The sequence below is a fragment of the Equus caballus genome, chromosome 31 (genome assembly GCF_041296265.1).
Source record: "Equus caballus isolate H_3958 breed thoroughbred chromosome 31, TB-T2T, whole genome shotgun sequence".
NCBI lineage: Eukaryota > Metazoa > Chordata > Mammalia > Perissodactyla > Equidae > Equus > Equus caballus.
Genome location: NC_091714.1, coordinates 21214115 through 22153772, shown reverse-complemented (window position 1 = coordinate 22153772; position 939658 = coordinate 21214115). Strand labels below are relative to the sequence as shown.

Sequence of the window (939658 nt, the reverse complement as noted above, 5' to 3'; positions counted from 1 at the left end):
CAGTATGTTTTAAAACTTCCTGTCTTTTTATATTTGAGGATATCTGAGGTTGATGTTTTTATTGACATTAGAATATGTAAAAATAAAAGTCCCCTTAGGGTTTATAATATAGAAAATAAACAAACTTCCTCATTAAGCTTACTATTTAATGTATTATAAGCAAGGAGAGAGGTCGGGAATACATTTTGACCAGAAAAGGAATTGGAATATACTTTTCATGTTTTCCAACAGTGGTTACAAATTGTAACTTAGCTTCCCTCAACCCCAGGATAAGGGCAAAGACATGAGAAGAAAGTTGAAAAGCAGTTTGAGTACCATTATCCTAGACAGAAGACATGTAGGAGAGAAGATTGGGGCCAAAAAATTTAAAGAACACACAATTACTAGGGACCAGCACCAAATGAAAGAATGGAAGTACGTAGTATAAAGGACCTAAAAGGTACCAGAAATTGAGGGAAGGTAAAAGGATTAGGACCCAGGGGAGCTGACAAGTTGGGTCAAGATGCCAACTAACAGATTTCCCACAATGTGGCCCTGATCTGAGGCAAAGCACGTTTCCCTGACAAATCCCAGACTCTGGAGGCCCTAGCTTCAGGAGGTGGCCATCCTGTGCAGCAGCGAAGTCAGGTGAATAACTGCACCCAGCTGAGAAGAGGACAGTGGCTCACCTTCATCAAGCACTGCTTGGAAGTCAGGCCGAGGTCCAAGTGTTTAACAAGCAGCTTCTGTTTAATCCAACAGCATCTCAGTGAGGCGCGTATGAATAATATTATCATTCCCATTTTACATTCAGGTGAGTAAACTGAAGCCCACTTGCCCCAAGTTGCACAATAAGACTGAAACAAAGACCAGAGACTAATTTCAGCTAGTATACCAAGCATACTGCTGTTATCATTTAATGTTCTAGGGAAGAATTTGTGCTGCAATGGAAAAGGATGCATTTCTTAGACAAGCACACCCTTCGTATTCTGACTTCTTGTGGACTTTGCATCGTTCCTTTCCTTTGAGCTATCTTACAACTTTGTAAGTTGTGGAAGGCTGACGGTAACATAGAATAATTCTTGTCTCTAGACATGTACATAAATTCTGTCCAGTGGGGGTTCCGCTGTCTTCCCTAGGTCACTAGAGAAGCCAGTTTTGTCTCCGTCTGCACATTCTTCTCCATTTGCCTGTTCTATAAATGCTCCTGTTCTTTGGCTCGTCCTCTGAACGAACTGTAACATCTTACTGGTTCCCTCATCAATAATATATATATATTTGTATGTGAGTCATGATTTTATCATTAAAAAAATTATTCTTTAACAATATTTATTGAACCAGATTATCTTAGTATATAACCTGTCTCCTCTTTGGTTTTTATTTCTAAGTATCTTTACTTTTTTATACACCAAATGAAATAGTTCAAATCTTCACTGCAGACATATAAACAATGAAGAAGTATCTAAAAGGAACTGGAAGCTCCCTGCGACCCCAGCTCCTCACGGAGAATTGCTGTGGGCAGTGTGGCGCATGGTCAACTAAATATTTTTCTATGCTTGTGCTATGATATTTCTGTGTAAAGTGTTTTTCTACTTAATAATTTTTTTACGAAAATTACCGTCTACCGTGATGTTTTGCAATCTTTTTTTTTTCTGACTTAATAAGTGGCTGTCTATGTCGATCTCCTCTTCCACAACAGACGATGGTATGAATGTTGGGGTTTTTTCAGTTAATCCCTTACTAATGGAATTTTAAGCGTTTTATTTTTCCCTATTACAAACAGTGCTACAGTGAACATCCTGGTACATCCGTCTTCTGTTGTTGTTATTAAGGTAAAATTGGGCCGTTACGTAGATTTCAGGCGTACAACATTACAATTTGATATTTGTATACACTACAAAGTGATCACCACCTTAAGTCCAGTTACCATCTATCACCATACAATTGATCCCCTTCACCCATTTCAGCCTGTCCCCAATCTCCTTCCCCTCTGGTAACCACCATTTTGTTCTCTATTTCTATAAGTTTGTTTCTATTTTGTCTTGTTTGTTCATTTGTTTTGGTTTTTTTAGATTCCACGTACACATGAAATGAGATGAGATTTGTCTTTCTCTGTCTGACATTTCACTCAGCATAATACTCTCAAGTTCCATTCATGTTGTCACAAACTGCAAGATTTCCTTCTTTTTTATGGCTGGATAGCATTCCATTGCATATGTATACCACATCTTTATCCATTCATGCATCAATGGACACTTAGGTTGTTGCCATATCTTGGCTACTGTAAATAATGCTGCAATGAATATGGGGATGTGTAGATCTCTTCAAAATAGCGTTTTCATATCCTTTGGATAAATACCCAGAAGTGGAATAGCTGGCTTATATGGTAGTTCTATTCTTAATTTTTTGAGGAATCTCCGTACTATTTTCCATTGTAGCTGTACCAATTTATATTCCTAACAGCAGTGTATGAGGGGTTCCCTTTTCTCCACATCCCCTCCAACACTTGTTATTTCTTGTCTTTTTGGTAATAGCCATTCTAACAGATGTAAGGTGATATCTCATTGTGATTTTGATTTGCGTTTCCCTAATAATTAATGATGTTGAACATCTTTTCATGTGCCTATTGGCCGTCTGTATGTCTTCTTTGGAAAAGTGTCTATTCAGATCCTTTGCCCATTTTTTAATCAGTTTGTTTTTTTGTTATTGAGTTATATGAGTTCTTTATATATTTTGGATATTAATCTCTTATTGAATTTATGATTTGCAAGTATTCTCTCCCATTCAATAGGTTGCCTTTTCATTTTGATGATGGTTTCCTTTGCTGTGCAGAAGCTTTTTAGTTAGATGTAGTCCCATTTGTTTATTTTTGCTTTTGTTTCCCTTGCCTTTGGAGTCACATCCAAGAAAACATCACTATGACCATGTCAAGCAGGTTATCCTCTATGTTTTCTTCTAGGAATTTTATGGTTTCAGGTCTTACAGTCAAGTCTTTAATCCGTTTTGAGTTAATTTTTGTGTATAGTGTAAGATGGTGGTCCAGTTTCATTCTTTTGAATGTGGCTGTCCAGTTTTCCCAACAACATTTATTGAAGAGACTGTCCTTTTCTCATTGTATATTTTTGACTCCTTTGTCATAAATTAATTGTTTACTTATGTGTGGGTTTATTTCTTGGCTCTCTATTCTGTTCCATTGACCTGTGTCTGTTTTTATGCCATTACCATACTGTTTTGACTACTATACGTTTGTAGTATAGTTTGAAATCAGGGATCATGATACCTCCAGCTTTATTCTTCTTTCTCAAGATTGCTTTGGCTATTCAGGGTCTTTTGGGGTTCCATACAAATTTCAGAATTAGTTGTTCTAGTTCAATGAAAAATGCCATTTAAATTTTGACAGGAATGGCATTGAATCTGGTACATCCATCTTGATGCACTTCCCTTTTTGTGAATTAAGTACCTCTATAAGCTCTATTAATATTGTCAAGCATGTAATTCATAATTCCTAAAGTTACCGCTTGAGTGTCTAGGTCGTTTGGCTGTACTCAAGCAAGTTGTCTTCACTTTTGCGCACATTGGCTTTCTAGTGCTTGGAGATCCTCGGGTCATGCTGATGGAGAACCACTGCTGAATGTGATGTACATGGAGCTAAGATGATAGGCACCATTTCAATAGGCAACTTCATTTCATACGGAAAAACAAGACATTTTTCAAAGCTTAGACTAAACCAGAAATTCTGTTTAATCATTTTGAAATGGATGCTGTTCATTAGAGTACACTAATAAGAAGGTAGGGGAAATATGGTTTGGATTTATCATTACTACAATATTTCAATTATGGGTGATTTTGATGGTAGGAAATAACATTTTTCTGTGTTAAGACAAGCCAAGTTTCTGTATATATACCATTTTAATGAATGCATTGTGCTCGATGTTGTATTCAACAAATATTAAATGAGCTAATGTATATACAGCACCCAGATCAGCCGCTGACACATGTAAACTCACCATACGTGTTGGCTTTTTGAAATAGGATATATTCTAATGGTTAAGGGTTACTCTCAAGCTACACCTGGGTTCACATTTTGGCTTCATCACTAATGGCTTTTTGCCCTTGGGCAAAAGTCACTTAACTTTCTGTTCCTCAATCTTTTTTGTTTTTTTTTTTTTTAAAGATTTTATTTTTTTCCTTTTTCTCCCCAAAGCCCCCCGGTACATAGTTGTGTATTCTTTGCTCTGGGTCCTTCTAGTTGTGGCATGTGGGATGCTTCCTCAGCGTGGTTTGATGAGCAGTGCCATGTCCGTGCCCAGGATTCGAATCAACGAAACACTGGGCCGCCTGCAGCGGAGCGCGCGAACTTGACCGCTTGGCCACGGGGCCAGCCCCTCTTTTTTTTTTTTTTTGAGGAGGATTAGCCCTGAGCTAACTAGTGCCAATCCTCCTCTATTTTGCTGAGGAAGACTGGCCCTGAGTTAACGTCCATGCTCATCTTCCTCTACTTTTTATACGTGGGACACCTACCACAGCATGGCTTTTGCCAAGCGGTGCCATGTCTGCACCCGGGATCCGAACCAGTGAACCCTGGGCTGCCGAGAAGCAGAACATGCCAACTTAACCACTGTACCACCGGGCCGGCCCCCTGTTCCTCAATCTTTAATCTGTAAAATAATAATAACAATAATAGTATATCTCCTTAATCCTTTCATAAGACTTTAATGAGTGAATATATGTAAAGTGCTTTGAACAGGGAAAGTACTATTGAATCCTTCTTATGCTACGCCCTGGGGAAGTAAAGTTGGCATGACAAAAACCCTTGCCCTGCAACAGGTTACTGCAGCCTGGTTCTAAGTCAGATGAAAATAATAAAGATTTACAACTTAGTGTAACTAGTAGAGTAGTACAATCTCAGGATACAGTGAGAGCATGTGGGATGGACCCTAGTTTCGAAGAGTAGACATTTCCTAAAGGCGGAAATGGCTAAGCTAACACTTGACAAACAGCGAGGGAGAGGAAGAGTTTTTAGCTGAGCATAAGAAAGCCAATCTCTTGTAGGTGCATTTGGAAAGTGCAGTTTGATAGAGCTGGGTCCTAGAGTGCTGTGTGGGCAATAAGGGGACAGGATGCTAAACCGATGGGTAGAGACCACACAACATAGTCTTGGCTGCCATGCCAAAGAGTTTGGACTTTATCCTGAGGCCAGAGGGTAGACATTGAAAGGGTTTACACACAAAAATGACATGATTGGATTAGAGCATTAAAAATAATAAATTTGATAAAAGGGGTAATCAGGTGATACATCTGGATATTTAGAAGCTAGAATGGATAGAATTTCCTGACTGGCTGCCTTATGGAGACAGTGTAGCATATGGTTAAGGGTGTAGCCTCCCTGACCAGACGGATGGGCTACACATCTAGGCTTCTCCATTTACTGTGTGACCTTAGGCAAGTCACTTCAGCTCTCTGAACCTCAGGCTCTACTTGTCTAAGATCGGGTTGGTGTTATTTAACTGTACTTTACAGGCTTATCAGAGGAATTCAATGGCATAATGAGCATACAGCGGGCAGCACAGTGTGTGTAGTGTTAGTATTAGCCCAGTAAATACATAAAGCAACAGACTATTACTCAAAACAAAAAAAAGAGCAATCAGTGTGGTTAAGGGGTCAGGCTCTAGTCAGACTCCAGTTTAAGGCCCTGCTCTGCCATTTCCTAGCTGTGTGACCTTGAGGAATTTCCTTAATTTCCTATGCCTTAGTTTTAGCGCTTGTAAGATAAGGAAGAGCAGAGCGCCTCTCCCGGAGTGTGAACGGTAAGCAAGACATGAGATAATTCAGGTAAAGTGCCAGAACATGAATTCATTTAAACAAATATCCATTGAGTACACGTGCCAGGCACTATGCTAGGCCCAGAGGAAGAAAGACACGATAGTAAATAAAACAGATCAAAACCAAACCAAACCTGCCCTCCCGGAGCTTAGTTATAATGAACGCCTGGCACATAGGAGTGCTATGCATTGTCTTTGTCACAGAGCATTATCCCAAGATCAGTTCTGTGGTCCTAATCAGAACTGTTTCTATAATTTTTACTGTAATAAACAAATAATATCCCATAAATATTTACAGTGGGAATATGCAGGACAGAGAGACGCAGTGCGAGATAACTCAGACATCGGAAAGACGCCAGAAATTGGGAAGGGGAAACACAAATCCGAGGACAGGTCTGCTGATAAAGCTTTGAAGGCGCTGCCCCCCGCTCGCGCCCAGGACAGCCTGCGAGAGCGCCGGCACCTGCCTGAGCTCCTCCTAAGAAGGTGTGCTCACAGCCTCTTTGCTTAAACCACGTGAGACGTTTGAGGGACGCCTCGGAAGAGAAGCAGCATTAGTGTCCGCCTTATAAAATGAGGTATGCAAACATCAAAGAGATTCTGAATAAGGGGCTCGCCCGAAGGGCTGTGCGGTCAACAGCGCCTCGGGGGCTGTGAACCGGACCTCTGAACGCGGTCCAGGAGGCGACGCAAAATAAAGAGCGGGACAGGCCCGGGCGGCGCGGAACCGCGAGGCTGCGATGCTGCGTTGCTAAGGCAACCGCCTCCGCGCCCGCCGCGAGCAGGGAACCCGACACCTAGGCGACAGCAGGGCGGTCCCCTTCCCTCCGGGTGGACGGGTTCCTTTCGTTTTTTACGGCGGGGAATAGGCAGGGAATCTGTCAACGAGGCTGCTGGAGTCGTCGCCTCGCCTCGGCAGAGGGCGCTGTCAAAGCACGGCCCCCAGCGAACAGCAGCCGCCCCGGCCCGTCCCCGCCACAAAGGCGGCGCGACGCCCTTCCCGCGCGGAATCTATTCTGGACCAGCAAGCCCCGCCCTGCCTGGGGCGGCAACAGCCCCGCCTCCTAACAGCTTCTCGCGATCGTTGCGAAGGAGCCGGCGATGCCTGACTTCCGGCCGCGATCCTCTAGCTCTTCGCCGATTGGTCTATCTTCACGGCCTTCGGCGTGACTTCCGGTCCGCGTCCCGGGTTGCACGTGTGGAGAGGCCCACAGGCCGGCGACTTAGCCGGGTCTGGGTGGCTTTTCGGGGAGGGAGCGTGTCGCGTGTCCCGGGACTCAGAGCGTGCCGAGGTCGCTCTTTAGGGTGAGCGCCGCGCGGCGGCAGCATGGTAAGCCGGCCTTGTTGTCTCGGCGGCGGGGCGCTCTGGTTTGGCGGCGGCCGGGCCGGCTCCGCTGGTGCCCGTGGCCTTGCCGCCGGGGACTGGGAGGGCTGGTCCGGAGGCGCGGGAGGCGGCCTGCGGCCCAGTGTCCCGGTGCCGGTCACCCTCACCTCCCCGGGAGGACTTTGCGCTTCAGGGTGGGTCCCCCGCGGTCAAGCCTCCCTGGGTAGTGGCCAGAAGAGAAGGCCTTCGCTTTACCTCGGGGACCTAAAAACCTGTGTGGCGGGACACAGACACGCCCCCCTGTGCTGCAGGGGATCGGGCCGAGAGGGAGTTGCCGTCTCTCCAGACGTTGGAACGGCAGGTGTCTGTCCGTCCGTTAGCTCCGGGAACGGGAGCCGAGGGGAGAGGCTAAGGTTGGGCCCAAAGCAAGACGGCTTAGCCAACCGGGATGATGCTTTCTCGGTTTAGGAACTCGGTGTGGGGTAGCGAAGTGACGTAGACAGGGCTGATGGGTCTTCCCGAGCTTCAGCTCTGTGTTCTGGTTTCATTTAATAGTTGGTAGTTGATGGGCGTCCGTCCCCAGCTTGGAACTGTCTTCCTCGGGTTTTCTTGTGGCGGATTCCTTGTCCTTCTGGTTCAGCCTGTCGGGGACCTTCTCTGAGCACCCAGGCTAAAGTAACCCTTAAGTCGTTTGTACATCACTATTTTGTTTTCTTTTATGGACCTGAAATCATTTTCTTGATGATTTGCTTGCTAGGAATAGGGACTTTATTGACTCTCCCACTGCTCTGTTCCCAGCGCCCAAAACGACGTCTGGCACAGAGTAGGTACCAACGAATGTTTGTTGGAGGAAGTATAGTTTCTATAGAACCTAGCTGATATTGTCTGCCCCAGAACTCTAGGTTTTAAAAATCTGTTGATCCTTTACTTGTTAAAGCTGTCTGTCTGGATTGTGATACTGTTTACTGGTTTTTTTGTTCTGTTTTAATGGCTTGTTCTGATTTTATTCCTTTGAAGCCTCACAGGAAGAAAAAGCCCTTTATAGAAAAGAAGAAAGCTGTGTCTTTCCACCTGGTGCACCGCAGCCAACGCGATCCTTTAGCAGCAGATGAGACGGCACCCCAGAGGGTTCTGTTACCTGCACAGAAAGTGAGTCCTGTGCTTTAGCCAGTGAGCCTAATAAATTATTAGTCAGCTGCTCTTCTCAGATGGCTGGGATCTTCTGGAAAACAAATCTGTGACTTAATTTTCGGTAAATGTGCTGATTTTTACAGCATAAATACTTATTTTGGTTGAGAGGATAAAGCATCTTTCTTTGAGGTGTTTAAATGAACAAATCTTGTAGCATAAAGGTCAATATTTACAGAAAGCATTGGCTCCACCACCGTGTGATGTATTTTAGGGTACGTGCTCAATCTCTGCTTTCACTAAGATCCTGCCATTTCATAACCACAGACTGCGTTTTGCCTCCTGGTCACTCATCTCCTGAGATGGAAAACAGTGAAACTTGTCAAGTGTGGATAATGTGAAGGGAAGTGTTGGGAAACACTGGGCGTATTTAGCTTTTCAGTAAAGCCGGTTTGTGTTGTATGTTGAGAAACTTCTTTGCACATAAGTATTTATAAGAAATTGTACTTACCTTTCAAGGTCCTCTAGTCTTTTCTTCTAACCCCCCAAGTACTTGATAAAACAAAGTGCGTGTGTGTTTCTTGGCTTGAATTGTTGAACAAAACTGTCTAGTGGGAGGAGGAATTGTTTCATTCCATTTCAATTTTATATGGCATTCTGGCTTAGAAGTGCTGTGTTTACTGAGTTTGTCCAGAATCCTGTCTCATTTCTATCAGCCATCTGCCTCCTATTCTGAAAGCTGTGTTCATTGGAACGTTCCTATGCCTTATCCTTGGAAGAGGTACTAACTCCATTTTGTTTATTATGCCAGATAAACGATGAAGAAAGGCGAGCGGAACAGAGGAAGTATGGCGTGTTCTTTGATGATGACTACGACTACCTGCAGCACCTGAAGGAGCCATCTGGGCCCTCCGAGCTGGTTCCCACAGGTACCTCCAGTGCACCCGACGGGAGAGATGAAGAAGAAGAAACTCGAGTACTTTCAGTAAGACCTCTCAGCAATTTAAATGTGAGAGAGAGTGTGTGGGGATGAGCGAAGCAACCACCATTTTTATTTATTTATTATTTTTTTATTATTTTTATATATATATTGTGGTAACATTGGTTTATGACGAAACCACCATTTTTAAACCAAGATAACTGTTTGGGGCAAGAAATAGTGTCAGTCTGAAGAGCACAAAGATAAGCCATGCCCTCTGTTAAAGTTGTACGTGTGTGCACGTATGGACTTTCAGAAGAGAGAACCCGCCTGTTCTCTGGTGCAGGTGTCAAAAGTAACAGCCTTTGACAGGGTTAGAACTTTCGAGTGATAGGCATGGTCATGTCAGATAGCACTTTGAATGGAAGAAAACCAGCTGGCATGCTGTATGTCCACAACTGTTCCAGCATCAGAACTCTGTTCTCAGAAGGAACTTAACTTTTGTGGAGTGTTCAGATCTTTAGCACTTGTGAAAGCTGCAGGCTAACCATAAGAGAGAATAGAAGCAGTAGATTGTAGTGAAATTCCTCTTACTCTTTTCAGTAAAAATGGAGTTCAGTTTAATACTTTGTCTTTTAAAGACAAATGAGAGCACATAGTTATATGAAATTAGTGCTACTAATCTAGGTTCATTTTTCTCCTCTGGTTATGTTAAGGATGCCCATGTTCTATGCTTTAGTTATCATTTTTTTTATTTGGTATTAGTATAGAGTAAATTTCTCTGAAACTTTTATATCACCTGGCACTTAAAAAAAAGGAGGCACTGGTTTATTGGGTTTATTGACAAAAGAGAAGCAATAAGAAGGGCACCCATTTCCCCTGCTTCTCCTCCAACCATGTCATGGTCTAGGCATTCTTTTCGTCAGGACAGATGGGATCGTAGCTCCTGAAGTGCATAGTTTTCTGCTTATGGCGAGTCACAGTGGGTCAGGTTTCAGGATGTCATCCAGAGAAAGACGTAATAGCGCAGCTGTTGGTTCACTCACTAGGTTGGAGCTCTCTTCCAAGGCCGCACACCCCACTGCCACGTCTCTCTCAACAGAACCAGCTTCTTGCCGTCTCCTTCCCCGAGGCTGTTCTGTCAGTAGTAGAGGATTTCTCTTATTGGCTCACTTCCTCCTACGACCCAGTGAGGGAGGAGAGGAGGTTCTGCTAGTGGTTCAACTTCATTATCTTACTGATGGAGAAAAATTTTAATAAAGTCCTAACAGTCTTCTGGCCGAATATTATTGACCAGTATAAGGTTAGCTTTTAATCCTTAATTCATTTTGGGTAAAAGTAATCACTATCTAATTGGCTTTTTAACACAGTAAGGCTTTTAAATGGACACTTCAGTGATGTTTACAAGGATAAGTGAATTATGTTTGAAAATAAAAGTGGCGTTGGTTTTCTGTGTAGCACAGTGCAAAACTATGGATGAGTCCTATGTAGTTTTTTGACTTTCAAGTAATTTGTAACAAACCACCAAAATTGAATAAACCAGAAATGTTGAATAAGCCCTAAAAACAGAAAGGAAGGCAGTGCAGAAAGGCAATACAGAAACTGGCACTGCTTGAGCAACCTTGATTCTCACAGGAGAGAAAGCCGGTGCTGGCATGGTGGAAGGCAGCCGGGCAGACTCGACGTGGTTCTGAACCACCGCACCCAGTAAAAGATTACACACCTCTTAAAAAAGTAATCACTGTATAAATTCTAATTGTATGTCTGATTCTTCCACTGTTTTTCAAGATTTGAAAAAATGTCTCCAAAGGTAAATTCCCTAAACACAAGCTGATTCCAAGGGTACATAATCGTAAAGAGTATCTTTTTTTTTATTGAGATTATGATAGTATACAACCTTGTGAGATTTCACTTGTACATTATTGTTAGTCATGTTGTGGGTACACCACTTCACCCTTTATGCCCTCCCCCTACCCTGCCTTTTCCCTGGTAACCACCGATCAGTTCTCCTTGTCTATATGTTAACTTCCACCTATAAGTGGAGTCATATAGAGTTCGTCTTTCTCTGGCTTATTTCGCTTAACATAATACCCTCAAGGTCCGTCCATGTTGATGCGAATGGAACAATTTGGTCCTTTTTTATGGCTGAGTAGTATTCCATTGTGTATATATACCGTATCTTCTTTATCCAATCATCGGTTGCTGGGCACTTAGGTTGGTTCCACGTTTTGGCTATTGTAAATAATGCTGCAATGAACATAGGGGTGCATGGGACTCTTAGAATTGCTGATTTCAGGTTCTTAGGATAGATACCCAGTAGTGGGATGGCTGGGTCATAAGATATTTCTATTTTTAACTTTTTGAGAAATCACCATACAGTTTTCCATGGTGGCTGCACCAGTTTGCCTTCCCACCAACAGTGTATGAGGATTCCTTTTTCTCCACAACCTCCAACATTTGTCACTCTTGGTTTTGGATATTTTTGCCAATCTAATGGGTGTAAGGTGATATCTTAGTGTAGTTTTGATTTGCATTTGCCTGATGATTAGTGATGATTTCAAGGGTACATAATCGTAAAGAGTATCTTTTTTTTAAAAAAAAATACCACATATATATTTTACCACAGTTTTTTAAAAAAATTAAGGATGTGAGATACCAAAAATCATTAAATTGTGCATTTTAAATGGCTGAATTGGGGGCCAGCCTGGTGGTGCAGCAGTGAATTTCACATGTTCCGCTTAGGTGGCCTGGGTTTCACCAGTTTGGATCCCAGGTGCAGACCTACACACTGCCTGTCAAGCCATGCTGTGGCAGGCGTCCCACCCATAAAGTAGAGGAAGATGGGCACAGGTGTTAGGTCAGGGCCAGTCTTCCTCAGCAAAAAGAGGAGGATTGGTGGCAGATGTTAGCTCAGGGCTAATCTTCCTCAAAAGAAAAAAAGGCTGAATTGTGTGGTATGTGAAGTAAAGCTGTTTTAAAAAAAGGACTGTACAGCAGAAAACCAGATCTACGCCAGTGTTTATGCCACTGAGAAACTCACTTGGAAGCCGTAACAGCTTGCTAGGAATGCACTACTCTGTAGCCTTTCCTCCTGCTCCTCAGAGGCTTCTGTTTCAGCACGCTATATATGTGAGCCAGCGAGAATTACATCTCAGCCTTGTGCCTACTACTAGACTGAGAACAGGGTGGGTGGTGAGGCACATGGAGACAGACAACATGCGGTGGTGACCCTCGCATTAGTAACTATTTGGTTGAAAAGATAAAACTGAAGTGTAGGAACCAGACAGAAAATACGTGCCAGCTCATGTTGAAGTAGGTTGTATGGTGTGAAGAATGAGGGGATATCACACAAAGGAAAGTTCTGGACAGTAATCAAGAAGGGCTTCATGGAGGACGGAAGAATTCAGCTGGCCACTAACCATTGGCTTTGTTGAGAGAAGAAAGAACATTCCAGTCAGAAAGAAGGGACATAAGGTAGTATTGTGGATCATAATGTCCCACACATGTGCTCCATAAATTACTTTGCATTATTCCATGACACGAGGATTTACATGGAAGTCATTTATTGAGTAACAGTAGGAAATTTGGATACATAGACTAGGCCTTGCTTTGACAGAGCATTGAAAGTCAGGCGTGAAAAATCGAAAGCTGTTCTAAGTTTAGGAGGTCGTATCGTGAAATACTGAAGGAGTTGAATTTGGCAGTGAAATTTGAATTGGGTCGACTAGCGAAGTCGCAGTTGCATTGACCTGTCCTTGTTAACTGTAAGACAGTGCCCAGAAGCTGGTGTGAAATCACTGTAAACAAGAGAATTCAAAGGGATATAGGGATAGAAATGATTGATGACCACCCTAGGATTTAAGACTGCCAATTCAGAGAAAGATGGTGCCATTACTAGAGATTGGGACATTATCTCTGCTTTAAGAGGAAAAAGATTAATTTTGTTTTGAAATTTGTGGAGAGTGGAGTCACAAGACTTGGATTTGAATCCCAGAACCTCACTTAACAGCCAGTTCCAGGCAGGCATGCCATTTAACCTTAGCTTTTGTTTCACTAAAACATGCTGATAACCTCATGGGGTTGTGAGGATTACATGGAGTAATCTGCTGAAGAAAGCTCTCTGAAGTATTGCAGACGAGTTGCTTTTGAGATGACAGTGGAATATACATGTTTAAAATATGTAACCTGGAGCACAAGTGCGAGAGAATGCAGGATGTGGTTGTGTTAGTTTCCTAGGACTGCCGTGACAGATTACCGCAGCTTACCACTGCGAGGCTTAAAACAGCAGGAATTTCTTCTCTCCCAGTGCTGGAGGCTGGAAGTCTAAAACCGTGCTTTCAGCAGGCTTGGTTCCTTCTCGGGGCCTCAGGGAAAGGATCTGTTCCATGCCTGTCTCCTAGCCTCTGGTGGTTACTGGCAATCCCTAGGGTTCCTTGGCTTGCAGATGCATCACTCCAGTCTACCTCTATATGTACATGGCTTTCTCCCCTGGTTGTCTTCACGTGGGGTTCTTAGAAGGACACACCAGTTGTTGGATTAAGGCCTGCCGTAATCGAGTATCACCTCATCTTAACTAATTTACATCTGCAAGGATCCTATTTTAAAATAAGGTCACATTCTGAGCTTCTGAGTGGACATGAATTTTGGGGTGACACTTTTCAGCCCAGTATGGTAGTTCAGAGGTATTTCTAAACCTAACCTTTGTGTAATTTCTTTTCCAAGACCACTGGAATTAAGTTGCCTTCGTCAGTGTTTGCATCAGAGTTTGAGGAAGATGTTGGATTGTTAAATAAAGCAGCTCCTGTTTCAGGTGTGTTTAATTTTTTTAACTTTTCAAGTGGATAGAGCTGTGTTTTACAAAAAGAAACATACAGTAATGATAGAATTTTTCTGTCCCCAATAAAGTATTAAAATAATTGAGATGTGTCCAAATTCAGATTAGAGATCTTTAGGAAGGGCTGAGTGTGATCAACGTCCTCTTCTTTTGTTGCCGTCAAATTCCTAGTCTTTGAAGTTTCTATTTGGAGAGGAAAGTGGAAAAATTTTTGGTGGTCTAGTAGAGGACTCTTAAACTTGACCTAACATATTGCAAAGGAAACCATGATATTCAATTAGCCTTACATACATATAATGCAGTGTTGAAAATACATAATCTGTTAGCTTTCAGAATTTCCCCCGAGAGTACAGAAGTATTTTATAGAAGTCCATTTTACCACTTATTCCAGATACACAGTATGACCAAAAAGAAAGTTTGACAGGCTACAAATACTTAATTTGAGTTACGTCTAATAGGTGTATTTACCCAGTTTCTTTCTGCAGGTGAAAGCTTTGAATTTTGCTAAATCAACACAGTTTAATATTGTAGATCTGTAACGGAAGAGTTTTTACCAGTGGGTATTGAACCCAGAGGGATTTTTCCCCCTTTTGTGTTTTCTTGCAGTCATCCCTCTCTCTTCCTCATTCAACTGAACCTCTTAAAGTTCTTAATCATTCTTTTATCCTCACTACATAGATAGAATCTGGTAAATAGTAAGTACTCAGATTATGTTAGTTGAGTGAAGGAATCATGCTTTCTTGGGAATTACAATTCAATTTTTTTTTTTCTTCTAGGACCTCGGCTGGATTTTGATCCTGACATTGTTGCGGCTCTTGATGATGATTTTGACTTTGACAATCCGGATAATCTGCTTGAAGATGATTTTATTCTTCAGGCCAATAAGCCAACAGAAGAGGAGGAGGGGATGGATACACAGTATGTGCGGTTTGTTTTGAAGCAGGCATGGCCTGACTCATGCCTCTTCAGGAGGGTGCCAACCGTATTGTGTTAGAGCTGGAAGAGACCTCCCAGAACTTGTAGTCTGAGACTTCTGTGTTTTAGAGCAAAAAATGTGAGACTTGAGGTCTTTACAAACCATCGATAGGTGGGGCTAAAGTCCATGTTGCCTGATTGCTGGTTCATTACTTTTCCAACCGTACGAGACGGGTCAGGCAGCACAGCTGCTCCTCCCTAAACAAGAATGTTGCTTGAAATACCCTCAAATTTTACTTGTGTAAAGTCATTTGGTTCAGTTCTGTTGTTTTTCAAGTTGTTTTGACAGTTAATTTATGACTCTGATTTTAGGAAATCTGAGGATGAAGATGGCAGTGAGTGGGCAGATATGGATGATGAGAAGGAAGGAGGTAGTGATGAGGACTGCTGTGACTCTGCAGGCTCATTATCAGATGAGGCTGTGTTTGCCCCTGGAAAACCTCCTGGGGCTGGAGAGGACCGCTTGTTCTGGGAAGAGGAAACAAAGAGTCGCTTTACTGAGTATTCTATGACGTCCTCAGTCATGAGGAGAAATGAGCAGCTGACCCTGCATGATGAGAGATTTGAGAAGGTGAGGTTCCCAGCTGATAGCCTTTTAGTACTAGTTCCTAGTAAATTTTATATGACATTGGATCTCAAAGCTAGAACTTGCAGCATTAGAAAGAGCCTAAGATCTCTTATTAAAACAGACTATGAAACCATCCTAGTTTTAATTCTGAAAAGAACATGTATAAGTCCAAAGATGGTTGATCACACCTCCTAGATTTCGATTCTGAATCTCTCCAACCACAATCTCCAAGATTATGCTCTTTTCCTCAAGAATTGGCCTGAGCATAAACAAAATTCTACTTCTTTCAGCATTTGTGTTTTGCTCACTGATATATACCAAGGCCCAAAGTGGTATCTGGCATATGGTAGGAGTTAAAACCATTCAGTAAATGATGAGTGGATGAATGAACGATTTCCTTCAAGGTGAATCTAAGATAAAGGTTCTAACTTAGCTGCCTTTTCACTTGATGCTAGTTTCCTTCTCTCCAAGAGACGAGCAAAGCGTTCCTCACATAACCTCACTCCACAGGAGTACGTCACCCCCTGCTTAGTATTTTACAGAGCCTAACAGTATTTGAATAATACAGTACACATTATCTAAACTAGAATGAAATTTGTACATTGAAAGGAAGCTGTTAGATAATCTTTTAGTTTGCATCATCAATGAATTTGAAAGTATCTGTAACATAATCTGAGATAAAGATTTCTGCCTAGCATTTTGCTGTCTAAGCTGAACAGAATAACTGCCTTTCATCTTCATGTTAACTGGCAGCTGATTTTCAGTCTAAATGTAAGTCTTACGTAGACTGTTGTGTTACATAAGAAGTCTTGGACATGTTATTGTTATGGTACTGAATCCCTGCTCATACTGTTAATGGTAGTTGTGATCTCATGGTAGTGCTCCAGTATTGTTTAGGAATAAAATTAATGTAAAACATTTAAATGCTGTAGTCTGAATGAATACTTTTATTTTTCATGGTATCCTCTCTTTATATTCAAGTTTTATGAGCAATATGACGATGATGAAATTGGAGCTCTGGATAATGCTGAATTGGAAGGTTCCGTTCAAGTGGACAGCAGTCGCTTAGAGGAAGTTTTGAATGACTACTATAAGGAGAAGGCAGAGAAGTACGCTGACTCTTCCTGTTTACCTGCTTTTTTGCATTTTCAAATAAAGTCTGTAGTTGTACAGCTGGAGTACAAGGTCACATTCCAGTTGGAGAGTGAGGTGGTGCCTCTTGCCTCTTTGGCTGAAGAACTATTGTGACTTCTAAGTATATACACCCTTCTTTTCATCTTCCTGAAATGCCAGGTGTTCTGCGACATAGATATTTATGGCTTATAGAAAGATAAGAGTTTGTCTTTCCAGCTGGATTGGCGTTTCTCTCCAGCCAAATATTTGGTGAGTCAGCATCCACATCAAGGTGATTGTCTGAGAGAAACTAAGGAGGTGCTTATATTTGCTAGAAAGGCCTGATGTTCCATGATCACTGTTGTGTGCAGATCCTACAGCAGGTCAAGGGCTACGTACTCTGAATTATTTGAATACTTTGGAGAGAGAGAGATGGAATAATAATGCTTTTTGAGGCTTTAAAAAAGGCCATGTTTTAGGAAAGCTGCCATCTTGTTTAATTTGTAATGTTGCAAAGGTGCAGATAGATCTTTCCTTCCTGTCAGCAGAATGTCCAGAATCTGCTGGAGGGCAGAGGCATGGCTGGGTAGAGCTCATTCTGCCACAAAGTGACAGACAGTGCACATGAGTATGTGGATTTTAGAAAATGCCGTTTCCGTAGCTCTTTCAGTGCAGGTTTAGTAACATACAGTATAATGATGGGTATTTTCTTTTTCCACCTCCTCTGTCTTCGTTTTTGACACTTCAACCAAAAGTTGTGTAAAGTTGAATACTCTTGAACTCTTCGAGGATCAGGACCTGCCAAGGAATGAACTTGATGGGGCTGAGGAGGAAGAGATTGTTACTGTAGTTCTTGAAGAAGCCAAAGAGAAGTGGGACTGTGAATCCATTTGTAGTAAGTGCCTTAGTGTCCGTTTTACTGCTAAAGTGTGATAGTAATTTTAAAGTGTTAAGTACTTCAGCTATTTGAAAAACTACATATTTTGTGAAAGTAATTTGGAAACAGTAATATTCCTGTGCCCAAGTTGTAACAATTTAAAAACATTTATAAGAGAGACTCCAGTGTTATTTTGAACTATGAAAACAGAAAAGTGTGGAATATGCTAGGAACTCAGTAATGTTTTACTGATACTTGATATTTCTCTTTTTTAAGGTACGTACTCAAATTTATATAACCATCCGCAACTTATCAAGTATCAACCAAAGGTAAGTCCTAGTGTCCTGAGTTATTTGAAACATGCAGTGTAGGAAATGGAGAATACAAATTATTTTATCACAGTAGCTTTGTCCTTTTGTGGCTAGCAACTCCATTGGGAAAAGCAACAACGATGTGTCATTAGTGAGCTACTTTTTAATAGGAAAGGGAAATAACCCTAATGCTATTTTGTCTTTATTTCAGCCCAAACAAGTCCAACTGTCTTCTAAAACAGGAATCCCTCTCAATGTCTTACCTAAGAAAGGACTCACAGCAAAGCAAGTTGAACGAATGCAGCTGATTAATGACAGCGATCTGCCTAAGGTGTCAACCCAACCACGTTCTAAAAATGAAAGCAAAGAAGATAAAAGAGCAAGAAAGCAAGCTATAAAAGAAGAGCGCAAGGTAAAGTATCTTGCTCAGATGTGAGCTTTACCGAGAGCTGGCGGTGGGGAGGCCATGGGATCACTTCTGTAAAATCAGTCTGTATCTGTCTGAAGACTGGAATAACATGAAGGTGTTGTTGTACAGGAACGGAGGGTGGAGAAGAAAGCTAACAGATTAGCCTTCAAGCTGGAGAGAAGAAGGCAGGAGAAGGAGCTGCTGAACTTGAAGAGGAATGTTGAGGGTCTGAAGCTATGACAGTGGAACATTTGGGGTAAAGCCCGTTCCTCATCAGGGGCTCCTCATTATGTTCAGTAATGAACGAGGATCTTCACAGAGACAAAACTGGTTCCTCTGCCATTTTTACCAACAGATATTGAAGAGAAAACTACAGTATTGTAATTTATACCAGTAAGTTTTCTCTGTCCACTGTCTTGTAAATATTGTAATATTTTTGAATTTAATATTATAAGCTTAGGTTTGCTCCGAAATAAATGACTTCATGAGTATGAAATGTTTGGATAAATTAAAGGAAAATGTCTTCATAACTTAAGTGGAGTTGGTTGTGTTCTTTGTTTGTCTGGTTGTCCCAGTTGTCTTGTGCAGATGTTCTCAAATATTTCTTTGAAACCTCTCCACTCTTTTTCAGGGATTAAGTGGTTTAATTTGCTGTATGTAGGAAAGTGGCCCAGTTAAACTCGATTTTGAAATGCTGAGCAGTAAGAGTGTTTTCCTGAGAAGGGTCCACTGGTAGGAAGCTGAGTTTCCCCTTGCTGGAGGAAAAGGGTTATTTCAGATGGTTGATAAAACTGAATATTAAGGTTGTTGGGACTCATTTACTGGATGACTTGCTTTTGGAATTTAGGAACAGTGAAGACAGGAAACAGAAGAAATAATCAAGAAAACTTCCTTGGCTTCAGTGAGTACCTGGCTCAAAGTCAGAAATATTTACTTCAGTTTAAACTAGAAAGTTTGTCTTTTCAACATTATTTAATGCTTGGAAGCATTCATACTTGATTAAAATACATAGTTGAAAACTTTCCCTATTTTTTGATGAGTTTTGTCCTTTTTTTTCCTTCAAACTTTTTCAAGGCTCAAGCAATGACACCATCACAATTGTTAATTATTTGGTAAACTGTGACTTCCTTGAAACAGACAAGTTGTCAGTGACCCTTGTTCATGTGTCCATGACTAATGTGTTGTTATCTGGACTGTTCTGGAAAAAAAATCTGGACACTGTTGGTCTGAGTTGGAAACAGAATGGCTGGGGCAGAACCATTTTTAGCAGGTGAGCTGCATTTGATATCTAAATTACTAGAAAATGTCTTTATCTGTAATTTGATAATGGCTTTCCAAAGCTGGTAGGTGTTATCTTAGATGTTATCAGTTCTAAATCTATGCACTTATTGTAAGATTTTTAAAAGTTGTGAAAAACAATAGCATTAGGTACTCTACCAACATTGATACAAAAACTTGGCTGAAGAGCTTGTCATTTCAGAAGTAGAATACTAGAGATGGTGTATTTAAATGCCAGTCCACAGAAGCACAGGGTCAGGGTGATGGCTTATGCTCATGTTGGGAATGTACTAAGTCCTAAAAGGATTGACCATTTATTTTGATAGCTATCTCAATTAAAGGTCTCAAAGCCAGCTAGAATCTTACAGACATGGAATACCACTTTGACTTGGTGCTATTCAAGTTCTATTTTATGAGCTTCTAATTTTACTGCACCTAATCTAGAGGGTTTAAATCAGCACATTGTGTATTTTGCAATTAAGAGAATGTGACTACAAGCCACAAGGCTTGGTGAAGCATATTGTGATTTATGCTGATTATCCAGATTTTTACACAATATTTTAAATTATTTCATAGTATTTTGGAATATTTATGATTGTAGTCATCTATAACCAATGGTTGGGAACTTAACCTAAGTTCCCTGCTAAGGTTGAGAGTCCAAAGCGATGGGGTTTCTGCCTTCAAGGACTGCATCATCTGAGGAGGTAGGGTACTTGCAGCAAAATATAACTAGCAAATGCCAGGTCACCATGATAAGTACCACTTGAACTGAGAATCTTAGTACATGCTGTTCCTCCTGAAGTGCTCTTACTGCAAATAAACCTTTCTCAGGGTTGGTGCTCAACTGTCACCTCTCCCATAAACTTTTCCCTGACCTTGTATTTAAAAATAGCACACACATCCCTCCCCTGCATTCTTTGTTTTGTTTTTTTTGGTGAGGAAGATTGACCCTGAGCTAACATCTGTTGCCAATCTTCCCCTTTTCACTTGAGGAAGATTGGCCCTGAGCTAACATCTGTGCTAACCTCCCTCCAATTTATATGTGGGTCACCACCACAGCATGGCTTGATGAGTGATGTAGGTCTGTGCCCAGGATCCGGACCCGTGAACCCAGACTGCCAAAGTGGAGTGTGCCAGACTTAACCACTATGCCACTGGGCCAGCTCCCCTCCCCTGCATTTTTTATGCTCCCTCCCTGCTTTATGTTCTCCATAGCACCTACTAGCATCTGAGATCTATCTTGTGTCCAGTCTCCTCTCACTAGAACAAACAGGGCAGAGAATTTTTGAATACTGCTTTATCCCCAAGGATCTAGAACAGTGCCTGGCATTTGGTAAATGATCTCTAATACATGATAGTTGGGGAAAACATTTCAGAAAAGAATTGCTTAAGCTTGGAGAGAACAATAGGACCTAGACTCAGTGTTAGCAAGGAGAAAAGGCCTAAGGCATCCCAGGTAGGGGGCAAAATCACAAAGAGTTTTGCCTGCTGTGTCTTAAGGACCTGTTTTGTTTAAGCACTGTCCATGGTTGGTAGAAAATCACTTTTTCAGATATTTTAGAACTACTGTTATTTTACAAGTCAAATTAAGTATCAAAAGCTATTACCATTTATGTATATTACCTGTGATGCATTGTATGCACACGTCCATTGTGATGTCATCCATCAGCTCAGGTGAAGGACTGATTAGCCATCTTGTAATCTTACTGTAAAATTATCAACATTTTTATGTTCTTCTTCCTGTGTGTTGACATTAGCATGTTTTACCCAGCTTGTTTGTTCCAGTTAAAGGTCAGGAGAAGGTAAAAATTCTAACAGCTTTACATTTTAATTGTGAAACTTAAAGGAGAATGTATAGTAAAACAAAAACATATCCACTATTCAAGTTAAGAAATAGAACATAGAAGCTACCTATGGGTCTGTCCTCAGTTTCATTGCACTCTTTCCCCTTGGGTAACTCTTAGGTACTATCTAGACTTTTATGTTAATTGTCACCTATTTAGTATCCCAGTATCTTGTTTAATTTTGAACAACTGAGAAGTTCCAGTCTAGGTCTCTGGGGGCAATATTTGCTACCATTTGGTGAAGACAGCTGTGAGAAGATGAACTGAATAGTCTCTGAGTCTGACTTTAGCTTCTAGAGTTTACAAGAGTCCCATGTGGAGATGTCAGTGAGTAAGGTGATGAGTGGGTCCTGGGAAACACAAATCACTAAAGTTGGAGCATTCTGGATCTCCTGCAGAAATATGCTTAGAGGCTCTGTGCTTGTTTTATATGTTCTGCTTCTAAGCTCACCATGACCTACCTCCATCTCTCAAAAGAAGATCAGTCCAGAACCTTCCTGTGTAGTGAAATGAAAGGCCTTAGCTGATCTAGATGTCACTGTAAAGGGGAGAGCAGGCACTTCATTGGGACGAGGTCAAACAAGCCAAGTATAGAACAAAATGGGAGCCAGATATACCAGGACATGCTGTCCTCAGATTATAAATGCAGTAAATACCTTGGTCATGACAGCCTTCAACCTGTCTTGTGTCTTTAATCCCACACCTCAGTCGGGACTGATTCCTTTCTAGTTCTGGGGCAAGGTGCCCCAGCTGTTCTCCTGGGAATTCCCTTCTCTCCCTCCTGTGCTGAATTGCCTATTTGCTGTATCTTCTACTCACCTTCTGGAGCACATCCTCCAGTAACTTTTTTTTTTTTTTATTGAGTTATTGATAGGTTACAATCTTGTGAAATTTCAATTGTACATTAGTGTTTGTCAGTCATGTTGTAGGTGCGCCACTTCGCCCTTTGTGCCCACCTCCCACCCCACCTTTTCCCTGGTATCCACTAAACTGTTCTTAGTCTGTAATTTTAAATTCCTTATGTGAGTGGAGTCATACACAGATTATCTTTCTCTCGCTGGCTTATTTCACTTAACATAATTCTCTCAAGGTCCATCCATGTTATTGCAAATGGAATGATTTTGTTCTGTTTTGCAGCTGAGTAGTATTCCATTGTATATATGTACCGCATCTTCTTTATCCATTCGTCTGTTGCTGGACACTTAGGTTGCTTCCATGTCTTGGCTATTGTAAACAGTGCTGCAATAAACATTGGGGTGCACAGGACTTTTGGGATTGCTGACTTCAAGCTCTTTGGATAAATACCCAGTAGTGGGATGGCTGGATTGTATGGTAGTTCTATTTTTAATTTTTTGAGGAATCTCCATGATGTTTTCCATAGTGGCTGCACCAGTTTGCATTCCCACCAGCAGTGTATGAGGGTTCCTTTTTCTCTGCAACCTCTCCAACATTTGTTGCTATTAGTTTTAGATATTTTTGTCATTCTAACGGGTGTAAGGTGATATCTTAGCGTAGTTTTGATTTGCATTTCCCTGATGATCAGCGATGATGAGCATCTTTTCATGTGCCTATTGGCCATCAGTATATCTTCTTTGGAGAAATGTCTGTTCATGTCTCCAGCCCATTTTTTGATGGGGTTGTTTGATGTTTTGTTCTTGAGTTGCGAGAGTTCTTTATATATTATGGATATTAAGCCTTTGTCAGATATATGACTTGCAAATATTTTTTCCCAGTTAGTGGGTTGTTTTTTTGTTTCAATCCCGTTTTCATTTGCCTTGAAGAAGCTCTTTAATGTGATGAAGTCCCATTTGTTTATTCTTTCTATTGTTTCCCTTCTCTGAGAAGGCACGGTGTCCGAAAAGATCCTTTTAATACTGATGTCAAAGAGTGTACTGCCTATGTTTTCTTCTAGAAGCCTTATGGTTTCAGGTCTCACCTTTAGGTCTTTGATCCATTTTGAGTTTATTTTGGTGAATGGTGAAAAAGAATGGTCAATTTTCATTCTTTTAGATGTGGCTTTCCAGTTTTCCCAGCACCATTTGTTGAAAAGACTTTCTTTTCTCCATTGTATGCCCTCAGCTCCGTTGTCAAAGATAAGCTGTCCATAGATGTGTGGTTTTATTTCTGGGCTTTCAGTTTTGTTCCATTGATCTGTGCACCTGTTTTTGTACCAGTACCATGCTGTTTTGATTACTGTATCTTTGTAGTATGTTTTGAAGTCAGGGATTGTGATGCCTCCCGTTTTGTTCTTTTTTCTCAGGATTGCTTTAGAAATTCGGGGTCTTTTGTTGCCCCATATGAATTTTAGGATTCTTTGTTCTAATTCTTTAAAGAATGTCATTGGGATTCTGATTGGGATGGCGGTGAATCTGTAGATTGCTTTAGCTAGAATGGACATTTTAACTATGTTTATTCTTCCAATCCATGTACATGGAATGTCTTTCCATCTCCTTATGTGGTCATCCAATTCTCTCAGAAAGGCCTTGTAATTTTCATTATATAGGTCCTTCACTTCCTTAGTTAAATTTACCCCAAGGTATTTTATTCTTTTGGTTGCGATTGTGAATGGTATTGTATTCTTGAGTTCTTTTTCTGTTGGTTCATTACTCATCCTCCAGTAACTCTTGAGACAGGGTACAAGAGATGTAAACTTTTTGAAACCTTGCATGTCTGGAAATGTATGCTACCCCCATATTTGATTGATAGCTTGGCTGGGTATAAAATTCTAGGTTGTAGATTATTTTTCCTTAGAAGTTTAAAGAATTTTTCCCATTTATTTGCATTTTTACTGTTTGGGAGTCTGAAGCCATTCTCATTCCTGATACTTGTATGTTACTTTTTTTTCTTCTGAATCTGGAATCTGTCTGCAACATTCCTGAAACTTCACAGTCATGTTTAATGTTGTGGGTCTGTTTTCATCATTGTCTTGGGTCCTTTCAACCAGGAGGCTTGTGTTGTTTCACTTCTGGAGATTGTTAGAAATTATTCTTATTTTCTTCCTTGTGTTTTCTCCTTTTCTCTCTTGAACTCCTATTATTTGGAGTAGAACCTTCTGGACAGATACTCTAATTTGCTTATGTTTCTCTCCCATTTCTATGCCATTTTATTCTACTTTTTGGGAGATTTCCCTCATTTTATCTTCCAACCGTCTGTTGAGTTTTTCATTTCTCCTATATGACTTTCAATTTCCAAGAGCTTTAATTCCCATTTGAATTGCTTTTTTGTTTGTTATGGGCTTACATGCTATAGACTTTCCTCAGGTCTTTGGAAATTCCTGTCTGTTCGTGATTAAGATTGGAGGAAGAAAACACTGGAAACTCTGAATGAATGAGTAGCATTTGATTTTGAGCTTTATTGTAGGGTGGTCTGGGTGAGCTGTTTGGGAATTTTCCTAATATCAGTATCTTTTGCTGTTTCCTCCTGAAGTGGTTATATTCCCTGGGAAGTTTTCATTCTACCTTGAGAGTAAGGGTCTGGCAGGCAGAGTTCTGTGAGCCAACTAGAGGAAGGTGGGTGTGGGGGTATTCTCTGCTTTTAGCATCACTATTCGTGAGATTAATCACTGTATTATATGTACACACACATACAGTCAATCCTCATTAATCATGGAGTCTGTATTTGCAAATTTCCCTACTTGTTAAAGTTTGTAACCCTAAAATCAGCACTTGTGGCACTTTCCTGATAGTTTAGACATGCACGTAGCAGTTAAAAAGTTGAGTCATGTGACAACGCGTGTTGCAGCTAAGGTAGAATAAGGTGCTGCTCTGCCTCCTTGTTTCAGCTCTCGTACTGTAAACAAGTGTCCTTTTCATGTTCTATTTAGTACTACATTTTTCATATTTTTCTTGGCGATTTCACTGCTTAAAATGGCCCCGAAGTATAGTGTTAACTATTGTATAGTGTTTCTAAGTGCAAAAAGGCTGCAATATGTCTTAGGAAGAAAATACGTCTGTTAGATAAGCTTCATTCAGGCACGAGTTACAGTGGTGCTATCTGTGAGCTCTGTGTTGTTGAATCAGCAACACGTATTTAAATAAGGTGTCTTTAAACAGATACATAAAGCAAGGTTGTATATTGATAGATTGACCAGAGGCTCCCAGGAACTTAACCCTGTATTTCCCCCAGGAGTAATGAATCAGTATATGTTCATTCAGGCTTGCGGAGACCTTAGGGGACATTGACTACCATAAATAATGAGAAGTAACCAGGTATACATGTAGTCGTCCCTCAGTATCCGAGGGTGATTGGTTCCAGGACCCCCGGCGGATACCAAACTTCTTGGATGCTCAAGTCCCTTACATAAAATGGTGTATTTGCATATAACCTAAGCACATCCTTCCATATACTTTAAATATCTCTAGATTACTTGTAATACCTAATACAATGTAAATACTTTAATGTAATACAATGTAAATAGTTGTTTTCCTGTATTGCTAGGGATTAACGGCAAGAAAAAGAAAGTCTGTACATGTTCAGTACAGACGCAATCAACGTAGGCCTTTCCATGTTGGTTGAATGCGCAGGTGTGGAACCGTGGATACAGAGGGCCCGCTGTATGTGTCCATGTCTTCCCACCCACATCTTCAGCTGTGCCTCGTGCTGACTCCTGCACAGACCTCTTTGATCCTTTCTGGAGAGTAGACTTCTGCTGGAGTTGGGGAAGGGCTGTCATCCAGGGGGCATGCAGGGAGGGAGGGATCTAGGAATCTTCACTTCTTGTCAGAAAACTTTCACCCTCGTCCTCTGTTTTTCAGCAGTCTCTTGTCCTCCCCGTTTGTCAGTCCCAGTTCCTGAAGTATGTGCTGCTGCGTAGTTCCTGTGACCGTGCAGAGTTCTGCAGTGCGAAGCTGACTGGTTCTCGTTTCTCCTGCTGTCGGCTTGGGAAGTGGATTTTGGTGTCGTTTTCAGTCTTCCAAGTCAGTTACCATGTCCGTCAGCTTTCCAGATTCCAGTTTTTTTATTGTTGTCCTTTTTCCTCCCTGTCCTTGTGGTCTCTTTACTGTAGTTTTTTTGGGCTTTGAGGGAAAACAAAAATTGATGGGATGTTCTTTTTGCCCTCCTAACTCAGTCTTAATTCCTTGTTTTGTAACTCACGTTCCAGAGATAAATTAATAACTTGAGGCCAGTATGCCACCCCCTTTGCCCCAGGGCCATGGAAGATGTCCAGATTGCTAATATTTGCATGTTCTGGACTGCAAAGGACTTAAGAGCTTTTTGACTTGCTGACAACTGAATGAGAAAATGTCCTTTTACCTCCTCTGCCATGCCTTTATAAGGAAATGTGGATTGGTAGGTGTCTCTGCAAAGCTTCTGAACTTCCAGCTCAGAAAGAGAGTGGCTATCAGAAGTAGAAGTTTTTCCAGTTTCATTACAGCCATAATCCTCTCCAGGCTTCTTATAACATTTTTGAACTGAGATCTTTGTAATGCTTTTTTTTCATTGTTAACATGCTAAACAAAACTGTTGATCACTTCCAGATCACTTTCTTTTGCTCATTTTAAAAATGATCTAGGATAATAAACGAGTGTATAAAAATAATAGCCACTTTAATAGTCTACTAAGTAATATTCCAATTAGAGAGGGTAAGGATAGAAATAGCTAAGTTGGTAGTCATTGTTTTAGAATCTTTTCTATCAAAAGAGGTTTTTAAAAATGTCATTCTGATTTTTAAAACAATAACACAATCTTTGTAGAAAAACTGAAAATGCAGAAAACTAATCACCTTTATTCTTACCACTCAGAGGTAATTACTGTGTGTGTATATATGTATATATATATTACACATGTATGTACCATATGTATCCTTCTAGTCTTTATGTATAAATATATGAATAAAAATATATCATGAAAATTTTCCATGTTATTCTCCCACAAATCACTTTACTTACTACATTCTCGTTCACTGGTTGGCAACCTATTTCTGTAAAGGCCAAAAAGTATAATGTTTGGCTTTGCAGGCCATATGGTCTCTGTTATAACTACTCAACTCTTGTTGTAGTGTGAAAGCAGCAATAGACATTCTGTAAACAAACAAATGGGCATTACTGGTTACCCATAAAACTTTATTTACAAAAACATGCAGTCCCAGATTTGGCCCACTGGCCACAATTTGCTGACCCCTAGGTGTTTTTTTTAAACTTTTTATTTTGACATAATTATAGTTCACAAAAAGTTGCAAAATAGTACAGAGAGATCCCATTCACCCTTTACCCAGTTTCCCCCAAGTTACATCTTTAAAAACTACAGTACAATATCAAAAGCAGGAAATATACATTGGTACAATGTGTATTTATAGTTCTATACTGTTTTGTTATACGTGTAACCACCACCACCATAAAGATACAGAACCATACCATTACCCAAAGGGCTCACTCATTCTACCCTTGTTTAGTCAGAACCACCTCCCTCCCCTACCATCCCTACCTCTTGGCAATCACTAATCTATTTTCCATCTAAAACTTTGCCATTTTTAGAATGTTATACAAATGGAATCATAGCAGTACATGACTTTTTGAGATGGGCATTTTTCACTCAGCATTGAGATGGATCCAGGCTGTTGCATGTATCAATAGTGCTCCTTTCTGTGGCTGAGTAGTATTCCAGGCTATGGATATTACACAGTTTAACCATTCACCTATTGAGGGGCATTTTCATTGTTTCAAAACGTTCCTTTATGGTTCTAGTGATCACACATTCCATGTGTTTCAGCATCTTGTAGCAAACACTGTAGACTTCTTTGATCTCGATGTTTGGTTCAACTGACTAGGCAGGTCTTCCCCTCCTTACAGTCAAGCTTCCAGCTTGAATGTGGTGGTCCATCTATCTCAGGTGTTCGAATGAGTCATGTCTGTCATTAGTTTAAATTCGTTAAAACTCAGGGATTTAAACCAAAGGCCGTTGATCCTCCAGAGAATTCTACTTGCCTTGCAGATTAGTACTGACATAATATATCTATATTTATAGTGATGGTTGAATAAATAGTCTTAATACTTGCAAAGATACTCTAGTTTGAGTTTCAGTGTTACCACTTACTACTTGTTGTCTTCAAGAAGTCACCTAACCTTGAACCTCCGTATTCTTATCTGTAAAAAAAGAAAAACACAAAACAAAACCGTATCAACTGTGTCTCACAGAATTGCTCTCAGGAGTAAATGAGATTACATAGGAAAAGTGTTTGGGGAACGGGAAAACAGCATACAAACATTATAGAAATATTCATAATCCTTCATTAGTTTTTTAGAAAAAGCAGTTTTATAATTAGGATGAGTATTTATAACAAGTATGTATGTAGAGGGGTGAGATATCCTTGCTGGAAAAAAAATTTAAGACCCAGTTTTACAGAGTTAGAAGGCTAAAAGAACAGAAAGGAAGAGTGATATTTCTTTGTGCAGTAATGGATGACCTGTGTTGCAAACACAATACCATCTGGCAGACGTGAGAAGAAATCATTTAAATCAACAATATCTGTAATGAGCTACCATCTGATTCCTGTTAATCAGGCCTTCCTTTTCAAACCGTCTCCCCCTGGTTTCCATGACCCTGCTGTCTCCTGCTTCTCCTTCTGGCTTATCATCCTCATCTTCTTGGCCCTTAAGTATGGAGTTCTCTAGGGATCATCCCTGTACTTCACTTTCCATGACCTCTTCCCTGGCAATATCATGCCTTTACATCACTCTCCAAACAAAGCCTACATCTGTGTCTCTAGCCCTGACCTCCCTCATTTCCATCCTGCTGGCTGGATGTCTCTAGCTCAGATTCAGTATTTCCAAAGCTGAGGTCATTTTTCTTACTAAGATGGCCCTTCTTTTCAAATTCTCTATTTCCTTCTACAGCCCTACCGTCTTCTCAGTCCTTGGGTATTCTTTTCTCTTTACCACCTTCTAGCTCTCCCTAAATCTGGTCATGTTGTCCCTACTTTGCTCACAGTCTCCCGTTTCCTCTTTCCATTCCAGGCCTGCACCTTCAGCTTTTTAACTAAAATCCCATCTTCCCTCCCTACCACCACCTGCTCATCCCTCCTTACCTTTGTCACATGAATCTTCAGCTCTGTTCGGGTTCTTCCTACTTAGTGCCCTTGATTGCTCCCATTCTTTGTAGACTAAAGCCCAGATTGTTAGTCTCATAAAATCTTCTCCTTGAACAAACTGCTTTTTTAATCTTTATGTACTCAACTCCAGATGAACTGAATGGAAGTAATATGAAGTGAACTCGTTTTTTTCAAAATTCCATAACATTTTCTTTTTCTTGTGACACTTTTCTACCTTCATTTAAAATAATTTATGTGCATACTTTCTTTTCTATACTGGAGTCACGTGTGGTTTCTCTCACTATTCCCACAAAGTTGTGCATAGTTGATATTTAATTATTTATTGAATGAATGATTGGTCCTATGGTAGAAACTCAGTTCTTGGTTGGCCCATTCACTCAATAAGAGTTCATTGAACACCTTACTGTGGGTCGGGCACTTTGAGGTGTTGGTATATAGTGGGCAGTCTCAGCCTTTTTTTTTCTTTTATATTTGAGTTTAGTCGTCATTTAACTTTTCAAACACTATTATGGTTGAATATTAAAATAAACACAATAAGGGGCTGGCCACGTGGCCGAGTGGTTAAGTTCGCGCGCTCTGCTGCAGGCAGCCCAGTGTTTCATTGGTTCGAATCCTGGGTGCGGACATAGCACTGCTCATCAAGCCACGCTGAGGCAGCGTCCCACATGCCACAACTAGAAGGACCCACAAGGAAGAATATACAACTATGTACTGGGGGGCTTTGGGGAGAAAAAAGGAAAAAAATAAAATCTTTAAAATAAACACAGTAGCAGGTAGTGAGCATATTAGGATTATAGTCCTTCACTCATTCGCTACTGCATATAAAGTGCCAGTAGTGAGTGTTACCCTCTGGCCCCATTAGGAAGTCTGACACTGAACACCACCCCTGGGATGATGTTCATCATCCTCATATGCTTCTCCCGTGTAAAGGTGCTATCTTTCCTGATTTGCATCAAAGTCCACCAGTTAAACTTGGTCCATTTCCTCAGTCTCTTCTACTTCCTTCCTCTCAGGTAGTTTTTCCAGCAAAGATTGTTTATTGAGAGAGAGAAAACCATTCTCAGGAAAGTTTACCTCAAGTTCAGTGAGTAAGCGACGTTTTTCATATGTCTATAATAAATTGGCATGCCTTCATTTAGCACACACACAGACCTTACATTCTGGTAGGAATCCTAAAGATGCTACCATTGGATTATTTATGACTTTATGCCAAGGCATTAAATTTTGTACTTAATGTCTAAGGCAAAGCTATCAGGCACTTAGTTTAAGAATATGTTAAATATTAAATAGTTATCCTCCAGTTGCCTGAAGGATATGGAATTTACCTGTTTAGTGAAGTGAGAAGTTTATATTAGGAGAGAAAAAAACAGCAGAGTTTACAAAGGGTCTTTCTAGGAGAAGAAAGTAGTTGGTGGGGAGGGAAAAGAGAGTGAGGCTGTCAAGCAATGAGGTCTCCTCCAGTTAGTCATTTCTTCTCGGGCAGGCAACTGCATGAAACTAACATAATGTGCTCTTGGATCTTATACAGATGGCAATCAGGAATTATTTCCCTGTGAAGTCTGTGGAAGACGCTTCGCAGCAGATGTTCTGGTAAACATAAAGACATTTTGTAGATGTGTTTCATTGGAGTTAAATGAACTGTCAAGTTAGTGAGGAGGCTGCAGTGGCAACGATTAAAGACAGATGTGAAGGGAAAGCAGGGGATGCGAAGTACATAACCTATGGCTGGCAGGCCCCGAGGACACTGAGGCAGGTCGATGCTGCTCCATTCGGAAGGGAACTTATTAAACGTGGTCCTCTTACTAAAAGGATGCCAGATGAAAGTGTCTTGGCACAGCTGATTGTCTCTGGAGAGGTTTTGGCTCTTTTGCCTTTTCTATAAGCATCAAAAATTGAAATTTTAAGGCCAAAGCACTAGGGAAATTAGCTAGTCAAGAGGAATGAACATTGAATTTGGAGCATCTGGAACCTTGGCTTTTAGCCTCAGATTTGTCACTAATTCTGACAAGTCCTTTAACCTCCCTCTGTTTCCTGCTTTGCCACGTACGAAGACAGAACCCTCTGATTTCAGGGGTTTTGTGTAATTTGAACAAAATGGATGTAAGGCCTGTTCCAAGATCTAATTGTTAACCAGATAAATTCGTGCTAACTAGATGTCAGATTCCCTGATCAATGCCTATGTAGTTGAATCAAAGCTTGATTTATTTCAAAATTAGGGAATCAAACAGGTTTTAGGCCTCAATATTATGAAGGAATTCCCAAGAAAAATGATTCAAAAGAAAAAATCTAAGATGATAATGCAATTGTTAGGACATTTTAGATCAAGGAGATTTATACTGAACTTAAAGAATTTGGACTATAAGCCTGACTACATTTGGGACAAAAGAGGCTACAAATGAAGTAGGTTTTATTTCTCTGGGGAATTTAAAAAATAAAGTATCTGTTCTTCTAATTAACTGCAGTTAGAGCTTCCTGAATCTAGAAGGGGAACTCACAAGGCCTGTTGTGGCCCATTAACCCACCAGTGCTGCCTTTGCGGCCTGGGGCTGCACCCCGTGAGAAAGGGTTTGAGACCTCAGAGGCACTATTTGAAGAAGGATCACTAAACATCCTGGATGTCTTGGGTGCTCTTGAGTTTTATCTTCTAGGCTTGTCTCTTGGCTGCAGAGAGCATTTGATCAAATGATCTGCTCTCTGTCTCTCCTTTAGTTTAAATGGTAGGATGTCAGTCAGGTACAGTGATTTTCAAAAGGCCTGCATTTGTTGGGTCTGGACAAAGCAACTGTGTAAGTGATATCTATTATGAGTTAAATATCCGCCAAGGAAGGGGATTTAGAGTGGAAGGCAAAGATGTTGGTATAACCCAATAGTGATGCAGTAGGAGACTTTATAAAGTTGGTAGACAGGCAGAGTTCTATGTGTTGGTTCCCTGGTTTTTGTATCAGAAATGCTGAGTACTGAAAGGACTGCTGGCTGGAGTAAAGAGTGTTTTCCCTGCCAATCGTCTTATAAATATTGTAATATTTTAAAACTTAATAATATAAGCTTAAGTTTGCTCTGAAGTCAGTGACTTCATGAATATGAAATGTTTGGATAAATTGAAGGAAAATATCTTCATAACGTAAGTGGAATTGATGTGTTGTTCTTTATTTGTGTGGTTGTCCCAGTTGTTTTCTGCAGATGTTCTCAAATATTTCTTTGAAATTTCTCTTTTCAGGGGTTGAGTAGTTTAATTTGCTGTATGTAGAACAGTGGCCCAGTTAAACTCGATTTTGAAATGCTGAGTGGTAAGAGTGTTTTCCTGAGAAGGTTCCACTGGTAGGAAGCTGAGTTTCCCCTTGCCGTATGCAAAGGGTTATTTCAAAAGGATAGTAAAACTGAATATTAAGGTTTGGGAACTCGAATTTCCTGTTAAATTACAGGATAACTTGCTTTTGGAATTTAGGGACAGTGAAGGCAGCAAACAGAATAGAAGAAACTTCATTTCATCAAGAAAACTTCATTGGCTTCAGTGAGTTCCTAACTCAACATCAGAAGTATTTATTTCAATTTGAACTGGAAAGTTCGTCTTTTCCACATTATTTAATGCTTGGAACCATTCATACAGGCAAGTGATAGAGTTAAATATGTAAAACTAAATATGAAGTAAGTTTCTTTAGCTGTAAAGACCTTCTCTTGACCTTGCCCAACACAATATCGAGTAATGTGTAACAGGCTGAGGAGAGCCAGAGGGATTTGCTCTGCTGTGATTTGAGAGTTGGAGAATGAACTTGGCTCTGAAGGTGCAACCCAGTCCCTTAGCAGGGGCTGCCTGAGCACACTGCAGCATTGCAAACTTGGTGATTGTACATGTTAAAAATTTTAATCCCCACTCTTTCTTTTCTAGGAAAGGCATGGACCAATATGTAGAAAACTCTTCAACAAAAAGCGTAAACCTTTCAATTCCTTGAAACAAAGATTACAGGGCACTGACATTCCCCTTGTGGGGAAAGCTCTTCAATCCAAGGTACAAGCAATATCTTCCTTGTTGTTCTTGATTACATCCTTAAGTACATTAAAGCCTCTTTCTGGCTCTCTGGTTTCATTTTTGCTTGATAGTGCCGTGTAATGTCATGTAAGTGTAATCCACCTTCACTGTGTTCTTTTTAATCATGCTCACTTAGATTTCCCAGTGTATTCAGATACTTTCCAGATGTGGGAAAAAGGATCTCGTTTATATTTTCATTAGAGTAGCATTAAATCTAGCAGTTAACTTGTGAGAGAGTCACTTTTAATCTTAGATTTAAGTCTTTAAAGTTTTGTAGTTTTTGTTTTTCTGATTGTTATTTTGTGTTTTCCCTCACTATCGTGACTTGCAAATTTTAATTTTGTGTTTTCCAAACCTCTTTGTAGTACTTTTGAAAAACAAATGCTTATTTCTTTCCAAATTTCATAGCCCTGTTTCCTGTAAATTCAAATCCCGGCTTAAAAACAACTAATAATGGAGAGAGATATAGTCTGGGGTGGTATATGTTGGTTTCATTTTTTTTATAGCCTCGACCTGTAAGGAAATCTGACTGGAGACAACAGCATGAAGACTTCATTAATGCACTTCGATCAGCCAAGCAGTGTACATTAGCCATTAAAGAAGGCCGGCCTCTCCCCCCTCCACCTCCTCCATCCATCAACCCAGGTGTGTGGCCAGTTTGGTGTCCTTTTCACATTTTACTCTTAACCAGTGGAGGCTATCCTTGAGTTTTGGTCAAATCCTCATGCCTGCCTTCCTCCTATGCACTCTAAAATTAACAATAGCAACTAAATTATGTAAAAGTAATTTTATCATAAATTTATCTTATCCTGTTTTTTTTCAATTCTGCATAAAGATTCTGTATTTCCTTCTAATTCTGTCTCAACATGAGCTCACCACTCTACCCATTGTCATGGCATCACGTAACTCCAGGGGCTGCCGTTCACGTCGTGGTTTATGAGAATGGGGCTACGCAGAGCAGTTTAACAGTTCTACAACAGCTGCATAGTGTCAGATGCCCACAGCTCTTTTTTTTTTTTTTGAGATAAAATTCCCATAATATAAAATTCACCATTTTAACTGTTTGGACTTGTACAGTTTAGTGGCCCACAGCTTTTTTACTCTAAATTTTTTATTTTGAGAATTTTCAAATCTACAGAAAAGAGGAAGGAATGGTATAATGATCATTCATTTACCTTCTGCTGAAATTTGACAGTCGTTTTCATATTTTCTCTCTCTTTTTCTTTCTTTGGCAGAACTATCTAAAAGTAAGTTTCAAACATCATAAACACTTTGCCCTTAACTATTTCAGTATGCATTTCTGAAGCATAAGTACATTTTCCTGCCTAACCACAATACAATTATCACACTTAATATGTGGACCCATATTTTCCCAATTATCTTAAGAATGCCTTTAACCCTCTCTCCTCACCACCCAGCTGTAATTCAGGATTCAGTCAAGATTTATGCATTGTCTTTTATTGTCTCTTTAGTCTCTTAATCCTGCACCGCACCCCTACGAGGCCAATTATCTATTGGAATGTCTCATGTCCTGATTTGTCTGTTTTTTTAGTCCTATTAATATCGAACTTGTTCCTCTCTCCCCTGTCTTTCCGTAAATTGGAAATTAGGGCTGGAGGCTTGATTAGATTTATACTAATATTAATCCCTTATCAGATGATTTTCAAATATTTTCTCCTGTTCTGTGTATTGTCTTTTCACTCCTTTGATGATATCCTTTGATGCACAATAGTTTTTAATTTTGATGAAGTCCAGTTTATCTATCTTTTCTTTTGTTGCCTAACTTTTGATGTCAAATCCAAAAAATCATTGCAAGATCCAGTGTCATGAAGCTTTCTCCTATGTTGTCTTCTAAGAGTTTCATAGTTTTAGCTCTTACATTTAGATCTTTGATCAGGTTGAGTTAATTTTTGTAAGTGGTGTAAGGTAAGATCCCAACTTCATTGGAAGTTGGTTATTTAGTTTTACATGTGGAGATCCAGTTTTCTCAGCACTATTTGTGGACAAGACTGTTCTCTCCCCATTGAATGGTCTCAGTACCCTTATCAAAAGTCGATTGACTCTCTGTGAGGGTTTATTTATGGGCTCTCTGTTCTATTCCATTTGTCTATATGTTTGTCCTTATGTCAGTACTACACTATTTTGATTACTGTAGCTTTGTAGTAAGTTTTGAAATCAGGAAGTATGAGTCTTCCAATATTGTTTTAGCTATTTGGGGACCTTTGAGATTCCATATAAATTTTTAGGGTAAGTTTTTTTGGTATGTCTGAAAATGCCATTGGAGTTTTGGTAGAGGTTGCGTGGAATCTGTCCATCACTTTGGGTAGTGTTATCATCTTAACAATACTTAACAATATTTTCCAATCTGTGAACACAGGATATCTTTCCATTTATGTATGTCCTCTTTAATTTCTGTCAGCAGTGTTTTCTAGTTTTCAGTGTACCAGTCTTTCATCCCCTTGGTTAAATTTATTTCCTAAGTATTTTATTCTTTTTGATGTTATTGTAAATGGAATTAACTTTCTTTCAGATTGTTCATTGTTAGTGTGTAGAAATACAACTGATTTTTGTGTGTTCATTTTGTATCTATCTTGCTACTTTGCTAAGTTTAGTTTATTAGCTCTAACAAGTTGTTTTTTGGTGTAGAATCTTTAGAGTTTTCTACATATAAGATTGTGTCATTTGTGAACAGAGATAATTTTACTTCTTCCTCTCCAATTTGTATGCCTTTTATTTCTTTTTTGTGTCTAAAATTTGGCTAGAACTTCCAGTACTTTGTTGAATAGCATTGGTGAAAGCACACATCCTTGTCTTGTTTTCCATTGAGTATAACGTTAGCTAAGGGTTATAATTGACTATTTAAAGCATAAATAATAGCATATTATGGGGATTATAACATGTGGAAGTGAAATATGTGGAAATAATAGGACAAAGTTGAGTGAGGAAAATGGACGTATGTTGTTGAAAGGTTTTTACATTATATATGAATAGGTACACTATTATGTGAAGTTAGACTATTATACTTTAAAGATGCCTATTATAAACCCTAAAGTCAACACTCAAAAGTATTGACATATAGCTAATAAGACAACACATGGAGTGGAGATAAAATGGAAAAACATTTCAATCCAAGAGAAGACAGGAAAAGAGGGAAAAACCAAAGAACAGATGAGATAAAGACAAATAGCAAGAAGGTAGACTTAAACCTAACCATATGGACAGTTGCATATAAATGACCTGAGCATTTGAGATAAAAGGCAGAGATTGTCAAACTGAGTAATAAAGCAAGGTCTAATTACATGCTTTCCACAAGACGCACACTTTAAATATGTAGACACAAATAAGCAGGCTAGGCAGGTGACAAAACGAGGAGGTGAGCTAGGTGGGCCTAGAGAAGGGCACAGCTGCTCCTGCTTCATCAGGCCACTGCCTCAAAGGAACGCATACCCAGACTTACCAGATCTAATCTCTCAAAGGATGGCAGAAATGCAGATTTCATGATTTATAAATATCAGAAACCCAATTTTTTATAAACTTCAGGTTTGAATCTCTAAGATTAGAAATCAGGCAGCAGTTTTCCTTGGAGGGGTGGGGATGACCAGGAGGGGACACACAGGGCCTTGCTGGGAATGTTCTGTATCTTGATCTGGGCTGGTTGCATGAGTGTGTACCCTATATGAACATTTCATGGAGTCATACACCTAGGATTTGTGCCTTTCATCGCGAATAAAAAGGTAAAAAGAGAAATAAACACTAGCAATGTCAAAACAATTGTAGACTGGCATGTTAAAAGCATGTGAAAAGATATATGTGCAAATAATAATCATAAAACTGGAGTGGCTAATATTAATATCAGGTAAGTAAACTTACAGTATTATGAACAGAGATAGTGATTAAAAAGTTATATTCGTCAAGAAGATAGGTCAGTCCTAAATGTTTATGTACCTAGTAACAGAGCTTCAAAGAACATGAAACAAAAACCAAGAAAACTGGAAAGAGAAGTAGACAAATTCACAATTATATTTTGAGATTTTTATCATTCTTCTCAGTAAAATAAGCAGCAGGAAGATCAGTAATGATATAGAAAACTTGAACAACAGTATCAACCAGTTTGACTTAATTGGCATCTATGGCTATAATGTGGCACACAACAACAGCAGAATATCATTGTTTTTAAGTACACAAGGAATATTCACCTAAGATAGACAATGTACAGGACTGCAAGTGGGTCTCAATAAATCTAAAAGGATTGAAATTATACGGACTTGGTTATTTGACCACAATAGAGTTAAATTAGAAATGATGAAAATGTATCTAGAAAATTCCTGAATATTTGGAAATTAACAACTCTTTTCTAAATAACCCATGGATCTAAGAAGTCACAAGAGAAATTAGAAAATATTTTGAACCGAATGGTAATGAAAACATGTCAAAATTTGTGGGATTCAGCTAAAGCTGTGCCTAGTGGGAAGTGTATAGCTTTAAATGCTTGTAGTAGAAAACAAGAAAGGTTTAAATCAATTACCTGAAACTTCTTTGAAAAGTTAGAAAAAGAACAGATTACACCTAAATTAAGCAGAACGAAGAAAATAATAAATGTAACTCATATTAACAAAATATTTTTTAAAGCATATGATATCTCAATAGATATAGGAAGAGCATGTGACAAAATGCAACGCTCATGCATATTTAAAAAAGAAAACTCAGAAAGGTAGAAATAGAAGGGAACTTCCACAGTAAATGACGTCTTTGAGAAATCTATAGCTAACATCAAACGATGAAAAGCTGAACACTTTTGCACTGAGATCAGGCAGGAAGCAAAATGTCTTTTGTGACCACTTCTGTACAACACTATACTGAAGATAGTAACAGTGTAATAAGGAAAAAAATCTTATCTATATATTTTTTTATATATTTCATTTAAAGATTAGAGAAAAAGTAAAACTTTTTTTTTTTTTTGCTGAAGATTTGCCTTGAGCTAACATCTGTGCCAATCCTCCTCTAATTTGTATATGAGTCAGTGCCACAGCATGACTGACAAGTGATGGAGGCCTGCACCCAGGATCCGAACCCATGAACCCAGGCCACCAAAGAGGAGCGTGCCAAATTTAACCACTATGCCACACGGTTGGCTCCTGAAGTAAAACCATCTTTATTCATAGACAGCATGATCATGAATGAGTAAATGTAGAAAATCTTAGGAAACTACAAAAAACCTACTAGAATTAAAAGTGTATTGAACAAATTTTCAGGATATAAGGTAAATAGACACAAGTGAATTGTATTTCTATGTAGTAGGCATAAACAACTGAAAAATGAAATTAGAGCTTGATCTCAAGATGGCGGCATAGGCAGACTCTGAACTCACCTCCTCCTGTGAACATAATCAAGCTACAGCTAATCTTGGAACAATTACCTTGGAGAGAGAACTGAAAACTGGATAAACAGAACCCCCACAACAAGAGACAGTCCTGACTGAGGCAGAAGAGGCAGAAATTCCTTCTGGAGAGACAAAAGCCATCTTCACGCGTGGCAGAGATTCACAGCCAGCTGGGCAGGAGCCACCCCAGGGAACAAAGCCTTCCCTGGAGGAACAGGGGACGTGAGCAGGGGAATGTTAGTGCTATAAGCATCCTTCAGACTCAGCACAACTGAGACGAGTCTCGTAATATCTGGCTTTGCTAGCTGTTAACTACAAGGGAGAATACCCCTAGAAAAGCTATCGGACGTAAGCCGATAAAAGCCTGCTCTTGAAGGGCCGACACACACACTCACCCATTTCAGAAAGCAATCTAAAGTCACCAGAGAGAAAGGTGCACAATCCTTTGGTGAAGAGACTTACCTAATAGGCTCTGGGTGCATCTCGGTGAGAGGGGAGACCTGCCCACATCCCCAAGGACCGAGACATTGCGGCAGCTATTATTGTGATCTAGTACAGGGGTGCTGACACAGATGCTGGTGGACACTATTGGAGTTCTTCCATTGGCCTGTTAGCCCAGGGTCTGCTGTGCCCACTAGAGCCCCAATTTAATCCAGCTCAGCCAGGGCAGGCAGCGTGCTCTTGGGACTGGCCCCACCCAAGAGGAAGCCCTCGGGCAACTTTTTGACTTCACAGACTGGGTACCTGGATCCTCTGCAGCCGGGTGAGTGGGTCTGCCTCTGTAAGGCAGGGTGTGCGTGAGGAGCAGTAGAGTGTGTGTGGGCCTCTGCAGTGGGGTGACATGGTAGGCTCCATGGGACCAGAATATGTGCATGCACCAGGACTGTGTTGATGGTGTATGTAGACCTGTGGGCTGTGGGGCTTATCAGCAACAGGACACCTGTGCTTCACAAACAGCCACATAGAGGATCGGCCCTGCCTTCCAAAGCCTGAAACAATTGGGTGCTTCCATGCCTAGGGCCAGCCCCATTCAGGTGCAATTCTGAGAGAGCAGACAACAGCCTTGCAGTCTGGAGCCTACAGAAATTGTAAGCCCCTGAGCCTGGCAACCAGCCACACTGGGGGCTTACCCACTTAACAGAAAACCTGCAATAGGAATGTGCTATTAGATCTTGCAGCCAACTGTGTTTGGGCTTCCCAAATCTGATAAAGTGACTGAAGGGTCCATAGCAGCCACACACAGCTGAGAATTACAACCAGCTGGCCAGGGGGACAGCCTGGACTCCCTGGGTACCTGCAGCAAGAGCAACCCTAATGGAAAGACACATGTAGCACACACAGGGGTTACTCCTGGAACATTTGGAACTGGTGATGAGAGGGAAGCACACTGCTGGGCCTCAGAAGGCATCTCTTTACATTAGGCCACCTCTCCAAGATCAGCAGATCTTGCAGACCCACCTAATGCATAGATATAAGCACAGAGAAAGAGGCAAAATTAGGAGGCAAAGGAATGTGTTCCAAGTGAGGGAGCAGTACAAAACCCCAGAAAAAGAACTAAATAAAACAGAAATAACCTCCCTGACCAAGAGTTCAAACAAAAAGTCATGAGGACGTTCACTGATCTTGGGAGAAGAATAGATGAACACAGTGAGAACATCAATAAAGAATTGGAAAACGTAAAAAAGAACCAATCAGAAATGAATAATATAATACTGGAAATGAAAAATTGACTAGAGGGACTCAATAGGAGAGCAGATGATACAGAAGAACGGATCAGCAAGGTGGACAAAAGACTAGAGGAAATCAGCCCAGCCGAACAGATAAAAGAAAAAAGAATTAAAAAGAACAAGAACAGCCTAAGGAAACTCTGGAACAACATCAAGCACACTAACAATTTTATTATAGGTGTCCTAGAAGGAAAAGAGAAAGACAAAGGGGCAGAGAATCTATTTGAAAAAGTAATAGCTGAGAACTTTCCTAACCTAAGGAAGGAAACAGACATCCAGGTACAGGAAGCACAGAGGCCACCAAACAAGATAAATCCAAAGAAGCCCACACCAAGACACTTTGTAATTAAAATGTCCAAAATTAAAGATAAAGAGAGAATCCTAAAAGCCGCAAGAGAAAAGCAACAAGTGACATACAAAGGAAACCCCATAAGGCTATCAGCTGACTTCTCAGCAGAAACCTTACAGGCTAGAAGAGAGCGGAACGATATATTTAAAGTGCTGAAAGGAAAACCCTACAGCCAAGAATACTCTACCCAGTAAGATTATCATTCAGAATGGAAGAAGGAAAGAGCTTCCCAGACAAGCAAAAATTAAAGGAGTGTATCACCAAGAAACCAGTTCTACAGGAAAGGCTGAAGGGACTTATTTACTGGGAAAGAGAAGACCGCAAATAGGAATAAGAAAATTATCAGCCAAAAAAGGGCAATAAAATCACTGGTAAAGGCAAAAATACAGTAAAGGTAGCAGGTCAAGCACATATGAAGATAATATGAAGGTTAAAAGACAAAAGTACTAAAATTACCTATTTCAAAGATAAGAGGGTAATGGATATACACATACAAAATAAGAGGTTAGATATGATATGAAAAACATGGGAAGAGGGGAGCAAAAGAGTAGAGCTTTTAGAAAGAGGTCAAACTAAAGAGACCATCAACTCAATACATATTGCTATAAATGTAGAATATTATATCTGAACCTCATGGTAATCAGAAACCTATAATAAATACACAAATAATTACAAGAAAGGAACTCAAACATAATACTAAAGAAAGCCATCAAACCACAAGGGAAGAGAGCAAGTGAAGAAGAGAAGAACTTCTAAAACACCCAGGAAAAAAGTAACAAAATGCCAATAATTACATATTTGTGAATAGCTATTTTAAATGTCAATGGACTAAATGCTCCAACTAAAAGGCATAGGGTGGCCAATTGGGTGAAAAAACAAGACCCATATATGTGCTGCATACAAGAGACACACTTCAGACCTAAAGACACTCACAAACTGAAAGTGAAGGGATGGAAAAAGATAGTCCATGCAAATGGCAAAGAAAATAAAACTGGGGTAGCAATACTTATATCACACAAAATAGACTTTAAAGCAAAAACTGTAAGAAGAGACAAAGAAGGGCACTACATAATGATAAAGGGAACAGTCCAACAAGAGGGTATAACACTTGCAAATATCTATGCTCCCAACCTAGGAGCATCTAAATGTATAAAGCAACTGTTAACAGACATAGAAAGAGAAATAGACAATAACACAATAATAGTAGGGGACTTTAACACACCACTTACACCAGTGGATAGATCATCCAAACAGAAGATCAATAAGGAAACATTGGCCTTAAAGGACACATTAGACCGGATGGACTTAGTAGATAGATAGAGAACATTCCATCCAAAAACACAGAATATGTATTCTTTTCAAATGCACATGGAACATTCTGCAGGATTGATCACATATGAGGCCACAAAACAAGTCTCAGTAAATTTAAAAAGATCAAAATAATACGAAGCATCTTTTCTGACCATAAAGGTGTGAAAGTAGAAATCAACTACAGGAAGAAAATCAAACAAGCCACAAATATGTGGAGGTAAAACAAAATACTACTGAACAACAATTGGGTCAATGAAGAAATCAAAGTAGAAATAAAAAAATACTTAGAGACGAATGGAAATGAAAATACAACATGCTAAAATCTATGGGATACAGCAATAGCAGTTCTAAGGGGGAGGTTTATAGCAATTCAGGTCTACCTCAACAAACAAGAAAAATCCCAAATAAACAATCTAACAGTGCACTTGAAGGAACTGGAAAAAGAAGAACAAACATAGCCGAAAATCAGCAGAAGGAAGGAAATAATAAAAGAGCAGAAATAAATGAAATAGACTAAAAAAAAAATAGAAAAAAATCAATGAAATCAAGAACTAGTTCTTTGAAACAATAAACGAAATTGGCAAATGTTTAGCTAGACTCACCAAGGAAAAAAGAAGGCTCAAATAAAATCAGAACTGAAAGAGGAGAAATTACAATGGACACCTCAGAAATACAAAAGATTAAAAGAGAATACTGTGAAAAGCTATGCACCAACAAATTGGATAATCTAGAAGAAATGGATAAATTCTTAGAATCATACAACCTTCCAAAACTGAATCAATAAGAAATAGAGAATTTGAATAAACCAATCAACAGTAAGGAGATCGAAACATTAATCAAAGACCTCTCCCAAATAAAAGTCCAGGACCGGAAGCCTTCCCTGATGAATTCTTCCAAACCTTCTAAAACACTTCCAAAAAATTAAAGAGGAGGGGAAACTTCCTAACTCATTCTATGCAGCCAACATTACCCTGATACCAAAACCAGACAAGGACATCACAAAAAAAAGAAAATTACAGGCCAATATCACTGATGAACACTCATGCAAAAATCCTCAACAAAATAGTAGCAAATTGAATGCAACTATACATGAAAAAAATCATACACCATGATCAAGTGGGATTCATTCCAGGGATGCAAGAATGGTTGAATATCCGCAAATCAGTCAACCTGATGCACCACATTAACAAAATGAAGAATAAAAATCCCATGATCATCTCAATAGATGCAGAGAAAGTATTTGACAGGACACAGCATCCATTTATGATAAAAACTCTAAATAAAATGGGTGTAGAAGGAAAATACCTCAACATAACAAAAACCATATATGACAGTATCACAGCTAACATCATTCTCAATGGAGAAAAACTGAAAGCTATCCCTCTAAGAACAGGAACTGGACAAGGGTGCCCACTTTCACCACTCTTATTTAACATAGTATTGAAAGTCTTAGCCAGAGCCATCAGGCAAGAAAAAGAAAGAAAAGGGATCCAAATTGGAAAGGAAGAAATGAAACTGTCACTCTTTGCAGATGACATGATTTTAGGTAGAGAAAAACCTAAAGAATCCACCAAAAAAGTTTTAGAAATAATAAATAAATACAGTAAAGTTGCAGGACACAAGATCAACATACAAAAATCAGTTGTGCTTTTATATACTAACAACGAAGTGACAGAAAGAAAAATTAAGAATACAGTCCCATTTATAATTGCAACAAAAAGAATAAAATATCTAGGAATAAACTTAACCAAAGAAGTGAAAGATCTGTACACTGAAAACTATAAAGCATTGTTGAAAGAAATCGAAGAAGACACAAAGAAATGGAAAGATATTCTGTGCTCTGGGATTGGAAGAATTAACATAGTTAAAATGTCCATACTTCTAAAGCAATCTACAGATTCAATACAATCTCTATCAAAGTTCCAACAACATTTTTCACAGAAATAGAACAAAGAATCCTAAAATTTATATGGAACAACAAAAGACCCTGAACAGCCAAAGTAATCCTGAGAAAAAAGAACAAAGCTGGAGATATGACACTCCCTGATTTCAAAATATACTACAAAGCCATTGTAACCAAAACACCATGGTACTGGCACAAAAACAGACACACAGATCAGTGGCACAGAATCGAGAGCCCTGAAATAAACCCACTCATCTATGGACAGCTAATTTTCGACAAGGGAGCCAAGAACATACAATGGAGAAAGGAAAGTCTCTTCAATAAATGGTGTTGGGAAAACTGGACAGCCACATGCAAAAGAATGAAAGTAGACCATTATCTTACACCATGAACAAAAATTAATTCAAAGTGGATTAAAGACTTGAATTTAAGACCTGAAGCCATGAAACTTATAAAAGAAAACATAGGGAGTACACTCTTCAACATTGGCCTTAGCAGCATATTTTCAAGTATCATGTCTGATCAGGCAAGGGAAACAATAGAAAAAATAAACAAATGGGACTACATCAAACTGAAACATTCTGTACAGCAAAGGAAAGCATCAACAAGATGAAAAGACAACCTAACAACTGGGAGAAGATATTTGCAAACCGTATATCTGATAAGGGGTCAATATCCAAAATATACAAAGAACTCACACATCTCAACAACAAGAAAACTAACAATCCAATTAAAAAATGGGCAAACAGTCTGAACAGACATTTCTCCAAAAAACATATACAGATGGCCAACAGGCACATGAAAAGATGTTCAACATCACTTATTATCAGGGAAATGAAAATCAAAACTACAATGAGATATCACCTCACTCCTCTCAGAATGGCTGTAATTAACAAGACAGGAAACAGTAAGTGTTGGAGAGGATGTGGAGAGAAGGGCACCCTCGTACACTGCTAGTGGGAGTGCAAACTTGTGCAGCCACTATGGAAAACAGTATGGAGATTCCTCAAAAAATTAAGACTAGATCTACCATATCATCCTGCTATTCCACTGCTGGGTATTTTTCCAGAGAACATGAAAACACAAATGCATAAATATACATGCACCCTTATGCTCTTTGCAGCATTATTCCCAATAGCCAAAACTTGGAAGCAACCCAGGTACCCATCAAGGGATGAATGAATAAAGAAGATGTGGTTTACATATACACAATGGAATACTACTCAGCCATAAGAAACGATGAAATCCTGCCATTTGTGACAACATCAATGGACCCTGAGGGTATTATGCTAAGTGAAATAAGTCAGAAGGAGAAAGTCAAATACTGTATGATCTCCCTCATAAGTAGAAGATAAAAACAACAACAAACACATAGAAACAAACATTGGATTGTGGTTACCAGAGGGGAAGGAGGGAGAGAGGAAGGCGAAAGGGGTAGTTAGGCACGTGTGTGTGGTGATGGATTGTAATTAGTCTTTGGGTGGTGAACATGATGGAATCTATACAGAAGTTGAAATATCTATAACGATGTACACCTGAAGTTTACATAATGTTATAAACCAGTGTTACCACAATAAATAATAAATAAATTAATTATAAAACAGAATTTTTGAAAAAAAATGAAATTAAAAATACCATTTACAATAATGTAAAAAACGTTAAATATTAGGTATATATTTTTAAAAATGTGTAAGACTTGTAAAATGAAAACCACAAAACATTGCTTAGAGAAATTAAAGAGAACTAAGATAAATGGCAAGATTTAACCATTTTCAGGCTTTGAAAGACTCAGTATTGTGTTATGACATGAATTCTCCCCAGAATGACCTAAAGACTCAATGTAATTCCATTAAAAATCCATGCAAGTTTTCTTTGCCAAGTAGGAATTGACCCCAACTGATTCTGAAATTATATGGAAATTCAAAGGATCTGGAATAGCCAAGATAGTTTTGAAAAAAGAATAAAATCAGGAGACTTACACTACCTGATGTCAAGACTTACTATAATGTTACAGCATTCACGACAGCTTAGTACTAGTGTATCAACTGAACAGGAAAAAAGAGAGTCTAGGTAAAGACCTTCCCTCAATTACCGACAAAGGTAATTCAATGTGGGAAAGGATAGTCTTATTAACAAATGATCCTGGGACAACTGGATATCAATACCGGAAAAATGAACCTTGAGTCTTACACCATATAGAAAAATTAATTCAAAACGAATCCTTGACCCAACATAAGTGCTACAACTATAAGGTTTCTAGAAAAAACGAAAACCTTTGATCTAAGAGCCAAAGGATTTCTTAAGCAGGACATAAAATACAGTAACAATTTTTAAAAAGGAAATTAATAAATTGGGCTTCACCAAAAGTAAAACCTTTAGTTTTGAGAGACACCATTAAGAGAATGCAAAGGCAAACCACAAGCTAGGAGAAAATATCCATAATACATGTATCTGATGAAGGACTGATATCAAGACTATATAAAGAACTCCTACAACTCAATCATAAGACCAACAACCAAATGAGAAAAAGGCAAGAGATGTATTTGAACAGAAGCATCAAAAAATAATGGCCAATAAGCACATGAAAAGATACTCAACATCATTTTCATCAGGGAAATGTAAATTAAAACCACAAAAAGATGCCACTACATACTTGCTTGAAGGGCTCAAATTAGACTGACAATTCAAGTGATGGCTAGGATGTGGAACAACTGGAAGTCTCTCCAAGGCTGACGGGGGCATAAAATAGTGCCCGTATTTTCTTAGACATGCTCTTACCTATATAGCAATTCCCCTCTTTGGTATTTATGCAAAACACTAAAAACATGTCCTAAAAAAGACATATATTAATGTTCATAGCAGCTTTTTAAATATAGTATAAACTGAAAACGACTGAAAATATCTATCAACAAGTGAATGGATAAACAAATCGTGGAATATTTAGAAAATGGAATACAGCTCAACAGTAAGAAGAAAGCGCTACTACACACGGAACAGGATGGATGTTCTATTACATGAAATTATAGAATAGGTCAAACTTACCTTTAGTGACAGGAAAATAGATCTTTGGTTGCTTGAGACTGGGTTTGGGGGAATATTGACTGAAAAGAGGCATGAGGGAACTTTTAGGGTGGTGGAATTGTTCTATATTTTAATTGGAGTGGCTACACAAATGTATATGTTTGTCAAAATTCATTGAACTGTACGCTTAAAATAGGTGCATTTTGTTGCATGTAAATTATTCCTCAAAGTTCATTTTAAAAAGCCCAAAAACAAAATAAAAAACCACAGTGTAATCATACTATAAAATCATCTGAAAAATAGATCATTCGAACTTCTATACCAGACAATAATGTTAATAATTGCTTCACTTTTGTGGGGTGCTAATGAAAATATAGCTTAAAATAATGTGTTGTCTTAAGATGTTCAGTAGAAAGCTCTAGGGATGTGATTTTGATAATACTTTGGCAACAAGCTTTATATAAAACAAAGTCATTTGTGGGAAATGCTTCATTTTAATAGCAGAAGCTACAGTGGATGGCTACCTTTTAGCCTTAACTGAATAAGTGGAACCTGTCAGATGTCCTACAGTGTGAATTTCTTTCATTTCCATGTTGGCTTTAAAATGTGGGGATTACTGTTTCTTTAAAATAAATAATTCCCTTTGTAAGGCCTCATCAAATGTACAGTTTATTTTTCTGCCCTTTACATTTTTATGCTAAAATATAATTTTATAGTTAAATTCTTTCCTGTGCCCTTATAATTTTATGCACCAAGAAAAATGATTACCTCCAATGGTACATTTTCATTACTATTCAATTATTTTGATTGTGCAGAGATTTTATATTAGCCCATATATTCTCAGGCTTAAATGCCAGAAAATTTATACAGACATGACTGGAGTTATATATAATAAGGTCTAGTATGCATGAGTTTGCAAGTAATTTCCTTTTTTTTCAGCATGATTTCCTATTTCATGACTCAGTTTTTGTGACATGTATATATTTACTCTGATTCTTACTACTTAAGTAAGAACTTTCCAGGGTGTTGTGACAGTGTATGAGGACAGTGATATAGAATATTTATAATTGGGATTTTCTGTGAGACAGGGGGATATTTGGTCACCCTTTCACAGGGCTGCATATGGCATGCATACTCAACAAAAGGCTTGCATTTTAAAATGCTGCTTGTTTCTTTACTTTAATTTTGTCTGAGATCTGGCCACCTTCCCCACAGTCCTTAGAAGAATCCATTTGCAGTCAGACTCTTTTTATCTATTGAAATAAATGGCATGTAGTGATTCCTATGACAGCCTTACTGATAGAGGGAGGAGGTGACTCAGATTGAGATGAGGGTAGAACATGTGACTCCATCATGCTGTGTTCAGATTATTGTTGCAGAAAAATGCTTTTTCCATTCTCAGAGTATTTGAAGTTCCCTCCTCTACTCCCTTAAGTCTGGGCTACGGGTCCCTCCTGTGGTCTCCACAGGACCCAGTGCTTCCTCCTTTCAAAACTTATCCCTTGGAATGGTAATTGTCTGCTTCTTTACCTGGTCTTGTGGTTATCTCTGAGATTTTTGTTGGCAAGGAATACACTTCAGCTTTGCTGTCTCCATGGTGGCATGTGGTGCCAAACACACGAAGGGTGGCAATGAACAAGTGGGTTTAAGGAAGCAGTGCAGTGACTGCTATGATCATTGTCTTTGCCCTAACTGAGCAGAGTTTATGGTAGCAGCATTTCTGATACAAACCTTGACTTTTCAGCTGGTAAAACTGAAGAAATACCCACCAAACCAAGAATCAAATTCTAGATGGTTTTCTATAGCATTGTGAGTGAATTCTGCATGTTAATGGCACTTTCTATTTTACTGTTTATAAACAGTTTCAGTCCTGTTCAGGAGTTGGAAACAACCTTGCTGGGCCTGTTTCCTTATAGTAATAGTGTGTTCCACTCACCCTCCATGCCAAGCCCTAGCGTGGATGATCTTCGTGAACTTTCACAACAACCTGATGAAGTCAGTGGTATGTGGGTCCTGGGGAAGTTGAAACTTCAGGAGGTTGAGTAACATGCCCAAGTTCACACACACAGCAGGGGAAGAGCTCGGGCTCAAAACCAGCCAGGCAGGTGCAGAGCCTTCACCATTTCCCAATGCTGTCCCATTTTATTTTGTCCAAGGAATTTACCACCGTCGGAAAAATTTATATTAGAATGCTTAGTCTGTGATTGCAGAGACATTGTATCCTCAAGTATAAAACAGTGCCTGGGACATAACAGGTGTCCAATAAGTATGGAATTCATGACTAAGTATTGCCTTCCAGAGAGTGATGTGAAAGGTTAGGCTAAGTGCTAACCTTTTATGACATGCCAATTTCTTACATATTCCAGTTCTTACATTTTATGAGTATTCATTTTAGGAAATGATTTGTTCAAATAGAAAACTTCTCAAATGGCTTAAAAAGATGCTTTCAAAAAATTCTTAACTATGAAGACACACCTGCCTTAAATATCCATCCACACATATAGGAATTTTGACTATACGGTAACGCAAACTTCTGTATATATGGTTGGTGCTGTCTCAGATCCCTCCTGTGGGGGGAGTTATTCTCTTATGCCGCTCCTCTCCACCTTGTCATCTCTTAAAGGTGCCTAAAACAAATCAGAACAAAACAAAACGAAAGTAGCCCCCATGTCCCTGCTTGCTTTAGAGGGGTAGCTCCGACCTGGCTTTGCTATGACAAACATCTCCACGTTCTAAAAAGACCTTGGATCTTCCTCACTTCCCATTTCTCTTGCTATCTAATCACAGCAGATGACAGCCTCATCAAGACAGCTGGCTGCTGCTCAGAACCACAGAGGACCATGCCCACAGAGCTGCCTGGGACGTCCTTACACTGGGAGCCCGTGCTGCTGCTCAAACCAGTTTCTTCTCACCCCTCCTCCTTCCCCTTCTCTTGTTGGAACCCCCACTTTTTCCCTTTTACTGCCTCTTTCCCAAACATATGATTTGCCTCCTCACTTAGGAGTTCAGTGGAAAAAAAATCTAGCACTGAGGAAGCAGTGTGTGTATTTCTGCCAGTGATGTTGGCTTCAAATCCCCTCCCTCACACCCACATTCTGAAACATCTTCCTCCCTTTGCAGCTCCACAACTCCTGTATGACCTTCTGTCCCACCCAGGACCACAACCTGGGCTTGCGAATCTTCTCTGCCCTTCAGTGTCATCAGTACTAACATTCTGTGGTTCTAGGATGGCTTTCTTTACATAAGGATTCACTAAACAGTTCATTTAATTGGGAAGTTCCTAAGTATAATCTGTTTCTAAAATATGAATCTGTTTTCTAAAAAACATATCATGTAAACATTTTAAGGGCACACTCTCAATTGAAATAAGCGCATAGATAGTAAATTTTCCCCTGCCATGTCCTCTATTTGAACCCTTGCCTGCCTCCTGCTCTGGAATAGGCTGTCTCAGACCAGAGTTTGGGACCTCGTTCTTTCATGCTGGAGCAGAGTTCATATCCTATTTACTTCATTGCATCTAGTCCATTCCAGAGTTGGTTTGTTTTTTTTCCTGCTTTATCTCCCCAAATCCCCTGGCACATAGCTGTATATCCTAGTTGTAGGCCCTTCTAGTTGTGGCAAGGAGTTGTTTTTGAAATGTTAATTGCCTTTTGTTGTTATCTTTATATTCAGATTATATTCAGTGCCCATATTGTATGAGGAGGTTTAATGAAACTGCAGCCAGTCAACATATTAATTTCTGCAAGGATCAGTCTTCTCGCCGAGTCTTTGATCCAGCCCAGACGGCAGCCAAGCTGGCATCCAGAGCTCAGGTGACTCACTCTCCCTAGGTCTTGGCGCTTATGCCCTTGCATGCCTGGGGCAAGCAGGTAGAATTTGCTGGGGAATGTAAATGACCCATCCTGAGAAATGTAAGGATCGAGAGAGCTGACCACTGTCACTCATCCTCGTGGGAGCTGGCTTCTTTTGAGGCCTGCTTTCCAGCTAATAGCATCTTTGGGTGTTGTAGAAGAAATATTTCTATAAAACTTCTTAGGATGAAGACTTGAATATGTAAGTGGTGTTTCTATAATATTGTAAAATTCTGTCTATCCAAGGGTAGTTATCAGCCTTAACCACCCAGAAAAGAATGGTGAACCTGGCCTGAGTCAGGGAAACCGTGTCAAGGAAGACGTGTCTACATGTCATAGGTCTGCTGCATAGAGCAGGGGACTTCAGCCTTTATGTAAAACCATAAAATCAGCCAGTTAAAGTGGATAAATGGAAGCAACTGTTATAAATAGGGTACGAATAAGTAAAATGACAACTTGACCAAGAAGACAACAGATTTATAAAAACAGAACTGGAGCTGGCAAAGAGCTCCATACACGTCAAAAGTCCCAGAGATATAACTTACAGTTTAGCATAAAAATCATTAGTTTCAAAAAAATGGGTCAGACCCCCCCCCAAAAAAATACTTAAGAGTGTGAAACATGTTTAGAAAGATTTTCATGAAATCTGGTATCTAATGGGGGCGGCTCCCCCTCCAACAATAGCATTTCCCATGGTCTACGGGGTCTGAGCTCTGTCGCCAAATACATTAGACAGTTATTGAATATCTGCTCTCTATCAGACACTGTGCCAGGTGCTGCTCGGTGAAGAATCTGTAATTCGAAGGAGGACTTGGACTTAGGAGCAATGCAGTGTGAAGGGGTGACAGCTGACGTAGATAGGAGCACTGGAGGAGGAGGCCGCTGTGGTTCATCAGGGGCTTCAAAGAGGGTCAAACGTTTTCCGCTTAAATAGCAAATGGTTTCACCAGCCTAGAGTTGAAGTTGGGAGAAGATTATGCACAAAATGCCCAGCTTGTGACCTGAGGAGCCCAGCCTGTGAGGCTAAAGCATAGAGGCCTGTGGGCGAGTGACAGGATGGGACAGGCAAGGTGGATGGCAGATCTCGCAGGGCTTTGACTCAAGCTTGCTCAGAAAGGAGGAAAAGACAAATTAAGAGGATAGAGGCCGTAAAATCTGAGGCCAGCCAGCCTGAGGTACAATTGTCTATTATAGGCCTCCGGTGTCATTCTGTAGGCAGTGTAGACTGGAGCGACATGGAATTGGTATTTTAGAAAGATAACCCTGGCAATTAGCGTTCAAGATGCACTGGCAGGAGACCAGTTAGGAGCCACTGCAACAGGGAAGGAATGAGGGCCCAGAGTAAGAGGACTAATGGAGTGTGTGTAGAGGGAGAATTTAAGAAATAATTGATGGGACTGAGAAGATGTTGGATATAGGGTAAAAGAGGATCAGGTTGAGAAGAAAGTTTTTTAGCTCCAGAGCCCAGACAGGTAATAATACTATACATCCAGACAAAGGAACATAGGAGCGAGGGACTAGGTGTGTTGGTGGGGCAGGCAGGTGGTCATGATGACTATAGTTGTAGAGAGTCAGTCTTTACCCCTAAAATATCATGGGAAGCGGTGCAATGTAGAAAGAGCTCAGATTCTGCAATCAGTAGTCAGGGTTTGACTTTCGATTCTAGAATTTGTTATCTGCAGGCAAACTTCAACAAGTTACTTAGGTTCTTTGAGACTGTCTTTGGTCTATGCCTGGCTGAGTTGTGGGAGGACTGCAGATAACACTGTAAGTCCAGTGCCTTGCCCACAGGGGCTCCTCTGCCTTCCTCCTTCCACCTTACTCTCTCTCTTTCCCCCTCTCTAGTCCCTTCCTGTTGGGAAGCACTGCAATTTGGGGGCATATGACAGCTTTGGGCTTGAATTCAGCTTAGCTTTGGAAAGGTTCTCTAATGCTACCTATACTTTCTAAAGCAGTAAAGGGCGCGTTACATTTCTTGAGTGGTTCTTCTAACCAGTTCACGAAGTCAGTCGGCATTAGTGGGGCCAAGGGAGCAGCGGGAAGCAGCAGACGGAAGTGCTTTTTATGCCTGAAGAAGGCCAGCTGGCCGTCCTGAGTGTAACCAGTGACTTGGCCCTCTGCCTCTGCTTGCTTTCCAGAGCTGAGTGGTGACTGGGAACGCAGAAGGAAAGCGGCCTGCTCTCTGAGCTCGCTCGCTGTGGAGTGCCTCTGAGCAGCCGTGCTCGGGCCCTCGCGCCAGCTTCCCCGCCCGAGCCTGGCCCAACAGCGGGGCTTATTCAGAGGAGGCACAGAAAAGGAGGGCTTGTTTCAGTGTCGAGGGGCTGCTAACAGCACAGTTCAAGTGTTTTTCCGTTTTAAACATAATCAACTTTAAAAATGTGTTATACCCTTAACCAGAAGAGACCAGTGTGGGCCTCTGAGAATAGCTTCCTTTCTTTGGATGGGGTTGAGCTGCCTGCTGTCAGCTCCTTGCTGTCCTTACCCACGTGAGAATTCCTCCTTGGAGTAACAGGTTCTCTTTATCCCGTGGTTTCCATGGAAATGTTGGTGGGCTCAGTAGTGAGGTAAAAAAGAGCTCCTGAGGAACCTTTTGGTCCTTATTCTGTGTTAATGTAGCTATTCTGCTCCTGCTGCTCAGCAGGGAGGGGTGTGGCGTGGGGATGTTGGAATTCCATGTTTAAAACATTTGCTGCCTGCCAATGTCTGTTTTTCTTCTCTGTTCATGTATTTAAAAACAAAATCATCTTCAAGTGTAATGAAAAACTAAAATGTTCCATAACTATCCTTATTGACGTTAAGTGATTTCTTATGTCTCCATACAACTGATTTTACAGGATTAACACATCACCACTCCCCTAAGGGCTTGATTATGGAATGAAAGCTCCAAAACCCAGATGGGGAGGACAGGACCAGGCTGACTAGGGTGCAGGGTGTGTGCATGCTCTTTCCTGGGTGCAGCAGGTCCCCAGGGATAACTCCAACCTGCTGCTGGTTAAGTGGAGACAGCTTCCCCTCCAGTGCACTCCCTGAGATTACAGAACTGCTTCCTCTCTCTGTAGGGCAGGGCTCAGACAGCTCCAAAGAAAGAACCGACCGTAACCAGTGCCGTGGGAGCTCTGCTACACAACAGGGCCCTGGAGGCCTCGAGTGTGGTCCCAACCAGGCCAGGTGAGTCGGAGTGAGCATCTCAGCTTCAAATGATGGGGTCACAGGGGACCACTGTTGGCTTGGGATTCATCAGCAGTTGGCAAAAGCTATGACTTCCGATGTTGCTTTTGAAGATAAAGATAACATGGGTTTGTTTGAGGTTAAAGCTTATCTGCCAAGAAGGAATATTTCTTAGTTTAATCAGGATTAGATAACTGACAATATATATATAGTCAGATCTGATTACAGCAGCAGAGTCTAGGACCACCATTTTTTGGTCTGGTAAGATTGAAAAGAAATTAAGAATGGGAGGTAACAGTTTGTCAGGTGTTGTCTTGAAAATAAGAGAGGAAAATGAAATTGCTCTCTTGAAGAGAGGTCTGTACTCCATGTTCATCACAGCATTTTTCAAATAGCCAGGATACAGAAACAACCCGAGTGTCCATAGATGCATGAATGGATAGAGACGTGATGTACATGCACAATGGAATATTATTCAGCCATAAAAAAGAAGGAAATCCTGCCGTCTGTGGATGGCAACATGGATGGACATTGAGGACATTATGCTAAGTGAGAGAAGTCAGACAGAGAAAGACAAATACTGCATGATCTCACTTATATGTGGAACCTTAAAAAGTTGAACTCATAAAAGCAGAATAGAACAGTGGTTGCCGGGGGTGGGGGCTTGGGAGAAATGGAGAGATGATGGTCAATGTTCAAACTTCCAGTTAGAGGAGGCGTACGTTCTGGGGAGCTAAAGTACAGCACAGGGACTAGAGGTAACAATACTGTATCATATTCTTGGAAGTTGCTAAGAGAGTAAATCTTAAATGTTCTCACCACACACACACATGCACACATACACATTAACTATGTGAGGTGATGGATGTGTTAAATAACTTTATTGTGGTGATCAATTCACAGTATATGTGTATATCACATCATCACATTGTACACCTTAAGCTTACACAATGTTATATCCAGTTGTATCTCAGTGAGGCTGGAAAAGAAAGGGGAAGTGTTTCCTTCCTAGAACTAAATCATTTCTTCAAAGTAGCAGAGAGGGATAACCACCATTATAGGACTTACTGTGTGCTAGAACCATTTCTTTAATCCTCCCAGTAATCCTCCAAATGTTTTAATCTGCGGAAAGGGAGCCTGGCTGAGAGAGAATAAGTTACTTGTTCAGGGCACACAAGTGGTGAACAGCAGCGCTGGACTGGATCTCTGTTGTGCTAGCCCCTGTCCCTGAGCCGCATTAATGAACGGGGCGTTCTTCTTTATGAACTGCATGTGCCAGGAACACAACATGAATTGATTCGTGAGCCTATCGGCACTTCTCACGAGGAGTCTTATTTTGAAGGTACTATCAGACCCAGAGTAAGAACTGCCAGCCCCACAGCCCCTAAAGTAACAGCGTGAGAGAACTTTATTGTTAGTTTTTAAATTTCTCATGCGTTGCTCATCATGGGCTAAAAATTGAATTGATATTTTAAAATTTTTCCCACAGACCTTACACCCAAGTCATTAGTGTTTTCCTGATCTGTGAAAAGTTCACAGTGGGGTAGGTTTTAGTTTTCACTTAGGAAAAAAAAATCAAATTAGATGTGTATTCATTTGGTAAAACTCTAACAAGCTTTTTCTAAAGTATATTGATTAGTGTCCTTCAGAAAAGACAAATTCTTTATATTATGGTTTCCTATTTTTTCAAAGAATATATTATAATGCTTCCCTTCCAGTGAAAAGCACTCTTTTAAGTTTGAGGTTAAAGTTCATTTGCCGAGCGGGAATGTTCCTTAGTTCATCAGGATTAGATAACTGACAGTGTACAAAGTCAGATCCGAGGACAGCAGCAGAGTCTGGGACCTTCGTTCCCTCGTCTCGTAAACTCGGAAGGAGATTGAGGTGGGAGAAGACAGGGTGTCAAGTGTGATTTGAAAATAAGGGAAGAGTTTCCTTCCTTGAACTAAACAGTTTCTTTAAAAGAGAGCAAGGCATAAGTGAAAAGATCCTAAATCAGGACTCCGGAGTCTCGTGTCCCAGTACGTGACATTAAACAGAACGTTATAAAGACACCATTCTGATACATTGGAAAATAGATTAGTAGGCCAGTACATCTAAGCAAAATGGTATTCTGTTTGCTCTTGACTAGTTAATGGTGGCCTATAGCCACTGTGATGCTGCCAAGTAAAAGGCACAGCTCTTCCTGTGGCCCGCACTGGGCTCTGTACCACCACCTAACCTCTCCTTCCACTGTCTCCTCTCCGTCCAGCTCCAGCAGCCTCTGCCTTATTCCTGGAATGCGACAGACCTGCAGGCTGTTGGCTCAGGGCCTTTGTACTGGCGTCCCCCTCTGCTGAAAACCAAAATACTCCCCACTACTCTGCACTGCTCACTCCCTTCAGCTCTTTGCTAAGTGTCCTCTTCACAGTGAGGTCCCCAACCTCTGCGTTTAAAATCAATCAAGACCTCTATAATCCTCTTTGTAGTTTTTTAAATAGCATTTGTTACCATCTAATAGTCAATACATATTTGTTTGTCTCCTCCCCACCTCTCAAAAGAAGGAATGTGAGTTTTATGAAGGTGAGATCTAATTTGTGTGTATTTTATTGCAGTTAGAATTGCGCATGGCATGTACAAGGTGCTCAGTAAATACTTTTTGAATGAAATATATGAGAGACAGTGGGTGTCTTGATTCTAGAATTTCTCATTTAAATTATTGGCATATGAGTAGAATTGGCATGTGAATTAGCTTTAAGAGATAGCTTTTTGTTTTATTTCAGGCTTAAGATGCTTTTTCAATTTAATTTCTTGTTCTTTCCAGTGACCTCACCTGCTTACATTTAAAAATAATGTCGCCAGGGTTAGTGTACCTTAAATTAGCCACATTTTTATTAAGAGCCATTCTGGAGAGGAAGCGGGAGTATATTGAGGGGAGGTGAATTCTCAAAAATGTTTAAGGCTTGGAGAACAGCACTGAGGGCCTCTAATGTGAACAGGCCCCTGTGTGATTCGGATTCGCGCCTACTGTCTGTTGTTTTTGTTCTGGTCAGTATTAATCTGTTTATAGCAGGGGGTCTTTTTAAAATTGTTGATGTTGGGCTTTGCTCTTTCTAGATGGACAGTCAGTAGTTTAGGCCGCTTGGTGTCCCTCGCCTTCCACATAAATCCTCTTGTTGTCTTTCATCTGGCTGGTAGTTAACCCCTAAAACTCTGGCTTTCATTCTTCAACTCTTTTAAGTAAAATTAGCATTGAGTATCTCCCATGTATAACATTTTGTTCTGAATTCACAGTCAGAGGAGATACGTGTGTGTGAGTCACAATCCTTATCCCTCCCAGAGTCTTATAAGAAGATATGCATGTACAGGAAAATCTCTGATACAACAGAGCATGTGATATTATGTAAAGCTGACACACAGCTGCCATGGATGTTCAAGAAGATTTGTTTATTCAACACATAGTTATTAAACATGGTTGTTTCTTGTGTCCATGGATTCTTAAAAGTCTAGGGGGAGAGGCGGTCAATAATTATATCTACTGTTTAACAGCCGGATGTGGAAGTCCTAAGGGAATGACAAGAAGGAGCTGGGCTTTGCCCAGGAGGCTTTCTGGGTAGGTGGCAGTCTGAGACAGGAAGCTTTGTGAGGTGAAGGACTGGGGATGGGCTTTCAGGGTGAGCTGAAGATTGACCAGTGGAGGAAAGTTGCAGAAGGAATGAACAAAGCTATGAGAATGAGAATGCGGAGGACATACTCTGGAAACAATGGCCCGTTTGGCCAAAGCATCAAAAAGAGCTGGAGTGTGAACAGGAATCAAAGCTAGAATGGAAGGCTGGCCCTAGAGCAAGGAGGCCGTAGATGCTTGGTGAGGCGCCCAGACGGTGTCACTAATGCCCACACTGGTGTCACATCGTCAGGCACTCAAGTCTGTGTAAGTTAGGCAATTACGATGGCCTAGGAACTTTTCGTGTCTAGCCACTTTGTTAGCCTGCAAAAATTTCTTTTGAGAAAGAGCATTTGAAAAAATTATCATGTAAGAAATTAATGCTTATGGTAGAAAATATTGGAAAATGGACGAAAAGTATAAAGAAAATAAAAATCATCCATAATTCCACACTCTGACATGACTACTTTTAATATTGATATCATTTTCCATTTTTTCCTATTTACACTTCTTTTTGTTTGGTTTTTCTCTTGTCTAAGTTAGGATCATAGTCTGGGTACATATCCTGATTTTTTCACTAACAAATTTTGAGCATTTCGCTATGGCAAAAGAGTTTCTTTAGAAACAGAATAATATCACAAGAATACAATGTGACTTATTTAACTATTTTCCTGATGTTGAGCAGGTAGATTGTTTATACTTTTTTGCCATACTAAATAACTCCCTTTTTCATGGACAATAGTCCACACTTACTGGTACACACGTCTCAGCACCACATATATTAATCGTCGTTGACCCTCATTTAATCCTCACAGTAACACAAGGGGGCAAGCATACTGTTCATAGCCCTAGTTTACAGCTGAGGAAAGCATAGAGAGATAAAGCTTGTCACTTGATGGGAAACGGTGGAGCCAACCAAATCTCTGTCTGCTTTGGTAAAACTGGGTCAAAAAATAGAAACATTAAGGAGATAATTATATATTATATATATAAATTTATTATATATATATTTTTATATATTAGGAAATTGTTTTAGAAAAAGGTATGGCTCTTCCTTCATTCCCACAAAGATTCAAATATTCAGATGGGAAATGAGTTGATAGCCTGGTCAACAAATACCTGCTGGTGGCTATTTTCTCAAGGGTTTTGATACAAGAGCGGTTGATTTCCTGGGCAGGTACCTCTGAGCAGCAGCTTCTCCAGTACCTTTATACAGAGAAGCTAAGTTCATAGGAAGATGTAGTTCTGGGTTCTAGAGCTGCGTGGCTTCATATCTTTAGTGAACTGCATTTTACAGCTTTGTTGGTGTGGACTCTGCTTTTATTTCTGGAGCCAGTGGCTTGGGTCAAGTTCAGCGTCTTCCCTGTGCTGGCATCCCCTCCTGTCCTAACTTCGGTGTGGAGCAAATGCAGTGACTGTTGAAGGGTCAGCTGGTGATTCTTTGGAAGACATAAAACATGTAGATCTTTGAGTAACACAAACACCGAAAGCTCTTTCTGTTCTCATGTCCTTTGATAGTTTGAGTCACGATTTCCTCGAGTTGTTTGGTTACTCTCCGTTCATAAAACACTGATTAGAAAGGAGGTCTCTAGGACAGAGGGAACTTATTCCTTTTTACAAAAAGTGATTTCTCTGAGAATCCTGTCCCATACCAAGTGATCCAAAGCAGACCATGGTATGCCATGCCTCTGCCTGTAAACTCCTACATCTCTGCACCTAACAGGGCCCCTGGACACAAGGGAAAAGAACTCTCTTTGTAGAATGAGTCCATCGCTATGTAAATAACCCCTGGGAGGGAAGGCAGCTCATGCTTCCATAAGGCTTCTCGAGCCTTTCTAGCATGAGAGCAGTCTGAGAATTGTGAAGACGTGAAATACTCGGGGTGCATGTTGAAGGTGGGGCAGTAGTGGGGAGGGATGTTGGGAGTCAGCTTGTGTAACTGGGGGGCCACCTGAGGTGGTGATCCGGAGGGCCATCCATGCTAAGTGAAGGGCTGGCAGCAGAGGGGAGAAACCGCCTGAGACAATCCCTGTTTTCCTTATTATTTGGCCTGGGATAGAGACTGAGTATTTGTCTATAGCTACAAAACAAAACAAAACAAAACAAAAAGGAAGAACAGAGACTTTTGAGTCCAGTGAGAGGATTTCATAATCATTCCCTTTTTTCTTGCTGATGTTTGCTTTTACATAATAACAAATCTGTTCGTGTCTGCAAAGGATTAGCAGTGGACCCTGCTTCTGGAGCAAAATTGAGACAAGGATTTACTAAGTCTTCCAGAAAAGATTAACTCCTACAGGCCAGGTAAGAAAAAAACTTAACGTCTAAGCCAGGTGTTGCTGATCATCTAATGTTCAAGATCAGTTAGTGAGCCTTTAGCAGAATGAATCCATAGCAGGCACACCAAAGAAAATGTGGGCAAACTCTGAGTTGGGTTAATAAAATGTACGCTCTTGAAACTTGCTCTTTTGTTAAACATGTAGTTTGAAAATGATACTCAGTCTTTGATTCTTGACTTAACGGACAAGCGAAATAAGTTCTCATTTTGAACTGGAGGGCTACTTCTCTTTTTTCCCAGCACATTCCCCCCAAAAGAGGACAATACCCTGAGATTGACACTGACTGGGATTGCTAGGAAGTTGGAGACTTTTTTGATATTGTGAATTGTTTGTTAAAAATTTTAAGAGGCCTATATTATTTAACATTCTCAGTTGGAAACAATGAAGTTCTAAAGTAAATGCCTGTTCTTCCTGCTCTCAGACTGGCTTCTTGAAACTCGTCAGCCTGCACGGCTGTGTACCCAGGAATGCCACCTAAGGGGAAGGAACAGTAGACGTCTGTTGACACGCCCATGATTCCTCTCAAGACATCACGTAGAACAAGTAAAAACTAGCTTCAAATTTTCTTCTTTACTCCCCTCAAAATTTTCAAGACAAAATCATTAAACAATACATCAACCTGAGTGATGATGCTTGATTTAAAGAATTACTTGGGGCCAGCCCAGTGCCCTAGTGGTTAAGTTTGGCGCACTCTGCTTTGGCAGCCCAGGTTCAGTTCCTGGGCACAGACTCACACCACTTGTCTGTCAGTGGCCATGCTGTGGCAGCAGCTCACATATAAAAAGAGGAAGGTTGGCAGCGGATGTCAGCTCAGGGCAAATCTTCCTCAGCAAAAATAAATAAAGGATCACTTGAAGCTTTTTAATTGGACATTTAATTGGCTTTTAAAGAAATGTTGCTTTGATATTAGAAACTTTTAGTAAAACAGTCTTTGGAATACTAGCAGTATTTACTTAGTAGGAAACTTATTTTTTACCTAGATTCATGTTACATGATAGCTGTGAAATCCCAGCTTTGATATTTGCTTCTAATAAACATTAAACTATAATTAGTAACTACTTCTATTTTAAATGTCCACCTGTATGCCATGTAGAACCGTCTCACATATACCAGCGCACACAGTAGGTTTTTGGGGAACACTGCAAAGGGAACAGGGAACAGGTTACAATAACTTTGCCACCCGGCGGGAATGATGCCGTGTGGCCTCAGGCCATTTATTGATCATGGCCAAAGCAGAAGTCAACCATCCGTGTCACCACTGGTTTATATAGCTGTGTTGGGAAGTGGTGTCTCAACTGTTTTTTCTTTGTTGTCTTAAGGGTTAATAAATTCTTTTTGTAGAGTCGTTTCTACTTAACTCATGCTTTTTAATCTAAGAATCTTTATTTTTTTCTACCCTCAGGGAATTTTCATTAGGAATTAAGCCATTTTTCCTGTCTAAATTTAAGGAGGAGAATCCCAAACTACTCCCATGTGTAGTGCAGCAAACACAACATCTGAAACTCCTGTGATCTGTTATTTTGGGGACTAAATGCTGTTTCATGCCAGGTAGATCAGGTGTGTTCTGGAGCTGACTGAAGAAGACTACACCATGTGGAAGTATCTGAAGTGGACCTTGGGAGGCTTTGGTTGAGGTGAACCACTACTCTCTCTCTCCTCTTGCTGTGGGAGATTTCCTTCCCTTGGAGAGGTAAGAAGGGATGTGGGGACTGACTGAGACATCCCAGAGCAGTGGATTCCTACTGATGAGGTAACCTATGTCCCTTTGTCTCATTTCTTCCCCCAGGTTAAACTGTAGTTTAACAGTCCACCATGTCAGCTCCACATGCACCAGTCCAGCCTCAGGGAGCTTGTCTGCAATCGTCCCGCCCTTTATGGTCATCAGCATCACTGTTAAGTGCGGTGAGCAGCTAGGGTTTCTCATATTTGGCTAATAGGCTTCTTTGATGGGCCAACAAACTCAAGGCTTCCTTTTCTCTACCCACTCCCACCCTTTTTAGAGATGAAGCAAACAAAAATAAACAGGCTTGTCAGACTCAGGGGGACATACTTTCTGAAGGACTCCCAATAAGGAACAAGCAAGTTTCTAATTTGTACTAGAAATTAATGGTAAACAGCATTGTAAAACTGGATCATGGTAGCCCAGGGTAGACAACCTCAGTAACCAGTATTCTGACCCATACATCCAGAAACAAATTACATAACCTTATGGAAGGGTTCCGAATGTCATATAGTAACTTTTAGGAATAAGTTCTTAGGGCTGGGAATTTAACTGAAGCATGTAAGCTTCTACCTTAAATCATAATTCTTTTACTCAAAAACAGGTAGTTTCTAATAGATACTGAATAGAGGTCAGAATAGTAGTTTCTGTGTGGGAAGTAATGACCAGGAGAGGGCATGAGGGAGCCGGAAATGTTGTATATCTCCGTCTGGATGGTTACGCAGTGCAGGTGTACATAAAAATTAACCAAGCCGTATGCAGGATTTGTAGAGTTTATTATATGTAAGATATATATCTTCATATAGAAAGCCTCTAAACACAAAAGACAAAGCTTTAAAAAAAGGTTAGGTTTTATATTTGTAAAACTCATTAGATATCAAATTCAAGAGATAGAGTATAATTACATTGCAAAATGTTATCTTTTTGAATAAAACTAATATTGACTTAAATGATGAATTTTAAATGCGTTTATTGGTGATTAAAAATAATACTTAAGCAGAGTAGTATTTTAAGCCAGACAGAGCAAAGAAAATTCTTGTTTTTTTAATATATATATATTTAAATTCCAGTAATATTTTCTTAAATTCCTGTTAAAAATATAATCAGTATTAAAGTCAGCAAAATGCTTTTTTTGACTGACGCCTGGATTATTTTACCACTTAACCTGGTTACACAGTGATTTTTTTTTTTTTTCTGTCAGATGTAACTGACAACCAGTTTAGTCTTTAAGATAAATGAAGTAAGTAATAACTCACATTGTAGCATCTTGTGGAAAATATTCAAACTACATTTAAAATGCTGTTTTAAAATGGAGACGTCTATTATTCCACAAGAAATTGTTTCTGTAAAACTACAGGTTGGCTACGGCAATAGTGACTAAACTACATCCAACCCTGAAGGTAGAAAAATCCCTGAAAAGAAATACACAGCCTAGTTATAGTATGCGGCACAAAGGGTATTCTCTTATTTGAAAAGTTCTTCCATTTCGGAGGAATCCACACCTTTCCGTAGGTCCCTTACTAGGCAGTGCCACACAAAGTTATTGAGTTAACATTATTATGATCATGGCTTATGATTGATTAAATTCAATTTGACGAACACCTAGATATAGCAGCCCTCGTTTGGATGTTGGTTATGACAACAGTTGCAGTTCCATTAAGAATACTTGCTTGTCAAATTTGGTACAAAGCATGAACACTCAGGACAGATTGGCACAACACATGCAGTTCGAGAACTCTCTTATCTAAAGTCAGTCATCACTGAGTAAGTCATATTCCCAGTCCTGCTTTCCAAATCTTTCCTTGTATGATAACTGATGTTTAAAATGCTTCTTAAAACATCTTTCAGGATATGACAAGTAGGCTTCAAAAACCAGTCATCTGAATGCATGATGGAAATGAGGCAGGATAGCCGAACCAGTACCAGCCGGGAAAACGTGGGGGATGGGAGGGAGGGGGAGCTGGCCCAGGCTCAGAGTGCTCATGGCTAGTGAGGGATCTTGTTGCTGCTGCCCCAGACAGCCTAACCGATGGGGCAGAGACTCCCCAGGCCCCAGGGTGAGAGTGCTATTCCCAAAGGCATTTTGGGTAGCAGGAGGGGGCAGCTGCCAGAAGCCCAACAGAGGGGAAATGTCCAAAGAGGCAGGTATTGTTAGGTTCACAGCATCTGCAGGTAGCTCCTTGGGCAGGTTTACTTTACCAGCACTTCCCTTAGCCAGATCAAAACCTGGGTTGAGCTTGTGAGGTGACTGAGGCTCTTGCAGAGGCAAGTCCTCAAGCAAATTAATATTGCAAAATCCTTTAGTATCTGCTTTGAGGGACAGGCTTGCAAGTGGGGAGTATGAGGTAGAACCGGTGTTGTACTTGTGATTCTGGAGGGGGGCGGGAGGAGAGCTGGGAGAGGCCACGGGGTGGAGGGGGAGCAGGGGCTCTGGCAGCGGTTGTACAGGCTGGGAGGTTTGCTCCGAGAGATTGTGGGTGTGGCTGTGTACCTCAGCTGGCAGGCTACTTGCAAGCCCGTTCTGTGCAGGAGCTCCTATAGGGAAAGGAGACAACGGGTCAGGCTTCAGCTGAAACTGGGGAGAGATGGAGTGGAAGGTGCTCAGAAGGTCTCCAGACCGCAGGCTCTCCTTCATCAGCTCCTGTGAGTGTGTCTTCTTGGTATGTCGTGTGAGGTGGTCTTTGCGCCCAAATCTCTGGGCGCAGAACTGGCACAGGAAGTCCTTGCAGCCTGTGTGGACCACCAGGTGGCGCCGCACGTCCTTCCGGGTGTAGAAGCAGCGCTCGCAGTGGTCGCACTGGTGCTTCTTCTCCTTGGTTCCAGTAGGGGGCTTCTCTTCGGCGTGGGCTTTGAGGTGGTCCAGCAGCACCTCTGTGCTCCCTAGCTCCAGGGCACAGACCCCGCAGGTCAGGTCGCCGCTGCTGGCCGCATGGAGGGCCAGGTGCCTCTTGTAGCCCAGCACGGTGTTGTACTTCTTCCCACACTCCTCACACCCAAAGGCCATTTTGTTGGGGTCATGAGTCTGGAGGTGGTTCTTCAGGTGGTCTTTCCGGTTGAAGGTCTTCTCACAGTGAGCACACTGGTGAGATTTCTGGGGTGAGTGGGTAGCCATGTGCCTAGGAGCAGAAGGGAACAATTTCACGAGAGACTCTGGTTTTTAAGAGCCGAAGAAAGGTGTAGAAACAACATTCAAATGTTAATATTTTCTCTAGGTGGTGGTATAAGAGATCATTTTCAGTTTTAAAATCATTTGCTATATTTTCCAGGTTCTACACATACATAAAACTTCATAATTAAAAAAAGGCACTACTAAAAACTTGTCATTTTCACGACTGTAAAGAATATGCTTTGAGAACATATTTTCCTAATGTATACAAAGATTTCTAAACAAATAGAAGTATACACGTATTTAACAATATCATGAAAAATATTTTCCAGGAAGGGGTTAAATGAGTATTCTATACTCTGAAAATTCCTGGATTTCCAAAAATGACCCAACTTGCCTTCTATACAGAACTCCATTACCCTCCAGTTTCAGGTTATTGTTCCCAATACAATTCCTAGTTGGTCTTTTTTGGTTTTTATTTTAATGCAAACTGAAAATCACTGCATATTAACTGATAAATTAAAAAATTTATATTTATTCTAATTGCTAATACATTTGGATGTATTACTATCATTTTTATTTCCTGCCTTCTATTTAATGTTTTTCTTTACTTTTTTTTACTATTGGGTTGCCATATGCTCTTCTTTTCCCTTCTGCTGTAGGAAAGTTATATTGTTAATTCTATTGTTCCAATAAATAATCTTCAGTTTTTAGCATGTACACTTAAAGTCTAAAATTAACCAATATCTATTGTCTCACCCAAAATAAAACAAAGAATTTAGAAATAATCCTTTAATCCTGCTTGGTCTTATGGACTGAGACAAAAAGTTCAGGCCATAGACATAACACTAAAAAGTCTATCCTTCACCTTGGAGAAAGCATCTAACTGGACCCAGAGTGCCAACCCCACCCCTGTGCTCCGAGCCTCATGCCTCCTGGGAGATCTTTATGCTCAAGTCTTGCTTTCCTCCATTTAACACTTTCTATCAACTGTCATCTCAGATATTTCTTCAAGATCCCTCTTAGATGCCTTCAAGTCACTTCCTAAAGGTCACTAGTAATTTCATTGGCAAAATTCCAAAGGTCTTTTCGTAGAAGGACAAAACTGCTATTCCTAACAGCAGTTCTAAGTTCTTCTTTAACACTGAGCTTCAGGGACAAGCCATTGTCATCGCAGTCAACCTGGAAATAGCTGTTTTTTATTTATAATTGTAAAGCACAAGTTAGTTCTGGGAAACCATCACAATTCCATTTCAATCATAGCTCCTCTGAATTCCTAAAATCTAAACTGTTGGTTTTTTAAGACTCATTGAGATAAAGAAACCCTAAGTTGTCATCCTTAAAACTGTAAAAAGGCTCATTTTAATAACTAAATGTATCATATAAAACCCGAAGTCCTATATGTTAGTATTTTTTACAAAATAGCATCCTTAATTACAACTTGCGACTTGCAGGTGCAACACAGTTTGCTTCATGTCCCTCTTGTCAGTTAATTCTTTTAGGTGTTTAGTCTTTAGAGGCTAAAACTTGTCCTACTAACAATTTAAATGCAACAGAGCTTGTGACTTTGGATACAAAAGAATTTCTAACAACTCATTCTATAAAAAAGATAGAATTTCTTTAAAGACAGTATAAGTCAAAGTGTATTAATCGCACCTTCACCCCACCTTCTACCCTGTACTGTCCATTCCTGATCCTTTTCTAGAGGTAGAATTGGTAAGGGGTCTACAGTAGCAGCTGTTCAGAAGATAGTGGTGGTTCTGACTAGGAGGCAGACTGGAAGCCAGTTCAAAAATATAAAGCTGATCTGAATCTAATTGTCATTTTCTTAAATATAAAGCAAAACCTCATTATCTCCTTCCTGTCTCCCTTAAGAAAAAGGTAGACTGCTACATGCAGGTAATAGAAAGAAAAGTAAGTTCCACCAGTTCCATCCAAGACACCAGAGCTTGGCACACAAAGGGACACACACAATGTGGTGAGCTCTGTGAGACAGGTCCAGTGTTGAGGAACACGAGCCACTGCAACAGCTACTCGAGAGACCCGAAATGATGCTGGTGTCTTCAAGTTCCAGAAACATTTGTCAGTTGCAGAAAGGGTTTGTAGAGTCTATTAGAGGGCAGAGAACTATGTTCTTAATACAACATATCCATAGATGCATCATCAGGAATAGGTGTGAGGGCACTGATTTACAAACTTGGCATTTAAACAACTCTCCTTCCATTGGCTCCAGTACTAGTGAATAGGAAGACCCCACAGCCCTGTCCTGGATCTTCCATTCTTGCCTCTCTCCCCTTTTCTCTTTCTGGAGGATCTTTATCTGCTTAGATTCCATTGATCACCCATGGGTAGATCAATGCCCAGATAACAACTTTGGACCTGGTGTTTCCCACCCCCTCTCCTGTCCTCTCCTGTCCTCGAGATGGGAAGGGCACAGGGTGGCACAACTAGTACATGAGCACTCTCACCACTTTTCATATTTCGGTGGCTCCCATCCCTCTGAGTTTCCTGACTCTGTCCTTGTCCTGGCATCCCATTCTTCTCTTTTTAAATTTATCCCTTTCTTACCAATCTAGAACAGGATCATCTTAGAGCTGAAATTACCTTCAACCACTTGTTTCCTTCCTTCAACTTCTCTTCTTACCTCACAACCCAGGAGACCACCAGATTCAGCCTGTCCTACAGTAAGCACCAAATACCACCATCTTTGGGTGTCACCAGGATCATGTCAATGATCTTAGAAGTCTTCAGGCGCAACTGCTTCCATTAAGACTTCCAACCAACCAGGACTTTGGCCTGCCTTGCCAAATCATCTTTTCTTGCCTCTGCTGTCTCCATCTAACTGCTTTCACTGTTCGCTGTAGGGGACTCATGTTCTCTTTCCCACTTAAGCAAGTTAGTTATTTGCTCCTTCAACCTCCGCTTATAAAATGGAGCTTATAGTGCAACTGAGGGAAGTGGGATGGAATCCCACCCTTTTTAAAAAACAGCAAAACCTAAAGCACCCTGCCATCTCACCACACTCTCTTCCTTCATGAGATCACTGCTTCAGGCCAGAGACAAGAAATGGCGGTGGCCGTGGCAGGGAAGGCGGTTCTTGCATAAGTACACTGCTTCCCTTTTCTGCCTCAGTTCACACCCTTAACTGAACAAGTCGTTTCCCCTGGTCAGAACTACCGCCTCCTAAATATCACTTAAGACATCATCATCTTCACTGTGGCTACCACAGTAATCCCACCTAATTCCTGTCACTCCAGTAATCTGTTAGCTCCACCGTCTTTTGCAAATATTCAGCTCCTACACGTACTTTGGTCTTTATCCACAGTTAGAGTAGCTTCACTGTGGCTTAACTGCAGCCAATGCTGCTTTCAGTGTTCGGGTAAGGAGAATGACTGGGTACACATCAGAAGCTTGTTGCAAAACAGGAAGCCTTCGCAACAGAATTGGTGCACACAGTAGGCACTCAATACTTATATTTTTGGCAGCTAGAGATTTGCCTGTGTACAGAACACATTTGAATTTTAAAATAGCTAAGCATTTATAGGCTGATTTTAAAAATCAGCTTATTAAACTACATTATCTATAATAGTGATATTTTTGAGGGCCAGGAGCATAATGAATATCTTTTTTCTCTTTCAAGTGCCTTCCTCCAAGGGTACTCCAAGATTTAGTAAGAATGTGGTCCATGTTAATACTCAGAAATCTTCTCTTGCTAAATTCTGACTCTCAGCTTTGCAGTTATAGGTGAGGAGTTTGAAATTTGAAGCCTTAAAGTTCATTTCATGAGGATTAGAGGCAAATGACACATTTCCCTTAACCAAGTATCAAAAGATATGTATGTTAGTGGGGCTTCTGCATGAGTAGCTCCGAGGGCACCGCGTACATAGTGTGCACAGCATCCGCTGTCAATCAGACTACTGCACAGCTTAGCAATTTGGTGTACGTTCTGTCATTTCCATGATATAAAAATCCTTTGGAGGCAGAAGCTATATCCCATATATTCACTTCCCTCATGGAAGTGAGGACCTAACAGACACGCAAGGACTAACTCAGATTAAATGTACTATTTTTTAAAAAAGGACTCATCTGTTAAGAATGGTTTTTATCCTTTGGCGTATCATGGATGCCTGTGGAAACCTGATTAAATGCACATGACATCTGTAGACCCAACAGAATCTACTTATTAGCGTGGCTTTTAGACCCTGGTTGAGAAGCTGCTATGTTCCTCCTCTCCATCCTCACTGTCAAGACCTGGACAAGACCTCCGGATTTCACGCCTGGACTGTTACAACACATTTCACATCGGTCTACTTGCCTCTTCTCTCTTCTCCGAGTTACTACCAGCGCCATCTTTCTAGCATTCTAATCAAAGCATGTTTCACTACGTAGACTCATTCGCTCAAACCAACCCTAAAGGGGACAGTGGATCAGGCCTGCTAGGAGCTGCTTCCTTCCTGCCTCAGCCGCTCCTCCACCAGCACTACCTCTGTACCTGTGTGCTTTAAGGCCAAGGCTGAGGGCTGTCCCAGAACCTCTGCCCGCTCCTGTTCATTCTCTACGTCCCACTGGTGACTGTTTCTTTCTGAGAAGCCTTCCTCCCAGGTCCCCTCTCGCAGTAGAGAATGACTACCTCCACCTGCACAGTGCTATAAAGGCACTTAGATTGCCTTTTAGCTGTGTTTGCACGACTGTCTCCCGCCATGGGTCTCCTCATCTTTCTGTTCTTAGGCCTGGCATATTGTAGGAGCATAAGAAATATTTGTTTAAAGAATGAAGTGACGTTGCACAGTAAAGCTGTCACATAAAGCTACAGTAAATCACTGGAGATAAACAGCTTTAAAGGCTGAAAGGCATCCACACTCTGCGTCCCTTCTCCCCTACAGCGTTTGGTCTGAGACCAGCAGAGCCCTTGAAGGCCCCTGTGCGCCCCTGTGCAAGTTCACGCCTTTCCTGAGGCCTCTCACCTCATTAACTTATATCTGGAAATGAAGGCCTTGCCACAGTCTGGCTGCAAGCACTTGTACGGTCGCTCCCTGGAGTGAGAATAACTGTGGATCGTGAACTTCTCCAGGCTGAGAAATGTCTTGCCACATATTTGGCAGGGGAAGGTGGCCATGGGCTTTGCTTCTCACACCTTCCTTTTCAGATGCGCTGACCAAATGCTGTGCCATTTAAGCACAAATGTAAGGCTGGTCCTGAGCACATCAGCAGAGCGTGGCAGCTGCACTCCAGACCAGGGGAGAGGCGGCGGCGTGCGCCTGGGCCGAGTTCTACCCAGACATGGGCCTCTCGGTTACCACCAGCTTTGCTTCCTGCTTTCCCACATCCCAATTTATCTGCAGTCTCAGGCGGGGGGGAGAAGGGCTGAGGCACAGATGAGATGCCAGGAGCAGAAAGGTAATCTGCATCACTAGAGCCGGGGCATGTCCTGGACCACCAGACTGTCTGTGGAGAGAAGAGGAACAGTGTTCTCGCATTAGTCATTTGAAAACATTGCTTTTCCTCCCCCAGCAGTTCAGAATCCACTACCCAGGATTCCACATGCTCCTCTAAGCGGCTCTAATGCAGCCCAGTTCTCTGTCCTCCCTGTGTGCTTTAAGAGGTCCTTCTGCATATAAACCACCTGTCTGACGCATCTGAGCAGTCACGCACACGGTGTGTTGATGGTGGATGAAGCACTTTCCTTTGTAATGGAGACAGCAGTTTCCACAGACTCGGTATTACCTACTTCAGACCACAATTCCAGGTTAGAGTGAGGCTCGACTGGCCGATTCAAAGGAAAAAAAATACCTGCCCTGTGTTCGAGTGTTTTACTGGTACAGAAACAGAAACCACCCCTGCCTATTCAAACCATGGGCTAGTCCTCCTCACTCACAACACAAGGTGTTTATCACACCTGTTTAAACTTCCAGGAGACGAGACAAAATCATTTGTATACATCTAAGTTAATTTGTTTGTAAGGTTACCATGCAGAAGGACCTGACCTATGATGTAAACAACACTCTTCAAAACTAGTTTACTTCATGCATGTCGTGCCTTTGGAGGGGACACAGAATAGTCCCACAGAAACCACCCTGATGGCTTGGGGTCAAGCTCAGGCCACCTACAAATGTGTAGGCTCCATCCTCCAGTAAACTTTTCTCCTACTCTCTTCCCCTTTCGCTATCGGGGACATTCCTCATTGCCCAACCCTGAAGGCCCCACTACCTGTGGGTGGGCCTGCTGCCTCCTCAACCTCAACCTGTCTCAAACCCCAATTATGTCCACACCTTCCAACCCAGGCAAAGTCACCAAAACCGGGCTCTCTTTTTCTACCAATGCACCATCATCTGAGGAGCCTGCAGAGTCTGAGGCAACATCGTGAACACCACAGTAAAACCCTGGCTAGCTAGAGTCCCGTGCTGTGCTAGACAGCAATTCTCAGGTGGTGGACGTGAACCTTTCAAGTGCCAGCACTTAAAACATCAGAGTCCTATCTGCTTCCATTCAATGCACTGGAGTCACTTCTGCGCCAGGCCAGCCTTTCCTGGACTCTGTCAAGTAAGAGGGGCACTGCTGGGAAGCTGACCGGCCACAGCAGGTCTTCAAGGGGTCTGCTTCCTGCCGTTCATTTATGCCAAGTCTTTCGAGTTGCTCTCTATTGTTAAAAGTTAATTTTTACTTACCTTTTGAGTAGCTTTCAAATCAGAAAGCTGGAGTCCAGCTAGATAAGATTTATAACAGTTACAGCATTTTAAAGATAGTAGCACACAACACATGTATCTCAACAAACGTACATTCCTTTCCTCATGGGCAGAACCTGCAGCAAACGTCTCGTGTTCCTCGTCAACTAGCTCTGATGTTGTCAGTGTCTGGTCAGAGTTCACACGGAGCCAACACAGGCAGACACCCTGCACTGTCCTTTCCCACCTGCTGGGAACCTTCAGAGCTGACGTGTGCACTCTGACCTGAAGCTTCAGCCCTGAGCCAAAGCTGGGGACACTGGCGTTCTCAGCCAGCATCTTGGCACCAAACCTCCTTTCTGATGGCAGCACGCACATACCCTGTTTCTCTGTGACCAAGTACAATTAGAAATGAGCCCCCGTCCTCGTTCTGTCCGAGCTCCTCTCCCACAACTCCTGGTTCCCTCAGTCATCCAGTTCAGGCCTGAGGCATCCCCAACAACCCTGGCCACAAACAAAATAATTCCTTCCAGGAATTCTCTCCTGTGTGGCCGAGTTTCTGCTGCCAGGTCTCATGATGTGTCCTACTTCTCATGCAGCCTGGTCTGGCCATAATACCGGCCCAGCTATAAAAGGCACAGAATTTATCATCATCATTAAATAGACTCATTCACTGCAAGTTTCTGTGTTCTTTCCAGGTCTATTAAAAAAGATTAAGATGTATACACAATATGAAGTCTGAAATTCATCTTTTCCTTGTTCTCTTTATAGCTGAACTCAAAATAGCCCTAGTCACTCGAGAGAAGGAGCTGGTTTGGTGGTGACGATTTTCTATTTCTCTCACCTACACCAACCTCTGCATGTACACTTTTATCAGCTTCTCTCAGTAAATTCATTCTCCCCAACTCTTGCTTTTTGTGGGGTGACCAGTATGTCCAATAGAACTTTGTGTGATGATGGAAATGTCTTATATATGACGGCTATTGGACAATTACAGTGTGCCACTGAGAAACTGAAATTTTTGTTTTATTTAACTGGAAATAGCCACATGTGGCTTGTGGCTGCTATACTGGACAGCCAGAGAGACTCTTGGTTTCACTGTCAAAAGGGTTTGTAAAGGCAAGGCTGTGCTCTTCAGACACAACCCTGCGCCTGATTCACCCTCTGGTGTAATCTTTGAAGCACGGGGGCAATTTGTGTGGCTCTATTCACTCGTTCTGTGAATGCAGCAGAAAGCTCCCCCAGTTCAACTTCTAGCTTGCCCACGGGTTAGCTATGTCCTGAGTTTCCGTTTCCTCATCTAACATCCACCTGAGGCATGGAAACAGGCTGTTGGGGAAACCAACAGAAACAAGATGGATCTGAAAGCATGTTGTCATCCAACACCACACCAAACAAATATATTTATGAAACACGCAGATTAGAAGTAAAAACCATCAGTGGCACACTGGCACGTGGTTCTAACCACTCAGCTGTGGATATAAGGGGAAAAGACACACGTTCTCTCCCTACATATAATACAGCGTCTGTTATTCCTACTGGGAGGAACCAGGAGTCTGGACAACACACACGCTCACATACACAGAAAGGACACACGAGGTGGCAAGTAAAAAGCCTACATTCGTTGTTTCTAAACAAATATCAACCTTGACTGACTGCTTACCAACACACCAAGAATGAAGGGAAAAATAAGATCTGGTCAATTAAAACAAAAGTGCCTGCCCTGTAGCACTGAATAAAGTTTTCCCAGATCCACTGTCCAGCCACTTCTCTAGAGTCAGAAGTCCAACAGGCATCTTTATCGCCTGCATTTCCCCAGGCCTGCAAAGATGGCAGGCATCTTCAGGGAATTTTAGACAAGTTTTACTTGAACGTGAGACATCTCCAACTCTTTGTTCCCCATTGAACTTTCTCTCAAAGAACAAAAAAAGTTAAATGACTTCAACATTTTTATACTTATTTCATGAATGTCTTTTCCCAAGACTTTATCTTTTTGAGTTTTAGGTCTGTGTGTTAAATACACCTAGCCCAACACTAAGGGGTCCTCAAATGTTGAACTGAATTAATCATGTGATAAGGAACATTCTTTAATTTCCTCTTTTTAGTGATGAATTCAAATTCACAAATAGTGATAACATTTCATTTGCCATAACTGTGTATTTCATTAATTGGACCTTCAAATATAAATAATTACACTGTTTTCATGATAGAATCACAAACTTCTATAAAAATAGTCTTTCCCAACAGACTATAAATTCATTATGGCTGAGGATCAAAGCTCAGCTATTTTTAAAAAATAAACTGCGTGGATAATACAACGTCTCCCATCATCATGTACTTGACCAGCACTGGCTGGCTGCTGCTGATTCCAATCTTTGGTTGAAACCTGATGCGCTTTCTGGCCACATCCTTAAAACAGGCTTGTGATTAACTTTCTATTATCTGGCAAACCACCAACAATCCTAACAGCGAACTGACAAAGGGATGGTCCTGACGATAATCAGTCTCTTCTGTGACTTGACATACGGATTGCATCTGAGTCTTCAATACGGTGACATTTCAACACCTGTCACCCTGGAAAGACAGTAAGTCTTCCCCCAAAACATCTCAGGACCTAATTCTCAATCCCCTTGATTCTAAAAATACTGAGTGAGTGATACAGATCTGCCAGTATGCCAAAGAAGGCTTGTGCCATCTGCTTCATTCTGTTCATGCTGATTATTTTGGGGATAAGAGAGGATCAGATTGGAATAAGAACATATATATATGGCAACAGCCAGGAAGGGCTGTGTTCCCTGAGGGCCGGTGGTATACGATGGTAGAGAAGTTGGAGCACAAGTGTAGTTCCAGGACGTCCCCAATGCTGCGTAACACAATCATCTAATGGGGGACAAGTGTCTTACAACATTCTCAAAATAAACTATGACTTCTGACTTCTATTTCCATTGTCCCCAGGGACACAATGCAAGGCCCATTTCTGAGAGGAAATTGAATTTCCATTTTTAGTCTTCCGACATGGGTACTTCAGTTCTTTTTTTGACTCCATTCATCACCACTCCTTGTGGGTAAGAAGGTTCTACTGCCAGCGTTTCCCTTTCTCTCATACTCCCAAACCCTGGGATGGTTTTCATATGAATGTGTTAAGGCCAATTTAAAAAGGGCTTCTAACGAGGTTCTCTTTCTTCTCTTACTCACACTAGAAAACAGCCAATCCTGGAGCGGGGTAGGTGGAAATTCATTGCTTATTTTGCTCTAGGAGGCTTCCAGAGAGGGTGCTTCCCTCAGTATCAGTGCTTTGAAGGACTTTGGTAGCAAGTCTCTATCATCAATGAAAAACTATACAGAAACATCAGCGGGAGAAAGAAGATGATACTCAGAACCTTCAGGTAGTTGTAACTGCTTATTTTTCATTATGCACGTGTGTTGTAAAATTTGTTCAGTGTTGTAAAATTTGTTCGGTGTTGTATCTGAGCAAGTACAATGTTAGGAGAGTTGGGGCTTGTTATACGTCTAAACAGCAAAATAGGTGCTCATGGGGCTGGACTCACTTGGTTGATGACAGATATGAGGCCTTGAGGAGCACCTTATCAGAGGGCTATGGCTGGGTTTGCAGCCTTAACTTAGAGCAGGGGCTCATAAGTGGGGCCTACGGCTGTCAGTTCTCTGAAATTCTGTGCAAAATTAGGAGGCATTGTGTACTGGAGTTCTTATGGGGAGCGGGGCCATAGCTTTCTTCAGATTTTCTCAGGTCCTAGATTCAACCATGTTAAAGGACACTGACTTAGATGAAAAAAGAGACAATCCCTCTTGGTGCCATTAATCTGGTTTGACTCTTCACAAAGTCACTGGTATTTCCTAAGCCATGGGCCATATATTTTGTGCCTCAATCACTGCATTTTATCAGGTTAAAGTAAAAAAAAAAAAAAAAAAGGTTCTATAATGATATTCTTCTGAAATTCAAGCAGTAAACAACTTGTACAAATTTCATTTCGAATATGGGTACAGACGATAATTTAATAGATCCTATCATGTAAGACAGGACTACCTTTCAACCAGAGGGCAGGTTGCCCTCAAAATCATAGGGGTTCCTTTGTCAGCATGTTTAAAAATCTTTAAGGGGTGTGTGTGTATATCTCTTCAATAAAGAAGTAGGATATTATTATTAAAATCCACTAACACCTGAGCTGACACATCACTTGGAAGAAGGCTCTTGCCTTGGACAAACTCTTGAGCTGGATCCACAAGGCTTATCACCTGCTACATCTGCAGACCCTTCTCCCATAGTGTCCCAAAGGCAACCAGGGCCACAGATCCATCATGTGCCACCTTCTCTCCTGCTTCTGTTTGCTCCACATTAGGTGCTTTCCTGGAATGTCCTGCACCTCTGGTCCACCTGGAATACTCCTACTTTGCCCTGTCACTCCCAGGCAGAGGAATGAGCTCCTTTGCTACAGGGTGAAATGGCGGGACTAGATACCACTGAGGAAGCGATTATAATAGTCCAGGTGAGACCCTGTGACTTGGGCTCAAGTGGTTGTGGCAGAGATAAAAGTAGCTCACTAAGAACCACGGCTAATTTAGGAAGAGGAAAATGTGTGGTGAGAACCTGCCTCCACAAACGGTTCTTCTGTGCTCCCTCCAGAACTATTCATTCAGCAGCCTAGGAGACCTCTCCACCTTACTACGTCTGAAACAATTTGCCCCCGTTTTGGAAGCCCCGACTGGCCGTGCCCTCTGTTCCACGCTGGGGAGCGCCCCCCAGCAGACCCCCCAGTCTGTGGAGCCAGCAGGTCTGCTGCCCACTGACTCCTTTCAGTTGTCACCTTGAGAGGCTGACTTTCGTTAACCCAGTGACTAAGCCCTTATTTTCTTATAAACAAGGCCTAAACTAAGCCAGAAAGCCAAAGTGAGTTATTTATCTAATATTCAGAAAGAAAATTAATGAGAAAGCCATCCAGTAGATGACACCACAGCTTTAGAACATCAGTTCTATGAACTAGACTTAGAGAATTTGAAAAAGGACAGGGTGCTGACTTCCTATCTACAAACCGTGTAAGTAATATCTGCTTAGAGATGGGGACGGAACCAGTCTCTCCTGAAGCTAACACAGTATTAATGAGATTTTTCAAAATCACAGCCTAAGGTAACAGGAAAGGAGAAAACTGTAGCAAAATTTTAGCAACTGGAAAGCAGGTAAACCAGCAGTAACTGGCTCAGCAGTCCTAAGAAAGCTGAATTCTAGGCCAGTAATGAAAAGCTATGAAGCTACCTGATTTAACCTGCAGAGCCCACCAAAAGTCTCAGAAATCTGGACACTGGGTACCTCTGGAAGGGGGTATAAAAAGAGAAGGAGAGGTTGAAAGTCTGTTAGTGACACAATCGGCCCTCTGACCCCCTCCTGGTAGAGGGCTGAGGGGTACTACGCTGAGACAGGCTGAATTATGGGGAAGTCTCTGTACTTCCCCTCTCGGGCTGTCAGAGCCCTGGCCACCACTCTCCAGGGCGGGACACTGGAGGAGTCTTCTCTGGGAAAAGTGACCAGCTCACGAGAAGAGAGTCATGACCAAGACAAACAGCAGTGCCACAGTTTACCCGCAGTGGCCTACGACGAAGCCCTCACTGACAAGCCCTAAGTATCCAGAGCTTCCTCAGCTTTTGTATGGCTTCCTCGTAAATCAGGAGGGAGCCGAGGATCAGCAGAAACCAGGAGAAAGCATCCAACAGGAAAAACTGACAGAGGACAGAGAGAAAAAAGCAGCTAGGAGAAAGATGGAAAAAAAAGACTCTATGGAGAGAAGACGACATCAAAAACAACTCTCACTCATGTCCCAGAGAAAGAGAGAAATCCCTAAAAGAAAAACAGGATTTTTTTCTTTTTTTAAAGAAAATGACAATAAAAAAGGCAGTGCAAGACTCCAGGGCAGGGGCAGGGGCCGGCACTGCAGTCACACGCGCTGGGGCAGCATGTGAGACTCTGCAGGTGTAATGAACTCCCTGACGACTCTCACGCGCCTTTGTGTTTGCCAGTGTGGCTTCTGCTGAGGGTGCCGGCTCTTTTTACGTGTTTGCTAGTCCTAATGCTCACTAGTGATTAACACCATGAAACGACCTTTTAGAACCCAGCTAATCTCACCTAGAGACTAATCAACAGTAAAATCACTCATAGGTTAAATGGGTAAAATATGCATCGTCAGACTAAAAAACAGGAAAGAGGAGATAATTTTTAAGTTAACGAAACAGTTTCCTATCTTCATCACATGATAAAGCTACCTATTATCACCCCTTCTTGCTAAACATTTGTACTAGAAGTTGTGGACCATACAATAAAGCAATAAAAAGAAATGAAAGATGTAAAAGCAGAATGGAATAAATCTTTCATCACTTACAGATGACTGTCTACATAGAATCCACATATAGCGTATCAGAATGAGAAAGCTTGGCAAGGCATTCAGTTATAAAAATCAAAATACAAAATTAACTACATTTCTACATGCTGGCAAATAGAAATATAATTTCCTTTTTCTTTTGTCATGCACTTAAGACCTCTGACATTTTCTGTTATAGTTCTTAACACCCCCACCCACCCACCCAGACAAACAAACACACTGGAATGAAATTCAATTTTCAAACCAACCAGATGGGCAAAAATTAGAAAGTCAGGCAAAACCAAGTAATACCCAGTGACAAGGAAAGAGTGACACACAAGCCTAGAGTCATGGACAGGACATGTGCATTCAAAGATGCTCTTCCTCAGGAATTAACACATAGGATACAATGAAATCGCTCTATGAAGATTTATGCATGAAAAAACAGAAACGCGGACATAACTATTAAAACTCAAGGTGGATAAGGAGTATGGTTGTATGAGGAGTGATCATTTCTTGCTTGGGAGATCAAGAGAGGTCTCACGGAGAAGTCAAAGTTGGCGCCCGGCCTGCAAGTTTACCCCGGGTCCAAGGGGAAGTGGTCTATTTCAGGCCAAAGGAATAAATCAACATACACACCTGAAAAGAAATAGGACTGGAATGTGATGCAAATAGGGGGCAATGTGGACAAACAGGCTAAAGAGAGAAGCAAAGATTAAATCATGAAGGGTCAGGATGGATTGCTTCCTTCCACGAGGGGAAGGTGGGCTTTTCTGTTGTAATATTTTAGCAGGACGACTAACCTATTTAGTGAAGGCTAGGCACTAACTCTGAGTTTTTGTGGAGGTGGGAAGTGGGAGGTGGAAGTAGGCAGAGAGTACCAAGAAAACACTTGTCTCAACAGGAATGGGATGAAGCAATGGGAAGGGCATAAGCACAGCAATCTAAGCCTCAGAGAGCACCGAAGACCAAGTGGAGCCAAAGTCCAAGGGGCAAGGACGACCCAGGACTGATGACCAGGGAGACAGGCGTCAGGAATCCACTATGAGCAACGGACTTGTCGTCAGAGTACACGCTTCAAGAATAATTCTGGTAGGGATGTGTACAATGTACTGCAGCATGCTGGGACCATTTTGGCTTCTGCCATATCTCAGAAGACATAACAGTGGCACAGAGAGGAAGTGAGGGCAGGGTGAAAAGACACCTAGTAAACAGACTCATTAGATTAGGACTTTAGGTTAGGTCAGAGGAAAGAGGTGATGGTGGTGGCGGAGAGGGAAAGGAAGGATGAGCCCCAGGAGAAAAATCCAGCAAAACACAGGAGTTAGGAGTTCAGTTGTAGACGTGTTGGGTTTAATGGTGCCTAATGGGCATTCAGGCCAGCAAGGAGCCCTACAGCAACGAGGAGGAGCTGAGCTACTCTTCTAGAATGAAATAGAACGAACGGCACCCTTTGGCTTCGGGGAAGTGGATCCCATTCTGAATCTGGCTTCTGTAAGTGACTTTATAAATTACATGGGTGGCCTCAGATCCCGTCAGTAAGCTCAAATGATCGTCAACCTTGATCAACAGAGTTTGTTCTCCCCAGAGTGGTTTGGTAAAGTGGGTTGTCCTGGGGGTGAGGAGGAATTTGTTTTCTTTCCGGCAGGCTGCAGCTAGACTGACCCTCCCCTAGGATATCCACTCTGCACCTGGAACAGGGCGGAAGCAGGCTTGTGTGGACAGGTAACCCTCAGAGGCGCCAATCACAGAAGGAGCCTTCCGCCTCTAAACTCTGCCCGTTCCTCTTGGGTAAAATAGGGTCGTGACAAGGCTACGGCAATAAAAATAAGCAAAATGAGAATTAAGACTGCATTAAAAAAAACCTGATAAGATGTTCCAGAACAATTTCTGGATGGCAATAGTATAAAACAAGACTCTAAAAGCTCAAAACCCCTGTGTCGTTGCCCACTCTACTAGAAGAAGGTAGGCTTTTCAGAGTGGGAGCCTTTCTTCGTCATAATACAGTTAGCAGACTGAGGATAATATCTAACCTATTTAATAGTCAAGGCTAGCCACTGGGGGCTACCTGGAGGTGGGGTGAGGAAGGCAGGAGGAGAAGAGAGAGAAGGGGGTAGAGAACACCAAAAGAACTCTGTCTCAGCTGGATCGGGAGGAGCCCAGGAACGTGAGCCTCAGAGCCGCAGAAGCCTAAGAGAAGCCCCACCACCAAGGGGACAGGCCCCGGGCGCCACGGCGGCGGTGCCTCAACGGAAGCAGGTCTGCGAGCACCCACGCCCCTCTCCCGGACAGAGCGGCAGCGGGGGTCGCACGGCGGAGCCGCCTCGGAGCGGCCAAAGCGCTTCGACGGCTGCCGTTCCGCGTAATACCGTCGGAAAGCAGGGAAGGAAACACCTTTGCAGGTTCGTAAATCTTCCCTCCTTCTCCTCTCCCCACCACACACTGTGTATTCTTAAACATAATATTTAGGAAGAAACATCAAATGTGCACAAGCAAGCAAAACGGGCATGGGCATCCCAGGGGCGAGCGTGAGGTCCAGGGCTGGTTCTCAGGCCGAGACGGCCCGGACCTGGTTTTCAGAGGACTATTCATGAACGCGAGGTAGCGCGGGCGGGGGAGAGCCGTTCTGAAACCCAGACAAGAGCCTCTGCTATTAGGAGAAGATTTTCTAGTCATTAAAGTCAGTGATGGGGACTACTCCTTTGTGACAGCCGAAAATATATCCCCCTCCTCCCTCCCGGCAAATCCTCGGCGACTCGCCTTTGGGCCTCTTCAGGGTCGGCTTCTATAGCTGACAGCGGTGATCTCCTCCCGGGACTCGGAGAGGAGGGCGCGGAGGAACCAAAACTTACCTAATTAGCGGCCCGGCCTATTGTCCTAATGCGGTTGCCATTCGAGGGAAAAGAAAAGCCTGGCTCCTTCCCAGGAAGTGTGTGAGGGTAAAGGCCCACACTGAGAAAAGAAATAAGGAAAGCAGACTAGTCACACTGATGATGGAAGCCAGATTCCTGAGTTAAAATCTCCCCAAGGAAACTTAAAAGCGATATGAGATCTAGAAAGGATGCTCAAGACTTAGGTGGACTGTTTGATCCTAAAACGATCTCTAAATAAATAGAAAAAGGCCTGTTGGTACAGATGACAATACATGAGCAGTGTCTCTCTGGTTGGCGGAATTAGAGATGACTTCGTTTTTCCTTTGTATCTGGACTTTCTAAATTTCGGTAATGACTACTTAGGCTGAGTCTAGGAGTATACCAGGCGGACAAAACGGAGGAAGGAGGTGTATTTCAGGCGGAGGAAGGACATGGGAAAGCGCAGAGGCAGGAGGCAGCACGGGGCGCGGGGGCGGGAGGGTGTGAGCACGAGGGCGCAGCGGCCCCAACACAAGTGACCGCGAGAGGAACCCGGGGTTACCCTGTGGGAACTGGGAGCCAGTGAAAGTGAGGCCGTTTCATCCACAGATCGCTTTACACAGGAAAAAACTCACCAGTCATCAGTTGCCCCTCCCCCACGGTTAACTTCGTTAGCCTGAGGGAACAGATTTAAAAGCACTGTTCTGAAAGTAAGTGGTTCTTTTTACACAAGATGAGCCTGAGACCAAATCTGATTACCCAAATGGACACGAATGTAATTGGCAGTTTTAAATAACAGCTTACACTTTTTACCCCAAGCTTTTTCAACGGATGAGCATCCAGAACGCACTCCACTCTAAACTGTGTACAGAGTTAAGAGAGATGCGTGAAATTGCCTGCCATGGTCCGACGCTGCTCCCCTCCTCCAGGAGCAAGCGGCCCACCTCTAAGTCACACGCTTTACTGATCAGACAAAACTACTGCACAGCGCTCACGGGAGAATTTTCCCTCTGCCCTTCCATGACACGTCCAATAAATTCACATGATGCAAAGCAAATGGTTCATCCAGAAACCCTTAATTTTTATCACTGGCCCTTTAAGATGACCCTAGTTTTTAACGTTTTTCTTTTTAAGATGATAAACATTTCCTCAGGTTTCCATTTTAAAAGAAAATGGTCCTGGAAAGACAAGGTAACTTCTCCAAGTTCCTGCACCGGCTTCTCTGAAAGGGAGAAAGGAATGTCAAGGAAATGGGGGAGAATGCTTAGAGAGAGGACTGCTAGCAAGCTGGGCCCCTCTCCTTTTCACCTTAAGTCTTTTCTCTCCCCCATTCACAGCTTTCGGTCCTTTGTTGGTTTAACAAACCATTACAATCATACCCGGTTCAACGGGAGGAATGTGAACTCTCTAAGTAGCTGTCCTCGCAATCCACATGTGTGGTCCATCCACAGTCCATCCGCGGCAGCTTCAATGTGCTGCTCTGCGCTCCTGTCGCCCTGGAGGCCAGGCACCTTGCTCACAATAAGCCCCAATTTCCCGCCGCTGCGCGCTTGCTGCTCCTTCCCAGTAGCCTATAGCGATGTCTCAAGTTGTTCTTCCTCCCTGCTTGCCGGGCGGCTGTCCTGTCCATCCTGCCCGGGCTTGTTCTGCTCAGCTCCAGAGACAGACACTGCCTAGTGTGTCAGCTGCCCCCCAACCTGTCTTCAGCCCCCAGACTCACCACCGAATCCAGGGCAGACACATGCCAGGCCCTTTCTGGTGATCACGCCCAGTCTTCCAATGTCAACCATGCGGTAAACAGAAGCTATGAGGGCGAGATCCCCTCCCCACCTCATTAGAACCGCTAGTGCCTTTCTCACTTTCTAGTAGCCATGCTGGCCATGTTGGGATGCATTTCAATTTCTCAGCCAATAAATAAAAATATTGTTTAGTGAGATTATCGTATTTCAAAGGGAACTAAAATAATATTTAGTAAAACAATATGATTTCAGTTGAACTCACAAAGCTCTCTCATGCTATTTCACTGAATCATTTCCATCTAACAGACCTGTGAGTTAGGTAGAAAGGCGTCTTCATCCCTACCTAACAGACGAGGAAACTGAGGTGCAGAGACTTAAGTTCTCAGCCCAGAGGAACGAAGATACTGCAAGTAACGTACTACACGAAGCCAAGTACCTGGCGCACTGTGAGTACCCCAAAAGTGGTAGATTCTATTAATATCATTATCGATGATGATGATGGGGACCAAGGGCCAAACCCAGGTGTTCTGAGTGAAGCCAAGTGCCCATTCCTCTTAGGCCTTGCCATCCTCCTAGCTAAGCCATCTGCATGAGCAGCGGACATCAGCAATAGCTTTTACTACAGTATTTCCCAAGAAAGCCTCAGAACCTGCAGCTGGATTCCCTAGTGCAACTGGTATGTGACCAGCATCCTCCTCAGGCTTATCAGTCAACATCTGCCACAAAGGGGAGGGCAGCCTTTTACACGTCCCCTGTGTACACAAGGTAGGAGTGTCGCCAGGGCAGCTTTCAAGCCTTTGAGCTGACAGGGTTGTCAGCAGAAAATTCCACAGATCTGCAGGTATTACGGGGGCTGTGGAGGGAAGACAGCAGAGGATATGAAAAGTTACTCACAGCATCGTCTGATTCCCTGCTTGCAGAGATATTCCTGCTTTTAAAAAAGAAAAGGTTAAAAGAACTCTGTTCTAAGGTACTCTGCAGTTTCAGGGGGAAAAGTATTTATTCTCTCCTAGAACCTTTTTGAAGTGCCTTGAGCCTTCTTGGCGAATTGTACTACATGTCTCCAAGCAATTCTTAATAAACACACCCAGACAGAATGCCTTTGAAAAGCTCCCATGGCCGGCGTACCTACTGGGTGACAGGAAGCGTCAGCTCGGAGGCGGTCATGGAGTCCACTCTGAAGTTCCTCTGAGGATGCGAACCTGTAAGGAGAGATCTCGCACATCTTCAGTGAATGGAGCTAGAGAAAGGTGTCCCCTGTGACGGTGTGAGGGGGGCTTCCCTTCAAGGGCACACGCACGACCGGTAACGCGTGGAGACTGTCTACCACTGTTGCATGCATTTTAATAGGTGACTTTACAGATAACATTAAACTTCAAAATCGTGTAGTATAATATCTCAATAGACCCACCACCCTTAATTTTAAGGTATCTCAGATATACCATATGGCAAAAGTCTTAAACATTTAGATCATCCGATATATTTAAAGGTGTGATAAAGTTCCTACTGTTGTAACTTAAAAGATTGTCAATATCTCCAAGGAGATCTTTAAGTATTCATATTATATCCTTTGTCCTACTTGCAACTGGATTAGAAAAACCCTGAAGTTTTCCCCTGCTTTCTGCAAGTAGAAAAAAAAAAACATGAAATTGCTTACATAAAATATTCAAAATAGCACTCAGAGGAAATGGTATTTTTTTTTAAACCAACAGTATTAGAATACCATAAAACACGTATGCAAATCTAGGTACTAACAGACCCAGAAACAAATTATAAACTGAAAAAAGTCAGCAGTAACCAGTGGACATTCATCAACAAATGCTTCCTATAAACGTAGAGATTTATCAGATTTGCAGGGTGAAAAGGCTGAAGTCTCTAAATTGAATACATAATTCAGTGGTTACCAAACCTGGCTATGCATTAGAATTACTAGGGAGACCTTTTAACAATACAGATTCCCAGGCCACAGCACACATTAGTGCCACTGAAGCAGCATCCCCGGGGCCCTGGGAACCGTTTTCACCAGGTCTCCAGGAGGCCAGTCTGCAGCTGGCCTTGCCACACTGATCCCTGGCGAGCATTCGAAACCAGTATCTCTGCTCACCAGTTAATTATAAAACTTGGCTTCTTCCAACTAAGACTATTCCAGTCACTCGATCCTCTTAGGGGGAAAGCTTTTCAGGATTTTCTTAACCGGCACAAAGGTAAATCTGTTGCGAAACAAAGCCAATTAGGTCTCACCTAAGCAATTTACTGAGCTGGTGGCCTGTCTGTTTTCCCTTCTCTTAATTTGATCAAAAAGGCCACATCCGTTTATTTTGTATGAGAACATACTTTTAAGTTAAAAATGGAAAAATTAAGCCATTGTTAGACAACTAAAGTTTAAAAATAACCCATCACAGTTCAGGAAAACCTTTGGAGGTGAGTAGGCTCCTTGTCTGAATCATCCAGGGAATTTGCTTTAAACATATTCCTCACTTTGCATGTATAAACACTTCACAAATCATCTTCATGGTCCATCTCTCTTCTCAAAATACTCAGCATTTATTGTGGAGGTTTAATTGGGTGGTCTCCAAAAGCCTGTATTAATTTTTTTTTAAAGGGCTTTAAAACATTAAAGCAAGAGAGTAGAATTCTTCTGGATGATTCTTTTTTGCTCCTACCCATCTCACCAATGGACAAGACCAATTTATGAATTCAGAGAGGTGGGGGCTCTCCTCTGCTTCCTGGGAAGGGTGCCCATGACACCAAGTACGCAAACCACGCAGTGGAGTAGCTCAGCTTCATTGTCAAAATATTCAAATTATCACTAAAAGAAAGCGATTCCTTTCTGAATTCAACAATACTCCTTGGCCTCCGAGGGCTCACATAGGAGCTTATTCTTAAGCTGTTCAATGTCTGCAGCACTAGTGAAAGAGGAGAAGTCTGGCGGGAGGAGATGGAGCCCTTCCCGCTCCCACCTGCCATCTCAGCCCGGCCGAGGGCTTCAGCAGTCAGCAATGCGCGGAGAACCTGAAAGCGCCAGGACCCCGGGAGAGCCATGAGGGCCGACAGCGGGAATAAAGAGGAGAAGAGACAGGCAGGAAAAACAGCACATCTAAGCTCGACAGGATGCTACTTGCAGACCGCTTCTCAGGTCAGAATTTAGGTCTCAAAATCAGAGATAAAGGTTTTAATATGTCAATTATATGAAAAAAAGGTACATGGTAACAAATGACCCTGTAACATTAAACATTCTAAATACAGACATTTCTGAGTTCCAGAGTAGCAAGAAAAACTGCGTTGTTCTAGGAACGGGCACAGGCACACAGTAAACACATGATAGTTAATTGTTTTAAATAAGGAGAAATATTTTGGGGGGAATGATTTATGCATTCATTGATGACAAAAACTAAAGTTTCAACAATCTAGAGCTAGGATTTCTAGAACGCATTTTCACTGTCACAATGTTTCTCTAGGCATGTGCTGCTGAGAACAGCATTTAAGAACATGTCTTTTTCTGTTAATGAACTGGGTTAGCCGCCTGCTGGGCATTCACTGCAACCTGGACTGAACAAAGGAATTTCCCTCCAGTTTCAGCTCGCTCACTTCTAGCTACTCCTGATTTTGCTTAAGAAAATTCTTTAGACTGACTTTTTATTTCCAATGATTTGAGCAGGAAGGATGGGCAAGTTCCGAACACTGTCAATTCTGCTTCAGTTTTCAGCAAAAGACTCCTCTAGATTGAAGGCGTGCAAGGTTTGCTTTTGAAGAGCCTTCCAAAAGAGTTATTTTTCTAGAGACTGTAATTCCAGACGGAAAGGAGCCCACCCGATTTAGCTGACTGTGGACGATTCACTCTCATTGCAGTGAGGTGGGTCACAGAGGACCATGAGATGACACCTCTGACGTGGAGACCCTAAAGGGGATATTCGTATTCATCTCCAAACAATGGAGTCATTCTAAAGATGACACAGAGGGACGCGCTGCAGCAGGGTCACTCACAGTTGGAACAGATGTGCGGGCCTGGCCCCTGGCCCTGTAACTTCTTGCCCATCCCTGGAGCACCCCTCCCAGCCCAGGGTTGTGACTACTCCTTGAGGCCATAGGACTCCCACATATTCCATCTTCAATCCTGAATTTTGTTTCGGATTCTAGAGGAATCCAGCTACCAGGCGCCTGCCCCTCTCAGCGCGCCTGGAGGTCACCTCTTCTGAAGCAGGGGCTCCACAGAGCTAACCCTCCAGACTCGCTCCTCCCGCATTACCGATTTAGCTAATGGTATCTCTTTGTAATAACAGCGGACATTTACTGGATGCTCACCAGGTCATGGCCACTGTTTTCACCACTTTACTTAACGCCCCAAACAACCATATGAGTGGGAAGTAGTAACCCCATTTTACTTATGGGGAAACTGAGGCTTAGAAGTGATATTAATGTGCCCATGGTCACACAACCAGTGAGCAGCCGAGGTGAGATTTGCATCCAGAGTGTGGGACTGCGAGTCCGCGTTACGAACAGGTCCCTCTCTTCCCTGCGGCACGTCCCAGCCTCTCCAAAGTCAGAAGCTCTGTCGTCACAAGAGATTCTCTCACCGACTAAGCTGTATGGATTATGGATTACTGTCTCTCAAATCTGTCTCCTTCTCTTAATTTCCATAGTGACCAGTGTTTGGGTGATGTTTTGCCTTCGTTACGGCCTCCGAATCAACCCAGCAGGACAACTCTGGAATTTTACTGTTTGCCCTCCCAACAGTGTTCCTTTCTAGCTCGTTTAAAACAGGTGGCAGACTTTGTAATTCCTTGTATTTTAGCCCAGATGACGGCAGACACAGTCTGTCTCTGTTAACATCTAAACCCAACAAGGAGACTCTGCCCAACTTCTGGGACAGGAGGAGGAGAGGACAGATCGGAGGGTGAGAAACAGACACTCTCCCCTCCGTCCCCAGCCCCCACGCCTGGAAGGAGGAGGTGTGTCGGGCCCCAGCAAGGGGCCTTTGCACAGCTCTGCTCCCCAAGGCAGCGGGCAGAAGCCTTGAGAGCGCAGCTGTGCCGGGTGCGCTTGGGAAGGCCACACTGAGGCAAGAGGATTGCAGCCTCCCTCGTGGCCGTGAGGCAGAGAGTTATCACTGTTGCGATACAGCGAAGGCCAGAGGCCAGTCCCTCACCTCCCAGGTGCCACGGAAATCTCCAGGTTCTAGGACAGACCCCATGGGGGATGGGGTGACACCTAAAAATGGCTGGGATGAAGTTTCCCTCCAGGCTGGCAGGTGGGGGCTGCAGTCTGAGTTAAGCTAGCTCTGGGTATGAAAGGGAATACTTCCTCAAACGTGAGTCGTAGGGCGAGACGGAATGTTGTGGGGCGCCTCGAGAAGGTGCTAACAACCTCAGACTAGTGTACATCTGTGCCATAGGGCTCACTTCAGCTACTAGCATTGGAGCCACATTGTTTTTGAAGAAAAGGCCATCTGCCTTGCTGCAGAGGAGGTGGGCTCTGCAGAGGCGCTGGTGACCTGGGGGCGGCTGCACTGTAGAATCCGGGGCAGAGAGAGAAGGAAGGAAGGAAACAGGCGAAGACGTTAAGCATTTACTCACAAGATGAACTCCTCTGATTCCTATGCAAATACCTAGAAAGGGAGAGGCAGAGAAAGTTATCTTTAAGGCCTTTATCTTAAACTTGGAGTTGCTTAAAAATCAAAGGGAAAAACGGAGGTTTACTAGGAAGAAGAGAGAGGCCAGTGCTGCTGGTGTCCAGGCAGAGGACACCCCTGCCTCCCAGGCCTGGACGTGCCTCCCAGAGTAGCGTGCCAAGAGGGGCTGGGGCTGCCGCGCTCCCCAAGGTGGAAATGACAGTGCGCTGGACAGAGAGGGGGTTTGGACAGGGGAGAGTCACCCTAGGAGAAAGGATAGACATCCTTAACGGGACAAATTTGTTGATTCAGAGAGGTTGCAGTGATGGTAGATAAGTGTGGTACCAAAGGAACTCTAAGGAGTTCAGATTTTGAGGTCAGTCAGGTCCTCAAAGCAAATTCCATTTCAGTTGTAGGGCTGAGTATCTAAGACTTTCAGATAAGGCTCACAGGGCCCAGCTGAAAACTGGAGAGGATTCTAGATAAGCCCAGATAAGTCAGCCATTATGTGGAGATTAGAACTTTGAGAACAGAGAGTTCTGGCTGGAAGAACTTCAGGTGTTCGAGAATCAGCAGCCACGGGACCTCATTTTCCTGCTGCACAGGCACCCACTACGTCTGCCCAGCACGTGAGGCACAGCCAGAGGGAAGATGGACCTAGCAGAGGAGGTGCCGGGGCAGCAAGTGTCCTGTCACAGAGGTGGAGTGTGCCAAGACGGCCCCCTCTGTCTGCTTTGGTTATTAGTAAGACGAGTATTTCGTGTTCAGTGCACCCAACAAGGGGGCTCACAGACAGGGAACATGGGAACTAGGGTGTGTTAACCAAGCAGGCAGAGGCTTGAAAAGCCACAACAATCAGAGCGCGGGGCTACCCTGGACTCACAAGGGTCTGGACACTCACTTCGCCCTTCTCACACCAGACAGCTGAGGCCCAGAAGGGAAGAGAGGAGTGGGCAATTAATGAACACTCACATGGCCCGTCCCCAACCCCCACCTCACATGAACAACCATGCGCAGGAGACTGCTTTCCAATCTATGGGGCCCAAAAACTTTGTCGGGGTGCGGGAGGGTGGGGAGGTATGCTGGGGAATGGGCGACCAGCCCACTCTATTGGTTGAAACTCAATTTTCATGTTGTTTCCTTGAAACTTTCTACTAGCCTGGTGAGTAAAGAGCTTGCAGTCAAGTTACGTCAGTGTGAAGGGACATTTCTACATCCCGGAGACTGAATTCATACTGGCTCCTCAGCCTCTGTTTTGGACCGGCCCCCCTTCACTCTAGTCATGATTCTTCTAACATGCAAACGTGCGCCTGCTTGGAATTCTCCAGTGGGCCCGCTGGTTTCTGTCAACTGCAACCAAGAGCCCTGACTACACGGATCCACAGAAAGCTGTTAATCAGGAGAGCACTATGCGCAGGCTGTCCTACTGAGACTGCAGACAGCAGGTGCCCAGATTATGCTCCTGGGTCTACCCATTCTCCACATTAAAATCGGTAAAATAGTAATTCCCTGGGGGAAAAAAATCCACAAAAAGCAAACAAAACTGTACACAAAAAGAATAAAGGCAATAGCTGAACACTGAAGTTTCTCTATAAAACTGCTCCCCGGGAGCTCTAAGTCTCCCCTGAACCAGAGCTGATGACACTCGTGCACACTTTGAGCTGAACACACGGGACAAATGACCGTTTTAGGGAAACGACATAAAATGACGATCATCTTAATGTGGTTCTAATTTACATGTTGATTGTGTGTGTGTCTGTTTTATGAATCACTTTTAATTCCTGTGCTCAAACAAAAGGAAAAAAATTACCTTGGTAGATGCCACATAATGGATCAATTAAGTTACTCCCCAAATAAAGTACATTTTGTTATAGTATAAACATGTGTAACTCCTAGCGCTATTTTAAACACTGATAGAGAAAAGTGACTTACTAGTTTCAACAATAATATTTACCACTCTCCTATATTATAACCTCCAACTCCCTTCATCCCCTAACTGCCTTCATTTTAATTCTTTGTTTGTTCAGGGAGTCAGGAAGTAAAGACATTTTAATGCTCTTTCTCAGATAGTAACTCTGTTTTACTCTCCCTTACTCTACTACGTGAGAAGCACACTCCACTTAACACTAGGTTGTGTTCCCACGGTTAGTTAAAAAACGTTAAGCAAATGCTCACATTCTGCTAGATACAATCTAGAAAGAGCATGGTATAGTGGAAAGAGGACTGCCTTTGGAGTCAGATGGCTCTGGGTTTGCATACTGGCTCTGCTACCTGCCAGGTATGTAACCTTAGGCATGTTCCCTAACTTCTCTTTATGGAGACAGCTATCTGCTTTGCAGAGCTGTCATAAGATTATACAGTACATACGTACAGACAGAGGCATGACGACTGGTGCAGAGTCTAAAGTGTACGTACTAAGGAGATGTGGTCTGTTAATAAGTATCAAGAGCGATTCCACACACTGGGTAAGTTCACTATTAGGAAACATTAGTAACCTGTTTCAGAATACAATATATGTAACAAAGTCAGAGTGTAAATTATTGATACACTTCAATAATCTTTCTTTAATTTGGACCATTGTGACACAATTCCATTTCCTAATATGCGCTTGTAAGAGAAATTTCTACTATTTCCTTCATGCTTCAAAGTTTTTTATGTCATGTATTTCAAAGATTCCTGAATTCTTAAGCAGTGTAATATTATTTGCTGTGCATTTAATGGCAATACCATGTTTAACTAGAGAAAACAATTACAAATGGGCCCGGCATGAATTGGTCTTACAGGTATTATAAAGTTACCCAAGCGATATTCAGAAGTGATTGTGGCATTTGGGGGATTTTGCTAGAATTTTCCTTTTGAATGTGTTGGTGAGACTCGCGTGGAGAAGAGCCTCTGTGGAGGGCATGCATAGCTAACATTCTCTTCACTTTGGCCTTGCACCTGGGGCAGCTGCAGATCGTCTTCCTAGAAGGCAGCCCTGAGAGCAAAATAAATTGGATGTGGTTTATCTAGTGAGAGGTTTAGGGGGAAAAAAAATTCAAATGTAAGATAAAACAGAAGAAAAAGAAGACTAGAGTAAAAAAAAAAAAAACCATGTCATATTACAGTCAAGGACATTTTGCAAAAAACTGCGTGGAGAGAAGCCAAGAGTTATGGTTAAGCACAGCGAGCACTGGGGCTGCAGAAGCGGGAGTGCCGCTCTCGGGGGACGACGACACGGGCTGGAACAGATAACTAACACGTGTTACGGGGAAAAACAACCCAACTGTCAGATATGAAATTTAAGGCTGGAATTAGGGGTTATTATTTTGAAATAGGTCGTTAAAACAAATCATAATCTCCACATGTATGGTGGAGAATGATAAGAAAGAAAAACTTCTGATAAATACGAGGATCCTGCCAACCACGAGTTCCCCCAAATAAACACTGGATTTAGGGGCACACTTATTTCGTAACTTTAGGAAATTCAGACAGAATATATGTAAAATGAGAGCTACCTCATATTATGGTTTTAGGAGCAAGATTTACAGACTTTGAATTGTAATATATGTCACACACTAAATATGATTCTAAATGCAGGATAACACTCCAAATTTTCCCCTAGTATTTGTTTTTAAGATAAAACCATTTTAAAATCTTTTTAAAATATGAGAGAGATCACAAAGTTTCTAGTAAGCAAGTCATGATAAATAAAAATCAATTACGTCATACCCGTTATTTCTAAATTAATATGAATACATGTCCATGACGGTTTTTAGCATGATTATTCTAAAGAGTGAAAAACAGGCTTTTGTGTTCCTCAACTGTTTGTCCCTCAAGGCCTGATGTTCCTCAAATGCAAATTCTCTGAGAGCCAGTGTTTTCTGGAACATAATCCCCTCCACTGTGAAGAGGCAGGGCTGTGGCGGCTCCAACGTAGGTGGCGATGAGAACACACACTCACGACCGACCACGGGGGAGCCGCCCGGGCAGGAGTCAGCGGGTTTAGCAGAGGCACACTTACCTTTCTACGTTTGAGGTACAGAGGAGTTTCAGATGTGACATGACACAGAGGCCACATCAGACGTGAGAGCAATCCTAGGGGGAGGAAAACATCAAAAGGTTATAAAAAAACGGCACTGAGGAAAACCACGTTGGTCCTGCGTAAGCAGACATTTATATACAGAATATGATTCTAGGAATGCCAGGATGAAAAATTTCTCTCCGTCAGCCTGCCATCGCGCCATATCCCAACATTCCAGAGGCACGCCTTTAAGGTCTTAAAGGATTTTTCGGGTTAGGGAGGCAACACAGTGATGTGGTCAAGAGCGTGGGCCGAGGGGCCAGACCGCCGGGATGTGCATCCAGGTGCCACCTGGAGCCACTTAGAAACCTCACGCGATCGGTTTAACCTCTCTCTGCCTTGGCTTCCCCACCTGTGAAATGGAGACAGTAACTGTAATGACGGCACACTAGCCTTTTGAGGATGAAATGAGTTAATGTGAGTGAAGTTCTTAACACTGTGGCTGGTAGGCAAGGAGCGGTCATGTATCGGCGGTTATTTTCTGGAGACCCCGATGCAAGTCAAAATACCTCCCGGCCTCAGGCATAAATTAGATGATGATCAGAACCTTTTAAAAGCGTCAACTAAGAACACGATCCTTTGGGAAAAGGACACAAGAACCTGAGCATGGCTGAGAGTGAGTGGGGAGGAGGGGAGGAGGACACTCAAGAGCAAGGAAAGGCCATTAAAAGGCCAAAAGCAAACAAACAGGAAAATAAAAACCAAAAAGAGAAAAAAAAATCCCTTTGCTTAACTCCAACTTCTTTTCAACGACAAGCCTCCCACCAAGAGGAGAGGCCTGGACAGCAGGACTCAGTGACAGCATTCCCAACGGAGGTCACTTTAAATCTATGTCAGAATAGTCTCTCTTGTAACTCAGTCTAACAGCAAGGAGGTCTCCCTCTCAGTGACTAGATACGTCTGTACTCGGGCTGCTTTATTTGGTCCGTCTGGACGGACGGGAAGCCGTTTGAGAGGGAGGTATCTGGTATCTTTCCACTAGGAAGTGTGCTTATGGAGATAAACACACACAAATACAGAGACCTAATATATGTCGATCCCCAAACCTATTTTGAGGGTTTGACTCTTAAATTACTTGAAATTATTCTTGGATATTACAGCAGTCTTCGGTCCTGGGAAAAAGGCTCTATTATAGAGGATCATGTCGTTGAGGTTATCTGATTTTACAAAAATAGCAAGAACACAAATTTGAACTGCCGTCACTTCCTTGACTTGTATATAGTTCTTTCTGTCAATGTAGACAGAGATACGCCTCAGCGCAAAAGGCTGAAAATCAATGGGAAAGTGTGGATTCCTACTTCTCCTTCCACCCCCGACCCCTCCCTACTTTGGCATGATGTCACATGAAATTACTTCCAGAAACGGGGAGGACTGAGCAGCCAAGTTATAAAACCTAAGTGTTAAGCTTTCTTATCTACAAGTTAATACTTATGGGGGTGAGTCTATCAGTGATCAAGGCCGTGGTAGCTTTCCTGTTTCGTAAGAAATCTAAAATCTCAGCAGAATCACAACTTGCTGAGTCTACCACATTCGTACCACCCGTGCAAAGGCCCGTTCCTTTACAAGATGGCTACCGCCACTCACCAATTTGTAAACCTGTATTTTAAGCTTCATCCCTACCTTTAGTTGAAACGGATTTCTTCAAAAATAATCTTGCTGGTAAAAATAAAACTCAAATAACACACAGAGTAAAATATGAGCCCATTCCTGTACTTGTGTGCTGCTTACCTTTTTTCTCCCACATTTTCTAAAATTTCCCATTATGACTTTAAGATGTTATTTTCCCAAAGAATGTTTGCAACTATTTCCCACTTAAAGCTCTGGTTAAAAAGAAATAGGTCTTAACTGGAAAACTGCTCAGAAATCGAGTAGGGTCCTGTGAACACAGTAGTTAGCCCTTTAGAATCAAAATTTCTCTTCTACTCTTCACTGAGAAGTGAAGGTGTGCGTTTGCTTCCTTTCATAAAGGGGTTCATAACATCCAGGGGTGGTAAATCTGGTTAAAGAAACTGTCAAAGGATGTTTTGTTTTGCATGATTTAACATTGCATCATAGAATTAAATCATATAAAATGTAAGCTTTATCCATCTCAATCACTAAATCGGGTCAAATGAAAGTCTACAAAACTCCAAATGAAAAGATTTTTCATCTTCTTACTGAAAATATCTAAACACTGGGTTGAGATTTATTTTTAGGAAAGAATATTAGAGAAGAGAGCTTGGCTTTGAAAAGGACAATGCCAGACACTTTTTATGCCTCCTGTTCTGAGGCTGAGGAACTGCCCAACGAACCAGCCAAATCAAAAAAGTGTTTAATAATTCTCCATAAAGGAAAGAGTTTAAAAAGCTAAAGCACCAATCAGGTAACAAAAGATCAATCAGGTTTTCCTAAAACGTAGTATTTGCACTTGAAGCCTGGGTAAGTAATTACATTCACAGTAATGTACAGGGCGCTATCAACCCCCATTCACCCAGCACGCATGCAGTGAGCCAAGAGCTTTGCTGGGCTGGAGATATAAAAATGAATACGACACAGCCGCTTTACTTCCAGCTAAAAGAATACACCTAAACAAAGAGCTGCGGGCAATGTGTTAAGTGCTAAAATAGAGGTGTGCACAAAGGGCTGGGGGCCGGAGGAAGAAGTCATAAATTCTTCCTGGGAAAACAAGCAAGTGAGGGAGAGTTAAAGAAGGTATAGCCATGGCTCCTTGTGATAAACTCAAGACTTCTTCCAAACTGTATTCTCAAAAGAAAGACAGTAATTTTAGGATTTATGAACAGTGCTAATCTCGAGTGCTATATTGCTTTATTAGCCACTTTTATTGATGTTTGACACAGACTTCCGGTTACAATATCCCAAGAATATAAGTTTTTAAAAATAAATGTATTATCGTAATATTCCCACGTGCAACACACAATCCAGAAGAGCACGAACTGACAGTAAGAGTGAAATTTAGATACAGAGTTCAAAGACGTTTTGAAACATAAATGAAGGAAAGACATTCTAGAGACTTAGTAATATTATGTTAATAATGCTTATTTTAAGTATCAATTTTTTTTTCTCTTAAAGCAAAAATAAAAGAATCACCTGATGATATCATGGTTAATATTTGTCTTTCTCTACTTCTGTGTTTAAAAAAAGGAGGAGGGTGTTGAATCAACTTCTACTTAACATCATTTATTATGCATACCATATTCCTACTTATAACATGGTTGTGACAGAACCTCCATTGTTCATTACGCACCAGCCCCAAACTTGAGTAATTCTAATGTAAGCATGAGAAACCAGCGTCTCCTTTGGGGTGAATTTCCAAATTCCTCTGTGTTAAATTGAGGTCTAATTTTCCCTGTGCCTGGTTTTCACAAGAAGGTCCACTCCACCCCATGTGCTCCTTTTCAGCTGTCAATAAACAGAGGCAGTGAATTCCCCCACGGCTTCACAAAGCTAGTTAGGCAGAGCCATTCATTCCTTCAGGAAAACAGGGCATTGATTTCAGCGAGTTCCCAGGGAGCAGCTGCAACAAAGAGATCAAAGGCCCACCTCTCTCTCCCTCCATTGCTTTCATTAGGCCAGGCCCAGACAAACAGCGACAGGTTTCCTTGAGACAGGAGAGGGCCCGGCGGACCACCTCATGGTTCAATTCAAATTCATCCGTTTCCTACATTCCAGTGACAGTCCAGAATGCTAACCATGACAAACCAGCACAATCGTCCAGCATAATATACTGCTCGCTAGTTCATCCAAGGTCAGAGGGAGAAAACAAGCTGGAGGGAAGTCCTCTGCTGCTGGGGCCTGCTGAGCCTCAGTGGCCCCCTGACATTCCATAAATAAACTTCACCGGCTCACTCTCCCTTTCTTTCCCCATCCTGCAATCCCACAAGCGATGGTCTCACTTCATCTCCCATTTCTTTCGTGTCACCCTGGCCAAACGCCTGGGACGCTTTAATCTCAACCGAATAGTTCTAATGCGGATGGGTGTGCGGCTCTACGAGCCGTCCGTCTTCGTTCTCACCCTGTAAACTCCTACCATAGGATGAACTCAGAGCCGTAACTCCTAGGGCGTCCCTTGGCCTGAGCTCCAGTGAAGGCCACGCAACCGACAGAGTCCGTTTGTGTAAATTCCGTTTGCAAAACAAAAATGTGAACAGACATAGAACAGTTAGGTTTTTGATGTGAGCTAGGTAATCACCGAAACTGGTAATTCAAGCTCTTAAGTGACGGTCTGTGTGTGAATGAGGTGTGTGTGCGTGTGTGTGTGTGTGGGCGCACGCGCACGTGCAGGAGTGCAGACAGCAAGTGAGGGGGGATGGAGCACAAGAGGGACTAGGAAAGAAAATGGATTATCTTGATCGGTTACCTACACTGAACAGAGATAATTAAAACATTTCCAGAGTCCCCACTGAATTCTGAACTGCTGCTTTGACACAACCTTCGTGAAAGCCTAAAACAAAATGTGTTCATTTTTATTATGTTCCATTCCATCTCTGGTGCTAATCCTGAGTAAACATGGGAATACACGGGTTAAGTTTCAGAATTCCTAAACCAAAAAGAAAATAAACAATATTGGAATGAAAGGTATGGAGGCCTCATTCCCTGACACAGAACACAACCTTCCCACGTAGCCATCTTCTGAGCTTCAGCGCTGATGTGGGGGTCCCCTCCACTGACTACTAGTTTGACTGCCAAAGATGCTATTTTGTATAGGATGCTGAACAGCCCTCAGGGAGAAGACTTTCACTTATTCTCAAGCTGGGAGAGAAATGAACTTAGAGAGTACGGACCTCTACACCGCACAGACGAGGTCGCCTCTTAGTAGCGGCAGTGTGACAGTTCTACCAGGGACCTCAAAGCTGACTCTGGCTCTAACTGATCTTGAGCCTCTGTCTTCTAACTCTTCCAAATGGAGACAAATATCTGGGAAGAATTCCTTTACAAGGCATTGTGAAATAACCATTCCTCAAAAACGATGTATCTCATGGAAGAAAGCTGGTCTTACAAGTAGTACCTCCTTATATAATAAATCACTCTGTAATTCCAAAGAGCTGCTCTGGAAACTCACTAAGTTTCTATAAATCAAATCATTCTTTTTTCCTCCCCAAAGCCCCAGTGCATGGTTGTATATCCTAGTTGTAAGTCCTAGTTCTTCTATGTGAGCTGCCACCATAGCATGGCTACTGACAGACAGGTGGTGTGGTTCCACGACGGGGAACTGAACCCAGGCTGCCAAAGCGGGGAGACTGCCGAACTTTAACCACTAGGCCATCAGGGCTGGCTCTCAAATCATTTTTTAAAAGCACTCAGAAAATTTACTCCTTAAAGAAAGGCTGCAGCAAATGACAAAACATATTCATCGATCCATCTCTAATCTTTTCCACAGCATTTAAGAAGCCTTCGTGACATCCACTTGATCTTCAGCACGACCATCTGAGACACGTGGGCTTACCAATTTCCATTTTTGAATGAGGAAAACAGGCTCAAGGGAGATAATCGATCTGCCAAAGTCACAAAACTAATTAAGCAGCAGAGTCACAACTTTTTAAGTATTTCGTTTCTAAACCCCATGCCATTTCCGCTCTGCCCAGCTCCCCTGTCTGCACACAATTATTCACTGAGGTTCTCTCACTATAACTGTATTAAATAAGTAATCCTATCTACTTCTAAGCCTAATGCACTGTACCGCTTTTATTCAGTGAGGTAGTGTTTAAGAGTTGGGACTCTGGTGTCAGATCCACATTAAATTTTAGTTTTGTAAACTAAGCAATTAATCTTTTCAGAAACTCAGTTTCCTCACCTCTAAAAGGAATAATGCCTCTCACAGGGTTTGTGGGATCACATTAGATAACTTGTACAAAGCACCGAGAGCAGGCTTAGCCTGTAACAAATGCTCAATAATGGGAGCAATGACCATTGATGTGAAAATCAAACCAACGCAATACTTGTTAAAAGGGAAAAAAAAAATATGCTTCTTATTCAATAAGACGACATAAAAATTAACCCCAGTCTCCGGATTACATGATTCCCTCTAGCACTAAAAATTTGCCATTCGAGTCTAGAATTTTATGGGGACAAGAAATAAACCAAGAGCAAACTGTCCTAAAAGATAAGATATCATATAAAATAGAAACGCTATTGAATTATCTTTAAAAAAACTAATTGAGGCAAATCCCCAGTTGCTATAGAACAGCAACGTGCTTTTTCTGCACCATCAGCCTTACTTCTTGCCATTTAACCATCTTCAGTAGAAATGTATTGTTGCTAGGCAGAAATTCACAGACTGTTGCCCCATGAAGAGAAAAATACATAACAGGAATATTTGTTGGTAATAGCTAGTGCTTTAAAGTTTTCAAAGAACAAATACATATTTTACTTCATCTGACCCTCATGCTACTCACTAGGAGAAAACTAATTAACTTTCCAGCACAAGAAAAGACTGCCAGTGGTAAATGGCAAAGCTTATTTCTCACTCCCGTGTCATTTTTCATAACACGCTATAGACAGATGGTGGTATGCAGATGCTATGGTACAGAGTGTGCATAACACTGTGGGAAGACGGGGACAGAGGCCACTAAGTCTGGGAGGGCCAGAAAAGGCTTGGGAGAGAAGGTGACATTTGCCTAACCTTTTACCTAGTACAGAAGCCTGTCCAGTCTAATTCCTGATTGTCCTTGAGCTTGATGAGATTTTCTCTGAATTCTAAATATGTCATTTAGTGATTTAGTTCTCCTTCAATGCTTCTGTTGATTTGCAAACTTAAATGGATCTCCCTTTTAAAAAAAAATGTACCCAAGGCTTCCATATTAAAAAGGCAAGGAATTGAGGCCACTGTTGTTTAAACATCATTTCCAGCTGCCTCTAAGTCTACAGTTCTGTGATATTTAAAATAAGCGCTCATTCTCATATTGCATTACCTACAGTCTGACATCATTTTAAATGTACGTGTTAACCCATAGGCCTGTTAACATTGAGAAATGTACTTTTCCTTCACTACCGTTTATCACAGAAACTGATAGTTGGAAAGAACCCTTAAAAATACCTAAGGGAACGTGTCTTGCTAAAGAAACTCAGCCCATAGCTGGGGAAGCCTCATGGTCCTTTCTTTCCTACAAGGAGCTAAGTTAACTTTTTGTGACCACATCGACTTGTCTTCCTTAACGACGTGAAACAAACATGTTTTTCAATAAGAGACATTCAGGTATTTGAAGACAATTTTAACACTCCCTTACCTCAATCCATTAATTTGAGACTATTCTTTTCTAACATAGGCATGTAGTGCTCTAAGCTTCCCTCAAAGCACTGCTATAGTTGCACCCTAGTTATTTGGAAATATGTTTTTTCATTTCCACTCAGTTCAAAATATTGTCCAATTTCTCTTTTCATTTCTTCTTTGTCACATGGGTTACCTGGTAAAATTCACCAGGGCAATCACTGGGGCCTGGTGTTTTCTGGAAAGCTTTTGTGATGGTTGTTTCTGTTTTTTTTTTTTAAACTATTAATTTGATTTCTTTAATAAACATAGGGCTGTTCAGATAATCTATTTCTCCTTGAGTAAGTTTTGATAGTTTGTAAGTATCTTTCTAGGAATTGGCCCATTTCAATCCAAGTGATCAAATTTGTGGGCAGAGGTTATTTGCAGTATTCCCTTCTTAGCCCTGTACCACCCATGAACTCAGGAGCAACGGCCCCTCTTTCATTACTGATATTGGTAATTTATGTCTTCTTTTTTTCCTTGTTTTGTTGATTTTTTCCTATTGCTTTCCTATTTTCAATTGTGTTGACTTTTCTAATTTTTATTTACTTTCTTCTGCTTGCTTTAGATTTAATTTGCTCTTCTTTATTCAGTTTCATAAGGTGGAAACTTATGTTGTTGATTTTAAATCTTTTTTCCCAATATATGCACTTAATGCTATAAATTTCCCTCTAAGCACTGTTTTAGCTGCATCCCACACTTTTTTTTTTTTTTTTTGAGGAAGATTAGCCCTGAGCTAACATCTGCCACCAATCCTCCTCTTTTTGATGAGGAAGACTGGCCCTGAGCTAACATCCGTGTCCATCTTCCTCTACTTTATATGTGGGACACCTACCACAGCATGGCTTGACAAGCAGTGCCATGTCCACACCCGGGATCTGAACTGGAGAACCCCAGGCCACTGAAGTGGAATGTGCACACTTAACCACTGCACTACCGGGCCAGCCCCCATCCCACACATTTTTATATACTGCATTTTCATTTCCTTTTATTTTAAATAATCTAAAATTTTTTGTGAGACTTCTTCTTTGACCTAGAGTTTACTTAGAAGTGTTATTTAACTTCCAAATATTTGAGAATTTTCCAGGTATCTTTCTGTTATTGATCTACAGTTTAATTCTACTGCAGTCTGAGAATGTATTTTGTATGATTTCTGTTCTTTTAAATTTAAGGTGTTCCGTATGGCCTAGAATGTGCCCCTGGGTTATCTGGAAGTGTGCTGTTCAGTTACAACATATTTTTCCAGGTATCTCTCTGTTCTAATTTAATTCCATTATGGTCAGAGAACATTCTTTATACAATTTAAATCCTTTTACATTAATTGATTTGTTTCCTTACCCAAAGTATGACTGATCTTGATAAACGTTCTGCGTGCACTGGAAAAGAATGTATTCTGCTGTTCTTGGGAAGAACGTTCTACAAACGTCAGGAAGGTCACGTTGGCTGATAGGGCTTTTCAAGTCTTCTGTATCTGCACCGATTTCCTATCTACATGGTCTGTCATCTATTAACAGAAGTGTGTTGAAATCTGACTGTAATTGTGGATTTGTCTATTTCTCCTAGTGCATACTAAAACTGTTATTAGGTGCCTATACATTTAAGATTATGTCCTCTTAGTGAATTTACCACTTTATCATTGTGAAAGAACCCTTTTAACCTTGGCAGTATTCTTTGCTCTAATTTCTACTTTAATATTAACATAGCCACTCCAGGCTTTTTAAAATTACTGTTAAAATGTATATTGTTTTCTATCCTTTAGCTTATAATCTATCTGTATATTTATATATATGAAGTGCTCTTTTTGCAGGCAGCATATAGTTACTTCTTGTTTTTTTAAAAAACTCTGACATTCTTTGCTTTTTAACCAGAGTATTTAGACCATTTATACTCAATATGATTATTGATATGGTTAGGTTGAAATGCAGCATCTTGTTATCTGTTTTGTATTTGTCCCATCTATTCTTTTTCCTTTTTTTTTCTTCTGCCTTTGTTTGCACTATTTTTTCTGATTTAATTTTATCTGCTTTGGCTTACAACTCTTTGTTTTGATGTTTTAGTGGTTAACTTAGGGTTTATACTTATATGCTTATTACAACATACCTTCAAGGGATATTATACTTCTTCATATATAGTATAAAAACTTTATGATATTATATTTCAATTTTTCCCCTCCTGACCTATGTGCAATTATTGTCACACATTTTACAGGTTATAAACCCCAACTATATTGTTAATATTTTTGTTTAAACTATCAATTATCTTATTAAAAACGTTTAAATAAGAAAAATCTTATATATTTACCCAAGTGGTTACCATTTCTGGTGCTCTTTATTTCCATCTGGTATTATTTTCCTTCTTCCTAAGGGCTTCTTCTAATCTTTCTTGTAGTATGGATCTAATGGTGATAAATTATTTCAGCTTTTATACATCTGAAAAAGTTTTTATTTCACTATCTTTTTTGGAAGATATTTTCATTAGTTATAGATTTTTAGGTTGACAGGTTTTTTTTTCATTATTTTAAACATGTTGCTCCACTGTCTTCTGGTTTGCATTGCTTTTGACGAAAACTCTGCAGTCATTTTCTGTTCCTCTAAATTTATAGTGTTTTTATTCTCTGCTTTAAAATCTTTTTCTTTATTACTGGTTTTAAATTATTTGATTATGGTATGCCTTGGTGTAATCTTCATTTTTTTTGTTCCTTGCTAGGTATTCCCTGAGCTTCTGAGATTTGTGGGCTTACTATTTTCATCAAATTTAGCAAACTTTCAGCCATCATTTCTTTAAATATTTCTTCTGTTTCCTCTCTCCTTCAGAGATTTCAATTACACATATATTTAGCTATTTATAGTTGTCCCATGGTTTACTAATGGGCTGTTTTGTTTTTTCACTTTTTGTATGTGTGATTATTTTGTGTAATTTCTATGGCTGTGTCTTCAAGTTCACAAAATCTTTCTGCAACATCTAGTCTGCTGTTAATCCTATCCAGTGTATTTTTCATCTCAGATGTTTATGTTGTCTCTAGAAGCTCAATATGGGTCTTTTTATAGCTTTCATGTCTCTCCTTAACAAACCTATGCTTTCCTTTACTATCTTGAACATATGGAACATAGCTATGATAACTGTTTTAATGTTTTTTAATAAATATGTTTATTAAAATATTATTTAAATGAAATCTGTTTATTAAATTTATTAACATCTTTATCAAATCTCTGTCATTTCTGAGTCTACTTCTATTGATTAATTTTTCTCTTCACTATTGAATTTTCCTGTTTTTCTGCCTATCTGGTAAATTTTGACTGAATGCTAGACAACGCATACTATCCCTTGTTAGGTGCTAGATATTTTGTATTTCTTTAAATATTCTTGAGCTTTTTTCTGAGATGGAGTTAAGCTACTAGAAACAATTTGATCCCTTAATTCAGGAGTCTGCAAACTATAGTCAACAGCCTATTTCTGAAAATAAAGTTTTACTGGAATATAGCCATCCTTATTCACTTACATATTGTCTACGGCTGCTTTAACATTACAACGGCAGAGATTATTAGCTGCAACAGAGATCATTTGTCCTGCAAAGCCTAAAATATTTTCCATCCTGGCCCTTTACAGAAAACGTTTTATGATCCCTCTTTAATGGCTTACTTTTAAGATTTTTTAGGAAGGACCAGAGCAACCTTTAGTCTAGGGCTAATTATGCCTAAGCAAACACTCTTCTGACTACTCCATCTAAGGGCACTAGTATTACAAGGTTTTTCTACTGTGAATGGTTGGGACACATACTTCTCAGCCCTATGTGAGCTACTTTTTTCCCTTCCAGTGTTTCTTTCCCCAGCCTTGGGTAGTTCTCCTAGGTGCACTAATCAGCACTCAGCTGAAGACTACAGAGGAACTCTCGGAAGATCTCCAGAACGCTCTTTGGGCAACTCTTTCTCCTCTGGTCCTCTGTCCTGCAAATTCTAGCTGCCTCAGCCTCCCTGAATTCCCAACTCTGTCACCTCAGTCCAGGGTGACCACTGGGCTGTGCTTGGGTTCCCTTCTCACACTGTGGCTTTGGGTACATCATTTGTTTCCTTCTCTCAGGATTCACTGTCTTATGCCAATTGCTGTCCAATGTTTGAAAACCTTTGTTTCATATATTTTATGCTTTGTTTTTGTTTTTTTGGCTGTTTAAGGCAAGAAAACACATCCAGTTCCTCTTACTACATCATGGATAGACATCATGGTGGAAGTCCCCTCAGTATGAAGTTCCAATTCCTTACATTTGCATTAGTGCTTTATATTTACAAATAAGTACTGACAAATCTACATGATTATTTCACCCTCTCTACATTGTTAAGATGTAGAAATTACCTAAAAGCTCAAAAAATGCAAAAAGTGACTTGTCCAGGGTCATATTACAGAGCACTCATGTCTCCTAGTCATTTCCTCTTCCACAAAAATATATAATTCTTCAAAATTTACTATATATAATAATATAAATAATAAAAGATTGTTTTCTGTATAAAATATATTATAAAAGAATTTATTACTAGTATCTCAAGTTCATAACACTGAGAAATATAGGACTAGTTAAAGGATTAATAGTTACTGAAAGTTGCAAATGGCCAGGTCTGTCACCTCCACTAATCCTCATAAGCCTCACAGCTATTATTGTTTCAATTTTACAAAAGACAAGCTGTGGCTAAGAGGGCTTCATTGACTGGCTCAGAGTCATGTACTTAGTGGCATCACAGTCAGAATTCAAGCCAGACTGTTTGTTCCCTCATTTATAGCTCTTAAAAAGAGAGCTTCCAGAACTAAACTCAGATGGAATGCTCTCAGTTCTCAGTAGTAAAATAGGATTAGGAACCGTTTACTCAAAGTATCATGATCTACTCATTTTTGACCAAATAACTTTTTTTTTTTGGCTGACGAAGATTGGCCCTGAGCTAACATGCGTTGCCACTCTTCCTCTATTTTGTATGTGGGTCTCCACCACATCATGGCCACTAACGAGTCGGGTAGGACCGCGCTCAGGAACTGAACCTGGGCTGCTGGAGTGGAGTGCACCAAACTTACCACTAGGCCATGGGGCCCATCCCTCAAAGAACTTCTAATCAAATAAGGACTGGAAAAAAAAAATGAAGTATATTCTTGAAAGAAATTTCAAACCTAGTTTTCCTCCCAGAAATACTTGGAAATAATAGATTTAAGTTGCTTTTTAATCATATTTAATCTAATTAAAGTTCTCAAATCAAGCATTCAAATTTCCTTATTGAGTTAGCTGGGAAAGCCTACAACTGACCAAATTCAGCTGAGCTTGAGTGCCAGTACTAGATTTTTCTTACCTCTAAGTATTGAAAACTTATATTCTGCTTTCTTAACATCTATTATTTATTTCCTGGCAACAAAGTTATATATACTCATTGGAGAAAATCCTGAAAATACACATTTCCTCTTTGAATTATTCTTGGTACGTTAGTTTCTTTCTAGCCATAAGAAATAAAGCTATTATCTTAAACTTCCAATTATTGCACTAAATATAAATTTATCATTTGTGTATTTCATGGAATTGCATTAATTCTAACAGCTCTATAACTGATTTTCAGGATTTCACAGGTCTATCATCATATTGCCTATAAAATGTTGGTGTTATCTCCTCCTCTAATAACTAGTTACTTTCCTGTCTCATCGCACCTGCTAGAACATATACAAACACGTTAGTAGGTAGCATGTCACCACTCCTGATGTTGGTGGAAATGCTGGTGGGTTTTGCCGTTACTAAAAAATGTGATAATGGTTGAAAACAAATATTTGGTACCAGAGTAAGGAAATATGATTCCTAAGAGATTACCAGAAATGAGTGATAAATGTTATTAAATGTTCCATGGGACTGAGTCCAAACTTAAAAAAGAAACTATTGATATGATGTAGTTTACACATAAGACTCCCTAATATTGAATCGTCTTTGTGCTCTTGCGGGTAAGTCCTATTTGGTCACAGTAGATAGCTCTTTTTAAAATCTTATTTGCAGATCTTACACTGATTCTCATAACTGACAGTAAACATTTTAAAATTTTTGTATTGGCTATTAGGTTTTAATGAGGGTTATATAAGCCCCTCAAATATATCTATGTGATCTTTCTGAGCTGTGGAAGTTACGTAGCATGGAAGTAACTATTGCATGAACATTAAGAAGAATTAGTCAGTCAAACAGGTAAACTAAGTCAAAATAACTTTCTTTAGTGTCTTACACACGGAAAGTTTTACAGTTTATTTATTAGCACTTTATGGTAGTCACTTAAAATTTTCCTCTGTATCTGCTCTAATATTCTTCTTGTATCATTCATTTTTTTGTCCCCTCGTATATGGACAATTTTTGTAAGTCTTCCAAAGGCATTAATAACTTGGTGTCTTAGGTATTTTGAGATTAGAGTTCTAATAGTGGTAGTCTTATTCTTTATATTTTAATAGTGTATGCAGTCTTTCCTGTGTCATTATAGTACATGGCTGTATTTATCTTTTGTCTAATGGTCTGTTAACAGCTAAGAGGATCCATGACAAGATATGAATTCTTTCTTTATCGCCACCTCCAGTCAGAAAAACCAAAATCCCAAGGAAAACTCCAGTTGGCCTGGCTTAGATCCCATGCCCACCCCAGGATTAGGACCTGAGAAGGACAGGATACGAAGATGGCTCCAGCTTGAGTCACTTACCCATCTCTGTGGTCGGGAGGCAACAGGAGAAGAGCACGTTAGGCAAGTCAGTAACTGCCACACCCTCCCTTTGCCCAGCCCACTTTCCCACGTTTGTGAACAAAACACAAAAATTCCACCCTCATGGGGCTCATCTTCGAAAGAAGGGAGACAAACAAGTAAAATATCTATCAGATGGTGACTGAAAAATAAAATACTGAAAAGACAGGAAGTGCTGGGAGGTAAGGCACAGAGAAACAGCAGCAATTTGAACTAGACTGGTCAGGGAAGGGGTAGCTGAGGAGACGACAATTTAGCAAAGATCTGAAGGAGGTAAGAATGCAAGTCATGTGCTTATTTGTGGGGACGGTAACTGCAAAACCTGACGTAGGACCAAGAATGTTGGTGTAGCTAAAGCAGTGAGTGAGGGGAGCAGCAAAAGGTTAGGTCAGAGGTAACGGGGGGATATCATGTAGCAGCGGAACAGCCTCTGTAAAGAGAGGCTCTGCAGTCATTGGAGCAGAAAAGTAACACGATCAGACCTAGAGCTTTCAATAATTTACTGGCCGCTGTTTGGAGAACAGGTTATGGGGAGAAGCTGTAAAGCAGGGAAGCGAGTCAGAAGGCTATTTTAATAAAGCAATGATGAAGGCTTGGACCAGTACGGGAGTGGTAGAGGTGGTGAGAAGCAGTCATCTTCTGGATGTATTTAAGGTAGAGCTGACAGTGTTTCTTGACAGCTGGATGTGTAGAGGGTGAGAGACAGAAGAGATGATGATGGTGCCAAAGAGTCTGGCCTGAGCAACTGGAGGAATAGAGTTGCCCTTTACTGAGGCGAGGAAGACTACAGAAGAAGAAAGTTTGGTTGTGAGCGGAGAGGAGCTCAGCTGTAGACATGTTAGGTTTGACATGCCTATAAGACACTCAGCAGTTGGATATTTAAATTTAGAGTTCAGGAGAGAGGTTCACACTGGAAACATAAATTTGATTGTTACCAGCATATGAACGTAGTTAAAGCCTGAATGAGATTAGCAAGGGAGTGAGGGCAGAGAGAGAAACAGTCCAAGGACTGTGCCCTGGGACACCTGCGGTTTGGAGGTCAGGGCAATGAAGAGGTATCTGCAAGAAGGACTGATAAGAGTGGTCATGGCAACTGGAATGCAGCTGGGAAAACATGGACACTCAAAAGACGCTAAAGCGGGCCACGTGTTTCACAGAGAAGCATGATCAACTGCGTCAATGCTACTGACAGGTCAAGTAAGACGAGGACAGAGAACTGATTACTGGATTTGCAAGATGGCGGTCACCGGTGACATTCAAAGCAGTTTTGGAGGAATAGTGAGAACCAAAGCCTGACTGAAATGAGATCAAGACAAAAAGTAAACACAGAAATTATATAAAAGGAAACTGGGAAATGAAATGGAGTGGTAACTAGAGGAAATGGGAGTCGAATTTTTTTAAGTAAAGCGGGTGGGGGGCATCTGTAATGCAGGGAAGAGAAGAAACAAAGGCTACAGAATATCCTTGAGTAAGTGAGAAGGGATGGAATCTAAGAACATAACTACAAGGTAAGCTTTAGACTGGATGTGGACAGACAGTTCATCTGGGGAGGAAGACAAGAAGCCAGAACGAAAGGTGCAGCTGCAGGTGCAGGTAGATGGGTAGACATGATGGGCGCTTATGGAAGTTCTCTTTTAGGTATTTCTATTTTATCAGTGAAAAAGGAAACAGGGTCATCATTTGAGAGGGAGAATAGGAGAAGAGGAACACGAAGTTTAAAGAGAAATATGTCTTAAATATCTTCCTGAGAATTGATTGTCCAAGTTGCCAGAAAACAGTGGGGGCCCACTGAGGTTAGCAATCAAAGAGTTAAAGTAAGACCATTGAGCATGGCTGGCTATTCTTCCCCTGCTATGTTCAGCTGGACAGATACAGGCATGAAATAGGCAGACCAAGGCTTTGGGGTTTACACAGCCAAGTACAACAAAGCAAGAAGGAGGGAGAAGGGAGGTGAATGTATGGGCGATTTTAGTGATAGGGTAGGCTATTTACTTTGAGTACGGAAGGATGTGAGATATGAGGGAAGCGTTGGGCAGCAGAAAAGTGGAATGTCTAGATGGAGTTAAACATTCGTTGGGGTGGGGGGACTGGTGGAGAATGGGATGTTTGAAATCAAGGTCATAGAGGGAAACAGTTATTGTTAATGACTAGGTCCACAACATGACCACGGGAGGACATGACTGAAAAGTTGGGGGACAAGATCACTGAAGGAGAGGAAATTAAGAAAGTGAGAAGCCAGAGTATTGAAAGGCCACCTGTGTGGGCTTAAAATCACCAAGAATTAGGACACATTACTCTTGGAGAGAAAGACAGTGAGCCAGGAACTAAATCTTCAAAGGAATGAGGAACAGTGATGTGAGAATGAGCAGATGACCACAACGAGGAATAATACATCACGCATTTTTACTTTCAAGATAATTATTTATGCTTAAGTCTATGTCAACTGTTTTAAGTTGGTTCAACAGTCCTTTTATGCTACACTTCCTCCATTCTAGCTCAAATGTCCTTACTTTCTTTTGCTATCATTGTAAAAAATGTGTAACAGATCTTGTCATTTATATCAATTTCTAAATTTCGAAGCAGTATTTCCCCAAAAACATTCCATGGAGCACTGGTCTTCTGGTATGTTTAATGAGATAGAGGTTATATTGTGAAAGGTTTGAGAAACACCATAGACCACAGGCTCTCTTACATAAACAGTTGTTGGAAATAAGTCTAATTTAATTTTAATTCAATTTTTTTCCCCAAATTTACATGACCATTGGCCTCTTTCCTATATAACATCAGTTAATATCAAAAGGAATGAATATACCAGGGCATATACTTTGCAGAAGACTATATTAGAGGTGTGTGTCTTCCTAGTGGCCTCAAAATAGGTGAAACAAAACCCACCAGAACAAGATTCAAGATATCAATTTCAATACCTACCGTCAGAAAACGCAAATTTCCATTATGCTACTTCGTAACAATATTATCCTCCATTGCTACCATGATGGACAGCAAAGCCATCTTCACTTTCTCTGGTCAAAACTGTTTGCTCAAATCTCCCCATTATCAGCATTTGGATTTTATTGAATTAAAAAAAAAAACACAACTCCCCATTACTAAAACAGGAGTTGTAAGTTTTTATCAATATACTACAAAGAAAAAATTATGGGGCAGAAATATAGCTACTCCAAATGACAAAATGGGAATGAAGCCAAATTCTCCCAATCTGGAATCCTCCCCTCATTTCACCTAATTGCCAGATTTTCACAGACAAATGAAAGGGAACTCATTTTCCCTCACTAGTCAAGTGGCTCACACTAGTGGCTTTCTCCCAGGATATTGGGTCTCTCTTACCATCTGTCACAGAGATGTTCTGGGTGAAGACTGTGATGTCCCACAGGATGGATGTATATACAACCTCAGCTCCACAGACGGCACTTTGCTCCCACCAATCATAACCCTGTTAGGAAGTCACGCCAAAGAAACAGATGGCCCTAGCCCAAGATGTGTAATTCAAACTTCCTCAAAATAACTATGTATCATCTAATGGTATCAGAAAAGTGAAACAGACCTTAAAATAATATAAGCAACAAATAATTAAAAAGTTTTGCTCTAACTTCTCTAGAAAAGTACTCTCATGTAACTACAAAATACAAAATGTTGGGGGCGGAGAATAAAAAAATTTAAATATCAACTTACAAAAGCCAATGATGACTATGTTGTCAATCAGGCGGGAACAACCTAAAAACAAAAATAAAAATTATTTACTAGTTTTATCTAATAGTTGCCCATGCATTTGTTTGATAGTAATTTTATGGAGATAATTGCAGATTCACATGTGGTTTTAAGAGAGATCTTGAGTACCCCTTAGTTTCGCCCAATAGTAACATTTCACAAAACTAAAGTACAATCAGTATATTTATATTAATACAACCCACTCGTCGTTTGAGATTTCCCCAGTTTCATTGTACTAGATTGTGTGTATTTAGTTCTACAGAATTTTATCACCTGTAGGCTCACATATCCACCACCACAGTCAAGTCACTGAACACTCCTCATCACCAGAAGGATCCCTGATGTTGCCCTTTGACAAGCACACCCACCTCCATCCCCACAACCCCCCTTCTGTCCCTAACCCCTTGCCTATCTATTTTTAACACTAAAATAATAATATCAATTTTCAGACAATAACTATCTTACTAAATAACTTACATAAGAGACTACTACCTAGTTATGTGTCAAATCACAAAGAATTCTATTTTGCTGCATTAAAGAATAAGTTTAAGGAACAAATTCTCTGGAAGGCAGCTTTTTCCATGTTGTTACCATAACAAAGATTACTCACTTCAAAAATCAAAAGGTAAAAAGCAAGCTCAAAGTATCATCTAAACTCACAAATTCTGTATTTTCAATATATATTTTAAAAGACTTTATTATTTTAGAGTTTTACTTTTACAGCAAAATTGAGAGGAATATATATTCCCTGAGCTAACATCTGTGCCAATCTAGCTCTATTTTGCATGTGGGATGCCACCATAGTATGGCTTGATGAGCAGCGCATAGGTCCGAACCCAGGATCTGAACCTGTGAACCTTGGGCCACCAAAGCAGAGTGCATGAACTTGACCGCTACACCAGCAGGCTGGCCCCAAGAGGAAAGTGTTTTTAATTTCAAATTCCACTTGTTCATTGCTGGTATACAGGAAAGCAATTCACTTTTGTATACTAACCTTGTATTCTACAACCTTACTATAATACCTATTAGTTCCAGGAGTATTTGTCAATTCTTTTGGATTTTCTACATAGATGATCACGTCATCTGTGAACAAGGACAGTTTTACTTCTTCCTTCCCAATCTATATTCCTTTTATTTTCTTGTCTTATTGCATTAGCTAGGACTTCAAGTATGATGCTGTAAAGGAGTGATGAGAGGGGACATTCTTGCCTTGTTTGTGATTTTAACAGGAAAGCTTCTACTTTCTCATCAGTAAGTATGATGTTAGCTGTAAGGTTTTTGTAGATATTCTTTATCAAGTTGAGGAAGTTCCCCTCTATTCCTAGTTTCCTAAGTTTTTTTTTTTTAAATCATGAATGGGTGTTGGATTTTGTCAAATGCTTTTTCTGCATCTATTGATATGATCATGCAATTTTTCTTCTTTAGCCTGTTGATATGATGGATTACATTAACTGATTTTCGAATCAAGAACCAGCCTTGCATACTTGGGATAAATCCCACTTGGCATGGTGTATAATTCTTTTTATACATTCTTGGATTCAATTTGCTAATATTTTGTGAAGATTTTTTAATCTAAGTTCATGAGAGATATTGATCTGTAGTTTTCTTTTCTTTTTAATGTCTTTGTTTTTGGTATTAGGTTAATGCTGACCTCATAGGATAAGATAGGAACTATTCCCTCTGCTTCTATCCTCTGAAAGTGACTGTAGAGAACTGGCATAATTTCTTCTTTAAATGTTTGGCAGAATTCACCAGTAAACACATCTGGGCCTGGTGCTTTTTGTTTTGGAAGGTAACTATTTGATTTATTTAATAGATAGAGGCCTAATCAGATAGTCTATTTCTTCTTGTGTGTTTTGAAAGACTGTGTCTTTCAAAGAGTTGGTCCATTTCATCTAAGATAGCAAATTTGTGTTCACATTATTCCCTTTCCTTTTAACATCCAAGGGATCAGAAGTGATGTCCTTTTATTTTTGATATTAGTAATTGTACACTCCCTCTTCTTTCCTTAGTTAGCCTCACTAGAGGCTTATCAATTTTATTGATCTTTTCAAATAACCAGCTTTTGGTTTCATTGCTTTTCTCAATTGATTTCCTATTTTCAATCTCACTGATCTCTGTTCTAATTTGTATTACTTCTTCTGCTTACTTTAGTTTTAGTTTCCTCTTCTTTTTCTAGTTTCCTAAAGTGGAAACTTGATTATTGATTTCAGATCTTTCTTCCTTTCTAATATACACATTTGATACTCAGATTTCCCTATAAGTACTGCTTTCTCTGCATCCAACACATTTTGATAAGTTATGCTTTCATTTTTAGTTAAAAGTATTTTTAAATTCATCCTGGGATTTCTTCTTTGACCTATGTGTTATTTGTAGGTGTGTCAATTCATCTCCACATATTTTGACATTTTCCAGTTGTCTATTGTTGATTTTTGTTTAATTACAATGTGTTGTGAGAGCACACATTGTATGATTGCTATCTCTTTAAATTTGTTAAGGTGTGTTTATGGCCCAGAATGTGGTCTATCTTGGTGAATGTTCCATGTGAGCTTGAGAAGAACGTATATTCTTTTTTTTGGGTGGGGGGTCTTTTTTTTTAATTTTTGATTCTTTTTTTATTGCAGTAATAGTGGTTTATAACATTATATAAATTTCAAGTGTACATTGTCATATACTTTGATTTCTGTGTAGATTACAACACGTTCACCACCCAAAGACTAATTACCATCCATCACCACACACATGTGCCTAATTACCCCTTTCTCTCTCCCTCTCCCCCCTTCCCCTCTGGTAACCACCAATCTAAGCTCTGTTGATGTGTGTTTGTCGTTTTTACCTTCTGAGTGAAGAAGAATGTATATTCTGCTCTTGTTGGATAAAGTAGTCTATAGATGTCAATTATATCTAGTTGATTGATGGATGTTGTTATATTCAACTATGTCGTTATTGATTTTCTGCCTGCTGGATCCATTTCTGATAGAGAGTATTTTCAATATTTTTCTAACAAGCAACCTTTGAGTGCTTACCGTGATATTATCTAGGAATGTTATATTTAGTATCTGATTTAATCCTCATAACAACCCTATGAGGTATGCACCAATATTATCCCTTTTTGACCCATAAGGAAAGGCAGGCACCAAGAGGTTTAGTAAGTTGCCCAAGGTCACACAACTAACAAATGGCTGATCATGACACCTGGATCAAGGGTTTTAGCATCTGGGTTGTACTTTTCTTCAAAGAAACCTATGATGATGAAATCAAGTCGTTTTGTGTTACCACTGGTTTCTACGACGAACAGTGAAAGTCTTCCCAGTGAGTCTTGGTGAGTAACAGTGGTTACTCCTAAGCACTAACGGCCCTCTTCCTCACTCTATTGCCAAACACAGTCACCCTGGCGTACACAGAGCAAGCACAATACTTACATCACTCTTCAGCGGTTCTTCATCCTAAAACATTCCACAAAATTGGCTGAATTTTTCATGTTTGTTTTGTTTGCATGTCACCACAGCTATAACACCTATGCTCATGTTCACTGTTTTTCTTAAATTGTTAAATTCTTAGAGGATAGGGACTATATCTGTACACCTAGGCTTGCACATAGCCCCGCACAAAGACCAAGAAACACTTTTGAAGAGCACAGTCTCAATAAAGACAATGGCATGTTAGCTCCTCTTTACCAGAGTTTCTGGTTTCCAGGAACCTGGATCCTGACATGGAAGGGAATCAAGACCTCACTGAAAGGCAGGACCCAGCATCAGGGACTATTGTGGGCACCTTCCTTTAAATTTCATTTACCTGCCAGGAAGATGATATAGCTTATTAACCTATATTAAAGGACTTCAAAATTCTAGGATATAAAAAACTAACCATAACTGTCTTAGATCAGGAAACAAATTATAGACTGGAGCACTTAAACAATAAACATTTATTTCTCACAGTTCTGGAGGCTGGAAGTCTGAGATCACAGTGCCAGCATGGTTGGGCTCCTGCTAAGGACCCTCTTCAGGGCTGCACACTGCTGTCTTCTTGTTGTAGCCTCACGTGGTGGAAAAACAACTAGCTTCGCCAGCTCTCTGGCCTCTTCTTCTAAGGGCACTAATCCCATTCATGAAGGCTCCACCCTCATGACCTAATTATCTCCCAAAGACCCCACTTTACATATCATCACAGTAGGGGGAAGGATTTCAACATATGAATTTGGGGAGGACATAAACATTCAGTCCACTGTGATGACCATACAGAGATGAAGACAAGCCAGTCACTCTCTACAAACTGCCACACCGAAACCCACAAGAGTTGGGGGGAAAAGTCAGGGTAGACTACTCAAAACCCATGCACTTTTGTAACCAGAGCGCTAACCAAACAATAATGGGTACCATGGAGATAACTTGGACAGCCCAGGTAGGCAGCTCAGGGTGACTGGAAAGTGTCTCAGGGGATATTAAAAATGAGGAGAAACAATAGAGTAGAATGTCTACCGCAGGAGAAACGGGGGAGGGATGGCTCAGAGATGGGGTCTCACTGTGAGGAGGCTGACTTCATGTTAACTCTGTCAGCTCAGACTCAGGTGGCTTCTAGAGCCTACTCAACAACTCCAGAACACCTCCCCACTCTTGTTATCCCCGGGGCATATGTTCCCAGACCCCCAGTGGATGCCTGAAACCCCAGATAGTACCAAACCTTATACATACTATGTTTTTTCCTATTGTACATACATATTTGAGGTGCGACAGCAAAACTAGCATGAATTTTTTTCCTTCTTCACAGTTTCACAGATAGAAGATTCATTCTTACCATAGGTCTTAGCAACCTCAGCATACGTTTTTTTCTTTCCTTATTAAGAACTGTCACCTTTTCACTTAAAGGACGCACTTTATGGTTTCTCTTTGACGTATTCAAATTGCCAGCATCACTACTCTTGCACTTTGGGGCCATTATTAAGTAAGACAAGGGTTACTTGAACACAAGCACTGCAATACCATGACAGTCAATCAGATAGCTGAGACGGCTACTACGTGACTAACGGGCAGGAAGTGTACACAGTGTGGATATACTGGACAAAGGGATGATTCACGTCCCAGGTGGAACGGAGGAGGACAGCGCAAGATTTTATCACACTACTCAGAATGGTGCACAATTTAAAGTGTGTGAATTGTTTATTTCTGGAATTTTCCATTTAATATTTTCAGACTGTGGCTGACTGCAGGTAAACAAAACTTCGGAAAGCGAAACCACAGATAAGAGGGGACCACTGTACGTACATTTCTCGGCTAACACGTCCTCTTCATGCTTCACTGGGGGAAAGAAAAAAGCTATTGGATAGAGCATGTCCTCTTTCTAACACCAAATCCATAGACTTCCTTTCCTAGCACCAAAGGTCAACCCCACGTCTCCATTCAGTTTCCTCCACAATATCATCCTTTCCCTTTCTACTAGAGAAACTTCTCAAGATACAGCCATGCTCTGATACTTACCAACCTTTAATAAACTAAACCTGCATTGACCTCCATCACCCCTCCAGCTCTCACTATATTCCCAGACCAACTTCTGAAAAGAACTGGAAATTCAGATAATCCCCATTTCCTTACCTCCTATTCAGTTTCCAACCCATTCCCCTGGCTCTTATCTCCACCACTCTATCAAAGGATCCTTATCAAGGTCATCAAACAATTCTTATTATCCTCATTTAAAAAATCAGGACGCTGAAGCTCGAGAGAGATTACTAGGTTGAGATTGTAAAGACACACCTTCCCTTGGAGATAAGCGAGAGCCCAGAGCTTTCCTAAAACACTCTTTTCAGGATATCAGACTAAGGACTTCATCTTCCAGGGACCCACCTCCTTGTTCCCTTATGCCACCCTCCCTGCATTAAATCTCACTTACTCCTTGGTATATCTCATCGTTTTTCATCACTTTTAATTGAGAAAAAGGACTTCGCTTGACCGATGAATATTTTCTGCGTAGATCGCTTGGTGTATATTATGAGTTATATCAACCCAAGAATACAACTCTTTGTACAAATAAGAATATTTTGGCTGAGAAAGAATAAAACCTTTCCCAGTATCAGACAGTTAAGAAGAAGTAGAGCCAGCATTTGACCTGATCACCTGAATTCTGCACCCCAGGCTGCCTGCCCTTCATGATGGTTAGATCTCATGGTCTCTGAGTAGTTCCTATCACATGGTAACAAGGTAAAGGTATCACTCAGAGAGATGCGACATAGTTCCAATACCTCCACGACGTCAGAAAACTTAGGATGGATGCAAATTTGCTATGAGCTAACACAGAAGAAACTAACTTACATATCACAATGGGACTTTATAATGAGAATTATAAATGTCAAGGCGTGATACTCAACCTTGGTGACCAGGGCATTTTCCCTCCCTTGCTCTACCTAGGAGGCTAAATGAGGAAGCTCAAGCAAAGTATGGTACAGACCTGTGTGCTCACCTATATCCTATTCTCATTTTCTAGACTCACTTGCTCAGTACTGCCCTTAAACCTGGGCAAAGGGAGTTTGTAGCAAACCCTTCCCTCTAGAGTGAGAAGTCCAAGGGTCTAAGGGGACATATCCACCCAGGCCCAGACGCCCCTCCCAGACTATGCTCCAGGTTTCTGGAACCATGGAATTCCTTGTCCAAAGAGCTTCAAGCCTATTACCAGGTACTGCATAGCCCTTTTCCCCAGACTTGTGAGGGTTTTCCTTTTTTTTTTTTTTTGCTGTGAAAGATTTGCCCAGAGCTAACATCTGTTGCTAATCTTTCTTTCTTTCTCCCCAAAGTCCCAGTACACAGTTGTATATTCTAGTTGTAAATCCTTCTAGTTCTTCGATGTGAGCCACCACCACTGCATGGCTACTGACAGACAAGTGACGTGGTTTCACACCCAGGAACCGAACCTGGGCTGCCAAAGCGGAGAGCATGGAACTTCAATTACTAGACCATCAGGGCTGGCTCCCCAGACCCATGTTTTTGAGGACACCACCAGGCCACTGTCTATGCAGCCATGGGCCCAAGAGGTGACCAAGGCATTGTTGTTTGCAGGGGTGTGAACACAGGTCAAATGCATGCTCTTTATGGTGCAGAATTGGGCTTGGAACATGAAGAGAAGGGAAGATGGACCAGCTCTCCCTATGCTGCCAGGTTCTCGAAGTGCAGAAATCTCAAGACTCCAAGAATTCCACATTCAAACCTGGTTTCCAGGTCATATGAGATAAATTGCTCAAGGAATGATAAGAGTATATTTTCAGAGTTAATTAGCTTAACTTATAAATTTCAACTATTTACATGTACAGTCCAAATCCTTCAGTCTATATTCTGACTTGAACTTCTCACCCCCTTATAGTTAGGCAGGCACATGACTAGTTCTAGGCTGCTAATAAACAGTTAATTACTAATGTAAGACGATTTAATATTCTCTTTCCCTACAATGGCAATGGAGAAAGCCACCTATTCCAGAAAGCACATAGCTACCAGTTGGTGGCATCCATAGGCCTGAGTCTGTCTGTAAGAAGCAGAGTCTCCTGCAAATCCACAATGGATGTTTAGTGTCAGCAAAAAAATGAACTATTCTTCTGTGAGGCCACTGAGGTTTGGGGGGGGGGGGGGCTTGTTAACACAGCATCACATTAGCCCAACCTGACTGCACAGAAACTGGTACCAGAAGTAGGATGCTTCTCTAGGAAAAATCTAAACTATATGACCTTGGTTTAGTGGTCAGGAAGCAGTCAGGAAGCTGATCTTAAGGGCTAGAAAGATAGTGATGTACTTTATACAGTGGAAACATATCTGGTAAAGCATTTGATCTGGTACCTCAGGAGGCAGATCTCTGCCTAATGAACTTGCAGCTCTAGAAGAGGTAAGAAAACAAAGCATTTGAAGTGTGCATTGGTTATTATTGGCCGCATTTGGCAAGAGTCAAGAAAGAGATGAGCTCAGAAAAGAACTATCCAGTTTTCAAGAAGTGAAGGAGAATGGAGAAGTTCCAGACAATTCAGATTTGCAGCGTTACAAGAACTAACTACTTCTCAACTCCCATACTAACAGTTAAAGACTGGGAAAATATTTTTCTTTTAATTAAACTGACTCAGGACAAGAATAGATAATGTATCCATTAAATCATTTTACCCGGATAAAATGACTGAGGAAAAAGAGCAGATTAAGGGTAAAGTTTTCCAACAGAGGCCAACTAGTCCCAAAATACTTTTCTTTAGGTTCAGAAAGAGAGCTATATTAGTGAGAATGCAGATCAATGTAGCAGATCTGAGAACCAGGTCTCAAAACAAAAGAAAAAGAGGCTGGCCTGGTGGTACAGCAGTTAAGTTCACACATTCAGCTTCGGCAGCCAGGGGTTCACCGGTTTGGATCCCAGGTGCAGACCTACACACCGCTTGTCAAGCCATGCTGTGGCAGGTGTCCCACATATAAAGCAGAGGAAGATGGGCATGGTTATTAGTTCAGGGTCAGTCTTCCTCAGCAAAAAAGAGGAGGAGTGGCAGCAGATGTTAGCTCAGGGCTAATCTTCCTCAAAAAAAAAAAAAAAAAGAAAAAAATAGGGGTGTGTTTACTAGCACATAGAACTGATTGGAAACAGATAAGAAACCGTCTAGATTTTGGAGAGAACTGTGCTGCCAAAGAGAATCAGCCTATCAGCTGAAGTCTTAAAATGATCCTTTGGCTCCCAACCGTCTATATGGAGGAAGTGGGCAGAAAGAGTTGCTCAGTTCCCAAACACAGCAAAGTCTCCACTCCCCACTTCAAATGTAGTTAAGGAAGATAAAAGAGAAGGAAGAACCCCCCCAGAGAGCTTCTGCAAACAATGAACAAAAAGATAGGATTGGGCCCTAATGAAGAAACATTTTGCTCCCCTAGGGTGTCCCTGACAGCTCATGAAGAATTTCAGAATTGCTATGGGCGAGCCACTCCAGCGTGTCTTCCATGTTTCCCTTTTCTAGATGGGATAGTTTACTGTAGTTAACCTGTCCCTCTCCTACCATTGTATATTACATACGTGTGGTGGCAAGTGAGGTGTGCGTGATAACTTGGATTTTTATTTCGTAGGTCTCTCAATCAAGAGAAGCCATGCCTAGGGCTAATGTAGAAATTATTGCACATAACCCAGAAATCCAAGACACTGAGTGGGATACACTAATTGGATGGAAAGTCAGTTTGCACCCCTTGGGGAGGGAGTTAGTATGCATTTAGGAAGAAAAGTGAGTATTTAATGAGCAAAAGGGCTGATTGTGGTTGAAATTTCCAGTGCTCACTGATATCCAGTCATCTTCTTCTGGGCACATGAGATGAGTACATTCCCCACTCCCTTACAGTTGGCAGGGAGCTACAGGGCTTGTTTTACCTAACGGGCCATGAGCAGAAACAAGTATTCCAAACCACGGTATTTAATGAAGCCCTCGAACACTCTTCCTGTGTTATGGACACCATCCTCACCACCATGTGTTTCAGATCACGCAGCCACGAGGTATGAGGGTGCTGACTGACTATGTAACAGAGAAACTCCCACCAATCTACTCTGCACATGCAGATGGGCAAGCAATAAACTAGCAATTGTCATTGTTTGAAACCACTGAGCTTTTGGAGCTGTTTGTTTCACAGCATAACCCAGCCTCTCCTGACTAGTACACAAGGTTTCTCAGTGGAGCAGAATCCACACACAAGGGAAGCTAGTTAAATGAGCTAATGGACAGTGGTATCAATTGTTGACAGTCAGAGGAATAACTTTACCATATTCTACACCACAGGAATATAGATACTGGGGGACCAGACAGTCTTCTCTGCTCATCAGATCTCTTTCTTCCTCGGTCATGTTAAAAATGCCACCAAATCTCTTGTGGACAGAACTTACCCAGTTAACGCAGCACACTCTGGAGATACCACAGATTTGGTTCCAGACCACTGCAGTGAAGCGAATATGCCAACAAAGCAAATCACACAACTTTTTTGGTTTCCAGGTGTACATAAGTTATGTTTACATTATACTGTAGTCTATTAGTGTGCGATAGCAAAATATCTTAAAAAAACAATGTACATACCTTAATTTAAAAATACTTTAACGTTAAAAATGCTAACCACTACCCAAGGCTTCAGTGAATTGTAATCTTTTTGCTGGTGGAAGGTCTTATTAAAAAAGCACTATCGGTGAAACATAATAAAGCAAATGCAATAAAACGAGGAATGCCTATACATTCTCTTTCATTACATAAGTAGCATTTATAAGCTACAGCATCAAATCTTGTTCCTCCTTCCTGATCTAAAAAGAGACTATGCTGTTTAAAGTAGATTTGTGCTCATATCAAATTTCTTCTATTATAAGACGATTTTTTACTAGTTCTAGGGCATTTCACTATTGCCACTATGTACTGTCTGTGTTTGTATTTTTACTGTTGACCCCTTCTTTTACCAGATCTATGATCTCCTTCTCATCTGGAAACCTTTTCTATTTACTTTACTTCATCTCCTCCTTACAAATGGGGATCCAGAAATGACAATTCAGGAGGAACTGTTCCACGTCCGTCTGTGCTCCAAAAAGGGAGGTCAGACGCTGCCTTTACTACAATTAGCTCTACAGTAGCTGCTCCTAAGCCCCCCCACCCCCCCCACCAAAGATTTTATGTAGTCCTGGATCCTATTTGGCCAGCAAAACTTGACATTTCCCATTTAAAAATACCATATACAGGTAATTCAGGACAAAATAACCAGGCAAGAGATGGAAAACATGACGTCACTCCCACCACTCATCGAAACAATTCCAGGACCAGGGACGCTGGCTTCTGAACAGTGTCAGCTTCTAAGAGGACATTCATGAAATAAACATGGTCTTCAACATACACAATCTCTGATCAGTCCTCTTCTCCAACATATCCCAACCTGACAGACCAATCAAATCTCCTTTGACTCTCTCCTATTTTAATCCAAGCCAGCATAAGAGCAGACAGGGAAATTCAGTGATTTTAGGTGGCTGGCCCAGTGGCGTAGTGGTTAAGCTTACGCACTGGGGTTCGCAGGTTCAGATCCCAGGCGTGGACCTGGCACTGCTCATCAAGCCACACTGTGGTGGCGTCCCATACAAAAACAGAGGAAGACTGGCACAGATGTTAGCTCAGCAACCATCTTCTTCAAGCAAAAAAAAGAGGAAGATTGGCAACAGATGTTAGCTTAGGGCCAATCTTCCTCACCCACTCTAAAACACACACACGAATATTTTGAATTGTCAGCCTACTAGAGAAAATTAAATGCTCCCTGTTTTACACACACACAGATACCATCTACTTAAATTTTTAGAAGTCTGAGTAACATGTTTACACTTCAAAACTACAATATTTTCCATCATGTACTCCTCCAACATTGTGGGGGAAACTGAAATTAACAGAAACAGGTAGGTCACTCCAAAAAAATTAAATCCTTAAAGTGTACTGGTGAAATTTATAATCTATTATATCCAAAGACTATGTCTGGATCTGGATCATTTTAATAATCGCAGAAATGTGTCAGAAAAAGCAACCACTTTCCCACACACTACAGACTTTCAAACCTCACAATGAATAATGTTCTACAGCATGTCCTCTGAGAATATGAACATCTTTCCCCAGCTGTTTAGAAGCAATTTTCTAGATTGCAGTTTTAAACATCTTGAACGCGACAAGGTTCTACCCTTAAAACATGACACTGACTTCACGCTTCACAGACGTGCAGAGAGATGAACATCACAGCCCTACTTCACACAAGCTCTTGAAATCTCCAGCAGCAGCTAAGCTAAACTAATTGCATCATAAACACTAATATCATTTTTATAAAATATATAGCAGACAATGAGAGTAGCATGAACACTAAAGCAGCTTATATTGTTTCAATATTTTACAACGCCATGCATTTCTAGACAGCCCACTGTTATGGACTGAATTGCATTCCCCCCAAATTCATATTGAAGCCCTAACCCCCAATGTGACTGTATTTGAAGACAGGGCCTTTAGGGAGATAATTAAGGTTAAATGAGGTTAAGGGTGGAGCCCTAATCCAATAAGACTGGTGTTCTAAGAAGACAAAGAGACACCAGAGACCACTCTCTCTGCGTGCACACACACAGAGGAGAGGCCATGTGAGGACACAGCAAGAAGGCAGCCATCTGCAAGCCAGGAAGAGAGGTCTCATAAGAAACCAAATTTGCTGGCACCTTGATCTTGGACTTCTAGCCTCTAGAATTATGAGAAAATAAGTTCCTGCTGTTTAAGCCATCTGATCTGCAGTATTCTGTTATGGTAGCCTAAGCAGACCAACACAGCTTTGGTACCATGAAGTGGGGTGCTGCTGTTAACAAACATCTAAGAATGTGGAAGTGGCATTGGAACTGGGTAATGGGTAGAGGCTGGAAGAGTTTGGAGGTGCATGCTAGAAAAAGTCTGGATTGCCTTGACAAGAATGTTGGTAAAAATATGAACATTAAAGGGGATTCTATTCAGAACTCAGAGGAAAGTGAAGAACTTGCTATTGGAAACTGGAGGAAAGGTGATGCTTCTTATAAAGTGGCAAAGAACTTGGTAAAATTGTGTTCCAGTGTTCAGAGGAAGGAAGAATGTGCAAGTGATGAAACTGGATACTTGGCAGAAGAGATTGCTAATCAAAGTGTTAAAGGTATGGCCTGGCTTCTCCTTACTGCTTATAGCAAAATGCAAGAGGAGAGAGGTAAATTGAAGGAATCGTTAAGTGAAAAGGAATGAGGATTTTAAGATTAGGAAAAATTCTGTCTACCCATATTGCAAAAAATGAGAAAGCATGTTCTGAAGAGAACACCAAGGGTGTGGCTGGACAATCCTCCATAAGGAGATTACCCTTGGAGTTAAGCAGCCAAGTCAGCAGAAGCCAGGAATAGACGTGGGATTATACTACCAGACACACTGCCAGTTTGGTCCAAAGGAAACATAGATGGGATGAAATAAAGGAAGGCTTTTGGACTTCTGAGATTGAAAAGGACTAGATAACAGAGCTATTTGGCCGCAAACATACTTTATTCTTCAAGAAAAGGAAAGAACGACCCCAGAAGCAATTCAGACACCCTCGGCATTCTTCTCCCACTACAGGCCCAGGGGGCAAAGCTGTTTCCTCCTTGGATTCAGAGGGTGGGGCCCCTAGCCTTGGTCTCCGTGGACCAGGCTGGGGCTATCAAAACAACTGAGGGGGTGGGGCCACTGTCTAGGGCCAGGAGACCAGAGGGCAGATTATCAAACCCAAGAGGATTATTCTTGAGCCTTAAAACCCAATGGAATTTGCCTTACTAGACTTTGGACTTATTTGGGATCCATCAATCCCTTTCTTCTTTCCAACTTCTTCCTTTTGGACTGGAAATGTCTATCCTATACCTCTCCCACTCTGTATTTTGGAACCACCTAACTCGTTTGCTTTCACAGGTTCACTGCTGGAGAGGAATTTTGCCTCAAGGTACATCATACCTCAAGTCTCATCCACACCTAATTTAGATGAGACTTTGGATGGTAGACTTCTGAGTTTATGCTGGAATGGCTTAACATGAGACTGTTGCAATGGAATGAATGTATTTTGCATGAAATAAGGCCATGAATTTGAAGGGGGACTGGGGGGAATGCTATAGACTGAACTGCGTCCCTCCAAAGTTGAAGCGCTAACCTCCAATATGGTCATATTCGGTGACAGGGCCTTTAAAAGAGGGAACTCAGGTTAAATGAGATCATAAGGTGGAACTTGTACCCTTATAAGAGGAGGAAGAGATGTCAGAGAGCACTCTCCCTTCACAAACGCACAGAGGAGAGGCCACGTGACTACACAGTGAAAGGCAGCCATCCACAAGCCAGGAGAGAGGCCTCACCCGAAAATGAAATCGCTGGCATTTTGATCTCGGACTTCTAGAGTCTAGAACTGTGAGTAAACACTGTTAAACAAATTTCTGTTGTTTACGCCACCGGTCTGCAGTATTTTGTCATGGCAGCCCAAGTAAACTAAGACATCTGCCCTTCCTGGATATTTCAGAGTGTCTTTACCAGGGATGAAAGAGGGAAGGACATTTAACACTGGGTGGGCCCAAAAGTTAATTATCACACAGGCACCTTTTGTTTCAAGGTCTAGTAATATTAAATATTTCCTAGGAAATGAAAAATCTACATCCACTGACTACATTAAGATTGCAACAAACAGATGAACTGGAATCTAGGCCCCAATCTCTTTTCCAAAATGAAAAAGGATGAGGGATGTTTAGGAGCTAACCAAGACCAGAGATGTTTCATTTGCTCTCCCTTCCACTATGGTCCACTCTGTTAGGAGACCTGCTAAGGTACATCTTTCGTTACGTTTTCATGATTTAGGATTTCAATCCCTCCCAACTGCTATAATGGCAACAACGTCATATGAAGAAGAAGCCCTGGGTGACTTGAGAGGAACCTTAACAAGATCTGGACATTTGTCTCACTAGGAAGCAGCTGACGGCCTTACTACTTGGCACACTCCTTGTTCAGCAGACCTGGGAGTCTTCCATCACAGGACTGTGATCTCTGCAGTTATGGTAACGACACTGCCATGAGAGGCAGCTGAGTTAATCAAATGAAATGCACCTACAAAGAGCTCACAAACAGAAGCTATGCCAAAGACTGCAAAAGTTCTCCAATATCCATTCTTCTCTTCTTCCTTTGTAATACAATCTCTGAATTTTAAAAGGGGACTTGAGCCCCCAGAATAAAGACATTTCCCAATGTTCCTTGATGACAAAAGTTGTCATACGACTGACTGACAAGATGTAGGTATTTAAGTGTTATGTGCAAATTCTGGGAATAATCCTTGAAGAAGGAGCATGCTCTTATTTCTCCCTCTTTCTTCCTGGCTGGAATATTGACATGATAGCTAGAGCTTGACTAGCCACTGTCAACCATGAGGTCGACATACAGAAACGAGAACTCAGAAACAGACCCACATACACAGAAGGACATTTGATTTTCAACAAGGGCAATTCAATGGAGGAAAGGCAAGTCTTCTCAAAAGAATTATGCCAGAGCAACTGGATTTCTATACTGGATAAGTTAACTTTGACCCTTATCTCACATAATACAAAAAGTTAATCTGAGATAAATCATAGAATGGGTCACAGACCTAAATGTGAAGGGAAAATAAATATCTTTGTGATTGTGGACTAGGCAAAGATTACTTAACAGGACATAAAACATAGTAACTATTCAAAAAATAGATAAACTGTTAAGAACTTCTGTTCATCAAAAGACATCATTAAAAGAGAAAATAGAAAAGTCACAGACTGAGAAGCTATTTACAATGCACACATCCAACAAAGGACTCTTATCCAGAATATAAAGAATTCCTACAAATCAGTAAGATGACAACCTGTTGCACAAAAGACTTGAATGAGTACTGCACAAAATGATGTCAAATTTTCTAAGGCACATATGAAAAGGTGCTCGATATTATTAATAATGAAGGAAATGCAAATGAAAACCATGAGATATCACCTCACACCCACCAGAGGGCTGAAAATGAAAGAGTAACACTACCAAGTGCTGGTGAAAACGTGGAGCCACAACTATAACTCTCACTGCGAGCAGGAGTGCGTTCATTGCTGCTAAACTCTTTGGCAGAATTTACTAAAACTGAACGTATAGCTACCCTACGACTTAACAATTCTAGTCTTAGATATGTTCCCCAGCAAAACACTGCCAATGTCCACAAAAGATCCATGTATGACTATTTACAGCAGCTTTATTTGTAACAGCCAAAATGAGAACACAACCCACACATCAATTAACAGAATGGATAAACAGATTGTGGTATGACTGATACAATGGAATGAGACTCAGAAAAAATATATATGAGAAACAAAGAATAAGCTGTTTATACATGCATCAACAGGTGAATTTCAAAAATTATGCTGAAAGAAGTCAGATACAAAAGAGTACATACTATTTGGTTACTCTTAAAGTTCAAGAATAGACAAAACTCATCGACAGTAATGGAAATCAGAAGAGTACTGCCTTCAACGGAGGCACCGGCCAGAGGGGCACGAGAGAATCTTCTCTTCCTAGATGGATGCGACATTGTCTATCATGATCTACTGGTAACACAAGTGTACACAGATACAAAAATTCATCAAGCTGTATATTTAAGATCGGTACACTTTATATGCTTTTTCTTCTATTTTGTATCTCAATAAAAGGAGAAAAAGTACTTCATTTTACCTATAGTGCCTGGTAAAGGTTATCAGGCAAATGCAAACATTTCTACTCAAAAATAAAAACAAAGACCAAACAAATAGTGCTTAAGTTTCTATTTCACCGACCCAAAAATAAGCGAAAATTAGACTACGCAAACCTTATCCATTAGTATCAATAAAAACTTAGAAGGAAAATCCAAAGAAAGTAGGAGTATATCAGTGAGCCCACAGGAACGAGCTTGGTCACTGAGGCAAAGACTCCATGTAGCATACTGGCAATGTCAGTGAAGCAATTTCAGTAGTGTGTTTTATCATAACTACATCTGTTTAATAATTTTATTTAACGACTTATTTTTAGTACCAAGGCACTATGGCATAGAAGAAATAGCAAGAGCTTTGAAATCAGACAAACCAGTTTTGCCACTTACTAACTACACGGTTGGGCAAGTTTCTTAATCTCTTTGATACTGAGTTTCTTCACAATTTAAAACAGAGACAATAATACTTACTTTGCAAAATTCTAGCACAATTATAGTAGGTGCTTCAGAGTGGTAACTATTTAGCAATAGCTCTTTGTATGCAAAGTATCATGGTAGGTACTGGAACCCCATCTCTAAGAACCTGACCAACTGGAAATGACATTTAGATATAAAGGTTGGTGATGAAAGGTAAAAATTTAACAAGGGCTATAGATTATAAATTACAGGGTTCCTATCTAGCTAGTAGGATTGTGGAGTGAGTATCCTCTGACCAGTGCCTGGAAAATGTTTGGAAAATCCATGAGGCAGAGGAAATGGCATGAATAAAAGCGCAACCTCAAAAACAGTGCAGTGACTTCCGGTTCTATCAGTAGTTAAGACCAGCTGTGCCACTGGACTAATTCTGAGGAGTGAGACAGTAAGGATAGTAAAGCCAGCTGGGACTAGACAGAGAAAGACCACTGTCAGGCTGAGAAGTTAAGGACCTGTTTCCTAAAGTCCTGGGATGTCACGGAAGGATTCTTTTCAGGGAACTGACCTCAGTGGTCATTACACATGATAGGAAGGGAAGCAAACCCTCAATACAGGGAGAAATAGTAGAGGAGGAAAAGGTGGAATTCAAGATGCTGAGAGGAGTGAAAGAAAGAAACAGCAAAGATATTAGAGTCCAAGTTTATCAACTTTTAAAAAACGATCAGACATTGAGTTTCCCTAGATAATTCAAGTAGGCCTACCTTCAACTTTTGAAACGATCCTGATTGACTCACACGCTCAAGAGCAAAGAAGTATCCCAAACCAGCAAAATACACTGCCCGGCACATCACAAAAGCTCAATACATACTGTTGGCAAATGAATCTTTTTAAATATTCCAGATATTGAAACCTCTACTATAACACAATGTTTAAGGTGAAACATGTAGAAAAGCTAAAATCATTTTTCCTTCCTACTGAGTGGCCATTTTTCACAATATATAACAAGTTTTTAATTTGCTCAATTAAATACTTAAAGGACTCATTTGTGAGAGCTATCTCTGTTTCTGTCTCCACCTCTCCACCAAGACTCAGATATAAACTGCTCTAGAAAGTTGGGAATGTTGTCACCTCACTTGCTAAACTCTTGTGCAATGTTTTTGTTTTTAGGAATCTATCATTCATTATGCCTTTTGTTATGGCAAAAGAATAGCCACTGTGTGACTCATGAATATTACATGAAAAAAATTAAACAGTATGCTAAATCCAGGTCCTATAAATATATGGAAGGTTTATCCAAGAGGACAAGATTGTTTAATAAATAATTTATATAATTATTAAAATAATTAAAATGAAAATCTACCACATTAAGAAATAACAGATAGAAGAAAATGAGTACCTCCTAGGGTCTAAGCACAATTCTTAGCCCTTTCTATATATTAGCTCATTTAGTCCTGTCAACAACCTATGATAGACACTTGTTATCTACATTTTATAGATGAGAAAATTGAAATTTAGAGAAGTTAAGGAATTGTCCAAGGCTATACTACATGACCAGGAAGAGGCAGAACTAGGAGCTGAACCCAGGTGGTCTGGCTCAACAGTCAGAATTCCAGTGAATAAATGCAGAAAGAATGAAGGAAATAGAAAATTACCATGAGAATACCACAGTAATAATTGCTACAGGGAAGATCAGTTGAACGCTAAAATTAGTGGGCAAAACCTTAAGGAGAAATAGGACATTTGTTCAACTTCAAAATATCTCCCTCAAAATATTTACTAATTACCGTGGTACTTTTAACAGATACTCACAAATCATTTGATACTTTTCCTTCTCCTCCCCTTGAGTGTGGACTTGCTTCTAACAAAATAGAGCACAGAAGTGAAAAGCAGTAACATTACAATGGAGAAAGCTGGCAGAGGCTGTCTAAACTATGTGATAAGGTTCACATGTTGATGTGGATATCAAGTTCCCTCAGACACGATGCAATGAGAAGGATACAATATCTCTGTAGTGGTCTTCCCACAAAGTCCATAACCTCAGGCTAATTGTGAGAGAATACTGGACAAACCCAAATTGAGGGACACTGTAAAAAACACATGACCAGCACTCTTCAAAAGTGGCAAGGTCATGAAAAAGAAGGAAAGACTAAAAAATCGTCACAGTTTGGAGTAGACTAGGGAGATATGAGAACTAAACGCAATGTAGTATATGGACTAGATCTTTAAACAGAAAAAGGACATTGGTGGAAAAACTGGGGAAGTCTGAACAAAGTCTGTCATTTAGTTATAGTACTGTGCCAATGTTAATTTCTTAATTTTGGTAAATGGATCACAGTTATGCAAGATGTTAACATTAGAGGAATATGGGTGAAGGGTATACAGGAACACTCTATACTATCTTTGCAACTCTTCTGTAAATCTAAAATTATTTCACAATAAGAAGTTTTAAAAAATTCAGTACCCACTTGTGAAAACGAATTTCAGTAAACCAGGAATAGAAGAAAGTTTCCTCAATCTGCTAAAGGACATCTACAAAAAAAAGTACAGTGAACATCATCTTTAATAGCGAAATACTTAGGTATCCTCTTTTAAGAGCAGGAAAAAGCAAGGATGTCCACTTTAACACTTCTGTTAATGTTGTTCCAGTGTTCCCAGCCAGTGCAATAAAGCAAGAAAAAGAAAAAGGAATAGAGATTAGAAAGGCCAATTTAAATCTTTTTTTTTTTTTTTTTTTTTTTGCCAGATGACACTATTGTGCATTTAGAAAATCCCCAACAATCTACAAACCACTAGAACTGAAAAGTAAATTTAGCAAGGTCACAAAATACAAGCTTGATATACAAAATCAACTGTATTTCTATATACCATACTAGCTACATGGGTGGAAAATAAAACTGAAAAAAAGATACCATTTACAATAGCATCAAAAAAATCAAATGCCTAGAAATAAATTTAATAATGTGTAAGTCCTCTACACTGAAAAACAAAACAATGCTGAGAATTGAAGAACTTATTCAATGGAGAGATATACCATGTTCAAAATTGGAAGATTCTATTAAGATGTCCATTCTCCCAAAACTGTTCTGTAGGGTCAATGCAACCCCAACCAAAAGTCTGGTAGACTTTTTTTTAATAGACGTTGACAAGCTCATTCTATAATTTATATGGAAATGCAAAGCACTTAAATAGCTAAGACAATCCTTAAGAAGAATAAAATTGGAGAAATTACACATACTATGTCAAGACTTACCATAAACCACAGAAATTAAGAAAGTGTGGGATGGATGGAAGAATTGATAAATAGTCCAAGTGGATCAGAAGAGAGTCCAGAAACAGCCCAAACATATGACCACTCATTTTCAACAAAGGCCCTACTGCAATTCAAATGGAAAAAGAAAGGTCTTTTCAATAAATGTGTAGAGCAGCTGAATGTCCACATGGAAAATAAATCTTGATTCCCCACCTCACACCATAGACAAAAATCAACTGGGGATAAAGACCCAACTTCGAGAACTAAAACTATAAAGCTTCAGGAGGAAACCATAATATCTTTAGGACCTTGAGGGTTGGCAAAAATGGAGACAGGAGAAATTTTGTGGGCTTTGCATAAAAGCCCTAATCTTCCATCATCCCCCCCCCCCCCAAAAGCACTGATAAACGGGACTTCATAAAAACAAATGTGCTCATCCAAAGGCACCATAAAGAGAATAAATAGGCAAACTTGCGACCGAAAATATTTGAAAACATGTATCTGATAAAGGTTTCCTATCCAGAATGTATAAGGAACTTGTGTGTGTGTGTGTGTGTGTGTGTATTTTGTTAGAGATATATAGATACCTCTCTCTATAAAAAGATAGCCTAATAAAAAAGTCAGCAAAAGATTTAAAAAGGCATTGGGGCCAGACTGGTGGCACAGCAGTTAAGTTCGCACGTTCTGCCTCTCGGCAGCCCGGGGTGTGCTGGTTGGGATCCCGGGTGTGGACATGGCACCACTTGGCAAAAGCCATGCTGTGGTAGGCATCCCACATATAAAGTAAAGGAAGATGGGCATGGATGTTAGCTCAGGGCCACTCTTCCTCAGCAAAAAGAGGAGGATTGGCAGTAGTTAGCTCAGGGCTAATCTTCCTCAAAAAAAAAAAAAGATTTAACAAGGCACTTCACAAAGAAATCTGAATGGCTGATAAAGATATACAAAGTTGTTCAACATTATTAATATTCATGGAAATGCAACCAACTTACCCAAAGATCATTAATTCAGCTCCTCGGGATAGAGCCAAGAGGTATGGGTCTATGGCCACCAATGGCAGTCTCAAGAACATCTGCAGCAATTTTATTTATAAAGGCCAAAAACTGAAAACTCGTATGCTCATCAACAGGAGAAAGAATAAATAAACTGCGGTATATCCATAAAATGTGTTACTATAGAAGAGCTGTCACCAAACTTTTTCTGTAAAGGGCCAAACAGTAAATAGTTTAGGCGCTCTGGGTCATACAGTCTTTGTGATAATTACTCAACTCTGCCGAATGGACATGGCTATGTTCAATAAAATTTTATACATGAAAACATGTGGTGGGCTGGAATGGGCCAGCAGGTCAGTTTGTCACTCCTTGCTATAAAGCAAAAAAGACAGTATCCTACTTATACATGCAACATGGATGAATGTCAAAAATATCCTATGAACAAAAGAAAACCAACACAAAAAGAATAAACTATATGATTCTATTTATACAAATTTCCAGAACACTTGAAAATAATCCATGGTGACAGAAGTCAGGAGAGCAGTTGACGGGGGAGAGGATGGGCTCCTCTGATAAGAAAGGACAGGAGGGAACTTTCGCGGGGATAAAAATGTTTTATATCTTTATCTGGATGTTGATCACACAGGCATATACATATGTAAATTTCATCAAGCCATACACTTTATTTTTGTGTTTTTATTATGTGTAAACCATAGCTCAATTTGAAGAAGAAAACAAAACTTAGACAAAGATCAGAATACAGATCCGAAGAAATTATCTAGGATTCAACAGACAAAAACATATATAAAATAAATAAAAGCTAGATTAAAAGACATGAACGATAGAATAGAATGATAGAAAGTCAATCAGAAGTCTAATCAGAGGTCTTGAAGGAAAGAGTAAAAAACATGGAGGAAAACAACATGAAGAGACAAAGAATAAAACGCCCAAGAATTGATGAAAGACACACCTTCGAGACAGGGAACACAATAAATTCAGCATAAATGAAATGTCCGCACCTAGCTATTCCAAACACTAGCGGGGTCATCCATGGTGGACAGGATTCAGCAGAGCTTCCAGACTAAGACAGGCTAGGAAGAAGGACCTGGTCACTCACTTCTGAAAAAACTGGCCATGAAAACCCTGTGGATAGCAGTGGAGCATTGTCTGACACAGCACTGGAAGGTGAGAGGATGGCGCAAAAAGACCGGGCAGGGTTCCGCTCTGCTGTCCACAGGGTCACTAGGAGTCGGAATCCACTCGACGGCACTAACAACATGACACACTCTGTTGTAAAACTGTAGAACACAAGAGAAAAGAGAAGACCTTAAAAGCAGACAAAAAAAAGGTTACCAACAAACAAGTTATTTGAACTAATTGTAACACTGAAAGCAAAGGTCAATGGAATGATACCTCCAAAGGGCTGAGAAAGAAACCGTCAACCTGGAATTGTATACTGAATAAAACCGTCAATCAGAAATGAAAGCAGAATAAAGACATTTTCAGATAGAGTTTGCCATCAATAGTCCCTTAACAAGCTTCTAAAATACATAGTTGAGGAAGAAAAAAAGAGAAAGATCTGAGATCTAACAAGCAATAATAAGCAAAGAATCCATAAAAAGAAAAAATAATAATGTCAAATTTACAGGAGAAAAAGATCAAAACGGAACTAAAATTCTGGATGACAACATATAAATCAAGAGATTACCTGAATTATTTGGAAGAATAGAATTAATAAACTTTAGACTAAGTTTAATATATTATTTTCAAGGAAACTAAAAGAAAGAAACCAAACATAATTTGCACACTAGTTGAGAGGCAGGAAAATGGAATAAGAAAAAATCCAAAAGGTGGCAAAGAAGAGAGAAAAACACAAAGACAGGAGAAAAACAATCATAAAATAGAATGCTAACTTTAATCCTAAATATATCAGTAATTGCACTAAGTTTAATTGGGCTGAGAGCTCCAGTTAAAGCACAAGGATTATCAGAGTGGATTAGAAAAAACAAGTAGGTTTTACCTATTTGAAAGAGGTATTCCAAGCCAATGCCAACTGAAAGAAAGGTGCAACTATACTATTATAAAACAGTGGATTTCAAGGTAACGGGCATTGGGGCAGGAGGCATAGACATCACTACAGAACGACCAAAGATCCAATTCACAGGGAAGATAGAACAATTCTAAACTTGCATACACTTTCAACTTTTACAAAGCAAAGTTGACCGAATTACAAAGAAGAAATTGAGAAAATTTATTTTATTGCAATATTTTTATTACACTTATTTCAGTAAATGAGAGATCAGAAAACCCAAAAGATTACTAAGGTTAAAAAAGATTTGAGGGGCCGGCCCCGTGACCAAGTGTTTATAAGTTCGTGCACTCCGCTGCGGTGGCCCAGGGGTTTCGCCGGTTCGGATCCTGGGTGAGGACGTGGCACCACTCATCAGGCCATGCTGAGGCGGCATCCCACATGCCACAACTAGAAGGACCCACAACTAAAAATATACAACTATGTACCTGGGGGCTTTGGGGGGTAAAGGAAAAAATAAGATCTTTAAAAAAAAAAAAAAAAGATTCGAATGCCACAATTTATATATATATATATATATACACATACATACATACACACCTACCTTGCCCCAAAAGTCTGTGAGTACATATTCTTCTCATTCAAGGAGCAGTTTGAAAAACTAACCATGAGGCAATTCTCAAATTTCAGAGAATCAGTAGCATAGAGGTCTCGTTTGCTGACTACAGAGCAAGTTAGAAATCAATAACAAAAAAGGATAACGCACAAAACCTTCCACATTTGGAAACTAGAAAATTCTAAAATCATGAAAAAATTTTTTAATTCTTGGAGCTGAAAAATATACTACATATAAAGCAACAGTAAATAAAAATCTGTAGTATTTGCAGAGAGAGAAATAATGACCAGAGTACAGAGGCCAGCAATGAGCCGCAGCACATCTGGGAATCTGTACATAACAGAGGTGGCACTGCAAATTGCTGGTGCTGGACAATGACCGCTCCACATGGGAAACAGAAAACAAATTAATCTTGATCTCACGACATAAATAAAATACATACATCTACATGTCAGGTAAATTAAAGAACCAAATGTGTAAAAAATACAAACTGTAAAACTTTTAGAAAAAAGTTTCAAGATATATTTCCTTAAGAGTACAGAAGGATATATTAAGACACGAAAGCACAAAGAAGAGATTGTCTGCAGTTTACACAACCAACAAAGGATTTGTATCCTGAACAATGTTTTCCAATATAAGTTTCTGCAATGATGGAAGTGTTCTGTTAAATAATATACTATAATATAAAATAATAAAACATAATAGCCACTAGTCACATGTGGCTAATGGGCACTTGAAATGTGGCACGGAGTGACGGAGGAACAGAAATTGTTGAAGTAAATATGACAGCACGTTAGCATTTTAAAATCCTTGATGAAGGTCTGTTATGTCTTATATACTTTTCAATATTTAATTTTTTCATGAAAGAATTTTATTTTAGCTTAAATTCCTATATAAAATAAAATTTCAATTCTATAAAAGAAATACATAAAAGCTGCTTTTTAGAAAGAGAACACACCAAAACGTTCACATTATTATCTGTGAATGATTTTAATCTTATTCTAAATATTCTTTTAAATATTATAAATTATTTAGGATTTAAAAACATATAAACAATTTAATGAACACTGACGTATCCATCATAGAATTTTTGAAATAAAACATTACCCATATCCTGTAAATTCCCTAGGTACCTCTCCCTGATCACGACTTTTCTTTTTTTAAAGAGAAGCTAGAAAATATGAATAATAGACCACAGCCCTGGCTCCAGGCTTCTTCATTTTGCGACGCCCATATTTTAATATATTTTTAGGGAAATTTAATATACAGACACCATATATATCATTTATCAAAGATTTATAAAGCAAACACCCACCTTACGACTGGCCAGGTCAGGAGATAAAGCGTTCCCAGCACCCCGAAAGCCCTCGGCGGGCTCCCTCACATTCACAGCCCCCTCCCTCCCCAGGAGACGACCACTAACTCAACTTTTTATGGTATTAATTTCTTGACAATTTCTCTTTACTACTTTTAATGCGCACGTATGCATCCCTAAACGACAGCTTGATTTGACCAGGTTCTGAATTTCACGTACGTGATATACAGTATCCTTCAGCAACTTGCCTTTTTCTTTTTGGCTCAACGTTAAGACACATTTGTGTTAAAACACAAAACGGCTTCATTCACCACTGTACTGGGTGGGTTCCATTTTACGACTGGACTATAATTTACCTTTCTCCTTCAGACGGACATGAAGCTTTGGGGTATTACAAGTAACACTGCAGTAACCTTCTTGTACATGTCTGCTTGTGTATATGTATAAAAATTTATCTAGGGCAGTGGCTTTCAAACTTTTTTGACCATGACTCATACTAAGGAATGACGTTTTACATCATGACACACATCTGTGTGTGTATAAGACCAAGAGGGAAAAAAAAAAAAAAGTTTCAGGGAGTAAATACTCTACGACCTGAGACACATTGTTATTTTCTATTCTCTTACTTTGTGTTTTACAAATTCTGATCATTATCCACTTAACGGATTTCACGACCCAGGAGAATGAGCTTCAAACTTTGAAAAACATCGCTGTAGAGGATAAACACCCAGGAGTGGAACTGTTAGGACAAGGAACAGAGACATCCGACGCTGTCAACTTTTCTAGATCCTTAACTTTTAAGTAAATGTTCTTATCTAAGTGTATGTAAACTTACCACTCTATAATTTTCGAGCTCAAACTGTGAAACAGCAGCTCGTTTTATCTTTTCCTTCGGTCGTTAAACAGCATTAATCACTTACCATGTGCTAAGTAGCCAGTGAGCTCTGAGCGAGACTGATGGGTTAATACACCGGGGGGTGGACAGGACAGAAGGGACCAGGACCTCAGCGAGGCCCCAGAAAGCTCACAGGAGGGGCCTCCGATCCTGCCTGGGGAGGGAGGGCTTAGGGTAGGATTCCTGGAAGAAGGAGGACCTAGGCTGAGTGTTTCTATTTTTAATTTTTATTGGTTTCCTAAAACATAAAAGTAAGACATTTGTTCAAAAAAAAAAAAACAAAGGTCAAAATTACAGGAGCATATTTATTAAGAAGTAAAAATCCATACCCCTCGTCTTAAAGTTTGATGCTGAGACGGAACAGCCAAAGTTGCACCATCAGTCGTCCAGATCGAGGAAATTTTCAGGAGCCCACATTTTAAGAGAGACTTAAGAGTCCATCTCACAGGACCCATAACGTTCGAGCATAAAACGAATCATATTTTCCACAACGCACACAGACGCAAACATTTCATGTGCAGTCACACCACTACTTTTCGCCGACTTTCTCTGCCCGGGTCTCTCGGCCTTCGGGCCAGCTCGGCGCGCCCGGTCCCGAAGCCCGAGGCTGCGGACCGCACCGCGGGGTCCGCGCGGCTCCGGAACGCGGCACGAGCCGGCGGCGGGCGGAGGCTCCGGTCCCGCTCGCCCGTCGGCGGCCGCTCGCCCGCGGAGCCCGGCGGCACGTCCGCGCGGCCCGGCCCCCTCCCGCGGCACGCAGCCCGCGCCCGCCGCCCGCCGCCCGCGCCCGCGCCCGGGCCGCCACCTACCGTGCGGGCCGAGCCCCGGAACTCAGGCGCGGCAGCTGGGGCGCGCCGCCGCCGCGGCCATGACGGCGCCCGGGGAAGCGCCCGCGCCAGGCCCGCGCTCCGCCGCCAGCACCGCCGCCGTCCGCGCGCAGGCGAGTGAGGCCCGGGGCCGCGGGCCGCGGCTAAATCAAGGCTCGGGGCGGGCCCGACGGCTGAATGACAAATGGCAGGCGCCGTGGGCTTCGCCGCCCCGGCCGCCGCGCGGAGGGCTGCGCCGAGGAGGCCGCGCACAGGCGGAGCCGGGAGCCGGAACGGCGCGGCGAGGAGGGCGCTGGGCCCCCGGCGGGGGCGTCACGTGGCAGGAGGAGGCCCCGCTGGGGAGCCGGGGGGTCGGCGGGCGGCGGAGGAAGAGGACAGGCGCCCAGGCGCCGCGCCGGCTGAGCCGCCGCGCGGGCCCCGCCGAGGCCGGCCAGGTGCGGGGTCGGCGCAGGTAGACCCGCGCCCGCCCGAAGGCCGGACCCGCTGGGAGCCCGCTGCCCGAGGGCCCCACCGGGATGCGCCGCATCGGAGCCCGAAAGACGACAGATGCTGGCCACCACGCCATAGGCCGAGCTTCCCTACCTCCTCTTCCCGCAGTGTTGACATAATGGCAGCCGAATGTGACCGCGCAGGGTGGGCCCGGCCCCGTCCCAAGCACTTCGCGGGGAAATAGACGCAATCCCCACGACGACCCTGTGCAAAACTCTCTTCCTGCCGTCTTGCAGACGAAGATACTACTCAGGCACAGACAGATGAGACGCAAATAATGTTATAGTTACGGAATCATACTCCGTATGCTTGGGGTAACCTCAAAAATGGTAAACGTTATTGGAAGTGAAGAAAAAGAAACAAGCAAATCCCCAACGGTTGCCTTCTCCCCGACAAGATAGGCATTCCTAAAAGAGGCCTATCGACTTTAAGTAGAAAAAGACTTAGGTGTGAGTTCACTACAGCCCTCAGACAGCCTCGCAGCTCTGAAATGCGAGGGGCGCACCCTCTCCCGCTCCCACCCGTCCTCCCCAGGGCGCCCCGTCTCCACTGCTGCTGTTACTGTTGCCTGACGAGTTCTCGAACATGCACAAGTGCCCTTCCACCTTCTGCTCCCAGATGTGCAGTCGTCATTCTATATTCAAGTGAATTCAGTGCTCATCATAACATATCCATTCCTGAATTCCTTAGTTTTACTTATTTCTTGATGGGCTGCTCTCTTTTACAAGTAGTTGTCTTGACTTAGGGCGGTCTTAGAGAGTACCTTAATGCTTTATCTGCTTTTTATCTCGATACGTAAATAAAAATCGAGCGAGGTAAATATTTTGGGTTCACACCTTCCTTCAAAACCTAACAGAACAAGAAGACAATAGATTCACCGATAGATCTGAATCGTATGTGATTTTCCCCCAGGAGGTGATTTGGTTTTTCTACTTGGATGACTGAAGAATTCTCTATCACTAAGTACCTTTATATCCTTATCTGGGCGATGTTTCAGTGTCAATTATTCCACATCAGCTCCTCCCCCCCCCCCCATATAGTATGATCTTTCACTTTTATGGACTCCATTCTTCTTTTCTTAGCGTAGTATCCCATTCATACTATATATTATATATCTGAGTAAGTTTATCTTTCATTGAGCGAATTTTCTATCAGAGTCACCAGCTCTACCTGATCCTTTTCTTCCACATGCACCTTCTTTTGATTTGCGCTTAACTCTGATTCTCTCAAAATATTGTTCATTGGTTTTTCTAGGTTATTGGCTTTTAAAATCATGCTGTTTTGAATCTCAATTTTCTTAGCTATGCAGTTTCCCTTCTCATCACGTTCTCATCTTATATTGTCCTTGAGCTCTTTTGAGGAATCTTGTATTCTTAATTTTTTTTCTATAGTGTGAAACCCATAGAAAGAATATAAATTTCTGTACCTTGGTTATGTTTTCTTCCAGACTCGGTTCTTCCTCTATCTTCTACACGCGATTTTCCTTGCTTCCCACTCCCATTGCCCCTGTTATGTCATATATCTTTAAAAGTTAACCACAAACCTTGTATTTGCACTAATTTACTTAGAGTAAATTCCTGGTGCTCTTTCCTCTTCACCGGAAACATGTCTGTCTTCCCTATCTTGAGCTTCAGTTTTAGGGCTGAGTGTCATTTCTATCTACTTTTTCTGTGACCTGAGGGTTTTAGGACGAGTGGAGGGGTGATGGGAGATTGTGGAACTCAGCTTGGGACTGAGTATAGAGCTGGCTGGGGGAAGTCAGCCAGCACTTGTCGGATTCCTTTAAGTCCTACCAGCCCATCTTCAAGGCAGCCATGGGAGTTTCCCATGCCTGTGAGCTTCAGCTGATTGGCCCAGGTCAGCACAGTACCCAGAAGGTGGCAAACTTTCCTGCTTCTGGCTAGATCCAACAGTGGTATGTAAAGGACATTTGTGAAAATTCTCAGGATTTAGTCTGATCATCTTCTTCCTCAGTATGTTTTAGAGGGGGTTGGAGGGTGTAGACACACCACACGTCAGCAGAACCTTTGGTATCTTTCCTTTGCTATCACTTCTCACATCTTCCATTTATAAGGTTGTACGTCTTTCTTTGGTTGCAGCAAGTGAGGGTTTTTTGCTGCTTTCTTCTCTGTCTAGAGTGTTAAGTTTGAGTTTTTAGTTCTTCTTTGTGCCATCTTTATCCATAAGTCAGTTGATCAGACTGTCTCTCTCACTGGTAATGAATTCCATGAAAATTTTTTTTCGTCTTTTGGTTATTCACACAAAGTTCTCTTTGAACATGAATACGTTGACTTGGTAACTGTGACATGCTCGGTTTCCCTAAGCCTTCCCTCAACAACACAGGCCTGAGCGTTACAATGTGTCCCCACAATGGTTCTAGAGCAGAGGCTGCAAACTCAAATCTCTATGAAGTTTAAAACAACGAGGAATGGGATTATGACAAGTAAAAGAACATTCTTTGTGTAAGGGTATACAGATGCTGTATACAGCTCAGGCCAATGGCCGCCATGTTGGAATTCAGGGCAGTGTTGCCAAATCTGTGTAATTTTCAGGACAAGCATGATATCTGGTGTTTCAATATAAAATTTCCTAATTTTGGAAACACTATGGAGGCCAAATGAAGTATCTCTCAAGGCTAAACTGGACCCAAGGGTTACCCGTGTGGTCCCTGTTATAGAGAACCACTCAAGATAAATTCCGTGATCACTGTTTTTCTCTTCTAAGTCTTTTGAGATAGTTTTGTTCTATAGACTCTTCAATGACTTCTCAAAATCTCTTTAGCATATATAAAGCAAGAAGATTCATGCTGACATGTTTACGATTTTATACAACATGTTGGGACCCAACACTTTCACCAACAAGTGTTTCTAGGGTAACAGCTATGATCGGACTAAGATATGTGAACAGAGGGTCTATATAGATTATGGCCACATTAACAAAGTACCAGGAAAAGAATATTTTTCAAAGGATGCAGAAAAGGCATTTGACAAAATCCAATATCTACTTTTGGGGAAAAAAAAAAAAACCCGAAAAACAAAAAACTAGGAAAAGAATGGAACTTCCTCAACGTGACAATGAGTGTATTTGTTTCCTATGGGCACTGTAATAAATTACCAAAAATTTGTGGCTAAAATAAGAAATCTATCCTCTCACCATCTGGAGGCCAGAAGTCCGAGACCAAGGTGTCAGTGAGGCTTCACTCCCTCTAGTGGCTCTAGAGCAGAGTCCTTCCTCGCCTCTTCCAGCTTTTGGGGGCTGTTGGCATTCTTTGGGTTCCTCGGCTCCTTTGGCTTTGGCCACATCACTCCAATCTCGTCCTCCATTTTCACATTGCCTCCTCCTCTGTGTGTGTCGTATGTTTTCTCCTGTGTGTGCCTCCGATAAGGATACTTATCATTGGATTTAGGATGCCCCTGAATAACTCAGGATGCTCTCATCTCAAGATCCCTTAACTTGAATACATCTGCAAAGACCTCTTTTTCCAAATAGGGTGACTTTCACAGTTCCGGGGATTAGGACATGGACATACCTTTTTGGGGGCCATCTTTCAATCCTCTGTAAATGGGCGAAATCCCAGTTAGCTTTGTTGTGGAAATTGACAAGCTGATTCTAACCTTTCCATGGAAATGAAAAGAACCTAAAAGAGCAAAAATGAAAAAGAGAACAAAGTTGGAAGACTTCCACTATCTCACTGTAAGGGCTACTATAGCGCTGCAGTAATCAACAGGATGGTGCTGGCATAAGGATAAATGGAGCAGTACATTGAGTCAGAAATAGACCCACACATATGATCCATTGATGTTGGACAAAGGTACAACATGATTCCATTGGAAAAAAGATGAATGGTGTGGGAACTGGTTATCTGCATGAAGAAAATAAAAATAAACTTACAGTTGTACTTCACATCATATACAAAAAGGAAATCAAATTAGATCACAGAGCTAAATGAAAACCAGGAACTATAAAATTTCTAGAACTGCCCTGTCCAATATGGTAGCCACTAGACATGCTACTGAGCACTTGGAATGTGGCTAGTCCAAACTGAAATGTGCTATAGCTATAAGCTATACTCCAGTTTGTGAAGACTTAGGATAAAAAAAAGAATGTAAAATATCTCATTAATAATTTTTTATGTTGATTACAAGTTGAAATGATATTATTTTGGATATATTGGTTTAAACAGAATATATGATTTAAATTAACTATTTTTTACTTTTTTAATGCGGCTACTAAAAAACTTAAAGTTACATATGTGGTTCACATAATATTTCTGTTTGATGGCATTCTTCTAGAAGAAAACCTAGGAACAAGCAAAGATTGCTTGGGTAGGACACAAGAAGCAATGACTATAAAAGAATAAATTGGTAATTGGATTTTACCAAAAATAAAACCTTGTGTTCCTCAAAAGAAACCATCAAGGAATTGAAAAGTGAAGGGACATACTGGGAGAATATTCACAATATATAGATCTGGCAGAGGACTTGTAACAGAGTGTTTAAAGATCTCCTACAGCTCAATTATATGATAAACAATGCAATAAAAATGGGCAAAGACTTGAAAAGACACTTCACCAAAGAAGATACATGAATGACCAACAACCACATGAGTGACACTCAACATCATTTCCCCAACAGCTAATGCCAACTAAAATCACCATGAAATACCACTATATACCCACTGAAACGGCTCAAGTTTAAAAGACCGACAATGCAAAATGTTGCCAACAATGTGGAAAAACTGGAACTCTCACACATTGGTGGTGGGAATATAAAATAGTACAGCTATTCTGGAAAACTGTTTGAAAGCTTCTCATAATGTTAAACATAAACTGACTATATGGCCCAGCCATCCCACCCCTAGGTATTTATCCAAGAGCTATAATATGTCTACACAAAGACTTAGACACAAATATTCTTATCAGCCCCACAGTGGAAACAACCCAAATGTCAGTAATAAAATGAGCAAACTGATGATCATCTCAGATAAATCTAAAAAACATTATGGTAAGTAAAAGAAGCCATACATAAAAGAAGACATACTATATGATTCCATCTATATGAAATTTGAGGGGAAAAATTTTAATCTATAGTGACAAAAGCAGATCAGTTGTTTCCTAGAGCGGATGGAAGGGGAGCATGAGGGAACTTTGTAGGGGGATGGAGACGTCCTATATCTTGATCAGTGAGACAATTTCGTGGATCTACATATTTATCAAACGTCACGGAGTGAAACACTTAAAGTAAGTACATTTTGTTATATGTAAATTAAACTTCAAGGAAGTTCATTAAAATTTTTCTATTCTTACTTGTATGGAATGGGGAGAAAGAAATTACATGAAACCGTTTTTATCTTCATGCACAGTAGTTTGAATTAGAGTTTCCCTTCTGCTTTTTTGTTGCTAACTTTTTCATTAGAACTCCCTGTACATTGTCAGTTCATTTTCTCACCTGTAAGGGTTTAGGTGGCAAAGATGAAACTCAAACCGCGGTCTTTCGTCTAACTCCTAATCCAGTGTTCTTTCACAATAGTAAGCAGCCCTGGGGAACAATCACATTACACAGTTTTACACTCTACCTAACAGGTTTAAACCATAACAACCCAAAAGAATCTTTCAGTGAATTCAACTCAAATCTTCAATAAGTGCCTAGATTTAATTTTTCTCTAACCAAAATATAAGTGACACTTTAAAACCTATTTAAACATAGTTCTTTGAAGGCCTATGGCTTCTGGCCAAACGACCTCTCACTGGCCTTCTGCTGGCCTCTCTCAGTCTCCAAGTCCCTTCTCCTTTTCTAGAGACTGTAATTCTTGCCTCGCAGGATTCCTCCCGCCCTTCCCTGCTCTTGTCACTGTTTGCAATGACTTCTCCGTCCAGGTATCACTTCCTCAAACAGGCCTCCCAGAGCATGTTTTTACTTTTCCCAAGGCAAAGCTGACTAAAGGCCATTTCTGTCTTCAGCTGACTGGCATTTGGTGAACACAGTAAGCTCGGAAGGCGATGTCTGGTATATGCAGTTCCTCTGCTGACGTTCTTTTACATTATATGGTAAAGTTTTTCTGTTACACGCATGCTGGAGAGTGCAACAAAACAATCATGTGGCTTAGCCACATACCAAGATCAAGATGGCACGTGAGACAAAAGAACATGACTGCTTGTTGTTCCAAAGAGGTCAGTGAGAATGGCCCATTAATGTATGCAGCTATGTTGTCTGTTTTTATGGTAAAATGTAGTGATGTAATTCAAATTGTACAAAGTGTGGATATGAATTTTAAAGTTTTAAGTAGGATAATTTAGTGTCTAGCTTGAAATGAAAATACTGCATTAAAAATGAAAGAAAAAGGCCCAACTTTCACCTTTTATTAATAATGAACCAGAACCAGTCAGAAGTGATTTAAAATAGAATCAATGGCATCAATTTTCATTCGTGTTTCATGTGACATGAAAAAAACCAAGTTGACAATGACCGACCAAATGCTGGCCTTTGGAGCAAATAAATAAAAGCAGTATACAAGTGCCAAATACTGATTATTTATTCTGTTTTTCTCTCTACCATAATTAAAATTTCATTACAAAATTAGACAGCAATACGCAAGAAGATACAAGGAAAAGGGAAGGCGGTAAGGCTGTTCATAATTTAGGAGTACCAGCCACTCATCTTAAAGTAAAAGGATATGGCAGGCTGACAATACCTATTCATCTTCTCTCCCTTCCAGACCTCCACCAAACAAGGACATCAGAGGACGAACATGAGACATGAGAGTAGTTGAGAGAGTTCAACGGATTTTGAAAGATGAAAAGCAAATGCAGGAGTGGAAATGGACTTAAGAGTGGAGCAGTGCCCACCAAGAGGCTGGACACTCATCGGTACTAGAGAGCAAGAAGTCAAAATGTGGGGGCATCGGGAGTCTCTATCTTGCATACAGAGCAGCTAGGTGACCAGGTCCCTGTGGAGTCAGGCAACCATGACTCTCTCACCCCAGAGGAAACCAGAGAGTTATTATCTGGATGAAGTGAACTGAGAAAGATGCAGTCTCAGACACCCATAAGGGAAGAGGATTAAAATAGGCGAATTACTGAACATCTAAAAACCAAACTGGGCTACCATATATTATTTGGCTTTAAATTTATCATACACTTTTTATTAGAATTTTTTTTAAACATTTAAAAGATGAAAAGAACAGGGGCTGGCCCCGTGGCTGAGTGGTTAAGTTCGCGCGCTCCGCTGCAGGCGGCCCAGTGTTTCTTTGGTTCGAATCCTGGGCGTGGACATGGCACTGCTCATCAAACCACGCTGAGGCAGCATCCCACATGCCACAACTAGAAGGACCCACAACGAAGAAGCTACAACTATGTACTGGGGGGCTTTGGGAAGGAAAAAAATAAAAATTAAAAAAAAAAAGATGAAAATAACAATGAACTTTGCACTAATTGCATAACTGCTTTATGATATTCTTCATTGTTCATCTTAAATTTTTTTCTTTTCTGTTTGGAGTTAGCAGTCTGATAGTCCAAACTTTTGGTCCACGGACTTCACCAATAGTTACTTGAGATTATCAGAAGATGTATTTTACTTCCCTTCCCAAAATGTCCCCAGTGACGCATAAGCCTCTGCTTTAACACATAAACTCCTACACCTTTACGCTAGCGCGGGGGTTAGCACACTACCGCCTGCAGGCCAAACCTAGCCTGATGTCTCTTATTGTACAGCCTGCGGGCTAAGAATGAGCTTTACAGTTTTTTAGATGGTTGGGGAACAAAAAAATCAAAACAAGAATATTCGGTGACGTGAAAATGATAGGAAATTAAGTTTCGGCAGCCATAAATAAAGTTTTATTGGAACACAGCCCCTCTCATTCGTTTACATTTTGTCTACAGCTGCTTTCATGCTACCACGGCAGGGATTTGTATGGCCCACAAAACTGAAAATATTTACTAGCCAGTCCGTTACAGACAAAGGGCTGACCCAGGGACAATCTTGACCTGAGACGGCTCAAACCTCCCCGTCTCTTGTTTCTTTTCATCCTCTGCCCTTTCGTCAATTAACCTCCAGGGTACTCTCAGCCCAGGACCACCCTAAGCTGCCCTTCCCCTCTTACTCTCTATCCTCTGGCTGCTTTTCCTACTGCCTTTTTTCCTGTCTTCTCTGATCCTCTCCAAGTAGCAAGGCCGTGCTTCTTTCTCCCTCCTCCTCTTCAAAGCTCTCTCCAGCTCTTCACTTTTACTTGAAAGCTTGGCTCTCCTCAAAGATATCCCACAGCTTGATTGGAGGAGGTGCAATCACCAATGCTCACTCAACACTGGGAGAGATTAAAAAGACAGCATTATTCTTACCTCCATCCCTGCTTCTAAGTCATCGTTTCTTCACTTACACATTAAAACATTTCCTTTTCAGCCCATGATATCTGACTCCTCCACCCTCTTCCCACCCCGTCACTATCATCCATAGGCTCACTACGAATATGGCACAATGGAGGGCTTTGGCACTTGGCTCATGAAATTTCTCCCCTAGTTGCCCCATCATCCTGGGCCAATTCGACATCTACATGGGTGATTTATTCAATATCCTGGCCTTAGAATTCCTTCATTTCCTCCTAATGGAAAAACCCTCTCTCCACTCGAGCAATTCTCTGAATCCATGGCAACCCCATAGATTTCAGCAGCCCGGAACAGCTCCACCGTAGAAATCTTAAACTCCAGAATCCCCACCTCTGACCATAACTTCCTGCTCTTTCAGGTCTCACTCTCTTACACCCAGGATATTTACTCTGCAGTGACACCACCAGTCTCCTCCGGTTTCAGTTTCTTCCCTAGTTAGCCTAGACTGCACAGCTCAGTATCTCACCACCGTCATCATCGCCACACCCTGCCTTTGGACTCAACCCAACTCTAGAGCTCCAGCCCAGCCAACTAATAAGCACAGAAGCAGTAATTTAAACAAGTTACATTTTGTGACAATAATAATTGATACATGCAAGAATCATCATGAATGCTAAAACTACTGGGTGAAAATTGAAGAATAGGATATTTATAGAGTCTACATAGTTTCTAAGCATCTATCTCCCTACACATGACTTATTAAAAAGGTGAAACAGTAACTTTACAGTGACAAAACCTAGCAGATACCACCTCAACCAAGTGATCAAAGTTAGTATCACCAATATTGGGCAAATTGACTCTTCATGCAATACACTGATAAGGACATAACATCACTTATATAGTATTCCTGCTAAAAACACAGAACCCAAGTTTTACAATGAAGAAACAAGTAGACAAATCAAAATTGATAGACATTCAAAAAAAAATAACTAGACCGTATGTTTCAAAAACATAAATGTTATGAAAGACAAAGAAAGGCTGAAAAACTCTTGCAGATTAAATGAGACTAAGAACACCACACGGAATGCAATGCTTGATCCTAAAAATCCTGGTATTTTTTTAAAGCTATAAGGACATTGAGATTATGGGAGAAACTTGAATACGCCATTCAAGAATAGCATTGGGTTGATGTTAAGTTTCTTGAATATAATCAATGTCCTGTGGTTATGCAGAAGAATGTCATTGCTCCTAGGAGACAAACGTTGGAGTATTTAAGATGAAACAAACTCTGACTTACTTTCAAACAGTTCAACAACATAAATAACTATTATATATATGAAAGTGATAAAGCAAATGTGGCAAATTGTTAGCAATTGGTGAATCTATGCAAAGGGTACAGGGGAGTTCACTTATTCAACTTTTTATTTTGAAAAGCTTCAAAACCACAAAAAACAAAAAATTCCAGGTTGGATTCAACCATCTGATTATGATGCTCCCATATTCAGGCTGTTGAGAACTGCTGGAAAAACTTCCACCAATGAGAACTTGCATGAAGACCAAGCTATGCCCTATATTGCCTAATTAGCTCACATCCCAATTGCTGGGTAGCTTTTCTAAACTTTCACCCCTCTCCTCAAATGATCTCAAACACTTTCCCCATCATCACACTTCCTGGACAGCCGAGACTATCAAGAACAAACTCTCAACTTCCTCTCTTTCCCACTACTTATGATCTTGTCTGTATCACCCATCTTGCCCCGTCTTTTGTCCATAGCTAATTCTTCTATGTGCCCTGTGGGAATTCTCATGCCCCCCAATGCTTCAAACTCTTTGTACTTCCTCAAACTCCCATCTCTAACTGTCTCTTGGGTCTTTCTCCTTTATAAACAGACATATTAAAGTTTCCCCCAACTTGCAAAAAACTAAAACGCAAACCCCAGATCTCCTCTAGCTACATTTTATAATTCTGCTTTCTCTCAGATCCAAGGTTCTTGAGAGTAACCTCCATTGGGCTCTCTACTTCTTCAGCATCATTCACGCCTCAGTCTTGGGCGCCCAGTTGCCGGCTCTCCTGTCTCCCTCACTACTCCACCGACGCTCTTCTGTAATGGGAAAGCCAATGGCAAGTCTGTTGTCTGGGTTCTCTGCCGCATCTTGATGCTATTCCCCACTCCTTCCTTCTTGGACTAACCTTCTCCCTCAGTGTCAATGGTATCCTTCTCTCTGGGCTTTTCTCTGATTCCTCTAACCGTTCTTTCTGAGCCTCCTGAGAAATGTACGAGTGTCCACAAGGATGATTTTGCCAGGGAATTTCAACACCATTCTCTCTCACAGGCTCCTGAAATGCCCTTGGCCCTCTGGTCTTCTCAAAACACAACATCCAGGTAGCCTCATCTGAACCAGTAGTAGCAGCAGCAGCAACAAATATACACCAGGCATTTCAGTAAGCACCCTTTATGTTCTATTAGTTTCTTTGACACAGCAATCCAAGTAGACACTGTTATTATCTACATGGGTACACACGAGGAAACAAAGCTCAGGGAGGTTAACGAACTTACCAGAGATCTCTCAGCTAGAAGGTAATTAGGTTCAAAACTCTCTCTTTCTGATTCCAGAGGCTGTGCTATGCTACTCCCACAAAATCATTAAGACACCACACCACAGGCATGAGGGCAAAGGACAGAAGCAGAAACTAAATGGGTAATAGGACATTCTGACTACGAGCTGTAAGTGCATAAGACATTATTACACTGAAATTGAAGTTGGAAAAGGAGTTCACATCCTGCGTTTAATCACGTCGTGGAATGGGGTAAGACTGTCTACAAGTTCTATTTTGTCAGGAAATCTTAATGATGACTGTACTTTTTGTGTTACTGTTTTAAGGTTTATTAATATCTTTTCTAAAATTATTCCACCTGTAGGTAATCTTCAAGATACTGTACCCTTACTCCTTGTAAAGTTTTCTAATATCTTGTAGTAGTTTTCCTGTTCTTCCCTTCAGGGGACATTTTTGTAGGGGGGAAAAACAACTTTTACAGAAAATGGGGTTGGCTTTTTAATGATGGAGTAACTCCATAGAGGAAGGATATAGAGACTCTGAGCTGCCAAATTGTTTTCTCACCTGCCCACAAATGTACAAAGTTTATGACACATGATAAACGTGCAGGTCATTTCTGTGAGGAGCACCTCGGTGGCAGGATCCAGTAGATCTTTGTCCTATTGTCATTTCAAAGTTACTGACAGGTTTATTTCACTCTGACAGGCCATCAAAACAGTGCAGCTTTTAGGCAGTGGCAGTAACAAAATTCCACAAAGAAATGAAAGACCCTGATTTGTGAAAGTTCTTAGAAAGGTAGGAAGATCTAACTGCGTATTGGTAGCATTCCAGGAGGGTTTCAAAAGGTCAGGTGGTCAGGGAATCACAGAGTGAAAACTGAAAGATACCTGCTCTCTAGAGGGTAACTTATTCCTCATTTTACAGATGATGCCATCAAGACCCAGAGAGGCTGACTGCTAAGAACTCGAAAGGGAGGGGAGCAGGTAGCTGGAGAAGAAGGGATCCAACTCTCCTATCTCGATCAGACCTGGGGCTTTGAACAGGAGGTTCAGAATCACTCAAAGAAATTTTTAAGAACTCTCATGCCCATGGCAAGCCACAGACTGGGAGAAAATATTTGTAAATCACATATCTGATAAAGAACTTATATTCAGATATACAAAGAGTACTTAAAACTAAACAACAAAAACCCAGACAACACATTTTAAAAATGGGCAAAAGATCTGAACAGACCACTCACTAAAGAAGATATACAGATGGCATATAAGCACATGAAAAGATGCTCAACATCATTTGTCAGTAGGGAAACGCAATTTAAGAGAACAAGATACCACTACATATTTATTAGAATAGCTACAATCCAAAAATCTGACAAGGATGCAGAGCAAGAATCCACCATTGCTGGTGGGAATGCAAAATGGCACAGCCACTTTGGTAGATGGTTTGGAAGTTTACTACAAAGCTAAACACAGACATACCAAACCATCCAGGTATTTACCCAACTGACGGAAAACTTACATCTACACAAAAACCTGCGCATGAATCTTTATAGCAGCTTTATTCGTAATTGCCAATAAATAGAAACAACCAAGATATCCTTCACTAGACGAATGGATAAACGAACTGTGACTGTGAGACATCCAAACTCTGGGATATTATTCAGCAATCAAAAAGAAGGAGATCCTAATTCACGCAACAATGTGGAAGAATCTTAAACGCAAATTGCTGAGTAAAAGGATCCAGTTTCAAGAGGCTACATACTGTATTGATTACATTCATGTAAGATTTTGGAAAAGGGAATGCTGTAGAGACGAAAAACAAACTCAGGAATTTTGGGAGTGAAGAGTACTGACTAGGTGAAACACAGGGGATCTTTTTAGGACAGTGAAGCTATTCTGTATGGTAATGTAGTCACGGATACATAACACTACATGTTTGACAAAACCCACAGAATTATACAGCATAAAAAGTAAAGTTTAATGTATGCAAACTTTAGAAAAAAAATCAACCAGGGGGTCAGGGGACCCCAGGATGGAATGCAGCCTACAGCAAAGTATCCAACTGTATTCTTTACATACGGCATAAAATCACTGAAGGGGGTCAGAGAAAAAAGATGTTGACGTAAGTAAGTTTAGAAATAACTACAGACAAAAGGAACTGTGCATAAGCACTGCACTCTAGTTGGTAAAGTTGTTTTCTCTCAGGGTACAAGTTAATGGTTCGGAAACCACTGTACATGGAAACTGGGAATGAAAAATTAGTAAGTGGGAACCAAGTTTCTCTCACTGTTGGAGAGGGAGGTTACAGACAAGAAAGAGGAAAAGGCTAGAATAAGCCGTGTAGTCCTGGATTAGAGTCGGAGGAATCATCATGAACTCACATTTAGCTTAATAAAGATATGGATGGATATAGAAATGGTTCTAGATATATGTGATGCACAGGGTCATATTTCCTAGCTGAGTCTGTTGAGAAGACCTAGACGCAAGAACACCTCCTAGCAAAGAGCACACCTAGCACGCAGATCTTCGTTTCTAACTCCATTCTCCAATCAAAGAAACCAGCCCCTTGGAGAAACGGCTGCTTCTAGGGCTGGGCAGAGAATATGCAAGACGAACCTGGAGCATCTTGTAATGCCAGAAAGCAAGGAAGCGCTAAAACCAAAGCGATAATGTGAGTATGTCAAAGGGACACAAGAGCCCACCTGAAAGAGTTCCCAATGACCAAAGCTGGACTAATTTGAGCAACAAAATAATTCATGCAGTGTTGAATTACCAGCCACAGTATAGAATAAATAACCATTTATATCAGTATGAGCTTATACTGATATAAATAAATAAATGAGGGTGAAGAGGCAATTCCCGTGGAGAATTCCAAATGATTTATGTAGATGCTCTGCCCTGTGGGGGTGGAGATAACCCCCCGCTCCGCAGGTGTGGGCTGCATACCGTGACTTCCTTCCCAACTGTACCGTGCGTGCAGTGAAGAAACCCATCAAACATGACCTCAGCCAGGTGAGCAAGGTCAACATCCACAGGGATAAGTCATATTTGTAGCATGCACCCTTCTCCTTCACTTCTATCATCTTTTTCCCCCAAATCCCAGTTAGCCATGAAAATATCATCAGACAAACCTAAACTGAGGCACTTGCCACAAAATACCTGACTAGTACACTTCTGAAAACTGTCAAGGTCATCAAAGAAAGGAAAACGTGACATACTGTCACTGCCAAGATGTCCCTAAAGAGACACGAGGACTGAAGGCAATGTGCTATGCTGGATGGGATCCTGGGGCAGAAAAAGGACATTAGGGGAAAACTAACAAAATCTGAATAAAGTATGGAGTTTAGTTAATAATAACATGTCATTATTGGCTCATTAATTGTGACAAATATACCACAGAAATATAAGGCATTAATAATGGGGGACACGGGGTGCTGGGTATCTGGCAACTCTCTCCCCTACTTTTGCAACTTTTTTGTAAATCTAAACCTACTCCAAATAAAAAGTGTGTTAAAAAAACCCCACTTGCTTGAGCTCCACCTGAAGAGACTGGATTCAGTCAGCCGGGGCACACTGCCACAAATAGAAGTGAGCGGGAAGACTGAGTAATCACGGGCAACAAGGAGCGGACAAATCCACCTCTGAAGAATGTATCCACTTGATCCCAGCTCCTTATTACTCACCTAACTCAATCATTCATATATTTGACAAACGTTTCCACAAGGCCTACTATGTGCCAGGAACTCTGCTAGGTATTATGAAGCAAACCCTAAAAAAACCTGTTTTCCAAACGGTGGGTCACAAACCATTAGTGGGGCATGAAATCAATCTAGTGGGTGACAACCAGTACTTTTTCCTAATGAAATGAAAGAATAAAAAAATATCAGGATGCAATTTACATAATAAGGTTTTCTTTTAATAATAAGGGAAATTATTTTGAGTATACGTGAGCTTGTCCTGGATTATGACATAAATGCATTTCTTAATGTAGGTTAAAATCAAAACAACTTGAAAGCTACTGAAATAAGTTATGTCCCTGGCCTCAGGGAACTTAAATTTAGTGGAGGAACAAAGACAAGCAAATCTTGGAAAAAAGATTTTTTTCAGCTATAGCATAATAAAACTCTTTTCTATGATTCATACCAAAAAAAAAAACAGTATGATGCTAACCAGCTTATCAATCTCAGTCTAAGCAGTATCATTGCATATTTATAATTTATTCTACCTGTTATGGACCGATTTGGGTCCCCCCATCCAAATTCGTATGTTAAAGCCTGAACCCCAAATGTAATTGTAGTTGGAAACAGGACCTTTACGGAAGGTAAATAAGGTTAAACGAGGTCCTAAGGCAGGGCCCTCAGCTGACAGAAGTGGTGTCCTTAGAGGAAGAGGAAGAGACACTGGGCTCTCCCTGCCCCCAGAGAAGAGGCCACAGGAGGACACGAGGAGAAGGCAGCCATCTACAAGCCAAGGAGAGACATCTCACCAGATCCCAACCCTGATGGCACCTTGATCTTGCACTTCTAGCCTCTAGAACTGTGAGAAAATAAACTTCTGTTGTTTAAGCCCCCAGAGAGTGGTAAAAAATATTTAGGTAAAAATCTTAGGGCAGCCCTAGCAGACTATTATACTACTCTACCTCCAAAAAGAATTTAAGGCAGCTAACTAGCTAAGAGAGTCATCCAGGCTGTGAAATTTCGAGACCTGGAACCCAACCGCTGTACAAATTTTCTCTACAAATGGCCTAACAAGTTTCTGATGGCATGTTTATATAGAAATCCACATGTCCATGATTTTCCAATAATTCAATTATATCGAAGCCTTTGATTTGTGCACTAAGTTTACTTAGGTGTTATTTTGTTAGAATATACACTCACGTTTCTAATCTCTAGATTTCTTCCACAAGCACAAGATCAACCAGGATTTAATTCTTTGGATGCCCTGCAAACCATTGTAAGCACTGGCAAGCAGACGGAAAAATTTCTAAAGACTGAAAAAGGAATTTAAGATTTCCAGGTTGGACCAATTCGCCTTAGGCTTCTCAAATGCAAATTAAGCATATTCATAAAGCAGTATTAACACTATTTTATCTGAAGTACAAAGTTCTTAAGAGGTTAAATCTAAGCATTCAGAACAAAAAGTGAAATTGCAAGTGAGAGCCTCCTTTTCGTTTCTTCCACAATTCCCAGAAAAGAGGCTAGGGAGGAAGAGAAAACAGAACAAGAGAGTAGTGGGAAGAAATAGGGGGGAAGTAATTAATGGGCTGAATAGACAGGAGGGTACGCAAACCACTCAAACGTGAGGGAATAAAACCAAACAGCTGAATGACAGCTCTGATCCCCGCTCCCACCAAGCCCCAGGATCCACTGAGCGGCACTGAAAAGAGTCTATGGAACTACCACATTCAGATTCTGAGACTGTGCAATGGCTTGATTTACACAAACATAACCTCTTACTCCAACAGATGAAAGCTTCTTTAAGTTGTTCCTCTTTTGAAATGAGGTTAGATATTTAAAACAGTCTCTTTAGTGGGAAACACTGTGTTCTGCTGGGGAAATCTTAATCACGTTTGCTAAACTTGCTATTATGTATCCATTCTAATTATCTCAATTTCTCCAGTCTCACTAACATGACAGACTCACATACAGTAAGATGCTGGGCTCCTCAACGGCCTCAGAGTATCATTCATTCTGATATGAGAATAAACAAATGCCTTACAGCATTATTAAAAAGAAAAAGAGGACAGGAAACGTTAAGAAATTAAAACTCTAAAAATGCATAGGACTGTCCCTTTGAAGTCTCAGCATCTCTAGGAATTCAACTAATGGCTCATATAGCTCTTTATCACGTTTACTTATTAAAATTTTATGCTATAACCAAAGCACAGTTCCTTTGTGAAGTTAATTATTGAACTATATACAGTTACTGTATAAGCCATTAACTTTCAAACATGTATAACTTTTGAATAACCTATCTAAAATTAACTGTGCCTCTTATAAGTGATCCAGAGTATATTAGTATAAAATACATTATGGCTTTTAAATGATATTTTTCAAAAGTCACGTCTCTGTGGTCTCCTGATACAAATGTTCTACCTTAATTACGGGGGCAGCTCCAAGGGTAACCGCATTTGTCAAACCTCAAGCTGTACGTTGAGATTGGTTGCATTTTATTATTTTGTAAAGTATAACTCAATAGAGTCGACGAGAAAAAAAGACTCCACCAAGGGTTATGAGAATGTAGAGAGCAAAACAGAAAAAAGAAAAAAAAGACAATTTAAAAAGAAAGCCAGACCACTATTAGAAGGAAGAATTTAAAAGAGAAAAATAAAAATTCACTATTACGTGCTCATTTTAAGGTATCGTAATTCGAGCTGCACCTTCTCTACAGTGAAATACATAAAAGAGAACCTTCCCCGAGATCCTGCTATCTGACAATAGAAGAAGAAAATCTGGATAAACTAGCTCTATTTGGGACAAAGAGCCATCGGTTTTCTCTGCCTCACGCCTAGGCTGCCGCGGGCACGCAGACTGTCAACCAGTCAAAGCAAGAGGATCCGGTTATATAAAAGACATGCTCATTTTAGAGGTTTATGAAGAACTGGAGGACACTGAAAATTAATAAATAAATGATAAAATAATCTCACTGCCCAATTATTAACATGTCTCCCACTTTGTCCTCTCTGTGTTTTAGATTATTGAGATGATCTGGAATAGATACGGTCCTGATTCTGGTCTCAACCTGAACACAAACACCTCCCTATGACATTCATTTGTAAACATCTGAGGAATTTCCCATAAATATTATTTATAGGGCTTGCATAATAATCCATTATGTAGCCATATTACAATTAAAACAATCATTCTCCAATTATTGAACTTCTATAGTGTTGTTATCAATTTTTTAAATTTACAAAGAATGCAGTAAATGCCTTTACATATAAAGCTTTCAACATATTTAAAATTATTGAGGTAAGGGAAGCCTTCCTAAGTTTGACACAAACTCCAAAAGCCATGGAAGAAAAAATTGGTAAATTCCACACTAGAATAGAATCAAATTTTCTGCATGACAAAAGACACCATAAGGACAGTTAAAAGACAAAAAGTTGGGATGCGGACTGTGACTCATGACAAAGGGCTAATTTCCTTAATATAGAGAAAGCTTCTACCACCAGTAAGGAAAAGACTAAGAGTTCAATAGAAAAAGGAGCAAAGGAGATGAACAGACACAGTTCACTTAGTGAAGGAGAGAGAGAGCACTTTAATCTACTAAATCATGCTCCTCATCATAAGAGAAATGCAAATTAAAACTGTGCTGAGATTTTTCACTCATCAGATTGGCAAAGACTCCAAGATTTTAACACAGAGAAGGGCACTCTCATCCCTCAGGTATTGCTGGTGGGAGTATACATGGGCACAGCCTGATGGAAGGCAACTGGGCGATGTCCACAAAAAGCATAAATGTGTGGACCCTTTGATCTCACAATTCCACTTTTAAGAATATATCCTGTAGGTAAACTAACATGTTGTATTGCTAGGTTAGGCAATAAAGCATTACTTATAATAGCAAAAATCCAAAATTTTCATACATTCGTACAATGGAATAGGATGCAACTGACAAAAAAAAAAAAAAAAGGAAAAACCTATGGAGGAAGCTCTTTCATGTACTGACACGTAACAATCTCGAAGGTATTAGTAAGTAAGAAAGCAAAATGCTGACTGGTTTAGATAGCATGTTACCAGTTGAGTAAAATTGGAGTGTGGAAAGGGGGATAATCCACACTCATGCATGCGTGCACACACACACACACACACACAGAGGGATTTGGATGAATAACGTGCAATATACCTCTGAAAAGAAACACAGTGTTTTTTTACAAACACTGGTGTCTGGGGTTCACAGTAGCAAGCAAATTTTTCCACTGTCCACCCTTTAGTGCCTTTTGAATTGAAAAACATTTTAATGTATTCCTAGGGAAAAACAGTCTAATTTAAAAATAAAATTTAAGTTATTTCTTTAAGATAGATATCTAAAAGATATCTACTTCCATCTAGAAATAGAATCATCCAGTCAAAGAGTCTAAACAAGGTTAAGATTCTTGACTGTGGAATTGCTTTCCCATAGAAATTATCAAATTCTATTTCTGGTAGCAATATGTGAGTATGTTTCTCAGGCATTATAGGCAATACAAGATCTTTATGTTTGATAAAGTGATTAGGAAAATATGGCATCATTTTGATTTACATATCTTGATTACTAGTCAGATTTGAACGTTTTCCACATTATTATGGCTATTTATATTTGCCCTTTTGTGACTTACCCTTTACTTACAGGGGACAATGTTTTCCCTGAAATATATTATACTGTATGTCAAACTTCTCCCTGTCACTTATTGCAACTTTTTTTAAACCAGTTTTTATCTGCCTTTTAATTTTTAGCTGTTTGACGGAAGTTTTAACGTATGTGGTCAAATATAGTCATAATTTCCCCCATCTAGTTCAGTTCCAAGTATTCTTTGCTTGCTACTATGTACCAGGCAATTACTAAGCCCTGGGAGTACAGAGTTCAGAGACACGGTCTATTAGGGGTGACTGACACGTGATAGGTAATTCTGATACCACACGGTAAATGAAGATAAAGGACGACAAGCAATTATGGACACACAGAGTGGGCCACTTAATTCAGCGGGAGAGTCCAATTTTCTAGAAGAGAGGATTCTACAGATTTAGAAAATAAAGGCATCAGCCAATAAACAGTGGGATGAGCATGCTGCATGCTGTGGACTACAGGCGTGTGTCCTCCCAAAATTCATATGCTGAAGCTCTGATCCCCAATGTGATGGTATTTGGAGGTGGGGTCTTTGGGAAATAATTAGGTGTAGATGAGGTGATGAGAGTGGAGCCCTCCGTGATGAGATCAGCACCCTTACAAGGGGATGATGAGACCAGAGCTCTTTCTCTCTGCATGCACACACCAAGGAACAGCTATGTGAGGATGTAACCAGGAAGAAAGCCCTCACCAAGAAGCCAACCATGCCGGCACGCTGATCTCACACTTCCAGCCGCCAGCACCATGAGAAATAAATGCTTATTGTTTAAACCACCCAGTCTATAGTATTCTGTCATAAAAGCTCAACTGACTAAGACACTAGGTGACGGGAAGACCACAAGACCAGTGCACAGATATGTGGATGGCGTGATGTCTGCAGGGAACTACCAGCTGCCTGTTATCCTAGAGCCTAGAATACACAGAGAATAGTGGGAGATGATGCTCAAGAGCTACTGAAGGGTCAGCTCAGACTTGGAACCTGCAGAACGTGAGGTAATAAGTGTTTTAGCCACTAAGTTTGCAGTCATTTGTTACGGCAGCAGTAGAAAATGAATACAGCCTTTGGTGCTGGAAGTGGTGTGCCGTTATAGCAAATACCTAAAAATACAGAAGAGCCTTGGAATCAGGCAGTGGGTAGAGGCTGGAAGAATTTTGAGAAACACGATAGGAAAAAACCTAAATTGCTTTGAACAGACTGTTAGTAGCAGTATGGACATTAAAGGCGCTATCAGTGAGGACTCAAGGAAATGAGGAAGGAGTTACCAGAAATAAAGCCACAGCTGAAACTGATGCACAAGTACAACACAATTTCTGACTAAGACACAAATCCCAGCTAACTTCTGTGCAGAAATTGAGAAGCTGCTCCTCAAATTCTTATGGAAATTCAAGGGAACCAGAATAACCAAAACAATCTTGAAAAACACGATCAAAGTTGGAGGGCTCATCCTTCCCAATTTCAAAACTTAATATAAAGCTACAGGAATCAAGACAACATGGTACTCACATAAAGCTAGATATGCATCAATGGAATAGAATTGAAAGTCCACATATAAACCCATACATCCACGGCCAGTTGATTTTTTACAAGAGTACCAAGACAATTCAATGGGGAAAAGAACAGCCTTTTCAACAAATGGATAAATAAAACATGATATATCCATAGAGAGAAATATTATTTGGCAGTAAAAAGAAATAAAGTACTGATACAAGCTACAACACAGACGACCTTTGAAAACATTATGCTATGTGAAAAAAAACAGTCACAAAGGACCACATATTGATGATTCCGTTTCTACGAAATGCCCAGAATCAGCAGCAGAAACAGAAAGTAGATTAGTGATTGCCTAGGGTGGGGGGGTTGGATGGTTTGGGGGTGATGACTAAGTATCAGGTTTCTTCTTTAGGTAACAAAGATGTTCTAAAATTGATTATGCTGATAGATGCACTATTCTATGACTATACTGAAAGTCAGAGAACTGTACACTTTAAATGAATGAATTGTATGGTATATGAATTATATCTCAGTAAGTTTTTTTTTTTTTTTTAAAAAAAAGAAAACCACATCAAGCCACATTATAATCAGATTGCTGGAAACCAGCGACAAAGACAAAAATTTCAAAAGCAGCTAGAAGAGGAGGAAAGAACATAAAATGAAAGGCAAACCACAAATTTGGAGACAGGCTTATTATCCCAGAATTACAAAGAACTACCGCAAACAAATACAAGCCAAAAGAAAACTGGGCAAAATGTGTAAACTGGCACTTCACTGAAGAATAAATCAAAATGGTCAAGAAGCAAATGAAAAGATGGTTGACCTCTTAGTAATCAGATAACGTAATTTTAAAATATCAGATACCATTTCAAACCCCAAAATTAAAAAGTCTGACAAGAACACTTATTCTGTTGATGGGAGCATCAAATAGCATAACCACTTTGACCAACAATTCATAATATTCAGTGAATACGGGGGGTATATACAAACATCCTAGAAATTCCATTCTGAGGTGTAATGCTAGAAAAACTTGTGTATATGGTACACCAGGATATATGTGTAAGAAGATTCATAGCAAACATGTTTATAATAGCAAAAGGACCAAATGGCCATAAACAGGAAAATGAGTAAGTTGTGGCATATAATGACATTCTTTATGCCAGTAAAAATGGATGAAATCATAGTTAGGTTCAAAAGAGCAAGCCTCTAGATTCTATCATATAATTCTACTTATAAAGTTCAACGATATGCAAAATTAAATACTCACATATTAGGTAAATCTATGAAGAAAGTAAGGGAAGGATAAATATAAAAATCTGCATAATGATAAAGGGAAATGAGAGAAAGATCTATTTCCAAAATAGAAAATACTTTATAATTTTTATATCTAGTTAATGTCTCGTTAAAAACAATTTCTAGGGGCCAGCCAGTGGCATAGTGGTTAAGTTTGCATGCTCTGTTTTGGCAGCCCGGGGTTCTCAGGTTCAGATCCTAGGTGCAGACCTAAACACTGCTCATCAAGCAACACTGGGGCAGCATCCCACATACGAAACAGAGGAAGATTGGCACAGATGTTAGTTCAGGGTGAATCTTCCTCTCCAAAAAAAAAAAAAAAATTTTCTAAAAAGAAAATAAAAGTTAATAGGAGGTGACCAAGTAGAGACAGCTAACCTTGAAAAGTCTTTAAAACGCTTGGGTGGGAAGAGGAGAGAGAGAAGACAGTAGTTAGAAGGGGATCAGGCTCTAGAGGAGGTTTGGTTTTGTTCTTTTCCAGAACAGGAAATGGTTCAGCAAACATCGGGGCTACGGGGTCGAAACCAATCGAGATGCAGAGATTAGCAGGTGAAGGGCAGCAGTGGCAGGAATAGTAGAAACTAACATGCGTTCGAGCCGTGCCAGATGCCGCTCCACGCCCTTCACCTGCCTTCACTCATGGCATGCTCCCCACACTCTCAGGGAAACTCAACCGCTAGTCCCATTTTCCAAACGGAAAAACTGAAACACATACAAGTTAAGCAACATGCCCACAGTCATGTGGTTACAAAGTACGAAACCATATTCCAACCTGGCAGGCGTCAGCCCCAAAGCCAGGGTTTTTTATCCTCTGTGCTGCCAGCCTCTGGTTATGAGGGAGAGGGTGTCACTAACGAGCCAAGTCCTGGAGGAGAGAAGACAGGTCTTAACTAAGAAAGACTCCTCTGGGGCTGGAGAAGGGGAGGGTAAGTGTCCGGGGTGGGGAAGGATGAACAGGAAGGAAGCAGTTCACAATTTAGAGCTTCCATTTTTTTTTTTTGGATTGAGGTAGGAGATCGCGTTGTTTGCTGAGAGCAAGTGGGTTGCAAGCTGGGTTGAACTAAAAATATTTATGTATCTGGTGAGAGTTGACTGGAATTGAGACCAGCTAAGGGAACAAGAGATTCACAATCCCCATGACAGACTATTCCAGGACATACACCCATTGTCTGAAATGCTAGGCCCAACCCCCGGCGCTGATTATTAGCTTCTTCCTCTCTTTTTTTCTCTTGACCTTGACTGGCTGAACTCAAGTAAATTAAATGTGCCCATGATGCAATCCCATTGTAAGGTCTTTGAAATCAGCAACCAGAACTCACTCAACCTTCCTGCCCAGAGCCTTCTCAAGGAAATTTTATCTTTTGTATGCCGTCCTCCTGTCCTATGAGGAGAGAAAAACATCTCTGCACTCTTTAAGGCTGGGTTTCTTCTATACTTCTGTCTCCATAATTAGACTATAAACTTATTCTATAAAATAAGTTCATGCCTCACAAAGAATAAACAATATTTAAATATATCTCTGTCCTGGTCATCTCCATAATGGAGAATCTACACATATCTCAATTAACCACAATATAGAAAAGTAGATTCTTTTTCTTAACTGCTTCCAATAACGTATTTTTACACAGATTTAAAACTCCTAAAAGCTCTTTTGACAGTTCACTGTTTTAGTAACAAGCTCTTATCTTTCCAAAGTATCGGACCAATCCTGGCCCAAAGTATCACAAATTCCAAATTAATGACATTTTCCTACTGTCTATGAAAAACTCCAATTTAGGGAACTGCATCTGTTACTCTTTTACTACCAGTAATATCTTCAGGCAAAATCCACTGACACACACTTAGAAATTAAATGAAAAAAAAAAATGAAATCTTAAATCAGTTTTAAAATAAGTTACTGTGTTATATTTAACTTATTATTAAAGTCAACTTATATTAAAATCAGCTGACATATACAACATTGCCTCAATGAGGTACTTTATTTGCCCAAATTTCTCTGTATACCGTGCAATTAAATTTCAAAATAAATATATTTCAAAAAAATAACGAAACCACTCAATACAGGAAACCACAATAAGCAAAAGTACAGGACACAGGGAAGCCAGTAACTGCAATGTGTGTGTATTTAATGAAAGAAAATCCGCTCAGGCGTATATTCAGGTGCCAAATAACTTCCACTAGTACTTTCATCACACAAATTCTCCTTTATTGCTATGAACCCTTTAGGAAACAACACACACACTCAAACGATAGCTAAGGATAATTATATATTTCTATTTTGGTCACAAACAGTATCTTACCTGATGCTCTTTAAACCAATGTGTTTCAAATGTTTTTGACCACAACCAACAGTAAGGGAAAGATTTCCTGTTGCAACCTAATACAAACACATATTCATGGAACAGAAGTTTTACATGGTAACATTTGCCTTACTAATTGTGATTCACTCTAAGATTTTCTTATTCTCTTTTAAAAAAATGCTGGTTTCTGGGGGCCGGCCCGTGGCCGAGTGGTTAAGTTTGAGCGCTCTGCTTCGGCGGCCCAGGGTTTCACTGGTTCGGATCCTGGGCGCGGACATGGCACCACTCATCAGGCCATGCTGAGGCGGCGTCCCACATGCCACCACTAGAAGGGCCCACAACTAAAACATACAACTTTGTACTGGTGGGATTTGGGGAGAAAAAGCAGAAAAAAAAAATTGGCAACAGTTGTTAGCTCAGGTGCCAATCTTAAAATGCTAGTTTCATTCTACCAAATTACAACTCAAGACTTAGGAAAAAGTACAGCTCCAGTCACTTTCTTTTACTCACATACTGTTTTTAATAACGTGATCCTAGGTTGCTATTCAGAAACTGAATGATTTGCCGCAGGACCAGGAAAAGGTGCAAGCGACTCTCAGGCACGGCGCATCTCTCTGCATCCACACCATTCCATAGAGGACGGAAGGGAGCAGACCACCACCAAGGAAAGGGCAAAGAAAAGACAGAACCATCCTGCTGATATCCAACCAGAGTCCTCCGAAATTACGCGAGGCAGCGTCGTGCAGAAGACAGAACACTGAGTTCAGAATCAAGTGCCAATTCTACACGTTGGGCAAGACGCTTTGTAGAGTTCAATTTTCTCATCTGCAATGAATAACATGGGACAGTGGCTCAGTCTCTTGTTCACTCTCTATCTCCAGAGTCCAGAGCTGTGCTTGGCACACAGCAGATGCTCAGCAGATACTGTTACGCAAACGAAAGTTTGAATAAATATCTTGTTCATATGGCTGCAAGCAGGATGGCACCCACATGCGTGGTTTTGTTTTTAAATTCAATCTGAAATCATTGGAGATCCAGTATGCTGGCAGCTTCACTCTACTCAGTGACTAAGTGCTTTCTTCTTTTTTTCCAAGAAAAAAAGGGGAGGGGGAGGACTTTCTGTATATTTCCTTTCCTCACAATTAGTCCTTATGAAAGGAAAGTGAACGTGTACCCTTCTTTCCACATCCAGCACATAGGCAACACTGGTGCCCTCTGAAACCACAAATGTTAAACTTCAGCTGCTCCTTCATGAGTGCGAGCCACTTAACTCTTTCTTGGTCTCCTAAACTGAGAGAATTGAAGAGGGTCACAGAAGGAAACTACAAGTCAGTCCTCAATTTTTCAGATTAACATCAATACTGGTAAATGTTGTGATAAACAGGGTCCATCCATATTATCTATATTATTTATATATAATTATTTAACCGATGCTCAATCATACTGAGTTATCCTTATACCTATAACCTCATATTTCCAAAATAAATGAATTAGTTATTTATTCCATTCGTCATTAATTCGTGAGGGCTTCTTTCAGGTATAACAACATGCGAGCCTCTATGAGGAATACCAAAGAGTCCAGTCCTTGTAATCTTAACGTGATTATCAGGAAAACGTCTACTGACTATGCAAAATATTATCTGATTAAGTATAATAAATAGTATAGACAATTAAGTCCTTAAAATATTTGGAGAAAAAATATTTACTTTCATAAAAGAAACTTATCACCTAAAATTCTAGGCTTCAGGGATGGTAAATACATGGCAAACCATCAGCCATTTTCCTCATCCTCTAGTGCCTATGTCAGGCCAGTTACTGATCATGGTATTCTTGCCCAGTGAACACAGAGATGACCTCAGAATCCTTCTCAACACATCCCTCTAGCAGACACAACCAAATATGATGAAACCTATCTGTCATGTTTGGGTTCAAGCCTCTTCAAGGGGTCAGAGAAAACTCTTTGCTTACATTAACCACCACATGAATCTCGTACAAGTACACACCTAAAAGAACACCTTCAACTCCAAAATCCATCAAGGAAAAGGTATTCATTCCTCTGAGGTCTAACAAAATGATACTATTTAACTTTAGGTCCTAAATTACTTATGTCAAATTGTGATTATCAGCTACAGAATCCAATAAAGTAAGACACTTTATGATCATGCAGGCGTATTCTGTAATAAATCACGCACACGAAATAATAAAAATTAATATATGTTCATTGTAACAAACAAAACAAAAGCACCTAAAGCAAAAATTGGAAGTTTACCAGCCCCTTTAACAGCCCTTCCCCGGAGCTGGCCTGATGAAGTTTGGCAAACGCCCTTCCAAACTTTCTTTATGTTTATACAACGTGCGTGCGTGCACGTGAGTTATACTAGAGTTATTTTCTTTACAAAAACATTTCTAGCAAATTTTAAATATGTAATGAAATGCAGTATTTAAATAGATGAATGATAATGCAAACCTTAATGCCATTTTACTTTCCTATTTTTTTTTTAAGATTGGCACCTGAACTAACAACTGTTGCCAATCTTTTTTTTTCTTCTTCTCCTCAAAGCCCCCCATTACATAGTTGCACATTTTAGTTGTGGGTCCTTCTAGTTGTGGCATGTGGGATGCCGCCTCAAGGTGGCCTGACGAGTAGTGCCATGTCTGCGCCCAGAATCCAAACCAGCAAAACACTGGGCTGCCGAAGGGGAGTGCATGAATTTAACCACTTGGCCACAAGGCCAGCCCCAACCATTTTATCTTTTTTTAATGCCCTTTTATTTTCTATCTAATCACTGAGTGTTGAAAAGAAAACATGGGAAAATGCATTAACCCAGCACTTTTTCAACATGAATCGTTATAATGAAAAATTCCACCCAAATTTGGTTGAAGCTCAGAAAATGAACTTTCTATTGAAAAACATCCTTGACATATAGTGGTACCACATATATTGAAAAAGAAATGTCTAATTTCTTTTTCTATGAGAAACGAGGCCGGAGAGGCCATCCACAGACATTCACATCGACAGATGCTCATGAAAACACGCTTGCCCTGAAACACGGGGTGTTCAGCAGAGAAGGAACTCACCGAGGCCTTAATTTAACACTTTCATTTTACATATACGGAAACAGACTCAAAGGTCACAAAGCCAAGAAAAGAGGCAGAACCACAACCCGCCGTCTCTTGCTGTGCTTGCTATACAAAACCACGCCGCCTTGGCATTCTTTAACATGAGGAGTTGTATTATACAGATGAGGTTTTACGTGGTTTAAACACTTGCCTTTGTCCCCACATCTCACTCCTTAGTGCCCTGAATGACTCCATCTCGGGACCCCCAGCTACCCTCAAGCTGGCCATTCTTTCTCCTCGATCCAGGCTGGTCGGCGAGCCTCCTGCTGGTCCATCTCCACTCTGCCCAGAGCCCTGCCCTTCCATTCATCCTTCGAAAAGTCCCAAGGCTTGAACCAGGGAAACGTGTACACGCTCTTCTCCAGGTGGGAAGCCAGAGAGATCAGAGAGAGCAATCGTAAGTCCAGGTGCCTTTAGGAAAGCCAAAGGTACATTTCCATTATTAACGATAATGAGGCCCGGGAGAAAGAATCTGATTCCCACAAACGATGATAGAGCCAATGTTTTGATTTGAGAACCTTCAGAGATAGATTCGTGTTCCAAACACATGGCGGCCCCATAATTCGGGCTAAAATTTAACCCTTGAAAGCTCATATAATAGTGGCACTCTTACTTTTGAAAGCACCCTTCTTTATAATGATATATCAGAAACTCAATATATAAAATGGATAAAAGTACGACAGATGAGTTGAAGCAGCAACATTCCCTCATTCCATCTCCCAACACACACCCACCTTTGTGTACCTGAGGGACCCGAGAGTTCCAGAGAACCAGTTTGAGAACTACTACTTTATTTATTTTGACACATTCACTTTTATTATGCAACGTCAACACCTATATAAATACAGACTAAATGACAGGTAAAACATTATGAATTGATAATCATGGAACATATTCTATTTATCTTGTTGCTAAAAATTTCATGCTGTTTTTCCCAAACATTAACTATTTATAAATACTTTGTTCTGTACTGGATAATATGTATATTAAAAACCACTTTTCTTCTGAACATAGACACATCCCACCTGTGTCCCCAGCCAAGGGCTGTTCCATCAGTGGCAGGAGGGTGCATGCCCTGGCACCAGTTCCTTAGGCACTCTGCCCCAGGTGCCATCTCCCCAAGTACCCCCAAAATTCCAAACCTTCAAGTAATAGGCACTATATTCCCTTTGATGCTCCTCCAAAAATGCCACAAAAATTAGCGTCATCAACTCATACTTTTAGCCCCTCCCCCCAAAAGCCCAATCTAGGTAATTAGGCCCCCGGAGTCAGAGATTGTTGGAAGGAGGCGCCAAATGCCACCCCATCCCATCTCCTCCCCTCCCTTCCATTTCTCTTACCTCTAGATTCTGTTTCTCTCTTTCTTCAGCCCAAAGTCCTCAGGCTCATGGAGTCATGCAAATCAACGCCCAAAAGAACCTCTTATTATTGTTCTTGAACCTTCTGCCAGTTGTCCATCCAAGTTTAGGCTGAGCCAATACTTCCAATAAGAAGGGCTCCAAATTATACCTCTATACTGAAGCTAAAATTGGTGTAGTTGCCAAAATAGGATTCAAAAGTAAGTTTGCATGTACTAGAATTTCTCCTAAGAGAAATGACCTCCAATTTGGGAGAGATTATCATAACTAAATAAATCAAAATCATGACCACCTACATGTGGTTGACAAGTACAACTAAAGGCGAGTGGTGTTGTGGGAGTCCAAGAAAGGGAGACCTGAAGAGGAGCATCTAACCAGTTACTGCATCTCTCCCCATCGTGCAAAGAGCCTGGCCCCTCTGCCAGTAAGGACGTCCCTGTTCCTTGACAGGTAAAGGGGCTACCGGAGGCTTCCACAGCTTCCTGACACTATCACTGATGATCAGTCAACTCTTTCGCTCTCTTTTCTCAAGAAGTAGCCCTCCAGACTTTAATTAGTTTCCCCTGCTGTGATGAAAATGCCTACACCTCCTATCGAAAAAGTAAACGGGCCTGGTAGGCACTTTCATCTTTCAGATGCAAATTAATAATCTGAAAATGGGATGTGATAGACAGACTCTTATGAGTTCACTTAGTGTGACTCAGATGCACACATCCTGTAAGGTTCATCCAACATCTGGCCAGGACTCAAGGGCCTTTGTGTCCGATATCAAAGGTCCCAATCAAAGTCCTCTCCAGCTGCCTCCCCTCCAGGTCCCTTTCCCGGGGACCCTGCGACTTCCTGATTTCTAATCCCCTTTCCCAATAATAAGGAAGAATCATCTATACTTTGACAAATGCTATTCACAGCCCTAACCTGAACTCTCCCAGGTATTTTTGATACATTCAGCAAACGTATTCAACACACAGATCCCGCCCATCCAGCCACTCACTCAATCTTCTCTCAGGCGTTGTGAATTTCAGGAAGCCTGGCCCATGAAGTCTTGCTTTGCCACTAATATTCTCCCATCCTGGGGGCTGCGCCACAAGTCAAGCCCCTTTCTTCTTTTGGGATTCCTGAGGTGGTTCTGGGGGATCAGCCTGAAGATCCCAGTTACTTGTACTTTTACTGGTTCATCTCTTTATCCCTAATGCCACCCACTGTTCCTGCATCCTCAGGTGACCAGGATTTGAAAGGCCATTCTCACCCCTGCAGAAAGGGCGTGTCCTCTCTCTTCCTCCAGGAAGCCTTCTCAAACCTTTTGAGAGCCTTGTGATCCCTTCCTTTCAGGAGACTGTGCCACACCCATTCAGCATTTATATTCATTGCACCCAAGGCTAAATGTCGACTTTGTACCTTCCACTATCCCCTATAGCACCAACACTATCCTGGGCGCACACATTTTTTGATTGCTAGATTGAGATGGTTAAAAATGCTGAGTTGAGAGAAATGAAACTCGGGCCATCTGCATCTAAAAGTAGAAAGATGATTTATGAAAATTAAGGATGCTCCTTCATAAGAAAAAAACAAACCAACGTGGGGGACCACTCTTGAAAACATTCCTCCTTTATGCTTTTCTGTGTCCTTGTTTTACAAAGAAGAGATTCTTGGTCTTACTTTTCCATTGCAAATTAGCATTCTAATTAAAATCTGACCCACATCCATAAGCTCTCTGTACAGAGCCAAGACCCCCCCCCCCATCTCTCCAGGGACCAGACATATGTGAAAGGAGATATGCAAGGAAATATGATTTCTGCACCAGAACCACCAGCTGCAGATGAAAACTGTTAAGTCGCTGAGCAATAAAGCTATTTTTCTAGTAATATTACAACACATTACTGGAAGTTGGAGAGAGGGGTTCCCCCTTCTAAAGCTCTTCCATATATGACTATCTTATGGCTTTTTCACTGTCTCCCCCCCAACACCAGGAATTGACTCTCACCCATAAATCTCAGAAAGAAAAACATAATTTTCATAGAAATCAACAATGAGAAGTGGGAGTCACTAGGTGATAGAGTCAGTGGAAGAGTTGTAACAGACACCCATGATTACAGTCTTTGCCCCTTTAAGCTCCCAGAGGAGCTAATCTCAGCCATAACAGAATCAGCAACAGCGTGGAGCAGGAGAAATGCACAGGACTAAATTCCACAGAGCTTCTCACTCCGGTTCAGCTACCCATCAGCGTTGGGACCTGAGTGAGTCAGCTCTCCCCATTCGTCTCTTCACCTGGAAAGAGACAGTGCTATCTGCCCAATCTGCCAGGGCTTCCACCAGGATCAAGTAGACTGAACTAACAAGAACAGAGGCCACTCCTCGCAGCGGTTAAGTGCGCACATTTTGCTTCTTGGCAGCCCGGGGTTCACCGGTTGGGATCCTGGGTGCGGACGTGGCACCACTTGGCAAAAGCCACGCTATGGTAGGCGTCCCACATATCAAGCAGAGGAAGATGGGCACGGATGTTAGCTCAGGGCCAGTCTTCCTCAGACAAAAGAGGAGGATTGGCAGCAGTTAGCTCAGGGCTAATCTTCCTCAAAAAAAAAAAAAAAAAAAAAAAAACAGACAGAGGCCACTCCTGACTGAGGCTTGATGGCTGCCAGGTGCCTCCCAAGCATCACAGCTGTTAATCCCCACAAATCTCCTGTAGGTCAGATTATCCTCCTCATTCTACAAATGAGCAGACGCAGCTGGTTAAAGCTCTTGCCCAAGGTCACCAATTAGTAAGTTATTCAAACGGGGGGTTATTAAGCCCTTGTTTTAACTACTACATTATTCTACCTCCCTGGATGTTTGGAAATAACTTTGAAAACTAAGAGTGCATACAGATGTTTAATCAAAATGTGTAAGACAATAGATCCCCAGGAAGCTGACAGCCGCGTTCGATTCACCCATGTCTCTCTCACTCTCCTTTCCCAAGAAGTGCTTACTTCTGCCCTTTTCCATCATTAATTTTATCAAACTCCTTTCTCCACCAGCTCTCCCTCTTCGAGCGATTCCTTTATTCCTCTTCCAGTTTTTCTTTTGTGCCTCTCTCCTGTATTAAATTACTTTAAGCTTTCCTAATTAACACGAGAACCACCAAAAAAAAAAAAAAAAGCAGAACTTTTGAAAGTGCGTGTAATTAAAAGACTTTATCCGAAAATTACTTTTAAGCAGAACTAAATGTTTGATAAGGACGAAGGACATATTTACAATGTTCCTTTTTGTTTAAGAACTATTTGCTTGGATTAACTTGAGACACAGCTGAGACTTTTACAGAGATAAAATGATAGAAAGCTTAGTAAATTTTTTAGACTCATCACGAAACCAAAAGTCATATTTCTACTTTAGATTGTCAGCGTATGATTACACCAGAATTTTATCAGACTGAAAAATAAGAACACAGATTTGACTACACAAGTCCTAAATTCTCGAAGCTTTTAGAGAAGGGCGCTCTCGGCTCCAATACAGCCTCTTACTGACGCCCTTCCCCTGCAGCCTGTGAAGCTGCTCTTTCCTCTGGGCCACATGGCTCTTTGTTCATTTTATACCTTTATTATCATTGTAACTGGGTTATATCGTGGCCTGTTTTCACACCAGTCTCCTCCATTAGACAGAGATGACTAGCGCAAAAAACATTTTTTTCATCTTTGTATTTCATGAGTGCCCAGTACATCAAGATCCTCCCGGCAGATCTGTTGAATAATGGAACAAAAATTCACATTTAGCACGAAAACATGAGCCTCCAGACAGACTGGGGTTACCACAGGGCAGGACACATTGGTGATTACTGTCTTTTAATTTGCCTGCATGAAAATAATCTAAAGCCTTTGGTTTCTGAGAAGAGGAAATATACAGGGTACATTTTTCAAACCATCATCCACAGATGGGGCAGGCGGGAGCTTGCCTGCTCTTCATCCAGATGACACTGATTTTCTGAGTTACACTTGACACCAAGACTATTACAGATCTGATCACTTGAAAACAAACCCTTCTGTCCTTCCCTGGCAAGATTCTTCTTCCACTCCCCTCTCACTTAGTCCAAACATCCCTCGCAGAACCAATGACGGCACTATTCTGTTGCCACTGTCCCAGAACTTTGTATCACTATTCCAATTTCTCCTTTTTCAAAACACTTCCACACATTCTATACTATCTTATCTTTACAACAAATTCTGAGGAGCCGAGTTACAGAGGAGGAAACACCGTGCTTAAAATGTGCTCAAAGCCACACTGAGTAGAACCCAGTTCTTCCTCTTGATCCTAATGAGGCGCCCCCAGCAAAACCCCCAGAGAAACTTGCACAAAAAGGCCCAGGCCAGGCTGAAGCCCCGTCACTTCTGAGTCAGGACCTTTGGGGTGAGCCCAAAAGACGGACTTTGAAAAAGTCTCTGGGTGCTTCTGGGAGGCTCCTCAAGTTAGGCAGCCTCACACCATACAACATCCTCTTGTAATGTCACTGTGTATTCCCTAAACACTTCGGGGTTATTTCTTCATTCAAAGTGGCCAAATAGACGCTCAATACCACGACTTGGAAGGAACCGCAATAGCTGTCACTTGTTTTTCTCAATAGAACGAGGGGCTCCTGGGGCCCTCTTTATACTCAGTAAAAGAAACCAGCACCTGGGGGTGGCTTTCCCCGGGCGAATCCGCCCCCGGCCCCCCCGCCGTCCCCCAGCTTGGCGCTGTGGCTGACAACCACCCAGCTGCGCACCTGCAAAAGCTCCCCGCGACCACCGCCCACCACCCAACAAGGACGCCCGCCTATCATTCTTCTGTGCGCATCCTCTAGGCTTCCCGGGGGCTCCACGGTCCCCGGTCCCTTTTCTCCCGAAGTCTGTGGGGACTTCCCCCGCCGCCACTCGATCTCTCAAAGGACCCGCTACACGTGAATTTGAGATTCTCACGTTTGGGTGGTTCAGAAATTATTAGCCTGTGGGAGCCGCCGACGCCCCCACCGTCCCAGCCTCGCGCGCGCAGCACGTGGAGCGGGCCAAGCACGCCCCCGGCCGGCCCGCCCCGCCGCGCACGAGCCGGAGCGCGGGCCCGAGCGCAGGGGGGGCCCGCCCGCGCCCCTGCACCCGCCGCACCTTCTCCTCCTGGGAAAGTTCTCGAGCCCGACCCTGCGGCCTGCCGCCGGAGGGGGCAGCGGGCCCGTCCGGGCGAGCTGCGTGGAAAAGGAGAAGGAGAAAGGGAAGGGGAGGAAGGGGCGGGGAGGCTGGCGGGGCGATCCCCTCCGACCCCACTTTCCGCCCCGGCGTGGGCCGCTCTGTCTCTCCCAGCGACACCATTGTCACCCCCTCCAGGGGCGAGGAGTTTGGGCTCTGGGGTCAGGCTGCTTCGGTGCACATCTTGCTCCACTCCTTACAAGTGTGCGCTTAGGCAACTTACTTTACCCATCCCTGCAGAAAAAGAAAAGGCTAGGACCCGTCCAGGGCCAATCCAGAGTGTGTGGGGCCTGACACGCCAAAGACGCGGGCGAGGGGAGCGGCCTTGCTCGGGGACAGGTGGCCGTCAGACTCGAGGCTCTGCAAGGGGCTGCACAGCGAGGGCCCTGAAGCCGCAGCTTCGTTTGCTCCGTGTTGAACGCCTCTGTACGGCTCTTGGTGAGACTTGCGAGAATTAAATGAGGTGAAGCGCCTAGAATGGGGCCCAGCGCACTCCACAGGTGTTGTTTATGGGGATGATGGCCTGGTGACCGGTCAGGTGGACCTGGAGGGGAGGAAATAAGACTGATTGTCAATTATATGGCAGGTGTTTTAAATACGTATTATACTTAATTCATGCACAAACGTCATTCCAATTATATAGGTCAAAAACCTAGGGCGCAGAGAAATCATCTGACTTGTTCATGGTCACACAGAACCCAATCCTGTCGCATTGCAAGTACCCGGTTTTTCCGCCGTTCCACCTCACAAGTATTAGTATGTACATATATTACTATAACTTGTTTGAGCTAGAAAAGAAAAGAAGAAATTCCCGCATGAGAGAACAGAGGGCCTCAGAAATACCTGTTATTTCTGAATTCTCACTGCAAAATTTCCCCAGCTCAGTACACAGCAAACGGTTTGCCCTTGAAGCTGCACCCCAGCGTGTGAGGCACCCTGTTGCAAAATCAATAAATGGCTTTACTTCAATGTGACCAGGTTACACATTTGCTTGCTCTCCTAGCATTACGTGTTTGCTTTTTCCATCGATTATTAATACTACTGCAATTCAAATTAATGGGTTTATAATCTATCCCCAAAGGGCTTATAGACTAAGACAAACAATAACGCAATGAGCTCGCCGCGTCTAAGGTGCACTTTGCATACTTTTCTCATGGAAGCTCCACATCTCTTTGCTGTAGGTAGGTAATCATCATTAACTTATGAAAGCTCGAAAGTGTATTAAATTGTTTGAGTTCACACAGATAGTCAGGCCTGGAAACTAGTTTTGTTTGGGTCTTAAACCTTGGCTCTTTTCTCTACACCTTGGGGAGAAGAGAAGAAACTAGCAAAAATACATGAAGTCATTTATGTCTTGCAAAGTCGGGGAAAAGATATCAAATTCTGGTAGTTATTTTCTTAAAGTACGTTTCTACAGCAGGAGAACGAAATGTAAACCTTAGACCCACAACTCGGTTTTCTAGGCGAGGAAGGAAGAGGGCCTAGTGTAGCACCAGGCACACAACGGTATGTCTGTTGAATGAATTGATTCAGAAAAGAATTAGTGAAATGGTACTTGGTGGTGCATATTAAGGCACAACCTTTCAATAGACGTGATTCTTGTAAAAAATGACAGTATTGCAAGGAGAAATCTCTTTTTTTCAACCCCTCTATTTTTTCCTCACTCTGTCCACTCTCAGGTCACTATTGGTCAACAAAATGGGCAAATCAAATTTAAAGAGGGAGCAGAAGGCAGAAGGAAAGAAGAGAGGAGAATAAAAGGACCACAGGCAAGGGGCGAGGGAGAGAATGAGGAGGGACATCCTTTCCCTTGCCTGCTTCTCAGAGGGCAAAGATTTTCTATCTGTAAAGAAATATGAAGAAAAAAATTCAAACATACGTTGTCTTCTAACTAAATTGTAAAACTGAAGCCATAGTTGCATTTTTATTGTATTAATATAAAAACAGCAATATTTTGTTGACAGAAAATAAAATGTGTGTCTCAGCAATCTTGCTCCCCTGACTCTCACCCGGCGGGTTAGTCCCACAGTGGCTTTAGAGGGGCTGGGGGATGGGAGGTCGCCTGTTGAGATAAAGAAGGCAAGTTCACTACCTCTCCCTTGGGCAGAGAAGCGTTCATGCAGGAAGTGAACTTTCAAAGACTTCAAAAACAAAGTCAATAAAGGAAGTGAGAGAAGGGGGCATACATACAACTTTCAAGGAATGGGTGAAATTCCGAGGAGGAGATGAAATGGTGGCTCTAATAAAGGGAACCACAGTTAACATTTTAATGTTTACCCAGGCAAGCCGACTTCAGAGGTCATCTCTTCATCCATGCTGGTGAGCACTTGGAAGGAGAGCATGAACTAATGACCATCCGATCCGTGGCAGGCTGCAGAACAGAACGTGAGGGAGAAAGGAGCCGTAGATGCTTTCTTAAGTGACCTGCAGAAAAAGGGAGGCTCTTGGGCCTGAAGTTTAAAGAAATAAGTGAAGGAGGTCAAAAGGTAAAAACAAAAACAGAAAAACAAAAAACATCTGTTAAAGGAATGAATATATTGGCTGAACTGCAATCTGAATCATTCCTTATAAAAATCAAGAATACAGAATTGATTTTACTCATTCAACTTTCATTCAATAAATATTACTCAAGATTTTTTTTTTCCCTAAGGAAGATTAGCCCTGAGCTGACATCTATGCTAGTCTGTCTCTATTTTGTATATGGGACGCCGCCACAGTATGGCTGATGAGTGGTGTGTAGGTCTGGACCCAGGGTCCAAACCCACGAACCCAGGCTGCCAAAATGGAGCATGCCAAACTTTACTACGCCCTGAGGCAGGTCCCTAGGATTCTTAACCTAGCATTTTTATCATAATTTATACATATAGCTCATGAATGAATAAACATAAAGTTAAGCATGTTGAGACAAAATGGTAACTTCCACTCTACATTTTTTCCATTGCACACAAGATCAGCTTTGACGTTCAGCAGTTGAAATATCATTAATCTTTTTTCAATTATCCTTTTCCTTTTTTTTTTTTTTTTTTTAGGAAGATCAGCCCTGAGCTAACATCTGCTGCCAATCCTCCTCTTTTTGCTGAGGAAGCCTGGCCCTGAGCTAACATCTGTGCTCATCTTCCTCTACTTTAAATGTGGGACACCTACCACAGCATGGCTTGCCAAGAAGTGCCATGTCTGCATCCAGGATCCAAACCGGTGAACCCTGGGCTACCAAAGTGGAACGTGCTCACTAACCATGGTGCAACCTGGCCAGCCCCTCCTTCTCCATTTTTAGTAGATTAATAGCAAATCACCTACTTCTTGTATAATTCTCAAACAAGGCCAAAAAATAAATGTATTATGGAAAAATAAAAAAATAAAGTGACTGGGGCTGGCCCAGTGACATAGTGGTTAAGTTGGTATGCTCTGCTTCAACAGCCCGGGGTTTGCAGGTTCAGATCCCAGGCGCAGACCTACACACCACTCATCAAGCCATGCTGTGGTAGTGTCCCACATACAAAATAAAGAAAGTTTGGCACTGATGTTAGCTCAACAACAATCTTCCTCAAGCAAAAAGAGGAAGATTGGCAACAGATGTTAGCTCAGGGCCAATCTTCCTCACCAAAAAAATAAACAAATAAATAAAGTGGTTAAAAAGGATATTTGTTTCTACTCACCAATTTCAAGAGTGAGGGTCACAATACGATGCACTATGAAGGATTATAACTTTTTATTGCATCAAAATTATGGAACAACTATTAAAATTACATCAAAATAGAAAATTGTGGAAATTTAAGGAAAAGTTGACAAATCCACTACTTGTTGGAGGAGGTAATCATTGAGAGGATGTGACCGCCAGTTGACCTGAGAGCTGGACCCAGGCAATGAGAGGCTCCTCACCCCTCCCGCGTCCTTGGAATGTACCTCTGGTTCCCACAGTGGGAGCGGTTTTCAAGGACGTAGCTTTGAGAGAGCAAGGTCTTGTTAAGATCATCTGGACTGTGTACGTGACTGACCCTAGTTAAGGCCTCTCTAAGAACTTTCCAGATTCTGGTGGGTGATTAAGGAGATCTGCTTGTCTTCCGGCCACCCAAGACAAGCCTCCTAAGTTCCCTTGCTTATTGAAACTACCGCCTAGCAAACTGAAGTGGCTGCCTCTTTCTTCAGTCTCTCCTTGCTCTCTATGTACAAGAGACAGTTTACAAACCAGCACTACTGAGGCAGGAGATTTCAAGAGGACCTCTCTAAATTACTGTTGGGTTTAGCAGACAAAAATAGTAAGGATCAAAGAGGTTTGGAAAACATAATTAACAAGCTTGATCTACCAGACATACATTAAAAGTTTTTTTTTAATTAAAAAAATAAAGCAAATTCATTCCCCAATCCCAGATTGAGAGCACAGCTCTCCTTAGTTACATACCTGGTTAGGACAACATATCCACATTTCAGTGGCACATCCAGCAGTCCTCAACTTGCAAATATACTATCTTGGTTGTGAGCAGTCTGCAAGTTGTGCACTCTGCATTAGTACCCACACCCCCAGCCTTGTTTCATACACCAGATTCTGTTCTGGGTCATCATCTGCTAAGAGATGACACTAGCTACTGAGTGATGGGTGGTGCTATCAGCTGGCTCCCCCAGGAGCCTGAGTTTTGCTGGGGACTCGTGGCCCCAAGGCCCACTGCCCCATACTGAGTGATGGTGCTCTTCAACCTCTATCTCCCCACAGATGGCATCTTGAAGGAGGCTGGAGTGGGGAGGGGGGTCATGTCCCAGCGCCTGGAACCTGCTGCACCCAGTGAGTGGTGGCGTAGTTCTTGATAGTTCTGGCAGACAACCTTAAGCCCTTAGTGACAGCTTGAACCCCTGTCCCCTCCCTGTTCCAGCTACGCAGTCTGGCATGATCCTGGAAGCCGGGTTTCATCTCCCTTGGTGGCTGGGACAGGGGTGGCCTCACGCTAGCAGCCTCTCTGCCTGCTTGGGGTTTCAGGATGGGGGTGGGGAGGCTGTAGCTCACTCACCCTGCCCCAGGCTGCTCAAGCCTGAAGGAGTCAGGGCTTACAGAAACCATAATGAGGAATTTTGTAGTCATTTCTTTGTTGCAGTAATGAGAACCATTTATAATATTTATGGGTTTTCTTTCCTTATGCATTTGCCTTTTGAACTCTTTTCCAGGAACTCATTAGTTACCAATGTAAGGGACTGTCTTAGTGAATTTATTACTCCAAGGATATAGAATTCTCTTCTCACACCACTGCCTCCCATTCTGCACTGCGCGATCTTTCTTTCTATTTTCTTAATTTCTCTATGACCTTTAATCCTAGAATCCCTTCCTATTTTTCAGTCCAGTATCTCCATCCTGACTTCCCTTATCTCTCTCCCCAGTGTAGATCAGTTTTTCTTTCAGTGTACATATTTCCCTACCACCACGAGACTCTCCGTTCCCTGGACCTCCCTCCGTTCCTGGTCAGGAATCTCCCCCATCCACTTTCATTGTTATTTTCCCAAATTGTTACATGTTACTGGAACATCGGAGGAGTATGTTGATCGGATCCACTGTGAATTCATATAGTCTCGGAAGAGCATTTACCACTTTCTAACATCCTTTTCATCCTCTCTCCATTGCATGCTCCATCTCCACATCCTAGACCTTTTCCGTGCGAGACCTCAACTGATGCCTCTCCTCGCTCTCAACACATGGGACTTCCTTCCACGTCAAGTAGAAGTTCTTCCCACTGGAGCTTCCACAAATCTTTTTGCATCTTTCCATTACTTATCTTTCTTCTTTCTTCTCTCTGAGAAACCATTCCTCCTTGCAAAAGCTAGTCCCTGTGCCTTAAACCCCAAACACCCAACTTCTCCAGGATTGGACTCATCAGTTGTCACCTTTTACTTGCATTTTCAAAGTCCTGTACTTTTTAGTTCTTGGGTCTCTGCTTTCAAGCTGAGGCCTCTATTATTCTTTAAATAATGCTTATTAATATTACTATAAAATTTTCCAACAGCTCTGCTATTCCGTCAAACTATTGACCTGAGGTCAATATTCCCTTACCACCAAACTTTGTCAATGTGTATCTATTCCCATAGCCTCAGATTCTGGCCTTTACTCTGTGTGGGACACCTGAGAAGCCACCTCTTGGAATCTGGGCTTCCCAACCACTCTACTTTACCTCCTTCCTTAGCAAACAATAGACACGTCATAATTGCCTATCCACTGGGCTCAGTCTTCAGCGTCCTTGGCTTCTCGGAACCATTTACCAGGTTGACCTGTCCCTTCTCAGATACACCCTCTTCTCAAAGTTTTCTTCTTTTTTTTTTTTAAAGGAACTTTAGGGTATTTTCTTATTGGCTACTTGACATCTACCTAATGTTACCCTTCTTCAGGGTCTTAGTTCCTCTGATAATCCATCCGTTCGAACACTTCAAAACTAGTCAGGCTCCTGGGCATCCCATGTCATATATCAATAATCCAAAAATTATGTAAATTTTATATCCTAGATTTCATATACTCTTTCAATATTTTCTTTCTACACACTTGCTGGGGAGAGGGAGAAGGGGTTATAAATAGCCCCAAGGAAATTTCTAACATCTCTAAGCAGAGGCAAAGCAATTATCAAGAAGCTAAAGGAAATCCTACATGAAATTATCTGTCCATTCAAAGCTGTTATCTCTATATTGAGGAAATAATGCCAGCCTTGGCAGAAAACAATTCCTCACTTAGCTTCTGTGACTCTGTATCTCTGGGTTCTCCAAACACTCAAAACACTTCTTTATCTCCATCCTTTCCTCTTCCTCTTTCCTAAATGTGAGTGGTCCTCCAATGTTCTGGTTTCAGACCTTTTCCTTTTTCCATCTTCCCTCATTCTCCTGTCCACTTATGTCCTTAATAAGCTTATTATAAATCACTTTTAGACATATAAATTCGAGCTCTCTAGCCCTGAAAGATCCTGAGTCATCTTCTCCTGTTCTCACCAGCCTAACTCGACATTCCAACCTGAACTCAGCATCTTATCACTATAACTAATTTGGTATTGTATTTCAATTTTCATAATTCTAACACTACCACCATTCTCCTAGACACTCAGATTTGAAACTTTAGTCCCTTTTTTGTTTCTACTCTGTCCTTCTCTCCCATATCATGCTTCCCAAATTCTGTGAAAAGTGTACTTGACATAAGATTGGCATATATATTCTCATGATATCTATCTGACTTTGTCTTCGGTTATAGTCTATGACAATTTTAAAAGAAATATCTGTAAAAGGAAATTTAAATAGCACGATTTAGATATTTAAGTTAATATCAGTGGTAGTAGTCACTCTGGAAAAAAGATGTTTATGACAAGTACAAGATGTAAAACTCAGTCTCTACATTTAACAGTTCGTTTATTTTATTTTTCTTATTGCAGTAACATTGGTTTATAACATTATATAAATTTCGGGTGTATACTATTGTATTTTGATTTCTGTGTAGATTACATCATGCTCACCACCCAAAGACTAAGTACAATCCATCACCACACACACGTGCCTGATCATCCCTTTGTCCTCCTCCCTCCCGCCTTCCCCTCTGGTAAGCACCAGTCCAATCTCTGTCTCTGTGTGTTTGTTGTTGTTTTTATCTTCTATTTATGAGTGAGATCATACGGTATTTGATTTCTCTCTCTGACTTATTTCGCTTATCAAAATACCCTCAAGATCCATCCATGTTGTCACAAATGGCCAGATATCGTCATCTTTTATGGCTGAGTAGGATTCCATTGTGTATATATGGCACATCTTCTTTATGCATTTGTCCCTTGATGGGCACCTAGGCTGCTTCCAAGTCTTGGAGATTGGGAATAATGCTGAGATGAACATAGGGGTGCATGTGTCTTAACCCATTCTTGTTTTCATGTTCTTTGGATAAATACCCAGCAGTGGAATAGTTGGATTGTATGGTGGTTCTATTCCTAATTTTTTGAGGACTCTCCATACTGTTTTCCATAGTGGCTGCACCAGTTTGCACTCCCACCAGCAGTGTATGAGGGTTCCCTTCTCTCCACATCCTCTCCAACACTTGTGATTTCCTGTCTGGTTAATTATAGCCGTTCTGACTGGAGTGAGGTGATATCTCATTGTAGTTTTGATTTGCATTTTCCTGATAGTTAATGATATTGAACATCTTTTCATGTGCCTGTTTGCCATATGTATATCTTCTTTGGAGAAACGTCTAATCAGATCTTTTGCCCATTTTTTACTTGGGTTGTTAGTATTTTTGTTGTTTAGATGTGTGAGTTCTTTATATATTTTGGATATTGACCCCTTGTCAATGGTTTGCACATATCTACTCCCAATTGTTAGATTGTCTTTTTGTCTTGTTGGTGGTTTCTTCTGCTGTGCAGAAGCTTTTTAGTTTCATATAATCCCATTTGTTTATTTTTTCTATTGTTTCCCTTGCCTGGTCAGACATAGTACTTGAAAATATGCTGCTCAGACTGATGTTGAAGAGCTTACTGATTATGTTTTCTTCTGGAAGTTTCAGGGTTTTAGGTCTTCCATTCAAGTCTTTAATCCATTTTGAGTTGATTTTTGTGCATGGTGTAAGACACTGGTCTGCTTTCATTCTTTTGCATGTGGCTGTCCAGTTTTCCCAACACCATTTATTGACGAGACTCCTTTCTCCATTGTATATTCTTGGCTCCCTTGTCAAAAATTAGATATCTGTAGATGTGTGGTTTTATTTCTGGGCTTTCAATTCTGTTGCATTGATCTGTGTGTCTGTTTTTGTGCCAGTACCATGCTGTTTTGATTACAGTAGCTTGATAGGATATTTTGAAATCAGAGAGTGTGATGCCTCCAGCTTTGTTCTTTTTTCTCAGGATTCCTTTGGATATTCGGGGTCTTTTGTTGTTCCATATAAATTTTAGGATTCCTTGTTCTATTTCTGTGAAAAATGTTATTGGAACTTTGATAGGGATTGTATTGACTCTGTAGATTGCTTTAGGAAGTATGAACATTTTAACTGTGTTAATTCTTCCAATCCACGTGCACGGAATATCTTTCCGTTTCTTTGTGTCTCTTTTATTTCTTTCAACAATGGTTTATAGTTTTCAATGTACAGGTCTTTATCTTTTTTGGTTAAGTTTATTCCTAGATATTTTATTCTTTTTGTTGCAGTTGTAAATGGGATTGTATTCGTAATTTCTCTTTCTGCTACTTTGTTGTTAGTGTATAGAAATGCAACTAATTTTTGTATGTTGATTTTGAATCCTGTAACTTTACCATATTCATTTGTTATTTCTAAAAGTTTTTGGTGTATTCTTTAGGGTTTTCTAGATATAAAATCATATCATCTGCAAATAATGACAGTTTCACTTCGTCCTTTCCCATTTAGATCCCTTTTGTTTCTTTTTCTTGCCTAATTGCTCTGGCTAGGACTTCCAATGCTATGTTAAATAAGAGTGGTGAAAGTGGGCATCCTTGTCTGGTTCCTGTTCTTAGAGGGATAGCTTTCAGTTTTTCTCCTCTGAGAATGATGTTAGCTGTGAGATTATCATATATGGCTTTCATTATGTTGAGATATTTTCCTTCTACACCCACTGTATTTAGAGTTTTTATCATAAATGGATGCTATATCTTGTCAAATGCTTTCTCTGCATCTATTGAGATGATCATGTGATTTTTTATTCTTCATTTTGTTAATGTGATATATTACGTTGATTGATTTGCACATGTTGAAACATCCATGCATCACTGGAATGAATCCCACTTGATCATGATGTATGATCTTTTTAATGTATTGTTGTATTAGATTTGCTGGTATTTTGTTGAGGACTTTTGCATCAATGTTCGTCAGTGATGTTGGCCTGTAATTTACTTTTTTTTGTGTTGTCCTTGTCTTGTTTTGGTATCAGGGTAATGTTTGCTCACAGAATGAGTTAGGAATCCTCCCCTCCTCTTCAGTTCTTTGGAAGAGTTTGAGAAGGATAGGTATTGAGTCTTCTTTGAATGTTTTATAGAATTTTCCAGGGAAGCCATCTGGTCCTGGACTTTTATTTTTGGGGAGTTTTTTGATTACTGTTTTGATCTCCTTACTGGTGATTGGTCGATTCAAATTCTCTATTTCTTCTTGATTCAGTTTTGGAAGGCGGTATGAGTCTAAGAATTTATCCATTTCTTCTAGATTATCCAATTTGTTGGTGTATAGCTTTCTGTAGTATTCTCTTATACTTTTTGTACTTCTGAGTTGTCTGTTGTAATTTCTTCTGTTTCATTTTTTATTTTATTTATTTGCAGCTGCTGTCTTTTTTCCTTGGTGAGTCTAGCTAAGGGTTTGTCCATTTTATTGATCTTTTCGAAGAACCAGTTCTTAGTTTCATTGATTTTTTCTTAGTCTATTTCATTTATTTCTGCTCTGATTTTTATTTCCTCCCTTCTGCTGATTTTGGGCTTTGTTTGTTCTTCTGTTTCTGGTTCCTTTAGGTGCACTGTTAGATTGTTTATTTGGGATTTTCTTGTTTGTTGAGATAATATTTAATTTTAATAAAGTAACATTACATGCATTTATAATATTTTTGCCCACTAGAAAAAATTAGTACTATTTTGAAGCTATATATCAGTCATTTAACAAAGTAATTTAATTTTATTATGTGTTATGAACTGAATTATGTTCTCCCAAGATTCATACATTGAAGGCCTAACCCCAAAAGTGACTGTATTTGGAGATAGGGCATTTAAAGAGGTAACTAAGGCTAACTGAAGTCAAAAGGGTGGGGTGCTGATCCAATAGGACTGATGTCCTTATGAGAAAAGGAAGAGGCACCAGAGATGTGTGTGCACTGACTAACAACCATGTGAGGACATGGCTTGCAGGCGACCATCTGCAAGACAGGAAGAGCCTCACCAGAGACCAACCCTGTCTGTCGACACCTCGAGCTTGGGTTTCCAGCCTCCAGAACAGTGAGAAAATAAATTTATGTTAAGCCACTCAGTCTGTGATTCTTTCTTATGGCAGCCCGAGCAGACTAATACATTATGAAAAAATTTGATATACAAAGAAGAGAAAATAGTAAAATAAGCCTCCAGGTAAGCATTGCTCAAATTTAATAATTACCAAGATTTTGTTACATGTACATCATATATATTTTTTTCTTTCTCTTCCCTTTTCTGAAGCATTTAAAGCAAACCCCAGACATCAGCTTATTACCCCCCTCCTTACTTCAGTATGCACCTCTTACACAACATCAATGCCAGTATCACACTAACAAAATTATCAATAACTTGGAATCGTATAAAATCCGGTCTATATTCAAACTATCAGTTATCTCAACAATATGTTTTTTACAACTATTTTTTATATTGATTTGTTTTGTCCTAATCAACACAACTTCCACCCATTGGATTTGATTGTTATGTCTCCTAAGTCCTTTTTAATCTTTTTATTTTCCATATCATTGATTTGGGGAAGAAACCAGGTCCATAATTTCTGAATGTCCCACATTCTGCTTGTCTTTTTACTTCCTTCCTTGTGGTACTTGTTTCACCATCACCATATTTCCTGTAAACTTATGCCACTCAGTTTGTTTTTTACATTTTGTATTTTGTCCTCTATCTTATGGGTCACTCATAAAAACGCACATCTTTCAGTGATGACTTTGTTTCTGGATTTATCTCAGTTGGTTCTTAATCTTTCAATAGGTACCAACTGTGATGAGTTAGTCATATTCTAGTGGTTTCCCTAAGAGTAGAATGATCACCGAATGTAGGATCTGAACACACATAAATACAAGTTAAATAAAACAAAAGTATTTTAGAAGAAATTCAGGAAATAATTATCATTGTTTGTTCTTTGATTCAATATGACCTACTGTAGGAATATTCTCTTGTCAAAAATTTACCCATTTTAGAGGTTTTGGCTGGAGCAATTAGGCAAGAAAAAGAAATGAAAGGTATCCAAATTGGCAATGAAGAAGTGAAACTCTCCCTGTTGGCAGATGACGTGATTTTATATATAGAAAACCCTAAAGAATCCACCAAAAAACTATTAGAAATAATCAACATCTATGGTAAAGTGGCAGGGTACAAAATCAACTTACAAAAATCAGTTACACTTCTATGTCTGATAACAAACTAACAGAAAGAGAACTCAAGAATACAATCCCATTTGCAATCACAACAAAAAGACCAAAACATCTAGGAATAAATTTAACTAAGGAGGTGAAAGATCTATACAATGGAAACTGTAAGACATTATTGAAAGAAATTGATGATGATATAAAGAAATGGAAAGATATTCTATGCATGTGCTTTGGAAGAATAAACAGAGGTAAAATGTCCATACTACCTAAACCAATCTGCAGATTCAATGCAATCCCAGTCAGAATCCCAATGACATTCTTCACAGAAATAGAACAAAGAATCTTAAAATTCATGTGGGGCAACAAAAGACCCCAAATAGCTAAAGCAATCCTGAGAAAAGATGAACAAAGCTGGAGGCATCACACTCCTTGACTTCAAAATATCCTACAAAGCTGTGGTAACCAAAACAGCATGGTACTGGCACAAAAACAGACACACATATCAATGGAACAGAATTGAAAGCCCGGAAATAAAACCATATGTCTACAGACAGCTAATTTTCGACAAGGGAGCCAAGAACATACAATGGAGAAAGGAAAATCTCTTCAACAAATGGTGTTGGGAAAACTGGACAGCCATATGCAAAAGAATGAAAGTAGACCATTATCTTACACCATACACAAAATTTAACTCAAAATGGGTTAAAGACTTGAAGGTAAGATATGAAAGCATAAAACTCCTAGAAGAGAATACAGGCAGTGTGCTCTTTGACATCAGTCTTAGAAGGATCTTTTTGAATACCATGTCTACTCAGGGAAGGAAAACAAAAGAAAAAACAAATGAGATTTCATCACACTAAAGAGCTTCTGCAAGGCAGAGGACACTGGGAACAAAGTGAAAACACAACTCACCAACTGGGAGAAAATATTTGCAAAACATATATCTGACAAAAGGTTAATCTCCAAAATATATAAAGACCTCATACAACTCAACAACATAAAAACAAACAACCCGATCAAAACGTGGGCAGAAGATATGAACAGACATTTTTCCGAAGAAGATATCTTCTTCAGATATCTTCAGATGGCCAATAGGTACATGAAAAGATGTTCAACATCACTAATCATCATGGAAGTGCAAAGCAAAACTACATTGAGATATTACCTTACACGCATTAGAATGGCTATAATTACCAAGACAAAGAATAACAAATGTTGGAGAGGATGTGGAGAAAAGAACCCTCATGCACTGCTGGTGGGAATGCAAAGTGGGGCAGCCATTATGGAAAACAGTATGGAGATTTCTCAAAAATTGGAAAATAGAAATACCGTATGACCCAGCTATCCCACTACAGGGTATTTATTGAAAGAACTTGAAATCAACAGTTCAAAGGGACTTATGCACCCCTATGTTCATCACAGCATTATTCACTATGACCAAGACATAGAAGCAACCCAAGTGCCCATCAACTGATGAATGGATACAGAAGATGTGATATATATACACAGTGGAATACTACTTAGCCATAAAGAAAGACAAAATTGTCCCATTTGCAACAACCTGGATGGATCTTGAGGGTATTATGTCAAGTGAAATAAGCCAGAGAAAGACAAACTGTTTAATTTCACTCATATGTGGAAGATAAACAAACATATGAATAAAGAGAACAGATTAGTGGTTACCAGAGGAGAAGGGGGATAGGGAGTGGGCATAAGGGTGACTGACAAATAGTAATGTACAACTGAAATTTCACAATGTTATAAACTATTATAATCTCAAAAAAATTTTTTTAAATTTACCCATTTTAAAAGAAATACTCACACACATTAATTATTTCTCTTGATTATGAGGGCTGAGTTTTGAAGTTTTTACATGTATGGAAGCAATGATTTTTAAATAACTGGAGTGATTTATCTTATGTGTGTGCAGACATGCTATCTTAATAGCATCTGTGGGGAATCTTGTGTTTTATAAATTAAAAATTGGAACTCAGCGAGGTAAAGTGTCTTTCCCAAGTACATATAGAGAGTATAATTATATATTTTATCATATATATAATTTTTTCACAAGTATATACTTTCTAAATATTTTCTCTAGATGATAATTTTTCAATGTTCTGGACATTTCATAAAGGGTATGGCATAATTATAATTAGATTTATTGGGTACCTACAACAAACTAGGCACTAGTTTATAAACTTTATGTGTAATAAACCATTTAGACTTCACAACGACCCTGTAAATAGATTCTAGAATTATCCCTATTTAATGGATGAGGAATCAGAGGCTTTCTTACAGCCGGTAAGTGGCAGAGACAGGATTTGAATTCAGGCAGCTTAACCTCCCGATCTTCGAGGTCTGATGCCGAGCTTTGGATCCTTCACCTCCACCCTGAGTGAAGCCTTTATTAAAGCGGTCCAAGTGAGGAGGGAGGTGGAAGTCACTGATTAGTTCTCAGCCTGTCCGGGCCAGGGCCCGCTTTCCTCGTGGCTCCAGCCGACTTCTCTAGTTTCAGAGGGGCTTCAGGGAATCCCCATCCAAATAAAGCAGTGTGGGATGGATCTGAGAATACTGTTGAAAAACAGTGGAAAACCCCGGCCGTTGAGACTTGAAAGAATCTAGCAATTTCCCTTCCTGTCTCTTCTGACAGAATTAGTCAAAGTTAATTTACAGAGACTGCAACAGGTCAAGAAAGAAATGGATATAAGTGCCTCTGACGGAATGGAGACGTAGTCTGTGTCGGGCCATGGTGTCTAGATCCATCAGACCTTCCAAGAACACGGAGGAGAGCGCAGTTTACATTTCGAAGATGAGTTCTGAGGGAACTGACTTCCGTGAAAAGTTACTTGTCATAAATCCCTTTTTATCCTTCATGCTGAAGAATTCACTTTAGAGCTCAAGGACTTCCGTAAAGAAAGCCTTTCTAGAATAAAAAGACGTTGTATTGAAGTGGCAATTGGTTTGGTTGGTGTGTTTTGTTTTGCTGCAAAAACCCTTGTACGCATCTGAAACTATGCTACACCACCTGGAAAATTGTTGTCAAAATGATTTGTATTCTATGCATTATTTGTACCGTATATATCCCAGGGCTGCTGTAACAAGGTATCACAAATCAGATGGCTTACACAACAAAAATTTATTCGATTCTTAATTTTTTGAGGAAACTCTACTGTTTCCATAGTGGCTGTACCAATTTGCATTCCCACCAACAGTGCACAAGGGCTCCCTGTTCTCCACATCCTCATCAACACTTGTTGTTTCTTGTCTTTTTAATAATAGCCATTCTGACATGTGTGAGATGATATCTCATTGTGGCTCTGATTTGCATTTCCCTGATGATTAGTGATGTTGAACAGCTTTTCATGTACCTGTTGGCCATCTGTATGTCTTCTTAGCAGAAGTGCCTATTCAGATTCTTTGCTCATTTTTAAAATGGATTGTTTGTTTTCTGCTATTGGGTTGTATGAGTTCTTTAATATTTTGAATATTAACCCCTTATCCTATATACGATTTGCAAATACTTTCTGCCATTCTGTAGGTTGCTTTTTCATTTTGTTGATGGTTTCCTTTGTTGTGCAGAAGCTTTCCGTTCGATGTAGTTTCACTTGTTTATGCTTTTGTTGCCTTTGCTTTTGGTGTCAAATCTAAAAAATCATTGCCAAGGGTGATGTCAAGAGAAAACATACCCCCCATGTTTTCTTCTAGGAGTTGTATGGTTTCAAGCCTTACTGTCAAGTCTTTAATGCATTTTGAGTTAATTTTTGTGTGGTATAAGATGGTGGTCCAGTTTCATTCTTTTGCCTGTGTTGACTAGTTTTCCCAACACCATTTGTTGAAGAGACTGTCCTTTCCCCGTTGTATATTCTTGACTCCTTTATTGTAAACTAATTGACCACACATGCATGAGTTTACTCCAGGGCTCTCTTTTTTGTTCCATTGATCTGTGTGTCTATTTTTATGCCAATATCATACTATTTTGATAACTATAGCTTTGTAGCATCGTTTGAAATCAGAAAGTGTGATACCTCCATCTTTGTTCTTCTTTCTCAAGATTGCTTGGGTTATTAAGGGTTTATCATGGTTCATAAAAATTTTAGGATTTTTTGTTCTATTTCTGTGTAAAATGCCATTGGAATTTTGATAGGGATTGCATTGAATCTGTAGATTGCTTTGGATAGTACGGACATTTAACAATATTGATTCTTCCAACCCATGAGCACAGAATATCTTTCCATTTCTTTGTGTCTTCTTCAATTTCTTTCATCAATATATTATAGTTTTCAGTGTGCACGTCTTTCAACCCCGTGGTTAAATTTATTTCTAAGTATTTTACTCTTTTTAATGTAATTGTAAATGGGATTGTTTTCTTAATTTCTTTGTCTGGTAGTTCATCATTAATGTACAGAAAAGCAACTTATTTTTGTATATTGATTTTTTAACCTGCAACTTTACTCAGTTTGTTTATTTGTTCTAATAGTTTTTTGGCTGAGACTTTAGGGTTTCCTATATATAATATCATGTCATCTGCAAATAGTGACGGTTTTCCTTCTTCCTTTCTGATTTGGATGCCTTTTATTTCTTTTTTTCCTAATTGCTCTCGCAAGGATTTCCAGTACTATGTTGAATAAAAGTGTCAAGAGTGAGCATCCTTATCTTGCTCCTGCTCTCGGAGGAAAAGGTTTCAGCTTTTTACCATTGCGTATGATGTTAGCTGTGGGCTTGTCATATATGGCCTTTATTATATTGAGGTACATTCCCTCTATACCCCCTTTGTTGAGAATTTTTATCATAAATGGATGTTGAATTTTGTCAAATGTTTTTTCTGCATCATTGAGATAATCATATGACTTTTATCCTTCATTTTGTTAATGTGGTGTATCACAGTGATTGATTTGTGGATGTTGAATCACCCTAGCATCACTGGAACAAATCCCACTTGATTATGGTGTATGATCCTTTTATTTATTTATTTATTTATTTATTTTTAAGATTTTATTTTTCCTTTTTTACCCCAAAACCCCCTGGTACATAGTTGTATATTTTTAGTTGTGGGTCCCTCTAGTTGTGGCATGTGGGACGCCACCTCAGGATGGCTTGATGAGCGGTGCCATGTCTGCGCCCAGGATCTGAACCGGCGAAACCCTGGGCCACCGAAGTGGAGCTCACAAACTTAACCACTTGGCCACTTGGCCAGCCCCTGATCCTTTTAACATATTGTTGAATTTCGTTTGAAATTACTTCGTTGAGAATTCCTTCATCTATGTTCATCAAGGATATTGGCCTGTAATTTTCTTTGTTTGTGGTGTCCTTGTCTGCTTTTGGTATCAGGGCAATGCTGGCCTTGTAAAATGATTTTTGAAGTCTTTCCTCCTCACCTATTTTTTGGAAAAGTTTGAGAAGGATTGGTATTCATTCTTTAAATGTTTGATAGAATTCACCAGTGAAGGCATTTAGTCCTGGACTTTTGTTTGTTTGGAGGTTTTTTATTACTGATTCAATCTCCTTAGTTGTAATTGGTCTCAACAGATTTTCTTTTTCTTTATGATTCAGTCTTGGTAGGTTGCATGTTTCTAGGAATTTGTCTATTTCTTCTAGATCACCCAGTTTATTGGTGTATAATTGTTCATGTCACTTATTTCTGATCCTTTGTATTTCTGTGGTATCAGTTGTAAATCTCTGCTTTCATTTCTGATTTTGTTTATTTGAGTTCTCTCTCTTTTTTTCTTGGTAAGTGTAGCTAAAGGTTTGTCAGTTCTGTTTATCTTTTGTTTAAAAAAACAGCTCTTTGTTTTGTTGATCTTTTCTATTGTCTTTTTAGTCTCTGTGTCATTCATTTCCACTCTGATTTTTTGTTATTTCCTTCCTTCTGCAAATTTTGGGCCTCATTTGTTCTTCTTTTCCCAGTTCCTTGAGGTGTACAGTTAGGTTGTTTATTTGAGATCTTTGTTGTTTCTTAATGTAGGCATTTATTGCTATGATTTTCCCCCTTAGAACTGCTTTTGTTAATTCCATAAGTTGTGATATGTTGTATTTCCATTTTCATTTGTCTTAAGGTATCTTTTGATTTCTTTTTTGACCTATTGGTTGTTCAGTAGCATGTTGTTTAATTTCCACATATGCATGAATTTTCCAATTTTCTCATAATCAATTTCTAGTTCTATACCTTTATGGTCAGAAAAGGTGCTTGATGTGATTTCAATCTTCCTAAATTTGCTAAGACTTGTTTTATGGCCTAACATGTGATCTATCCTAGAGACTGTTCCATGTGTGCTTGAGAAGAATATGTATTCTGTTGCTTTTGGATGGGACATTTTGCATATGTCTGTTAAGTCCATCTAGTCTAATGTTTCTTTTAAGGCCAATGTTTCCTTATTGGTTTTCTGTCTGGATGATCTATCCATTGATGAAAGTGGGATATTAAGTTTCCCTATCAGTATTGTATTGCATATTGTGTTGTATTTCTCCCTCTAGGTCTTTTAACATTTCCTTTATATATTTTGGTGCTCCTATGTTGGGTGCATAAATATTTATGAATATTATGTCCTGTTTTTGGGTTGACCCTATTATCATTATATAATGACTTTCTTTGTCTCTTATCACAGTCTTTGTCTTAAAGTCTATTTTTCTGATATAACTACCCCAGCTTTGTTTTGGTTTCCATTTGCATGGTATATCTTTTTATGTTTCTTCACTTTCAGTCTGTATGTGTCCTTACACCTAAAGTGAGTCTCTTGTAGGCAGCATATAGAAGGGTCTTATTTTTAATCCATTCAGCCACTCTGTGTCTTTTGATTTGAGAATTTAGTCCATTTACACAAAGTCATTATTGCCAGGAATGTACTTATTGCCAATTTGTTAATTGTTTCCTGGCTGTATTATAATTCCTTTGTTGCTTTTTTTCCTCTTGATCTCTTCCTTTGTGAATTGTCGATTTTCTGTAATGCTTAGATTCCTTTCTCTTTATCTTTTGTGCATCTACTATAGTTTTTGCTTTGTGGTTACCAGGAAGCTTACATAAAGCTACTTATATTTATAACAGCTTATTTGAAGTTGATAATGGCTTAAGTTTGAAAATGTTCTAAAGCTTTACAGTTTTTTCCCCCATTTTATGTTTTTAGTGTCAAAATTTATATCTTTTTATCTTGTGTATCCTTTAACAAATTATTGTAATTATAGTTATTTTTACTACTTTTGTCTTTTAACCTTTATACTAGCTTTATAAGTGATTACCCCACCACCTTTACAACATTAGATTATTCTGAATTTTACTATATATTTGTCTTTACCTGTAAAATTTATACTTTCATATGTTTTCCTGTTACTAATTAACACCTTTTTATTTCAGCTTTAAAAAGTCCCTTTGACATTTCTTGTATGGCAAGTCTAGTCATGATGAACTCCTTTAGCTTTTGCTTGTCTGGAAAACTCTTTCTCCTTCAATTCTGAATGACAGCTTTGCGAGACAGAGAATTCTTACTTGGTAGTTTTTTCTTTCAGCACTTTGATTATATCATGCCACCCACTCCTGGCTTGCAAAGTTTCTGCTGAAAAACCTGCTGATAGTCTTATGGTGGTGTCCTTGCACATATCAAGTTGTTTTTCTCCTACTTCTTTTGATATTCTTTCCTTGTCTTTAAATTTTGACACTTTAATTGTAATGTGTCTTGGTGTGGGTCTCTTTGGTTCATCTTATTTGGAACTCCGTGGGATTCCTGGATCTGGATGTTCGTTTCCTTCCCCAGCTTGGGGAAGTTTTCAGCCGTTATTTCCTCAGATAAGTTTTCTGCTCCTTCCCCTCCCTCGTCTCCTCTTGAGAGCTCTATGATGTGAACCCTCGATGTTCCACTTGCTTGGTTCACGTGATGCTGTTTCCTAAGTCCCTTAAGCTGTCTTCACTCTTTTTCATTCTTTTCTTCTTTTTGCTGCTCTGATTGGGTGAGTCCCACAGCTCTGTCTTCAAGTCCACGGCTCTTTTCTTCCACTTCATCTAGTCTGTTACTGAACCTTTCTAGTGTATTTTTCAGTTCAGTTATTGTATTCTTCAGCTCTGTGACTTCTCTTTGGTGCTTTCTCATGTTTTCTATCTGTTTGTTGACATTCTCACCTTGTTCATCCATTCTTCTCCTTAGCTTAGTGGGCGTCTTTATGACTGTTTCATCAGGTAGATCACGTCTCCATTTTATAAGGTCTTTTTCTGGAGTTTTATCTCGTCCTTTTGTTTGGAACGTAGTCTTCAATTTCTTCATTTTCCTTCACTCTTTTTGTTAGTTTTCTGCATTAGATAAAACAGACACTTCTCCTGCTCTGGAAGGAGTGGCCTCATGTAGGAGATGAACCTCATTGTTCAACCCTACCCTGGCTCTTGGTTGTCTTTCAAACTTATGTGATTGTCCAGCCTACTTTATTTTTATTGGCTTCCAGTAGTTGAGGGTCTCTCAAGACCTGTCAGTGTCCCAAAGTGAAGGATCTCCCCTTGGGCCAGCACCTAGATTCAGGCTGATTGGAATCCAGACCCTCAGCCAGCAGCCTTTAAAGTGTGCAAATAGACTTCTTTCAGGGGAGGACTGGGAGAAAGCTGTTTCTGTCTGCTCCCTCTGTGCTGAGCCCTGGGGTGATAGCCAGTTAAGAGCTGTTTCTTTCTTTTCTACCATCCCATTGAACTTTTGAACAGAAGCGCCACTTGCATCAGAGTTAGCCTATGAAGGGATGTGTCCTTTGGGTGGCAGGCACAAAACCTGGGGCGCCAGACATGTACACAAGCTCCTTTATAGGAGACACCAGTGACCTGAGCATAGCAGAGAGACAGCATGGTGCTGGTATCTGCTGGCCTCCCTGGTCTCTAGATTGGATTGTAATTAGCCCTAGATAGCTATTTAATTAGAAGCCTGCCCCTCAGTCCACAGCTATGAAGAGGCTTATCAATAGCCCTCTTTCACAGTAAGATTGGGATGTGTTTCAGTCTGCTGTCTCTGTACGGTGCCCTGGGGGTGGTAGCAGGCCAAGAACTGTCTCTCTGTTTTTCACAGTTCCACGGGACCCACAAACACAAACCCCACTGGCCACCAGAGTCAGGTGATAAAAGGGCATCCTGTAAGTGGCAGCCACAAAAACCAGGGCAACAGACATAAAATCCATGGCAGCAGACATGTGTACAAGCTCTGCTGTAGGAGATACTGCACTGTGGAGTGTGGCAAAGGGAGAGCAGGGGGATACGGCCCACCCTCCAAGGTCTGTGGAGAGGATTACAGTTGGCCCTTAGATGTGTGTTTAGTTAGATGTCTGCCCTTCAGGCCAGAGCTTTGAAGATAAGGTAATAGGCCTCTTTTGCAGAGAAACTGAGCACCTCAGTCTGTTGCCTCTCTGCTGTGCCCCAGGGGTGGTAGCTGTTTAAGAACCCTGTCCCAGTTTGTTATAGACCCATGTGACCCATGAACATGAGCCCTACTGGCCTCTAGAGCCCGGTGATTGGGAATGTCCCCTGGGTGGCAGCTGCAAAAATCAAGTCATTAGATGAATATACAAGCTCCTTTCCAGAAGATACCAGTGAGCTGGAGTGAGGCAGAAGGAGAGGGTCAAGATGGCACCCACAGGCCTGTCTTTGAAGGGTATTTCAGTCGGCCCCTAGATGTGTATTAAGTTACAGGCCTGCTGCTCTCCTCAGGTGGACACCTTATGATAAACAAACAAGCCTCTTTTACAGAAAGTCTGGATGCTTTCCAGTCAGCTGCCTCTGTGCTGGGAGCCTGTTAGAGCCCCTGAAGAACTGTTTCTCAGTCCTCTACAGTCTTGTGCATCTTGTGGACACAAGCCCCATGGGCTTTGTGTTTGGGGGGCCCATCTCTCAGGGCAGGTCTTAAAAGTCGGGGTGCCAGACGGGGGATCAAATCCTTCACTCCTCAGGGAGAAGCTCAGGTTGTGAGTTCCCTCCTGACTGTGGGTTGGCACATGGGGTAGGGGTGTGACAAGATTGCATCTCAGCCTTTCCTACCAGCTTCGATGTGGGGTTTTCTCATTTGCCCAATCTGTAGGAGTTGCTCAGCTAGTTTTTGGGTTTTTCAGAGGAAATTGTTCTGTAGGTAGCCGTAGATTCAGTGTGTCTGTGGGAGGAGGAGAGTTCAGAGTCCTCCCACATTACCATCTTGAGATGAACCTGCTCTCCTGTTATTTTCATTTCTATTCTTTCTTACGTTATTTGCTCTGTCTTCATTCTCCACTGAGAGATAGCTTTTCTCAAGAACCTTCCACTCTTGACTTTCCCTGAATCCCTCATTCTGGCCAGGGGCGTCTTTCCTCCTAAGGTACATATTTTTACTTCCAATTTCATCTTACCATCTAGCTTATCTTAGATGGTAATCCTTCCAGAATACCTCTCTCTTCTTCCTTTTTGTTTATCTGAGTCACATCCTTACTGAAATACCAAGTTCAAGACCCACGTCTTCCAGAACAGGGTCCCTGATGACATGGTGCAATCCAATTCCAGACTTATAAAAATGTGGCAGAAAATGTGGGTTTTAAAATAAATGAAATGCAACAAGCAGCATGTAGTTGACTGACTGAATGTTTCACAGACTTAGTATAAGTATCTACAGAGCACAACTATAGTTCATTTTTGTCCAGTATCCATTCAATCTTCTCCTGTCAACTCTCCCCGTATTTCTCTTGATGGGCCCCCTTGCCTACGGTGGGGTCAGGTATCTCAGGTCCTCCTCTACTCGTAATCCAGGAGTGGAACATATGCCTGAGGCTAAATTAGTCAGCATATTAATGCCCCTGGCCAGAATAATTGGTTCAGGGAAAGTCTGGAATTTGAACCTGGAAGTATATAGCCCCTGGAGCTATTGGCAGCCTTCAGGAAATGCAGGCAGCACTGAAGAATCAGGACTAAGAAATTAAGAGAAAGAAAAACATAGTTCTGGTCACTTTTTCGAGGCCTAGATCATGAAGCGCCAAGACAGAAGCTCTTGGACTGGTGGGTGTCACGAGCCCCTATGTTCCCTTTTGCTTCAGACATTGTGGATTTCCATCTCCTCCTTTTGCAACTGAAATAATCCTGGCTTCGAATTGGCAAGACAAATCCCTGGGCAGAAAGACGTATTCAGCAAATATTTACTGCATGCCTACTATATGCCAGCACTGTGCTAACCATGAGTAAAACAGTCTCTCCACTCAAGCCCCTCTTAGGCAGACAGGGAAGACCCTCCACAGCCTTGCCCAGGCCATTGGGCCTTCTACCTGGACTAGTTTGTACACCGTGAACGGGATGAATATGAATTTCATGTAAGTGCCTTCGTTAGGAGGAAGTAAGTACACTGTAAGTACACTGTGTAACAGAGACCATTAGAACTTTTATTACCACATATTTGTGGTAAACTGTATCCTTTTGAAAACCATAATCTCTCATTACAAAAAATTAAGCCATGACACCAATTTAGAACATAGATTTAACATTATCTCTTAAAACCAGCAGTGCTGTTTCAAGGAAGCTGCTACTAAAGATACCCACATAGAAATTGGAGGGTAGTTTGAATTAAATCCTTCTTAGGTTTATGTGCCGTGCACTACTGATATTCAAGGTTCAGTTACTTGGTGAAAATCTGGAACAGAAAATATTCAGCAGATTAGACTGAAGAACAAAGAAAAAATGTGCCATTCCGGGTACAGCACTTGGTGTACAAAGAAATGCCATGTTCACTTTAATGCTTAACGTGGCAGAGATAAGCCAACTGATGTTGATTATTAACGTGCTGGGCATATAAAATTACATTTTAGCCTTCCCACAAATAGTCTGACACTGAAAGATTTCAGCAATTTAGAGCTAGTCAAAGAAATTATACTACTTAAAACACAAAAATCAGTGTTATCACATGCATACTTGAAAAAAACGAGCTAGTTCTTATTAATACTAATTGGAATTTTAAAAATCAAAGGCTAAGTGGAGATACAGAGTTTCAGTAGAAATCTTACATGTATTACATGATTATTCAAAACTTAAAAATGGAAATGCACATGAAGTAAGCACCGATTTTTACCTTGGTAATTGCCTAGGACCTTGTGTCTGAAGCAAAAGTAGGCTTTTATATAAATTAGAAATAATACGTTAGAATGGAAATGGACCTAAAGATCTTTAAAATTATCTAGATATAGCGCAAACTCTTCATCCATAGAACAAGGGTAAACTGAATACATGCAAGCATAACTTTCATGAAAGCATGAGGCAGCCTAATCTGACAAAGAACAGGTTGGAGGTAACTTTCAGGCTGGTATCCTGCCTCAAATTTTTGTAACGAGAGATTATGGTTTTCAAAAGGATGGAGTTTACCACAAATACATGGTTCAAAAAGTCCAAAGAAATTTTCTGTATGGTGATATCTATATTTTTCTATCTAGAAATATATATATATATATTCTAAAAATTAAAATAATCTTTCTAGAAATACAAAAACAACAACTACCACCCCCAAACTTTGACTGTTTAAGGAGTGACTATCAGGAGGCCACAGTGGCCTTCAAAGCGCACATGTTGCCGTCAGAAAGACGTGCCCTTTGGATGGCTCTCCAGCAACAGCATCCAGATGGTTTCATCTGCCTTCCCACCAGAAACATTTCCAAGAGCCCTGGTCTGGGGAGGGTCGTAGTTTGAATCTCATTAAAGAATTTGAGCAAAATTGCTGGCTTAAATAGCAAATAAACCCCCGACTATGGTCTCATGCAAAAAATACTTTTGTTAAATAAATTCATCACCCTGAAATTTTTTTTTCAGAGATTTGGTACAGAAGCATGAATAACCAGCTCAAAGATAATTAGCACATTAAACATACTCAAGTGTTCCTGAAACAAAGGAACAACGCCTGCAACCGTCTTACCCCCAGACACCAAAGTATTTGAATATTATTTAGCATTCAATTTTCCACTAGTAACGCTTAGTTTATAAAAATAAATGTGTGCTATCAAACTATGGGATCCTTCACGCAAATATGTCCTAGTTACTACCTTAAAAATTCGTATCTCTATGACACAAATCTCAGAGTATGTGAAATGTAATCAGCACTACATGTCTTAATCTGTGAATTCTAAAGAGGTTTAAGGATGAGAGGAAAAGTTAAAGATGTTTCAGTTTCACTACACTAATTACCTGTTAAGTTTCTTATCACAGAACAGCAAGAATCAAAAGGAGATAAATGGGAAGGGAGACGGAAAAGCCAGAGAGAAAACCAAAGAGAGAGAGGAAAAAATAAATGTCAGACCAGTATACAGCCCTACGAGTGTAAATATATTGACTTTTCACAATTACAGGGCTATTAAATTAACTGGAAAACAAGGTGCATGTTTACTTCTGTGCTGCCACATTATATGCATCAAACCCAAAGTGGATTTATCTCAGATTTCACTTTCCATAAATTGATAATAATTTTCTTCTGCATACGGGAGATATTTTGTTTTTAGCAAAATGTGCGTTCCCCAAGAAACGGAGGAAGAATTCCCATTAACCCTTTAAAAATAGATATTGTGATATTGCTTATTCGATCCAAAATATATTTTGAGATTTACCTCGCTTGAGGCTTTTGTTTTATGTGAAATTGTCAAGTTATTTGGATATTTGATATTTTTCACATTGCATATTCATATGCCAAGTGATAGGAACAAGCGTGCATTTCTCTGAAAGGTGCTGAGGGTAAACAAAAAAACCCCGTCACACTCACCATATTTGATGGGACTAAAATCACCTAGGTGAGGTTTTTAACACATTAGAAAATATGAGTTCTATTTTGAGCCTAAAGGGTGGAAAGATCCATAATCAATCTGCGTTCAGCATTTTCTGTGCTCATCTCAACTCTACCCCACCCCATTCTTTCTTGTGTCTTTGTTTGTTCACTTGTTCGTTCATTCACTTATTCATAATTCAGCAAATAAAGTTATTGACTGCCCACTATTCTAGAATCCGGAGCTCCATTGGTGTACCCTGTTTTCCTTATTAGTTGTGAGTGCAGGATCTTGTATTTATCGTCTTTGTGTTCTTTAGTGCCTAGGACTGTCCTTTACATGGTCTGATGATAGACCCTACTAGTGTTTTTGGCCAATAAATATTTTTAAAGCATCTATAGTGTATTGAATGCAGGACATTATCAGCATCCATACATCCACGATAGACAATATCAGCTAAAATTACTATCTTTGCCTGATAATACTTTATCATCTAAAGTTAGATTTCACCTAGCAGGAAGACACAAGTAATAAGAGATGTTCAAGCCCTGAACTTCATGAGGAAATATACATTTTACTCTTTCTTTTAAACTCATTTTTAGAAAAGCTTTTTCTAACGCTTATAGTTTTTTGCAAGGAGGGATGGAGGAAGTAAGGATAAAGAACTCTCTAAAGAGAGGCTGAGATGATTAAAAGGCTGGCTGAGGCCTCAGATAGATGAAAACAGTGGGAGGGGAAGGGGCGAGTGGAGAGAAGGAAGAGTGAGACCCTTAGGTGGGTCCAGACGAAAACTGTAGAGTAGAAGGAGCTCCCTTATAGAGACTGAAGTGTTCAAGACGCCATCATCCCCTATTCTACTCAATCCATTACTTGTCATCTTCCCCACGGACTGTCAGATCCACAAAGGCCGTGACCCTGTATGCCTTGCTGTAGGTTCAATAAACGTTCGCTAAACGGATGGCCAAGAGTAAAGGTTCTGAAAACAAGAGCCCTGCATTTACATAAAGCTTTACATCTTTCAAAACACACGATGCACATCAGTGCCCTGAGGAGGACACCTTGCTCACACGAGGAGACGTGGATGACGATGTTCAGTGCAGCACTGTTTGAAATGGTGACACTCTGGGAACAAGCTAAGTGCCTTAAATCAGGGAGTGGATATACAAATCGTGGCATGTTCCCATGGCGTGTATAAAAAGGAATGAACTACATGTCCATGTCTCTCAATTGGGATAGATCTCAAAATATAACATGTGAAAAAAGCACAGAATTGGGGCTGGCCCTGTGGCTGAGTGGTTAAGTTCGCACTCTGCTTCCGCAGCCCAGGGTTTCACGGGTTTGGATCCTGGGCGCGGACATGGTGCAGCTCGTCAGGCTATGCTGAGGCGGTGTCCCACACAGCACAACCAGAGACACTCACAACTAGAATATACAACTATGTACTGGTGGGCTTTGGGGAGAAGAGAAGGAAAAAAAAAGATTGGCAACAGTTGTTAGCTCAGGTGCCAATCCTAAAGAAAAAAAAGCATAGAATTATATGCACAATATAATACTATATGTATATGTAATATATATATATATATATACAGCTTTATTGAGGTATAATTCACATACCATACAATTCCCTCATTTAAATTGTACAATTGAGTGGTTTTGACATATTACAGTATTAATTTTTACAAATTGTGGAAAAATACATATAACATAAAATTTGCCATTTTAATAATTTTTAAGTGTACAATTCAGTGGCATTAATCGTATTCACAATGTTGTGCAGCCATCACCACTATCTTTTCCAAACTTTCTGCATTATCCTAAACAGAAATTCTGTGACTATTAAGCAATAACTCCCCAATGTGTCTCCCCAGACCCCTAGTAATCCCTAATTGACTTTCAGTTTCTATGAATTTACCTATTCTAGGTACCTCATATAAATGGAATCATACAATATTTGTCTTTTTGTGTCTTGCTTATTTCATTTAACAATATCTTTAAGATTCATCTACGTTGTAGCATGTATCAGAACTTCATCCCTTTTTATGGTTGAATGATATTCCATCGTAAGCATAAGCACATTTTGTGCATCCATCTGCTTGGTTGTTTCCACCTTTTGGCTGTTCTGAATAATGCCCCATTGAACATCGGCATACAAATATCTGTCTGAGTCCTTGCTTTCAGTTCCTTTGGGCATACACCTAGGAATAGAATGGTTGGGTCATATGGTAACTATATGTTTAGGTTTTTGAAGAACTGCCAAACAGTTTCATTTGTATCTTTTTTAAAACACAAAACACTCTTCTCTTCTCTCTCTCTCTCTCTGGATACAGACATACGTTTGACCTAATGGGCATACTGGAAGAACACTCAGAAGTTATTACTTTGGTGATAGAGATGGAATGATTGAGGAGAGAAAAAACTGGGCTAGCAATGGTCAAAGGAAACATTTATCTGTAACGCTTCCTTTCAATTTTTAGAAGGGCCATCTATACATATATTCTTTGCAAAATTATTTTAAAAATAGGAGAGGGGCTGGCCCCGTGGCTGAGTGGTTTAAGTTTGCGCGCTCCACTGCAGTGGCCCAGGATTTCTCTGGTTTGAATCCTGGGCACGGAGATGGCACTGCTCATCAAGCCACATTGAGGCAGCATCCCACATGCCACAACTAGAAGGACCCACAACTATGTACCGGGGGGCTTTGGGAGAAAAAGGAAAAATAAAATCTTTAAAAATAGGAGAAAGGAAAGGGAATTTGGCAAGCAATAAATAGTTGTTAGTTTGAGGTGGAAGGAATATCCATGTTATATTATTCTTTGCACCTTTCCTATGTTTTAATTGGAAAAAAGATGACTTTTTCTAAAAGGTACATATCACTTGATCCTCACATCAAAATGGAAGAGGAGATAGGACCGTGATGTTACCTCATTGCAAAGGGTGGGATTCTGCACTAGGCTGTGGTGGACCAGAACCAGAGACTAAGGCTCTGGTTTGCGAGTGGAGGGTTTGGTGAGGAGAGGGAGGCTGAGGAGGTGAGCTCCCTAAAGTCTTCGAGGTCGTACCACGACCCCTACAATTACCTACTTTATTTTCCCCCATTTTTAATGGTATGAAGACATTTCTGTTTTGAAGGCCACTGCTTTTGTTAGGAGATGTGGAGGAAGTAAGGCTAAGGTTCATGAAAGCAGGAGGATAGAGCGATAAGAGGGAAGACTGGGGGACAAGATAACAACTGAGAACAGTGGACAGGAAAGGAGGGAAGTGGAGAAAAGGAAGGATTCTGAGGGAACACAGATCAAAGAGATGGAGCTTCAAAGGGCCATTTGTAGCAGACCATTTGTGCAGCCCGAGAAATGAGATGGATTCTTCAACGTCTTGGTTTCCTACCAGCACCGCTCACCCCTTCCCAGTTTTCACGATTTCTGTGCTAAGTGCCTGAGCGGGCAGGTATGTGTGATGTGTGTGTGTTGCAAGTACGGAAAATGAAGGACCTGAGGAGCCTGGAAGGAATACGGAGGTGAGATTAAAAGGCAGTTAAATTAAGAACAAATTGTCATCTCTCTGAAGTAGACCCACTGTTGGTTTCTGGATTACTCACTCCTGAGGCTTTGTCAGTATACACCTTCCGGACGCTAATAGAATTAGTGAACAAAAATGTCCACATTCCTCAATGACATTGTTTTTTTCAGGGTCTTGCCCTGGAAAAGAATGAACTTTAGACAGCTTCATAACAATTTGCGCAATATAATCATCTCCTTTCTTTCTCATGTCTTTGTTTCTAGTCTCGGAGAGTTGAAAAGAATCAGAGCTGAGAACAAAGGACTCTCCATTCACAAAGGTCTTCACCTGCAGCTGAGGGAATTACAATCTAAGGAGGAAAGGAAAGTCAGCTGGGGTAATGAGTTTCACCGACATGCCGCCGCCAAATTCATTTTTCTCAAAGCCCAGGGTTGAATATATCATTTCTCTACTCAAATTTCTTTCATTATCAAAAGTAGTATCCCCCAGAAAGATTTCTCAAAAGTATCTTGGTAACTATTTTTTGAGAAAAGGAACTCCAAGATAAAGTAAGCTTAGGAACTGAGTGAAGCAAAACCTCTTACTGCAGAACTTTAAAAAACCAATCTGAAGCGCGAATCTCCAAGATGCGGGGCATTTCTGACACTTATTTAACCAAGATATTCCCTTCTCCTTTATCCCTCCCATCCCCCAAAACCCCATCTATAACTTCTCGTGGAATTAGAATTCTGTGAAAGAGTTTTGGAAATCCTGGCCTACCCTGTGAAGAGCCTGGATGCTGGATTCAGACCTGAGTATAAGTTCCTGCTCTACCATTACCTAGCTGAGAGATATCAAGCAAACAACTTAATTTTTCCCATGTCTGTTTACTTATTGGTAGAATGGGATAATAACTTTCCCAGGGTTGCTGTGAAGATTAATTGAAATAACATTGTTATCGTAAGATTTAGACCTTAACTTGCTTTTCCGGGCTTATGAAGAAAGCAGGAGCCAGAGTGGAGGACCCTATAAACCATAGGAAGTTATAGGAAGTAATGGAAAGATTTTAAATAGAAACGAGTGGTTGAATTCTCGTGCCCTTGCTAGAGCAGCTGGTCATATCCCCAGAGAGTCATTATGCCTTGCCCTTGTCTTAACACATAAATCCTGCTGATTTCTCAAGGTTCTGCTCGAAAGCCTTGTTCTCAGCAATGTCCTCACCCACTTCCCCACAGGCAGGTTGCAATAATCTCTTCTTGTAAACTCGATAGCCTTTTTTCCTAAATCTTTCTTTAGCCTTACCACTTGCTACTACAGATCAGTTGTTTCTGTGCTGCTGTATTTATTTCCCTAACTAGCATGCTTTTTGAAGGGTAGGGTCCACATCTTGTCCCATCCTTGTAAGGGTAAAACAGTGATGTGTAGTATTCACTACATATTTGTCAAATGAAAAAACATGTTCATCACTTGATAGTTCACAAAGTGGCTTTCTAATTATCTCATTGTAAGTAAACACAGAAAGAGTTGATTTTCTCCCAAGTTAGCAGGAATCTACAAGTATAGAGCTCTTTCCAAAAGTAATTTCTATCAGAGCATCATCTGCTGCCCTCCTGTGTTTGATACAAATATTGTTTTTATACCAGAACCAAAAAAGAATAACTGGCTCAATTAAATGTATTTGGGCTGCACTTTCTTTACTTTCAGATCCTTGAATGGAATTCTTTTTCACGCAAATTATTATTCTTCCCACTAAAATTATCTTTATTCAATATATTTCATTACATTGTTTACTTAGTTATATGATAACTTTCATATTGGTCTGATATCCCTTCAGTATAATATACTCAACTTTTGCTATTTCCACTTTTTATCTGAGACAATAACTGATTTCAAATTATTCTAATGTGATTTTCTATGGTAGACCTGCTTAGGCAACAGTATATTTAAGACTTTGTGCTTTGGAACTAGAAAGACCTGGTTTAAATTCTGGCTTAGTCATGTAGTAATTGTGTGACCTTGAGCAAATTACATTTCTGAACGTGTTTCATCTGTAAAACAGGGAACAATATCTCCCAAAGATCACTTTAGATAAAATACTTAGTACACCTATCAATACGTTAGCTGTTATAATTATTTAGGAAGCATGTGTTCAAATATCTCTTTTCTTTGGTACTACCTATTTTGGTGAAGTTGCAGAGAGTCTAAGAACGTGAGTTAGCATCGGCCCAGCATATTATCTGGATAAGTCTGATCTTTCCATACTCGCCACTCAACATTTATTGAACACTTGTGATATGCCAGGCACTGTTCTAGACTCGAGGTACGGCTGGTAAGAACACAGACCAAAATCCTTGCCCTTGTGAAACCTAACCTTATAAATCCCAGCCAGTTCATGGAGGTCTTTCTCCAAGTTACTAAGTAAAAGTAGTGGCACCCAACAACTAGTAGGCATTGCGTTCTCCACTGCTGTGCACTCTCAGTGCGAACAACCAAAACCAAAACATCTACTCGGTTTTACTTAATGTCTTCGACGAAGCAGTAAAAAGGACTAATTTTATGAAATTTTAGCCCTCGAGGATACATCCTTTTAAATATTTCGTGTGACAAAATTGGTAGTAAGCATTTCTGCTGCCACCAGAGTACAATGGTTTTCTCAAGGAAAAGAAGTATTATTATTTGAGTTATTATTTGAGTTGCAGACTGAACTGGCGGCTTTTTTTTCCCCTCAAGGAACACCACTTTTACTTGAAAGGACAACAAATTATACTTATTCAGAACTAAGTATTTGGCAGATTTTCCTGAAAATGGACCAAGTAGGCCTGTCACTTCAAGGAAAACAACAGACAGTATTTGCTTCCAGTGATCAAATTTAAGCTATCAAGCAAACACATAAAATTGTGGAAAGCTTACACCATTACTGTGAGTTTTTCAGCTTCCCAACACTATAAGACTTTCCTGATGAGATCAGCGGTGATAGTAATAAACGTGACTTTTTGATAAAAATAATGAAATGTGTCAACATTTGGAAGGCCTGTATAACTCAGTGAGCCAATACGTCCTAAACGACAGATGCATGATGTTACAAAATCATGTATGGATAAAAGATCCATTCAAAGTTCCAGATAGATGAATGAATTTTAATGTAACAGAGAATGAAAAGTTCATTGATTAGATTCCATGTTGTAAGTAGCTTTTAAGAAATTAGCACTTGGGTTGTGCTAGAGTATCGAAGACTACGCACAATTATTTGAAAAGGACATTAAAATATTCTTCCCTTACTATATATTTATGTGAAGTGGATTTTTTTCATACTTCAACCAGAACTTCATATCCCAATAGTTGAATGCAGAATCAGATGAGAATCCGTCTACTATCAAGCCAGATATTGAAGACACCGAAGACATGTGCAAAATTGTCTTAAAATTGTTTTGGAAAAGTTATTTTTCATAAAAAGTGTTTCGGCTAACATGTAATGGCTTTACTTTTATTTACTTATTTATTTTTAAACATTGGCCCTGAGCCAACATCTATTGCCAATCTTTTTCTTTTTCCTTCTTCTCCCCAAAGCCCCCCAGTACATAGTTATATATTCTAGTTGTACGTCCTAGTTCTGCTATGTGGGTCATGGCCTCAGCATGGCTTGATGACCCGTGCTAGGTCCAAGCCCAGGATTCAAACTGGGGAAACCCTGGGCCGCCAAAGCAGAGCACAGGAACTTAACCACTCCCTGTTATTTTTATTTTTTATTTTATTTTTTTTCTTAGATTGGCACCTGGGCTAACAACTGTTGCCAATCTTTTTTTTTTTTCTGCTTTATCTCCCCAAACCCCCCTGTACACAGTTGTATATCTTAGTTGCACGTCCTTCTAGTTGTGGGATGCGGGGCACCGCCTCAATGTGGCCTGACCAGCGATGCCATGTCCGGGCCCAGGATCCGAACCCTGGGCCACCACAGCGGAGGGCGGGAACTTAACCACTAGGCCATGGAGCCGGCCCCTCCCCGTTATTTTTAAATGAATTACTAAATATTTAAAAATTTTGTTTTCATTTCCAATTTGGTGATTATCGACAGCTATAAACCTCATAAACAAAGGCTCTGTGGGGCTTTCAAGAATTTTTAAGAATGTAATGGAGTCTCAAGGCCAAAACCTTTGAGAACCATTGATTTAAAACACATCAGATCACTTAGCAATCTTCCAGTGGCTCCCCAGCCCCCTCAGGGTAAAAGCCACAAGTCCTGACGTTGGCCTGGCAGGCTCTACTCTTCCTCTTGCCCACTCCCTCCAGCCACATTTGCCTCTTTGCTGTTCCTCCAGTAAGCCAGACAATCCCAGCGTTGGAACCATTGCACTGGCAGTTCCCTCTGCCTGGAAAGCTATTTCCCTCGCTTCCTTAAGGTCTTTGCTCAAACGTCACCATCTCAATAATCTAACATGAGAATCCTATTTAAAACTGCAACTCTGCCACTACTCCCATCCTCCATAGTACCTTCTAGCATTTGCTTATTTCCATCTAGTTTGTGTGCCCCCCACCCCCGCCAGCATAATATAAACCCCCAAACCGTGGAAAGTGCCCGCCACATAGAGCTCAACAAATATTTGCTGAATGTTGAATGAATGAAAGAACTCGTTTGACAACTTGTCATTTCTCAAGACATGTCCACAAAGTCCCAAAAGAAGAGAGGATGCAATTTACAGAGAGAAGGTAATGACAGCAAAGATTTTTTGAATGGAGGAAAAAGAAGGTGGGAAACAATGATCACAAACCTCAATACCGAAAGCATTATGGGCCTGAAACAGCTCTTAGGAGAAGTCAGGGTGGGGGGATATTACAAAGGTCGTCCAGGGCGGATTTCAGCGTCTGGCAATGAACCCCGGCCCCGCGCACACGGCCCCCTCCACCCCGGAACCACACTGCCCAGAACCCTCCCTGGATCCCCCCCATCGATCCCAAGCAGTCCACACCAAGAGACTGAAAAATTTCTGAACTTTATGGAGAAAGTAACAACGACAATCAACTAGCCAAAAACGGGCCTCCGAACTCCGTCTCCCTCCAGTGCCGCCTCCCCCGACGCCGGCTGGCTTTAGGGTCTCTCCAGGGTCACAGTTCCCAGCGGTGCTGACGGTCTCCCAGCGCTGTGCGCGGCAGGGTTCGCACGAAGGCAGGCCGGGCGGGCCGCCCCGGGTCGGCGCTTCCGCACAAGGAGGGCCCGCGGAGCGCGAAACGCGGAGAACCTGTCCACTCGGGGCGGGGGCGCGCGGGAACGGCGGCGAGCGGGGGCAAGGCGGGCAGGGATGCTCCGCACGGCGGCGACACGGCGGGGCCTCAGTTCTCCTCGGGCTTGTCGGCCGGCGGGCCGCAGGGCTGCAGCATCTTCTCCATCAGGTTGAAGCGGACTCGCGCTTTGCTCTCGTTCTCCGCAATGGCGAAGTAGTTGAGAAGGTCGAAGTGGCCCATGTAGGAGCAGTAGGAGTCGCGGTGCTGGTTCACCAGCCACTCCCACTTGGTGGTGTCGGCGTGGCCCGTGCCGATGTACTTGGACTGCAGGTGCTCCAGCTGGCTGTGGATGGTGTAGCGGTCCGTCATCGCGCCGCTTCCCCTCTGACCCCGGGTCGGAAGCCGCGGACGAGCGAGAGCGGGTCTAGCGGTAGCGGTTCACGCCGGAAAGGACGAGCCCACCGAACCTCTAGGCGCGCGCAGTCGCAGCCGGATGGCGTCACAGCGACGGAGCTGCGCGGACTCGCCGGCCTAGGGCTGAGAGGCGGAAGCGGAAGTGTTTTCTGTCACGGAATTGGAGTTGCCTAGGCGACGCTGCAAGTCGGGCCGCCCCTATAGAGAGCCCCGCCCCCTCCGCGGAGCGTTGCATGATGGTCTATTTGGCGGCTCTTTTCCTGACGGGGAGCTTTGCATGCTGGGACTTGTGGTTTCCGAGGGTTCGTGCACAGGGGCTGCCGGGACCCGTCGCCGCGGTTTAGGAGGCTGTGGGCGGTCTGATGGAGGGCGGGGTCTTGGTGGCGGGGAGCTTCTTTGGGGCTGAGGCGAAATGGGAACCTCAAGTAGGACAAGGCTACAGGCAACTGGGAAGATGGAGTCTCGGTGTAATTCTGCTTTCGAGCTGTCGTGGCAGCGCGGTAGCCCCTTCGCACCCAGGGGAACGGTGTGTCCCTTAGAAGTTGCATGGAGTGGAAGTTAATTCGGCGCTAGCAGGGCCGCGTTTCCTGCCTGGCGACTAAGGTACAGCACCAGTTCGACACGTGCCGGGCCCCACGTCCCGCTCCTTCCCCTGGAGCCGCCGCCGCTGCTCATGATGCTCCTGAGCTCTCCGTGCACCGCCCGCGCTCCCGCCGTCGGTCCCGCGCCGCTGCGGTCCTGCGTCCCAGCTGTGCCCTCTGCTTCCAAGGCCTTTGCCCCTTGGCAAACACCTTCCCTCTAAGTCAGCTCCAAAGCATCTCCTTGAAATCGGCTTTGGCTACTCTAGACGTAAATTCTTCTCCCTCTTTGCATCTTGTACATCTCTTGGCTTGCCGATGGCAGTCTTCTCTGTGTGTCTTCGCATGGTTTTCCCTCAGCGTGCCTGTGTGCTAATCTCCTCTTCTTAGGAAGACACCGGTCACAGTGGACTAGGGCCCGCCCATGTGACCTCATTTTATCTTAATCACCTCTTTAAGGGTCCCATCTCCAATGCAGTCACATTCTGTGCTACTGATGATTGAGAGGGGGAGTTCCCCACATATAAATGTGTGGGGAACACAATTCAGCCATAAGTTTTACACAGTGAGGTGGAATATAGAAGAGAACTTGTTTCATTTTACGTATTTGTAAATTTAATTAACTGGATTTATGAAAATAAGTACATGAAAGGTTTTGATTGTTAAATCAGACAATTGCAATATTTACAAGGAAATGAAGTGTATTACATTACACTAATAAGTATGATTTAAAATGTTTAAAAGTTAAAATTTGGAGTGGAACTAAATTTTATCCAAAGTCCCCTTAAAAGTGTTTGTGAAAATTTGCTAGATTTATTGTTTACGATTTTTAGCTGAACTTAAAAGCTTAAGGGAAAAGGCAGTTTTTCAAATTATAACTTTAATAAATTGAACATTCACTTTTAAAACCTAGGTAAATCTCTGAATCATACTTCTACATTCCCAAAAATGACCGTCGAAGGTAATGAAAAAACCCTCCCATTTAAGCTCAGCTTGCAAATAGCACAAAGACCCTGCTGTAATTTCAATTGTAATTACATTGAATTTATTGGTTTATTTGGGGAGATTGCCATGTTAAATATATTGAGCTTTCTCATGTATGCATGTAGTATATATTTCCATTTCTGTCTACTTTTTTGACTTTAAAATTTGTATAATTGTCTCCATATGGGTCTTTCACATCTTCTGCTAGATTTATTCCTGGATATCTGCTATGTATACTTGAAAATGTTCCTTATGAGTCTTAAATTGTGACCTAGGAGGGAGTATCACAATTTCATACACTTGTTGCCAATAGAGAATTTGGGTCTGGAACCAGTGACCTTGTTGGCAAGACATGCCAGGGGAGCTGTTACTATTTCATGCCCCAAGATATCACCTCAAGACGATCCTGCCTGTCAGGTTGCTTCAATGTCTATCTGACAATTTGGCCTTTAAGTAAGGAAAATATGCAAGAGAAGATTCCATTGGAAAAAGATACAGAATTAAAAATGTATAAAGGAAAGAAAATTTTATATTTTTAGACAGAAAGTTATAGTTAGTCTATTTTTTAAGTCAAAACATGCAAGGCACCATTTTTCTCTTTTTCTTTAGTGGTCTTGTGTTGCAGGCTTTAAAGTTTTTTTTTTTTTAAGTCATTTGATATTTTTAATACTCAAGGCATCGTTCAAAAAGAAGAAAGGATACAAAGGAATGCAATTTCCGACATCTGCCCATTTCCCAGCCCATCCTCAATAAGTAACCATGCTGTGTGTATTTTGTGTTTCGTTCTAGAGACTTTTTTAATGGATGTATAAGCAAACACAAATATATATGATACTTTATCCTTTTTAAAATTCAGATAGTAGCAAAATGTTCACCATGGTTCTCTACTTTGATTTTTTGTTTGTTTTCTGTTTTATTTTCTTTCACATATAATGGAGATCATTCCGTATGAGTACACAAAGAGCTTCCTCATTCTTTTTTTTGGGTCCTGTTTTACAGCTGCATAATATTCCATTGCACGGGTGTAGCATACTCTAAGTCACCACCCTCTTACTGATTGTCAAATGTCTTGTGTATCCAGAAATTATACTTCAGTTTTATTACTATTGCAGAAAAAATATGAACTTCAAGTTGATATGAACTGAGGTCACATTCCTTTGGTGGAAAATTATTTTAGATCCCATTTTTGTCTGTAAGCAAGTTTTAAAATAGCAACAGGATTTTCTAAATGTACAGATGTTGATACCATGTTTCCCACTAGGGGTCGCCAAAACAGTATTTAATACCAACAAACAGACCAGCAGTTGAGAACGCTTAATAAATTAGGCACCTTGAGTTTCTCAACCTCTGTAAGCAGAAAAGGTACCTTGTGACTGAAATGAAGAAAAAACTTTGATTTTCTGTATTTTAAAAGGCAACTAAGACTTTGATAATTTAGGAGAGAAGCAAGCAATCCTCTTATCATCATACAGATTCTACTTTTGGGCTTTAAATTTAGTTGGATTAAGCGGTGATGTGGAATTTAGGTGATATGGAATTTAGCGAATTTTTGAAAAGAAGTTTGCTAGACATGATCTTGTGTTTCTGTGGTTAAAAATGTCTTCAGCCTTACCTTTTCTTTTCCATCCATCATGGGTTTCATGTATCTGAGCAGATCTAGAACTCTCAATATTTGGAAGTTTTTGCCTCTAATTGCGCATATACTTCAAAAGGATAAAGTGTTCTGTACCTTTTTTATAATCTCTCCTGGGGCAGATATGATTTTCATAGGCATGCATTCTATGACTCTTCCTTCAAGATTTAATAGGCTGGTCCCTCTTTGTTCTTTAGTTATAATATTAAATCACAAGCTGGTGCAATTTTTGAGCAAAGATTTCTCATAGGAGAAATTTCACAAAGGAATTTTGCAGTATTATATACATGTTCCATTCATTGCAATAATTAAATCTTGCAGCACTAAGATTAATGATTGACATATCATAGGTACTAGATTAGTATTTATTGAATAAATGAATGAATGTTCATGACAGCATCTTGAGTGAGAGCAAAGGATTGGAAACATATTCAATGCCAACAATAAAGGAATAATTATGTAAATTATCGTGTAATCTGGATACAAATGGCATATCTTACTTGAATGTAAATTCCTTTGAAGTATGTAACTTTTTGACCATTATGTTAGCATAATGACTTAACCATCATCAGTGCTCAGTAAATATTTGTTGAATTAGAATATCATTCTCACACTGGGTTAGGCAGAGAGATACCCAAAATCTCAAAGCATCCCTCAGTAGTTGGGACTAGTCATATCAAAGTCACGACCACCTTTTACTCTAAGCCTAAGAGATAGGGATTTGGAGGGAACACTATTTTCTATGAAGTTAATGTCAGAGAAAAAGACCCGAGACAAACCTTTACAAAATTTTGAATATACTAAATTTTAGTTGTTTTAGAGTTGCTTCAATGAGTTATCTGAAAGGATCACAAGGAACAGTTTTTCATAGCTGAGCCAGTGCAACGGGGGTCCTTGAACATCAGTAATCACAAATTAGAAAACGGACTCTAACAACAAGAAGTGAAATGGATGAGCCTGACCTTCTATGCAACCTTCCAGGGATCCGCTTAAACATGTGATTCATTATAGCCTGCTGGTGGAAGCCATAGGTGAGCCTGGAGGAAAGGCACTGACTTATAGCTTTCCCTTAATGTGAATTTGAGCGAGTGTGAGATTTGTCCAGTTCCTAGGGAATGTTTAATGTCTGGGTTTTAAATCAACACAGGGAAGCTGTTTCATCTTGACTTTTTAGAACAGGTATGTGTATAGAAGAGAAGCCCTGACATCCTTATCAAAGTATCGTTTCTTTCACTTTTCCAACTTGCTTTCGTAAAACAGAACCATGTTTCAAATTCTATGTGTATATTTTTGTGATTTTATTCATTTGTATTGTATCTCCTTCACGTGTCACCTATGAGTGTTTCCTAACTTAGAGATCCCCAAAGGATCTGTAAAGAAAACGACACAGAAGCAAGCCTAATATTTTTAATGCTATTCACTTGTTTATGGTAGTTTAATGCCAAAAAGGAATTTGGGGGTGGAACATATCGGCACACACAGCCGTGGCGAAGCACCAATGGTGATATTTCACCGCCTGTTTTTTCCACATTTTCTTCAGCTTATGTAAAACACTGTGCAAATGCAGTTTCAGGTCTACCCACGTCCACCTGGATATCTGGCTCAAGTCTCTCTTATAAGAAATTCTAGCATTACGCCTAAGGACTGCCTTAATCATAAGTTTCAGTGAGTTAACTGCTTTAGTTGTTTGAGGAACTGATTTTTTTTCTGGAGAGATATAAAAATATTTCCCATCACATAGTGAGGCCCTCAAGATAGCAGAATGCTGTTGGCACACCCTTTCATTTCTACTTTTGTGTCCCTTGATTGGCTGGGAAAATCTTTATATTTGGCTTAGTAGTTTTACTTAAACAGGTCAGAAAAGCACCTGCAGTTCTGTCTTTGTTTTAGTGCAGTTCTGCCCCTAGGCCAAGACAAGAGTGGGCCTTGCCCTGGCCCTTACCGCAGAGGGCCCTGCTATGGCTCCCCTCCAGCTTCGCCCTCCCACGAGCTGAAAGTCCATAGGTCAAGGGGACATACCCATCCATGTTCCCTCTCCCTCAACCCCTGCCTCAAACACACACAGACTAAGCTCTGAAACACAGATTCCAGGTGTGAACAACCCCAAGCTCACTTCCAGGGCCTAGGTGTGTCCTCCCAGAGGCTGAGCTTGCTGCTCATACGCACACCCTGGGCCTGCAGAGTGCCCAAGGAATGGCTGTTGGCTGGGGTGTTTACCGTGGGAACTGAGAGGCAGGTCGAGAAATTGCAGTGAAGGGTTTGGACTTGGAGGTCCCTCTTAACCTACAGAAGATTTTTAGAAGGACTCAGGGGTCCACTTGCGGTTCAGAAAAGATTTCCCTACACTTAAAACTTCCCCCCGGGGCCCAATCCAGTCTCAAATGTCGTACTGGTAAGTAATCTTGTGGTCATAAATTGTATACTTACTGAAAATGACTTGCTCTAGGTGATAACCTCAGTTCTCCTGAAATGGGACTTCTGCTCACCTCCAGTGTTAAAGCTGCTTCATTTAGAAGGTGAGTGACTTTTCACTCAGAGGAACATTTATAATGAAATACAAAGATGATAAATCATACCATTAGTATTAATACTTCCATGTTAGGGTTAGGAATAATCTCTTTATGTATGTTATTTAAAGTGTTTGTAATACTTAAAATACTTTGGCATTTGACACTATCTGACATTCATATTGTGATTCTATTTATTTTTTTTAATGTTTTTTATTGCAGTAACATTGGTTCATATTATTATATGACTATCAAGTGTACATTGTAATATATTTCCATTTCTGTGTAGATTACATCATGTTCACCACCCAAAGACTAGTTACAATCCATCAACACACCCATGTGCCTAATCACCCCTTTCACTCTCCTCCCTGCCCCCTTCCACTCTCGTAACCACCATCCAATCTCTGTTGCCACATGTTTGTCATTGTTTTTATCTTCTGCTTATGAGGGAGATCATATGGTATTTGACTTTCTCCTTCTGACTCATTTCACGTAGTATAATACCCTCAAGCTCCATCCATGTTGTCACAAATGGCCAGATTTCATCATTTTTTATGGCCGAGTAGTATTCCATTGTGTACGTATACCACATCTTCTTTATCTATTTGTCCCTTGATGGGCACCTAGATTGCTTCCAAGTCTTAGCTATTGTGAATAAGGCTGCAATTAACATAGGGGTGCACGTATCTTTATACATTTGTGTTTTCGAGTACTTTGGATAAATACCCAGCAGTAGAACAGCTGGATCATATGGTAGATCTATTCTTAATTTTCTGAGGAATCTTCATACTGTTTTCCGTAGTGGCTGCCCCAGTTTGCACTCCCACCAGCAGTGTATGAGGGTTCCCCTCTCTCCACATCCTCTTGAACACTTGTTGTTTCTTGTCTTGTTAATTATAGCCATTCTGATGGGGGTGAGGTGATATCTCATTGTAGTTTTGATTTGCATTTCCCTGATAGTTAATGATGCTGAATATCTTTTCGTGCCTGTTGGCCATCTGTATATCTTCTGTGGAGAAATCTCTGTTTAGCTCTTTTGCCCATTTTTTAACTGGGTTGTTGGGTTTTTTTTTGTTGACGTGTATGAGTTCTTTATATATTTTGGATATTAACCCCTTATCTGATATATGGTTTGCAGATATCTTCTCCCAGTTGTTTGGTTGTCTTTTTGTTTTGTTGATGGTTTCCTTTGCTGTGCAGAAGATTTTTAGTTTGATGTATTCCCATTTGTTTATTTTTTCTATTGCTTCCCTTGCCTGATCAGACGTGGTATTTGGAAAAATGCTAAGACTGATGTCAAAGAGGTTACTGCCTATGTTTTCTTCTAGAATTTTCATGGTTTCGGGTCTTACTTGCAAGTCTTTAATCCATTTTGAGTTGATTTTTGTGCATAATGTAAGATAATGGTCTACTTTCATTCTTTTGCATGTGGCTGTCCAGTTTTCCCAACACCATTTATTGAAGAGTCTCCTTTCTCCATTGTATATTCTTGGCTCCCTTGTTGAAAATTAGTTATTCATAGATGTTTGGGTTTATTTCTGGGCTCTTGATCCTGTTCCATTGATCTGTGTGTCTGTTTTTGTGCCAGTACCATGCTGTTTTGGTTACTATGGCTTTGTAGTATATTTTGAAATCAGGGAGTGTGATACCTCCAGCTTTGTGCTTTTTCTCAGGATTCCTTTGGCTATTCAGGATCTTTTGTTGTTCCATATAAATTTTTAGGATTCTTTGTTCTATTTCTATGAAAAATGTTATTGGAACTTTGATAGGGATTGCATTGAATCTATAGATTGCTTTAGGAAGTATGGACATTTTAGCTATGTTAATTCTTCCAAGATAAGAGCACAGAATATCTTTTCATTTCTTTGTCTCTTCTTCCATTTCTTTCAACAATGTTTTATAGTTTTTGTGTACAGATCTTTTACTTTTTTGGTTAAGTTCATTTCTAGATATTTTATTCTTTTTGTTGCAATTGTAAATGGGATTGTATTCTTAATTTCTCTTTCTGCTACTTTGTTGTTAGTGTACAGAAACGCAACTGATTTTTGTATGTTGATTTTGTAACCTGCAACTTGATTGTATTCACTTATTATTTCTAAAAGTTTTTTAGTGAATTCTTTAGGGTTTTCTAGATATAAAGTCATGTCATCTGCAAATAGTGACAGTTTCACTTCTTTTCTAATTTGAATCCCTTTTATTTCTTTTTCTTGCCTGATTCTCTAGCTAGGAGTTCCAATACTATGTTAAATAAAAATGGTGACAGTGGGCATCCTTGTCTGGTTCTTGTTCTTAGAGGGATAGCTTTCAGTTTTTCTCCGTTGAGAATATTAGCTGTGGGTTTGTCATATATGGCCTTTATTAGGTTGAGGTGTTTTCCTTCTATATCCATTTTATTTAGAGTTGTTATCATAAATGGATGCTGTATCTTGTCAAATGCTTTCTTTAAATCTATTGAGATGATCATGTGATTTTTATTGTTCATTTTGTTATTGTGGTGTATCATGCTGATTGATTTGTTGATGTTGAACCATCCCTGCATTCCTGGAATAAATCCCACTTGATCATAGCATATGATCTTTTTAATGTATTATTGTATTTGATTTGCTAGTATTTTGTTGAGGAGTTTTTCATAGATGTTCATCAGTGATATTGGCCTGTAATTTTCTTTTTTTGTGTTGTCCTTGTCTGGTTTTGGTATCAGGATAATGTTGACTTCACAGAGTGAGTTAGGAAGCTGTCCCTCCTCTTCAATGTTTTGAAAGAGTTTGAGAAGGATAATTATGAAGTCTTCTTTGAAAGTTTAGTAGAATTTTCCAGGGAAGCCGTCTGATCCTGGACTTTTATTTTTGGGAGGTTATCATTACTGTTTCGATCTCCTTACTGGTAATCGGTCTATTCAAATTCTGTACTTCTTCTTGACTCAGTTTTGGAAGGTTGTATGACTGTAAGAATTTATCTAGTTCTTCTAGATTATCCTATGTTTTGGCATATAGCTTTTCATAGTATTCTCTTATGATCTTTTGTATTTCTGAGGTAATTTCTTCTCTTTCATTTCTGATTTTATTTATTTGAGCCTTCTCTCTTTTTTTTCTTAGTGAGTTTAGCTAAAGATTTGTCAATTTTGTTTATCTTTTCAAAGAACAAGCTCTTGGTTTCATTGATTTTTTCTATTTTTGTTTTTTAGTCTCTATTTCATTTATTTCTGCTTTGATTCTTATTATTTCCTTCCTTCTACTATTTTGGGCTTTGTTTGTTCTTCTTTTTCCAGTTCCTTTAGGTGCACTGTGAGATTGTTTATTTGGGGTTTTTCTTGTTTGTGAGGTATCCCTGAATGGATATCAACTTCCGTCTTAGAACCGCTTTTGCCATATCCCATAAATTTTGGCATGTTGTATTTTCATTTGTCTCCAGGTATTTTTTTTTTATTTCTCCTTTGATTTCTTCATTCACCCAATCATTGTTCAGTAGCTTTTTGTTTAATCTCCACATATTTGTGGCTTTTCTGATTTTCCTCCTGTAGTTGATTTCTAGTTTCATACCACTGTGGTCAGAAAAGATACTTGGTATTATTTCAATCTTCTTAAATTTATTGAGACTTCTTTTGTGGTCTAATATGTGATCAATCCTGGAGAATGTTCCATGAGCATTTGGAAAGAGTGTGTATACTGCAGTTTTTGGATGGAATGTTCTATATACGTCTACTAAGTCCATCTTGTCTAATGTGTCCTTTAAGGCCAATATTTCCTTATTGATCTTCTGTTTGGATGATCTATCCATTGGTGTAAGTGGATTATACTTACACCCTACTCTTATTGTGTTACTGTCTATTTCTCTTTTAATGTCTGTTAATAATTGATCTATATATTTAAGTGCTCCTATGTTGGGTACATAAATATTTACAAGTGTTATATCCTCTTGTTGGATTGTTCCCTTTATCATTATGTAGTGCCTGTCTCACTCTTGGTACAGTTTTTGCTTTAAAGTCTATTTTTCTGATAGAAGTATTGCTACCCCAGCTTTCTTTTCTTTGTCATTTGCATGGAGTATCTTTTTCCACCCTTTCACTTTCAGTTTCTGAGTGTCTTTAGGTCTGAAGTGTGTCTCTTGTATGCAGCACATATATGGGTCTTGTTTTTTTTTTTTTTTTTTTAATCCAATTGGCCACCCTATGCCTTTTGATTGGAGCATTTAGTCCGTTGACATTTAAAGTGGTTATTGATAAATATGTATTTATTGCCATTTTTGTTACTTTTTTTCTGGGTGATTTAGTAGTTATTCTCTGTTCCTTTCTTCTTCCCTTGCTTTCTTCCCTTGTGCTTTGATGGCTTTCTTTAGTAATATGTTTGATTTCTTTTCTCTTACTTGTGTGTTTATTTATTATAGGTTTCTGGTTTGTGATTACCATGAGGTTCATATATAATATTCTACATGTATAGCAATCTATATTGAGTTGATAGTCTCTTTAGTGTGACCTCTTTCTAAAAGCTCTACTCTTTTATTCTCCTCCTCCCACATTTTATGTTTTTGAAATCACATCTGATCTGTTACTTTGTGTGTGTCTATCCATTACCCTCTTATCATTGAAATAGGTAATTTTAGTACTTTTGTCTTTTAACCTTCATATTATCTCTGTGGGTGGTTGATCTGCTACCTTTACTGTGTTTTTGCCTTTAACAGTGAATTTTATTGCCTGTTCTTTTTAAAAACATAATTTTCTTATTCCTATTTGTAGTCTTCTCTTTCCCACTTAAATAAGTCCCTTCAGCATTTCTTGTATAACTGGTTTCTTGGTGATAAACTCCTTTAGTTTTTGCTTGTCTGGGAAACTCTTTCTCTTTCCTTCCATTCTGAATGATAACCTTGCTGGGTAGAGTATTCTTGGCTGTAGGTTTTTTCCTTTCAGCACTTTAAATATGTCATGCCACTCTCTTCTGCCTGTAGGATTTTGGCTGAGAAGTCCACTGATAGCCTTATGGGATGTTCTTTGTATGTCACTTGTTGCCTTTCTCTTGCAACTTTTAGGATTCTCTCTTTATCTTTAATTTTGACATTTTAATTGTAATGTATCTTGGTGTGGGCCTCTTTGGGTTTATCTTGTTTGGTTCTCTCTGTGCTTCCTGCACATGGATGTCTGTTTGCTTCTGTAGGTTAGGAAAGTTCTCAGCTATTATTTCTTCAAATAGATTCTCTGCCCCTTTGTCTCTCTATTTTCTTTCTGGGACACCTATAATACAAATGTTAGTGTGCTTGATATTGTCCCAGAATTCCCTTAGACTGTTCTTTTTCTTTTTAATTCTTTTTTCTTTTATCTGTTCAGCTTGGGGATTTCCTCTAGTCTTTTATCCAGCTCGCTGATCTGTTCTTCTGTATCATATAATCTGCTATTGGGTCCCTCTAGTGAATTTTTCATTTCCAGTATCGTATTCTTCATTTCTGATTGGTTCTTGTTTATATTTTACCATTCTTTGTTGACATTCTCACTATGTTCATCTATTCTTCTCCCAATATCAGTGAGCATCCTTATGAATTTTTGTTTGAACTCTTTGTCAGGTAGATTGTTTATTTCTGTTTCATTTAGTTCTTTTTGTGGGGTTTTGTCCTGCTCCCTTGCTTGGAACGTATTCCTTTGCCTCCTCATATCTATGTATTAGGTGAGTCAGCTATGTCTCCTGATCTTGGAGAAGTGACCTTATGTAAGAGATGCCTTTTGAGGGCCAGAAGTGTGCATCCCTCTTGTCAACAGTCCAGATGTTCCAAGAGTGACCCCTGTGAGGGATTCTTGCGTCCTTCTGCTGTGGCAGGGTTGCTCTTACTGCTGTTACCCAGGGAGTCTAGGCTTTCTCTCCCTGGCTGGCTGTTTGTAAATTGGGTTTGGGGAGCCCCAGCACAGTTGGTTGCAAGGTCTAGTAGCACACTCCTGTTGTAGTTTTTCTGTTAAATGAGTTGGCACCCAGTGTGGCTGGTTCCTAGGCTCTGGGGCTTACAGTTTCTGTAGGCCTCAGGCCTGCAGGGCTGTTGTCAGCTCTCTCAGGGTTGCAGCTGAGTGGGGCTGGCCCCAGGCATGGGAGCACCTGATTGTTTCAGGCTTTGGAAGGCAGGGACAATCCCCTTTGTGGCTGTTTGTGAAGCACAAGTCTTCTGCCACTGATAAACCCCTCCCTGCACAGGTCCACACACACTGTCAACACAGTCCTGGACCATGCACACTTCTCGACCCCCTGGACTGTACCTAGTCACCCCACTGCAGAGGCCCCCACACGCTCAACCAATGCCCCTGACAGTTTACCTGCTCCTCACACAGGCCATGCCCCACAGAGGCAGACACACTCGCCTGCCTGCAGAGGATTGAGGCACCCAGTATATGCAAAGTAGCCTGAGGACTTGCTGTTGGATGGGGCCAGTCCCTAGGGCGGGCTACCTGCCCTGGCTGAGCTGGATTAAATCTGGGATCTAGTGGATGTGGCAGACCCCTGGGCCTGTACACGCCAGGGGAAGAACTCCAATGGCATCTGCCAGCTTCTGTGTCAGTGTGCCTGTACTACATCAGAATAATGGCTGCTGCTGATGTCTCAGTCTCCAGAGAGATCTCACCTCTCACCAAGATGCACCCAGAGCATATCAGGTAAATCTCTTCACCAAAGGACTGTGTACCATTCTTTCTGGTGATTTTAGGTTGCTTTCCAAAATGGGTGAATTTGTGCATGGGCCCTTTAAGAGCTGGCTTTTTTCAACTTATTTCTGATAGCTTTTCTGGGGGTATTCCCCACTGTAGTTAATAGCCAGCGATGCCAGATATTATGAGACTCATCTCAGTTGTGCAGAGTCTGAGGGATGCTTATAGCAGTAACAGACCCTCGCTAAGGTCCCCCACTCCTGCAGGGAGGGCTGTGTACCTTAGGGTGGCTTCTGCTAGGCCAGCTGTGGAGTTCCATGGCTCATGAAGGTGGCTTTTGTTTCTCCAGAAGGAATTTCTGCCTCTTCCACCTCAGTCAGGACTGTCCCTTGTTGTGGGGGTTCTTTTTATCCAGTTTTCATTTCTCTCTCTGGGGTAGTTTTTCCAAGAATAGTTGTAACCTGATTGTTTTCATGGGAGGAGGTCAGTTCAGAGTCTGCCTACAGTGCCATCTTGACAAGATCTCTCTCTGTGATTCTATTTATTTAACATGTGTAACTGACTTATAATTTCAAATTAGAAGAAGTAACAATGTGAGCAAGTTTGTAAGTGGCATTCTAATACTTAAGAGAAATGGATCTACCAACTTTATAAGTTAAATTTAGATTTGTAAGAGCCTTTGAAATGCTTTGGGACGTTTTTCTTACTAGGAGCATGTGCTTTCATGGTCAGGCATTTGAAATGCTTAAAAGTAAATTGAGCATATTAAACCCATTAATGCAGTTTAAAATATCTAATGGAGGTTGCTGGATACAAAAATCAATATTTTAGAAAGTAACGGTATTTCTATATTCCAGCAACAAGAAAATAAAATGGCCCCCACACAAAGGGATACTTGATATATGACAGAGGTGTCCTGCAGGGAAGTGAGAGAAAAGACAATCTTTCCAGTAAGTGGTGCTAGGACTATTGAATGCCACGTGGAAAAAAATGAAATTGGACTCCTAATTCACACTATACAGAATAGTCAATTCCAAGTGTATATCAGATCTAATATGAGACAGATCATAAGGTTATTCCATGATTAATAGAGAAGAGTATCTTCATGACCTTGGGTTAGAGAGATGTTTCTTAAACAAGAGGCAAAATGCAGCAACCATAAAAGAGAAGATGAGCAGGGCTGAGGGAGGCTTTGAGCAGCAGGCAACACATCAAGGGCTCGAGAGGGTGGCTGGCCAGCTCCAGGGTCATGAAGCCCCCAGAAGGAGAATGGAGCAATCCTTCTGTAAGTCCAGAAGAAGCTGTTCCTTCCAGTAGGCTCCACTGAATGGCATTTAATATTTTTGGACCAACTGAAGAAACTCAGAACATACCTAACAGGACAAACCCCTCAGGAGGAGAGGAGGTGGGATCTCTGACAAATTGGTGATGGCTGAATGTACCTGGTGGGAAGACCAGTGACATGTGTGGATCCCTGATCACTGCCAATTCATCCTTGACACCCCCAAACAAGCCCAAAGATTGCGTTTTCTTATGTGAAGGAGAAGAGCCAAAATCGGACCTGAAAGCTGCAATGAGCACCTCCCCCAGAGAAGAGCTGGGTGAGGAAGGAGGGAGGTGGAGCAGGCCAGGGAGCCTGGGACCATGCCCAAGATGGACAGCCTTGAACCTGCTCTCGCCACAAAGTCCTCAACCCACATGGAGGCAAATCCAGCATCCCCTCCTACTAAGAGGAGCTACTGTTTCCCCCGAGCCAGACAAGAAACTCAGAGACAGGATGTCAAATGTAGTTTCTTTTAGTCCAAAGGAGTGGGGTCGGGAGACGGGTTGTCAAGTATCTGAAGCCAATTTCTGGGAAAACTAACAAGAGAAGGGCCAGTGGAACAAAATACAGTTCCCCATTCTTGTGGTTGGTCACAAGGCTATATCTGATATTTATCATCTCCCTCCTCCACCACACATTCTAGATTCCTCTCCCCTAGGTGGCTTTCCTGGTAGGGTGATGCAGACAATCATCTCACAGAGGTTATCTGTAGGCTTCTCTGCTATTATTGGGCTGTGGTTACTGTACTGGACCATTTACAGTTAAAACTGGGTATAAGGAAACCAAAGGACACTCTAATAGGTGACGTGAGTGCCAGAAATAACAGCTCTTTGTGATGATCAGGGTCAATTAACCCTACTGGTATGTTGAATCCTTGCTTTGCTGGCTGGTCTACCGGCACAAGGAGCCCAAAGTGACTGAGGCAGCCGTGGCTTTCAGCCTAGTGGTTCTCTTACTGTGTTCCTTGGTGGAAGCATCTCCCTTCTTGGAACCAAGACCTTTAGACTCACAGAGCCTAAAGTCACGGGAATAACAAGCATAATTTCCCCAAATGGGTCACTGGGAGTGATCATGGGACCATTCTGACTTTTATTTGTTGGTTCCCAGACCTAAGTGTTCTACTTACTGGGGACACAGCGCCATGTAGTGGCTGATGGTTTAAGGTATATTCTGTATCCTGAAAGATAGTGCCCCATCCTTTGCAGGGTATTGTCCCCAAGCCAGTGCCTTAGCTGTACCTTCAAGAGGCTATTGCACTGCTCTTTCAGGCTGGTAGTTTCTGGATGGTGCATGATCTAATCACACTGCCCAACAATCTACTTCCTTTGCTACAAAGAAGGTGCCTCCGTGCTACAAAGATGATGTTAGGTGTGATCCCATGCCAGGATATCATATGTCTTATGAGCCTTGAGACAGTGATGATGGCTGAGGCATTATAGGCAGGAAAGGCAAATTCATATCTAGAATAAGGTCTATCCCATTCAAGATAAAATGTTTTCTTTTCCAGAGTTGAAGTGGATGGTATAAGCAACATGTCACTAAGTGACTGGTTGGTCACCTCAAGGAATGACACCTTAACAGGGGCTTACGATTAGTCTCTGTTGCTAGAAGGTCAGACATTCAGCAGCACTGGTAGGTAGATCAGCCTTGATGAGAGGGAGTTTATACTGTTGGACCCAAGCAGCAGAGCTGCTTGTAACACAGCTGGAACCTGCTTCAGAGTCCTTCTCTCGCCCTGGGTCCAACTCAAAACTAGAGTTTTCCAAGTTATTCAATCAGTGGTTGGAGCAGCATTCCCAAGTATGGTATTCTCTGCCTCCAACACCCAAAGTGCCTATAAAGCAAGGCATAAAGTGAAATAGTGTGTCCTTTCCTTTGGAAGATGTGTCTTGGCATATTCCAGAGTGTTGACTCCTAAAAACTTTATTGAAGTGTCAAGCTACCGAACCTTCGTAGAGTTTATCTTCCACCATTTGGATTACATGTCTTACAAGACATCCAGAGTAATTGCCACTTCTTGCCCGTAAGGTCCAAACAATATGTCATCCATTTAGTGAAACAAAGTGAAGTTCTGTGGGATGTCCAGATGGCTCAGATCCCTTTGGACTATCCTGGTAGAATTAGAGAATTAACATAGCATTGGGGTAAGACCATGAGTGTATACTATTATCCATCTTGTGTGATGGCAGACTTTCTGATCTGTCTTCTGACAGGTATTGAAAAGAAAGCAGACCACATAGCTGCAAACCATGCACCAGGGGCTGTGTTAATCTGCTAGATTTAATATCCTGCATCTCATACAGCAAACGCAAGTGAGGTTGCTACTTGGATAAGTCTATAGTGGCCCAATATCATGCTCCCCAATTCGCCTGGTTTTGGTAGGTGAGAATGATGAATCAAATGGGGAATATAATGAGACCCATCACCCCTACCTACTTTAAATCACTGAAAGTGACACAGAACTCTGCCATTTCCCGCCTGAGATGTAATATTAGTTTTGATTTACACTCTTGGCTGAGGGGTGAAGGTGTAGTTTCAGGGGCTTCTACTTGCCTTTCCTGCTATAATAACTCTTACTTTACAAGTCGAGGAACTAATGTGAAGGTTTTGTGAAATCCTAATACGTCTGCTCCAATTATACATTCAGAAACTGTGGAAATGATCTCTGTGTGGATCTGTGGATCAGAGGACATGTATACCTGGCTAGAACTCCCTTAATTACTTGACCTCACATACTCCTACTCCAACAAGGGGATCAGAAGTTGCTTTGGGTCTCTGGATATTAGCATCAACACAGACACTGTATCTAACAGTCCTTAAAAGAGCCAGGTGTTCCCCTGTCTCCAGTGCATGGCTACCCAGGGTAGCCACAAGACCCTTTGGGGGAATCACCACTGTATAAACTTGCCATGGTGTTGCAGGGTCTTTCCTCATGTGGACTTGGCCTCTCTTTCAGTCGATGGAGATGTTCTGTGGCGGGTTTGAGAACTGCCTCAGGTGTGAAAAATGGGCAAGGGATAGTGACTTTCCCTCGAGGCAACTAACCACAGTCTTCTGTTCATCTACTCTTGATCTCTTTTGATTATGTATATTAACCAATATCCTTGGTGGATGCACATCTATCTTACCCCTTAGAACACCTTATTCTATTAAACACCTCCATAGATTCCCAGAAATGAGCCCCCTACCCACTCCACTGCAAACTTGCTGCCCATTATGGAAATGATAGCCATGTTGATTTTGGTGGTAAAGTGCTGCCACATAGCTTCTGCTTTTCTAGGATCCTATCATCCCCATGGCTATTAGGGATCCCAGTTCTGTAACAGCATCTCTTATCATCAACTCTGGCCTGCAGAGGAGAGCCACTACTGAGCTTCTCAATGACACCAGTGTCCCATACCGGTAATTTCCTTATTGCCTGATACATAGAGTACCCTATGCTCTGTAAATGATCGTAGTTAGCTGGTAAGTTTTCCAGGCTCATACGGTAGACCCTCTTTAGCATGCCCACTTCTCTCAGCTTTTCAATCCTTTCTGTCACAGCTTGTCTGACAGTTCTGGCATCTCTACTGGAGATATATGGACCACTGCTTTTCAAATCTTCCCAAGTCCATCCCAGTTATGTTTCAGAACCATCTCTTGGGGCCCATACAAGGATATTAAATCCTGTATCATGGGAGAGGGCCTCTATGTTGATAAACTCTCCCTTAATGAGCTTCATATTCTGCCCCCCACCTTGATCCAGCACCCTTGGATTCCCTTCCAGACAGATTCCACCTGCTCCTGCCAGTATATGTTAGTAAGACTCTGCCGTATCTTTGGTGTATAAGCCCTCTCCTTCCTTAGCGGGCCCTGCACCTTCCCAGTGAGGTCATGCTGAAATTTGGCCCTAGTTGTCAGTCTGGTGAACAGGAAGGCAGATGGGTACAAATCCTAAGGAGTACAAGCATTGTCTTGTAAGGTACCTGTCTCATTTGAGGCATCTGCAAAGTCTTCAGGAGATGACTTCTATCTTCCAACAAAGAAGAGTTGCTCACTTCTACAGACTCAGAGAGTTCAGGGGAGTGTGGGGGCTCAAGGTACTCAAGTGACCCCACCCGGAAATCTCCATCCTGCGTCTTATGGTCCTATCCTTTCCTATGAGGACCCTGAGTCTGGTGCAGGAGACTTCACCAGGCTATGAATTCAGCCTTCTCTCAACTTTTGCATCTCTTCCAATTAAATCCTATGCTCTATCTCCTTCCGGCTGCAGGAGATGAAGATCTCTTTAAACGCTGCCAAGGAGGTCCTGTGACTCTCACACTTTGCTCTAAATTGCTGATTAATATTTTAGACCCTATTTTCTCTCTTCAGTGTTCCAGTGTCCTTTAATAACAGGCTGCCATGTCTATAGTTTATAGTTACTGTTTCCTCCACGATTCTCAGACTACAGAGAGAGTGCACTAGCTGGTGTCTCTCTTTCCTTTCGTAGCCCATCAAATTCGCCACAGGTGACAGTCTTAGCACTCTCACGTCTACAGCATGCCAGGAGCTCCCATTACTCTCCCTCCCTACTACTAGTGATGGGGTTCTCGGTTGCCATCAGACCAGCAAGTTAATCAATGCCAGAACCTCATTCTGGAATTTTCTTCTTAGGAATACTCTCAGGACCAATTGTCTTAGGTTGAGATTCCTAGTAGCAGAGCCTGAGACCAAGATTCTTGTGCAAATGATTTTTTGAAAGAGTGCTCTCAGGAAAAAGGAGGTGAGGGAAGAAGGATAAGGCAGGGGGAGGGGCTAAGCAAGGGTGTGGTCATAGCTGGAGACACACTTCAGCCTGATCCCGTGGGAACTCGGGAGCATTAATTGCATCACAGAGTTGGTCCCATCTTGAGACCAGGGCTCAACATTTAATATTCCAGTGTTATCACTGGCTGTGGTTTGTCCCAAGGGGATTTAAATTCTCGGGTGAGGTGGCTCCTATTCAACCGGGGGAGGTTCCCTGGAGAAGAAGGTACCGTTCCAAGAGTTGACAGCAGCTAACGCCTAGAGCAGCTGGAGGATGGACACAGGGGACTGGGTGGGGCAGTTCAAAACTTCCGAGCATTAGTTTCCTAATTTCTAAATAGGGATGTCAATGCCTACTTCACAGACTTATTTGTGAGGTAAAATGAAATTAAATAATAGGCAGTTTGAATCCAAGTGGAATTTGGACAAGCCAGGATGTCTGAAAACGGGTTGACTAAGCCTGCCAGTAGCCGGTTTGCATGTAGACTGAGGAGCTTCCTGGAGAAGATGTAAACTGTGACTGCTGTTCAGATTCATTCATTCATTCACTCACTCACACATATTTAGTGCCCTTCATTCGTGCGTCAGCACTCTGCCAGGCTACGAGTGTTCCGACTGGTGTAAAGCTGTGGAAGTTGGGGAGGTGACCCATCGAAAGTCCTTTCTTCTGCATCTTGGAGCTAAGAACCATTGAGACAGGCGTCAGGCGTGATGAGCTGGACCACAGATAGGACCTGGGAAGACTGGGCGCAATAAGTAAAAACAAAAAGAGTATTTTCTAAAAGCTCTACGGGAAATGAGGAGCACAGTTTAGGCACTCATCTAACAAGGTCGTGCACATGACCGGGGGTGGGGAGCGGGCAGTTCCTTCCCGCTTCACAGCAGGACATCAGCAGCTTTGTCATCTTGAGGGCTTCATTGCTCTACTGAGATGGGAGACCGCTGTGCTGGGAAGACTCGTCGATAGCTAGCACTATGACTCTGCAGGACGGTGGCAGCAAGTGACAGTGCAGATCTTGATGAGCATATGTGTGAACTCTCAGAGGTCCTCCTTGGACCCCCTCCTCAGTGTCGGGCTGACAAAGCCTGGGGAAGCTTGGTTAGAGCCCTAGCACATCTAGAACGCTCCTCAGGGTGCAAAGCACCCAGCACATCCTCAACCCGTTACTCCACTCACCCCGCCCCAACTCAGTGTCTTCTTGACCCTTCTGTCACCCAGGAGGCCACCCCAAGTAGACATTCTAACTGCTGTCACTTTGAGGAACACTACCCCTCTGACACACCCTCCCATATTCTTACACTTCAAAACAGGGGCCTCTGTGAATTTCTGTTACTTTTTATTAAATTCCAAAATGGCAACTCTTTATTCAAAGTGGATGGAGGAACCAATAACCTAGAAAATCTAGTCTTCAAAACTAATCTTTGCAAAAAAGATACTGTTTTTGTTGCTGCTATGCTTTTTTTGTACCTAAATGATGCCATGAGTCATTGTCTGAATGATTTGTCTTTTCTTTTATTTTCCCTCACCCTAGAAAGTTAATTGACTTTCCTTGTATTAAAAAAAGACTCAAAATTGAATATAGAGTTAGAATGAAAAATATTAGCCCTATAGTTTATTTCCATTCCACCATATGCTTCCCTAAGCCTTTTCTAGCTTTGATTTAGCTGGAGTGATGTGTGATCCTGAGCTCTGAGTGGTGTCCCGTTTCTTTCCATACAACCAGAGTTAATACAAAGTGCATGAAATAATTCTAATGAAATCAGAAACCAGAACTATGGACACAAAACAGGTCAGAGAGGGCACAGAAGAGAGACAGACCGAAGGACAAATAACATAAAATTACAACAGGGTTAATTTGAAATCCCATTTTTCTGGAAGAGACATCCTTATAGGGCCAATGTGGGATTGATTTTCAAATAATTTATTAATCTTAATTGAGAGTTTATTGTTTATTTCAAATTCTATAGCTATATTTTTCCTGTCTGAACCTAAGAGGCAGCTAATAAAATTGGCCAACATGCACAAAAGATTAATATGAAATAAGTCTTGTGGTCATATTTTAACACACAGAGAGTTCAATATTGAAACTATTTTCATTTCTACCTTCTGTCACAAGAAAATTAGCAGCAATCAAAAATATGATTTTTAAAATTATTTCTGAATAGGCCTGAGAGTTAAAATAGAAAGTAGAGTAACATAAGTGACAGACTAAATGACCTAGCAAGAGTTTGACGGAGATAAGTTATAACACTTCTGCTAAAAATTAAAAAACCATCACTTCCTTGTTAGAGCTGAAAATAGCTCTTACAAGTTCTTCTTCCTGATGCAAATCCATATTAAGCTTTTATATTAATACAAATCACTCAAAACGATTCCAAATGAGTACATACAGGCTTAGAGAGAATTATGTAATAAATAATACTAGATTGTTGATAAAGCATTTAATCCAGTTTAAATGAGTGTTTTATCCAAAGACAGCTGACTTGAGGTTTTCTCTTTCCTCTATAAATTCAGTGATTACATACCAATTCCACTTAATCAATATGTGTATGCAGCTGTTAGGTAAAAAATCTGAGATTTAGTGTTCCCAGGACTACAAAGGTGAATATTATGTAGCAATTACTGCATTCTTTAAAATATAATCATGATTATGAATATGAAAAACTACAATTTTTTATAATGGAAGGCAGCATAAAATCGGTGACCATTCAGACGAGTAGGTTATTTTTAATAGAAGTGATGAAAAACAAATTTATAAAAGAAAGATCATTTGGGACCAGCTTGGAAGTCCGCGCAGCATTCAAAGTTGGTGACGGGCTTGGGAGGAGTGCGTGCTGGTGGACGTCTGTCATGAGAAAAGTCTTGGCGAACTGACAGCTTATGGTGTGTTCAGGGAGTGGCCAGGTGAGAGGGATCAGGAAGGGTAGGAAAGAAGAGGGAGCCCAAGCTGAAATGGTATTATGGGGGATATTAATATCACGTTAAGTAAAAGGGTGTAGACTCAATCTGCGAGTAATAGGGACCCATTGAAGATTGTGCCACAAGAGACTAATTTAATTAAACTTGTACTGTGAACTGACGACTAATGACAGTGACTTAGGAGAATGTGAAAGTGGATGCAGATGGACTCATTAGGTGGCTGTGATAATAATTTAGGTGGCGGATGAGGTCAAATTTCAGAAAGCCTTGAAATGTTAGGCACCAGTGACAAGGACAGCTTGCTGTCTTCCAATATCCATTTTCCCTTTCTTCCTTTGAATAAAGATTAATCCCCGCCTTTCTTGCAGTTGGATGCAGCCATGTGTCTAAGGTCTGGCCAACAATGATAAGCAGAAACTTCCGTGGGATGATTTTAAAAGAAGAGGTTTTCTCCTCATCTTTTCTCCTTTCTGATGGTTAGACCATGGTGCTATAGATTGTGTCCCCCCAAAGTTCATATGTTAAATCCTAATTCTCCTGTTTGATGAAATATTTGTTCATGTCTTTTGCCTGTTTTATAACTGGATTGCTTACTATTGAGTTTTGAGAGTTCTTTTTATATTCTAGTTATAAGGCCTTTGTCAGATCCATGGCTTGCAAATCCTGCATTCTCTTTGCAAGGCCTTTCACAGCACAAAAGTTTTTAATTTTGGTAATTTATTAATTTCTTCTTTTATGGATCATGCTTTTGGTGGCATGTCTAAAAACTCTTTACCTATGGTGCTGGCCCGGTGGTACAGTGGTTAAGTTTTTGCACTCCACTTCAGTGGCCCAGGGTTCACAGTTTCGGATCCCGGGCGCAGACCTAGCACCGCTCGTGAAGCCGTGCTGTGGCAGTATCCCACGTGAATCAGAAGAAGATTAGCACAGATGTTAGCTCAGGGCCAATCTTCTTCACACACACACACACAAAAACCCCCAAAACTCCTTTCCTAGTCCAGTCCCAAAGAACACATACCCAAAAACAAAAACAAACAAACAAAAGACACGTCATCATCAACCTATTGAAAGTTAGTGATACAGAGAAAAATCTTAAAAGGAGCTAAGAAAAAAGTACGTTAACTACAGATTTTACAGTGCTAAAAGGGAAAGTACAAAAGAAATGATTAATATTTTAACTTCATGTATCTATGTATCATTCTATCCATCATCTATCCACACACAGGGAGTTGACCTTACACGATTGGATTGCTGGTTAAGCGGACTCTGTAAGGCTGACACTGGAGCTGGAAGTCCAGAGGACAGGCAGACAGGAAAGGAAGATGGATGTAAAGTGGGGGAGAGCAAGATCAAGTTGGAGCTCCCAAGGACAGACTGAAACCCCTGTCAGTTCCCCTTCCTCAGATCTTGAGGGTATGAGTGTCCTGAAAATCCACGCCCCTTGAGATGGAGCTAATCACGCCGGCCTGACCCAGGAGTTGGAAAGATGGAGGAGGATCCTGGGGCGGGTAGGGCAGCTGGAAGCCCGGATGCTGCCTCACAGCAATGAGCTCACCCAGCAGATAAGCAACGGTATGCACAAACTACAAAAACTTCCTCCAGATCTCGCTTCAGACTCTCTCCTGTGGTCCTCCCCAACAGGAAACACACAGGAAGGGGACTTCTGGGAAAGGTAATTTGGCCTTGCCACCACATGTGATATTTCAATTTAAACAAAATTTTAATCAAGAGGACATGGTGATAAAGATAGCTGAAAATCACCTGGAAAAAGCAGCATCCATACTTGGTGGATTGAGATCTAGTTTGTTGTGGGGTCCACGGCCCAGAAGAGTTTCGTAAACTTTGCTTAGTGGAGACTATGTCCGGCCAGGCCTCAGCAGAAAACAAATCCCTTTCAGGTGGGATTTTGACAAGAATCTATGACATCTACATCGATGAGGGCAGGGTGAAGAGAACCAAGGAGGAGAACTAAGGCAACCACATCAAGTACCCCAGGAAGCCTTTCCTCCCCGACAACTCTGAGCAGGCTGGAGCTCATGGGAGCCGCGATGGTTAGGGACGCGGCTAATGCCACAACCTCGGCGTCACCTGGAAGGAGTAGAGGAAAAGCACCCGAGCCAGCCTCATCCTGCCTTCGGGGCTCCTACCGAAGCCTCCCTCGGCTCAGAGCAGCAGACAGAATGGCTGAAAACGGGTCTGGGGCACACACGACGGAGAGCTGGCACAGGGGATGATAGCCAGTTCAGCCAAACTTCCTAACATTTTGCCAAAGAACTTGAAATAGTTATGATGATAAATAATCTGGTGTATGGTTTACATTTTCTGTGAAACTTGCTCTTTTCCACTGGTGTTGAAACATATTCCTCATCATCTTGACAAATGCCATTAATTTTCATTTTTCTTCGAATGGAACATTGCCCTATAAGTTATTTTCATAGCAAAGAGTGACTCAGCTCTCAATAAAAGTGATTTATGGAATTCTGCCATGTTCTCACTCTGCTACTCATAAATTTTCTGCATGTAGTCAACTTTCTGAAGTGTTCTGAGCCACAATAACTCATGGTCAGGCACTGAAATGCAATTCCGCTATTCTAAAGGTGAAAGTGGATAATGGGTTAATATGTCACTCAAGTAAGAACACAGGACAGCAAGCAGCTCGACGATGTCCACGCACTCAATGCATTTAGTTCAAAAAGTCGGTAGATTTAAACTCATAAAGTCAGTGCCATAACAAAATACTTCTCAAGTGCTCTCTTACCTTGAGTATAGCTTCAAAAAGTCAAGCATAAATCTACAGCTATTTCTTTGGACTGTATTTGGGGCTCACCCTCCTTCCCTCCTCCCCTCCTTCCCTTCTTTGCTTCTCTCCCTCCTTCTTCCTTCTTTCCTTCCTTCCATCTCTATTTCCAAACACTTTCCCGTACACTGTCTTATTTAATCCTGAATAGAGGTATTATCCCCATAATGCAGACAGTGAAACTGAGGCTCAGGAACTCTTCATAACTTGCCCACTCCATCCAGCTAGGAAAGGTACAACCCAAAATTAAAAGCAGATAACCTACTTCCAAACACTCAATCCTTTAACAAAATACTTTATAATGTTTTAAAAGGCCATTTACCTGCTTGCTGATTCTGTAACCTATACTTTCAAGGGACCCGTCATCCTAAAAATCAGTCTTCTGACTTCACTCCTGTGAAGGTCCTGCCTTACCAGGGAGGTGTGTTAATATAGCCTTATAGAAAAGCCTTTTTTGTTTTTAAAATCTCTTTGCAAACATATCAACTCCATAGTGACTAAAACAAACCAAAAACAAAATGCAAGTGGAGTAGTGACTTTTCAAAGCCATTCTTTAGGTCAAGAGATAATAAATTGGCTATAGGGCCAAAAGTCATCAAATGCACCTGAAACATACATAATCAGGTTCTAAATCAGCCTGAAAGAGGAGTTCTGCCAAAAGCCTGTGTTGGTCTGTTTAACCTTCCTCCACAGCACTGGGGAGCGCAGGGTCAAGCGTCAGGTTTTCTCATTCATGCAGTCTCAGGAACGTCTCCTCTCACTTGCCACTTTCCCTCCATTCACAATGATCATAAGAACGGTATTTACTGAGTTCTTACTACTTGCTGAGCACTCTCCACAGGTCTTTACATAGTAAAGCCACATTCCTCATAGGGACCCTGTGAGGTGGGTGCCCTTATTACCTTGATTTTACAGATCACGAAGCAGGCAGAGCAAGGTGAGATAACTTAGCCCAGGTCAGCCAGCCAGCATGGCAGAGCCAGGCTCTGAGCCTGGCAGTCTGACCCTTAACCTCTGCATCCTACTGCCCTCTGGCCTGGGCCTCCATCAGGTCACACTTAGATGTACTCATGTCCATCTGCCACCTTCTTCCTGAGCAGGAGCTGTCAGTACCAGTAGAGGGCCCGGTACTAAAAACATTCAGCAAGTTTACTGAATGATTGATAGAACGAAGGAAGGATGAGTGAAAGAATGAATATACAAACAGTTGTCCTGAGCGGTCAGAAGAAGGAGATTCTTTTAAAGTAGGTGGGGTAGAAGTAAAAGGTTACAGCAGGGAGCTTTGAATGATAGTAGAATTTCAATAAGCAGAGATAAAGAAAAGGGAATTTCAGGTGGAAAAAATTACATAAATAAAGTCAGAGGAATTGGAAAGCCTGGAGATACACTCAGAGAACAGCAAGTTGCATAAATCGGCACTGAGTAGCTTAGTCTTGGGCTTCATGAAGGGATGCAGGGAGAGAAGTCTGATCAGGGTAAGTTAAGGCTAGTCTATTGACAGTTTTAAATGGCAGGCTGAAGAAATTACTGCAGAAAGAATTGGAAGCCACTGGAAGAGTTTGAAGGAAGCGGTAAGAGGCTGACAACGTCAAGTCTGTGCTGAGACTAAAATGGCAGTGATGTGAAGGGAATTCAGAGCGGGTGCTTCTGACCCACAGTGAATGAACCCTGGAGCCCACACATGAGTTTTAGGGAGTCTGAAATGCACACAAAATTTTGTCTGTATTTGCGTATGTGCACATTTCTACTGACACTATCCACAGCCTCTCAATGATTCTCAAAAACTGTGACAGCCCCCACCCCCCAAAATAGGACTGCCCCAAGGCAAGAGACCAAATAGAAGCCCTCATTCCATATATCTAAATATTTTAAAATTATAAATGAAGTTAAACTGTTAAATTAAAATATGTTCTTCATCCTACCTTGGCATATATAAATGTACATAGTCATTTGAAGTCTCGTTGACATATTGTTAATTTTTTTTTCTCTCTATGCTTCAGTCCAGTCAATTTTATTGCTCTGTCTACAAATTCACTAGTCTTTCCTTCTACAATGTCTAATCTGCCATTAATGCCCATGGTGTATTTCTCATCACAGACATCATACCTTTTGTCTGTAGAAGTTCATTTGGGTCCTTTAAAATATTTTTTTATGTCTCAACTGTTTGCATATATGGAATACAGTTATAATAACTGTTTTAATATCTTTGTCTGCTAACCCTAAAGTTTTTGTCAGTTCTGATTGATTTTCTCCTTATTATGAATATTTTCTTGCTCTTTAATATGCCTGGCAATTTTTGAGTGGATGCCATATACAGTGTCTTACAGCTTGTTGGGTGATAGACATTTTCGTATTCCCATAAGTATCCTTGAACTTTGTCCTATTAAATTATTTGGAAACAGTTTGATCCTATAGAGGCAAACTCTTCTGACCACTCGACCCAGTGAATTATGAGGTTTTCCATTCTGGCTGGTGGGAAGAGGCACGATTTATGGCTCTGTGTGAACAGCAGTTTTTGTTCCCTCTAATTCTTTCAGGTGGTTTGCCCCCAGCCCCAGGTAGTTTTCTCATATGCATGTGCTGATAAATCCTCTGCTGAATACTCGAGGGGGACCCTGCACAGATCTCCTGGGGTCTCTCTCTATTCCTCTTTCTTTCTCTCCAATACTGTGTCCTGCGAACTTTAGTCACCTTGGTCTCCCTGGACATGCAGCTTCATCTCCTCAACTTGGAGAATCTGCCTGGCTTCTCCTTCCCGGTGCCATGTGCTGGCAACTCTGACAGCAGTCAGCTGGAGCAAGCAGGGCTCGCCTTGTTTGTTTTCCCTATCTTGGGGATCACAGTCCTTCATTATCTGAGGTCCAATATCTTTTAAACTGGTGTTTCATATAGTTTGTCTTTGTTGTTGTCATTCAGTTGAGAGGGTAAATCTGGTCCCTGTTGCTCCAGTATACTTGGAAGCAAAAGTAAATGTATGAGGATTAACTAAGCAGGAGAGGAGCAACCAGGCTCATTTTGCTCAGCTGAGAGCAGAAAAACTCCTGTTAACAGCCGAGTTTCAAGGTTGGCTTCCTTGAATTTCTGGATTTATGATCAACTTTTAGAGTTAGAGAGCTATACAAAAATTATCTAGCCTACAGTGATATGATGCCTGGGAATGATCCAGAGTGGGAGGGGTACGTATGAGGAATATCTCGACCATGAGTTGTAACTACTTCTCTAGAGACTTGTGGGTAGGCTTGACATTTGTCGTAACCAAAAGTTAAAAATAATTATGCAGCCCAACTCTTTGATTTTACAGATAGGAAAAGCTGTTAACGGAGAGTATGTGACTCTCAGGGCTAGAATAATGATAGTAATAATTTTTTTAAACAATAATTTTCATTGTTATTACACTCAGCAAAGTACTTTCTCATTTCATCCTTCACAAAACAAAGAAATGAAAGGAGCAGTGAGTGTGAGAGAAAGGTGACTCGGGCTGATTTGTTAATGTGTGACGAACATTTGTGGTTTTTGGAAACAAAGCTGAAAAGTCATGATGATGGAGATTGTAACAGCTTACTACTTTATAGGCACTGTCCTAAGCGGTTTGCATGAGTTATCATCTCATGGAATTCTTGTAACTTCCGTACATACCGTAGTCTACAATGCACATTTTTTCACATTTTGACATTTCTGAAATTGCTTGCGTCTTTGGACGGCTGGCAGAGGACAGTTGCTGTCAATCAGGATAGAAGTGTAGGATTTTTACTGAAGCCTTTGCTTCAGCCAGTCACCTGGAGGCATATTCAACCCAAGTCCACTACACATTAAATTATCTGCTTGAGGCTTTTTGTCCCATGGGTAATGTGACTTCAGACCTCAAATTTCCATTACTACCAACTTTACGAAAATTCTCAGGGGAAATTTTTTTCCTCCCTCCGCCTAGTGTCAAATTGAGATACAGGCAGGATCTGGGTTGAGACGAGATGGTGGACTTACAATGAGGAGGTGTCGAAGGATGAAAACAGATGTGCCTAGAAGCAGATTTTTTTTTTTTTTTTTTTTTTGAGGAAGATTAGCCCTGAGCTAACTACTGCCAGTCCTCCTCTTTTTGCTGAGGAAGACTGGCCGTGAGCTAACATCCATGCCCATCTTCCTCCACTTTATATGTGGGACGCCTACCACAGCATGGCCTTTGCCAGGCGGTGCTATGTCCGCACCCGGGATCTCGGCCGGTGAACCCCGGGCAGCTGAGAAGCGGAACATGCGAACTTAACCGCTGCGCCACTGGGCCGGACCCCCTAGAAGCAGATTTTAAAAGTTCAACATGTCTTTTTTTCATTCCACCTGATAAACATCTTGATTCACTGTGGCTGCAGTGACAGTAAAACAGGCACTATCGAAAAGAACTATCTTGAAACATTCGTCTCCAGTTGAAAATGCAGCTTTATCCTGTGTTTGTCGTAAATCCACGCATGCTTCTCCTCCAGACGACCACAAATGCACAGTGAAGATGGCTTTGACGTCTGATAAAGGACGGTAACTACCACCCTCTGTGCACATTCACATGCACGCGCAAAACCTGTCCCTCGACCAGATCCCGTGCAGAATAACAAAGAAATACGTGGCCCCGTGCTGAAATCCAGTCAGAAGGAAAAGGTGAACCTGCTTGAGAACCTGCGACAGAAAAACTTAACAAAATGCTCTTCACTGCTAAGCACATCGGTTTCCATGGCCGGTATCACCAACTCCTCCAAAAGACAGAAGATTTTGAGGTTTTCAGGAATCAAAGAGCAATGTTCTTCTTTGCCTCACTTGCCGCTTGAGACAATGTAATCTGGTGTATTCATTACTATATTATGTAGTAAAATAATAATAAATAAATGAAAATAAACATGAAAATAATAATACTAAATAACAATAATAAATATTATCCTTTGCCTCATTTGCCGTTTGAGAAAATGTAATCTGATGTATTCACTAATGAGTTATATAGGAAAATAATAATAATAATATAACGTGTTTTCATATAAATAAAGATTGGGACACAAAAGGTTTTTCAGGGCCAGCCCCAGTGGCCTAGTGGTTAAGTTCAGCAAGCTCTGCTTCGGCGGCCCAGGGTCCGATGCTGAGCATGGACCTACACTACTTGCCTGTTAGTGGCCATGCTGTGGCGGCAGCCCACATGAAAAGAAAAAAAGAAGAAGATTGGCAAGGGATGTTAGCGTAGGGCAAAACGTTTTCAGCAAAAAAAAAAAAAAGGTTTTTTATTGTCCTTTTCTGTATGGTGGATTTATTTCTTCTTTACCATTGTATCAGCTTTGAATGGAGGTCTTCGGGTAGAACCCTCTTTGTGCAGGTTTTTTTTTCTTTCTTAATGGCACATGAAATAGAGGTGCATTTTATCATCAAAGATGTCTTGTATTAAATGAAATGTGATGTTAATATTTCCATTTTACAGATCAGGAAACTGAGGCACAGGGGTTAGTTAAGGTTAGTTAACTTGGCCAAAGTCAAACAACCAAAAAGTTGTGGAGTGGCGTTGCAGACTGAGTTCTCTGAAGCATTTGCTGAGATAGAGTTTGGGGTGCAAGATATTTATTAGAGACCAACACTCATCAAAGGAAGATATTGGAAGCAAACTTGGGCATAAAAAGAAGTCAACCTACAATGCAGGTGTGATGAAGCTTTGACCAACCTGGTGGGGAGCTCTGGAGCAGCACTGTTCATCAGAGTGTCCTGCGCAGAGCCGAGATGTCCCGGCTTTATGCCCTGGCACAGGACACGGGCTACCTGGGGAAGGTATAACCTCAAGTAAAGCAGCTCTCTGCACCCGAGGCAGACCCTGAACGCACTGATGGCTGGAGGCTGCCTTCTGATTGCTCTCCCAGTAGTTGCGCTGCAAGTCCATCCTGGAAGGGGGATCTGGCAGTCATTTTCACATCAGCAGGATACAAACTTGAGCGGTCTGGTTCCAGAGCTAGCGTTCCTGGCCACTAGGACATCCTGCCTTTGAGACAGATGAATTGGGATCAGACTATGGTCAGCCTGGAACACCAGGCTAAGAATTCAGACAACTGATTTAGTCTTCTTTCCTCTATACCATGCTCTTCTGTACAGCACAACTATATATTAGCTCAGTGTTTCTCAAACTATTGATGTTCTCAGGAGTCTAACTGTTCTACAAAATTGTTTGAATTTTCATTTTGATGAGGAAGCTAAAAAAATTATGATTCAGGATCATCTGCGTACTCAACTTCATAACGATGTAGTCACACCATTTGCATATAGTTGACAGGTGTGCAGCAACAAATCAAAGCCTTACTCCAAGTAAACCTCAGATGATGTCACGGTGATCTGTAGCACTAAAGAAACGTGGTAGGAGAGCTGAGTGATAAAACAGCCCTAGGTAGGGCAGGCACATCTAACCCAAAAGAATGTGTGCCTCCACACTTACCACCTTTGCATTTGAGAGGAGATGCATCACACACAGTAGCTCAATTCATCAGTGCTAAATATGATCATAAATATTCAGTAAAGACATTTTCATTAAATTAAACTTATATTTTGACATTTTATTATAGGGAGAGTTTTAAATTGATTGACTCATTAAGATCATGGATTGATGGGAGTCCAAGATCATCTGCTCCAAGATGGCTCCTGAACTCAACCCCTCCCATGGACACATGGAATGTACAGCTCCACATGGAACAATTCCCTCTGAAAGAAATCCAGAAACTAGCTGAGTGACTCCTATATGTCAGACAAACAAGAAAAAGTCCACATCCAAAGAGGGAGGGAAAGCTGAGACACACTCTCGCCATAAACCTCACCCTCCCACAGCACAGTGACGAACGATTGGGATGGAACTCACAACTCCCAGCTTCTACCTGAGGAGCAAAGGGTTTGGACCCCACATCTAAGTACCCCATCTTTTAGTACCCCATCTTTTAGACTTCCACAAGAGGGCCGGGCCCCCAAAACACCTAGCTCTGTAAGCTAATGGGGCTTGTGTCCAAAAGACCCACAAGACTAGAGCAAACAAAGAAAGAGTTCTTAACAGGCTAGCAAGGACTCACCCTGGGGCTATCCCCTCAGGGTTTGGCACAGAGGCAACAGTCAGAACACCCATCCCCCAGGTTTCCCTGAAAGAGGTCTATTTGCATATTTTAAAAGCTGCATCCTGAGGGTCAGTCTCCTAATTTAAAATACCTTTAGGGGCCAACTGTGATCCTCCCAATAGACCATGGCAGCCTGTGGTTACCATCTCCACATTCTCCTTCTGACCAGCTCCACGTCCCTAGTGTCTCTCTGGAAAGAACTCGTGAAAATACCTGATGCCCTGGCTTTTGTGGCTGCTACCCAGGGGATGCACCCCTCAATCTCCTGGCTGTAGTGGCCAGCAGAACTTGAGGTCCAGGTCCCACAGGATTGTAGCAAAGAAACACTTCTTTTTTTTTTTTTTTTTTTTAAAGATTTTATTTTTTCCTTTTTCTCCCCAAAGCCCCCCGGTACATAGTTGTGTATTCTTCGTTGTGGGTTCTTCTAGTTGTGGCATGTGGGACGCTGCCTCAGCGTGGTCTGATGAGCAGTGCCATGTCCGCGCCCAGGATTCGAACTAACGAAACACTGGGCCGCCTGCAGCAGAGTGCGCGAACTTAACCACTCGGCCACGGGGCCAGCCCCCAAAGAAACACTTCTTAATCAGCTATCCATCCCAGGGTTCAGCACAGATGGGGCAGACAAAAATGCCCATCTATCAGCCTTTCCCTGAAAGAGGTCTATTTGCATATCTTAAAAGCTGCTGCTTAAGCACTAGACTTCCAAGGAGCCTGCAGGAAGGTGCTAACTGAAATCTTCCCCTTTGGGACACTGACAGGTCTTGGTGCACCCTCAGCTATTGGGAGCCTCTAAGAACAAACAAAGCAGTGATACCAAGCCTCTTAACCTCAAGTCCATGTGCCTGAGGTGCAATGAGCCAATCACCAAGACACCAGTGCTTGGAGATGGTGAAAGCTTTATTCAAATTGGCCCAAATGGGAAGGCAGGAGGATAGGCTTTCCCAAATCCACCTTAACAAAACAAGAAAGCAGGGTGTTTTTTAAAAATTTTTTGAGGAAGATTAGCCCTGAGCTAACTACTGCCGATCCTCCTCTTTTTGCTGGGGAAGACTGGCCCTGAGCTAACATCCGTGCCCATCTTCCTCCACTTTCTATGTGGGATGCCTACCACAGCATGGCTTGCCAAGCGGCGCTGTGTCTGCACCAGGGATCCGAACCAGTGAATTCCAGAATGCCAAAGTGAAAAGTGCGCACTTAACTGCTGTGCCACCAGGCCAGCCCCTAAAGCAGGGTTTTTATATAGTGCTAAGGGCTTTAGAGGAGGAGTTTCAGAGAAACGAAGGGGAAGTGTGTGTTTCTTTCACTCCAGATAAGCCCTTGGGCAACTGGCAGCTGGAAACTGGTTATCTGGTGGCCATATTCTTTTTCTTCTGCAAAACAAGCTCACAAATCCTTGTGACCCTTGAGTCACCTCTCACATTAAACAAGGAAACAGCAAATTAAGATTAACTTCTTTTCATCTGTGTCTGTCTTGGGAACAAGGTTGAAGGGCAATCCTGTTCTTAGTGAATATTCACAGTAACCCTCAGGTACCCAGCGTCAGTAGTGAGACAATCAAGAGCTGGGCCTGGGCTGAATCCAGAGGCCCACACTGAGACACATTATAATTAAATTGTCAGAAGTTAAAGACATGGAGAGAATCTTAAAAGCAGCAGGGGAAAAACAGCTTGTTACACTTGTGTGTAACCCCCCTAAGAGTATCAGCAGACACTTTGCAGGCCAGTAGGGAATGGCCTGATATATTCAATATATTCAAAATACTGAAAGAAAAAAACTTGCCAACCAAGACGACTCTACTGGGCAAAGTTTTCCTTCAGAATTGAAAGAGAGAGAGTTTTTCAGACAAGCAAAAGCTGAAGGAGTTCATCACCCCTAGACTGGCCTTACAACAAGTTGTTAAAGGGCTTCTTCAAGCTCAAACAAAAGGATGCTAGTTGGAAAACATAAATCTCACTGATAAAGGTAAATAGAGTTAATTCAGAATACTCCAATGTTGTAATGGTGAGTAAATCACTTATTAAGCTAGTATGAAGGTTAAAAGACAAATGTAGTAAGAATAACTAGAACTACAATAATTTGTAAACGGATACACAAGGTAAAAAATGTAAATTATGACAACAAAGCATAAAACATAGGGGGACAGTAACAATATAGAGCTTTAGCATTCATTCAAACTCAAGTTGTTATCAGCTTAAAATAGACTGTTCTGAATATAAGATGTTTTATATAAGCCTCATGGTAACCACAAAGCAAAAACCTTTAATAAATACACAAAAGATAAGAAAAATGAATCTAAGCATACTACTACAGGAAATCATCAAATCCCACAGGTGGAGACAAAGAGAAGAAGAAGACAACAAAGGAATTAAAAAGCAGCCAGAAAACAAATAACAAAATGGCAATAGTAAGTCCATATCTATGAATAATTACTTTAAATGTGAATGGACTAAATTCTCATACCAAAAGACCTAGAGTGGCTAAATGGATAAAAAACCAAGACGCAAATATATGTGGCCTACTTCACAAATTCACTTCAGCCTTAAGGACACTGTTTTGTGTCAGTTTCAGCCTATCAATAGTGATGCTATCAGCTAAGAATGCCTGGGGACCTCACCCGGGCCCATATGACTTGTGGTGAGCCCTCAACGACATTTCCCTTACTAGAGACAATGTTGTGGCTGAACCAGTCCTTGTGGTTCTTATTATGATTGCAAGACACACCTCAACAATGACTAAGGAACTTGAAAAAAAGGATTTATTATTCATAGTTTCTAGAGGATAGACAGCATGCCTTAGGCCATAGAGTGAGGTCATGAGTAGAGAGACAGAGAGAGAGGACCTTGGGTTCTACCTTTATTGGAGTCAAGGGTGGAATGCCTATGGTTTCACAGGTTCACTCTTTGTTGGTGAATTTAAAATATAAGAGTGGGAATTAAAGCGCAGAAAGAGAAAAGCAGGGTCACTCAAACCATCAGTTATCTAGGACACCTGGGGCTTTCTAAAAGAGACACTTCCTGGGTCAGGTGGAATGGCTCTTTATCTAGCTGTGTAGTTGGCAATGCATTTATTTGAGATGGATGTCTTTGAAATGATACCTCAGCAATCAAAAGCTTAATGTCAGGAACTTACATTGAAATCAAAAAAGCTAATTATCAGGCACTTACATTACAGACACACACAGACTGAAAGTGAAGGGATGGAAAAAGATATTCCATGCAAATGGAGACCAAAAGAAAGCAGGGGAGTTATGCTTATACAAGATAAAATAGATTTTAAGCCAAAGACTGTAATAAAAGACAAGGAAGGTCATTATATAATGACAAAGGAGTCAGTCCAACAAGAGGATATTACATTTGTAAATATTTATGTACCCAACATAGGAGTGCCTAAATATACAAAGTAACCATTAACAGAACTCAAGAGAGAAATAGACAGCAATACAATAATAGAAGGGAATTTCAATATCTCACTTTCAATGATGGATAGATCATCCAGACAGCAAACTAATAAGGCAACATTGGACTTAAACTACATGTTAGACCAGATGGATTTAACAGACATCTACAGAACTTTCCATCCAACAGAAGTAGAATACACATTCTTCTTAAGTACACATGGGACATTCTCCAGGATAGGTCCTATATTAAGCCACAAAACAAGTCTTAATAAGTTTAAGAATATTGAGATTGTAGCAAGCATCTTTTCCAACTAGAATGGTATGAAACTAGAAATCAATTACAGAAAGGAAACCAGAAAATTCACAGATATGTGGAGATTAAACAACATGCTACTGAACAACTAATGGGTCAAAGAATAAGTCAAAAGAGAAATCAAAAAATATCTTGAAACAAATAAAAATGGAAGCCCAACGTGCCAAACTTATGGGATGCAGCAAAAGCAGTTCAAAGAGGGAGGATCACGGCAAGAAATACCCACTCTAAGAAAAGAAAGAGCTCAAATAAACAACCTAACTTTACACCTCAAAGAACTAGAAGAAGAGGAACAAACTAAGGCCAAAGTCAGTAGAAAGTCCAAAGCTAGGAGAAAACAAACGTCAAAGTGGAAATAAATGAAGTAGAGACTAAAAAGACAATAGAAAAAAATCAATGAAACTAAGAGCTGGCTTTTTAAAAAGATAAACAAAATTGACAAATCTTTAGCTAGATCCACCAAGAAAAAGAGAGGACTCAAATAAATGAAATCAGAAATGAAAGAGGAGACGTTACAATCGATACCACAAAAATACAAAGGATTATAAGAGACTACTATGAATAATCCTATACCAACAAATTAGACAATCTAGAAAAAAATGGATAAATTCCTAGAAACATACAACCTACCAAGACTGAATCATGAAGAAATAGAAAATCTGAATAGATAGATTGCTACTAAGGAGAGTGAATCAGTAATAAAAAAAAGAAAACTCCCAACAAACAAGAGTCCAGGACTAGATGGCTTCACTGGTGAATTCTACCAAACATTTAAACAAGGATTAATACTATCCTTCTCAGACTCTTCCCAAAAATAGAAGTGAACACTTCCAAACTTATTTTACAAGGCCAGCATTACCCTGATATGGAAACCAGACAAAGACACTACAAGAAAAGAAAATTACAGGCCAAATCCCTGATGAATATAGGTGCAAAAATCCCTAATAAAGTATTAGCAAACCAAATTCAACAAAATATTAAAAATTCATGCATTGTGATCAAGTGGGATTTATTCTAGGGACGCAAATATGGTTGAACATCTGCAAATCAACGTCACGCACCACTTTAACAAAGTGAAGGATGAAAATCATAAGACCGTCTTGTGGCAGAAAATCATTTGATAAAATGCAACATTCTTTCATAATAAAAACTGTCAACGACATGAGTTTAGAGGAAACGTAGCTTAACATAATAAAGACCGTATATGGCAAATCCACAGCTAACATCATATTCAATGATGAAAAGCTGAAAGCTTTTCCTCTAAGATCAAGAACAAGACAAGGATGCACACTCTCATTACTTTTATTGAACGTGGTACAGGAAGTCCTAGCCAGAGCAATTATGCAAAAAAGAACTAAAAGGCATCCAAACTGAAAAAGAAGAAGTAAAACTGTCACTATTTGCAGATGATATGATACTATATATATAGAAAACCCTAAAGACTCCACTAAAGAACTTTTGGAACTAATAAGCGAATTCAGTAAAGTTGTAGGGTAGAAAGTCAAAATACAAAAATCAGTTGCATTTCTATACACTAATAACAAACTACTAGAAAGAGAAATTAACAAAACAATCCTATTTACAATTGCATCAAAAAGAATAGTATATCTAGGAACAAATTTAACCAAGGAGGTGAAAGATCTCTTCACTAAAAACTATAAGACATTGATGAAAGAAATTGAAGGTGACACAACTAAATGCAATAATATTTTATGTTCATGGATTGAAAGAATTAATATTGTCAAAATGTCCAGACTGCCCAAAGCAATCTGCAGATTCAGTGCAATCCTTATCAAAATCCCAATGATGTTTTTCACAGAAATAGGCCAAATAACTCTAAAATCTGTATAGAACCACAAAGACCCCAAATAGCTAATGCAATCTTGAGAAAGAACAAAGCTGAAAGCATCACGTTTCCTGATTTCAAACTCTGTTACAAAGCTATAGTAATCAAAACATATGGGACTGGCATAAAAAAAGATGCGTATATCAATGGAGCAGAATAGACAGTCCAGGAATAAACGCACGTGTATATGGTCAATTAATTTGTGATAAAAGAGTCAAGAATGTACAATGGGGGAAAGGACAGTCTCTTCAATAAATGGTGTTGGGAAAACTGGACAGCCACAGGCAAAAGATATTGGACCCCTATCTTACACCATGCCCCAAATCAACTCGAAGTGGATTAAAGACTTAGACACAGGGCTTGAAGTCATAAAACCACTGGAAGGAAACGTAGGGGGTTAGCTCCTTGACATCAGTCTTGGCAATGATATTTTGGATTTGACATGAAAAGCAAAGTCAACAAAAGTAAAAATAAACACGTGAGACTACATCAAATAAAAAGCTTTTGTTCAGCAGAGGAAACCATCAGCCAAGCGAAATGGCAACCTATGGAATAGAAAAAAATATTTGCAAATCATGTATCTGATAAGGGGCTAATATCCAAAATATATTAAGAACTCACACAACTGAATAGCAAAAAAAAACCCAATCAGATTAAAAAATGGGCAGAGGAGGGGGCTGGCCCCATGGCCGAGTGGTTAAGTTCATGTGCTCTGCTGCAGGCGGCTCAGTGTTTTGTCAGTTCGAATCCTGGGTGAGGACATGGCACTGCTCATCAAACCACGCTGAGGCGGCATCCCACATGCCACAACTAGAAGGACCCACCACTAAGAATATACAATTATGTACCAGGGGGCTTTGGGGAGAAAATGGAAAAAAATAAAAAATTAAAAAAATCTTAAAAAAAAAAAATGGGCAGAGGAACTGAATAGACATTTCTCCAAAGAAGGCATACAGATGGTCAACAGGTATACGATGAAATATTATTCAGCCATGAGAAAGAAAGAAATCTTGCCAATTGCAACAACATAGATGGAACTTGAGGGTATTATGCTAAGTGAAATAGACCAGACAAAGACAAATACTGTGTGGTATCACTTACATGTGAAATCTAAAAAAAGAAAAAAAAAGTCAAACTCATAGAAAAAGAGTTGAAAAGTGATTGCCAGGGGCTGAGGGTGGGGAAATAGGGAAGGTTGGTACAAGAGTACTAATGTTTAGCTATAAGAAGAATAAGGTCTGAGGATCTAACGTAACATGGTGACTACAGTTGATATCACTGTATTGTATAATTGAAATTTGCTAACAGAGTAACACTCAAATGTTCTCACCAAAAAAAGAAGAAAAGGTAAATATGGGAAGTGGTGGATATGTTAACTAGCTAGAGAGTAGGAATCTTTTCACAATGTATACACATATCAAATCAGCACAATGCACACTTTAAATACAAGTTTATTTGTCAATAATACCTCAATAAAGCTGAAAAAAATTCATGGATTGACAATTCAAGATGAATGTATAGTTTAAAAAGAAAAATCATAGCAATGATGATAAGCAGGACCCAAATGAGTGTCTATTATCTTCAGAATAAAGAGAATCATACAGATAACAAGTGAAATACAAAATACCCCAATGAACATGCTACTTCTAGAACAATTTTGGTTTCACTTCATCAAAACAACATTATATCAATGCTGTTTATCTTACTATTATTAATTTTATACTTTTAACATGTAGACTGGTTTGGATTTTTCTTTCTTCTTCTTCATCTTTTTTTTGGTGAGGAAGACTGGCCCTGAGCTAACATCTGTTGCCAGTCTTCCTCTTTTTGCTTCAGGAAGATTGTCACCAAACTAACATCTGTGCCAATCTTCCTCTATTTTGTATGTCGGACACCACCACAGCATGGCTTGATGAGGGTATGTAGGATCCAAATCGACGAACCCTGAGCTGCGAAAGCAGAGCATGTAAAGTTAACCACCATGCCACTAGGCTGGCCCCTGGTTTGGATTTTCTAGAGTCTGCAGCCATAAGGAATTTATATCATGTTTATGCAAGTAACATAGTATTTATATTATATTTAGGTAACATTAGAATAGAAATAATCTGTCAACACTGGGTGCCATGTCTTCTTTTTCCTTGAAGGGGGTCCACTCCTTGCTTAAGTTGGAGAGTTGATATACGAGGACCCTGAAAGAAGGTGTGAATAGATTTTGTCCCTCACTCATGTTTGCATTGTAATCAATTATGAATTCTGATTTGCACATGGACATTTATTTTGTGAACGTTTCTTTGTGACTAAGGATGTAGAGTGTGGCAAAAGTTCCTGTTTCATAATTCATCTTTACCCATCACCAACTTGTAGAAAAGAGGCTTTAAAGAAATCAGCGGGAGTGCCCTGCTTTCAACACTCAGAGCTGGTGATGCAAGGCCATGTCGGCTCCGGCCCCAGATTCCTCCTCACACCTGGCACATAGTAAGGTGAGGAGCTGTGGACCGAGAGGAACGTCTGGTAGCTCCTCCATGGTGTTCTCAACCAGACAGTCATCATCATTTTCAAGGAAAGGCTGTCTGTTTAATCTGTGAGTTCCCTGCTCAGACTTCAATCTGTTTTTACTATATCACTTTAGTGAGCTCACCTTGGAACAAATTCATCATTTGAAACATGTTTGTTTTTGTGGTGCCTATATTGTACTTCTGCATTTTCTTTAGGGTCACAGAGGGACGGTGGCTGTGGTCCATGAACTCACAGAAATTCTAAACCATCTTCGAGGAAGGAATCATCCATCTGAAGGGTGCTAAAGGGAAAGTAAGACGAATAAGGACAATGGAGCTGCAGCAAGCGGCCGAGATGGATGAAGAGGAGGAAAAGGAGAAGAAAATCACGTCTCAGATCCAAAGTAAGGCTTTTTCGTGTAGAAATATACAGTTTCTAAATGGATAGCACAAATTCATCTAAACGAACAAAATATGGATGTAAAAAGGTTTAGTCTATTTGTGAAAATTACACGTGCTGAGAATTGATTTAATTATTCAGATTCAAAACCAGTATCTCAAGGCTTATGACCAAACCATTATCTGGAAAAAGCACTGCTTATTTGTCACATTCTGTTTATGCTTTTCTCTTTCACTTTTATCAGTTCCGCAGGACAGCGTGATGGTGTAAAAAGGGGTTTACCAGAAGTGACAATTGAGTAACAGTCTCTCTAAAAATACTTTTGCAACTTGTTATGCAAAATCTCAGCTGCAGAAAAATTATTCAGAGCTATTAAGCAGATCACTTATGTTAGCTCTAGACCAGATTTTTCAGTCTGTTCTTTTTCACAGAGAATGTTCTATTTGTAAGCATGGAGCAGCTAGTACATGCCAAACTTCAGGCCTCTTACAACAAGTATGCCAACATATTAGAGGAAAGTTTTAATTGCAATTTGTGTTAGAACAGAAATACGACGTTGTCATTTCAGGAATTGTAAACGGAGATAAAATTTAACTAATACCAAAATAGTACAATTTCCACCCCTCATTTCCTACCCCTCCTTGTGTACTATCCACAGAAAAATAAGCTTACTAAACAACACGAAATTTGGTTTTCTATGAGTTATCTATTGCCTTCTTTCCTTTCTTTCTTTCTTTTCTTAGTAATTTTTCTAGGCTTACTTAGATTTTGACATTGCTCTTTGAGTGCAGGTAACAGGCTGAAGAAATGATTTGCTTTGAGAAGCTCTTATCTTTTGGCTCTTCTGTGGTCTTCGATGTTGTTCTTGGATTCTTTATTGATGGTTAAGAACACAGACGTCTGTGTCGGATGCTAGGATTTGAATCCAGGGCCCTTTGCTCGTTGGTGCAGGGACAATGGACAGCAGACTTCCAGGCTCATTTCCTCCTCTGCCAATTGGGGTTGAGTTGTGCACACTTCAAAAATTTGTGATGAGAACTGAACAAGATCATATATGAAAACGTTACCATAGTGCTTGGCACATTGTAGCCGACCAGTAGTACTGGTTATCTTTCATACAGGTATTGGCATTATGGGGTGTATAGTTTTTAATTATCCGACGTTTGCTAGTAGTTGTACATTTGAATCTTGAGTTTCAAGGGTGTCTTAGTTTGTTTAGGTTATATGGTATAACAAAAATACTCCAGAATGTGTGGCTTATAAACAAAAGAAATTTATTTCTCACAGTTCTGGAGGCTGGGAAGTCTCAGATCAGGGTGCTGACAGATTTGGGGTCTGGTGAGAGCCTGCTTCCTGGTTCATGGATGGCTGTCTTCTTGCTGCATCCTCACGTGGCAAAAGGGGTGAGAGAGCTCTCTGGGGTCCCTGTTATGAGGGCTCTAATCCCATTCATAAGGCTCCATTATCACGAGCTAACCACTGCCCAAGTCCCTACCTTCTAGTACCATCACACTGGCGATTAGGTTTCAACATGAATTTGGGGAGACACAAAGATTCAGTGTATGGGAAAGAGTTAGAAACTGTGTTCTCTGGTAAGCCGTGTATATTGAGTAATGATGGCTTGTTTGCAGTACTGAAGCACAGGTTTCCTCACATAGCTGGAAGTAATTTAAAGTTATTAGATACTGAAATATTTAAAACCATAAAAATTAACCTATTTACTTATAAAGTCTTGTTTATATATTTCTATAATTTACATTTTATGTAGAGAAGCTGTATGCAAAAAGATTTGCCTGTGAATTTGAGAGTATATTTCTAGTCTGAGTGTACTGGAGAAAAATTTATATTATGTGACATACAAATGGATTCTTCATAAAGCTAGCCAGTCAATTGAAATGAGGAGATGATAATGTCATCAGGGAACATTTTTTTAAGGACTGGAGGTTTGGACACTATGCTCTAGCTACTAATAAAGGATGCTGTATCAGTTACAGTCCCATTGTGAAACAGATGGCACATTCAAATGAGGATAATTCAAGGAAAGTTTATAAATAATGGTACTATGATAAAGGTGTAGGTGGGGCGGGGAGCTGGGCTGTCATCCCACAGGCTTGAGCATCATGAGTAGGGAGAGGTGTCCAGGACCAGCAAGGAGAGGGAGTCCTATAGAGCAGACCACCTTAGAGGGATGGTGACCTGTGAAGGGACAGAGACAGCCCTTCTGTTTGGAATAAATTCCCTGACCTCATCTCCTGCTGGAGTTCTCAACTGGCCAAGCCCAAGGGAAGCCAAAGAACACAGGAGCCCATTAGAATAATTCATTCAGATCAAACTCCCAGGGTCAGAGCAGGATGGAGGGTGGTAGAAAATGGATCTGAAGGGGCAAACAGAAGATATGTGCACGCATGCTGACATTAGAAAAATCTAGACTTTCTTTTTCCTTGTTGCTATATCCAGTGGTGGCAAGCATTTATAAAACAGAGTAAAGCTTTATAAACATGCACTAGACAAGATCCTTATAGGAATTAAGTTTCAAGCTACTTTTTGAACAATGGGAGAAAAGAAGATAGCTTAAAATCCATGTTCTGTAAAAAAAAAAAAAATCTTTTAAAACTATATCAGTGCTGGCTACATATCCCTAAATCTTATTACACGTGGGTGCCACCCTCTAAAAGTGCTATCTCAGTGCACTGCGCTCCCCCAAATTCAGCTCAGGGCTTACTTTGGTAATTCATTCACTCAACATTCAACAAATATTTACTGAGAGTCTTCAACGTCCTAGGTATCGTGCTGGGTGGGCTTCGGGCAAAGGTAGGGAGTGGAAGAGACATAATCTCCACTGGGAACCTGAGAATATGCTTCGAAATGCATGGTTTAGTAGCTAAGTGTTTCGAAAGATGTAGAGAAAAATTGTAATGGCTTAGTAAATTTGTGTTCATAAAGGTGATCGTCAAGAGCAGTACAACCACGTGCTCACTGACAGTCCAAATATAACGTTTCAACATAACAGTGTGAGAACTCTCAGAGCAGCCATTTACGTGCCAAAGAGCCATGGACTTTTTCGGCAGCATATTTCCTCGCTCCTGAAAGAAGGATCTTTATCTTAAATTGTAAGCTGTCCATTTCTGGAAAAGCATATCCAAATATGATGTGTGAGACAAAGCAGAGGTGGCTACCAGGATCTAGAAAGCGCTGTCCAAATATAGTAACCAAAGAACTGTCTGCAACAGTGGCAATGTTCTATTCTGCACTGCCCAACATATCGCACACTAATAGCCACTAGTTATGGTGGCTATTACGTACTTGGAGTGTCACTAACGAAACTGAGGAACTGAATTTAAAACTTCATTTAATTTTAATTAATTTAAATGCAAATAGCCACGTGTGGCTACAGTAATGGGCAGTGCAGTTCTAGAACAAGATGTGCTAAGTGGGGCTTGCTGGGCATAAATTGACTCACTTAACCTCATTTCCCTTCTTGGCAGAGTTAACAACAGCTATTCACTGACTAGTACAACATCAAGGGCCTAGCAGGGTCTCCAACAGAGAGGAAATCAAAGATGGGTTATATGAAAGTAACAAGTGTTGGTGAGGAGGTGGAGAAATTAGGAACCCTTTTGCATTGCTGGTAGGAATGTAAAATGGTACAGCCACTGTGGGAAACGATATGATGATACCACAAAAAAATCACACATAGAATTACCCTATGATCCAGCGATTCCACTTCTGGGTATACACCCAAAAAATGAAAGCAAGGACTGAAGGAGGAATATTATTCAGCCTTAAAAAAGAAGGACATTCTGACACATGCTGCAACATGGATAAATCTTAAAGCCATTATGTTAAGTGAAATAAGCAAGTCACAAAAGGACCTATATTGTGTGATTCCATTTATATGAGGTATCCAGAGTAGTCAAACTCATAGAGACAGAAGGTAGAACGGTGGTTTCCAGGGGCTGGGGGGAAGAGGAATGGGGAAGTAGTGTTTAATGGGTATAGTTTCAGTTGGGGAAGATGAGAAAGTTCTGGAAATGAATGGTGATGGTTGCACAATAATGTGAATGTACTTAATGTCACTCAACTTTACACTTTAAAATGGTTCCAATGGCAAATTTTATGTCATATATATTTTATCACAATGAAAAAAGGGGTTAAACACATGTCTTCAAGAGGTTCACAAACTAGCATGGAAAAGAGAAATGGTCGTTGGTGATTATTACATGTTGTGGGGATATAAAATAACTATTTAGAGGAGGGCTATGAAGAAGTTGCACCTGAGAGAGGTGGCTGGGCTAGAAGACCTTCCAACCCTGGGATTCAATGGGTGTATGAGCCCTGAAAATTAGGGGTGGCAGTAGTATACCAGATGATGCCTACAGGGGACAAGCTTTACACGGCAGGTCTGTTGCTCTCCAAGTTCTTGCCCTGTTTTTTCTGGGCTTTATCCTAAGGTTCTTATCAGTCCTTATTGCTCAAAAATCCAGACTGGAGATGAGACCCAATCTCTCTGGACAAGTATATGGAACAAAGAAGGCCTATCTGGTAGCCTAGCCGGGGGTGGGCAGATCAAGAGAACTCTGGTCAGTACAGACTTTGCTATTATCAATATTTGCGTCCCTTCATGATCCAAGTCTCAAAGATCTTACTCCCTGAAAACCAACTTGTATTTTCCCAGCTGAACCTCCCTAGCCTCAAGACTGCAGCGATTTCTTGGCGCCCAGGAGCTTCCAACCTATTAACCTAACACCTTTGTCTTTACCTCAACACCATCATTCACCTCCTCTCTGCTCTCCCTACTCCGTTCAGATGCCGCGGTCCTCCTTTATAATCCTTCCGTTTCGTAGACCCTCAACCCTCTTGTCCCTCTCTCCTCCATCATATTCACTTGACAACTGCAGACTCTGGTTCTATCTGGACCTCTGCCTAGTTTTATTTGCACCCGAGTAGGCAAATGAAGCTGTGAGAAGACACAACTCTACTGACTGGCCTCCCTTTATATTCACGATCCCTGACTTCAGATGAACTCTGAGTGCCACCCAACAATCTGGCTAAATTTTCAAAATCCATTTACTCTCTCATTGTCCCTAGACGCTATTTCATACTCTCTCCTCTCTCCTCAAACTTCCTCTCTACTCCTCTCAGCTGATGACCTTGCTTCTTTATTGATAAAACATGTTCCCGCTTCCACATTCACCAGCATCTGTGCCCATACATCCTGCCTCCCCTCCTGTCACCAGAGAAGAAGCCCATCTTCTTCTATTTAATCCCAACTTCCCATGTGTGCATTGGATCCCATCCCTGCTCATCTGTTTCAGAACGCTGCTCCGGCAATTATCCCTTTTCTCTCCTGCATCATCACCTTTTCCTTCCCTTTTGGCTCATGCTCGTGAGCATACAAATATGGATATCTTCTAATTGAAAACAAACCTCTCCCTTGACCATACGTTTCCTTCCAGCTATGGCTCCATTTCTCTGTTTCTGTTTACTCTCTTTGTATTCTCTTGTCTCACTCCAAGCATGTGTTGGTCACCACACACCACCAAAACTCCCCTTCTCAACTTTGCTGTTGACCTCCATATGGCCAAGCCCACTGCTCAGTCTTCAATCCTAATTTTACCCACTTTAGCAGCATTTGACAGAGTTGATGATTCTTGCAACATTTTTTCATTTGGCCCTGGAACACCATGCTTTGTTAGTTTACCTCCTGTCTCCCTGGTATTCCTTCTCATACTTCTTTCTTGATTCTTCGTTCTCCTGATCTCTGAATTTTGGAGTGCCCCAGGACTCAGTCTTCAGACATCTAAACTCCATCTGCACAGCATCTACATGCTGAAGACTTCCAAATTGATATCAGTATCCCAGGCTCATCTCTCCAACCGCCTTCTTGACAACCTGACAACTCCAAACTTCGTGTCCAAAGGGGAACTCTTAATCCCCAGCAATCCTCCCCTCTCTCCCTCACCCCCACAGCTGGCTTCTCAGGCAGTCTTCCCCATCTCAGCATAAGGAACCTCTTTTCTTCTAGTTGCTCCAAGTAAAAACCTTGACCCCTCTTTCTCACTCACGCCTTCCATCCAATGAATCAGCCAGTCCTGTCAGCCCCTCCTTGTGAACGTATCCAGAACGTACCCACTTCTCACCAGCTCGCTGCTATAGCATTGTATCATTCAGGGTGCTCCAGAGAAACAGAATCAATAGGCTGGAGAGACAGACAGACGGGGGGGGGGGGGGGGGGGGATGGGAGGGGTGGAGACTGGTTTATTATAACGAATTGGCTCATACGATTATGGAGGCTGAGAAATCGCAAGGTGTGCAGTTGGCAAGCTAGAGCCCCAGGAAAGCTGGTGATACAATTCCAGGCTGAGCCCAGAGGCCGAAGAAGCAGGAGAGCAAATGGTCTAAGTTCTAGTTTGAAGATGAGTCCGAAGCCTGGAGAAAACTGATGTCCCAGCTTGAAGACAGGCCCAGAGAGAACAAATTCTCCCCTTTTGTTCTATTCAGGCTTTCACCAGACTGGAGGAGGTCCACGCACAGTGGGGAGGGCAATCTGCCTTACTCATTCCAGGATTCAAATGTCAATCTCATCCAGAAACACCCTCACAGACACACCCAAAATAATGATGCTTAACTAAGTACCTGGGCACCTCGAGGACCAGTTAAGCTGACACAGAAAATTAACCATCAGCTTCCTAAGTGGTTGGCCTGATCCCAGCCTTGTCCCCTAATCTGACCTCAACACAACAGTGGACTAAAAAAAAAAGCTCCATCTTATCACTTCTCTGCTAAAAATTCTTTAATGTCTTCCCTTCTCAAAGTAAAATTTAAAAACTATCACAACTACCAAGGCCCTAGCCGCTCTGCTCCCCAGTCCTAGCCACACCACCTGTCAGTCTTCTCCACTCACTCTGTCCCATCCACACTGACAGGACTCCAAGAAGCCAAGCATGCTCCTGCCTCAGGGCCTTTACACCTGCAGATCCCTCTGCTGGAAATGGTCTCAACCCAAACATCCACATTGTTTCCACTCTCAACTGTCTTCTTATCTCAGAGATCTTTGCAATAAACCTTTTTTTAAACTTCATTATAGCACCCTTCATCCTTTTTATTTTGCTTTATTTTTTACACAAATTTTACTCTTTAGAATGGTTTTAGATTTACATAAGAACTGCAAGGATAAGGTAGAGACTTCCCACAAGCCCCATTCTCATTTTCCCTTATTATTGCCATCCTACATTAATATGGTACATCATCACAACCAACGAACCAGTCTTGATGCTTTATTACCAACGAAAGTCCTTACTTTATTCAGATGTCCTTAGCTTTTACTTAGTGGCCTTTTTCTGTCCCAGGATCCCACCCAAGACACCACATTGCCTTTAGTTGTCATGTCTCCTCAGGCTCCTGTGGGCTGTGGCAGTTTTTCAGACTTTCCTTGTTTTTGATGACATTGACAGCTTTGAGGAGGACTGGTCAGGTACTTTGCAGGCGGTCCCACTATTGCAATTTGTCTGATGGTTTTCTCATGGTAAGGCTGGGGTTACGGGTTTTCGGAGGAAGACCACAAAGGTAACCTGCCATTTTCATCACGTCACACGAAGAGCACACACTATCAGCATGCTTTAGGACTGTTAATGTTGACCTTGGCCATCCGGCTCAGCTAGTGTTTATCAGCTGTCTCCATTGTAAAGTCACTCTTTTTCCCCCTTTTCATACCGTACTTTTTGGGAGAAAGTCACTATGAGGAGCCCATGCTTAAGGAGTGGGAAGAAGCTTCTCTTTCTTGAAGGTGCAGTATCTACACAAATTATTAGGAATTCTTCTGCAGGGGAGACATCTCTTCACCATTTATTTATTTATCCGACCATTTATTTATACCATTATGGACCATGGATTTTTCTTTTTTACTTTGGGTTGTAATCTAATCCTCTCTAATTTTGCTGCTCAGATTGTCCCAGCTTTGGCCCCTGGGCGCTCTTTCAGTTGGTCTGCATCTTTCACATCCCCCATCGATGTAGGGCTTTTTTCCTTTTTTTGAGCACTTCCTAACTTTTAAGCCTCAGCCTTATTTTTCAAGATACTTACCACCACCTCACACACTCTACACTTTATCTGTTACCCTTTCCCCACTGGAGCGCCAGGTCCTCGAGGGCAGTTTGGGCGGTACGTGTGACCACGGTGGGACCCTCAGCACTCGCGTGGCAGCTCCACTGGTGGTGAATGAACGAGTGATCGCTGCTGTGTCAAGCTTCACTACAGAGGGCTGAGACCGGGTGGGTTCCGGGAAGGCGGCGCTCGGCCTCAGTGTGACCCGAAGCGCCCCTGCCCGCCGCCTCCAGGGTCTCCGCAGGTGCTGGGCCGGCCGCCGCCGCTCACGGTCACACCCACACTCAGAACCGGTTGCGCGCATCCCTGCCGCGGGAAACTCGCGGGCCGGCGACGGTCCCCAGCGCAGCGGGGATCCCCGGGGAAAGTCCAGCGCCTCCCGGCCTGCCCGCGGCGCTGCGGGCGGAAAAGGGCGGCGGGGAGGGGAAGCGCCAGGGCCGCGCCCCGCCCCCCCACCTCCGAGCACGTGGACGGGCCCGGGGAGGGGAGGGGAGGGGAGAGGCGGGGAGGGAAGGGGAATGGAGGGGAGGGGGGAGGCGGGGAGGGGCGGGGAGGGGAAGGCGGGGAGGGGGGAGAGGGGCGGGGAGTGGAGGGGAATGGAGGGGAGGGGGGAGGCGGGGAGGGGCGGGGAGTGGAGGGGAATGGTGGGGAGGGGGGAGGCGGGGAGGGGCGGGGAGTGGAGGGTAAGGGAGGGGAGGGGAGAGGCGGGGAGGGGCGGGGAGTGGAGGGGAATGGAGGGGAGGAGAGAGGCGGGGAGGGGCGGGGAGGGGAGGGGAATGGAGGGGCGGGGCGGGGAGTGGATGGGAGTGGAGGGGAGGGGCGGCGCGGGCCGGGGAGGGAGGCGCGGAGCTCGGCCCGGGAGAAGCCCAGCTGCGGCTGCGGGAGCCGAGCGGCAGGTTTCCTTCGGCGTCGCGGCGCCCAGCGCGGGAGAGGGGCTTCTGGGCTCGCACGCCGGGTCCCGGTGCCGGTTCGTTTCCTCTCCTTGTGTCTCTTTTCCCTCCGCCGGGCGGTGCGCGGGATCTGCGGGGATGGCGGCCGGGGGGCTCGCGCGCGCGGGGGCTGGGGGGCTGCCTGCCGCGGATTCCGGGTCCCCCGGGGGTCCTGCCGCGGCTCGGCGCCTTCGGGAACGCGGCGTCGGGGTGGTCGTTTAGAGCGAGTGACTTCTCCCCTGCAGGGGGCAAGGGCTGCGGATCAGGACTTCTGGCAATTATTCCAAAAATACCTGTGGACAGACTTCCCTTTTACAGTATCCACTTCAGGCTACTTTTGTTTTAGATCGAAAGGCTGAAGGTTTTTGAAAAAAATTGCTTTATTGAGGTCACGTTGGTTTATATTGTGTAAATTTCAGGCGTACATTATTATATTTCAGCTGATGTGTAGACTGCATCGCGTTCACCACCAAAAGTCTAGTTTCCGTCTGTCACCCTACAAATGTGCCCCTTTACCTCTTTCGCCCTCCCCCAACCCCTTCTTCTCTGGCAGCCGCCAATCTGTGTTTCTTTCTTTATCTTCCACAAATGAGTGAAGGTTAAACAAAATTATTTTTAATGGGGGGAGGGGGCATTTCTTCGGTTTGATCACCTCTTCACTTCCTATTAGGTTGCGCTTTCTCAAAAACACCAGAATGGGTGCTTCTTCTTGACTAGAACTGGGCGGTATGACTCGGGAGCCGGGAGAGACGGCAGAATTGATGCCTCCTTGAAGCAGGTCCTGCCAAGCCCACGTAAGCCTCTTTTTTAGGAGAATGGCGACGAGCCTGGGTGGCAGCGCTCACGAGACCCACACCTCCCTGCGAGGGAATTCTGCACTCCGCTGACGCTAGGCGAGACCTGTAAGACTTCCTGTGGTTCTCGCTCGCTTGTTCAAGCCGTTTCTCAGCAAAGGGAGGAGTTGCTATTTCCACGCAGGGATCCAAAAATGAGTCACCGGGCTGCTCTCTGAATTGTGAGAGTTTAGTGCGCTTTTGAAAAGTGAGGTTTGCTCCGTCTGTATTTGAATTAGGATGTGAGATGCGTGCACTGCCCAACTGGGGCGCGTCATATAGGAACTCACAGTTCAAGTTTTCAGTTTCCTAAAGCGTCTGATGGTACAACATACCAGCGGGAGTCACTAGGCTGATGGAAGATAACCATTAAAATCATGTGCTTTGCCACAGAGGCCTAGGAGAAAATTAATTTTATTACTCAATAACCGGTTTCTTATTACTTTCGCTGGTATGGTATGGTAGAAATACATCATTTTACATGGTGACTGTATGTCACTCTTAATCAAAATATTTCAGATGCTTTGTCTTTAGTAAATTAGTGCTAAAATCACATGAAAATTTTTGACGAAGGTGGATACCAGTTGGAGCTAAGAAGTTTCCATATTTAAGCTGATAGGCCCCATGGCAGCTGAGTGTTGGCTCCTAGCTGTAGCCATCTCAACAGACAGTAGAGACGGGGACAGCGTCTCTGCTCGAGCTGAGCTAAGCTCAGTGCAGCCCAGTGCATAGTTATCAGGCACCTCCTGTGTCAGGCTCTGCACTGAGCTCTGGTTATACAGCCATGAGTAGGACAGGATCCTGCCCACAAGGGCCACAAAGACTTGTTAGAAGGTGGGCGAATCCACTGCAATATCCAGTAGACGGAGATGAGCGCTATGACAAATCTATGCCCAGAATAGGGTTTCTGTCCCAATGTGACTGACATTTCTGCAATCTGGGATTTTGAATGAACTGGGTGATTGTCACTGGAAGAACGAGGAAAGTTTTGAGTTTAATCATCTCCATGTGTTCGGAGGCAGCCTGTGGTGCTTATTCAGTAAGCGTTTCAATCAATAAGTGATTTAAAAATATATTAATTAGAAAGGCATGATTTTTAAAGTGTCTGACGATATTTCATATTATTTAATAACCATGTAAAAATAAATCCAGCCTTTTATTACCCCTGGATAATCACAGGCACTTTTTGTCACCTTTTAAAAAATAGAGTGACTGGTTCATGGCTTACAACTTTATACGACCACATTGAAGCAACTTTCTGGTCCTTTTTTTATAGTTCAAATAAATCTTTTCTAGCATACTTTATCTGTGTGAGTTAAAATGAGTAAATCCACTGAGTTACAGTTTTCTGGGATTTATCAGTTTTCTGCTGAGGTGTTTTTGAACTTGATGCCAAATTTCTCCAATTCCATAAGCTATCCAACTAGTGAGGGACACTGCTAAATTTGAGAAAAGTTTACCTTAGGGTCCACACTTTGTTTCTCCCTCGAGAGCCTCAAAGTTACTTTTTTATGAGAAAGAAAGGATTGAGTGTGTTTTTCATCCTTGTACTCCCTGAACTTGGCACAGGCTTTACTCAAGATAAGTGTCAGGAGGTATTTCTTGATTAAATAATGAACCTTAACGTAAGAGGGGGAGTTGTCAGGCAGATGGAGATACGGAGACCCAGCAGAAGGATCAGCATTGTGGTCAGGGAACTCCAGCCTGTGTAGTGTGGACACCGGGTGAGGGCTGGGGAGATAGCCAGCCAGGTCACAAAGGCCCGGGGGCCGGCAGGAGCTGTGAGTTTATCCTACAGAGGACTTTGAGCAAGTGAATGATGTTGTCAGATATGTGTTTTCGAAAGATAGTTTAGAATCAAGATGGAGACTGGATTGGATGGGAGCAACATTAGCCTTAGGGCGACAGAGGAGATTACTGCAAAGTTTGAGAAGAGAAGTTCAGGACGGCTCGAGTCAGGCAGTGATAGTGAGAAAAGAGGAAGCAGCTGACAGATGTTTAGAGGCGGAACCTGGCCACCTCGTTAGAAGTGGGAGTGAGGGAGAGGGAGGAGCCAGGATGACTCCCACAGTTCTGGTTAATGACTGGGATGGGAACCCAAGTGCAAGAGTAGGTTTGCGCTGAACGATGATGAGGACCTCACACGGTGGTTGACACATACTCAGTGCTCATTAAAAATTTTTGAATGAATGCATAATAATAATAGCTAAAATTTACTGAGTGCTTCTTAGTACCAGGCACTCTTCCGGGCTCCTTATGTGAGCTCAGTCTTACTCCTCGCTGCAGTCCTGTGACGTAAGTGCGGTAATGGACTGCTTTTGACGGGTGAAGAAAGTGCATGTTAGTGACTGACAGAGCCGAGAATTGGTCCCAAGCGCCCGGCTCCAGAGCTTCCTTTCTGAACCTCACTGCCATGAGATGCTGTCTCCGGGAATGATGTCTTGGACATCGCAGTAAATGCGAATTGGAGTCACTGCCCTGATCCCAGTAATCCTTGCTTGTCCAGGAATAGCCCAGCGTGTGAGATGGGCTCCCCGTGGCCCTGCTGTGCTGCATAGCACACCTCTCCACCCCCCCCACCCCAGGATCTGCCCGGTTGATCTGGGAATAAACCCAGAATAATCAGAACATTTAAACATGTTCGCGGAGGCGCTCAGTGTCTGAAGGCTCCAGAGCTTCAACAGCTGTGTCCTCACGCTGTCCTGGTGACCACCCTTCCCGAGCACTGAATCTTCAGCCTTTTGTGACTCTGAGATGCACTCGATGTTCTGTTGCTAAAATCTGTGCTGTCCTTCCTGTGGGGAAGCAGAAGGGCTGGCTAGGGGTGCTAATCTACAGAGCAGGGTTTGGCGTGGAGGGATCCCTGGCGAATGCAGGCAGGTACATCACAGCTGCAGGCGCTGGGCTGGGGCCTGCCCTCGGGGCCTGGCTTGTTCTGGTTCTAGCTGAAGCAGGTCCCTACCTGCCGCTCCTCCTCTAACTTCCGGAATCTTACTGAGTGAAGCTGCCGCTGTGTCTCCTGTCCTCTTGATTCTAACTAGGCAAAAGGACTCCCGTTTCCTGGGTTTAGGCCCTGCTTTCTTTTGTGGCATCCACGTAGATTCCTTTGGTCCTGAGAAAGGCATTTTTGACTAACAACCTCACTACCCTCCAATCTGGCCCCAACTCTTCACGATTCTCTTCGTTTCCTAATTCGGCCTGCCCCGACTTGGATTAATACTCTGATTTTTGCTCAGCAAGCAGGATCGAATTATCTTTTCCTCAGAGGCCTCTACTTTGGACCGTTTAAGGATTACAAACACTGAATTAATGTTATACCTAAAACGAATCAGCAAACGCATCTTGAGTTTGAAGTTTTCATATGTTCAAATGTCTAAAATGTGAAGTTTCAAAATGTGTTCTCCAAGCATGAAGAAAATGTTTCATTCAGAATTTTCTCAGATTTAAGAGGAAATCAAGATATTTATAGCTTCCCATCATATGAGACAGACTGACACAAAGCCTTCCGGGGTGATCCAGCCCACCTGTCTGCCCCTTGGTCTGAATTCCTCTTTACCTGTCTGTAATTCACTCACTGCTCAGATAATGAGAAAGGGGAGGGTTTGGTTAATATTTTGTGTGGGTTTGTCTCGCCTCCTCCAGCCTGTGGTTTCCCTGAGAGCAGAGACTTTCTGGACTTGGGCGTTCTGGTAGGTGTCTAGGCCTACTTCCAGTTCCGACCATTCTCTGACTTCTGCTGATAATGAAACCATCTGTCTGAGAAAGTCCTTCATTGGCCACTCCTTCTGAGTCTGTAGATACCAAACATTGTGTTATCTCGTTCAGGTTCTTCCTCAGGCTCAATAAGTTGGTGATTTTTAATAGGAAGCAGAGTTGTAGAATTGCTCGTTTCCAGTTATCCTTCTTGAGCTAATTAAATGTTTTCAACTTAATTTGTGTGCTGTTTTTTCTTTTCAGTGGATGCAGTATCAAGGTAATACAGAAAATACTAATTTGCCTAGAATAGTATTCCCCATTGTGTATACCCAACTATTTTACTTGTTTCTCTGGCTCAGAGATGTAAAATCATGTTCCATTACTCATTGCATAACTCATTGGGTAATAGTGTGAATTCCGTCTTCACAGAGTAGTGGAAATTGCTTTGTTGCTCTCTTCCTATGGAAACAGAGTGACAAGAGTCGTTCTGTCTTCTGTTTCAGTTTCAGGATTGCACCAATGCACCTCTCGCCTCCTGGTTTCCTCATGTACTAGTGTGTGCCTGGCTGTGTTGATGAGCGGCACAGATCTGTTGATGGGAGATAAAGTGGGACATGGTGTGTAGCCGAATTGTATACTATGAGCAGGTGTCCCTCTGCCTTGACTCCTCTCCCTGATCTCTGCATGGGAAACCGACAGATAGTGGTTTTAGCTGACAGTATTGTATAGCTCTTTATCATTTGCAAAGTACTTTCACATATAATTTCCCTTTTAATTCTCATAAAAGCCTGCAGAACAGAAAGAAGAAGTAGTATTATTGTCGTCGTTGTTCTCTGTCTTCGAATTCTGTAGATGAAGAGGGAGACGCTTGGGGAGATAAAGTCGCCACCCAAGATTACCCAGGAAGTAAGGTGGGAGTCCCACTGCACCGTGCTGTCAGGACTTGACCGGGTCATGTTCCCTGGAAACAGACTCTGAGATCTGCGTCCAGGAGGTTTCTCGGGGGTGCTCTGGGAACCACGCTTGGCGGGGAGAGAGCGCAGCAGGATTCCGCAGAGGGAGAAATTGATCTGCGGTGCGTGAACGACAGTGGGGAACAGCAGCAGGGAACTTTGGAGATGGGATGGCCCTTCAGAATTGTTCTGCCACCTAGAAGCAAGGGAGCTGGTCAGCGTGTGTCCTGCATCAGCTGTCACTGCATGTGGGCTGCACCCAGGCAGAAGGCGTAACCTTAGGCCAAGCAGCTCCCTTCAGTCAAGGGCAGTTCCTGGCGCTGGGAGCCTTCAGCAGCGAACACTCCTGGCAGCTGGGGGCACGAGGGCCCTGGTCTGAAGGGGATCTCATTATCCCATCACCCACTGCTTTTGTGTAGAACAGAACATTCTCCACTGCAGCGGTCTTTCCTGTATCTTTCTGATCCAGACCATCACCCTGCCGAGTGGAGCCCAGAAAGTTGGCATTTTGTCCAAGGCCCTTAAGGATTTAGAATAGCTGACCAGACAGCGAGAAGACAATGCCTTAGCCCTAGGGAGATCAGGAGCAGAAGAGCCAGGTGGGGGTAGGCCAGGGCGAGCGGAGTGGTGGTGCCTCATGGAGAAGGCTAACAGAGCCCGCGGCTCTCCAGAGCAAAGGATGGCGCACGGGGCTTTGCCCTCATTCTGGGCTTTGACGGTGTTAAGAGGTAAGCAGTGTGGTAGTTTCAAGCTCCATTTTCTCTCTCTTCTCTCTCGCCTCTCCTCTCTTTTCCCTCTAAAGCTTTGAAAGGTCCCAAACCAGTCTACTGAATCTCAATGTTTAGCCTGTAGAATTCTGTGGAAGCATCAGAATGACCTGGGATATTTAAAAGTAACCTCCCCCCAAAAACGAACAAACAAACAGCAACAAAAGCAAAAAAGAAAACAGAAAGGAAAGTCCAGCCCCACATTCAAGATCCGTTAGACCAGAATCTTTAGGAGTGGAGCCCATGAATTGACATTTTCAACAAATTTTCCCCAGATGACTTTGATACATGCTATAGATTAAGAACCATCGCCCTAAACCATTAATGCTCTCAATGGTGACCATGCCTGTTGGGATTTTTCAAATTAGCAAGAAGGGCTGGGAACTGTGGGACAGCAGAGGAACACCTGAGCCTCAGTCCCAGCAGTCTCGTCATGGAGACATCCTTCCTTTGTCTTGAATAGCACATTCTTGGTGTGGCCAACAGAGAGGCCGGCCCACATTCCTTGGCTGGCTTCTGACCAAGATTGCGGAGAGAGAGATTCTGGCTTGGCCTTTCACTGGCTGAGATAGTCGGATGAGAGATGCTGAGTTCCTTGAATCCTTGGAGGTGGAGGGGAATCCATCAGTTTGTAGCCGTCAGTACACTGTCTGGAGAATAAGCAGGTCCCGGGAAATCTTCCGCCACATGAAGCTTTGAGGTGCTGTCTTCAAACTTTAAATAACCATCCAGTAGGATGAGTGAGAGAGTTATGACGGGAAAATGTATTCTCTAATTCATTGAGCTAGGGAATAATTGTGTTTCTTCAAAAGGAAAAGCACTTTTAAACCTACCGACTTTGAGTGAGGTCATTGTAGAAAATATTAGTCACCTACAGATTGACCTGATAACTAGGAGATTCTGATATGTTTTGTCCACTCCTGCAACACCCACCCGCTGCATTTCCATACCTTCAGTGCTCCGTGCCTTTGCTCAGGCTGTCTCTGCCTGGGTTCCCGTCCCCCTCTCCCAGCACAGCTAACTCCTATTAAACCATTTAGAATCAGCTCAGACACCATCTTCCCTTCCCCTCACCCGGATTGAGCTTGCCATCCTCTATTGAGCTCAGAAAGTATTCCCCGTATCCCCCTATTGTTACACTTATCATCATTATCCTCCCTCCCAGCCCATGAGCACCTGGAAAACCAGGACCATCTTCTTCATCTGGGGCACAAGAGGCCTAGCCTCACCGAAACTGATTGAAAGAAATAATCACTCTGGCGAGCATAGCTAGGTAACAAATATTTATTGAGGCTCTCCTACATGCTGGATGTTCTGGGGTTCATGGCAAACACAACAGGGATAGCCCTGCCCCCATGGAGCTTATGAGCTAGCAGAGAAGATAGGCAGGAAAATAGTTAACAATAGAATATGGTGAGTGTTAGGAAAAAGGAAGAACCAGAAAGTGTGAGACCATAGAGCCAGTAACCTGCTTAGTCCAAGGTCAGAGAGAGTTTCCCATTCTCATGAAACATAACTTATGTAAAAATAGAAGCTATGATACTAACTTTGGTTACAAGATGAGGGACCTCTTTTTGTGTGTGTGTGAGGAAGATTGACCCTGAGCTAACATCCATTGCCAATCCTCCCCTTTTTTCACTTGGGGAAGATTAGCCCTGAGCTGACATCTTTGCCAATCTTCCTCTATTTTTTTCATATGTGGGATGCCTCCACAGCTTTGCTGATGGGCAGAGTAGGTCCACACCCAGGATCTGAGCACATGGAACTTTAACCACTCGGCCACAGGGCTGGCCCCAAGGGACCCCTTTTTAACAAAGGAAGATATTTTGGTCCATCTAGTTCAAAATAGATCAATCCTTCACATGTGTGTGTGTATGTGCAGTATGTGAGTACATAGATTGGCAAAGAGACAATAAGAAAATGACTCCATGGGGCTGGCCCAGTGGCGCAGTGGTTAAGTTCGTGTGCTCCACTTCGGTGGCCCTGGGTTTGCAGGTTTGGATCCTGGGCGTGGACCTATGCATTGCTCATCGAGCCCTGTTGTGGCGACATCCCACATAAAATAGAGGAATGTCGCCACAGATGTTAGCTCAGCAACGATCTTCCTCAAGCAAAAAGAGTAAGATTGGCACAGATGTTAGCACCGGGCCAGTCTTCCTCACCAAAAGAAAAAAGAAAGAAAGAAAGAAAATGACTCCTTCATTTAATGAATAAAATAGCAGGCAACAGAGAAGAAGCTGTCTGTGCATCTCATTCAATATGCCTTCGCTAGAAGTTAACTTGTTGATTTTTAAATATGTGATATACAGTAAAAGAAAATAAGCTTAAAGCTCTGAAAATCATGAGCATATATCACAGCTTTTTAAACGTTAGTTTTAAGAAGCTGATGGTTATGGCCTATGAGGGTGCGGACAGATTTGCACTTGGGTCCTGTTGGGACCAACGTTGACGCGCATTTGCTCAGAGGTCAGCGTCTGCTCCTACTTCTCGTCTTTCCAGCTGTGGTGTTGCGATTTGTAGCCTCCACCTGGTGTAGCAGCTCCTGCTGGGTCCTTTTTCTCTTTTTCTTGCCAGTTCTTGCTCCTTTATTATTTCTGTACCTGCTTATTTCTCCCCGTAAATCGTAACCTTAAGTTGAGGGCAGGGATTGCAACATCTTGATTTTTCTAATTCTTGAATCTTCTGCAGCTCTTCTGCTGCAATTTATTTACGTTTATTGCATGAAATAAATAACCTTAAATAGAGTGTCTGAATTAAAAGATGATTCCTGGGTTGAGAAGGTAACCAGATTGGTTCTCTACTGAGAACCTATTTCTTGTTTAACCTGACGTCACAAAGCAGGTATGCCCAGAGCTGCCATGTGTCGACTTTGGTTAGGAGGGAGCTGCCCCTTTGGCTGGTTGGAGGGAAGGGAGGATTAAATCCTCTTGCAGCAGTGTTTATTAGATGTAGATGGGAGGCGTAGAGTGCTCCGCTGTGTGTCATTTAAATCAACTTAAACTCGTCCACACCATCCAGCGTCTTAAAGCAACATTGATATTAAAAAGTGGAGTTAAAAACTCTAATGCAAGTGAAGATACAGCTCAGGCTTGAAGTGTTACTTTAAGTGAATGAAGACTTGATGTCCTGTGATGACCATTTGCCATGTTTTCTCACATCTTTCTTCCCGTACTTTGACATATTCCTGGGTTTATTTCAAGTATTACTTAATTTATTTTCAAATTTCCTGTCTTGCTTTTACTGTAAATATGCTATCTAAGGACCCTATGAATGGTGAGGAGATACTTCTGGACTTTGGTTCCTACACTTTCTACTGTGCGTAGTTTGAACTTGGTTTGTTGCTGAAGTGTAGCCACTGTGAATCCAGTTGAATACTTTGTGACTCGTAAACTAGATCCACTTCTATATTTGCATTAAATTGAGAATTTTTTAATAAAAGGCTATGTGGTGAATTGGGATTATTTTCTCCTTTTGAAAATGTAGAACTCTTTGGCAGATGAAGCTTATTCCTTAAAGACTCAAAATTATGGCAGTGTCGGCTCATCTGAAAAGAGTAACGGTGGAGGGCAATTCCGTTTCGTCAGCATATTTTTGTTGTTTAATTGGGAAATTTCTCAAGTTATTAATTGCCCTTTGCTTAAACTTGGAGCACTATGGACATTTTCTCCTTTCTCTTGACATCTAAATACCTCCACCTACCGCTGACAGCGGCATACGCACACAATACGTATTTTCATTTTTATTTTTTCCATCTAGTCTTCATAACTGAAGCATAGATAAATCTTGTATTCCAATTTTTTCCTTAATTTCTGGCTAAGTTAATAAGTCTAAGTTAATATCTTATTTTTAATTTACATTTATTTGCTAAAGAGCAGATAATGAATAGCATTTCATATTTTTATGGAGAATATTTTCTCCTGTGAATTGTCTTTCTATATGTTTCCCTCAATATTTTATTGTCATATTATTTTCTTATCAGTTGCGGTTGTCTGTTCACTTAATGTTGTGTACCTACATAATGTCTATTTTATGCAAATATTTTCTTCCAGTCTCTTGTTTTAATTCTTAATATGTCTTTTTTTTTTTTATTGCATAGAGATTTCAAATTTTATATGACAAATTTGGTTGTCTTTTTTTTTGAGATTTCTTCCACAGTCTCAAATCTCATGGAAAGTTATCATTATCCCAGATTAGTGATAAATATTCAACTTTATTTCCTGTTAGTATTTCTGTTATTGATTTTGCTTTTAATTCTTTGATGGCCCTGAGGCATGTTGTGGGGTCCACAGTAAGGATTAGAGAGAAATAAATTCTTGCTAGTCAATTATACCAGCCTGGTTGCTTAAATTTCCCCCCCCCCCATTAGTTTTTGATAGCTGCTTCTTCGTATACTAACATTTTATATATAATTGTTCTATTTCTCAATGTTTTGTTCTTGTCCATTTATCTTGATTTTTATGTTAGCAAAATTACTGTGCTTTTAATTATTGTCTTATGATAAGTGGTGATGCCTGCCAGGGTGGCCCCCACTTCACCAGGGCTGTATTCTTTTCAATTTATAGATACTTTTAATCGTTTATTGTTTGAGCTTTATTTTAGCATCATTTTCTTTTTTAGATTTTTTTTTAACCCTGGTGGGAATTTTGGATTTAGTTCTGTCAAAAAATTAACTTGGGGAGAATTTCAGATTCCTCTTTTAAATGTGTATACATGTTAATTCTAAAGTAGGATTTGCAAAGAGATGTTTATGTGTGAGAGAGAGAGAAGCAAGTGAACAGGCAAGATGGAGTGTTCCTAAAGAGTCCTTGGTTACCCCCAGGCCAGAATCACAGCGTTTTCCTTTTCGTTAGCATTTTGGATTTCCAGAAAGCCTGTTTTGTTCTTTTTTTCCTCCTCCCTCCCTCTCTCTCCTTTTTCTTTCTCCCTCCCTTCCTTCCTTTTTTCCAGTTTTAATTTTTATCAAACTTATACATACATGATTACAGAGTCAAACTCTCTCTGTAAAATTAATGAAAAATGGAAGTCTAATAAAAACAGTCATTCCTTTTCTATTCCATTTCTCTCTCCCCAAAAGCAATCACTTTCAGCTATTTTTGCTGATTCTTTTGGTGTTTATATTCTTATCTGTAAATAGCATGCTTCTGTTACTATTTCTTGATTTTTCCATCTTAGGCGTTATTTGTTGCCTTCTCTGTATGGAAGTTGATGATCTAGCCCATTTCACCCCTCTCCCTGACAGACATGCACCCTTCCTGTCCCCTCCCCCCATCCTCCCAAAGCAGCTGTATCATAATGCAAGTTAGATCAATATTCAGTGATTATGTTTTATGGCTATGAAAATGCTAATCACAGTGAAGCCATGTTGAATATCATGATTACTCTCCCATAAGTACATAATAGTTTTTTGCTTTCCTGGAAGTTAATTGTTTGGTTTTTTGTTAGCTTAGTGTTATTTATACTTACAACCTCTTCAACCCCAAACTGTCTAAATCTCCTCTCAAGAAATTTTGACCCATCAGGAGTTGGATCAGTGCATCTTTCTAGAGAAGTGTGTCCTGTAGTTTACTTTCCTGGTCTAGACAGATGGTCTTTGCAGTCAAGGTCACAGCTGTCATCTTGGTTTCCCTTTGCCGTCCTCCTGGGATGCCTTGCCTCTCTCCTCTGTGGATCCCATGTTAGGAGTCTGTATTCTGTATCTTTTTTCCTTCGCTTCCTCTTTTGTTGGAATGCATTCCCAAGTCTCTTCCTGAGAAAGAGAACACAGGAAATAAAAACTTTTGAGACTTTGTGTATCTGTAAATGTCTTTATTCTAGCTTCATACTTCATTGATGGTTTGGGTGAGTATAGAATTCTGGGTTGAAAATACATTTTCTTCAGTACTTTAAAGACATTGTTTCATTATTTTTCAGTTTCCGGTGTTGCTGTCTAGAAGTCCAAAGTGTTTTGCCTCCTAGTTCTTTGTAGGTGATTTCTTTCTCTCTCCCTCTTTCCTCCTCTCTCTGTCTCTGTCTCTCTCTAAGCTTATGTGATCCTTCTCTCTCCGGAATTCCTATTTTTTGGAATTCGAACTTAAAGGACTGGACTTCTAAATTCCTCATCTTTTCTCTGCTATTTTTCACCTCTTTTTTTTCTTTCTTTCTACTTTATAGGGAGGGATCTTGCATTCTCCTGCCAGAAGGATGTAGGTGAGTGTGCGGGACAGCAGGTGAAGGGAGAGGGCTTGGAGATCCACCATTCCCTGTGAAAACATCCCCTTAATCTTCCTCTCCTGACATGGGGCTTCGGAGTCCAGCCTGTCTGCTCTCCTGCCGGAGTGGCGCAGGGCATGGCGGGTACTCGCACTTCTTAAAAAGGCTTCTAACCAAACTCTATTTGTTGTTATCCTGCCATCACCTCCTTTTCCACAGGTCCCCAGCCTTTGGTTCTGATTCCTGAGCCTTTGGCTATTTATTTTACGGTGTAACTTAGCTCGATTCTTGGCCTTCTCCACCGTTAGCTTAGGATTAAACTTTCTTATATCTTCTAGGCTAGTTATCACTTGTCCATTTGCTTTACAACTTCCAAAATTTTGTTGCTACTCTTTTCCCTCTTTTATCCTAGTTGGTGTATGCCTTTTCAAAAGTTCCTTTAGTGGGATTTTGGGAGGGAGCAAAAGTAACGTTCAGTTTGCCATTTTACCCAGAACATAGAAGTCAACTCTAAAAATACAAATGTGTTTTCTGGAGTGAGTGATATGTATGAAGAGTAGATATATTCATCAGAATAGCTATTTACTGCATTAAGAAGTAGAGGATGGAAGGCAGGACTGGGATGTTTAAGTGGGCCAGTTTGGGTTGGGATAGACTGGGGAGGGCCGAGGGACAGCTCTGGTGGGAGGGCGTGTCTAGGAGTCAAGCAGGATGAGATGGCCGTGGTGGAGTTTCTCTAGGCCAAGACAGGTTGAGGGCAGTAAGTAGAAAGTAAATAACTCAACTGACATCTCCACATTTTCCTGTTGATGTTCAGGGAGGGTGTGTGTGTTTACTAACGTGAGTCAACCTGTAAGTACTGCATTTGCTGAGAATTTACTCACTGGGTGCCAGGCACCTCACTGAGTGCGCCTTGAGGTGGATTGTGGCTTTCCAATTTGCTCGGAGCTCGGAGTCCAATGCAGGTCTGCTGGACTTTGCAGCCCCTTCGAAACACTAAGCTGTCATATCTTTGTGTCATTGTTGATACCTGTTATTGAAATTAAGAAAATTTTTGCAGCTACCCAGAAAGCTGAAATATGTGTTTCCCTCATTACCTTCATAGTTCTGTCTTTAAATGTGTTTGAGAATCAGGAAGTTGCATAAGTCAGTTTTGGTTTCAGCTATGTCTGTATTTTAAATATTTTAGAAGTCTAGTTCACATTTCTGGAATTTTCATTTCTTTATTTAGAATTGCTTTTTGTAAGTTTTTTATTTTTTGCTTATCTAAAAAAAGATATTTTTTAAGGGACTGAGACCACAGCTCTTGCTCACTGAGCTAACCTCATCGTCTCCCATGCCTGGTACTTAGGAGACCCTCACTATCTGTTTGCTGAGTAAACACATGGAAGTCTCTGCTGTAGTAGCCTATGTGAACACGCCTGTCCAGAAAGACGAGAACATCAATCCCATGGTCTATTTTATGAATTTACTTTAAAACTAGTTAACAGGTTACCCATTTGTTTTATAAAAACAGAACAAACCTAACAAATGCCATCAATTCTATGCTGTTGTATGTATCTGAGCTAATGGAATTGAGGTATTTTAATATACAGTCATGTGTCTCTTAACAATGGGGATTTGCTGTCAGTGCCATGGGTTCCGCCTCCTCGTGACCCTGTGTATGGCAGACCTTCTGGGGCTGTGTCAGACGATGCTCCACTGCTGTTCGTAGGGTTTTCTTGGCCAATTTTTTCAAAAGTGGGTGTCCAGGTCCTTCTTCCTGGTCTGTCTTAGTCTGAAAGCTCCTTTGAAACCTGTCCACCATGGTGACCCTGCTGGTATTTGAAATCCCGGTGGCATAGCTTTCAGCATCACAGCAACACGCAGCTGCCACAGTGTGACAACCAACAGACGGGTGGCGTGGTTCCCTGCCTGGGACAGGAACCAGGGCTGTGGCAGTCAGGGCTGGCCAAAACAAAACTAACAAACTAAAAAGCAGGGGCTGACCAAATTTGTTATACATTTACCCCAATATAAACTGTTCCATGTAGCAGTTGTACTGTTTAGTGCTATATAGAATCAGCACCTTTAGGTGTTGAACAAATAGTCCTGTTACAGGCCTTCAAATGGTAACAGAATTTAAAATTTCCCTTATACATGACTTCTATTTTGGTTAAAAGGGATGTTGCATCTTGGCAGTGGTATTGGTACCATTCATAATTGGAATCGGTGGATAAATTCCTAGCCATCCAAAATTTCAGAGAATTCTATATCTAAAGAATAGGGGCCGGCCCCGTGGCTGAGTGGTTGAGTTTGCGCACACCCTTTCAGCGGCCTAGGGTTTCGCCGGTTCGGATCCTGGGCACAGACATGGCACCGCTCACCAGGCCAACAGACATGGCATAGCACAGCCAGAATGACCTACAACTAGAATATACAACTACATACTGGGGGGATTTGGGGAAAAAAAAAAGAAAAAAGGATTGGCAAGAGATGTTAGCTCAGGTGGCAATCTTTAAAAAAAAGAAAAGAAGAACTTGTTCCCTCATGCACAGACTATCAATATCCAGGTAGAATAATTCCCAGCAACCATGACATGCATACAATTTTGAATACCATACTTTCATTTTTACTTTCTGTTGAGCAGTCAGTGTAATTAGATTTTAACGTTACAGTCAAGCACGGCATAACGACGCTTTGGTCGATGATGGATGGATCGCACATCTGACAGTGGTCCCATAAGTTGGTGTGGTAGGCTATACTGTGTCGGTTTGTGTAAGGACACTCCATAATGTTCGCAAAACGAGCAAATCGCCTAACAACCCATTTCTCAGCATGTATCCCTGCTGTTTGCCAGCCCTGGTGGTCTAGTGGTTAAGATTCAGAAGACTAGGAAGAAGGACCTGGCCACCCACTTCTGAAAAAATTGGCCATGAAACCCTGTGGATAGCAGCAGAGCCTTGTCTGATAACAGCGCCGGAAGGGGAGAGGATGGCGCAGAAAGACCGGGCAGGATCCGCTCTGCTGTGCACAGGGTTGCTGAGTCAGAATCGACTTGATGGTGCTAACAACAGCAAGCTTTGCTGTGCAAGGAGTTGTTTGTTTGTCCTCTTTGATAGGTATAATGTGAGATATTCACTTTGAAATAAAAATTGTCATTATGAGTCAGTTTGTTTCCTTGGCCCTCTGTTTACAGTAAATGCAAGTATCTACCTCATACTTCCCTGAGGTTCTGAGTGAATGTAAGGCATTAACATTCTGTCCCTCCAGCGATAGGAGTAATATAGAAACTGATAATAGAATACTTGTTTGGGGGGCCGGCCCGGTGGCGCAGGGGTTAAGTTGGCATGTTCCGCTTCTCGGTGGCCCGGGGTTCGCCGGTTCGGATCCCGGGTGCGGACATAACACTGCTTGGTAAGCCATGCTGTGGTAGGCACCCCACATATAAAGTGGAGGAAGATGGGCACGGCTGTTAGCTCAGGGCCAGTCTTCCTAAGGATTGGCAGTAGTTAGCTCAGGGCTAATCTTCCTCAAAAAAAAAAAAAATACTTGTTTGGTTTTATTGAATCACTTTAGATCACATGATCAGCACATGTTTCTTAAGGAGTGGTATTTGTACTATTTTGAATAAACTACCTGGTGAAATAAACTGATTATGGATGGCAATAGTGCAGAATAATAATTCCTAATAACATGTTTGTAAAATACTTTAAAATTTACAGTGCTTTTATATACTTTATTTATATCATTTAATGATTTAAAAACCCGTTATGAAATGGGTAGTGTTATTACCCTTTTACAGATGAGGCAGCTGCCCCTCAGAGATGTGAAGTGTCCTGCTCCGCTTCATCCAGTGTGAGATGGAAACGGGGGTGGCGCTCCGATGTCTAGCTGAGCACCTTTTCTGATATCCCATTTGCTTTCGGGAATGATGTCAGTTAGCTGACGGGCAAGACTTCTTCCCCCTGTGTTCCTGTATCCACCACGAGCAGCAACACCTTCCTAAGGTGGGGGGAGAAGGGCTCCCTGTGGGAGACATGTATGAGGGCGATGCTCAATGGATGTTTATTGAGTTATCATTGTTAATCTGCTCCCCAAAGAAAACACAGCCACAGACTTTACATACACTGAGTCTAGAAGATAGCCGTCATGAGCCTGGCTTCGGCGTGTCGAGCCTCTTTCCCAGTCCCTGGGGTGTGTGGAGTTGGGGTAGCCACCTTGAGATTCTTAAACGTGAAAGCAGAACATGAGGATTCCCTTCCTTTTTAGAACTCCCTTTTCTTTCCCAGGCTGCCTTTGGTGTTCCTTTTTTCCTGATTTCACCTGCTCAGAAATGGTGGTGGTGGAAAGGACAGTGGGACCTGCCCTCTCCCTGCCCCTGCCGGATGCCCCAGCAGGAAGGACCCAGGGAACTCGTGTGGTTGGTTTACCAGGGAAACGTCCTATTACCTCACAGCGTCGGGCTCAGTCCTTCTGAGTGCTGTCTCTTAACTATTCACGAACTTCTAGGATAGAAGAGAGTCTAGAAGAATATGCATTAGACTTTTGTCAGTGGTTATTTTATGTAGTTATTACATATAGTAGTTTTAGATGATGTGAAATTTTTACTTTCTGCGTAAAACACTTCCGTGTCATTTGATTTCTTCTCTTTTCTTTCTTTCTTTCTTTTTTATAAAGAACTTGGGTTACTTTCATACACAGAAGAAAAGAGAGATTTTACAATAAAAGAATTGGAACAAAAGTTATTTAAGAGCCCCAATAATATGGTAACACACAAGTGTTAGTGTTCATTTGTGATTATAGATGAGATAGGTAATAAACCGTTTATATGTATTAGCAAATGCACTGTTTATACTAATAGTCACTGAATCTACATTAGTTTGTCGAGTGAGTTAAAATCACAAAGTAGACAATATTAGGTAGCATATCCAGAGTGCTTCCTCTGCCAGGCACTGTTCTAAGAGCTTTACGTGGATTATCTCGTTTAATTCTCTCCCCCATCCTCTGCAGGAGGTAGTTATGACATGGGGAAGATAAGGGAGTGAGAAGGTGATGACAAGGAAATGTGACTTAAGCAGAGGTTTGAAAAGCACTCAGCTATTGGGAATCGCCCTCTCCTACTGCTGGGAACCCTGCCCCCGGTGAGGTGGCCCAGGTTGGGCTCGGAGGGGGCGGAGTTGGGACTCGAGTATCTCCACAGTCTCAACACTCAGCCGCTCTCCTGCATTTCGCTGAGTAGGTGTGAAATTTGGAGCAGATTCTATGCCTCTGGAAAGAAGTATCCTGATTGCCTTTAACTCTCTGAATGATTAATAGGGCCCTAATCAACTCTGATGTCCCTTAGCAACCTAGTGCACATCCCACTAATTTTTATTCTTTTTGGTGTGATAGCAAGAAATGTCTGTGGTCCAGTCTTGGATGACAGAGGAAGGTCTGGAACATGGCAGCAGCGTCCTGTGGGGAAGCTGCGTTTGGCCTGCCAGGTGTTGTTTAATTTGGCAGTGATCTGAACAGTAGACTTGCGATACACTTAAAACTATCTTCCTCCGTCTCAGGACTGGCTCTTCAAGTTCTGCATTCCTCTTATCAGACTGAAACTCAGCCAGGGTTGAAACTGCTGTCTGGGCACTGTCCCGCCCCCACTGCTCACAAACTCCTGTTGAGCACACACGTTATCAAACAGCTTCTGCAGAGCCTTTCTTGTGGAGGCTGCTTGTGTGTGAGATAATCTTTTTTTAGCATCATTTTTTTTTTTCTCCTCACCATGATGATGACCACAATCCTCAAAAGGAAAGGAAGGCTGTCCTCAGACATGCTAAGAAACACATGCTCCTTTTACGTGCATGCTTTATATTAACGTTTGTATACAATATGAGTAGACCATTGTAGCCATATACTGCACTAAAGTCAAGTTATGCGCATAGGCCATGATTGAGTAGGTGACAACTATCCTCAGGACAATTATTTTGTACATGGTGCTTATGTTTGTGTTTTCAAATCGTAGCAGTAAACTTTTGTTTTAAATGCATGAGCATTTACTTTCCAAAAATGATGATTTATCCGTGATTCCTATCGTTCTCCTAGGCTCTCTTTAAAGAAGAATGCACATTATGGGGTATAGAGAAACCTAAAGGGGGAGTGGTGTGCCAGTTAGCTTTGTCAGTGCAGCAAACCACCCCCAAATCATATTTCTCGTAGTTGTGAGGATGAAGTGAGGTAATCTGTGTAAAGCTTCCACAACAGCACCTGGCAGAGAGTAAGTCATGGGTGGTTCTTGTACCAGCTCACCGGGGCTCTGTCATACAGCTGCAGTGCTGGGTCACCTGGGGGCTAGCCTCTTCTCCATGTGGTCCTCCTGCTGCAGGAGGCTAGCCCGAGCTTCCTCACAAAGTGGTTCCGGTGTTCCCAGTACTAAGAGAGGGCAAGCCCCGATGGGTTCCTGCTGGGCAATCCTCTGCTTGCATTGTGGGTTCTCTTGTTCTCTGTTGTGTTCATCGTTTGGCAATCAACGATAGTCTGCCTCTGGCGAAATTTATTCACAGTTCTCCTCCAAGACAAATATGCTCACCCTCATCCTAGGATTCCCAGGAGTCCCATCCCATTATGGCATCAGCCTCTGAGTCCAGATGCCTGTCGGTGAGCTGCATCACTTCTGGATACACGTGAGCCTCAGGTACAGCTCTTAAGATGTGGATCCTCTTGATCCTGAGACAGTGAACCAAAAAGACTAGTTACCTCCCCATACACACCCACGATGTAATGGTGAAATAGGGCAAGGGTAACCAAAATATGTAATCCATTAAAACAAGAAGACACAAACAGGCTACCAACAGCAATCCCTGGTCCTCAGCACTTCTATCCAGGTCCATGTTGCTGGGTCCCTGCACTCCTGGGCCTGGGGATGTCCCTTGATTAGGACCCAGTTCTGCCCCTCAGGAGTGGTTCACTGGTTTATGGTTCTCCACTGCTGCTGGCTCCACCCTCTGAAACATTCTTCCTTTCCCCAAAGAAATGGCTTGTTTTTGCTTCTACACAGCTTCCTTGGCTTGGTTCCTGCTGTGGACAGTCGGACACCAGGGGGCCTCTTTTCCTTTGAAGGGGCTCGGTCTCTTTTAGGCCGTCCTTTTGTGCTTGTCAGTAAAACCCTCTTAAAGGCTTGGTAGATTTCCTGAGCATCCCGTAGGATCCCTGCCCCTAAAGCTCACAGCCACAATTTTTTTCAAGTCAGACCAATCTCTCTCTACTTTGGGCTGAGTGCCAGGCTGCTACAAGACCACACCGTTAGGACTCTTGGGTCCCTTTCGTCTGGCTGAGAAGGTCTGTTAGGTACCACATTAAATTTCACAAAGGTCTTTACTCTGAGGCCATTTCTTACTTCGAGAATCTTTTCTTCCAGTTGAAGAGACTGGAGAGGTAAAAAGGTTTCTTTTTCCAATCTTGTGAGTTCTGGTTCTTCTCTATTTTCTCTAAATAATGCTTAATAACTAAATAATACATTTTTTAGCTCATCCTTCTCTTGCAGAATCTTCTATGAAGCCTGGGGCAGCCTGCGGGCTTCTTCGTAGAGTTGTATCAGGGTTGCCAGTAGCAAGCCCTTTTGCACAAGTGCATTCCAAGCCTCTGCTTGCATCATATTTACTAATGTCCCAGTGGCCAAAGCAAGTCCCAGTCTCATGCCACATTCAAATTCGAGGAGTTAAGAAATAGTCTATACCTCTTGATGGGGCAAGCTGCAAACATTGTGTAGTAAATTTCTTTTCAACCTTTCTCAAATATGTACACATTTGGGAGGAAATAATGGGCCACTTAGGAGATCAGATCAAGAAAGTAGGATGTGTGAATTGATGATCATCACATCATGGAAATAATCTAACAATTTGATGCTTCCATAGTTCAGATACTATCTGGTACTAAAATAGTAAAATTAGTAGCTGCCGGGGTCCAGCCCCAGCCGGAACAGGGTCTCCTGAGGGATGGACGGCGTTGGCGAAGGAGGAGGCAGTGAGACAAGGAGTTTGGTGTCCAAGTCTAACTTTATTTTGTGTCTGTATGATTTATATAGGGCTCAGGGTATGCAAGGATGATTTCATGAAACAGTCCCAGTACATATTTTTGGCTCGTGTAAGTGGGTTTTTGTAAAGTAGACAATGGTTCCTAAGAGCAACTGTATCTAGATTGTGTGTAGGCCTGGGGGAGTCAAGCTTCTGCAATCCTTTACTTCAAGGAGGCCACCCCCAGTGGCCTCCTGACTTAGTGGGCTGTGGCAACTGCCGTCCTCCTAGAGAGATCTGTGGGGGCCACAGATTTCTTTGTTCCCTCTCCACTCCCACCGCTTCACCCGACCAAAGGACGGGTCAGAATGTTCTTTCCCTAGAAGATGTTTTTCCCCAGAACTTTCCCTAGAATATTGCATTGTGTCATTCTCATTCCCAGGGCGGGGCTGACTTCCCCTGAAATAACCCCAGGTGCAGAACAGAGTAAGCAGAAGCAGGAAAGTCAAAAGTACCAGGGAGACTCATTGCAGGGGCAGCATGGTAGATTCCCTTGAGGGTCGCCGTGCGTCCCCTCATCTCTCTCCCGGACCGTGTCACAAGGCAGAGGCTTAACTTGTAGGCTGACGGCTCCCGGCAGTAGCAATCATTTATCAAGCTTCCAATATATTCCAGGCTCGTGAAAATGCTTTACATATGTTAGAATGTTATTGCTGTAAATGGAAATGTCTAGTCCGTAGGAGTTTTCCCCCCTTACTAATAACCTTCTTTCCATCATTATTTGTAGGTTACCTACATACAGTGAGCTCCTTTTCTTTATCTTTAAAACTAAGGCACTGTGCAGAATGATCATTAAGGTCTTTTTCTGCTCTCACCTCTGATTTTACTTCAGGTGGTTATTGGGTTGATTGAGGAGACAGCACAATAAGCAGCTTCCCTTTACCCACCTGATTTCTATACCAGTTGAGATATAAGAAGGAAAAAGCAGTCCGAGGGCAAAGTCTTACCTTTGTTACCAATAAAGACAAGGCTGGAGGACGTGGCTTCATCGCAACTCAAGATCCCAGATGTAGATGGACTTACCCTCCCCAATAGCTGAGCTCTCCCCCTCCCACCCAGGAGCAGAGCAGAGAACACAGGCTCTCCATAGGAAGCCCACTTCCAAGAGGAAGCGGGCAGGAGAGGCTGGGCTACCGTGGACAACTTCTGGGTTCACCAATCAGATAAGCAACTTCATGCCCCTTGGCAGGAGGAGGTGGAGAGAGGAACCTACAGGAAAGAAATGTCACAGTGGGAAAGAATGTTCCTTATCAATGCTAACACCATACACCTTCAACTTGTCACACAGCTTCAGTGCGGGACTGAGTGGGTAGAACGTGAATTTAGGATCTGGACAGAGGTGGACTTAAATCCCAGCCTTCTCACTTACTAACAGGATAGATTGGAGAAGGAACTTGGCTTTACTGGGATCCATTTATTAGTCAGTTGAAAATTATGGTACCCTCCTCACACAGTTATTGTGAACATGTTGCTGGATTATATATCAATTTTCCGGTACAAAGACTGGCTTATATTGGACACTCAGTTTGTTGCTCAGACTTGTGTTTCCTTCCTTTACTTAGTAGGTTTGATGCTAGAGGGCTGCTGACCCACGTATAGCTTACCATTATTCACTACTTGGTTTTTATTGAATTTCTTAGTCTGCTACAACATGTAAGTGGAATGAGTGGAATGTCAGGAGCAATGTAACTGAGATAGGGTTTGACATTTTAACCCTGAGGGAAGAGAAACATTTTAAAGCAAATGAAACTACATCACTACACAGTTCAAAGATGTTACTAATGATCATCTGAGTCATGGATAAATTGTGTGCAATGTCTTCTCAAGTACATCAGTGCATTTTACAAGAGGATTTCCAACAAAACAGAGTGAATACCTTTCATATTTAAAGAGAGAAACTTCAGTTAGGAAAAGTCATGGATATGGAAAAACCTCAGGCATTGACAATGTTGGATAACTGGGATTTTTCTGCACTCATGGAAAAAATGTCAGTCAAAAATAATAATTTGTGGGGCTGGCCTGGTGGCGCACTTAAATTATTAAGTTCCCACACTCCACTTCGGCGACCTGGGGTTCGCTGGTTTGGATCCTGGGTGTGGACCTACGCACCACTTATCAAGCCATGCTGTGGCAGGCGTCCCACATAGAAAGTAGAGGAGATGGGCACGGATGTTAGCTCAGGGCCAATCTTCCTCAGCAAAAAGAGGAGGTTTGGCAGCTGATGTTAGCTTAGGGCTAATCTTCCTCAAAAAAAAAAATAATAATAATTTGTTCTGTGGACAATTGAAGAAGAGTAACAGCCAACAGCATTAGGATCAGTGTCTAAGAGAAAGAGGAATAGAAAAAAGAATGTGAAAATTCTGTGGGATTGTCCTTAACTAGTATTATGAGTTGGAAAAGAAAAGGTCATTAATGATTCTGGAAACTCTATTGATTCTCTTTTAAAAAAATACTCCATGGAATAGTTATGAAATATAAAATTTAATCAAAGACGTACACATTTTCAAACCGGACTAAAAATGTATTCCTCATCACTTTTAATTTCTACATAGATTTCTTCTGTATTTTCTAGCCAAAAGTTTGCTTCAAAAGCCAAATCAGATGTAAGATACAGCAACAACTGTTTTCATTTGTAAATGCTAATACAGATGAGAGTGGAAAAACTTGTAGAGGTGATTTGGGCCTTGACCCCGAGCGCTCTTCTCTTTTCTTCCTCCCTCAGCAAACTCATCTTCTAGCATCGCCTCAGTGCACACCTCTGTGCCCCTGACCGTAATGCTTCTGTCTCCGAGTATCGGTGTTTCCTTATTCCAGCTGTCTCTGCTCAGTCATGGCGACAGTGATCTTTGTTATACGAGGATTATCTATGAGCGTTAATAATTTCCTGGACGTCTGGAAAGTTGCGATGAGTTATGCCTGACTGGATGCTATAACGGCTGAGACCCTGCAGTGCGGGGGAAAGCCCTGATAGGAAGATGCTACTGTGGGAAAGAAGGTAGTAGTTCTAATGGGGAAAACATTTTCGTGTGCTCATCCAGATCTAGGTTATTAGATGCTAATAATTTTTCCAAATAGAAAAGCTTGATTAGGGAATGCTGTGGTCTGTAAGTTCGCATCTGCCCAAATTCATATGTTGAAATCCTAACCCCCAAGGTGGTGATATTGGAGGTGGGATCTCTGGGAGGTCATGAGGGTGGACCCTCATGAATGGGATTAGTGCTTTTATAAAAGAGGACCCACAGGGCTGGCCTGCCCCTTCTACCATGTGAGGTTAGAGCAAGAAAATGGCCATTTATGAACCAGGAAGCGGGCCCTCACCAGGTACAGAACCCGACCATGCTCACACCCTGATCTTGGACTTCCAGCCTCCAGAACTGTGAGAAGTAAATTTCTGTTGTTTATAAGCCACCCAGTCTGCAGTATGTCATTATAGCAGACAGAGAATAGGTTCCCCGTAAGACTGAAGATTTCAGAAGCCTTTTTGGGGAGGCTCAGGAAAAAGAAGCTAGTGCAGGTTTGTGGTTTACAGGTGGGCTCTCGGGTCTGGTGGATGCTGGATTCAGATCTCAGCTCCACGTTTATTGACTGTGTGACTTTAGGCAATTGCTTCAACTCAGTAGGCCTCAGGTGTCCTCGCCTGTGAAATGGGATGACGCTGATAGCTCATGGGGGCTGCACAGTGCTTGGACTGTGTCTGGCACGTTGCAGATGGCTCATCAATGTTAGCCATAGAGCAGGATGCGTGGAGTCGAGTCCCAGAGCAGCTGCTTGATTTACAGCGCATTTCTGCAGATCCCATCGGAGAGCGTTTTGCTCTCGGTAAAACTCTGACTGCCCACTGGCTGCGGACTGACTGTGCACATTGGACTGCCTTCTTCTGTTTAGATGTTGGCAGGAAATTCTGATGGAGGGAACTGAAAAGTGAAAGTGTCAGGGGGCATCAATGAGTAGAGTGATTGGAAAGTGGAGACTGTCTCCTCTTTATAGGTCAGACTCCCTCAAAATGCTTTGGCAAAACTCCTTCCTGCTTTTTGCTTTTGAAAGGGGCAAACAAGAGACTGATTTTATTATTTTTTCTAGCCTCAGACTTTTATAATTATAATCTATCTCAATTAACACTCTTCAAACTCTCAAATTGCGGTTTGAGTTGCACCCCAAGAAATTAAACAATTAAATGTGTTTTTGACTATATTTAATAATACAGTACTGCATATTTGAAAGTTGCTAAGAGAGTAGATCTTAAAAGTTCTCTTCACAAGAAAAAAATTTTTGTAACTCTATATGGTGACAGATGTTAACTAGACTTATTGTGGTGATCATTTCCTACTATATACAAATATCGAATCATTATGTTGTACACCTGAAACTAATATAACCTTGTATGTCAATTATACCTCAATAAAAAAATATTTTTGCCCAGTGCACTTCAAAATCCAACATCAATTTTATTTTTTTTAATTAACTTTAGAACAGCAAGAAGATAAGAGCTTTCAGGAAATCTTTTTATTTTAGCCTATAATTTTTAGAAGTTCAAAGAATGATTTTCCCCTCTTAGATGTGTTATTTTTTAAATCAAGAAATGGAGCAGAATGCTAGGTTTTACTCAGTTGAGTGAAATTATTATTTATGGATCTGAATCAACCTGTTTGAGAAAGTACACTCATTGCCCTTAAGGGTTGTGTTACTCTGGTGTGTCCTGGAAAGTAAATGCTAAGTTATTGTGACAGGTCCCTATGGGGCTTTCTGGTGCCTGCCACATGTCTGTGGTGGTGGTTGCGGAGGAGGGGCTGCACCAGGTGGTCAGAAAGGCGAACTCAGAGTGACCACATGGAACTATGCAGGTTGTGCTCAGCACAAGGGTGCTTGGCCACAAGGATGCAAGGGGCTAGAAATCTCTCGTGTGCCTAGTTCACCAGGCTCTGTGCCCTGATACAGGGCTATACCCACCCAGAGAAAGGGGCCCTCTTCTCGTTTCCACAAAGATGTCACATGGTCCAGACTCAAAGGCTCCTTAAGGCACCATATGGACCAGTGGTGGACCTAGGCATAAAGACACGTTGTGATTTGTAATTATCATTTTCTTTTAATAATAGTTTAAAAATTGCTATCAAATTAGGGCACAGGGGATAAAGATTATAAAATCTGAAAATCCGAACATGGGCACTTCATTACTGAGGTCAGGGAGATTCTCTGCTCCGAGACTCCTCATTCGGACTGTATATCTTGGCACAAGATCTGTTTAGTTTCACTAGTAGCTGAATACCATATGCAAAGCCTGTGTGTGTGTGTGGGTGGGTGTGTGTATGTGTCTAAATGTGGACTTCAGTTCCCATTAAAACAAGAATCCTAAACTTTCTGACCTCACATTACAGAGGAACAGTGTCTAGAGCATTTCTTTGTCATAAGTACAGACGGGAAGACCCTTCCATGCTTTCGGACTTGTTCCCCTCCTGTAGTCTATAAGGTGATCCCCATGATAAACCTCACGTGATTTGTACATTGCCCTCCTCTGCAGTGTGCACCCCCATGTGTAAACTTTCTCACTACTTGTAAAAAATACTTTAACATATGGCTGTGAAACAGGGAAAGGTTTTGTTTCCTAGAAGTGGGCAAATTTGTTTACTGTATGTATTGCTTAATGTATAATAATGTATGTGTTTTATGAAGGCCTCCTTTTAACTTAATTACCTCTTTAACAAAGACCTTATCTCCAAATACGATTACATTCTGAGGCACTGGGGTTAGGGCTTATGAGCTCAGTATACGAATTGGTGGGAGGGGGAGTGGTACAATTTATCCCATAATTATGTATGAACAATTTTTTTCTTGTTCCCCTTAGAGTAAGTAGGCACAAGACCTGTCTTTTATGATCAGAAATATAGTTCTGCATTGTGTTTATAGCTGGTTCCCCTAGAAACAGGAAGGGAACAATGACTTTGGTGGTGGTTCTTCATAGCACCCAGCCTATGGCTTATTTATGTGGCCACGAGCCCCACTCGTTGATCTTCTGTGGTAGGTACACCTGCTGTCTGAATATTTCTTTTCTGATATGACAGAAAGTGTCAAGATCTTATGTGCCAAATACATTAGGTTCTTGGCAGCAGGATCCAGGTCCCAGTGGCCAGCATATTTAGCTAATAGAGTATTTCTGCCCTTCATTTTTCACCATGAATGCTGTTAGGGAATTTATTCTCTCTGTACCTGAGGGTATCTCATAATAATAAAGCTCAGTCAGTGTTGCTCATACTCCCCTTTGGTCAGTGCCTGCAACAATTATATTTGTCCATCCTAAAGTAAAGGAGTTGGGGTAAATTCTCTAACATTCTTGGTTACTTTGCCTTTTGGACTTCATAAATTGTTTTTATGCCTTGCTGGGCTGTGAGTGAGTTCTCGGCTGACCTTGATTTCATATCTAACCTCCATGCCAAGCAGTCAAGGTGGTGCTTCAGGAAGCCAACAGCTCTCCACTGGGGAGAGAGGCTGGTAGCTACCACTTTCTGTCCCTACCAGTTATTTGCTCATCAAGACTGCCCCCAAGCTGAGAACTATTGTAAGTTGTCCAGAACTGCATGATGTTTATGAATAAAAAGATGCCATGCTAAGTATCTATAGAACGGGTCACAAATTTGAGTGTGCATAGAATCACTTAGAGATCATCCTAGAACTACTGAATCAGAAACTCTAGGGGCCCAGCCATCTGTGTTGTTTGCAGCTCTCCAGAAGATTCTGTTGCCTCCTAAGGTTGAGAGCCACTGAGCTACCATCATCTCTCTCTTCCTTTATTTTCTTTTACATAAAATCTTACTGCCCAGTGAAAGAAACCTTAAGCAATTTCCCCTTCCTTCACTGTGGGGTGTAGTTCTCAGGAAAGGTGATAAGCATGCCTGAAAAGATAATTAGAAAGTAGAAGCAGATTTCTGGTAGTTGGTTGTAAATTTTCTTTTGAGTTCTTCATCTCTGTGTGAATCTAAGCAGGATTTCTTCCGAGAACTTTATGAATGGAATTTAGTGAAATTTATTACATTATTCTTTATCACAATGAAACAGAAAGATTAATAGAATTATTTGATTTTCCTTTCTCATTTACCATGGTTCCCTTTTTAGGATCTCATAGTAGGCAATCAAGCTACTGGATGTGTAGATTATTTTGATCTTCTTTCTGTGCCTCCTTACATCTTTTGGTATAACTGCAGCAAGAGACATTCTTTCAGGGACATTCTTAGAAATGGCAGCCTCTTGGCTGACTTTCTGCTGTAGTTTTCCTTATTCTTGCTCCCTGGCAACCAGAAGGCCTTCTAGATCAGTGGGACCAACTCCTTTGGGGCTGGGCTGGGCCAGGAAAGATGAGCAGGAAGGCGTGGTGAAGGCCACCGTCTTGTCGCCACGTCCATAGAGAATCTTTAATTCCCCACACTCTTGCTTTCTCTCTCCTTGCCAGTCATGGGCTTGAGCCTTCAAATGAGTGCAAGCCTTCACCTGATTTAGGACAGGCCTTTATGGTCGTTAGGTCTTGAGAGGGAATCACTGTCTCTGAACATCTTCTTCAAAGGCCGGTTTCTGTGTGATTGAAGTGTGCTTTGCTCTTCATATTATGAATGAGATGTTCCCCCTAAATAGTTTCTTCATGGCTCTAGGAGAGCAATGCAGAGCATGAGACCTGTCTAGGACGAGTGGGAGACCGACAAGCAGATCCCTGATTTCTGGTGCGTGGCGCTGTTCCTTAACCACCCGTTACCTTCCATTGTAGTGCCTCCTAAGTCTTGACCAAGATGCAAGGAAGGCATCTATCACCTACTCTTGCCTTGTTAATCAAAATGCATCCATTCTCTGTCTCATCCACCTGTTGCATAGTAGAATATATTGGATACTAACTTAAGCAGATAGATACAGCTCAACTCCCTCCTAGCTAGAATGTACTTTCCCCTGGTCACATGAGCTGTTGACCTGATTGTAATGCATTTGTTTTAAAGAAGGACCTTAAGAAGTTAGTCCTTTAAACAAATAATATTTATAGTTTTGTGGGATTTTATTTAATTATAAAATCTACAGGGACATTGTAAATATTTGGAAAATGCAGAAAAGCACAAAGAAGTAATTAAAAACCATTTATAATTCCACCGTTTGAAGAAAACTAGTATTAACGTTTGAGGTGTATTACTCAAGTCTTTGTTTCAGGATATCTGTGTGGTAGTGTTGCACAGTCTCCTCTCTTTACCTACATTTGATAGATTGTATGTATTTATGCTTTTCATCCCATTAGATAGCCTTCTAAACTCTGTGATCGTGTAGCGGCCAATACCTTATTATTGTGCATTTAGCTTATTTCTGAATTCCTGTAAGAACAATGTGTTGATGAAAATATAGCAATGAGCTTCACACACCCTTGCATATTTCCTTAGAATAAATGTACATTAGAATAAATTTAAAACAGAAACACATTTTAAAAGGTTTTGATACATACCGTTCAACTGCCTTCCAGAAAAGTTCTGTCAATTTGCCCTCCTACCAGCATTTTTTAGAGTTCTCAGAATCTTCCCCAACTTTTAAAAATTATTATTAAAAAAACAGTTCCTGCCAACTGAGTGGGCAGAAAAAATATTAGTGGTTTAATAGTGAAGTCCTTCATGACTCACTTTTATACATTTGCTCAGGAAGTTTAGTGAAGTGGTTAATGAGGCCACCCTGGAGACCTGGGGTGAAGTGCTCCATCTCTTCTGCTCGCTGGCCCGCTCAGGTCAGGATAATACCTACTTCAGGAAGTCGATCTGAAGATAAAAGTGGGCATCCCATGAAAAGTGCCTAGAAAGACCTGGCATTACGGTAAGCACCCGATACATATTAGCTACTCTTATGTTCTCCAGGATGTATATTTCTTCTTACATGAATTGCCTTTTCATTTTCTTTGTTTGGGCAAGTGGTTTTTTTTTGGCCAGAGTTTTTAATATATTAAGTATGTTAACCCATTATCTGCCATATGTTGCAATTTCCCCCAACTGGTGGTTTGTCTCTAAATTTTGTTCCAAGTGAGGAAATACTTGGCTATCAGGAAACACAGGCCAGAGAAGGCATCGTTTTGATCCAGGCTGGGTCTTTTTCTGCCTCTCGGTCATGCTTCTTGAAGAGTCACCTTCCTCATCATTGAGAAGTTCTGGTATTGATTTTTGTCATCAGACAGCAAAAGTGGCATTTTAAGCAGGATAACTTATATTAAAAATCATCACCATTGAATAAAACTTTGCTTAATTTATGTAAATATGATCATGGCAGATAGATGAGAGTCCACGGTTAATATTTCACCATTTTCCACTTATCACTAAAGATCCAACTTGTTAGCATTCCATTAGTGGTGCTGTACAATTAATTAGCTCAACTTGAGAGAAGCTTTTAATATGAGATCAGGATCTCTGATAGATTGAGTAGCCATTAAGTACTACTGCTTTTCCCTCCTTTTCTTCAAGTTATATAGTAGAAAGAGAATTTAGCCACAAAATCTAGTGTGTAAGGGCAATATGCTCATTATTTTGACATATATACATGCTACTAAAAATGAAATTTTTTCACTTCCCTGGAAAAAATAAGGACATAGAGAACATTAGTTTTCCTTGCTAAGCACGGAACTGATCAGAACCAGCCTTATAAAAACATGGAAATTCTATTTGAGCTGCCGACTTGTTTCAAAAAGCTGTTAACAGTGGACAAATACTGCTTCTGTGTGATGGATAAATGGGAGTGTGTTATATTATTGCTACTAGGCTTGTGTATGGTTGAAATTTTCCACATAAAACTTTTTTAAAAAGCCGTTTCATTAATAATGCTTACCACTAGGGCCCTTGGGAAAAACTGAACATCTTTCATTTCTGATTCTTCATCTGGCGTATGCTATGTGATTGCCACCCAGATGTGTATTTTCCCTCTACTCACCTCACCTACTTATTAAAATTGCGTTAAACACTTAACTATTTCCTTATCTTTTTCACTTTTAATATCTTCCATCAGCATATATTTTGGAATTTTCTTCCCAAATATTTTTAAGCGCTAAGTATTGAGCAAGCTCAAATTGAAGGGCGTATCAGTGATATTGGGTAGAGGTACAAGGAAATTTCAGCTTCCAAATTTCATACTTCCTTATCAGACCTTTGTCTTTATTTTGTTGTTGTTTTATTTCAAGCATGTTTTTACGTTTATAACATTTTTAAGGGAGAACAATTTAAACCATGATTTATATGGTAACTATTTTAAGAGTTATTGTGGTGTGCAAGACTGAGGGCTCTTACCAGTGCTGAAATAGACGATGCTTAGAGTTGGCCACAAAGCCGTGTAAATTGTCCTTATTTAAAAATCTTTATCTTTGCAAGGCTTTTCTTCTTATTTTTCCTTTTTCTGTCTGTTTTGAGTTGCAGTGATTGGAGAACGTAAAGCAAGAAAAAGAGATTGGCTCCCAATGCAATCTAAAATTTTGAATTGCTGGTGAAGGTCTGGGTGCCTGTGATATTGATGCCTGCCTACCGGCTATAACATACGAGTGTGTTCCTGCCTCTCTGTCACGTTAGCCCTTGACTTGTAAGCAAAACGTCATGTAGCATTTAGCTCCTTTAGAGCATTTGTTAGCTACGCCCAAGCATGAAGAACGGGGAGTGCTGAGCCTAACGTTTCTTTAAGCTTCAGTTCCCGCAATGCAAATACTTGACTCTCGCTAGAGGAATTTAACCTCCGTATCTCTAACTTGCAGGCAAAATGAAGGACCGGCTCCCAGAACTTCTGGACTTAACCAGGCAGTGCGACCAGCAGTTCCCAGGCGAAGACGATGACTTTGATGCGCCCCACGAGGACATCGTGTTTGAGACGGATCACCTTCTGGAGTCCCTGTATCGGGACGTCAAGGACCTTCAGAATGAAAACCAGCAGTTGATAGCCGACGTGAAGCGGCTGGGAAAGCAGAATGCTCGCTTCCTCACATCCATGCGGCGCCTCAGCAGCATCAAGCGGGACACCAGCTCCATTGCCAAGGCCATCAAGGCCCGGATCGAGGCCATCTACCGCAAGCTGTGTGCCATGAAGGCGCAGTGCGAGGCGGCCGAGGCCCAGCACGGCGAGCACTCGGCCGTAGCGCGCATCTGGCGGGCACACTACTGCGCGCTCACCCGCACCTTCGAGAGCGCCATGCACGAGTACAACCAGGCCGAGATGAAGCAGCGTGACAACTGCAAGATCCGCATCCAGCGCCAGCTGGATATCATGGGCAAGGACGTCTCGGGCGACCAGATCGAGGACATGTTCGAGCAGGGCAAGTGGGATGTGTTCTCCGAGAACCTGCTGGCCGACGTGAAGGGCGCGCGGGCAGCCCTCAACGAGATCGAGAGTCGCCACCGCGAGCTACTGCAGCTGGAGAGCCGCATCCGCGACTTGCACGACCTCTACAAGCAGATGGCCCGGCTGGTGGAGCAGCAGGGCGACACCATCGATACCATCGAGCTCAACGTGCAGAAGACCCTCGACTACACGGGCCAGGCCAAGGTGCAGGTGCGCAAGGCGGTGCAGTACCAGAAGAAGAACCCCTGCCGGACTCTCTGCTGTTGCTGCTGCCCTTGCCTCAAATAGCAGGCCGGACGGGGCCCCCGCGCCCCACCCCCAACAGGAGTGCGCCGGGAAGCACACTCAGAAAGACTTGAGGGCCCTCTGCGCTGGGGTGAGTTGTCCCAGTCCCTAGCTAGGGACCTCAGTCTTTAGAGAAAGAAGAGACTCGAGGTCCAAGAATTCCAACTCAGCTTGTGCTCTAGAAGATGGTTGATGCCGTCCCCTGTTTCTTCAGTAAGGACGGGTACCTAGCGAAGTTGTGTGAGGTCGTCACGTGGCATTTTGCGCCCTTGCCCTGTTAACAGAAGCCAAATAGGGAACTGACGTTGTCGCGTGCTGTGGGGTAAATGTCCCCGCATGTTTCCTCGTGAAACTCTAGGAGGAAGTCAATTCTGCGTCGGCTGATAGCATGGACTCATTACCAAAAAAATTCATGTACTCCATCCTGAAAGTACCTTGGTTCTGTTCGATTTCACGTGAAATTGACCTTAGGGAAAACCGTATGCCTTTCATTTCTGATTCTTCATCTGGCATATGCTATGTGATTCCTGGCTAGATGTGTATCTTCATTCTGCTCACCTCCCCTACTTATTAAAATCACATTTTACATCCACTGTTTCCTTATCTCCTTCACTTTTAATAACTTCTATCAGAATATATTTTGGGATTTTTTTCCCGAATATTTTTAAGCACTGAGTATTGAACAAGCACTCAAATTGAAGTATCAGTCACATTTTATATATTTTTCATAAATGAAAATTATTTAAAATTTATCTTTTTACTTGATTATTACAAATGCACATATATATGTAATGTAAAGTACTAATATTTGCTAACACGTGTACATAGTGACCAATTGGTTTAACTTTACTTTTGTAAATATGATACATAAACATCAGGAAAAACACTTTTACTGGTTGATGGTGTTGATTTGCTTGTTTTGACTTTTATTTCACTCCTGTCTGCATCTCCATAGTCCAGTTTGGGTCAAAACTTTATTTTGAACAACTCTGTGTTGGTTATGGTGATAAAGACAGATGTCAAAGGCTGAAAATGCACACCGAACGAGAGATAATAAAATGACATTCTTGGAAATGTTACTTTTGTTTTACTGAGGACATTCCTTTCATGCATTGAATGGAGTCATTTAAAATAAAAGAATCTTGTTTTTCAAGTTAGTTTAATAAACATCACACTATAAATATCCCATTTATGTATTTGTCTCTTGATCACTTAAATCTTAGGTTACTTTTTCAATTATTCTTTTAAAAAATTCTACTAGCTGCTTGAGGCTCCCACATCTGGATGGAACTCTGAATAGAGGGGAAAAAAATAAAAAAGAATTCATATGGGAGTGCCTTGCTTTCTCTCCTGAGTTACTGACAATAGTATGGCAAAATCATTGTATTTTGGAGATTTGGTTTCCTTTGCAAACTTTGTAATGCCCTTTCCCACATTTACCATGTTTCCTGTCTTTTTTCTGAGTCAACTCGACTCTTTCTACTCGTTATTTAATAAATGGGCAAGTTTATTCAGCAGTTATAATTCTCAGCTCCTTCAGACAGTGAAATTTTAAAAGGAGTAGAAAGAAGAGTATGTGGACTCTTTGGGACAATCTGACTAATCTGCTTATGACCATAAAAACGTAGCCCTGCGCCTAATTTCCATTTCATGGTTAAATATGAGAATTGTGGAAGCCAAGGCCCACTGGGCTCTTCTCAGATTTCTCCTGAGTTCTTAGCTTACTCCAAGGATAGCTTTCACCTTTGATCTAATTCCCTTTCTCTAAAAAGAAGTCTTCACACAGCTCCATCGCTATATCTTTCATGGTAATGATGAAAATAATAAGAATAATAAACTTTCACATATTGGGGTATATGGGAAGCCATTCTGGTTTAAACCTGATTTGCCCCAAAACTTGTTTTTGCCAGAGCAGCCTGACTTCTGGCCCATCAAACATGCATTGTCCATCTGCTTCAAACATTTTTTCAAAGCAAAGAATGCACTTCTTAAAGATAGGGACGAACGTCTCCCTTCCTCTGATGCCAGTACCAGTACTCTGAAGATAAGCTTTTCTTCCAGAAAAGCCAAGGTCCATTTGACCTGCTGTGTTCGTGCCTCACTGCACGTTTAGCTAACTGCACATGTGTGTGCCAACTGCGGAATATCTGCTTGTGTCTTTGAGGAAACAAAACTGTGTTCCTGTCATGCTTGATGTATGTTCTTTGTTCTGAAATAGTGTATGACCACGCCGTGAACCATGCTTCTCCGGAGTGCTGTCTTCCGTGGTGAAGACTGACTTCCGGGCTAGTCCTCAGGTTGGCTCAATAATGTCACCTTATCTTTTTTTTTTTAACTTTTAATTGAGTTCATAAGTTTACATCAATGTGAGATATCAGTTGTGCATGATTTCTTGACTGTCATCACATAGGTCCTCCTCTTCACCCCCTGTGCCCACCCCCACCCCCACCCCCTTCCCCTGGTAACCACTGAACTGTTTTCTTTGTCCATGTTTTGTTCATATTCCACATATGAATGAAATCATCTGGTGTTTGTCTTTTTTTTTTAAAGATTTTATTTTTCCTTTTTCTCCCCAAAGGCCCCTGGTACATAGTTGCGTATTTTTAGTTGTGGGTCCTTCTAGTTGTGGCATGTGGGATGCCGCCTCAGCATGGCTTGATGAGCGGTGCCATGTCCACACCCAGGATCTGAACCCACGAAACCCTGGGCTGCCAAAGTGGAGCTCGCGAACTTAACCACTCAGACACAGGGCTGGCCCAATGGGGTTTGTCTTTCTCAGTCTGGCTTATTTCACTTAGTGTAATTCCCTCCAGGTCCTTCCATGTTGTTGCAAATGGGATGAATTTCTCTTTTTTATGGCTGAGTAGTATTCCATTGTATATATATATACCACATCTTCTTTATCTAATCATCAGTCAGTGGGCACTTGGGTTGTTTCCACGTCTTGGCTATTGTGAATAGTGCTGCAATGAACATAGGGGTACGTATGTTACTTTGGATTGTTGATTTTAAATTATTTGGGTAGATACCCAGTAGTGGGATTGCTGGATCGTATGGTAGTTCTATTTTGGTTTTTTGAGGAATCTCCATATTGTTTTTCATAGTGGCTGCACCAGTTTGCATTCCAACCAGCAGTGTATGAGGGTTCCCTTTTCTCCACACCCTCTCCAACTTTTGGTATTTTTAGTCTTAGTGATTATAGCCATTTCAACAGGTGTAAGGTGGTATCTTAGTGTACTTTTGATTTGCATTTCCCTGATGTTTAGTGATGTTGAACATCTTTTCATGTGTTTACTGGACATCTGTGTATCTTCTTTGGAAAAATGTCTGTTCGTATCCTCTGTTCATTTTCTGATCCGGTTGTTTGTTTTTTTATTGTTCAGTTGTGTGAGTTCCTTGTATATTATGGAGATTGACCCCTTGTCAGATATATGATTTGCAAATATTTTCTCCCAGTCAGTGGCTTGTCTCTTTGTTTTGATTCTAGTTTCTTTTGCCTTGCAGAAGCTCTTTAGTCTGATGAACTCCCACTTGTTTATTTTTTCTTTTCCCTTCTTTTTGTTTCCCTTCTCTGAGAACACATGGTATTTGAAAAGATCCTCTTTATTTCGATGTCAGAGTGTACCATCTATATTATCTTCCAGGAGTTTTATGGTTTCAGGACTTATCTTCAAGTGTTTGATCCATTTTGAGTTTATTTTTGTGTATGGTGTGAGAGTGGTCTACCGTCATTCTTTTGCACGTGGCTGTCCAGTTTTCCCAACACCATTTACTGAAGAGACTATCTTTTCTCCAGTGTATGTTCTTGGCAGCTTTGTCAAAGATTAGCTGTCCATATATGTGCAGTCTTATTTTTGGGCTTTCAGTTCTGTTCCATTGATCTGGGTGCCTGTTTTCGTACCAGTACCATGCCGTTTTGATCACTATGGCTTTGTAGTACATTTTGAAGTGAGGGATTGTGATACTTCCAGCATTGTTCTTTTGTCTCAGACCTTAGCAATTTGGGGTCTTTGGTTGCCCCAAATGAATTTTAGGATTCTTTGTTCTATTTCCATGAAGAATGTCATTGGGATTCTGATTGGGATTGCACTGAATCTGTAGATTGGTTTGGGTAGTATGGACATTTTAACTATGTTTATTCTTCTAATCCATGTGCATGGAATCTCTTTCCATCTCTTTATGTCATTATCAATTTCCTTCGGTAATGTCTTACAGTTTTCATTGTATAAGTCCTTCACCTCCTTGGTTAAATTTATTCCTAGGTACTTTATTCTTTTAGTTGCAATTGTCAATGGAATTGTATTCTTGAGTTCTCTTTCTGTAAGTTTGTCATTGGAGTATAGAAAAGCAACTGATTTTTGTAAGTTGATTCTGTACCCTGAAACTTTACTGTAGTTGTTAATTATTTCTATTAGTTTTCCAATGGATTCATATATAGTTTTCTATATATGAGATCATGTTGTCAGCAAACAGCAAGAGTTTCACTTCTTCACTCTCTATTTGGATTCCTTTTATTCCTTTCTCTTGCCTGATTGCTCTGGCCTGGACCTCCAGTACTATGTTGAATAAGAGTGGTGATAGTGGGCATCCTTGTCGTGTTCCTCTTCTCAGGGGGATGGTGTTCAGTTTTTGCCCATTGATTATGATGTTGGCTGTGGGTTTGTTACATAATGGCCTTTATTATGTTGAGGTAATTTCCTTCTATCCCCAATTTGTTAAGAGTTTTTATCATAAGTGGCTGTTGGATCTTGTCAAATGCTTTCTCTGCATCTATTGAGATGATCATGTGGTTTTTATTCCTCAGTTTTTCGATGTGGTATATCACGTTGATTGATTTGCAGATGTTGAACCATCCCTGTGTCCCTTGTATGAATCCCATTTGATTGTGATGTATGATCCTTTTGATGTATTGCTGAATTTGGGTTGCCAAAATTTTGTTGATGATTTGTGCATCTATGTTCATCAGAGATATTGGCCTGTAGTTTTCCTTTTTTGTGTTGTCCTTGTCAGGCTTTGGTATCAGAGTGATGTTGACCTTGTAGAATGTGTTAGGAAGTGTTCTGTCTTCCCTACTTTTTGGGAATAGCTTGAGAAGAATTTTTTGAATAGCTTAAGTCCTCTCTGAAAGTTTAGTAGAATTCCCCAGGGAAGCCATCTGGTCCTGGGGTTTTATTCTTTGGGATGCTTTTGATTACTGTTTCAATCTCTTTCCTTGTGATTGGTCTATTTAGATTGTCTGTTTCTTTTTGACTTAGCTTTGGGAGGTTGTAAGAGTCTAAGAATTTATCTGTTTCCTCTAAATTATCCATTTTGTTGGCATCTAGTTTTTCGTAGTATTTGCTTATAATCCATTGTATTTCTCTTTTCTTTTTAAGGAAGATTAGCCCTGAGCTAACTGCTGCCAATCCTCCTCTTTTTGCTGAAGAAGACTGGCCCTGAGCTAACACCCGTGCCCATCTTCCTCTACTTTATATGTGGGATGCCTACCACAGCATGGTGTGCCAAGCGTTGTCATGTCCGCACCTGGGATCTAAACCGGCAAACCCCGGGCTGCTGAAGTGGAACGTGCACACTTAACCGCTGCGCCACTGGGCCAGCCCCCCATTATATTTCTGTGGTGTCTGTTGCTATTTCTCCTCTTTCATTTCTGGTTTTGTTTATCTGAGCTTTCTCTCTTTTTTTCTTTGTAAGTCTGGCTAGGGGTTTGTCAATTTTATTTATCTTCTCAAAGAACCAGCTCTTTGTTTCATTCATCCTTTCTACTGCCTTTTTTGTTTCAATGGCATTTATTTCTGCTCTGATTTTTATTATTTCTCTCCTGCTGGCTTTGGGCTTTGTTTGTTCTTCTTTCTCTAATTCAGTTAGGTGTAATTTGTGATTGCTTATTTGGGATTTTTCTTGTTTGTTAATGTGTGCTTATATTACGATGAATTTCCCTCTTAATATGGCTTTTGCTGCATCCCATATGAGTTGGTATGGTATGTTATTTTCATTTGTCTCCAGATAGTTTTTGATTTCTCCTTTAATTTCTTCAATGAGCCATTGTTTGTTCAATAACATGTTGTTTAGTCTCCACATCTTTGTCCCTTTCTCAGATTTTTTCTTGTAATTAATTTCTAGCTTTATAGCATTGTGATTGGAAAAGATGCTTGTTATTATTTCAGTTTTCTTAAATTTATTGAGGCTTGCCTTGTTTCCCAACATATGGTCTATTCTTAAGAATGTGCACTTGAGAAGAATGTATATTCTGCTGTTTTTGGATGGAGTGTTCTATATATATCTATTAAGTCCAACTGGTTTAGCTTTTCATTTAATTCCACTGTTTCCTTGTTGATTTTCTGTCTGGATCATCTATCCATTGATGTGATTGGAGTGTTGTGGTCCCCTTATTATTGTGTTATTATTAATATCTTCTTTTAGGTTTGTTAATAGTTGCTTTATGAACTTTGATGCTCCTGTGTTTGGTGCATAGATATTTATAAGTGTTATTTCTTCTTGAAGGGGTGTCTCTTTGATCATTATATACTGCCCCTCTTTGTCTCTTTTTACCTGTCTTGTCTTGAAGTCTATTTTGTCTGATATAAGTATTGCGACACCTGCTTTCTTTTGTTTGCCATTAGCTTGGAGTATCGTCTTCCATCCCTTCACTCTGAGCCTGTGTTTGTCATGGCAGCTGAGATGAGTTTCCTGGAGGCAGCAAATTGTTGGGTCTTGTTCTTTGATCCATCTCATCACTCTGTGTCTTTTTATTGAAGAGTTCGATCCATTTACATTTAGAGTGATTATTGATGTATGAGGGCTTAATGCTGTCATTTTATCACTCATTTTAAAGATTTGAGCATGTCATTCCATTCTCTCCTATCTTGTAAGGTTTCTGCAGAGATATCCCCTGAAAGCCTGATAGGGGTTCCTTTGTAGGTTATTTTCTTCTTCCTTGCTGCCCTGAGTATTCTTTCTTTGTCATTCATTTTCACCAGTTTTACTACTATATGCCTTCCTGTAGGTCTTTTTGCATTGACAAATCTAGGAGATCTGGAAGCTTCTTCCACTCAGATTTCCCTCTCTTTCCCTAGGTTTGGGAATTTCTCTGCTATTATTTCTTTGAACATGATTTCTGCTCCATTCTCCTTCTCTCCTCCTTCTTGAATACTTATAATTCTTATGTTGCCTTTCCTCATTGAGTTGGATATTTCTCGGTGACTTTCTTCATTTCTTTTTAGTCTTAGTTCTCTAATCTCCTCTTTCTGGGGCATTTCAACATATCTGTCCTCAATTATGCTGACATGCTCCTCTATGATGTCCACTCGAGTGTTCAGGAAATCCATATTTTGTTTTATCTCTTCCATTGTGTCTTTCATCTCTAATATTTCTGATTGATTCTTCTTTATAGTTTCAATCTCTTCTGTGAAGTAGCTCCTGAACTCGTTGAATTGTTTCTCTACATTCTCTTTTACTTTGTTGAATTTTTTGATGATAGCTATTTTGAATTCATTGTCATTTAGATTACATATTTGTGTGTCCTCAGGACTGAACTCTGGGTGCTTGTCGTTTTCTCTCTGGTCTGAAGATTTGATGTAGTGTCTGATGTTGTTAGAGGAGGTAGGTCGGGTCTTACGCATTCTGATATTATTTGGTTGCATTACCGCCTATTGCCACTGAGTGGGTCTCGAGAGCCACGTATTCTGAGCCCTCCACCTTCAGCCAAGATCCCAGGCAGTGCACCTGCACTGGGCTGGTGGCAGGAGGGGTGCTTTCTCCTGTGTGCTCCCTGGGCTTTCTCACTCTGCTCTGCTGTCTGGTCTCCTGGGGTGTTGGCTTGATGAGGTCACCCCCAATGAAAGCTTTTGCCCCATTAGAGGTCTTCCCTCTAGGCTGCAAGAGCCCTAGGGAGTCCTTAGTGAACCCATGAACAAGCATCTCCCTCCCCCATTCCTTCCCTCACGGATCCTCCCCTGGGCTCGGATAGCAGTCTTTAGGGGAGGGAGCTAAGTTCTCTCTTACCCCATTCCAGCTCCTCCGAGGGGGGCTCCAGCCTCTCCGCTCTACATCTTGTGGCTGTGTGTCTCTCCGATGATTTTGTGTTGTGTTAGGATGTCCTCTGTTGGAGTATGGATGCCCCTATTGGTTGTATGTTGGAGGGGAGAGAGCCTCAGGAAAGTTCACCCACCGTGATGCTGATGTCACTCCTCTCACCTTATCTTTCTTACCTATAGATTAATTATTTTTTATTTGTGTCAACAGTAGAGAAGAGATATTGTAAATGCAGGTTGCCAGCTGGTTTCCATGACAGAGGATACTTCATGAATTTGACTTGTTTAAACCCACAAAGAATTTTCTTTGCTTAGAACTATTCATAAAAGTAAACAAGTTTGCAGGCTCTGTGTATTTTTTAATTCCCCACCTTTCACATTAGAGAATTAGGTAAAAATTGCACTTTAATATACTTCGAGATTAGTGAACAGTTGTCTATGAAAAGGCAAGAATTTTTCTTCCTGCTTTTTAGTAACCATCTGGGTGTGGCATAGTGGTTAGGAGCACAGATTCAGGACCCCATCTCTCGATTTAAATCCTGACTCTGCCACATACTAACTGTATGACTTGAGCATGTTACTTAACCTATCTGTGCCTCAGTTTCCTCATCTGAAAAATGGATATAATAGTACCTACCTCAGTGTTGTCGTAAGAAGTAAATGACTAAATATGTAAAAGCATTTTGAACAGGGTCTGGCAATGCTAAGTGCTATGTTCATGATTGTTGTTATTGCTATAACTTTTTCATAGACTGAGAGAGCTGTTATTGACGTAAGTAAATAATAATTATTAACTTCTGAGGATAAATAAATGCTTATTCTTCTCTTAATAGCCTTTAATAAATAGAGTAAAGAAGTCAAGACCCTATCTTCTTTGAATATTAGGGCTTTTTTTTCTACAGTGAAAAAACTGTTTTTACAATCGCATTTTTGTTCTTATATCCACGCATATTCTGAAAAAGAAATGAGGTGTTCCACTCAAAACACAGTTAAGCAGGAAGCATCTGTTCTGCTCAATTTGGCAAGTGCTTTACCCTGATTCTTTCCAAACTGTGATTCAGAAAGTCCTAGAAGGAGTTCAGTCTTGGAGGCCAGGTCACAATAGACTAAAGGGAAGGGATGGGTTGGATTTTCCCACATCCTTCCCTGCTTCCCTGCAGCCCTTCCTGGCTCTGACTGCCATGTCAAGCAGTGGGTGAAATACTAGCTTTTTCCTCTGGGAAAGGTGCTCCAGTGCCACCAAGAGATGCTGTAGAGTTGCCTTTACGTGATCCCATCATGCTCACTTGGCAAACTCCAAAAGCTGACTTTGGGCAAGAAGACTTTGTGGCAAACCTGCAAATTTCATACACTAACATCATTTAATGTACAAAATGGAAGAACCAATCTCCAACAACAATAGATCCTTTGGGGGTTGAAGGCAGAAACCTTTTAAAGCTATGTTAACATATGCAGTGACTCCTTGTAACCAGCCAATGCCAAACCTTCCAGTCACAGCCACAGATTATAGGCGATGACAACTTCAGAAATATTGGAAATAGGAAAGATGCTCCCCTAAGATGCATCAGTATCCAGGATAATATGAGTTAGAATTTTTAAAAAGCTGATCAATAATTCAAAAGTGTTTGGATTGTGACATCACTTGGAAAGAGAACAGTATTCTTATACCAATGCTTTATATTGATTTAAAAACAGTTTCAATGCTTTATAGCTAAATGTCATATGCAAATCTTTTTCAGGCTCTACAATATAAAGGTCCTTTCTTGACAGGAAACTACCAAAGGTTGTATATAGTTTAAAAATGATAAAATAGGATAACTGTAGCCTTGGACTTATAAATCCTACCCTTCTATTTTCTACCATCAGACATATTTCTACTCCTGTCTTTGAAATATGCAAGATCTCTCGAACTGCATCATGCAGTTCACTCGTAATCAAGAGGATAGTTTGAAACACCCAATTGCAATCAGAGTAACAGCTGACTTGCTTTTGATAGCAGAATTGAAAATCACTGCAATTAATTAAATGGGCTATTAGAAATGGAAAATGAATAGAATCTAGAATGTAACTTCACCATGATGCAAATGTTGAGCACATATATATTAGAGTAACAGTTGACTTGCTTTTGATAGCAGACTTAAAAATCATTGCAATTAATTAAATGGGGCTATTAGAAATGGAAAAGGAATGCAATCTAGAATGTAATTTCACCAACATATAAATATTGAACATCTTTATTACCATATATATGTATATACAAGTTGTATATGTATATATCCTTGTCTCTCTATTTTCTGATAGCCCCAGCTATTTGCATGTGCTTAGTCTAGGTGTCCCAAACAGAAAAGCACTTAAAGTCATTTAACAGGAATACGCATGTAACCCACATGTTTCTATGCTTCTCCACTGGAATCTTTATGCTTCTCCATTGATGTGGTCTCTAGTTATGAGCTCCTTTTACTGATGCCTTCTACAGGTCCTAGGGTACCCACACTTGGGGATGTGTTCTAAGCCACCATAAATCTATTACAGAAGAAGGTAGGACAAGAAGGAAAGAAGGAATGAATAAAATATCCACACATACCAAAGCTCGCTGGCTAAGGATGAGCAGTGCCTCGGTTTTCTCTTTTTAGAGGCAGATGGTACCTCGTATCTGTTCTACCCTCGTTCCCTCTCAGTTTCCTTGTTTCATGTACTGTGTGTGTAGATTTTTACACCTTGCCTTACCTACGTCTTCACTATTCATGTGTTCCTATGTGATTGTCTAGCTTCTGTTCAGCTGCTTGCTCTGACCCTACAACCTGACGGCTGTTCATCTGCAAGTTTTCTGGCTGTCCTTTTCACCCTGACCTTCAACATATGTACACTCCTTCACACTAATCTAGATGCGACCACACTTTGCTAGAAATTTGTCCCATCCCACACTAGGTAGACGTGTTCAAACCAACGTAATAATACCCATTGGTATAACACTTTCCAGTTTACTGGGTGCTTTGGTCTCATTTGTTCCTGATAATCCTGTGAAGTAATATCACCATCTCATTTTTCTAAGAGGTGGAAACTAAGAATACGGCCCTCTAACATTGGACAAGAGTTAGGTCCTTCTGTGTGTCTATTTCTTACTCTCATATTACTAATTTCTCTATAAATGTTCACATCAACATCAACCTAGAAGCATAAATTGCATGAACAGAGAGAATGTGTATTTTCTTTGACTAATTTTTGTAACATTCATAAAACATGCTCTTCCCTCAGCCTCTGACTCCACATTTTTCGTTTCCTACCTCTGGCTCCTCCTTCTCAGTTTCCTTTGCAGATTTTTTCTCTCCCTCTCCCATCCTCATTCTTGAGTGTGCATCCAAGGCCTTTCGTCTTCTCAGTCTACCCAATCTCCATGAGCTACTTCTTTCACTCCCAGCGTTTCAAATACCACCTCTCTAAATGCTGATGGTTTCCACATCTGTATCTCTGGCCCTGACTTCTCAGCTGAGACTTGTGTCAGTACATCCACCCGCCTATCACACATCTATGTAGATGTCCCAGCAGTGCTTCTGATGCTGTAGAGTCCACCGACTTCCCCACCCAGCAACCCCGGTTCACTCTCTCTCATAAGTGGCATCACCAGTCACTTTCGACCCCACTGCCACACCAGCACGCTTGCTGCGCCTCCTGTCTCCTTCCTCCCCACCTCTTAGAATTCACCTGCTTCTCTCACCCACAGTGTCCCTCCCCCGGGTCAGACAATCACCTGTCTTGCCTCCATTAGTCCAGCAGCTTCTAACTGGTCTGTGGCCCTAGTCTTGCCCCCTCTAATCCAATCTCTATACTACAATCATAGTGCTTTTTCTTTTTTTTCCTTTTTGGTACGATGTTGCTGTTGTTAATTGTGGTAAAATATACATACATAAAATTTACTATCTTCACCATTTTAAAGTATATAGTTCTGTAGTGTTGAGTACATTCAGTTGTTGTGCAATCAATCTCCAGAACTCTTGCAAAACTGAGACTCTGTTCCCATTAAACAGGACTTCCCCATTCCCCCCTCCTCCCAGCCCTGGCAACCACCATTCTACTTTCTGTCTCCATGAGTTTGACTACTCTACGCACCTCATATAAGTGGAATCATGCTGTGTTTGTCTTTTTGTGGCTGGATAATTTCCCTTAGCACGAAGTCCTCAAGGCTCATCCATGTTGTAGCATGTGACAACATTTCCTTCCTTTTTAAGGCTGAATCATATTCCATTGTATGTATATACCACCTTTTGTTTATCCATTCATCCATTCATGTCATTAATCTGCCTAAAACTCTTCGATGGTTGCTCATTGCTGTTGGGATAAAACTCCCCCAGGGTCCAGGCCCCCCCACTTTTTCACCCTCATCCCTCCCATTCCTCATTGCACACTGTCTTCTTGTTCAGCTCTGGCCATTCCCGCAGGCTGTTGCTCTGTCTCACTACTTCCCAGGACTTGTCCCCTATGTTAGCCTGGGTCCTCTGAGAAGCCAAATCCAGGAAGAGATTAAACAGTGCAAAGATTTTATTAGGAGAAATGCCTGTGAGAAAACGGGGAGGGAGCCGGGTTAGGCTGAGAGTGGTCAGACTCTGTTCAAGGCTGACCCGAGGGAAGGTGAGAGAGGACAATGGCTGAATGGAAGCATCCTAGATTGCTGCACCATCTAAAAGGATTTTGCAAGGCCATTGGGAAGTCCTTGAGCCAGTTGGCCATCAGAGGCATCAGTGTCTCCCGGGGCAGGCCGGCCTATTGTCCCTGATGTGCTCAGTCACTGGCAGGAAAAGCCCGAGGGAGGGGTGGCCTCAGTGGAAATGTGTGGATTTTAGCACCCACCCCTCAATTATGCTGGTGCAGTCGGTGAGGTGCCTTCTTCTGGCCAGCATTGTCCCTCTCTTCACCAAGCAACTTCTGTTTCCTCTGCTAGACTGCTTTTCAATTTTTAAGGGCAACCAATAGCATCTCCCCTGTTTTTTGATCTTAGTTAGCATTTTGCATAGTATCTTTTATTTCATAAGTATTCAAATATTTGTGGTCTAAATGCAGAAATAGAGATATTCAGAATTTGTTTTCCATTATGAGTGACTCTTTGTATATCTTTTTAAACATGTTTATTTTACAGCATAAAGCCCAATATCTAGCCTCCCCTCCCAGTGGAGAGTCTGTGTTGGGTGCTGGGCCCAGAGTGGAGGGTAATGTCCTAGGAGCTGGGGTAGGACTTGGTGAGGGGAGGAGATGGGATTGGAGAAAAAGCTACTTGGGAAGAAGCAGATGGTCCAAGAGAATGGTCAATGTGAAAGGGCTGTGCAGAGAGAGAATGAAAGTCTGACTCACAGGGACCAAAGCCAGCGTGACTGGGGGCAAACTGAGGTGGGGAATGGATGCTGTGAGGCAGAGCCTGGAAGACCCTGTACCTTCTTAAAGACACAGACTCAGGTTGGATGCAAAGAAAGTTGTGATATGGGCCCTGCTATCAGTTCCCCTACATTAATCCCAGAATGTATGGGGTTAAAACCAAAAGCACCCATCCCCTCCCCCTGTTTCTCTAGGTTACATTCATATGTGAATATCAGTTTTTTAAGCCTTTGCATCCCTGAACTTCACAAGGCAGATAGAAGTTACAAACTGTAGAGCCAGGTGGCTTCATTCTAACATCTTGGCTAGTTATGGGTCCTTTAAAGTTTTATTACAGGGAAACTGATATCCAGAGACTATCAAGACGCTGAAGCTTCCCAGACCCAAACTCTTTGGCTTCCTGGCACCGGAATCCACCATCCATCACAGAGGCAGACAACCAAGGACAGCCACCTGCGGATTCCCTTAACTCACCACCCCCCTCCCTTAAACAGCCTCACAAGGCCAAACGCAGGCTGGTGGGAAAGTGCTGACCAGCAAGGTCACAGGCTCCCCCTCCCCTACCTAAAACCTCAAATAAAAACTCCTACCCTTTTTCCTTTGAGGAGGTGGGTCTGAGTTCTAATGAACTCCCATCTCCTCATCTGGCTGCCTTTCAATAAAATTCTTTCCTTGCTGTAAGCCTGGTGCACCCATTTTTATTTTGGTCTCTCTCTTGTGTGGTGGGTAAAAGAACCTGTGTTTGTGGCTGGTAACAGTTGTAAAACTAGGTTTTATCTAGAAGGGAGTTTTCTTTGCTTTTTATTCTTCCAGCCATGTAAAACAAAGATTATTTCTTAAATTTTTGGACAAAATGTGTTAGCTAGAGTTTCAGCTGTATGTATTCCTCTCTAACGTGGGCATTAGTCCTAAACTGTCCTCAATCACTAAGGTCGCTATAGATGAGGATATCCTGAGATGCCTCAGTCCTTTCCCTTAAGTATGTTGGGGTACAGACACACACACTCACACTCACACACACATACACACACACACTCCTTAGGGATCCATAATGCTTATTCAATACAAAAATGTTCAACTGCATCTGTATTGGGCAGAGAAATAATTGCAAGGCCATTTATTCCCCTGCAGGAGTTGAAGACCGAGGAGAGACTGGAGGACCCGACACTGTCCTTCCTTTGTGCTGGGCCGCACGGCCCCAGCTCTCTCCTGCTGAAGCCGGCCAGGCTCCTGTTGTGTGGCCTGAGGTGCCTGCCTGCTGCCAGCGGCTGGCACTCCAACTCTTTCAAACAATAGTTTTGGACGAAATCAAGAAGAGACTCTCCAGGTGGTAGAGAGGATATAGTAGGAATGTCACCCCTGGATGAAAAGAAGTGGTTTCCCCTCCGCATGACAAAGACAGGAATTTCTCCTGTGGCTGGGAATGTTTCCCAGTTCATTCTTTTCCCGCCCTGTGGTTTACCCTGGTCTAATGCACCGTAAAAGGGCATGGATGAGGTAACGCGGCTTCTCCACATCGTCTTCATTTTGGAATCTGATTCATGGAAGAAACCTGTCAAACAAGAAATGTTACTAAGTGGCAAGATGTGAAACATGCACTTACCCAGGAGAAAGTCAAACCATCTGGGAAATGAAGGAAAGTTCTTGTGTTGTGAACTCTGCACCTCATCCATAGGGTGGCTTGTTGTGGTTGGCACCCTGCGTTGGCCCTTATCAATATTTGAAGTAACTTTGGAACAAGTTCTCATTTACGAGAGGAAACCACAGCTTTATTAGCATCATTTCTCCCTGAGAAGAATTTCAGTGCTACATCCAAAATGGACTGGCAGAACACACTGGGGGACCTCAAAATGGTGACGAGAAGTCCTTTCCTTCCTGATAAGAGACAAGACGCTTAACAGAAATATTTTTGGAAGGAATAATCCAGTGGTGTGAAGGAACTTGAGATTTAAAATAAACAGAGAGGAAGAAGGAAGGAAGACCTGTGTCTAGGTAGAAGGAAAGCCAGACAGCAAGAAAACCCTGACCCTCAGAAGGGTGGGGCAGGATTAGAGGACACGACTGAGGTGCACCAAAAATTAGAAAGGGGAAGCTAGAAATACTAAAAGTAGACTTTCTTGCGAACGAACCCAATGAATTTTCATCTGTGCACTAACAAATAGAAATTGTGAGCACAGGACTTAATTGGCTGGCTGACACATCAACAGGGAAAATGGTTACAGCTGGAAGTTGGTAGGTTTTCTTATTTTACCTCTGTGTATGCCCTGTGAGTATAATTCAGTACAATTGTGCATGAGGCTATTCTATGGCATAATTTTGTTTGGGCTTAAATTCAATGTGGTAAGTGGGATCAAAATTTTGGAAATTTCTCCTAACACCTAAAGGCCTTGAATAGATTTCTGACAACTCAAAGCCTTTATATTCACTTGCATATTAATTTATTTTCCTTTTACTTTTTTTGTAAAAAATATGGAAAAAAGTGTGTCCATTCTCACAGTTTGGTAAAATAGAATTGCCTCTCCTCTCTTCATCCTACTATTGCATTATTTTTTTAACCATAAATAAAACTGGGAGAGAATGATGCTATTAACTCCATTTAGGCTATTGTTTCTTTGTTTGGTCTGCTTTTTTATTCAGAAGAAATTAAAATATATATATATATATATATATTTTTCCCCCATTTTCAAAATTTTCACCAAGTCTTAGAAACAAAGTAGAGGGGACAGCCTGGTGGCACAGTAAAGTTCGCATGTTCCACTTCAGCAGCCCAGGGTTTGCCAGTTTGGATCCTTGTGAGGACCTACGCACCGCTTGTCAAGCCTGGCTGTGGCAGGTATCCCACATATGAAAGAGAGGAAGATGGGCACGGATGTTAGCTCAGGGCCAGTCTTCCTCAGCAAAAAAGAGGAGGATTGGTAGCAGATGTTAGCTCAGGGCTAATCTTCCTGACAGAAAAGAAAAAACCAAGTAGATACCACAGTTTACATCTCAAATGAAGACGCCTGGAATTACAGGTACACCATGTAGTAACTGGACAATTGAATTACCTCCTTAAAGCACATTGCAAAAACCAAACAAAAGGAAATATTCATGCATTCACATTTATATTACCAACTCTTTTGATTTATTTGACAAGAGAAAGAGGCTGTAATTTGCCAAAGACCACATACCCCGCGTGGGCTTGGGGACAGTATTGGTCTTCTCCATAGCTGCCCCTGCACCGACATAGCTATAACAAACCATTAGATGTGCTTAAGGCAACTAAGAAAAAGAGGGAGGGCAATTACTGCTCCCCAGTGCTTGGTGGCGTAGAAACACAGCATTGCCTCATTTATTTTTCAGGATGGGCCAAATGAGTTAGCTCACACACTGACATGAAATGGCCAAGGAGTCTGCCTTGACTCTTTCCTCTCTGTACACTCTTTGTAGGTCATCTCATCCAGCCCATGGCTTTGCTACCTTATGGTGATAATTTCCAAACTTCGGTGGAGAGAAGATTGACCATTGATGACCGCAACCTCTCTCTTTAGTTTGCCTGACAAGGAGCAAGAATGGTCTCCACTTCACCCAAGGTGCCCAGGTGCTGTCTGTGGAAGCCGGCAACCTCCCTGAGCAGCTGGCACCCAAGCTAGACTCTCTGTCTTCTGCTTGCAAGACCGCTCTTACTCTCACCTTTGGAAAACCCTGTTTGGAGTAGTAGGGGTCAGCTCATAATGCATCAAGCTGGTCCCTGCCCAAGCATAGCACGAGATCACTAGAGATCACAAGGGCGTTGCCCTAGGACTGCCCGTCTGCCTGTGGCTCTGGCCTGCACCGTGTGACACCCATGGCATTTGCCTGAGACATCCACTCAGTTATGTACACCTTTAGCCTAGATTTGTGCCTGGAGCTCCGGATTTTTATATCCTACTGTTTACCCAACCTCTCCTCTTGAAGGTCCCACAGGTTCCTCAAACTCAGCATCCTGTTCCTCCTCCTCTGCACCTCCTTTAGCTAATGGAATCGTTATCCTCCCAGGTGTCTAGAGGCAAGTGTCACAACCACCTTCATTCAGTTCTGTCTTCTCTGTCCACAACCAAATGAAATTAAAGAGTTGCTGCTGACACTTAAAAAAAAGAAAGACGAATATCTGTGGGGTGTTGTGTGGTTAATGTAATCCAACATGCACACCAGATACTCAAGCTGTGAAGGCAGCTACAATTTCCTGTCCAGATTCCTGATTGACCCAACAAGAAAGTGTCTCACTCATCAAGAATTATGTTTTGATTTACATTTAAATTTATATAATCCTTGGGGCTGGCCCTGTGGCCGAGTGATTAAGTTTGCACGCTCCATTTCAGCGGCCCAGGGTTCACTGGTTGGGATCCTGGGTGCAGCCATGGCACTGCTCATCAGACCATGCTGAGGCGGCGTCCCACATAGCACAACCAGAGGGACCCACAACTAGAATATACAACTATGTACCAGGGGGCTTTGGGGAGAAGAAGGAAAAAAAAATGATTGGCAACAGATGTTAGCACAGGTCCCAATCTTTAAAAAAAAAATTGTATAATCCTTAATGTGGTTGTTCATTCAACAAACATCTATTAAGTGCAGAGCTGATAACAATTTTGGCACAAATTTACATACATATTTCTTTTACATATTTAAGTTGCCTGGGACCAGCTTCTTGTGGGGCTGCTGTCCCAGCATAATTTTTAGTAGTGTTTTTAAATAATTTTTCTTTCACTTCCACAAGTGTCTGGTTTTGGATGATAGATTGCATGGTCACCCAACATATATATGATATATAATCTGGTGGCCCTTTGTTCGACATTTTCCAAGCTCACCCCGCCCTTTAATACCTAACCAGCTTAGCCTGAGCCCCCGTCCTGAGTGGTGCAGGAAGACCCTGGCTTTTGTTAGTGTCCTTTTCCTGGGTGTCAAGCCTGTGGGGACAAAGGATGTGGCCCTTCTTTCTTCACTGCCACTTCTCGAGGCCATATTTCTTACTTGCCAAAAACAAAGTAAAATAAATATTCCTAAGGAAAAAAGAAAAATTTTCTAAAAAATAACACAAGGAAGAGAAAAAATGAAGAAAAACTAAAAAGTTGAAATGAAAATATAAGGGTTAAAATAGGAATGTAGTGAAAAGTGAACTATTACAACAAGATAATTAGATTTAATTAAAAATAAAAATAAAATGTTACGATATGTAAAATAAAATAAAAACATGAACATCGATTAAGAAAAAATTTCTAAACTAAACTAGGAATAAATATAACTTCGATAGGATGTAACAGTAGTAATATTTTTTAAGAAAATACAAATAAAGACAAAATAAGAAAAGCAAGATAGAGGCAGAACACTGAAAGAATAAAAAACTTAAATAGAAATAGGGAAAAGCAGATAAAATGAATTAAATGAGATAATGCACATAAAGTGCTTCTCACAGTAAAGCGACACTGAGACAGTGCTCCTCCATAAAATAAAATTTGTGTTTAATAAAGTTGGAAAACAAAAGATGAGGTAGAAAAGAGGAGAGGAGGCAGCCAATAGTCCTGCTGAAAGCAAGCTACAAGTCCATGGCAAAACCCCCACTTAGACTTTCCTGGGGGTGAGCCCTGCTTTGCTGGGTGATGGGAGGCAAGGTCAATACACACTTCCCTCCCCCGGCCCCTCGTCCCACGTTTCCAGCAACCTTGCCTCTGTTTATGGTACCCATGACCAGACCTGTCTGAAAGAGCCTCGCCACAGACAACTTCAGCAGAGTCGGGGTTGGTTGGGCTCACACGTGCTCAGCCACCAGCTCTGTTCTTTGAAGTTCAGAGAACAGTCCACTCAGGGATCCCAAAGTGCCTGGAACTTGGTATTTGGAAATCCGCAACGTCACAAACAGAGGGCTCCCCATTCTCACCTTCGGACGAGAAAATACGTCCTAGTGTTGATGGTGTTTCATGATCATGTTCTCAACATCTATGACACGGCCATATTTCTTCATAATATAATTGAGATGAAGAATGGGTGTAAAAGCAATACAGAGGCATTTAACTGATGTTGAAATAAAAGGGCGTTAGAATGATGCTAAGAATGAGAGAGTCCCAGTAAAGTGACAGTGAAGATTCTATCAACCCAAGATATACCCTAGGCGAAGGCAGTTTCAGAGCTCCACACGATAATTTTACATCCATTTATATACAGAAAGACAGAAGTCACCCTCAGGAGACAGGATTACTTAGGAGAAAGAGGTAAATGATAAGTCAAGGCAATAACAGGGAATCAATCAAGGAAGAAACTTCTAGGGAATACGTAGAAACTTCCATCCATTCTACATATACTGTACATCCACATACTGTATGAGCACTCAGTTAGGAATGCTTTGACAGAAAGCCTACTGTGATAACGGGGACGCCAAACTTGAGCATGCCTCAGAATCACCCAACTCTGAGATGAGGATTCAAGAAGTTGGGGTGGGGATGGAGAATATGCATTTCCAACAAGTTGGCAGGTGATCCTGATGTTTTGAGAACCACGGGCTTATCTTTAAAGACATGTTAATTACCTTGTAGAAGGCGCAGATTGGAGGCAGGTGGCTTCTGGTTGGCTGTGGCTCACTTGAATAGCAAGGTCGTTTTCTGACTTACCTTTCGGACATCTTTGGGTGTTAGTGCCTCATCCATAGGCTTGTCCCCTCGTGGTCACAGGTTGGCTAACACAGCTTCAAGAATTTCATCTTCACGCCATCTCAGGGAAGGCAGGAAGAAAGAGGGAAGGACAGCACAAGCGTCCACTTCCTGAGGCTCTGTTTACTAATTCAGAAAGAAAATCTCTCCCAGAACCTCCTGCCAACTTTCCCTTCTCTGTCATCAGCCAGAACTGGATCACATGCCCACTCTCTCCTTACCCCGATCCCAGACCAATTATTGGCAAAAGGGATGGCATGACAGTTACTGCTTTAGACCAATGAGGACTCATCCCCTGGGGCAGGGGGAAGAATCTACCAGCCCTGAAATCAAATCAGGAATAGCTGTTGGAAAAACAAGAAATATTGGCCACCACAGGAGCCCACCTCAGCCAAGCAGCCTGCTAGAGATTTTACATACATTGTTTCACTTAATTCTCACGACATTTCTCTGTGGTAGGATTATTAATCCCACTTTACAGATGAGGAAACTGAGGCAGGAAAGAATTAGAATTTGAATTACCTCTACTGACTCCACCATCTAAACAACACCTTTACGTTGTGATGTCCTGCTGCCTCTTGTTTTCTCTATAGTTCAGAAAAATCATTGCTGTCATAACGACAATGCTTAGTTATGTACAAGAGGCTAATTTATATTCTGCTTACTGTATAGGATATGTGTGTACCATATTTCATGAGATTTGAGGCAAAAATTTAAGTTCTATAAGTACTTACACGGAAAATTCTGTCATGAAGAATAATGTAATCCTAATGATACCACATACTTTAATTTTTATTGTAATAAAGATCAGGCAGAGCGAGAGGGACGCTTCTAAAGTCTCATTGGGAACTTCTTGAGTTTTGTTCGCTCATATTTACAGGTAAGGGTAACTTATTTCACTTTACAATTATGTGTGTGGTGGGAAGGTCGGGTTTATGCTGGGCCTTAGAGGAGAGTTAGACAGAGAAAAGCACCATGGGAAAAGGCAGGAGAGAGATAGGAAATGGCTTAGCATCTTCAAGGGACAAGGGGTCCCGATTTAGTATGCCTGGGATTGCAGGGGTGGGGTTGGGGGTGGAAAGGGGTTACACATTCTACTCTATTCAATTCTACATTGTTTGAACTCTATATATCGTTTACAACTTGCATCCGTTTTGGTAAAGATATTTTCATTCTGAAAAGATAAAGCGAGAGAAAAGAAAGGGTAGAAGCCACACATTTTCTGGGGAAAACAAAGTAAATGAGTAGACTTGGAAAGAATGGGAATCCATTCAAGAGTTTGAAAACAAACAGAAGAAGGAAAGATGGATGTTAGCAAAGAGGTCAGCAATATTAGTGTTTTAAAACATATGTGTGGAAACAAAACATAGGCCCGTGACGATATTGTCAAAACTAGAGAAACTGACTTTGGCTACTATGCATATTAGTTAACTGTAGCTGCATAAAAATAACACAAAACTTAGCAGCTTCAAACAAGAAATATTTATCTTACATGGTTTCTGAGGGTCAGAAGATCGGGGCTCAGCTGGTGGTTCTGGTTCAGGGTTTTTCATGAGGTTGTAGTCAATATGTTGGCCAGAGCTACAGTCATCTGAGGGCTTGACTGGGCTGAGGATCTGTTTCCTAGGTCACTCCTGTGGAACCTCAGTTCCTGCTGGCCACTCTTCCCTACGTGGAACTGTCAAAGGGCTGCTTGTGACTTGACAGCTGGTTTCCTCCAGAGGGAATGATCCAAGAGAGAGAAAGGAAGATGACAACAGCACTGCCTTTTGATGACCTAGTCACTCCGGCTGCATGCTGTCTCTTCTGTTTTATTCTAAGCCTTGGAAATGAGTCACTAGACCCAGCCCACACTGAAAGGGAAGGGAATTAGGTCCCATCTCTTGAAGGGAGGAGTATCAAAGCATTTATGCACATGGTTTTTAAAACCACTACAGAACGCACAAAGAATAACATGGCTTAAATCAACACACACACAGTGGAAAAATAATTTAAAAAGAGTGAAGCATTTCCCCATAAGAAGTATGCCAACTGCAATTTCCAGACCATGAAGCCATTTCAATGTTACAAAATCTGTCTTAATATTGTCATTTGCTCTCTAATATTGTCAGTTATAACAAATGTCACTGCACAGTGCTTTCCACATTTTATTCCAACACCCAAGTGGATATTTGTCATGCCTTGTGGTTGCCAACATCTTTTGAACACCCTTCGTATGTCTGAAGAATCTCCTCCGTTTTGAAGCCTGCTTCCTAAGGTGGAAGCCAGAACTTTGCTGCCTAGCCTCCCTTGCAGCTAGGACCTAGGGATGGAACGTGTGTGCTTCCACCCAGACTGTCCCACGCAAGATGTCGATCTGGAAAAAAGCAGCATGGCCCAGAATCCAGCTTCCGGTAAGGAGGGAGGAAAGGACTCCAGTGATGGAATCAGACCCTGTTCTCTTCATCTCGGTACTCTGCTTTCCCCTGTGTCGGCTTTCTTCTCAGACAGCCTGTCTCTATGCAGTGCTCCTAGGGCTCTATGACAGTATCCCAGTTTATCAAACTCAGAATTGTCATTACCTATTGCTTCTTTAAAAAAAAAAAAAAAAGCAGTGGCACAAAATAACATTTTTATTCCTCCTGTAGATTCTGTGAGTCAGGAATTGGAAAAGGATCCAGTGGGGACAGCTTGTCCCAGCTCCATGATATCTGGGTGCTTAGCTGGAAAGATTCAATGGCTGGGGGGTCACCTGCCTGGTAGGGGCTGGAATCAACTGAAGGCCCATTCACTTTTATTTGTGGCAGTTAATACTGACTGTTGGTTGCGGCTGTCAGCTGCAACAACTACATGTAGCTACTTGGGCTTCCTCACAGTATGGTGGCTGGGTTCCCAGAGCAAGCATCCCAAGAGAACGAGGTGAAGCATAGCACCTTGTGTGACCTAGCCTCAGAAGTCACATAGCATCACTCTGCTGGAGACACGAGCCTTCCCAGATTCAACGAGGGAGAACACAGACCCCCACCTATTGATGGTACAGGTGTCAAAATCCCAGTGGAGGAAGACAAAGTCACGTGTGAGATGAGAGATACTATTGTGGTCCTCTTTGGAAAAATACAATCTGCCACACGGCCCACTGACATCTTCTCTTCTCCAACAGCTCAGAGTTACCTGTAACTCTGATTAGACTAACTTGTGTTCCGGGCCCATCCTCAAGCAATGGTCAGAGACATTTGATACAATCTTGGGGCTTCAGAAGAGGCACTACCAGGGGGCGCCCTGTGATGTGGCTGTGTTGTTCAGAACTGTCTTATACTAGGGCCTTGCTGGAGGCTAAGTCTGGGGTTCAATACAAATATGCTTCAAATAGTATATGGCCATTTCCAGAAGATCATGAAGAATCTGATGGCTGCATTGGTGGAAAAGTTCTGCAATGCCCTCAAGGTGTGGGCAGCACACTGAGGAGGCCTCTTCATGTTTTGGAGCGAGTTTGAACAGGGCTTCTAAACTTCAAAATGGAGATACGAGCACTTGCTTTACAAGGTTGTTAAAAAAGTTAAATTCGATAACACACGTAAAGAGGTTAGAGCAATGACTGTCACATAGTGTGTACTCAATACATTCTTTTATTATTACCATTTTAAGGACCTCGAAAGCCCAGTTTGATGAAATCTGAGGCCTCTAACAATTTGGTGTAATAAGATGGAGATCGTGAGTGGTGGGTGGTCTTCTGTGTCATCACCACATGGATCTCTAGACCCCGGCAGAGGGCAAGTTCCTCTTCTTCTCTTGGCAGAGCACGGCGAGGCCTTAGGAACGGGCTCAATGATCTTGTGTGTGTTCTCCGGAGAAGCTGGCCTCACGCTCAGTAGGAAGGACACAGCTGAGGCCGGGACACAGACGCAGGCCACTGATGCCTCACAACGTTAGGTGACAAAGTGGGTAGGGGGCAATTCGTTGGTTATTATCCAGAGAAGCTCTCAGGAGCAATAATGCTCTTGGTCGCAACTCTGAAAACCAGGGCAGCAGGCTGAGGAGCAGCCTCCACCGGTCATGGCAATGTTCCCAGATCCATGGAGCTCCAGGAGGTAGCAGGGCAATGGGTTTCCTACCGTGTGACCCCGGGGTGAGGAGCCAGTTGGTGAGGTCCCGCACAGTGAGTTGAACAAGTGCAGTCTCCAGTATGATGGAAGTTCTTGGTGAAAGACAGCGGCCGCACTTTATCAACAAGGGCGTGGCTGCCAGATGGTGGCTCAGTCCCCGGGTTCCATGATGCTCCAGAACACAGAAACCTTGGCTCTGTGGTCCTGGGTGGTGGGGAATGGAGTGGAGGTCCTGGAAAAGGAGTTGACAGAGCGAACTGAATCTCTTATGCACAGAAAGGAAGAAGAGCATTGCAGAACAGTTAGGAGAAGACCAACATGTAAGTGCACGGGTGGGTCGTGGGAACAAAGAGGGACCCCCCTCTCCCCGCAGCAGAGGCGGCGCAACGCGGGTGCTGCCTGCAGCCAGCAGGGAGGGCGAATGGTGCCCCCCTCCTGGCACGTGGCCTGGCGCAGTATAGACGCAAATGTCTACAAAGCTTCCTTCCCGTGCGACTTAAGAGGAAAAGCAGCTTCCAGGTACAGGGGTCCCAGAACTCTGCCGCTGCCCATGCAACTCATTCCCTGAGGTTTATTCTATTTAGTACAAACCAGCCAAACGCCCCCCGCCCCTCGGCTCCGTCCCGGCACCACCCGTTCCCGGCGCCTCCAAAACGTGCTCCTAGGAACCCAGAAGTTTACTCGTGTGTTTGTTTCCCGCGCCCGCGCACCTCGAAACCGAAAGCAGAACAGGCAGGGCCCGACGCGGGCCGCCGGCGGCGTGCCGGGCTCGGCTGCAGTTGCCCTCGCTGCCGCGGGGGGCCGGGCCGCCGCGAGCTCCGGCGGCGGGAAGCGGGGCTCGGGCCTGGGGGCCGCCGCGCTCGGGCCGGGAGACCGGGGGGCGCGGCGGCGAGGGCTCCTCGGCATTCCCGAAGGAGGCTGCGAGGCGGACGGTGGAATTCGGCTTGTAGGAAGAGCGAGAGACACACCGTGCGCCTGCACCAGGATGGCCGAGTGGTTAAGGCGTTGGACTTAAGATCCAATGGACATATGTCCGCGTGGGTTCGAACCCCACTCCTGGTAGATGCTCCGTTTTTTTCTCCTAAAATTTTTATTTGTTTCTTAAATGGAAATTTCGCCCAGCACACCACGCCTTGGACTCAGGAAATCCGTCTCCTGCCTGCGAGAGGCACAGCGCGGCTCCGCTTCCCACGGCCAGAGGCGCCGCCGCGGGCGGGTCCCCGGGCCTGGCGGGCGTCCGGGCGGCGCCGGGGTGCAGGCCTCGGTCTCCCGGCTGCAGAGCTGGAGCCGGCCGGGCGGGGCGGGCGCTTGGGACTCGGCAGCGTGGTTCGAGAACTGCCTCTGCGGAGAAGTCAAAGAGACTTTTCTTCTTCCTTTTTTTTCGCCCAAATTAATTGTGTGCACACAGTTCTTCCATTAGCTCCTTGACAGCGGAGACAGTGTGCATCATAGCGCTAAAATGGACTCTCACGTGCGTTCGGCTTAGAATTTTAAAATACTAAGGGCATGGTCTGATTGTTTAATGCTTTTAAAAAAGGAAAGTAATCTAAAATCTAGAGGAGAAAAGTTGCAAGTACAGCGCAAAGAATCTATTTTTAATCTAATCTTTTGAGAGTAAGATAAAGACTAAATGCTCCAATACAACCATTAAAATCAGGAAATTAACATTGATAATTTACTACCATCTGATTTGCAAACCCCATTTTATCACCATTTGTCTAAAGTAAAAGGCTCCTGTTCAGAATAATGTGTTACACTTTCTCGTCACATCTCCTTACCCTTCTTCAAACTGGAACGATTCCTCAGTCTCTCCAGACTTTTCGTGATCTTGACACTTTTGAAGATGACAGAGCAAACGTGTAGAACGTCCGTTTGTCAGTTGGCGTTTGTCTCATATTTCCTCGTGATCGGAAGCGATGCTTCTTTAGCATCTTAGGCCATCCTCCTTTAGCGGGACTGTGGCAGGAGTGATGCTGTGTGCACGTTGCATCCTCCCAGGTGGCGGGATTTTGATGTGGGCTGTTACTGATCTTAACTTAATTCACTCGGTTAAGCTTCTCTGCCAGCCTTCTCCACTGCGAAGTTACTCTTTTCCTCTTTGTGATTAATACTTATTTTGAGGGGAAGTGCTGTGAAGCTATGTAAATATCTCATTACTCATCAAACTTTCCATTTTATTCAGTTTTTTATGGAATCATAAGTTATGTAAGTATGCACCCATGCAGGTATGCACCTATTTCAATTAATAGTTACAATCTACTCTAGAATTGTTTTATTGATGCCTAGAGTGTCCCAGATTTGGCCAGTGGAAGTCCATTCAACCTGACTTTTGACATGTCTCTGTCACTCTTTAGCACTTCCCTACTTTCTAGTCTGTGCTTACCGTATGTGTTCCCCGACCTGGGCCTAGAATCAGCCATTTTCCAAAGATCCCTGGTTCCCTTTAGTGCCGAAGGGTAGTTAGAAACCAAGATCTCAGTCTAGGTGTGCTTGTGGCTTTTGATGTGTTACTGTTCCCAGGCCCTCTCAGTGGACAGAATTAAGCAGAGTGTCTATGTGAATACACATCTATATTTATCTATCTACATATTTATCTTTATGTCCAGGAGTTCGTGCCAACGCCTCCAGTTCCCGTCTAACACTACTACTTGTTCTAGTTTTTCTGTCTGTATTTGTAATTCTCAAAACTCCCACCAGCCCAGTGTGACACCTGCCTTGCTTGGGCCCATCTAATGGATTTAGATTGAATTGTTCAAGAAGGGAAGGAAAGAGGAAAATAAAGACCATCTAAATAGTTTGGAAAATAGCATCCTGCCAGCACCTAGAACTGGATATGAGCTAGTCACCGTTAGGCACTTGGGATGTACGGACAAATAGTCCAGCCTCTGCCTCAAGGAGCTCAGATAGTGAGAGACAGAGGTTTTAATGAACCACATTTATAATGAGAAAATATGGGTTATGCCCAAGGTGCTAAAGGAGCAGCGTGCGAAGCCCAGCTCTTCCCCAGAGAATCAGCTTTAGTTGAGAACTGGAGGAAGAGGAGTAGGGCTTGGCGGGGGCGGGGGCTGGGGGAGGTTGGGGAAACCATCTTGAAACCATGTTGAGTGCGGTGCCTGGAGTCCACTGAAGGATTGGAAACAAGAAGCAATCTGATTAGTGCTGCATTTGGAAGTATCTGTGTCTATCGATGTAGAAACTCTTGGTCCAACTATACATGCTCAGGACGGGGGCATGTTGAATCGGCAGAAAATATTTTTTAGGGAAAAATCATTTAGTTCCGTCAATAGCCAATTAGACTGAGCTCAGTGTCTGTCTCTCCCCCTCCTTAAAAGCTGAGGAACAATATTGATTTGAAGCCTTTTCAGCCTGAATGCAAGGGCTCGTATTAATTTGTATTAATATGTTCAAGTGCAAATATGGAAAAATCCTGCCAAGAATAGGCAAACAGCAGTGTGGGTTTTTACTTTGTTCCTTTAAAACTTATTGTCAATCAAGCTTCCAGTCAGCAGTAACCAGCTACTGTGCTCTAGCAGAGATGGTAAAAGACCAGTTGGTATTCGCCTTGAGCTTGCTGAAATTCTGACAAACGGATCACTGAGAGGCCACAAAGAGAGACGAAATGATGGCTGAAAGCTGCCAGTCTAGAAACAAGAAAATCTGTCAGATCCATCCTAGGGCAGTGACCCACAAGTTGTCAGTTGATCAACATATATGGCCTACTTAACAGCAGTCTTTTTTTTTTTTTAATAACATGGATGTATTGACCTTTGTGTTTCCTGCTGTGTATTTGGGTTTAACTCCTATGGCATGAAGAAAGCTCTTCTTCTTCTTCTTCTTTTTATTTTTTTTAAGATATGCCTTTTGGTGAGGAAGATTGGCCCTGAGCTAACATCTGTTGCCAGTCTTCCTCTTTTTTTTTTTTCCCTCCCCAAAGCCCCAGTGCACAGTTGTATATCCTAGTTGTAAGTCATTCTAGTTCTTCTATGTGGGACACTGCTGCCGCATGGCCTGATGAGCCGTGTGTATGTGCGAGCCCAGGATCAGAACCGGTGAAGGTCGGGCTGCCAGAGCGGAGCTGGAGAACTTAACCACTTGGCCACCAGCTGGTCCCAGCAACAGGCTGCCAATTTAGATGGGATCTTTTGCTTTACTGTATCCTTCTCTGCAAAATGTTTTGTCATTGATTTCTCTGGTTAGCAGGATTCTCTAGTGAGCTTTAAGCTGATGCAGCAACTTTAAGAATATTATTCAACTTACAAAAATTCAAATCACAAGGTTACTCAGTAGAAAGAACCCAGGCTTTGGGGTCAGACAGACTTACCCACTTTCCCAGGTTACCAGTCTTCTTTTCCTCATTTGCAATCAGAAGAATAATTTTTACTTCCACAGAGTGCTTGTGAGGCTGTCACATTCTTCTCACAAAAGTAGGTGTTTCATAACTCTGAGCTCCCTTCCCTTTTCTGGAGCCATCCTCCGTAGGACGTACAGTGGAACTACACTGTGCACATCGGAAGACGTCTTACCTTGCATGCGTAGACCAATTTGCAGTTTTCAAAACACTTTAACATTTGCAATCTCCTTTGATAGACAGGATCATGCACCCAGACACGTTGTGCCTAGGTGGTAGATACAATTAGACACAATTTTCCTTAATAAATTTAAAAAGTAATGTTTTCTTTTGCTCAAAATTACGTATCTAAAGCTAGAGAATATCTGTAGTTCTTAAACATTGATATCCTGTCCTAAAAAGTAGCAGAATCTTTACTTTCCCTTGAAAAGTAGACCTGTTATAGTAGACTCGTTTTGTTGAAAAATTCTTAAAATGTTTTGAATTTAAATTTAAATCATCCGTAGGTGTACCACTGCTAAGCTTAGAATGATTTTCCAGTGATTTCTTTAACAATAAGAAATTAAGTCAGTACTTTGAATTATAAGTTAAGAGTATGGGTTTATAAGCATTCTCTTTATGGATTTGAACTAGTTGTAAGTTATTCAAAACTGCTTAATTATTTTCTATTGGACTTCTTTCCGTAGAACTCTGTAAGAAAAGTGTTGCCATTACATTTAAACAGTGACATCTACTGGTTAATTTGAGGCAAATTTATTTGTTAAATTCTGTCTGCCTTATTTTGACTGTAAAATCCTGATAAATTGTTGTTCCGCAGTTTAGGAGCACATTTACAAGTTTAGGCTCCTTCCACTGTGTCTAGGGGCCCGTGAAGGCTGTGTCTAACCCGGCCAGTAAACTTTCTTTTTTCTCTCTCAGTCATTAATGATAAAATCTGCCATTGAAAAGAGTCCCAAATCACAGACACAACTCACATGAGCTATTATTTTAATTATATGAATAGGGCCTTTATCTCATCATATCCATCATCTTTCTTTGTTTCAGTCTAACATATTTTTTCAAACTCTAAAACTGACTATAAAGTTGAAGAAGAATGGAGCTTTGGAATAGCTGTCAGCTTTAAAACACAGAAGTCATGTCCAATTTGACAAATCCTGAGCAAGAAGCTGTCTTTGTCCTTAGTAGCAAGTCGGAATTGGGAGATCTTAATTATCCCATTTGTTTTACATTTTGCTTTTAGATACAATTGCAGCTAATTAATGAACAACTTGAATGCAAGTCATGCATTTGCTAATTGTTCGAATAGATAAATGATAATGCCCCAAGTTGTTTTTTGGGGGTCTTTTTTGGGAGGAAGATTGTCACTGAGCTAACAGCCGTGCCAGTCTTGCTCTTTTGTGTGTGGGACACCACCACAGCACAGCTTGATGAGTGGTAGTGGTGTGTAGGTCCATGTCTAAGATCTGAACCCACAAACCCTGGGCCACCAAAGCAGAGAGCACAAGCTTAACCACTACACCACCGGACTGGGCCTGATGTTGCCCCAAGTTTTAATGAGTTTGTTCAGTTACAAGATGCCATGTAAGAGTCAGGGAACAGAATTTCAGGTTCTTCACATGTGTACTACTGGTGGATAGAGGGCCATTGTGAACCACCTGGTTTCATTTTCATCTAAATGGATTTTTTAAAAAAAATTGGCACCTGAGCTAACAACTGTTGTCAATCTTCTTCTTCTTTTTTTTTTAATTCTTCTCACCAAAGCCCCTAGTACATAGTTGTATATTCTAGTTGTGAATGCCTCTGGTTGTGCTGTGTGGGACACTGCCTCAGCATGCCTCAGCGGTGCCATGTCCACGCCCAGGATCCAAACCAGTGAAACCCTGGGCCGCCAAAGCAGAGCGTGTGAACTTAACCACTCAGCCGCGGGGCTGGCCCCTCATCTAAATAGATTTTGATGTTTCTGAACCACATATCAGAGTGCCTGTGCAATTCAAGTCTCAAATTTATCTTTGGATTTTGGTTGTATTTGCAGCCATTTTATTCATTGCTATAGTGTAGTGAGGCTAGCCGTAACTGAATAAGATAACTTTTAAAATTGCATTGGAAAGATAGACTATTAAAAGGAGTGTTGAATATTTGTCTCAATTCCACAATCTCCTTTATATGCAAACATAGGAGTATGTGTATTTGTGAAATACTCAGCGCTGGTCCTAAGTGGCGCCACAACGCTGTGGTTAGGAGGCAGCCAGCGCAAGTCATAATCCCAGCTCCAACCCTTCTTAGCTGTGTGACTGTGGACTGGTTATATAGCTTTTCCAGGTCTTTGTTTTCACACCTATAAAATAAGGGTGATAATGAAAGTATCTATGGAAAAATTCATTGTGAGAATTAAGTGTGATGTTGATAAAGTGCATAGAAAGTGCCTGGCACGAGGAAGGATCAATAGATTAATCTATTGTTACACATTAGTGATTCTTGTAAAGTGGACCTGTGGATTGACTATGAGACCAATCTTGCTACAAAGGGAAAAGTTGTTCATGGAATTGATTTTGCTGCAGAATTTACATTGTATTTGCCATAGCAATAGCAGTAAAGTGAGATCATTGCAAAAGATACCATTTTTAAAAGACATGAAATTTGGGAGAAGGGCATAGATTACATTCTTCTGATTTGTTCATGAAACTTTTTCTTTCCCATTTAAAAGTCTTTAAATGCCTAAATTTCCGTCATCAGCAATCTCTTCTTAAACCAAATTTGAGTAATTCCTTGAATAATTTTTATGTTAAAAAAATAGCTCAGAGTTCTGAACTCCAACTTTTCAAATTCATGGTAAGTGAACTTATTGTTTTCTCCCCTGGGTGTCACACCCAGTGGGTTAGTCACAAATAGCTATATTAAGGATGTTGTGCACATTTTTTAAACACTAGCAATTCTGACCCACCCAGTTCAGCTTCAATTTTAAATGCAACCTCACTTAACTTGTTTTTATTCCACATAAGAAAAATAAGAAACCTCTATCACTTGGAAGATGTGTAAGATAACATATTATGTCACGCTTTCAAGTGTGGGGCAGAGCTTCATACAGTATAGACGGGCACTGAAGTCTACTGTCATGCAGGAGAGCTCTTTTGCCGGGATTCAATGTCATGCCTAATTCTTTTAGGGCACTGCAGAGAACAGCGTGTGAAAGTGTACATGGAACCGAATGAAATTTCAAAGTGGCCTAATGAATTGAAATGACCTCAGTAATATGCTAATTGAATCAATCAGTCAATTTCTATAATGCTGATTTTAATCTCCTATGACTAGTCCTCAGACCCAAGTGAGATGGGGAGGAACTTGGAGAATTCTGGGCGGAGAAGCCCCCTAGGTGGATCTGGAGTGAAGAGGCCCCTCCTGCTGGATTTCTCTTTTCTGCTTCTGCATCTCTGTGCTGTACGCCAGCCGAATGCCTGCGTATGGAACACACAGCTACTGTGGCCTCTTGCCCATGTTTCAAAAATGTCTAGGAAAGCCTTGTGGAGAAATACCGGCACTGAAAGCTGGGCAACCTCTAGTTCCAACAGAGCAATTCCTTCATTCAGTAATGATTTTTTAAGTGACTAGAATGGGCAATGCTATGCTGGTTGCTGGGACACAAGAATGAATAAGAGAGACAAGATACCATCCTCACAGCCATTACACTTTATTAGAGAATACAAATGTTCCCTAATCATAGCATTAATTCCTTAGTAGTCGTGGTTTTCTCCTAGGCTTGAGAGGCACAGTTCAGAGCACGAGAGAAGCAGAGGCCTTTCACAGAGTGGCTAGAATGCGAATGGGGGATGGCCAGTAGCCGTCTGCCCATCAGCAAGGGAGAGCCTGAATTCAGCCCGCAAAGAAAGAGAGAGGGAGAGAGTGGGGACAAAAGGAGAGAGGGAAGGAAAGGAAGAGAGGAGGGAAAGAGAAAAAGGAAAAGAGAGAGAGAGAAAGGAGGAAGGAAGGAAGAGGGTCCCCAAAACCTCACTGGAATTCCTGGATCCAGTTGTGTTGGGATCAGCTCCATCCTTGTTAAGAGAATAAGTTAAGACAATAATTTCCTCTTTTGTATGTGGATGGACGCTAGTTTATATGGGCCTCTTGTTATTTGAAATTGAAAGAATCCTGGCTATGGTTTTTTAATTATTGTTATAAACTTGAGTATCTTCTTGAATAACAAAGGAGTACAAACAATGGTAATAGTTCAGAAGGGAAACAAGTAAAGGCCTCATGAGATGTAGTCATGGGTTTGTTGAACGTTAGTGTTGGAATGGATCTCCTTAGACAAAGCTTCCAAGGAGACAGAAATAACCCACTGACCGCCCTGGCAGAGGTTAACTAGGCTCGAAACCAGTGGTTCTTAATAGGGGTGGCACCGGCCCTGGGAAACATTCTGGAAGAATGTGGGGCACCTTTGGCTTGTCATAATTTGTCGGAGAGCTACTGCTGTTTGGGAGGGGCCAGGCATGATGGGCATGCCGCAGTGTACGGGAGTCCCACACAAGAAAGGATTAGCCTTCAGCATGCAAGATTTTGGAAGATGCAGCAGGATCTTCCTGTAGGTTAAAGGCCTGTTTATTAGAAGCCACGACCTAACTCTGTTTTGCATATTGAACACAGAATGGTTTTGCAAGCTTTCAATACACAGTGAATTTCCAATTATACAGCTACAGTGTAAATCAAGGGAAAGTCGTACTTTGTTTCATTCAGAATTTCATCGAGTTAGTTTCCGTGTTGGAAAACTCATCACTCACAGAAACGGCACTGGTGGTATCTGAGTTACTGGTTCAGCACACCTGCATCAGCGTGCACGTGTAGCTGTCGTGTTCCTGATGATGGGATGGGCTCCGCCTCCTGTAGTTGAGCTCTAACACTTACATATTGAGATATCATGTGGAAACAGGTGTCTTCGACCTCCTCATTCATCAGGCTGGGCCTTTCATCCCAACACTGGCTCATTTGTTCCTTTGCTGGGATATGCACAGCTTACCCGCTCATGCCCCTTCTTGAAACAGCTGCTTCTCAAATCCTGTTGAGGCCAACTGGGCAGGACCACATCACCCCAGCCTCTCTGCCACAATGGACCAAGCCAGGGATGGGCACCTGAATCAACAGGGCCACTTACATTCCCTCCCAACAATTTGGATTATAAATCTACTGCAAGGATGCCTAAGGTCATTTTCTGCTATGTGCACAGAGAAGCAAGACAATCTGATGTGCAGAGAGAAAAAAGAATGAATACATGGAGAAAAGCTGAGATGAGTGACCGTGTGTGGCCTGAAGAGAAAAAGACATGAATGAGGAGCTGCTTTGGTCCCCAGTGGACTTCCTAGTCCAGGTTGCAGACTTCAGGAGCCTGACTGAGCTCTCCACTGCTTGTACTTGGAATCGAATGATCCTGACATGGAGGGCTGCCTTTGACCTGGCTAGATCAGCGTACCAACTCCTTAAGGACTGAGCGTCAAGGAGAGGGCATCCTGAGCTACCCAAAGGTTTAGATTTCTCCTCTAACCCTTTGCTAATTCATGTCTCTCATATGAACTTATGCAATTGATTTTTAAAACTTTTATTTGAAGTAATTTAAAACTTTCCGGAAAGCTGTAGAAATAGTACCTGCTTTACTCATATTCGCCAGTCGTTAACATTTTACCACATTTGTCTCATCTCTTTTTCCCATTCTCATTTTGTCTAATTTTCTAAATCATTTGAGAGTAAGTTAGTTATACATATGATGCCCCATTACTCCCACGTTTCCAAAAACACAAGGATATTCTACATTGCTACAGTATAATCATCAAAATTATATTGATATTAATATATTACCATCCAATTCACAAAATCCCATTCAAATTTTGTTGATTTTCTCAATAGTGTCCTTATAAGCAACCTTTCCTTTTCGATCTATGTCTCTAGTCTAGGCTCTTCGATCTGGAATAATTCCTCAGTCTTTTCTTGACCTTTGCGACCTTGACCCTTTTGAAGGTTACAGATCAGTTATTTTGGTAGAATGTTCCTCAACTTACATTTGTCTTATATTTCCTCATGTTTAGATCCAGGCTGTTAATTTTTGACGGGAATACCACAAATATGATGCCGTGTTCTTCTTAGTACGTCATATCAGGAGGCACATGCTGACACTTCATCCTATATCCAGTGATGTTGACTTTTACAACTTAGGTAAGATGATATTGGACAGGTTTCTCCACTTTAAAATTAATTCCTAAGTATTTTGCATTTCCACTCACTGGTATTAGCCTCCATTGGTGATTCTTGTCTAAAACAATTATTACTATGATTTCTGCCAAATGGTGATTTTTTTCTAAGTCCATTGTTCCTTCTACATTTCTTGGCTGGCATTCTACTGTAAGATAGACTTTTCCCTTATCCCTCACATATTAATTCATTTACTTATTTATATCAATATGGGCTCATGGATTCCTATTTTATTCAACTAGCTATAATCCAAGCAATCGCTAACTAAAATTTGGTTGTTCAAATTTTCCCAGATTTGGCCAATGGGATTCCTCTTCAAACTGGTCATCTCTATTCCCTGACTCCCTCCATACATACCAGCCAGGTGGGTCCAGGCTGCTTTCTCTGGTCATGCTAACCTGACACCATCCCCAACCCTGGGCCATACCCATATCCCAAGTAGCTATGAATCTAAATGCTGAACTTGACACAGCTCTTCAAGTAGTCTTTGTTTCAGCTATACTTTGTGTGTGTGTGTGTGTGTGTGTGTGTGTGTGTGAGGAAGTTTGGCCCTGAGCTAACATCTGTTGCAATCTTCCACTTTTTTTGCTTGAGGAAGACTGGCCCTGAGCTAACATCTGGGCCAATCCTCCTCCACTTTGTATATGGGATGCTGCCACAGCATGGCTTGTTGAATGGTGAGTAGGGCCACCCTCAGGATCCGAACTTGTGAACCCCAGGCCACCAAAGTGGAGTGCGCAAACTCAACCAGTATGCCACCGGGCCAGCCCCATATTTTCAGCTACTCTTTTAGGTTACTGAGATCATTTTGAATTTAGATTCTGTCATCCATTACATTCACTGTCCCTCCTACTTTTGAGCCACCCAAGCCTTGAATACAGTTTTATTCAAGTTGTTGATAAAATCTGGAACACAACAAGGAATAGACTTTCCTGACATTAGAGATATTCTTTCCAGGTGGAATTGGTACATTATTACACACTCTTTGTATGTCATTGTTCAACCAGCTCCAAACTTAATTTTAATGACTATCCAGTTTGCATTTATTCGTTATGACCACAAGATATCTTGAGATATGTATTCTAAGAGAGTGCCAAAACTGAAACACATTCCATCTATGCATAATGTGACTTGATAAAAAATAAAATTACGTTGATTTGACCTCAGATATTATTAATGAACCCATGCTGGCTTCCACTGCCCATTGCTTTCTTATCAGAGGGGTTAAGTAACTTGCTCAAAGTAGAGTATTAAGTGAAGACAGGAATTTGAACCCAAGGTGGTATATCTCTAAAGTCTTGTTCTTTTCACAACGCCTCCATCACTTTACAAGGGGCTGGGGAAAGGACCTCCTCTTTCTGTTTTCACATTGTGTTACTTTGATGACATATTGTCAGTGCAAGTCTCGGCCCATCGGCATGCTCAAGGGCAAGACAAGGGAGAGTCTGGGAGGGCCCAGGAGTTACCCCGTCCTCAGGTCCCCGGGGGCATACAGGCAGCCATTCTTCAGTTTCTTGGATCCCTTACCAAGATGTCCTACTGAATTGGCCATTTGATGTAGCATAGATTGAAACCTAACTTAGAAAAGCAGGTTCAAGTCTCTGATTAAGAGCAAAGCATTTCTAAAACACAATTATGAAATTAAATTATTAAATTATTTGTACATGTAAGATATTTACCCAACATTATTTTATCTCTCAGAATATCAATATTTCAAATATTATGGATTTCTGTGCAGCTTTTTAGTTCAAGGAAAGTTAAAAATTTTGTTGTTGTTGTTTTTGTTTTTAATGTCTTTAATCTAAGGCTCACTACACCTTGGAAATGCAATGAAAGCCACGAAGGACACATCCATGTACTTGATGAAGGTGGCTTTGTTAGATAAAAAAGAGAAAAAGAAACAAAAAAGCACTCCTTCAGTGCTAGGAGTGGTCTGTGAGGCTGTTTTGCTGGATTTGGTAGAATGTGATGTGTAAATATCACATTCTTGAGATTGTGGTCATGTTGAAGGGGCAAGAACAGAGGAAGAGGAAAGGTTCTGAACAAAGGAAGAGTTAACCTGACCAGCAGGGAGGAAAGTCCCCACAGAGGAGTCTGTGAATTCAAGAGCAGTGGTGGGAGTCCCCGCTGAATGCTTAGAGATGAAGTGCACAAAATAACAGAGGCCCTTCTGTGGGGACAATCCCAAGCTGGCAGCCACTCAGACCAGTCCACCCACCAGGACTCAGCCACTTATGCTCTATGGCTCCCTGAGCTCCTGGAGTAAGGGCTTCCAGCCTACTGCTCTCAGGAAATGGCCCATGGGTCCCCACATCCTTGCTGTCATGGGATGCCCACATGGTGTGTTACACCTGAAGCTGTACAAGCATCCAGACCCTCGAAAAGAACCCTTCAAATTTATTGATTTACCCATACAAATATCTTTTTCTCCACAAAGTCTTCATGCAAAAGTAACATTTCCATCTCCTGTCATCATCAAATAAATCTAGATATTTTCTCCTGGTCTTAGTCAGTGTTCAGAAAACAATGTTGATGAGACTACTGGTTGTCCCCCTCCCTCATCTATTCTCCACCTCACCCATGGTAATTGAAGCACAGCTTTTGACAGAACACTGAGCTGCCTGGAATAAAGACCACATTGTCCAGCTTCTCTCTTAGTGAAAGCAGCAACGTGAATAGGATTTGACCAGTAGCTTCTAAGTAGAAGTGTTACCGGAAAGCTTCCAGGAAAACATCCTTAAAAGACTTGTGAATGCGCCCTTTACTGGCTCCTGGGAACATGGGTGTGATGACTGGTGCTTCAATGATCATATTGGACCACAAAGATGGAGGTCATGGCCCAGGGTTGGAAGAGACATGAGGTAGAAAGAACTTTTTCCTAATGTCTTAGTAAAGCAAAGCCACCATCCCAACTCTGTCCTACCAAGCTTCAGACTTCCGTGAAGACTGAAATAAACTGTTATTTGGGGAAGATTTCTTTTATCTACAGCCAATGCTAGTCTACCTGATATTAGGACAAATTAGTATAAATATAGTAAGTATAAGAAATAAAAGAAGTCACTCACCATCACCCTATACTGACTCTAGCTTTTCCTTTGTATCACGTCTTCTCAATTCTGCTCTGAAATACTGACATACAGTTTAAGGGAAGTGTCAGATTTTCAACCTGTTTACCTGAATATCAACCTAGAAAAAGAAAATTCTCACATGCTTAGTTTTGTTTATTTGCAAGTGCAGTTACAATATACTAATATTAAGTTGCCGGGCAAAGCAGACAGCAGCCTCTACATATATTTTTAAGTTTCTTTAGGACACTAAAGGAGCAAAAGAGTTTCTGAAACTGAAGGCTCTGGTCCCATTAATGTGTCCTTCCTCTCTGGATTCCCCCGTTCTCTGTTTCCGCAAGGACCCTCAGATGTGTGAGATTAAAACTCAGGAGAGAGACAGACTAGAGATATAAGAAGGGAGTCATCAACCTGTAGGTGACAATGAAAGCAAAGGGTTGAATACAACCAGGCGAGAATAAGGAGATGAATGAGAAGAGGGTCTCTGATGGAGTACTGCAGAAAGTTCCCACTTAATAGCAGGTAGAAGAAGGGAACCCCAAAATGAAGACTGTCAAGGAGTGGTCAGAGACACTGAAGAAAAAACTTTAACATTATCAATATCTTTTGTTGATCAACTGGTCAATATTATCAACTTCTTGTGATCTGGGAAGTAAGAGATGAACTGATGGTGATTACTTGGATCTAGCAACTTGGAGGCCATTGGTGATGGCTGATGCAAGAGCAGTTTGAGGTGGGGATGTTAGTGAACCAGGTTCATTTTGCTCGTCACGCAGTATGCCAGTCACTGAAAATGAGTAGTTTTGCAGCAGAGAAAGGGTTTATTCACAAGGCAACCAAATGAGGACACAGGGGAACAAGTCTGAGATCTGTCTCTCTGAAAATGGGGATTAGGGATATTTATGGGATAAAGGGGCAGGGTGCTCAGAAGTGTAGGGATAGATGATTGGAGGTAAGAAGCGAGGTAATTGACGATCTGCACAAGGGTAGTCAAGCTTCGTGGCTTTTCATAGGACGCATGTTCACAAAATGGTGGCGTTACCATGATCTGAGGGTGGAGTTTTTGGCTCCCTTGATGTCAAATGGTCACCTATCAGACATTCACACAGGCTTGGTTGGTGGGTCAGTGGTCTCAACTGGCCTGAACTGGACAAGGGGGCGACTCTCATTTCCCGAGAAACAGCTTAAACACCCGTTCCTATAGTGGCCCGGATGTCAGAGATGTTATCTGTAGGGTGGGCTTTGGTAATGCATGGGCTAACTGCTCTCCATATTCTACAGTTAAACCACAAACAGACAACTAACTGAGTATAGTTAAAGCTAGTTGGCCCCAAGCCTCAGGAGAAGGCTCAGGCAGGAGGAGGGGCTGAGGATCTATGCAGAGAGGTATCCAGCACTCACACTCTGGGGCTGCTTTCTGCTTGCGTTCAATGGCAGAGTCAGTGGTTTGATTGATTGGACTTTTGAAGTCCTTTGAAGCCAATTAATATTTGTGCGCAAATCCAACCTACATTAGAGGAAAGAGAAAACTGGAATGCAGCCTTTCTGGAGAGGTAAAATTTCTTTTACGGCAGACATCACAGTCCTGCAAAGTCCCTCTTAGGGCATCTGGAAATGGCAGGGAAGCACTAATGGCCACCACTAGCTTGAATGTTCACATTAGCCTTGAAAGGCATTAGAGATCCAGGTAACTGCTCCGCTGATTTCAAAATTGAGCACTTACCACATGAAGGGAGATGAAACCAGGAGACAGGAAAGCCAGGCAGAGTGCCTGAGAAACTGACCTGCCTTTTGCGGGCTAGAATTAGGATGGAAATTTGGAACTTGGAAGACTTTCTCTTTTTGCCCACCATTTATATTTTCTATAATTATTTTCCTTTTGCAAAAGCCTGGTATTTGGTAAAGTTCTCTAATCACGTAAGGACAATTTCTTCTTTTTATCTCTGTTTCTCAGTGCCTCGTGTTATCGCTTGCTAAATATATTTCACCATTTTATTTACTTCAGGCTGAAGTGCTGACACCATTATGTGACTTTTCCACATCCAGCTCCAAGCCGCACATTTCAAAGATAAATCACTGTAATTATTTATTCTCTTGAAAAGGAGCAGGAGGTGTAAAAGCCAAACTAATATGTGTCTTTAGCCCACCCAGATGACACTTTGGAAACTGATTCCTTAGAACCCTTAACTTTGGCTGCGTATTTCCAGATTCTCTCATAGTGTGAGATAACTGGGAATTGTGGAATGAGTTTGTAACCATAGGACCAGGAATAGAATTTGCCATCCCAAAATATTCCTCTTTGGCATAAGGGCTATTTTGAGCTGATGATGATGAAAAAAAAGCACCAAAAAACCCAGCAGACATAGGGAAATCTCTGAAAACCCAAAAGTTACCCATTTGTAAGGGAAATTTACATTTATAAGAGGAATCTCCATTTTTTAAGGGTATCTCCCTCTCTGTGCTTGGAAGGGGAGGACCACTCTAAATCTATGGAAACTCTTATCAATAGAGAAGGCAATGACCTAGATCTACATAACAGCCTTACGCTCGTTTATGGTGCTGACCTCATCTTAACAACAGAGTGTTAAAACTGTTTTTCAGGGGCCTTGAGCCAGGCAGGAGCATGCACAGAAGAGATAATTTTGATCTGCCAATCGAAACTCATCCTGTCATCACTTCCATATACCAGACTGCCCTCCTGATCCCTTAAACATTACCCCATACCTTGGATGGGGGAGGCAGAGTTGAGAGCCTGTCCTTCTGTCTCCTTACTAATTGATTGTGTAATAAACTGCTTTTTTTCTCAAACACTGGTGTGCCACGGTATCAGCTTCTGTGCACATTGGGTGAGGAGCCCTGCCTCAGTAACAAGTTTGGAAATTTTACTTATTTTTCAAAGACTGCCAACCATAGCTACATATTTGGAAGGATTTTTATTGAGTCCTATATGTCAGCCCTCAGAGTTGGTTAGTTCATCAACAAACTCAGAAATAAACTGAAAACTGGGGGCTTGGAATTCAGAGTGAACTTTCAAAGCTGAGGCTAGGGAAGTTTTTTCAGGTTAATTTTGTTTATTTTCTAAAGGCATTTTTTTTCTCACTAGTGATATTCTTAGGTGACTTAAAATGCAATCATAATCACAGATTTGAACCCCCTTCCCTTCATGGTGGCAGCAAAAGAAGTTTGCTAAAACCTATTTCCTATTTCAGTCTGAGGGAGAAAGAGAAGTTTGCTGAAAAATTTTTTTCCTCTGGTGGATGGACAAAAAAATGGCCCACATGAGTACCTTGAACTGATTTTGGAAGGATAGTATGCACAAAGGCAATCCCTGTTTTCGTTTAGGAAAAGTACCAGCGTCAGGGCCTTAATGTCAAATACAGCCTCTTACCTCAACATATTTGTCAAGTTCTGCTAAAAAACAGTTATTTTCTGCTGCAAAAACTTCTTGGTTCATTGTTGGAGAGCACCTCCCAGGCCCTTGGGAAAAAGCTTGGCTGGTCAGAAGTAGTTCATACTTTCTTCCTCTCTACTTCTGCCTTTTTTATTTTAAACACTTTCAAAATGCAATCTCCTAATTGCATGCTATACAAGGAAAACTTAGTGGAAAATACTAGGGTCTAAAATTTCTCACATAAGCAAATTCTTTAGATGATGGAAGCTAATCATAAGCAGAAGCCGAGAAAATAATTTGCAGAATTCCAATTCATTGAAGGCCAGTTTTCCAAAAGCTAATTTATAGGATAATCTGATATATCAAATTTATATGAATTTATAAATTCATATATTCACTGTTTGTTTTCAATTTCTCAAAATTTTAGTATTTCATATGGGAATCTTTCATTTCCTATTTTTCCTTAATATACAGATTGTTTTAGTTAAATTCTAATTTATTTTAGATGGTTTTAAACTGAAAATAAAAGTTAAAGCTGATAGAGATGTGAAAATATGCCTGTTAAAGCTACTAAATATGTTAGTAAAATTGATAAATCTGCTAAGTTGGTCATTTGGCAGACTTGACATATGGTGACTAGATTAGGACATGGCCACTCGCCATAGTGCAGTGTGTGCCCTGCATAAATCCAGGGCACCGTTCACATAGACTATGATATGGGTGGGGCCACTTGGAGTTGTGCAGCCAGAGAGACCCTAGACTTGACCTAGATTATAACAAGTCTGTCCCCAGCTTAATAGCATGTTGGGAGGTCTATTAACCAGACCACTAATTCCAGTCTAATTTGGAGGGACACACATATCCTAGCAGTTCTAACTGAGGAGATAAAGCTCGGCCAGCAGCACAGCTTGTAGGGTATGTTAGAACCATCTGGAGGATCCTTATATCCAAGTTGCACCCCAGACCAATGAAATGAGAGTTTCTTGGTGAGATCCAGGCATGGACCTTTTTTAAAGCTTCCTAGGTAATTGCAATATGCAACTGTTGTGTAATAAAGAATTCGGCATTTGTCCCTGGTTCCTCAGAGGAGACTCTAGATTCCTGGAATTCCCCCAGTGATAGGAGTGTCTTTGTTATTCGCGGTGGGTCCTTGGGCCACACCTGAGTTTATGCTAAGGAGATGACTCAAAATGGGAGCCGGTCATGACCAAAAGACCAACCACGTGATCAAAGTTGTGTCTTTGAACCACAGCCACGTTAGCCAACCTGTCAACCTCCAGGGAGAGGAGGAGCGCTGGGAGATTGAGTCCAGTCATGTGACCAATGATTCAATCAATCATGCCTGCCTAATGAAAGCCCAATGAAAACTCTGGACTTGAGGCTTGGAGCTTCCTGGTTAGGGAACACATGGATGTGTTGGGAGTGGATTGTATCCTGATTCCACCGGGAGTGGGTGTGGAAGCTCTGCATTTGGGACCCTCCCACACCTCACCCTACATGTCTCTTCATTTGGCTCATCCTGAGTTGTATCCTTGACAACAAAATTGTAATCATAAGTATGTGCTTTCCTGAGTTCTATAAGTCATTCCAGAAAATTACCAAACCTGAAGGGGTAGTAGGAACTTCTGAATTTGTAGCCAGTTTATCAGAAGTGCAGGTGGCCTAGGGACCTCCACACTTGCAGCTGGTACCTGAAATGAGGAAGGTTTAAGGGGACTTCCCTTCAACCGGTGGAGTCTGAAGCTGACTCTGGGTGGTTAACATCAAACTGTAGTATTGCAGGAACCAAGGTGAGAACCACTATTCTAGGAAAAGGTGGTTCAAAGCAGGAAGTGAGTGCCAGAGCAAATTGTCCATCTAGGTCAGGGCAGGGGTAATATCAGGGTCCAACTAGAATGAGGGGGTACGGAAGGAAGTAGACGGCAGACAGGAATGAGGCACGGGGCTTGGCCTCAAAGTCCTGTATGGGAAGGAGAGTAGAAATTATGAACCAGGACAAAAGATCAGTCAGGCAAAGTGCCTATATATTGTAGGACACTATAGCTCAGTGCTCCAGCAAATACGCTCCATTGTCCCCAGAAGCAGAGGACTCTGGTACAGAGCCACAGACTCTTTCCAGCATCACCACCACCCAAAGTCACTGGAAGGGAGCTTCCTATTTACCCAGGACTGGTTTTATGACTAGGGTGGAACTGAACCAACTGGTGCCAGAATTATTGCTGTGAATGAACGGATCTGGCGTCACTAAGTACAAGATTTAAATAATTTAAATTCCTGCCATAAGTGGCTTCTTAAAAGAAATATGCTGAATATACAATAATTTCAATATGTCTTGGCGTCTTGGATTCCTTGATATTGAAGTCTGAATGAGAAGTTCCTGTCAAGGTTGGGTCGTCATTGAGAAAGGTGAGCTGACTGGCTGGCTGCTGGGTCTCACAAGGTTGCGTTTATCCTGGTGAATCCGCCACAGTCTGCAGTCCCTCTCGGCTTTCTAGGTACACAATTTCATCTGCCACCTCTCTAGATTGGACAAGCTGACTCACACGGTATAAACCTCAGGAGTCTGAAGTATATAAACCAGAATATATGTTAATTCATAATATATTGATATGACTGGACTTGATGCACAAAACTACTTGGGAAAAAATTTTATAAAACTGTTACTTGGTGAGTGTGCAGTGAAAGCAAGTTAAATCTGTTCTACCACACTTAGGATGCCCGATGGTGAGGGGTTCTGAGATGTGTGGTGACCGCCTCCACCTTCGGGCTGTGCGTACCCATGGTGACCAGCCTTCAGCCTCACTGCACGGCCTTGGGTAGGCCCTGCAATGCTTGCCTCTGCACTTATCCCTTTTCTTTGCTTTCTTTATTGATCGATGTTCTCTGCTGATTGATTCTTCTTTCTTTGGATGTGTTATTAACTTTAATCAGGTTACTGCCAACTCTTGCAGGCCTGAGAGCCATTCTGTCTCTTTATCAAGGTGACTTTACATAGCTCTCCTCTGATCTGTCATGTAGTAATTTTATGTTTGACTCCCAGAGGGTAATTTTAAAAAGTATTGTTTTCTTCTGATTTAAAAATACGTCTTTAATTGGAAAATATAAAAACTCATTCATAATTCTACCACCTCATTGAAACATAATTATATCTTCTTTACAAAGTTTGTTTCTAGGTTGCTGTGAGTATTCTGTTTTGTTTTTTAAAAAAAAACAGCTCTAGTGAGATAAAATTTACAGATAAAATTCACCTATTTTAAGTATACAATTTAATGATTGTTAGTAAATGTATGGAGTTTTGCAACCATCATCACAATTCAATTTTAGAACATTTCCATCAGTTCAAACCAATCCCTCATGACCATTTGCAGGCCATCCCTATTCCTACCTCCAGCTCCAGCAACCATTAATCTACTTTCTGTCACCATAGATTTGCCTATCTAGACATTTCATAGGAATAGAATCATAAAATATTTCATCTTCTGTTACTGGCTTCTTTCACTTTGCATAATGTTTTCAAAGCTCATTCATGTTGGAGCATGCATTAGTAATTTGTTCCTGTTGATTGCGGAATGGTCTTCCATTGTATGGATAGACCACATTTTATTTATCCACTCACTGCTTGATGGAAGTTTGAATGCTTGCTACTTTTTGGCTGTTATGAATAATGGTGCTGTGAACATTTATGTGTAAGTGTTTGTGTGGACATATATTTTCATTTCCCTTAGGTAGATACCTAGAAGTGAAATTGATGCACTATATGGTAAATTTGTGTTTAACGTTTTAAGAAACTGTCAAACTTTTTCTAAAGTGGCTGCAACCCTTTTAAGTTCCCACCAGCAGGGCCAACCCTGTAGCTGAGTGGTTAAGTTCACGCACTCCACTTCAGTGGCCTGGGGTTTCACCGTTCCAATCCTGGGTGTGGACGTGGCACTGCTCATCAAGCTATGCTGAGGCAGCATCCCACATAGCACAACTGAAAGGACCCACAACTGAAAAAAAAAACCACACAACTCTGTAGCAGGGGGCTTTGGGGAGAAAAAGGAAAAAAATAAAATCTTAAAAAAAAAAATTCCCACCAGCAACGTATGAGGTTTCGAGTTTATTCACATTGCCAAGACTTAGTATTGTCTAACTTTTTGATTATAGTCATTCTAGTGGGTGTGAAGCCATATCTCACTATGGTTTTAATTTGCATTTTCCTATAACTAATGATGTTGGCTATCGTTTCATGTGCTTATTAACCACTTGTATATCTTCTTTGGTGAAATGTTCATCAAGATTTTTGTCCATTTTTTAAATCCAGTTGTTTTTCTTCCTATTATTGATTCGAAAGAGTTCTTTACATATTCTAGATATCAGTCGTTTATTAGATATTTGATTTGCAAATATATTTTCCCTTTCTGCAAATTACTTTTCGTTTTCTAAATGGTGTCTTTTGAAGCACAAAAGGATTTAATTTTGATGAAGTTTAATTTAGCATGTTTTTGCGTCTTGTTCTATGATCTATTTTATTTTTTGTGTATGATGTGAAGTGAGGATTTAAATTCATCTTTTCGCATGTGGATATCTAATTATTCCAGCACCATTTGTTGAAAAGACAATTCACATTGAATTGCCTTGGTCCCTTTTTCAAAAATCAATTGACCATAAATGTTCCTGGGCTCTAAATTCTGTTGCATTGATATACGTCTTTTTATATCAATATTACACTGTCTTGATTACTGTTGTTCTATACTGAGTTTTGAAATTGGGGACTTTGTTCTTCTTTTTGGCAATTCTACTCTGTTTTTTGCCAATTCCACTCAGCTTTTTGAGTTATAGTCACCATTGGTATGTTTTTTCTATCTCCTCTCTTGCTGTCAGTTCCCACCGCTGGTTGCTATCAGAGTATACAATGCTAGAGCCCTCTCCCCCTCCCCCTCCTCCCCTCCTCCTCCTCCCCTCCTCCTCCTCCCCTCCTCCTCCTCCTCCTTTTCACCAGGTTGTCTTAATTATATCCTTTCATCTGGAAACCAAAGAATACTGTCTTATGTTGATGTAATGTTTTCTATTTCTCCCAACACAGAGAGAAGACTGGGAAATAACAGCCCCTAGTAGTTTCACAGTGGAGAACACTCTTTCCCTCACTCCTATGTTGACATATAAAGTTCATAATGATGGAGGTGATTGCCTGCTGTGTTTCCTGGTCCTACCTCACCCAGGGTACTGAGTTCATCTGGACGTCACAGTATGAGTCTTTCTAGAAGACACAACTTGCTTTCCCTTTGGGACACCAACTCTTTTCCCACCTAAGGCCTTGTGCTTGCAGTGAAATTGTCTTTATTCTTTACTCCTGACCAGACAGCACGTTGCACTCCTTTGGTGACAGTGCTTGGCTCAGGGGAAAGCGTGTGACACCTTCAGAGCTGTTAACGTGCGATGAGACTTTTTCTGAGATTTCTGAAACATTGCCACTCTTCTCTACTAGACTGGAGATTGTTAGAAGGGAAGGCTGGATTCCTCAACCATCTTGCTATCCTGAGGAAAAAGCCTGCCTGAGTTTCTTTCTTAAAGAAATGGAGCTGGGAGATGAGAGGCAGTGAATTCAGATTCTGGGAATCTTCCGGGAGCTCCTATTTCAAACCACGCCCTTAATGAAACTTACTCTGGAGGTTTAATTATGTGAGCCAAAAAAAAATCTCCTTTTTGCTCAAGCTAACTTAAACTGGGTTTTCTGTCACATGTAACCACAATTGTTTTTACTGATTCAATTTAAGAGAGACATTGGTAAATTAAATAAGCCCAGAGAAGAATTGCCACAGGGGTGAATGTGACCGGAACTGTGTCAAAGGGGTAGAAACTGGAGAAAGTATGGCTTGAAGAAAGAAGAGCTGGTGTGTATGTGTTCCAGGAGAAGAAGAATGTTAAAGGTATGGAAGAGGATACCAAAGAAAGAGAAATACTTCAAATATTTCATTAGAATTCATGATAGGAAGCTCCTGGGAAACAAATTTCAATTTTAAAACTGTAACAATTTAAGGTGTCTGAAAATGGGCTGAATTGGCCTGTAATGTTTGCTGTGTCTAGAAGGGTTTTTAATAACTGATCGGAGATATTGTAGAGCGAATTCAAGCTGCCCAGTGGATGGTGTCTTCTGGACTTCACTCATTGAACGTCATCTTCACAATTTTTGCCATGCGGGAAAGGGGAAACTTGTACCATCTTTTGCTCAATATTTTCTTTGCATCAATTTCCTTTTTTGTCCAAATAAGTTTATTTTTAAATGAAACTAAATCGCTACTATAAATGGGAAATAAGAATCAGTGGCCAAAAATAAATATAATAAAACAAAACAATGTTATTAAATTCTAACTAGACTTTGCCTGGCAAAAGCTCTGTGCCTGTGATCTGCCTTCATTTTGTTAAAAGGAAAATTAATAGTTGAATATATGATAACACCAAACTGATCATTTCTCTTTCTCTAGTCAGAAGGATTAAAAGAGAATTGAATGGGAAATTATTTTCTCACTAAGCAATTCAGTGTTTTTAATGTCATGCCTATGTGCCACCTAAAGTCATCAATCTATTTACACATTTGGAAAGCCTAAAGTATGGGTGTAATTCACACCAGTGCTTCCCAATCTTTTCACAACTTGTCACACACAGACAACAATATTGTGTGGCACACTGGGGTAGATTAAGGCGGCTGCTCACGACCTCAGGCAACTGGCCCAGGGGAGCTGTCTCCAGCCCAGGCAGCACCCCACCCTCACCCGTACCTGGGGCAGAGGAGATGGATATATGGACACACAAGTGACTATTCTGGTTAGCGTTTTATTAAGAGTTCTTTCTAGGAGTCTATAATTCTAGACTATTTACTCCTTAAGTTTCTGGAATCCAAAAGCTCAGTCTGAAGTAGTTACTTTTCGTATGTGTGTCTGAGAACCCATAGGCTGGCTAAGGACCATCTCTGCACCTTCTGGAGAATTCTCTTCTGAGATATTTGGCATCTCCCTTCTTGCATGTGACAGAAGGGCAACTGTGAAATCAAGTTGCTATGTTACAGTGGGAAAACAAACCCCATTGCTCCCCGACCACCAAATGAAACCACAGACAACTTCTCTTCTTGGCTATGCTACCCTTTTCTCCCACCGATACACTGGAAAGTCTGACTCAGTAGAAAAGTCGTGTGTGTGTGTTTAAAGAAAACTTCTTCATAATCCTTCTAATCTTACATGCATAAATGCACTTTAGTTCTGAAAACATTGTTTCATTCTAAACCAAATAGACAATCAGGTAAGAAGAAATTGTTGGCTTTAAAAAGCAGTCACTTTTGTCTGGGGCTACCATATTTGGAAGAATTTGAAATGTTGTTGGGGCTGTCCATGGCTCTGTTGCTGGAGAACATCAGATACCAGTTTACAGATTCCATGATTCATTAAAAGATTTTGGTCTGTTTCTTCTCCTTTAGTCCCCTGCCTTTACTGCAAAGATTTCCCCACAAACAGACTTCAGGATTTTCCTAAATGGACAGGTTAATTCTCTGAGTTTATGTGTGTGTTTTTTCTGCATGGTCTTTTTTTTCCTAATTATGGTGATTTACTGTCACTGATGTTAGTCTTTTGAGTTCTTCTCCTGAGTGAGAGATCATTTTTGGCTTCAGATTGGAATGTCCCAGAATAATTGTTGTTTAGAAGATTATTTGCGTGTTGCAATTTTAAGGAACTCTCATTTAAGGCTGAAATCTATCTATAGGCATGAAATAGAGTGGGAATATTTAGATCCCTGATTTCTGATCAAGGACTCTCATTACTTCAAAGTACAGATTCTCCTAAACTTAGGCCTGCAAGAAGCATAGTAGCAGGTGGACCTCTTAGGATGTGCGTGTCCGCATTCATGTGTTGAAATCCAACCCCCAAAGCGGTGGTATTCGGGGGGGGGCGGGGGGGGGGCTTTGGGAAGTAATTAGGTCTTGAGGGTGGAACCCTCATGAATGGGATTAATGCCCTTACAAGACAGACCCCACAGAGTTCCTTGCTCGCTTTTGCCATGGAGAACACAGGGAGAAGATGGCTATCTGTGAACCAGGATGCGGTCTTTCACCAGACGTCAAATCTGCTGGCACCTTGATCTTGGATTTTCCAGCCCCTGAAGCACTTGCTATCCTGCTGATCTTGTCTTGATCATTCTGCCTTAAATTGTAGCTGTTTTGCTATAATAATAGCTGCGTTTTGTGAGCATGCACTATCAGTTTACATACATTATCTCAAATTATTCAACAACGCTGGCAGGCGATCTTATTATCTCCATATTAGAGATACAGAAATGAAGCTTGGAGAAGCTAAGTAACATGCCCAAAGTCATACAACAAACAAGCGACAGAGCTGAGAGGCAAACCACGCCCTCCGGGTTTTATCTCCCGTAGCAGATCTTAAGCACCGTGAGGGAAGTGACTATTTTATCTCTGTATCCTTAAAAGAAAAAAAATCAAGTTGTGTAAGAGCCCTAGCATTTGTGTAACCCCATGGAGGCAAAAAAAAGAAAAGAAAAGAGCACAGAATCCCCTCCCGTCTGGTATTAGTTTGCTGGCGAGCTGCAACAGAGCGCCGCAAACTTGAACAACAGAAAGTTACTGTCTCACAGTTCTGGAGACTAGAAGTCTGAGATCGAGGTGTCAGCAGGGCCACACCCCCTCTGAAGGTGCCAGGGACGTACTTGTTCTGGGTCCCCCTCCTGGCTTCCGGTAGTCCCTTGGCTTATGGCAGCATAGCTCCAACCTCCCCATGTGTGAATCTCTGAGCCCAAGTTTCCCCTTTTAAGAAGGACAGCAGTCAGACTGGTTAGGGGCCCATCCCACTGACCTCACCTTAACTAATTGCATGTGCAACAAGTCCATTTCCAAATAAGGTCCCATTCTGAGGACCTGGGGGTGAAGACATCAACACATCAATTTTGAGGGGACACAATTCAACTCATAACGCATTTCTACAACACTGCTTCTATCACAATGCTGATCCCTGAAACAGACACCTGATGTGGTTGTCCCATTCACTTTCCTAAAACCAACACTGCAGAGGGGTCAAATGAGCAGTTTAGACAAGTTTCATTGTGCCAAAATTGAACCTGGTTTTAGCTTCCATCTTCAGTGGATTCACTCAATATTAGCCTTTCATGTAAGCCAAAGAGGTCACCCACATAGCACGAAAAACTCAGCCTGCTCTAAGCTGCCATAACCTGTGGTTCCTTCTGACCCTCATGAAGGGTCAGTTGATTACTGTGTGTAACATTACAGTACCAAGAAGTTATGTTTGATGATGCTTAAAATGCTTAAACTTTATTTTAAAATGGTTTTAGCTTAGTAAGTTTCACTATGTTTCAGCAGTAAAAGGGAACGAAATATTAATATTAAGAAATATTGCTATTAAGAAAGAAATAAGGGGGGATGGTCTGGTGGTGCATGGTTAAGTTCACATGCTCCACTTTGTTGGCCCAGGGTTCGTCGGTTCGGATCACGAGTGTGGACCTAGAAGCCTTATCAAGCCATGCTGTGCATATAAAAGAAATGCATATAAAAGAAATAGAGAAGGATGGGCATGGATGTTAATTCAGGACCAATCTTCTTCACCAAAAAGAGGAAGATTGGTGGCAGATGTTAGCTCAGGGCTAATCTTCCTCAAAAAATAAAAACAAAAAGATAGAAATTGGGAGGCTGGCCCACTGGTGTAGTGATTAAGTTCGTGGGCTCAGCTTCGGCAGCCTGGGGTCCACAGGTTCGGATCCTGGGCATGGACCTACACACTGCTCATCAAGCCATACTGTGGTGGCATCCCAGATATAAAATAGAGGAAGATTGGCACAGATGTTAGCTCAGGGACAATCTTCCTCACCAAAAAAGAAAAAAAGAAAGAAGTAGGGCTGGTAATTTAGGAAGCCCTAAAGGGGAAAGGGCCTGCACACAGTATATCATAATGCAAAATAGGTTAGAATGTTGCAAAGTCAAATTTTTAAATATGAAATCCAACCAGCCACAAAGGACAGGGAATGTAAACCTTAAGAATATTGAATAGGCTGAGAATGGCTTTTGCTCAGTAGATTGCAGAATTCCCGAGAAGGATTCTCTCATTTGACACCACTTTGATCCACAACAATGCTAGCCTAGGGCATTGCACAGAACAGGTTTGAACACATTAAATTGAATGAAGTTTTTTTTTTTTTTTAAAAACTTAACAGAGACAGGAAGCATTCAAAGTTCAATTTAAGAAGTTAAATAAAGATGGGTAGTGTTTTACTGTATGCCAGGAACTGTTGTAAGTACAGTCAGGGAACGAGGTAGATTCTGTTATTTCCATCTTAAAGATAAAGGAACAGAGAGATTAAACAGCTCACAAGCTAGGGAATGGTACCCGTGGGAATTCACCCCTCGTCTGTTTGTATTTATAGTCCACATTCTCAACCCCTGTGCTATATGTCAGTTAACATCACTGCTGAACAGCCAGAGCTCCCCTTTTCTAAAGAATTCTTCAGTTGAGATGTTTACCATCAGCTCATCAGTGTATTGCTCCAGCTGAATTCAAGAAATACAGTGGAGTGTTCAGATTCCATTTTTGGCATCACTCTAGACCCACGTTCAAACTCCGGCTTTAGCATAGCTGGGCTGTGTAACTCACGTTACTCAACTTTTCCAAGACTCCTTTTCATCGTCTGTAAAATAAGGCTAATTATTCCTACCTCGCACAGTTACGATGACGTGTTTAAAGCATTAGGCACAGTGCTTGCTATGTAGCAAAAACTCAATAAATGACATCTAAAAAGTATATCTATTTGGTAAGTAATATTTCGTCATATGGATGTACACAATTTGTTTATTCACTGTGGAAGTACATTCGGGTTCTCACTAGCTTTTGCCTATTACGAATAAAGCAACTATGAACATTCTCATACGAGTCTTTGTATAGACTTGTGCTTTAATTTCTCTTGGTTAAATTCCCAGGTGAAATAGGAGATATATGTTTAGCTTTTAAGAAACTGCCAAAGTGTTTTCCAAAGTGGTTGTATCATTTGATATTCCCACTAGCAGTGTATGAGAGTTCCAATCCCTCCACATTCTTGTCAACTTTACTTATTAATTTACAGATTTTGTTTTTGATGGTAAAAAAAAAATTTTTAAGTGTATGGTTCAGCACTTTTAAGTCTGCTTACGTTGTTGTGAAATATCTTCAGAACCTTTTCATCTGGCAGAACCGAAACTCCACACCCCTTCAACAACTCCTCTCTGCCCCCTCCCCCCGGCCCCTAGTAACCACCGTTCTACTTTCTGTCTCTATGAACTTGACTATTTTAGATACCTCACACAAGTGAAGTCATACAGTATTTGTTCTTTTGCGACTGGATAACTTCACTTAGCATAATATCCTCAAGATTCATCCATGTTGTAGCATGTGACAAGATTTCCTTCCTTTTCAAGCTGGCATAGTATTCTGTTATATGGATAGACCACATTTTGTTTATCCACTCATCTGTCGATGGACATTTGTGTTGCTTCCACCTTTTGGCTATTGTGAATAGTGCTGCTGTGAAGATGGAAGTGCAAACATCTCTTCTACGCCATGCTCTCAATTCTTTTGGATATGTATCCAGACGTGGGATTGCTGGATCTTATAGTATTCTATTTAAATTGAAACAGTATGAGTAATTAAATTAATAATCTAATGTAATAATTAAATGACTACTTAAAATAGCAACTAGAAATAGTATGAGGTATGGCCATACTGTTTTCCAAGGTGGTTGCGCCATTTAAAAATCCCACCAAAGATAAGGGTTCCAACTTCTCCACATCCCTGTCAACACTTGTTCCTTCCTTCCTTCCTTCCTTCCTTCCTTCTTTACTCTTTCTCTCTCTTTCTTTCATTTTTTTTTTTAGGGAGGGGATAGTAGCCATCCTAATAAGTATGAGGTGTTATCTCATTGTGGTTTTGATTTGTAATTCTCTGATAATTAGTGACGTTGAGCATTTTTTCATACGCTCCTTGGATTTGTATACCATCTTTGGAGAAAGATCTATTGAAGTCTTTTGTCCATTTTTCAGTTGGGTTAACTGATTTTTTGTTGTTGGAATGTAGGAGTTCTTTTTTTTATTATTATTAAGATTTTATTTTTCCGTTTTCTCCCCAAAGCCTCCCAGTACATAGTTGTGTATTTTTAGTTGTGGGTCCTTCTAGTTGTGGCATGGGGGATGCTGCCTCAGCGTGGCTTGAGCGGTACCATGTCCGCGCCCAATATTCAAACTGGTGAAACACTTGGCCGCCAAAGCAAAGTGCAAGAACTTAATCACTTGGCCACGGGGCCGGCCCCAGGAGTTCTTTATATATTCTGGATATGAATGCTTTATCAGATATAAGATTTACAAATATTTTCTTGGATTTCTTAGGTTGCCTTTTCACTGTGTTGATTATGTGTTTTGATGAACAGGAGTCTTTAAGCTTGATGTAGCCCCATTTCTCTATTTTTGCTTTTGCTGTCATATACAAGAAATCATTGTCAAATTCAATACCCGAACCTTTTCCCCTAAGTTTTCTCCTATGAGTTTTATAGTTTTAGATCTTACATTTAGGTCTTTAATTCATTTTGAGTCAACTTTTGTATGTGGTGTAAAATAAGGGTCCAATTTCATTCTTTTGCATGTGAATATCCAGTTTTCCCAAAACTGTTTATTGAAGAAACTGTCCTTTCTCCATTGAGTGGTCTTGCCACCTTTGTCAAAGATCATTTGAGGATATACTCACAGGTTTATTTTCAGGCTGTCTATTCTATCTCATTGGTCTATATGCATCATTTTGATTACTGCAATTTTGTAATTTTTTTTTCTTTTTTTGCTGAGGAAGATTTTCCCTGAGCTAACATCTGTTGCCAATCTTCCTCTTTTTTTTTTTTTTTTTTTTTTTTAGTGTCAACCACTGCCACAGCATGGCCACTGATAGATGAGTGGTGTGGCTCTGCACCCAGGAACCCGATCCAGGCCTCTGAACTTTGGTTTGCACACCAAACTTTAACCACTAGGCCACTAGGGCTGGCCCCCTGTAATACGTTTTTAAGCCAGTGAATGTGAGTCCTTCAGTTCTGTTCTTCTTTTTCAAAATTGTTTTGGCTATTCAGGTTCCCTTGAGATTCATATGAATTTTATGATGATTTTTTTCTATTTCTGCGACAACTTCCATTGAGATTTTGGTGGGGATTGTGTTGACCCTGTAGATCTTTGGGTAGGATGGGCGTTTTAACAACAGTGAGTCTCCCACCCCATGCACGTGGAGTGTCTTTCCGTTTATTTATGTCTTCTTTCTTTCAGCAATGTTTTGTAGTTTTCAATGTCCTTGTCTTTTACCACCTTGATTAAATTTTTTCCCAAGTATTTTATTCCTTTTAATGCTATTGTAAATGGAATCTTTTTCTTAATTTCCTTTTCCAGTTGATAATTGTTGGTGTATAAAGATGCAACTGATTTTGGTTAGTTGATTTTGTATCCTGCAACTTTGCTGAATTTGTTTATTTTCTCTAAGTTTTTTGTGGAATCTTTAGGGTTTTCTACATATAAAATCATGTCATCTACAAATAGAGATAATTTTATTTCTTTCTTTCTCATTTGGATGCTTTTTATTTCTTGCCTAATTGCATTGGCTACGACTTCCAGTACTATGTTGAGGTGTCGAAAGTGGGCATCCTCATCTTGTTCCTGATCTTAGAGGAAAAGATTTCAGTCTTTCATCATTGAGTATGCTATTAGCTGTGAGTTTTTCATATAAGGTCTTTATTACGGTGGTAGTTTTGTTAAGAAGGTAGCTTCCTTCTATTCCTACTTTATTGAGTGTTTTTATCACAAAATGGTATTGGTTCTTGTCAAATACTTTTTCTGCATCTATTAAGATGATCATGTGTTTTTTTGTCCTTTGTTCTGTGAACATGGTGTTATATTGATTGATTTTCATATGTTGAACCATCCTTGCATACTAGGGGTAAATCCTACTTGGTCGTGGCGTAGAGTCCTTTTGATATGCTGTTGAATTCAGTTTGCTAGTATTTTTTTGAGGATTTTTGCATCAATATTCATCAAGGATATGGGTCTGTAGTTTTCTTATAGTGTCTTTATCTGGCTTTGGTATCAGTAATACGCTGCCTCGTAGAATGAATTTGGATGTGTTCCCTCCTCTTCAATTTTTTGGAAGAGTTTGAGGAGGCTCAGAGTTAATTCTTCTTTAAATGTTGGGTAGGATTTTTAAGTGATGCCATCCAGTCTTGGGTATCACTCAAGAGCATCAATTGAGGCTTGTGATGCCCCTTTTATATTTCAATCTTTGTCCTTAGAAACTATAAGGGCTATACATGATTTGGAAATGAGGCTGTACCAAACAATGGCCAAAGAAGAACCATCCATTGTATGCCATCTCTTTTGTCTGGTCATTCAGAAATATAATGCTATCAGCTATGATGGCTGTTGCTTGTTGCTTCAAATTATTTTTATCTGGGCAGTTACCCGAACCAACTTTTCCTTCCACATAAATTCAAGACCACTTTTTCATATAGTGGTATGCCAAATCTCTGAGTCCTGGCCAGAACACTGGTATTCTGTGCTATGTTGTCTTGTCACTGACATTGCCCATTTGATATACCTCATTTTCCCTCGATTGCCACATCTCATTTGTTGCAAGAGAAAATATTGTTGCCGGATTTTTCCTTCCACCTGTCTCATGACAGCCTACTAACCTACTTGCCCAAGTGACTGCACACAATTCAGAGACCTTTCAAGAACCAAATTGCTAGCTATTTGAGATTCGTGTCTTACAAACTGATGAAATACCTGTAATACAGGTCTTGGACACAGGGGTTCTTTACAATCGAATCTGTGGCTCTAGCCTAGACATCTGTGAGCCAGGGGATCTGTTGGGAGGTTTTTGTTTCCTGACTCAATCTCCTTACTAGTTAATGGTCTGTTCAGATTTTCTTTTTCTTCATGATTTAGTCTTGGAAGGTTGTGTGTTTCTAGGATTTTCCCATTTCTTCTACGTTATCCAATTTGTAGGCATACGATTTTTCATGGTTTTCTCTTATAATCCTTTTATTTCTGTAGCATTGGTTGAAATGCCCCCCTTTCATTTCTGATTTTAGTTATTTGAGTTTTCTCTCTTTTTTTCTTAGTTCATCTTACTAAGGGCTTTTCAATTTTGTTGATCTTTTTAAAAAACCAACCCTTACCTTTGTTGATTTTTTCAATATTTTTATGTCCTCAATTTCATTAATCTCTGCTCTAATCTTTGTTCTGTGCTTAAGATAGTATATTTTAGGTTATGTATTTTTTACCACAATTTTTAAAAATTGAAAAAGAAGAGAAAGCAGATCAGTTTGCCTGGGGGAAGGAACAGGAGTGAGGGATTGCAAAGGGTCATGAGGAAACTTTTGAGGCTGATGGATTTTCTTGATTGTGGTGATGGTTTCACAGCTATAAACATATGTCAACACTCATCAAATTGTACACTTGACATATGTGCAGTTTATTGTATGTCATTATCCCTCAATAAAGCTGCCAAATTGCAGGTTTTCCGAAAACAAGTCAAATATTTAAATTTGCAGGCATACATTAAGCCAAGTGATTCTTTTCTAAGTGTAGTCTATTCAAAATTCCTGAACTAAAAAGTCCATATGAGTATATTTGTCTTCTTTACTTTACATGTTCATATTTCTGCAATTTTGATCCTGCCCTGCTGTTACAATCGAGTCCTTTACTCCCAGTTTTCTTCAAAAGAGGGAGGACTCTCAAGGGGCCTAAGTTCAACGGACAGATGCTCTCATCTATTTTTCAATTAGATCTTTCATCATCATGCTTCCAGATAGATATTCATCCCATCAAAAGAGGTCATATCTATAAAACGGGACTGTTCTCTTAATTTTTTAAAGCAGATAACGTTTATGACATTATAGCAGACACTTCGTATGTTTAACTTTGCAGATTTATTTTTCAAGACCTTTATTTATCCACAATAAAACCAGCAATGAAGTTACACTACCCCGGATGGCTTTGAGACGCTAATTGTGTTGTTGAAATTATACCGTTTAAACCACAGATGTGACTACTCTTACACTAATACTTGTAAAAAAATCTAAAACCCCTCCTTATTACAGCAAACTGAACCTAAAACACTACGATGTGCTGTCTAATAGATGTGAGATGTTTGAAGGGAACCGGACCTGGATGCAATTTGGCATTTTACTCTTTGGTTCTTAATGATTACTTATGTCATCACACCAGGTTCAATGTAATCACAAGATTCTCCCTTGTTTTGCCCTTCAAAACGAGAAATTCTCCTTTTTTCAACTAGTTAATTCCATTAGATAGTCGACCACCTTGTCCACATACAGTGACTCCAACTCCACGTAGCTGCTTCATCTGCAATTTAAATCTTACTGGCTCCAATGACCCCTGTTGAAGGCATTGGCTTCAACATAATTTATTCAGCATTGTATTCAAAAGATTTTTATTGAACATCAAACTATGTGCCAGGGTTCTAGACCAGAGATGCAGTAGTGAATAAGAAAAGCATAGTCATTCTCATGGAATCTATAGTCTAATTGGAAGACAGATATTGAACAAGCAATTATAAGATTGATGAGTGTTACCATAAAGAAAGTACAGGATGTTTGCTATGGGAACATTTCTTTTTCCTCTGGGCTTCAGGAGGGAAAACCACCAGGTTAACAAATGACTATGTTTTCCCTCCAGCTCTGCTCCTGGCAACCGAAAGGAAAGATTCCACATAGGGGATATCTGTATCTAGAAGTAGAAACAAGTCCGTAGGACTAATTTTTTTCTTCCTTTTTAGGAAAGTAGAAGCGTCCTTCTTGGCACCAGACATACTTCCAGCTTAGCTGCTGGCTGGGAAGACTAGGTATTTACAACAATTCTTTTAGTTTTCTCTTGGTAACTACAGCTCTTCCCCATATTTTTTGTGTCTCCCTGCCTAGGAAACTTAGAAAATACCCTCAAAAAGAGGTTGCATTCCTATGTTTTTAAACAATAGTTAAGGCAGTTGTTGGACCATATTACAAATTGGTTTCATGAGAACCTTGAAGAGATCTTTCTTTTTCTCTTTTCTGTCTTAGATTTCTTGAAATACCTGGGAGCTCTCAGAAAAAACACTCTGTTGACTTTAAGGCTGTGTTTACAAGTCAGCAGTACAGACACACTTTTGCCGTGAAAACCATTTGGTGGATCCACAAGCGTAGTTAAGCTTGTCATTGAGTAAAGTCAATGAACAACTCAGGCATGTTCTGAAAGATCCGTGGGTCCACCCTCAACCCCAGTGTCAACAGCAGCTGAAACAACAGGAAAAGAGGGTCACATCTGGTTAAAACTACAAAAGAGAGATAAGATGCTTTTCAAAGGCTAACCTAGGATTATTTTTCAACCAGGGCTAAGCCAAATAGAAGATAAACTGCACGTTGACCTGCAGAATCCTGTAGAATCTCTGCCAGCTCAGAATCAAGCCTGCTTAAGGGAGCTGCTTTCTCTCCGTGTTTGTCCCTGGCTCCCAGAAGAGAGGACGGGAATGTTGCTACCTGCTGCTCAAGTCTTCCCTCAACCCTCAGCTTCCTGGCATCCCTGGTGTGCAGGGGTAGATCTGTGAGATTGAGATTAGTTCAGCATTTCCATTGAAATATAATTCTTTTGGCTGACAAGGACAAAAAATTGTCCTGACAATAGACCTAGAAATAATCAGGCATTGGATTTATGTGAACATTAGCACTTATGATGGAAAGAGCCCTAAACCCTGGGAAAATCACGTAACCTCTTGGGTCTCACTCTCTCTCTCTTTTTTTTTTGGTGAGGAAGATTGGCCCTGAGCTAACATCTGCATCAATCTCTCTCTATCTTGTATGTGGGACACTAGCACAGCATGGCTTGATGAGTGGTATGTAAGTCCGCACCTGGGATCTGAACCCACAAACCCCAGGCCACCGAAGCAGAGTGTGTGAGCTTAACCACTACACCACCAGCCTGGCCCCATCATTTTTCCTTCTTTTAAAGTGGCCTGTATTAGAAAGCTGCACATCTGGATCACTGGGGATACTTGTTAAAAGTGGCTATTTCTGGCCCACCCCTGCAGATTCTGGGTAGCGGTCTGGCGTGAGGATGAAGGGGGGGCGGTGGGAGTGGGGCTTGGATGGGAGTGTGGGTGGAGATGTGTATTCTCACAGCTCTGCTGGTGATTCTGCTGGGTGACGTCAAGTTCTGCTCCACAGTTCTCAGGGATGATATCAGGAAACCACAAAGTTAATATTCTGCGAGTAATACCCTGGTCATATACTACTACCTAAAGTCTCACAAGCTGTGCTGAAAAGACCATATTTGTTGCTCTTTCCTCGCATCTCCCAAAGACTAATCTGGGTTGACCCCAGAGTTATAAATAGTAATAATAATTATAATAAAAAAATTTACTGCATGCCAGGCACTGGCCTAAACACTTCATAGATATTCACACAATTCTCTCAACAACCCGGTGAGAGAGAGTATTACTATTGTCCTCCCTTTTACAGATGAAGAAACCAAGGCACAGAGAAGTCAAGTAACTGACATATGGTAACACAGATGGTCAAGTGTATCAACTAGATTCAGGTTGGCTCAGGGGAGCTTTCTGTCTAGAGAAACCCAAGTAGTATATTGGGTGGCAGCACAGTTTTATGGAACAAGCCCAGGCTTTGGTGTCAAACACTTATTCAAGTTCTGGTGCAACCACTCACTCGCTGTGTGATCTTGGGTGATCCTGTCAGCCTTGCTAAGTGTCTTACTCAGCTCAGCTGCTGTAACAAGATACCATAGACTGGGCGGCTTCAACAACAGGCTGTTATTGCTCACAGATCTGTAGACTGGGAAATCCCAGATCAAGGAGCCGGCAGTGTGGCTCCTGGTGACAGGCCTCTTCCTGGTTTGCAGATGGCCATCTTCTTGCATCCTCACGTGGCAGAGAGAGAGAGGCCTCTGATCTCTCCCACGTCTTATAAGGGTATTGACCTCATCACAGGGGCTCCACCTGTGACTTCTCCCAAACCTAATGACCTCCCCAGTCCCACCTTCAAATGCCAGCCTGCTGGGGGTCAGGGCTTCACCACAGGAATGGGGTAGGGGGAGGACACAGACATTTAATCCATAGCACTAAGCTTCAATTTCTCTATCTGCAAAATACAGATGACATTTATTTGTAAAGTGTGAGAATGAAATAAGATTTTTATAAGGCTTTAGTTCAGTCTCATAATAAAATCAAGGTAATGCATTAAAAAAATTTATTGCTTTGGTGGCCCAGGTTTGCGGGTTTGGATCCTAGACACAGGCCTACCCCACTTGTTGGCCATGCTGTGGTGGCGACTCACATATAAAGTGAAGGAAGATTGGCATGGACATTAGCTTAGGGTTAATCTTCCTTAGCAAAAAAAAAAAGGAAAATAAATAATAAAAATGATGTATTGACTATGTATCAGGCACTGTTGAATAAAATTTAAAGAATAATTGCCATGTATTGAATACTGTTGTTTCAGAACTATGCTAAATGCATTAAGCACTACATTCATTGACTCCTTCATAACCCCCTTACGAGGGAGGCACTATCAGGATTTCACAGAGGAGGAAACAGAGAGGGTGAATCTTGTCCTGAGGTCATGACGGTGAGAGCAGAGCTGGGCATGGAACCCCAGCAGGCCGAGTGCCAGGATGTACTGCCTCTCCTGCCTAGACAGGGATATGTGAAATTCACTATTTAAAATTTTCACAAAATAAATCTAAAAGAGTGCTTTTACCTAAGAGTTCTGAGGTTACAAGAAATGTTCACTATGAGCCTCAGAAGGAGAGAAACCAGTTCTTCTGTCTTCATCATGACCTTACTGGTTGACTGAAAATCAGGGTACCTGCAGAGGGGGAATCGGGGAGCGAGAGGTCAAAGGGCACATGGTTTCAGTTCCTCAAGGTGAGGAAATTCTTGAGACCTGCTGCCCAGCACAGTGCATATAGTTAACAACACTGTATTCTATACTTAAAATGTGTTAAGAGGGTAGATGTATGTTACACGTTCTTATAAAAAAAAAAAAAGCGGGAGAGGCAACTTCCTAAGGTGTGGTTATGGTTACAGCATGGTTTGTGGTAATGGTCTCACGGGTGTATAATTATCTCCAAACTCACCAAGATATATACATTAAATATATGCAGCTTTTTGTATATGGATCATACCTCAAAAAAAAAGTCACACTACACGATCTTACAGTGGGACAAAATGGTCAAAAAGGAATCTAGTTGCCATGGTCTCTTTTTTGCCCCTCTCCTCCCACCATCCACTTCCTACATCTCCTACCCAAAGGCCAGCTTGGAGGGGAGAAATACAGCTCTGAAATCGTTAGCCTGAGGGCAGCATTCTTCTCTGGCTCTAGAATTCTTTAGTGTATGAGCTGTCACCCAGCCTCTAGTTTTCTGTCTCTGACTCATCAAAGGGGTGTGGAAACATTCATACGGCTATCCTCTGGAAGACTTCTTCTGTGACCTTTCCCACCTCTAGCCAGCCTGACTATCTTGGTTAAAGAGAGGAAATCTTAGCTTTTAGGAAAACTGACAAACCAACTGGCTTTGAGTTTCTTTCTTAGGAAAAATTTCTAGATTTAAAAAACATCAGTAGTACTTTTAATATTTTAAAAATGTATTGGTTATGAAATTCTTGGAAAAAATATAAAGTAGTATTGAAATTTTCTGAAAAAACTGCAGTGTAATCACAAAACCACATAACGGGACTTAGAAACTAAAGCACTGACAGAAAAGCCTCTTTGCCAACATAAACGGAAAAATGAATATAACCGCTGCATCTCTATTGGGCGGGATGCAAACACTTGGCTACTTAAGGTAACCGGACAGGCTGGAGGTCAAGGCCAGGGAGGTGCCACAGAGAATCCACACTATTCATCCAGCCAAGTGGAGACAGTTAATCGATCACAAAGACAGAAACGTGAACAATGAGGCTTCTGGAATTTAAAGAAGTCAACCCCGGGAATTTTGGCTCTCTTGATGCAGCGACCCCCTCAAGTTAATATTAGACAAACCACACCATTAGCCAGAGACAGATAAGCCAAATATGTAGGGCTCTGGCGCAGCTAGATTGAGCCACTTAATGGAATAACTCTTGGAGAAGGTTCTACTACTAGAAGTGATCTAATAACAAATAACATTTTGTGATAGTTAAAACAGGATTGTTATTCACAATAATTTTGGCACAACACCAAGAGATAAGCAAAAATGTGCTCATATGGTTTTGTGCCTTAACCTTGCTCCTGACCTCATCTTATCTTTCTAACATATAATTTTAATTTGGTCCAGCATTCCTCATCCACTTAGTTTCAATTTTATTTAATCATTATATAAATAACCTTAAATCCCATGGAGAAATTGGCAGATCACTAAATAATTAAATACTTACTAAGAAGATGACAGCAAGAAATTCTCTCTCTCTCTCTCTCTCTTTTAAACAGAGAGCGGTTGACAGTCGGCTGATCTCAGGCCTAAAGTATCTGGCTTTGTCCTTTGTTCAGGACTCCTGGTGAACCGGGTGGGAGAGCGATCTGTGAGTTAGATGACAATCCCCTCTCCTCTGCTTCTGCCCCAAGCTTTGCAAGTATAAACTGAGCATTTGGGGTTTTACAACATGCTAACGTTCGATTAATATTAATATTATTGCTAAGACTGTTAGTATTATTGCCTTTTTGGTTGACAGATTTGTAGTTATTGTAACTAACCTGAGCCAAAGGATAAACTAGAGATTTTTGCAAATTCAAACAAAACCTACTATTAGAAAAAGAAAAAAAAGAAAAAACCCAAATGATTCAGTTTCCATAATTAATTTCAAAGGACAACCATCAGAACAGTATTCTTTTCCCCAAAGTGGGAAAACTAAAACTATAAATATTTTAAAGAATTTCGCAGCTGCAAAACAGACAAAAGTCCCACCACCTAAAATGTGAAGTTGATAATCTGTTCAAAACTCTTGCTAAGCTGATTAAGGAGCCTGTCTCCCCCAGCACTCCCTGATACGATGTAGTTAAGGGAAGAAAAGGCTCCTTTTCCCGCCCTTCCCCCGCCCTGCAGGAGGAGCTGGCGCTGGGGGCCTGGTCGGCAGCCACCAAAATGAGGGTTTTATCGCTTCCCAGTGGGCCTGGGTGCAGTGAGTGCTCCTAAGATAGGATGCTGGTTGAGTACAAGCCTGGCCGGAATTCCCAAAAAAGAGGCAGAGCCAGGATGGGGCAGAAGCACAGCCCTCCCCATTCACAGCTGCTACCAGCTTCCCAAACTGCTTTTAGAATCTGCAGGGCTGGGAGTAGCATAGGTTACGCTCACTTAGTATGGTCTGGTTTTCAAGTCTGGGAAGGGAGCCAGAGCCAGCGTTTTCTCCCATAGTCCTGGAGAGGATGTGTGCTCTCCAGAGAGACGTGAAGCTGCAGACTCCCAGAACTGGCCTTCAGAGATTATCCATCCACTCATTTTACAGACCCGGCAATGGAGGCTCAGAAAGTTAAGCAACTTGCCCAAGGTCCTCACATAGTGGGTCTCTGGGAGAGCCAGGACTCAAATCCAGGGTTTTCTTCCAACTCATTCATATTTAATAAACCAAGTAGAAAGTACATTAAAATTTTCAGATATAATTTGAAGATATATAAAACATAGAGTTTGATGTATATATATAATTTTAATTGTAAAATACATATAACAGAATTTACATCTTAACCATTTTAAGTGTACAGTTCAACAGTATTAAGTATACTCACATCATTATATATAGATATATTTTTTTAGGAAGATTAGCCCTGAGCTAACTACTGCCAATCCTCCTCTTTTTGCTGAGGAAGCTTGGCCCTGAGCTAACATCCATGCCCATCTTCCTCCACTTTACATGTGGGACACCTACTACAGCATGGCTTTTGCCAAGTGGTGCCATGTCTGCACCCAGGATCCGAACCAGTGAACCCCCAGCGACCGAGAGGCAGAACGTGTGAACTTAACTGCTGCGCCACTGGGCTGGCCCCCACTATATATTTTTATAATGCCCTGTATCCACATGGAAATGGAAAAAGTCAGCCAAAAATAGTTTCCCCTTATCAATCAATTATTGAATGGACACACATTATGAGACCACCACCATGTTTGGATCAGACGCTTCTGGGTCCCGAGGAGCTTATAATTTGTTCAGGTGATAAGATACATAAATAGGAGGCTATAACTAACCATAAAAGGCAGCATATCATATACTTCAAATGAATGATACTGACAATAAGTGTTAAGAATCCAAAGGACACTATCATTAAGGGATGAGTACTCAGAAAAAGCTTCAAAGAGAAAGAAGACTTGAGCCACATTGAGAAAAGGGGAAGAGAAGTCATGAGAGGACGCTCCGGAAGAAAGAACAGAGTGGCTGAAGGCATGGGGGTAAGCTGAGAAAGACTTTTAAACAGTAGAGTTGAAAACGTGGAGTTTGCTACTAGACTCAAAAGGCTGATTTTATCCTGTAGGCAATTGGGAGCCATGGGAGACTCTTGAACAACAGGATTACCATGTTAACAAGTTGATGCAACGGCAAAGTGTAGGATGGATTGAAGGAAGAAGAGTTGGATGACTGAGGCCCATTAGGAGACCATTACAGAAGTTCAAGTACAGAGGAGAGGTGGTAGGGTTGGGAATGGGTACATAGTTATGTGAAATATTGCAAAGGAAGAATCTATTGAGCTGATTAACTAATTAGATATTGAAAGTGGGGAGAAGGAGAGGCAAGAATCCTAGGTTCAAGCCGGAGTGAATCGAGTCGTGGTACCAATGGAATGGATTGGACAAGTCATAAGAGGGAGATAACCTTAAAGGGACGTTCAGTTTCAGACATGCTGAAGTGGAAATAAGAGCAAGACATCCAAGTAGAAAAGAGAAAGCGCTTAGAGAAATGTGTAGAGTTGTACAACCGCAAGGAGTTACTATTAAAAAACATTTAAAGAAATTCTTTTCGTTTTCACCTGCATCTTTGGGAACAAAGTGTTGATCTCCTCAATTTAACCAATTGAAATGGGAATGATGAAGCTGATCACAATGTATGACATACTCTTCATCCTGAAGTATTAAAGATTTGTAACTCCAAGGCTAATGTCAGGTTCACTTTATGGAGAAAGAATTGGAGACATAAAAGCCTTTTAATATGTATTCAGTGGAGAATAATTCGATGGCAAATTGATAATACATCCCAAAACTTTAATATTGGTTTATTTAAAGCTGCTGGGTTCAAGCATTTCAAAGATGTTATTGCTATGAAATAAATACAGAAAGATCAAGAGAAAATATTGTGTAAAATGGTTTTGCAATAACAGTGTTGGTATCAGAGCAAGTAAAGTATTATTGTTTATAAAGTCATTTAATTTGCTATCATTCTGACCTAGAAATTTTTTTTTAAGGAAGATTAGCCCTGAGCTAACTGCTGCCCATCCTCCTCTTGTTGCTGAGGAAGACTGGCCCTGAGCTAACATCTGTGCCCATCTTCATCTACTTTATATGTGGGATGCCTACTACAGCATGGTGTGCCAGGCGGTGCCATGTCCACACCCGGCATCTGAACCAGCGAACCCTGGGCCACCGAAGTGGAACGTGTGCACTTAACCGCTGTGCCACCAGGCTGGCCCCTGACCTAGAAATTTTGATCCCCAGCAAAGGGAGCTTTGTTTACTACAGAGTAAACAGGAATCTATATTTTCCTCCTTTCTTTCTCCTGTAAGGCAAATTTAACCAGGAGGCACAGTGCTTAGGGCCCATGATATTTTTAAAGAGCACATGAAATTCTATTAAATTTTGCCTAACAAGAAAAAAAAGTTTAAGTATTTAAAATCATATCCAAAAAAATTAGAACTAGGTCTCTGAGTCTAACCAGAACCATTGCTTTTTGCGCTATTCTGCATGAACTTATGAATTCTGTGAGCTTGCTATTTTATCTTTATTAAAAAACTTAAATGTGTGAGTAATTTTAAGAATCAGCTACTCTACAAAGTTGGCAAAGATAAATATCAGCCTCCAACCCCTTTCTCCATACCCCTTCCCCAGAGACATCTGCTCTGAGCTTTTCAAGCTGCTGCCTCTGTGATGTCGTCTATGTCTCTAAGTAACAAGCTTGTCATGTTCCTCCTTGTTTTTTCAGGTTTCTATGTTATCTGTTGACTTCCTATCATGGAGATGAGGATTTGGATAGCTTGTCTCCTCCACTCTTACCAAACCCAGTCATAGACACTTCTCAGCTGATCATCTTCCTGATTGAGATTTATTGTAACTTTGCTTGACTCGATGTTCAGAATTAACATTATTATGACTCTGCAGGCTATTCAGTGTTGAGTCATACAGTAAACTATGATTATCTTTCCTTTACTGCACAGCTTGTAGTTTTCCCTAAGTTAAGAACTACCTTGTTTTCTCACTTGCCTAGTAGTCTATGTACACACTTACCATTTCTATGTACACATGCCCACCACATGTTTAAGTATCTTCTTCATACATTTATTCGTGTGGGTATTATATTAGTTTTATCTTCCAAAGTCTCTTCTGGAACATTTGGGCCTGCATGAGTCCAGATGGGTTGCCCCCATGCATGCTTGTGCATCATCCTGGATGAGAGAATTCCTTTTCCATTTCTCCTGTGTTGGATCTCTTTTATCTTGTAAATCATGTCTTCCTTTTTCTTGACTTGCTTCACTGTTTTGGTTGTACATATCCTTCAGTAACTCTCTGAGAAAAGGTGTGTGTGAGTGGAAGGAGAGTAGTTTTTCACTGAAAGACCTTTACCTTCACACTTAGTTGAGAAATTGGCTGGAGCCTGCCCTGATGGTCTAATGGTTAAAGTTTGGTGCTGTAATGGCTTTGGCAGCCTGGGTTCATTTCCTGGTCATGTCAGTTGTCATGTTGTGGTGGCAGCTCACATAGAAGAACCAGAAGCTCCTACGACTAGGATATACAACCATGCATTGGGGTTTTGGGGAGGAAGAAAAAAAAAAAGAGGAAGATTAGCAACAGATGTTAGCTGAGGGAAAATCTTTCCCTGCCAAAAAAAAAATTTGGCTAGATATTTAATATTAGTTAGAAATCATTTCCCTTCAGAATTTCAAATGTATTGCTCCATTTTCTTCTAACGTCCTGTGTTGCTGTTGAGAAATTCAGAGCCATTTTGATTTCTGATACTTTGTATGTGACCTTTTCTCCCCACCTCTCTGGAAACTCATAGAATCTTCTTGTTGTCCCTATGTTCTGAATGTCTCTATGCCATGTCTTGGTGTGGGCCTATTTTTGTTGTTAGACACTCAGTGAGCCCTTTCATGCTGGAAACATATATGTTGCAATTTTCAGAAATTTCAAATTATTTCATTGATGAAATCATTGTCTTCTCTAGTCTGTCTTTGAGGAACATTTCTTGGACTGGTGTTTTAATTTGCTTATGCTTTCCCTCCTATTTTTCATGTTTTTTTCTTTTTGTTTTTTTTTCTGTGAGATTTCTTCCACTTTATCTTCCAGTTCATCTAAAAGTTTTCATTTCTACAACCATGTTTACATTTTTTTTCTCTGTAACTTTATTTTTTGGAGTTTCCTGTTCTTGTTTCATTAATTCAAAACGTCCATTATCTTCTGTAGATATTAATACTAGTTAAAAAATTTTTTGTTCACTGCCAGCCTAATCATTGTTTCCTTCAAGTTGCGTTTTTCTGTTTCTGTGTTTTATTCCCACATTTACGTGAGGGATTATTCTCAGGTGTCTGGTAATTCCTAATAGTCTGTTTGTGGTTGAGGGTGTTAGAAGGAAAGGCTGAACGCACACCCTCAGTGCGTGGGTGACTTCCGTTTGTTCTGTGATGCGAGTGATGTGGGTCCGCCGTTGCTCTTGCGACCTCTATTTCTGTGTGTGTTTCCTCTTGGGCAGCTCAGATTGCCCGCGGGATGACTTCCCATCTCCTGTGTGGAGGGTAAACGTGTGGCTGCTTGCACTCTGGGAGTCACACTGGGAGAGGCGGGAGCTCCGAGGACGCATACTTCCCTGCCCTGACTTGGTCCTCACTCCAGAGATTCTCTGGTTTCCCTGATCGAAAGGACGCATTTCTGACCTTTGGCTGGGGTGAGGGAGAAGCAGTTGCCCGGCTGCGTGGGGAGGACGAAGGAAGTGAGGGATCTAACCACGTCTCCCAGCCAATCCTTTTTATCGTCTCCCTGTCAACCTCCTCCTCCAGGGTACCTGGTGCCTACAATTCCTGGGCTTTCGGCTGACTCTTCAGGGGAAATTTGATTTATTCTCGGCTGCCCCTACTGCTGACTTAGGGTTAGGCTTCCTCAGGCCTGCAAAGTCAATTTCCAGTTGACCATCTACTTACCTGCTTCAAAAGTGTTGTCATCATCCTCTCGTTGGGGTCTTATGCCTTAAAATAAATCTCTTTGTTGTAGTTTCAGTAGGGTTTGGGGAGAAGCAAGATTAGATGGTGTTTTCAATCTCCATCTTTACCTAGAAGTCACTGCAATTGAGTTTTTGACTATACACGGTTTGAAGTATTTAGCTTTTTATACAAATGCAGTGACTTATGAGGCTTTTAACATTTCTGATAATATTTTATAAAAATCTATGATCGTACTGACCAGTCTTAACATGGCTACTGTGTTAACTCAGTATTTTGTAAAGTTGAGTAATGATCTAGCCCTATTTAAGGAAAAATAAAATCTACAGACTCTGGCACTGAGTTACATTATTTTAATTATAATTCCTTAAATGTGTACAAACATAAGTACAGCCTATTTTTGCTTATAGCTCTTGTGCATTGTTTTTTTTTGGTGAGGAAGATTGGCTCTGAGCTAATGTCTGTTGCCAATCTTTCCCCTTTGCTTGAGGAAGATTGTCCCTGAGCTAACATCTGTGCCAATCTCCCTCTACTTTGAGTGTGGGAGCCACCACAGCATGGCTTGATGAATGGTGTGTAGGTCTGTGCCTGGGATCCAAACCCGTGAACCCCAGGCTGCCGAAGCAGAGTGTGCAAACTTAACCACTATGCCACTGGGCTGGCCCCATGTGTTGTGCCTTTTTATAAGCAAAAGCAAAAATAAACACACCACCTCTAACTTAATACAACAAAATCACACACTTAATTCAAATTAACAACGTAAGCTTAATACGACAGATGTTATTTTAATGGAACTACATTGCTACTCTAAATATAAATACATTACTTATTTCTGTGTCACGGGTTCTTTAAAGTCCATCATCCACATGCTACCATGTGTTGCAACAGGAACAAATTTACCCGTCTCGCTGAATCTGAAATACAGGGAAGCCTTTTCTCAGATAGCAAAATTTGTTATCCTATGGGTGTCATTTAGCAAGAACGCATCCTCTCTTAGTGAGCCTGCATCTGTTCTTTTTATTTTAGTCTCTAACAAATAAAACAGCACTTCATGACGCCAAGGGGTCATAAAGGCAAACAAGAACTCGGCCCTTATTTTAATTTAGAAGTATTCTCTGAGGGAATCTTTGGTGCCCACATGAGTGGACTGACAACTCTGCTAGGTCCTCAGCCCTCTGGGGCGCCTCCTGGGTGGAGGGGATTGCAGTCAAAGCAGGGGCAGAGTGTGCACCTGTGTAGAGTTACAAAAACAAGAAACACCTTTGCCCGCTTTTCTTTGCAAAGAGCAGATGCCTGAATAAAGATGCTGCTGGAGGAAGCGTACTTGTGACATGGTGACATGATTTCATTCATTGTGAGGTCTGTGGTGGCTGTAACCACACCAGACAGCAGTTTGTCCCAGGTTTGTAAAACAAAACAGCGGAATTTATTAAAATAATCAATACTTAAAATTGCCTAGGAAATGCCAATGAACTGCCTACATACTTTCCTCTTTTGCTGTGATTGAATCCTTGGGCTCTCCCTCCACGTCCCCGTCGCTGGAAACGCCCGAGAGCCACCAAGGAGGCACGAGCTGTGCATCTGCACCCCTGCTCGTTCTCCGGGGGAGGAAGTCCACCACCCCCCAGGCACATGTAGCACAGGATGGGGAAACTGGTGCGACAATGCGTCTTTTAAAAGCAGGGTAAGAACACAGAAGAATTTGGCATCCACCGGAAGCTCTGAGAGAATCTTCTAGATGCAACAAATGGTTGATAAAGGAGGGCCAGGTGGTTAATAACATAACTTGGTCACACTCAGGCGTGAGTCACACTGGCCATCTCTCCACCATACAGAGAGGCAATGCCCAGAAGGGCAGTCTCAGAAAGCGGCCATGGAGACAGTCTGGGCCATCAAAAACGGGTCCCTTTTGAATGAGTGCGCTGGGCACTTAGGTGTTTGCCCTCCAGAGGGGCATCAGGAACACTGAGCTGACCTAACCCAGCCTTCCTCTCGGAGGAGTTGTACTGGAGCCGCACTGGAGGATAGTCCAGGCCGACTCTCACTAGAGGAGTGTGTCTCCCTGTATGTGGACCCGAGGGTGCCTCCAGGAACCTGCACGGTGGCCCCGGGCAAGGAAGCAGGTAGAGCTAGGCGGAAGGCTAGCTTGCCAAACAAGCTGTGACTTAGGATACGTTCCAGTTCCAGTATCCAACTGGAGTGTGGGGCGAGGGAACTAATGTACAACGTAGTTGTGGGTTTCACAATGTGAAAATGTATGCACAGCCTGGAAATCTGGACGGTGACCCCACCCTTACCAGGCTGAGGCTGCGGGGGTGTTTGGCTTAGCTTCTCAGCACTGTCCATAGGGAACTGGGGGCAACAAGCAGCATTTCACAAAAGAAAACGTTCCTCCTGCACCACGTGTACACAGCCTACGCTCTTTCTCACCCTGGAGCCTTCATTACGTCTCCTCTTTACCGGTTACTTTGATATTAGACTGGCCTTGTTCAGTTGCAAGCAAAAGAATTCCAACACAAGTAGACATTCAGAAGAAAGGGAGTTATAAAAAGGGCAGCATGGAAACCAGGGACTCTTGCATCCTCCAGTCTCTTTCTCCTTATTTTTTCGGCTCCATGTACGATGGTTTCATTTTCTCCTTCTGTGCATGGAGGCATTGTGGAAAAGTCTTGATTTTATGTTACTCCAGTTTACTAATTTCCAAGGGAAAAAAGAGAATTTTCCCTTCCAGGGTCACCATGAAAACTCCATGGGAAGGACGAGGATGGGCACAGCCTGGATCTTCCGTGTGCCTCGTGGATTAATCACTAGAAGTGGTGTTGGGGCCTATGATTGGCTGTTCCTGAGTCACAAGCCCACCCCTAGGCTGGGTGTGGAAGTGATTAACAGCCTCACAAACTGGTTGGAGCAAGAGAGGAGCAACTACTCAGAGGAAGGGCTAATGTTCCTTCCAAAAGAAGGGAAAAGATGCTGGGCAGAGCAAGACAACAGAGTTCCTTATGGTTCCTATTCATCCGTTAAGGCTCAACTCAGGTGTCACTTCTTGATACCCCCCCATCCCTGTCCTCCTCCTATTGGGTTGTGTGTCCTTCTGGCTCAGGTTACATCTTGGCGATACTAGGGTATCCATATTCATGTCTAATTGTCTGTTTCTGTGTTGGTCTCTCTCAATAGACAGTGAGCTTTTTGAAGACAGCCTCTGTGGCGCATTCTCATTTGCACACCCAGCCGCTCAGCAGATGATGGGAGGTCCAGGAATATTTTCAATAAAATAATCAATGAAGATGATCGCGAAATGGCAGCAAATCCTCCTGAGTTAAGAGAAAGGGGAAGTAACATAACAAAAGTAACAAAAAGTAAAAGTAACAAAGTACCAGACACTGTGATAAGTGCTTTAATATAAGCAACTCATTTGGTTCCCACAACAACACTTGAGGAGATATTCTTCCTATTTTACAGACAGGAAGCTAAAGGTTAATCTCCACAAGCTCGTATAGCGAATAACTGCCAATATGATCACCAGCAGTTAGGTGACTTCAGTCCACCCTTGTTCCCTTCAGCTACGCTATCTTCTGTCCTCCGCCTCCTCCAGGTTAGCAATGAACTTCTACAACACAGAGATGCTCTCTTTTCATTTCTTAGTAATGTGGACATTTTCCCCCAATAGATAGTTTTATTCCACCTAAATTCACTCCCTGGCCTGTGTTGCATCTTTCATTTGTTTCTTTATCCACAAAACTGGAGAGTTGAAGGAGAAACTCTGTAAAATCTCTTCCAGTACCAACATTACAAAAATATACAAAGTAAGTGAAACCAAGTGAAAGTAGCAAGTGTGACAACCCCAACACAGGGCATGGGTTTTATCAAGAAGCTTTTCTGGTTCTCCAAGGGCAGCACCTCCGCTCTCTCCTCGTCTCTTCCTTCTTTTCTGAAGTTTCCTTTATTTCCTCCTTTTGTTCCATCAGTTGCTCTTTTCTCCCGAACAGCTTAGTCCTTTTATTTTGTCCTGAGTTTCTCTCCACACACATTTCAGCCCTGTACCTTCAATAGTCCTCTCCTCCCTGCCCTCCTGCCTTCAGACTTTCCCTTCAGAGCATTTGGTCAGGACTGGCCAGGCCGGGCTGTGCGTCCCCAGTGCAGGCTGAATTGTGGGGAACGCTCCTGAGGTGTTAATGACCCTCGGCAACTCTAAGGGTGATCTGAAACTGAATGAGACACTTGAATTCAAATCGTGCACATTTTGAAACTATGATCGATCCAGTATGGATTTTTTTTTTTTCCGTAAAAAGAGCAATTTCTAGACCTCTCTCCAATCATCCGAAGTGGCCTATTTGAGGCTAGCCCCCAGGGAAGTGGCTCAAAGTGCGAGTCCCCAACCATTCTGATCTAACCGCATGGATTTCTTGTTAAAACTGCAGCTTCCTGGGCCCCACCAGTCCTAGTAAATCAGAATTTCTGGGAGCCAGCAGGCGATCTGATTTAAAATGTGCTCCCTGGTGATTCTTGAGCTCACTCAATTATGAGAAGCTCTGCCTTTGTGCTAATCATTCTCTAAACATTTCATGTATTATTATTGCTTCCCTAATTGTGTCACAAAGAGTTTTATTTATATCTATCTTCAACGTGCACAATAACTATTAGATGTTTGACTGAAGAATTCAGCAACATTATTCAGCAAATGTTCTAGTACATAGAAGCCACATCTATACTTTCTTGACCTGAAAAAGATAAGGAAAGGTAAATTCCCTAACCTTTGCCCCTCTCTTAAATGCTTCCATGTGAGGCTTTATTCACAGAAAACACCGAGGGTCAAACTGAAGGAGTGTCTTGCTTTTTACATGCTGTGTATTTCCCCATGTTTCTATTGTTTAAAGAGAAACTGCATCCATATACTCTTGCACAAAGGTTAATAGAGAAAGTTTTCTTTTTGGCTTTTATGTTAGGATTCAGTTCCCTGTGAATGAACAGTATCTATGTAGAATCGTGTCTGTCTATATTATATGCACATACGTATGCATTTATCTTTATCTATGAACCTATATATACACTACTCAGATCATAATATTTTCTCCTGTGTGAAAGACTTCATTCCAGTAACAGCAGTTCGATTTTCTTAAATTTTCACTGTTCTGTAGTGACTGTTGGGCAATTCAAAGACTGGGTTAATGGAAGACCCAGGGCCACATTCCTCTCATTTTCTCTGAAGGCTCTACATCGATCTTTGGAGTGGCCAGATGAAAGCCCACCAAGCACTGTCCTTACAGGCCCACGGCCCTGCTGCGTGGACTGCAGGCGGACTGTTGGGGGCTAGTGTACTAACAGCTACACTTGTCTCCACTTTCCCCCCAGCTCAGTTCTCAGGCTGTGAAGGAAGATCATACTGTCTGCTCCATGGCAACGTAGCGGCCAGTGGTCAAAAATCTCCCACTAAATGTGGTTTCTCCTCTTACAAAGACAATGGGGAGCAGGACCAGCATGGAACTTCTTGATCCTCCCGTTAACAGGAAGCTCTATGGCCTCTTTTGCACATGGCCTACAGAGAATCAGTCTCTGGGTGAGGGGAGAAGTACTAGAAACAGACAGGGCATAGGGCCCCGGGCAACACACCCTAAGCCACTTGAACTGGGATGTGGGGTGGAGTCAGTCAGGCATGGATGGTGGCTATTGTCCCTTATGCCCCTTTCCTCACAGCCTTTGGGGAAGCTTAACTAAACGTACCCTCAGAGCTTAGAAACTCAGCAATTTTAGATCCCCAAACCTCTGAGTCTTTCAAAAATTTTGAGTTGTTAATATTTGTGTAGCACTTTGCAATTTACAAAGTGCTCATTTACATAACTTTAAACAAGGAAATCCTCAAACACTCCAATATGGTTTTATTTTAAAGGAGGAAATCTGAGTTTCCATCAACTCAACCAGGATACAGTGCATGAAGAGTGGCTTTCAGAGTCTGTAGAATCATCAGTGAAAAGAAACCTCAGTCTCCCTGGATACAGCCAGACGCCAGCAACGCTTGACCTATCCTTGTCTCACGGTACTTACGGCCCAGGTCTTGCGTATTCTTGCTTGTTTACATGCCTTATCTCACTCACTAGATTTGAAGTTCTTTAAGGCAAGATCTCTGTCGAATTTACCTTTGCATTATTCACAGTGCCAGGGGAACTGGCAGGCCCCAAACTGGCATTTGTTAAATGAAGCAACGAATAAAAGTGAATGAATAAATTATATCCATTTCGAGTTAATCCTCTGGATTTTCTTTGGGTTATATGAAGAAAATCCCCCCAAGGAAGGACGCGAAGCTAGCGACCACATCCAGAAGACTACCTTTCAGGACCTCTACCCCCCCACAGCATTTAGGGACCGGCGCAGCTTTCACTTTATAACTGATAGAAGGCTAGTAAATTATTTCCGAAAAATTTGTTTAAGTCCCCCGGTGGCTTATCTTTACTAACTCGTAAATTGTTAACTTTCAAATATTAAACCTGCAATAAGCCAGAGCTCGCTTATCAGTCACCCTTTCTTCTCTGTTTATATGAACTAGGAACTCGGTGGCTGTTTTTTCTCGCTCCTCCCAAGTGTGATGGTCATGTAAAAAGCACAGGAACACATGGCGAATGAAACAGGTAGATAAGAAAAATACACACACAGCACAAATTCTTTTCTCCCCAGATATTTTTGACCAAACTTTCACCCTCGAGATAGGCCCTATAACAGATGGATGTGTGTGTGTGTATATCGGAAAAACAGGGGGAAAAAAGGTCAGCGTAAACACTATTTGTACGTATGAACGAATATAAAACGAAATGTCAAGTTTGTCTTAGTATTATAAAGGACACAGAAAACTATATAAAATTAATATACCCCTGGAACTAGGACCAAAAAACCAGCAAACTGAGATGCACTGAGCGGAGGGCCAAATGGAGATTTCTCTCTAAAGGAGAAAAGATCACCCGACTCTCGGGTTTGCCCGGCGGGAGGGCGTGGACTCCCGTTTTCGGATAATCTGAATACAGGGGATTGCGTTTGCGCGGGGCGTGCGTTCCAGCTCCCGGCTCCCCGCGCGCACCGTGCGGTCCGGGCGCGCAGCCCCAGGCCAGCCGAGCGCCGGGCCCGCTGCTGCGGGCGGGGAGGGCGCGCAGGGCGGGCGCTGATTGACGGGGCGCGCGGTCAGGTGACTCGGGGCGCCACGTTCCCGGAGCCCAGCCCGCAGTGGCCGCCTGGGCCGGGCCGGGGCCGAACCGGGAGCCGAGAAAGGCTCATCTCCCGAAACAAAGTTGCTGGGCCGCCGGCCGCAGGGCGGGAGAGCCGCGGGGGACCCGGGGCGCTGGCGGCCGGACCCTGCTCGGCCGCCTCCTCCTCGGTAGCGGACCCCGGGGTGCCGGGACCCCCGCCGGTGCCAGCGGGGCGGCAGCGCGCGACCGAGCGGTCCTGCGCCCCACCCTCCCTGCTCAGCCTCCGGCGCCGCGCTCCAACAAAGGGGCAGGCCCGGGGCGGGAGGAGGAGGAGGAGGAGGAGCCGGAGGAGCGAGCCACTCGCACACAAAGTTGTGGAGTCGCCTTTCCTCGGAGGAGGGGAGCGGGCAGCCGCCTGCCGCGGGCTTTCTCCCGCCGAGGGGCGAGGAGGAGCCTCCAGCGCCCGAAGCCGATTGGGGAATCACGGGGAGCGGCGCCCCCCTTCTTTTGGGTCACTTCTGCGGACGCGAAACTCTGTCGTGTTTGGCAAGCTTGGTGCCTACGCGCCGGTTCCAGGTTTGCGCTTGGACTGTTTTGTTTTTGGCGGAACTACTGGGCAGGAAGATTGCACAAGTCAGGGGCGTTTTCAATCGGTGTCAGAATTTTTTTTTTTTTCCTTTTGGACCTTGTCTGGTTCTCCACATTTCATTTTTAAAAAACGTCGCATCACAGCACGCCCGCGCGCGCACACCCCCGGGATTACTACGACCCGAAGTGAGCCAGGGGTGCCCCTGGGCTGCTCGGGCCGCGGCGGCGGCGGTCGGTCACCGGAGCAGGTAAGCCCATGCATTATTGAAGCCTCGGGCTGGGGACTGACCGCGGCCCCGAGGAAGTGGGGCGTGGGCTGCCGGGAGGCTGGACTTTTCTGCTGCTTCTGCGCCCAGGATCCGCGTGCCGAGCTCCTTCTCGCGGCGGAGGCTAAGATGTCACCAACTTTTGCGTGCACTTTCCTCGGAACCTCAGTTCAGCTCGCCCCGGCGGGAGAGAGAATGCTAGAAGCGTGGAGAGAGCTCGGGCGTGGAGGTCCTCGGAATCCATATAGTAGCAAAGGACCTAGACTCTTCCAGCTGGTTCTGTGCTGCCGCCTGGCTCCCCCTATCCTCCTCCCCTCCGGGGTGAGGGGGTCGCGCTTCCGTTTCTCGCGCGGTGAGGGGCGCTGGGCCAGTGATCTCCGAGAGAGGACGTGGCCTTCCAGGAGGGCCTGTCACACACACCCCAGCCCCAGGAAGGCGGGGCCTGGAGGTGTCCGCGAGGAGAGGGTGGCAGTGTGGGCGGCGGGCAGGGGAGCGGCTCCCAGCCGTCCGCCTGGCAGGAAATGTGCTTGACCTCCAGGCCGTTGCTGCTCCCGAGGGTGGGGCTCCGCAGAGGGGACCGGGGGCCCCCAGTCTGTGCGTCGTTTCGGGCAGTCGCCTCTTCTGGTTTTCCGGACTCTTGGCATCTCTTGCTGCCACTGATAAGGTAATTTACGCCCCTGTTCGGCTCCGCGTCCAAGGCTCTGGTTGCCCAAGGCCACCTAAAACACCAGCGAAGCACTAATTTTCGGCTGTGCAACTTTTCGAAAGCATGCTGTTCAAAGAGAATTTTTTTTCCCCCATCCCCAGATTACGAAAGGGACTCGTCCCCGGCTTGTTCCAAGGGGAGGAGAAAACGTACCCGACGTCCAAGAGCTAGGGGGTCCGCTCTTAGTTTTACATTGAACTGAGAACCCCAGGTCTAACCTGGGTCTAACGGCCCTGCTCTCTGGGATGTCCTGGGAGAGTTTCCTCTTTCCTAGCCTCCAGGTCGCCTGGGTCACCAAGGTCTCCCGGGTCAGTTCCCCAAAGCGCGCATGGGAGGGGCAGTGCACCGGTTCCGTGGCCGCGGCGCGCCGAGCTCGGGGGAGCCCCGATCCCCGGGTCGGGCCGGAGCTGCCGGCCTCTGGCACCGGCGGCAGCGGCCGCATTCATTCCTTTGTAACTTGCACGGGCCCCAGGAAGTCGGGTCGGCCCCTCCCGGCTGGTGGCTCGTGGGCGCGGGGGACACAGCCTGCCCAGAGCGCTGCGGGTCTGGCGAGAGCTGGAGGAATGCGAAGCTCGTGGATGTCTCAGCTTCCAGAGTGCCAGGCGGCGAGGGCCAAGGTTTACGCGGTGTCATTCCCCGCCCCCTTTACCCGCGTTTATGGGACCGATGAGACAGCTCTTTAACTCTCCTTTGGGTGTTTACTTACAATTTATTGCCCCTGTAAACAGTATTAATCACTGTACCATTAACCTTTCCTTGGAGCGCTTCCTGGAGCGAATGGCAGTTCTTGGCGCTGGGCGGTTTCTTTTACTGTCTCAGGCAGAGCGGCAAACTCTTGCCGCCTTGGGCTTCTTTTCCACTATTTCTAGCATTCCTGGGTTTTGATTCCCTATGTCAATGCATGAATAGTTTTTGCCCGAGGACCAACACCGCATTTCCATCATAATTGCATATTACTGAGCATACTTGTATTCTTACATTGTGTAATTACCAAATGATTTTAAAATTAAAACGTTAGCTTTGCCTTTAAGGCCAACCTCCATCCTTTCACCCCAGGCTCATGGTTTTTGGTCCATAGGACAGTCGGAAATGTTCTGAAGGAGGAGTTGGTGGTACAGAGTTGAGTGTGTTGGTTTCAGTGAGAAAGAGCTGGCTACACTTTGCAGAACGTCATTACGATGGAGCAGAAACCTCGAGCCGCGGTAACGATAAATTAAGGTTGCATACGGCTTAAAGCTTGTAAAGCAATATCCCTTTCATTTATCCTCAGTTTCTCCCCTAGCTTTGTGTGGAAGATGCCCTTCCCTCCGGTTCATAGATGTCAGAGTGGAGGGTCACACTTGGCACAGTGTTGGTGATGAAACTTTGATTCTGTTTCCTGACAACAAATTATAAATCGCTATAGCATTTAGGGATTTAGAAGGAGGTATCTTTTGCCATAGGTTACTCAACCTGGAGTCCCCTGACCCATTTGTGGCAACAAGTGACAGTCAACGGCTATCGCTGTTTAAAGGGTCTTCTGTGATTCTCCCTCCTTCCTATTCTTTCCTTGTCCTCTGACCCCCCTGCTGCTGTATCTTTGTAACATATAGGGGATTTTGATAATCAAGAAGAGAAAATTTGAGAAACTATCTTGAGAGCAGTAAATAATCTATTATAATAAAGAAATATTAACATACGAATGGAATAAAGTCCTGTGTAAACGGTTTACTTTCCTCTTTTATGGAGTGGGAAAGTCTTCGGGAAACATGGATGTGAAGACCCTTGGCTAAGACCAGTTATGAAGGAGAGCAAGAGAAAGGTTTCTCAAAGGGCATTGTTAGTTGCTTTCCAGGAAAGAGAATTTTTATTGGGCAAACCTGATTTTCCATAATAAAATTTTACATGCATTCTTCTGAACAAAGTTTTTGGTTCTTGAATATAAAATAAATTAAGAATTCAGCAAATCTTTTGCAGGCATGTACCCCCCAAATGAACTTAATCACATAATAATCCATAAAGTATTAACAGTGGTAGACCAATGTAAAAAATGAAAAAAATTTTTTATACACCCATAAAATCTGTTGGACTGATGATCCAATTCGTTCCTACTGGAGAGGAGATTGTCCTAAAGCTTTAGTAATCTATCTTAGTTTTCATCTGCCTCAAACTCTTTAACACTTAAAACTTTTTTCTAAGGTAATTTTGACCTCTTTATTAGTAGAACACGCTCTTTTCCTGAATAGTAAGGAAAATAATTTATTATATATTGACTATATTTATTTTATTGTAAATTGATATATGTTGCTTCCTTGAATGTTATATATCATAAAACAATATATAAAATACTAAATATTACGTTTGTATGTAAAGTGAAATAGATTATAAAATAATAATACTATATGGTGTGTCCTTGAATTAAAGAGTCGAGTTGTTCAATCCTAGCTGGCAATAAACTCTGGTTCTGATATCTTTTGTAATATTTGAATTAATGATCTTTATTTGTACATTAATACTTAGATGTGTTAGCTGTTATATTCCCAATTAAATGATTAATTTATTCAGTTGGCTTTTGGGGCACTTTTAAGGGGCCGTTAGGGTAGAGCCAAGTTGCCCAGCTGAAACTGGAATTCTGATTCTGTGTGGGCTGGTGAGGCAGAGTGTTTCAGGAAGCATTAGGCAGCAGTGCAGGACTCTCATTGTTGACATTCTTAAAGAAAAGGTAGTACTGTAAGGTAGAATCCTCAATTCTGTAAATCCTAAAGATGCTTCTCTGATTAATTGCTGAAGACTAAGATTATTTTGTTGGAGTGATATCTGTACTCAGCAGCATTTGTATGATGTACCTTCCAGAATAAAATCTGTGTCAATGGATAGAACACGTAACTATCCAGATTTATGCCTAACCCAGACCGTTCCTGAGATGAGACCTCTTGTTGTCTCTGGCTGTTTATCTCAGGCACCTAAAACTCAGCAAGTCAAAACCACATTCATTATTCATTCCTCCAACAACTTACCCTCCAGTGTTCCCCAGCTCCCCCTACTCAATTGTCCAAGCCAAAATTGAGCAGTCAGTTTACATAGCATCCTGAACCACTCATATCCACTCAGTTCCAAAGTCCTGTTGACCTTCTTTATTTAATGTCTAGATATCCTACATATCCACCCACTTCTTTCCATCTACCCTTGTTTAGGCCATAATCATTTCCTGCCTGTGATAGTATACTGGAAAGAACAGAACAGTAAATATGCTCCTTAACTAGATTCTCCAAATATTATTTTCCACTGCTTGCTTTCCCTCTCTCTCTCTGTTCTCTGTTTGGGTGTGTATATGTGTATAGACATATACATACACGCATACATAGATCCATATATGTTGTGCTGTTTGAACTTAAATTGAAGATATTATCACACCTCATTGCTAAATGTTTCATCATGTGTCTCCTACAAAGACATTCCTTGCATAATGATGAAACCATTTCCAATATCAGAGAACTTTAATATCAATACAATAATATTGTCTGACATACACCCCAAATTCAGATTTTTCAAAGTATCTCCAAGGTGTTTATTTTAAAAAATCCTTAATTCAGTCAAGGCTTACACTTGGTTGTCATGTCTATTTACTCTCCTTTAATCCACAAAGTTCCCCCTCTCTCAGGTGTTTTTGCTTTTTATGACATTGACAATTTTGAAGAGTCCAGGTAATTTATTTTGAAGACTATCTGGAGTCTCTATTTGTCTGCTCACGATGAGCTTCACATTAAACATTTAGGCAAGGATACTATATGGATGATATAACAAAGAAGGGCACTACATAATGATAAAGGGATCAATCCAACAAGAGGATATAACGTTTGTAAATATCTATGCACCCAATATAGGAGCACCTAAGTATATAAAGCAATTATTAACAGACATAAAAGGAGAAATAGACAGTAGTCACACAATAATAGTAGGGGACTTTAGCACTCTGCTTACACCAATGGGTAGATCATCCAAACAGAAGATCAATAAGGAAACATTGGCCTTAAATGACACATTAGACCAGATGTCTGTAGTGGACATACAGAACATTCCATCCCAAATCCACAGAATATACATTCTTTTCAAATGCACATGGAACATTCTCCAGGGTTGATCACATGTTAGGCCACAAAACAAGTCTCAATAAATTTAAGATTGAAATAATACCAAACATCTTTTCTGACTACAAGAGTATGAAACTAGAAATCAACTACAGGAAGAAAATCAGAAAAGCCACAAATATGTGGAGATTAAATAAAATGCTACTGAACAACTCAAAAGAGAAATCAAAAAATGCCTGGAGACAAATGAAAATGAAAATATAACCTGCCAAAATGTATGCGATACAGCAAAAGTGGTTCTCAGAGGGAAGTTTCTAGCACTACAGGCCTACAATATAGGCCTATACAATACAAGCCTCAACAAACAAGAAAAATCTCAAGTAAACAGTCTAACAGTGCACCTAAAGGAACTGGAAAAAGAACAAACAAAGCCCAAAATCAGCAGAAAGAAAGAAATAATAAAAATCAGAGCCGAAATAAATGAAATAGAGACTAAACAAACAAGAGAAAAACATCAATGAAACCAAGAGCTGGTTCTTGGATGATGTAGTGTGTTTTCCATTACATAGCGTGACACCCCATTATTGGTCATGTGGTTTGATCACTTGGTTAAGCTTAGAAATTTTTCCCTGACATTTTGTCATGAAAAATTTTCAAGCATACAGAGGAGTTGAAAGAAATTTTCATTCAACACCTATATCCCCATGGCCTAGGTTCTTCAGGGAACGTTTGTTAAATTCTGCCACAGTCTTCACGGCTCCCCGCACATCACTCTCGTCCACCCACAAGCCAGAATGATTTTTGAAGAAGGCAAATCTGATCCTGTTACTTCCTGGTTTAAAACCATCTCCTGGGTCCCCACTACTCTTCAGAGAAAGAGTGAAAGCCTTGACATGGTCTCCAAGGCCCTGTCCCTGGTCCTGTCCACCTACCTCAGCTAGTTCAACAGATCTCTCTCCTTGGCTGTCTTCTCTCCAAAACACTGGCCTTTGCTCAGCTTCCTGAATGCTCCATGATCTTTCTGCCACTTCACATGGGACACTCTTACCTTTTCTCTTCCTGCCTTTCTTTTTGGCTAATTAAATTCTTCTAGTCCCTGAAGGCTTGGCTCAAATGTCACTTCTCAAGAAAGCCTTCTCTGATTGCCCGGGGTGGTCAGATTCCTCTGCTGTTTGACGACATTACTCTGTACTTCTCCTTTGTACGTTTGTCGAATATCTGCATTATCATGAAATAATTCATTATGAAATTAACTGCTTAGAGTCTATAAACTTCATAATGGTAGAGGCTGTGTCTCTTTTTGATAGTCATATCCCCATTGCCCAGATCAGTGCCTTACACACAGTAGGCATTGAATAAATATTTGCTGAACGAATGGTACTATATATAACTATCTATTAAATAATATATGTATTTTTTTAAGTCAGTACTTTCCCTCGTCTCTCTAGGTGTTGATGTCAAGCTGGACCATTGTAGAAAACTGCAAGTCTTAAAAAGAAGACTTGGTAAAGTCTTTGGATTATATTGAAACTCAGCAAAGATGGCCAAGTATGGAGAACAGGAGGCCAGGCCTGACGACGGGCAGAACGAGTTCAGTGACATCATTAAGTCCAGATCTGGTAGGTAATGGAAGCTTAAGAAAATGACAGATTTTTATGCATAAACTACTTAGAAGGACATCGGTTTTTTGGCTTGTTTTGCACTGCTCTTGTGAAACAAACTTCTTTTGAAAAACATAATTCTGATAAATGACTGTTATGTTGTAAAAGTAATATAATGTCTCTGAGTAGCCTATCTTAATTTCTCAACCCGATTGGGTCTCTTCGTTTGTTGACTGGCATTGCTTGGTGAAACTGCGACCTGTAGTTGAATGCTGTGCATTTGTAAGACTGCACCTTTATAAACAAAAATACAGCTGAGCATTTTCTTCTTTTTGGCCTATTTTATGAAGTTGAAGGAATTAGATGCCCGAAGTAGGAAGTACCGTGGTTTCTGGCAGGTGGCTCTCCTTCAGTTTTGCTTCCATCACTGTATCTTCACCCTGTCCCTTTTGGTGGCCAGTGCTAGGCCGAAAAGTGTCCTGTCTTTGCTTCCCTTCTTGAAACTTCTTTTGCATCTTCTCAAGGTAGAGTTTTCACCTGGGGAATCTAATCAACTAGACCGAGACAGATGAATGGTTTTCATGTGACCATTTAAATTGGGGACCTAAGGATGCTTCTCCTCCCCCCAATCTTTTTATATAACTAAGTGCTTTTTGATTCTGGCTGCAGAAGTAAATCAACTGGGAAGTTTTTAAAAAATGCAGATGCACTGGCTCTCCTCCAGACCTATCGGCTAAAAATTTCTTTACTTTTGAAAAGCTTCAAATTCACTTCTGAGGCAGGCTCTAAGGGGAGATGCTTTCGAGAAAGCAGGGCCTTTCTGAGCTTTCAAAATTACACAGAACTCCACCCTGAGTGTGAACACTATACTTAAGTACCTTTGAGAGTTACTTTGAGGTATAAAATTACATCCAGTGTCCCTTTGAAAACAAAAAAGGAAACTAAAGGCTGTTTTTGCTGTGTGAACCATCTTTATGTTATGGTAGGAGTTGATTTCTTATTATTTGAGATTGCAAAAATATGCACTGAAAGTAAGCTCTAAATTGAGAGAGATATACATTTAATACACACATTTCCCGCTGTGATACTGATGTTGGTCGATTGGTAAAGATTTTAATTAATACAATCTTGGCTCTAAATACGTAGCTACTCTGGCTGTCCCTCGGTCTCTGCGGGGGATTGTTTCCGGACCCCCACTGATACCAAAATCTACAGATGCTCAAGTCCCTTATATACAATGGTGCAGTATTTGCATATGACCTGTGAACACCCTCCCGTATACGTTAAATCATCTCTAGATTACTTATAGTACCTAATACAATGTAAATGATATGCAGATAGTTGTTACACAGTATTGTTTAGGGAATAATGACAAGAAAAATAAAAGTGCGTCCGTGTTCAGTGCAGACGAGCGTCGTAGACCTTTCCATGGGTGATTGGTTGAATCCGCGAATGCGGAGCCTGTGGGTATGGAGGACCAACTCTATTGAGTAGCTTGAAGGCTGTTTTAGAGGTACAGCTTAATATCCTGTTTGAAAGTACCCTCTGAGGATGTTTTATTCCTCTAAAATTCTTTTTTCTTTAAATGTTTTAGTAGGATAAAGTACTATGTAGATATAAGGGATTATTAATATCTTCTTAAGAGTACAGAGTGTTGTATCCAGAAATATGTAAATGTAACAAAGCGGAAAATGAAAGTGAGAGACTTTAACGTAGCCATGGTCATGTGCTACAAATTGTGAGGAGGTGTATCCTTTTTGTTTTGAGGAAGATTAGCCCTGAGCTAACTGCTGCCAATCCTCCTCTTTTTGCTGAGGAAGGCTGGCCCTGAGCTAACACCCGTGCCCATCTTCCTCTACTTTCTATGTGGGACGCCTGCCATAACCTGGCTTGTCAAGTGGTGCTATGTCCGTACCCGGGATCCAAACTGGTGAACCCCGGGCCGCTGATCTTAAGTCATGTTCTGCATCAACCTCCCTTACAGTAAGACCTTTGATATTTATAACTATGTACTTTAGTCATGTCCATAACACAGTAATTATATGTTTAAAAATACTGGGTATATAGGATAAGGACTGATAACTTACAAACTATTCTTTAAATTAAAAATTATCATTTAAAAACACTGACAATTCTCACACACTATTGAGGGACAGATGGGCAGAAATTATCATGTATTTATTTACGTATTTTTGTGTGTTTTTAACATGCGTGCCAGTTGGCCCAGAAACTCTATTTTTAAAGTTTTTTCCCCTAGGGTACACACAGAAATGTACAAGCAAGAAATTGATCAGAGCATTTTTCTAATAGAAATTGGAAACACCATAAAAATCCAGTATTGAGGATCGATTAAGTCATAATTTTCTGAAGTATTTGAAAGGAGCACAAGTTCTAATGTCTAATTCAAAAAAGGATGTCACGGGCAAATTATTTTCAGAAATAGTGGTTTAAACCTCCTCTGTTCTTTTACTGTAGGACATCTGAACAGATCATATAGCATCTCAGTGGAGTTCATTAAATTAGGGTATGTCCATAAAGTAGATTATGCATTTATAAAAACATTATGGATGTATATATGTTTGAGCATAGAAATACGTTCTGGTATATTGTTAGGTAGAAAAAGATGTTCAATTTGAAGCCATTTACGTGAAAAATATTTTCTCAAAAGAATTTCGTAGGGTGACACTAAAATGTTAATAGTGGTCATCTTGCCATTTGGGGATTATTACTTTTCTCCTTTTACTTGCATCTATTTTCTAAAGTTCTTCCATGAGCCTGTATTTGTTCTCATATTTTTAAAGACTCTCCAGTTGCTTAGAGTGTTTTCATGCCAAGCCTATGATGATTACTTTTTTCTTTTTGGTGGCGCCTACTTCAAAACACATTGAAAAGTTAGCTGTTGCATAGCTGAGATATAAATCACATTCTTTTGACTGGATTATGTTGCAAAAGCCAGTAGATAAATTTGGATTTGAATGGGCCTCTTAGTCCCAGTCTTGCTTTCTGGAAGGCACACTTTGATTCTTTTAAGGTAGATATTAGTGTACAGTGGTAATGTCTCATCATGCACCAAAATTTATGTATTGAAATGGGATTTTTAGTTCAGATTAAGTCAAAGGAGTCACTTGCATATAATGCATATTTTTAAAGATCCTCCTTGCATGTGTTCTCTGCTGAAGTTGTTACTTTCATTGATTTAAAGGAATGTTTTCCTGTGGGAGAATTTTGCTTCTAATCTGCTCCTCTGGGTTCCTTCCTTTTTGGGATTGGGTACAGGGGAGGGGGCAGAGATTGAGGTGGGAAAGAACTAATGTTGGGAGTGTATTGCTAAATTTAATCTCTTGGTTTATGAAGATTCTTCTCTTCTTCTTCTCCAAATCCTTGAGTTTGGGCCATCTAAAAGTGTGGCGTAATAAAAATACTTGTGCATTTTACATTAAGTTATTGGGATTGTTTACATTACCCTCATTCATTCTGAGTTTGCTTTTTGCCGTGTGTGAGGTTTAAAAAAAATTTTAAAGTCATTTCCATGGTTTCAACAGATTTATGACATTATCAGGGTAGACGATGAAATAGTTTCATAATTATAAAAGCCAAGCATTTTTTTATGGTTGTAGTACATTTGCCTTGGATTTGAATGAATTTTAGAAAAGAACTTGAAAGAACATGACCTTTAATGATTAAGGGCCTGGGGTTGGGTACAAGCAGACCTTTCCTTCCCTAACTCACAGACACACAAGTCAAGTTCGTCAATGAGTGACTGCGTCTTTGACAGCCTGAATTAGTGGGCTTCAGAAAGCTTAACAAGTTAGTAAATATTTTGAGAGAGTAGGCCAAGAATAAGAGTTTTTTAAAAACATGAATATCTTGCCAGTGGAGTCTGTGATGCAGAAACTTCTGCTTGGAACATTTGAAACACGACATCATAAAATGGTTCGAGATGCATATAAAATCGAAGAACAGCCTCTCTGCTATCTCATGCTGTCAACAGCTGACACACTTTAAAGCTAGTAACGCAGAACAGGTCGTCCTTTTCTGTTTTTCTCAGCGCTGTTGCGCTAAGTGTTAGCCCAGAGCCTCCTAAAGAGGGTAGACCTCAGGGCTAAAGGCAGTGTGTTAGCTAGCTACAGGAGGGGACAGTTGGGAGATTCGAATCATAGACGCTCGGATGGAAAGGGCCATTTGCTGAATGAATTGCATAAGCTCCACATTGTTGTCTGATTCAGTGCGTTCTTTAGAAGACCTTGGGCAGGAAGCCTGAGTGTAACAACTTTATCATTTCTTTCTTCACGTTTTCTCTTCTTGTCTAGTCCTAGGATCGATTGTTGAAGGAACCTTACAGGCCGTATAACCCGGCTGTGCCTGTGAGGGGGTTCCCCAGCGTCTGCTTGCATACCTCAGTGGATGGGATCTCGCTGGTGATGATGATGATGAGAATTCTAGCAATTTACATTTATTGAACACAGACTGTGTGCAGATACAGAGTAAGAGGTTAGTCCTCACCACTGTTTTACAGATGACAAACGTGAGCCACACAGAAGTAATTTCCCACACTGGCCTTCCCTCTAGTTCCCCAAAGGCCCAGTTGTGCCTACCTCAGGGCCTTTGCATGTCCGTCTTCCCTCTGACTTTGCCTGACAGGCTCCTTGTCATTTAGATCTAGGCTTAAATGTCATCTCTGAGAGGTCTTCCCTGCTGACTTCAGTCACTCTTGCCTGCATCACTGTACAGCCATATGTTGCTTAACGGGGATACAGTGTGTGTCAGGCAATTTCGTTGTTGTGTGAACATCATAGAATCCACTTACACAAACTCAGATGGGATAGCCTACTACACACCTGGGCTATATAGTCCTAACCTTACGGGACCACTGTCCTATATGCGGTCTGGCTTTGACTGAATCGTCGTTATGGGTTGCATGACCGTACCTAAGTTGCCCACATGTTCTTACCACCATCTGGCATTTTTCTTGTGTTGTGTGTTTGCTAATGTCCTTCCCACTAGGATTCAATTCCACAGGAGCAGGGACCAGCACATCTCTGGCAGCAAGCCCTCATAGTACTTACCTCCTAGTAGGTGAGCGATGAATGTTTATTCAATGAAAAGGGCTACAAGAGCCGGAAAGTGCAGGAGCTGGGATGAGAACTCAGGTGATCTGACTCTGGAAACCCTGTGTTTGACCCCTACATGGCGTAGAATCTTCTAATTCATGTAGTAGTTTGTTCTGTTGCTGCTGGAGGAGTTTTCTTCATTTTGCACCTAAATCTACTGCTCATAAATTTTGTGCAGTATCAATTGGATTTGTACATCCTCCTGCCTCTTCCTTTACGGTTACTGGGGTTGGGCCCCTGGGCTGTGAGGTAGAGCTTCTCTGAGGCCCCTGTTCGCATCATAGTCCTGCCGAGGGGGCGCTGATTGTAGGAGACACAACGTGCTGCTCCCAGACCCGTGCTGGCCCTCCCTGGCTCTCTGTGTGCTTCTCTCTTAAGAGTTAGCAAAGAGGAAAATACCAGAGGACAGGTACCTCTGGGTGGAGGGTAGAGAAACTGATAATCTGCTTCTGACGTGAATTCCCTTTTCTCTTTTCCTCCGACTGCTGCTCAAGGCTTTTCATTGGCTGGTGACAAAAGGTAGTGGATTTCAGATGCCCTGCGATTTGGCACAGGTGGAACCCTGGTCTGATGCCCAGATGGGTATCTGTGGGGTTGAAAGACTTGGTCGAGGTGGAGGGAGGGAGAGGGAAGAAGAGAGGGGCCAGTAAAATACAAATGAAATGAATTATTTAGTATGGAATATTATACCTGGTTACATTTATAGCAAAGCCTCCTGAAAAGATGCTATGTTTGCTGTAAAGTAAACTTGCTTAACCAGATTCGGTTTTATGGAAATGATGAGGAAAGCTACCTGATTTATATCTTTCAGAGGCCTTTCTTTAGGAGGGACAGTAGTTAAGTTGTATTTAGAGAGTCATTGTACTTCTTTCTCCTTCATTTAAAGACACATCTGTGTGGGGGTTTTTCTAAAGAGCTTGAGGGACTGAAAAATAGTTCTTTTTTTTCCTCTTCCCCTGAAACTTTAAGTGGCTGGAATACCCGTGCTTTGAAGGGAGGTCTTTGAGCAGGTTTGGTTTTTTCCACGAGCCCTGGGGATTTGTGGTGAGGGACAGTAACCCTGATGGAAATTCAGCTCTGACGGGGCAGAGCAGCTATTCGTAATGCGCGTAGAAATATTCTCCGTGTTATACCTCATTAGGCTGAAGTACTGTGGTCATAGGAAAGTTTTCTGTCTTAATGGGATTCTCATGAGCTGTTCCTGTGCTTGTGAAAGCTCTGTAGGTGGTCCATTCACCGTCGGACCATGTGAATTGCTGAGAACATTCTAAGCAATGGAAGTACATTAATTATATAGATAGAATGGAAAACTCAATTTTATTGAACCCTATTTGAGCCCAGAAGTTTGAACTAGATGCTGATATGATGATTTTCTGGGAATGAGCGAACATGCAAGATCATTGAAACAGTTGTGAATATTAGTTAAAGTTTAATCGTGAAAGGATACTCCGGTGGTTTCGTATATATGGGCTAGATTTTTGTTTTCTCCGTAAGCTGCGTGTGGAGGGAGAGGTATTTAGTATATTATCATTTTTATTTTTTTGTATGCCTTAACTGCTTAAAAGTAAATACACTCCCTTCGGTATTTGAAATGTGAGTCAGTGTGAGTTTTTTAATGCTTTTTTTTTTTTTTTAAAGATTTTATTTTTTTCCTTTGTTTCCCCAAAGCCCCCCGGTACATAGTTATATATTCGTACATAGTTATATATTCTTCGTTGTGGGTCCTTCTAGTTGTGGCATGTGGGACGCTGCCTCAGTGTGGTCTGATGAGCAGTGCCATGTCCGCACCCAGGATTCGAACCAACGAAACACTGGGCCGCCTGCAGCGGAGCGCGCGAACTTAACCACTCGGCCACGGGGCAAGCCCCTCAGTGTGAGTTTTTAATATCTCTTGACTCTCGCAGTGATGGCTTGTGGACTGACAATCTAAGCCAGACCCAGCTCTGTCTCTTTCGCTTCCTCTGTCCCTGGATTTACATGTCAGTTGCAGGAGGCAGGTCATTTCCACCCTCCATGTAACCATAACCGTTGTACTGTTGCCTTTGAACAACCAAGTACCTGAGGCTCCTTTCTATCCTGTGGGGCTTCTCCATCAGCAGCTTGTACTGCCGGCCTAGTTAAGAAGGGGAATAGTTGGTATGTGCTCATTTGGCAGCTAAGATTAAGGTTTGAAGTGGTACAACCTCACATTGGTTTTGAGAACTCAGTTTCTTTTTTTGTTTTGAGGACGATTAGCCCTGAGCTAACTACTGCCAATCTTCCTCTTTTTGCTGAGGAAGACTGGCTCTGAGCTAACATCCATGCCCACCTTCCTCCACTTTGTATGTGGGACGCCTACCACAGTATGGCTTTTGCCAAGTGGTGCCATGTCTGCACCGGGGATCTGAACTGTCGAACCCCAGCTGTCGAGAAGCGGAAAGTGTGAACTTAACCGCTGTGACACTGGGCCGGCCCGAGAGCTCAGTTTCTTGAAAAAAAAAACCAAAAAACAGTTCTGTCTATCACAGCCGTTGAGCTCCAAGTGTAAAGCACGAGAATATCATTTCATAGGTGAATATTTTCAAATGAACTTTTTTTGGGTGGGTGGGTGGCCAGCTAGTTATGATTTCTGTCCAGTTCAATAGTTTTAGCACTTAATTATGTACCAAACTTTTTTTCCAGGGAGCAGAAAAAGCACATAATGACATTTCTGATGTAGCAGAGAAACCCAATAAAAAAATATGATTTTATGTCTCTAAGTGGTACCACTTTAAAAGAAATACATGTGCTGTAGCTGAGAAAGTATTATCTGTTTGGATCTTCATTTCTAATTCCATGGTTTTAATATTTGCACATTTCTTCTGTTCCGTTTTCTAATTAAGATTTTGGTCTATGATATTTATATGAAGACTATGAAGCATTTTGAGGTTGATACAAATTGACTGGCTCTCTTGCTCCTCACAGGCCAGGTGTGAATCATGTTACTTCGCATTAATTCAGTAATTATGTAGATGTTTACACATACTTTTATTTTGAAAATCGGATTCTGGGCTCGTCCCGGATGGAGTTCCTAACTCAGGCTGCGTGTCAGAACGACCCTTTGGGATTCCCGTTCAGTCCCGTGGGGCCAGTCCCGGAATCTGGAGTTTTTGCAAGCTCCGCGGGTTATTCTGTTTAGTGCCATTGATTTATGGACAAAGGAGGTGGGTTTAAGACTCTGGGAACTAAAGCAAAAGTCATCTGTGCTTTCAGAGGAGCAAGGAAAGCTGTAGTTAAATGTGGAAGATTACTTCTACTTACAAACGCTTCCCTTTAAACAATTTTAAAAAGTAATGAATTTCTTGGTATTGGGCATTTTTTCTTTTGCTCTATACTTTGAAAGGTTTGGGTTGTGCTAAGCAGAGGTACACTGTGGAAAGTGGGTCAAGAGACTGATGAAACTTGTAGGTGTGTTTCTCGTTGTGACCCGTTAAACCAGAAGATCATATCAGAATATTCAGCACCGAAATATGTCTTCATTGAGCGCCTTCGTCTTCTCCTCTGTGTATTTAACCTTTTCCTGCAATGAGCCTGAAGTCAAATCCTGAATTCCTTCAGGGATCCCTCTGATTAATTCATCATAAAAGATTACTGTGGGGGCTGGCCCCATGGCATAGTGGTTAGGCTGGATGCAGTCCGTTTTGGCGGCTTGGGTTTGTGGTTTGGATCCCAGGCACGGACTTACACCACTCGTCAGCCATGCTGAGACGGTGACCCACATACAAAATAGAGGAAGATTGGCAACAGATGTTAGCTCAGGGCGAATGTTCCTCACACACACACACACACACACACACACACACAAAATAAATAAATAAATAAATAAAAATTACCGTGTATATTTTCTAAGAAATTATTTCCAAGACAGATTTGTTTTTGACTCATGGTGGGGAAAAAAACTCTTATAGCCATCCTCTATGCTAGTTTTCATTTTTTTTTCTTTTTAGTTGTTGCAGTTTATTCATATGATGGAATAATTTGCAATTAAAAACCACTAATTCTTTCTGTATTTTTACAGGAAAATTTCCCTTTTTTTAAAAAAAGATTTTATTTTTTCTTCTTCTACCCAAAGCCCCCCAGTACATAGTTGTCTATCTTTTAGTTGTGGGTCCTTCTAGTTGTGGTACGCTGGACACCGCCTCAGCATGGCCTGATGAGCGGTGCTAGGTCCGTGCCCAGGATTTGAACTGGTGAAACCCTGGGCTGCCAAAGCGGAGTGTGCAAACTTAACCATTTGGTCACAGGGCCAGCCCCTTTGGGATTATTTCTAAGATATGATATAAAGCGTAAAACATAAACAAAAACATTATGGTAGTTCCCTTATCTTCTTTGAGGTTAGAGAAAATTGTTATATATGTATTTGTCTCCCTGTTTTTGTAATTTTAGTTAGGTGACATCTAGTACTTATATTTAATGTAACTACATTTTCTTTTGATATAAAATAATTTGCCTACCATTCTTTGAAAATGGGTGAATTTTAAAAGATAAATAATGATTTTTATGTTGAAGATGAATTAGGATTTAAGTGACTTATGGACCACCATAGCAAGTTCTGAAAGGATCTATAAATACACCCGGAGATCCTGGGATGTCCTTATATTCATTTGACCAAACCAAACCAAACTCTAGAAAAGATTTCTTATAGTCCTTGACTTATTTGCAGTAGTGTCTTTGAGCCCGAATGTTTCACCTCTTTGAGGGTGCACGAAGGGATCTTTGTTTCTTCATTGATTAGATAACCTTCAGTGTGGGTTGAGATGCGTAATCACTTTTTATATGTCATTGTGTGGAATTTGAGATCGTGTCTCAGAATTTAATGGGACCTGCTCCTGAGGCAGTTTTAAGATGGAGGCTTTAAAAGGGAGTGCGCCTGGTCAGGCCTGAGTGGGATAATTTCTATTTGAACAGAGACTTTTGTGCAGGAGTTGGCCATGTGGAAGTATGAGTCAGTTTTAATGAACTACTTAGGAGGGAGCCTTTTTCAGATTTGTTTGAAACAAACAGACCACAAAATAAGACCAGTAAAATTTACCCCAAAAGAAACAGACTTGAAAACAAAATTTGGTTCTAAGTTGTAGGCGATCTGTTCTTCAAAGTGAATTGTTATATAGCCAGTTTTAAAATCATATTGTCTTTTTAAAATTGGGATATAATCAACATATAACATTATATTAGTTTCAGATGTGCAACATAGGGATTTGATAGTTGTGTATATTGCACAGTAGGTCTAGCTAACATCTGTCACCATAATTAAAAATGCTTTTATTCGCGTGATGAGAACTTTTAAGATCTACCCTCTTGGCAACTTTCAAATATGCAATACAGTGTTATTAGCTATAGTCATCCTGCTGTGCATTACAGCCCCATGACTTACTTCCTTTATAACGGGAAGTTTGTACCTTTTGACCACCTTCACCCATTTTGCTCCACCACCCCGCCCCTCAGCTGGCCTCTGGTAACCACCAATCTGTTCTCTCTATCTGTGAGTTCAGTTTTTTTAGATTCCACGTATAAGTGAATCATATGATATTTGTCTTCCTTTGTCTGACTTAGTTTATTTAGGATACTGCCCTCAAGGTCCATCCACGTTGTCACAAATGGCAAGATTTCCTTCTTTTTTTGTGGCTGAATAATATTCCATTGTGTATATCTACCACATCTTCTTTGTCCATTCATCCATTGATGGACACTTGGGTTGCTTCCATGTCTTGCCTATTGTAAATAAGGCTGCAGTGAACATGGAGGTGCATATATCTTTTTGAGTTAGTGTTTCATTTTCTTCAGATGAATATCCAGAAATGGAATCATGTGGGAATTCTATTTTTGATTTTTTGAAGAACCTCCATACTGTTTTTCATAGTAGTTGCACCAATTTACCTCCCCATCAACAGTGCACAGGGGTTCCCTTTTCTCCACATCCTCACCAACACTTGTTCTTGACTTTTTGATAACAGCTATTCTGACAGGTGTGAGTTGATGTCTCATTGTGGTTTTGACTTGCATTTCTCCAGTGATTAGTGATGTTGAGCAGCTTTTCATGTACCTGTTGGCCATCTGTATGTCTTTCTTACTGAACCAGGTTGGTTTGGCCCCCGCACAGTATGTCAATCACCGGGACGATGAGTTTTGCAGCAGAGAAAGGGTTTATTCACAAGGCAGCCAAGAAAGATATCAGAGAACAAGTCTCAAACTCACCTCTCCAAAAATGGGGATTAATTATATTTATAGGATAAAGGCTCTGAAGTGTAGGGATGGATGATTGGAGGTAAGGAGAAGTGAGGTAATTGATGACCTGCACAAGTGTGGTCAAGCTTCATGGCTCTTCCTAGGATGCATGTTCATAAAAGGGTGGCGTTAGCCTCATCTGAGGGTGGAGTTTTCAGCCCCCCTGATGTCAAAGGTCACTTATTGGACATTCGCACAGGCCCAGTTGATGGGTCGATGGTCTCAACCAGCCTGAACTGAGCTAAGAGTTGACTCTCAGTTCCTGAAAAACAACTTAAGCATCCATTACCGTGGTGACCCAAGCATCAGAGATGTTATCTATAAGGAACCTAGTGGGAGTCTTATAATAGTCTACTTATCTACATGACTATTAAGAACCATCATTAATGGCAATCTGGCCACAATTTTCATCTCCTTTGGAAAAAAGTCTATTCAAATCCTTTGCCCATTTTTAAATCAGATGTTTGTTTTATTTGCTATTGAGTTGTATTAGTTCCTTTTCTATTCTGGATATTAACCTGTTGGAGGAGGTCATTGAGAGGACATGACCACAGGTTGACCCAAGAACTGGACACAGATAATCAAAGGCTCCTCATCCCTCCCCTGGCCTTGGAATGTACATTCCGCCCACTGTTCCCACACTAGAAGCCACTTCAAGGATGCAGCCTGGAGAGAGTAATGTGTGGTTGAGACCATATGGACTGTCTATGTGACTCAACCCCATTAAGGCCTCTGTATGGAATCTTAAGATTCTGGCGGCTGAGTGAGATCTACTTGTCTTGTGGCTGCCCAAGACCAGCCTCCTGGGTGAGTTCCCTTGCTTATTAAACCTGCCACCTCCCAATCTGGGGTGGTCCGCTTCTTTCTTCAGGCTCCCCTTGCCCTCTGTGTATGGGGGCCGGTTTAGAATTTCATCCGGAGAACTCCCAAGGTTGGGAACCTTATCAGATTTCTACCTTATCAGATATATAATTTGCAATTTATTGTCTTTTAGAATTTAAAATGCAAGTATCACTTGGAGCTGGGAGAACGAATCCGAGTCTTATTTGGTGTTGAAGGCCCCTAGCCTTCTCCAAACACCACCTTCTGGGGGCTCTTAAATAAAACTCCATGTGTGCTCTAGTTTACTGTTACCCTACGCAGTTCCTTCATAGGTGTTTAGAAAAAGGCATACTGCAGAATGCAAAGATATTTATGTTTGTGTTTTTATATGGGGTATCAGTGGCCAGTTGTATAACACGTATCAGACCCTTAATCATATATTAAATTCCATTTTAATACTATGTGTATAGAAAAAAATCAGAGCAACTTATTTTAACTGACGTGCTTTTTCAAGAGCTGTAACCTATTAGTTAAAAGAGTGTCAGTATTTGGAGAAGGAACATGTGTGCTTGCTCTCTGTCTCAGGCTGGCCCTATGGAGCATTTAGTGTTGGACAGGTCTTATTCTGGGGACCCAGCATCCAGGCAGATTGCTTAGAGAGGGGAACCCATTTGCAAGTATGTCTGAGAGAAACATTTAGGGAAATCTGAGGCCATCTTATCTTTTCTAGCAGTGCTGTCCTCCCCCACCCCCACCCCATACCCTGTGAAGGAGGCAAATGGCGCCACGTGAGGACTGCCCATGGTCCTCTTCTTGCCTTTGCGACATGGCTTGCTTTGTTGTCTGTGCTTGGCTGTTCTCCCCCACCCCTTCCAGGTTTGAAACCTCCATCCTTCAAAGATCAGCATAAATGCCACAAAGCATTCTCCTCTGATCACCGAGCCAGAATCAGTCTCTCCCTCTTGTTCACTGTTCATTTCTCTTTTTGGCTCTTCTTGCTTGTGTACAGAGACATGCTTTCCTAATTTGACTTTCTGATGCCAGCCTGTAGCTTAGTCACACAGTAAGTACTCAATAAAAGCTTACCATGCACTTTCATGGTTTAAAAAATCAGACTCGCTTAGATACATACCTTATTCACTCAGCAAGTGGTTGTCCTTCAGTCACTGTTGCTAGATGATGGCTCAGAGGTGAGCAAGATGTGTGTCTGTTCTTCAGGTGCTCTCAGGATGGTTGGGAAGAGAGGCATAAATAGACGTCCTCGCAAAACTGGTGCGGTGTAAACAAGGCCGTGGGAACATGGAAGGAGGACGGACAAGCTCTTGTCTTGGTGGGAATGAGGGCAGGGCTGGTAGGAGAGGGCCCCAAGAGGAGGGAGTTTGAGGTGTGCCTTGAAGGATGTATAGGAGATAGCCACAGGGACAATAAGAGAAGGGAGTTTCAGGTTGATGGAAAAGGACAATGCATTGGAGTCTGTAGCTGGTAGTTGAGTGTGGCTGGCGTGTTGGGGGTGATGGGAGAGGTTGGGGCCAGCTTTTGAAAGCTCTTTTGAAGCGGATTAAGGGGTTCGATCTTTTCCCTATAGGGAGCCACTACAGGATATTAAGTGGGTTAATGACTGGCTCAGCACTGTTTTTCAGAAAGATAACTTGGTTGGCAGTATGAAAGATAAGTTTAGAAGGGAGCAGAGCTGGAGGGAGGCAGGGAGAGGATAAGAGTCGTGAACATAATTGAAGTTAGAGATTCTGGGGGCTTGCACCAGAGTGGCGCAGGTGGAGGTGGAGCGGGGGAAAGGATCTGAAGGATGGTTAGCAGTTAGTCACAACACGTACAAAGCCGCAGTGGAAAGTTCTCAGTACTTTCAGTTATTAGCTCTTCCTCCAGAACTGATTTTCTTAACTTGATTAATTTCTTAACATTTTACAGGTAGGTTTATCTCTTAGTTAGGTTGACTGCTGCTGTTTTTCTTTTGATCAGTTTATTTAGGTAACTTTCAATTGAATTCAGTTTCAGTAGTATTTGTATTTTCTTCTATATGTATATTCTGAAAGAAAGGTCATCCTTCAGCAAAAAGTAGATTCATTAAAATGAGAAAAAAAGAGAAAGTTTATTTATGCTTTTTCGGTACAATATAAAATTTCTTTGAAAAGCTAGCAAAGAAAGGTACAATTAATCTCATCCTACAGTGAAGATAATAGTCCTGGACAGCTAAAAGAAAATCTGTGTGTGAAAAGAGCTTGGAAAACTATTTCAGAAAAACTTTAATTGAAGAAGAGAATGTTTCATGTGACACTGAAGATAATGCCATCTTGTATTAACTAATTTCAGCTTCAACAGATAGGATAGAGTACATGCAAATTAGAAATAAATTAAGAGCAGATGTTGAGAAATATCTTTCATTTAGGGAATAATTAAGTGGCGGAAAGGTCTTGGAGTTCAGTCAATAAAGCTGGGAGGCTCAGAAATCAGAATTATTCGGGTTAACAGATGTTTCTCCTAATGTGATGCTCTGTCGTGGAGGTTTGGGGACTAGGAGAAAGAAGAGGCTGTTATTGTCATATTGTTTTTCTTTTAAGTTCCATCCTTCAAATCTTGTATTCAGTAGCCTAACTTTACATTCTAGCACGTTAAGTCGATATTTCAGAATGGTGGTTCCCTTGACATTTAAGAAAAAACAAAAGACCTTATTTGAAGACTCTGCATTGCTGGTGCCTAAGTTTTGGATTTGATCAGTTTTATTGGCTTTCTTGGCTGTGAATCTAGCTTTCTGTAAGATTCAGTTCTATCTTATGTTGTAGAGATGGTTAGGGAAGGACTTATTTGTCTGTCTGTATCTGTATCTATCTGTCCATCTGTCCGTCCGTCCGTCCATCAATCCATCCATGCATCCATCCATCCATCCATCCATCCATGTATCTATCTACCTGTCTACCTACGTACCTACCTACTCACCCACCCATCCACCCACCCATCCATCCATGCATTCATCCATCCATGTTTCTATCTACCTGTTTGCTACCTACCTACTATCTATCTGTCCATCTATCCATCCATCCATGTTTCTATCTTCCTATCTACCTATGTACCTACCCACCCACTATCTATCTATCTATCTATCTATCTGTAAAAGCATTTTCAACAGTATTTTGTTACTTTGCTCCTACTGTGTGTCAGGCATTGGGATTGGCACAGGGTGGCTAAGACATGGTTCCAGGTGTCGATTGTCTTTCACCAAGAGAGGGCAGTTGCACTGGTTTTCAAGTAAACAGATTAAACGGGTAGTTGCCCAGTTTTAAAAGTAAAACAGCACAGGATGCTGTGTGAGCTCCTGGGACGGGTGGCTGATGTCCAGAGGCCTCAGGAAAGGCATCTTGGAAGAATGGCTATCTAAGCTGAGATCTGAAGAATGAATACAAGTTAGAGAAAGGGTGGGAGGTGGGGAGGGTTGTTAAGATCGAGGGAATCAGTGGCATATCAGAGGTGTGGAGGTGAGAACTGCTGAATGACTCAGTGGGCTGTGACAAGGAAAGAAATCCACTGGATGGAAAGAGAGTTAAACTGAGGCCTCTTTTTTTTTTTTAAAGATTTTTATTTTTTCCTTTTTCTCCCCAAAGCCCCCCAGTACATAGTTGTATATTTCTCATTGTGGGTTCTTCTAGTTGTGGCATGTGGGACGCTGCCTCAGCGTGGTTTGATGAGCAGTGCCATGTCCGCGCCCAGGATTCGAACCAACGAAACACTGGGACGCCTGCAGCGGAGCGCGCGAACTTAACCACTCGGCCACGGGGCCAGCCCCAAAACTGAGGCCTCTTAATTAGGAGTGTTGTAGACCACGGTGAGGAGTTTGGCTCCTATCCTAAGGGTACCTCTGAAAGGATATTTTGTTTTTTCTTTTTAATTTAAAAATTTACATTTAATATTATTTAAAAAAATTATCAAGTAGTCAATATAAATAAATGTACAGGAAATGATAACCAGATATGTGTGCCCTCATTTGAAATTTATCACCTATTAATATTTTGACATATTTCCTTTAGATCATATTTTAAAGAGCTAATTATAGCAGCATAGATAAACAAAAATCAAGCTGCAGAATGTATTGAATGGTACCACGTATAAAGTGCAAATACTGACAAAAATTACTATGTAATATTTATGTAGCCATAAATACAAACTAAAATACAGAAATGTTCATGGAAATTATAAACACTGAATTAAAGATAATGGATTTCTCTAGAGATAATGGGAGAGGGGTGTCTTCAATTATTTCTGTAATTCCTCAATGAAAATAAAAATAATGTCTGAAACAAATATGCAGTGACGCTAATTTGTATAGCTGGGTGATGACTGCCTTAGTTCCAGTTCCTTGGAAGTAGAATTTGAGTCAGAGATTTCTGTGCACTTGAGAACAATTCCTAAAAGACATGAGGGAAGAAGGACCCGGCAGGGGGAAAAGCTGGACTAGGATTCAGTTGCAACAAGGGCACTGTCTGATTCCACAGGGAGCGCTGGAGCTGGGATGGTCCTTCAGAGATTGCCTAGTGAGACAGTGGTGTCAAGTCTTGGGACCCATGTCTTGACCTGTATCCTGGCCTTAGGCTGACCCTGGGATGGAGGTGAGGTGAAAGTTGGGGCAAGCCAACCACCTTCGGCCGTCAGCTCTTCCTGGAGCGATGCGCAGCTATGGGCCTCAGCTGCCAACACTTTCAGCTGCTGGGGTGATGAATGTGTGTGTGGCTAGAGCACCACAGCATCCCCTCCGACGATGTACATTGTGCCATTTTACTGTTGTCTACTTGTGTGTTTGAAATATTTCATATTTTTCAAATCTCAGCATTTAAAAAAAACTAACCTTCCAATTTTTAGGTGCTTCCCAAACTACTCCTTCAACACACACACACACACATTTACTGTTTGTTTTTCTCTGGCAGCTGGAGATGCCCTCCTCTCTCCCACTCCTGGTTTTGGAAGGCCTTGCTGGCTCTGTGAGGTTTTAAGCAGGGGGCTGATCTGATCAGATTTGCTCTTCCAGAGACTAGGTGGCATGGGTTGGGCAAAGGATGGGGCAAGGCTGGAGGCCTGGAGGACCGCTGTGTGACTGTCACGGTGGAAGGGTAAGCGTTATTGTTGGCCCGGACTAAGGAGTGGTGTTTGGGATGGAGGAGAGGGGAGAGTTGGGCGGCTTCAGGTTGGAGACAGACTTGGTGGGCCACAGTGGAGGAGAAGTCTGCTTTCTGGCTTTGACATCTGGCAGGTGAAGCCTTTCTGTTAAGGTTTTGGGGGCAGTGAGGTGGGTAAGTGGATATATATTAAATATATGTCCCAGGAGAGTGGCCTGAGCTGGGATCACATCCTGGAAAATTGACATCTGGAGTCTTGACTACTTTCCTCAGTGATTCACAGAGCTCTTTGAAATATATTAAAAATTTTCAAGATTTCATCAGAATGGTTTTCTTTCTCTTTGTATTTTCTGAGATTTTTGACTGACCCTCGAATGAACATCTGGAGGCAGGGGAATTTAAGAGATGTTAGATGAGAGCAGTGGAAGATGAGGAAGTAAGAAGTGGTGTTTGATTTTTCATATTTTTAGCAGATGTCGGTTCTTGACCCCTTGGGAGCTGACTGTGTTTCTCTCCAGGGTCATCGGAAGTCAACTTGCAGATATTATTCTGGCTAACCTGGTTGGCTTGGGGAGGGGAGAGATGGGGTTATCAAGAAACGCTTGCCATATGTACAAACGTTTTTACACATTTCCCTCTGTATGTTTTCCGGGAAAAGTTGTCCATAGTTTTCATAATATTCTCAAGGGAGGCCTCTGATCCACCGTGAAGTTGGGTCTTATTAGGGTTGCGTCTCTCGTAGGGTTTCTGTCTTTTCTGGTGGAAATTAAATTGGCAGTCTGATACTCTGGCAAGAGTTTAGGGTCACACCCTATTGTCACAGCTCAAAGTCTGGGCCTTCTGTCGCCTATGTTGTCTCAGAGCCGTTCAAACAAAAGGCCTGATTGCTAGAATTCGGGCGAGTAGACACAAAGTTTGAAGGAAGAACTTTCTGATAATGTTTCACTCAGTTTTGCATAGAATGAATTTTTATTTGTTGATGAATCTTTCTCTTTTGTTGCTAAAAGTGGCAAATAATCAGACATAAATTACTAATTAACAGTCTGGTTCAGATTTTTTTTTTTACATTAATGGAACTTGTGCTTCATCAAGCTCAGGTGGAATGGGTATCACAATGCTTTATTTTTTCTAACATCAGAGGTTACTTCTTTTTCAAAGATGGTGATATATTTGTCACTTGAAAACAGGCCAGGCAGTCTCTCCCACACTCATGGAGTAAGAGTACTCCCGGATGCCTTTCATGTCCCTCTTTTCTCCCACCATCTCTTACTCCGGGAGAGGTCAGGTAGTGTCCCCTGGCTCCTCATTTCATGTCCCCGCCGACCTGCCAGCCTAAACCGCATGTCCTCTCTTTGCTCTTTTTTTTTTTTTTAAAGATTTTATTTTTTTCCTTTTTCTCCCCAAAGCTCCCCAGTACATAGTTGTATATTCTTCGTTGTGGGTCATTCTAGTTGTGGCATGTGGGATGCCGCCTCAGCGTGGCTCGATGAGCAGTGCCATGTCTGCGCCCAGGATTCGAACCAACGAAACACTGGGCCGCCTGCAGCAGAGCACACGAACTTAACCACTCGGCCACGGGGCCAGCCCCCCTCTCTTTGCTCTTTACCACGATTCTGTGATCAATCGCAACCACTCTTTTGCTCACACCTTCAGTCCTCTTGCCTTTCTCGCTTCATCACAGCCGCGTCAAACTCCACCCCTGGTTAATTCTAACTCTCCACCTGCTCTGTGCCAGCCCCTGTGCAGAGGAACATGGCTGGAGGAAGACATACTGCCCTAATTCCTTGCCGCAGTGTAATTCAGACTCACGCGGGAGACCTTTGTTCCCCGGGGCAGTCACTCTCCCACTGTTCTACGTGAGTAAGTCATGCCGGCTCCTCTCTCCTGAAACATTCAGCTCTTCCTCCCCATGCTGACTCTTAGCTCATGACTCTGCCTACTCCTGTCCTGAGAAAATGGAAGTCAACTGAAGAGGAATCCACAAGGTCCGACACCATATCCACCTCAAACCAGCACCTGCCCAAGGCCACCCCAGACGTGTAATGGTCTCTCGGGAGCATCAACACAGCCGGTCATTCCCTCCTCCTTGGAGCACTTCTTCACGTGGCTTCTGGGATACACCGAACTCTCTTGGTTTCCCTCATTCTTCTTCGTGGGTTCTCCTTCCCAACGTTGGAGGGCCCAGGGCATGGTCCTGGGACCTCCTCCTTATCAGTACTCACTCTCTTTGTCATCGCCCTGTCTCCTGGTTTAAAATACTGGACTCACATGTCTCTCTCTGGCCCTGAACTCTCCCTTTGAACTGCATTCTTGCATTTCCAAATGCCCACTTGACATCTCCACTTGTGTGTTCAAATCAGAACTCCTGATCTCTCCCCACCCAAAGCTGATCCCACAATCTTGCCCAGCTCTCTTAAAGGCACTTGGATTCTTCCAATTGCTCAGGCTGAAAATTTTATTTTATTTACTTATTTTTTTTGTGAGGAAGATTGGCCCTGAGCTAACATCTGTTGCCAGTCTTCCTCTTTTTGCTTGAGGAAGATTGTTGCTGAGCTAACATGCATGCCAATCTTCCTCTCTTTTATGTGGGATGCCACCACAGCATGGTTTGACCGGCAGTGCCAGGTTTGCGCCTGGGATCTGAACCTGCGAACCCTGGGCTGCCAAAGTGGAGTGCACGAACTTAACCACTACGCCACCGGGCCGGCCCCTGAAAATTTTAGAGTCAACCCTTGTAGTACTTTCTTTCACTTATAAACACATCCAGTCCATCAGCAAATCCTGTTGGGTTTATTTTCCAAATACTGTTTATACAGAATCTGGTCATATTTTACCATCTCCGCTGCCACCGCCCTGGTCCAGGCCATCATCACTTGCCTGAATTTCTGCACTGCCTCCTACTGGTCTCCCAGCTTCCATTCTTGTCTCTCTGAGGCTGGTCTCAACCAGCAGCAGAGTGAGTCTTTTTAAAACAGAAGTAGATCATTTCACCGTTAAGTTTGCAGTTCTGCAATGACTTCCCATTTTGCTTATAATAAAGTTCAAGACCTTACAGTGACCTCTAGACCCCCGAGTGATTCTGCCGGCTTCCTCTGCCTCCCCTTTTGGCTCATTGTACACAGTCGGGGTCCTCCCAATTCAGGACCTTTCCCATGGCGGCCCCTGCCTGGAGGGCTGTTCCCTCAGGTAACCGTGTGGGTGACTCCTTCCTCTGCACAACCTACGTGACCACCTGATTAGGTGCAAACCCTCCCTTCTTCAGCACTCTTCACTCACTTTACCCAGCTTAATTTTTTTCCATGGCAGTTAACAACGCACTGGCAAACTCTATGATTTACTTGTGTGGTATGCTGAGGTCTGTCTCTTTCCACTAGAATGTAAACTCCACGAGGGCAAGTCTTTTGTCTGGGTTGAATTGCTAGTATCTAGAACAGTATGTACCTGACACATAGTATGTGCTCAATTAAGTGTATGTTGAGTGAATAACAAATTGTGTTTTTTGTTGCTTTCAATCAATGTGTAATCCCTGAGACAAGGAACAGTTTGATCTTTATTGTGTCTTTATTGTACTGATTGATTAGGTCCAGGTTAACCTGACTGTGTTTCCCAGATGCTGGTTGGCAGACCTCTTGATGATGCTTTCAACAGTCAGACATGAAAAGAGAAGACCAAGGCAGTGTAATGTAGATAGATGTCAGTGTAAGGTCGTCAACTGCCTTTTCTTTTCCAAGATTGTCCTTTATTTGGAGAATATGTTAATTTTTTATTTGGCATGAAATGTTCATTTAATGAAATGATGGTGATGGTTTTTCTGTGAGATGAATTCTGGCAGGAGCAAGCTTTCTCCAGATTAACCATTCCAAAAGGGCCCAAGTGTAGGGTTCTGGAAAGTGAGGATGCTAATATTTCACTTTGTTATGTGATTTGGATCCCTCCCTCCTTTCCTTCCTTCCTTCTGTGCTTTTGCTTTGGAAGTCTTTCTGAAAACAGGTCTTAGATGGAGGCCCTTTTTAGGAAAGTGACTGTGCATTGCTGTTCCCTTTAGCACAGGGCTGACAGGGCGAAGCTTTCTATAAAGCAGGGTTTGAAGGGTAGGAGTGGCGGGTAGCCCACCCCAGGCCCCTGAGGGTCCTTCGTGGTATTTAGAACATAATTTAAAACATTGCTTTAGTTGATAAATTCTAGAAAACCTGGGTGCCCTATTAAAAAGAAAGACCTTAGTCTCAGAGGCTAGTTAGGGTCTGGTTTTTGTTCTGCAAATAATGAGCTTTGTGACCTTGAATACATCACTCAGTCTCTGCGCACAATTAATTGATTTGTTTGTAAGGTAAGGAGTGTGGACCAGATGGCCTCATGCTGATCGCCCTGTAAGCTCCAGAGAACCAAATCGTTAATGCTTCATTGTCAAAGTTGTGCTAGCAAAGGGTTGTGTTCTGTTACCTTCTTCCTCCTGGCTCTCATTTCAGTCGTGTCTGCGCTGATCTTGTGACCTTCCCAAATATTCTATACACTTGGGTTCCTACAAGCAGTACTGTTGTTGGGATTATAGAAAGGATTATGTGATGGCATTTGGGATAAGCATTTTATGCCTGCACTGAGTTGGGTATCAAGTATAGCATGATATTGTTATTTTATACAATATTTCCAAAGCAGAATAAGAAAATCCTACAGGATTTAAAGTTTTTATTAGCACTCTGTTGTAGCCGTGCTGTATGGAGTGGTTCAGAGCTGTATCAGATGATCCGGTTTTGAATCTCAGCGTGGCCACCTTTTGGCTGTGTGGACTTGAGCACATTGCTAAGCAGCTCTGTGCCTCAGTTTCCTTATCAATAAAGTTGGAATAGTAATACCACCTATTCCCTCATATTGTAAAAATTAACTGAACTAATATACGTCAAGCACTTGTGTACACAGAAACACTCAATAAATGTTAGCTATTACTACCACACAAATACTTATTAAATGTGGGTGTATTTTTCTCGTCTTTTAAAATCAGCATGTAAAAAATAGTTTTAATCATATCACACAAGCAGAATTTGTGTTTTTATTTCTTAAGGATCTCCAGACTTTTGACTTTTTGCTTTTTTATATTTAATAAGAAGCAGTCTAGGAGACCGAGGATTTTCAGGTCATTTTACAGACCTTTAGACGCTATGATTAATTCTCACATGCAACTCTTTTTATTTTTTCTTGTGTCTTTAACTATATATTTGATACATTTTTGTGGTAAGATTTTTGAAAAAATAACTCTGCCTCCATACAAAATCTCTCCTTCCTTTCCTAATTTTTTTTTATTGCTAAGGCTTGGTACAATGCTTCTTTGTCTGGGATCACCATAGTTGACTCATAGCATATGCTTTAGGCAGACTCCCCAACAATCTACCTTACAACCAGTTTACTTAGATCATTTGCAAATGTCTTAGTTAGAGAGAGGCTAACCTGGGGTACCAGAGAAACTTCAAAATTCCGTGGCTCACATAAGATCAAAGTTCATTTTTCTCTCCCTTTACAGTTCAGAGTTTGCGGGTGGCATTCGTGGACACATGGCCCTGCTCCATGTGGTCTCTCAGGGATCTTGCTTCCTTTTTTCCTGTTCTGCCATTCTGAACTATTGTCTCATCTTTTAATTTTTTAATTTTTTAATTTTTTTAATTTTCTAAGATTGGCACCTGAGCTAACAACTGTTGCCAATCTTCTTTTTTTTTTTTTCCTGCTATTTCTCCCCAGATCCCCCCAGTACACAGCTGTATATTCTAGTTGTAGGTCCTTCTGGTTGTGCTACGTGGGACGCTGCCTCAGCGTGGCCTGACCAGTGGTGCCATGTCCACACCGGGAAACCCTGGGCCGCTGAAGTGGAGCGCGCAAACTTAGTCACTTGGCCACAGGGCCGGCCCCTGTCTCATCTTTTTTGGTTGCAACTGGCCCCTCAACACTATGTCCAAGTTCCAGTCCAAGGAAAGGGGAAAGAGAGGAAGTGAAAAATAAGCAATTTCCTTTTTGAAGGATGTGACCCAGAGGTTGCATTCATGATTCCTTTCACCATCCCACTGGCTAGACTTAGTCACGTGCCTCATTTAGCTGCAGGGGAGGTTGGGAAATGCGATTTGTGGCAAGGCGGGTGCTGAGCTAAAAACTGAGGAGGAGGGGAGAGGGTGGGATTTCTGATACCAACGAGAGGGAGAGAATGGATAGTGACAAACATACCCTTCTAACAACTTTGTGGGCCAGGTTTGAATTTAGAATTCTGCTCCTCAGAGTTCTGAGCCAGAACATGGCGGCAGGAGAGAGCTGGCATGGACTCGGTTTTCCCATGTGGGCTCCATTCTGCACTGAGAAGGGCATTTCACACAAGTTTGGGGTCACCCCCCTGGCCAAACATCCACGGTCTCCCTCTCTATCCCACTTGCAAACAGTGCTGTGGTCCACCTTGGGGATGAGCTCAGGCCTCATTTGGGTGGGATTACTGGGATCCTCGGTCCCTCGAGTCTGCTTTAGAAGAGTTTGCATGGGCTCTGGGTGCACATGTCCCCTTGGTCCTGTGAACTCTCTATCCTCTGGGGAGGGTTGGGGCTGGAGAAGCACCACAGTAGGACTCTTGAAAAGGCACGGTCCCCTCTTGTTTTCTCAGGGTGGTTCTATAAAGAGAAACATTAAACTGATTCAGTTCTTAAAATTTTCCACTTTCCCCATGCTCCTGCTTTGTTAATACTCTTATCTATCATTTATAGCGTACATGTTATATACTTAATCCACTGACAGAGTATCTCTGGAATGAAATGGAGTGTCCTTGTAATGGATGGTAAGGTGGGGAAGGGTGCAGTGAGGGAGGTTGGAGGAGATCCATTTACTTAGCTTCATGTTTTCAACAGCTTGAAAAGAACGTTTGAGTGGCCCTTGTGATTCAATGGCCGTGTGCCCAGACTTGAGGGAGCTGGTGTTGGGAATGAAAACTAGATTCACTCTGAAAATCTAGGAGAAAAGTGACTAAACAAGTTCTAAGATCGTGCTTGATGGCGTGGGTCCTCTGAGAGCAAGTGAAGCCCGGTAGCCAGCTTGGTTCCACTCTCCCTCTCTGCTCAGACTTCCAGCTTTTTCCTTCCCAACCCTTGTGCCTGGGCCCAGCTTAGGCCCAGGACACTGATTCTAACCTGTCCCGGGGCCGGGCCACTGCTGCGCTCGGACATCCTGACAACTTGCCCATGGGAAGCGTAGGTGAACTCTAGCACGTAAGACTGCTCTGGGGTTGTCAGCAAACCCCCACCTCCTTCAGTTTAGGGTTGCGTTGGGATTCACTCTCCATCCCTTATCCCAAACACTCGGAACCACATGTGTTTCAGCATCGATGACTTTTTTTGGTTTCAGAAAGCTTTGGGTACATATACCATGTATTATGGAATGTCTCCAGGGAGTTCGGGACAGCATCCTGTAATTAAATGTATTATTATTTCTGCAGTTAAAATGTGTGACTTTTGACACTAAATGGGACACAAGCAAGGTTATAAATAGCCTCAGGTCAGTTCATGTTTTGCTGCCAAAGGGGTTATGAAGAAACCTTTGGTTTTAGCTTTGCGGATACTGGCCTTGCAGATAAGGGATGGTGCACCGGTCACGGTGACCGTTTTCTCAGAGGTTACGCTGTGCCAGGTGCTGGCTTGTAGTGCATTTTGTGGTGCTCACAACAGATCTACGAGGAAGCCATTTTATTTTCCTTCCTCCCTCCCTTCCTCTCTCCCTTCCTTCCTCTTTTCACAGAGGAAGGAAACAGGTTTCATGAGGTCGAGTAACTTGCTTGACATCAAGAAGAGGAGGCCAGGATCCCAGGCCTGGGCACTTACTGTGCTATAAAAACTTTCTAAGTTGCTTCTTTGAAACTTTGGAAAGTAACGGCTTGCAGAATCCTGTTTCACATTGAATGGCAGCTGGAAGACAAGACAGCACTGAAAGCGCAGTGGGAGATAATCACCCTTTAGAACATTGTTTCTTGAGAAAATGCCTCGAGGCCACCCCAGGGACTGGCCTGGTCTGTGGGTGATCCTGCTTCCTGCAGCTCGTGGGCTGGCTGTCCTGGGACCTCTGGAGGTGGGCAGGGCGTGCTGGAGCGGGGCAGAGAGGGGAAGGTTTGGGCGTTCGGTGTGACTGAAGGGTCAGGCTGGGGAGGTGGCTGAGGATCTGGCACGGCTCGGTCAGGGCCCGATTCCAGACTGGTTCCTGTTCTCATAGCAGTCATCCTGGGGGCTCTGGAGGAAGGAGGTGCCTTTAGGAGAGGCAATGAGTTTAGTGTATCTATTAGTTGGGGCTGCTGCTTGGAGATATTTTTCTTTATGGATATGAGGCCAAAGCAGCCCCTCTAGGTGGAGAGTCAGACAAAGATGTGCCCTCTGGAGAGTCACTGACTGATCAACACACTCACTTAGTGGGCTGGGCCTCTGTGCAAAGAGAACGGTGTTCTTTTTCCTCGGAGTCACCGTGCTGGCTGGATTTCAGTCCCCTTTGCCACCCCCATTGGTGCCTTTTTGCAGCGTACAGACTTCATACCTGAATGTGGCAGCTTGGCAGTGGTAGGGATCTGCCTGAAAAGCGCTTTATCCATGTTAGAATCCTTGGAATCTTCTCATGATGGTCCCGTGGAATAGTTGTGACTCACATTTGACAGACGAGGATGCCTCGGCTGCCGAAGCTCCCCCAGGAGTTAGTGCCCCGCGGCTGCCTCACCATCCTGGTCTGGACTCGTCCCTGCTCCGAGACGGAAGAGACCGCTGAGGGATTCCAGGGTCTACTCCACCACTTCCCTGCTTTCATCATTGTATTAAAAAACGGGTGGATCGACACTGATTCTCATTCGGACATAAGTGGCACTTGTTGGCTCTTACTGACCTCCCGGCTTTCTTTCATGTAGTTTGGGTTTCAGTGGGCTCACTGGGATGTCATTTGAGTTGGGAAATGCAGTTATGTTAAAAGAAAACATCGGAAATTAGAAAGTCTGGGTAAATATATTACTACAGCAATCCCTTTGTTAGCAGTATCTTCGTTTACAAGACTCCCATTTAAAAATCCAACGTAATTTGTTAAACTTTTACTTCATGGGATGTGTGGGTCCAGGAGTCTTAGCTAAAGTCGGTGACTTTTATGGGAAGTATCTGGATATACATTAACCTTTTAAAATTGTAACCAGTTAGGTACACCATAAAAGCTAGCAATGTGTGAACTAATTGATTGCTCGCTAAATCCAGAGCACAGGAGGAAAATTAATTTTAGATTGAGGAGGTATTTTCTGAAAGAGTAGAAGGAGGCAGAGAGCTAGGCTTCTATGCTTGGACTTTTCAAATACATTATTTGATCTACTCTCTTCAGTAATTCTGTGGGGCAGATATAATTGTTCCTGTTTCGTAGACAAGGATACATCCGAGTTATTACTGAGGACTTACAGTAACTTTTTTGTAATATGTAAAAGAGTCCAGATTTCTACAGAAAGTCACATACGAAGTCGAATTTGAAAAAGCCAACAAAAATGCAGAGAGGGGAAGAAATGAGTTGATTCGTAAGATAAGGCCAAGCGGACTTCGTGCCCACGAGTTCTGCTTGCTTTATATGAGGTGCCCTGCCCCCCCCCCCAAACTCTCCATGCGGATTTGTCTCAGAGTGTCATGTTAGGCAATGCAAAGAGGAAAATGGTTAGTTCCAAGATTGCCATTATCCATAAATTTTCAAAAAGACATTTAGTAATATGAAACATATATATATGTATTTTTTCCCCGGCCTTGAGGGTCCGAAAAACCTTTTCCCTGGGACTCCATAATGGGACAGTGAATGACCTGGAGAAAGTCTCTCTTCAGCTATCTGAGATTTCTAGACTAAAGAACTCTGAGGTGTGGCATCCTTTATTGTAAGCCAGGTACAAATTTATAAAATCATTTTTTAAAAAAATAGAGATGGAAAAGGGCTCCCTGTGGCCAAATGGTTAAGTTCGCGCGCTCCGCTGCAGGCGACCCAGTGTTTCGTTGGTTCGAATCCTGGGCGTGGACATGGCACTGCTCATCAAACCACGCTGGGGCAGCATCCCACATGCCACAACTAGAAGGACCCACAACAAAGAATATACAACTATGTACCGGGGGGCTTTGGGGAGAAAAAGGAAAAAAATAAAATCTTAAAAAAAAAAAATAGAGATGGAAAGAAGTTCTCTGGTGATTTGCCTTAAATCAGCAACAAATTGAAGCAATCCTGGTATCTCACTAAGTTAGCAAATTGTTATTATATGAGGATGATACCTACTCTTACCTTTCTTTTCATTAATTAATTTTTTAAAAAGTGGTCCTTGGACTTTCCTGTGACGAAACCCTTTGATGGTTGATCATATGTCCTGGTACTTTCCCCCGGTCGTGTGTGTATATCCACTCTCACAGTCACTAATTGTTAACATAAGCTGTCTTTCTGGGTTTTGGTCTTTCCTCCTTTTCTTCCTGGAAATAGCTTCCAGATGCGATTGCCTTTTTGACAAACCTCAAGTCCTTATGTTTTTACTATTTTTGACCTATTATCTCTTTTCTGAGTTTCATTTTTGGCTTAGGTACTCTGCTTTTAGGATTTTTTAATACTCTGTAATAGATAACTGAAAATCCTTGGCAGCTGTTATGAGGCTGCACAGTAACTGTGGAAATGATGCCATGCTCTGGACTTCTCTGTCACTCCCAGTCCTTTAAGGAAAAATCTTCCTTCAGCATATTCTTTTTTTCTTACTCTTAGGTTTATTTAGAAGATAGCAGGGAATAAGGTATTGCTTAATTTAATTCCTTTATAATGTCTATTGAAAAAATACAAGAAATACAAACTTTAAAATTGTTTGAATTAAAGTAATTAAAAATACTAAATTAGGCTTTTTTCTCATTACTCTTTTGTATTTTTCTAAATTAGACCACATGCATTTTACCCTTTTAATGTCATGGCCGAAGGTAGTGTGTCTGTGGATCAGGCTGTTAAGTTGCGAGTCTGGCATTTTCCTTGGAAGCGCTGATTTTGCATATGCCAGAGTGTCCGTGCTTGTGTGCTGCCTTTTGCCAGAGACCTTGGTCCTTCAGGATTTATCGATAAAATGATTTAATTATTTGTTTTATGAGACTTTTACTTGGTACTGGAGGTTTAGATTATGGTTTCTCAAGAGTAACTTGGTTCACTAACATCACTCCTCTTCCTGTCTTCTCCTCATCATCTCTGTAACATAGGGAGCCCGGTAGGTTTTCCTGTAGAATTTTGTAGATCATAAAATTTATTTGAGGTATTGTATGTATCTGTCTTCAGTTTTTGGTCCTAAGTTCCTTAAGGTAAACTTTAAAAAAAGTAAATTCTGGGGACTAAGTAGAAGAAAAATAATGATTCTGCTGCCCTTGGCTGGATCTATAGAGTTGCTGTGAAGATTAAATGTGTTGAGTGGCTGCTATTGTCAGAGGCCTTGGTTCTGTTGTCATTATTATTGTCACTTCCTGTCTTCATTCCTGCTGTCCCTTCCTCTCTTTGCATCATTTGCTCTTGACTTTCTGCAGGCTGTTGAGGGAGACAGCGGGTACCTCTCTGGCCCCAAGTTACCAGGTCTGGCTGAGTGGACTCCGACCCATGTTTCCAGCCACTAAAGTGATTGAATTGGTTGAATTTCACAGCATAGAGAGTAAGGAAGCAGCAGGAGAGTGAGGAAGTGTCTAGACCAAGGCGAGAGGGGCATTCTGGAGCAAAGGACAGTTTCTCACGAGTAGGATCACAGAGTACAAACATTAATCAGAACAAATTAGTGCCACTCTGTTTTCCACCCCTTCCTTTCCCTCATGGTGTGAAATATTAAGTTCAGGTTGATGATGGACTCGCGCCAGCCTCATTTCATATTGGGAACATTGCCCGAGTCAGCTTTTAGAATCCGGGCACCTGAGAGTCCACTTGTGCTGCATTGACCAGAGTCTCTTGCTGCCTTTCCTGCTTATGGGGATGGAGTGGGGGAGGCGCTGGCTGAAAGCACTCACATAGGCTGACTCCACCGACAGCTGCACGGCACAGATGTTTGGACTCAGCTGATAGTTTTAAATCATCTCTACCTCCTCATATTAAGTACATCTGCACAGGTTTAGCGTCTGCTTAACTTTAACTTGAAACACCATGTGGAACAATTTGGTATATAAGCATTGCAGTAACAAGAAGAGCAGCTTAAGGGTTATTGCATTCTTCCTATGCCAGCTACTAATAGTATTTCACTGTTTTAATATTACTTATTTACACCCACACACCCACCCATATATGTATATTTGTTTGTACACATGTATATGTATATATACATATAGACACACACACACACAGATTAATTTAATTCTCACAACAACCCTATGAAAGAGGCGCTTCTATTCTCATCCCTATTTTATAGTCAGGAAACCAAGGCACAGAGTAGTTAAGTAACTTACCCAGCGTTGCACAGGTAGTGAGTGGCAGAGCTAACCCCAGGTAGCTGCGTCACACTCTTAATCGCTACCGTGTATACTTCTCAGCACTTAGTCTTTAACTCTAAGCAAATAATAATTATAGTAAGTCAGTCCAAAGTTATCTTATTACCAGAAAATCGGACAAACTACACAGTTTTAAAAATGGAACCTGGTTTCTGTTACTTAGCGTGTATGAACCTTTGTTCGGGATTTGACTGATTCTGTTGGTTGAGCACAGACTTAGTTGTCTGGATGCGTGTGTGACACACGGTCTCTGTGACTCCCGGCAGTGTGTCCTCATTAGTGAGTCCCCATCGAGGGTGTCCACTGGATTTACCATCTCTCATCTGGGAACCTGTCTCAGCTCATCCCCAGAAGTCTGCGAGTGGCCTTCCACCGCGGCCCTGCAGGTGACTTTGTGGGCCAAGAATTTATTTACAGCCCCACACTCACCGTGTGACTCATCACCTGGGGCGTCTCGCTTTCCTTGGTAGATATGGGAAACTAGAGAAACTGACTCAGACGTGTTTTCCACGCAGGGTCACTGAATGAGACTGATATCTTAGCGGGCAGAGTGTTGGAGAAGAAGCGGAAGGATCTCATGGACCATTTTACGTCACTGTCCTGAACAGCGCTTGACACGTAGGCACTGGATATGTGTATGCAGGATTCACGAATAGAACACCTTAGACTTCGGATGGGAAAATGTGTAGGGAGGGTTTGATTTTGGTCTTTTCAGAAGATAAATGCTGTTCAGATGTAGAGAGTGGCGCTATTTTGGCTTGCCTAGGAATTCAAGGTCTAATTCCCACATTTCAGGAACAAAGACGTTTGTATTAAGGGTGGCAGTTGGATCGATTATACTTCCTTCATAGGCAATTAAATTGTCATGCCCACTTGGTAATAAATACTATAAATATGATTGTAAGTATTTTAACATCCTTCATCTCCATTCCTCTTATCCAGACTAATTGATTATTATAATTGACAGAATTATTATAATTTGAACGAGAGCAGAATAATCCACTCAAATTAAGGAAGCGACGGAAAAGAGCAAGGAAATAGGTATTTGAGACATTGTTTGAATGTCTGGGGTATTACATATTCCTGGATCAGAATCCAGGGAGCACAACGTTAATATTTATTTCGCTTTGAAGTCATTTAATACTAATTACCTTTATTTTTTACTTCAGCTATCTCAGCTGTAAAGAAAATAAAGGAAAGAACATGTTATTACATTTCTTACCTTCTTTCTCTCCATCGCTTATCTTTTTGTAATACATTAAAGACATATCACAACGTGGCCAAAATATTTTTCATGAGCTTTCATGACTACATCACACTGGCTGTATGTGAACTTCTAAACCAAGGAATTTGGGCAAAAGTTTGCAATTTTATGAATTTGCTGGAAAGCCTTCCCTTTCTTAGCCTGAGAAGTTCCTAGCCGCCTTCAGTAGCCACCGTCAGTCGCACTGGGTTTTGTGGGAGAAACTTGGCGTTCAGCTGCAGCGTTCTTTCTGGCCCATGGGAACGTCTTGAGAAATTATTTCTGTATTTCAGCATGTTGCTGTTAAAACGCACATGTTCCCTTTCAGCCAACATGGGAACTGCTTTCTGAGTTTTTAAAACTTGTAGGCGGCCTCGTCTATCCGTCAGGGGGCCCTGAGCTTTGGGGTTTTAGAAACATTACTGTTGGGTGTTTTTCTCTCATTATGAATATACTTGATACAGTGATAGGTTTTTTCTTTAGTAAATATAGATGAACTTTGAGTTTCTTTATTTTAGCATACCCTTTGAGATAAAAATTATTTGAATTTTTAATAAAGTTTTAATCCAATTTAAAGTACGTAAAAAGTGAATCTGCCTTGAGGTCCCCAAATAGCACCTGTAATTTGGCTGGATTGAATTACTAAGTGTAAAGTAAAATTCACATTTGAAGATAAAGGAAAGAAATGTAATTTGCTGTAACTATGAAATTTCGCTACCTATGAAATCGCTGTGTCGTATTTTAAATATCGAATTCAGATTCCAAATTGGACGTAATCATGCAAAGAATCATTAACTGACAGTTACGTTTGATGTTATGGATATTACTGTAGAAAGTCTTTTGGAGTTCGAGGCTGTGAGAACCACGTCCTCCTGCGCTCCCGCTGGTAAACCAGCGCGCCCCTCTGGCAATGAGACGATTTCAGGAGTCTTCCTAAGGAGAAATTGAAGAGAGCAGGACTTGTAGTTAAAAGCAGAAGACTGGGTATGTGTTTATCGTTGCTTGCTGCCATAATGACACTATAATTGCAGCAAAAGAACAAAAAAGGCATAAACTTCCATGCCCAAAGGCAAGTGGAGACAGGTGGCCGTGGCTGCGTAAGGCGTCACGTGCTGGAAGGTGCTGGCGGAGTGGTAACCACAGAGGGACCTGGGCGGGGGTGGTAGCCGGAGGCTGCCGGGTGCACCTCCCAGACTTTGCAAATCTCCTGCCTTAGAGTCACCAGTACTGTCTGAAGTTGGGTCAGGGGAAAGTGGGAGAAGTTTGGGGCTAAAAACTTGAGTTTGCTTGAGATCTATAAACAGCGCACTTCGACTCCCAGATCGTCCATCTTCCCCACTGCATGGGAGAACGGAGCTTTGTCTATTCTCTGGACGTGCTGAGCTCTGCCTTCCCATCCCTGGCTCAGCGAGGATGGCGAGGCTCTGGTTTGACATCAGGAAGATGGAGAGACACCAGGATGGTGAAACCTCAGAATTCCTGAAGCTGTACCAGCCCCAAATCAGAGGATGCTTTTACTGGGAGTATATTATAGTTCCAGGATGGAATTTAATTACCTACTTTGAGCCCACCACTGGGCTGCTGACATCAAGCTCATAGAACTTGACCCTTTGACTGCCTCATTTTGAAATGGAGGGGCTGCCAGGAGTCCGATATTTGAGGAAAGCCTCCATCGGTGATGCTGTACCCAAACAAACAGCAGGAAAAAGGAGCTTAGGGAAAACAGAGAAAAATAGTGTCTAATATAATAAATATCCTCAGAGAGGTGGGGAAATAATTGTAGCTTTGAAATGAAGACAGATGCTATTAAAAAAAAACAGATTCAGAGAATAAGAAAGAGATCTTAGAAATTAAAAGTATGTTATCAGAAACAAAAAACTGGATAGAAACTGGAAGAGTGGATGTAAGAGAGGTAAATCCTTAATTACTGTAACGAAATTCTGTAAATACTATTTGACTTACGATCAGGAAACAGCCTAGTATTCAGAAATGCATAGATCACCGTGACAACAAAGAGAAGGAACGGAGAGGGTAGCCCTTGAAAGCAAGACTGAGGCGGGACTGCAGGGTTTTGTTATAGTCCTATTTAATTTTAAAAATTGTGTGCATTTGTTACTTTGATAAAAGTTGAGAAACAGGTAATGGGCGATTTCCTTTGGAAATCATTTTGTTGAAAAATTTTATTGATAAGTACAGAAAATGCTGCACAATATCATTTTTTTGGAACTCACATAAACCTCTGTGAATAATATGGTCCCCTAAATTTTTTAGTAGCTGTCTTTTCTCAGCATGCATTTTTTGATGCAGTTAGGCACAGTTAGCCCAAGGGTTTCTCTTCCTTCTGCCAGGCCTGCCAAGCTTCGTGGCTTTAGAAATCATTTATCATGCAAGTGAATTGTAAATATCTGAACTATTTTGAAACGTTTCTCCTCATATTACAGCCACACTGTTTCCATATTGCTGGTGATTATGGGAATATTTTCTGTTAGGCATTTCACGCATCGTGGTGTATTGAGTTCACTAGTAATGGAATGCAAATTAAGGAACTGAGAATTCTGAATGAACACTAAAAGCTAGCAGATTTTCAAGCTGGAATGGTCTGTTTCCAGCGTTTCCTGATTTATAAACCATTTTTAGAGGTAAGGGGCCTCCTTCTGTCCTTCCCTCTCACTTTTGACCGTGGATGGATGGCTGTTGTGGTGACATGGACCTTCACAGAATTTTAGAGCTGGAGGATGTTTCAAGGGACCATCTAGTTTACTTCCTTTGCCTGAAGATTGAGGAAGGGAGGAAGTGACTTTCCCAAGATTAAACAGTGGTCGCAAACTCAGTATTCTTTCTGCTGCCTGGGCTACATGGACCTCAAGGAAACTTCTTGCTCACTTTCCTTCAAATCTGTTTGGTTGCTGATGGTGGTCTGGTGGATTTGTGCCTGAAAAGAGATGCTTTTACAGAGTTCCAGGAAATATTCTGGTGAGAGTGTGGGGTGTGTGAACTTCTTGAAGGATTCTAGTTTTTATATTTACCACGTGAAGCTTGTTAACTTTCTGAAAGAGACGTGACATGTGCCTGTGGATCCAAACAGGCAGAACCTGGCCTTGGAGGCTTAAGTTTTACCATAAACAGGGAAGGGGTCAGGGAGAGGGGAAATGGCAGGAGGAAGAACAGAGCAGGGTGTGAGGATCATTTCTTTTCTGTTATTTTCCTTTTGGTGGGAGAGAGTGAGAAAGTTCCTGAATGTAACTAGGGCTGAACTGAACTGAACTGGCCAGAACCTGTCTTAATTTGTATGAGAGAAAAGCTGTGGTATTTCGTTTTCCGGAGCAACCCCTGATAAGGCAACTGGGGCCCACTGGCTGCTATCGAGGTTCTGCAAAATTTCATTTTGTTTCTTCTCTGAATTTTTCTCCGTTGACCCGGCCCCTAGAAGTCATTCACTGGTCGCCTAATTCCATCCAGGCCTGGCCTCCCCCTCTCCTTTTTAATTGGAGTCAGAGCTCCTTTTTATTGGAGTTTTGTGCATATTAACGGTTGGCTGATTAAAGCTGCTCACAGTGAGGTGTTGGTGATTACTCTGTTACTCCTCCTGGTGCGCATGTGCATATATTCACAGCGCTGTTACAGAAATAAGATGGGGTGAATCTCCACTTGGCAGGTTGTAACTATGGAAACACCTGGTAGAAATAGGAGTGTAATATGTTTTGTAACATTCCCTGCATAGTATCCTCACTTTGCAAACCCCAGGGGATCAGTGGCTTAAAGATGAGTCTTTCTGGAAAAAAGTGGGAGAAGTTTAATCATTATCAAGAATATGTTGAAAAGTCACTCAACATCGCTAATCATCAGGGAAATGCAAATCAAAACCACAGTGGAGATACAACTTCACACCTGTTAGAATGGCTGTTACCAAAAAAGACAAGAAATAGTAAGTATTGGTGAGGATGTGGAGAAAAGGGAACCCTTGTGCACTGTTGGTGGGAATGTAGATTGGTGCAGCCACTGTGAAAAACAGTATGGAGGTTCCTGAAAAAATTAAAAATAGAACTACCATGTGATCCAGCAGTTCCACTTTGGGGTATTTATCTGAAGAAAACGAAATCACTATCTGGAAAAGATGTCTGCACCCCCATGTTCATTGCAGCATTATTTACAATAGCCAATACATGGAAACAGCCTAAGTGCCCATCAACAGATGAATAGATAAAGAAGATATGATACACACACGCACACACACACACACACGATGGAATATTATTCAACTGTGAAAAAGAAGGAAATCCTGCCATAAGTGTTTCTTGGTACATCAGATGTTTATATCTCATGTTAAAGAGGTGGATTAGGGTTTTCATTCTTTATCCTCATCAATCCCTCTCTTTTTTTTTACCTGTGGACCCCTTTGGCAGTTTGGTGAACCCAGACAAATTTTTTTAAGTGCATAAAATAAAATACATGGCATTACAAAGGAAAACCAATTACATGGAAATCCAGTTACAAAATACTTAAAAAGCCTGTGCTAGAGTAATATTTGTTTTTTATTAATGCATTCAGGGACAAGATCCAGCAGTGGGTGCAGTAACTGCTCTGCTATTCTGAGGTGATGCTGAGCCAGGTGATTTCTCAGCTGCTCTGCGATGTGAAAGTGGCTGTGACTTTTGTTGGAGACACAGCCAAAGGGACTACCAACGGTGTGTTTGGTGATCCGCCTTCATAATGGAAGGAGATGCAAATTTCTGTTGGAAATTAGTGAAAATATCTATTTGTTTTCCTGTCCAAGTTCATGCACCGCTTGCATTCTAATAACCCCCATGAAGATAATGGTTTAGGATGAAAGTTTATTTCCTCAGAGCTTTGGCAGTGACAGCAGTGTGTCACAGAGAGTATTTTTACGGAGATGACAGTTTGAAATGAAATTAACTCTTTGTTGGCTGCCCCATATGCCAGGCACGGTACTGGGCATGGTCAGCAACATTGATGAACACAACAGTTATGGCGTCCGGCCTCTGGAATGGGTAAACTAATAAGAGAAACAGATATCGAACTGCAGAATATACAGGTAGCTGTTTAATTGCCTGGGGGATAAATGTCCCACAGGGCTGTCATAGTGGATCTCGAGGGGGCTTCCCCGGGCCTGGGAGGGGCGCTGGTGGTGAGGGCAGGCCTCCCTGAGGAAGCCATATGTGCAGCACTGTGGTGTTGGCTGAGGGCCAAGCTTGGCCGGTGGGAAACCTGAATGACACAGCGATTGGGAGGCAAGCAAGCCAGGGGCTGTGCGTTGAGACTGGCGGAAAGATGCAGTTTGCATTTCACTCAATAGTATTTTTTAATCCTGCCAAAGCGGGGTAGTTAACCTTTCAGCTTGATGACCTGTTTATTTAGCATATTAATAGCTAGATCCCTAAAAGCTTTCGGGATAAGTGTGGCTATATAGGTTAAAAAATTGGTATGTAGGTTGATAAATTGTAACATTTATAAGAACAGGGTCTCTCGTGAGAACATTTTTTGGTTAATTCCTAAACATTTTTTCGTTCGGCACACGTTGAAGGAAAACCTGAGGAGAATGGAGGAACTGAGTTCTGTTCGTTTGGCGCGTCTGTACTCTGAGCGGTTTGAGCCGGGTTTGTAGGAACGCATGCCTCGCCGTGCTGTTCCTACACAGGCAAGTGGTCACCCGTGGTGTGGATGGTAAGGCGACAGGCTCCCGGCCGCCTGGCAGCGGCTCAGATGGCGCAGACCAGGCCTGGGCTGCGCACACAGGCAGGAATGTCACCATTCTGGTCGGGGCGGTTGGGGAGCGACTCCTCTCTCCACGTCCCATGCTGTTTGGCCCTGTTTTTCAATTTGACTTCATCAGAGCACACTCTCCAGCCGAGGGGTGCACGTATCTCTGGGACTTCAGGCAGCATGCACGGTTGCTTTGTGAATCTTAGCTCCCCTCGGAGGACGCGCTGAGCCAGGAGAAATGGAAGTGGCATCGGGTTCCACACGTGGAGACGGCGGAGACGCGCAGGCAGGTAAAGAAGACTCGCCTGGAAGGCGGTGGTTACTTAAACTTTCGTCCATTGGTTGTAGAAAGGAAACCGAGGCATGGCTCAGCGAGCCAAGAAGCAGGGTGCAAATTACTGAGCAACAGATCCTAAATGGTTTTGTCTCTGGGTGACCTTGGAATCTTTTAAAAGACATTTTCTCTTAATAATATTGCGAAAGAAGTGAGTTACATGTAAAGAATCTTACAGTGTCAGTCATTAACAACACTTTGGAAATATGATTTGCTCTGCTGACTAGTGGTGTTGATCTGGGACGGGGCGGCTGTCAGCCCTGAGCCCAGGACAGGGCTGGCGCTGAGGGCGTGCCTGTCGAGTGGGACTGGATCTGTGCGGATGTCTAATGATACTCCCGGAAATTATTCTGTCACTTCTGTGTGATGCAAGATTTGCCCCAAAGCGTTGGTTGTATGAAAATCATATAGAGATAGGAATCTTTTTGTCCCCCAAACTGTGAGTGGCTTAGTGAGCTGTAACCATGGTGCGGCTCCCCATCCTCTAGTCCGGAGTGAGGAGTTCGCGTTGGCGGTGCTCCTGCCTGCATTTCATGTGTGCATGCCTCCCTTGCTTTGTCCGCTCACTCCCTTGTCATTTATTTCATATCTGTTGGTGTCAAGTTCCATGATAGACTTTGGGAAACAGAGACAAATAAGGCGAGATTCCTGCTTACGGGGTTGAAACACGGATTCAGCGTGCTGTGGTTGGAGGGATGATTTGTAGCAGCACATACCATGTGCTGTGGGCCCACAGGTTAGGAACGATTAACTCCTGGAGTTTGGCTCCTCATTGACGGTGTTTTCCAGAGGAGGGACTTGTGAGGCTGCAGCAGAGAGGGTGGAAGGGAGAGATTCCAGGCTGAGGGGAAAGTGTGTGTAAAGGCAAAGGCGTGCGGGGTGAATCACGTGGGAGATTCCCGTTCCATCGCCCCTCCCCTGGGTGACTTGCAGCCCTGGGAACGGCTTCTTTACCGGCTGTTTGCTCTGCCTGGAATACCTGCCCCCAATCCCTGGCCAGCCTCTCTGCTCCTTCTGCAATCGGGTGTGGGATTAAATTGCACGTCTTCCAAGGTGCCTGTCCTGACTGCCTAGTGGAAGTAGGTGTCGTCCTCTTGTCTCCCGCCACCTGTCCTGTTGCTTCAGCATAGCTGACACAATGCCAGTGGCTTTGTTAACTTTGTTGTGGGTGGGTCCCCAACTGTGATCTCTGTAAGGGCAAGGACTAAGATTTTCTTGTTCACTGCTGTGGTGGCATAGTGCCTGGCCTGTGGGGATGGTAGATCCTTGTGAATGGATGAATGAATGAAGAGTTGTCACTTGAAAAACAAAAACATTCTTTTTTTTTTTTTTGCTGAGGAAGATTTGCCCTGAGCTAACATCCGTGCCAGTCTTCCTCTATTTTTTAGTATGTGGGCTGCCAGCACAGCACACTAGTGGAGTAGCAGAGTGGGCTGAACTTAACCACAAGACCACCGGGCCTGGCCCCCAAAACATTCTTAATGGACTTGCTATTCAGTTTACTCCTTGAAGTTTGAGGTCATTATTAACTAGGCACGTAGGATCTCAGGAATTTGATTCCAGCCCTTTGGGTGTTACCATGAGGTAAAAAAAAAAATGGGACTTATTTTGGATCCTGCAAGAAATGACTTGAAAAACCTAAGGATTCTTTAAATTGAATATATGGGGATGAGAGAAATTCTGTTCAGAATACTTGTTGTAAATAAAAGAAATTCATGAATTTAAAGAAAATTGAAGAGTCATTAATTTGAGCCATTTTTAATAGTAGTTTTATAAAATTATTTATTACACTAAAATTTTCTTTGTACTGCTTCATTCTCTGACACCTCCTGACAATTTTGATGATATATTATCTTTGCTCTGAAACCTTAGTTTTCTAACTGTTGTCATTATTTAAGCCCTTTATCTTACAACAGTGATGTTCTCACACTGTTATTCTTCTTTTATTTAATACAGGAGTCATCTAACAGCCATTCTCCGTCTGTGGGCTCAGCTTCATTGCTGTTTTCCTCCACTCCTTCTGTTAGTTTTTAGAGCTAATAAAATGGCTTCATTTCTACTCCATCTTATCCATGGTCATATTTTTCTTATCCATGTCACATGTAGCATAAGACATTGTCCATAACATATTATTAGCAGATTATTCTTATCATTGAAAAGATTATACAGCAAAGTTTCTTTTGTAAATTCTATAGTAATGGCGGGTGGAAAATGTTATGTGAAATGGCATACTGAAAGAAAGGAACGTCTAAATGTGGATTTCTCAAATGATTCTGACTTTTTCCCATTTGGTCTTCTCTGAATGACAATTCCCTGCATAGATCTGTTAATCCCCAAGGGTGGCAGACAGGGCTTCAGTCTGGGGATGGATGGTTGGCATCTCCTAATATATTCGGTAGCGATATTTCTTGCTCCCGGCTTCTGATTCCAACTTTTTGTTCTCTTCTTGGAGAAATGGGAAAAAATAACACTGTCTACTACTCTGAAGGTAAGAGTCTGGTTATCTTTACTTGTGATGACAACTTTTTGTTTACCTGCTTGTTTGTTTCATTCATTCCTCCAGTAACTATTTGTAGCCCATCCACTATGTACCAGGCACGATGCTAGTCACCAGGCATTAAAAAATGTTTTATTATAACCAACACTGAAATTATTTTAGAGTAAACTGTTTTAGGAGAGGACTATGTGAAAGAAGTCGTGTGTCAGCAGAGAAATAGTTTGTGGTCTTTTAGTAATTTTTTTGTTTTACAAAATTGCTACTGGCTAGAAAAGGATGATGATTTGCACTTCTGACATCATTGCTAATGTTGGGTTTCCGTGCTCGGGCTCTGTGTGCGGAGGCGAGAGGCGTCTCGAGAGTCTTAATTTCGCCGAACGCTGCACCTGTTGCTGGCTATTCTTGCATATGAAATCCAGAACCTTGAGTCACTTGCTTTCATTTCCTTTTCCTGCCCCCTCTTTCCGGAGAGGAGGGGGTCAGGGTAGTAACTCATGTGAAGAGTAACCACCTTGTTCTTTTACAGCTATGATTTTAACGTCCTGGAGAGTGGAAGTGTTGCGTCCTTTTGTCATTCTGCTGCCGAAAGACTCACGTCGGAGTGGCCTCAAGATTCTGAGACTTGTGTCGGTGCCAGAGTTTGGGAGGATGGTGGGGGTGGCACTGGCTGTTCAGCAGCTGCTGCTGCCACCTGATACCTGGAACCGTTGCTATTGAGGAACATGCATTTCCTCTTGGTTTCATGTGAGCTTTGGCTCTGACTTTGAGGAAGAGAGGAAGTAGCGTGTAGTATCCTTTACTTTCAGAAGAATAAACTTTGAAATCTCTGGGCATCGTGTTGGTTCAGGCAATGCTGTTGAAAACCAGTGTGGCCTCTACAGGGGGAGGAGAGCCTGTGGGGCTGGGAGCTGGTCCTGAGGTTAAGAGCAGCCATGGCATGAATTTGGCATTTCACTCGGTGGCATGAAACCTTAGCTACCTCATTTTTCAAGTGAGAGTTGAGAGATTAACACAGCTTAACTTGTAAGAATTTTCCCGGCATCAATGAAAATCAGTGTGAAAGACCTTTGAAGTTCAGAGGTTCCTAGAGTTGGCCAGTTTTTACTGATCAAACTACATACTGGTATTTGAACAGCACATCAGTAGTTCCAGCGCTCTGCTGAATTGGCAACCTCCAGGCAGTTATTTCAGTGCAACGTTCCTAATTTAAACCAAGCCTGTTATTTTTGCTTTATTTTTCCTTTTATAGATAGGTTTACTCATGGACGTTCTCCAGAGGAGAAAAATTTTATGGAAAGTGGAGCTTTGGCTAAAACAGCCATAAATGGTCCCACCCACAAATCCAGGATGCTTGTTCTCCATCAGGGAATAAAAGTGCCTGAGTGATGTTCTCCTTATTTCTGGATCACTGTTTTCTTTTTCGTACCTTCTGGTATTGTTTCCTCGTTCCACCCGCCACCTTCCTCCCCATTCCCTGTGACTTCTCAGAATACTTTAATAATAGGCTGTGGGTGCCTTGCTCCCCTCCCGTCGTGCTCACGCCCACCTTCTTTACTCAGCCTCTGCTCTCCTCTCCCCTGCTTGCAGGCTCCGGCCTATGTCACTGCTTCTGCTTGGTCCCTGTGGCAGTGACAGCAAGGCCACAACACTCCTTCTCTAGCCCTTGTGTGTGTCGCTTCTCCTGGGGACTGGCTCTCCTCGGTGTTCTGCGTGGAGCAGAGAAGGCGTGCAGGAACGGATCCGCTAGCCGACTGGCTCCCTCCTGGGACTGGGGCCCTGGGGCTTTGCTCCTGAGTCCCATGGCTCGTCATTTCTTAGCGATAACCATTGCTTGCATTCTCCATTCATCACCTGATACCTCTTGGAAACTCTATCATCTTAGAAATCCTGGAAATGATTTAAAATACTTCCGGTCAGCTCCTCGGCATGGGTTCTGCGCAGTTATTACCTGAATTCCCTCATTTTCTCCCTACTCTCAGCCCTAAGTTGTCACAGGTAGATGCTGATGCCTCATTCCCAGGTTGAGAGATATGACGCTGGGATTCCGGTGGGTGTGTCCCCGATTGGACAGGACTATCTGTGTGTGGTATCAGCTGCAGGCTGAGTATACAGATGACTCACACATGTTAATACCTGTGTCTCCTCAGTGGCCAGCATCCTCAGATTCCCTTAAGGGCATGAGAGATCCATGGGAAAGACTTTGAATTGAGAGTGTCACTGCAGGGGACCATGGGACAAAGTGTTATGAGTGACACATCTGGATCCATAGGCTGATGTGTCCTAGGGGACTCGTAGGTCACTTCTCCCACTAGATGTTTTTACTGCTAAACAAAGAATAATTTCCAGGCTTCTCTTCTTCACACCTTCCTCTGGAGCTTGAGGATTCTGGAACCCTCTGGAAACTAGAAGTTTCCTCACAGTGCCAGCTTCAAGAAAGCGCACTTGCTGACCTTTGCTCCACAGCCCAACAGGTTGCCCTTGCTGCTGCCTCTACTTTTAAAAATTAGTCCATCCCCACGGGGCTGGCCCCGTGGCCTAGTGGTTAAGTTCGTGCGCTCCACTACAGGCGGTCCAGTGTTTCGTTGGTTCAAATCCTGGGCGCGGACATGGCACTGCTCATCAAACCATGCTGAGGCAGCGTCCCACATGCCACAACTAGAAGGACCCACAACGAAGAATATACAACTATGTACTGGGGGGGCTTTGGGGAGAAAAAGGAAAAAAATAAAATCTTTAAAAAAAAAAAATGAGTCCATCTCTTATATTCTGAAAGTGCCCTTCTGCCCTGGCCACACCTCTCCCTGCAGGTCCGTTTCTGCAGTGCTCGGGCTGCTGAGTCTGCCCCAGAGCTGCTGGTTTGACTTTGCTCCTGTCGTGGACGTGCGCGTCCCCTGTGCAGCCGCCGGGCTGGTCGTGCGCTGCTCTCCGTGGGTGTGAGCTGGCAGGCTCCTCTCCTCGTCCTGCTCCTCAGTGACTTCTGCTCTCACGTCTTCCGATCCGCTCCTCTCTCTTCCTGCAGTAAGTGTCCAGTTATGAAGTCCTTATAATGTGCCAGGGACAGCAATACAAAGGTAAATGAGAAACGACAATGTTTGTTTTTCATCTGATTTATAAAAACAGAACACGTAGAACAGTCAACCCCTTTTTCTTTCTTTTTAAATAATTTCAAATTACTCTTGCTTTTTAAAGCCTTTTTAAAGTATTCATCTCTTTCAGTCTCTCCTTAAATAACTTTTCCTGCTCCTTGAAGACCCCTGGCAATGACCCTCTTCCTTCTGTGTGAGCTGGAGGGGCGGGCCCAGGGCCCTCAGCCTCCAGCAGCTGGCACTGCAGGTTCCTCCCACGGCCTGGCAGATCGGGTCCTGGCATCGCTTGGCAGCCGTGTGGTGTTGGCCTCTTCTAACACGGAGTGCTGGCGGCCACCGGATGCCTCATCTCAGTCAGTTCCAGGCAGTTGCCACTTCTGTTTGGAAGCAACACTGCCAGTGAGGAACCTTGCCACATGCACGCAGACACATGCACACAGACACATGCACGCAGACACACACATAGACACACGTACACATAGGAACACACACATAGACACATGCACACAGACACACACAAGGACATACATACACATAGACACACACAGACACATGCACACAGACACACACACAGACACATACACACAGACACACACACATATACATACACATAGAAACACACATAGACACATGCACACAGACACACACATAGACACACGTACACATAGAAACACACACATAGACACATGCACACAGACACACACATAGACACACATAGAAACACACACATACACACACATAGACACGTGCACACAGGCACATGCATACAGACACACACAGACACTTAGACACACGCACATAGACACATGCACACGGACACACACACATAGACACATACACACATAGGCACATGCACACAGACACACGCACGCAGGCACACATACACATAGACACACGCAGGTGCACACAGGTGCACGCATGCGCCCACGCGCGCGCGCACACACACACACACACACACACACACACACACACTCTGTTGTGAGTGCAGGGCCGCCCTGGAAGGGAACCTCAGGTTTTCTGCTCAGAACCCTCTGACCCCTCTCTCCCTGCTCAGTAAGGGATTTAGCAGGTTTCTTCCTAACCTCTTACTCTCACTGCTTATGTGTGGTTTTCCTGAGATAGGAGAGGTTATAATGTAATCCCGAAATACAACCTCTAGGAATTTTTCATTTTTCATCATTCCAAGTAGCCGCCTTTGACTTTTTGCACATTAGAACAGAAAACTAATAATACTTAAAATATGGTTTCTTTCCTCTTTCATTGGCGAAGCCTGCATCTGAGAGCAGCCTCTGCGTGGCTGGGGAGAAACTCAGCAATTCGATGGTGGGGATTTTGGCTTAACTCTCTGACTTGATTTTGTTGATTATAATGTCATTCAGTTCCATTAATATACTAATATGGAAACAAAGGCATGATTTCAGATTTATTTATGTCTTTGTGCTTTGGAAAAACAGTCTCATGAGAAACCACTCAGCCCGTTAAATACCATCCTTCATGTTGCTTTTTTAGGTTTGCTTGTTTTTAGAAAACTTTTCCTGGCTTTTGCTTCTTGTAATTTTTTTAACCATATCAACAATAGCGTAGCTGTATTTTCAGACGTGTGTTGTCAAAATCACTTGAAAAATCCTTTTCATGTCAATGTGTGGGATTTTGTTAGTCATCTTTAATGTGATCAAGAACTAAGGTAGAATTTCCTAGCTGGAAAAAAATGAGTTAAAAAATCCCGCCACACTCTTTGATTATTGGAGAAGATGTATTCTAAACAGTAATTACTTTGATGAAAATATTAAAGGGATTGAATTAGACTGTGAGAATCTTGATGATAGAGACTATACCTTTTTCATTTTTGTGTTCTTCTTGTGTGTTATGCTGTATAGATGGTCTCTACAGTCAGGGCAATTGGCTCAGATGGTGGAAAGCTGTGGAAACCTCATGAAGATTAGGCCCTAGCCTTCTTCCTTGCATGAGAAATCTTTAAGCATTTGAAGCTAGGGAGTTGCAGGTGTTTTAGAAAGATCACTCCTGGGGCTCTAATGGAGGGTGAGTTGGAGTGAAGAAAGCCTGGAGGTCAAGGGGACGTTGCAGCTGACTTCGCCAGGACACTGAGTGAAAGAGGATGAGGCGAAGGCAGGTGGGAGATAGATGCCTCCATGGGGTTCCTAGGTCAGGTTTCAACTGCAGGATTCTGGTCTGCAGTTACAGTAGCAAAAGAGAGTTCTGCAAACCAAAAGATAATTTCTTTGTAGTTCATTTGACGGTAAATCCTGGGCTGGACCTGAACTCAGTGGTGGGTGGCAGCATCTGACTCCCACTCGTTGTTCATAAAATACACGTATTTGCTGCAGAAGTATTAAATGTGTTTGATTAGGGAAGTTGCCCTGGATCTGGCTGTTTTTTGTTTTAATGTAATATATGGCCTGTGTGCTGTGTAACTTTTCTCATGTGGGAAAAGTTCGCATTCAGCAAAACATCTGGACCAAGGGATTGTGAAACTATTTGACCTGTGTTTACAAGATAAGATTGACAAGACTGACAGAGTAGTTATGGAGAGAATTGTAGAGGAAAAGAACATGTCTAGCCTGAAGACTCGGTGGTCAATGATGGCCCTACCTCATTAGCATGAAAGGAGACTGACCTTTCTGGGGGATCAGGAGCTTTCAGTAGATTGTGCGTGATTGGATTTATTGGGAAGGGGGCATCTTGGATTTTGGAATGTTGCTTCTATGCAGGATCTTGGATTGAATCATGACCCAGAAAAATGAGGCCATTGAGGAAATTTGAATAAGGTCAGTAGAGTAGTTCACAGTATTGCATCAGTGTTAATTCTCTGGGTTCGATAATTGTACTCTGATTATGTAAGATGGTAGCATTTGAGGACGCTGGGTGAAGGCAATATGAGAACTCTCTGTGTTATTTTTACAGTTTTTTTGGTTAATCTAGAATTATTTCAAGTTTATTTATTTATTTTTATTGAGGTCGTAATCGTTTATAACATTGTGAAACTTCAGTTGTCCATTATTATTTGTCGGTCACCATATAAATATGTCCCTTCACCCCTTATGCCTACCGCCCAACCCCCTTCCCCTCTGTTAACCACTAAACTGTTCTCTTTGTCTGTATGTTAGTTTATCTTCTGCAAATAAGTGAAATCATATGGTGTTTATCTTTCTCTGGCTTATTTGGCTTAATATTATACCCTCAAGGTCCATCCACATTGTTGTAAATGGGATGATTTCGTCTTTTTTATGGCCGGTTAGTATTCCACTGTGTGTATATATATATATATATATATATATATATATATATATATATAGGTACACACACACCACATCTTCTTTATCCATTCATCAGTTGTTGAGAACTTGGGTTGCTTCCACATCTTGGCTATTGTGAATAATGCTGCAATGAACATAGGGGTGCATAAGTCACTTTGAATTGATTTCAGGTTCTTTGGATAAATACCCAGTAGTAGGATAGCTGGATCATATGGTAATTCTATTTTTAATTTTTTGAGAAACTTCCATACTGTTTTCCACAGTGGCTGCACCAGTTTGCATTCCCTCCAGCAGTGTATGAGGGTTTCCTTTTCTCCACATCGTCTCCAACATTTGCTATTTTAGTCTTAGTGATTATAGCCATTCTAACAGGTGTAAGGTGACATCTTGGTGTAGTTTTGATTTGCATTTCCCTGACGATTAGTGACGTTGAACATCTTTTCGTGTGCCTATTGGCGATCTGTATATCTTCTTTGGAGAAATGTTCATATCCTCTGCCCATTTTTTGATTGGTTGTTTATTTTTTTGTTGTTCAGTTGTGTGAGTTCTTTATATATAAAATTATTTCAAGTTTTAAAAAAGGAGAACAGAGTTGCTTGTCATACCAGCCAATAGCATCGTCCATGCTGCTTTTAGGTAGAGAATATCCGTTAGCACGAGTGTGGTTTTCTTGGAGAATTTGAAGTCTAAAAGTGCAAGTCAAGTAAAATTTCATAGTCGGGTCTCCATCCACTCCCCAATTTCTTTTTAAAGCTGACTCTGTTTTTATCGTAAGATGAATTTAATGTTTTCTGATCTGGGAGGAATGTTTCATTCTAGCTTAAACGCATACAGAAGAGTTTCAAAAGGAAGCCATTAGTGTCTAGAGGGTTCTCGGGAAGTGCTGTGCGTCTGGGCTTCCCTGGCGCTTGGTGTCCCTGGTGTTGGAAAGTGTGGGTGGTCTCAGGCTTTTGTCTGTTGCTCTTCAGGGTTAGGTATAGGCTCATTAGTTAGGACTGACAGTTATAATAAGATGTTCAAAGCCAGGAGGGTTTGCAGATACCAGAAAGAATGAAGAAATGTGTGCCTTTAATAGCCACAATCTGCTCACCTGGGCTTGGCTGTGCTGATGCTGCCTGGCGTGCGTCTGCCCAGAGGGGAGAGGATTAGTCTCCGAGTGCCTTTGCTGCCCTCTCTCACTCCTCCACCACCTCCTGTAGTTTCAGCTGATTTGTTCTGTACTTCCCTCTCCAGTCCAATCCTTTCTTTCCATTTTGACTAGAGTAGACCTAGGCTGGCAGCCAGTGGCTGTCGAGCGATAATGGAGCTAGTGGTATGTACAAAATTTGATTATTGCTGTCAACACCAGATTGAATAAGAAAGCACATACTCTAGACAGATCCTTGCAACAGAAATGGTCTATTGATTTCACAAGAACTAGAAAGGAGGCCAACATGTAATCTAGCAGAAGGGGTCTGTGGATAGAGAGTGGGGTCTGACATTACAGAACAGTTTTAACAAGTGCTGGCCTATTAGATGTTTCTAGAAGAACCTTCAGATAACTTTTGATAAACTGTTGCTTCTGATTTTCTTCACTGTCAAGTATTTACAGCAACTCTAAGGAAGCCTTTGCACTTGTGTTTGTTCAATGGTTTGCTTTTCCTGCGTAGTTTAGAAGTCGTGCTGGTTGATACAGACCATATTTGCTCCTGGGCTATGATGACATTTCCAGTTAGCTTAATGTGAATGTTTTAGAAATTTCCCACAATGGAAAGTTCTATTTGACATAGGAAAGTTCAGCGGTCACTTTCATAGTCAGCTGTATGCCAAGAAATAACGAAAACAATGGATTACATAGTGCAGCCTTGAGACATGGGAAATTTCTTAGAAGATGGATGAATCATATTATTAATACATGTTGCAAGGCCTGAGGCCTTATATTGGAAAATAAAGAAAAAAGTTGTTAATTTTGAAAGTTTATAAACTTTTTGTGTTTTCTTTGTTACACTTTGTGTAGATTTTATTCTGTTTAGTTTGTTTTTAGCGATTAAAATATTAAAATCCGGGGCTGGCCTGGTGGTGTAGTGGTTAAGCTTGTGTGCTCTCCTTTGGTGGCCCAGGGTTCACCGGTTTAGATCCTGGGCGTGGACCCACACACCGCTCAGCAAGTCATGCCGTAGCGGCTTCCCACATACAAAATAGAGGATGACTGGCACAGATGCTAGCTCAGAGCCAATCTTCCTGAAAAGAAAAAATCCTAAAATAGACTGTTTTAGGAAAGAGATAATTAACATCACTGTGCGTGAATTATGTTCAAACAGCATAAGGTCATAAAAAAATGATAATCCCTCCAAATTAGATTAGATAATGCCTTCGACCACAAAAAAATGATAATCCTTTTGAATTAGATTAGATTTGTTTGAATTCTGAATTAGATAATCCCTTCGAAGTAGGATAATTATTGTCCTTCTCCCAATCTCGCCTTCTCAAGAGGGAAGGGGAAATTATGGCTAGTGTCTAGATCCTGATTTGTTGTATCCCTTGGCCACCTTCAAAATCTGTGACATTCTCAGTTGTGAATCAGATCTGGTCTGCCATTTCTTCCTGTAAATGATTATGGCTGTTCACTTACAAAAGGCCGCTTTAATTGAGGCTATTTCTATTTAACAGAAAGACAGGTGAAAAGAACTGATTGGAAATGATTCAAATGTCATTTTTACATTGAAAATGTCGTCTTATACGTTTTGTTAAGCAGCCTTTTCATAGAGGCAGAAGGGCCGACGGCGTTAGCAGCCTCGGAAGAGAGATGAATCTGAAGGATTTAAATCTGAAGGCCAGCAATGTTTAGCTGGTGTGAGCCCATATAATAGTTCTACCAGTTAAAAATGATGAAATTCTTTCACACCTATTGGAAAATAGCCACTGTTAAAGCTGGTCACCTTCAAGGTCTTGCTTTAGTACTGTAGCCAGTATCTATTCTGATTAAGTGGTTGCCATACCTCACTGGTTCTTCTGTATTTTGAGTATTTAGCCCACCTATAAAAAGGGAGACATTTTTGGGCTATCGATAAAAATCGGGTTTTGATAACCATCAGGGAGAAGCAAATCAAACCATAATGAGATGTCACTTCATCCTCCCCAGAATGGCTGTAATCCAAAAGACAGCTAATAGTAAGTGTTGGCGAGGATGTGGAGAAATTGGGAACCCTCAAACGCTGCTGGTGGGAAGACAAGATGGTGCAGCCACAGTGGAAAACTGGCAGCTCTTCCAAAGGTTGACTATAGAGTTGCTACCTGACCCAGCAGTTTTGCTCCTGGGTGTACATACTCAAGAGAAATGCAACGTACGTCAACATAAAAACTTGTACAGGAATGCTCAGAGCGGCATTATTCATATTAGCTGAAGGGTAGAACCAACCCAATGGCCATCAGCTGATGAATGAATAAATGAAACATGGGGTATTCATGCATTGGAATATTGTTCACCCCTGAAAAGAAATGAAATACTGACACACGCTACAATGTGGATGAACTTTGAGGACATTATGCTAAGTGAAAGAAGCCAGTCACAAAAGACCACATATTCTGTGATTTCTTTTATATGAAATGGCCAGAAGCAGCAAATCTGTAAGACTGAAAGTAGGTTTTTCTGGTTCCAGGGCTGGAGGGTGGGGGAAGGGAGTGGAGAGTGACTGCTTTTTGGGGTGACGAAAATGTTGTAAAGGTGATTGCGGTGACGGATGCACACCTCTGCAGATATACTAATAATCATCGAATTATGTGCTTTAAATGGATTAATTGCATACTATGTGAATTATATCTCAATAAAGTTGTATGAAAAAAAGAATTGAGTTTTGACCATGTGACATAATCTGTATCACTGCACTTTTTAGGGTCTCTCTCCTCCCCACAGCCCTGAGGACAGGCGAGGTCATGCCCCTATTTTACAGACTTGGAGATTGAGGCTTCGAGAGAGTGTTTTGCGGGAGTCATACAGCTTCTGGTCTAAGATTAATACAGAGGAGCCTGGAGCGAGTACTGACTGATTCTGTTTTCTCCACCTCAGCCAGTAGCAGGGAGCGAGATGGCTTTTCATTTAAACGCATGTGTATCCTGACAAGGATACAATATTCCATGAAAATCTTTGCTTATAAGTAGAAAGTTTCTATTTCAAAGCAGGAGAGAAAAAGAGTTAAAGTTGGAGGCCGGTGACATAATGTGGGTAATGATTGTTCCTTGCTTGTTGTATGTGTGTGGATAACGTTTTTAAGTGACAGCAAGAGAGCAGATACTACACAGGACTGAATAGGCTGGAAAAGATGAGTCAAAGCTGCTACCTCTTATTTTATGATTCTGTATGGTTAAGTTCCTTTTCTCCATGATAGCAATTTCTAAGGAATTAGGAAGAAATGCTTTTGTTTCATTTTCCCAAGGTATATATGCATATTAAAGTGAAATGGCAAGTCCAGTTTACTCTTTGAAGTATAGTTAATATGTTACCCAACTGCAGCCTGGCTGGACACCCAGGGCAAACGCCTCTATTTATATGCATCGTGGGTGGGGAGGTGGGTGGAGGTGTCTCTTACAGCTGACGCTGTCAGAACAGGAAGCAGAGTTATCATCTCTTTGTAGAAGATCAGAAACATTCAAAGGCCCTTAGTTGTGACAATTAAAAAAAAACTCACACACAAGAAAAAAAAACGACCTAAGGAGTTTTCACTGACTGCTAAGTGTAACTTCCTGTCTGGTATGTAGAGGAGATTGGGTTAGGTTTAGTCAGATCCTCTCATGGGAAAAATAAAAGCCACCCCAAAACAGGACATCCCAGTGTGCAGTTCGCAGGCTGCTTTTGTTGTCCACTTCCTCTGCATCTTTTTCCTCGTCCTTCAAGCAGATGTAGGTGATGAGCGGCCCGGCAGCCACCACGTTTCGTTGGAAAAAGTGCAGAGTGGATTTGCCAGGGCGAGCAGCTGGCCGGGCTTGCAAGCAGTTACCAGGTAAGTTTGTCAACCTGCATGACTTCCAGCCGGTGAGGTTTTGAAAAGAGGACGTCAGCAAGGACAGATCGCTTTCAGTCACTGCTGAGCCCGATTTGTTAGCAGAGCTCTGAAGGAAGGGCCTGGCTGGTGACAGAACAGCCCTGGCTCTTCCTCCGGACGCTGCACCTCTGCAGACTCCGAATGGTGGAGACCAACGCTGTCTGCTTCAGCCGTCTCTTCCCAATGCGATCGTTTGCCAGTTACTGGCTTCTTTGGGAAAAGGACTCCAGGAACCATAAATTTCTTGTAACGGATGTGCTTCTCTTTACCTCTCTCTACTTTCAAAGTAGCTTATTATGTGCCGTTTACCGTCGGTAGAGAAAGTTTCCTCTGTGCTGGTGAATACTGATAGAGCTCATCCCATATTGTATTCGATGTGTTGTGTTGGCTAAAAGGATATTTTACTTTTTAAATTATAGAGTTCAGAGCTGATAAAGGGGAGAATCACACATTTATGCTTTTGGGGGGACTGTAAATAAAGGGGTTTTTGTTGAATGCAGTCTTGTCTAGGAGAAATGTTGATGCAGAACTTTACGTAGGATGTGGTCATGCACCTTTTTCCACTGGAATTTACTTCCACGGTGACCTACTTTTTCTCATCAGTTCAGACATCCGCATCTTGCTTTAGTATGTGTATCTGTGTACTTGTCTTATAAGCTCTCTGAGAAACAAACCCTAAATGATATGTTTTGTCTGATCTTACATGTCATGCATGAATATTGTCACTATGGAAAAACTTTTAGGCTGCATAGAATTTTTTAAAGATGTTTTTCTTTCCTTTGGAATTACTCTTTCCCTCGTAATGTTTATGAATGAGGTGGCAACCGCTTGTACGCATCATCTCTGTGGAGCAAATTTAAACTAAAATGATTGGAGCAGCCCATATTTTCTTAGTAAATTTGGTTTCTTCGCCAAGTGTAATAGATCAGTGTGCTATAATTCTCTTCTTGGGCTATTACTACTTTCTGTCTTATTTAAAGAACCATGTGGTCCGGCAGAAAGCTCAGAGAGCTTCCAGGGACTGACTTCAAACCCCAGGCACAGAAACAGCAGTTGCAGCATCGTGGCCTTGCAAAGACCTCTCTTGACTCTCACTTAACCCTCTTTCTTTCCCCCACGTTAGTAGTTTCCGTGGTCTCCTCATCTGCGTCTTGACGGTCTTGCTTGGGTCTCAGGTGTCTATGGTGGTTGAAATCAGAAGACAATTAGAAGGAAAATACAAACACACCTTCACATAGTGAGCAGACTTTTAAATGAGTAGACTGAAGCTTTAAATAGGAGCCTGGTGTGTATAGCATTCTTTCCTGTCCTCTGACCAGTCCACCAAAGGCTTTAGGAAAATAGAAAGCAGTTTGAAAAAAGAAATATTTCGGGGCATGTTATTTTAATAAAAATAGAAAACCAATGTGTACATAATTTCAAATTCCACAAGGGCCCTGGCTCTCTTCTCGTTGGTCGTTAGTGAACTGCATGTCTTCTCATGGCTGCGGCATAGTGATCTTGCCAGAAGTAGAGACAGAAAAGCCTACGTTTCATGACGGTGTTCTCCGTGGCAGCACACGGCCTTTCTGGTCTTCAGAGCAGTCTGCGTAGTAGGTTAAACCTGGAGACAAATCCTTTCCTTACAGACCCCCAGGAAGGTGGAAAGAGTGAGACCTAAGTATTTTGCATTGAACTTTCGCCAGTGCAGAGGATGATATTTCAAATGTTGCAGAAACTAAAGGGAATAAGGAAACAAATAAGACAGAATAGATTTAGTATACATATTTGCTCAAAATTAGCCTTTCAGTGTTATTTTTGAAATTGCTGGTCCTTTGCTCTCCAATGTCATGTAGAATGTGCAGCTATTGTATTTGCCTCACAGCTATCCACTGAGATAGAACAGGGCAAAACTGAGTAGATTGAAATCTGAATCTCTGTGTCTGTCTGTCTGTCTGTCTATTGATCTATCTTTGATATAGAATCTTTTTATTTCAAAATATTTACTATAAGCTTTTGTTAGATATTTCCTTTGTTTTTCTTAATCTTATTGTCTATGGACAAATGACCAATATTAAAAATAATCTAATTGAGGGAGACCAAAGTTTAGGGGAAAAAACCCTTGAAAATGTGAAATACAAAATTATTTGGAGGCCATGGGCTGACCCCACTGCCGAGTGGTTAAGTTTGTGCACTCTGCTTCAGTGGCCCAGGGTTTGCTGGTTCAGGTCTTGGGTGTGGACCTACATACCACTCATCAAGCCATGCTGTGGCTGCATCCCACATTGAGGAACTAGAATGACTTGTGTACAACTAGGATGTACAACTATGTGCTGGGGCTTTGGGGAGAAAAAAAAAAAAAAAACAGAGGAAGATTGGCAACAGATGTTAGCTCAGGGACAGTCTTCCTCACCAAAAAAAAAACACAAAACATTAAAAATGTATTTGGAGGGCTTACAGGACTCATAGGCATGTGCTGATGTACGGATGGCGTATGTCTAGATTGTCCTCAGGAAACCACCTCTGGGAGCTTGCTTTCCTGCTATCCTTTCTGCTTTCTTCTCGGTGGATAGGCCCCTATGTCAGCCCTTTCCTTTCTAGATGGACTGGTTAAAGTATTACTCAACCTTGGCTCCTCGGTAGCATCCCCAGGCTGCTGGAGCCCCATGCCCAGAAATCCTGTCTAGTTAGCCTGAGGCCTTGCCTTGCAGCGGGTCAGCACCTCGGGATGGCTGGAGTGCAGCATTGGTCGTTCCCTCCCGGCCTGGTGGCTCCTGGAGGGGCTGCTGGGGGCCCAGGCACTGCGGGGCAACAGGCCGGGTCTGCCTGTGGGATGTCCGGGCAGTCCCTCTGAGCAGAGGCGGGCTGGGCCGGGGCGAGAGAGAACGTTCTGTCCGGCTGTGGCCGGGCGGGGGTCACCTGTCATCTGGGAGGAAGCGCTGGGAGGAGCTCACGGGATGGGCTGACCTCGCGCGGCAGAGCAGACCTCTCGGAATAGACAAGGCTCCGGGCTGTCGGCTCCTGGTGAACGAGAACCTTCGAACGAGCATTTCTGCAGGGGCTGAGGTGTCTGGGTGCGATGTGGGGCGGTGGGGCGCTCCAGGAGCTTGCTGAAGGTTCCCTGGGCGAGGGTTCGTGGGAGAGGAAGGAGCGTGATTGTCTTTGCCAGCTGTTAGGGCTGCCTGACCCACCAGGTGACTGTAGCAGGATAAAGGGACACAGCGTTTAGGGTGACCAGAGGTGGTCAGATGTGTCTGGGAAAGTTTCTCAGCGCTTGTGAAGTTTTAGCTGATCTTAGTGTTTTTAAAGAAAATGAGTTGGTGGTTAGGACGACCAGGTGGAATATAATTTGCAGAGGCTTGAGAGAGAACATTGTTAAGTTGGGAGAAGAGTGGACACGGTGACTTGGCTGAAACGAAAGAATCTGGGGGGAAATGAGAAGTCTGATTAATGTGGAACTGACCAGTTGGTGAAGGGATGGGACCTGGCCTGGGTTCCCCCGCCATCAACTGTGAAAGGCCCGGAAGCTCTGAGATGGGGCTCCAACGGGACTGTCCCCTGGGGGTTGTGTTAGGGGTGTCACATGTTTTAAAGCACTTTGCAAGCTATAGTGACAGTTCCAGGTAAATAAGTTCTGTAAAAATTATAAAAATATAGTCAGTTAATAATCAGCTTTGCCTGCTAGAGTCTAGGAATAGGAAATCAAATATTATGTTCATCGCAGTACTTAAAATATATGTAAGCTGAAGCTGTGTTTTTCCTTGGCATTACTTGAAAGGTATGCCCATTGACACGGATCCTGGATCCGTTTCATGTTTCTCTTGGGTTCTTTGACCCTCCACTTAGAGGGCACCAGGTGCTTCCTGTTCTAATATTTGCAAATTCAGGATTTGGTTGGAGGGCCATCGAAAGGCCTGGTTCGAGAATTAGATAGCATCAGGGCACAGTGACTGACTTGCTCCTGCCCCAATATGTTGACCTTGATTTGAACAGTTCAATGAACTGGCAACTCAAGTGGTTTTTTCCCATTGAGCTGGAACATTCATTGTTTTGCAGAGGAAGATGAGTCATAGCCCAGTTTTACCATTGTGCCGAAGTGAAATTTTAGTCTGGGACCAAAGGAACTCAGGGCACACTTTCTGTCTAACCCACAGTGTGAAATCTGGATTGTGAGCCGGGCAGGAATTAGTGTGGCCTGCTCTGCAGAGTTGCTCTCAAGTGTTTTAATGCAATAAATTTTTGAACCCAAATCTGATTTTTAATAATGCATGTAAAATGGCTTTTAAAAATACCTTAAGAATCAGGCTCTTTCTTAAGAAAATTCAATGCAGAGTAAAAATTATACAAAAAATTGTATGGTTTCCACAAAAAAGTGGAAAATTTTCATTCCCTCTCCCCCTCCGTAACTGTTATTAATAGTTTTGTTTGTCCTGCCACTTTTTTTGTATGAATTATGCAAATGTATGGCTTTATATCTAAGTTCCCAGAAGCGGTTTTTCTTTTTGAACCAAAGTTGAAACCGTCCTCTAGGAGTGGTGTTCCATTTAGAAAAATTATTAAAATTAGTGATCTGCGTGCATACACATATCTCAGTTCATTTGCGTAATTGCTTTTACTGTTAAATTGCTGTCCACAAAGAGGAGAGAGATGAAAAGTGGTACAGAATTGTTTGAACTTGCATTGCTGCTTTTGTGAAGTTGAACTTCTCTGCACATGTTTATTGGCTCTTGGCACAAATTCTTTAATAAATTGCCTTTTCCTCCATTGCCCGTTTTCTTCCATTGTTTGGATCTCAGACTTTTACACTCTTACTGATTCTGAAGGAAATTCCTACAAAACAGCAGATTTGGAATGACTTATTTGAATTTCTTTTAAGACAGTTAATTTCCAACTGAGAAGACAGACGTGATTTCTGGGTCTCTGGGACAGAGCTTGCAGTCTTTGGATTTAGATTCTCTATTTTCTCTTTCTCTTTTGGCCAGTGTGGCAGCTGTCATCATCTCAGACTGGGCTGAGACTGGTATTTATTTAGGGGCCCTACTATTTTATTCACTTTTCACATACTGATAAATTATTTTCATAGGGGTGGTGAATCTCAGGGTTGTTTATAGAATAACCTGTTCTGCACGTAATGTGTGGGACCTGTTAGAGTGAGCAGGAAGAGACTCCGGGGTTAGAGTGACAGCTGAATTCCAGCTGTGCTTTGTGACTCCTTAAAGGTGTGTGCACGTAAGAGCTCTTGCACATTGCTTGGCGGATTGCAGGAAGAATTATATAAGTGGTGACAGTTTTTGTTAGTAGAGCCTTTTAAGTTAATACAGGAAAAAAGAATGAAGCTTAGATGTTAAATGAAGATAAGACATTAGTTTTAATGAGGCCCCTATGCACCATCATCCTGAAAATTTACCAGCTTGTCCTCATCTTTCCATCTAGATCTGTCAGTGGTTTTTCACATCAAAGCATGAAGGCTGTAATTCTATACTGGGCTCATTTAACCACAGATCCAATACGTCACAAGAAATAAGAGAGCTATATGGGACGGCAAATGGCCTGCAGTTGCTTGGAGAATATCTTTGTGGCAGGGTGCCCGAATTTTTTGCTGGATTCAAAGTTTACTTTCATCTGTTCAGAAAGGTTCTTACTGTTCGCAAGCAAGCGAGAGAAGCAGAGAGGATGGGCACTCAGCCTCCCGTATGAGTCTGTGCTGCTTGCTCTGTTTACCTTTTGGTGTCTTACATAAAAACCTTTATTTAGTCTGTGGAGAAGACTGTTTCTCCAAGTAGAGGAGAGCTGTCCTGATGGTGTGGAGACGTGATGGATTTCAGTTTCACGCCACTGATCCACCTGCCGTGAGAGGCGGGGCTGCACCGTGGTTGTAAGATAGGCATCTTGCACACGTTCTTCCAGGTCACTTGCACAGCATCAGAGGAAATGCCTTGTCAGGTAGCGATCCTCTGAGCCCTCTGAGAAACAGCTCCTCCTGTCACACCAACTCTGACCCCTTTCTTCTGGCCCAGCCGGCCCCTCGACAGGAACCTGCTGCCAGAGCGAGTCTCCTGGTCTTGACCTGGCCTGTTTTCTTGTTTGACACCTGGATTCTTTGACTTGGCTTCTGCTTCAACTCCTAGGCAGTAACTCCTTTTCTGATGTTAGTAACTCCTGGATTGTGTTTGACAGAAAAACTATTTCCCCCAACAGATTCACTTTCTCTCTGGGTAACCCCAGTCCGCCCATGCAATCTGGTATCTGACAATTCTCTGAAAACTGTTTACTTAGTTGTTAATAAATATTTATTGTCTAACTCTGGATAACCAGTGTTACAGCCAAAAAAGGACAATTATAGTGTGTGTGTGTGTGTGTGTGTGTGTGTGTGTGTGTGGTTGTGTATGGCAGTGATTTATGGGACATTTGGGAATAGAGGAGAAAAAACATCAGGAAATGAAAATACTTATATTTTATCTCTGCCGATGTGAATTCTTTAAAATGATGATCACATTCTGTCCTTATTCACATTCATTTAAAAATCATTCTGCATTTAGTAATGATGGATTTTACAGCTGGGAGGGTATGGACAGTTTGCAAGGGAGTTGAAGAAACAGTTCTCATTTCCACCCCCCATGTCCCACTGGACCCTTCTTATCTATCCCCCTCCTTCCTGCCCATTTCTTCTGCTTTTACAAGGAGAATCTTAGGTTTTATGATGAGAATTTATTTTGTGGCTAAATGAACTAGGCACTACTTTGCAAATGTCCTTGAGATTGCATTATGTGTATTTGCTGAATTTGTTGGTAGGCCTTAGGCTGCAAAATTTCTCTGAGTAACAAAATCTAAATAAAAATGAATGGTGTTGAACGTAACTCTCCCTCTTGATTACTGTAATAAAGAATTGACGTTCACTTCCCATAATTTGGGAGTCATTCAGTGGGTAGTATCTGCCTGGTGTTTTATGATGAACAGTTCTTGTCATATTGGGTTTGTAGCAGGAAGAAAGTAAGCATTGATTCCCTGTACTTTTCTAAATTTCTCATCTATTTATGTTTCTTAAATAGAGTAGTGCAGGTTTCTGTCAACTTCAGTTGCGCCACACGTGGCTAAGAATTAGATGTAAGAAAAAAAAAAAAGTAGCCCAAAATAGATGATTTAGACAAGATTTATTGAGCCCTGCTGTTTTCTGGGTCCTGTTACAGTTGCTGGGGCATTTTAAATCCGGTTTTAAACTTAGTAATTCTTTTCGCCGGCCGCCTAGGACCACTGCATATGCCCCTCAGACCAGACGGAGATTACCGTGGACATTTGTCCCTTGGAGTGTGCAGTGAGGGGACATCCATCAAGTGCCTTACGTCCTCAGTTGGTGGGTAATCAGTTTCTAGATCTAGGGCAGTAAATTAGAAGGGTAGGGGGCTTGAGTGCTGCTAAAAATGGACACGATAACGGTAGTGAGTTATGCTGATTGTCGAGGAGACGAAGAAATAAAGAGCAGCGCGGTAAAGGCTCAAAGCCAAACAACTTGGGCCCATATGGCACTATATTTTGCTATTCAAGTTGGCAAAAATTGTAAAAACCCTTAGGACGTGATAAAGCTCTTCCGGTGGTGTGACTCTGCCAGTGAGGGAAGGCAGGATGGTTTTCTGGGCTGCAGCATCCACTCGGACTGGAATCCTGCTTGCATATTTTGTTGGACCCAACTGAATTAAGACAAAGCCCCTTTCTCTGGCCCTGGAGTGGCCTGAGTTAGGCTCATGTGCCCGGCTGGTTTCCAGCTGCGGGGGTTGGTCCCGTGCAGCCAGCGTTCAGTGACTTCCAGAAGCACTGCAAATGTTCTTGGTCCTGAGCCGGCCTCTCTGAAAGTGGGCTGTGTTTGGTTTCTTCTGCTGTTAGATCCTCAACAATTCACTCCAACGCTGGGTCAAGCACACCTTTTCCAGGAATTCTTTCCCGACCTTCCCTGATAGAAAGCATTTAGAATAGCCTGTTACTGCTCTTGTAAGTGCTGTATAAATATTTGCCATTATTATTACTGTTGTTGATATCCTCATTTCAGCGATTTCTCATAAGTTAAAAAAACAGCTAAGAAAGACAGATCAGGATTTCTTGATAGAGTGAAATCTGCACATGTATTAAAAATAGGGTGATATTTACCTCCAATTTGTCAGAGGCAGTGCATGTGGGAGGAAGAGGTGTAAGCTCCATCCACAAGGAGGCTTGTCTCCTTGGCTTTCCCTCACCTGCCGTCTTCCTTTCCGACCTTGCAGCCCCGTGAAATGGGAGCTGTCGAGGCAGCCTGTGGTGTGGAATCTGGAGACCAGTTGTTCCTCCTGGCTCCTTCACGCCAACCTGTAGCCGCTGTGAGCTGCTAAGAGCTCAGCCAGGCTAGGAGCCTGTACTCGTGCCAGATTCCCCTCGTTCTCCCATGATGATATGTTATTAGTACCCTGATCCCTGTTATTTGTTGAGTTAATCTGCGCTTCGGGGAGCTCCGAAGATCACAGCATTTTGTTTCCAGGGACCTCGTTTCCTAATATATGTTCTGGGCAGATGAGACGAGACTCAAGACAGTTAAGCCCAACAATTTAATATCTACAAATAGTGTTTTATCTTTAACCTTCCTATCCATTCCTTTTCAGCATCCTAGAAACAGATGCTTAAATTGTTTAAACAGACAGTCCCCTGTTTTTCATTCTAAGGTGTCTATTTTCCTATAAACAAGATATGACTTATGTTTTTAATCCCCATCCATGAGAACAGAGGCGTCAATGGGGTATGAGGATCAGATGAAATCCCCCCAGGTTAGAATCACTGATCGCAGGACTTCCTGCGGAAATTCTGACAGCCTGATTTTTTTTTCTCCTTTGAATTCACTCGGCTGTTTTTGGCAAACATTTATTTGTCAATATTGATTGATTATAAAAATAATTATTAAAAAAATTTAAATAGGAGATAAAAATTAAATTTAGTAATTTAAAATTATTTAAAATGTGATAGCCTTGTTGGTTGAATGATTGATCTATCTACTTAGGCAAATTAGTAAATGTACTCAGAAGGCAGGTTTTATATCCCATATGGCGGATATGATCAGGTTCATTGCTGTAGGGAGAGCGTGAAGGATCGAGCCTGTCTTTCCTTTGCCCCGTCTTGTCCCGAGCACATTTGTATTTTGACTTGGGCTTCGGGTCAGACTGCCTGAATTTCCGTTCAGGTACTTCTGTATACTAGCTGTGTACAACCTAGGCAAGTTCCTTAATTTTAAGTGACCTCTGACCTCTTCTGAAAGAGGACTGTAAAAGCATTTACCCCTTAGGGATGTTGTGGGGATTAGATTACATAGTGATCCATGAAAGAAGCATTCAATACATGTTGCTAATAGTAGCAACAGTAATAATGTTACTACTCTTACTATTATTGATAAATTTAAAGTAGTTTAAACTACCTTGTATAAGAGAGCTGCTAAAATGAATCAGACTTAGCTGAATTGAAATTTGATTTTTTTTGCCCATTCGCTTTAGGTGGTAGTGAGCTATGAAATAACTAAAAGATCAGGAGGTGGGTATAAAATCTAGGTGACTCATTCTTACACTGAACAGAACTATTAAGACTTCAGAACTTAAAGTATGACATTTCTTGCTGTTCCATGGAAATCCTTATTCCTAATTTCTTGATATTAACTATCTTAGTTCGTTAAACTCAACAATCTTAGTTTGTTAAACTCTTGTGTTGTTAGAATGAGATGTTCCTTATTTCATAAAATGTTTAGTTCTTTAAAGGAAATTCCAAGTTTCTTACTCCATTGCTGAGTGTTTTCTCTTAAAAATCACAGTAATGTCAAAGAATGTTAGAAAAGAAAAAATATCCATTCCTATTTCTACTATCTTAATAGTAACTCTCATATCTTATTTTCCCAGTTAGCCCCTATAATCACATTTTAAAATAATTGTAATTACACTACTGAACAAGCAATGGATCATTGAAGAAATTAAAGAAGAAATCAAAAAATACCTGGAAACAAATGAAAATGATAGCATGCCATACCAACTCATATGGGACACAGCAAAAGCTGTATTAAGAGGAAAATTCGTTGCAATACAGGCACATCTTAACAAACAAGAAAAATCCCAAATAAGCAATCTTAAACTACACCTAACTGAACTAGAGAAAAAAAGAACAAATAAAGCCCAAAGTCAGCAGAAGGAGAGAAATAATAAAAATCAGAGCAGAAATAAATACTATTGAAATGAAAAAGGCAGTAGAAAGGATCAATGAAACAAAGAGCTGGTTTTTTGAGAAGATAAATACAATTGACAAACCCCTAGCCAGACTTACAAAGAAAAAAAGGGAGAAAGCTCAAATAAACAAAATCAGAAATGAAAGAGGAGAAATAACAACAGGCTCTGCAGAAATACAACGGATTATAAGAGAATACTACGAAAAACTATATGCCAACAGAATGGATAACCTAGAGGAAATGGATAAATTCTTGGACTCCTACAATCTCCCAAAGCTCACTCAAGAAGAGGCAGACAATTTGAACAGACCAATCACAAGGAAAGAGATTGAAACAGCAATCAAAAACATCCCAAAGAATAAAACCCCAGGACCAGATGGCTTTCCTGGGGAATTCTACCAAACTTTCAGAGAGGATTTAATACCTATCCTTTTCAAGCTATTCCAAAAAATTAGGGAAGATGGAACACTTCCTAACACATTCTATGAGGCCAACATCACCCTGATACCAAAACCTGACAAGGACACCACGAGAAAAGAGAACTACAGGCCAATATCACTGATGAACATAGATGCAAAAATTCTAAACAAAATTTTGGCAACCAGAATTCAGCAATTCATCAAAAGGATCATACATCATGATCAGGTGGGATTCATACCAGGGACACAGGGATGGTTCAACATCCGCAAATCAATCAACGTGATACACCACATCAACAAACTGAGGAATAAAAACCACATGATCATCTCAACAGATGCAGAGAAGGCATTTGACAAGATCCAGCAGCCATTTATGATAAAAACTCTGAACAAAATGGGCATAGAAGGAAACTACCTCAACATAATAAAGGCCATACATGACTAACCCATAGCCAACATCATACTCAATGGGCAAAAACTGAATGCCATTCCCCTGAAAACAGGAACGAGACAAGGATGCCCTCTATCACCACTCTTATTCAACATAGTACTGGAGGTCCTGGCCAGAGCAATCAGGCAAGAAAAAGGAATAAAAGGAATCCAAATAGGGAGGGAAGAAGTGAAACTCTCGCTGTTTGCAGACGACATGATCTTATATATAGAAAACCCCAAAGAATCTATTGGAAAACTCTTAGAAGTAATCAACAACTACAGCAAAGTTGCAGGGTACAAAATCAATTTGCATAAATCAGTAGCAGTTCTATACTCCAATAACGAACTAACAGAAAAAGACCTCAAGAACACAATACCATTCACAATCGCAACAAAAAGAATAAAATACCTGGGGGTAAATTTAACTAAGGAAGTGAAGGACCTATATAATGAAAATTTTACAAGGCCTTTCTGAGAGAATTGGATGACAACATAAGGAGATGGAAAGACATTCCATGTACATGGATTGGAAGAATAAACATAGCTAAAATGTCCATTCTACCTAAAGCAATCTACAGATTCAACGGCATCCCAATCAGAATCCCAGTGATATTCTTTACAGAATTAGAACAAAGAATCCTAAAATTCATATGGGGCAACAAAAGACCCCGAATTTCTAAAGCAATCCTGAGAAAAAAGAACAAAACGGGAGGCATCACAATCCCTGACTTCAAAACATACTACAAAGCTACAGTAATCAAAACAGCATGGTACTGGTACAAAAACAGTTGTACAGATCAATGGAACAGAATTGAAAGCCCAGAAATAAAACCACACATCTATGGACAGCTTATCTTTGACAAAGGAGCTGAGGGCATACAATGGAGAAGAGAAAGTCTTTTCAACAAATGGTGCTGGGAAAACTGGAAAGCCACATGTAAAAGAATGAAAATTGACCATTCTTTTTCACCATTCACCAAAATAAACTCAAAATGGATCAAAGACCTAAAGGTGAGACCTGAAACCATAAGGCTTCTAGAAGAAAACGTAGGCAGTACACTCTTTGACATCAGTATTAAGAGGATCTTTTTGAACACCTTCTCAGAGAAGGGAAACAATAGAAAGAATAAACAAATGGTACTTCATCAGACTAAAGAGCTTCTTCAAGGCAAATGAAAACAGGATTGAAACAAAAAAACAACCTACTAACTGGGAAAAAATATTTGCAAGTCATATATGTGACAAAGGATTAATCTCCAAAATACATAAAAAACTCACACAACTCAACAACAAAAAATCAAACAACTCAATCAAAAAACGGGCTGGAGACATGAACAGACATTTCTCCAAAGAAGATATACGGATGGCCAACAGGCACATGAAAAGATGCTCATCATCGCCGATCATCAGGGAAATGCAAATCAAAACTATACTAAATATCACCTTACACCCATTAGAATGACAAAAATATCTAAAACTAATAGTGAGAAATGTTGGAGAGGTTGTGGAGAAGAAGGAACCCTCATACACTGCTGGTGGGAATGCAAACTGGTGCAGCCACTATGGAAAACAGTATGGAGATTTCCCAAAAAACTAAAAATAGAACTACCATACGATCTAGCCATCCCACTACTGGGTATCTATCCAAAGAGCTTGAAGTCAGCAATCCCAAAAGTCCTGTGCACCCCAATGTTTATTGCAGCATTATTTACAATAGCCAAGACATGGAAGCAACCTAAGTGCCCATCAACAGACGAATGAATAAAGAAGATGTGGTACATAAATACAATGGAATACTACTCAGCTGCAAAACAGAGCAAAATCATTCCATTTGCAATAACATGGATGGACCTTGAGGGAATTATGTTAAGTGAAATAAGCCAGCGAGAGAAGGATAATCTGTGTATGACTCCACTCATATGAGGAATTTAAAAATGTGGACTAAGAACAGTTTGGTGGATATCAGGGGAAAGGTGGGGTGGGGGGTGGGCAGAAAGGGGGAAGTGGTGCACTTACAACACGAATGACAGACATTAATCTACGACTGAAATTTCACAAGGTTGTAACCTATCATTAACTCAATAAAAAAATAAATAAATTTAAAAAAAAGCAAAAAAAAACAAACAAAAACAAAAACAAAAATAAAATAATTGTAATTATATAATACTCCTAACTTTTTGTTCTGGTATTTTAGTTTTATATTATTTCCTAAGTATTTTTGATGTTTCTGTTAGGTAGTTATTCTATAATTTATTTGACTCTTTCTCTGTTTTTTGATATTTAATTTATTCCGGGTCTTTCACCATTATGAGTAATAGTGCAGTGAAAATTATCTTTATTGATCAGTAAAATGAGATAATAAAAATAATTACCGTAGCGTTGTTGTGAGGATTGTATGGATTAATGGATATGAAGCAGGGTTTCTCAGCCATGGCACTATTGCTGTTTGGGCCAGATAAATCTTTGCTCTGGGGACCGTCATGTGCGCTGTAGATGTTTAACAGTATCCCTGGCCTCTGCCTACCGTTTTGACAAACAGAAATGTTTCCAGACATTGCCAGGTGTCTCCTAGAGCACGGAGTGGCTCCCAGTTGAGAACCCTGATGTGAAAGATTTAGAACATCCTGGCCCTGCTCCAGTGAGTTCTATTCACTAGTAATATTTGCTATTACTATTACTGTTGTTGGTGTCATTCTTCATTTCAGTTATTTATTTCTGATAAGTTCCTAGAAATAGAATTTCTGGGACAAGTGGTTTAATTTTAGGGTTTCTGACATGTATTACTAAATGGTCTCTAGAAAGGCTCTGTTAGGTTTAATGCCTCCAGTTATATATAAATATGTCTCTATCTCTGAGATCCAGCCAGTATCCAATTGTGGGTACCACTTGTTGTTTTATTTTCAATTTCTCTAATTACTGCTCAAGACAAGTATTTTCTTTTCTTTTTTTTTTTTTTAAAGATTTTATTTTTCTTTTTTCTCCCCAAAGCTCCACGGTACATAGTTGTATATTTTTAGTTGTGGGTCCTTCTAGTTGTGGCATGGGGGATGCCGCCTCAGCATGGCTTGATGAGTGGTGCCTTGTCCGTGCCCAGGATCCGAACCGGCGAAACCCTGGGCCTCTAAAGCGGAGCTCGACAACTTAACCACTTGGCCACAGGGCCAGCCCCAAGACGAGTATTTTCTATGTTTCTTCACTTGTATTGCCACATCTGATGATTCTGGTAACGGCCTTTGTTGGCTTCCCCCATTTTTTTTTTTTTTGAGCAATTTTGCCATCCACCACTTGAAGTTGAAAAGTCATATCCTCTATAACCAAGTCTGTGTTAAATTTCTTTTCTTGATCTTTAATAACATCCAAGTTGAACATTGTTGATGTCTTTCAGATTATTGTGTTTTTGTTGGTTCAGATTAAGAACAGTAATTGACAGTGTCCCATATAAGGAGAACTTTCAGGATTTAAATATAAGGTGATGTCCTGTTTTTTGAAGGATAATTTTGTGGAGAAGCACCCAGCTTTGTATTCAGTGACATGTGTCATTTATCAAAGGTGCTTGCCTCTGGCTTACTTTTTGGAAATAGTCCCAGTCCAGCTATAGCCGAGGCTGGTGCTGCCCTGCTCACATCGTCTGCTTTCCGCACTGGTGCTTGGGGACTTCCAGCTGCAGGCGTCTGTGTTCCTTGGCTTGAGGGCGTTCTCTGGCTGGAAAAGCTCACACCCAGGGTTGGCCGGGAGTGCCAGCCCCCAGCAGCCCACACCCAGTGACTGCTGTAGTATAAATCTGTACTATATACGTGTATAGTATAAATCCGTACCAGCTCTCTTGCATCTCAGATGACCTGCCTTTGAGATGAGCATTTGGCCCTGGTTTTCTCAGTTGAATTATGATTCAGTGGTAACTTACTTGAAAATGACCCTTTTATTGGCTACCTTTCCTGTCCTGTCCCACTTCTTCACCATCCACCAGTGTTTCATGGGGTCACCTCCAAGATAAACTACTTATATTTGAATCCTTGTCTCAGTATTTGCTTCTGGGGGGTGGAACCAACCTAAGATGTTTGCCAACTTTTCCTTTGACCGTGACCTTTTCCTTTGACCTTGATGAAAGAAGAGGAAAAATCAGGCCAGGAGAATAGAAATCTTTTGAAGACCTGTCTGTATAGGAAGGAGATAAATTTAATTGATTCAAGAGACGACTTGGACAAGTAAATATTCTAGTTACTGCAGCCCAGGGTGTCCCAAGAAAGAGTCTCTGGACTGTATGATGGGGTTAAAGCCACAGCAGGATAGCTTTTAGTGTCCCCACCTAATGTGAGTTTCCACCCACTTGCTTCACACCATGGAGGGATGCAGGCTTGCTGGATTTCAGAAAGACTGGTTTTTAGTTTGTGGCTTTCTCCACATAGAGACTGATTAATATTAGGAAGAAAAAAACCTCCTCATCTATAGCTTTCCTAATTTGTCCTTGTGTTTGAGCTAATTGTTAATGCCTTGGGAAAAACTTATAGCTTGCAGCTCTGCTAGCTTGGCGGACAGGGCAATATTAGTTTCAATTTCAGGCTTAGTCTGGAGGGCTGTGTTTGAATAAAACCATCCCAGAGTTGAGGGAAAACCACAGTGGTCTTCTTCTGGATGCTAAAAGGGACTTTGCATGACTGATAAGGAAAAAAATGCCTTTTAAATTAGAGGCACAGGTCATTTCCAGGGCTTTTTGTATTATGCTGCCACTTCCTTACTCACATTTAAAGAATAAAAACAAAGGCCCAATTAATAGTAATAATAACAGGAATGGAAACAAAGAAAAGAAAATGAGTAAAATAACTACAGTTGTAAATATTTGCTTTGTTAGTTAAAAAAAGTCAACTAATTGGAGCTGATTTCTAAAAAGTCAAATTTGGCTAGCATATAATAGCTAAATTTCTTTAACTGGGTGGGGTTGGAATGTTGAGGCCCTGATGTGGATGTCCCAGGCCAGGGTGGAAATTTCGCCTAAGGGCACTTACTGAAAGAGCCCTCTGGGGAGGGTAGGTGAGCGGCACCTACATGGGCTCCTGTCTCCCTGAGCCACCTCGCACCCTGCCGTCTGCTCATCGCCCAGCTGTGTTCTGTCAGTGCCCCCTCTGCAGATGGCCGACTTCCAGGAGCATTTGTCTCAAAGTCACATAGCTAGTTTGTTTCTTTGCCAGCAAAATGTTGACTGTAGTTTCTAAAAAGCTGAGGTCATTACATGGTCTTCAATGACCTTAGCTGTAAGTGAATGCGACCCAGAGTGGCTCCAAATCAATGTTGGCCCGCATAGGTTTCACAGTTTCCATGTGAAAGTTCTTCCTTTGTTGTTTGGGATTAATAACTGAATAGGATGTAAAGCCAAATGATTTCATTGTTGAACACAGACTTGAAGGTCATGAGAAACTGCCTGTTCAAATTAAACTTTGCCGAGATGTGGTTAAAAGGTCTCCATTAACACCTGGATCGTTTTTTGAAACAAGGCAGAGGAAAAAAAGAGAGAAAAAAAGGGAAACATCCTTCTTTCTATGTTGTGAAAATTGATTTCAGCTACATCAAATGATGTGTTGGGTCCTTACGATGGGGGACCTGTGAGGCTGAGTTTGCACTGTGAGTAACATTTTAAAACAAAGGTGTCTATTGAGGACCTACTGTGTGCCAGGTTGTTCACAATGAGTTTGTTGTGCCAAGAAATGTGGTAAAGAATTAGTTGTAGGTACACCTACTTTGTTAAAACTTGATTTTTAAGTTTTGTATCGTGTTGATTCACTATTTAAAATAGGATTTCGAATCAAGTTAAGTACTTAGCACTTTGAATTTTATTATGTCTTCAAAAGAATTTAATAGTCACACATACCAATGGATGAAAATACAGTAGTACTGAAATTTAAGAATACAGAGACCCAGGCTCAGGAAGCACAATATCTTATAGAACTGTATCTTGTACTTATCTTCTATGTATTTTCTAGGCTTTGGAGTCAGAAGTTAGGAAAAGCTTGTCTCCTTGTCCGTATTTACTTTTCCCACTTGGATAAGGAACTGCCCTAGCTCTTGGCTATATATTTATATACACATGTCCATTTGTATGATGAATTGCCACAGATCTAGCATCTATAACTTTTACATCATAAAGACAGATTCACTTTGAAAGTGACACACTGAGAGCCTGGTTTTCCCAGGACTGGTGCGTCGTGAAGTGGTTGAGGGGTGACTGGCCTGCCTGGTTGGGTCCTGTTCGCTCCTGTGTTATTAGTATATCTCCTTGCATTCCGGTTGGGTCTTCAACCTCCTCTCCCCGCGCGGCTTTGAGGCCCTAAGTCAGCTGGTAGGAATTTGCTTGTGTGGTAGGAATAACTACAGATGGCTGGAGATACAAGGTGCTCATGTAACAGTTCCATTAGAATTTTTCCGTGCTTAAAGCAAACAAACAAAACAAAATGAAAAAACCCCTAAAACATTATAATTTTATTGGAGTTGAATTATCCCTGTTCAAGAAGAAATTTTCTTACATGGCTAACTCAATTTCTTCTGAATGATTAGGACTTTTCTCCTTTTCCTAAGGATACATCAGGTTATTTCTTTGGTAAATCAGTAAATATTTATTATATTTATGCTGTATAAGGGACTATGTGAGAGGCCAGGGAATAAGACAGTTTCTTTCTTCAGGGAATTAAGAATTTCATTAGGAAGGGAGATCAACAGGGGCATGCATGTATATAATATTATTAACTTCCCAACCTCCCCAGATATTTTGTTATAAGTAAGGAACAAAATATGTGAATTCAAAAGGTGGGGGTGGCATGGGTATGGGGCTGGTGGAAGAAACTCTTTCGAGGGCTCCTGAAAGAGGGGACCATTTGCTGTGGAAACTGGTGGCAGCCTGGGGCTGGAGGAGAATGTTCCAGTGGAGGGCATGGATCGTAGGGATGGTTACAGGAATGCATGCTGAACACCATACTAAGTAGGTTTCTTAACCCTGCGACGTATAGATGTACCTGATTTCGAAGACAGGGGGATGTTTGGGAGGTTCTGCGTGCAGAATTTCATGATCATAAGAAGCTAGTCTTTCAATTAGGATGCACGTGGGAGGGTGGACAGTATGGGAGGTGGTTGTCCAATGTTGAGGGGAGGATATTGAAGACCTGGCCATCGGGGTTGATAGCTTGGGGATATCTCGGCTCTGCTGAAGAATTAAATTGAGTTATGGCAAAGTTCTCTTCGTGATTTTTAATGTTGAAGATGCTGCTGCCAAAAGCTGAGCTCACTCTTCTTTTGGGTGTATCTGACTGAAAGAATGTGTGTGTGAAAGATTCTTCCCTCTTGTTGCACTGACCTTATCAGTTTCTCGTTCAGGAGCTCAGGTGATGCCAGCAGACAGGGCTTCTGATGGTGACCGGCTTGTTTCCCTCCACTGTCTGTTTTGTGCTTTTCCTAGTTATTTCCCTCGAAAGGTAAAAGGAGGTGCTCCGGCCGGGTTTCATCCCTCCGGGCCGGTTTGTGTGGGATTGCCCCCTGCTCACGTTTGTTGTCAGTTGCTGCTGTGTGTCCTTTACCCAGTTGGGGCGAGAGGCCTGGGCACCTGCAGCCTGCTCTCCTGCTTTGTGTTTCTACTTCTGACCTCGTGGTTCCAAGTTTGTGATTCCCGGGAGGGACACGTGACCGAGAAATGTTGCAGATGAGTGGGTGCCTTCTTTTCCTATTGCTGCTGTAGCCAATCAGCTCAAATTCCATGGCTTAGCACAGCACAGGTTTGTTATCTTAGAGTTCTGGAGGGCAGAAGTCAGGCTCAGGTCTCACTGTACCAAACTCTGAGTGTTGGCAGTGCTGTATTCCTCCCGGAAGCTCTAGGGGAGAATTAGTTTCCTTGCCTTTCTAGCTGCCCACGTTCCCTGGCTTACAGCCCCTTCCATTTTCAAAACCAGCATGGTGGGCCGAGTCCCTCTCAGGTTGTAGTGGATAATTCTTGATTTTCTTTTTTCTTTTTTTCCTTTTTTTTGAGGAAGATTAGCCCTGAGCTAACATCTGCCACCAATCCTCCTCTTTTTGCTGAGGAAGACCGGCCCTGAGCTAAAACGCGTGCTCATCTTCCTCTACTTTATATGTGGGATGCCTGCCACAGCATGGCTTGCCAAGCAGCGCCATGTCTGCACCCGGGATCCTAACCAGCGAACCCCCGGGGCCGCCAAAGCGGAACGTGTGCACTTCACCACTGCGTGACTGGGCCAGCCCCTTGATTTTCGTGTTTTTAGAAAAAAGAACCTCTGCACAAGGAATTTAGTATGGAATTCTCCCATCATTCACGCTTGTCTAAAATAAATTTCATCACTTTCTTTTTTGGCAGCTGACATAAATACTTTTTAAAAATAATGTTAGAAGAAGTTTTCTTCTTTGTGTGTGCGTGATGTGTGTTTGATGACCGGGAGAGGGAGGGATGACTCAAATCTTGTCGACTTCAGGGCCGGTGGAGGGCTGAACTTCCGGAATGGGCCATGAAGAGCGGACTTCACTTGGCTGTGACGAAACACGTAAACCACTCGTGCTTCTCCACTTTCTCCGCTTTATTCTGAAGCCATTTACTTCGGTTAATGTGATTTCATAGTTTCTTTCTCAGTGTCATCTGGCAGGATGTTATTAAGGAGAAACATCCAACTTGAGTTTGAAGTGTATTTGGGAACAAACCAAGTGGGTAGCCCAACTAAAAGTGGAATTGAAATGACTCATTTTATGAAAAGTGAGGCAGGTCGGAGGTTAGTTAGCAAGGGGTTTCTGTGTTCGTCTGTGCGCTCGGTGATAGCTTGGCGTTTGGAAGGAATTGGTTTTAGGTGAATCGGATATTGGTCGGGCAGATGCTAGAGACTGTATGCTCATTGCATTCCATTGCTGACCGGAGAACCTGGATAGCGTAATTATCACATGAATATGAAAGTTGATGTGTTATAATAGCACAGTTCATGGAACTGGAGGCTACCTGTGGGAGGTGTCACTCCAAGAAACCTCTAGCTACGTTTTTAAGAAGGGGTCATATATGAGTCAGGGATTCATTAAGAAAATACTTCCAAGACACATCACTTAGATCCACTGCTTCTTCCCTGTCGATTTTATAGATATGACTTTAATTTTGTAGCTATGATTTTTCTGACGTCCCCCCCAGTCATCATTGTATAGACAATGCAATTCTCACTGCATATTTGGAATTTTTAGAATAATAATATTTAGAATGATGTTTAGAAAATGTACATTTCTGAAATACTCAGAATATTACTCAGGTTACTGTTAGAATTAAAGTAGGGTTTTGTCCAGACAAATAGATGTAAGTTTATGACCTCCTAACTTAGACACTGCCTAAATCTTTTGTTTTCCTACGATATATTTGATTAGCTTTTATTTTCAAGGAGAAACTAATCTTCAAGAAGACGGTTATTTGTTGGATGAGGGCCAAGAGAAAAAATCTAGGAATGTTAAGCCCCTGTGTAAGGGGAAGTTGGTATTTCTTTTATTGCTGGTAATCCTTAGTGATCTAAGGATTGAGGCCCTATAAGTTTGTGCTTCTCTTCCTTTTCATTCCCCGTAAAGAGCCATCACACAGGCAATTGGGAACTGTGACATGGACATTTAAGATGGCCTAATGCAGGACATTCGTTCCTTCAGTTTCCTCATTCTGCAGCATATAGAAGAAAGAAAGAAAACCCTGGGATGTAACAAATAAAAATGACATGAAGTAGAGAACACTGAGTCTGGCTTGTAGTAGATGCTCAATAAATAATTTTTAAAGGCATGAACCAAATAGCTTGTTTGTGTACGTGTTTAAAGTTAGTGTTTATAGGATGGAGTCTGTCTCTCTCTCTTTGTCTTAGGAAAGATGTTTGTGTTGTATCTACGGGAAAGAGAAACATATCTTTACCATTTATAGCTGTAAATCATAAGCTTAAAAATAAGATTAGCTTAGGGGCTGGCCCCGTGGCCGAGTGGTTAAGTTCGCGCACTCCGCTTCGACGGCCCAGGGTTTCGCCGGTTCGGATCCTGGGCACGGACATGGCACTGTGCGTCAGGCTGCGTTGAGGCGGCATCCCACATGCCACAGCTAGGAGGACCCACAACTAAAAATACACAACTATGTGCTGGGGGGATTTGGGGAGAAAAAAAGGAGATTGGCAACAATTGTTAGCGCAGGTGCCAACTTTAAAAAAAAATAAAAATAATAAGATTAGCTTAGTGTAATCCTGAGAATTACAGAAGAGGACCTAAGAGAGATCTAATGACTGTTCTTTCGTGATGTAGAAGGTATCTCTTTACTGTGTTTGAGAGATTTTGTTTTATCTGATCCTTTTATTTCTGTCTTAACCTTTCATAAAATGAGACCTTATAATATTCTTTTAAGATAATGTTGGTAAACTTTTTGAGATCAGAGAGTCATTTAAAAAATTGATGGAAACTGTGAAATTTCTGCCCCCACTCAAAATCACCTATGCAAGTACATAATTTTTCTCATAACTTCAAGAAGTTTGTATAGTTACTCAAACTTATCCAGATATGGAGCAAAATATGAACTTTTGTTCATGTGTCCATTTTATTCATATTTGCTCATTTATTTCCACGGCTTTTAAGATTTACAGGATTATCTGAGAGAATGCTACCCTTGGTTGTTTTTGTTTTTAAGCAAAATAGTGTGTATATAATATATGTTTAAAAAGTCAAACATTTCATCCCATAAAAATCATATTCTACCCCCGGGGGAGATAAATCCCCATCATTAGATGATTTTATTTTGGTCCATGTGCATATGCTAGCATATGTATTATAATATATATTCATATTATCTATTTTTGAATAAATACAAGATCATGTTATTTATGTTTTACAGTTGTTTCTTTTTTGGCTGAGCTATACCTAGAGTCCCTTTCCATGCCAGTATTGGTAGATCTAGTGTATTATTTTAAAACACTATTTCACCCTTTATTTAACATGAATATAATTCTATAGACGTTGTAGGTTGACTTTATATTTATCATGGTTGGTGGCAGAAATAAGAGGAGAGTAAGGGACTCCTGGTCCGAATGACATCTTAGTTGCTCAAACTCTGCTCTGTTCTTCTTCTCAGCGTGGCTGTGCGGGGCTGGGGGAGGCAGAAGGTTTGAACAGAGGGGTTGTTGGCTAAGCAACAGGCCTCCATCTAACAGAACACCCACTGTCAGGGTTTCCAATGTTTGAACCTCAGCAGAAATACCACTTGTATTCTGAAGTCCTTTGTTTCAACTACATAACTCAATAAGAAAGAAAGTTTCCTACTATTCAAAATAGACACTGTTTAGAGGCCAAGTTTTGCCTTTTAAGGCTGAATGTGCTTTATTTTAAGCTACTCTTTCTTCTCAAGAGGACTGGTATAAACAAGAGGAGGGCCCTCTGGTATTTCTACGCAAAGCATCAGTAATACTGTTTCTCTTTAAGTTAATTATGTTTAATCCTGCTTATTTACTTAGTGTCTATTGCTGTAGCACCTAAGAGCTCAGCATTTGGCACATAGGACTGAGGAGTGGAGGCAGCTTGTCGGGGTGGAATCTCTGTTTCAACTCTTACTAGCTGAGAAACCTCAGACAAGCCGATGAACTCTCTTGCCTCGTCTGTAAGGATCCTCATAGTACTGTCTCACGGTTGTTGTGAGGAGTAAAGTAAGACAATGCAAGGGAAAGGACAACCCAGAGAATGGGAGAAAATGTTTGCAAATCATGTATCTGATAAGGATCTAGCATCCAGAGTATATAAATAATTCTTACAACTCAGGAATAAAAGGACAAATAGCCAAGTTGAAAAATGGGCAAAGATTTCACAATACACAAATGGCCAGTGAGCCCTTGGACAGATGTTCAACATCATTAGTCTTTAGGGAAATGCAAACTAAAACCACAATGAGATTGTACTTCACACCCGCTGGGATGGGTATAATAAAAAATGCAGGAAAGGACAAGTGTTGATGAGGATGTGGAGAGATTAGAACCCTCATACACTGTGGGTGTGAATGTAAAATGGGTGTGGTGGCTTTGAAAGTCTGGCAGTTCCTCAAAAAAGTTAAGTGTTGAGTTATCATCTAACCCAGCCATTCCCTTTTAAATGATATCCCCAAGAGAACTGAAAACACACGGCCACACCAAAGCTTGCACATGGATGTTCATAGTAGCATTATTTATAATAGACAAAAAGTGGAAGCAACCCAGATGCCCATCAACTGATGATGGGATCAATAAAATGTGTTCTCTCCATACAGGGGAACATTATTCAGCTATAGAAAGAAATGTGGTATTGATAGAAGTTACAGGATGCATAACCCTTGAAAACATAAAGCTAAGTGAAGGAAGCCTGGCACGAAAGGTCACGTATCATATGATTCTGTTTGTGGGAAATGTCTAGAATAGGAAAATCTGTAGAAAGTAGATTAGTGGTTGCCTAGAGCTGGGGGGAAGGGAAGGAATGGGGAATGACTGCTAATGGGTACAAGGTTTTTGGGGTAATGAAAATGTTCTGGAATTAGATAGTGATCGTTGCATAACTTGGTGAATATACTAGAAACTACTGAATTTTACACTTTAAATGGATGGATTTTATGGCATGTGAATTATGTTTCAATTGACAAAAACATAAGATAATGCATGGAAAGTGGTACTGTGCCTTCACGTGGTAAGATTTCTGCACATTACCTGCTTCTGCTACTGCTATCATTATCGTCATTATTATTATAAAAAGATAATTGCTTGTAATGTGGTTATATTATTTCCAGTTCTTTTCTTCAAATTACACAAATACTATCAATTTAGTGCTTGCAAAATGTTAATGCAGTTAAAGATCTGCATTTGTGGACGGGTTCTGTGATGGAAAGCCTTTGAATTATTGTGGGTGCATGTCTTTTTCCCATTTGCTTACACTGCATCTTCTTTGTATAAAATAAAGTACTTCTTGACAGGTCATATGGCATTTATAGATTTTTTTTTTTACTCTCTTTCATTTGACTTATCTGATGGAACACAGTCAGCTCCTGTGATGAAGAGAAAGCAAAGAAACCGAGAGTAGGATAATCGAGAGGAATTCCTAGACCTTGATCAGATTTCCTGTCAGTGTTTTCCCCCCCGCAGTTAAACAAGTTCTCCTTCTGGGCAATAGTTATGCAGTATGAAATTTCAAGTAGTACAGTATAGTAATGTAACCACACTTGGATGTTTTGGGAAACATTTTATATAAAGTGCATGTAAAAATTGATTCTTTCCTGTAGTCAGTTATCTGGAATAACATTTGGACTGTGTTTGCTAAATATGTCAACCGTATCCTAAACACTGTGATCGTTTTAGAACTATTAATGGATGAGACTTGGGGGCATTTCATGGTTGTAAGGATTAAATGGTATTTATGCGAGTGTATAAGCGAATAAATTATAGTTTACAACATGTTAGAATAGTTGCTTATGGCTAAGGAAATGCACATTATCTGCCTATTATAGGATCTAAAATTGGTCTGAGCTGTAACTTTCATTTCTGGATTTACTCCTTCAAGCTTAAAGGGTGTTCCAATTTCATTATTACCGATAGCAAGATAAGATGATTTCAGTTTCCTTGCAGCTGGGCCTCATGGTGGCTTTTTTTGAGGCTATTGTTTGGATGTGTGACCTCATCTGACTTGTCTTGAGTTATTGTGTGTCTCCACCCTGTCTGCTTGGGCGACTGTGGGTTTGCTCTCTCACCTTGATCTCAGTAAAGCTGTCACACCGGCTCCTTCTTTTCTAGTGGGGGACCCACCTGGTTACCTTGCCAGTTGGATGCTTTGATCTTGTTTGCTGGTTGGAGTGTGTCCCTTGATGGCCCCAAACATTGATATCCTTGTTTCCTGGTTCTGTTCTGGGGGCTGCCTGGGCTACCTCTTTTCTGTCTTAGCGTCCAGGCTCATCTTCCACAGTGGCCGCCTTCTGCATGGCAGTTTTATGGTGTACTTTTTTTCCCCCATAAAGGGTAGCAGTCTTCTTAATAAATTGTATGTTTAGGATGAGTGTTAATACTAAAATCTTACTTATTTATAGGTGAATAAATTATATACGGTTATTCTTTTGATACCCAGTGTCATTCTTTTTTTTGAACTCTACTTTCCAAATCTCTACACTAGCATGTATTATTATATTCTAGAAAGATTAACAAACCAGGTTTTCTTTTGTTTTTTTTTTTTTTTTTTTTTGGTGAGGAAGATTGGCCCTGAGCTAACATCAGTTCCTCTTTTTCTTGAGGAAGATTGTCCCTGAGCTAACATCTGTTACAGTCTTCCTCTGTTTTGTATGTGGGATGCTGCCACAGCATGGTTTCATGAGTGGTGTGTGGGTCTGTGCCCAGGATCTGAACCTGCAAACCCTGGGTTGCCAAAGCAAAGCATGTGAACTTAACCACTATGCCCCCAGGCTAGCCCCACCAATGTCATTGTGATCTGAATTTTTCTAGAATAATTATGTCCTAAACATTTATATTATTTATTATCTTTACTTCTTATTGTTCAGAAAAAATAGTTTAATCAGTGAGTTCTCATAATTTATACATTAAAGAATTATGTATACAACTGTCTGTGGTTGAATTAGATTTTTATTAAAATTTCACTTTTAGTGAAGAATTTACCACAGTAAAAGCAGTCTAGCTTTATTACTTGATTTAGAAAATGAACACATCATGGTTAATGATATTATACTCTGAGCTACAGATAAGAAAAATATATGTAACTTATTTGTCACAAGAGTAGAGTGACCAAAGCTATAGTTTTTCAAGTTCAATTATTATCATATCTTTCTCTACCAAGTAACATTTATTTCTCTGTAAGCAAAGACTGTATTATACATGCATTTATATGTATAATTGAGCTAATCATATTCTATCACTTGTGTTCACATAAATCTATTAAATTAAAATGTGTGCCACTTATCAAAGTTTGGCACAATTATGTGTTTATACATAAACTTGTGTGATCTTGGAATTTGGTCTTGGTGCTGGGCTGACGGTCTGTGTGCAGAAGTGTGGGTGGAAGACTGCTGGGTGGTTAATGTTTCTTTCCACCGTGAGTGCCGTGCAGTTTCTTTTCTGGTTCGTTGCTGCCACTGCTGCTGTGGGGCTGCTCTGTGTGTGTGGCTTTGCCTTACAACCCACACTGTCTGCTCCCAGACCCACTCCGTCTCTGGTTGCAAGTCTGCACAGTATTTCCTGGAAGTGAGTGACTGGGCGTTGTGCTCCACTGGGCTCCAGCTCAGCCTTACGGGTGCTCCTCGTTCTTCTATCAGGGGGTCTCTGATGTCTTCATCAAAAAATAATCTCGTGCAGAGTGGTGATCCTCCTGCCTTTACAAATGAACCGAGCTTTGGAAAGGGAAATGATTAGTCACCAAAACTCTAAATACCAGGATAAAATGTTCCCATTTAGATGAATCAAGGGTCAATTTAGTTTTCTAATGAACTTTAGAATTGCTTTTCCTGTCTGCTTTTAGGAACTCTTTTTTTTTTCCCCAGCTTTTCTTCCTTTTAATGATTCTAGGATCAAATTTTCATTCCTTGTCAATAATAAAAGGATCTTTAATCGTGAAAAAGAGGAAATGAGAAAGAAAATCAGTGGGTCATCTTGATGATCATGGTTTCAAAATTTTGCAGAAGGATGAAAAGGCCATAGATTTAACAGAATTATGTTTTTTTTAAATTGAAGTGGGCTAGTTGGAAGTCTAGATTGAATTATGGTCAATACATAGTTTAGACTTAATGAACACGTTAAGTACACTCATTCAGTAATTTTTTTTTATTGACAACCTGTATTAGGAGTTGTGTATACTACGATGAGTAGAGCAGACCCTTCTTGTCCTCATGGACTTATACAAATCAATATGTAATCAAATTGAGGTAAATGCTAAGGGGCAAGAGAAAAGAAAACAGGATGCTTTGAAAGATTGGGGAAGTCTAGAAGTCTGCTCTGAAGAAATGATGTTTAAAATTAGACCTGAAATAGCCATGGGAATCAAGCAGTTTGAGAATGGGGTGAAGAGTACTGTAGGCAGACATAACAGCATGAGTAAATATCCTGGGGCAGAAAAGGGCTGAGTGCATCTGAGTAACACAAAGGCCAGTGTTGCTGGAGCTATTGAGAGACTGAGAGGCGGGGAGAGTGTTGGAGGATAAGACTTGGCGTAGGTAGGAGTCAGATGATTCAGAACTTTGTAAGCCATGTTGATTTAATAGCTCCAAAGTTCATTGTCAAGGTGGCTATCATTGGAAAGTGGATTGGAAAGGAACAAGAACAGAAGTTAGGAGATACTGTCAGGTTATCAGCGTTAGGTTAATGGATTCCAAGCGAGAGATGACGGTAGCTCAGACCAGGGGACGACTGGCAGAGGAAGAGTTGTGGATGGATTCAAGATTTATTTAGGAATTGGAACCAACAGAAGTTGGCGATAGATTGTGGTATTAGATAGATCGTGAAATGCCAAGGTTTGGTTTTAGGGTCCTGGCATGAACAAGTGAGTGGATGAAGGTGCTGTGCACTGAGTTATGAAGGACTGGAGACCGAAGTGATTGGAGAGAAGACCAGCAGTTTGATTTTAGATGTGTGAAGTTTGAAATGAGTCTGTGAGACGTCTCAGCAGAGATGTCAGGTAGGTGATTGGAGACGTGCTTTGTTATTTATCTCTTGCTGAATAACAAAGTACTCTGAAACTTAGCAGCAAATCTATATTAGTAATCTATAGCTCTGTAACACATTACCCCAACATTTCAAAGCTTAAATTAACAAATATTTATCTCATGCAGTTTCCTGGGTCAGGAATTTGGGGGTGGCTTTGCTACGTGATTCTGTCCCAGTGTCTCTCATGAGGTCACAGTCAAGGTCTGGCCAGGCTGCTGTCATCTGAAGGCTTGACTGAAGCTGGAGGGTCTGATTCCAAGATGGCTCATGGCTGTTGGCAGAAGGCCTCCGTTGCTTGCTGGCTGTTGGTGGGAAGCCATAGTTCCTCACCATGTGGACCTCTCCAAGGGCTGCTTGAATGTCTTCGTGACATGGCAGCTGGCTTCTCCTAGAGCGAGTGATGTGCAAGAGTGCAAGGAGGAAGCTGTAAGTCCCACTTCTCTCATCACTTCTGCCATATTCTCTTTGTTAGAAGTGAGTCACCAAGTCCAGCCCACATTAAAGAGGAGAATTCAGCTCTACCTTTTGAATGGAGGACTACAGAGAATTTGTGAACATATTTTAAAATCATTACACATAATTTTGTAATTTAGTAGAGAGGTTTGGGTTGGAAATACAACACTGGGACATTTGCACCTAGATTGTATTTAAAACTATGAGAGTGGATTAGAGGCTACTTAGTAAGAGCGAATAAATTGAGATGAGGCCCAGGACTGATGCCTTAGGAAATCTGACATTTAGAGGACCTGCTGTGGAAGGGTAGAGGAGAAAGAGGAAACTGAATCTGGGAAGACGAAGAAAGAGTGTTTCGAGGGGCAGGGAGTGGTCTGCTGTGGGGGAAGGCTACTAAGATGTCTGTTTGACTTTCACTTTTAAGAATTTGCTCTTTAAATGAACGAATAAATGAGTAAATAAATGAGTTGTATGTGTACAAAATTTTAACTCTACATATGTTTCTTACAGAAATGCTTATAAAAATAAAAACAAGAAACAGCATTAAGAATGTACAATAACAGGGCGGTAGTGATAAATAATTTATTGAATGTCCAGCCAAAAAATAACTATCTAAGAGCTTTAAAAAGGACATTATGAAAGAGTATGTACTGTAATGGAAACATTCAATGCATTTTAAGTATAGGCTATAAAATACTATGTATTTTCTTTTTTATTCCATTTTTCGTGAAAAAAATAGACAAAAATGTCTAGGAGGATGGACATAAACTTGTTAATAGTAGTTATTTCTGGGTGGAGGGAAAATGAGTGATTTAAATTTTCTTTCTTTTGCTTGTCTAAATCTTCTGTAATAAACGCGGGTTGATTTTGTAATAAAATGTTTCAAATATCCTCCCAAAACAAAGCAAAATATTTCAAACCATACTTCTGATATTTAAAACTTGCTTCAGGAGAATTGTAGTACTAAGTTTTGCTCCGAACTTCCTGGCAGCCCAGACAAAGTGGTAGAATGAATGGATGAAACAGCACCATTGTCAGGGAGAAAGAACTCTGATTTATCAGGACGGCCTGCCTATTCCTAGTCCCCCAAAATGAAAGATGTGGCGCACGTTGCCCTCCAAGGTAATTTCACATCGACTAGAGAGATGTTCTTAACTCTTAGTGAAAGCAGAGAGCATACTTTTAAATGTAGGTTCTGTGAAGGCAGTTGTGCGGGCAGGGGGTGGATTCCTATATGTGGCTTGGGTAATAGAAGCTTTCCAATGATCTGTATAACAAAGTGGTGAAGTTTGTAGTATCTGGTTAACATTCCCTTAGGCCAGAGTTTCCCCTACAGCTCTGCATGACTGGGTTCCCCCTCTGACTCAATGAGTTAGTTGGGGTTGCAGGGGAGGAAGACAGTTCCTCTACCCTCTTCGTCCTCTCGCTGGCCTAAGAATTAAATTGACATGAGACAGAATAACAGGAGAGAGTCAAACAAAGCTTAATAACATGTATACATGGGAGAAACCCAGGAAACTGAGTAACTTGCTAGAATGGCCAAGGCCACCATCTTAAATACCATCTTTGGCTAAAGACAAAGGAGGATGTTGGGGCTAGTGGTTTGGGGCTCCAAAGGGGTGGAAGGCAATTTGCATGGAGGTGGAAATGGAAATGTTTGTTAAACCAGTTTTGCTGGGCCCTCTGTAGACAAAGTGACCAGAGAGACACATTTTACAGTGCACTACAGTTATGGTGTTAGCTCCCTCCGACAGGCCTGCTATCCTAAGTTCTTTTAGGCAATTAGGGGGAAGGTCAAAGTTTCTTTTAGAGTCTTTTTGTTCTTAAAAATAATCAAGCCAAATAGACACATTTGGGGTGGCCAATTCTGATCCCCTATAGGATCAAGGAATCTGTATTTTGAGAAAATTCTGTGCTAGATTCTGATGTTTAGCTACATCTGGGAATTTGTGCAGTATGCTCTTCTGTTTGATGATGATGACAGTCACTTTTTACTGAGAATTAACCGTGTGTCCCTTGCTACATTCTTTGATTATATTATCTTTTATTCTCAGTACAATCATTTAAGTGTTGCATTTTCCTCCCCTTGTACCTAAGAGGAAAATCAGAGAGATTGAACGAGTTGTTTAAAGCCATCAATAAAGTGGCTGGGAGTGTGAGCTCTGCCTCAGAAGGTTGTTGGGATTCAATGAGAAAATGTGTGCAAGGTCATTACCCCTGTGTCTGGCATACAGTAAGCGTTTAATAAATATTAGTTTTACTGTGAAAAAATATTATTTGTGGATTGAGGCTGCTCTGACAGCATCCTCAATGCACTCATCTCACTATTTCAATCATCTGTCTTTAGTGTTTCCTCTTAGATGGGAGATATGACATGGGGACTGTTACGTCTCAGTCAGTGTCCCTTTTACAGAGGTAGAATGTCTCACTTCATCTTCTAGACCAGAAATATTCCTGAATTTCTTCCCTCAGACTTATCTCCGTGGTGCTAGATTGAGTTAGGATTGAGTTTACTTGCAAGTAAGAGAAACTCTACTGCTCTGGCCTAGGTAAGAAAGAATTTGTTTTTTTCCAATAACCTTCAGTCTGTAGATAGATAGATAAACTTCTGTCTTCCTGGAGAAAAGTGGAAGGTCAAAGCAAAATGTTCATGCCAGCTGAATCTGGTAACTTTTGCCTGGGAAATAATAGCTTACCTAGAAGTTCCATCCAACACTCTTTTGCTCACTGTTGGTCAAAACTGGGCCATGAGGTTATCCCAAGTTGCAAGGGGAGGTCAGTATTATAGTTGGCCACCTTTCTTCAAGGGAAAAAAAATGAGGTGAGACTTATAAGAAGGAAGGGGAGAAAGGTAATTGAGTAGAGAACCAGCATTATCCACCACGAAGAGTTTGACAACTATTTCCCTCTTGAGTAAGATGTCTGGAGGCTTGGTCATAATGAAAACGATTCCGATTCTCGAATTCAGAATACTTGCGTTTATATACCAAAAGAATGTTGTGTTAAAAATATGAGTTTTAAAAGGTGAAATTGGAGCCAGGTGAAATTTCCCCATTTGTCTTGTTGGGGAATGTATGAGTTGAGACGTACTAAATATCACTTTTTCTGAAAATCAAGTTGAAATGGAAGTGAAATGTTTCTTGCATGTGCTTTTCTTGTCTGTGGTGAAATACACATAACATAAAATTTACCAAGCATTTTTAAGTGAACAGTTCAGTGGTATGAAGTACATTTACATTGTTGTGCAACCATCACCACCATCTATCTCCATTACTCTTTTCATCTTGCAAAATGGAAACTCTGTATCTGTTAAACAATAACTCCTAATTCCTCTCTCCCTGCCAGCCTCTGGCAGTCAACGTGCTACTTTCTGTGTCTATAAATTTGACTACTTGTAGGCTCCTAAAATCATAGAGTATTTCTCTTTTTTGTGACTGGGCTTATTTCACTTAGAAAAATGTCCTCAATGTTCATTCATGTTGTAGCATGTGTGAGGATTTTCTTCCTTTTTAAAGGCTGAGTAATATTCCATCGTATGTATGTACCACATTTTGTTTATCCATTCATCCATCAGTGGGCACTTGAGTTGCTTCCACATTTTAGCTATTTTGAATACTGCTGCTATGAGTATGGGTGTCCTGATGTTTCTTAGAGATCCTGCTTTCACTTCTTTTGGGTATATTATTGTGTATGCTTTGAACTCAGCCTAGTCAGGTTTGCTTGCTTACTTTTGTCCTGAGGGAAGTACGAAAGCTTTGAAGAAAGATTCTCTGTCCAAATCTTTTTGTTTGATTCACTCTCTTGCTAACTTCAAGAAAAATTTATCACCATGAATTATATGTTATATAGTTTAGGATCATGGAAGGGAGAGAGTAATTGTAGTGTTCTCAGAAGACACTGGCTGCGATGTAAAAGGACCCTAGTTTTTAGGGTGTCATTAGGAAGGAAACAGGAAAGAAAACAGAACATTATTCTTCCTTTGCAAAGCTGTGTTGACTGTGCACATGGATTACTCTTTGAGATTCTGGTCTCCTACTTAAGAAATGATATAACAGTGAGAGTAGACTAGTGAAGGAAACCCAAGTCCAAGTGTGAACGCATTTGATGTTTTTATAAAAGTGACTCAAATGATTAGGACTGTTCAGCCTAAAATAATGAAAATAGAGACAAGAGATAATTACTGGCTATAAAATAATTTAATTCAAAAGAGCAAACAAACTATTCCTCTAATCTTTAAGTTAATTAACTTAATCTTCAACTAAGTCAAATTAATCTAGACTTTTTGATGCTTAAAAGAGGTACATTTAAGACAAAGAAAAAGAAGGGCTCTTTTGCACAGAGGATAATTACCAAGCTTGCTTCACCCAGAGATTGTATAGACTGAATTGACAAATTTTCAAAAAAGACAAGTGAAGGACAGACCCACAGCAGACTATTAAATAAAGATAGTGCTGATTTCAGACAGGACGCTAATTTTCAACAGCAGCTTAGGGGATAAATGATCACAGAGGCTGATACCATCGGCCGGTTGCGAGAGTGGGTTGAATGTGAGGTTTTCTTGCATTTTTGTTCATACTGTGGATTTTATCTTTTTATCTCCCTTGTCCAATCCTACCCGAATAGACTTCTCTATAAAAAACTATTAATAGCTCATGTGAGCTTTTTACATATTATGTAAATTGAAAATGAGAGGGCATGCATTTTTCAACATGAGACTAAATATTTAAATTATTTTACTCATTAACTTTAAATTTTTACTCTTTTAAGCAAAGAATGCCGTGCTTCATGGGCTGACTTCTTAACTGTGAGGTCCATGGGAAGAAATCTTTACCTGTGAATTTTTAAGGAGAAACGTAGTGTTCCTTTCTGGCATGTTCTTCCTGCTTATTATAAATATTTATCTTGGACAAAGGATTGCATTTTAATGGACTTGCAATTCTGAAAATTTAATTATTAAAATGACTCTTCTTTTTTTTAATGATCTTAAATCTTGGTTTTAACTTGTCATGGCTCAACATTAAAACCCTCTAAAGTAGAGAAAAAATATGAAAAAGTTCAAAAAAACTACTTCTGAAATACTTTATTTTTCTTATTTTAAAAATTGTATTTATAGTGGGTGATATTTCTTTAAAGTATTTCAGTGAAGGACAGATGCTCCTCATTTCCCCCCAGGTTTATGTTCTTTTTCTGGGAGTACAATATTAGGTCCTTAAGGACGTCAAGATAGCTTCGTGTGATCTGTCAGTAACGTGGGTTTGCATTAATCTTCTGCTTTTGTCTTCTCGTCTTAATAACTGATCAGTACCCTGATCATTTTACCTTAAAACACTTGAATTTATTACAAAAGATGTATTTTTTCTCCTGCTTTTTCTCCCCAAATCCCCCCAGTATATAGTTGTCTATTCTTTTTAGTTGTGGGTCCTCCTAGTTGTGCTATGTGGGACGCCACCTCATCATGGTTTGATGAGCGATGCCATGTCTGTGCCCGAGATCTGAACTGGCAAAACCCTGGGCTACCAAAGTGCGAACTTAACCACTCAGGCACGGGGCAAGCCCCCAAAAGATGTATTTTAAATGATGCAACTCTGCCTTCAACAATGTTTTGAAGTGAATAGACTAGAAGGTGGGAAGAGATGGACCTCCATAGGCACAGTTATTTTATATTTGGCTAATGATCTCTTCTCTTGAAAACCCTGTGAACAGCAGCGGAGCGTTGTCTGATACAGCACCAGATGACACAGAAAGACCAGGCAGGTTCCACTCTGCTGTCCATAGGGGCGCTAGGAGTTGGAATCAACTGGATGGCACTAACAACACCAAAATTATCTATTCAGACTGACTTTCCACTTTCCAGTGGAAAACTCACTGGAAAGGCAGAAGTAAAAACAATTTAACCTGGGGAGTTTCATTTTTGGAAATATGTCATCATGACTGTATCTGGTGTGGAAGCTTGGCTCCTGATAGACTTCCTTGCCCCTTCCTTGGGTGTTTGGCCCCATAAGGCAGCCCTTCTTGCATGTTGGGTGTTGGCATCTGAAGTCTCTCCCTGTCTCCTAGGTCCTTCCTCTTTGCATGTAATTGTAGATACTCAGAAGTCTCCTTGTTCTCACCATCCCCCTCCAAAGCAGACAGACAGGCAGACAGACAGAACTTCTCTTAGCCCAGTTTATTTTTCTTTCTTTCTTTTTTTTGGTGAAGAAGATTGTCCCTGAGCTAACATCTGTGCCAGTCTTCTTCTATCTTGTACGTGGGACGCCACCACGGCACGGCTCGACGCGCGGTGTGTAGGTCTGCACCTGAGATCTGAAGCCGCAAACCCTGGGCCACTGAAGCAGAGTGCACCAACTTAGCCACTGTGCCACCAGGTCGACCCCCTTCATGTCATTTTTACCGGTTGTGTTTATGCATGAAAATATACTTCTAAACAAGTATATGGATGGATGTTTAGATTGTTTACAGTTTTTTGGAATTATGAAGAGTGCTTTGAAGAACATCCTTTTAAATATATCTAAATATTTGAGTGTCTAATTATTTCCTTAAGGTAAATTTCCAGAATTTCAGGGTCAGTGGTTATATAATTTTGAAATGTTTTGGCACAGATATTGTCATATTGCTCCAGGAAACTGGTAATAATTTGCATATCTGCCAGCCCATAACCAGCTTCCCTGTTCCTTCACAATACCGTATGCCAGCTGGGTCTTAGTAGTCAAATTCACTTGTGTCTTTTCAGGACTCATTCTCCCCAACTTCTCCGGCAGCTTGCTTTAGTAGTGTGGGGTATGTCTTTCTTCTGAAAACAAGCTTTTGGCATGATCCTTCTGTGAAGACTCTCCTATCTGCTCTAGTCTTGCAATTTCATGGGCTTGTTGATATCTTCATCTGCATATGCTGCTGACCTCTGACTCATTAGGTGCGAAGAACTTCCTGACTTTCCTTTCCTGATCAATTTCTCTTCCTGTGTGTTTTTAAAAATTTTTTTATTAAGATTATGATAGTTTACAACCTTGTGAAATTACAGTTGTACGTTATTGTTAGTCATGTTGTGGGTACACCACTTCACCCTTTGTGCCTTCCCCCTACCACCCCTTTCCCCTGGTAACCACCGATCAGTTCTCTTTGTCTATATGTTAACTACCACCTATGAGTGGAGTCATACAGAGTTCGTCTTTCTCTGTATGGCTTATTTCACTCAACATAATACCCTCAAGGTCCATCCATGTTGTTGTGAATGGGACGACTTTGTCCTTTTTTATGGCTGAGTTGTATTCCATTGTATATATATACACCATATCTTCTTTATCCAATCATCAGTTGCTGAGCACTTAGGTTGGTTCCACGTCTTGGCTGTTGTGAACAATGCTGCGATGAACATAGTGGGTGCATGGGACTTTTGGAATTGCTGATTTCAGGTTCTTAGGATAGATACCCAGTGGTGGGATGGCTGGGTCATAAGGTATTTCTATTTTTAACTTTTTGAGAAATCTCCATACTGTTTTCCATAGTGGCTGCACCAGTTTGCATTCTCACCAACAGTGTATGAGGGTTCCTTTTTCTCCACAACCTTTCCAACATTTGTCACTTTTTGTTTTGGATATTTTTGCCATTCTAACAGGTGTAAGGTGATATCTTGCTGTAGTTTTGATTTGCATTTCCCTGATGAAAAGCGATGATGAACATTTTTTCATGTGCCTACAGACCATGCATATACCTTCTTTGGAGAAATGTCTGTTCATGTCCCCTGCCCATTTTTTGATTGGGTTGTTTGACTTTTTGTTGTTGAGCTGTGTGAGTTCTTTATATATTATGGAGATTAACCCTTTGTCAGATAAAACTTGTAAATATTTTTTCCCAACTAGTGGGTTGTTTTTTTGTTTCAATCCTGTTTTCCCTTGCCTTGAAGAAGCCCTTTAGTCTGATGAAGTCCCATTTGTTTATTCTTTCTATTGTTTCCCTCATCTGAGGAGTTATGGTGTCTGAAAAGATCCTTTTGATACTGATGTCAAAGAGTGTACTGCCTATATTCTCTTCTAGAAGACTTATTGTTTCAGGTCTAATCTTTAGGTTTTTGATCCATTTTTCAGTTTATTTTTGTGAATGGTGAAAAAGAATGGTCAATTTTCATTCTTTTACATGTGGCTGTCCAGTTTTCCCAGCACTATTTGTTGAAGAGACTTTCTTTTCTCCCTTGTAGGCCCTCAGCTCCTTTGTCAAAGATTAGTTGTCCATAGATGTGTGGTTTTATTTCTGGGCTTTCAATTCTGTTCCATTGATCTGTGCACCTGTTTTTGTACCAGTACCATGCTGTTTTGATTACTGTAGCTTTGTAGGATGCTTTGAAGTCAGGGATTGTGATGCTTCCAGCTTTGTTCTTTTTTCTCTTTGTCATTGACTTTTGCAAGCTTCCCTACTATATGCCTTAGGGTTGGTCTTTTTACATTGATAAAGTTTGGAGATCTATATTGGCTTCTGTCACATGCTGTTCCATCTCTCTCCCCAGGTTTGGAAAGTTCTCAGCCATTATTTCTTGGAGCAGGCTTTCTGCCCACTTCTCCTTCTCTTCTCCCTCTGGGATACCTATAATCCTTATATTGCATTTTCTAATTGAGTCGGATATTTCTTAGAGAGTTTCTTCATTTGTTTTTAGTCTTAGTTCTCTCTCCTCCTCTGCCTGTGGCATTTCTATTTTCTTATCCTCCAAATTGCTAATTCTGTCCTCCATATTATCGACCCTACTGTTCAGAGAGTCCAGATTTTTCTTAATCTCCTCCATTGTGTTCTTCATCTCCAATATTTCTGATTGGTTCTTCTTTATAGTATCAAGCTCTTTTGTGACATAGCTCCTGAACTCGTTGAGTTGTCTATCTGTAGTCTCTTTTAACTCATTGAGTTCTTTAATGATGGCTGTTTTGAATTCATTGTCATTTAGGTTATAGATTTCATTGTCTTTAGGATTGTTTTCTGGGTACTTGTCATTTTCCTTCTGTTCAGGAGATTTAATATATTTTTTCATACCGCTTGATGGCGTGGATTTGTGCCTCTGCATAGAGATAGAGTTTAGTTACTGCTTCCACTTGCTTCTACTGGTGTGTGTCGGGGGGAGCTGTTTATTAATCTGCACCGACCAGGATCCCTGTCAGCTGTTGCTGACCGGACCTGGGCCCCTCTTCATAGTTGCAGTGGTCCTGTGGGGTCTCTTGTCAGCTGTGGGGACAATTGCAAGGGGGCCTTAGGTTGCTGGTGCCTACTGTTGCAGACCACCTAGATGTGCTGCCTCCTTAGGGTCTGCAGTGGTGTCACGGGCTTTTACAGCAGCCAGGAGCAGGATCACCTAGATTCGTAGCTCTGTCACTGTCAGGGCCCACAAGATCTCACTTGTCCACTATGGGCTGCAGCAGAGCTATGGGTATCTATGCAGTCTGTGGTTAGCTCATCCAGCTGTGCTACTTCTGCCCCAGGGCCTTCCAGCTTTCTGATTGCTGGGTGGGGCCTCTCCACTAATGCTGCGCAGAGGCTATCACTGTGGCTGCTGTGGGACCATCGATTTTCCCCCTGGTCTGCGGAGCAAGGCTGCTGGGACTCCACCCTGCCCCCATCCACTCACATGGGCTCACTGGGTGTCCCTTGCCCCCTCTGGGCCACTGCTGGAGTCTTGAGTCAGAGGTGGCTGGTGGGCTGCTGTCCCACCTGGGATCCTCCTCTCCTGAGGCTCTCAGCATTCTGAGTGCTGGGCGGGGCCTCTCCACTAATGCTGAGTAGAGGCTTTCCCTGCAGCTGCTGTGGGACTGTGGATTTTCCCACTGGGCTTAGGGGCAATCGCTGGGGGGCTTAGGTAGGGCTGTAGTCACCTGTTTCCACCATCGCTCTGCCGGTGCATGCACATGCCCGCCCTTGGTGCCTGGCGATGCTATGAGTGTGTCTGCTGGAAGACAGTCGCTTGCAGGTACTAGGCTGTCTGGGGGTCAGGGGTCAGAGAGTTTTCACCTATCTCCATCTCCTCCTGGGGAGAATTCCGTCCACCTTCCGATGTATAGCAGCACAGGTCTCTCAGGTATCCTGAGATGCTGTGTGGATATCCTTTGTTGACCGATGAATGCCCAATTAGTTGTAGATTCAAAGGGGGAGAGACAAAGAAGACTGCTCACTGTACCATGTTGCTGACGTCACTCATGAACATGGTTTTTAAATGGAAAACTAAAGTCAGACTTCCCTTGTCAGAAAGCAAGTCTGATTTGGCTCATTAGTTTGACAGTGAGGACTAGTTTTGCAAATTAGGTAATAGAGGATACATTTTCTATTAATTGAATGAGCTAAATTTGCAGCTCCTTAACATTACACTGGAAATTATGTTTTTTTAACTATTCCAGTTTATCTTAAATATTATGTGTCAACTTAAAAATGCACAGGGGAATTGTTTTTGAGGTTCAAGAAGACAAAAAGTTTGAGGCTTCTGAGTTAACCTCATGCAAACATAACATCACCCTTTCTACGTTGAACTCTTTTAAAGTGTATGACAGACATCCTATGGGAGGTTCTAAGAAGAGAAAGAAAAGATGCAAAGAGACATTCCAGAAAAGAAATGGTGGAAAGAGACAGACACCGATGGTGTTTGGATTGCTGTGGGGCGACCAGGACTGGCAAGCCAGGCAGACCTTGTGGCTGAGAACTCCAAAATGGTGACTGAGGCCAAGATGGTCCAGGGAGGGTGTTGACAAAGCATGTTCAGGGAAGCAGCTTGGATGTTCAGAAGAGCGAAGTGGACAGAAGGAGGAGGTGGGTACTGAACTTGCAGAGGAGAGATGAGAGTAGGAGTCCAGTGATGCTCCAAATGGTGAGAGGTAGTCAAGACTGCTGGTGGCTCTGTTTGTGGGCAAGTTCATTCTGGCCTCTGAGGTTGTCTGGCCTTTTGCAAGTGTCTAACCTTGATGAGCAGAGATAGTTCTTCTTGGATCCTTGAGTTCCTTGAGGTTGCATTGCTCTGTGGGGCTACCTGGGGACTCTTCTGCTTCGCTGAGTTGAAAGGCAAGACTCGAGCTTGCATGGATTATTGTTGTCTGGGTCTTCATCTGCCTTGAGGTGGGTCTGTGGGCCTGACACTCAGAGAACTGAATTGAAATAGTTCAAAGGAGGGAAACCAAACCGTATTGTCACACCTTTAATTCACTGGAGTTGTTACTTCAGAATGTTACATAAGGTTGGCATCTACAGTGCTCATTTGCTGATGACTCATTGCCCTCTGCTTTTCAGAATATATATATTTTATCTGAGTGTGAGCACCAAAGTGGTGATTATAGAAGACATGGGGTATGTCGTAAAAGGTTTCTGCATCAGCTCTGCAGAAGGTGACAGCATCCTGCACAGGGGACAAGGAGGCCTTTGGGTTCTCAAAGTGTTTTCTTTTTCTTTGGATATTTCTCTCCAAGACTTTTTGTTTGAAAATTGCTATTTCTTAGATATTTTTATTCTTTTATCCTATGGAGTTAGGAGGAATGTAAAAAGGCTCTCTTAGATTCCTCATACTATGGAGAAAATACTAAAGTAATTAAAATCAGAAAAATACTGTGTGAATATTTAGCAGTCTTGCAAGGACATGTTTTTGCTCCTATTTTGGAAAGTAGAACTTGTCATGATGAAGTCTGAAGTCAGGACCCTGGAATGTTTTTTACATTCAAAGAAATTTTTTTCCCTGTTCTCATGAAAACTCATTTGCATGGATTTTCATACATCTCTCTCTATGTTTATAAAATAGTCACTCTTTCTTGAGATTTCTGTAAACAGTTTGTAGAACACAATGGATCTCTATTTATTAGGAATCAAGTGAGAAATCAAATTTCACAGAAATTTTATGTCTGACTTTGGTCAATCTTTAAAAAAATAAGTTTTCCATTGGCATTTCATGACAGTGACTCATCATCTTTGTGACTCATTCTGCTCTTCCCAGATACCCTCTCCTTGTTCTGTGACATTTCAAGTCATTTTAATAAAGCTCTTTCACTCCCAGGACAAAAGTCCAAAGTGAAGTGTTTGTATGTAAAGTTTAGAATTTCTACCCTCAGGAATTGAGTCCAGGTTCATTTGCATTCGCAACGTGTATAATAAAGTTGATATCTAAGATGTTAAGAGTTTTTCCAAAAGATACCTTCAGACAGAAGGTCTCAGACAATGCCAGATGCCTATAGATCTTACAGACATTCTTCAGGGTAGGTTAAGCAGCTCTTGAAAGTGGAAATAGGAAAACATTACTTGTATTCCTGTATTTCTATGCATTAGTTTAAGAAACTTGAGGAGCTCGTCAAGGAGAAAATAGGTAAAAGGCCAATAAACTCTAAAATTCGAAGATGGTTGGGAATTAATGGTTATATCTAATTCTGAAAATAACTCTTTGGGTAATAAATTAATCATTTTGCAACATTGTGTGGATTAAATGCAAAAGAGCTGTCTCTGAACCCCAGTTACTTCGGGTAGCATGCTGTTGAGCTTGGGGGGGTTCAGAAAGTCTTCTGGATGCCTCAAAGTTTGGAGCATTTTGCTTGGTAGTTTTTGCATTTTCAGGGTGCAGTCTTATGGTCAGCATTGTTAGTCATTAGAGAAATGCAAATGCAAACCACTTCGCACCTACTAGGATGGCTACAATAAAAAAAAAAAAAGAAAAAGAAGTGTTAGCAAGGATGTGGAGAAATCGAAACCTGTGCATGTTGCTGGTGGGAGTGTAAAATGGGGCAGCCGCTGTTTGGCAGCTCCTCAAAAATCTAAACAGAATTACCATACGACCCAGCAATTCCACGCCTAGGTATATAGCCAAAGGAACTGAAAGCAGGAACTTGAACAGATACGCCAGCTTTCGTTGCAGCATTATTCACAGTAGCCAAAAGGTAGAAACAACCCAAGTGTCCATCAGCAGATGAATGGATAAGTAAAATGTGGCATATACATATGATGGACTGTTATTTAATCGTAAAAATGAATGAAATTCTGACACGTGCTACAACATGATGAACCTTGAAAACATAATGCTAAGTGAAATAAGCCAGACACAAAAGAACAGGTATTGTATGATTCCACTTATATGAAATGTCTAGAAAAGGCAAATAGATATAGAAATAGTAGATTAGAGGTTACCAGGGCCTGGGGGGAGGGGAAATGAGAGAGTTACTACTTAATGGTTACAGGGTTTCTTTTTGAGGGGATGAAGAGCTTTGGAAATAGATAGTGGTGATGGTTGCACAGCGTTGTAAATGTAATTAATGCCACTGACTTGTACACTTTAATGTGGTTAAAATGTATCTTATGTTTTATATATTTTCCCAGCATTTTAAAGGATAATATAATTTACCCAAAACCATTGAGTTGCAAACTTTCAATGAGTAAATTGTGTGGTACGTGAATTATATCTGAATAAAGATGTCAAAAAAAAAAAAGGCAGTCTTGAGAGTAGGACGAGTATTAGATAAGGAGACGCGGATCCTGACTTGATTTATGGTACCAACCAACTGCGTCATGTGGGATAAGCTCCTGAAATGTCTGGTCCCAGGATGGGGTTCCATCAGGTGCCCTTATTATATGCCTTCCTGCTCTTATTCTAGGATAGTAAGGTGGGTAGTTTTGGGGGGTTATGTTGGTTCTCCGTAGGAACAAACGTTTTCCTTTAATGCCGAAAATGATGGAAATTCTATCTATTTCCAAATGGGGCTATGGACTTTCTGAAACTGAAGCGCTCCAGAATTTATGCATTTAGGCAGAGATTGGATGGGCCGATTGGGCAGAGCATGTGTTTGCTTAAAGACATTAATTTCCAAACAATCTATATTTTCTTACAAAAACATTTTTTGAGCATATGTTTCTAACTCTGTACTCTTCATCCTTTTTGTGGGTGTAAACAGTTTTCAAGATTGAAAACTTTCTGCAGTTTAGATTACTTTAGATTTATTGTTCTGCTGTCATTCCATGCTGCAGTCCTCTGTGTTTTCTCGTAGATACACAGTTGTTTTTATTAAATATCCTCTTTTTTGTTACATTTTGAGTCTGAGCCCAAAATGAAGGTGGTATTGTTCTGTCTATTCTGTCTTATTCTATCTAGAATGCCCTCCTTCTTATTTTTGCATGAACCGGACTTCATCTGTCCTTCAAGATATATATATATGTAATTTAAAAATTTTATTGGGGCTGGCCCCGTGGCCAAGTGGTTAAGTTTGCGCACTCTGCTATGGTGGCCCAGGGTTCCTCTGGTTCAGATCCTGGACGTGGCATGGCACCACTCATCAGGCCACGTTGAGGTGGTGTCCCACGTACTACAACAGAAGGACCCACAACTAGAATATACGACTATGTACTTGGGGGATTTGGGGAGAAAAAGAGGAAAGAAAAAAAAAAAAGAGGATTGGCAACAGTTGTAGCTCAGGTGCCAATCTTTAAAAAAAAAAAATTTTATTGAGGCTTTTTTTTTTTTTAAGATTTTGGTGAGGAAGATTGGCCCTGAGCTAACATCTGTTGCTAATCCTCCTCTTTTCTTTTCTTCTCTCCAAAGCCCCATCACGTAGTTATATATCCCAGTTGTAAGTCCTTCTAATTCTTCTATGTGGGATGTCGCCACAGCATGGCTTGATGAGCGGTGTGTAGGTCTGTGCCCAGGATCCCAACGGGTGAACCCTGGGCTGCCAAAGTGGAACAGGTGAACTTAACCACTATGCAACCAGGCTGGCCCCCAAGATATGTTTTAAATGCCCTTTTTCCCCACGAGTCTCTCTTTAACCTCCTCCTGCTTAGAAGTGCGTTGAACTTGCAAGGAGTCGGTAGGCCTGCCTCTTGGTGACTCTGCCCCTTGTGTGGTGGGTGACACTGGGCAGTTCATTTAGCTTTTGTCCCTGGGTCTCAGCCTTCTTACTTGAAAAGTGGAGTTCTTTTCCTCTTACTTCTCACTTCTGCCGTGTCTGCTTTCCCCAAAGGGACCATCACTTTGCTGTTTGCTTTTTGCAGAGTGAAGTGAAAGTCTGTTTTAAATACAATTTTTAGCTTTAATAACGTCAAAGTGTAAATGTGATACACTTATAAAAATATCGTTTGGAATGTTAATTACCTAAAATCCTTGTATGTTTAGGTAGTTTTGACAGTTTTGAAAAGCACTTTCTTACTCCTAAGGTTTTTCAGGTCCTCTGGGGCTGTCAGATTTGAAACAAACGCAGGGAGTTTAACTGCCTGCTTGAGTGCTGTCTGTCTCCTCTTGTCTCTGTCTCTTTGCTTACATATTTATAGTATTTTACACATTATTACATAATACTTGTTTCTGGATGACATTTAATACATATTTTTTGAACGAATAAATTGGTGGTGTTCAGAGATCAACAAGTTGGGTATGAGAAAGCAGGAGGAGCATGACATGACTGAGCCTTAGTAACAGATGTATTTTGAGCTTGCACATCCAGTCCCCAGAAAAAGAAGTGGGAATGTGGTCTGAGATGCTCTCATTGCTTCCAAAACACTGTCTTTTGCTAGTGAGAAACTGGCTTTTAGGGTGTGTTAAATTTTGTGAAAGCAAGGCTTTAATAAGGTCAATCCAAGTTTTAAATCATCCAACAAGGCATTTCTATTTTGGCTTAAAGGCTAGTAATTTCTTTTCTGAATAGCTGCATTTGATGGAACTCAGGTTGTTGCCAGCCAATTGGACGCTCTTCACTTGCTTTGAAAGATGTGCTAGAGGCTAATGCTTTTTCTCTAATAGTAGTAGAGTTTGAAGAGTGGCATACATGTTCCTAAGACTTGTGTGTTTCCATAGGGGAAACGACTCTTAATTTCTCTGTCAGACTTCCAGTTTAGGATTTAAATTGCGATTTGTTGCTAAATTCTGCTAAAAGAATTTTTATGTATTTGAGCCGGTGAACTGAAAAAAATGTGGAAATAGTTTCCTTGAAGTTTTATCAGACAGTTTTGTTGATTTTTCTTGCCTCACTTCTCTTACTCATCACAGAAATAAAATTCCAGGCTGGGCGGCAGCGAAGGCCCGTGGATCTGTGTGAGCATGTCAAAAGCATTTTAAGAAGAGCAAAATATTTAGAGGAAGAATTTGGAAAATCAGCCTTAAGGGATTTAACACATTTTTCTTCTCCTAATTCAGTCCCGTGTTTGTCCCTAATGGAGAAAGGTCATTAATGGGTAAGATTTACTAAGCCGGGAAAGGCTTTCAGAAACTAAAGCTTTTTTCTAAAATCCAAATCTAAAGAAAACACTTGTTTGGAAACCTGGAAGATATATTTAGAGTGTAAATTATACTCACATATATAAATAATACATGTATAAATAATCTAGTTAAATGTAAGGTTGTGATGTCTGCTTGTACATGTTTATTTGGGAGAGATGAAAATAAATAATTGGCTTGATAATGGAGAGTTAAACAAATTTGGGACTCTTGAAATTCTGTATAAATTTCTAGGAAGGCCCAGTGATTGATGAGAATAGCATGACATAGATTTTTAGTTGTCCTGCTACCACTTTGCTAGCATATTTTCACCTCCTGAAAGAGACCTGGGCCACGGCTGTTACCTTAATTGTTGTGGTATGGAGGGCAGTTCTGTACTAGTTAGTGTTCCAAATTTGTTGCATTTTTAATCCCATAATTGAAAAGCCACAGGCTAATTCCTGTTCTTTTACTGAATTCCTGTGTGGTAGAAAATAAGAGGTGTGTGTGTCTGCAAAAAGGGGCATATGGCCTAAAGGCTTATGGAAATGTGAACCCCTTTTTTTCTCTTGAACTGTATCAGGAAAATGAATACAGAAGAGTATTTCTAAATTTTGGAGTATTTTGAAAAGTTTGCATGCTGGACAATTTATCTTTTATAAGCCAATACTTTATTTCATATCAGCTACTTAGACTCATACTAAGACTTTCATTTGACCCAAAGATCAAAGACTAGTATAGAAACATGACCTTGGTAATTTTTATAAACATTTCTGTATGGTGGGAGTCAATTTTTAAAATTTAATTTCATTCTGTATGTGATAAAGTTGAAAGGTCTTATTTTTCATTTGGTAAGGTGACAGGCACTCATTTCTTTGTTCACTCTGTATCTGAGGAACTTATACAGTATTAGAATTTTAATATGTTTTTGAAAATAAGAAGGTTAAATGCTCAGAAAAGGGGTTAAGAAAAAATAAAATGCGCTAATATTTATCCTTTTGTATTTCCCCCATTTTTATGGTAAAAAAATATTTGAGACGTATGAATGTTATGAAATTAAGAGAATTTAATATTTATGACCTTTATACATATTTTTGTTCTTAGCAGTAAAGAATAATAGATATGGCAAAGTTTACAAAAATAATCCTTTTTAAGATAGTGGGACGAATGATTGGATTTTCCAAGTGCTCTGAAAACTGATTTTTAATATCACATTCATATTGGTGGGCTGCTGTCGTGTGCTCTGCAGGTTGACATGTGTGGCTGCTGTATATTCTTCGTATAGTCTCAGTTCTGTCCTTTTTGGGTGTGATAGTCAAGGCGGGAACATTCCGAGTGTGCGAGCAAGTCGTCTTGGTTAATGAGTGACTTACATGTGGCATTGATCAGATGCTAGAAAGCCTGAGATTGAGGCCAATGATGACTGCACTGTCCTTTCTGGAAGGAAGGCCACTTCTCAGCACAGTTCACATAGCGAAGTTTCTTAGCTGTTTTGTTTCTCATCCAGTTGTCCCCTTGGTGTCTCGGAGTTTGGTCTTCCAGTTACCTGTTTGGATCTGTGAAAGTGCCCTGTTTTCTGGAGCTGTAGCTATATTTATTCTAGGAATGACTTTTTAATTATAAACTCTCATTCCAGAAGGGAACAAGGACCAAGGGTACCAGGAACTTGGTGAAGTAGTGGAGGAGCTTCTTGTTGCTGGTAGAGCTGAGTGAGGAGGTTGTGAAGGAGCCCTAGGCAATCGACGCATGGAGGCCAGAGCACCCTTGGACCTCCTCTGTTGTAATGATGCTCTGAGGACGTGGGAGGTCGCCGGGCAGGATGGACGGTCCTGGGACAGGCAGTGTGTATTTATTTGCAGATAGGACCACAGCTGTCTGCACTGTTCCAAATACTCCTTGGGCAGCTTTCAGAACTGCTTAGAGATTGTTAACATGCCGTTCCTCGTAGGCTGTAAGCCAACAATGACTTGCTCGCTGTAATGGAGAATGGGGAGCAGTTGAAGAGGATACGGTTAGAAGGAACAGACGGGGTAAAATGGATCTTGGTCTGCCTTGTTCACACATATCATGTGGCCTATTTGGTTCTAAAGCCCTTTGATCTTTTTGTTATTTTATGTGGCTTCCTTGTATCTAACTAAATCAGTCTGCCCATCTTCAAGAAGTTCAGGGTGGTTTAGTTTTTCAAGGTCAGTTTTCATTTGTTGTAGCTTGGAAGATGAATTTGTAATCCAAACCAAAGTTTGTCATTTAAAAAAAAAAAACTGCTCTGATTTCTCTACTTGTAAAATATGTAGACCTCGTCATGTCAATCTGACTACAGGAAAACGGGTTATGGAATTGACTATAAACCTTATACTAGTTTTGTTCTGGATGGTGTAGGACTTACACGAAAACGAGGGAAGTCATGAGTGCCCTAAAACTAAGAAGTTTTGAATGGATAACTGATTTTTGTTGGGAACATGCTAACGGTTTTATCATTGCTGAAATTGTACTTAAACAAAATGCAGCAGAAAGTGTTGCATATAATACTTTGAAAGCCAGGCCCTGATTCTATCCCACCAGCGTGGATTCAGTGGCTGGTGGCAATATGCCGAGGGGGAGGGAGCCATCCCTTGAGAAGGTGTCTGAGCTCCCTCTGCTCCAGGCGTCAGTAGGCTCCTTAACTGCTGAACTTGTCATCCGTCACATTCCTCGTTGGCTGTGGATCACTGTGCCTCATGAACTCTACCGATAGGACTATTTTAAACTCTCTAGGATGGAGATGATCTTATTTAGCACCCTTACTAAAGGTACAAACTCTCATATTTTTTCCCTTCTCTCTCCTTTTCCCTCCCACAGATGAGCACAATGACGTGCAGAAGAAAACTTTCACCAAATGGATAAATGCTCGATTTTCAAAGGTAATGGAAACTTTAAAAAATTCTAAGCTGATTCAAGTGCCTCACTCTAATGGGTGGAGTTTAGTTGGAAGTGCAGTGAATTTTTCTCATGAAATACGACCTAACGGAAATCTTCGAAGTATGCAGATACATTTATTTTTCCTTGATTCTCTTCAATAATGTGTTTAAGTGGAAATTCTGGTGTCAACAGGTCCGGGTGTGAACACGTTCATGGTATACACAGCTCTTTATTTTCACCTGGCTGTCTCTGGGGATCAAGCCAATGGTTTGCTACTTTTGACTCTGTGAATCCTGGGTACATTTAGGAAGTAAATATATTATTGGGAAAATTTTGTGATTGTTTAGCTAAAAAGATGATCATTTCATTTTGCCTGGTTAGAATCAAATTGTTATCATTCAGGCAGCCTTTCTCCCCTGTGCAGAAATGTTTTGGGATTTTCATACTTGTGATGTGGCTAATGTTTATCTGCCCTGTGGTTCTTTTCTTGTGAGCTCCTCGCTTCTTTCCCTGAAGATCTGTTCTTTCTCAGCTTTTCTAACTACTTGGAACATCATCAATGTTTTGATTGGTATTTTTTTAAGGAAAGAGCATGCTGCAGAGAGGAATCGGTGTCCTGTTTTCAAACTTGTTCTAATATAATTGTCCATTGGTTATTGAAGGTGGAGTTCTGTCCTCTAAGTCTGAGATGGGAGAAGAATTTTCAGGTTAATGGATCTTAGGACATCGCTATAGCAAGATGAAAAATAAAGGTTTCTCAGAGAAACACCATTCTGGTATTTTAAATAGTATGAAAGGTATTTTACTTAAGTTATTTTTCAAAATTTCCTTTTGAGAAGGTTGCAAAGGTCAGGAAAATAAACATGGTTATTTCTTTGAGGCAAAATGAGAATGTTTTAGGATTCCTTTGAGTAGCCGTACAGTTTAAAAACTGCTCCACATCCCAATATTTACAGTTGATTATTTGATGGCAATGTATTTTTAGGTTTTGCAAGTTTTTGTTGAGGGATATTTTGTCTTGCCTCAGAGAATGTAAGGAATGTGAAAACTTCTGACTTTGACAGAAGGGTTAATGATATAGAAGTGCTTGCCTAATTGGTGGGTTTATGTGTAAGATTATTCCAAAGTAGACAGGTGTTTTTGGCAGATTTTGATGTATTTTGTTCGAGAGAAACATGTAACATCTGGGTCCTTTGGACTTGACATTATACAAAACTTGTGAAGCATCCATCAGCGTGTGCTTGGCACTATTGTTTTAGCCATTGGAGGGCCTGCAAATGAGGTGTTTTATCCCACGTGTAAGGTTATCCTGGTTATTACTGAGGATAAATAATATGGTCATTTTCTAGATACAGGGAGTTAAACAGACCTAGTTTTCAGCTTAATTCAGTCATAGGGGAAGAATTATCTTAGAACTGATTCTGAAGATCGATTTGCAAGCTTCGTAGACTTGTGTTTAGGGACCATTTGAAACGGCGTGAATTACTTTTGTCCCTATTCAGGAGAGTGGAGAGAAGTAGACAGTACCATAGGACACAGAAGGAGGGAGAGTAAAATAGAGAGACAACTGAGAAAGCATAATTGAAAATGTTTCACCTTATCAGTATTGCCACGAATTTGGCTCAGGCAAGACGATCCCTTGACAGTGCATGGCAGACGTTGAACTGGAGCTTCACCCAGCGGATCTGCTTCTTTTCTGGCTCTAGAGCCATTAGCGATGTGCGTGAGGTCAGTTGCAAAGCTCAACCTTGAAGTCATACTGCCCAAGTCTCCTCCTTCGCTTTAAGCTTTAAAAATACCTGCGTTACGGTTACTCTCCCCTGACTTCCTTTCCTGACGGTTCACAGTGTCTGTTGATCATTTGAGTCATTGAATTCTCTCAAGAAATACCTCAGCGTTTATCACCAGTGTTTGATGTCTTTAAAAAGACTTCAAATAACAATGAACTTGATATTTAAATTTGTACATTTATAATGTATATATTATTTTGTAATACTAAACAAGAGCTTTAAGTCCCATGTAAATTATTTGCCCCAGGAGGCTTGTAATTGTTACCAAGACAATGAAAAGACCAGGAAAAGTTAGCATTTTTAGTAACAGTTCCTGTTATGTAAACTGACACGGAAGCTAAAAGCTTGTTTTGTTTGGAGAAAAATCTCAAAAGTAGAGATGATCCTGGAAACATTTCCTTTTGGATTGCTTCTAGTAAGAAGTCAAAGTCTAGAAGGAAATTTGGATGGGTCTAGAACAAATGTATCAAAGAAATTATGAATATTTGGATATAATGAGATGGTGGGCTCATGGCAGTGACACTAAACTTCATCCACATTTTTTTCTCTCCTCTGACCGTCTTAAGTCCGTAAGTCAGACTGCTTGCACACTGGCAATCCAGAAAGGGAGTAACAGTTCTAGACTGGGAGATTGCCATAAATGCCCCACGAGACTTCACTCTCGCTGAGCAGGGGTAATGTTGCATTTGGGCCTGGTGTCACTAGCACAGGAAAAAACATCCTGTTGAAGGGAATGAATTTTATTTCATTTCTTTTTAATCTGTGTTCTTTAATACTGTGGTGGACTTTAAAATATAATTGTTGATTGAGTCGGCTTCTTCCCTGCGTTGTGGGTCCCTCTACAGAGCAATAGGGCCCCTGTGCTGAGAAATTCAAGCAGACCCTGATGGCATCTTCTGCCAGTTAAGGATTTGTTTTAAATTCTTTCCCTGGACATTTCCTTCATGGCCCGGTCCTCAGCCAAAGTCTCAAATACCAAATCTTGTTGATTCCACTGCCACACATATTCAACCTTGTCCATTTCTCTCCATTTTTACTGACATCTTCTTTTCCCTGGTCACTATTATCTGACTTAGGAAAGATTGTAAAAGACTTTAAGATGGGCAAAAAGATTAGCGGGAGTCCCGTCAGCTCAGCCACCCGGGTTATCTGCCCTCCATTATCTTCGAGCTGTTGTACAACTGGTGAGTTGTAGAAAACAGATAATAATGCAAATGATTCTCATCCAGAAAAATGCAAAATAGTTGGAATGCAATTGATGATTGCCCCTTGGATAGACTTGTTTTGCATCTATTGTCAATTTATTTCAGCTTTCCTTTATTGCATATTTATGTGGTTTTTGAATTCTTATTTAAACCGGTTGTAACACTTTACTGGTTCCCTCCTTAATTAATGAGTTAAAGTCTTTGACACACGTTAATGTTACATTTCTATGAAATTCATGACTTTACCTTTTCTTGAAAATTACGCCTGAGCACGTGGACCACTGTAATAATCTGCCAACTGGTTCTTCCTTTCCACGCTTCACCTCGCCCATGGTCTTTCCTCTTTTCACAGAGTAGCTGCAGGAATCTTAAAGTGTAAGCCTAAATACCTCTTTATCTTCAGTAAAATCTTTCAGTGGCTGCCCATGGTTCTTACTTGACTTTTAAGGCTGTAGGTAGTTGCCCCCCAATCTACTCCTAATTTCATTTTACTTTGCTCTCTCACCCCCTCATTACTCTCTAGCCACATTGTCTGTGCCCCCTACCCCATAGGTCTTCCCATGGCTTTCACACCTGTGCCTTCCTCCATCTTTTCCTGGCTGACCTCTCTTCCTCTTTCTTGCTGGAGCTTAAATGTCACTTCTCCAACGACACCTTTTCCAAGCTCCCAGAGTGGGGTAGATACGCTCTATACTGTGAAAGTGTTATTGTTTGCAGCACTTGTCATAATTGTAATGGAAATAATTGCATCATAAAATGTGTCCCTTCTCTAACAGACAGTGGTATGTTCCACGGGTGCAGGGATTGTCTGCTTTGTCGCTGGCACAACTTCTGGCATGTAGTAAGCACCCAGTGAGTATTTATAGGCTTAATAAATAAATGAATGACAATGACAGAAGCATGCATTTAAATGCCTAAGAATATATCCACAAACCATTGTGAGGTGGTTGGATTGGAAAGAGGTAGGAGTGTGAAATTGAGTGCAAAATGGTGTAAATTGTGTTATTTCATGGATATGACTTTTTTATTCGCAAAAATAAACCAGTCCAGCTATGCTAAGTTTCCATATTTACCTGGTTTCTTGGAGTGTGCTGGAAAGATTGTTAAATCTCCATTTGGATTTAATACATATGATTCTCTTTTGCTTACTGGATAGGATTCTTCAAATAGGATCTACCTGCTAAACTCACGGTGAAGAAAAATGAGATTTAAAATTTAAAATCGGCTCAGTTTATTCCTTGATAAGGGATTTGGTAAAGAGCTTGAGAATATTGAATAATATGAATCTAAAATCATCTTCTGATTTTGAACTATGGGGAAATACGATAGCTGAGACAGCATTCACTATAAATATACATTCTTTTTGCTGAAAGTCCTTGTTAATATGCCAGAGAGTACATGATGCTTTGAATTTGGGTGTCCTGAGAAGTCATACAGTGTAGAAAAACATGACTGTTGGATTTTGCAAAGTTATGAAGAGCTCAGAAGAAAATGATTATCTAAAGGAGCTAAGAGTTAGGAAATTAAACACTTATACGTGAATGTGCTGCTCATTTATTTATGACCTCGGGCAAATTATTAGCCAATTTTTTCAGGTCACTTGGTTTTTATTCCTTTAGCTATAAAACGTACTTGATCATAATTACTAGCCTCATATTGCTAAGAAATACTGAGGCCTTATTGTGGAACATTATAGGGGATTATAATTAGTTAGAAATGCTAAATTAAAACCCTATCAGATGCCCCCAATTTGTGGTATCTGTGTTCTGTGCTATACATACAATTTAAAGCAGAAATGGAAAAAAGGTTTGGCCCGGTACGCCCTCTTTATTCCCCTGTCTGCTGGGTAAAGCTGGAGTGTCCTGCTCCTCTGATTTAAGTCTCTGGTTTGTTCCTGGGCTGGTCTCCTGAGGGAGGCAGCAAGGCCTCATTGTTTGGCTGTTGGAAGTTTCTCCTGACTTTCAGCCTGCATGGCTGACGTTCAGAGCTGCTGCTCATCTGGCAGAGCTGAGATGTACAAACGGCAGAAGCTCTTTATCAGTTTGGTGAGGGGATTCTCAAAAGAGGCTTAACAAATAAAGGTTAGGTAGAGAATATGCAGACTTAAGAATGCTAAACTTCAGTTTAGGCAGATTTCTGCTTTTCCCTTTTCTTTGTTTTTGAGGAAGATATGCCCTGAGCTAACATCCCCCACCAATCCTCCTCTTTTTGCTGGGGAAGATGGGCCCAGAGCTAACGTCTGGGCCCATCTTCCTCTACTTTATATGTGGGATGCCTGGCACAGCATGGCTTGATCAGTGGTGCATAGGTCCACACCTGAGATCCAAACCAGTGAACCCTGGGCTGCTGAAGCAGAGCGTGTGAACTTAACCTCTTGGCCACCAGGCTAGCCCCGTGCTTTTCCCTTTTCAAAGACAAAGATGAGCTAAGTTTCCCTGTAGTTACTATTCCAAAGTTGAAATTTAAATTGATAGAATATCAAAGAGGCAGTCTGTGAAGCGTTTTTCGTAGACTTCATGTGAATAGCTTTTCAAATATTTCCTTTTGGAGACAGGGGGACATTGCTCTCAGTGTCCTGGGGTTTTCTCCTTTGTTCATGTTAGAAATTGATGGGCACAAAAATAGAAGCGGGAAAAGATGTGTAGGGAGGTTGCAGAGGAGAAGGCAACAAAAGCAGCCTGGAGATGCTCAGTTGTCTTTTTGGTATTGTGAAGGACACTGTGCAGGCTCCCTTGTGTGATGATAAATAGCACCCGTAGTAGAGATTTGAGCTTGAGAGTTACACATTGGGTTTACCATTGATTTATTTTCTTGAAAATGTATATGGCAGCTCAACTAATTGTCTTAGGGGCCATAACCATTCAAGTGGCTCCTTAAGGAGTTTCAATTAATGTCTATTCACCAAGTCTTCTGAAAAGCAAACAATAAGATATGCATTCTGAATTCCTAAACAGCTTCCAGAAATGTTTCGGCTGTCTTATATAAGTTTATTTGTTTTTATCGTTTGTTTTCATTCAGTTTGATTTTTTGTTTGTTTGTTTGTTTTGGTTCCAAACATTACACTTGCAAAATGACTTTCATCTGGTTGCTGTGGTTAAACGTTAAAAAAAAAAAATTTATGTTTAATTAAAAATTTAAATATTATTTAACATACCGTGGTTGGCACATATTGAGTACTTAATAACTACTGTTTTGTACATATTGAGTACTTTTTTTTACTTAATAAAGAATTAAATATTATTTAACATGCTGTGTTTTGTACGTATTGATTGAGTCTACTAGTGTTTTTAATTGTTAAACAAATTTGGTAGTATATGCTCAGTCCTTGTAATTGGTGATCAATTTTGAGATTGATCTGCTGAGAGGAGGTGACTTTTCACCCTTCACCTGGAAAAAGCTGAGCAGAGCCACCTGCCTCGTGCTTTTCCCTGCAGCTCGTGAGGCCCCACTATCTCCACCCTCAGAGATGGGTGCTGGCGGGTGCAGGGATGGGTGGGCCTAAGCCAGTGTGGGCCAGTGAGCTGTGAAGACTGTTGAAGAGGTGATGGTTTTGGGGGAAAGAAGCTCTTTCTGCTCAACAGAGCTAGGAGACACCGGCCCCGTGTGCAGCTGCACCTGGCCTAGGCAGCCTTTAGCTCCAGTTGCTGCAGGTGACCAACCACCAACCGCGAAGGGAGCAAGACCGGTGGTGGGGGTTGACGTTGTTTTTGTTGTTTTCCCTGTCGGGGAAATAAAAAATTCTGCAAACAAAAAGACCTCTATTCAATATGGAATATGGAAACGATAGTTTATTATTGAGTGTGCAGCTCAGACTAGATACATGCGGGCAGTCGCTGAAAGGCTAGACAGGCTGGACAGAATTTCACACAAATAAACAGTAAAGTGAAAGAAAGAACAGTGGGTGCTTATCTCCTGGTGAGACAAATGGGTGCTCCTTGTGCTGTCTCCTGTTCACCTTCTGAGACCCCGGAGTTGGTTCTGAGGTCTTGTTATCTCATGTTGGAGTGTTGGAGACCCAGTGATCTCATTCCCAACCAAGAGTTGGGCCTATTATGTTCTAAGGAGACACCCTGATGGGAAGGAAGGTGTGGGGCAGCTGCCTCTCCTTTATTAAACAAGGAAAGTGCCACTTTATTTATCTTTACATTATCATTATCAATGCTGTAAGTGACGCCTCGCCCTGGTCCCATGGAAGCCTGCCTTTTGAGGACCTGTGTTTTTCAGACCTTTCCACTGCTTTCCCAGTTGTGCGTATATGGAATGAGCTGTGTTGTGCATTGAGTTGGCCTGTAGACCTTGCCTGGTTTGCCTGTGGAGTCGGGGTTTATTCAGCCTGCAGATCGCGCCTGCTTATCTGTGCACAGAGTGTGCAAGTGGCCCTGCCTCTGGCTGCCAGGTGTGTGAGCCCCACATGTGGCTCCTTATCGTCGCAGTTTAATCAGCAGTTTTATCTCACTTCCTTTGCATGCCAAAATCAAGGTAAAAATTCTCTCACTTGATGTAGGACTTTTGATTCTCTAAAAATACGATTTGATTTAGCTTGTGTTTCATATTATTTGTGAGTTTTAAGGGACACACACATTCGTTGATTTGATTACAGTGTGAACGCCCCGTAAATCAGTGCGCTGTGGTTAATGTGGCCCCAGTGTGATGACCTGAGCCACGTGTTTCTCTTGTTTCTCTCTCCTTCTTTTCTTCTCTCCTTCCAAGCAAGCTTCTCAAGGGAATCTTTTTCAATTCTTAAGAACCTTTGCTGACCGCCATGAATTCTTAGAGGGTGACTGAGAGCCCCGTGGTCACTAATTCTTTGTGACTGTGGCACATCTTGCTGGTGGTCCTTTGTCAAGGAGTTTACAGACCTCTTTTGGCGTTTCTTACGCTCATTTTGCCTTCAGTCTTCTCAGGCAAAAGCAGGCTGCTTTGTTCTTCACGATGGGGTTGAATCATAAAAGTCGTTATTAAGGATCATACAATCTTTCTTTCATTGGTTTAGCTACACACTTTATAATTGTGATGAATCTAATTTTATCAATTTGCTTGGTCTTGACTAGAGATACTATTCTTTAAAGGAAATCTATTGTTCATTTTCACAATAATACACGTTATAAAAGATCAGATAATAGAAGAAATCCAAAGAAAATTTTTTTCAACCACTTTTAATTCCACCACCAAGAGAAAAAATATAACGTTTTTGTTGTAAAATACTTAAAAAAATATGTTTACATGTAAACGTTATAATTAACCAAAATGACATTGTACATAGTGGTCACTGATGCTTTATTGATTTTTAAGAAAATGAAGAATTACAAGAGCCAAAAAGGGTGCCATATCTGTATCAGTGCTGAGATTTGAGATTCATAAATTAAAGATTCTGGTTTTAAAAATATTAAAAGAAATATTAAGTTGAATTACTTCTTTTGAATTTTTAACATAATTAACCCCTTGCAAAAAACAATCACTCAAAAAAAAAAGAGAGACTGTAGAACTTACAATGTATTGTCAGATGCAAGGGCATCATTTTTTAATCGATCGGGGGCATCAGATTCATCTCAGACTAATTTGAGAAGAATTCAAATACGTTATGGTGTATATACCATATATGTGTGTACATATGTGTATCCATATATGCCGTATATATCCATTTATATGATACACACACACACACACACACACTGTAAACAGCCTGGATAGTAATGGAATCGTGTAGACGGCCTCAAATATTCTTCTGAAAATAGGTAGGGCACAAATAAATAGCAGAGTAGTCAAACAGTGTCAAAGGGCTCAAATTTATTTGTTTGTAAGATACCATCATCAAACATGTTAGTTGTGAAAACATTTGAGAACTTACCTTATCCACTCTTCTTATTATACACGGTTATAACTTGATTATTTGTAATGGGATTAGGTAAATCATAGGACAGATTCTGTCTTTGTACTACATCTGTGCCTTGGTGCAGATTTGGCAGAACCAAGCCAGTTCCTAAGTCCCTCTAATGTGCTCACCCTGCTGTGTGGGTGCCGGTGTTGTTGACTTCTGTTTAGACTGTGGATGCCTTGAAGGCGAGCATGGCGTTGGTCAGCCTCGACTGGTGAGTGTCACACAGCACACCATGCAGCGGAGGCTTCGATCAGTCTTCCAGTGGAAAACCCAGGTCCCAGTTATGCCTCTGGTTTGTTTGTTGTTGGTACAAAGAATTAGCCTTCCTCCCTTGTGAGAACTCCAAGCTGCGCTTCCTAAATTTCGCATGCTTATTCCATCTTCTATGGACTCTTTTCCTATTCCTACTACTATTGCTGCTGAAAAACCTGGCCTGTGATGCAAATCATTGTGATTTGGAGTGTTGAAGAAGGGGAGAATAATACAGTGTTAGATGAGAGAGAGGGTGGCGACCAGATCTCATGGATCTTTATTTGGAGTTTGGATTGTTTGGGCTGTAATGGGAGTCCGTCAGGTGAAAGTAGGGACATAACATGGTGTGATCTGCACCTTAAATTTAGGGTTATTCTGGCTGTTACGCAAAAGCAAAGAGATCAGTTAGCCTAGTACTGGAGGCGCGGACTAGAGAGGGACAGGTGCTGGTGGGGAGAGGTGGAACGTGTTTTTGGAGGTAGACATGAGAGGTGGGGAGTGAGTGAAAGGGAAAGAATTTGGTATGACTCCTTTGTTTTTTGGTCTGAGCGAGTATAATGATTCTGCTGGTATTTTGCGTTCAGTCATTTCCCTGGTCTATGGATGGAGTTGTGTGTGTGTGCGTCCTTTCCACAGAGTTTATCAGTCCCTCAGAAGACTCACTGTTGACTAATCTTCTATTTCACCTGTGTGTGGTTATGCCCTAGGCAAAGATCGCTAATCAGTCGCACTAGGATTTGGCATGCCTGTAGATGAGATTTGTTTATCTGGCACAATGGTTTAGGAAATTACAAATATCCGGAGGTTACACATATAAATTCAGATTTCCAGCTTCTTTTGCAAAACCAGAAGTCCTACCAGCAATGGGCCGAAATTCCCATATGGCCACCGTTGGCTGGAACTGAACACCAGCTGTCCCTTTCAGCCTTTAGAGCTGGCTGATTCTCCAGGTGGGATGGGGTCCATCGTTTTCTTCATTCACTTGGAGCATCACATGTGTGTGTTGGTATGTCCAGCCCAGCCCTCCCACACACCCTGGCTTCTCCTCGTGCATTGTGATCAAAGTTTGCTTCTGTCCTCTGACACTTAAATGCAGGATCTTCAGTGTCCCAGATACAGGTACTGATACTGGTACCTCTTGTCAAAATGATGGTGTTGGAACTGGTGTTAAGAGAATGCAAAGAAGTACAGGGGAAAGAGGGTAACCGGAGGGGACAGCCAAAGCTGGTCACCTGTAGCATCAATCCTCTGGAGTCATATCATGTTGCCTTTTTAGTTTTGTTTTTTTTTTTAAGATTTTATTTTTTTCCTTTTTCTCCCCAAAGCCCCCAGGTACATAGTTGCATATTCTTAGTTGTGGGTCCTTCTAGTTGTGGCATGTGGGATGCTGCCTCAGCGTGGTTTGATGAGCAGTGCCATGTCCGCGCCCAGGATTCGAACCAACGAAACACTGGGCCGCCTGCAGCGGAGCGCGCGAACTTAACCACTCGGCCACGGGGCCAGCCCCAGCCTTTTTAGTTTTTTTAAGGTTAAATGTGACCCAAGACTTATCTGCCTTTCAAGTTCAAGATTGTCATTTGTACTATTTTGCGTTTATTGGAAAACTATGGAAACCCTCTCTTGTGCATGGGGAGGGTGGCCTGAACTTGGCATTTCTGCAGGGCCGAGAACAAAGGAGGTATTCACCAAGTATTTGTCCAATTCAATTATTAAACTGTATTCTCTCTGTCAGAGGAGTCTCTGCAAGTAAGTCTTTGCAAAGAATTAAAAATCTAAATAAGAGGTTAACTGTCAGGATGAATCAGTTTTTATTTTTATTAAATGGTGACTTCTGACATTTCCAGACTGTTTCCAGGGCGGATCCCGTGTTTAGAGCCTGCGATACAAAAGCCCCAGATATCTTTAAAGCTGCGGGCTTGGAAAAGAAACAGTCTTCCGGGAGTTCATTATTTTAAATGTGCTATATATTTTGTTGCTGTCTTTGGATAGTCATTAAATATAGCTCTGCCATGCCCCCGCCCCCTGACACATGCTGATTAAATATCTTCTTCCCTATATGGCAGTCCCGTGCCCTCATGATTCTAGTAAGCACTAACTTGAGAGTGTGGATTTGGAGCCAGATTTTGTGGTATCAAATCCTGGTTCTGCCTCTCACTTGTCATGTCACTTCTGTATCTCAGCTTCTTTACCTTAAAATACTACTGTGAAGAAACAAATAGTACATCTAAATCTCGCCGCCTCTCTCAGAACATGTCTAAGTGATCGCTATTATTAGATCTAAGAACGCATCACGCTTCCGCTAACTGCTTTTGTATGACCCGCAAGCTAAGAATGGTTTTTACATTTTTAGCTGGTTGCAAAAAATCAAAAGAAGAATAATATTTTGTGACACGTGGACATCATATGAAATTCAAATTTCAACATCCACAAATAAAGTTTTATTGGAACACAGCCGTCATTCCACTTGGCTCGTTCGTTCATGTGTTTCCTGTGGCTGCTTTCACCTTGCAACAGGGTAGAGCAGTTTTGATGGAGACCCCCTGGCCGGCAACACCTAAACTAGTGCCCTCTGGACTTTTACAAAAGGGACTTTCTGACCTCTGTGTGGTCACTCACCATCCCCATAGGTGTTACTTTCTCGGGTGGTAGGTAGACCTTGCTCTTTGCTATAGGCTGGTTCTTTCCATCCCTATCTAGAGCATTCCTAAGTTGTATTTGTCAGGAATCTGTAGTATTTTGTAGTGATTGGCCATGTGTGTGGGGAGTGTGGGTGTGTTTTCTGTGTGAGTTTTGAACACGGTTTTGGATTTGCGTGAGCCCAGGTACCTTCCCTTGCTGTGTCAGTGCGGAGAACCCTAGGCTCTATTTTCCCCTCCTCTGCCATCCTGCAGGTGTACGTGGTCCTTCTGAAGGTACCAGATGGGAGTGTACACCCATGATGCCTCACTCAAGGGGTGGAAGAGTGCTGGGAGAAGGGGACATAGCACAAAAAGTATTTGTTACTGATTGCCGTCAATATTTATCTAAACTTTGGAAACTATAGGGAAATTAAATTGTTATTGTTGTTACTGTAGGTTTTTTTGTTTTTGTTTTTAAAGAAGATAAGGGCATTGGTTGGTTATCTTTATGCGAGTGTTTGACGTCTAGAGAGACAGGACTTTGTCTCAGTCATCTTTGTTTCAGCAGAATGCTCCACAGGGAGCCTTTCTCAAAATATTTTCCTCAAGAAACGAATGAACTGGATAAGAAAGAGAAAGAGTGTCTCATCTAGAAAAGTTAATGTTACCTCTCAATTAATGCCTTGTACTTTGCCATTGAGCAGCAGTGGGGCTTAGAGAAGAATGTAGTGAATTAGCTGCTGAATTACTTGTCCCATGGTGCACAGGCGTGCTCTTGTATTATCGCAGTCATTATGTTTTATTTTTAAATTTTTTTTGGTGAGGAAGATTGACCCTGAGCTAACATCTATTGCCAATCTTCCTCTTTTTGCTTGAGGAAGATTGTCCCTGAGCTAACATCTCTGCCACTCCTCCTCTATTTTATTTGTGGGGTGCCACCACAGCATGGCTTGATGAGCGGTGCACAGGTCTGCACCTGGGATCTGAACCTGCAAACCCCAGGCTGCTTAAGTGGAGCACCAAACTTAACCACTACACCACTGGGCTACCCCTTCATTATTTTTGAATGAGATGTGTTGCTGTGGGTTGTCATATTCGGGAATTCGGGACTTGGAGGATATGCCCTAGGAACTGACACTGGTGTGTGCTCAGATTCAGAGCCTGCCTTCACTCTCCTGCCTGGGATGAAGAAGTGCTTATTTGTTTTAGCCCTCCTTTCACGTGTTGTTGAGATGTTATGGCACTTTTCTAACAGTAGAATCACTAAAGTTGTGCTTGTGACATGAATGGTAATGTCAACTCTTTATTGAACATCTGTCATGTTAGTTTTTGATAGATGAGCAAACAGATGCAGAAAGGCCAAGTAAGCTGGCCAGAATTATCTGGCTGGTAAGAGGCTTCTTGCCTGCAGTGAGCTCATCAATGGACTTCATAATTATTTGTAATATGGACTAATATTTACAGTTACTTTATTTTATATTATACCATTTATGTTTTGTTTATTTTTGGAAAATGGATAGTGGATTTGAGAAGGGTTAAATGCTCTCCAGACGTTATTTAGCTGCTTTGTCAGCAGGAATTCTTAAGATCCTTTTTGTGCCTAGATAGAGCCCTGTTTGTTTCTCCCATGAACTTCACCTCTGTTCTCGTCCCTTCGCTCTAAGACTGGGGTTGTCCAGCTCTCCCTGAAAGGGGATCTGGTTATTTGATGGGTATCTCGCTGAAGTGTTCTGTGGCTGGTTCATAGAGGAGGAAGGGAAGGGGACATGAAGGACGAGCGTCGCCTCTGCTCTTTGCTCGTCGTGGGAGCAGATAAGCAGTGTGTCACGTGCGAGAAGCTTCCCCTTGCTCTGCCTCCTGAAGTCCCATGTCTGGAACGTGTCTCCTGCATCGTGCAAGCGTTTGTCACTGTGATCGATGGAGATGATCTCTGTGTCCCTGACACCATTGCTGCTCATGAAAATGACAGCTAAGAGTAGAAAAGCAGCTTTGTTTCAGAGGCAAATTAGTCCTGGTTTATTCTTTACTGATTCTATGGTGAAAACTTTATCATATTGCCCGCATTTCGAGTATATGGACTATGGGAAAAGCCACGTGTTAGAAATCTTTAGTCCACTATGCATTGCACTTACTTAAAAATGTAGGAAATCAGGAGAAGAGGAAAAAAGGGATAATCCGATGTTTTAGGAAACTTCAGAATGGCTCCCTTCCCTCTCTTCCATTTCAAGCTCAGAGTAAAATTTTGCGTCACGTGATTTTATGTATTTTTTTTAAAGTGAAAAATGAAGAAGATAAAATAATTATTGGTTATAAAATATCTTAATTATCGACAGGAATTAGGACTGTTAATCTCTATGGAGATTTCCTGTTAGCAAGGAATAATTTGATACGACGTAATTATACAACAACATTTATTACATTGTGCTTTATGGTTTTCTGGACATTTTCACGTAGTGTTAATTATTTGATCTTTACTATAACCTGTGATTTAGAAAGCAGTTAAGTAGCCGATTTAGGTTCACCAGTTGGTTAATGGTCAAACTGGGATTCAAACTGAGGCTTCCTGACTGTCTCTGTGGTAATTGTCCTGTTGCACACAGCCCGTCATATCACACACAGACAGGAAAGGGTCTGCATGTGAATGGGGTGGGGTTTTCTAGCATCAGACACTAGAGCGTGTTTATCTGTGGAAGCGGATGCTGTTTATCAGTCAGGCATGAGAGTTTAGGAATTCTATAAGCTTTGTCATTCCAAACACTGGGCTGCTATGGACTTACATATAGAGCCAAAAGTGTCTTAATCATTCAGAAATTAATAGCTAGAAATAGAGAGCTAGCACCTGAGAGCTGAAACTGGTGACAAAATGACCTGCTTCTATAATGGAAATGCAGAAAAACATCCTCATACCATGAATGTGAAATGCAGAGATGGAGTAAGAAGCTGCACACTTTTTGTTGGCTTCTGTACCCAGGTGTTGTATACTCATTTATGTGTATATATGGATATATATATATATATATATATATTTTTTTTTTACTTTTAAAATTTTTTTTTTAAAGATTGCACCTGGTCTAACAACTGTTGCCAATCTTTTTTTTTTTTTTTCTGCTTTATCTCCCCAAACTCCCCCAGGATCTGAACCCTGGGCCGCCACAGCGGAGCGTGCAAACTTAACCACTCGGCCACGGAGCTGGCCCCATGGATATATATATATTTTTGAGGAAGATTAGCCCTGAGCTAACATCTGCCACCAATCTTCCTCTTTTTGCTGAGGAAGACAGGCCCTGAGCTAACATCCATGCCCATCTTCCTCTGCTTTATATGTGGGATGCCTACCACAGCATGGCTTTTTGCTAAGCGGTGCCATGTCCACACCCGGGATCTGAACCAGTGAACCCTGAGCCGCGGAAGCGGAACATGCGCACTTAACCGCTGCGCCACTGCGCTGGTCCCTACTCATTTGTGTTTCTAATGCATCTTTTTATCATTCCTCTTCAGGAATATATGCCATAGTCAAAGCATATTGACATTATTTGCTCCCTTTCTAGGAAATAATGCAGTTTAAATCTTTCACCTTAAAACAATTGTTAGGAGATTTCAAAGTTCTCTGTATTTGTACTTCCTGTTCTTTTCATACAAGGCAAGCTTGAAGAGTCTGCTGGTCATCTAGAACTTCGGAATTCTGTTCCTGAATTAACTGCTGTTTTCCTGTTTCTGTTTTATAGAGTGGAAAACCGCCCATCAGTGATATGTTCACAGACCTCAAAGATGGAAGGAAGCTTCTGGATCTTCTAGAAGGCCTCACAGGAACATCCCTGGTGAGAGAAGTCATCTTTGAGAACCAGGCTAATGGACTGTCTCTGGTCCTTACTGAGACTTGAAGACCCACTGGGGGTACTTACACTATGAAGGCTGAAATAGGAACTTAAAAAAAAGTGTTTTCACGAATTCTTTGATAGAGCAATATTTTGGCTAAAAATGAGGGCTCTGTTTTTATCAAAGATAAAATTACCTTAAATATTTATTGCTCTCAGACAGCCCAGTGAAGAATTACAAAGAAGAATGGATATGGAAAGAGGGCATAATGTTTTGAGTAGTAGAGAGTATAGAGACAATAACAATATAGAGATGTTATTTAACAAATATTTTAAGAAACTTGTCAAAATCTATGGCATTTGTTTTTATTCAGGTTTTCAGTCTTATCTTTTTGTTTGTTTCTTCATCAAATCCCCCTCAATTACTTTACGTGTGGGGTACTCTGTATGTACACAGAAATAACTCTGCTAATAGTAGGATGCATTTTATGGGTACAAACTTTTACACTAGAGGTAGAATTACTGTAAAAAGTATAGAGAGATGGACTCATGAAAGTGAATTCCTGTCTTGCCCAAGTGTGGGGCGTTACACTCTTTTGCCTTCCAGATGGTGGGCAAGCCCTGCTGGAGAGTCTGGTCGGCCTCTCAGATAAGATTCCTTGGCCAGTGAGGCAGAAAGAAGCCACCCAGATCACCTTCCTCCGGGTGGCAATTCCTGCCTTCCCAGTGGGCCTGTGTAATGGTACCTGGAACCTGGGATACGCCTCTGAGTCCTCCCTGCTCTGTCCACACCAGTGCAGGATGGAGGTGGCATGGTGCTAAATCTTTCTGCGTCCAGACCGATTTAGATAAAGGAAGCTTTCCCCCCGAAACTTGTCATCACATTAAAATCACCAGGAAAATCTTTTAAAACCTCCAAATCCAGACTGCACTCCATACTCACTGAGTCACACTCGTTGGGATGGGGTCAGACAGAGGCGCTGGTACTTTCTGAAGCTCCCTTGGGGATTCCACTGTGCAGACAAGCTAGGGAACATCTTAAGATGTTGTGAGTGGGGGAATTTGGATTCTGTCAACGCTAGCCTCCACGGTGGCCTGAGCAGCCAGCCAGAGCTCCTGGCCCAGAGAGGCTGTGCATGCTGAGCTGCTGTTCCATGTACCTATCAGTGTCAGTAATGTCAGGAATGTGGAGCGAGTCTCTGTCTCATTTGTTCTGTGTTTTGTTTTCCAGCCGAAGGAGCGTGGTTCCACCAGGGTACATGCTTTAAATAATGTCAACAGGGTGCTGCAGGTTTTACACCAGAGCAACGTAAGTTTGTACCGTGACTCAGGATTCTTCGGTGCCATCAAGGTTATTTGTATTGTGAAATCAGCCACCTGCTCTGTGCATCGGCGTCAAATGACTTTTGGAAACATTTTTCTTATGAGAAGTATTGAACCTTTTCTATGAGTGAAGGAATAGTCGTGCCTTTTCTGATTACTTTATTGATCTGTTATATAAATAACACATTTTTGAAAGTTAGGTTCACCTGATTCTCTAAAATGAAATTTCTCTTAGCATTTGTTCATTTTGCTGCCCAAATGTGCTAAAAATGAAAACCCAGGCTTCTGTGGAGAAATTGTCTTAAAAGTTTTTTTTTCATTTTAAATAGGTGGACTTAGTGAATATAGGAGGAACTGACATTGTCGATGGAAATCATAAACTGACTCTGGGATTGCTTTGGAGCATCATTTTGCATTGGCAGGTGGGAAATCTCCAGCCACTTATTAATAGAAATGCAAAATGTATCATTTGTGTTAGTTTCTTAGAGCTGCCATCACAAAGTAGCGCAAACTGGGTGGCTTCACCAACAAAAATTTATTTTCTCACAATTCTGGAGGCTGGAAATCTGAGATCAAGGTGTCAGCAGGGTTGGTTTCTTCTGAGGCCTCTCTCCTTGTCTTGCAGAAGGCACCTTCTCCCTGTGTCCTCACGTGGTCGTCCCTCTGTGTGCGTCCATGTCCTGATCTCCTCTTCTTATGCCAAGATACCAGTCATCCTGGATTAGGATCCACCCCTATGATCTCATTTTACCTTCATCATCTGTTTAAAGACCCATCTCCAAAAGCATTCACGTTACGAGGTTGAGGGTTAGGTCTTCATATGAATTTCCAGGGGACACAATTCAGCCCATATCAGTTTGGAATGGAAGAGATTGATAAATTGCTCTATTTTCCTGGCATAGAAAAAAAGTTATTTTTTTAAATATTAAATTTAAAAAAACATGACACAATTTCAGACTTATAAAAAGTTGCAAAAATAGCTCCAAGAATTCCCAGATACCTTTGACTCAAATTCCCCAGATGTTAACAGTTGTCTATCTTTCTATGTTCTGTCTTTCTAGTTCTCTTTGTCTAAATACTTCAGTGTGTATTTTCTAAAAACTAATCATTCTCCTAAAAACAAGGAATTCTTTTACATTACTACAATATAATATTAATATCATAATATAAAATATATAATGTCAATATTTATAATTAATTTATCATATCTGTTTAGTCGTCTTTAATCTGGAATAGTTGAGTCTTTCTTTGTGTTTCATGATGTTGACATTTTTGAAGGCTACTGGACACTTGTTTTGCAGAATGTCCCTCCGTGTGGGTTTGGCTGATACTTCCTCGTGATTAGATTTGGGTTGTTCATTTTTGGCAGGAAAGCCACGAAAGCGATGTTGAGTTCTCCAGAGCACACCACATCAGGAAGCACATGCTATCTGTTAGGTGGCTCTGCCAGTGCTAACTGTCATCGTTTGGGTAATGTGGCTTCTGCAGGGGTCTCTGCCGTCACGGGACTGCCCTTTGTTATTAAAAAGTGTCTTGCGGGCTGTACTCTGAGACTGTGTAAATATTCAGCTACTTATCAAGTCTTTGTCCATTAAGTTTCAGATCCATTTATAACTCTTGTCTGATCAGTTATTACTATAATTCTTGGCAAATAGTGATTTTCTAAATTTCATTGTTTCTTCTACATTTTATTGGTTGGCTTTCTACTTGTAAGGAAGAGTTTTCCCCTTGCTCTTGTTTGTCTATCTGTCTTTATCTATTCATTCATTCATGTATAGGTCAGTGTACACTCATGGAGTTTTACTTATTTAATAGGTTATAATCTTTTACTATCATTATTTATTTTGATGCTCAAATTGTCATAGATTTGGCCCACGTGATCCCCCTTAAATCGGCCTGTGTGTCCTTCTGATATGTCCACATCATTCTTTGAGCACTTGCTTAAAACATATGTACTACTTTAGAATAATAATATAAAATGTTAGTTGTAGACTATAATTGTTATTGCCATCAGGAAAGGTTCTTCATTCTTTGATTTTGTAGTCAGTCAGAAGTTCTTCCTTTCTTCCTTATTTTTGTAGAAAATAAATATTGAGTTTTCTTTGTATTAAAAGGTCTTTGTAGATTTATAGTATTAACATATTACTTTTTTGTAACTATGAAAGTAATGTTCATTATAACAAAAACTAATATAGGTATCGCTTAAGATGTAGAAAACACCATAATGTATAAAGGTAAGGTAAAAGTCACTTCTAAATCTTGGTAGCCCAAAATAATCATTGTTAAAAATGCATTGATCTTTCTTGTATTTAAAGGAAAATTTTGAATACCATCCCCTGCTCCATAATGGTTAATTAAAAAGTTTACTTCTTATTCAAGGACTTGATTCCAGGAACTGAAGTTATAGGCAGGCATGGTTTCTCTTAAACAGGTGAAAGATGTCATGAAGGATATCATGTCAGACCTACAGCAGACAAACAGCGAGAAGATCCTGCTCAGCTGGGTGCGCCAGTCCACCCGGCCCTACAGCCAGGTCAATGTCCTCAACTTCACCACCAGCTGGACAGATGGACTCGCCTTCAATGCCGTGCTCCACCGACATAAGTGAGCCTTGACTCTGCTTAGCTGTGGGCTTTCCAAATTTGTATCTCCTCTGTCCCTTTCTATTCCTCTCTAAAGCCCCTTCCACACTACCACTGCTCTCCTCTCTGCACATGCTCCACCAAAACATTAAGAAAAGAAGTATCATGGAACTAAACTGCCCATCAAGTCTTTTTTTCCGTAGGACTTCAATGCCACAGTGCAGTATCCATGCATATTTATAAGTTAAAAAATGTAAAGTAATTCACATAGTTCAGTCCCGCTCATTCAGCACTAATCAGTAATATATACAAAGAGTTGTGTTAGTTTTCATTCTCATACCGAAAGGAAAACTTGATAAATTCAGTGCAGTCCCAATTAAAAATAGAAACTATTGATATTTTCCATGAAACTTTTAAACAGATTCTAATTATATAAAAGACCAAAAGCCCAAGAAGAGCCAGGACACTCCTGAAGAAGGTGAACCAAGCTCAAGTACTGCCCAAACAGAAACCAAACTAATTATGAAGCTGTATTAGTTAAGAGTGTGTGGTACTATAAATAAATGCACCAACATCGTAATAGGCTGAACCATTTAAAATTGCCAATATCGGACTTTCTTTGACATAGATTGAACTATATGAAATAGTCATTCTTCTAACAGAATAAAGAGTTCAGAAATAGCTCCATTGTACAGGAAAACCTGATAGACACCTGAGCCGGTGTTGCAGATTAATGGAAGGTATCAGACAGCTGGTGAACCATATGTCAGTGAGCTCATTGGAGCCTTACTTCACCATACCCAAAATAAATTTCAAATCCATCAAGGATTGAAATGTGAAAGGCAAAATTTATTATATGTTTTATTGCTCTTGAAATTATTTACTGTCTCAGCTTTCATTTCCTCTGTGTTCTTTGCTGATGCAGTCGTCCCTTGGTATCCGCAGGGCGTCTCCTGATACCAAACTCTGTGGCTGCTTCAGTCCCTTATATGGTATAAAATGGTGTAGTATTTGCATGTAACCTATGCGCTTTCTCTTGTATACTTTAAATCATCTCTAGATTACTTATAGTCCCTAATGCAATGTCCATGCTATGTAAATAGTTGTTATACTGTATTGTTTAGGAAATATTGACAAGAAAAGAGTCTGTATGTGTTTAGTACAGACACACCCATCGTAGGTTTCTCCATCCACAGTTGGTTGAATCTGGGGAAGTGGAACCCAGGGATACAGAACTCTTGAATACAGAGGGCAGACTTTTCCACATCGTATGTCTGGAAACTTGTCAAATTTTTACAAAGTTTAAATTGTTTCTTTAGACTTTTTTTGGTAGAATGTCCATGAATTATATTCTTCTCTTCTCTGTCACCTTCATTTGTGCATTGTCTTTCAATGCAGTATTGATTTGACTTGGTGATAATGAGCAGAATGTTTTATTATTGATAATGAAGGGAGTGGTTTTAATGTTTTACCATAAGACTGATGTTTGCTGGAGCTTTTTTTGATATACTTTTTATCTATTTAAAAAGCCTGCACACCCAACCTTCTCCAGAACACTTCTCCTTTATCAGTTTAAGGGAGTTGCCGTCTGTTTCTGGTTGGTTAAGAGATTTTATCAGAAAACTTGAATTGTAGCCAAAACTTTTTCTATTTCTTACTAACATGATTCAACAAGTATGTGTGGAGTGCCTTCTGTGTGTTAGGCACAGGGTATATGGCAGAGAACAAAACAGGCAAAAATTTCAGTCCTCTTGGAGTTCATATTCAAATAGAGGGAGGCAGACAATAAAAAAATTAAAATGTAAATTGTATAGCATATGGAAATGGTAAATATGCTGAAGTGAAATACGTCAGTCAAGAGGGCAGGAGGTGTCTGACGTGTGAGGAGCCAGTGGGTGCAGTGATGTGAGAAGGAGGAGTAAGAGGAGGTGAAGTCAGAGAGCGAACTGAGGAGGAGGGAAGTGAGGAAGGCAAATCTCAGAAGGCAGGGAGGTCTAAGATGCAAGAACAGATAGAGCCCAAGAAAATGATAACTTCTGGGTAAATCAAAGCAACTTATTTTCTAATTTGTGAGATTAAAAAGAAGTCAAGATAGAAATGAAATGCTAAACAAGTAGTATGGAGGGGGGTGATTGAAGGGAAATTCTCTCAAATTTTCTCATTGTTTTATGAGCCTCTTCTGAACAGATTAGAGCTGGATTTTCGTTCTGCTGATCCTGGTCTTTTAATTGGAGAATTTTGTCCATTAACATTTGTTGTGATGATTGATATATTTAGGTTCATTTTTCCTACTTATTTTTGAGCTTTTCGTTTCTCTTACCTTTTCTATATCTTCTTCTTTCTTGTCTTGTATTGGTAGGTTTCTCCTCCCTTTTTTTTCTTTTACTACTTGGGAAATATTATATACCTTTTGTAGTCTTTTAGTATTGCTGTGCAAATTTTAATAGGCATATTTAACTAATATGAGAACCTTAGAATGTTTTACCTGTTGTTTTCGTAGTTGAAAATTATTTTAAAATATTATGTATTTGACAAGCCTTTGGGATATAAAAGATAAACTGTTTAATTTAAATGCACAAATAAAAAATATAAGACTAAAATGTATTAGATTATGGCAACGACTGCTTTGTTTCCACGTATTTCCTCATTTTGTTTGCATGGTGATTTCAGACCTGATCTCTTCAGCTGGGATAGAGTCGTCAAAATGTCCCCAGTTGAGAGACTTGAACATGCCTTCAGCAAGGCTCAAACTTATTTGGGAATTGAAAAGCTGTTAGATCCTGAAGGTATTGTTCAGTATTTAATTTCAACTTTGATTTTGCATCGCAATTTTGAACTCTTGAAAAGCAGTGTTTTTTTTTTCTTTATAGAAAGAACTATGAGAATTGAGGAGTATTTTTCCTCTTGAAGTAGAGTGCAAGACATTTTATTCCAGACAAGTTATTAATACTTTTGTAGTAAACAATTTGTGGGATCCTTCTGATAGAAATTTAATTACATCATTGGAGAATAGTTAATAGATACCAGAGTAAGATTTAAAGTTTTAGGAAAATATAATTATTAGATAAGCAATTTAGTATTTGGTTTACTTCATTAAAATGTATTTTTATATGAGCTTCTTTCATATGAGGTGAAAACTTCAGTTACAGATATTGCAGGGTTGAATTTAGACTTACTTTCGTGATATGAATGAAGTATGTGTTATTACCTTAAATGGTAGTTTATCTTTGAGCATTTTGGGGGAGCTTTTAGGGAAGATTTTTAAGAAATGGCATGCCGAACAAAAATAAGTAATTGTCTTTCCCTTTATCTCGTGTATTGTTATATGAAATAGAAATCGACTAAGCTATGGTGTTGCAAAGATTATATACTAGTATTGTTTATGGGTACTAAGGATAGTCATTTTATATCTAATATTGAACAATTCACATATTTTGGACATCTAATTTAAGCTGGTTCTTATTTTCGTCCACTTTCAGATGTTGCTGTTCAGCTTCCTGACAAGAAATCTATAATTATGTATTTAACATCTTTGTTTGAGGTGCTACCTCAGCAAGTTACTATAGATGCCATCCGTGAAGTAGAGACACTCCCAAGGAAATATAAGAAAGAATGTGAAGAAGGAGAAATTAGTATACAGGTACCGGTAAGTTTTTATTAAAATGTTTGACTTGCCATGTTTGTTTTATCTTAGGTAGGTACTAGATAAAAACACCTTTAGAGTATTTTCTTTTTCTTGACCGAGAACATCTTGGTTTCTCAGCTTATAATAGGCATAAGAAGTTCAGGTTATCAGTTAGCATGCATATCACATACATGTGCTGGAAAACCACAGTGCGGCTGATTTTATTGAGAAGGAAAGTATGTTATTTCACTCGGTAAGGCTGGAGTCAGTGTCTAGGGCTGTAACCATGCTGCTGCAGGATATGCTTAAGAACCCACGGTTTTCCATCATCTGGTGCCCATCTTTTTTCACTGTTGTTGTGTGTTGGAGATGGTTTTTCCCACGTCAGCCAAGTTTTGTTCGCAGTACGAATTTTCTTTCTTTTCCTTTTTGCCACTGAAAAGAGGATTTTTACCATTATAATCTCACAAGTGCTGTCAGAATATAAGCTTTCCTTTCCCTTTCATTTAGGAGGACTAATTGTCAATATGCTACTTGGTGAGTTTTTCGTTTAACGGCTTACAATGGTTTTATTCATCAGGATATAAATGAGTTTTTTCCAGGAGATATAAATAAAGTCATGAATTTTTCTTCCTGAATTATCCTGCCTGGAGTCAATCACATTTTCTTCTGTTTTAGTCTAACCAGTTCTCTTATTCATAAAATGAGAGAATCTTAACAATTGGGTGAGACTTTAAAAAGTCATTTGGTCCAACATTTTAGCAGCCAAGTAGCTAAGAGATAAACATGGATTTCAAGAAGATAAGAAATACATTTTAGAGAGGCGGCAAGCTTGGGCTTTGAAGCTTAAATTTCATCCCTGTTATTACTTGTTTGGGTTACTTAGCCTTTCAACCACAGTTTTATCTGCAAAATTTGGACAAAACCATGCACTTCATAAAGATAATGAATTCAAAGTGTCTAAAATGATATTAATAAGCATTCAGTAAGCAGCACCTATCATTATTATGATTTTTTTCTTCTCAGTTTGTTTTGGCATTATCATTCATTCTCATTCAGCGAGTTCCTTTTTAAAAAATGTTAGTTCATTCTCATATAATGATAATGGTCTTGAATTGGCATAGCACCTTCTTTTCTTTCACAGAACTTATTTATTATTTCAGATTTTCTTTGGATAGTAGGTCCCAATCCTTTTATTTTCTTCATTTCAAGAAATAGCATGATTTATAAAAAAAGAAAAAAAAAACTTATTGAGGAAAAGAGGGCGAGGATGGGGCCAGATCGTGAGCCTAGGGCTGTTTTTAATAGTTTTGAAAATCAAGTGATACTGAGGAAAAGCCCTAATTTTTTATAATTGACTGAAAAAATGCTGAGAAGCATTTGTCTCTAGTAATGTAGTTATTGTCCAGCATTAATGATGTGCCCTTTTAAGTGGCTCAGATAATCTTCTGAGTTTGCCTTCTGGTTTTGTAATCGTTTCTTTATTGGATTGGATTCCTTTTGTTAGACAGATGGGATATTTTACTCCTTATGGTTAAGGCCATTCTGTCTTAAACAGGAAGGAGATTCATTTGCCTTTCATGATGTATAGATAAAACCAAATCATCGCTTCTGTTAGGGGTGGGGATGGCATGATAAGAATTGCACAGCCCACTTACCATTTGATTAAGAGCAAGTGTTTTAACATGAACCTCTTCATTTGCATGCCTTCATTAGTACTACTTAGAGGGTGAATTAAGTTAATTGAAGAAATAAAATGTGATCAAGTTTTAGTCGTCTCCTCTTTGACAGAGCTTGCCCTCCACTGCTTTCCAATGAACCCTCATAGCCAGGCTTCCTGTCTTGCGCTGTCTTCTTACAAACATGTTCTGTAGGGCATTAGGTGGTCAGCAGATAATTCCTGCATTTCTCTTTAAATTAAGCTCTCAGTTGAAAGTCTCCTCTTGTGTTTTAATGAATACCTTCTGAACATTTGCGTTTAGATAATGTGTTCCATCTTCCGCCTTATAGATTCTAGTGCCCGTCTAAGTGATCCTTGGCCGGGTCACTGACTTTCCTAGTTCTCAGATATCCTCATCAGAGTCTAGAGGTTGGTACTAAATGATCTCCAGTGTTATTTTGGCTCCACAGTTTCAGGATTTTAGGTCCGGAACTTAACTCGTTTTCCCTTCTCTGTGTGTGGCCCAGTGTGTCATCTGTGTGCTCATTGACTCATTTTTCAAACTCATGCATACAGCTTTCCAGGTCTGGTTCTTCCACCAAAGTGTCTTTGGGGTGTGTCGCCTTTCTGTCTGGCTTTCGTGCTGGTTAACAGTCTCATCTTCTCTTGCCGTTTACGAGACCCAGCCCCCCTCCACCGTTCATCCTAGGCCACTCCCCACAGTCGTGGTGGGCTTTTTCTTCTCCTTCCCCAGGATTCTTTTACGTGTGGGTTCCTCTGTATGAAATGCTCCTGCACCCACTCTTTGCCTGGCAAGCTTCCCATCTTTCCTCAGTTTCAATGGAACGTTTTGAGAGAGGTCTCTCCTGATTAACCTATCGAAATCCAACCCTACACGCACACACGCGCACACACACACACTCTGTTTCTTGCTGTCACAGTATTTTTGTAAACTATGTTATGAATTTTAAATTGTATCGTAAGAGCATTGAGAGGGCAGTGAAAGATTTTAAGTGGGGGGGGTCATATGATGTGATTATATTTTCCAAAGATCATTCTGGCTGCTGTGTGAGAAATGGATTGTGGAGGTGGGAGTGGGTAGAAATGGGGCGGTAAAGACACCCGTTAGCAGGCTGTTGTCATCCTGAGGACAGATGTTGATGGTTGTGGAGATGGAAAGTTCTGGATGTATTTGAGATACATTTTGAAGGTAGGAATTGTTTACATATTAAATGTGAGAGATGATAAGAGAGATACTGAGGCTGGCTGCGTGGTTTTTAGCTGAAGGAATTAAGTGTGTGGAGGAGCCATTTACCGAGATGGGGAAGCCTGAGGAAGAACAGGTTTGGAAAAAAAATGAGGGATTTAAATATCAACTTGGTTTGATATGCCTGTGAGATATTGAAGTGGGCATGTTAAGGTAGATGGACGTAAGAGTTTGGAGTTTGGGACAGAAATGTCTGCAGGATATAGATGGTTCTTTAAATCCAATGCGAATGGATGAGACCACTCAGGCAAAGTATACAAGGGAAGAAAAAAGGGCCCAGGGCTTAATTTTGATGAGAGTCATTACTTACAGGTTGGCAAATGCTGTTGAACCAGGAGGAAAACCAATGCGGGGAACTGAAGGGGAAGAAGAGAGCTTGAGGAGGGCAGGGAGTGGTCAGCCGTGTGGGAGGCTCCTGAGAGCCTGTGTAAGAACAGACAGCGAGCAGATCCCTGGGTTTGCTTGGAACACTTCTGGTTTACGTGTGCTGTCCTAGCACCGTTATCATCAAAAATGTTCTAGTTGGTTAATTACAGGGTCACCCTAAAGATGCTGCTAGAAAAGTGGATTTGTCAGTGAGAAGGTTGTTGGTGATGTTGGCAAAAGCCTTTTCAGTGGAGTAGTGGGGACCAGTGCCAAATCAGAGTGAAAGGGAATGTTAAGAAACTGTAGCTGTTAGATGCATGAGCATTTCTTATTTTGTTCTTTATGCATTTTTGTATGTTTGAAATACATAAAAATTGTGGGTGAGAGAGAATAAAGTGGAGACAGGCTGCAGGCAAATTTTAAAGAAGTTTTTCTCTGAAAGGGAACGAATGAGAGAGACAGTTGATTTGCTTATAAGATTATAAAGTATATTAAAAAAACACCCCCTTGTTTAGAAGGAGCTTGAGATAAATTTATTCCATAGACTCTTCAGAAGAAAGGCCAGCAAGTAACCTAGAGGGTGTCTGTCTCACAGTTCCCGTCAGCACCACAGCCTATGTGTGCGGCTGTCTTTCAGTGTCTAAAATCCAGTGCTGAAAGCAATTCGGTAAAAGCAGTTTGACTAGGGATCAAAGCAAAGTTCTAATCTCCAACTCTTTTTCTTTTAATTATATCCATCCTTCAAGGCCCAGCATGTTCCAGATACTCTGAAACTTTCCTATTTTAGCCCTTGGTGAACTTGTATTGGAAGCGGAATTTATAACTTTGCTAATAGCCATTTTATTTTTGTTCAGAAGTGATTCACGTGGGTTATTTCTCTCTCTCCAGCTCCGTTGGAATCTCCATGAGTGCATGCCACTTTGGTACTCTTTGCCATCCTAGCACACTAATAATAAATGCTGTCTGACTAGTTGGCGGCATTGCTTAGCCGGCTCCTGAGGATTGGATGAATGCCTGAGACACGGCAGTGCCCACTCCAGGGTTCTCCATACGCTGCATCTTTGTTGAACACCTTCTCATCTTCACGACGCTTGTGGATTTTTCTTGGCTTTGTTTTTATAGAGCTCCGTTCCGGAGGAGGAGCAGGAGGGCCCCCGAGCTGAGACCCCCAGCACTGTCACGGAGGTGGACATGGATCTGGACAGCTATCAGATAGCCCTGGAGGAAGTGCTGACCTGGTTGCTTTCGGCCGAGGACACTTTCCAGGAGCAGGATGACATTTCTGATGATGTTGAAGAAGTCAAAGACCAGTTTGCTACCCATGAAGTAAATAATCTGTAGCTGATGAGCAGAATGTGTTTGCCATGGGGCCTTGCCTTCGTCGGGGGCTCTGCCCTGATGATGGTTGTTTACTGAATTCTGCTCCACAGAAAGGTCGTGGCATGTTTCAGGATTTGGGATGTTTAAACAGGGCTTTGTTATAAAATTGGCGTGGGTGCTTAACCGTGCATTGGAATTAGAGTTCAGACCATATGTTCTGTGGAGCCGCTGACAAAAATCGACGCACAGGACTGCTCGTTTTGTGTGTTGTTATAGTTAAAACACAAAATGGCTAATCGATAAACCAAATCTTTAGGTTTGGAGTGTTCTCTGGAAAGTGGATATTTTTATTTACTGTATGATTAAGCAAATGTCATATTTAGTGTTCCTGTATAATTTTATATAGTGAAAATTTCCTACTCTTTAGAGGATATGTTATCTTGCAGTGTAGTGATTTGATTATATGGAGATTTATGTTTGATTAAGTAGGTTTCTTTTGTTGGCATGTTAACTGACATACTTATTTGCTCTTTTAGTTTGAAAATAATAGAAATGGTTCCATTCCTTAAGCAGTTCTTCTTGGATGAGCAAGGTGTTTATTATATTTTTTCATAATTTCATGTTCAGGATCTTATCAGTATCATAATCAGCATTTACTTAAAAATAGCAGGTATTATCAGATGTAATATTATCCTCTTTGATCAATTCCCTTTTTTACTTAGGCCAGCTGCTTGTTTCCTATATTCAAAGCTTAAAAAATTGGATCAAAGTTGACTTTATTTGCGCTCTAGGTGGCCATCTTTTTCTGCAGCATTGCTATTTAGGCGTTAATAATTTATTGACTTCTTTTTCAATGAGCAGCTCACAAATCGTAATGGTGTACCTTTCCAGGCTTTTATGATGGAGCTGACTGCACACCAGAGCAGTGTGGGGAGTGTCCTGCAGGCAGGGAACCAGCTGATAACACAAGGGACTCTGTCTGACGAAGAGGAGTTTGAGATTCAGGAACAGATGACCCTGCTGAATGCCAGATGGGAGGCGCTTAGGGTGGAGAGCATGGACAGGCAGTCTCGGTGAGTGGAAGCAAAGAGGTTCACACGTTATTCCATAGACTGCATTGCCCAGTTTAGCTCGAGTACAAGTCTGCGTATCTATGAAACCAAGGTAATTACAGAACTTGGCTTGTGAAATTGCGACTCTTCTTTTTGTAATGTTGCTGGAATTTATATGACCTTCATTTTCCTCTGATATGTTAACCAAATGAGAAGGTGAAAGTTGGAATACAGAAATTGGCAGAAAGGGAAAAGACACTTCATAGGGATAGTTACCTGTTTGCGTTATTAAAATCAGCTAACCATTAACTTGATACGAAGACAGGGCTATGTAGCATTTATGTTCAATTCTATTTTCTAGCATTTTTTAAAGTAGTTTTTTCCCCATGGTTCATTTTGTTTCGTGTATTGTGTATTAAAGAGCAAACTGCATTCCATTGCAATTTCCACCTATTTAATAAGCAGGAATTCCTGATTGAAGAAACAATGATTCTGATATGCGCAGAGGGTGCTGTTATTTGCATTCTTTGACTGCGTGTAATTGATTCCATTAGGAAGAAAATAAAAGTTTTTTGCTGGTTTGTATATTTAAAGACAAATGCTGCTTTAAATGGTTAGACCAGAATGTGTTCCCTTGCCCCATTTCTTTGGTGCCTGGAGCGTGTGTCTGCCTTGCGAAGGGAGGAAGGGGTGGGAATAATGCTGTGGCCCTCTGTGGACAGGCTGCACGATGTGCTGATGGCGCTGCAGAAGCAGCAGCTGCAGCAGCTCTCCGCCTGGCTGGCGCTCACAGAAGAACGCATTCAGAAGATGGAGACCCGCCCCCCGGACAATGATCTGCAGTCCCTGCAAAAGCTGCTAGAAGATCACAAAGTAAATCTGACTCATATTTCTTTCACACCTTATCAGATATGAAAAAGCAGCACTTAGCATTCACAGGGGCTGATGGCTTCTATCATGAGTGCAGAGGTGGGACCCTTCTCAATGCTTGCTTTTATTCAGTGGCTTATAGGAGTTCATGGGGATGTGACTTTTCTGAGCCAGGGATGAAAGCACAGGGAAAATTTTCTATGGCTACGTGTAGTTTTCTTATGAAAGTGCATAGCGTTCATAAGATTCTCAAAGGTTTGTTTGGACCTACAGATGGTTAAGAACCCTAGTGTGTTGGCATTAATTCAGTGTGTTGGAAAGAAGCAAACCCTCAGATTGGCCTGTAGCTAATCCTTTAAGGAAAGCTGTTGCTTCTTCTCTGATCTGGGAAAGCATCAGGTACTAGGCGAGGAATCAAAATTTGGTGGACAATTTGGTCACAAATTTAGGAGGTAAGTTTTCATAGTCAAGGAAAAGTAGAGTAAAATAACCTCTCTAAATTGTTTGAAGGATTTTATTTTTCAGTGAAATATCTAGATAACTAATAAATAAAGCTTTAGGGGTATATTAAACACAGCTCAGGAGGCATTTGACAATGGTGTTCATACAGTTTAAATTACCTATATATACACATCTTATGACCTGCCATGTTCTTCCCATGGAAGGCGTCCATATAGCTTTAATTATTTTCCAGGGTAGTTAGAATAGATTCTGACTGTCAAATAGCATTCTACTTATTTCTTACTTTATAACATGCTGCACTAGATAAAATGACCTCTGACCTTATTTATGCTACATTTGTGTGTGTGTGTGTGTGCATGTGCATGCCAGAACTTGGAATCCAAGTCATGACATTCCATTTGCAATCTATTTTGACATTGCATTTTCAAACTCCTTTGGTTTAAGGAAATGTAAAGATCTATGACGGGCTTGTTTCATTAGTAAAACACTTAGGGTAATGATTGGAAATTTAAACATGAAGCCTCATTAAGTGTCCTTAATTACTGTTGACAACTGAGTGAATTTTAAAAAGGTAAATGTGAAAGAGGAGGAATAATGGTTGATCTTCAATTTTTTCTCTAGAGTTTGCAAAATGATCTGGAGGCTGAACAGGTGAAGGTAAATTCATTAACTCACATGGTGGTAATTGTTGATGAAAACAGTGGCGAGACTGCTACAGCTGTTCTGGAAGATCAGTTACAGGTGAGGACCCTGACAAGTAGGCTAATCCCAAGTGACCTGTGGTCTGGGACCCAATTACATGTTGACCCTGTTCTTCCTGTCCGGTCTCACTGTTTATTCAGAGAGTAGAATAACCCAGTTTAGGTTGGACTTCCCGCTGGGGTTCCGCAGCATTTGGGTTTATAGGAGTACCTAGGTGTCTGTCATTCCTTGACTTCAGCCCTTGGGGTGAGTGGGAGGGGGTGCTTGTGGTCCCCAGCTTCCTTGTGCATAATATTAACAAGATTGGGAAACACAGGAACTGATCGCTATAAAGAGTCTGCAGACTTCTTGCTCAGAATCACTTGAGGAATTTGTTAAAATGTAGATTTCTCGGCTCCACGCAGACCTGAATCCCCGGGAGTAGGACCCAGTGGTTCTGCTTTTTAAAAAATCTATGTGCCTATTAAAGTGAGAATTGCAGCTGTGTTGGGTGTAATATCCCTGTTTCTTTGGCGGATCAATGTGTGAATTTCAACAACAGTTTTGGGAACCCCAACAAATTGCTTCTTTTTGCACGAAGGCTATAGTGTATGTTTATAGGTCTTTAGAAAGAGATCAGTGGTATTTCATTTGACCAATACTTATGTTACTTGATATGCTAGCGCCAGTTTATGGTTTTCAGTAACTTTCAGCCTATAATTTTATCACATGAAATTCTTTTTCTTTTGTCACATTTAAAGTCAACCAGTGGTCCTGAGACTTTGGTGCAGTAGTACTTAGTTACTTAGTAACCTGAGAGGTAGGTGTTCATATCTTGCTTATTTCACGGTGAAGAAACTGAAATTCAGAGAGGTTAAGTGATGCCTTGGAGATGTGAATAGACAGTAGGATTTCAGGCAGAGATGGGAGACCTGTCTTCTGGCTCTGAGTTCTCTACTCTTTGCACCATACAAAGCTTCCTCTGGCATTACATATAAAAATAGGATAATATGAATTAAATAATTCTTGATCACATGTAAGTAATGTAGAAATAAAATTTAACATTTGTTAATCGTTATTTATAAAATGGTAATAAAATAATTTGTTGGGAAAGTCATTAAGAATGACTTTTAAAAAATTAATCAAATTTATTTGTTTAGTATTGCTAATACTTGTAAGATTCTATTGCTACTTTTTGTGAAATTGTCCATAGATCATGCAGTGTAAACAGAACAAATCGATGAAGCATTTTTTAAAATTTTATAGAAATTCTCTCATTCAAAACATAGTTTTTATAAAGTTGAAATTTTTTTCCTAAGTTTGGTACTACAGATGAAAATTTTCTTGGCATATAAAAGGTGGTTAAGAAATAATTGATGCACTGAATTTTTAAAATAACTATAGACTTAAAAATTTGAAGTACAAAAATTAGATATGTTTTCTCTACTTTGAAGATATATGTAAAAATATCAAGTTCTCATATAAAAACCACAGTGAAACGGAAAGAGCAGGAATTTGGAATCAAAATTACACGATAGAGTTTTAGTTGTGCCATTTTCTAACTATGTAATGTGAAATAATTAGTAGTTAAATTCTATGGAAATTAGTTTTTCTCATCTATAAATTTATAGGATTTGTCTATATTATTTTAAAGCAACTTTTATAAGGATATTTTTCATAAATTGCTACTCTGTAATAAAGAACAATGGATGTCATGGATTTCTTTAACGATTGTGATAACTCTCTCTTAAGGCTTTGTTGACAAAGGATGGTTTCTTCCTTTACTAGAAACTGGGTGAACGTTGGACAGCAGTGTGCCGTTGGACCGAAGAACGCTGGAATAGGTTACAAGAACTCAATATATTGTGGCAGGAATTATTGGAAGAACAGGTAGGAAACTATTTTCCATAATGAGCAAAACAGATGGTGCGAAGCAACCCATCTTTAATTATGGCATTGGAATACAGTTGTTTACTTTTCTCTGAAAGAGAAATATACAAATAATCTTTATTATTTTAAAAATCAGATTGCTATCCCTCTTATAACCGATCATGCAGCTTATTCACAGAGATGATATTATATGGCTTTATTGTAAAACACTTAATTTGCTGCGTGTTCATGATTTAGAATATTAGTATTTAGATAATGCTACTTTCACGATTTGTTTGACATAATTTTTATTGCATTTGTGTTGGGTAATGTGTTTGCACATGTCTCAGCACAGTGCCTAGCATGTGGTTTGTGCTCAGAAAATAATGAATAAATGAATTCACTTAATATTTTGTGAACTTTAAATCGGAAGAATTTTCCTTGATTTTTAACCGGAATAACTACTGAAATTAGCAAGAAGATATTATTTAGTGACACCACTGATTTAATACTTGGTTAATGCCATCGTTTTTCTACTAAGGATTACCATAGCAAATGAACCTTTGGTGCAAAGCTGCCACCTTAAATTTTCGATCAGAGTGGTGGCCCTTTGTCCGCCTTCCATCCTTCCAGAGAAGTCACCATCAAAACAGAATAGAAATAAGCTAAACTTCTCTTCCCAAATGCCAAACAGTTGTGGTTTAGAAAATAAGCAGATGCTCCGTTCCCACATCTCAGTGTCTGCTTTGATTCTTTTAAATGGGTTTCATTTCCATCCACAAAAAGCAACTGTATTCTTTTCAGGGGATAAAAACCCAAGTGCATGATATTTTGTGGTTTACTAAGTAGGATGGCAGAGAGAAGATCTTAAAAAGTAGGTTGCAAAATTGGTCCCAATATTAATTGTTAATCCCCACCTCCCGCCTCCAATCTTTGGTCAGAATTCCCTTTTTAGGAATCACACAATGGACTGGGTTCTGATTTCTGAAATATTTACATCTCACTTTACAGATATGCACATTTGCTTGGACTCTTGTATTCAGGCCGAAGAGGCACATAGAATAGTTAAGATTTTACTCCACTAATGACAGCAGAAGACAGTGATTGCTAGAGAAAACCATTGAGTAACTCTCCTACTAAGTAAAATAATTTGAAATTTGGTAATCAAAAAACATTTTAAAAATAGGGAGTGACTAGTATTTTGGCCTTTTGTACTATTGTAGATTTAAAACTGACCTTTGAGAATGGCTTTCTGCTAATGATGTGGAAGGAAGGGGGAATCTTGTTAAAATGTAGAATTGGAGTCAGTGTTGGTACTTTATATGTAGATAATTAGCTTGTGTGGAATGAGACCAGATAAACTGGATGTTTTTAATCATCTTTCAAGGGACTTTTGTTCACTCAGTTGCAGAGGCTTTAAGATAGTTAGTAATGGGCTTTGAGAATTAGTTCCAAACTAATGCAGCGTATGTCCATTTTAAGAGGCACGAGGGATATTCCATAAAGGACTCCAACCTACCTTTCCGACCTTACTTTTCCCTCTGTCCTTCCATGTGCCCAGAGCTCAAACCTGAAATTGCAGCTTGTAGCCCATTCCTAGGCTGTCGACGCCGTGTGAGGAGTGCTGGGTTTTCTCTCTGCTCTGTTCCGAGTGCGTGGCATGTTGTAGATTCCTCATGGGTTTTGTTGTTGTTCTGATGATGTTCTTGAAAGAAGGAATGTATTTCATTTGTTTTCCAGCCTCTGTGTTTGTTTAGGGTGTGGCATCTGCTGTGGAATGTCTTTTTACCCATCTCTTCATTTTTAAGTTCTCATCCGTCAACAGCCATGAAGTCATCTGTAAACTCCCTCCCTCTCTCCCACTATCCTGAAACTGGAAGTAATTTCTTGTTCTTTGGAATTGCCCTGACATTTAAAATAGATCCATATAAATGACTATGGCATAAGAAAGTGCAGATACCATAATATATATAATATTTTATATTACATAAAGATATACATTTATATATATTCTAAGTACAAAATAGCTATTGCATTTTTTTTTGTGGTATCTGCACTTTTTTTCTTGTGCCATGGTTATTTGTGTGTGTATTTTATCGCCTTTACTACACTGGGGACAGGATCCATATTTGTTTTTTATTTTCTTGCTCTTCATCTTTTTTTTTTTTTTGATGGAATATAGAGGTAAGGAATAGTTGTCAAATAAACTGGTAAATAAAATAATTAGAGAAAGAATTGATTCCATTGCAAGCACAGAAGCAAGATTCCCTCCACCCCCAACTCTATAAAAAGAGGTTTCTGCAGTAGACAGTACATTTGGGGAAGAATTATCCCAGTGCAGCCATATTGTTTTCCACCCCTCCGAGTTTCTCTCTCCACATTACTAAATATCTTCTGCTTAAAAAACGTGCACTGACTATCCTCAGTCTTCCTCCTCTAATCACTCCTGTTGAACCTGGAACATGAGTGTGGTTTTTCTGCATGATGCCATGGAAAAACCACTGGCTTTGGGCTGTGGGTCTTTGATCTGGCTCTGCCGTTAACTAGCCAAGTGATCTTGGACATATATTGGATTCTCTCTCTTTGCTCCCTAAAGTGAAGGGCTGGGGCAAGACAGTTTCTGAGCTTCCTTCTGCCTCTAGAGAGGTTATAAGGTGATTCTTTCAGAGACTTGGATAGCTGGGTTTAGCCTTTTAGATCCGTTTACCTCCCTGGGAAATCAGTCTGGTTACCCAGGTCTGGGGCTAATGTCAGGTTGATCTGTTGCAAATCTGAGAAGGATGATATCTTCAAGAAAGATGTCTTTCTGGATCATTCATGCCTTGTGTTTGAAGTCCTTCTTACCCTCGGTAAGGGTGAAGTCTCTAAGAACATAGAAGTTAGTGATTTGGGAACTTGATTGGGTTGAATTGCCAAATGATTCCCCAAATATATTTCTAACTTTTGTTGTTATTTGTAGTGCTTGTTGAAAGCTTGGCTAACCGAAAAAGAAGAAGCCTTAAATAAAGTCCAGACGAGCAACTTCAAAGACCAAAAGGAACTGAGTGTCAGTATTCGACGCCTGGCTGTAAGTGATGTCATTGTCAGCATCTGCCTTGTAAGCCTATGATACTTCAGTGTTTTATATCAATGGTTAATGTAATTTAGTGAATACAGATTATGACTCATTATCTAACACTGGAATGCTGCCATGTAATGCTCTAGAGCCAGGAGGCTTGTGTTTTAGCATTAGTGAACTGCATGGCAAGTAAATTTTACTATAAATACACATGTTCACATTCCTGACTGGGAGCAGGAATATAGAGTCCTAAGAGGGAGTCATCTAATAAATATCTGAAATCCTAGATTCTGAAGGAAGACATGGAAATGAAACGTCAGGCATTGGATCAGCTGAGTGAGATTGGCCAGGATGTGGGTCAATTACTTGATAATCCCAAGGCATCTAAGAAAATCAACAATGACTCGGAGGAACTGACTCAGAGATGGGATTGTTTGGTTCAGAGACTAGAAGATTCCTCCAACCAGGTACCTTTTGCTTTGGATAATATGTTGTGCCATTAAGTAGAAATTAAATGTTCAGGTTAGTTTTAGTTAGGTAAGCTAAAAAGTTGTCCCTTTTACCTGGTTTACTATAAAATTGAAAAATTCACATGTGAAAATCTCTAGTTTTCTAAAGTAAATTTTAAAAGATCTTCAAAAAACTTATTAATATCCAGTAATTTATTCCTTACTAACTGATAGCACTTAGATATGAATCCATCAAATGATCTTTAAATCTTAAATCATCTTATTAATTTAAGAAATATTCTAGTGAATTGATCAGAAATAAAACTGGTTTGTATATGGATGTTTGTAGCAGTATTATTCGTAATAGCACAAAAGTGAAAAAACCCAAATGTCTCATCACTAGATAGATGGATAAAATGTGGTATATTCATACAATGGAATATTGTTTGACAATTAAAAACGTGAAATACTGATACATGCTACAACGTGGATGAACCTTGAAAACATTATGCTAGGTAAAAGAAGCCAGTCTCAAGATTATATGCATTATAATTCTGTCTATGTGAAATATCCCAAATAGGCAAATCCATAGAGGCAGTAAGTAGACTAGTTTCTGGTCGGAGCTGGTTGGGGCTGGTCGGGGGAGGATGGGGAGCGACTGTTAATGGGTACAGGGTTTCTTTTTGAGATGATGCCACTATTCTGGAATTAGAAAATGGGGATGTCGCACAACTTTGTGAATACACTGGTAACCATTGAACTGTACATTTTCAAAGGGAGAATTTTAGGACATGTGAATTATATCTGAATAAAGCTGTTAGAAAACATTAAAACCGTGGCTGATTTTTATTTCAGGTGACTCAGGCTGTAGCAAAGTTGGGGATGTCCCAGATCCCTCAGAAGGATCTTTTGGAGACTGTCCGTGTAAGAGAACAAGTCACGACCAAAAGATCTAAGCAAGAGCTGCCTCCCCCTCCTCCTCCCAAGAAGAGACAGATCCCCATGGACATCGAAGCGAAGAAAAAGTGAGAGCGGCGAGCACGGAACGTGTTTCCTACTCAGTACTTATCTTGTACTAATCACTGATCATATGCAGGCGTAGACGTAATGATTGCTATGCAAGTTCAGCTGCTGAACCGTTCACTCCCCCTGAGTCTTCCGAATATTCCAGTTCACGATGGCTAAGCATCTAAACTGTCTCGGATGGTTTTACTTGTCCTGTGTTCAGTTTGGGGAACTGTGTGACGGAATCCTTCTTTCTGCACTTCCGTCATTTACCTTGGGGGGATGTGATTGTCCATGATCTCTCATTTATTTTCTTCGACCACCACACCTATGGCCGTCTCGCTTTGGATAGATCTCCTGACGCTTTGTGACTCTCCTTCCCCTTCTTGCCATTCAAAAATACTTAATACAGGGAAGTAATTCCTTTTTCGTCTCCTTTTTTCTTCCTTTCTCTCCCTCATTCTTTTTTCATGTTTTTTTCCTTCCTTTGTTAATTCCTTGGTTAGATTCAGTAACAGATTCTTTGTGTTTGGCTTAAAGAGATCTGCCTCTGGCATAAAATATCTTTTCGTCTTATTGATTGAAAAGAAACTGGGGATCTTGAGAAGCGGAGTAATTACAGCTGATATATATGGAGCATTTACTAATGTCCCATGCCCTGGGAAGCTATGCTGTGTTCCGGGTGGCGCACCTCGCATGTTCTATAGCTCTTCATCCTCAAACTGCCTTGAATAGTCTAGTATTCTCTCCCTTTTACAGTAGAATCCTGATGCTTGGGTAAATGGGCAGTTATTTTTGCCTGACTAAAAATGAAATGATTTCCCCAATTGACCTTTTGTTAGACAAAGCAGGATTCCAGTTTTACCAGATGATTTTCATTTTGATAATAAGGCTGTGTTTCTGCCTCCTAACAGCATCTCCTTGCAGGACCAGTGTACCTCTGAGGTACAAGCAGTGGCTGTGGAACCATTGCTTTGGAGCCAAGACAGCACAGGAGGAAGATGCTTCTGATGTTAATATTGCCATAGATCTTTCACTGCCTGAGTGATCATTTTCTGCCAGGTGTATCTGGCATGTGTCTCTCCAGTGCTGACTTTGTGCATTTGGAAGCAGGGAAGGATATAAAAGACTAGGGTGTATAACTATAAAATCTTAAACATGATCCTGTTGTATAGGGTGCATTCTGCTGCAAGAAACAGGATACTGTACCCAAAGTGACTGAAACAGTGAGGTCATTGGTTATCTCACATTACAAGAAGTCCGGAGATAGCGCACTTTTGATGGGATGGTGTGGGTCAGCATCCTGCTACCTCGTCTCTGCCTTCCTCAGCGTGTCGACTTCCACTCTCAGGCTTGTCTTCTCATGGTCCCAAGAGGCTGCTGTGGCGCTGGGCATGACATCCTTGTGTAACCTGATTTATAGGCAGAAGGGCAGGTTTTCTTATTTGTCATTTTTTTTGAACAGGAAGAAAGACCTTTTCTGGAAGGCAACAGCTGACTGACATGGTCTCACTTGCCAGGATGCAGTCCTTGTCCACGCCCTGGGTGCATGGGACGTTGAAACTGACTGGCTTTTTTGTTCTCTGGGGAACTGGACAGCAAGAAAGAAGTGTAGGGTGTGTGTGGGGGTGTCTGTTGGGTAGGCAACCAGCTGTGAGTACCATAGTCTGCTAGTCCACAGTTTGATTGATGCAGAAATTCCTTCAATTAATTCCTGGGCAAATAGAGGCTTGAGTAAGTGCAGTTCTTTATTACAGAAGGCAGTGAAATCTCATTGTTAGAGAAGTTAGTCTTATGCCCAGCCAACGTCTACCCAGGTGTGCTAGTCCTGCTTTCTGGGGTGATATAGAGTTCCATCTCCCCTCTTAATATGGAACCTCTTCTGTGTTTGGGGTTAGGTTTCATATGCCCATTTGTGTTGTCCTAAAGTCTAGAGTATCCTTAATATTCCTAGTGGGACATGGTTTCCAGACTCTTTATCTTCAGTGTGCTGTAGAAAGCACTATTAGCTTGTCTGAAAATGGGCTGTCCGCGCAGGTGAGAGCCTTCAGTAATTGCTGAGCACAGTTTATAACGCATGCTTCAGAAGGGGTGCTTCATTTCCCCTTTTCTTCTCTCGGTGCTGCTGGTGGCGGTTTTCACCAGCTCACGGTATGGAAGGACCGTCATTGCCTGTAATCTAGGTATCTGTTAACGTGCTGCGAGATCTCGGCTGCTGCGAGCCGTTCGCAGCCCTCTTACTCACACCAAGGGCAGAAATGGAGTGTCTCCAGGGTCATTTTCAGTGTGACCTTTGGATGGCGCGCCTCTTCTCTGAAAGATGACGTAGACATCGGCTGTTAAGATGCTAGGAGGAGAGTGTACCACTGTTTGTTTACCTCGTGTGTCAGAAGATTCCTTCCAAGTTACAGGGACAGTTTACCTTGATGAAAAATACTTAATATTCCTAATTCACTGTAAAGAATTTAAGCGAAGTTTTCCCAAAAAGAATCAGCAACAACAACCTCTATTTACCTTAAAGTACCTAAAAATACCCAGCAGTTGTTTTGAGAAGCCCTATGGGTAGAGAACTGGTCAACAGGACAGATGGTCTCGTTTGAATCCCAGCTCTACCATTGATTAGCTTTGTGGCCCAGGACAGTTATTTAAGAGTTCATGAACTCAACTCCTTCATCATTACAAGGGGTAGTAATAGTATATGCTTCCTAGGGTTGTTGTGAGGACATGAAACACTAAGGAAAGAGCTGGTATTGGGCCAGCCATCAATGAACGTTTCTTCTCTTGCTTTTGCTCACTGTGGCTTTGACTGACCTCAATGCCTCTCAAGTCTGTCCGCTTTTCTTGCCTCCCACCATCAGTGTCTTAGTTCTGGCTCCCCTTCCTACAGCAGCCTGTTCTCTGGTCTTGCCTCTCTTTATACTTTCTCCTCAGTGGACACAAAAGGATAGGTATAACCATGTCACTGGCTCTCAGTTACCTTTTGGTTAAACCCAGTCTCCTTAATCTCTCCTGCAGGGCCTTCCAGTAACTGCTCGCTGTGGCTCTCTGCCTCATTGTCAATTGTCCCTCCCAGCGAGGTACTCACTCTTCCAGCCACATCTAACTACTTGGAGTGTGGAAAGTGTGGTCCACCCTTTCTTTCTTCTCTCTTTGCAAAGAAAACTCCTGGATGTAACGCTGCTGTTCTGCTCCAGGAAGCCATCGCGGCCTGATTGGATTCGGCCAACTCTTTTGTGATTGCCTGTTATTTTCTTTTACCCTTATGAGACTGAAAGCTCATGAGGGCTGGGATTGTGTCTGGTTTAACGTCATATCAAGAGCCCGGTCTAGTGCCTGGCATATAGTATGCTCAATAATTAAATATTGAATTAAAGAAGGCATTCATTTTAGGAATGTTTGTACTCGTTCTTTCTGTTAATATCTAAACCAATCTGTTTTTCATTGTCTACAAAAGTTTATAAAAATACAAGTGATTTATTGTAAAGTTTAAAATTTTTAAAAATTATTTAATAACATTACAATATTATTCCTCTTTTCCTACTTTTAATTGTAAATGTATAATATTATTTTGTGTGGTTACTGTATTTCTGGGTTGCCTTTTTTTCTTTTGAGAAGTGTTTATAATCACATGGCTGATGGGTGTTTTGGCTGCTCTCTTTCTTGAGACATGTGAAACAATAGAAGAAAATGAATGACGAGTGGTAACATCTGAATCTTAAATCAGGTTTGATGCTGTGAGTGCAGAGCTGTTGAACTGGATTCTGAAATCAAAGACTGCCATTCAGGCCACAGAGATAAAAGAGTATAAGAAGATGCAAGAGACTTCAGAAATGAAAAAGAAGTTGAAGGTAAAACATAAAACAAAAATATTCTAGTGAATAAAATATTTCATCAGGATAGATTTGCTGTTGGCATAAAGATGTGATAGGATCCAGCAGCTTCCTGTAAAATAAATGTGGCCGTAAGGTAGCTTTTAGAACATTATTGTAAGCTTTGAATGGATTCAAGATCTCTGTGTGGAGGAGAGTTTTTTTCCCTCCTTCCTTAACCATCGAGATGTGCAGAAAGGGACACTTGCTAAGGTGATCCAGTTATTATTGTTTTTTAGCTTGATTGGATCTTAATCTGGTACCTAATAATTTATGAATTTGTGTATGCCAAAGGTGTTTTCCTTTCCGAATACAACGGACCATTTCAAATCTCAAAATTTCTTCAATATATTCTCTTTAGAGAAGAAACACAGTTTTTAGAAAGAAATACTATTAAAATGTATGGGAGCTTATTAGCTCTGCTGCTTTGTACCTGGGTGTGTGTTGCTGAAAACTGTGCCAGGAGATTGCGTGATTTATGTCGTTGGTGTTCCTTAAGTCTCCGTACATCCTTTCATGAACTGTTTGATCACGTCTCTATGGCCATCTCCATCAGCAATGGAGTTTGTCTGTAAAGAGTTTGGAGAACATTTAAAAAACAAGATGTATGTAAATATTAATGATGTCAGTCAGAAAGTGTTGCTGCCATGGGAATCGAGCAGGGGCTAGGGCTGCAGTTGTCTCTCTCCGCTGGCGAAGTCCAGAGGGCAATGTGGCGCTGAGCTGGAGCTTGAAGGAGGGTGCTTGGGGCGGGTGGAAAGGGCACACCAGGAAGGGGTGCCCTGGGCAGAGGCACAGAGCTGGGCAAGTGTGCTGTGATGGTTGGAGCAAATATTTTGTTTTGTTTAGTGCTAGGTGTGTGCGTGAAAACAGCAGGGAGTTAAGGCTGGAGAGGTGGTTTGCGGTCAGACCTGGCCGACTCTGAGTGTTTGGGTGAGGAGTTGAGACTGAGCTCTGCCTTATCATTCCACTGTAACTACTCTTAGTTAGAGGTCACCATTGACTGTTGGCTTCCACACCCAAGGGATGCCTCCTGGTCTCATCAGCTCTGCTTTCTCTGAAGCAGTTGCCACTATTGGCCCTTCCCTTCTTAAATTCTCACAGCCCTTGGCTTCTGTGACTGGTGATCATTCTAAAATATAAATCTAATCAAGCAGCCCCCACATGCCTGCAGTGAACTAAATGGTTTCCCATTGCTGTGGGGATAAAATGTAAACTCTGTCCTGCCCCGCAGACCAGGGCCTTCCAGACAGCACTCCCCCCACTCTGAGCACAGCCTCGTCCCTTCTCCTTCCCCGACGTGGGCCCTGAGCTCCAGCCCTCCTGATCCCCTGCTCTTTTCTCTCTTCCCTCCCTTTACCGTGTGCAGTTTTCCATGCTCAGAATGGCCCTTTACTGAGCCTTGTGCCGTGTGGTTGAAAGCCCTCTGCCCCAGTACACCTCCTCTAGCCTCAGTAGGAATGGTTAAGTGCTTCCTCTTTGACTTCCCTATTGCCGTGACCATACCTCTGTGAAAGCCTCAATTGCATTTATGTCATTATTTGTTTATATTCCTGCCTGTGAGTGCTTAGAACGTGAGGATGCTTTTCCATGGAACTCCATATTTTCAGCATTCAGGTCACGTCTTGGCGTGTGGAAGGAAGGAATGATGCTTGTGGCAGAGGGAATGTAGAAGGTTTTATCCTAGAAGCACCATTATCAGGGCCATCTGCACAGGGAATTGGGAGAGGCAGACATGAGGGCTGTGTTCCATCGTTCATATGCTGCTTACGGTTCTCAGAGACCCTCAGATGATGTTCGTGATCATTTAACGACCCGATTGTCAAAGGCACTCAAGTGGCAGAGAATTTGGCAGTTAGAGTGATCTTTATGGAACCAGTCCCACAAAATATTGATAAATTAAATCCCATCCTATGATCTAGGAACAATTTTACTCCAAGAAATTGTTACTATAATATTTGAGGGGATGAAAACAACAATTGTGTACGTTTATGTAAGGCACGATTGGCATTTGCTTGTTTTTTAAAAATATTTATAAGTTCATTTATTTTGTTGTTTTAGACAAATAGTAATAGATGCTAACGGGTTGGAAAAAATGTAAAATAAAGAAAATGTAACCATTGCTTTAATCTCTAATTTTTCTTGCAAATTGGGGACAGATCAGCTCAATTTTGTTTTAGGGAAGGAAAACCTTGTTCCAGCTGACACAATATCTGAGTGGAGAAACCCTAGTGCAGTCTGCCATCACCATAAAAAGTAGCAAAATATCAGTGTATATAAAGCAGCTAATAATTTTCCTCCAGTTTGTTGGGGACTTTTTGCAGTGGTACTTAGGTTAACAAAAATAAATGGTGTTTCTTAGAATCTCTTGTTATTTCTTGATCTTTGACTATAAAAATGGTGGTTTTACTTAGTCACATAAAAGTTTGTGTGGATCAGAATAGCTAAACTTATTTGATAGTGCTTACATGTATAGAAGTTAGGAGTGGCATTCTTCTCTGGGTTGTCTGGTTGAAATAATATGGGTTGCCTGGAAGTTTTGATTGTGCTATTATGGACACTGTTTGAGTAGTTAGTTAATAGATAATTATCAATTGGAGATTGAGGAATGGAGAAATTTCAAATACTGACTGTGTATGCATGTGGTGTGTGTCTAAGATTTTGCTCAGCCCTTTCTTAAGAGTTCTGGAAAGATTTTTGTCTTCCCTGCCCCTGAGATATAGGGACATTGAGAATATCAAATCATAAGACATAAATTTAAATTAAGAGCCACTCCTTTAGGTTGGGTACTAAAGCATGTTGTCATTATTTAAAAATTATGCATGAATTATGCTTGTGGTTGAAGTTTGCATTAGACCCTAAACTTGATATCACACCCACAAATAATACTGAGGCTCAAAATATTTCTTTCTTTTTCTCGTTAATTAATTTTTGTTCCATGATCTCTGTCATAGCACATTAGGTTCATTTGACTCTGTTATTTTGACGGTGTGGCGTACACTGAGGCGATACGTGTGAATAGATATTTGGATCTAAAACACTAATTTAAACTATTTCCTCTTGATAGGAACTCATCATAATAAGGTGTAATTTTTTTTCTTATAAAGGGAACCAAAATTTCATTTTGTTTGTTTGAATTTACCTTTTACAATTTGAGCATCTCTGGAGCTCTGGAGCGTAGCTGGAGTTGCACAGCTTTGTCTAGTAGTATTCTCTTAGGTGAACTTTGCAACTTCTAAAGACATTAAATATGAAACTGAAAATAACATCAGCGTTATACTGAGAAGAAAGTTTGCAGCGTTCTTATATTTGGATTTTATTTCCAGGGATTAGAAAAAGAACAGACGGAAAGAAGCCCCAGGCTGGATGAATTAAACCAAACCGGACAAATCCTTTTACAGCAAATGGGAAGAGGTGAGACCTTTGATTTTTTAAAATGTTTTTGTAGATGGTGGCATTGAATAATATTTACAGTTTGACAAATCAAGTATTTATTTTAACAATAATATTTTTGCTAGAAAAGTGGTTTTCAATTTTTTTTTTTTTTTGACAGCAGACTCTTTTCAAATGAAATCTTATGCTGAAGCTGATTATATAAAATGGACAAAGGCCAGGTTGTTCTTCTTTTATACGGGGTCAGGGAACCTAAAACTCTGTCTCAGCAGAACAGTAAAAATCCACTGGTGTAGAAGATTTGAAAATCTCATCCTGTGGGGTTATGTATTGGGAATTGTTTTGGAGAGGGGTGGCACAAGAAAATTTTACTTTGGCAATATTTGGGAAATGAAGTTACATTAAGGTGAATTCATTAAGGCTGTTTGATTTTTTTTTTTTTTTTTTTTTTTGCTGAGGAAGATTCACTGTGAGCTAACATCTGTGCCCATCTTCCTCTACTTTGTATTTGGGCTGTCGCCACAGCGTGGCTGCTAAGTGGTGTAGGTCTGTGCCCGGGAGCTGAACCCAGGCCACTGAAGCAGAGTGTGCTGAACTCACCCCTGGGGCTGGCCCCCAGGCTGTTTGATTTTTGATTACTTTCAGTGCATTATATTAACAGGTTTTTTTAATAGTTAAATTTGATAAGGTGTTACTTGTATTTGAAATTTTTACCTTAAATCTTTTCTTGCCATAGCCCCAGTGACTCAGGAGAGGGTAAACACTAATGCTTCGCTGTGCGGTTTTGCATCTGTCCCTTCTTTGGTCTGGCGCTGGAAGGCCTTTCCTGTCAGCCCTGCTCCTTGTTCCAGCGGTGGGGAGCATGTGGGGGCTTGCCCCAGTGCCCCCTTGACCAAAGCCACAGACGCCCAAGGCAGAGTTAGGAAGATTAGTTTGACAAGAATCTTCAAAATAGTAGTCTTCAATCTTTTTATTTTTTAACTTTGCATTCTGGAAAATGTAAATATATATAAAGCAAATAGAATAGTATAATGGACCTCCTTGTACCGATTATCCACTTCAATAATTAATGACATTCTGCTATTCTTGAATTATCTATACCTCTCCTCTCTCCTCACCTCCTTGATTATGATTTTTTTTTACAGTTTTTTCAAAGTAAAATTTACACATTGAAATACGTGAAACCTAACTGTGCTGTTGTGACAAACCTATACGTACTTATCATTATATAGTCATGCATCACATAGGAGCATTTTGATCAATGGCGCACTGCATAAATGGCAGTGGTCCCATAAGACTAGTACCATGTAGCCTGGGTGTGTAGTGGGCTGTACCATCTAGGTTTGTGTAAGCACATTCTGTATTGTTCACACAATGATGAAATCGCCTAATGACGCACTTCTCGGAACATACCCCATTATCAAGTGATGCGTGGCTGTGTATAGAGCATATTACATCTCTCCGGGAAGGTCTCTGGTGTTACTTATGGATCAGTCACCCTCCCCTACCGCCAGAAAACCACTGTTTAAAAAACTTTGGGTTGTTTTGGCCTCTGCCTTTTAAAAAATATGTCAAGTTAATTTTGCATGTGTACTGGGGACATGTGCGCACACACACAAACATATATACACAAGAATACGTATGTCTGATATATGTCCATTTATTTAGAAATTAGACAAATGCACCACTATTAATCCATAGATATTAGTACAGCTTAATTTCTTTCTTTCTTTTTTTCTTTTAAAAAGATTGGCACCTGAGCTAACAACTGTTGCCAATCTTTTTTTTTTTTTTCCTTTTCTGCTTTTTCTCCCCAAATACCCCCAGTACATAGTTGTATATCTTAGTTGTGGGTCCTTCTAGTTGTGGCATGAGGGATGCCCTCAACATGGCCTGATAAGCGGTGCCAGGTCTGCACTCATGATCACTCCGGGCCACCGAAGTGGAGCCCGTGAACTTAACCACTCCGCCACGGGGCCGGCCCCATCTTTCTTTCTTTCTTTTTTTTTTTTTTTAAAAAAAAAGAGAAATAGAATAGTTTTTATTCAAAAATAGTATTTTCATTCAAAATCCGCCCTTACTGAGTGTTGCAGTCACATGGGGTTTGGGCAGCCCGCTTGCTTATTGCTCTTTCAAGTATTTGCCTGGAGAGACCCAGAGACGTGGAGACACCATCATTTCCCCTGAGATGCGGGATCTTTCAATAAATGTAATAAATTGTGTGTTGAACGTATGTCAGTCACAATTGTGGATTCTTCACTCCTACATCAACACTGGAGCTTGGGAACCAGACTTTGTCTGGTGTGAAGGTGGGGCACTTTCATGAGCCTGTGTCCTGAATTTACCCTCATTTCTGTGTCAGCCTGTAGTCGGTGTGGTAGAGACAGTGAGTGCTAAGATTGATGGGGAAGAGGACCTCTGTGAGAGGTCGGTGAGAAGTGATGTGTTAGTGAGGAAGGCAGTGAATTGGGAAACAGGAGACCTTGGGGTCTCTTGTCCTTTCCTAGTTTGTGTCTTTGGGCGAGTCCTGTAGCCCTTTTCTTTGTTTGCTTCTTTGTCTAGAAAGTAAGGGACTTCGCTAGCTGATCATAGCTTTTGCTCGATAAAGTCTGACTGTGAATAGGCACAACCTAAACTACGTACAATGGACACTGAATTCATGTAAAAGTGCTGTTTGCAAAAGGTCAAGTGCAACATCGGGGTATATATGATATTTTATAAAGGAATGAATTTTGTGACCTAATGTACACTTGTTTAATTTCACAGGAAACATTTTATTTTCTGCATTACCATTTTTTTTTTTGAGCTTTGGTAGGAGTAGAAATGCATTCATTACAGGCCTCTAATTCTATTTATTTTAAAAGACGTATTATTGCAATTTTTTAGGATGGGGTGGGACACTGGGAAATGGGGACATTGATATGAATAGTGTCTGTATAATCTGGGTTTAATTTTCTCGTTTTTGGGGAGTCTCTGCCTTTTGTTAGTGAGAGAATAAAAGTGATTTTAATTACAAAATTTGCCCCACTGTCGTCCCACTTTATCCGTGTTCTAACTTTCCGGTCTTGCCAGTTACCCCACTGCATGTGGTTAGTGCTGTTCGTCCTGCTGCTCTTGTAGAGCCAGAAACGCTCATCAGAAATGAGAGCGCAGTTGGGTGACTCTCTCTGCCCCACCTTCTCCCCAAGAAATTTGAAATAAATCTTGGAATGTGGATAATTAATATTGAGGAAGTTTTTATAGAGTATAATTTGGTCAGAGTCTGCTTAAGTAAGGATGCAGATAAATGATTCAGTTCAGTTAGAAAAGCACGTCAAATTCTTCAGTAAAAAGATGTTCAAACAATCACGTCACTGGTTTCCTCAGGCTAGTTCCATCCAACATCTCACCCATGAAGGTGAAGTCTGAGGACTTCTGTGCCTAACGCATTTGAAGTACGGTTTGTGATATCTCATATAGTGTAAAAATGTCTTAAAAAATGAAATAATCGATTTCGTTTGACTTTCAAGGCTGTTAGTACCTGGTTTTCTTGGTTACCTTATATTTTCCTAGAGATCGTCAACTAAAAAAGTATTTGGGCACCTCAGTGATGTGGTTTTATGACCTGATGCCCGTCATGGCTGGCCACGTGTATAAGCCTATGGAATCATCAGATGGTAGTCCTATGTTTTGTAAACATTTCCCTTGATTCCGATAGTGATAGATTGAAATGTGCCAAGTTGAGTGAGTGTAAGTGGCAGGAATATGTTATATTTTATTTCTTTTAGGTAATTAATAAAATGATAGGCTCTTGATTTTGGCTTTTGCTTAGTCAGCTAAGAGTAGAGTGTTCTATAGAAATCGAAAATTTATAACTGGATCTCTGGGAGCAAAAGAATTATGTTAAAAGACAATGTACGGTTTTCCTTTTTTAAGATACAAACTGTGCTGTAATTATTATTTGGTGTTGCCTCAACCTAGAATATCTCAAACTTAGAGGAGGGGAGATTTAAGTTTTGAGAATTGTTTTGAAGGGGCCAAACCAATGGATTGTGATATATTGTCCGTGAATTAAAAAAAAATTGAAGAAGTTTCTTCGGCTTCCCTAGTACCTGAAATGTGTAATTCTCATCTGTTTTTAGATGAATGGCAGTAATTTTCCTTCTCAAAAATTTTATTTACCAGCTTAATTTTCTTTCTTGTTTAGCATAAATTACCCTGACGTCAACATGAAGTGGCTGAGGTTATTCCTTTGGCCTCTTAGAATAGAAATAACCTGGCAGAAACACAGCCTAGTTTCTCCACTGCTCAGATAGTTTGCCGGGAAAATGGTGATGTGTCTGTTTATGACCCCCATTCACAGGTGTTGAACTTGGCTTGTGGTGTGAATGCTTTGCGTGGGTCTCATATTCTGTTACCTGTGTGATGGTGGACCGTGAGCTTCAGCAACTGACACAGGATATATTCAAATCATGTCATGTCGCGTTTGCATTCCTAATTTTTAGCGGATACAGTGTGTTATAGAAATTTTAAAAATTGCGTCATTTGTGGATCCTAAGTGACCTTTTGTTTTACATGCCTTTTGTTTTCTTAGAGCTCTTATTACTCTGGATTTTGATTGCATATGTTTACGAAGCACAATTCTTTGACTGCCCTCGTGCTCAAATAATAAAAATGTTCAGCCCATCTTTGCAACATCGTGTTCTCCTCGGGAGATAAAGATTCCTTTGCTGATTTCCCACACTTTTTCTTGTAATTTTCAATGATTTGATGGTATTTTGTATTAAGGGAAGGACAATGATACAATCTAATATTTTATATAATTTTATTATTTCTATGAACATTCTCTACCTCTCAAAAATGAGACAAACAAAATTATAGGATGTCAATAATAAACATAATTGCATTTTTTCCTGATGTGTCTCTAAAGTGGGTAATCTTACCACTGCATTGATATTTTGGTATTTGCTGGTCTGTATGCAGCCCGCCTAGTAGACTGGCTGACTCTTCTTGAGGCTGGCTGTTGGGTTAGTCTTGCTGCACTCATTGCTCCCAGATTGCTCCCAGCACTAGGAAATCTTCTCATTCATTTTGCAGTTCCTGTGACACTGTGGTTTGATCAGCAAAAACTCAAGCTGCCTCCTAGTTTTTCTAGCCAGCTGTCCTGTTCTGATGACAGAGGGTCTGCCTTCTGATGTCAGAGCCCCAAATAAGTCCAGACAGTTCATTTTATGTCCCTGGTTCAGACCAGAAGCTAGCAGAGCGGTAGTATGCCACGGAGGGAAACACAGATTCTATAGAAAAGGCAGTGGCTCATGCTACTGAGGTGCATTTCGTGGTAGCCATACGACTCCTGAGGCACTGTGTCAAGCTCCCTCTCTCCCACTTTGGCCAGGAGATTAAATATAGTTATTTTCAAGTGCATCAGTATAATTTTTGTTGTTGTGTTAAAAGAGCGTTAAGGAAGTGGTCTTTATATAGGACATTGCCTCATTATTTTGAATAGGTTAGAATGTTTCTAACAAATCCCAAACAGATTTTGTAATAATATATGAAGTGTCTGCTTATTTTTCATGTCTGCACAGAAGGTCTTCCCACTGAAGAGATAGACAATATTCTGGAGAAGGTATTATCCGAATGGAAGAATATATCGCAGCATTTGGAAGATCTGGCAAGAAAGATTCAGCTCCAGGAAGATATCAGCGCTTACTTTAAGCAGCTTGATGAGCTTGAAAAGACCATGAGGACAAAGGAGGAGTGGGTCAAACACGCTGCCTTTTCAGAATCCGCCCAGCGGTCCTTGCCCAGGCGGAAGGACTCCTGCCAGGTAAAGAGACCACCATCCAGGACTTGAAAGAATTCTGTGTCCAGTTCTGTATTTAAAGAAGATGCTGCTTGTATCATGAACTTTACGTTAATTCTGCTCCGATTAACTTTCTGTGAGGATGTTCATCTTCAGTAAGTTATTCCATCATATTTTCTCTTCTGCAGCGGGAACTGACAGATGTCCTCAGCCTCCAGCCCAAAATTGAAACGGTGCGTGCAAGCTGCTCGGCCCTAATGTCTCAGCCTTCTGCCCCGGATTTTGTCCAGCAAGCCTTCGATGGCCTTCTGGGCCGCTACCAGGCTGTGCGACAGAATTTGGAGGATCATCAGCGACAGCTGGAGAACGGTAAACCCATTCTCTTGGTTTCCTTACTAGGTGATTTTACAATCTCCTCTCTCATCTTGCCTTAATTTAAAAATTATTCCAATATTTAGACCTTTAGCAGCACTTACTTGTTTTGCACCAGCCTCACTCAGCTTTCTTCTGTGCTTGCTAATGTTCTGGGTCTTAAAGTATATTTAGACTGTTTCCTGGATCCATGCTTGTTTGTAAAAATGCAAACAGCTTTCACATGCTCTAAAATCATGTTAATAGCCATAATAATTTTATTTTTATTTATTTTTTATTTTTTGAGCAAGATTAGCCCTGAGCTAACATCTGCCACCAGGCCTCCTCTTTTTGCTGAGGAAGACTGGCCCCGAGCTAACATCCATGCCCATCTTCCTCTACTTTATATGTGAGACGCCTACCACAGAACAGCTTGATAAGCGGAGTGTAGGTCCACACTCAGGCTCTGAACCGGCAAACCTGGGGCTGTCGAAGTGGAACGTGCAAACTTAACTGCTGTGCCACCGGGCCGGCCTGCACATAATGATTTTTAAAGAGTTGTTTTAAGGGTGCTGTTTCTCCTTTTCATTGAAGGAGCTAATATCATTACGAGTCAGGCTAAAATGAATGATTGCTTACTTCTGTTTCTTCAGAATGGTTCAAGTTTTAGCAATACTGTCTCCTCTTTTAAAAGAAATCAAGTTCTTTCAAAGTCTAAAAAGTTTTCTAGAGTTTTTACTTTTGGGATAAACCTGGTCCTGGAAACTTAGCTGTAAAGGTTTGAGAGATCATCCCTCATATGTTATATTTTTTCTCCGTGGCTATTGTTTAAGTCTGGAATTACGTTGGTTTATGTAATGTAATGGGTAGTGCATGCTAAAAAGCTGTACATGTAACCACACCCTTCCTTGTAGCCGTTGTACACGGTGTAGACTGGTAAGAATCAGTGTGTGCGTGTGCTTAGCAAATGTGTCGTGTTTCTTTCTTCTGGAAAGAGATTCGGGCACCATGCTCTTTGCTTCCTGAATTCCGTTAACCCAGAACGTGAAACGTTTGAGAGTACCTCTTTTTCAATTTAATGCTGCAAAATAGGCGTTTATTTTTGACGAAGATCAATAGGCAATTCTATGTTTAGTTTCTTAACTTTAGAAAATTTTTTAAATTTATTTTTTTGTTTCTAATTGTGGTAAAATACACATAACGTAAAATTTACCACTGTAACCATTTTTAAGTGTAGAATTCATAATGTTAAATATATTCACATTATTGTGCAACCAATCTCCGGAACTTTTCATCTTGTAAAACTGAAACTCTGTACCCAGCAAACAACAGCTCCCCGTTCCCTCCCCCTCCAGCCCCTGCACCCCCCGTTCTACTTTCTGTTTCTATGAGTTTGATTGTTCTAAGTACCTCATTTAAGTGGACTCATACAGTGTGTGTTTTTTTGCGTCTGGCTTGTTTCCCTTAGTATAACATCCTCAAAGTTCATCCATGTAGGTGGCAGGTGTCAGAATTTCCTTCCTCTTTAAGGTTGAATAATATCCCATTGTATGTATATACCACATTTTGTTTATCCAGTCATTCATCGATGGGCATTGGGTTGTTTCCGCCCTTTGGCTGCTGTGACTAACGCTGCCAGTTTCTTAACTTCTCTGCTGGTTGGTTTCGCCTCTTTGTGCTCCCCATGAGCCTCCTTCCTTTCCACACAAGTCTTGCTTCTCTGTGATTTCTCTGTCAGTGGCCGAGGCAGGCGTCACTCCAGCGGGCTTCTGCCGTCCTTATTGCTCTCGTACCTCGGCGGCCTGGCTGCGGCGTTCTCTGTAATGTCCACCACTCTGTATGCGTGTCAGCTTGGAGGAAGGCTGGTTGAGGGCATCTTGGTTTTCTTTTATTCTTTGTGTAGCTACTGGGGAAAAGGGGATTGTATGAGACAAAAGAAACATTGTAGTTCCATCTTCTGAGGGACATTTCATCGTGATGAAATGAGGAAAAATGATAGTGAATTAGTTAATATTTCAAATACCAGCATCCGCAGGAATGAAGTCACTGTCTGACTCTCAGAAATGCCGATGGAATGATTTATTTTAGTAACTAACAGAGACCCTTTTTAATTTTAATTGTGGAGCTTAACTTCCGATGTATTAGAATTCACTTATTATATACAGATTGACGGTATATATAATAATATTAGTTTCCTAACATTATTTTCTGAAAGTAACTGTTTTTAAATAAACAGAACTGAAGAGCCAACCTGGACGTGAATATTTGGAAATGTTGAAAACACTGAAAGATATGCTAAATGATTCAGAAAATAAAGCCCAGACGTCTTTGAATGTCTTGAATGATCTTGCAAAGGTGGAGAAGGCCCTGCAAGAAAAAAAGGTAATATCTATTTTAGGTCTTAGAAGTCTAGACTCATTTCTAGTATGTCATATCACATAGTTTGAAATATTTTTTCAGCTATTTAAAAAATACTAGTCATTTTTGGTCAAAATTGGGGCCGGCCTTGTGGCGTAGTGGTTAGGTTCATGTGCTCTGCTTTGGCAGCCCAGGGTTCCTGTATTTGGATCCTGGGTGTGGGCCTATATACACTGCTCATCAAAACATGCTGTGGTGGCATCTCACATACAAAAAATAGAGAAAGATTGGCACAGGTGTTAGCTCAAGGCCAATCTTCCTCACCAAAAAAGGGTCAAAAATTTTTTATAATTTGAAGGTTAGTTACTATAATGTGGGACCTTGGCTGAAAGAAAAGATAGTTATTAAATATTTTTAATAGACTAAAAGTGTATTTTTCCTTCTTTTGTAATTACCTTGAAATTCTCAACCTGTTAATAGTCTGCTAAAATATCTTTAGTAAAATGAAGAATATCAATTGAGGGCCAGCTCCATGGTGTAGTGGTTAAGTTTGGTGTGTTCTGCTTCAGTGCCCCAGGTTTGTGGGTTGAGATCCCGGGCATGGACCTACACCACTTGTCAGCCGTGCTGTGGTGACAACCCACATATACAGTGGAGGAAGACTGGCACAGATGTTAGCTCAGGGCTAACCTTCCTCAGGAAAAAAAAAAGAATGTCAATTGAATTAATGTGTTGTTCCTTTTCTCTGTTGAATAAAAATGCTTCCTTGGTCATTTAGGATATATGGCTCTGCACGAGTTTATCAGATAAAACAGATCAATGCTTGAGCACCACATTCCTGTCCCTCACTGGGTGTGCTGTTCCCGTGCTTTCTAGTGTAGAGGATATATTGTGTCTGGGCCACACACAACTCACAAAGGGAAAGCTTTAACTGTTTTGATTATGCTTATTTTTTTCATATTTCTTTTTTTTATCAAATGCTTTTTAAAAAGTGACTTTTTACTATTTATAGCCCATATTATTACATCTGTAAGAACTATTGTGTGCATTTTTAATCTTTTAAAATTTTTTCCAGGCCCTTGATGAAATCCTTGAGAATCAAAAACCTATATTATGTAAACTTGCAGAAGAAACAAAGGCTTTGGAGAAAAACGTTTCTCCAGATGTCGAAAAAATGTATAAGCAAGAATTTGATGATGTTCAAGGAAAATGGAATAAACTAAAGGTCAAGATTTCCAAAGATCTGCATTTACTTGAAGAAATTACCCCCAAACTCAGAACTTTTGAGGTAAATCCAGAGGCCATTAGGAGTTTAAGTTTATTACAGGGTAAAATAGTAATTATCATCTAAGACTCAAATGTCTATTATTTGGGTATTTTGCATTCTTTTTAGTCCCACAGTTATTTTGTACTTAAGTTGGATTTTATAACTTTCTTACCAAAGACAAGAGCGCATTGATTTCCTTTTGTTTTGCAAAAATGCTTCTTGGTGGAGGTAAACTGGACCTTGGAGATAAGGAAGGTAAGGGAAAATTACTTAAAAATGGTCAAAATAATATTTCAGGGGTCAGGAGGCTGCGTGAAATACGGACTGGTGGTTAGATTCCAGTGCTGACCAGGTTAGAGAGGGAGAAGTTGCCCACGTCCTTGAGAGCCGAGTCCTTGAAGCAGGCTTGTTAGGATTTGAGGTATTTGGAGTCAAAAATCTGAACCAGACTGTCGACAGATGGTGCCAGATTTGGAAAGCAGGTAATTTGGGGGACATGCAAATGCAGAAGCTGGATCCTTTGCTACATCTGAAAATGCTGACAGATGAGGCAGTGATAACGTCCCAGAGGAGCACAGATGTGAAGATGTGAAGAGAGGGTGGTCAAAGTCAACGTCAGATAAGACAGTTGGGGTTTGAGCATTTTACTGGTGCGGGAGATGGAGAAGTGGGGTTTCCAGATCACCTGGTTGTCTGACAGGAAAGGTCTGGAAGAAGAACAAGCCAGTCATGCTCTCTTCCCTGTCCTCCCGAGGCCTCCCTACCTTGATCCTTTGTGTTTTGTTTTTTTTTTAATTCTCCACTGCTGTATCCCAAGATATACTCCTAGAACAGTGCCTGACACTTAATATTTGTGTAAAGGATGTTTCTACCAAAATGAAGACAAGATTTATGAAAATGATGTTTTAAAATTCAAAACCAGAGAACATGTGGTAGAAGAGAGGCTGGTGGGCTGTACAGACCAGCGTGCAGGGCTCCACAAGATGAGACAAGAGTGATGCCCACTGAACGGGGAGGGAAGCTCTTTGACCCAGGAACCAAAGGAATGTTCTACTGAGTGACCAGCAGGAGAATAAAGATGGAGGGGGTTGTGTGCACGTGTGTGTGTGTGTGTGTGTGTGCCCGTGCACGTGCGCACGCCCATATAGTTGTAGTGGAAGGAGGTAGTTTTCTCTGAGCGTAAGCTGACGTTCTAGACTGAGCTCTCATTAGAATAAACCATTAATTTTGAAGAGGAGTGTGTTACGTGTAGCTTAGTATTTTTGACTCATTTCACTTTGTGAGTGAGTACACCTTTCCTTGTCTGTCATCAGTTGTAATTCTTTTTGACTTTAAAAACCAGAATTACCCCGATCCGTGATTCTAAGGTTTTTGGTTGTGGTCCAATCCTTGCATTATTGGTGGTTCTCAGTCAGGAGCAGTTTTGCCCCCAGAGGATGCTTGTAACGTTTGGAGACATCTTTGGTTGTTACAACTATGGGGAAGGGATGGTGCTGTTGGCTTCTAGTGGGTAGAGGCCAAGGTTACAGCTGAAACACAGAGCAGCCCCTACACAAAAGAATGGTCTGGGCCCACAGGTCAGTGGAGCCAAAGTTGAGCAGTGCTGCCTTATTTCCCATCTTTTCAAAGGATCATAGCTTTGTTTTCAAATTCAAATGTGAGATGTAGTTAGGGAAATTTATGGGTGAAGATGAACCCAAAGGTTCATCTTCTTTTGACTTTTAAAAGTGTGTTTTATGGTTAGCTAAATGTGTGGCAATATTTTAATATGGAATTTAAAGAGAATAAATATTCCTGTAAAACACAAAAGAGAGTCCTGTGGTTCTGGTAATCCGCCTTAGGCTCTCCTGGGTGGTTGTTACTAATGTTGCAAATCCACACGCTTAGAGTGGCCAGTTGGAGTGCAGGCCAAGTTTATTTCCATTAAAAATACCCCACATCAAACATGTGCGTCTGGATATTTAGATTTTTTTCTATTACAGTAGCAAATTTGTAATGTCCAGTTGTTTTTAATTTACTTTTTGTGCCCTAATTTTAAGATTGTTGGCAATATTGTTCACTCCTTGTGAAGAAGTTGGGTAATGAGGCTTATTTAGAGTGAACATTTCAAGTTCCCTTCCTTCCTCAATGCCATTTCCTTTCCTGGAGGCAGCTAACATTAGCAGTGAGCCTGGCTGGAGTAACGTATTCAAAGTAAAAAAGAAAAGTTCATGAAGATTATTAATTCTAATCACTTTTTCGAACTAATAGAAACAAATGATATGGAAACTCCATGAGGGACATTTAAATAGATTATAGGCAAATGCATGAGCTTGAAGTATGAATCCCGTTGCTCAAAATAATAATAATGCCTTTCATGGACACAGCACATTTAAACTTTGAAAGTATTTTCATAGTTATGTGCTTACTTTTCTCCTACCTTCCTACAGTACTTATAAGATGATCTTGTTACTTGTTTGTGTGCAAATTTTAATTTTCTGTTGCATGTTGGCAAATAGTAATTTCCTCTTGTGCTTGCATTGTCTTTATCTACATTCCGGCTCCTTTTGTAGAGGTAGAGATTAGGCGTGCAAACCCTTAGTCACAGTGTCATGCTCAAATACATTCTTCATTTTCTCTTTTTTTATCTATTCCGTGCCAAAGTCATGGCCTCAATTCCTGTACTTAAGAATTAAAACGTTAATTGGTGCTTTTAGAACTACCTCATGGAAAGTCCTCCCACTCCTTCCAGGCAGCAAAACATTTAAAAATACGTGAAAAAGGTAATTTTTTCATTATTGACTTTAGTGACATGATTTTCATATGAATTATGGGCATTAAATATTATGAAATCCTAAGAGGCTGCTTATCCCCACAGTAACCTTTGGATTCAGGGGCTGCAGGGTGTTTCCTGTTATTTCATTTCTGCTGTTCAGCATCTCCCGCATTGTGATGTAACTGCAAAATCATGAAACCGTCCCCAAGGCCCACATAAAACTCTGTCTTATATTCACCACTGCTCCTGCCGCCTCGGACCCCTCCTCCAGCCCCTTGCTGCTGTGTTCAGACTCTCATGTGATCTCTTGCCCCGACCATCCCGTTACCCCATTAAACCTGACGCCTGCTGCCAATCTCTTCCCTGTGCATTCATCTTCCACACTGACGCGGGAGTTATACTTCTGGAAAGGATTCGTCTGTCTTTGCCGTGGTGCTACAAAGTGCTTTCACACACATCTCATCTCTCCTGCCCCTTTCTCGCCCGGAAGCCCTGCCTGCATCCTTGCCTGTGAGCTGCGAGGGTGAGGAGACAGTGTGACCGGTCTCAGAGACCACGCTGGACTATCGCCTTTCTTCGGAAATGTCACCTACTTGCCAGGAATTCGCATCCTCCTCTTCTCCGTCATCCTTAGAGAATAAGCTGCTTCTACACGCAGTCTTCAGTCTTGCTCACTGCCACACCCAGAGCTCATTAGTCCCGCCTCTGTAATTCCACTGCGCATTGTTGGCAGCTTCACAATAGCCCCATCTCAGCCCAGTGTTTGTTATGTGTCGCTCTCCTCCCTCAGGCATGAGCTCTTGGAGGATAGGAACCTGTCTGGCATACAGCAGGTAAGCGGATGCGAATGTAATGGCTTCGTAGATGCCTTCAGACATCTTTCCCCATGTGGACGTCTCCAGTGAAGTTATATCTCTAAAGTCTAAATGCATGGTTATCCTAAACGGCAGGACACCTGTGTGGTCACACCCGTTCTTTCCATCGCTGAACAGGCAAAGACACCCACTAAACCGATGTGCTCTGACCCAGAGCTGAGACCCACAGGACCAGGCTTTGAAATTTGGACAGCTTTTAGGGTAAAAACGCAATGGTAAATACTTTCTAAGAGTGATATGCAGTATGGCCGATTTAACTCTTCCTAGGTAACATATAATCGACATAAATATCTCGTGAGGGTTTTTATTTCTTAGTTTGAATGCATTTACTTTACTAAAGGGAATATTGATGCATTCTAAACTTTAGATTTAAGAACTCTGTTAGTTTCAGATAAATAAATGTCATAGCAATGTTATTGCTGGTCTTCCCTACTAAATGAAGAAACACTTTTTAAAGAGTCTTTTTGAGGTTAGTGAATATTATAAAACCAAACAAAATAGAAACCTTATTACCGTAAATTATTTTTCTGGTTCTGGTTTCACGATCTTTTTGCCTATGTCTTGGGTTAGAAATTGGCTGCTTAAAAAGCTGTGGACGTTCCAATAGATGGAAGAAGAGCAAAATAAAATGCTGAGAATTTAGCTGTAAACAAACTCTTGGGAGGCAGTTATGTACCTTGAAATCTTATTGTCTTAAATCTAGAGTACCAAGCTTCAGAGTTCCTGCATCCCTCGCTCAGGGGCTGGGCTGGGACATGGGGTGTGACAGAGTTAAGGAATTGTTTTAATGACCCTGCATTCCTTTTCCTGACCCAGCAGCAGGTGTTGCCCATCCAAACTGCTTACAGATCAGTGCTTTTGAGCAGTGATGGTCAGTGTAGAATTTTGGCCCTTCCGAACTAGAATATTTGATACTTTGGTTTTCAAAACTACCATATTAGTCATTTTATATTTGAGAATTTGTGAGTATAAACCAGAATGAGAAATGGCTACCCTGGCTTAGTACTTACAAGTCTTTTTTTCTTTTGCATGTGAAATAATGACAGCCATTTATTTTAGAAATTTACTAGTATTTTAAATTTTTTTTACATTGCTTTAAAAGAACTGAGGCCCCCCCCCCCAAAAAAAAGGTAGAATAGTAGAAATTACCCAGTCTGAATATACATAGTTATTCTGCAAGTGGATGGAGGTGGAGAAAAAATTAAACACTCATTATTATACATTAGAAACTCTTAAGTGCATCAGCTGAGTGATTTTTAAATGGACAGAGAAACACTTTCACTTTCTTTGTAACCTCTTTGCAGTATGATTGACTTAAACATGAGCAGACTTTTGATATTTCTAAAAAGCACAGGAAACATCTGCTCCCTGTGGATTGAGACAATATTTTCCTTCCCGGAAAGAGGGGGTGCAGAGCAGACCTCCCATCTCGCACACTTACTTGTACACAAGTGGTAGCTGGTCTTGATCTTAGTGACCTATGGCCCTTCCCACAGAGTGAGGATGCCATGTGAATCTGCTGCCAGGCATTTCTAAAGTTTGGGCCCTCCCTCGTTTGCCTGGCTTTCTTCTGCTGAGCCGGATTCAGCCAAGTCTAGTCAGAAATACATAAGCAGTAGCTCTCTCAGTTACTTTTAAACAGTTGTATGATGGAACAAGCATTAATGTTGGCAGCAATTAAAAGCGTTAAGTTGACTCTTATGCAGACATGTGCTTACCCTGGCTGCTCATTCCTGCGAAGTCTCTGATGGGAATAAACACTAGGACTCAAAAGTGGTAACTTTTTATGGGCTTAATCTTGGTGGTAAAACACCTGATTTTGTAGATCTTAGTAATAATAGCCACCGTTTATTGCATGCCTGCTCTGTACCAGGCCCTGTCCAAACATTGTCTCTGATTTTCAGAACAACCAGTCAAAGTAGTCGTTATTATTCCTATTTTATAGATGAGCTACTGAGGCTCAAAGAAGAGGAATTCGTTTCTCAAGGCCTCGTGGCTGGTAAGATGCAGAGCTTGGTATTCAGACCTTCGTCTTTCTTTTCATGGGCACACTGCCTCTCTTAGCACTCAGCACAGTCAGGATTACATGCAGGATCTTTAGTAGTGAAAACAGCTGTTCAGATTCCTGTCTGTTCTTTTTGTTCCTGTTGGCGTGATCAGTTTTTCTACTTGGCTTGTCTGCGTCTCTTGCTTTCCTCTTTCTTTTTTCTCCTGTTAAAGTGTAAGACAGAGAAGGAACAGGTGCGTGTGCATTGGGTGTGCTCACGTAGGTCTGTGTGTGTCTCAGAGAGGGAGGGAGGAAGGGGTTGATGGTGAACCTTGGTCTCCTGTGCCAATGACGGGGATCGTTGAGGCCTCCTGCTTCAGTCATGGCTGATTATGATTAAAACTTCCTTGGAATATAATGCTTCCATAGAAATGTCAAAAATCCTTGGCCCTGGAGACCATCAGCTTTTTTATTAAAAAACTGGATTTAATGAGTTGCCCAGATATACAACAGTAACGCTGCCTTGAATTCTTAAAAGGTTCAGGACGTAGATTAGCAGTGCAGGAGGTGGCAGCAAGTTAAATGGACAGTTAAAAAAAGTGTATCATGAACTCCATAGATGCATTGCTACTTTTCTCTTTTTGCACTTTATCTTTTGCATGCCCCATGCGAGCATGTCTTCGTAAGCAGTATTCTATGATAAGATCTTAGAATGCTGGAGCAAACACAGAAGAGGAGACGTGTCATGTTGACAGTACATGAGGGTAGCATGGGCCTCTGAGAACAGTGACAGACAGGCTAAAGGGCAGAGGGAAAGGAAGCTGGAGGAGTGTACAGTGTGGCGGAAAGGACTCTCAAAGCTGTGCTTGGCGTGGCAGGTGAGGAAGTGCCTGCGCAGGGTGGTATGATATTAACAGAGGAAGCAGAAAGCCCTAGCCATATAAGCACTTTTTATTTCCCATCTTCATCCGAGAGTGGCCCTGCGAACTAGAAAGGGTGGAACATCATTACTGAGAGTGCATTAGAGCCTGAATTATGAGTTAGATGGAAAAACTGCACAGATCCTCTGAATGCCTAAATCTACATCCTAAGGAACATGGGATTTTTACCCATGATTTCAAAGTCACGTGACGCATCTTGTGGAAATTACCAGAAAAATGGGGACGGGTGAATGTCCTAATTAAGGGGGAACATTTTTTTTTAGAAGCTCAAGACCTAAAGTAAGCTTGATGTCAGTTCCTGGCAGAGCTGTAGAAAAGTGACCGACCAGAGATCTTAGATGTGCTTAGGAAGGAATGTGGTGGTCACCGGGAGTCACCAGGACTACCACTCATAAGCCTTGCCCAGACTCATTTGTTTTAAGTACTGCTTTCTTTTATTTATTTTTTGGAGGAGAGATACTAGATTATTAGATATACAGATTCATAGTCTCACATTTCACGTACACTCATTTAGTTCAAATAATCCTCACAAACTGTCAATTTTGGCCAAGTCTTGATTTCAGTAAAATATTTCTGAAACTCTCTTTTAACCTTGTAAGAAGGACATGGAAAGCTAGTTAGATGCTAGTATCATATAGATTCCCATATTTTGAAAACTAACCTGAAAGTTTGTTGATTAATGAATGACATGGTGTACTCATGGGGGAATGTGCAAGTAGACACTGTCCTTGGCCTTATTTTTCACCTGGAAAAAACCCAAAACTCAACAGAAAAAATCGCACTAGAAAAAAAGATACCTCACTGTCAGATTTGCAGATAAGAGAGAGCTGGGAGGAAGAGCTGTTCTGAAAGTGCAAAGACTAAAAATGTGAGTTGTTTTGTTGGCTTGTTGCTGTTATATTGTTAACTATTATTGTTAACATGATAAGGCAAAATTTGCTATTCATAAATATCAAGTTCTGAATTTATTACAGAAGTCAATTAAGCAATATGGGATAGTGGAAATGTAATTTTGAGGTAGTTATGGGAGTATTGGAATTTTAGCTAACTATAATATTGTGAATAATATTAATAATAATAATAATAAAATAATAATAATATTAAATAAATATTAAAATAAATAATATTTAATAATAATATTAAATAAATATTAAATAAATATTAATTTAATAAGTAATATTAAATTAAATATTAAAGAATAATAATAAAAAGAACAAAAGAAACAAAAAACACCCCTACAATAAGAAAAATAAATGTAAACTATTTTAGATGGAATTTTAGGCGTGTAATATTCATAAGTGAAGTACCGGTTAGGTTCCATCTTTGTCATTCATTCCAACCTTATAAGGATAAGAAGAGTTGGTTCTGTGTGGCATATTTTAAGCATATTAAAAATTGAGGTAGTTCCCAGAGCATGTTGATCAGAGTTATGAATGCAGTGTCTGGACATCGTGTCCTAGAGACGTTATGGAAGGAGTTGAGAATGCTTGACTCATAGAGGATTAAAAGAAGATATGGTGGCTGCCTTCAAATCTGAAGGGCTTTTTTGAACAGGATAGTAAATTTATCTCCATTCCTAGGGGCGAACGAGGAGCAAAGAATTGCAGAAGGTACAAGGAAACAAATTTAGCTCAATACAAGGGAAATTAACATGTCAGACTGACCAGTGGTGGAGTGGGAGACCTTGGAAGGAAATGACCATCATGCTACTCCAGTATTGGAGCTCAAGTTGGGTCTAATTATTTGCATTTCTTTAAGGCCCACTTCCAGTGTTCCTGCCTCTCTGAAGTCTCTTTCTCTCTGCAAAATATTTCCTTTCTCATTTATTTTTTGAACCCTCAGCACCATATATGGTAACTGGGTTACCGTGCATACTTAGTAAATGTTGGTGAAAGAATGGAGCTGGGCAGCAGATTGGTGGGTGCTCAGACGACAGGGCATCCAATAGCTGAGCCAAGAACAATCTTTTGTATTCCCTCCACTATGCTATTTATTTATTTATCCCTGCTTTGAGTAGCTACCTTTAGGAGAAAATTTGTTCTAAATTATATGAGAACAAAGGATTCTTGAACTGATTCTACCTAGAAAAGCATTTCTTCCTGTAATTTGAATTTTTAATCATGAATATTGTTCACATTTCAGCAAAATAGCTTGGTTCCCTGGAGAGCGTTTTGAAATTTTTAGAATGATCATCAAGTTGTCATCTTATGAGAATTTTAGTCAAGAATAAAAAAAATAATTATTTTCAAAGTTGGAAGATTTATAAGAAGAAATAAAATAAATGAAAATGATGCTATCAAAGTTTTGAAAAGTTGCCTTTCTTCCAGTAGCAATAGATGCCGAGATGCAGTAGGTTGAATGTCACTGAGTAATATCCCTCTTTGGTATTGTGTTCGATTTAGGCTGATTCACAAGTCATTGAGAAGTGGGTGGACGGTGTGAAAGACTCCCTAATGAAAGAGCAGGCTGTCCAAGGAGACGCGGAAGAGCTACAAAGACAGCTCGATCAGTGCTCTGTGAGTTCTGCTGATCTAGAGAACCTACTGTGATAAATAACATTTTCTTCTTCTTTATTATTTGCTTTTATTAGAATTGTAAGAATGTGACATGACAATAAACCTAGATACAATGTCTTTCATCATAAACCTTTTTTGACTTTATAGATAAAGAAAGAATGACTGATTATTCATCTTTTTATTTTTGGCCATGGTTATCGCACTTCGGATAGAGAGTACAAGAGCAATTTTAGTTCATCAGGAGCTGCTATTTCATGTTACAATGACAATCTGAGTGTCATAATTACCAATTGTATATTGCTCTTACTGTGCCCCATGGTGAGGCTTTAAGAAAAACATTTAACAAATGAAATTTACCAGTAATACTTCATGCATTTTATGTTTTATGAAATCATTAGGCTTCTCTAAATTAATTAAAAGTACCAGTGCCTGCTGAGAGTGAGGTATTTCCGATCTAATTTGGCATGGCTATGTGAAGCACCCAGGTGAAATGAATTTCTTAACACAGAACATTTCTTAAGTAGTTAAAAGTCCTGACTCCCAACAGTGTGTTATTATAATATTTGCCTCCATACAGGCAGATACGCTATAATTATAGCATTCACTTAGACAGGAGTGAACTCACCAGGGGCTTATTTTCTGTGTTCAGGCATTTGTTAATGAAATGGAAACAATTGAATCATCTCTGAAAGACATGAAAGAAATAGAGGCTAACCTTCGAAGCTGTCCAGTTGCTGGAATCAAAACCTGGGTGCAGACCAAACTAGCAGACTACCAAACGCAACTGGGGAAACTGAGCAAGGACGTGAGTTTTTCAGCTTTACTGTCTGTGGTTTTCAAGGGGTAGATAGTGGCTTCTCTTGACTGATGAAATTGATTTTCTAGTCCATTCTATTTGAAAAATAGTGGTCTAGGATAACTACAGCATGGGTGGCAGTTTGGGGCAAGAAATGGATCATTTTTTTTCATTAAGGGAGGTACCAATTGTCCAGTTTGGCTCCTCGGTGAGAATGAGCTTGGTCTGTTCCTTAAAGAAGGAGAAAGGTGTTGTAGCTGGAATGGGATGGAGAGAGCCAGCGGGTTGGAGAATGGTAAGATTTCAGATAGGAAGGTACGTGAGGATGGATTGTATGCGGCCTTCGAAGCAAAGATTTTGAGTTTCATTTCGAGTATGATTTCACACAGAAAGCAGAGCGTTTGAGCAGGGAAATGACATGTGATAGATCTTTTAAGATCCCTCTGGCTTCCAAGTGGACGCAGTCATGCGTCACTTAACGACAGGGATGCTTCTGAGAAATGCATCATTAGGCGATTTTGTCGTGCGAACATCGTAGAGTGCACTTACACAAACCTAGATGGTACAGCCTGCTGCACACCTAGGCTGTGTGATGTACCCCGTTACCCCTAGGCTGCAAACTGTACTGCATTTCCTCTACTGAATAACGTAGGCAGTTGTAACACATTGGTATTTGTATCTAAACATCTCAACCTAGAAAAGGTACTATAAAAATACAGTATAAAAGATAAAGAAAGGTACACCTGCATAGGCTGCTTACCATGAATGGAGCTTGCAGGACTGGAAGCTGCTCTGGGTGAGTCAGTGAGTGAGTGGTGAGCGAATGTGGAGGCCCAGGACATCGCTGTGCCCTACTGCAGACGTTGTCCACACTGTACACTTAGGTGACACTAAATTTATAAAAAAATGTTTTTTTCTTCAATAATAAATTAACCTTAGCTGATTGTAACTTTTTTACTTTATAAACTTTTAGTTTTTTTAAACTTTTTGTCTGTTTCATAATAACACAGCTTAAAACACAAACATTGTACAGCTGTACAAAAATAGTTTCTTTTTTATATCCTTATTCTATAAGCTTTTTTCTATTTTTAAAAATCTAAATTTTTTTTTCACTTTTTAAACTTTTTTTGTTAAAAACTAAGAGACACACACACATTAGCCTAGGCCCACACAGGGTCAGGATCATCAATATCACTGTCTTCCACCTCCTCATCTTGTCCCACTGGAAGGTTTTCAGGATCAATAACATGCATGGATCTGTCATCTCCTATGAAAACAGTGCCTTCTTCTGGAACACCTCCTGAAGGACTTGCCTGAGGCTCTTTTTGAGGAGGTGTCACTCTTCTCGGAAATATATCCGTGGTGGTTGGCTTGGTTTGTTTCTTTTTCATCATAGATTTGCTTGTAAGCACCTAATGCACCATGAACATTCCTCTCTATTATTGAAAACCTTTTGGTGTTGGGGGGTCCATGTTTTCAAACTTTTTAAGAAGCATGTTGAAGTCTGTAAAAGCTTTTGCTAAACACTTATCTGTGAGTTTTCTTGGGAATTCTTCTTTTTCTTCTCTTGCTTTTTCCTTTCCCCTTGCGTCTTCTTCAGCTACGTGTTCCTGTTCAGTTCCAACAGCTCCTCATTAGTCAGTTGCTCAGGAACCACCTCCAGGAGCACCTCAATGTCATCCTCATCCACATCCAGCTTAAAGTTGTTTGCCATCTCAACCACAGGCTTGTTGACTTTTGAAATCTCCTCATCCTTGGCAAATCCTTTGAAGTCATCGTTGAACCTCTCGAATGTCTTCTTCCAGATGCACTGGGTGATAGGAATTTTTTCAGCGCCATTATAATCCTATGGGATCACTGTTGTATATGGGGTCTGTCATTGACCACAATGTCATTACATGGTGCATGACTGTGATTAGCTCTGGGAAGGCAAGAATGAATACAGGGAGAACACTTAAGAGGTTATTGCAGTCTTAGAGAGAGGGGATGGGTGTTTGGACTAGGGAGATGGTGGTAGAGGTCATGAGAAATGTTAGGTTTGGACTACATTTTGAAAGTAGAGATAGGAGTCTAGTAATGGATTGGATGTGTGATATGAGAAAAAGGGAAGAGTCAAGCACAGCTCAGGATTTTTGCAAAGCTTCCACTTTGTGTGAATTTTGGTGCTATTTACTGAAATGGTGAAGACTCAAGGCAGAGAGGCTCTTGTGGGAAGAGGTGAAATGACGATTTCCATTCTGCAAGGATTAAGTTTGAGTTTATTAGACATTCAAATGGGGCTCTTTAGCACTTAGCACTGGACAAGGATGCTAATAAAGAAAGGTCAGCCAGAGAAGAAAGGCCAGGAGAGTGTGAGGTCCCAGAGGTCTGGTGGAGAAAGCTTACACAGTGCCCAATGCTGAGGATTGCTGGGGCCAATCAGAACTGAAAAGCAAGCTTTAGATTTGACAAGATCGCAGCTTTTAATGGCCTTGAAAAAAGTGGTTCCAGTGGAGTGGTGAGGAAGAAAGTCTCATTGGAGAGTGTTGCGGAGAGAATGGGAAGTGAGAAACTGGGACAACAAATCAAATCAACTTTGAGAAATTTCTTTATTCAAGGGAGCAGAGAAATGGGGTGGATGCTGGAAGGGACATGGCGATCCCGAGAGGTGTTTTTGTAATATTTAAAAATAAGGGATATAATAGGATGTCAAAAAGAAGGACCTAACTTAGAAGGAGAAAATAACGATGTATAAGGGATTGAGAGAAGATAATTCTGAAGCAAAGTCTGTGATTATGTGAGAGAGGATGAGATCAATTCTCTAAGTGAAAGAATTGCTGTTGATGGTTCCTCATGGTAATTGAATGGAAAGCAACTGTGGATCCAGTTGGAATAGGATGTGATTCTCTTCTCATGGCTTCTATTTTTTTTTTTTTGCTGGAAAAGATTCGCCCTGAGGTAACATCTGTTACTAATCTTCCTCTCTGTCTCTTTTTTCCCCCCTAAAGCCCCAGTACATAGTTGTATTCTAGTTGTAGGTCCTTCTAGTTCTTCTATGTGAGCTGCCACCACAGCATGGCTACTGACAGACGAGTGGGGTGGTTCCACATCTTAGAACCAAACCCAGGCTGCCAAAGCAGACTGCACCAGACTTTAACCACTAGGCCATCAGGGCTGCTTCTGATGGCTTCTATTTTGTTAGTGAAATAATAGTGAGGTTGTATATAGCTGACGTGAGTGAGAAAGGGTAAAAAATGAGAGGAGAAAATGTAAAATACAGGAATATTCCACAGACAGTTCAGCAGATACTATGTATCTCTTAATACAGGTTTTTTTGTTTAATGTTTATATAGGAAAAATTTGTATTTGCATCCCTGAGTATTTTGTTTTGTTTTCATTGTTTTCCTCTGAAATTCTTATTTTGAATGTGTTGAAACTTCAAGAAAAGTTGAAATAATGGTACAGGGAACAGCCATATACCCATTCCTAAATCTGCAATTGTTAATGTTTTACCACATTTACTTTCTCTTTCCCTCGCTCTCTTTACATACTTACACACACCCATACTTTTTTGCTAAAAATGTACTTTCGACGCAAGTTGAAAATACCATGACACTTCACCCCTGTTTACTTCAGCATGCTTCTCCCATGAATGAGAACAATCTTTTACAAAACCACAAGACCATTATCACAAATAACAGAGTAGTTTTATAATATCATCTAGTATTCTAGTTGAATTCAGATTGCTCTAAATGTGCCATAATCTGATGATATGTGCTTGAAGGAGCTGGAGTTTTTGAGGAAGTAAGTAGGAAAAATGGTTTGGAAGTGGCAATGAGCAGCAAGGAAGGCCACAGATAGACAGATAGATAGATGTAGATGTTTACACCTGTGTATCTATCTATCTATCTACATTATATGTACATACACATATGATGACGCAGAATTAATTGTGTATTATTGATTCAAAGTATGGGGAATAAATGTATGGGAAATTTTTAAGTGTCTTTGGCAAGGAGGGAACCACGTGTTGTGTGAGTGATTATTTAGAGCAGTTCCAGATTATTGTATTTCATTGAATAGTAAAAATGTTGAAGAAGTTTTGGAGAAACATAATGTTGCCAAATTTTTATTTTGCTAAGAAAGATTGGACGTATAAAACCCATCAACAAACAAATTTTGTCTATCTCCTCTATTATATCCAAGATATGAAAAGAACATTTCAGTGCCAAAAAATAGGAAATATATAATTTCAAGATAGTTATAATTTTGAGATTTTTTTTAAAAAAGTATACTACAGTGTCTCTATTTTTCTCATTTCTCTATGGATCCATGCAAATTATATAATTGACTAATGTCTAGAAACTACTAGTAAAGATAATTTTCTGAAAGTAGCACCCAGGAAAGCTGTACTTATATGTATTTTACAAAGATCACCATGTCAAACTGCTGGTCTGCAGGCTTGGGACCCAGGGCTGTGCATACTGGTGGCAACAGGCTCCTGGGGTAGCATGTGGGGCAGTAAAAGCCAAGCTACTTTTGAGCCCCTGTCTATTTTTATGATTGTGATCCTGTTTGGAGAGCAGAGTTGGAAGACCACTAAGTGTTCTCCTTTCCTCTCGTGAGCCATTCTCTTCCTCTGCTGGCCTTTTGTCACTGTTGCTTCTCTGCCAAGCAGGCCCTGGCAGGGTGAGCACACGTGAGGTTTGGTTTGAGTGGGAGGGTGAACGGGGAGGAGAGCTCGCAGCCTCTGGGTGGCACCTGCTCCTGAAGGAGCAGGAGGGGTCAGTCTCTAGCTAGAGGGAGGATCTCTCTGAAAGCATTTTTAGGCTTCTCTGAAATATTTAACTAATAATTGACTAGATTCAGACAAATACCTGATTTCTAATGTCACTTTTTTGTATCTATGTGGAATATACAAGTATAATAGATTGGCAAAACCAAAATTTTGTAGAGTAGTGTTTTGTGAACATCTTTAATAGCAACCTCCTCTTCTCTGCTTTTTTTTTTAAAGATTGCCCCTGAGCTCACATCTGTTGCCAATCTTCTTTCTCTTTTTCCCTTCTTCTCCCTAAAGTCCCCCAGTCATAGTTGTATATTCTAGTTGTAGGTCCTTCTGGTTCTTCAATGCGGGATGCTGCCTCAGCACGGCTTGATGAACTGTGCTAGGTCCGTGCCCAGGATCCGAACCCATGAAACCCTGGGCCTCCGAAGTGGAGAGCATGAACTTAACCACTCGGCCGTCGGGCTGGCCCTTCTTCTCTGCTTTTTAAAAGTGAAATCTTAATGGAGAATCCTGCTATAAAGCAGAAAATGGACATTTTGTTTACTTCAGGTTTTTTTTCTTAAGAATGCTACAGTAGATTTCCTTGAAATGTATGCTTTTATTGATGTTGGAATCCTTCAGTTAGAATATTACTCTCTCAAAAGTTATGTATTTTCAAAATTATAGTAGATATTTCTAGCTTATATTAATATCCAAAATGTGATATCAAATCTCAGTTCAGATTGCTGTTGTCATTATTGCTTAGGTTCCACAGCATCAGCACAAAATGTATCAAGGATTTTATCTGAATTTTAAAACTTAAGATTCTTTGTGGAAAGTTCTTGCAGTGTCCTTAGAAATCAGAAACCAGAACTTGACATTTAATGTATTAAGGTTTGTTTATTTGGGTGAATGGCTTTTCCTTTCTAGATTGCTATTCAAAAAAATAGGTTGTCTGAAAGTCAGGAAAAAGCGGTGAACCTGAGGAAAGACTTGGCAGAGATGCAGGAATGGATGACCCAGGCGGAAGAAGATTACCTGGAGAAGGACTTCGAATACAAGTCACCAGAAGAACTTGAGAGTGCCGTGGAAGAGATGAAGGTGAGGCTGAGACAGTCAGTGGCCACTCCTCTGTCTCCTCTCCTCCCTTTAAAATAACTGCTCAATCAGTCATCTCTCTAGCTGTAAAGCATGGTATGTGCATATTATCTTTCATCGTAGGATTTCAAATTTTAAAAACAAACGGAAGGGTAGCTATTATGCTTCTAATAGGGAAAGGAAGCCGAGACTCCACTCTGTTAAACATGGCTCATGAATTGAGTCCGTGAGGGTTCCTGAGACAGTCTCATAGGTTATGACCTTGGGGAGCCACAGAGAATGACTCCAAAATTCAGTGGCATTAATTACATTCACAATATTGTGCAACCATCACCACTATTTTCAAAATTTTTCAGAAAGAATTATTTGTTGTAAGGAACAAGAGAGACTTGCCAATTTAGTTGGAGTTTATCCTTGTTTTATCAGATGTGTTCTTCCAGTGAATACATGGGCACACGTGAATACCAAAATTCTGTTAGAGCAGATAAGAATAGCAGTAGGAATGTCATCAAGAGATTTAATATCAGTTGGGTCCACAGGATCTATTTCCTGTAAACTTATATTCCTGTATTAATAGGCTTGAACGCTCTCCTTTTGTTATATAATAAAAGAACTGGGCATCATCCCCAAATTTCTACCACTGCTTCAGTGTCCCTCAGTTTCCAGCCAAAGGAGATAGTGTCTTAAACGCTCTTATTTTAAGTAAGGTTTAGCAACACATTGAATGTTTTACCCCAAAGTTAACTCGCCTAAAAGTATAATGAAAGCAAAGACGTCTGTGCGGATATTTAGAAAAAGGATTATATTTCATCAGTGCATCATTGTATATACGTCCAAGTAAATACAAGGGACTTTTATTGCGTTTGTGTTATTTTCACTGAAACATCTTCTTTAGTGTAGCTTTTTTGGAAACTTTAAAATATTCAGTACCTAAGGTATTTTCAAGGTAGCCTACCATGTTAAGGGCCGTCTCATTTCATTTATTCTCCTCTTTTGCACTGTTGGCATTGTGTTTCTGTGGTTTCTTGAAGTCGCTGGGGATGAGGGTTTAGAAAAACAAGATTAGAACCGTTGATTGGGCAACATTCTATTTTTATTCTGCCAAACAACCATTAGGATTTAAAAAACCAATAAGCTTTGTTATTTTACCCCAACCTAGGGAAATGTAAAACCATTAGCAGTAAAGAAAGCTAAAAGGGAAAGTGAATGGCTGCTTTGGGTTGATTTCCCTGAATATGGGACTTCCTCTTAAGCACAGAGGGACAGTCAGGAAGGAAGCTATTTCTAGATCAGATCTTCCCAGTATAGCTTTATCATCTTTGAAATACTGTTAATTATCAGAAGGTTGGATATACTTATGTTCCAGGAGAAAAAAATATGTTTATATTATTTTTAAAGGATACCTTTACTATGGGACATCTCGTTTTTTGTGAAAATTTATTTCTTTCAGTCTAATAGGCTCAGATCAGTGGTCAATTAAAATTAATTCACTTAGATTCTTATTATGGACCCAGAATTTGAAAATACTTCCTGTCAGTAAACATAATTTAGGATAACTTAGGTGTTAACACTGCTGTTATTAAATGAAAATATTTGCGTGGGACTGTGTCCATTGGGCATATAATGAGTGGAACTATGTAGTTAGTGTCCTTATTTCAAAAGAATTTCACTCTCTGTAGTAATTACCTAAATAATGTTCCAATTAGGTCATTAGAATCATCTAGATGTTTTAATTTTGGTTTAGTTATTTAAAAAAAAAAAGGAGAGCAATTGGTTACGGAGAAAGGGAGACAAATTTCAAGTTCATCCTTTGTTGGAACAGAGGGCGAAAGAGGACGTGTTACAGAAGGAAGTCAGAGTGAAGATTCTGAAGGACAACATCACGTTATTAGCTGCCAAAGTGCCCTCTGGTGGCCAGGAATTGACGTCTGAGCTGAACGTGGTGCTGGAGAATTACCAGCTTCTTTGTAACAGAATTCGAGGAAAGTGCCACACTCTAGAGGTACGTTGTTTTCAGTGACTCATTTCTGAGATTCAAACTCCAAAATGTACTGACCGTCTCCGTACCTTGGACAAAACTGTGTTTTTCTTTTCAAATACTGAATCATAAAGGAAAAGTAGTTCTTGCATAATAGGTTGCTAACAGTGGAACAGGAATAAACAAAAAAAATAGGAGACCAAGAGCTGCCTTCAATTAGCGGAAAGTTCTTGGGAAAGTCATTTCGTATCTTCACACGTTACATTCTTTTAATGTGGAATGAAGGTTTTCACGTTACAGATGATCTGTGGGGTCTGTTCCAGTCCTAAAGTTCTAAAACAGCACGCTGTGAGCACCTCCTCTGCTTTGTTTTGCCTGGTTAGTACACAGAGATGAACTGAGGTTCTTTATGTGGAGTGGTGTCTGAAGTTAAGGAGTGACTTGAAGGAGAGGGGAGCTTGAATGTGCCGGAGGTTTGCTGACCACGTCCCCGACCCTGGCCGTTGGGTTTAAGATGTAGATGATTCTATGAATTATTTCCTTTTTTAATAAAATTAAGTTTTTGCTTGTTTTTTTTTTAACATTAGTGTGATGTGTTACATCTTATTGAAAAGAATTAAGAAGCGTTTTCATGTATAAGAATTTAATTTAAATTCAGTTCTACCTAAAACAAATGATTGTATTGTTGTAAATCCTAAAATGATAAACAATCATGACTACAGTATTTAAACTAAATCCGCTCATTACTTGCTTATTCTGAATCTATTTTGTGCTAAGATAAATATGTATAATTGAGACGGGTAAATAAGAAAGCTGCGAGTCAAAGAAAACCTGATTCTTTAATGTTAATATGTTGTCTAATAGAAAACACCCGAGGTGGCTCATTTGCAAATTTAAAATTCTGTGAACATAATTATAGCATTGCGGATGCCTGATCTTAAGTCTAGTAAATGATATTGGAATTGAATTTTACCACAGTTTTATCCATGTTTTTTTCTCTTCATAACCACCCTACATTTTACACTTTGTTGTTTTCCTATTTACTGATAACCAAAATAACAAGTTATAATATGTTTATATAATGAATGGAGTCCCCAAGTTAGCCCAAGCTAACGAAAGACCGCCGTGTATTCTGTCATTTCTTCAAGCTGTTTTTATGACCCAGAGGTGACAATTTGAGAATGAGGAAGGAAATAAATAAGTGTTTAGAATTGCTTTGAAAATTAATTTGAGAATTACTCTGGAATTAGTTTGAGAGAAGAAGAGGAAAATCTAAGAAAAAAATATAGAGATGAAAGAGAAAAGATGAGGTCTTGGTATCCTCGAAAGAGGAAATGAAAAGAAAAAAGCAGTTTACAAATGGAAGCACTCTTAAAATTATGTCAGGAATCACCAAGGGGTCTTGGGCAGAAATAGCCCAAATTTCTAAATTAGAGTAAGAATCCCTTTCTTTGGAAAGTCCAATTTTATTACTTTGATTGTTTCTAGATTCCTTTAAAATGTTCTAAATCATGCAATATTTCAGACATAGCAGAGTACTGACAATACTGCTAACTCCTATGTACGCATCCCTCAGATGTAGCTGATGTTAACATTTTGCCACATTTTTCCAGATCTTGTTTTTAAAATAAAACAAGTTGGCTTTAAAAACTTATTTTTCCATTATTGATTGCTATGTAACAAACCTTGCCAAAATGTAGCGGCTTCCAAAAGCATCCATTTATAATTTCTCGTGATTCTTTGGATTGATTTAGCTCAGCTGGACGGCTCTTCTGCTGTGTGTGGTGTATGAGTAGCTCACTCAGGTAGCTGCATTCAGTGGGGAGCTCAGCTGGAACATTCATGATGGCCTGTCCTCCTGCATGTGGCCTCTCAGTTTTACAGCTTCTCTACAGCGTGGCAGCTGGCTAAGAGAGAGAAAGCAGAAGCTGCCAGTCCTTTTAAAGGCTAGGTCTGCAATTTGGCACAGCATCACCTCTGTCACATTCTTTTGGTCTAAGCAAGTCACAGGCCGGCCCACATTCTAAGGGAAGAGAAAAACAATTTCACCGCTTAATTGGAGTAGCAGCCAAAAATTTGTGGCCATCGTTAATCCACCATAGTTCACTCTCTGGTCATAAATTAGTTACATTCCTCCCACATGCAAGATGCACTTGTGCTCTCCCAGGGACTCCTACAGTCTTATCCAGTACAGCATCGAGCTTGCAATGCAGCCTCTTGTGATCTGTATCAGGTCCAAATGCAAATGCGGCTCGTTGGAGCTGGATCTCCAGGTGCCGGTGTTTGGGTGTGGCATCTCTGGATCTGTCGGACCGGGGCACTAAAAAGATGTCATCTGCGCCCCATATCCCCAGCATACAGTGGTGAGACAGGGACATGAAAACCTGAGTGGACACTCATTCAAAAACACTGGAGCAGTGGAAGGTAAATAGCAGTCACTGGTGAGAACGAGTCTCAAATCTAATGTTAGTAATTCTGAAATCCTGCCAAATTTGTGCAGTCAGCTCCCCCTACTCCAGGACAGGGACTGTTGCTCCATTAGGGACCAGTTCTGCTCTTTGGGAGTGCTTCTCTGTGAGCCATCCTTTCGTTCCCCTAGGAAATAGGGCTCTGCTTGCCCCTGAGTAGATTCCTCGGTCTGCCTTCTGCCTGTGGAAATAAAGTTAAGGGACGAGACACCTCTTTTCCCTTTTAGTCTTAGCCAGGGGTTGGCAGATTACAGCCTGAGGGTCAAATCTGGTTTGTGGCCTGTTTCTGTATGGCCGGTGAACTAAAAATGGTTTGTGTATTTTTAAAGGGTTGTTAAAAAACCAAAACAAAACACATACGCATAAAATAAATAAAGAAGAATCTGTGACAGAGACCAGATGTGGCTTGTAAACCCTGAAATCTTTACTATCTGGCCTTTTATAGAAAAACTTGCTGACCTCCGATCAGGTAAGTGCAACTGAGATGGAGTGCAGGCTAGAATGTGCCTCCTTCGGTCCACGGATCTGAAAGAGAACCAACCCAGGAGAGTCTGAGCTGAGCTCTTCCTCCTAAATTTATCAAATCAAATAGGCTCCTTCTATACGGAGAAGGGGCTGTCCCTCCCATCATTTTGCTCCTAGAAAATAGAGTATAAATTTATCCCCCCTACACCTCCTCAGAAACTCCCCATAGGAATGAGGAGTAAGTGATCACAACTAATCCTGTAAGTATAACGTAACTCCATTTTAGGTGAAATGGGGCCCTTTTCATATATAGACACATTGATATGAATTCAGAAAAAAGTTGTAAAGAGAATATACAGCAAATTGTTACATCAGTTAACTCTGAGTTGGAATAGGGTAGACCCCAGGGAATTCCAGTTTCCTACATAATTGTTAAAAAGTGTTGCAGTGATGAATACTTTTTATCTTCTATTTAAAAAACAAACTAATAGTGTTTACGTCCTGATTTCTTCTACTGATTACATAGGGGTTTTTTTGAAACATGGAAACAGACCCTTAGAATTTATTTTAGTGGAAAGAGTGAGGCAGCTCATTCCTTTTTGCTCCTACCCCAGCAGTTTATTGTCTAATGGATTTATGCAGAATTTATTGAAGACGATTTGTCTAATATGATTTATTGAAGAATTCAATTTTCTCTCGCTTATTTGAAATTCCAACTTCGTCCGTTTCTAAATTCCCATAGATACTCATATCTAAATGAATTATTATTGATCAGAGAGGATTGTAGAGATACATCGCATCTCTAAACGGCTTCTTACCGAGTGTGACTTCTTTCTTGGCCTCCTGTAGGAGGTGTGGTCTTGTTGGATTGAACTGCTTCACTTTTTGGATCTTGAGAGCAGCTGGCTAAACACCCTGGAAGAGCGGATGAAGAGCACAGAGGCCCTGCCGGAGAAGACAGATGCTGTCAGTGAAGCCCTGGAGGTGGGGGCCAGTGTTATTGGGGGCATTGCTTTCTGTTGCAGTGAGGCCAAATGAGTATTAAGATGAGGGCCTTATGCCCACAGACACGTTTGCTTCCTAGTAGTTTTCAGTGTAACTTGTGTTTTCTTCCGGTGCCTGAAGTATTACACAATCGTGTATACTTCGATTATCGGTGACCCACCAGTTCAGCTCACGAGGTGGTTAGCCGTTTGATAATTAGTGCATTTTAGACATCGTAAAGCACTCTAATGGTTTTCCAGCTTGTTTTAACCAGTCCCCAGATAAGACTCTGCCTTATGTTATTAGGACAATTGCTCTCTTGTGTCTTCATCAAGTTATGTTTGCTCATTAGACACGGCAACAACTGTGTTTACAATGGCCCCCACTTCTTCAGATGTGAAAAGTTGGAGGCCAGGTTTGAGTGGGCAGGATTAGGGGCATGGAGTCCTGTCCCAGGGGCTTATCCCCACGCCTGGACTCAAACTCCTTGAGGCCAAGAAATGTACTTGATTTTTCATTGTTCTCTGGTTATCAGCAACAGCTTGTGGCACCTGATAACTGATTTAATCACTGTTCCTTAAGTGGATTAAAATGTTAAGAGAGTAGATTTGCTTAAAAAAAACCAAACACGATGGGGGTGCATATGCTTTTAAAACTAGAAGGATATGATGTGGTACCAAGTGGATGACTGGACTGAAGCTCAGAATTAAGTCAGATGTGGTACCTAAGTTCCAGGAGACAGATGCCCTGCTGGAGAAGAGATGTCACTTCTCAAACAAAATAGAGTGGGAGATGGAGAGAGTAAAAAAAAATATGAAGAGCTTACTTTAAGAACACATGTTTTCCTAGTGTGAGAGCTAAAATGTGCGTTCTACAAACATGGAAAATGGAGAAAAGTATAAAGCAAACTCTAAGATAAACACTTTTAAACATTTTGGTGTGTTTCTTCCTGTTTATTTATTTTTTTACATGTACACACTGGAAGGTAGTACGTTATAGTAACTGGATCAAAGGCTTTGGAGCCAAGATGGAATCTGAGTTCTTCTTTTTACTGACTGTGTATATGCAGGCAAACTACTTGACTTCTCTGAGCTTCAGTTTTCCCATCTGTAATATGAGAATAATATTTAGCCTGTAGGGTTAGTTAGATTTATGTATATATAAAGTGTGTATATAAAATTGTACCTAGCATTCTGTATATGTCGTAGAAAAATGAGTAGCTGTTTTTAGTAATTTAATCAATAACAGTTTGAGGTAATTTTTCTTGTGTAGTATTGTTTTCTGCTTTTAAACTTTGTATCATATCATGAGTATTTCTCCATGTAATTAATAATTATTGAAATTATTTTTATGGAATTATATTATCATATGTCATCATTCCTGCTGAGTTCTCAATTTTGTGTATTTATTAATGCCATGATGGATGTTTTTGTGACTTAATCCTTTACTTAATTCCTGCTCTTGTTCTTTAGGTAGATTTGTCTAGCAAATTGAATTACATGTTAAAAAAATGGATATTTTTAGGATTCTTGATACGTTTTGCCTCAGTAAATGCATTATTTTTTCCTTGTCCCCGTCCAGTCTCTAGAATCTGTTTTGCGACATCCAGCAGATAATCGCACCCAGATTCGGGAGCTTGGCCAGACTCTGATTGATGGAGGGATCCTCGATGACATAATTAGTGAGAAACTGGAGGCTTTCAACAGCCGATACTTAGAACTGAGTCACCTGGTAAGAACCGGGACGCATGCTGGTGTTGATTAGGGTTTATGACATGGAGCGACTTTAAGAACATTCACCAAGATGAGCACTTGGTAGCCAGCGTTAATGGGCGTGTTGAGGGCTTTGAAGTACCACGTGGGGAGGAGTAGACCTGACGCTTGTAAGGCAGGAGGAAGCTGATGATTAAAAATCTCTCTGTGAGATTGTTTACTTGTGAACTATTTAATTTCATTTAAGGATCGTATTATAGCTGTATATAAGAATATGTCAACTTAATAGTAAATTTGACTGTTATTTTCTCCTCAAAATGAGTTTATTTGGGAATAGCCAGAAGAATTGCCATTTGGGATGTGCATGCTATGGTGAACCATAGGCAAATCCAATGAACAAAAACGGGGAGCTGCTTTTACAGAGAAAAAGGGGGAGTAGGGAGGGGCTGTTCTAAATGAAAGTCCATTGGGGGAAAGTGACAGTTCAGGGAGGCATTGGCTTCTCGCTGCCTGAGCTGTGGTGTTTCTCATGGGCTGGGCTGTTGCCCGTGGGGAGAGAAATCTTCCTTCAGGAGTAAAGTAGTTGCCCTTCCTCTGGGGATGCCAGTGTGCCTCTCTTCCTGTTCAGTGTAATTGATGACATGCGATAGGCTGTGAGAGCTCCCCCTACAGGCCTTCCTGACTCCAGTTTAGTTAAGGTGTCTTTTATTTATTTCCACAAATAATAACTCATATTATCCTAGTAAATATTAGGGCCATGAGAATTTGACATCAGCTGCTGTTATAAAATGCCATCATCTCTTAGATGCATATCCAGAATGTTTCACAACATGCATGTTCTTATCCGTAAGTGGAGATAGGAGACTGTTCTTTTATAGGGGGATTGCATGGATATTAGATGCTTTCCAACACCTATTAAATAATAACTGTTGATGTTTACGTCTTGAGTAGTGTTGGGTTTATCCCAAAGTGCAGCAAATAGTGGTTCAACACGTGCGCATCTGTAGAGCTTGTTTTAGACTTTGGAAAAAAGAGATTGATACCTTCACTCTACTGGTAGACAATTCTTGTTTTATTTTATATTCTTATTGATAAGCTTATTGCTGATTCCTATAATCGCCTAAATTTATAATAAATGATATATTTTTATCCTCTGTTTAATAATATGCAAGAAATCTTTACTTTTTTATTGAGGTATAATTGACGTATAACACTATATTAGTTTCAGGTGTACAAGATAAGAATCGGTATTTGTATACATTGCAGAATGATCACCACAAATGTATTGTTAGCATCTGTCACCATGCATAGTTACAAAAAATGTTTTTTCTTGTGATGAGGACTCTTAAGATCTTCTCTTTTAGCAACTTTCAAATATGCAATGTGTTATTAACTGTAGCCACCATGCCAGGCATTACTTCCCTGAGACCTGTTTATTTTATAACTGTACGTTTGTACCTTTTGACCCCCTTTGTTCGTTTTGTCCCTGCCTCTGGCAACCACCAGTCTGTTCTTTGTATCTATGAGCTTGTTTTGTTTTGTTTTTTAAAATTCCACATGTAAGTGAGATCATATGGAATTTACCTTTCTCTACCTGACATTTCGTTTAGCATAATGCCCTCATGGGCATTTTTATATCTTGTCATTATATTTTTACATTGTCAAGTAAAAATTACTAATTCACTGCAAAATACATAAGATACTAGAAGGATCTTTTCACTGTTACCATTGCTAGCTATTATTTATTTATAATGCAGGCCAAAGTCTTGAAGTAAGTATTTTAATAGTCTATTTCTTTTCTTCATGGCCAGAATGAAAGGGTTTTCCCATATTCAGCTATTTATATTAGTGCTGAGTGACTAATGATTAAATTTTCCCCTGTGTAGGCAGAGAGCAAACAGATTACTTTGGAAAAGCAACTCCAGGTCCTGCAGGAAACTGACCACATGCTTCAAGTCTTGCAGGAGAGCTTAGGGGAGCTGGACAAGCAGCTCACAACATACCTGACCGACAGGATAGACGCCTTCCAGGTTCCGCAGGAAGCTCAGGTACGGCCTCGGACATGAGGGTGTGTGAGTCACAGAGAGAGAATGTGTGATTGCCTTCTCACCAGCGAGAGAACCAGCCCCTCCTGCCCTCCCAAACTGAGTCAGTGAGAAAGGTTGACCTTTCTTATGAGGCAACCTGTGGGTTTTGGAGTTCTCGTGGTCTCTATGTGAGACCCTGGTAAATGGCCACCATTTTTAAATTATAGTTTTCTTAGCTATGGAATTAGAAAAATTCCTTCTTTATAAATAAGTGGTGAACATCAGAAATGACAAATGCAAAGACCTTAGTTTGTGCATAGCACACAGTAGCCCCACAATATGGCAGACCATCTTGTTATTATACTGCAGACTTCTTAAAGCTTGTATAGGGGTCAAATTTGTTGAACTCTTATTGTATAGGGGTCAACATATTCTTATGTATTGTATGACTACTTGGACCTTTTTGAAAAAGATATTTTCTCATCTCTTTGTAGAAAATCCAAGCAGAGATCTCAGCCCACGAGCTAACTCTAGAGGAGTTGAGAAGAAATACCCGTTCTCAGCCTCTGGCCTCCCCGGATGGCAGGAGTGCCAGAGGAGGGAGTCAGATGGATGTGTTACAGGTGATGGGGAGAGCAGCTTTCTTTTGCTTTGCAGTGTGTTGGGCATAAAAAGAAAATGAGAAAGAGCTGAGTACTTCTCTGTGACGTTAGCAGCGGGATGGGAGTGCTGTATTGAAGGCGTATTGTGTTCCAGGCAGGGCAGCAGACACAAATTATTGCGTGGGTGGAAAATATTGAATCTGATTTTTATCGCTGAGAAGAGAGAGTGAGCTAGATTTATAAGTTCGCTGTATATAGATTTTTCCGTTCAGGCCGAGCCGCTGTCAGTACTGATGTGGCTGATACCCGGGCCGGACGTGAGATGCAGCATCACTTCGTCCCTTCCCGGTGGACTCGAGATTGACTTTCACTCAGAGCTCGTGATGAAGGACGTTTTGAGTTCTACGGGTTCCTAACTATATTTTTCAAACAGATGAGAAAACTAACGCAGTTTTAATTCCAGCGAGGCCAGCTTAGCCTTTTATTATATCTAAGACTGAGACCCTGAGTGTCAAGTAATTCGTGGCGTTGGGCTCTGCTGTTCCTAGGGTGATCGGGCAACCTCACTGAGTTCCTGTAAGGAATGTTTTTGTTGGTGCTTTATTTTACAGCTTTTTAGCAGTATGTGTTACATTAATAATGTCTGTGAGACAGATTATCATTCTGATGTGAACTGCTTACTATTTTCATGTCTGAAAACAGAGGAAACTTCGAGAGGTGTCCACAAAGTTCCAGCTTTTCCAGAAGCCCGCTAACTTTGAACAGCGCATGCTTGACTGCAAGCGTGTGCTGGATGGTGTGAAAGCAGAGCTTCACGTTCTGGATGTGAAGGATGTGGACCCTGATGTCATACAGACCCACTTGGACAAGTGTATGGTGAGGCCAGTGGGTGGTTAATGTGTCCAGTGGGCTTTCCAGCAGCTAATACGGCTTCATCTAGCGTTTACATACATGATTTATTCAATAATTATTAGTTTACAGTGTGCTAAGAATAAGGATTGATGACGAAAAATGGTAAAAAATGAGAAGTGTGGTTCTTCCTTTTAAGGAAATTAGAAGAGATAGAGAGAGAGCTAGGAGAGAGTAAAATCAATTACAGTGTCATGAGATAAGGAAACTAGAGTAGACATGTATATATGGTGATTAAAAAACAAAGAAAACACGTCTTAATCATAGTATAAAGTTAGGAAAGGCTTTGCGAGAATGTGACTAATGAGCTAAGTTTTGAAGGATAAATTTGAGTTAGCTAGATGAACCACACTTAGAATGGATGTCAGGAATATTACAGTGTAAAAAAATTCATTCTCAAGGAAAATAAAATTTTAAATTTTAATTTGTAAAGTTTAAGCCTAAAATATGAAAGAAGAAATTATGCTTAGAATGGATGTTAGGACTATTATAGCATAAAAAAATTATTCTCTGGGAAAATAAAATTTTAAATCAAAGTTTAAACTTAAGATGTGAAAGAAGAAATTATTTATAAGGCCTTATTACTATTTTAGTCTTGAACTTTAAAAATCAGTTGCATAGAAATTTAAAAATCACATGGCTGAGCATACACAGTCTTAGAATAAGTGTTCTGCTTGAGAAGAATCATGAAGAAACAGAGGATGACATTTAAGACAAGAAGAGTTTAGGAGAGTTCTTTGTGCTTTTCAAAACTGCAGTCTTCACATATCTGTTACATACTGACAGTTGTTTGATCACTTGAAAGCTAGAGTGAGTGGAAAGATGAACAAATACAGTCGTGTGTTGCTTAACGATGGGGACACGTTCTGAGAAATGTGTCGTTAGGTGATTTAATCCTTGTGGGAACATCATAGAGGGTACTTACACAACCCTAGATGGTATAGCCTACTACATACCTCGGCAATATGGTGCTAGTCTTATGGGACCACCATAATATATGCAATCTGTCATTGACCTAAATGTTTTTATGCAGCACAGACTGTAAGATAAATTTTTATGTGTGTGTGTGCGCATGCATGTATATATGTGTTTATTTATTTCGTGAGCTATAGAGATCAACAAAGCAAGCACTTAGTCTCGTGGTCTGTTACTGTGTGACAGTGCCACGTGAGAGGTTTCAGGTCAAGACCATGATGAATGGAGATGAGAGAACCTGCTCAGAATAAAGGTTTTTAAGTTGAAGCTAACTAGGATAAAGACAGCTCTGAATTTGACCTACATAACTCCAACTTCCTATACTCACATACATCTTGATATGTTGAGTTTTTATATATCTTTTCATTATGTGAGTAATATGTGCTCATTGTAGTAGACTTGGTATTTCAGAGAATTGTATGAAAAAATGAATGTTAATACTTCCACGTTCCAACAGCCAGAACTAACCAGTGTTGGCTTTTTTCTATAGCATTTAGAATTTTTTAAAATGTAATTTAAAAGATGATAGACATTCACTTTTTAGTCTTAATATTTCCCCGTTTTATATAGAAAAATTTTGTTCATATTAAGTACTTTCATAAACCTTTAAAATATGTCTGAGTTTTTTTTAAACAAATATAATCTCTATTAGTGTACTTTCTTATCTGACTTAAAAAATTATTACACTTTGGTTTCATTTTACTCATCCTTTGAACCAAATCTGAGAAAAACAAAGCCCTTCGATCTCCATAGTTGGTTCGTAGTTGTCAGCCTCTGTAAGTTGTGTTCTGGAATGATTCCAGTTAGCAGGTTTTCACTACAATGTGTAAAATTTGTCTTGCTTTGTTTTTAAGAAACTCTACAAAACTTTGAGTGAAGTCAAGCTTGAAGTGGAGACCGTCATCAAAACAGGAAGGCACATTGTTCAGAAGCAGCAGACAGACAACCCCAAGGGGATGGACGAGCAGCTGACGTCTCTGAAGGTGCTCTACAATGACCTGGGTGCCCAGGTGAGGGGCGCGACCGCATGCCCACCTCACGCTCTCTTTTATGTGCTTTAGAATTTCATTTCTGAGAGAGTGCATGTTTCAATTTTATGGCATTAATATGTTTTCAATTATTCCTATAATTTTCATTATATTTCTTTAAACGTAAGTGTTAATATCACAATGATTACTACTTGTATAGAAATTTATTTTCAATATGTAATCCAGATTCATTTTTATATTTTCAATGGCTACTGACATTTCAAGCCAGCCCTGGTGGTCTAGGGGTTAAGATCCGGCGCTCTCACCGCTGTGGCCTGAGTTTGCTTCCTGGTCAGGGAACCACACCACCCATCTGTCGGTTATCATACTGTGGTGGCTGCGTGTTGCTGTGATGCTGAAAGCTGTATCACTGGTATTTCAAATACCAGCAGGGTCACCCATGGTGGACAGTTTCAGTGGAGTTTCCAGATTAAGACAGATTAGGAAGAAGGACCTAGACACCCACTTCTGAAAAAAATTGGCCATGAAAACCCTGTGAATAGTGGTGGAGCACTGTGATACAGTGCCAGAACGTGACGTGATGGCACTGTATCACAGTGCTCCACCGCTATTTTGTTGTTAGTGCCATGGAATGGATTGCAACTCCTGGCGACCCTGTGGACAGCAGAACAGCACTCTTTCCTATCTTTTTGCGCCATCATCTCACATCCATAACTGTTAACTTGACATCTGCTAAGAGTGTAGATCTCAGGTGTTGTCACCACACACAAAAAAGGTGATTACGTGAGATGATGAATGTGTTAAGTAACTTGATTGTGTTAATCATTTCACAGTGTATACGTATATAAAATTACCACATTGTATACCTTAAAAAGTCACATTGCACAACCTAAATATATATAAATGAAACTATAGTAAGTAGCAAGAAGTGGTAGCCCACCAGGAGTGTGCTAGGTCTGAAGAGCCAGGGGAAGAGGGCGTTTTGAGAATGAGTGTAGGCAACTGTTAGAATATTATTGAAAGTTGAATGTGACATCCACTTAAAGACGGTTGTTAGATCTGTTGTCATTGGAGTCGTTATTGAGCTTAGCAAAGATAATTTCTGTGGAGTGATGGGAATAGAAGCTGGAATTGCATGGCTTGGTGTACATGTGGGAGGTAAGAAAGATGGGAGGATCTCTATGGGAAAGGTAGGAGAGAGGAAGGTCTTTAGGGGATGTGGGACAGAGAAGGGGTTTGTGTGTGTGTCTAGGAGAGACTTGAGTATGTTTGATACCTGACGAGAATGATCCTGTTGAGAAGGAATGGTTGACTATCCAAGAGGGAGAAGAGATAAATGGTTAGATAAACAATTTACAAGTTGATACTGCCTAATTCAATATGCAGTACATCTTAAAATGTATTGATTAGACTGAGAAGAGTGTAATTTGTTACAAGTTAAACTGTAAGTTATTTTCTTCCTGGTATATGCAAATCTTTAGTAGCATTAAATTTCATGATGATTGTGTAGCTGCCTGGGCATGTCAAAGTCGGATAAGTAGCGTTTGAATACGCAATATTTTTTTAGTATAATTCACATATTTGTCTCCTAAAGTCTGCATTGAGGTGCTATTAATTTAGAGTCATGAATTTTAATTAAACTCTATAGAGAAAAAAATTCACTTTTAAGAAGGACTTTAATAATCATCAATCCTTGAGGTGTGAAAGAGTAAAACTGAACCTAGGGGACAGGAGAAAGAAATGGAATCCCATGTTATTTATTAGGAAAATTCAGTCTTTAGGCCATTTTATATCATCTAAGAAAATTTCATCCCGTATGTGACTTATCACTCAGTACTTAGGTAAGGTTATTGTCGAGACATATGTGCGCATAAAGGGAGGAACATATTTTATTTATGTATTATTGTGTTGTCTTGTCCTTTAAAGAGCTATCTCAGCTTTAGATTGTGCGCGATCATTTAGTTTGAGGCGCCATCTTGTAAGGTAGAGGGTCAGCCCAGGCTCTATCCAGTGGCCATACCGCCCTGATCATGGCCTGAACCGCTTTAAGCTTCTCTGCCGTGATCTGTAGGTAGACAGGTTGGTGCCTATCACAGAGACTGTCGTGGGTTTTATTGCTTAAGGTATCTAAGATCCTTTAACGTAATATGGGAGCTGTATTAACAGCCTAGTAAATGTTAGTTCAGTTCATTTTACTTTCTGTCGACAACAAGAATTAAATAATAAAAGTGTATGTTGCGTATTCATTTCCTGTAAGTGCTTAATTCTAAAACATGTAATTGTGAAAATAGGGCTATTTCCCCCTCAGAGTGCTAGAATATAGTGTATATGTGTGTGTTTTTTGAACAGAGTCCTTCATCTAGATTCCAGTGCATCTTCTGTTGAAGATGATAAAAGATGCTGTTTATTGATCCCTTAGCTTTGTTGCAAGGACCGGCCCGAGACCTTCGTGTATGTTTGTTTCTCATTTAATATTCACAGCAGCCTTTTGAGGGCTCTAGTCTCACTTAGGAAAGAAGTGGTGGAGCTAAGATGAAAACCCAGGGCTGCCTGGCGTTAACCACGACAGTGTATTGTCCCCTGCGGGAATGCCAGGACAGACTGATTCTAGTGCTAGAGATGAAGGTTATGTGTGTGTTGGGCGTTAGATATGAATCAGTTTGGATCTTTAGTTATTATTTTGATTTATGCTCATTCATGTTCATCCTTCTCTGTCTCTCTCTCCTTTTTAGGTGACAGAGGGAAAACAGGATCTGGAAAGAGCCTCACAGTTGGCCCGGAAAGTGAAGAAAGAGGCTGCTTCTCTCTCTGAATGGCTTTCTGTGACTGAAACTGAATTAGTGCAGAAATCCACTTCAGAAAGTTTGCTTGGCGACTTGGATACAGAGATTTCCTGGGCTAAAGTAAGTTGCAGTTCAGGTGAATCACCAATATTATTCCAGTGTAACCTGTGACATCCTGTTCAGGACAATCTGGGTGGATGCCATTTCTCTCCATTTCATATTAAATAGGGCTTTTTCTTTTTTCCATTATTTTTTTACCACTTCTCTGTCCTAAGAAAGAATAAGAATATTTGAAAAACAACAATTTTAAGACAATATTTTTATCTTGATTTGAAAAGTATTAAATTTGTATGGATCATCAGTAAGGCCTTTTTAGGCATTATGCTTATGTGGTACTTGAAAACGTTGTAATTATCACCTTCAAAATTGGTGACTTTTTAATTTTTTTTTGCTGAGTAATATTTGCCCCATCTATTGCTAGTCTTGCTCTCTTTTTGCTTGAGGAAGATTAGCCCTGAGCTAACATTTGTGCCAGTCTTCCTCCGCTTTGCATGTGGGCTGCCACCTCAGCACGGTTGACCAGTGGTACAGGTCCACGTCCAGGATCTGAACCATGAACCCGGGCTGCCAAAGTGGAGCGTACCAAACTTAAGCACTATGCCATGGGGCTGTCCCCCAAAATCGGTGACATTTTTTGAGTATTCATTCTTCACAAAGTTATTGTGCTGAATTTATTTATTAATTCTCCTATAATAACTTTGTAGCAGTAACTAATCATTCTATTGCAAACTACCTGATGTAAAGAGCGTAGGAACAGAATTTTCCAAAAAAATCAACAAAAGATCCAAGAGTTTTCTTTAGCCCTATAGTTACTTTGAAATCACGGAGAGTGGAGGGTTGATTTGCCAATTCTCTCTTTTGAGGTGGACAAAGAATTGAATGGATGGGACACAAGTAATTTTTTTCGCCAAGGCATTCTCTTTTCTTAAATTTATTTCCTAAGAAAGAAGCATGTGTACTAGAGATAAGTGCTGGAAATAAATGATCAAGACTGTGGCAGAGATTTTTATAAAGCTACAAGCATCAGTTTTGACATCCTCTGTAGGTGTTTGCTTGTGGGAAGTGAAGAGATGCTATGAGGTCGTGGCATGATACAACTCCTTCTTAATTGAATGCTCTGTGGAGATAACAGTTGAAAGAATGTCAAGATATTAGGCACTAGAAAGAATATTCTCAGTTTAGAAAATAGCTCATGAAAAGTGTAATTATGCCCATGGGCTGTGTGGCGTGAAACGGGATGTATGAAGGAAATGAAGGATGTTGGAATTCCTGAGTGTATTGTGGATGAATTCCAAGCAAAGGCACCAAACTTTATTTTTGTTAAATTGAGGTTTTTCAAGGAAATATTATCTTCTCTGTACAATACACTTTGAAAGCCGTTATTTTCTTGATAGCAACATAAGTCATATAAGCTAATTGAATGACATTTGCATAGTGTAATAAAAAAAGACAGGTGCAAAAATCATCTATAATCAAAGAATACCCTGTTATTATTTCAGTTTTTGATAGGCGCATATGGACATACACAGGCAAAAGCATATATTTAAAAAGAATTATATTGTATCTAATGTTTCATGACTTTCTCTAAAAAACTTCGATCTTTGACATTTTCCTTTACTTTTAAGTGCTTTCGTATCACATATTGGAGATAAGTGTAGTATTTCATTGCATATTTTATTTTTTTATTGTCCTGTTCCTCCATTCACATCCATCTAAATTATTACCGATTTTCACTTTTGTAAAAAATGCTATGATGAATATGCTTGTAGCTAAATCATAGCATACATTCATAATTATTTCCTGAGGATAAATTCTTAGCCCTAAAAATATTGGGTCAAGGGAGATGTACATTTTAAACGAACCCACAGCACCTTCTCTTCCCTGGGGTAAATCACACGAAACATCAGTATGGAATATAATCACCCATTGTCAACGTTGTGCTTTCAGATTTAAGAAACATGCATATTTCACATTTTAATGTATTTGCTCTTAAAAATTATGTAAAGTTTTTTCAATGCAAAATTTAAATAGCATTTTCATTTCTGAACTTATTCCGTAGCTTAAATATTGTTATTTTCAATGTAGTAATTTTCTTCACAATACAAGCTATTAGCATAGATTGTATGTACTGTTTAAATGTAATTACTTGTAAGTCATTATTTCTTATAGTTCCTAAAGACTCTGCTAGTCAATCAGTACATAACCATGCTGTGGGTATTCTATTTTTTTTTTTTCTCCCTGCTGGAGGAGACCACTTGAGAGAAATATTTTAGTGACTTTATAAATATACTAGAAATTGACGTGGCCAAGTAAGTGTTTAAAACCTTGACACACTTGTGAATTTGCAATTCTTATGCCTTCCAAAATGTGATTTAATGATTTGAGATGAAATATAAACTTGAGCTCTTTGAAATGATTTATTTAAATGTTGGTTTAAAAGGTGCAACAGCCGTAGGGAGATGTGCCCCTGTACTTTTTGATTGAAAGAACTTTGTAGTTTTAATTTTGGAACCAGTCTTCTGTCTGTAATTCTCTGACTACACGTTGCCTGGTCAAACTGGTGAAATGTGTGAATCAGGTTATCCTGAATGTTATCTTTCCATATGAGGACAATTGTAGGACCAAGCGTAGATGTGTTAGTTCTTCTGTGATTTACTTAAGATGAAATATGTTTTTAGTGCTTATGTGACAGATTATATGTTAAATCACTTGGTTACAGGATGTAATCCTTGCAAGTAAATATAGTACACGTCAGTAGTTTCCTGTAGTATTCAAGGAGATAAATCATTATGACTTTTGGAGAAGTGTGAGTTCTTGGATAGTTTTGCTTTGCCAGTTTGTAGTTACTGAAAATGAAATTGATTCCTTACATCTGGAGTTATGATGAGGATCATTGGGGTTTGTGTGTGATAAATGGAATTTATACTCAAAATAAATGAAAATTACCTTTTCCACATCTGAATTTATTAAATTTCTTAGGTTTAATTATTTGCATAATTAATTGCATATTTTAAGTTATCTAGGGAGTCATGGACTACTATAATGTAGAAGAAAAGTTTTTAGAAAATGAAGGTGATATAAACTTTTATAATGTTCTGAAAGATCAAGTGAGTCTCAGTATTTTTATTTTCTAGAACATTCTGAAGGATCTGGAAAAGAGAAAAGCTGATTTAAACACCATCACAGAGAGCAGTGCTGCCCTCCAGAGCTTGATCGAGGGCAGCGAGCCTGTTTTGGAAGAGAAGCTCTGCGTCCTCAGTGCCGGGTGGAGCCGCGTTCGCACCTGGACCGAAGATTGGTGCAGTACCTTAATGGTAGGCTTCGGGGAAAATTTAATGACGACACTTTCTTCTCTCCTTTCATTATTTTAAAACGAATACAGCTTTGATTAGAATTCCAAATCCTGTTTTCTATGTGTCAGTAATGTTTTGCTTGTGAATTAATTTTATTAGACTACATTTTATTTTTTCCTTTGAAAAGATAATAACTAGAAAGAGTTCAAAGTGTCTCTATTAAGTGAAAAACTATTTGTGATATATGTAGATATATATACTTTAATATCTTGGTGGATGTACCTTATTTGTTTCATTTTAATAATTTAATATTGTGTTTAATTATCATAAACTATATATAATATTTATAATATTCTGATAATAGTATAGTAGTTAAGAGCACAGGTTCTGACATCTGATGGCTTAAGTACAAATTTTGAGTACTAGCTGGGTGACATGGTCAAGTTACTTAAATGCTCTCTAAGCCTCAGTTTTCTCATATGTAAAATGGGCATTATTACAATTTCTGCTTCACACGGTTTTTGTGAAGATTATGTGACATAAAACATGTAGTGCTCTTATATAACTATATTTAAGACAACCAGTTTAGATCTTATGATGGTGATGATGATAATTGTTAGATGTTACGTGTTGTTAGTCTTTGGTTCTACCGCTGCACTGTTAATTATTCCATGGAAATAGTGACAATTTAATCTTTATAGTGGGTTTCTGTCCTTCTTATACTAACAATGAATATATGGCAACCTCACCTTCCCCTGCCTTAGAGGGAGTTGGCATTTTTATAAATTATTATTTTAGGGGCTGGCCCCATGGTGTGGTCGTTAAATTTGGCGTGCTCTGTTTCGGCAGCCCAGATACGTGGGTTTGCATCCTAGGCGCACACCTACTCACTCCACTCATCAGCCATGCTGTGGTGGTGACCCACATACAAAGTGGAGGAAGTTAGCACAGATGTTAGCTCAGGGTGAATCTTCCTCAAGCAAAAAAAAAAAAAAATTATTTTGTTCTGACATGTCTGAGTTAGAGCTTTTATCAAATCATAGAATTACTGGGTAATGTCTAGAGACATGTGTCTGAGCATTTATTGGTATCAGTCAGAATGTGCAGGGCTTTGAAGTTCATGGGCTTATGTCTTGATCTGTCACATTCATATCCAGAGTCCATCCACAATTTGTTATCTGCATAACTGTGAGTAAATTACTTAATGTGACTAAACCTCAATTTCCCTATATATAAAATGGGAATAGAAGTACATATCTAACAGAGTTGTTAAATGTTGAGTATCGAATGTGTAATTCTTGGCTCGGAGAATGTGTTCACTAAATATTTTATATATTCATTTTTGTTGTTACTAGCTTCATTCCACATTCTCAGGCCTCTTCCTTCTGTATTCTTTAGTCTGTACCTTCCAAATTCTCTTTTCAAATAATATTTTTCTAGTCCTATGAGAACGTTTGATTTACCTGCTTTATTGGAGGTAAATAAGTCTGGTGCTCATCATTTCTTCTTACTTAGAATCCATATTACTGTCAAAACTTTTCTTGTGTCATTTATTCTCATTTTCTCTTTTCAGCTATTTTTCCATACTATAGATTAATAATATTTCCTTGTCTTTTAAACACTTTTCTTCTAGATTTTTTTCTAGTTTCCTTTACTCTATAAAATGTAGTTCCTAGAAGTTGTTTGTTTCATCATAACTCTCCCCACTCTATTTGATCAAGTTCTAAATTCTTGCCTTAGCCTCAGCAATTTTGCCAAGTTTTAATTGGCTTAACTGTTTGCTTCTGTTTTCAAATTTATCTTGATCACTTTTTATATCCTGCTTTAGGAAATATTACTACGGTCTGTGCCAGGGGTAATAATATTAAATACTGACGACACTGAGGTGAAAAGACACAGGCCCTGCCCTCTAAGCAGATATAGTCTGTTGAACAGGCAGAATCTTACTCCATCCATATGTTAATCATTCTTTTATGTATTACTTCCTTAAATGAATTTTTAACAAATATCATCAAGGGGACAAATGAGATTACTTGTGGTACAAGAATGAGGAATAAGGGAGACAAAGAAAATGAAATTGAAAAGCAACTTTCACCTTTTATTCTTCAACTTTTTATTGTACTGAGGTCTAAATCAAATAAATTTAAAAGGGACTAACCATAGCTCTGCATTCTTAGGAATGGGATTTATTCAGTGGAGAAGAGCTTTTTAGGAAGGTGGAAACCCTTCTTGAAATTCAGCATACAATTAGCTCTTTAAAGGTCTTTTAATCTCTTCTAAGACGATAGTCTTAAATATTTCGTATGATTGCATCAGCATTTTATTAATTCCTTTCTAGAACCATCAGAACCAGTTGGAAATATTTGATGGAAATGTTGCTCACATCAGCACCTGGCTTTATCAAGCTGAAGCGCTATTGGATGAGATTGAAAAAAAACCAGCAAGTAAACGAGAAGAAATTGTGAAGGTAGCGAATGCAGAGGATCAGTTAACACTTCTGGGAGTGGGAGGTTTTGCTGTGGTCTTTTCTCTCGTGGAATGCTCCGAGTTACTGGTACACACGTTCTTCCCATGCAGTAGATTCTTAACTTTTATTCCGGCAGGAGAAAGTGAGGTCTTGAATGAGTCTTAATATATGAATAGCTCTTACTGAAATTGATTGTGCTGAAATCTCTTACTGGGCATCTCAGACATTTATTTAAACTCCCTTTAATTTTGAGTTAGCATCACACTCATGTTTGGTTTTGATTTTTCCCATGTGATAATTTTGTGTTTTCTTTCAATTAGCGTTTACTATCTGAGCTTGAGGACGCCCACCTTCAAGTTGAAAATGTCCGTGATCAAGCCGTTGTTTTGATGAATGCACGTGGAGGCTCGAGCAGGGAGCTCGTAGAACCAAAATTAGCTGAACTGAATAGGAACTTTGAAAAGGTGTCTCAACACATCAAAAGTGCCAAAGTGAGTAATTATATTTTTATATAAAATTATTTTCCTCATAGGTATGTGTCTAAATGATAGATGATTACTATGGTATATACATCAAAAATTTTTAATTTAAAATGTCACTCTTCTTTGAATGGTGCATTCGTCCTTATTTATTTGTGATTGTGCAGATGAAGGAGAGAAAAAAAGAAATTAGTACTCAAGAAAATAACCCACTCCAGAAACGGTTTCAGAGTCTCCATCAGAAGTTAAAATTGGCTATAAAATAATGAGACTAATTTCCAAGCCAGGCGTGAATATTAAGCCTATTTTATCATCACACTTTATAAATTTGCACAAACTACACGCTTGTGAACTTGTTTTGTGCTTTATGTGTTGACGCATCTAAAAGTTACAAGCAATAGATCTAATGCAGAAAGCTGTTACCTAGTTTTATAAACTCTAAAAAGATAAGTGAAAGGGTAATAAATAAGAGCTTTCCTAAAAGAGTGTTTATTTATGCTGCCATATTATAATTTTTCTCTGTGTGTGTATCTTTCTCATTTTCACCCTTGTTTCAGGAGGGGAGGAAGTGAAACGTTTTACTATAGTGTTCTCAAGACCTGGGTGTAGTGAGCTCTCAGTAAATGTTAAGTTGAAAAGATGATAACATTTCGATAGTGCTGGGGAAAACAAATGAAACAGCGTAGCCGACTTTGGGGGTCATTCAAATGAGGTGTTCATTCTGACAGAGGATTCTGAGTTTTTCAGGATCCCAGGTGTGCCCATTGGATGGCATCTTTTGAGTCTTAAGTTAATTCTACCTCTTGAGAGTTGGGTATTGAAATTATCTAAGAGGAAGGGTCCTCTTTTTTTGTGGAAAGTAGACATTGTCTAACTCTTCCTTAATTTGAAATATATAATAGGCCAAAGGATATTTCATAGCCTATGAATAGACTTAGATTATTCACAACTTAAAGAAAACAAGCCAGACTCTTGCTTTAACTTTTGTCTTCCTTAGCTTTGACCTTACTTCCTTACCTCCTGGGCTAACCTCATTCGTTCTTTTCAGTGGCTCTGTGGGAGATTTTTACTGGTATAAGAGAGTAATGCACGAGACATAGGGATTCAGTAAGAGGAAGCACGGAGACACAAAATTATTATCGTCCCCATAAATAACTTCTCAACATTTTGGCATACATGTCTATTTTTACTCTATGTATGTTATTAAAGTATCAAAATTTTTGTGGTGTTTTGTATATTCTCCTTTGACATAGGTTTTAACTGCTGTGGAGTGTTCCATTATATGATCCGATATAATTTTATAAGTTAATTTTCTACTTTTGTTATGCCTTTATTTTTATTTATTTGTTTTAAAAAATTATCTTATTGGGGTCATATTGGCTTACAACATTGTGTAAATTACAGGTATGCATCACTATATTTCAGTTTCTGTATAGACTACATTGTGTTCACTGCCAGCAGTCCAGTTTTTATCCATCACCGCACACGTGTGCCCCTTTACCCCCTTTTGCCCTCCCCCCACCCCCTTCCCTTCTGGTAACCACTAATCTGTTCTCCTTACCTATATATTTGTTTGTGTATCTTCCACATATGAATGAAATCATATGGTATTTGTCAATCTCTGTCTGCCTTATTTCACTCAGCAGAATACCCTCAAGTTCCATCCATGTTGTCACAAATGGCACAATTTTGTCTTTTTTTTGTGGCTGAGTAGTAATCCATTGTCTTCTTTATCTAATCACATCTTCTTTAACTAATCATGAGTCAGTGGGTACTTGGGTTGCTTCCTCATCTTGGCTATTGTTGTATAAATACTATCATGAAAATACTTTCATGCATGTCTTTTTGCTCATCTCTTAATATGCCCTTAGCATCAATTCTTAGAATTCCTTGAACTTGTTGCAAAAATTGTACATTTAAAGGCTCTTAAGTAGATTTTCCAAAGAGTCCCACAGAAAGTCTGTGCCAATTTGTACCTCCACAACCAGAGCGTGAGAGTGTTGGTTTCCCCATGCTCAGCCAACACTGCATGCAGTTTTCTGCGTTTAGTTTTATTAAAGTTGTTACATCGAGTTTAGTCACATAAATATCAAGTCTTTCTATATAGATATTGTCTGAAAAGACTGCACTGAGAAATACGTACTGTTTTGAAGTTTGGGTATCCAAACCCACAGGGGATTCTACTGGGGAAAGTTAAGTAGGAGACGTTCTTTGGGACGCACCGGAACTAGGTGGTGCCCTTTCTTCCTTTCTGTGGCCGTGGCTGGGATGGCTTTTACATCCCAGCCTATTTCCTGCTGTGCTCACACATGGGCTCAGAATCCTCCACACAGCAATCCAGGCAGCCACAGTCATTTGCACGTTACTTCACATTCCTGGCTGGAGTCTGGAGAAAATAGATAATTTGGAGAAGCCCAAATGGGTAAAATCATTGCTGTATGAATAAATAAAATTAAAGTCAGTTCAAATAAACGCTAGCTCCTGTCTTGACACTCCTTCCCTCTGATTGGTGATGGAAGGTCTGGTTAAGAACGTCTTTTCAAAGAGCACTTTTCCTTCCACAGTTGCTGATTGGCCAGGAGCCATTAGCATTCCAACGTCTGGGTGCCACGGAGGCGTTTGAAGCTGATGTGCCTTTCTCTGACTTGGAAAAATTAGAAAATGACATAGAAAATATGTTACAAGCTGTGGAAAAACAGTTGGAATCCAGTGATGAAGATGAAAAGGTTAGTTCAAGAAGGTTTTCAGAGACAGCCCTGGTGGCCTGGCGGTTAAAGTTTGGTGCAGTTCACTTTGGCAGCCTGAGTTCAATTCCTGGGTGTGGAACCACACCACTCGTCTGTCAGTAGCCGTGCTGTGGTGGTGGCTCACGTAGAAGAATTAGAAGGACCTGCAACTAGAATATAGAACTATGTGCTGGGGCTTTGGGGAGGGAAAAAAAGGAGAGGAAGATTGGCAAATGTTAGCTCAAGGCTACTATTTCCTAGCAAAAAAAAAAAAGATTTTCAGAATCATGATGTTCTCATTCTTCTTCTCTTTTAATTATATATTTTGTTGCTGTTGTTGTTGTTGAGAAAGATTGGCCCTGAGCTAACATCTGTGCCAGTCTTCCTCTATTTTGTATGTGGGATGCCGCCACAGCATAGCTTGATGAGTGGTGTAGGTCCGTGCCCAGGATCTGAACCTGTGAGCTCGGGCCATACTTAACCACTATGCGCTGGGGCCAGCCCAATGGTTAATTATATTTTTAAATCAATGATGTTTACCCAAATATCTGCCAAACATGATAGAACAGATCTAAGTGTGACTTTCTGATGAGTGTCAGTCTAAGATTTGCCCAGTGATTTATGTAATGATTAAAAAAAGACACTTTCTGTAAAGGTACTTATCTTAGTGTTATCTAATTTCTGCTAAATTAGCATTCTTTGTGAGATATTTTAACTTCAAATATGAAATGTTTTAAGATAAACATGAATTTTGTTGTATGCCATTCAGGTGAGCATATCTTGTCAGTTAGTTCTCCTGCTAGGGAGCTCATGGTAACTGGCCCTGTGCATTTTTCTTTTGAGTAAAGTTTTCCTTTTAAACGTTCAGGTGGATGAGGAGAGAGCCCAGATTGAGGAAGTCCTACAACGGGGGGAACAAATGTTACGTCAACCCATGGAGGACAATAAAAAAGAAAAGATCCGTTTGCAGCTACTGCTTTTGCACACAAAATACAACAAAACTAAGGTATTGTCATGGGAGTCTCTGTTCTCCTTAAATAACTTACTCAGCTCTTGTCAGTCAGCAGTGTGATGTTGCACTCGTGGATGTTCAGAGCAAACCAGTTTGAGTAGTCTCTCTTTCTCCTTTCTAGTGTGTCTTACTAGATGTGTTTATATTCTTGGATGGGGCAAGACTCAAAGAAAATAAAAGCCTGAATCTTTATCATTGGGCATTTCTTTTGGATTTCTGATAACGTATTAAACTTGAGAGGAATCTATCCCTTTTGGGAGTGATTTCCTCCTTCAATTCTGTATTTTATATGTGGAGGTCTTGACCATGTCAAAAAAAATTCTAGTTTGCAGATAACTAAATTTGTGAAATTGAGAGACTATGATTTATATTCTAAACCAAGATTCACTGCCAGCTCCCTTTTCACTGGCCATCTTCCCAGCTGTACTGTAAGTGTGCTGGTGCTCCCCAGAGGTCTGTTTTTAAGTAACCCTTTTAGAACTGGTAGTAGTTGATGATGTTGGAATCTAGTAGAAGATTCCAGCCTCTCAGCTTGCCACCTGTTGGATGTCTCTGTTTGTACTGCAGCCTTGTAACACGTCCCAAGATACACTTGCTCTCTCACTCCCCCTCCAAAATGTGATTCCTACTTTATTCCCTGTCTTCATTACTTACTTTAAAAACTACCCATTCTCAAGGTGGAAACCTCACAATCATTCTCAGCTATTTCTTGGTGTTCACACACCTTGTTCCTCACACCGTGCTGAGTAGGAATTAAAACCATGGGGTCAGAATGAAGTGAGATACACTGAACCTGAAGTTCGGTGTGGTTCTACCAGTGACTTGTTTTACAACCTTGGGAAACCGACTTGAGTTGTCTTAGTCCACTGTCTTTTCTGTATTTCAGTCTCTTATGATTTTCTCCCATTAGTTATTGCAGTATGTCCCAAGCTGGTTTTCTTATGTCCGAGTTTTCTAACTCTAGCTCATTCTCCATATTTTCCTCAGAATTGTTACCCCTCCCCTCCTCCAAAATCATGGCTCACCATGTCATTCTTTTATCTGAGAACTGTTCAGGAAAATATTGCAAAATACAGAAACAGCTTTAAGTGTAGGCTTCATCGCTCTCATGCTGTCCTGAGGCTTCCATCTGACCTCCGTCTGCCTCTCTGAGTCACTGTCGCTTACTAGGTAGTGTAACTGTGCTGGGTTTCTCTATGTTTTCCCAAACTCGCTGGTGCCTTAGCACCTCTGGGATAATGCTCATTTTATTCCCATTCACTGGAGTGGGTTTTTCCTTCTTTTTTATCTGAAAAATCTGTTATCTTTTAAGACTTGGCTCCATTTTCATCTCTCACATCTTTCAGATTATATTATAGTTCTTTGCTTTATTGTTACTTTTTAAGGTATCTTTCTTCTCTAGCACTTTTTCAAGGTTTCAGGCCATATCTCATTCATCATTGTGTCCCAAGTCAGGAATCGTTACTGGTCCAAAATAGATATAATTGTTAGGTGTTTTATCCATAAATAAATTTGTTTTTCAAAAGTACTAATATGTGCTATTACAGGCTCATTTTATTTTCTTTCACTAGCATTGTTATTGTAGTTAAAATATTTTTATCTTTATTTCATTAGCCCATATACTTCTTCAGATCTGTAGTTTTCCAAACTGTTTCTGAACTGTGAACGTTAGAATCACTGGGGAGCTTCAAAACAGTCAATGCCCAGATCTACCCTCAAACCAGCTCAATCAGAACCTCTCAGGTTGGGCCTATGTGTGGAGCATTTTGAAAAACAACTTCCTAGAACATTCTAATATGCAGTCGGGGTTGAGAACCACTGGTTTACAGGACTCATGTCCTTATTTGAAACATGTGCTAAATTACCTTCTCTTATTTGATACTAGGGTGTTACTATTTTTTAAATGTGTGCAAGCTCTTTATAAAATAAAGATATTAATTTCTTGTCATTTGCTAAAAAATATTATCTTACTGAGTTTTATCTTCTAATTATTTTATCTTTACTTTGCAGCCCTTTAAAATGTTTGTTCAGCTACATATGAGTATGTTTTTCCTTTGTGATATTTTTTCAGTCTGTTTTGGGACCAAAAAGTCCTTCTTATTCAGAGAGTTGATAAATATTCAATTCTGTTTAGTTCCAGTTTTTTCCTATGGTTTAATAAAAACAAAACTTAGAAAATTTTTATCAAGTGTTCATTTAGAGTAAACTTTTAATCTATTTGGCATTTAGCTCGCTGTGTGACATGAGCTACATCAAGTAACATTGTCTAGTCCTACCTTGTTGTATGTTTGTATGTCCGTGTCCTAGCAGAGGCCTTTAAACGTACAATTATCCAGAAGTAAAGTCTGGGTCGGATCCCCAGGATGTTTTTTCCCCTCGGGCATTTTGATCGATCACACTCTTGGGAGGAAATCTATTTTGGGAACGTAGTAGCACGTGTTTAAATTTCCAACAGCCTCACTGCTTCTGCAGGAGTGTGGAGGCTCAGAAACTCCTAGATTATCTTTATGGTGAGAATGGAAAAAGACAGGCTTACTGAACACCGTATATATATTTTTAAACTTGGAACTTTCTATTTGGATTACCTGCTGACCCATTCCTGGTCTTGGAGTAGTTGCTAAGGTATAAAAGGGACTCTCACCTGAAATCCAACGGAGCAGATTAAAAAAAAAAAATCGCGCATGTGCTGGTTAGTGATGCTAATGAGGAAAGTACTACGAGGCTGCATGTGCTTCCTGCATGTATCAAACAGCTGGAGGCCTGGAGCCCTTTCTGGTCTTGCGGCAAACAGAGGGTCTCTCAGCGAGAGCCTGGTTAATAGATGAGGAAGCCAAGCAGGACATTGGGTCCTGGTTTCTTATTTTGCTCCTTTGACACAATTACTCAACATTTAACTAGTTTCCTTGGGTCTTTTGCTTTAAAATTAAGAAGAGGAACAGTTGAGGCTACTTTCGTGATCTTCCAAAAAATTGGCCTATTTAAAATTAAAAGGTTATTTTTAATTTTTCCTTTACTTAAAAAAATATTTATCATCTTTTTATTCAAAACTGGTTCCTGGGTGGACACATTATTTATTTCAGCGTTCTTTTATATTTGCCTGAAAAATACAATTTGCCTTCTTAGACATATGGGTAAATATCTAGAAATGCTTTCTGACTAAAATTTGAATATGTGGCGTTAGGAAAATAAAATTAATATTAGTGTGAAAAGGATAAATAATCCTGTGGCTAAAGTCAGGAAATTTATAGGCTTGCTGCTCCCCTGCCTGTCCGGGACTGCCCATCAATTGGCGAAAGTAGTGGTTTTTCGAATTCTAGGAGACAAATAAATGCAGGCCTCTAAATTCAACACCGTATTATTGACCCAATGATTTTAGTCCGGAGTCTTGGTTTCATTTAGGAATTGTAACCATTTTCAGGATCACTAACTCAATGAACATGTGTTTATGATCATTTTCACTGTCATATTTGAATTTACAGGGGAATATCATTTTTTAGAAGTTCAATATAGGAATATAATGAAAATGTCAAGGAAACTACCCTAACTCAGGAGTGGATGTACTTTGGCCATTTGCCAGTAGTGGACAGCACTTGTTATACTGTAACCATCCAGGAGTAAAGGGCTTGAACTGAAGGACTAGCGGTCCATCCAGAGAGCACTTTATTGTTTAGAAAGCTCTGATTAGAGGATATAGAAAAGACTAGATGAGGGCAAATAAGTAGTCCACCCAGCTTAGCATCTGTCTGAATTGAGCGTGTTAGGACCTATTGTCTTGTATGGGATATTCATGTTCTGTAAGATTGTTCTCAGACGTTAAGAGTGTGTTCTGAATTAGCTGGATATTATTCTAATCAAAACCTCCATTGTATTTCTTATGTTACGTTACAAATACGTTTCAGTTATTTACGTTTTCAGCAGTGAGGCCCAGAAGTGTTTAATCTACTTGTGAGATTTAAAAAACAGATTAAATGATAATGATATTAAAATGTTTTACTTCACACAGAATTGTATAATTTCCAGGATATTCTCCTTTCCTCAATGACTCAGGAAAGAAGTTATGTTTTCCTGTTTTCAAAATGATGAGTTTATGTGGCATCGATCTTAAAGAGAAACCTTTTAAGCATTAACTTATTTATACTGGTTAACAACAGGCTACAGACGAAAATTAGAATAGAGATTGTGAAGAGTTTCTATAGCAATGCAGGGCAAAAATTTTAAAAATTATAACATTGTTTTGATTTTGGCTCATGGTATTGAGTTCATCCACAAAGTAGTCTACTGTTTTTTTCCGATTTGCTAACATTCATTGTGGGGATATTTTAAGAGATGTGTGTTATTGTTAATGTTTTTACAGGCAATCCCTATTCAACAGAGGAAAACAGGTCAACTTACTTCTGGCATTAGAGCGCCAGCTCTCCCCACGGATTATCTGGTTGAAATTAACAAAGTTTTACTTTCCATGGATGATGCTGAATTATCACTTAATACTCCAGAGCTGACCACTCTTGTCTACGAAGACTTCTCTTTTCAGGAAGATTCTCTGAAGGTAAATCTCCAGGCACACGTTTGAACAATGTGGTTAATGTAGAAATAAAGCGAGGAGTGTGTCATTGTGCTTACTTAGATGATCTTTACCTTTTAAAATTTGTTCCAAGGAGTCAATGAATAATAAACTTTTCCTGTATTCACCAATGAAATATTATCAAAAACTTTAATTTTTTAAACGTAGATATGGGTTTTTAAGTGTGCACAGTTATTCATTCTTTGCAGCATCAGAGACTTTGTAAAAATCAACCACATGTACAAACCATCTTCCTTTCTTATAAACTTGTCAGTTGATATAAAATGTCAGCATTTGTCTTGCCGTCTATAATGATTTAAGATGGGCCAGGTGTTGGGGTGTGGAATAGCATGTTGATTGGAAGTTAATTAGGGATCTGGAAGTTTGTAGTTAATTCACAAAACTATTAAATACCATCACGGCCTTTTCATGTAATTTGATTGCACTTACGTATAAAATCACAATAAAATTGCTGATAGAGTTGATGGTTTTGATAGCTCGTTTCTATCATTTATATTAGCAGTATTAGATATTTAAAGATATAAATAATTCCAGCTTTAAACATTTCATTACCTTTGTGGAATGTTACTGAAGCTTTTTGTACGTCCTGTACAAATGCGACCTTGAGCATCTGTGAGGATTTTCTTTTCTGCCTTTAGGATCTTATGTAGTGTCCCTCACACTTTGGGCAAAGTGAGGTATTATTTTTTTAAAAAGTTTCCAGTTTTGTTGAGCAACAGTTATTATGCTTCATTATATTTTAGAGAAGTATAATGCAACATAAATTTTTGGTCTTCTGTGACTCCATTCTTTTTATCTCCTTGCTGGATTTTGTTAATGTATGACAATATGTTTGTAGAATATCAAAGACCAGCTGGACAAGCTGGGAGAGCAGATTGCAGTCATTCATGAAAAACAGCCAGATGTTATTCTCGAAGCTTCTGGACCTGAAGCCATTCAGATCCGGGATACACTTACTCAATTGAACGCAAAATGGGACAGAATTAATAGAATGTACAATGATCGTAAAGGGTATGTATAAATTAAATTAATATTTGATTTTTTAAAAAAGGCGTATAAGTTCAGGAGCCACGAGAAAGGTCTTGTGTACATTAAGATTAATGAGAATATATTTTACATGTTTGTAATAGGCTCTGTTTAATAAATTGTGGTGAGTGTAGTACCTTAAAGACAGAGGAATCAGAGCACATGCAGATGACCATTTACAACATAATATCTTAATAATTAAAGGAAGCACCTTTAATGTTTTAATATTTAAATAGTGTCCATTTTCTTTAAAAAACTTAAAAGGGATTTTCATTCATGTTCACTTTCTCCACACATGTGGTGATTAATGTGAGTGAAGATCACAGACAGCTACAGATAATTGGAATCCAAATATAACCACAAACTCTCTTTTTATAACCTTCTGTTTAATGGAAAGGTTTTGAGCCTTCTTCTGTCTAGATTTTGACCAGGCCTGTTCATGGGTAGACATAAAAACTGATGAGATTTTTCCAGTCGCTGTGTATGTAGTGGAAAGGGAAATAAGATGGGAAATAGCCTTAAAGGACCGTATCAGAGGAAAATTAACACAGAAAAACGCATTGGAAAACTTTAGAGCCGTATACACAAAAACTAGGCATCATCTTCTTCATCTTTTTGTTTTGTTTTGTTTTAGTCTACCTATTTCATGTGATTGACAGTCCTTGAAAAGATGACTTTTAATGGCCCTTTTGTATATTCTTTTGCATGCATTTTAAAAATCGTCTCTTTGAACATTCAGAGAATATCCTTTCATATCATCTTTATGCATACTTCTGACTCTTTAATTAGATTTGATTGTTGGTTGAAGACTGATCTGTTAAAAAATAATAACATTTTAAGGCTCTGGATTGCATCACAGAATTGGTTATTACACTCCTGCCAACAGAATATGTGAAAGTGTCCTTATTAACCCTTGTTAACACTTTTTCTTTTAGATCTTTGCTAATTTTCTAGTAATGGATTGCATCTCAATTTCGTTTTTTTGATTATCAGTGAGATTTGAATGTACTTATATATGTTTATTCCCTCTAGTATATTTCTTCTGTTCATTGATACACCATGTTCTTTGCTCATTTTCTATCTTGGTTACACGGTTTACTTAGTAATTTGCAGAAGACTTTTTCTACATTAAGAATATTAACCATTCCAATTTTTGTTTATTGCTTAATTATTCACAACTTTTCATGTGCCCTTTAATTTTGTTAATTTTTTTGACTTATACACGTTTTAATTTTATATCATTATATCTTAGAGTCTTTTCCTTTGTGGTTTCATTTTGCTTACATGCATATAAATTACCTTTTCATTGTGAGATTAGTTACATATTTATGTACATTTTAAAAACAATTTTGTTTGATTTAAATTTTGTATTTAATAGCTGAACCATCTGAATTTTATTTGGATGTGTATTTTGTGTTAAGGCTCGTGGTCTTGGGTTCTGCACACCGACTCTTCAGTGACAACAGTAGGGTCCACACATCTCTACTTTTTAAACACTTATTAGCTCATTTTTCTGTGCAGCCTGAATTAAGAAAGACTAATCTGTTCTATTTTGCTTTATTTTTCTTAAATGAGTGACCAATTTTCTCAATAATTTTTGTTGAATAATTTAGCTCTTCATTAATGTTGATGATATTTACTTTATCATGATTTTAAATACAATCCTAACTCATATTTATTTAATTCTGCAAATTCTGCCTCATTGCACCATCAGTTGTAGTCTAATATCATGTTTTCATTTTTAAAGCATTATAAACTTTTTCATCCAGAACAGTAAATTTTCTCTAATTATTCCAGCTTGAAAATTCATATTCTTTTTTTATATTTGTTCTTCCGGTAAAATCTTCCAGTCATTTCAATTAATTCATGAAAACGTAACTATTTGAAATGTAGCCTTCCACTCATTATTTAGGTCCTTTTCTGTGTCCATAGTAATGTTTTCAAGGGTTTGTCTACACCTTTCTCCCCAGGACTATTACTCAGTAGTTTTGTGGTTTTCTTGTTGTTTCTTACTGTAGGATTGGTGTATGTTAGCTTTCTTCTGCCCCCTTTGTGTGTGTGTGTGCACGCACAAATGTACGCATGTGTGTGTATGGGTATAAAATTGATTTTCTTGGCCTTTTTCAGTATACTGACACATCATTTGTAAATAATAACTTTTTCTTTTTCCCCCAAGTATCCTATTTGCATATATGCATCTGGCTAATGTGATAATGTGGTAGAACTTCAAGACCATTATTGATTAATAATGTTGATTGCAGACATTCATGCTTTTTCTTGGTTATAAAAATGTTGGCTTTTGAAAATAGTTTATTCTATGACAGTTTTCAAAATTTTAAGCACAGCACTGTATTCTCTATGTTAGAAAACTTTCTCCATCGTATCATTTATTATATTATTTTGTGGGCTTTGTTTACTTGATTACATTTCCTAAAGTGTTATCTCTCTCATTTTATTTGTCTCAGCACTTGGATGCGTTAGTTGATTACGTTCTTATCCTTATTTCTAATTTTTGCCTTTGTTTTCTCTCCCAACTTTGGTAACCTATCCTAAAATATTTATTTTTAAGATTATTATTATTATTTTTTTAAAGATTGGCACCTGGGCTAACAACTGTTGCCAATCTTTTTTTTTTTTCTTTCCGCTGTATCTCCCCAAACCCCGCCTGTACATAGTTGTATATCTTAGTTTCAGGTCCTTCTAGTTGTGGGATGTGGGACACCGCCTCAATGTGGCCTGACAAGCGGTGCCATGTCCGTCCCTAGGATCTGAACCCTGGGCCGCCGCAGCGGAGCACGAGAACTTAACCACTCGGCCATGGAGCTGGCCCCTTAGGATTATTTTAAAAAATTATTTTATTGAGGTCATTCTGGCTTTTAACATTGTGTAATTTCAGGTGTACATTATATATACCAGTTTCTGTGTCGATTGCATCGTGTTCACCAATAGTCTAGTTTTTATCTTTCACCACACATATGCGCCCCTTTACACCTTTCGCCCTCCCCCAACGCTGTTACCCGCTGGTAACCACTAATCTGTTCTCCTTATCTATGTGTTTGTTTATCTTCCACATATGAATGAAATCATATGGTGTTTGCCTTTCTCTGTCCGGCTTATTTCGCTTAGCATCATACCCTCAAGGTCCATCCCTGTTGATTTTATCCGTCTCTATTTATCCACCTCTCACAAGCAATAAGTGAGAACTCCTTCTAGTCTGTTTTTTTCGTAAAACACCAAGGCAATGGCCAGAGTCTTGTGCTCTCCTGGCTTCAGTTATCAGTCAGAATCACACCAGGGGGACCACACAGTCTACTTGTCTATGCCTGGTCTCTGCGTTGTTTTGCCTATAAAACTTTTCAGGAAGTTATCAAAGTAAGATAAACACCATGAAAATAAAACAGATCATGTTTCTTTGAGAACTCCCTTATGCCTAATCAGCAGTGCTTCCTGGTGCTATGGGATCAGGGCCCCGCCCTTCTGACCCCATCTAACCTTAATTCCCTCCCTAAAGGCCCTGTCTCCAAATACCATCACATTAGGGGTTAGAGCTTCAATCTGAATTTTGGAGGACACAATTCAGTTCGTAACACAGAGATAATGTAGTGCAAGGAAATTTTGAAGTGTTTTGGCCTTTTATTCTGGCTAAGAACTAAGTTTTCTAGAAGCAAAACAGCATATTTTTTTCCTAAGAGACTAGAGTAATTAATCATATTTTATAGTTCATGGTATTTGAAATGTTATGTGTTTAAAGTTGGGTGGGTGAACATGCCTGCAGCTAATCAATCTTGATTTTCCAAGCCAGAGAAGGCTGTCTTTTCAGTTAAAAAGCTGCTTAGTGTAATGCGCGTGTGCGCCCATGTACGTGAGACAGGGTGGGGATGGTGGTGTGTGCAGATTGCTTTGCTCTTGGAATGATGCGTGTTTCTCTAAGAGGAATTATTAACTGTAATCCACTACCAAAGGTGGTCTTGTAGAGCCGTGACCTGTAAATTCACTGTTTTCGGGGCTTTCAGTTTAAATGAGATTTGGGTTCTTCTTTTTAGAAAAATTGCTTCTAGACAGTCCTAGAAAGTTTGGAAAACCTGTTTTATTTTGTCTGCCGTCCTCTAGTCACTTTGATAGGGCTGTGGAAGAATGGAGACAGTTCCACTGTGAGCTGAATGACCTCACGCAGTGGGTACGGGAAGCTGAAGACTTACTGGCTGATACCTTTGCTCCCGACGGTGGCCTGGACTTAGAGAAAGCCAGGATACATCAGCAGGTAAGTGCCTTCTGTCAGAGGATAGGGATCCGCTAAAAAGCTGGCGGATTTATTCAGTGTGTGGCATTTATGACAGATTTGGGAAGTAGGGTCTAAATATATTAATTTTTAAGGCGTATATAGACAGTTTTTAGTTTTTGTTTCGGGTATAGTTTCCAGTTTCAAAGATTTAAGAAAAATTGGTTATTTACAATTTTTGCTCAGGATTTTAGAGAAATCTAAATAAAAAACACTTTAATGTCTAATGTGAAAATTAAATTTATTTTTAAAAATTTTATATTCAGAATAACATTTGTAAGTTTTGTACCCAAGACTATATCAAGGACAGAAAGATATATGCATACCTCACCTCTGTTTTCTGTACTTTAACACTTAGGGGTCTTATTTCCTTTTGTATCATTGATACTTATCATAAGAGTAAATTATTCTTGAGCTCTATCAGGGCAGCTGCGCATGTAAGTCTTGGGAAAATATAACACAATAGCTAAATAAGTTCTATTGATAACAATAGGTCTTTACAATTAATGGTTGAAAGTAAACAAAATTTCAATTGACCACTATTAAAAATATTTCCTCTTCTATTAAATTTTTTAAATGTTTTATATAGAAGGTTTGTGAGCGGTTAGAGAATGCTTTTATTTTTCTCATAAACATGTTGATGCGTTTTTCTTATTTTTAGAGTTTAGATAACTGCTTAGTTTGACTTTAAAATATCCTTTTAATCCACTGCTTGAAAATTTGCAGACCTGGGAAGCAATGTCTCAATAACATGCACGTTGAGGTTTGCTTACACATGGTGGGACATAGGGCTTTATGGGGATGTGGGGTATTTTTTTTAAGAGATTCTTTCAGGCATGTGTTCGGAAGAAGCTAACCAGTCTTCTTTAATCAAACATGATTGATGCTTATGCGTCAATGTAGACAGCTGTTATTTCTTTTATTATTTGGCTGTCCTGTTTCAATGTATTTTGCTTGATGACATTCACAAGAGTGGGTTAGATTTCAAAACAGATTTCATTTAGTGTGTTCATCGAAATGTAATTAAAGTGTTGAAAAATGCCTTTTTCATGAACGTGAAATATTCTTCCAGGACTTTGTTTCTCTAACACTTAAATTGACACCGCAGTGCCTGGGTTCGATCGTTGCATCAGAACAGTTTAGTTTAGCGGTTAGCATTAATCTTGGCTTTTGCTCTGTGACAGGAACTCGAAGAGGGGATCGGCAGCCACCAGCCCAGTTTTGTAGCACTAAACAGAACCGGGGATGGGATCGTACAGAAACTCTCCCCCACGGATGGAAGCTTCCTGAAGGACAAGCTGGCGGGTTTAAATCAGCGCTGGAGCGTCATCGTCGCAGAAGTGAAGGCTCGGCGGCCGAGGTGATTTAGTGATGACTTGAGTGCACAGGGGTGAAGATATGTTGGGCAGAGCCTTTTAAGATATGATCAGATGAGGTCCAAGTTGTTTTATTGTCTGCTATTACAATAGGAGTTTTCCTGACATCTAAGACCTCCACTGTCCATGTTCTGTAGTTCCTAGAACACTCTCCCTTACCGTAGTTTTAGGCTGTCCATAAAGTCTCACTTTTCTACTCAGACATCATACATATAAAAATACCATTATTCCTCTTCCTTCTGACTGATTATTGTGATATGGTGATGATGTGGCAGGAACTTGAAGTAGCTGACAGAATGCTCTGGACTTAGAATGTGGCCATCTGGGTTCGGGATCAGGCCTTGGGGTCTTCATTGCACTTGGTCAGAGGTTGTGCTGTGCCCACGTCCGTCAGTGCTTTGTAAATAATAATACACTTCCTCTTCTATGTAGGATCGTAAATACAATGTTTGACGGTTGGTTTTTATGTTAAATTCCGGTACAATGCCCAGATTTTATTAGAGCGTCTTCTGGTTGCAAACATGTTTACCAGTGAATATAATACGCAAATTATATGTATTATTTTACATATCACTTTAAAATTATTTGAAATTATTTTTTTGAGATGGTCAATGTTTAATGGATGATTTCTACTTTGCTTAATATATTCCATTTCATTACTGACCTTTTATTTTTTTTAGTTAATGGTAGTTTTGGGTTAAAAAGTCTCAGGTATTTTTTTTTCTGTTAATTTTAACTCTGTAGATGATGTATTATTTTAGAGATAAGCTAGTGTTTTGTTAAAGGCCAATCTAATACCTTTTCAAGTCTGATATTATAGTGTAACAAAATGTACAAGTATGAATAATTGGCCTATGGCTGCTTTTTATAAAATAGCGTTATCTGTTATTTTGTGTGTTTTGGTAAAAGGCAAATAATTTTTTGTGTGTTTTGGTTGAGAGATTGCCATGTGGCAGAGACAGGGTTTGGTGCCTTGCACACATTACCTCATTTAATCCTCACAGCTATACCCTCTGAGGGGACCCTTAAACCAACTGGCTATGGAAACTGAGGCTCAGAGAGAAGAGGTTAAGCAACCTGTCCAGGACTCAGAGAAAGTTAGTGATGCTCTGTCTTATGCTCTCACATGCTGTGCCGTCAACCTTGGGAAGACCACAGAGCTCTCTGGCCAAGTTTTCTTCTCTATAAATAAGAGCTCTGACGTCTTTTCAGAGGAGTCTTATGAGGATTAAATGAGACAGTGTTCGTAAAAAGCATATACCCTGACTATTCATAGTAAACACCAGAAATATCTATTTCTTATAATAGTAAGTTAACCTAGAATTTATATTCTCCAAGCATGTTATTGTTGAATTTTGCCAATGATTGGTTGATTGATTTGATCAATAGTTATTGAGCCTTGTATTTGGCACTGGGGATACAAGTATGAGTAAGGGACTCAGAGACTAAGAAGAAAATATTTAAAAGAGAAAATGATACGGTGTGATTAAAGAATACATCATGGGGGAGACACAGAGGTGGGGTGATGGGCCACTTCAGGTTGTAACTTACCTTGAATTGGGGCCACGTTGCAACTTTAAGACCTTATATGTGTACTGTGATCAGAGTCATTGAGAAATAGCACACAGCTCAATTTATTTCTGTATCGAGCTCCTGTAAGTTAAATATTTGCACAATTCAGCAATTCCTGGTGAGCAATTATTATCAACTTAATAATTGTTAATGAGCAATTGTTATCAACTGTTTGAACATGAATTTACAACTTGTTTTTACTCCTAGGGATAACATTCAAAATGTAGATTACGTTTAGCTAGTTTGTACCTGAAAATTTTGTGTAACTCATGTCTTATTGAAATAACTTGATAATATTAATTTCCTTCATAGATATATTTTCTAAATACTAAATTAGTCATGATTATGAAACATTGGAAATTTAAATTTCAACTTTTATTTTTTTTAAACACAAGGTCGATAATAGTATTTTAGATGTGTCCAAAGTTGTTATTTCAGTTAAGTCCTCTTTGGCGCAGAGGGTAAATTGCCTGTTTTGGTGCTGGTCGTCTTAACAAGTAGTACTATGGCTTGATTTATTTTTTTTTAATCTTGAAGCAGAGTTCTTTCCCGATACATACTTAAAAATAAAAACTTGTGATTTTGGGGTGATTTTCATTAGTTTCTTAAGCACTAAATACTCTCCTTCAAATATTACTGACTCTATTAAATATGTAAGTATTTATTGAGCATTTGTATGTAGTATATATATATTGCATCATTATGTTAGGTCTTTTTGTGATTAAAAAGAAGAAAATCACAGCCATAAAAATGTAAATTTTTATTAAGGATGACACAATGTAATTTATTAAAAAATTGCATTCTATTTTTAAGCCAGCAGCTAATAGCAGCAGCTATAAAAAATAATGATACCACCAACCAAGCTCTAAATAGCTTTCAAACCGTTTCTTAAAAATGCATAATCTTGTTTGTCAAATGAGTTCTACTCGTATTCTCATCTTCTGACAGATGGTTTATATATTTATAAATGTTATTCTTTTAACATTTAAAAGATCTAATTAAGGCAGTTCCTTTTTTATATTCATATGACTCTGTTTCCTTATATCCTTGAAGACGTTTGCTTTTGGTTTTTCTAGATCTCTTTTTATAACTTGGTACTCTATTCAAATATAATACTTCTTTTAATGAACTCACCAAATTTTCACTTTTTCTTGACTTTCCTAATACTTGTAAAAATTTCCCATTGTCAGTCTCTTGCCTTGTTCTTATTCTTTCTTTCCTATGAATAAAGTAGAGTAATAGTTGCCACCTAATGTGAATAATGTCACATAATGATGCCTTTCTGTCTCCATGGAGGACTCAAAGAGAATTATGTGTTTTTCCTTATTATTTTAGATAAAGACATTTTTCATGTTTTTTTTTTTTTAAAAAAAAACTTCCATTATGTTGTCCAGTGGTATCTAGCTTTAAAAAAAGTCCTTTGTGTTAAATTTCTATATCATTTTTTATGAGGAGGGAAGATAACATTCTTTAGTTTCGATGTTTTTGAATTTAATCTGAATTTAAAAGAAGGAAGAATTCTTATTCTTATGTTGTCAAATATTCTCTAGTATTGCAGAGTGAATACATTACTGTTAATACTCATTTGAAAATATGTATTAAAATAATTATTAGGAATTTTTTTGTGTGAAGTATGTAGTCAGGATATCCAAAGCAAATATATAGTGTTCTGCATAATTGGACAATTTTTCTCAATATTTTTCAATAATCTCTTAGGCTAAAAGGAGAAAGTAAGCAGGTGATGGAATATAGGAAAAGACTAGATGAGATTATCTGCTGGTTAACGAAGGCTGAGGACGCCGTGCAGAAGAGATCAACCACCGAGCTGGAGGAAAACCTGCAAGAATTAACAGTAAGTGGTTTGTTTGTCTCTATATTTGCCAGTGCTCCCTGATGCATGAACGTTTACGCTAAAGATAAGGTATCACATGACTCAAGGAGAGAAGGGAAGAAACTTTGTACTTTGTGGTAAATGTGGTGAACTTTAAAGAGGAGTATCTTTCATTTATTTTTTTTAAGAGCAGCTGTAATTTTGTTCTTGCAGAGGTAAAACTTCACTCATGTAAAAGTGATAAATCTTGTCGCAGTATTAGACTGAAGGTTTTTGGCATATTGTAAACAGACTTCATCATTTTAGAATATAATAATACTGTGAAGCATAGTTTTTTGCCTTTAGATTTTGAAGATAATCACTGGTTACTATCTATAAGATTGAATTTTACAAGAAAAGTCTAAGTGACTTGAGAGTAACTTACTGCGGCTTACTATAGACTTAGCATCATGGTTGTATTAATCAGACTTTCTTTCTTGATGTGCAACCAACAAGAATTGTTTATAGTTGTATGTGTATACAACATACAAAAATGCATAATGATATATAGATATGTAAGTATACCCAAATATCCATTCATTTTTATATTTTGTGTTTTAAGAATTAAAATACTTCTTACAGAATAATCATAATGTTCTATTTTTATTAAAAAAAAGAAACTGTGTGCGAGTGTGGCTATACACACTTGCGCGCATCAACGTATGCCTAAAAGGATACTCACTAATTTGATGAGAGCTTTTGTCTAAAGGAGTATGATTGAGGCCTTTTGGGAAAGAAACTTTTAGTAATGATGAAAAATATGTGGCAGACAATTATTAGATTTTCTTTGCAAAATGTGACAGATATCTTACAAACTTGTTCCTGTTTTATCTAAAAATTTCAATCATTTTCTTGGAACATCACTTTTGTAAGCAATTTGGGGGCAGTTACAGAGCTTGGGACAGTATTTTATGGCAGATAGAGGTAAAGGAGAGAGAGATGCATAAAATACTCTTGTTGCTTCTTTTATTGCCTTTCATTAGAACAGACATCCTTTTCATTATCTAAGAATAGAATTTTAAATTATCAATGTAGATATGACACAGTATGACCATGGTAAGAGACTGGGGGGAGGAGGAGCATGTGGGAGCATTTGCACACGTGCACACAAATGCAAACTGAAGGGGGGTGTTCATTCCCCTGTCAGTTAAAGTTTATTAACATAAGTTCAGGCTTCTTATAAGTTTATTTTCCATTTATGAAATTAAAAGTTCACGTTTGTAAGACTATTTCCCAAAGAGATTTCTAATATAGTTCTCGAACTTTCCCCAGTATGACAACCTTCTAACCACACCTCTCTCCTAACTCCTTTAGGACTTAACCCAAGAGATGGATGTACAAGCTGAGAAACTCAAGTGGCTGAATAGAACTGAACTGGAAATGCTTTCAGATAAAAGCCTGAGTTTACATGAAAGAGAAAAAATTTCGGAAAGCTTAAGAACCGTAAATTTGACATGGAATAAGGTGTGCATTAAGAATTATGGTGACGAGTTTCTTGTGTTTATTGATTTTGTTGTCAAAGAAGTAGGCTCATGTAACTGTTTTTCTTTGAAGTATACCCAAATATGGGCACATTTTACTAATGCTTACTAGTGTTTATAATTGTTATTTTTTTCATCTGTTATGGACAGAAGCATATGTTTTCGAAGAATACTTTTTATTTTATGTGGAATGTTTTGGCCTAGGGGAGTTATACATTATATACTACATTAAATAATGAATTAGGCAATAAAATGCCAATAATTATACTCTGAAAATGAAGACATTAAAATAGCTTCCTGATGTTGCACATGACTTTTCACATATGTAGGTTTATTTTTAATGATTTTATTCATTCACCATCCATACAGTAGGTTCCAGGTGGGATATAATGGCACGTGGCTACAAATACGACTAGGATAAGGTTCTTTTCCTCATACCGTTGCTTTTTTTGCAGTTGAAACAGTTAAAGGCAGATAAAGTCATAGATTTCTATTTATTTTGGCCTAGTACATACCATAGCAGAGGATGAGGTCTTTCTGGGACATTGAGTGGATGTGCCTCTGTCCTGGTTTGGATGTATCCCATAGCAGTAATTTCTTCCCTCTGGGTCCTGTTGAAATGGTAGCCTCCATCCTGTATTGAATGATGCAGGTGCTGTGTTGATCTGGCTTCTCTGATTAAGACTTACTGCTTTGATGAATTACTTTTACTGATGACTCACACATCTCTGTTTCTGGCCTGGATCTCTCTCCATACTCTAGACTTGCATATGCAACTGCCTGCTCAGCATCTCTTATCTGGATGTCTAATAGACGTCTCAAACTAACAAAGTCAGGCTCCTAATATCCGCCTCTGTCTTGCACCTCACTCTACTTCTCCTACTTCTGTTACTGATAGTTACATGCTTATTATTGTTTAGGCCCAAAACCTTGCAGTCACTCTTATGGTATGTGAATTTTATCTCAATTAGAAAAACAAACCTTGCAGTCACCATCAGCAATTTCTCCTTCAAAATACGTTATCCCTTTGGTGAATGGTTTGATGGATGGTGAGATGGCTAGATACATAATAAAGCAAATTTAGCAAAGTTTTAAGAATTCTAGATGTTGGGTGGCACCTGGGTGTTCCCTGTACAACTCTTTCAGCTTTTCTTGGATTTGCAAAATTTCATAAGTTCGACTGCTTTTCACTGTCCCCATTGCACTAACTTGTTTTAAGCCCCCATGTCTCTTGTCTCGATCACTGCAAAGGCCTCCTCGCTGGTCTCCCTGCTTCCTCCTCTGCCCTTTGTCAGTCTCTCCTCAACAAAGCAGCCGAAGCACTGGTTATAACGTAATTCAGAGCAGGTCAGTCCTCTGAGCAGAGCTCACTAATGGTTTCCATCTCACGCAGAGGAAAGGCTAAAATCCTTACTGAGACGTATTGAGCCCGCCTGTTCTGGCTTCCTGTTTTTTCTCTGACTTCATCTGCTCCTCTCTCTTCCTGACGTTCATTTCCAGATGTGTCAGCCCAGGGTCAAACATGCCAGTCTCAGCCTGTGTATAGTCAATCAGAGCACACATATTTACTTAACACAAAAGATGTCAGTGAGTATTGTGTAGAATAGGGCCTACCGGCAACTTTGGGAGCACTTTATTAGACAAAGCCTATGCTTCCTTTTATCCCAAGGCTGCACATAGATTTTACTGTACTTAGGTGAATTATGAATGTCTAAGACCAAGCAGTGCTTATTGTGCAGGGAATTTCAGCTAACACACTTCAGGAAATACTAACCTGAGATATTTCATTTATTCATGCATTCATTCACTCAATAGGTTTTTACTGGACTCTCACTTTGTGCCGGGTACTATTTTAAAAACTAGGAATACAGCCAAGGGTATGACACTGCCTCTAACCCAAAGAGCTGATTGTAGGTGAGACAAGTAGACCAGAAATTATAACACAGATATATCCATGGGGACAGAAAGGTAGGGCACCTACCTGGCTTTGGGGGATAATCATGGAAGATTTTGTGGAGGAGATCATATCCAAGTCAATTTATAAAGGATGGATAAGTATTGGTCAGATGAAGCATGTGGGATTGGCTGGGTCAGCCTGGTGGTGTAGCGGTTAAGTTCGTGCGTTCCACTTCAGTGGCCTGGGGTTCACAGGTTTGGATCCTGGGCACAGGCCTAGCACTGCTTGTCAGGCCATGCTGTGATGACATCCCACATAAAATAGAGGAAGACACAGATATTAGCTCAGCAACAATCTTCCTCAAGCAAAAAGAGGAAGATGGGCAACAGATGTTAGCTCAGGGTCAATCTTCCTCTCACACACACACAAAGAATGGGGGTCAGGGCATTGTAGGGAGAAGCAGTAGTAAGTGAAAGGGTCTAGAGGAGAAGAGAATGAGCACATTGCGTCTAGGTCCTGGAAGTAGCTCAATATGAGGTGGAAGGATGAGAGATGCTTGCAGAGACCAGATCCTAGAGGGCTTGCCATGCATCACAAGGAATTTGAGCTCCATCTTGAGAACAACTCACCACCTTGAGGGTGGTGGGCAACTACTGATGGATTTTAAGCAGGAGAAAGTTACGTTTTGGAAGGTCACTATAGCTGCACCATAGAGATGGGTGGAGTGATCCTGAGGATGGATATTCTTAGAATATCAGGATATCAGTTAACTCCTCTGAGCAAAGACCCATTAAAGTTGTAGACAGCTTTGTGAAGAGGCTGTCAAGGAGACAGATGATGAATGTAGATTTGGACATGTCTGAACATCCAGTTGACGAGAGAGCTGGGCTAAAGATATGTTTCTAGGAGTCTTCAATCTCTTAAAAGTGCAATATGATAGATGAAACCATTGGAACCAGGACCCACGGAGAGAGGCCAGGGTAAAGGGTAAGAGACCAAAAACCTACCGTGGAGAATGTCGGTATTTGATGGATGGGTTGAGGAAAATGAGCTGATGAAGGACACTTAGAACGTCAGCCAGAGAGGTAGGAGTCAAGTCAGGATGGCAGAATATTAAGAGAATTCAAGGGAGGAGGGGTGACCGCATTAAATGTTGCAAAGAGCCAGGGCAGCTAAGGACTAGATAGCCTTCTTGATAGTAGTGTCCACAGAGTGGGGGCTTGAGCAAGATGGCAGTGGATAGTGAAGGCAGAGACAGAAGCTTGGGCATTGAGGGGGAAGAAAAGCAAGAGAGCTGTCATTTAGAGTAACAGTTCTTCTTTCGAAAATATAGTCATCTGTATTTATATACTGTTCTTCTCTGTCTATTTGGCCTGATGCTGTAGATATGCAGAGAAGTACCTAGCACACCGAAGGAACGCATCCAGGAACCGTGTTCTGTGTCTCAGACAAGAATTGCTGGTAAGATTAACAAAATTTTTTTATAAGCATAGCAAAATTTTATGATTATGAGCATCATATATGAATTAGGAAAACTTATTTAAAAGCGCAATGCAATTGTGACTGACTTTTCTATTTTTAATTATTTGAAAAGAATGTCTTCTTTAAACCAAGACATATTTGACTGCCTGGTGTGTGCATAGCGTTCCCTCTCTAGGAGGATAATTGCTTTTTCCTGGGACTAGAGTGGGACCTGGGCCTCAACAGATCCTGCTGAAGGGAGAGGGAGAGGCTGGGGGAGAAATGGGGGCTCGTCTTCTGGGGATGTGCATCTTTTCAGAAAGTCTGCTGTAACCCACCGTGTGAGCATGTTCTGGGGGTGCCTAATTGGATGCTGGTTGTGACTGAAAACAAAAGGTTTAGATAACCCTGGAACCAGGTGGGAAGTGGGGGTTTAGAAGAGTTCTCCATCCCAGGGAAGGCATATCAACAAATACTGATCACTTAGATGTGGAGACAGAAGAGTACTTTCTCACTATTTATTTCCTTCTCTGCTTGCTGAGATTAGAGTGCAGGCTGCCATGCCATAGCCGTGTAGCCACTGCCTGCAAGCTCTCTGAGCCACCTGGCCCTGCCCTCCCTCTGAGTCACCTGGCAGAACCCCAGATCTGATTACCCTAAGTATCTGCTTCCTCTGTGCCAGCTGCTGCCGCTGCCCCGCCCTCTCCTTCTCCCCCTCTCTTCTTCCTCACCCACTTCTTTCTCTTCCCCCCCTCCCCATCTCAATTTCTCCTCGCCCTCGCCTCCTACCCACCACCCCCTCCTCTTCCTCTTCCTCTTCCTCTTCAGGAGTCAGAAAAAGTAATGAGTGACAAGAGTTCTTTTTCTTTTTCTGAGATTGCAAACTTGCTGAGGGCCACGTTAGCGTTCTGTTTTACTTGTATTTCCCAGTACCTTGCACGGGAAATGCCTGGGGCCTGATCGGTTTTGTCGATTAATATCCGAGACACTCTAATTAACATTTGGGTCCTGGTACTTTGCAACTACAAGCCCAACTCCATAGCTGTAGGGAAAAGACTCGATGCATTTATAAAAGAGCACTAGGTTATCTTACCTTTTTTCAACATCATTAGGACAAAGGAGTAGGGAAAATTTGCATACATGTGTAGAGGTGTAAACAGCTGACAGCAAAACCACACCGTCCAGTAGGTGGGCGGTTCACCCTGACAGGCTATTCCTCCATGGGACAAGTGTGAGAGCTGAAGCTCATTGCAGTGTGTCTTCCTCCTACACTATGGTTTAATTCCGTTTTTTCTTCTTTTTTTATTATATTAAAAAACAAAATTAGCCATTTTAAAGTCCACAATTCAGTGGCATTTGGGACATTTGCAGTATTGTGCAGCTACCACCTCTGTCTAGTTTCAAAATATTCGCATCACTCCAAAGTAAAACCGTGTCCACCTTCAGCGGTGTCTCCTGTTCCCTTCTGCCCCAGGCCCTGCAACCACCAACCTGTGACCACCCTATAGATTATCTGTTCTGGATATCTCCTATAAATGGAATCCTTAATGCTTCTTTCACTTGGCAGATTGTTTTCTGGTTCATCCATGCCCGCTTCCTGCTGACTGTACTCGAAAGGGCGCTCCGCGCTGACAGGCAGTCCTCCTGCACTTTCTTCTGAGAACTGCTTGCGACCCATCTCTCACCTAATGACCGCATCTCATCTTTTAAAGATAAAATGCTTTTTGTCTGACAAGACTTCTTCTTGTTCCCATCACAAAGTCCATCAACCTACCTACGGCTGTACCCACAAACTCTGCAGGCTTCCTTCCTGTTCAGCGGAAGAGTCCTCTCTCTCTCTGTCTCAGACCATCTCCTCCACTTGTGCTTCGCATCGCATCTTCTCTTGGCTTTTTGCTTGTCCTCCTTCTCTCCTCTCTACTGGATCATTCTCACTGGCATACATTCTGACGCCGATAGCTCTCATGTATTCATTTAAACTGAGGTATAGTATTCCGTTGCATGGATATACTTCCATCCTCGGGACTCTCTTCTCTAACTATGCTTCCTAGTCCCATAACTGTAGACGCTTTTTAACTTTAGAAGATTCAGCCAGTTCTGAGGCCAATATACTTGGAGTCATCTGCGACTCTTCTGTGGATTTCGTATCCCATCCGTGAGCAAGGTGTGTCAGGCCCATGCCCATTCCAGCCACTTCTCTGGTCTTGAAAACCCTCATCTTTCATCTAGATTATTGGAATCTTCTCCTAACTCATCGTCCTGATTCTGTTCTTCTGGTAGGAGCGGAGTCATGCTTTAGAAATGTAATTTTGATTGTCTCGCTCCTTTGTTCACAATCTTTTAATCACTTCTGTCATGCATAAGTGAGTTCCAGTGTCTTACGGTGGTCCAGAAGACCGTGTATCATCTGCCTGCTGCCTGTTCTTTCTAATCTCTTTTCTTATTTCTTTTCTCTTTGTTCATGCTGCTTCAAAACACTGGTTTTCTTACTGTCTCTAACATGCCAAGAACACTTCCGCTTATGGCCTTTGTGCTCGCTGCTGCTGCTTCTCTTCTTACCCAAATGTCCTTCCCTCACATATTTGCATGTTTCACACGCTCACTTCCTTCAGTTCTCTCCTCAAATGTCCCCCTCTTGGATACGCCTTTCCTGACCTGATCACCGTATCTCAAATACACCCTCTGTCTCTCTGTCTTGGTTTTGCTTCATGACATATATCCATCTACCCACCAGAATGTAGGCTCCACGAGGGCAGGGCCTTGTCCTGCGCGCTGCCATACTGCAGCATCCAGAACAGTGCTGTGCACATGGCACATGGTAGATTCTTCATAGGTATTTGATGAATTGAAACAGTGAATGAATATTTGTTGTTTTCAATTTTTTAAAACTACAGCGAAAGCAGCGATGAGGATTAGGCAGGATGACATGGGAGGTCTTCTCTAGGGCGTGTAGTGGCGGAGTGGCTGGGTCGTAGACTGTGGCTAGCTGCTACTCCCCTAGCTGCTGCCTGCACTCCTTGTTCTGGTCTCCATTTCTACCAGTTGTGCGTGAGGGTTCTCATGGTTTTACATTGTTACCGGTGCTTCAACAGTCTATTCTCAGAACCTCTTTATACTTTCAATAATTATTGAGGACCCCCAAAAAGCTTTCGTTGTGTGAGTTATGTTTATGAATATTTACCTAATTAGAAAGTAAAACTGAGAAATTTCAAAAATAGTTTATTAATATGTTTAAAATAGCAATAATAAACCCATTCATTGTATATTAATAAAAATAATATATTTTTATAGAATATTATTGTAAGAAATTGGATTTTCTAAAACAAAAAAAAATTTGGAAAAGTGGCATTGCTTTGCATTCTTGAAAATCTTTTAATTTCTGGCATGTTAGCAGACACTTGGATTCTCGTATCTGCTTCTGTGTTTGTTCCCTTGTGATGTTTCATGTCATGTAACCTTGTGAAAGACGCCGTTCTACATTTGGGAAAGGATGGGCGTGAAAAGGCAAATTGCTTATGATGATGCTGTCGTAGTTTAGGCGTCCCCACCCCAGGAACCCAGAGTTCCCCAGAGGTCACTTTGCAAACCTGTGACCTGTGGAGATAGGGTAGTTCATTTTTATTGGCATTTCCTCAGTTACATGTGTGGCTTAGCCTTTTTTTCATATGTTTATTGTCTTTCTTGTTTCCTCTTCTGTGGTTTGTCTGTCGATATTTTTGGAGTTAAAAAAATTATTTTGATTACTAGTTCCTTGTCTGGAATGTGTGTTGCAAACACCTTCTCCCTTAACCTGTGGCTTTAAATCTTTACTTATGGTGCTTTTTTCAGAATTTTTGTTTTTTTTAGTAATATGGTTTACCCCTTTATTTATCTATTTTAATTTTTGGTGAGGAAGATTGGTCCTGAGTCAACACCTGTTGCCCATCTTCCTCTTTTTGCCTAAGGAAGATTGTCCCTGAGCTAACATGTGTGCCAACCTTCCTCTACGTTGTATATGGGCCACCACCACAGCATGGCCTGATGAGCAGTATGTAGGTCTGTGCCTGGGATCCGAACCCATGAACCCCGGGCTGCCCAAGCAGAGTGCACGAACTTAACCTCTGTGCCACAGGCTGGCCCTTCAGAATTCTTAAACATTAATGATCTGTTAATAGCGTCCCTTTTTTGTGATTTAGTACTCTGAAGTCATAAAGATATTCTTCTATATTTTCAACTAACAGTTTCACAATTTGGGTTTCATATTCTGGTCCTTAGTTCACTAAGAATTAATTTTCCTGATGTGCTTGTGAAGTCAAAATCTGTCCCAGCATCTCCCCATTCCAGCCAAGGGTCCCCACTTTTCCCAGCATCATTTGTTGACCAGCAAATTCCTCCTCAGTGGCCTTTGATTCACTCTGCCAAGGTCGAGGTTCTCTGCTCTGTGGCTCTTCTCTCCCAACCTGAATGTCTGGGTCCATAATGTGCCAGGTGAATCATTTGTTATACGCTATGTAATAATATAATGAAATATCTGGTAGGGCATAACTCTCTACCAAAAATAAAAGTTTTTTGTCTGTTTTGGGCCCTTTTCTATATTAATTTTAAAATCAGAAACTTGAACATATGGTTTTGTCAGGTTACACTCAAAACTATACAGTTGTGTTGAATTTACAGATTGACTATCTTTTTAAGAAATATTATCTAAGCCTCATCTAATATACTGTATGCTAAAGGGGGTTCCAGATGGATCTAATTATTAATTCAATTCCCTCTTGTATCAAAACTAAAGAAAAACAGTAACCAACCTCCCATCATTAAAAACAAAACAAGACAAAAACATACAAATAAAAAATAGAGAAGATATTTATCAAATCTTTGGAGAAGATATGACTTTTTAACTTTAAAAATTTAGGAAAGACAATCTCTCAAGACAGGTTTATGGATTGATCACCCCAAGTTTGTTAGCATCTATATGTTAAAGAGGAAAAAAAAAACCCACATTAAAACATCAGGAAATAAAAACATTGTTTTCAGCAATATGGCAAGGGTTCATCTTCCCTTTATGAAGAGTTCATCCAAATTGATAAGGAAGGAGATAAAGAACACAGTTAGAAATTATACCATATTTGGTTAAAAAACATGAAAAATGCTACTCTCATTGGCAATCAGAAAGTCATTAAATGAAGACAATGGTGAAAGATACGTATTTATCTACTGAGAGGGAATATCGTTGGTGTGGGTGCAGGATGCTTGTAGATCCACACACTGCTGCTGGAAGTGTAAATTTCCAACTTGGAAGGAAGACAATTTGGCAATAAGTTTTAGGTACGTTAAATGTTTTCAAATTTTCTGACCCGGTAATTCTACTTTGGGACATTTATGCTAAGGTGGTAATCAGAAATGTGCAAAATGCTCGACGCAAAAAGATATTCCTTGCAAGTTCTTTTTTAAAGGAAAATTTCAGGAGCCCTCTAAGTGTCCAGCTACAGGGAAAGGGTTAACTGAAAGTTACACGTAGGTTATTACATAGGTATTCACAGTGATCTTATTAAGAGTGACTAATGATCGTGTTATAAAGTTAAGTGAAAAAGAAAAGAAAATTAGGAATAAATTGACTTTATAATTAAGGCACACATCTTGATAGCATAAAATAACGCTCCTAATTTTCCCACAGTTGGTTTATTTTTTATTTTATTTTCTCTCGGTATCAGTGTTAGTTACTTCCGAGTTATTGCTGCCCTAGGCTATTGTGAGACTGTGTGTTGAATCGGCTGTATGGCTCTCAAAGACAGAGATGCTACAGGAAATACCACTGCCATTTCAGCATGAAAAAATAAACACCTCTTACAGTATTTTTACTTTAACTAGATTTTATGTAAATACAGGTACACAGGTCACCATTATACCACCACAGTCACCATATCCTGTTGATTTCCTAACACTTTGCTACATTTTTTATTTCAGCTCATCCTAGTGTCCAAAAGGTGGTGCTAACATCATCTGCATCAGATATTCCTGCTCAGCCTCCTCGTACTTCGGAAATTTCAATTCCTGCTGATCTGGATAAGACGATAACAGAACTAGCAGACTGGCTGGTATTGATCGACCAGATGCTGAAGTCCAACATTGTCACTGTTGGGGACGTAGAAGAGATCAATAAGACAGTTTCCCGAATGAAAGTAGGTGCACGGTGTAAAGGCTTGGTATGGAAATACCACCACACAGAGGGAGACGAGATCTGTTTGGATCCCCTTTGTTTATCCTAAACTCTGGGAGAATGAACTTTAACACGTTCTTGATCTGTCAAATGACCATCCTGGGCTAGCTCCAAAGAGTAAACCTTTTCTTGCATTTGTACTGTTTTGGTAAGATCATGTTTACTAACGTAAACTGTAGTCTCAGGGTATTTTGAAGACCTAAAACTGGTATCATGAATCTGCCACATCAGTATCAGTGAATGCAACTGTCACACTTCATGCCCAGGGTCACAAGGCACAATTTCCTGAAGTGCCTTTTCAATTTATGTTTCATAATGAGCTGATTTGTTTAATTGCTGACTTTAGAAGTGAGAATCTCCTGTCTATGATTTTATACACATACCATCTAATATCGATTTGTACAGTTCTTTTTCCATGTTCAGTGTGTGCTAGGTTCTGGGCTGTGTGTCGTATAAGGATACTGAAAGGAATATACTAGATAGAAGTTGGGAGGGTACCATAAAATAATAATAGCAGCTCTTGCTAACTTTGGTGAAGTGCTTAATGTGTGCTGCTTATTTCTCTAAGTATTTTACATATATTAGCTCATTCTCTTTCTTGATCTTGTGAGGTAGGCAGTGATTTTATCTCCAGGTTACAAATATGTGGAAACTGAGGCAGAGGCGCTGACTGCGTATAAGCAGACAAGTGGCTGCGACAAGGCCGAATCTGGTACAAGCCGCAGAGCGGGTCCAGGTGGAGCCAGGATGAGGAAGGGGATTACTTCTACAAGGATGGAAGGCAGACTGTGTGGGAGTTTGACATCTGGAGACAAAGTAAATGACATTCCTGGTGTAGGGAAGAGAGGGAATGAAGACAGGCGGTGGGGAGCATGTGGAACACTGGGTCAACATTTGTGCGATAAAGAAGTGTAGTGGAAGTAAGATAGCAAGGGCAGCTGAGGGTCACCTTGTGAAGGAGCATGTGGGCTACATGAGGCCCCTTGAGCTTTTGGTCTGTAAGCAACTGGCAAGCATCTTTTTTCCTTTTTCTTTTCTTTTCCTTTTTTTTTTTTTTAAGATTGGGATCTGAGCTAACATCTGTTGCCAATCTTCTTTTTTCTTCTTCTTCTTTTCCCCAAAGCCCCCCCAGTACATAGTTGTATATTCTAGTTGTAGGTCCTTCTGGCTCTGCTATGTGGGATGCCGCCTCAGTGTGGCCTGATGAGCGGTGCCATGTCTGCACCCAGGATCCAAACCAGTGAAACCCTGGGCCGCCTAAGCAGAGTGTGCGGACTTAACCACTGGGCCATGGGGCTGGCCCCTCTTTATCTTTTTTAAATTGTGGCTGTAGACTGGTCATAACAATGCTCTGCTTTAGTAAGAAGACTGGGGATAGCACAAGAGATGCTTAAAACAAGGAAAAGAGCCCTGTCTGAGTGGCTAAGATGATGCTATTACAATTAGTGGAAATAAGGAATGGAAGAAATGGAATGAGGAGGAGGGTTTGATTGATTTCGTTTCAGGTATGTTGTGTTGCGAGACTCTTGTGCCATTTAGAAGGAAATGATCAGCATTCATTGAAATGTCTCTGGTATTCGGGGTTAGAAGTTGTGAGTAATACATTTAGAAATAATATTTGACACTATAGGAGTAACTGAAGTCTGAAAAATTAGTGAATTCATAAAGAGGAAAAGCTGGGAGAGAATCTTTGCCACGCTATCTGTACTTGTTGGAAATTGTGTTTTCCAATCTTTATGGCTATTTATTAGTTCTGTTCTTAAAACACACCGTTTTCATAATGTTAACTTTTCTCCCATATTTATCAGTACTAAGATACAAACTTTCTTGAGCTGCAGGTTTTCATGTCTAAGATTATTTAATTGCCGTTACAGTTGGCCCTCAGTATCTGTGGGGGATCGGTCCCAGGACCCCTGTGGCCACCAGAATTCGCCAGTGCTCAAGTCCCTTATATAAAATGGGTAGTATTTGCAAATAACCTCCTCTCTTATACTTTAAATCATTTCTATATTACTTATGATATCTAACACAATGTAAATGCTATCTTAATAATTGCTGTAGTATATTGTTTAGGGAAAAATGATAAGAAAAAACAGTCTGTACGTGTTCAGTAAAGATGCAACCATTGTAGCTCTTTCCATCCGTGGTTGGTTGAATCCAGCGATGTGGAACTCATGGATATGGAGCGCTGACTGTATTCCAATCAGCGTTTTCCTAATAGCTCGCCCCGGTCCCTGGAGGTGACATTAATTTGTGTTCCTGTCTGATGTAGGACAGATACGCAAGGCATGAGCAGCAGAAATCACTGCTAATGTTTTCAGATCATTTTTTAGTTTTCAAAAGGATTTTCTTCATTTAATCTCCTCAGACTTGATAGAGCTGAGCTGTGAGTGTTTATTATTTCTTTTTGTGCAAACAGAACCCAGAGAGGTAAAGAGCCTCGTCTGGGGACCCAGGTGCTAAGTGGGAGAGCTGAGATTTGAACTTAGGTCCCCTGACTCCAAATCCTGCACTTTCTCTGCCGCATCGTGATGCCTCGGTGTCCCTTCTAGGAGGAAAACAACCCCAACTTCCATGTCGGCACGTCAGTTTGCTTCGTTAGTATTCTTACCACGTGGCTTATCTTATCTTAATAATCATTTCTTCTCGACAGATCACGAGGGCTGACTTAGAACAGCGCCACCCTCAGCTTGATTATGTTTTTACGTTGGCACAGAATTTGAAAAATAAAGCTTCCAGTTCAGATGTGAGAACAGCAATCACAGAAAAATGTAAGTTTTTAAAAAAAATCATATATCACGATCCACTTTACCTGAAAATGGTAACACACACACATTGTCAAAGATTATTCAACCAGAAATTAATATTATTAGGCATTTGATGCTCCTTACCTATTAATAGCTGGCCTGTGGTGTAGTCGTGAAGTTCGGCATGCTCTGCTTCTGCGGCCTGGGTTCGCAGGTTCGGATCCCAGGGGTGGACCTACACCACTCGTCAGCCATGCTGTGTGGTGGCGAGCCACATGTAAAGTGGAGGAAGATTAGCATAGATGTTAGCTCAGGGCTAATCTTCCTCAGCAAAATAAATAAATAAATAAATAAATAAATAAATAAATAAATAAGTAAAGCTTTCCCTTGTTTTTTATTTTTTGTGAACATTGTTACAATTCTCTTATGAATTCCTTAAAGTATTAACATCAATGTCTTTTAACTCCTCTTCTTAAAATGCATTCCACAAATATTTATTGAGCACCTACTATGTACCTATGTGCCTGGCAGTAATTTGGAAATACTTTAGTTAAAAACAAAATAAAACAAAGGAAAAAATAAACATATAACACAACCACAGCTGAGATCCCTGTTTCGAGTTTGCTTTCTGGCTTAAGAGCCTCTGTTAAATCTGTATGGCATACAAAACAAAGTCTGAATTCTCAAGAATGTCCTCTCGGGGCAGTCACAGTAGTCTGCTCGGTCACCCCCTCTCCCTCTGCAGCCCTCGGCCCCGCCTGCCGCTGCTCTGTACTGTATGTATTCTCTAAGATGTCCTGACATTTCTTAGTCACCTTACCTTTCTTCACATTAGTTTTTTCCTCTCAACCTTTTCTCCCCAGGTGAAATTCAACTCAGCAGCTAAAATGTCACCCCCTTGGGAAGTCTTTCTCACCCTCTTCCAGTCCCTGGTGAACTGTATTTTCTGTCTTTGCTTCCTCTGTGGCCTCTTCCCTCGTAATTTCACTGTGGATCTCACAGTTGCTTTAAATCTCTCCCCTCCATAGATCGTGAATATTCACCATCCTTGCCCTGGGGCCTCCCACAATGCCCTACTTAATAAATATTTGTGGCCGAATATAAACTGGAAGGTATTTTACTACCTTGCCTAGTATTTCTGAGGGGAGAAAGTCAACTATTCCTCCTATAGAAAGTGTGTTTTGATTTCAAAATAAATGTGATAGAGACAAGGTTATTATAAGGGATGAGTAGGCAGAAAGCTTTGTGTCTCGCAATGTTGATTTAGTTTCACTAAAGTAGCCATTTTCCTTCTTTCTCGCTCTTTTTATTAATTGATGGATTGCTTGTGCCCATTGTGGAGGTCTGGATTGATCCTGTTTCCTGCCACGTGGCAGGGGAGCTGCCCTGCTTTAGCGACACCAAACTATTTACAAGGCCGTCTCCAGCTTCCTTTTTCTACTATCTTAGGTTTTTTTTCTATCACCTCTCTGTCTGTCCAAAGTTTCTTTTAAGGTTTTTTACACAACTTTCCTGCTCCTGAATATCTTCCCTTTGCAATTTAACTCCCTCTCTGTGTTGTCTCTCCATTGGTGTGTGTGTGTGTGTGAGTAGAGGCTACACATAGTCTTTGTTACTATTCATTATATCAAAAACCATTCTCAGCTGGAATTTACTGTCTATAGTAGCCTGCTCTTCACAGTTATTCACAAGGAATAGGATGATTTGCCTACTTTTACCATAAACCTGTGATATTTGCTGTCATTCGATGGCTTTGGTTTTATTCATTCAATGTTAAAGGATTCCATTAGTAACAGAATTGATCGTAAGTACTTTCTGTAACTTTTTAACTGACCAATGGAACGTTACGATAAATTTGTCCTCTCCTTAAGTTAAAAACGTAAGCAATTTATTGAAACTGATAAACAAGACAGCATTTTATTGAAACTGTTAAACTAGATAGCATAATCTCATTGAACAGTTTTTTTGAATTATTATGTGTAAGTATAATTTACAGTTTTCTGAACAATCTTAAATTAATAGCTAATAGCTATTATGGTTTACTATAACCCTCCATTAGGCCAAGAATTTTACCAAAAGGTCCCATTATGACTTAGCTGAAATGTTACCTTGTACTCCAGTTCTTCTTGGCCTGGTGCTCAACCACAGCCCTTCAGTCCGTCTGGCCTCCAGAACATCTTCTAGAAGTTTGTTTTTAGCTTTCTACCTACTGATTATCATTGGGTCATTGAGGATATTCAAAGCCTTTGCGTACTGGTACTTCTGTTAAGATGGTGAACGACCCCTGATGTAAATAATCAGAAGTCTAAGTTTCCTTAGATCTCTCTTTCCATAACTCCAAGTTAAAAATGAGAAGACGAGAGAAGGGAGGGGAGGGAAGAGGAGGAGAGAAAGAGACAGAAGTAGAGAATAAAAGAAAGAGAAGTAGAAAGAAACACAATAAAAAAGACAGAGGAAATGAGCCAATATGGATTTTTTTAGGATAAAGAGCTGCTGGGTACATAGACCTTGAATTTAATTGACTTTTAGTGTTTCTCTTGAACATATAAAAATACTACTTTTTAGAGCGGTTTCATGCTATGGTAAAACAAATGTGAAAAGTATTCTTAAATAGTTTGTTTTCTCTTAAAACCCAAGACTACCTTGGGACATCTCCTGTGTGGATGATAAATGACTAAATTTGTGTCTTTAAGTTCCATCATCAAGTGCTGTTAAACTCTACCTTCAGCAAACTGGGTTCTGTAAGTATAAATTAGATAGGAATTTATTTTCTTTATAATTTTTGGTTTATCAGTTTATAATAGTAGATATTTTTATTGTGAGTATTTTAGTGTATTTAAAATAGAGTTTAGTCCAAGATTTTCTCTTCCAGAATGGTTTCAGAAATATATCAGTTGTACAATAAGGTAGACATGTATTAAAATTTCTTTAGAATGTATGTAGCAACTTGCCTCCTTTCTCTTTTCTATTTAAAACCTTATTTATGAAAATTTGGTATCAGGTCTCTTTTCCCTTTCCTGGTAGTTACTTTCTGGGTTATTTTTATGATGCCTCCCCCAGTGGAAAGGGTCAAGAACCAGTGGGATGGCACTCAGCATGGCGTTGAGTTGAGGCAGCAGCAGCTGGAGGATATGATTGTTGACAGCCGTCAGTGGGATGACCACCGAGAGGAGACTGAAGAACTTATGAGGAAGTACGAGGCTCGACTCTATATGCTTCAGCAAGCCCGAAAGGATCCACTCGTCAAACAAATTTCTGATAATCAGGTAAGACTCATTAGATATTTTTGGCATTATTGATTTGTTGGATGTGCTTTTTGTTCTATTGTTAACTGTAATTTTAAGGACACTTGTCATGACATTTTCCCAAGGGCTTATAATACATATTGAAATTTATATAAAGGATTTGACCAGGAAGAGTTTTGAATAATTTCTGGAGGCATGACACGTAGAAATGTACATGCATCCCAGAGTTACAGCTCGCTGACTCTTTGCAAGTGGAACACCTGTGAACCAACTTCTAGAAAGAGAACATTTTCAGGATCCCAGGAACCCTCCTTTTGCTCCCTTCCGTGTCTACCTTGAAGGTTATTTTTATTTATGAAATTCCCTGAGACTTTCATTTGAGGGCTACTGTAGTGACCAAATCAGGTAATAAGTAAGTTTAGTTTCTTCTAATACCTTTATAACCAAACTGTTTTATCCATATCATCAGAGCAGATACCACTTTTGTGATCAGTTTGATTGTAGACTTGATGATATTTAACATTTATGGTGTTTTTAAAGTGCTATTTTAAATTCTCTCTACAATCATAGAAAGTATTCTCGAATTAGAGGTTATGATTGTTGGGTTATATTTTGGTGTAACATTTATTTGCCCTTCAGATAGCCTAAGATGAAAGTGTACATTCGTGAAGAGTATAATAAAGAATATATGAGAAACAAAATCTAAAACATCAGAGCATGTTTTCATTCTTCATACATGGAGACTTTCACGTTACAATTTAAAAAGCAAGTGGCCAGGTGTCCTGATTTCCCGGGTCATTCCCTGTGTTTATGGTATCTGCCGATTGTTTTCACCAAAGGACTCAACCGTAATAATCGGAAAAGCCCTGGACGCTTAACTAGAGGAATACAGTCAAAAGTGATGTCAATACTTCACTTACCATATTCAGAATATTCTTTTTTAAACAACAGTATGGTTCTTTTCTTCTCATCCATCTTTAGGATGGATTTTTCTGCCAATTGCTACAAAAAGCATTATCAAAACATTCATTTGTCATCTAGATTTCATGGAGAGTGTCTTGATCCAGGGGCTCTCAGAGATGGGAAAGTGTGTCCAGCAACCAGTGCCTGTGGACCCACTCAGCATCAGCTTAGCTGTTCAAGCAACCGTCAGGAAACCTTGCTTAGTTGCTTGATCCACCCAAATAGTTAACTTTGTGAACATATGTGGAGATGCAGGGGCAACAGACAGAAGACTTCCGTATTGTCAGCCCCTTTCCATTTCTCCAGGCATGTAGAGAGGAACCCTGAGTTCGTCCCTATGTAATGTATGTTCCCGTAAGGATCAGACGTATAGCAGAAAGGATGAAAAAGACAAATGGCTTGAGGAAGTAAAGTATATCAAAGGGGTACAGATAATAATCTTTTAATATCATCTGCCACGTACCTGATCACTTTCTTCTTTTCACTCCCAGAATTATTTTTGTTTAAGCTTACATGCGTGAGTTTGTCCCATAATTTGTTTTCTTCTTTTGATATCTGGGTCTAAAACATGTTAAACCTACTGGGAGGACCAGTGTTTTGGTAATATTAGTTACTGAGTGACCAAGTCTAACACTTATGCCTAAAATTACACCTTAGATATTGCTTCAAGAACTGGGTCCTGGTGATGGTATTGTAATGGCGTTCGATAACGTCCTGCAGAAACTGCTGGAGGAATATGGCAGTGATGACACCAGGAATGTAAAAGAAACCACCGAGTACTTAAAAACATCATGGATCAATCTGAAACAAAGGTAATGCTCAGTCCCGGCAGGTAAATGCATGTGGACAAGTTGAGAATTTGATTGCTTTGGCTTTCTCATGGAAACATGCCACATCTGTGACTTCTAGAAGTCCATTTTATTATTATTGTTTTCTGTGTTTGCTGTGCTGAGTTAGTATTATCACACAGAATGTATACTTGGCCATTATCTACTTGAATTTCTACAATGGAGTTTTTCTTGAATAAGTCTCCACTTCGCCAGTGATCATTTGATGTGTTCTATTTTCTGACTCTTCTCCACATTCCCCAGAGTGCATCTTGTAGTCCTCGGATGGTAAGGAGCCCTTGGGTATTTACAGATGCGTTAGGGTAATGTGATCCCTAATGGTAATCAACACAGTGTGCTGTTGGCCGGATCATCCTCGGTTGAGGCTGAGAACGCATGGATCCAGCGCTAGACTCCTGAAATATACGATGTGTATTTAGGGCTTCAACTAATTTATCTTTTCTTTCCATTGCTCTGTCTAATCAGTATATTCAGAGCAGTCTGAAATAGCATATGTGTTTATAAGAGAGATTTTTCTGTCACTTGAACACCTGGGATTTGAGGAACTATAAACAGTGGTTAGCATCTCTTTAAGATTGCATATTTATATTCATCGTCAGTAAAAAAGTGTTTACTTCCTGCATAGCACAGGGAATGCCTGTGTCTAAATGAAATTGTGGTTTCACACACATCTTTATATATTCAAATGCAACTGCCTGAAAGCTAATTTGATATGAAAACATATTTATTTTGCAGTGAATAAAATGAGTAATATTGGAACACCTTATGATATATATTACTGGTAATAAAGTATGGCCAACCGTTCAATAGCAGTTTGACATGGAGGTGTTTTATACATCTTTAGAATGTCATTTTTAGTTCGAATCTCTAATGTCGATTTTCAGAAAACTCAAAGAAAAGATTTATGAAGCAGTTTATGACCATGAATGTGTTGCTGTATACACCCAGGATTCTGGAGGAAATAAGACTGGAGTAGCAAATAAAAGCTTCAAAGTAGTTAAAGCAGAATATAGTAATACAGAATATGTAATACAGATCTTTCTAGCATTTTAGGACAACTGTTTTCTTTTGTTGTAACAAGTTATTTGGATATACTGAGGATCTCAAAACTGAGTCAGGACAGGGGGTGAATTTAAAACAGCTTTAAAGTGCAAACTTCCAATTATAAGATAAATGAGTCCTGGGGAAGTAAATGTTCAGCTTGGTGACTCTAGTTCACAATATTGTATTGTGTATTTTGAAAGTTGCTAAAAGTTCTCATTACAATTACAAAATTTGTAATCATGTATGGTGATGGATGTTAACCAAACTTATTGTGCTGTTCATTTCACAATATACACATATATCAGAGCATCATGCTGCACGCCTAAAACTGATGCAATGTTACATGTCAGTTATATCTCAATTAAAAAACCCAGCTTTTACCCTAAGAGAGATAGTCCCTAAGCATACTTTATCTGTGTTTCCAGAAATTCCATATATGAGAATTATGACTTTGTTTTTGTTGTAAACAATACGAGAAAAATTGATCACTTAGGAATGTGTGGCCTCTTTATTTAGCACCTCCAATTCTTCTTTTCACTTTTACTTTGTAAATATTTTAAGACAGCCTACAGCAGTAGTTAGATTAGATGGAAGAGGCAATTAAGAATGAATTATATTCTGAGGTGATCTGTCATTTATCCTAGCTGAGACAACCACAGCATCCCAATTTTATGATAGTTACAAGTTGTTGTTCTTATTTTCTTTCTGCGTTTTGGGAGAAATAGGTAAACCTATTAATATTTAGACATGATTTAGGCATATTGTCATCTATAAAGCAGGGGAAAATACAACAAAACTGTGGCTCATGAAATCCCTTCATGAGTGACAGGTGGGGTTTTTATGCCTTCAGAAGATTTTCTCTTTTAAACGCAATGATATTTACAGTTTTTAACTGTTCTAATTGAGATCTTTCTATAACATGCAAATCCTTCCATAACATGCAAATCGTTCCTTATCTTCTTAAACAAAGTATGTGAACCTATATTAAATGTTTTTTGAATTCTTGCATTATCGTTGTGAAGATAGAATTAAGGAACTTTAAGAGCTGTGTGTGACCTTATGGTTTATCTAAACCAGGACTTCTCAAAATTTTTTCATTATCAGCCCCCTAAGGAACTTGTTTAGATCCCACCCTCAGGAAATTTTAATACCACAGGTATACTGTGTATTTGTTTCTGTACTTGATAGTTGTGCTTTATACATAAAAAGAGTAAATTTTTCTTCCAACCTCCTCTACCCCCGGAGAGCCACGTATCACTTCCACTGAGACTGCAGGGCCTAATCTAATGCTCTCAGGCTTAGAGAAGTTCAATGACATGTTCAAAGTCACATACCACAGCCAAGGTGATATTTTCCTATGCTAAATTATGATAATGCTCTCCATGCTCTGAGTTCTGAAGAAGTGGTAGTAAATTTATTCAGGCTGCTATGCCTGATGAGATTTTGTGCTTTGTTTTTGGTGTATACATTTTATTGAGTGTCAGCTCATTGTCAGGCACTGTGCTAAGCTCTTCACATGCATTTTTTTCATTTAAATCTCACAACAACCAGAGGAGACCAGCCAGCATTTTCATCCACGCTGTGTCGGTGAATAAACTGAAGTACAGAGATGCAAAGGGATGCCCAAGATCACACAGCTCATTCCGGCAAAGCTGGGATTGGAATCTGAACCTTTTTAACTGTGCATTCAAGCCCTTACCGTCCTTAAAAATGGTTTTATTTTTCTCCTTTGCTGTCAGAACGTCAGCTGTTGCTGCTGACTGCTCTGTGTACCCGCCTCTTGGATCTGTCTGTCATTCCACTTACTGTTTCTTATCTGTGTTGAGTTTAGAAACCAGATCTGATTAAAAATATGGGGGGCCTCTGCTAGGAATATTACACACTTCAGTCTGGGGCCATTGTGTCCGCTGTAATGCCACCAAGAGGCCTTATACAGAGCTGCTCCCTTATCTCCCAGCCGTATTCTGATATGCATCATTGTTAGCCAAATTCTGGAGAAGTGAAGGGTTATTATCCTTGCACATGGTACGCTGTTATTGTGGCATAATGTGTGAAGTTTGATATCAGCTTTCAAAGAAACTGTTTTGTATGAATTACAATTGATCTAAGTAATTTGGCCATTCACAGTTACGGGTCCACCATCCCTTATCTACAAGGCCAAAATCCAATACGCTCTGATAACAGAAAGCTTTGCATTGACATGAGGCTATTTATTATAGTCTTTGTAACTCAGTGTGAATAGCCTAGCCCTAGCTGCAGAAATATTAACGTGTTTGCTGCCTCAGACCCTACGTGGGGTTAATATGTCATATAGATACATTCATAACAATAGCTTTCTGATGTACAAAAACTTCTTAATTCTGAAACACAACTGGCTTGCGGATATTTTGGATTCTGTAAACAGTAGAACCGTCTCTAACATTTTAAATTCATTGACACATCTTGACTACTACTCTTTTCATCTGTGAAAATTTTTTTCCCTACGTCTCTTAATGCCAGTTAACAAATTTTTTAGTGCAAATTGAGATAGTGATAGTTGAAATGTGCTTATAGTAACTTTTAGTGTGGATGCCTGATTTGGGTCTGAAGTGGCGTTTTAGCCCTGGAGTGCCTGTGTGTATGCATATGTATATGTGCACACACAGACTTGCATACATACATATGCGTACATATAATTATCTATGCTGAAATATTGTAAAGGAAATGATACAACATAACTTTATGCTATAAAGAATATCTTGTAGATGATTAATTACTCTGTGTTTTTCTCTTTGCCCTTATCTCCCAAAAGCCATATTTACCTTGTCTGTGTTAAGGTGCTTCCTGGTTTGTACAGGCAGCACAGAAAGCACACGGGCTGTGGTCTCTTTAATCCTTGATTAAATTACAAACTTACGCACTTACCATCTGTGTGAACCTTGAGCAAGTTATTTCAACTCACTGAGCCTCAATTTCCTTGGTTTTAAAGTGGACAAGGTATCTAATGTCCAGGATTATTGTGAGAATCAAAAATTAAGTTCTTCGTATGTGGTTGTGTGCTCTACAAAAGGGTAGCCAAATTATCATCATCTGCGCTGGCATATTATGTCTTCTTTGTAAATCCACTGCCCTTCAGTCTGTTTTACAGTATTGTCTGTAGTTAACTTAGCAGAAGGTTGGGTCATTTTCATTTGTTTGTTTATAGTCATTTTGAACAGTCTCAACTTAATACTAATGATAAAATAGTTGCTTGTCTGTTTTACTGAATATGGTATAGACCTTATAAACGTTTAGTACTGGATGAAATTTCTTAGAAATGCCGTTTTCTTGGTTTGTGTCTTAATCCGTCCAGGCTGCTGTAATAAACTACTGCAGACTGAGGAGCTTATAAACATCAGAGATTTACTTCTCCCAGTTCTGGAGGCTGGAGGTCTGAGATCAGGGTGCCCATGGGGGGAGTGAGTCGCAGACCTCTTGTATTCTTACATGGTGGAAGGAATGCAGGAGGGCTCTTGGTCCTCCTTTAGAAGGGCGTTAATCTCATTCCTTCCATTATTTCTGTTATGGCTTTTTTAGTAGAGATTGTTTATCGTCCTTACAGATTAGTAAAAACGAAGCGTTCTTCTTCAGCATTTTTCCATTGTTCGATTTGGTCAGTTCCTTTTAACAACGATGGGTAGGAGACACTCATATTGGAATTGTGTCCTGTGGCCTGAAATCAACCAGACTCAACTTCTGCGCCCTTAAAATGAATGCTGTAGCAGCTGTCATTCCCAAATCAATGGGCTTGGATGAAAAGTACAGACAGCCTATCCTTCCAGCCTGTACAGCAGTGTGAGGTTCAGAGATTTGGGCCAGTCAACTTCAATTTACCCTCTCAGAAGCCTCCTTCTTTCCCTGAAAGTCACCTTTACTTTTCTACCTGTTTCTTTCATTTTCATTGCTAGCATTTCGTTTTTGGTTTCCCTTCTGAGCTGGGAAGGAAACTGGCCAAGGAGAAAAGTGTAAAAATTATACTCTTCCGTATTTTCCTCTTCTGCTATATTATTTTAATATTTCAGATATGATTTTATTGCCTGTAAAAAGGAATTTTACGAACAATGTCTTTGTGTCATCTACATAAAAATGTTAACATCTTCATTTTGTAAATATCAAGCTCGAGTATGCAAATATGTCTCCTTATATTAAACTCCATTTCAGACAAGCGGAAGGACCAGTGCCTGTAGTGTTTGTTTCTGCTTCCATTTGTTCCTTTTTGCATTAGTTAGTGAATTAAATGTGTATTTATTTAGCCTCCTACTTGTCAAATTCTGTATCAGCCCTGAAGAATCAGCTGTAAACAATGCCCTGTGTCCACCCCCAGGAAGTGCCTTTCATAGGGAGAGCCAGGTAGTAAAGTAAGAAAATTGTAGGTGATTATTTTGGAGGAAAAGGGAAATTAAGGAGGTGCTACATAAGAGAAAAACTTTTTAGCTTGGGTGAATTTAGGAAGCATGACCTAGGAGGTGGTGTTTAAGCTGATACAGTTTAAAAGGAACCATCCAAAAAACATTCCAGAGTGCACAGCAAATGTAAAGTCAGGAGGCAGGAAAGAACATAGAATGTTATCGAAGTATAGAGAATAAAGGGGCAGGGGCTTGAGATGTGGGAGAAGGCGGAGACAGAGCCCAGATCGTGCTGAACTTTGTAAGACATGGGGAGGGAGTTTGGGTGTTATAAGAACAAAGGAAAACTATTGGAATTACCAGGCAAGAGAGTGGCACTGTCTGATTTGTATATGTTAAATTTAATTCCTCTGGATCTTATACGGAGAATAGATTGTAGGAGTATAAGAGAATCATTGTGAAGACCAGTGAAGAACCAGCAGTTGTGGTCCAGGTGAGAGATGGTGGTACCTGGGCTAGTGTGTGCCAGCAATGGTGGAAAGAAGACGATGGCCTAGAGAGATACTTTGGAAGTAGAAAAGATGTCTTGATGGATTAGATATATGGTTTGGGAGAGTGGAAACAATCAAAGATGGCACGTTGTAAAACGATGAGTGGTGGTACTGTTCACTGGGGAAGGCTGTGGGGTTTTTTGGGAGAGAAAAACCAAGAATTGGATTTTGATATGTTCATTTTAGTGCTTATTAGATCTCTAAGTGTATAGGTCATGTAGGCAATTGGGTACATGAACCTAGAACTCCAATATTCTGGGCCTCAGATATGAATTCAGGAGTTCTCAGCATTTACATTGGGGGTAAAATCTGGGGTGAAATCACTAGGAAAATAAGTAAAGATGGAGAATAAAGAGGGCACTTGACTGAATCCATAAAGCCTAGAGTTTGGTGTTGGAGAAGAAAAGAGAAGACAACAAAAGGGACTGAGAGAAAGCTTCCAGTGAAGTAGAAAATCCAGGATTTGTGGTGTTCAGAAGTGGAGGGGAGAGAGCATTTCTAAGAGGGAATTGAGAGAGGAGAATATTTCTAAGAGGGAATGATCCACTCTGTTGAATTAGGCTGATAAATCAGAAAAGGTGACATAGAACACCATTTATGAGATTCCATGGTTTGGAGGTTACTAGCGGTTTTGAAAAGAGCAGTTTCAAGGGAGTGATGGGGCTAGAAAATGAGAAGAAGGTGAGGAAGTAGAAACAATTTGTGGAAAAAACATTAGAGAAGTTTGTGATGAAGAGTGACAGAGAGACTGAGGAGTACCTGGAGAGACTGAAGGGTAAAGAGAGGTGAATGATTGTCTTTAGCTAGGACATGGTAAAGCATGTGCGTGTGCTTGTGGGATGATCCAGCAGAGGAGAGGCTGATGATGCAAGATAGAGAACACAAAGAAAGAGGAAAGAGGAAAGCAAGTCCTTGAGTAGACAAGAAGGCGGCATCTGGAGGATTGAGTTTGGTAAGAGCTGGGATGCATTTTCCACTATGGCAGGAAGGACAATGAGAAGATGAGTACAGATGCATGTGTTGGATTAGTGGTGGGAAGATGAAAGATTCCCTGTGCAGTGACTTCTGCTTTCTTTATGATCCATGGGGCATGCTGTCATTGAGTTGGAGGTGGGACTGAGGAGATTTGAAGAAAGAGGATCAGATGTAAAATCAGAATCTTGGTGGGTGGGACAGAGAGCTTCCTAGGAGAACTTTATAGTATTGCTGGGCAGTGATGGGAGCGTGTGGTTTATAATAAAAAATGTAAAGGAAAGATAGCCTTGTGGTAGTGTTCTTTAGCAATGTCCCTCTACTCAGAAGCAAGTAGAAAGACTGCAGATGAAAAAGAGAGAGACAGGGCACAGGAAGGTATTTGTAAGGGAGTGGAGACAGGGGTTGCCTCTAGTCCATAATGGTGTCTGACGTGACCCTTTCCCTGGGTGGTGCAGTTGCTCACTAGAACCGCGGCTTGGCAAGCAGATCTCGAGTTGGATTTCAGACTCCACTCACGTTGAGGCAGTGAGAAACCTTGATGACTATATGCAGGGACCATGGACCTGGCCATCAGTATATGAACATAATGGATAAATATCTTGTGCTTTGGGAGAGTACGATCTTGCCTGGAAGTAGCGATGGGAAGCAAGGAGGAAGACCCTTATTCCCACTCCTCATCCCGAGGGATATAGAGTCTGAGAGAAAAAAGAAAAAAACTTCATTAAAAATTTGCAGATGAATTGATAGCCCTAGGGAAACCAATTCGACTTTATCTTAAGGTGAAGGGCTTAATCTGAGGAGTTGGGGATCTAGAACAGGTTTCTGGGCTTAATGGAGGAAGAATTTTGAGGGTGGACTGGGACAGATTAGGAGAGGCGCAGAGTCGTGCTGGAGTTATGGTCCAATATTGGTTGGCCAGTGAAGCCCGGATGTCTGACTTAGCTAAAAGGAAAATAGTTTGTGGTGAGATAAGTCCCCTAATGGAAATGCCTCTGTGGTCTTGACTATCTGTAGGGTGGATGTGGGGGTGGGGGTTCCTCTCTTGAGCTTCCCAAGTGGTGTGGCATCAGCAGCTTAGAACAGTCTGCTCAAGTCCCATGGAGTGAAAGACCGTAGGTCACTGGGGATATCTGCAAGTGACTAATTCTTTATTAAATTGACTACATTTCCTCACAGCATGGTTTAATACATTTTCCAGCTAAATGTTATTTATTTACCAAAGAACACAATTACCTTGTAAAGATACCCATTAAAAGTCTTGAAGGATTGTTTCATTGTATGTTTTCTACATGCCACTCAAACTACTGATGCTACTATTTTCCACTGTAGAAGAGAGAAATATATTTCATTTTGTGTGACTGTAAAGGTCACCTTTTAAGTATACTGAAATTTAGCAACATGTATCTATGAGTTTCTTAAGGTGCTCTTTTCCATTGAAGTAAAAAAAAACAAAGAAACATATGTATCTATTTGTGTTCACTCTTTTGACCAATTAGAAGCACATGCACATTCGATTAAACAATATGTCTTGTAGCTTAAAAATCAAGTATTATTTCACATCTTTAAAATAACATTTAAAAAAGTCAGTTGTGGGTGGCCATGTTTTGTTATGCTATAAAATAACTATAAGCTGTTTCGTAGCATATGATAGTTGCTTTTGTACCAGAAATCTCTTTACAAGCTGAGTTTACGTTTTAAAAATCCCAATTTCCTTTAATATAAACTATTATAAATCTGTCGCTTGTGTTCCTTAAGCCTTTTATGAGAAGCTATTTATATTTTCAATCTGCACCTTTTCTTGCACTAAAGAATTCTATGGTCTGTTACTTCTGTTTTAAGTAAGAATTTTTATTTCTGTTGAAGTTACCCTTCTAAACTTCAGATGTTGTATCTTTTAGATTTTCAGCCTATCCTTGTTCTTTATGATTTATGAGTTTAAAAAGATTTTTTAAAAGCCTTCTCTGCCTTTGTCTAGTAGCTATAATTTCCAAAACTTTGAATCGCTTTTTTTTCTATAATACTACCCCTTCCCCTGTATTCTCTCCTTACGTTTCTCAGGACTTCCTCTAGCTCTGTTCTGATCTTTCTTGAGATGAGCAACCAAGACTGCCAGATACAAACTGCATTGAGAATCAGACTCATGGAAATTTGGTACTGCGTGTGAGCCTAGGGATCTTCCACAGTAATGCCGCCTGGCTCTTTTGCCGTCTGTACACTACTTATCTGTTCCCACCAGTAACATTTCATTTACATGCAGTGATGCTTAATGAAGCCGAATTTGAAGCTAGGGAAAGGGGCGAGAATGGAGGAACTCTTCTAGCAGGTTTTATAATCTGTGTGATGGATTATGAAGTTTTAAAAGGACCCCTGGAGATTCTGAAATGAGCTCTTTACTCATCTAGTCCAAGCAACTTATTTTAAGGATGGAAAAAAAAATTGGAGATTTGAAATGATTTACTCTAAGCCAGGTAAATAGGAAATGGCAGAGGTGGTACAATTAGGTCGTTTTCTTGTGAGAGGAGTGCACACATGTCATGAAAGGTAATTTATTAGCCTGTGTGATAAAGTGTGCATACACATTCCTGAGCCTCTAATTTTAGGAATTATTTTTGGCCTTATGGTGGTACGATAAATCATGTGAAATTCTTTGAAAATGGATAAATGATTCCTATAGTATCCAGTATACCATACTCTACTGTTGAATCTAACTTAAAAAAAGACTAAAATGTGTGGTGTGGAGAACTGATACCTTTGAGCTATATTCTATTTGAAATTTCATATGAAATTATATTAATTTTGAAAATCAAACTATAAATTAATATATATACACTATGATTATAACATTTTAAAGTGTATATTTATTATAATATGAAGATAACTTGGACTGCTATGAATAGAGTTTAGTTTTAGTGTGTTCATTATTTTTAGTTGTTGACTGTATTCATAATAAAAAAAATCTGACACCAGATACATGTGAACTTAAAAAAAATTCTGCAGGACATTTATTAGCAAATTGCACATTTGCATGCTATAAGCAACATTAATTTCCTAGTATTTTACCAAATTCACATATAAGGTTAGGGGAAATATTATTTATTGAGTGTTTACAATGTCTTGTATGCTTATATGTGTATACCTCATTTTCTTCTTAAAATATTACAAGAAGGGAGATGTTATTCCTATGTTTGTATTAGTTTGTTCAGTAAGTACTTGTTGAGTTGCTACTGTCTGTAGGCCCTGGGGCTACCAGGTGCACTGAGGATTCAGAAGCTTTCAACAGATAAGAAAACAGTCACTTTGAGTCATGATTGGAGATGTAATGAGGTAGGCAGAGTAATGGTACCCAAAGTTGGCGAGACTATCTTGAATCATCTGGGTGTGCCCAGTTCCATCACATGTGTCCTTAAAAGTGGAGGAGAGATGCAGAAGAGTGGGTCAGAGAAATGTGATGTGAGGACTCAACCCAGTACTGCTGGCTTTGAAGATGGACGAGGGGTCCATGAGTCAGGGAATGTGGGCGGCCTCTAGAAGCTGGAAAAGGTGAGGATACGGATTCACCCATAGAGCCTCCACAAAGGAATATAGCCCTGCTGACAGCTTGATTTTAGTCCAATGAGCCCTGTGTCAGAAACTAACCCAGAAAACTGTGAAATAGTAAACTTACGTTGCTTTAAGCCAGTAAGTTTGTGATGATCTGTTGCAGCAGCAATGGCATGCTAATAGCCGTGGTAAGGGAAATCATGGGATGTTCTGGGATGAGGTATCATAGGTTTGGAAGGTGTCTACACCAAGTTCTGGAGGGCAAGTAGAAATAAACCAGGTGGGAAGGGGAAGGTTAGTCGGGGTGGGGGGAGAGGAAGGATATTTAAGTAAAGCTCTGGGTGTGACAGAGACAGTGACCACTTTGACGATTAGTAATTGGTTCGTTGTAGGGAAATAAAGCATGAGGCTTGGAGTTATGAGATGATTCTTGAGAGGTAAGCAAGACTCAGACCATGGAGAACCTTGTGTGCCAAGCGGAGTTTAGGGATGATGAAAATGATGCTTGAGGAGATAGGCAGCTGCCCAAGCTTTCACAGCTAGTCAAGGTGGAGCCTTGTCTGCCTTGATCCAAAACCTGTATTCTTTGGTTTTATAACTAACAAAGTAGCCATCTCTTATATCATCTTAAAGTTGTTCCTCGGCAGTTTCCTACAAAGGGAATATTTTTCAGCAGAGTGTCTTTTCCCACTGATGACTATTAGATAATTTGACAGGTTTGCAATAAATGCCCTAGTTTCTGGATTCAGAATGTTGCACTGGTCACGAAAGTGTGCGGCTGGTATTGCCTAACTCGCTGGACCCAATGCTGTCTAAGACCAAGTGATCATGATCCTCTTAGCTCACTTGTCCTTTGAGGCATCATTTTAGGATCTCCACTTCCCCTGCTAGCCTGGTCCTTTATGCTTGTTGGGTCTATAAATGTCTCTCATGTACAGGGAATCCTCTGACTTCGGAGTGAAGTCCTCTCACATATTTGCACCCTTTTCCCCTGGTCTGGGCGTTGTTAGGATTAATATAGCTAATCTGTAATGGTCTGTTTTTACATTCGTTGTTTATGACATAACCTATCATATACATATGAATATTCTTAAACATAAGGGATACTGACCCTGTAAAATGAAAGTACTTGATTTTACTAAATTATATAGTTACTAATTTTATGTGAGTGTTCTTATCCGAATCACCTATTCATGGTTGATTAATTGTGTGTGTGTACTCTAAGTTTTTACTTTTTAGTATCTTTTGGGCACAGTCTTTATTTGGTTATTCTTAATGCTTTTTCTGTTGATGTTTTAAAAATTGAAAATATGGGCAAGGTTAGGTGGAAGATTAAACACCACCACCACCACCAACCAAATGCTGGTGAGTAACTTCTAAATTTTAAAAATTAAAGAAATGTATGCAAATAATTACAAAAAAATTTAAACGTGCTGAAAGATTTATAACAAAATATAGTGGTTCTCTTACTACTTACCACATCCTCCTCCCTCGGCGCAACCACTTTCTCTCCTTTTAGCTTCTCCTTGCGTCATTTATACATTTCCATATTGTAAATAAAATGAGTATATCATTATCTTCCAATTCATCAATAGTAGTAGACATTGTCTATTGATATTTTATTCTGGTAAATATATAGGATATAGCTTTCTTATACCACCATTCTCTTTCCTTCTTTATCAGTGAATTTTTTTTCCACTTTTTTTGTCATGGTAAAATACACATAACATAAAATTTGCCATCTGAACCATTTTTAAGTTTACGGGTCAGTAATATTGAATACTTTCGTATTCTTGTGCAGCCATCTCCACCATCCACCCCTGTAACTCTTTTCATCTTGTAGAATGAAAACTCTATACCAGTTAAACACTAACTCCCAGCTCTCCCCTCCCCACAACCCCTGGCAACCACCATTCGAGTTTCTGTCTCTATGAATTTGACTACTCTGAGTACTTACCTCATATAAATCGAATCGTATAGTATTTGTGTTTTTGTGACTGGTTTATTTCACTTAGCATAATGTGCTCAAGGTTCATCCATGTTGTAGCATATTGCAGAGTGTCCTAAATTTTTAAGGCTGAATAATATTCCATTATATGTATATGCCACATTTTGTTCATCCATTCATCTGTTGATGGCCGCTTTGGTTGCTTACACATTTTAGCAATTGTGAATAACGTTGCTGTGAAATGGGTGCACAAACATCTCCTTCAGTTCTATTGGATGTATACCCAGAAGTGGAATTGCTGCATCATATGTTAATTTTATTTTTAATTTTTGAAATTTCCATACTGTTTTCCACAGTGGCTGTACTGTTTCATCACTGGATTTTTAGATAAGCAGATACTCTGTGTTGACATTATTATGCCTGTCTAAACATCATTAACAGCCAAGTGCTGAAGTTTACTATAATTTTGCTTCCTGTCTGTTTGTTTTACCTGAAATTAATAATTGCCTTGCTTTTATTTGCTTAGGTTTCTTTGCACCTATTACTAATTCTTCCCACACTTTCCAATGGCCTGACAGTATAATTCCCCACAAAGTCAATCACATTAAGCCGTCTGTCACTTCTAATATTTTTTCTTGGAGACATCTCTTCTGGAGACATGCTTTCTAGGCCTGCTGCACAGCCATAATCCTGGGGATTTTCTGTGCTTTCCTCTTAGTTTGGCATCCCTATTTCCTGGATTTCACAGTTTTTTTTGTCCTCGTTTGGGTTATTTCCTTGTTCTGTCACCGCGTACGTTTGCTTAGTTTTGTCAAGTTAAAACAAGAAACCCAGCAGTTGAAATGGTGATGGCCGCCCCCAAGGGATCCAGTTTGGATTGGTCACCTTCTTTCCTGAGATCTCCTTTCACCATTAGCATGTGAGCCTGCTTGCTTCTCCCTGTGTTGGATCTCTTGTTTTTATGCCTCTCATATTTTCTTCTTTCTTGGTTTACAAACTGACTTTTGTAAAGGACATCTCTCAGTATCTCCTTGAAAAATGGTGTTTGGGAGGTAAAGGCATATTATAAATAGATTGTCATTATTCTATAAATACTTATTATAAGACTGTAATAAGGACTTTGGGAAATATGGAGATGTGAAAGACTGCTTCTGCCCATATTGAGTTTACAGAGTAGGTGGACAGACAAGAAATCTCTATGATGTAGTTAAAGTAAAATTTAAGACTCAAATAAGATCGTAATCCAAGGGCTTTTCCAGCATTCATGTGATTAATTTCTGTACAAAGAAGAGTAGTGACTTTTTATGTACTCAGAGCGAGGAAACCTAACTGGGCTGGGATGTTCTGAAGGAGGCAGTCCTTAACCCTCAGAGGATTGATTGGTAGGATTTTGATAAGTGGAGATGGTCAGAGGACATTTTTATGAGGATATAAAATTTTTGTTTGGATGCAGTGTTAAGAATATTCTAGATACAGAGGTGTATACCACTTTGACCTGAACAGAGTAGTGGAGAGAATTAGGGGGTAAAGAGGGAAACGTAGGTTAGTGATAGATTATGGAAGACATTGAGGTCCAGGTGAAGCCATTTGAATTTATTCTGTAGGCAGCCAAATACTATCGGAGGTTTTTTAGTAAGATGAGGTTGATGACATTTCAGAATGTCATATAAATGGAATCATAGCATGTAGCTTTTGTGTCTGGCTTCTTTCACTTAGCACAATGCATTTGAGATCCATCCATGTTGTTCCATCAGTCAGTAGTTTGTTTATTTTTATTGCTCAGTAGTATTTCATTTTATGCCTGTACCATAGTGTATCTGTTTACCAGTTGATGACATTTGGGTTATTACCAGTTTTGGCTTTTATGACTAAAGCTACTATTAACATTTGCACATGGGTTTTGTGTGGACGTGTTTTCATTTCTCTTGGATAATTACTTGGGAGTAGGATGGCTGGATTGTATCTTAAGTGCGTGGTTATAATAAATTGCCAAACTGTTTTTCAAGTGGCTGTACCATTTTACGCTCCTGTTTGCAGTGTATGAGAGTCTCAGTTACTCTGCATTCTCACCAGCACTTGCTATTAGTCATTTTCTCACAGCCATTCTAATATTGTGGTTTGAACTACATTTCTCTGATGATTAATAATGCTGAGCATCTTTTCATGTGCTTATTTGCCATCCATATATCTTCTATAATGATGTCTGCTTAAATCTTTTACCCATTTGTTTAAAGAATTTTTTTATCAATGTGTAAAAAAAGATACTTGTTCATTATAAATTCAAAGAATGCAGAAAAGTACAAATAGCAAATAAACTACCTTGACCTAGCACCCAGAAATAATTATTTTAATATTAAATTAACATTCCAGAAATTTCTTCCTCTGTCTATAAATGCAGATAGAAGGACAGATGGATAGATGGATGATGAATTGATGGATGAGTAGATGGACAGATAGAAAATATATATAAATGAGATCATATTACAGGGACTGATTTTGTTTATTGTGATATAGTTCATATGTAATGAAATTCACCCTCTTAAAGCGTACAACTCAGTTGTTTTTAGTATATTCACCATGTCATGCAACCGTCACCATGCTCTTAATTTTAGAACATGTTATCACCTCAGAAGAAGCCCCATACCCATTAGCTATCAGTTCAAATTGCCTTTTAGTTCAATGCTAGGCAACAACTAATCTGCTTTCTCTCTATGGATTTACCTCTTTTGGATATTTCATATAAATGGAATCATACAACATTTGGCCTTTTATGTCTGGTATCTTTCACTTGGCATAATGTTTTCAAGGTTCATCTGTATTGTAGCGTGTGTCAGTATTTCATTCCTTTTTGTTGTGAATAATATTTCATATATGAGTATATTACATTTTGTTTATCAGTTCTCTCAGTTGATGAATATTTGGGTCGATTCTACTATTTCGCTATTATAAATAATAATGCTATGAACATCTGTGTACAAGTTTTTATGTGGACCATGTGTTTTCACTTCTCTTGGTTTTAAATGCTTAGGAGTGAAACTGTTGGTACCGATTTTAAGATTAAATTGTTTTCTTATTATGGACATTGAGGTTTTATAGTTTTAAAGGTTGAATTTACAAGTGTGTGTATCTCTTAAATCATGGAAATCCAGGTCATTCTAAGTTTTAATTTTGATGTGGATTAATGCAAGGTTTATAAAAGTTTGATTTTCCAGTGTCTTCCAAATATAATATTATTAAATCAGCTTAAAGAACCAATTTGCATTGATCTGAGTTGTTTAAAACTATGTATAGTAAGCCCTTTTGTTTTTATTTTGTCTTAAATATTTCTGTATATTTGACTTCTTCCTAGAATTCATTTAGTCACTCGTATGAATATTTATTGATATTGCTGTTTGAGTGTCAGGCATTAGACTAAGGTATTGAAATAAAATGTATGGGGAATAACTTAATGTACAATCATGAGTTGTAAAATGTAGTCATAATTATTTTATGATATGGATGGGATTTTGTTAATATTTATGTATCTCTCTCCCACTCTTCTCACAATTCACATTAGTCCTCCCATTGAGGATTATTCAAGACACACATATCGATAAATCTCCCAGTTACGTTAGGTACTTAAGTCAGTGAAGGTTCCTGGGAGGCTGTGTGTTAATTTCTTCTGTAGGGTGTGCGTGATGTGGACTGTCACACTGTGAGTAATGGAGACATCCTGTCGTGTTGTTATTTGCAGCATCACTGACAGACAGAGTGCCTTGGAGGCTGAGCTGAGGACGGTGCAGGCCTCTCGCAAGGATCTGGAGAACTTCCTAAAGTGGCTGCAGGAGGCGGAAACCACGGTGAACGTGCTGGCAGATGCCTCTGAGCGGGAGGATGCTCTGCAGGACACTGTCCTGGCCAGGGAGCTCACACAGCAGATGCAGGCAAGTGCACCGGCAACTGCAACCAGTATTTTCAGTTTTGCTTTTGATCCATCTACATGCAAATTTATTGCTGTTAAAAGGTGGGGTTATCCCCTTAGTGTGTTATGAAATCCATGCTCCCCTGTGAATAATTGGTTTCTGGAAATAAGATGGATAAAATACTTTTACTTAATGGAGGAAACATACCTTGCTTTATGGAAGTAATAATTGTTTATTTAGACTTATAAGCTCATAGCTATGCTGTTTTCTGTCATTTTAAGCCCTATTACAGTTAGCGATATTGAATCCTAAATTATAAGAACCTTTCCTCTTAATATGAAGTTGTTTCTTTCTCCATTTATTATAAATATTTAATATAAAAGCTGCAACGGCTGTATGGCTTAGTTTACAACTAAAAACATTGGGCTTGAAGGCATTGCTTTTACATCCTTAGCTTGATGGCTATGACTGTATATAAAGTCTGGGGCTCAAGTGTTTCTTCTACACGAAATGGGAGACTACAGCATCTTTCTTTTAAACAGATTTATGAGGAATCTTATGAAGCATATCTGAATCCTTTTTCTGCCCCCAGAAAGTACAACTGGCCTCAGTGTCCTTGAATTTCCCCTCTTCTTTGTGTAGAATGGCCTTCTCTGGCCGGTCACAGGCCTTCGCACTTAGAGCTTGGTTTCAAACCTATTATAATGGAGAAGTCTCCTCGTCCACCACAGTTTTATGTCTGTTTGCTTCTTTATGTCTTGTCATTCTCCCATCGTTTTGACACTTGTTATTTCTGATATGCTTCTGAACTCATGATCCAGTGTCATCTGATGAGTGCTGCCTCCTCTCCCAGTTAACCACATGGTCCTTCAAGGGCAAGGATCACGTTCTTCCGTACTGTTGTCTGCACAGTGCTCTGTGTGTAGATTCTAAGTAAATACTGACCACTGCCCTTGGACCCTAACTTCGCCATTATGAAATTCAATATGATGACCTCTTTGAATCCTTTTTTAGTAATGATTTTCCCTTGAAACTTCTAGTGTTAACAAGTATCTCGATATTTACACAAATGTCCTGATTTAGGTAAAAGGTACAGAAGCTTTCTTGAAACTATTCTTATTCCTACAAATTTTCTCTAAGCTTGAAATGGTTTTCATTAAAAAGTTAGAACATTTCTTTTTAAAAGAATAGACTTATTTGTAATTTCTGTGCATAAAGACTAGTAGGATGTGTTGTGGTTGAGTTCTCAAGATTAATTTAATGAAAATCTGTGTCTGCTTACACTACTTCTTATTTCTTATTCATGGCATAATACACTTGTGACTTGGTAATGAGAGTGACCAGGCAAGTATTCAAGTTCAATCTGTTCTTTTGTCTCACCCTCTAGAATCTCATGAGGTCATCATAAATGCTAATTGATGAAATATTTAGCTATCGTCTCATTTTCAGTGGATTATAGAGGGCTCTAAATGTGGGTAGATGCTAGAATATATTATTTTTTATGACCTCACAGCTATAAGCCTGACCTAAATCTGCTCCCGGAGACTTAATTTGTGTAATGTTGTTAGGCTTGAAAGATACCTATCTCTGCACTTGAGTAGGTAGCAGCTGAGAGACAGTGAGCAGAGGAGGCTGGGGATGAGCCTTGGTGATGAGCGCGGGGCAAACACAGATCTGTTTTAGGGTTTAGTAGTGTCTTCTGATGCGTTTCATCTTGCGATATATTCTTCCCATAGCCAAACTCATCTCAATATTTAATGAATATTCAAATTGTGGAAATAAATGTAAATAGAGATGTTTAAAATCTTTCTAAATAAAAATAGCTAAGCACAGGATTACTTGTCTTGTGGCAACCAGCATTAAGAAAGGTGGCTGACTAAAATACATTATAGCATGTATAGCAAATGCTTCTCAAAAATAATTTAATATTGCTAAAATAGTCTGTCTTGGCTTATAGGAAGTATTAAGGAGGACATTTATTAAGAGCCTATTAAAATCTCTTTATCTCTTTGCTTATATGTTTAGGATGTTTCACGTTATGGTAATTTGCATGATTTTTCATTCCTTTGCTCCTTTATTAAATGTTCTTAATTTTAAAACATTCTCTCATTTTATTAAAAAACAATTCCATGGCTTTATTTTTGTCACCTTATTGACTGATGATTGTTAGAGGCCTAGTACCTTTTGCTGAGTATTTCTGAGGCAAGAGAATTTTAATTTTCCTGTGGGCTTTTGTATTAATGATGCTCCTTTTGTGTGAGTGAACAGATAATTAAAATGAAAACTTGTTTGGAGATGGAAAGATGTTGAAGAAAATGCACATACAAAAGCAGCTGAAATCATAAAATCGATTTTCTGGTGGCCTGGTGGGAGATGGTGGTGTGGGCAGTTTCTGAGCACACCATGAAAGATGGAATGGGGACCTTGGCATATGTGTGCTGTGTGCACATGGGGTGTATGTAGGATTGCTTGCATGACATACTCACTGGTTGTACTTTCTTTATGTCTTATGACAATTGGATGCAGAGTTATGGGTGTATTTTATGAAGAAGAAGAAGTTTATTCCATATTCAACTTAAGGTAAATTTTGATAAAGGATAGTTTGGAAGCACAAGGAAGATGAAGATTAATTTCTAGGAGTAGGATATGATGCATGCCATTTCAGTTAAGGATGGATGACCATTTGGATTTATGTATTTGGTTTCATTGCCCTGCTGCAAGGCAGTTAGGTTTTACTCCTCAGCAGAAGACTGTTAGCAGGAGAAAACCCAGTCCTTCGGAGACTTTCAGGAGAGAGAAGCTCCTGGATTGCTGAGTGGTCCAGATCATAGAGGATCTTGTATGACTTGTTAAGTATTTTGTACTTTAACTTGGTGGTAATGGAGAGAAGTCATGAAAGGACATTAAGCAAGAGAGTGATGCAATGAGATTTGTGTTTTATAAGAATCTAGCTGATGGAATTATGAAGAATGGATTTGAACTAGACAAGACAACAGAGCAGTCTATTAGGATATCCTTGTGGTCATCTGGTCAGAGGTGATAATGACCAGAAATGAGGCCATGGCAGGGGGAGTAGACCCAAAGACTTGATAGTATGGGTAGACCGAAAGAAGGAGGAGTAGACAAAGAAGATTTCCAGGGGGTATTAGACCATGAGATTGGGAATACAGGAGAAGAAAACGTCAGGGCAGTGGTGCAAGTGAGTGGGGAGTGTGATGGGATGGTAAACCCATTTGACTGTTGAAATGAGGCATTGAGTATCATCCAGGAGGAGATGCCTGGTATGCAGTTGTCACTATGGATTTGTGGTCAGATGACAGAATTTGGCCAACGATGCAGAAGGTTTTCTTGCTTTTGAATGAAACTCTATTATTGACTTCCCAATCAGTTTCTCTCTTAATGCAAATGCATTTATTCTGAGTTTTCATGCCCACATTCTAGGACATTATCATCATTTTAATTATATTTTAAGATGTAAGCTTTACATTTTAGCAGTAGCAATTAATTGAGATGCTCTTATTCCTTCTTGGATGAAACCCTGCTGCCTTTCGGAGGTGGTCTGTTTGGTCTTATAGTAGATGGCTGTGCTTGCTCTCTAACGGGATGTGTTTGGGGATGATTATGTTTTCATCTCCTGTGTTTTCTTTCAGCCTAATTTTCATTGTCTTGTCCCACAGGCGCAGACTTTGATAGTTAGGATTCTTTCAGATCGTGCCCAGTACCAAGCTCCATACCCAGCGTGGTTTTTTGGGGTAAATACCTGTATTGTGAAAATTTCACCTGCTGTTTCAGGGATGGGAATTACAACTTCATATTTTTTTTGCGTAACAGTTTTATTGACTATAATTCATATGCCGTACAATTCATCCATTTAAAGTGTACCAGTCCGTTGTGTGCAGTATATTCACAGAGTTGTGTAACCATCACAATTCAATTAGAACATTTTCATCCCTGAAAAAAGAAACCTGTACCCCTTAGCTATCAATCCCCCATTGCCAACTCCTCAGCTCCCCACCCCTGAACCAACACGAATTTACTATTTCTATATATTTGCCGAATAACTTAATATTTTTTAGTTACATCATTAATTGACTACCTCTTCTGATTTTGGCTTTATGTGGATATTTTGACATTGTTATCCTGTCCAGAAGGAGGCAGTATAGGGTCTCAGAATAGACCCACAGGGGAAAAAAAAAATACACAAGCAGCCCACAAAAATACTACTTGACAAACATAACTATCTAAGATCCAGTGCAGGAGTCTAAATCCTGCTAAACCGAAGGACTGAGAAGGCAGAGGAAGTGAAAGAAGAGAAACACAGACTTTAAAATGCTGCATTTCTTTTAAAGAATTGTGACGGTGGTAGAGAAAGGTGAAAATGCAGCGTTATCAGACTGTTAGTTTGAGCACGACACTGATGATGAGAAACGTCTGGGTTCTATTTCTGGCTGCGCTCTTTGACCCAGTCATTTAATCATCCTGGGTTATTTTGTTCTTTTCCTAACAGCTCTTCACCCCCATTGGCGTTTATCATGGTATTCAGGCTGCAGTAGAAAATGTGTCTCAAACATGTACACATGCATATAAAAGGCAAAAATTCTGTACTGGGTTTTTGCTTCATATAATCGTGTCTTATATTTCTGACTCATAAAATGCAAACAGCTTTATGGCAAATAAAATGAGATCGTGAGGATGCTGTGTAAAGGGAACCGTGGTCATTTGGAACGTCGGTAGTCGATTACAGACTTTCTTTGTTTTTCATTAACTTTGCTGTTTAATTAGAGGAGTCCTAACTGAACAGTGGGCACTCGCTTTCTAACGGCTGTCTTCCTAGGCAGGCATCCGCGAGCCGGCGGCCGGCTCTGCTTTTAGGGTATCTTAGGTAACACCGGAGACCCCCTGCAGGTATGTTTTGTTTTGTTTTGTTTTAGGTGGTCTTGTTCTGAGACCTGCCTGGAGGTGATTTATTAGCACTTAATGTGTGGGCTGATATCATTAGAGGCAGGTACCCTTCTGCTCTTCTCAAGATTTATAACAGTCAATTCCCTCATCCCACAGAGCCCAGTCAGAGCTGCGTTTAGCAGCCAGGGAGTGAACACATCCTTCTTTCGAGTTAGAGAGTGATTGCCCCTCGATCTCTTCGTCTGAACCACTACAAGGCAGCCACGGTGGTGCTGGGTGGAATCTCTGCTCCCTGGGGATGGCTGCTTTGTATCTGCAGCTTCAGTGTTTCACTTAATATCCTTTTTGGCTTCTGAGCGGCTCCTCTCCGGCAGCAGGCAGCGTCAGCTTGCCTCATTTTCTGGCCATGCTGGGCTGAGCAAGTAGTGGCTGTGAGCATCTGCTGGGGGCTTTCTGTGTGGCGTTTGTATCTGTTTTTAAATTGAGAAGAAGTTGAAGGAATACCAGCCTCCTTTTGCCTAGAACCTAAGCCCCTGTATCTTTCAAATGCATTTCTGGAAACGAGCATGCTCAGAGAACTGGCAAATCATTGTCCAGTGACCGGGAGGAGATGATCATTGCTCTTCATTTATAATGCAAATTCTGAGGTGTCTCCAGAAGTGTGGTAAACTTAAAATGATGGCTGTGGTGAGAACGTCTCTGCAGAAAGTTGTGGTTTTGTTACATCGTTTACAAAGGATGGCAGTTTCTTCTCCTCGGTATCAGAAGCTCTGTAAGGTAACTGAGTGATTGAAAATGAGGATCTTGGGTGTCTGACAATTCTGTTTCTCGGTCTCAAAAACTAATCCATGTCAGGGTTCTCATCAAGGAGAGATTCCTTTTGTTAGTAACTGATTGTGAAAGCTGTTAAAGTGAATTGCTTGATTAAATTTTGTTTTAGACAGGAACAAGCACTCTTTTATTGCATATTTTATTTTGCAGTTGACAAAATCTTGTCTTCTGAGAAGGGCTCGTGAACTGTTTGGAGAAAATATGGCAAAACTGCCTTCATTAAGACCCTGTTAACTCTGTGATACTTTGCAGCGTCTTAATATTGAATGGCACATTAATCTCATGTATATTTCAGTAAATTTAAAAGAAGAGTGAATTTTTCAGTAGATTACTTAAAAATTGTCCATCGCTTTGTAGCTAGTTTTTTTCAATTAAAAAGAATAAAGCATATTTAGAAACTACTAGACTTAATCTCATCATAAAATACTCCCTATATATTATAGCTAAACTTGAAGAACTTAATTTTATTTGGACGGGTGGATTAAGTGCACTTTCAGGAGGCAACTTGTTTGACAGTTGCAAATTGCAAATACTACGTCATCCTAAACATAAACCATGAAATGAGCTCTTGTATTTTTTTTAAAAGTTAGCTATTGTATTTTTGATTATAGTTTTGTTTATACTGTGTTCATACTATCTCATTACTTTTGTCGAAAATCGGAGTGATTTAATAAAAAAGAAAGGAAGGGGTTTTATCAGGCATGTTCAAGAAATTTATACAGCACCGCAGTACCACATTCTTGCTTTATATCATGTTCTCAGCACCATTCCCAAGACTGTATCTTGTTGCCTTGCTGGCTGCCCGAACTCACTTGTAACTGCAACAGCTGTCTCTAGAACAGTATGATTTTTCTGATGACATGTAATATGACATGTCCAGCCCCTAAACTGTGCACATTATATGGCAGTGGAGTAGGGTGGAAAAGCAGTAGTCTATTAACTTTATCATATTTTTATTTCTTACAGTTTGGTCAATTAAATGTATTTCTGTTTGGAAACTTTGTTTTCTTGAACATTTTGAGAAGCCAAGTTAGGGGTAGTGGGCATTCTTTGCAGAAATATTTAGAAGTGTTTCTTTTGCATAAGAAGTTAATTAAAACTTAATGCAACAATTAATTTGCTTGTAAAAATTCATAAATTAATTATTTCAATGTGTTGTATGTTGGTCCACTCAGAGAATAAATTTATTCTGGTAAAATAGTTATGTATTTCATGAAAAAGCAGTTTTGATAATAGAGAAGAAAAGCTCATTCACTAATGCATGTTATTTTCTATTTTTAACTACAAGTATGAATATATAAAACATCCTTTTTTTAATTAGCCGGGTCATTTTTCTGATCCATTTGTATGCATACTTTCACAAAATCAGGTATTTTTCTCAAGTCATGTGACCAAGGTATTAAGGTAGTCTGTTGTATGATGCAGTAGCAGTTCAAATACTGGAAAAAGTTGATCAATTAGTTTCATAATTATTCCCCAAATAAGCACAAGTTAAGTTACGAAACTCTTTGGGTAAGTTAATTTCCATCACAAGTGCTCTTTGGGCAGACTTCTTGAGATTTATAATTTCCTAAAGAAGCCATTAAAATTTAAATGTTTCAAATAAATGTTACTTTTTTTCTTTTAGGAACTTAAAATTTATATCATTTGCCGTTAAAATGTTATCTTCCACACGTCTTTTCTCAGGTGCAAAATTAACTGCCCAGATAATGAAATGAGAAATATACAATTCCAGTACTTTCCAGCAGGTGTCAATATAAGGCAGTGATATATGAGATTTTGGCTAAAGAACTGGAAATCCAGAATGGGAATTGGCAAAATTACTATGAAATAAATCACTTAGTAAGAAATATATTTTGATTTCTTGGTTATAGTTTGAAAACTGATCTTAATTCCTGAACTATATTACTTCATATGATATAAATAAAAGTTTTAGTTGCAGAATTAAATATTAATTAACAGGTGCCATCTCAAATACTGACATAGGTGTTTATACCAACTGAAAATACTTAATTGTATTTTAATTATCAACAGTCTGTGTGTAGTACTTAAAAATTTAAATTTATTTGGTATTTATTTGCTTTAAGACACTGTAAATTCTGTTCCCCTTAAAATTTAGATGCTATCATGACTTGCCCTCTCCCTTTTCCTCCTACATTCTCTAAATTTAGTTTCTTAGAAAGGAAATGCTATAACTTTCAGTGTCTCTTCATAAAAATATAGAGGCAGTCTATTGTAAATACATTTACAGACTGAAGTGAAGAAGAAAAAAATGTTGCATCATCTAAGGGGGACGTGACTATATTAAATTGTTATTGGCATTTTGAAATCCAGTATCTGTTAATATTTTATCCCCTTTTCATTCCTCTTTAGGATCTATATTTTTACATATTATATGGAAATTCAGTCTTTCATCAGACTTTTTTGTGGTCCCTTGTCTTTCTTTGCTTCTGTTGGTACCTTTCTTGTCTATCGGAAAATAGCTTATTTGTTACACAATTGGAAATTTGTGTCGCATATTCTCATTTTGTGGTTTTTGATGTATGTTTAAAGAGGGGGGAGGAAATGAAAAGAAGCACTTGGAATTCATGGCTCTCAGAGTTAAAATGTACTTTTCCTCTCTCTCAATGTATTTACACATTCACTTATATTTTTTGTCTTTAAAAATATTTCTTGCTGGTTATACATTCCATGAAATTTGGGCAGGAAACTGAAACATAAGGGCTGCTTACTTAGAGGTATAATTAGCAGCATTGAAATTGCCCTGATGACCTAAGATCACCTCATGCTGGACGCCAATTTTTCCAGATCTGGTTTGGATTGCTTAGTTCCTTTAAAATATTAATAACTATAAAAAATAGCTTTTCTTCTAATAGAGCACAGTAAAAACTAAGGTGAATGTAAATGATTCAAACAATAAAACTGACTTTCATTTGTTTTCATTGTTATCTGATTATTTGGGGATATTTTATCATTAAATCTTTGCACTAAAAGCTGATTGAATTTATACTGAGTCAGAAGGGAATTTAATGAGTCCTATTTTCTTTCTTAGTGCCAATTTTCATAAAATATTTATTAATTGAGGACATGGTCATAGCAGCTTTTTGTAAAGTAGACTGAGATATGAATCATTGTGAAAAATGAAAAAAATATAAAACTAGTGTTATAAATTGAATTTCTAATGGTTTAAGCATTTAAAAATTTTCCTTTAAGTAATATAACTTCTATTTGCCTGCATATGTATATGTGTATTTACATATATATATATTTACATATATATATATATGTAAATCACTTTAGCTTACATGGTTTTAATCACTTCCAAACTTTTTGGATATGTAGTTCTGTCAGTAAAAATATTTTAAACATACACACACACATATTCACTTAAAAATTATACATGTATGCTGTGGCAAAATCATGCACTAAATATTAGCAGAGCACAGTTTTTTTCTTACTTTCTACTATTTACTTCTTGCACTCCAGTCGGTTCTCATTTTCTCTCCATGTGGTACACACACCATTCTGGTGACCACTCATTCACAGATACAGTGAAACCATGTCTGCTCCTAGCCTAGCCTCCTGGAGCACTTAGCTTTTCAGAATGGTGCTGATCTGAAGTCATCCCTGAAAAGCCATGTCTTCTGTGGTCTCAGAGCAGCTGCCTCTGAGTACTCTGTGAAAACTGAAAAGAGACCAGAAGATTCCCCCCAGCAATCTGGACTGACCAGTGATGTCTACAAAAGGCTTGCTTTGTGTGTGCGTGTTCGCATGTAGATAGCAGAGAGCTGTGTGGAGGCTTATGGTGCCAAGGGGTGAGGGTGTCTGACTACAAGGCACATAGTCTCAGAACAGATTTTCAGATTCATGATGAAGTAAGCTCACACACATTTTCCATCTACATGTGTGAGTCCCCTTTACCTAGAGGTAGTTTAGGTTGAATTACGTGTTTTTTAGGAAGACGTGGAATGGAATGGTGTATTTTCAAAGGATTTACACCACATATAGTTAAATTTTATATTTTTTATTCCCCAAAATTCTGCTACTATTTTTTCAGATGGAAAACTGTTATCTTTGAATAATGAAATCCTTAAGTGTTCTAGAGCAGTGGAGCTTTACTTTGTCATGATCTGAGTGTTGAGATGTATATATTTTAAGGCCAACTCTTAGATTCCCTCAGTTTCTGTCCATAATCCAATCACACGCCTATCGTTTAAACCATATGAAAGATCAGAGTCATGGTCTCTCGCCTGGACGTAGAACTCCAGTTGATCATATGAGCATTGCCTCTTCTTGGTTTTATGAAAAACTCTTGGTTTGGTTAGTTCAGAAAATTTGTGAAAGCTGAGGTATATAATGGAGAAATATGCCAAAGTGCCAAATTTGCCTACATCTGTCTACACTGGTGCCTTAGGCATGTTGCGTCTGAGGTGGATGGACACCTGGGAAGGTTATGTCCCTTACTCTCTCTCTCTTGCTGCACTCCCTCAGCGGGTTGAGGCTACAGATGGAAGGGGAGTGGGTCAAGAGAGACAAAGCCTACATCCCTACTTGTCATCAGATACTTTTTCATGGCTTCCAAAAGCAACAGCGCCATTTTAGGTGACTTCCTGGTCTCTGTTTTGCCATAGCTCCCCAAGTCACTGTGTATATCCAAATTATTTTTAAAAAGTTATCTGATTAACACTTTGTTAATCATGCTCTCAATGACTTTTAGCTAAAAGCAGTATAATGAGATATGATGTAATCCTTTGTCAATGAATTAAAAAATAATTAAACTGTTCTACAAGATTGCATTTTAAGTAGTTCTTTAACAGCCAAGATACCGTTATTTGCATAACGCTAGATCTGTGATCTAGAAATCAGAGACAGAGTCATTCTGACAGAGTTGGAATAGCAGTATGGAGAAGGGTAAGAGGTCTCCTTTATTTTTAGGGTATCATTTGGTAATTGTGACTAAAATGTTGATGATTTGTGTTTACCTAGGGGTAAAGTTTATTAAATTTCAAAGGGAGATTTAAGCTGAATGTGCTGCTGGATTTTAAATGTACAGACATTATCCGTTCCCTCTTACTGGTGATGTGAACACTGCCAGCTTCTCTTAGTATATTCGGTAGTTTATTTTTAGCTCTCTAAAATAAGCAATTAGTAGAACTCCTACCACAGAGATAGAAGAATATAGAAAATTTCATGCTATATAGCTTTCTCAGTTTCACCCAGTTTACTCATTTCTGGGCAAGGTAAACGAGTCCAAATAATTGAAATTGGAAAGGACATGGAGTGCATCAGAGGGTTTCTTTTCATTTTTCTTCTTCTGGTTTGTTCAGTTCTATGCAATTCTAGAAGATTAATTTATAACAAAGCTCACTTATAAAAGCAGACAGAGCGTTTTAATGCTTAATAAATAGGCTGATGTGAAAGTACGGCTTGATAAAGCTTAAGCAAGAATTTTGGAAAAACATCAAATGGAAGAAGACATTGCACTATTCACAATAGACTGTTTTACTTTTGCTTTAAGAAAATTGGAAGAAAAGTGGTCAAATACAGCAATAAAATGACAGGAAGCTTTCATGACTGAAAAAAGTCTTGTTGCCACTCATACAGTTTCCTTTCATTGTTAGAGTGTTCTAGAGTTTACAGTGTATTTTCTCATTTATTTCATCATTAATACATATAGTATTAACTAATATAATTGTATTATTATGTATCCTTAAGAGATAGATAGAAAAGAAATTGTCATTATTCCTCTTTAACAAATGGAGTAACAGGTTTTGTAAATTGGCAGGTTAAGGAACATAATGTTTGCTCATAATATTGCTCAATAATTGCTCAGCTAGTATGTGGCACAGCTTGAACTAAATATAGATTTTCTGATTCCAGATCCAATGTCTCTCTACACTTAATTTCAGATAGTTTTAGGAATTATACTGGGCTATAATGAGCCATACGCTATAGAAAATATAGAAAGAAATCACGTTAAGTGGTAGATATTGTTTCCTTCTAAATTATCTCCATGCGCATTTCATTTTCTAAAGAAATTTACCCTGTGCTATCCTTTAAGACATGAGCTGTAGAGTCCTGGTGCATAAGGAGCTGCTGCAAATCATCTGATTCAACCATTTCATTTTACAGATGAGGAAACAGTTCATCTATGATGGATATTTTGTTGCTGCTAGTTTTGTGGGGTCGGGATGTACTTGTTTTCTCCAAGAAGTTTAGACATAATGAAATACATTCTTTTCAAAACTACTTTGATATTTGAGTTCTGGCTATATAATTTTAAGAGAGTAAAGATTTGGTTCTAGTTTAAACTTCTACATTGGATGCTTTTTTTAATGGACTCATTTTGCAGTTTTATTAAAAAAAGATGGATTGGTTCATTTTAATGCAGATTGATATAGTTGGTTCTGATTTTTGATTCATAATTTAGTTTGGTTTGAGTCTCAATATCACACGTATTGAATTATGTATTCACTGAACCTAATTCTCTATACTCAAATGTATCATTTTTATCATTATGTGTAAAAGGGCATAATAGCTCCTGAAAAAAATAAATTGAAAAGCCAACTAATTTTCTAGACTGGGTCTTTTCTAATAAGAAATTTATTTTTTTTTCTCAAGAATTCAACTCAAAGAACATGCGTTGGATGGCTGTGTGCCAAAAGTGCATGTTAAACAGCATAAACATAAAATGCAATGTTGCATCTTCCGTGTCAAACAGGGAAGTTCACATAACTTGTGCTGAAGAATTTTAGTGGTTAAGAGAGTTCACACTAGTCTAGAGTTACACTGTGTGAATTCCAACAATCCTGGCTTTGCCACTTACCAGTGATGTGACTTTGGGCAAATCATTTAACATCTCTACGTCTCAGCTTTCTTTTCAGAATATGGGGTTGGAATTCGTCTCTCTCTCTCTCTCTCTCAGGGTTGTTGTGAGAATTTAAAAAGTTAATATTTATAAAATGGTGAAACAGAGCCTACCACATAAGAAGTGTCGTGTGTATTGGTTACTCTTGCTCAGAGTTGGTTATTGACACTGTTGTCATGATTATTCTCACACATGGGTTGTGTGTGGATCAAAAGAGATGATCCTTGTTGATGTGCCCAGCAGTGTCATGAACATCAAGAGTCCTTAATGTCTCTTCCGTTTTGGGGTATCATCATCATCCTCATTATCTTTATCCCTGAAGTAACTGTTAAACCTTAACAAGGGGGTTCACATCACAGTTGCCCAGAGGACTTTTCCAAAGGTTCATGCCTCTAGACATTGGCTCTCTGGGTCTGAGACGCCACGTGGGCCATCCCTGCTTTTGACAATGGAGTAGAAAAAAAAAAAATCTTTGACGTTTTTCTTAGGTTGTCATTTTCTGTTTGAGACTCAGCTTGAAGAAGTGCAAGAAAATGCTTCTCGACCAATGAGCTTGTGACAGAAACTCTTGTAGGATGAGTGTCCCCCAATTTCTGAGGGCTCTTCTGTGGCTTAGGCTCCTAGATAGCACCCAAAAACCTAGTTCACCCACAATGAAACTGATAGAATCATGATTTACTATAAAGCATCCTATTAAGAAGTAGTCCTGTTTCATTAGCAGAAACTGAACAAAGCAAAGGATGGAAGTTATCTTTCCTGCGACTGATACAGAAAGAAAACCAAGCACGTTTGCTTGGAAGAGAATGGAAAGAAATACAGAGACTCTTAAATATATTTCTCAACACTTTTAAGAATTACATTTGTTGAAGCCATCAGTTGTGAGTCAAGGTTTACCCCCAAAACATCTGAATTTACTGTTCTTGGTAGAGGCATACCATTAATTACAGCCTTTTTTGGAAAGCTCTTGATATTTGGCTCAAAAATGATATAGAATGAGTTGTTTTACTTTTTTCAGGGTACATTTTGCAAGTGTTTAAAGACATAGAGGAAAAGGGAACATCTTTTTGCTTGAAAACATCTGAGACTGTGTTTACTCTGGGCTCAGAATTTTGAAAGACCAAGGTGTGTGTCCCCAAACAGTGTGAGCTGTCGGGACTGGCATCCCTCAGGCCAGGGTGGTTTTGATGGGGAAGCAAGGGACGTGTTGTTTGTGATTTATTTTTCTTCTTGGATTTTATATCCTTCCTTTTAAACTTTCCACATCATGAATGTTTTTCTATGTCATTAAAAGTTTTTCATATTGTAATCTTTTTAATAGCGTAAATAAAATTCTATTGAATGTCTGCAAAACAATTTACTTAAGTGATCCATTATGGATAGATAACTAAGTTATTACCAATATTCTCATGATAAATAATTCTGTGATGAACATCCTCATAAATCATTTAGTCCATCTTGATTATTTCCAGGATATGTTTTTAGAATACAATAACTGGATCAAATGAACATTTAAAGGCATTTGATATATATTGCCAAATTTCCCTCTTGCAAGGTAGTACCTTTTTACAGGCCCACTAGCAGCTTAAATGCCTAATTTCCTATACCACCCCAGAAAATAGTTGATATCAATTAAAAAGTATTTTGTGAAATTTTTATGTGAAAAATGCAACCATATTGTGGAATATAAATTAAAACCTAAGGAGGTTAAATGATTGGCCTAAGTGTGGGACCAAATAGTGTATTCCACAGCTGTCTGAATCGCACATGCTGGGCTGGGGATCCAAACACTGTGCGGTCTCAAATGCCATGTGACAAATACCGTATAATAAAACCAGGAGCTGTTTGAACACAGAGGAAAGGATAGTTAATTCTGAGTTGATAATGTCAGGGACGTGTTTAGAGAAGAGGTTACACCAACTAGGGATCTTGAGGAGTAGCTAGTTTAGTAGAAGTAGAGTGCTCTGGGAATAAACAACCAAATGAGCAAAGACAGAGGCTACAAAAGTGTGCTCATTGTATTCACAGAACATTGGGTACTTGTTCATCAGAAATGGCTACGAAACGAAATTTACTCCTTAACATTTTCATCTTAATAAAAAAATTACTCTTCTCATTGCCAGCAATGGATGAAAGATCATGGACTTCTGACTCTTCCCAAAATTTAGTCCTTTTTTCTTTCTTTTTTTTTTGAGTGAGGAAGATTGGTCCTGAGCTGACATCTGTTGCCAGTCTTCCTCTTTTTGCTTGAGGAAGATTGGCCTTGAGCTAATATCTGTGCCAACCTTCCTCTGTTGTGTACGTGGGATGCCTCCACAGCTTGGCTTGATGAGTGGTGTAGGTCTGCACCTGGGATCTGAACCTGTGAACCTGGGCTGCTGAAGCGGAGCATGCAGAACTTAACTGCTACACCACTTGGCCAGCCCTGGTTTAGTCCATTTTTAAAGGAAAAATATTTGGAAAATATTGGAGATACTCAAATATGGAGAGCATTTGCAAAAGAGAATTCTGGAAAGGAAAATTGCATAATGTTCATAGCTTTGAAATAAGAACATAGTCTTTTGAATGTCCCCTTTAAACAGAACAACTTTCCTTTGGATGGAAGTCATTTTGGTATGAGAGTGACAAAAACAGTTGTAATGTTCTGTTGTGACTTAATTGATGAGGGAACGACACAATATTTCAAGCAAAAATGAAAAGTATTTCATAGACGTCTGTCTATCTAGTATTAAATTAAATTTTAGATTTATAGAACTTTAGAGTGTATAGAAATTGTAGAAATTACTTGCCCAGTCTCTTCATTTTCTACATGAGGAAACAATGCCTTAACATTTAGGTGGAGCTTTGCTTTTGATGGCTTTCGTAGATTATTTTATGCTGCCCAAGGTCACACAGTCATGTGATACTTGGCCACATATTTAAGTTTCCAGATTACCCTAGCATGTTCCATTACATTTTGTGTGCTTATTTTTATAGAATTTATATTTAACTTGCCTAGTACTATTATTTGCTATTTATTTCTCTGTTTCACTTTCTGAAGTGTCAGTTTCTTGAATTTGGGACCATATCTTATTTAAAAGAGTCTTTTGAACAGATCAGGTATTTGTAAATGTTGAATAAACTAAATTTCAATTTTTCTTTAGATTTACCATGTTGTTATAATATGGTAGAAATGCTATATTTGGACTCCTTTGTGTTCTTTTTTTGATAGCTTTATTGACATACAATTCACATATGATGCAATTCATTCTTTTGAGGTGGGCCTTTCACAGTTTTTTAGCATATTCACAGGGCCGTGCAACCATTACCACAATTAAATTTAGAACGTTTTTGTCCCCCCCGGAAGAAACCCCAAATCCATGAGCAGTCCCTCCCTTTATCTTCCCACTCCAGTCTCCCAGCCCTAGGCAACCACTGATCTGTTTTCTGTCTTTTCCTCTTTTAAACATGAGATTGGGAGTAAGAGGTTGAAATCATAAGTATTAGGTAAAAGGGATGGAAAAAATTCTAATTTACTGTGATAAATTGACTACTTTATAGAATTTGATGGCTTTAATTATTGATAATAATTAGGATAGCTTTTGTTAAGTGATTTGTAAACCTTATAGCACTATAGAATATGTAATTCATTTGTCCTATTAATTATTTAGAGTACCGTAAAAGTACAATGGGAAAAACGCTGAATTTAGAATCAGAAGAAGTAGGTTTCATTATCGTACTTGCTGTTTGATCTTTTGTAATGCTCAAGTGATATATCAATCCTCAGTTTCTTCATCTAGACAGTGGGAATAAAATGCATTCCATTTACTTTAAAAAGATAGTATAGGGCCCATAAGTTACTGTTTATGAATTTGCTCCATAGGGCTAGAATGTAACCAAAATTGAAATATTAAATTTTCTGTAATTTCTTGTTCTGTAAACAAACAAACAAAAACAATGACAATATTTGTCCACATATGCTTTACCACAGTTCACTGCTGGAATAATTTTTGAAATAGTGAAAAAAACATACTAACTCTAAAAGCTTCTGTTTGTCTCAACTCAGGCAGCAGGATGTTGAATACCAGTCACCTCACATCTTCCTGCCATGCAGGGTCATTTCACGTTTCTTCTTTCCTAGGGCGCCAAGCCAGCGTCCGTATAAAGGTACATTCTCGGCTACTGAAATCATATTTCCATAGATTCACGTCGGGGCTACATGAAAGGGGCCATGTCTTCAGAACAGGACTAATGGCCCCTGAGGCAGCGATATCTAGTCAAAAGAAATATTCTGAAATTTATTCAGTCCAAAATTAGGGCAGCCATAATTTTTACAATCTAGCCACTGTTTATTTCAGATGCTGGTGGGCGCATGTAAAATTTGGGAAGGCTTGAGGAAGATCTTTCTCGAATTTCGATAATTAAACATTCCGGTAATCCTCAGATGATCTCTGTTTTGAGAGTGGGGTTTTGATAGGTACCAAGTAACCTGAATTAATGGCGGCAATGACTGCGTGCTGTTTTGTGTTGACTCTTGAAGCAGATCCTAGACGCTTCATTACCTCGTGTGTCGCTGTGGAAGATCCCTTCGTGGTGTGGGGGTTAAGAAAAGGAAACATTTGCTCTTTTTGAAGTAATTGCTTCTGATGGAAGCCTACTGACCTATTATGCTTATTTCTAAAAGCTGAGCAGCACATCTTGGTAGGAAGCTAGTGGAAGATTTGAGAAATCGTAATGTAAACCGAAATCTCAGGAAGTCCCACATGGTTGAGGTCAATACTTGATGACAATTAAATAATTCAGTAATTTACTTGTGTCAAACGTCATCCTGACTGTAAAAGCTGGAGTGATTTCTAGAAATGCATCCACAGCACTGAGGGCTGGGGAGAGGGCTGCTGCTGCCCAGGTGTCTTGCACTTTTTAGATGTTTTAGGGTTTCTCCGAATTTCATATGCCTTGAAGAAGGCAGTGAAAACAGAGTTTTCTTATTGGTATTGAAATGATAAAACCTAATAACCAATGGTGACTTGGGGTATTTTCAAGTTTAGCTTCCTCATTTTTTTTTTATTGAGGTAACATTTATTTATAACTGTGTAAATTTCAGGTATGCATCATTATATTTTGCCTTCTGTATTGACTACATCATGTTCCCCACCAACAGTCTAGTTACCATCTGTCACCACACATAGGTGCCCCTTTACTCCTTTTGACCTCCCCGCCTTCCCCCTTGGTAACCACCAATCTGTTCTCTGTATCTGTTTGTTTGTTTGTTTACCTTCTACATGTTAGGGAAATCATACAGTATCTGTGTTTCTCTGTCTGACTTATTTTGCTTAGCGTAATACCCTCAAGGTCTGTCTGTGTTGTGTTCCTTGCAGCATTATTCACAATAGCCAAGGCTTGGAAACACCCTAAGTGCCCATCAACAGATAAATAGATACAGAAGATGTGGTATATATATACAATGGAATACTACTCAGCCGTAAAAAAGATGAAATCTTCCTTCATTTTTTAAAGATGATTTGTCCTAGGACCTATTAATAGTGACAATGGCTGAATTGCTTTGATAAGAATATATTCTATTTTTGGATTTACAGGACTATATATAAAATTGTATTTTATGGGTTTCTGAGTTGGACTATTGATGCCAAATGACTCAAGGGGTTGATCTAAATGATTTACTTGGAGATAGTTCCCCAAAATAAATAAATAAAATATATCTCTTTAGATAAAACACATATGGTAACATCTTAACAGTTGTTAAATGATGTTTATTTTACTATTTCAACGATTAGGTATGCTTGAATATTTTCATGATAAAATGTTTCAAAATTAGCAGCAGCTCAATGTGATAAAGGTTGGAGAGATTACGTAAAGTTCTGCAAACTTAATTGTTGAAAATCTTTAAAAATTTTCACTTGCCTTCTTTGTCTACTCTTCACATTTTATTAACTTAAGACTGTGACAAATGCAAAATAGTTTAAAAGTGTCTTGACTTACCTGATGATAAATATTTACTGTCTGTAGCTTTTCATTCTTTAAACTCATTTAAATTTGAACAGAAGGCATTGTAAAACTCTCATTTTCCCTTTTACAAAAGCAGCACATTCCTGCTACAAGTTTGTGACTTTCCAAAGCGTGACATATGTTGTGTTGATACCCTCATTTATTACAGTTTACTAATGCCTGTAGAGATTAGAAAGACGGTTGTCCGTTATGAACATCCATTCTTCAAAATTCAGTCTAATAGGAAAGTTTGGTTTGCACCCCTATTTAACAAGATTTTCCAAATCCTGTTTGGAACTGACCGCTTTCGTTGAGGCAGGCTGAGAGGGCCTCCATTTTGGGTGTTGACATATGTATTTGTCTTTCACGTTTGTTGAGGTTAGAGGAAGTTTATCAAGATGCGGTTCTTAAACTCCGGGGCTGTGCTTCACTTTATTCAAGAAAGACTCCTAATAGGTTACTATGGAAGCCATTCATATTTGCATCTTTCTGTTTTCCTTTTCCTGTTTCTTCTGAGTTGCTACTTAAAGCTGCTAGTTTATAATTTGACTTAATCACATATGCTGTGGTTCTTTCAGGACGCATTATTATCTTTAAGCTTTCTGTCTTTCATACCTTAATATATATAACCCTGTTCACATTACTAGATACACAAATTTCTCATCTGGTGAAAGAATGACAGAAATTGAAATATTTGAAACATAGAGTTGTTCCTTATTTACTGGGAATTGTGTGGAACACATTTTACACTGTTTTCCAGAATGAATTGGAATGTCATCTTACTGAGACTATAAATAACTGGAAGAATTGTTGGGAGATTTAAAAACGTATTTATTTATTTATAACGTAGTTTGTGCTCTTGATTAATTGCTCTTGATTATCCTCCCTGCTCTTTAAATTAAATCAAAATGAACAAATATTTATTGCAGTCTGGGAGAAACCTCCTTTAAGACTCAGAGCACTGGGAGAGCAGTAGCGTATTTTCTTTAATAAAAGCCAAAAATTGAAGACTAGGAATCTACCCCTCCTTTCCTAAATTTATATGTATACGTATGTATTTAGGACAGGTGTGTATCAGAAATGGGTGGTTGATACGGCTGGAAGAAGCGAGGCAGGGTACTTATTTACATAGTGCTCCGTGATATCATTTTACATTGAAAGAAATCTTTCGGGAGGTTCGATTTGGAATTAAGATGCTTGTGAAGCAGCGAGGCAGTGGGGCTGAGGAGCCCCTCTTTCTGGACGTACCTTTAAAGTGCAGTGGGGATGTCACTTACCTTTGCTGAGCCTTGGTTTTTCATCTCAAAGTTGGTATAAAATTTGCTTTTTAGAAAAATCTGTGAATTATACTGTCAAAGAAACGTAATGACAGTTTTTGAATATGCATATGTTCAAAATTACCTTTAATTTTGTTTGGCAAATTAAAACAGAATTCGTTAGCTTTAAAAACAGCATTTATGTTTTTATTCCTAGATATATTAAAAAGAAAACACTCCTTTTGTAAAATGCGGAAAGGAAGGAAGAAGAAAACAAAGCTTACCAGTTAATTCTGCTACTCGGAAGGAAATGTTATTAACGTCTTTCTCTGTTTCATTTCACTCTTCTTCTCTTTGTGTATGTGTATTGTATAAAACATCTTTATACAAATTGGAGTCATATTTTATATAATGCTTTTTGCCCTTTTGAATATTGATTTTTTCTCCTTTCATAATGGTATTTCGTATTTTTATATTTCTTTATTTTAAAAATCAGGGTTTTTTTTATGGCAGTTACGTATTCCATTGTATTTTGTAAACTGGACAAGTAACTCTTTTCTAATTTTGACCTTATAAAGCAGGAACGGATTCTTTGTGTATAAATCTTTGACTGTAACTGATTGTTATTTTTGGTTAGGATGAGTTCCTATAAGCGACTTTGCTGGATCAAAGGTTATGCACTGCCAAGTGGCTCGCCACAGAGACTGTCCCGAAGAATATTCCTATAGTGGATGAGAATATTGGTCTCACCATACTCTTGTTAGCCTTGAATTTTATAATTTTAAAATTTTGGTCAATGTGATAGTTTTACATTGCACTCACTGACTACTTATAAGAATTTAAAAAAATATTTATTGGCCCTTTGTCTATGACAAAATTTTAATTTCCTTTGAGCTGGTGTACGTCGGTTTGCTGTTTCAACACCTGGTCAACATCTTTGATGCTAGGGAATTCAGGTTACTTAAGAAGTGATTCTATCATTGAAACTATGAAGTAAATTGTTTCCTAAGTATTTGAGAGCAAATTAGCAAGTCTCAGTCCCTATAGTAAAAAATTTTGACATCTTGTGAAAAAAAATTAGGCTTTCCACTGATTTATAAAAAAAGTCAAGTCACAGATATATTCATTAGCTCCCAAAATGAAAGCAGATGTTAACAAGCGTAGTCCCAGCATTACTTAAATAATTAATATTTTCTAGAGAATTCACTTTTATATTTGTAATTAATTCTAAAAGGGTCGAATCCACTTTTAACACAGCAGTAGTATATCAATATTCATATTCTCATAAGATTTAAATAAATAAAATATGTTTGAATTAAATGAGTAGGGGTGTGGTTGAAATATAAGACCTCCCAGAATATGAATTGTGTCTACCTGTACATCCTTATGTTCGCTTCTCTGTTTCCAGATAATTCAAGAGCCTTTGATCTTTGAAGTTGGACACTGTTTCATACTCTATTTTGTCACTTTCAAGCGTTATGAACCCTATCTTCCATGTCTATGTGGCAGAAATAGTAATTCACATCTCTGAGAGTTGTCTGTAACATTATGTGTGGCAAGGATCTACATACCACGTTGCCTAGACATGTAGGAGGTATCCCATAAATATGGTAGTTGTATCTCCTCTAATGGTCTTCAGAAAGACCAAACGGGATTATGAGAGAAAAGAAGAGTGGGATGTGTGAGTAACTTCTAAATTATGAATGATCTTGTCTTAAGAAATCAATGACTTAAGAGTTTAAATAATTAAAAATTGGACATTATTTTAACGCTCTATAAAATTATAGACTGATCTTCAGATATAGTTAACATATAACATTGTGTAAGCTTAGCAACTTTTTTTTCCCTTATATTAGAATTGCCTGGGAAGGTTTTTTTTTTTTTTAAAGATTGGCACCTGAGCTAACAATGGTTCCAATCTTGTTTTTTTTTTTCTGCTTTTTCTTCTCAAATCCCCCCAGTACATAGTTGTATATTTTAGTTGTGGGTCCTCCTAGGTGTGGGATGTGGGATGCTGCCTCAACATGGCCTAATGAGCGGTGCCGTGTCCACGCCCAGGATCCGAACCAGCGTAACCCTGGGCCGCCTAAATGGAGCGCACAAACTTATCCACTCGGCCACAGGGCCGGCCCCAGCAACTTTCAAATATACAATACAATATTGGTGACCACGCTGTACCTTAGATCTCCAGAACTTTTTCCTCTTTTAACAGAAAGCTTATTCCCCTTTGACCAACATCTCCTCATTTATTCCATTCCTCAACTGGCAGCCACCGTTCTACTGTTTCTATGAGTTCAGTGTTTTCAGATTCCACATATAAGTGAGGTCATACGGGTTTTGCAAGTGACATTATTATTCCACTAAGTATAAGCTCTTTCTGTTATGAGAACTTGTCTTTTTCCGTCATGTGTCTCCCCAGTGGAATGGGGGGGCGTTTTGTAATCGTTTCTCAGTTTTGAATATTACAGTTTGGTAGCGTGTTTGAAGGCTTTAAAAGGCAAAAAATGAAATCACTAAAGTCTGCAAATATTTTATCTGAGCCTAGTCTCTTGTAATGTTTGCAGAAGGATCCACTTGTCGCAGTCTATTCTTGGCTCCCCTACAGCTCTGTCGCTATTGAGTAAAATTTTCCCGCCCTGGAAAACTTCTTCTAAGTTCCCAGTGAACACAAGATCTCGCTTTGACCCTGATATCATGTTACCTCTTGGTTCTTAGACCTGCTTCTATTTCCTTTTTACCAACTCAGAGGGCCTACTCAATTCATCATTTATTTCTGACAGCTGTATTCAAAACATCAAAGTACAAAATTTGCAACAAAAATAGATTTTCCATGCATCAAAATTCACTAGCACCTCTGTCAAGGATTTGCTGTACACTGAAAATCACAGCCTTGATATCCAACATTGGCATGTAATAGATATTCAAAAATATTTGATGAAATGAATTGAGATAGAGTATCAGTTTGCTAGGCAGGGCACTGCTAATAGAACTTCCCTGGCAGTTATATTATTAAACTCCAGTTCCAGATCTGTTCCCACTCTTCTTTCATTATGGCTGAATAACTTTCCCCTTATTGTCAGTTTGGCAAGAGATAACCTGTCAATTACTTGTAGAAAATTACTTAGAAATGAATCAATATTCTATTTATTGTGTCACCTCTACTTTAAAAGGCTACAGTCCTATGTTTCTTGCAACTAATCTCAAAATTCTGTCACTTAGTGTGTGCAGCATTTTTACCTTCCATCTTTTATTCCATCTTCCATACTGAATACTAAGTATAAAGTAAAAAACCTTCATTTTCAGGTTTCATTAGCATAAATGCAGGTTAAGTTTCCTATCTAGGATATTTAGAAATTAAGAAGAAGAAATTATTTTGAGGATATCAGACGAAGTTTTCGTCTCATTTTGGATGTCCTTTTTCTTTCTTTGTAAATGTTTGCCTTTGTGAGTTGCTAAAAAGAGTAATTTTCAAGTCGCATACCTGTTTTAGTGGTATTTAAGTTCACACTGCAATGACTTTTCCTTGGAAAGTTAACATGGCATATATTTTGTGATTTTTTTTCATGTCTTGACATTTTAATTTGAGGTATTTGCTTGTTAGAACCTAATGGAAATAAACTCTGATTGTGCCCCATCAACCTGAAATGGGACAATGATCAGAGATCATAGATGACCTTAGTTTTACTCAGTACTATTGAAGAAACAGCATTGAGCATTGGGAAATAAAATAACTGATCTCCTTGTTTTGGTGTGGTGACATCATCCTACACAAAACACAACTTCAAATTGTATGCAGTTTATACATGCACAGATTAATTGCTAAGACAAACCAAAATGAGAGAGACAGAGAGAGAGAGAGAGAGAGCTAAATGGTGGCAAGGGTAGATAATAATTAGCATTTTCAGTAACAACATCTGTTGCTGGCAATATTGGCAGTATTGTAGGAAAAAGCAATTATTAAAATTAGCTAATGCTCAGTTTGAGTGCCATGCAATGTACTGACATTTTCAATATTTTTACTAGGTTTGTATTTTCTCATTCCAATAAATATGTGTTTTTGAGTTTGTTTGAATGACTTATGTTATATTAAAAATATTCTTCAGACCTTCTCTCTACATTGGTCTCGTGCTAAAGCTGTATATCCATGGGTTAAAGTAGCATCAATCCAAATTGTCATAGATATGTATGGTCCAACACCCTTGAATGGATGGATCTCTATGAGTTGGATCCTACTTGATCCTACTTGATTTTGAAACCCTCTGAGTTAGAAATTCCCCCCAACCTGCGACACACATTTTCCTCAAATCTTATCCTCTTATCATTCTTGATTTTTATCTTGGAATTCCTCTTTGAGGTTTAAGCGTCAATACCAACTTAAGAAATCTAGTGGCGCTTCAGTCAATGAGATTAATTTGGCAGTAACCCATTGACTCCCGACCTGGGATTCCTCATCTGTAGACAGGTGTGTTGCCCGCCCAGCCTCAGGTGAGCCTCCCTCAGGAGGAGGAAAGGGAGGGGCTTCTGCTTGCCTGCCTGGTGTCCTTGATCTTGTATAGCCTCTGATGTGCACTTGTTTGCTGGTTTGGGAGTATGTCAAAGTGAAAAAAGATAAATGATCTCTATTCTCGTTAAAGGTGAACCTCATCAGCGAATCAACATTTGGATCATCTACTAAGATACAAAACAAATTTGGAGTCTGCATAATTGCTCATGAGAATAAACACAGAGCCAGAAATTGTGTTTCGGAAAATTTTTTGATGAGCTGAAATATTTTACACTTATATCTCGTTAGCCTTGTGTTTAACAAACCGGCCATCTGCTGGACCCTGTTCTGGGAGATAGTGCGATGGGTGCTGTGAAACTGGTTTCTGGGGTCCACTTCATTTGGAGAATTCTGCAAATTACGTCTTCCCTTGCTGCCACGTGATGCATATTGTATATTCAGGCTATGAGAAGTCCTGCAGTAAAGAAGTGTATTTAATTTTGCTCATCTCAATATTTTCTAAACATTTTTCTTCCTGAGCCAGTTTTTATTATGGAAACCAGTTTAAGAAATACTGTCCCAGTCATTCCAAAGTTTAACTGCTGTACATGTCTGTCGAAGGTTGCAGAAAGGGCCTGTATCCAGGTAAGGGCTGGTTGTCTGACTTGTAACAAGCTTTTAGGCTTTTTGTGATTCTAGTGGCATTTTCATGGCAGGATTGTCTCCTAGACTTAGAGATGGACACTCATGACATCAAAATTCACAAGATACTGCTGTCTAAACCACTATGAATTTATTCATATATATTGGAGAATGTCTTTTCCAAAGCCTTGTGCGCCCATGAACCTGTATAAATGTAATTTAGAAGGTTGGAGATAAACTGAGAATTATTGGTGAGATTTAGATGAGAATAAGGACTGAAAAATATCCTTCCCTGTAGGTGACCTCGTTTGGTTTCACTTGAGACTTTCCCAGTTTTAGCGTGGAAGTTCCTTCGTCCTGAGATGCCCTTTGGTCCCAACAAACCGGGATGGTTGGTCACCCCACTGCCCTGTAACGCAAAGGACGTCTGCCGTGGCTTCTTGTCTTCCCTCCCTTTCATTTTCTCTCCCGTCACAAGTTGTGGTGCTTAATTTTAGGTGTCGACTTGGCCATAGTACCCAGATATTTGGTCAAACATTATTCTAGATGTTTCTGTGAAGGTATTTTTTTCGCATGAGATTTACATTTAAACCAGTAGCCTTTTAGGAAAGCAGATTATCCTCTATAATGTGGGTGGGGCTCGTCCAATCAGTTGAAGGTTTTAATAGGAAAAGACTGATCTTCCTTCCCAGAAGAAGAGGGAATTTTGCCAGCAGACAACCTTCAGAGTTGAACTGCAACTCTTCCCTGGGTCTCCAGCCTGACAGCCTATCCTGAAGGTTTTGGACTTGCCAGCCTCTGTAATCACGCAAGCTAGTTTCATGAAATACATCTCTCTCTTTATCTCTATTATGTACACATACATCTTGTTAGTTTTGTTTTCCTGGAGAACCCTGACTAATGCAAATGTCAAGGACTTGTGACCAGCTTTTGTTCTTCTGCTACGTGTTTTTCTACGTTGGCCACCATTTTTTTCTGAGAGATTTGCCTTCTTAGACACATTATTGACCTCGATTAAACTACTCTCACTCCTGCCAGACCCAAGGGACAGAAATTCACTTTCTTCTTATGAGAGAAATTTAATTAATTTTACTTTGGAGGGTAATTTTCCTGGGAGGTGTCTCTTTTGTCACTACCATGTGCCACTTTTGTAATTCTGAAAGTCCACAGCAGTGGAAGTAACCAGAGTTTGCCAACAGAGAAGCATTTGTGATGTTTAGTGGTTATCTGTCATGCTACTCAGTAATGTCCTCAGAGATTCTAGCTCTGGGAGGGGCCTCGTAAGGTCATAATCTTACAAAGATAGAGGATGGCAAATCCTCAAATTTTGTTTTATTTGCTTAAACAGCGTTCAGGGGGAACGATTCTGCACCTCTCTTTGGTAGCCTCTTCTGCTGTTGAATCATTTTTATTCTCAAACTTTTTTTCTTTGTCAGAATCCAAGCGATCTTGTAAGTAAGCTCATTTTTATTTTATATTTAAAGATCCCTTTTTCTTTTGTAAGTACTAAGCCCAAATATCCAACATATTATAGTTCTGAAGAACGTGAAGCTGAAAAGGGCGATTGCGTTGCGTGCCAAAACCAGAGCTCAGAAAGAAGCAATGGTCTGGAGAATTCTAAACCTCATTCAATCCTAATGAGATTGAATTGAGCAAAGACTTAAGTAAATTTCTGCACTCTTTTAAGAAAGTGAAGTGCAGAATTTTAGGATAGTGGAAACATTAATTTTTGCTCGTTTCAATTGAAGGGGGTCCATAGAACACAGTGTAACACGGAGGTTTTGAGAAGATATTTAGCTTTCTCTCGTTTGGCCTCATTGAGGGAGAATGAAGCTAAGGCTGCCTTTGCGATGGAGCCTTGACCTCATCTCTTCCCTCACCCCATCTAGGGAGGGGAACACTGTTGTATTTCTAAAGGTCCAATTTTAGATTTCCTCGTCCCCTAGGGAATACAGAGAGAGCTATAGAGAGAGACAGACACACACACACACACACACATTTCTGAGAGAGAGAGAGAATTTGAGAAGATTTTGTTACCGGAGTGGCCCTTGAGATGACTCCTGCCAGGACTTCGTGTTTCATAACAACACAGCGGGACAGTTAGGCTGGATTATTTGCAGAGAAACAAGATCAAAATGGCTTTGAAAAGTTAATATTAGTAAACAGCCCTAATCTGTCAGGGTGTCTCTGCTCTGATCTTCACCAGGGCGGCAGGTGCATTTCTTCGTCTGTTGGTTTGTTTACTCGTTCATTCCCAGATTCATTTGCACAGCCTCCTCAGAGACCTGCTCTGGGGGCAGGCGCTACTCAAGGGCTGCAGATACAACAGTGGGCAGATGGGACCACAGGGGCCCTCCTGGTGTTCACCTTCTCGCTGGGGAGTTGGGGCGAGCGCTGCGATGGGGGAGAGAGCTCCGTTTGTGAGTCCTGGGAGCACACATCGTTCCTACTTGCACAGTTCACCACCAGTCAGTTCTGGGTGCCCTCAACTGTGTTTGGAAAAATAACAAAAGCTGCTTTGGGAGCTCTTTTTGCCCTGCATGTGAGCTCGAGCCGCATCAGGTTCCCGTGTATTAAGAATATTGATCTTGGCCAACCTTTTAATAAAGGATTTAGGTTCGCAGAGAATTTTCACCAAACTATCATTGGAACTTTACAAAAAATTCATAAAATGAGAGCTCCTTTAAAGCTGTAAGTGCAGTCTTGAAATAATTGTCCAGAAATGGCATTTTAATAGTCAAAATGGTACTAACAGGACTTCCCTCTGCTTTATATACTGTCCTTTTCCCTGGTGGGCAATAAATATTGAAAGTTCTCTATGGAAAGCACTAAATTTACGTTAAAAAAATAACAGAGTAGCACCACTGTTAATGATATTTTTAATAGGTTTAATGAGCAAATGAGGATAACGTATTTTCCACAGTTAAGTCCATGATTTTTGGTTTTGTACCTAAATGTCGTAAGCTCTTGATAGGATGGTGAGTTTGAGCCTGTGGGTTACTTATGAGCTCTGGGGTCCTTGATAGGGTAGAAGTTCCTCTCTCAGTTTTCTGAGACATTGTGGTAAGATTTAATCATATTTTGTAAAGTAAAAATATGTATGTAGACACATAGACATTACAATGCATATGTATACAGTTGTCCCCTTTGCTCTTTGTTGCACACACCAAACTCATTCCTACCTCAGGACCTTTGTACTACTGTCCCCTTACCCTGAAACAGTTTTCACTGATCTGCTTGTGACAATTCCTCGTTAGTGGTAGCATGGGGCCCTAAAGATACACCTCGTTTTATCCTGTGCTGAATTGAGTTACTCTGAACTAGATAAGCAGCGGGCCGTACAGCACATACTGGTGAAATCGGGAACCATTTAAGAAGTTACTGACTCTGAACTATCACTTACCTAATTCTCACAGTGAACTGTGATTAGCATTGAGGCTTAAGAACTACTTAATAAAGTTGTGGTTTGTGGCTAGAATTTGAAGACAATTTGTTGGATATCTTCAAATTATAAAAATGAGTCACACAGATGAGAGAAAAAATTGTTAGCAAATCATTTTGCATGAAAAGCCACAAGCCATAATGATTTACAGCTGCAAGCGTTGTAATACGAGTCACAATTGGGAATCTGTTATATTTGTTTCTTATTCAGTCATGGATCAGTGGTTGCTTTGGAGTATTTGCATTTTCTCTGATAGATTTTTCTTTGATAGCCTTTGTTTTAAGATTTTAAAAATTGAGGTGAAATTCACATACCATAAATTAACCAAAGTGAACATCTTTGATAGACTTCGAACTTGGATTTTCATCTCTATTGCTACAGTTATTTAACATTCTCTAAAAAGACCCAGAATGTCTTTCCAGTGTTGGAATTCTTTCGTCTCTCTGAGTCATATGCCCACCGGCTCCTTGGACGGGCTCTCTCACATCGATGCCAGTTCTGCTCTTGTAAATTGTGACCCTGCGTTTCTCACGCCAGGTTCTCCTCCAGGCGCAGGTGGGTTTCGGCACAGCCAGCCCGCCATGGCGCTCTACCACCTGGTGAGGAAATCTGTCGGGACCGTGAGAAGGCTGTTTACGGCTTTTATCAACTATTCCTTTGCCTTTGAATCTGTGAACAGAAATCCGTTATTGAATAAAGCATCATGAATTCAGTTCTGACCCGACATTATCGATTTTCAAGCAGAACTGGTGCCATAATGCTGTTCTACTGTTGGTTACGTTAAGGGTCAACAGGAATGATCTCTTGAGAAATCAGAGGGCAGTTTTCCCTGGGATTAGACAGGAATGTGTTCTGTCTTCCACCTCTCGACATGGTTTAAATTCTTAATGATTTAATACCGCTTTTGGATGAATTAGACCCACTACGTCTCTACTCTGGTGAATAGAAAGAGAAGCATTCTCCAGTATGGAGATGACGTGTTTAGTGACAAAACTAAGAATACTTTTAATCACGTACTGTCCCAGCTAGGCAATCCCTGCAATCAGTTAATTGTTCTAAAACCATCGTTGTGATTTCTCTTGGTATCCCCTGTATTTAAACCAGTATAATTTGAAGTCTGAAAAATCAGGCCGCCTCAATTTGGTACCCAGGTTTGTATCTGGCAACTAACTGCTCTTCACAGCGATAAGAAGGTACGTTTCTTAAAGCCAGGTCTGCTGAGGTTAGGGTTATGAAAGCCAAGGCTGTGAATGTTGGGTTGTAATGCTTTGAACATCTGCCAGTCTAACATTGTGGTGGCCATGATGTGTGGATGAGCAGTAGGAATTTGCTCGCCCCTGGATTTGCATTAGAGGGAGCTTGGCCCCTGTCCTTCTACAGGTCATCTCAGGAGAGTTGAGTTGCGCTTCTCTTTAGGAATGTGTCGTTTTTATTCAGCTCCTTATAAATGTCTGTCAGCCCTGCTCTGCATGGCCAGGTTGTTGAAGCATGATCACCGCATTTAGTAAGCTGCCTAGAGTTACTATGCTATCCTTGCAGGGGAGCATAACCTCAAATTTACTGCCACCCACTCAGTACCATTCAGGGCTTGCCTAGAATTTAGGGAGGATTGTCTGAAATATGCAGTCTAACCATTCCTCCTGATAATCAAAATCTCTCCCTAGATTTCACAGACCATTGGGAAATCCCTTAGTTTGACTGTGTCGTGTTGGTTCTCTAAAAGCTTGCTTTGATTAAATTGCACCTTGGTGTTTTAAAAAGAGAATACATCTGAGAGTTGATGCGCTTACATTGTAATTCAGAAGATGGATCTTTTTTGCAAACTAAATGAAAAGGTATAGCGACCACTCAGAGAAGCCATCTGTCACTATTTGAAAGTTATAATTAGAATCATAATTTTTAATGTCATTGTCATATCTTGGAAAAGAAAAGCTTTGGGACTTCATTTGGTGGTTCTCTGCCTTCTCTGTAATGCCACTCTACTTCAAAATTTGGAAATCTGTTTGGCTGAATGTTTTTCTTTCCGTTTTTAAATTACATTCGTTTTTTTCATTGTTGATACTGTTGAATACAATGTCTTTTTACGTGTGATATTCTTAAATAAATATTTCTTCAATTTATATGAATACTCTGCCACAGCCCATCTTCAATTTGAAATTTAATTTTATACTTCTGTGTAATAATTAGGTAAGCATGAAACACAGGAAATTAATAACTGCATTTTAGGTGCAGACTAAAAAACTTTAGGGTTGATTTTCAAAATCCATTGGCTTCAAATAATTTTAGTACTCAATAGTTAATCATGAAATTTAGAAAAACGAACCCCATTTCGATTTTGTCTGTCCAGCTATTCATTTGTTGATGAATATTTATTTTTGTGCCTCCTGTGTCCCTGGCACTATGGAAACCTTTGCTCAGTTCTTTTCCTCTGTCATAATTATTTAGTGTTTGGAGATTAAAATGCTTTATTCTTACATGCTTTGTTAGAGCTATGCATGATACTCTATCATTAAATACAACAATAATCACAGCCAAAAAAAGGATGCACCAAATATGTTCTATTTGTATTCAAAGATTTGATATGACATATTTAGGTATAAAATTTAATGTTTCATCTTCCATCAGAATTTATATTTTTTAAGAAGAACCATTTTTGAGATGAGAATTAAATTGACCATGCACAATTCTTGATGAAATTAAACTCTTTAGTCTTTTAAAATGGAACCATTTGATTTTGACACTTAGCAGATAGCCCATTATATTAGATATAATTGCTTTGTGATCGTAGTAAGTTTGAAATCATAAATGACTCCCTCAAGGTCTTACTAGCATATTACGAATTTGCTATCTGTGTGATTAAACAAGCACAGCAAATTCATATCACATTGGTCAATGTACATGTTTTATTATTCTGCCAATAGACTGGTCAGCTTTAGGTTATTGCTGTTAATTTTTAAATCAATAAGTAGAAGTATGACCACCATTCCATGTTCATTAGTAAAGTACAGCTAGCTGCTTTTGGAGTCGTTAGGATTATTTGGCATTTAAGCAGTGTTTTCTAGTTTAAATGACGCCATTATCTTTTGAGAACTCTGTCTATCAATTTGGTCAGTCTAGAAATGCAACCCGTTATCGGATGGAGTAGAATATCTACTTAGTGAGGCAGGATACAACTTCTCAAACCAGAATATGGGAAAAGTCCAGTTTACACTTAAAGCTGTTTGGGGTCTGCGTGGAAAAAGGTGTTACTGTGCCTCGTGAAACTTCTCAAGAAGTGCACCATGGTGAATCCATTTCTTATTCTACATGATTCATTTCTGGAGAGTTCCTTTAATCGCTGACATAGGAAGTTGCCCTGGAATTTGGTTGAGTTTGCCAAAATGTACCAAAAATGTCAAGGAGCCACCTCTACTGTTTGTAGCACGTAATCTGGAGAAGACAGAGTTAGACGGACTCCACAGGAAAGAAGAGAATTTAAATGGCCTCTTAATATCTCTCCCAATTCTGAGAGTATGATTTTGTGAATTAATGTTTATATTACAATTGAGTTAGAAATAAGGAAGCATTTTGAAGCCATGTGGGTGATTAAACCTAGGCCACCCAGACAGGGTGGTCTGAAAAACAGGTCTTTAAACCTGGAGTAGCTTAGCACATGTGTTAAGTGTGGACTTCCCTGGAGAGAGAGCGCTAAGCCGGATGTCCTGTTTGTCTCTATGGATGTGTGTGTCTGTCTGTCTTTCTCTTTTTTGCTGAGGAGTCTAATATGTTGGATTCCTCTTGTATCATTGGTTTACTTTAGTCGCCTGCTGCTTATATTGAGTCTGGCTTATTTTGGGTGAGCTTGTGAATTTAATGAGATCGTAACACATTGTGATGGCCATGATTGCAGAATGGAAAATGTCACTACTACATGCCAGTTCGTTTAAATCATTTTTAAGCACCCACCTGTGCTGCTAACTCTCCATTTGAATTTTATTGGCTAATATGTTTTTGCTCCGATTTTGATTCCTGTAACTCTTACACGTAGATAAATTAATCTGGGTGTGTGTGCTGTTGCCCTTTTAGCTTTTGTTCCTGTTCTAATAAGGGCACCATCTGCTTAATTGGTAGACATATAGGCCTTTCTTATTTTAAAAATCAATTTGAAAAAGCCTAGTTTCTAAAGGGCAAGAAGAACCATAACTCTTTAAAACGTAGTATTTGGGAGATGTTCAATTTCTGCTATTGATGTGCTGAATTGTAGTAATGAGAAAAAGCATCCAAAACAATACATTTTTTTAAAAATTGCTTTTCCCATCTCTCGTGCATCTCTGTTTCCGTATTTTATAAAAATCTGCCTTCTCTGGTAGAGGCTTGGTGAGCTGGGGACCGGATGCTTTGGGATTTACCTCTCTGTCTCAGAGAGACTCTTCTTTTCATCCTGCCGCCATGTTGGTGCCATTCCCATGAGAATGAGGAGGGAACAGGGGATTAACAGGGAGTGAAATGGAAGCTTTGAGATCTGAAACAGTGAGAGGAAAGGAGGAGGGGATGGAAAGGGTTCTAACTGGAGGCAGGAGGCGTTGGAGTCCGGCTCCCCCTTCTCTTTGTCCAGAGTCTCCTTAAGTTGGGCAGGCATGAGGACATGTGGCCCAATGCAGTATAATTAGGGTGATGTTTCAGTATGTGGGTCAGCACAGGGCTCTAAAGGCATCCTGGAGTCATACTGTGTGACCTTGGGCAAATTAGTTCACCTCTCTGGGCCTCTGTGTCTTCATCTGGAAAATGGGGATAGTGATAGCAGCGCCTACCTCTTAGGGTTGTTGTGAGAATTAACAGTGCTTAAAGAATGCTTATTTAATTGTAATATTCATATTTAATTACAATTATCATTAGGAGTGAGAATAGCAATTTGGGTGAGTTAAAAAACATGAATTATGAACCACTTAGAGAAAGGTAGTTATTTTATGGCTAATGTGAACAGACCATACCGTACATCAAACTTTTCATGGGTCTCCAGAGAAACCATGCACTTGTCTGGCTTTGTGCCTCTTCTTTTCCTGCAATGTCCTCCCTAGAAACTTTTACAGATCCTTCAGGGGTCATCCAAGTGCCATCTTCTCAGTGAATTCTTTCTGAATGCCTCCCGGCAGAATTCATTTACTCCCTCCACTTGTATAAAGTTAATATTTTTAAGATAGCACTTATCTCGTGATAATGAGATTGTCTTCTTACGTTTGTGTTTTCCCTCCTTGCTGACAAAAGCAGAGTCGGACAGTTCTAATAATCAACACGTGTAGTCTGCGTGTGACACAGGTGGGTGTCACTGATGTTCGATTAGGAAAGTTGTAGGATCCTCCTGGTGCTCACAGGGGACATTCTCTTCATGCCCGAGTCAACGTGTGATCCCATTCAGGAGTGTAACAAGAGCTTGCCTTCCCAGGAGGAGCTCCAGGGCCCTGGTGGGCTGGTCTGTGCGGTTGTGCAAGAGAAATGTTTCTTTTGTTTTTTTTCCTCCTCCTTCTCTTTCGCCTACTTCTTTTCTCCTTTTTCATCTCCTTCTCTTCCTCCACTTCTTCCTCTTCATTCTCTCCTCCTCCTCTTTTTATGGGGTATACTTAATTTATTTAAAGCTCCTGTTTATTTTCGCTCCTCCTTTTAGAGATTTACTTAATCTTAGCATAAATAGATTTTCATTATATTCATGAAGTATTTTATCACACTTTCATGAAATTTTAATTAATAACCAGTTGAATATTTTCTCTTTATAAGCTACTTATGCTTGTAATACTTGTAATATTACCCCTCCACATCTATTATTGACTCAGTGTTTTATCTTACAACAGATTGTGTCCTATAATTAAGACAAACACAGTACTATTATGACATCAAATTTAAGAATAATAGCCATATACAAATTTGTGGGATAGGCTGATAAGACATATATGCTGGTTTATTATTCTAAAATGGATTACTAATATATTTTTTGTTCTGATATTTTTACAGGTATATTAGGAATCATCTGAATTGTAATCATCTAATCTGATGGGAAATAGAGCATGAACATTTATAGGCTTTTATTTATAAATAGATCATTTAGATATGTTTCCTCACAAAGGGGAAATTTAGCTCTAGAAAACAGGAAAGGATTGTAGAAACTGCCAGGTGCTTTGGAAAGTGACTTTTGCACTCAGATTGGGCCAATGATTATTGCAGATAATATCTATTTCATTCTGAATCACCTCTATTTAAAAATAAGCTAAAACTAAGTAATATAAGTGTGAAATTAACAGCAGCTCCATAAATACTGGCACTATAAAGACAGTGCTGGTAACGTATGTTGGGAGCACCAAGTATGAGAGGCATTACAAAGAAATACCACGACAGTGCTCCCAATCTTCTTGTCGAAGAATTTGAACTTGATGCTTTCTAGATTTGAGGACGTTATGAAAGGGTTTTGAGCAAGAGAGTACATCACTGTGCTTTAGAAAGATTAATCTGGCCACAGTGGGTAACGTAGCCAGAAGGGCAATAGGTGGAAGAAAGGGGAGAGCCAGATATGATGGCATTATTAGTAGTTTAGGCGGAAGAGTGGAAATGCCAATGAAAATCAGCAAGCCAGAGTCGATTTGGGCAGTTAGAATTAGTAGAAAATAGTCACTGGTATCTGGTTGTGAGGGTGTATGAGAGAGGGAGAAGGAGGAGTTGGCGCTGCTTCCAGGATTTCAGCCTAGAGGACCAGAAGGGGTGGTGGGAGGACCATTACCAGAAAGAGTGGAGTGAGGCTAGGGTTGCTTGGGGCTGGGCAGAGGGAGCAGTGGGAAGAGATGAGGAGTAGCTTTCTGAATTCATTGAGATTTTGTTGTAGACATCAGCTCTCCAGCTATGTGCAGCAGGCAACCGCGAATACCGGACTAAACTAGTATATGACATCAGACCTTTAGGAGAGCATTTGAGTAAATAGCCCTAGGAACTTAGATTAAAAGTCAGAATTTGATGAGGCAGTAAGTATGGATATTTTTTTGGCAGTGAAACTAAACCAAATGCCATGAATAGGTTGAGGGAGTAATGGGGCCGAGAGATTTCTCTTTAGGAAAGTAAGATAGCTGGATGTATTTCCGCTCTGAGGGAACAGAGCCAGGAGAGAGGACAAGATGAAAGAGAAAAGAGAGGAAAATAATGCTTCTGAAATTCTACTTCAGTTATCATAGCATTAGTTAAAACTGAAAGTAAGGCACTCAGATGGCTACCAAGACTGAATTACTGAATTGGTAATAAAAGCCCAGTGAAAGTAGTAGGATTTGTACCCAGTTAGCCTGTCTGCTGGAAGAATTTGTGAGATGCTACTGGAAAGAAACCAATGGATGTAACTGAGCTTGAGCACATAAGCAAACTGGGTTTCAGATACAGAGCAGGCACGGTGCACTTCCACATACCAGGTCAACAAGGAATTGGTACTAGGGGAGTTTCTTACAAAAATTTTTCCTCCACGTTCATCAAATATTTCAGATACCCGTACAGGCTACCTGGCATAGGAAAAGCTACCCAATTATACAATTCTGAGTTGTATTTTTACTGTTTACACTTTCCAAGGAGAGATTTGATAAGATAATTTGTTGGTAAGGTGTTTATTTGTATATTTGATTCCTCAGCTTACCTGTGATGTATCAACTTCATTAGTTTGCTGAAATAAAAATTTAACTTTGCTAAGAAAGCCTTTTATTTAGTTTTGGTTTGTAAATAATACCTGATGTAAATCACTACTATTAATCTAAAAATCGCTTCGACTTTTCAAAGGAGGCGGTTGAAACTCTTGAGGATTCAGGTAAAGAAATTGATATGTTTTTGTTCAGTGAACAGCTACCAAATTTGGGAGGAAATGTAATAACAAAAATGTTTATGAATTGATTTGGACTAAATATTTTCCCTAGTGTCCTTTAATTCTGTCATTTATTAGAATCAACCTTGTGTAGTATGGAACAACACCTAAATGCACCACTCAGCTGTGGTCCTTTTTACTTTCCTTGGATCGACTGAATATAATAGATTTCATCTTCCTCTTATGAGTGCATATGTGGCAAAAATGGTTGGGCAAGATTGAATGATGCTAATTATTTTGAAAATATGAACAAAACTGGAGATTTTATAAAGCGTAGTTCTAAAACTGAAACGGGAAAAAAAATCGATTTCTGGCTGAAAATCTTTCTGTTGACATTGAGCAGAGTCAACAGTTTCCTTTTCAGACAATATTTCTGTAGCTGTATCACAGATATTAAGGTCTAACGGTGGCCAGTGAATAATTCATTTTCACTGCCTCAAGCTTTTAAAAGCAAATGTGGACTTGGAAAGTTATTGGCTAAAATAGATGTTAAGCGATGGGTGTTTGTTTAAAGAATTAATGAGAACTCTGATTTACATTTTTAAACTAGTCCCCCTATTATCTCTCACTTTTTCAACTTGTTTTCCGTGCTATTTCAACCGTTGTGTCACTAAATCTGAACAAGTCAGGTCATCACAGCATCAGTAGTAAACAGGCCACCTGCGGATGTGTCCTCTAAGTCTGGATCTCCCGCTGGGTTAAGGACCAGGTTTTGTAAGTACCCACAATGCTGCCCCACCCAAACGTGTCTTCTTTCCTCACTTTCTGCAGTTCGACTCCACCTCAAGACACAGCCGCGAGGCTGTAGTGTACAAGAAGCTTCGTTTCCATTGGTTCAAAATATTTTCTCTTGGGAAATTGGTGGTTTTGGTAACCGTGGACTTGCACCTGGCAGCAGCTGCCTGGAAGTGAGCGGGTGGTTCCCGTGCTCTGCCGCCCCTCCACATCCCTACCGGCCGCTGTGTTGCCCAACAGTGAGGTTGCCGCCTGTGCAACGTCAGTTTGTGTGGCTGGTTTGCTTTCGCACGGAGCGCTTTGCGCATTTATGGTGCCTGCATTTCAGTTTGCAGCCGCTGGTGTACAGCTTACGTCTGAGGACATCATTGAGGAGTGAGATTTGATCGACACAATGAAACTTGGCCCCGCTTTCAGGGCCTTTTTAGATGGGGATCTTTTACCCCTGCTGTGTGCGTGCGCAGGCGCAGTGGGAGGATGAACGTGGCCGGGCTGGTGCTGGGCTGTGCTTTGCACAAGGGCATCCGTCTAAGTGGTGTCGTTCCCAGGTAGAGACCAAAGATTTGCCCAAGACTAATAGCTGGTATGGTAATTTATCAGTTTACCCTCTCTTTCTTCACATGGTTTTACATAAAATCCGTATTTTGAATAACGTTGGTAACCTTTATCTTTCTGTCTTTTAATTCACAGCTCTATTTGGTTACTCGGACTATAAACATGTATAAACATGACCTTTTTTAAAAAAAAATTGTTGTAAAATACATGTAAAATATACCATTTTAGCCATTTTTGGGTTCGGTGGCATTAAGTACACTTGGAATGTTGTGCAACCGTCACTGCCATCCATCCCCAGAACTTCTGCATCATCTGAAACTGAAACTCTGTCCCCATTCATCAATAACTCCCTATTCGCCCCTCCCCCAGCCCCTGGCACCCGCCATTCTGCTTTGTCTCTCTGGATTTGACTCCTCTGGGGGCCTCGTATAAGTGGAATCATACACTGTCTGTCCTTTCGTGTCTGGCTTATTTCATTCGCATAAAACTTTCAGGCTTCATCCATTTATAGCATGTATCAGAATTTCATTCCCTTTTTTTAACATCCAACACAGAATATATTAATATTTATTTTGCATATGATCACCAAAGGAAATAGGCCTATTTTGAACCATTATAGGTTTGATATATATATAAATTTATCAAATTATGTATATCTAATTTTAGTAACAGGTATGCTATAACATCATTGCTTTGGGCACCATACTGGCTGGATTTTCTTTCCTTTTTAAAAATTGTGTGTAATACACATAACAAAGTTTACCCTCTTAGCCCTTTTTAAGTGTCCGGTTTAGTAATATTAAGTACGTTTTATGTCACCGCCATCACCACCGTCCATCTCCAGGCCTCTTTTCATCTGGTTAAACTGAAACTCTGTACCTATTAAACAATAACTCTCTTTCCCCCTTTTCTCCTGCCCCTGGCAACCAGCATTCTACTTTCTGTCTCTATAGTTTTGAATACTCTAGGTACCTCATATAAGTGGAATCATAGAGAATTTATATTTTTGTGACTAGCTTATTTTACTTGTTATAATATCCTCAAGATTCATTCACATTGTAGCATGTGTTAGAGTTTCCTTCCTTTTCATGAGTGAATAATATTCCATTGTATGTTTATACCACATTTCACTTATCCATATATCTGATCACGGACACTTGGGTTGCTTCCACCTTTTGGCTGATGGTGAATAGTGCTGCTATGAACGTGGGTGTAATGGATCTGTTTGAGTCTCCACTTTCAATTCTTTTAGGTATATATACACATGACTTTTTAATCAGATATTTTATCAATCTCTATAGCTCTTGTCCCAAGGATATTTCTTTTGAAATCTGAGTGCGTATAGTATTCTTTCATCATTGTACTCCTGGGAGAAGGGTGGTAGCCCCTGTCTTTGAAATGTGTACAGAACTGCAGTGCATGAAACTTCCACTGAATCCATTGGTTCCTGTCCCAGAAGAGTTCCACTGAAGCTCTGCTCTTTAGAAGCTCTGTTGGGCTGTTTAAACTATGTTTCTTTAGAACTTCCAACATTGTTAGCTTTTCTTTGACGTTTTCTCTAGTAAACATGCTTTAGGTAAAGTTCCTTTGTTTATCACGTATTGTTTGAACTGGATTTTCTGGCTTACCAACTCATTATCTAAACTGAGTTGTCTAAATAGAAGACGTGGAAACATTCTGTTGATTTTATTTCAGTTGGTGTGTTGAGATGAGGGTTCTTACTCTAGAATGAGTCTAAGTTTTCCCTCTGAGTGCTCTGAGGCCGAGGGTTATAGATTGGATTGTTCAACCCTCGTCTCTCTGGGATATATCAGCCGTCGTTGTAGAGGGTAGCAGCCTGCCTGAGAGGTGAGCGGATCTGTGCTAGGACTGGTTTTACTAATCAAGACACTTAACCTGGTGGACAGTCTGCCTGAATATATCATGAATCTTTGTACTGTCAAAATAAGGCTTTGCAACTGATAAATTTGATTAATGATGACCATGTGTACGGAAAATTCGTTATTACACTTCTAGCTCTCTTTTGGAAATTTTCTTTTATGCTGAGCATGGGCACTAGCAACACTAGCTCCTGTTTTTGAAGATCTTTCCCTTTAACTATGAAATGCAAATCTTCATTACCTACCCTCAGTTCTAATGTGATGTATGAACAAAGTTTGAACATAGTTACTTGTTTATTTGCTCTTACTTATTTTTCTAAAGGTGCTACATGATTTAGGTTTAAAAAAAGTGGAAAGGATGGGTAGTGAAAAATTTATTCCCGTGACACAGCCACTGATGCCAGTTTCTTGTGTGTTCTAGAGACACTGCTTTGTATTGTAAAGTACGGCATACTTACAGCAGCATATAAAACATAAATATATACAATATGAAGAGTCACAATAAAACAAGCACTCAGGAAGAAGTTATTGCTGGTCGTTCGAAGCTGTCTGTGTGCACCTCACAGATTGAAACCCCACGCCCCCTTCTCTCAAGAGGTAACCTCTATTCTGACTTTTACGATAACCATTCTGTGTCTAGTGAGGGAGCAGGAACACTGTCTGATAACTGCCCTGCTACGTACATTATTTAAATAGAGAGGTTCATCTTTGAAGCGCTGATGAATGGTCCGTTGTATGTTCTAACTACATTGCAGATGCTTCCCTGTCATCACAGTGCTTCTTACCTGAACTGAGACTGCTGCTGCTTTAGCCATGACATGGTTTAGATATTTGAAAAGTAATTCCACCTATCAGAGCACTTTAAAATTTAATATATTCATATTATCTTAGGCATATGGCTCCCCTGCTAATGTAGAATGGTAATTTGGAAAATGAAAGGCAATTTTTAAAATTTTGGAGCATTCAGGGATGGCATTCTGATTGGGATTTACTGAACTGATATATTATTGGAAGAATTAACGTTAAAAAAGAGACCTTAGTCTTGTTAATTTTCGTGATGCTTGATATATAACAGCTTACTAATAAATGTTTATTGAATGGTACTGAACTGAACTGTTTATTTGTCATATGCATACTTAAGTTTTTCTACACACCACTAAGACGTTTTCCTCTATTTGGTGGCTTGGAGATATGGCTTGAGTTCAGTGTTTGTCTACCTGACCGTGTGTCCTGTGCCTGAGTTGTCTCCCTTCTGGGTCCCTGACTCAGTTCCTTATCTTTCACGATAAGCATCCTAAGAAGACTTTGCAGGTTTCTTTTGATCTATAATAGAAAAGAAAGAAGAAAATGAGATGCTGTATTTAGGTTTTGCTCCTCTCTTCCCTTGGTGCATGTAGATGGATTAGAGGTAATGTCCGCTCCAGGTGATGGCCTGGCTGAACTGAAGCAGAGGCTGGCAGATCGGCTGCAGCAGAAGGACCCTTCTTAGTCCTTGTCTTTTCTGAACCTGATAGCTAACACATCCTCCTAGGATGAGGATGGAGGGTAAGTTTTGAGATTGCTGTACTAGAGGTAAAGACGAAAGTGTGTGTTCGTGCGTTTACAACTATTCTTAAGATGTCGTGGGACTATCCCTGAGTAACATCCTGTCTGGAATTCACTCATTTCACCTGGCAAACTCCAGCTCTGCTGATCCTTAGATCTCATACCACAGACTCGTATTCCAAATGTTGGAGCAAAGAGAGGAAGCTTGTAAGGAAATTTCATTCTGCAGAACTTGTAAAATATTTGTGACTCGTCACTCTTTAAATTCCGAAAATGACTGAGTAAATCATGGGATCAAATAATTAAGGAAGAAGAGGTTTTGTGGTGGAAAGGAGAAGCAGGCAGAACAGAAACCTTGGCATATGTGTGGGAAAATTGTAGTAAGTTAGCAGGTCATCACAGATGTGAGAGCCGTGCTTGTCCTCACTTCAAGAAAGTGTAGAATATTTTCTTTCATTTCTTCTACTGTGGATCAGTTCTCCAGCTTGCCTTTTCTCCCATTTCTTGTTTGTGAGGGTTTGGGCTCTATCTTTTTTCCTTTTATATATATAAAAAAAGTCTTTGTTTTGTTTTAAATGATATTCCAGTTGGTATTGGAAAGATAGTGGTGTCGTATATTTCACTGTGGCATACTAAAGCTCTGATAAGAAAGAAAGGGAAGAAAAAGAATTTAGAAGGAATAGAAGCTAAATTTTCCATGGTGAAGTAATCCTGAACTTTCCTGAGTAATCCTAGAGGACTGACGTTCAGATGTTAAGGAAGAAGTCTTTCAGACCCCTTGGCTTCTGAGGGAGCTGCCAAGGCCCCAGGTACATCAAAATGTAGGAAGATTTATTAGAACACACATCTCTATAAGCTTTCTGAGTTCCCTGGGGCTTAGACAAAGTCGAAGGGATAAAACTCAATTTCCTCTTAACTCGGTCCTATTTGAAAACAATTTAATAGTCTCAGCTGCTCTAAAGGATATGAAAATGAATCAACTTTTTTTTTTAATTTGGCTTTTTGGTTATTTGTATCACCTGTATTCTGTATGATGATTGTATCCAACAGTGAAACAGATCGTTTCTAAATATACTAAAACTGAAAAGGAAATCAAGAGTTAAGAAATATTTGTGAATGTAGTTAGTTACAGATTCTCAATAACAGACAGACATCTCCCCAGATACGAGCTCTGGGAAGTAACAGAAACTTACAGACAGATGGGGGTATGGTTTTTATCTGAATTACTTTTTCCCTGGGAAATTCCAGAAATATGAAGAGTGAAGTAAACCAAGCATGGCTCCCACGTCCTCAGACCTTTAAATGGTCTTTCTTAACAGCAGAGAGATGAAATTCTGTAAAATATTGTTTTCAGTATTGAATCATGGAAACCAGCTTCTCTGATGGCTGCTGACATTCAGTCTTATGTATGCATTTTCACCCTATGACAATAATGAGAATATACCAAGGATTAGTTTTCACAAATGTTTGAGATGCTATGTAAGAATATACATCATGTTATATTCTCCATTTTTACATTGTTAAAATATGTTTTTAAGCAATTAACATATGGCATAATTTTGTACTTTGTCCATACCTCATTGCGTATTTACAGTGAGGCATTTGACAAAATAAATTGTAAGCGTGTATTTCTGATTCTTTTACTTGTTCAATCAGATAATGTATTTCTAAAGGAGTAAAGAAACTTGAAATATAGCCTGCTGCTTCTCCATTTTGGTCACAGAAATATTTTTTTCCTCAGAAGTGTGGCATTGAATTACCCATTGTTTTGTAGTGCGGACATTATCTCAGTGAACACACAATTTCTGTTAGATAGTCATCAGAGTGATCACTAAAAGCAAAAGCAGTAGCATTTAATGTGCTGCACCACACAAATGTTCTTTTGAGTTCCATTTGAGGAATTGACTGGTATTTTTAGTGATCTGTTAGGATAATTTTCAGTCATTTTCTTCCCTTCAGTGTGATAATTCTTTCAAAATGCTTTTGTTCAACCTCAGGAAACTGAAAGTAAATGAAAAAATCTGATTTTGCAGTTTGTCAGAAAATATTTCGTCAACACTTGACTGTGTTGTAATCTCATGCATTGTTAGTATAGTGTCTACTTATGAGGTGGGAGGTTCTGGGGTTAGATGAGCAGTCATAGACGTTCTGTCTCCCCATGGATATCCAGCCACGTAGCTGAGCGTAGAAGCTCAACCTGGCAGTCAGAACGGGTTGTCCAGCGGAATTCCCATTGTTCATCCACATTCGGGCAAACTATAGGATCATGCTGTGGTGTCACAGTGTCCAAGCTGGTGGGTGGAGCACAAGGAAGACAAATGCAGCCATGGGATTTGTGGACATGCAGTCTTCCCACTGGTCAGGAACTCAGGAATTTAGAGCCCATCAACAGAGTAAGTAGTCCATGAGAATGGGGGTTTAGAAAAATCCTGACAACTGGGATTGAGAAATTTGGGCATAAAAGCCCTGAGAAGTTGGGGGACCATGTCAAGTTCCTGTCCACTGAGGTAGTCTGTTGGTCAGCCCTGGTTAGAGTGGCCATGTAGGTCACAACTATACGAATTCCCCACAGATTCTCGGCTGGGACGGTTTAGATTCTTTCTGCCTCTGGCAGTGCTGGCTCAGGAGTAGCATGTATGAGGTTAAGATCAACGAAGACAATGGAGGAGAGTCTTGACTTGTTAATGTTTTTTATTTTTGAACAGGTTTTTTGAGATATAGTTCACGTACCGTGTAACTTATCCTTTTAAATCATGAAATTCAATGGTATTTAGTATATCCATAGAGTTGCATAATTATTACCATAGTCTATTTTAGAACATTTTTATCACCCCGAAAGAAACTCCATAGCCCCTTGCCAGCATTTCCTGATCTGCACGTTTCACCAGCCCTGGCAACCTCAACTCTGCTTTCTGTTTCTATAGATTTGCCATTCTGCATAGTTCCTATAACTGCAATCCAATCATACAATATCTGTCCTTTTGTGTCTGGCTTATTTCATTTGGCCTCATGCTTTTAAGATTTGTCGATGGTGTGGCTTGTATCAGTATTTCTTTTCCTTTTATTGCAGAATAATATTCCATTGTATGGATATACTACATTTTATTTGTCCATTCATCAGTTGATGGATATTTTCATTATTTCCTCTTTTGGGCTTTTATGAATAATGCTGCTATGAAGAGTCCCATACAAGTTGTTGTGTGGACATATATTTTCATTTCTCTAAGTGGGTATTCCACTTAGGAGTAGAATTGCTAGGCTGATTAATATATTTTTAATTTTTTGTTTATGTATGGGAACATTGGCAGTTAATGTGAAACAGTTTTTAAATACAATCAACAACAAAAAACGTCCAGTTATTTGTGGTTGCCATTTAAAAGCTTTTTACAGTTTCCTTTTGGTACAATAATATTTTCTGAATTGATAGCCAGTCACTATAATTAATAGCCAGCCCTTCTTTTCCATCCAAATTATTAAAATATTTAAGTCTAGTTCTCAATTTCTTTGGCTTGTGTCCTCTTAGACAGTTATTTTGTTACTATTTTCTAAGAATGTGATGACTTTTGGCACTAGATATGTGGGTGCTTGCTTATAATTTATATGTGTGAATTTTGAGTATCTTAAAAATGATAATATATGTATGAAAGTATTTTTAAAAATAGAAAGTTCTGGCGCTGGCCCCGTGGCCGAGTGGTAGAGTTTATGTGCTCCACTGCAGTGGGCCAGGGTTTCACCTGTTCGAATCCTGGGCGCAGACATGGCACCGCTCATCAGGCCATGCTGGGGCAGCATCCCACATGCCACAACTAGAAGGACCCACAATTAAGAATGCACAACTGTGTACCAGGGGGCTTTGGGGAGAAAAAGGAAAAAAATAAAAATAAAAAAACATTAAAAAAAAATGCTTGAATCTTTCCCTTTAAAAAGAAAAAAAGAAAGTTCTAAGATATAATATGTTGCAAGTTATTAATAAATACTTTCCTTCCTTTGAAATGCAAGCTCTCATGATTTGGTTTGTGACTTGATTATGCTTGTGATGAGATTAATCACTTTTAGCTGGATTCTCCAAGGAAGTTTTCCTTTAATGGTGAAGATAATAAAGAAGATAGACTTCAGCAGCAGAAATATTCTTTTCTCCGTATTTTCAGACATTTTCATAGTCATCTTTATCGTTTACTCCAGTGCCGTAACTTGGGATTATAGTTGTTTGCAGTATAGAATTTTATATATTTGGATTTTTATTTGCTTCTTGTGAGTTATTCTGAAAATAACTTTGCCTTGTTTCTTTTTCTTTATTCATTCTTGAGTTTCTGCTTTGAGCTATCTTTAAATTTGATTCTAAACTATAATAGAGTGACACTGAGTTTTTTGGTGGTCTCTGTTTGGTAGTGGTGTGGTTGAAATCATGCTTGTTTATTTTTTTCATATTATCATGTTCAGAATCTAAAGCAGTAATTTGGCCCTTAGGTTATAATGCCATCCACAATCTTCTTTATTATTTTGCATTTATTTATATTAGATTTTTAAATGATAAAATAATGCATGTTTCTTGCAAGAAAAACAGGAATGTAGTAGTATATAAATGCTGTGAAGTGAAATATCTCCTGCCCTGTGATTCTCTACCTCCCCAGAATCACAACCCAGAATAACCAGTTTCCTGTACAGCCTTCCAGAAAATTTTAATATGTATATAGGCACTTATATTCACATACATTTTTTTTTTTAAAAAAAGAAATGGTGTTATTTTATACGTTACGCATGCTTCAACATCTCGCCTTCTTTTCCCCTCCGGTAATTGCCGTTGGATAGTAATGTGACTAGTTTCTGCTTTCCTGTTGACTTGGGCAGCCAGGGAGCTCTGGACTCCTTCACAATTGCCAGGAGCTCTGTGCTCATTACAGTTGCCGACTATAGCCTCAGTTTCCTGGTTTAATTTGTCCTCTCTCTTTAAAAAAATGGTGTTTTGTTTTATTAAGCCTTCTTTATGTGACCCATGTAGACAATTTTAGTGAACAGGAGAATTTAATAATTGTGATTAATAAGAGATATATTTGACCTTATGCACCAGCTATTGTCAGATGCTATTCTGTGTTTGTATAATTTGGGTACTTTGGAAGCTCTAAATATCGAGATAATGTTTAGGAAGTTGCCTTTTCAACATGGTGGTTGGTCCTGAAGTACTCCAGAGGGTTAATATAGTTCACAAAAACGCAGGAAAGCTCTTTATCTAATGAGAGCACTATTTAAAAGAACACTAAAGATTTTCTGGTTGAAAAGTTTGAAACAATTTTGAAGACCAGGGTAATTTTATTTAAAGACTGTGACCATTTCATCCTTAAGATAAGCTCTTGTGCATCTGTCGTCATCCTGGTTGATGTAATTACACTGTGTCTGTTCTTTGGCACTGTATTTCAATAGAAAATATATTTCGTGGGTTTTATTGTTCTCTCAGTCTGGAGTGTTTGTTCTGAATGTGTAAATATTGGTTTTATTACCCTCAGGACTGCTTATCTCTGGAACCTCAGTGCTTCTCTTAAACATGGATCCACAGATGGTAAATCACTAGTATTTTTGTTCAACAATGAAGAAAGTCACTTATCGTAGATCTGAGCTTGTCTGCCATTGGATGTAGAATTTCTTAATAGCATAGTACCCATTCTTAGCAAGGAGATTGGGTCTAGGATATATCTGTTTGGAAAATTAGATTAGAATTGAGTTTCAATTAATCAGTTACTACTTAGTGCTCTGCATTACCAATGATATTTAAAAATTATTTTAGGGGGCCGGCCCCATGGCTGAGTGGTTGGGTTCACATGCCCTGCTTCAGTGGCCTGAGGTTTCACCAGTGTGGATCCTGGGCATGGACCTAGCACCACTCATCAAGCCATGCTGAGGTGGTGTCCCACGTAGAACTAGAAGGACCTACAACTAGAATATACAGCTATGTACTGGGGGGCTTTGGGGAGAAGAAAAAAAAAGAAGAAGATTGGCAACAGATGTTAGCTCAGGGCCGATCTTTAAAAAAGAAAAAAATTCCTCTTAAAAATTATTTTTGGAAGTTATGTGTGTTTTGTTTGTTTTTCTTGTGTAATAGAATGCCCATGTGTTAAGTTGTGTCTCTTGATTGTGATCCTTTTAGAGCAATGAGGTGAACTGGCCCATCTATCAGTATCAAGTAACTTTAGTGCTAGGATTCCAGTTATTTAATTAAAAGAGATAGAACTAGAATTATTGTTATTACATTCTTACACTTATTAGTGGGTCACTCAGCCAACTTTATTTTTTAGTGTTTTATGGATCTGTCAGGATAAGCTGTCTGTAACATTCATTCACTTGTCATTTCTTTCACAAACTTCTTGAAACAGTTTCTGCTCACATTGTCTTGATATCAATCACTTCCCATTTGCTCTCAGTGTAACACAATCTAGCTTTTGCTTCAACCACAACAACATTGCCATTGCCAGGATCGTCCATGACTTCACTGCTTACCTCTTACCTAATTTTATCTTTCTGTACCATTTTACACTGACAGTACTCTCCTTCAAGGGTTCTTGTCTTTCAGCTTCACGTACTTGTAATTTTATTCCTGCAGTTAGCTATTTCTTCCTTTTATTCTTTGTTGGCTTTCTCTCCTTTGTGCAATATTTAACTAATTTTCCAGATTTCTGTCCTCAAACCTCTTTCATTTTCACTTGGTGCACTCTCCCCTGGCCTCTGTAACTATGTATTTGCTGAGGACCCCCAAGTCTTTATTTCCAGCCCTTATCTTTCTTGAGCTCTAAATTCTTATGTCTAACTGCTTACTGGACATTCAAGTTGGTGATTTCACAGATCCTTTAAAACCCAAATCCATTTCTTTCACTGTATCTCCTAATGTTATGCAGTCACCCAAGGCGTAAATTTAGGTATCATTTTTGAATGCTTTCTCTCCATCACCCCCCACATCCATCAAGTCCTGTTGTGCTTTACTTTTATTTTCTTGTCTTATTACTTTTACTATCAATATTTCTTGAATCATGAAGCCTATAAACAGACAAGGTGGTAAGTGTTTTATTAGGGCTATCTGCTGGATGCTGCTGTGGGAGTTTCTATGTGAAATGGGAGGAGGGACACTTTACTCAGCTTTGAGATATCAAAGCAGGCTTTCCAGAAGTGATCATCTGCAGACAATTCTGAAGCATGTGTTGGCATTATCCTCACCAAAGAGGCATGAGGCATTATCAGCAGAAGGAGAGAGAGGGGCTGCTCCCCGGAAAGGCTCCAGCATGTGCCAGAGACCATGCAGGCAACATTAAGATAAAGCTCTAAAATCTAGTGCTAAGAAGGAGCATGGGAAAAATGCCCTATTGAAAGAAAGTATCCTACTCTAGAAAAAAAGAAGAGGAGACCAAGGGAGTCATGATAACTACGTTCAACTACAGGAAGGATCATCTTTTGAAAATGCGAGTTTGTTCTGTGACAGCAGCAGAAGGGGCAGGTGAAACTTTCCCGCTTTAATATAAGGAAGAAATTTTGGAATCTGATGCATTGAGTTCATTGGAAGAAATAGCCAACTGCAGCAATAAAATTTAGAATATATGATACACCAAGAGATGAGAACACTTGAAGGAGAGTATCGACAGTGTAAAATGGTACAGAAAGATAAAATTAAGTCAGACCTGGGAAGAGTTGAGCAGTAAAGTCTTGGATGATCCTGGCAGTGGCAATAGAGACACAAGTTCTCTATTGTGTTGAATGCTCGTATGGAAATTGGAAAATACTTACAAAGTATATTATAGAGGGAATCATTATATTGATTGTTATAGTGATCATACTTCTAATAATATAGTGATATGGAATCGTTATATTAATTGAATCATTATGTAAAAGTAGACTAGAAGACCTCTAACATCCAACCCAAACATAATATGTTGAGAGTATCCTTTGGTATAACACTAAAGAACTCACAAAATTTATAGTTTACTGTTGAGCTTGAAACTATCTGCAGAAATATACTACTCGATGCACAAAGTCTAAACTCTCTTTTACATCTATTTTCTCAACAGGCATCATAAATAAAATTTGTGTTTATTCTCTTCTATGATTATTAGCTTACAATTTCTTGAGAAATTGCCAGAAAAAGACTATCTTATTTAGTTTTTAAGTCCCTTATAGAGCATCTTGCAACATACAGATTTGAGCAGGGAGGTATGTAATCGTGAGTATAGTTTATATTTATTTGTTCGAAGCTCTGGTCTCATGAAAATTGGTATATAAATACTTGTTTTAACAACTGGTGATATTAGGGGTTTGTATGAAAGTCTGCCAACATGGTCCCAATATTTATGTTATAGATCAAAATGTTTTGAAAAGAACTGCTTCTCAACTGTGATCTTTGTTGTTTTTGAAATCCAAAATGTACTAGAGTTATTTTCATTTAATGTAGTTGGAATAGTTTCTTTTGCCAGTCTTTTTTTTCCTCTTTTATTTAAAGACCAGAAGTTCTTGGACAAAGAATATCTATTTCAGACTAATAAGTAAATAAAATGAAATAGGGGAATATTTTTCTGGAACTGAGGAAGATGCATTAAGAAAGATAATTCCCTTAAATGTTAGCATCCTAGTGATCCTAACACATTCTCACCAATGATCATAATTGAAATTATTCCTTGGTCCTAAGATAATTATAGATTCTTGATATGATGCTTATATTAAGTGATATAAGAAAATAGTAATTTTAGAGTTTGAGTTGGTTCTGTTCTTTCAGTAAATTCAACTGAGCTGAACTCAGTTATTCAAGCAAAAATACCCAAGACCTGAATAATGTTCCCATGAATAAGGTAATTAATATCTGAGTGGTTGATTTTATGCTTTTAGGTTCACAGAAATCTTATTGCTCAGGAGTCTTGACACAGGCAATGCAGGTGTTTACATGAATATAAAACTAGCAACTATATTTAGCTTAATTAACATCTAGTATGGTATGTAAAACCTGTTTGTCTTTGACTGGTACTTATTCCAAGTTAATGAGACCGCAAACAAGGCATAGAGTGTGTGTCCCTTTTTAAAAAAATGATGATGTTTTCTTAATTACTGTCTGTGTGTGGGTTAGCCAATTTTGACTCAGTTAAAAAGCTGCAAAAGCGTGGTCTGAACTTTTGTTTTTCATTCTGGCTAATTTTCTTTTAAATGTATATTACTTGTACAAATACCCTGTATTATGAGCCAGGAAATTTTACAGGTGTGGTTTTATTTTGTAGCATGAGTCCATAGAAGTTGTACATATTGTATGAAGCTTGTTTTTTTCTTAGTTGTTCTAGTCATTTTTAGGTCTTCTTTTCAGTCATTTCTCTTTAACTTCCTGCTAATCGGACATCATTTTCGCCATAATCAATGTCTTTTTTCACGTGATCTTTTGTTTTTCTAACTCCAATCCGAAGAGGCAGAGCTGATGTATTCTGAGGGGTTTGGGAGGGATGTTTCTGAATTTCTGAGTTATGTGTTGGCTTTCCTCACTCTCAGACAAGTTGCAGGGCTTACGGCTCGATTCCAGCTGTTGTATGCACAGTGACAGAAGGTCATTTTGGAGGAAAAATGTCACAAATCTACCCACCTCCTCCACCCTCTCAAGGAACTCTGTAGCTTCCCATTTTCTTATCTTTCTAACTGGAAATGCTATCTTTGTTTTGGGAGAATTAAAAGAAAACACTGGTACAATAGGCTCAGCCCACGAAAGAGGAGAATTTTTCAAATAGGGCTGTTGTTTTATTCTGAATATAAAGTGTAGTCACCCCTAGAATTAAGGGAATAAATATTGGGATGATTTTATCATATTGATTTCCCTGCATAGTTTCTATGTATGGCTAAGCAATAATGTATTATGGATGTCCTTCTTAAAGAGATGTTATATAATCAGGAAAATTTTGACCATGAGCCTAATTTAGTACTTTTTTGCTCCTTCTGTGTTTACGTAGACGAACTTTTAATTTTCTCATGGAGTCTATCAGAACCCAAAGCACTCTGTTTCAGTACCCCTTCCATCCAACATAATCATATAGCTTGAGGGAAAATAATGGTAGATTGTTGAGGAAAATTTGTTGATGCGTGGAGGTAAACTCCAAGAGAGAATGTAGAGGGACTCTGTGTCATCAAGGGCTCTTGTCCCTCAGGGAATGATGGGGTCTAGAAAGCAAAATCCATGAGTATTGCCATTTTAGATTTAGAGAAAATTTCACAGAAGAAGGGGATAGAGGGCTTATAAAGGGGGAAGGGAAGTTAAAAAATTTTTTTTTTTTGAGGAAGATTAGCGCTGAGCTAACATCTGTGCCCATCGTCCTCTACTTTATATGTGGGACGCCTACCACAGCATGGCGTGCCAAGCGGTGCCATCTCCGTACCCAAGATCCGAACTGGTGAACCCCAGGCCACTGAAGCAGAATGTGCACACTTTACTGCTGCGCCACCCAGCCGGCCCCCTAATTTTTTTTTAAATATTTAAATTTTTATTCTTTTATTGAGGTCATAATAGCTTATAACATTGTGAAATTTCAGTTGTACATTATTATTTGTCAGTCACCATATATGTGTGTCCCTTTACCCCTTATGCCCACCCCTAACCCCCTTCCCCTCTGGTAACCACTAATCTGTTCTCTTTGTCCATGTGTTTGTTTATCTTCCACATCTGAATGAAATCATATGGTGTTTGTCTTTCTCTGTCTAGTTTATTTCACTTAACATAATACCCTCATGGTCCATCCATGTTGTTGCAAATGGGACGATTTTGTCTTTTTTTTATGGCTGAGTAGTGTTCCATTTTATATGTATGTACCGCATCTTCTTTATCTACTCATCAGTCATTGGGCACTTCTGTTGCTTCCACATCTTGGCTGTAGTGAATAATGCTGCAATGAACATAGGGCTGAATAAGTCTCTGTGAATTGTTGATTTCAAGTTCTTTGGATAAGTACCCAGTAGTGGGATAGCTGGGTCATATGATATTTCTGTTTTTAATTTTTTGAGAAATCTGCATACTGTTTTCCATGGTGGCTGCACCAGTTTGCATTCCCAGCAGCAATGTATGGGGGGTTCCCTCTTCTCCACATCATCGCCAACATTTGTTATTTTCTGTCTTGGTGATGATAGCCATTCTAACTGGTGTAAGGTGATATCTCATGGTAGTTTTGATTTGTATTTCCCTGATGGTTAGTGATGTTGAACATCTTTTCATGTGCCTGTTTGCGATCTCTATATATTCTTTGGAAAAATGTCCATTTATATCCTCTCCCCATTTTTTGATTGGTTGGTTTGTTTTTTTTGTTGTTGAGTTGTATGAATTCTTTATATATTTTGGAGATTAACCCCTTGTCGGATAGATGGTTTGCAAATATTTTCTCCCAGTTGGTAGTTTGCCTTTTTATTTTGTTCCTGATGTCCTTTGCCTTGCAGAAGCTTTTTGATCTGATATAGTCCCATTTGTTTTTGTTTTTTTTCTTTTGTTTCCCTTGCCTGAGTAGACATGGCATTGGAAAAGATCCTTCTAGGACCGATGTCAAAGAGTGTACTGCCTGTGTTTTCTTCTTGGAGTTTTATGTTTTCACGCCTTAACTTCCAGTCTTTAATCTATTTTGAGTTAATTTTTGTGTATGGTGAAAGATAATGGTCTACTTTCATTCTTTTGCATGTGGCTGTTCACTTTTCCAAATACCATTTATTGAAGAGACTTTCCTTTCTCCATTGTATCTTCTTGGCTCCTTCATCAATGATTAGCTGTCCATAGATGTGTGATTTTATTTCTGGGCTTCCAGTTCTGTTCCATTGATCTGTGTGTCTGTTTTTTTCCGTGCCCGTGCTGTTTTGATTACTACAGCTTTGGAGTATATTTTGAAGTCAGGGGTTGTGATCTCTCCAGCTTTGTTCTTTATTTTCAGGATTGCTTTCACCAATTTGGGGTCTTTTGTTGCCCCATATGAATTTTAGGATTCTTTGTTCTACTTCTGAGAAGAATGTCATTGGGATTCTGATTGAGATTGCATTGAATCTGTAGATTGCTTTAGGTAATAAGAACATTTTAACTGTATTTGTTCTGGAAGTTTAAATTTTGATTTATCAGAAAGGACTGGAAAATAATGTATTTTAAGGGATCTACAAATACCCAAGATCTAGGTTAAGATCTGAAGTATTGCATGTGGGAAAAAAAGGAAGGCAATGACTTTAGAGTTTAACTTTGTCTGGTGAGAGAGTAGATTGGATTGGATAGTACTGATGGAAGTATGCAAGTTTCTGTTTATTTTGTAAATAATTAGCTTTTGCTAAAAATTTGTGTTAATTTTGCTGAAGCGATCCTGAGGCTGGATCAAAAACTGTGCTACTGTATACTACACACATGCACGCACACATTTTAAAATTATGTTTTACGTGTACAGTTGAGTCTGTGGTATGTATGGCTTGCCATATTTGTGGTTTAGTTAATTATTTTCATCTTCCTGAAAAGCACAAAATCAGTGGGGAATTTTTCTCCCTGATATTGTGTCACAAAAGACTCTGATTTATTTTTACATTTGCCAAGGAGGGATATATGTGAATTAAAGTGTGTCTCCACAATTGCTAAAGCAAATCAGTACATGTCTAGGAAAAACAGAACCCTATGGGATCAGATATGAAACTCATTTACAGTCATGCGTCACTTAACGACAGGCTTACATTCTGAGAAATGCACTGTTAGGCAATTTTGTCATGCAAACATCACAGAGTACACTTACACAGACCTGGCTGGTACAGCCTGCTGCACTCCTAGGCGATGTGGTACTGAACTTATGGGACCACCGTCATGTATGTGATCCATCGTTGACTGAAACATCATTATATGGTACATGACTGTAGTAAAAATTCCTCATCTTCATCCTCTTATGCCATTTTAGATGAACTCCAAAATTAGTATTGAAAAAATCTCTATGACTAGTTTAGATGATTATATGTCATTTTGGATCCAGAGATCCAAATATAGAATTTCATACATAGTTACAGTAATTTTCTAAACTGAATTAGGCTTTTGGTATAAAATATCAGGGTATTTGAAATTAATTCTCTCTCCTCTGAGTGATTAAAAATTTTAAAAAATTTATAACACATGTGGTATTTACTTTTACAAACTGTTGATATCCTGATAATAATCCAAAAGGCTTTAAAAATGAGAAAAATTATGATAGCTAGTTATATGTTTAATTATGTATTTGGTTATATATTAGTCATACATTTATCTTTAGAGGCCTAATTTATATTTTCCCTAACAGTTTTTTAGTTATATTTTTTCATAGTGTTTTATTTTTAAAAAATAATCATTCATATTTCTTAGTTTATCAGTGACACCAACTTTATCTCAATTTCAATAAATAGTGATAATGAATTCAAATCTAATTGTGATAAATTTCTCTAAAGTCCTGGAAATATATCCATGCCAGTGATTAAACTGAATACTTATTCACTTGTAATTTTTTTCCTTGAGAATACTATACCTTGAGTTATTTTTGTCTGTCCTTAGTACTAGGACAGATAGACTAAGTTACTTATTTAGTGCAATAGAATTGTAGTTTACTTTTTTTTAAAGTAGTCATAGAACTTAGATACTGTTTAGTTATGAAGTATTTTGTTTTGAAGATGTGTTTAAATTTAATGGCTTCAGACAACTTTTGTATTCTTCTTTGGGTCTTGCTCCTAGATCAATGTGAAAAAGAACAGAGAAAATACAAAAATTTAGGTAAATGATAGAAACATGATCCAAATGGTAGAATGGTTCTTTGCAATATTAACAAAGTAGTTGATACAAGTCAACAAGGTAGTTTGACCTTAGCTGTTTGATTAATGACAGGAGACAGAATCTTAAGGGTTAGAGGAAATAACATAAGACTCTGAAAGAACTGAGATAAAATGAGCCAGAAAATGGGAGATGCCAGAGTAGCTTTGACTGCCAGTGAGGGGAGGAGGGAGAAAGCAACTCTTTAAAAAAATTTATGTCAAAATGGTGTTCAGTGGTCCATCACATTGAATCAACACACTTTTATTGAAAACTTATTATTTAGCACACGCTCTGGGGGTGCATTTCTCTTATCCTCTGAACTTGAAAACCTTTCTCGTTGATCTTTAATATGGGTCACTGAACAGATCTGTTTTACTTGATTAAGTAAATGGTAACAAGACTTAGGTCGACTTCTTCGCTTTTACTGTACTTACTTAACAGTTCACTTTGTCAAACTTCCACCTCCTCTACAAGATGAAGAAAATTAGTGGTTACAATGTAATGTAATTGTATTCAGCTTGAAAAATTATTGAAGAAAATATTTTCCTACCTTTTGTCCTTCATTTATTTGTTAGAAGCATTCCCTTATGTGTATAATAATAATGAGTCAACATTTCTTTTGCTGAAGTTTAGTAAAATCAAAGCATTATTTAATTTAAAATGTTATAAATCATGTGCCTGTTAATTTTCTTTCCTTAACATTTAATTGGAGATTTTTTTCTCAATTAGCTCACCAAAATGTTGCTAGGTGCCTCTGTGGCTGTTCGCTATTTGAACAGAGAAGCAACTAATTAGAATAATAGAAAAGTATGATTTGTTATTCCTGCATTTTGATAGGTTTTTTTTAAAAAGGGATTTTTTTAAGGAAGCTGTACCAAAATGTATTATATTACTAAATATAAGATCCATACTCTTCCTTAAAGCGCTTTTTCACCTCACTTTCCAGACCTTCCTTTATTCTCTATCATAATACTAATCAAGAAATGGGATGTTTTCCCAAGTTAAGAAAGCTTTTCACGCATAAAGATTCAAACTGCTAAAACAAATATATCACGAGCTGGTTTTTCGTTTGACAAAAGATCTTCTACGTTACAAAAAAGTTTCCTAAAGGTTACTTTAAATAGACAACTCCCTTAGTGTGCTGAGAATCAAATCAAAGAATGTTCCAGATTTTAAACGTGTTCTTTTATGGGTGCACCTGTTCCTAATATTCATATGTAAGTGATAGCTATCTACATGTGTGTCCCAATGTGGTGGGTCATGAAAATTGGTTTGTGAATTACTCACGTTTGCTAACGTTGGAGAAATAGTGAAGATGGTTTAGTTTTCTCTTACTATACTATTGCGTCCAACCAACCTCTCATCCTTCTTCTAGCCCAGTCCCAGAGGAGAGGATGGGAGGGAAAGCAAAATCTCATACTCAGAAGCACACTCTATGGAAAGAGGAAATGGGAAACGCTATTAAATAACACTAAGTTCGGGGGTTTTCTCTCCTATTCTAGTTCTTAGTACCTTTAGACTTGAGATGATCCATTATGTATGACTCAAGTAAAGTATTAGTAAACTAATACGTTTAATTGGATTCTAACGCCCATGAGATTATAGCAGTCCTTTCTGTGAATTGTGAATCTGCTTACATTTGTTCTTCATGAAATCATGACTGGTTTTCCATGTATTTTCATGGATAACTCAGAATATAAGATCCTTCACAATAGTCCTTTTATATCTGTTTTTCATGGTACCTACAACCTGTGCCACATAATAGATGCCTGAATAAAGGATGACATACATTGCAATTGTTAAGACTTTTGGAGGGACTGCATTGTTTAAATGCTTGTTATGAATGTAATCTTATTTATGGTAATATTATGACTATTGGTTCAATAATGTTTAATAAACACTTACTATGTGACAAGGACTATACTAATTATTTTACCTCTGCTGTTTCACTAAATCTCAATATAAATCTATGCAGTTGGGGCATTATTAAAATACTCACTTGATATGTAAGTAAGTGTGCTGAAGACAAGTTAAACTCTTGCCCGAGGTCATAGAGTAAGTTGGCTTGAGATTTGCAGTGCTGTCACTGACTCGTCTGTTCCTTCACTGGCTCTTGCTCCCACTCTTCCTTCAGTCTTACAACATTAAAAAACTACAGGGGCCAGCCCTGGGGCATAGTGGTTAAGTTTGGCATGCTCTGCTTCAGCAGCCCGGGTTTGCAGATCCCAGGTGTGGACTTACCCCATTCGTCAGCCATGTTGTGGTGGCATCCCACGTACAAAATAGGGGAAGATTGGCACAGATGTTAGCTCAGGGCTAGTCTTCCTCAAGCAAAAAGAAAAAAAACAAAAAGGAGAAAGATTGGCAAAAGATTCTCAAGGAAAATCTTAATCAGCAAAAAAACCCAACAAAACGCTACAATCTTTTATATCTATTATTGTGAAAATATACTAGTCATTCATTATTTTTCAGTTATAGTACAAATGTGAGCAGTTCAACATGATGATCCATTCCTCATTTGGTTGGAAAATTAACCAAGAGCGGGAGGCAGAGACCTCAGAGGAAACACATACAACTTTGAGATAAACTCTGTTTTGTTTTCATGTTAAATTTTAACTTTTAATCCCTTTGCAATATTTACTCAACTGTCAGTGAAATGATAAATCTTCTACCTCATTTCACAAGAGGGCAGCACTTTCTTTTAAAATTTAGAATATGACTCAAAAAATATAGTGAAATTAACGTTTTCTGTCTTGAAGTTTGAGTGTTGTACAGAAGAAGGACTGGAAGCTCTCTCTTTGGAGAAAGTGAATAAGATAAGTGCCAATCTTTAGAGTCCCTTGGGTCCTTTCAAAAAATGGAAAGATGGATTAAAACAGCCCCTTGAATTTTTTACTTGAAAGTTGGATTAAATGAACTATCTTGGTAACTTTGTCAATGTGTAGGAGTCTGCTAAGATCTTGGCTTTCTCTTCAATTATGAAATCACATTAAGGGTATAGCATTTTAATAAATTCTAATTGTTTTGCTCTTGTCAATTAAAAACTAGGTATTGCACAATATATGCAGTGCATATGTGTGTATGGCTGTGTGTTTATCATTCAACAGGTGATCTGAGGGACAAATCAATTTAATCTTTTCTCCTTCTGTCATTCCTTGTTGGGGTTAGAGGTAAGCCAAAACAAATAGACAAAACAACCTGTAAACAAAACAAGGCAAAATGTAAGGAAGTGCAGGATAACAGTGTGGCAAAATGGAGATGACCGATGTGGACAGGAAATTGTTGAATTAAAGCTGTAGTCCAGGGCTTTGAGTAGAGGGTGGCAATTGAATTGGACCTCAATGGCTGGATAAAATTTGAATTGATAGAAAAAAGAGAGGTTATTATTTAAGACAAAAGAATCCTGTTAACGGAGGGGAAATAGAGCGTATATTGGAGAAAGTTAGAAAAACATATCCTTGAGAATATTGAGGAAACCATGCTTAGAATGTATAACAAGGCCGCTCGCCATATGTGACTATCTAGGTTTAAATTTAAATTAATTAAAATGAAACAAAATCAAAATTTAGTTTCTGAGTCACACTAGCCACATTTCAGGTATTCAGTAGGCATGTTACTCTTTTGGACATCAAAGGTAGAGAACATTTCCATCGTCGCAGAAAGTTCTATTGGATGGTGCTACATTACAGTTTAGATATTTTGGGGATGGGATGTGGAGAACAATTAAAGAAAAATAGGGGTGTTGATATAATAGTATCAAGAACTTTTGAATTTTAAAGCCATAAGCAGAAAATGAACTTATTTATTAAGTTCTTTCTACAGACCAAACACAGCTGGCCAGATATAAGTGTATTATGTAAGAGTTCTAAAACAGTCATAGTCAATTTACATTTGAAATTAGCTGTTATTATACTAGTTTTATAGATGAGGAGGAAACAGAGGGTGAGACGAAATAAGTGACTTTTTTGATTAAAGTAGTTTTTGGAGAGAATTTGGTTTGTCATGCTAATAGATACAGGGGATAATTTGAGGGTAAAGAGAGACAGGAATCGAAAAGAAGGCTTGAAGTAATCCTGTTGGCAGGTGAAGAAAGAAAACATACATAGGCTTCTCAAAATAATCTATTGTAATGATATACTTTTCAGAGTTTTTAGTAATTTTTTGAAAATGTATGAAAACTTAGTAGAACCCTCACTTTCACTCTAGAAAACTCCATGCAGGCACTCCTGGTATTGCGCAGAATTGTGTGAAAGCCTTAATTGTGCTACGACTAAAATTATCCAATTATCAATGGATTTTTGTTGAAACTAATGACCGATCAATAATACAGGACTAGTGAATGTCTTCCTTAATAAGAGTGTTTGAGTGTTTGCTGAAGTGTCAGAGGATCATTTTACAGAGAAAAATCAAAGTCCAGACAAGGGTTCAAGTGTCTTTTTCTGGGTCAAGCAGCTGGATAAGTGTTACAGATGCAACCACAACCCAGGTCTCTTGACTCAAAGAATGTTGTTCTTTCTTCTTTATCCCACGGAAGATAGAATCTAATAGGGATGGGATGTTATAATACAAATGAGTAATCTCATTCATATGTAACGTCAATTATTACTTTCTCATGTTATTGAAAAGGTTCTATGTTGTTTTTAGACTATCATAGTAGTAATATGATCTGATTTATAATTTCTAATGAGAAAGTTATATTCTAATGATTTAAGTTCTTGTCATTCTGAGCTATAATCTTTTTTGTAAGAGTGTGTAGCATTGGCTGAAAGATAATTAAGAGGCATTAAAAAAAAAATATGCCACAGCTAAAAAGGAACAGCCAATGGCTCTGGGAGTAGGAATAGAGAGGGGGTGTGATGGGCCAAAGAATATCATTGTTTCTAAGAATGCTTTGTAGCAACATTTAGGGTGCATTTAAGTTGTCTAAATTAGTTTCATATTTTTCAATATTATGTAGTCTTTGTAGCATCCTTAATAACATGCATCGTGTTTTGAATCTACTAATTAATAATAGATCTTAGACTTGTGAGTGTATATTATGAATGTGCACATTACCAGCAGCCATTCAGTTAAGGCTGGTGATCAAGATGGCTGTCATAATTTTGATAAAAGTGGCAGTGTAACTGAAAAAATAAGATCAATTTTATTTTATAGATCTCTCATTAATTATAAAAACATCTCTGTAGTAATATTCCAAAAAGGTTTTATGCAATAGCAACATCACCTGAGTATTTGTTTAGCTTCACGAGGTTACGGTTTTGATGCCAGTACTCATTTTATATGCATAAGTAGATTTGGTGCATATATATATATGCATGTATAGATTTATATGCAAATACTGGATTCGCTGTTGTGCTTTTAAAGGCTCTATTACCCCAATCATTCCATAGTTTTATTTTAAAGTTAAAACACCTGCCAGATCAAATTCTGGATCTAAATTATGCCTGCAATTCCTTGGTTTGACAGTATTTAATATAGAGCTAGAGATTCTAACCCTTCTGCTCCTATTTGATATAGCCCTAAAGAAGAATGTGCCTGATTTTGGGGTCCAATGGTTGAGCCTGCAGTGGTCCATTTCCTTCAGTGTTTTGTTAGATTAACCTTCCTAGCACATCGAGCATCGCTTCTGCACACGTGACAAGCAGGGCAGGGTCCATGGTATTTTCTCTCTCACTGCTGTCACTTAGATCCATGAAGAGAACTGCTTTGTCTTCCGGCATCTCTTTAGCCATCAGTAAACCCTGGCACTCTCGCTCTGCCAGCCTCTTAGGTTGGATCACTTAGCCCAACTTGAAAGATGAAGCGATGTTTCAGTTGCCTTGAACAAATCAGGATAGATATTCTTTTTTGAGTGTATATCAACTATTTTATAAACATTCCAAAACATTTTATACTACAGACTATCACAGTATTAGATGACCATAGGAGGACTTGTATCCTTGGAGAGAGAATAGCTTGAATCATATAATGCCTATTTAGACACAATGTTATTATTTAAGTAAGCTGAAGTTACTAGTTATATAGTAACTTATGAGAACAAAAGGGCTTTGTTTCCATGTCTTTTAGAAAAGTTTACCATTGACCAGCCCACTGCTGCTGAAGGCTTCTTTCTGTTGAGGGCTGATTTACTAGAATGTCCGGCCATCTGGCACCTAAAACTTTTGAAACTTTCAGAGGCAAAAATGATTGTCTCTAGTGGCATTTACCTTCAAATCTAATGATGCCAGTATTTTTCTGAATAGATATCTACCTAGAAAGATAGATGTGTTTTCTTGGGAATTTTCCATCTTTTATTGATTTAATTTTATGTGGAAAAAGTACTATGTGCTTGTGATAAAATTTCCACACAGTGTAAAATACTTCAAGTGTCCCATTCTAGATACTCAGATCTCCAGTCTCTCTCAGAGGTAACCATCATGGCTATCTTCTTGTATATCTTTCCAGAAATATTATCTATATTTCATATATTGTACCCAAATGCGACTGTTTCAGTCTGCTCTTTTTTGCATATATGTACATTTTCTATATACATGCGCATAGAGATTATTTCTTATTAACACGTAGAAGCCATCTCTGTCTTTTCCATAGCTACACAACATTCCAATTCCATTGTGGAAATTGACATAATTTGTTTACACGGTTACCTACTGGTGGACCGTTAGATTGTTTACAGCTTTTTGCTACGTCACATAGGACTTATTGAGCATCCTTGTATATATGTCTGGAGATACATTTGCAAATTAAATTTCTAGAAATAGATTTCTCATTCAAAGGTTATATGCATTTTAATGTTTGATGAATATTGCTAAATTCTCCCCCACTCCCAATTTGGCAGATTTTTTAAACTCAACTCTACTGCTTCTCATAATCTCCAGGAAATGTAATGGCTTAACTTAATTCTTCCAAACGTAGGAATTCTTCATTCTGTAATCAGCCTACTGATTTTGTTATGAGCTGCGTAATACGTTGTCTGGGTTCACTGTCTATAGAGTACTTTATTGGAAACTTTTGGTGAAGAAACAAAGTCATGACATAGAACTCATTGTCCAGAACAAACATATGACGAAAGTGAGATAAAGGTACAGAAAGTAAATATAACTAAAGATACTCAGGGAAAAATGGGTGATGATGTCCTCTGACTTTGGGCGAAGCCATATTTGCAAGTGTAAGTAGTTCCTGTGATAAGTGTATTGACTGGTTATTGGTGAGATTAGTGGAGATGAATCATGATTAATGGGTTGAAGAAGGCTTGGGGTCTGATTTTGCAAAGAATTACAATTGGGATGCTAAGCAGACAGATGGCAGGAACGTGGCTCAGAGTTGAAGCAATACGTCAGCTCTGGGTGAACCAGCCTGCATGCGTCAGAAATGCTCTGTTGCTTAGTATTACACAGAAGCGTAGCCCATTTCGCTGGCTTAGTCTGAGCTCCCTCTTGGTTCGCCCAATGTTGGTTCCTTAAATACATATTCAGATTATAGGAACAATGCCCTCCTAGGAAGAGCACCAATTTTTAATTTGTGAGTGAAAACAGCAACTTCAATTTTCACTTATTTTGACGTGTTCGTTGTTGTGAAGATTTTTATTTTAATTTTTGGCTTTAATTGGCTGAATCTGGTTGGCTGAGGAAAGTTGATAAAGCCTTCACAAAACTTTTAGCAACCTTTAAGAACCTTCTCCAAAGCCTGTGTGATTTGGTTACGTATCCCCAAGCTCGCGGCTGTCAGTGGCCATCTGGAATTGTGAGGACAGCCGCCTGAGATGGTTTCACTCTTGTCTGATGCTGCATACTTTTTAGGAAAGATATGGTTTTGAAACATTAAACTGTCTTGGCATTATTTTTAGTCACCTAATAAAGTGCTTTCTGAATCATTAAATATTTAGAAGGTTGCTGAAGGCTGACCCCTGCACCTGGGTGGCTAATTCAGACCCAGATCAGCTGGCATTTCTCTGCCTCAACTCCTACCCCATCCATCCACTCCCCTTAAGAAGAAAAACCTCTTTGTGCCTTTGAAAATGTCTAGTAGAATCTTCTGGCTCTAGGTTTTGGAAATCTATAAAGTACTGAATCTTTTTCTTATGAATTATAATTTTTATTTCCTGACTGCCACCTGTGTCATTATCAAAATAGATGACATTATTGAAGAGATGAACATTAAAAATAGTTTTTTTCTGTACAAGGCATATTGCCTGAACTTCCTGGGATAAAAGGAGAGTTCCGCCTTGCCTTTCATCCAGGGGCTCAGGCCTCCATTTTAGATGGAACCTCTGCCCTTTAGGGCTGTATATTACTTTAAATAGCTACCAGCTGACAGACTTGGTTGCTGGCTGACGTTAACTAGAAAGCTGTAAGGTATTGAGCAGTCTCCCCCGATAGTGCTATAGCGGCAGTAGACAATGAATGGAAATCTCAGATCAGGATTAGGGTCTTGAGGCTATTTTATTTTTGAATTGTAAACCTTGAGTTAGAAGGGTCATGAAAAGGAGACCTGTATATGTACATTTTAAAGGCTTTATGATCTAGGTCTTTCCTTGAATCTGAATGGGTTTATAACGAGTAAATTTTTCAACCCATGCCTGAAGCTCTTCATTTTGACTAAAGCCATGATGTACCGATTTGTGGTCACCTATTGACCTCCATATGCTTCGCTTTAGAGCCTCCCAAGACACTTTTTTCTCCCTTTTCTTTTTATTCTTTATATTGATCAATATAAAGATAAACCTGTTAGGTTTTGCATAGGAAACATACTTTATCTTTACAGTTTTAAAAAACGTGAACTCTCTGTTTAGTGGGAAGGTAGCCGTACTTAAGATCTACTCTATGGGTAAGACATAAATTGTTTTTCAGCAAAGCATTTGGGCTGCTCTTTTTGCTTATATTTGGTAGAACTCTGAAGAATGTCTTATTGCCTCGATGAAATTGCTAAATGAGTAAGTCATCTTTTAACGAATTAAGTGAAATATAGCTTTTAAGCATAAAAAGTTTTTTAATTAGCCTAGCCTTTGAAAGTTTTTTGCCAAAGCCGTATATACACTTAGCTCCCTTCATTTTGGCAATGCAATATGGTTTTTATTAAGTCATTTAGATTTAGATTTTATTGGTTCCATTGTTGAGTTTTCCCGTGCTGCTCTGTGGTTCCGTAACCTTCATGTTCTCATGGAACTGTGTGTCTATGTTTAGACATGGATTATTTCGCTGGAGAATTTTAGGGTCTTCAGTGTTGATCTGCTGCAGGGGTTGGTGGTATTATGTTTATTCCACCTCTTGAGGATTAGTGCACAATTTATTTGCACACTAGTTTAGACTGGCAAAATGTCAACTACTTCAAATTTCATCATCCAATTTATTAAGTCTGTCTGGCGATGTACTGCCTTCACTGAGGCCTCCATTTTTTGTTTTAATGATTACAGGAGATAATGTATCAAAGAGGGGCTTGGTAAAAAAGAAAAAAAGAGCTACGGAGATGTAATGTATATTACCAAGATGATATTTTGTATACAGAGTTTAAACTGAGAGAGTATTCTTATTTATAGCTAGCAAACACAAATACATAGTAAAATGTGCTCACTGTTACAAAAGCAATTCACATTTACATTTTACAAGTCTCACTTCTCCACTCAGTCATCAAAGAGCACAGTACTTTGGAATAGTATATTAAATATTTAGCTATTTGAGTTTTATAGAATGTATTTGGATTTTGACATAAATAGTTTGTCTTTGATCCTTTAAAAATGACATTTTTAGTTGCTTTCCAGTTTTAGTGAGAGTATAGTTAGCCTGTTATTAGAATTAGGTGAGAGAGAAAAAATTTTCTTGAATAGTTCCATATGGATCCACTGAGTATTTTCCCCCCTTTTTCTCCTAAGAAAGTGTCATCATAGCCAGGTTCATCAATATCTTAGTTTTTAATATTTTATAATTGTAGTTAAGGGAACTTTATTTAAGTGTTCTCTTTCTGCCCAAGCGGAGGTGCCAGTTCTGAGAATGGGTACCAGGCATTTGTAGGGAATGGCTGGGGGCCAGTAGGGGACAGAGGCTCTGACTTCTGGACGCTCCACTCTGGAATTCATGTGGGAACATACTCTTCCTCTCTTTCTTTATCCTGTCTTTGTCACTCCTAGGACACAGGGAGCTATGATTCTGATAAAGCTTCCCTTGCTTTATCTTTTGGGTAGATTCCCTAAGACAAGGATGCTGCTGTTTTTCATTCATAAAGATTACTCTTGTATAAGGAGACAAGATGTTTGGAGCTCTAATAATAACATACTGTTCTTGTCTTGGTATAAGAATCCTTTAAACGTAAGACTCTACTTTAGAGAAAGACCATGGTATTCTCTGTTGTTCCACAGAGTTTTTATTTAACTCGTTCTCCTGATATGTGCATGGGGGATTTGCGTGTTTGCACATGTCTCCGATCACAGTCATCCAGCACCCTGGGTGGTAGTTGGAAGTTTGCCCAGCTGAGAAAGATTGTTCTTTTTCTCTCTCCCCTTTTATTTATTTATTTATTTGTGGTAGTGCTCATGGTTCCTTTTGTCTTGTTACGTAAAAAAGTTTATTTGTTGCTGCTGAAAGATCTCGGCATGTGGCCCCAGAGCCCTCACCGATCAGAGTCAGCCTGGTCAGTTTCTGTGGTTTCTTTGCTCCATTTCTGATGTTTGGTGGTCATGCTGATCTCAGTGCTTTTTCTGATCCAAACTGCACAGGTTATTTTTACTTACGCATTTCTGGATCATCATTAGTTTACCACACTTGCTTTTGAAATTAATAATGTCTGTATAAATCTGAATTGGGAGCACTTTGAGGGGAAACCCATTCTGCTAGAAATCTCATAAAGTCATTTTGCCCCTGGGGACATGTTGGTTTTTATGAATAAATGATGAAAATATTTTAAAAGCTTGTTAAATTTTGTATAGATCCGCATATGTAAAACACATGCTATTTAAATACTGATATGAAAATAAGTTGGGAATGAAATGGGGAAAAAAAATGGTTTGCACCCCCCCCCCCACTGCCCCCAAATAACCACATTGCGTACTGTTCCCTGATAGGTTTTTGTTTTTTTCTGTTGTTAATGGAATTTGTTTCTGCATATGATTAAATGAGTGCTAACAATTTTGATGTTTAAGTAATTCAAATAGCCTTTTAAGAGGTAGTATTCTAATTTCAGGGGGTTTTTTTCTCCTTTGCTCTATGCCCTGATGCGAAAAGTAAACTTAGTTACCAAGATTAACATCCCATGTGTGATAGTGTCAACTTTAAGAGCATTATATATTTGTGATGAAATTCTGCACACAGCTGCAGAAATACGTTTCATATGGACGTATCTGTCTTATTGGTACACTACATAGCTATGTGATGCAGAAGCAAAATCACATCTTGGCCTTGGAATGATGTCCACAATAGCAGTGCGCAGAATAGATCGTTTAGGTTGAATTTTTCCCTTTAAAGCAATTACACCTAAAACTTTGTAGAAGATAGTGCCTCTCTGAGTGCCAGTAATAATTTAACATCAAAATTGAAGACATTTAAAAGTGACTGGTTATTGCTCACATTTTGAGTAGTTTCACTTATTAAGTTTTATTTCAGAAATGAGTAAATTCCCCCAAATTTACGGAATGACTTTTAGGGGTATCAATGAGATGAAAGAATTTTCCTTTAAAAGTGTCTCCCCATCATTTTACTGTCAAACCTTTTTAGAAATAATGCAGTTGATCACACATCCTCTGTTTGGAGATTCGTGTTGTCTTGCGTACCCACCTTTTTGTTCTCGTGGGTGCGCTCTCAATTGGAATATGGATCCTGTGATCCGTTCCGGATGGAGGCAATTGGAGAGATGCTGAACTGCAGTGTGGAGCAGGGAGGCCTCCAGGAAATGGGAGTGAGCTTCACTTAAAAACTGTGTGAGGGGTGGTGGAAGGGAGGATGCTGATTAAAATAATAAACAACCGCTGGAAAGAAAAGTAGATTACCACACTACTGTCAGATCAGCGAGGGGAGCTGCCAGCGCTGACTGATGCTGCCCTCCCCTGCCGCAAACTCTGCAAAGGCGGGGGCCATGAGATCTGCTGCTACAACTCTTCTCCGGACAGATAGAACAACTTTTTAAACAACTTAGTTCTGTGGCACTGACAGCATCCCTTAGGCATAGCCTGACCTAGGGAAATGGACTGAAACTAGCTTGGTGGTTACCATAGCAACACAGGCTGCGGTGTCTGGGAGAGTGCAAACTAGTGGCCTCTTGTCCCCTGTTTGGGTGTTTCCTCAGACAAGACTGCACTCCTTGCTGTTCGAACTCTACGAAAGTCATGCTCTTTGAAAACTGGCTCTTTACCCGGGATTTTTTTTCTTTTTCTTTCTGAAACCAGTCTGAATGGAGGAAGTTGGTAATACTTGGCTCCTTCTTTTTTTTTTTTTTTTTGCTTTCTCTCATGCAAGTTTCCAGGATATAGCTTCTCTTTGCTGTGTGTAATTGAGACCAAACTCTAAGCTTGGGGCCCAGGAGAGAACAGTTGTGGGCTGCAGGTCATTAGTGAGGTGAGCAGAAGGGAATCCTGGGCTTCCCAGGGAAAAAAGGAGACCATGCCAGCCTCGTGGAACGCAGCTCCCAGAAATTATAGAAGCAGGTCTATTCCGTGTGAACTCCGAAGTCCATGAAAAACCGGACCCACGGTGGAGTGGCTAAAATGTCCCAGCGCAAGCTGCTGCTGCTGCTCATGGACCATAGCTCAAGGGCAAGGCTTGTAAAGGATTTTACAAAGGATTTTAAAGAATAGCCAGAAAAGATACGGTTTCTAGAAGTGAAACGCTGTTGTCTGAAGGAAGTTTGCCGGAAAGATGTAGGCTTTGAGGGCTACCGGACAATGATTGGTCTGAACTTCAGCTTACGGGAACTGCTGACAAAATTCGAAAAGGTAGGCAGAACGTGGACTTCATGAATGTTCTTTTTTTCTTTCTTCCTTTTCCTGTCTGTTTTTTACTGTGCATTTAGATGGCAGATATTCTGTTCACTCTGACTATTTAATATAATTTCTAAGGCATATTTGATTTGATATCCTCTTAGAACATTTTCTTTTCAACTAAAGAAGGAATTAGCAATTCTTTCCCTTGGTCAGGAGGGCTCCTCATGATGCCTGTCACTTTTAGAATTCCACATCAGAAGAGATCCTTTGTACTCAAGTTGGCTGGTAATTTAACTGAAAGTTATTTTGGAAAAAAAAAAAAAAACAGAAAACAGCAACAACACCGGGTTTTCATGCCAAAGTCTGACTTCATCAGGCATGGGTTCTGTTTTCCATACCCCTCACGTTTATCTCCCTGCAGTGGCCGAGCGCTGCCTTTTCCTCCCTCCTTCCTGAAGATTCAGTGCTGAGACTCGGCAGGAGATGCCTCACAGTGCCCATGGCACAGCTGATCTTAAACCTCTCCTTTTTGTTTCTGGGGATGTCTGATTTAAATGTGGAGTGCCTGCATGCACTGTGGAGCTTTGATGCTGGGATCATTAATTTTGCATTTAGTTCTTTTTTCCATAGGAAAGTTCTTGGCACACTCTAGAATTGAGTCTCTAGCCTGCCAAATGCTACCTTACATTTATGGTTAAACAAAACAGAAAACCTCAGCGTGCCGCTCATGGGCTCCTGCCCTCCTTAGCCTTTGGATGCCAAACATCTATCTTCTTTCAACTTCCAGTCTTTAAAGAAAAAGAAAGAGGCGAAGAACTCTCGCTCTGTGCGTAAATCAATTACTTATCAGTTGTTAAAGATGCGCTCAGTGGCTTTCACCATGAGTACCCTATGGTTCATTACAAGTACAGCTATAAGCCAAGACTGTATTGAGTCATTAAAGGAATAATGAGCTTTTTCTTACAAAACTACAATTGCCAGGGGAAAAAGTGTGAAACCGTGTCATTTGAGATGTTTGAAAGCTTTTCCAAAACAATTGCAGTCAGTTCTTGCCTCCTGGTGATCGCAGCAGTGTCGTGCAAGGAGGGTGGAGAACGCAGCATTTAGCTTCTTCTCGTCCTATGCTCCCTCCTGCTGCATCTCTCCTGCACCCCAAGTGCAATAGCAAGGATTGTAACACAGGGCGTACTTTGACCTCTTGCTTTAATATGTTGTTAAGGATCTAAATTCCTGAGAGTAACGGATGGTTCTCAATCAACTTGCTCACCATTTAAAAGGGGTGGAGGAGGGAGAGAATATCTTCTTTATGGCAGCTAGTAACAGCAGGTGACAAACTTTATGACTATAAAGAGGTCTATTAGCTCAGTTTGTATAGATTTGTCTGTTTCTTCCTAAAAAGGTATAGGGCATATGTTACATGAATAATTCATTACTTAGACCCCCCCCTCCCTCCCCCACAGTAATTGTGGGCAATAGCTGGACTTTTGTATTGTAATTGCTGCTGTTAGTCTTAAAATCCTAGGTCAGATATTTATTTTTGTGTTGGACGCCTTTATAAAAGTCTACATGAAAGTTAATGTCTTTGCCATCTTTCGTTCATGGGAAGCTATCATCCATGAATGTATTTTTCTCCAACTCAAGTATTAAAAAAAAATCCTTTGTGTATTTTCGCACAAGCTGTCTCATATATTTAGCCGGTGGTGCATTGACTCATTGCCAGGAAAACTGGTACGATGGAAAGGGACCACTCCCTCACACCTCTTGAATACAACTCCCTACCTTCCTCCAACTCTGAAAGTGATAATGCCACTTGTAGGGAGAGAGCCCGGCCTGCTGCCGTGATGCAGAAGCCACAGGAGACCTTCGGAAGCTGCCTAACAGTCATTCCAGAGTGCCTTTAGTCTCAGTTCCCTCAGTCCTGTCTTTTCCTCAGTGCTTGTGGGCTGCTTCTAGAGAGAATACTAACCTTAATGGTTTAACACTTTTCCCTCCATATCAGTAGATGTAATTGTTCGGTTCGATGTTCAGGTTATCACAGCAAAAAGGCAGTTTCGCTGTGTTCCTGAGTCCATTTCAGGCTTTAAGAAAACTAGAGTCCAAGGTTGGGAGAGTGTTGGGTCTTCCGATGATGGTTAATCTGAAAAAGTGTAGACTGGTCAGATAACTGAAATGCCCAGATGATGGCAGAGCTTCAGCCTAACTTGAAGACAGCAGTTTGTTCTCCAGGTAAATTGAAAGGGGGTATTCTGTTTGACAGTTTTGAATTTTAGAGAAATCCAGTGGTTTTGTGAATTCTATTGGGTGTTTGTTTATATATGAATGTTTGGCCGTGATTGAGATCTATAATTTGGTTCTCTAGTCCCAAAATGTGTGATGCCAAGATTGGGATTTTCCAGCAGAGGCCGAATGGCACTTGCACTTGGTACTCATTCCTAATCTCTTAGAACCAGAAAAGGCCATGTTGGGAGTCCTTAGGGATCCAGGTGTCAGGAACTGTTGTCTACTGTTCCCTTGAGGTGACAGCTCACCAAGGATCAAGAAACCCCAATTGGTGGGAACCATGGGTACCCCAGAGTGGTCCCACAGAGGAGGTTGAGACTGGAACATCTCACCAGGGGAGGATGACTTTGTGGCAAGGTGTGCCTGCAGTATGTAGATCTTAATCATCTAACCAGGTGATGAGGGGTGAGCCTTGCGACAGTGTGCCCAGGGTGATTATCCTAAGAGTTCAGACTCCCAGTTGACTTGACACAGAAAGCTGGTCCAGCAAAGCACCTCTCTGAAATCTGGCCTATGAGTTGGTTTTATTGCCACCCTGATGTTAACGAATTAATTTTCTCTTTGAAAGTGCTTCATAAAGGAAGTATCTGATGGCTTCAGGGGCTATTAATATGCTGTCATACTGAGCCATGTGCATTGTGTACTGTTTCATTTATTTAGTAGTCACCAAGGATAGAGTAATGGACAGTTTTAGCTCAGTGACATTTTGAGTGACTATTGCCTTTTATTTTTGTAGTTCTGATACTAGATGATTAATGATGATGGTAATGCTCTAAGGATGTGCGTGTATGTATACGTGTGTCTGAGGAGTACCATTCTCTTAGTGAATTCTTTGGGAAAGATGCTTCCCATAGTGACAGTACAGAGAGAAACCACTCAATGCTAAATTTTCTTTGTGGCATTTACCTCCTGTGGGATGACTAATTTTTAAAATTATAATTTGGAGCTATATTTTACTGCTCAATTTGCAATACCTAATTTTAAAACACGTGTATCCTGGGAGACACAGTAGACTTCCAATTTCAAGGTCTACTCATTTATTCAATATTTGGTAAATATTTATGAAGCGCATAGTATGTATCAGGCATTGGGCTGAGTTCAGGGACAGTGGAGAAGAGGGTAAAACCTCTCCTCTTTGGACTTACAGCCTAGCGGGAGGATCCAGACCTTAAGCAAGGAAAGTTTTCATTACAAGCTTGTGATTTAGCAAAAGTAGAAGGAGCCGTAAGAGTAACAGGTAGCCATACTCCAATCTGGGTGCAGTGAAGTCTTTCCTGGAGAAATTACATTGAAACTGGGACTTGAAAGATGAGTTTAAGATGAAGGAAGGATCTGAGGTTGTGTACCTGTGTGCGTGCATGTGTGTGGGTGTGTGGGCAGATGTATGTCGAGGGGAAAAAAATGAGAGTTTTCTGGGCAATAAAACCTGCTTTACACAGGTCAGGAGTTCAGGAGTTGGGTGCCCCAGGATTGTGGTTTTCAATGTTTAAATGCAATAATCCTTGACCGGGTTTTCAAACCTGTTCATTTTCGATTATACCATCTGATTTGGGGAATTAAGGTGAGGCAATAGTTAGGCCACGTGAAACATTTAATAACTGCTCTTAAGAAACTTATGTTCATTGCAGATCAAACCTGCTTCTAGAAAGTGCACCTCAGAAGGCAAGCCATCACATTTTAACTCACCAGGATTTTAGTGTGTTTTGGTAATAGTTGTTATAGAAGCAAGGATTTGGAACTTATTTTGTTGTGAAAGGTGTTTTGGTTAATAGCAGTGTTTACTATGTTGGAATTTAAAATGTAGTTTGTTTGTTCATTGTCATTGCAAGTTGGCTTGTTCAAATTATCTCGCAAGTGCAGGTAATTGTGAACTTGTTCCACTAAGTAATTTAACTTTTCTTCTACGCTTTGTCTAACACATATTTATAATCACAGATAATGGGAAAAGAACTTTAGTGGCATTGATTTCTTAATTTATAAATGCTGCTGTAGGCCAGGCAATACGACTTTCTATTGTCTGTTAAAATGTGATTCCATAATTATTAATACAGTGATTAAAATCTATGAAATTAGTTGTTGACAGAAGATGTAGTTTATATATAATTAATTGAATAATTTATTAAATCAACGAATTAAGTAAGCTAATTAATTGAATAATTAATTGCAATTATTCACTATCCCAGAAGCTCACAGACTGTCTCAAAGCATATTTACATATCACATAATGACCTTTGATGATGTTATTTGCTGGTTGTATTATTTTTTAGGTAATATCTGACTGTTGTTTTTTAAAATTATGATTCCTCATTTTCGAAACCTAAAGCTCTGGTAGTAGTGCTGAGCTCCTGAGAATCCATCCTGAACTGTCGTGGAATTCTAGTTTGACTTTTGAAGGAATAGCGGGTTTCTTTTCCCCTAACGGTTGGCTTTGTTGACTTAGCCTGTGCCTTGGGAGGTGGTTGGGAAGGTGTGGCTAACCTCACTCTTCACCTTTAGGAAAGGGGTCAGGATTCCTTCAGAGAAAACATCGCTGTGGCCTTGTAGGGTTAGGTAAATAAGCCATGCAAAAATAAACCAAGATTCTGTCAACAAGGCCCCCAAACGATGAGTGTTTTCTGGCACCAGTTCAGTTGTTGGAGACTTCCCCAGGGTACTGTTCCAAATCTCTGTGTCCTATCAGAGAGTTCAAACAGTTCTGTTCATTATAACCTAAAGAAACATTTTTGCTTGTATAGTTATAGCCACTACTTGATTATAGAACCTTATAAAGAAAGACAGTACTTTAAATGTATATCACATACCTTTCTTTCTTCATAAAGTATTTGCATATAATATCTCTATGACTTATATCATTAAAGAAATGTCCAGTTAAGGGCAAAGTTAACATGAAAATGTCAGTTATTAAATGTCAGTCAATAAATAAATGTTTTCCTTTATTCATGAAGTTAATTTTGTCCTGGGTAGCAGGTGTTATGTGCAAAGAGACCAACTCTTGGTGAGGGAACCGCTGTGAGCTTTTATAGCCGTCTTTTGAAAGGCTGTTCTGAAAGAGTGCATCTTCTACTTGGGATGGTGTTTTTGTTAGAGAAAGCTACATGGTTCTCTTATTCTGACCCCTCCCTGCCTTTTTCTTAACCTTCTATGTTATGGTTACATTGTTTGAAGGCACATTTCAAGCATTTCAAGTGAATCCTTAAAATATTTCTTCTGGGGGCTGGCCCGGTGGCATAACAGTTACGTTGGTGCTCTCCACTTTGGTGATCCAGGGTTCACCAGTTTGGATCCCAAGCTCGGACCTATGCACCACTCATCAGGCCATGCTGTGGCAGGCATCCCACATATAAAGTAGAGGAAGATGGGCACGGATGTTAGCTCAGGGCCAGTTTCCTCAAAAAAATTTTTTTTTTCTGTTTTGTTTTCAAATGTTAGTTCAACTGCTTGAATAGCTTGCTGTGGCCCCTCTGTGCGCATGACCGGCTTAGGTTAAATGCTTGAAAGAGCATTGCTTTGTGCTTCTGGATGGATTACATTCTCATAACTAATTATTGATACCGATTTTGTGCTGTTTAACGTTTAGGAAAGCTTTCAGGTGGCGGAGGGAAGCATTAGTGGGGCACGTCTTCCAGCTGTGCAGTCAGATAAACCTTCTTTCACAGAACTCTAAGTTATTTTAGCATTTGATGCTGCAACAGGATCATGCTCTGACGGCCTCCCATGCTGGCATCTTGATTTTAAAACCAGTGCATCATTGCACAGTGATCTAGAAAGGCACACGATTCATTAACTGTGTGTAAGTCTGCATTTCCAGTGAAGAGTTACGCAGGCTTTGCTGTGCAATCTTCTAAAAATTTCAAGTTCCCCATGTTAACTTTTTAAAATAAAGAGATTAAATAAAATGATTACTACATTCCCTTCCAATTATTTAATTGTCTGATTTTCCCTGGCACTGCAGTGGCTAATGTGCCAATCAATCAAGATGAGGTTATTCAGACTTTTATTCATGCATTTATACATCTATCTACCTACCTACCTATCTATCTACCTATCTATCTATCTATCTATCAATGTATCTGTCAGTTTGTCTATCAATTTTACATAGGCTCATTCTGTGTAACAGAGACTGTGAAGGATACAGAAGAAATATTAAGATGATTTTCTGTCTTGAGCTCTTGCTATATTTGGCCAAATAAACATGCCACCAAATGTGAAATAAAACAAAATAACGTATGCTAGTTTCCTTCTCTTTGATTATTTTCTGGTTGTTGATTTCCTTCCTAACTTGATGAAGCTCATGCGTGGAAGGGTTTTCCACATATTGAAAGTTACTTTTCAACATGAATTTATGATCACTGGTAGCACTCTTCGCCAAAACTTTAGAGAAATGCTTCTAATCATTGACAGGGCCAGAGATGCAGTTCTGTTTTACGCCGTTCATCATTGTGGCTGGGTTGGAAGAGGTATCGTCTGATCTGAGGTTAGGAGCCAAATTTGCTTCATGCTCTTGGTATCCAAATTTCCTGATGGTCTAGAATGCTCTTGTGAAACTTAGAAAATGATTTATGGATCTTAATGCACTTTTGTTTTTCTAATTCTCTTGAATGTGAAAGGAAGTGTATAGATCAGGCTACTTCAGGAAGTTGTGATTTCAAATTGCCTTGTCATTTTAGGTGTGGTCCACTGATGATAATGTTTAGGAACCTATACAGGAAATTTGGGGCAAGATTCTCCTTGGCAATAGAGAGCAAAGAGATGCCTTGCTCATTGTGTTGTTGAGCTTCTTGAGAAAGACAACTATCATACATATATACAGCATAAGCTAACAGCTGTTGACTTTTTAATATATCTCTTTAGATGTCTTAAAATGCATTTCGGAACACAGCAACAGAACACTTCCATCCTTAAGTGTATAGCACTTTATAGTTCAGGAGATGACGCCAAAGAACCTTTCAGCAGAACTTTTCTTTCCTTTTTCTTTTTCAATGAGAATTTCTACTTGAAGCATCCCAAACCAAGATGATAATGAGATTGCCATTTCCAAGCGTAATGTTGCCCAGCCTGAGGACCTGGAATGAGTATCTGGCTCTGTTCCCTGCTCCCCTGTCGGTTCCCTCTCTGCGCTGCTCTGGCATGGGGTGCTAGTGAAATACAGAAGAGTCAATGATCTCGGAGTTTTTGTTTAGTGATTAACCCTAACTCTGGGTGTACTCAGGTCTCACATTGCAGGTGGACCTGATTTGGCTTTGTCATTAGGGTCAGATAACCCCAGAGGTCATCGGTTTGCAAATTTGGAGCATAAACCTCGTAGAAGCTGTCCATCAAACTTCCCACTTCTCACATCTGACTCTGTTAGTGTCACGTTAGACGTGACAAATCTCAGAAATTATAATACAGCAGTTCCGCCCCTTAACCTCATGTAGGTGACACCTTCCTACCACACTGATTGGAGTAGTGAGGTACAAATGGCCCTTCCCCGGGTCTTTGTGGTTAGTGTAGGTCTGTGAGGCTGGAAGAACAATCCGTTAGAGGCTGGCCCCACAGCCTTGGTTCTTGATGGAATTCATGGATTGCTTACCTGGGGTGAGTTCTAAATAAATGAAAGCATTCTGAGTATTCAAAGACTTTCTTTTTTTTTTTAAAGTTTGGCACCTGAGGTAACATCTGTTGCCAGTCTTTGTTTTTTTCTTCTTCTTCTTCTTCTCCCCAAAGCCCGCCAGTACGTAGTTGTATATTCTAGTTGTAGGTCCTTCTGGCTTTGCTGTGTGGGACGCCACCTCAGCGTGGCCTAATGTGCCATGTCCGTGCCCAGGATCAGAACCGGAAAACCCTGGGTTGTGGAAGCGAACATGCAAACTTAACCACTCAGCCACGGGGCCGGCCCCTTAAAGACTTCCTATTTAAATTTTTATCCTGCTCATTTAGAATTGGAGAAACTTAAGAAGAGTGAGGTTCATAAAGGAAAACTTAAGATGAGAAGGGTAATAAACTTTTGGTGTTAAAGAGTTTACTCTCCTTTTACTAATTCAGATTCATTATCTGAATTTCTGTGGTAAGTTGCTTTAATATTCATTACCAGTTAATGCCATGGAGACTCACCCCACACCTTCATGACCCCCTCTGGTGTCTGTTATTCTGCTTGTTAATTGGCTCATTTGTTGGATGGTAATAGCTGTTACACTGGTTAGCTACAACTAGATTGCTTCTATTTTATTTACGAGGAAAAGATGATTGCCAAATTAATATAGATAATTGTGTTGACAATCTTATGATGGGAGAGTATTAAAAAATTGATAAGACTGTATTTAAAATTTGTTGTATCTAGTTAGAAAAAGAATCCCTGTTTTTTGTAGAAATTTGGAAATGCAGAAAAGTATAAAGAAGAAATCACCTGTAATCCTCTTCTATAAGAATTTACACTATTTTGATTTATTTCTTACACTTTTTTAATGTGTATGTGTGTGCAATGATACACCAATACCTATGCTAATTTAAATATCTACTTTAGAAATTAAATTAACATCATAATAATATATAGCTTTGTATCCTCCATTTTTAAAGTTAGTATTATATAACCATTAATATGATAGTTTCCACTTTTTTACTTTAAAAACAGTATGATAAATATGTTTATACATCAATCTTCCTAGGATTACAGATTACCAAAATACTGTCTCAAAGTCTGAACCAATTTCTATTCTATTAATTTATAAGAATTCTTATTTTGCTTAAACTATACTCAAATTTGCTTTATAAAAATAAAATATTTTCCCATTTAATAGGAGAAATATTATTTTGTCATTAATTTTTCTTTCTTTCTTTCTTTCTTTTTTTGAGAAAGATTAGCCCTGAGCTAACATCTGCCAATCCTCCTCTTTTCGCTGAGGAAGACCGGCCCTGAGCTAACATCCGTGCCCATCTTCCTCTACTTTATTTGTGGGACGCCTACCACAGCATGGCGTGCCAAGTGGTGCCATGTCCGCACCCAGGATCCAAACAAGCAAACCCCAGGCCACCAAAGCGGAATGTGCAAACCTAACCACTGTGCCACCAGGCCGTCCCCTAGTTTTTATTTCTTAATGAGGATAAACATTTTTGTGAAAATGTTTTACAATTTTAGAAAGAAATTTTTTGTATTGAAAGGATGAACTATTTGTATGTCTAAATGTGAAAAATCAATTAAAATTATGTAAGATCTTAGAGATCTCTGTAAAACTTGGTATTTTGAGGAAAGTTTTGCCTATGTCTAAAGGAGAGAAAGAATCTGGATATTAACAAAATTCAATGATTTGGCAACAGTTACATAAAATTTCAACAATTGCTCACTGAGTCTGAAATACTAGTATCTAACTAGTTGATACATGAAATTTAGATTGTAATATTCTATTTTTAAGAACTGGGGCATCAATGTATTGAAGATTTTAAGACAATTATTTTCAATGTAAGAATCGTGGAAACACTTGAATTTATTATCGGTTAACGTGAAATTAACTATTTTGTTTCTAAGAAACTCAGCTGTGGTGTATAAAAAAATTAAGCTCTATGTGGCAATCCCAAGTAATATTGACACTAGTACCTAACATTTGCGTTATCTCTTTGCTTTTTTTCTCTTTAGGACATCCAGGCAGAAATTGATGCCCATAATGACATATTTAAAAGCATTGATGGAAACAGGCAGAAGATGGTAAAAGCTTTGGGAAATTCTGAAGAGGCTACTATGCTTCAGCATCGACTGGATGATATGAACCAGAGATGGAACGACTTAAAAGCAAAATCTGCTAGCATCAGGTCAGAATAGACAATATCAAAATAAAAATAATGGGAGAGGAGGACTTTCGTGCTTTTGTACAACAGAAGGAGAACAGGAAGCCTTACCACCGGGCTACTTCCTCAGAGATCGTTTTAAATTTAAATAGATTTAAATGCAAAGACTATTTCTTTATAGTTTTTGCCTCATTTATGTGCAGTGCCCTCTGCCCACTGTGCCTGACTACTTACAAATTCACATATCATATTTTAAACCTTATAATGCTAATAATAATGTTACCAACACCTGTTCATTATTGAATATTGACCTTGACCAAATGCCACGTTAGAATCTTTACAAACATTATTTAGTACTCAAAAAATCCCAGTAAGGTGAATGGTATACTTTCTTGCATGAGGAAACAGAGGCTTGGTGAACCTAAGGAATTTATCAAGTTTTTGAGCTAACAAGTGCTAAGCAGGATTTGGATCCAGATCTTTTTGACTCTTGGCAATGAAAGTGTTTTGCTTCATTGTACTGTGTGTATGTCCAACCTGATGATGTATTTATAGAAGTTAAATTTCTCTTGTGGGTGCCAAAATGGAAAACTGATGATTCCTGACTGCATTTGGAGAAAGTAAAGTTAATTAAGGATGAATCTGAGGACCAGAATGCTCACTAGGAAAGGACCTTGAAAAAATACTTATTGTGGCAATTATTAGTGTTATTGGGAGTCAAGAATGTTTTGGAATTATCTTTAATAGATGGTGGATAGTACCTAATTGAATATGAGTTTAGAGGAAACTGACTGAGAACCTGTTATTGAGCAAAGATCCCAAAGAGGAATGTTGGTAGGAAGACCTATGTCTTACGCACTTGGGTCAGTTCCTTTCAGAGTTCAGAAATCATACGATGTATAGAAAAATGTACAACTTAAAACCAAATGGCTTGAATTTGACTCTTTGACTTTACTATTTACTTTTTCATCTTGGGCGAGTCACTTGGTCTCTCTGAGCCTTAGTTTTTTCATTTACAAAATCAAAATGTAAATATTTAACCTACATGAGTGTTGTGAAGATTGAGTGGGATAATCTGATAGTTCCTTAATCTATGTAGAGCCCGTCCAATGTAGCATCTAGTTTGTTTTAACATACATAAAGGGGCTCAGTGGATCTACTTCAACTGGTTTCTGGATTTCATAGAACTACTTTGTAGAGAGCAGAAATCTTCAATGATTATTTATTAGGAATGAATTTTTAAAAATGTTTCTTTCTGAAGAGATGTCCTGAAAGGTTTTTATTCTTCTGGAGCTCATGAAAGAAGATTTGTACTTCCTTTTACACTTAAAGAAGGGGGTAATATAGCATGTAAAGATTCTGTTGTAAATTATGTCAACATGAGCCAACTCTTCTTTTGTTAATAGAAAAACTAGGGAATATTGTACAATGAGAGAATATTCTTATAATTATTTACAATTGAATTTTCAATTAGCCAGATCTTGTTGGGTTGCGACTTCTGTTCCCCATAAACATAAATAAAGAAAAAAGATTTAAAATGTTAATACGGTGAAGAACATTCACTTAGGTTCTAGTATACCAGCATCTGGGCTGATGAGCTAAAAGCCACGGGGCTGGCCCTAGTGAAGACTGTGCCTGTGGTGCTGGAATTTCAAGAGTTTGGAGGACGAGTTCTTCGTTTAGGAGAATTTAGTGAAAGCCTACATCATAGGTCGTTCCAAGTGGAAAGCTACAAACAAAAGCAATCTTTGGTCTTTCATGGATGTTATTGCCTAGCCTATCAAGTTCTATTTTTTCCTAACCTAGAAAGAAAGAACTCATAAGCTAAAATTGGAATATTATCTAATAAATCGATTAATGTTATTTTTAGAAGATGGGAGAATGAGCTTTTGCCAGTGGGTTGCTGCATCAAGATAGATCATACATTCCAGTAAAATGTGTTATTAATGTGATAATGAATTAAGATAATTTTTAGCCTCATTACTCACTTCTGGAGATTCAGACATTTATTCAAGCATTTAATAAGTACTTACTTGTATGTGTAAGATATTGCTAATCCTAGATAAGCTATGGCCCCTGCCCCTGGAGGGTTCACAGTTCTGTCCAGGTTAAGGTGGGCCCAGAGGAGGGAGTGGTCACTCTCCCTTCAGAGGGTCATCAAAGGCTTCATAAAAGAGGCGACTCCTAAGCTGAGCCTTGAAAGATGTATAGTTATTCCCCAGATGGACTGGGTGAGGACAGGAGAAGGGCATCTAAGCAAGAGGCTTGAAATAACACTGTGTTTTCACAGAAGTTCAGTTTGGCTGAGAATAAAATTTGCTGTTGGTGTAAAGGAGAAAGATTATGGCTAGAAAAAAGGTGGAGAGAGAGGTAGGACACAAATCATGGAACACTTGTGTTCCCATGCTCTGTTGCATTGGTAATGGAATTTGAAAACTTTTAGGCAACATGCTTAGATTTGAGGTTTGGAAAGATCCCTTCCACCCAACTATGGAGGATGCGTTGGATGAGCACAATTGTGAAGACAGGGAGACCTGCTAAGAGGCCCTTTCAGTATCTAGGAGAGGGAAGAGAGTGAATAGAAACTTAGTTCATGTTGTTGAGGCACTATCCAGAAACAAATACCCAGTAGCCATTGGATGGATGTCTGCTCTTCACTAGAGAGCTATAAAGCAAATAGATAGATGGTGGCATGAGGAGAGTCCAGATAGAGGTGATGGGTAAGCGTTGAGAGTAGGCACGAGGGGAAAAATTAGAAGGCAGCACAGCAAAGAATCCTGGGAAACCCTCATGCATAAGGAATAGGTGAAGGAAGGGGAAGCCAGCAAAGAAACCTGAGAAGTGACTGCCCCTGAGGAGGGAGCAGAACCAGAGGAGAGTGTTGTCAAGAACCAAGGGAGGAGGTAGTTTCAAAAAGGACGTAGTTAAGAGTGTTGGCTGCTTAAAGAAGTGGAGGCAGGGCAGGGCTACAGAGAACAGGAGCAGTTAGAAGGGCTTTGGTGACTTGTGCCTGGACCACTTTTTGGTTGAGGTGCAAGTCTGATTGCAGAGGACTCAAGAGTCAGAATGGGAAGTAAGGAAGTGGAAATAGAACTGAGTCAACAGTCTCCTTTTCTCAAGTAACTCTGCTGTGAAGGGAGGGAGAGAGAGAGAGGACACATTGCTATAACTGTATTATTACACGTCACAGTCTCACGAGTTTATAACAGCTGGAGGGCTGTGTCTGTATCTGTACTGTCTATGCTTTCATATAGATTGGATATGTCTAACTAAAGAAGAGAACGATATAGTCTTCATTTTTCATTTTTAACTTCAAAAACTGGGTGAAATAAATGACATTAACATGTTCATTATTACTTGGGTGATGATGGATGTTAACTAGACTTATTGTGGTCATTTCGCAATATATGTATATATTGAATCATTATGTTGCACACATGAAACTAACATAATATGATATGTCAATTATATCTCAATTAAAAAAAGATAAAATGGTTTATTATTCTCAGTATTGGGCCCTCATCTAGGAAGCATGCCTCAGAGAGAAGCGGTGCAGATAGCATTTAATGGAGTTATGCTCTGGAGTTAGACTGTCGAGCTTCAAAGTCTGGCTTTGTCTCTTAGAACTGTGCCACCGTGGGCAGGTTACTTAGATGATATGTGTTTCCTCATGTGTAAAATGGGGACAATAAGAGTAACTTCCTTCTAGAGTTGTTGTGAATATTTCATTTAATTAGCCTATGTAAAGTGCCTAAAACAGTGCCATGTGGTAAGCATTCAATAATTATTAACTATTATTGTTACTTTCATTGATTACCATTCTTCTTGGCATTAAGTAGTTCAAAAGACATAAAAATTCTCCCTACCCCATCTTTTTCTATCTTAGTCACTAATATCTGGAATTTCTGAGAAAGTCCCCCAACAAATGGTATCCCTCTTTCCTGGCTGGATTCTGAGCAAATATGAAACAAAAAATGTTCAAGAGAAAACTGCAATGTCATGTCAACTACTGACAGAGGCCAGGTTGGAGGGGGTAGCTTAGAGTGAGAACTCAATGGAACCCCAGAGTGAGTCGGAATTACCAGCCGACCCTGGTTAAGGTGGCCTCCGGAGTGGGAAGCCTGCATGAACAATAGAAAGAACTCAGTCTCTGCAGGCCTGTTCTCGAGAGGCAAGAGTGGCTGAGCTAAGCGCATCCAGTTATTCCCCAGATTTACAAATCAGCTTCCTCACTCTCCCTCTACAGGGACTGAGTGAGAAAGGGATGGAGAAGAGGCCAGGAGTGTGCTTAGTGAGAAAAGCCCCCGCCCCCACAAGGAGTCAGGATGGGGAAGTGTTCTCATTAACCAGTATGTACAGATGACCTACCTCCTTCAGTCCCTATTGAAAATGACACCTGTTAAGCACACTGAATTTCTGCTCCTCTCTTCTTTCCTCTCATTCGTTTAAAGCACAGTCTACCCTTACACTGGGTTCTATTGTGACAAATTCTCCTGTATCTTTCATATTTCTGTAAACTCTTCCAGCACGTTTCTTTATAATTGAAAGTTGGCTTTTCCCTTAATTGCCTGCTTTACTTAAAACACTCGTTAAGAGAGTTTAATTTCCCCATTTTCCTCACCTGGCAGCCAGTGGGAATATTCTGAATATTTAATGACTGCTGTGGACACCAAACAATCAGAATGCCAGCCGTAAACTTCCAGGATGGCACCCGCGGGCACACTGGCTGAACAGGAGCCATGCCAGCACGGGCATAAGAGGGAAAGTTGGCAGCCTCTTTGCTATTTCTTAAGCATTTCGTCTCCATCTCTCAATAACTTCTCCTTAGAAGTGATACATCCATCATTCTACCCTCTCACCATCTTATTCCTGCTTCCTCCTGATCTGTAAGACATTCTTCTGCTTTACTCATTGATTTGAGCATCTCGCTTCCCTTTTATTCTCCATCTTTTCCTCAGCTATCATCCTGGTGTCAATATCTGTAGTGATAACTTTTTATATTTTGACTTCCAAATTTCTTTTTACTTTGTCTGTACAGGCCTTTATCTCTATTCTGTTTTGAAGTCCCATAGACCTGACCATACCTAGGACTCAGTTAACGTCCCGTGTCATCCTGGCTTCCCTGAGATGATAATCTCCAGGAGACCAAGGGCAGATTGTTCCCCAGAGCATGCGTTTTATTTTACTACATTCCACCTGGCCGTGTGCATCTGAATGCCACTGATGTTGCCACATTAGTTAGAGAAGAGCTCCCTGCTGTATCAAATCAGAATTGTTTACAACATCATCAATAAATTGACTCTCCTTCACATTAAAGTTTAGGACCATATGAAGAGGGTACCTTCTTTCAGTAGCTTATTATGTCTGAGGACCATCTACCTACTATTATTTAGCCTTATGATTTTATCCTGTATATAGAATACATCTGCAATATTCCAACTGGATTGTTTGAAAGTGCACATCCTCTAATATTTTCAACTCTGAAATTCTTAGCTTTCTTTTTCCTCCTTCTTCCTGAACTCACCCATCTTTCTCCTGATCTTTATTTTCTTAAACCCTTCCTCTTTTCAGACTCTGTCAACCCTTCTACCCAGCTTGGATTCCATCATAAGCCATTTCACTGATATCAGGACCTTGAATTTCTTCTCCCCCTTGAATTTCCTGTCTACTTTTCCAATCTCTGACATCCTGAGACCACACCCTTTCTATCCCCTGCTCTTAATTCTGGCCTTCCTAGTGTTGCACTAGAAAGTGGAAAATGATAACATTTCTTCTACTGTAATTTGACACTTTGTACTTAGAAGTGGTATTGGGATTCTGAATGATTTTCTATTGTTTTCACTACCATGCCTCTTTTTTAAAGATTTGATTCTTCTTCAGCTCCCAAACTTCTCCCAAAGCTCCCTCTCTGCAGGTGGCCTTGCTTCATCTTTCTGAGAAGGCGGCCATCTGATAAATGCCCCTTCAGTGTGTTCTGTATTTCAAATTGTGCTTTAATTGTGCTAAAGTCACTATTGTCATGGCGGGGAGCATCTGCTCTAATTTATCATCATTTTTGGAGAAGAGAATGTCTGCTAAAGATATGGAACATTCCTGTGCCAGACCTACACTAAGTGCTTTGCAGGCATTACCCCTTTTGACCATGGTGTGGTCATTGGAACTACGTAGTGATATGTGGCTCCATGTCTTGGGTTAATATCTTAAATATTATTTTGTAGTCTTTTGGATGACTACAATTCAACTTTTTAAATACTGAAACCCAGGGTGCCAAATATTCTTTTACGATCAGAAAGAATACATGCAATCATATATTTCACTTAGAACAGTGTAAGAGGAGATAGCAAATGCTTTGAAACTTCAGCTAGAACATAGGCTCTTAGAAACTTTGGCAATATTTTTTACTCCCTGGAAAAATGTGAATGGGAAATATACTAATAAATTCAGTAATGTGAATGACATGGCCTAAATTTTTATGTTAAACTTATTTAATTTAGGATTATGTTAATTAAATATCCACTTATCAGCTTAATGATGTTTAATATAGATCCTTATTAACATATGGTTTCAAAGGCCAGTGAAATTGTTAAATCTAATGAAAACAGAGTTCAAAGATAAAATTCTATCTTCCCCCTTTTTTTATGAGCCTCTTAAAGATTCAGGGCACCTTTTAAAAAGCCCTTAGAGAAGATTAACCTTTAACATCATCATTACATCTAATGTGACCACATTTTACAATGTCGTTGACACCACTTTTAACCTTAGGTAGTTGATTTTACTAACCATATTGTAAAACTACTAAAATTTCCTTTTCCCAAGTCTAATAGAGGAAGATTCTGCTGCTCTCTTCTTCCTTTTTTTCCTGTGGTTCAGCACTTTCCGATAGACCTTTCTATGATGATGAAAATGTTCTGTATTAGCACTGTTCACTACAGTGAACATACATGGCATGTTGATCACTTGAAATGTGGCTAGTGCAACTGATGAGCTGAATTTCAGATTTTATTTGTTTTGATTAAGTTAAATTGAAGTTGAAATAGCTACATGTCACTGGTGGCCACCACATTGGAGGCACAGCCTGAATTCGGAGGACTGTGTTTTCTGCTTGTGGGTCTTAATCCCCTTGCTGGGAGTAGGACTAATTCTCTTTAACGTTATTGGTTATTCTTGTACTAATAAAGGTGTTGTTTTTCATTGGAACTCAATTTGTATCCTATAGGTTTTATCATAAAGTAAAGAGAAATTTTATGTGTAGTAAGAATGCCAGATTGGAATTTAATTCTGCACAGTCTTTACATCATAGAGGATAGTATGTCTTTGCTCCTCTTAATTTGAGTCATTATATTCTTTGGTAGACTTACTTTCCAAATGTATCTTTACTTGTCTACAAATATAGCTGGGCAGTTTCTATCTGCCCTCTTCATGCTGCCCATTGTGAAACCAATGTAGTGGAAAGAGCATGGACTTAAGTTTGGGTTCCAAATTCTCGCCATGGCTTCCTTCTCTGAGCCATTAGTACGCTCCTAGAGTTGTTAGGTTTCCTATCTCACAGCATCCGATCTCAGCTTAGTGTCCTATCTCAGATTTACTTGTCCTTCTCCTAACTTGACCCTAGAACTTCCTATTTCTGAAAAGTGTAGTGCCTAATGTCAGAGCAGGTGCTCCATAAATGTTTGTTTTTATTGAATAAATTAAAAACTGTAGTGTTTTATTTTAACAAATGCCCTTCTTTACTCATTCATCCTGTTTCTTCCATTTTGCATATCTGTACACTGGGAGAAGGAGTAAAAACATCAAAAGGTAGAAATTTTTGGTGGTTTAAAATAAGTTCTTTTTTTTGCTACAGCCGTGCGTTGAATAACGATGTTTTGGCCAACAAATGGACCACATATACGACGGTGGTCCCTTAAGATTAGTACCATATAGCCTAGGTGTGTAGTAGGCTATACCACCTGGGTTTGTGTAAGTGCACTGTATGGTGTTCGCACAATGACGAAATTGCCCAGTGTCACATTTCTCAGAATGTATCCCCATTGTTAAGCAACACATGGCTGTGTATTTGAATTATGAAGTACAATTTTTATGGATCTTTACCTTCCAAAAAGTTTTTGCATTATATTTTAAAAAATAACTGATCACTTAAGGGGCTGGCCCCATGGCTGAGCGGTTGGGTTCGCGTGCTCCGCTGCAGGCGGCCCAGTGTTTCATTGGTTCGAATCCTGGGCGTGGACATGGCACTGCTCATCGGGCCACGCTGAGGTGGCATCCCACATGCCACAACTAGAAGGACCATGTCAAATACCCAAAGAAGGCACTGAAGCAGGTGAGAGTTAGGATAATAAATCAATTATCCAAAATGTGAGTGCTCATGGATATGTGTCAGATAAAGAAACGTTGCAGGTGAAGAGTCTGAATACATGATTGATGGCTGGTTAGCTGTAGTCTTGGGGAAATGTAAGCTTTAATATGTTTAGAGTAAAATTGAGAAAGTATAACTACACCAAACACAAATTTTAAGGTTTCTTCTTGCAAAGCATTCAACCCATTGCCCAAGAAAAGGCTTTCATCTTGAAAGATGAAAGAATTAAATTGAAACTAGAACACTGACAGCTACTGCGGAAGCATGCATTTACTTGGGCATATGGTAGTAATCCACTAAACACATAGTTGTAATCTATTGGAGAATAACCAGAACAGATTTTCCAGACAAAGAATCTGCCAGATCAGCTTGCTTTTTACTATGGAGAAAGAAAGATGCAGAGAAGCACATATACCAATGTTATCTTTTTTATTTCAAAGTCCCTTTAGTATCTCTCTTAAAAAAGTATTGCCTTTATCTTTGTAAATAGTTCTTCAGGTGCTGAATGCCGTAAATTTCTATGATGAATTTCAATATTTCTGTGCAGTCAAAAGAGTTAATTGCATTGGGAAAGACATTTGCATCCTCTTCAATACAATGAGCATGTGTAACTGGATTTCAAAGCACTGTAACGTCTGGTTTAGTTATTGATTAAAGAGTTAAACTACAGACATTGAAGATACAGGATCAAATAACCGAAAATAAGAGGTCAGGGTATGTGCATAAGTGTTTGGCACACAGAGACACTCAAGCACTTCTTAATTGACTAAGGACCTCTGATTTTGAGCTGCCTTTTTTTTTTTTTTGCATTTAAAAATGCTGGAAAGAAAGTGCAACAGCTCAGTCAAGTATACTTCTTGCAAAGTGGTTTGTAACTGGCAGAGAGTTTTCAGTTAATATAAATGAAATCATTTAGTTCTGCTCTGTGACAAGTACAATTATTGTTTATCAGGGGTAGGTAATTACATATTTGGCCTAAAATTAATCAATATGAGCACAGAAAAGCTGGTGCTGAAGCAGAATCAGGATCTCATTAAAGCATAATTTTGTAAAGTGAGGTCAATCATGGCACCTGTAGGATGAATAGAAAAGATCGTAAATACAAGGGAATAAAATACATTTTTTTAATCATGTAATTCTGAAAGAATTATAAAATACCTCAAACTTTCTGTGTTTACAAATTATTTATTATTAATTCTTACCTAGCTTTTGTGAATAAGATATAGAATTGTAGAGTTTGAATACTTTGTTTTATATTAAGTGGCTGAAAATAGAACTGTAAATAGATGCAGGACAATTTGTCTTTTGTATGTGACTGAATGCTGGTTCATGGTATTTTAGAGATAAGCAGAACTCCAATTATTTTTTCTTTTAGCCAATAATATTGGCTTAAAGACCATGGTCATTATTGTATGAATTAGAGATAAACTAGATATCAATTACTTATAGTTGTTCTTCTGAAAACACTATGAACTTTTAAACAAAAACTTCATGTTTTTGAATATCTATTGTTGGGAGAACCACATAATATGATCAACAGGGAAATATTTGTTGAATTAACTATAGCAGAGCTATCTGCTTTGAAAGAGGGACTCAAGCAGATCAGACGTCCAAAAAGGAAATCACTGACAGGTCTGAGGGACAGTGGTGAGCTGTGCCGGGTATCACTCAGTAAAGAGCAGATCTCTGGAAGTGGGGATCATGAAGTCAATGTCAAGGTAAGAGTTGTTGTATGAGAGGATATGAAACCTAATCAGTGAGGTTTCTTACATCTGGGCTTGCCCCAAATGAGTCATCTTTTGCCATCATAAGTCTTTAGTCTTTGGAAGCTATTGTGTAACAAGGCTTATGCCTGTCCCTATCAGCCTTGCCCCTCAATCGGAAAGGTCAAGGTAATTCCGGTAATTCCGCTTAAATCCACATTCACAGCCTGTCCACTGGGGTGATGCAGAATTGAGTAAACATTGATTCCTTGAGTCTCTGGAGTTGTTTCTGACTGAGCTAACTTTTCAAATCCAGTCCACGTGCTACGGGCTTGAGACTGGGCAAGCGGGCTTTCTCCAAGGCTCTACCAAGAGCAAACTAGCAAATTTGTGCTTTTATTTGTGTTTCTAGTTTCAAGGGCTTGTGCTCTCATTGGAGTCTTCATCACATAAAAATGTATTTCCTAAGCACGGCTCCCTGATGATGAAGTTCGTAATTTAAGAATCTATAGGTGCTTTTCTGTGCGAAAAACAGAATTATTATGTAAACAAAGCTCTCTCCTGTTGATCAGAGTATAAAGTACTGCAATCCATGGCTTCTGCTCACTTGTTTCCTTTTCACAGTGGACGTTTGTCACTGGACATCAGCCTTAAGCTAAACAGTATTCTGTCCAAGAAGTGCCTTATTGTTTTCCAACTTTTTGAGGTAAATGTTGGTGATGTTCTGCTTTTAGTAATTTCTTTGGTTACAAGAGAAATCAAGGCTAGTAATTTCCTTTCCTAAAAAATTAGCTTTTTTTGGAAAGAAAAATAATATGGGCCTGTTGTAAATACTCAATTAGTATAAGAATTACTGTGTTCTCAGTAGTAACCACATCTGGTATGTATCCTTCTAAACAATTTGTATGCCATGTAATTTCTTCTCTCTATCCCTCTCTTTGTGTATATAGGCGAAATGAGAAGAAAATTTTTGTTTGGCTGTACATATAGACTATACATAAACTATTGAAACTTTGTTTTTATAATTTTACGTTCTAGCATCGACATGCTTCTTGAAGGCCTCGTATTTATGCCTTTGTGGTTTGGAGGTGTACGTTTTAAATTTTGCTAGATATTACCAGTATATCCTCTGAATATTCTACCTTATTCAAAATAACTGTTTCTTACTGAATATATATTTGTGTTTTTTATAAAGAGTGAGTCTCTTTCTTGGACGTGAACATAGTTGGTCATACAGGATTATTAGGCTAAAGGAAAGAACATAATTTTTTGGATGCAATTCAAACTTCTAAATATGGTTGGCATTATCTCTCAACAGGGCCCATTTGGAGGCCAGTGCTGAGAAGTGGAACAGGTTGCTGACATCGTTAGAAGAACTGATCAAATGGCTGAATATGAAAGATGAAGAGCTTAAGAAACAAATGCCCATTGGAGGGGATGTTCCAGCCTTACAGCTCCAATATGATCATTGCAAAGTAAGTTGACCACATATGGTGGGTACCTTTTTTTATTCATTTTGATTTTGGTGAAGTAAATACTTGAAATAAAATTCTAGATAAATAGGTGAGTTGAACCAGTTATCATAGATTTTTTTCCCCCTTGCTTCTAATTGCCTGTATTTAGAAATTTAATTTAGATTGCATGCATTGCTTCCATTTGTTTCAAATTAATTTGTCTCTTCATATTTAACTAAAGGTTTTTAATCAAACATTATAGGCATGTAAAGCATAATATTGCTTTTAGCTGATCAAGAAATTTATCTAACTGTCCAATAGATTTTAAAATATTAATATATTATATTGGGGAACTCTTTTTACTGCAAGTTAACCTTAAATTCAGAAGTCATAGAGTTATAAAGAGTTACAGACTCTCTTGTTTATAATAAATGAAAGTAGAAAAAGGGACTTGTAGTAGTAAGAGAATAAAACAGATTTAAGTCTTAAAACAAATGAAGATAGTATTTAAGCTCATTTTATATGTTTTCTTTTTCTGAATTTAGACTTTTTGAGGTACAATTTTATTCTGCTCAAATTTCTGTCTCTATGCAAATTTATGCTTTTACTCTGATAAGCAGATATGGTGAAATGTTATCAACTGACATGTTAATTCTTAGATCCTTGTATTATTTAAATTCTTTGCCATATTGACTTTCCATTAATTTATTTACTGTTCTTTCATACTCATTTTCTCGTATATTACATATCAGCTCCTTTTATTATATTTTTTTTACTCTTCACATGCATTACCAGTTCTCATTCTAAATCTGCACATTTTAATGTGATGTTGGAATTCTGTTGCCTTTTAAAAAACGACAAACACTAACGTGCATCTTCAAAAGGAAATATCATCTATGTAATAAGTTGCTTCAATCCCAAATGACAAGACCTTGAAATTTATTTTATGTGAACCTTTTTTCAAATTACCATTTTCTCTTTCTGTTTGAAAAGAGAATGTGATAGAGAAATAGCTCTAAGATAAGAAAAAGGAAGACACCTTTGGTGTATGATATACAAAATTATTAATGATAATAATAGAAGATTTAAAATGACTGATTTAAGGAAATCACCTTTCTCTGTGCTTTTCCAACGTTCCCTTCTATTAATGATTCCTATACGCTTTTTGCAGATTCAGATATTAGTGATGAAATAGAATAATACAAAGCTTTCTAACAGGAGTGCTCTGGAAGGTATAAAATCTGCTTGTGACCATGTGCTACTAGTTTTGATTAAAACTGAAACATTAAAGTATGAAATGATTGTCCTATTCTGGCCTTAGCAAATAAAGTGCCTATCAGCGTTTCCAGTAAGTCCTGGCTATCTTCTACCGCTCCCCGCAGCAAGGTCACCCTGTTTGAGGTTGTATTTCAGTGTATTTTAGAGCACTGTGTGCAGTCGCTCTACTTCAACCCTTTAGACCCAGTCATTTAGATAATAAAGGTGGTAGTGATAATGATGTTGCTGATCATGCTGGTTCATTCATTCAGCAAGTCTGTTTCGAGTGCCTAATATGCACCAGGCACTATTCTAGGCACATGAATCAACAATGGACAAAATAAAGTTCTTGCCTGATTCTGAGTCGTGAAAGACAGCACGAAACAAGCAATAAATAGATACTATGTCCCATGGTAATAAGTTCCATTAAAAAATTAAAGCAAGGTGAAGGAGAGAGAGAAGGATGGGAGCGTGTAGGCAGCAGAGGTGGTATTTTATATGGAGAAGGTCAGGAAGGTGCCATAAATGGGGTGATTTGTGAATAGAGACCTGCAGTGAGCGGCAGTAAGTAATGCTGCTCTCTGAGGGAAGAAATCTTAGAGGAAAGAGGAGAGAAAGACAGGCCACAGAGGCTGCAATGTTTTGGGCATATTTCAGGAATACTTTGGATACCAATGTGGGTGAAGCAGTTTAGCCAAATAGAGAGAGAGGTAGGAGATGAGGTCGGTGTCAGGGGTGGGAGGGGGGAGGGAAGATTCAGATTACACAGATCCTTGAAAGTCCTTTGTAAGGGATGTGGCTTTTACTCTGAGTGAGATGGGAAGCCATGGAAGCTTTTAATAATTATAGTGCTGTCATTTATTTACATTATATAATTATTGGTTAAATTATGAAGAATAGAATATAGAGGAGTTCAGGAATGTATCTCAGTAATCCAAGTGGGGGGAGTGGTGACTTGGACAAGGGTATAAGAATGGAGAGTGTGAGAGGTGACCCATTTCTGAATATATTTAGAAAAAACAAACAGGATTTGCTGAAGGATTGGATATGTGGGTTATTGGAGAAAGAGAAGAGTCGTGGCATCAGGAGTCAAAGATTTTTGGACAAAGCAAATGGAAGAATGGAAGTACCTTTCAGAGAGATGGGGAAAGTACTGGATGAGCAGTCCAGGGAGGAAATTCAAGAGTTTGTTTTTTGCCATTTTAAGCTTAAGATGTTTATTACTTGGTTGAATATACAGGTCTTTAATTCAAGGAAAAGTCAGGATTATATCAAAATTATCAGCATATGTATTAGCCATGGAATTGGATGAGATCACTTAGGGAGTCAAGAATTCCAAGACACGAGCCCTGAGGCACCTGCGCTTTAGACGTTGGGAAGATGAGACTGAGAAGGCAGAGCCAAAATAGTTGAGGAGCTGAGAGAGAACAGTCTAGGATACCAAAGGAAGAAAGTGTTTCATGAAGAAAGGTGTAATCACAGATTGAATATTGCTGAGAGGTTAAATAAGGTGAGGTCACATAATTGACCATCTAAAGACAGTCTTGTTGACCTTGACCAGAGTCATTTCAGTGCCGTGGTAGAGTTGGAAATCTAATTGGAGTAGATTCAAGGAAGAATATGAGCAGAAGTATAGAGAACTCTTCAAGGATTTTTACAAGGAGACAGAAATGAGACTGTAGCTGGCAGGAGAATGTGGGGTGGAGTAATGGCTGTATAAAAATGGAGACTAATTCAACGTGTTTTTGTGCTGATGGGAATGATCAAAATAGGAAAAGTCAGTGATCCAGGAGAGAGGGTACCATGTAGGAACAGTGACAGGGCAGGATCCAGTGTACCAGTCGGGTGGTTGGTCTTAGGTTGGAGGGCAAAGAGTTCATCCATTTAACAGAAAGGAATGTCGAATCTCTGGGTAGAGGTGAAGGTAGATTGGTATGTCTGGGTGTGGGAACATACAGATGTTCTCTTTTGATTGCCTCTGTTTTCTCAATGAAATAAGAAGCAAGATTATCAACTGAATACAAGAAGAAGGAAAAAATGTGGAGATTTGAGGAGAGAGGAGGTAGAAATGTAGTCCAGAAGTGGGTGAGTTAATAAACTAGGAATGTATCTCGAGATCACAGGGCAGCACATAGGGACCACTTGAGGTCAGTGCTCTTGAATTTAAAGTAAGAACAACCAAGGTGAATGTTTTTCTTCATCCGTGTTTAGTTACTTCAGGGGAGGTGAGGATTAATTGAAGAGTTGAATGTGGTGGAGAAAGAGAGGGGCAAGGGAGTCATAGAAATACGGGGGAGTTATATTAATGATCGCACGTGGAATTGAAGCTGGGTGAGGGGACATGTGAGGGTATGAGGTGAGGGACAGTAAGAGGGTGTTTGAGGTCGATGAGTTGGACACTTTGGTGGGCTGAGGAATTGTTCTAATTGGGGGGAGGGCACATTCTTTAAAGAAAGCAAATGGTGGTCAGAGAAGGGATACCGGAAATGGAGTTTATGGAGGGGTGCATTTATTGTTAATGACAATGTCTGGTGTCTTTTTGTGCAAGTGAGCTGCACAGGTAGCGTGGAGAACAAGGTACTTACAGGAGAGCAGGTCAAGGAGCTGAGAGGCTGGGGTCACGGAAGGATCCTCTATGTGGATGATAAAATCCCCATGACCGGGAGAAAGAGCCTGATGTCAAGATGATGGTTATAAGAAGAAAGGGTAATCATGGTGTAGATTGGGATCCTAACATAAAAATTATGTTTTCGTGTTCCATTTATTCTTTGAGTCTTAAAACTACTCAAAATACCCTTGGTTAGGGATGGGGGAGAGGAATACTGAAGGGTGGTTGTAGTTTAGCCCTGCTATCTAGATTTCTTGGTGCCTGATTCTAGACTTTTCTCAGGTTACTGTCACTTCTTTATCACAGTTGCCACCACTTAGCGTGTCGTGCATGTACTATGGAGGAATGTTCTTAGCAGTATGTCAGGAGTTTCCATTTAACAGTCTGTACCTCTTAACTTTGTGAATTATATATTAGATGGTTTATATAAATAGCACTGATTGAGTTGCACAGTATGAGGTTGAGTTGTTTCTCATCTCACTGTTCCATCCTTACTGGAAATAATCCTTTGTAGAGGTTTATGTTGATTCTAGATTCTAGAATATGCTACCTTATTGTGTTGTATCATAGTCTGCCTTTCAGTTTATCCAAAACTACAGGCTTTCTTAATATGACATATTATTAATGTTTTGACAAAAGCTTTATGTTTAACTCAGAGAGCTAAGCAGACTAAGATGCTAGAGGAGATCAATTATGGAATAGATTTCAGAGTCAAGTCTGTGAAGAGGTGTATTGGTCTGCTAGGGCTGCCATAACAAAGCACCGTAGATTGGGTGGCTTATACAGTGGACATTTATTTCTCACAATTCTGGAGGATAGACATCTGGGATCAAGGTCTCGGCAGGGTTGGTTTCTTCTGAGGCCTCTCTCCTTGGCTGCCACCTTCTCCTTGTTTCTTCACATGGTCTTCTCTCTGTGGGTATGTGTGTCTTAAATCTGCTTAAAATACCCTCTTCTTACGAGGACACCAGTCATATTAGATTAGGGCCCACCCTAATAACCTCATTTCAACTTAATTCTCTCTTTAATAAAGAGATAAAGATGCTGTCTCCAAATACAGTCACATTCTGTTGAAAACAACCTTCTTCCCCAAGTGCTAAGATTATTACATATTCATATAAATGATGACAGTTCATATAAATTATTCATATAAATTCATATAAATTATTACAATCAGGGTAAATTGCTATGCATTGGTACAATAGGGCAATATTTAGAGATGTGACACCTACCTCTGATAATAGTTACTTTTCTTGCTAGACTTCCCCAGCCACCATCATTGAATACTCTAGTTGTAGTTGAACCTCAGTCTTGCCAGTGTTCTAACCTAAACATAATTCTCTAATTTATCCTCAGTCTTTTCTTAAAATCGAAATCTTTAATAAGTGTAAATATGCTTACTCTGTTTCAGGGCAGCTTTTTCTTTCCTGTGTCCTTGGAGATATCTTTTACCCTGCCTTGAGATTCTTCTTATCAGGGGAAATCTTTAGTGTGTGTATATACAACTTAGAAGTATCAATTATTAGAGCTGAAAGGGACACAAGAAGTAATTTACTCCAATCTCCTTATTTATGGTGGGAAGAAAATGAGAGGCACAGTGTGGTTTAATGAAATCTGAGTTTTCATCCCTTCTTCCCTCCCTCACTTCCCACAAATACTTATCCTTTACCTACAATGTGTCTGGCAATTTCTAAGACTCCAGAGAGACACTGGTACATAAAACAGACACAGCCCCTGTCTGCATGGAGCTTTCAGTCCTAAGAGAGCCTCCTGTGTTTGCCCTTCTCAAACTTACAGTTCCTGTTTTTTCTCTGTGCTCCGAGAAATCATTTCCAGCAAAGTTTGTGGCTGAGCTGTGAATGCACGTTGATGTCCCAGATCTCTGGTTGTCTGCCTCACCGTTTCTCTAACCCCCAACGTTGGTCCCTTGGTTATAACTCAAGGATGCTTTCAGTTCATGTGCACGTTTATTTCCAATCTTTTTTCTTTAAGAGATTATAGAACTCTTTTCAATTATAACATGATGTAGCTTTAAACAGAACATAAAATAATTTTAAACTAATTGTTTCACAGACAATTTCAGCATTAAATTTAGATGCCTTTTCTTTTAGGTTTATCTATTATTATAAACTCTATAATTTTTTTCTGACTTCTTGCCATTTTAGGTCTTTAATTGTCATAATAAAGTTTAAAAAAATCTTTTTAACGTCAAAGAACATTGCCTTGCAGCTTAAAAGTACAGAGTTAGAATCAATCAAAATCAACCCTTAAATGGCTTGATACTTCTATTGGGCAAGATATTTTATCCCCTAAAATTTCCCTGTAGAAAGAGAGGGACCTTGTATTTGATTTCTAACTCATTCTCTCATCTTACAGGTAGCTGCTGAATTACTTTATTTTGAACAACACAGTACTATTTAGGGAAGTTAAATTAATTTGACATAGCCTCTCATTGCTCAATTCAAACATCTGGAGATTACCGGATGAAATTCTTTTTAATAGGAGACAAAGACATTTAACACTGAATTATTCTCATAAGTGTAAGTCTTGAATGTCTTTGTGCACAAGTCTTTTAAAGATCAATTTAAAAAGCGGTACCATATGCCCTTCTGTTGTGGACAAGACAATTACCCATCCACAAGATGCATCTGAAAGCCACCTGTGCCGATGTCACATGAATAGCACTCAAATTTTACATTAAAGTTTCCGGTGACATCATCATATGAGAAGTAAAAAGCGAAGTTCTGTCTCAATACCTTAGGTCCATGTGGTCTACTGCATGCTAGAAAACCAGTAAGTGACTGAAAAGTTGCTTCCAGAGGAGTAAACTCTGATGTCAAAGAGTTATGTGAAGAATTTGAATAAAATAATTATAAGTAGACATCTGACTAACTATATCCTCGGAAGTTTATGTATTGAAAGTGACTGAAAACCTTGTTTTGGCTCTTCTCGTTTGGATAGCGGTGTGTTGTTCTCTCTCTGAGGCACCTTCTGTTAGGCCTTTCTATATAAGTTAATTGAACTTAGCACATGGGCTGAACAACCCGGTTTCAATTCCCACCTCCTCCGCTCATTCGCTCTATGATCTAGACTCTGGGGCATATTGTCCAGTCTCTACAGTCCTGTTTCTGACCGTCAGTGTATATAGTAAGTGCTCAATAAACAATAGCTGTTGGAGTTATTCTTTAAACCAGGACTTATAGTTTCCAGTATATTTTTAATTTTAGTTGCTCCATGTCTGCATTTTGTATTTTTCTTTAGATTGATTATGTTTGGACACTATAAGTTTTGATATCATAACTTAGATTTATTAGTTTAGTCTGTTGGTGGCTTAAAAGATAACTTAGACTATTCAGGAAATGGGATGAAGTCACTGAAACAGTGTTTTTGAGAATTTGTGTAGGATAAGCTATGAGTCTGGAGACTGGAAGATGATTTATTTCTTGTTCTTAATAAAAGAAAAACAGCTTATTGTGGAAAGGCCAAGCCCATGAGACATAGCTGCATACACTGACTTTAGTTAACTTATCAAAGGTTAATAGGCAAATTTTAGATGTTTAACCAGGAATCGAATTACCTTTAAAAGCAGTATTTGAATGTTACCATAATTTATAAGTAAAGGAACACAATTAATATACATTATTTTACAGTTGTATTTGGGTGACTTTATCCTGGGTTCAGTCTGTTTTCATTGTCCAGATGACTATGGTGAGAGACTTTGGTGTCTCAGATTGATGTGTGCAGTCACCTCAATACATAGGGGTTGGTTTATGGGAACGCGTGTATTCTCAGTCTTCTGATTCCCATGTACATTTCCATATTCTAGTCTTTTGTGTGTGCATCAATGATTTGATGGCACTTTTCATAACCATTCTTTGATAATGGCAGTGCCAATCACTTCATCATCCATCCATCCATCCATCCACTGACAATATTCACTGAATGCCTTAGGTGCTGAAATTGATGCTAAATATACAAAGGACAATAGGCATCTAGTGAGTCATGCCTCTGCTCTTCAGTGACATATTTTAATAATTCCTATACCTGAATGCTCTGTGCTTATGGCTGTCTCCAGAAGGAATATTATACATGTAGATGTTTAGGTGATGGCCCTGAGACTTCCAGTTAGAATTATAACTGTAAGGTTATTCAGAGCATCTTGTCTGCTCAGACGTCTAGCAATTATAGATAAAGTGTCAAAAAACAGAAAACAAAATATTGCAAAGTTGGGCTCGAAAATACAACATTCTATAGACCAGAAACAAAGCAGAAAAGAAAAGTAGTGAGTAGGGTTGATGCCGCTGGAAAAATGTCGAAATCCTAGGTGATGAGCAAGCAGAAAGCCCCATAGCAAAGTCTCTGCTCAAAATATTGCACATGGGAATGAGTGAGTCACAGATTGGCATCTTTTCCTTCTGTAATGTAAATGTCTCAGGAACTGATATTAAGAAACATCGATGTGTTTTGGACCCTTAATTAAATGCCCATACTTTCTTGGATGTTTTAACCAGTGACTCAGAACATTATAGGTTTTCAGCAACAACAGTAAAAATACTTTGTTCAGTGCTTTAACAACACATACACATAGGCAGACTCATTAAATAATAACAATAATAATAAGTCAAAGGGCCCTGCTGGTGAAGTGTTTGGCGTGGAGCCTGGACTACAGTAAACACTCCGTAAACTGTGCTGGCATCTCCTGTAATAGCTGAGAATCTGTCTTGATAGTTTTGATCATTTTCATTTTGTTTAAGACTGTCTAGGCTCAGTGAGTTGTTTTAATTAAATAAAAGCATATTAAAACCCGCTATTTACCATTGAATACAGCCCAGCCGAACTCACCCTCCATTGCTGTCCAGGGTTATCCTGTTAAACTAGGACAGAGGTTGCTTTCCAGTCTTTACAAGTATCAGTTTGTAAACAACATAATCATATTGTTTTTTCTTCTCTAGGTACATATTTAATCCCTTCAAATGTCAAAATAAATTACTGCTTTAAAATATATAGTGTTTTTAATGATTGTTTTAGACTAAATGGGTAAAGTTAAATTTTCCCATCTAATGATTTAAATTTTTAGTATAATTTTTAAAGTTTCATAGAAAGTGAGGTCACTTATATGCAGCTTCATTTTCAAGACCCTGTGGCCGAGTGGTTAAGTTCGCGCACTCTGCTGCAGGCGGCCCAGTGTTTTGTCGGTTCGAATCCTGGGCGCGGACATGGCACTGCTCATCAAACCACACTGAGGTGGCGTCCCACGTGCCACAACTAGAAGGACCCACAACTAAGAATAGACAACTGTGTACCAGGGGGCTTTGGGGAGAAAAAGGAAAAAATAACATCTTTAAAAAAAAGAAACAAGAATATGAGATTATCATTCTATCAACAATTACTTAGAAAGCACTTACAGTGCATGTAGTGTTTATTTGTAATATTACGAAGTTACTTCAGTCAAACACTTGAAGATTGGATTAAACTGCAGATGCAGTTTTTGCTGTTCAATTTGCACTTCGTTTCCATAACAATGTAAATATTAAGTTCTGTCTATGTCGGGCAGTTATCAGAACTGTAACACCCTTTCTCCAGTAAAATGCATGTTTGATTTTAGAAAAGGAAATCACCAAGAATAATTGAAAGTGTCTGATTCTGGAATAATTTCTTGTAGGTTTGTCCATTCCTTCACGGCTACTCTGCCCTGTGCCTTTTGCTCAAGCTCCCCTCCGGTCTTTGCTGCTCGTATTGCCTTCCTTCCTATCAAATGCACGGCGCTCTAAGGTCTGTTAGTAGAGCTGTTCCCTGTGTGCAGACCTGAAGTGGCAGCTCTCTAATGAGCCCACACCTCCCTGCCACACTCCATTTAATTGTCTGCAGGGGAACTTGTCTCCTAAACCTGACAAGTGTAAGTGGAACCTCACAAGGACCATAGAATATCCAAGTTTAGAGGGAGAGGCAGGACAGCCTAATAGCTGTCACTCTCTGCCGGTGAAATTAAGAGTGGACAACAGATGGAGGCAAGAAACAGAGGTCTGTAAAACCAAGCGTTTGCAGTCTGCCCCTTTATCAACCCATTCGTAATCAACAGCCGCTGGGCACATTTAGCCCAGAGACAATTTCATCTATGCAAGAGTTCATTTATGAATCAGGACACTTTTGTGTTGCACCTGATGTTTGCCACATACTTTGCTAGGTCCTGGGCATGTATCAGTTCATAGATGTTTTTGCTGTCACAGATTTCACCATCTAGTGGCTGAGACAGGCTGCAAAACAAGTATTGATGGTAGATATCCAAAGCACTGTAACGTGAGATGAACACGTGGCCAGGGAGGCAGCGATGAAGCATGATTCTGTCCTTGGGAAGATTGGGTACGGCTCCACAGAGCAAGGAGCCTTTGAGCTAGAGAGAGACCTTGGAAGAAGAATTCACTAGAGAATGTTATCGAAACTCCTGGAGGGAAGATTCCTCCGAATTAGCCGTGGCATGACTTGGAGGAGGCAACAGAGCAAGACGTGTTGCTTACCTCCTTTTTTGATTATACTTAGAATAAGGCTGAAAGAGGAAGAAAAGACAAGTTCAGCACCTAGTACGATGCCTGACAAGAGCAGACACCGACTGTATTTGCTGAATGAGGGACTACATTTGTGTGTGCCTGTAATTTAAACAGCGTAGGGAAGAATGCTGTTTTATTACTGTGAGAAGCTGGAGGGTTCCTGTCTTCGTTTTAGCGTTCATACTTAGTATTCTGATTCAAGCATCATTTTTTATGTCAATGGGGTGGAACCAGAATGAATTTATATATTAAATGTTCATTTAGGGACGTTAACCAAAACTTTTAATGCACTACGAAGGACATTTTTTCTTTTTATTTCATCTCCATACCAGTGAAAAATAAGCCTGTTTTCTTTCCCTTTTTTTCACGTAATTTTATTAGTGCTTCAAATTTAATGACTTTTCTGCCCTTTTTTGCTGTCATAGTGTAATGTCTTCAGAAACGTATATGCTGATTTAGCTTTGGATGGAAGCAAGTTGGGGAAAAAAGGAAATTACATTCTAACAGATTCTTCTTATGTTTGTATCATTTATTTTTGCTGCTGCTTTCTCCAATAAGCAGTGAAGTGCTGTTTTGAAACCAAGAGCTCAGGAAGCCGCTGTACCAGCAATGCTTCTGTGTGTTCTAGGTGAGATGCCTTGAGTCTAGGGCCGGTTTCGTGGCTGTGTCCTGTGCCATCAGGATCACACGGGGCTCGCTCTTGGGAGGACCATGCACCTGGTTTAATGCTCTGCTGCTGCCACCTTGAAATTCTTAGTGCAACTTGGACAAGGGGCCCTGCAGTTTCACTTTGCACAGGGCTCTGCAAATTTTATAGCCAGACCTACCTGCATCAAGAAGAGAAACATTAATGTATAGATTTTGTCATACATAAAATAACATTTTTACGATAATGAAAGCCTCTTAAAACTTACTTAACATCCTCTTTCTCCTGAAGTGAGTAAGCCGTCCTCTCTCACTGCATGCCCCTCGTTGTGACTTGTCATGTCTCTGTTTGTTAGTGCTGGCTGGGTTGTGACCAGTGCTCCAGCTTTGGTCCTGCCTTTCCTGTCAGCTCACCAGCTTCCTCTGCTCTGTCTTTTTATTTGCCTTCTAGAACACCGCTCTGTCCTGGATATTTTCCCACCTCACTGGGAGCTCTTTCTCAGACTTCTTTGCTGGCTCCCCCTTTCCTCAGCCTCCTAAACGTAGGGTATACCAGGGGTCATGCTGTGCCCACATCTTTATCATCATTCCTGCCTGGACTCATCTGGTCTCCTGGTTTTACCTGCCATTTGTATGCCAACCACTCCCAAATTTATATCTGTTTACATGTCATCTCTACTCAGGAATCTAATAGACATCTCAAGCTTAATATGTCCAAACTGAATTCCTGAACTTGCCCTGCAAACTTGCTTACCCAGTCTTTCCCTTTTCAACTGATAGAACCTTATTCCAGTTGCTTAGGTAAAACATAATAGTCACCTTCAATCTTGTCTTTCTCTAATATTCAGTCTGTTGGGAAATCTTTTGGTTCTATGTTCAAAATATAGACTCTGAATCTAGTTACCTCTTACCAGGTGTTAGGAGATAGAATTATCAGCCTGTTATTCTCAGCCCAGCAGCCAGAAGACTCCTCTTCCAATAAACCAAAACTTTGTAGTAACTTTCTATGTAATTCAGAATAAAAGCCACAGTCCTTAGAATGGCCTACATGACCCTACCTGTTGTGACCTACCTCTCACTCAGACCTTGCTTACCTGATTCTTACTATTTTCTATCTTAAACACTGGTTTCAGCCACGCTGATCCCTTGCTGTGCCTTCAGTCACAGCGCCATGATTCTTCTATGCCTAGAATGCTCTTTCCCTGGTGTCCACATGGTTATCCCAATTGCTTTCAAGCCTTTGCTCTATGGCATCTTCCCAATGAAGCCTACCCAGACTTCTCTACTTGAATTGCAACCCCCTTCCCATCATTCCTAATTTCTCTCACCTGTACTACTTTTTCCTTTTTCCACAGCGTTTATCATCTTCTAACATATTTACTTATTTGTTTTCTATTGTCTCTTTGGCTATACCAGGCACTCTAGATGCTCAATGAATATTTGTTGAATGTTGAATGAATAAAATATACCTGAAGGTAACACATCCTTTGATATGAATGTTCCTTTTTTCTCTTTCTCTCTCTATAAACCCTTTTTACTTGTTCAGGTTTGAAAGAATATTACGTTTTAAAAATATTTCTACTTTAGATAGCTGAATCTTCAATAAAGCTAATAGCTGACTTAGAAATGTAAGCAACAACCTTTTCTCAAGAGCTAGAATAATTTCAATTACAGGACATACTTAAAGTTGTAAGAAAATTAATCAACGTCATTGTATTTTATGCCTTAATATTGGAGTCAGTTAAGAGGTTCCCCTTTTTCTGTCTTAATACTGCTTGGATTATTCAAGTTGAGTTGAAAAATTTTTGAGTTAAGGGGAAAAGAATAGACATATCTTTGTTGAGATAACTTTTAAAATGTAACATTATTTTACTCTTGTGTGCAGAGTACTGCCAGATTCTCCCAGTATTTATGGTTCTCTCTTGTGTAGAAATTTGACACCTTGAAAGCTAGATGAGTTGAGATTTGTAACAAACATAGGGAGTAGCTTAACCATATGGAGTCTTTCATACAGTAACTATATTGTCATGTTTGACATTTTCCAAGTAAATCTAGCTTTAGAGAGGCCCTTGATGTGAAATATGATGGGAAAGTTTAATGATTGCTAGAAATATGAAAAGTATACTTCTAAAACACATATGCAATTCTTAATAATGCTGTTCTTTAAAAGTACTAATTTGTTCAATGGTAAAAGAACTTTATTCCATTTGGCATTTCTTTCTTAAAAGCATAATTTTTAATTATGTGAAAATAATATCATATTATAGAGTTTGTAAAATAAAGAACAAAAAATTGGCCATACTTTTACCACTGTAACGTAACCATTTCGTTTTGCATTATTTCCTTTTCCATATTCACCTTTTATGCAGTTTTAATAGGGCACACAGTTTTTATCCTGCCTTTTTCACTTAGATAGATGTCATGCCTATTTTTTCACATTGCTGTGTAGTCATTATCACAATCATTTTTCAAGGTTACATAATGGTCCCTAGTGTAGGTGTACTGTAATGAACCTAAATATTTTCCAGGTGTTAGATATTTAAGTTGCTTTCAATTTTTTAAAATCATGAATAATGTTATAATGAAAACTTTTGTGTTTGTAGCTTTCTCTGGATCATTTTCTTAGGATATATGCCCAAAGGTGAGATTGCTTCACACAATATGAGCGTAGAAATGACTCTTGATCAATTGCCAACCTATTTTCCCAAATGATTGAACAATTTTCAGCCTCCAGCAGCATATGAAAGTGAAGTTTCACTGTACCCTTGCCTGTGATTTCTCATCTTTGTCCCTCTGTCCTGTGAATCTTGTATTGTTAGCATTACAATGCTGGTTTTCCACAGCAGTATGGAAATTTAGAAAGCGGCTTTATGATATCGCACATCTGACTCAAGTTTGTCTCCCAGAGAAGGAAGAGAGCTGGTTGGATGTGTTTGACTTAATTGTGCCTAGAAGGATAGGGAAAAAGTGGTCCATTGTTTGTTGGACTGATCAGTTGAAGAAATTTGGTGTTTATGTCCAATTGGCATGTGTTATATAACCTGGCTAAGTACTTTTTACCACCACAGAGCTTTACTTTGCTGTTTTATTCTGGAAAAATTGGCTCCTAAAAGGCACTACTTTTATTTATTTGCTTTTTGAAAATCTAAAGTGACATAAGAGGCTAGCAACACAGTTTTTATGCTTACAGACATTTTGGCTTAATCTTGTAGGATCACATAATTCCGTTTTTCTCATAATTAAAGAGTTCATCCCTAAAGAGTTAAATTCAGTTGTTCCTGCTACTAGAGCATTGGGTACTGGTATTGGTCATCCAAAGGTGTAGATAAAACAGCTAGAACTTTCCTCCATGAGTAACAGTGAATAGAGGCTGAGGAAAGAAATTTGGTCTCGGAAAAGCCAAGAATGATGGTAAGAATTTAGATTAGCATCATTTTTTTTTAAAGATTTTATTTTTTTCCTTTTCTCCCCAAAGCCCCCCCAGTACATAGTTGTATATTCTTCGTTGTGGGTCCTTCTAGTTGTGGCATGTGGGATGCTGCCTCAGCGTGGTTTGATGAGCAGTGCCATGTCCGCGCCCAGGATTCGAACCAACGAAACACTGGGCCGCCTGCAGCGGAGCGCGCGAACTTAACCACTCGGCCACGGGGCCAGCCCCATAGATTAGCATCACTTTAATAGTAACTAGTTATTCTACAGCACTGAAGATTTTAAAACTATGTTCACATTCACCATCTCACCTGTGAAGTTAGTAGAATGAGAGATTTTGTTATTAACATGCAGAGAAGTTCCGTGTAACCCAAGGGTTCATGGTGGGTAAGTCTGTCCGTATGTAGTGTGCACTGGATAAAACACAAGACTTCTGGCTGCAAATCTCTGTCTGGTTTTACTACACCACAAAACAGTTTTTTCAACATCTCCTTACTCTTTCATATCCGGGTTCACTGAGTTTCCACTCTACCCTCTGGGGCATAGATGGAGCCTTCAGAGAGGGCTCAGTCTGCTGTAGGAGTCAGGTCTGCAACAAGGCCAGGATAGACACGTGTGGTGAATGCTCCAGCAAAACAGATGCCAAGAGCTGAGAGGTGCAGAGCGGGGAGGGCTGGCTCTGCCAGGAAGCCAGGTGATGTTTGCACTAATGGTGAGGGTGGTGTTGGAGCTGAGTCCCTAAAGGGTCAGGAAGGATGACCCTTGTGAGCCACTTTGACCGGTGAGAGTCAGTGAGATTGATAAGAAAGCACACAGATACTGTGTCCTGAGAAGTGACTTTTACTGTGAATGGCTGTAAGAAGATGACTACTTCCCTTGTCTGCTGTGCCGAATTTTTCCATGCTGCTTTCTTCTGCAGACCAGCTTCGTAAAGCTACTCCCGTTTCCCAGTTTTCCTTCCTTGATTCCTGCATTTTCTTTCAAGTCAGTTTATTTATTTCTTCATTCATTCACCCAACAGATATACTGATTGCTGAGATATAAATAAAGAGAAGGAGCCAGCCATTGAAGGTTTGAAGCCAAAGCTTTCTGGATTGCAAAGGCCGTGAGGAGGGAAAAGCTTGCCATATTCTAGGAACAGAAATGAAGACCAGAAATTAGGGTGTATTTGGAGCTGAGGTTAGAGAACAGGGAAGATCCAGATGTTGGTAGGAAGTTTAGAATTTGTTCTAAGTGCAACAGGAAGCCATTGGAGGGTTTTAAGCAGGAGAGCAAAAGGGTCTTATTTATCTGTAATTTTAGTATTATGATCTAGAAAATTTTGAGCAAAGTGCATCCCAGTGAACTTTGGCCCTTGATATACAGGCAGTTTGGATGATGGCTTTACATTTAAAAAGAGGAGAGGAGACAGTCATTATTTAAAGAAGAGAGGATGACACCGGGATCTGGTACACACCCACTTGCTCACATTTCTTCTCCCCTTATCTCGGTCCAGGATGACAAGTTGCCAGTTTAGGACAGAAGGGGATGGAAGGGATTCCCGTCCTCCTTCCTGGTGCTCTCGGACCCTGTTTTCATATTAGGAGACTTGCAGGATCTTGTCTCTCTTAGTGCTGCCAGGAATATCTGATATTACTGCTGTTTGCTTGGCAGAAGCTCAGCCATTACAGTGAGCCGATGCGATTTTCATGATGAAAATGAAGAGCAGCTGATTGACTGGCGGGACCTTCTGATTTAAGCGATGCCAACCACTTCTTTATACTGCTTTATCCCTTAATCCCCTGCCCTTCCCACTAAATTAGGGCAAGTGGGGAGAAATATTCCCAGATCATTACAGGAGGATCATTGAGAATCTCTCCTTAGGCATTTAAAGTTGAATGAGGAGCAGTTTACTCTGCTGCCTGCACTCATAGGGACACCAGTAGCCACGAAAGAGCACCTGAGTTTGAAAGGGCCAGAGAAGTAGGAGGAAGGGTGGGCTTGGCTAAAGGGGGTGTTGGGCTCATAGAAATTCTGTTGAAACTGAAAATGCTGTGATTTTAGTAGTTAAATTCTGATGTTTGAATCAGGTCTTCATTAATCTGACATTCCAGGGCTTCATTTAGTGTAAATGAGCATGCAGAAGCTACTGAACAGGGAAAACAATGGGAGCCTACATTACCATACCTGTTTATTCTGTTTTCTTGAATTGCTTTTCCCTTAATCATCTTAATCTAATGCCAATTTCTTTTTCAACACGCAGCTCATGTATTTTTGAGAAGGTTGCTTGTGACCCCCTCCAACACCCTCCTCTGTATATTTCCTCAGTGTCCTATTTGTACCTTTCTCAAGGATTTATGGGACACACCACATTCTACCATTCTTCTGTCCTCCCTGTTAGATTATACGTTCCTTAAGGATTGGGACCATGGCTTATTAGTTGCTGTCTCCTCTTGTGCCTGGCATATTTCATTAATAGATTGTATAAATTTAATATGCGTTTTGAAATTTTTGTTTTGGTGGAAATCTTTTTTGGAAAATTCCATCGCATGCTCTCATGATACCTTAGGATAGGAGAGAAGTTGAACATGTTCTGATGGCCACAGGACAGTCATTGTGCTCTCCATTTATTATTCTTAATTGTTGAGGTATCTGAACTATATTGCCTTATGTTAACCACCACAGAGCAGGCAACTTTTAAAGTGTAATTTCAGTTTTAGTTTTTGAAGTTATTTTGTATCTTCCTCCTTGTTACAGCTGATCCTGGCCTACTGCTTGTAGGCTGAGGCTTCATTTTACATGAGCCTGTCTGGGAGGGGGATTGCAGTCTTTCCATCTATCTACTGGAGTGGGAGATGCGTAAGCTTGGTGACAGGTTGCCACGCAGAGCACTTCTAAGTCAATGGCCAAGCCTCTAGTCAGCGAGGTAGCTAGACGTCTCCTGTGTGGAGAAGTATGCAGTTCTGAGGTGCCTCTCCTGTCAACCACAAAGGCTTCTCTCTGTCTTATTAGCATGATATAAAATACTTTCACAGAGGCAGTTACCCTTTTACTTTTACAGATGGCAGAACCATCTTTCGTTCACTCAGCTCTGACAGTGCCACCTGCTTAGCCAGGTAGCCATGTCCCTCAGGACCTTTGCACCTGCAGTTCTCTCTGTCTGGATTGCTCTTAGCTCAGATATTCTTATGGCTGCCTCCCTCCCTTCCTTCAGATCTTTCAGCAAATAGCACTGTCTTTGAGATGCCTTCCGTGACCACTTAGATAAAATATTACCATCCCTCATGCCCACCCCAGCCGTCTCTTTCCCCCTTATTCTGCGTGGTAAATTGTTGTAATAATGCATCATGCCTTTCTGTATCCAGGCCCCTGTGCAGAGGATCATTGCTGGTACTCCTCATCCAGAGATGCGTTCTGTTTCTCCATTCTCTTAATCTGTGCTGGCCTTGTGACTAACTTCGAACTATAGAATGTGGCAGAGTGATGTGGAAATTCTAGAGCTGCATTGTCTATACCCTTAGCGATAGGTGCCCATTTATATTTATATTTAAATTAAGTCAATTATAGTTAGATAAAATTTAAAATTGAGTTCCTCAGTTGTATTAGCCATATTTCAGGTACCAAGTAGCCATACGCAACTAATGGTTACCATATTGGACAGCACAGTTTTAGAACATTTCTGTCATTGTAGAAAGTTCTGTTGGACAGAGCTGTTCTTGAGCCCATGCCTTAAGAGATCTTGCAGCTTCCACTCTGCCCTTTGGGAACACTAATCACCATGCTTTGAAGAAGCCCAGTCCAGCCTATGGGGCAATTAGAAGCCACATAGAGGGAACCTGAGGTGCTCCAGCCGGTAGCCAGCAGTAATTTCCAGATGTGTGAGCGAGCTCATCGTGGACCTCCAACCCCATTCAAGCCACAGATGACTCCAGCATCAGGAGGAACCCCTGGTGGCACCAGAAGAAGAGCTGGTAAAATATCCAACAACAGAATCATGAAAAATAAACTGTCGTTGTTTTAAGCCACTATGTTGCAGATGGATTTGATCCACAATAGTAATAATGGATACAGCCTTCAATCTCAGGACTTCAGGAGTTTTGAAACTGTGCCCTGTGCACTTCCTCATGAATTAGGATGTGGAAAAAAGGGGAAGATGGATGAGCCTGTACCTCCCCCCCGTTTCAGTGAGATCTATTCCTTGTTTATCTAGGGAGAGGAAAAGTTATTTGCTATTAATTAATTAATGATCAACAGCAAAGTAAAATACATGGTATTTACTAGCTGAGAGTTAGATGATAGGAGAAAACTAACTTTGCATCAAAAAATAATTTACAGAGAAGGTAGTTCAAATAATCAAGAACTAACTGGAATCTAATAATTATTCTAATTTAGAATAATCAGATTTGGGGGACTTTATTATATTTTGCTCTGCCATCTTTTGGAATCTTACATAGCATTTAATGGGGGAAGCATTTCTTCCTTTATTTATTATTCCCCAAGCATTTATTGAGTCCTTTCGATATACATCTAGGGAGGCACTGAGGAGAGTTTCAAATGATTAAGATGTGATTCTTCCCCTGGAAGAACTGACAGTTTACTGGAGGGGACAGATGCATGGTCACAGTCCATCAGGACGAGCTGTGTTAGAGGAATAGGAAGTGCTCTGGAAACACTGAGGTGGGGGCGTACCAAACACGTGGGAGGAGCTGTTACTTTACAGATGGCTGGTGACAGAGGTTAGAAAATAAACGTTACCTAAAGGATATTTTTGGGAGAAAGAACAGAATTACTAGTTTATTTTAGTAACAACTTTGTTGAGATATAATTCACGTAACCTAAAATGCATTTCATTGAAGTGTACACTCCAGTGGCTTTTAGTGTATTCACAGGGTTGTACAACCATCCACACTATCTCGTTTCAAAACATTTTCATTACGCTAAAGGGAAACCCCATAGGCATGAGCAGTCACTCTCCTGTTCCACCCCCCATCTCCCCAGCCCTAAGCAACCTCTAATCTACTTTCTGTCTACAGACTTACCTGTTTGAACATTTCATAGTAACGGAGTCGTACGATAAGTGGGCTTTTGTGCCTTGCTTCTTTCACTTAGCATAATGTTTTCAAGATTCATCCATGTTGTATGTATCATGTAGCATGTACATGTAGCATGCATCAGTATTTCATTCATTTTTATTGCTGAATGAGATTCCATTGTATGGATGGATGGCATTTTTTTAATTCATTCACATTAGGGTTCTATCCACATTTTGTCTATTATAAATAATGCTGGTGTTAACATTCATGTACAAATTTTTATGTGGACATATGCTTTCAGATCTCTTGGGTATATACCTAGAAGTAGAATTGCTGGATCATATTTCAACTGTATCTTTAACAATTTAAGAAACGGCCAGATTGTTTTTCAAAGTGGCTGCACCATTTTATCATTTCACCAGCAGTATATGAGAGTTCCAGCTTCTTCACATTCTCAGCAATATTTTTATTGCCTGAGAAGAGAATTGTTTTGAATGAAAATATAAAGTCATTAAAATAGAAAAAAATTCCAATTAGATTGTGTTATACTCATTTAAGGCAGGCCATATATAAGTCATGTGATGTTAGAACCTAAAGCTGGATATGACTTTGTAGCTCTGTATACAAAACAACTCTGTTGGAACCTAATTATCTTATCATTAATGTTCACCAGGTGGTTGGAAATACTGGTGCTCTTTTATGTCTAATTGAGAGGTAAAGGGTGGTGAGATGATTAGATGTGTAATGCTGTTGAAAGTTGAATGCATTTCTGATATGCAATTAAATATAATTGAAATAGGACAAATTGAATAACAAAATTAAATTTGCAAATCGAGTATGAACAGATATTATTAAATGTACACTGTGCTCTATGATATTTGGGTGGTGAGTTGGCATTAGGGCGTGAGCCCCATATTTTTACTTACTTGGCATGGTTCCCACCTGCCCACGCCTGCCTGCCCTGCTGCCCTACCTTGGCGTATCAAAGGCGTTCATGAGACGTTCCTCGCCAACACCCTGTGCAAAGAAGATTGTTTCATGAAGTGCTGGAGTTTAATGTGGTCAGGAAGGAAAATAGATTCTCCAGTCCTCTGGGGCTTTCTCAGACTCAGACTTGTTTTTTATAAATCTAGAAGACTTGATAATGATATTGTAAAAACCAAAACCTTGTCCAGCCCTTCGGTGGCTTCCCAGTGCCCATGACTGGCTCAGGCTCAGGTGTGCAGGACACTGTACAGTGCTCTTTATGACTTGATGTCTGCTCGCCTCTTCACGTTGGCTGCTGCTACTTTGTCTGCACTGAATGTTTGTAGTCCCCTGAGTGCACACACTGTCATACGTTCTTACTCTTCTGCCAGTGTTGTTTCCTCTGTTTTGAGTACCCTGCTCTCTCTGCAACACTCAGTTTAGACACCGGCTCCACCAGGAAGCATTTCAGGGCCCCCACATTCTGCTAGGTCCCAGGCACAGCCCTGATGTAGGTTCCTTGTTTACCACAGTGAAGAAAACCAGAAAAGGTGCTTGGCCTTGTGGATCTTACCTTTTATCTGAGAGAGACAGACAATAAACATAATAACTAAATACCTACCTTGCATAGTAGAAGATGGTAGGTGTAGGAAATACACAAATAGTTAAGCAGAATAGTTGTTAGTGCCGTCGAGTGGATTCTGACTCTTAGTGATCCTGTGGACAGCAGAGCGGAACCCTGCCTGGTCTTTTTGCACCATCCTCTTATCTTCTGGCGCTGTACCAGATGATGCTTTGTGCTATTCATAGGGTTTCCATGGCCAGTTTTTTGGCAGTGAGTGGCCAGGTCTTTCTTCCTAGTCTGTCTTAGTCTGGAAGCTCCACTGAAACCCGTCCACCATGGGTGACCCTGCTGGTATTTGAAATTCCAGTAACATCAGCTTTCAGCATCACAGCAACACGCAGCCACGACAGTATGACAACTGACAGATGGGTGGTGTGGTTCCTGGACCGGGAAACGAACCCAGGCTGCGACGGTGAGAGCAGTGAATCTTCGCTATTAGACTGCCAGGACTGGCAGAGTGATTGTGAAGGACAGGAAAGGTGGAATGCTACATTAAATGGGGGGGAGAGGGGGGTGGCGGTGGTCGGGCCCCACTGAGAAGAACTCACGGGATGTGGGAATCTGCTACGTGGGTATCTCAGGAAGGAGCTTTCCAGGCAGAGCCAACTGCCAACCAGGGAAGTTCCTCTTTGTGAGAGCATCCATATTCAGGCGATGAAATTCCAGCCATCGAGGAAGTTGGCAGGTTAGTTTTCTCAAATATCCTTTCTGTACACAAATATATTTCCATTGGATTTTTGTTTTGTTTCTTTTTCAACATGAATCACACACTATCTAGTTTACAAATTATTTTAGAATCTATCTAGCTGTTGATACCCATACATCCTGTATGAATTCTCCCTAAATAAGTTAAACTTTCCCCCTCTTTCTTTCTTTCTTTTTTTTCTTATAAATTGTTTTGATGGAAATGGAAATAGGAGAAAAAGAAACAATTGGATTTTTGAAGTTCCGGAAATAGTTTCAAGACAGATCTCTCCTTTGGCATCTCCCTCCCCAAATCCCTAGTCAATGCACATTTTGTGGACTCATAATAATCCAGGACTCCCAGTCAGGAATGGCTGGACACCTACGTCGTATAGATCCTATTACCTTCTTTCTCCACTATAAGATCTGGATTCACTCTCTATGATATACGTGCCCTGTAATCATTTTCTGTTTCTAGAGGATCAGCACTATTTCTGTTCTTCCTTCTCTGAGTCACATTCCCTTATGTTCTGTTTTTTCTCAGTGTTTAATTTCCTTCCACATCATCACCTACTGGTATGTCTTCCTTTCTCTTTGGTGCTAAGACTCTAAACGCTGTCTGTGAACACCCTAAGTACTATCTTCATCCTATTTGGTAAGTAGGGTGAGGAGGTGTGCTTGTAGCTTCACCTTCTCTTCCGCAGCCTGCGTTAAATAGTCGCATTCCTGGTACTTCTCTTTCCAAAAAAAAAAAGAAACCTAGCACAGCCCTTGGGTATCCTTTTAAGAATCTTTACCACTCCCGCCTTTACTGGTTAGATTCAGGCTTTGGGGATAAATACTCTTGACCACCAAAATTTTTAGAAATAATTCTGCTTTATTACCCTCTGTTTTTCACTGCTATCTTTTAAGCAGCGTGCTTTTCCATATCATGATTTTATATTTCCGGGTGGTTTTGGAAGTAAATACTAGGAGTATTTTTATTCATCTGGAGCTTCTTGCTATAACAACAAAATAATCTAAATTAAACGAAGAATTGCCTCAGGATCTGTAATCAGAAACTTTATTTCCATATATCAGAAACTTTAAATGTCAGAAGATCATCTTGTTTTCCTGGAGTGTCACACCTTGGAACTTCTTCACAAGCTGCTTTTCTTAGATAGAGATGGTGGTGGTTTTGTCACTTTTCCTCCCAACATAGTCATTTCATGCTGATAGGTGATCATTGTTCTGGGCATTTACTGACTTGTGCTTGCTCCACAGTCAGTCTTTGGTTGTATAGATGCTAGGAAGGACACGTAAATGGATCTATAGATGTTAGAGAAAGTTTTATTTTATCCCCCATCCTTTATTACTGTGTCTAAATTGTGGGTTGGTGATTTTTTGTTGTTGCTGTTCACTTTTATTCTTTTCATTTAAAATTATGATCAAAGTAATAATTGCACATAGTTTAAAAGTCAAATAACATTTCCAAGGCTTATCACAAAAAAACAGCCTTCTATCGCTCCGTCTCTCTCTCCTCATCCCTTCCTACCTCTGATGGTCTCTTTCAACTTCATTGTCAGTGATTTTTCTGGTGTTTCACTCTGGTTTTTTACATCAGATGATTATTCCGGCGTTTCTAAATTTTTTTAATTTTTACTTCTTATTTACTGTGGAAATTGAGGATTTACCTCCAAATATCCTGTCATATCAACACAGTTCTATCAAATGCTGTTAAAAGGAATAGTTATGTTCAGAAGGAAAGACTTTCTTGATTCAAAAATACTATTAGAGTACAATATTTTAGAAAATGAAAAATCGAGTTTTCATAATGCGTTACCAGGGAACTACATTAAAAGGAAAATATTAGAGCCAGGAGGTGTTTATGTGTATAATTTTAAGAGGATAACAATAGTAACAACGATTTTGATTTAGCTACAGCATTAAAACAGCAGCTGGGAAAATCTTCATGCATTTGTACCTGTAGGAGTCGCTGAATGAGTTTTCTTGTTGTTAAACCGCAGTCAATTAGATTCTTAATCACCAAACATTTTATAGGAGCAGAGGTGAAAGTTTAATCCTACTTAAAAGAATAAAAGTACTAAAAGACAGGCTGTTCTGCGAATCATAGATTTGCATGAAAACCCTCACAAGGGAAAAATCGTAATTGCCTCAGCATGAGAGATGGAACATATTTTAAGATAATTGGAGACTGTCTTTTATGTGTTCTCTTTGATTTAGTTTTGATTTCATGTACTTTAATTTGTTTCTATCTCTTAATTTTTTTTCTTAATATTTCTAAAGAATGTAAAACACTTCTGAGGATCTCATTACCTCTTGTGAAATTGCCTTCTTCTAGAGCATGGATGTAATTTTTTTGTGTAGTCACTCTTAGAAGAAAAATGTATCTTTGAACAGGCTGTTCTCTTTCAGCAATCTGATGGCGCTGATAACCCTCTGGTACATTTTCTGTAAGCTCAAATACACTGTAACAGTTTCTCTTAGGCGAAGGTTTGTTTTTTGCATATTTAAGTTCTACAGGAATTATCTCTCAGCTTTTATTCATCACTCATATGTGGAAGATTTACATTTTTACTTACAAATCTTGATAAAATGCTGGTTCTTAGTCATTCCCTTGACAAGTGTGGTCAGAAGGGGTCTAATTAAAAGTGTTCCATGACTTGGTTACAACACTAGGTTACAAATTCAACTTCTGCTTCTCTTTGCAAAGGCCCTGAGACGTGAGTTAAAGGAGAAAGAGTATTCCGTCCTGAATGCTATAGACCAAGCGCGAGTTTTCCTGGCTGATCAGCCGATTGAGGCCCCTGAAGAACCAAGGAGAAACCTACAATCAAAAACAGGTGAGATCTGTTTCTTTGGTACATCGTAAAAACATGTGGCGAGAACAAAAAACCGAGATCCAGTAGGAAATTTCCTTGGAACGTTTCAGGATCTGATATTAAAAATTCTTTTTCTGAGTAGTTCTTGAATCAAATATGTCATTATTTAACAAATATCTAGATTCTTAAAAAATGAAATGGCTGTATACGTCAATGTCATTATTTTAAGAGGGAATTAGCTGCAGAAAAATTGATTGGTTAAAAAGCAAACTGAAACTAAAAATTATTTAAGAAATAAACATTTACATTTCTCATATTTAAACAAACTACGTATTAAATAATTGCAAGTAGAAGAATGGTATTTAAAATACAATAGTAAATATATGAAATATTTAAATAGCTGTAAAGTAAGATTGTTTTCAACTTCTGTTTTTCAAGCTTAATTTTTTTGTGTGTGTGTGAGGAACATTGGCCCTGAGCTAACACCTGTTGCCAATCTTCCACTTTTTTGCTTGAGGAAGATTGTTGCTGAGCTAACATCTGTGCCAGTCTTCCTCTATTTTATGTGGGATGCCGCCACAGCGTGGCCTGACAACCAGTGCTAGGTCAGCGCCCGGGATCTGAACCTGTGACCCCTGAGCCACCGAAGCAGAGCTCGCAAACTTAACCACTACACCACCGGGCCGGCCCCCAAGATTACTTTTTAAAATAAGGCCTTAAAGTACCTTTCTTTTACAAGCAGACAGCGGAATTTATTTTATTTAAAATAACAAGCTGAACTGTTTGTGTCCTTTGGCTTAAAATCGAAATAGTGACTACCTTATTAGCAAATAGCAATATATCACATAGTACGTTTGTGAGATGAATTTGGAGACCAACATATATGTTTATTATGATTCTTTCACTGTTGGCAATAAAAGCATTCTGATGCATTTATAAAAATAAACATGGCATTCAAAATATGTTTCCATCATTCCCTTCACATAGTAAAAGCAGACCTGAAAGACCGCCTCGTGCTGTGCCCAGCAGGGCGACTCGTGAGCGTCCATTACTCGTAAGGGAAGTACAGGTGGAAAGTGCTTTGACTGTAGCTGGAACTGGATCAGACATTTGGACAGAGACCCATTTTCCTCCCCAGCCTTTCTCAGGGAAGCTCTGCTTCAATCTGAAGACATTGCCCATCAAGGTCATGATCTTCTTGACTCTTGAAACCTAGTTTCATCGTTTCTCGCATTAGTTTTTATTTTCTGCTGGTGGTATCCCTGTCTTTCAGTCAGCCTGCTGGAGCCCGAAGTCATCGTTGAGTCTCCACCTTTCATTAAACCCCACAGTCTGCAAATTACTCATCACTGTTATTTCTATCTTTGAGGGACTATTGCTTCTGAGTACTCTGTTATCACACACACATAGTTGTTGAATGAATGGATGCATGAGCTGAGCAGTCTCAGGGATGGGTGGGAGGTGATTAGATTCAGGGAAGAGGGACCACCGTGCTGGGGTGGGATCATCAGAATCCAGAAGCATCAGGCAGCAGTGAGGGGCAGGGCGGCTGTGTGTCGGGGACGTCAGCAGAGCAGCCTGGCCTGGAGGTGAAGGGCGTGTGCCTGGACAGGGGCGGCGGGAGTGAGGGGCCTGTACTTGCCGTCTGGTTCCGATTGCAGAGGACCTGAAAGTCAGACAGACCATGCCGAGTTAATACAGCAAGAAGGAAGGCGCCATTAGAGTGGCTGTTTTTAAGCTTGGAAGAAAAATAAGAAGTTCGCTTGTCTCACCTCCTTCAATTTAAAGTCTACCTTAAGTCTGCTTTTCTCATCTCCTTGCTTCTCCCGTACTTTCCAGAGAATAGAGGAAGCATTTTTATAATAAGCCACTTCGTGGTGGTAAAAAAAAGTATTTTTATATCACTAAAGCTTCACTTTGCTATAAATTCTCCTACTCAGTGGTCAGTCAGTTGAGGGTGTAAAAAAATACTGCCTTTTGAGTTCTTATTTTGCTGTCCCATTCAGGACATTTCTAAGCCCTATTTTCAAATACTCTATTTGAGGGGCAGGAAAAGGTCATGTTGAACTTTGTTGTTGTCTTGCAATTAGAGATTTTCATACTTTCTTCTTTCCTGATACTATTTTCTGTAATGCTAGCTGATTCTACCTGCTGTTAAAAGTCAATGAAAGAAAATTATCCATAATAGCTTTTATTAGACTTTTGTTGTTTACCGTGACTTATGTACAGCTGCTATCAGAAATAGAGAGCATTGAACGTCAATTATCTTGTGTGATGTTCTTAGAGGAGTCAGTGTCAGAGGGGACAGAGCGGGGAGAAATAGGATTTTTCTGGTTCTATTTAATAAGCATTTATTGAGTATGCTATGTATACCTTTCCATAGGGGCACACTGAGATGAATCCATCTCTTTACTTTTAAGTAACTATTCCAGAAAATACTTCTTTCTATGGTTTTTCTCTCCCAGTGCCTTTTTTCTTCCAGCTCCTTTTTAATTTTTTTCTGTTATCAATTATCTTATGGTGTCATCTATATATATGTATATATTTTATGGTAGCCTATGGAGTTTTATTTTATTACTGAATGAGTAGCATAGATATGAGTTGCTCTCAGGTATCTGTTAATTGACAAATGCTGTTAAAACAAGCAAACTAATTATTTCAACCAAATGATCAGTTGCTGACAAAGCATCTCATCAGGTGTGCACTGCTAGGTATTTTCTTTTTTTCTGGTGTTATTGAGATATAATTCACATATAGCATTGTATAAGTTTAAGGTGTACAACATAATGATTTGATATATGTATATATTGTGAAATTATTACTACAATAAGTTGAGTTAACATCCATCACCTCCCAGTTACAGATTTTTTTTCCTTGTGATGAGAACTTTTAAGATCAACTCTCTAAGCAACTGTCAAGTATGTATATTTTAGATGTTTAAAAATCACTACTAATATTACGGCCCTACTTTAGGCTCTTACCGTGTTTTGCTAGGACTATTGCAGTACTTATTTTTGTTTTGAGGAAGATTAGCCCTGATCTAACATCTGCCGCCAATCCTCCTTGTTTTGCTGAGGAAGACTGGCCCTGAGCTAACATGTGTGCCCATCTTCCTCTACTTTATATGTGGGATGCCTGCCACAGCATGGCTTGACAAGTGGTGTATGTCTGTGCTTCGGATCTGAACCGGTGAACCTTGGGCTGCTGAAGGGGTGCAGGTGAACTTAACTACTGCGCCACCAAGCCAGCCCCTGAAGTACTTTCTTAATTGGTATCTCTGCATCAACATAAACACTACAATGATATATCTAAAACTCAGAACTGGCATTTGCTCTCCTAGTTTAAAAATGGCCAGTGGCCCCTGGAATGGAATCTGAGCTCCTTTACCTGGCATACCAGACCGCATAGGGACTTGACCTCAGTTTCCCTGTATGGCAGCATCTCATGCCTCTCTCTGCTCCAAACTAACGTCCATTCAACACCAAACTGCTCACGATGTTGCGCAGCCGGTGGTCTTCCTTGTCTTGATCTTGTTGCTCGTTCTGTTTTTTTCTGCATAGTTGTCCCTCTTACCTGATTTCTAACTCCTTGCTCATTTGCATGCCCAGTGCCTGCTTGTCCTGTCCCACTCAGTGCAGGTTTTGCGTCTCCAGGACCCTTTCCACTCCCACCTCTCCTCTGTGCTTCCCTGGCACCCTGTCGTCTCTCTGACTCTGTTACCAATATCTGTGTCCGAAGTTCGGCCCTTCACTTGCTTGGGGACCTTTCTCATTTATTGAGAATCTGAAAGAGTGTGAAAAATTATCTGAGGAACCACGATAGATATGGTGTAGAAAACAAAGTGAAGATCGTGTTAGCTGATAGAAAAGCTGCTCTCTCAGAGGTATTAACTCTTACTTTAGACAATTTTGTAACTAGTTTAACTTGTATGCCAGTGAATTATGGGTATGTAGCAAAATGGACATGACAGGACAGAGAAAAAGGGCGGTGATGAGAAATGACTGGCATTCTGACAGCAATGAGAAGAAGGAAAGTTATAAAAATGGTATATGACAATTCTAAAATAAAACGAAACAGGGTAGTCTCTGGGGCTTTTTACAGTAAAAAGAAGCTGAAGCTGTGAATTATGTTTTGTTTATTTTTTTTTAAAGTTTTTTGGTGAGGGAGATTGGCTCTGAGATTATACCTGCTGCCAATCTTCCCCTTTTGCTAGAGGAAGATTGTCGCTGAGCTAGCATCTGTGCCAATCTTTCCGTGTTTTGTGTGTGGGTCACCTGCACAGCACAGCTTGATGAGCAGTGTGACAGTCCGTGCCTGGGATCCAAACCTACGAACCCTGGGCCACTGAAGCAGAGCATGCCAACTTAACCACTGTGCCACTGGGAAGGCCCCTGGTTTGTTTATTTTTGAAGACTGGATATAAATCAGTTAAGAGGAGGCATAGGAATTTATACTATATTTTAATAAATTTCCTTCCAAAATGGCAGCCCTAAAAAAAAATAAGGCTAAATGGGTGAAATATAGCTTTCTGGAACACTCAGCTACCCAGAATAACTCATTCTGCTTGTAAATAGTTGTTAAGTATAATTTTTAATTGAACTAAAATTATCTGAATAATTTTAGAAATTTTGCAAAGCTCACAACTTTGTCAGTAGTCCCCTTATCTTGTTTAAGCAATATGGAACTATTTAATTTGATTTAATGTGTCTCATGTCAGTATATAATTTTTCCTTTTAATGCAGTTGGATCGTTTTTCTGTTAAAAGGTAGCATAATAAAACAATAAATCTTCCATCATCATTTGTATTGTTCTTTGTACTTCTCAAACAACTTTCATATTCTCCTAACTATCCCAATGAGTTGGGCGGATCATACGGTATGACTTTTTAAAAAAAAATAAAAACGCAAATCCCAAGACAGTAGTGTGATGCTGACCAGGGCATCAGCTAATGGAGGGTGATCCTGGAACAGAGCACTAAGCCTCCATGTTGGTGACCGTCCTTAAGCCCCCGTCTTTTGGCTGGCTTTTAACTCATCCCTTCGTTTTTCTCTCCTCTCTCTGTCTGCTCATTGGCCACTGACCTCCTAGCTCCTTCTTGACTTTGAGTGCCTAGAGTCTCCTAACTCTGCGCGAATATTTCTTGGCTTCTCCCTGCTTCTCCCAACCCCCCCTTGCTGTCTGGGTCCCAGATTTCAATTCCTTTGAAAACCACACAGCAACATGGTGAAGGTCGATGTGCAAGACATCTGTGGGACTCAGCTACAGCCAGCCTATGCCCAGTCCTGGCCCCTAAATCTCCGGAGGTAATCAGGGAATGCATGCACCTTCTCACCTATTGGTTACCTATGGTTCGGGTTAAAAGTCACATTTGCACAGGGGAGTTGAGCCTTAGTCCATCTGCATCCCTGCCTTCACACCACATACAGATGCAGGCAGGTGCACAAACAGATGCAGGAGTGTGCATGGGCTCACACACTCATATTTTATGATTTGAAGTTATGGGATCAGTTACCAAATAAAACTGCTAACGTCTTTATAGGATATTTCACCTCCAAAAGTGTTTAGAAAATTGTATAATTCATTGTACGTATGGGTATAGAAAAGCTCTTTTCCTCTGCTCAGCTTTTGACTTTTAAGATAAAAAAGATTGCATTATTTTGCTCATGAATTTCCCTGAGTCTTCTTTAAAAATTATTCCAGAAGGCATTACTATTACTGTAAGTAGTATTTTATTCCAGGCTGTCTGAACATTATTTCTTTTTCAGCCTGGTGTAGCTGATTATTTGATTTTGTTTCATTTAAATGATAGTCATAAGAAAAAAAAACCCAGCTGTTACATTAGTGTGTTCATGCATTTATAGTTGCATGTAGTGTATAAGTTGTGTATATGTGTTTATTCATACACAGCTTTATATAGTTGTTTATGATTGCACCTGTGATTAATGGTTAATAGTAATGTTCCAAAAAAATAATAATCATCTTTTCAGACAAAAAAATATGTATGGATTAATGTTTTCCTCTTCAGTCTTTGACAGCTGGCTGTATATATTGAGAAGTAGTTGATATTTTAACTGAGGGTATTCTGTTTTCTTTTAACTACTAAATGTTTCATAATATTTTAGAAAGCCAATTACTAAGATTATTTTTCTCTTGTGTGAAATATCATATACTTTATGATGTAACAAACAAGTACTACATGACATTTTTCAGTTCACTGCGTCAGTCCATTTTATGCCAGTATTAGCAAACTTGTGCAAATAAAATTTCATGATTATTAAATTAGTGAAAATATGAAATTTTCACATAGTTTAGTAGAAGTTACTTTTATACTGATTCTCAGTATAACTTAAGATTACATTAAAAAGATGACAGTAGGGGCCGGCTCCCTGGCCGAATGGTTAAGTTCTCGTGCTCCGCTTTGGCGGCCCAGGGTTTCGCAAGTTCGGATCCTGGGCCCGGACATGGCACTGCTCATCAAGCCATGCTGAGGCGGCATCCCACATGCCACAACTAGAAGGACCCGCAACTAAAAATATACAACTATGTATTGGGGGACTTTGGGGAGAAAAAGGAAAAATAAAATCTTTAAAAAAATGGCAATAATTATTTCCTTGCATCTCATAAAATGAGACCAAATTGCACACAGCCTGAGTAATTGGGCTCGTAAAACTAACAGGTGTTTCTTCCTAGGCCTTTTTTGTTTTCCTAATGACAGCTTTATTCATTAGAACCCCCTTCATTGTAAATGACAAACACCCAACTTCCATAAGCCTGGGTGTGAGGAGCAATGTGTTAGCCCCATAAACAAATTACAGTAAGGGCAAGGTCGCAGCTGGCCACAGGACTGGAATGCCACCCAGAAACCTCTTCTCCATGTCTTCCTTTCTGCCTTTCTCCACAACTTCTCATTTTCTTAGCTTTCCTATGACCTTGTGCCTCACAACCTTGCACCAGGGAGAGAGAACCCTTTTTTAGATCAAGCACATTCCAGGAGAGGGCTCCGATTGACTCAGCTCGAGTAACATGGAGCTCCGGGTCTGCTGGGATTGGCAGACCCCCTTTATAAACGTGATGCCAGATGGAGGAAGAATCCACGCCCAAAAGGAAGGGAGAAGAGTGAAATGGTAGTGAGCAGAGATGTTCACACGCCAGCGTTGGTCAGGTGCTCACCGTGTGCCTGGCACTGTCCGAAGCTCCTTGCAGGCCTTGTTTCCTTAATTCTCATAACAAGTCTTTGAGGTGTGAGTACTGTCACCACCCATGTGACAGAGCCGAGGCACCAACCTGGGCTTGTCACTAAACTTGATGCTCTTAACCACCATAGTATAATGTAATGTCTTAACTGCTCCAGTACTCAAGTACTTCTGGACATTCAGTAGAAATAATTTCCTATATTCTTCTACTTGAAAAAAAATTTTATACAATAATTAAATATGTTTATAACTCTTTGCTTTTCCTCTTACTGTTGCTTTTTTACTGAAGTATCAGGTTGCTTTACAGAATGACGTACCAGTTCACTGACTTCCTAGCACCGAGGGAGCAGGTGTTTAGGCTGTATTAGACTTTGTCTTTTTAATTTTCATATGAAAACTTGAACGGTAAATAATTGCTTCCAGGCCTGTAGACCAAGACAGTAATTTAATTAGCTTCTCAAGTCCAAATTAGATTAGTAAAGTTGTAATGCGTGAAAAAGCACAGAAAAAGATGATGTTACTTTCTTTTCCAGTGTTCTTAACCACAGATCAGCAATGTGAGCCTTTCCAGTTTAAAGCTCTAGAATGTATGGATGGATGTAATGAATCTAGTCTTCAGCTTGCCCAAAATATAATGAGCAGGCTAAGTAAGCCCATTAATTGGGTAAAAATGTTCAAAAACTTTTTTGCAGGCTAATGAGTATCATACTAATGAAATCCGAATTTAAATAAACAGGTCAACAGTCTTGATGAAGAATTATATGATAACAAAGGTTAGTTTGATGGACACAACATTTTAAATTAATTGTTCACCATCTGTTATGTTCTCTAATCACTGTTACAACCATCCATAAATCACATTTGCCTCATAAAAAAGATGGCAGTAATTTACATGGATGCATTGCATTGTAATCAACATCTGGGATGTTCCTTTCTGATTCAAACATAAAGGATAGGAGGATACTAAACTCTTTTAATGTGGTGGGGTACTTATTTTCTTGTCATTTTTGTTTCCCTTGAAAGCTGGAATCTTTAAGAGCGAATTAGGGGGTTGCAATTTTTTAGAAAGCGTAATCCTAGCAAAGGCATAAATTTTCCTTTTCAGTTAAACTCCTCACTTATGTTGGCAGTACGTAAACAGAAGACAAAGACACACCTAACTTCTTCTAGAAGAATGACAACCTTGGGTAGAAAGCTCACCACTTCTCTGTCGCTCCATCAATCATTAGCTGCTGTGTTCCGCAGAGAAGCAGCCTGGGGAGAGACGGGCAGTGGTGTGAGAAGAGATGGAAGACTTTTAATCTAAGACTCCTGTCCTTTTATTCTTGAAGGAGAAAGGGGAGAATTTTTTTCAAGTCAAAGATGCTGTACAAGGATCTGTTATTCATTTAACAAGTACTCATTGAATGCCCACCATGTGCCAGGTGGTAGAGATACACCACAGGTGCCTCTGGATACTGAGGATGCAGCAGTAAACATACCCTTGCTTTCCTGGATCTTACATTCCCAGCCTCTCGCTACCCTCCTGCCCCTAGTGACTTGTCTGCTGCTTTCCAGCACAAAGAACTGAGTTGAATAAATTACAAAACTGCCATTAGTGTGAGGAAATTCAGTGAATATCCAGTTACAGAAAATTGAAAGCTAGATCTCAGGCTGCTTAGCTAGGTCTGTTCCAGGATCTCTTTGCTGTTCCTGCTTTTTTCCTTGGAGGTTAATCTTCTTATTGGTCTGTCCCTGCTTCTTCCTCAGCTCAGTGCTGGGTGTATTTACTTTGGCCCACTTTACGAGAAGAGTGAAACGTAGAAGTATTTTCACTGGTTCTACCTGCATTAACTTCTAAGCAGAAGTGCCATTTATCTTTCTCCACAGTGTGGTCTATATTCCTATTTCCTTTCCATTTTCCCTCCCTCTCTAATTCTTGGCATTTTGGTATTTGTGGAAGATATTCTCTAAATCTCTTTACTTTGAAATTCTTATTTTCCCTTAAATGTATTTGTTCACTGTCTTTTTTGTTGTTAAGGATTTGAGAAGTCCCTTGACAGCATGAATGGATCTGTGTCATCTTTATCATATTCCTACTGAAAGATTTAGGCTACACGTAGGCACGTTAATCTACTCTGGGCAGCCTCTTACTTTTGTCATCCTTATAATTTATTAGGCGAACATAATTAGAAACATCATAATCAGCCAATGGCACTGATGATGTACTTGTAATCTGCTTCATAATGAATTGTTGCCATCAGTCATCATACAGAATAGACAGTGGGCAGGGTCCTCTTAAACACTGATCATTTCAGAGAGATTAAGTTGTCTTAATCATGTAATCAGAAAACTGAGGAAGACCTTATTTCCCATTATGCTAATCAGAATCGTCTTTCGGTCATGAAGAAAAAAGAAAAAGAGAGAGAGAGAAATCGAGGGGAGGGGAGAAGAGAGAGGGAGATTGAGAGAGAGCAAGTTAAGTTGTTTCTAGAGATAGGGCGATGCATTGTTTTTTTCCCTTGACTTTTTGTTGGCTAATCAACTTGGTTTATGCAAAACATCTAAACATGTCTAAACCTCTCAGACTTAGTAATAAAATGATAAAAGTTAGCCTTTGTTGAGCCCCTTCTGTGTGCCAGGGCTTTATAGATATTAACTGGAGTTCAAAGAGATAAGGACTATATCTGTGATTACATAACTCGTTATACTGGAACTGGCATACCATCTAATCTTTCCTTGTTCCAAATTGTCCAGGGGTGAAAATGCTACCCTGGAGAATTTTTTTCTATATTTTCTATCTTTGTTTGTCTTAATGTTTCCTTTGCATCTCTTGGTGAAATACAACAATAAGATTATAGGTACATGCGGAAAAAGCAAACAGAACAAATAAGGTATTTGGAATTACCATACTTGAAATGACTTTGTAAGGCTTATCTTTCTCTTTCACAGTAAAACTCTTCTTATAAATGCTTTATATGGGTGTGAGGAGGAGGAAGAAAAAATAAGTAGATTTCCAGTTCAAATTATGAAGTTAAATATTTTCCATAAAGAGTGAAGCTAAAATTCCATTCAGCCCAACTCAATTCATTATTGCGTATTGAGGACATACCGATCTCTAGACTGAGTACTACAAAAACAAGATGGAAAGAAAGAAAACATGCATGACAGAATGCTTTAGAATCTCAGACTAAAAAGTTCTGGTGGAAGATTATAAATGTCAGTACCATAACTGAGAAAGAAAATTCAGTAAATATGGGAAATTTTTATTAAAAACAACACTGGGCTGATTCTAATAGATTTCTATCATTTCATAATAGGAGAATGATAGAAACATATACTTTCATTTTTTAAAATTTAAAAATTCTTTTGCCTAAGCCTACAAAGGGAGATTTCTTTTTCCTCTGCTGTTAAGATTTCTTTGAGCGATGTAGCGGCTTTGCCTTTCTTATATAATTGAATTTTTTCGGTGAAAGAGGGCCTTGGTGTGAAATGTTTTTCCAGCATGAGAAAATAGGGTTCCTCCTTGATAAACCTGAAAGGAGCAGGCCATGTAGCTCGCCTGGGGGCAAAGGGCAGGATGGGAGCAGGGCTGGTTACAGATGCTGGCCTCTGCTCCTGGTCCACGTCGGTTTTCCTCCTGGATTCCAGTGAACCACATTATGGTCTTTTCCCCGTGGATAAAGGAGAGCGTGGTATAAACGCCATCCAATCAATTTGCCTATCTGAAGAATAAACATAATTGGACAAGAGAGAAAATTTCAAGATTGATCATTCCTTTCTCCTTTTTTCTTCTTTCTAAAAGACAGTTATCTGTTCTTCCTTAAATATCTCTGTAACACAATAAAGAAATTGCTATTTTAAATTATAGAAACATAAAATAAATATCGTGTTTGCAATATAATATAATAGGTTATGTATAAATATAGAATATAAATATACAAATATAGAAATTAAATATAATTCCACCCTCAAAATCTGGCCAGTTAAGTGGGGAAGATGTGAAGGGAGGGGAATGGGAGAATGGAAAGTGAAAGTGCGCCCCCCTAAAATACACACAAACACACACACGCACACGCACACTGTAAGGAGTAGGAAAGTGACAGAGGAAAAACGCTTCTGGCTGGTCTGAGAATTGTCAGTAAATTTATTTGCTTTTGTCCTGCTGTTTCCTGTCTCTCCGATTGGCCTCTATTACTGCCTTTTCAAATGCAAATTAGATCAGCCTCTTATCGCCGCCGAGCTTCATTTGCTCCCTGGCCTTCAGCGTTTGGTGGCTCTGCTCCGAGTGGGAAGGGCACATCGACTCTTTGGAGTGGAAATATGCTGTGGAGCGTCAGCAGCGGGGACCAGAGAAATCAATTTCTAAGCCAATAGGCTGGCCGTGCCCTGTCCTGGCAGCACAGCACAGTTGTCTGGGGAGCTTTTAAAATATGTCTCTGCTGGCCTTCACCCTTGACCAACTAGATGAGAATCTTTTCCTATTTTGGGGTAGGGCTCCTGGGGATCAGCATTTAAAAACAAATGAACGAGCAGACACATTCTCAGAGTGGTTTCTAACATGTCACCAGAATTCAGAACCGCTAGTCCAGAAGATTCTGCACTCCTGCAGGAGGGGCTCACAGTTTACTGCTAAGCATCGGTGCAGAATATTTGAAGCGAACTTTGTCCTTTGATTTTCAAATATTGAGAGGACTTTTTTTAATGTAATTATTTCCCTTTATTGTTTTTATCTTTTCTGCTTTTTTGCTGTTTTAATTTTTCTATTTTCTTACCCCAAATTGTCATAACACAAACGTTCTGGACAGTATTTGTTTGGTTTTGTACTTCCCTCTGTTCTCGGTTTAAAGTCTGTGTTAAACTGAGGTATTGCTGCTGTGGGAGGCAACAGGGTTTAATCTGATTTAGGATTACTTAGTATGTTTCCTTTCTGGCCAACAGATGGTGAATTGGACATAGAAATTTCCTCTTCTTCTGAGGAGCTGCTTGAGTGAGGGTTAGGTAATAAATACTACCAAAAAACTGCTCAATGAAAAGATTTTACATTAAGCGAAGACAAAAAGTCACAGCCAGCGTTGGGTGTTTTGTCACAGGACAAAGAAGCTGTGTGTCTCCCTGTCAGGTCATTCAATGATTAACTCAGAAACAGTGTTACTTTATGGAAGGAAAAAATCATCATAACTAAGTTGTCTGTTCTGAAATTGGTACTGTATTTCTTTCTTTCTTCTTTTTTTTTTTTTTTTTTTTTTACAAAAGTCAGTAAAACATGAGTGCTTAAAGTATATCTTTGAAAAAAACCTAAGTGACATATTAACACATGCAGGTGTTGCCGTCATAAAAATTATCAACTCCCTTTCTCACCAGGCTATTAAGAATGATTTCTTTTCATCTCACACATAGCATTTTATATTTATATACAGTAGATATAAGTATTATGTATTTCTCATTTTCTAAATATCTCCAACATTTAAGGATTTAAATAAGGTTTGCCTAATGACATACCTTTCCTCCTAAAGTTTTTCCTCAGGAACCTTGAAATCTTGACATGTTGTGTTTTTTAGGACCTTTCCCCAGGCTTCTTGAGTCCCTCCCCTGACTGTTGTACTGGACTGTGTCCGAGTTTAAGCATTCCTTGAAACTAGATCTCTCATTCACTGTTTTCCTTATTTATCTTTTACTGGTATGTTCAATCTATCTACCTATCATGACTCTTTCTCTTCTTGATTACTGAATTGTAATCGATTCAGTTGCCACTGGATTATTAAGACTCTCTATAGCTTCACAGCACTTTAGCAGTATACGTTGGAGTTCCATGGTTGCTAAACGCTTCATGGTCCATTTGGTTCCCAGAGATTCATCACAGCTGCTTTTAAGTCTAAATAGAGATATCTAGAATTTTTGGAAATCTAGGTAGATAAAAAGATGTGTTCTGTCCCTTTTAACTTGAATTTTAAATAATATTTAAGTAAACACAGATAAGCAGACACATTTATGCTGAATGTGACAGTTACTGTTTAAGGAGAGCTTGCTTTATTTTGGCTTACCACGCAGTGCGTCTTACCAGGAAGTTCAGTGAACTTCCTTTCATTGTAAGGATGACTTGGAATATTTTGAGATGAAGTGGATGTTGCTAATGTGACTGATACTAAAAGATGGGCTGTTGCCACGAAGAAGAATATGCGTTTCTATCTTAAATTAAACTCCAGTTTGCCTTGACTGTGTATTTCTGACCTGCCTCTCTGTTTCCAGTGCACAAGCAGGACAACCGGCAAAGCAGCCGGATGGGAAGGGAGGCATTCTCAGGTGTGAGGGTAGAGAGGCCCAGGAGTGTGCAGCTCGAGATCTGTCCAGCCTGCTTTGAGTGTCCGCTCTGTGTCCATCAAAGTCCTCTGCCGCTGTCTTGTCAGCTTCCCATCTCTATGTTTCTGAGCCTTGGCCTTGAACTTGACTTTCATTTCTGTCTCTATCCTTTGCTTGTCTTTGAGACTCCGACTCTTTCTTCCTGCCCCTGTCCGGTGGCAAGGCCTTGCCTTATGCCCTTTCTTGTCTGAAAGTCTAACTTTATTTCAGACATTCTGGAAGCTGTCTTGCTCTATTAAATACTTATGCTGGTCCTTGAAATCTTGCCGTCTTCCTGTTGAAATGTTTGTGACATGCTACATGTCTTGGCTACAGAAAATGCCCTGTTTTGAAGATGAGCTGCCAAACAGACTCCGCGATGATTAAGTATCTAAGATATGTTGTCTTCAGTTACTTTTTCAGGAAAACCATAAATCAATCTTATTTTCTCGAGTTTTTACTCATGACTTAAAGCTATTTCTCTCCTAATTAACTTCCCGTTTCTCATGAGGACAATGAAATGAAAAGCCGTCTTTGGATTTTATGTAACTAAGTTTATGGTAAAGAAAAATTGTTTTATTTCTTGAGTTATCTTGTTACATTTCAAGGTTTGCAAATATATTAAAATTCAAAAGTCACCAAAATCTAGGCCATTCATTACTCTGAGGAACTATCTTCTTCTTTCAAGGAGTAGCAGGGAATAGTGGAGGAAGTTTGGAGAAATGTTTTGTTCTTCCGGCCAGTGTAAAATTCTGTCTCCATGTATCCTGGTGGCAAGCCTTTGAAAGGTTGTAGTCATGCTTTACTATAAAGAATGTAGAGTTGATCAGGCTTCCAAATATTCTTTTTTCTTAAAATCACAGAATTGACTCCTGAGGAGAGAGCCCAAAAGATTGCCAAAGCCATGCGCAAACAGTCTTCTGAAGTCAAAGAGAAGTGGGAAAGTCTGAACGCTGTTACCAACAATTGGCAAAAACAAGTGGACAAGGCGTTGGAGAAACTTCGAGACCTGCAGGGAGCTATGGACGACCTTGATGCTGACCTGAAGGAGGCAGAGGCTGTGCGGAATGGCTGGAAGCCCGTGGGAGACTTGCTCATTGATTCGCTGCAGGATCACATTGAAAAAACCATGGTCAGCATCACTGCCTCAGATAAAGCGTTTTAAAAAATGTGTTACTGTTAAATCTAACACAAATACAGAGAGCCACAGATATAAATTGTTATAAGAGATTGTTATTAGGCCAACACCGTTACAACCCCTACCAAAATCAGGACATAGAACCTTTCCAGTCACAACAGATGTTTTCCATCTGCCCCTCACCATCAGAAGCCTCTTCACCCAAATAACAACGGATGAGACTTTTGCAATCATTTACTGTTATTTTTCTTAGCTTTTTTTTTTTACCCAACTGTGCATCCCTAAACAATTTGGATTAATTTTACTTATTTTTTTAAAAAATATTTTAAACTCCCTTTTAATCTCCAGATTTCCCCTCTATCCTTTTTTTTGTTTTCTTTACAATGTATTTGTTGAAGAAACGAAATTGTTTGTTTTGTAGTGTTTCTCACAACCTGGATTTTGCAGAATGGCATTCACATTGTGTAGTCTGGCAGGTTCTTCTCTATTCTCTATTTCCTGTAGAGTGGTAGTTGGATTTAGAAGTTTAATCAAAGTATACTGTTTTATTGGGAATTCTTATCTAAAAATTTTATCTCATTGTCTGAGTACATTAATGAAGCACTAGTCTAGCTGTAAATTCTCTTTATAGTCAGGAATTGCCCAAATTTAAGGATGTCAGTCCTATGGTCTAGACACTCTTTGGCTCCCATATTCTAGAACATATCCAGAAAAAAATTAATGAAATTTAGGCAGTAAGAGACACAGATAACAGATTTAGAGTGTAGTAGGGTTTGTAGTAGCATATTAAACTATACACTAGGACGTCATGAATCAAATCAAAGAATAAACCAGTGAAAAATCAGAAGGTGTTAGACAGACGATATCTATCATGAATGAATGGAATTTTTTTTATTAAGGCATAATTGACATACAGCGTTGTATTAGTTTCAGTTGCCCATGAATAGAATTCTTATTATAAAAGACATTTGTCTTTTGTGCACAGACATTGGATAACACTCTCCCTTTGTTTGTATGCATGTGGCTGAAGAGGAAGAGAAGGAAAGTCTAAGAAATTAACTGAATGCTTAGGCAAATTACATGAGTAATTATATGTGTGTGTAGACATAGGAATAATAATAATTACTAGCATTCATTGAGGCTTACTATGTGCCAAGAACTGTTGTTAGCCAGTTTACATGGATATCTCTTTTAATCCCCACACCAGCCCGACAAGATAGGTATTATTATTATGTCCATTTTCCAAATGATGAAACTGAAGATATTTCTCAAGCCCACACAGCTACTAAGTGATAAGAGTTTTCATGATTTCTTTCGTGCTCTTCTCTTTCATCATAGAGACCTCATTCATTCCAATGTAGCTAAACACAACTTTGATTAACTATTTGAATTCAAAGATTTAAAAGTTAAATTTAACTAAAAAACATTTTATTACTAAAAAAGAGTATTGGTGTCTGCCATCTTTCGTTGTAAATATTCATAAGTTTCCAGCAACCCACTGAATTAAGCAGGCTTCTTTCTCCAACTCTAGTATCCTAAAAACCATTTCATGAGTGGATCCGAGTTTAAAATAACCAAATGAAAATAAAGCCTCTTAGTGTAACTTCTTTGGAAGTTGCACGCTTATTATATTTTAAAAGATGGTTTTCAAACACTGAAAACTTTTAAGTCAATGGGTTACAAAAAGTGTGTTCTATTGTACTGCATAAAGTGTGTCTTGGTTGGAGCAAGAATTTACCCGTTTGAATTTGAAAGTATCCATTTTTAATGCAGATTATTAGTGTTGGGGGAAAAATGAAAAGTTGCGTCTGGAGTTTTTAGAAGCCTGAAAGTTTGGGAGTTATTAATCCCATTTGATTAAAGAAATTACCCTCTTCTGTCTCCAAATCTTTTGTTCAACTCTCTGCCTAAGTAGAAAGCTAGGAAAAATACAGTTAATATTTAAGAAAAAAGGAATAAACTGTGGATTAAAATATTTTCACATCTTATTAGGAAAAAGGAAAATAAAAACCTAAGTCTCATTAAACCAAATAGAATGGATTCAATGTCTGGTTTTCCGTGTGCTCTGAAGTACACCCCAAATCTTACTGAAGCAGTAGGCAGATGAAAACAAGTACCAGTTATTGCTAAATATTATTAAATATGGCAAAGCAACTGGAAAACAAAATCTTTGAGGGTAATCAAATAATTTTAACTTCCTAAAATTATCCCTCATCATTCTTATTTGCAGAATACGCATCTTCTGACAGGAGAAGGGTTTGGAATTCACATCTGCCAACAGGCTGCCAGTCAGCACCCTTAGTAGTAGCAGATGTTTCTGTTTTTATAGCCAGGAAGACCACATAGACTTTTATTCTCCTATAGGAAGGTGCAGCCAAGACGTGATCAATTGGTTCTTTATACTAGAACATGCGGCAGATCTGAAACCGTTTTAAAACTTGCTCTATATCAAGCCCCTTCATTTGGAAGCTCTTGAAAAGCAAAAGATAAACCTTCTTAATAGAATGATTCCTTGTTGCCATAAAACACCTCACCCCCAAAACAAAAACAAAACCCAGAGACCTAGTTTGTCAAAGATCTTTTAACATTTTCACCTGTGGCTTGTAAGAGAAAAAGTATTTTTATAGAGGAAAAATGAAAACTCCTTTCTCTTCTATAAGATTTAAAAAATCTGTCTTGAAGTTATAATCTAATTTAAAAGACTTTTACCATGTTTTGAAGTAAAACTGCTTATCATTTAAAATCATATAAATCCGATAGTATTTTCCAGCAATTCATTTTTAATCTTCAGTACCTACAAAATACAAAGACAATGATTAAAAAGCTGATTAAAATTCTCAACTCTTCCAAGATACTCAAGGAGAGAATATTAATGTGTAATGTTGAAATCACAGCTGAAGAAGCCTTGAAGGATTTGAGTTCTGTAATTAGTCTTAAACAGGTCTCTTCAAAGTCCAGACCGAAAAATTCTCTTTCCCCACCCTAACTCCCACTCCTGTCCGTCCCATGCTTCTGGGTTAATTATTAACTCTTTAGACCTGCAATGCCTCTGTTATCATATAACTGCTTATCATATAACTGCTTTTCTCATTGACCTGTATTTGTGTGTCTGTCTGTCCATGCGCATTCTGTCATCCATGAAGGACCAATAACTACAGCCATGGAGAAAAACTATCACAACTCTAGATTCCTCCATTTTGCAACAGTCCACGTGTCTTTGCAAGCTTCCATTCTTCTACCTGATTTTGAAATGTTAATGTCTTCAGGATTCTGGCGATATTTCTTGCTTTACGCACATTGACTTCCATGTTCACTGTTTCAGATGTTGTTATATACACTGCTACCTCCATTGTCCATGTCTTTCATTCCAACTCTGGGCTCCAGATCTGTTCTTCTGACTCTCCACCTTCAGCTTCTTCCTGCGACTTTGAGCACGTTCAAGAATTTTGAAACACTAACATATATTCTCTAATTTACCTAAAATGCATTTCATTTATAAAGATAAAGTTATATTTTTAATAATGTTTTGGTTTTTATCAAACATGATGATTATTTTTAGCCTATACATGTTATATAAGGGGGAGTTATGTAGGCTAACTGGATTTGGAAGAGAGAAGGTCTTGGAAGAGAAAAGGAAGGGGGGAAGTTGTTAAGGAGGCTTTCTTTTTATAAGCATAAGGAGGGAGCCAAATTAATACTGCAGTGTTCTAATAAAACGTCATGAACTTTAAAGCACTTTGATATATATTCTGACATTAACTAAATTTGGTATGGGGAAAGAGGAGAATAAAGGGAGTTCATACACATGTGACTAATCTCTTGAGGAGTGGGGACAGTAGAAATCGTAACACCTGGGGGCTGATGCTAAATGTATGCTCACACCGCCTAATCCCTATAAATTCACTTTGGTACATGATTGACTCTAATTCTGTGACATACCAAAGAATTAAAAATGTACTGTTCTGTTTTAACATCTCAAGTCTGCTCCCAATTGTATATTGGCTTGATCTTGCCTCGGATATCATTTCTGTGGGCCTTTGTCAATAGAAATGAATTCTAACCCTCTTGTATTGCACATTTTGTGCTGAATACTGCAGAATGTCTGTTCTCGAGAAACTTCCATTCTACTTGATGGACATCAAGAATCTGGATGCTTATAATACAAGGACTCAGAGCTCTGATGAGGAATGGTATTTAAAATACACAACAACTGGTTCATATGGCACCAAACAATCGGAATGGCCCCACTATAAGCTGATTTGTGTGTCTAGACATGTGCTGGCTGTAGGTCGTGACTGGGTTCGAGAAGGCAGAGACAGTGCTGGGAAGCACAGAGGAAGGGCTTCCAGCCAAGACTCGTAAAGGAAGGGCCTCAGGAAAATCTTCCCTGACGTGGGATGCATGGACTGGGTGCCTGAGTTGTCTTTAAAGGATCAATGGGACCTAGGCAAAGAATTTTTTGGGAAAAGGGAACATGAAGGCAGGTGGAATTATGTGGAGAATGGAGAAAACTTAGTGTTTTCATTATTCTGTTTGCTCTCACAACACATATTACTACCATTGCCTCAAATATTTTTTTGTTTGGTTTTTTCTTCCCGTCTTTACATACACCCCCACCTGTGCCAGCTATCTGTACTGTGCCCACAGGTGGCTTCTGTCAGTTCTAAGCTCTTTTCTTATAGACCCCATTCTTCCTGCCTCACCTCTAACCACAGACCCTGATCATAAATGATTCTGAAAGGGATGAACCTTATCTCTCAAGTATGTAATAGGCATAGGTTTTGTGGTTAGGAAAGTTGTTTTTCTTGGCCACTTTCTAACTTAATTTTAAATGGACACATTCAAATCAAGTTGTTGCGTCAGGTATAAAGTATTAAGGTAGCCATATTAAGAAAGAAAAAAGAAGGAAGATACGAAAGAAAATTAAAGATAGAATCGAGACTAGAAATTATTAAGGTGGATGATAATGGCAAACATTCTCCAGACTAAATTGCATGTGATGAAAAATTTGGAGAAAATATGTAATCATGCAAATGAGTTCGCCTTATAATTTTTCTCTTCACACACCTATTTAGATTCTCTGGGGTATAAAGGATAATTCTTTGGCTGGTGGTCCTGGCTTGCTGAAGACCTGGATTGAGTGGGCTCCTGTGGAGTGAGCAACTGTAGTTGACCTCTCAGCTGGTCTTGCTGTTTTCTTTGAAAGAAAGTTCAAAATGCTACCTTTTGTTCTCTTCTTTACCAATGACATCATTTGCATCCTCTTCTTCCAGGCCTTTAGAGAAGAAATTGCACCAATCAACTTAAAAGTTAAAACAGTGAATGATTTGTCCAGTCAGCTGTCTCCACTTGACCTGCATCCATCTTTAAAGATGTCTCGCCAGCTAGATGACCTTAATATGCGATGGAAACTTTTGCAGGTACCGTTATCCCTCTTCCTAATCCAGATTTACACCTAGTTGGTCTTTAAACTCTACCTCACTATTCTACCACACACCATCATTTCCTCTTTCTGGTTGGTTGTTTTTGATAATGGATTTATAGCATATGCTATCATCAAGTATTTGTCTTTCAGTATCTTGAACCCAAAGGCCTCATTTATTTATGAATAGAGATTTTAATGCAATTTTATGATGTACTATTCATATGATATTTGTAGAAAATTGCAAAAGGTCAAATAAATCACAGTAATTGTAACCTATGGTAGGTCACAGAAACATTTTTCCCATAATGGCTCATAAAGGAGTCATTTTTCTTACTTTAATCATGTACTTTTTTTTTCTTTTGAAAAGTTAAGAAAGTCTCCATCCTTCTTCTTCCACTGCTTGCTATTTTGCTGTCTTGCTCATTTTTTCCAGCTAGCACATTTACACTCCTCTGTGTTTGCCTTTGGCTCTGAGATCTTAGCTGATCTATTACAATTGTTCTGATGACTCTGATATGACTTGCTTGTCCCAGATTTAATAGAGCCAAACCGAGAAGAATTCTCTCAAGTATTAGTAGCTATCAGCATTTGCAAGTCACTACACATGCCACTCAGAAGTTTTTGACTCAATCTTTGTCACATTCAGTGGCCAGCTTCTAGGAGTCATAATAATCATTTTTCCCCTGAACTGGCGGAATAATTAAAGTGGAAGATTGAAAAAATGATTCTTACCAATTTCTCTCGATATTTTGGGCCTAAAAGGTGATATTTAATGAAATAAGTATGCAATTTTGAGGTGGCAAGCAGAAGCATTTTATTTTAAGGGTGTAATATTTTATAGTATATAGGTTTCCTAAATTGATTCAAACATTGAAACGCTCAGTGGTTTGTATGTGTTTCATGCAATGGAAGAGGTAAGAAATGAGTGTATAGTGTTAGACGATCTTTTCTGTCTTTGAAAAGAGTATTAATAGTGTGAGATTAGTAAGGCAGGATCCGTTAAACTCATATATGCTTTTCTAGTGAGTGGGACACAGAGGTTTGACCTTTACTCTTTTTTCTTCTGGTGCATCTCTCTAATTCATTATTTACATGTGGATTTTCCCGTGGTCCATCTGGATTACCTTCCCACTCTGCTTCTGTTATCACCATCTCCAAACATTAGAAGTCAGGGCATGCATTATGCTTGAAAGAGAATGTGTATTCTGTCATCCTTATCTCTGAGCCTGGTACCCCTGGAGCTCACATGTTAGTTGCTGGTTGAGTAAGAGGAGAGAAATCAATGCTGGCAGACAGCGTTGTTAAATTTCAGGAGTAACATTTTCTTTTCTCCTCCTGAACGTGAAGTGTGGTGTTTGAATGTTTCTTGACCTTAACAAACAAAATACTTGCTAATGCAACTTAAATAGCTAACCAGGAGAAACTAGAGCTGCCCAGTGAGCCAGAGGTAGACACATTTCATTTAAAGGCAGCTGAAAATAAGATCGGCAATCTAATCAGAACTGCTGACATTGCATAGACAAAGACCAGGAAACAGGGAATGGGCATATCAGTGGGCAGTGTGATTGTCATTGATTTGCACTTAGTTTCTCAGTGCTCCGACTCTCTGCGTTTTTATAATGCAGAGAGCTAACTATACAGGGTGTGTAAACAAATATATAGAGTGCACTAATCTGCTGGTACACACTTGAATACACCCAAGTCGAGATGATTGGGCACAAACTTGGAGGAAAATAGAAGACATTCCATACTCATGTCTTTTCACTCTCCATCTACCTATCTATTGAACAATTGTCTATAATCTAATTCTGTCATCTATCTATCATCATCTTTCTAGTCATCTATTTTTTCCCTTGGAATATTTTAGACTTCTTTCTCCTTTGCTCCCTGTAGCGCTTTTTGCCACCTTCCTTACAAAAGAGATGAGTAGCCACTGACCCCATGGCCACATCTTGACTTTAGATGTTTCAGAGCTTTGCTGCTTTCAAAGTAACCTAGAGTAACAGTAAAGGCATAGACTCTGGCACCAGATGAGCTGGGTATGAATATTAGCACTGCCACATGCTAAGTTTGTGTCCTTCGACACCTCTTTGTGTCTCAATGTCTTCATCTGTAAAACGGTAATAATAAATAATGCTTACCCAATATGCTTATTATGAAGATTAAAGGGTTAATTCATATAAATTGCTTAGAAGAGGGCCTGACACTGTTTGCTCTTACTCGGTGCCAGAAGGGGTCTATTTTCATACCAGTATTTTGATTCCAGAGATGGAGAAGGAGTCTGTACAAGCATTCATATCTGGGCAGTAGCATCATTTATTATAATGCTTAAATTGAGGATATGTTAAAGTCATTGTTTGGAAATCAAATGATTTCTTGTCTGTGCACGTGCAGGTTTCTGTGGGCGATCGCCTTAAACAGCTTCAGGAGGCCCATAGAGATTTTGGACCACCCTCTCAGCATTTCCTCTCTGGTAAGTACTAATAAACTTGACTGACCTCATTAATTGAACAAATCAGCATATCCTTTCACTCAAGAAGCCATATTCATTGCTGTATGTACTTATAGTAGATAAATGTATAAAAGGAGACATTAACATTTATGACAGTATTGTTTATTGGTTATTATTTGTAATAAGTTTGTCACAATTGATAAGTCTGAAGTGGAGCACAAATCATTTGCCTTTAGCTATGGTTTTTCACTGAACCATCTGTTATGATAACTAATATACATCTAATATATAACTAATGTAACTAATATATATCATCATTGCTGTGTCATATGCAAAGGTTATGAACTATTTCACAATAAAATCTTTTTTCTTTCTTTTTTTTTTGGTTAGGAAGACTGGCCCTGAGCTAACAATCTGTCCCAATCTTCCTCTATTTTGTATGTGGGATGCCACCACAGCATAGCTTGATGAGCAGTGTGTAGCAAAAAATGCTGCAGGGATCCAAACCAGTGAACCCTGGGCTGCTGAAGCAGAGCACATGAACCCAACCACTATGCCACCAGGCTGGCTCTAAGAAATCATTTTTATGTTTTAAGATTTTAAATTAATTTTTCTCCCTAAAATGTGCTTATTAGTTTAGGGGCTGGCCCCATGGCTGAGTGGTTAAGTTCGTGCTCTCCTCTTTGGCGGCCCAGGGTTTCCGCTGGCTTGGATCCTGGGCACAGACATGGCACCGCTCATCAGGCCACACTGAGGCGGCGTCCCACATGCCACAACTAGAACGACCCCCAACTGAAATATAACTATGTACTGGGGGGATTTGAGGAGAAAAGGCAAAAAAAAAAAAGATTGGCAACGGTTGTTAGCTCAGGTGCCAATCTTTGAAAAAAAAGGTGCTTATTAGTTTAAAATGCACCTGCAGCTTTAAAAGTAAACCATCACTCCCCACAAATCTTTAAATGAGGAGATTTTGGTTTATTGGGCTCACTGCAGTTATATTTAGCTTTTTTTCTTGTCAAGTATTACAGATTTAGCCAAGCCACATGTGTAGATTTTTATGTAATATTCTCCAACTGATTTTTTTTTTTTTTGGCTGAGGAAGATTCGCCCTGAGCTAACATCTGTGCCAGTCTTCCTATGTTTTGTATGTGGGTCGCCACCACAGCATGGCCGCTGACAAGTGGTGTAGGTCCCACCCGAACTGAACCCGGGCTGCTGAAGTGGAGTGCACCGAACTTAACCACTAGGCCGTGGGGCTGGACCCACCAACTGAATTTTTTAATTTTATGGACTGTTCATGAGATCTCATAGAAGTAATTAGAACTCTTACTTTGTCGCTCTCTACTGAGGAAACTAAAAATGTATGATTCAGAGTCACCCAAATTGAGATTAAAATATTAGTTTTGCCTTTTACCAGCCCTCAATCCCTGAAAGTTAATTTACCTTAAAATTGCTATGCTAATACTTATTTCCTCTGATTGCCTTGAAAATTAAATGAGAAAACACAAGGAGTTACACAGGCACCTAACACAGTTCTTGGCACAAATGCTTTCACTAAATATTAATTCCTTTCCTTTTATTTTCTCTGGCAAACATATGTAAGAAGCCAGCTTGTTTAATTTAATTCAATTTCAGTGAAGTTTAAACTTAAGGCAAAGCTTATTTCCCAAATATGATAACTTCTTTGTATCTATAACCGTTGCGAAAACTGAAGTAGTACCATATCTTCTGACTAAACTGATTATGTTTTCTCTTGATCTTTTGTCATGGTTGATAATCTGCTTTACCTCAATTCAAGGTCAGGCTTTTCTTGCACAATTTCAAGAATCCTAATCAGTCGTTTTCTGCCCTTCCTGCTCTGCACCTGTTAGTGTCCTCTCTCTCTCTCTCCCCCCCCACCGCTTCCCCACACCTCCTTCTCTCCCTCTCTCCCTCCCGCCCCCTCACCCCATCTTTTCCGTTTCACAAACCTGAGCCCTTAGATGGCCTATCTTTGAGTGATGTGTACCCCTCCTGGAATATACCATCTACCAGGACGCGTTTCTAAAGTTTGGATACCATCAATGTTGATGAAGTAAATATATTTGCAGTATACTCCAGATTCCTTAAAGTTAATTTTGTAGAATGTAAAACTGTGTGCTGAAACCAAATTAAACAGGAATTTGACAAATAACTAAGGCTCTATTTACAGTTCTAAGGAGTGGTTCTCTGTTAGTATTGATGAAACCCTACACTTTCACTTAGCAACTATTCTTTCATAATAAAAATCAAACTCATGTTCTCTAGGAAATGAAACACTGTAAAACTCACATACACTTTCTGAAACTCAAGCCTTTCATTGTTTAGCATGAACAGTCCAAGGAGGTCAAGGTTATTCAAATCAAAACAATTATTAAACTGAATGGAGAAGTGTAAACAAAATCCCAATTAATAAATTTAATAATTGTTATCCCTTGCTGCTTGGATCTTTGGCTTTATTATATTTCTTGGACTTTAGCCATGGTTATAAAAGGAGCCTGTTTAGTTAGGCACAAAATAAAAACTGGCCTGTTAGCCTGGTGCCAACACTGAAATGAGGTTGGCTCTAATGAGAAACTTAACATACCTAGTTCCACATTTTCATCCCCTTTTTGTACTTTCATGGTCATAGTTGGAGAAGAGAGTGCTCACATTTTGTAAAGAGAGGAAGAACCGTTGAACAGGAAAAGTGCTGAGCCAGTGGTCAGAAATCCTGAGACCACGTCTGAGCTCGGCCAGTGTTTCATTGGACAAGTCCTTTCACGTCTGAGCATCGCTTCCTCCTTTATAAAATGGAGCTTTAATGTGTATCTTGTTGGCTTTCTTATCAATGGATATATTTGCAAGTGCTTTGCGAAGTTTAGAATGCTATATATTTGTAAGATAATGACATGAAATTCAGAAAAATATCAGTGGCGACAACTGGTGATATGAGAGTCTGCTGATAGTTGCAAAGTTTCATTCGATTTTGCTTGTTTATTAGTTCATTTAGCAGAATTCTTCAAGAGCTCTAGATTTCCAGGTACAGTTTCTTAAATAAGCCTTAAAATAATTGATTTAATGTAGGAGTAATACGTTCTTCATAAGTAAAGAGTAACTGGAATTGTAGAAAATAAGTACCTCAGTAAAACAAAACAGAATCTCAATCGTAGTGATGTCTAGTGTAAAAGTAAGAAACTATATTTCTGTGCATTTAAGATGAAAATATGTATTTTTGATTCTGCTATCCACATAATTGCCTTGGTTCCTTACAACCCTTTGCTTACGTTTATTTTAATTTTCCCTTTTTTAACATAATTGAGTTTGTTTAAATGCCATCTGTCCTAAATAGTTATTTCTGTGAATATGAAGCAAAATAAGGAATATTATTAGTGATCTGGAAAATTCAGTCTTGAGAAATCTAGTTGATAATCTGGATATACCAGGTAAAATTACTTTTGGTTTTGGGTAAACCAAAGAATATCTACAGAGTCCGGTTTCCAGATAGCACTAAGTTTTAAATTGTGGTGGTTATAAACAATACAACTTGATTTTTAAAAGTATTTTTATCAACAGGTTCAATTAGTTGTAGTTGGCATTGGAAATTGAACCTGTGTTGTTTCTTTCCTGGCTTCCAATGAATCTTTAAAGCCTCTCTTTGTTTGGCCTGGCAGATTTCATAATTATAGGAATCCAGCTCAAAAGCCAGAGCGGCTCTCAGTGAATTTACTATAAAACGTGTCACTTGTTTTGCGTTAAGACATACGGCTTTTGGTTTAGCGGTGTTTCCAGTAACCTCCCTTTGTTTCCTCAGCTTCGGTCCAGCTGCCGTGGCAAAGATCCATTTCACATAATAAAGTGCCCTATTATATCAAGTAAGTTGACTTTAATTTTCCTTTATGATCCCAAGAAAATAAAGTTAGATTGATAATTTAAGAGGCTTTTTCCCACCTGTACCTTTTAAAAATGAAATTCAGTCCTATTAGATAATGGGAAATTACGTAGCTATATATTTATATACATAAAGAATATATATATTTAATACTTGAAAGAAATTAGTTTGAAAATCAGAGTGATATTTGTAGTTTATTAGATTAGGGCTATAGGTTTGTTTAGCTGATTTTTTTAAAGCAGGTATTAAAATATTTGGGGAACCTGACAAAACTTCTAAATACTCTTGAAACAACGTTTCTCAAACTGTACTGATTCTCAGCCATTTTTATGTCTCCCAGAAAATCCATTTAAAAAGTATTTATCATGTTTTCATTTTAATCCAGCAACAAGAAGCTCTTTTGTCGTGGAAAAGTTCAATATTTTCAAGTTTTTCTTTGACTTATGGAAATTATCTGCAATATTAGTTTAGGCTTAGCATCTTTTGTTTTTGTTGTCAACTTGACAGTTTCTCCTTTTTACCTACTAAGTTTCTCCTTACTATGTAACATTTTATAAATTTTGTATAATTTACACAAGGTCTGTGCGGGATTTGATCCTCAGTTTAGGACAGAATGATAAAATTCAACTTTTACGATCCCTTGAGGTGTAAATTACCAAAGCTGTTGCTTTACAAGGTGGTAAAGTGAGGAGAGTCATAGTTGACTGTGTTTTATGTGTGAGGTGAACGGCGTCATAATTGTGAGAAAAATACTATTATCAGGAGTCAGCTCTGTTACAGATTAGCCGTGTGACCTCGGGCAAGTCGGGTGAAGATCTCTGGGCCAAATTTTCTTTATCTCCTTCCTAAAACAGCGTGTGGTTTCTCCAAAATCTATGCCAACCCTAATAATCGAGTCTTGCAATATCCTTCTTCCTAAAACCTTGCGTGTGAAGTCGATGTTTGTGAAATAGGATTTCCTTAGGAAGGTTTTCTTGTGGTCCGAAGTGTGGCCTCATGGTAAAAGAAATAAATAATTTTGCCATAATACGTAACAAATAAAATAAGCAATATATGTTACATTGTCCTAAGGGAACTTTATACTTTTATCAGCTTATAATCTGCTGTGTACTGAATTGTGGTAAACTTAGGGATAAGGTGGCAAATGCAGGGGAATGGTGTCAGATTTGTGCATGAACGAATGGAAAGAAGTCAGAGGCTGGCAAGTTGATATATCTTTACTGAGAGGAGATGTGGTCATCTGACCCAAGTTTAAAACATTTTTTATTTTTAGTCCACACAATAATAATAATAGTATAGTGTTAGAGAATTTTAATTTGCTGGGTGAATATTTAATTGAATATTACAGGTTTAAGTGTAAATCGGGTGTACTGCAGTAGGCAGAATAATGGCCACAGAAAGATGCTCACATCCTAACCCTCGGATGCGCGTGTGTTAGGACGTGAAGCTGGAGAAGGGGACCTGAGTCAGGAAACGCAGGCAGCCTCCCGAAGCTGGAAAAGACAAGGAAGTGGATTCTCGTTTAGAACCTCCAGAGAGGAGCACAGCCCTGCCAACCCCGATTTTAGCCCAGGGAAACATTTATTTTGTGGTAATTTGTTACAGCAGCAATAGAAAACTAATACATGTACTATACAAAATCTATATAGCCAGGCAAATTAATTGAAATTTATTAACTTACTGAATTGACCGAAAATCCTGTATCACCTCATTTTCTAAAAATGTAAATTGGATCCAGTAAGACAGATTTTAGTTTTTACTAGATAAAAAATATTTTAAATTTCTTGCTTATGTTTATGCGATGATTATCTATTTGATTCTGCACTCTAAAAGTCCATTCTTGGGGCCAGCCTCGTGGCCACATGGTTGAGTTCATGCGCTCTGCTTTGGCAGCCTAGGGTTTCACCAGTTCAGATCCTGGGTGGAGACATGGCACTGCTCTTCAAGCCATGCTGAGGTGGTGTCCCACATAGCACAACCAGCAGGACTTATAGCTGGAATATACAACTATGTACCAGGGGCTTTGGGGGGAAGAAGAAAGAAAAAATGATTGGCAGCAGATGTTGGCTCAGGTGCCAATCTTAAAAAACAAAAAAAAGGTTTGGTTTTTTTGTGTGTGTGGTGAGGAAGTTTGGCCCTGAACTAACATCTGTTGCCCATCTTCCTCTTTTTGCTTGAGGAAGATTGTCACTGAGCTAACATCTGTGGCAGTCTTCCTCTATTTTGTATATGGGACACCACCACAGTGTGGGTGATGAATGGTGGATAGGCCTGTGCCCAGTATCCAAACCTGCAAACTCCGGGCCACCAAAGCAGAGCCTGCGAACTTAACCACTATGCCAGCAGACCAGCCCCTAAAATTCCATTCTTAATTTTAGCACTACTATTAAAAGGCATTTCTGTAAGACCAGGTTGGTTGTATATGACTGAGAATTACATTGTCTAAGTCAAAATTTCACTAATTCAGAATTTTTATAATTTTGGTAGGATCTAGCAGAATTATATCCTTGCTCGGTCTACAAGTTCTTACAGGGCAGACCGGTCAAGTAAAAGCTAGTTTACCTGGTATCTCATTGCCTAGAACACTATAATCAGCACTTCAAAATATATTGAACACAGTGATGGCTAATATTTTAAATGTGGTCTGTAGGATTGTAGCATCCTAGAATATCTTCAACATCATTGGTGAAAGTTTGGATTTTCTTAAATATATATAGAGTTAACGTTAAATGCCCTTTAGGACTTTCAAATATTTAGGAATCTGCCCATGTGTATGGAATGAATTCTCTTATTTTTAGAAAACTTGTTTAACCAGATTCTTTCATTACTTGCTCTGTTGTATAACCTGGTAGTTTATTTTCTTATAAAGAAGGAATGTCAATCTCTAGAGGTAGGGTTATACGAGCTAGTATTTCCAGGTGAAGACTTGTTATGAAAACAAAATTTAATTCCCAAGTAAATTAAGAAGCATGTAAATGATGAATGAAAAGCTTTTAATATACATTTCCCATTGCATGGCTGCACAGGTAAGTAGAAGAAAGATGTTGAACACAAATTTGGCATGATTGTCATGCAACTAAAGAAGCATATGCATATTAGAGTGTATTAGATTGGCCAGGAAGAAAATAATATTCAGGTAGAAATGTTAGATACTTTTAACATTTAAGTATACAGTTTTATATACTCTAATGCCAGAGTATAGCAAGAAAGCTGAAAGGAGAATGGGAAAGACAAGTCATTTTTATTTCATATTTTAATTTTATGGATTAGTTGAGACATCCTTTGATGGCTTCCCAATGCATTTATTTCTCTCTAGTTAATTCTTTTTTAATATTTAGAAGTGTGCTGCAGTGGTTCCATGACTCATTTGTTTCTAGAAAATGATAGAATATAGATCTGAACTGTAAGAGTCTATGTAGTGTCTGTGTAGAGTCTGTGTCAATATTTTAAGTTGAAACTCATATCTTTAAATTATATTTGCTTCTAAGATAGACTTTCCAAAACTGATCTAGTTATTTTCCTTTTCTAATCTAGTCCAATAACAGCTCATTGTTCTGTCAGTTTAAGAAAATTTGAAAGAGCTCTCACTGCCTTCATAATATACAAAAATCTACCATAAAAGCCAGATCTCTTTCTCTGTGAATTTTTGGTCACGTGTTTGTGTTTTGCACAAGTTGTCCATTTCCTCAGCTAAAAGTTAATATCCAGGGAGTTTCAGGTATGATGGGAGCAATGAACAAAAAGCTTTGGGTTGAACTTCCCATTAATCATGTAAAACTCGCTGCTTCTCCTTTTGACCCAGAAATAATAATAATAGTAAATAGTCATAGTGGGTGATAATACTGATCATTGTAATAAATTATATTTTTTGAATATTCATTTGCCAGCCACTGTGCTAATCCTGTGCATGGGTTATCTCTTTTAATTCTCACAGTCGCTCAGTGAAATATAAGTACTATCATTACCCCATTTCCAGGCATGGCTTAGATGATAAGTACACACGTAACTAGCTTGAGATCACACAGCAGTAGATAAATGGGTGAGCTAGCGTTCAAACCCAGGGACTGACTCCAGCTCCTGAACTCTTGACCACTATGCACCATTGCTTCCCGTTCTCTCTGTTAGTTGAGGTAGAGAACAGAAATTTTTAGTTACATGGAAAATTTGGGTAGGATGAAGGATTATACCGAGGAAGAAGCAGTCAGGTAGAGAAAATAAGAGCAAGCATCCTTTCTTTCATACTATAGACTAGTTACCACTTATTATGTGCCTATGATGTACCAGCAGTTGAGCACAGGGCTGTCCAAGGATGAGGCCATGCTTTCTCCAGTGCTCCTGCTGCCTTTTCTGTAGGCTTTCCTATAGGCTGATTTCTGTAAGCTAACATATGTTTTATGTGTTTAAGGACTTCGCGCTGTGGTGATTTTCTAGATAGGGAAATGTCATTCTCCAGAGTTCTGCCGGTCAGAACTTGACAGGAGTCCTGAGGTGGGGGACAAACTGTATAGCCCTCCCCTGGCTTTCCTCATTCACATGGTCCGGAGATTTCTGTCATTGCGTGATTTCTACCCGTGAGTAGGATGCCCAACAAAGCTGGCTCATAGGTCCCCTGGGGCTTTTAGCGTAGATATTTCTCTACATGTCCATCCTGTTAATAAGCCATACTGTTTCATAGAGTTTAGTAAGGTGTACTTAGGAAATAGAGTTTTCTTTCTCCCTGTACAGTGTCTTCCCTAAACCCCAAGTGCGTGACTTTTCAGTGAGCTTTAGTCTTGATACAAATGATTGTTCTGCTCTTGTGACTGGGCTTGTGCTTGCATCTTAGCAGTATCGCTCTGCTTTTCCCACTGGAATCTGAAGTGCAAATTTTAATTCTTTAAAGAATCCTAAGTGCAACCACATACACAGGGCTTTAACATGAACATTTCAGTCGTCTCTGATTATGTGGATGACACATACCACATTCTCTAAAACCGGCGTTCCTCAATATTACAACGTAGTAAGCAGAATGAACTATCTGTATCTACAAATACCACTTGCAGGCATTCTCTCCATCATTCTAACTTCCCCTTGTGAATAGGTCTAAATCAAGCCTTTCCTCAATTTTTTTACATCTCCTTTATGTTTTCCTTTTTTTATTCTTGTGTCCATTATGGATAATCCTACAGTACTCATTTTAGACCCCTTTCACACCTCCCAAGGGCACCCTCTCAAGCACTAATTCATCAATTGCTGGGAAAAAAATTAAGAGTATAGTTGTAAATGAAATCTTGGAGAGTAAGTAGTTCTTTATAGCAGTCATGCAATTTATTTGCATAAACTGTATGTGCTTGTCTCGTTAGTATATATGTGCAATCTAAAGGAGAGAATTAATGCTTATTTCTTTAGAGGAATCATGGCCCCCACTTAGATGATGTTGGTGAAATATTTCTTTCCTAAGTAAGAGCAGGGAGGAGTGGCAGCGATGGGGTATCCAAATATCCAGCCTAACAGGAAAGTCCAAGCTAACAAAGGTATATGACAAGAACAAGAGAAATTAACCTAAAGCATTTTACCTTTAAAGGTTACAGAAAACTCATTCCCAGACCAAATAGATCCATGACAAAGATAGAACTACCAATGAAAGATAAATGCAGTTCTCTCTGAAAGGCTTCCTAAAGCAGTCTTCATCTCTTCCTCCTTTATCAAGATGAGACATGGCGTCCTTTGGTTCCAGATTTTTAAGTGGGAAACTCTTGGTACACACTGAGTCTCTTCCCAGAAGAGGAACTTGTGTTTTTGGTTTTAATGATAAAGAAATAAATGAAATGGAAGCGTAAGAGAAAGTATTGGAGAGAAAGTTTATTTTTCCAAGAAATGGTCTGTGACTTTATCTTTATTGAAAATAAATATTTAAAACTCACTGGGCCAACTCTGCTGATGAGGAGGTAAGAATGAAATTGCTTTATGAAAGGATGTTAAGCACCTTGGGATCACTAAACCTCCCTGGTTTGGAGGCAGCTTCAGACAAATGAGCAACCTTGGCCAGCTGGAAACTGAGCAGCAGACAGCCTGGCCTGCCGCAGCCCAAAGTCTGCAGACCAGAACAGGGCGACTTCTAGTGGTTTTTACCAGTGTCCTGGTTTATTGAGAGAATTTAGGTGGAGTTGACATTGTCTTAGAAAGACGTTGACTAGTTCAGGACTTAAGAAGATATCGTCTTTCCTGCCATTCACCTATACGTTGCTGGGGCCAGAATTCTTATTACCATGAAGTGGAATTTTGGCGTGGAATTTTCTAGATTCCTCAGCTCCACTGCATTATAATAGTACCATCAGCCTTCCAGGACAGTTTGATTTTTAGGATCAGGGATGCAGTTAATAAAGATCTACCATATACTACAGGCCAGATCACTATGAGGCCATTAAGAGAGGAGAAAAGATATCCGTACTTTAATTGGTAAAGATTAAATTTTTAAAATAGTCATTAAAATTAGCAAAAGTACAGAAGTAATAGTGATCAAATAAATTGTGAAATAAATAGAATACGTTTTTCCTGTACTGACTATAAAATGAGATGATATAGTAAAGGATTTAATAGAACCATAGAGAAAAAATTAGAATTAATTTGTCCTTTAAAAAACATATATGAAAGAGATAAAGTAGTAAATTTTTTAAAAAGCTAAACAATATAAATTCAGCTTTGAAAAAACAAACTAAAAGGCTACAGTGATAAATTGAAATCTTTGGGAACATAATCCTGGGGTTAGTACTCCCTGGCTGGGGCATGCAGGGTTCCCCAGGGCCAAGGCATCAGCAGATAACCTGCAGGCGTGTCGACTGATGGTCTGATTCTCCCTGGTTTGAAGGCTCAGAGAGACACAGGGTAGAGTTGGGTGGGGCTGGGGCTTCCTATGAGTTCTGGGCTCAAGTGGAGAGATTACCAGAGTAGAGGCGTACCTGGTTTTATTGAGTGTGTACATTACATTCTTCCTGACAATCTTCCACTTCCAAAACAAGTATCTCCTGAACCTCACCTCATACCTAAGCACATCCATTGGGTCATGAATTCTCCTACTTTACTTAAAAACAACCGTAAACGAACCTTGTCTTGTTGTTTTGTAACAAATGTTCTAATCACCCATGCCTGGAATATTGACGTTTGTATTTTGGGGTGTGCTGAGGCCCCTGTTCTGTAGAGCCCTGTTCATGCTGTGTCTGAACCTACTCGTGAGTGTGAAATTATTTCAGATGCATTTTACAGTCGAACCCAACAGATTTGGAGTTATCCTCGGTTTACAGGTTAGCCTTCCTGCCGTGTGTCTTCATTTTCATGACAAGCTAATGGCATTTTTGTAGGAAGACTCTGTGCTTTTACAATATCTGTTATCAAGTGGGATCATATATCTTATTTGGATTTTGAATGAAAAGGGTTTTTTTTCTTGAAATGTTGACATTCAGTCTTTAAGTTTTCCTTTAGATTTATTCTTATGTTTCCAAAACTATAAACTTGGATTTTCTTCCTTTAAAAGTCTGGAGGATAGTGGAAAGTGTTTATGAGGGTCAAGAAGTTACCTGTGACCTGAGGAACATATAAGTTTACTCCTCACACAGCTTCCTCATCTACTGCCCCCATTCCCTCCCCAGGGCCCCTCGACACAGTCATACACACAAGCACACACGTATACACACACAGAGTAAGAATCAACATTACTGACGGGAGTACTCCATTTTCTTCATGCATTCTTCATATATTCGTGCATGGTGAAACAATGGTTGAGGGGATTACAAATACCAAAATGTCACCTGTTAGATGTTTAAGGAGATATTGCTCAGATAAATGACGTCACCTCAGATTACCAAAATGTGTTTTTGCTTTTTATGCTTAAGTCACCTGAATGCAAATTTGATTACATGGGAGCCGCTGCTTGATTCCTATATATACAACTTTTATAAGCATAGGTAAAGAGGGTGTTAGCAGAGCCTACATTTTGCCTGTGTCAACTTCATTTTCTGGAGACTTCTATTTTTACACAGTACCTCTCAGCTTCTCCTACACTATATAACTTATGACGTTTGTTGTCTCTTCCTTATTTCTCCCTACCCTGTGGAGAGGTCTAGTGAGATGAAGACAGAAAAGCAGCCCTTCCATTTGGCAATGTGGATTTCGTTGATAATTTTTTTTTGACAAAGAGTAGCCCTGAGCTAACCTCTGCTGCCAATCCTCCTCTTTTTGCTGAGGAAGGCTGGCGCTGAGCTAACATCCGTGCCCATCTTCCTCTGCTTTATATGTGGGACGCCTACCACAGCATGGCTTGCCAATCAGTGCCATGTCTGCACCCAGGATCAGAACCAGCGAACTCTAGGCTGCTGAAGTGGAACGTGCGAACTTAACTGCTGCACCACTGGGCTGGCCCCTCGTTGATAATTTTGATAGAACGAGTTTGGGTGAAGGAGTGAAACTGGAAACCAAATGAAAGTGGGTTGAGTGGTGGATGTGTGCTAATCGTTTGAGAATTTTGTCTGTGAAGAAGAGAAGAAGGGTGATGGCTAGCAGGAAATGCAGACTCAAGGTCGGGGTGAGTGTATGTTGTGTGTGTGGGTGTTTAAAGATGGTAGACCCTTCGACATTTATATTCTGAGAACAGTCTTATTGAGAGAGGGGATGATAACGTGGCACAAGAGTTTTTTAGAAATCTTTGGGAAGAATTGGCCTTTGATAGGAGGAGGGAACAATTCCTCAGTTAAAGGAGGAGAGAAGACAATCTGGCAGATGGAGAGAGGTTTATTTATTTGGTGGTGGGACGATGAAGGAATTCCAATCTGGTGGTTTTTAGTTTTTCAATGAAGTGTGAGATCAAGTTAAATGATGCTAAGGCAGGGAGGGGAACTTACGTAGGTTTGGGGAAAGGGAAAGTGGTAGTAAATTGCCGTCTTGGGGTCTGGGAAGCAAGTTTATTAGGGAGTGTAGAGCAGTTGCCAGCCCTTGGACATTTGAGGTTTCAAGTCAAATATTTAAAGTAAAATCAGTCGGTCTGTTGAGTGATTTTCTCCAGCTGTGTTCATGCACAGCTGCTCAAGTCCAGAGAAGGCAAGTAATTGAGCTGATCCATGCTTGGGTTTTGCCAGGAGTGAGAGAGAAGCAAGGGAGATGAGGTTGTTTGTAATGATTTTAATGATGGACCATGGACGCAGATTTAGACAGATTCATCAGAAATATTTTAAAACCTCAATCATGCAAGTACACTTCCATATTCAGAACTCAGGCTTACCATCAGACCATCTGGGTTCAAGTCACATTTCTACTACTTACGAACTGTATGACCCTGAGCAAGCTTACCTAAGTGCCCTCTGCCCTGGTTTCTTTCATCTGTAAAATGGGAATAATATTGTCTCCTAACTCGTAGAATTGTTAGGTGGACTCTGTTTACACGTAGAGAGTTTAGAAGAGTACCTGGTACAAATTGAACACTCAAATAATAGGCTGTTACTATAATTAATATTGTACATCCTGACCCAGTGTGTTATGTGTTCTCTCTCGCTATGCACAGCAAAGAAGAAATATTTCTCTCTCCGCAATTGTCTTATCCCAGAGCGATGTACATAGTTTTTCTCCCCACATTTGTATTTTTAATTAACTCACTCACCTTTAATTTTTTCTGTTATTCTCCTTTATAATTGCAATTGGAATGGAATGCTAAATGGCAAAACTCACAAAATCCAGTTTCAAACATAAAATTGGATTGATGAGTAAGCAACAAGTAAGTGTATTTGGCTAAGTGTCAGTTTTCGGACAAGCAGGATGCCTTCTCATCATCTTTTAAGGTTTCATGGAAAAAACAAGACCACTCTAATGAAGACAAATGGGTTTAAAAAGTTTCTTCCCCAGAGCAGTCTTTTGCCTAGAAATCAGTATCTTACCAATCTCTCAAAATTACATATACTTTTCTGTTGGTTCATTGTCTCATATATCAGGCAGTTTTATAACACATTTTTGTGTTCAGTTCATTGGTGTATAATCTTATTTGTGTTTTACCTTTTGTGACTTAAAAATATATAAACTAGGGGCCGACCCCGTGGCTGAGTGGTTAAGTTCAGGTGCTCTGCCTCAGTGGCCCAGGGTTTCGCAGGTTCAGATCCTGGGCAGGGATATGACATCGCTCATCAAGCCACGCTGCAGTGGCCTCCCACATGCCACAACTACAAGGACCCACAACTAAAATATACAGCTATATACTGGGGGGCTTTGGGGAGAAGAAGGAAAAATTTTTTAAAAATTAAATCTTTAAAAAATAATAAAATAAAATATAGGGACCATCTGTTATCCCAACTGGGACGCTTAAGAGTAAAGGGGCACTTTTAGTAATTATATGGGACAGCAGGTGTGAACCTGGATGTCCCAGGTGTTGAAGAATAATGTAAAGAAATAGGTAATTGAGATCTAATGCACAGCATAGTGATTATAGCCAACAGTACTGTATTATAAATTTCAAAGTTGCTAAGAGACTAGATCTTAAATGTTAGATGATACAGATGTTAGCTAATGCTACGGTGGTAATCATGTTGCAATATATGAATGTATCAAGCCAACATGTTGTACACCTTAAACTAACATGATGTTATATGTCAAATATATCTCAATTAGAAAATAAAAAATAAAAATTTTTTTAAATAAATAAATTAAGTAGATAAAATCTACTCATCCAGATGTACAAAGAACATGTGTCAAAGATTTCATTTAAGTCACTGATTACTAAGGGAACGGGTAAGAAATTATAACAGGTTCCAAGGAGGATACCAAGTATGACATGTTTATAGTCAAATAAGGGATGCTAAGTTGAATTTACAGAGAGGTGCGAAGCTGACGAATTGGTCAGTATCCATGGGACAATAATCAGTTGCCTTCCAGTGGACACAATTTACATTTCTATGGACAAAAAATCCTTTGCATTACTGTCAGTTTTCTTCAGTTTGCAGAGTTTAAAATTGCTCAAAGACAATTTTAGCTGCACAGGACACACACTGATTTTTTGCCCACACAACAGGACTTCACAGTTTTTCCCTACACAATCCTGGCGTGGCTGGACACCCTACTTTCATTCACATATTCTCACTATTGTTTGCTTCGTATGATATTGGACTTAGCTGTTAATTGCTGCTTTGTTAGATTTTTAATTTTTCATTTTATTCTTGGACAGATTCCTGCGTCTATTCCCTCTTAAAAAAAAAGAATTTTTAGTAAAATTATTATGAAGTCCCACTTCTCTTTCATATTTGAGATTGGCCAGAACCTAAACTTTTGTTATTTTGGGAGAAAAAAATGCTGCTTTTAATGTTTTGGTTGCTGACTCTGGGAGGGCTGGAAGCATTTTGGCTGAATGAGCTGAGCAATCTGCAGCTGTTCAAATACTTTGAGCCTTTAGGTTGATTGTGGATTTTGCTTTAAAACTCTACCCCCACTTAAAAAAAAAAAAGGAAAGAAAGAAAATGTAACAGCCAACTGCATCTACTAGGGTTTTTTTTGTTGTTGTTGTTTGGTGAGCTGCTGTTATCCTTTTGTAACCAGAGGCTGTGTTTATTTTCAGCGTTGGCGGTTCTGCCTAATGTATCAACTGGTATTGAATTCACAAAGGGAGATGCTGTTTCCCTCCCGCCATCTGTTTGCCAAATGTGTGTGTTCCCTCAGCTCCTAGTAGTGGTTGCACTGAAAAGAGCCTTAGCAAGCGGGTGTTCTCATTGAAATCTCAGTCCTCCGCCTGACTGTGCAGGGGGTGTTTTCTCCTCCTGGATCCAGAGGGGTTGTTTGCCAAAGCACCACACTTGTGATTCTAGAGGAAGTGTACTTATATTTGCTGTTTAAGTATAAAGTTTGGCTCTGCATCGCTCAGAGCTTTCGTTTGGTTCTTGAGCCTTGGTTTGGTCCATCACGATGGGATGTGTGTCTGTGGACAGTACTGTTGCCATGGGGATTAAAATTACGCAAAAGAGGAGACGAGATCAAGTGAATTCTGGTAAGCTCTCTAAGACTGGGAGCCCGTGATGAATTTATTTGAATTATACTATATTTCCAGCAATTGTTTCTTTAACTCTTATTGCTAGTGGGGCCGAGGTTGTTTTATTAGCAAAATTGGAGGTGTGTTTTTTTCTTTTTCTTCTTTGTTACATTCATTCGTTTATTAGGAGCCTAGTAGGTCAGTATTTTCCAAACCTGAATGTGCATATGAATCACCTGGGATTTTGTTAAGATGAAGATTCTGGTTCAGCAGGAGGGCTGAGGGTCTGAGACTCTGCATTTCTATCAGGCTCTGGGCCACACTGAATAGTAAGAATTTCAGGGCTATCAACTTCAGAACTGTCTCCATGGTCTTTGGAGCAATGTAGATAGTAAGGGTAGAATGGTTTGGCTGGTGTTCAGGAGCAGGTAGAGAGTAGAAACATTCGCCTCTGCGTTGGTGTCAAGAACCAGGCAGGGCAGCCAGACAGCTTTCCAGCTCTTCCTGAGACAGAACCTCACATTGTAGGTATGTTATTTTGTTTGAGATTTTGGAATTTCCAGGACATTTTACATACGCAATTTCAAATATAAATTTTAAGTATTTTTCAAAGCAAATTTTGAGTTATTTAGGGGTTCTGTTACCTGTGTTTATAGAACAGTGATTGTCTTTTTCCCAGTAGCATACCCCACTTCCTGTATATGACGTAAGTTTAAATAAATAATTTCTCTTCAGTTTGATTGTATGAATGTTTTAATATCATTCTCTTGTATACTGTGCCATTTCACTTAGTTTATTAAACAGTTTTATAAAACTGTAATCCAACTAGTCTTTTGAGTTCTATTGAATGTAATTACCCTATTCTGACCTAGATAGGGACAGTAAATTATTTTTAAGTATAAAGCCACTGACCCCTTGAAGTTAAGAGCTGTTCACCTCACATATACCCAAAAGGAAGGGACCTAATTTAATCACTACGTTGATCTTTTTTACCCTTGTCTTATTCCCAAGAGACTTCTAATTCTATGAATTAGTTTTGGAATTTACAGAAAAAGAGAAAATATAAACCTTGCCTTTAAAGTGAAGAATAAGGATCATGAGAAAAACTGGTTCAATACCTATTTAAAAAAATTACTGGTTATCTGAAGGAAGCTGAGAGAGGGACATGGGGTCAAAATGGCAAGAGAGAAACACATGCCTGAAAGGAGTGGGGAACCCAGATACACATGAAGGAGGTGTGAGGGAGGGAAAACAACTTCTCCTCTACCCTCTTAGGTTCTTTTTCTGGGGGCCTGTGAATTAAACTAAGTTAGACTGGCAAGAGAAAAAGGGTTTATATATGCATGTATTGCACATACAGTGATGAGTAACTCATGGGGATGGTTAAAATTTGGGGCTTAACTTAGTAGGGGAAAGGAATTGGGGAGAAAAGCTTCCTCTGGGAAGAACCAATAGATTTCTTTTGCAAAGATAAGTGATTTTTGGGGGGAGAACAAACATGAGATAAGAAGGTTTGAGATAAATGTTTGTTAATGCAGGTGCCACTGGTTTTACTGTCTTCTTCATGACCATTGGCAAGGGGATTTATGATAGCCTCATTTCCGGGAAGCTGCTGCTTTTAGACAGATAAAGGAAGCTCAGAGAAGGCTTTTTCTGCATCTGTTGAATCTTAGATGTCTTCAGCTGAAAATAATCTTTATCGCAACACTGGGTTCTGAGTGGGTGCCCGCAGGGGTGAAGGGCAGATTTACATGGAGGAAGGAGAGACTCAAGACTGAACAGGAGGGAGGCGCAGTAAACGTGAGGTGGAGATGCTGTCCAGAGTTGAACTCTTCACTCCTCTGTTCTTTGCAAAGGTGGTTAGGACTTCTAATGTTCAGCAACTCTTCTGAGAACTTCTGCTTGCTGAGGCTTTATTCTGAATGAGAATCTCCATCTGCCTAACACAAGTAGACTTGCTCTGGGGCCTACCTTGATCCGGCTGCGTCCAGCCCGAGGCCCCAGGGTCCATGACAGTCACACTTTATTCTCTGTTTTCATTTTTACTTTTAATTCTCTTTGAAAGAGGTAAAGCAAAATTTTTCCTCTATGTTTTCATGATATAATTGCTCAAATAAAAATTTATTATTGATGCTTCAAATATTAACTACCAATTGGACACCAGGTTTCCAAGTGATCTATCATGGGGATAATTTTACAGGTATTTTTAAGAATTGGAATAAAAATTATATTTGCATATTTTCTGTGTGACCCGTGTCTTTTATTTAAGTATCCTGCCTTTTCTTTTCCAGCCATCAAACACAGACAACCTGTTGGGATCATCCTAAAATGACTGAACTCTTTCAATCCCTTGGTGAGTGTTGTTTTATTTAATAGTAATGAATTAACCTAAACAACCGAGAATTGTATATTCATAAATGGAAGCTAATCACCAGCTTTTCTTGCACAGCACATTATGTTTAAAAGATCTTGTCACTGACACATAAAAGCAGTTGAATTTCTAAGGGCAGTACAGTAAACACATTTTTCACCTTTCTTCCTAAAAGAATGCGTGGTTTGAAATAGTGTGAGCCAAAGACGGTTGATTTTAAAAGGAAGAATGTAATTAAAGGTTTGACCTCCCTCCTATTGAATTATCTTAAACTTCACCTTTGTATGAAAACAAAACCAAAGCAATTATGATACAGTAACCTCTAATCCACTGCTTTAAATTTGCTTTTAGCTCATTTTTTATTTGGTGAATCTTACTAAATTAGCTTGCCTAATTTCATTTTGCCTAAATAGTCATTAAAAATTAAATTTATTTTGAAATAAAAATACAAAAAATCACATGAGATGAGAATTCTGATCTTGTAGATTTCTAATAGAATGGGACTTTGAACTGCGTTGTTAGCTGCTTCCTTTAGGTTGGTTCAATGGTTTTCAAAGACTTTTCTCTGTGGGGGCCACGGTGCTGCTGGAGGGGGAGAGCAGCACCCTGGGGTTCTCACGCCCACCCCCGTTTCAAGGAGCGAGGGCGCCCTTTTTCTCTCTTCAGATATGGGCTTCCATTTGGGAGAGTGAGGGCAGCCGCAAAGGTTGAACCAGCAAGAGAAAAGCCACTGGTTTATTTACTTTGTAAAATGAGGGAACAAACTTCGATGATTTCTGAGTTTTCTTCCATCTCTACTAGTCTCTCATATTGACACTCTGTCTTTAGAAGACAGAAAAAGAATTGTAATACCTTTTTTTTTTTTACTTAATGCCAAATCTTTAAGATTTTTTTAAATTGACATATAATTGACATATAGCATTATATTGTTTTCAGATGTGCAACGTAATGATTCATTGTTTGTATATATTGCAAAATGATCACCACAATAAGTCTAACGTCCATCATTAGATGTAGTTACAAAATTTTTTTTCTTGTGATGAGAAGTGTTAAGATCTATTCTTTTATCAACTTTCAAATATACAATACAGTATTATTAAGTATAGTTAATCTATCATTTCTGAAGATTGAATGTTAATTAGAGGATAATTTTAACCAAATCTGTAAAAGGGCAGAAGCAGCAAATAGGTCGGGATGGAGGAAGCATAGAAATGAGCCCAGCTTTGTAAGCAGGGAGACGGACAGCCTCGTTAGAGAAAACTAATTGTCCTTGGAGAGAAAATGTGCCTGGAGGAGAATTCCTCTTAGCAATGGAGAGGAAGGGCCTTCAGCCTATGGTGTGGTAGATTTTTATGAAGCCATTGAAAATTTTTTGAAAACTGTGTTTCCTTTTCCTCACTTGCCTCCTTTTTCTCTTTGAAAATGCGTTCTAAAAATCCTCCCTTTAGCTCTGCATTGGGCTGTCTCACCGTGGTGCTAACGAACATTTAATTATTTTCTTAAATAAGTGCTCTGCACGTGAGGAGACTCTAATGCAGACAGACACCATACTTCTCCCGCTCTGAAGTAACCAAATGCATTCTTGCCCTCCAATAGGAGTCAAGTAATAAGCCTGCTTTTGAGTGTCTTCCCTTTTCCATTTCAGCTGACCTGAATAACGTCCGTTTCTCTGCCTACCGTACAGCCATCAAAATCCGAAGACTACAAAAAGCGCTCTGTTGTGAGTTATTCTACCAGAGTTAATCTCTCTGTTCTTTGGATTGCCTTTTTTGTTTTCCTGAGACAAAGATAAATGGAGAGGGTGATGTGGTGCAGAGTTAATCTGATTCTCCGCGTCCCTCACTCAGGAGCTGGCTGTGTTTCTCTAGATGCTCTCTCATTGCCCCCATCGGCTTGCACAGTCATAAAACTAATGAACATATGCCATTCTCAGTTGGAGAACAAACTTAACCGAAATACAGGAGTCCCATAAAAAGCCTTTTCAAAAGTGATGCTGCTTCTCAATTTAAGAGGATTAAATCCGGGGATCAAAGTACTAGATTGTTGCCTGTTTAGTACTTTGTATCCATTTGGAAGCGTCAGGTTCCAAACAGTTTGATTCAATTCACTCACATAATAAAGAAACACTCGAAGATCACATCCCTGATCCAAAGTTCAACTGGCCCCTTCGAAAATTAACTGAAACGCTCTGTGTTCCTTTCAATCTGTCTTAAGACGTTTAGTATTATCAGTATGAACTTTTCCTGTGGAGAGTGTCTTCAGAGTGATTTTCTGTGACAGTCATTTTACTAAAGGTTATTCCCCTCCCCTACTAAATAACCTGATTTAAGTAGAAATATGAATGCTTGTAATGGAGTATAGATGTAAGCTGTCCGGATTCTATTTATGGTTGTAGTTTTAATGACTGAGTCTACTCTTCAGACATTGTCAGATCGTTAATGTGGAAAGTGACATTTGTGCATACTTTTCAGCCTGGGTAATTTGAATGATTCCAGGTATTCGTGTTTGTAATCTTTGGTTAACACTTGTCTGTCTAGGCAGTTCAGTGAGGCTTTGAAAATTACCCTTAGGAAAATGATATCTTAAGGTTAAAAATCTCTTTAAAAGTGAGTAGAAATCAGCAATAGGTTTTAAGCTGGTTACAGGAGGAGAGCTGAGGAAAGAGAAATGTAGCATCACTCAGAGGAGATACAGCAATGCAAAGATGTGAAAGAAGAAAAGCTTAAGCTATGTATGGGAGAGAAGTCTAAAGGGCTGGAGAATGCCTCCAGACTAGGTGATGGAAGAAAGGATGAGAACACCTTGAGGCGTATTTGCAGAGCCCCAGAGATGCCCGGTGGGTTGCAGTGGTTGTGGAAAGTATGGCAGAATCACCAGTACAAGAGCGTGAAGCCAGCACACTCTGGCTAGTGATCTGTAGGTTGAGCCAGAAGGGAACAGGAAGTGAATTAGGACACACAAAAGAGATGTTTAGTGAGCCCAGTGTGGCCATGGTGACAACGCTTTTGAAAGAGGCTCAGCTGCGTGTCCAGTATCCAGCTCACAGATCTGGAAGGTGTTCTCAGGCCTGATGAGCTACAAAACGAGGACGAATGACTCAGCCACAAAATCTTGTTGATGGAAGACTGCTGTGTGTCATGAGCGTGGTCCTGGTTCACGGTAATACTTCTGGGTAGATAGACGTATTGACACATTTGGTGTTTTCTTCTGTTGGTAAAGCTCCCGCTTCAGCTCCTTCAACTCTCCCTTCCTTCAAACCTGAGAGGAGCGTAAGAGAGATGCCTCCCACTTCTAAACTCAATGGCGTTTAGTAGTGCACACTCAGAGGAGTGCTGGGTGTGTTGGATGGGAAATGTTCGAGGTGATGTCCTCAAGCCACCTGGCCTCTCCTTTTCCTGCCACCTCTGCCCCACTGCTCTCCAGTCTGGGGCCTTTGCACCACTTCTCAAGCTCATCTGTTTATGATTAATCTGCTCCTTCCTCTCCCGTCCTTTCTGTTTACTTGAAATGCCCTGACCCTTCCTCTGCACTGGTCTGCAACCCTTTATTCCTCCCAAATACTGTTAAAAATTTACTTCTTTTGGAAACGTTTACAAGCTAATCCCACCTGCCTCCAATTTTTCCAGAGCTTTATGATTGCCTGTAACAACTGTTTCTCACATAAGCCCCATATGCGTGCCTTTGCGTGATAGATAATGTTCGCAAGATTGCCCTGTCTCTGTTGAGAACTGCTTCGGGTCAAGGGCTGTCTCTCATTTTGTGTAAATTTCCACCCAGAATAATATCCTAATGGAGAGGGCACACTGTCGTTGCTCTGTCGTTGTTCATTCATTTATTGGGCTCCAAGATTGTGCAGGAGATCAAACAATATAGAGACTTGGTTCCCACCCTCAAGGAACTGAAATTCCGAGAGAGCACAAGACACATAGATACAACTCCCCTGCTTACAACAGATGCCTTTTGCCCTCAGAATGGAAGGACCTTTTCCCTGGGCCACCTCTCCATGCTCCTTGTTCACTCTGCTCCACGGTGGGCTGGCATCAGTTCTGGTGGACAAGAGAAATGGGAAGCATCAGTTCTGGTGGACAAGAGAAATGGCAAGCTCTGTATTCTGTTCTTCCTGCCTGCAGAGCTCTTGTCTTAGCTCTTTGTGCTTGTCCTCTTCCCATGGCTGCTCCCTTTTCTTCCCTTGGGTCCTAGTGGAACTATCACCTGTCTTTAATGAGGCTCTCTTGGCCACTCCATTCTAAAGCAGGTCCCTCCTGACGATCTATCTCATAGATTTAGTTCTTTCCTTATGTGGCACTTGTCATAATGTTTGATGTTCTATTTATTTACTCATTTTCTGTCTCTCTCCCCAAATGAGCCAAGCTTTCATGTGAGGGACGAGTCTGGTTTCTTCTCCCCTTGGGCCCTCATACAATTTCTGGCACAGAGCAGTCTCCTAGGACATACTGAGTGAATGATTTGAGTTCGAAAGCTGTAGGAGTACACCAGAAAATATGTATGAGAAGATTTATAGCAGCACATTTAATAGTAAAATTTGCTTAATTTTGACATATTCCTAAATGTGATATGATGCTGCAGCAAAAAATAAATGAACTAGTAATCAGCATCAACATAGTTGAAACTTGGAACTATAAAGTTGAGTGAAAAAAGATCAAGGGGCAGAAGAAATTCGTACAGTTTGATTCCATTTATTTCTATATAGTCCAAAAGCATGCAGAACTAAATGCTACATTATTTAAGGACACGTCTATACAGTCATGTGTTGCTCAATGACAGGGATATTTCTGAGAAATGCATTGTTAAGCAATTTCATCATTGTGCAAATGTCATAGAGTGTACTGAAGGACCATAGAATTTGCCCCCCCAAAATGTGTCTTTTTAACATGAGGATTATTTTAGGCTGATTTTTTTTTTTTTTTTTTTTTTTGCTAGGAAGATTCACCCTGAGCTAATATCTGTGCCAATCTTCCTCTGTTTTGTATGTGGGTCGCTGCCACAGCACGGCTGACAGTGGTATAGGTTCCCACCTGGGGTCTGAACCCACGAACCCGGGCCCCCAAATCATGGTGTGCTGAACTTAACCACTAGGCCATGGGGCCAGCCCCTGGGCTGATTATTTTTAAGAAACAGAAGACTCAAAAGTTTTTCTTGTTACTGGTATCTCCTTTAAGTGCCTAAAAGAATTCAGATGAAAAACACCTGTCTCAGGAAGTGAGCTGTCTCTTTCACATCACATGAAGGGAGGAACCTAGAAAACTTGTTTCTTGGGCTCCCCTCTGTGTTCTGTTCTGTGGGGTCAAACACTTCTTTTCCAAACATTGTCTCCTTTTCACCTACCTGTGAATTGCCTTCCTTCCCTTTGAAGTCTCTGACTCTCCTCACCCCCAACATCTTTTTTTTGTCTTTCACGGAGGATGGTATTTAAAGTGAGGGCTTCAGCCATTTTGGTGAGTTGCTCAGTTTTCCTGAGTTTCTCCCATGTATACATGTTAGTCAACTTTTGTTTGTTTTTCTCCTGTTATTCCGTCTCATGTCATTTAATTCTTGGACCAGCCAGAAGAACCTAGAAGGGTAGAGGAAAATTTCTTCCTCCTCTACAGTATTTACACAAACCTACATGGTATAGCTTACTACACGCCGAGGTTATACGGTGCTAATCTACGGGACCAGCATCAGACACACAGTCTGTTGTTGACCGAAACGTCGTTATGCGGTGCATGACTGTACTTTTAAAAACTGAAAGTGAAACACGTTAGTGGTTCTCTTTGTGATTGTGAGGGGATGTAATGAAGGAGTTTTTCCAAGGAGCTTCCAAGATATCAGTAGCCGTCTGTTTCTCTAGTGTGATGTTAATAGTTGCTTGTTCCGTTACTTTTCTTTAGACCACACATATGTATTGTATTATTCTTTTGTATTTCGGTTTAAAACCTTTATGTGATAGGCAGTGGCAGAGAAGCCAAAGGGAAGTGCTGTCAGATGAGGGAGAGATCCCCTCACTGAGAAGAAAAAAGCAAACTTCTTCAAGTAGGGAGCATGTTAGTCAGGCCTTAAAAGCCGCACAGAATTTAGGCATGTGGCTCTTAGTCAGAGATAAGAAGGAAGGGAGTTACATGCAGGAGAATCAAAGGCCTGGGTGGAGTTCAGGCAACATCAGCCGATAATGGAATCTAAGCAGAGTAGCTTATGAGCTATTTGTCCAGTATTCAGAAATGTCCTTAAAATCAATTTAGGTCCAGTTTGAAGGTCTTATTTTTATGAAACCTTTTCTGATTCCTTTAGCTTTTCATTCCTCAAGTTTTCATAATGTTGTATTTAGTGTTTGGCTATCTTCTTTATAGAATGGATGCTATGGAACCATTTTCTGTTTTGTGGACTTTAGGAAATACGGCCAGACATGAATGTATGATTCAGACAATCTCTAAGACAGATCAGGGACTGAGGGAACAGAGGACAAGTAACTGGTTCAAGTGAAAGATGATGGAGGCTGAGCTGGCCGGTGGAGTGGGAGGGAGAGGAAGGTGTGGATTTGTAAGGTGGAGGGAGAACTGATGACTGGGGGCATTTGGTAGTTGATAAATTGCAGAGAGTGAAAGAAGAAGGGCATGAGGGTATCTCAGGATTTGCAGACCAACGGTCTGTACAAGGTAGTAACAGCATTCCTGGACTTCAACATGATAAGAAGGCAAGACATTTATTTGGACCATATTAAGGTGGAGATTCCAGAAAGAGAATAGCATAGCTCCAGTTGGGAACAGAGCAGCAGGGATGTGGATCAGGTATTCAGGCAGGAGATCAGGGTGAGAAAATAGGATCTGTAGTCCTCCGGAGAGGGGTAATAATTGAAGTAATGAAAGTGAGTGGGGGCTTCAGGCTTACAGAGTGAAGGGGCAGATACGAGACCTTGAGTGCCACCAGATATCTGAGAGGTCTGGGGAAGAGGAGACGGCAAGGGTGCTAAGAAGGAAAGGTCAAATTCAAGAACAGGAGAAGAGTCATAGAAGCCCAAGGTCAGGTGCTAAACAGTGTGTGTTTTTTGCAGAACAGGAGAAGGATGATCCATTTCCTTTTGATCTCCTGTGCCCCCTATGTGGGATTAGAAAAAGTCTGAAAGTTGCTTAGAAAATGATTGTGCTGTTTGTTTCATTTGCCACATGACTGAGCTGTCATTTGTCTCCCTTTGAAAAGAGAAGATCGTAATTTTCTGTGATTTAAATGTAGTCAGTTCTGTAAAGGTACCTAAATGTGACACACTTCAGGAAGATGTATGCCTGGCTTAGGCACTAAGGTAAAATGTCAGAGTAAATCACTAAAAATTGAAGACGTGACAGCCTGTGGGATGTGGCAAATTACTGTCACAGCTACAAAGTGTATCACAAAAGAGGCTTTTCTAGAAGAAATGCAAGGACAGCCTGATCCAGGAAATGGTCTTTTGGAATTTGGTCTGTTGTCACTTTATGCCAGGTGAGGATAGAATAGCAGTGCTGTGTTGCTGGTCTGGTTAATGTTGGAATTCAGAAAACTTACGGCATTTTGGCAGTATTCAGATCTGTTTCTTTATGTCTGTGTGGAGTTATAGTTCTGTAGCTACTGTCATTTATTAAGCTCATCTCCTCGACAGACACTTTGAAGAATGAATTTGAATTTTGCTCCTGCCCTCTGGAAGTTTATAATTGAAAAGAGTATACAGTGACAAGAAGTGGGGTAAAAATGACAATGAAAATTCCAGATGGTTCTTAGTTTTCTTCTGACACCATCTCTAACTCACTTGAGGCTTACACAAATTATTTTTGTAATTAGCTGAAATGTTATCAGTGATATACTTGACATCTGAAGGAAATGGATCGACCTATTATCCAGACTTGTGTGTTTTATATTTGTCTCTTTCTCTCTTCTTAAATAAATGTCTTCCCTGTTGAGTTGTTTTAGAAATAATTTTAATCTGTATAATTTTAGACAGTTCTTTTCCACGGTAGATAACTTAAAACAATAAATCATTATATGGTGTTTAAGCAGCTAGAGTGGACACATTTCATAAATGTCTTTAAAAATTCAAAATTAGTGGTTATTCACTGTTTAAAAATAGATAAATACAAAGGAAACTATTTGTTCATTTTATGTGACTGTCAAAATATGCCGTGTTTTTTGAGGGGAACATTTTGCATCAGGCAGAGGAAGTAGCTGGTTATATATATTTCTTAAAAGTTCCCCTGAGCTTATTTTTTTTAATGTTAAAAATTAAATAGGGAGATAAGGGGAGAATTTTACAAAGCAGTGATTTCCATGAGCAGACGTTAAATTCACGTGGGGTCTGTAATTTGCCAAACCCACATGTTTAGATTTATGAGTCATTCCCACTCTCAATAAATATGTAGATACAGGGTAGCTCGATAATCTGTGTTTGCCTGTTTTCAGTTAGCTACCGAATGACTCAAAGTTGATTAAAAAGAAAGACTGTGTAAAATGTCTTGTTTTTTTGTCTCAACTCTTCCTGCTGCCCTCTGAGGGCCTCCCCTGGGGCAGCATGTGCCTGGCCCTTGAGCTCTGCGTGTTTAGCTCACTGCAACCACATGCCACCCGTGGATAAGCCACAGGTTGTCCACACTGCCATCCCTCGTTCCTTGGAGCCCCCTGGACTTCTTTGAATTCTTGTCTTTTCTCAAGCAGTTCTATCCTCCTGGAATTCTTTCCTTGTTTTACATGGATCTCTCATCTCTTATCTATTCTTTAAGGCCCATTTCAAAGCCCACCTTCCCAGGGAGTCTTTTCAATTTGTCCTTATACTCTTCTGGCAGTCAGAGCTCTCATAGAAATGCATGTATTCTTCTCTTGGGGTACTTTCCCTCCTCCTTTTAGTATGGTTATCAGTGTGCTTTCCTCCTTCCCAGACTGGCCATCTTTGAGGGCAGGGCTCTGCCTTACCCTTCTGTGCCCACCATGCATGCTGTAGCACCAGCCATACCCACTGTAGAGGTTCTATATGTGGGTGCAAATACGTGAAGACCCACAGACGTTGGGTCTGCCCTATAAACCTCTATAATCCTCCTGAGCTACAAGTTGCCTAAATGCTGAAGCATCACGGGATGCAAACCAGGCTAGGCCAGATTGTGAGGACCTTATAGATAAGGCTTAATTCATTCGGCAGCGGGGAGCTATTATTTTTCTACAGAACCTGTTTTTTCAACTGAACATCTTCAGTGAACTTTGTATCTCATGCTGTGCATGCTGAGAAACTGTTTAAGAACGATTAGTTTGGCAGTAATATAAAGGATGAATGGGAGGATGGGAAGCAGGCTGTCTAAGGAGTTGGGAGAAAAGCAATGTAATATTTTAGGTGTTCTGCCATTTGGAATAGATTGAGAAATTTATGCCTTCCTATATGTAAAAGTAGAAGGAGCCTGAAGAGAGGAAAGCCAGAAAAGGAAAGTAGGAAAAATCAATATTCCAAAGAGTGAAAAGTGGGATCAGATTGAAAAGCGACAGAGTTTCAATTCAAAGCATAAAAATAAAAGATGTAGATAAAAGAAGAGTTTAAAAATGTGAGGATGGAAATGCTATTTATTTCTTTAAAAATTGAAATTAGCTATAAAGGGTAGATTCTTAAATTGAAGAATCAAGCTCAACACTTAGAGTAGAAAGGCGTTGGTTTCCGTGTTGGTATGTAATGCGCTGACTGTTCACGTTCCTTTTTCTCACCTGATTAGTGGATCTCTTAGAGTTGAATACAACAAATGAAGTTTTCAAACAGCACAAACTGAACCAAAATGATCAGCTCCTTAGTGTCCCAGATGTCATCAACTGTCTGACAACAACTTATGACGGCCTTGAACAGATGCATAAGGAGCTGGTCAACGTTCCTCTCTGTGTGGACATGTGTCTCAACTGGCTGCTCAATGTATATGACACGTAAGTTTGCGTTTTTTCCCATTAGAATACAACCATTGAATGAAATATGTTGATAATGCAAAATGTCTAAATATTTTAAGTGAATTTTTTAGAAAGTACTTTATCCAGTGGAAATGTTTATGTTAATTGTTGAAAAGGAATGGCTTTCCAAAAATTGAGCTCTTAGCCTGCTATAGACCAAAAAAGGATGTCCATCTATAATTTTAAGATTTTGCTTTAATTTGTAAAGGCTGTCAAATTCATGGTGTTTTTTTGTCACCACACCAGGGGAAACCTAGTATAAGTCAGTCCCATTTCCTTCTCCTTCTGGAATGGGCTCTCGTATTTTTTTTTCCCAAAAGATGAAATTTTGTATTTATTGTTAGGTGTTAAAATAATTTACTGGTTCATAATAATCTACTCTGCAAATTTTGTATGACAACTTAAGAGCAATTTGAATGGCAATTAAAGAGATGTAATTTGTCTTTTGGTATTAGCTTTACTTATTGCAATGGTGGTTTGTGTATATATGGTGTTTTAAATAATTTATGCTATAGGACTCTCTAATATATGTAATTTAATTAGATGCTCACTGTTACATAGAGAGCACTCTCAACTTCAAGCATAACTCATTTGCCATTAATTTGGCTTTTTTAAATATGGCAATGCATTTGTGAAATAATCAATTCTAGAAAGACCTGCTGTGGGCTGACATTTCTGAAACCTTAGGAATTATTCATTCTTCTGGTAGGGGGTTAAAGTATGCAAAGATGAAATAAGAAAATTAGAAGTGTTGTTTTTCTCTCAGACTCTGAAAGTTATTTTCCATTAATTAGCTATGTGAAAATTTGTGTTTGTCAGCCTTTTATTTGATTTAGAGAGAAAGAAGATAGATGATAGTTCATAAATGGCACATTTAGCTGCTGATTGATTCTGTATAAGAGGTAAATGATGACAATAGCTTTAGAGATGATTTAGTTAAAATTTTGTTTATTCTTTTGATTAGAAAAATCTTTTATCTTCAGTAGTCACAAATATCTTAACAAAGTCTTTTTTTAATAATCAAGTAGCCAGTGTGTGCTTGAGAGCTCTTAAGAAACTCACTGAAGAACAGAGAGCATGAATCTCAGTTACCAACGTGAATGTGGGATTTACTGGACCGCTGTCGGAGATCTTTTAATAGATTTCATTTTAATGTTCCTAGGGTAAAATATGAATGTTAGTGTAAATTTATTGTTAAGTTAATCTTCAATTTTTTAAATCTCCAAATAAGGACATTTTCTGTTGTAAATTCACCAAAATTAGGTGTTTTAAGTACAAAGTCTATAATTTAATTTTATGTCCCAGGAAGAATGCTAAGTTCATAGGATACTTAGTTAAAGACTCCACTAAGCCTTATGGAGTATGCAGAGGTGCATATTTTGAGCCATATTTTAAAGAAGAATGGAGACGATGTTAAATCATTCTTCTTTGGCTATAACGGACTACCTTGGCTTGGTAGGGCTGCCATGACAAAGTACCACAGGCTAGTGGCTTAACCAACAGACCTTTATTTTCTCATAGTTCTGGAGACCAGGAGTCTAAGATCAAGGTGTCAGCAGGGTTGGTTTCTTCTGAGGCCTCTGTCCTTGCCTTGTAGATGGCTGTCTTCTCCCTGTGTCCTCACGTGGTCTTTCTTCAGTATGTGCCTGTGTCCTATTCTCCTGTTCTTGTAAGGCCAGCAGTCCTCTTGGATGAGGGCCCACCCTAATGACCTCATTGTACCTTAACTACCTCTTTTTTTTTTTTTTTAAAGATTTTATTTTTTTCCTTTTCCTCCCCAAAGCCCCCCAGTACATAGTTGTGTATTCTTCGTTGTGGGTTCTTCTAGTTGTGGCATGTGGGACGCTGCCTCAGCGTGGTCTGATGAGCAGTGCCATGTCCGCGCCCAGGATTCGAACTAAGGAAACACTGGGCCGCCTGCAGCGGAGCGCGCGAACTTAACCACTCGGCCACAGGGCCAGCCCCTTAACTACCTCTTTAAAGACCTTTTCTCCAGACAATAGTCACATTCTGAGGTACCGAGAGTTAGGACTTCAACATAGGACTTTTAGGAGAATTTTACTCAGCCCATAACACATACATATGCTGTTCTCACCGGACAGCCTGAAAGGAAAAGTGCCACTTAGTTGGGAAGGACACAATATGTGAAATGTTGCGATTCATATTCCAGGGAGTTAAATGTTGATATCTTTCCACTTTCCACTGTCCAATGTGAACACATGGGAAATGCTACCACGAAGGTACTGCTTCTTATTTCAAAAGACAGTATCTGAAAATTTTCCATTTTGAAGGGAAAAGCTTTTAGGATTTATCTCCCTTCCATGCCAAACAAATATAGCAAAGACTGTGCTGGGTCAGAAGGGTATCCGTTCAGTCTATTTTTCTATCTTGGAGAGGAATGTTATGAATTAACCTAAGGAAAAAACACAGTTACTCCTATGATTGTCATCTCAGATGGCTGGAGTTGATTGCCCAAATTTCTCTAACAACTATGACTTATTCGTTTATCTAAACAAGAGTGACTTATTCCTTTCAAGTCATTAGTTCCCTTTGAGAATCTGGTAGAACTATCATCTGCTCCATGCAATGCACCAGGATACTATGGACCCCTGAGAAGTCCCTGAGCCTTGGAAATGGTACCATGATCTAACCCTTCCATGCATTCAGCTATTCTGACGCTCATTCATTAACCATATTTTTTTTTGTTTTTTTGAGGAAGATTAGCCCTGAGCTAACGTCTGCCGCCAAACTTCCTCTTTTTGCTGAGGAAGACTGGCTTGAGCTAACATCCATGCCCATCTTCCTCTCCTTTGTATGTGGGATGCCTGCCACAGCGTGGCTTGACAAGCAGTGTGTAGGTCTGCACCCAGCATCCAAACCGGCGAACCCCGGGCTGCCAAACAGAATGTGTGAACTTAACTGCTGTGCCTTCAGGCCAGCCTCAACCATATATTTTTGACTGCCTTGCTTTCTGTAGTATGATGCCGCCAGAACTGGTATTTTCAGCTTTTGAAGTATAATCAGCCAGCTCTTAAAATAAAGAGTGATGCGCACCCAGGAGATTATAGAATTCTGGAAGTGGATGGACTTTGAGGATCTTCCGCTCCGCCCTCTTCATTTTATTGGTTGAGAGACTGACCCACTGAGACGAGACAATTTATCCACAGCCACCTATTGCATATTGGTGATACATAGGGAACTGACATTCAGATTTTTTGATAATCACTTGATTATTCCTACCATCTTGCCATAGCTAAGAAAAATAGTACTTTGTAAATTATATTAAGTTTGGTGTTTCTTTCAAGTTTTAACATGTACCCAACTCCTAATAGTCTGAATTTTGTGAAAAAAAAATCTATTTTCTTCTGTTGTGGATGACAAGAATCCAAATTTTTGGTTCTGATTGCTTTGTAAGTTGGCAGCCACTTAACATTTGGCATCTCAATTTCTCATCTGAAAAATTGAGATAAGAATATCTGCCCTGCTTACCATCCCTACGGTGATTGTGGAGGGCAAATGAACTAATATATGGAGACAAGGCTTTATAAACTATAAAGAGAAAATTGATTTCATTTGTGAGTTCACGACCTCACTCAGTCTTCTTCTTCCCAGGTTAAAAAGTCTTAATTTCACAATCTTCCCTCTAAATTTAATGGAAATCAAAAGTGTTTAAATCGTGATTTAAATCAACAGTCTGGAGCACTTGGTTTAAATATTTTTGTCCCTACAGAAAATATTAACCTCATTTGCTGAAGTGTTATGTCATGTTTTTCCACTATTCCAAGATGGATATAATTTTATAAGGTGCATGTCTTTCCAGTTAAACTAATTTCAGGAGTTACTTACAAAAACTATCAGGGACCAAATACTTAAATATTGGGTTATGTCAGTCACTGATAAATTTCGTTGCCTCCCTATTCCCTCTTAAATCCAGATATCTTATTTAATATCAGAGCTCTCTATCATCTGGCCCCATGTGACCTGGACAACTTTATCAGCTGTTTAGCCTTGATGCAAATCCTTGCTTGCACCTGAATGCGTCCTGTCTCTGGTGCTTGCTACCTTGCCTCTGTCCTCTTGCCCAGGCTTTTTCTGTGATAATTTACTTTCTCCTGGTTAGGACAGTCCAGCCAGGTCATGCCTTCAATGTCTGATTTTAGGCTTATCTTCTCCATCAAATGTTGTGAGACTAATGGCTACTCAGACTGATCACTAATCATTAATGCCTAATCAGCCACAATTATCTTTTACTTGGTTATTTCCATGCATAAATGTTGGTCTCATGTTTTCCTGTGATTCTCTAGTTGTTTTCTTGTCTCACTTCTCCAGCTGGTGTGTGAGCTTATCATGGGTAGAATCGTGTCTTGTACTTTTCTGTTGATCCCTACAGTACACAGAACAGTGCTGGGATCACAGTAAGCCATCATAACTGTTGACAGTGTGATGAATGGATGGTTGACATTTCCGGTGCTCTTCTTGATGATGTTTCTTTCTTGAGTTGTTGCTATAGACTGAAGGTCGTCCTCCAATACATAGCAGTTTGATCTTTTTCCCCTTAAGGGATGCTTTGTCCTTAGCCACAATCCTCTACTAGTCCACTCACACAGCCTTTTGTTCTCTTCCTCAAGTCTATTGTCAGATTGTGTCCAGAGAATAAAATTTCCTGATTTTTGGAAGGAAGAAAACAGATATAGGCTATTTTCATGTGATAATTAGGACATACCTAAAAAATATGAAGTAGAAACATAGTTCATCGCTTGGCTCTGTTTAAGGTTAATTTGAAACTAGTGTTTCTGTAATTGTGAGAAACTGGAATGAGTATGTTAACTTGGATTTCTGCTTATAGTGGCTATATTTGTTTTAAAATTTAAGTATTAGTTATTTCGTAGGCCAATTCTGAATGTTGTACACATACATAGTAAGGGTTCAATAAATTTGTTGGATATTATTTAATATAGATTATAAACTCTAGGCTATTGAGGGACTGTTTTGAAAAGACATTTTACCAATCCCTAGGCATATTTTCCTTTTTTATTTATTTTATACTTTATATGTCATGGTTTGTATACAGAAACTTACTTGAGTATTTATAATTTGAGAATGGAAGATGTATCAACTAGTATTAATAGTAAAATGTCAATATCATCAAGATTTAAATATAGTTTGACAGACTAGCTAAAATTAAAGTTACATGACACAGATATTTATCTATTTTTAAATAGCATGAATTACTAAAATTTATGTATTCATATAATTATGTAAACATTTAGTTATAGGTTTTGAGTGTACTGTACTTGTGTATTGAAAACATATCATAAGAAAGTTCACAATAACAACCTAAACTGAAAACTTACCCTGTTTAAATGAAATAATGAAAATAACAATAAAGACTTTTTTTCTGGACTGTGTGTTATCCCATAGCGAGGATCATATGTTATTAATTTTTGGAGTTTTTGCAATTTCCTTTCCCCATCTCCAGGATCTAGTACAGAGTGACATTTGGTAGACAACTCAGTAATTCTTTGCTAAATGACAGAATAAAGAAAACTCTATGCTTTTAAATATGAAATAAAATCTTTCTTCTATTCACCTTATAAGTGAAGTTGAAATGGGCTCTCATTGGCATAGTATGAAGCTGTTTTCTGGTGTTGGTTAATTAATACATTTTGTATCTAACTGTAATTTGAAACTTCCCCAAATAGAGATTGCACACCTGTCTATGTAAGATCATTGAATATTCTAATTGCAATAGTAATTTATAAAAACTGCATTGACAGAGGACAATAAGTTTTTAAGTATTCAGCAAGTTATAAGCCCTCAGTATATAGTTAATTTTCTAGTCAGTTTTCTTACATTTGTTTTTAGATATATCACTATACCTTTCTTGCTGTATTGTCACATGCATATTATATATAGCTCAAGCTGTTTATTTTGAATCTTGCATTTATAATTATTAACAGACAGATTTCTAACTCATAGTATTTATAAAAATGAAATCTTGGGGCTGGCTCAGTGGCACAGGAGTTAAGTTCGCACACTCTGTTTCTGCAGCCCCCGGGGTTTGCCGGGTCAGATCCCAGTTGTGAAGATGGGCGTGGATGTTAGCTCAGGGCCACTCTTCCTCAGCAAAAAGAGGAGGATTGGTGGCAGATATTAGCTCAGGGCTAATCTTCCTCAAAAAAAAAAAAAAAGAAATATTTTCAGCTTTATAATTATCATTTTCATTTTACCTCTGTTTGTTCTTCCTAGTTTATATGTTGTGTGTAAAGTGATGTGAGGGTATATATTCTTCCACACTAGGTGAAACACACAAATAAAATGTCATGAAATTATGTTCGAGTTTAACATTAATTGTTAAAAGTAAATAGAAAAGTTGTATCTTAAAGATGCAATTATCTTTTAATAGTTTACCCTCAAAAAATAGGTATTCAGAAATAATTAGCATACTCCATCCAGTTTTAAATGCATCTGACGGTGAGATTCTTGTAATTTCAGGGGTCGGACTGGGAAAATAAGAGTGCAGAGTCTGAAGATCGGGTTGATGTCTCTCTCCAAAGGCCTCTTAGAAGAGAAATACCGATGTATGTAAGACCTTCCTACGCCAGTAATGTTTTTAGTAATAATAATGGTATCAACTTGTTGGAGACTTACTTCATATGATTTGCTAGTAATAAGAGTTCCTATTTTTTCTAACCTTACTGTACGTGCACGAGGTCAGACAAAGGGTGGCAATGCAGAGATGTGAGTTTGTGGGAAGTGAAAAGCTGATTATAGGATCAAGAAGTGAGGGGCCCTGAGGGAGTGAGAACCAACTACAAATTGTATCTCATTTAATTCTTAGCATAATCACTCCAATATATAGGCATTGTGATTCCCATTTACCAGCTGAAAAAATTAATTCTGAGAAATGTTAAAAATCTAGTCAAAGGCTGCAGAGACAATAAATCGTGGGGCTAGAATTAAATTGTAGACTTTTCTGACTCTAAAGCCCAAACTTTTTCTACTTCTCTGTACTTCCCATGCTAAAGAAAGAGTTAAGATGGACCAGGACCTTTGTACTATACTCTATACGAGAACCTTGTGTCCTTCCAATGCTGAAAATAGTTGATAGACTAGAATTGTTAGAGACATAGTCAGACAAATAATCATATTTTATAGCATGAGAAAATAAAATGTGATAAAATATTTTCTCATTTTATATTTGTTTTTATGACCAAAGCAATCAGTGGTGTCCCTTTAGCTGTCAGTTCATGAAGGGCATCCTGACATTTGGAGAGGGAGAGGCTCGGGAGCTGGGGCACTTGCCTTGTCATCCCAGCTCTACCTTAGTGGCAGAGTATCTTTAAGCAGGTTACATGATCCCATTGAATACTGCCAGCTAAGAGGTGTTATTACTTCCAGAAAGATGAAATTTAGTGAATTTTCTTCAACTGAGGAATGAAGCTAATAATTCTTGCTTTGAAATCAATTAGAGATAATATGTGAAAAGTCCCTACATATGGCTGTTGTTGAATAAATGGCAGCAATTGCTGCTGTGTCTCCAACTCTTAAGTATTGTAAAATATCTCTTGATTGTTTTTGTCCATAAAATGTGAGTTCCTTGATCCTGCCGTACATATTCCCAGATGATTCTTTACAGACATATCCATGCATTTGGGGAAGATGGATAGGGATATTTCATGATGGAGAGACACCAAAACAAGAGGGTGTTTGATCACAGGTCCTGTGAGCTTAGTTGAGTTTTTCATCTTATGTGAACATGCACACATTTAAAACAACTTTTATTTTCTGGGAAGGCTGGGAGGTGATTTGATTCTCAGGTCGAGAACGTGATGGCTTGTTTTTCTTACATGGTTTGACAAGAATGTCCGGGAAAAGAGATAGGGGTTTGTATGAAATGGAAAGCTGACCGTGGGACCAGGAGTTGAGGTGCCTTGATAGAGTCAGAACCTAGCAAACTGTGCAGAGAAAAGCTTCGCACGAGGCTTTGTTTGGTGGCGCTTTATGTATCTCGAATTCGAATCGTCTTCCGCGTCACAGTTGTCAAAAGATACCGTTTTCAAAGCTAAAAAGTTATTTCTGTTATAAGTGGGGAAGGAAAATGTTAATGAACATTTCCTCAGGGTACCAAAATTAGAAAAGGATTTTTTTTTATCATCTGTGATTTGTAGTTTTCATGTGCCCCTGCAAGAATGTAGGTTTCTCTGAAAGATAACAGTTATGTCACGGTGCTGGGAAGCAAATGCACATTCAACCTCAAGGTTTATCATAAATCTTAAAATGTAAGCGTGATCTGTTTTCCTACATCAATGATTCCTTCCTCCCCTTTCTTTTTCAAGCGCATCATCGGATGGTAACCTGAGAACACTAGAAAGAGTTTCAACATGGTGGCTGTAGTTATAGAGGAAAAACCAAATTCTACACAATATAATATATAAAGATGTCTTTTATCTGCACACATACCTTCAAACGTATTTCTGAAATGTGTAATCTCTCCAATGAGAGAATTTAATTTTAATCTTCAAAATATTGCAATTGATGAATAAAAGATAAACCAATACTGGAAAGAAGAAATGAGTTTTGATTTTATTGAATCAAGAATATTATAAAACAGCTTAGTGTTTGTTTTGTTCAGTGAATAGAAAAGCCTGAGCTATGTGAAAGTGTGGATGAGTTTTTGTTAATAAATCCTTAAAATTTGAATAAATGTATGTTATTATGTGGAATGAAGTAAAACAAAAATAACTTGTATAGTTAATGAGAGACTGGGCATTAAGAAAACACCTAAAAATAAAACATACCTCCTTGTACTTTTTAATGTTTCTTATATAAAATAGATTTGAGTATAGAAACCTTTAAAAGAAGTAAAAATGTATATACACACACTCTTATATATAATAGAATATTGAATTTAGGAGTGAACATGAACAGTTGGTAAAAAGAATCTGTTAAAATTTAAAGATTTGCTACTTAAAGTAAGTTTATTCCTTTGACAAATCATGAAGGAAGCTTCGTTTTTGCTCACTATCTTTTTCAATAAGAAGGAAAACCCTTTTGAGACCACTAAAAGAACCCACGTGCATCTTTTGTACCATTTAAAAAGGAAACATTTATTGGTCTATTTATAGATATTGACATACAATAGCAGGTTGTTTTAAGAAGCATGTGGGTACCCAGTTCCTGATTACAGACGTGCAGAATGTCAAGGTTGTTGGAATTCAGGAGACAACTCATCTGCTTCATGCCCCTGTGAATTTTTTTTAATCTACATCCTTCAGTCTCCATACCCAAACATCTGTTTTATGTCAAAGACCAGTATAGGCAGTTGGAAGTTAACGTGTTGCCTCTCCTCCTTGTAGATCTCTTTAAGGAAGTGGCGGGGCCGACAGAAATGTGTGACCAGAGGCAGCTCGGCCTGTTACTTCACGATGCCATCCAGATCCCTCGGCAGCTGGGAGAAGTAGCGGCTTTTGGAGGCAGTAATATTGAACCCAGCGTTCGCAGCTGCTTCCAACAGGTAAACACGAAGGATACTGGTCTTCTAGGGTGTGCCGGGAACGGTATGAGGATGTTCTGAGAAATGGAATGGCGACTTGGGCTGGAGTCAAATGGTGGAGGAGGTTGGGTACCATCCCAGAAAGTTTGTATTTTCTTTCTTAAGGTACTTTTGATTCAAGAAACAGCAGCCTCCTCAAGGAGACTTATAGTTTCTCGATAGATAAAACCCAAAATCTTTAACATGTGCCATTAGATTGCTAAGATTTGGCCCTGCCTTTGCTCCAGTCTCGTCCTTTGCTGCTGGTGCCCTTGTTCTCTGCTTTGCAGCCATACTGTTTTAGTTCCTTCATTTCTGCCTCAGTGCCTTTGGGCATGTGCCCTCTGTTTAGAATGTTCCTCCTCAACCTCTACCCACGAACTCCCTTCTCATCGCTAATCTTCATTCATTCTTTAGATCTTTGCTTAAATTTCACATCCTCTGAAAATCCTTGTCTGGCCCCTCCAGATGGGGTTATGTGTCCTTGCTATATTCCCCTGCATCTCCCTGCCTTCTTATGATGCTCATTACAATTATGATTACCTACTGAGTTGTATAATTGGTTGTTTTGTGTTTTCTTCTTCTGTATAAGCCTAAGCTCCACAAACAAGGACTGTTTCTATCTTTTTACTATTATATTCCTATGTACAGTGCCTTGAACATCCTAGCTACTTAGTAAATATTTGCTAACCAGTGAATAAAAACACCCTGAGTTCCCTGGTAGACAAGATTTTTTTTAAATATAAATTAAAGATGTTTGTTGTTAAAATAACAGCCTTTTCTTTGAGAACATACATGCAAAAGGAGAATGATGTGCAAAGATTTATACTGTTACCAATGTAAAACAGAAAAAGCACTTTAGTTTCTTTGATGCTTACTGTATCTAAAAGCATTTTAAAAGTGTTGCTACTGTTACACATATGCATAGAGTACAAGCCTACAGATATTTTGCCAAAGCATATCCAGTGATTTATCATTCCTGAGAGAAAAAAAACAAAATGCTTGCACAATTTCTTTAAAGAGAATTGATGTTATGGGTTATTACTTTTTATTTTTATATTTGCAGGGGAAAATTCATTGCCCTAAGCTAATATCTGTTGCTGATCTTCCTCCTCTTTTCCTCCTCCCCCGCTCCACCCCGAAAACCCCAGTACATAATTGTGAATTCTTCTGGTTCTTCTATATGAGCTGCCGCCACAGCATGGCTACTGACAGACAAGTGGTGTGGTTCCGTGCCTGGGAACTGAACCCAGGCCACCGAAGCAGCACACACACAACTTTAACCACCAAGCCATCAGGGCTGGCTCGGGTTATTGCATTTTATAACGGCTCTTTTTCTTGTTTTGGAGATACGAAAAACCAAATGAAAATTCTAAGTATGATTCTCACATGTGCTAGTTCCTTAACAACAGCAGAAGGATGTTGGTACAAATTTAACTTTGCACATATGAAAATTACTTAGTATTAGGATCTAAAGAGAGACCAAGACATTTCCTATAATTTATCGTGATAAATTTGGAAATTCTGCAAAGTGCATTCATAGTCACATGCTCCCAGTGTGCCGTTGTAACAGCACTGTGTGTTCTAAGAGGACGAAAAGGCAGGTAGTCAGTGTGAAGCAGGATCAGCATAACGCTGACAGCCAAGATAATGGATGTCCCAGTGACAGTCAAAGGAACACATTGGAGCAGGACACGCATACTGGTTTTTATTTAGCATTCGTAATGGCCTTCAAGTTTGAGAAGTGATCAGTGAGTTTCGCAAATTTTTACTGTGTTAGATGAATGAGTTTTATAGGATTCAAGTATTTATGTGAAAAGAGTACGTAGAATTGTGTGGGTTTTGTTTTTGTTTTTTTAATAATCGGGGTATATAAAGAATTGAGATTTTTTTCTTCTTCCTTTATGATAATTTCTGCTTTTTCTATTATTAAATTCTACAATTTTCTTTCCTTGAAGAACCTTAAATGTTTTGTGATTTAACTGACCCAGAAAGCGCTGTATAACTTTCCTTTTGCTTCTGTACAGATTTTCAGAAGATTATGAAGCAACATCACTTGCTGTAATTTAAATGCAGACATTTTCTGTACTTTTACTATGTTGGTTTCCTCACCAGAATAACAACAAGCCAGAGATCAGCGTGAAGGAGTTTATAGATTGGATGCGTCTGGAGCCACAGTCCATGGTGTGGCTGCCGGTTTTACATCGAGTGGCAGCAGCTGAGACTGCAAAGCACCAGGCCAAATGCAACATCTGTAAAGAATGTCCAATTGTCGGATTCAGGTGAGGTGACATATGCCAGCGCTGGCAGTAGGTTACTTTCTCTTCTGTTTGTGCAGTCTCAGTGTGTGTCCATCTTCCTTCCCATTTATCTCCATTCGACCTCCTAAACAAATGGGATGCCCAGCATATTCCATCTATCTGAAGGTGGCCTTCCTTCTCATAGCCACGACATGAAGCTTATTTTATTATTGTCATTGTTATTTATACTCTTTTGCTCCAAAACCAGATTTTTCTGGATTTCTATTTACATAGGTCACAGAAATGTTCAAGCATGATAGTTACATTACTCATTATCTATAGATGGCCCTGACAGAATTCGGTGACGTTCTGAGGCCTTGTGGGGCATCAACCTTAGGAAGCAGGAAGCAACATTTAAATACTGACTGAGAAATCACCAAATTACTTTGCGTTACTTCTGCCAAGTTTGGCTTGAAATACTACTACTGTTCACCTTCACGTCAGGAGGGCTGCTAAAGGCCACACTTTAAAGCAATCAGTTTGTGGCCCCAAAGCAGACTGTGCAGGGTCTATGGTTTGTCGCTAGATGAAGTGTCCTGGCTGTCGTGGTCCTTTTGTCTTTTTCTCTTGATATCAATATGCAGTAGACTTCTTAGAATATTCTGTATTTCTCTTCTGGGGGGAATCTGGGAAGTAGCCCCAGTTTAGTCTGGAAATCTGTTATGAAATGACAAAGGCACTCAAAGTTTCCTGTGTACCTTTCCTTTGTACCTGAGGAGAAATGAGCTAAGATGGTGATTTGCTGATGGAGAGTCAGTCAGGGTGGCTGGGATTGGTTCTGTTGTATATAGCATCAGTATCTTGAATTAACCAGAATTGCTTTCGTTTGACTGACTTTATCAGCATAGTTTGTATGAAGAGTATCATTGCACTCTCTGTGGATGGCTAACATATGAAATAGAGCTCAGATTTCCTGTTCTTCCATAAATTGTGGTGTAGCTGGGCAGACAATCTAAAGTGTTGTAAGTTCAGAAAGCCTTGGTAGCAGTGAGGCTGTGTGTTCTAAGAGGACGAAAAGGCAGGTAGTCAGTGTGAAGCAGGATCAGCATAACGCTGACAGCCAAGATAATGGATGTCCCAGTGACAGTCAAAGGCACACATTGGAAAGAGGAAGATGGAAAAGGTACAGTTTAAAGGCACCAGGTTTCTTGGAATGGCTGAGTTTGAAGTACCTGGTGGACACAGATGGACAGGATAAGGAATCACTAGAATGTGCAAGCTCAGGACACCAGTGGGAAGATAATCCAAAGAGAGACATAACCTTCAGAGCTAATCGTCACTGCCACTTATCCAGTGCTTTTTGTACAGACATTGTGCTAAAATGTGTTGTATTTGTTATTTCATTTACTCATCATAAAAACCCTGTAAGATTGGTAGTCACATCTCTGTTTTATACATGAAAGAACTAAGATCAGAGATGAGGCCACTTGCTCAAGGCTGGATTTCCAATAAGTGGAGACGAAGTTGGGATTCAAATTGAGGTCTTTTGGGCATTGGAGTTCATAGTTCTCTGTCACTATGGTATAACAAAAAATCAGATTAGATTTTTAGGAGAGGAGGAATTTCTCATGAAGAAGCAATTAGATGATGCTAAACAGAACAATTGATTTAGGACATTGATTATTAGACCAAAAATATTATGTTAGATATAAAAAGTAATGTGAAACCGCAAGAAACATCCAGATTAACTGACTTGGGAAGAGACTGGCTTATATAAAACCTGCCAAATGTGGCCATTTATATAGTCTGAGATGTGATGAGGAACTAGATTTCTCAGACCTGGGGACATGGAGAGTAAAGGACAAGACAAAAAGCTCTAAAAAATATTAGCATTTGATTGCACCTTTAAAGCTTTATTTCTTAGAAAGAAAATGACCTGAAGCAAACATAGCGTAATATTAAGATGTTAAAAAGCTGAGATGTGGGTACACTGATGTTTGTTTATTTTTCTCTCTGCTTTTGAATAAACTTGAAATATTTCATAAGAGAAATACATTTGAAGAGCAGTTACAAAGGGGAACAATGTCAAGTGTTAAATTTCAGATGTTTAAGTTTCCAGTATAAGTGTAAAATTCATAGGTGAATGTCTCCAGTATAAAGATGTGAAGTTGACCAGGTGGTCAGAGATCCAGGTTACAGCAGGATATGCAGGAGGCGGTGTATTGAAAACTAAACCTGGAGTCAGGCTGCTTGGATTTGAATCTTCGATATACTGTTTGACTGTGTGACTATGGATAAGTTTCTTGGCCTTCCTGAATCTGAGTTTCCTCAACCTCAAATCCTATGAGTGTTTTCTCGTAGGAACAGTTAATACATAAAAAGTGACTAGGAAACTACCTATCACAAAAAGAGCAGGCATTCAGTAAATGTTAGCTGTTTTTATTATTACTAATGATTATTATAATAATCGTTAGTGGGATGGTAGCTAAGTCCATGAGTGTTACTGAACTGTTTATTGAGTTGTCATTGAACTGTTCCATTAAGTGGAAATACCAGAAAAGCCTGAACAGTGATGATGCTCAGTGGCATGCGGGATTGAAAAGAGGTATAAAAGTGAGAAGGACCATCAGTGTTCTTAAGAGAAGTAGGAAACATGCTGTTGTGGAAATCCAAGAGAGGACGTGAGAAAGATGGCAGAGGTGTTCAGAGCAGCAGAGGGATTCTAAAGTTCATATCTGGGAACAGACCTTTGAATGAGGAGTCATTGGTCACCGTAGAAAGAACTCTTTCCACGTCATGATAAGAGTGGAAGGCAGATCTCAGGCTCAGCAAAATAAGTAGGTTAGTACATGCCAACAACTTGTTCAAGGGCTCTAGCTATAACTTGAAGAGACTATGTCTGTATAGTGAAAATGGTAAGATGGTTGGTGATATATTATCTTCCTTTTACTGGCATATATAGTTTCCCCAGTTTCCTATATTGAGAATATAGTACCTTTAAATTTTAAAATTTCTGAATAGACGAGAAGTATGTCTGAAATTGACACCTGGTTTAGGGACAAGATCAAGCAAAGGTTTCTTCAAACTAACGGTGACTTGATGATTGCACAAAACTTTTGCGTGGAGGGAGTGAATATAAGAACAATTCCAATAGTAAAACAGGGCCAAGGTGGAATTGCTCTGAGTAGCTTTTAGGTAGAGGGATGGCTCTTTCTCTGAGCTACAAGGAAGAATGAAAACCCAGCTCCAGAAATACCAATCAAGGACTATGTGCATTATAGAATAAACTTAACTTCATCCAGGCTGACTCCGTATCAAGCTGCCATTTTAGATATTTCTTTTTCTCTGAATTTTTATAAACACTGCTACAGTTTTTCTCTAATTACTTCCAAATTAAATTTTAATGAATTCTTAGATTTACAGAATGTTTTGCAAGCTGGGAATTATTTCAGTTCGGATCACATACGGCTGCTTAATAGTAGCATAAATAAATTAGAGGTTTGGTTTCCTTTCATAGAAAGAAAGTCCTAGAATAGGCAATCCAAAACTGAAGGATGGCTCTGCAGTCATCTGCGTCCCTAGTTCTATCATTTTTTTTCTCCCAGCTTCATTGAGGTATAATTGACATATAACGTTGTATAAATTTAAGGTGCACAACGTGTTGATTGGGCACACTTATATTGCAAAATGATTACCTCCATGGTGTTAGCTGGCACCTGCATCATGTCACATAATTGCTGTTTCTTTTTTGTAATGCGAATATTTAAGACCTACTCTCTTAGCAACTTTCAAGTATATAATACAGTATTACCAACTATAAAAACTATGCAGTATGTCAGATCCCTGGAACTTACTCATCTTCTAACTGGAAGCTTGTCCTCTTTAACCAACACCACCTCTTTCGTAGCTCCGTCTTTGCGCTCTGCCGTCCCTGCCATGTGGCTTCCATCTTCAAGGTCCCCTTGGCTAACGGAGTGTTTCTTCTGGATGTCAGGTCCACTTTCCGGAAGGAGGGAGACGGCGGTATGCCCTCCCACCCGAGTCATCCCTTGAAATCCCAGCTAGCAACTCCACCCCGTGACTGCGACTTGCATTGCGCTGTCACCACCATCAGCTAGAGAAACTGAGACAGTGTTTTCAGCAGGGCACACTGCCCACTAACAGTTCAGGGGTCTGGCACCAGTGAAGAAAGGGAGAATGGCTATCTGCCATGGAGGTGTTCAGCAATAAACAAAACTCCATTTACAAGAGATGTCAGTCGTTGTCAAGCCACGCAGATAGGTCAAGAAATATAGTTGGTGTAGGTGGTTGTTTCAAGCCAGATAGCTTCCCTGCCACAATAAGCTGGGTGTGTAGGATACGTGCATTGATTTTCCAGAAATCAATTTGCAAGGCATTCTATAGGTCATTTTAGAAGCTGCTCAGCTCTTAATAGGTTACATTATTAACTTCATATAACCTTTACATTTGGTTTCCATTTTCAGTGTTAGTCCTATTATTTAATTGTTTTCTGTAGAAATGTATATATTTATGCTGTATATATCTTATTACCGTCAGTCATCCTTTTTAGCAGATGGAGGATCTGGGAGATGTTTTCCACTCCAACCCAAAAAAAACTTAAAATCTAGAGTTTTGCTCTTCTAAATAAGATTCTGCAATTGAAAGTCACCGTAGTGTCATTCTTAAGTGAGAGATTTGAAAACACAGTTTCCAGTCAAGAATGTGTGGTGATTAAGGTTTTATTTAGTTTGCTCTTTAATTTTTTTTCCTAATGACTAGTTTAAACCAAATATGAAAATGTTCCTTGTAAAAAATAATGCCTTTGTGAGGGAATTTTGAGATTCATTTCTTACTGGTGGCATAATTGACATTTTAAGTTTTGGTGTATCAAGCTAATAAAAATGACTTCTCTTTTCTTCTCTGCCATTTTGCATTCACATTCAAACATTGCAGAAAATCTTCAGACATAGATTTTTGTCTTCTCATCATGTTGTGAAACAAATGGAAACGTTTTAGAAACTTGAACTCCAAAAATTTGCTTTTGTTTTTAACTTGGGAGTTGTTTTCATTAATTCCCTTGTGAAATTCAAGATTCTCTTTGTCCTAATTGGGAGCTAGGATACTAAGCAAATTCCACATTTGTGGCCAATATCCCTTGTATTTCTGTGGTGATTTGGATGAATGAAATTCCTTACCACAAATGATTGATTTGGGCTAAATAATAGGCTTGCAGGCCAATGAATTTTCATTTCTTCTTTCTAGGTATAGAAGCTTAAAGCATTTTAACTATGATGTCTGCCAGAGTTGCTTTTTTTCGGGTCGAACAGCAAAAGGTCACAAATTACATTATCCGATGGTGGAATATTGTATACCTGTGAGTACTGAGCCACTGTTTTTTGTTTGTTTGTTTTGGTTTTAATATATTGCTTTTGAATTAACTAGCGTCTAAAATTATTCAGTTTATCACACAACTTTTTCTGGGAAAAAATCACTTTCAAGATTGTGTAACCATATATATTTTATTTTATTTTAATTAACTATATCTATGTTGAATTAATTAACAAATAATTATACCCTTTTCAGAAAAATTAATCTATTAAATTTTGTTTACATCTGTGTTTTGATTTTAAAGTTAACTTTTTTTGGTAGCAAACTCTTTTAAGAGCTCACACTGACCTACATTGAAGCTGATACTAGGTAATGAGAAGTCATGTTCCTTTTAGACATATTTAAGATGTGTTTTCATAACTAATTATTATATTTACATTAGTAAAAATGTAGAAAACAGAGAAAGTAAAAAATCCATAAATCTAGCTCCTGAATTAAACTATCTTCCAATATTTTCCCATGTCTCTGATTTTAAGATTTTATTTATTTCTATATTTATGTAATTTTGATTCTGATTTTTTCACTGAACATGGTATACTGTGTTCCCCCATGTTGTCACACAGTATAACTTTTTCTGGTCCCAGAATATTTAATTTATCTGTAGTATAATTTATCTGACCATACCCTAAATTTGGACATTTAGCTTATTTTCAATTTCCTGGTATTATAAACAACACTTTTAAAGTTTTCTTTGTGAACACAGCTGTTTCCATATATTACATAAATTACGTTTTCATAGAATAAAGTGCTAGAAGTAAGTGATCTTGGTCAATGAATATGAGTATTTTTATGGCCAACATACTTTATAGCAACTTATTTTCTGAAAGAGGTTTATACCACTTTACATTATTATCACAATTTGTTAATGTCCCGATTTTACTACAGTCTCACTAGTATTGGATATGGATTCTTGTTGCTCCTTGGATCTAAAGCTATTTTTTTCTAAAGTTTATCTTCATTTTCTGTCAACAGCTATTTTCTAGCTTCCTTCCAAATAGTGAACGAAAATTTATTCATAGAGCTGTACGTTTTCTTTGGTTTAGAGAATTGAGTTACTTTTTGGATCATAAATTGACAGAAAGGCAGCGATACTTACAAAATATACACATATAAATCTCACTCACATTCTTAGGTATCTTATCTCAAATAAATAGGTACCCCGTATGTGGAGAGGAAATCTCTAGAAAATGTTGCAGAGTTATAATAGATGAAATACCCATAGTGAATAGTAACTTCAACTAGGAAAAATAATTCCCCTAAGAAAATTTGTGAAGCACCATTTATTGTTATGATTAACATATTTATTCACTCAACAAATAAATGGTGAGGACTTACCATGAGTCAGACACTGTCCTGGCTGTGATAATTCATCAGTGCACTAGCGAAATAGACAAGATTACTGACTCTCCTGCTCCTTTCCATTTAGGAGGAGGGGATGTGTGGCAGGGAAAAGGAAACAAATAAATGAAATCATTGCCAATTGTAGTAGGTGTCTTTAAAGAAATACTTGGGTAATGAGATAGAAGATTAGAGAAGGCACTTGGGATAAAAAACTTAAGGAAGGTCTTTCTGAGAAGTGAACCTCTGAGTTGAGATTGAAGGATGAGAAAGAATCAGCTGTGTAAAGAACTAGTAGGAAGGGTATTTCAGAAAAAAGAAACTGCACACACAGTGGTCTGGAAGTGGGAAAGACGTTGGCGTGATTGGGGCACAGAAGAAAATGGAGCATATTCCACAAGGGGAGTGTGGTAGGTGTCACTGCCTATATAATTTGAAGTGCTCTGAGCAAAATGAAAGTGTGGGGCCCCTTGTTAAAAAAATTATGGCTTTCAAGATGGCAACAGCAGAGCATTAAGCCAAGTTCAGGGCACTTCTGAACACAGGATGCTTTGCAGCTGCACAGGTCACGCATCCATGAAGCTGGCTCTGGGAGTAGGAAAAAGGTGGAAATGACTAGAGAACAGAAAGAAACTGAAGTGAGTTTCACAGAGTGAATTTCTAACCTTCACAAAAAGGAGAATGATGGGAGATGGGGTTAAAGAGAAAGGCAGGTGTCCGATTGTGCAGAACCCTGCTGATCATTGAAAGGAACTTGAATTGGGGAGAAATATTGTATTAATATTTGCGTGATTAGAGCTATAAATTTAGGAAACTGATTATAAAGAACTAATGTCAAAATGGGAAAAATCACAGAGTACATACACGATAAAGACGTATAAAAATTACTACATATTTAAAGATGTATAAAGTAAGTAAAGATGTATAAAATTACTATTTTTCTTGGTCTTAAATACAATAATCTCTAATGGTTTTGCAGAATACCCACGCAGTTTGAAATCTACATATCTTCAATGTCAGTCATTGGCCAGTAGAGCTGGGCTTGAGAAGCACTGATACACTGATGAATTTCACCCTCCAACCACCAATTTTAAATAAAATCTGTAAATTAGCTAAAACTCTTCTTGTGACACAGTCTTGACAAAGTCACTGTTATCATGTCGGAGATTACGGCTTACCCTGCGTAGTACAGGACGGCTTCCTTCTTGCAGACATGCTTTGGAAACCTCTGTCCCTTTCTGAAGTTTGCTTAGTGATCTTAATCAGCAAGCTACTCATAAATCATCTCTTAGGACAGGTTATTTTCTGCATTTGACCCCGCAACTTTTGATAAAATGACTAGAAATATATGTAAGTTGAGTCTTTGAAAGGCACGCCTTGAATTTAATAGTAATCAATTAGTTAATTTAACTGCTTCCCAAATTTTCTTTCTTTTCATCCACATTCTTTGAAATTTTGCTCTCCTCTTTTAAGTAAACTTTATTTATGGTTCATCTGTCTTTACACAATGTTCCCTGGACTCATTCGATGTCTGCCTTAGGAAAGGAACTCAAATGTGAGTTTTTCAATACAATAATCATAAGCTCTGCCTGAGTGTAAGCGGATCAAACCTTTCCATGCACATGTCTGCATTTCTCATAGTGCTAGGAAAATGCTCCCGTTGCTTTACTGACGCGATTTCTTTCCCCTTCCACTTCCTTTTCCAGCTCACTCTGAATGTTTCTATGGTTAAGAGTTTCTGAAGCCTTATTTTAAACCTTCAAAGCTTGAGAAATATTTCTTTAAACGTATCAGCCTACTATCTATGGCAATGTTTGTCTTTAGATGTAGGAAGACTAATGGTGTATGAAGTAGCTATCGTAATTTATGAAGGTATTTTATGAAATTGATAATAAAACATTTATATACCAAAATGAAATGGAATTTTTCTCTCTGTAGAAAATGATTTTTTTAGCTATTATTTTCCCCCACCATTACTATAATCCAGATTTGTACATTTAAGAATTCTTTCATTAGGCTCAGTAAGAGTCCATCTAAAACAGACAACGTGGTATGGATTATGTTTAATGCCTGTCACCATTCTCTCTCTGTTCACCCAAATTCCACCTTTTCACAAAAACAACTCAACTCTTACTTTGTGTGAAATCTTCCCAAACTTCTCTGGTTTCCCCTCACCAAAACGTGTCACTCTGTGGTCTGCCAGTAGCCTCGACTTCCCCAGTTAGCATTTGATTCTATGTTATCTTGTACTGTTTTCTGTGTGGTATTTTTACCACTCGGCTATCTTTTTAACTCCTTGAGAATAAGGATAAATCTGATACTTTTCTTACTATGCTTAGTTAAATCTGGCTCATAAAAGCTAAATGAGCTCATATCTGACATTATAAATACTAATTATAGAATATTAAAGCTGGAAAGGATCTAAGAGATCATCTAACTCATCCTCATCTTAAAAAACTAAGTCTTAGAGAAGGTAAGTGATTTGTTCAAAATTAGCGGCATGGATTTAGTGATTTAGTTTCGTTAGGGAAATATACTCACAATTTGGAACATTAGTAAACTGTTTTCTGTCTGATTGCTGGAGTATTATATTTGTTGAGTGCCCTGTTATATACCAGGCATTTGCTGCAGACTGGAGATAATAGTGTAAATATAATGAAGGAGAGAAAAGATCTCTATTTGGAGAAATTCAAGACTGTATATTTTTTAGAATGACTAAGGTTATGGATCAAGAGTCAAAATTTTGTCTTGTTACCTGTGCACTACATGTTTGAATTTGGAGATTATAGTTTATTTCTTAAAAAATTGCATTTTATATTAAAGATGTTCACATTTTAATTTCTTTTTTATTGAAGTAAGAGTTTATGATGATTTAATTTTCAAGTGAAAATTACCCTTACTGGATCTTTTTAAAAAAGTCGTCTCTATTCTCTGTTGCAAATAACCAAAATTTAACTCCAATCAGAAACATTTTTGTATATTAGGACCTATAATAGACAGGCCTTTAAATTATAGAGAGAGGGTGATGAATTTCACATATGATTTGTAAGAGTTCGTGTAGTTGCTGACAGTGACAGAGAGCTGGATAGGGTTAAATACCAAGGAGTTTGGAATTGCTGCTGGGGGCAAGCATGAGTCACCAAGACATGAATAAATTGATGGCTGCATTGCCACAAGAGTGCAGCTGAGGTTAATTGGCAAGGAGTTGCCGTCTATGGCTCCGTCATTGCTCAGTTGCTTTGGAATCAAAAGATGGTAGGTATATAGTGGAAGACCAAGGGAGTGAACAACTCAAAAGTGTTAATAATACTGGGATGGATTTGGGCTACCCCATGCTGAAAAGATCCCAAAGACAGTTGAGGGGCTAGAGATCATGATGATGGGGGAAAGAACGGGTTATTCATATTAAAGAAGTAGGAGCAAGGATCAGAAGGTACCAGTCCGCAAAAGACTTTTCCAAGTTAGAGACTTGGGACTGAAAGATGTTTTGTGTATGACAAGGCCTGAGGTGTGGCTATACCCTAGTGTGTGACTGAAGTGGGACATGAAAGGTTTTGGAGATGAGATGGCATTTACAAGATCGTCAGTATGTTTCTAGAGGTGACAGATGATAGCTGTGTCTGGCCAAGTACCGTCAATGGGGAGTGGACGGCCACGTTGGTATCAGTAGGTGTTAAGGCTTAGGGAAATGGTGTACACCTCCTGTGCTCTTGGCCTTTGGGAGGGAGAGATTACACAGCCCATAATGGAGAGGATTGTGGGGGAGATGGGATCATCAGAGGGCCATCAGGATTCATTGAAGGAGAAAGGTTGAAATCACAGTTATGAACAGATGTGTGGGAATGTGTGCATGAGTAAAAGAACAGAGTCCACAGTAGTGGGAAAGAAAGAAACAGACAGACCATGTGCATCTTGTGAGCGGCAGTGGCCCCATCCGTGCAGGAAAAAGGAGAAGTGGGGAAAGGCCATAGAGAGAGCACCTACCTGATGGTCAGTGTAGATCTCAGGAACTGAAGGGTTAGCTGGGAGAGGAAGGGGTTTGAGAGACGTGTTAGCTCAGGGAGAAGGGATGGGATCTTTGCAAAATTTTATTGCTAGAAAGGTCAGCAAGATCAGCCACTCCCAACATTCAAATTGTGGTGGAATCATTGCAAGATTCTCTGTTTATGTGCTGGGTTTGGACAGTTTGTACTGATAGTTTTGTACTGATTGTTTTGTTGAGATTTTTGGTGAGAAAAGGGGAGGACGGGGGAGAAAACCTTAATAGGAAACAGCTTATTAAGTTAATAACACTTAAAACAAATTTGTACTGTATTTGTTAAGCAAGTGCATGTTGCTTTCAAAGCAACAGGTTCAAGCATATTCTTGTCAATATTGATTAATATATAGGGAAATAAACCAAAATTTCATATTTTCAGTGTTTTCAGAAACTGTAGAAAATCAGTTTTCTACTGTAAAAAATAGAAAAGGCTTTCTTTTTAAAGTTAAAAGTGAAATCACATCTTTTCTTCACAAACTGTATGTCGTCGGCAAGAAAGAAACCCAAATAAATAGGACAAAGGAAAAAGCTGGAAATGCTTGTTTTGTCTACTCCTCTCCACCACTGCCTGCATTGATGTATTCCTAAGACTATAAAAATCAAGTATAAGAAAGTGCTGATTCATCCTTTGGAAAACTCTATCTTGCATTACTGTAGGTGTCTTGGGCAGTCTTGCTTCTTTGGATGAGACTTGGGATGCTTGCCAGTACGCTAAAAACACAGCCTCATTCCTATTTCTCTGACCTCAGCATCCTGAGCTTCTCGCCCACCTTACACTGTTTTCCCAGTGAGTTGAGTGCATTTAGAGTGTGTCATTAGCTTTTAAAGTAAGGCTTGGACAAAAATCCATTTTACTTTGAGTGATTTCTTAACCTACTTATTCTTGACCCCTCGGTGATTCTGTTAACGCTAATTTTTTTAGTTTCCTATTTTTCCATTAGAACTTGAAAGGCTCCGAGCTTGTCTCACCAATTTCATCCTATCCATGGAATTCGGTGTGTCTGAATTTCAACTTGTTGAAATCTGTGAACCTTAATCAAAACTGAAACGTTGTTTTGCAGTTTTTAAAAAGCCTGTTGGAACGTCTTTAAGATAAGTACTGTGATAACGAAATGTACTCCTTAGAAGTATGCACATACCATTTAGGACTATTGACTTCTATGTTTAAGAAGCAAATCTTGCCAATGGGGGGCTGTTCAACAATGATTTTAGCACTCGTGCATGATCCAAGTGATAGTGTTTAATTATTCTGCTCGTGTGCCAAATGACTGGGTTGTTTCTTATATAACCTTGATTTTCCTCTCTGTACTTCCTTGTTGTCCTCTGTCTATAACTTATTCATACTTGCAGTTAACAGTTAAAAATCTAATATTAGGAATATTTGTTAAGGAATTAGATAATACTGCCATCCCAAGTTATGAATTGCCAAAAACAAATTGGGAGGAGATTTAAAATGAATATGGTTTTGTCTCTTTGTTTGCAGTTCTTTTTGGCGTTTTGCTTAAATTACTAAGTAATTAGAAGTTGGGTGTTTTGACCTTTAGGTTATTTGACTTCATTGTTAATAGCCCCTTTTTATGTTTTGCTTTGTGGATCTTTGGTGTTACTAGTGGGAGTTTTTTGAGCTGAAGAAGTAAAGTAATTTATTCGAGGACCTGCTTGACTGTAACCGTGAGGGTGAGCATTCCTGAATTCTAACTTTTGCACCTTAACCTTATTGTTGCTTGTGGTTCACATTAATGAGAAGGAAAAGCCATATATAGATATAGTGATGTTTTTAAAGTTCAATAGTGCATAGCTGTCAGCATTTACAATAAGAATATACAGTTTGAAACATGAACAGGATAGAATAATACAAAGTATTTATATGTAGGTATGCAAACACAAGGAAAAATCTCTAAAGTTTACTCTAATGATGTCTATATTTGTTCTCAATCAAGAAATAAAATAGGGGCTGGCCTGGTAGCCCAGCGGTTAAGTGTGCACATTCCGATTCAGTGTCCCAGGGTTCGTCGGTTCGGATCCTGGGTGTGGACAGGGCACCGCTTGGCACGCCATGCTGTGGTAGGCGTCCCTCATATAAAGTGGAGGAAGATGGGCACAGATGTGTGCTCAGGGCCAGTCTTCCTCAGCAAAAAGAGGAGGATTGGCAGCAGATGTTAGCTCAGTGCTAATCTTCCCCCCTCCAAAAAAAAGAAAGAAAATAGAGGAAAATTTAAAATCCTCCCAGCTTTGGTTGGCAAATAGAACTCAAGAGTGAAAAATCAGGCTGGCTTGCCAGGAGTTCTTAGGGTTTTGATGGAGAATTAGACGGATAGACTAACCGCAGGGTATATTTTATAATTCAGCAATACTTTTTAATATTTTCTTCATTCATTTGTGTTAGTTGGTGGGGAGCAGGTCGGGAACTAATTACTTCTTATTATCCAAATAAGTTTTCATTGTTATCTCGCTGCTACTTAACAGCAGCATAGCAGAGGGAAGTATAATTTTGAGTATTCACATACCCACTTGTCTGTGCAGATTTAGTTCTAAAACATTTTTCACAGTGACTCACCTTCATTAGCTTTCTAAAAATGACAACTTGAAGGACAGTCCTCATTTGGAGATGTGAGTTCTTATGTGCTTGTTAAAAATCAGGCCAGAAGGATTTGGGGAAGATAGCGGTAGCAGTGGCTTCAGGGTTTTCTCTGTCTCTTTTGCCTTTGCCATTTTCTTCCCATTTGTAATGTCATTACATAAAAAGAGACAGAGCAACTAGACAACAGGACTGAACCCCTGGACAATGTTTGCAGCAAAACTAGATAGTGAGGGGTCCCCAGAATAAATCTGGGTGGTGACAAACCACCTCCAGCTACAAAACCTACAGGATATCATTATATGTAAGAGAAAGGAAAAAGAAGCAAAGGTGGCTGAGACCTGGAGAACCCCGCAATAGGCGCCAGGTTTTCAGTGGAAAGCTCAAAGCGCTGGTTGGGGAGCAGAGCCCCAATGAGAAGGTCTGAAGGCGCTGGAGGGCGCTGGGCCTCTGCAGCTCTCAGACCTGACCCGCCGGGGCCTCCTCCAGGAGACAGCCTCCCCCTGGATAAACTGCTAGGAATGGAACCAATTCTCAGCAGGTCAGAGCAACAGAGACGAAAGAAAGAAACAGTCTAACCCAAGGTGAGGGGAGGGGAACAGGGCCAGGAAATCCTAAAACTCAAGTGCCCTGTTTTTGATTACCCCACAAAACCAAAAGAAGGGGGAGCTCTGTGAAGTTAGAAAAGCTTTCCTGAACCCCACTTCATTCTAAACGTTTTGGAAAATTAATTTCACAACAACAACAAAAATTGAGTGACAAAAGCTATAATGATCAAATCTCACATAAATCAATGATAAGAAAAAGATATAAGAACAAAATAATATCACTCCAAATAAAGCAGGCCAGAAATAGGTGTTCATTGAACATCAATACTGTAACCTACTCTTTCTAAATAAGCTACAAACCCTTCAGAAAATGATACAAGACATGGAACACAAACGTAAATCAGAATTGGGAAATCTCAGAAGTGAGGTGACAGAACTCAGGAAAGAATTAGAAATAAAAGAAAAAGTCATTTCAGAAATTAAGACTAATTAATTTTAGTCTTAATGAACAGAACAGATAAATACCATAAACGAAATGGAAGGTGAATAAGAGACAAACTTTAAAACTCACAAGAAATGACGAAAGCAATATAAAGACTTCAAGAGAAAATGACAAATGTTGAAGATAGGCAAAAAGAAAAAAGAAGATTGAAAGTATGGATAATAGGCATCCCTGAAGAAGAAACCCAAAGGTGGAACAAACACTAAAAATGAAAATTCAAAATTCTCCCCCCAAGAAAGAAAAGAAAAAGTGAAACTTTATACTGAAAGAGTATATCACAAGCCTGAGAATGTTGACTCGGAATGACCAACACTATGATGTATTCTGGTAAAATTACTAGGCTTAAAAAAAAATCCTTTGGGGCCGGCCCGGTGGCACAGCAGTTAAGTTTGCACGTTCCACTTCTTGGTGGCCCAGGGTTCACCAGTTCAGATCCCGGGTGCAGACATGGCACTGCGTGGCAAGCCATGCTGTGGTAGGCGTCCCACATATAAAGTAGAGGAAGATGGGCACGGATGTTAGCTCAGGGCCAGGCTTCCTCAGCAAAAAGAGGAGGATTGGCAGCAGTTAGCTCAGGGCTAATCTTCCTCAAAAAAAAAAAAAAAATCCTGTGGTCATTTAAACAAAAAGATAAACAGGAGTTAAAAAGGAAAGAAAATTAAACAATCATCAGACTGTTCAACAGCATTGCATTATACCAAAATAAAATGAAGGAACATATTTAAGAAACTCAAGGAAAAAAACCTGTGAGTCAAGGATTTTATATCCAGAAAAACCAACCTTTTAGTATCTAGTAAAGGACACAGGAAAACCATCATCAACATGCAAGAACTCAGGTGATACTGGTCCTATGAGCACTTCTTGAGGAGTTTATTAGAGACCAGGGCTTCAGACAACCAAAATAGCTAGAGAAACAGCATCCTAAGGACTGGTGGAGAGTATTAAATAGATTGTTACCTGTAGAGTTCAAACTAAATGAGGATAACTGGAAGAAGCTCCTACTGGCCAAAGATGGGACAGTAGAGCCTCAGTAATGATAATGATTGCAATGGATCAAACCCATCAAATATGGTAAAAATCTATGAATTCATAATTATATTTAAAAATAACCAAAAAATGGTCATCTGTGGAACATGGTAGGAAAACAATTCATTACTGGGAAAATTGATCAATAAAGAAAAAAATCAGACATAATCCTGCCTTTACTGAATGAACTGTACTACTAGGTGACTAACTGGTAGATGGTAGCATGTCTTTCTACAAGTATTTCAGCTAATAAATGAAAATGAATGTCGAACTAGAATATCACCACTTTGAAGCCCCTATTGGATGGATGTGGGCATTGAGCACGCAAGCTGGTAGGATCACGGAAGAGAGATGACCAGACCTCATGTGCCTCCGATAATCCACTGAACACCACTGATAGTCTTGTCAAGAGATCAAACCTGAGCCAGATGCACTCTCCAGATCCAGCTGCCAATTTGCAGGATATCCAAAGGATGGAGGCACATGCTGAACTGCACCAGAAATAGGCAATCAGCAGAATCCAGAATCTAGAAAACTCCACCGGTCAAATTGCCTGAGTTTTTCAACAGATAAATTGTAAGGAAATGGCAAGTATGGAGGAGAAAACTATAGATTAAAAGTGACTTAAAGTATGTTATATTTTTTAAAATGAGCAAGACTAAACTATAGTATCTAGGGTTAGACCTTGGAGGGAGTGATAAAACTATTTTTAAAACACAAGACAGTTATTATTACAGTAGTGCCCCCTTATCTGCAGTTTCGTTTTCCTCAGTTTCAGTTACCCAAGGTTAACTGCAGTCCAAAAATATTACATGGAAAATTCCAGAAAAAAAAATTTCATAAGTTTTAAATTGCACCCCATTCTGAGTAGCATGGTGAAATCTCATGGCGTGTTGTTTTGTCCTGCCTGGGACGTGACTCGTCCTTTTGTCCAGCGGATCCATGCTGTACGCACTACCTGTCCATTAGTCACTGAGTAGCCGTCTCAGTGATCAGATCGACTGTCGTGGTATCGCAGTGCCTGTGTTCAAGGAACCCTTATTTGACTTAGTAACGGCCCCAAAGCGCCATTAATCTCTTACTATGAATAATTTATAAATTAAGCTTTACCATAGGTATGTATATATAGGAAAAAACATGGTATATATATAGGGTTCGGTACTGTCCACTGTTTCAGGCATCTATTGGGGGTCTTGGAATGCATCCCCATGGAAAGTGGGACTACTGCACTTAAACTGAGGACAATGGTCATCATGCAGAGGGAGGGGTTACAACTGGAACGAAGCATGTGGAAGGGGCTTCTGGAATGTCTGGCAAAGTTCAGTTTCCTTACTGAACGGTATTTGCCTTATATTCATGAAGCCATATAATTCATTAAGCCATGCATTTGTTGTATATAGTTTTGTCTATGTTTTACTTTACAATAAAATGGATTAAAAAATCAGTCAAGTCACGAATATTTTAAGAGTGGTTATCTGAGTGCTCAAAGAGCTGACAATTTTAATTTTTCTCTTTTCTCTCTTTCATGTGTCTCTTTTTGCTAAGTGTGCTTACGCTAAACAGCCTTATAGATGCAATTTAAAAGTTAGAAAATGACATTCCAATATAAATTTTGTAAAAATCAGCCACAGGGTATTTTAGCAGTACTTTATTTAAAATGAAGGAAAAATTCAGAATGTAATAATAGATATTTTAGTCAGTGGCTGTGGGTTCTTTTCTCTTACAAAATTTAAAATCATTCCATTTTTCTAGGAGAAGTGACATAGTGCTGATATGGTGAAAAGACCCAGGGTTGCAAGAGCAGCTTTCTCCTTTTGACCTTGCAGGTCTGAATCTCTGGAAGCCTTAGTGTCAGTTTCCTTGCGGGTCAAAGAAGTGATATTAACCTCACCGACCTTGATGGTGAAAAGAGGTTGAAGGAAAGCTATTTATAAGGTGCAGGTTCAATGCCCATATGTTACTCCTGTTTCAGCTAATGAGATGTACAAAATCTATTCTTTCTTTTCTTACAGCAATAAGTGAAAACCTAGTCTTTCAAGAAATGCATGAATAACTTGAATTGTTGGATAATTTGTGTAAAGTGATCTATTCAATTTCATCTTTATATCATAATAGTGGTAGTTATTTGCTTGAAAAAAGAAAAAGAACAAAGTCTTAAACTTAGAGGGAAGATAGATTGAGTTTGATTATATTTGTTTATGCTAGGTGGTGGTCCTCCTTTTTGCTTTTTACACAAACCATTGTCCTAGCACTTTAACATAGAGAAATATGAGGTACTGTCATTAGATAGCAAATTAGACCAACTATGTATAGATATCTTTTAATTTTTTTGGTGAGAAAATGGGTTTAATTTATTTTCTTGGCTCTATCCCAACTAAAGAATTACATTCTGCTAACTTGAATATAATACCTACTTCCTGTGGGATGAATTCCTTTTCACGTTTTCTTTTAAAATTGCGTAAAGTTTATGCGTTACTGAATCTACTGCCTTAAGATTACAACTGTTGGTAGTAGTTTTTCCCTCAATATGAAAATTGTTGAGGAAATAAAAATGTGTTATTTCTGTATGAGAATACACTCATTTTTTTCCCCAAATATTAAATGGGAGCATTATCAGAGACTCAAATTTAATTTCAGCCCCTGCTATATAACTTTTGGGGAGGCAGATGGGTGTTTTGCGGTTGTTTTTTGGGAGAAAGAGGAGTTTTTTGTTGGTTGGTTGGTTTTGCTTTGTTCTTCCACGTCTTGAATGTATTTACCTAAAGAATGTATGACGTGGAACTGGACTTGTACTTTTGAACGATGTGTCATTTTTCTCCCAAACAAGAGTTTGTGTTGAAACCCAAATGCAGATAAGCTAGAAGAACATTATACTAAGTGAAAGAAGGCAGTCACAAAAGACCACGTATTGTGTTGCCATTTATAAGAAATGTCCAGAATAGGCAAATCCATTAGAAACAGTGAGTAGACTAGTGATTGCCAGGGGCTGAGGGGAGGTGGCAGGGGTGGCGGTGGGGGTCAGAATGATTGCTAATAGGTACAGGGTTTCTTTTGAGGTGATGGTTGCACAACTCTGTGAATATACTAAAAAGCACCATATTGTACACGTCCTGGGTGAGGCAGACCAGGTAAGCGGCCTGGTGCATTGCCTACGTGTTCTTTGCTCCCACCTACCCTGCTGAGGGCTGCCTCAGTTGAAGACCTGGATGTGCCTCGTTAAGTGATGAAAATCATTTTATTGCCAGATGGGCATGGACCGAGTGGAAGCTGGAGGCTGTTACTTCCTTATCTCCCTATATATGAACAATGTGTTAAGAGCAGACATAGAAAACTGGGTCATAAACGCTTGTCCTTGTGTGGGATTTCTATCATGGAAACCTTCTTCCCTTTTTTCTCTTTACCAGAACATTCAGGGTAAACATATCCATAAACTTAATCATAAATAGTTGTGATACCCATTGCTAAAGGTCCAAATGTCCTTTACAGTAGGTCATGTATCCTTTTGGCTTTATTCTCAATCTCAAACATTCCTTCTCTAAAAATTTCCATCTTTCCCCCCAGCTGTATTCTGCTTATTTCTCCTATTCTGCTTGGTTGGATCTTATAGCCCCAAACCAGCATCACTCAGAGCAACCATTTTTCGCCATAGAGTGGGTTGTCCTTGCTATCCTCTTTTTTTTAAAATAAAGTGAAAATTGATGAACTCTAGATTATAAATAGCTGGGGTTTATTTGTGTTTTCTCTCTGCTCCGCAAGCCTAGAGAATCACGTTTCCTTAATTGTTTACTAAAAGCAGACGAATTTTGGTGGAATGGGAGCCGATAGAAAGTAACAGAGCTACATAAGGGTTGACTCAGAATTTAGTCGTTTTAAAAAATAATTAATTTTTGTAAACTTCTGTTGGCAAAACATGTTTGTCTGAGTCCTGGGCATGCCTGTCGTAAAGGAAGAGATGCCCTGGGGAGGGAGCAAGCAGAGCAGGGCAGGCCGGTAAGCCAGTATATTTAGTATTCAGCGTATGAGTCTAGAAAAGTTGTCTAGATTTGTTTTGTGAGGAGATTGGAATGAGGTCTGTCTGGTTGTAGATTCGATAGCCAACTAGGAATCAGATGACCAAGGTTTTAATTCTGTTCTGTGCAGATGATGTAAATATTTTAAATGCATCTTCAGAAGGACTGAAGTTGATTTCTGTATAAAACACTGCAAATAAAAACTAGAATTGGTGAGAGAGGATAGGAAACTGGGGCTTAGAGAGCAATTCATGGGATGGGATGGGGGTAGATTTCAGTCCGCCTCATCCTAGGTGATTATTAACTTATCGTCTTGAAATGCCTAAGGAAACAGTAACATTTTATATCGCCTTTAAAACTTTAGCCCATGTCATATAATTATATCTTTGTATGGATGGGAAAGGACAAAGAAGCTGACAGTATTCCTTACGAGATAGAGTACAGTATGGCTCTGCTCTTTCTCTGTTATTTATGGCTTTGTCTTTTTCCAGACGACAATATATGCCAGCTTTTGTGAAGTCAGTATAGCTTGTCCTCATTTATGCACCTTAGTTAAAACCATGTACTATCCAGAATACTTTGTCATCACTAAATGTTTAATAGCAAATTTCAACTTTCTTGGTGATAGGACTCAATCAATAACATTGCGAAAACTAATTTTATTTTGTGGCCCAATGTTTAAAATATGGAGAAATGAGCTAATTATAGTTTATTTTCAACAGAAAATAAAAAATTATAAGCTAATTGCTGGATATATTTAAGGATGAGTCCTGATTGCCTTGTGTCTTGGGGACATTGTGTGTTATTCCCAAAATATGCAAAGCTACTAAAACTGTTGTCATTTCATTGCATCAATTTACGTTTGCTCCCATTTTATTGTAGATAGGTATCTCCTTCCATTTTAATGAGAGAAGTGTAATTTTTTCAATCTCACAGACAACATCTGGGGAAGATGTGCGAGACTTCACAAAGGTGCTGAAGAACAAGTTCAGATCAAAGAAATACTTTGCCAAACATCCTCGGCTCGGCTACCTGCCTGTCCAGACGGTTCTTGAAGGTGACAACTTAGAGGCGTAAGTTTAATTTTAATATGAAAACTTCTGTGTACTCGTATACCTGATTTGTCTTTTATGATGTTAGTGACACAAGAGAAATGATCTGATACCAAAAAGAATTTTTCTTTGGTAAAATGTTTCATTTTGAAAGAGGTAACTTAAACTTGAATCAGTCTTCACAACATGAATTTTTACAACAAGTATTTGCTGTTGGCAAGGTCACAGCTAAAATACCTGGTTTAATTTTGTATGTGTTCCTAAACTTTAAAAATATGTATTAATATGTCAACCTTTGCGTTGGTTATCCCTTTTCCTCTTGAAAATACTTAAAGCAAATTGCAATATTACATGCTGTTTCATTATTTTATTTATTTTCCATTTTTCCCCCTTTGGGGGATGTTTTAGTATTTCTTGTAGTATGTTTGGCACTTATTTTACGTATTTTTAATATAAATTTATTAATAATTAGTCTCTTGCTTCAGATATATACCCATACTAAAATCTCATCAAAATCTCATTACATTTCTAATTTCTTCTTTCTTGAACGTGAAGACAGCCAAATGAAATAGATTTAAATAGTACATGAATAGAAAATTTCTTAAAAATATATAATTTGAGTTTACAAGCACAAATGAAGCAAAGTTTCAAGGTAGCAAAAATACTTTATAATGGAGTTGCAAGGGCAAGAAAAGTAACAATTTATAACCGGAAATGAAAAGAAGAATTTTTTAAATGAACCAGAAGAAATGCAAGAAGTAATTTTGAATTACTAAACAATTATATATCAAGATCAAAATATATATGATTTTAAATCTTTGAATCACTTCTTAAAATATCAGCATAAATATGCCTTCCAAGGCAATTTTCTTGAGCTGGAATTTTGGGGAGAATCAACTTTTATTGCTAATCATCACCAGAGTGCCTAGTCACAAAGAAGAGTGAAATTCTAGTTTCAGAAAGATGCCCTTTCCAATGACTGTAGAAGAGAAGCTCAGAAGTGTAAAGTGTGGAGTTTTCTACATTATACAGTAAAGAAAATTGTAGTAAGAAAAATACAAAGTGTGTTGAGTGCAATTTTTGTGAAGTAAACTTTCTTTCTTTAAACTTCAAAACTCATAGTTCATTTTATTGTGTATATGAGAGATAATCAAAGAACACTAATCGGCCAGTGTATTCTGACAGTCCGTATCTCAAAGATGTCGAAATAGAGGGATATACTTAGTCTGCATTTTTTTCCGTGTAAAGCGCTGTAGACCAGGGGCTTGGCTATACTTATGTACAAAGGTATCTTTTTTATTTGTGGAACTGCTAAGAAGTAGAAGAAAGACCACGGCCAAAACATAGTGAATATCTTTATCCCTCCATAGGTGATGTCATGAGAGTGTGTGCAGAAAGAGATACAATGCAGCTGTATAAGTAGATAGAGCCAAAAATACCACATGCACTTTTAACACATGCAGAAAAATTCAAACTTTTGATAACTTCGCTTGTTATCAAACTGTGTACAATTAAAATACGTGCCTCCCCGTCATTTTTTCCACAGTACACTTTATACACTGTAGAAGCAATTTCAGTTTAAAGAGAGCTATTCAAATACTTAAAATCTATAAGAAAAGGTAGATTTTTTGTTCTCTCTTTGTTCTGCGGTTGTGTTTTTGTCCTTTTCTTTGAACGCTTGTATGATAATACGTTCTTGTTTGTTTTAGTATGTCATATATTATTTAACTGTGCTGAACACCTCATGATAAAGACAAAATTTTACTTCTCTTGGTATCAGGTCTAACTAACCTTTGGAGTAGCTTCCTGAGGCATAGAATTATCACACGAATCTTTTATTTCCAAGATAATTTGATAAGTTTGAATTAGTGACGTGCCTTTTGTTCTTTTGGTAAACCGTTGGGATTTGTGTCCCAAATATCTCCATCCTTGGTATGAATCATGCAGGTAGACAGATCTTTTATATTCCTTTTAAGCATTTCTGATAATTTGCCTTTCAATGTCAAAATAATGATTGACATCAATCATTCTATTCTGAGTGGCTCAGTTAAAGTGAAAAAGAATAGCAACGCGTGACAAATAATTTTGTGTTTGATTTTGGGCTGTAACTCAGAAAATGCTTCACTCCATCCATCATGAATTTACCAGCTTTTTCAGTGAGAGGAAAACCAAAGAGAGAAAAGAAGGAGTGTAAGATTAAATCAGATGTCACAAGATCCTTTTTGAAAAAGATTTATGAGCTACTGGATACAGCAGGCAGGTTTTCTTCTTTTTTGATCCCGGAACGTGTTCTTGGACTTGGTAGGGTTCATTTTTCCTCTGAGTCCTCTCTAGTACAGGGCCACTTAATCTTCTGGCGTAACAACTTATGTGAGTGGGTAGTAAAAAAGGTTGATTTCGTTTATTCTCCTATTTGTGGGAGGAGAACATTGGAGAAAAACCAGTGAGGTGGTAAATGTCTTGAAGTTATTTATGAAGCTGATTAGAATTTTCTTTTGCTTCTTTCTCTTTCAGCCTTGCAAAATGTAATGTCTTCTCCTCTGTCCAGTAATTAGACATGCATGCATGGAGGGGATATATGGGGTAAATGAGTTATTACTAAAAGGAGGTAACAAAACCCATGCTTAGGTTTATTCAATTAATTTTCCAACTATTTATGCAAGATTTTTCAAAAAACAAATCAAAATAAATGAGTAGAGCTTGATTAAACAGTTAACATTGAAAATAAACCTGAGAAACAAGCTAAAATAGTGGCAAAAGTAAATTGAGAATTGTGGGAGAGATTATTATTGGCTAAAAGGGTAGGTTGATTTCCCTCGGTTTAAGGTAGACAGCTCCCCCTGGTATCAGTTAAGGTGGAATAGATGAGTTTCGTGGTTTTCAAGTTCTTACTGTAGCAAGAACCAACTCATGGTAAGTAATTATGGTTGTGGGAGCACTGGACTGGGAGGAAGTGACAGCTAAGCCGAGACCTGGAAGATGAATGGGGCCAGTGTTCAGTGTTTGGTGTGGGAGGACGAGAGGGAGAGATTCTGGGCAAGGGAAGCATTTTCAAAAGTTTGGAGACAAGATTGTTTTGGAAATCAGGATGGGAAGCTGGGAATAGTGACAAGACATGAGAGGGGAGAGAGAATCCAGAGCCATAGGATGAAGGGCCTGTAACCATGCCAGCAGTGTTTGGAGTTTGTCCTGAGAGCAGTGGGGAGCCATTGAAGGTTCATATGTTAGAGCGTGCTGGGACCCCACTCGCTCCGCTTTGGTTACGTTTCACGTAGTAGTAACGCTGGTTAGGAGAGTCTGCCCCCTTGCATATTAGTGTGTGATTAACCAAAACCCTGTGTTTGGCTCCCACTCTGGAAAGCAGGGATAGGCTGAAGTTTCAAATCTGGGCTAACACACAGATTGGTCTTACTTTTAACCCCCTTTAATCACAGGCTTTAACAGCCGTGCGGACATTGCCTTGTTTTTCCCATCAGAATTTAATGAGAAAGCTGATTACTTAACTTTTTTTTCCTACAAATCAGAATACTTTGAAGTCAATGAAGCCTAAAGTTTGAATTTTTTTATCTTTATTTCTTTTCATAGAAAATTTCCCAATATATAAAAAACTTTCTTTTGAGCAACTCTTCATTTCAGCTTTCTGCCTCCACCGTTATCTTAAGTTCAACGAATCACTTTTGTGCTAACTGAATTAACTTCACAAGAACCAGCCAAGCAGCTTTGCAAAGCTTTTCCAAGTTCAATTAAGATCAAAAACACATATTTTTCTTGTGTTTAAAGCTCACGGCAAATGGTGTGGTACACTTGAATTTTAGAAGTGATCGCTGGAGCAGTTACTACTTTTTGGAAAGTGTATAGCAAATCATTCACTTGACATTTAGTCCACATTTCAGAGTTAACAAAAAGTAGTCATGTAAAAAGACTTGGATAATACTGTGTTGTTTCATTGTTGTTGTTTCTTTTTTATACGTGGATAATTAAGTCTATTTACAGTATGGATATTCTGACAAACACGGACTAGATAAATGCCTGTTTTTGAAAGTATGTCCAAAGAGTCTTCATTTTTCATTCTGATAGGATGACCTTCCATCTTTTTTTAGTCTTTACTATTCAGACATCAACTCATGCTTCCCAGTAGGCAATAATGAGATCATTAACTTTTTCTTAACTATGTTTGTATAAGAGAAACAGGAGAATCAAATAGATAGAATAATTTAAACTTCCCTTCTTTGTTTCAATCAGCATTAGCTTTTGCAGGAGACTTTATTTAGAGAACTAATTTTCTTTAGACTTTTACATTTTCACATTCATCAGTAACTCCTCCTCCGCTCTAAAAAAAAAAAAAAAGTTAGAGTTTGAACTAGCTTTTAACTAGGATCAGTTGTTTTCAAATGATATTTCATGGAGACCTGGGCATGTCTAGGCAGTGCTGTAAGGTTGGGGGATAACCTTGATCAAGCTCCAGACTCAAGCCCTGATTCAAGCAGAACAAGTTTCCTTTATCAGTTTAATAGATTGAACTTCTGGATAAAATTTTGCTTGAAGAAAGTGTATCATGATCTAGAAAAGTTGTGTTCAGTTTTATTGAGAATGTGAAATTTTTGGCTGGGTGTCAGGGAGGGTATCTGGGTTGCATCTTTTTTCCCTGTATCTGAGGTTGTGAAACTCTGTATACTTCTGGACTTGAATTTTTGCCTTTAAAATTAGACAAAGAATCAGAAGAATTTCATTTTATTGCAACTCTGCCATCCATATATAATGCAGTCTTGGGTATTTAATTTTACTTTCCTGACCAAGTTTCTTCTCCAGGAAGAACAAAAATATGATTGCATCTCTTTTTAGTATATTATGGAACATTATCTTTAAAATTCTTCCGTAATTTCGAGCTATTTGAGAACATTCTGTTTCTTTTTTCAATAAGACTATTTAAGGCTGTGTTTGCTATCTTGTAAGAAATATCCCGTCATGTCTGTGAAAAGGCCCCTGCAGGCACTTGAATACACAGCATCTTCTCTAGACTAAAGAGTGACTTCTTTTCCTTTTGATTTCTCCGTGGTGGACCTCAGGGCAACCAAACGTATGAGTGGAAGACAATTAAGACTGCTCCCCCCGTGCCCCACTGCGTTTGTCTTAAGTTACTCTGAAGTGTTTGTTCTGTGACTTTTGTTTCCTTCTCCCTCTTTGCAGTCCTATCACACTCATCAGTATGTGGCCAGAGCACTATGAGTGAGTATGCACAGCTCCATCTGCAGAACACGACGTTCTGATTGGTTTTATTAGCATGGGGTGATTACTAAACTCTTCTTCTCAAATAATGGTTCTGCCTCCTGGGTAACAATCCTAGTGGTTTGTTTGCATGGCAAATTCGTTGTTTAACGAAGCTAACATTCCTCATGGTAACCTCTATCGATATTTGGGCATAAAACTGTTTCTTTGCTTTTTCCTTTCCAGCCCCTCACAGTTTCCTCAGCTGTTCCATGATGATACCCATTCAAGAATAGAACAGTATGCCACACGGTAAGAAACGCCCGTAGGAGCCCTCTGCTGCACTGCCGCCCAAAGGGTATCTATTACTGTGTTAATCCTATACCATTAGACGCTTTGGTTTAAGGGAGGTAGTTTTGCAGAAGTCGTGATCCCGTTATATTTGGAATCTGGGCTCTCGTCTTTCCATGTTGTAATTTGCACTTTACCAAGCACCCGCTCTGCATTCTGGGAACGGTAAATCTCCACGGGATGCGATTATTGAGCTCGTGAGAATCCAAACGCCGTACAAGCAGGATTTAGATAATGTAACCCAGTTTCAGTGAATGAAAGTAGGGATTGAAAGTGTTCTCAGGAGATGGTGCCCATATGAATTACAATATGTAATTAAATTTATGCCAATGCTTTATTATAGGGGTTTATTGTGGAGTCCCCAAGCAATATAAAATATAGGCTGGTCTTGACAATATGCACAAACTTTCAGAAAAGAAGTGTATACTAGGCATCTGCAGTGCTGGTAACTGGCTGTGCCTAAAAAGGTTAGTTAGCATCATAAAAATAGTAACAGTTGAACTGGGACTTGGCCAAATAGAATTTCTGGGAAAAGGGAGGCTTGGAGTAATGGAAAAACATACTCAAAAGCATTGAGCTGGGAAAGAACATGGCTTGTTTAGAGAATTTCAGGTAGAGAAAGGGTATGAGGATGAGGAGTAAAGGGACAGAAGCTGAAGTGCCATAAGGAAGGGCCCGCTTGCTGAGGGGCTGGATTTTGTTCTTAGGTAAAGGGTAGTCATGGAGAGTCCTTAAACGTGAGAGGAGCATAATCAGATTTGGGTGAGAATGAAGACCCACTTGAGGGTCTGGAAGGTCAATTAGAAGACTGGGCCTTAAGGCAGTGGTGACAGAAATGGAACTCAACATTAGATGCTGCTCCAATTTCACAGCGTTGTTAGGAGATTTGGACTTTTCTGTATTTTGTCAGAATTATGTCAGTTTAAGAATGACTGAGGGTGTACCTCCAGTTGACTACGCCCTATGTGGCCACATTATCTAACCTCCTTATTGTCATTTTTCAGACTAGCCCAGATGGAAAGGACTAACGGGTCTTTCCTCACTGACAGCAGCTCTACCACAGGAAGTGTGTAAGTAAATCATGAAATCAGCACTGCCCTGGGAAGGCTCGTTCTCTGTTGTGGCTGTCGGAAATAATCTTCTTTGATCGTGCCTCTGAATTTTGATCCCAATCAAAATTGATAAGTGTGGTTACAAAAATGTCTACATAGATTTTATGCTTTCAAGCCGTGAGAGTATAAATTGGATATGTTTATTTATTTAGTTTCATATAAATTAATGAAAAAATCCTGCAGTTGGCATCTAATCTGCTTCAGGAAAATCAGATTGTTGTATTTATAAATACAGGTATAAATATTCCTTCCATTTGTCTGATATTTCTTGTTAATTTCACAAATGCAATTCCACAGAATACATGCCCTTCTGTAAGGTGCTTCCTTCTGTGTGCCCACATTTTCTCCATAATCCTGTCAGTTTAACAACTGTGACCCACACTGGCTTGGGCATGTAGGCCCCACCCTTCACTGGAAAGTGTGAACTCTTCTGCCAATATTTTATTTTCTTAGCAACTAAGGAAAGGCCTTGTTGACTTTAGGATCCTTTTTAAAAAGCTTTCTAGGCAGATATTTTATCTCTGATTGTCTCACTGTTGTGTGTCTTCTTGCCTTTGGAACTTTTTCTCCCCAACTACCGCACCTTGAAATTAACCTTTTTAATTCTGAATGATGTCTAAAAGATTTCAGTAGTGTCAAGTTTACTGACTTGCGTAGTTTCATGGTGGTTTGGGTCTGGTGGGAGGCTGTAAGGTAGCCAGGAAAGTTATAGAACAGAGTTCTTAGGTGTTATATGTTAAAAAGGACCGTGGAGGGAGCCCGGCCGAAATGCCTTAGTCACTCTAGGGTAGAATGTCTCCCTGCCAATAGTTTTCAAAATTGTTTTACTATCAATAAGCTTATAAGTAAAAGTTATCAGAAGATTGTTCAATTTTAAATTTCAGTGACTAGCATGTTAGTACTTTACAATAATACAGTAGTAATTTGTACATTGTTACTCATGGACCGTGAATGTGGAACAGTTCCCAAACTGAGATAATAGCTTATTCATAATGCTTGTTTCATATTTAACCTACTAGTGTGTATTTCGTATAAAGTAGTTAAATATCTTGACTATCTCCTAAATCAACATAATTTCCACCAAGGTTGACAATAACTAAAGAATTAAATGAAAGAAAAAATAATAATTAAAACCAAATTTAAATTCTTTAAAATATGTATGTCACACCCTGTGAAGAGAGTAACGCTAATGCTCAAATTTATTATATCTTCTCTTCAAATTAGAATAAATACTATTTATTTTTAAAGTTAGCACTAATATCTAAGAAAAAGAAAAAGTAATCAGATGACTAACAGCTGAATGCATTTTAATATTCTCTCAATGGATATATTAACTCAGTCACCCATCAACAAACATTTATTATATACCGACCATGCAATAGTGTGCTGGAGCCGCTTGTTAAATTTTCAAGTTTGTAAGCTTGTTTGTTAAACAGAGCCATGATTAAAAATTAGTTTACATATACTTACAATTAAATGGATTAGATTAAAATAAAAACACAAGTAATACTCAGAACTCATCACGCCCTAATTATTTTACTTCTTTTTACTATTATCTGCATTCTCGGGTAATTTATTGTAGTTGTCAGATGGTGTGCAACTGTGTATCTTTTCCTAACTCCACATTCAGGGAAGTCATTAGCTTAAAGTGGCCATGATGAAAGTATTTAAACTATAACAATTGTAAATGCTACAAATCAGGGCCTTTTTATTTATTTATCTTTTAGAGAACCTGCTGTTAAACAGTTACCAGCACACCACTGCCCTGTACCCATACTGTAACAGTCTGCAGATGGAGATAGTGTCTTCAGGAATCTTACAGGCTAGGGAGGCGACAGATAAATGCTCGTACAGAGGAAGAACATGGTGAGGGCGTTTGTGGTAGACAGAAAAATGGCCCCCAAAAGAAATCCACATCCTAACCCCTGAAATCTATGAATATGTCATTTATCTGGCAAAAGGGACTTTGCGCATGTGATTAAGTTAAGGATCTTGAGATGGGGAGATTATCCTGTATTATCTAGATGGACCCAATGGAATCAAAAGGGTCCTTAGAAGAGGAAGGAAGGTCAGAGTTAGGGAAGGAGATGTAGCTGTGGAAGCAGAGGTCCGAAACAGAGAGATCTGCACATGTCACACAGCGGGCTTTGCAAATTGAGGGACCTAGGGGCCTCCAGGCTCTGGAATCGACGGAGAAGCAAATTCTCCCTGATATGGAAGACTGAACTAAATTGACAGTGTAAGAAGCAATAAGCCACTAAAGAGAAATTATTTTCCAGGTACTGGTGCATTAATATTTCTTAATGACTATGTTAAGAAATCTTACGTTGACAAAGCCAATTCTGGAAGTTCTTCGCTCTTTCACAGTCTGAATTACTGAGGAACTGGGGTTCTTTTTCTGTGAACATGCGGGGATTCTGCTGTCGGGGTGAGAATGTTGACAATGACTCTGAGTCTGTGAAGCCCTACTCTGGACCTCAACTCCAGTACTTTGACCTGCAATGGTCCTCTTTTCTCCCTTAAATGTGCAATACTTACTTATTTAAATATTTCCATTTTCATCAATACTCTTGAGTTGACAAGGTGAGTAAGTGTTACTACAGAAATACCTTTTGCCCCACGGCTCAGAGCCTTACCATGAGGATGAGTATTGCCTCCTTTGGGCTCATTGTGCTCCTCATGATTCGGGAGGAAGAGTTGGGAACTAAGCCCCACTCTTTCTCTGGCTCTCCTGCTGTGTTTCCCATCTAATGAATTAGCATCTAGGATCGTAGGATAGAGGAAGAAATGTTTGCTGCTCTTAACACAATGCTGCGCTGTTCCTTCTTTGCTTTCAGCTGGGATCAAAGCTTCTGTGTGTCTTACAGGACCTATTCTAGCAGCAGGAAGTATGCAACATACTCTAACACCCTGACCTTTCCCTGGAAATGTCCTGAAGCTCCAACATGGGTAGGGTCATGACACAATCCCAAGCGACAATAGTTGACAGTTTTCAGTACCTCCTAACAGTATCTATCGCCAGCTTCTGACCAAGGGGTGGGTGGCCTCTCAAGGCAGCCTTGGCTCTTCTTCACTCGCAGGTCTGTCTGGAGGCAACCAACATCTGAAATGTTCACAATTTTTATTGTTGTTGGGAACGATTAAAAACTAACTCTAAGTGCCTTAAGCAAAAATGGTATTAGTTAGCAAGTTTCTACAATACTTTTTGGAATTTTTCTCTTTCTTCAATTCTCCATCTTTCATGTAGGCTCCCTTGAGTTGAGGTTTTTGTTATTCCAAGCTGGGTCATAAAAATATTATTAGGTTTCCCTTGAATAATACTGGTGATGAGGCAAAGACAACCACCATCTCCTCCTTGATAGAGAGCGTAGCAAGAGCCGGGCTCGGTTCTGAGCGCTTTGCCTGTCTTTGCTTATTTAATCCTCACAGAAGCCTTTGAAATGATACCTTGTTCTTGTTACCACCATTTTTCAGATGAGTAAATTGAGGCCCTGAGAGGTCAGGAGCTTGCCCAGGGTCTCACGGTCGGTAAGTGGTCGAGCTGGGATTCAGCCCCAGGCAGCCTGGCTCCAGGCACGGACCCTCCTGACCACCCCACCTGTCTGAGCCGCTGCAGGGAGGGAGGGATTCCCACATGGGAAAGCTGCACTGGAGATGCGGGGTGGGGTGGGGGGTCAGAGCATCTGCACATCCATCCAGTCCTCCTGGAGGTCATCGTTGTCCTTGTCCCACTCCTGCCTGTTGTCCGTCCCCTCCTCAGCTTCACAGGCCTAGTGAAGATTTTGTAATTCAGCACCTGCCGATCAATCTCTCAAATTTGGTTTTGGATGATCCCAGCCATAGGCAATAAAAGAAAGCCCTATGCTTTGAGATATGAATTTTGAGATTTGAACTTGTAATTCCCTCTAAGTTATCCAAGGTTCTTTTAGTCATTTACGTCTTCAGAAACAGCCTTCTGCCCTACAGTTGGAGCCTCTCTGTCCCTCAGTTCAGTCTTTGGAACCCATTCCCTGACCCCCCACAGCGTTCCTCCTGGGTGGAGCTGGCTCTTAGTTGATGCACCTCCGTGCATCATGGGCTGCTATCTTCCCAGCCTAGACGTGAATCAGTCTCCCAGCTCCTTCCCCACATAGACCCAATTCCCAATACTTCCTTCGCCCCTGAAAGTCCGACTCTGGACAATTCAGAAGGGCATCCTAATTTTAAGGATACTAATTTTCTTTGAAGGAGAAACTAAGCAACCATGTCTCCAAAAAAGACAGGACCCAAGATAGTCCTGGTAATGTCAGTAGCAGGAACTCACGAAGAGTTCCTTAGGCCGTTGCCCATCTGCCATCTGCCCTTGAGAGACACTGTTTAGTGTGAAAGATCAAATTGGGAGGCTGGCCTCGTTTGCACTGGCACTACTGTTTGCAGCTCTGAAGGCTGGAGCAGACTAATCCTTTGAAGGAGGGAAATTATTGTTATTTTTATTTATGTCTTGCCTACTTTCAAAAGATCGCTGAATGAATCACCGTTCTTTAGTCGTCTGAGAAGTGCTGATTTTGTAATCTAGATAGTATTTGCTAAGTGTCACTTAGATGTAGTATAATTATATTCCATCTGAGGGTATTTCATTGGTGCAGATCTGTGTTTTTGTGACATTTTCTATTTTAGCACCAGGCACACTATTGATGTTTAATGTCCCCAGTCTGGTACCTCATGTACTATCTGCATTTAAAGAGTGTGCTCTTGGTTTTTGTTGTGTATAATTAAGAACTTGAATGTAGCTATTTTTATATTTAACTTTTAGGCCCCATATTCTGTGAAAAACCCAAGACTAAAATTATATGTTATTTATAAATGATTTTTTGTAGAAATTGCCTTAATTCCCTTCCAGATACCTTAATGAAAGAATATAATGATAGTGGGGATGATTATAATATATGATTACAATAAGATGTTAAACACCATCAGCTTCCCCAAAGAAATGAATTTATGTAAATGTTGACAACAAAATGCATCTCAAATCTAATTTTGACTCATTTGTGTGTGTGTTTGTTTCACTGTGGATGGTCCCCAAATCTTTACAGCAAAAATTTAGTTGGTGTTAATATTGAGCCCTAAGTATAATCCGTGAGGTCAGATGCTCACTGGCGTGAGTGTTCTAAAGGCATAAATGGTCTAATGGTGCCCTGTGATACAGGAGGAGCTCCCTGCTAGGATGTGTCATAGATCCGCCAGGTAGCTTATAGGGCCCAAGTTTTCTTTTAACTCCTCTGGTCCTTATAATATTTCTTCTTTTTTTTTTTAACTTTTAGTCTTTAATTTCCTTTTTTTTTTTTAAAGATTTTATTTTTTCCTTTTTCTCCCCGAAGCCCCCCAGTACATAGTTGTATATTCTTCATCGTGGGTCCTTCTAGTTGTGGCATGTGGGACGCTGCCTCAGTGTGGTTTGATGAGCAGTGCCATGTTCGTGCCCAGGATTCGAACCAACAAAACACTGGGCCACCTGCAGCGGAGCGCGCGAACTTAACCACTCGGCCACGGGGCCGGCCCCTTTAATTTCCTTTTAGGTGAATTATTTTGTAGGAGTCATATAATTAATTGGTTTTTTAACCAATGTGAGAATCAGTTTACTTCTTATTTATCAAAATAGCTGAGGTTACCACCTACTTTTCTTCTCTCTATTTTGCGTTATCCCTGCTCTTTCTCTCTTTCATCTGCTGTGTGGACAGAGTGCCTTGTCACACCTCTGCATGACCTGGCTGGTCACCTGAACGGCTGGTCAGGACTCCTGACGTCGCTCCATTGCCTTTGCCATCAACTGTTATGGAGAGTAGGAGCTAAACTTTTTCTCCCTTTACAAATAATTTACTGCTTTGTTTTGATTTCTGGCTGGTTGTTTGTGATGCCTTGTCCTTAAAATATAGAAATTTCACTGGTATCTGTGTGAATGTTTCTCTTTTATTAGTATTATTTTTGGATATTCAGTCTTTTTAGTTTCTATATTCATCTTTTTTAGCCTGTGAAATTTTTACAAAGTGTTCTGCTGTACTCTTACCTTGCTATGAGTTTATTCTCTACCCACTATATCTTTATGCTTTGTCCATTTGTCCTGTCCATGTATTAGATTTGTACTTTTTATTATCTCTTATTATGGCCTCTGTCTCCACATGAACTGAATAAGGTGCCTCCAAACACTGGCAGTGATCAGGACACTGACTAGAGTCTTGTCATCCTTAGCAGCTAATTGGTGTTCCAGCAGTGCTGATACATTGGCCTCAGAGCCTGCTTCTGCCGCTTCATAACACAGTTTGGTTTAGGGTATTGGCCATTTATTTCCCATCAGGAAAGGAGCCTCCACTCATACACACCCTTGCCAGATTTCTGTTTGAATTAGCTACAAGGGCAACCTAGGAACTTTTGGTTCTGCTTTCGAATGCTGCTGCTCTGTCTGCAGTCATGTAGTATGCATCCTCTCCTCTTATCCTCATCCTTCTAAATTTAGGACCGAGTGTGAGATTCTTCTAGAGGCTCCTTCATTTATTTCCCAATGACACTGCGTTTTCTCAGGAAAGGTAATCAAAGGATGGTGCCATAGTTGATTTCAATCCTGATGCCATCCATGTGCCTTGTTTCTAGTTTCCAGCTGTTTTATGAGGGTCTCACTCCTCCCCCTTTTGTGTTCATTTGTTGGTGGAAGGAAGGTGAGGTTAGGTAGCAATGTTTACATTGGGAACTTAACCACAGTGCATGACTTTTATTTTCTAAAAGTGTGTGTATATGTACATGCACACACATGCACACATACATGCACACATATATACATATACATGTCTGCATCTGTATATATCTAGAGAGAGGGAAAGGGAGGGAGAGAAAGAGTAAAGGGCAGTTTACTGATAAAGGAAGCCAGAGAAATGAGTAAGTGGCTCATTTGAACCTTTGCTTTGGCTGTTTGGCAGGCATAACACTCATTTTTCTCATTTGTTTCATCGTATTACTCTGAGCACAATGCTCAGGACACCCCTTTTCGGAGAAGTCACTAACTCTCAGATGCCATGTCAAGTCCCCTCTGTATCAGAGTAAGTGCAATAACACAGGGTTGGATTTTCAAATCAGAGTCTCAAGGATCAGAGATGTCACCCAGAATCAAGTGTTGCTCATCAGCTCCGGGGCGTAAGCAAGAGGTCCAGGACTGCCAGCCCCGCTCCCCAGGTTCTTTCTGGCTGCATTAAGATGTGCTCCGACCCCTGTGTAGCAGACACGGTCTCTAAGGGACATTCGCAGTCACATCGCTTACACAGAAGGAAGCTGGTTCAACCATGGGAGAGCTCTATCTTATACTCCGATAGCTACATGACTTATGTGATGTTTTTCTGAAGCCCTATCCTATAAATCCATAGATTCCAGGATTTGTTCACCAAAAGCCATCAAAACAGACCACGTACAATCTGCTAAAGGTATTCTAGTGCAGGACTCTGCTGCCAGCCTTAGCCAGGAGGTCTGTCATTAGCACGTTCCTAAGGAGATCTGACTGGATCTCCCTGTAGAGGAAGGGAAGGGATTCCAGGCCTGCTGGCACACATTTCCTTCCCATAAATGTATCAGCCTTGTCTACTTTGCTATGCGTCTGCTTCTGGCAGTCATCAGGTTCGACCGCATGATACGTCTAGTTCATTAGACTAGTAGTTAGAAGTGTGAGAGATCCCAAGTGAATTAATGTAGTTAATGCAGAATGATTGATCCTAGAAATGACCAATAATGCCAATAATACCAAGTAAAATATCTGTAGATATTTGATAAATATCTGCAGTTATAATTTGTGCTAAGTTATTTAAATGTAAGAACATAAGGATTATATTCTCCTATGCTGTGGGTTACAAAGCATTACAAAATTGCTTTCAACCACATGCTAACGACAGTGAAATCAACTATGTCTTAGTCGATTGGGGCTGCTCTAACAAAATACTGTAGACTGGGTGGCTTATAAACAACAAACATTTATTTCTCAATGTCCTGGAGGCTGGGAAATCCAAGACCAAGGAGCTGGCAGATTTGGGGTCTGATGTGGACCCCCTTCCTGGTTCGTAGACAGCTGTCGCCTTGCTGTTTCCTCACATGACAGAAAAGCGAAGGGAGCACTATTGGGTCTCTTTTATAAGAACACATAGTGTTAATGCAGGCGCCATTCTCATGACCTAATCACCTCCCAAAGACCCCACCTCCTATAGCATCACATTGGGGATTAGGTTTTAATATATGGATTTGGGGGGACGCAAACATTCAGTCTATAGCAGTTTATTTTTAATTAGCAGTCTTTCAATCTACTCTTTTGGCATTCACTTATTGATTTTGCCTATAGTGTCTTTTATATTAACTGTTTAAGTGTTGTACTTTATTTTATATCCGCTGCCAAGTAAAATATCTCTTCTCAGGTTTGTGAGATATACATGTTAGACTAAGGCAAAGCATGGAAGGTTGGTGTGTGTAGTGTACATACACTATTAGATAAATAGCTTCCTAGAGCTTTAAAGGGAGGTCATGGGGACATTGAGCTTTAGGGCAATCTTGGCCCTGCGGCCATCCCGATCGTCATTGCTTCTCCCTCCTTTATGTGCAGAGACAGTGGCGTCCAGGAGTGAGCTTCTGTGTGTGTTTCCTTTATCTCCCTAGGGAGGACGAGCATGCCCTCATCCAGCAGTACTGCCAGACGCTCGGAGGGGAGTCCCCGGTGAGCCAGCCCCAGAGTCCAGCTCAGATCCTGAAGTCCGTAGAAAGGGAAGAACGTGGAGAACTGGAGCGGATCATTGCCGACTTGGAGGAAGAGCAAAGGTGCGCTCGACCTGGGAGAAGATGTGTTATCCTGCGAAAGCTTCTAACGGGACATTCTTTCATTCTAACTTCAACATGGCCCTGACTCATGCTCTTTCAAGAGCCCTTGTCTAAGAAGTACAGTGGAGTCACAGTTTTAGAGGACGTTAGCGAGCCGGGCCGCGGGCCGCAGGTTACAGCTGCGTGTGGGGTGCAGCGATAATGTCTATTAGAACATTTGCCTAAAGCTACAGTTTCCTTCATGCTTGCTCATCTCATTATTCATAAATGTTTTTACCTAAGAGGAGATAAGCAGCATGAACTAAATTTGGAGCTCATAGACCATTTTGGAAAGAAGCTGATGTACGCACTCGTAACTCCAGTTTTTCCTTTTCTGCGTTAGAAATCTGCAGGTGGAATATGAACAGCTGAAGGAGCAGCACCTGAGAAGGGGGCTCCCTGTCGGTTCGCCGCCAGACTCGGTTGCATCTCCTCACCACACGGCTGAGGATTCAGAACTGATAGCAGAAGCGAAACTCCTGAGGCAGCACAAAGGGCGGCTGGAGGCGAGGATGCAGATCCTAGAGGAACACAATAAGCAGCTGGAATCTCAGCTCCACCGACTTCGACAGCTGCTGGAGCAGGTAGAGTGTGAAGAACTCACTGTCGTCCCTCCCCGCGCCGCCCATCCCGGTCCCATCTCCCAGGTGCTTGGTCCCGGTGTCAGTAAAGAGGTTCACCTTTAATTTCTCTCCTCCGTGGCTAATCGAGACTGGCTTAGGCATCCCTCTTCAAGTGTGAGCATTCACTCCTCACTGACACAAAAAAATGTGTTTGTGCAGCTTAAGATGGAGTTTCCCCTTCTTCTTTAGCACTGAGATCTCTCTCACCTCTGAATATACATCGGCATAACTTCTGTGTGGGAAACATCTGTGCCATTAAGGGACATCAGGTGAACTGAACTCGTCGTGCCAAAGCCTTTCTTCCAATGAGCTATTTTCAAGAAATGAAGTGACACATGTTTATTAATTCGCTACTGTTATTTCCTAACACTGGGCCATGTTTTATGGCAGTTGTTTGCAGACTTTGTTGACGATAAGAAATACAATTTACATTATGATGAATGCATACACGTATGATGGATACAAAATAATAGTTACCATCATAGAGGAATTATTTCTCTTATTTTCTATTTTGTTCTTTCCTCTCTCCCTCCTTCCCTCCCTCTCCCCCTCCCTCCCTCCCTCCTTCCCTCCCTTCCTTCCTTCCTTCCTTCGTTCCTTTCTCTGTTTCTCTCTTCCTCCCTCCTTCCCTTCCATTTTTCTTCTCCCTATCTTTCTTGCTTAGTGCTGGTCAGGACCTACCAAATCAATTTTATAACTCGTCACCAGGTAATAGCCTGCAATTTTGAAAAACACTGTTCTTTGGGATATGAAAAAGCATTAGACACATGTTCTGCCTTTTTGGTGCTTGCAGTCTTGTTAGGTATCATAACAAGATAGTATGATATATAACGAGATCGTATCATGTATAAAGACACAGCACACTAGAGAATTAAGTACTTGATTACATCTAGCAGTCGAAGGATAGGAGTCATGTCATGAAACTAGTAATGCAGACGCCTTTGCAGCAGGTGCGGAATCCCACCAAGTGGGCCTGGAACTTCTCTCCCTTGAAGAATCCTGACATCAACATTCGTGTTGTCTTTGGCCTTTCTCTCTGGCCTCTGCAGTGTGGGGACCCTAGGCAGTGAATAGGAATGCCTTTCCCCAGAAGTGATTTATTAAATCAAAGGCAGAAACAACTTTCTCTCCAGTCATTTTCTCAAGTCTTAGAAAACCGTCTTTTCACAGTTGCTCTCAGTATCTTTTAACTTGTCAGAATCATTCAAAACAAAGGAATGTCTGCATTCTACACAGCAGGCCCCAAATCACCCCTTACATTTTGACCGTATGCTTTTCTGTATGTCTGTCACTGGTTCAGAATTTGCGTGAGTGTGTTGGGGGAAGGCTTCCTTCAGAGCCTCCAAATTGTGCATCATTAGAAAATAACAGTTCACCGAGAGTGATCGGAGGCCTGGCTTTCTCCAAGTCCTTCAGAATGTTTGATTCTTGCCTCCATGCCAGTCACATGCCTGGGAAAAGCTACATTGTTAGTATTGTGAATGTGAAGTTTCTGAATGGTGGCTGTGTAAGAGATGAATTTTCTCTGGAAATCTCTTATCTCGAATATGAAGTGTTAGTGTTAACAAGCTAGGGCATGGATGGAGTCATTGTGGAAGGAAGCTGTGCTGGAAAGCTTTATTTGCCATAGCCTGTGGATGCTCTTCAGAGAGCTAAAGGCTCTCCTGCTCTCCCTCCCCCGCCCCCACTCTCTCCATCCCAGTAGACAGAGCTGCCTAATGGCTCATGTGCCTTCTGAATTGCACAGTAATGCCGTTAGAGAGCTGATATCTAAATGGCTCTGTATATCCCAGACTGCAGGGCTCTTATCTCCTCTTAATGATTTAGCACGAATGCCCGAAGTAGATGGAAAATTCAGCTCTGATAATAAAAACTGGCAGAACTACCAGACTTCAACTAATATAGATTTAATGGAAAAATCAGTATCAAAACACTGTAACTTCTGCATTCCCTCCACAGTGGACCACACTTTCTCATTTGACCATGTACTCGTCAGTGGATCCAGCACCAGTGGAAAGCTTTGTACGAGGGTGTGTTTACAAAGTCTTTGCCAGGTGTCAGATTCTGTTCTAATCGCTTTCCATATACTAAGTGATCACCAAAACCTCTGACACAGGCTCTCTTATTACCATCCCCAGTTTATAAAGAAAGAATCTGAGGCACAGAAGGTTACAAAATTTGCTCAGATTTATGCAGCTACTGAGTGGCAGAGTATGAATCCAAAATCGTGTTCTTCACCGCTCTCCAATATTGCCTTTCAATACTAATCTAAATTTAAAAATGAGCTGACTTTCAGATTGGATTAACTTACTGTATGAGAAGTAGTGTTAATTTTTTAAAGATGAATGAAGCGTTTCTAAATTCACTTGGTTGACATAAATATAAGAGAGAAAAATTGCGGGATGAAACTGACATTGATGAATAAAACTTGCAGTATAACCGCTGGGTTCTTCAAGGAGCCCAGACTGCAAGGGAGGAAGCACTTGATACTAAGATGAAGTTCCAGCTGGAACTGACGGGGATGTGTATTTGAAAATGCCCGAGGTCAGAGAACTCCCCATGATTAATTATCCATGGTGGGGGAGAGCACGTTAGAAATACAAATGTTTTCAACGGTTATTTGCATCTTTCCTCTGCTCTAACCTTTGAATGTGATTCCAGCCTGAATCTGATTCCCGAATCAACGGCGTCTCCCCCTGGGCTTCACCTCAGCAGTCTGCACTGAGCTACTCACTGGATCCCGACCCCGGCCCGCAGTTCCACCAAGCAGGTCGGTGTCCCCGACACCTGTTCCCTCACTCTGCTCTGGACTTTGCCACTTGTTTTTCGTTTTAAATAGCATTCTTACAGCATAAAGGAGTTTTGTAGTCTCTTTGGGCTCAGCTGAGTACAAAGCCATTTTAACAATACCAAAAAAGCAAACCTTTTAGAACAATAAGCTATAATATGCTTGCTTTTATAATTTTTTGAATTTTGGTGAAAGATGAAGAAAAGTGCTCTTTCCTTTTGGGATGAGTAATAGTTTAATTTTTTCTTTCCTGTTTGGAATGATTTTTTTTTTCATTTTAGTATATTTTCTATCTCTGAAATATCATATTTGTACATATTCAGAATATAATACTAAAGAATATTACACCAATCGTGGTTTTCTCTGCCCAGGTCTGGGAACTCAGTATTCGGCTTTCTCCATCCTGGTCCCTGTAGACATTGCCACCCCTCCCGCTCCCATCTGAGGCTGAGGTCCCACCCACCCTGTCGTTGGTCACAGAGGGGACCTGTCACTGCTGCTAGAAAAGACTGTCAACCGGGCATTCAGGAATGACATTTTGTTATTAATGAAATTTAAGTTCTACAGTGCTACTGAGGACCACATATTTTACCCGCATTAGTTTGTTTATGGGCTGTCTTTTGCACATTAATCAGAAGAAAACCTAAACTATTATTATTATTTTAATTTTTTTAAATAAGAGAGTTATTTTGCTATTGCTTATAGAATAAAAAATATCCAAATAAAAAGTATCTTGTACAGTGCCTCTAGTTTTGTAGCAGCATAAGCTACCCTGTGCTGAAGTCTCCAAAAAGGAAGAAGGAGGGAGAAAGAAATTGGCAGAATATTTTTCTCATATGAGGGAACACTTGGAATGTAAAATAATGGAATTCTAACTAATGACTTGAAATAATACGACTACATTATTTATTTTTCACGATGAGTTTTCCCTGGGCACATGGATTCTTTTTCCAGAAACATTTAGTACATTTTATTTATGTAATATTACCTATATTATTTATGTATATTACATATAAATTAATACAAAAATGGTTTTGATATTTTCCCCTAAAATCGTTGATCTTTAGAGACCAGTACTAGTATTTTCTCCTGAAGCTGGATCTTGGTGGAGGCTGGACATTAATTTCAGGATGTCTGTTCTTTTTCTCGCTGTCACAGCAGCAGAGGACCTGCTGGCCCCGCCTCATGACACCAGCACGGACCTCACAGAGGTCATGGAGCAGATCAACAGCACATTTCCATCTTGCTGCTGTGAGTATGAACGATCCTAACACCGTGGCTACGCTTTTCCCTTCCATTTCTTTTTTCCTGCGTGGGGCCCTTTGTTTTTTCTGGGAAGATAACAAAAACCGATATGAGAAACAGGATTGAATATTATTTGAAAATAAATCAAACATTCTGTGTGTCGACAAAGCAAACGCTCAGCCTAGATAGCACCACGGCGCTGGAGTCGTGACAGCGAAATGCTGCCTTTTGAGGTTTTTCTGGATTCCTCATGAGCGATAACACGGAGGCAAAGAAAACAAGTCTGTTGTTAAGAAATTATCCTGTTTAATGCAAGCAGTAGTAAGAAATGTGCATTACTTCAAAAAAGAGCTTTTAGTGGCCTGCCAAGCAAGGCGTGTAAGTAGCCTTTTCTAATGTAATTCCCTCTCTTTTCTTCAGACATTGTTCCCTGATGTCATCAGATTTAGGGGCAGAAAGGGATTATTTTCACGTTTTCTTCTGCTTTCTTTTTTCATAGAACATAATAGTCACTGTATCAACGCTGAACAATTTAAGGCATCACAGATTACGACCCTGTGAATTTTCCGTATGAATAACCAAGAGCCAGAAAATAACCCAATAAAAACAGTTCAAATCTCAGAGGAAATTGTATAATGATTCTTATTTATTGATTTTTTCCAAATGTCTCATCTTGAGCATCTCTCCACCTCGCAGTTTCTGCGAGCTCTCAACAAACACACTCCTGCTGTTTCACTCGGAAAGAGTTTGCTTGTGTGTGCAGACATACTGCTCAATTCCACGATCGTATTTTAAATAATCTTTTAAAGAAATCTGAATGTATTATTTATAATTTTTAAAGTGATTTCCCAAAAATTGATTTTTAAATCTAGGCAACCACTATACTAAGATTTTAGTATGTGTATGTATTATCATATATCAGATATATGTAGTGTATATATAAACAGTCTCTCATCTCACCCTTTTTCATCCTCTTCTCAGAAAACGCTACCCCAAATAAGGAAAAAGACCTTATTGGGAGAGTAGGTAAATAAGATATATTGACTGCTTTAAAAAAAAATACGCTTCAACTTATAGCACTCTACAGTTTACAAAATTCCATCGTTAGCAGGAAGTAGAAACAGCTATTTGAAATATAGTCTTTGAATTTTCAGAAGTATTTGCCTGAAGGACATATTACAGTTTCCACAAGCACATTATATTTGGGAATGTGTCATTTTCCAGGTTGTTATTTGTAATCCTACTTCTCAAAGTTTGCTGAATCATATTTACTGAATGTCAGTCCCCACACTCACCCAAGAAAGCATGTGCGCACGTGTATGCACATGCATGTGTACAGACACACTTGGTCATGTGCATGCACACACACACACGCGCGCACACTTTTTGGCCCTCTAGAGTCTCACAAAAGCTTAAGAGGGTCAGTTGAAGCCCATGTGGTGTCAGGTTTTTGCTTATCTTCTAGGCTCTGTAACAGCCATAATAGATGAGCAGATTAAATCTTTTATAATAATTATAATTCAGGGTTGAATTTTTTACAGATTTTGGTTCTGAGCTGTATGTTCCTTACTGACTACATAAAACCTCATCATACTCTTTACCATCTGGAATTTCAAAATTAAGTTTCTAAATGCAATTACTATTTAGTTCAGCTTAAATCCAAATACATTCGTCATTATTAGTTAAGAACAAATTCTGTAAATCAAAGCCTGTTCAGAAGTTTTTATTGAAGTGCCCTGTTAGGCGTGTGCATTTTAGAAGTCAGCTGGCAGTGAGTGCTAGGATGGGAAGTATGTTTAAATATATGCTTTATTGTGGATATAAAGTATATGATTTCCATAATAAAATTTTTATACTAAAAATTCATGATTTGTCTTTTTAAAAGTTTAATTTTCTAAAGCAGTTACTCTTAAATCTTTTCCACAATATATTATTATATCTGGATATTGTAAAACACTGATCTATGTCATTTTAGAAAAGAATATAAATAAAAATAAAGAATAATCATAATTATGGGCAAAAATGAATCTTAAGAAGTGAGCATATTCATCTCATTTTATGGCCTCAAGTATGAAATTCCCATTGGTTGGAATCTTAGTAGCTGTTAATAGATGTCATTGGTTCCTGAGAGGAGTATATGTGTCTTCATGATATTTATAACATGACAGGTTAGACTCCTGCTTTGCATTGGCGTCCTCTCCACCTGTGTCATTCTGTCTTGTGAGAGTGGGTTATGAAGCCCCAAGATTCCCTAATGGGATTCTGGCCCCATGTTCTCATAGTCTTAAGTTTGTACGTTCACAAATGTTTATCCGATTTACAATTTTCTGTGGATGAGCGTTACCAGTCGTGTTATTTTGGATAGTTCAGAATCCTTTGAAATTTAGATCTTCTTACTTTTGATTTCTGAAGTTCTGCTATTAGTTTGGGTTTAGTTTGCACTTCTTAGTATTTATATTCTGTGTTTTGCTTTGATAATATAAAAATCTCCGAGATAGGGACAGCTTTCCATAAAAATAAAGGCTTAATTGACTTATTTGTAAAATTGACACATATTTTTTTAAATTCTGCCTAAAGTTGTTAAACCTTTTAAAAATTGATACAGGATAGAAATGAGCACCTGACCTGACATGGACTTGGTGCCCAATACGTGTTTCTGAATTGAGTGAATAAATGAACGAATGAATGATTACCTTTTCCTACTGGGAAAGTTGAGTTGGTGAAGTTTCCCCAAATGGCACTCGGAAGGTTCTGGAGGCTTCATTTGCTTTGTTGCCCCGTTTAAGTTGCTCAGCTAGCAAACATTTTAGTAAGCCTTTGCATTCCCAAAGCTTACTGACCACCTTTGGAGGGTTTTTCTAAGCAAATCAGATTGGCAGCCTCCCAATGCCAAGCCAATCCATTGAGCCCCGTAACTAATGAGAACTTTAAAATTGCATGTCACCAGCATACAATGAATTGATCTGCATGTTAATCTTGGCTTTTGATCCTTTGTGGATTAAAAATTAGCATGGTCACAAGTGAATTTCCACTCCTGGCAATCTTGGAATTAAAACGAAACTGTATTCATAAATCCTAATTGCATGAATCGACTACTTAAACATGACTTTTTTTTTTTCCACTGTGTCTTTATACTGTTGTGCATAACACTTTAGAATTCCCCTGGCTTGGATTAATATCCCAGTTGGTGCTGATAGCATCCTTGAATTACGGCCTTTTAAAGTCTTCTTTTAATTATTTACATTGAGTTTCAGAGTGGAGAGGCAGGCATTTCCATCCCTTCCTGGCAAGGCGTTAATGAAGGGAATTTAATTGTTTCCTATTAACCAACGTACACACTAAAATTTCACTGAATGCTGTAACTGCTTTTTTTTAGTGTAAAATCTTTGGTCAGTTTATCATTTATATCATCCACATATATAGGATACTAGTAAGAAGTCAGTTAAGTCAGAATAAGTTTCCTGATAGACCAACAAAGGCTTTTAAAATTATTTTTTATCTGTAAGCAGACGTTCACTGTGAGTTGCCTGTGTTTGTTAAGCTTGAGTGACCTTCATTTAAAACTCAAACCCTCCTAAAATGCAATGGTTTCCTGATTTCTTTTCAAAATATGTTTGATTTGTTCTGAGGAATACCTATAGCTTTTTATTTGATAAAAAACTGTAGGGTTAAAAATGTAGATTTGAAGCACAGTGGGTTCCGTTTTTGTTTGTGTTTGGCTGTTTGTTACCCAGGAGAGAAGCGTAATTCTGCCCATGGTCTACTTGATACTGATGCGGCCAGGCTCTCCCTCTGGCGCAGCTCACCCAGCTGCCTGACAGATCCCGCTTTTTCTTCGTGATGTAACTTACATCTCTGGTAGGACTAGGCTCGTTTTCACCTGATTTTTCCCCCAAATACGACTGGGGCTTCCACTTTCCCTCCAGGCATCATAGGAAGGTCACCATTGTTGCTTGCTCTTTACTTCTCACAGAGTTACTGGTACCTTCTGTGTGATCACCGATGTCTTTTTATTTCTATTTTTACCCTCAGCACAGAAAAATGAGAGCTGGAAGGAGTATAGCATGCTAGATGATTAGGAGCAAATCGTATTTGACTCAGAACAGATGTTACCATCGTGGGGGGCTGGGCAGAGCTAACCCCCGGCCCCCGGTTGAGTATGAGATGACAATTGTGAGATTTTTGCAGGGAAAGGCAGAGATGAAAAAGCAGAGGCCTTAGAGAAGCTATTTGCTGGTGGCTGCCCTCACCAGGCCCATTCGATCAGCTCCACTGTCCATGCCCTCTGTAACCAGGAAGGAATGGAGCTGCTCAGATGCAAAGACGAATTAGACACCATATTCTAACTTCTCCAATGCTCTTAAATGGGCACCTCAAACTCACATTGTTAACCCAAGTGCCTAGAAAACTGCTGAGGCTTAGGCCAACCCTTTCTTTGATGCGAGCATCTCACCACCATCTTCCTAGCCTCTGGGGCAAGAGTGAACCAAGCGTAGCAGAAACTGAAGACCCTGCCCCTTCATTTCTCTAATGACCTCTTGGTCAGAATTCATTCTATTCAGCAAAATCTACAGAACTTGCTCTGTTCTGATACATAAACCAAATACATGGCATGATTTCAATAGGAAATTTTGAGATGTTTTGCAAAACTAAGTATTCACCGAATGCTTTAGTGTGTACTTAGTTGAGAGATCCAGTGTAAGGGAGGAAGACATATCCTCTACCCTCTGGGTATGAATTAAATTGACATGAGACAGAATAACAAGAGAGAATCAAACAAGAGCTTTATAGCCTGTATGCATCAGAGACACTCAGGAAAGCTGAGCAACTCACCAAAGTGGCAGAGTCTCTCATCTTAAATACCGTCTTCAGCTAAAGGCAAAGGAGGATGTTGGGGAGGGCGGGTGGTGGTGGTTTGGGACTATAAAGGGGAGGAAGGCAATTCACAGGGAAATGCACAAGCAAATGTTTGGTAAATAGAACTTTGGTAAGAGTCAGCTTCACAAGGATCCTCTCCATCCGCGAGATACCAGGAGTTATCTATGGTGATGGCCTGTCCTGGGGACAAGCCTTTCTCTTAAATTTCTTTTAGGCAGCTAGGGGGGAAGATCAAAGTGTCTTTCAGAACCTTTTGTTCTTAAAAATAATCAAGGCAAGGCAAAGAGACACTATTGGGGTGGCCAATTCTGGACCCCTACACCAGCATATGTTTTGCATATTTTGGTGGAATTTTTGTATCTTAAAGCACATAGAATATGACAAACTAACTAGGAAAACTAGCCCTTGTTAAAGCATTAAGTCAGAAAAAAAAAAATACCAACCAAAAACCTGTTTCTTATTTTCTTGTTAGCACCCATTTAACAGCTGGGAGTGGGACATTCCACACTTTTGTGTGCCCGAGGGGGTACAGCACAGAAACAGCACTGCCTTCAGTTGATTTCTTTTGTCTTCTCTTTCAGCAAATCTCCCCAGCAGACCCCAGGTAAGAGCTAATGAGCCGAGTGGCTTGGGTGTTGTTGATTACAACCTGGGGTAAGCAGATTAGCTACCATCAATTTTAGTGCTACTCTATTCCCTGTGTAAATAAGTAAATTTGCTTGACATTTCAATACTAGCCAATTCAGTACTAATAGTTTGTCAGTTTGACAAGGAGGAGCCCCTCCCAGGCCAGTTCTTCCAGAAGGCCAGAATGTCAAATGCTCGATCCTTTGCGTTCAAATGGCTTTTTAATGCCCCCTATGTCCTATGTGAAGTCGCCTTGGATAGACAAGTGGCTGACCAGTGTGCTCCCAGATATCTGCAGAAGGTAGCTAACACAGAACATTAACTTAAAAACAGCGACTAGAGCAGTTCACAAAGTGGTTTTGTTACACTGAAGGGGAAAAAGTTCTGATTTTTCATTTCAAATTTGCTGAGAGGGGCCAGCCCAGTGGCATACTGGTTAAGTTTACACACTCTGCTTCAGTGGCCCAGGGTTTGTGGGTTTGGATCCCACGTGCGGACCTACACACTGCTCGTCAAGCCAAGATGTGGTGGCATCCCATATACAAAGTAGAGGAAGATTGGCAACAGGCGTTAACTCAGGGACAATCTTCCTCAAGTGAAGAGAGGAAGATTAGCAACAGATGTTAACTCAGCGCCCGTCTTCCTTACCAAAAAAAAAAAAAAATTTTGCCAAGAACTGTTGGCAGCTATGACCTTATGCCCTTCAGTATTTTTCCTTATCAGGTACTCTTAGTAATAATATGCCACAAGACCACAGTAAATCTTTGGATTTACAGTAATCTTCTCTTTCATGAACTTGCTTATTAATCTTTTTGAACAGTGAACGTGCTGATTGTATTATTGTTTTCATGGCAAGGAGGGCTGGGGTCTTACGGAGAAGCACGGGAGTTTGTCTTCAGTAACCAGAGGGAAGATGAGGGATACGAAGTCGGTTAGTGGATGTGGTGTGAGAGCTCATGAAGCGGAAGCACCTCGTGCCATGGAGCAAAAGTCTTCTGATTGCTTCTCTTGTCCTCGCCAGTCAGAAGGCGTGGCTCCGGCAGAGAGAGTGGACTGAAGGAGGTGTCGGAGGTGTGAGGAGAGACTGAAGGATGTGTCGTGGCTGCTTGGAGACCAGGAGGGCAAATGGAGAGGGAAATGGAGCACAGCCACTCGGCAGCCTTAAAGGCCACCACTTCAGGTGCCTGCTCGTGCATTTAGCATGAGGCTGGTCTGAGGGCTCTGCTTTGCCCTCTGGCCACGTTCAAATTTGTGAGCACAGGCACCAGAGGAGGCCAAGTATTGCACTTAGCCACGTTGAAGTTGTGGTTTGGCCAAGAGAGTACAACAATTCAAGGGAGGAAGCAAAGGACTGATGATAATGATTGAATCCGGCACCTGAGCTTGGGAGGGAAAGAAGCGAGGATGCCGCAGGTGTAGGAGGATCAATGGATGATAGTACCAAAGGATGCATGAAGTTGGGGTTCTAGTGGAAGTAAACTGGAGAGGCAGAGGTGGTTGTCAGAAGCTGGATGATTGAAATTGAAATGTTTGGAGGGGTTGCAGGTATTGGTAACGGTCCATGTTTGGAACTTTGAGTGAGTGGCTGAGAAGGGTGGAGGACAGGTTCACTGGAGAGAAGAGCTCAGGGAACTGAGAGGCCAGAGTTTTGGAAGAATCATCTATGTGGGTATTGAAATCGCTAAGATTTAAAAATAGTTTTCAAGTGGGTGACGGTGAGCCATTTCTTCTGCAAAAAGTAAAGGAAACATGACCGAAGGGGTCAGCAGCTGACTGCATCATGGATGGTACAGTCTGATGGCATGAGATGCAATGCTGGGTGTTCTTAGGGAGGAGAGAGAGAAAAGACCCTGGAAAACACAGTGAGGGTCTAGGAAGGACTTATCCAGTATGTGAGGAGTGTGGGAGATAGAAAACAGTCACAGGTGAAAGGGCTATGGAGGAAGCGGTGTCTCCAGGAGAGATCCAGGTATTGATTAGAGCAAGCAAGTGAAGGACGCAGGCAGAGAAGAGTTGGAGGACATGGGTTTTAATGATGATGGACCCAACTGTTTGCCCTGCCTTTAAAAGGTTCATGCTGCTCCCCTGAGTGTGACCTGGATTTGTATCCTCTCTTACCTATGTACATTGGCCCTGAGCCTTTAACTGGCACCACTGCACACGTTTGGACTGTGATTCCTGTCTTGTGTTCCTCTTATCGGGACCCCAGCTTGGCACTGAAACCCTTGGAATCGTCAAGGGTACCCCTCTGCAGGAGACCTCCCACTGTCCCCCAGGGAGAGATGGGGTGCTTGCATCAGCCTGATTCACTCAGCTTTGGTACCTCCAGCAAGAAAAAGCCAAGGTGTCTCAATTTGAACTTGGTTTCCAGCCTGGGCAAGAGTAAAGGCTTCTAGACTTCCTCCATATCGGCTGCAGTGATAAAAAGCAGACAAGGTGACTTCAGGATGAGAGAGAAGGACCTCATCCCAGGCAGCAAAAGTCACAAGAGAGTAAAGGGTCCCCTTTGAACACAGCAGAATAGGGTTTGACTAGTTCTGAAAGGAGCCCCGTGTTTCCTGGAAGAGTTGACAGGTCTCTACTACCTGTAAGGTTTTATGTAAATATTGTTCTCACAGTGCTGGTTTCCATTCCCGCAGGCAATGTGAAGTATTCGTCTAGCCAACCAGCATTTCCTGACGTCCAGTATTGCCCTTTTCAGCAAATGCCAATTCCAAGTTCCATTTAATCAGAAGCTCCATGGCTCCTTGAAACATGCTGTTGAGCGCGGACTGTGTTCTACTGAAGGAGTAAAACACTGACTATCCAAAGAGAAAAGGATATTTTGTTTTTATAATAATCATATATTATTGTTTTCTTCTTCCCTTTCTATGCAACTGTAAATTAATGAACAGAGTGGTATTTGGGAATGGAAATACGTTTGTCTCTGATTTGTATACTGTATTCAGCCTGGGAAAGTGGGTGGGGGCTTTCTAATATGACACCTTCTTTTTAATAACCTTGACAAAAATTGCATATGAGTTAGAAGACAATTTTACATTCCTTCATCTTAACCTTGTACCATAACTTCATTTATTTCTTCAACTCTTATACTATTATGTTTTGGTTATTTATAATTCACCAGCCACATGACCAAATAGATATCCTGTAACTGTTTCTATGATTTGGCCAAATTAATCAGTTCATATATTTCAATCAAACACTATATGTATATGGATAAGGCTACAGTTCTATGTATACTGTTTAACTTTATTTGACATCATACATTTATTTCTTTAGCAACCACTTGGATAACCACAATAAAAATCCTGTGGGCCTAACTGCTGATGCTATTGGGATTTTTTTCCCTGCCTTTTATTTCCCTGCTCTATATAAGTAGGTCTTGATTTCTTTATTTATTTCATGTCCCAGTCTATATGATAGAGGGACTTAAAGAGCAGGATTATAATAATCTCAAAGATCATTTTACCAAAGGTTGCCCATTTAAGCATATTTTCATTTTGATGCAGAAACAAAACTTGGTATAGCATTTCCTAGTTCCAAGGTCGTGATTTTCATCATTCAGTACACGGCAGACCTTTCCTAATTGTGCTACCAGAACACATCTTTGTCTTTAATTCCCTTTGCAGAGAATTTTATTGTTGTTGATGTATATTCAAGCCATTTATAATTCTTGAAACTCCCAGTTATTTTCTTTCTGATAGCAAACACAAATTTAATGCATGTCTCATTTTAACTTTTGGGTAAATGAATACGTTTTATTACCCTGCATGGAATCAGTACATTTGGGAAGGATATTTATCAAAAGCTGACATCACCGCTTCTATAGAAGAATGAAATTAATGCTTAGATGGTGGTACCCCTGCCTTTACCTTTGAGTGCTTTCAATTAGATGTTTGGTTCAGCTTCTGATTTAACATTTAATTGATTCAGTTTAAACATGTTGTGTACTTACCAAATGTAGAGGAACCAAAAAAAAATAATAATGAAAATAATGTGTTTTGATTCAAGCATATGTGTGTTTGAAACATCAGGACATCTTAATTTTGGGTTCTCTTGAACTGAGATTTGCCAGAAGGAGGCTTCAAGTTAGAAACTACTATTCTTTTAGAAGGTTGGGTGGGTTGGGGGGTAAGGGTGTTTATTTGCAGCATAGATATTTTGAGAAGAAAATTGTTTTATATAAGAGGAAAGCCATGACCACCTTTCTACCTCAGATCCATCTTCGTCCATCGTGTTGGAAATAGCTTTATGCTGCTGCGTCTGCAAAATTGAGAGCTTTTATCAGGCCACATCATACCCAAGAAAAGCACCTATTTAAAGAAAAAGATTCCCTGAACTCTGAACTACAAGTTGTAGATTTGGTGTCTTACTTGTTCTTACTTTGAAAAGTTATGTATTAATTTTTTTCTGCCTGTAATTGTGCACAACATGTCCTCTATCTGCTATTAAGGAAAAGCTACGTAAAACACTACATTGTAACCTTCTAAGTAATAATAAATAAAAAGAAATATATTGCAGTAACAGCAAGGGGAAATAAGTATGTAGTTCTTTTGAAATATGTGGTGAAGAACTAATCATAAACTCTCCTCTAATCTGGTTACATGTTGTATTTTTCATGCTGAATAAAAGTAATTTTAACACAAGATGACTTTGATATTCTTCAGCTGTGTTCACTGATAGAATCTGAGCTTTGAATATACATTTATGAAAATAAAATATAAAGAGAGATTGTATCCTGATAAATCTACATATTTTCCTGCAATTTCTCTCATACCTATTAAGACATTCTCTCTCTTGCTGTCCTTGTCTCACTCTCTCTCTCTCTGTCCCTCTCTTCTCTCTTGTATATGTAATTCTCACTTTCCTTTACGGATAGAAGGCTTATTGATAGGGAAAAAATAATGTTGGATGTTAAAAACAGGTGCATGAAGTCTACTGAGGTTTTGTTTTCATAACTTAGGTGCTGTTACTATTTAGTTGATTACCCTTTCAAATCCAGTTTTAGCCTCATGCTCTTAAAAAATGTGCTTTTTATTTGTGCACTGGATTGTAACCACTCTGGCAGTAGGTTCAATCCATTTCTGAAGCCATCCCAGAACCTGGGAGACACTGTTAAGAATCATGTTATTTGACTCTAAAATTAAAAGCTATCTATGAAATGGGAAAATCCCAAAACATACAATTGTTAAACTAAAGAAAACTGATATATTCTAACGAACATATATTTTAAACATCCCGTCCCACCCCACAGTAGTGTTCACAGTAAGCATTCCTACAGAAACAGTTGTTAGTTTCCAGCAACATGTGGAGTGGCTAGTTGAAATGGAAGAGTTTTGTTTTTACACTAAGCCTTTGGCTTGTTGTCTCTCTCTATTGCTGAGATTATATATATATGTTTTTAAGGAAGGTAGTTTACTCTTGGCTGTCTCCCCCCAACACACACACCATTCACTGTTGCAGTAGACCAACTTTTTCAGAGGGCTTTTTTAATTCACGAGTTAAGAATTTAGTGAAAGTACAGTAAAACATCAGAACACCACACCACCTGACACCATAAGTAGGGTCCAAAAACTTCATTGACGTACAACATCAGCTTGTGTTTCTGTGAGGTTTATTAAGTGACCAGAGTAAGCCTGCTATGGAGACTAGGAGCCAATCGCAATCATATTATATCCACTACACGTGGTATTTGTTATCTGTTGCCACAGTAATGCGTCACAGCAGCCATAAAACCTCCATAATAAGGATTTATTCATCTCGTGGGCTGTGAGGTTCAGCTGATCTGGGCAGGACTCATCTGATTTCAGCCGAACTTGCTCACATGTCTGGGGTTGACATGTGGCTAAGGGATGTGAGATAGGTAGATTGGATGCCTGCAGCAACTCAGCTGGGTTCTTTTATCCACTAGCAAGCTGACTGGGTACGTTCTCGTGCAATGGTAGAAGTGTGGACGTGCAAATGGAGGCCTTTACTGAGAACTGGCACACTGTCACGTCTACTGAATTGTGTTGGTGAAAGCGAATTACAAGACTAGATGTGGAGAATAGATTCCACCTCTTTAGTGAAAGAACTGCAGAATCACAAGACCGAGGGTATAGCTCAGAGAGGGTAACGAAATGGGGCCACGAGGTTTCACCATATGAACTTTGAGGTAGGCAAAGCAGAGGACTTAGGCTAGAATACTAACGTTCCGTTGCCTTGGGCATTGTGTCCACCGCCTCAATGGAAGGGGAAGTAGCCTTTTTACAAGGTCTTCTTGGAAACCCAGAGTCAGGAGATCAGCCCCTCCACCCCAGGCTAACAATCCAATTTCAGAAAGAAACACAAGAAGGAAAACTTAGCATATCTCTGCCCAAAATCCTATGAGAGGGAGAATACTTTAGGAATGATAGTAAAATTAGAAAAAAAATTTAAAAAGAAAGAAAAAACCTAGACAATAAATAGAATAAAGGGGATATAATAAACTGCTCAGAAGAAAGTTCGTTCCAACTACATTGTTAATTTTTAGCTGGAAATACACACAAAGCATAGGACGTTCCTCACTTTGACCAAATGAGTAGGCACATGTGATATTGTGCCCCTGCCAACGTTTGTTTAGAAACATGCAATTTATTTGCTCTTTGTATAAGTTTAACAACTTGGCACTAATCTCTCATTTTGAAAGCATTCCAGTTGGTGACATAGTTTTCATGTTTTAGAATATTTGCAGTGTATGCTTGGATTCAGATTTTTTTTGCAGACAACTTATTTTTTGGTACTATTTTGAATTTTGTATGCGAGTAATTAGAAAAAATTAATTGACAATTTGCCCTCAGCCTAGCTCTGTCCTCAGCCCAGAAAGCACAAATGTTGAATTTGTAATTAAATGAGAAGAATTCCCAGGCTGCTATGGAATGTAATTGTAATTAGTTCCTGATATTACTTTCTTTAGACCAGTTTTCAGAAGTATTAAAATATTGATTTTTTAAATTTTTACTTAGAATCAATTATTTTTTAATTTCGATAAAATAAAAAGACATTATAAAACTGTTGGAAACAATTGAGTCATTCTAGCATAAATCTGACCCGAGTGAGCCTATCAATTTCCAGAAGTCTCGTTTATTATACTCTCTGAATCTCATGAGCCACGTTTACCCCGTGGGAAACTGAGGACAACACGGGGCGAGCTGCTCAGGATGTCTGCGAGCACAGATTCAAAAGCCAGCCCTGCCCGATGTGACCCTCCTGTATCCTGTTCTCTCCCCGCTTCCAGCCCCACCACGTGGGTCTCTACTGCTAATGATGTCTCATACAAGGTGCTGTCTAATGCAATACACGATGCATGCAGGACACCGTATCCCCAAATGTCAGTGCACTGATGAAAAGGTAAAGAGGAATCTTATGATTAACTGGAGGATGTTAACCATGGGTCACAATTCTACCTTGACTTGAAATTTAGTGGCTCTTCATTGAAAACAAAGTATTCAAGTGCCTGGGATGTGCAAGGCACTGTTCAAGTTGCCAAAAACAGGAAGGGAGTAAATCCCTGCCTGGGGAGTTCCTAATTTGATGGATAAGCCCAATGATAAGCAAGTGCATACAGTAATCATAATGGGAGCTGGAAGGAGAACTAACAGGCCCTATAAGAACGTGTAGTGCACTCTAGATCCACACAGGATGTGCATCCAAACATAGGCATACAGCTCAAGAAAAAAATCTGCGGAATTAACCATCACCTACAGAACCGTGTCCCATTAACTTCACTGTGATGTTTCAGTGTGTTTGTTGGTGGTGTTAGAGTCCTGAGAAGACATCACGATGATCACTAAAAAAGCAGTGGCTGAAGCAGTATTTCCCCAATGGGAGGATTCCCTGGTTAGATCATTTTGAGGCGCATGGCATCCTCTCTGCCCTTGGAGGTTCATGACACACATGAATGTATTAAAAACTTTGAGAAATCCTGCAGTAAAGAAACCTGCCTGCCTGTGTATCACTCTGCATTTCAAAAGCATTTAACCACAGGACCCTTTGTCTCCCACTTATTCACGTCCTACAGCGTTCACTTTGGATGCCGAATTAATGTCACAGGTTTTAATCTTGTAAATGTATACCAGTGGTGATCCCATGAAGTCTAGAAAAATGACAAGTGAATAAAACAGCTATCAATATTAATTCAGGATTTTAAAATGGAAAGTAACCTTGTGAGACAAACAATATAGTCCTATCATTAAAGAGAGATGCTAAAACATGGGTCAGATTCAAGACTGTTTGCCCTCAGCTTAGCTCTGTCCTCGGTTCAGAAAATATTTATATTTCTAGAAGAAAAGGATTTCTATTTTTAAAATCCATGTCTCCTTAGATGAGCTGTGCATAGCAGGCACCACCAAACCAGACATTAATTACAGAAACAGCAGGATCTAGGAATGGCTGGGTTACCCAAAAATTGTTTCCTGAGATCCCATTTTTTGTTTATTTCCTTGCTTAATTCATAATGGGAATACCTGGTTTCTGCTAAAACTGACCAAAACATTATCCAATGACAATATGGCTGCTGTGTAATAAATGGAGTTATAAATAGCATTTATTTTCTTTCCTCCAAAAGCCCCTTTCTTTTGAGGTCTGGCTCTTTTGCATGCAGGTAAAAACTCTGTCATATTTCCCCCCAGATCTATGCATAAGATTTTTTTTTATGTAGCAAAACAGTGCTCTAGATTGTCACAACCTATTTGAATTATTTTATGAATCTCCTTTAGAGTATTGAGCAAATGGGTACTGATTATTAAATTAATTTCCCACATTTTATTGATAACAAAAAGAGGAGTCCTAGATAGCACTTATTGGAAATGTGCACTATGAATGTGAGTGGATCCTCTTGAGATTAGTTATCAAGCAGCAGTGCTCTTGGGTTTTGTCTCCCATAGATAAATTGCTTAAGTGGAGTTCCTGAATCAGAATAGGACAAAACCCATGAACAGTGGGGACCAGAGTATATGCCACTGCAATTGGCCTAGCCTCAAAGACTAATTAGTTAGTTAATTCATTTAATCTTAACTGGTTTTTCTAAGGTTAAATACAGCCAGATGTCAGAGACGTAAATTGTGGTCCTTATAGCACTTTGCTCAGAATCACCTGGCGTCTGAATAGGCTCTTCACAGACTTGCTGAATATGAAACTCTACAAGTTGTGCTTAGGAATCTCTGTTAAATATGCCTGCTGGGTCCCCAAACACCAAAATCACCTGTTGATAAGACAAAAGAGTGTATTTATGGGAGCTGGCCCAGTGGCTCAGTGGTTAAGTTCAAGTACCCCACTTCGGCCACCCAGGTTCACAGGTGCAGATCCTGGGCATGGACGTACACACTGCTCATCAAGCCACGCTGTGAGAGTGTCCCACATGCAAAATAGAAGAAGATTGGTGTGGAAGTTAGCTCAGGGCCAATCTTTCTTGCAAAAATAAATAAATAAATAAAAGATGAGTGTATTTATAAAAGCAGAAAGGGAAAACACCACTTGACAGAGATTTTGTAGCATCTCAGAGAGGAAAGAGTTCAATTAAGATTGCAGAAAGGGGATGATGTAATGGTTTAGGATGGGTAGACAGGGTGAGGTGAAGGTTTTGAGTCAAGGGTTTTGAAGAATTTGGGAGAATATAGTTATTTGGTGCTGTCTGTTGAAGAATTGAACTGTCTGATGCTCATCTAAAAGAACAATGAAATTATGGTAAAGTCATGATGATGAAGACAGGAATACCAAGCTGTGTTAGTGAAGACAATGGAATTCTAAAGTCACGGCAATGTAGACAAAGTTGTGTGAGTGCAGATGCTCTTGGTTCTCAGCTTCTTCAGCCTGAGCTGAAGGACAGACTATTAATATCTAAGACCATGATCAAGCTACAACTTGACGGTGATTTGAGGTGTCCCAATCCAGTCAAGCTTCCAGTGCGATATTTTCAACTCCGGTGTCAGGTTTCCTGTTCTTTTTGTTGTACGGTCATTTGTTGGATCATCAGATGGACAGCAGCTACACACAGAATGCAACACTCTGGAGATCACAGAGCTGAGCACTGCAACCTAGACAAATCGTAAGAAAGGCTTACGATCAGAGTTTGTGGTCTACTTCTCAGCCAGGGACCGCAAGTACCCAAACTAAACCAAGAGAATCGATCCCATCACCCATCTGAAGAGCCTGCAGGATGTGCTCTGGGGTTATTAGCAAAAGTCTCTAAATTCCTCACTTCTTCATTTGCATCCTGCATCTCATTAGCAATATTTTGGCTACCAGAGAGGTTTGGAAAGATGTAATCACAACATTCGTCCCCTAAAATAGTGCCTTCTTTCCATGAGAGGTCCACAGTACTTTTAAACAGCTCTACTCTGAACCACCGGATATTTTCCTGTTAATCTTAAGATATGTCCCATCAACAAACAAAACTAAGTCTTAATTTTCTTAAGTAGCCTCTAGCATATCTATTCAAGGGCCTAGATAGTTTGCAAACAGAGGTTAGACAGTCATCAGTGCCCCCTTCTTGAAGATAATGGAAGAGCAGCAGGATTCAAGCATTACAACAAGGCACAGAAATATGTGAGGGAGAAAAGAACAGGATTCCCTGGGAAGTGAGCCTACTTGGCAGACAGCAACAAAGAATATCAACATTAGCAGCCACCAGTTTAAAGAAGACCCTCAAAACCAAGTCGAGAGAGAGCCTCCACTAGTTCAGCTGCTGTGGCAGTGCTCCTAACGAGACAAGACTTGCACTGGGTCAAGACAGAAACTAGAGTGAGCTCTTGGTGTCTGCTGATTCACAAGAAGTTGAGTCAGAAAATCCAGGCCTTGCACAGCTCTCTCATATTATATATAATTAGATAAGCCAATGATAATTAGATAGGCCTAGGGTGGAAGGTTTTTGAAGAGTTAATGTTAGCTCATGGAAGGAGTGTTTGTGCTTAGATTCTCAGAGAAGAGGATGATCACCGAGGGTTTAACTGAGTTTTACGGTGATGGGGAGATTTGGAAAAGCTGGGAACTGCTGTAGCCAGTGAGACCTAGGGATCCTCTTAATAGCCTCTCAGTTACTGGGCTGGGGAAGTTTTGAAAGGCCAAGGCTGCTAAGGGAAAGAATTTACGTCCTCTGAATAGGTCATGTTCTAGGTAATGAACTTGACTTTAACAAAATTGTAGCTTCTCTTATGACCTTTCTGAGCTAAAACAGTAAGCAGCTAGATGGAATCAATCTTCGAGTTCACCCCATCTTAAGAACACAACACAAGGTCATGCACTTATTGGCTAAAAATAGAATCACGAGGAATTTAGGCCCTTGAGATTGTGGTTGAAGACTCGGGAGAAGTCGGAGGTGCGGCAATCATACCTTTGGCCATAACAGTGCAGATATATTGCTGATTTTTCTGGGAGAAGGCAAACAAATATTGATTATTTCAACCTAAGGGGGCACTAAAACAAGCAGAACACAGATTTACTAGTGTAAAATTGTAGCCTCAGGAGCCAGCAAAAAGAAAATAGCATTTGGGTTTGGTACTACAGGAAAGCAGGGAATAACTATTCTCATGTCCTAGACAAATACATACCCCACCCGCTGGGTTTTTAACAGGGATGACACAAGTGTTATAAGCAATGCTGCAAGGTGTGATAAGTCCTTTGTCCATTAGACTTTTGGCTACTGGTTGTAGTTCATCTTTAACTCTAGCTAAGAGGGTATTGTGCAAGTTTGAGTTGACATTTAGATTGGGCAATCTTAACCTTGATGGACACAGCCCCAGTAATGCTACCTATATCAGTAGAATATTTTGCCACAAGAAATCTGATGCCTCCTTGAGATCTGTAATGTGGGATTAACTGAGATATACAGACCTTGGTAAATCAATGTCCGAATTAGCTGTGCCATTATGATGAATAGGGGCCCTCGGGGATTTCAAGAAAGGATCTATTAGCATAGTTAGTCTGGCATTCTCTTTGCACAGTAAACCACTCCCCAGGAAGTTAGCAGGTGTGTCTTCATTAGGAGGAAAACATGTTCCTTGGTTAAAGATCCAAGCGTGACAGTTATGGACGGGGACACAGGGAGTGTCTGAGGATTATGAGAGACACCCACCACCTGAGTGTTCTAATGGTTCTGTGCTCTCCTCTAACAAATTCTAGCAGTTCGCTCTAAAGGCGGGGCTGTATGACAGTGGTAGGATTGCAGGTGGATATTGCAACACCAGTATCAATAAAAGATTTGCAAGTTTTCTCTTAATATTTAGAGAAATTTCTCCTTGTGAATTTAAGGCTAAAACAGGAAATTAAATGCTCTGTCCCCCGTTGGAGCAGCCTAACTGATTATTCACTTCATTTTGTTCCTACAGTTTCTTGGCTAGCACAAGGTCATTCTTTTCCCAAGGCATTTTTGTTTACAGCAACTACTCATGTCTTCATCAAAAGACTGCATTTTTCCTTATAGAATGACTGGGGTGGAAACATCTACCAGTTTTTTGTTGTTATTTTTGTTTTCTGTAAAGCCACAAATTTATGCTGAGTCTTATTCTGGCTTTGTTCTAAGCCTTTTTCAAAATATTCAGCGAGGTATTGGAGGCTTGGTAATGGGGCTGCTTCTCATTCTGGTTTTCTATTTCATATTAAATCCCCTCTTTCTAGTTTAAGACTATTGGCAAAAAGTGAGAAGAAAGCTGGGGTCCCATCTGCCTCAGGATCTACTCCTAAATTCTGCCCAAAGGTCGTAAAGAGCCTGTCCTTGAAGTATCAAATGAACTCATCCTTGCTCTGCCTACAAGACCATGTCATAGCCCAGTCTGTTTGCAAAGGAAAGTCTGGGCATAACCATCAAAAGATTGTGCTCAGTACTTCCGGCTTTCCTAAAGCTCTCTAGATCCCCGTGTAACTAGGGCTCTTTTTAGTTGCCCTTGAGATCTTCCCATTCTGCCTTATTCTCCTGATTTTCTGCATCTGAGTTTTCACTAGTGTACTAATTAATTGGATAAATCTGGAAGCCCCAGATTATTGGTTTCTAAAACTATCCTATACTCCTCTGCAGATTTCTTTCTGTATTGTATAGGATTTGGAAACTCTTTGATAATGTCTTTCAATTCAGAGTGAAACCTGGACTTAAAATCAACCATAAGAGGTTTTCCCTGTTCCCAGGGCGGTTTAATTTTAGGAGTTAATTGAGCTTTGGGAGCTTCTGGCCAGCCAGGCAGGAAGGGGAGTGTGCCAGAGGGAGAGAGAGAGTAGAGGGAAATGAAGATGTATAGTACAATGGAAAAGGATAAAGGCTATTAGGTTCATCTTGTGATTTGAAAGAATCAAAAAGGAAGATAGTTTTACGTTTTCCACATTTTCGTCTTCTTTGGCCAAGAATTTCCTGAAGGAAACAATTTTGGATCTGAATTTCTTTTAGATGCTTTCTTATACCAATCAAAATTGGTAGACAGTTGGGTGTTTGAAATTTTGTTCTCTTTTCAGTTCTTACGTGCCTCTCAAATGAACAATTTTGATTCTATCACAAGTTCTCCCAAAGTAACTACTATAATTCTACCTGATCCCTGGTAAATTATGTCATTTAGAAAGTTAAGCTCATGATTTGGAGTTGTAGTGTAAAAAATGTGAGAACTAGACAGTCGGCACAGAGGGGATGCAGATGTAGACGTGGATGGTGACAAACCCATAGGAGTCTGGAAATGGTCAGAGGGGTGGTTTGTGCACCTTAGGGCTCAAGCCCACCAGCGTAATGGCCAGGCCATCTCTGAGTAATCATAGAAGATGGAAAAGTTTGGAGAGATCTTTCCCAGAGCTGAACTCCATGGACAAAACAAATCAAGAACGAGGAAAGTCCTCCTAGGCTTGGGATGTGACCAGGACAGTTTGTTCAGAGGACAAGGTCTGATAAGAAACCTTCTGAACTTCTCAGGTCCCAGGACCAGTTTGGTAAAGGGACTTTTTGGGACCTCTGCTTATCCTCTTTTCCATGAACTTTCCTCTTATAAATGTACAACGGAATGACAAGGACAGAGAGAAACAATTGCTTATACTAAGGCAGTTTGCACCAAGAATAATTTGTTTTTTCCAAATATGAGCAGATAATAGAGAATTCCTAAAATGGGCCCTTTTTTCCTAAAAGTTAAACTCAGCATTTTGGGAGCTCACCATGAGTTTTTGATTGAGTAGGTTTTGGGGTGGGGCAGAGTTAAGAATTTGCATTTCTACCGAGTACCCTTAACAGGAGGTCAAGGGGACTCATGTCCTAGTCAAGGGTCTTGACCTACTACAGTGAGGAGGTCTAGATCACATCTTGGTGGGAGCTCCCAGATTGGCAAATGCTGGCTCCCTGAAAAAAACCACTAAAATAACCTGTTGATAAGACAAAGCTGAGTTTATTCCTACCGTGGTAAGAGAGAGCAGCTACTTAGATGGGGATGTACATGGACTTTTGGAGTCTGGTTTAAGGTGGATCTTTCAACGCATGTGTTTGATTAGGATTGGATAAGTATCATGATATAATAGTTTAGGATTTGTGGACACAGCAAGGAAAAGATTTTGAGGCAAGTGTTTTAAAGAGCTATGATGAGGTAACAGATGTTTGATGCTATCTGTTGAAGAGTTGAACAGTTTGACGTCATTTAAATGGTGTTTGGGGAAGTTCCTGGAATAAGCAATAGAGTTATTTGCAACTTTTATCTTCCTGGGCAAGAGATTCTTGGAATGGTAAAATTGCGTTGACAAAGACAGTAGAATGCTAAAGTTATGTTAGTGAAGACAGCCTGATAGTAAAATCGCATTAACATAAGCAGCTGTGCGTGCATAGATTTTGGAGATGTATTTTTATACTTCTCAGTTAAAGCATTGCGTATATACAAATTGTAAATACCCCAAGTTGACTGCATATGCAATTGTCATATTATTGACAAAAATGGACTGCAAACTTAGCAATGTCGATATTAAAATCAACCAGTGAGCATGCAATTAATAGGGTTTAAATAGCCTATTGAAAACTACACTGTGATTTTGATATTTTGAGTCCAAGAAAGCCTCATGTCAAGGGTCAAGAAACAGAATACATAATTTCTTTTGGGGGATGAGGGATGGGGTTGGCTGTGGGGAGGGTCGTCTTACTTTACCAACTCAAACACAACACACAAATTTGTTTGACTTACTTTTGGATATAAAGAATTTTGGTGCAGGGGATGAGAGCAATGGTCTAACGTATTTAGCAGAAATCTCAGTAACCTTTAATCAAATGAGAAAATGGTTCTCAAATTTATGGGGGAAAAAGAGCTGTCATTGATAAAGTGGAATCTTCAGACAAATATAAGCTGATCCTTCTAAGCAATGTAGTCGGTAAATTTAGGCTTACTTTCAGATAGTGCTTCTCAAAGTGTTGTCCCCAGGCCATCAGCATCAGCATCACCATCACCAGGGAACTTGTTAGAACCGCAAAGTCTTGCTCGCACTTCCGACATACTGACTCAAAACTCTGGGATTGGGTTCAGCAAACTTGCTTTAGCAAGCTCTCGAGATGATTCTGATACAGCTTCAAGTTTGAGAGCCCCTACTGTAGGGCAGAATCCAATTGTACTGAAACTCGGATCACCCCACTCAGATCAATGTTTCGGGCCCCAAAGTTTACAGGAACTGAAGAAAGCAATCTGAAAGTCAACTGAGGGTGGGAGATTGTTTATTATGTTAACAAATTATAGTTTACAAATATTTTTAGAGGTATCTCAGGGGCCATAGAGTTAAAAAACAACTGTTAGTGATTTTTTAAAAAAGATAAAATTGCGACTCTCATAACATGACAAATATAGAATGAACACATTTCAAAACTTTTATATAACTCATTAAATCAATGAGAGAACCAAAGATGTTAAAACCTTTACTTGAATATTTCAGACTGAGGCAAAAGCAACAAGGTTAAGACCAGGGATTTGCAATTGAGAAATATGTGGGTACACGAACTTTCTCGGAGGAGAAAGTGTAGATAGGAAAGAGTAGATATCCAGTGCATTTAAGGAACTTACAGATCAAAAAAAGACATGAATATTGATTAGGAGATTGTTAAAAACTTTAAGAGTACATTTTTAGTAGAGGGTATATGCAGATCACAGGAGCCTAACTGAATATGGGGGTCATGAGAAACGATATGTATTAACTTATTTAAGAAGTGTAGCTATAAACGGGAAAGAGAGTTGTAATATGAACCATAGAGCAGCAGTGGAGACACATAACATCCCTTTAAGATGGAGTGTCCATTTCAGAGCATTCTGGTCTGCAAGGGCAAAGTGCCAAGACAAGGGAGAAGAAGCTAAACTCAGAGCAAGAGAGACTGCATCTGGAATCTTAGTATTCTCTCTCCATTAATCTACGTAATACCTGTGAAGAGCACAGAATATAAGAAAGTTCTGTTTGCAGTTAACAAACTGGAAGCATCGCTGAAACTTCACTTTGGGTCCCCGATCTTCTCTCTAATAGAGAGTTGACTATATCCATTCTACTAGAATAATCTGTCTCTATCTCCCTCCTTTTTTCTCTCTCACACACAAACACATACACATATAAACACACACACACTCAAAACTCAAAGGCAAGGGGAGTTGAATCTACTTCTCTAATTGCCAAAAATCCTCCCTAAAGAAGTTACAATGCTCATTTGTCTGTAATCATCCCCACTTGGCCCCCATTTACCATTAAGCCTCGAGGAAAAGATGATGATTTTTAACACAAAGAAAGTAACCTTGTTTTTATAAGAAGGACTTTTTCTATTTCCAACAAGGAGCACTTCCTGGTCCTTTGAACAGGAAGCTTTCCTGTTTTGTCATTTTTTAAAAGTTAGTAAGTCACCAGTGAGCAGTACAGGACGTCCATCATTGACCCTTTCTTGGTCTGAGGTCACCATTTTCTCTGTGATTCACAATAACTAGGCGTTTTCTTCAGGAAATCATGAGATGATTCCTTTAACATAATTTCCCAAAGAGTTAAGAAAGAACATATACTGTTACTGCTGAACTCTTGCAAATATGTTTAATTATGGCTGATATTTAATAACTACAGAATTGCATGCCTTCACGCTCTCATAGATGACTTCCCCAATGGAAACCTGTCCCGAAATCTGCTCACTTGTTAATTGCCTCTTGCATTGGGCGGATGCATTCCAGCACCTCTGAGACCCTCAATCCATTCTTCCCTGGCACCTCACTGGAAATTAAAATATAAATCCTGCCTTTATTGAACACTTTCTATGTTGTTAGACACTTGAACTGGACTTGTTACATGCACCGCTCCAGTTCTCATAAAATCCTGCTGGGTACGTAATTTGGTCCCATCTGACAGATGAGAGAACCTGTTTGGCAAGGCTACTTTCTCGGCAGGGAACAGGGAGGCCTCGGCTCTCACTCCCAATATGCCTCACTCCAAAGTTATGTTCTTACCTCAAAACACAGTCTCTCAAAAGAGCAAGATAATTCAATACCAGTTAGGTTAAAACTCCAGTGAGGCAAGGACATGATGACGTAAGGTTTGGGAATGACAACTGTGATGAGTAGAACTCCGAGTTTCCCTTCATGTTTATTACAAGATGTGGCTTAGATAAGGCGGGTTAGGTTTCTAGTGCTGTCTACAATTCCCTCATGTCAGAGACATTCTGGGCATCCAACCACTTCTTTCCTTTTTTCCACAGGTGCAGAGGGCTGAGCTAATCATAGCCTCTGGTTCATGTCACACTATTGCCCAGATTGATGCTAGAACCCTCTCCTGTTTCTGTCTGATTATTTCCTTTTATCACCATTACTCACTCTCCCTTCTATCCCCCCACCACCAAGGCAACATGTTAATGCGTCTGATATTATCTTCTTATTTTATATGTTCTTGAAAACCCTTATCATGGTGTCTGTGCCCACGTGTAGATATTGAGACCTCACCATGAGGCATTATCCTGCACTAGAAACATCCTAGAGACTGAGACTGCAGACTCCAGTCCCACCTCTGCCCCTCACCAGCCAAAGGCATCTCTGAGGCCAGCTCTCCTCTGCGAACCTGTTCCTGCATCTTGAAGTGAGGAGAAGTCTACCTGCCTTGCCTCTATCTCAGGGTTGTAAGAACCCAATGTTATAAGGATTCTAAAGACATTTTTAAGCTATAAAACATTTTAAGCTATAAAGCATAAAAAGCTCACATATATGGTTTCATCTCAGAAATCATCTGTGCTACGAAAACTGATGGCTGTCTTGATAAGGCCACTTTTTGAAGTTGCCCCATGTAGGAGAAATGTGATTCCGGGTTGTTATGGGCTGAATTGTTCCCCTCCCAAATTCATATATTGAAGCCCTGACTCCCAATGTGATTGTATCTTGGAGATATGGTCTTTAGGGAGGTAATTAACGTTAAATGAGGTCATTAAGGATGGGGCCTTAATCCAATGGGACTAGTGTCCTTATAAGAAGAGGAAGAGACACCAGAGATCTCTCTCTCTTCCCAGGCACAGAGAGGAGGCCGTGTGAGGACAGAGTGAGAAGGGCTATCTACAAGCCAGGAAGGGAGGTCTCACCAGAAGCCAACCCTGACAGCACCTTGATATTGGACTTCTGGCCTCCAGAACTGTGAGAAAATGAGTTTCTGATTCTTTTTTGTGGTGCCTTGGAGGTGGTCAGCTCCTTCAGGGTGAAGCTGAACATCTCTGTCCCAGCCACTGGCTGCCAAAATCTCATTGAAGTGGACAATGAATGCAACTTCGTCCATTTTGTGAGAAGCATATGGCCACAGAAGTTGCTGCTGATGCTCTGGGTGAAGAATGGAAGGGTTTTGTAGTCTGAATCCATGGTGGGAATGACAAGCAAGGTTTCCCCAAGAAGCAGGGAGTCTTGACCCGTGACCACATCTGTCTGCTATTGAGTAAGTGGCATTCCTGTTACAGACTGAGGAGGACCGGAGAAAGAAAGCGCAAATCTCTGCAGAGTTGCATTGTGGATGCCAATCTGAGTGTTCTCAACTTGGTCATTGTAAAAAAGGAGAGAAGGATATTCCTGGACTCATTGATGCTACTGTGCCTTGTCACCTGGGGCCCAAAAGAGCTAGCTGAATCTGCAAACTTTTCAATCTCTCTAAAGAAGATGTTGCCCACCAATATGTTGCCAGGAAGCCCCTAAACAAAGAAGGTAAGAAACCTGGGACCAAATCACCTGAGATTCGGCATCTTGTTACTCACTTGTCTTACAACACAAACGTCGGCGCGTTGCTCTGAAGAAACAGTGTACTAAGAAAAATAAGGAAGAAGCTGCATAATATGCTCAACTTTTGGCCAACAGAATGAAGGAGGCCAAAGAAAGACTCCAGGAACAGATTACCAAGAGACGGAGGCGGTCCCCTCTGAGAGCTTCTACCTCTAAGTCCGAGTCTAGTCAAAAATAGGACTTTCTAAGAGTAACAAATAAATAAGATCAGACATCAAAAAAAGAGAGGAAAGTTTCTGTTGCTTAAGCCACCCAGTCTGTTATGGCAGCCCAAGAAGACTATAAGACAGAGGCACTCCTTGGCCATGTAAAGAAATGCAAAGAAAGCAACTTTAAAGGCATGACTCATAACCCTGGAATCTTGTTGACACCCTGGAATGACAACATAGTCTCAATAAGAAGTAAATTTGCATTATATTTAATTTCATATGTGCTAGAGGGCACTTCTGGAAGGGAGTCACAAAATCAGGGCTCAACACTGCTCCAGGTGACAGCGGGTTGGGAAAGCATCCATTAGGGGGGATCACTCACAAGACCCAATGAACCAAGGGCTGTTTCTCCTAGGATGTGTCCCAACAGAATAACACAAAATCCTGCACAGTCCGTTTGTTTCTGTCTAACACCTACAACAGGAGAACTTAAGATCTGAGAAAAGTCTGGCTCGGCAACAGGTTGTAAGTTAACTAACTTCTTTTTTTCCCCTTTTGATGCTTCATTGTTCAATCCCTCCTTTAGCCCAAGGGGACACGTCACTTCTGGGATGGCCAAGATGATTGATAAAAAGTAGTCGATGTTATTAGATAAACACCTGGCACTGGAATTCCCCTTAAGAAGAGAACTGTATTTATGTTTGGAAAAGACTCTGGCGGAGCTTGGGGATAGCCAGTGACATCTCATGGTCCCCTGGAAGGAATACTGCTGGTTCCAAAGAAGACAGAGAGAGAAATGTGTCTATTATTCTAGAAAAGGGGTAAGGAGGGAGCAGACAGATAGAAGAACGCCACTGGGGTCAATGAGAGAGAGGATTTGCTGAAGTCCACGTGTTGTGTGATCGGACATTTCCCTAAGATTCCTCCTATCTCCAGGAAAGTTAACATATCCGTGCATCGTGTGACTGCATGTATTATGGACTCAGGTGACAGGTGAGGCTTGTGCCTTGGCAGTGACTGAGGCAGCTCATCTGCACACAGGGTGGAGAGAGAAGGCACCCTGAGCAAGCTAACCACCAAGAATCAAGAGAACTCATGTAAGGGCTCTGGGTTCCTATAAGCCTTAAAATTGAGTGTTTGAATCAAATTGACCTATAAGAACCCTGGTGGACATTCAAACTACATGAGTAGGAGAGAGCCAAATTGCCCCCAATTTTTTAAACATCTAAATGGAATTTGGAAGAATGTGTCTACTGAAATTTCTTCCCTGGAATCTAACCTCTCCTCATCCTCAGCTTCATGCTTCCACCAGGCCGGTTTTCCTGGGAAGAGGTGAAATGAGGAACAAGAACCATGTCAGGCTGCAGACAGGGAAACTAAGAAAGTCACTGTTATGGAAAAGGGTTGCACAGGAAGCCTTAGATGCGGAAGACAGCTATGGAGCTGGGCGGGAGTGACCGTCAGTTGGCAGGTCAAATACTTGCTGGATGCTCCAACTGGATCCTAGGCACTGAGCAAATGAATCCTTCCTTCTGCCCCACGGCTATGGCATGCACAGCACTGTGCAACATTTTCAGACACGTGGGGAGCCAACTGGCCACAGGTGTGAGTCTGAGATGCCGTGTCACTCTCCTGGATATTTCTGCCCTCCCTTTGTTTTGTTGCTAGCAGCCATTTTCTGAGTCTTGAGCTCAGCTTCTTTCTCTGTATAACATGGCATACATTTTAAATGGTTGCATCATTTTAAACTTTGGAAAAATGGAATTAGAAAGGATTGAGAAGGTAGACGACTGGCAGTTTTGCTCGGAGCTATCAACAAGGATAGAATCCATCTCTCTGACTCCTGACGGGTAAGGGCTGGTTTCATTTTTTGTGCCTTCTCTTGGTGGATGGTGCTGACCAGCTTTTAATCCAAGACAGGAGGACACAGTAGCAGGCAGTGTCTCTGTTCCGGTGCCTCTTTTTCACCTCTAATGCCCTCTCTGCAAGCAGAAGAGTGTTTCTGACCTATTTCTTTCTAACAGTAATTACAGCCCCTATGAATTTTCCATAAAAAGATAGATGTGAAAAATAAGTGAAAACTCGATGGAGCAAGACACGATGTTGAATAAGAATGTCACTTCCCCTCCCCTGTTTCACATTTCTCTTAACTGTAATGAACACATTCCCTTGGAGGCAGAAACCCAAGGCTGGTTGTGACAGAAATGGATATCAGGCAATTCAGGTTCATTGCCATTGGAGTGTTATGATTCAGTTTCAGTAGACAAGTGGGACCGAGGGAGTCTTTGTGTTCTGCCACATTCTCATCTCCACTCTTTACTAAATTTACTTAATTGGACGTTAGAATTTACATTGTAGGGATGAGGGTGTTCTTTCCCCCCGTCTAGGGCCATCACCTGGAGCTTCCTTATCCCAGTGTCCACTCGGGGAAAGATGGAGGGGTTGGGGGAGACAGAACGCTTCCCAGGAGAGGACTTGATTCACTCGGCCTGTATCTTTCCTGACAGCACATGTGCTGGGAATATATGTGGAGACCTCTGGAGACGTTAATGTGGAGCTAGCCAGAAAGAAAGATTACGAAAACGGGCTCCTTTCTAATGAAGTTGTGGGTCATTTTGAAAGCCTAGCGTCATGGTAAATTTGTCACTAGGCTCTCAAACATCACATGATGGCAAAAAAGAGAGGGGTATATGGCTGGGGGCTGTGTGTGCGGCTCACAGACGCAATGTCAGAGGGACCCACGAAAGGATCAGGGGAGGCAGAAGCCAGAGGAGAGGAAGACAGAGACTGGAGGAAGGCCGCGGACGGCCTGGCTGTCCCTGAGCCCTGCTCCCTGCAGCCCTCGAGAGTGTCGCCGCTCTCTGCCACCTGAGACTGGCAGCACCAGAGATTTCCTGAGTGTGTCAAAGTCCAGGCACGCCGGGAAGCGAACACTTTATTGGAAACACAAGAGAAAAAAATAGAGCATAGCAAATAGAATTGAATGACACAACACTAAGTGTTCAGAAATTGGTGAATAATCGATAGAAACACAGCTCTCTTCCTTCACTGTTTTTATGTGTGACTAATTACCAGTTTTCCCAGGTACAGATGACACGAGACAGCGCCAGGAGTCTCCACGTGATAGACAGTGACGGTTTTTGGAAATGTTTACTCTGGTTGGCCAGCTAGAAACACCCTATTGCTTTCCAAAATGTGTGGAATCTGAGGTCAGCCTGTTGTGCTCAGAGGAATCCTTGGTAGAAATCCCTGCTTGTTAGCTGACATGAAGGACAGAGATTTTCACATAAGGAGACACGTGGTTGCTCATCTGCTTTGATAAATATTCAGGGAAACAGCACTGCCCAGCATGTGGAGATAAAAACCTGTTTGACTCTGACCATGGGAATCCTTAGAGTCTGACATTTTCAGCATCCTGGCCAGTCAGAGAATAAATTCACGGCTTTTGAACATGTATGGAAATCCAGCAAGCCTGGTGGTAGCAGTTGTTAAAAATCATGAGTTTAAAATAACCCATGTGGTTCTGAGCCAAGGGGCCGACTCCACTTCAGAAGCATCAGGGCGCCTGAGCCAGCAGCTAGCAGAGTGGATCACCAGAAGGCAGAGCCTTCTCAGCTTAGCCTGGTCAGCGCCACCCCAGTGGGCCTCATGGGGTCTCTCCCTGCTCTCACCCACCAAATGTACATGGATTTACTGAACGCTGCAGGGACCGAGGGGTCTGCCTGAGCCCAAGAAGGATATTTTTCACCTGCTCCACAAATCCCTTCCTTCTCTGTTTTGGGCTGAGTTGTGCCCCTCCCCCAAATTCATATGTTGAAGCTGTAAACCCCAGGACCTCAGAATGTAACTGTATTTGGAGAGTGGACCTTTAAAGAAGTGAGTAAATTAAAATGAGTTCATTAGGATGGGCCCTAATCCAATCTGATTGATGGCCTTATAGGAAGAGGAAATTGGGGCACATAAAGAGACAGCAGGGCTATGCGCACAGAGGAAAGTCCACGTGAGAATGCAGGGAGAAGGCGGCAGTCTGCAAGCCAAGGAGAGAGGCCTCAGAAGGTGCCAAAACTGCCAACACTTTGATCTTGGACTTCTAGCCTCCAGAACTGTGAGAAAATAAATGTCTGATGTTTAAGGCCCCAGTCTGTGGCACTTTGTATGGCAGCCCCAGCAAACATTCCCTTTATCAGAGCCTTTGCCTTCTCCCTGCTGGTTTTCTCTTTTCCATATGAAAACTCAATTTAAAGAAAACATCTCAAATTCGCTTACACTGAAGTATAAGGGACAAAGAGACCTTGAAATGTTCCCTTTCTCTGGGCTGTCACGTCACTTGAATTTAACATGATCCCTACTGTGAGCCCCAGGATTGAAGATCCAAGTGGGTGACCAGGCACCAGGAGGGATGTGAGTGGACAGCGGTCATCTCCAAGTGGTCCCTGCACATCAGCCCTTGAGTCTGGTGCTCGCCCTGGAGCCTCAGGCCAAAGGACCAGGAAACTGACTTTTGTTTCCTAGTGCACTGTGGGCGAAGTGCCAGGCCCAAATGTAGGGTGCCAGGGCCTCTGTTTGAAATTTTCCCATATCACAGGAAAACTCCAGTGGTCTCCCAAATTCCCCTCTTCATTATAAGAAATCTTTAACTGAAAGGAAAGGGAATACGAAACTCAACAACAGGGTCTACATAGGAAAAGGAGCCCCAAATCGGATGGGTTTAAACATAAAAGACTTTTTTATCTTGAATAATGGCAAGTCCAGGAGCAGAAGTGGCTTCAGGTTAATTTAATGGCTCAGGTATGTCGCCAAGGACCCACAGTGTCCTCCATCTCTTTGCTTTCCTCAGTGTCAACTTCATTCTCAGATGTGCCAGCAACCAGGAGTAAAGAAAGTGTGCCTTTCCGTAGCTTTTCCTTAGGAACAAGAGCTCTTCTCAGCAGCCTCGCGGAGGATTCCTCTCCATACTCAGGTTTCTGTAAAGAAGGCTGCAGGTGGGCATAGATGTCAGGTAGTGACTAACAGCATCCACTGCGTTGCACTCTAGTTCTAAGTTATGATCAGATTTGAGAGTCCAGCACAACAGTGAATGATCACAGGAAAGGCTGTATTGGTTTAGTCCCTGTGGTGGTCAGGAGCTTACAGCCACCTCCAATGGTGGGGTTACATGGGATCAACGGCACCAAGATTGGACAGTCCAGGGAACACGGATCAGCTGTGCTTGAAGATCCACGGCAGCTCCCTGAGCCAGCTCACCTAACTTAGTTCGCTGCCGCGACCATGCTCCTTTTTAGGTCTCTGCTTGTCTTCGTATATTTCATTTTCTATTCCTTTCACTGCCACACACTTTGTGTTCTTTCTTATTTCCCAGTGCAAATTCCATACAGAAACAGTCTGCTTGGTCTGCCCGGGAGCGTCTTTTGCTCTTGACCACTGTACTGGACGTGCCTAGCCCATGACCAGGTTGCCCTTACGCCAGAGGTCTGTCTCTGGTCCCATCAGCAGGAATCTGGGGCCAGAGCAGGAACATTGGCATGTTCAGTGTAGTCATCAACTCCAAGAGCAAGTCTGTGTTTAAATTTTCTTAAATGTGGTAACTCCAAAAAAGAAAAAGACGTTGTGTTTCAAATCAAAATTAAATGAAAGTCTAATGTCAATACCTGCTTAAGTGACGTGGCATATTGCCCTCAGTATGTAAGGAGGGAGAAATAGGAGAGGGCAGGGTCTATAATTATTTATGTTTGTATTCTACTTGTTAGACTTTAGAGTTTCAGGTACTGCAACACTAAACCATATGGGGGCATTTAAGGATGTTAACGAATCCTCAAGCCATCTATTTTCACTATTATCCAAGTGCTGTTCTTTCAAATGCCATCATGGAGTACAGAAGAAGGGAATAATGATGCAAGAGTTTTTAAAATCCTGATCCACATACTGTTCCTGAAAAATACTTGGCCCCCAGCCAGGTGGGCTTAAACTCTGTCCAGAGAGGCAGCCTCTCTCCCTCTCTGCCTCCTGGAAAGGTCCAGAGAGGAAACAAGAACTAAGGACTTAATTTCATCATCATTTATACATCTGGTCCTTCCCAAGACATCTACTGAGGGTCTGGTACTGTGGTGAACTCATCTATTTTGACAAGGTCTCACATCTTGCCTAACTGGATGGAACAAATACAAGATGAAGGGAGTACCTGCAGAGAAGTCTGAATATATGAGAAGGGAGCAAGGGGAAGAAAAATGGTCTCTAGGGATTCAGGAGAAGATGTGAGTGGAGGTGGCAGTGGGAAATTTCCAAAGGGGAAAATTATGTTAAATTCAGCACATTTTATTGTGTTATGACTCTCTCTGCTTGTTTCATGTCTCTTCTCTCCTGGCTGGCTTATTAACAGAGAGAGGCTTTACACGTGAATACAGCATAAGAGCAGGATTCTGGGCATGTAACGGCCAATCAAAGAATCCTTGTGAATTTCACCAAGAGAGGAATAGATATGAACCACTATAATCCAAATTATAAGGATGATTGCTATAATCATCAGTTCAATTGTAATTATTAAGAGTGATTGTTGTAACAAAAAGCAAAGGCTTAAATTGACATTAAGAGATGAGTCTGGAAAGGACTGTAATGAAGCCTGGAAAAGACTGAAGCTGAATGGGTGAAAAAGAGTTAAAGGTGTGTGTCCGTGTGTGTGCACTCAAGTGAATAGAGCTAATGGGAGTTGAAGATAGAGAAAAGCACAATGAGAGAATGGCAGTCACCTCACGATGTCTCTGGAGTTGAAGCAGAAATGAAACAGGACAATAAAGTGGGACCTGGTAGGGTCTGATAAGCACACTCTATTGAGACCTTGTTCGCTAAGGAGAGTCTGAAGCAAAAGAGATTAGAGATAAGAAGACACCACGATAATGCATGAAAATCACTTAGAACCATGACTTCTATGTAGGAAGAACTCAATAAATGTTAGTATTATCAATATCGCAGAAAATTGTCAGTATCTCAGTAATTGCTAGATTTTCAGACTAAATTTTTTATGAACATAGACCCATGTGCTTAGGTAGCTATTTCTTTTCCTATTGGCTACTATCCAGATCCATGTAATATTGGAATAGACAGACATATGACTTTCTTCTATGCCTGCAAACATACCTGTTACAGCTGTTGTGGATGCCCAGGGGAGTCTCGATTAACATAAAGCTTTCTTTTTTCTGTGTTAATGCAGTGAAATGGCTTATATATATTAATTTCAATTTTTCAGCAGGTAGGAAAAAACCATTCCTGACTGAAATATTAAAGTCATCTTGCTATTATTCAGTAATGCTCACTTTTCTATGCTGACTGTTGAATGTCTTCCTGTCCCAGTGGCTGGGTTAACTAGTCTGGTTGATGCTTTACTTTTTAACGCTTTCATGCTCACTTATGAATGCATTACATATGTAGAAAAACTGGTACAAAATTCTTGGCTTTTATGTAAAAAGCCAAGAAAATGAGATTTCCTCAGGGTATCATATCAAGACAGACCAAAGCTGCCATCTGCTTCTCCCTGATTATAGCCGCCCACTCTGAATGAATTATGGTACCTATGAACTACCTGTGTTTCTCTCTCTTCCTTTTCCTATATAAATATTAAGAAATTTGTCTGGTAATTGGAATGCTGCTTCTGTTCATCAATTTTTTTCTTTGCCCTTTTCTTTCACATTGTCCATACAAATAGTATTATTTCAAGAAAATTCTAAAGAGACTTATGAACTATTTAAAAAATCATGAGAATAACACACTTGCAACTAGAGGTTCAAATCTTACCTAACCAACTAATCTTTATCTTGACATCCTCTTGAAGATTGAGCACAGAGTTATACATAGTTTCTCTTGAAAGACTCCATTAAAATAACAGTGAAGAGATATTAAAGAGTTATAAACTCGCAAAAGTGAAAAGGATGGAGAAGAAGCTCACAGTAATGAAAACTTTCAACAAATACGTGATGTATTAGAGTTCTCCAGAGACACAGAACCAGTAGGATATATATGTACATGTTAAGAGATTTATGTTAAGGAGTTTGCTCATGTAATTGTGGGGTCTGGCAAGTTTGAAATCTGTAGGGAAGACCAGCAGGCTGGAAATCAGGCAAGAGTTGCTGCCGCTGTTTTGAAGCAGAATTTCTTCTTCTTTGGGGAATCTCAGGTTTTGCTCTTGAGGCCTTCAACTGGTTAGATGAATTCCACTCACGTTATTGAGGATACTCTCAGGGTTTCAAGTCAACTGATTGTAGATGTTAGCCACATCTACAAAGTACCTTCTCAGCATCACTGAGATTAGTGTTTGTTTAAATCACTGGATATGATAACCTAGCCAAGTTGACCCATAAAACTAACCATCACATATTGTGACTGATGAAGCAGGCAGATGAAAGTTGTAGACAGAAATGACTACAACCTAGAAGGCGCTGACCATTCTCCTTCTACTTAAGAAACAAACAAACAAAAAACCACACACGTACCTACTCCTATACCTAGGCACAAAACACTTAGAAGCCAGGATACTACTACCCCCGTCACAATCTCTGGTAGACAGACCCTAAGTATCTCCACCTTCTAGTATTCACATCTTTATATAATTCCCTCCCCTTGAGTGTGGCAGGAACTGTGACTTGTTTCTAACTATTTTACTATGGCAAAGGTTGCAGGATGTCACTCCCATGGGTTTGTTACATTATAGAAGCCTCTGTTTTGTAAGAAGACTCTCTCTCGAGTCTCACTGAGGTCTTGATGAAGTAAGCAACCATGTTGAGGAAGCCTATTAGCAAGGAATTAGAGGGAACCTCTTGCAGCTGAAGGTGACATCTAAATGAATTCTTCCAGCAACCTGAGTGTGCTTGGAAGAGAATTCTCCCCTGGTTGAAGCACCAGATGAGAACTGTCTTTATTCACAGATGGCATGATCCTCTATACAGAAAATATTAAAACTGCGAAAAAGCTATTAGAAATAAAAAGTGAGTTTAGCAAGATTGTAGGATATAAGACCAACTTACAAATATCACCTGGATTTCTATAAACAAATAACAAACAATTGGAAGTTGAACTTTAAAAAATAGTACCATTCAACATTGCGTTACACATATAAAATGCTTAGGAGTCGGATTGACAAAGGTTGTACAAGATCTGTGCAAGAAAAACTAGAAGACATCACTGAGAGAAATTAAAGATCTGAAAAGAATGAGTGATATACCACGTTCATGAATCAGAAGATGTGGGGTTTTTTTCAGTTGTCCATTCTCTTTAAATTAATCTGTAGACTTAAGGAAATCTCAACCAAAGTATCAGCACAGCTTTCCTGTAGAAATTGATAAGCTGATTCTAAAATTAATGTGGAAATGTAATGCAAGGTATCTAGAACAGTCAAAATAACTTTGAAAATGAAAACAAAGTTAGGGGACTTCTTCCTGACTCCAAATCTTATTACAAATCTATAATAAAACAGTGTGATATTGCATAGTGATAGACCAACAGATGGATGAAACCAGATAGAAACCAGAAATAGACTTATATGCATGTGGTCAATTGAAAATTAAATGGAGAAAGGATTGGCTTTTCAACAACTGCTGCTGGAACAATTGGATATGCATATGTAAAAGAATGAACCTTGAAGTATAGAAAAAATTCTCACATAATAAATTATAGTTCTGAATGTAAAGCATAAATTAGAAAACTTCTAGAAGAAAGCACGCAAGAAATATTTGTGACATTGAGTTAGACAAGGATTTTTTAGACATAATACTACTAATACAATCCATAAAAGAAAATATTGATAATTTAAGCTTTATCAAAATTATAACCTTCTACTCTTACAAACACAATACTAAGAGGATAAAAACACTAGCCAAGGAATGGAGCAACATATTTGAAAATCACATATCTGATAAAGGACTTGTATCTGGAATATATAAAGAACCTTAAGAAGATAATAATGAGAAAAGACGAATAAAATCCAATGAAAATGGGCAAAAGATTTGAACAGCACTTCACTAAAAACAGTTTATGGATAGAAAGCAAGTCCATGAGAAGATGCTCAACATCATTAATCAAGAGGGCAATGAAAACTGAAACCACAATGAGATACAACCTATTCAGTTACAAATCTATAGAAATGATTAAAATTAAAAAGACTGACAATACCAGTGTCCCTAGGGACGTGGAGTAACTGAAACTCTTATATTTTATTGTGGGGGAGTGTAAAATGATACAACCACTTTAGTTTGGCAGTTCCTTAGAATATTAAACATCATCATATCACCCAGTCATTCCACTTCTAGTATTGATCCAAGAGAAATGAAAGCACGTATAACCACACAAAAAACTGTACAAGAATTTTAGACACTTTATTTGGATTAGCCCCATATTGGTTTCCTAGGACTGCTGCAACAAATGATGACAAACTTGGTGTCTCAAAACAACAGAAATGCATTCTCTCACAGCCCTGGAGGCCACCAGTCTGAAATGAAGGTATCAGCAGGGCCACACTCCCTCTAAAATCTCTAGGGGAGAATTGTTTCTTGTCTCTTCCAGCTTCTGGTGGCTCCTGGCATTCTCTGGCTTGTGGCCGCATCACTCCGTTCTCTCCTTCTATCTTCACATGGCCTTCTTCCCTGTATTCTCTTGTCTCAAATCTCTTTTCTCTTATAAAGACACTAGTCATTGGATTTAGGATCCACTCTAAATCCAGGATGATTATATCCTGAAATCCTTAGCTTAATAACATCTGCAAAGACCCTATTTCCAAATAAGGTCACATCCACATGCACTAGGGGTTAGGACCTGGGGGTTACAATTCACACATCTTTTTGGGAGACATGATTTAGTCCACTACAGCCCTAAATTAGGAACAACCCAAATTTCCATCAATAGGGAATGGATAAACAAATCGCAGGACACCCTCAATGGAATAACACTTAGTAATAAAAAGGAGCAAACTATTGATACACACCATAATATGGATGAATTTCAAAATAATTATGCTGAGTGAAAGAAGCCAAACAGAACAGAAGACACACTGTATGATTCAACTTATTTCAAGTTTAGAAATTGGAAACTTCTCAAAGAAAAACCTTGAGGGTGTTATGTTAAGCAAAATAGATCACACAGAGAAGGTCAAATACCCTGATTTCACTCATATGTGGAAGATAAAAACAGCAACAACAACAAACAAACACACAGATACAGAGATTGGATTGGTGGTTACCAGTGGGGAGGGGAGAGAGCAAAGTGGGTAATAGGGCATATGTGTGTGGTGATGGATGCTAATTAGTCTTTAGTTGGTGAACATGATGTAATCTACACAGAAATAAAAATAGAATAGTATACACCTGAAATTTATATAATGTTATAAACCAGTAAAACTTAAGCAAAAAAAAAATAAGAAGAAGAAAATAAAATAATAAAAAAAGAAATTGGAAACTAATCTACAGTGATAGAGAGCCGATTATTTGTTGCCGGGGGAGAGGGATGGGGGGAGTCGGAAGGGGTGGGACAGGGGTTTACAAAGAGATACAGGGAAGCTCTTTTGGAGGAAAAGAATATGTCCATTATCTTGATTGTAGTGATGGTTTCGCAGCATATATGTGTGTCAAAATGTATCACATCGGGTGGATTGTTTTTACTGTTTGCTCTGCCTCTGAATGCCGCCTCTGGTTAAGTGCCCCTTTCCCCACTCCGTGTGATTATGGTAGGCCTAATGATCAAGGGAGTGCCCAACTCCTCTGCCAGGTGAGGCTAAACAGAGACCTTTCTAGAGACTGCTGATGCTGGAATGAAGAGGCCCCAGGTGTAGACCATGAATGCCTGGAGCTGCAGAGGCCTGAAGAGTCATCTTTGCTACATTGTGAGAGAGCTCTGGTTTAAACAAAGTCCACAGGGAAAGGAAAAATAAACTCAAATGACACCATTTGAATCCCCAGATCCAGCCATTCCTGAAGTCAGCAGTAATCTTGGACTTCTCCAAGAAATGAACCAAACAATTCCTTTTTTAGGTTTAAGATAGTCTGAGTTTCTATCACCACAGTTGAAAAGAAGATTGACTTGCAAAATGCTGAATCCAAATTTGTGTCACTCTGGAGCTGAAGCTCAAAGCCACAGTGCTTTACCACCTCACTTGGTCACTAATGTCACTTAGTCACTAAGATGCACTAATGTCTTAGAGTGCAAGAACCAGTCCAGTGGAAATGTTGCCTCAGAAGGTAATAAGCAATTAAGTGTAGTACAATCCAGATACACAGGGAATGACAACAGTGTTGTCTATAATATAAGAAGATGTAGACACCAAATAATTTAAAAATAGTTCAGAAATCTGCCTGAAGAATGAAAGTGTATTGTTTTTTGAAGACAACAGAAGAACACAGGGTAGAATTGTCCAGAGTGGGTGCTGTCAGGCTAATCTAGTTTTCTTTTCAGAATAAAATGCCTGCCAGATAGATTAATGGCAAGTTCTGCTGTGACAGAGCATTTGGTCCGAGGCAGCCCAGCCTCACTGTGTGACCTTGGGATAGCTGTGTCTTCCCTTGTGCCCTCAACTTCCTTACCTGTAAAATGAGGCCATTTTAGCATTTGCAATCTTCAGTTCCATAATTTTATTTTATTTTTTAAAAAGGAGGAGGATGTCTGGCTGATGATCTAGAGGGTGGTCCTAGAATGCCTCCTTGGAAAGACTTTAACTTCTAGAGGGCCCCTGAAGGTGAATCTTCCTCTCGAACAAGCGATACGAACCTCTTAATTTCACGTTCCTGTCCCTGGTGCACAGTAAGCCAAACACTGAGACATGGGTGCTTAGAGATGGAGAAAGGTTTTATTCGAATTGGCCAAGACAAGAAGGTGGAAGCATGGGTTCTCTCAAATCTGCCTTCACAGGAGCAGAAAGCAAGGGGTTTTCTAGAGCCGAGGGGTGCAGCACAAGGAGTTTTGGAGAAAGAAACGGGTAATCCGTGTTTCTTTCACTCCAGATAAGCCCCTGGGCAATGTGACTTCTGTCAATGGCAGCTGGGGCTGGTTATCTGGTGATCCTTGGAGGAGTTCTCTCTATTCAGTAAAACAAGCTTCAAAATCCTCGTGACCCTTGGGTTACCCCTCAGGTTCAACAGAAAAGCAGCAAATTGACAAGATTCTTTTCATAACAAGGTTGAAACGTACTTATTCAATATTTACAGTAACCCTCAGGTTCCCGTATTCACAAGCTCCCTCAACCTTGGCACTATTGACATTTGGGCTGGATAATTCTTTGTTGTGGGGCTGTCCTGAGCATTGTAGAATGTTTAGTAGCATCTTTGGTCTCTATTCAGTCGATGCCAAAAGAACCCCCTCCCCCGAGCTGTGACAACCAAAAACATCTCTAGACATAGCCAAATGTCTCTAGGGTGGCAAAGTCACCCTCAGTTTAGAAACTTTTGAGGCTTTGTAATGGAGTTGAGTGCTCAGCATGGGGAGGCTTTCCAGAAGGCAATGCATGTGGCCGGTGGTGCCAGCACCTCAGGAAACAGGATCAGAATGAATCTTGAGAACTTAGAGGGAGTGACGAGAAGCAAGGAGCTGGTGCTCAGTCAGGTCCAGTAGAAGACAGGGCATCTAGGAAAATCCAAGTTCATTCCCATAGAACGGGAAAAACAGGCTGGGGGGAGAGCACAGCCAAGTGCAACTGGATGTCAAAGCATGGAATCTGGAGTTCCAGGTGCGGCCATGGGCCTTCGGAGGCAGAAGGTGGAGGCAAATTTATTCACCGTAAGTTGAGACTTCAGGGAAAATGTAACTTTTATTCTCTCCGTATTACTGATCATTTTCCAAGCCCCCACCCACTAGATAGCAGGAGAGATGGTGTTACTGAAACCAAAGTGGGTTCCCTCCTGGCAGGTTAAATCATACTCTGCACCAGGAGTAGTTGTCTCACAACGTAAGGTGTATTTGCAGCAAACAGGAGACCGTGAAGAACCATTTCCAGAGTCATGGCATCCCCAAACAAGGGGAAGCAGGGACATTTATTTGGGATGGGGAATGAATATTCAAAAGGGAGAGGTGGGAATCCTCTTGCGCAGGCTCAGCTGGAGAACATGCTTTCCATATGCTGCAGGTTACAGTAATAAGGCCTAAGCTCCTCCTGGAGAGATCTTAGCATTAAAAATAAAGCAAAGGTCAGGGGCTGGCCCCGTGGCTGAGTGGTTAAGTTCGCATGCTCCACTGCAGGCGGCCCAGTGTTTCGTTGGTTCGAATCCTGGGCGCGGACATGGCGCTGCTCATTGGGCCACGCTGAGGCAGCATCCCACATGCCACAACTAGAAGGACCCACAACAAAGAATATGCAACTATGTACCGGGGGGCTTTGGGGAGAAAAAGGAAAAAATAAAATCTTAAAAAATAAATAAATAAATAAATAAAGCAAAGGTCACAGGCATAGCTCTTGTGGTGAGGCCTGGTCTGGTTCAGGGTGGTTGGTGATTGTATCTTCTTAACGTAACAGAAGGAAAAGAAAACTATTTGGAACAACAGGTACATGCTTCCAAAGCCACCCTTGAGTTCCTTGGGGCAACTTGTTGTAACAATAGGATGTGTGTGTGTGTGTGTGTGAGGGGGAGAACTGATTAGTCCAATCCAGTCATCTTAGTATGATAAACATAGCATGTTTTCTGATTAGACAAATAATTCGAGCTCATTGTAAAAATCCAAACAACACATAAAAGTAAAGAAAGTAAAAAGCATTTGAAATTCTGCCAACCCTGCACACGTTGGTGACCGTCTTCGTGCTGATTCAATGATTTAAGGGGTCCCTCTGTGCTGAGTGCTTGGTCTTTCAGATCTCCTCCCCTCCTTTCTCCGGCCCAGGATGGCCTCTGGGTGAGTGAAGAGGCTTTCTGTGACCTTCTGTCAGAAGAGTGAAAGGGTCTTCAGATCTGGCTCCACTGGTCTCCATGGCACTGCTTATGGCCCCCCGTCTCCACTACCATTTGTGGTTGAAGTTGGAGGCTGATATAATTTATGGTTACATCTTCCTTGGCTTGGTTGGGGCGCTTAGTTTAACTGGTCTCCTCTCAGATCCTGCTGGAATGATGGACCCCTCTGAGTCTCTGTCACATCCTCTGTTGGGCACTGTGGCTCATACCAAGATAGGCCTATGGCAGGTCCATTGATGCCCAACTGAGCTACTTTCCCGGGCCACTTGAGGGCAGCAAGATGAATAAGTTCTGGGCATCTAATTACAGCACGGTAGAGTTAATAATACAGTATTGTGTACTTTAGATGTGCTAAGAAACTAGATCTTAAATGTTCTCACGCCCCCAAGAGTGACTATGTGGGGTGATGACTATGTGGGGTGATGACTATGTGGGGTGATGGAGGTATTAATTAACCTGATTGTGGTAATCATTTTATAAAATATACATATATCAAATCATCACGTTGCACACTATAAATACATACAATTTTACTAGTCAATTATATCTCAATAAAGCTGGGGGGTGGGGGTTGGGGAAGAATTTCTACTACCTGTGCATTAAGTGAGGACAGCCTCAAGACAATCTCTTCTAGAATCGAAATGTGAGCCAATGCAGAGCCCGCAGCTCGCTCATTCCCCTCAGCTGATTTGTGACACCTTCTACCCTCTTGGCCACAACCTAAAGCAAGGACACTGGGTCTGTTTCACGACTGTCCCTGTGCTGTCCTGCAGGGCTGGAAGTGGTGAGCCTCTCCCCATGTCAGCCCCAACTCCCCGTCCTCACTCCTTCTCACCTGGCAGCTGTTCTGGTGGATGAGGTGAGCAGAGGGATGAACTGGCTGACCAACAAGGGAAATATAAAGCCTGTTACAAGGAACAGCAAGTGACAGGATGTTTTTAGATCCAGGTTTGCCCCCAAACAGAGAATGAAAGGAAATGGATTATTCCTCCCAGATGATCTGGCTTTTGTAGTATTTTTGAAGATAACATTTCTCCCTTTCTGGAAGTTTTAAAATTGAATGTCTCAGGGGCTGGCCCCGTGGCCAGGTGGTTGGGTTCACACGCTCTGCTTCGGCAGCCTGGGGTTTTGCCAGTTCGGATCCTGGGCGCAGACATGGTACGCCTCATCAGGCCACACTGTGGTGGCATCCCACATGCCGCAACTACAAGGACCCACAACTAAAATATACAACTATGTACTGGGGGGATTTGGGGAGAAGAAGGAAAAAATAATAATAATAATAATAAAAATCTTTAAAAAAAAATTGGATGTCTCAGATCCATTAAACCTGCCCACTCTCCTCCTGGACGCGGGAGGATGCTCCTACTTGTCCCTCATCAGGTACACTGGCTGTTTCTTAGGCACCTGGGACAGAGGAGCTGGAATGATTCCTGCTTGGCACACAGTTGGCTCTCCGCAAACATTTGCTGAAGGGAACAGTGAAAAAAATAAACGATAGATAAACGCTGTTCTACAGAGCTAGACTAAAGTTTATTTTGTTTGAGGACTGAGGAAGAAAGGAGACGCCCCTCCAAGGTCGTGGGGGAGTCTGTGAGTCTGTGTATGCACACATTCCCATGGCTAGACAGCCAGATATTAAAATCCGTCACTGTTTTCATGCTGTCCACCTAGCCGGCTGCTCTGGTCGGCACTGACATCTGTAAACAGGTCATTTGTATTCTTCTGTCACCTGCATTACTCTGAAGGAACATCCCTCAGGTTCACAGAAATTAGTTATCCCGCAGGCTGGACAGATGATGGATAGGTGGCTTTTTCAAGGGCCCGCTCGGTTTGGAAAATGCCAGATGCCGTCACTGTTCCGCCCATGCCTTGATGCGAATGCTTAGAGAGCCAGGGGCACCCTCGGAGCAGGAGCACAAGAAGCAGACGTTTCTCCCCCAAGGGTGCTATCTCAAGCCACCCAGGACTGCCATCGCACTGGGACAATCTGTGACGTTCTTTTCTCTCCCCCCGACTGCCCCCGAGAGAACCCAACAGAGCTGCAACCTTGGAGCAAGGAGGCTGCCAGCCTGTTATCTTCATCTTTCTCAGCGGGATCTTTCGCTGCCTGATTGTCCCATTTACTCTTCCTATTCTCTTTTAAAAGCCTGGCATTCAAAGCAGAAATAATTCTGTTCTAGGATGTTGCAAGGGATCAACATGAAGTCCCCAAACCCCTTTATTTCTTTGGCTAAATGAAAGCAGGCCATTTGTGGGGTTGGCTCCTCTGGTGCCTCACGTTTCTTACAAATACGTACTCCCCACTGCTGGAACGTGCAGCTTATCTTTTCCAATCAATTCAGGTCGAACACTGTATTAGTGTGTAGGGCTCTCGTAAGAAAGTGCCACCAACGGGGTGACCTAAACAGCAGATATTTCTTTCTCACGGTCTGGAGGCTGCAAGTCCGAGCTCAAGGTCGGCAGGCTTGGTTCTTCCGAGGCCTTCTCCTTGGCCGGCCTTCTCCTCATGTCTTCTCGTGGCCTTTCCTTTGCGCATGCAGGTCTTTGGTGTCTCTCTGCGTCTGAATTTCCTCTTCTTACCAGGACATCAGTCAGATTGGATTACAGCCCACCTGAATGGCCTCATTTTAACTTAATCACCTCTTTAAAGGCCCAATATCCAAAAACAGTCATATTCTGAGCGCTGGGAGTTCAGGCTTCAGCATATGAATTGCAGGGTGAGGGATACAACTCAGTCCATAACAAACACCTGAGGTTTTTTCCTGAGTGTTCTTTTGTGCCAGCCACTGCAGTAGGCACTTACGCTCTTGTTTGATCTTCATCATGGTCTTCAATGGCAGTAGTGACTGCCTACCTGGGCAGATCCTTTAAGCCAGCCCAACTCATCCAGGTCACCCACAGTTCTCTATGGAAATTCCCTGGCAATTGATCTCATTTTTGAGCTACAACTCTCACTTTATAGCCTATCTTTCACCCAGGACTTCAGGCTCCACACCCGCAACCTCCTACAAGCTGTGCCTCCTGGGTCCCAGCGCCTTCTCTGCAGAGCCCCGTCTGGAGAGTTGCTTTGCAGATGAGAAAAAATGAAACAAAAAAGATCAAGTGACTTCCCCCAAGTCTGGCATGTGACAGAGCCATGACCCTGACCTCGGACCCAAGTCCAGTCCTGCTTTCTTTTCCCCACAGAGCCCCCAATCAATGGCTGGAATCAACTGGAAAGAATAACACCTCTGCTTAGAATCCTCAAGGCTCTCGTCAGATCTTTAAAACATATATTTTAGATAAGTAGCCCCAACAGCCCTATATCCACTAGATCAACCAGTTTGTCAACTGGAGATAGAATAATTTCTTCCTTTTCTAGTGTAAAAATTCCTCACAATTTTAATTCTACCACCAAAACCCATCATTACTAATAGTATTATTTTTTAAAGATTGCCACCTGTGCTAACATCTGTTGCCAATCTTCTTTTTTTTTTTCTTCTCCCCAAAACCCCCCAGTACATAGCTGTATATTCTAGTTGTGAGTGCTTCTGGTGGTGCTATATGGGACACCGCCTCAGCATGGCCTGGTGAGTGATGCCATGTCCACGCCCAGGATCCGAACCAATGAAACCCTGGGCCGCCAAAGTGGAGTGTGTGAACTTAACCACTGGCCAGGGGGTCGGCCCCTACTAAGAGTATTAATACTATCAGTTTATGTAGTTCATCTTTATGTAGATTTATCCACATTTGCCTGAGATTTTGCTCATAATTCTTTTATGAATCTGAAGACTTGCTCCTAAGTCCGCTTTCTTTATTCTCCCCGGAGTGTTAAAGTAAATTCACTTAGATTATGTTTATCTGAATGTCTTTTTGTTCATCTTCATTTTTTGCTGGTCTGTATATGATCTAAATACACAGTTATTTTCTCTCAATGATCTGATGATATTATTTAGTTCTTTTCTGCTTTCAATTGTTGACATAGCTATGGTCAGTCTAATGCATTCTATGTTAACAAATAGTATTTTCTTTTTAAGGTTTTTGATATTCCACATGTTCATTTTACTAGTTGAGGATTTCTTTTTACTTATCTTGCCTTGGATTAACAAATCGAAATGTTCTGTATTCTGGTGATTCATATCTTTTATCAATTCTGGAAAATTCTCAGCTCCTCCCAATCTCTCTCATCTCCCCTTCTGAAACAAGGGTAAATTGAAATTGGCAATTTCAAAGAAAGTAACCCAAATTCATCAAAAGAATTGAATAGTTAGAAAATACGATAGGGAAGTAATGACACACAAATGCTAGAATGAGAAGATGCAACATATGTCTCTTTCATTTAAACATTGTTTCAGAAGGGGAGATTAGAGAAACTGGGAAGAGCTGAGAATTTTCCAGAACTGATGAAAGATATGAATCACTAGAGTAAGGAAGCTATGGATTTGTTAATCCAGGATCTGAACTCTCTGGGGAGAATTATTTTTTTCACTTAGGTTCTAGCCCTATGCAGGCACATGACCTTGTCATCTCCCTGGGTTGATGGATGATGTCTTTCTAATCCACCCTTTCACAGAGGGTATAGCCCATCAAGAGTCCTGGCTTCATGAGAGCGTCCTTAGTTCTAACCCTTTGCCTCACATGAGCTCCAGCCTCAAATCCTTTCTCTGTGTGACTGTGGAGCCCAACCCCTTAGTAACTGGGAAATGTACCTCTGCTCCATCCAGCCACAGCATCAACTTCTGCTTGCTGCTTATTTATAAGTCTCCTCTTTGTTTGGCCCTTGGGAATTTATAGTTCTTGAGAGATATTTATCATATTTTCGAGAAGTTCTAGTGTTTTTTAAAAAAGAGAGTATTTCCAAATATTGGTAGCATATTGCATTGCCAGAAACTGATGTGTCTACTGGGTTTCCTATGTAGATAATCATATTTTCTGTGTCAGATGGCAATTTTATTTCTTTATTTCAAGAATTTGCAATTTTTTTCTCATGTTTTAATTTTCCAGGACATTCAGTCTTGAACTTAATGCTAATTTCACCATTGAGAATGATGACGGCTATAGATTTTTGGTAGATTTATTTAATCAAGTGAAGAAAGTTCTCTTCTCATCTCAATTTCTTGAGCTTTTTTTAAATCATAAATGGGTTTGAATTTATTACATGCTCTTCCTGGGTGTGTTAAAATCATTATTTTTTTCTCCATTAATCTCTGGATTTTAAGAATCACACTGATAGTTTTTCTAAGGTTGAAGTATATTTTTATTTCTGGGATGAATCCAAATGATCATGAGATAATTTTCTCCCCAACTTTTTATTTTGAAAAATTTCAAATCAATAAAAAATTAAAAAGGAATGCATCAATGAGCAGTCATATATCTTTTATCCATATTTGTTAATCTTTTGCAATATTTGATGTCTATCTGTCTCTTTCTCTTTGCACACATACACATACAGGAATGACAGGTAGCAGACTATGTCATCTCAAAATATGCTACTTTGGCATAAGGATTATTTTGAGCTAAAGGTAATTGAGAATAAACAGATACAAGAAAAGCTCTCTGCCCCTCCCCCACCATTTGCCTAAAAGCAAGACACAAATTTGTAAAGGTGCCTCCTCTCCCCTCTCTATCAGGAAGGACAGAAATTAATCACTGAGACAACTCTAGATTCTCATCAGCTCAGAGACAGCACCAGAAGAATCTACATAATCCTTGCTGAAAGGAACCTTGTCTACTGTTAATTTCCCCATAGATTTGCCTTCCCACTATTTGCCCTGCAAAAGCTCAAAGTCCTTTTCCTTTGTCTTGCTACTCCTCTAAAAATTCGTTCTTTTGTAAAGATGCTGTATGAGCCCAAGTTCTAACCACCCCTTTGAGTTACTCATTGCTGAGTGCGCTCCTGTGTATGTATGATGCACATGTTAATAAACTTCTGTTTGGTTTTCTCTTGTTAATTTGTCTTTTGTTGATCTAACTTACAGGGCCCTAGCCAGAGAATCCAAGATGGGTAGGGGAAGAAGATTTTTTCACTCCCCTGCAAACACACACAGTATATTTTAATGCACTATTTCAAAGTAATTTCTAAACACTTCAATATGTATCTCCTAAGAAAAAGAACATTCTCTGACACAACTACAAAACAATTATCACACTCAAGAAATTTTATAATACTCCATATACCATCATTAATAAAAGACATTAAATAATTCCCTAATTTATGTTTCAAGATTAAAATATAAATATGGAGAAGCATTGTGGCTATGGCAAGCCCGCAACTGGCCACAGAACAGAATAAAATGCTAAAACAAAAATTTACACTTTGATGGATTGACATGATGCTTCACTGGGAACAAAGTGCAGACATTGCCTTGGCTTTGGCAAGATGTGGTTCACTGCTGACTCTAAGAAGGGCTGCTCTAGGAGAGTGGTGAAGATGTCCTTACTGGAGTGGATGGAAGAGAGAAAAGGATGGGAGGAGTTAGAAAAAGTGAGGCCAGAAACTGTTCTGAAAAATTTTACCATGAAGAAGAACAAAGAGATAAATAGTGGCTGGAGAGGGATATGAAGTCATGGAGGTTTTCTTTTTTTTAATTGGGTAATATTAAGGTGTGTTTACATGTCAATTGGAATAATCGAGTAGAACATATTAATAATAAAAGACATAAAGAATAATAATAGTAAAGAATATATTAATAATAAAGGAAAAAGGTACAAGTGACATCCTTGAGAAAACGATAGCGTATGCGGTAAGTGGAGGATAGTGTTAGCTAGAAGGAGGGGTCATTCTCTCACCACACAAGTAAAGCAATCAGAGAATGAATCAAGGGAAGCAATTCCATTCTCTCACAAACTTCCCCTTTTCTAAGTTTGTGGGAAAAACTGTTCCCTGTTTGTGAGAATGGAATTGCTTTAGGCCAGGACTTTTTCCGCAAGGGGCTGGATAGCAAATGGCTGTGTTGCCTCTTTCAACTCCTCAACTCTCCCATTGCATCGTGAAAGCAATCATAGACAATACATAAACTAACGAGCATGGCTGTGTTCCAATGAAACTACCGTGGACGTTGAAATTTGAGTGTTCATGTGTCATGAGGTACTTTTCCTTTTGTTTTTTTCCAATCATTATAAACTGTGAAACCCGCTTTTAGTTCTAGGCTGCACAGAAAGGAAACTGGGGAGCAGCTTTCCCTTGCTGGCTGTAATTTGCAGACCTCTGTTTTACGCTGACTGCAAGTGTTTTCCTATTAAATATGAACCAAGGCTGTCATCAGCTGAGAGTATGGAGAATATGGGGATGAGATGTTAAATTCTGAGAGGTGTTAAAGAAAACCAGAGCCACACAGGGGTAAAAACATATTTTAATCAGGAGCTATTGCAATAGGGAAAAAGAGACCTCTGTATAGAACTGGGCTCAATTCCAAAAACAACCCGAACGAGTGGGATTTACAGCTAGGAGTAGGTTTGGGGTGGGCGATGAAGGTCGGAGGATAGCAAATTACTAAGAGGAGACATTGAGGGTAGAGAGAGCTCTTGCTAAGCTGACCCAACTGGATTCTTGCTGAAGGCAGGCTACTGTGATCATCTGTCACTGGGGCTGATGGAGGATGAGGAATTTGGGCAGATATCGAGCGTGATCAGAAATCAGGAGAAATCAGGGATGAAAGATTCTTGCTATACTGACCTGAGCAGAATTCTTGCCAGAACTAGGCTATGCAGGCCCGAGGAGGAGGCCCAAGGATGAGGCCTAGTTGAAAAACGGGGTTAGAGGAGCCTGACTAAAGTTTGGTCAGGCGAGAGTCTTCGTCAGGGGAGAAGAGAAGATTAGAATAACCATTTTGAAGTGAAGTGAGGGAGGTAAACTTTTTTAAGGACATATGGTAGCACTATTTTGCCAAATTAATTGTCCAATTGAGATTTGTGGTAAGGAAAAACACATTAAGGTGAGTCCATTCAGTACAGCTGTGTGATTTTCTCCAGGCTCATTTAGCTGATTTGTAGTGAGGAGTAAGCTGCTGCTTAGATGCTACCAGATTTGGGTGTAGCTCAGGGAGTTCAGAGGTGGGGGGGGGGGGGGGGGAAGGTCTTTAACAGTTTGCTCTACACGGAATCCCAGACAGCTACAGGGAGAGATGAGGACATTAGCGTCATATTATTTAATGAAGATATAGTATTATGGGAGGTCTCAGCGAGGTCAGAACATCATTGGAATGGAGTTAGAGTCCACTGGAATACAGAAGTTGAGTCAGAAAGAGGGAAGTGAAAACACGACAGTTTAGAAACGATGCCTTCTTTCAGAGGGACAAGATACCGCCATGAGTTGCGTGGCTGAGATGGTGTTGAGAAAAGAATAAGTGGCGCTGTTGAAATAATTGGCTGATGTTGAAATCACAGTAAATTAAGCCAGGGCAGGTGGTAAAGAGTCAGGCAGCCAAGCAGCTGCCGAAGTCATCGGTGAGGAAGGCGTGATGGTTATGGGACCATACTTGAAGCCAATAGGAGTGATCAGGGGTTTTGAAGTCAGCTAACATGCAGTTCAAGGCAGCAGGTGGAATTTCTCTGTTTTGTTTTGTTTATTTCCTGGAAGAAAAGAGGAACTCTCCCCTGACAACTTCTAGGCACGTATTCATTGTATGTTCTTGGTTGAATGCTTCCACAAAGTAAATATTCTAAATGAAATGTGTTTCTCTGGGTCCAGGTTAGAACTTTTATACTCTCTTCTCATTGACTGCATTTCCTTCAGGGTCACAATTCTTTTTAACTTTGTCATACAAAGAAGTGTTCTTCTGGGGCCCCCAAATAGCTCCTGAAAAGTAGTTAAGAGCTGCCCGTGCTTCGCGAAATTCAAACGAAAAGCCCAGATTTCTGGTGGTAACCACAATGCAGTCTATACAGAAGCTGGAATATAATAATGTACACCTGAAATTTACACATGGTTATAAACCGTGTGACTCAATAAAATAATTTTTAAAAAATTCAAAGTAGAGCACGTAAAGCAAAGTTTAATTGCGTATCTGCATGTTATTGGTAAAATGTGTGACTTTGCCTTTGATCTGCCTCACAAGAATCAATAAGCCATTGCAAATGCAAAACACAAGAAGTGAGGAGAAATAATTTTCTCTCTGGGCTGAAAGCACATTGCTTCTTTCAGTAGCTGGAGATTAAATCTCCTTAAAGAAGTTCTCTGTGTTACACTTATAAATCACAGGACAGCAGTTGGGTTCTCCAGTATCTACTGATAGACTTTGAAGGAGCCAGCGTGTTGTACCACCCATGGGGGGCAGTACACACAGGGCAGTTAGTATTGGGCCTAGATAGCAGAGGACTAAATGGGTGAGTTGTCAGAATTTAATATCTGCTAATAGCTTGAGAGCAAAACATTAAGACAAGGATCAGATTCATTACGTTCAGGAGAAAGATGGTTTATGAAAAAAATGGAAAACAGATGAAATGAACATTTTTAAAAGAAAATGATAAGTTAGCATAATTGACTTAAAAGAAACAAACGGGAAACCTGCATAGACTAATAAACATTAGAGAAATCAAATTCTAATCAAGATTCTTCCCCTACCTACTCACTCACCCAAAAACTACACCAGGCCAAGTTTATAGGCAAATTTTTGCAAATTTTCAAACAGTAGTTACACCATATCTTATAAAGAATGTACCTAAAAATATAAAAAAAACTAAAGCTATCTGATTCATTTTTATTACCTTGATATAAAAACTGGGAAAAGACAGTACAAGAACATAAAATTGTAGGCCAGGAAATTGAATCTAACAGCATAATACAAATAATCATCATAACCAAGCTGGTGTATTGCAGAGTGAAATGATAGTTCAACATTAGAATATCTGTCAATATAATGCTCCACATTCCTGGAGATTAATAAGTAAGAACCACATACAGAAAAAAAGCATTTGATAAAATTCAGCATCAACTAATGGTAAATCTGGTAGCAATAAAAACGCTTAGCAAAGCAAGAGCAGAATGGAATTTCCTCAACTCAGTAAAAGATTTAAAATATCAAAAGCAAACATGATGTTTAATGGTCAACTCTTAGAATGTGTTCCCATTAAATTCAGGAATAAGAGACAATGCCGGCTGTTTCTACCGTTGTTTACCATCAAAGTGTAGGTCCTGGTCCTTCTAATAAGAAATGAAAAGAATGGTGTGAAGATCAGAAAGCACAAGGTAAACTAAAGCTGTCGTTGCTTGAAAACATCAGCAACTCTTAACAAACAAATTAAGAGAATAAATGGGCAAACTCTTTGGACTGAAAGAGAGCTCAACAATATACGAAATTCAATTACGTTTTATTACACCCACCAGTAACAAATGAAAAAATATAGTAGAAAAAGTAACACCAGTTTTAAAACTATGAAAAATATGGAAGTCCTTTTCAAGAGCTAGTCAAAAGTATGGCTAGGCTGAGGATTTAAAAAGATGATCTTCACTTTGGGGAAAAAGTGGCCCCGAGAGAGCTGAGTCAAACGCTGTAATGTTTTCAAGGACTCACTCTACTATTGGTCTGTGTTCCAAACTCCTGCATTTGAAGCGCTGTGGTCGTGCTAATTCTAATAATTCTCACCAACAGATCCTCCCCGCTGGAAAGCCCTTCCGGGTCCTCGGCTTGGTTACTCCCCTGAAGACTGAGCTCCTTGAAGGTTTGACTGCGTCTCCTTCACCTCTGAATCTTCAGTACCTAACACAGTATTTGGCACTAAGGAAAGGGCGCAGCACATCCTTCTTTGTTGAAAGGCTGGCACTTGGAAGAGAAGATTTTTGTGTACATATTTTTATATAGTTTTTATGCACACCGTTACCTGACCTAATAGACCGAAAATGTTGTGGGTGGTGCTGTATTCATGTGGAGGGTTGATATTATAACTTTCATATCACATAATGATATTGTGTTTTAAAAATAATTTATAGCACTCAAAGGCGGCTACTCTGCAGAAGCTTTAAGCCAAGGACACTGGGTTTGTGTTTCTGATGAAACGTACTTTTCCCAGGAAAAGGCTGAGTAGGACGGTACTTCAAAATAACATCAGGCCCACAGGCTACTGAAAATACACTCATTCAAGGATTCTGTGTAGCCCCTTAACACTTGGTGAATTGCATTCTGAGTCATTCGTTTGGAGCCTTCTCCTCTCAGGCTTTTGTCTGAAGTAATCAAACTGGGGTTGCATTTCCTACTCCCGCTTTCCTCCTTAAATGACCTCTTTCAGTGGCTTCTGCTAGAAGAAGATTGCCTTTCAGAAGCCGACTCAGGGAGGCTGCAACGGAGCCGGTTTCCCTGCATTGCTTGCCCTGTGCCTGCAGCACCTGTGGCTTTGCTGGTATCTGAATTGCATTGCCCTTTTTATGATTTCTTTTCTGTCCTGATAAAGATAATAATAATGCCTTTAGTTTTTGTTTTGTTTTTTGTTTTTTTTGAGGCTAAAGTCACGTTTATTGGGAGACAGGGGCATGTCATGGCCACTAATGTGTGTCTGTTAGGGAGCGGGGTGCAAAGACTGGCTCCTGACAACCCGCTAGGGGCTCATTCCTGGCTGTAGATGTTGCTCGGCCAGTAGGATCATCTGCTGGGCGTGTCTATGCCACCACAGGCCTGGGAGAGCCAAGCAGAGGGAAGGTGAGGCTGCATCAGCTGTTGGGAGCCTAGAGCCCACCCCCGCAGTCCATGCTTCTAGAAGGCCTGGAACCCCACCGTAGCCACGGCCTCCACAGCTCTGGTCATGGGGATCTCCGGAGTTTGAAGCCCCCTCCAGGGTCACCAGCTTCAGAGACCTGTCCGTCAACATCATCACCTTGTCTTCCTCTACCTGGGTCGCCTGTACTGGTCCCTTGTGCTCTGTTTGAGAAGAAGGGGTTCAAGGACCTTTTCCACTGGTTCCACCCTGCTCGGGCAGGCACCCTCTGATTCCCAAGCAAGCAGGCTAAACCCCGCCCATCATAGCACTTCAATGATATCATTTATTTATGCATAATTCCCAGAGTCTTTTTCAAATTAAACAAATTTTTTCCGTCTGTCTTCAAATAAAATCTTACTTAGAAGCTTAAAATAAATCCCCAGATTAAGGGGCTGACGTGCTCTGGCTCACGGGTGCATGGTAGGGGTGGCGGGGAAGGTGTGTCTCAGAATCCAAAGGTTTCTGCCTTTAGGGCTGCAGGGATCAGATTTCAGAACTACTGACACGTGTTGTTACCTCAACCCTTCAAACTGGATTAGGCAGGCATTTTAATTCAAATTTTCTAGGTTACTGAATTTACGCATCACCCAGGATCTTGCACCTAGTGAGTAACAGAGCCAAGACTAGGCTGACAACTTTTCAAAGGAGCCCGGTGGTCTTTTCACAAACATGATAGGAAGTTAAAGCTGGGAAAAAGTGAATCTTATATATAAAATGAGTAACACTGCATACATTCTAATGAAAGTTATACTTATAAATATATTTCTTCAACTAAAAATTTGTCCACTTGGTTAAATAAATTATGGTGCACCATTTCAATGGACAGTTTTACAGTTGCTAAAAAGAGTAAGGCACTTTTTCTGTACTGATATACAATAATTTCACTGTTAAATGAAAAAGAGCAAGACAGAAGGGCATCTTGCATACAGTTTTTAATGTGCTATCATTTGTGTAAAATGCATGTATGTATACTTGTGTGCATTTATGTGTATGCATATGTCTAGAGTATAGTGGAAGAACACCCCACAAATGTTTGACACTAGTTCCTTCCAGAAGAGACATGAGAGTAATGGGATTAGGAGCGGGAGGGAGAATTACCTTTCAATTCATATCACTTGGTACATTTGGAATTTTGTGCCACCTGCATTTAATCACGATTAAAAAGTAGTTATTTTATATGAAAACTTGATCTATGACAATACTTTTTACTAAGGGCTGCTTTCTGACCCACAATCATTATCAGGTTCCCCACGATGTGTCCTCATGTCACTGTATGCCATATCTTTAATTTATTCATCGATTTGCAGTTACTCAACTGTTTTGTGAATTAGTTGATTAACATCAATCTGTTTCACAAGACTCGTAAGCTCCAGAAAGTCAGGATCATGTCTATGTTTGCTCTTTCTATCCTTTCAGGAAAAACTGTCTAAAACTTGAACATGGGCAAAGAGGTTTTTGATGTTTTTTCATTGTCTGGTGGATCCTCCACAGATTATCTGACTCTCTAAGGGCCTACGTCTTTGATCATCTTTCTGCTGACTAAGTTATTTTGTTACTCTGTATACGTACAGGTTAAGCTACAGAAAACTGATAGTTATGTAAGTGATTCTTGTCTATAGGTATGCAAATAATTTGTCTAGTAGTTTATGCCTTATTGAAAAGATAACCTCCCAAACATTACATTTTATTGCCATGTAGGATATTAACCAGTTTTGCATCTATTAGTCAATTAATTTCAGCATTCTTCAGTATTGTATATATGTATATATATATTTTCATTTTTTAAATTCTTCTTTGACCCATTTTTTAACATTTTACCACTTCCTATTAAGTCAGAAACTGTGAAGGGTCTGAGATGTTCCCTTACTTGCAGAAACACTAGGCTCTGCGTAGGATGTCACACTTTTGTCATTCATTGCAATAACAGTGTAGCACTGGCTCCTCATGCCCAACACCTCACTGGGTGATGCGATGAGAGCAGATGGTTACACCTGTGCATGCAGGAGGTTGTACCACAGGAGAGAAACTCCAAAATTATGAATCTTGGTGCTTATATAGGAGCTGGAACACCCACACCTCCTCCCCTCTAGAGAAAGAGACAGAGATTATTTTTCACCCAGAGTGTAAACAAATTCTCTTGGAGGAGGGGAAGATCCCTACCATGGAGAGTACACATTTGGCTCTGGGAGCAATAAGAATGATATTATTAGTCTTTGGATGGGAGCAGACGCCTCTACCATAAAGGAGGCAAGCAATTTTGTGTGGAATACCCATAAAAAGCGAAGAGCAAATGCTTCTGGGGAGAGAAGGAGACATTCCCTATCATTCTAGCATGTCAGTTTCGTTGCTCAGGAGGCGCCCACTGTGTAGGAATATGGAAGTAATATAGGAAGGATTGCCTTCCAACAGTTCCCTCATTAAGGAGTTGAATAAAATCTTTGATATGTGTTCATTTTGTAATTATACAAAAGTCAGAATTTTAGCTTTTTGAAAATTATACGTTAGAAATTACAGTGTCTTTTATAGTACCCAGCACATAAAAGATGTTCAATAAATATTTATTGAATAAATAAATAATAAATGAATAAAAAGTTAAGAATTTAATTTTTTTCTATTTTCAAAAAATGATATGGCACTTTCATGATTTAAATAATATTATAGAAAATGCCCACGTCGCTTCTTTTTTCCATTTTTTTTACTGGTACAGCCTGTGAAATAATCATTATTAATTAAGCTCCTTTATTCTAAAAATGTCACTCCCACTTTGCACATTGTGCCCTGTGTCCCTTCATTTCTTTTTCAGAGATTAGCCCTCAGCCATCACACATTTCGTACCAGCCAGCAGTAGAGGAGAGCTTGATGAGCACATGTGATGCTTTGAAAAAGAGAAAGGGTCTAAATAGGCACATTCTAAATTCCCTTGATTACAGTTTATATTGATTAAGATTCTTTTGCTTGCAAATAACAGAAAATCAATTCAAACTACTGATAGCAAAAAAGAAAATTTATTGGAAGGATAAGGCGTAATGTTGTTGAATTTGAGGGCGATGAAGCAGCTGGACCTTTGGAACAGAACTGAAGACTGCAGTGCTGCAGGGCCCAGCGAGCCCTCTCTCCATCCTCATTTCTGCCTCTCTCTCTGTACATCTGTTTCATTACTCTCTCTCACTGCTTTCTTATTAGCTGCATGGCCTGGTAGAAAATGGCTGGAACCTCCTGCTCCCAAGGAACAGTTACTAATTCCAGACTGGTGACCCAATAGAAAACAGATCTCTTGCTTGCTCAGGCTGAGGAATTGCTTTCCCAGTTCCCAGGGAAGAGACTGATTGCCCGGCTGTGTCATGTACCCAATCAATGCGACCAGAGGATGTGGTGGGGGGAGCAACACACTGCAGGAATGTGTCAGCCTCTGGGATAACCTTGTGGCTAGCAGGGAAGGAGGGAATTTCTAGAACAGTAGAGCTAGTCAGATAATTCAGTAAGTGCTCACTAGAGTAACTTTTCAAAACAACTTGTGAAAAAAGGAGAGCACCAACCCAGCAAACTGGGAAAGCATAAAAGAGGGCAAAGGCACAGTCTTGTAATTAAGAAAGAGAATGGAGAAAGTGAGGTTGCAGAAAAACAGAATAAATGAGACTCAGAGGAAGAATGGAGAAGGAGGAAATTTTCCAGTACGGTGATAATGGTGCTTGCGTTTTCCTGGAGGTGTTTGGAAATCTAATGAAGGAAGTTTTAAAAGCATTTTGTCATTTCTCATGTACTATTCACTGGAACTTTGTTCAATGATGGAAATGTTCTATATCTGTGTAACCACAGGGCGAGGAACAGAATTTGCCACCCCAAAATATGCCTCTTTGACATAAGGATTATCCTGAGCTGATGACTATTAAGAAACAACAGACATAGGAACAGCTCTGAAAACCTAGTAGAAATTACCCTTTTTTAAGGGAAATTTACATTTATAAGAGGAACATCCACATGTAAGGGTGTCCCCCTCGCCATACCTGGAAAGGGAGGACTACTCTAAATCTCTAGAAACTCTTATCGATGGAGAAGGCAATGACTTAAATCTGCATACCAGGGCCTGGCCCGTGGCCCCATGGCCTAGTAGTTAAATTTGCTTGGTCAGCTTTGGGGGCCCAGGGTTTTGCTGGTTTGGATCCTAGGCACGGACACAGCACCACTCATCAGGCCATGCTGGGGCGGCATCCCACATAGCACAACGAGAAGGACCTACAACTGGAATATACAACTATGTACCGGGGGCTCTGGGGAGAAAAGAAAGAGGAAAGAAAAAAAGATTGGCAACAGATATTAGCTCAGGTGCCAATCTTTAAAAAAACGGAGAAATCTGCATAACCACTTTATTCTTGTTTACTGTGCCTTCCCTGGTAACCTCTCATAACTGACCTCATCTTAACAACAGAAGGTTAAAGCTGTTTCTCAGGGGCAGCGAGGCAACCAGGAGCATGCACAGAAGAGAAAATTTTGAACTGCCAATCAAAACTCATGCTGCCAGCAGTTCCGCATACCAGCTTTAGCATCCCTAATCCCTTAAACTTTATCCCAAACCTTGGACAGGCAAGTTAGGTTTGAGAGCCTGGTCTCCTGTCCCTTTGCTGACCAACTTTGCAGTAAAGACTTTCTTTTCTCAAAAGCCGGTGTGTCATGGCGTTGGCTTCTGTGCGCGTTGAGTGGCGAGCCCTTGTGCTGTAACATCAGCCTATCCAATTCATAGTCCACTAGCCATGTGTGGCTGTTGAACGCTTGGAACGTAGCTAATGTGGCTGAGCATTTGAATGTTAATTTTATTTAATTTTAATTAATTTAAATTTAAATTGTCACAGGTGGCTAGTGGCCACCATATTGTATAGAGCAGCCTCATACTGAGGGACTGAATATACAAACAGACAATGGCCACACCACAAATAAAAATAAGACTCTTACCCACAACGTGCAGCAAGCTGCCCAGGAAACCAAGCCCCTTATCTGCAAGACCCAGCCCAGGAGGCCATCCCACTATACATCAGACTTATAGGGAGCCAGACGACCATGTCTAGTAACAGCCAGGAAACCAATCACCTCTGTGACATTTGGCCTCAAATGGCCAGGACCTGATTAATAACTGACGGCTTCATCAATTTTTGTCCCTGTTAGACTTAGGACCAACCAGAGAAAGCCAAATGTGCACTCCTAGCCAATCACATGGGAGTCCCCTCTTCTGTTTAGCCCACCTATAGCCTCCCGGTGCCAATGCCTCCATCAGGGCATGCTGAAGTCTTCCCTTTTGTCCTCTGTGAAGTTTCCCGACTCCTCTGCCTGCCTTTGAGTCTCTGCCAAAAGGCAAGTGATGGCGGCTGACTCCTCTACTGTAATGACTGAATAAATAGCCTTTGCTTGTTCTCCTTTGGGGGGTCTTTGTTTATTTCCCCATAGCATTGATTAAGTGTGTTTTTAGTTATCCCCATAAATATCACAGGAAAGGCCAGAGGGTTAGAGATAACCATGCCCTTAATTGGTTTGGCATCATTTCCCCAGCACTGTAGGCTCACGGTATCTTAATGAGAAACCACTGTTTCACAGGGATTTATATTTTTTTAAAAAATTGACAAAAGCCCCAATCATCCTTAATATATGGGGACATGTATTCAATTATCTGCTTATATTTATTACATATGCCTACTTATAAGTGTATAGAATAGGGTTGCCAGAGTTAGCAAACAAAAATACAAGATACCCAGCTAAATTTGAATTTCAGATAAACAAGGAATAAATTTTTTACAGAAGTATATCCCATGCAATATTTGTCCTATTGTGCTAAAAATGATTCATTGTTTACTTGGGATTCAAAATTAAGTTGGCACCTTTTATTTTTTCCAGCAGGCCTGGTACACATGCCCCTCTGGATGTGTGACTATGTCTCTTGCACAGCCCCACTCTATCAATCTTTAGATAGGGCACAAACCTCAGGAGGAAGGGCGGACAGAACCAGAAATGTTTCTAGATATCCTACTTTGCCATGTCCCTCTTGCCTTGGATGGAAGGAAAGAGTTAGAAAGAAGGTAAGAGAGGGAATCAGAGCAGAGCACTGGTGAGGTTTGCATTTGCTCAGGTGGGGCAGGGGTGTCAGAATGGACAGAATCCCCAGGCCACCAGCCTTGTGGCACCCATGGCATCTGTCCCTGGTGGTTCAGTGCTATGCTGGATTCCAAAGGAGATTCGATAGTCTGTGTTATCCTTCCAGGGACCCAGAAATGCAGTTCATTTCATTGAATTTGGATCTGCTTCTGTATGTGTTTTGTCTCCTGGTCCTGGGTCAACAAATCTATAGAGCTCGCTCTTTTATTAACAATTGTAGTGAAAACCTACTATGTGCATTGTTCTAGTTGCCAGAAATTTTGCCAAGAATAAGGAAAGATCCTTGCCATGATGAATGTTATGCTCTACTCCAGGAGGAAGATAATAAATGAGCAAGAAATAAATGATTGGATATGTACCTGTTAGTAATACACGATATGAATAAAAATTAAGCAGGGCAAGAAGAAAGAAAGTGGGTAGAGTCAAGCGTCAATTCCTCCCCCAAATCATCAAAATAACCTGCTGAGAAAGCAGAGTCCACCACTCCTGTGACGTCAGTGCTGAACAGGAGAGCACCACCATGACAGTCTCAGAAGTGCATCCAGGGGGGAGGGGAAGGCGGGATGCTGATGAATTTTGGGGGGTCCAGGAAAGCTTTTCACCATCAGGACTGACTGGATTCTTGGCCGCAGACAGGCTTGGGTTTGGAAGAGAGCTGTGAAGGGGAGATTGTTTGGTGAGCCCAGCTGAACAATCTCTTGTTCTGAGAAGAAAGAACTTACTTGAATGAAGTCTAGTGTTGTTTGGATAAATGGATATTGTGGAGCTCCTGAAATAAGCAATAGTATTATCTGCAAATTAAATTTCCTGAGCAAGAGTGTCCTAGGATGGTGCAGTCCTGTTGCTGCAGACAGTGAGCTGTGTAGCTAAGACAATTAGAGGGGGAGGGGCTATTCAGATAGTGTGGCCCAGCGACACTGGTGTGGCACCTGAGTAGGGGCCTGACTGATGCAAAGGCTGAGCCACAGGCAGTTCTGGAAAAGGGCATTCCAGGCAGCAGGGAGAGGGAGTGCCAAGCCCTTGGAATGGGAATGATTTTAAGAGTTCAAGGACCAGCAAGAGAATCAGGATGGCTGGGGAGCCTAGTGAGCAAAGGAGAAACTACTTTTGAGATGTGGTCAGGACCTTCCCAACCCCAGGAAGGGGTTTGGATTGCATTCTGAGTGTTATGAGAAGTCGTTACTGGCTTTCAAGATAGGAGCGATCTGATTTGTGGGGTAAAGGACCACTTTGGCAGTGAGACCAATTAGGAGGCTCTGGCAGTGGCCCAGGTGAAAGATCAGGTGACTTGATCTTCGGACGTAGCTCTGGAGGTGAGGAAAGGTCACCGTTGTAGAGATATACTTTAAAGGGAGATGGATTGGATGGTGGAGGTGAGGGAAAAAGAGGAACCAAGGGTAATACCTAGTGTTTTGGCCTGAACAACTAGGTAAAAGGTTGTGCCATATGTTACGGACTGAACTGTGTTCCCCCCAAATCTGTATGTTGAAGTCCTAATGTCATCGATTAGTTATACCAAGGAACTGGAGGGTAGGTTTGGATATTTTAACTTTTTTCAAATTGTTCTTTTTCCTTTTGCTATAAGGAGACGCAATCACCAACCACCCTGAACCAGACCAGGCCTCACCACGAGAGCTACGCCTGTGACCTTAGCCTCATTTTTAATGCTAAAATCTCTCCAGGAGGAGCTTAGGCCTTATTACCATCACCTGCAGTGAATGTGGAAGCATGCTTTCCAACTGAGCCTGCGTGAGAGGATACCCACCTCTTCCTTCTGAGTATTCATTCCCCATCCCAAATAAATGCCCCCGCCTCCCTTTGTTCCGGGACGCTATGACTCTGGAGATGATTCCTCAGGGTCTCCTATTTGCTGCAACCTTCCTTTGTGAGACAACCTCTTCTGGTGTAGAGTCTGGTTTAACTTGCCAGGAGGGAACCCACTTCGGTTTCAGTAACAAATTGGTGCCCAACATGGGGCTTACCTCTTTATGGTGCTTGTGCCGCCAGCTTGATATCGCTGCCCCAATGGGAGACTCAGTGGCCGCACTGAGCACTTTCCTCGGTGGCGCTCCCAGCGGAGGTGAGGGGTGCCAACCCTATAGCATGGCTATGAGTTCTTTTTTTAAGTTGGTGCACAAAGCCTGCTTGTTGGGGCCTGGCTTCGGGTTTTGAGTCCCCAGTCAGGGGTAGCCTGGCACAGGGAAGTGAGAGTCCCCTCCGGTGGGAAGGATTGCATGACTCAGCCACTCCAGAAGGGCCACTGCTCAGCTCAGGCGAAGTGAGAGCAATCCTTGTTGACTAGTCAGGGGCTCAGGTCCTCTCTGGAGATTGAGTCTCCTCTGGATTGCACGACCTGGTCACTCTGGTGAACGGGGGCAATCCCTGTTGACTAGGTGAGGGGTTCAAGTCCCCTCTGGAAATGGAGTCTCCTCTGGCATGACAAGGTGGGGGTTCAAGGCCCTCATGAAGTCACTGAGTCTGTGTTGTGCCTGTGATTGGAGGAGGGGTCCCCTTAGACAGGGCCAAGGCCCCTCTGAAGTTGCTGAGCCTGTTTTTGTTTATTTGTTTGTTTGTTTTTGTCAAGGACTCTTGACGTCAATGGTTTTGTGGAGGACGCTCGACATCAACCTTGTTTTTCCACAGTCTGGCTTTTCTGGACTCCTACTCTTTTTTCCCTTGGTCTCGCTCTCAGTGGTCCCTGAGTGAAACCCAGCATCCACCAGTTTTCTTTTCCCTTTAAGCATTTAGTTACTCAGCCTGGGTCTCGTTTCAGGCTATTAGGGTTCTAAACCTCCTCTGGGCACAACTTTGTGGCATCTGTGTCACCACTAACCATCACAACTTGCTCCTGGGAGGTTGGAAACAGACCATAAGACACTAGAATATGGGGGGAGCAAGCTCCATCCCAGAGGAAAGCCCACTGTGCTGCATCCTCCAGAGTTGGAAGGCCTTCCGGTATTCCCCATTGACCCGAGAGCAGATGATGCTTTTATGTGACTGAGCCTGGCCGCAATATTCACTGGAAGATGGGGAAAGATGGCTCAAAAATGGGACCCTAAGTGTTAACACCATACTACAATTAGATCTATTTTGCAATAGAACCAAGAAATGGGAAGAAATCCCCTATGTCCAGTGCTTCACGGCACTATGTCGAAGTGAAGTGTTAAAGGTTGAATCTAAAACTTTCTGATGGGGAGGACCTGCTCCTCCAAATCAGGCCAGAGGCCACAACAGGGCCAAACCTCTTACTGTCTCCTCCCACCGCAGGGATCCCCCTACAGGGAATTGGACTCTCCAACAACCCAAGGTCCTTCACTCTCTTCTTCCAGATAGTACGACTATATTAGGGACCAGTTACAAACCTGGGATAGATCCCCTAAGACAGGGGCCTCACAGTGAGGGGACACTTATTAACATGCATATCCCTTTTTCCACCTCTGATTTTGATAACTGGAAGGCACATGCTAAAGGACTGAGCGCTAAGCCAGAGGAGTTCATAAATCTGACGAAGGGAATCTTCGCCACTTATAATCCAATCTGGGCAGATATTCAAAGCCTGTTAACTACACTTTTCCTCATGGCTGAGCAAAAGTCATCTGTTCTGTTAAAAGCTAGAGAACAAGCAGATAATGAAGATGATCCAGGATCAGACATCCCCAGACCTGGTGGACAGGCTGTGCCAGGGACTGCCCCCGGGTGGAATCCCAATGATCCTGAGAATCGAGGAAAGCTAGCATGTTTTCGGGGTCTGCTTTTTAAAGCCGTGAAAATACTGAGCCAGTTGCCCAATAACAAGTCTAAATTAAGAGAGGTCCAAGAAGGCCCTGAGGAAAACCCCCCCACCTTTTCTTAGAGGCTGTGGGACTGCCTCAGGAGATACACAAATTGAGACCCCAAGGCCCAGGGTGGTAAAGTGGTTCTTAATCCCCATTTCATATCTCAAAAGTGCTCCAGACACCCGTAGGAAACTCTGAAAGTTGGCTGTGGGTCATGATACAAATCCTGCACAACTCTGAGAGGCTGCATTTAGGGTGCCCAATAGCCGGGGTGGAACTGAAGATGAAAAGGAAGACAAGAAGATGAAAAGGCAAGCCGCCCTCCAGTCTACTCAAGGTTACACGAGGGAGAGAAGAAATACTCCATGGATGAGTGACCCTGGCCCCCACCGAGGGACCAGAAAGCCACCAACAAAGTTGGGGGCTAATCAGTGTGCAGACTGCCAACAGGAAGGGCTTTGGTGGCAGGATTGTCTGAACCGTCCCCAGAGAGGTAAGGGATCAGAACAAGAGCAAGCTGTGAAAACTTCCCTTGACTACACATGAGATGTGATAAGGCTGTGGGGCTCCCCAGTTGGCTCTAGAAGGGCTGCGTGACCTTGGCAGGAGGAAAGCAGGTTGAATTCTTGCTTGATACTGGAGCCACATTCTCCACGTTAAATGCCCACAAAAAGAAACTCTTCTAAAGGAAAGTGTGACATAAAAGAGGTCTCAGGAAAAGGAGAGACCAAAAGATTTCTGGAGCTCTTGACCTGTGAAATAAGACAAAAACTGCTGAAGCATTCTTTACTGTGTGCACCAGAATGCCCCGTTCCCCTTCTTGGGAGGGACATGCTATCCAAGTTAAGGGCCTCAATAAGCTGGGAACAAGAGAAAATAGAGATCCAAGTCCCCAAAAGTCAGAGAGTTGAGCTTTTGGCCTTATTACAGGACATACCAGCACCTGAGAAGGAAGAGATTCCCCTAAATGTTTTAAGCTGATTTAACTTGGAATTATGGGCACAAGGACAGGTGAGGCAAGCAGCCAGTGCCACACACACATCAGGAAAAACTGAAGCAGGTAGATCACTGGCCCCGGGTAAAACAAACACCCCTTGAAGCCAGAAGCCATAAAGAGGAATCCTTCCCGTAATCATTAAACTGGGAACAGGAGAATCCAGATTTATTCAAGACCTTAGTGCTGTCAATGCTGTACAGTACTGGGTTTATAATAATAAATATCTTCATTTTGTTTCTGGCACAGAGCTCCTAAAACTCTTGTAATTTCCCATATAAGAGCCATAGGGCATCTTTTGTTGTAATAATCACTTTAGTCCTCAGTTTCTGAAATAACTCCAGAGCAATAAAGGTGAAATGGGTATCTTTTTGCTATTCCTAACAAGCCCCTTTCAACCACATCTGAGTTTATGTTAATAAGGTGACTTTTGGAAAGCCCCTAGGGTTGAAGCTTTGAGCCCCATCCCCCCCCACCCCCAACACCTCCATGGTGGGAAGAGGGGCTGAAGATTGAGTTCAATTGCCAATGGCCAGTGATCTAATCAACTGTGCCTGTGTGATGAGGTCTCCATTAAAACCCAAAGGGATGGCATTCAGGGAGCTGCCGCATTGGCGAACACATGGAGAGTTGGGGAGGGTGGCACTCCCAGAGAGGCTCGGGGATCTCTGCGTCCCTTTCCCACATGTCTTGCTCTATGTATCTCTTCCATCCAGCTGTTAGTAACTAAAGTGTTCCCTTAGTTCTGTGAGCCGCTCTGTGAAATAGATCAAACCCAAGGAGGGGGTTGTGGGAACCTCTGGTCTGTGGCTGCTTGGTCAGAAGCACAGGTGACAACCTGAACTTGCAATTGGCACCTAAAATGGGAGGTGAAGGGTAATCCTGTGGGACGGAACCCTTAACCTGTGGGACCTGATTCTATCCCCAGGTAGATAGTGTCAAAATTGAGTTAAATATGTTAAACTTCTCAGCCAGTAAGGGATATAAAGTGTCTAAAGGGAAGGCACATGTATCTAAAGAGACTGTAAAGTATTTGGGGTTCATCATTTCTAGGGGACAACACAGCCTTCCCCAAAAAAGGCAACTGGTGGAAAGATCACCCCCATGCTTGAGAGCTGAAGCTGCCACCTGCCTCTTAATCAAGAAAGCAGAAAAACTGACCATGGGCCAACCTATGACCGTGTGGACCTTCCATCAAGTCTCTAGCCTGATAGAGACTGAAGGACATCTCTGGCTATCCCAGAATGGAATACTACAATATCAGGCTATGCTTCTAGATTTCCCTCAGATTTACCGGGCTCCCTGATTTCAGGGGGCCTGTTACCCATGCTTACCCAGAAGTGCTTGCTAGCTGCCAAGATATCTAGAGCGGACCACTGAAAGTAAACATGGGCCAGAGATCCTTAAACTGCTAGAAGAGGTACAGGGACCCAAGGAAGTAGCTGGGCTCCATGGTAAAGGCCATGAAAGTGGGGCATCACAGGCTAGAAAAGGAAGTAACTTGGCAGCTGCAGCTACAGAAAGGGCCGCTCCATCAGGAGAGCTTCTGCAATTACCATGAATTCCCACTCTACCCTCCTGGGAATTTACACCACTCTATCCCCTGTGTGAATTAAGGGAAGCCACTACATAGGGCTACAAGTGGTCCCCAATAGTCAAGCACTGGATGATAAACGATCCAGGGAAGATTTGAGTCCCCAAACAGCTTGAGGGCTCCTTCAGAGTTTTCATGCTGTCGTAAAACTTGGAAAAGTGGTTGGTCCCAAGATCAACTAAATCCTATTTGGGTAGGGTCTTGCTTGGTGTTACTAACCACTCACTCTTCCCTAAAATTAGAGGCAGTCATCCATTGGATCCACCACACTCAAGTGAAAAAGGCACCCATGCCTGAAAATCAAAAGAGGTTGTCACAGACAATTGATGACTCCGAGTGTTCCTGCAAACCACTCTCTGATTTTAAACTCTTATTTCAGTGACATTATACAGATAAGTAAATCCCAATGACCCATCAACCTTTGGATGACTGGCTATGTACCCCAGGTGCTGCTCTGGATCCTAACCAACCCCATACCATTTAGGCATGGTATGCTTCCAAGGAGATTCCATGTTCCTGGTCAGCAAGACCAGGCCTATCAGAGAATGATGGGCAACCCAGTATGTAGACTATAAAGGAGTTAGTGTAATCTGGAGGGAGGGGGCAGGTATACCCAAATCCTAAATACATAGTAAACACATTGAGGCCATAAAATTACAGATGGTTGTCACGAACAACTCAGGGCTATGCCTGAGGTGACCCCCAAACCTATTTGAGATTAGCTGGAAATTCTGCTCCTCTACTGGTCTCTGCGACAATGCCCATGTGCAGCAGGAAGCAGTTACAGAAGATGGATCTTTGACCTGTGCCCCTCAAGAATGATGAGCAGGGCGAAAACTAGAGAAAGGGATTTTTTCACCAACTAGTTACCCCAAGGAACTCAAAGGTGGGTTTGGAAGCATTTAACTGTTGTTCCAAATTGTTCTTTTTCCTCTTGTTATGTCAAGGAGATGCCATCGCCAACCTCCCTGAACCAGACCAAGCCTCACCAGATAGCTACACTGATTACCTTTCCCTTATTTTTAATGCTAAGATCTCTCCAGGAAGAAATTATTACCATCACCTGCAGTGTATGTGGAAGCATGCTTTCCAACTGAGCCTGAGCAAGTGAATACCCACCTCTCCTTTTTGAATATTCATTCCCCATCCCAAATAAATGTCCCTGCTTCCCTTTATTCAGGGAACCATGACTTTGGAAATGATTCCTCATGGTCTTGTATTTGCCACAAATAGTTTACTTTGTGAGATGACTACTTCTGGTGGAGAGTCTAATTTAACTCGCCAGGAGGGAACCCACTTTGGTTTGGTATCGGTTACTCCCAATGTGACTATATTGGGAGATAGGGCCTTAGGGTGGTAATTAAGGTTAAATGAGGTCATATGGTAGGGCCCTAATCTGATAAGGACTGGTGTTAACATGAGATCTTTTTCTCTCTGTGCCCACAAAGAGAAAAGGCCATGTGAGGACTCCGTGAGAAGTTGGCCATCTGCAAGCCGAGGAGAGACCTCTCACCAGAACCAACCTTGGTCTTAACTTCTGCTCTCCAGAACTGTGAGAATATAAATTTCTGTTGTTGAAGCTACCTAGTCTGTGGTATTCTATTACGGCAGCCCTAGCAGGTAATATACCATGTAATGGTATACGGAAAACTGTGGAAGGAGAGATTTGGTGGGGGGAAAGAGTGGGCTGAAAATCAAGAGTTCTCCTTACAGAGATGTGGAGGTCATGTTTGGTTATATCAGTCTTAAAATACAGGTGAAGGATATTGAGATACAAATGTGGGAGACAATCTAATGCGTAGTTCAGAGACTTTAATTTTCCTCTTCTCCCCTAAACATCTGACTTCACCATCACCACCAGCCTCTCTTCCTGCCTTCTCTTGTGCCATTTCTCATCTTCCTTCTGAAAACTACTTTCTGAAAGGGATTAGCTGTGGTGTGGTATAAAAATCTCGGGACTTGGTGTTAAATGCACTGCATTCAGTCGCCATCTCTAATATTTACCATCTCCAGCTACAGAGTCTTGGGCAACCAATTCACGTAACCTCACTAGGTGTCAAGGTCCTCCCTGGAAATAAGAAGAAGGATATTTGTCTTCAAGAGTTACTGTGAAATAGCAGTGAAGGAGAAAAATGAACGTGAAAGCTTTTTATAAGGTGAACATTTCAATAAAAATGTACGGGTTCACTGGTACTGTATTCACTTACACTTTTGTGTGATGAGTTAATTTCCTATGGATGATTGCATATAAACTGTGGAAAAAAAATACTTGATCCATGAACAACATGTCTGGAATTAATGAGGCAAGAGAACTGCTGTCCACGCTCCATCCCCAAATCTCTTCATATAAATAAGTGACTGATCTACCTACAAATGAAGCCAGTTTCATCCTCAGTTTTCTATGGAGTGGATTTATTTCTGTTTACAAATGAGACTGCCTTATTCTAGAAGATATAATACAGACTATAACCTAGAGTTATAAGGAAGTAAAAGAATCCTTAGATACATTTCCAAGGATGGCAAAATTGCAACCTCAATCACCGCTCTCCTATCCTTTGACCCTGGAAAACATTGCTTATCCATCAGAGGACACTTTTCCACTAAGCCCTCAGATAGTCTTTTCCTTTTGATATTCATGTGGCCACTCCCATTCAGTTTTAGTGAGCAAATTTCATTTTTCATCTGTGATTTAGTTATATCTTCTCATTACACAGGTGGAGAAACTGAGACCCTGAAAATTAATTTATCTAACACTGTGTTTAATGTTTTCAGTGGGTGCCAAAAATATCCAAGCAGACAGCTGCATTCCTATATGTGTAAAATAAATGTGCTTGTTATGAATGTGTGTGTCGTCTCCCCAGCATCCTCCCCACTCCCAAGCACACACAGATGATTGTTCATTTGAAATCTTTTCTGATAGAAGATATCCCTGGGGAAACTGAAGATGCCATTCGTTCAACAAATCTCTCTGGACCAACACTGGTAGTTTTGAAAGACTGCCTTCTGAGAAATATGACTCTTGTCTTTGCCTAATTAATTAATTACTAAGTGAATAAAACAAAACTAAATAGAGAAATTATTAGATTCTTGTAATCCGTTGTTGACTTAGTGCATGACAACCAAGCTCTTCCAGTCTTAAATCTCTTTGAACTTCTGAAAAAGGCAGGCACAGAGGTTTCTTCTCCTTTGATCTTCTTAAGGACAGTGATCATTAAGGGATGCTGTCATGTCTCAGGCTGCCAAATATAACAGTAATAACACTGTGCTCTCTGAACATAACATCCTTCCTATAATATCTTCCCTTGACAGGCATAATTACTTGAAGCATCCACAGTGGCCTCTTAATGATACTTTCCGTGTTTGTGGTCACTTTTGTTTTGTTCAGTTAGCTGTCGGCACAAGCAGCACAGGAAGATAGTTGCCTCCTTCCACAAGGAAAGAATGTCAATTCATTTCGGAGAGTGGACTAAATTGAAGGTGCCTAAATTAGAAGACGAATCACTCTCCTTTTGGGCTAAGTTCTCAATATGCAAGCCCCCATGTTACACTATTTTTATTGCCATCTAACCTCACCTGTGAATTTGCAAATCTTTCATCAGATTACTCTTGTAACAGGATGTCCAAATGGGACTCTTTCTATCTAAATTTCAATTGAGGCCAAAGACAATAGATGCCTCCTTCTAAAGTGAATTGTAAGTCAAGCTGCCATGGTTGAATTCACTCAATCTACTTTGAAGGCCTAAAAAGTGTTCCATTATTGGGCATTAAGAGAATTTGGAGAAAGCTACCTTGTTGAGTCAGCCCTACCAAAAGAGAGCAATGTGTGTGTACAGGGGGAAATTGCTTCCTAATCTCAAGTCTGGCAAGAGAAATTCTAATGGGATCACATTGAGAGCTTCGTATGAAATCTCTGCAGGTGTAGGACACAGAGGAGTGAGGCTCGATTCAATCTTGACAAAGCTAAAGCAGCTTGTGGCATGGAAGTGGGCTGTGTCTGGAAAAGTATTGCCTTCCTTCCAATGAAGATCAGAAGGCATGAATCCTAGAATCAGATGTGGGAGCCACACTGGTAATGTCAGCCTGGAGTAACTTTAAAAGAGGCTCGCCTAGAGAGACGTCCAATGATGGTAGTATGAAGAACTTGGTGAATCCTTTCAGACAAACTGGAAAAAATTTTAAAAAATGTATTTCAGGGCTCTGGACCATAGAGCCCAAATTGTGGAGACCACAATATAAGAAACATGCATTGTTAAAAAACCTGGAGCGCTTGGGGTAAAAACAGCAGGAGTCTATGGCCTTTTTGCTTGGGCTGCTCTCATCCCTCTCCTACCTCAGAGCACTCAGGAAGAAGTGTAGTTTTGCCAGCATGGAGCTGGCCGCAAAATCCAGCAGCTTTATTGCCAGAGAGGGCATAATCAATTTTGGGAAGGAGGCAAAAATCTATAGTTGTGTCAGTTAAAAGGAAGAATTTGGTAGGAAATAAATATGGAAAACCCATATCTTTGCTTGCCAAAGTTTGTGGTCCTGGTTAGGGTGAGCAGTGGGCTAGCAAGAAATTAATGAGGTGATCCTTGAAAAGAAAGAGCTGTAGAAGGACTAAGTTAAGCTCTCTATACATCCCTGGCCTACTGGAAAACTACGTTTATCCCAGCTTATTGCAACATAAAGTAGAAGTCCAGGGAGACTGGAGAACTTGCTGCAACCATGTACTTTCCAGTCTGCATACAGATCAATAGGCAGAAGACCTCAACTCAAGCTATTGGCTGATCAGCAACTATGCAGTGACAAAGATGACCCCTAAGAAGTCAGGTTAAAAGATAATAACAGGAATAAGAAAACTGAACAGAGTGGTCAGTAGGTTTACGCTGTGGGGAGACAAGTGTTGTAGTTTATGTCCAGGCAAATGAGAGCAACTCTCAGAAAAATAAAACAGAATTCATAGTTGCTATAATAGGTTATCTAAAACTCCCAGTTTTTGACCAAAAATTATGAAATATGCACAGAAATAGGAAAGTATGACCCACACTCAAGGAAAAAAGCAATTAATAGAAACTGACCCTGAGTAGGCTCAAGTGTAGGCTTTGGTAGACAAAGACTTCAAAGCAGCTATTATAAATATATTCAAAGAATTAAAGAAAACATTATGACAATGATTCAACAAACAGGGAAACCTAAGAAAGAATAGAGACTCTAAAAAAGAATCAAATAAAATTCTAGAATTAAAAATTGTAAAAACTGGATTGAGGAATTCTCTGGGCTCAAAAGCAGATTTGAGCTGGCAAAAGAAATTATTGGTGAACTTGAAGTTGTATAAATCTTAAGAACAGAGAGAAAGAAAATGGAAGAAAAATGAACAGGGTCTCAGAGTTCTGTGGGACAAGTCAGTGTATCAATATACTGTAACGGGTCTCCTAGGAAGAGAGGAAAGAGGAAAAAGAAGAGAAAAAATGTTTGAATGTAATGGGCCTCCTAGAAGGAGAGGAAAGAGGAGGAAAGAGCAGAAAAAATGTTTGAAGACATAATGGATGAAAACTTCCCAAATTTGATGAAAACATTACTTTACAAATCCAAGAAACTCAACAGACAACATGCAAGATCAACACAAAAGACCCACTTTTAGACCATCATAGTGGAACCGAGGAAAGCCAAAACCAAGGAGAAAATATTGAAAGCAGAAAGAAAAAAGTGACCCATTACGTATAGGGGAATGTCAGTACAATGAATGGCTGACCTCATCCAAAACAATGGAGTCCAGAAGGCGGTGGATTGATATTCTCAAAATGTCAAAAGAAAAAACATAACTGTTCATCAAGAATCTTATCTCCAATGACACTCTCTTTCAAAACTGAAGGGGAAATAAAGATATACTCAGACAAACAAAAACTGGGAGAATTTGTTGCTGGCAGACCTGTCCTACTAGAAATCCCAAATGAACTCCTTTGGGCTGAAAGGAAATGACATCAGACAGTGACTAGAATTCAGAGAGAAATGAAATAAACATGAGTATATATAAGACTCTGTGTGAGTGTATATGTGTATATATATATATTTCTCTCTCTCTCCTTCTATGATGATGCTGGACTGCCAGGTGAGGGGCCAAGCAGTGAAGAGCCAGGACAGAAACTCAGGAGGAACACAGAACAGTTGGTTGGAGGAGAGGGCTCTGTGCACGACAGTAGCTGCAGTCAGAGGGATCCAAAAGGGGAATCTGTGAAGAAGGCATCAAAGCGCCTTTGGGAAAAGAATAAGCTTTAAATACTTGTCAGATTCGGTGAGGACGAAGCCGACTTTAAACAGAGATGGTAAAATAACAACTTTCCAATCGCCCTTACCTTTCCTTCTACCTGGCTCTGCTTCCATTCTGGCAAGGGTTGAAATAGCAGTGAGTGAATGGGGAGAAAGAGAGAAGAAGCCAACAAGACCCCTTCCCAAGTGGCGGGCAGCCCCCCTATAACTAGCCCCAAGTCAAGGTGAAGAGGGCGATAAGCCTCATCTTTCAATGAGGATTGACTTATGGATTGATAGTGAACCGCACATTTTTGATTACTGGATTGTTTGTGAGTTTAAAGATCTGTAGAAGTTTTCACTACCTGAGGGAGGTCAGAAGAGTTGACAGCCTGCTCATCCAGGATTGGAGTACATTCTACCACTTGCCCCTACCCAACAGGTTTAAAGGGGAAGTGGGAGCCAAAGGTAATCTTCCTATGGAGTATATTCCATCTTTCCTGCTTGTTACATATCCAGCACACCTGCTTGATATTCACCATCACTGAGATTTCTAGTCCCTCAACCGTTTCATTCTTTTTCTCCCTGTTCATCCTTCTTATGATATTCTTATCTATTCAGAGCAGACCTCACATTTTGTTTCTTCAACCAAATTCTCCCCTATGTGTTTAATGATTGTCTCTCTTTTTCCATCACACAAATCTTGCAGTCAATCTAATCTTTAGAGAAAATCACACACCTGGGTTCTTGAAACCAGGATCACTTGATGATCTCCAGCCATTTACACTGCTCATCAAGACTTCAGTCAGCCCCTGGTCAGTTTCTTTTCCCATCCGCCCCATGGTTCTCACAGATTTTAACTACTCTGTTCAAGCTCCTTATTCCACACCTGCTATTTCCTCTTTTAGCTGGTGAAGCTGCTGTCCGCATCCCAGTGATAATTGAAGCTGAAGTGGGATAAACTTCATGCTCACTCACGTCTTCACTCATCTCCTCTAGCCTCGGGGACAGAAGCTTCTATTTACAGCTGGTCTTGAGCTCATTCATCCTCTCTCATCTCTTCTATATTTACCCCTCTTCTGTATTTTTAAACTTATCCTCTTCACGGCTTCCCAACACCCTGTGAACATGCTAAAGCTGTTCTCACTTTAGAATTAACCCTTCTGTCAGCCTCGTATTCCTTTGCTTAAAGCCCTATATCAGGACACCCCTTTACAACCAAGTGTATTGAGAAAGTAGTCTCTATTTTCTATCCTCAGTTTTTCAGAGCCCATTCACTCTGCTCCTAGAAATAGATGTTTACACCTTATATTTGACCAAAAAAATGCTGTTTTCTCATCAGCTCTGTGAGATTTGATACTGTTGGTGACCCGTTCCTCCTACAGACCTTTTCCTCCCTCAGCTTCTAGGAGACCACTCTCCCCTGCTTATCTTCCTTCCTCCTTGGTGTTTCATTCCTTCTGCCCCCTCCTTCTCTGTTTCTGAGAGAAATTCTGTCCTCAAATTTTGATTCTTTTACTCTATATTTTCTCCCTAAATGATGGCATCTGATCTCAGAGTTTTAATGGTGGACCCATGGAACTTGGGTCCATGGACCAGATCTCTCTGTATATTCAAGACCCTGGACTACTTCACCTGGATTTCCATTCCCCGAGCACCACAAACTCAATGTGTCTAATACTCATCTTATTACCTCATCACGGCACACATGTCTTGCCTATCTCAGCAAGATAGGCATCACCTATCATTTTGCTATCCAAACCAGACACCTGAGATGAATTCTCACCTATTTAACTTATTTCTCTCCTATCTACACATATTCAATTGGTTTTCAAATCGTGTAGATTTGCCACCTTGATGTCTAGCCTATACTTTTCAAACTTTTCTGTTAAAGTCTCAGTCTAGACCCTCAAAACTTTCGTGGACTATTATACACTCTCTTTGTTTCTACAATTCTGCCAGACAGAATGTAGTCTCTGACTCCCTCCCAGACGCCTCTATTCCCTACGTCCCTGGACACAATCCCCGCTCCTTACCTTCCCAGTGCTACTCAGCTCTTTTTGTCTTTGCTGAACTATTTGCTCTTCTTCAATTCTACCATGTGTTTCATGGTTCTGTCCCTTCCTTCCTGCTGTCTCCATTGCTTCTATGCCTTTTCTCTACTTGCTACTCATCTTTCAAATCTCAGAGCTTTTTCTTCTCTAGTAGAACTATTTCCTTCCTTATTTCTGCCCTCACTCTCCTCTGTAAAGACACCATTGTGCCAACTTGGGATTCAGTTGGGTTTTCTGGAATGTTCTTAAGGGCAGAACCTTGTTTTGTATGTTAATTGTATACACAACACAGAGCACGTGCCTGGCACATAGTAGGCACTCAATCATGGTTCTTCAGTATAATTGAATTAATAATTATAAATTGCTCGGTGTTTAGGTAGCACAATTCTTCTTCCTCTCACCAGCCTTACTCTTTCAGGTTCCGTGTGGGGTCAGGACTGACAGCCACATGTAAATGAGCCCTCACTTCATTTCTTGCAGCCAGGCTGCAGGTGGGCTTCTAGAACTTTCTCTGGATCTCTGTGCTAATACCCTTCAGTGAGCACTGAGGCAGCCAGTTCAGTGGGAGAGGCCACAGTCCATTATTGTTTTTCATATTTATCTATTTTTAAAATTAATATTCAAGAATTTTGGAATACATGCTCCACAATTCCAGTCAATATTCTAATACTTGGCACAGAGCAGCCCATCTAAGGTTCTAAACTAATTGGGAAACATAACCTAATGTTCACTGTTGTGTTTTAATTTTTTTCAGAGAAATGAAAGCATGTGTGGTTTAATGACTTGCCAAAGGAGATTTTTAAGTTTTTGGTGAATTAGAAAGTAATGCTTGCTCCTCTAATATCCAGTCCTGGACCCCTTCCCGTGTCCCTTTTAAGCAAACTAGAAAATGAAATTGGGTGTTGTGGAAATGTTCTTCTCAAATTGCTAGTTTTTGAGATTAAAGTTTTTTCTTTTTACTTTATTCAGTCTCTTATCACCCAATCCATCACAAGATATTGGCTGACTACACTTTGCATGGGACATGGTGCTGTATTTGAGACCTGCAATCACCTAGAGCTGGTCTTACATCTCACCGTGCTGCCTAGCAGCTGTGTGATCTTGAACCAATTACCAAACCCCCTTACGTCCCAGCTCCTCAGAGGTACAATGCAATTGGAGGGAGTGGGAAAAGACATGATTGACTCTGACCCTGGAGATTTGTTCTTTAACTGGACACATGTGCACAGTAATCCACAGACCAATGGGGCCACAGCACAAAGCAATAGTGTCCGGACTGCAGCTGCATGTGAAGTAGTTAGAGTCAGAAGGGGACTGGGCAGAATGGTGAGCAGGGCCTCAATGGAAGGTCAGCTGAAGCCCAAAAGATGAGTAACTTGTGGAGAAGGGGCCATTGGTTTACTTTCATAAATTCAAAGTGTCTTCTTGGCTCAGTGGTGGTAGAAGAAATCACCCCCTTTGAGTGCGTTCTCCCCATCCTCAGTGGTTCTCCTTCGTTGCCTCTCTCTGGTGGCTGTCCTCCTGTGACTGTGCCTTTTATCCTGTGCTTATTTTTCACAAGCTATTAGCCTGTCATGCAGGCTTATTTTCTACCTGCTCTTTCTTTAGAACCCAGAAAGTTCAATGATCTGGTTGATAAAGCCACAGCCCAAAGCTCCAGAGTTCTGGAGATCTGATTCTGGGACAGAAAAATCCATGACTGACTCAGGGAAAAAGCCATTTGTTATTATTTTGTCCTATTTTACTGACTTTGTAGATTTGACATAAGTATAACCTGAAGAAGGGATGTCAGACACTGTTTAAGTATTGACAATTCAGGATAGTTTATGTATTTAACACATATCAATAAAATACCCTTCTGAAGGCAAAGTCTTCTCCATTTGTTCATTCCTTTCTTGCTTGACTCACCATGTCATTGAAAACTGTCAAGAGACACACACTCTATAATCACAACACAAATAATGCTGATGAGGGAGGGGGGCTTACCCAAGCATCTGAGCTTCCCTTGCATTGTCTGTTCTGTACATCACCTTGGCATCTACCCCAAACGTCAAGGGGAAGACCAGAAAAACTCAACTCTTGAAGCAAATGTTTCCCTTTATTTGAGGTACAGCTGGGGTATACCAAAGCCCAGTGCTATTTCTTCTTAGCAGCAGGGAAAACCAAGTAAATGGAAGGGGTAGCCCAGAACACTGATCCCTCTGTCAGCCCAGGCAGAGGTGGCTCTAGAGGAAGCATCACAAAGAGAGCTGATGGCACCCTTCCTTACATTGTAGAGTTGCCTATTGGGAGGCATGAAATAATAAGCTGGAAAAAGAAAGTTCTTTCTAACTGTTACCATCTTTCAGCATTCACAATAAGCAGGGTGGAATCTTGAGATAATCCTTGGGAGAAAGTGCAGTAATAAAACTGCCAACCTTGATGCCAAATCGTGGTTTTGCCTTCTGGATTATGGCATGAAAAATTTGTGGCACTCCAGTTGGTGATGATTTTCAGGAATGTCTCTTCAGCTGCCTAATAATTCCTCGTGGGCTTGGTTCATTGACCTTGGAGCTGGTGATGGGGGTGTTGAAATATTTTTGGAGGTTATTTTGTAAAAGGCTTTAATGATGGCCAATTATGAAATGACAATCTTAGGTAAATGGTTTAGAATGATGTGCCGTAGAATTCAGGAACCTAGAAATATAAAGCAGAAATCATGGGATTTATGGAAAAAATGGTAAAGGGATGATTCACTTAAAAGGAAGTTGTGTGAAATGGGAGAAAAGTCTTCCAGAATTCAAGGATGAAGTGACCTAACAAGGCCAAGGACAAACAAGAAATGGAAATATTGATTGAAGTAGTTACTGGTGAGCCACGGGACATTTCTCAAGTACATTCACTTCAGTGATCCAATGCCATTGCAAATACAAAGGACACTGAGATATGTCAGTGAATCATTCGTGAAAGGACTTTAAAATGTTCTTTTTAATTAGTGATGACAACCGACTGGCCAGTGTAGGGGCCTCGGTGGACTGGATTGGATTAAGTCCGCCAGGGAGAGTGTTCAGTGACCCAGCACCTGGGAGAAAGCCCTCCCATCTTGTCAGAGCTGCAGTGTGCATAAACTCTCTGTCGGAGCTAGCTGAAAACACACTCTTAGGACTTTTAGAAGAGACTTTTTAAAAGTGGGGATGATTGAAGCAATGTGTTTTCTAGGAAATGAGACATAAAGGAAATTGAGTCCACAGAGAGCAAAGGCCTTTGTCATATTAAAGAGAAAGAAATGAAAAACGGTATGCCTGACTCTCCCGGGGAGCCAGAGAATGCACTTTTCTAGAGAGTGGAATAAGGTGCTATGTTTTCCAAATCCTATATTTTCTCCCAGGATTCCAAGCTCCATGTGGAGGATTTCTAGGCACAAATTAACAGAGGCTGCATTGTGCCTCTATTCTTTGCCTGTCTCTGAATACGTGTAGAGCAATAACGTCACCATGGACCAGGAGAGTGCCTGGTGACCCGAAAGGACAATCAGCTTGTGGGAAGCGAATGGCCGTATAGACACTTGCACTGAAGTCTCACAACTTCCATAATCTTTGCCTGTCTGTCTGCCTGCCTGTCTGTCTGTCTGTCTCTTTCTCTGTTGCCCTTTGTGGCCACACCTAAACTCCCCGAACTCTTACCTCCCCAGTTGGGGGGGTCAAAGGATCTGTCAGGTGATGATGCTGTTGAGCGCAGAATCCTGAGGTCCCCCCCTGGAGTGAGCGTGTGAGTCTGTTATCTAGAATTTGCGCATCATCATGGCCTGGGACCATCAGTAAACTCTTTTTGTTTTATTTTATTTTATAATTATATTTTATTATTTACTAACATGAAGTAATATCTGCCAGATTCACAAACATAGAGTGGCTGAAAAATATTTAGCCATTTCTCATTACCTTCACACCCATCACTCTGGTCCAAGTCACCATCCATTCTCACTGGGATTGTTTCAGTCATCTCTTAATCGGTCCTTTCCTCTTCCCTTGGCCCTCTTTCAGTCTATTCTCCATAAGTAGCAGATCTTAACATAGTCCTGATCATGTCACTCCTTTGCTCAAGAGCCTTCAATGGCTCCTTATCTCATTACCAATAAAAGCCAAAGTCCTTACAATGGCTTCCAAGGGTCCGGCTCACCTGGCTTCTCACTAAGTTTCTCTTCAAATCCTGCTGCTCTCTTCCATGTTCACTGCTTTTCATTGACAAGGGCCTCTCTCTGTTGTTCAAGAATGTCAAGTCTTTGCCCTTGCTGCTGCCCCCGCTGCGATGCTCTCTCCCTGAGTGCCTCATGGCTACCTTGCTCGTGTCCTTCAGGTGTATTTCACCCACCAGAATCTAAGCTCCGTGAAGGCAAGTGTTTTTTACAGTATCACCAAAACTTAGTATATTATTTGGTGCATAGTAAGTGTTTGTTGGATTAATGAATGCTTTGTTCATACTGCTCTCATTCTTAAAGTATAATTCTTCTTTCTCTCTATATTCTTAGGAACACTTTATTATTGTTTGTATGTACCCACTTGTGCTCTCCTTTTCAATGTTTATACAAGAATGAAATTCTTGAAGCTACAGAACCCTGGGAAAATTATTGTACTGTAATTCTACTTGTTGATATAGGAACAAGGGTTGGAAAACCAAAGGGGCTCATATATACCTATTCAATTAAAAAAAATAAAAGGCAACTTTGGATGTTGAGTGCCTTGCGCATCTTGACTAGATTTACCTTGAACTGCTGATGTGGGGGATTAAACTAGATACAGGTCTTTCTACGATTTCTCTGTGAAAGACACTGTTAAGAGATTGAAAAAACAAATGATGAATTGGGAGGAAATATTTGCAAAACACAAATCTGATAAAGGACTGTTATCCAAAATATGCATATAACACTTAAAACTCAACAATAAAAAAACAAAAAACTCCATTAAAAAATAGCCAAAAGATATGGATAGCTCACCAAAGAATATATCCAGATGGAAAATTAGCGTATAAAAATGTACTCAACATCATATGTAATTAGAAAATTGCAAATTAAAATAACAATGAGATGTACTACACACCTATTACAATGGCTAAAATCCAAAACAATGACAGCATCAAATGCTGACAAGGATATGGAGCAACAGGGACTCTGAGTCATTGCTGATGGGAATGCACATTGGCACGGCCACTTTGGAAGACAGCTTGAGAGTTTCTTACAAAGCTAAACATAGTCTTACCAAACGATCCTGCATTTGTGATCCTAAGTATTTACCCAAATGAGTTGAACATTTACATCCACACAAATCTGCACATGAACATTTACAGCTGCTTTATTGATCATTGCCAAATTTGGAAGCAACCAAGATGTCTGTCAATAGTGAATGGGTAAGCAAATTTTGGTACATCCATACAATAGAATATTATTTAGCAATAAAAAGAAATGTTATCAAGCCATGAAAAGACATGAAAGAAACTTAAATGTATATTGCTAAGTGAAAGAAGCTGATTTGAAAAGGCTACATATTGTATGATTATATCTGTATGACATTCTAGAAAAGATAAAACTATGGAGACAGTAAAAAGATCAGTGGTTGCCAGAGTTCAGGGGGAGAGAGAGATGAATAGGTGAAGCACAAGGGATTTTTACAGCAGTAAAACTATTCTGTATCATACTATGTTGGTGGATGCATGATGTTATGCAAAACCCAGAGAACTGTGCAACACAAAGAGTGGATCTTTTTTCTTTTGAGGAAGATTAGCCCTGAGCTAACATCTGCTACCAATCCTCCTCTTTTTGCTGAGGAAGGCTGGCCCTGAGCTAACATCCGTGCGCATCTTCCTCCACTTTATATGCAGGACGCCTACCACAGCATGGCTTGCCAAGTGGTTCCATGTCCGCACCTGGGATCTGAACTGGTGAATCCCGGGCCACCGAAGTGGAATGTGTGCACTTAACCGCTGCACTACCGGACAGGCCCCCAAAGAGTGACTCTTAATGTAATTTATGGCCAATACTAATAGTAACGTATCAATGTTGGTTCATCAATGATAACAAATGTACCACACTAATGCAAGATGTTAATAACAGTGGAAACTTGGGTGGGGAAAAAGGGGACCTATGGGAACTCTGTACATTTTGCTCAATTTTTCTGTAAACCTAAAATTGATCTAAACAAATAAAGTCTATTTTTCTTTTTTTTAAAAGCCTAGACAGGTCTTTCACAAAGGTGTGCTCTTCTAATGTAAGGTCATCAGCAGAGAAAGGGAAGGGACGAGTGGGATGGAGATGTGAATTTAGGAATGACTGCACCCCAGCCTTCACGCACTAAATGGCACTGGCTCTTGACCTGCTGGGAGGAAGCCTGTTCCAGAGCTGATTTCTCATTTATCTGGTGTAGTAGACCCCGATGGAGATCAGTTTGGAAGCTCTGATGTCTCAAAAACTATCCACTCAAAGTTCTTCTCTTATCTGATAACACAAAAATGTCTAAGGTGGGAGGCTGGCTGAATCCTGGAGGCAGAAAAGACTTCAGACTTGGTCTGCCTGTGGTCGATGGGCTTTGATAACGTGGAGGCAGGCTCCTTGAACACAGGGCTCAGCCAACCTCTGCTTTATCACCCTGGTCTGGGGATCCAAGAGAACATGTGCAACTCATGCTGGGTGAACACTCTCTTAAGACATTTATGCTTCTGAAGACATAGTGCAGACCTTTGTTCTCAGGTGTTCTGAAAGGTGAGCTGGTTAGTTCTGGATGGAATGCAATAGACTCAAATCTTGCAATGTAGATTGAAAGCCACACATTTGAGACCGTTGACTGAGCATGGGGAAGTTACCAAATCTGGAATGGCCTGAGACCTTTTGGTAGCCTACTGAATCCACAAGTAGAGATGAGAGAGGATGCTGGGGGCCAATATGAGGAAAAGAATATCACCTCTTTCCTCAGACAGTATTTTAAAGGGCCCAACATGATCTTCCCAAACACACTTCCTAATTAATACTGGAAGCAAACACCAGCCTCTGAGGTTGGAAGAAATTAGCACTCCCAGACTGGGATGTAAACCAAAGATCAGTTGCATTTCCTGGCACATATATTGAAGCAGAAGAATACAGTCTCTTTGACAATTTGTTGGTGCCTGATTTTTGACAGAAAGTTATTTGCAAGATGGGCTATGATCTGAGTTACAGAACAGACCATTAAAACCTCCAAGGAGAATTTCATTACATCCACAGTCCTGGTCAATGTCGATGAAGGGCAAGTGAGATTTTTGTTCTTGTGAGAAACTGAGCTGTTCCAGGCTCCAACTCTGTGTGTGGTCGGAGGAGCATATGTTTAGAAGTTGTTTATTTTACAGTGAGGAGGGCATGCCCTGGGATAAGCACCCAAATTTGCTCAGTCACTCCTTGTGGGTTGGCATTTAGCCTGTATTTGATGCCCCGAGAGAGACTTGTTTGTTCTCTTTAAGAATTGACGACAAACTTCAGACTGAGCACAGAGCAATCTTTTAAAATATTAAAATTTGATCATTTGATTCCCCTATTTAAAACCTTCAAAGCTTCCCAATGCTCTTAAAGTAACATTCAACATTTTTAAAGAGGCTCCAAGGTCATAAAGAATCTGACTCATGTCCACCAGTCGTTTTCTGACACTTTACTCACAGTGCTCCAAGCACAGTGACTTTCTTAATGGTCCTTGAATTGCACAGGCTGCTCATCCCTCTTTCTGGAGTTTTCTTTGCCTGGCACAACTCTTCCCTCCATATTCATATGACCAATTTTCAGTCCTTCTTCAGGGCTCACGTTAAATGTCACTTTGAGAGGAAACTTCTTGCCTGACATCTCCAATGTTAGGGCGCCTGGTATTTTATTATTATTGCACCTCGTACCTTTTCATAGCCGTCATCATAGTTGTAAGGATTCGGCTATCTCCTTCTTCGTTAGACTACAGATTCCATGAGGTTAGGAGCTGTTTCTGCCTCAGACACTGCTCTAGCTTCAGTTCATTGCACAGGATCTGGCACAAAGTAGGTGGTCAGGAAATACTTTCTGAAGATTGAATGATTTGTAACCATGACCTTAGTTCATTTTTTTTTCTTTCTAAGATTGGCACCTGAGCTAACAACTGTTGTCAATCTTTCTTTTTTTTAATTGCGTTTTCTCCCCAAATTCCCCCAGTACATAGTTGTATATTTTAGTTGTGGTTCCTTCTAGTTGTGGCATGTGAGAGGCACCCCCAACATGGCCTGATGAGCGGTGCCATGTCTGCACCCAGGATCTGAACCGGCAAAACCCTGGGCTGCCAAAGCGGAGCTCGGGAACTTAACCATTTGGCCTCAGGGCTGGCACCACCTTAGTTCATTTTATTCTCACGCTGGGATTGTTGTAGAATGAAACTGCATTGCTGGAAGATTCTTTTAAGGCAAATATTTTAAGGTTAACAAAAGAAACTTACCTTTTTTTTTTTTAATGTAAAAAGGCAACAGTAGAACTCTAGCTGAAATAAAATTGCGAGGAGAATTCAGTCCCCATGCTTCAGAGAGTAAACCCATCCCATTTCAGAGTTGAAAGATGTTTCCCTTTTGCCTCATCCATCAGAGTATTACAGTTGGCAGACTCCTTTATGAATTCACTTTTCTTCTTCTGAATGATCTTGGCTGTGGCCTGGTACATTTCTCAGCGACACTACAAAGGACAGAGCATCAGAATATTCCCAAAGCCAGACTGTTCTATATCCACAACTTAGTGTGAAAGACAAATGTCCAAAAGGTGCCATTTTCTCAAAGTGGGTTTGAGCCTACTACTGATAGCCGAAGGCTGCTTGTAAAAAGGCTGATTCATTTGGGTCCACACCCACTGCTATGGTTGCTAAGCCTTTTAGTGTCCTGAGTAGAAGTGTCTGTTCCTAAATTCAATAAAGGCAGAAGTGTTCCGACTCCTGAAGGAGAGGGTCTCAGGGATGTTCCTTCCTCCCACTGCTTGGAGATTCAAGGCTCTTTTTTGTGAAAAGGAAGAGAACTCTCTTACCATCTTAGAACCCAGGACCTCGACGATATTTGTGATGAACTCTTCTGAGACTTGAATTTGAACGAAGAGATGTTATGCAGATTATGATATCTTTATATGCTTACAAATATACAAAATAATAGAAAGTGTTTATTGATATATAAACATTAGTACGAGATCTTTCTAATATGAACAAGTACATTCTCCTTATTCAGTAAATGCAATACTATGAAGATAGTCCATTTTCCCTTTAGTGATTTTCCCATGCCTCAGTGCTATGAATTTTAGTTTTTATTTTCTAGAATCACAATTGCAAATACAGAATCTGTGAAAGATTGGAATGAATATTTACAGACCCATGGACATAATCTGAAAATTTCATTTCTTGGCTCCTTAATTACTAATATGAGTTTATTTTCTCTTAGCCTGTTTCTTACCTCTAAAATTAAATGCCAAGAAAATTTCAACTGAGTACGTCATCCAATTTGAGGAGTACCATTTTTTGGAATACTTGTTACAAATATAAGAGACCTAATAATTACTAAGCCTTTAATTGTCTCTCTTATGATATTCCACAGAGATGAGATTTATTTGGCTTAAACTTTGGTAGGGGGAAAACTCTCAAACCAAATTCATCTGGTTTTTTGATGTGTAGGAATCAAAAGTTTTTACAGGGTTTGAGAGGCAAGTTGTAAATAGACTTGTGTGTGTGTATAATTCTCTCATCCAAAACAACTCCCTATAGAGGAATAACTTTTATTTTATTAATACTTTACTTTTACTGACTGCCTACCCTGATGTAGGAATGGCAGAAAAACAAAACTGTTCTGTTGTAGCCAGTAACTAGGGCATTGCAAGCAGAAGGCAAGTTGCGTGAATAAAAATGGAAGAAGAGAAAGGAGACTGAAATAGTTTTCTCTATTTCCTGACTGGCAAAGGAAGATTTGTTTGCAGTTGACATATGCAAAAATGATGATATATGCAAAACACCAAGCTAACATTGGGGGCCTACTGTATGCCTGATACAACACTCACACGTGCTTCATTCAATCTTAGCAGTGGACATGTGAGGCAAATGTTATTATCTACGTCTCACGGACGTCAGGTTGCTTGCCACACCACGCACAATAGTAATGAATTCAAACTAGGTCTCTCTTATTCCAAATGTTACGATCTTCCTATTATACTCATCACATATCACATAAAAATGATTAGATCTTGTGCATATTCAGGAGTGAAACAGCAAGGGAAAATCCCTGTCTAGATCTTGATTCTGAGTGAAGCAAAAACATGATGCTGTCCTGAGAATTCATAATCATAAACAAGCTCACAGGTAGGTTTGAAAACCTCAAACCAAAAATCTTATTTAAAATAGTCTCAGACTTGACCCCCAGGCCCCAACTCTCCCCGCTCCAAAAAAATCACAAAGTATACCAGGAAGTAAGGCACCATGAGTGAGGACAAGGACAACCAACAGTCAGTAGAATCAGACCTGCAACACTTCAGATATTGAAATCGTCAAACTGAAAATATGAAATACGCATATTTAGCCTGATTTAAGGTTTAAAAGACAATCTTCAAAATATGAGCAAAGATCTAGAGACTATAAAAATGACCAAAAAGGTTTGTCAAAGAAACAAATGGAATTTCTAAAAATTAAAAAGATTATAATTAAAATTAAAGAGTTGATGGGTCTAAACAGAAGTTTAGAAACAGCTAAAGAAAGAATAAAGAAAATAGAACATGATTTTGAAAGAATTTTCTACAATTCAAGCCAGACAGAAAAAGAAAATAGTTAATTAATTTGGAGCATAGAATGACAACTTCTAATACACATCTAACACCAGAAGGAGAAAATATAGAGAAATGAGGAAGAGGAAATGTTCAAAGATCTGATGGTTGAGAGTTTTAAGAGTTGTTAGAAGAAGTCAAACTAAAAATCCATAATTACCAACAGGGCAAATCCACATCATAGTGGAGAACATCAGTGACAAACAGTAGATCTTAAAGACCTGTGGAGAGAAAAGATTGATCACCTCAAAGGAAAGCGATTAGACAGAGAGTTAATGTCTCAACAGCAACAAAAAAGTGAAAGACAAGTAGAATATTATCTTCAATACACTACACTCAAAGAAACTACCTCTCAACGATGAGGGAGAAATACAGACATTTTTCAGTCAAGTCAAAAATTGAAATATCTACCACACGTCTTATTTGTTTTCTTATTCTCTGTGTCCCATCACTGCAATGTAAGCTTCATGAAGGTAAGATTTTTGTCTATCTCATTCACTGCTGTATGCTCAGAGCCAGAATAGTGCTTATCACAAGGTAGGCATACAATAAATATCTATCAAATATACGTTAACAAATTTCTCTCCATAATCCAAATGTTAAGGGTTTAAATTCCTGGCTGTTAAAGGAGAGGGTAGGCATTCCTTGCTCACCGGCCAGGGCACCTGAGGCATGCTGAGGTGAACGGGCTCGTGGCCCAGCGAGTATAGGGCTCACCTGTATCCTCACTCGGAAGCAAAGCAAACTTGCCATTTGCAAACCTTCTCTGGGATTTCAGGATTACAGTCAACAATTTTGGCAGCTAGAAAAAAAATTGTTTTCCTTTATCCAGGGCAATATTGGTGGATGCAAAATTTTCTCTTTCAATAGACAGCATTTTTCTTCCATATTGTTTTTTAGAAAATAGAACTTTCGTTATTTCATTCAGAGAATAGAAATTCAGTAACGGCCTTCACAGTGAGAGAGAGGAGGACTCTGCCTGTGTGTGTGTGTGTCTGTGTAGTCGGACGCAGTTGAATGTTAAGGTTGTACTGAAGCATACTAACGTGGACAGAGTAGGCTTCATTCCCCTCCTAATTTGCATTTCACTCTACAGTAGATGGACTTGTCCGGGGGCAATCTCCACTGATTTGCATTTAAGGATATACTTCCTTTCATTCTGCATTCATGCATGACACAGGAATTCAATTGTGAATAAAACATATTACTTTAAACAAATAAAGCAAAACTGAAATATTTTCAGATGACTTGACTTTTGCCAATATGGTGAAACGTGGCCAGGTGTTTCATCTCGTGGGAATTGAGAATAGTTCTCGCCTTGACCTTGGAGTTGGTCAGAATTGGTTTGAAACTCCTGTAACAACTTCTGAACTACTGTGGTCAAAACATATAGCTTCTTTCTGTAATTCAGAAGTCTATAATTCAGAAATCTATAAAATGAGAATAATAACGTTTACCTCATCTGATTCTTGTAGGGTTAGATGAGATAATGCATACAAAGTATTTCAGTGAATGCTTGACACATGGTAAATGTGTGATAAATGTTAACAATCGTTAATCTCATTATCTCATGGCTTGACTTTAGCGTTTGTTTCCTCTGTGTTTCTCTAAGTTTTCACACTGGCAGGAAGATTTCTTTAAAAATACACTAACACAAACAATCCATAACCTTAAAAGTACACTCACCTATAGAAGGGCCCATGTAAGTAAAAGTCAAATCTCAGAGTCTCAGGCCCCCTTTTCCCTTCTTCATGAGATCTAGAAGCTGAGACCTTAGGGGAATTGAACTGGGAACTGAAGAATCTGTGTCACTGTAGAGATAAAGGAAGTTCCTCTCTGGCAGCATTGAACACAGTAGAATGCAAACAAAAGTTTACCAAATAAATCTATTTTCCCTAAAATGTTTCTCTTTGTTCTTTTATGAGGTTAGATGTGCAGAATTTCAAGGCCAGGAAAATGAATTGGGGACAGAACTGCTATTTAGTAACTTATTTGCCTTAATTTGATAGCTGTAGACTCGCGAGTCATGGGTAGCCCAGTCCCTCTCTTAGACGTAGGTAAGAGGGCCCCCTGCTTAGGGAGCCATGCTGTAGAAGGTCCTGCTCTGGCCCCACCCTGGCCAAGCCCCTCTTCATCAAAGGAGTTTAGAAGGCCAAGAGAATGTGCGCACCTAGAGCCCCTGCCCCCCTTTCTAGACTACACATGATGTACCTGGGACCCCCAAATTCCCTGCTCAAATAACCTCAAGCCACCTCTCAAGTCCACCCTCCCTAAGCAGGTTACTCACAATGTAGACAGCCCTAGGCCTGAGGCATGGCCAAGGAGCAATGGTTTTGGGAGTGGAGCTGTGTGCATGGATTGGGGTATCTACATGTGTTCACATAAGGCCCCTCATCATGCAGGACAGAGCCTGGGATGAGAAGCAAAGGGGAAACAGTCTGCAAGCTAGTGGGCTTGGGTAGGGAGGGGCTGGCTCTCCCGGTGCTGCCATATTCTGGAACTCCAATGAGTCCAAGAACTCTAAATTCAAATCTAGCCCCCCAGATCTTTTAAAAGTGTTATCAAATTTATTTCATTTAGCTTCTTCTTTCCTTGGGTGTTTATATAACTTTTCTGCTATGATATTATGCTGAGTTATGTTACATGGAATTCCGTTTGTACTCTCATTCTGGATGTCACAAATGTTAAATGCAGCCTGCCGCACAGGACATGTTACAGAGAGTCATAGGTCACAGAACATCAAGGCTGGTGGTCCCGAGATCAATATAGTGCAATCATCTCATTTTACAGAGAAAGAAAATTAAATCCTTTAGGGATTGACAAAAATTTACAGCTTTTTAGATTCTCAGAGGACTCACGTGCTGTAATTCAGCAGATATGATGGTTAAGAATGGCTTCAATCATGTTAATTATTGTGTTTGAAATTTACCAGAAGATACTGGTATTTTATTGTATGTTTTGTACACTTAAAAAAGTGTTTGCTTAACTTTTCCTGACAGGCAGTGGTTGGAAATGTAGTGGTAAGCTAGAGTTCAAACTTACACTCCTTTGGGTAGCCACTGTCCCTTTCTAGAAGGTTCTGGCCTAAGCCTTTCAATGGGAAGTAGACTAAAGTGGGTCCTTATTCATACCTAGGTGACCATATTCTGTTCCACCAGATACCATCATCCTGAGCACTATTGAATGAATGCACCCCAGAGCAGATGCTCCCAACTCAGAGGAGCCCATTTGGCTTGCCAAACACCTATTCAATGACTGATAGGATTGGTTTGTCTGACAGGGATATTAGTGATGATTTAGACTCTCTTAGGAAATCTGAATGTAACACAGAGAACTGGGGGTAGGTACTGGGGGCAGTAGTTAAGTGCCACACGGAGAGAAAGCAGCATGGGGACATCATGAGTAAGCAGAAGCTGGAAAGGCAGAAGCAATGAGGTTAAGGCAAAGAGTCATACACACAGAATCAGGGAGAAAAGCTGAGTCATATTAGTGGTGAAGACTGGGTGAAAACAAACAGATCTGTGGGTGAGGTGGGGTTGGGGGAGGGGTGGAAACAAAATAACTTGGTCATTAGCATGTCAATTTAAAAAGCAAATTTGCCTGTTATCTTGTCTCAAAATGAGTTTATTCAGGAATAGCTAAAAGAATTGCAATTTGGGATGTGCGTGCTATGGCAAACCATAGGCAAATCCAACAAACAGAGGAGGGGAGCTGTCTTTAGAGAGAAAAAGGGGGAGCAGAGAAGGGCTGTTCTAAACAAAAATCCACTGGGGAAAGTAACAGTACAGTGTGGCAGTGGCTTCTCGTTGGCTGAGCTGCAGCATTTCTCATTGGCTGGGCTGTTGCTGGGTGGGGAGAGAAATCTTCCTTCAGTAGCAAAATAGTTTTACTCCCTGTCTGTCCATCTCTTCCTGTTTGGTGTAGTTGATGATGTACAATGTAGACTAGGATGTGAGAGAGCCCCCTACAGGCCTTCCTGACTCCAGTTTAGTTAAAGTTTCTCATTAATTCCCACAGACACTACTCAGGTTCTCAAAAACTTATCAGCTCATGGTATTCCAAATTTCATGAGCCCTGTCTGACTGAAATTGATTTTTCTTCCCAAGAATTCTCACTATTCAGCTTTTGCTAGAACACAGAAACACAACACTGATAATGGATAACATTTATTGAAACTTCACTTTTTGGCCAGAAGTCTTGTAAGAGTTTCTCAAGGATTTTCCCTTTAATCCTCAAAATGATTCTTTGCAGTAGGTACTTCCAGTAACCCCATTTTAAAAATAAGAAAACTGAGGCAAGAAAGGTCAAATAACTTGCCCAATGTCACACAACAAGTAGGGCACAGAACTTGGAATTCCAGCGTCAGTAGTATGATTTAGAGACAAACTCCAATTGACGGTTCAAGAGCACCTCTGCATGGTTGAGATTTATTTTCTGTATCCCCATGTGTATTATTATTTTACAGCTCATCCCCCACACACCGTCTTCTAGAATGAGTTTATGTTCTTTGCAACCCACAATTCCTGGCTGATCTAATCCTTGGCAAGAACAGATCTGCCAGCCTCAATCAGTAGGCAATCCATTTGAACTCCCTTTCGTAGGCATATAGTCAGAGGTGTTATGCTGACCCTGTTGTCCACAGAAGCAGGCCAGCTCCTTGGGATACAATCTTCCCTTTGACCTCTTCCTAAGAAGAGTGATCCTCTCCCATAGCACATCCTGTTCCAAACTCAATTGAATTGCCATCTGTCTCCTCCTCTAGACTGAGATCTCCTGAGAGCACAAATTGTCCTTTTATTTTTTTGTCTCTAGTATATCTCACACTGTCTGGGACAAAGAATATGCTCCAAAACAGTTGAGTAAATGAACGTAATGCCTTCTTGTTTACACTCTGGGCTTCAAACGTCTATTCACACTCTGTCCTAGCTTACCTTGGGAACAAGCCAATTCGTTGATAAAGAATATATAGCTAATCCAAGGTGGCTGTCAACTCAGAATGGTAATATGCAAGCATTAAAAAAAATTACTTTGATATTAGAGACAGAAGGCCAGACAAATAACTCTGTATCAAGATGTATATAATTGAATTAATAGGACTTACTTGAAAATATCTTTATTTGTGTAACACTTTATAGATTGAAAAGCATTTTCATTCAAATGGTGTCATTTGATACTCACAATATACATCTGAAGATTTATTATTCTGGTCTTGAAGGTTGCTCCTTCCTAAACTGTGGTGGACAGCCATGTGGGCCAGTGGGGTCTTCTCTGTTGCTACAGCTGTGTGGGACTTTCTGTGGGTCACTCGCAATCCTGCCTGGAAACTCTAGGATTGGCGTAGGATGGAGTGGGGATGGAGGAGTTCCCCCTCAGTTCCATCTATGATCAAGCTTCTGCAAATGTAGGGGGCAGGTGGTCGTTTTTCCCCTGATATCACTGTCCTTCATGTCATTATCCAGCCAGTTTTCTCAAACCCACCAAACACCCAACTATGACGGAGGTTGAAGAAGAATTTTTCCAAAGGGTCAGATTTCAGAGGAGACAGTATCTCTATCTAAGGACCTGGCCTTGAAAGGAGGGTGAACCACAAGAAATTCTCTCTCTCCTGATCTCTTTCATCTTTGTTCCCTGTCCTTTCTATGTTGCCTCTTCCTTCAATATTTCTCCTCCAATGCCCCACACCTTTCCTTAAGAATCTCCATTGCTGTCCACGTGGAGATGCTTCCATCACCCTTTGTACCTTCCCAAACCTTAGCCCAGTTAATAATTCAAGAGGCTCTTGTCTGCTCAGTCATTAGTTATTCAGAGGGGAGACTACAGGCCATAGTCTTACAAGTGATGATGGACATAGAACTTGGAATCCACTTTAATCTCCCCACAAGAGACAGGCCAAGGAAATTTCCTCACAAGTTTACCTGGGATACTGGGCACACATTGTCACAGCCAAAATTACTTTCTCTGTGATAAGACGGTCAAACCTCGTTTGCAGAAATGAGTCATCCTACACCTTGAGAACAATAAACTCTGGCATTACTGTAAGACTCTCTGACTCTTTCCAGGGCTTGAATCAAGTTACCAGAACCTCTGGTAGATACAAACCTGTTTCTTTTTGCCATCTAAGATGGACGACCCATCCCTGCTTAATTTTTTAAAATTTCAAATCCTTTCTTCTTCCACACCAAATCTAGTCTCCCTTACCCAAGGGAGTGGAGTCAATTGATTTTACCACAGTGCTAAGAAAATGGAACTTTAGAGAAATTAACTGAATTACCAAGCAATGGCAGATGGAGGCCCTGGAGTGTGTCACTCGTAAATATTAATTGTATGCTTTGCAAGAGATTTACTGGCAGCTCTGAGGAAATTTCTGATGGTAAATTATTGAATCTACTTGTTGATCTCATTTTCTACTTTTTCTTCATTTCCTTTCCAGCTCTCTTTTTTTTTCAAACAAAGTTAAATATATTCAAAAGCTCTTGATTTAGAATGACCAAGAGATAAAGTTTTATCTCTTAAAATGGCAAAGTGGAAATTTCGACAACAATAGGCAAAGGTCAAATATTCTTTACGTAAGAACTTCTCCACAGATTTCCCAGAGTTAATGCTCACAGCGTTTATATTCCGCTTAATTATCTCCTCCACCGATGCTGTGCCTTGCAGATAGGAACTCAAGACAGTCTTTGTTAGAATTCTATGCATGATTTTATCGAAAATATTTGAGTGAAATCATCCAGAAGTTAGACTCTTGCCAATAATATTCATGCCAGGTCAATTCCTCACTAACCAATTCTACTCCACCATTAAGATTGTATTTTTTTTTAAATCAAATTATATGAAACTTAATGTGTTTACCGAAATGGAAGGATCTGAAAAGTATTTTTTCCCTTTACTTTTGAGGAGTTCCAATTCTGGCAGAAAAAACTTCTGGCTCCTTATTTTCTAAGCAGTGCCTCGCCTGAGGAGACGGGCACTTCCCCTCCTTCCTCACGCAGGTTTTCTGGTCAAGCTAAAGACTGATAAGTTCCAAAAACTTCTTCCTCACTTTATCTCACTCTAAAAATCTCATTTCGCCTTTGTACAACCTCCCCTGCCTCATCATATTCTGCACCCTCCTCCTCTCTTTCTCTCCCTCTCTCTCTCTCCTATATTTAATACACACCTGCGGAAAGTAGAATTTCTCTTGGTGAATGTTTCTTATTACATTTGTTTTAACAACCACTCTATGTGTCAAGAATTGGTCTTTTCATCTCCGCCAACTGCCTGAGCATCTCTGGGACATATTTACAGATTTTCTAGGAAAGAAGCTCTGTTTTCAAGCTAAGGGTAAAGGGTTCCTTTTTTCAGATTTGTGGGTGTTTCACAGGCTGGGGATGACCTGTGGTCTTTCCAGTAGCCATGAAAAGAATGTGACTAGCGTTCAAAGGCATTACTTTCAAGCTCAGCCAGTTGTAGATGAAGGTGTGCCACATGCAGACCCTGAGTAAATACCAATGAGATGGGCAAGGGAAGGCAAACAAGCCCACTAAGACCTTAATAAATGGGCCTGAATAAAGCACATATGTGTAACAGGATGTTAAAGGAGATGCTTCTTGCCATTTTACTTATAGCTGAGGCCTCAGAGCTAAGAGCAATAGGTGGTAAGTACCCCACATTCTGAAGAGGGTGCTCCATCACACCCAGAAGATGTAAGTGAATGGACAGCTGTGCAACTGTCTTCTCTTTCCACTGGGGAGAGAATAGGATTTCTTCCCAGTACACAGAGGGAGGCTGAGGACCTCAAGAGACCCTCTCCGAGTTGGTAGGGATGTCTGCCAGGAAGGAGACTGCCATTTCAATTCTCATTTCATGTCATGTACATTGCGATACAGAAACTTGAGGTCCTGTGTCAGTGAGGGATGACGCCAGGATGAAGCAAAGCATGGAGGAAAAAGTTCTGGAGAATTTGACCTGTGCTGCCTAGACGTTGGAGTTTCAGAGGTTGCGTCTTCACAGATTGAAGTCCAAAGGTGAGAAGCCTGGTGGCCATGCTTCTGATGGCAGCACGAAGAGAGAGGGAGACACCTACGCTTCCAGCTTTGGCAGGGAAATGTCCTGAGTATTTTACCGAGTGCCAGAACAAGCAAGAAGCAGAGGCCAGGCTTTTCATCTTGAGGGGTCCCACCCCAAAGGGCTGCCTGATACCAGGAAAGAGCCAGCAGAGGGAGCAGCACGGGGAGCAGGACTGACGGGTGCTTCCAAGTGTCCAGCCAGAGATTACACAGGCCACACAAGGGACTAGTTTTGGGAGTGGTCTCTGATGGGTAGGGACCAAAGGGTCTTCAGAAATGCGCCACGAAAGAAGGAACCAACATTTGATTTAATCTGGTGGCACGTGACCACTGTGATAGTCAAGGAAGGCTTTTTACACCTTACTTTCTGTCCTTCTGCCATCGCTCCTCTCCCAACGCCAAGAGCAGCACAGTGAGAGGCAGGAGGAGGGAATCAAGAAGGTGAAGAAACAGTGGCCAAGGAGAGCACCCCTGCGCTTCTGTGGGTTTTTGAGCCTGAGTTAGGCTCAGGACAGAGGAGCCAGAAAAACCTTCAATCAGTTGAGGGATTGGAACTTGGTGTTAGATAGGACAAAACTTTTTTATACCTGGAGATGATATTGTTTATTACTAGTCGAAGGGCACCTGAAAAGCTCTGAGATCTCTCCAAGAAGTTGACCAGAAAGAAAGAAGAAAAGGCATATATGAGAAAGAATAAAGATTTCTTTTTTTTCCCTCATCATACTCAACCTTGTCCAACTTATTCAATAAATTGGTTATATGTTCCATCAGTACATTTTTGGCAAAAACTTTGTATTGATTTATTTCACTTCTGTTGAGAAGCCCACATGACCAGACTCCCTTCAGCATATTAACCTTAAATAAACAAAGGGATTGTTGCTGGTTTAAATAATGAAGATTTGAATACCCACTAAAAGCTTTTCTAGCATTTATTTGCTCCAGATGCTCATGAGCTCCTTTTGGATAGGCAACGTTTGAAATAAAAATGCTCTTTCAGACTGGAGACACAGCTTGGAGAAATTCAGATAATGGCTCCTGGCCTTGATCCTTGCTAGAATCTTACTTTACATAACACCTCCCATTGTTAGGAACTATGAAGTTCATTATCCTCCTTTGAATAGGAATTCAGGAGAACTATTTATTTCAAGTGTTACTTTAGCTCCTCTGCAGTGATCTTTTAATTTAGCTAAACTTTGGCCTGACCATGTGCCTGAGTGTAGATAATACACCTGAGCTTAAAGAAAATTTTCCTGTTGTGAGTTGAATAATTTCTTGGGGATGGATATTCCATTTCCTACAATTATAAAAGAATTTTGACATTCCCTGTTTGGGGACTGGTTCTGAGAAGGTCTAAAGATCTAGCCTATAGTGACATAATGTACAATAAATTAAGCCCCAATGCATGAAACCTTAGGGCTTCTGTGAAACCAATGGAAATGCCGTGAAATGCATACACTGAGAATGTTGTATTGCCAAGAACTGGATGATTTTCCTCTCCAGAAGAGATTGGTGGTCTCCAATACAGGAAGAAATCTGTAAGTGAAGGGTAATTAGTGTCTTCTTTGTTTTTATATCCCACATGAATAAAACCAAAGAATTAAGTATAAAATATAGCATTTAAGACTTAGATTAGACAAAATAAGAAAAAAATTAAATAAGGATTGCTAAGAAAGAGTGCGGAGTCTCTTGGACCAGTTATATAGCAAAAGCAGTACCCTAGTTCTGAAGCTGGGATGTGTGTCACTGAGGGCAAATGACTGGGCTCTGGAAATCCATCCAACACCCTTAGCTGCCTCCCCCATATCCCCATATTTCGCCAAGCATTTCAGTTTGGGCTGTAGAGAAGTCTGCAAAGTGCTGGCCTTCTTTTACATTGCCTTCCACTTGTGGGTTTCTGGAGCATCCAAAAAAATCTTTCAGTTTAATTTAAGCTAGAACCTAGATTTAAATGTTTTCAAACTGAACTGCATTTCCTAAAAAATTTCGTGACAACTTTGACATTCAAAATTAAAATCAAGAGGCTTATTTATAACCAACTATTTAAAAATCATCAAACATTTTACTCATTTCCATTTGAGAACAAGGAGCCTGTTTGCAGAAGGCTTAGAAACAGGCACACCATTTCAGAGATTCTCCGGGAGTCTAGCCTTTTGGGAATTGCAAATACACATGCCATTAAATAAGGTGTTCCTATTAAATTTTGTGGTTAGTAGGTAAAAATCTAACACCCTGTAAGACGCAATCAAAAGGAAATCTAATCTGTGCTCCCAGTTAAGTGACTCCATGAAATCAGACATGATGAGCTTGTTCTCATGAGAAACACAGAGCAAAAAAATACAAATTTCTATTATTGTTGTGCAAGAAAAATATGATCACAGATTCAATGAATCCATGAAATAAAGTTATAGTTCCAATATTAGCCTACATATTTATATCATCTATTGGCATAAAATCATAATAAATGTACTCATGTAAAAAATATAATTCTGGGCCGGCCCAGTGGCGCAGCGGTTAAGTTTGCACATTCTGCTTTGGTGGCCTGGGGTTCGCCGGTTTGGATCCTGGGTGCGGACATGGCACTGTTTGGCAAGCCATGCTATGGTAGGTGTCCCACATATAAAGTAGAGGAAAATGGGCATGGATGCTAGCTCAGGGCCAGTCTTCCTCAGCAAAAAGAAGAGGATTGGCAGCAGTTAGCTCAGGGCTCATTGTCCTCAAAAAAAGTTCCTTTTGAAAGTTTCTCATTATAATTTTCCTAGTTTATCTAATCATTTAATCTGTTACTTATCCTATTAAAAAGAGAATCTTAAATTATTCACCTTAGAGTACAAATTATAGAATTACCTTTTTCCAAATATTTTCTGTGACCAGAGGTAAAGCTTTTCTTCCTTTGCATCATACTGATCCTGGCTCTGATATGGGTTCCTCTACATTAAACCCAGAATATATGGGATTAAAACCAAAACACTCTTTCCCTGCTTACTCCTCGGCTCCCTGGCTCCAGAATCCACCATCCACCATGGAGACAGACAGCCAAGGACAGCCACCGGGATTCCTTATCATCTCCTCCTCCCTGCAAACAGTATTCCAAGGCCGAACACAGGCTGGTGGAAAAGCTCCAACCAGCAAGGCCACTGACTCCCCCCACCTCTCTACAAGCAGCCACATTCTTCACAAACCTTTAAAACCCCTCACCTCCCCTCTTTTGGGGAGACGAGATGAAACAAGACAAATTTGAGGGCTCACTCTTGTCTTCCAGCTGATATCATGGGAAATAAAAACCCTTTCCTTGCCATAAGCCTGGCGTTTCAGCTTTTACCCCTCTTGCGGGGTGGGTAAAGAACCTATGTTTGTAGGTGGTAACAATACTATCTCTGTTTCCTCCCATTAACCCATGCTAGTGTGGGGGCCTGGAATTGGCCACCCCAAGATATGTCTCTTTGGCATGATGATTATTTGGGGCTCATTACTTTGCACACAGGAAAGCAACTGAAAAGTAGAATTTACTTACCCTTTGTAAGAGACATTTACATTGTAAAGGAAATCTTCATCTGTAAAGATAGCTCCCTCTCTGTACCAGGAAGAATGAGGTTGACCTTATCTCTAGAAACTCCTATCAATACAGAATGCAAGGACTTAAATCTGCAAAATAATCTTATTCCTGTTTCTGGTAACCTCCTGTAACTGACTCCCCCCACCCCCAACATCCTCCTTTGTCATTAGCTGAAGATGATATTTAAGGTGGGAGCTTCAGCCATTTTGGCAAGTTGCTCAGCTTGCCTGACATCTCCCATGTATACGTGTTATAAAGCTTTGTTTAATTTTCTCCTGTTATTCTGTCTCATGTGAATTTAATTTTTTCTCCGGCCAGACGAACCCAGAGAGGGTAGAGGAAATGTCTTCCTCCCCTACACTAGCGACAATTTTCTTGTATTTTTATGATTACCTTGAAAGAATTTATAGGCTGTAACAATGTCCCTCTGAGCCTCTCCTTTTCTACTATAAATTTAACTTTCCTTGGCTCTTCATATGTCTCCCATCTGAGTGCCAAATCATTATGAGCTGTCTTCCTTTGTACCTCCAGTGGGTTGTTATTACATATGTTGGCCAAGTTGTTGGGGGAGCTGAGGTGCACATGAGATCCTTAGTGCCATCGGTCCCAGTACCTGTCTCCTCTTACACCTAGGGCTTAAATCAGACACGATCTCAGATTAGATGAAGTCCACTAGGCTCTGCGCCTCTTCATAGTGGGGCAGGGGCAGGAAGAGCCACTAGTATCAGTGGATCTGGCCTGATGAGGCAGTGGGAGAACAGTCCAGAGGTGGAGAAGATCGAATGCCTTCCATCCCTCTGGCATCCTGCAGGGAATCTTTGCTGCCTTCTCCCAATGCTTCACCAACAACTGAGCAGAAAGGTAGGTGCTGAGGAACTTGTGCTTCCTGGCGCTTTCGTTGTATCCTAAATCCAGGGCTTCCTCTTTAGCTTAATCAAGGTCTCTGGCTTGTTTGCTATCAGATCAGCCTCATTGTGTCATAGTCATTCTGTGAATAAGGTACAGTTTCTATCACAAGTGTTTAAAGAAGTAAAGATCAACACCTTGGGAATTCTGGAACCCCCTGTGTGTGGCATTTGAAAATAGATCCACGTTTTCTGAGCTCTGTCTGAGTCCTCTATAAGGAACTAATAGAAACAGTCACAGCATCAGTAGCATGCTAGTAAATGTTTAACAAGAGCCTTTCTGAAAAAAAGTATGCACATATATATGTACGTAAATGTATTATAAATTTTACTGATATAAAAGATGTGTAGCACATAATTGACAAATAATGTAACCCATTGACTCTCACAGAGCACTGTAGTTGATTTTTGCTGAATTCTTTTATTTGTATGCAGCCAACCCATGATTTCAATTGATGAATGAATGTAGTTCTGATATGAATGTTGGTGGATATTTTTATTTATATTAATGAGCAAATGAAAGTGAAACAATGAAGATGTGTATCAGAACTTGATCAGTGTGTCAATGATGTGAGCAACTTCTTTACTTCAAATACTGAGGGAATAGTCCTCAATTTTCCCTGCTACTCACATTGTAATGGCTACAGACACTTACAAGTTTAATCTGTGTAATTAACATTTTCTCCGTTACTTCTCTTGTCTAGACAATCAACAAGGAATAAATCAAGCTCTGATTGGTAGCCGCCATGATCAATTTAAAGCGACCAACATAACATGACTGATTGCAGAGTTGGGAAGAGAGACGCGGGAGCACACATCATCCCACATTCTCCCTACCGTACAGATGGCATAGGTGTAAATAACCTCAAAGGCATAGATAACAGAAAAACGTTGTACAATAATTAGGATGTGGTGAATTTTGGGTATTAGTTATCTTTATTTTCAACATAATACATTTAATATGTGAGTTTACATAATGCAATTTTTAATACTGGCTTTGTTTAACAACTGGCTCACAAAATTCCTGAAAACTTATTAATCAGCTCTTGTAACCCAGCACAAGTGGGATCCAGAACACCGGTGGGCACAGCTCAGAAGTATTAAAACATTATAACGATAGGAAGTTAGAGCTGCAATGGATCTTATCCATTGTCTCCCATAAGTGTGGACTTATGTATCATGGTTTGCATGGAGACTTTAACAGCAGAATAAGTTCTGGTCTGGTTCCCAGATTCCTGGCTATATGAATCACTGAGAAAGCATCTTTAGCACAACTTGGCCCTTTTCAAGGGGAAGCTTGGCAGGGGAGTGACAGCTCTTGATGAGGGCTGGGCCATCTTCTGTGTCTGTTTGCCATACTCCATGTTGTGTACATATGTGTGGGGCAGGTGGGGCAGAGAAAAAGGGAGATGTTGAGAAGTTGCAACCTGCCACCCAGGACTCTTAAACCCTAAGGCTATTCTGTGGCTTTGGAAATGTCTGGGAACTCCTAAGAGGAAGACTTTTCTCTGCAAATTCAGAAGCAATCAGCTGACAGTAAGCCTGGAAATGGTAAGGCTTTAGGAGAGAAACGAAGTTTCAAAATTGTGATTATGCAGAATGGGAGATGGAAAAGTTAAAATCATCAGCTCCAGCTGGGACTAGAATCATAACAACTAAGAAAAGTTAACAATTAGTGATTTACTGTGTATTTATAATATGCTAAGCACTTTACATGCATAAATTCACTTAATTTCACCATGACCACATAAAATAGATAGTATTTTTCTCACCATTTTTCAGATAGGGGAACTGAAGCATTCAGTTGAGATTGTGGCTGCGATAGTTGTGGTTGAGATAGTCATTGTGGTTGAGATAGTTGCACAAGGTAATACAGATAGAAAAGGCCAGAGCTGGAATTCATAGAAACCACAAACCTTTGAATCATGAACTTACACAGTTGGTTGATTTTTTCCATTAGCTGTCCATGTATTGGGACCAAGAAGAACAGGGCTGGGTTTTGCTGGTTAGAAGAGAAAGAAAAACAAGGGAGGGGAGGGGAAGAGAGCTGTTTGCAGTCCTCTAGAATACTTACCTATGACAAGCATTTAAAAAGAAGACCAACCCAACCGTTTCTACCACCGTTAAAACCCTTGGTCAAATACCACCATCACCACTGCCAAAAGATTATCAAATTCCGGGGTCCCAGATACCAAGAATGAAGACTGTGTTAGTAGTTCCCTGACTTTAAGCTCCTGGTACCGCTTAACTATTTGTCTTCATAGAATGTTATTTTCACCCAAAAGCTGGTCTGGGAGGAACAGAGGCAAATGACTGCTGTCTGTCAGACTGAAGATAGGGGTTAGTTGAGAAGTGGTGATGGTCTCCATCCCTGGATGCGGAGTAACGTCTCAGCTGGCAGGACTACAACTATCTGAAGCTGCACTGTGAGTGGGAGTAGAAAGCAGAAAGTGGGAAATTGTCTGTTGAACAATGGCCTATGGTGGGTCCTGCGTGGGTCTGTCCCATTGCTGTCCTGAGCTGGTGATTTGGATTCAGTATTTTTTCAACTTCTTGTACTCTGAGTCCCACTTACCACCTTCAAGGTGGCAAAACTACCAGTAACAATGTTCTTTCTATTACACAAGCCATCTCTTACCTTTAATATATAAATATATGTTCACTGTATAAAAATAAAGTTTATTATAGCTGTTACTATGGTGGTTTTAATTGCCAGCCCCAAATGCAAGTCTAAGACAAGGATGAAGGAAAAAGGAACCCGCTTGCTAATAGCGTACATGACAGTTTTAAAACGTGATCTCAAAATTCCAAGGTGGGGTGAACGTCCTATGTGTGAATGTGGTTGGATTTGTTAACTACAGTTGCAGGCCAGGTGGTGAGCTCTGAGGCCAGGGCAGAAAAGGCTGTGCAGCTTCTACCTGGTCTTCTTGGAACTTTCTCTTTCTAGGAAATTCCATTTGGAACTGAGTCTCCATGCTATGGGAAGCTAGAGCCATATGGAGAAAGACTTGTAGGGTTCTGTTCAGCAGTTCCAGCTGAGCCAATCTCTAAATCATCTCAGCCCAGGCACGAGACATGTGAGTGAAGAAACCATCTTTGAAGAGGCTCCCCTTTCCCCAGGAATGCCTCGTTTCAGCCATGCAAGTCTTTTGGACGGAGTCCCAGGACATTTTTGGGCAGAGAAAAATCATCCCAACTGTGCTTTTCCCTAATTCTTGACCTACAGAATCTGTGAGCCTAATAAAATGACCATTGTTTTACGTTACTAAATTAATGATGCTTTCTTTCCCTGCAAAGATAACCGAAACACATACCAAAGAAGCATCTTCACAATCGTAAACATCAGAGTGTATCTGCCATATGCAAAAATCACTATCACATCACTGCTGTGTGCATTCAGAGGGAAGAGCTGCCTGGGTTCTTGGCTCCTGGAGAAGTAGAGGTTCCAGGGATGAGAGTCCCCATCATCAAAAACTTCTAAGAAAACATCAGTGGCCTAACGTTTCAAGTTAAAGTTGATAGAAGAAACACCACACAACCAAGGACTAAGGATGGTCCCTATTATTATTATAGTCACTATAATATTGATATTAGACATCTATTTTCACTGCAGTGCTGTGGCGGTGTTATTTCTGTGTCTTTTTCTGTTTGCACTTGAATTTTGAGTGTTTCGAATGCACAGTATTTTGGGGCTGTGTCTATGTCTTATTCTATTTGCACTTGAGTCTTTCAAAACTGGTTCAGGTGTGCAATGGTAGCAAGTGTTCAGAGCAGTATCTCTGTGTGCCGAATGGCAACATGACGTACAGGCGACGATGGTACCCTGGCCCGAGTCAAATATGCAGTCGAAGGGCTCATATCTCTGGTTTCTCCCCAGAGGCCACCAGAAATGCGATAGGTGAGATGCAACGGACTCCTGTTCTGGTTCCTGGGATGATCAGACCCAGGTAAGCTGCGATCGAAAATTGTTCTGGGGGTAGAGGGTTTCTATTTCCAGACTTCCAAGATAATTTAACCAAAGCGAGCTGTGTATTGAAAAAAAAGGGGAAAAGGATTCCCAGTTTCTGCAATTGTATCAATATTATTATTTTTTTTACATACAGTTTCCTGTTTATATTTTATTGAATGACTTCTGGGCTAAATTTCACTTTCTTAAGACTTGAAAGACTAAGAAAGTAGATACTAATTTGGGCATTATTATGCGCAAGTTTGGATTACGCTTTGAGTTAAATAGGGTCCAACAATGGGTCACTTACCTCAATGTTTGGTAGCTTATTTCTTTTCTTTTTTTTTTTTAAGATTGGCACCTGGGCTAACAACCTGTTGCCAATCTTCCTTTATTTTTTTTAAAGATTGGCACCTGGTCTAACAACTGCTGCCAATCTTTTTTTTTCTTTTTTTCTGCTTTATTTCCCCAACCACCCCCCTGTACACAGTTGTATATATTAGTTGCAGGTCCTTCTAGTTGTGGGATGTGGGACGCCGTCTCAATGTGGCCTGATGAGCGGTGCCATGTCCGCCCTGCGCCCAGGATCCGAACCCTGGGCCGCCGCAGTGGAGTGCGCAAACTTAACCACTCAGCCATGGAGCCAGCCCCGGTAGCTTATTTCTTAAGAATCACTCAGCAGTATTATTGGATGAAATGGTTGTTTTTATGTAACATTGTTAGACTCTGGTGCAGACATATTATTAATAATACAAGTAAACAAACATTAAACAATATATAAGTTAAACATTTGCATTATCTGCAAATCAAAAACATTTCTAGGAATTATGATTGCTTTACAATCTAGAGTTCTTCCTACAATTACAGAAATGAAAGAGGTTTTTGGGCAGTATGTTAATTAAGGAAAAGGAAATATTGCATTTTTCTGGGAAAACCCTTATTAACGGCAATTTTCTTCTAAAAAGAAAGGTAGACCAATGAAGTAGGCGTGAATCTTGGTTTCCCTCCTGTTTAGATTCCATCTAGGCTGGGTGAGGGAAAACATCTCTGACAGGAGAAAATCTTCTCCCCTTATAAAAGTTGACCACATATCCCCATTTGCCCTAGGCAGTCCAAATTTATACCTGTTCCCTGATGTAATTAGTACTACTAGAACCCCTTTGCACTCTTAAAAGTGTTCTGATTTTTTTAATTGAGGTCACATTGGTTTATGACATTATGTAAATTTCAGGTGTCATGTTCTATTTCAGCTTCTGTAGAAACTCCATTGTGCTCACCACCGAAAGACTAATTTCTATCCATCACCAAAGGTATGTGTCCCTTTACCCCTTTCACTCGCCCCTCTGATTTGAATGATAAATTATATGGTTACTCTACTCACAAGTCCAGGAGAAAAGCTCTCTATCACACACATGTACACTTGGTGGCAGATTCTGTTCACACGAGTCACTGGCCACAGCGTGGAATCCTGTGTCCAATTTCTTGCTTTATGTGTAAAACAGAATCCATTAAATCTATATTCCCCTTGGTTTTCACTATAAAACCAAATTACCTGCAATTAAAACCCAGTTTGTTTTAGTTGTTTGGATTAAACACCTGTGACTTTCACTGACCACCTTTTGGGATTGGTTTAAATTTTGAAAACATATTATTTGTAGTCATTAAAAGTCTTAATTTAAACATAGTACTCTAGCCTGGAGTAAGTACTGTTTTCCACAAGAATTTCTTAGTTTCAAGTAGACTGAAAGGCCAGATACAGTGCAGAGGAGAGTATGTCAGCCTGGGGTCTGGAGCTCTATGCTGAAGTCCATACTCTGCCCCCGGTGCATAGAGGGAAAATACATCACAGTTTGCCCAGGACTGCCCCAATTTACACCTGCTCTCCAGTGTAGTCATTAAGAACGCTCCTTTTCATTCTCAAAAGTGTCCTGGTTTAGAAAATAAATGATATGATCACCCTACTCATAAGCCATGTAGAATCAGGCAAATAACTAATACTTTTGTGTCTCCATCACTCATTTGCCTAGAAATATCCATCCCAGAAAGCTATTTTGAGGAGTAAATGAGAGTGTAAACATGAAAGAGCCTTTTAAAACTCAATATACTAAGCAAGGATAACACATTAGATGAGTGCCCTGCTTTTCGTACTTCTTCCCTAGAGTTAGCAAGACCAAGGACTGTAGACTTCCAATGGTTGAGCCTGATTCTTGCCCTTGGGTGCAGTTGCTGCACTTTCTATCGAGGGCTCAGCCAGCTCAGTGAGGGGCAATGCACCTTTTGTTACACTCTGGTGAGATTCTTCGCTATATCCCGTGTACATCACTCTCACTCCTGCTTCCTAGCTTTTCTGCATGTTCTACCCACCTTCTGGAATATCATCTCTTTGCCATTCTCATTGTTCACATTCTTAGCTGAAGTCCAATCTCAAATCACATCTTTTGAAAGAAGACTTCTGTGAGTATGTTGAGGGGTTTGGGGGTACTCTCTAACATTCTGGCCTGTTCAGTTTAGGTACAAAAACAATAAGTAGAAAACGAAGTACAGCCTTATCAATTTGGGAAAGCACACGATGTCACAACGCAGAGCTCTGATAACGGTGGATTAGCATTAGGCTGGAGTGGGGGATTCTATTTCCTATTCTGGATCTAGTTCTTGAAACTCCTATGCTTAGATGTGCTAAGGAAGGAAGAGAAAGAGGAAAAAGGAAAGTGAAAAAGAGAGAGAGAGTTGGCCTTTAGAACTGAGCCCACTGCTTGGAAGATGACCTCAAGACTTACCACACTTGAAATTATGGGAGGACAGCAAATTCTTTCATCTTACACTAATTACTCCTTTCTTTAAACACCGTTTTTATTTAGAGGCAACACTGTATAGTTTCATGAATTAGTCTCTGGTTGTCTCACGTGGGTCAGTTTTTAAACCGTGGCCAAATTATCAGCTCCTCCTGGACATCGTTGACTGATTCTTCATCTCTTCAGTATCTTTGAAAGAATCTAGGATAAACTGGGCTTCTGCTAAATAACCAATTAATAGTCATTGGTTGAATGATTGAGTTGCAGGTTTAAATAGGTGAAATTTAGGGAGACGCAAACATGACCTTTTCTAAGTTGATAAGATCACATGGTGACGCTGTTCCCTAATGCTGAAAATGTCCCTGGCACTATCTTGCTGTAAAGGTCCCCACTCCTCATAAAGAGGGAGAGAATGCTGAGGTGATACCAGCAAACACTTCATCAACCCCTTCATGGTCCTGGAAACAGTGGAACAGTGGAAGCATGGAGAATCATCCTAACTGCATGAGGAAGAGACCAGTTGCTGGTCCACAAACTCATCTCCTCTTCCTCCCATACTTGTGGCTAAGCCTTATTTCCCAGCCTCCTTTGCAGGTAGGGTGTCCCTGTGACTGGGTTCTAGCCAATGGAATGTCCGCAGATGTGATGTGGGCCACTTCCTGGCCTGGCGCATAGAAATCTCCCACAGATGATCTTCCATACGCTTTCCCTTCTGCCTGGCCAGAATGGAAAAGACCCACAGGGAGGCTCTGAGAGTCCTGGTTGGAGGGCTTTCACTGTCCCTAAATCAGTGCTTGGAGGAGAGCTAGTCAAAATGCAACACTAGTTTTGGACTGAGAGAGAAATAAAGTTTTATTATCCTGAGTTGCTGAAAACTCATTTGAGGTTTACCTGTTATTATTACCACGTACTGTTATTATTAGTTATTGTTAGTATACTAGTGCTTTCTTGATCTCATCAAAATAATCAAGGTGTTTTTTTCGCTCACAGGCTGTGTCAGTAATAACAGTGACTGTAAGAATAAATTGACTGTAAGATGAAAAAATATGCATCTTAGAATTAAATAGGATAATTCAATGTTCCATGTGGAATTTTTCATACCATTGTCTGCATCCCACAATCAGTGCCTTGAAGAATGGAAAAATTGCTATTTCTGATAATCCCAATGTAAGCTCCTAGGAGACATAAAATTTATCTGTTTTATTCACTCTTAGATCTCCAACATCTAGAACATCACCTGAAACGTCGTAGGAACTCAGTAAAATTTGTTGAATAAGGGATGGATGTCCACATTTAAGAAATAAAATGGTAACTTATTAATTTGTGATGAGAAATCGGTTTGCTCATGCTGTCCGTGGTCTTCAGGTCTGTGTGAGGAGTGAATTCTCCAGCTGTAGTTAAGCCTCATGGGAAAGTGAATGACAGTGAGGAGCCTGGACTCAGAATCCAGAGTTGTTTTGATGAAGTGGGCGTTTAATGGCATCACGGTATAATGTATGTTGTCAGGGCTTCTGAAACATGTGGAAGGAGAGTGCGTGGAGGCAGGGACCTTACCTTGTGATGCAGACTTCTGAAGAAAAGCAGGGCTTCAAAAGGTGAGTTTATATATTTATTTGAATTATGGTCTTCAGTGTTAAGAAATCTATAAAGCTGTTTGCACTATTTGGTTCTAAATAATTTCAAGTGGATGCTTTGTTTCAATTTTTGGTGATTGGGTTTTAGGTCTCCGTGAGGATGTCTCTGACTGGGAGAAGAACACACACACCATGGCAAGAGCTTGTCTTGCCCAGATGTGTGTTGAGTTGGCCCTTTGTGGTAGGACACTAAGCAGGGACTGTGTTCCGTCCATCGCTGTCTCCCCTGTGTCCAGCCTGGCACAGAGCTGGTGCTCAATGTGTCTTTGCCGAACAAGTTGTAACTATTATTTAGAATGGCTAAATGGATGACTCAAAGCTGAAAACCAGATCACCTCCTATCCAGAGTTGGAATACAATATCAGCCCCATTTTTTCAGAGTTTATGAGTCAGGCACTTTACATATATCATCTTGTCTAATATAAGAGAAAAGCACTAGCATTATCTCTATAATATAGAAGAAGTTGAGACTCAGAAGGACAAGCTGTTTACACACAGTCACAAAGTGACAGAGCTCAGGTTTGATTTCAGATTAAGCCATTCTTAACCACTATGCCTCACTGTGGAGAAATGCTACACTTTGAGCAATGGAATAGCATCATAGAGCCTATACCCAGCTCCAACTGTGGACGCTCCAACTTTCTGGGTGGAGGGGCTTGACCTCAAATCAGTGAGCCCAAAACAGAAGTGAGTGATGCTATTTTTTGAGAAAAATGGTTCCAGTTGAGCTGTACCCTTTCAGCTGCCAGTCTGAGACATCGGTGATACCAGGCGAGAGCAAGCACAGAGTGATCAACCACATGCCATCTGTTACCTCAACTGCGGAAGAGCCACCGGTATTCCAGCCACCAGTCTATGCAGCACAACGTTATAGGCTCAGAGTGACCAAAACGTTTACAAGGACACAGACTTCTTAGGGGTGCTAGAGGGACATCTCCCTGGAAATGTAAAAGTCACAATGTCATCACCCTTTAAGTTGTAACAAAGCACTCATAGTTTTCCTTTTAATCTGAATGACAAACTAACACATTTTTACCCTGTGGCAGAATAGAACTGGGACTTATGTTTCAAGATAAACATCTCTGACATCCTGTTCTATGCACAGTTTATCTTCCTTTGGACACTTACAATTTGCTTTTCCTCCAGGACGTTGGGGAGCAGGATACGCATCACCCTCTTTTCCCTTCCCTGAGTTCTCATCTAATGTTACAATTATTCACAACATCATACTAGTCACAGATTGGACTGATTTTACATGTGCTGGAATAACGCAACATATTTCATGTTTCAGATTGGCCCACAAACACATCATCTCTATTTTATTTAATTCTAGGAGCTCAACTCAGAGATCATTTCCAGGGAACGGAAGATTTGTCAGGCACCAGTTTCTGTAACAGTAGTTCATAGCGTTCTTTGCAGAAGGCCGTGAATGCAACGCTCACTGTTCTCTGAGTGCTGGTCAGAAACCAGGGAGTTTTGTAAACACAGTGATTCTATCCAGAAAATTTCATGGAGATGCCAGACTAATTAGGGTCTCTGATTACTGTGCAGCAGGGGGTCTTCAAAAAACTCAAGTGTGGGACAGAATACTGTTCTTTTTCAATGAAATGCTTCCACTCTAATTTTTGGCCCAAACAATGAAGAAAATAAGACATAATTACTGAATTGAAAGCCAGCTGCTTTTTACAGTGTTGTTTAAGAGGAAAATGTGAATAAAAATCTTTAGGGGTATTGTGGACTGTCCTTTGAAATTTTGTCAGTGAAAACAATGCCCCTAACACTTTCCTCAATTAGTGTCATACCTTTATCTAGAATGATAAATGCTTGTTATTAACCTCTCTGATTACAGCCATGCATTTTTTAACGACAGGGACATATGAGAAATATGTCTTGAGGTGATTTTGTCATTGTGTGAAAATCATAGAGTGCACTTACACAAACCTAGATGGTGCAGCCTACTCCACATCTAGGCTATATGCTACTAATCTTATGGGACCACTATTGTATATGTGGTCCATCGTTGACCAGAATGTCGTTATGCAGTGCACGACTGTACTGAGGTGGCAGTCAGAAGTAACAAGTATCTTGCATGGAATGTTAAGATAAGAATGGGCATGGATTTGCAACCACTATCTCAACCTAGGCAGGCAAGATGTGTTACATTTCTCTGTTGTCAAATAGAATCTATGCTGAGCCCCTATCTTGTCAGGCTGGTGAGAACCTGGTCATTACTAGGAACTAGGAAGTTTCCAGTTTATTAGAAAACAGCAATGACCATAGTAACAGGAATAACAAAAAAATCCCTAACTTCAAGGTGGCCCCTCTAGTCTTCTCTAAGAATACAACTGTCTGAGCTTTTGAGGTCCTTAAAAATCAGTGTCTTTGTGGCTTCCATGCCTCATTTGGGCAAGGGAATGGTTTTGCTTTTTAAAAGAATTGTTTTATTGAGGTCATCTTGGCTTATAATATTGTGTTAAATTCAGATGTACATTATTATATATCAGTTTCTATATAGACTGCATTGTGCTCACCACCAATAGTCTAGTTTTTATCTGTTACCATATATATGTGCCTCTTCACCCCTTTCGCCCTCCCTCCACCCCTTTTCCCTCTGGTAACCAGTAATCTTTATCTTATGTGATGAAGATATCGTTATTTATGTGACTGTCTATCTTCCAAATATATGTGAAATCATATATTTGATTTTTGTGTGATTTTGGTGTTTGTCTTTCTTTGTCTGGCTTATTTCACTTAGCATAATACTAGATAAGGGAATGTCTTGATGCCAAGAATTCAGCCTTGTCAGGCATACCTATTAATCCTTCTCCTTGGAGGTGCTCACTGGCCAGGACGTGCTCCCTTTGCTTTCTGACCCTGATGTTTTTGCATTCCTTGGACAGAAGGTGGATTTACTATGAAGCTAATTAAAACCAGTCTCAAGGCCCCTCACTTTCAAGGGGTCTTTCCGAGGTCATCATGGCATCTTTGCTGAGGAACACATCGTGGCAATAAGTTCACATATTCATTGATATGTTAATGTTTTAATATTTGACAATATTATGATATAGCTATGTGGCTCACTACAACATGGCAGCAGACTAAAAATAAATCTGAATTTTTTTTATATGCCTTAATATCAGATTAATTCTGTACATTGTTATCCAGAATTATGAATTATATGCAAATTCAGACACTGTGGGAAGAGAGTATCCTAGTGGAAGCCCAAAATGTAATAGAGACAATTTTAGCAAAAGACAGTTTGGGCCCAAAAAGACAAAATTTGGCACATCAAAAACTCTCTTAGTGAAACCAAAACTAAAAATTTATATGGGCACTGGATCACCCAGGGATTTCAACAACAGCTTTGTTGGGAAAATTCATTGACTTTGATAAGTGTCATGCTTTTCTTGATAAATTTACTCTAGCACTGTTTAATAAAAGAAAGTCAGATTTTTCCCCCAAAATCGTGATGCCAGGAATATTTACAGAGAGAATTAAACAGAACATACAACAGACAGCAAATATTTTTCAAGTAGCTATTGGGAACAACAATGAAAAGAACAGGGTTCAAACTATTATAAGATCCCAGGCAGCTAGTGAGTCTAAGATAAGACGTTGTATATGTTGTATAATCTATAAAGTGTTTTAATAAGGCAGACAACTTCCTGAAAGTCAGGGGGACTCCACAGACAAGAAGGAACTTGAATTACACATCAGTCAAATACAAATGCACTTGATAAACACCTTGAAGAAGAGAGCAGAGAGAACAGTCAGTTTTATTGTTAATGTTTAGTATTATTTTTAAGCATTTAAAAGAGTAGTTATGCCTATTACATTTTTAAGTGAACAAAATTTGCCCTTCAGTGGGTACAATGAAAGAGGCATTCTTTAAATAATGATAATTACTGAAATCATGGGAATTATTGAACAAGTCACTGTATTTGATTCACTTTTTTATGAGCTCACTGAAAAACGTCAAAATGGGAAAGTAAACGTGACTTAATTGTCCCAAATCATTTATCAGAACTAAATAATGGAAAAATGTGTAAAAATGAGGCGTTAAATAAGTAAACCAGATACCAAATATTGTTATTTTATTGTCAAGTCTACACCAAATGCAATTAGTTGGTCATTATTGTATGCTATTGTTCTTACTAAAATTCCATGAATAACTTTTAATTCTTTTGCCATCAAAAAATTCTCTCTGTGTGAGAGGAAGTGATAAACAGGTAATGAAGATGCCTGTGGATTGCTTAATAATCCAATTAATGAGGATGAGTGACTCATATGAACACACTGGAAAACAATTTAAATTTCTTGTCATTTTGACATAAAATAGTGACTTCAACGGTCATATTATAAATGCACAATGCAACACTGCAGTGCAGACATCGATATGACAAATTGGTCAGTGGGTGTCACCAATTGAAAGAATATTTAAGATTGATCACAGCAAAAAAAATCTTGAAAAGACATGTAATCTTTCAGTTCACATATAAAAGAGATTTGATAGGGTTTTCCTGAATTTGACACCAATTCTAAAACTTTACATGATATTATCAAGAAGAGTTGTAAAGCTGAAAGAAACTTTTCTAAACTTTCAATAAATAATGAAAGATAATAATATACGAAAATTCAATTCACCATGCCAGAAGAAATACTGAATTATCTACCTTTTCTGTTATCATATGAAGAAATCATTGAAGAGTATGAAGCTGAAGAATGTAAGCAAAAGCAGTATTATACAGGTGTGTAGAGCAGTTCACAACTAAAAATATTCTACTTATGGATTTGTGATCCATAAATTCGTGATTTTTTTCTTTTTAAATGCCTTCAATATTTGTAATTTGTTGTGATTTCTTTTGCTCCTTCTAAATTTATTTCTTATTTAATTTCGTGTTCATAATTTTTCATTTTTTAAAAGAAGACCTCTCAAATTGTATAAGCTTCAGACTCATGAAGTTCTTTTTATCTTAGATTTCATTCCAGTTTGGGAAGCTCTCCTTTTTCTCCCTCTTTGGACCTCTCCCTTTTTTTCCTGGAACCACTTGTGGTTACACTTCAGCTGAGGAGGTCAGAAGGCAACTTCTGCCTTAGGGGAGAAAAGATAAATTCTTTACTTTGTAGGTCCTTCTGGCTGGTCTATGAATAACGGAGAAAATCAAACAAAGCTTTATAACATGTATATATGGGAGAAACCCAGGAAAACTGAGCAACTTGCCAGAATGGCTGAGGTCACCACCTCAAATACCATTGTGGGGGACTGGAATTGGCCACCCCAAGATGTGTCTCTTTGGTATGAGGATTATTTGGGGCTGGTTACTTTTAAAAACTGCAGACAGGAAAGAAATTCTGAGAAGTAGAATTTACTTACCCTTTGTT

The 939658-nt window shown here is 40.3% G+C and overlaps 7 protein-coding genes, 2 long non-coding RNA genes, 1 other non-coding gene and 2 pseudogenes across 74 annotated transcripts; 8 read left to right on the top strand and 4 right to left on the bottom strand.

The window, feature by feature from the left end:
- Nucleotides 1-6522: 6522 nt before the first annotated feature.
- Nucleotides 6523-18794, top strand: LTV1 (LTV1 ribosome biogenesis factor). Its single transcript, XM_005608213.4, has 11 exons — nt 6523-7131; nt 8143-8274; nt 9065-9238; nt 13895-13982; nt 14783-14924; nt 15294-15552; nt 16531-16658; nt 17418-17557; nt 17816-17868; nt 18062-18262; nt 18389-18794. The coding sequence occupies exons 1-11, from the start codon at nt 7129-7131 to the stop codon at nt 18497-18499; spliced, it is 1431 nt and encodes a 476-aa protein (XP_005608270.2). The 5' UTR covers nt 6523-7128; the 3' UTR covers nt 18500-18794.
- A 280-nt stretch (nt 18795-19074) lies between these two features.
- Nucleotides 19075-90076, top strand: ZC2HC1B (zinc finger C2HC-type containing 1B). Of its 8 annotated transcripts, XR_011434470.1 has the most exons (17): nt 19075-19160; nt 19334-19529; nt 30442-30516; nt 30957-31018; nt 33315-33434; nt 33962-34100; nt 50819-50958; nt 54057-54165; nt 60025-60109; nt 60566-60687; nt 61547-61834; nt 61931-62046; nt 74889-75018; nt 78902-79089; nt 79646-80399; nt 82895-83034; nt 89355-90076. XR_011434470.1 is itself a non-coding variant. In XM_070256490.1 (10 exons), exons 2-9 carry the CDS (start codon nt 19502-19504, stop codon nt 60093-60095), a joined length of 744 nt encoding a protein of 247 aa, XP_070112591.1. In that variant the 5' UTR covers nt 19075-19160; nt 19334-19501; the 3' UTR covers nt 60096-60109; nt 61547-61683. The 8 variants fall into 8 exon arrangements, 3 of the variants coding, with proteins under 3 accessions (XP_070112591.1, XP_070112590.1, XP_070112592.1); XR_011434469.1 differs by having other exon boundaries at nt 78902-80399; XR_011434471.1 differs by lacking the exons at nt 82895-83034; nt 89355-90076 and adding an exon at nt 79376-79491 and having other exon boundaries at nt 61693-61834; nt 79646-79861.
- Nucleotides 62624-145310, bottom strand: PLAGL1 (PLAG1 like zinc finger 1). 9 transcript variants are annotated; one of them, XM_070256482.1, is made up of 9 exons: nt 145110-145310; nt 142460-142549; nt 140542-140649; nt 109924-109965; nt 92200-92273; nt 88162-88193; nt 83717-83790; nt 69935-70415; nt 62624-64980 (listed from the first exon to the last, which is right to left on the bottom strand). In XM_070256482.1, exons 8-9 carry the CDS (start codon nt 70084-70086, stop codon nt 63741-63743), a joined length of 1392 nt encoding a protein of 463 aa, XP_070112583.1. In that variant the 5' UTR covers nt 70087-70415; nt 83717-83790; nt 88162-88193; nt 92200-92273; nt 109924-109965; nt 140542-140649; nt 142460-142549; nt 145110-145310; the 3' UTR covers nt 62624-63740. The 9 variants fall into 9 exon arrangements, with proteins under 9 accessions (XP_070112583.1, XP_070112584.1, XP_023488751.1 ...); XM_070256483.1 differs by lacking the exons at nt 140542-140649; nt 142460-142549; nt 145110-145310 and adding an exon at nt 137106-137231; XM_023632983.2 differs by lacking the exons at nt 140542-140649; nt 142460-142549; nt 145110-145310 and adding an exon at nt 136506-136841.
- Nucleotides 145311-205156: 59846 nt separating this feature from the next.
- SF3B5 (splicing factor 3b subunit 5) lies at nt 205157-206176 on the bottom strand. The gene has a single exon (XM_001502442.6). The coding sequence runs from the start codon at nt 205771-205773 to the stop codon at nt 205513-205515; it is 261 nt and encodes an 86-aa protein (XP_001502492.1). The 5' UTR covers nt 205774-206176; the 3' UTR covers nt 205157-205512.
- A 15-nt stretch (nt 206177-206191) lies between these two features.
- STX11 (syntaxin 11) lies at nt 206192-287784 on the top strand. 7 transcript variants are annotated; one of them, XM_070256250.1, is made up of 4 exons: nt 254434-254568; nt 283653-283821; nt 285402-285561; nt 285731-287784. In XM_070256250.1, exon 4 carries the CDS (start codon nt 285736-285738, stop codon nt 286597-286599), a length of 864 nt encoding a protein of 287 aa, XP_070112351.1. In that variant the 5' UTR covers nt 254434-254568; nt 283653-283821; nt 285402-285561; nt 285731-285735; the 3' UTR covers nt 286600-287784. The 7 variants fall into 7 exon arrangements, with proteins under 7 accessions (XP_070112349.1, XP_005608265.1, XP_005608266.1 ...); XM_070256248.1 differs by lacking the exons at nt 254434-254568; nt 283653-283821; nt 285402-285561 and adding exons at nt 206192-206421; nt 245315-245502; XM_005608208.4 differs by lacking the exons at nt 254434-254568; nt 283653-283821; nt 285402-285561 and adding exons at nt 244964-245184; nt 245315-245502.
- Nucleotides 287785-308110: 20326 nt separating this feature from the next.
- LOC138921626 (uncharacterized) lies at nt 308111-312706 on the bottom strand. Of its 2 annotated transcripts, none has more exons than XR_011434365.1 (2): nt 312513-312706; nt 308111-310966 (listed from the first exon to the last, which is right to left on the bottom strand). XR_011434365.1 is itself a non-coding variant. In XM_070256252.1 (2 exons), the coding sequence occupies exons 1-2, from the start codon at nt 311638-311640 to the stop codon at nt 310740-310742; spliced, it is 423 nt and encodes a 140-aa protein (XP_070112353.1). In that variant the 5' UTR covers nt 311641-311771; the 3' UTR covers nt 308111-310739. The 2 variants fall into 2 exon arrangements, 1 of the variants encoding a protein (XP_070112353.1); XM_070256252.1 differs by lacking the exon at nt 312513-312706 and adding an exon at nt 311445-311771.
- Nucleotides 310887-334120, top strand: LOC106782932 (uncharacterized). The gene is made up of 3 exons (XR_001380350.3): nt 310887-311054; nt 321151-321277; nt 332835-334120. It is a non-coding gene; the product is annotated as an uncharacterized lncRNA (long non-coding RNA).
- On the top strand, nt 311714-311796 carry TRNAL-UAA (transfer RNA leucine (anticodon UAA)). Its single transcript has one exon. It is a non-coding gene; the product is annotated as a tRNA-Leu (tRNA).
- Nucleotides 334121-342099: 7979 nt separating the features above from the next.
- LOC100630453 (single-stranded DNA-binding protein, mitochondrial pseudogene) lies at nt 342100-346742 on the bottom strand (annotated as a pseudogene).
- A 15512-nt stretch (nt 346743-362254) lies between these two features.
- Nucleotides 362255-840544, top strand: UTRN (utrophin). Of its 43 annotated transcripts, none has more exons than XM_005608207.4 (75): nt 362255-363212; nt 369452-369622; nt 467738-467799; nt 483266-483358; nt 484587-484664; nt 485008-485100; nt 487110-487282; nt 489931-490046; nt 490740-490900; nt 495301-495504; nt 496390-496571; nt 497273-497423; nt 498504-498623; nt 500352-500453; nt 503392-503499; nt 503778-503957; nt 504795-504964; nt 508669-508792; nt 512140-512227; nt 517771-518012; nt 518177-518357; nt 520576-520721; nt 521773-521985; nt 530925-531038; nt 531688-531843; nt 537509-537679; nt 539499-539678; nt 543437-543571; nt 545153-545302; nt 547170-547331; nt 547805-547933; nt 548615-548788; nt 550651-550806; nt 553518-553688; nt 556763-556942; nt 559260-559388; nt 559709-559879; nt 562432-562593; nt 563462-563599; nt 567960-568151; nt 569026-569198; nt 573324-573474; nt 574677-574852; nt 578157-578292; nt 579625-579774; nt 583074-583149; nt 589093-589307; nt 591999-592116; nt 595153-595358; nt 596958-597112; nt 613304-613493; nt 691013-691185; nt 702539-702695; nt 727159-727288; nt 741642-741910; nt 747190-747336; nt 749736-749814; nt 753605-753665; nt 767945-768006; nt 769670-769744; nt 777735-777936; nt 784453-784538; nt 787317-787474; nt 789608-789774; nt 794995-795106; nt 810098-810234; nt 815401-815439; nt 815665-815730; nt 816774-816839; nt 825540-825698; nt 826081-826321; nt 829022-829130; nt 830307-830399; nt 835853-835875; nt 838538-840544. In XM_005608207.4, the coding sequence occupies exons 2-75, from the start codon at nt 369544-369546 to the stop codon at nt 838544-838546; spliced, it is 10302 nt and encodes a 3433-aa protein (XP_005608264.2). In that variant the 5' UTR covers nt 362255-363212; nt 369452-369543; the 3' UTR covers nt 838547-840544. The 43 variants fall into 43 exon arrangements, 41 of the variants coding, with proteins under 41 accessions (XP_005608264.2, XP_023488813.1, XP_070112325.1 ...); XM_023633045.2 differs by having other exon boundaries at nt 490740-490906; XM_070256240.1 differs by lacking the exon at nt 835853-835875 and adding an exon at nt 373915-374095 and having other exon boundaries at nt 362739-363212.
- On the top strand, nt 407405-410005 carry LOC111771412 (uncharacterized). Its single transcript, XR_002805235.2, has 2 exons — nt 407405-407756; nt 409701-410005. It is a non-coding gene; the product is annotated as an uncharacterized lncRNA (long non-coding RNA).
- Nucleotides 840545-843218: 2674 nt separating the features above from the next.
- LOC100066660 (small ribosomal subunit protein eS6-like) lies at nt 843219-855287 on the top strand (annotated as a pseudogene).
- The last annotated feature ends 84371 nt before the right edge of the window (nt 855288-939658 follow it).

Excerpts from the sequence above, each read along its gene's own strand:
- LTV1 (XM_005608213.4), top strand. Across the intron at positions 8,275-9,064 it reads TTCTGTTACCTGCACAGAAA|ATAAACGATGAAGAAAGGCG; the intron begins GTGAGTCCTGTG and ends TTATTATGCCAG. Across the intron at positions 17,558-17,815 it reads GGACTGTGAATCCATTTGTA|GTACGTACTCAAATTTATAT; the intron begins GTAAGTGCCTTA and ends CTCTTTTTTAAG.
- ZC2HC1B (XM_070256490.1), top strand. The coding sequence starts at position 19,502 with ATGGCTGGGGCAGAACCATTTTTAGCAG. Across the intron at positions 33,435-33,961 it reads GGAAAGCTCTTCAATCCAAG|CCTCGACCTGTAAGGAAATC; the intron begins GTACAAGCAATA and ends TTTTTTTTATAG. Across the intron at positions 34,101-50,818 it reads TCCTCCATCCATCAACCCAG|ATTATATTCAGTGCCCATAT; the intron begins GTGTGTGGCCAG and ends CTTTATATTCAG.
- PLAGL1 (XM_070256482.1), bottom strand. The coding sequence starts at position 70,086 with ATGGCCACCTTCCCCTGCCAAATATGTGGCAAGACATTTCTCAGCCTG. Across the intron at positions 64,981-69,934 it reads TCCAGATATAAGTTAATGAG|GCACATGGCTACCCACTCAC; the intron begins GTGAGAGGCCTC and ends TTCTGCTCCTAG.
- SF3B5 (XM_001502442.6), bottom strand. The coding sequence starts at position 205,773 with ATGACGGACCGCTACACCATCCACAGCCAGCTGGAGCACCTGCAGTCC.
- STX11 (XM_070256248.1), top strand. The coding sequence starts at position 245,430 with ATGGAGCTGCAGCAAGCGGCCGAGATGGATGAAGAGGAGGAAAAGGAG. Across the intron at positions 245,503-285,730 it reads AATCACGTCTCAGATCCAAA|GCAAAATGAAGGACCGGCTC; the intron begins GTAAGGCTTTTT and ends TCTAACTTGCAG.
- LOC138921626 (XM_070256252.1), bottom strand. The coding sequence starts at position 311,640 with ATGCCGAGGAGCCCTCGCCGCCGCGCCCCCCGGTCTCCCGGCCCGAGC. Across the intron at positions 310,967-311,444 it reads GTTCTGCTTTCGGTTTCGAG|GACCTCCACTCCATTCCCCA; the intron begins GTGCGCGGGCGC and ends CTCCTTTTCCAG.
- UTRN (XM_070256213.1), top strand. The coding sequence starts at position 420,418 with ATGAGCGGCCCGGCAGCCACCACGTTTCGTTGGAAAAAGTGCAGAGTG. Across the intron at positions 537,680-539,498 it reads GTGCCGTGGAAGAGATGAAG|AGGGCGAAAGAGGACGTGTT; the intron begins GTGAGGCTGAGA and ends TTGTTGGAACAG. Across the intron at positions 553,689-556,762 it reads CAGAGATTTCCTGGGCTAAA|AACATTCTGAAGGATCTGGA; the intron begins GTAAGTTGCAGT and ends TTTATTTTCTAG.